Source organism: Agelaius phoeniceus (assembly GCF_051311805.1).
Source record: "Agelaius phoeniceus isolate bAgePho1 chromosome W unlocalized genomic scaffold, bAgePho1.hap1 SUPER_W_unloc_2, whole genome shotgun sequence".
Lineage (NCBI taxonomy): Eukaryota > Metazoa > Chordata > Aves > Passeriformes > Icteridae > Agelaius > Agelaius phoeniceus.
In genome coordinates, this window is record NW_027509867.1 from 6,305,835 (window position 1) to 7,224,518 (window position 918,684).

Genomic DNA, 918,684 nt, shown 5'->3' on the forward strand with positions numbered 1-918,684 from the left:
CTACAGTGGCTACGCCCCATTGTTGGTATCCCTAATGAACTCTTAGATGAGCTTCGACCTTTACTGAAGGGGACTGATCCGGCACAGCCTGTTCGTATAACCCCTGAACAGGTTAAGACACTGCAGCTGATATTGGACTGTGTTACACAAGGCAGTGTTCGGAGACGTGATCTTGATCTCCCTGTACAGCTGACGGTTTGGTGTGGCCCAAAATTTTTACTGGGTGCACTTACTCAGCATAACAGAAAAACAGGGGAGACATGGGCCTTGGAATGGATATCTCCTCCACTTCAACAACATAAAACCCTTCTTCAGAAAATTGAAAGTTTAGCTGATCTGCTCAAAAAGGGTCGTGAACGGACAATACAGATTATGGGAAAGGAACCTGATCAGATACAGATGCCAATGAAAAAGGATACATTGACATGGTACCTGACAAACAGTATGGAGTTACAAGAGGCCCTGTTGGGAGCCGGTAGCGTGACTGCCACTGATGATATTCCCAATGTACCATTGAATTGGGTAGGACAGTGGGGTTGGATTCAGTGTCCAAAGAAATCACTAAAGCCCTTATCGGATGCTACAACTGTCTACACAGATGCAGGAAGAAAATCCAAAACTGCAGCAGTGACCTGGCGAGAAAAGGGACAATGGCATCATCACATACTCCGAGCTACTGAGGTGGACACTTTGCAAATGATGGAGCTATTGGCTGTTGTATGGGCCATGATGCATTTCTCTGGACCTCTAAACATTGTAACAGATTCTTTGTATGTTGCAGGAGTGTGTGAGCAAATAGAGGATGCCTCTATAAAAGAGGTTCAGAACAGGAGGTTACATGAGCTGTTTATGCAACTACAGAGAGCAATTAAGCTAAGAAAGCATTCTTTTTGTGTTATCCATATCAGAAGTCACAAATGGGATATTGGTCTGGGAGAAGGTAACATGCGAGCAGATAAATTAGTCTCAGTCACACAACAACTCCGATTCCCAAACAAACTATAGTCAGAGAGGCACACTCCATGTTCCACCAGAATGCAAAAGGCCTTCATAGAGAATTTCAAATACTTATGGAGGAGGCACGGGCAATAGTCAAAGCCTGTCCTATATGTAGTCATCATAATGGAGGCTGTGGCTTAGGTCTGGGAGTTAACCCAAGAGGGCTGAGCACAAATGAGACCTGGCAGATGGATGTCACACATGTGGCAGAGTTTGGGAGGTTGAAGTACGTACATGTTACCATAGACACTTACAGTCATTTTATATGGGCCACAGCACAGACTGGTGAGAAAGCAGGGCAGGTAGAGAGACATCTCAGCAGTTGTTTTGCAGTAATGGGAGTGCCACAGTGCATCAAGACAGATAATGGGCCTGCTTACTGTAGCAAAAGAATAAAGCAATTCATGTAAATGTGGGGGATAGAACACGTAACAGGCATCCCTAATTCTCCTACAGGGCAAGCGATTGTAGAGAGAGCAAATGGTACCTTGAAAAGATGTCTGAGTAAATACACAGATACCAGAGAGCCACAAGAAAGATTGTTAAAGTGTTTGTTTGTTTTGAACCACTTGTGTGTTTTCGGAGAAAATAAGGTTCCTGCTGTGATTTGTCACTATGTACAAGAAACAGATGGTGTGAAGCAAGATGCATGGGTGAGATACAGGGATCCCAAAACAGGACAATGGCAAGGTCCTGCTAAGGTGTTATATTGGGGCCGCGGGTATCTTTGTGTTTCTACCCCTACAGGATCTCTGTGGGTACCTGCTAAATGGACCCGAGCAGCTGTGTTTGATGGAACACCTCGATCAACTGAGCAAAGAGGATCGTCAGCGAGTGGAGACAAGGCTGTTGATCATCCTTCGACCGATACTTCTTGAACTGAAAGGACAGTGTGATTTTGCCATCGATCGAGCAGTTGATCGGTGCAAATCTATTGATAACATATTAAGCTTGCATTCAATGTTTTCTGATTTTGAATTTAAAGGGCCTAGGGATTTAGCTTGTATTAAGTGTCAAGATAGATATTGTGCTGCATGGATACTGCTTTTTTGTGGAGGTTGTCAGGAAACTAAGTGGGTACATCAATCCCGATTATCTGAATTGTGGTGTAGAAAGTGTAGTTTCTATCGGCAGTTTAACTCTTGGCAGAGAGATCTTGAATTGTTCAAAGGACTACCTGGCCGCCAAGGGTTACAGTTGTATGAATCCCCAGAACAGAAAATCCTTGCATGGTTTAGATGGGAAACACAACATTTAGTCAAACGTGTTTTGGGGCTATCTCAGTCGTGTATTTTGCAGACTAAGTGTGGTATAAATATTCCTCTGTCACAGTCAAGTGTGATAGGTCCTATTTCAGAAGGTCAGGATCCCAACCAAGTGTGGAAGGATTGTTTGAAGAACCTAAAGAAGCTAAATCTGAGAAAGAAGAGATATTCTTAAAAGTTTGTGACAGACATGATGGCCGGGTGGTTCAAAATAGTGCCTGGAAAGATCAGGGTGAGATGGAAACTTTATGCTATTGCTTTATTAATTTTTGCTTCTTTTGTGGACAGTGTAAACCATCAGGCATGGGCCCCACTTCAGCCCAAGACTAACATATGGGTCACCCTGGCAAACCTAACTAAACAGGAGGCTATTTGCCTGTCATTATCTTCTCCTGGCAATCCATTCACAACCTGTTTGGTTGGATTACCAGCAGATCCCTGGCCGTGCCCTTCACATGTACCAACTTGTAAGGTCAGCAATGCTAGGACGAGTGTGGATAATTGGGATCAATGGGTTTCTCACTTTCCTATAGCACCGCAGGAACCCCAAGAGTTGGAGCTGTTAGGGTCAGTGATGGCAGATGCATGTATTCATTTTAACTATAGAAGCCTGCTGTCAGTCAAAAACCATTCTAATGTTGTAACTTCCAGCATGGCTGTCTACCGAAATGCATCGGCCTGGTACAATTATACAACAAAGAGAGTGTCAGTCTCATCAAATGACCCTATTCAATTGCCAGCAGGATATTTCCTGATATGTGGGGACCGTGCTTGGGCTGGTATCCCATCAATGCTGCACGGGGGACCATGTACACTTGGACGGCTGTCTCTACTTACACCCAACATGTCCATGATACTAAACATGAGCCGTCGCCATCATAGAGGCAGACGAATGGCTCATGCATTTGCAGCTGACTGCCGGGATGATGTAAAGTTTTGGTCCCCAGCGGCCATAGTTGCAGCATCTTTCTTAGCTCCAGGGGTATCAGCAGCACGTGCTCATGCTATTTTAAATAGGTTAGGGTGTTGGCTTGCTAAACAAACAAATGCAACTTCTTTAGCAATTTCCAGTCTTTTGCTTGATGTTGATTCTATTCGCCATGCGACACTTCAAAATAGAGCTGCAATTGATTTTCTCTTACTTGCACAAGGCCATGGCTGTGATGAATTTGAGGGCATGTGTTGCATGAATCTCTCTGATCATGCACGATCTGTTCACTCACAGCTCTCTGAGTTACGGAGGTTAACTGGGAACTTACAGGTAGAATCAGGCCTTGGTATTGATGGATGGCTCAAATCTTTAAACTTAGGATCATGGTTACGTTCTATTGTTAAGGTTAGCATTGTAGTGGCTATTGTAGCTTTGTTGTTAGTATTAGTCTTGCCTTGTTTTTGTATATGCTTACAGAATATGGTGCGAAAGATGATAACTACCGCATTTAATCAAACCATGCTTGTTCAACAGAAAAACGGGGGAAATGTAGAGAGCTTTTTGGATAATTGGTTAGCTGCGAAAGGACATTTCAATGTGATACCGATGGATAAGGATAGGGGAAACAAGCTGGGAACTGAGCAACCAGTGTCCAATCACTGACAAAGGTCACAGCGACCTTCTCTGAAACGGGAAGACGGGGGAGAAAATCGCTTGCCAGAAAATGTAGATATCTTAGGTAGAGAAGTTAGAAGAATGTAAACATAGAAGCAAAATAATTGTTAGAAGATAGAAGTAGGTGTGGTTGATTTAAGTGTGCTTTAACCAATAATGAGCTCAGCTTTTGCAATATGTATAAGCTTCATTAACACCAATATAAATATGTGTGGGTTTTCAATAAACTTCGGGATTTGCTATTCACGCATATGGTGTGTCGCATTTCTCCCGCCGTTCACGACAGAGTGGGCTGAGGTCGGAGCCCCGTGGGAGCAGTGGGGCAGTCGGGTAAAAGAGGCTGAACCCCTGGATGGCTTCAAATGCATCCAAAAATTACATATGGGAAAAGGAAAAGAACTTGTGGGTTTGGGAAGACGAGGGTGAATTTTGTTAATGACACTTTGGAAACAGCACCAACAGAAGAAAAAACTGTTGTTGTAACACTCCCACATGGAGTGACAGAAGGTTTTAATCTTAAGCTCAGGTTCATTTGGACAAGTGAATTATTATTATTATTATTATTATTATTATTATTATTATTATTATTATTATTATATTATTATTATTGATATTATAATATTTATGTGTAATATAAAACAATAATTTATATTTTTATCTATGTATTTAAAATTTGATAATGTGAAATAATGCTGACAATACTAATTTGTCAGCTTTGGCTGCTCACTGTGACACTAAATACCCTACAGAAAAGGACTGGCCAAGACCCAAATGTCAGTGGTCAACTTTGTGAATTGTATACAAGGAATAAATGAGGAAGGGATTAAATTGACTATTTTTACAGGATCTACTGATACTGTGATGCAGAGTGCTTTGTCTGTTTCTGTGAAAAATTCAGTGATTAAGCCTGCAGGGTTTTTCATGTACCAGACTATGCACAAGCTGCAGGTTTTGTTGTATGGGTAAAGGGGTTGTTTTAAAAGCAGTTGAAAAAGTGAGGAGATGGGAACCTTTGCCCATGAAGAACCCATCTCCCAGATGTGCTCCATGCCCTTAACAATGGCCCATGGGGAAATGGAAACCCCCTGGCTGTGCACAGCTGCCCCCAATTTGCAAATCCAGCCATGGGCAGTGAGACTTGGGCTGCCTGGGAAATTGTTCTGGCTGTGATGGCCCCTGGCAGGGCCAGCCCAGAGGCTGCAGGGCTGGGCCATCATGCACTGGAATTAGTTTGGATAAATTCAAAGCAAATGAGAGCTATCAATACTGAAACAGGAATTCAGATTCCTCCAGGACACTTTGCTTTGGTAACTGCTCCCTTAGAGCTTGGCCTTACAAAGAGTTCATGTCATGGGAAGAGGAACTGATGCAGAATATCAAGGAGAAATTAAAGGAATTGTGTTAAACAAAAGTGAACAAGATGGGATTATTCAACCCCATGACAGGGTAGCACAATTATCAATATTGCAATGTTAAGAAGGATTGTGAAAAAAGGAGATCCACCTGCAATCACCACCGTTTGTGGAGATAAAGGGTCTGGATCCAGCAGCCCTAATAATGGAGCCCGAGTGTGGGTCCGGAGGCCAAATGGCCCTCCCGAGGCAGCTGAAGGAGCAGCTCCTGGGAAAGACAACTCTGAGTCCTGAAACCTGGGCAGGAACAATGGGAATGTGTCCCTGCAGCCAAGTGTTCTGTGTGAGAACAAGGAGATCTGACAGGATATTGTTTTACACATCCTGCCAGACCAAATCTCCCTGTTTGCCCCAAGGGCCCCTTTGGGAAATGCTCTGATCCACGGGGCTCCATGTGAAGGCTGCTGTGACACTGAGGGACTTGCACAGGAATTGCATCCAGGAGCCCGGGTGCCCCTCAGGGACTGGGACCCGGCCCCTTCCAGCCAGAGGGGAAAGGGCCCCCCCAGGCCTTGTTAGCCACAGACAGCATGGTAAAGCTGAACAGCAAAGGGCCTGGGGGCATTATTCTGGAATTAACATGGTGCCAGCTCCATGGACAACAGAATTCTTGTTCCTAACTCGAATGAGATTGAGAAAAATGAATGAAGAACGGTGTCACCGAAGTACTACTGATGTCTGTAAGGTGTACCTTGATAGTCAGCCAGAATCTTTGTCTGCTACAAACACCTCTAGTGTTTGACCAAGGGGTTAGTCATCAAAATGTAATGATGAGTTCTGATGGCTTGCTGAGCTACTTTTGTAATTCTTTGCTAATGATGATGTGCTTTGCTGAGCTTATCCTTTTGTAATTCTTTGCAGCTGTGCATGATATAAATGCCACAATTCCTTCAGTTGGTGTCTGTGTCTTTGGTAGTGACCCTGCCCACTGGTGAAACAGGGCCCCCTCTTGCCTGAGTGTTACCTGGGAAGGCAGAAACCCTCCCTCCAAAATTCCCCCCTTCCTCCTTGTTCCCCCCTTCATACCCCGAGCATGATGTGCTCTGCTCTGGGGTGTGCCCGGGGTCAGTTGGGGTCACCTGTCCTGGCTGTGTCCCCTGCCCAGCTCCCCCGCAGCCCCAGCCCCTCCCCAGCGTGGCTGGACGAGGGGCAGGACAGGCCTTGGCTGTGCTGCAGCTCAGCAAGAACAAAACCATCTCTGCGTGCTCAGTGCTGTGCTCAGCACCCGGCCCAGCAGTGTCTCAGTGCCAGGGGCTGTGCCCCCAGTGCCTGCCAGGGCTTTCCATGGCAACTGCCAGGCCAGGTGACCCAGGTGTCCCCCCCAGTGCCGGTTGCCATGGAAACAGTGCCCAGCGCTGCCCCTTTCTGTCTGGCTGACCTGGCCTCTGGCCCTGGCAGTGCCCTTGGCTGCTGGTTCCTGGTGCCCGAGCGGCCAGCGCGGCACAGGGCAGGTGGCCATGGCACAGCCCCCAGCAAGGGATCCCCTCTGGCTCTGGGCACTGACACCAGCCCTGAGCAAGGGGCCCAGGGCAGCTTTCCATGGCCACCAACCACCACAACGGCTCCGGGCATTGGTTGCCTTGGCACCAAACCAGGGAACGGGTCCCTGTGTCCATTGCCATGGCACCTGGTGGCACCAACGAGTGTCACTGCAATTGTACCTGGAACAGCCCTGGCACCGCTTTGTCCTCAGGGTTGCCATGGCAGCCCAGGGCAGCAACAGCTCTGCAGGCAAGGGGCCATGGAACCTGGCTGCAGAAATGGCTCCTTGGGCTGGTTTCCAAGGAAACCTGAACTGATGGGGGTTGCCACGGCACCCAAAGCCAGCAGGGGGGTCCCTGCAGTGTCCATGGCAACAGTCCCTTGCAATGGCCCACTGCCTGTTGGGATGATGATCCACCCTCACAGCTGGCCCAGGCAGGTCTGGAGTGCTCTTGGTGGCAGCTTGGGCTTGGCACACACTTGAGGAGGATGTCTGTTTGCAATGGGGAAACTCAGGAGTTTTAGATTGCTTCAAAAAATTAAAAAGTCAAAATCCCTCTTTGGCTGTTTGTAGCCAGTTCTCCAAGCAAAGCAGGTCCCAGGTGAGTGAGGAGAGACAGGATGGGGTTCACAGGTGTGTTTGCAGTATGCTACACTGAACCAAATGAAAGGAAGAAGGGGGCACCGTGCCCTTTTTGCAACAATAGCCTTGGAAGTTGTCCCACCTCTCAGCCTGGCTGGACTTCTCCTGAGTTTTGGGTGGTCCCTCACAGAAGATCCCTCACTTGTCTTACAACCACTGTGACAGACAGACTGAGATGTAAGAAACCTCTCCATGAAAGACCGAGACATGAAATCCCTATGGGAAAAGGCCCCCCACACACTTTCCAAGGACTGGGACTGAGACCCCCAACCTGGGGGAGGTGTGTGGGGGAGGCAAGCTGACCAAGGCAAGATGGATGTTGCAGGTGTGAGCAGTGGACCAAGAAGACAATGGCTCTCGCCCACTGCTGAGAACATGGACTGTGTGTACCCTTCTCTAAATACCATTCTTTCCCCCAAAAATACAATAGGCTACCTTTGATTCAGTTTCAAGTTTTACCCCTTCCCCCATCAAGAAAAAGAGTATAATAAGAGTTTGGATGAACTGCAACCCTGAGACCTCCCCAGACGTGACCTGGTGAACTCCATTGGCTGGACATTGAAGGACTTCACCGTTCTATGTTTGGTAGCTCTACACCTTCCTTTCTCTTCCTCCCTCTTTTTCCCCTTCCCCCAGTTCCTCCCCAATGCATTTTGTTGTGGTTATTCAATAAAGGTACATTTGTTTTGACTATCACTGCAACCCCCTGTACCGTGTTGGTGCTTTTTGCACTCTGAGATCAACCCACGAACCATCACGAAACCTGTTCGTAAGGACGGATTGTGACACATGTATACATCCTATAGAAACCTTCTATTAAACCTTAAAAATTCTCTACAAATTCATGTCCAACATTACTGGGTCTGGCACCGCCCAGATCTGCTGTTTGCTGCCAGCACCAGTGCCCAGATCTGGAAATTCCCTTGTTCCAGCAGAGCCAAGTCCAGCAATTTCTGGCAAAGAAAGCCAAAACCAGGCAAATACCTGGTGCCTACACTACTCTGATCTCGTGTTTGCTGACACCGCCAGTGCCCAGATCCGGAATTTTTCAGATGCCTGCACAGCATAATTCCAGCAGTTTGCTGGCACAGAAAGTTAACATTTGGCAATTTCCCAGTGCCAGAACATTCCCCACCAAGATCTGCTGTGCACTGGCACTGCCAGTGCCCACATCTGGCAATTTCCCAGTGCTGGCACAACCCAAATGCAGCAATTTTCTGGCAAAAAAAGCCAAACCCCGGCAGCTTCCTGGTGCTGCCACCAGCATCACTGTCTCTGTCCCTCTGGGAGCCTCTCAGGAACCCTGGGCCAGTCCCGAGTCGGCAGACACCGGGGGCAGCCCCGACATGGCCGACAGCGGGGAGACACTCTCTGTGCCCCGAGGGTACTGAGGGCACCTGGGCTGGGCGCCTGGGCAGCACAAGAGACACCAGAGACATCGGTAGAAGAGAAAGGGCTGACTCTTAGCAGGGGTTAATGTGACCGTGGTCACAGGGGTTTTCAGGGGAAGTAAGAGACGAGAATGTTGACTCAATGATCAGAAGGCTTGATTTATTATTTTATGATATATATATTACATTATACCTATGCTAAAAAGAAATAGGAAATGAAAAGGTTTCCTCAGAAACTAGCTAAGCTAAGAATAGAAAAGAAAAGAATGATAACAAAGGCAGCTCTCTCGGACTCTGTCCGAGACAGCTCGGTCCTTGATTGGCCATTAATTATAAACATCCCAGATGGGCCAATCACAGGTGGACCTGTTGCATTCCACAGCAGCAGATAACCATTGTTTACATTCTGTCTCTGAGGCCTCTTAGCTTCTCAGAAGGAAAAATCCTAAAGAACGGATTTTTAGTGAAAAGATGTCTGCAACAGTGCCCAGCCCCTGTGCAGGCCCAGCCCAGGCCAGGAGCATTGCGGCTGGGAACGGCCCCTGTGCCATGGTGCCCACAGCAGCCTTGGGGCTCTGTGCCCCATGGCCTCCCTGCTGGGCAGCCTCTGCCAGCTCCTGCAGAGCCCGTGGCACCTGTGGGGCTGCACAGACAGCCCTGCCCCGGGCTCTGCCGGCCTCTGGGCCAGGCTCTCGGAGCCCAGCTCCCTGCAAGCTCTGCCAGCTGCCCTGAGCTCTGGGCAGCACCAAGGGCCTCTCTGAGCCCAGCCCAGCCCAGCCGGCTCTGGCCCCACAGCTCTGCTCAGGCCAGGCTGCTCTGGGCACTGGCCCCACGGCCTCAGCCCCTGCCAAGGGCACAGCAGCAGCTGCAGCTGCCACAGGACTCAGCCCCAGCCATGGGGGAAGGTGTTTGGCCAAGGCCAAAGGAGGCTCCCTGGCTGCCCTGCTCCCCTCGGCCTGAGGTGCTGAGAGCTCTGCAGCCCCTGCTGCCATCCCATCTGCCCAGGGCAGCACCAGAGCCCCGGCCTTAGGGCCCTCAAGAGCTGCTCCTGCTCCAGGCCCAGGGCCCATGCCAAAGCTGGGACAGCAGCCACAAAGCTGTGTCCATTTCTGTTCATTGCTGCTCTCATGGGCATGGATCCTCAGCCACTTGGAGGTTGCTGATTAATTTTATTACTCCAGAGGCCTCTTCTTTCTTGAGCTCTTCAGTTCAGGAATTCAGTGACAAACGCTCATAAACATTTGTTCGAAACCCCCAAACAAGACAAGCCCATGGGAATAATTGAAGTTTTCAATTCTTCTCTAGTTAATTAGACACATTTCACAATTGTATTCAAAGTGAATATACTACATTGAAAACAATGCAGAGAGAATTGTTTTGCCTGTTTAAGTTTTCTTTTCCTGTTTATAGATAGATATCAGCAATGTCCACTTGATAGTGACCGCCAGCACCTCCTAATGCAGTTTCAACTGATTTGAAAATCAAGACCCTTCATGGCAGACAATCACACTTTGTCCCTACCCACAACCCAGGACTTCCTTCATCCAACCCCTGGCACTCAGAGAAGCTGAGGAATGGAGTCACATCCAGGGGTGTCCACAGTGCTCAGGATTTGGGCCAGGTCAGTTCAATCTCTTTATTGCTGATCTGGACAAGGCCATTGAGGGCACCCTCAGTCAGTTCCCAGGTGAGCCCAAGCTGGGTGGGAGTGTGGCTGTGCTGGAGGGCAGGAAGCTCTGCAGAGGGATCTGGCCAGGCTGGAGCCATGGGCCCAGGACAATTGGATGAGGTTCACCAAGGCCAAGGGCTGGGTCCTGCCCTGGGCTCACAACCACCCCAAATCCCTGGGCATGCCCTGCCCCTGATCCCCACAGCCTGTCCTGTTTCCTTCATCCCTGCATTGCCAGGGACTCTCTGGGACAAGGGAGCTCTGCTCTGGGGATGGAGGGAGGTGCAAGTGCCACCACTGGAGTGGGAACCACAACTCACCAGGTTTGTGTCCTTTGGGGGTCAGGAACTGGTGAGACTCAGAGGCACAGAAAGTTTCTCTTCATGGCAAAAACACCATGGTTGAACAGGACACAATTTAATAAAAATCACACTCTTCCCTGAGCCATGTGCAACGTCCCAGCAGTGTTTGATGAGTCCACCATCCACAAGGGATTTCCATCCTAAAAGTAATTTCAAACAAATGTGGTTCTGTGATAGATATAAACACAATAAGTTCTTGTATCAGGATGCTCATCCTGGAGTGGGGGCAAAACAGCTCCAACAATTCCTGATTTGCAAAGCTGTCAGTGGTGGATGGAGAAGGGAGGTCAGGCTGCTTTTGGTGCTGAAGAAATGCTGAAACCAGCCTGACTCATTTCATCTCCTCCTGTCCTGGCTGATCTCCCCTCTTTCCCCTTCCACCCATTGGCTTTTGTCTCCCACCAGGCCCCCGGTGAAGAGCCTGGCTCTGTGTTCTCCATCCCCTCCTCGCTGGCCCTGCCAGGCTGGGATGAGGAGCCCCTCAGCCTTCCCTGCTCTGGGCTGGACAAGCCCAGCTCCCTCAGTCTCTGCTCACAGCCCAAGGGCTCCAGCCCCACCTTGGAGGCCCTTCCCAGACCCTGCTCCAGCTGCCAGACATCTTTCCTGCCCTGGGCAACCCAACCCAGGCCACAGTGACCTGGATAATCCCCGTCCTTGACGTCCTGGTCACACAGCCCAGGCCCCTTGTCCCCATGTCAGGCTCTGGGGTGGATCCTGTGGAACATCCTTTGGTGGAGGCTGTGGCTCCAGGTGGGCCGGGGGGATCCCGGGGGACAGGGACCCCGCTGGGCATGGACAGCATTGGACTTGTTGGGAGAAACTGTGAGGGGGAGCTGGGGCCGAGTGACCAACCCAGTGACCTGACACAGCCCTGCTGGGATGGCACACAGCCCCTCTGGGATGTCACAGCCTGCTCTGTGATGCAACAGCACCTTCTCTAATGTCACACAGCTGGTCTCTGATGTCACAGCCAAGTCTGTGATGTCATAGTCTGCTCTGTGATGTCACAACTGGCTCTGTGATAGCACAGTTGGCTCTGTGATGTCATAACTGATCAATGACCTCACTTCCCCCACTCTGTGATGTCATAGCCCACTCTGTGACCTCATGTTACCAGATGATCAATTGCCTACACCAGGTGAGCTGACACCTGGAGCTTGTTCTCCACATCCCCAGGCCTATGGAAACCACACAAGGCCCATTGTGTGAGAAGGGGAACTGGAAGTTCAGCAGCCTCAGGGTCCTGCCAGCTCAGCCAGGCCCACTGGAACATTGGGGTTTTCAAGTTTTCAATATTCTGGGTAAGAAGGAGAGGCAGTAACAAAACTTCTACTGGAATTAGGAAGGGCAAACTTCGGCCTGTTCAGGATGCAGATTTGGGGAGTACCAAATTGGGTACTGATTTTTTAAGGGAAACAGCCCTTAAAAACAAATGAGGTCCAGGAAGGATGGACACATTTCAAGAAAGTAATCTTAAGGGGGAAGGAGCTGCCTATCCCAGTGTGGTAAAAGATGAGCTGGTGAGGAAAATGACTGTCCTGGCTGTCCATGGAGCTTTTGTGGGAACTCAGGGAAAAAGGGCCAGCAACTCAGGAAGTGTTTAAGGATGTTGTTAGGTTATGCAGAAAGAAAAGTTCAGAGGTGAAAGCTCAATTAGAACTTAACCTGGCGGTTTCTGTAGAAAGAATAAAACATGATTTTATTAAAAAGTTTATAGCAAAAAGAGGGAGAAGGAGAACCTCTACTCCTTTTTATTGGATGAAGTTGAGAATAGAGTAACTGAAGATAAGTAAAAGACTCAACTGTTTAATATCTTGTTTGTCAATTTTCAGTATTAGGACAGGTTTCCCTCAGGACAAGTGTTCTCCAGAGCTGGTGGATGGGCACAGGGAGCAGAACAGCCCCCTGGAATCCAGGAGGAAGCAGCTGCTGACCTGCTGAGCCACTCAGATGCCCAGAGGTGTATGGGATCAGATGAGATCCCAGGGGGATGAGGGAGCTGTGGATGAGCTCCCCAGGCTGCTCTCCATCATTTACCATCAGTCCTGGCTCAGCAGGGAGGGCCCAGAGCACTGGAGGTGCCAGTGTGAGCCCATCCCCAGGAAGGGTTGGAAGGAGGATCTGGGGAACTCCAGGCCTGTCAGCCTGACCTGGGTGCCCGGCAAGGTTATGGAACAGATCACCTTGAGTGCCATCACAGGGAACCCACAGGATGGCCCAGGGATCAGAGCCAGCCAGCGTGGATTTCAATAACTGCACTGATGGTCTGGATGAGGGGATTGAGTTCAGCATCAGCAAATTTGCAAATGACACCAAGCTGGGTGTGAGTGTTGATCTGCTGGAGGGTAGGAGGGCTCTGCACAGGGCCCTGGACAGGCTGGATCCAGGGCCCAAATCCAACAAGGTGAGGTTTAACAAGTCCCAGTGCCAGATCCTGCACTTTGGCCACAAAAACCCCTGCAGCACTACAGGCTGGGGACAGAGTGGCTGGAGAGCAGCCAGGCAGAAAGGGACCTGCAGGGACTGGTGGACAGCAGGCTGGACATGAGGCAGCAGTGTGCCCAGGTGGCCAAGAAGGCCAATGGCTCCTGGCCTGGATCAGGAGTGGTGTGGCCAGGAGGAGCAGGGCAGGGATTCTTCCCCTGTGCTCAGCCCTGGTTGGGCAGCACCTCGAGTGCTGTGTCCAGTTCTGGGCCCCCCAATTTAGGAAGGACATGGAGGGACCAGAGTGTGTCCAGAGAATGGCAACAAGGCTGGGGAGGGGTCTGGAGCACAAGTCCTGTGAGGAGCAGCTGAGGGAGCTGGGGTTGTTTTTCCTGGAGAAGAGGAGGCCCAGGGGAGACAAGGCAGTGTCAGGGCACAGGTTGGACTTGATGATCTCCAAGGTCTTTTCCAACCTTGCTGATTCTGGGATTCTCTGGAACCACCCTTGGAGCAGTTGCAGGATGAGCCCTGGGCCTCCTCTTCAGAAGCTCCAGCAGCCCAGGTCCCTCAGCTTCTCCTGGCAGCCCCAAAGCCCATCCTGTCAGTCCTGCAGAGCCTCTGCAGCTCCTCCTCACTGCCCAGAACAGGGAGCCCCAGAGGCAGACACAGCAGCCCAGATGTGCCCCCCTGGCCTGGGGTGCCTCTGGCAAGGGAGCAGCAGCAGGCACTGCAGGAGCCTGCAGACAATTCCTGCTGCACTTGTAGGATGATCCTGCTGCCCAAGGGACATTCCCATGGGGCCAAGTCAGGAACTGCAATGGGGAGTGGGGCCAGAGAGGAAAGGGCAAACAGGGATGGGCTGTTTGCAGGGCAGGGAACAGGCATGAGCAGTGGGTAGAAATTTCTACCAGGAAGAGTAAAGAAAGCAAAGGAGAAGCCAAGGAAATGCTCGGGGCAGGTTGCCAAGCAGCCCTGGCTCTGAGCAACAGCGTCTGCAGTGGCACAGGAAACTCCCAGCTGATGGGAACAAACTTTCTGGCTGAGTGCAGAGGCCAGGACAAAGCTGAGTGGTTTCCCTGGTGTCCCCCAGGCCTTGCTGGCCCCAGGGGCTGATGGCATTTGTGCTCCCTCAGGTTCATGTCCCCACAGCAACAGCATGGGGGTGCTGGCCCTGCTGTGTGCAATGCAAACAGGGGCTGCTGAGGCAGTGCTGCCGTGTCTGTGCCTGCAAGGATGGGGCACCTGTGTGAGCTGGTGGGAGAGGCCAGGGCTGCAGAGGGGGGATGTTGTTGGCAGCTGCATGAGGACGCTCTGGGACGCTGCCCTGGGCTGTGCAGCGCACTAGACATGGATCAGCCCCTGCTCTGCTGCTCCTTCCCGTCTGCCCCAGGGCCCTTGCAGAGCACCAGCTGTTGCTGCCCTGGGCAGCCATGGCAACCCTGAGGACAAAGCAGCGCCAGGGCAGTTCCAGGTACAATTGCAGTGACACTCGTTGGTGCCACCAGGTGCCATGGCAACGGCCATGGGGACCCATTCCTTGGTTTGGTGCCATGGCAAGCAATGCCCGGAGCCGTTGTGGTGGTTGGTGGCCATGGAAAGCTGCCCTGGGCCCCTTGCTCAGGGCTGGTGTCAGTGCCCAGAGCCAGAGGGGATCCCTTGCTGGGGGCTGTGCCATGGCCACCTGCCCTGTGCCGCGCTGGCCGCTCAGGCACCAGGAACCAGCAGCCAAGGGCACTGCCAGGGCCAAAGGCCAGGTCAGCCAGACAGAAAGGGGCAGGGCTGGGCACTGTTTCCATGGCAACCGGCACTGGGGGGGACACCTGGGTCACCTGGCCTGGCAGTTGCCATGGAAAGCCCTGGCAGGCACTGGGGGCACAGCCCCTGGCACTGAGACACTGCTGGGCCGGGTGCTGGGCACAGCGCTGAGCACGCAGAGATGGTTTTGTTCTTGCTGAGCTGCAGCACAGCCAAGGCCTGTCCTGCCCCTCGTCCAGCCATGCTGGGGAGGGGCTGGGGCTGCGGGGGAGCTGGGCAGGGGACACAGCCAGGACAGGTGACCCCAACTGACCCCGGGCACAGCCCAGACCAGAGCACATCATGCTCAGGGTATGAAGGGGGGGAACAAGGAGGAAGGGGGGGAACAAGGAGGAAGGGGGGAATTTTGGAGGGAGGGTTTTTGCCTTCCCAGGTAACACTTGGGCAAGAGGGGGCCCTGTTTCTCCAGTAGGCAGGGTCACTGTCAAAGACACAGACACCAACTGAAGGAATTGTGGCATTTATATCATGCACAGCTGCAAAGAATTACAAAAGGATAAGCTCAGCAAAGCACATCATCATTAGGAAAGAATTACAAAAGAAGCTCAGCAAGCCATCAGAACTCATCATTACATTTTGATGACTAACCCCTTGGTGAAACTCTAGAGGTGTTTGTGGCAGACAAAGATTCTGGCTGACTATCAAGATACAACTTAGGGACATCAGCAGTACTTCAGTGACAGGTTAATCATCCATTTTCCTCACTCTCATTTGAGATAAGAACAAGAATTCTGCTGTCCATGGAGCTGGCACCATGTTAATTCCAGAATAATGCCCCAGGCCCTTTGCTGTTCAGCTTTACCATGCTGTCTGTGGCTAACAAGGCCTGGGGGGGCCCTTTCCCCTCGGGCTGGAAGGGGCCAGGTCCCAGTCCCTGAGGGGCACCCGGGCTCCTGGATGCAATTCCTGTGCAAGTCCCTCAGTGTCACAGCAGCCTTCCCATGGAGCCCCGTGGATCAGAGCATTTCCCAAAGGGGCCCTTGGGGCAAACAGGGAGATTTGGTCTGGCAGCATGTGTAAAACAATATCCTGTCACATCTACTTGTTCTCACACAGAACGCTTGGCTGCAGGGACATATTGCCATTGTTCCTGCCCAGGTTTCAGGACTCAGAGTTGTCTTTCCCAGGAGCTGCTCCTTCAGCTGCCTCGGGAGGGCCATTTGGCCTCCGGACCCACACTCGGGCTCCATTATTAGGGCTGCTGCATCCAAAACCTTTATCTCCACAAACGGTGGTGATTGCAGGTGGATCTCCTTTTTTCACAATCCTTCTTAAAATTGCAATATCGATAATTGTGCTACCCTGTCATGGGGTTGACTAATCCAATCCTGGTCACTATTGTTTAACGGAATTACTGTAATTTCTCCTGCATATTCTGCATCAATTCCTCCTGCCATGACATGACCACTTTGCAAGGCCAAGCTCCAAGTGAGCAGTTACCAAAGCAAAGTGTCCTGGAGGAATCTGAATTCCTGTTTCAGTATTGATAGCTCTCATTTGCTTTGAATTTATCCAAACTAATTCCAGTGCATGAAGGCCCAGCCCTGCAGCCTCTGGGCTGGCCCTGCCAGGGGCCATCACAGCCAGAACAATTTCCCAGGCAGCCCAAGTCTCACTGCCCATGGTTGGATTTGCAAATTGGGGGCAGCTGTGCACAGCCAGGGGGTTTCCATTTCCCCATGGGCCATTGTTAAGGGCAGGGAGCACATCTGGGAGATGGGTTCTCCATGGGCAAAGGTTTCCATCTCCTTATTTTTTCAACTGCTTTTTAAACAACCCCTTCACCCGTGCAACCAATCCTGCAGCTTGTGCATAGTCTGGTACATGAAAAACCCTGCAGGCTTCATCACTGTATTTTTCACAGGAACAGACAAAGCACTCTGCATCACAGTATCAGCAAACCCTGGGAAAACAGCCAATTTCTTCCCTTCCTCCTTTTTCATTGTATACAATCTCACAAAGTTGACCACTGACATTAGGGTCCTGGCCAATCCTGTTCTGTAGGGTATTTAGTGTTACATTCCTGAGCAGCCAAAGCTACCAAATTAGTATTGTCAGCACTACTTCACATTATTATAATTATATATGTAGATAAACATATTGATATAGATAGACAGACTTAGACATACATATAAAAATATATAAAAATATATATATGAAGGTCTTATTGTACTATAAACACATATATAGTTATTTATTATATTGATATTTCACTTGCACAAATGCATCTGAGCTCAAGATTAAAACCTTCTTCTCTTGCTCCATCTGGGAGCGTTCCAACAACAGGTTTTCCTTCTGTTGCTCCTGTTTCCAATGTACTCTTAACAAATTCATCTTTGTCTGCCCAACCCCACAAGTTCTTTTCCTGTTCCATGTGCAATTTTTGGATGCATTTGAAGCCATCCAGGGGTGCAGCCTCTTTTACCCGACTGCCCCACTGCTCCCACGGGGCTCCGACCTCAGCCCACTCCAGAGCCAGGGAACTCCAGGGAAGGGCTTCCCCTCTGGGAATTTCTGATGGCACTGATTCCTCACATTTACACTGAACAAGTGACATTTTGTTGGGATCTGGCCAGACTGGGCCAGTTTTGTTTTGCCAGTGGGCAGGGTCAGCACCAAAGACACAGACTCCAACTGAAGGAATCAGTGTCATTTCCTGCAGCTCAAAGCAGCAAAGAATCACAACAGGAGCAGCTCAGCAATGCACCCAACCATCCCCACCAAAGATTGCCTGCAGTGATTGAGAAAGATCCAGCCCCAGTTACCCTCAGCCTTTACCATCCCCCAGACCCACACAGCAGCTGGGGAAGCTGTCACAGCCAAGGGCTGCAGAGCCACTCCTGGGCACTGGCAATTCCTGCAGGTGCCTCCAGCCACAGCTGAGGCTCCAACCCCGCTGGGAGAGGGCCCAGCTCTGACAGTGCTGAATGGACAAACTGACAGCACTGCTAGTGTGGCAACATCTGGTTTCATCCTCCTCTTGGGTCCCTCCCAAAGCCTGGCCAGGGCCCCAGGAGGAATCAAGGGAGGTGACTTTGACCATTCAGCCCCAAACAAGGCCAGATGTCAGATTTCATGGCCTTGTCTGGCTTCTAAATACACATAGGTCAATACATGTTTCACTGATGAGTGGCTACATCTATCACAGTGCTAATGACCATGCATATTTCATCAGGGAGCAGATACAAAGATAACCTTTGCTTGGAAGGTTCATCCAGAGGCCACCTTGGGCTCAGGGCCTGCTGTTCAGGCCTCACTCAGGGCTGCTGTCCAGGCCTTGGCACTTCAGGGATGTGGTTTAGTGCTGGGCTTGGCACTGCTGGGTGAGCGGCTGCACTGGGTGAGCTCAGAGGGCTTTTCCAAGAGAAAGGATTCTGTGATTCCATGATTCTATCCACTGCATTCAGCTGGGTCCATGTTAGCAGCATTCATTTGCTCAGAAAGTCTCCTCTTGCCCAGCTCCTGTGGCCTGAGGCTTCAGCTCCTTCAGCTCCTGGTGCTGAGCTGCTCATGCTGAACGAGACCACTCGGAGAGAAGAGCACAGTCCATCCAATTCCTTCTGGGACACGGAGAGGGGAGGCTGTGCAAACAGGAGCATTGTTTGCTGTGGCTCCTCTCTGCCCTTCACGCCTTTCAGCGCTTGGAACCAGCCAAGAGCTTTCTCCAAGAGTGCAATGGAGCAGCTGCTCCTGCTCCTGGCTTTGGCTCTCTCCAGTCTCTGCCCTTGCCTGCTTCTGTCCCTCGTGCTGTGCCCTCTGTTCCCCCAGGGCTGGCTGGCTGCTGCCCAGGACTGTGGCACTGGCACAGATCCAGTGCTCCAGAGCCTCCTTTCTGTGCCCTTGCAGCTGCCTGGCCACAGCAGCCTTTTCCATCTGCAAGCTCCCCATGGACAGGGAGTGCCCAGCTGCGTTCCTTGCACAGCCTCCAGGAGCCCAGGGCTGCCATCTCAAGTCCCTGCTGGCACTGGGGGCTCCCAGGTGCCTCAGGCTGCTGTGACACCGCTGCACACGGGAGGGAACAGGGGCAGGGGCTGTGCTGAAAGTCAGCTCCATCTGCTGCTGCTGCTGCTGCTGCTGCTGTGGGGTCATTTGTGCAGCCCTGGCCCAGAGTCAGGGATCAGATCCTGCCAGTCTATTCCAGCCCTGGCTGCTCAGAGGTTGGGCCTTGGAGCCTCAGGTGGCAAAAGGCAGCTGCTCCTGGTCCCTCTGTGTGCCCGTGTTCAGCAGTGCTGCTCCATCAGTCTGTGCCCAGCAACGGGGAAAAGCCTCAGCCCTGCAGGGCCAGGAGCTGCCGGGCTCTGCCTGAGCAGCTCAGCCAGCAGGAAGGAGCTGCTCCACACAGGAACCAGGAGTAAAGGACATTCCTTTCATAGGACATGTTTTCTATTTAAAAGAAAAAAAAAGAAAAAGGGAAAAAAATAGGTAAATTGTAAAAGATAAGAATAAAATCCAAGTGTTAGAGAAAAAATATGTTAGTGAAAAAAACAAAATATAAATGCAAAGTAACATTCTTTGCATTAAGAAGGTAAATGATCTTTTGAAAAAGAGAACTCAGTTATTTACATTGTAAATGTGCTGATGGCATGGATCCATCTTACTGACCTCAGCAGCCTTTTAAAAGATTTTGGGCTTTGTTTCCAACATTGCCATTTGAAACTGGGGTTGAAGCAAGAGGAAATTGCTTTGTGCCCTTCCAGCTCCAAGCAGGACTGGGAAGGGAAACTCTGTCAAAGCCCAAATCCTTTAGAAGATGCCCTTCCTTCTCACCCTGTGAATGAGCTGCACATTCCCTTTGAAACTGTCAGGGGTTTCTTAAAGACACCAAGTCCCACTTGCAGCTTTTTGCTCTGGTTTGGCAGTGCAGAAGGGCAATTCTCCATCCACCAGCTCCAGACTGCACTGCCTCAGGAGCACGGCCCACTCGCCAGCTTTGGCCCACTCGTGGCACTGCTAGAGGAGGAAGAAAGTGCAACTGCACAATTCCAGCCAATCAAGAAGGAAGAATGGGACAGACAAACAGACTGTGCAGATCCAGGCGTTCAGCTGGGACTGTGGAGAGTTTGGGTCCTTGCCAATTGGATGTGTGTCCCCAGCTGCAATCTCTGGGCCTGCAGCAGAGTCTCACTCACTGCCAAAGCAGAAAGCTCAGGCGCTGTGCTCGGAATGGGCTCGTCTGATGCAGAGCAGTCAGAGCAATGTGAGGGCAGAGCCAGCCCAGCTGGGCCCAGGGCTGAGCCCAGCAGAGCCCTGGCAGAGCCCAGAGCAGCCTCAGCAGCCGCAGAGCCCGGCTGCAAGGAGAGAAAGCAGAAACTGCCCGTCAGCTGAGGGCTCCTGTGCCCTTGTGCCAAGGCCTGCGGGGCCCAGGCCATGCTGGCTGTGCCCAGAGCTGTGCCCAGAGCTGCCCATCCCTGCTGCCTTTGGCAGCAGAGCAGGAGGGCAGGACATGTGCCCAGCCTGCAGCCAGCCACGGCACATCCAGCCCTCAGCAGCTGCCCAGAGCCAAAAAGCAGCTGGGCAGCGACTGAAGAATTCATTGCATCTGCCCCAGAAAAGGGGGAACCTTTGGTGCCCGGCCAGGCCGTGCCAGGCCCAGATCTGGGAGCATCCCCCTGCCTGTGGACTCACCTGCAAATTGGGCCTGGAGCCTGGCTTTGAAGAAGGTGCCAGAATCCAAGTCCATCATCTTCAGCTGGCCAGGCCGAGGAAGAGATTGTCACCCTTGAGGTTGTCCTTGGTGTCTCCAGCAGCAGCCCCACCTGGTACAGCTTCTCCAGGGGCTCCTTCTCCTTCCCTGGGGCCAGACCAGGCTGTCAGGGCTCTGCCCAGGGCCCCAGCCATCCATGAACCAGACAAACCAAACCAGGGGGGATGGTGGCCACCAGTGCTTGCCACACCAGGTCTCCAGCTCAGCTCCAGCCCAAGAGCTGTGTGTTCCCTTCTGCGGACCCTGCTCAGAGCTACAGGCAGCACAAAACCAGCCTGGTTTGCTTTGCCACTGAGTGCCAAGAGATGTGTGCAGCTGGTACCTGCCAGGCCCCTGGGTCCAACTGTGCACGTGGATCTCTCCCATCTTCTAGGGCAGAGGAACACCCTGCACCCATGGATGGCAGAAAAGCTCTTCTAAGGACGGCCTGTCCGAGGGTTGCATGGACAAACACCTCTTAATGATATCCTGGCACTCTGGGGAGAGAAACCAGAAATCACCAGTCAGCTGGAGAGGTTGCCCCCCTGTTCCTGTGCCCAGGCCATGCTGGGTGTGCCCAGAGCTGGGCCTAAACTTCCCCATGGATACTCTGTTTGGAGGAGAGCAGGAGAGCAGGACCTGTGCCACCTCCTCAGCAGCTGCCAGAGCGGGATGCCCACGAGCCCGCTGCTGTCTCCCAGCACTGGCATTCCCCCCGTGCCCAGAGATGAGGATCCACCTTGAGAGAGCCATCGTGGGAACAAGATCCGCCCCCGGATGATCTCCTGGCCCCTCCTGAACGGGTGCTTGCCCATGACCAGGTGGCACAGCAGGAGGCCCAGGGACCAGATCGTCGCTGCCTCGCCGTGGTAGCGTTGGTGCTGGATCCACTCTGGTGGGCTGTAGGACAGGGTTCCTGTGGAACACAGACACAGCTCAGCAGGGGGATGCTGCTGCTCCCAGAGCCCGGCCCCAGCATCCCTGGCCATGTGGGGGCTGCCCCACAGGCACACGGGGTGAGCGCTGCCCTCTCACCAGCACCTGGGACTTGTGTACAAACTCGGGGCTGTAAAAGAAGCCACAGGTGCTGGAAGAGGGCAGCAGAAACCTTGGGAAGGCCCAACCATGACACACAAAGGAGAAACCCACCCAGTGGTGGAGAAAACCCACTCTCCTCCCCACCTGCATGGCCCCCAAAAATGTTAATAAGCCAAGGCAAACAAGGGGAGCGGAGCAGTCCAAGTCCTTCCTCGCCTGCACACCAAACCATCCGGGGCACGGGGTCAGACCCCCCTCTCTGCTACCCCCATGGGGGTTTGTGTCGGGCTGGCTGCCCCAGCTCCAGCCCCAGCCCAGGCCACAGTGGGTGCTGAAGGCTGTCGGCAGGGCTGGCAGCTGGCCCCCCTCACACCCCACCCAAATCAACTCGGCTCCAGCATCAATCCCATCCCGGCTGCAATAGGGGGAAGCCCTGGTGCTGCACCCAGGCTGGGCCATGAGATGCCCAGGAGCATCCCCTGGAGGGCTCACCTGCAAACTGGGTGTAGGCTGTGTCTTGGAGGAAGGCGCCACAGCCAAAGTCGATGAGTTTCAGCTGCCCCCTGGCCAGGTCGAGCAGGATGTTCTCGGGCTTGATGTCCCTGTGCAGGACCCCGCAGGCGGTGCAGTGCCGCACGGCCTCCAGCACCTGGCGGAACAGCGCCCGCGCCTCCTCCTCCGGCAGGAACCCCCGCTCCGCCAGGAAACCCGAGAGCTCCTGGCACCGCTCCGGACGCTCCAGCACCAGCAGGAAGCTGTCAGGGAGCTCGAGCCACTCCAGGAGCTGAATGACAGCGGCACAGCCACGGGACACCTTGGCCAGCAGCACGATCTCCAGCGGCGCGCTGCTGCCGTCGGGCTGCGGGAGGAGCGCGGTGCCGTCAGTGGGGCTGAGGCCGTGCCGGGGCTCTGGGAGCCCTCAGCCAGCCCGGAATGCTCTGCACGCCCCGCTCAGCCCACGCCTGCTCTCCCCGCAGGGCTCCCGGCGGCTCCCACCCTGCCGGGCCCCGGCTCCTCGCCGCCCGGCCAGGCCCAGCTGCTGCCGCTGGCCCCGCTCACTCACCAGCTCGCCCCAGTGCCGGATGCGATCCCGCGGCACGCGTTTGATGGCCACCTGCGAGCGAGGGAGAGCAGCGGGTGAGCACGTCGCCCGGCCCGCCGCGCCCCGACCTTCTCCTCCTTGTCCGCCTTCTCCTCCTCCTCCTCCTCCTTCGCCCGCCGCCGGCCCCGCCGCTCACCGGGGCGCCGTCCGAGAGCCGCGTGGCCGCGAAGACGCTGCCGAAGCCGCCGCGCCCCAGCAGCGAACCCACTCGGTACCGCTCCTGCAGGGCCTCCTGCGCCTTCCCTGCGGGCGGGACGCGGCTGTCAGCGCTCGGCCCGGGGCCAGCAACGGCCCCCGAGCGCCCCTCAGCCGCCCCGGGCCGGCCATGCCCAGGCGTTCGCTCTTTGGAACGCGGCACGGGAGGCTCGGGGCCGGCGGCCGCGCTGTCGAGCGGCGGAGCTCGGGCCGGGGAAGCCGCAGCGGAGGCGGCGGGAGCGGCCGCGCCGCCTGTGTCCTCCGCGGGCCCCGAGAGGAACCAGGGCCGGGGCCGGGGTCGAGGCCGGGGCCGGGCTCGGGGCTGGAGCCTGCCTCGGGTCCGGGGCCGAGCTCGGGCCAGGCGGAGCCGAAGGGCGGCGATGCCGCCCCCGCACCAGGCACTGACGCCCGCCCAGCAGCGCCACCGCCAGTACGGCCAGAGCCGGGCGGAGGCGAGAGCGCGGCGGGACGGCCGGGGCCGGGCACGGGGCAGCCCCGGCCGGGGCCGGGGGCGGGCCGGGGGCATGGCCCGGCCCGGCAGGGGAGAGGGAGGCGGGGAGAGGAGAGGGACGCCGGGCAAGGGACCCCGAGAGAAGGGTGCCCGACCGCGGGAAAGGGAGAGAAAGAGAAACAAAAAGAGAAGGAGTGTTGTAGATTATCTGCTTTTGCTGCTGCCGCCGCTGCTGCTGCCGCCGCTGCCGCCGCTGCAACTGAAGCACCGGGGCCGTTCGTCCCCGTGTCCGTTCCCCGCTCGCCCCACGAGCCCCACGTTCGAGCCCCGCGCGCCCCAGGCACAGCCCCTGAGTCTGTCCAAACACGGGAACTTTGCAGCGGTGAGCCCAGATGCAGAGCCCTGACTCCTGCACACTGGCACAGCAATCCCCTTGCTTGCTGCTCTGCATTGGCCTGGCTGAGGGTCAAACACTGTCGGGCCACCTTCCCTTGCTGTAGGATTCCTACCTGACCCCAGCACTGCACTTACATCTCCAGTGTTGCCTTCCAGTAAAAACAGGGGAAGGAAAAACGTGTGTGGCTCATGGTATTTTCAAGTGTCTAAAAATCACTAAGTCGCCGATCTTTGAGGTGCGGTGCATCTGGAATTACTGGGATGGAGAAGTAGTGCAACATAGAAAAGGGCAGCATAGAAATAAATAGAGGAAAATATCTTGGATTGTTTCTTTCTGTTTTCATTTCATTTCCTAAAAACTGTTTCAGTTCTTCCAGAATCTTGTCCACAGTTCTGTTTGCTCTGTCCAAGAACCTTTCCTGGAGAACGAGGTGCAGCTTCTGTCACAAGATGTGCCACCAACTGCAGCTTCTCTTGGCTTTCCACACTGTGCATGCAGCACAACTCTTGCAGCAAAGCAGGACAAACATTTGAAGAACTTTACAGCTTGTTCTTTCTTTTCCTTTTGAGCTAGGCACTTGTGCCATTGGTGAGGTTTTCATTGTTACTGGTTTACAATAAGAAAAGATGATGGGCTACCAGGAATTGTTAGGGAATGCAAGCATGACTGAATGCAGAGAAAGACTCTCCAGACCTTGCAGCCAGAAATGGAGAGCTGTGTGATAATCATTCCAACGCCCCCATGGACATCTTGAAAGTGATGTAGAACATGAAAATGGGCTGACAGAGGGAGTTTGTTTCAGTGTTCAGTTCAGATGCTTCTACATCTCCTGCACTGATATAAATCAAGAGCACAATCAGTTCATGAAAGGCACCAGAACAAGCTGGACCCCTCAGGAGATGACGGAAAGAATCTGAAAAGGAGAAATGCAGGGAATGACTTGGTGAGCTTTGCCTGTACAAAGGATCATTTTTCCTAATACTTTCCAATCCGTTCCCTCCACTTTTGTCCTTCCTGACAAAGCCATTTTCATCCCAGACTCCCCATGAAATGGGAAGCCTGAGCTTGTGGAGTGCCTGAACGATGCCCTGTTCCTCTGCAGGGACACTCAGGCTGGAACAGGAGCAGGAGCCCTCTCTGGGGCAGCCTCCTCCAAGCTGGAATTTGTGCCGTGCTGGGAGAGGAGGAGGAGGGGGAGAAGGCAGGCGCTGTGTGGCAGGAGCAGGAGGGTTGGGCCGCAGGACATTCTGTCTGCGCCGCTGCCCCGCAATGGGCGGCCGTGCCCGGGGCTCTGGACCTGGCCCCGCGTGCGCTGAGCTCCCTGGGCTGGGCTCAGCTTCCCGCTGGGACTGGGCAGAGCCTGGGCTCAAACTGGGGGCAGCAGCAGTGCAAAACACTTCTGGGCATCTGTGTTTGCTGCTGCTGGGAAGGAGCAATGAAGCGAGTTGAGAAGTTCTGGTTTCTGTTTCTCCTGGTGGATTTTTAAATTTAATTCCACACTATGGAGGCAATTTCTGTGCTGGCCTCTGTCAGTTTATTCTCTTTCAACACAACAAGGCTGTGTTTGAGCACTGCAAATGTGGCCTGTGTGGCTTTAATTCCTCTCGCCTTAGTGCTCAGGGGCTGGTGATATTCCAGTATCTGCTGATCTTTATGCCTGCAACAAAAGCACTGACTTCACTTTCAAGAAAGAACCGTGGGCAGCACCAACTGAAAGAGGCACTTGCAGTTTTATGGGTAAAATTCAGGTGGCAAGCAGAAGAGGGCCAAGAGCAGCCGTGATCTCCAATTCCCAAGGCAAAGGCACCAGCAGCCTCCTGCTGTCAGCTCAGGGTGAGTCAAACAGAGCTGAAAACAGCGCTGGAACCCGATCCTTTCTTCCTCTGAGGGCTGGCTCAGGGCAGCACAGGCGGGGCCTGAGCAGTCAGGGCTGTGTGTGGGTGCTGGCTGCTCTGCTCCAGAATTGAGCTGGAAAAAGCCCTTGGGAGCCGAGGCAGGAGCAGGCGGGAAGGGGCCGGCGCTGCTGCTGCTCCTGGCCGGGAGCCCCGGCTGGGCCGGGCCGGCGCCCCCTGCGCTGCGGCTGCTGCTGCTGCTGCCAGAGCCGGGCGGGACTCGGGGACAGGGAACGGACGCGGGGGGACAGCAAAGGCCTGGTGGCTGCAGGGATGGTGACGCTGGGGCCAGCGCCTGCACAGAGCTTCAGCCTGCAATTAACCCCGAGGGAAACGTTGGGGAAAGGCTCCATTTCAGCCTTTCTGCACTCGTGGCTGGGAAGGGACTGAAATGAAAGCAGAACAAGCAGGGCCCGATCCCTCCTCTTTTGGGAGGAGCCCTGGGCCTGGGCCGGTGAGGGGCCTGTGAGGGGCCGTGAGGGGTGGTGAGGGGCCATGAGGGGTGGTGAGAGGCCATGAGGGGCCATGAGGAGCTGTGAGGGGCTGTGAGGGGTCATGAAGGGCTGTGAGGGGCTGTGAGGGGCAGTGAGGGGCTGTGAGGGCATGTGAGGGCATGTGAGGGGCTGTGAGGGACCGTGAGGGGCTGTGAGGGACCATGAGGGGCTGTGAGGGGCTGAGGGAGCCCAGGCAACTCATGGAACCAAGGTTCCATTGTGACACTGCAGAATCAAGGAGATCATTGTTGACAGGATGGAAGCTCTTGGAACCAAGGGGCCATTGTGGCCCAGCAGGGCCTTGTGGAAGCAAAGGGACCATGGTGACACTATGGAACCTCATGGTACCACAGGTCCATTGTTACACAGCAGCCACAGCAGGGCTGCAGAACCAAGGAGATCATTGTGACACTACACAATCTCATGGAACCAAGGCATCCAAGTTACTGAACCTCACGGAACCAAGGGTCCATTGAGACACTGTAGATCCAAGGAGACTGTTGTTGACAGTACTAAAGCTCATGGAACCAAAAGTCCATTCTGACATTGTGGGGCCTCATGGAACCATGAAGACCATTATGACACTTCAGGTCCCACTGGAATCAAGGGACCATTGTGACACTGCAGGGCCTTGTATAACCAAGGGACCATTGTAGCACGGCAGGGCCTCATGGAATCAAGAGGATCACAGTGACCCATGGAAACAAGGGAACAATTTTGACACTGCAAGGCCTCATGGAAGCAAGGAGCCATTGTGCCACTGTGGAGCCAAGGAGACCATTGTTATATCACTGTTGTGATCCTACAGAGCCTCATGGAACCAAGGGGCCATTGTGATGCTGCAGGGCCCCAAGGATCCAAGAACATGGAACAGGTCTGGCTGGCTGGGCCTCCTGGGGGCTGCCTGACTGGTCCAGCTGACCTTGGCATGTTGAGGATCACTTCTCATCAGCCCCTGAAACCCTGGAGTTGTGTGCTTTCCTTCCTGTGGGAAAGAACTGTCCTTCTCCTCCAGGGGTGGAGAAGGCTGAAATTGGGAAATTTTTCATGGCTGAAATTGGGATCCCTCCTCCAAATTTGATTACATCCAAGGATTATTTCCATATGTCACCTGTCAGGACAGACAGCTATGGCTGGTCTTGGTTTTTTGGGGGCCAACTCTCATCTGCCTTCAAAAAAGAGGGGGTCTTTTTCTTCCCATGCAAAAAAACATCTTTTATGTCCAGGCATCCATGGCCAAAACTGAGGATCTACCTCCAAAATTCCTTATATCCAAGGATGGCTCCCAGACAAAAGCTTCCAGGCCTGTCCAGGTTCCCTTGGCTTCCTGAGGGCCAGCTTTCATCATCCTTTGAAACACTCGGGCTCTGTACTTTCCTTCCTATGGAAAATAATTGTCTTTCTTGTCCAGATGCCCATTGACAAAAGTGTGGTTTGGCCTCCCAAATTCTGTCTCTCCAAGGATTCTTCCCTGACAACAGGCCTGGCTTGTCTTGGCCTCCTTGGGGCTGCCTCTAATCAGACTTTGAAACACTGGGATCCACCCTTCCTTCCAGGAACCCATGGCTGAAATGGAATTCCACCCCTAATACTCCCCGAATATCCAAGGGTTGCTTTCAGACTAAAGCTGCAAGAACAGGCAATTTGAGGTGTCATGGGACCAAGGGTCCATTGTGAAACTGCGAGACCCCATGGAGCCACAGGCCCATTGTGACTTTGCAAGGCCTCATGGAATCATGGAGACACAATTAAGACACGTCACAGCCTCATGGAAACAAGGAGACCAATGTGACACTAACGGGACTCATGGAATCACAGAGACCATTGTGACACTGTGAGGCCTCATGGAACCGGTGAGACCATTGTGACCCTGGGGGTCCCCACAGAACCAAGAGGATCCTTGTGATACTGTGGGGCCTCCTGAAACCAAGAGGCCTTTGTGACACTGCAGGACTGCATGGAACCAAAGCTCCAGGGTGACACAGAGGGGCCTCCTGTCATCAATGGTCCATTGTGACACTGTGGAGCCAAAGGAGACCATTGTGACACTGCAAACCCCCAGGGTCCAAAGGTCCATTGTGACACTGCAGGGGCTCATGGAGTCATTGGGACCATTGTGACACTGCAGGGCCTTCTGGAACCCAGGGGCCATCGTGAAACTGCTGGATCCCATGGAAACAAGGGATCATCGTGACACTGCTGGACCCCATGGGATCAAGCCACCATTATGGCACAGTGGGGCTCCATGGATCCAAGGCACGATTTTGGCACTCTAGGGCCCCACAAAACCAAGGGGACACAGAACAGATCTGGCTGGTTTGGCCTCCCAGGGGCTGCCTGACTGGTCCAGCTGACCCTGGCATGTTGAGGGTCTCTTCTCATCTGCTGCTGAAGCACTGGGGCTCCGTGCTTTTCTTCCTATGGAAAAGAACTCTCCTCCTCCTCCAGGCACCCGTGGCCAGAACTGGGATTCCACCTCCAAATTTTCTTATTATAGTAGAGGAAATGTATTGTATTTGAATATCTGTATAAAGGCTTTGCCCTGGGAGGTCACGGTTGTCCTTCATGGGCTGCAGCTGTGATGTCCTTAATTGGGCTGCAGCTGTGGCTAATGAAGATAACTGGGATAAAAGGGTGTGGGTTAGCCAGTTGGAGAGTCTTGAAGGAGCCCTGAAGTGAGAAAGATGCAGGAGAAGGAGTCTGTGCTGTGAAGATCTGCAGCCATAAGAACACACCAAGGAGGTATGGAACTTCAGAAATTTGATAACAACAGTATGGGACTCCAGAAATAGAACAACACCACCTTATATCATGCGATTGTTCCAATAGGAATATTCCCAGGACAAGTCTGTCTTGCAGTGGTTTCAGAAGGGTCACTTTGCATCTATCTCAAAAAATAGTGGGGAAGGCTCTGTGATTTCCTTCCTATGGAAAAGAAGTGTTCTGCTTCTCCAGGTGCCCATGGCTGGGATTGGGGTTCCACCTCTAATATTCCCTATATCCAAAGTCTGGTCCCAGACAAAATCTTCCATTCCTGACAAGTCTGGCTGGTCTTGGCCTAGTGAGGCTCTCCAAACACTGGGGCTCTGTGCTTTCCTTCCTATGGAAAAGAACTGTCCTTCTAGTCCAGATGCCCATGGCCAGAATTTGGGTTCCACCTTGAATATTGCCTGTTGTGACAAATTGGAGGAGACTATTGGCTGGAAACATTTCATATGTGGGGGGAGGAAGGTGCAGGTCCAGCCTTGCCCTGCCCTGGAAGCCCAGCCCTGCCCTGCCCTGGAACCCCAATCCCCCCAGAGCCTCTATCCCAGCCCAGCAGTGGCTGCCAGTCCCTGGCACAGCACAGGCAATGCTCCACAGCCACCTCTGCAGCCCCAGCCCAGCTCCTGAGGGACCAAATGAGCCCAAGCCCCACCTGGGGGAAGGGCCCAGGGAGACCAAGGGGTATTGAAGGCTGACCACAAGGCAAGCACACATCTTGACCCTGCTTCCTCTTGGAATTTCCTTCTGAACTCTGCTGGAATCCAGGAGTTGGTAGCTGTGTGTGTGCTTCTCTGTATCTTTTTTGAGTTTTTCTCTTTCTGTGTCTTCTTCTTCTGTTTCTGTGCTCCTGCAAATGTTGATTAACTTCAAATTGAACAGGCTTAGAGTTTGTGAAGTTGAATGGGCCAAGTCAATGCTTTCAGAAGTGTTTTTTGTTGATTGAATATCTGTTGTAATACATGACAAGGATTTTTAAAAGTAATGTAAAACTTTTTGTGTCACTGACAATCTGTTAAACCACTGAGATACTGAACACGCCTCTGTGAAACACAAATGTTAAAGATGAAAAACCCAGGAACCTCCTCTTTCGTTTCCAGTCAACAAAGAAGCAGCGGGCCATGGCCCTGGCCCCCATCTCAACCAAACCAAACCAAACCAAACCAAGCAACCCTGCCATGGGCTGAGCCCCTTCCCCCCTCTCCAGGCTGCCCCCCCCCCATCGGCCCCATTCTGACCAAACCAAACCCCAACAACTCCCAAACAGGAAAACAAAAGAGGCTACAAAACCCCAACCAGAACAAAGCCAGCCACAGCTATTAAAATCTCACCATCAAGTCCCCTCTCCCCAACACAACTCAAACCAAAAACCCCTACAACCTATCACCCGTACAAAATAACCCTGCAACTAAAATTAAACACAAAGAAAAACCCAAAACCAACCATAAAACCAATCCTAACACAACCCAACCACAACTTCCACCACAAGTTACTGGCAGGTCAGGTGTTAATCCTTTCAATACTTCATTGCTCCATCGAGTAAAAGAAAAAAACAAAATACCAGCATATAAAAAATATATAAAACCATCAAAGTCAGTAAAGGAGAAATTAAATCCCAAATAAAAAAGAAGAAAAAATACCTTAATCTTAAAACTAAAATTCTCTTGTAAACTATAATGAAAAAACTCTTTTTCTTTATAACACAAAAAACTTTTTAAAAAATTACAATTAATATTAAAAAACCCCTCCATAATAAAATAAACAAATGTTAAAATAACTGTAATTTCATCAAAAGTTTAAACAGAAGGGAAAAAAATCCAAGTAATCCAGTATCCCCAAGAGAAGATCTCTATTCCCAGAGATAAAAATAATTTTAAAAATAAAATATAAAAACTTTTACCCTTAAAGAACTCATCTTTAAAACAATACCCCATAAGTTGACATGGCCCATCTACAAGCTGTGAAAAAGCTTGTAGCAATAAAAACAACTTCCCAAGAACAAAGTTCCCCAGACAACTGTTATCCATGATGGAATTAAGAACCAAAAAAAAAAAAAATTTCTTCTTGTAAAAAAATACCCATAACCTTAACAAGAAAAACTTCCCAAGTAAACTAAAAAAAGACTACTCTTGAAATAGTAAACCAACTAGAAATTTTAAGTTTACTTTACACTGTCAGTAAAAAGAAAAAGTTATAAAGAAAAAAAAGTGTTCTAAAGGGTTTATTATAATTCTTACTACTTTTTTCTTTTTAAATTTACTTTTAATAAAAAATTCTTTATACCCTTTTAAAATGTTAGGCCTACTTGACCTTTCCATTAATCCTATCTCACAATAAAATAAATAAATAAATAATTAACCGACACGAAAACTCACTACACTCATCAATTAAGAAATCTCAATATTAGAAAAATCTTAAATTAACAAACTAAAACCACTACAATGTCATAATAAACCATTTGCAAAAGTTTCTCTGATTTTCTAAAGCTCCCAGTAGTGACTGTTTTCTTCTTTTCAGCTCCTGAGAATCTTTGTTGGTATTACTCCAGGGAGTCCAACTCAGAGAACACAAACAATTGTAATTCCTTTTAAATGTCTCCTTGAGAGAGTTGTTTGGGGAATGGGAGTCAGGGCTTGTGTGTGCTGCTTGGCCCAGCCCAGGCAGGGCTTTCCCAGCCACATTCCACACTCCATTGCCCAGCTGGAGCCGCTGGTGCCTCTGAGTTGTGCTGCCCCAGCCCCAGGGACGCTCTCCTTGTCTGCCCATTCCCCCACGGTCTCTGGGCAGGGATGGCCTCACTGGGGGCTGCTGACATCCTCAGCAACTTGGAGGCTGCTGCTGAATTTCACTGCTCCAGAGGCTTGTTCAGCCTTCAGCTCTTCAGGGCAGGAATTCAGTGTCCCAGGGCTCATGAACATTCAGAACACCTGAACAAGCCAAGCCTCTGGGAATCATTTGATTTAAGTCTCCATATCTTCTGTGGTTAATTTGACAGATTTCAGTAGTGTATTCAAAGTGAATGTATTTTATTTACAACAACAGTAAGAAAAGATTTTTTTAGGTGCTGTTTAGGGTTTTTTTTTCCTGTTAATACATTGAAATGTCCAATCTCCAATTGACACTGAATCCAAGTAACTCCTCAAGCAGTTAAATAGATATGAAAATCGATCAGACTCTGTCCCTACCCCCACCCCACCATTTCCCCCATCCAAGCCCTGGCATTCAGAGCAGCCTTGTGCAAATCTCAGCTCCCTCCAGCCCAGGCTGCACCTGCAGCTTTCAGCTCCTTGGCTCCAACTCCCACCTGCTTTCCTTGCAGAAGGAGCTGCCTGAGACACAGAGGGATGTTCATTTCTTGTCAGCCAACAAAGCCAAGGGAAGGCACAGCTCCATCAAATGCAAAAGTCATTCCTCTGCCGGATATTCAATCCACTTTGCACAGCAGACAATCTCAGAGCTATGGAAAACACCTTCTGTTCCCAGCACAGATTCCAAGGTCCCCCCAAACCCTCCCTGCCCCGATTCTGCCCAGATTTGCTCTTTGCACACACGAGTCACAGGCTGAAGTCAGGAGCTCCCTCCAAGCCCAGAGGGAGGAAAAGAGAGAAAGGGGATGAAGAGCTCTCCTGTGCAGAGCCAAGGTCCAAGTGCAGCCCCTGCAGTGGGAACCAAAACTCATCAGGTTTGTGTCCTTTGGGCTCAGGGTCTGGTGACACTCAGAGGCACAGAAGGGTTTCTCGCCAACAAACACAAGATGAACATTTGGACAGTGTAATAACCATCAAGCTCTTCCTTCAGCTCTCTGGGATGTCCCAGCTGCATCTGACATGTCCCCCATCCTCAAGGGATTTCTGTACTGGAACAGTTTTAGATAAAGACATAAGAAAAATTAGGATGTTGACTAAGGTGATATTTACTGAATATCAGAAAGATTGGGAAACTCCCTGAAGTTCAAAGCAGGAATCCAGTCAGTTGAGAGGCACTTGAATAACCAGGGAGCATCTGGAGGAAGAAATCTGGAAGCAGTGGGAATGACAAAGATCCAGTGTGTCTAGTGAAGAGACATACATAGAGACAGCCATTTAAACAGCACAGGTAACACCTGTGAGGAAAAGGGAGATGATATAATACACAGATTATTGGAGACTCAAGCAGAGAGCAAGATCAGTATTTCTTCTCCTGCCATCAGTATACTTCCAGGAAATTGCTGTTCCTGGTGAGAAAATTTTGCCATGTCTAAAGAGTACTCAAATGACCCAGATAATGAAAATGTGCATGCATATTATAAAATTTACAAGTATTAAAACCTGTGCCCCTTTGCAGGTAGAAATCATTTGTGTGCCCATGGACAGGCAGTGCCACTTGTGCCCTGAGGTGCCTAGCTGGGATTGGATCTCTCCCAGAGCACCTGAGGGAGAGCAGAGCACCTTGCAAGCTGCAGGTCCTTGACAGCCCCACAGGGCTCCTGTCCCATCAACATCTGCTCTGCTCCAGTCTGAAACAGGGCCCAGCATGGTGCTGGGATCATCAGAGAGCTGAGGTGTGTGCTGGAATTCAATGGCCTCCCCATCCCACAGCAGCCCTGCATTTCCCTGCTGCAGCCTTGGTCTCCAGCCCAGCCATGGAGGCTCTTTGGGCTCTGGAGTGTTGCTGCAGCCCGCAAGGGCAGCTGAGCTCTGCCTTTGGCACAGTCAGGCCTGGCCAGCGCAGGCCATGCTCAGCAATTGCTTGTGTGTGCCTGGCCTTGCTGTCAGCCCCGGCAGCGGCTGCGTGGCCCCTTTGTGGCCCTGTGCTGGCCCAGCCATGGTGGCCCAGCCCCTGTGCAGGCCCAGCCCAGGCCAGGAGCATTGCGGCTGGGAACGGCCCCTGTGCCGTGGTGCCCACAGCAGCCTTGGGGCTCTGTGCCCCATGGCCTCCCTGCTGGGCAGCCTCTGCCAGCTCCTGCAGAGCCCCTGGCACCTGTGGGGCTGCACAGACAGCCCTGCCCCGGGCTCTGCCGGCCTCTGGGCCAGCAGAGAGGCAGCCAGGGCTGGCCATGGCCGGGAACAGGCCCTGAGCCCCGCAGGAGGATGGAGCTGGGCCACCATGGCTGGGCCAGCACCTTCTAATCCAGTCTGAACAGATATGATAATCAAGACCCCTCCTGGCTGATAATCAATCACACTTTGTCCCCACTCCCTCCCCACCATTTCCCTCATCCAACCCCTGGCACTCCTATGGATCAGGAATGGTGTGGCCAGCAGGGGCAGGGCTGTGATTCTTCCCCTGTGCTTGCCATTGGTTCTGCAGCACCTCAAGTGCTGTGTCCAGTTCAGGGACCCCCAATTTAGGAAGGACACGGAGGGGCTGGAGCGTGTCCAGAGAAGGGAAACAAGGCTGGGGAGGGCTCTGAAGCACAAGTCCTGTGAGGAGTGGCTGAGGGAGCTGGGGTTGTTTATCCTGGACAAGTGGAGGCTCAGGGGAGACCTCATCACTCTCTACAACTCCCTGACAGGAGGGTGCAGCCAGGTGGGGGTCGGGCTCTTTTCCCAGGGAACAGTGACAGGACAAGACAACACAGCCTTCAGCTGCACCAGGGGACATTTAGGTTGGACATTGGAAATATTCTTCAAACAGAGGGTGATCGGGCAATGACATGGGCTGTCCAGGGAGGTGGGTGTGTCGCCGTCCCTGGAAGTGTTTAAAGAAAGACTGGATGTGGCACTGAGTGCCATGGTCTAGGTGACAAGGTGGTATTGGGTGCCAGGTTGGACTTGATGCTCTCCAAGGTCTTTTCCAGCCTGGCTGATTCTCTGATGATTGTGACCCTGCAGGGCCCTGGGGAAGCAAGGGGCCATTATGACACTGCAGGGCCTGGTGGCACTAAGAGGACCATGGTGACACTGTGTATGACATGGCAGCACAGAGCCAAGGGGCCATGGTGACACTGTGGGGCTGAATGGAAGCAAGGAGTCCATGGTGACAGTCTGGGTCCTGCTGGAACCACAGAGGCCACTGTGACCCTGCAGGGCCTTGTGGAACCATGCAGAGCATTGTGACAGAGCAGGACCTGGTGTCATGATGGGGCCATTGTGACACTGCAGGGCCCAATGGAACCAAGGGGCCAGGGCTGCTCCTCAGGGACCCATGGAATGAATGAAACATGTTTGAAACCGTGGTGGCCCTTGGGACCAAGAGGCCATTGTGACACTGTGGAACCAAGGAGAGCATTGCTGCACTGCCAGATCTCATGGAACCAAGGATCCATTGTGACACTGCAAGGCCCAAGGATCCAAGGGACTTTGTGACACCAAGGGGTCCCATGGAACTAAAGGGAGATTGTGACACTGTGAAGCCTCATGGAATCATGGAGACCATTGTGACACTCTGGGGCCTCATGGAACCATGGTGACACCAAGTTGTCTGGGAGTGTGGATCTGCTGGAGGGTAGGAGGGCTCTGCACAGGGCCCTGGACAGGCTGGATCCAGGGCCCAAATCCAACAAGGTGAGGTTTAACAAGTCCCAGTGCCGGGTCCTGCACTTTGGCCACAAAAACCCCTGAAGCCCTACAGGCTGGGGACAGAGTGGCTGGAGAGCAGCCAGGCAGAAAGGGACCTGCAGGCACTGATGGACAGCAGGCTGGACATGAGGCAGCAGTGTGCCCAGGTGGGCAAGAAGGCCAATGGCTCCTGGCCTGGCTCAGGAATGGTGTGGCCAGCAGGAGCAGGGCAGGGATTCTTCCCCTGTGCTCAGCACTGGTTGGGCAGAAGTGCTGTGTCCAGTTCTGGGACCCCAATTTAGGAAGGACATGGAGGGGCTGGAGTGTGGGGCTGGGGAGAGGTCTGGAACACAAGTCCTGTGAGGAGGGGCTGAGGGAGCTGGGGTTGTTTATCCTGGAGAAAAGGAGGCTCAGGGGGGAAAAGGCAGTGTCAGGGCACAGGTTGGACTTGATGATCTCCAAGGTCTTTTCCTACCTTGCTGATTCTGGGATTCTCTGAAACCACCCTTGGAGCAGTTGCAGGATGAGCCCTGGGCCTCCTCTGCAGAAGCTCCAGCAGCCCAGGTCCCTCAGCTTCTCCTGCCAGCCCCAAAGCCCATCCTGTCAGTCCTGCAGAGCCTCTGCAGCTCCTCCTCATTGCCCAGAACAGGGAGCCCCAGAGGCAGACACAGCAGCCCAGATGTGCCCCCCTGGCCTGGGGTGCCTGTGGCAAGGGAGCAGCAGCAGGCACTGCAGGAGCCTGCAGACAATTCCTGCAGCACTTGTAGGATGATCCTGCTGCCCAAGGGACGTTGCCATGGGGCCAAGTCAGGAACTGCAATGGGGAGTGGGGCCAGAGAGGAAAGGGCAAACAGGGATGGGCTGTTTGCAGGGGAAGGAACAGGGCTGGGCAAGAGGAAGAGATTTGTACAAGGGAAGAGTAAAGAAAACAAAGGTGAAGCCAAGGAAATGCCCAGGGCAGTTTGGGGGTGGCTGCCAGGCAGCCCTGGCTCTGAGCAACAGCGTCTGCAGTGGCACAGGAAACTCCCAGCTGATGGGAACAAACTTTCTGGCTGAGTGCAGAGGCCAGGACAAAGCTGAGTGGTTTCCCTGGTGTCCCGCAGGCCTTGCTGGCCCCAGGGGCTGATGGCATTTGCGCTCCCTCAGGTTCATGTCCCCACAGCAACAGCATGGGGGTGCTGGCCCTGCTGTGTGCAATGCAAACAGGGGCTGCTGAGGCAGTGCTGCCGTGTCTGTGCCTGCAAGGATGGGGCACCTGTGTGAGCTGGGGGAGAGGCCAGGGCTGCAGAGGGGGGATGTTGTTGGCAGCTGCATGAGGACGCTCTGGGACGCTGCCCTGGGCTGTGCAGCGCACTGGGCATGGATCAGCCCCTGCTCTGCTGCTCCTTCCCGTCTCCCCAGGGCCCTTGCAGAGCCCCAGCCATGCTGTTTGCCCCCAGCCTGCCCACGGCCAGCCTGGGGCTGCTCATGGGGGTTTCTGTGCTGAGCATTGGCCTGGCCGTGTTCTTGAGAGAGCCTGGGCAAGGAGCCTGGAGCCCCCAGGGCCTGGCCTGAGGCGTCAGCGCTGCCCCAGCAGTGCCCATGGCCTGTCCCTGCTGCAGCCCCGGCACTGCCACCCCCAGGGCTGTGCCCGGCCCCGAGAGCACTCAGGCCCTGCAGCAACACCAGGGCCACCAGGGCAGCGGGGCAGGGCCACGGCAGCAGCACTGGCAACACCAAGTGCTGCTGCTGCTGCTGCTGCTGGGCACAGCTGCTGGGCCAGCACTGATCTGCCCCAGCTCTGCACACAGACATTGCTGCTGCAGCTCCAGAGAAGGCAACACAAGGGCATCTCTGCAGAAAACTCTGCTGGGGGATCCTTTAGTTCCTTTAAAGCCACCAAGAGTGCAGCCCCACATTGACACAGTCTGTGGGCACAGGGAAGGTGGAGAGAAACAAAAAGAGAAATGGCACAAACAATGACATTTATTTGTAGATAACATGAAAAAAGTAAAAAAAAGAAAAAGAAATTCCAAAATGAAAACTACAAGAAGTATCAAAGATGAATTTTATGTCAAGCGATTTGCAGAAATTGGCCAGCAGTTTAATGTTTCTGAAAGCATCCAGTGATCAGTCTCCACACTGCAGCCTTCAGCTCCTGGTTCCTCAGGCTGTAGATGAGGGGGTTCAGGGCTGGAGGCACCACCGAGTACAGAACTGACAGGGCCAGATCCAGGGATGGGGAGGACATGGAGGGAGGCTTCAGGTAGGAAAATGTGGCAGTGCTGATGAACAGGGAGACCACAGCCAGGTGAGGGAGGCAGGTGGAAAAGGCTTTGTGCCGTCCCTGCTCAGAGGGGATCCTCAGCACAGCCCTGAAGATCTGCACATAGGAGAAAACAATGAACACAAAACATCCAGAAGATAAACACACACTAACAGCAAGAAGCCCCAGTTCCCTGAGATAGGATTTGGCACAGGAGAGCTTGAGCATCTGGGGCACTTCACAGAAGAACTGGCCCAGGGCATTGCCATGGCACAGGGGCAGGGAAAATGTATTGGCCGTGTGCATGAAAGCAGTGAGAAAGGCACTGGCCCAGGCAGCTGCTGCCATGTGGGCACAAGCTCTGCTGCCCAGGAGGGTCCCGTAGTGCAGGGGTTTGCAGATGGACACGTAGCGGTCGTAGCACATGATCGTCAGCAGATAAAACTCTGATCCAAGGAAGAAGAAAATCAGAAAGAGTTGGGCAGCACATCCGGTGTAGGAGATGGTGCTGGTGTCCCAGAGGGAATTGTGCATGGCTTTGGGGACAGTGGTGCAGATGGAGCCCAGGTCAGCGAGGGCCAGGTTGAGCAGGAAGAAGAACATGGGCGTGTGCAGGTGGTGGCCGCAGGCTACGGCGCTGATGATGAGGCCGTTGCCCAGGAGGGCAGCCAGGGAGATGCCCAGCAAGAGGCAGAAGTGCAGGAGCTGCAGCTGCCGCGTGTCTGCCAATGCCAGCAGGAGGAAGTGCCTGATGGAGCTGCTGTTGGACATTTGCTGGGACTGGCCTTGGGGAGCTGTTCATGGAGAAAAGTCAGTGACAGGTTAGGAGGAACCTTTTCCAGCAAAAACAAAGCCTTTTCCCATAGACCCTTCTTGTATAACCCTCTGACACCCTTTTGAATTTCCAGCAGATTTTCATTCAGCTCCAAGGGGGGATCCCTGGCTGGTGCTGGCTGAGTGGGACATCAGGTTCAGGGCAGCTACACACAGGGTTTTTATTATTCAGCTCTGCTGTGCAGATGTGGGAGGAGGACAGGGACCTGTCCTCGTGTTCCACTTTGAAACCTTGTTAATACAGACGGCCCTGTGAGCATGTGCACCCCCACTGCCAGAGAGCAGGAATGGTAAAATCTGTTTAAATCTTCTAGAGATTTTACAGCTCCTCTTCCCCCTCTCTTGCTATATTCAGATGTCAGTAACTCTCAGCATTTCTGCTGCCCTCAGGGAGAACAGAGTGAGTTCTCTGAGGCAAGGTGGTGAGTGGAGAGTGAGGGGAGGAGGTCTGTCTCCCAGTCCTGTTCCAGGATTCTCTGGGCTTTCATCATTCTTAGACATAGGATGATCACCCTCCCATGTTTCCTTTAAAAACCATCCTGACACTTCTGAGAGCAGATGGATCCCCCACAGTCCACCAAATGTCCATTCCTTTCTCAAGGTCGCAGCCCCACATTTGTACCCAGGGAAACACAGGCCTCATTTCACCAACCCAGCAGCATTTTCCCATCCTAGAACTTCTGTGCCTCACCCTCGGGCTTTCAGATAACACAGAGATGTTACAGGACAGGTTTGCACCCTGGATTGAAGCTCCCAGCTTGGACTGAAATCTCAAGGAGACTCCCAAGTGTCCTTCTGATGGCATTGGATTGAGGGAGATGCAGCTCCTTCCCTGGCTGCACTGACAGCATTGCCCAGAGCTGGGCACTGGGGACAGCGTCACCCTGAGCCAGCTGTGCCCCTGCCAGAGCCCCCAGGGCCGGGCAGCTGCTCCCAGCCCTGTGCTCTGCAGAGGGAACTGGGCCCGGGGCTGCAGAGCTGCCCCACGGCTCTGCTGCAGCTCTGCCTGCACAGGAGGGGCTGCACGCCTTGGAGCCCCGGCCCTGAGGGCAGAGGCTTGGCTGGGGCACAGGAGGGAGGGGGCTTGTTCAGAGGGAGGGGCTGCACTGCAGGGGCTCCTGTGGGCATCTCTAAACTCTCCCTGCCACAGCATTGCTGGGCTTTGTTTTCTCTCATTGCCTGATCTTCTCTCTGCTTCCTGCAGATTTCGCTCCTGCAGGTGTTTCCCTGTGCCTGATCTCTCCCTGCCAGCACTCACAGACCCCAAATCTCTGTGCACTCTCCTTGGCCTGACAGAACCCTGCCTGTTTGCAGGGAACTGGCTGGGTGCAGGTTCTGTTTGCAGCTTGGAGAAAGGACAGCTCAGACTGAGCCTGATGGCTCCAGCAAAGGTGATGCTGCTGCTGTCCATGGGCAGAGTGGCTGAAAGAACATTAGGGATCTCCTGTGAACCTCCTGATCACTAAAAGTAACAGTTTGGATGTCTCAGGCACATGTCAAAATTAATGATTAATAATTCATTATCATCCTTTTAATATTTTTGCTGCCCGCCCCCCCCCCTTCCCTTCTTCCCCACAATTCCCATACAGTTGGAAACTGAATAGAAAGTCGTTGGAAATTTCCTCATTTTTATCAAAATCCTTGTCTTGGAAATATTCTGTGACTGATCAGAACCCCTCAGCATGTCAGAGCTTCATGAACATTTCACCTCCCCTGCACCAGAAATACCCAGAGTTGTACTCACAGGCTCTGCAGGCATTGGGATGTTCCAGCTGCAGGAGATGGCTCCAGGAGCTGCAGCTGCATTGTCCTGCAGCCAGAGGTTCCTGTGCCAAGGGCTGGCAGTGATTGTGCCCCAGGCACTTCTCAGCCCCTTCCCAGCCCTGACTGATTGAAGCTCTCTGTGCCTCTGGGCTGTGCCCGCGCTGGCTGCAGGCAGTGCCCCAGCCCTGCTGGGCTGGCACAAGAGCTGCTCCTCCAGAGAAATGTGCTTTTGAAGCTCTTCTTGGTGACCAGGAGCTGCCTCTGTGCCAGGAGCCCAGCCCAGCTCAGCAGCACAGACACAGCACAAGGACTTTAATCAGCCTCTGGGGCTTTGTGCTCAGGCCCTGAACATCAGTCCCTGAGAGGGAGCTGAAGAAACCTCTCCAGAACTCCAAGGCAGAATCCACCTCCAAACTTTCTTGGACTTTTAATGGGTCCCAGAGAGGGAAACGACTGAGCAAGTGTCCCCAGGCCCCAGGCAGAGCAGAGAACTGCAGGCAGTGATGACAGGTGGGGACAAAGAGAAGCCAAGTCTTGGTGCCCTGGGGCACAGCAGGGTCTGTGCCAGCAAGGGCTGGGAGGAGACACCTTGTGCTGAGGCCCTGGGGCCTCCTGGCACAGCCCCAGCCCGGCTGGGCACTGTCAGCCCCTTGTGCTGCCCTCAGCATCCCCCCCTAGCCCACATCCCAGTGGCCTCAAGGATCTGCTGCAAGGAGTCCCTGGGGAGCCTTGCTCAGCAATGGCCCTGGGGGCTCCTGAATGCTCCCTGCAGGGACTGCAGGTTTTTCAAAGGACTTTGGGTTTGGCTTTTGCCTTGCAGTCTCTGAGAGGTTTGTGCAATCCTGGCCTCCAATTATCTGCTGTAATTAGTCCCTGGAGAGGCTTTGTCAGTAACAACACTCAGTGGGGCTCATTAATGCTTTAAGGTACTCCAGTTATTTGAAGGTACTTGGTGTTTCCCTTTTGATACAGACTCTGTGAGAGGTTTGTGCAATCATGGCCCCAATTATCTGCTTTAATGAGTCCCTGGAGAGCTTTGTACTGACACTCAGTGGGGCTCAGTAATGCTTTGAGCTTCTCACATTTTTTAAGGTAGTTTGGAATTTCCTTTCCACACTGAGACTCTGAGATGTTTTTGGTCAATCCTGGCCTCCAATTGTCACCTCCAAGGAGTCCATGATGAGCCTGTGTTGGGGATGGACCTCAGTGGGACCCATTCATGCTTTGAGACACTTTGGGGTTTTCTTCTGACTTTGACTCCTGGAAAGGTTTGTGCAATCTCCTCTCAGGCCCTGAGGTTCCAGGGCTCAGCTCCAAATGCACCACAGGGCTCATCAGGATGCAGCAAGTCCTGACAAACCATGGCTCTGCCTTGATTTCCCTCTGCTCTAATGCAGTTTATCAGGAATGTATCTGGAGTGATTTTTGGTTTGCTAATTTGAGATTTCTCAGCCAATGCATCTATTAGTGCAGTGGGATCAGTGTTGGCTAATTACCATTGCACTCACTGGAATATATTTACTCATTTCTTGCTCTGAGATAGGATTAGGAGAAAGGCAAAGTAGTCTCAAAATTTTAAAAGAGTATATGGAAAAGTTTATTACCAGTAAATAGAAGAAAGATTAATAAGAATCTGAACACTTCTCCTCTCCCTACAACCTTTTCTTTCTTACTGACAATGCAAGGAGACAAAACCTGAAAGTTTCAGTCAGTTTATACCATCTAGAACAGTCTTTCTTCAGTTCACTTAGGGAGAGGAGTCTCTCTTTCATGCTATGGAGACTTCTCCATAAGAAAACAGTTCACTCGTGGCTCTCAATTCCCACAAATAGCAGCTGCCCAGAAAATCTGCAATTGTGATGTTCCTCCCATTTTTTCATAGCTTTTCCCACAGATGTTTTTATGGGCCATGTCAACTTATGGGGTATGAGTTTAAAGATGAGCTGTTGAAGAGCAAAGATTCTCTTCATCTATTTATGAAATCATCTTCATCTCTGAGAACAGAGATCTTCTTCTTCTCTCCATGAGGGCGCAGGATCTCATTACTCTTCTCTCTTTCTCTGTTTAAAATTCTCATGGGATCACAGCTACTTCAACATTTGCCTACTTTAGCATGGAGGTTTTTGCTGAACAGGTCATCTCCCCATATTTTCAATTAGTTATAGGGAAAAAGAGAGTCTGACATATTAATTACATCCTTCCCCATAGCTTTACAAGAGGATTTCAGCCCCAAGATCAAGGCATCTCCTCATCCCTCCCATCTGGGACTCAACTTCCTATTCAGTGACCTGGGTGTCTTCATGTTGCTCCTCTGTGTGCCTGCACTCTGTCCTTTTCTCTCACTGGAGGGAGGATGGAAGCACTGAAAGAGTTCATATCTCACCCGGGGCCTGCAGATGGTTCCGTGCCCCCGGCCGGGCTCGGTGCTTGCGGCCGGAGCTGTTTTACGATGGAGGTTTCTGCAGCGGCTGCGCTGGGGCTGTGTCAGGATGGGCCGCGCTGGGGCAGGGCCAGGATCTCAGCAGCCAGGCCAGAGCACAGCAGCAGCACGGCCGGGGGCCGATGGCTTCTCCTGCCCCTGCCCGGGGCTTGCGGCTGAAGCCCAAGGGTGGCAGAATCTTGGCCGAGCTGGCCCGGCCCGGGGCTGCTCCTGGGGCCCGGTGGATCCTGGCTGGGCCCGGGCTGGCGGCGGGGCAGGGCTCAGCAGGGCCCAGATGTTCCCAACTGCAGCCATGGCCCGGCCCGGCCTCGGCCCCGTGGCCTCCCCTGCCCTGCCCGGCAGCCGATGGGGCCTGGCGGGGTCCCTGGGAAGGGGCCCGGCCCCACGGCAGGAGCCGCCCGGCCCGGCCTGGCTGAGACGGGGCCGGGTCAGCCTTGTTACCTCTGTGCCAGCCAGAAGGGAAAGAGACCCTCCCAGGCTTTCTCATCTTTAACATGTGCCTTCACAGAGCCGTGTACAGTTTCCTTAGTGATTTAACAGATTGTCAATTCTCAAAGCTGATTACTGATTGTTTTTTTGGTCAGACATGGAGGAAACTGCTAGCAGCTTCTCTTAGAACATCACTTTCGTGATGCAAAACCACAACTGCACAGAGCACAGAGCTCCTTTGTCCATATATAGTGCTCATGTGCCCGAGGTTTCAAAATACCTCCCTGGGAGATCTCTGGGCCCTCTCCAAGGTGTTTTCAAATGAAAACATTCAGCTCAGAGTCTAAGAAAATCACCAGAGGACAGGGCCAGCCTGACCTGTCTCTCCTGGCTACTTTTGTCTGAGATCAGTCCTTGGATAAACAGAATTGAGAGGCCAAATTCTAATTTTGGCCATGGTCCCTGGACCTGAAAGCCGGTTCCTTTCCATAGGAAGGAAGGAACAGAGCCCCAGTGTTTCAGGGGCAGATGAGAAATGGCCACCAGAGGCCAAGGCCAGCCAGAGCAAGCAGGATTTTGTTCTGAGTGATATCCTTGCATATAGGAATTGCTTTAGGGAGAGTTTCAATTTTGGCAATGGGCATCTGAAAAGGGGGGCGGTTCTTTCCCATAGCAAGAAAAGCATGGAGCCTCAGTTTTCCAGGAGCTGATGAGAGGCAGCCCTTGACATTGCAACATCAGCCAGACCTGTCAGGGGACCCCTGGGAGGCCAAGCCAGCCAGGCCTGTTCAATGTTCCCTCAGTTCCATGGGGCCCCACATTGTCCCAATGGTCCCTTGCTTCCCTGAGGCCCTGAGGTGCCATAATGCCCCCTTGGTGACACCAGGCCCTGAAGGGTCCCGATGGTCTCCATGGTTCCATCAGGCCCCACAGAGCCATAATGGTCTCTGGGTTCCATGAAGCCCCGTGGTGTCACCATGGCCCCTTGGTTCCATGGGCTCCAGGGGTGCCACAATGATCCCCTTGGTTCCATGAGGTCCCCACAGTGTCCCAGTGATCTCCATGGGAAGGGACGAATCCAGCCCCAGTGTTGCAGGGGCAGTCACCAGAGGTCCAGGCCACCCAGGCTTGATGGTACTGGCAGATTGTGCCTGGGAGCAACCCTTGGATATCCAGAATTTTGGAGGTGGAATCCAATTTCAGACATGGACACCTGGAGGATAAGGATGCTTGTTTTCCATTGGAAAGAAAGCACGGAACACTGATTACACAGTGACATTTGGGGATCTATGGGGAGTATTGGGGATTGTTCCTGCACCTCGTGACCCAACAGGAGCTTCTCTAATAAATGTTTCCTGAAGCTCCCACTGTGGTCATGACAGGAACCCCTGTGAGTGTCTGGGCCATCCCGACTCTTTGGCAGCCTGGGGACTCCTGGGATGTCACCATGGGATGGCTGTGACTGTCTCTGACCCCAGGGCTCTTTACCATCCCAGAAAGCCCTGGGAGGTCTCCATGGAGCCCCTGTCTCTGCCAGTGACATTCCAGCTCAGAAACAGCCTGGAGACTCTTGGAAAAATCCCATGGAGCCCCTCTGAGGGCCTGTGAAAAATCTGACCCTTAGCAGGCAACCATCACCAGGCCCCTGTTGCTATGGTCAGTTTCCATGGCAACCATCACCAGCCCCCTGCTGCTATGCTCAGTCCCTTGGCAGCTCCATGGAGACCCCATGCCAGGGGTGGTTGCCATGGATACCAGCTCAGGCCTGCAGCCAGAGCCCGTTGCCATGGCAACCATTGGCAGCCCCCCCATCCCCAGGCTGATGGGATCCCAGAAGCACAGAATTGGCTGAGCTGGGAGGGACCCATCAGGATCCTCCAGTCCAACTGCTGGCCCTGCACAGGACACCCCAACAATGCCAGCCTGGGCCTGGCAGCGCTGGCCAAACGCTGCTGCAGCTCAGAGAGCCCTGGAGCTGGGACCCTTCCCTGGGGAGCCTGGCCAGGGCCCCAGCAGCCTCTGGGCAAAAACCTTTTCCTGACATCCAACCTGAGCCTGCCCCGACTCAGCTGCAGCCGCTCCCTCCACTCCTGTCCCTGGGCACCAGAGGGAAGAGGTTCCCACAGCCCCAGCCAGGGATCCGCTCCCAAGGCTGCTGCCATGGCCACCAGGGCTGCCACCAGCTGGGATGCTCGGTTTCCACGGGCCGGGCTTCAGGAATGGGATTCCCCAATTTCCTGCTGCCGCTAAAACCGCACTGCCCTCGCTGCCCTCCCGCCTCCCATGGAAAGCACAAAAGGCAAAGATCCCGGACTGGTTTAAGAACAATTTAATGGGAACAGCAACGGGATAAGGAACAAACAGGAACAAAAACAATATTGATAACAGAAGGGATAAATAAAACTGTTTACAGGGAAAACTACAACACAACTCACAGGGTCTGCCTGGCTACAATATTTCTTGCCTGGAAAGGACACCCTTCTCCTCAGGGAGAGAGAGAGAGTCCCTTTCCTGTCCCTGGCAATGATCTGAGGTGGGACTGAATGTAATGACAGGGCCATGGCCAGACCCTCATGTTCTCCAATCCCACATCAGGTCATTGGCAAAGGGCAGGAAAAGGTACAGGTGTCTTCCCAGCATGGATCACAGGGAACATGGATCACCAGGGCTCTTTCCAATCTGGCTTCTCCCATGGGGGATGAAGCTGGAGTGGTGCATGAAGCTGTTCCTGCAATCGAGGCACTTGCAGGGCTTCATTTACTGGTGGCTCCGTTGGTGTCTTGTCAAATGAGAGCTGCTGGTGAAGCTCTTCCCACACTGGGGACACTCGTAGGGCCTCTCCCCAGTGTGGATGCGCTGGTGCCTGATGAGGGTGGAATTGTGCTTGAAGCTCTTCCCGCAGTCAGGGCAGTAGAAGGGCCTCTCATCCGCGTGAATCCGCTCATGCAGGAGGAGCTGAGAGCTGGTGTGAAACCTCTTCCCACACGTGCGGCACTCGTAGGGTCTCTCCCCAGTTTGGATGAGCTGGTGCCTGATGAGGTGGGACTTGCGCTTGAAGCCCTTCCCGCAGTCAGGGCAGTGGAAGGGCCTTTCTTCTGTGTGAATCTGCCGGTGCCTGGCGAGATCAGAGCTGGTGTGAAACCTCTTCTGGCACTCAGGACACTCGTAGGGCCTCTCCCCAGTGTGGATGTGTTGGTGGATGATGAGGGCAGAGCTGCAGCTGAAGCCCTTCCCACACTCCCCACACTCGTAGGGCCATTCCCCGGTGTGGATCATCTGGTGGCTGATCAGGGTGCTGCTCTGCCTGAAGCTCTTCCCACACTCCAAGCACTTGTGGGGCTTTTTCCCATCATGAAGCTGCTCATGGGCCACCAGCTCTGAGCTCTGGCTGAAGCTCTGTCCACCTTCCTGGCTCAGGGTGGGTCTTTCCTCCTCAGAGCACCCTGGGCTGGGTTTGGAGCCCCTTCTCCTGTGGGATCTCTGGGACTTGTCCTCCACGTTGGAATTCTGCACCGTGGAGCCACTCAAAATGGCCTCTTCCATGAGGTTCTGCCACAGGGATTTGTCCTCCCTGGTCTCCATCCTCAGCTCCTTTTCTGGGGGAGGAAGGCCAAGGAGAGGATGGAATTTGCCTCCGTGCCAGAGGGAAGGGGAAGGAGATCCCCCCAGTGCATCCCCAGCAGGACGGGGTTGGCAGCAGGGTTGTCCTGCAGCCGGGGGCTGTGCTGGGCTGGGAGATGGAGCAGGAGAGAGGGGGAAAGGGGCACTGACTTCCTCCTCACCTGCCTGGGGCTCCTGGGGCACCGTCTTCTTCCTCACAGCCTCCTCCTCCATCTGGCCAAGTTTAAGGGATGGAAAATCCTGTTTTGAGAAGAAAACAAGGGATAAGTACATTGAATTTTGTACTTGTTTGAAGGCAAACCTGGGGAGGGTCTAAACCAGGATTACAATTTAATAAGAAAATGAAGATCAAGGCAATGATACAGAAACACTGCCTTAAACTGACAGAGTCAGGATATAACCTGACACCCTGTTGCTGGTCAGGCTGGTGGCTGCTGTCCCATTAAATGGTGGCTGCAGTCCTGTTGGAGTGATGAACGTGATTCTGTCCAAGCAGTGATCCTGTAGAAGCGTCTGGTCTTCCTCTGAAGGTCCAGGGGTGGTTCTGGAGCTCTTGTCCTCTGGGAATCCAGTAGGCAAGCTGCTCCTTGTGTCTCAAGGCTCAGCTTATATGCAGGTAGGAATGCTTGGATCCTGCCCCTGGGCGGAGCATCCCACAATGGGATGATGGAATTTTATCAGTCCTGCAGTGACACTCAATGGCCCATTCACAGAAGATATCTCCCCTGGAGGGCGTTATCAGGGCTGAGTCATGGAAAAGATCAAGAACACTGCCCCACCTGTTTATAGCAGTTGAAGATGGGGATTGAAAACATGCATTTGGTTCCATCTTACATTGCAGCCTGAAACAGTGGGGGAATCCATGCTCAGGGGGTGAACACCACCCCCCTTACCCAAACTGGCTCAGGTGTAAAACCCCCACCCTGGGAAGGCCACACACACACAGGGGACAATGTCACACTTGCGCTGCCCCAGGGCAAATGGCATCTCTCTAATATTTTCTTAACCAGATTGCAAAATTATTTTGGCACAGTGAGTTCAGGGCACTGTTGTTTGACCCCAGTTGCCTTTGACAACAGCATGGTTCCTTCCTCTGTGGAGGTTGTGGGTCTCTCTGGAGGAACTCTTGGAAACTTGGATGCAGCTTCGTCTGAGCGACCCATGGGAGAACTGATGAGGAAAATGGCTGTTGTGGGACTGGAGTGTAAAGAAAATACTTTGTTGTCCCTACTTGAAAAGTTTGTTAAAATCACTGGAGGAAATGGAGCAAATAATACCAGCAAGACTGACAAGGTTCATTCACCACATGGTGAGGAACACAAGGCTGCTAAAAGTCCCACAAGAAGCCCAGCTCAAGTAGCTAAATTCCCAAATAACTCCTGAATTCCCAGGCTGGGGTTTTTTCCAAATGTGAGAATCATTATTCTCTTCATCCCTGTCACCTTTGTGACAGCTACACAGAGCTTCCACTTCCTTTTAATAATATCTGTATTGGGCCGAATTTGCACTTTTCATTAATTGTAACCTGCCAGCAGCTGAGCTGGAGCTGTGCAGGAACCAAGGAAACTTGGAATTGCCCCAGAATTGCTTCTATTGTCAGCCGGTGCTGCGGCGGCCGTGGGGCAGAGGGGTGGGAAAGGGGGGTCCGGGGTGGCAGTGGAGGAAATGCCGGGCCCAGGGGCTGAGCACAGGGCTGAGCACGCAGAGATGGTTTTGTTCTTGCTGAGCTCGCACTGAGCCAAGGCCTGTCCTGCCCCTCATTCGGCCACGCTGGGGAGGGGCTGAGGGTGTGGGGGAGCTTGGGAGGGGACACAGCCAGGACAGGAGATCCCGGCTGACCCCAGGGATACCCCAGACCATAGGACATCATGATCAGTGCATGAAGTGTGGGGAACAAGGAGGAAGGGGGCACATTTGCAGTGAAGGGTTTTGTCTCCCCAGGTAACACTTAGGCAGGATTGGGCCCTGTTTCGCCAGTGGGCAGGGCCCGCACCAAAGACACAGACACCAACTTAACTTAAGGAACAGTGTAATTTAGATAATGCAAATTTGCAAAAAATTACAAAAATATTAGGTAGGAAAAGCAAATAATCATTAGTCAATAATTCCAAAAGAGAAGATGTTGAAATGAGTATCACACAACTGTCCATTTCTGGCTGCAGGCTCTGGAGATTCTATCTCTGCCTTCAATCAGGGTTGCATTCCCTAAAGAATCCTGGTACCAAATCCTGCTTTCCAAGGCTGGAACAGTGTCTCAGGTTTAGCTGGGTGTGTATTCAATTACCCTCTGTTAAAGTTGGGGCAATTATCATCTGTTAATTGAGCAGTTTACTTTATCTCTTCTGCAAGGAATCCTCCCTCCAGGGAGATATCTTATGTTAATGGGCCATTGAGTGTCACTGATAAAAATTCCAACATCCCATTGTGAGAAGCTCTGCCCAGAGGGAGGAGCCAAGCATTCCTACCTGGATATAATCTGAGAATATGAACAACAGAGTCAGCCTTCTCCCACAAAATTCCCAGAAGAGCAGCTTCCAGCTCCACTGGATCCCAGAGGAAGACCAGGCCAATCGACGCCACAACTGGACCTTCCGAGGAAAACTCCACCCTTCTACAGGATCACTGCTCCAACAGAACCACACCTGTCCCTGCAGGAGCACTGCAGCCACCATTTAACAGGAGTGCTACCAACACTCTGACCCACAGGGTGTCAGGTCATATTCTTACTCTGTAAGTAGTTTTTAGTACTACTGCATTTGTATTCTTAATTTTCCTTCTGAAGAACTGTTATTCCTATTCCCATAGACTTTGCTTGACAGCCCCTTGTTTTGAAAATTATAATTCCAAGTGAAGGGATTAACATTTTCCATTTCAAGGGAGTCTCCTGCCTTCCTTAGCAGACACTTGTCTTTTCAAACTGACACAATGCCCTGGGACAGCCAGGCAGGTGAGGAGGAAGTCAGTGCCCCTTTCCCCCTCTTTCCTACTTCATCTCCCAGCCCAGCACAGCCCCCGGCTGCAGGATAACCCTGCTGCCAACCCCGTCCTGCTGGGGATGCACTGGGGGGATCTCCTTCCCCTTCCCTCTGGCACGGAGGCAAATCCCATCCTCTCCTTGTCCTTCCTCCCCCAGGGAAGAAGCTGAGGATGGAGACCAGGGACGGCAAATCCCTGTGGCAGAACCTCATGGAAGAGGCCATTTTGAGTGACTCCAGGGCACAGGAATCCAATGGGGAGGAAAATCCCCAGAGATTCCACAAGAGGAGGGGCTCCAAACCCAGCCCAGGGTGCTCTGAGGAGGAAAGACCCACCCTGAGCCAGGAAGGTGGACAGAGCTTCAGCCAGAGCTCAGAGCTGGTGGCCCATGAGCAGCTTCACAATGGGGAGAAGCCCCACAAGTGCTTGGAGTGTGGGAAGAGCTTCAGGCAGAGCAGCACCCTGATCAGCCACCAGATGATCCACACCGGGGAATGGCCCTGTGAGTGTGGGGAGTGTGGGAAGGGCTTCAGCTGCAGCTCTGCCCTCATCATCCACCAACGCATCCACACCTGGGAGAGGCCCTACGAGTGTCCTGAGTGTCAGAAGAGGTTTCAGACCAGCTCCAGTCTCCTCCAGTACCAGCAGATTCACACGGATGAGAGGCCCTTCCACTGCCCTGACTGTGGGAGGGGCTTCAAGCGCAACTCCACCCTCATCACCCACCAGCGCATCAACGCTGGGGAGAGGGAGAGGCCCTACAAGTGTCCCCAGTGTCAGAAGAGGTTTTACACCAGCTCTGATCTCCTCCTGCATGAGCGGATTCACACGGATGAGAGGCCCTTCCTCTGCCCTGACTGCGGGAAGGGCTTCAAGCACAACTCCACCCTCGTCACCCACCAGCGCATCCACACTGGGGAGAGGCCCTACGAGTGTCCCCAGTGTGGGAAGAGCTTCACCAGCAGCTCTCACTTGACCAGACACCAACGGAGGCACCAGTAAATGAAGCCCTGCAAGTGCCTCAACTGCAGGAAGAGCTTCCTGCACTGCTCCAGCTTCATCCCCCATTGGAGACCCCACGTTGGTCAGAGCCCTGGTGATCCATGTTCCCTGTAATCCATGCTGGGAAGACACCTGTACCTTTGGTTGCCCCACCAATGACTTTATGTGGGATTGGAGAACATGAGGGTCTGGCCATGGCCCTGTCATTACATTCACTCCCACCTCAGGTCATTGCCAGGGGCAGGAAAGGGACTCTCTCTCTCTCTCTCTCTCCCTGAGGAAAAGGGTGTCCTTTCCAGACAGGAGGAAATACATTGCCAGGAAGAACTAGTTTTTGATGTTGTAGTTTTCTCTGTAAATTGTTTTACTTATCCCTTCTGTTATCAATATTGTTTCTGTTCCTTTTGCTCCTTATCTCCTTGCTGTTCCCAATAAATTGTTCTTATCCCAGCCCGGGATCTTTGCCTTTTGTGCTTTCCATGGCAGGCGGGAGGGCAGCGAGGGCAGCGCGGTTTTAGTGGGAGCAGGAAATTGGGGAATCCCATTCCTGAAGCCCGGCCCGTGGAAACCGAGCATCCCAGCTGGTGCCAGCCCTGGTGTCCATGGCAACCACCCCTGGCATGGGGTCTCCATCGAGCTGCCAAGGGACTGAGCATAGCAACAGGGGGCTGGTGATGGTTGCTATGGAAACTGCCCATAGCAACAGTGGACTGGTGATGGTTGCCTACTAAGGATCAGATTTGTCACAGGCCCTCAGAAGGGTTCCATGGGGACATTCCAAGAATCTCCAGGATGTTCCAGAGCTGGAATGTCACAGGCAGGGGCAGGGGCTCCATGGAGACCTCCCAGGGCTTTCTGGGGATGGTAAAGAGCCCTGTGGTCAGAGGCAGTCACAGCCATTCCATGGTGACATCCCAGGAGTCCCCAGGCTGCCAAAGAGCCAGGATGTCCCAGACACTCACAGGGGCTCCTGTCATTACCACAGTGGGAGCTTCAGGAAACATTTATTAGAGGAGCTCCTGTTGGGTCACAAGGTCCAGAAATGATCCCCAATGCTCCCCATAGATCCCCAAATGTCACTGTTGAATCAGTGTTCCATGGTTTCTTTCCAATGGAAAACAAGCATCCTTATCCTCCAGGTGTCCATGTCTGAAATTGGGATTCCACCTCCAAAATTCTGTATATCCAAGGGTTGCTCCCAGGCACAATCTGCCAGTACATCAAGCCTGGCTGCCCTTGGCCTCTGGTGGCTGCCCCTGCAACCCTGGGGCTGGGTCCTTCCCTTCCCATGGAGATCACTGGGACACTGTGGAGACCTCATGGAACCAAGGGGATCATTGTGGCACCACTGGAGCCCATGGAACCAAGGGGCCATGGTGACCCAGTGGGGCTTTATGGAACCCAGAGACCATTATGGCTCCGTGGGCCCTGATGGAACCATGGAGACCATTGGGACCCTTCAGGGCCTGGCGTCACCAAGGGGGCATTATGACACCTCAGGGCCTCAGGGAAGCAAGGGACCATTGGGACAATGTGGGGCCCCATGGAACCGAGGGAACATGGAACAGACCTGGCTGGCTTGGCCTCCCAGGGCCCCTGACAGGTCTGGCTGATGTTGCAATGTCAAGGAATGCCTCTCATCAGCTCCTGGAACACTGGGGCTCCGTGCTTTCCTTGCTATAGAAAGGAACCATCCCTTTTTTTAAATGTCCATTGCCAAAATTGGTATTCTCTCTAAAAATTTTCCTATATGCAAGGGTTTCTCTCAGAAAAAAACCTGCCGCTTCTGGCTGGCCTTGTCCTCTGGTGGTCACCTCTCTTCTGCCTGGCAAACACTGGGGCTCTGTTCCTTCCTTCCTACGGAAAAGAACCAACCTTCATGTCCATGGTCCATGGCCAAAATTAGAATTTGGCTTCCCAAATTCCATATATCCAAAGATTGCTCCCAGACAAAAGAAGTAAGGACAGACAGGTCAGGCTGGCCATGTCTTCTGGTGATTTTCTTAGACTCTGAGCTGAATGCTTTCAGTTGAAAAAACCTTGGAAAGGGCCCAGAGATCTCCCAAGAAGGGTTTTTGAGGACTTGGGCACATGACCGATACATATGGACAAAGGAGCTCTGGGCTCTGTGCTGTTGTGGTGATTTTGCATCATGGAAGTGATGTTCTTAGAGAAGCTGCTAGCAGTTTCATCTGTGTCTGACAAAAAAACCAATCAGTAATCAGCTTTGAGAATTGACAATCTGTTAAACCACTAAGGAAACTGTACACGCCTCTGTGAAGGCACATGTTAAAGATGGGAAAGCCTGGGAGGGTCTCTTTCCCTTCTGGCTGGCACAGAGGTAACAAGGCTTACCCAGCCCCATCTCAGCCAGGCCGGGCTGGGCGGCTCCTGCCGTGGGGCCGGGCCCCTTCCCAGGGACCCCGCCAGGCCCCATCGGCTGCCGGGCAGGGCAGGGGAGGCCGCGGGGCCGAGGCCGGGCAGGGCCATGGCTGCAGTTGGGAACATCTGGGCCCTGCTGAGCCCTGCCCCGCCGCCAGCCCGGGCCCAGCCAGGATCCGCCGGGCCCCAGGAGCAGCCCCGGGCCGGGCCGGCTCGGCCAAGATTCTGCCACCCTTGGGCTTCAGCCGCAAGCCCCGGGCAGGGGCAGGAGAAGCCATCGGCCCCCGGCCGTGCTGCTGCTGTGCTCTGGCCTGGCTGCTGAGATCCTGGCCCTGCCCCAGCGCGGCCCATCCTGACACAGCCCCAGCGCAGCCGCTGCAGAAACCTCCATCGTAAAACAGCTCCGGCCGCAAGCACCGAGCCCGGCCGGGGGCACGGAACCATCTGCAGGCCCCCAGTGAGATATGAACTCTTTCAGTGCTTCCATCCTCCCTCCAGTGAGAGAAAAGGACAATTATGAAGTCACCCAGGTCAGTGAAGGGGAAGTTGAGCCCCAGATGCGAGGGATGAGGAGATGCCTTGATCTTGGGGCTGAAATCCTCTTGTAAAGCTATGGAGAAGGATGGAATTAATATATCAGACTCTCTTTTTCCCTATAACTAATTGAAAATATGGGGAGATGACCTGTTCAGCAAAAACCTCCTTGCTAAAGTAAGCAAATGTTGAAGTAGCTGTGATCCCATGAGAAGTTTAAACAGAGAAAGAGAGAAGAGTGTTGAGATCCTGTGGCCTCAGGGAGAGAAGAAGAAGATCTCTGTTGTCAGAGATGAAGATGATTTCAGAAATAGATGAAGAGAATCTTTGCTCTTGAACAGCTCATCTTTAAACTCATACCCCATACATTGACATGGCCCATAAAAACAGCTGTGGGTAAAGCTGTGAAAAATGGGAGGGACTTCACAATTGCAGATTTTCTGGGCAGCTGATCTTCGTGGGAATTGAGAGCCACAAGAGAACTTTTTTCTTATGGAGAAGTCCCCATAGCATGAAAGAGAGACTCCTCTCCCTAAGTGAACTGAAAAAAGACTGTTCTAGATGGTATAAACTGACTGAAACTTTCAGGTTTTGTCTCCTTGCATTGTCAGTAAGAAAGAAAAGGTTGTAGGGAGAGGAGAAGTGTTCATATTCTTATTACTCTTTCTTCTATTTACTGGTAATAAACTTTTCTATATACCCTTTTAAAATTTTGAGCCTACTTTGCCTTTCTCCTAATCCTATCTCACAGCAGGAAATGAGTAAATATATTCCAGTGAGTGCAATGGTAATTAGCCAACACTGATCCCACTGCACTAATAGATGCATTGGCTGAGAAATCTCAAATTAGCAAACCAAAAATCACTCCAGATACATTCCTGATAAACTGCATTAGAGCAGAGGGAAATCAAGGCAGAGCCATGGTTTGTCAGGACTTGCTGCATCCTGATGAGCCCTGTGGTGCATTTGGAGCTGAGCCCTGGAACCTCAAGGCCTGAGAGGAGATTGCACAAACCTTTCCAGGAGTCAAAGTCAGAAGAAAACCCCAAAGTGTCTCAAAGCATGAATGGGTCTCAGTGAGGTCCATGCCCAACACAGGCTCCGCATGGATCCCTTGGAGGAAACAATTGGAGGCCAGGATTAGCCAAAAACATCTCAGAGACTCAGAGTGGAAAGGAAATTTCAAACTACCTTAAAAATTTTGAGAAGCTCAAAGCATTACTGAGCCCCACTGAGTGTCAGTACAAAGCTCTCCAGGGGCTCATTAAAGCAGATAATTGGGGCCATGATTGCACAAACCTCTCACAGAGTCTGTATCAAAAGGGAAACACCAAGTACCTTAAAATAACTGAAGTACCTTGAAGCATTAATGAGCCCACTGAATGTTGTTACTGATAACGGCTCTCCAGGGACTCATTAAGCAGATAATTGGAGCCTGTAAATGCACAATCTTTCTCATAGAGTCTGTATCAAAAGGGAAAGGGGAAGTAGCTTAAAAACCTTAAGTACCCTGAAGTATTAATGAGTCCCAATCAATGCCGCAACAGGCAGAGAATCTCCAGGGACTAATTACAGCAGATAATTGGAGGCCATGATTGCACAAACCTCTCAGAGCCTCCAAGGCAAAAGCCAAACCCCAAGTCCTTTGAAAAACCTGCAGTCCCTGCAGGGAGCATGAAGGAGCCCCCAGGGCCATTGCTGAGCAAGGCTCCCCAGGGACTCCTTGCAGCAGATCCTTGAGGCCACTGGGATGTGGGCTAGGGGGGGATGCTGAGGGCAGCACAAGGGGCTGACAGTGCCCAGCCGGGCTGGGGCTGTGCCAGGAGGCCCCAGGGCCTCAGGACAAGGTGTCTCCTCCCAGCCCTTGCTGGCACAGACCCTGCTGTGCCCCAGGGCACCAAGACTTGGCTTCTCTTTGTCCCCACCTGTCATCACTGCCTGCAGTTCTCTGCTCTGCCTGGGGCCTGGGGACACTTGCTCAGTCGTTTCCCTCTCTGGGACCCATTAAAAGTCCAAGAAAGTTTGGAGTTGGATTCTGCCTTGGAGTTCTGCAGAGGTTTCTTCAGCTGCCTCTCAGGGACTGATGTTCAGGGCCTGAGCACAAAGGCCCAGAGGCTGATTAAAGTCCTTGTGCTGTGTCTGTGCTGCTGAGCTGGGCTGGGCTCCTGGCACAGAGGCAGCTCCTGGTCACCAAGAAGAGCTTCAAAAGCACATTTCTCTGGAGGAGCAGCTCTTGTGCCAGCCCAGCAGGGCTGGGGCACTGCCTGCAGCCAGCGCGGGCACAGCCCAGAGGCACAGAGAGCTTCAATCAGTCAGGGCTGGGAAGGGGCTGAGAAGTGCCTGGGGCACAATCACTGCCAGCCCTTGGCACAGGAACCTCTGGCTGCAGGACAATGCAGCTGCAGCTCCTGGAGCCATCTCCTCAAGCTGGAACATGCCAATGCCTGCAGAGCCTGTGAGTACATTCTCTGCTTGTCTCTTGTGCAGAGCAGCCAGGGGTGCCCAGGGCTGTCCTGCAGAGCAGGGTCCTGCAGCCCAGGGCTCTGTGCTGGGGCAGGGACTCTGCTGCCTGCCAGGGACAGCTCTCAGCCAGCCCTGGCAGCTGCTGCCAGCACTGGGGGACAAGATCTGGCTGGGAGGAGACAGCTGGTGAGGCTTGGAAGTGTTCTCCTTGTGTGGGGAGGATGCTGCATTGTTCAGGACTGCTTCCAGCATGGCATTTAACTGCATGGCATTTCCAACTAGATTACACAGGGAGCACAGCAAGGCAGGGACTGGATAAAAGGGCAAATCATGCTTTTTAAATTTATTTTTCTGGGTTGTCTTGATAGGAAAATGCACATGGGTATTTATCTGTCAGTTAATGTTTTAGAAAACAATCCTCTCAGATGTTTATAAACCAGGCAGTGAAAGAAATCACCACAGGGCCCCTCACAGGCAGCATCAGTGTTGCTTTTCCAGCCTCCTCAGGGTTGCTCTGACGTTGCCATCAGAGCCTGCAGAGCCAGAGCTGCCCCTGGACAGTGCCTGAGCTGGGAGGGCTCTGCAGGGCAGAGCTGAGCCCCCAGGGCTGGGCTGGGCTCTGGCAGCACTGGCAGGGCCCAGCCCTGGGCACAGGGAAGCAGCTGCTGGCAGGGACAGCTCCAGGCAGCAGAGCCCTGGGCAGGCAGTGGGGGGAAAGTGCCCCCAGGCTGTGCTGGGATGTTTTAAGTCCTCTCCAAACCCAACTATTCCATGATTACTTTTTCTACAGGTCCCCTTGCCAAGACAGAAGAAATGTCCAACAGCAGCTCCATCAGTCACTTCCTCCTGCTGGCATTGGCAGACACACGGCAGCTGCAGCTCCTGCACTTCTGCCTCTTGCTGGGCATCTCCCTGGCTGCCCTCCTGGGCAACGGCCTCATCATCAGCGCCGTAGCCTGCGGCCACCACCTGCACACGCCCATGTTCTTCTTCCTGCTCAACCTGGCCCTCGCTGACCTGGGCTCCATCTGCACCACTGTCCCCAAAGCCATGCACAATTCCCTCTGGGACACCAGGGACATCTCCTACTCTGGATGCGCTGCACAGCTCTTTTTCTTTCTGTTCTTCATCTCAGCAGAGTTTTATTTGCTGACCATCATGTGCTATGACCGCTACGTGTCCATCTGCAAACCCCTGCACTATGGGACCCTCCTGGGCAGCAGAGCTTGTGCCCACATGGCAGCAGCTGCCTGGGCCAGTGCCTTTCTCTATTCACTGCTGCACACGGCCAATACATTTTCCCTGCCCCTGTGCCATGGTAATGCTCTGGGCTAGTTCTTCCGTGAAATCCCAGAGATCCTCAAGCTCTCCTGCTCAAATTCCTCCCTCAGAGAACATGGGCTAATTGCACTTAGTGCCTGCTTGTTATTTGGTTGTTTTTTGTTCATTGTTTTCTCCTATGTGCAGATCTTCAGGGCTGTGCTGAGGATCCCCTCTGAGCAGGGACAGCACAAAGCCTTTTCCACCTGCCTCCCTCACCTGGCTGTGGTCTCCCTGTTCCTCATCACTGGCTCAATTTCCCATCTAAAGCCCCCCTCCATCTCTTCCCCATCCCTGAATGTGGCCCTGTCAGTTCTGTACTCAGTGGTGCCTCCAGCCCTGAACCCCCTCATCTACAGCCTGAGGAACCAGGAGCTCAAGTCTGCAGTGTGGACACTGATGACTGGATGCTTTCAGAAACATTAAACTGCTGACCAATTTCAGCCAATCACTTGTAATAAAAGTCATCTTTGACAGTTCCTTTGGGATTGGTTGTGAGTTTCTTTCCCTTTATTTTGCTTTTTTTAATCTTGACTACAAATAAATGTCATTGTTTGTGCCAATTCTCATTTTGTTTCTCTCCACATTCCCTGGGGCCACACACTCTGTCAATGAGGGGCTGCGCTCTCGGTGGCTTTAAAGGAACTAAAGGATGTCCCAGCAGAGTTTTCTGCAGAGATGCCCTTTTGTTGTCTTCTCTGGAGCTGCAGCAGCAATGTCTGTGTGCAGAGCTGGGGCAGATCAGGGCTGGCCCAGCAGCTGTGCCCAGCAGCAGCAGCAGCAGCAGCACTTGGTGTTGCCAGTGCTGCTGCCGTGGCCCTGCCCCGCTGCCCTGGTGGCCCTGGTGTTGCTGCAGGGCCTGAGTGCTCTCGGGGCCGGGCACAGCCCTGGGGGTGGCAGTGCCGGGGCTGCAGCAGGGCCAGGCCATGGGCACTGCTGGGGCAGCGCTGACGCCTCAGGCCAGGCCCTGGGGGCTCCAGGCTCCTTGCCCAGGCTCTCTCAAGAACACGGCCAGGCCAATGCTCAGCACAGAAACCCCCGTCAGCAGCCCCAGGCTGGCCGTGGGCAGGCTGGGGGCAAACAGCATGGCTGGGGCTCTGCAAGGGCCCTGGGCCAGACGGGAAGGAGCAGCAGAGCAGGGGCTGATCCATGCCCAGTGCGCTGCACAGCCCAGGGCAGCATCCCAGAGTGTCCTCATGCAGCTGCCAACAACATCCCCCCTCTGCAGCCCTGGCCTCTCCCCCAGCTCACACAGGTGCCCCATCCTTGCAGGCACAGACACGGCAGCACTGCCTCAGCAGCCCCTGTTTGCATTGCACACAGCAGGGCCAGCACCCCCATGCTGTTGCTGTGGGGACATGAACCTGAGGGAGCACAAATGCCATCAGCCCCTGGGGCCAGCAAGGCCTGGGGGACACCAGGGAAACCACTCAGCTTTGTCCTGGCCTCTGCACTCAGCCAGAAAGTTTGTTCCCATCAGCTGGGAGTTTCCTGTGCCACTGCAGACGCTGTTGCTCAGAGCCAGGGCTGCCTGGCAGCCACCCCCAAACTGCCCTGAGCATTTCCTTTGCTTCTTTGCCTTCTTTACTCTTGCTGCTACAGATTTCTTCCTCTTGCCCAACCCTGCTCCCTCCCCTGCAAACAGCCCATCCCTGTTTGCCCTTTCCTCTCTGGCCCCACTCCCCATTGCAGTTCCTGACTTGGCCCCATGGGAACGTCCCTTGGGCAGCAGGATCATCCTACAAGTGCTGCAGGAATTGTCTGCAGGCTCCTGCAGTGCCTGGTGCTGCTCCCTTGCCAGAGGCACCCCAGGCCAGGGGGGCACATCTGGGCTGCTGTGTCTGCCTCTGGGGCTCCCTGTTCTGGGCAATGAGGAGGAGCTGCAGAGGCTCTGCAGGACTGACAGGATGGGCTTTGGGGCTGGCAGGAGAAGCTGAGGGACCTGGGCTGCTGGAGCTTCTGCAGAGGAGGCCCAGGGCTCATCCTGCAGCTGCTCCAAGGGTGGTTTCAGAGAATCCCAGAATCAGCAAGGTAGGAAAAGACCTTGGAGATCATCAAGTCCAGCCTGTGCCCTGACACTGCCTTGTCTGCCCTGAGCCTCCTCTTCTCCAGGATAAACAACCCCAGCTCCCTCAGCCCCTCCTCACAGGACTTGTGCTCCAGACCCCTCCCCAGCCTTGTTTCCCTTCTCTGGACACGCTCCAGCTCCTCCATGTCCTTCCTAAATTGGAGGCCCAGAACTGGACACAGCACTCGAAGTGCTGCCCAAGCAGTGCTGAGCACAGGGGAAGAATCCCTGCCCTGCTCCTGCTGGCCACACCACTCCTGATCCAGGCCAGGAGCCATTGGCCTTCTTGGCCACCTGGGCACACTGCTGCCTCATGTCCAGCCTGCTCTCCATCAATCCCTGCAGGTCCCTTTCTGCCTGGCTGCTCTCCAGCCACTCTGTCCCCAGCCTGTAGTGCTGCAGGGGTTGTTGTGGCCAAAGTGCAGGACCTGGCACTGGGACTTGTTAAACCTCACCTTGTTGGATTTGGGCCCTGGATCCAGCCTGTCCAGGGCCCTGTGCAGAGCCCTCCTACCCTCCAGCAGATCCACACTCCCAGACAACTTTGTGTCACCAGGGTTCCATGAGGCCCCAGAGTGTCCCAATGGTCTCCATGATTCCATGAGGCCTCCCAGTGTCACAATGTCCCTTTGATTCCATGGGACCCCTTGGAGTCACCAAGTCCCTTGGATCCTTGGGCCCTGCAGTGTCACAATGGCACCGTGGTCCCCCAGGGCCCTGCAGTGTCACAGTGGATCCTTGGTTCCATGAGGTCTGGCAGTGCAGCAATGCTCTCCTTGGTTCCACAGTGTCACAATGGCCTCTTGGTCCCAAGGGCCACCACAGTGTCAAACATGTTTCCTTCATTCCAGGAGTCCCTGAGGAGCAGCACTGGCCCCTTGGTTCCATGGGGCCCTGCAGTGTCACAATGGCCCCATCATGACACCAGGTCCTGCTCTGTCACAATGCTCTGCATGGTTCCACAAGGCCCTGCAGGGTCACAGTGGCCTCTGTGGTTCCAGGAGGACCCAGACTGTCACCATGGACTCCTTGCTTCCATCCAGCCCCACAGTGTCACCATGGCCCCTTGGCTCTGTGCTGCCATGTCGTACACAGTGTCACCATGGTCCCCTTAGTGCCACCAGGCTCTGCAGTGTCACAATGACCCCTTGCTTCCCCAGGGCCCTGCAGTGTTACAATCATCAGAGAATCAGCCAGGCTGGAAAAGACCTTGGAGAGCATCAGGTCCAACCTGGGACCCAACACCACCTTGTCACCCAGACCATGGCACTGAGTGCCACATCCAGTCTTTCCTGAAACACGTCCAGGGATGGCGACTCACCCACCTCCCTGGTCAGCCCATTCCAATGCACAATCACCATTTGTGTGAAGAATATTTCCTAATGTCCAGCCTAAACTTCTCCTGGTGCAGCTGAAGGCTGTGTCCTCTTGTCCATCGAGGATTCCCTGGGCAGAGAAACCGACCTCCAACTGGCTGCACCCTCCTGTCAGGGAGTTGTAGAGAGTGATGAGGTCTCCCCTGAGCCTCCTCTTGTCCAGGATAAACAACCCCAGCTCCCTCAGCTGCTCCTCACAGGACTTGTGCTCCAGACCCCTCCCCAGCCTTGTTGCCCTTCTCTGGACACGCTCCAGCCCCTCCATGTCCTTTCTAAATTGGGGGGCCCAGAACTGGACACAGCACTCGAGGTGCTGCCCAACCAGTGCTGAGCACGGGGGAAGAATCCCTGCCCTGCTCCTGCTGGCCACACCATTCCTGATCCATAGGAGTACCAGGGGTTGGATGAGGGACATGGTAGGGAGGGGGTGGGGAAAAATTCTGATTGATTGTCAGCCATGAAGGGTCTTGATTATCATATCTGTTCAAACTGCATTAAAAGCTGCTGGGGATCAATATCAATTGGACATTGCTGAGATCAATCTATAACACAGGAAAAAAAAACTTAACAGAACAAAACTGTACTCTCTGCATTGTTTTATACTGTTGTATATTCACTATGAGTAGACTTCTGTCATCTGTCTAATTAACCACATTAAGAACAGAAAACTTGAACTATTCCCCAGAGCCTTTTTTTGTTCAGGTATTCGGAACAAATGTTTATGAGCTCTTCTCACTGAATTCCTGAACTGAAGAGGGCAACAAAGAAGAAGTCTCCGGAGCAGTAAAACTCATCAGCAAACTTCATGTGGCTGAGGATCCATCCCCATGAGAGCAGCAATGAACAGAAATGGGCACAGCTTTGTGGCTGCCCCAGCTTTGGCATGGGCCCTGGGCCTGGAGCAGGAGCAGCTCTTGAGGGCCCCAAGGCCGGGGCTCTTCTGCTGCCCTGGGCAGATGGGATGGCAGCAGGGGCTGCAGAGCTCTCAGCACCTCAGGCCGAGGGGAGCAGGGCAGCCAGGGAGCCTCCTTTGGCCTTGGCCAAGCACCTTCCCCCATGGCTGGGGCTGAGTCCTGTGGCAGCTGCAGCTGCTGCTGTGCCCTTGGCAGGGGCTGAGGCCGTGGGGCCAGTGCCCAGAGCAGCCTGGCCTGAGCAGAGCTGTGGGGCCAGAGCCGGCTGGGCTGGGCTGGGCTCAGAGAGGCCCTTGGTGCTGCCCAGAGCTCAGGGCAGCTGGCAGAGCTTGCAGGGAGCTGGGCTGGGCTCCGAGAGCCTGGCCCAGAAACCATCAGTGTCCATCTCAGCCTGGCTGAGCGTGCAGGGGCAGGACTCAGGCCAGGCCTTGTGGGGCAGGGCCAGCGCCTGTGCAAGGCATTGCAAACAGGCAAGTGGCCCAGAGAGGAGGCTGCTCTGTGCCCTTGGTGGCAGGGACAGAGCAGGGAGGGGGCCCAGGACATTTGTCAGCGCCAGCCTCTGTGCCCATGCGTTGGCAGCCCTGGCTGCTGAGCCCAGCTTTGGCCTGGGCTGAGTTTGGCTGTGGCCCAGCTCCATCCTCCTGAGGGGCTCAGGGCCTGTTCCTGGCCATGGCCAGCCCTGGCTGCCTCTCTGCTGGCCCAGAGGCCGGCAGAGCCCGGGGCAGGGCTGTCTGTGCAGCCCCACAGGTGCCACGGGCTCTGCAGGAGCTGGCAGAGGCTGCCCAGCAGGGAGGCCATGGGGCACAGAGCCCCAAGGCTGCTGTGGGCACCACGGCACAGGGGCCGTTCCCAGCCGCAATGCTCCTGGCCTGGGCTGGGCCTGCACAGGGGCTGGGCCACCATGGCTGGGCCAGCACAGGGCCACAAAGGGGCCACGCAGCGCTGCCAGGGCTGTCGGCAAGGCCAGGCACACACAAGCAATTGCTGAGCATGGCCTGCGCTGGCCAGGCCTGACTGGGCCAAAGGCAGATGTAGAGAGCTTTTTGGATAATTGGTTAGCTGAGAAAGGACATTTCGATGTGATACCGATGGATAAGGATAGGGGAAACAAGCTGGGGATTATGTAACTGGTGTCCAATCACTGACAAAGGTCATAGTGACCTTCGCTGAAACAGGAAGACGGAGGAGAAAATTGCTTGCCAGAAAATGTAGATATCCTAGGTAGAGAAGCTAGAAGAATGCAAACATAGAAACAAAATAATCATTAGAGCATAGAAGTAGGTGTGGTTGATCTAAGTGTGCTTTAACCAATAATGAACTCAGCTTTTGCAATATGTATAAGCTTCATTAACACCAATATAAATATGTGTGAGCTTTCAATAAACTTTGGGATTTGCCATCCACGAATATTGTGTGAGGCATTTCTTCCGCCGTTCATGACAAATGGCGACCCCGGACGTCTTTCAATGGTAGCCATGGTCGAGCAGCGTAAGGAGTTCGGGTCCTATCGCAGCTGAGGACGGCAAAAGCACTGCTGAAAAAGGGAAAGTGCAGTGCCCCAGGTGACCTCAAAGGAGACCCTGGCCGAGACGTGCTGCCGGAGTCTGCAAGGGCTGCAAGAAGTGCACTGTTATCTTTAACATGGATAAAGAAAGGCAAGCAGCATATGATTTATTTACTGACTTTTTACGAGGGCGTCAGGTTAAGGGTATAGATTTGCAGAAAGAGCTTCCTGGGTTGTTAGCTTATGGGTGTGCGCAGGGGCTTTTTCGTAATCCGCACACGGTGCATGAATTGTCAGAGTGGCGTATATTTGGGGATAAGTTGTGGCAGGCAGTCATAGATGATGATAAGACCGCGAGAAAGTTGGGAAAGTTATGGCGTGTCGTGCATGATGAATTGCTGAAATACCAGGCAGAGGAAAGAGCTGCCCAGCAGGCTAGTGCAGCTCATGAAAGGAACAGGAGTTATGGGGACTGGTTTGGTTCCCCGCTGCCTCCTGTTACGCCCACAGTCAATCTGCCGCTGGCATCGCCTTCTACTCTAAACGGCAGTTCCCCACCGACATCGGCACCTGCTCTAAGCAGCATGGCCCCACCAGCTTCGGCGCCTGTTTTAAGTGGCACCCCCTCGCCGACTTCAGTTCCTGCCTCATACAGCGGTCCCCTGCCGGCACCAGCATCTACATTAAGCGGCGGCTCCCCACCAACCCTAGCTCCCGCTCCAGACAACAGCTCCCCGCCGCTATCAGTTCCTGCTCGGGCAGCAGCCCCCCCCCGCGTGTCCTCCGGCCGTGCCGTCCGCGCCGCCTGTCCCAGTGTCAAGCCCTACACCTCCTCCGCTTAGTGATGCGCTCGTCCCCGGGTCCGAGAGCGACCTTGCAAGGGCCGTTGCTCAGCAGCAAAGGGAGGCATGGGCGGCGGTAGCTAAAGAATTTATGGACACGGGGGATGATGAGGCGGTATCTGCTGCTATGGAAATGGCCTGCCCGGTGGTTTATTCTCCCCTGGCGGGGGGAGGGTTTCAAGCTACAATAACCGCTTTGGATTGGAAACTGTTATCGCAGTTACGATCCACGGTTAGTCAATTCGGAGTAACCAGTGAACCCACAAGACAAATGCTGGATTACATCTGGGTCACTCAGGCTTTGCTGCTGGCAGATTGCAGGGCGTTAATACAGCTCATTTTTACTCAGCACCAACAGCTTCTGTTCAATGCGCATTGGCACGCGATTTGTCAGCAATGTGTCGCAGTAGTACGGCAACCAGGGGACCCATTATATGGGGTGACCCTGGAGGAGTTAATGGGGTTCGGGCCTTTTCTTAGAACGGAAGCACAAGCATTAATTGGTCCTGAAAAGTGCAGGGAGGCTATGCGGTTGGCACGTTTAGCTATCGATAGAATTAAGGATCCGGGAGGAATTCCTTCTTACATGGGGATGAAGCAAGGTAAAGAAGAGTCATTCGGAGCTTTTATAGATAGGGTAGCCAACGCTATTGAATGGGCAGGAGTCCCTGAATTCATGAAAGGGACCTTGCTAAAGCAATGCGCACTTCAAAACAGCAATCAGCCTACCAAGAATGTGTTAAATACCCTGGGAGCTAATTGGTCTATAGAGGAAGCTTTAGAACGATTAGCAAATGTTCCGCTGGGATCACAAGCAATGTTAGTAGATGCTATTAAAGAGCTAGGGGTCGGGTTACAGAAGCAGGCAGAGTCTTCTCAGAACCAAATGCTGGCGGCCCTCGCCCCGCTACTGGCAGCAGCAATAGATGCTCCACGAGCTATATCGACTGGCCGATTCAAATGCTACCGATGTGGAGGAATGGAACATATGCGACGGGACTGTCCCGCCATCAGTGTTTGGTGTCACAATTGTCGCTTGGATACCCACAACACTGGAGCCTGCAGACGCCGCTCGGGAAACGGCAGAGCCAGCGCGCCCACCAGCAGCCGCGCCCGGACACAAGTAGCAGCTGTCACCACTTCGGCTCAACCTGCCTCCAGCCCACCACCACTGGGAGCCTTGGATTGGACCTCGCAGCTGCAGCAACAGTGACTTTGATGACTACTCACCCAGAAAAGGTTCCAACTGGGGTGAAGGGACCACTCATTATTGATGGATTACCTATGGGAGCTCTGCTTTTAGGGAGTTCCTCGGCTACAATGATGGGATTATTTGTTTTATCTGGAGTAATAGACGCTGATTATACAGGGGAAATTTCCATTATGGTGCATACTCTTTTTCCACCGATGTGGATCGAAAAAGGACAAAGGATAGCTCAATTAATTCCTTTGCAACAGTTTGCTAAAACTGTACCCCCTCGTCAGGCACAGTCCAGAGGAGAGCATGGATTCGGATCCACTGGAGGCCTTGCTCTTTTGACAATGAACTTAAATGAACGGCCAAAGCGCACTGTAATTTTGGATTATCAGGGTGAAAAGCAAACCTTGGTAGGATTATTAGATACTGGCGCAGACTCCAGCATTGTGAGTCCGGATTTTTGGCCCCACAATTGGCCATTGCAGTCAACCACGATGCCAGTAACCGGAGTTGGAGGCCTGACACTTGCAAGAAAAACACCCATGCTATCTGTGACTATTGAGGACAAAACTGTGCGGGGTGTTTTGTCAGTTGTACCTTTGCCTCCTACTGTGCAGTGCCTTATTGGTCGGGACATTCTGGCTCAGATGGGTGTAGTCTTGACAAATGAATACCCTTTGGGCTAAGGGCCATTGCATGGACTTTCCCAATCCCATTAACCTGGACCACGGACGTTCCGGTATGGGTTAAGCAGTGGCCATTAAAAAGGGAGAGTCTTGAACAGGTTCACATACTGGTACATGAACAATATAAACAAGGACATTTCCAGTTGTCAACAAGCCCATGGAATACCCCTATCTTTGTTATTAAAAAGAAGTCGGGGAAGTATTGCTTAATACATGATTTGCGGGCTGTAAATGAACAAATGGAGCCTATGGGAGCCTTACAACCAGGATTACCTAATCCAGCTATGTTACCAAGGGACTGGCCACTTTTGATTATTGATCTGAAGGACTGCTTTTTTACTATTGCTCTTCATCCTTGAGACACTAGGAGATTTGCATTTACTCTGCCAGCCCTAAACAGGAGAGAGCCGGACAAAAGATTTGAATGGGTTTCTCTTCCCCAGGGCATGCGGAACAGCGCCACCTTGTGTCAACTGTATGTTGACAATGCTTTACAAACCTTACGGCACACCTGGCCTGAAACAATCATTTATCATTATATGGATGATATTTTATTTGCACAGCCAAAACCTTTTACAGGTCAACAAATTCAAGCAATATATGATGCTTTGAAGCTTTATGGACTGACTGTAGCTTCTGAGAAAATTCAATTATCTGCACCTTGGAAATATCTGGGGTGGATACTTACTGATCAAATTGTTACCCCCCAGAAATTGCAATTAAACATTAAATTACATACATTGCATGATGTTCAAAAATTGCTTGGTGACCTACAGTGGCTGCGCCCCATTGTCGGTATCCCTAATGAACTGTTAGATGAACTTCGACCTTTGTTAAAGGGAACTGATCCAGCACAGCCTGTTCGTATAAGCTCTGAACAGGTTGAGACACTGCAGCAGATACTGGACTGTGTCACACAAGGCAGTGTTCGGAGATGTGATCTTGATCTTCCCATACAGCTGACAGTTTGGTGTGGACAAAAATTTTTACTGGGTGCACTTACTCAGCATAACAGAAAAACGGGGGAGATATGGGCCTTGGAATGGATATCTCCTCCACTTCAACAACATAAAACCCTTCTTCAGAAAATTGAAATTTTAGCTGATTTGCTCAAAAAGGGTCGTGAACGGGCGTTACAGATTACGGGAAAGGAACCTGATCAGATACAGATACCAATGAAGAAGGATACACTGACCTGGTACCTGACAAACAGTATGGAATTACAAGAGGCTCTATTGGGAGCCGGTAGTGTGACTGCCACTGATGATATTCCCAATATACCGTTGAATTGGATAGGACAGTGGGGTTGGATTCAATGACCAAAAAGATCACTAAAGCCCTTATCAGATGCTATAACTGTTTACACAGATGCAGGAAGAAAATCCAAAACCGCTGCAGTGACCTGGCAAGAAGAAGGACAATGGCATCATCATATACTCCAAGCTACCGAGTTGGATGCTTTGCAAACGATGGAGCTATTGGCTGTTGTGTGGGCCATGATGCATTTCTCTGGACCTCTTAACATTGTAACAGATTCTTTGTATGTTTCAGGAGTGTGTGAGCGAATAGAGGATGCCTCTATAAAAAAGGTTCAAACCGGAGGTTACATGAGCTGTTTATGCAGCTGCAGAGAGCAAATGGTACCTTGAAAAGATATTTGAGTAAATATATGGATACCAGAGAGACACAAGAAAGATTGTTAAAGTGTTTGTTTGTTTTGAACCACTTGTGTGTTTTTGGGGAAAATAAGGTTCCTGCTGTGATTTGTCACTACGTACAAGAAACAGATGGTGTAAAGAAAGATGTATGGGTGAGATACAGAGATCCTAAAACAAGACAATGGCAAAGTCCTGCTAAGGTGTTATATTGGGGCCGCGGATATCTTTGTGTTTCTACCCCTACAGGATCTCTGTGGGTATCTGCTAAATGGACCCGAGCAGCTGTGTTTGATGGAGCACCTCGACCAGCTGAGCGAAGGGGATCGTCAGCGGGTGGAGACGAAGCTGCTGATCATCCTTCGACCGATACTTCTCAAACTGAAAGGACAGTGTGATGCTGCCATCGATCGAGCAGTTGATCGGTGTAAATCTATTGATAACATATTAAGCTTGTATTCGATGCTTTCTGATTTTGAATCTGAAGGGCCTAGGGGTTTAGCTTGTATTAAGTGTCAAGATAGATATTGTGCTGCATGGGTATTATTTTTCTGTGGAGGTTGTCAGGAAACTAAGTGGGTACACCAAACCCGATTAGCTGAGTTGTGGTGTGAAAGCTGTAATTTCTATTGGCGGTTTGACTCTTGGCAGAGAGATCTTAAATTGTTCACAGGACTACCTGGTTTCCAAGGGTTACAATTGTATGAGTCCCCAGAACAGAAAATCCTTGCATGGTTTAGGTGGGAAATACAACATTTAGTCAAACGTGTTTTGGGGATATCTCGGTCCTGTATTTTGCAGACTAAGTGTGGTAGAAATATTCCTCTGTCACAGTCGAATGTGATAGGTCCTATTTTCGGAGGTCAGGATCCCAACCAAGTGTGGGAGGATTGTCTGAAGAACCTAAAGAAGCTGAAGCTGAGAAAGAAGAGATATTCTTAAGGGTTTGTGACAGATATGATGGCCGAGTGGTCCAAAAGGGTGCCTGGGAAAATCATGATGGGATGGAAACTTTATGTTGTTGCTTTATTAATTTTTGCTTCTTTTGGGGACAGTGTAGACCATCAGGCATGGGCCCCACCTCAGCCCAAGACTAACATATGGGTCACCCTGGCAAACTTGACTAAACAGGAGACTATTTGCCTGTCATTATCTTCTCCTGGCAATCCATTCACAACCTGTTTAGTTGGATTACCAGCAGATCCCTGGCCGTGCCCTTCACATGTACCAACTTGTAAGGTCAGCAATGCTAGGACGAGTGTAGATAATTGGGATCAGTGGATTTCCCACTTTCCTATAGCCCCACAGGAGCCCCAAGAGTTGGAGTTGTTAGGGTCAGTGATGGCAGATGCGTGCATTCATTTTAATCATAGAAGCCAGTTGTCAGTCAAGAACCACTCTAATGTTGTAACTTCCAGCATGACTGTCTACCGAAATGCATCGGCCTGGTGCAATTATACAACAAAGAGAGTGTCAGTCTCATCAAATGACCCTATTCAATTGCCAGCAGGATATTTCCTGATATGAGGAGACCGTGCTTGGGCCGGTATCCCATCAATGCTGCACGGGGGACCATGTACACTTGGACGGCTGTCTCTACTTACACCCAACATGTCCATGATACTGAACATGAGCCGCCATCGTAGAAGCAAACAAATGGCTCATGCATTTGCAGCCGACTGTCGGGACGATGTAAAGTTTTGGTCCCCAGCAGCCATAATTGCAGCATCCTTTTTAGCTCCAGGGGTATCAGCAGCAGGTGCTCATGCTATTTTAAATAAGTTAGGATGTTAGCTTGCTAAACAAACAAATGCAACTTCTTTAGCAATTTCCAGTCTTTTGCTTGATACAGATTTTATTTGCCATGCGACACTTGAAAATAGAGCTGCAATTGATTTTCTTTTACTTGCACAAGGCCATGGCTGTGATGAATTTGAGGGCATGTGTTGCATGAATCTTTGTGATCATGCACAGTCTGTACACTCACAGCTCTCTGAGTTACGGAGGTTAACTGGGAATTTACAGGTAGAATCAGGCCTTGGTATTGATGGATGGCTCAAATCTTTAAGCTTAAGATCATGGTTACGTTCTATTGTTAAGGTTAGCATTGTAGTAGCTATTGTAGCTTTGTTGTTAGTATTAGTCTTGCCTTGTTTTTGTATATGCTTTCAGAATATGGTGCGAAAGATGATAACTACCGCATTTAATCAAACCATGCTTGTTCAACAGAAAAATGGGAGAAATGTAGAGAGCTTTTTGGATAATTGGTTAGCTGAGAAAGGACATTTTGAGGTGATACCGATGGATAAGGATAGGGGAAACAAGCTGGGAACTATGTAACCGCTGTCCAACCACTGACAAAGGTCATAGTGACCTTTGCTGAAATGGGAAGACGGGGGAGAAAATCGCTTGCCAGAAAATGTAGATATCTTAGGTAGAGAAGCTAGAAGAATGCAAACATAGAAGCAAAATAATTATTAGAAGATCGAAGTAGGTGTGGTTGATCCAAGTGTGCTTTAACCAATAATGAGCTCAGCTTATGCAATATGTATGAGCTTCATTAACACCAATATAAATATGTGTGAGTTTTCAATAAACTTTGGGATTTGCCATTCACACATATGGTGTGTTGCAATTCCTCCGCCGTTCACGACAGTAGTCTATTGTATTTTTGGGGGAAAGAATGGTATTTAGAGAAGGGTACACACAGTCCATGTTCTCTGCAGTGGGTGAGAGCCATTGTCTTCTTGGTCCACTGCTCACACCTGCAACATCCATCTTGCTTTGGTCAGCTTGCCTCCCCCACACACCTCCCCCAGGTTGGGGGTCTCAGTCCCAGTCCTTGGAAAGAGTGTGGGGGGGCCTTTTCCCATAGGGATTTCATGTCTCAGTCTTTGATGGAGAGGCTTCTTACATCTCAGTCTGTCTGTCACAGTGGTTGTAAGACAAGTGAGGGATCTTCTGTGAGGGACCACCCAAAACTCAGGAGAAGTCCAGCCAGGCCAAGAGGTGGGACAACTTCCAAGGCTATTGTTGCAAAAAGGGCACGGTGCCCGCTTCTTCCTTTCATTGGGTTCAGTGTAGCATACTGCAAACACACCTGTGAACCCCATCCTGTCTCCCCTCACTCACCTGGGACCTGCTTTGCTTGGAGAACTGGCTGCAAACAGCCAAAGAGGGATTTTGACTTTTTAATTTTTTGAAGCAATCTAAAACTCCTGAGTTTCCCCATTGCAAACAGACATCCTCCTCAAGTGTGTGCCAAGCCCAAGCTGCCACCAAGAGCACTCCAGACCTGCCTGGGCCAGCTGTGAGGGTGGATCATCATCCCAACCTGCACTGCGCCATTGCAAGGGACTGTTGCCATGGTCACTGCAGGGACCCCACTGCTGGCTTTGGGTGCCATGGCAACCCCCATCAGTTCAGGTTTCCTTGGAAACCAGCCCAAGGAGCCATTTCTGCAGCCAGGTTCCATGGCCCCTTGCCTGCAGAGCTGTTGCTGCCCTCGGCTGCCATGGCAACCCTGAGGACAAAGCGGTGCCAGGGCTGTTCCAGGTACAATTGCAGTGACACTCGTTGGTGCCACCAGGTGCCATGGCAACGGCCACAGGGACCCGTTCCTTGGTTTGGTGCCATGGCAACCAATGCCCAGAGCTGGACCTTGCTCAGGGCTGGTGTCAGTGCCCAGAGCCAGAGGGGATCCCTTGCTGGGGGCTGTGCCATGGCCACCTGCCCTGTGCCGCGCTGGCCGCTCGGGCACCAGGAACCAGCAGCCAAGGGCACTGCCAGGGCCAGAGGCCAGGTCAGCCAGACAGAAAGGGGCAGCGCTGGGCACTGTTTCCATGGCAACCGGCACTGAGGGGGACACCTGGGTCACCTGGCCTGGCATTGCCATGGAAACCCCTGGCAGGCACTGGGGGCACAGCCCCTGGCACTGAGACACGGCTGGGCTGGGTGCTGAGCACAGGGCTGAGCACGCAGAGATGGTTTTGTTCTTGCTGAGCTGCAGCACAGCCAAGGCCTGTCCTGCCCCTTGTCCAGCCACGCTGGGGAGGGGCTGGGGCTGCGGGGGAGCTGGGCAGGGGACACAGCCAGGACAGGTGACCCCAACTGACCCCGGGTGTCGTAGCGGCGGGAGAGATGCGACACACCATATGCGTGAATAGCAAATCCCGAAGTTTATTGAAACCCCACACATATTTATATTGGTGTTAATGAAGCTTATACATATTGCAAAAGCCGAGCTCATTATTGGTTAAAGCACACTTAGATCAAACACACCTACTTCTATCTCTTAACAATTATTTTCCTTCTATGTGTACATTCTTCTAATTTCTCTACCTTGGGATAGCTACATTTTCTGGCAAGCAATTTTCTCCCCCGTCTTCCCGTTTTAGAGAAGGTCACTGTGACCTTCGTCAGTAATTAGGCACCGGTTGCTCAGTTCCCAGCTTGTTTCTCTTACCCTTATCCATCAGTATCACATCGGAATGTCCTTTCTCAGCTAACCAATTATCCAAAAAGCTCTCTACACCCGGGCACACCCCAGACCAGAGCACATCATGCTCAGGGTATGAAGGGGGGAACAAGGAGGAAGGGGGAATTTTGGAGGGAGGGTTTCTGCCTTCCCAGGTAACACTTAGGCAAGAGGGGGCCCTGTTTCTCCAGTGGGCAGGGTCACTATCAAAGACACAGACACCAACTGAAGGAATTGTGGCATTTATATCATGCACAGCTGCAAAGAATTACAAAAGGATAAGCTCAGCAAAGCACATCATCATTAGCAAAGAATTACAAAAGTAGCTCAGCAATCCATCAGAACTCATCATTACATTTTGGTGACTAACCCCTTGGTGAAACTCTAGAGGTGTTTGTGGCAGACAAAGATTCTGGCTGACTATCAAGGTACACCTTACAGACACCAGTAGTTCTTTAGTGACACCATTCTTCATCCATTTTCCTCAATCTCATTTGGGATAAGAACAAGAATTCTGCTGTCCATGGAGCTGGCACCATGTTAATTCCAGAATAATGCCCCCAGGCCCTTTGCTGTGCAGCTTTACCATGCTGTCTGTGGCTAACAAGGCCTGGGGGGGCCCTTTCCCCTCTGGCTGGAAGGGGCCGGGTCCCAGTCCCTGAGGGGCACCCGGGCTCCTGGATGCAATTCCTGTGCAAGTCCCTCAGTGTCACAGCAGCCTTCCCATGGAGCCCCGTGGATCAGAGCATTTCCCAAAGGGGCCCTTGGGGCAAACAGGGAGATTTGGTCTGGCAGCATGTGTAAAACAATATCCTGTCAGATCTACTTGTTCTCACACAGAACACTTGGCTGCAGGGACACATTCCCATTGTTCCTGCCCAGGTTTCAGGACTCAGAGTTGTCTTTCCCAGGAGCTGCTCCTTCAGCTGCCTCGGGAGGGCCATTTGGCCTCCGGACCCACACTCTGGCTCCATTATTAGGGCTGCTGCATCCAAACCCTTTATCTCCACAAACGGTGGTGATTGCAGGTGGATCTCTTTTGTTCACAATCCTTCTTAAAATTGCAATATTGATAATTGTGCTACCCTGTCGTGGGGCTGACTAATCCAATCCTGGTCGCTACTGTTTAACAGAATTACTGTAATTTCTCCTTGATATTCTGCATCAATTCCTCCTGCCATGACATGACCACTTTGCAAGGCCAAGCTCCAAGTGAGCAGTTACCAAAGCAAAGTGTCCTGGAGGAATCTGAATTCCTGTTTTAGTATTGATAGCTCTCATTTGCTTTGAATTTCTCCAAACTAATTCCAGTGCATGAAGGCCCAGCCCTGCAGCCTCTGGGCTGGCCCTGCCAGGGGCCATCACAGCCAGAACAATTTCCCAGGCAGCCCAAGTCTCACTGCCCATGGTTGGATTTGCAAATTGGGGGCAGCTGTGCACAGCCAGGGGGTTTCCATTTCCCCTGTGGGCCATTGTTAAGGGCATGGGGCACATCTGGGAGATGGGTTCTCCATGGGCAAAGGTTCCCATCTCCTCATTTTTTCAACTGCTTTTTAAACAACCCCTTCACCCATGCAACCAATCCTGCAGCTTATTCATAGTCTGGTACAGACTATGCATAAGCCCTGCAGGCTTCATCACTGTATTTTTCACAGGAACAGACAAAGCACTCTGCATCACAGTATCAGCAAACCCTGTAAAAACAGCCAATTTCCTCCCTTCCTCCTTTTTTCATTGTATACAATCTCACAAAGTTGACCACTGAAATTAGGTTCCTGGCCAATCCTGTTCTGTAGGGTATTTAGTGTTACATCCCTGAGCAGCCAAAGCTACCAAATTAGCATTGTCAGCACTACTTCATATTATTATAATTTTACATGTAGATAAACATATTGATATAGACAGACCTAGACATACATATCAAAATATATATATGAAGATCTTATTGTACTATAAATACATATATAGTTATTTTTTATATTGATATTCCATTTGCACCAATGCAGCTGAGCTCAAGATTAAAATCCTCTTCTCTTGCTCCATGTGGGAGCATTCCAACAATAAATGTTCCTTCTGAAGGTGCTGTTTCCAATGTACTCTTAACAATTTTATCTTTGTCTGCCCAAACCCACAAGTTCTTTTCCTTTTCCCTTATGTAATTTTTGGATGCATTTGAAGCCATCCAGGGGTGCAGCCTCTTTTACCCGACTGCCCCACTGCTCCCACGGGGCTCCGACCTCAGCCCACTCCAGAGCCACGGAACTCCAGGGAAGGGCTTCCCATCTGGGAATTTCTGATGGCACTGATTCCTCACATTGACACTGAACAAGTGACATTTTGTTGGGATCTGGCCAGACTGGGCCAGTTTTGTTTTGCCAGTGGGCAGGGTCAGCACCAAAGACACAGACTCCAACTGAAGGAATCAGTGTCATTTCCTGCAGCTCAAAGCAGCAAAGAATCACAACAGGAGCAGCTCAGCAATGCACCCAACCATCCCCACCAAAGATTGCCTGCAGTGATTGAGAAAGATCCAGCCCCAGTTACCCTCAGCCTTTACCATGCCCCAGACCCACACAGCAGCTGGGGAAGCTGTCACAGCCAAGGGCTGCAGAGCCACTCCTGGGCACTGGCAATTGCTGCAGGTGCCTCCAGCCACAGCTGAGGCTCCAACCCCGCTGGGAGAGGGCCCAGCTCTGACAGTGCTGAATGGACAAACTGACAGCACTGCTAGTGTGGCAACCTCTGGTTTCATCCTCCTTTTGGGTCCCTCCCAAAGCCTGGCCAGGGTCCCAGGAGGAACCAAGGGAGGTGACTTTGACCATTCAGCCCCAAACAAGGCCAGATGTCAGATTTCATGGCCTGGTCTGGCTTCTAAATACACAAAGGTCAATACATGTTTCACTAATGAGTGGCTACATCTATCACAGTGCTAATGACCATGCATATTTCATCAGGGAGCAGATACAAAGATAACCTTTGCTTGGAAGGTTCATCCAGAGGCCACCTTTGGCTCAGGGCCTGCTGTTCAGGCCTCACTCAGGGCTGCTGTCCAGGCCTTGGCACTTCAGGGACGTGGTTTAGTGCTGGGCTTGGCACTGCTGGGTGAGCGGCTGCACTGGGTGAGCTCAGAGGGCTTTTCCAACAGAAAGGATTCTGTGATTCCATGATTCTATCCACTGCATTCAGCTGGGTCCATGTTAGAAGCATTCATTTGCTCAGAAAGTCTCCTCTTGCCCAGCTCCTGTGGCCTGAGGCTTCAGCTCCTTCAGCTCCTGGTGCTGAGCTGCTCATGCTGAACGAGACGACTCGGGGAGAAGAGCACAGTCCATGCAATTCCTTCTGGGACACGGAGAGGGGAGGCTGTGCAAACAGGAGCATTGTTTGCTGTGGGTCCTCTCTGCCCTTCAGGCCTTTCAGCGCTTGGAACCAGCCCAGAGCTTTCTCCAAGAGTGCAATGGAGCAGCTGTTCCTGCTCCTGGCTCTGGCTCTCTCCAGTCTCTGCCCTTGCCTGCTTCTGTCCCTCGTGCTGTGCCCTCTGTTCCCCCAGGGCTGGCTGGCTGCTGCCCAGGACTGTGGCACTGGCACAGATCCAGTGCTCCAGAGCCTCCTTTCTGTGCCCTTGCAGCTGCCTGGCCACAGCAGCCTTTTCCATCTGCAAGCTCCCCATGGACAGGGAGTGCCCAGCTCCGTTCCCTGCACAGCCTCCAGGAGCCCAGGGCTGCCATCTCAAGTCCCTGCTGGCACTGGGGGCTCCCAGGTGCCTCAGGCTGCTGTGACACCGCTGCACACGGGAGGGAACAGGGGCAGGGCTGTGCTGAAAGTCAGCTCCATCTGCTGCTGCTGCTGCTGCTGCTGCTGTGGGGTCATTTGTGCAGCCCTGGCCCAGAGTCAGGGATCAGATCCTGCCAGTCTCTTCCAGCCCTGGCTGCTCAGAGGTTGGGCCTTGGAGCCTCAGGTGGGCAAAGGCAGCTGTTCCTGGTCCCTCTGTGTGCCCGTGTTCAGCAGTGCTGCTCCATCTGTCTGTGCCCAGCAATTGGGAAAAGCCTCAGCCCTGCAGGGCCAGGAGCTGCCAGGTTCTGCCTGAGCAGCTCAGCCAGCAGGAAGGGAGCTGCTCCACACGGGAACCAGGAGCAGAGGACATTCTTTTGATAGGACATGTTTTCTATTTAATGGAAAAAAAAAGAAAAAGGGAAAAAAATAGGTAAATTGTAAAAGATAAGAATAAAATCCAAGTGTTAGAGAAAAAACTGAACATAATGTTAGTGAAAAAAACAAAACATAAATGCAAAGTTACATTCTTTGCATTAGGAGGTAAATGATCTTTTGAAAAAGAGAACTCAGTTATTTACATTGTAAATGTGCTGATGGCATGGATCCATCTTGCTGACTTCAGCACCCCTTTTTATAAGTTTTTGAGGTTGTTTCCAATATTGTTAAATTGTGGGTGAAGCAATGGGAAATTGCTTTGTGCCCTGCCAGCTCCAAGCAGGACTGGGAATGGAAACGCTGTCAAACCCCAAATCCTTTAGAAGATGCCCTTCCTTCTCAGCCTGTGAATGAGCTGCACATTCCCGTTGAAAATGTCAGGGGTTTCTTAAAGACAAAAAGTCCCACTTGCAGCTTTTTGCTCTGGTTTGGCAGGGCAGAAGGGCAATTCTCCATCCACCAGCTCCAGACTGCACTGCCTCAGGAGCACGGCCCACTCGCCAGCTTTGGCCCACTCGTGGCACTGCTAGAGGAGGAAGAAAGTGCAACTGCACAATTCCAGCCAATCAAGAAGGAAGAATGGGACAGACAAAACAGCCTGTACAGATGCAGGCGTTCAGCTGGGACTGTGGAGACTTTGGGTCCTTGCTAATTGGATGTGTGTCCCCAGCTGCAATCTCTGGGCCTGCAGCAGAGTCTCACTCACCTGCCAAAGCAGAAAGCTCAGGCGCTGTGCTCGCAACGGGCTCGTCTGATGCAGAGCTGTCAGAGCAATGTGAGGGCAGAGCCAGCCCAGCTGGGCCCAGGGCTGAGCCCAGCAGAGCCCTGGCAGAGCCCAGAGCAGCCTCAGCAGCCGCAGAGCCCGGCTGCAAGGAGAGAAAGCAGAAACTGCCCGTCAGCTGAGGGCTCCTGTGCCCTTGTGCCAAGGCCTGCGGGGCCCAGGCCATGCTGGCTGTGCCCAGAGCTGTGCCCAGAGCTGCCCATCCCTGCTGCCTTTGGCAGCAGAGCAGGAGGGCAGGACATGTGCCCAGCCTGCAGCCAGCCACGGCACATCCAGCCCTCAGCAGCTGCCCAGAGCAGGATGCTCCTGTGCTCGCTGCCATCTCCCAAAAGCTCTGATCCCACCCTGCCAAGCACACAGGGACCCACCTCACGCCAGCCACGGCTGCAAGAAAAGCTGCTCCCAAACCATGGCCTCAGCCTTCTCCAAGGGCACCGCCCATCCACGCCACAGCTGCTCCCAAGCACTTCCCCATCCACACTGGACCACCTAGAACGCTTCCTCTGGAAAAACAAACAACACATTCTTGAAAAGAGATTAGATACAAAAAGGGAAAACAAGAAAAACGGGAAAAACTCTTATCTCTGTCAGGGCCTTGAGGGAGGCCCAACTTCTACATGGTAGGGAAAAACCCAGCCATGGCTGAGGGAAGCCCACACTTTCTCTCTTCCCCCCTGCACTGCCCCCCAAAATCACCGTGATCCCAAAGCAAACAAGGGCAGTGGAGCAGCCCAAGCCCTTCCTTGCCTGCACAGCAAAGCAGCCCCTGCACAGGTTCTGGAGTCCCACCTCTGCTCCCACCATGGGGCTTTGTTTGTGTCGGGCTGGCTGCCCCAGCCCCAGCCCCAGCCCCAGCCCGGGGCACGGTGGCTGCTGGGGGCTGTTGGCAGGGCCAGGAGCCCACTCCCATTTCGTACCCACCCCAGCCCATCCTCCCAGCCCTGCCAAAAAGCAGCTGGGCAGCGACTGAAGGATGAGTTGCATCTGCCCCAGCAAAGGGGGAACCTTTGGTTCCCAGCCAGGCTGGGCCATGCCCAAATCTGGCAGAATTTCCCCAGCTGGGGACTCATCTGAAAATTCCCTGTGGAGTCTGGCTTTGAAGAAGGTGCCAGAATCAAAGTCCATCACCTTCAGCCTCCAGTGGCCAGGCTGAGGAAGAGCTTCTCATCCTTGATGTCATCCTGGCTGTCTCCAGCAGCAGCAGCAGCAGCAGCAGCATCCCCACCCGGTACAGCTTCTCCAGGGGCTCCTGCTCCTTCCCTGGGGGGAGACCAGGCTCTCAGGGCTCTGCCCAGGGCCCCAGCTTTCAGGGAACCAGGACAAGCAAAACCAGCTTGGATGGCGGCCACCAGTGCTGGGCAGAGCAGCTCAGCTCCAGCACAAGGGCTGCGTGTGCCCATCCCATGGCCCCGGTGCAGTGACACAGGCAGCACAAAAAGGTCTGGGTTCCTTTGCTTCTCATTGCCATGGCATGTGTGGAGCTGCAACTTACCAGGGCCCTGGATCAAAGTGTGCCTGTGGCTCTCTCCCTTCTTCTATGGCAGAGGAATATCCTGCACCCAAGGATCACAGACCAGGTCTTCTAATGTGGGTCTCTCCAAGGAGTTCACCGATAAACACCACCTGATCAGATCTTTGCACTCTGGGGAGACAAAGCAGAAACTGCCGGTCAGCCAGAGAAGGCTCCTGTCTGCTTTGCCCCACTATTCCCATGGCCAGGCCATTCTGGATGCGCTCAGGGTTGGGCCTAAACTTTCCCATCAATTCCCTGTTTTGGAGGAGAGCAGGACATGTGCCACCTCCTCAGCAGCTGCCAGAGCGGGATGCTCACGAGCCCGCTGCTGGCTCCCAGCACTGGGATTCCCCCGTGCCCAGAGAAGAGGATCCACCTTGAGAGAGCCCTTGTGGCAGCGGGAGCTGGCCCCAGCTGAGGTTCCGGCCCCTCCTGAACGGGTGCTCCCCGCAGACCATCTGGTGCAGCAGGATGCCCAGGGACCAGATCGTTGCTGCCTCGCCATGGTACCAGCCAAAGTCGTTCCATTCCGGGGGGCTGTAGGACAGTGTTCCTATGGAATACAGATGGAGTTCAGCAGGGGGATGCTGCTGCTCCCACAGCCTGGCCCCAGCATCCCTGGGCCTGCGGGGGCTGCATCAGTGGCACACAGGGTGACCACTGCCCTCTCACCAGCACCTGGGACTTGTGCACAAACTAAGGCTTGGAAAAGAAGCCACTGGTGTCAGAAGAGGGCAGAGGAAGCCCTGGCTAAGCCTGACCCTGACCTGTAAAGGAAAAACCCTCTCCGTGCTGGGGAAAAAACATGCCCTTATCCTCCCTGCCTGCATTGCCCCAAAAATATTAGGAAGCCAAGGCAAACAGGGAGAGTGGATCAGTCCAAGCCCTTCCTCTCGCCTGCACACCAAACTGGCTGGGACACAGGTTCCGCCCCCATCTCTGCTACCCCCACCCACGGCGGTTTTGGTCGGGCTGGCTGCCCCAGCCCAGCCCCAGTCCTGGGCAGAGTGGCTGGCAAAGGCTGCCAGCAGGGCTGGAAGATGGCTCCCCACCCAGCCCCGCTCTAAAGCAACTCAGCTGAAGACTCAGTCCCCTGACTGGCAGCAAAAGGGAGAATCCCCTCTGCCACAGCCAGCTTGGGCTGGGAGATGTTGGGCCATGAGATGCCGGGACCAGGAGTACACCCTTACGTGGGCTCACCTGCAAAGTGGGTGTAGGCTGTGTCTTGCAGGTAGGTGCCACAGCCAAAGTCGATCAGTTTGGCCTTCCCGGTGTGCAGGTCGAGCAGGATGTTCTCGGGCTTGATGTCGCGGTGCAGGACCCCGCAGCTGGTGCAGTGCCGCACGGCCTCCAGCACCTGGCGGAACAGCGTCCGCGCCACCTCCTCGGGCAGGAACCGCCGTGCCCCAATGAAACGCTGCAGGTCCTGACACCGCTCTGGCCGCTCCAGCACCATCACGATGTGGTTGGGCAGCTCAAGCCACTCCAGCAGCTGCACCACACCAGGGAAGCCAGTGGACACCTTGGCCTGCAGCACGATCTCCAGCGGGGCCCTGCTGCCGTCGGGCTGCGGGAGGAGCACGATGCCCTCAGTGGGGCCGATGCCGTGCCGGGGCTCGGGGAGCCCTCAGCCAGCCCGGGATGCTCTGCGCCCTGCGCTGGACCCACGCCCGCTCTCCCTCGAGGCGTCCTGGCGGCTTCCACCGTGCCGGGCCTCGGCTCATCCCCGCCCGGCAGCCCCGGCTGCTGCCGCTGGCTCCGCTCACTCACCAGCTCGCCCCAGTGCCGGACGCGGTTCCGTGGCACCCTTTTGATGGCCACCTGCAAGCCAAGGACAGCAGCGGGCTCAGCTCGCCGCCCGCCCTGCCCAGCCCCATCCTCCTCCTCCTCCTCCGCCCCCTCCTCCTGCGCCCGCCGCCGGCCCCGCCGCTCACCGGGGCGCCGTCCGAGAGCCGCGTGGCCGCGAAGACGCTGCCGAATCCTCCGCGCCCCAGCAGCGAAGCCACTCGGTACCGCTCCTGCAGGGCCTCGTGCGCCGTCCCTGCGGGCGGGACGCGGCTGTCAGCGCTCGGCCCGGGGCCAGCAACGGCCCCCGAGCGCCCCTCAGCCGCCCCGGGCCGGCCATGCCCAGGCGTTCGCTCTTTGGAACGCGGCACGGGAGGCTCGGGGCCGGCGGCCGCGCTGCCGAGCGGCGGAGCTCGGGCCGGGGAAGCCCCAGCGGAGGCGGCGGCAGCGGCCGCACCGCCTGTGTCCTCCGCGGGCCCCGGGAGGAGCCGGGGCCGGGCTCGGGCCAGGCGGAGCCGAAGGGCGGCGATGCCGCCCCCGCACCAGGCACTGACGCCCGCCCAGCAGCGCCACCGCCAGTACGGCCAGAGCCGGGCGGAGGCGAGAGCGCGGCGGGACGGCCGGGGCCGGGCACGGGGCAGCCCCGCCCGGGGCCGGGGGCGGGCCGGGGGCATGGCCCGGCCCGGCAGGGGAGAGGGAGGCGGGGAGAGGAGAGGGACGCCGGGCAAGGGAGCCCGGGAGAAGGGTGCCCGACCGCGGGAAAGGGAGAGACAGAGAAAGAAAAAGATAAAGAGAAAGAGAGAAAGAGTGATCTAAAATATCTGTTTCTCTGCTGTCGCTGCTGCTGCTGCCGCTGCTGCTGCCGCTGCTGCTGCCGCCGCTGCCGCCGCTGCAACTGAAGCACCGGGGCCGTTCGTCCCCGTGTCCGTTCCCCACTCGCCCCACTCGCCCCACGTTCGAGCCCCGCGCGCCCCGGGCACAGCCCCTGAGTCTGTCCAAACACGGCAACTTTGCAGCAGTGAGCCCAGATGCAGAGCCCTGACTCCTGCACACTGGCACAGCAATCCCCTCGCTTGCTGCTCTGCATTGGCCTGGCTGAGGGTCAAACACTGTCGGGCCACCTTCCCTTGCTGTAGGATTCCTACCTGAGCCCAGCACTGCACTTACATCTCCAGTCTTGCCTTCCAGTAAAACCAGGGGAAGGAAAACTCTGTGTGGCTCATGGTACTTTCGAGTGTCTAAAAATCACTAAGTCACCGATCTTAGAGGTACGGTGCATCTGGAATTCCTGGGATGGAGATGTAGTGCAACATTGAAAAGGGGAGCATAGAAATAAATAGAGGAAAAGATCTTGGATTGTTTTGTTCATTTTCATTTCACTTCTGGAAAGCTGTTTCAGTTTTCCAGGAATCTTCTCCTGTCTCTCTTCCCAAGAATGTCTCATGGAGAACAAGGTCAAGCTTCTGTCACAAGATTTGCCAGCAGGAAATTATGCCACTGGTGAAATTTTCATGATGACTGTTTGTGCTGGCTTAGGGCAAATTTGGGGAGGAAACCTCCAAAAGGGGTCCGTCTAGAAAGCAAGTTCAAGCGGCCCCTCCCCCTACTAGTTCAGGAAAAGACTTCCCTCGAGAAAAGTGAAAAAACCCCAGTTTATTTAACAAGTAAAGTATTCAGAAGCATGAAAAATGAATAATATTAAATAAAACCTCTGACAGTGCTGAAGAGATGGCAAATTCAGAAAATCCTTTTTGTGGGGTGTAGTTGGCTCACTCGGTCTCTTCTAAGTCCCTCTGGCACTGGAATGCAGCGTCCCAGAGCTCAGTGGGCCACAGGTGTGAGCTGCAGGTGTTTTTCTGGGTTTTCAGTTCAGAGCAGGTTTAAACAGTTCCAAGAGAAAGGAAAGTCACAGTCCAAGGAACTTCTCTGCCTAAGCTAGCTAAAACCAAATTGCTGGACCTGGGCTGTGAAGGCATTGGGAAATTTCCAAATCTGGGCACTGGCGGTCCCAGCAAACACCAGATCTGGATGGTGCTGGAGCCAGAACCTGCAGATTTCCACATTTTGGCTTTCTGTGCCAGCAAATCACTGGATTTGGGCTGTGCCAGCACCAGGAAGTTTTCAGATCTGGGCGCTGGCACTGCCAGCAAACACCAGATCTGGGTGGTGTCGTTGCCAGCGACAGAAATCTGCTGGATTTGGGCTCTGCTGGCACCGGGAAATTTCCAAATCTGGGCACTGGCACAGCAAACACAAGATGTGGGCGGTGCCAGAGCCAGTAGCAGAAAGTTGCTGGGTTTTGGATTTCTGTGCCAGTAAATTGCTGCTGCACTTGGGCTGTGTCAGAATAGGGAAATTTCCAGATGTGGGCACTGGCAGTGCCAGCAAACACCAGTGAAACCTTCTGGCCCTCATCCGGACCGTTGACCAGTGGTTTCCCTGAGAACCAGCTCTGGCCACTTTACAGACAGAGACTGCTTCCATCTGGTGCTCTGGAAACAGAACTTTAATGAAGGCAAACACAACAAACAGGGCGGCGTGCACAGTAGAGAGAGCACAGCAGAAAAAAGCCTGGGTCCAGGGTCTAGCAGGGATATTTATCCATTTATTTATGGGGAGGGGTTAAGGTGGGATCTGAGGGAAGGATCCAAGAGGAAGGAGGGATTAAGAATATTACAATTTTTGCAGTATAAAGTAACCAATGGTAGCAAAGAGAACTCAGAACTTTCTAGTAACAATCTGCATAACTGAACAAGAGGATTATGGGCAGGAGCTCCTGCTGACCCTGACTAAAGAGGGTTTTCCCACGGCCTTAAGCCGAGGTCTCCCGCTTCTTTTAAACCAACCCCAGCACACCTGATCTGGGCAGTGCTGAGTTTTGGCCTTCTTTGCCAGACAATTGCTGCATTTGGGTTGTGGTGGCACAGGGAAATTGCCAGATCTGGGCACTGGCGGTGCCAGCTAACCGCAGATCTGGGTGGTGCCAGTGCTGACACCAGAAAATTGCCAGGTTTTGTCTTTCTGTGCCAGCAAACTGCTGGACTTGGGCTGTGCTGCCACAGGGAAACTGCTGGATCTGAGTGCTGGCAGTGCCAGCAAACACCAGATCTGGGTGGGGCCAGCACCAGGTATTTGCAAGGTTTTGGCTTTCTTTGCCAGAAAATTACTTGACTGGGGCTGTGCCGGTATCAGGAAATTCCTGCATCTGGGCACTGGTGGTGCCAGCAAACACCGGATCTTGGCATTGCCAATGACGGTAGCAGAGAATTGCCAGATTTTGGCTTTCTTTGCCAGAAAATTGGTGGACTTGGCTCTGCCAGAACAGGGAAATGTCCAGATCTGAGCACTGGCAGTGGCAGCAAAGACCAGGTCTGGGCACCTGTATTGGCATCAGGGAATTGCCGGATTTTAGCTTTCTGTGCCAGCAAATTGCTGGACTTGGGCTGTGCCAGCCCTGGGAAATTTCTGGATCTGGGAACTTGCTCAGCAAACACCAGATCTGGGTGGTGTGTTGTAGTGTGTTGTTATACTTTGTAATAGTTTTGTAATAGTTTTGGGTTTGAATCCCCGTATTTTTCCCAAGTGGTTCATCCCAGATGGTACCCCCCTCCCTTTACCTGTGTAATCCCTTTCCCTTGCTGAGATCATCCCCAAACCCCCACTCTGTCTCTCTGTCAATCACTCAGCATCTCATCCCTTCCATCCAGAAGCTTCGGTCCAGGATGTCGAGTGATCAGCCAGAGGCCAGGGGTCAGCCCCCCAAGCCCTGCCCCATATGCTGTCCTAAATGTCCATCCCCCAGTACCCATCCCTTAGGGTCACTTCTTGGTTAGTAAAATGTTATCTACTTTGGGTTTCCACCTCCCTTTAAATGTAACCTTGGCACATCTCCCGGGGCTCTGGGCAGGAGTGCCCTGAGGTGTAGGGGCTCCTTTGGGACTCCTAGAATAAAACCTTGGATTAACCCCTGCTAAGAGTGGGCCCTTTATCTTCTAGCGATGTCTCTGGTGTCTCTTGTGCTGCACAGGCGCCCAGCCCAGGTGCCCTCAGTACCCTTGGGGCACAGAGAGTGTCTCCCCACTGTCGGCCGTGTCGGGGCTGCCCCCGGTGTCTGCCGACTTGGGACTGGCCCAGGGTTCCTGAGAGGCTCCCAGAGGGACAGAGGCAGCGCCCGTATAGGTAAACTGGATCGCCCTGGGATTTTGGAGGTAATTACAAATGGGCCTGAAGGTGAGAATTTTGGTGTCACGTATGAAGAACAAGAAGCAGTGACACGGGCTGAAGAGGCTCCTCCATGTAACCAACTGCCCCCAGAGGAAACACGCTATGCTCTTTTCACTGACGGTTCCTGTCGCATCGTAGGGATGAACCGGAAGTGGAAAGCAGCCGTATGGAGCCCCACACGACAGGTCGCAGAGGCCACTGAAGGAGAAGGTGGATCAAGCCAACTTGCAGAACTCAAAGCCATTCAGCTGGCCCTGGACATTGTAGAAAGAGAGAAGTGGCCAAAGCTCTACCTCTACACTGATTCATGGATGGTAGCCAATGCTCTGTGGGGATGGCTGGAGAGGTGGAATGAGTCCAACTGGCAGCATAGAGGAAAACCAATTTGGGCTGCTGAAGAGTGGAAAGACATTGCTACCAGGGTAGGGAGGCTACCTGTGAAGGTCCACCATGTAGATGCCCATGTCCCCAAGAGTTGGGCTAATGAGGAACACCAAAACAACAAACAGGTAGATCAGGTAGCAAAAGTAGAGGTGTTGAAGATAGACTTAGATTGGCAACAGAAGGGGGAGTTATTCCTAGCTTGATGGGCCCATGATGCCTCAGGCCATCAGGGCAGAGATGCCACCTATAAGTGGGCACGAGACTGAGGGGTGGATTTAACCATGGACAGTATTTCTCAGGTTATCCATGACTGTGAGACGTGTGCTGCCATCAAGCAGGCCAAGCGAGTGAAGCCCCTATGGTACGGTGGGCAGGGGTCCAAGTACAAGTATGGGGAGGCCTGGCAGATTGACTCCATCCCACTGCCCCAGACACGCCAGGGCAAGCGCTACCTGCTGACCATGGTGGAAGCCACCACTGGATGGTTGCAAACCTACCCTGTGCCTCATGCTACTGCTCAGAACACCATCCTGGGCCTGGAAAACCAAATCCTGTGGAGACATGGCACCCCTGAGAGAATTGAGTCAGACAATGGGACTCATTTCAAGAACAGCCTCATCAACACCTGGGCTAGGGAACATGGCATTGAGTGGGTGTACCATATCCCCTACCATGCACCAGCTGCAGGCAAAGTGGAGAGGTACAATGGACTACTAAAAACCCAGCTGAAAGCTTTGGGTGGGGGATCTTTCAAAAATTTGGAGCAGCATTTAGCAAAGGCCACCTGGTTAGTTAACACCTGAGGTTCCACCAACCGAGCAGGTCTTGCCCAGTCTGAGTCCCTGAATGTAACAGATGGAGATAAAGTCCCAGTGGTACGTGTCAGAAGTTTGTTGGGGAAGACTGTGGGGATCAATTCTGCCTCGAGTACAGACAAACACATTTGTGGGGTTGTCTTTGCTCAGGGACCAGGTTGCACATGGTGGATAATGCAAAGAGATGGAACAACACGATGTGTACCTCAGGGAGATCTGATTGTGGGGTGAGAATGATATGCAAATATCACTGTTTGTTGGATGTTACTGCCATTGCCTGTACATTACACCATACAGACATGAGATAGAAGGAAATGTGTAAGTGTTGAAGGTCTGGGCAAGTGGGAGATGGAGAAGGAAATGTGCAAGTGTCGAAGGTCTGAGCAAGTGATAGATGGAGTTTTGAGTGAGTAAGGTGAAAGGGGGGAATCCTGCAGCTCTGTAGTATAGGGCCTGGATTTAGTGGTCCAGTGTGGGGATGTGATGAGGGCATGATGGGTATTGCTTGTAAATTTTGGGGGAGCAGATGGAAATTTTGTGTGAATAAATGCATGATGTGTGGTAGTATGTTGATGATATGGGGATAAGGGGTGGAATGTCCTAGGGTGATGTTATGATGCTTGTATCCCCATTCATGTATTCTGTTAATGTTGGATATCATGTTCTGTACCTTTAAGACCGGCTCTGAAGAGGGAAAGTTTTGTTTTGGTTTTCTTATCAGCCTGGCAGGACACAGAGACTGCAGCTTTTGCTTTTTCTGCTTTTGCTTTTTGCTTTGCTCTCTCTCGCTCTTGCTTGCTTTGCTTCTGCTTGCTTTTGCTCATTAGCTAGTTTAGCTAAACTGTCCAATTTCTTCCTGGACTGTTTCTCCTTTCCTTTTTCCTGACCATTTTGAACCTGCTCCGGACTGGGACCTGAGAAACACCAAGAGTCTGCACCTTGTGGCCTGCAGCAGCTGCCCCAGCGCCGGAGGGACTGAGAACAGAGTGACCACCCCCCAAGAGAGACTTTCTGAATTTGTCATCTTTTTTCAGAGCGGTGTCATCCGGTATTGTTCATTTTGTGTGCTGGGGGTGCTGTGCCTGTTAAATAAACAGGTTCTTTCCACTCCTCTCCGAGGAATCCTTCCCAAACCGGTTGGGGGGAGGGGCTGTGTGGGTTTGCTTACTGGAGGAGCCCTAATTTAGAAATTCTCCTCCAAATTTGCCCTTAACCACGACACTCATCTGCTGTTGAAGCACTGGGCCTCCGAGCTTTCCTTCCTATGGAAAAGAACTGTCCTTCTTCTCCAGGCACCCTTGCCAGATTTGAGATTTCACTTCCAAATTTCCTTATATCCAGGGATTGTTCCAATAGGAATATTGTCAGGACAGGTTTGGCTGGCAACGGTTTCACAATGGTCACCTCTCATCTGTCCCCAAAACACTGGGGAAAGTTCCATGCTTTCATTCCTATGGGAAAGAATTGTCCTGCTTCTCCAGGTGCCCATGGCTGAGACTGGGTTTCCACCTTCAAAATTCCCTAAATTGAAAGACTGCTCCCAGACAAAATCTGCCATTCCTGACAAGTCTGCCTGGCCGTGGCCTACTTAGGCTCTCACCTGCCTTCCAAACACTGGGGCTCTGTGCTTTCCTTCCTATGGAAAAGGACTGTCCTTCTTGTCTAGGTGCCCATGGCCAGAATTAAATTCCACCTCCAACACTGCCTTACTGTGACAGCCTGGAGGAGATTGTTGTCCCAAAACATTTCATACGTGGGGGAGGAAGGGGCAGGTCCAGCCTTGCCCTGCCCTGGAAGCCCAGCCCTGCCCTGCCCTGGAACCCCAATCCCCCCAGAGCCTCTATCCCAGCCCAGCAGTGGCTGCCAGTCCCTGGCACAGCACAGGCAATGCTCCACAGCCACCTCTGCAGCCCCAGCCCAGCTCCTGAGGGACCAAATGAGCCCAAGCCCCACCTGGGGGAAGGGCCCAGGGAGACCAAGGGGTATTGAAGGCTGACCACAAGGCAAGCACACATCTTGACCCTGCATCCTCTTGGAATTTCCAGCCTAACAGCACTGGAATCCAGGAGCTGGTAGCTGTGTGTGTGCTTCTCTGAATCTTATTTGTCTTTCTATCTCTTTGAGAGAGAGAAAGAAAAATACTTCTTCGATTTTTGTCCTCTTGCAAATTTTGATTAACATGAAATTGAACAGGCTTAGACTTTGTGAAGTTGAATGGGCCAAATTAATGCTTTGAGAAGTGTTGTTTTGTTAATTGAGTGTCCTATTAAACCTTCTGCGAAAATTTCTTTGATTTTCTAAAGTTGCCAGTAAAGGCTGCTTGGTTGTTTTGAGCTCCTGAGAATTTCTTGTCAATATTTCTCCAGTGTTTTCAACTCAGGGTACAGAAACAATTGTAATTCCTCTTAAATGTCTCCTTGAGAGAGTTTTTTAGTGGATGGGGGTCACGGCTTGTCTGTGCTGCTTGGCCCAGCCCAGGCAGGGCTTTCCCAGCCACATTCCACACTCCATTGCCCAGCTGGAGCCACTGGTGCCTCTGAGTTGTGCTGCCCCAGCCCCAGGGACGCTCTCCTTGTCTGCCCATTCCCCCATGGTCTCTGGACAGGGATGGCCTCACTGGGGGCTGCTGACATCCTCAGCAACTTGGAGGCTGCTGCTGAATTTCACTGCTCCAGAGGCTTGTTCAGCCTTCAGCTCTTCAGTGCAGGAATTCAGTGTCCCAGGGCTCATGAACATTCAGAACACCTGAACAAGCCAAGCCTCTGGGAATCATTTGATTTTAATTTTCAAATCATTTGTGGTTACTTAGACAGATTGCAGTAGTGTATTCAAATTGAATATGTTCTATTTAAAAAGACAGTGAGCAAAGATTTTTTAGGTCCTGTTTAGGGTTTTTTTTTCTGATCATAAATTGATATGTGTAGTCTCCAATTGACACTGAATCCAAGTACCTCCTCATGCAGTTGGAATAGATATGAAAATCAAGACCCTTCATGGCTGACAATCAATCAGACTCTGTCCCTACCCCCACCCCACCATTTCCCCCATCCAAGCCCTGGCACTCAGAGCAGCCTTGTGCAAATCTGAGCTCCCTCCAGCCCAGGCTGCACCTGCAGCTCTCAGCTCCTTGGCTCCACCTGCTTTCCTTGGAGAAGGAGCTGCTCAAGGCACAGAGGGATGTTCATTTCTTGTCAGCCAACAAAGCCAAGGGAAGGCACAGCTCCATCAAATGCAAAAGTCATTCTCCGTTGCTCTGCCCTGCCCCTGATCCCCACAGCCTGTCCTGTTTCCTTCATCCCTGCATTGCCAGGCACTCTCTGGGACAAGGGAGCTCTGCTCTGGGGATGGAGGGATGCCCAAGTGCCACCACTGGAGCAGGAGCCACAACTCATCAGGTTTGTGTCCTTTGGGGGTCAGGAACTGGTGAGACTCAGAGGCACAGAAAGTTTCTCTTCATGGCCAACAGACCACAGTTGAACAGGACACAATTTAATAACAATCTCACTCTTCCCTGAGCAATGTGCAACATCCCAGCAGCATCTGATGACTCCTCCATCCACAAGTGATTTCCATACTAGAATTAATTTTAGACAAAACATGGTTCTGTGACAGACATAAACACAATTTAGTTCTTGTATCAGAATGCTCGTCCAGGAGTGGGGGCAAAACAGCTCCAACAATTCCTGATTTGCAAAGCTGTCAGTGGTGGATGGAGAAGGGAGGTCAGGCTGCTTTTGGTGTTGAGGAAATGCTGAAACCAGCCTGACTCATTTCATCTCCTCCTGTCCTGGCTGATCTCCCCTCTTTCCCCTTCCACCCATTGGCTTTTGTCTCCCACCAGGCCCCCGGTGAAGAGCCTGGCTCTGTGTTCTCCATCCCCTCCTCGCTGGCACTGCCAGGCTGGGATGAGGAGCCCCTCAGCCTTCCCTGCTCTGGGCTGGACAAGCCCAGCTCCCTCAGCCTCTGCTCACAGCCCAAGGGCTCCAGCCCCACCTTGGAGGCCCTTCCCAGACCCTGCTCCAGCTGCCAGACATCTTTCCTGCCCTGGGCAACCCAACCCAGGCCACAGTGACCTGGAGAATCCCCGTCCTTGATGTCCTGGTCACACAGCCCTGGCCCCTTGTCCCCATGTCAGGCTCTGGGGTGGATCCTGTGGAACATCCTTTGGTGGAGGCTGTGGCTCCAGGTGGGCCGGGGGGATCCCGGGGGACAGGGACCCCGCTGGGCATGGACAGCATTGGACTTGTTGGGAGAAACTGTGAGGGGGAGCTGGGGCGGAGTGACCAACCCAGTGACCTGACACAGCCCTGCTGGGATGGCACACAGCCCCTCTGGGATGTCACACAGCCCCTCTGGGATGTCACAGCCTGCTCTGTGATGTCAGACCTCAGTCCTGTGATGACACAGCTGGCTCTGTGATATCACAGAGGCAGTCTATGATGTCATAGCTGATCAATGACCTCACATAACCCACTCTGTGATGTCATAGCCCACTCTGTGACCTCATGTTACCAGATGATCAATTGTCTACACCAGGTGAGCTGACACCTGGAGCTTTTTCTCCACATCCCCAGGCCTATGGAAACCACACAATGCCCATTGTGTGAGAAGGGGAACTGGAAGTTCAGCAGCCTCAGGGTCCTGCCAGCTCAGCCAGGCCCACTGGAACAGTGGGGTCCACGACCACCAGGGACCACCAGAGAGACCCCCAGGACAGAGGAACACATGGGTAAAGGGGAGGGGAAATATGCCAATGATTTTGGGGAAATTATTATCATATGTATGTTTAGTCCAAGACAATCAATGAATATGTGTGCAAAATACAGAATATACACAGAAACTTTCCTGTACTCAGCATGCACAGCTTTGGGAGGAGCTCTCCCCCGTGCATCCAGCTGAATAAAGAATGCTGCTTCTTAATGCTACACTGGGGTTAAAAAGAGTTTTCTGTTTTACCGGATTTTTGGTAACACTCCCACTGCCAAGGAAAGCTCTGTCTGCTGCTGTTCACAGACAGAGAAGGGCTGGGGGCAGATGTGGGGCTCAGAGGCTGCCTGGGGCACAGTGACCATGAAATAATCAAGTTTTCAATGTTCTGTGAAAGAAGGAGGGGCTGCAACAAAACTTCTACACTGGAATTAGGAAGGGCAGACTTTGGCCTGTTTAGGATGCTGATTTGTGGAGTACTGAATCAGGTACTGATATTTTTAAAGAGAAAGAGCCCTTTAAAACAAAGGGGTCCAGGAAGGATGGACACATTTCAACAAAGTAATCTTAAGGGGGAAGAGCAGCCTGTCCCAGTGTGGCAAACGATGAGCTGGTGAGGAAAATGACTGGCCTGCCTCCACATGGTGCTTTTGTGGGAACTCGGGAATGAAAAGGGTGCATGAACTTTTGACAGAAGGTCAGGCAACTTAGGAAGTGTTTAAGGATGTTGTTAGGTTATGCAGAAAGAAAAGTTGAGATGTGAAAGCTCAATTTGAGCTTAACCTGGCCACTTCTGTGAAAAACAATAGAAAATATTTCTATAAATAAATTAATATCAAATGATAAGGTAAGGAGAACCTCTACTTTTTTTTGAGTGCAGTGGGGAATACAGTAACTAAAGATAAGGAAAAGGCTAAGCTACTTTACACTTGTTTGCCTCACTTTTCAATATTAGGACAGGTTGTTCTCAGGACAAGTGTTCTCCTGAGCTGGTAGATGGGCACAGGGAGCAGAACAGCCCCCTGGAATCCAGGAGGAAGCAGCTGGGGACGTGCTGAGCCACTCAGATGCTCACAGGTGTCTCTGGGATCTGATGGGATCCATCCCAGGGGGATGAGGGAGCTGTGGATGAGCTCCCCAAGCTGCTCTCCATCATTTACCATCAGTCCTGGCTCAGCAGGGAGGGCCCAGAGCACTGGAGGTGCCAGTGTGAGCCCATCCCCAGGAAGGGCTGGAAGGAGGAGCTGGGGAACTCCAGGCCTGTCAGCCTGACCTGGGTGCCCGGCAAGGTTATGGAACAGATCACCTTGAGTGCCACCACAGGGCACCCACAGGATGGCCCAGGGATCAGAGCCAGCCAGCATGGATTTAGGGCTGGCAGGTCCTGCCTGACTAACCTGGTCTCCTTTTATGCCCAGGTGACCCACCTGTGGATGTGGGAAAGGCTGTGGATGTTGTGTGCCTGGACTCCAGCAGAGCCTTTGACTCTGTCTCTGACAGCATTCCCTGGAAAAGCTGCAGCCCACGGCTTGGGCAGGTTCCCTCCTGGCTGGGAGATTTAAGAGCTGGCTGGAGGCTGGGCCCAGAGAGTGGTGGGGATGGTGCTGCACCCAGCTGGTGCCCAGGCACTGGTGCTGTCCCCAGGGATCTGTGCTGGGCCCAGTCCTGTTTAATATCTTCACTGATGGTCTGGGTGAGGGGATCGAGTGCAGCATTCACAAATTGCAGATGGCACCAAGCTGGGTGTGAGTGTGGATCTGCTGGAGGGCAGGACAAGAAGACCCAGCCTTAAGCTGCACCAGGGGAGGCTGAGGCTGGACAATAGGAAGGAGTTCTTCACAGAAAGGGTGAGTGGGAACTGGAATGGGCTGGCCAGGGGGGAGGTGGCAGAGTCACTGTCCCTCTCCAGTGGCACTCAGTGGCATGGTCTGGGTGACAAGGCAGTATTAGGGCATTGGTTGGACTTGATGATCCCAAAGGTCTTTTCCAGCCTATTTGATTCTGTCATTCTCTGATGATTGGGACACTCTGGGGCCATTGTGACATTGCAGGGCCTTGTGGAACTAAGAGGACCATGGTGACACCGTGCAGCCCCACAGAACCAGGGGTCCATGGTGGTGCTGTGGGGCCAAATGGACCCAGGGAGTGCCCCGTGACACTCTGGGTCCTCGTGGAACCACAGAGGCCATTGTGACACTGCAGGGCCTCGTGTAACCAAGGGGTTTCACCATTTTGACCCTGCAAAACCAAGGGAACCATTGGGAGACTGCAGGGCCCAGTGGAACCACGGGGCCGTTCTGACACTGCGGGGCCTCATGGCACCAAGGGGACATTGTGACACTGCAGGATCCTGTGTAACCAAGGGGCCACTGTGACACGATGGGGCCTCAAGGGATCTGGAATAATGCTGTGACACTGTGTGGCCTTGTGGAAACAAGGAGTCCATTGTGACACTGAGGGGACTTGTGGAACCCCAGAGACCATGGTGACAGGGTGGGACCTCATGTGGCCATGGGGCCATTGTGACACCCTGGGCCCCATGGCACCAAGGGGCCACTGTGAAACTGGAGCACCAACGAGAACATTGTGACACTCTGAAGCCCCATGAAACCAAGGAGACCATTGTCACATTTTTGGGCCCCATGGAACCAAGAAGAGCATTTTTACTCTGCATGGTCTTATGGAACCAAGGAGATCAGTGTGACAGTGCAGGGCCTGCTGTAACCAAGAGGCCATTGTGACACTGAGGAGCCCCTTGGAACCAAGGACATCTTTGCCGATGACACCAAGCTGGGTGCGAGCGTTGATCTGCTGGAGCATAGGAGTGGTCTGCACAGGAACCTTGACAGGCTGGATCCAGAGGATGAAACCAACAAGGTGAGGTTTAACAAATCCAAGTGCCAGGCCCTGATATTTGGCCCCAGTGCTACAGGCTGGGGACAGAGTGGCTGGAGAGCAGCCAGGCAGAAAGGGACCTGCAGGGACTGATGGACAGCAGGCTGGACATGAGGCAGCAGTGTGCCCAGGTGGGCAAGAAGGCCAATGGCTCCTGGCCTGGATCAGAAATGGTGTGGCCAGCAGGAGCAGAGCTGCTGTGCCAGCACTGATCTGCCCCAGCTCTGCACACAGACATTGCTGCTGCAGCTCCAGAGAAGGCAACAAAAGGGCATCTCTGCAGAAAACTCTGCTGGGAGATCCTTTAGTTCATTTAAAGCCACCAAGAGCACAACCCCTCATTGACACAGTCTGTGGCCACAGGATAGGTGGAGAGAAACAAAATGAGAAATGACACAAACAATGACATTTATTTGTAGATGATATGAAAAAAGTAAAAAAAAGAAAAAGAACCTCCAAAATGAAACCAACAAGAAGTACGAAAGATGACTTTTATTACAAGTGATATGCAGAAATTGGCCAGCAGTTTAATGTTTCCGAAACCATCCAGTCATTTGTCTCCACACTGCAGCCTTGAGCTCCTGGTTCCTCAGGCTGTAGATGAGGGGGTTCAGGGCTGGAGGCACCACCGAGTACAGAACTGACAGGGCCCCATCCAGGCATGGGGAGGACATGGAGGGGGGCTTCAGGTGAGCAAACACTGCAGAGCTGATGAACAGGGAGAGCACAGCCAGGTGAGGGAAGCAGGTGGAAAAGGCTTTGTGCCGTCCCTGCTCAGAGGGGATCCTCAGCACAGCCCTGAAGATCTGCACATAGGAGAAAACAATGAACACAAAACAGCCAAAACCAAAACAGGCACTGACAGCAAGAAGCCCCAATTCCCTGAGGTAGGATTTGGAGCAGGAGAGCTTGAGGATCTGTGGAATTTCACAGAAGAACTGGCCCAGGGCATTGCCATGGCACAGGGGCAGGGAAAATGTATTGGCTGTGTGCAGCAGTGAATAGAGAAAGGCACTGGCCCAGGCAGCTGCTGCCATGTGGGCACAGGCTCTGCTGCCCAGGAGGGTCCCATAGTGCAGGGGTTTGCAGATGGACACGTAGCAGTCGTAGCACATCACAGTCAGGAGATAAAGCTCTGCTCCAGTAAAGAACACAAAGAAAAAGAGCTGAGCAGCACATCCAGTGTAGGAGATGTTTCTGGTGTCCCAGAGGGAATTGTGCATGGCTTTGGGGACAGTGGTGCAGATGGAGCCCAGGTCGTTTAGGGCCAGGTTGAGCAGGAAGAAGAACATGGGCGTGTGCAGGTGGTGGCCGCAGGCTACGGCGCTGATGATGAGGCCGTTGCCCAGGAGGGCAGCCAGGGAGATGCCCAGCAAGAGGCAGAAGTGCAGGATCTGCAGCTGCCGCGTGTCTGCCAATGCCAGCAGCAGGAAGTGCCTGATGGAGCTGCTGTTGGACATTTGCTGTGCCTTGGCATGGGGATCTGTAAGAAAAGTAATCATGGAATAGTTGGGTTTGGAGAGGACTTGAAATATCCCAGCACAGCCTGGGGGCACTTTCCCCCCACTGCCTGCCCAGGGCTCTGCTGCCTGGAGCTGTCCCTGCCAGCAGCTGCTTCCCTGTGCCCAGGGCTGGGCCCTGCCAGTGCTGCCAGAGCCCAGCCCAGCCCTGGGGGCTCAGCTCTGCCCTGCAGAGCCCTCCCAGCTCAGGCACTGCCCAGGGGCAGCTCTGGCTCTGCAGGCTCTGATGGCAACATCAGAGCAACCCTGAGGAGGCTGGAAAAGCAACACTGATGCTGCCTCTAAGGGGTCCTGTGGTGATTGCTGTTGCTGCCTGGTTTTTACAGATGTCAGAGAAAATTTCTTTATTTTTTTTCTCCATGAACTGAGAGATGAAGATATACATGAAGATTCTCATCCCAGCAACCCACAGCAGTAGATTTAGAAAGCAGGATTTTCTCTCTTATGCAGCCCCTGCCTTGCTGTTTTCCCTGTATAATCTACTTGGAAATGTTCTGCAGTTAAATGTCATGCTGGGAGCAGTCCTGAACAATGCATCATCCTCCCCACACAAGGAGAACACTTCCAAGCCTCACCAGCTGTCTCCTGCCACCCAGATCTTGTCCCCCAGTGCTGGCAGCAGCTGCCAGGGCTGGCTGAGAGCTGTCCCTGGCAGGCAGCAGAGTCCCTGCCCCAGCACAGCGCCCTGGGCTGCAGGACCCTGCTCTGCAGGACAGCCCTGGGCACCCCTGGCTGCTCTGCACAAGAGACAAGCAGAGAATGTACTCACAGGCTCTGCAGGCATTGGCATGTTCCAGCTTGAGGAGATGGCTCCAGGAGCTGCAGCTGCATTGTCCTGCAGCCAGAGGTTCCTGTGCCAAGGGCTGGCAGTGATTGTGCCCCAGGCACTTCTCAGCCCCTTCCCAGCCCTGACTGATTGAAGCTCTCTGTGCCTCTGGGCTGTGCCCGCGCTGGCTGCAGGCAGTGCCCCAGCCCTGCTGGGCTGGCACAAGAGCTGCTCATCCAGAGAAATGTGCTTTTGAAGCTCTTCTTGGTGACCAGGAGCTGCCTCTGTGCCAGGAGCCCAGCCCAGCTCAGCAGCACAGACACAGCACAAGGACTTTAATGAGCCCCTCTGGGGCTTTGTGCTCAGGCCCTGAACATCAGTCCCTGAGAGGGAGCTGAAGAAACCTCTGCAGAGCTCCAAGGCAGAATCCAACTCCAAAGTTTCTTGGACTTTTAATGGGTCCCAGTGAGGGACACGACTGAGCAAGTGTCTCCAGGCCCCAGGCAGAGCAGAGAACTGCAGGCAGTGCTGACAGGTGGGGACCAAGAGAAGCCAAGTCTTGGTGCCCTGGGGCACAGCAGGGTCTGTGCCAGCAAGGGCTGGGAGGAGACACCTTGTCCTGAGGCCCTGGAGCCTCCTGGCACAGCCCCAGCCAGGCTGGGCACTGTCAGCCCCTTGTGCTGCCCTCAGCATCCCCCCCTAGCCCACATCCCAGTGGCCTCAAGGATCTGCTGCAAGGAGTCCCTGGGGAGCCTTGCTCAGCAATGGCCCTGGGGGCTCCTTCATGCTCCCTGCAGGGACTGCAGCTTTTTCAAAGGACTTTGGCTTTGGCTTTTGCCTTGGAGTCTCTGAGAGGTTTGTGCAATCATGGCCTCCAATTATCTGCTGTAATTAGTCCCTGGAGAGGCTTTGTCAGTAACAACACTCAGTGGGGATCATTAATGCTTCAGGGTACTTCAGTTATTTGAAGGTACTTGGGGTTTCCCTTTTGATACAGACTCTGTGAGAGGTTTGTGCAATCATGCCCCAATTATCTGCTTTAATGAGTCCCTTGAGAGCTTTGTACTGACACTCAGTGGGGCTCATTAATGCCTTGAGATACTCAAGGTTTTTAAGGTACTATATGGATTTAAGAATACTTTTAGATACTTTTAAAGACTTTCCTTCCTACACTGAGTCTCTGAGAGCTTTTTGTGCCATCCTGGCCTCCAATTCTCTCCTCCAAGGAGTCCATGAGGAGCCTGTGTTGGGTATCTTCCCCCTTTCTGTTTTACAACAAAGATGGAACTGAAAGAATTTTGTAAGACTTTCTTAAAGCATCCAAATAAACATGGGACAATTAACAATACAACAACAACCACTAAGAGAATTCATAGTCCTGTTCTGGCTAGACATCATCCAACCCTTTAGTCCCTTGGACTGGAAGAGTTTATTGAACCAGTCTTTGTTTTCCACTTGAAGCTTCTTGAACCCTTCCTTCAGTACCTGAATGCTCTTGTGGATTGACTCGCTGTGGCTGGAGAGGTTCATGCAGCACATGCCCTCAGAGTCTACACAGCCATGCCCATGTGCCCAGAGTAAAATCTCTATCGCTGTTCTGCAAGGTGGCGTGTCTGATGGTCTCTGTGTCTGAGAGCAGCCACTCAATGTGAGGGAGGCAGCATTGGTTTGCTTACTCAACAGGCACCCAGGATGGTCTGATTGTCCTAAAGCTTTAGCTGCAGCCACCCAAGGTAGTCCAAATTGGGGGTGCTACCATCCAATACCTGGATTAAAGCTTTCAAAGCCATCTCTTTGATATCATCCAATACTTCTCTGGGGATACCTGCTGCTTGATCATCTGGTAGGCTGTGTTGTCCTTCTCCAGCTAGATGGTTGATTGTCAATTCTGCCCTTGCCTCATTATTAGCATAGTCTGCTATTAATTGATTTAGTAAACACTTCCATCGCCCTTCTCACAGGGTGTATTCTGTAGGTGACAACAACATGGTCATAATATATTTTAAATCATACGGGGTTAAGACATGTGTTGTAAACATGGCCCTCATTAGGCCAATAAAATGAGTCCTTTCTATGGTCTTTAGCTGCCCAACACAGATCCTTGATTTCCCCATAAATCAATGGCTGACACCTGGGATTCTGCCCCCTTCTTTCGTAACATACGGGGGCAAAAAGAAATTTTGAGACTATTTGCAGGTCTTCTTCCTTTCCCAGGGATATTCTGGGATTGAGGGGCGAGGTGGCTCTGGGGAATCCAAACTGTCTTCTGGGGAGGAAGAATACCTTGGAGCAAAAACATTCAGATTAGAAATAGTGTGACAGTTGGGCTTAGTATCATTGACCATGGGGTTATATTGTTGCCAGAGGGTGAGGCAAAGGGCGCTGCCATTTTGTCAGGTGTTGGGGAGAAAGGGCCTTGATTTAGGATGGCGGACTTCCAGGCTGGTCTTCTGGAGCATGGCCCAGGGTGGAGGTGGAATGATTGACAGTGGGGGCGTGACCCGCAGTTGTGGGGGTGGAGTCTGGAGGTTCGTTCAGGGTGGAAGAGAAGGCTGTGGTAGCAGGAAGTGGAGGAGCCAAGATGGAGGGAGGATGGTCAGGCTCAGGGGCATCTGGAAAATTTTTAATGATCCACTTCACGATTGATTTTAATTTGTACTTTGAAGATATTTGGTCATGATCAGTGAGAATTAACTTAAAGCATCCATATACACGCCTTTCTACTTTGGACATCTGGCTGCCCATTTTTCTCTTTCTCCACTTTAGGTGGAGCAGCCACTGGAACACCCCAAATCAGTTATGAGATGTGGATGCATATTGTAAAAACACAGCAGCAAAATGGGCAATAATTGTCCTGCATTTCCCCAAACCCACCTGCAAGCCTACGCAGGTGAAACTGTCGCTGTCCCTGTGGATCCTGGCCGAGGTCCATCAAAGCAATGATGAATCTGCAGGCCCAGCACAATCCAAAATCCTGGGGAGTGCTGGCCTATCCATCAGCTAACCCCAGCTGACATGACTGAATGTCAGGGTCCCTGTTCAGGCACCAAAGGTTGCAATGAGGGTGGCTGTGACAAACCTTTCTGGTTCCCCAACTTCAGGGCACGGGTGGTGAAAATGAAAAGGAGCAGATGCTGGGGAAGATGAAACAGGAAAGCCTTATAAATATGATGGCCTGGCAAAAAAATTTGAGAATATGGAAACTATAAGTGAGATTAAAATGAAAGCAAGCTTTGAGATACCAAGCCTTAGTTACTGAACAACTGGAAAACAATGGTATGGCCGGCTGAAGGTAATCTTCTTTTGATGAAACAACACCCTCTGCTTGCAGGCAGGTCCAAGGGTCAGAGCAGACCCTACTAGCTTGGCAGAAGGGGTCCAAAGAGGAGTTTTTAGGGTTTAAAATGTAACACAGTATGGTAATGTAATGATTCTTCTAGGCTGTATGTAAATGCTATAAGATTTGTATCTTGTACCAGATTGGTTAGTGAAAATTAGAATATGCAGCACAGAAGAAGATTTATTGTACTGTAATGGGAACTCCCCTCCTCTTTCGGGCATCCATTTTGGGCGCCTCTTTCGAGCTCCTCTCTCAGGCCTGCTCCGAGCTGTGGCTGGCAGCTCCAAACAAGGCCCCTGCACCCACACCCTTTGCAATAAACCACAAGTTCCAAGACCTGGCTTCAGAGATCTCTCGTCTCAGTCCGTCCCAACTGTCCTTCACCCTGACGCTCCTACAAGCAGGATCAATGGAGTTGCCCAAAAAGAACTTTAGTAACAGGGTGAAAAACAATAAACATGGAGAAGTCGAGCACAGTAGGAGGGGTGGGATTCAAAGACCTGAGATAAAGGCAAAGCAACAAAATATACACTTGAGGGTAGAACACTCTGGAACAATAACCCTATAGGGGAAACAAGTAACCAATAGGGGAGGAGAACTTGGACAACTTAGCATAACAACACTAAAGGATTATGGGGGAACTCTCAAACTCACCCTGAGTTAAACAAATGATTCCCAGAGACTCATGCCCAATTCTTTGGGGGTAAAATCTGTCTGACTCTGAGTTACAGCTGGGCTAACTCCCACACCGCTACTTTGCACTGGCCCCTTGGGACCATGTGGCCCAACAGAGCCACAATGATGTCCTTGGTTCCACGAGGCCCCACAGTGTCACAATGGTCCCTTGGATCCATGGTGCTCTGCAGTGTCACAATGGCCCCTTCATTTCACAAGGCTCCCAATGTCACATTGGTCTCCATAGGAAGGAAAGCATGGAGCCCCCATATTTCAGGAGCTGATGAACAGAAACCACCAGAGGCCAAGGCAAGCCTGACCTGTCTGTCCTGGCAGGTTTGCCTGGAGCAACCCTTGGATATTTGAAATTATGAATGCGGAGTCCTAATTTCAGACATTTGTGCCTGGAGAAGGATCATTTTTTCCACAAAAAGAAAAGCACAGAGCCCTTTCCAGTGTTTGGAAAACACGTGAGTGCTGCTCCTCAGGAGTCAAAGACCAGCTAGACTTGTCTGTCCTGGCAACTTTTGTCTGGGAGCAATCCTTGAATACAAAAAAATTTGGAGGTGGAATCCTAATTTTGGCCATGGATGCCTGGAAAAAATGGACAGTTCTTTTCGATAAAAAGAAGAGCCCAGAGCCCCAGTGTTTCAGGGGCAGATGGGAGTGGCCTTCCACATTCCAAGGTCAGCCAGGCCTGTCAGGTGACCCCTGGGAGGCCAAGGCAGCCACACCTGTTTCATGTTCCCTTGGTTCCACAGGCCCTGCAGTGTCACAAAGGCTCCTTGCTCCCATGAGGCCCTCAGGTGTCATAATGGCCCCTTGGTTACACAGGTCCTTAAGGATCTTCATAGTCTCCATGGTTCCACAAGGCCCCACAGAGTCATAATAATCTATTGGTTCCATGAAGCCTGGCTGTGTCCAATGGCCCCTTGGTTCCATTGGGGCCCAGTAGTGCAACAATGATTCCCTTGGTTCCACAAGTTCCCACAGTGTCACAATGGCTCCTTCCTTCCATGAGGCCCTGCAGGGTCACAAGGGTCTCCATGATTCCATGGGGCCTTGTAGTGCCACAGTGCTCTCCATGGATCCGCAGTGCCCTGCAGGATTACAACGGCCCTTTGGCTCCATGAGGCCCTGAAATGCAGCAATGGCCTCTTGGTTCCACAAAGCCCTGCTGCTTCACACTGGCCCCTTGGGACCATGCGGCCCAACAGAGCCACAATGATGTCCTTGGTTCCACGAGGCACCACAGTGTCACAATGGCCCCTTGGTTCCATGGTACCCTGCAGGGTCACAATGTTCCCCTTGGTTCCACAAGTTCCTACAGTGTCACAGGTTCCACAAGGGCCTGCAGTGTCACCATGGCCCTTTGGTTCCACAATGCCCCGCAGTGTCACAATGGTCTCCATAGGATGGAAACAAGTGAGCCCCAGTGGGGCAGGGGCAGATGAGAGGCAGTCACCAGAGGCCAAGGCTGGCCAGACTTGACTGTATGGGCAGATTTTGTCTGGGAGTAACCCTTGGATATAGGGAATTTTAGATACAGGATTCCCATTTTGGCCATGTGAGACTAGACAAGAAAGACAGTTCTTTCCCATAGGAATAAAAGCACAGAGCCCCATTGCTTCATGGTCAGATGGGAAGTGGCCCTTGACATGCCAAATTCAGTGGGACCTGTCAGACAGCCCCCAGGAAGCCAAACCAGGCAGACCTGTTCTATGTTCCGTTGATTTCATGGGTCCTAACACTGTCACAATGGTCTCCTTGATTCCATGAGGCCTGGCAATGTCACAATGGCTTCTTGGTTTCATGAGCCCCAACAGAGTCACAAGGGTCCATTGGCCCCACGCAGCCCCGCTGTGAAACAATGGCTCCTTGTTTCTATTTTAAATCAATCACAATCAAACCACAGTTTGCTCATTGATCCTTGCTTCCATAGGGGCCATGATTTGCACAATGGTCTCCTTGATTCCATGATTCCTGGATTCCACAGTCTCACCATCGTTTCCTTGGATCTCCATTGTCACAACTGACCCATGGCTCCATGAGGTTCCGTAGTGTCACCGTGGTCGCTGTCAGAGGCTGGATGAGATCCATATCCCGAGACACGTTGGGATGCTCGGAATGCTCGTGTGGGGCCAGGGCCGGGTCAGGCCTTGGTTTGTGGTGGGACAGAGCCCCGCCCCCAGCCCTGGCCTGGCAGAGCTGTCAATCACACAGCAGGGGTGGTGCTAACCCATCTCTGATTGGCTGAGCTGTCAATCAATCAATCAATCAATCACACAGCAGCAGCTGGTGCTACCCTGGCTCTGATTGGACAAGCAACTGGCAGTCCCACCCCAGGGGCGGGGCCATGAAGGCCCAGGGGGTTGAAAGCCAGAGCACGAGGCCAGCCCAGGGTCTGGATCCAGCCTTCTGCTGGGGTTCCTCTGTTGGTGATGCTGGAACCCCAGCAGTTGGTACCCATGTGTGTGTCTTTCTATGGATCTTCTGTCTTTCTGTTGTTCTCTATTTCTTCTCTTTCTAATCCTAGTTACCTGGAACATTTTTGGGTAACTTGACATGTTAAGGGTTAAAGGATTTTAGGTTAAATGTGTGGGAATCCAAGGCACAGGGAATATTTCTCTGTCTGCTCTGAGGAGTCCTGGCCCCCAGAGAAACACTGCCTTTAACCTTCGCCAATGGAGAGGACTTCCAGGACATTAAGACAGATTAGAATTTACCAAAGTGTGAAATAGATCAGAGGGTAGTATTGTATTCCACTAGGGTAAGAAATTTAGGTTTTGTGATTTTTAGTATGGTGTAGATAGGAAGCAAGATGGAGGAATTTGGGTGTAGTCCCTGTCTTCATCTACTCCATTTTCTGCAGTGTTGGTGGCACAGGGTGATTGGTCAAGGAAAGCACAGTGCAGAGGGTATGTGGACAGTCAAGGGATGAGTTACTGGTAAATAAGTAGTAATAATGTATGATTTAAGACTTAATTGGATGAGACAACTTTAAAAGACCTTGAAACTGTACATTTTGGAGCCATTTTGTGGTGTTTTCCCAGCGTGCTGAGCCTGGTGTGCACAGCAATGCAAAACTTTAGATAAGATAACAATAAACAAGAAGCTGAAGACTGAAAAAGTCCCATGCATCTCCATTCACCTGGCACAGAACTGCTATAGGAGGGTTACCCCATCCAGGGTGCCCCCAGAAAGGCCCAACATAAAACAAGCATGAATAACTGCTGCCCCAACAATGTCTGTAATAAGTTGGCTCTTTCCCATGAAGTTGTTTACTGAAGGGTGTTGTCTTAATTGGCCAATCAGGTGAAATGTGTTGATTAAATGACCAGTGAGGTCCACCTGTAGCAAAACAAGACATAAAACAAGAGGATTAAAAAAACAGGTGGCTTTCTGCCCTTAGCCTTCTGATCTGAGTCTGTGTCGTCTCTGACTCAAAGGTGACATTTGGGGATCTGTGCCGGCTATTGGGGATCCTTTCTGTATTTTGTGACCCAAAAGGAGCTTCTCTAATAAACTTTACCTGAAGCTCCCACTGTGCCCATGACAGGAACCCCTGTGAGGGTCTGGGACATCCTGGCTCTTTGGCAGCCTGGGGACTCCTGGGATGTCACCGTGGAGCCCCCGTGAGTGCCTGTGACAGATGGGTGCCTTTGCAGCCCAAGGTGCCCTGGGATGTCACCATGGAATGGCTGTGACAGCCTCTGACCACAGGGCTCTTTACCATTCCAGAAAGCCCTGGGAGGTCTCCATGGAGCCCCTGTCTCTGCCTGTGACATTCCAGCTCTGGAACAGCCTGGAGACTCTTGGAAAGTCTCCATGGAACCCCTCTGAGGGCCTGTGAAAAATCTGATCCTTAGCAGGCAACCATCACCAGCCCCCTGTTGCTATGGTCAGTTTCCATGGCAATCATCCCCAGCCCCCTGTTGCTATGCTCAGTCCCTTGGCAGCTCCATGGAGACCCCATGCCAGGTGTGGTTGCCATGGACACCAGCTGAGGCCTGCAGCCAGAGCCCGTTGCCACGGCAACCATTGGCAGCCCCATCCCCAGGCTGATGGGATCCCAGAAGCACAGAATTGGCTGAGCTGGGAGGGACCCATCAGGATCCTCCAGTCCAACTGCTGGCCCTGCACAGGACACCCCAACAATGCCAGCCTGGGCCTGGCAGCGCTGGCCAAACGCTGCTGCAGCTCAGAGAGCCCTGGAGCTGGGACCCTGCCCTGGGGAGCCTGGCCAGGGCCCCAGCAGCCTCTGGGCAAAAACCTTTTCCTGACATCCAACCTGAGCCTGCCCCGACTCAGCTGCAGCCGCTCCCTCCACTCCTGTCCCTGGGCACCAGAGGGAAGAGGTTCCCACAGCCCCAGCCAGGGACCCGCTCCCAAGGCTGCTGCCATGGCCACCAGGGCTGCCACCAGCTGGGATGCTCGGTTTCCACGGGCCGGGCTTCAGGAATGGGATTCCCCAATTTCCTGCTCCCACTAAAACCGTGCTGCCCTCGCTGCCCTCCCGCCTCCCATGGAAAGCACAAAAGGCAAAGATCCCGGGATGGGATAAGAACAATTTAATGGGAACAGCAACGAGATAAAGACCAAACAGGAGCAGAAACAATATTGATAACAGAAGGGATAAATAAAACTGTTTACAGGGAAAACTACAAGACAACTCACAGGGTTTGCCTGGCTACCATATTTCTTGCCTGGAAAGGATACCCTCTCCTCTGGGGGAGAGAGAGAGAGTCCCTTTCCCGTCCCTGGCAATGATCTGAGGTGGGACTGAATGTAATGACAGGGCCATGGCCAGACCCTCACGTTTTTCAATGCCACATCAGGTCATTGGCAAAGGGCAGGAAAAGGTACAGGTGTCTTCCCAGCATGGATCACAGGGATCATGGATCACCAGGGCTCTTTCCAATCTGGCTTCTCCCATGGGGGATGAAGCTGGAGTGGTGCATGAAGCTGTTCCTGCACCTGGGGCATTTGCAGGCCTTTCCTTACTGGTGGCTCCATTGGTGTCTGCTCAAGTGAGAGCTGCTGGTGAAGCTCTTCCCACACTGGGGACACTCGTAGGGCCTCTCCCCAGTGTGGATGCGTTGGTGGATGATGAGGGCGGAGCTGCAGCTGAAGCCCTTCCCACACTCCCCACACTCATAGGGCCATTCCCCAGTGTGGATCATCTGGTGGCTGATCAGGGTGCTGCTCTGCCTGAAGCTCTTCCCACACTCCAAGCACTTGTGTGGCTTCTCCCCATTGTGAAGCTGCCCATGGACCACCAGCTCTGAGATCTGGCTGAAGCTCTGTCCACCTTCCTGGCTCAGGGTGGGTCTTTCCTCCTCAGAGCACCCTGGGCTGGGTTTGGAGACCCTCCTCCTGTGGGATCTCTTGTGCTTTTCCTCTACGTTTGAATTGTGCACCGTGGAGCCACTTAAAATGGCCTCTTCCATGAGGTTCTGCTGTAGGGATTTGTCCTCCCTGGTCTCCATCCTCAGCTCCTTTTCTGGGGGAGGAAGGCCAAGGAGAGGATGGAATTTGCCTCCGTGCCAGAGGGAAGGGGAAGGAGATCCCCCCAGTGCATCCCCAGCAGGATGGGGTTGGCAGCAGGGTTGTCCTGCAGCTGGGGGCCGTGCTGGGCTGGGAGATGGAGCAGGAGAGAGGGGGAAAGGGGCACTGACTTCCTCCTCACCTGCCTGAGGCTCCTGGGGCACCTTCTTCTTCCTCACAGCCTCCTCCTCCATTGAGTCAAGGTTTGGGAATGGGAAATCCTGTTCTGGGAACCAAACAAAGGGTGCGCACATTGTCTTTTTACAGGATTTAAGGGAAACCTGGGGGAGAGTCTAAATCAGAATTAGAATTTAATAAGAAAATGAAGATCAAAGCAATGATACAGAAACACTGCCCTAAACTGACAGAGTCAGGATATAACCTGACACCCTGTTGCTCAGGGTGGTGGCTGCAGTCCCATTAAATGGTGGCTGCAGTCCTGTTGGAGAGATGAACGTGATTCTGTCCAAGCAGTGATCCTGTAGGAGGGTCTGGTCTTCCTCTGGAGGTCCAGGGGTGGTTCTGGAGCTCTTGTCCTCTGGGAATCCAGTAGGCAAGCTGCTCCTGGTGTTGCAAGGCTCAGCTTATATCCAGGCAGGAATGTTTGGATCCTCCCCCTGAGCGGAGCATCCCACAATGGGAGGATGGAATTTGATCAGTCCTGCAGTGACACTCAATGGCCCATTCCCAGAAGATATCTCCCCTGAAGGGCGTTATCAGGGCTGAGTCATGGAAGAGATCAAGAACACTGCCCCGCCTGTTTATAGCAGTTGATGAAGATGGGCATTGAAAACATGCATTTGGTTCCATCTTACATTGCAGCCTGAAACAGTGGGGGAATCCCTGCTCAGGGGGTGAACACCACCCCCCTTACCCAAACTGGCTCAGGTGTAAAACCCCCACCCCGGGAAGGCCACACACACAGGGGACAATGTCACACTTGCCCTGTCCCAGGGGAGGTCTCTGTCCCTGTCACTCCCTTGCTCTCCCTCCTTTTCTCTTTCTTTCCAAATCTCTCTCTACCTCACATTTACTGTTTTATAAAATCCACCTTGGATTTGGTCTTGTTAGCACCTTAATTGAGGTGGAGGCATCTCCCCGGAAATTTTCTTATCCAGATTGCAACATTATTTTGGCACAGTGAGTTCAGGGCACTGTTGTCTGTCCCCAAGTGCTTTTGACAACAGCATGGTTCCCTCCACTGAGGAGGTTGTGGCTCTTTTTGGAAGAACCCTCAGAAACCTGGAAACAGTCCCTCCTTCCTCCTGGGGAACTTATGGTAGAACTGATGAGAAAAATGGCTGTTGTTGGTGGCCAGTGAAAAAGAAAATATTTTGTTGTCCTTCCTTGAAAAGTTTATTAAAATCACGGGAGGAAAGGGAGGAAATGTAACCAGTGACACTAACAAGTTCATCCACCCTATGGTGAGGAACACCAGGCTGCTAAAAGTCCCACAAGAAGCCCAGGTCAAGTAGCTAAATTCCCAAATAACTCCAGCCAGGGGCCTCCAGGAGGATTTTTTTGGAGAGTGTTCAGAGCTGGCAGATCCCGGACTCGAGCCCCGGGTATCTCCGGGCTCCCTAAGAGGAGCTTTTTCGGGGGCAGAGGAGCCGCCATCGCCCCTCAGGAGAGTCCCGGGGGTCCACGTGGGGATGGCCCGGTACCGACGGGGCGGGACATTGGTTTTGGGGATCCCCGTGAGAGCCGGGGCTGTGGAACGGGGGACCCCCGGGGCGGGGAGAGGGGAAGGGGCGATACTGGAGCTGGGGCACCCCCGGCAGCCCGGAGATGAGGTGGGGACGGGACCCCCTGACCCTGACAGGGGCGCGTCCTGGGGTGACTTCATGATGCTCGTGCCCCATCGGTCCCTTTAGCCCAGAAATGAGTTCTGCACCTTTAAGGCCGGTTCTGAGAGCCAAGGGGAGGAGGAAGAAGCTGCAGTTTGTTTTCAGACACTGCACTCACTCCTCCACATTCCGGCTCCTGGATGGACAGAGGGCGGGACAGAGCTCTCCTTTGCTTTTAGTTAGTTTTTAGCTCTCTGAGGCAGAGAAGTTCCCTGGACTGTGGTTTTTCTTTTTCTTTGGAGCTGTTTAAACCTGCTCTGGACTGAACAACCAGAACACCACCGGCAGCTCCCACCTGTGGCCCACCGGGCTGAGCCTGGGCCGTGGCATTTCCAATACAGGCGGGACTGATAAGAGACTGATAAGAGACTGATAAGAGACTGATAAGACAGTGAGTGAGCCAAGCCCCAGCCCAAGGAAGGATTTTTGGAGTTTGTCACCTATTTTCCAGCAGCAGGAGGTTTTATTGGTTAATATTGTTCAATTTTTGTGCTGGTGAATGCTTTGCCTGTTAAATAAAGTGTTTTTTTCACTTTTCTCCAAGGAAATATTTTCCCAAACTGGCTGAGGGTGGGGCTGCTGAATCTGCATTCTAGAGGAAACCCCTTTCAGGAGTTTTCTCCCAAAATTGCGCTAAAGCAGGACAGGGTGGTGGGAAGAGGGGGGGAACCCCAAGTGGCTGGATTGAGGGGAGGCTGGAGAGAGGGACCTTGGGACCCCAAAATCTGCCTGCATCCCTTAGCAGGACCCTGGAGAGGGGGGATCCCCAGGACCCATGGGATCCCCAACAGCCCTGAGATGGGGGGACCACCAGAACCCCAGAGGGTTGAGACTGGAAATGGGACACTCCTGGTGGCTTTTTTTTTATTCACTCTTGATTTTTGAAGGTTTCTATGGACACCAGATGACTTCTAGAGATGGACTTGGGCAAGAGGAATCCCCAACCCAAGGCATTCACACCTTGTTTCTCCCCAAATCAGTATTTTCCCCAAACCTTCCCACAGTGACATCCCCTCCTGTCCTGCTCTGGGTGAGCTCAGTCCCAAACCTGACCCTGATCCTGGTCTCAATCTCACTCCATGTTTAGACACACTCACAGTTCTGTATTAAATCACATCCTAGTCCCAGACTCGTCTAGCCCCAGACCCAATCCCAAGCCCAGCCCTAAAGCCAAGCCCATGTCTAGCCTTAACCCCAATCCCAGCTCTAATCCAAATCTCAGCCCCAACTCCAAGCCCAGACCCAATTCCAGCCCCTTCCTAAATCCTCAGCCCCAAACCAAATCCCAGGTTCAGCCCTTCTGGGGGTTTGGGGGTGTCCCTGTCCCTGTGACCCCGATGATGTTTGGGTGGGGTCCCAGCAGGGCTGAGAGGGACAGAGACCCCCCTGGCCTCCCCAGGGGTGAGAAGGTGGCAGAGCCCCCCCAGCCCCGAGCAGCCTCAGCGGTGAGAGGGACACAGAGCCCCTGGTGCCCAGCCCTGCACAGGCATTGCCTGAGGCCAGAGGGATGGAGACCCCCCGAGCATCCCCCAGGGCCAGTGGACAGAGAGCCCTGAGCATCCCCTGGGCTGAGAGGGACAGAGACTGCCCCGAGCACCCCCTGGCACAGGGGAGAGAGGGAGGGAGACCCCCCAGGCATTCCCTGGGTGAGAATGATGGAGACCCCTGGGGAATGGCCTGGGGTGACAGGGACAGGGACACCCCTGGGGAATGGCCTGGGGTCACAGGGACGGGGACACCCCTGGGGAATGGCCTGGGGTGACAGGGACAGGGACAACCCTCCCAAGCCCCTCCCAAGCATCCCCAAGGGCGAGTGGCACAGAGACCCCTTGAGCATCCCCTGGGCACCGGACAAAGTAAAGTTGTTTCTTGACAAAAATCAAACTTCACCCTACAGAAAATGCCTTGAATTTGCTCTTCCCACAAGTCACTTGTGGTGAAAACGCAAACAAATCCCAAAATTTAATAAACTGACACTAGAAGCAATTCTGTGGCAATTCCAAAATCCATTGGTCCTGCACAGCTCCAGCTCAGCTGCTGGCAGGTTCCAATATAAGAAAAGTGGAAATTCGGCCCAATATATTGCGATACCTCTTTTATGAAAAGAGTATGAAAAGAAAGGGAAAGCTCTGTGTAGATGTCACAAAGGTGACAGGGACAAAAGAAAAATTATTCTTAGATTTGGCAAAGCCCCCGGCCTGTGAAAGAGAAAAGGGGGGACAGCCACAGAGTGACAGGGACAGAGACCTCCCCTGGGGCAGGGCCAGTGTGACATTGTCCCCTGTGTGTGTGGCCTTCCCAGGGTAGGGGTTTTACACCTGAGCCAGTTTGGGTAAGGGGGGTGGTGTTCACCCCCTGAGCAGGGATTCCCCCACTGTTTCAGGCTGCAATGTAAGATGGAACCAAATGCATGTTTTCAATCCCCATCTTCATCAACTGCTCTAAACAGGTGGGGCAGTGTTCTTGATCTCTTCCATGACTCAGCCCTGATAATGCCCTCCAGGGGAGATATCTTCTGGGAATGGGCCATTGAGTGTCACTGCAGGACTGATCAAATTCCATCCTCCCATTGTGGGATGCTCCACCCAGGGGGAGGATCCAAGCATTCCTACCTGGATATAAGCTGAGCCTTGCAACACCAGGAGCAGCTTGCCTACTGGATTCCCAGAGGACAAGAGCTCCAGAACCACCCCTGGACCTTCAGAGGAAGACCAGACCCTTCTACAGGATCACTGCTTGGACAGAATCATGTTCATCACTCCCACAGGACTGCAGCCACCATTTAATGGGACTGCTGCCACCACCCTGACCAGCAACAGGGTGTCAGGTTATATCCTGACTCTGTCAGTTTAAGGCAGTGTTTCTGTATCATTGCCTTGATCTTCTTTTCTTTTTAAATTGTAATTATCACTTAGACCCTCCCCAGTTTTACCTTGAAACCAGTAAAAAATTCAATGGGCTCATCCCTTGCTTTCCTCCCAAAGCAGGATTTCACATCCCCAAACCTCTGCCAGATGGAGGAGGAGGCTGTGAGGAAGAGGAAGGAGCCCTGGGATACCCAGGCAGGTGAGGAGGAAGTCAATGCCCCTTTCCCCCTCTCTCCTGCTCCATCTCCCAGCCCAGCACAGCCCCCGGCTGCAGGACAACCCTGCTGCCAACCCTGTCCTGCCGGGGATGCATTGGGGAGATCTCCTTCCCCTTCCCTCTGGCACGGAGGCAAATCCCATCCTCTCCTTGTCCTTCCTCCCCCAGAGAAGGAGCTGAGGATGGAGACCATGGAGGACAACTCTCCATGGCAGAACCTCATGGAAGAGGCCGTTTTGAGTGACTCCACAGTGCAGAATTGCAATGGAGAGGAAAAGGCCTGGAGATGCCACAGGAGGAGGGGCTGCAAACCCAGCCCAGGGTGCTCTGAGGAGGAAAGACCCACCCTGAGCCAGGAAGGTGGACAGAGCTTCAGCCAGAGCTCAGAGGTGGTGGTCCATGAGCAGCTTCACAATGGGGAGAAGCCACACAAGTGCTTGGAGTGTGGGAAGAGCTTCAGGCAGAGCAGCACCCTGATCAGCCACCAGATGATCCACACTGGGGAATGGCCCTATGAGTGTGGGGAGTGTGGGAAGGGCTTCAGCTGCAGCTCCACCCTTGTGACCCACCAACGCATCCACACTGGGGAGAGGCCCTACGAGTGTCCTGAGTGCCAGAAGAGGTTTCACACCAGCTCTGATCTCGCCAGGCACCAGCAGATTCACTCAGAGGAGAGGCCCTTCCACTGCCCTGACTGTGGGAAGGGCTTCAAGTGCAACTTCACCCTCATCAGGCACCAGCTCATCCACACTGGGAAGAGGTACTACGAGTGTTCCCAGTGTGGGAAGAGCTTCACCCAGAGCTCTGACCTGACCAAACACCAACAGAGGCACCAGTAAGGAATGTCCTACAAATGCCCCAAGTGCAGGAGGAGCTTCGTGTACTGCTCCAGCTTCATCCCCCATTGGAGGATCTCTATTGGGAAAAGCCCTGGAGATCCATTTTCCCTGTGATCCATGCTGGGAAGACACTTGCACCTTTTCCTGCCTCTTCCAATGACATGATGTGGGATTGAAGAACATGAGGGTGTGGCCATGGCCCTGTCATTACATTCACTCCAACATCAGGCCTTTGCCAGGGGTAGGAAAGGGACTCTCTCTCTCTCTGCCTGAGGAGAAGTGTGTCCTTTCCAGACAGAGGAAATTGTGGCCAGGAAGAGTCAGTTGTGTTTTAGTTTTCCCTGTAAACAGTTTTATTTATCCCTTCTGTTATCAATATCGTTTCTGTTCCTGTTTGTTCCTATCTCATTGCTGTTCCCAATAAATTGTTCTTATCCCAGCCTGGGATCTTTGCCTTTTGTGCTTTCCATGGGAGGCGGGAGGGCAGCGAGGGCAGCGCGGTTTTAGCGGGAGCAGGAAATTGGGGAATCCCATTCCTGTAGCCCGGCCCGTGGAAACCGAGCATCCCAGCTGGTGCCAGCCCTGGTGGCCATGGCAGCAGCCTTGGGAGCGGGTCCCTGGCTGGGGCTGTGGGAACCTCTTCCCTCTGGTGCCCAGGGACAGGAGTGGAGGGAGCAGCTGCAGCTGAGTTGGGGCAGGCTCAGCTTGGATCTCAGGAAAAGCTTTTTCCCTGTAGCCTGCTCTGCGGCCACGGGAGCTGAACTAATGCCAGCCAGCTGCTCCCGGTGCGTGGCCGGAGGAGAGCACAAGATCTGCCACTCCTGGGTTCTCCTCGAAAACCCTCGGGTAGTGGCGCTGTCTGTGGCCTCAGGGGCGCAGGCTACGAAGTCCCAAGATAAAGGAAGGAGAGAGTGCACACTTTGTGGATGCCAAGGTGCTTTATTTCCCAGGCAGGACCAGTGATGGGTGTCAGAGGAGGATGGCTTAGGGAGGCACTGATAATGGGAATGAGCGTGACAGGAGGAGACACAAGGTGACCAATAAACGAAGATCAGGGGAGGAGCGTGGGATACAGCTGGACCAATAAGGATTACATAAGGGCGGGAAGAGCCTGTGGAGGCAAATCATACATTGAGTAAGGATGATTGACACGGAAGGTTCTCGAAATAAAGAGGGGTGGTTGCAATGATAGGCAGGGGAAGTGGGCAGCACCAGGAGGGAGGAAATAAACTTATAAGGGAATAAAGGGAAGGATCAAGGGATCAGTCACCTTGAGGGACAAGCCATTGGCGGGAAAACAAGGGGTAACCAGCTTAGGGAGAAACCATTATGAGGGAAGTACACGGGGGGAACCGAGGGCCAAACCATATTTCTAACTTATAAAGGGATAAACAACTTCACAACTGAACTCATATAAACATTTTAAAACACACGACAGCCACAGAGCAGTTAGACCCGTTTCTGGGGCCCAATATTTATACATGGGAGGAAATGCAACCATTAATGATTATGTTGTTCACACCAGAAGAAAGACACACGATCCGAGCGGCTGGGATACAAATATGGGAAAGGGAGCATGTGCAAGGACCTCCTGGGGATCTGAAAATGCCCATAGTGCGCTCCACCAGGGACCACAGCAGCACTGGGGGGAGGCAAGACATGGAGGAATATAGAACATTGATTATAAGAGGCCTCAAAGAAGCAGCTCCACTTAACCAAAATGCCCATGAGGCTTTCAATGAGCAGCAAAAGAGCAAAGAAACCCCCACAGAGTGTTTAGAAAGGTTGAGGAAAAATATAAGGCAGTATTCAGGAGTTGACCCTGACACGGTGGCTGGACAGATCTTACTAAAGATAAATTTTCTTACTCACATCTGGCCAGATATACAGAGAAAATTAGAAAAGTTAGATGGTTGGCAAGAATGGAGGTTAGAAGACCTTTTAAGGGAAGCACAGAAGGTGTATGTAAAAAGGGATGAAGGGAAGGCCAAGGCAAAATCAAAGGTAATGGTAACTGCCATTAGGGAAGGAAACCAGCATGCAAAGAACAACTCAGGTAAGGGAGGGAGATTCCAAGTGCGGGAAGATAGGTGGAGGGAGGATGCAGGCCCCTGGGCCTCCACACAAAAAGGAGAGTTTAGGAAACAAGGGAACCCAGGACCAGTTTGCTTTTCCTGTAAAGAGAGTGGGCATATAAGAAAGAATTGCCCCCAGAAGGAAAAGGATCTGAGGGTCTATGAGACTGAGCAAAAAGGAAAAGTGGAAGACTAGGGGTGTCAGGGGCTCTACCTCCTGGGGACAGAATACCATCAGGAGCCCTTGATAACTTTAAAAATAGATCCCCAGGAGGAAGAATTTAAATTCTTAGTAGGCACAGGGGCTGAAAGAACTTGTGTTTGTAGAATCCTAAAGGGGTGCAGAAAGAGTCAAGATACTGTGCAAGTAGTAGGTGCTAAAGGGAAAGGGTTCAAAGCGTCAGTTGTAAAGCAAATAAAGTTTGAAGGAACAAATAAAATAGGAATCAGGGATGTTCTATTAGTTCCAGATGCAGGGTGAAATTTATTAGGACAGGATTTACAGGTGCAGTTTGACATTGGAGTGCTTCTAGAGTAAGGGAAAATGATAGTTAAGCTTCTCCAATTAAGGGAAGAAGATGGGGAGAAAATTTATGAGATAGTGTGGGCAAAACCAAAAAACGAGGCAAATTGAACATGAAACCTATAGTAATAAAAATAGTTAATGAAAACCATCCAGTTTGGGTAGAACAATATCCACTTTCTCTGGAGGGGAGACAAGGACTCCAGCCGCTGATCCAGGACCTACTTGAGGACAGGACCTTAGAACCATGTATGTCCCCCCATAATACACCCATATTACCAGTAAAGAAGTCAGATGGGACTTACAGGCTTGTCCAAGATTTGAGAGAAGTGAACAAAAGAACAGTGAATCGGTACCCCGTAGTGCCTAATCCCTATACACTATTGAGTAATACCCCCCAGCACACCAGTGGTTTAGTGTCATAGACCTAAAAGATGCTTTTTGGGTGTGCCCACTGGCAGAGCAAAGTGGGATATATTTACCTTTGAATGGGAGAACCCTGATTCTGGGAGGAAACAACAGCTTCAGTGGACTGGGTTACCCCAAAGGTTTTCCGAATCCCCAAACCTCTTTGGTCAAACCCTAGGAGAAGTACTACAACTCTTCTCCATTAAACCTGAGATAAAGCTCATCCAATATGTAAATTATTTGCTTCTCTCAGGACAGGAAGAAAAAGAAGTTTGGGAATCCACCATAGTGTTGTTAAATTTTCTGGGGGAACAAGGACTTTGGATATTAAAAGAGAAACTTGATTTTGTAGAGAGGGAAGTAAAATACCAAGGACGTGATTTGTCAAGGGAGCTGGCGGCTGAACCCTGAGAGAATTACAGGGATTGCTTCAGTCCCACTGCCAAAAACTAAGAGGGAAGTCAGAAGGTTTTTAGGCCTGTTGGGATATTGTAGGCTATGGATTGAAGGATACACGCAGGCCATCCAGTTCTTGTATGAAAAGTTAGTGGAAGAGATTAGGTGGGAAAAAGACAATGAACAAAAGTTTGAAGCTTTAAAGCAAAAATCAGTCAGTGCACTGGCACAGAGTCTTCCTGCATTAGACAAACCCTTCTGTCTGTTTGTGGATCTAGAAAGAGGGGTAGCACATGGAGTGTTAGCCCAGGACTGGGGAGGATCCAGGAAACCAGTGGCCTATTTATCAAAACTGCTAGACCCCGTCAGCCGGGGGTGGCCAACCTGCATTCAGGCTGTGGCAGTGACTGCCCTACTCATAGCAGAAAGCAAAAACTTACCCTTTGGGGGAAAATTGAAGATATATATCCCAAACTTGGTAAGGAGTATCCTGAGCCAAAAGGCTGAGAAATGGCTCACTGATTCCCGACTGCTAAAGTATGAAGCCATCTTAATAGATAATGGTTTAGTGCTGATCATGAGTAACCAACTCAATCCTGCCCAGTTTTTGTATGGAGAACCATACAAGTGAGGAATTAATACATAATTGCCTAGAGGTTATAAAATATCAAACTAAAGTAAGAGAGGACCTAACAGATCAACCACTCCAAGGTGGAAAATGACTGAACATCAATGGATCTTCACAGGTAATAAAGGGGCACAGGGTATCGGGGTACACTATAGTGCATGAAGGGTTGGTGGCCATTGAAAAGAGAAAGTTACCTTCCAACTGGTCAGCATGTGATCTATAGCATGTGAACTATATGCCCTAAAATGAGCTCTGGAAATATTAGCATGGAAAAGGAGAACAATATATACAGGACTCAAAATACACTTTTGGAATAGTGCATACCTTTGGAAAAAATTTGGGAAGAGAGGGGGCTAATAAATTCAAAGGGAAAGGGACTGATTCATGAAAAAATTATTTTAGAAGAGTTAGAAACCTTACAATTACCAGAGGAAGTAGCAGTGGTGTATGTTAAAGGACATCAAAAAAGGGTGACTCAAACGGCGCAAGGGAACAATGAAGCCGATTTAGAAGCTTAAAATGCAACTGAATCAGAGACAGAAAAACTAATAATAGTATTAACACCCATGAGAGAAATGCAAGAAATTCCCATATTCATGGGACAGAAGAAGAAGAAGTCCTCAAAACAGTAGCCAAGAAAGATAATGAAGGGAAGTGGAGATCAGCAGATGGGAGGCAAATGTTGAATAATCCTGTTGCCAGGAAAATGCTAGAAGGCATACATGGAACAACACATTGGGGTACACAAGTGCTAAGTGATCAATTTCTAAGGGATTGGGGATGCACAGGAATTTTTGGGATAGCTAAGCAAGTAACTGAACAGGGTGTGATATGTCAACAAGTGAATAGGAAAATAATGAGGAAAACACCCAGAGGAGGGTGAGAACTGGCCTTAAGTCTCTTTAAAAACATCCAAGTAGACTTTACTGAGCTTCCCCAGGTACAACAGTGGAAGTTTTTGCCGGTGATAGTAGATCATGTGACTCATTGGGTAGAGGTGATACCCACTGTGAAAGCCAATGCCAGTGAAGTGAGTAAAACATTTCTAAAATGAATCATTCCCCAATATGGGATGGCAAACAGGATTGATTCCGACTGGGGAACTCATTTCACATCAAAGATATTGCAGAAAGTTTTTTAGGCCCTGGGAGTAAAATGGGAATTACACACTCCAAGGCATCCACAGAGTTTCTGGTCAGGTTGAAAGAATGAATCCAACTCTTATAGGAGCTCTAGTTAAGGTAATGATCGAAACCCAAATGTCATGGATAAAATGTCTCCCTTTGGCCTTATTAAGAATTAGAACCCAACCCCAGTCAGATCTGGGGGTGTCACCCTATGAAATGATGTTTGGGTTTCCCTTCCTGACCTCACCCCAGAAGGCTGCCACCTATGAGGAAGGGGAAGCCAATGCCAAGAAATAAGTGATGTCTACAGCACAAACCTTAGAAGGGCTAAGACATAAAGGGGCAATTCCTCAAACTACCACCCTGGATTTCAGAATCCATAATATTAATCCCAGGGATTGGGTGATGATTAAGCCATGGAGAGATCAGCCTCTAACTCCCCAGTGGGAAGGTCCCTTTCAGGCACCGCTCACCACCGAATCGGCTGTGCGAGCTGCAGAGCGGGGATGGACTCATGGCAACAGAGTCAAAGGCCCAGGAGAAGAACCCAAAGAGTGGACTGTAACATCCAGGCTGGGTGAAACAAGATTGACTCTCAAGCAGAGACTGAAAGACAACCAGGAAAACACCAAGACGCCCAAAAAGTAGAGTCAAGCTTCCATCAACCAGCTAGGGAACTGTCTTGCTGTTTTCATGGGTGAGAATTACCAGCATCTGTTGAGGGGAAACACACAAGGGACTGTAAAAGGCAATGGGACAGCTTCTTCAAGAAAATAAGACAAAGGAAGGAAGGCAAGACCAGGTTGGCCCCTTTGTTTGCTACCAAGAAGGCTCCATAGCCCTGCTGTGGGTAGCAACCCCGTGGGCATGGTAAGGTGGGGACAAAAGGCCATACCAGACCTCTGTAATTCCTCAGTTCTCTTTTAATTCAACAGGGACTGGAGGGCAGGACCGAGTTGGCCTCTGTACTCACCCCTAAGATGCACCAACTATGGGTAGCAGCCACACAGGCACGGTAGATGGGAGTCAAAGCCATACTGGACCACTGGGATGCCATTATGACCATTCCAAATGAGTGTGTCTAATGAAAAACCTGAGATTTTTTCTCCTATTCCCACTGTCCTTGCCCACATCCACAGATGGTGGTATGACTCATTTAAGAGACAAAGAAAATTTTTTACTTAACTGTTTGAGCAAAATGACTTATAGAAAAAGAAAAAGGGGGCTTGTTATAGATGCGTAATCCTATGGTTGACTCTCACAATTAAGGGCTGGATATTAAATACATGTTAGGAGAAGTTTTGTAGCTGTACAGTTATCCTTCCCCTCCCCCTAGCATTGTTATCACAGGATGGCCTCAGTAGTTGGGGCATTTGGGAGGGTTGGCTTGTTACTATGGCAGCACCTGACTGTGGTGATGTTCACAGGGGATCTTGGATGAGGGAAGAGATGAGAATGTTGACTCCATGTTTCAGAAGGTTTATTTATTATTTTATTATATATATTACATTAAAACTATGCTAAAAGAATAGAAGAAAAGGTTTCATCAGAAGGCTAGCTAAGCTAAGAATAGAATGGAATGATAACAAAAGCTTCTGTCTCAAACAGAGAGTCCAAGCCAGCTGACCATGATTGGCCATTAATTAGAAACAACTCTATGAGACCAATCACAGATCCACCTGTTGCATTCCACAGCAGCAGATAACCATTGGTTACATTTTGTTCCTGAGGCCTCTCAGCTTCTCAGGAGGAACCATCCTAAAGAAAGGATTTTTCATGAAAAGATGTCTGCAACACCTGACCTCCAATCAAGGTGTGAGACAGTGACCTCCACCACTGGACAGTGAAGAAGGAGTCGATTGACAAGACTTTGGGAGGGGCCAGAGGTATAAAAGACAGAACATCCATTTTGTAAATGAGCACATCGTGACTGAATCCTTTGCTTCTTGCACTGTATTATTTTCTTTATTCAGTCTTCTGTTGTATTTTGATAAGATCTTGATATTTTAAATTTTTGAAAGTGAAAATTGTTTCTCACATGAGGTTGGGGAATGCGGGGCAAGGTTGTCCACACTGGGTCAACTCTCAAGGTAAAACTTCTCTGACCTGGTGAGACCTCCTTAGGAGCGGCCCTACATCAATATAAATCACAGAAAGCTGCAATCAGCTCTTCTCTAAAGAGAACAGTAATAAAATACACTCTTGAAAATAGGATTACTTATTGCTTAGAAGGTCAGTGAAATATTTCTTCACAACTGTAAAAGGAAATCTGCCTAATAAACACTCCAGAGCCGAGGGAAATCAAGGCAGAGCCATGGTGTGTCAGGACTTGCTTGACCCTAATGAGCCCCGTGGTGCATTTGGAGCTGAGCCCTGGAACCTCAGGGCCTGAGATTGCAGAAACTTTTCCAGGAGTCAAAGTCAGAGGAAAAACTCAGAGTGTCTCAAAGCATGAATGGTCCCACTGAGGTCCATCCCCAACACAGGCTCCTCATGGACTCCTTGAGGGGGGGGAGAATTGGGGGCCAGAATTGGAAAAAACACCTCTCAGAGATTCAGAGTGGAAAGGAACATCCAAAGTACCTTAAAAACCTTGAGTATCTGAAAGTATTAATGAGCCCCACTGAGTGTCAGTACAAAGCTCTCAAGGGACTCATTAAAGCAGATAATTGGGGCCATGATTGCACAAACCTCTCACAGAGTCTGTATCAAAAGGGAAACACCAAATACCTTAAAATAACTGAAGTACCTTGAAGCATTAATGAGCCCATGAGTGTCATTACTGATAAAGGCTCTCAAGGGACTAATTAAAGTAGATAATTGGCGGCTGCAACTGCACAATCCTTCTCACAGAGTCTGTATCAAAAGGGAAACACCAAGTACCTTCACATAACTCAAGTACCCTGAAGCATTAATGAGCCCCACTGAGTATTGTTACTGACAAAGCCTCTCCAGGGACTAATTACAGCAGATAATTGGAGGCCATGATTGCACAAAGCTCTCAGAGACTGCAAGGCAAAAGCCAAACCCCAAGTCCTTTGAAAAACCTGCAGTCCCTGCAGGGAGCATAAAGGAGCCCCCAGGGCCATTGCTGAGCAAGGCTCCCCAGGGACTCCTTGCAGCAGATCCTTGAGGCCACTGGGATGTGGGCTAGGGGGGGATGCTGAGGGCAGCACAAGGGGCTGACAGTGCCCAGCCTGGCTGGGGCTGTGCCAGGAGGCCCCAGGGCCTCAGGACAAGGTGTCTCCTCCCAGCCCTTGCTGGCACAGACCCTGCTGTGGCCCAGGGCACCAAGACTTGGCTTCTCTTTGTCCCCACCTGTCATCACTGCCTGCAGTTCTCTGATCTGCCTGGGGCCTGGGGACACTTGCTCAGTCATGTCCCTCAGTGGGACCCATTAAAAGTGCAAGAAAGTTTGGAGTTGGATTCTGCCTTGGAGTTCTGCAGAGGTTTCTTCAGCTGCCTCTCAGGGACTGATGTTCAGGGCCTGAGCACAAAGGCCCAGAGGCTGATTAAAGTCCTTGTGCTGTGTCTGTGCTGCTGAGCTGGGCTGGGCTCCTGGCACAGAGGCAGCTCCTGGTCACCAAGAAGAGCTTCAAAAGCACATTTCTCTGGATGAGCAGCTCTTGTGCCAGCCCAGCAGGGCTGGGGCACTGCCTGCAGCCAGCCCGGGCACAGCACAGAGGCACAGAGAGCTTCAATCAGTCAGGGCTGGGAAGGGGCTGAGAAGTGCCTGGGGCACAATCACTGCCAGCCCTTGGCACAGGAACCTCTGGCTGCAGGACAGTGCAGCTGCAGCTCCTGGAGCCATCTCCTCAAGCTGGAACATGCCAATGCCTGCAGACTCTGTGAGTACAACTCTGAGGATTTCTGGGGCAGGGGAGGTGAAATGCTCATGGAGTTCTGACATGCTGAGCGGTTCTTAACATTCATAAAATATTTCCAAGAAAGGGTTTTTGATAAAAATGTGGAAACGTCCTAAGACTTTGTATTCAGTTTCCAACTATTGGAGAATGGCAGGAAGGGAGGGTTAAATATTAATGATAGTATGAATTATTAGTTATGAATTTTGTCAAGTGCCTGAGATACCTAAACTGTAATTTATTGGTTCACAGGAGATCCCTAATGTGCTTTCAGCCACTCTGCCCATGGACAGCAGCAGCATCACCTTTGCTGGAGCCATCAGGCTCAGTCTGAGCTGTCCTTTCTCCAAGCTGCAAACAGCACCTGCCCCCAGCCAGTTCCCTGCTAACAGGCAGGGTTCTGTAGGGCCAAGGAGAGTGCACAGAGATTTGGGGTCTGTGAGTGCTGGCAGGGAGAGATCAGGCAGAGGGAAACACCTGCAGGAGGAAAATCTGCAGGAAGCAGAGAGAAGATCAGGCAATGAGAGAAAACAAGGCCCAGCAATGCTGTGGCAGGGAGAGTTGAGAGATGCCCACAGGAGCCCCTGCAGTGCAGCCCCTCCCTCTGAACAAGCCCCCTCCCTCCTGTGCCCCAGCCAAGCCTCTGCCCTCAGGCCCGGGGCTCCAAGGCATGCAGCCCCTCCTGTGCAGGCAGAGCTGCAGCAGAGCCGTGGGGCAGCTCTGCAGCCCCGGGCCCAGTTCCCTCTACAGAGCACAGGGCTGGGAGCAGCTGCCCGGCCCTGGGGGCTCTGGCAGGGGGCACAGCTGGCTCAGGGTGACGCTGTCCCCAGGGCCCGGCTCTGGGCAATGCTGTCAGTGCAGCCAGGGAAGGAGCTGCATCTCCCTCAATCCAATGCCATCAGAAGGACACTAGGGAGTCTCCCTGAGATTTCAGTCCAAGCTGGGAGCTCCAATCCAGGGTGCAAACCTGTCCTAGAGCATCTCTGAGGTAGAAGATTGATGGGGAAAGACAGACGTGTTCTGACACTGGAAATGCTGCTGGGTTGGTGAAATGAGCAGTGTGAGTCCTTGGCTGCAAGTGTGGATCTGGGCTGAGGTGGATCCATCTGCTCCCAGGAGTACCTGGTGACATTTTAAGGTAGAGCATGGGAAGGTGATCACCCTCCACCTGAGCAAGGTTAAAACCCAGAGAAACTCTGAACCAGTCAGAATGACAGACCATTGTCCCTCACTCTCCACTCATCACTTTGCCTCACAGAACTTGCTCTGTTCTCCATAAATGCAGCAGAATTGCTGAGGGTTTCTGATATCCAAGAATACCAGGAAAGACATGGGGGAGCTTAAAAAGAAAACCCCAGATCTTGAAAATACTAAACACCTTGTCTGTGTGTTACAGAGGAGGGTATATGGGAAATGGCTTTGATTTTGGTTATAGGTATCTGCTCCAACTCTTCACCGTCCTTTCTCCATGAACAGGTGCCCATGTGCAGCCCCAGCAAATGTCCAACAGCAGCTCCATCAGGCACTTCCTCCTGCTGGCATTGGCAGACACGCGGCAGCTGCAGCTCCTGCACTTCTGCCTCTTGCTGGGCATCTCCCTGGCTGCCCTCCTGGGCAACAGCCTCATCATCAGCGCCGTAGCCTGCGGCCACCACCTGCACACGCCCATGTTCTTCTTCCTGCTCAACCTGGCCCTCAGCGACCTGGGCTCCATCTGCACCACTGTCCCCAAAGCCATGCACAATTCCCTCTGGGACACCAGGGACATCTCCTACACTGGATGTGCTGCACAGGTTTTTCTGATTTTCTTCTTCATCTCAGCAGAGATTTTCCTCCTGACCATCATGTGCTACGACCGCTACGTGTCCATCTGCAAACCCCTGCACTACGGGACCCTGCTGGGCAGCAGAGCTTGTGCCCACATGGCAGCAGCTGCCTGGGCCAGTGCTTTTCTCAATGCTCTCATGCACACGGCCAATACATTTTCCCTGCCCCTGTGCCATGGCAATGCCCTGGACCAGTTCTTCTGTGAAATCCCCCCAGTCCTCAAGCTCTCCTGCTCTTACTCTTACCTCAGGGAACTTGGGCTCATTGCTGTTAGTGGCTGTTTGGTTTTTGGCTGTTTTGTGTTCATGGTTTTCTCCTATGTGCAGATCTTCAGGGCTGTGCTGAGGATCCCCTCTGAGCAGGGACGGCACAAAGCCTTTTCCACCTGCCTCCCTCACCTGGCTGTGGTCACTCTGTTCATCAGCACCTCTTTTTTTACCTACTTAAAGCCCCCCTCCATGTCCTCCCCATCCCTGGATCTGGCCCTGTCAGTTCTGTACTCGGTGGTGCCTCCAGCCCTGAACCCCCTCATCTACAGCCTGAGGAACCAGGAGCTCAAGGCTGCAGTGTGGAGACTGATGACTGGATGGTTTTGGAAACATTAAACTGCTGACCAATTTCTGTAAAACACCTGTAATAAAAGTCATATTTGATACTTTCTGTTAGTGTGGTTGTGGGGTCTTTTTATCTTTGTTTTAGTTTTTCATATTGTCCAAAAAGAAATGTCAATGTTTGTGCCATTTCTCATTTTGTTTCTCTTCACATTCCCTGTTGTCACAGACGGAGTCAAGGAGGGGCTGCACTATTGGTGGCTTTAAAGGAACTAAAGCATCTCTCAGCAGAGTTTTCTGCAGAGATGCCCTTGTGTTGCCTTCTCTGGAGCTGCAGCAGCAATGTCTGTGTGCAGAGCTGGGGCAGATCAGTGCTGGCCCAGCAGCTGTGCCCAGCAGCAGCAGCAGCAGCAGCACTTGGTGTTGCCAGTGCTGCTGCCGTGGCCCTGCCCCGCTGCCCTGGTGGCCCTGGTGTTGCTGCAGGGCCTGAGTGCTCTCGGGGCCGGGCACAGCCCTGGGGGTGGCAGTGCCGGGGCTGCAGCAGGGACAGGCCATGTAATATAAATCAACTCTGATAATTCTTTTGGGTTTGGTTGTGGGTTTGTTCCTTTTTCCCCCATGTTTAAGTTTTTCAATGTTGTCCACAAAAAAAAGCGATTAGTTTTGCCTTTTCTCATTTTGTTTCTTTCCATCTTCCCTGTGGCCACAGAATGCGTTGGCGAGGGGCTGCGCTCTTGGCAACTTTAAAGGAACTAAAGGATCTCCCAGCAAAATTTTTTCCAGAGATCCCATATGTTCCCTTCTCTGGAGCTGCAGCAGCAATGTCTGTGTGCAGAGCTGGGGGGCAGATCAGTGCTGGCACACTAGAAGCTCTGCTCCTGCTGGCCACACCATTCCTGAGCCAGGCCAGGAGCCATTGGCCTTCTTGGCCACCTGGGCACACTGCTGCCTCCTGTCCAGCATGCTGTCCATCAGTCCCTGCAGGTCCCTTTCTGCCTGGCTGCTCTCCAGCCACTCTGTCCCCAGCCTGTAGTGCTGCAGGGTTGTTGTGGCCAAAGTGCAGGACCTGGCACTGGGACTTGTTAAACCTCACCTTGTTGGATTTGGGCCCTGGATCCAGCCTGTCCTGGGCCCTGTGCAGAGCCCTCCCACCCTCCTGCAGATCCACACTCCAGACAACTTGGTGTCACCACGGTTCCATGAGGCCCCAGAGTGTCCCAATGGTCTCCATGATTCCATGTGGCCTCCCAGTGTCACAATGTCCCTTTGGTTCCATGGGACCCCTTGGAGTCACAAAGTCCCTTGGATCCTTGGGCCCTGCAGTGTCACAATGGATCCTTGGTCCTCCAACGCCCTGCAGTGTCACAGTGGATCCTTGGTTCCATGAGGTCTGGCAGTGCAGCAATGCTCTCCTTGGTTCCACTGTGTCACAATGGCCTCTTGGTCCCAAGGGCCACCACAGTGTCAAACATGTTTCCTTCATTCCAGGAGTCCCTGAGGAGCAGCCCTGGCCCCTTGGTTCCATTGGGCCCTGCAGTGTCACAATGGCCCCATCATGACACCAGGTCCTGCTCTGTCACAATGCTCTGCATGGTTCCACAAGGCCCTGCAGGGTCACAGTGGCCTCTGTGATTCCAGGAGACCTCAGAGTGCCACAACGAATTCCTTGGTGCTGCAGTTTCACAATGGAGCCCTGGTGACACAAGATCCTGCAGTGTCCCCAGGGACCCTTGGTTCCATGGGGCACCACAGTTTCACAATTGTTCCCGCAGTTCCCAGAGTCCTTGCAATGGAGCAATGGCCCCTTGATTCCATGGTCCCCAGGCTCTCCCAAGGGTCTCCTTGGTTCCACAGTGGCACTTGGCCATGCAGTGTCACAATGGATCCTTGGTTCCACAAGGCCCTGAAGGGTCACAGTGGCCTCTGTGATGCCACCAGGACCCAGACTGTCACAATGGCCTCCTTGTTTCCATTCAGCCCCACAGTGTCACCATGGTCCCTTGGCTCTGTGCTGCCATGTCATACACAGTGTCACCATGGTCCTCTTAGTGCCACCAGGCCCCGCAGTGTCACAATGGCCCCTTGCTTCCCCAGGGCCCTGCAGTGTCACAATCATCAGAGAATCAACCAGGCTGGAAATGACCTTGGAGAGCATCAAGTCGTACCTGGGACCTAACACCACCTTCTCACCCAGACCATGGCACTCAGTCTTTCCTTAAAAACCTCCAGGGACGGTGACTCACCTATCTACCTTACAACCCATTCCAACGCCCAACCACCCTTTGTGTGGAGAATATTTTCTAATGTCCGGTCTAAAATTCCCCTGGTGCAGCTGAAGGCTGTGTCCTCTTGTCCTGTCCCTGTTCCCTGGGAAAAGAGCCTGACCCCCACCTGGGTGCACCCTCCTGTCAGGGAGTTGTAGAGAGTGATGAGGTCTCCCCTGAGCCTTCTCTTCTCCAGGATAAACAACCCCAGCTCCCTCAGTTGCTCCTCACAGGACTTGTGCTCCAGACCCCTCCCCAGCCTTGTTGCCCTTCTCTGGACATGCTACAGCCCCCCCATGTCCTTCCTAAATTGGGGGGCCCAGAACTGGACAGAGCACTCCAGGTGCTGCCCAACCAGTGCTGAGCACAGGACAAGAATCCTTGCCCTGCTCCTGCTGGCCACACCATTCCTGATCCATAGGAGTGCCAGGGGTTGAATGAGGCAAATGGTGGAGGGGGGGGGGGGGGACAAAGTCTGATTAAATGTCAGCCATGAAGGGTCTTGATTTTAATATCTTTTCAGACTGCATTAGAAGGTGCTGGGGGTCAATATCATTTGGACATTAGAATGCACTTCTGAAATTTGTCTAACTAACCAGAGAATAATTGAAAACTTCAATTTTTCCCAGGGGCTTTTCTTGTTAAGGTGTTTCGAACAAATATTTATAAGCTTTTCTCACTGAATTCCTGAAGTGAAGAGCTCAAGAAAGAAGAGGCCTCTGGAGTAATAAAATTCATCATCAACCTCCAAGTGGCTGAGGATCCATCCCCATGAGAGCAGCAATGAACAGAAATGGGCACAGCTTTGTGGCTGCTGCCCCAGCTTTGGCATGGGCCCTGGGCCTGGAGCAGGAGCAGCTCTTGAGGGCCCCAAGGCCGGGGCTCTGGTGCTGCCCTGGGCAGATGGGATGGCAGGAGGGGCTGCAGAGCTCTCAGCACCTCAGGCCGAGGGGAACAGGGCAGCCAGGGAGCCTCCTTTGGCCTTGGCCAAGCACTTTCCCCCATGGCTGGGGCTGAGTCCTGTGGCAGCTGCAGCTGCTGCTGTGGCCTTGGCAGGAGCTGAGGCCGTGGGGCCAGTGCCCAGAGCAGCCTGGCCTGAGCAGAGCTGTGGGGCCAGAGCCGGCTGGGCTGGGCTGGGCTCAGAGAGGCCCTTGGTGCTGCCCAGAGCTCAGGGCAGCTGGCAGAGCTTGCAGGGAGCTGGGCTGGGCTCCGAGAGCCTGGCCCAGAAACCATCAGTGTCCATCTCAGCCTGGCTGAGCGTGCAGGGGCAGGACTCAGGCCAGGCCTTGTGGGGCAGGGCCAGCGCCTGTGCAAGGCATTGCAAACAGGCAAGTGGCCCAGAGAGGAGGCTGCTCTGTGCCCTTGGTGGCATGGACAGAGCAGGGAGGGGGCCCAGGACATTTGTCAGCACCAGGGTCTCTGCCCATGTGTTGGCAGCCCTGGCTGCTGAGCCCAGCTTTGGCCTGGGCTGAGTTTGGCTGTGGCCCAGCTCCATCCTCCTGCGGGGCTCAGGGCCTGTTCCCGGCCATGGCCAGCCCTGGCTGCCTCTCTGCTGGCCCAGAGGCCGACAGAGCCCGGGGCAGGGCTGTCTGTGCAGCCCCACAGGTGCCAGGGGCTCTGCAGGAGCTGGCAGAGGCTGCCCAGCAGGGAGGCCATGGGGCACAGAGCCCCAAGGCTGCTGTGGGCACCACGGCACAGGGGCCGTTCCCAGCCGCAATGCTCCTGGCCTGGGCTGGGCCTGCACAGGGGCTGGGCCACCATGGCTGGGCCAGCACAGGGCCACAAAGGGGCCACGCAGCCGCTGCCAGGGCTGACAGCAAGGCCAGGCACACACAAGCAATTGCTGAGCATGGCCTGCGCTGGCCAGGCCTGACTGTGCCAAAGGCAGAGCTCAGCTGCCCTTGGGGGCTGCAGCAACACTCCAGAACCCAAAGAGCCTCCACGGCTGGGCTGGAGACCAAGGCTGCAGCAGGGAAAAGCAGGGCTGCTGTGGGATGGGGAGGCCATTGAATTCCAGCACACACCTCAGCTCTCTGATGATCCCAGCACCCTGCTGGGCCCTGTTTCAGACTGGAGCAGAGCAGATGTTGATGGGACAGGAGCCCTGCGGGGCTGACAGGGACCTGCAGCTTGCAAGGTGCTCTGCTCTCCCTCAGGTGCTCTTGGAGAGATCCAATCCCAGCTGGGCACCTCAGGGCACAAGTGGCACTCCCTGTCCATGGGCACACAACTGATGTCTGCCTGGAAAGGGGCACAGGTGTTAATAATTGTTGGTTTGATAATATACAAGCAAATCTTTATTATCTGGGTCATTTCATTACTTTTTAAGAAATGGCAATGTTTTCCCACAAGGAACAGGAATTTCCTGGAGGTTACTGATGGCAGGAGGAGAAATACTGATCTTGCCTTCTACTGGTGTCACCAATATTCTGTTCATTGTTTCCTCTCCCTCTTCCTTCAGGTATTTACAGCTCTCTTGTTTAAACGATCATTTCAAAGGACATCTCTTCATTTAGAGTAGGTGGATCTATGTGCTTCCTACTGCTCTCTGATTTCCTTCTCCAGGTGCTCTGTGGTAATTCATATGCTTCTCAACCAACTGGTTTCATGCTTTGAGCAACAGGAAATTGCCCAGTCTTTCTGATGTTCAAAAAAAATTATATTAGTCAACATCTTATTTATGTTTCCATCTTATACAGAATTACTTTTTCCTATGTCTTTGTCTGAAGTTGGTCCTGTATGGACATCCCTTGGGGATGAAAGACATGTGAGATGCTGCTGGGACATCACAGAGAGCTGAGGGAAGAGCTGTGATGGTTATTAAACTGTTCAAATGTTCATCTTCTATTTGTTGGCAAGAAACCTTTCTGTGCCTCTGAGTGTCACCAGGCCCTGAGCCCAAAGGACACAAACCTGATGAGTTGTGGTTCCCACTGCAGGGGCTGCACTTGGACCTTGGCTCTGCACAGGAGCGCTCTTCATCCCTGTTCTCTCTTTTCCTCCCTCTGGGCATGGAGGGAGCTCCTGGCTTCAGCCTGTGACTCGTGTGTGCAAAGAGCAAATCTGGGCAGAATCGGGGCAGGGAGGGCTTGGGGAGACCTTGGGATCTGTGCTGGGCACAGAAGGTGTTTTCCATTGCTCTGAGACTGCCTGCTGTGCAAAGTGGATTTAATATCCAGCAGAGGAATGACTTTTGCATTTGATGGAGCTGTGCCTTCCCTTGGCTTTGCTGGCTGACAAGAAATGAACATCCCTCTGTGTCTCAGGCAGCTCCTTCTGCAAGGAAAGCAGGTGGGAGTTGGAGCCAAGGAGCTGAAAGCTGCAGGTGCAGCCTGGGCTGGAGGGAACTCAGATTTGCACAAGGCTGCTCTGAGTGCCAGGGCTTGGATGGGGGAAATGGTGGGCTGGGGGTAGGGACAGAGTCTGATTGATTGTCAGCCAGGAAGGGTCTTGATTTTCATATCTATTCAAACTGCATGAGGAGGTACTTGGATTACGTGTCAGTTGGAGTTTGCACATATTGATTTATGAACAGGAAAAATCCTAAACAGGACCTAAAAAATATTTTCTCACTGTCTTTTTAAATATAATGAATTCACTTTGAAGACACTACTGAAATTCGTCAAATTAACCACAAAAGATTTGAACACCTAAATAAATTTTTTCCCAGAGGCTTGATTTGTTAAGGTGTTCTGAATGTTCATGAGCCCTGGGACACTGAATTCCTGCACTGAAGAGCTGAAGGCTGAACAAGCCTCTGGAGCAGTGAAATTCAGCAGCAGCCTCCAAGTTGCTGAGGATGTCAGCAGCCCCCAGTGAGGCCATCCCTGCCCAGAGACCGTGGGGGAATGGGCAGACAAGGAGAGCGTCCCTGGGGCTGGGGCAGCACAACTCAGAGGCACCAGCGGCTCCAGCTGGGCAATGGAGTGTGGAAGGTGGCTGGGAAAGCCCTGCCTGGGCTGGGCCAAGCAGGACACACAAGCCCTGACCCCCATCTCCCAAACAACTCTCTCAAGCAGACATTTAAAAGGAATTACAATTGTTTCTGTACCGTGAGTTGGACACACTGGAGAAATACTGACAGGAAATTCTCAAGAGCTCAAAACAACAAAACAGCCTTTACTTGCAACTTTAGAAAATTAGAGAAACTTTGGCAAATGTTTTAATGTCACATTCAATCAGCAGAAAACTCTTCTCAAAGCATTACCTTGGCCCTTTCAACTACATGAACTCTAAGCCTGTTCAATTTTATGTTACTCAAAATTTGCACGAGCACAGAAATAGAAGAAGACACAGAGACAGCTAAAGACAGAAAAGATATAGTGAAGCACACACACACAGCTACCAACTCCTGGATTCCAGCAGTGTTCTGATGGAAATTCCAAGAGGATGCAGGGTCAAGATATGTGCTCACGTTGTGGTCAGCCTTCAATACCCCTTGGTCTCCCTGGGCCCTTCCCCCAGGTGGGGCTTGGGCTTATTTGGTCCCTCATGAGCTGGGCTGGGGGCTGCAGAGGTGGCTGTGGAGCATTGCCTGTGCTGTGCCAGGGACTGGCAGGCACTGCTGGGCTGGGATAGAGGCTCTGGGGGGATTGGGGTTCCAGGGCAGGGCAGGGCTGCTCTTCCAGGGCAGGGCAAGGCTGGACCTGCCCCTTCCTCCCCCACACATGAAATGTTTTGAGCTGACAATCTCCTCCAGTCTGTCACAACAGGGAATGTTGGAGGTGCAATCCAAATTCTGCTTATGGGTGCCTGGAGGAGAATAGTTATTTCTTATAGGAAGGAAAGCACAGAGCCCCAGTGTTGGGAAGGCAGGTGAAAGCCTCACTAGGCCAAGGTGTGGCAGACTTGTCAGGAATGGCAGATTTTGTCTGGGAGCAGTGGTTGGATTTAGGGAAGGTGGAACCCAGTCTTGGCCATGGATGCCTGGAGAAGCAGGACAATTCTTTTCCATAGGAAGGAGAGCATGCAGCCTTCCCCAGGGTTTAAGGGACAGATGAGGTGACCCTTGTGAAACCACTGCCAGCCAGACTTGTCCTGGCAATATTCCTATGGGAACAATCTCTGGATATAAGGAAATTTGGAGGTGAACTCCCAATTCTGGCCATGGGTGCCTGGAGGAGAAGGAGAGTTCTTCTCCATTGGGAAGGAAAGCACAGAGCACCAGTGTTTCAGCAGCAGATGAGAACAGACCCTCAACATGCCAAGGTCAGCTGGACCAGTCAGGTGGTCCCTGGGAGGCCAAACCAGCCAGACTTGTTCCATGTTCTTTTGGTTTTATGGCGCCCCATAGTGTCACAATGGCTCCTTGGACCCATGGGGCCCCGCAGTGTCATAATGGTGCTTTAATTCCATGGGATCCAGCAGTGTCACAATAGACCCTTCTTTTGATTGGGTTCCACAATGTCACAGTGGCCCCAAGGTTCCATAAGGCTCTACAGTGTCACAATGGTCCCAATGATTCCATGAGACCTTGCAGTGTCACAATGGTCTCCGTGGTTCCACAGGCCCCACAATGTCACGGGACTCCTCTGTTCCATGAGCCCTGCAATGTCACAATGGACCTTTGGACCCTGGGGGTTTGTTGTGTCACAATGGTCTCCTTTGGCTCCACAGTGTCACAATGGACCATTGATGACACGAGGCCCTGCAATGTCACCATGGCCCCTTGGTTCCATGCAGCCCTGCAGTGTCACAAAGGCCTCTTGGTTCCACCACACCCCACAGTATCACAATGGTCCTCTTGGTTCTGTGGGGACCCCCAGGGTTACAATGGTCTCACTGTTTCCAAGAGGCCTCACAGTGTCACAATGCTTTGCTTATTCCATTGGGGCTCACAGTGTCACAATGGTCTCCATGATCCCATGAGTCCCCTCAGAGCCACAATGGTCTCCTTGGTTGTTCTATGGTGCCTCATGTGTCACAATGGCCCCTTGGTTGTTGCGTGAGGTTGTGAAGCGTCTTAATGGTCTCTCTATGGTTCCATGAAGCCTTGCAATGCCAGAATGGACCTTTGGCTCCATTGGGCCCCGCGGTGTCACAATGGGCCCTTGGTTTGATGGGGCCTCTCAGTGTCACAATGATCCCTACATTCCATGGAGCCTCACAGTGTCAGTACAGCCCCCTTGGTTCCAGGAGGCCCAGCAATGTCACAGTGCTCTCCATGATTCCATGGGGCCCCACAGTGTCACAATGGTGCCTTGGTTTCACAGGGCCCCACAGTGTCACAAGGATCCCTTGATTCCATTGGCCCTGTGCTGCTGCATTCCCCCCTCCCCTTCTCAGCCCGCCCTGCCAGCTGAGAAATGCTCCTTGGGGCTCGGCCTTGGCCAATGGCCCCTGGGCTCAGCTCCTCTGCAGCTCATCACAAACACTGTCTGCTCCAGGCACTGCTGCTGCCCAACCAGCTCCTGCTTTCTGGAGGAGCAGCCCTGGGAACTGCTTTTGTTCCCTCAGTGGCACAACATCCCTGTTCTCACCCTGCCAAAGAAAGCTGTGGATGCCAAGTGCGGCCAGGATGAACCATTGCTGGGACTGAAGCCCCTCTCTTGGGGCCCTGCAAACAGCACTCCAAAAGGAGCCCTTGGAGCTCTCCTGGGCCAGCGACTCCCTCTGAGTGGGGCCTCTCCCAGCTGGGAACTCTCCCGTTTGCTGCACTCGGGGATCCCCAACAACGACAGAACCTGGGCCGATCCCCCCACTCCTCCAGGCTCAACCCTTCGCCCGCTGGGGAGATGCCAAAGGATCCTCAGGGAGCATTTCCTGCCCTCAGGGGAATTTCTCCCAGGTGCCTTGCACTGACTCTTTGTGTCTGTGTGCACACAGCAGTGCCTGTGCTGGGGAAATGTGGCAGAAATGCTTCTCTCTGAGGGGTTTGAGTGCCTTGGATAGCTGAGTCAGTCAGGCCTGAAGGTAAGGTTAAATCACAAGGTCTAAGTGATGTTAAATGCTGCTATGAGTTTTTCTTTTGCTAAGTTTTATATTTAATATAATTTATAAACTGAGTTAAATATCTTTAAGTGGTATTCCTCTTTTAAATTGCTAAGTCGTAGGTTATAAGTTAGGTTAAATACTGTTAAGCTCTGTTCTTTTGTTAAATCGTGAAGTTGAAGGTAGCAGTTAAGTCCTGTTAGGTTTGAGCTGTGTTAAGGTCTTAGACCATATTCCTTTTATCCTTGCCCTCACTGTAGTTGTGTCACACACAAACACACAGGGACAGTTCTTGGCTCATTTCTGGTTTGATTGCCTGGATGTGGTTTGGTTTTGTTGTTGCTTTGTTTCCTTGGTGTGCCTGAAGTGTCCAGTCAGGAGCAGAGTGACTCTTGCCAAGGAACTTTGTGCTGATGTCCCTTGATATTAAATCTGGTTTTTGCTGATCCCTTGCTGGGGATTTTTTCAGCGCTCTCAAGACCTCGTTGGTACCAGGGTGAAGGAGCCCTGGCCCAGGCTCTGGCCCTGGGGGACACGGGGACGCTGCCGGGGGGTCCCTGTCCCCCTGTGCCACCCCCAGGACCCGGCCCCCCGTCCCCGTGTCAGGCTCTGGGGTCAATCTCGTGGAACATCCTCTGGGGGAGGCTGCGGGGCCGGGGGCGGGGGGACCCGGGGGGACAGGGGACCCCGCTGTGCACGAGCAGGGTTGGACTGCTCTGGGGGGAACTGTGAGGGGGGCCGGGGCAGAGTGACCTCCCCAGTGACCTCACACAGCCCCTGTGATGTCACGCAGCCCCTGTGATGTCACACAGCCCCTGTGATGTCACGCAGTCCCCTGTGATGTTACACAGCTGCTCTGTGATGTCACACAGTCCCCTGTGGTGTTACACAGCTGCTCTTAGATGTCACAGAAGACTCTGATGTCAAAGAGTCACACTGCGATGTCACCATTTGTTCTGTGATGTCACAGGCTGTTCTATGATGTTACACAGCCACCCAGTGATGTCACAACCCCCTCCCTCATGTCACAGAACCACCCTCTATGATGGCAAGATCTGCTCTATGGCCTCACACTATGATGTCACAGACAGCTGTGTGATGTCACAATCCCCTCAGTGGTGCCACAAGACCCTCTCTGTGATGTCATACTGACACTCTGTAATGTCACAGCACACACTTTGACCTCACAGCCAGCTCTGTGATGTCACACAGCCATGCCATGATCTCACAGCCTGATCTGTGGTGTCACACAGTCCCCTCTATGATGCTGTAGCTGCTCAGTGACCTCACACAACAAACTCTGTGATGTCATAGTCCAATATGTGACCTCACACAGCCCACTCTGGGCAGTCACACAGCCCCTTGCTGACATCACAGCTGCTCTGTGCCTCCATGACACAGCCACAGAGGAGCTGCTGTGACACAGCCCCCTCTGGGACATGCCACAGCCCCTGCCAGTGCTGAGCCCGTGGGAGCTCTGTCTGTGCCCTGCTGGTGTCCCTGAGGGGCCCTGGCAGTGCCCCAGCCCTGCTGGGCTGTGCACAGGAGCTGCTCCTGGCCAGAGCTGTCTCTCTGCAGCTCTGCTGCCCTTGCCAGGAGCTGCCTCTGGGCCAGGAGCCTGGCCCAGCTCAGCAGCACAGACACAGCACAAGGACTGTAATGACCCTCTGGGGCTTTGGTGCTCTTTGCATCAGACTCAGTCCCTCAGAGTGTGCTCAAAGAACTTCTCAGGGACTCAAAAAGAGAGTGAAACACTGAAGTTTCTCATACTTTAAATAGATCCATCTGAGGGACAGGACTGAGAAAATGTCCCCAGGTTCCAGGTAGAGCAGAACACTGGTGGCAGTGATGACAGGTGGGGACAAGCAAGGCAAAGGTGTCTCTGGTGCTGAGCAATCCTGCACCTCTGTCCCTGCAGGCTGTGGGCATCCCCCGGCTGCCCCACCTGGCTGGCCCCTTCCTTTGCTGACAGCTCTGCCTCCTGCCTGCCTCTGCCTGCCCACACAAAGCCTGGGGCTGCTCCAGGCTCCTGCTGGGGGACGTGCTGCACCACAGCCCTGCCCTGGCAGGGAAATTCCTTTCTCCTGGTGTCCACTCTGCACCTCCCCAGCTGCCCTTGGTGCTATTGTTTTCTTCTCATGCTTATATCCTCTAGGAAGAAAAGCTCCAGCCTCTCCGAAACCACCCTTCCATCCCTCCCAGGCTATTCCTGTTCTGTCCTCAGTCTCCACCCCACTGACTCCAGAGCCCGCAGACTGTCCCTGCTGGTTTTGTGATGTGGCCTCCAAACCCCATCTTGGGAGATTTTTGGGTCGTCTCCAAGGTCTGTGAAAATGGAAAAATAGAGATCAAAGTTATTTTCTCCCAAATCTTGCAGTGACAACACAAGGGTCAATATCTCTAAACTGAATGAGGGTGGATGTACATTTGTTAGAAAGAGGAAAAATTTTAGAATTATAAGAGTGGCAAAAAACTGCAAGAGTTATTCCAGAGAAGTGGATGTCCCATCCCAGGAACTGACCAAGATCAGGAGCTTTGTGCAACCTGATCCAGTGAAACCCCCTGCCCTCCCCAGTGACAGAATTCCTGTAGTGTGGGTTCTCTGATGTGCTGGGTGCCCTCACAACGCTTCTGGCCAGAATGTCTGCTGAGGGCAGCCAGGCTGCTGCAGGGGCAGTGCCCTGACAGCCATCACCATGGCAGCCCTGTCCCCTGGGCCTGGCTCTGTCCTTTCCTCTGCCCCTGCCTTGGCTCTGCTGGCATGAAGAGTTTTGTCATTGATATCTTGTCCCCAAATTGCTGGGGCCAATGGCTTCTCAGTCAGGCTCCTGGGGCAGAAGTGGCTTTTCAGAGGCCAGCCGGAAATGAGCCGTGAGGCGGCAGCTCTGCAGTGGTGGCCACTAGGCCGGGCTGCCAAGGGAGGCTTCTGGCCATGGCCTGCAAGCAGCTGCTGCTGCCAAGGTGCCTTTGGTGCCTCAGGCTCTCCCTGGCACAGCTCCCAGCACGGCACTCTGCCCTTGTGCCCGAGGCCTTCCCTGTGCTGGGGCTGGCCTGGGGCTTTTCCTGCAGCGGGACCTGCCCTGCTGATGGCACAGGAAAGGCAGTTCCCGCTGGAGCAGGAGGCTCTGCCTGCAATGGCCTCCAACAACTCCAGCAAGGCCCCCCTGTTTGCAAAGCCCCCAGTGGGAAATGAAGGAGGGGAGGGGTCACGCTGCTTTTGGGGTGAATATTGCAGAAACAAGTCTGACTCCTCCATCCCAAAGTTGAACATCCTCAGAGGGAGCTGAAGCTGTGACAGTGCTGGAAAATCCCCAGAGTAAGGAACAACCAAGTGACACCACTGAGAGCTTCTGCAGAGCTGCTGAGCTGGCCCAGCCTGGGCACACCTGACTGACAGGGCAGCACCTCAGACTAGAAAAGCCCCATCCCAAATTTTAATGGCAGCATCCCCTGACATTTCCCTTCCTGGGGGGTGTGGAGATTCCTCCCTGCAGTCGGGACACCCCTCAAGATCACTTCTTCAGGCTGAGCCAAAGGGATTTGCCCATGGTCATTGGTCTGTGGGAGTGACATCAATCTCTCCTTAAAAACAGCTCCTTTTCTTTTAGTAAAATTGCTTTGAAATCCCTTCTGAGTGCTTTCTATAACTTAATATAATATAATATAATATAATATAATATAATATAATATAATATAAATGTTACAGCTCTTATTCCTTGGACTAAATATTTCTGATTAAGATAATCCTGTCTAATTGTTACCTTAATAGATAATAGAAATTTTTTTATAAATCTATATGCTTTGTCATCCTTAAACCTGTGGGACAAATGCTAAAGGATAAATTTCAACTTGATAATTCTTTACCCATGAATTCTTTACCCATGAACTCTCCAATACCCATGGGATTGGAGCCAGCTGCTCCAAGGCTCCTCTCACAGAAGGAGATTACAAAGCCTGGAGGTCCTTGGGGGTATTTTTCTGTGAATATGAGAGTCTTGTCAGAGACACAGAAAGCAAGAGAGTTTTCCCATTAATTAGATTGGGAACCATTAGGAAGCTGGAGAGAAAGAATTGTAAATTATCAACAGGTGGTGTCTGTAATAGGTTGTTTTTTCCATAAAGTTGTTTACTGAAGGGGGTTGTCTTTATCAGCCAATCATGTGAAATGTGTTGATTAAATGACCAAAGAGATCCACCTGTAGAAAACCAAGGTCAAAAGGAAGAGGATTGAATAAATGGGTGGTTTTTAGCCCTTAGCCTTCTGATCTGAGTCTGTGTCATCTCTGACTCAATGGTGACATTTGGGGATCTGTGGGGCCTATTGGGGCTCGTTTCTGCACCTCATGACTCAACAGGAGCTCCTCCAATAAACGCTGCCTGAAGCTCCCACTGTGCCCATGACAGGAACCCCTGTGAGTGTCTGGGCCATCCCGGCTCTTTGGCAGCCTGGGCACTCCTGGGATGTCACCGTGGAGCCCCCGTGAGTGCCTGTGACAGATGGGTGCCTTTGCAGCCCAAGGTGCCCTGGGATGTCACCATGGAATGGCTGTGACTGCCTCTGACCACAGGGCTCTTTACCATCCCAGAAAGCCCTGACAGGTCTCCATGGAGCCCCTGGCTCTGCCTGTGACATTCCAGCTCTGGAACAGCCTGGAGATTATTGGAAAGATCCCATGGAACTCCTCTGAGGGCCTGTGACAAATCTGATCCTTAGCAGGCAACCACCACCAGGACCCTGTTGCTGTAGTCAGTTTCCATGGCAACCATCACCAGCCCCTTGTTGCTATGGTCAGTTTCCATGGCAACCATCACCAGTCCCCTGTTGCTGTGCTCAGTCCCTTGGCAGCTCCATGGAGACCCCATGCCAGGGGTGGTTGCCATGGACACCAGGGCTGGCAACAGCTGGAATGCTCGGTTTCCATGGGCCGGGCTTCAGCAATGGGATTCCCCAATTTCCTGCTCCCGCTAAAACCGCGCTGCCCTCGCTGCCCTCCCGCCTCCCATGGAAAGCACAAAAGGCAAAGATCCCGGGCTGGGATAAGAACAATTTATTGGGAACAGCAACGAGATAAGGAAAAAATGGAACAGAAACAATATTGATAACAGAAGGGATAAATAAAACTTACAGGGAAAACTAAACACAACTGACTGTCTCTTCCCAGCCACAATTTCCCCTGTCTGGAAAGGATACCCTTCTCCTCAGGGACGGAGAGAGAGAGTCCCTTTCCTGCCCCTGGCAATGGCCTGAGGTGGGAGTGAACGTAATGAAAGGGCCATGGCCAGACCCTCATGTTCTTCCAATCCCACATCATGTCGCAGGCAGGAAAAGGGACAGGTGTCTTCCCAGCATGGATCATGGGAAACACGGTTCCCCAGGACTCTTCCCGGCGTGGGTCCTCCCATGGGGGATGAAGATGGATTGGTGCATGAAGCTGTTCCTGCAGCTGGGGCATTTGCAAGCCTTTCCTTACTGGTGGCTCCGTTGGTGTCTGGTCAAGTGAGAGCTGCTGGTGAAGCTCTTCCCACACTGGGGACACACGTAGGGCCTCTCCCCAGTGTGGATGTGCCAGTGGGTGAGGAGGGTGGAGCTGTGCTTGAAGCCCTTTCCGCAGTCTGGGCAGAGGAAGGGCCTCTCCTCTGAGTGAATCCGCTGGTGTTGGAGGAGCTGGAAGCTGCTGTGAAACCTCTTCTGACAATTGGGACACTCGTAGGGCCTCTCCCCAGTGTGGATGTGCTGGTGCCTAATGACGTGGGATTTCTTCTTGAAGCCCTTCCCACAGTCAGGGCAGTGGAAGGGCCTCTCCTCTGAGTGAATTCGCTGGTGGCAGAGGAGATGGGAGCTGGTGTGAAACCTCTTCTGGCACTCAGGACACTCGTAGGGCCTCTCCCCAGTGTGGATGCGTTGGTGGGTGATGAGGCCAGAGCTGCAGCTGAAGCCCTTCCCACACTCCCCACACTTGTAGGGCCATTCCCCGGTGTGGATCATCTGGTGGCGGATCAGGGTGCTGCTCTTCCTGAAGCTCTTCCCACACTCCAAGCACTTGTGGGGCTTCTCCCCATTGTGAAGCTGCCCATGGACCACCAGCTCTGAGCTCTGGCTGAAGCTCTGTCCACCTTCCTGGCTCAGGGTGGGTCTTTAATCCTCAGAGCACCCTGGGCTGGGTTTGGAGCCCCTCCTCCTGTGGGATCTCTGGGGCTTTTCCTCCACGTTGGAATTCTGCACTGTGGAGCCACTCAAAATGGCCTCTTCCATGATGTTCTGCTGTGGGGATTTGTCCTCCCTGGTCTCCATCCTCAGCTTCTTCCCTGGGGGAGGAAGGACAAGGAGAGGATGGGATTTGCCTCCATGCCAGAGGGAAGGGGAAGGAGATTCCTCAAGTGCATCCCCAGCAGGATGGGGTTGGCAGCAGGGTTGTCCTGCAGCCAAGGGCTGTGCTGGGCTGGGAGATGGAGCAGGAGAGAGGGGGAAAGGGGCACTGACTTTCTCCTCACCTGCCTGGGTCTCCCAGGGCATTGTGTCAGTTTGAAAAGACAGGTGTCTGCTAAGGAAGGCAGGAGACTCCCTTGAAATGGAAAATGTTAATCCCTTCACTTGGAATTATAACTTTCAAAACAAGGGGCTGTCAAGCAAAGTCTATGGAAATAGGAATAACAGTTCTTCAGAAGGAAAATTAAAAATAAAAATGCAGTAGTACTAAAAACTACTTACGGAGTAAGAATACGACCTGACACCCTGTGGGTCAGAGTGTTGGTAGCACTCCTGTTAAATGGTGGCTGCAGTGCTCCTGCAGTGACAGGTGTGGCTCTGTTGGAGCCGTGATCCTGTAGAAGGGTGGAGTTTTCCTCTGAAGGTCCAGTTGTGGCGTCGATCGGCCTGGTCTTCCTCTGGGATCCAGTGGAGCTGAAAGCTGCTCTTCTGGGAATCTTGTGGGAGAAGGCTGTCTCTGATGTTCACATTATCAGATTATATCCCGGTAGGAATGCTTGGCTCCTCCCTCTGGGCAGATCTTCTCACAATGGGATGATGGAATTTTTATCAGTGACACTCAATGGCCCATTAACAGAAGATATCTCCCTGGAGGGAGGATTCATGTGGAAGAGATAAAGTAAACTGCTCAATTAACAGATGATAATTGCCCCAGCTTTAACAGAGGGTAATTGAATACACACCCAGCTAAACCTGAGACACTGTTCCAGCCTTGGAAAGCAGGATTTGGTACCAGGATTCTTTAGGGAATGCAACCCTGATTGAAGGCAGAGATAGAATCTCCAGAGCCTGCAGCCAGAAATGGACAGTTGTGTCATACTCATTTCAACATCTTCTCTTTCGGAATTATTTACTAATGATTATTTGCTTTGCCTATCTAATACTTTGGTAATTTTTTGCAAATTTGCATTATCTAAATTACACTGTTCCTTAAGTTAAGTTGGTGTCTGTGTCTTTGGTGCGGGCCCTGCCCACTGGCGAAACAGGGCCGAATCCTGCCTAAGAGTTACCTGGGGAGACAAAACCCTCACTGCAAATGTGCCCCCTTCCTCCTTGTTCCCCACACTTCATGCACTGATCATGATGTCCTATGCTCTGGGCTATCCCTGGGGTCAGCTGGGATCTCCTGTCCTGGCTGTGTCCCCTCCCAAGCTCCCCCACACCCTCAGCCCCTCCCCAGCGTGGCCGAATGAGGGGCAGGACAGGCCTTGGCTCAGTGCGAGCTCAGCAAGAACAAAACCATCTCTGCGTGCTCAGCCCTGTGCTCAGCCCCCGGGCCCGGCATTTCCTCCACTGCCACCCCGGAGCCCCCTTTCCCACCCCTCTGCCCCACGGCCGCTGCAGCACCGGCTGACAATAGAAGCAATTCTGGGGCAATTCCAAGTTTCCTTGGTTCCTGCACAGCTCCAGCTCAGCTGCTGGCAGGTTACAATTAAAGAAAAGTGCAAATTCGGCCCAATACAGATATTATTTAAAGGAAGTGGAAGCTCTGTGTAGCTGTCACAAAGGTGACAGGGATGAAGAGAATAATGATTCTCACATTTGGCAAAAAACCCAAGCCTAGGAATTCAGTAGTTATTTGGGAATTTAGCTACTTGAGCTGGGCTTCTTGTGGGACTTTTAGCAGCCTTGTGTTCCTCACCATGTGGTGAATGAACCTTGTCAGTCTTGCTGGTATCATTTGCTCCATTTCCTCCAGTGATTTTAACAAACTTTTCAAGGAGGGACAACAAAATATTTTCTTTACACTCCAGTCCCACAACAGCCATTTTCCTCATCAGTTCTCCCATAGGTCGCTCAGACGAAGCTGCATCCAAGTTTCCAAGAGTTCCTCCAGAGAGACCCACAACCTCCTCAGAGGAAGGAACCATGCTGTAGTCAAAGGCAACTGGGGTCAAAGAACAGTGCCCTGAACTCACTGTGCCAAAATAATTTTGCAATCTGGTTAAGAAAATATTAGAGAGATGCCATTTGCCCTGGAGCAGGGCAAGTGTGACATTGTCCCCTGTGTGTGTGTGGCCTTCCCAGGGTAGGGGTTTTACACCTGAGCCAGTTTGGGTAAGGGGGGTGGTGTTCACCCCCTGAGCAGGGATTCCCCCACTGTTTCAGGCTGCAGTGTAAGATGGAACCAAATGCATGTTTTCAATCCCCATCTTCATCAACTGCTATAAACAGGTGGGGCAGTGTTCTTGATCTCTTCCATGACTCAGCCCTGATAACGCCCTCCAGGGGAGATATCTTCTGGGAATGGGCCATTGAGTGTCACTGCAGGACTGATCAAATTCCATCCTCCCATTGTGGGATGCTCCGCCCAGGGGGAGGATCCAAGCATTCCTACCTGGATATAAGCTGAGCCTTGCAACAGCAGGAGCAGCTTGCCTACTGGATTCCCAGAGGACAAGAGCTCCAGAACCACCCCTGGACCTTCAGAGGAAGACCAGACCCTTCTACAGGATCACTGCTTGGACAGAATCACGTTCATCACTCCAACAGGACTGCAGCCACCATTTAATGGGACTGCAGCTACCAGCCTGACCAGCAGGGTGTCAGGTTATATCCTGACTCTGTCAGTTTAGGGCAGTGTTTCTGCATCATTGCCTCGATCTTCATTTTCTTATTAAATTGTAATCCTGGTTTAGATCCTCCCCAGGTTTGCCTTCAAACAAGTACAAAATTCAATGTACTTATCCCTTGTTTTCTTCTCAAAACAGGATTTTCCATCCCTTAAACTTGGCCAGATGGAGGAGGAGACTGCGAGGAAGAAGAAGGTGCCCCAGGAGCCCCGGGCAGGTGAGGAGGAAGTCAATGCCCCTTTCCCCCTCTCTCCTGCTCCATCTCCCAGCCCAGCACAGCCCCCGGCTCCAGGACAACCCTGCTGCCAACTACGTCCTGCTGGGGATGAACTGGGGGGATCTCCTTCCCCTTCCCTCTGGCACGGAGGCAAATCCCATCCTCTCCTTGGCCTTACTCCCCCAGACAAGGAGCTGAGGATGGAGACCAGGGAGGACAAATCCCTGTGGCAGAACCTCATGGAAGAGGCCAATTCCAGTGGCTCCACAGTGCAGAATTCCAACGTGGAGGACAAGTCCCAGAGATCCCACAGGAGAAGGGGCTCCAAACCCAGCCCAGGGTGCTCTGAGGAGGAAAGACCCACCCTGAGCCAGGAGGGTGGACAGAGCTTCAGCCAGAGCTCAGAGCTGGTGGCCCATGAGCAGCTTCATGATGGGAAAAAGCCCCACAAGTGCTTGGAGTGTGGGAAGAGCTTCAGGCAGAGCAGCACCCTGATCAGCCACCAGATGATCCACACCGGGGAATGGCCCTACGAGTGTGGGGAGTGTGGGAAGGGCTTCAGCTGCAGCTCTGGCCTCATCACCCACCAACGCATCCACACTGGGGAGAGGCCCTACGAGTGTCCTGAGTGCCAGAAGAGGTTTCACACCAGCCCTGATCTCGCCAGGCACCGGCAGATTCACACAGAAGAAAGGCCCTTCCACTGCCCTGATTGCGGGAAGGGCTTCAAGCGCAAGTCCCACCTCATCAGGCACCAGCTCATCCACACTGGGGAGAGACCCTACGAGTGCCGCACGTGTGGGAAGAGGTTTCGGACCAGCTCAAATCTCCTCCTGCATGAGCGGATTCACACGGATGAGAGGCCCTTCTACTGCCCTGACTGCGGGAAGGGCTTCAAGCACAATTCCACCCTCATCAGGCACCAGCGCATCCACACTGGGGAGAGGCAGAGGCCCTACGAGTGTCCCCAGTGTGGGAAGAGCTTCACCAGCAGCTCTCATTTGACAAGACACCAACGGAGCCACCAGTAAATGAAGCCCTGCAAGTGCCTCGATTGCAGGAACAGCTTGGTGCACCACTCCAGCTTCATCCCCCATGGGAGAAGCCAGATTGCAAAGAGCCCTGGTGATCCATGTTCCCTGTGATCCATGCTGGGAAGACACCTGTCCCTTTTCCTGCCCTTTGCCAATGACCTGATGTGGCATTGAAAAACATGAGGGTCTGGCCATGGCCCTGTCATTACATTCAGTCCCACCTCAGATCATTGCCAGGGACAGGAAAGGGACTCTCTCTCTCTCCCTGAGGAGAAGGGTGTCCTTTCCAGGCAAGAAATATTGTAGCCAGGCAGACCCTGTGAGTTGTGTTGTAGTTTTCCCTGTAAACAGTTTTATTTATCCCTTCTGTTATCAATATTGTTTCTGTTCCTGTTTGTTCCTTATCCCGTTGCTGTTCCCATTAAATTGTTCTTAAACCAGTCCGGGATCTTTGCCTTTTGTGCTTTCCATGGGAGGCGGGAGGGCAGCGAGGGCAGCACGGTTTTAGCGGGAGCAGGAAAGTGGGTAATCCCATTGCTGAAGCCCAGCCCGTGGAAACCGAGCATCCCAGCTGGTGGCAGCCCTGGTGGCCACAGCAGCAGCCTTGGGAGCGGGTCCCTGGCTGGGGCTGTGGGAACCTCTTCCCTCTGGTGCCCAGGGACAGGAGTGGAGGGAGCGGCAGCAGCTGAGTCGGGGCAGGCTCAGCTTGGATGTCAGGAAAAGGTTTTTGCCCAGAGGCTGCTGGGGCCCTGGCCAGGCTCCCCAGGGCAGGGTCCCAGCTCCAGGGCTCTCTGAGCTGCAGCAGCGTTTGGCCAGCGCTGCCAGGCCCAGGCTGGCATTGTTGGGGTGTCCTGTGCAGGGCCAGCAGTTGGACTGGAGGATCCTGATGGGTCCCTCCCAGCTCAGCCAATTCTGTGGCTCTGGGATCCCATCAGCCTGGGGATGGGGCTGCCAATGGTTGCCATGGCAACAGGCTCTGGCTGCAGGCCTGAGCTGGTGTCCATGGCAACCAGCCCTGGCATGGGGTCTCCAGGGAGCTGCCAAGGGACTGAGCATAGCAAGAGGGGCCTGGTGATGGTTGCCATGGAAACTGACCATAGCAACAGGGGGCTGATGATGGTCGCCATGGAAACTGACCATAGCAACAGGGGCCTGGTGATGGTTGCCATGGAAACTGACCATAGCAACAGGGGGCTGGTGATGGTTGCCTGCTAAGGATCAGATTTGTCACAGACCCTCAGAGGGGTTCCATGGGGACTTTCCAAGAGTCTCCAGGCTGTTCCAGAGCTGGAATGTCACAGGCAGAGCCAGGGGCTCCATGGAGACTCCCCAGGGCTTTCTGGGATGGTAAAGAGCCCTGTGGTCAGAGGCAGTCACAGCCATTCCATGGTGACATCCCAGGGCACCTTGGGCTGCAAAGGCACCCATCTGTCCCAGGCACTCACTGGGGCTCCTGTCATGACATCCCAGGAGTCCCCAGGCTGCCAAAGGGCCGGGAACGCCCAGACACTCACAGGGGTTCCTGTCATGGGCACAGTGGGAGCTTCACGCAAAAGCTTTATTTCTTTATTGGAGAAACTCCTTCTGAGTCATGAGATGGAGAAATGAGACTCAACAGACACCATGGATCCTCTACCCCCACAGGGCCCCTAGACTTCTTAAATTCCCTCTAAGAGAGGAGACTGGGAGTGTGTGGATCAAATCCCAGCCCATGAATTTGTCCAAGGTTTATGTGTAAAAGATTGGACAGGTGGAATTGAACTTCAACCCAATTTGTCCCACAGGATTAATGATCAAACACCAGATAAATTTATATAAATAGAGCTCCAATTTATTCTGATCATGATCGGACAGAAAGATCTTAACCACAGTTATTTACTCCACAGTTCAGGAGCTACAACAATAATTAGAATATAGTGTTCTAGGCAGCAATTTTGAAGTCAACAGATTGGGCTATGACACGACAGAGTTTGTTGTGTGAGGTCATTGAACAGCTATGGCATTATAGAGGGCATTCTGTGACATCACAGAGCAGTCTGTGACATCATGGCATGGCTGTATGATATCATAGAGCCAGGTGTGAGGCCAATGTGTGCGCTGTGACATTACAGAGTGGTAGGGTGACATCACAGAGAGGGCTTTGTGACATCACTGAGGGGATTGTGACATCCCACAGCTGTCTGTGACATCATAATGTGAGGCCATAGAGCAGATCTTGCCATCATAGAGGGTGGCTCTGTGACATGTTGGAGGGGATTGTGACATCACTGGCTGGCTGTGTAACATCATAGAGCAGCCTGTGACATCACAGAACAAATGGTGACATCGCAGTGTGACTCTGACATCAGAGTCTTCTGTGACATCACAGAGCAACTGTGTAACATCACAGGGGACTGTGTGACATCATAGGAGGCAATGTGACATCACAGGGGGCTGTGCAGCATCACAGATGGCTGTGTGACATCACAGGGGCTGTGTGACATCACAGGGGCTGTGTGAGGTCACTGGGGAGGTCACTCTGCCCCGGCCCCCCTCACAGTTCCCCCCAGAGCAGTCCAACCCTGCTCGTGCACAGCGGGGTCCCCTGTCCCCCCGGGTCCCCCTGCCCCCGGTGCCGCAGCCTCCCCCAGAGGATGTTCCACGAGATCGACCCCAGAGCCTGACACGGGGACGGGGGGCCGGGGCCCTGGGGGTGGCACAGGGGGACAGGGACCCCCCGGCAGCGTCCCCGTGTCCCCCAGGGCCAGAGCCTGGGCCAGGGCTCCTTCACCCTGGTACCAACGAGGCCTTGAGAGTGCTGAAAAAATCCCCAGCAAGGGAGCAGCAAAAACCAGATTGAATAGTAAGGGACAGCAGCACAAAGTTCCTTGGCAAGAGTCACTCTGCTCCTGACTGGACACTTCAGGCACACCAAGGAAACAAAGCAACAACAAAACCAAACAAAATCCAGACAATCAAACCAGAAACAAACCAAGAACTGTCCCTGTGTGTGTGTGTGTGTGACAAAAGGACAGTGAGGGCAAGGATAAAAGGAATATGGCCCGAAAGCTTAACAGAGCTCAAACTTAACAAGACTTAACTTATACCTTATTCTTAACTGATACATTCAATTTTACAATTTAGCAAAAGAACAGCACTTAACACTATTTAACCTAACTTAAAACATATGACTTAGCAATTTAACAGAGGAATACCATTTAATATTCAACGTAGCTAGTAAATTTAATTAAACTTAATACCTTGGCAAAAGAACAACTCTTAGCAGCATTTGATTTCACATAGACCTCATGACTTAACCTCACTTACAGGCCTCACTGACTCAGCTATCCAAGGCACTCAAACCCCTCAGAGAGCAGCATTTCTGCCACATTTCCCCAGCACAGGCACTCCTGTGTGCACACAGACACAAAGAGTCAGTGCAAGGCACCTGGGAGAAATTCCCCTGAGGACAGGAAATGCTCCCTGTGGATCCTTTGGCATCTCCCCAGCGGGTGAAGGGTTGAGCCTGGAGGAGTAGGGGGATCGGCCCAGGCTCCGTCGTTGTTGGGGATCCCCGAGTGCAGCAAACGGGAGAGTTCCTGGCTGGAAGAGGCCCCACTCAGAGGGAGTCGCTGGCCCAGGAGAGCTCCAAGGGCTCCTTTTGGAGCGCTGTTTGTAGGGCCCCAAGAGAGGGGCTTCAGTCCCAGCAATGGTTCATCCTGGCCACACTAGGCATCCACAGCTTTCTTTGGCAGGGTGAGAACAGGGATGTTGTGCCACAGAGGGAACAAAACCAGTTCCCAGGGCTGCTCCTCCAGAAAGCAGGAGCTGGTTGGGCAGCAGCAGTGCCTGGAGCAGACAGTGTTTGTGAGGAGCTGCAGAGGAGCTGAGCCCAGGGGCTGTTGGCCAAGGCCGAGCCCCAAGGAGCATTTCTCAGCTGGCAGGGTGGCCTGAGAAGGGGAGGGGGAATGCAGTAGCACAGGGCCCATGGAACCAAGGGACCATTGTGACACTGTGGGGCCTCATGGAACTGTGGAGACCATTGTGACACTTTGGGGTGTCATGGAACCAAGGGGCCATTTTGACACTGCGAGACCCCATGGTCTCACAATGGTGCCAAGGGTCCACTGTGACATTGCAAGGCATCATGGAAACATGGGGAGTCCATTAAGACACTGCATGGCCTCATGGCACCAAGGAGACCATTGTGACACTGAGGGGACTCATGGAATCATGGAGACCATTGTGGTGCTATGTCGGCGAATGGAATAGGCAAAGCATTGTGACACTGTGAGGCCTCATGGAAACAGTGAGACCATTGTGACCCTGGGGGTCCCCACAGAACCAAGAGGACCATTGTGATACTGTGGGGCCTGGTGAAACCAAGAGGCCTTTGTGACACTGCTGGGCTGCATGGAACCAAAGGTCCAGGGTGATATTGCAGGGCCTGATGTCATCAGTGGTCCACTGTGGCACTGTGGAGCCAAAGGAGACCATTGTGACACTGCAAAACCCCAGGGTCCAAAGGTCATTGTGACACTGCAGGGCTCATGGAACAGAGGAGTCCCGTGACATTGTGGGGCCTGTGGACCATGGAGACCATTGTGACACTGCAGAGCCTTCTGGAACCAAGGGTCCATTGTGACACTGCTGGACGCCATGGAATCAAAGCACCACTGGGACAGTACGGGGCCCCATGGAACCAAGGGGCCATGGTGATACTGCAGGACCTCATAAAAGCAAGGGAACACGGAACAGGTCTGGCTGGTCTGGCCTCCCGTTGACTGCCTGACTGGTCCAAATGACCCTGGAATGTTGAGGGTCTCTTCTCATCCGCTGTTGAAACACTCGGGCTCTGTGCTTTCCTTCCCAATGGAAAAGAACTCTGCTTCTCCACCAGGTACCCATGGCCAGAATTGGGATTTCACCTCCAAATTTTCTTGTATTCAGAGATTATTCCCAGAGGAATATTGCCAGGACAAGTCTGTCTTGCATTGGTATTACAAGGGTCACCTCCCATCTGTCCCCAAAACACTGGGAAAGGCTCTGAGCTTTGCTTCCCATGGGAAAGAACTGTCCTGCTTCTCCAGATGCCCATGGCTGAGATTGGGCTTCCACCTCCAAAATTACCTACATCCAAAGATAGGACTCAGACAAAATATGTCATTTCTGACAAGTCTGGATGGCCTTGGCCTAGTGAGGCTCTCACCTTCCTTCCAAGCACTGGAGCTCTGTGCTTTCCTTCCTATGAAAAAGAAGTGTCCTTCTTGGCCAGGTGCCCATGGCCAGAATTGGGATTTCACCTCCAACATTGCCTGTTGTGAGAGACTGGAGGAGATTGTCGGCTCCAAACATTTTGTGTGTGGGGGAGGAAGGGGCAGGTCCAGCCTTGCCCTGCCCTGGAACCCCAGCCCTGCCCTGCCCTGGAACCCCAATCCCCCCAGAGCCTCTATCCCAGCCCAGCAGTGCCTGCCAGTCCCTGGCACAGCACAGGCAATGCTCCACAGCCACCTCTGCAGCCCCAGCCCAGCTCCTGAGGGACCAAATGAGCCCAAGCCCCACCTGGGGGAAGGGCCCAGGGAGACCAAGGGGTATTGAAGGCTGACCACAAGGCAAGCACACATCTTGACCCTGCATCCTCTTGGAATTTCCATTGGAACACTGCTGGAATCCAGGAGTTGGTAGCTGTGTGTGTGATTCCCTGTATCTTTCCTATTCCCACTTGTTGTAAAATTTTGAGCAACTTAAAATTGAACAGGCCTAGAATTTTTGAAGTTGAATGGCACAAATTAATGCTTTGAGAAGTGTTTTGTGTTGATTGAATGTTGTAATAAACCTTTTGCCAAAGTTTCTCTGATTTTCTAAAGTTGCCAGTAAAGGCTGTTTGGTTGTTTTCAGCTCCTGAGAATCTCTTGTTGGTATTTCTCCAGTACATACAAGTCAGAGTAGACAATTGCAATTATTTTAAATATCTCCTTGAGAGAATTGTTTGGGGAATGGGGGTCGGGGCTTGTGTGTCCTGCTTGGCCCAGCCCAGGCAGGGCTTTCCCAGCCACATTCCACACTCCATTGCCCAGCTGGAGCCGCTGGTGCCTCTGAGTTGTGCTGCCCCAGCCCCAGGGACGCTCTCCTTGTCTGCCCATTCCCCCACGGTCTCTGGGCAGGGATGGCCTCACTGGGGGCTGCTGACATCCTCAGCAACTTGGAGGCTGCTGCTGAATTTCACTGCTCCAGAGGCTTGTTCAGCTTTCAGCTCTTCAGTGCAGGAATTCAGTGTCCCTGGGCTCATTGACATTCAGAACACCTGAACAAGCCAAGCCTCTGGGAATCATTTGATTTAAGTTTCCAAATCTTCTGTGGTTAATTTGACAGATTTCAGTAGTGTATTCAAAGTGAATGTATTTTATTTACAACAACAGTAAGAAAAGATTTTTTTAGGTGCTGTTTAGGGTTTTTTTTTCCTGTTAATACATTGAAATGTGCAATCTCCAATTGACACTGAATCCAAGTAACTCCTCAAGCAGTTAAATAGATATGAAAATCGATCAGACTCTGTCCCTACCCCCACCCCACCATTTCCCCCATCCAAGCCCTGGCATTCAGAGCAGCCTTGTGCAAATCTCAGCTCCCTCCAGCCCAGGCTGCACCTGCAGCTTTCAGCTCCTTGGCTCCAACTCCCACCTGCTTTCCTTGCAGAAGGAGCTGCCTGAGACACAGAGGGATGTTCATTTCTTGTCAGCCAACAAAGCCAAGGGAAGGCACAGCTCCATCAAATGCCAAAGTCATTCCTCTGCTGGATATTAAATCCACTTTGCACAGCAGACAGTCTCAGAGCAATGGAAAACACCTTCTGTGCCCAGCACAGATCCCAAGGCCCCCCCAAACCCTCCCTGCCCCGATTCTGCCCAGATTTGCTCTTTGCACACACGAGTCACAGGCTGAAGTCAGGAGCTCCCTCCATGCCCAGAGGGAGGAAAAGAGAGAAAGGGGATGAAGAGCTCTCCTGTGCAGAGCCAAGGTCCAAGTGCAGCCCCTGCAGTGGGAACCACAACTCATCAGGTTTGTGTCCTTTGGGCTCAGGGCCTGGTGACACTCAGAGGCACAGAAAGGTTTCTTGCCAACAAACACAAGATGAACATTTGGACAGTGTAATAACCATCAAGCTCTTCCTTCAGCTCTCTGGGATGTCCCAGCTGCATCTGACATGTCCCCCATCCTCAAGGGATTTCTGTACTGGAACAGTTTTAGATAAAGACATAAGAAAAATTAGGATGTTGACTAAGGTGATATTTACTGAATATCAGAAAGATTGGGAAACTCCCTGAAGTTCAAAGCAGGAATCCAGTCAGTTGAGAGGCACTTGAATAACCAGGGAGCATCTGGAGGAAGAAATCTGGAAGCAGTGGGAATGACAAAGATCCAGTGTGTCTAGTGAAGAGACATACACAGAGATGGCCATTTAAACAGCACAGGTAACACCTGTGAGGAAAAGGGAGATGATATAATACACAGATTATTGGAGACTCAAGCAGAGAGCAAGATCAGTATTTCTTCTCCTGCCATCAGTATACTTCCAGGAAATTGCTGTTCCTGGTGAGAAAATTTTGCCATGTCTAAAGAGTACTCAAATGACCCAGATAATGAAAATGTGCTTGCATATTATAAAATTTACAAGTATTAAAACCTGTGACCCTTTGCAGGTAGAAATCATTTGTGTGCCCATGGACAGGCAGTGCCACTTGTGCCCTGAGGTGCCCAGCTGGGATTGGATCTCTCCCAGAGCACCTGAGAGAGAGCAGAGCACCTTGCAAGCTGCAGGTCCTTGACAGCCCCGCAGGGCTCCTGTCCCATCAACATCTGCTCTGCTCCAGTCTGAAACAGGGCCCAGCATGGTGCTGGGATCATCAGAGAGCTGAGGTGTGTGCTGGAATTCAATGGCCTCCCCATCCTGCAGCAGCCCTGCATTTCCCTGCTGCAGCCTTGGTCTCCAGCCCAGCCATGGAGGCTCTTTGGGCTCTGGAATGTTGCTGCAGCCCGCAAGGGCAGCTGAGCTCTGCCTTTGGCACAGTCAGGCCTGGGCAGCGCAGGCCATGCTCAGCAATTGCTTGTGTGTGCCTGGCCTTGCTGTCAGCCCCGTGAGCGGCTGCGTGGCCCCTTTGTGGCCCTGTGCTGGCCCAGCCATGGTGGCCCAGCCCCTGTGCAGGCCCAGCCCAGGCCAGGAGCATTGCGGCTGGGAACGGCCCCTGTGCCGTGGTGCCCACAGCAGCCTTGGGGCTCTGTGCCCCATGGCCTCCCTGCTGGGCAGCCTCTGCCAGCTCCTGCAGAGCCCGTGGCACCTGTGGGGCTGCACAGACAGCCCTGCCCCGGGCTCTGCCGGCCTCTGGGCCAGCAGAGAGGCAGCCAGGGCTGGCCATGGCCGGGAACAGGCCCTGAGCCCCGCAGGAGGATGGAGCTGGGCCACAGCCAAACTCAGCCCAGGCCAAAGCTGGGCTCAGCAGCCAGGGCTGCCAACACATGGGCACAGAGGCTGGCGCTGACAAATGTCCTGGGCCCCCTCCCTGCTCCGTCCATGCCACCAAGGGCACAGAGCAGCCTCCTCTCTGGGCCACTTGCCTGTTTGCAATGCCTTGCACAGGCGCTGGCTCTGCCCCACAAGGCCTGGCCTGAGTCCTGCCCCTGCACGCTCAGCCAGGCTGAGATGGACACTGATGGTTTCTGGGCCGGCTCTCGGAGCCCAGCCCAGCTCCCTGCAAGCTCTGCCAGCTGCCCTGAGCTCTGGGCAGCACCAAGGGCCTCTCTGAGCCCAGCCCAGCCCAGCTGGCTCTGGCCCCACAGCTCTGCTCAGGCCAGGCTGCTCTGGCCACTGGCCCCACGGCCTCAGCCCCTGCCAAGGCCACAGCAGCAGCTGCAGCTGCCACAGGACTCAGCCCCAGCCATGGGGGAAGGTGCTTGGCCAAGGCCAAAGGAGGCTCCCTGGCTGCCCTGCTCCCCTCGGCCTGAGGTGCTGAGAGCTCTGCAGCCCCTGCTGCCATCCCATCTGCCCGGGGTAGCACCAGAGCCCCGGCCTTGGGGCCCTCAAGAGCTGCTCCTGCTCCAGGCCCAGGGCCCATGCCAAAGCTGGGGCAGCAGCCACAAAGCTGTGCCCATTTCTGTTCATTGCTGCTCCCATGGGGATGGATCCTCAGCCACTTGGAGGTTGCTGATCAATTTTACTGCTCTGGAGACTTCTTCTTTCTTGAGCTCTTCCGTTCAGGAATTCAGTGAGAAGAGGTCATAAATATTTGTTCAGAATACCTGATCAAGAAAAGGCCCTGGGGAATATTTCAAGTTTTCAGTTCTTAATGTGGTTAATTAGATGACAGAAGTGTACTCAAAGTGAATATACAATAGTACAAAACAATGCTGAGAGTACAGTTTTGTTCTCTTAAGTTTTAGATTGATAGATTATAGATTGATCTCAGCAATTTCCAATTGATATTGATCTCCAGCAGCTTTTAATGCAGTTTGAACAGATATGAAAATCAAGACCCTTCATGGCTGACAATCAATCAGACTTTGTCCCCACCCCCTCCCAACCATTTCCCTCATGCAACCCCTGGCACTCCTATGGATCAGGAATGGTGTGGCCAGCAGGAGAGCAGGAGAAGGGCAGTGATTCTTCCCCTGTGCTCAGCACTGCTTGGGCAGCACCTCGAGTGCTGTGTCCAGTTCTGGGCCCCTAATTTAGGAAGGACATGGAGGGGCTGGAGTGTGTCCAGAGAAGGGAAACAAGGCTGGTCATGGGTCTGGAAGAAAGTCTTGTGAGGAGCAGTGGCTGAGGGAGCTGGGGTTTTTTATCCTGGATAAGAGGAGGCTCAGGGGAGGCCTCATCATTCTCCACAACTCCCTGACACGAGGGTGCTGCCAGGTGGGGTCAGGCTCTTTTCCCAGGGAACAGTGACAGGACAAGAGGACACAGCCTTCAGCTGCACCAGGGGATTTTTAGACTGGACATTAGAAAATATTCTCCACACAAAGGGTGGTAGGGCGTTGGAATGGGTTGCGAGGGTAGAAAGGTGAGTCACCGTCCCTGGAGGTTTTTAAGAAAAGACTGATTGCCATGGTCTGGGTGACAAGGTGGTGTTGGGTCCCAGGTTGGACTTGATGCTCTCCAAGGTCTTTTCCAGCCCAGTTGATTCTCTGATGATTGTGACACTGCAGGGCCCTGGGGAAGCAAGGGGCCATTGTGACACTGCGGGGCCTGGTGGCACCATGAGGACCATGGTGACACTGTGTATGACATGGCAGCACAGAGCCAAGGGGCCACGGTGACACTGTGGGGCTGGATGGAAGCAAGGAGTCCATGGTGACAGTCTGGGTCCTGCTGGAACCACAGAGGCCACTGTGACCCTACAGGGCTTTGTGGAACCACGGCACTATTGTGCCACTGTGGAACCAAGGAGACCCTTGGGAGAGCCTGGGGACAATGGAATCAAGGGGCCATTGCTGCATTGAAAGGACTCTGGGAACTGAGGGAACAATTGTGACATTGTGGTGCCCCACGGAACCAAGGGTCCCTGGTGACACTGCAGGATCTTATGTCACCAGGGCTCCATTGTGACACAGCAGCACCAAGGAATTCATTGTGGCACTCTAAGGCCCCATGGAACCACAGAGTGCAACTGTGACCCTGCAGGGCCTTGTGGAACCATGCAGAGCATTGAGACAGAGCAGGACCTGGTGTCATGATGGGGCCATTGTGACACTGCAGGGCCCAATGGAACCAAGGGGCCAGGGCTGCTCCTCAGGGACTCCTGGAATGAAGGAAACATGTTTGACATTGTGGTGGCCCTTGGGACCAAGAGGCCATGGTGACACAGTGGAACCAAGGAGAGCATTGCTGCACTGCCAGACCTCATGGAACCAAGGATCCATTGTGACACTGCAGGGCCTTGGGGGACCACGGTGCAATTGTGACACTGCAGGGCCCAAGGATCCAAGAGACTTTGTGACACCAAGGGGTCCCATGGAACCAAAGGGGCATTGTGACACTGGGAGGCCTCATGGAATCATGGAGACCATTGGAACACTCAGGAGCCTCCTGGAACCATGGTGACACCAAGTTGTCTGGGAGTGTGGATCTGCTGGAGGGTAGGAGGGCTCTGCACAGGGCCCTGGACAGGCTGGATCCAGGGCCCATATCCAACAAGGTGAAGTTTAACAAGTCCAAGTGCCGGGTCCTGCACTTTGGCCACAACAACCCCTGCAGCTCTACAGGCTGGGGACAGAGTGGCTGGAGAGCAGCCAGGCAGAAAGGGACCTGCAGGGACTGATGGACAGCAGGCTGGACATGAGGCAGCAGTGTGCCCAGGTGGCCAAGAAGGCCAATGGCTCCTGGCCTGGATCAGGACTGGTGTGGCCAGCAGGAGCAGGAGAGGGATTCTTCCACTGTGCGGGCACTGCTTTGGCAGCACCTCGAGTGCTGTGTTCAGTTTTGGACCACTCAATTTAGGAAGGACATGAAGAGGCTGGAGCGTGTCCAGAGAAGGGCAACAAGGCTGGGGAGGTGTCTGGAGCTCAACTCTTATGAGGAGCAGCAGAGGGAGCTGGGGTTGTTTATCCTGGAGAAGAGGAGGCTCAGGGGACAAAAGGCAGTGTCAGGGCACAGGTTGGACTTGATGCTCTCCAAGGTCTTTTCCAGCATTGCTGATTCTGGGATTCTCTGAAACCACCCTTGGAGCAGTTGCAGGATGAGCCCTGGGCCTCCTCTTCAGGAGCTCCAGCAGCCCAGGTCCCTCAGCTTCTCCTGGCAGCCCCAAAGCCCATCCTGTCAGCCCTGCAGAGCCTCTGCAGCTCCTCCTCATTGCCCAGAACAGGGAGCCCCAGAGCCAGACACAGCAGCCCAGATGTGCCCCCCTGGCCTGGGGTGCCTCTGGCAAGGGAGCAGCACCAGGCACTCCAGGAGCCTGCAGACAATTCCTGCAGCACTTGTAGGATGATCCTGCTGCCCAAGGGACGTTCCCATGGGGCCAAGTAAGGAACTGCAATGGGGAGTGGGGCCAGAGAGGAAAGGGCAAACAGGGATGGGCTGTTTGCAGGGGAGGGAAAAGGGGTGGGCAAGAGGAAGAAATTTGTAGCAGAAAGAGTAGAGAAAGCAAAGGGGAAGAAGAGGGCATGCTCAGGGCAGTTTGGGGGTGGCTGCCAGGCAGCCCTGGCTCTGAGCAACAGCGTCTGCAGTGGCACAGGAAACTCCCAGCTGATGGGAACAAACTTTCTGGCTGAGTGCAGAGGCCAGGACAAAGCTGAGTGGTTTCCCTGGTGTCCCGCAGGCCTTGCTGGCCCCAGGGGCTGATGGCATTTGTGCTCCCTCAGGTTCATGTCCCCACAGCAACAGCATGGGGGTGCTGGCCCTGCTGTGTGCAATGCAAACAGGGGCTGCTGAGGCAGTGCTGCCGTGTCTGTGCCTGCAAGGATGGGGCACCTGTGTGAGCTGGGGGAGAGGCCAGGGCTGCAGAGGGGGGATGTTGTTGGCAGCTGCATGAGGACGCTCTGGGACGCTGCCCTGGGCTGTGCAGCGCACTGGGCATGGATCAGCCCCTGCTCTGCTGCTCCTTCCCGTCTGCCCCAGGGCCCTTGCAGAGCCCCAGCCATGCTGTTTGCCCCCAGCCTGCCCACGGCCAGCCTGGGGCTGCTGACGGGGGTTTCTGTGCTGAGCATTGGCCTGGCCGTGTTCTTGAGAGAGCCTGGGCAAGGAGCCTGGAGCCCCCAGGGCCTGGCCTGAGGCGTCAGCGCTGCCCCAGCAGTGCCCATGGCCTGGCCCTGCTGCAGCCCCGGCACTGCCACCCCCAGGGCTGTGCCCGGCCCCGAGAGCACTCAGGCCCTGCAGCAACACCAGGGCCACCAGGGCAGCGGGGCAGGGCCACGGCAGCAGCACTGGCAACACCAAGTGCTGCTGCTGCTGCTGCTGCTGGGCACCGCTGCTGGGCCAGCACTGATCTGCCCCAGCTCTGCACACAGACATTGCTGCTGCAGCTCCAGAGAAGGCAACAAAAGGGCATCTCTGCAGAAAACTCTGCTGGGAGATCCTTTAGTTCCTTTAAAGCCACCAAGAGTTCAGCCCCTCACTGACACAATCTGTGGCCAAGGGAATGGGGAGAGAATCAAAACAAGAAATGGCACAAACAATGACCTTTATTTGTGAACAATATTGAAAAAACTAAATCAAAGAAAAAAAATCTCCACTGGAAAACCAAAAAGAAGTATTAAAGATGACTTTTATTACAAGTGATTTTTAGAAATTGGCCAGCAGTTTAATATTTCTGAAACCATCCAGTCATCAGTCTCCACACTGCAGCCTTGAGCTCCTGGTTTCTCAGGCTGTAGATGAGGGGGTTCAGGGCTGGAGGCACCACTGAGTACAGAACTGGCAGGGCCAGATCCAGGGATGGGGAGGACATGGAGGGGGGCTTCAAGTGAGCAAATACAGCAGTGCTGACAAACAGAGAGAGCACGGCCAGGTGAGGGAGGCAGGTGGAAAAGGCTTTGTGCCGTCACTGCTCAGAGGGGATCCTCAGCACAGCCCTGAAGATCTGCACATAGGAGAAAACAATGAACACAAAACATCCGAGTCCTAAACACACACTTACAGCCATAAGACTGATTTCCCTGAGATAGGATTTGGAGCATGAGAGCTTGAGGATCTGTGGGATTTCACAGAAGAACTGGCCCAGGGTATTGCCATGGCACAGGGGCAGGGAAAATGTATTGGCCGTGTGCAGCAGTGAATAGAGAAAGGCACTGGCCCAGGCAGCTGCTGCCATGTGGGCACAAGCTCTGCTGCCCAGGAGGGTCCCGTAGTGCAGGGGTTTGCAGATGGACACGTAGCGGTCGTAGCACATGATGGTCAGCAGGGAAAATTCTGCTGAGATGAAGAACAGAAAGAAAAAGAGCTGTGCAGCACATGCAGTGTAGGAGATGTTGCTGGTGTCCCAGAGGGAATTGTGCATGGCTTTGGGGACAGTGGTGCAGATGAAGCCCAGGTCAGCAAGGGCCAGGTTGAGCAGGAAGAAGAACATGGGCGTGTGCAGGTGGTGGCCGCAGGCTACGGCGCTGATGATGAGGCCATTGCCCAGGAGGGCAGCCAGGGAGATGCCCAGCAAGAGGCAGAAGTGCAGGAGCTGCAGCTGCCGCGTGTCTGCCAATGCCAGCAGCAGGAAGTGCCTGATGGAGCTGCTGTTGGACATTTGCTGGGGCTGCACATAGGGATCTGTAAAAAAGGTAATCATGGAATAGTTGAGTTTGGAGAGGACTTGAAGTATCCCAGCACAGCCTGGGGGCAATTTCCCCCCACTGCCTGCCCAGGGCTCTGCTGCCTGGAGCTGTCCCTGCCAGCAGCTGCTTCCCTGTGCCCAGGGCTGGGCCCTGCCAGTGCTGCCAGAGCCCAGCCCAGCCCTGGGGGCTCAGCTCTGCCCTGCAGAGCCCTCCCAGCTCAGGCACTGCCCAGGGGCAGCTCTGGCTCTGCAGGCTCTGATGGCAATGTCAGAGGAACCCTGAGGAGGCTGGAAAAGCGACACTGATGCTGCCTCAAAGGACTGATTTCTTTCACTGCATGGTTTATTCAGATCTCAGATAATTTATTATCTTTTCTCAGCCTTACCTGAGGGATGAATATCTATGTACAATTTCCCGTCCAGGCAACACAGAGAAGTAGAATGAAAAGCAGGATTTCCCCTTTTATGCAGCTCCTTCCTTGCTGTGCTCCCTATATAATCTAAATTCTGCAGTTCAGTGCCATGCTGGGAGCAGTCCTGAACAATGCTGCATCCTCCCCACACAAGGAGAACACTCCCAAGCCTCACCAGCTGTCTCCTCCCAGCCAGATCTTGTCCCCCAGTGCTGGGAGCAGCTGCCAGGGCTGGCTGAGAGCTGTCCCTGGCAGGCAGCAGAGTCCCTGCCCCAGCACAGCGCCCTGGGCTGCAGGACCCTGCTCTGCAGGACAGCCCTGGGCACCCCTGGCTGCTCTGCACAAGAGACAAGCAGAGAATGTACTCACAGGCTCTGCAGGCATTGGCATGTTCCAGCTTGAGGAGATGGCTCCAGGAGCTGCAGCTGCATTGTCCTGCAGCCAGAGGTTCCTGTGCCAAGGGCTGGCAGTGATTGTGCCCCAGGCACTTCTCAGCCCCTTCCCAGCCCTGACTGATTGAAGCTCTCTGTGCCTCTGGGCTGTGCCCGGGCTGGCTGCAGGCAGTGCCCCAGCCCTGCTGGGCTGGCACAAGAGCTGCTCATCCAGAGAAATGTGCTTTTGAAGCTCTTCTTGGTGACCAGGAGCTGCCTCTGTGCCAGGAGCCCAGCCCAGCTCAGCAGCACAGACACAGCACAAGGACTTTAATCAGCCTCTGGGGCTTTGTGCTCAGGCCCTGAACATCAGTCCCTGAGAGGCAGCTGAAGAAACCTCTCCAGAACTCCAAGGCAGAATCCAACTCCAAACTTTCTTGGACTTTTAATGGGTCCCACTGAGGGACACGACTGAGCAAGTGTCCCCAGGCCCCAGGCAGAGCAGAGAACTGCAGGCAGTGATGACAGGTGGGGACAAAGAGAAGCCAAGTCTTGGTGCCCTGGGGCACAGCAGGGTCTGTGCCAGCAAGGGCTGGGAGGAGACACCTTGTCCTGAGGCCCTGGGGCCTCCTGGCACAGCCCCAGCCAGGCTGGGCACTGGCAGCCCCTTGTGCTGCCCTCAGCATCCCCCCCTAGCCCACATCCCAGTGGCCTCAAGGATCTGCTGCAAGGAGTCCCTGGGGAGCCTTGCTCAGCAATGGCCCTGGGGGCTCCTTCATGCTCCCTGCAGGGACTGCAGGTTTTTCAAAGGACTTTGGCTTTGGCTTTTGCCTTGGAGTCTCTGAGAGCTTTGTGCAATCATGGCCTCCAATTATCTGCTGTAATTAGTCCCTGGAGAGGCTTTGTCAGTAACAACACTCAGTGGGGCTCATTAATACTTCAGGGTACTCCAGTTATTTTAAGGTACTTGGTTTTTCCCTTTTGATACAAATTCTGTGAGAGGTTTGTGCAATCATGGCCCCAATTATCTGCTTTAACGAGTCCCTTGAGAGCTTTGTACTGACACTCAGTGGGGCTCAGTAATGCTTTGAGCTTCTCAAATTTTTTAAGGTAGTTTGGAATTTCCTTCCCACACTGAGTCTCTGAGAGGTTTTTGTGCTATCCTGTCCTCCAATTGTCTCCTCCAAAGAGTCCATGATGAGCCTATGTTGGGGATGGACCTCACTGAGACCCATTCATGCTTTGAGACACTTTGGGATTTTTCTCTGACTTTGACTCCTGGAAAGGTTTGTGCAATCTCCTCTCAGGCCCTGAGGTTCAAGGGCTCAGCTCCAAATGCACCACAGGGCTCATTAGGATCAAGCAAGTCCTGACAAACCATGGCTCTGCCTTGATTTCCCTCTGGTCTAGTTCAGTTCATTGGGAATATTTCCTTTTACAGTTATGGAGAAATATTTCAAAGTGCTTCTAAGAAATATGTAATCCTATTTAAAGAGTGTATTTTATTACTGTTCTCTTTAGAGAGGAGCTGATTGGAGCATTCAGTGATTGATATTGAGCCAGGGTCTCTCCTAAGGAGGTCTGGCAGGTCAGAGAAGTTGTACCTTGGGAGCTGACCCAATGTGGACAACTTTGCCTCACATTCCCCACCTCCATGTGAGAAATTATTATTACTTTCAAAAATTTAAATGGTTTATTAAGACCTTATCAAAATACAACAGAAGACTGAATAAAGAAAAGAATACAGCACCAGGAGCAAGGGATTCAGTCACCACATGCTCATCTACAAAATGGATGCTCTGTCTTTTACACCTCCAGCCCCTCCCAAAGTCTTGTCAATCGACTCCTTCTTCACTGTCCAGTGGTGGAGATCACTGTCTCACACCTTGATTGGAGGTCAGGTGCTGCCATAGGAACAAGCCAACCCTCCCAAATGCCCCAGCTACTGAGGCCATCCTGTGATAGCAATGCAAGGGGGAGGGGAAGGATAACTGTACATCTACAAAACTTCTCTTAACATATATCTTATATTCACACCTTAATTGTGAGAGTCAACCCAAAGATTACTCATCTATAACAAACCCCCTCTTCTTTTTCTCTAAGTAATTTTGTTCAAACAATTGAGTGAAAAATTTTCTCTCTCTTTTGAATGAGTCATACCAGCATCTGTTGATGGGGGCAAGAACAGTGGGAACAGGAGAAAAAATCTCAGGTTTTCCTTAGACACACTCATTAGGAATGGACAAAAGGGCATCCCAGAGGTCCAGTGTGGCTTTGACTCCCATCTACTGTGCCTGTGTGGCTGCTACCCATAGTTGGTGTATCTTAGGGGTGAGTACAGAGGCCAACTCGGTCCTGCCCTCCAGTCCCTGTTGTATTAAAAGACAACTGAGGAATTACAGAGGTCTGGTCTGGCCTTTTGTCCCTACCTTACCATGCCCACGGGGTTGCTGCCCACAGCAGGGCTATGGAGCCTTCTTGGTAGCAAACAAAGGGGCCAACCCAGCCTTGCCCTCCTTCCTTTGTCTTATTTTCTTGAAGAAGCTGTCCCATTACCTTTTACAGTCCCTTGTGTACTTCTCTTCAACAGATGCTGGTAATTCTCACCCATGAAAACAGGAAGACAGTTCTCGAGCTGGCTGGTGGAAGGTGGACTCTACTTTTTGGGTGTCTTGGTGTTTTACTGGTTGTCTCTCAGTCTCTGCTTGAGAGTCAATCTTGTTTCACCCAGCCTGGATGTTACAGTCCACTCTTTGGGTTCTTCTCCTGGGCCTTTGACTCTGTTGCCTTGAGTCCATCCCCGCTCTGCAGCTCGCACGGCCGATTCGGTGGTGAGCAGTACCTGAAAGGGACCTTCCCACTGAAGAGTTAGAGGCTGATCTCTCCATGGCTTAATCATCACCCAATCCCCAGGATTAATATTATGGATTCTGAAATCCAGGGTGGTAGTTTGAGGAACTGCCCCTTTATGTCTTAGCCCCTCTAAGGTTTGTGCTATAGACATCACTTATTTCTTGGCATTGGCTTCCCCTTCCTCATAGGTGGCAGCCTTCTGGGGTGAGGTCAGGAAGGGAAACCCAAACATCATTTCATAGGGTGACAGCCCCAGATCTGACTGGGGTTGGGTTCTAATTCTTGATAAGGCCAAAGGGAGACATTTTATCCATGACATTTGGGTTTCACTCATTAGCTTAACTAGAGCTCTTTTAAGAGTTTGATTCATTCTCTCAACCTGACCAGAACTCTGTGGATGCCATGGAATGTGTAATTCCCATTTTACTGCCAGGGCCTGAAAAACTTTCTGCAATATCTTTGATGTGAAATGAGTTCCCCAGTCTGAATCAATCCTGTTTGCCATCCCATATGGGGGAATGATTGATTCTACAAGTGTTTTACTCACAACATTGGCATTGGCTTTCACAGTGGGTACCACCTCTACCCAATGAGTCACGTGATCTACTATCACCGGCAAAAACTTCCACTGTTGTACCTGGGGAAGCTCAGTAAAGTCTACTTGGATGTTTTGGAAGGGCCTTAAGGCCAGTTCTCGCCCTCCCCTGGGTGTTTGCCTCATGATTTTCTTATTCACTTGTTGACATATCACACACTGTTCAGTTACTTCTTAGCTATTCTGAAAATTCCTTTGCATCCCAAATCCTTCAGAAATTGACCACTTAGCGCTTGTGTACCCCAATGTGTTGTCCCATGTATGCCTTCTAGCATTTTCCTGGCAAGGGGTTTATTCAGCATTTGCCTCCCATCTGCTAATCTCCACTTCCCTTTGTTATCTATCTTGGCTCCTATTTTAAGGAGTTCTTCCTCTTCTGTCCCACTGAATACGGGGACTTTTTGTCTAAACTTATGTCAGGATTGATATTTCAGCCAAGGGTCCAACTTTAGACACTGTTACATGCATATAACAAAGATAATAGTTCAGTGACCTTGTTGCACTGTAACAGCTTAAAGACTGAATGCATCAACAATACTAATGACCATTTCGGAGCCAAGATCCCACAGTCTATTTCTGTGGTGCCATCTCTGAAAATGCCTTGACTTGCAGAACATGAGCTTCATTCCCTTTTGGACCAGCCATCCATCCATGCCCTATAATTCCATTGCTGATGACCTCCTGTGGAAGTCATTTGAATATGCCATCTCTCTTTTTCCTCTTCTCTTTCTACTGCTACTAATTTTCTCATCCCTTGTTTGTATCCTTCCTCTCAACTGCTAAAACCCCTCCATGCCTCTTCTAATAAGGCTTCTAAATTTCACCCCATAGGCCCCCAAATCTTCTACACCTTACACCTAATGTCTCCTGTTTCCCAAAGCCAAATTTACTAACTGTTGTATCCCATCCCGGGAATCAGGATCTAAAGATGCATGATGATGCATTGCCTCCCACAAGTGGTCTAAAAATTCAGGACTTTCAGAAGGGCCTTGTCTCACTGCATATAGGGTAGCCCAGTTTATGGTTTTAGGGATTGACCTTTCCATTCCCTTTATTATAATCTCCTGATAATCCTCCAGTTTGGAAAAATCTTCTGGTTTAGTTCAATCCCATCATGGATTTCAAAGGGGGAAAAATTCCTTAGCATCAAGTTCAGCTGGTCTACAAGTGTCTTCCACGAAGTTCCTGTTAATTTTCAAAATTAACTGCTTTTCCATCTCAGTAAAAGCATCCAACAGGAATTGAATGTCAGTCCAATCTGGGTTGTGTTGTTTCATCATATATTTTAATCATTTAGCAGTGCCTATCAGATCACTCTGATAGTTCTTGGCAACCCTTTCCATAGCTCAAATCCCAGGAGTCAACTCACCCCACTATTCTCATACAACAAGCTGTCCCTGTTACAGCTCTAACAACCCACAAACACCAGTTCAAGCTAAAGACATCTAAAAGGGGTGGCCTAAAGGGCTGAACCATTTCAACCCGGGCTCAAGCTTCAACTGCCACCACAAGACATCCAACAACACACAGCTATAGCCAACAATCACAGCTGCACAAAGCAAAAATTACCAGGTTTTTGCCATTATAACTTTTGACACAAGATGGCAGTATGGCAGTATTGTACTAAAAATACACACTAACCATCAAAACCCCAAACCACACTAAATAAACCCAAGAAAATAAAGGCATTACGACTTCACAACCCCGCAAAAAGGGACCACAAAGACACCGTGTTACAGCATCCGACCCTTGCCTCTCAAGTTCCAGAGGCAGGGCATTGGTGAAACCCAAACACAAAACATTGGCAGGGACCAGTTAAACCCAACCACCAGGTGCTAAAGGAAATACCATCCCCTGCAACTAAAAAGTCCACACACAGAATCACTGGGGAGGGGTATCTCTTTTTCAAGGGATAAAGTGTTCACCTCCTCTCAACACACAGCATACAGCACCTTAGCATTCACCCACATTCACCTCACCAATCAGCTCACACAAACACATCAAAATCAAAACACAATCAAAATAACAGCACACAATGAAATAGCAGCAATAAGCCAGAATTTGCTCAATTCACCCAGAATTGCTAGTGGGTCCTTATCAACACAGAAAATCCTTCTGCCGGCAACAAACCCAAAGGGAAACTGTACAGGCTCACGTTGTGTGCAGGATGTCTCTGTGTGGCTTACCAACAGCCCTTCCCCTACGTACGGCTTGTGGGTTACTTTACACAGATTTAAACGTACCCATTATCCGCAGTCCCAGCAGTTCTTGTCTGTCCCTGCAATGAACAGCCGAGAGTGTAGGTCCCTCCAGGAAAGGAATGTCCTGGGGGTGCCCAGAGACATGCTCAGCCTGGCTGCTCTCGCCGGGGCAGAGAAGTGTCCTGCCACGGTCATCAAATGAGGTGTGGAATAGAACTCCCCAAGCAGTTAAAGTTAGAAAGTGGTGTGCTTATTGACAGCGCCAGACACAAGTAGAGTAATCTCCCAAAGGCATGTGCAAAGAATTACAGGCTCTGGCTCTCTATTTATCTGAAAAAGTCTTATATATTCATATAATGTCCAAAGTGCCTAATACATATTCATTACATAACCCTGCCTATCCCCACTTCATATTAAAAAGTATTATAATTGAATCCAAAGTTCCTTCACGCTTGTGCAGTCTTTCACTTCAAATGGGTCAGGAGTTTTTAAAATGGGAGTGGTCTCCTTCTGATGAAGGCAAAGATGTCTTCCTCAATTTGACCTCTTTACTTATGACTTGTTGGCAGGCTTTCCAACCCCATGGCTATAGCTCAAGTTTCAGGGCCCAGGTGCAGGCCACACTCCTCTTCCACAATTCAATCCACATCCCACCCTGTTTCTTTAAACATAGTAAAGACCGGCAGGTGATTTCTGACAGGCAGACATATTGCCCTGGACTTAACTACTTTATCTACAAATAATTAACTGTCCCTTATTATTTCTATTTCTCTCGCAATACTGTCCCCCTTGACTAAATTAACCTTCCTCTAGATTTTAACACTTGGAGTTTCTTTAAACTCTTAATTCACCATCTCCAGCCCCCTGTTGCTATGGTCAGTTTCCATGGCAACCATCCCTAGCCCCCTGTTGCTATGGTCAGTTTCCATGGCAACCATCACCAGCCCCCTGTTGCTATGCTCAGTCCCTTGGCAGCTCCATGGAGACCCCATGCCAGGGCTGGTTGCCATGGACACCAGCTCAGGCCTGCAGCCAGAGCCCGTTGCCATGGCAACCATTGGCAGCCCCATCCCCAGGCCCATGGGATCCCAGAAGCACAGAATTGGCTGAGCTGGGAGGCACCCATCAGGATCTTCCAGTGCAACTGCTGGCCCTGCACAGGACACCCCAACAATGCCAGCCTGGGCCTGGCAGCACTGGCCAAACGCTGCTGGCGCTCAGAGAGCCCTGGAGCTGGGAGCCTTCCCTGGGGAGCCTGGCCAGGGCCCCAGCAGCCTCTGGCCAAAAACCTTTTCCTGACATCCAACCTGAGCCTGCCCCGACTCAGCTGCAGCCGCTCCCTCCACTCCTGTCCCTGGGCACCAGAGGGAAGAGGTTCCCACAGCCCCAGCCAGGGACCCGCTCCCAAGGCTGCTGCCATGGCCACCAGGGCTGGCACCAGCTGGGATGCTCGGTTTCCACGGGCCGGGCTTCAGGAATGGGATTCCCCAATTTCCTGCTCCCGCTAAAACCGTGCTGCCCTCGCTGCCCTCCCGCCCATGGAAAGCACAAAAGGCAAAGATCCCGGGCTGGGATAAGAACAATTTATTGCGAACAACAATGAGATAAGGAAACAAACAGAACAAAAAAAATATTGATAACAGAAGGGATAAATAAAACTATTTACAGGGAAAACAAAAACACAGCTCACTGAGTCTGCCTGGCCACAATTTCCCCTGCCTGGAAAGGACACCTTTTTCCTCAGGGAGGGAGAAAGAGAGAGAGTCCCTTTCCTGCCCCTGGCAATGACCTGAGGTGGGAGCGAACGTAATGACAGGGCCATGGCCAGAACCTCATGTTCTTCCATCCTACATCAGGTCATTCGCAGGGGCAGGAAAAGAAACAGGTGTCTTACCAGCATGGATCACAGGGAACATGGATCACCAGGGCTCTTCCCAATGTGGCTTCTCCCATGGAGGACGAAACTGGAGTGGTGCATGAAGCTGTTCCTGTAGTCGGGGCAATTCCAGGGCTTCTCTTACCGGTGGCTCCGTTTATGTTTTGTCAAATGAGAGCTGCTGGTGAAGCTCTTCCACACTGGAGACGCTCGTAGGGCCTCTCCCCAGTGTGGATGCGCCGGTGGGTGATGAGGGTGGAGTTGTGCTTGAAGCCCTTTCCGCAGTCTGGGCAGAGGAAGGGCCTCTCCTCTGAGTGAATCCGCTGGTGTTAGAGGAGCTGGAAGCTGGTGGGAAACCTCTTCTGACAATTGGGACACTCGTAGGGCCTCTCCCCTGTGTGGAGGCGCTGGTGCCTGATGAGGTGGGATTTCTGCTTGAAGCCCTTCCCACAGTCAGGGCAGTGGAAGGGCCTCTCCTCTGAGTGAATTCGCTGGTGGCAGAGGAGATGGGAGCTGGTGTGAAGCCTCTTCTGACACTCGGGACACTCGTAGGGCCTCTCCCCAGTGTAGATGCGTTGGTGGATGATGAGGGCAGAGCTGCAGCTGAAGCCCTTCCCACACTCCCCACACTTGTAGGGCCATTCCCCGGTGTGGATCATCTGGTGGCTGATCAGGGTGCTGCTCTGCCTGAAGCTCTTCCCACACTCCAAGCACTTGTGGGGCTTCTCCCCATTGTGAAGCTGCCCATGGACCACCAGCTCTGAGCTCTGGCTGAAGCTCTGTCCACCTTCCTGGCTCAGGGTGGGTCTTTCCTCCTCAGGGCACCCTGGGCTGGGTTTTTAGCCCCTCCTCCTGTGGGATCTCTGGGGCTTTTCCTCCACGTTAGAATTCTGCACCATGGAGCCACTCAAAATGGCCTCTTCCACGTGGTTCTGCGGTGGGGATTTGTCCTCCCTGGTCTCCATCCTGAGCTCCTTGCCTGGGGGAGGAAGGCCAAGGAGAGGATGGAATTTGCCTCCATTCCACAGGGAAGGGGAAGGAGATCCCCCCAGTGCATCCCCAGCAGGATGGAGTTGGCAGCAGGGTTGTCCTGCAGCCGGGGGCCGTGCTGGGCTGGGAGATGGAGCAGGAGAGAGGGAGAAAGGGGCACTGACTTCCTCCTCACCTGCCTGGCTGTCCCAGGGCATTGTGTCAGTTTGAAAAGACAGGTGTCTGCTAAGGAAGGCAGGAGACTCCCTTGAAATGGAAAATGTTAATCCCTTCACTTGGAATTATAATTTTCAAAACAAGAGGCTGTCAAGCAAAGTCTTTGGGAATAGGAATAACAGTTCTTCAGAAGGAAAATTAAAAATACAAATGCAGTAGTACTAAAAACTACTTACGGAGTAAGAATACGACCTGACACCCTGTGGGTCAGAATGTTGGTAGCACTCCTGTTAAATGGTGGCTGCAGTGCTCCTGCAGGGACAGGTGTGGTTCTATTGGAGCAGTGATCCTGTAGAAGGGTGGAGTTTTCCTCTGAAGGTCCAGTTGTGGCATCGATCGGCCTGGTCTTCCTCTGGGATCCAGTGGAGCTGAAAGCTGCTCTTCTGGGAATCTTGTGGGAGAAGGCTGACTCTGTTGTTCACATTCTCAGATTATATCCAGGTAGGAATGCTTGGCTCCTCCCTCTGGGCAGAGCTTCTCACAATGGGATGATGGAATTTTTATCAGTGACACTCAATGGCCCATTAACAGAAGATATCTCCCTGGAGGGAGGATTCATGTGGAAGAGATAAAGTAAACTGCTCAATTAACAGATGATAATTGCCCCAACTTTAACAGAGGGTAATTGAATACACACCCAGCTAAACCTGAGACACTGTTCCAGCCTTGGAAAGCAGGATTTGGTACCAGGATTCTTTAGGGAATGCAACCCTGATTGAAGGCAGAGATAGAATCTCCAGAGCCTGCAGCCAGAAATGGACAGTTGTGTGATACTCATTTCAACATCTTCTCTTTTGGAATTATTGACTAATGATTATTTGCTTTGCCTACCTAATATTTTTGTAATTTTTTGCAAATTTGCATTATCTAAATTACACTGTTCCTTAAGTTAAGTTGGTGTCTGTGTCTTTGGTGCGGGCCCTGCCCACTGGCGAAACAGGGCCCAATCCTGCCTAAGTGTTACCTGGGGAGACAAAACCCTCACTGCAAATGTGCCCCCTTCCTCCTTGTTCCCCACACTTCATGCACTGATCATGATGTCCTATGGTCTGGGCTATCCCTGGGGTCAGCCGGGATCTCCTGTCCTGGCTGTGTCCCCTCCCAAGCTCCCCCACACCCTCAGCCCCTCCCCAGCGTGGCCGAATGAGGGGCAGGACAGGCCTTGGCTCAGTGCGAGCTCAGCAAGAACAAAACCATCTCTGCGTGCTCAGCCCTGTGCTCAGCCCCCGGGCCCGGCATTTCCTCCACTGCCACCCCGGAGCCCCCTTTCCCACCCCTCTGCCCCACGGCCGCCGCAGCACCGGCTGACAATAGAAGCAATTCTGTGGCAATTCCAAGTTTCCTTGGTTCCTGCACAGCTCCAGCTCAGCTGCTGGCAGGTTACAATTAAAGAAAAGTGCAAATTTGGCCCAATACAGATATTATTAAAAGGAAGGGAAAGCTCTGTGTAGCTGTCACAAAGGTGACAGGGATGAAGAGAATAATGATTCTCACATATGGAAAAAACCCAAGCCTGGGAATTCAGTAGTTATTTGGGAATTTAGCTACTTGAGCTGGGCTTCTTGTGGGACTTTTAGCAGCCTTGTGTTCCTCACCATGTGGTGAATGAACCTTGTCAGTCTTGCTGGTATCATTTGCTCCATTTCCTCCAGTGATTTTAACAAACTTTTCAAGGAGGGACAACAAAATATTTTCTTTACACTCCAGTCCCACAACAGCCATTTTCCTCATCAGTTCTCCCATAGGTCGCTCAGACAAAGCTGCATCCAAGTTTCCAAGAGTTCCTCCAGAGAGACCCACAACCTCCTCAGAGGAAGGAACCATGCTGTTGTCAAAGGCAACTGGGGTCAAAGAACAGTGCCCTGAACTCACTGTGCCAAAATAATTTTGCAATCTGGTTAAGAAAATATTAGAGAGATGCCATTTTCCCTGGGGCAGCGCAAGTGTGACATTGTCCCCTGTGTGTGTGTGGCCTTCCCGGGGTGGGGGTTTTACACCTGAGCCAGTTTGGGTAAGGGGGGTGGTGTTCACCCCCTGAGCAGGGATTCCCCCACTGTTTCAGGCTGCAGTGTAAGATGGAACCAAATGCATGTTTTCAATCCCCATCTTCATCAAGTGCTCTAAACAGGTGGGGCAGTGTTCTTGATCTCTTCCATGACTCAGCTCTGATAACGCCCTCCAGGGGAGATATCTTCTGGGAATGGGCCATTGAGTGTCACTGCAGGACTGATCAAATTCCATCATCCCATTGTGGGATGCTCCGCCCAGGGGGAGGATCCAAGCATTCCTACCTGCATATAAGCTGAGGCTCTCAACAACCAGGAGCAGCTTGCCTACTGGATTCCCAGAGGACAAGAGCTCCAGAACCACCCCTGGACCTTCAGAGGAAGACCAGACCCTTCTACAGGATCACTGCTTGGACGGAATCACGTTCATCACTCCAACAGGACTGCAGCCACCATTTAATGGAACTGCTGCCACCACCCCGAGCAACAGGGTGTCAGGTTATATCCTGACTCTGTCAGTTTAAGGCAGTGTTTCTGAATCATTGCCTTGATCTTCATTTTCTTATTAAATTGTAATCCTGGTTTAGAGTCTCCCCAGGTTTGCCTTCAAACAAGTAAAAAATTCAATGTACTCATCCCTTGTTTTCCTCCCAAAAGAGGATTTCCCATTCCCAAACCTTGATTGGATGGAGGAAGAGTCTGCGAGGAAGAGGAAGATGCCCCAGGAAACCCAGGGAGGTGAGGAGGAAGTCAATGCCCCTTTCCCCCTCTCTCCTGCTCCATCTCCCAGCCCAGCACAGCCCCCGGCTCCAGGACAACCCTGCTGCCAACCCCGTCCTGCCGGGGATGCACTGGGGGGATCTCCTTCCCCTTCCCTCTGGCACGGAGGCAAATCCCATCCTCTCCTTGTCCTTCCTCGCCCAGGGAAGAAGCTGAGGATGGGGACCGGGGAGGACAAATCTCCATGGCAGAACGTCATGCAAGAGGCCATTTTGAGTTACTCCTGGGCACAGGAATCCAACAGGGAGGAAAATTCCTGGAGATCCCACAGGAGGAGGGTCTCCAAACCCAGCCCAGTGTGTTCTGAGGAGGAAAGACCCACCCTGAGCCAGGAAGGTGGACAGAGCTTCATCCAGAGCTCAGAGCTGGTGGCCCATGAGCAGCTTCATGATGGGGAGAAGTCCCACAAGTGCTTGGAGTGTGGGAAGAGCTTCAGGCAGAGCAGCACCCTGATCAGCCACCAGATGATCCACACTGGGGGGAGGCCCTACGAGTGTCCTGAGTGTCAGAAGAGGTTTCACACTAGCTCTGATCTCGCCAGGCACCAGCAGATTCACACAGAAGAGAGGCCCTTCCTCTGCCCTGACTGCGAGAAGGGCTTCAAGCACAAGTCCCACCTCATCAGGCACCAGCGTATCCACACTGGGGAGAGGCCCTACGAGTGCCCCATGTGCAGGAAGAGGTTTCAGACCAGCTCAAATCTCCGCCTGCATGAGCGCATTCACACTGAGCAGAGGCCCTTCCGCTGCCCTGACTGTGGGAAGGGCTTCAAGCGCAACTTCACCCTCATCAGGCACCGGCGCATCCACACTGGGGAGAGGCCCTACGAGTGTCCCAGTGTGGGAAGAGCTTCACCCACAGCTCTGACCTGACCAAACACCAACAGAGGCACCGGTAAGTGAAGTCCTGAAAATGCCCCAAGTGCAGGAGGAGCTTCGTGCACTGCTCCAGCTTCATCCCCCATTGGAGGATCTCTATTGGGAAAAACCCTGGGAGATCCATTTCCCTCTGATCCATGCTAGGAAGACACTTGTACCTTTTCCTGCCCCTGCCGATGATATGATGTGGGATTGAAGAACATGAGGGTCTGGCCATGGCCCTGTCATTACATTCACTCCCACCTCAGGTCATTGCCAGGAGCAGGAAAGGGACTGTCTCTCTCTCTCTCTCCCACCAGGGAGAAGGGTGTCCTTTCCAGACAGGAGGAAATACATGGCCAGGCAGACCCAGTCGTTGATCTTGTAGTTTTCCCTGTAAATCCTTTTTCTTATCCCTTCTGTTACCAATATTGTTTCTGTTCCCTTTTTTCCTTATCTCGTTGCTGTTCCCAATAAATTGTTCTTACCCCGTACCAGGATCTTTGCCTTTTGTCCTTTCCATGGGAGGCGGGAGGGCAGCGAGGGCAGCACGGTTTTAGCGGGAGCAGGAAATTGGGGAATCCCATTGCTGAAGCCCGGCCCATGGAAACCGAGCATTCCAGCTGGTGCCAGCCCTGGTGGCCATGGCAGCAGCCTTGGGAGTGGGTCCCTGGCTGGGGCTGTGGGAACCTCTTCCCTCTGGTGCCCAGGGACAGGAGTGGAGGGAGCGGCTGCAGCTGAGTCGGGGCAGGCTCAGGTTGGATGTCAGGAAAAGGTTTTTGGCCAGAGGCTGCTGGGGCCCTGGCCAGGCTCCCCAGGGCAGGGTCCCAGCTCCAGGGCTCTCTGAGCTGCAGCAGCATTTGGCCAGCGCTGCCAGGCCCAGGCTGGCATTGTTGGGGTGTCCTGTGCAGGGCCAGCAGTTGGACTGGAGGATCCTGATGGGTCCCTCCCAGCTCAGCCAATTCTGTGCTTCTGGGATCCCATGGGCCTGGGGATGGGGCTGCCAATGGTTGCCATGGCAACGGGCTCTGGCTGCAGGCCTGAGCTGGTGTCCATGGCAACCAATGGCAACCACCCCTGGCATGGGGTCTCCATGGAGCTGCCAAGGGACTGAGCATAGCAACAGGGGGCTGGTGATGGTTTCCATGGAAACTGACCATAGCAACAGGGTCCTGGTGATGGTTGCCTGCTAAGGATCAGATTTGTCACAGGCCCTCACAGGGGTTCCATGGGGATCTTTCCAAGAGTCTCCAGGCTGTTCCAGAGCTGGAATGTCACAGGCACAGACAGGGGCTCCATGGAGACCTCTCAGGGGTTTCTGGGATGTTAAAGAGCCCTGTGGTCAGAGGCTGTCACAGCCATTCCATGGTGACATCCCAGGGCACCTTGGGCTGCAAAGGCACCGATCTGTCACGGGCACTCACGGGGGCTCCACGGTGACATCCCAGGAGTCCCCAGGCTGCCAAAGAGCCAGGATGGCCCAGACACTCACAGGGGTTCCTGCTATGGGCAATGTGGGAGCTTCAGGCAAACGCTTTGTTTCTTTATTGGTGAAACTCCTCCTGAGTCATGAGATGGAGAAATGACCCCCAACAGACACCATGGATCCTCTAACTCCTGCAGGGCCCCTAGACTTCTCAAATTCCTTCAAAGAGAGGAGAATGGGAGCAGCTGGATCCAATCCCAGCCCCAGAATTTTTCAAAGGTTTATGTGTAAAGATTGGACAGGTGGGATTGAACTTTAACCCAATTTGACCCACAGGATTAATGATGGAGTACCAGATAAATTTATATAAATAGAGCTCTGATTGATTCTGATCATGATCAGACAGAAAGATCTTTAACAGAATTATTTACTCCACAGTACAGGAGCTATAACAATTATTACAATATCGTGCTCTAGGCAGCAATTTTGAAGTCAGCAGGGCCTTGCTGGAGTTGTTGGAGGCCATTGCAGGCAGAGCCTCCTGCTCCAGCAGGAACTGCCTTTCCTGTGGCATCAGCAGGGCAGGTCCCGCTGCAGGAAAAGCCCCAGGCCAGCCCCAGCACAGGGAAGGCCTCGGGCACAAGGGCAGAGTGCCGTGCTGGGAGCTGTGCCAGGGAGAGCCTGAGGCACCAAAGGCACCTTGGCAGCAGCAGCTGCCCACAGGCCATGGCCAGAAGCCTCCCTTGGCAGCTCGGCCTGGTGGCCACCACTGCAGAGCTGCTGCCTCAGGGCTCATTCCTGGTTGGCCTCTGAAAAGCCACTTCTGCTCCAGGAGCCTGACTGGGAAGCCATTGGCCCCAGCACCTCGGGGACAAGATATCAATGACAAAACTCTTCATGCCAGCAGAGCCAAGGCAGGGGCAGAAGAAAGGGCAGAGCCAGGCCCAGGGGACAGGGCTGCCATGGTGATGGCTGTGAGGTCACTGCCCCTGCAGCAGCCTGGCTGCCCTCAGCAGACATTCTGGCCAGAAGCGTTGTGAGGGCACCCAGCACATCAGAGAACACACACTACAGGAATTCTGTCCTTGGGGATGAGAGGGTTTCACTAGGTCAGGCTGCACAAGGCTTCTGATCTTGGAGTGTTCCTGGGATTGGGGATCCAATTCTCTGGAGAAACTCTTGCAGTTTTGTGCCTCGGTCATAACTGCAAAATATTTCCTGTTCTAACAAATGTAAATCTGCCCTCATTCAGTTTAGAGATACTGACCCTTGTTTTGTCACTGCAAGATTTGGGAGAAAATACTTCTGATCAGTATTTTTCCATTTTCACAGACCTTGGAGAGGACCCAAAAATCTCCCAAGATGGGGTTTGGAGGCCTCATCATAAAACGGGCAGGGAGAGGCTGCAGACTCTGGGCTCAGTTTTGTGGAGACTGAGGACAGAACAGGAATAGCCTGGGAGGGATGGAAGGGTGGTTTCGGAGAGGCTGGAGTGTTTCTTCATAGTGGGAATGAGCCTGAAGAAGACATAATAGCACCAAGGGCAGCTGGGGAGGTGCAGAGTGGACACCAGGAGAAAGGAATTTCCCTGCCAGGGCAGGGCTGTGGTGCAGCACGTCCCCCAGCAGGAGCCTGGAGCAGCCCCAGGCTTTGTGTGGGCAGGCAGAGGCAGGCAGGAGGCAGAGCTGTCAGCAAAGGAAGGGGCCAGCCAGGTGGGGCAGCCGGGGGATGCCCACAGCCTGCAGGGACAGAGGTGCAGGATTGCTCAGCACCAGAGACACCTTTGCCTTGCTTGTCCCCACCTGTCATCACTGCCACCAGTGTTCTGCTCTACCTGGAACCTGGGGACACTTTCTCAGTCCTTTCCCTCAGAAGGTTCTATTTAAAGTTTAAAGTATGAGAAACTTCAGTGTTTCACTTTCTTTTTGAATCCCTGAGAAGTTCTTTGAGCACACTCTGAGGGACTGAGTCTGATGCAAAGAGCACCAAAGCCCCAGAGGGTCATTAAAGCCATTGTGCTGTGTCTGTGCTGCTGAGCTGGGCCGGGCTCCTGGCCCAGAGGCAGCTCCTGGCAAGGGCAGCAGAGCTGCAGAGAGACAGCTCTGGCCAGGAGCAGCTCCTGTGCACAGCCCAGCAGGGCTGGGGCACTGCCAGGGCCCCTCAGGGACACCAGCAGGGCACAGACAGAGCTCCCAGGGACTCAGCACTGGCAGGGGCTGTGGCATGTCCCAGAGGGGGCTGTGTCACAGCAGCTCCTCGGTGGCTGTGTCATGGAGGCACAGAGCAGCTGTGATGTCAGCAAGGGGCTGTGTGACAGCACAGAGTGGGCTGTGTGAGGTCACAGATTGGGCTGTGACATCACTGTGTTTGTTTTGTGAGGTAATTTTGGTGACTGAGCATCATAGAGGGGACTGTGTGACATCACAGAGCAGATTGTTACATCAAGGCATGGCTGTATGACATCATAGAGCTTGCTGTGAGGTCAAAGTGTGTGCTGTGACATTAAAGAGTGTTAGTATGACATCACAGAGAGGGTTTTGTGGCATCACTTAGGGGATTGTGACATCACACATCTGTCTGTGACATCATAGTGTGAGGCCATAGAGCAGATCTTTCCTTCATAGAGAGTGGCTCTGTGATATGAGAGAGTTGGTTGTGACATCACCAGGTGGCTGTGTAACATCATAGAGCAGCCTGTGACATCACACTACAAACTGTGACATCGCAGTGTGACTCTTTGACATCAGAGTCTTCTGTGACATCTAAGAGCAGCTGTGTAACACCACAGGGGACTGTGTGACATCACAGAGTAGCTGTGTGACATCACAGGGGCTGTGTGACATCACAGGGGCTGTGTGAGGGCACTGGGGAGGTCACTCTGCCCCGGCCCCCCTCACAGTTCCCCCCAGAGCAGTCCAACCCTGCTCGTGCACAGCGGGGTCCCCTGTCCCCCCGGGTCCCCCCGCCCCTGGCGCTGCAGCCTCCCCCAGAGGATGTTCCACGAGATCGACCCCAGAGCCTGACACGAGGACAGGGGGCCGGGGCCCTGGGGGTGGCACAGGGGGACAGGGAACCCCCGGCAGCGTCCCCGTGTCCCCCAGGGCCAGAGCCTGGGCCAGGGCTCCTTCACCCTGGTACCAACGAGGCCTTGAGAGCGCTGAAAAAATCCCCAGCAAGGGAGCAGCAAAAACCAGATTGAATATTAAGGGACAGCAGCACAAAGTTCCTTGGCAAGAGTCACTCTGCTCCTGACTGGACACTTCAGGCACAGCAGGGAAACAAAGCAACAACGAAACGAAACAAAATCCAGGCAATCAAACCAGAAATGAACTGAGAACTCTCCCTGTGTGTGTGACAAAGAACAGTGAGGACAAGGATAAAAGGAATAAAGAGATAAAAGCTTAGAAGAGCTCAAACTTAACAGGACTTAACTTACACCTTAACCTTAACTGATACCTTCAACTTCACAATTATGCAAAAGAACAGCACTTAACACTATTTAACCTAACTTTTAACCTATAACTTAATGATTCAATAGTGGAATAACACATACCAATATTCAACTTAGCTAATAACTTATATTAAACTTAAGAACTTAGCAAAAGAACAACACTTAGGAGCATTGAACTTTGCTTAGACCACATGACCTAACCTCACTTCCAGGCCTGAGTGTCTCAGCTGTCCAAGGCTCTCAAACCCCTCAGAGAGCAGCATTTCTGCCACATTTCCCCAGCACGGGCACTCCTGTATGCACACAGACACAAAGAGTCAGTGCAAGGCACCTGGGAGAAATTCCCCTGAGGGCAGGAAATGCTCCCTGTGGATCCTTTGGCATCTCCCCAGAGGGTGAAGGGTTGAGCCTGGAGGAGTGGGGGGATTGGCCCAGGCTCCGTCGTTGTTGGGGATCCCCGAGTGCAGCAAACGGGAGAGTTCCCGGCTGGGAGAGGCCCCACTCAGAGGGAGTCGCTGGCCCAGGAGAGCTCCAAGGGCTCCTTTTGGAGCGCTGTTTGTAGGGCCCCAAGAGAGGGGCTTCAGTCCCAGGAATGGCTCATCCTGGCCACACGTGGCATCAACAGCTTTCTTTGGCAGTGTGAGAACAGGGATGTTGTGCCACAGAGGGAACAAAAGCAGTTCCCAGGGCTGCTCCTCCAGAAAGCAGGAGCTGGTTGGGCAGCAGCAGTGCCTGGAGCAGACAGTGTTTGTGATGAGCTGCAGAGGAACTGAGCCCAGGGGCTGTTGGCCAAGGCCGAGCCCCAAGGAGCATTTCTCAGCTGGCAGGGCGGCCTGAGAAAGGGAGGGGGGAATGCAGCAGCACAGGGCCCACGGAACCAAGGGAGCATTGTGACACTGTGGGGCCCTGTGAGACCAAGGGACCATTGTGACACTGTGGGGCCCTGTGAGACCCGGGGACCCGGGGACCACTGTGACTCTGAAGGGCCCCATGGAATCGTGGAGAGCACTGTGACATTGCCGGGCCTCATGGAACCAAGGGGACCATACTGACACTGTGTGGCTCCATGGAATGCAGGGATCATTGTGACACTGTGAGGCCCCATCAAACCAAGGTTCCATTGTAACACCGCAGGGCCTAATGGAACCGTGGAGACCATTAAGACACTTCAGAGCCTCATGGAACCAAGAGGCCTTTTTGTACTATGGGGCACCATGGAATCATGGAGATCGTTGTGACACTGAGGGGACCCATGGGATCATGGAGAGACCATTGTGATGCTATGAGGGCCCATGGAATAAGCAAAGCATTGTGAGATTGTGAGGCTTCATGGAACCAGTGAGACCATGGTGACCCTGGGGGTCCCCAAAGAACCAAGAGGACCATTGTGATGCTGTGGGGCCTCATGAAACCAAGAGGCCTTTGTGACACTGCAGGGCTGCATGGAACCAAAGCTCCAGGGTGACACAGAGGGGCCTCCTGTCATCAGTGGTCCATTGTGACACTGCAGAGCCAAAGGAGACCATTGTGACACTGCAAACCCCCAGGGTCCAAAGGTCCATTGTGATATTGCAGTGCTCATGGAACAGAGGAGTCCTGTGACATTGTGGGGCCGGTGGAACCAAGGAGGCCATTGTGACACTGCAAGGCCTCATGGAATCCTTGGGACCATAGTGACACTTCAGGGCCTTGTGGAATCGTAGGGACCATTGTGATACTTTGGGGCCTTCTGAAACCTAGGGGCCACTGTGACGTTGTGGGACCCTATCAAACCAAGGGGACAGAGAGCATATCTGACTGGTTTGGTCTCCCATGGACTGCCTGACTGGTCCAGCTGACCATTGCATGTTGAGGGTCTCTTCTCATCTGCTGCTGAAACACTGGGGCTCCATGCTTTCCTTCCCAATGGAAAAGAACTCTCCTTCTCTGCCAGGCACCCATGGCCAGATTTGGGATTTCACCTCCAAATTTTCCTTATATCCAAGGATAGTTCCAATAGGAATATTGCCAGGACAAGTCTGGCTGGAAATGGTTTCACAAGGGTCAGGTCTCACCCATCCCTAAAACCCTGGGGAAGGCTCCATGCTCACCTTCCTATGGAAAAGAACTTTCCTGCTTCTGCAGGTGCCCATGGTTGAGATTATGGTTCCACCTCCAAAATTCCTCAAATCCAAAGACTGCTCCCAGACAAAATCTGCCATTCCTGACAAGTCTGGCTGGCCTTGGACTAGTGAGGATCTCACCCTCCTTCCAAACACTGTGGCTCTCTGCATTCCTTCCTATGGAAAAAAGCTGCCCTTCTTGTCCAGGTGCCCATGGCCAGAATTGGCATTTCATCTCCAACATTCCCTGTTGTGAGAGACTGGAGGAAATTCTTGGCTCAAAACATTTAATGTATGGGGGAGGAAGGGGCAGGTCCAGCCTTGCCCTGCCCTGGAAGCCCAGCCCTGCCCTGCCCTGGAACCCCAATCCCCCCAGAGCCTCTATCCCAGCCCAGCAGTGGCTGCCAGTCCCTGGCACAGCACAGGCAATGCTCCACAGCCACCTCTGCAGCCCCAGCCCAGCTCCTGAGGGACCAAATGAGCCCAAGCCCCACCTGGGGGAAGGGCCCAGGGAGACCAAGGGGTATTGAAGGCTGACCACAAGGCAAGCACACATCTTGACCCTGCCTCCTCTTGGAATTTCCATCAGAACACTGCTGGAATCCAGGAGTTGGTAGCTGTGTGTCTGTGCTTCTCTGTATCTTTTTTGTCTTTTATCTCTTTCTGTGTCTTCTTCTGTTTCTGTGCTCCTGCAAATTTTGATTAACATTCTATTGAACAGGCTTAGAGTTTGTGAAGTTGAATGGACCTAGTCAATGCTTTGAGAAGTGTTTTTTGTTGACTGAGTATCTGTCGTAGTTTGACACGAGAAGAATTTTAAAAAGTAATACAAAACTTTTTGTGTAACTGACAATCTGTTAAACCACTAAGATACTGAACACGCCTCTGTGAAACACAAATGTTAAAGATGAAAAAACCCAGGAACCTCCTCTTTCTTTCCAGTCAACAAAGAAGCAGCGGGTCCCAGCCCCCATCTCAACCAAACCAAACCAAACCAAACCAAACTAAACCAAGCAACCCTGCCATGGGCTGAGCCCCTTCCCCCTCCCCAGGCTGCCCCACCCCCATCGTTCCCATTCTGACCAAACCAAACCCCAACAACTCCCAAACAGGAAAACAAAAGAGGCTACAAAACCCCAACCAGAACAAAGCCAGCCACAGCTATTAAAATCTCACCATCATGTCCCCGCCCCCAACACAATTAAAACCAAAACCCCTACAATCTACAACCCACACAAAATAACCCTACAACTAAAACACAAAAAACCCTAAAACCAACCATAAAACCAATCGTAACACAACCCAACCACAACTTCCACCACACGATGCCAGCAGGTCAGGTGTTAACTCTTTCAATACTTCAATCCTCCCATGAGTAAAAGAAAAAAAAACAAAATACAAGCTTGTAAGAAACCAATATAAAACCATCAAAGTAAGTAAAGAAGAGATTAAATCCTAAAAAAAAAAAAGAATAAAAAATACTTTACTCTTAAAACTAAAATCCTCTTGTAAACTATAAAGAAAAAACTCTTTTTCTTTTTAACACAAAATAATATTTTTAAAAATTCAAAATATTATCAAAGAAAAACCTCCATACTAAAATAAACAAATGTTAAAAATACTTTAATTTCATAAAATGCTTAAACAGGGAAAAAAAAAAGTAATCCAGTATCTCCAAGAGAAGATCTCTATTCCCAGACATAAAAATAATTTTAAAAGTAAATAATAAAAACTTATACCTTTAAATAAGTCATCTTTAAAACAATACCTCATAAGTCAACATGGCCCATCAGCAAGCTGTGAAAAAGCTTGTAGCAATAAAAACAACTTAACAAGAGCAAAGTTCCCAGACAGGTGTTATCCATGGCAAAATTAAGAGCCACAAAAAAGTATATTTTTTCCTCTTGTAAAATATCTCCACAACCTTAACAAGAAAAACTTCTCTCCCTAAGTAAACTAAAGAAAAACAATTCTATAACTAGTAAACTAACTAGAAATTTTAAGTTTACATTCTTTACATTGTCAGTAAAAAGAAAAAGTTGTAAAGAAAAAAAAGTGTTCTAAATAAATTATTTAATTCCTACTACATTTTTTCTTTATGAATTTATTTTAAATAAAATTTTCTATATACCCTTTTAAAATCTTAGGCCTACTTTACTATTCTTATATTACAATCTCACAATAAAATAAATAGATAAATAATTACTGACACTAAAACCCCCCATATTCATCAATCCATTAATTAAGAAATCTCAATAATAGAAAAATCTTAAATTGACAAACCAAAACCACTACAATGTCATAATAAATCTTTTGCCAAAGTTTCTCTGATTTTCTGAACTTCCCAGGGAAGGCTGTTTGGTTGTTTTGAGCTCCTAGAATCTCTTGTACTGGTATTTATCCAGTGCACCTAACTCAGAGGACACAAACAATTGTAATTCCTTTTAAATATCTCCTTGAGAGAATTATTTTAGGGATGGGAGTCAGGGCTTGTGTGTGCTGCTTGGCCCAGCCCAGGCAGGGCTTTCCCAGCCCCATTCCACACTCCATTGCCCAGCTGGAGCCGCTGGTGCCTCTGAGTTGTGCTGCCCCAGCCCCAGGGACGCTCTCCTTGTCTGCCCATTCCCCCACGGTCTCTGGGCAGGGATGGCCTCACTGGGGGCTGCTGACATCCTCAGCAACTTGGAGGCTGCTGCTGAATTTCACTGCTCCAGAGGCTTGTTCAGCCTTCAGCTCCTCAGTGCAGGAATTCAGTGTCCCAGGGCTCATGAACATTCAGAACACCTGAACAAGCCAAGCCTCTGGGAATCATTTGATTTTAATTTTCAAATAATTTGTGGTTAAGTAGATCTCAGTAGTGCATTGAAACTGAATACATGATATTTAAACAGACAGCGAGAAAAGATTTTTTAGGTCCTGTTTAGATTTGTTTTCTTGTTAATTCAATCATATGTGCAATCTCCAATTGACACTGAATCCAAGTACCTCCTCATGCAGTTTGAATAGATATGAAAATCAAGACCCTTCATGGCTGACAATCAATCAGACTCTGTCCCTACCCCCAGCCCACCATTTCCCCCATCCAAGCCCTGGCACTCAGAGCAGCCTTGTGCAAATCTGAGCTCCCTCCAGCCCAGGCTGCACCTGCAGCTTTCAGCTCCTTGGCTCCAACTCCCACCTGCTTTCCTTGGAGAAGGAGCTGCCTGAGACACAGAGGGATGTTCATTTCTTGTCATCCAACAAAGCCAAGGGAAGGCACAGCTCCATCAAATGCCAAAGTCATTCTTCTCCCTGGATCTGCCCCTGATCCCCCCAGCCTGTTCTGTTTCCTTCATCCCTGCATTGCCAGGGACTCTCTGGGACAAGGGAGCTCTGCTGTGGGGATGGAGGGAGGTGCAAGTGCCACCACTGGAGTGGGAACCACAACTCATCAGGTTTGTATCCTTTGGGGGTCAGGAACTGGTGAGACTCAGAGGAACAGAAAGTTTCTCCTAGTGCCCTAGAGATCACAGTTGAAGAGGACACAATTTAATAACAATCACGCTCTTCCCTGAGCTATGTGCAATGTCCCAGCAGCATCTGATGAGTCCTCCATCCACAAGTGATTTCCATACTAGAATTAATTTTAGACAAAACGTGGTTCTGTGACAGATATAAACACAATTAAGTTCTTGTATCAGGATGCTCATCCTGGAGTGGGTGCAAAACAGCTCCAACAATTCCTGATTTGCAAAGCTGTCAGTGGTGGATGGAGAAGGGAGGTCAGGCTGCTTTTGGTGTTGAGGAAATGCTGAAACCAGCCTGACTCATTTCATCTCCTCCTGTCCTGGCTGATCTCCCCTCTTTCCCCTTCCACCCATTGGCTTTTGTCTCCCACCAGGCCCCCGGTGAAGAGCCTGGCTCTGTGTTCTCCATCCCCTCCTCGCTGGCACTGCCAGGCTGGGATGAGGAGCCCCTCAGCCTTCCCTGCTCTGGGCTGGACAAGCCCAGCTCCCTCAGCCTCTGCTCACAGCCCAAGGGCTCCAGCCCCACCTTGGAGGCCCTTCCCAGACCCTGCTCCAGCTGCCAGACATCTTTCCTGCCCTGGGCAACCCAACCCAGGCCACAGTGACCTGGATAATCCCCGTCCTTGATGTCCTGGTCACACAGCCCTGGCCCCTTGTCCCCATGTCAGGCTCTGGGGTGGATCCTGTGGAACATCCTTTGGTGGAGGCTGTGGCTCCAGGTGGGCCGGGGGGATCCCGGGGGACAGGGACCCCGCTGGGCATGGACAGCATTGGACTTGTTGGGAGAAACTGTGAGGGGGAGCTGGGGCCGAGTGACCAACCCAGTGACCTGACACAGCCCTGCTGGGATGGCACACAGCCCCTCTGGGATGGCACACAGCCCCTCTGGGATGTCACAGCCTGCTCTGTGAGCTCACAGCCCCTTCTCTAATGTCACACAGCTGGTCTCTGATGTCACAGCCAACTCTGTGATGTCATAGTCTGCTCTGTGATGTCAGACATCTGCTCTGTGATGTCACAGAGGCAGCCTATGATGTCATAGCTTCTCAATGACCTCACATAACCCACTCTGTGATGTCATAGCCCACTCTGTCACCTCATGTTACCAGATAATCAATTGCCTACACCAGCTGAGCTGACACCTGGAGCTTGTTCTCCACATCCCCAGGCCTATGGAAACCACACCAGGCCCATTGTGTGAGAAGGGGAACTGGAAGTTCAGCAGCCTCAGGGTCCTGCCAGCTCAGCCAGGCCCACTGGAACATTGGGGTCCACGACCACCAGGGACCACCAGAGAGACCCCCCCAGGACAGAAGAACACATGGGTAAAGGGGAGGGGAAATATGTTAATGATTTTGGGGAAATGATTATCATATGTATGTTTAGTCCAGGACAATCAATGGATATGTGTGCAAAATACAGAAAATAAACAGAAACTTTCCTGTACTCAGCATGCACAGCTTTGGGAGGAGCTCTCCCCTGTGCATCCAGCTGAATAAAGAATGCTGCTTCTTAATGCTACACTGGGGTTAAAAGGAGTTTTCTGTTTTACCGGATTTTTGGTAACACTCCCACTGCCAAGGAAAGCTCTGTCTGCTGCTGTTCACAGACAGAGAAGGGCTGGGGGCAGATGTGGGGCTCAGAGGCTGCCTGGGGCACAGTGACCATGAAATAATCAAGTTTTCAATGTTTTGTGAAAGAAGGAGGGGCAGCAACAAAACTTCTACACTGGAATTAGGAAGGGCAGACTTTGGCCTGTTTAGGATGCAGATTTGGGGAGTACCAAATCAGGTACTGACTTTTTTAAAGAGAAAGAGCCCTTTAAAACAAAGGGGTCCAGGAAGGATGGAAACATTTCAACAAAGTAATCTTAAGGGGGAAGAGCAGCCTGTCCCATTGTGGCAAACGATGAGCTGGTGAGGAAAATGACTGGCCTGGCTCCACATGGAGCTTTTGTGGGATCTCGGGAAAGAAAAGGATGCATGAACTTTTGACAGAAGGTCAGGCAACTTAGAAAGTGTTTAAGGATTTTGTTAGGTTATGCAGAAAGAAAAGTTGAGATGTGAAAGCTCAATTAGAGCTTAACCTGGCCACTTCTGTGAAAAACAATAGAAAATATTTCTATAAATAAATTAATATCAAATGATAAGGTAAGAAGAACCTATACTCTTTTTTGAGTGCAGTGGGGAATACAGTAACTAAAGATAAGGAAAAGGCTAAGCTACTTTACACTTGTTTCCCTCAATTTTCAGTATTAGGACAGGTTGTCCTCAGGACAAGTGTTCTCCTGAGCTGGTAGATAGGCACAGGGAGCAGAACAGCCCCCTGGAATCCAGGAGGAAGCAGCTGCTGACCTGCTGAGCCACTCAGATGCTCACAGGTGTATGGGATCAGATGGGATCCATCCTAGGGGGATGAGGGAGCTGTGGATCCCAAGCTGCTCTCCATCATTTACCATCAGTCCTGGCTCAGCAGGGAGGGCCCAGAGCACTGGAGGTGCCAGTGTGAGCCCATCCCCAGGAAGGGCTGGAAGGAGGAGCTGGGGAACTCCAGGCCTGTCAGCCTGACCTGGGTGCCTGGCAAGGTTATGGAACAGATCACCTTGAGTGCCACCACAGGGCACCCACAGGATGGCCCAGGGATCAGAGCCAGCCAGCGTGGATTTAGGGCTGGCAGGTCCTGCCTGACCAACCTGGTCTCCTTTTATGCCCAGGTGACCCACCTGTGGATGGGGGAAAGGCTGTGGATGTTGTGTGCCTGGACTCCAGCAGAGCCTTTGACTCTGTCTCTGACAGCATTCCCTGGAAAAGCTGCAGCCCACGGCTTGGGCAGGTTCCCTCCTGGCTGGGAGATTTAAGAGCTGGCTGGAGGCTGGGCCCAGAGAGTGGTGGGGATGGTGCTGCACCCAGCTGGTGTCCAGGCACTGGTGCTGTCCCCAGGGATCTGTGCTGGGCCCTGTCCTGTTTAATATCTTCACTGATGGTCTGGGTGAGGGGATCGAGTCCAGCATTCACAAATTGCAGATGGCACCAAGCTGGGTGTGAGTGTGGATCTGCTGGAGGGCAGGACAAGAAGACCCAGCCTTAAGCTGCACCAGGGGAGGCTCAGGCTGGACAATAGGAAGGAGTTCTTCACAGAAAGGGTGACTGGGAACTGGAATGGGCTGGCCAGGGGAGAGGTGGCAGAGTCACTGTCCCTCTGCAGTGGCACTCAGTGGCATGGTCTGGGTGACAAGGCAGTATTAGGGCATTGGATGGACTTGATGATCCCAAAGGTCTTTTCCAGCCTATTTGATTCTGTCATTCTGTGATGATTGGGACACTCTGGGGCCATTGTGACACTGCAGGGCCTTGTGGAACCAAGGGGTTTCATCATTTTGACACTGCAAAACCAAGGATAGCATTGGGAGACTGCAGGGCCCAGTGGAACCAAGGGGCCGTTCTGACACTGCGGGGCCTCATGGCACCAAGGGGACATTGTGACACTGCAGGATCCTGTGTAACCAAGGGGCCACTGTGACATGATGGGGCCTCAAGGAATCTGGAATAATGCTGTGACACTGTGTGGCCTTGTGGAAACAAGGAGTCCATTGTGACACTGAGGGGACTTGTGGAACCCCAGAGACCATGGTGACAGTGTGGGACCTCATGTTACCATGGGACATTGTGACACTCTGGGGCCCCATGGCACCAAGGGGCCACTGTGAAACTGGAGCACCAATGAGAACATTGTGACACTGTGAAGCCCCACGGAACCAAGGAGACCATTGTACTCTGCATGGTCTCATGGAACCAAGGAGACCAGTGTGAAAGTGCAGGGTCTGGTGTAACCAAGAGGCCATTGTGACACTGAGGGGCCCCTTGGAACCAAGGACATCTTTGCAGATGACACCATGGTGGATGTGAGTTTTGATCTGAGGGAACATAGGAGTGGTCTGCACAGGAACCTCGATAGACTGGATCCAGGGGATGAACCCAACAAGGTGAGGTTTAACAAATCCAAGTGCCAGGCCCTGCTATTTGGCCCCAGTGCTGCAGGCTGGGGACAGAGTGGCTGGAGAGCAGCCAGGCAGAAAGGGACCTGCAGGGACTGATGGACAGCAGGCTGGACATGAGGCAGCAGTGTGCCCAGGTGGCCGAGAAGGCCAATGGCTCCTGGCCTGGATCAGGAATGGTGTGGCCAGCAGGACCAGAGCATCTGTGCCAGCACTGATCTGCCCCAGCTCTGCACACAGACATTGCTGCTGCAGCTCCAGAGAAGGCAACTAAAAGGCATCTCTGCAGAAAACTCTGCTAGGAGGTCCTTTAGTTCATTTAAAGCCACCAAGAGCACAACCCCACATTGACACAGTCTGTGGCTACAGGGAAGGTGGAGAGAAACAAAATGAGAAATGGCACAAACAATGGTATTTATTTGTGGACAAGATTAAAAACGTAAAATAAAAAGAGAAAGAACCTCCATAATGAAAACAACATGTACTATCAAAGATGACTTTTATTACAAGTGATTGGCAGAAATTGGCCAGCAGTTTAATGTTCCTGAAAGCATCCAGTCATCAGTCTCCACATTGCAGCCTTGAGCTCCTGATTCCTCAGGCTGTAGATGAGGGGGTTCAGGGCTGGAGGCACCACCGAGTACAGAACTGACAGGGCCAGATCCAGGGATGGGGAGGACATGGAGGGGGGCTTCAGGTGAGCAATTGTGCCAGTACTGATAAACAAGGACACCACGGCCAGGTGAGGGAGGCAGGTGGAAAAGGCTTTGTGCTGTCCCTGCTCAGAGGGGATCCTCAGCACAGCCCTGAAGATCTGCACATAGGAGAAAACAATGAACACAAAACAGCCAAAATCTATACAAAGACTACCCACAATGAGACCAAGTTCCCTGAGGTAGGAGTGTGAGCAGGAGAGTTTCACAATCTGTGGGATTTCACAGAAGAACTGGCCCAGGGCATTGCCATGGCACAGGGGCAGGGAAAATGTATTGGCCGTGTGCAGCAGTGAATAGAGAAAGGCACTGGCCCAGGCAGCTGCTGCCATGTGGGCACAAGCTCTGCTGCCCAGGAGGGTCCCGTAGTGCAGGGGTTTGCAGATGGACACGTAGCGGTCGTAGCACATCACGGTCAGGAATGAAAGCTCTGCTCCAGTAAAGAACACAAAGAAAAAGAGCTGAGCAGCACATCCTGAGTAGGAGATGTTCCTGATTTCCCAGAGGGAATTGTGCATGGCTTTGGGGACAGTGGTGCAGATGGAGCCCAGGTCGCTGAGGGCCAGGTTGAGCATGAAGAAGAACATGGGCGTGTGCAGGTGGTGGCCGCAGGCTACAGCGCTGATGATGAGGCCGTTGCCCAGGAGGGCAGCCAGGGAGATGCCCAGCAAGAGGCAGAAGTGCAGGAGCTGCAGCTGCCGCGTGTCTGCCAATGCCAGCAGCAGGAAGTGCCTGATGGAGCTGCTGTTCGACATTTGCTGTGACTGGGCATTTCAACCTGCAGAAGGTGGAAAGACAGGGCAATGGAAGGGAGATTTCTCTCATAATTATCAAAGCCCTTTCTCATAGAGTCTTTCCTGTCACTGAACAGCTTCCCCTGTCCATGTCTCAGAGATCTTCCTTCAGCTCTGTTGCTGGAGCCCTGATTGCTGCTGGCCAATGTTGTGTCAGGAGCTGGACCTTGATCTGCAGGACACCTGGGAATCAGCCCTGACCCCCAGTCAGTGCAGGGGAACAGTGAGGGCAGGGGCCAGTACTGGTGTTGGGACTTGGATAAAAATGTTCAGCTAAGGCAGAGGAGCTGCATGGGGGAAGGGATGGGGATGACAGGAGGCAGAATGAGAGATTCTGCTGCACTGTGGAAGAACAGAGAGTCCAGGTAGGTAGGAGGGTTGTCTGAGGCTTAGTGCAGACTGAAGGGAGCTGCTCTGTCCCTCTCTCCTGTTCCAGCTGCCCTGGACTGGCACCTTTCTGAAATCCACTCCCGTGTTACCCTGGACAGCCAGGAGACACTGCAGAGAGCAGAGGGATCCCTGGCACACAAAGTGGCTCCTGCCCTTCCCAGAGTCAGGAGAGTGGGCTCATTGCCAGCCTCCCAGGCTGCCCTGCCCAGAGCTCCCCGGGCACAGGGAGCTGGGACACCCCATTGCTGTGCTCAGCCTGCACAGGAGGAGCCCAAGGGCTGGGCCTGGCCCTGCAGCTGGAACTGCCATTCCAGAGAGCCCCTCAGCAATGCCAGCAGCACCTGGGCAAGGCAAGGGGAGAGAGAGAGCCGGGCCTGAGGAAAAGCCTCTCCCTGCCCAGCCCTGCTCAGCCCCTGCCAGGCAGCAGCAGGGCAGGACAGTGGCCCCCAGGCCCTGGTCAGCAGGGAATGGGCACATGGCCGGAGAGTGTGGCCATGTGGCCAAGATGAAGTGGCCCCTTCATCTCTGGGGCTGCTCTGCCGGCCCAGGAGGGACTGAGGGCCCCGAGCCCCCGGGCTGAGGGCTGTGCTGGCTGCGAGGGGACACAAGAGCTGTGCTGCTCAGGGCAGTGTCTGCCCTGCAGGGCAGGCCCGGCAGGTGCCACATCTGCCCTGCAGCAGGGCTGCCCTCAGCACTGCCTCCCTCCCTCCCTGCCCACAGCTCTGCTGCTGGAGCTGTCCCAGCCCGAGCTGCCCCTGTGGCCCCGGGCTCCTTCCCTGCCAGAGCTGCCAGAGCCCAGCCCAGCCCCTGGGCCAGCCCTGCCCTGCAGCTGCTCGGCCCTGCAGGGATTAAAGAGCAGCTTCCCCCAGACTGGGCACCATGGAAAGGTGATGCTGCATGGATCTGGAGGCTGGGCAGGTGCAGGCACTTGCTGAGGTGCCCAGGAATCCTCAGTGTGATGGTTTAAGAGCCTCAGCCCCTGCTCTGCCCTGCACAGCTGAGTTTCCATTACCACCCAGCTGAGCCAGGGAAAAGTGGGGGCACAGATTCAGGAAAGCAGAGACCCAAGCAGCAAATTCCTGCCCTGAATGAGCTCATGAAAAATCCCCTAAGAAGGGGTGCCCTGCTCTGCAGCACATCCTCCTCCTCCTCCTCCTCTGCCACAGAGAAACTGGGAGAGTCCTCCTGACACATCCCCCAGGCTGTGGGGTGTGCTGGCTTCAGGAGATCCCTCCAGGAGCACAGGGGACATTGCCCTGCACCCACACACTCACCATGCAGAGGGCTGTGAAGATCTTTCCCCAAGTGGAGTCTCAGCTCAATGTCTTCCCCATCCTGATTGCCTTCAGCCTGTCTTTGCCTGGCTCCTGTGCCCTCAGTGCCTGCAGGCAGAGCCCTCAGCCCTGCTGGGCTGGGAGAGGAGCTGGCCCTGGGAAGAGCTGTTCCTTTAAAGCTCAGCAGCACAGACACAGCACAAGGACTTTAATGAGCCTCTCAGGGATTTGGTGTTGTTTACATCAGACTCAGTCCCTGAGAGAGTCTTCAAAAAACTTCTCAGGAACTCAAAATTAAATTGAAACTCAGAAGTTTCTTGAAGTTTTAATGGGTCCCACTGAGGAAGACGACTGGGAAAGTGTCCCCAAGTTCCAGGTAGAGCAGAACACTGGAGGCAGTGATGACAGCTGGGGACAAGCAAGGAAAAGGTGTCTCTGGTGCTGAACAAACCTGGATGTGGTTCAGGAATGCAAATGGCCAAGGCCTGAGCCCCAGCCCCCGGCCAGGCAGATCCTGTCCCTCCCTCCTTGCTCAGGGCTCTTCCCAGGATGGGCACTGGCATGTGGGGATGGGCAATGCCAAGGGCAGGAGCATGGGGCGGCCCCTGCCAGGCTGCTGAGCAGGGACAAGGAGGCAATGAGGCCCCAGGCCTGCAAGGGTCACTTGTCCCCTGCTGGCCTCAGGCCCAGGGCCAGCAGCCATGGCCAAAGTGCTGCCGAAGTTGGCTCTGTCAGGGCTGTCTTGCAGCTGCTGCCCATCCCTGTGCCCTGTGCAGCCCAGGCTGTCCTACGGTGTCCCTGTCCTGCGCCTCTGTCCCTGCAGGCTGTGGGCATCCCCCGGCTGCCCCACCTGGCTGGCCCCTTCCTTTGCTGACAGCTCTGCCTCCTGCTTCCTCCTGCCTGCCCACACAAAGCCTTGGGCTGATACCAAAAGGTTTAATTCAATTTTCACTGTGCCTGTGAACTTTTAGTACAGGAACAAGGCATTCAGGGGCTGCTTTCTCACCAAGGATGCTTGGAAGTCAAGAAGAAGACATTTGGCTCAAGATTGCAGTTGACAGAAAATCGTAGGACTGAATCTGGGAACTTGAGGTGGGTTTTATGGGTAAATTGTAATATGCATGTAGTGATGCTGGTAGAATTACATGTCCACATAAGGTTACGAGTTATCCCTCACTAGACCTCAGACCCGAATAAATTATATCCTCTTAAATAAGAAATTAGTGTTAAGGAGTCTTATTCTGATATTTTGGATATTTGATGGTGGTGGGGCCTCACAGAACAAGGAGTCAGCTGTGGCACTGAGCAAAGTCAGGGCACTAAGGGTCCTTTGTGAGTCTGCAGAACTCCGTGGAACCAAAATCCGTTTTGGTACATCGTGGCCACATTGAACCAATGGTCTATTGTGATATTGCAGCTCCAAGGAGACCATTGTGACCCTGAGAAACCTCTTGGAACCAAGGGGCCATTGTGACACAACAGGGCCTCTTGGAACCATGGACGCCATTTTTACACTTTGAGGCCTTGTGGAACCAAAGGTCTTTTGTGGCACTTCAGAGCCTTGTGGAGCCAAGGGGACCACAGAGACACTGTGGGGCTCAGTGAAACCAATAGTGTGTTGTGACACTGCAAGGCCTTGTGGAATCATGGAGACCATTGTGACGCCAAAGGCCTCACTAAACCAAGGGGCCATTGTGACACTACAAAGTCTCATGGAAGCAAGGAACCACTGTGACACTATGGAGTGTTGGCAGGCCAAGGGGCAGTTGTGGCACTGTGTGGCACTCTGTGGCACCAAGGAGTCCATTGTGACACTACAGTGCCCCATAGAACTAAGGATGCATGGAACACATGGAAACAAAGTGCTGGAACACATGGAAACAAAGGTCCATTGTGACACTGTGGGGCCTCATGGAATCCTGGAGGCCATGATGACACTTTGAGGCCTTGTTGAATCAAGGGGCTCTGCAGGGCCTCATGGAACCAAGGAGACACTTCTGACACTGTGAGTCCTCATGGAACCAAGGGTCCATTGTGACACTGTGGTACCAAGGAGACTGTTGTTGGCTGTTGTTGGCAGTACAAAAGGTCATGGAACCAAAACTCCATTGTGACATTGTGGGGCCTCATTTAACCATGGAGACCATTATGACACTTCAGGACCCACTGGAACCAAGGGGCCACTGTGCCACCACAGGGTCTCGTATAACCGAAGCAGCCACTGTGACACTGCAAGGTCTCATGGAAGCAAGGGACCATTGTGACACATCCAGGCCTGGTGGAACCAAGGGGCCATTGTGACCCTGAGGAACCCAATAGAACCAAGGGGCCATTCTGAGACTCTGCATCCTCATGGAACCAAGGGGCCATTGTGGCATTCTCAGTCCCATGGAAACAAGGAAACCATTTTGACACTGCAAGGCCTCATGGAAGCAAGGGGCCATTGTGCCACTGTGAAGCCAAGGAGACCATTGTTATATCACTGGGCCTCATGGAAACAAAGATCTGTTGTGATCCTACAGAGCCTCATGGAACCAAGGGGCCATTGTGATGATGCTGCAGGGCCCCAAGGATCCCAGAACATGAAACAGGTCTGGCTGGCTGGGCCTCCTGGGGGCTGCCCGACTGGTCCAGATGACCTTGGCATATTGAGGGTTGCTTCTCATCAGCTCCTGAAACCCTGGAGTTGTGTGCTTTCCTTCCTGTGGGAAAGAACTGTCCTTCTCCTCCAGGGGTTCATGGCTGAAATTGGGATTCCTCCTCCAAATCTGATTATATCCAAGGATTATTCCCATATGTCACCTGGAGGGACAGACAGCTCTGGCTGGCCTTGGCCACTTGGGGGCCACCTCTCATCTGCCTTCAAAACACCAGGGGCGTGTGCTTTTCTCCTCATGGGAAAAAACATCTTTCAAGTCCAGGCATCCATGGCCAAAACTGAGAATTCACCTCCAGAATTCCTTAAATCCAAGGACAGCTCCAGACAAAAGTTTCCAGGACTGTCCAGGTTCCCTTGGCTTGCTAAGGGCCAGCTCACATCTCCCTTTGAAGCACTGGGGTTCTGCACTTTCCTTCCTATGGAAAATACCTGTGCTTCTTGTCCAGAGCCCAATAGACAAAAGTGGGGTTTGGCCTCCCAAATTCTGTGTCTCCAAGGATTCTTCCCTAACAATAGATCTGGCTGCCTTGGCCTCCTTGGGGCTGCCTCTAATCAGCCTTTGGAACACTGGGGCTCTGTCCTTTCCTTCCTATGCAGAACTGTCATTCCAGTCCAGGAACCCGTGGCTGAAGTGGAATTCCACCCCCGAAACTCCCCAAATATCCAAGGGCTGCTTTCAGACAAAAGCTGCAAGGACAGACAGGTCTTGCTGGCCCTGGCCTCTGGTGACTGCTTCTCATCTGCCTTCAAACCCTGGGGTTCTGTGGTTTCCTTCCTATAGAAAAGAACTGTGCCTCTTGTCCAGGTGCTCTTGGCCTCAAGCGCTTGACCACTGTGTAGGGAAACAGGAGCTCTGTGCTCAGTGGGGTGGAGACTGAGGACATGAGAGGAGAGCCCTGGGAGGGAAGGGTGGTTTCAGAGATGGTGGAGCCAGAGAAAGAAAGAATTAATTCCAAAGGCACCTGGGAAGGTCCAGACTGGACACCAGGAGAAAGGAATTTCCCTGCCAGGGCAGGGCTGTGGTGCAGCACGTCCCCCAGGAGGAGCCTGAAGCAGCCCAAGGCTTTGTGTGGGCAGGCAGGAGGAAGCAGGAGGCAGAGCTGTCAGCAAAGGAAGGGGCCAGCCAGGTGGGGCAGCCGGGGGATGCCCACAGCCTGCAGGGACAGAGGCGCAGGACAGGGACACCGTAGGACAGCCTGGGCTGCACAGGGCACAGGGATGGGCAGCAGCTGCAAGACAGCCCTGACAGAGCCAACTTCGGCAGCACTTTGGCCATGGCTGCTGGCCCTGGGCCTGAGGCCAGCAGGGGACAAGTGACCCTTGCAGGCCTGGGGCCTCATTGCCTCCTTGTCCCTGCTCAGCAGCCTGGCAGGGGCCGCCCCATGCTCCTGCCCTTGGCATTGCCCATCCCCACATGCCAGTGCCCATCCTGGGAAGAGCCCTGAGCAAGGAGGGAGGGACAGGATCTGCCTGGCCAGGGGCTGGGGCTCAGGCCTTGGCCATTTGCATTCCTGAAACACATCCAGGTTTGCTCAGCACCAGAGACACCTTTTCCTTGCTTGTCCCCACCTGTCATCACTGCCTCCAGAGTTCTGCTCTGACTGGAACCTGGGGACACTTTCGCAGTCCTGTCCCTCAGAAGGATCTATTTTATGTATGAGAAACTTCAGCATTTCAACCTTAATTTGAGTTCTTGAGAAGTTCTTTGAGCACACTCTGAGGGACTGAGTCTGATGCAAAGGGCACCAAAGCCCCAGAGGGTCATTAAAGCCCTTGTGCTGTGTCTGTGCTGCTGAGCTGGGCCGGGCTCCTGGCCCAGAGGCAGCTCCTGGCAAGGGCAGCAGAGCTGCAGAGAGACAGCTCTGGCCAGGAGCAGCTCCTGTGCACAGCCCAGCAGGGCTGGGGCACTGCCAGGGCCCCTCAGGGACACCAGCAGGGCACAGACAGAGCTCCCAGGGGCTCAGCACTGGCAGGGGCTGTGGCATGTCCCAGAGAGGGCTGTGTCACAGCAGCTCCTCTGGGGCTGTGTCATGGAGGCACAGAGCAGCTGTGATGTCAGCAAGGGGCTGTGTGACAGCACAGAGTGTGCTGTGTGAGGTCACAGATTGAGGTATGACATCACAGAGTTTTTTTTGCAAGGTCATTGAGCAGCTACAACATCATAGAGGGGATTCTGTGACATTACAGAGCAGGCTGTGACATCATGGCATGGCTGTATGACATCATAGAGGGGGCTGTGAGGTCAAAATGTGTGCTGTGACATTACAGAGTGTCAGTATAACATCTCAGAGAGGGTTTTGTGGCATCACTGAGGGGGTTGTGACATCACACAGCTGTCTGTGACATCATAGTGTGAGGCCATAGAGCAGATCTTGCCATCATAGAGTGTGGCTCAGTGACATCAGAGAGTGGGTTGTGACATCACTGGGTGGCTGTGTAACATCATAGAGCAGGAAAAACCAGATTTAATTTTAAGGGACAGCAGCACAAAGTTCCTTGGCAAGAGTCACTCTGCTCCTGACAGGACAATTCAGGCACACCAAGGAAACAAAGCAACAACAAAACCAAACAGAATCCAGGCAATCAAGCCAGAAATGAGCCGAGAACTGTCCCTGTGTGTGTGTGTGACACAAAGACAGTGAGGGCAAGGATGAAAGGAATACGGCCTGAAAGCTTAATGTAGCTCAAATTTAAGGGGACAATTTTGCCAAAAAAAGCTCAGTAGCTAACAGTATTTAACCTAACCTACAACCTATGAGTTTTCATTTAACAGAGGATTAACATTTAACAGTGTTTAACTCAGTTTATACCTTAAATTAAACATAACAACTTCGCAAAAGAACAACTCTTAGCAGCATTTAACTTCACATAGTGAGACAGAGTAAAAATTCCCCAGAGTAGAAATCCATTTTGATTTAGGTGAAATAAACATCTCTAAGTATATGTGGCCTGACTGCAAGGCCAAGGCTCAAGGGAAACTGCATCAATGAAGGACAGAGATAAGAGGGGGGGGGGGGGGAACGACATGACAGAAGGTGATAAAGAGAGACAGAAAAACTGCTGTAAAAGCAGGTCAGCCTGACCTAGGAATTCTTTCTGATAAAGAAGAACTGGTGGCAAATGTCATGCGAAATTTGTAAAAATGAATATGTATGAACCTGTTGTAAAACTGTATGCATATGTATTTGAGAGGGGGATAAAAAGCGACCTGAAGTTCCCAGAGGTACACATGCCTTTTACAGAGAGTAATCTCCGCATGTGTCCAGCGTCCAGCGCTGTAATAATAAACATACCGACTTTACAACTTTCACAAAGTTGTGGAGTTTTTTTCTCTCTCTCTCCGCAAAACAACAGACCTTGTGAATTAACCTTACCTACAGGCAATGGTTCATCCTGGCCGCACTTGGCACCAACAGCTTTCTTTGGCAGGGTGAGAACAGGGATGTTGTGCCACTGAGGGAACAAAAGCAGCTCCCAGGGCTGCTCCTACAGAAAGCAGGAGCTGGTTGGGCAGCAGCAGTGCCTGGGGCAGACAGTGTTTGTGATGAGCTGCAGAGGAGCTGAGCCCAGGGGCTGTTGGCCAAGGCCGAGCCCCAAGGAGCATTTCTCATCTGGCAGGGCGGCCTGAGAAGGGGAGGGGGGAATGCAGCAGCACAGGGCCCATGGAACCAAGGGAGCATTGTGACACTGTGGGGCCCTGTGAGACCAAGGGACCATTGTGACACCGTGGGGCCCTGTGAGACCAAGGGACCATTGTGACACTGTGGGGCCTCATGGAATCTTGGAGAGCACTGTGACATTCCTGGGCCTCCTGGAACCAAGGGGATTGTACTGACGCTGTGTGGCTCCATGAAATGCAGGGATCATTGTGTCACTGAGAGGCCCCATCAAACCAAGCATCCATTGTTACACTGCGGGGACTCCTTGAACCATGGAGACCACTGTGACAATTTGTGGTATCGTGGAACCAATGGGCCATTGTGACACTGCGAGACCCCCATGGATCTAAGGTCATAAGTGTGATATTGCAAGGCCTCGTGGAACCATGGAGACACCATTAAGACACTTCACAGACCCATGGAACCAAGGAGACCATTGTGACACTGAGGGGACTCATGGAATCATGGAGACCATTGTGACACTGTGAGGCCCCATGGAACAGGCAAAGCATTGTGACACTGTGGGGCCTGATGGAACCAGTGAGACCATTGTGACCCTGGGGGTCCCCACAGATCCAAGAGGATCATTGTGATGCTGTGGCGCCTGGTGAAACCAAGAGGCCTTTGTGACACTGCAGGGCTCCATGGAACCAAAGCTCCAGGGTGACACAGAGGGGCCTCCTGTCATCAGTGGTCCATTGTGACTCTGTGGAGCCAAAGGAGACCATTGTGACACTGCAAACCCCCAGGGTCCAAAGGTCCATTGTGACATTGCAGGGCTCATAGAACAGAGGAGTCCCGTGACATTGTGGGGGCTGGGGAACCATGGAGACCATTGTGACACTGCAGGGCCTCATGGAATCATTGGCACCATTGTGACACTGCAGGGCCTTGTGGAATCATTGGCACCATTGTGACATTTTGGGACCTCATTGAACCAAGGGTCCATTGTGACACTGCTGGACCCCATGGAATCAAAGCACCATTAGGACACTGAAGGGCCCAATGGAACCAAGGGGACCATGGTGATACTGCAGGGCCTCATAAAAGAGAACACAGAAAAGGTCTGGCTGGTTTGGCCTCCCATGGACTACTTGATTGGTCCAGCTGACCTTGGCATGTTTAGGGTTTCTTCTCATCTGCCGCTGGAACACTGGGGCTCCATGCTTTTCTTGCAATGGAAAAGAAATCTCCTTCTCCTCCAGGCACCCATGGCCAGAATTAGGATTTCACCTCCAAATTTCCTTATTTCCACAGATTTTTCCCTTAGGAACAGGGGATTTTTCCAATAGGAATATTGCCAGGACAAGTCTGGCTGGCAATGGTTTCATAAGGGTCACCTCTCATTGGTCCCTGAAACACTGGGGAAGGCTCTGTGCTTTCATTCCTATGGAAAAGAACTGTCCTGCTTCTGTGTGTGCCCATGGCCACAATTGGGTTTCCAACTCCAAAATTCCTTAAATGCAAGGACTGCTCCCAGACAAAAGCTGCCATTCCTGACAAGTCTGGCTGGCCTTGGCCAAGTGAGGCTCTCACCTGCCTTCCAAACACTGGGGCTCTGTGCTATGGAAAAGAATTATTTTTCTTGCCCAGGTGCCCATGGCCAGAATTGGGATTTCACCTCCAACATTCCCTGTTCTGACAGACTGGAGGAGACTGTTAGCTCAAAACATTTCATGTGTGGGGGAGGAAGGGGCAGGTCCAGCTCGGCCCTGCCCTGGAAGCCCAGCCCACCCCTGCCCTGGAACCCCAATCCCCCCAGAGCCTCTATCCCAGCCCAGCAGTGGCTGCCAGTCCCTGGCACAGCACAGGCAATGCTCCACAGCCACCTCTGCAGCCCCAGCCCAGCTCCTGAGGGACCAAATGAGCCCAAGCCCCACCTGGGGGAAGGGCCCAGGGAGACCAAGGGGTATTGAAGGCTGACCACAAGGCAAGCACACATCTTGACCCTGCTTCCTCTTGGAATTTCCTTCTGAACTCTGCTGGAATCCAGGAGTTGGTAGCTGTGTGTGTGCTTCTCTGTATCTTTTTTGAGTTTTTCTCTTTCTGCATCTTCTTCTTCTGTTTCTGTGCTCCTGCAAATGTTGATTGATTTTAAATTGAACAGGCTTAGAGTTTGTGAAGTTGAATGGGCCAAGTCAATGCTTTAAGAAGTGTTTTTTGTTGATTGAATATCTGTTGTAATACATGACAAGAATTTCTAAAAGTAATGTAAAACTTTTTGTGTCACTGACAATCTGTTAAACCACTGAGATTCTGAACACGCCTCTGTGAAACACAAATGTTAATTATGAAAAAACCCAGGAACTTCCTCTTTCGTTTCCAGTCAACAAAGAAGCAGCGGGCCATGGCCCTGGCCCCCATCTCAACCAAACCAAACCAAACCAAACCCAACCAAACCAAACCAAACCAAACCAAGCAACCCTGCCATGGGCTGAGCCCCTTCCCCCCTCTCCAGGCTGCCCCCCCCCATCGGCCCCATTCTGACCAAACCAAACCCCAACAACTCCCAAACAGGAAAACAAAAGAGGCTACAAAACCCCAACCAGAACAAAGCCAGCCACAGCTATTAAAATCTCACCATCAAGTCCCCTCTCCCCAACACAACTCAAACCAAAAACCCCTACAACCTACCACCCGTACAAAATAACCCTACAACTAAAATTAAACACAAAGAAAAACCCAAAACCAACCATAAAACCAATCCTAACACAACCCAACCACAACTTCCACCACAAGTTACTGGCAGGTCAGGTGTTAATCCTTTCAATACTTCATTGCTCCATCGAGTAAAAGAAAAAAACAAAATACCACCATATAAAAAAATATATAAAACCATAAAGTCAGTAAAGGAGAAATTAAATCCCAAATAAAAAAGAAGAAAAAATACCTTAAGCTTAAAACTTAAATCCTCTTGTTAACTATAATGAAAAAACTCTTTTTCTTTATAACACAAAAATCTTTTTTAAAAAATTACAATTAATATCAAAAAAAACCCTCCATACTAAAATAAACAAATTAAATAACTGTAATTTCATCAAAAGCTTAAACAGCAGGGAGAAAATCCAAGTAATCCAGTATGCACAAGAGAAGATCTCTATTCCCAGAGATAAAAATAATTTTAAAAGTAAAAAATAGAAACTTTTACCCTTAAAGAACTCATCTTTAAAGCAATACCCCATAAGTTGACATGGCCCATCTACAAGCTGTGAAAAAGCTTGTAGCAATAAAAACAACTTCACAAGAACAAAGTTCCCCAGACAACTGTTATCCATGACAGAATTAAGAACCACAAAAAAAAAATTTTCTTCTTGTTAAAAAATCTCCATAACCTTAACAAGAAAAACTTCTCTCCTAAAGTAAACTAAAAGACTATTCTTGAAATAGTAAACGAGCTAGAAATTTTAAGTTTACTTACTTTACATTGTCAGTAAAAAGAAAAAGTTATAAAGAAAAAAAGTGTTCTAAAGGGTTTATTTTAATTCTTACTACATTTTTCTTTTTAAATTTACTTTTAATAAAAATGTCTCTGTACCCTTTTAAAATGTTAGGACTACTTTACCTTTCCCGTAATCCTATCTCACAACAAAATAAATACATAAATAATTAACCGACACTAAAACTGAACAAACTCATCAATACATTAATTAAGAAATCTCAAGATTAGAAAAATCTTAAATTAACAAACTAAAGCCACTACAATGTCATAATAAACCATTTGCCAAAGTTTCTCTGATTTTCTAAAGCTCCCAGTAGTGCCTGTTTTGTTCTTTTCAGCTCCTGAGAATCTCTTGTTGGTATTTCTCCAGGGAGTCCAACTCAGAGGACACAAACAATTGTAATTCCGTTCAAATGTCTCCTTGAGAGAGTTATTTTAGGGATGGGAGTCAGGGCTTGTGTGTGCTGCTTGGCCCAGCCCAGGCAGGGCTTTCCCAGCCACATTCCACACTCCATTGCCCAGCTGGAGCCGCTGGTGCCTCTGAGTTGTGCTGCCCCAGCCCCAGGGACGCTCTCCTTGTCTGCCCATTCCCCCACGGTCTCTGGGCAGGGATGGCCTCACTGGGGGCTGCTGACATCCTCAGCAACTTGGAGGCTGCTGCTGAATTTCACTGCTCCAGAGGCTTGTTCAGCCTTCAGCTCTTCAGTGCAGGAATTCAGTGTCCCAGGGCTCATGAACATTCAGAACACCTGAACAAGCCAAGCCTCTGGGAATCATTTGATTTTAATTTTCAAATCCTTTGTGGTTAAGTAGATCTCAGTAGTGTATTCAAACTGAATACATGATATTTAAAAAGACAGCAAGAAAAGATTTTTTAGGTCCTGTTTAGTTTTGTTTTCCTGTTAATTCATTGATATGTGCAATCTCCAATTGACACTGAATCCCAGTACATCCTCATGCAGTTTGAATGGATATGAAAATCCAGACCCTTCATGGCTGACAATCAATCAGACTCTGTCCCTACCCCCAGCCCACCATTTCCCCCATCCAAGCCCTGGCACTCAGAGCAGCCTTGTGCAAATCTGAGCTTCCTCCAGCCCAGGCTGCACCTGCAGCTTTCAGCTCCTTGGCTCCAACTCCCACCTGCTTTCCTTGGAGAAGGAGCTGCCCGAGACACAGAGGGATGTTCATTTCTTGTCAGCCAACAAAGCCAAGGGAAGGCACAGCTCCAGCAAATGCAAAAGTCATTCTTCTCTGTGGCCCTGCCCTGCCCCTGATCCCCACAGCCTGTCCTGTTTCCTTCATCCCTGCATTGCCAGGGACTCTCTGGGACAAGGGAGCTCTGCTCTGGGGGTGGAGGGAGGTGCAAGTGCAGCCCCTGCAGTGGGAAGCACAACTCATCAGGTTTGTGTCCCTTGGGGGTCAGGAACTGATGAGACTCAGAGGCACAGAAAGTTTCTCCTCATGGCCAACAGACCATGGTTGAACAGGACACAATTTAATAACAATCACACTCTTCCCTGAGCTAAGTTCAATGTCCCAGCAGTGTCTGATGAGTCCACTATCCACAAGTAATTTCCATACTAAAAGTAATTCTGGACAAACATGGTTCTGTGATAGACATAAACACAATTAAGTTCTTGTATCAGGATGCTCATCCTGGAGTGGGTGCAAAACAGCTCCAACAATTCCTGATTTGCAAAGCTGTCAGTGGTGGATGGAGAAGGGAGGTCAGGCTGCTCTTGGTGCTGAGGAAATGCTGAAACCAGCCTGACTCATTTCATCTCCTCCTGTCCTGGCTGATCTCCCCTCTTTCCCCTTCCACCCATTGGCTTTTGTCTCCCACCAGGCCCCCGGTGAAGAGCCTGGCTCTGTGTTCTCCATCCCCTCGTCGCTGGCACTGCCAGGCTGGGATGAGGAGCCCCTCAGCCTTCCCTGCTCTGGGCTGGACAAGCCCAGCTCCCTCAGCCTCTGCTCACAGCCCAAGGGCTCCAGCCCCACCTTGGAGGCCCTTCCCAGACCCTGCTCCAGCTGCCAGACATCTTTCCTGCCCTGGGCAACCCAACCCTGGCCACAGTGACATGGATAATCCACGTCCTTGATGTCCTGGTCACACAGCCCTGGCCCCTTGTCCCCATGTCAGGCTCTGGGGTGGATCCTGTGGAACATCCTTTGGTGGAGGCTGTGGCTCCAGGTGGGCTGGGGGGATCCCGGGGGACAGGGACCCCGCTGGGCATGGACAGCATTGGACTTGTTGGGAGAAACTGTGAGGGGGAGCTGGGGCAGAGTGACCAACCCAGTGACCTGACACAGCCCTGCTGGGATGGCACACAGCCCCTCTGGGATGTCACACAGCCCCTCTGGGATGTCACAGCCCATTCTCTAATGTCACACAGCTGGTCTCTGATGTCACAGCCAACTCTGTGATGTCATAGACTGCCTCTGTGATGTCAGATATCAGCCCTGTGATGTCACAGCTGGCTCTGTGATGTCACAGAGGCACTCTATTATTTCATATGTGATCAATGACCTCACATGCCCCACTCTGTGATGTCATAGCCCACTCTGTGACCTCATGTTACCAGATGATCAATTGCCTCCACCAGCTGAGCTGACACCTGGAGCTTGTTCTCCACATCCCCAGGCCTATGGAAACCACACAAGGCCCATTGTGTGAGAAGGGGAACTGGAAGTTCAGCAGCCTCAGGGTCCTGCCAGCTCAGCCAGGCCCACTGGAACATTGGGGTCCATGACCACCAGGGACCACCAGAGAGACCCCCAGGACAGAAGAACACATGGGTAAAGGGGAGGGGAAATATGCTAATGATTTTGGGGAAATGATTATCATATGTGTGTTTAGTCCAAGACAATCAATGAATGTGTGTGCAAAATACAGAATATAAACAGAAACTTTCCTGTACTCAGCATGCAGGGCTTTGGGAGGAGCTCTCCCCTGTGCATCCAGCTGAATAAAGAATGCTGCTTCTTAATGCTACAATGGTGTTAAGGAGTTTTCTGTTTCACTGAATTTTTGGTAACACTCCCACTGCCAAGGAAAGCTCTGTCTGCTGCTGTTCACAGACAGAGAAGGGCTGGGGGCAGATGTGGGGCTCAGAGGCTGCCTGGGGCACAGTGACCATGAAATAATCGAGTTTTCAATGTTCTGTGAAAGAAGGAGGGGAAGCAACAAAACTTCTACACTGGAATTAGGAAGGGCAGACTTTGGCCTGTTTAGGATGCTGATTTGGGGAGTATTGAATCAGGTACTGATATTTTTAAAGAGAAACAGCCCTTAAAAACAGAGGGGTCAAGGAAGGGTGACACATTTCACGAAAGTAATCTTAAGGGGGAAGAGCAGCCTGTCCCAGTGTGGCAAAAGATGAGCTCGTGAGGGAAAGGACTGTCCTGGCTCCACATGGAGCTTTTGTGGGAACTCGGGAATGAAAAGAATGCATGAACTTTTGACAGAAGGTCAGGCAACTTAGGAAGTGTTTAAGGATGTTGTTAGGTTATGCAGAAAGAAAAGTTGAGATGTGAAAGCTCAATTAGAGCTTAACCTGGCCACTTCTGTGAAAAACAATAGAAAATGTTTCTATAAATAAATTATTATCTAACGATAAGGAGAACCTCTACTCTTTTTTGAGTGCAGTGGGGAATATAGTAACTAAAAATAAGGAAAAGGCTGAGCTACTTTACACTTGTTTCTCTCAATTTTCAATATTAGGACAGGTTGTCCTCAGGACAAGTGTTCTCCTGAGCTGGTGGATGGGCACAGGGAGCAGAACAGCCCCCTGGAATCCAGGAGGAAGCAGCTGCTGACCTGCTGAGCCACTCAGATGCTCACAGGTGTATGGGATCAGATGGGATCCATCCCAGGGGGATGAGGGAGCTGTGGATGAGCTCCCCAGGCTGCTCTCCGTCATTTACCATCAGTCCTGGCTCAGCAGGGAGGTCCCAGAGCACTGGAGGTGCCAGTGTGAGCCCATCCCCAGGAAGGGCTGGAAGGAGGAGCTGGGGAACTCCAGGCCTGTCAGCCTGACCTGGGTGCCCGGCAAGGTTATGGAACAGATCACCTTGAGTGCCATCACAGGGCACCCACAGGATGGCCCAGGGATCAGAGCCAGCCAGCGTGGATTTCAGTATCTGCATTGATCACCTACATGAGGGGATTGAGTCCAGCATCAGCAAATTTGCAGATGACACCAAGCTGGGTGTGAGAGTAGATCTGGTGGAGGGTAGGAGGGCTCTGTACAGGGCCCTGGACAGGCTGGATCCAGGGCCCAAATCCAACAAGGTGAGGTTTAACAAGTCCCAGTGCCGGGTCCTGCACTTTGGCCACAACAACCCCTGCAGCACTACAGGCTGGGGAGAGAGTGGCTGCAGAGCAGCCAGGCAGAAAGGGACCTGCAGGGACTGATGGACAGCAGGCTGGACATGAGGCAGCAGTGTGCCCAGGTGGCCAAGAAGGCCAATGGCTCCTGGCCTGGATCAGGAATGGTGTGGCCAGCAGGAGCAGGGCAGGGATTCCTCCCCTGTGCTGGGCACTGCTTGGGCAGCACCTCAAGTGCTGTATCCAGTACTGGGCCCCCTGGGGTGGGCAAGAGGAAGAAATTTGTGCAAGGAAAGAGTAAAGAAAGCAAAGGAGAAGCCAAGGAAGTGCCCAGGGCAGTTTGGGGGTGGCTGCCAGGCAGCCCTGGCTCTGAGCAACAGCGTCTGCAGTGGCACAGGAAACTCCCAGCTGATGGGAACAAACTTTCTGGCTGAGTGCAGAGGCCAGGACAAAGCTGAGTGGTTTCCCTGGTGTCCCCCAGCCCTTGCTGGCCCCAGGGGCTGATGGCATTTGTGCTCCCTCAGGTTCATGTCCCCACAGCAACAGCATGGGGGTGCTGGCCCTGCTGTGTGCAATGCAAACAGGGGCTGCTGAGGCAGTGCTGCCGTGTCTGTGCCTGCAAGGATGGGGCACCTGTGTGAGCTGGGGGAGAGGCCAGGGCTGCAGAGGGGGGATGTTGTTGGCAGCTGCATGAGGACGCTCTGGGACACTGCCCTGGGCTGTGCAGCGCACTGGGCATGGATCAGCCCCTGCTCTGCTGCTCCTTCCCGTCTGGCCCAGGGCCCTTGCAGAGCCCCAGCCATGCTGTTTGCCCCCAGCCTGCCCACGGCCAGCCTGGGGCTGCTCATGGGGGTTTCTGTGCTGAGCATTGGCCTGGCCGTGCTCTTGAGAGCGCCTGGGCAAGGAGCCTGGAGCCCCCAGGGCCTGGCCTGAGGCGTCAGCGCTGCCCCAGCAGTGCCCATGGCCTGTCCCTGCTGCAGCCCCGGCACTGCCACCCCCAGGGCTGTGCCCGGCCCCGAGAGCACTCAGGCCCTGCAGCAACACCAGGGCCACCAGGGCAGCGGGGCAGGGCCACGGCAGCAGCACTGGCAACACCAAGTGCTGCTGCTGCTGCTGCTGCTGGGCACAGCTGCTGGGCCAGCACTGATCTGCCCCAGCTCTGCACACAGACATTGCTGCTGCAGCTCCAGAGAAGGCAACAAAAGGGCATCTCTGCAGAAAACTCTGCTGGCAGATCCTTTAGTTCCTTTAAATACACTGAGAGTGCAGCCCCTCATTGACACAGTGTGTGGCCACAGGGAAGGTGGAGAGAAACAATATGAGAAATGGCACAAACAATGACATTATTTGTGGACAATATGGAAAAAGTAAAAGAAAAGAAAAAAACCAACGAACAAACCAACAAGAAGTATCAAAGATTCCATTTGTTACAAATGATTGGCATAAATTTGACAGCAGTTTAATGTTTCTGAAACCATCCAGTCATCACTCTCCACACTGCAGCCTTGAGCTCCTGGTTCCTCAGGCTGTAGATGAGGGGGTTCAGGGCTGGAGGCACCACTGAGTATAGAACTGACACTGACAGATCCAGGGATGGGGAGGACATGGATAAGGGCTTCAGGTAAGCAAATGTGCCAGTGCTGATGAACAGAGAGACCACAGCCAGGTGAGGGAGGCAGGTGGAAAAGGCTTTGTGCCGTCCCTGCTCAGAGGGGATCCTCAGCACAGCCCTGAAGATCTGCACATAGGAGAAAACAATGAACACAAAACAGCCAAGTCCTAAAAAAGCACTAAGAGCAATGAGCCCAAGCTCTCTGAGGTAGGATTTGGAGCAGGAGAGCTTGAGGATCTGAGGGATTTCACAGAAGAACTGGCCCAGGGCATTGCCATGGCACAGGGGCAGGGAAAATGTATTGGCCGTGTGCAGCAGTGAAAAGAGGAAGCCACTGGCCCAGGCAGCTGCTGCCATGTGGGCACAAGCTCTGCTGCCCAGGAGGGTCCCGTAGTGCAGGGGTTTGCAGATGGACACGTAGCGGTCGTAGCACATGATGGTCAGGAGGGAAAACTCTGCTGAGATAAAGAAAAGAAAGTAAAAGACCTGTGCAGCGCATCCAGTGTAGGAGATGTTCCTGGTGTCCCAGAGGGAATTGTGCATAGCTTTGGGGACAGTGGTGCAGATGGAGCCCAGGTCAGCGAGGGCCAGGTTGAGCAGGAAGAAGAACATGGGCGTGTGCAGGTGGTGGCCGCAGGCTACGGCGCTGATGATGAGGCCGTTGCCCAGGAGGGCAGCCAGGGAGATGCCCAGCAAGAGGCAGAAGTGCAGGAGCTGCAGCTGCCGCGTGTCTGCCAATGCCAGCAGGAGGAAGTGATTGATGGAGCTGCTGTTGGACATTTGCTGTGCCTTGGCATGGGGATCTGTAAGAAAAGTAATCATGGAATAGTTGGGTTTGGAGAGGACTTGAAATATCCCAGCACAGCCTGGGGGCACTTTCCCCCCACTGCCTGCCCAGGGCTCTGCTGCCTGGAGCTGTCCCTGCCAGCAGCTGCTTCCCTGTGCCCAGGGCTGGGCCCTGCCAGTGCTGCCAGAGCCCAGCCCAGCCCTGGGGGCTCAGCTCTGCCCTGCAGAGCCCTCCCAGCTCAGGCACTGCCCAGGGGCAGCTCTGGCTCTGCAGGCTCTGATGGCAACGTCAGAGCAACCCTGAGGAGGCTGGAAAAGCAACACTGATGCTGCCTCAAAGGACTGATTTCTTTCACTGCATGCTTTATTCAGATCTCAGATAATTTATTATGTTTCCTCAGCCTTACCTCAGGGATGAATATGTATGTACAATTTCCCATCAAGGCATCACAGAGCAGTAGAATGAAAAGCAGGATTTCCCCTTTTATGCATCCCCTGCCTTGCTGTGCTCCCTATATAATCTAAATTCTGCAGTTAAATGCCATGCTAGGAGCAGTCCTGAACAATGCAGCATCCTCCCCACACAAGGAGAACACTCCCAAGCCTCACCAGCTGTCTCCTCCCAGCCAGATCTTGTCCCCCAGCGCTGGCAGCAGCTGCCAGGGCTGGCTGAGAGCTGTCCCTGGCAGGCAGCAGAGTCCCTGCCCCAGCACAGCGCCCTGGGCTGCAGGACCCTGCTCTGCAGGACAGCCCTGGGCACCCCTGGCTGCTCTGCACAAGAGACAAGCAGAGAATGTACTCACAGGCTCTGCAGGCATTGGCATGTTCCAGCTGCAGGAGATGGCTCCAGGAGCTGCAGCTGCATTGTCCTGCAGCCAGAGGTTCCTGTGCCAAGGGCTGGCAGTGATTGTGCCCCAGGCACTTCTCAGCCCCTTCCCAGCCCTGACTGATTGAAGCTCTCTGTGCCTCTGGGCTGTGCCCGGGCTGGCTGCAGGCAGTGCCCCAGCCCTGCTGGGCTGGCACAAGAGCTGCTCATCCAGAGAAATGTGCTTTTGAAGCTCTTCTTGGTGAGCAGGAGCTGCCTCTGGGCCAGGAGCCCAGCCCAGCTCAGCAGCACAGACACGGCACAAGGACTTTAATCAGCCTCTGGGGCTTTGTGCTCAGGCCCTGGACATCAGTCCCTGAGAGGGAGCTGAAGAAACCTCTCCAGAACTCCAAGGCAGAATCCAACTCCAAACTTTCCTGGACTTTTAATGGGTCCCAGAGAGGGACACGACTGAGCAAGTGTCCCTAAACCCCAGGCAGAGCAGAGAACTGCAGGCAGTGATGACAGGTGGGGACAAAGAGAAGCCAAGTCTTGGTGCCCTGGGGCACAGCAGGGTCTGTGCCAGCAAGGGCTGGGAGGAGACACCTTGTCCTGAGGCCCTGGGGCCTCCTGGCACAGCCCCAGCCAGGCTGGGCACTGTCAGCCCCTTGTGCTGCCCTCAGCATCCCCCCCTAGCCCACATCCCAGTGGCCTCAAGGATCTGCTGCAAGGAGTCCCTGGGGAGCCTTGCTCAGCAATGGCCCTGGGGGCTCCTTCATGCTCCCTGCAGGGACTGCAGGTTTTTCAAAGGACTTTGGCTTTGGCTTTTGCCTTGGAGTCTCTGAGAGGTTTGTGCAATCCTGGCCTCCAATTATCTGCTGTAATTAGTCCCTGGAGAGGCTTTGTCAGTAACAACACTCAGTGGGGCTCATTAATGCTTCAGGATACTCCAATTATTTAAAGGTACTTGGTGTTTCCCTTTGTATACAGACTCTGTGAGAGGTTTGTGCAATCATGGCCCCAATTATCTGCTTTAACGAGTCCCTGGAGAGCTTTGCACTGACGCTCAGTGGGGCTCATTAATCCCTTCAGATACTCAAGGTTTTTCAGGTACTTTATGGATTTAAGAATACTTTTAGGTACTTTCAAGGATTTTCCTTCCCAAACTGAGTCTCTGAGAGGTTTTTGTGCCATCCTGGCCTCCATTTCTCTCCTCCAAGGAGTCCATGAGGAGCCTGTGTTGGGTATCTTCCCCCTTTCTGTTTTACATCAAAGATGGAACTGAAAGATTTTTGTATAACTTTCTAAAAGCATCCAAGCAAGCATGGGACAATTAACAATACAATAACAACTACTAAGAGAATCAATTGTCCTGTTTTAGCTAGACATCATCCAACCCTTTAGTCCCATCGATTGGAAGAGGTTTTTGAACTAATCTTTGTTTTCCACTTGAAACTTCTTGAACCCTTCCTTCAGTACCTGAATGCTCTTGTGGATTGACTCGCTGTGGCTGGAGAGGTTCATGCAGCACATGCCCTCAGAGTCTACACAGCCATGCCCATGTGCCCAGAGTAAAAACTCTATCGCTGTTCTGCAAGGTGGCGTGTCTGATGGTCTCTGTGTCTGAGAGCAGCCACTCAATGTGAGGGAGGCAGCATTGGTTTGCTTACTCAACAGGCACCCAGGATGGTCTGATTGTCCTAAAGCTTTAGCTGCAGCCACCCAAGGTACTCCAAATTGGGGGTGCTACCATCCAATACCTAGATTAAAGCTTTCAAAGCCATCTCTTTGATATCATCCAATACTTCTCTGGAGATACCTGCTGCTTGATCATCTGGTAGGCTGTGCTGTCCTTCTCCAGCTAGATGGCTGATTGTCAATTCCACCCTTGCCTCATTATTAGCATAGTCTGCTATTAATTGATTTAGTAAACACTTCCATCCCCCTTCCCACAGGGTGTATTCTGTAGGTGACAACAACATGGTCATAATATATTTTAAATCATAGAGGGTTAAGGCATGTGCTGTAAACATGGCCCTCATTAGGCCATTAGAACAAGATAAGTCCTTCCTATGGTCTTTAGCTGCCCTACACAGATCCTTGATTTCCCCATAAACCATTGGCTGATAGCTGGGATTCTGTCCCCTTCTTTCATAACACATGAGGGCAATGAGGAGTTTTGAGGTTGTTTGCCAGTCTCCTTTCTTAAATGGAGGCATGGCCCAGGGTGGAGGTGGAATGATTGACAGTGGGGGCGTGACCCACAGTTGTGGGGGTGGAGTCTGGAGGTTCGTTCAGGGCGGAAGAGAAGGCTGTGGTAGCAGGAAGTGGAGGAGCCAAGATGGAGGGAGGATGGTCAGGCTCCTGAGCCACATTCAGGCTCCTTCCATCTTGAGTCTCCAGGGCATGATGCTCCAAGACAGCGTGGCCATTGCCATCTTGGACCATCTTGGAAGGTCTGAGAAAGGCAGGTTTGAGGGGAGGTCCCGACTTAGGAGTGACCAACGGATTGAGTTTTCAACCCACTGCTTGCTGGTGAAGGATGGTGTGGAAGAAGGGGAGCATGTGGGATGCAATGGGGTCCATTTTGATCAAAAGGTTGTACAGTTTAACTCTCACTGAGTCCCAAAATTCAATGGTATGGATTTCATGAGCAGAGGTGTCTGGAAAATTTTTAATGATCCACCTCATGATTGATTTTAATTCGTTCTTTGAAGATATTGTGTCACGATCTGTGAGAATTAAAGCATCCATGTATGCTCCTTTCTACTTTGGACATCTGGCTGCCCATTTTTCTCTTTCTCTGCCTTATGGGGAAGAGCCACCGGAACACCCCAAATCAATTATGGGACCTGGGTGCATATTGTAAAAACACTGTGGCAAAATGGGCAATAAATGTCTTGCATTTCCCCAAACCCATCTGCAATCCTATGCAGGTGAAACCATCGTTGTCCCTGCTTATCCTGGGCAAGGTCCCTCGAAGCAACGATGAATCCACTGGGCCCGGCACAATCCAAAATCCCGGGGAGCACTGGCCTATCCATCAGCTAACCCCAGCTGACGTGACTGACACAGGGAGCCCTGAGTGTCATGGTCCCTGTTTGGGCACCAAAGGTCACAATGAGGGTGGCTGTGACAAACCTCTCTGGTTCCCTGACTTCAGGGCAAGGGTGGCAAAAATGAAAAGGAGCAGGATCAATGGAGTTGTTTAAAAGGAACTTTATTAACAGAGCGAAAAACAATAAACATGGACAAGTCGAGCACAGTATGAGGGGCAGGTTCCAAAGACCCAAGACAAAGGGGAGCAACAACATGTACACTTGGGTGTAGAACACTCTAGAACAATAACCATATAGGGGAAACAAGTAACCAATAGGGGAATAGAACTTGGACAACTTAGCATAGCAACACTAAAGGCTTTTTGGAGAACTTTCAAGCTCACTTTAATTTAAACAAATGATTCCTAGGACTTGAAACTCATGCCTTCCGGGGTAAAATCTGGCTGACTCTGAGTTACAGCTGGGCTAACTCCCACACCGCTGCTTTGCTCTGGCCCCTTGGGACCATGCGGCCCAACAGAGCCACAGGGATGTCCTTGGTTCCACGAGGCCCCACAGTGTCACAATGGTCCCTTGGATCCATGGAGCTCTGCAGTGCCACAATGGCCCCTTCATTTCACAAGGCTCCCAAGTGTCACATTGGTCTGCATAGGAAGGAAACCACGGAGCCCCCATGTTTCAGGAGCTGATGAACAGCAGCCACCAGAGGCCAAGGCAAGCCTGACCTGTCTGTCCTGGCAGGTTTGCTTGGAGCAGCCCTTGGATATTTCAAATTATGAATGTGGAGTCCTAATTTAAAACATTTGTGCCTGGAGAAGAGGGATGGGGTTTTTCCCATACAAAGAAAAGCACAGAGCCCTTTCCAGTGTTTGCAAAACAGGTGAGTTCTGGCACTCAGGAGTCAAAGACCAGCCAGACCTGTCTGTCCTGGCAACTTTTGTCTGGGAGCAATCCTCGGATGCACCGAAATTTGGAGGTGAAATCCTAATTTTAGCCATGGATGCCTGGAAAAAATGGAAAGTTCTTTTCCATAAAAAGAAGAGCCCAGAGCCCCACTGTTTCAGGAGCAGATTGGAGTGGCCTTCCACATTCCAAGGTCAGCCAGACCTGTCAGGTGAGCCCTGGGAGACCAAGGCAGCCACACCTGTTTCATGTTCCCTTGGTTCCACAGGGCCCTGCAGTGCCACAATGGCTCCTTGATTCCATGAGGCCTTGCAGTGTCACAATGGTTCTCTGGCTTCCCTGATGCCCTCAGGTTTCATAATGGCCCCTTGATTACACAAGTCCTTAAGGATCCTAATGGTCTCCATGGTTCCACAAGGCCCCACAGTGTCATAATGGTCTATTGGTTCCATGAAGCCTGGCTGTGTCCAATGGCCCCTTGGGTCCATTAGGGCCACGTAGGGCAACAATGATTCCTTTGGTTCCACAAGTTCCTACAGTGTCACAGGTTCCACAAGGGCCTGCAGTGTCACCATGGCCCTTTGGTTCCACAATGCTCCGCAGTGTCACAATGGTCTCCATAGGAAGGAAACAAGTGAGCCCCAGTGGTGCAGGGGCAGATGAGAGGCAGTCACCAGAGGCCAAGGCCGGCCAGACTTGACTGTATGGGCAGATTTTGTCTGGGAGTAACCCTTGGATATAGAGAATTTTAGATGCAGAATCCCAATTTTGGCCATGGGTGCCTAGACAAGAAAGACAGTTCTTTTCCATAGGAATAAAAGCACAGAGCCCCAGTGCTTCACAGTCAGATGGGAAGTGGCCCTTGACATGCCAAATTCAGTGGGACCTGTCAGACAGCCCCCAGGAGGCCAAACCAGGCAGACCTGTTCCATGTTCCATGGACTTCATGGGTCCCCACATTGTCACAATGGTCTCCTTGATTCCATGAGGTCTGGCAATGTCACAATGGCTTCTTGGTTTCATGAGCCCCAACAGAGTCACAAGGGTCCATTGGCCCCACGCAGCCCCGCTGTGAAACAATGGCTCCTTGTTTCTATTTTAAATCAATCCCAATCAAACCACAGTTTGATCATTGATCCTTGCTTCCACAGGGCCCATGATTTGCACAATGGTCTCCTTGATTCCATGATTCCTGGATTCCACAGTCTCACCATCGTTTCCTTGGATCTCCATTGTCACAACTGACCCATGGTTCCATGAGGTTCCGTAGTGTCACCGTGGTCGCTGTCAGAGGCTGGATGAGATCCATGTCCCGAGACACCTTGGGATGCTCGGAATGCCCGTGTGGGGCAAGGGCCCGGTCAGGCCTTGGTTTGTGGTGGGACAGAGCCCCGCCCCCAGCCCTGGCCTGGCAGAGCTGCCAATCACACAGCAGGGGCGGTGCTAACCCAGCTCTGATTGGCCCAGCTGTCAATCAATCAATCAATCAATCACACAGCAGCAGCTGGTGCTACCCTGTCTCTGATTGGACAAGCAACTGACAGTCCCACCCTAGGGGCGGGGCCATGAAGGCCCAGGGGGTTAAAAGCTGGAGCACGAGGCCAGCCCAGGGTCTGGATCCTGCCTTCTTTTGAGCCTCCTCTGTTGGTGATGCTGGAACCCCAGCAGTTGGTGCCCATGTGCGTGTCTTTCTATGGATCTTCTGTCTTTCTGTTGTTCTCTATTTCTTCTCCTTTGAATCCTACTTGAATCTGTGGGGTCTATTGGGGATCCTTTCTGCACCTTGTGACCCAACAGGAGCTTCTCTAATAAACTTTACCTGAAGCTCCCACTGTGCCCATGACAGGAGCCCCTGTGAGTGTCTGGGACATCCCGGCTCTTTGGCAGCCTGGGGACTCCTGGGATGTCACCATGGAGCCCCCGTGAGTGCCTGTGACAGATCGGTGCCTTTGCAGCCCAGGGTGCCCTGGGATGTCACCATGGAATGGCTGTGACTGCCTCTGACCACAGGGCTCTTTACCATCCCAGAAAGCCCTGGGAGGTCTCCATGGAGCCCCTGTCTGTGCCTGTGACATTGCAGCTCTGGAACAGCCTGGAGACTCTTGGAAAGATCCCATGGAACCCTTCTGAAGGCCTGTGACAAATCTGATCCTTAGCAGGCAACCATCACCAGCCCCCTGTTGCTCTGCTCAGTCCCTTGGCAGCTCCATGGAGACCCCATGCCAGGGGTGGTTGCCATGGCCACCAGGGCTGGCACCAGCTGGGATGCTCGGTTTCCAGGGGCTGGGCTTCAGGAATGGGATTCCCCAATTTCCTGCTCCCGCTAAAACCGCGCTGCCCTCGCTGCCCTCCCGCCTCCCGTGGAAAGCAAAAAAGGCAAAGATCCCAGGCTGGGATAAGAACAATTTATTGGGAACAGCAACGAGATAAGGAACAAATGGAACAGAAACAATATTGATAACAGAAGGGATAAATAAAACTATTTACAGAGAAAACATCAACATCAACAACTGGCTCTTCCTGGCAACGTATTTCATCCTGTCTGGAAAGGACACCCTTCTCCCTGGGGAGAGAGAGAGAGAGAGAGAGAGAGTCCCTTTCCTGTCCCTGGCAATGATCTGAGGTGGGACTGAATGTAATGACAGGGCCATGGCCAGACCCTCATGTTCTCCAATCCCACATCATGTCATTGGCAGGGGCAACAAAAGGTACAGGTGTCTTCCCAGCATGGATCACAGGGAACATGGATCACCAGGGCTCTTCCCAACGTGGGGTCTCCAATGGGGAATGAAGATGGAGCGGTGCATGAAGCTCTTCCATGCATTTGGGGCATTTGCAGGGCTTCTCTTACTGGTGTCTCCATTGGTGTCTTGTCAAGTGAGAGCTGCTGCTGAAGCTCTTCCCACACTGGGGACACTCGTAGGGCCTCTCCCCAGTGTGGATGCGCTGGTGGGTGACGAGGGCAGTGCTGCAGCTGAAGCCCTTCCCACACTCCCCACACTCGTAGGGCCATTCCCCAGTGTGGATCATCTGGTGGCTGATCAGGGTGTCCCAGGGAGCTGCTGCCCCTGAGCCAGGGGCTCTGCTCTGCTGCCCTGGGCTCCCCGGGGCTCCTGAAACACCCCATGGCCAGGGCGGGCCCAGAGTGTCACAATGTCCCCCTGGTTCCATCAGGCCCTGCAGTGTCACAGTGTTCCCTCTGCTCCCTGAGGCCCCACATCACCCAGCCCAGGCCATTGCCCTGGTTCCAGTCACTCCCAGTATGATCCCAGTGATCCCCAGTCTCTCCCAGTATATCCCAGTTGATCCCTGCATGCTCCCAGTCACTCCCACTTCCAGTTGCTTCCAGCATGATTCCAGTTGCTCACAGCTACTGCAAATCACCCTCCAGTGCAGTTCCAGTTTCTCCCAGTATATCCCAGTTGTCTCCAACATTGTCCAAACTGCCCTCAGCGTGCTCCTGGTCACTCCCAGTATGATCCCAGTCCCCCTCAATGTCGTCTGAATTCCACCCAGTATGATCCCACTTGCCCCCACTTGCCCCAGTACGGCCCCAGTCACTGCCAGTATGATCTCACTGGCCCCCAGTACAGACACAGTCACTCCCAGTTGCCCCCAGTTGCTCCCAACATGGTCCCAGTTGTTCCCAGTGTCGTCCCCTCCAGTATCATTACAGACACTCCCAGTATATCCCAGTTGCTCATTCCCAGTCACCCCAGTTGCCCACAGGCTGATCTCACTCATTCCCAGTATATCCAAGTTGCCCCCAGCACTCACCCATCATTCCCAGTTGCTCCCAGTAGCCCTCAGTGTGCTCCCAGTTGCTCCCAGTATTTCCATGTCCGTGCTCCAAGTGCTGCTCCCAGCCCTGATCCGTGGGCATGGGAATGTCCCGCTCCCTTGCCAGGGCAGGGTCACACCTGAGCCAGGTGTGCAGGGCAGGACCTTGCCCTGACCCCAAGCACTGTCCCAGCTGCAGGATCTGCTTCCCATCAGCTCTTCCTCCTGCAGCCCCGAGCCCAGCTTGATGCTGAACAAAGGGGCTGGGCTGGGGTCATCCCCCAGTGGGGGCTGTGCACCCCCTCTGCCCCCTCCCCAAATTCCCTCTGGGGGAGCAGGAGCTGGGGCAGGAGCCCTGTGGGGAGGGACAAGGAGGTGACACCAGGATGGGAGGGTCACACATGCTCTAGGGGGGGGTCACACACAGTCCCTGAGGACCCCCCCTCACCTTCTCCTGCAGCACCAGGAGGATGAACCCCAACATGGAGCCCCTGACCCCTGGCAGTATCTCGTGGGGTGGGGTCTGGTGGCTGCTTTGGGGGTCTGGGGGGTCACGACTACCCAAAAACCCCCTCCCAACCCTACAGCTACTCCCAGTCCCCTCGCACCACCCCACAGCTCCTGGCCAGGACACCCCCAACCACTCCCTGCAACATAAATGTCCCCAGAAACCACAAAACCCCTTCCCATCTCCCCTAAGTCCCACCCAAATTCTCTCCATAACACACAGCCCTGCCAACACACACAAATCCTCACAACCCTCCCAGAAGGCCCCCAAACCCTCTCCCAGCAAGACAAATTCTCCCAAGAGCCACAAGAGCCTCTCTCAGTCCCCACAGGAGTCCCTAAAACCCCTCCCACCTCCCATGGCACTGAGCAGGAGAGGTTGGTGGACAGGAACATCCCCAGCCAGGAGCAGCTTGGCACTTCAGCAGTGATTTGGGCACTTTGAGGGAACACCCCAAATGGGGGGGACCCAGGCCAGGAACTGGGACAGACAACCAGAATTCCTGGAGAACAGATGGAGTCAGGTGAACACATTCTGCCCACACACCTCTGAGGTTGTGGCCATGTCCCCTGGTTTTGACAGCCTCAGAACACCCAAATCCTCTCAAATATTCCATTGAACCAAGCCCAAATTCACCCCCAAATCCCAGTAAATGGTGCAGCTTTAGATCTCTTTGTTTAATTTCTTTATTTTCACCCCAGATTTGGTTGTTTAGAGAGGGTGAAAATGGAAATTATTTTGATGGAAAAGACCTCCAAGATCATGCAGCACTGCTTGATGCCACCAGAAGAAACAATTGAACAGAGCAGGTGTTTTTGGGGTGTAAATTCAACAAATCACTTCTTCCCAATCAATTTCCAGTTTAGATCAGAGTCCTGATGGATGTTCCTGCTGCTGTGTTCATCCAGGGGATCCAGGAGGACATGGATAAGCAGCCAGGTGTCTCCTCAGCAGGGATCACTGGGAACATGGATCACCAGGGCTCTGACCAACATGGGTCCTCCCATAGGGATGGAGCTGGGGCAGCGCACTAAGCTCTTCCTACAGTTGGGGCACTCACAGGGCTTCCCTTACCGGTGCCTCCATTGGTGTCTGGTCAAGTGAGAGCTCTGGGTGAAGCTCTTCCCACACTGGGGACACTCGTAGGCGTCTCCCCAGTGTGGATGTGCTTGTGCTTGACAAGACTGAAGTTTTGCTTGAAGCCCTTCTCGCAGCTGGGGCAGTGGAAGAGCCTCTCATCCATGTTGGAGGAGATCGGAGCTGGTCTGAAACCTCCTCTGACACTCAGGACACTCGTAGGGCCTCTCCCCAGTGTGGATGCGTTGATGGGTAAAGAGGGTGGATCTGCAGCTGAAGCCCTTCCCGCACTCCCCACACTCATAGGGCCATTTCCCGGTGTGGATCATCTGTAGCACATCAGGGTACTGCTGCAGCCGAAGCTCTTCCCACTCTCCAAGCACTTGTGGGGCTTCTCCCCATCATGAAACTGCTCATGGATGAACAGCTCTGAGCTCTGGCTGAAGCTCTGCCCACCTTCCTGGCACAGGGTGAATCTCTCCTCCTGTCTGGATTGTCAAGCAAATTGTATTCTATTTGCCATCTCTATGGCAGTTGTCTTCTGTTAAGTGGGCAGTTTTCCTTACCTCTTCCACAACCACTCCTCCCTCCTGGGAGACATCTGCTGATAACAGGCTATTGAATGTCACTGCATGATTGATAAGAACTACGGCATCCCATTGGGAGATGCTCCGCCCAGAGGGAAGAGCCAAGCATTCTACCCATATATAATCTGGAAATTCTGGAACACCAGCACGGCTTCTCCACTGGATTTCCCAGAGGAACAGCTGCTCTCTTCTTCCATTGGATCTTCAAAGGAAGACCACATCCTTTCCTACAGGATCCCTGCTCCAGCAGAAACACACCTGATGCTCCAGGAGGACTGCAGCCACATTTCCAATTAGACTGCTACCAACACCAACACAGGGTGTCAGGTTGTGTTCTGACTCTGTCAGTGTCGATTTACTTTACTGCATAGTTTATTTTATCTTTATATTTTCTTCCCTATTAAAGAACTGTTATTCCCTGCTCCCATACTTTTTTGCCTGAGAGCCCCTGAATTTAAAATTTAGAGCAATTTGATAGGGGGGTTTTAAATTTTCCATTTCAGAGGAGGCTCCTGCCTTCCTTATCAGACACCTGCCTTTCCAAACCTAGACAGCTATGATATCACAAAGTAGCAGGCTGTGAAATCATGGCATGGTTGTATGACATCATAGAGGGGGCTGTGAGGTCAAAGTGTGTGCTGTGACATTACAGAGTGGCAGTATGACATCACAGAGAGGGTTTTGTGACATCAGAGAGTGGGTTGTGACATCAAAGATCTGGCTGTGACATCATAGAGTAGGGTAGAAGGCCATAGAGCAGATCCTGCCATCATAGAGGGGTGCTCTGTGACATCAGAGTGGGTTGTGACATCACTGGGTGGCTGTGTAACATCATACAGCAGGCTGTGACATCACAGAACACACAGTAACATCACACGGTGACTTTGTGACATCACAGCACTGCTGTATGACATAACAGGGTGACATCATAGAATTGGCTCTGTGACATCACAAGAGACTGTGTGACATCACAGGAGGCTGTGTGACATCACAGGAGGCAGTGTGACATCACAGGGTTCTCTGGGACATCACAGGGGCTGTGTGAGGTCCCTGGGGAGGTCACTCTGCCCCGGCCCCCCTCACAGTTCCCCCCAGAGCAGTCCAACCCTGCTCGTGCACAGCGGGGTCCCCTGTCCCCCCGGGTCCCCCTGCCCCCGGCGCCGCAGCCTCCCCCAGAGGATGTTCCACGAGATCGACCCCAGAGCCTGACACGGGGATGGGGGGCCGGGGCCCTGGGGGTGGCACAGGGGGACAGGGACCCCCGGCAGCTTCCCCATGTCCCCCAGGGCCAGAGCCTGGGCCAGGGCTCCTTCACCCTGGTACCAACGAGGCCTTGAGAGCGCTGAAAAAATCCCCAGCAAGGGAGCAGCAAAAACCAGATTTAATATTAAGGGACAGAACCACAAAGTTCCTTGGCAAGAGTCACTCTGCTCCTGACTGGACACTTCAGGCAAACCAGGGAAACAAAGCAACAACAAAACCAATCACAATCCAGGCAATCAAACCAGCAATAAGCCAAGAACACTCCCTGCGTGTGTGTGTGACATAAGGACAAGGAGGGCAAGGATAAAAGGAATACAGCCCAAAAGGTTTAACAGAGGTGAAATTTAAAAGGACTTAACTTAACCTTAACTGATACTGTCAACTTCACAATTTAGCAAAAGAACAGCACTTAACAGTACTTAACCTAACTTAAAAACAATGACTCAATAATTTAACACAGGAATAACACTTAACAAAACTTAGCTAATAACTTGAATGAAACTTAACAACTTAGCAAAAGAACAACTCTTAGCAGCATTTAACTTAGCTTAGATCTCCTGACTTAACCTTACTTACTGATATCCGGATATCTGACTGACTCAGCTATCCAAGGCACGCAAACCCTCAGAGAGAAGCATTTCTGCCACATTTCCCCAGCACAGGCACTCCTGTGTGCACACAGACACAAAGAGTCAGTGCAAGGCACCTGGCAGAAATTCCCCTGAGGGCAGGAAATGCTCCCTGTGGATCCTTTGGCATCTCCCCAGCGGGTGAAGGGTTGAGCCTGGAGGAGTGGGGGGATCGGTCCAGGCCCCGTCGTTGTTGGGGATCCCCGAGTGCAGCAAACGGGAGAGTTCCCGGCTGGGAGAGGCCCCACTCAGAGGGAGTCGCTGGCCCAGGAGAGCTCCAAGGGCTCCTTTTGGAGCGCTGTTTGCAGGGCCCCAAGAGAGGGGCTTCAGTCCCAGCAATGGTTCATCCTGGCCACCCTTGGCACCAACAGCTTTCTTTGGCAGGGTGAGAACAGGGATGTTGTGCCACTGAGGGAACAAAACCAGTTCCCAGGGCTGCTCCTCCAGAAAGCAGGAGCTGGTTGGGCAGCAGCAGTGCCTGGAGCAGACAGTGTTTGTGATGAGCTGCAGAGGAGCTGAGCCCAGGGGCTGTTGGCCAAGGCCAAGGCCCAAGGAGCATTTCTCAGCTGGCAGGGCGGGCTGAGAAGGGGAGGGGGGAATGCAGCAGCACAGGGCCCATGGAACCAAGGGAGCATTGTGACACTGTGGGGCCCTGTGAGACCCGGGGACCCGGGGACCACTGTGACTCTGAAAGGCCCCATGGAATCGTGGAGAGCACTGTGACATTGCCGGGCCTCATGGAACCAAGGGGACCATACTGACACTGTGTGGCTCCATGGAATGCATGGATCATTGTTTCACTGTGAGGCCCCATCAAACCAAGGGTCCATTGTAACACCGCAGGGCCTCATGGAACCTTGGAGACAATTAAGACACTTCAGAGCTTCATGGAACCAAGAGGCCTTTTTGTACTATGGGGCACCATGGAATCATGGAGATCGTTGTGACACTGAGGGGACCCATGGGATCATGGAGACCATTGTGATGCTATGAGGGCCCATGGAATAAGCAAAGCATTGTGACACTGTGAGGCTTCATGGAACCAGTGAGACCATGGTGACCCTGGGGGTCCCCAAAGAACCAAGAGGACCATTGTGATACTGTGGGGCCTCATGAAACCAAGAGGCCTTTGTAACACTGCAGGGCTGCATGGAACCAAAGCTCCAGGGTGACACAGAGGGGCCTCCTGTCATCAGTGGTCCATTGTGACACTGTGGAGCCAAAGGAGACCATTGTGACACTGCAAACCCCCAGGGTCCAAAGGTCCTTTGTGATATTGCAGGGCTCATGGAACAGAGGAGTCCCGTGACATTGTGGGGCCGGTGGAACCAAGGAGACCATTGTGACACTGCAGGGCCTCATGGAATCATTGGGACCATAGTGACACTTCAGGGCCTTGTGGAATCGTGGGGACCATTGTGATACTTTGGGGCCTTCTGAAACCTAGGGGCCACTGTGACCTTGTGGGACCCTATCAAACCTAGGGACCAGTGTCACACTGCAGGTATTCTTGTAATCAACAGGCCATTGTGACATTGTGGGGCCCCACAAAACCAAGGGGACAGAGAGCATATCTGGCTGGTTTGGTCTCCCATGGACTGCCTGATTGGTCCAGCTGACCATTGCATGTTGAGGGTCTCTTCTCATCTGCTGCTGAAACACTGGGGCTCCATGCTTTCCTTCCCAATGGAAAAGAACTCTCCTTCTCTGCCAGGCACCCATGGCCAGATTTGGGATTTCACCTCCAAATTTTCCTTATATCCAAGGATAGTTCCAATAGGAATATTGCCAGGACAAGTCTGGCTGGAAATGGTTTCACAAGGGTCAGGTCTCACCCATCCCTAAAACCCTGGGGAAGGCTCCATGCTTTCCTTCCTATGGAAAAGAACTTTCCTGCTTCTGCAGGTGCCCATGGTTGAGATTATGGTTCCACCTCCAAAATTCCTCAAATCCAAAGACTGCTCCCAGACAAAATCTGCCATTCCTGACAAGTCTGGCTGGCCTTGGACTAGTGAGGCTCTCACCCGCCTTCCAAACACTGTGGCTCTCTGCATTCCTTCCTATGGAAAAAAGCTGCCCTTCTTGTCCAGATGCCCATGGCCAGAATTGGGATTTCCACCTCCAGCATTCCCTGTTGTGACAGACTGGAGGAGATTGTTGACTCAAAACATTTCATGTGTGGGGGAGGAAGGGGCAGGTCCAGCCTTGCCCTGCCCTGGAAGCCCAGCCCTGCCCTGCCCTGGAACCCCAATCCCCCCAGAGCCTCTATCCCAGCCCAGCAGTGGCTGCCAGTCCCTGGCACAGCACAGGCAATGCTCCACAGCCACCTCTGCAGCCCCAGCCCAGCTCCTGAGGGACCAAATGAGCCCAAGCCCCACCTGGGGGAAGGGCCCAGGGAGACCAAGGGGTATTGAAGGCTGACCACAAGGCAAGCAGAGTTCTTGACCCAGCCTCCTCTTGGAATTTCCATCGGAACACTGCTGGAATCCAGGAGTTGGTAGCTGTGTGTCTGTGCTTCTCTATCTTTTTTGTCTTCTATCTCTTTCTGTGTCTTCTTCTGTTTCTGTGCACCTGCAAATTTTGATTAACATTCCATTGAACAGGCTTAGAGTTTGTGAAGTTGAATGGGCCAAGTCAATGCTTTGAGAAGTGTTTTTTGTTCACTGAGTATCTGTCGTAGTTTGACATGAGAAGAATTTTAAAAAGTAATACAAAACTTTTTGTGTAACTGACAATCTGTTAAACCACTAAGATTCTGAACACGCCTCGGTGAAACACATATGTTAAAGATTAAAAAACCCAGGAGCCTCCTCTTTCTTTCCAGTCAACAAAGAAGCAGCGGGACCCAGCCCCCATCTCAACCAAACCAAACCAAACCAAACCAAACCAAACCAAACCAAACCAAGCAACCCTGCCATGGGCTGAGCCCCTTCCCCCCTCCCCAGGCTGCCCCCCCCCATCAACCCCATTCTGACCAAACCAAACCCCAACAACTCCCAAACAGGAAAACAAAAGAGGCTACAAAACCCCAACCAGAACAAAGCCAGCCACAGCTATTAAAATATTACCATTAACTCCCATTCCCCCAACACACCTAAAACCAAAACCCCTACAATCTACAACCCACACAAAATAACCCTACAACTAAAACACAAAAAACCCTAAAACCAACCATAAAACCAATCCTAACACAACCCAACCACAACTTCCACCACACGATGCCAAAAGGTCAGGTGTTAACTCTTTCAATACTTCAATCCTCCCATGAGTAAAAGAAAAAAAAAAATACAAGCCTATAAAAAACCAATATAAAACCATCAAAGTAAAGAAGAAATTAAATCCTAAATAAAAAACAATAAAAATATGTTACTCTTAAAACTAAAATCCTCTTATAAACTATAAAGAAAAAACTCTTTTTCTTTATAACACAAAAAAAAATCAAAAATTCAAGTTATTATCAAAGAAAAACCTCCATACTAAAATAGGCAAATGTTAAAATAACTTTAATTTCATAAAATGCTTAAACAGGGGGAAAAAAAGTAATCCAGTATCTCCAAGAGAAGATTTCTATTCCCAGAGTAAAAATAATTTTAAAAGTAAATAATAAAAACTTATAGCTTTAAATAACTCATCTTTAAAACAATACCTCATAAGTCAACATGGCACATCAACAAGCAGTGAAAAAGCTTGTAGCAATAAAAACAACTTCACAAGAACAGAGTTCCCCAGACAGGTGTTATCCATGACAAAAATATGAGCCAAAAAAAATATATTTTTTCCTCTTGTAAAAAAATCTTCACAACCTTAACAAGAAAAACTTCTTTCCCTAAGTAAACTAAATAAAGACAATTCTATAAATAGTAAACTAACTAAAGAATTCATTTTATTTTCTTTACATTATCAGTAAAAAGAAAAAGTTGTAAAGAAAAAGAAAGAGTTCTAAATAATTTATTTTAATTCTTACTACCTTTTTTCTTTATAAATTTATTTAAAATAAAATTTTCTATATACCCTTTTAAAATTTTAGGCCTACTTTACTCTTCTCATAATACAATCTCACTATAAAATAAATAGATAAATAATTAAATGACACTAAAACCCCCCATACTCATCAATCCAATAATTAGGAAATCTCAAAAATAGAAAAATCTTAAATTAACAAACCAAAACCACTACAATGTCATAATAAGCCTTTTGCCAAAGTTTCTCCAATTTTCTGAACTTCCCAGGGAAGGCTGTTTGGTTGTTTTGAGCTCCTAGAATCTCTTGTACTGGTATTTCTCCAGTGCACCTAACTCAGAGGGCACAAACAATTGTAATTCCTTTTAAATGTCTCCTTGAGATAATTGTTTTAGGGATCGAGTCAGGGCTTGTGTGTGCTGCTTGGCCCAGCCCAGGCAGGGCTTTCCCAGCCACATTCCACACTCCATTGCCCAGCTGGAGCCGCTGGTGCCTCTGAGTTGTGCTGCCCCAGCCCCAGGGACGCTCTCCTTGTCTGCCCATTCCCCCACGGTCTCTGGGCAGGGATGGCCTCACTGGGGGCTGCTGACATCCTCAGCAACTTGGAGGCTGCTGCTGAATTTCACTGCTCCAGAGGCTTGTTCAGCCTTCAGCTCTTCAGTGCAGGAATTCAGTGTCCCAGGGCTCATGAACATTCAGAACACCTGAACAAGCCAAGCCTCTGGGAATAATTTGATTTTAATTTTCAAATCATTTGTGGTTAATTAGACAGATCTCAGTAGTATATCCACAGTGAATGTAATCTATTAAAAAGACAGTGAGAAAAAGATTTTTCAGGACCTGTTAAGTTTTTTTCCCCTGTTAATTAAATGATATGTGCAATCTGCAATTGACACTGAGTCCAAGTACCTCCTCATGCCCTTTGAATAGATATGCAAATCAAGACCCTTCCTGGCTGACAATCAATCAGACTCTGTCCCTACCCCCACCCCACCATTTCCCCCATCCAAGCCCTGGCACTCAGAGCAGCCTTGTGCAAATCTGAGCTCCCTCCAGCCCAGGCTGCACCTGCAGCTTTCAGCTCCTTGGCTCCAACTCCCACCTGCTTTCCTGGAAGAAGGAGCTGCTCAAGACACAGAGGGATGTTCATTTCTTGTCAGCCAACAAAGCCAAGGGAAGGCACAGCTCCATCAAATGCAAAAGTCATTCCTCTGCTGGATATTAAATCCACTTTCCAGAGCAGACAGTCTCAGAGCAATGGAAAACACCTTCTGTGCCCAGCACAGCTCCCAAGGTCCCCCCAAACCCTCCCTGCCCCGATTCTTCCCAGATTTGCTCTTTGCACACATGAGTCACACACTGAAGTCAGGAGCCCCTTCATGCCCAGATGGAAGAAAATAGAGAAAGGGGATGAAGAGCTCTCCTGTGCAGAGCCAAGGTCCAAGTGCAGCCCCTGCAGTGGGAACCACAACTCATCAGGTTTGTGTCCTTAGGGCTCAGGGCCTGGTGACACTCAGAGGCACAGAAAGGTTTCTTGCCAGCAAATAGATGATGAACATTTGAACAGTTTAATAACCATCACAGCTCTTCCCTCAGCTCTCTGGGATGTCCCAGTAGCATCTGAAATGTCCCCCATTCCCAAGGGATATCTGTTCTGGAACAGTTTTAGATAAGGACATAAGAAAAAGTAATTCTGTGATAGATATAAACACAATTCGGATGTTGACTAAGGTGATATTTATTTGAACTTCAGAAAGATTGGGAAACTCCCTGAAGTTGAAAGCAGGAACCCAGTCAGTTGAGAGGCACTTGAATGACCAGGGAGCACCTGCAGGAAGAAATCTGGGACCAATGGGAAGGACAAAGATCCAGTGTGTCTAGTGAAGAGATATACACAGAGATGGCCATTTAAACAGGAGAGCTGGTAACACCTGAAGGAAAAGGCAGATGATATAATACACAGGTTATTGGAGACTCAAGCAGAGAGCAAGATCAGTATTTCTTCTTCTGCCATCAGCAAACTTCAGGAAATTCCCATTCCTGGTGGGAAAACATTGACATTTCTTAAAAGGAATCAACTGACCCAGATAATAAAGATTGCCTGGGTATTATGAAACTAACAGGTAATAAAACCTGTGCCCTTTTCCAGGCAGACATCAGCTGTGTGCCCATGGACAGGCAGTGGCACTTGTGCCCTGAGGTGCCCAGCTGGGATTGGATCTCTCTGAGAGCACCTGAGGGAGAGCAGAGTACCTTGCAAGCTGCAGGTCCCTGACAGCCCCACAAGGCTCCTGTCCCATCAACATCTGCTCTGCTCCAGTCTGAAACAGGGCCCAGCATGGTGCTGGGACCATCAGAGAGCTGAGGTGTGTGCTGGAATTCAATGGCCTCCCCATCCCGCAGCAGCCCTGCATTTCCCTGCTGCAGCCTTGGTCTCCAGCACAGCCATGGAGGCTCTTTGGGCTCTGGAGTGTTGCTGCAGCCCCCAAGGGCAGCTGAGCTCTGCCTTTGGCACAGTCAGGCCTGGCCAGCGCAGGCCATGCTCAGCAATTGCTTGTGTGTGCCTGGCCTTTCTGTCAGCCCCGGCAGCGGCTGCGTGGCCCCTTTGTGGCCCTGTGCTGGCCCAGCCATGGTGGCCCAGCCCCTGTGCAGGCCCAGCCCAGGCCAGGAGCATTGCGGCTGGGAACGGCCCCTGTGCCGTGGTGCCCACAGCAGCCTTGGGGCTCTGTGCCCCATGGCCTCCCTGCTGGGCAGCCTCTGCCAGCTCCTGCAGAGCCCGTGGCACCTGTGGGGCTGCACAGACAGCCCTGCCCCGGGCTCTGCCGGCCTCTGGGCCGGCAGAGAGGCAGCCAGGGCTGGCCATGGCCGGGAACAGGCCCTGAGCCCCGCAGGAGGATGGAGCTGGGCCACAGCCAAACTCAGCCCAGGCCAAAGCTGGGCTCAGCAGCCAGGGCTGCCAACGCATGGGCACAGAGGCTGGCGCTGACAAATGTCCTGGGCCCCCTCCCTGCTCTGTCCATGCCACCAAGGGCACAGAGCAGCCTCCTCTCTGGCCACTTGCCTGTTTGCAATGCCTTGCACAGGCGCTGGCCCTGCCCCACAAGGCCTGGCCTGAGTCCTGCCCCTGCACGCTCAGCCAGGCTGAGATGGACACTGATGGTTTCTGGGCCAGGCTCTCGGAGCCCAGCCCAGCTCCCTGCAAGCTCTGCCAGCTGCCCTGAGCTCTGGGCAGCACCAAGGGCCTCTCTGAGCCCAGCCCAGCCCAGCCGGCTCTGGCCCCACAGCTCTGCTCAGCCCAGGCTGCTCTGGGCACTGGCCCCACGGCCTCAGCCCCTGCCAAGGGCACAGCAGCAGCTGCAGCTGCCACAGGACTCAGCCCCAGCCATGGGGGAAGGTGCTTGGCCAAAGCCAAAGGAGGCTCCCTGGCTGCCCTGCTCCCCTCGGCCTGAGGTGCTGAGAGCTCTGCAGCCCCTGCTGCCATCCCATCTGCCCAGGGCAGCACAAGAGCCCCGGCCTTGGGGCCCTCAAGAGCTGCTCCTGCTCCAGGCCCAGGGCCCATGCCAAAGCTGGGGCAGCCACAAAGCTCTGCCCATTTCTGTTCATTGATGCTCTCATGGGGATGGATCTGCAGCCACTTGGAGGTTGCTGATGAATTCACTACTCTAGAGGCCTCCTCTTTCTTGAATTCTTCAATTCAGGAATTCAGTGAGGAAAGCTCATAAACATTTGTGCAAAAACTCCCGAACAACAAAAGCCACAGGGAATATTCTACGTATTTATTTATTCTGTGAATAATTAGACAGATTTCAGAAGTGTATTCTAAGTGAATATACTGTCTTGAAAACAATGCAGAAAGAAGTGTTTTGTCATGTTAAGTTTTCTTTTCCTGTTTATGGTTTGGTATAATCAATGTCCAATTGATATTGACCCCCAGAACCTTCTAATCCAGTCTGAACAGATATGATAATAAAGACCCCTCCTGGCTGATTATCAATAACACTTTTTCCCCACTCCCTCCCCACCATTTCCCTCATCCAGCCCCTGGAATTCCAATGGATCAGGAATGGTGCGGCCAGCAGGGGCAGGGCAGGGATTCTTCCCCTGTGCTTGGCATTGGTTCTGCAGCACCTCGAGTGCTGTGTCCAGTTCTGGGCCCCCCAATTTAGGAAGGACATGGAGGGGCTGGAGTGTGTCCAGAGAAGGGAAATAAGGCTGGGGAGGGGTCTGAAGTGCAAGTCCTGTGAGGAGCAGCTGAGGGAGCTGGGGTTGTTTATCCTGGAGAAGAGGAGGCTCAGGGGAGACCTCATCACTCTCTACAACTCCTTGACAGGAGGGTGCAGCCAGGTGGGGTTTGGGCTCTTTTCCCAGGGAACAGTGACAGGACAAAAGGACACATCCTTCAGCTGCACCAGGGGACATTTAGGCTGGACATTGGAAATATTCTTCAAACAGACGGTGATCGGGCAATGGCATGGGCTGTCCAGGGAGGTGGGTGTGTCGCCGTCCCTGGAAGTGTTTAAAGAAAGAATGGATGTGGCACTCAGTGCCATGGTCTAGGTGACAAGGTGGTATTGGGTGCCAGGTTGGACTTGATGCTCTCCAAGGTCTTTTCCAGCCTGGTTGATTCTCTGGTGATTGTGACACTGCAGGGCCCTGTGGAAGCAAGGGGCCATTGTGACACTGCAGGGCGTGGTGGCACTAAGAGGACCATGGTGACACTGTGTACGACATGGTAGCACAGAGCCAAGGGGCCATGGTGACACTGTGGGGCTGAATGGAAGCAAGGAGTCCATGGTGACAGTCTGGGTGCTGGTGGAACCACAGAGGCCACTGTGACCCTGCAGGGCCTTGTGGAACCATGCAGAGCATTGTGACAGAGCAGGACCTGGTGTCACGATGGGACCATTGTGACACTGCAGGGCCCCATGGAACCAAGGGGCCAGGGCTGCTCCTCAAGGACTCCTGGAATGAAGGAAACATGTTTGACACCGTGGTGGCCCTTGGGACCAAGAGGCCATTGTGAAACAGTGGAACCAAGGAGAGCATTGCTGCACTGCCAGACCTCATGGAACCCAGGATCCATTGTGACACTGCTGGGCCTTGGGGGACCACAGTGCCATTGTGAAACTGGGAGGCCTCATGGAACCCTGGTGACACCAAGTTGTCTGGGAGTGTTGATCTGCTGGAGGGTAGGAGGGCTCTGCACAGGGCCCTGGACAGGCTGGATCCAGGGCCCAAATCCAACCAGGTGAGGTTTAACAAGTCCCAGTGCCAGGCCCTGCACTTTGGCCACAACAACCCCTGCAGTGCTACAGGCTGGGGACAGAGTGGCTGCAGAGCAGCCAGGCAGAAAGGGACCTGCAGGGACTGATGGACAGCAGGCTGGACATGAGGCAGCAGTGCCCAGGTGGCCAAGAAGGCCAATGGCTCCTGGCCTGGCTCAGGAATGGTGTGGCCAGCAGGAGCAGGGCAGGGATTCTTCCCCTCTGCTCAGCACTGGTTGGGAAGCACCTCGAGTGCTGTGTCCAGTTCTAGACCCCTTGGGGTGGGCATTAGAGAGAAATATATACCAGGAAGAGTAAAGAAAGCAAAGGTGGCACAAAGGAAATGCTCAGGGCAGTTTGGGGGTGGCTGCCAGGCAGCCCTGGCTCTGAGCAACAGCGTCTGCAGTGGCACAGTCAGCTGATGGGAACAAACTTTCTGGCTGAGTGCAGAGGCCAGGACAAAGCTGAGTGGTTTCCCTGGTGTCCCCCAGCCCTTGCTGGCCCCAGGGGCTGATGGCATTTGTGCTCCCTCAGCTTCATGTCCCCACAGCAACAGCATGGGGGTGCTGGCCCTGCTGTGTGCAATGCAAACAGGGGCTGCTGAGGCAGTGCTGCCGTGTCTGTGCCTGCAAGGATGGGGCACCTGTGTGAGCTGGGGGAGAGGCCAGGGCTGCAGAGGGGGGATGTTGTTGGCAGCTGCATGAGGATGCTCTGGGACGCTGCCCTGGGCTGTGCAGCGCACTGGGCATGGATCAGCCCCTGCTCTGCTGCTCCTTCCTATCTGCCCCAGGGCCCTTGCAGAGCCCCAGCCATGCTGTTTGCCCCCAGCCTGCCCACGGCCAGCCTGGGGCTGCTCATGGGGGTTTCTGTGCTGAGCATTGGCCTGGCCGTGCTCTTGAGAGAGCCTGGGCAAGGAGCCTGGAGCCCCCAGGGCCTGGCCTGAGGCGTCAGCGCTGCCCCAGCAGTGCCCATGGCCTGTCCCTGCTGCAGCCCCGGCACTGCCACCCCCAGGGCTGTGCCCGGCCCCGAGAGCACTCAGGCCCTGCAGCAACACCAGGGCCACCAGGGCAGCGGGGCAGGGCCACGGCAGCAGCACTGGCAACACCAAGTGCTGCTGCTGCTGCTGCTGCTGGGCACAGCTGCTGGGCCAGCACTGATCTGCCCCAGCTCTGCACACAGACATTGCTGCTGCAGCTCCAGAGAAGGCAACACAAGGGCATCTCTGCAGAAAACTCTGCTGGGACATCCTTTAGTTCATTTAAAGACACCAACAGCATAGACCCTCACTGACACAGTCTGCGGCCACAGGGAAGGTGGAGAGAAACAAAATGAGAAATGAAACAATGACCTTCATTTGTGGACAAGATTAAAAGACTAAAATACAAAGTACTTTCCAAATGAAACAAACAAGAAGTATCAAAGATAACTTTTATTACAAGTGATATGCAGTATTTTTCCAGCAGTTTAATGTTTCCAAAACCATCCAGTCATCAGTCTCCACACTGCAGCCTTGAGCTCCTGGTTCCTCAGGCTGTAGATGAGGGGGTTCAGGGCTGGAGGGACCACGGAGTACAGAACTGACAGGGCCAGATCCAGCGATGGGGAGGACATGGAGGGAGGTTTTATGTGGGCAAATATGGCAGTGCTGACTAACAGAGAGAGCACAACCAGGTGAGGGAGGCAGGTGGAAAAGGCTTTGTGCCGTCCCTGCTCAGAGGGGATCCTCAGCACAGCCCTGAAGATCTGCACATAGGAGAAAACAATGAACACAAAACAACACAATGCTAAACACACACTAACAGCAAGAAGCCCAAGTTCCCTGAGGTAGGATTTGGAGCAGGAGAGCTTGAGGATCTGAGGGATTTCACAGAAGAACTGGCCCAGGGCATTGCCATGGCACAGGGGCAGGGAAAATGTATTGGCCGTGTGCACGAGAGCATTGAGAAAGGCACTGGCCCAGGCAGCTGCTGCCATGTGGGCACAAGCTCTGCTGCCCAGGAGGGTCCCGTAGTGCAGGGGTTTGCAGATGGACACGTAGCGGTCGTAGCACATCACGGTCAGGATGCAAAAGGCTACTGAAAAAAAAAAGACAAAACAAAAGAGCTGAGCAGCACATGCAGTGTAGGAGATGTTGCTGGTGTCCCAGAGGGAATTGTGCATGGCTTTGGGGACAGTGGTGCAGATGGAGCCCAGGTCAGCGAGGGCCAGGTTGAGCAGGAAGAAGAACATGGGCGTGTGCAGGTGGTGGCCGCAGGCTACGGCACTGATGATGAGGCCGTTGCCCAGGAGGGCAGCCAGGGAGATGCCCAGCAAGAGGCAGAAGTGCAGGAGCTGCAGCTGCCGCGTGTCTGCCAATGCCAGCAGGAGGAAATGCCTGATGGAGCTGCTGTGCGACATTTGTGGGTGCTTTGGCATGACGATCTGTAAGAAAAGTAATCATGGAATAGTTGGGATTGGGGAGGACTTGAAATATCCCAGCACAGCCTGGGGGCACTTTCCCCCCACTGCCTGCCCAGGGCTCTGCTGCCTGGAGCTGTCCCTGCCAGCAGCTGCTTCCCTGTGCCCAGGGCTGGGCCCTGCCAGTGCTGCCAGAGCCCAGCCCAGCCCTGGGGGCTCAGCTCTGCCCTGCAGAGCCCTCCCAGCTCAGGCACTGCCCAGGGGCAGCTCTGGCTCTGCAGGCTCTGATGGCAACGTCAGAGGAACCTTGAGGAGGAAGGAACAGCAACACTGATGCTGCCTCTAAGGGGCCACGTGCTGATTTCTGTCACTGCTTGGTTTATTAAGATCTGAGATAAAAAAACTTATTTTTCTCGACCTCAACTGAGAGATGAACATCTATGTACATATCCTACCCAGGAAACCCAGAGCAGTACATTAAAAAGCAGAATTTTCACTTTTATGCACCCCCTGCCTTGCTGTGCTCCTTGTATAATCTCCTTGGAAATGTTCTGCAGTTAAATGTCATGCTGGGAGCAGTCCTGAACAATGCAGCATCCTCCCCACACAAGGAGAACACTTCCCAGCCTCACCAGCTGTCTCCTGCCACCCAGATCTTGTCCCCCAGTGCTGGGAGCAGCTGCCAGGGCTGGTTGAGAGCTGTCCCTGGCAGGCAGCAGAGTCCCTGCCCCAGCACAGCGCCCTGGGCTGCAGGACCCTGCTCTGCAGGACAGCCCTGGGCAACCCTGGCTGCTCTGCACAAGAGACAAGCAGAGAATGCACTCACAGGCTCTGCAGGCATTGGCATGTTCCAGCTGCAGGAGATGGCTCCAGGAGCTGCAGCTGCACTGTCCTGCAGCCAGAGGTTCCTGTGCCAAGGGCTGGCAGTGATTGTGCCCCAGGCACTTCTCAGCCCCTTCCCAGCCCTGACTGATTGAAGCTCTCTGTGCCTCTGGGCTGTGCCCGGGCTGGCTGCAGGCAGTGCCCCAGCCCTGCTGGGCTGGCACAAGAGCTGCTCATCCAGAGAAATGTGCTTTTGAAGCTCTTCTTGGTGAGCAGGAGCTGCCTCTGGGCCAGGAGCCCAGCCCAGCTCAGCAGCACAGACACAGCACAAGGACTTTAATCAGCCTCTGGGGCTTTGTGCTCAGGCCCTGAACATCAGGCCCTGAGAGGGAGCTGAAGAAACCTCTCCAGAACTCCAAGGCAGAATCCAACTCCAAACTTTCCTGGACTTTTAATGGGTCCCAGAGAGGGACACGACTGAGCAAGTGTCCCCAGGCCCCAGGCAGAGCAGAGAACTGCAGGCAGTGCTGACAGGTGGGGACAAAGAGAAGCCAAGTCTTGGTGCCCTGGGGCACAGCAGGGTCTGTGCCAGCAAGGGCTGGGAGGAGACACCTTGTCCTGAGGCCCTGGGGCCTCCTGGCACAGCCCCAGCCAGGCTGGGCACTGTCAGCCCCTTGTGCTGCCCTCAGCATCCCCCCCTAGCCCACATCCCAGTGGCCTCAAGGATCTGCTGCAAGGAGTCCCTGGGGAGCCTTGCTCAGCAATGGCCCTGGGGGCTCCTTCATGCTCCCTGCAGGGACTGCAGCTTTTTCAAAGGACTTTGGCTTTGGCTTTTGCCTTGGAGTCTCTGAGAGGTTTGTGCAATCATGGCCTCCAATTATCTGCTGTAATTAGTCCCTGGAGAGGCTTTGTCAGTAACAACACTCAGTGGGGCTCATTAATACTTCAGGGTCCTTCAGTTATTTAAAGGTACTTGGTGTTTCCCTTTTGATACAGACTCTGTGAGAAGGATTGTGCAGTTGCAGCCCCCAATTATCTGCTTTAATGAGTCCCTTGAGAGCTTTGTACTGACACTCAGTGGGCCTCATTAATACTTTGAGATACTCAAGGTTTTTAAGGTACTTTGGATGTTCCTTTCCAGTCTGAATCTCTGAGAGGTGTTTTTTCCAATTCTGGCCTCCAATTCTCCCCCCCAAGGAGTCCATGAGGAGCCTGTGTTGGGGATGGACCTCAGTGGGACCCATTCATGCTTTGAGACACTCTGAGTTTTTCCTCTGACTTTGACTCCTGGAAAAGTTTCTGCAATCTCAGGCCCTGAGGTTCCAGGGCTCAGCTCCAAATGCACCATGAGGCTCATTAGGGTCAAGCAAGCCCTGACACACCATGGCTCTGCCTTGATTTCCCTCGGCTCTGGAGCGTTTATTAGGCAGATTTCCTTTTACAGTTGTGAAGAAATATTTCAATGACCTTCCAAGAAATAAGTAATCCTCTTTTCAAGAGTGTATTTTATTACTGTTCTCTTTAGAGAAGAGCTGATTGCAGCTTTCTGTGATTTATATTGATGTAGGGCCGCTCCTAAGGAGGTCTCACCATGTCAGAGAAGTTTTACCTTGAGAGTTGACCCAGTGTGGACAACCTTGCCCCACATTCCCCAACCTCATGTGAGAAACCATTTTCACTTTCAAAAATTTAAAATATCAAGATCTTATCAAAACACAACAGAAGACTGAATAAAGAAACACAGAATAAAGAACAAAATAAAGACGGAATAAAGAACACAGTGCGAGAAGCAAAGGATTCAGTCAGGATGTGCTCATCTACAAAATGGATCTTCTGTCTTTTATACCTCTGGCCCCTCCCAAGTCTTGTCAATCGACTCCTTCTTCACTGTCCAGTGGTGGAGATCACTGTCTCACACCTTGATTGGAGGTCAGGCGTCGCAGACATCTTTTCATGAAAAATCCTTTCTTTAGGATTTTTCCTCCTGAGAAGCTGAGAGGCCTCAGGAACAAAATGTAAACAATGGTTATCTGCTGCTGTGGAATGCAACAGGTGGATCTGTGATTGGTCTCAGAGAGTTGTTTCCAATCAATGGCCAATCATGGTCAGCTGGCTTGGACTCTCTGTTTGAGACAGAAGCTTTTGTTATCATTCCATTCTATTCTTAGCTTAGCTAGCCTTCTGATGAAACCTTTTCTTCTATTCTTTTAGTATAGTTTTAATGTAATATATATAATAAAATAATAAATAAACCTTCTGAAACATGGAGTCAACATTCTCATCTCTTCCCTCATCCAAGAACCCCTGTGAACATCACCACAGTCAGGTGCTGCCATAGTCACAAGCCAACCCTCCCAAATGCCCCCACTACTGAGGCCATCCTGTGATAACAATGCAAGGGGGAGGGGAAGGATAACTATACAGCTACAAAACTTCTCCTAACATGTATTTAATATCCAGCCCTTAATTGTGAGAGTCAACCATAGGATTACGCGTGTATAACAAGCCCCCTTTTTCTTTTTCTATAAGTCATTTTGCTCAAACAGTTAGGTAAAAAATTTTCTCTCTCTCTTGAATGAGTCATACGAGCATCTGTTGATTTGGGCAAGAACAGTGGGAACAGGAGAAAAAAATCTCAGGTTTTCCTTAGACACACTTATTTGGAATGGGCAAAAGGGCATCCCAGAGGTCCAGTATGGCTTTGACTCCCATCTACCGTGCCTGTGTGGCTGCTACCCATAGTTGGTGCATCTTAGGGGTGAGCACAGAGGCCAACTCAGTCCTGCCCTCCAGTCCCTGTTGAATTAAAAGACAACTGAGGAATTACAGAGGTCTGGAATGGCCTTTTGTGCCTACCTTACCATGCCCATGGGGTTGCTACCCACAGCCGGGCTATGGAGCCTTCTTGGTCGTGAACAAAGGGGCCAACCCGGTCTTGCCCTCCTTCCTTTGTCTTATTTTCTTGAAGAAGCTGTCCCATTGCCTTTTACAGTCCCTTGTGTACTTCCCCTCAACAGATGCTGGTAATTCTCACCCATGAAAACAGGAAGACAGTTCTCGAGCTGGCTGGTGGAAGGTTGACTCTGCTTTTTGGGCGTCTTGGTGTTTTTCTGGTTGTCTCTCAGTCTCTGCTTGAGAGTCAATCTTGTTTCACCCAGCCTGGATGTTACAGTCCACTCTTTGGGTTCTTCTCCTGGGCCTTTGACTCTGTTGCCATGAGTCCATCCCCGCTCTGCAGCTCGCACGGCCGATTCGGTGCTGAGCAGTGCCTGAAAGGGACCTTCCCACTGAGGAGTTAGAGGCTGATCTCTCCATGACGTGATCATCATCCAATTCCCCAGGATTAATATTATGGATTCTGAAATCCAGGGTGGTAGTTTGAGGAATTGCCCCTTTATGTCTTAGCCCTTCTAAGGTTTGTGCTATAGACATCACTTATTTCTTGGCATTGGCTTCCCCTTCCTCATAGGTGGCAGCCTTCTGGGGTGAGGTCAGGAAGGGAAACCCAAACATCATTTCATAGGTGACACCCCCAGATCTGACTGGGGTTGGGTTCTAATTCTTAATAAATCCAAAAGGGAGACATTTTATCCATGACATTTGGGTTTCAATCATTATCTTAACTAGAGCTCTTTTAAGAGTTTGATTCATTCTCTCAACCTGACCAGAACTCTGTGGATGCCATGGAGTGTGTAATTCCCATTTTACTCCCAGGGCCTGAACAACTTTCTGCAATATCTTTGATGTGAAATGAGTTCTCAGGTCTGAATCAATCCTGTTTGCCATCCCATATTGGGGTGTCCTGGTTTAGGGCAAATTTGGGAGAGAATCTCCAAAGGAGGGCCCCTCCAGAAAGCAAACCCACACATCCCCTCCCCCCAGCCGGTTCGGGAAGAGTTCCTCGGAGAGAAGTGGAAAGAACCTGTTTATTTAACAGGCACAGCACCCCCAGCACACAAAATGAACAATACCGGATAGAACCACTCTGAAAAAGATGGCAAATTCAGAAATTCTCTCTTGGGGGTGGTCACTCAGTCCCTCTGGCGCTGGGGCAGCTGCTGCAGGCCACAAGGTGCAAACGCTCGGTGTTCCCAGGTCCCAGTCCAGAGCAGGTTCGAGATGGTTCAAAAAGGAAAGGAGAAACAGTCCAGGAAGAAATTTGGACTGTTTAGCTAAACTAGCTAATGAGCAGAAGCAAGAGCAAGCAGAAGTGAAGCAGAAGCAAGAGTGAGAGAGCAACGCAAAAAGCGAAGGCAAAAAGCAAAAGCAGCACTATGTACTGCCCGTCTCTGTGTCCTGCCAGGCTGATAAGAAAACCAAAACAAAACTTTCACTCTTCAGAGCCAGTCTCAAAGGCATAGAACATAATATCCAGCTTAAACAGAACACATGAATGGGGATACAAGCATCATAATGTCACCCTAGGACATTCCACCCCTTATCCCCATATCATCAACATACTACCACACATCATGCATTTATTCACGCAAAATTTCCATCTGTTTCCCCAAAAATTACAAGCAATACCCATCAGCCCTCATTACATCCCCACACTGGACCACTGAATCCATGCCCTATACTACAGAGCTGCAGGATTTCACCCCTTTCACTTTACTCACTCAAAGCTCCATCTTTCACTTGCTCAGACCTTCAACACACTTGCACATTTCCTTCTCCATCTTCCACTTGCCCAGACCTTCAGCACTTACACATTTCCTTCTGTCTCATGTCTGTATGGTTTAATGTACAGACAATGGCAGTAACATCCAACAAACAGTGATATTGCATATCATTCTCACCCCACAATCAGATCTCCCTGAGGTACACATCGTGTTGTTCCATCTCTTTGCATTATCCACCATGTGCAACCTGGTCCCTGAGCAAAGACAACCCCACAAATGGGTTTGTCTGTACTCGAGGCAGAATTGATCCACACACTCTTCCCTAACAAACCTCTGACATGCACCACTGGGACTTTATCTCCATCTGTTACATTCAGGGACTCAGACTGGGCAGGACCTGTATGGTTGGTGGAACCTTGGGTGTTAACTAACCAGGTGGCCTTTGCTAAATGCTGCTCCCAATTTTTGAAAGATCCCCCACCCAAAGCTTTCAGCTGGGTTTTTAGTAGTCCATTATACCTCTCCACTTTGCCTGCAGCTGGTGCATGGTAGGGGATATGGTACACCCATTCAATGCCATGTTCCCTAGCCCAGGTGTTGATAAGGCTGTTCTTGAAATGAGTCCCATTGTCTGACTCAATCCTCTCAGGGGTGCCATGTCTCCACAGTATTTGCTTTTCCAGGCCCAGGATGGTGTTCTGGGCAGTGGTGTGAGGCACAGGGTGGGTTTCCAACCATCCAGTGGTGGCTTCCACCATGGTCAGCACGTAGCGCTTGCCCTGGCGTGTCTGGGGCAGTGTGATGGAGTCAATCTGCCAGGCCTCCCCATACTTGTACTTGGACCCCTGCCCACCATACCATAGGGGCTTCACTCGCTTGGCCTGCTTGATGGCAGCACACGTCTCACAGTCATGGATAACCTGAGAAATACTGTCCATGCTTAAATCCACCCCTCGGTCTCTTGCCCACTTCTAGGTGGCATCTCTGCCCTGATGGCCTGAGGCATCATGGGCCCATCGAGCTAGGAATAAATCTCCTTCATGTTGCCAATCTAGGTCTATCTTTGACACCCCTATCTTTGCTACCTGGTCTACCTGCTCATTTTTTTGGTGCTCCTCATTGGCTCTACTCTTGGCGACATGGGCATCTACATGGCGGACCTTCACAGGTAGCCTCCCTACCCTGGTAGCAATATCTTTCCACTCATCAGCAGCCCAAATTGGTTTTCCTCTATGCTGCCAGTTAGCCTTTTTCCACCTCTCCAGCCATCCCCACAGAGCATTGGCTACCATCCATGAATCAGTGTAGAGGTAGAGCTTTGGCCACTTCTCTATTCCTACAATGTCCAGGGCCAGCTGAATGGCTTTGAGTTCTGCAAGTTGGCTTGATCCACCTTCTCCTTCAGTGGCCTCTGTGACCTGTCATGTGGGGCTCCATATGGCTGCTTTCCACTTCCGGTTCATCCCTACGATGCGACAGGAACCGTCAGTGAAAAGAGCGTAGTGCGTTTCCTCTGGGGGCAGTTGGTTACATGGAGGAGCCTCTTCAGCCCGTGTCACTGCTTCTTGTTCTTCATACGTGACACCAAAATTCTCACCTTCGGGCCCATTTGTAATTACCTCCAAACTCCCAGGGCGATTCAGTTTACCTATACGGGCGCTGTCTCTGTCCCTCTGGAGCCTCTCAGGAACCCTGGGCCAGTCCCGAGTCGGCAGACACCGGGGGCAGCCCCGACACAGCCGACAGCAGGGAGACACTCTCTGTGCCCCAAGGGTACTGAGGGCACCTGGGCTGGTGGCCTGTGCAGCACAAGAGACACCAGAGACATCGGTAGAAGATAAAGGGCTGACTCTTAGCAGGGGTTAATCCAAGGTTTTATTCTAGGAGTCCCAAAGGAGCCCCTACACCTCAGGGGCCTCCTGCCAAGAGCCCCGGGAGATGTGCCAAGGTTACATTTAAAGGGAGGTGGAAACCCAAAGTAGATAACATTTTACTAACCAAGAAGTGACCCTAAGGGATGGGTACTGGGGAATGGACATTTAGGACAGCGTATGGGGCAGGGCTTGGGGGGCTGACCCCTGGCCTCTGGCTGATCACTCGACATCCTGGAATGAAGCTTCTGGATGGAGGGGATGGGATGCTGAGTGATTGACAGAGAGCCAGGGTGGGGATTTGGGGATGATCTCAGCAAGGGAAAGGGATTACACAGGTAAAGGGAGGGGGGTACCATCTGGGATGAACCATTTGGAAAAAATACGGGGATTCAAACCCAAAACTATTACAAAATTATTACAAAGTATAAAAACACACTACAACACACCACCCAGATCTGGTGTTTGCTGAGCAAGTGCCCAGATCCGGAAATTTCCCAGGGCTGGCACAGCCCAAGTCCAGCAATTTGCTGGCACAGAAAGCCAAAATCCGGCAATTTCCTGATGCCAATACAGGCGCCCAGACCTGGTGTTTGCTGCCACTGCCAGTGCTCAGATCTGGGTATTTCCCTGTTCTGGCAGAGCCAAGTCCAGCAATTTTCTGGCAAAGAAAGCCAAAATCTGGCAATTCCCTGCTACCGTCATTGGCAATGCCAAGATCCGGTGTTTGCTGGCACCACCAGTGCCCAGATGCGGGATTTTCCCGGTGCCGGCACATCCCGAGTCGAGTAATTTTCTGGCAAAGAAAGCCAAAACCTTGCAAATACCTGGTGCTGGCCCCACCCAGATCTGGTGTTTGCTGGCACTGCCAGCGCTCAGATCCAGCAGTTTCCCAGTGGCAGCACAGCCCAAGGCCAGCAGTTTGCTGGCACAGAAAGACAAAACCCGGCAATTTTCTGGTGTCAGCACTGGCACCACCCAGATCTGCGGTTAGCTGGCACCGCCAGTGCCCAGATCTGGCAATTTCCCTGTGCCACCACAACCCAAATGCAGCAATTGTCTGGCAAAGAAGGCCAAAACTCAGCACTGCCCAGATCAGGTGTGCTGGGGTTGGTTTAAAAGAAGAGGGAGACCTCGGCTTAAGGCCCTGGGAAAACCCTCTTTAGTCAGGGTCAGCAGGAGCTCCCGCCCATAATCCTCTTGTTCAGTTATGCAGATTGTTACTAGAAAGTTCTGAGTTCTCTTTGCTACCATTGGTTACTTTTTACTGCAAAAAGTGTAATATTCTTAATCCCTCCTTCCTCTTGGATCCTTCCCTCAGATCCCACCTTAACCCCTCCCCATAAATAAATGGATAAATATCCCTGCTAGACCCTGGACCCAGGCTTTTTTCTGCTTTGCTCTCTCTACCGTGCACGCCGTCCTGTTTGTTGTGTTTGCCTTCATTAAAGTTCTGTTTCCAGAGCACCAGATGAAAGCAGTCTCTGTCTGTAAAGTGGCCAGAGCTGGTTCTCAGGGAAACCACTGGTCAATGGTCTGGACGAGGACCAGAAGGTTTCACTGGTGTTTGCTGGCACTGCCAGTGCCCACATCTGGAAATTTCCCTATTCTGACACAGCCCAAGTGCAGCAGCAATTTACTGGCACAGAAATCCAAAACCTGGCAACTTTCTGCTACTGGCTCTGGCACCACCCACATCTTGTGTTTGCTGCGCCAGTGCCCAGATTTGGAAATTTCCCGGTGCCAGGAGAGCCCAAATCCAGCAGATTTCTGTCACTGGCAATGACACCACCGAGATCTGGTGTTTGCTGGCAGCGCCAGTGCCCAGATCTGAAAACTTCCTGGTGCTGGCAGAGCCCAAGTCCAGTGATTTGCTGGCACAGAAAGCCAAAATTTGGAAATCTGCAGGTTCTGGCTCCAGCACCATCCAGATCTGGTGTTTGCTGGGACCGCCAGTGCCCAGATTTGGAAATTTCCCGATGCCTTCACAGCCCAGGTCCAGCAATTTGGTTTTAGCTAGCTTAGGCAGAGAAGTTCCTGGGACTGTGACTTTCCTTTTTCTTGGAATTGTTTAAACCTGCTCTGGACTGAAAACCCAGAAAAATACCAGCAGCTCACACCTGTGGCCCACCGAGCTCTGGGATGCTGCATTCCAGCACCAGAGGGACTTAGAAGAGACCGAGTGAGCCAACTACACCCCACAAAAAGGACTTTCTGAATTTGCCATCTCTTCAGCACTGTCAGAGGTTTCATTTAATATTATTCATTTTTCATGCTTCTGAATACTTTACTTGTTAAATAAACTGGGGTTTTTGCACTTTTCTCGAGGGAAGTCTTTTCCTGAACTAGTAGGGGGAGGGGCTGCTTGAACTTCCTTTCTAGACGGATCCCTTTTGGAGGTTTCCTCCCCAAATTTGCCCTAAGCCAGCACAAACAGTCATCATGAAAATTTCACCAGTGGCATAATTTCCTGCTGGCAAATCTTGTGACAGAAGCTTGACCTTGTTCTCCAGGAGACATTCTTGGGAAGAGAGACAGGAGAAGATTCCTGGAAAACTGAAACAGCTTTCCAGAAGGGAAATGAAAATGAAAGAAACAATCCAAGATCTTTTCCTCTATTTATTTCTATGCTCCCCTTTTCCATGTTGCACTACTTCTCCATCCCAGGAATTCCAGATGCACTTCACCTCTAGGATCGGTGACTTAGTGATTTTTAGACACTCAAAAATAACCATGAGCCTCACAGAGTTTTCCTTCCCCTGGTTTTACTGGAAGGCAACACTGGAGATGTAAGTGCAGTGCTTGGGTCAGGTAGGAATCCTACAGCAAGGGAAGGTGGCCCGACAGTGTTTGACCCTCAGCCAGGCCAATGCAGAGCAGCAAGCGAGGGGATTGCTGTGCCAGTGTGCAGGAGTCAGGGCTCTGCATCTGGGCTCACCGCTGCAAAGTTGCCGTGTTTGGACAGACTCAGGGGCTGTGCCCGGGGCGCGCGGGGCTCGAACGTGGGGCTCGTGGGGCGAGCGGGGAACGGACACGGGGACGAACGGCCCCGGTGCTTCAGTTGCAGCGGCGGCAGCGGCGGCAGCAGCAGCGGCGGCAGCAGCAGCGACAGCAGCAGCAGCGACAGCAGCAGCAGCGACACCAGAAAAACAGATATTTTAGAACTTTCTTTCTTTCTTTCTCTTTATCTTTTTCTTTCTCTGTCTCTCCCTTTCCCTCGGTCGGGCACCCTTCTCTCGGGGTCCCTTGCCCGGCGTCCCTCTCCTCTCCCCGCCTCCCTCTCCCCTGCCGGGCCGGGCCATGCCCCCGGCCCGCCCCCGGCCCCGGGCGGGGCTGCCCCGTGCCCGGCCCCGCCCGTCCCGCCGCGCTCTCGCCTCCGCCCGGCTCTGGCCGTACTGGCGGTGGCGCTGCTGGGCGGGCGTCAGTGCCTTGTACGGGGGCGGCTTCGCCGCCCTTCGGCTCCGCCTGGCCCGAGCCCGGCCCCGACGCAGGGTCCAGTCCCGGCCCCGACCCCGGCCCCGGCCCCGGCCCCGGCCCCGGCCCCGGCCCCGGCCCCGGCTCCTCCCGGGGCCCGCAGAGGACACAGGCGGCGCGGCTGCTCCCGCCGCCTCCGCTGCGGCTTCCCCGGCCCGAGCTCCGCTGCTCGACAGCGCGGCCGCCGGCCCCGAGCCTCCCGTGCCGCGTTCCAAGGAGCGAACGCCTGGGCATGGCCGGCCCGGGGCGGCTGAGGGGCGCTCGGGGGCCGTTGCTGGCCCCGGCCCGAGCTCTGACAGCCGCGTCCCGCCCGCAGGGAAGGCGCAGGAGGCCCTGCAGGAGCGGCACCGGCTGGGTTCGCTGCTGGGCCGCGCTCCAGTCACAAACATGGAGCAGAGAGCGCCGAGAGTGCGCAAGGTGGTCTGGCTGGATCAGAAGGAAGAGGACGAAGGCCCTGGAGCTGCCCCAGCACAGGGGACCGAGGCGGTGCCCGTCCATCCACCGCAGGAGGGTGAGTGGCATAGCTGGGCTGCAGGGCTGGAGCCTGCAGCCAACTTGGCCCCATCCCATCCCATCCCATCCCATCCCATCCCATCCCATCCCATCCCATCCCATCCCATCCCATCCCATCCCATCCCATCCCATCCCATCCCCTGGGGAAATGCCCAGGGACAGGACGGAAGAGGGGCCGGGCAGACACCCCGCAGTGGCCGTGCTCCATCCCCCTGGAGCATCCCGGGGCTCTCCCTGCCTGGGCAGTGCAGGGCTGGGCTGTGTTCTCCGGCCTCTCCCGCAGCCCCTCAGCTCTGGCTGCGCTCGCTCTTTGCCAGATGCAGCCCTGGAGCGCACACAAGGGCAGGAATCCAGCCGTGGCCGCTTCCGCAGCACAGCACAGGTACCTGCAGCCACCCCCACCTGGGCTGGGCCTGCTGTCCCTGCTCAGCCCAGCACCGTGTGTGCAGCACTCCATGCAACATCCCCGGCTTCCTGCCCTTCTCCTACAGCTCGTTTGCAACTTCATCCGGAGCATTCGGCAGGAAGAGATCAGCACCATGGGCACTGGGCTCAGAGCTCACTCCGAGCTCCTCAATCATGAGACCAGTGCTGCCCTGCTGGATTTGCTCCTGGAGAAGGGTGCTGCCAGGCCAGAACAAGTGAGCAGCCTGGGGCCAGGCTTCAATTCCCCGATGAGTCCCGTGGCTTCCCCAGCCAGGCCTGTTGGTCCCTGGGACCCTTTGAGGCCATGGCAGTGCGCTGGCAAGGGAAGCATTCTCTGGGGACGGTGGGGACATTGCTCCCTCTGGCAGCTTTCCCAGTCTCCCCGTGCCTTCTCCAGGTGCCCACCATGGTGAGGTACATTCACCGATGGCTCCTGGCCAATGATTCTGCCGAGCACAGGCTGGATGAGGCCCTGCTGACTCTCACCAAAGCACACCCGGGTGATGCAGTCGTGACACTGCTGCGTGTGGCCCCGTCCTGTGACAGGTATGGGGCCCACCTGCCCAGAGGGCTCAGGCCTCCCCAGCCCATCACCCTGTACCGCCTGGCCAAGGTGTCTGACCAACAGAGAGTTCCAGGGCCCTCTGGCTGCTGCCTTTTCCAGCCCTGGCACGTCAGCCCCCAAGCCTGCTGCCATGCTCCCTTGCCGCCCCTCAGGGCTCTGTCCCCACAGGGCTGGGCTGCCTGGCTGCTGCTGGCGAGGGCCAGTGGGCAGAGGCAGAGCCGGCCATCAGCCCGGGCCCCTAGGGATGCCCAGGCCATGGTGCCGTGTCTGAGACCCCCCTGAGACAGAGCTCTAACCCCACAGAGCTGCCATCACCATGTGGAAGACCATCATGGGCTCGCTCAGGACTGCAGAGCCAGTGCAGCTGATACTCCTGGATGTGCTGGGGAGCTGGCCCAAGCACAGCACCTGCACCTCCGATGGGGACAAAACGGGTGTCTTTGGCCTGGCTGTGAGTTTCTGCAAGTGGCCTTTGCTGGCCCCAAGGCTGCCTCTCCAGCAGCTCTCCATCCTCCCTCCCCCACTGCATCTCCCTGCCTCAGGCGCTGGCCTGAAACCCGGCCCAGGGGCAGCTTCAGGCCCAGCAGGCCCCGTGCTCCCCCTGCCAAGGTCTCTCCAGGCCTCTCCCTGCCAAGCTCGGGCCCTGCCACACGGACACCTCGGCACTGAGCGCTGTCTCAGGGAGCTTTGTCCTTTGCAGGCAACCGTGGTGATGTGGAAGATCCTCCAGGAGCCCCCTGTCCCACGTGTAGTGGCTCCGTATTTCCCCCGCCTATTTTTGCATCTGCTCTTCCAAGTGTTCTTCAGCACAGAAGAGATGCCAGAGGAGGTCGATGCCTTCTGGAAGGGATGCCAGCAAGAGCACGGCCTTGCCACCAGCCCCAACAGGTGCTCCATCCCAGTCCACCTGTCCCTGCCACATGGCCTGCCAAGGAGCCAGTGCTGCCAGTGTGACCTGGGCTTTGCTGTGCACACAGGTTTGCAGTGCAGACCCTGAAGTCCCTGCTCTGCCTTGTCCAGTGTGAGCACGTGGTGGTGTCAATGGAAGGCAAGCGTGGCTGGGACACGCTGCTCTGCGTTGATACCCACCACTATGCCGTGGCTCTGCTGGCCAGGTGAGACCCCCCCCTTGTCCCCATTGCTCCCGGCATTTGTGCCCTGAGCCCGGGCTGTCCCACACGGTCCCCGTGGCTGTGGGCCAAAGGGACGAGGGACAGCCAAGCAGACTGGGAAAGGCTGGGAAAGGAGGGTGCCCAGGAGCGGCCACATCTCAAAGGGCCCAGGTCCCCTGGCAAGGTGGTGGGGAAAGACAAGAACAGTGTGAGTCAGTGCTGGGAGAGGCTTCCTTCCCCCCCCGGCTCAGGGTCTTAGTGCCATTTTCCACCTTCCAGGGAGATTCGCCATGCATCCAGGCCCTTGTGTAAAAGGATCTTATGCTGCCTCCTTGAGATGCTCAGCAAAGAGATGCTATACTGGGATTTCCCTGCCCTGGCATTCCTTGTGGAGGTGAGACTGAAGGCCAGCATGACCTGGCTGAGCTGCCTCCCAGCTCTCTGCCCTCTCGTCGCCGCAGCCGCCTGGGACGGTGCCCGTGCCCTGTGCTGCTGCCTGGGCCCAGCCCTGTGCGGCTCCGGGCTCCTGCCGGCCAGCTCCCCCGTCACTGGCCTGTGCCTTTCAGCTCCTCGAGTGCCTGGACTTGAGGGAATGCAGGGACAGCATCATGGATCTTGTCTTGTCATGGCACCTGCAGAGGGAGCGCGCAGACATTGGCAGCCAGCTTCTCAGGGCCCTCCTCCCGCTCAGGGACCATTCCCCGCTGGTGAGAAGGGGGCAGTGGCTGAAGCCCTGCAGGCAGCGTGGGGCTGGGCAACGCAGTCGCTTGGCCTTGCCTGGCCTTTGGGCGCTGGGGCAGCTGCTCCCAGCTCTCCTGCCTCCCACTTCAGCTGCCCGAGTGCTTCAGGACAGGCCTTTGGCCTCTGGGCCCTGCGGCAGCAGGGTGGCCTTTCACAAACTTGCCTTCCGCACAGGCCGAAAGAATGTGGAGCCTGACCGAAAGGCTCGTGGAGCTCCTGCGGGTCAGGATGACCACCATGCTACTGGGATATCTGTTCCTGGATAATGGTGCCCGCATACCCAGCCCCATCGCCCTGCATTTGGCTAATGTGTTCCTGCCACTCTTTGACTACGTAAGGCTCTGTGTCCCCAGCCATGGCCACTGGCTGCTTCCCGGACACTTGGTGCCCTGTGGAGATGCAGGCCTGCACCAGTGTGGGCCAGAATCAGCTGATGCTGAGCTCTTGCTGCCTTCCTGTTCTACAGGGTGATAGCCAGGTGCAGCAGCTCTCCATGATTGTCTTTCACACCTTGATGTCTGCTGTAGAAGAAGAAGGAAAGAAGCCCCTGATGACACAAGTGTGGCAGAGCCTGCTCCCACTGCTCTTCCACTGCCACGATGAGAATCTGCGTGTGGCACAGGTGAGGACTCGTGGGCTGCTGCTGTCCCCCTGGCAGGGGGCTCGGCTGCCTCCTGCCCTGCGCCTGCTGGACTGCAGCCTCCTCCAGGCTGCGGCTCCTGTGCCCTGGGCTCTGGGGCCATCTCCGCGTCTCTGCTGCTCTCCAGACTTCTCGGGAAACGCTGCTTTGTGCGGTCAAGTTCCTGAAAAGGAAAGATCTTGAAAAAAGTGTGAAGAAAGAGAAACTCTGGAAGTTCGCTGAGCTCCTGGTAAGGAGGGCCTGCAAGCCCCAGCCTCAGGCTGGAGAAGGCCCCTGAGGGCGGTGCTCAGTGTGCGGGGCTGGCAGCTGTGCCCCTGCCCGCTGCTGCAGCCAGAGGCCGCGCGGGCTCTTCTCCAGGCTCCCGTGGGCCCGAGCCGGGTGCCCATGGAGCCCAGCCCGACGGAGCTGCGGGCCGGCACCGCGGCTCCCCGGGCAGCAGCCGGCCCTCTGCCCCCTGCCCTCGGGAGCCCTTGGTCAGCGGCTGCTGGCCCCGCCTCAGGGCTGTGCGGGCAGGGGAGGCCAGGGCTGGGCGCAGGCAGCGCCCGGCCCAGGGGCTGAGCCTGCGCCAACCCTTCCCTCCTGCCGCTCTCTGCAGCTGGCAGAGGACAGGAGCCGAGCGGCCGAGCACCTGCGCCGGGCCCTGCGCTACCTGCAGAGCCCACAGGAGCCCCTGCGAGAGGCGGCCATCAGGTTCACGGGTGAGCCACGAGCCCGGGCTCCCTCCCCGGCCCGCCGCAGCTCGGCCCCGGCCCCGCCTGCTGCCCCGGCAGCGCCAGCCGGGCCCGGCGCCGTGGAGCCCCGCCTGGGCTGGGCATTGCTGCTGCCGCCCTCTGGCAGCCGTGCCCTGGGGCGGCAGCGTGCGCCAAGGGCCGGGCTGAGCCCTGCCGGGCCAGCAGCCCGTGTGGCCGCAGCGCCGGCAGCGCCGCCGGCAGGGAGCTGTGCCGCTGGGGCCGTGACAGGCTCTGTGTTCACAGGCGTGGCCGGGCGGCGCCTGAGGGGGCAGCAGCAAGAGCTGCAGCTGATCTGCACTGGTGAGTGAGGGCAGCGGGCTGGCAGCAGGGGCTGCCGGGGGGAGAGCTGCAAGCCCTGCCCCGGCTGCGGAGGGCTCTGCTCCCGTGGGCAGAGCACACTGAGATTTCGGGGCCACGTGGGCCATTGGTGGCCAGCAGCTTCGGGCTGATCCCCTTGCTCTCTGCTCCCTCCTGGCCATGGCCAAAACCAGCTGGGATGGCCCTTGCCGGGGGCTCTCCTGGGCTCTCCGCAGATCCGGCTCTGACCGTGGCTCTTTTCCTCTCTCTTGCAGCTCTGGAACGCCTGACGGAGGACGTGAGCAGTGCCGTGTCACAGCTGGCACTTGAAACACTGCATGTCCTCCGGGCAATAGAGCGAGGGCGATATTCCACCATCCAGAGGCTGCAAGATCAGCTGCGCAGGGCATGGAGGACTCGGCCTCGCCTGTCGGGGCTCGGCTGCCTGCACTGCCGGATGACTTAGGAGGAGAGCTGATCTGGGAGGCTGTCTTTGCTGGGGCAACCTGAGACAGAGGTAATTTTCTTTAAGATTTTTCTTCTTTTCTATTTTTTATCTATATTGTAAATAAATAAATTATAGAGTATATAGAATTATATATATTATTATAGATTATAGATTACTGTAAATACATCTAGAATGTGTTATGATACACAGACTGCCAGGAGCTTTTCTTTGCTGCCCAGGGTCTGCGGGGCAAGAGGCAGGAAAGGGTGAAAAGGGAGCTTGTGCTCAGCAGCACAGCAGGCTGAGGGGTGGTGGGGCCCTGAAGGGGGAAAAGGGTGCTTGTGCTCAGCCAGCTGCCCGGGCGTGCAGCGGGCAAGGGGAAATGGCCAGAAGCCCCTTGGCCTGTGGTGGTTCTGCTGAAGCCTTTGTGCTGCCCACAGAGCGGCTGGGCAGGGGCCGGAGCTGCGGGGATCCCTGCCAGAGCGGTGCCTGGAGATGGCCACAAGGCCTGTGCCAGGCAGGAAGCGCCATCCGTGCCCTCCTGCCCGTGTGCTGCTGCCTGCCTTGCTGAGGGCTCCCAGGTGCCTCTGGCTGGGGCTGCTCTGGAGCTGCTGTGGGGCTGCGGCGCTGCTGCCGGGCAGCTTGGCCGGGCTGGGGCAGGGCCTGAGGGGCTGGGGCGCTGGCAAGCCCTGAGCAATGGGGCTGTCAGAGGCCACAAGCAGCCCCCGGCAGCCGCCTTGTTCCTGCCAGAGTTGACTTGCAAGAGGGATCCCGGGCACTGTGGAACCAACAGCATCAGTGTTGTTGGAAACCCAAATGCAGGGAAATCTCAGACCTTTGGTCTTGTCAGCAAAGCTTAGAATTAAACCCAGGATTTGATCTGAGACCTTGGAAAGGGCTTCCAAACTTAGGTGCTAGAAGCGAGAATGTGGATTTCTAGTTTCTAGCAGAGACACGGGGAGGAAAATTGAAGTGGAGGAAAGTTTAGAGTTTTATAGTTCAAGATGTAGAAAAAATCAAAGTAGTTACAATGGTAAACAAGAAGTTTAGGATGCAGTGCTGTAGGTTTGTGTGTCATAACATGATTGGCTAAGGAAACTTCCACTGTAGCATGAGTCCATAAGACGAAAGATTGAAGGATTGGCTCCAAAACACAAATATCCTTGTTGGCAGTGTCTTCTTGGCCAAGAAATCCTTCAAAGCTTTTGTAACTACAAGTCTTGTGGCCTTGTGAGCCATGCGGTGCAGATGGGAGCCAAACTCACCCTTCCTGTCTTTGTAGAAGAGAAGAAAAAGCAATGGCATCATCGAAAAAACTCAGAGCTCCGCTCTCTAGCTCACTCCAAACTCCTTCAACTCCCCCAAAGTGGGATTTAGCTCCAAACACATGGCAAGGACTCTTAGTGCTGCCTCTTTGACTCCAGAGCAGCTGCTTTAGGATCTTTCACCTAAGCCTGTGTAGTTATGTGCCAGAAATGTATCATTTGAAGAAACTTTCCCAACTGACTTCCATGGAGGTTTGTTTGAAGGGTATTTGAGGAGAAAGGCTCCCAGCAGAGGTCTGGGCCTTTGGCCGAGCTCTGTCCCCTGCTGAAGTGTGCCATCAGCTGCGGGGCTTTCTGGGCTAAAAATATCATCAAGTCACTTGGACTTGCTCTTTTTGGCCTCTAAGAGCTGGACCCAATTTTGGGGCAAATTTAGAGACCTCATCTATGGGTGATGGAGCACCTAGGATTTTCCCAGTTGCTGGGAATGGTTCTCCAGGTCCCTGGAGTATCCAGGGCCCTGGTAAGTTCCAGCTCCACACATGCCTTGGCAATGAGAAGCAGAGGAAGCCAGACCTTTTTGTGCTGCCTGTGTCACTGCACCAGGGCCATGGGATGGGCACACACAGCCCTTGTGCTGGAGCTGAGCTGCTCTGCCCAGCACTGGTGGCCGCCATCCAAGCTGGTTTTGCTTGTGCTGGTTCCCTGACAGCTGGGGCCCTGGGCAGAGCCCTGAGAGCCTGGTCTACCCCCAGGGAAGGAGCAGGAGCCCCTGGAGAAGCTGTACCGGGTGGGGATGATGCTGCTGCTGCTGCTGCTGCTGCTGCTGCTGCTGGAGACAGCCAGGATGGCATCAAGGATGACAAGCTCTTCCTCAGCCTGGCCACTGGAGGCTGAAGGTGATGGACTTTGATTCTGGCACCTTCTTCAAAGCCAAACTCCATAGGGAATTTGCAGATGAGTCCCCAGCTGGGGGAATTCTGCCAGATTTGGGCATGGCCCAGCCTGGCTGGGAGGCAAAGGTTCCCCCTTTGCTGGGGCAGATGCAACTCATCCTTCAGTCGCTGCCCAGCTGCTTTTTGCAGGGCTGTGGGGCTGGGCTGGGCTGGGTACGAAATGGGAGTGGGCTCCTGGCCCTGCCAACAGCCCCCAGCAGCCACCGTGCCCCGGGCTGGGGCTGGGGCTGGGGCTGGGGCAGCCAGCCCGACACAAACAAAGCCCCATGGTGGGAGCAGAGGTGGGACTCCAGAACCTGTATAGTGGCTGCTTTGCTCTGCAGGCAAGGAAGGGCTTGGGCTGCCCCACTGCCCTTGTTTGCTTTGGGATCACGGTGATTTTGGGGGGCAGTGCAGGGGGGAAGAGAGAAAGTGTGGGCTTCCCTCAGCCATGGCTGGGTTTTTCCCTACCATGGAGGAGTTGGGCCTCCCTCAAGGCCCTGACAGAGATAAGAGTTTTTAACGTTTTTCTTGTTTTCCCTTTTTGCATCTAATCTCTTTTCAATGATGTGTTGTTTGTTTTTCCAGAGGAAGCATTCTAGGTGGTCCAGTGTGGATGGGGAAGTGCTTGGGAGCAGCTGTGGCGTGGATGGGCCGTGCCCTTGGAGAAGGCTGAGGCCATGGTTTGGGAGCAGCTTTTCTTGCAGCCGTGGCTGGCGTGAGGTGGGTCCCTGTGTGCTTGGCAGGGTGGGATCAGAGCTTTTGGGAGATGGCAGCGAGCACAGGAGCATCCTGCTCTGGGCAGCTGCTGAGGGCTGGATGTGCCGTGGCTGGCTGCAGGCTGGGCACATGTCCTGCCCTCCTGCACTGCTGCCAAGGGCAGCAGGGATGGGCAGCTCTGGGCACAGCTCTGGGCACAGCCAGCACGGCCTGGGCCCCGCAGGCCTTGGCACAAGGGCACAGGAGCCCTCAGCTGACGGGCGGTTTCTGCTTTCTCTCCTTGCAGCCGGGCTCTGCGGGTGCTGAGGCTGCTCTGGGCTCTGCCAGGGCTCTGCTGGGCTCAGCCCTGGGCCCAGCTGGGCTGGCTCTGCCCTCACATTGCTCTGACAGCTCTGCATCAGACGAGCCCGTTGCGAGCACAGCGCCTGAGCTTTCTGCTTTAGCAGCTGAGTGAGACTCTGCTGCAGGCCCAGAGATTGCAGCTGGGGACACACATCCAATTGGCAAGGACCCAAACTCTCCACAGTCCCAGCTGAACGCCTGGATCTGCACAGGCTGTTTTGTCTGTCCCACTCTTCCTTCTTGATTGGCTGGAATTGTGCAGTTGCACTTTCTTCCTCCTCTAGCAGTGCCATGAGTGGGCCAAAGCTGGCGAGTGGGCCGTGCTCCTGAGGCAGTGCAGTCTGGAGCTGCTGGATGGAGAATTGCCCTTCTGCACTGCCAAACCAGAGCAAAAAGCTGTCAGTGGGACTTTGTGTCTCTAAGAAATCCCTGACAGTTTCAACAGGAATGTGCAGCTCATTCACAGGGTGAGAAGGAAGGGCATCTTCTAAAGGATTTGGGGTTTGACAGAGTTTCCATTCCCAGTCCTGCTTGGAGCTGGAAGGGCACAAAGCAATTTCCTCTTGCTTCGACCACAATTTCAAATAGCAATGTTGGAAAGAAACCCCAAAATCTTTTAAAAGGCTGCTGAGGTCAGTAAGATGGATCCATGGCATCAGCACATTTACAATGTAAATAACTGAGTTCTCTTTTTCAAAAGATCATTTACCTCTTAATGCAAAAAATGTAACTTCACATTTATGTTTTGTTTTTTTTCACTAACATTATGTTAGTTTTTTCACTAACACTTGGATTTTATTCTTATCTTCTACAATTTACCTATTTTTTTCCCTTTTTCTTTTTTTTTCTTTTAAATAGAAAACATGTCCTATCAAAGGAATGTCCTTTGCTCCTGGTTCCCATGTGGAGCAGCTCCCTTCCTGCTGGCTGAGCTGCTCAGGCAGAGCCCGGCAGCTCCTGGCCCTGCAGGGCTGAGGCTTTTCCCCGTTGCTGGGCACAGACTGATGGAGCAGCACTGCTGAACACGGGCACACAGAGGGACCAGGAGCAGCTGCCTTTGGCCACCTGAGGCTCCAAGGCCCAAACTCTGAGCAGCCAGGGCTGGAAGAGACTGGCAGGATCTGATCCCTGACTCTGGGCCAGGGCTGCACAAATGACCCCACAGCAGCAGCAGCAGCAGCAGCAGATGGAGCTGACTTTCAGCACAGCCCCTGCCCCTGTTCCCTCCCGTGTGCAGTGGTGTCACAGCAGCCTGAGGCACCTGGGAGCCCCCAGTGCCAGCAGGGACTTGAGATGGCAGCCCTGGGCTCCTGGAGGCTGTGCAAGGAACGGAGCTGGGCACTCCCTGTCCATGGGGAGCTTGCAGATGGAAAAGGCTGCTGTGCCCAGGCAGCTCCAAGGGCACAGAAAGGAGGCTCTGGAGCACTGGATCTGTGCCAGTGCCACAGTCCTGGGCAGCAGCCAGCCAGCCCTGGGGAACAGAGGGCACAGCACGAGGGACAGAAGCAGGCAAGGGCAGAGACTGGAGAGAGCCAGAGCCAGGAGCAGGAACAGCTGCTCCATTGCACTCTTGGAGAAAGCTCTTGGCTGGTTCCCAGCGCTGAAAGGCGTGAAGGGCAGAGAGGAGGCCACAGCAAGCAATGCTCCTGTTTGCACAGCCTCCCCTCTCCATGTCCCAGAAGGAATTGCATGGACTGTGTTCTTCTCTCCAAGTCGTCTCATTCAGCATGAGCAGCTCAGCACCAGGAGCTGAAGGAGCTGAAGCCTCAGGCCACAGGAGCTGGGCAAGAGGAGACTTTCTGAGCAAATGAATGCTGCTAACATGGACCCAGCTGAATGCAGTGGATAGAATCATGGAATCACAGAATCCTTTCTGTTGGAAAAGCCCTCTGAGCTCACCCAGTGCAGCCGCTCAGCCAGCAGTGCCAAGCCCAGCACTAAACCACGTCCCTGAAGTGCCAAGGCCTGGACAGCAGCCCTGAGTGAGGCCTGAACAGCAGGCCCTGAGCCCAAGGTGGCCTCTGGATGAACCTTGCAACCAAAGGTTATCTTTGTATCTGCTCCCTAATGAAATATGCATGGTCATTAGCACTGTGATAGATGTAGCCACTCGTTAGTGAAACATGTATGGACCTTTGTGTATTTAGAAGCCAGACCAGGCCATGAAATCTGACATCTGGCCTTGTTTGGGGCTGAATGGTCAAAGTCACCTCCCTTGGTTCCTCCTGGGGCCCTGGCCAGGCTTTGGGAGGGAGCCAAGAGGAGGATGAAAGCAGATGTTGCCACAGTAGCAGTGCTGTCAGTTTGTCCATTCAGCACTGTCAGAGCTGGGCCCTCTCCCAGCGGGGTTGGAGCCTCAGCTGGGGCTGGAGGCACCTGCAGGAATTGCCAGTGCCCAGGAGTGGCTCTGCAGCCCTTGGCTGTGACAGCTTCCCCAGCTGCTGTGTGGGTCTGGGTGATGGTAAAGGCTGAGGGTAACTGGGGCTGGATCTTTCTCAATCACTGCAGGCAATCTTTGGTGGGGATGGTTGGGTGCATTGCTGAGCTGCTCCTGTTGTGATTCTTTGCTGCTTTGAGCTGCAGGAAATGACACTGATTCCTTCAGTTGGAGTCTGTGTCTTTGGTGCTGACTTTGGCCACTGGTAAAACAAAACTGGCCCAGTCTGGCCAGATCCCAACAAAATGTCACTTGTTCAGTGTAAATGTGAGTAATCAGTGCCATCAGAAATTCCCAGAGGGGAAGCCCTTCCCTGGAGTTCCCTGGCTCTGGAGTGGGCTGAGGTGGGAGCCCCGTGGGAGCAGTGGGGCAGTCGGGTAAAAGAGGCTGAACCCCTGGATGGCTTCAAATGCATCCAAAAATTGCACATGGAAAAGGAAAAGAACTTGTGGGGTTGGGAAGACGAGGGTGAACTTTGTTAATGACACTTTGGAAACAGCACCAACAGAAGGAAAAATTGTTGTTGTCACTCCCACACAGAGTGACAGAAGGTTTCAATCTTGAGCTCAGGTTCATTTGTGCTAGTGATATAATTATAATGATAGTAGTAATAATAATAATAATAAAAAATTAATCATAATAGTTATATATAATATAACACAATAATTTATATTTGTATCTATGTAATTAAAGATTGATACTATTAAATAAGGCTGACAGTACTAATATGTCAGCTTTAGCTTTGACACTAAATACTCTACAGAAAAAGACTGGCCAAGACCCAAATGTCAGTGGTAAACTTTGTGAACTCTATACAAGGCATAAAGGAGGAAGGGATGAAATTGGCTGTTTTTACAGGATTTGCTGATACTGTGATGCAGAATGCTTTTTCTATTACTGGAGAAATGCAGTGATTAAGACTGCTGGGTTTTTTTGGTTGCACGGGTGAAGGGGTTGTTAAAAGAGCAGTTGAAAAAATGAGGAGATGGGAACCAGTCCCCATGGAGAACCCATCTCCCAGATGTGCTCCATGCCCTTAACAATGGCCCAATGGGGAAATGGAAACCCCCTGGCTGTGCATGGCTGCACCCAATTTACATTAATGAACTAAATCAATTATTAGAAGAAGAAAGAAGTGATGCTGTTAAAATATCCAACAGCACATCCTGCGAGCTCCAACAAACACAAATGGGGCTCTGCAGAACTGCACGGCCTTGGATTATCTGCTTGCTGGCCAGGGAGGATCCTGGGCTATTCCAGGACAGGAATGTTGCAGGAATGTCTATCAGTGCTGGGTTTGAGGTCCAACAATCAGGAATCACCTCAATAGAAAGATCAGTAGAAGACAGTCAGAAAGAAGAAAATTCCTCATGGTGGGATTGGCTCCCAAATTGGAGGCTGCTGTGAAGGGCATTTGTGGCAGTCACTGCAATCATTGCATTGTGAGCACTTGGTGTGTTATGATTCCATGTGACACCTTGTGCTGGAAATGGAGTACTGGGACTTGTCTAAAAAGAGACACAGTCTCAAGGATAAAAGGGGCATTTGATAAAGGACAGAGAATAGCAGCTAATTAGGCATGTTTTAAAAGGAATGCAAATTGTAGCTCTGAGTAATGAACTTGAGCAGCACTTAATTGATGAACTTTAGCAGCACTTAATTGAAGAACAAGAGCTGATGCCTTTGTGCCTAATACCTACATTTAAACTGTGTTATTGCAATTGTTCTGAAGGTTGCAGTTCATCTGTAGGTCAAAGCACTGATTGAAGCACTGAGGCCTCACCAGGCCCTGAGTGAGGCCTGAACAACAGGCCCTGAGGCAAAGCTGAGCTCCAGATGAACCTTCCAAACAAAGGTTATATTTGTATCCACTCATCAATGAATCATTATTTGCAATATGATCTCTGTATGTGTTCATTGGTGAAATATGGATTTACATTCCTGTATTTAGAAAGCAGGCCAGATCCCATCTGGCTTTGTTTGAGGCTGTGGGATCAAAGTCACCTCCCTTGGTTCCTCCTTGAGCCCTGGCCAGGCTTTGGGAGAAGCCAATCAGGAGAATGAAACCAGATGTTCCCACACCAGCAGTGGTGTCAGCTTGTTTGTTTAACAGTGTAAAAGCTGGGCCCTCTCACAGTGAGGTTGGAGCCTCATTGTCTGCAAAGGTGGGTGCACCTGCAGGAATTCCCAGTGTCCAGGAGTGGCTCTCCAGTCCTTGGCTGTGAAAGGGTTAAAAGCACTGTGCCCAGGCATACCTGGGCAAGAATAAGAGACACTGCACCCAATATGGAAGCTTGCAAAGATTCAGCCACAATCTCAAGACACAGGATGAAAGTTGGCAAGAAACAGGGAACAAAACTGGCAATAATGAAGGGCAGAGCTTGCTAAAACCAGTGAGGAAATTGCTGAAACAGCCAACAAGAGACTGTGCATGCCTGGAGGAGAAAGGTGCAAAGGGCACGGCGATGAAGACGTCCAGCCTTCATCAGGAGACCCCCGAGGAAGACGCGGAGCCTTCCTCAGTGCCAGCACCAGTGCGCGCTGCGCCTGCGCCTGGCACACGCTAATGATGGTAATGAGTGCTGAGAGATCGTTTGCATAACCACACCTTTTCTAAGGAAAACCATGAATGTGCATAGGGTATAACCATCCATTGTAATCTCTGTGTGCTGTGTGCTGTCAGGAGGAGATATCCCTGCACACCTGGTGCTGAATAAAGCAAATCCCCCTCCCTGGGCCTTGTCTGGGAAGTGTCTCTGGGCCCCGTTTGGGGCCATCCACGTCCATGGGGTTCTGTCAAGTCCCAGTGGAACCTTGGTGCCACGTTGTTCCCCAGCCTCACAGTGCTCTCCTGCTGCCATGAGGTCCCTCCCTCTGTGACACCCTGCAGCCCTGGCTCCATCAGGGTCTCTGGGGTTCCTTGGTGCACGCCTTTCTCCCATCTGAGCCTTGCTTCCATGGGTTCCATGGACTGACAGTGGCCCTCTGCATTCCATGGGGCCCAGCTAGATCACAGCAGAGCCTGGCTTTCATCAGGTTCTGATACCTGTTCTGCCAGCTGACAGGGCTGATTTAAAGAGCATAGAAACCAATGGGAAGAATGGTCTTATTTTACTGTGAGTGTTAAGGCAACACAAAATTAAAATTATACATTCAATACAACTACATGCTTGGCTTTAGCAACAAAAGTGGGTTCAGCTTTCATAGGCCCAAATGAGCAAGTCCAAGTGACTTGATGATACTTTTAGCACATAAACTCCTGGATCTCTTGGCACTTTTGCTGAGCAGGAGGACCCAGGGCTTGGCCAGAGCCCAGTCCTTGGATTGGAGGGTTTCCCCTAAAATATCCTACAAGCCTCTATTCATGTCAGTTGGGAAAATTTCTCAGAATGACACATTTCTTGCAGGTAACTACACAAGATTATGTGAAAGTCTCCAAAGCAGGTGGCTTGGTGTTAAACAGCTGCAGAAGCACCTTGGTCATCTATTTTTAGCTAACTAAAACTGATGGTGTTAGTCACATAATGCCCAGGGTTTGTCCTGTAAGCCAGCTCTGGCTGAGGGCTGCCCCTCAGGCCTGAGCACATCAGCAGCTGAAGTGACCATGACTGGGAATGGCAAAAACACCCCCTGGGACTGGCCCAGAGGCCCTGGGACTCCCTGGCATGGATCACCTCAGGAGACAGGATTTCAGGGAGCCCAAAGGACTTTGGGGAGAGCTGCTGTGGACACAGAGGGAATGGCACAGCTGGATCCCTTGCCTGGGCTCCCAGAGGACCCTTCTGCTGTGGGGCTGCTGAGGGTGGAGGAGCAGCAGGTACCCATGGCCACCCCAAAGCGGGGCCCCGTTGGCAACACGGCCCCGACCGGGGCTGCGGGACCCCATCCCTGGGATGAGTCAGGAGCTGCAGAGCTGGGAGTGCTCAGCCAGAGCCGCTGAGCCTTCAGCAGCCCCACACGGCCAGAGCGTGAGCCCAGTGGGGAGTGGGCACTGACAGGGACTGTGGGGCCTGAACCAAGGCCCAGCCCCACTGAGAGCGGCTGTGCCGGACACGCTGCAGCTCCAGGAGCAGCTGGAGCCCCAGGCAGCCAAGGGGTGCCACCATGGATGTTCCTTTCTTCCCCCTCAGAAAGGACACTGGGAAGCTGGGGAAGTGTCAGTGAAAGGAGCAGGGATGGTGGGAGCTGTGGAACAGCACTGACACGAGAAACCCAAACTCTCCTGAGAAAGGAGGGCAGAAATCCCCAGTGTCCAGCATCCTTCCAGAGAAACCCATTCCCAGAATTACCAACATAAAGCCATCCTCCAATTCTCTGGATTGTGATGCTCCCAACCCACCAACACCTTCCCCCCAGAGTGAAGCTCTGAAGTGGGATTGATGGAGGAAAGCTGAGCCCTGAGCCAGGCCAGGGTCAGTGCCAGGAGCATCCCCTGGCGCTGTTTGACAGCGGCTCTGCAGGAGCTGGGAATGCAAACAGGACAAACCTGAGCATCTCCCACCATCAGATACCTCAGAGCTCACACAGCAACACGGCCGTGGCTCTCCCAAACTGGATTTAGGAATGGCACACCTACTGCAGCCATTGGATCCAGATCAGCCCAGATCCCTTTGGGACTGTTATAAATGAGAAACTTGACTGGGCCAATATTCAAGCACAAACCGGTGCCAGCAGTGAGCGGGGCCTGTTGTTTCAGGGCTGGTTCCTATGGGAAACATCCCGCTTCCCATGGCAGACATCCCGCTCCAGTCAGGCCAGCACCCCTGGGTTAGAATTTGAAGGGTCTCAGCCTCAGTCCTTGGGGAGGGCTTCAAGCTCCATCCTTGACAGCACTTGTGAGGCATGTTATGAATAAGAAGCTTGACTAGGCCAATATTCAAGCAGCAATCAATTTATTAATTAATATGGTAAAGTATGAGCAATACAGCGCTGGGGACAGTGGGGGAAGTTTTCCCTCCAACTGCACACCGATAGTTGAGGGTTACAGGTATTTATAGGGGTACTCATCAGTTTTTTTCAGCAGTTTCTATTTCCAATTTTTACTCATCAGCAATTTTTATTTCAAATTATTACATCACAATTCTATACACTATTGTGATTTTAATTTCTCAAGACATATTTTCAAAGGAGTATCCCCAGATGGTGATGGTCCAGTTTCCAAAAGAAGAAAGACAAATCCCATCTGGTGGAGTCCAGCTCCCCAGATGTGTCCACCTTTTAATTGCAGAGACTATAAATCTCATAACAGTGATGTCCAGCTTCCCTTTGGTCAAAACCATAAATCCTTGAGGTGATGTTCATCTTCCTTTCTCAAACTATTTTTCTCTGCTTCAAAAAGGCCTGAGATAAGCATATTTCCTATATATATGTTCCAAAGCTATAGTTTCAAGGATACAAGTAATATTCTAAAATTATACTCCAAAAGGTTATTATTGCAGAGCTTTATTATGGATTAAATAGAAGCAAAAAGCAACATCCTTAACACCTTAATTCCAATGCTCCTAAATCAACCAGGGTTAATTGCAAACATAAGATAGGTTCAAAGGCCTTTTTCCATGCTTTATTTTCATCAGTTATTATTAGAATTCGCAACTATCCCATTGTCGATGTCCACACATTTCACATTCGCAAGCACACACTTGGCCTGTTTGTACCTGACACGAAACACAGCTTTGCATCTCACAGGCAGATGAGGGATCTTTGGACCGTCCTTTTAAGACTGACATCCCAAAACATAAAAATAATCATGGATTTCCCCTTAAAAATGAAATTTACTGAATTAATAAAATTATAATTATTTTTCTTATTTATAAAAGAATTATTGTATATTTGTATTACCAAATTTGAATGTTTACATTAAAAATCCATTCCTTTTTAGCAAGCAAAAAATGTATTGGTCATTGGTTCTAAGGAAGACAATTCCCTTCATTAATTCATTGACCAGTGTGGCTATTGATTTCTCCTTCTTTATGCTAATTAGTCCCATTTTAAATCCTTCTGTCATCTTTTTTATCATTTTCACAGACAGGATAAAAGGGGCCACTTTGGGGTCCAGGGAGACATTTCTGAGGCACATTTGGGGCAGGTCCGGATCTGGGGAGGGAATTCAGAGAGAACTTGAGGGTCTGGAGGACACTTGGGGGAGCCGGGTGGGCACTTGGAGGGGCACTCAGGGATTCTGAGGGACAGTTCGGGGGCTCGGGCAGCACTTGGGGGTCCAGGGGGGCCCTTGAAGGTCAGGGAGGAGAATTTGGGGCACTTCGGAGTCTGGGGCAGCACTTGGGGGGCTCTGATGGGGCTCTCTGGGGCGCGGGGAGTGATGGGAGCTGTAGGCACGGGTCTATTGGAGTTTAACGGGGCCGGGGAGCATCACGGGAGATCGAGGCGCAACTGCAATGGCTCTCGGTGGAAGCGCGGGGCATGACGGGAGATAAAGTCCCGGCTGGAACGGTCTGGACGTGCGCCGCGGAGCATGATGGGAACCGTAGTCCCGGAAGTGGCTCGAACGCTTTGTTTAGGGGTCCGGGAAGGCACTTGGGGGACACTTTTGCGTCCGAGCCGCGACTTGAGATCCTCGTGGTAACGTAAACGGTTCGAGAGAACTTGCGGGGAGTTCGGGGAGCTCTAACCGGGCTCTTTAGGGTGCGGGGCACAGCAGGAGCTTTCGGCGCGGGACTGTTCTGAGGGGCTCGGGGCCGCGGGGGATGAGAGGAGATGAATTCCCAGAAGTGGCTGTACCGGCCATCTGTGGGGTTGGGAGCTCTGGGGGTCCGGGGACGCTTCTGGGGGGTCCCGAATGGGCGCTGAGGGGGCACTGAGGGATCCTGGAGGGTCTGAGGGACACTTAGGGGACAGAGGGGGTGCAGATCCCGGGGTTCTGTGGAGCGCGGGGCATGACGGGCGTTGTAGTCCCGGCTCCAATGGGGCTCAATCGGCCCGCGGGGCATGACGGGAGTGTAGGCAAAAAGGAAAGATGGCGCCCAGCCGAGGACCGCCTTCGAGGCCCCTTTCCAGGCGCTGATTGTCTGTGGGTGGTGATGGGCGGAAGCCTCGGCAAATGGGATGCGGTGGAGGCGGGAACAGCCCATTCAACCTCTCCCAGTACAGCGCAGTTCATCCCTAGTAGTACTCCCGTACAACCCCAGTGCCCCTCCAATCCCTCCCAGGACAGCCCAGTAAAACCCAAGTTCCTCCCCAGTCCCTTCAGTACAGCCAAATCCCTCCCAATACACACACCTGAGTGTACATTGTCTGTCCCTTCCAGTTCCCACCCAATGTCATCCACAGGATGCCCCAGTGTCTCCCAGTCTTCCCCCAATGTTCCCAGTGTCCCCAGTATGTCCCAGTCCTCCCCAGGGTCACTCCCAGTATGTCCCAGTGTCTCCCACAGCGTTCCCAGTGTTCCCCAGTATGTCCCAGTCCCCCGCAGTGTTTCCAAGGACAGTTTAATTTCTCTCGGTGCCTGTGGCAGCCAAACCCAGCAGTGGGGTCAGTGCAGTGCCCATGGCCACAGCCCCTTGCAGTGGCCCAGTGCAGCTTGGGCTGATGATTCACCCTCACAGCCGGCCCAGGGCAGCTCTGCAGTGGCTTTGGTGGCACCTGGGGCTGGCACACACCTGAGCAGTGTGTCTGTTTGCAGTGGGGAAACTCAGGAGTTTGAGATTGCTGCAAAAAGCACAAAAAGGGAAAACCCCTCTTAGGCTGGGTGCAGCCAGCTCTCCAAGCACAGCAGCTCCCAGGGCAGTGAGGACAGACAGGATGGGGCTGGGCAATGTGGAGCAAGGTTGTCCACGCTGGGTCAGAGCTCCAGGCACAGCTTCTGTGAGCAGGCCAGGGCTGCTGAGGAGAGACCCTGGGTCAATATCAATCACAGAATGCTGCAACTACTTCTGATCTAAAGAGAAATAAAGGACACCCTTTAAAATAGGAATGTGTATTTCTTACAAGTTCTTTGAAATCTTTTTCCATAACTGGACTAGGAAAACTTTAATGACCCTCTCAGGGCTTTGGTGTTGTTTACATCAGACTCAGTGCCTGAGAGTGTCTTGAAAAAACTTCTCAAAAACTCAAAGTTAAATTTAGACTCCAAATTTTCTTGACGTTTTAATGGGTCCCACTGAGGGACACGACTGGGAAAGTGTCCCCAGGTTCCACTCCGAGCAGAACACGGGAGGCAGTGATGACCGGTGGGGACAAGCAAGGCAAAGGTGTCTCTGGTGCTGAGCAAACCTGGATGTGTTTCAGGAATGCAAAGGGCCAAGGCCTGAGCCCCAGCCCCTGGCCAGGCAGATCCTGTCCCTCCCTCATTGCTCAGGGCTGACAGCCTGAAGGGACAGAGGCGCAGGGCAGGGACAGCGTGGGACAGCCTGGGCTGCACAGGGCACAGGGATGGGCAGCAGCTGCAAGACAGCCCTGCCAGAGCCAACTTGGGCAGCACTTTGGCCATGGCTGCTGGCCCTGGGCCTGAGGCCACGAGGGGACAAGTGACCCTTGCAGGCCTGGGCCTCATTGCCTCCTTGTCCCTGCTCAGCAGCCTGGCAGGGGCCGCCCCATGCTCCTGCCCTTGGCATTGCCCATCCCCACATCCCAGTGCCCATCCCGGGAAGAGCCCTGAGCAATGAGGGAGAGACAGGATCTGCCTGGCCAGGGGCTGGGGCTCAGGCCTTGGCCCTTTGCATTCCTGAAACACATCCAGCTTTGCTCAGCACCAGAGATGTTAGTGTTCACAAACACATAATCACATCAGCGATTATATGCGGTGCTTTTTATTCAAGAGCTCTGGGAATCGGGGTAGTTTCCACCCAAATCTGATTCTAACCATACATTCGAGGTGAACATGTTTTATACTCTATCATTACATAACTTTCATGTTAATTATTAAACTTATATTGTTCTATTGTATACACAGATTTCAGCTAAACATAGCCCCCTTTAAATTTCCAACATAGTTTCTCATGATTCTTCTTATGGTTATGTAATAATTACATTTAATTACTAAACAACCACCACATCTAATAATTATATCTTTTATCATACTGCTTACGCAGGTGCAGCAATCTGAGAAAACACAAAGCCCAATATTTTCAAAGACTATTTTTAACATTTTCCAGGGCTCCACTATCAGAGACACCTTTGCCTTGCTTGTCCCCACCGGTCATCACTGCCTCCTGTGTTCTGCTCGGAGTGGAACCTGGGGACACTTTCCCAGTCGTGTCCCTCAGTGGGACCCATTAAAACGTCAAGAAAATTTGGAGTCTAAATTTAACTTTGAGTTTTTGAGAAGTTTTTTCAAGACACTCTCAGGCACTGAGTCTGATGTAAACAACACCAAAGCCCTGAGAGGGTCATTAAAGTTTTCCAGTTATGGAAAAAGATTTCAAAGAACTTGTAAGAAATACACATTCCTATTTTAAAGGGTGTCCTTTATTTCTCTTTAGATCAGAAGTAGTTGCAGCATTCTGTGATTGATATTGACCCAGGGTCTCTCCTCAGCAGCCCTGGCCTGCTCACAGAAGCTGTGCCTGGAGCTCTGACCCAGTGTGGACAGCCTTGCTCCACATTGCCCAGCCCCATCCTGTCTGTCCTCACTGCCCTGGGAGCTGCTGTGCTTGGAGAGCTGGCTGCACCCAGCCTAAGAGGGGTTTTCCCTTTTTGTGCTTTTTGCAGCAATCTCAAACTCCTGAGTTTCCCCACTGCAAACAGACACACTGCTCAGGTGTGTGCCAGCCCCAGGTGCCACCAAAGCCACTGCAGAGCTGCCCTGGGCCGGCTGTGAGGGTGAATCATCAGCCCAAGCTGCACTGGGCCACTGCAAGGGGCTGTGGCCATGGGCACTGCACTGACCCCACTGCTGGGTTTGGCTGCCACGGGCACCGAGAGAAATTAAACTGTCCTTGGAAACACTGCGGGGAACTGGGACATACTGGGGAACACTGGGAACGCTGTGGGAGACACTGGGACATACTGGGAGTGACACTGGGGGGACACTGGGACATACTGGGGACACTGGGAACATTGGGGGAAGACTGGGAGACACTGGGGCATCCTGTGGATGACATTGGGTGGGAACTGGAAGGGACAGACAATGTACACTCAGGTGTGTGTATTGGGAGGGATTTGGCTGTACTGAAGGGACTGGGGAGGAACTTGGGTTTTACTGGGCTGTCCTGGGAGGGATTGGAGGGGCACTGGGGTTGTACGGGAGTACTACTAGGGATGAACTGCGCTGTACTGGGAGAGGTTGAATGGGCTGTTCCCGCCTCCACCGCATCCCATTTGCCGAGGCTTCCGCCCATCACCACCCACAGACAATCAGCGCCTGGAAAGGGGCCTCGAAGGCGGTCCTCGGCTGGGCGCCATCTTTCCTTTTTGCCTACACTCCCGTCATGCCCCGCGGGCCGATTGAGCCCCATTGGAGCCGGGACTACAACGCCCGTCATGCCCCGCGCTCCACAGAACCCCGGGATCTGCACCCCCTCTGTCCCCTAAGTGTCCCTCAGACCCTCCAGGATCCCTCAGTGCCCCCTCAGCGCCCATTCGGGACCCCCCAGAAGCGTCCCCGGACCCCCAGAGCTCCCAACCCCACAGATGGCCGGTACAGCCACTTCTGGGAATTCATCTCCTCTCATCCCCCGCGGCCCCGAGCCCCTCAGAACAGTCCCGCGCCGAAAGCTCCTGCTGTGCCCCGCACCCTAAAGAGCCCGGTTAGAGCTCCCCGAACTCCCCGCAAGTTCTCTCGAACCGTTTACGTTACCACGAGGATCTCAAGTCGCGGCTCGGACGCAAAAGTGTCCCCCAAGTGCCTTCCCGGACCCCTAAACAAAGCGTTCGAGCCACTTCCGGGACTACGGTTCCCATCATGCTCCGCGGCGCACGTCCAGACCGTTCCAGCCGGGACTTTATCTCCCGTCATGCCCCGCGCTTCCACCGAGAGCCATTGCAGTTGCGCCTCGATCTCCCGTGATGCTCCCCGGCCCCGTTAAACTCCAATAGACCCGTGCCTACAGCTCCCATCACTCCCCGCGCCCCAGAGAGCCCCATCAGAGCCCCCCAAGTGCTGCCCCAGACTCCGAAGTGCCCCAAATTCTCCTCCCTGACCTTCAAGGGCCCCCCTGGACCCCCAAGTGCTGCCCGAGCCCCCGAACTGTCCCTCAGAATCCCTGAGTGCCCCTCCAAGTGCCCACCCGGCTCCCCCAAGTGTCCTCCAGACCCTCAAGTTCTCTCTGAATTCCCTCCCCAGATCCGGACCTGCCCCAAATGTGCCTCAGAAATGTCTCCCTGGACCCCAAAGTGGCCCCTTTTATCCTGTCTGTGAAAATGATAAAAAAGATGACAGAAGGATTTAAAATGGGACTAATTAGCATAAAGAAGGAGAAATCAATAGCCACACTGGTCAATGAATTAATGAAGGGAATTGTCTTCCTTAGAACCAATGACCAATACATTTTTTGCTTGCTAGAAAGGAATGGATTTTTAATGTAAACATTCAAATTTGGTAATACAAATATACAATAATTCTTTTATAAATAAGAAAAATAATTATAATTTTATTAATTCAGTAAATTTCATTTTTAAGGGGAAATCCATGATTATTTTTATGTTTTGGGATGTCAGTCTTAAAAGGACGGTCCAAAGATCCCTCATCTGCCTGTGAGATGCAAAGCTGTGTTTCGTGTCAGGTACAAACAGGCCAAGTGTGTGCTTGCGAATGTGAAATGTGTGGACATCGACAATGGGATAGTTGCGAATTCTAATAATAACTGATGAAAATAAAGCATGGAAAAAGGCCTTTGAACCTATCTTATGTTTGCAATTAACCCTGGTTGATTTAGGAGCATTGGAATTAAGGTGTTAAGGATGTTGCTTTTTGCTTCTATTTAATCCATAATAAAGCTCTGCAATAATAACCTTTTGGAGTATAATTTTAGAATATTACTTGTATCCTTGAAACTATAGCTTTGGAACATATATATAGGAAATATGCTTATCTCAGGCCTTTTTGAAGCAGAGAAAAATAGTTTGAGAAAGGAAGATGAACATCACCTCAAGGATTTATGGTTTTGACCAAAGGGAAGCTGGACATCACTGTTATGAGATTTATAGTCTCTGCAATTAAAAGGTGGACACATCTGGGGAGCTGGACTCCACCAGATGGGATTTGTCTTTCTTCTTTTGGAAACTGGACCATCACCATCTGGGGATACTCCTTTGAAAATATGTCTTGAGAAATTAAAATCACAATAGTGTATAGAATTGTGATGTAATAATTTGAAATAAAAATTGCTGATGAGTAAAAATTGGAAATAGAAACTGCTGAAAAAAACTGATGAGTACCCCTATAAATACCTGTAACCCTCAACTATCGGTGTGCAGTTGGAGGGAAAACTTCCCCCACTGTCCCCAGCGCTGTATTGCTCATACTTTACCATATTAATTAATAAATTGATTGCTGCTTGAATATTGGCCTAGTCAAGCTTCTTATTCATAACATGCCTCACAAGTGCTGTCAAGGACGGAGCTTGAAGCCCTCCCCAAGGACTGAGGCTGAGACCCTTCAAATTCTAACCCAGGGGTGCTGGCCTGACTGGAGCGGGATGTCTGCCATGGGAAGCGGGATGTTTCCCATAGGAACCAGCCCTGAAACAACGGGCCCCGCTCACTGCTGACACCGGTTTGTGCTTGAATATTGGCCCAGTCAAGTTTCTCATTTATAACAGTCCCAAAGGGATCTGGGCTGATCTGGATCCAATGGCTGCAGTAGGTGTGCCATTCCTAAATCCAGTTTGGGAGAGCCACGGCCGTGTTGCTGTGTGAGCTCTGAGGTATCTGATGGTGGGAGATGCTCAGGTTTGTCCTGTTTGCATTCCCAGCTCCTGCAGAGCCGCTGTCAAACAGCGCCAGGGGATGCTCCTGGCACTGACCCTGGCCTGGCTCAGGGCTCAGCTTTCCTCCATCAATCCCACTTCAGAGCTTCACTCTGGGGGGAAGGTGTTGGTGGGTTGGGAGCATCACAATCCAGAGAATTGGAGGATGGCTTTATGTTGGTAATTCTGGGAATGGGTTTCTCTGGAAGGATGCTGGACACTGGGGATTTCTGCCCTCCTTTCTCAGGAGAGTTTGGGTTTCTCGTGTCAGTGCTGTTCCACAGCTCCCACCATCCCTGCTCCTTTCACTGACACTTCCCCAGCTTCCCAGTGTCCTTTCTGAGGGGAAGAAAGGAACATCCATGGTGGCACCCCTTGGCTGCCTGGGGCTCCAGCTGCTCCTGGAGCTGCAGCGTGTCCGGCACAGCCGCTCTCAGTGGGGCTGGGCCTTGGTTCAGGCCCCACAGTCCCTGTCAGTGCCCACTCCCCACTGGGCTCACGCTCTGGCCGTGTGGGGCTGCTGAAGGCTCAGCGGCTCTGGCTGAGCACTCCCAGCTCTGCAGCTCCTGACTCATCCCAGGGATGGGGTCCCGCAGCCCCGGTCGGGGCCGTGTTGCCAACGGGGCCCCGCTTTGGGGTGGCCATGGGTACCTGCTGCTCCTCCACCCTCAGCAGCCCCACAGCAGAAGGGTCCTCTGGGAGCCCAGGCAAGGGATCCAGCTGTGCCATTCCCTCTGTGTCCACAGCAGCTCTCCCCAAAGTCCTTTGGGCTCCCTGAAATCCTGTCTCCTGAGGTGATCCATGCCAGGGAGTCCCAGGGCCTCTGGGCCAGTCCCAGGGGGTGTTTTTGCCATTCCCAGTCGTGGTCACTTCAGCTGCTGATGTGCTCAGGCCTGAGTGGCAGCCCTCAGCCAGAGCTGGCTTACAGGACAAACCCTGGGCATTATGTGACTAACACCATCAGTTTTAGTTAGCTAAAAATAGATGACCATAGTGCTTCTGCAGCTGTGTAACACCAAGCCAGCTGCTTTGGAGACTTTCACATAATCTTGTGTAGTTACCTGCAAGAAATGTATCATTCTAAGAAATTTTCCCAACTGACATGAATAGAGGCTTGTAGGATATTTTAGGGGAAACCCTCCAAGCCAGGGACTGGGCTCTGGCCAAGCCCTGGGTCCTCCTGGTCAGCAAAAGTGCCAGGAGACCCAGGAGTTCATGGGCAAAAAATATAGTCCAGTTCCTTTGACTTGCTGATTTGGGCCTAAAAACCTGGACCCACTTTTGGAGCAAATTCGGAGACCTCACCTACGGGTGGATGCACCACGTGGGATTTTCCCAAGTGCTTGCAAGAGTTCTCCAGGTCCTCGCTGTGAAATGGGGCTCCCCAGCGACTGCAGACTCTGCGTGATGGTAAAGTATTTAGGCAATTGGGGATGTGTCTTTCTCAGTCCCTATCCTTTCTCTCCTGTAATAATGATTAGGTGCATTACCTTGCTTCTTTTTGCTTGTTGCTAAAGCCAAGCATGCAGTTGTATTGAATGTATAATTTTAATTTTGTGTTGCCTTAACCCTCACAGTAAAATAAGACCATTCTTCCCATTGGTTTCTGTGTTCTTTAAATCAGCCCTGTCAGCTGGCAGAACAGGTATCAGAACCTGATGAAAGCCAGGCTCTGCTGTGATCTAGCTGGGCCCATGGAATGCAGAGGGCCACTGTCAGTCCATGGAACCCATGGCAGCAAGGTTCAGATGGGAGAAAGGCGTGCACCAAGGAACCCCAGAGACCCTGATGGAGCCAGGGCTGCAGGGTGTCACACAGGGAGGGACCTCATGGCAGCAGGAGAGCACTGTGAGGCTGGGGAACAACGTGGCACCAAGGTTCCACTGGGACTTGACAGAACCCCACGCACGTGGATGGCCCCAAACGGGGCCCAGAGACACTTCCCAGACAAAGCCCAGGGAGGGGGATTTGCTTTATTCAGCGCCGGGTGTGCGGGGATATCTCCTCCTGACAGCACACAGCACACAGAGATTACAATGGATGGTTATACTCTATGCACATTCATGGTTTTCCTTAGAAAAGGTGTGGTTATGCAAACGATCTCTCAGCACTCATTACCATCATTAGCATGCGCCAGGCGCAGGCGCAGCGCGCACTGGTGCTGGCACTGAGGAAGGCTCCGCGTCTTCCTCGGGGGTCTCCTGATGAAGGCTGGACGTCTTCATCGCCGTGCCCTTTGCACCTTTCTCCTCTAGGCATGCGCAGTCTCTTGTTGGCTGTTTCAGCAATTTCCTCACTGGTTTTAGCAAGCTCTGCCCTTCATTTCTGCCAGTTTTGTTCCCTGTTTCTTGCCAGCATTCATCCTGTGTCTTGAGCTTGTGGCGGAATATTTGCAAGCTTCCATATTGGGTGCAGTGTCTCTTATTCTCTCCCAAGTATGCCCGGGCACAGTGCTTTTAACCCTTTCACAGCCAAGGACTGGAGAGCCACTCCTGGACCCTGGGAATTCCTGCAGGTGCACCCACCTTTGCAGACAATGAGGCTCCAACCTCACTGTGAGAGGGCCCAGCTTTTACACTGTTAAACAAACAAGCTGACACCACTGCTGGTGTGGGAACATCTGGTTTCATTCTCCTGAGTGGTTTCTCCCAAAGCCTGGCCAGGGCTCAAGGAGGAAGCAAGGGAGGTGACTTTGATCCCACAGCCTCAAACAAAGCCAGATGGGATCTGGCCTGCTTTCTAAATACAGGAATGTAAATCCATATTTCACCAATGAACACATACAGAGATCATATTGCTAATAATGATTCATTGATGAGTGGATACAAATATTACCTTTGGTTGGAAGGTTCATCTGGAGCTCAGCTTTGCCTCAGGGCCTGTTGTTCAGGCCTCACTCAGGGCCTGGTGAGGTCTCAGTGCTTCACTCAGTGCTTTGACCTACAGATGAACTGCAACCTTCAGAACAATTGCAATAACACAGTTTAAATTTAGGTATTAGGCACAAAGGCATCAGCTCTTGTTCTTCAATTAAGTGCTGTTCAAGTTCATTACTCAGAGCTACAATTTGCATTCCTTTTAAAACATGCCTAATTAGCTGTTATTCTCTGTCCTTTATCAAATGCCCCTTTTATCCTTGAGACTGTGTCTCTTTTTAGACAAGTCCCAGTACTCCATTTCCAGCACAAGGTGTCACATGGAATCATAACACACCAAGTGCTCACAATGCAATGATTGCAGTGACTGCCACGAATGCACTTCACAGTAGCCTCCAATTTGGGAGCCAATCCCACCATGAGGAATTTTCTTCTTTCTGACTGTCTTCTACTCATCTTTCTATTGAGGTGATTCCTGATTGTTGGACCTCAAACCCAGCACTGATAGACATTCCTGCAACATTCCTGTCCTGGAATAGCCCAGGATCCTCCCTGGCCAGCAAGCAGATAATCCAAGGCCGTGCAGTTCTGCAGAGCCCCATTTGTGTTTGCTGGAGCTCACAGGATGTGCTGTTGGATATTTTAACAGCATCACTTCTTTCTTCTTCTAATAATTGATTTAGTTCATTAATGTGAATTGGGTGCAGCCATGCACAGCCAGGGGTTTCCATTTCCCCAGAGGGCCATTGTTAAGGGCATGGAGCACATCTGGGAGATGGGTTCTCCATGGGCAAAGGTTCCCATCTCCTCATTTTTTCAGCTGCTCTTTTAACAACCCCTTCACCCGTGCAACCAATCCTGCAGCTTGTGGATTGTCTGGGCTATGAAAAACCCGGCAGTCTTAATCACTGCATTTCTTACAGTAACAGAAAAAGCATTCTGCATCACAGTATCAGCAAATCCTATAGAAATAGCCAATTTCATCCCTTCCTCCTTTATGCCTTGTATAGAGTTCACAAAGTTTACCACTGACATTTGGGTCTTGGCCAGTCCTTTTCTGTAGAGTATTTAGTGTCACAGTGAGCAGCTAAAGCTGACATATTAGTACTGTCAGCCTTATTTAATAGTATCAATTTCTAATTACATAGATACAAATATACATTATTGTGTTATATTATATATAACTATTACGATTAATTTATTATTATTATTATTACTACTATCATTATAATTATATCACTAGCACAAATGAACCTGAGCTCAAGATTAAAACCTTCTGTCACTCCGTGTGGGAGTGACAACAACAATTTTTCCTTCTGTTGGTGCTGTTTCCAAAGTGTCATTAACAAAGTTCACCCTCGTCTTCCCAAACCCACAAGTTCTTTTCCTTTTCCATGTGCAATTTTTGGATGCATTTGAAGCCATCCAGGGGTTCAGCCTCTTTTACCCAACTGCCCCACTGCTCCCACGGGGCTCCGACCTCAGCCCACTCCAGAGCCAGGGAACTCCAGGGAAGGGCTTCCCATCTGGGAATTTCTGATGGCACTGATTCCTCACATTTACATTGAACAAGTGACATTTTGTTGGGATCTGGCCAGACTGGGCCAGCTTTGTTTTACCAGTGGGCAGGGTCAGCACCAAAGACACAGACACAAACTGAAGGAATCAGTGTCATTTCCTGCAGTTCAGAGCAGCAAAGAATCACAACAGGAGCAGCTCAGCAATGCACCCAACCATCCCCACCAAAGATTGCCTGCAGTGATTGAGAAAGATCCAGCCCCAGTTACCCTCAGCCTTTACCATCCCCCAGACCCACACAGCAGCTGGGGAAGCTGTCACAGCCAAGGGCTGCAGAGCCACTCCTGGGCACTGGCAATTCCTGCAGGTGCCTCCAGCCACAGGTGAGGCTCCAACCCCGCTGGGAGAGGGCCCAGCTCTGACAGTGCTGAATGGACAAACTGACAGCACTGCTAGTGTGGCAACATCTGGTTTCATCCTCTCTTGGCTCCCTCCCAAAGCCTGGCCAGGGCCCCAGGAGGAACCAAGGGAGGTGACTTTGATCCTTTAGCCCCAAACAAGGCCAGATGTCAGATTTCATGGCCTTGTCTGGCTTCTAAATACACAAAGGTCAATACATGTTTCACTAATGAGTGGCTACATCTATCACAGTGCTAATGACCACGCATATTTCATCAGGGAGCAGATACAAAGATAACCTTTGGTTGGAAGGTTCATCCAGAGGCCACCTTTGGCTCAGGGCCTGCTGTTCAGGCCTCACTCAGGGCTGGTGTCCAGGCCTTGGCACTTCAGGGACGTGGTTTAGTGCTGGGCTTGGCACTGCTGGCTGAGCGGCTGCACTGGGTGAGCTCAGAGGGCTTTTCCAACAGAAAGGATTCTGTGATTCCATGATTCTATCCACTGCATTCAGCTGGGTCCATGTTAGCAGCATTCATTTGCTCAGAAAGTCTCCTCTTGCCCAGCTCCTGTGGCCTGAGGCTTCAGCTCCTTCAGCTCCTGGTGCTGAGCTGCTCATGCTGAACGAGACGACTCGGAGAGAAGAGCACAGTCCATGCAATTCCTTCTGGGACACGGAGAGGGGAGGCTGTGCAAACAGGAGCATTGTTTACTGTGGCCTCCTCTCTGCCCTTCACGCCTTTCAGCGCTTGGAACCAGCCAAGAGCTTTCTCCAAGAGTGCAATGGAGCAGCTGTTCCTGCTCCTGGCTCTGGCTCTCTCCAGTCTCTGCCCTTGCCTGCTTCTGTCCCTCGTGCTGTGCCCTCTGTTCCCCCAGGGCTGGCTGGCTGCTGCCCAGGACTGTGGCACTGGCACAGATCCAGTGCTCCAGAGCCTCCTTTCTGTGCCCTTGGAGCTGCCTGGGCACAGCAGCCTTTTCCATCTGCAAGCTCCCCATGGACAGGGAGTGCCCAGCTCCGTTCCTTGCACAGCCTCCAGGAGCCCAGGGCTGCCATCTCAAGTCCCTGCTGGCACTGGGGGCTCCCAGGTGCCTCAGGCTGCTGTGACACCGCTGCACACGGGAGGGAACAGGGGCAGGGGCTGTGCTGAAAGTCAGCTCCATCTGCTGCTGCTGCTGCTGCTGCTGCTGCTGCTGCTGCTGCTGCGGGGTCATTTGTGCAGCCCTGGCCCAGAGTCAGGGATCAGATCCTGCCAGTCTCTTCCAGCCCTGGCTGCTCAGAGGTTGGGCCCTGGAGCCTCAGGTGGGCAAAGGCAGCTGCTCCTGGTCCCTCTGTGTGCCCGTGTTCAGCAGTGCTGCTCCATCAGTCTGTGCCCAGCAATGGGGAAAAGCCTCAGCCCTGCAGGGCCAGGAGCTGCCGGGCTCTGCCTGAGCAGCTCAGCCAGCAGGAAGGGAGCTGCTCCACACGGGAACCAGGAGCAAAGGACATTCCTTTGATAGGACAGGTTTTCTATTTAAAGGAAAAAAAAGGAAAAAGGAAAAGAATAGGTAAATTGTAAAAGATAAGAATAAAATCCAAGTGTTAGTGAAAAAACATAACATAATGTTAGTGAAAAAAACAAAACATAAATGCAAAGTTACATTCTTTGCATTAAGAGGTAAATGATCTTTTGAAAAAGAGAACTCAGTTATTTACATTGTAAATGTGCTGATGGCATGGATCCATCTTACTGATCTCAGCAGCCTTTTAAAAGATTTTGGGCTTTGTTTCCAACATTGCCATTTGAAATTGTGATCAAAGCAAGAAGAAATTGCTTTGTGCCCTTCCAGCTGCAAGCAGGACTGGGAATGGAAACTCTGTCAAAGCCCAAATCCTTTAGAAGATGCTCTTCCTTCTCAGCCTGGGAAGGAGCTGCACATTCCCTTTGAAACTGTCAGGGATTTCTTAAAGACACAAAGTCCCACTTAGGGCTTTTTGCTCTGGTTTGGCAGTGCAGAAGGGCAATTCTCCATCCACCAGATCCAGACTGCACTGCCTCAGGAGCACGGCCCACTCGCCAGCTTTGGCCCACTTGTGGCACTGCTAGAGGAGGAAGAAAGTGCAACTGCACAATTCCAGCCAATCAAGAAGGAGGAATGGGACAGACAAAACAGCCTGTGCAGATCCAGGCGTTCAGCTGGGACTGTGGAGAGTTTGGGTCCTTGCCAATTGGATGTGTGTCCCCAGCTGCAATCTCTGGGCCTGCAGCAGAGTCTCACTCACTGCCAAAGCAGAAAGCTCAGGCGCTGTGCTTGCAATGGGCTCGTCTGATGCAGAGCTGTCAGAGCAATGTGAGGGCAGAGCCAGCCCAGCTGGGCCCAGGGCTGAGCCCAGCAGAGCCCTGGCAGAGCCCAGAGCAGCCTCAGCAGCCGCAGAGCCCGGCTGCAAGGAGAGAAAGCAGAAACCGCCCCTCAGCTGAGGGCTCCTGTGCCCTTGTGCCAAGGCCTGCAGTGCCCAGGCCATGCTGGCTGTGCCCAGAGCTGTGCCCAGAGCTGCCCATCCCTGCTGCCTTTGGCAGCAGAGCAGGAGGGCAGGACATGTGCCCAGCCTGCAGCCAGCCCCGGCACATCCAGCCCTCAGCAGCTGCCCAGAGCAGGATGCTCCTGTGCTCGCTGCCATCTCCCAAAAGCTCTGATCCCACCCTGCCAAGCACACAGGGACCCACCTCACGCCAGCCACGGCTGCAAGAAAAGCTGCTCCCAAACCATGGCCTCAGCCTTCTCCAAGGGCACGGCCCATCCACGCCACAGCTGCTCCCAAGCACTTCCCCATCCACACTGGACCACCTAGAACGCTTCCTCTGGAAAAACAAACAACACATTCTTGAAAAGAGATTAGATGCAAAAAGGGAAAACAAGAAAAACGGGAAAAACTCTTATCTCTGTCAGGGCCTTGAGGAAGGCCCAACTCCTACATGGTAGGGAAAAACCCAGCCATGGCTGAGGGAAGCCCACACTTTCTCTCTTCCCCCCTGCACTGCTCCCAAAAAAACACGGTGATCCCAAAGCAAACAAGGGCTGTGCAGTAGCCCAGCCCTTCCTTGCCTGCACAGCAAAGCAGCCCCTGCACAGGTTCTGGAGTCCCACCTCTGCTCCCACCATGGGGCTTTGTTTGTGTCGGGCTGGCTGCCCCAGCCCCAGCCCCAGCCCCAGCCCGGGGCACGGTGGCTGCTGGGGGCTGTTGGCAGGGCCAGGAGCCCACTCCCATTTCGTACCCAGCCCAGCCCATCCCCCAGCCCTGCCAAAAAGCAGCTGGGCAGCGACTGAAGGATGAGTTGCATCTGCCCCAGCAAAGGGGGAACCTTTGCTTCCCAGCCAGGCTGGGCCATGCCCAAATCTGGCAGAATTTCCCCGGCTGGGGACTCATCTGCAAATTCCCTGTGGAGTTTGCCTTTGAAGAAGGTGCCAGAATCAAAGTCCATCACCTTCAGCCTCCAGTGGCCAGGCTGAGGAAGAGCTTGTCATCCTTGATGTCATCCTGGCTGTCTCCAGCAGCAGCAGCAGCAGCAGCAGAAGCAGCAGCAACAGCAGCAGCAGCAGCAGCAGCAGCAGCAGCAGCAGCAGCAGCAGCAGCATCCCCACCCGGTACAGCTTCTCCAGGGGCTCCTGCTCCTTCCCTGGGGGGAGACCAGGCTCTCAGGGCTCTGCCCAGGGCCCCAGCTGTCAGGGAACCAGCACAAGCAAAACCAGCTTGGATGGCGGCCACCAGTGCTGGGCAGAGCAGCTCAGCTCCAGCACAAGGGCTGCGTGTGCCCATCCCATGGCCCCAGTGCAGTGACACAGGCAGCACAAAAAGGTCTGGGTTCCTCTGCTTCTCATTGCCAAGGCATGTGTGGAGCTGCAACTTACCAGGGCCCTGGATACTCCAGGGACCTGGAGAAACATTCCAGGCAATTGGGAAAATCCTAGGTGCTCCATCCACCCATAGATGAGGTCTCCAAAGTTGCCTCAAAATTGGGTCCAGCTTTTACAGGCCAAAATGAGCAAGTCCAAGTGACTTGATGATATTTTTAGCCCAGAAAGCCCTGCAGCCGATGGCACACTTCACAATCAGCAGGGGACACAGCTAGGCCAAAGCCCAGACCTCTGCTGGGAGCCTTTCCCCTCAAACACCCTTCAAACAAACCTCCATGCAAGTCAGTTGGGAAAGTTTCTTCAAATGATACATTTCTGGCACATAACTACACAGGCTTATGTGAAAGATCCTAAAGCAGCTGCTCTGGAGTCAAAGAGCCAGCACTAAGAGTCCTTGCCATGTGTTTGTAGCTAAATCCCACTTTGGGGGAGTTGAAGGAGTTTGGTATGAGCTAGAGAGCGGACCTCTGAGTTTTTTCGATGATGCCATTGCTTTTTCTTCTCTTCTACAAAGACAGGAAGGGTGAGTTTGGCTCACGTCTCCACTGCACAGCTCACAGGGCCGCAAGACTTGTAGTTACAAGAGCTTTGAAGGATTTCTTGGCCAAGAAGACACTGCCAACAAGGATATTTGTGTTTTGGAGCCAATCCTTCAATCTTTCCTCTTATGGACTCATGCTACAGTGCAAGCTTCCTTAGCCAATCATCTTATGACACACAAACCTACAGCACTGCATCCTAAACTTCTTCTTTACCATTGTAACTACTTTTACTTTTTCTACATCTTGAACTCTAAAACTCTAAACTTTCCTCCACTTCAATTTTCCTCCCCGTGTCTCTGCTAGAAACTAGAAATCGGCATTGTCGCTTCTAGCACCTAAGTTTGGAAGCCCTTTCCAAGGTCTCAGATCAAATCCTGGGTTCAATTCTAAGCTTTGCTGACAAGACCAAAGGTCTGGGATTTCCCTGCATTTGGGTTTCCAACAACACTGATGCTGTCAGTTCCACAGTGCCCAGGATCCCTCTTGCAAGTCAACTCTGGCAGGAACAAGGCGGCTGCCGGGGGCTGCTTGTGGCCTCTGACAGCCCCATTGCTCAGGGCTTGCCAGCGCCCCAGCCCCTCAGGCCCTGCCCCAGCCCGGCCAAGCTGCCCGGCAGCAGCGCCGCAGCCCCACAGCAGCTCCAGAGCAGCCCCAGCCAGAGGCACCTGGGAGCCCTCAGCAAGGCAGGCAGCAGCACACGGGCAGGAGGGCACGGATGGCGCTTCCTGCCTGGCACAGGGCTTGTGGCCATCTCCAGGCACCGCTCTGGCAGGGATCCCCGCAGCTCTGGCCCCTGCCCAGCCGCTCTGTGGGCAGCACAAAGGCTTCAGCAGAACCACCAAAGGCCAAGGGGCTTCTGGCCATTTCCCCTTGCCCGCTGCACGCCCGGGCAGCTGGCTGAGCACAAGCACCCTTTTCCCCCTTCAGGGCCTCAGGACCCCTCAGCCTGCTGTGCTGCTGAGCACAAGCTCCCTTTTCACCCTTTCCTGCCTCTTGCCCTGCAGACCCTGGGCAGCAAAGAAAAGCTCCTGGCAGTCTGTGTATCATAACACATTCTAGAATTATTTACAGTAATCGATAATCTATAATAATATATATAATTCTATATACTCTATAATTTATTTCTTTACAATATAGATAAAAAATAGAAAAGAAGAAAAATCTTAAAGAAAATTACCTCTGGCTCAGGTTGCCCCAGCAAAGACAGCCTCCCAGATCAGCTCTCCTCCTAAGTCATCCGGCAGTGCAGGCAGCCGAGCCCCGACAGGCGAGGCCGAGTCCTCCATGCCCTGCGCAGCTGATCTTGCAGCCTCTGGATGGTGGAATATCGCCCACGCTCTATTGCCCGGAGGACATGCAGTGTTTCAAGTGCCAGCTGTGACACGGCACTGCTCACGTCCTCCGTCAGGCGTTCCAGGGCTGCAAGAGAGAGGAACAGAGCCACGGATCTGTGGGGAGCCCAGGAGAGCCCCCTGCCAGGGCCATCCCAGCTGGCTCTGGCCATGGCCAGGAGGGAGCAGGGAGCAAGGGGATCAGCCCGAAGCTGCTGGCCACCAATGGCCCACGTGGCCCTGAAAGCTCCGTGTGCTCTGGCCACAGGAGCAGAGCCCTCCGCAGCCGGGGCAGGGCTTGCAGCTCTCCCCCCGGCAGCCCCCGCTGTCAGCCCGCTGCCCTCACTCACCAGTGCAGATCAGCTGCAGCTCTCGCTGCTGCCCCCTCAGGCGCCGCCCGGCCATGCCTGTGAACACAGAGACTGTCACGGCCCCAGCGGCACAGCTCCCTGCCGGCGGCGCTGCCGGCGCTGTGGCCACACGGGCTGCTGGCCCGGCAGGGCTCAGCCCGGCCCTTGGCGCACGCTGCCGCCCCAGGGCACGGCTGCCAGAGGGCGGCAGCAGCAATGCCTAGCCCAGGCGGGGCTCCACGGCGCCGGGCCCGGCTGGCGCTGCCGGGGCAGCAGGCGGGGCCGGGGCCGAGCTGCGGCGGGCCGGGGAGGGAGCCCGGGCTCGGGACTCACCCATGAACCTGATGGCCGCCTCTCGCAGGGGCTCCTGTGGGCTCTGCAGGTAGCGCAGGGCCCGGCGCAGGTGCTCGGCCGCTCGGCTCCTGTCCTCTGCCAGCTGCAGAGAGCGGCAGGAGGGAAGGGTTGGCGCGGGCTCAGCCCCGGGGCCGGGCACTGCCTGCACCCAGCCCCGGCCTCCCCTGCCCGCACAGCCCTGAGGCGCGGCCAGCAGCCGCTGGCCAAGGGCCCCCGAGGGCAGGGGGCAGAGGGCCGGCTGCTGCCCGGGGAGCCGCGGTGCCGACCCGCAGCCCCGCCGGGCCAGGGCTCCATGGGCACCCGGCTCGGGCCCACAGGAGCCTGGAGAAGAGCCCACGCGGCCTCTGGCTGCAGCAGCGGGCAGGGGCACAGCTGCACGGCCCCGCACACTGAGCACCGCCCTCAGGGGCCTTCTCCAGCCTGAGGCTGGGGCTTGCAGGCCCTCCTTACCAGGAGCTCAGCGAACTTCCAGAGTTTCTCTTTCTTCAAACTTTTTTCAAGATCTTTCCTTTTCAGGAACTTGACCGCACAAAGCAGCGTTTCCCGAGAAGTCTGGAGAGCAGCAGAGATGTGGAAATGGCCCCAGAGCCCAGGGCACAGGAGCCGCAGCCTGGAGGAGGCTGCGGTCCAGCAGGCGCAGGGCAGGAGGCAGCCGAGCCCCCTGCCAGGGGGACAGCAGCAGCCCACGAGTCCTCACCTGTGCCACACGCAGATTCTCATCGTGGCAGTGGAAGAGCAGTGGGAGCAGGCTCTGCCACACTTGTGTCATCAGGGGCTTCTTTCCTTCTTCTTCTACAGCAGACATCAAGGTGTGAAAGACAATCATGGAGAGCTGCTGCACCTGGCTATCACCCTGTAGAACAGGAAGGCAGCAAGAGCTCAGCATCAGCTGATTCTGGCCCACACTGGTGCAGGCCTGCATCTCCACAGGGCACCAAGTGTCCGGGCAGCAGCCAGTGGCCGTGGCTGGGGACACAGAGCCTTACGTAGTCAAAGAGTGGCAGGAACACGTTAGCCAAATGCAGGGCGATGGGGCTGGGTACGTGGGCACCATTATCCAGGAACAGATAGCCCAGTAGCATGGTGGTCATCCTGACCCGCAGGAGCTCCACGAGCCTTTCGGTCAGGCTCCACATTCTTTCAGCCTGTGCGGAAGGCAAGTTTGTGAAAGGCCACCCTGCTGCCGCGGGGCCCAGAGGCCAAAGGCCTGTCCTGAAGCACTCGGGCAGCTGAAGCGGGAGGCAGGAGAGCTGGGAGCAGCTGCCCCAGCGCCCAAAGGCCAGGCAAGGCCAAGCGACTGCGTTGCCCAGCCCCACGCTGCCTGCAGGGCTTCAGCCACTGCCCCCTTCTCACCAGCGGGGAATGGTCCCTGAGCGGGAGGAGGGCCCTGAGAAGCTGGCTGCCAATGTCTGCGCGCTCCCTCTGCAGGTGCCATGACAAGACAAGATCCATGATGCTGTCCCTGCATTCCCTCAAGTCCAGGCACTCGAGGAGCTGAAAGGCACAGGCCAGTGACGGGGGAGCCGGCCGGCAGGAGCCCGGAGCCGCACAGGGCTGGGCCCAGGCAGCAGCACAGGGCACGGGCACCGTCCCAGGCGGCTGTGGCGACGAGAGGGCAGAGAGCTGGGAGGCAGCTCAGCCAGGTCATGCTGGCCTTCAGGCTCACCTCCGCAAGGAATGCCAGGGCAGGGAAATCCCAGTATGGCATCTCTTTGCTGAGCATCTCAAGGAGGCAGCATAAGATCCTTTTACACAAGGGCCTGGATGCATGGCAAATCTCCCTGGAAGGTGGAAAATGGCACTAAGACCCTGAGCCGGGGGGGGAAGGAAGCCTCTCCCAGCACTGACTCACACGGTTCTTGTCTTTCCCCACCACTCTGCCAGGGGACCTGGGCCCTTTGAGATGTGGCCGCTCCTGGGCACCCTCCTTTCCCAGCCTTTCCCAGTCTGCTTGGCTGTCCCTCGTCCCTTTGGCCCACAGCCATGGGGACCGTGTCGGACAGCCTGGGCACAGGGCACAAATGCTGGGAGCAATGGGGACAAGGGGGGTCTCACCTGGCCAGCAGAGCCACGGCATAGTGGTGGGTATCAACGCAGAGCAGCGTGTCCCAGCCACGCTTGCCTTCCATTGACACCACCACGTGCTCACACTGGACAAGGCAGAGCAGGGACTTCAGGGTCTGCACTGCAAACCTGTGTGCACAGCAAAGCCCAGGTCACACTGGCAGCACTGGCTCCTTGGCAGGCCACGTGGCAGGGACAGGAGGACTGGCATGGAGCACCTGTTGGGGCTGGTGGCAAGGCCGTGCTCTTCCTGGCATCCCTTCCAGAAGGCATCGACCTCCTCTGGCATCTCTTCTGTGCTGAAGAACACTTGGAAGAGCAGATGCAAAAATAGGCGGGGGAAATACGGAGCCACTACACGTGGGACAGGGGGCTCCTGGAGGATCTTCCACATCACCACGGTTGCCTGCAAGGGACAAAGCCCCCCGAGACAGCGCTCAGTGCTGAGGTGTCCGTGTGGCAGGGCCCAAGCTTGGCAGGGAGAGGCCCAGAGAGACCTTGGCAGGGGGAGCACAGGGCCTGCTGGGCCTGAAGCTGCCCCTGGGCCCTGCCTGAGGCAGGGAGATGCAGTGGGGGAAGGAGGATGGAGAGCTGCTGGAGAGGCGGCCTTGGGGCCAGCAAAGGCCACTTGCAGAAACTCACAGCCAGGCCAAAGACACCCGTTTTGTCCCCATCGGAGGTGCACGTGCTGTGCTTGGGCCAGCTCTCCAGCACATCCAGGAGTATCAGCTGCACTGGCTCCGCAGTCCTGAGCGAGCCCATGATGGTCTTCCACATGGTGATGGCAGCTCTGTGGGGTTAGAGCTCTGTCTCAGGGGGGTCTCAGACACGGCACCATGGCCTGGGCATCCCTAGGGGCCCGGGCTGACGGCCGGCTCTGCCTCTGCCCACTGGCCCTCGCCAGCAGCAGCCAGGCAGCCCAGCCCTGTGGGGACAGAGCCCTGAGGGGCGGCAAGGGAGCATGGCAGCAGGCTTGGGGGCTGACATGCCAGGGCTGGGAAAGGCAGCAGCCAGAGGGCCCTGGAACTCTCTGTTGGTCAGACACCTGGGCCAGGCTGTACAGGGTGATGGGCTGGGGAGGCCTGAGCCCTCTGGGCAGGTGGGCCCCATACCTGTCACAGGATGGGGCCACACGCAGCAGCGTCACGACTGCATCACCCGGGTGTGCTTTGGTGAGAGTCAGCAGGGCCTCATCCAGCCTGTGCTCAGCAGAATCATTGGCCATGAGCCATCAGTGAATGTACCTCACCATGGCGGGCACCTGGAGAAGGCACGGGGAGACTTGGAAAGCTGCCAGAGGGAGCAATGTCCCCAGGGTCCCCAGAGAATGCTTCCCTTGCCAGCGCACTGCCATGGCCTCAAAGGCTCCCAGGGACCAACAGGCCTGGCTGGGGAAGCCACGGGACTCATGGGGGAATTGAAGCCTGGCCCCAGGCTGCTCACTTGTTCTGGCCTGGCAGCACCCTTCTCCAGGAGCAAATCCAGCAGGGCGGCACTGGTCTCATGATTGAGGAGCTCAGAGTGAGCTCTGAGCCCAGTGCCTATGGTGCTGATCTCTTCCTGCCGAATGCTCCGGATGAAGTTGCAAACGAGCTGTAGGAGAAGGGCAAGAAGCCAGGGATGTTGCATGGAGTGCTGCACACACGGTGCTGGGCTGAGCAGGGACAGCAGGCCCAGCCCAGGTGGGGGTGGCTGCAGGTACCTGTGCTGTGCTGCGGAAGCGGCCACGGCTGGATTCCTGCCCTTGTGTGCGCTCCAGGGCTGCATCTGGCAAAGAGCGAGCGCAGCCAGAGCTGAGGGGCTGCGGGAGAGGCCGGAGAACACAGCCCAGCCCTGCACTGCCCAGGCAGGGAGAGCCCCGGGATGCTCCAGGGGGATGGAGCACGGCCACTGCGGGGTGTCTGCCCGGCCCCTCTTCCGTCCTGTCCCTGGGCATTTCCCCAGGGGATGGGATGGGATGGGATGGGATGGGATGGGATGGGATGGGATGGGATGGGATGGGATGGGATGGGATGGGATGGGATGGGATGGGGCCAAGTTGGCTGCAGGCTCCAGCCCTGCAGCCCAGCTCTGCCACTCACCCTCCTGCGGTGGATGGACGGGCACCGCCTCGGTCCCCTGTGCTGGGGCAGCTCCAGGGCCTTCGTCCTCCTCCTTCTGATCCAGCCAGACCACCTTGCGCACTCTCGGCGCTCTCTGCTCCATGTTTGCGACTGGAGCGCGGCCCAGCAGCGAACCCAGCCGGCGCCGCTCCTGCAGGGCGTCGTGCGCCTTCCCTGCGGGCGGGACGCGGCTGTCAGCGCTCGGCCCGGGGCCAGCAACGGCCCCCGAGCGCCCCTCAGCCGCCCCGGGCCGGCCATGCCCAGGCGTTCGCTCTTTGGAACGCGGCACGGGAGGCTCGGGGCCGGCGGCCGCGCTGTCGAGCGGCGGAGCTCGGGCCGGGGAAGCCCCAGCGGAGGCGGCGGCGGCGGCCGCGCCGCCTGTGTCCTCCGCGGGCCCCGGGAGGAGCCGGGGCCGGGGCCGGGGCCGGGGCCGGGGTCGGGGCCGGGACTGGACCCTGCGTCGGGTCCGGGGCCGGGCTCGGGCCAGGCGGAGCCGAAGGGCGGCGATGCCGCCCCCGCACCAGGAACTGATGCCCGCCCAGCATCGCCACCGCCAGTACGGCCAGAGCCGGGCGGAGGCAAGAGCGCGGCGGGACGGCCGGGGCCGGGCACGGGGCAGCCCCGCCCGGGGCCGGGGGCGGGCCGGGGGCATGGCCCGGCCCAGCTGGGGAGAGGGAGGCGGGGAGAGGAGAGGGACGCCGGGCAAGGGACCCCGAGAGAAGGGTGCCCGACCGAGGGAAAGGGAGAGAAAGAGAAACAGAAGGAAAAACAGAAAGAGAAGGAAAAAGAGAAAGAGAAAGAAAGAAAGAGTGATCTAAAATATCTGTTCTGCTGCTGTCGCTGCTGCTGCTGTCGCTGCTGCTGCCGCCGCTGCTGCTGCCGCCGCTGCTGCTGCCGCCGCTGCCGCCGCTGCAACTGAAGCACCGGGGCCGTTCGTCCCCGTGTCCGTTCCCCGCTCGCCCCACGAGCCCCACGTTCGAGCCCCGCGCGCCCCGGGCACAGCCCCTGAGTCTGTCCAAACACGGGAACTTTGCAGCGGTGAGCCCAGATGCAGAGCCCTGACTCCTGCACACTGGCACAGCAATCCCCTCGCTTGCTGCTCTGCATTGGCCTGGCTGAGGGTCAAACACTGTCGGGCCACCTTCCCTTGGTGTAGGATTCCTACCTGACCCCAGCACTGCACTTACATCTCCAATGTTGCCTTCCAGTAAAACCAGGGGAAGGAAAACTCTGTGTGGCTCATGGTATTTTCGAGTGTCTAAAAATCACTAAGTCACGGATCTTAGAGGTGCGGTGCATCTGGAATTCCTGGGATGGAGAAGTAGTGCAACATGGAAAAGGGGAGCATAGAAATAAATAGAGGAAAACATCTTGGATTGTTTCTTTCATTTTCATTTCACTTCTGGAAGGCTGTTTCAGTTTTCCAGGAATCTTCTCCTGTCCCTCTTCCCAAGAATGTGTCATGGAGAACAAGGTCAAGCTTCTGTCACAAGATTTGCCAGCAGGAAATTATGCCACTGGTGAAATTTTCATGATGACTGTTTGTGCTGGCTCAGGGCAAATTTGGGGAGGAAACCTCCAAAAGGGGATCTGTCTAGAAAGCAAGTTCAAGCAGCCCCTCCCCCTACTAGTTCAGGAAAAGACTTCCCTCGAGAAAAGTGCAAAAACCCCAGTTTATTTAACAAGTAAAGTATTCAGAAGCATGAAAAATGCATAATATTAAATAAAACCTCTGACAGTGCTGAAGAGATGGCAAATTCAGAAAGTCCTTTTTGTGGGTTGTAGTTGGCTCACTCGGTCTCTTCTATGTCTCTTTGGTGCTGGAATGCAGCGTCCCAGAGCTCGGTGGGCCACTGGTGTGAGCTGCCGGTGTTTTTCTGGGTTTTCAGTCCAGAGCAGGTTTCAACAGTTCCAAGAAAAAGGAAAGTCACAGTCCAAGGAACTTCTCTGCCTAAGCTAGCCTAAAACCAAATTGCTGGACCTGGGCTGTGAAGGCATCGGGAAATTTCCAAATCTGGGCACTGGTGGTCCCAGCAAACACCAGATCTGGATGGTGCTGGAGCCAGAACCTGGAAATTTCCAAATTTTGGCTTTCTGTGCCAGCAAATCACTGGACTTGGGCTCTGCCAGCACCAGGAAGTTTTCAGATCTGGGCGCTGGCGCTGCCAGCAAACACCAGATCTGGGTGGTGTCGTTGCCAGCAACAGAAATCTGCCGGATTTGGGCTCCGCTGGCACCGGGAAATTTCCCAATCTGGGCACTGGCGCAGCAAACACAAGATGTGGGCGGTGCCAGAGCCAGTAGCAGAAAGTTGCTGGGTTTTGGATTTCTGTGCCAGTAAATTGCTGCCGCACTTGGGCTGTGTCAGAATAGGGAAATTTCCAGATCTGGGCACTGGCGGTGCCAGCAAACACCAGTGAAACCTTCTGGCCCTCGTCTGGACTGCTGACCAGTGGTTTCCCTGAAAACCAGCTCTGGCCACTTTACAGACAGAGACTGCTTTCATCTGGTGCTCTGGAAACAGAACTTTAATGAAGGCAAACACAACAAACAGGACGGCGTGCACAGTAGAGAGAGCAAAGCAGAAAAAAGCCTGGGTCCAGGGTCTAGCAGGGATATTTATCCATTTATTTATGGGGAGGGGTTAAGGTGGGATCTGAGGGAAGGATCCAAGAGGAAGGAAGGATTAAGAATATTACAATTTTTGCAGTATAAAGTAACCAATGGTAGCAAAGAGAACTCAGAACTTTCTAGTAACAATCTGCATAACTGAACAAGAGGATTATGGGTGGGAGCTCCTGCTGACCCCAACTAAAGAGGGTTTTCCCATGGCCTTAAGCCGAGGTCTCCCTCTTCTTTTAAACCAACCCCAACACACCAGATCTGGGCAGTGCTGGGTTGTGGCTTTCTTTGCCAGAAAATTGCTTGACTTGGCTCTGCCAGAACAGGGAAATACCCAGATCTGAGCACTGGCAGTGGCAGCAAACACCAGGTCTGGGCGCCTGTATTGGCATCAGGAAATTGCTGGATTTTGGCTTTCTGTGCCAGCAAATTGCTGGACTTGGGCTGTGCCAGCCCTGGGAAATTTCCGGATCTGGGCACTTGCACAGCAAACACCAGATCTGGGTGGTGTGTTGTAGTGTGTTTTTATACTTTGTAATACTTTGTAATAGTTTTGTTTTTGAATCCCCGTATTTTTCCCAAATGGTTCATCCCAGATGGTACCCCCCTCCCTTTACCTGTGTAATCCCTCTCCCTTGCTGAGATCATCCCCAAACCCCCACCCTGGCTCTCTGTCAATCACTCAGCATCCCATCCCCTCCATCCAGAAGCTTCATTCCAGGATGTCGAGTGATCAGCCAGAGGCCAGGGGTCAGCCCCCCAAGCCCTGCCCCATATTCTGTCCTAAATGTCCATCCCCCAGTACCCATCCCTTAGGGTCACTTCTTGGTTAGTAAAATGTTATCTACTTTGGGTTTCCACCTCCCTTTAAATGTAACCTTGGCACATCTCCCGGGGCTCTTGGCAGGAGGCCCCTGAGGTGTAGGGGCTCCTTTGGGACTCCTAGAATAAAAACTTGGATTAACCCCTGCTAAGAGTCAGCCCTTTATCTTCTACCGATGTCTCTGGTGTCTCTTGTGCTGCACAGGCGCCCAGCCCAGGTGCCCTCAGTACCCTCGGGGCACAGAGAGTGTCTCCCCGCTGTCGGCCGTGTCGGGGCTGCCCCCGGTGTCTGCCGACTCGGGACTGGCCCAGGGTTCCTGAGAGGCTCCAGAGGGACAGAGACAGCGCCCGTATAGGTAAACTGAATCGCCCTGGGAGTTTGGAGGTAATTACAAATGGGCCCGAAGGTGAGAATTTTGGTGTCACGTATGAAGAACAAGAAGCAGTGACACGGGCTGAAGAGGCTCCTCCATTTAACCAACTGCCCCCAGAGGAAACGCGCTACGCTCTTTTCACTGACGGTTCCTGTCGCATCGTAGGGATGAACAGGAAGTGGAAAGCAGCCGTATGGAGCCCCACACGACAGGTCGCAGAGGCCACTGAAGGTGAAGGTGGATCAAGCCAACTTGCTGAACTCAAAGCCGTTCAGCTGGCCCTGGACATTGTAGAAAGAGAGAAATGGCCAAAGCTCTACCTCTACACTGATTCATGGATGGTAGCCAATGCTCTGTGGGGATGGCTGGAGAGGTGGAATGAGTCCAACTGGCAGCATAGAGGAAAACCAATTTGGGCTGCTGAAGAGTGGAAAGACATTGCTACCAGGGTAGGGAGGCTACCTGTGAAGGTGCACCATGTAGATGCCCATGTCCCCAAGAGTTGGGCTAATGAGGAACACCAAAACAACAAACAGGTAGATCAGGTAGCAAAAATAGAGGTGTCGAAGATAGACTTAGATTGACAACAGAAGGGAGAGTTATTCCTAGCTTGATGGGCCCATGATGCCTCAGGCCATCAGGGCAGAGATGCCACCTAGAAGTGGGCAAGAGACCGAGGGGTGGATTTAACCATGGACAGTATTTCTCAGGTTGTCCATGACTGTGAGACGTGTGCTGCCATCAAGCAGGCCAAGCGAGTGAAGCCCCTATGGTACGGTGGGCAGGGGTCCAAGTACAAGTATGGGGAGGCCTGGCAGATTGACTCCATCACACTGCCCCAGACACGCCAGGGCAAGCGCCACGTGCTGACCATGGTGGAAGCCACCACTGGATGGTTGGAAACCCACCCTGTGTCTCATGCTATTGCCTGGAACACCATCCTGGGCCTGGAAAACCAAATCCTGTGGAGACATGGTACCCCTGAGAGGATTGAGTCAGACAATGGGACTCATTTCAAGAACAGCCTCATCAACACCTGGGCTAGGGAACATGGCATTGAGTGGGTGTACCATATCCCCTACCATGCACCAGCTGCAGGCAAAGTGGAGAGGTACAATGGACTACTAAAACCCAGCTGAAAGCTTTGGGTGGGGGATCTTTCAAAAATTGGGAGCAGCATTTAGCAAAGGCCACCTGGTTAGTTAACACCTGAGGTTCCACCAACCGAGCAGGTCATGCCCAGTCTGAGTCCCTGAATGTAATAGATGGAGATAAAGTCCCAGTGGTGCATGTCAGAGGTTTGTTAGGGAAGACTGTGTGGGTCAATTCTGCCTCGAGTACAGACAAACACATTTGTGGGGTTGTCTTTGCTCAGGGACCAGGTTGCACATGGTGGATAATGCAAAGAGATGGAACAACACGATGTGTACCTCATGGAGATCTGATTGTGGGGTGAGAATGATATGCAAATATCACTATTTGTTGGATGTTGCTGCCATTGTCTGTACATTACACCATACAGACATTAGACAGAAGGAAATGTGTAAGTGCTGAAGGTCTGGGCAAGTGGAAGATGGAGCTTTGAGTGAGTAAAGTGAAAGGGGGAAATCCTGCAGCTCTGTAGCATAGGGCCTGGATTCAGTAGTCCAGTGTGGGGATGTGATGAGGGCATGATGGGTATTGCTTGTAAATTTTGGGGGAGCAGATGGAAATTTTGTGTGAATAAATGCATGATGTGTGGTAGTATGTTGATGATATGGGGAGAAGGGGTGGAATGTCCTAGGGTGATGTTATGATGCTTGTATCCCCATTCATGTGTTCTGTTAATGTTGGATATTATGTGCTGTACCTTTAAGACCGGCTCTGAAGAGGGAAAGTTTTGTTTTGGTTTTCTTATCAGCCTGGCGGGACACAGAGACTGCAGCTTTTGTTTTTTCTGCTTTTGCTTTGCTTTGCTCTCTCGCTCTTGCTTGCTTCGCTTCTGCTTGCTTTTGCTCATTAGCTAGTTTAGCTAAACTGTCCAATTTCTTCCTGGACTGTTTCTCCTTTCCTTTTTCTGATCATTTCGAACCTGCTGCGGACTGGGACCTGAGAAACACCAAGATCCTGCACCTTGTGGCCTGCAGCAGCTGCCCCAGCGCCGGAGGGACTGAGAACAGAGTGACCACCCCCAGAGAGACTTTCTGAATTTGTCATCTTTTTTCAGAGCGGTGTCATCCGGTATTGTTCATTTTGTGTGCTGGGGGTGCTGTGCCTGTTAAATAAACAGGTTCTTTCCACTCCTCTCCGAGGAATCCTTCCCGAACCGGTTGGGGGGAGGGGCTGTGTGGGTTTGCTTACTGGAGGGGCCCTAATTTGGAAATTCTCCTCCAAATTTGCCCTAAACCTCGACACTTGTTTAACACCTGAGCTAAATTGTTTTACTGTTTTAAACCTGAGAGATGCCTTCTTTTGCCTCCCCATCCCTGAAGCCAGCCAGAAAATTTTTGCATTCGAATGGGAAAGCCCTAAAAGTGGGCACAAAACCCAGCTCACATGGTCAAGATTGCCCCAAGGCTTCAAAAATTCCCCCACTCTGTTTGGGGAGCAACTTGCAAAAGATCTGGAGTCCTGGGAAGCTCCACAGGAAGAAAGGAGGCTGTTGCAGTATGTGGATGATCTAGTAGCCACTGGGACAAGGGAAGCATGTGTGGCCTGGACAGTAAGCCTTTTGAATTTCCTAAGACTCCAAGGATACAGAGTATCAAAGAAAAAGGCACAGGCAGTGAAACAGAAGCTGGGCAATGGACTTTAGGGCAGGGGAGCCATATGCCAAACCCCAAAACCCCAAATGACAAAGGAGCTCCGAACCTTCTTAGGCATGGCAGGGTGGTGCCGGCTGTGGGTTTATAATTATGGACTGCTCGTCAGACCCCGCTATGCTCTTATTGCCAATGGAATCAGAGATCTCCAGTGGACAAAGGAACGCACACGGGCCTTTTACCAGCTAAAGAGTGCCCTCATGTCAGCTCCAGCTTTGGGACTTCCAGATGTAAGTAAACCATTCTTTCTATTTTCCCATGAAAGACAAGGAATTCCCCTGGGAATACTGGCTCAGGACTTGGGTCCATACCAGAGGGCAGTTGCTTACTTCTCTAAGCAACTGGATGCAACAGCCAAAGGATGGCCAGGTTGCCTCAGAGCTGTGGCAGCAGTCGTGCTGAATATTCAAGAGGCACTCAAGTTTACCCTGGGACAGAAGATGACTGTGCTGGTGTCCCACACAGTGTCCGCAGTACTGGCAGTGAAGGGCAGCCACTGGCTTTCACCACAGAGGTTTTTGATGTACTAGGCCATTATGGTAGGGCAAAATGATGTAGAGATAGTGGTGACTGATACTTTCAACCCAGCTTCTTTTCTCAGCGGAATCAAGGAGAAGCAGTGCACCACGATTGCCTGGAGACCACTGAAGCTACTTACTCCAGATGCCCAGACTTGAAAGACACTCCTCTGGACAATGCAGAGACCTGGTTCACTGACAGGAGCAGCTGCATTGCCAGTGGAAAGAGACATGCTGGGTACAGTGACTACCTGCAGAGAGGTAATACAGTCTGGACCCTTACCAACAGGTACCTCTGCACAGAAGGCCAAGATAAATGCACTGACCCGTGCCTTCGAAATGGCAAAAGGAAAAGAAAATAAATATCTATACAGACTCGAGGTATGCATTCAGACTCATGCATGCACATGGAGCCATCTGGAAGGAGAGGGGACTGCTAACCTCACAAGGAAAGAAGAGACCATCCTGCTGCTGGAAGCACTTCAGCTGCCTGAAAAGGCATATTAAGGCACACCAGAGAGTGAGCTCAGACTTGGAGGAAGGAAATGAGCTGGTGGATGGAGAGGCAAAGAAAGCAGCAAAAGGTGAGGTAATTATGGACAGGTTTTCTTTGAAGGTAAGCCAGAATATAATAATACTAATCAAAAGAGACATGCAACCACAAGGGGTGGGCTACCATTGAAAGAGAGCTGGTAATCCCTTCCCATTTTTGTGGTCACTAGTGAAGGAGGAGCACTAGAAAACACACTGGGGCCTAACTACTTAAAAGCTTTATAAAGTGTGGCTCCTTTCCCAAAATGACCAAGGCTGCCAGTGATACAGAGTGCATGGAAATGAAGTGTTGACTTTGAAGTAGGAGTTTCCACAGGCTTTCTAGAACACACATCTGATTGAAAGAATTGTTGTCAGGAATTTATATGCCTCTATTACTCAGGTAAACCGACAGTGTGATCCTTACCTCCAGACTAACCCCAGGGCGAAACTCGGTCAGATTGGGAGAGGCCATGGGCCTGGACAGCAGTGTCAAATTGACTTTTCAGAACTCCCAAGGAAAGGGGGATATTGGTATTTACTGGTATTGACAGATACATTTTCAGGGTGGCCAGAAGCATTCCCCACCAGAACTGTCAAAGCTCGAGAGGTGACCAGAGTATTATCACAAGAAATAATACCATGCTTCAGAGTTCCAGCCACAATAACCTCAGATAGAGGATCACATTTTATTTCCAAAGTAGTGCAACAGATTAGTAGCCACCTGGGCATAGATTGGGAACTTCACACTCCATACCACCCCCAGTCAAGCAGCCAGGTGGAGAAAATGAATCATTTGATTAAGCAGCAGATTGTAAGACTGGGGCAGGAAGTTAATCTACCCTGGCCCCAAGCTCTTCCACTGACACTATTACAAATTTGAACTAAACCTTGGGCTAAAGGAAAGCTGAGTCCTTTTGAAATGCTTTATAGAAGACCATATGGAATACAAGAGGGAATGTCCACCCACACTGGGGAGGTAACACTGGCCACCTACACGGTGGCTTTAAGCAAACAGCTCAGAGAAATTGAGAAACACGTGGCTGGAACTCGGAGCAGGGAGCTAGATAGACCAATACATAACATACAGTCTGGAGATTATGTATAAATTAAGCCTCTTGCAGAAAAGACTTTGGAACCACAGTGGGAGGGACCGTTCCAAGTGCTTCTCACCACCTTCACTGCAATCAAGATCAAGGAGCAGAATGCCTGGTTCCATCACTCTCGAGTGAAGAAGGCCCCAGGAGCCCCTTGGAGAGTGACACCAGGAGACAATGAACTGAGATTAGGCTTACTCAGACAAAATGAGCATATTGCAGCCGGAAGTAGTTTGTAATTTCATTTACAGAATTGTTTTATATATAATTATAACTGGAGTCTTAGAACTAGAGAGTACCTCTATCCAAAGTGATGCTGAATGGCCTTGGTCCCAGGCTTTTAATCAGTATACTGGATCCATGGGAGAAGTTTCTGAGATAGAAGATTTAAACCTATCCACTGTAGTAGAAGTTTCTGAGATAAAAGATTTAAACCTATCCACTGTAGTGCTCCTCGGGGATCAGGTATATGAGGAGCAGGAGTGGCAGGAATGGGAACAGTGGACACTTCAAGGGATCAGAAGAGAAGAAATCAAGGTAGGGTGCTGGGTGGTGAATGGGACGGTTCATGAGAGACCAGATGCAATTAGTGTCTCAACCTCTCCTGTATACAGGCACCAGGAAGTTTGTGATAGCCTAAGTGAATCAGACTGTTGGTGTCATTTCACCTTGATACAGCCTGTAGAAGTGACTTGCCTTTGGGCTTGTGATCAGGCTCTCATTTAAATTTAAAATAGACACTGCACTTTTTACAACAGCAGGACCTTATACAACCCAGACTGAGACTCAAATACTTCAGACTCAACCCAAACTTGAACCTGAAGTATGAAATAAGCCCCTACATAGTGAGGAATGTGGGTGAACAACAACTGTTGTTCAATTCAAAATGGTCTCTCAAACATGTTGAGTTGCTAATGCAAATTAACATCTCAAAAATCCAACCAGCCTGCTCCTCTTTCCTAAGAACATCCTTTGAGGGCTGGACAATGTGGTTACAAAGACAGGTATACCTCAGGAGCAGAATAAGAAAGGATCTAACTGGGATATTAGGAGTTTTAAATGGAATTGATTCAGAAATAATGATGAATAAGCTGGCCACTGCAGCAGGTGGCCTAACAAAATTGAAACAGCCATTACAGTCATCTCTATTGGCATTAGGAACTAGCCAGTGGCAGATTTCAAAAATACTGCCAAAGTGGGAAAAGGCCAGGGACCAAGACCACAAGTTAACAGTAGAAGCACTTAGTACAGTTCAAGATAATGTGTCTTTAGCTTTCAGCTGTATACAAGCACAGTTATGGATGCAGGCAGCAGCAGCTCTGATCATACGGGAAGGGGGTGAAGGTAATTTTCCAGCTGAAATTCGGAAAATTGTCTGGGATAATGCGATTGATTTTGAAAGAAAGTTTCAATCCAGGTGGACTATGGTAAATTTCACCTATGATCCTGCTTCTAATGTGGCCACTGCCTTTGTGCTTACCATACATAATGCCACTGTTTACGTTATCCATCCCGTCATTGCACTAGGATTAAATCATGAAAAAACAGTGCTCTACCCTTCAGAACATAGAGTGTGGGCATGAAAGGTGAATGAAAAGTGGCAAACAGTAAACTTAGAATCCTGCATTACTAGAGAACAACTAGGGTTCATTTGTGAAAGCAATACTATTAATGCCCAGGATGTGTGTCTAGACACTGAACAGAGTATTTGCCACTTCGAAATTCATCCAGTCACTGATCAGAAAACTGCCCTCGTATATACTGGTAAAGGTTGTGTGTGCCTGAGAACTGCCTGTGCTACTATAAAAATTGATAACAATGATGTTATTTTGTCCAGCAAAAATCATTCTAATTTCTGTATTTTTAATTTTGTTAAGATTATTGAGTGTGACTTTTTGTAGGTGGCCCCAGTGACATCCCACCAGTTGATTAAAACCAATTACAAAATATATCACAGACTGTCACCTACTCCTATTGGAATAGACCTCACATTGGTAAAACAATTAATTAAACACCATAGAGCTACTGGAGATCTTGAAGAAAACCCAAGAAAGTGGAGAGAAAACCCTAATTACTGTCCAACATGATACAAAAGAAATAACCAGAATTCTGCAAAGTATAAAACAAAATGCAGATCATCACTGGTGGGATGTAATCTTTGGGTGGTCACCAACTGCAAATGGAATCTTTATTGAGCTTGTGTCATCCTATTGTAGTTTTGTTATTATTAGTTGGAGTAAGTTTAGGGTTCTCCTTTTTATTGTTAATTTGGAATTGGAGAATACTACAGCGAGTAGCTGTGTTAACCTCCTTATCAAACGTACATGGTAAAGCACTAAGGCACACTTATTGTCATAGGAATTTGAATTAAGTAAAATAATTTACTTATTCCCCATTAGGAAAGGGGGAAATGAGGATGAGTGGAAGATATCCAGAGTAGAAATCCATTTTGATTTAGGGGAAATGTACATCTTTGAGTTAGGTCTGCAGCTTGCTGTTTAGTCTGACTGCCTGTTCTTGCAAAGGGCCTGTGCTTGGAGGGAATGCTTCAGCTGAAGGACAAGAGATAAGGCGGGGGGGGGGGGGGGGGGGCGGGCAGATAGAGCAGGGCAACCTGACCCAGGAGTTCATTCTGATAAAGAAGAATTACCAGCAATTGTCACGAGAAATAAGTGGAATGAATACATATAAACCTATTGTGAAATTGCATGCCTATGTATTTGAGAGGGAGATAAAAGGGAATCTGGAGAACCCAGAGGTAAGCATGTCATTTTAGGGGAATGATTCCCAAATGCGTCCAGCGCTGTAATAAACATACCAGCTTTACAACTTTCACAAAAGCTGTGGAGTTTGCTTGATTCCTCAGAACAGGATGCTGCCCTGGGCTGTGCAGCACACTGGGCATGGATCAGCCCCTGCTCTGCTGCTCCTTCCCGTCTGGCCCAGGGCCCTTGCAGAGCCCCAGCCATGCTGTTTGCCCCCAGCCTGCCCACGGCCAGCCTGGGGCTGCTGACGGGGGTTTCTGTGCTGCTGAGCATTGGCCTGGCCGTGTTCTTGAGAGAGCCTGGGCAAGGAGCCTGGAGCCCCCAGGGCCTGGCCTGAGGCATCAGCGCTGCCCCAGCAGTGCCCATGGCCTGTCCCTGCTGCAGCCCCGGCACTGCCACCCCCAGGGCTGTGCCCGGCCCCGAGAGCACTCAGGCCCTGCAGCAACACCAGGGCCACCAGGGCAGCGGGGCAGGGCCACGGCAGCAGCACTGGCAACACCAAGTGCTGCTGCTGCTGCTGCTGCTGGGCACAGCTGCTGGGCCAGCACTGATCTGCCCCAGCTCTGCACACAGACATTGCTGCTGCAGCTCCAGAGAAGGCAACACAAGGGCATCTCTGCAGAAAACTCTGCTGGGAGATCCTTTAGTTCCTTTAAAGGCACCAAGAGCGCAGCCCCACATTGACATGGTCTGTGGCCACAGGGAAGGTGGGGAGAAACACAGTGAGAATCAGTACAAACAGTGACAATCTTTTGGACAATATTAAAACATAAAACAGAGGAAAAACTACCACCACAACCAAACCAACAAGAAGTATTAAGATGATATTTATTTCAATGATTTGCAGAAATTGGCCAGTAGTTTAATATTTCTGAAACCATCCAGTCATCAGTCTCCCCACTGCAGCCTTGAGCTCCTGGTTCCTCAGGCTGTAGATGAGGGGGTTCAGGGCTGGAGACACCACCGAGTACAGAACTGACAGGGCCAGATCCAGGGATGGGGAGGACATGGAGGGGGGCTTCAGGTAGGAAAACATTGCAGTGCTGAGGAACAGAGAGACCACAGCCAGGTGAGGGAGGCAGGTGGAAAAGGCTTTGTGCCGTCCCTGCTCAGAGGGGATCCTCAGCACAGCCCTGAAGATCTGCACATAGGAGAAAACAATGAACACAAAACAGCCAAAAAATAAACAGGAACCTACAGTAAGAAGTCCCAGTTCCCTGAGGTGGGATTTGGAGCAGGAGAGCTTGAGGATCTGTGGGATTTCACAGAAGAACTGGCCCAGGGCATTGCCATGGCACAGGGGCAGGGAAAATGTATTGGTTGTGTGAATCAGTGAAAAGAGAAAGGCACTGGCCCAGGCAGCTGCTGCCATGTGGGCACAAGCTCTGCTGCCCAGGAGGGTCCCGTAGTGCAGGGGTTTGCAGATGGACACGTAGCGGTCGTAGCACATCACGGTCAGGAGGAAATACTCTGCTGAGATGAAAAACACAAAGAAAAAGAGCTGAGCAGCACATGCAGTGTAGGAGATGTTGCTGGTGTCCCAGAGGGAATTGTGCATGGCTTTGGGGACAGTGGTGCAGATGGAGCCCAGGTCAGCAAGGGCCAGGTTGAGCAGGAAGAAGAACATGGGCGTGTGCAGGTGGTGGCCGCAGGCTACGGCGCTGATGATGAGGCCGTTGCCCAGGAGGGCAGCCAGGGAGATGCCCAGCAAGAGGCAGAAGTGCAGGAGCTGCAGCTGCCGCGTGTCTGCCAATGCCAGCAGCAGGAAGTGCCTGATGGAGCTGCTGTTGGACATTTGCTGGGGCTGCACATGGGCACCTGTTCATGGAGAAAAGGACAGTGAAGTGTTAGAGGAGATAGCTGCAGCCAAAATCAAAGCCATTTCCCATATACCATCCTCTATAACATACATGGACATGCTTTTGTGTTTAAGAGTTCTGAGGTTTTCTTTTTAATCTCCTGCCATGACTCTCCTGCTATTCTTGGATAGTAGAAACCCGCAGCAATTCTGCTTCCTCTGGTAGAACAGAGTGGGTTCCCTGATATAAGATGATGAGTGGAGAATGAGGGGAGATGGTCTGTCCCTTTATTCTCTTTGGAGTTTCTGTGGGCTTTCACTTTTCTGAAATGGAGAATGTGCACACTCACATGTTTCTCCTAAAAACCCCCAAGCACTGCTGTGAGCAGATGGATCCACCACAGCCCAGCTCCACATTTGTAGCCAAGGACTCACGTTGCTCATTTCACCAACCCAGCAACATTTTCAGTGTCACAACACCTCTGCCTTTGCCCATCAATCTCATAACTCAGAGATGCTCTAGGACAGGTTTGCACCCTGGATTGGAGCTCCCAGCTTCGACTGAAATCTCAGGGAGACTCCCAAGTGTCCTTATGATGGCATTGGATTGAGGGAGATGCAGCTCCTTCCCTGGCTGCCCTGATAGCATTGCCCAGAGCCAGGCCCTGGGGACAGCGTCACCCTGAGCCAGCTGTGCCCCCTGCCAGAGCCCCCAGGGCTGGGCAGCTGCTCCCAGCCCTGTGCTCTGCAGAGGGAACTGGGCCCGGGGCTGCAGAGCTGCCCCACGGCTCTGCTGCAGCTCTGCCTGCACAGGAGGGGCTGCACGCCTTGGAGCCCCGGCCCTGAGGGCAGAGGCTTGGCTGGGGCACAGGAGGGAGGGGGCTTGTTCAGAGGGAGGGGCTGCACTGCAGGGGCTCCTGTGGGCATCTCTCAACTCTCCCTGCCACAGCATTGCTGGGCTTTGTTTTCTCTCATTGCCTGATCTTCTCTCTGCCTCCTGCAGATTTTCCTCCTGCAGGTGTTTCCCTCTGCCTGATCTCTCCCTGCCAGCACTCACAGACCCCAAATCTCTGTGCACTCTCCTTGGCCCTACAGAACCCTGCCTGTTAGCAGGGAACTGGCTGGGGGCAGGTGCTGTTTGCAGCTTGGAGAAAGGACAGCTCAGACTGAGCCTGATGGCTCCAGCAAAGGTGATGCTGCTGCTGTCCATGGGCAGAGTGGCTGAAAGCACATTAGGGATCTCCTGTGAACCTATTGATCACTGAAAGGAACAGTTCGGATGTCTCAGGATCTTGTCAAAATTAATAATTAATAATTCAGAATTAATCTTTAATATGTATCCCCTCCTCCCTGCCATTCTCCAATAGTAGTAAACTGAATACCTAGTCTTAGGAAATTTCCTCATTTTGAACAAAACCCTTGCCCTGGAAATATTCTATGACTGATCAGAACTCCTCAGCATGTCAGAATTTCATGAGCATTTTACCTCCCCTGCCCCAGAAATACACAGAGTTGTACTCACAGGCTCTGCAGGCATTGGGATGTTCCAGCTTGAGATGGCTCCAGGAGCTGCAGCTGCATTGTCCTGCAGCCAGAGGTTCCTGTGCCAAGGGCTGGCAGTGATTGTGCCCCAGGCACTTCTCAGCCCCTTCCCAGCCCTGACTGATTGAAGCTCTCTGTGCCTCTGGGCTGTGCCCGGGCTGGCTGCAGGCAGTGCCCCAGCCCTGCTGGGCTGGCACAAGAGCAGCTCATCCAGAGAAATGTGCTTTTGAAGCTCTTCTTGGTGACCAGGAGCTGCCTCTGTGCCAGGTGCCCAGCCCAGCTCAGCAGCACAGACACAGCACAGGGACTTTAATCAGCCTCTGGGGCTTTGTGCTCAGGCCCTGGACATCAGTCCCTTAGAGGGAGCTGAAGAAACCTCTGCAGAACTCCACGTCAGAATCCAACTCCAAACTTTCTTGGACTTTTAATGGGTCCCAGAGAGGGACAGGACTGAGCAAGTGTCCCCAGGCCCCAGGCAGGGCAGAGAACTGCAGGCAGTGATGACAGGTGGGGACAAAGAGAAGCCAAGTCTTGGTGCCCTGGGGCACAGCAGGGTCTGTGCCAGCAAGGGCTGGGAGGAGACACCTTGTCCTGAGGCCCTGGGGCCTCCTGGCACAGCCCCAGCCAGGCTGGGCACTGTCAGCCCCTTGTGCTGCCCTCAGCATCCCCCCCTAGCCCACATCCCAGTGGCCTCAAGGATCTGCTGCAAGGAGTCCCTGGGGAGCCTTGCTCAGCAATGGCCCTGGGGGCTCCTTCATGCTCCCTGCAGGGACTGCAGCTTTTTCAAAGGACTTTGGCTTTGGCTTTTGCCTTGGACTCTCTGAGAGGTTTGTGCAATCATGGCCTCCAATTATCTGCTGTAATTAGTCCCTGGAGAGGCTTTGTCAGTAACAACACTCAGTGGGGATCATTAATACTTCAAGGGACTTCAGTTATTTGAAGGTACTTGGTGTTTCCCTTTTGATACAGACTTTGGAAGAGGTTTGTGCAATCATGGCCCCAATTATCTGCTTTAACGAGTCCCTTGAGAGCTTTGTACTGATACTCAGTGGGGCTCATTAATACTTTCAGATATTCAAGGTTTTTAAGGTACTTTGGATCTAAGAATACTTTTAGCTATTTTTAAGGATTTTCCTTCCCACACTGAGTCTCTGGGAGGTTTTTGTGCCATCCTGGCCTCCAATTCTCTCCTCCAAGGAGTCCATGAGGAGCCTGTGTTGGGTATCTTAGCCCTTTCTGTTTTAACACAAAGATGGAATTGAAAGAATTTGGTAAGACTTTCTAAAAGCATCCAAGCAAACATGGGACAATTAACAATACAACAACAACCACTAAGAGAACGAAGAGTCCTGTTGTAGCTAGACATCATCCAGCCCTTTTAGTCCCTTGGTTTGGAAGAGTTTATGGACCCAGTCTTTGTTTTCCACTTGAAGCTTCTTGAACCCTTCCTTCAGTGCCTGAATGCTCTTGTGGATTGACTCGCTGTGGCTGGAGAGGTTCATGCAGCACATGCCCTCAGAGTCTACACAGCCATGCCCATGTGCCCAGAGTAAAAACTCTATCGCTGTTCTGCAAGGTGGCGTGTCTGATGGTCTCTGTGTCTGAGAGCAGCCACTCAATGTGAGGGAGGCAGCATTGGTTTGCTTACTCAACAGGCACCCAGGATGGTCTGATTGCCCTAAAGCTTTAGCTGCAGCCATCCAAGGTAGTCCAAATTGGGGGTGCTACCATCTGACACCTGGATTAAAGTTTTCAATGCCATCTCTTTGATATCATCCAATACTTCTCTGGGGATACCTGCTGCTTGATCATCTGGTCGGCTGTGTTGTCCTTCTCCAGCTAGATGGTTGATTGTCAATTCTGCCCTTGCCTCATTATTAGCATAGTCTGTTATTAATTGATTTAGTAAACACTTCCATCCCCCTTCCCACAGGGTGTATTCTGTACGTGACAACAACATGGTCATAATATATTTTAAATCTTAGGGAGTTAAGACGTGGGGTAAACATGGCCCTCATTAGGCCATTAAAACAAGGTAAGTCCTTCCTATGGTCTTTAGCTGCCCTACACAGATCCTTGATTTCCCCGTACACCAATGGTTGATACCTGGGATTCTGTCCCCTTCTTTCATAACATACCAGGGCAATGAGGAGTTTCGAGGCTATTTGCCAGTCTCCTTCCTTAACTGGAGCCATGGCCCAGGGTGGAGGGGACGATTGACACTGGGGGTGTGACCCGCAGTTATGGGGGCGGAGTCTGGAGGTTCGTTCAGGGTGGAAGAGAAGGCTGTGGTAGCAGGAAGTGGAGGAGCCAAGATGGAGGGAGGATGGTTGGGCTCCTGTGCCACATTCGGGCTCCTTCTGTCTTGAGTCTCCAGGGCATGATGCTCCAAGACTGCGTGGCCATTGCCATCTTGGACCATCTTGGAAGGTCTGAGAAAGGCAGGTTTTGAGGGGAGGTCCCAAGTTAGGAGTGACAAAGGGATCGAGTTTTCAACACACTGCTTGCTGGTGAAGGGTCTCAAGGATGGTGTGGAAGGTGGGGAGCATGCAGGGTGCAATGGGGTCCCTTTTGATCGAAAGGTTGTACAATTTAACTCCCACTGACTCCCAAAATTCAGTGGTATGGATTTCGTCAGCAGAGGTGTCTGGAAAATTTTTAATGATCCACCTCACATTTGATTTTAATTTGTTCTTTGAAAATATTATGTCATGATCAGTGAGAATTAAAGCACCCATATATGCTCCTTTCTACTTTGGACATCTGGCTGCCCATTTTTCTCTTTCTCTGCCTTATGGGGAAGAGCCACTGGAATGCCCCAAATCAGTTATGGGACATGGGTGCATATTGTAAAAACACTGTGACAAAATGGGCAATAAATGTCTTGCATTTCCCCAAACCCACCTGCAATCCTATGCAGGTGAAACTGTTGTTGTCCCTGCTGATCCTGTGCAAGATCCCTTGAAGCAACGATGAATCCGCCGGGCCCAGCACAATCCAAAATCCCAGGGAGCACTGGCCTATCCATCAGCTAACCCCAGCTGACGTGACTGACACAGGGAGCCCTGAGTGTCATGGTCCCTGTTCGGGCGCCAAAGGTCACAATGAGGGTGGCTGTGACAAACCTCTCTGGTTCCCTGACTTCAGGGCAAGGGTGGCAAAAATGAAAAGGAGCAGGATCAATGGAGTTGCTTACAAGGAACTTTAATAACAGGGTGAAAAACAATAAACATGGAGAAGTCGAGAACAGTATGAGGGGCAGGATCCTAAGACCCGAGACAAAGGGGAAGTAACAACATGTACACTTGGGGGTAGAACACTCTAGAACAATAACCCTCTAGGGGAAACTAGTAACCAATAGGGGAGGAGAACTTGGACAACTTAGCATAACAACACTAAAGGCTTATGGGCGAACTCTCAAGCTCACCCTAAGTTAAACACATGATTCCCAGGGCTTGAAACTCACGCCCAGTTCTTCCGAGGTAAAATCTGGCTGACTCTGAGTTACAGCTGGGCTAACTCCCACATTGCTGCTTTGCTCTGGCCCCTTGGGACCATGCAGCCCAACAGAGCCACAATGGTGTCCTTGGTTCCACGAGGCCCCACAGTGTCACAATGGTGCCTTGGATCCATGGTGCTCTGCAGTGTCACAATGGCCCCTGCATTTCACAAGGCTCCCAAATGTCACATTGGTCTGCATAGGAAGGAAACCACGGAGCCCTCGTGTTTCAGGAGCTGATGAACGGCAGCCACCAGAGGCCAAGGCAAGCCTGACCTGTCTGTCCTGGCAGGTTTGCTTGGAGCAACCCTTGGATATTTGAAATTATGAATGTGGAGTCCTAATTTCAGACATTTGTGCCTGGAGAAGGATGATTTTTCCATAAAAGGAAAAGCACAGATCCCTTTCCACTGTTTGGAAAACAGGTGAGTTCTGGCACTCAGGAGTCAAAGACCAGCCAGATTTGTTTGTCCTGGCAGCTTTTGTCTGGCAGGAATCCTTTCATACACAGAAATTTGGAGGTGGAATTCTAAATTTTGGCCATGGATGCCTGGAAAGAATGGACAGTTCTTTTCCATAAAAAGAAAAGCCCAGAGCCCCAGTGTTTCAGGGGCAGATGGGAGTGGCCTTCCACATTCCAAGGTCAGCCAGACCTGTCAGGTGGCCCCTGGGAGGCCAAGGCAGCCACACCTGTTTCATGTTCCCTTGGTTCCACAGGGCCCTGCAGTGTCACAATGGTTCTCTGGCTTCCATGATGCCCTCAGGTGTCATAATGGCCCCTTGGTTACACAAGTCCTTAACGATCCTAATGGTCTCCATGTTTCCACAAGGCCCCACAGTGTCAGAATGGCCTTTGGGTTCCATGAAGCCTGGCTGTGTCCAATGGCCCCTTGGTTCCATTGGGGCCCAGTAGTGCAACAATGATTCCCTTGGTTCCACAACTTCCCAGAGTGTCACAATGGCCCCTTCCTTCCATGAGGCCCTGCAGGGTCACAATGGTCTCCATGATTCCATGGGGCCTTGCAATGCCACAATGCTCTCCATGGATCCACGGTGCCCTGCAGGATCACAACGGCCCTTTGGCTCCATGAGGCCCTGAAATGCAGCAATGGCCTCTTGGTTCCACAAAGCCCTGCTGCTTCACACTGGCCCCTTGGGACCATGCGGCCCAACAGAGCCACAAAGATGTCCTTGGTTCCACGAGGCTCCACAGTGTCACAGTGGCCCCTTGGATCCATGGTACCCTGCAGGGTCACAATGATCCCCTTGGTTCCACAAGTTCCTACAGTGTCACAGGTTCCACAAGGGCCTGCAGTGTCACCATGGCCCATTGGTTCCACAATGCTCCGCAGTGTCACAATGGTCTCCATAGGAGGGAAACAAGTGAGCCCCAGTGGTGCAAGGTCAGATGAGAGGCAGTCACCAGAGGCCAAGGCTGGCCAGACTTGACTGTATGGGCAGATTTTGTCTGGGAGTAACCCTTGGATATAGGGAATTTTAGATGCACAATCCCAATTTCAGCCATGGGAGCCTGGAGAAGAAAGGCAGTTCTTTCCCATAGGAATAAAAGCACAGAGCCCCAGTGCTTCATGGTCAGATGGGAAGTGGCCCTTGACATGCCAAATTCAGTGGGACCTGTCAGACAGCCCCCAGGAGGCCAAACCAGGCAGACCTGTTCCATGTTCCATAGACTTCATGGGTCCTAACACTGTCACAATGGTCTCCTTGATTCCATGAGGTCTGGCAATGTCACAATGGCTTCTTGGTTTCATGAGCCCCAACAGAGTCACAGGGTTCCCGTGGCTCCATGTGGCCCCGCTGTGTCACAATGGCTCCTTGTTTCTATTTTAAATCAATCACAATCAAAGCACAGTTTGATCATTGATCCTTGCTTCCATAGGGCCCATGATTTGCACAATGGTCTCCTTGATTCCATGATTCCTGGATTCCACAGTCTCACCATTGTTTCCTTGGATCTCCATTGTCACAACTGAGCCATGGCTCCATGAGGTTCCGTAGTGTCACCGTGGTCGCTGTCAGAGGCTGGATGAGATCCATGTCCCGAGACACCTTGGGATGCTCGGAATGCCCGTGTGGGGCCAGGGCCGGGTCAGGCCTTGGTTTGTGGTGGGACAGAGCCCCGCCCCCAGCCCTGGCCTGGCAGAGCTGCCAATCACACAGCAGGGGCGGTGCTAAAACAGCTCTGATTGGCCCAGCTGTCAATCAATCACACAGCAGCAGCTGGTGCTACCCTGGCTCTGATTGGACAAGCAACTGGCAGTCCCACCCCAGGGGCGGGGCCATGAAGGCCCAGGGGGTTAAAAGCCGGAGCACGAAGGCAGCCCAGGGTCTGGATCCTGCCTTCTGCTGGGGTTCCTCTGTTGGTGATGCTGGAACCCCAGCAGTTGGTACCCATGTGTGTGTCTTTCTATGGATCTTCTGTCTTTCTGTTGTTCTCTATTTCTTCTCCTTCTAATCCTGCTTACCTGGAACATTTTTGGGTAACTTGACATGTTAAGGGTTAAAAGATTTTAGATTAAATCTGTGGGAACCCAGGGCACAGGGAATATTTCTCTGTCTGCTCTGAGGGGTCCTGACCCCCAGAGAAACACTGCCTTTAACCTTCGCCCATGGAGAGGACTTCCAGGACTTTGCGCGTGATTAGAATTTACTAAGGTGTGGAATAGGTAATAGAGAGTAGCATACTATGTCACTTGGGTGAGAAATTTAGGTTTTGGGATTTCTAGTATGGTGTAGATAGGAAGCAAGATGCAGGAATTTGGGTGTAGTCCCTGTCTTCTTCTTCATCTACTCCATTTTCTGCAGTGTTGGTGGCACAGGGTGATTGGTCAAGGAAAGCACAGTGCAGAGGTTATGTGGACAGTCAAGGGATGAGTTAGTGGTTGATAAGTAGAAATAATGTATGTTTTAAGAATTAATTGGATGAGAAAACTTTAAACGACCTTTAAACCATTCATTTTAGTACCATTTTGAGGTGTTTTCCCAGCATGTTGAGCCTGGTGTGGATAGCAATGCAAAACTTCAGATAAGATAAGAAAAAACAAGAAGCTGAAGACTGAAAAAGTCCCATGCATCTCCTTTTACCTGGCACAGAACTGCTACAGAGGGTTTCCCCCATCTAGGGAGCCCCCAGAAAGGCCCAACATGAAACAAACATCAATAACTGGTGCCTCTACAATGTTTCTTATACATTGGCTTTTTTCCATAAAGTTGTTTACTAAAGGGTGTTGGCTTAATTGGCCAATCATGTGAAATGTGTTGATTAAATGACCACTGAGGTCTACCTGTAGCAAACCAAGATATAAAAGAAGAGGACTGAAAAAACAGGTGACTTTTAGCCCTTAGCCTTCTGATCTGAGTCTGTGTCATCACTGATTCAATGGTGACATTTGGGGATCTGTGGGGGCTATTGGGGCTCCTTTCTGCACCTTGTGATCCAACAGGAGCTTCTCTAATAAACTTTGCCTGAAGCTCCCACTGTGCCCATGACAGGAACCCCTGTGAGTGTCTGGGCCATCCCGGCTCTTTGGCAGCCTGGGCACTCCTGGGATGTCACCGTGGAGCCCCCGTGAGTGCCTGTGACAGATGGGTGCCTTTGCAGCCCAAGGTGCCCTGGGATGTCACCATGGAATGGCTGTGACTGCCTCTGACCACAGGGCTCTTTACCATTCCAGAAAGCCCTGGGAAGTCTCCATGGAGCCCCTGCCCCTGCCTGTGACATTGCAGCTCTGGAACAGCCTGGAGATTCTTGGAAAGTTCCCATGGAACCCCTCTGAGGGCCTGTAACAAATCTGATCCTTAGCAGGCAACCATCACCAGCCCCCTGTTGCTATGCTCAGTTTCCATGGAAACCATCACCAGCCCCCCTGTTGTTAGGGTCAGTTTCCATGGCAACCACCACCAGCCCCCTGTTGCTATGCTCAGTCCCTCGGCTGCTCCATGGAGACCCCATGCCAGGGGTGGTTGCCATGGACACCAGCTCAGGCCTGCAGCCAGAGCCCGTTGCCATGGCAACCATTGGCAGCCCCCATCCCCAGGCTGATGGGATCCCAGAAGCACAGAATGGGCTGAGCTGGGAGGGACCCATCAGGATCCTCCAGTCCAACTGCTGGCCCTGCACAGGACACCCCAACAATGCCAACCTGGGCCTGGCAGCGCTGGCCAAACGCTGCTGCAGCTCAGAGAGCCCTGGAGCTGGGACCCTGCCCTGGGGAGCCTGGCCAGGGCCCCAGCAGCCTCTGGGCAAAAACCTTTTCCTGACATCCAAGCTGAGCCTGCCCCGACTCAGCTGCAGCCACTCCCTCCACTCCTGTCCCTGGGCACCAGAGGGAAGAGGTTCCCACAGCCCCAGCCAGGGACCCGCTCCCAAGGCTGCTGCCATGGCCACCAGGGCTGGCACCAGCTGGGATGCTCGGTTTCCACGGGCTGGGCTTCAGCAATGGGATTCCCCAATTTCCTGCTCCCGCTAAAACCGCGCTGCCCTCGCTGCCCTCCCGCCTCCCATGGAAAGCACAAAAGGCAAAGATCCCGGGCTGGGATAAGAACAATTTATTGGGAACAGCAAGGAGATAAGGAACAAACAGGAACAGAAACAATATTGATAACAGAAGGGATAAGAAAAAGGAAAAACTACAACACATCTGACTGTCTTTTCCCAGCCACAGTTTCCCCCTGCCTGGAAAGCACACCCTTCTTCTCAGTGGAGAGAGATAGAGAGTGAGAGAGTGCGTTTTCTGCCCCTGGCAATGACCTGAGGTGGGAGTGAGTGTAATGTCATGGCCATGGCCAGACCCTCATGTTCTTCAGTCCCACATCTTGTAATTGGCAGGGGCAGGAAAAGGGACAGGTGTCTGCCCAGCATGAAACACAGGGAACATGGATCACCAGGGCTCTTCCCAACGTGGGGTCTCCAATGAGGAAAGAAGCTGGTGTGGTGCATGAAGCTGTTGCTGCATTTGGGGCACTTGCAGGTCTTCCCACACTGGTGGCTCCATTGGTGTCTTGTCAAGTAAGAGCTGCTGCAGAAACTCTTCCCACACTGGGGACACTCGTAGGGCCCCTTTCCAAGTGTGGATGCGCTGGTGGATGATGAGGTGGGAATTGCGCTTGAAGCCCTTCCCGCAGTCAGAGCAGCAGAAGGGCCTCTCATCCGTGTGAATCTGCTGGTGCTGGAGGAGACTGGAGCTGGTCTGAAACCTCTTCTGGCACTCAGGACACTCGTAGGGCCTCTCCCCAGTGTGGATGCGTTGGTGGATGATGAGGGCAGAGCTGCAGCTGAAGCCCTTCCCACACTCCCCACACTCGTAGGGCCATTCCCCAGTGTGGATCATCTGGTGGCTGATCAGGGTGCTGCTCTGCCTGAAGCTCTTCCCACACTCCAAGCACTTCTAGGGCTTCTCCCCATCGTGAAGCTGCCCATGGACCACCAGCTCTGAGTTCTGGCTGAAGCTCTGTCCACCTTCCTGGCTCAGGGTGGGTCTTTCCTCCTCAGAGCACCCTGGGCTGGGTTTGGAGCCCCTCCTCCTGTGGGATCTCTGGGGATTTTCCACCCCATTGGATTCCTGTGCCCTGGAGTCACTCAAAGTGGCCTCATTCATGAGTTTCTGCTGTGGGGATTTCTCCTCTCTGGTCTCCATGATCAGCTTCTTCCCTGGGGGAGGAAGGACAAGGAGAGGATGGGATTTTCCTCCATGCCAGAGGGAAGGGGAAAGAGATCCCCCCAGTGCATCCCCAGCAGGACAGGGTTGGCAGCAGGGTTGTCCTGCAGCCGGGGGCTGTGCTGGGCTGGGAGATGGAGCAGGAGAGAGGGGGAAAGGGGCACTGACTTCCTCCTCACCTTCCTGCATGTTGCGGGGCTCCTCCCTCTTCCTTGCAGCCTCCTCCTCCATCTGGCAAAGGTTTGGGGATGTGAAATCCTGTTCTGGGAGGAAAGCAAGGGATGAGGGCATTGAATATTTTAGTGGTTTCAAGGCAAACCTGGGGGAGAGTCTAAACCAGAATTACAATTTCATAAGAAAAGAAGATCAAGGTAATGATACAGAAACACTGCCTTAAACTGACAGAGTCAGGATATATCCTGACACCATGTTGCTGGTCAGGGTGGTGGCTGCAGTCCCATTAAATGGTGGCTGCAGTCCTGTGGGAGTGATGAACGTGATTCTGTCAAAGCAGTGATCCTGTAGAAGGGTCTGGTCTTCCTCTGGAGGTCCAGTGGTGGTTCTGGAGCTCTTGTCCTCTGGGAATCCAGTAGGCAAGCTGCTCCTGGTGTTGAGAGCCTCAGCTTATATCCAGGTAGGAATGCTTGGATCCTCCCCCTGGGCGGAGCATTCCACAATGGGAGGATGGAATTTGATCATTCCTGCAGTGACACTCAATGGCCCATTCCCAGAAGATATCTCCCCTGGAGGGCGTTATCAGGGCTGAGTCATGGAAGAGATCAAGAACACTGCCCCACCTGTTTATAGCAGTTGATGAAGATGGGCATTGAAAACATGCATTTGGTTCCATCTTACACTGCAGCCCGAAACAGTGGGGGAATCCCTGCTCAGGGGGTGAACACCACCCCCCTTACCCAAACTGGCTCAGGTGTAAAACCCCCACCCCAGGAAGGCCACACACACAGGGGACAATGTCACACTTGCGCTGCCCCAGGGGAGGTCTCTGTCCCTGTCACTCTGTGGCTGTCACCCCTTTTCTCTTTCACAGGCCGGGGGCTTTGCCAAATCTAAGAATAATTTTTTTCTCTTTCCCTGTCACCTTTGTGACATCTACACAGAGCTTTCCCTTCCTTTTCATAATCTTTTCATAAAAGAGGTATCGCAATGTATTGGGCCCAATTTCCACGTTTCTTTTATCAGAATGTGGCAGCAGCAGAGCTGGAGCTGGGCAGGACCAATGGATTTTGGAATTGCCACAAAATTGCTTCTACTGTGAGTTTACTGAATTTTGGGATTTGTTTGCATTTTCACCACAAGTGACTTTTGGGAAGAGCAAATTCAAGGCATTTTCTGTAGGGTTAAGTTTGATTTTTGTCAAGAAACAACTTTACTTTGTCCAGTGCCCTGGGGATGGTCAAGGGGTCACTGACCCTCTCACACTGGGGGATGCTTGGGAGGGGCTTAGGAGGGCTGTCCCTGTCCCTGTCACCCCAGGCCATTCCCCAGGGGTGTCCCTGTCCCTGTCACCCCAGGCCATTCCCCAGGGGTGTCCCTGTCCCTGTCACCCCAGGCCATTCCCCAGGGGTGTCCCTGTCACCCCAGGCCATTCCCCAGGGGCTGTCCCTGTCCCTGTCACCCCAGGCCATTCCCCAGGGGTGTCCCTGTCCCTGTCACCCCAGGCCATTCCCCAGGGTCTCCATCATTCTCACCCAGGGAATGCCTGGGGGGTCTCCCTCCCTCTCTCCCCTGTGCCAGGGGGTGCTCGGGGCAGTCTCTGTCCCTCTCAGCCCAGGGCATGCTCGGGGCTCTCTGTCCCCTGGCCCTGGGGGATGCTCGGGGGGTCTCCATCCCTCTGGCCTCAGGCAATGCCTGTGCAGGGCTGGGCACCAGGGGCTCTGTGTCCCTCTCACCGCTGAGGCTGCTCGGGGCTGGGGGGGCTCTGCCACCTTCTCACCCCTGGGGAGGCCGGGGGGGTCTCTGTCCCTCTCAGCCCTGCTGGGACCCCACCCAAACATCATCGGGGCCACAGGGACAGAGACACCCCCAAAGCCCCAGAAGGGCTGAACCTGGGATTTGGTTTGGGGCCGAGGATTTAGGAAGGGCCTGGAATTGGGGCTGGGCTTGGAGTTGGGGCTGAGATTTGGATTAGAGCTGGGATTGGGGTTAAGGTGAGACATGGGATTGGCTTTAGGGCTGGGGTTGGGATTGGGTCTGGGGCTGGAATTGGGGCTGGGATTGGAGTTGGGGCTGAGATTTGGATTAGAGCAGGGATTGGGGTTAAGGCTAGACATGGGATTGGCTTTAGGGCTGGGCTTGGGATTGGGTCTGGGGCTAGACGAGTCTGGCACTGGGATGTGATTTAATACAGAACTGTGAGTGTGTCTGAACATGGAGTGAGATTGAGACCAGGATCAGGGTCAGGTTTGGGACTGAGCTCACCCAGAGCAGGACAGGGGGGATGTCACTGCAGGATGTCCCTGGCATTGTCCCAGCCCTCCTCAGGCACCTCCAAACATGGGGGCCAGCTGGGTGCCCCAAGATCCAGGTGCTCCCACGCTGCCCCTCAATACCAGGTGAGCATTCCCTGAGGGCAGCCCTGACTGTGACCCCTGGGGCTCTGGGATCAGCCCTCACATCCCTGTGGGAGCAGCTGCAGACAGGATGAGAGATTTCCCCCCTCTCTTTCCTGCGGGAGGATGAAGCCCGGCTGCCATTTTCTTCTGGTGCCTCCTCCTCTCCTCAGCTGAGGATGTCAAACTCCTCAGGAGCAGGAAAATCCCCATTCCCTGTTTGCTTGTGGCTGCAGCCTGGAACATCCACTCATAATGAAAATCTTTCTGGCAGCCCTGCTGAATGACACTGGGAGGAGGTATGTGACAAAGGGAGGAAATTGTGTTTTGATAGGAAATAAAATTACAAAATTATTTCTCTCTGTGCCATTCATTTTCAGGCAGTTCCAAATTGTTTTTCAGAGTGCTACCTTCATAGCTGATTATGTTTGTGTCCTACTTTCTCTCCTGCCTTTCTTTGCTTGCTCTGTTTCTCTCTCAGTGTCTCCCCTCAGCGTCTCCCACCAAAGACCCTTCCCTGAATTAATTCCCCATCCAGGAGCTACAACAACCATGGGTGAAGTTATGAAGGCTGGCAGTGAAATGTCACTGTAGGATCTTGCTCCACTTGGCTTTTGGCTCCTTCTTAAGAGCTTTGCTTTCCAGGCCAGGAACATCTTTTCCTGTCTGGGAACTGGAATTCCAGCCCCTGGCAGTGTGTGCCATGGATCCCAGAGGGGCATTCCCGAGGCTGCCAGGGTGCTGCTCCTGCCGTGCCTCCCAAGGAGCTGTGCAGGGCTAGGGGACAAGGTCCAGCAGCTCTGTGGGCTCCCAGAGCACACGGCAAAGGTGGCTTTGCCGGACATTTCCCAGCACCTTCCCCGCTGGAAGCAGAGGGAGGGAGGAAATGGAAGCAAGTCCCCGACAAAATCTTGGAAGGATTGGGCTGGAAAGGACCCTGCCCATGGGTTACGATTTCGCGAGGGAGAGACGCCTCTGCCCCAGGGAAGGTGCGAATGAGAGCGTGGGAACGCAACCTGTGGATCTGCTCGAACTTGGATTGAACTGAACAAGAAATGGGGAGGAGAGAGGGAGAGAAAGAAATCGGGAAGAGATCTCAGAGAGAGAAAGAAATAGGAAAGAGTTCTCAGAGGGGGAGAAAGAAAGAGGAAAAGGCTCCGGCCCAGACTCCGCAGCTCCCGGGGACACCCGCAGGGCGCAGCGCCTTTCACAATTCCAGCCAATCAGAGGACGCGCTGAACAATTTCCAGCCAACCAGAGCTTTTCTCGCTGATGACTCACCGGTTGCCAGGCGGACCCGCAGAGCCCAGCGGCCCCGGAGCGGAGTTTGGGGCTCGGGCCGGGGGCACGGATCCGCCCCGGGGGGGTCCCCGAGCCCCCTGCCCACCCCTGGGGCCGATCGGGGGCTCCCCCACCCAGCAGCCGGGGCTGCGGGGCCGCGGGGCAGAGGGGTGGGAAAGGGGGGTCCGGGTTGGCAGCGGAGGAAATGCGGGAGGAAGAGGAGGGAGAGGAGGAGCAGGAGCGGGAGCGGGAGAATCCCGGCGCTCGCAGCGCCCGCACGCTGAGCCTGCAGCAGCCCCTGCCCCGGGAGCATCGCCCCCAGCCCCGAGCCGCAGGTGAGGGCGAGGCCGAGCTCGCCCCGGCTCCAGCCAGGGGTGTCCGGGAGGATTTTTTTGGAGCGTGTTCGGAGCCGGCAGATCCCGGACTCGAGCCCCGGGTATCTCCGGGCTCCCTAAGAGGAGCTTTTTCGGGGACAGAGGAGCCGCGATCGCCCCTCGGGAGGGTCCCGGGGGGCCCACGTGGGGATGGCCCGGTACCCACGGGGCGGGACATTGGTTTTGGGGATCCCCGTGAGAGCCGGGGCTGTGGAACGGGGGACCCCCGGGGCAGGGAGAGGGGAAGGGGCGATACCGGAGCTGGGGCACCCCTGGCAGCCCGGAGATGAGGCGGGGACGGGACCCCCTGACCCTGACAGGGGTGCGTCCTGGGGTGACTTCTTGATGCTCGTGCCCCATCGGTCCCTTTAGCCCAGAAATGAGTTCTGCACCTTTAAGGCTGGTTCTGAGAGCCAAGGGGAGGAGGAAGAAGCTGCAGTTTGTTTTCAGGCACTGCACTCACTCCTCCACATTCCAGCTCCTGGATGGACAGAGGGCGGGACAGAGCTCTCCTTTGCTTTTAGTTAGTTTTTAGCTCTCTGAGGCAGAGAAGTTCCCTGGACTGTGGTTTTTCTTTTTCTTTGGTGCTGTTTAAACCTGCTCTGGACTGAACAACCAGAACACCACCGGCAGCTCCCACCTGTGGCTCACCGGGCTGAGCCTGGACCGCGGCATTTCCAATACAGGAGGGACTGATAAGAGACTGATAAGAGACTGATAAGAGACAGATAAGAGACTGATAAGAGACTGATAAGACACTGAGTGAGCCAAGCCCCAGCCCAAGGAGGGACTTTTGGAGTTTGTCACCTATTTTCCAGCAGCCGGAGGTTTTATTGCTTAATATTGTTCAATTTTTGTGCTGGTGAATGCTTTGCCTGTTAAATAAAGTGTTTTTTTCACTTTTCTCCAAGGAAATCATTTCCCGAACTGGCTGAGGGTGGGGCTGCTGAATCTGCATTCTAGAGGAAACCCCTTTCGGGAGTTTTCTCCCAAAATTGCCCTAAAGCAGGACAGGGTGGTGGGAAGAGGGGGGAATCCCAAGTGGCTGGATTGAGGGGAGGCTGGAGAGAGGGACCTTGGGACCCCAAAATCCGCCTGCATCCCTTAGCGGGACCCTGGAGAGGGGGGATCCCCAGGACCCATGGGATCCCCAACAGCCCAGAGACAGGCAACCACCAGAACCCCAGAGGGATGAGACTGGAAATGGGGCACTCCTGGTGACTTTTTTCTTATACACTCTTGATTTTTGGAGGTTTTTATGGACATCAGGTGACTTCCAGAGATGGACTTGTGTGGGAGGAATCCCCAACCCAAGGCATTCACACCTTGGTTTTCCCCAAATCAGTATTTCCCCCAAACCTTCCCACAGTGACATCCCCCCTGTCCTGCTCTGGGTGAGCTCAGTCCCAAACCTGACCCTGATCCTGGTCTCAATCTCACTCCATGTTCAGACACACTCACAGTTCTGTATTTAATCCCATCCCAATGCCGGACTCGTCTAGCCCCAGACCCAATCCCAACCCCAGCCCTAAAGCCAATCCCATGTCTCGCCTTAACCCCAATCCCAGCTCTAATCCAAATCTCAGCCCCAACCCCAAGCCCAGCCCCAATTCCAGCCCCTTCCTAAATCCTTGGCCCCAAACCAAATCCAAGGTTCAGCCCTTCTGGGGCTTTGGGGGTGTCTCTGTCCCTGTGACCCCGATGATGTTTGGGTGGGGACCCAGCAGGGCTGAGAGGGACAGAGACCCCCCCCGGCCTCCCCAGGGGTGAGAAGGTGGCAGAGCCCCCCCAGCCCCGAGCAGCCTCAGCGGTGAGAGGGACACAGAGCCCCTGGTGCCCAGCCCTGCACAGGCATTGCCTGAGGCCAGAGGGATGGAGACCCCCCGAGCATCCCCCAGGGCCAGGGGACAGAGAGCCCCGAGCATCCCCTGGGCTGAGAGGGACAGAGACTGCCCCGAGCACCCCCTGGCACAGGGGAGAGAGGGAGGGAGACCCCCCAGGCATTCCCTGGGTGAGAATGATGGAGACCCCTGGGGAATGGCCTGGGGTGACAGGGACAGGGACAACCCTGGGGAATGGCCTGGGGTGACAGGGACAGGGACACCCCTGGGGAATGGCCTGGGGTGACAGGGACAGGGACAAACCCCCCAAACCCCTCCCAAGCATCCCCCAGGGCGAGTGGAGAGAGACCCCTTGAGCACTCCCTGGGCACTGGACAAAGTAAAGTTGTTTCTTGACAGAAATCAAACTTAACCCTACAGAAAATGCCTTGAATTTGCTCTTCCCACAAGTCACTTGTCGTGAAAAGGCAAACAAATCCCAAAATTTAATAAACTGACAATAGAAGCAATTTGTGGCAATTCCAAAATCCATTGGTCCTGCACAGCTCCAGCTCAGATACTGGCAGGTTCCAATAAAAGAAAAGTGGAAATTCGGCCCAATACATTGCGATACCTCTTTTATGAAAAGATTATTAAAAGGAAGGGAAAGCTCTGTGTAGAGGTCACAAAGGTGACAGGGACAAAGAGAAAACTTATTCTTAGATTTCGAAAAGCCCCCGGCCTGTGAAAGAGAACAGGGGGGACAGTCACAGAGTGACAGGGACAGAGACCGCCCCTGGGGCAGGGCAAGTGTGACATTGTCCCCTGTGTGTGTGGCCTTCCCGGGGTGGGGGTTTTACACCTGAGCCAGTTTGGGTAAGGGTGGTGGTGTTCACCCCCTGAGCAGGGATTCCCCCACTGTTTCAGGTTGCAATGTAAGATGGAACCAAATTCATGTTTTCAATCCCCAACTTCATCAACTGCTAGAAACAGGTGGGGCAGTGTTCTTCATCTCTTCCATGACTCAGCCCTGATAACACCCTCCAGGTGTCGCAGACATCTTTCATGAAAAATCCTTTCTTAGGATTTTTCCTTGTGAGAAGCTGCAGTTTCAGTAACCAAAGAAAACAATGGTTATCTGCTGCTGTGGAATGCAACAGGTAGACCCTGTGATTGGTCTCCTGTGGGTGTTTAGATTTCTTGACCACTCATGGCAGAGCTGGCTCTTGCTCTGACTGAGACACAGATCTTTGTTATTCATTCTTTTCTATTCTTAGCTTAGCTAGATGCTGAAGAAACCTTTTCCTTTCTATTGCTTTTTAGTATAGTCTAATGTAACATATATCATAAAATAATAAATCAAGCCTTCTGATCATGGAGTCAATATTCTCGTCTCTTCTTCATCCTGAAAACCATTGTGACCACAGTCACACTCCAGGGGAGATATCTTCTGTGAATGGGCCATTGAGTGTCACTGCAGGGCTGATAAAATTCCATCATCCCATTGTGGGATGCTCCGCCCAGGGGGAGGATCCAAGCATTCCTACCTGCATATAAGCTGAGCCTTGCAGCACCGGGAGCAGCTTGCCTACTGGATTCCCAGAGGACAAGAGCTCCAGAACCACCACTGGACCTTCAGAGGAAGACCAGACCCTTCTACAGGATCACTGCTTGGACAGAATCACGTTCATCCCTCCAACAGGACTGCAGCCACCATTTAATGGGACTGCAGCCACCAGCCTGACCAGCAACAGGGTGTCAGGTTATTGTTGCCTTCTTGTGAAGGCCGCGATGACCTGGTTTCAGAGTCCGGCACTTCGATCTCCTTCGTGGGATCCCTTGTGGCCAATAACGGACGCTGACACCAATGTGGTGGATGGTTAAAGGCGTTTATTGAGGGGTCTTATGGGTATTTATGGACTAAGGGGTCTCTCTACGTCAGACAGGGGTTTGGCTATACTTTCTAGGGTTAGTATGGAGTGGAAAGTTACTGGCATGCATAGGTTAGGGGGGCTACACGTCTGGCTACATTCCAAGGGTGATCCTTATCTATGGGGAGGGGTGTAGAAGGATTCCTGTAACTTTCCGTTACAGCCCGAAATCTTCCGAGCGCCTGTCCCTGGCCTACCACACTTCCCCCCCCTCTTTCACAAATGAACAAGGTAGTCTTATACATAGGCACTAAAATGAGGTAGGAAGTTGAGATCTGACTAGGGAAAAGGGTCTTGGGAAACCTGAGTAAGTTTCTGCCAGGCAAGTCTCTCGTGACTGGCAGCGTCCCCTGTTGAATTCACAGGAATTGTGGCTGTCCCAGGAACAGGATGTTAGCCCGTTCCAGGCGGGCCTGAACGAATGAGACTAGCTTGTTCAGCAGGCATGGCCCGAAGGTAATAGCTAAAAGCAGCATTGCCAATGGACCTATTAGGGTAGAAATTAGGGTGGTTAGCCATGGTGATTGATTGAACCAGGATTCGAACCAGTTCTGTTGGGCTTCCCTGTCTTTCTGTCTCTGAGCCAGTCTGTTTCGGAGTTCTGCCATGGAGTCTCTAACAACTCCTGTATGGTCAGCGTAGAAGCAGCATTCCTCTTTCAAGGCGGCACACAGGCCCCCTTGCTGCATGAACAGGAGATCCAGTCCTCGCCTGTTCTGCAGGACCACTTCTGAGAGTGAAGAGACTGACTTTTCTAGGAAGGAAATGGATTTCTCGATCCTCTGCAGGTCCTCATCGATGGTCATCTGCAGCTGGGACAGTCCTTGGTGTTGAGTTGCTAGGGCTGAGACACCTGTTGCCGTTCCAGCCGCTCCTAGGCCGAGCAGCACTGCGATAGTTATACCTGTTAATATTTCTCTCTTGTGGAGCCGGCTGTTTTCTTCGAAAAGGTGGTACACCTCTTCGTCTGAGTGGTACAGGATCCTAGGGATGATCAGAACTTGAACACAAAAGTCGTTAGAGTTATCGAATTTGGCAAGAGACACGCAGGGACTTACTCCAGATCTCTGGCAAACCCACATCCCAGATGTGGATGGGACTACCCACTTATTATTCTTCCTGTCGGGCTCAACTACTTCGGTGCAGACGTCGCCTTTCCGCTTAGCTAGGGTTGCATTGCCGAAGCATCTGCCCTGACCTGTGATTTGACTCAGGGTAATTCCTTTGCGGGGTGTGTCCCATCTGCACTGGCGAGGGGCATCGGCTGTGGAATAGCTGAAGGGGTTATCTAAAGCGACTCCTTCGTAAAAGGGGGGTTTAACATCGTAACAAAGCCAGCAGGAATCGGTTAGGTTAGGGTTAGATTCATTCAGGGATAAAAAGGTAGCTTCTAACATGCGAAGGATTGGGTTCGAGCCTGAGCTGGCTGATTGGCCTATCTGGAAGGCTTCCTCATCGCCAGTCGGGACGTCGGTGACCCTTGTGGGTAAGGGTTTGGGGTAGGTCATGTTTCTCCCTTTCTGTGTGCTTTTGCCTGTGGGAGCATAGGGTATGACGATCCCCTGCCCCACTATGGGTTGGCATAGATGGGCCGTCTCATATCCAGAGCGGGAGGGGGCTGAATCCCGCACGTCCCCACCCTCTCAAAAAGCATACGGCTTATTTGCACTATATCAAAAGGGAGTAAATCATCATTGCTAAAAAGACCATCCACGAGAGTGGAAACCACCCCTGAGTTAATTCCTTTTTCTGAGATAGCTTTTACTATTGTCTGAACGTCTTTGGAATTAACGGGAGTATACGTTCTTTGCTGGTTTCCCTGGGGTCCCGTAATTCTCACCGGGAAGGCATGCACCGATGCTGCGGGTGCCCATTCCGCGCATTCGATTTTGATTTTACCCCAGTCGGTGAGTTCGTATTGGGGCTGGTTCCCGGTTGTGTTAAAAGTTTTAATTGGTTTCGTCCGAAACCGCATTGATTCTGTTTTCTCTGCTTCCGAGTCGCTGCTGGACTCGGTGGGCTCCGCAGAGTGATCTGGGGAGCTGTGGCTCCTTTCAGAGTCGGAAGTCGACTGCCAATATACTTCCGGTCTCTGCTGCCGTTTTGTTCGGCTACGGCCCCGCTCCTCCCCTTGGGGGTGGTGCTGATGTTGCTGGCGGTGCCGCCCCCTGGGCTCGCCCTGCCTCCCGCAGGGAGGGATCTCTCCCATATATGGTGGCATCAGTGGGCGCGGCTCCCAAGTGAGTGCCCGCCCTCCGTTGCACCCCCACGCATGCGCGTCTGCTGGGACCCACGGCTCTCTGCCGGGCATGGGCTCAGCGCTGGTTTCCCGCGCATGCGTGTTTGCGGCTGGCCGCGGTTCTGGGTTCTTCCCGCCGCGGGCCGACGGGCTCCACCCCTCTTCCCGGCCATCCGCGCCATATTCAAACGGGTAGGGCGGCGGATCCCCTCCGCCGCTCGCCCGCGCGCCAGCCCTCTCGATATTTCGAGCCTCTGCCGCCAGTCCCTCCCGAAAGGACCGTGCGAGTCCCTCCGCTTCTTGCGCTAAGTCGGCTAGCAGTGGGGAAGGGTTGGGCGAGGGGTCCGCGGGCACCCCGGGGGGCTCCGGAGGTGGTCTGGGCCCCGGCGGGTCCCCCAAAGGGGTCAGGGGGTCCCCCGTGGGCTCCGAGGGCTCCGGGGGCTTTGGGCTGGAGGAGGGATGGGATGCGCCCGGCCCCCCCGCTTCCCCGCTCTCAATCGAGTCGCCACCAGGGGGGTTTCGCGTTCCCGCCCCCTCCCCCTGCTGTGGCGCGATTAACAAACAGGAGCGCGCAGCATTCCACGTCTCCTGTTCTTCTAATGCTTTGCGTAGGGCGGCTTCTGCCTTCCCCCACGCTTTCAGGCTTTTGCTGCTGCCTGTGGCTTTTGTGTCCTCTGCTAGCGCGACAGTACATTTCTGCCACACCTCCGAGTGTAATATATCTATGGGTCGAGAAATGACCCCAAGCTCTAAGAGTCTCGTCAATGCGAGATTAAAATTCCTGAGCTCACATTTGATTCCCCATTGCATATGTATCAAACTTACGACCTTCGCTATCGCTTCCATACGAATCGCGGGTCCTGGGGCGTCCCCCTTCGCTATGGCCGTTCCGGCGTTGAGTGCTGTCCCCTGGCCAGGAGTACTCCCGTCGCCCGGACTCGTCCCTTCGTCCCGATCCCGGGTTTCGGCACCACTATGTTGCCTTCTTGTGAAGGCTGCGATGACCTGGTTTCAGAGTCTGGCACTTCGATCTCCTTCGTGGGATCCCTTGTGGCCAATAACAGACGCTGACACCAATGTGGTGGACGGTTAAAGGCGTTAATTGAGGGGTCTTATGGGTATTTATGGACTAAAGAGTCTCTCTACGTCAGACAGGGGTTTGGCTATACTTTCTAGGGTTAGTATGGAGTGGAAAGTTACTGGCATCTATAGGTTAGGGGGGCTACACGTCTGGCTACATTCCAAGGGTGATCCTTATCTATGGGGAGGGGTGTAGAAGGATTCCTGTAACTTTCCGTTACAGCCCGAAATCTTCCGAGCGCCTGTCCCTGGCCTACCACAGGTTATATCCTGACTCTGTCAGTTTAAGGCAGTGTTTCTGTATCATTGCCTTGATCTTCATTTTCTTATTAAATTGTAATCCTGGTTTAGACCCTCCCCAGGTTTGCCTTGAAACCAGTACAAAATTCAATGTGCTCATCCCTTGTTTTCCTCCCAAAACAGGATTTCCCATTCCCAAACCTTGACTCAATGGAGGAGGAGTCTGCGAGGAAGAGGAAGATGCCCCAGGACACCCGGGCGGGTGAGGAGGAAGTCAGTGCCCCTTTCCCCCTCTCTCCTGCTCCATCTCCCAGCCCAGCACAGCCCCCGGCTGCAGGACAACCCTGCTGCCAACCCCGTCCTGCTGGGGATGCACTGGGGGGATCTCCTTCCCCTTCCCTGTGGCACGGAGGCAAATCCCATCCTCTCCTTGTCCTTCCTCCCCCAAGGAAGAAGCTGAGGATGGAGACTGGGGAGGACAAATCTCCATGGCAGAACCTCATGGAAGAGGCCATTTTGAGTGACTCCTGGGCACAGGAATCCAACAGGGAGGAAAATTCATGGAGATCCCACAGGAGGAGGGGCTGCAAACCCAGCCCAGTGTGCTCTGAGGAGGAAAGACCCACCCTGGGCCAGGAAGGTGGACAGAGCTTCAGCCAGAGCTCAGAGCTGGTGGTCCATGGGCAGCTTCATGATGGGGAGAAGCCCCACAAGTGCTTGGAGTGTGGGAAGAGCTTCAAGAAGAGCAGCACCCTGATCAGCCACCAGATGATCCACACTGGGGAATGGCCCTACGAGTGTGGGGAGTGTGGGAAGGGCTTCAGATGCAGCTCAGAGCTCATCAGGCACTTGCACATCCACACTGGGGAGAGGCCCTATGAGGGCTCCACCTGTGGGAAGAGGTTTCAGAGCGGCTCCAGTCTCCTCCACCACCAGCAGATTTAGACTGGGGAGAGGCCCTTTTGCTGCCCCAACTGTGGGGAGGGCTTCAAGCACAAATCCCACCTCATCAGGCACCGCCACATCCATACTGGGGAGAGGCCCTACGGGTGTCCCCACTGTGGGAAGAGCTTCAGCTGGAGCTCTGCCTTGACACAACAACAATGGAGGCACCAGTAAGGGAAGCCCTGAAAATGCCCCAGCTGCACAAAGAGCTTCGTGCACTGCTCCAGTTTCATCCCCCATGAGAAAACCATGTTGGGTAGAGCCCGGGTGATCCATGTTCCCTGTGATCCATGCTGGCAAGACCCCTGTCCCTCTTCCTTCCCCTGTCAATGACATGGTGTGGAACTGAAGAACATGAGGGTCTGGCCATGGCCAGGTCATTACATTCACTCCCACCTCAGGTCATTGCCAGGAGCAGGAAAGGGACTCTCTCTCTCTCTCTCTCTCCACAAGGAGAAGGGTGTCCTTTCCAGGTGGGGGAAATATGTTGCTGGGAACAGCCAGTGAGTTGTATTGTAGTTTTCCCTGTAAACAGTTTTATTTATCCCTTCTGTTATCAATATTGTTTCTGTTCCTGTTTATTCCTTATCCTGTTGCTGTTCCCAATAAATTGTTGTTATCCCAGCCCGGGATCTTTGCCTTTTGTGCTTTCCATGGGAGGCGGGAGGGCAGCGAGGGCAGCGCGGTTTTAGCGGGAGCAGGAAATTGGGGAATCCCATTCCTGAAGCCCGGCCCATGCAAACCGAGCATCCCAGCTGGTGGCAGCCCTGGTGGCCATGGCAGCAGCCTTGGGAGCGGGTCCCTGGCTGGGGCTGTGGGAACCTCTTCCCTCTGGTGCCCAGGGACAGGAGTGGAGGGAGCGGCTGCAGCTGAGTCGGGGCAGGCTCAGGTTGGATGTCAGGAAAAGGTTTTTGCCCAGAGGCTGCTGGGGCCCTGGCCAGGCTCCCCAGGGAAGGGTCCCAGCTCCAGGGCTCTCTGAGCTGCAGCAGCGTTTGGCCAGCGCTGCCAGGCCCAGGCTGGCATTGTTGGGGTGTCCTTTGCAGGGCCAGGAGTTGGACTGGAGGATCCTGATGGGTCCCTCCCAGCTCAGCCCATTCTGTGCTTCTGGGATCCCATCAGCCTGGGGATGGGGCTGCCAATGGTTGCCATGGCAACGGGCTCTGGCTGCAGGCCTGAGCTGGTGTCCATGGCAACCACCCATGGCATGGGGTCTCCCTGGAGCTGCCAAGGGACTGAGCATAGCAGCAGGGGGCTGGTGATGGTTGCCATGGAAACTGACCATAGCAACAGGGGGTTGGTGATGGTTGCCATGGAAACTGACCATAGCAACAGCAGGCTGGTGATGGTTGCCTGCTAAGGATCAGATTTGTCACAGGCCCTCAGAGGGGTTCCATGGGGACTTTCCAAGAGTCTCCAGGCTGTTCCACAGCTGGAATGTCACAGGCAGAGACAGGGGCTCCATGGAGACCTCCCAGGGGTTTCTGGGATGGTAAAGAGCCCTGTGGTCAGAGGCAGTCACAGCCATTCCATGGTGACATCCCAGGGCACCTTGGGCTGCAAAGGCACCCATCTGTCACAGGCACTCATGGGGGCTCCACGGTGACATCCCAGGAGTGCCCAGGCTGCCAAAGAGCCGGGATGGCCCAGACACTCACAGGGGTTCCTGTCATGGGCACATAGGGAGCTTCAGGCAAAGTTTATTAGAGAAGCTCCTTTTGGGTCACGAGGTGCAGAAAGGATCCCCAATAGACCCCACAGATCCCCAAATGTCACCTTTGACTCAGAGATGACACAGACTCAGATCAGAAGGCTAAGGGCTAAAAGCCACTCATTTTTTCAATCCTCTTCTTTTATATCTTGGTTTGCTAGAGGTGGACCTCACTGGTCATTTAATCAACACATTTCACATGATTGGCCAATTAAGACAACACCCTTCAGTAAACAACTTTATGGAAAAAAGTCAACCTATTACAAACATTTTTGGGGCACCAGTCATTGATGTCTGTTTCATGTTGGACCTTTTTGGGGCCTCCCTGGATAGGGGAAACCCTTCTGTAGCAGTTCTGTGCCAGGTAAAAGGAGATGCATGGGACTTTTTCAGTCTTCAGCTTCTTGTTTATTGTTATCTAAAGTTTTGCATTGCTGTGCACACCAGGCTCAGCATACTGGAAAAGCACCGCAAAATGGCCCTAAAATGTACAGTTTCAAGGTCTTTTAAAGTTTTCTCATCCAATTAACTCTTAAAATGTACATTATTTCTACTTATCGACCAATAACTCATCCCTCGACTGTCCACATAACCTCCACACTGTGCTTTCCTTGACCAATCACCCTGTGCCACAACATTGAAGAAAATGGAGTAGATAAAGAAGAAGACAGGGACTACATCCCAATTCCTCCATCTTGCTTCCTATCTACACCATACTAAAAATCCCAAAACCTGAATTTTTCACCCAAGTGACATACTATACTACTCTCTATTATCTATTTCTCAGTTTGGTAAATTCTAATCAGTCTCAAAGTCTTGGAAGTCCTCTTCATGGGCGAAGGCTAAAGGCAGTGTTTCTCTGGGGGTCAGGACCCCCCTGAGCAGACAGAGAAATATTCCCTGAGCCCTGGATTCCCACAGATCTAACCTAAAAATCTTTAACACCTGACATGATAAGTTACCCCAAAATGTTCCAGGTAAGTAGGATTAGAAGGAGAAGAAATAGAGACCAACAGGAAGACAGAAGATCCATAGAAAGACACACACATAGGCACCAACTGCTGTGGTTCCAGCATCACCAACAGAGGAACCCCAGCAGAAGGCAGGATCCCGACCCTGGGCTGGCCTCGTGCTCCGGCTTTTAACCCCCTGGGCCTTCATGGCCCCGCCCCTGGGGTGGGACTGCCAGTTGCTTATCCAATCAGAGCCAGGGTAGCACCAGCTGCTGGTGTGTGATTGATTGATTGATTGATTGATTGACAGCTGGGCCAATCAGAGATGGGTTAGCACCACCCCCTGCTGTGTGATTGACAGCTCTGCCAGGCCAGGGCTGTGGGCGGGGCTCTGTCCCACCACAAACCAAGGCCTGACCCGGCCCTGGCCCCACACGGGCATTCCGAGCATCCCAAGGTGTCTCGGGACATGGATCTCATCCAGCCTCTGACAGCGACCCCGGTGACACTACGGAACCTCATGGAGCCTTGGGTCAGTTGTGACAATGGAGATCCAAGGAAACAATGGTGAGACTGTGGAATCCAGGAATCATGGAATCAAGGAGACCATTGTGCAAATCATGGGCCCTATGGAAGCAAGGATCAATGATAAACTGTGGTTTGATTGTGATTGATTTAAAATAGAAACAAGGAGCCATTGTTTCACAGCGGGGCTGCATGGGGCCAATGGACCCTTGTGACTCTGTTGGGGCTCATGAAACCAAGAAGCCATTGTGACATTGCCAGAGCTCATGGAATAAAGGAGACCATTGTGACAGTGTGGGGACCCATGAAGTCAATGGAACATGGAACAGTTCTGCCTGGTTTGGCCTCCTGGGGGCTGTCTGACAGGTCCCACTGAATTTGACATGTCAAGGGCCACTTCCCATCTGACCGTGCAGCACTGGGGCTCTGTGCTTTCATTCCTATGGGAAAGAACTGCCTTTCTTGTCTAGGCACCCATGGCCAAATTTGGGATTATGCATCTAAAATTCCCTATATCCAAGGGTTACACCCAGACAAAATCTGCCCATACAGTCAAGTCTGGCCAGCCTTGGCCTCTGGTGACTGCCTCTCATCTGCCTCTGCACCACTGGGGCTCACTTGTTTCCTTCCTATGGAGACCATTGTGACACTGCGGAGCATTGTGGAACCAATGGGCCATGGTGACACTGCAGGCCCTTGTGGAACCTGTGACACTGTAGGAACTTGTGGAACCAAGGGGCCATGGTGACACTGCAAGCCCTTGTGGAACCTATTACACTAGAGGAACTTGTGGGACCAAGGGGAACATGGTGACCCTGCAAGGTATCATGGATCCAAGGGGCCACTGTGACACTGTGGGGCCTCATGGAACCAAGGACATCTTTGTGGCTCTGTTGGGCCGCATGGTCCCAAGGGGCCAGTGTGAAGCAGCAGGGCTTTGTGGAACCAAGAGGCCATTGCTGCATTTCAGGCCCTTGTGGAGCCAAAGGGCCGTTGTGACCCTGCAGGGCACTGTGGATCCATGGAGAGCATTGTGGCATTGCAAGGCCCCATGGAATCATGGAGACCATTGTGACCCTGCAGGGCCCCATGGAAGGAAGGGGCCATTGTGACACTGTGGGAACTTGCTGAACCAAGGGAATCATTGTTGCACTACTGGGCCCCAATGGAACCAGGGGGCCATGGTGACACAGCCAGGCTTCATGGAACCCAAAGACCATTAGGACACTGTGGGGCCTTGTGGAACCATGGAGACCATGAAGATCCTTAAGGACTTGTGTAATCAAGGGGCCATTATGACACCTGAGGGCCTCATGGAAGCAAGGAGCCATTGTGACACTGCAGGGCCCTGTGGAACCAAGGGAACATGAAACAGGTGTGGCTGCCTTGGCCTCCCAGGGGTCACCTGACAGGTCTGGCTGACCTTGGAATGTGGAAGGCCACTCCCATCTGCCCCTGAAACACTGGGGCTCTGGGCTTTCCTTTGTATGGAAAAGAACTGTCCATCTTTTCCAGGTATCCATGCCTAAAATTTGGATTCCACCTCCAAATTTCTGTGTGTTCAAGGATTGCTGCCAGAGAAAAGTTGCCAGGACAGACAGGTCTGGCTGGTCTTTAACTCCTGAGTGCCAGAACTCACCTGTTTTCCAAACACTGGAAAGGGCTGTCTGCTTTTCTTGTATGGAAAAAATCATCCTTCTCCAGGCACAAATGTCTGAAATTAGGACTCCACATTCATAATTTCAAATATCCAAGGGTTGCTCCAAGCAAACCTGCCAGGACAGACAGATCAGGCTTGCCTTGGCCTCTGGTGGCTGCCGTTCATCAGCTCCTGAAACATGGGGGCTCCGTGCTTTCCTTCCTATGGAGACCAATGTGACACTTGGGAGCCTTGTGAAATGAAGGAGCCATTGTGACCCTGCAGAGCACCATGGATCCAAGGGACCATTGTGACACTGTGGGGCCTCGTGGAACCAAGGACATCATTGTGGCTCTGTTGGGCCCCATGGTCCCAAGGGGCCAGAGCAAAGCAGCGGTGTGGGAGTTAGCCCAGCTGTAACTCAGAGTCAGACAGATTTTACTCCAAAAATCTGGGCGTGAGTTTCAAGCCCTGGGAATCATGTGTTTAACTTAGGGTGAGTTTGAGAGTTCCCCAATAAGCCTTTAGTGTTGTTATGCTGAGTTGTCCAAGTTCTACTCCCCTATTGGTTACTTGTTTCCCTTATACGGAAACAAGTACTGTTCCAGAGTGTTCTAGCCCCAAGTGTCTATGTTCTTGCTTCCCCTTTGTCTCGGGTCTTAGGATCCTGCCCCTTGTACTGTGCTCAACTTCTCCATGTTTCTTGTTTTTCACCCTGTTATTAAAGTTCTTTTTGGGCAACTCCATCAAACCCACTCCTTTTCATTTCCACCACCCTCGCCCTGAAGTCAGGGAACCAGAGAGGTTTGTCACAGCCACCCTCATTGTGACCTTTGGCGCCCAAACAGGGACCATGACACTCAGGGCTCCCTGTGTCAGTCACGTCAGCTGGGGTTGGCTGATGGATAGGCCAGTGCTCCCCGGGATTTTGGATTGTGCTGGGCCCGGCGGATTCATCGTTGCTTCAAGGGACCTTGCCCAGGATCAGCAGGGACAACAACGGTTTCACCTGCATAGGATTGCAGGTGGGTTTGGGGAAATGCAAGACATTTATTGCCCATTTTGCCACTGTGTTTTTACAGTATGAACCCATGTCCCATAATTGATTTGGGGTGTTCGGTGGCTGTTCCCCCTCAGGTGGACACAGAGAAAAATGGGCAGCCAGATGTCCAAAGTAGAAAGGAGCATTCATGGATGCTTTAATTCTCACTGATCATGACCAAATATTTTCAAAGAACAAATTAAAATCAATTGTGAGGTAGATCATTAAAAATTTTTCAGATGCCCCTGCTGACGAAATCCATACCACTGAATTTTGGGACTCAGTGGGAGTTAAACTGTACAACCTTTCGACCAAAAGCGACCCCATTGCACTCTGCATGCTCCCCATCTTCCACACCATCCTTGAGACCCTTCACCAGCAAGCAGTGGGTTGAAAACTCAATCCGTTGGTCACTCCTAACTCGGGACCTTCCCTCAAACCTGCCTTTCTCAGACCTTCCACGATGGTCCAAGCTGGCAATGGCCACGCTGTCTTGGAGCATCATGCCCTGGAGACTCAAGGTGGAAGGAGCCTGAATGTGGCTCGGGAGCCCAACTATCCTCCCTCCATCTTGGCTCCTCCACTTCCTGCTACCACAGCCTTCTCTTCTGCCCTGAATGAACCTCCAGACTCCACCCCCGCGACTGCAGGTCACGCCCCCACTGTCAATCATTCCACCTCCACCCTGGGCCATGCCTCCATGTAAGGAAGGAGACTGGCAAATAGTCTCGAAACTCCTCGTTGCCCCTGTATGTTATGAAAGAAGGGGGCAGAATCCCAGGTATCAGCCATTGGTTTATGGGGAAATCAAGGATCTGTGTGGGGCAGCTAAAGACCATAGGAAGGACTTACCTTGTTTTAATGGCCTAATGAGGGCCATGTTTAAAGCACATGTCTTAACCCCCTATGATTTAAAATATATCATGACCAGGTGGTTGTCACCTACAGAATACACCCTGTGGGAAGGGGGATGGAAGTGTTTACTAAATCAATTAATAGCAGACTATGCTAATAATGAGGCAAGGGCAGAATTGACAATCAACCATCGAGCTGGAGAAGGACAACACAGCCTACCAGATGATCAAGCAGCAGGTATCCCCAGAGAAGTATTGGATGATATCAAAGAGATGGCTTTGAAAGCTTTAATCCAGGTATCGGATGGTAGCACCCCCAATTTGGACTACCTTGGGTGGCTGCAGCTGAAGCTTTAGGACAATCAGACCATCCTGGGTGCCTGTTGAGTAAGCAAACCAATGCTGCCTCCCTCACATTGAGTGGCTGCTCTCAGACACAGAGACCATCAGACACGCCACCTTGCAGAACAGCGATAGAGTTTTTACTCTGGGCACATGGGCATGGCTGTGTAGACTCTGAGGGCATGTGCTGCATGAACCTCTCCAGCCACAGCGAGTCAATGCACAAGAGCATTCAGGTACTGAAGGAAGGGTTCAAGAAGCTTCAAGTGGAAAACAAAGACTGGGTCCATAAACTCTTCCAAACCAAGGGACTAAAAGGGCTGGACGATGTCTAGCTACAACAGGACTCTTCATTCTCTTAGTGGTTGTTGTTGTATTGTTAATTGTCCCATGTTCGCTTGGATGCTTTTAGAAAGTCTTACAAAATTCTTTCAATTCCATCTTTGTGTTAAAACAGAAAGGGCTAAGATACCCAACACAGGCTCCTCATGGACTCCTTGGAGGAGAGAATTGGAGGCCAGGATGGCACAAAAACCTCCCAGAGACTCAGTGTGGGAAGGAAAATCCTTAAAAATAGCTAAAAGTATTCTTAGATCCAAAGTACCTTAAAAACCTTGAGTATCTGAAAGTATTAATGAGCCCCACTGAGTGTCAGTACAAAGCTCTCAAGGGACTCGTTAAAGCAGATAATTGGGGCCATGATTGCACAAACCTCTTCCAAAGTCTGTATCAAAAGGGAAACACCAAGTACCTTCAAATAACTGAAGTACCTTGAAGTATTAATGAGCCCCACTGAGTGTTGTTAATGACAAAGCCTCTCCAGGGACTAATTACAGCAGATAATTGGAGGCCATGATTGCACAAACCTCTCAGAGACTGCAAGGCAAAAGCCAAAGCCAAAGTCCTTTGAAAAACCTGCAGTCCCTGCAGGGAGCATGAAGGAGCCCCCAGGGCCATTGCTGAACAAGGCTCCCCAGGGACTCCTTGCAGCAGATCCTTGAGGCCACTGGGATGTGGGCTAGGGGGGGATGCTGAGGGCAGCACAAGGGGCTGACAGTGCCCAGCCTGGCTGGGGCTGTGCCAGGAGGCCCCAGGGCCTCAGGACAAGGTGTCTCCTCCCAGCCCTTGCTGGCACAGACCCTGCCGTGGCCCAGGGCACCAAGACTTGGCTTCTCTTTGTCCCCACCTGTCATCACTGCCTGCAGTTCTCTGCTCTGCCTGGGGCCTGGGGACACTTGCTCAGTCGTATCCCTCACTGGGACCCATTACAAGTCCAAGAAACGTTGGAGTTGGATTCTGCCTTGGAGTTCTGGAGAGGTTTCTTCAGCTGCCTCTCAGGGACTGATGTTCAGGGCCTGAGCACAAAGCCCCAGAGGCTGATTAAAGTCCTTGTGCTGTGTCTGTGCTGCTGAGCTGGGCTGGGCTCCTGGCCCAGAGGCAGCTCCTGCTCACCAAGAAGAGCTTCAAAAGCACATTTCTCTTGATGAGCAGCTCTTGTGCCAGCCCAGCAGGGCTGGGGCACTGCCTGCAGCCAGCCTGGGCACAGCCCAGAGGCACAGAGAGCTTCAATCAGTCAGGGCTGGGAAGGGGCTGAGAAGTGCCTGGGGCACAATCACTGCCAGCCCTTGGCACAGGAACCTCTGGCTGCAGGACAGTGCAGCTGCAGCTCCTGGAGCCATCTCCTCAAGCTGGAACATCCCAATGCCTGCAGAGCCTGTGAGTACAACTCTGAGGATTTCTGGGGCAGGGGAGGTGAAATGCTCATGGAGTTCTGACATGCTGAGCGGTTCTTAACATTCATAAAATATTTCCAAGAAAGGGTTTTTGATAAAAATGTGGAAACGTCCTAAGACTTTGTATTCAGTTTTCAACTATTGGAGAATGGCAGGAAGGGAGGGTTAAATATTAATGATAGTATGAATTATTAGTTATGAATTTTGTCAAGTGCCTGAGATACCTAAACTGTAATTTATTGGTTCACAGGAGATCCCTAATGTGCTTTCAGCCACTCTGCCCATGGACAGCAGCAGCATCACCTTTGCTGGAGCCATCAGGCTCAGTCTGAGCTGTCCTTTCTCCAAGCTGCAAACAGCACCTGCCCCCAGCCAGTTCCCTGCTAACAGGCAGGGTTCTGTAGGGCCAAGGAGAGTGCACAGAGATTTGGGGTCTGTGAGTGCTGGCAGGGAGAGATCAGGCAGAGGGAAACACCTGCAGGAGGAAAATCTGCAGGAGGCAGAGAGAAGATCAGGCAATGAGAGAAAACAAAGCCCAGCAATGCTGTGGCAGGGAGAGTTGAGAGATGCCCACAGGAGCCCCTGCAGTGCAGCCCCTCCCTCTGAACAAGCCCCCTCCCTCCTGTGCCCCAGCCAAGCCTCTGCCCTCAGGGCCGGGGCTCCAAGGCGTGCAGCCCCTCCTGTGCAGGCAGAGCTGCAGCAGAGCCGTGGGGCAGCTCTGCAGCCCCGGGCCCAGTTCCCTCTGCAGAGCACAGGGCTGGGAGCAGCTGCCCGGCCCTGGGGGCTCTGGCAGGGGGCACAGCTGGCTCAGGGTGACGCTGTCCCCAGTGCCCGGCTCTGGGCAATGCTGTCAGTGCAGCCAGGGAAGGAGCTGCATCTCCCTCAATCCAGTGCCATCAGAAGGACACTAGGGAGTCTCCCTGAGATTTCAGTCCAAGCTGGGAGCTCCAATCCAGGGTGCAAACCTGTCCTAGAGCATCTCTGAGGTAGAAGATTGATGGGGAAAGACAGACGTGTTCTGACACTGGAAATGCTGCTGGGTTGGTGAAATGAGCAGTGTGAGTCCTTGGCTGCAAGTGTGGATCTGGGCTGAGGTGGATCCATCTGCTCCCAGGAGTACCTGGTGACATTTTAAGGTAGAGCATGGGAAGGTGATCACCCTCCACCTGAGCAAGGTTAAAACCCAGAGAAACTCTGAACCAGTCAGAATGACAGACCATTGTCCCTCACTCTCCACTCATCACTTTGCCTCACAGAACTTGCTCTGTTCTCCATAAATGCAGCAGAATTGCTGAGGGTTTCTGATATCCAAGAATACCAGGAAAGACATGGGGGAGCTTAAAAAGAAAACCCCAGATCTTGAAAATACTAAACACCTTGTCTGTGTGTTACAGAGGAGGGTATATGGGAAATGGCTTTGATTTTGGTTATAGGTATCTGCTCCAACTCTTCACCGTCCTTTCTCCATGAACAGGTGCCCATGTGCAGCCCCAGCAAATGTCCAACAGCAGCTGCATCAGGCACTTCCTCCTGCTGGCATTGGCAGACACGCGGCAGCTGCAGCTCCTGCACTTCTGCCTCTTGCTGGGCATCTCCCTGGCTGCCCTCCTGGGCAACGGCCTCATCATCAGCGCCGTAGCCTGCGGCCACCACCTGCACACGCCCATGTTCTTCTTCCTGCTCAACCTGGCCCTCGCTGACCTGGGCTCCATCTGCACCACTGTCCCCAAAGCCATGCACAATTCCCTCTGGGACACCAGGGACATCTCCTACACTGGATGTGCTGCACAGGTTTTTCTGATTTTCTTCTTCATCTCAGCAGAGATTTTCCTCCTGACCATCATGTGCTACGACCGCTACGTGTCCATCTGCAAACCCCTGCACTACGGGACCCTGCTGGGCAGCAGAGCTTGTGCCCACATGGCAGCAGCTGCCTGGGCCAGTGCCTTTCTCAATGCTCTCATGCACACGGCCAATACATTTTCCCTGCCCCTGTGCCATGGCAATGCCCTGGACCAGTTCTTCTGTGAAATCCCCCCAGTCCTCAAGCTCTCCTGCTCTTACTCTTACCTCAGGGAACTTGGGCTCATTGCTGTTAGTGGCTGTTTGGTTTTTGGCTGTTTTGTGTTCATGGTTTTCTCCTATGTGCAGATCTTCAGGGCTGTGCTGAGGATCCCCTCTGAGCAGGGACGGCACAAAGCCTTTTCCACCTGCCTCCCTCACCTGGCTGTGGTCACTCTGTTCATCAGCACCTCTTTTTTTACCTACTTAAAGCCCCCCTCCATGTCCTCGCCATCCCTGGATCTGGCCCTGTCAGTTCTGTACTCGGTGGTGCCTCCAGCCCTGAACCCCCTCATCTACAGCCTGAGGAACCAGGAGCTCAAGGCTGCAGTGTGGAGACTGATGACTGGATGCTTTCAGAAACATTAAACTGCTGACCAATTTCTGTAAAACACCTGTAATAAAAGTCATATTTGATACTTTCTGTTAGTGTGGTTGTGGGGTCTTTTTATCTTTGTTTTAGTTTTTCATATTGTCCAAAAAGAAATGTCAATGTTTGTGCCATTTCTCATTTTGTTTCTCTTCACATTCCCTGTTGTCACAGACGGAGTCAAGGAGGGGCTGCACTATTGGTGGCTTTAAAGGAACTAAAGCATCTCTCAGCAGAGTTTTCTGCAGAGATGCCCTTGTGTTGCCTTCTCTGGAGCTGCAGCAGCAATGTCTGTGTGCAGAGCTGGGGCAGATCAGTGCTGGCCCAGCAGCTGTGCCCAGCAGCAGCAGCAGCAGCAGCACTTGGTGTTGCCAGTGCTGCTGCCGTGGCCCTGCCCCGCTGCCCTGGTGGCCCTGGTGTTGCTGCAGGGCCTGAGTGCTCTCGGGGCCGGGCACAGCCCTGGGGGTGGCAGTGCCAGGGCTGCAGCAGGGACAGGCCATGTAATATAAATCAACTCTGATAATTCTTTTGGGTTTGGTTGTGGGTTTGTTCCTTTTTCCCCCATGTTTAAGTTTTTCAATGTTGTCCACAAAAAAAAGCGATTAGTTTTGCCTTTTCTCATTTTGTTTCTTTCCATCTTCCCTGTGGCCACAGAATGCGTTGGCGAGGGGCTGCGCTCTTGGCAACTTTAAAGGAACTAAAGGATCTCCCAGCAAAATTTTTTCCAGAGATCCCATGTGTTCCCTTCTCTGGAGCTGCAGCAGCAATGTCTGTGTGCAGAGCTGGGGGGCAGATCAGTGCTGGCACACTAGAAGCTCTGCTCCTGCTGGCCACACCATTCCTGATCCAGGCCAGGAGCCATTGGCCTTCTTGCCCACCTGGGCACACTGCTGCCTCATGTCCAGCCTGCTGTCCATCAGTCCCTGCAGGTCCCTTTCTGCCTGGCTGCTCTCCAGCCACTCTGTCCCCAGCCTGTAGTGCTGCAGGGTTGTTGTGGCCAAAGTGCAGGACCTGGCACTGGGACTTGTTAAACCTCACCTTGTTGGATTTGGGCCCTGGATCCAGCCTGTCCTGGGCCCTGTGCAGAGCCCTCCCACCCTCCTGCAGATCCACACTCCAGACAACTTGGTGTCACCACGGTTCCATGAGGCCCCAGAGTGTCCCAATGGTCTCCATGATTCCATGTGGCCTCCCAGTGTCACAATGTCCCTTTGGTTCCATGGGACCCCTTGGTGTCACAAAGTCCCTTGGATCCTTGGGCCCTGCAGTGTCACAATGGCACTGTGGTCCCCTCAGGCCCTGCAGTGTCACAGTGGATCCTTGGTTCCATGAGGTCTGGCAGTGCAGCAATGCTCTCCTTGGTTCCACTGTGTCACAATGGCCTCTTGGTCCCAAGGGCCACCACAGTGTCAAACATGTTTCCTTCATTCCAGGAGTCCCTGAGGAGCAGCCCTGGCCCCTTGGTTCCATTGGGCCCTGCAGTGTCACAATGGCCCCATCATGACACCAGGTCCTGCTCTGTCTCAATGCTCTGCATGGTTCCACAAGGCCCTGCAGGGTCACAGTGGCCTCTGTGATTCCAGGAGACCTCAGAGTGCCACAACGAATTCCTTGGTGCTGCAGTTTCACAATGGAGCCCTGGTGACACAAGATCCTGCAGTGTCCCCAGGGACCCTTGGTTCCATGGGGCACCACAGTTTCACAATTGTTCCCGCAGTTCCCAGAGTCCTTGCAATGGAGCAATGGCCCCTTGATTCCATGGTCCCCAGGCTCTCCCAAGGGTCTCCTTGGTTCCACAGTGGCACTTGGCCATGCAGTGTCACAATGGATCCTTGGTTCCACAAGGCCCTGCAGGGTCACAGTGGCCTCTGTGATGCCACCAGGACCCAGACTGTCACAATGGCCTCCTTGTTTCCATTCAGCCCCACAGTGTCACCATGGTCCCTTGGCTCTGTGCTGCCATGTCATACACAGTGTCACCATGGTCCTCTTAGTGCCACCAGGCCCCGCAGTGTCACAATGGCCCCTTGCTTCCCCAGGGCCCTGCAGTGTCACAATCATCAGAGAATCAGCCAGGCTGGAAATGACCTTGGAGAGCATCAAGTCCAACCTGGCACCCAATACCACCTTGTCACCCAGACCATGGCACTCAGTGCCACATCCAGTCTTTCTTTAAACACTTCCAGGGACGGCGACACACCCACCTCCCTGGACAGCCCATGCCGTTGCCCGATCACCCTCTGTTTGAAGAATATTTCCAATGTCCAACCTAAATGTCCCCTGGTGCAGCTGAAGGCTGTGTCCTCTTGTCCTGTCCCTGTTCCCTGGGAAGAGAGCCCGACCCCCACCTGGCTGCACCCTCCTGTCAGGGAGTTGTAGAGAGTGATGAGGTCTCCCCTGAGCCTCCTCTTCTCCAGGATAAACAACCCCAGCTCCCTCAGCCACTCCTCACAGGACTTGTGCTCCAGAGCCCTCAGCAGCCTTGTTGCCCTTCTCTGGACACGCTCCAGCCCCTCCATGTCCTTCCTAAATTGGGGGTCCCTGAACTGGACACAGACCTTGGCATGCTGCCCCACCAGTGCTGAGCACAGGGGAAGAATCCCTGCCCTGCTCCTGCTGGCCACACCATTCCTGATCCATAGGAGATCCAGTGATTGGATGAGGGAAATGGTGGGGAGGAGGTGGGGACAAAGTGTTATTGATTGTCAGCCATGAAGGGCCTTGATTTTCATATCTATTTAGACTGCAATAGAAGGTACTGGGGATCAATATCAACTGGACATTGCTGATATGAATCTATAAACAGGAAGAGAAAACAGGACATATCACTTCTCTCTGCATTCTTTTCAATACAGTATATTCACCTTTAATAAATGTCTGAAATCTGTTCAATTAACCACAGAAAGTTGAACATTTATATGATTCCCAGGGGTTTTTCCTGTTCAGGTGTTTTGGAACAAATGTTTACGTGCCTTTTTCAGTGAATTCCTGAACTGAAGAGTTCAAGAAAGAAGATGCCTCTGGAGTAGTGAATTCATCAGCAACCTCCAAATGGCTGAGGATATATCCCCATGAGAACAGCAATGAACAGAAATGGGCACAGCTTTGTGGCTGCTGTCCCAGCTCTGGCATGGGCCCTGGGCCTGGAGCAGGAGCAGCTCTTGAGGGCCCCAAGGCCGGGGCTCTGGTGCTGCCCTGGGCAGATGGGATGGCAGCAGGGGCTGCAGAGCTCTCAGCACCTCAGGCCGAGGGGAGCAGGGCAGCCAGGGAGCCTCCTTTGGCCTTGGCCAAGCACCTTCCCCCATGGCTGGGGCTGAGTCCTGTGGCAGCTGCAGCTGCTGCTGTGCCCTTGGCAGGGGCTGAGGCCGTGGGGCCAGTGGCCAGAGCAGCCTGGCCTGAGCAGAGCTGTGGGGCCAGAGCCGGCTGGGCCGGGCTGGTCTCAGAGAGGCCCTTGGTGCTGCCCAGAGCTCAGGGCAGCTGGCAGAGCTTGCAGGGAGCTGGGCTGGGCTCCGAGAGCCTGGCCCAGAAACCATCAGTGTCCATCTCAGCCTGGCTGAGCGTGCAGGGGCAGGACTCAGGCCAGGCCTTGTGGGGCAGGGCCAGCGCCTGTGCAAGGCATTTAATATCCAGCAGAGGAATGACTTTTGCATTTGATGGAGCTGTGCCTTCCCTTGGCTTTGTTGGCTGACAAGAAATGAACATCCCTCTGTGTCTCGGGCAGCTCCTTCTGCAAGGAAAGCAGGTGGGAGTTGGAGCCAAGGAGCTGAAAGCTGCAGGTGCAGCCTGGGCTGGAGGGAGCTCAGATTTGCACAAGGCTGCTCTGAGTGCCAGGGCTTGGATGGGGGAAATGGTGGGCTGGGGGTAGGATCAGAGCCTGATTGATTGTCAGCCATGAAGGGTTTAATTTTCATATCTATTCAAAGGGCATGAGGAGGTACTTGGACTCAGTGTCAATTGCAGATTGCACATATCATTTAATTAACAGGGGAAAAAAACTGGTCCTGAAAAATCTTTTTCTCACTGTCTTTTTAAATATATTGCATTCACTTTGGATATACTACTGAGATCTGTCTAATTAACCACAAAAGATTTGGAAATTAAATCAAATGATTCCCAGAGGCTTGGCTTGTTCAGGTGTTCGGAATGTTCATGAGCCCTGGGACACTGAATTCCTGCACTGAAGAGCTGAAGGCTGAACAAGCCTCTGGAGCAGGAACATTCAGCAGCAGCCTCCAAGTTGCTGAGGATGTCAGCAGCCCCCAGTGAGGCCATCCCTGCCCAGAGACCGTGGGGGAATGGGCAGACAAGGAGAGCGTCCCTGGGGCTGGGGCAGCACAACTCAGAGGCACCAGCAGCTCCAGCTGGGCAATGGAGTGTGGAATGTGGCTGGGAAAGCCCTGCCTGGGCTGGGCCAAGCAGCACACACAAGCCCTGACCCCCATCCCCTAAACAACTCTCTCAAGGAGACATTTAAAAGGAATTACAATTGTTTGTTTACTCTGAGTTAGGTGCACTGGAGAAATATCAGCAAGAGATTCTCAGGAGCTCTAAACAACAAAAGACGAACTTTACTGGCAAATTTAGAATATCAGAGAAACTTTGTCAAAAGGTTTAATACAACATTCAATTAACAAGAAACACTTCTAATAACATTAACTTTGCTCATTCAATTTCCCAAACTCTAAGCCTGTTCCATTTTAGGTTACTCAAATTTTGCAAGAAGAGGGAATAAGAAGAAGACAAATAAGATTTAGAGAAGCACACACACACCTTGTAACCCCTGGATTCCAGGACATTTCAGAAGGAAGTTCCAAGAGGATCCAGGGTCAAGATGTGTGCTTGCCTTGTGGTCAGCCTTCAATACCCCTTGTTCTCCCTGGGCCCTTCCCCCAGGTGGGGCTTGGGCTCATTTGGTCCCTCAGGAGCTGGGCTGGGGCTGCAGAGGTGGCTGTGGAGCATTGCCTGTGCTGTGCCAGGGCCTGGCAGCCACTGCTGGGCTGGGATAGAGGCTCTGGGGGGATTGGGGTTCCAGGGCAGGGCAGGGCTGGGCTTCCAGGGCAGGGCAAGGCTGGACCTGCCCCTTCCTCCCCCACACACAATAAATGTTTTGAGCCAACAATCTCCTTCAGTCTGTCACAACAGGGAATGTTGGAGGTGGAAATCCCATTTCTGGCCATGGGCACCTGGCTGAGAAGCACAGTTGTTTTCCATAGGAAGGAAAGTATGGACCCCCAGTGTTTGGAGAGCCTCACGAGGCCAAGGCCAGCCAGACTTGTCAGGAATGGCAGATTTTGTCTGGAATGAGTCTTTGGATTTAGGGAATTTTTTAGGTGGAAGCCCAGTATCAGCCATGGGCACCTGGAGAAGCCGGACAATTCTTTCCCACAAGAAGGAAAGCACAGAGTCTTTCCCAGTGTTTTGGGGATAGCTGAGAGGTGACCCTTGTAAAACCATTGCCAGCCATACTTGTCCTGGAAATATTCCTGTGGGAACAATCTCTGGATATAAGGAAATTTGAAGGAGAAATCCTAATTCTGGACCTGGGTGCCTGGAGGAGAAGGAGAGTTCTTTTCCATAGAAAGGCAAGTACAGAGCCCCAGGGTTTCATTAGCAGAAGAGACCCTCAACAGGCCAAGGTCAGCTGGACCAGTCAGGTGGCCTCTGGGACAGACCATTTCCATGTTCCCTTGGTCTTATGGGGCCCTGCAGTATCATAATGGTACCTTGATTCCATGCGGTCCAGCAGTGTCACAATGGTCTCCGGGGTTCCCCAGGCCCTACAATGTCACAGGACTCCTCTGTTCCATGAGCCCTGCAATGTCACAATGGACCTTGGGACCCTGGGGGTTTGCAATGTCACAATGGTCTCCTTTGGCTCCACAGTGTCACAATGGACCATTGATGACAGAAGGCCCCTCTGTGTAACCATGGAGTTTTGGTTCCATGCAGCTCTGCAGTGTCACAAAGGCCTCTTGGCTTCACGAGGCCCCACACAATCACAATGGTCCTCTTGGTTCTGTGGGGACGCCACAGTCACAGTGGTCTCACTGGTTCCATGAGGCTTCACAGTGTCACAATGCTTTGCTTATTCCATGGGGTCTCATAGTGTCACAATGGTCTCCATGATTCCATGAGTCCCCTCAGTGTCACCATGGTCCCTTGGTCTCACAGGGCCCCACAGTGTCACAATGCTCCCTTGGTTCCATGGGCCCTGTGCTGCTGCATTCCCCCCTCCCCTTCTCAGCCCGCCCTGCCAGCTGAGAAATGCTCCTTGGGGCTCGGCCTTGGCCAACAGCCCCTGGGCTCAGCTCCTCTGCAGCTCATCACAAACACTGTCTGCTCCAGGCACTGCTGCTGCCCAACCAGCTCCTGCTTTCTGTAGCAGCAGCCCTGGGAACTGGTTTTGCTCCCTCCGTGGCACAACATCCCTGTTCTCACCCTGCCAAAGAAAACTGTTGGTGCCAAGTGCGGCCAGGATGAACCATTGCTGGGACTGAAGCCCCTCTCTTGGGGCCCTGCAAACAGCGCTCCAAAAGGAGCCCTTGGAGCTCTCCTGGGCCAGTTCTCAGTTCATTTCTGGTTTGATTGCCTGGATTCTGTTTGGTTTTGTTGTTGCTTTGTTTCCTTGGTGTGCCTGAAGTGTCCAGTCAGGAGCAGAGTGACTCTTGCCAAGGAACGTTGTGCTGCTGTTGCTTAATGTTAAATCTGGTCTTTGCTGCTCCCTTGCTGGGGATTTTTTCAGCGCTCTCAAGGCCTCGTTGGTACCAGGGTGAAGGAGCCCTGGCCCAGGCTCTGGCACTGGGGGACACGGGGACGCTGCCGGGGGGTCCCTGTCCCCCTGTGCCACCCCCAGGGCCCCGGCCCCCAGTCCCCGTGTCAGGCTCTGGGGTCGATCTCGTGGAACATCCTCTGGGGGAGGCTGCGGCGCCGGGGGCGGGAGGACCCGGGGGGACAGGGGACCCCGGTGTGCACGAGCAGGGTTGGAGTGCTCTGGGGGGAACTGTGAGGGGGGCTGGGGCAGAGTGACCTCCCCAGTGACCTCACACAGCTCCTGTGATGTCACACAGCCATCTGTGATGTCACACAGCCATCTGTGATGTCACACAGTCCCCTGTGATGTCATACAGTCAGCTGTGATGTTACACAGCTGCTCTGTGATGTCACAGAAGACTGATATCAAAGAGTCACGCTGCAATGTCACAGTTTGTTCTGTGATGTCACAGCCTGCTCTATGATGTTACACAGCCACCTGGTGATGTCACAACCCACTCCCTCATGTCACAGAGCCACCCTCTATGATGGCAAGATCTGCTCTATGGCCTCACACTATGATGTCACAGGCAGCTGTGTGACGTTACAATCCCTTCAGTGATGTCACAAAACCCTCTCTGAGATGTCATAATGACACTCTGGAATGTCACAGCACACACTTTGACCTCACAGCCTGCTCTCTGATGTCAAACAACCACACCATGATGTCACAGCCCACTCAGTGATGTCACACAGTTCCCTCTATGATGCTGTAGCTTCTCAATGACCTCACACAACAAACTCTATGATGTCATAGTCCAATCTGTGCCCTCACACAGCCCACTCTGTGCTGTCAAACAGCCCCTTGCTGACATCACAGCTGCTCTGTGCCTCCATGACACAGCCCCAGAGGAGCTGCTGGGACACAGCCCCCTCTGGGACATGCCACAGCCCCTGCCAGTGCTGAGCCCCTGGGAGCTCTGTCTGTGCCCTGCTGGTGTCCCTGAGGGGCCCTGGCAGTGCCCCAGCCCTGCTGGGCTGTGCACAGGAGCTGCTCCTGGCCAGAGCTGTCTCTCTGTAGCTCTGCTGCCCTTGCCAGGAGCTGCCTCTGGGCCAGGAGCCCGGCCCAGCTCAGCAGCACAGACACAGCACAAGGACTTTAATGACCCTCTGGGGCTTTGGTGCTCTTTGCATCAGACTCAGTCCCTCAGAGTGTGCTCAAAGAACTTCTCAGGGACTCAAAAAGAGAGTGAAACACTGAAGTTTCTCATACTTTAAATAGATCCATCTGAGGGACAGGACTGAGAAAGTGTCCCCAGGTTCCAGGTAGAGCAGAACACTGGTGGCAGTGATGACAGCTGGGGACAAGCAAGGCAAAGGTGTCTCTGGTGCTGAGCAAACCTGCACCTCTGTCCCGGCAGGCTGTGGGCATCCCCCGGCTGCCCCACCTGGCTGGGCCCTTCCTTTGCTGACAGCTCTGCCTCCTGCCTGCCCCTGCCTGCCCACACAAAGCCTTGGGCTGCTCCAGGCTCCTGCTGGGGGACGTGCTGCACCACAGCCCTGCCCTGGCAGGGAAATTCCTTTCTCCTTGTGTCCACTCTGGGCCTCCCCAGCTGCCCTTGGTGCTATTATGTCTTCTTCAGGCTCATTACCACTATGAAGAAACACTCCAGCCTCTCTGAAACCACCCTTCAATCCCTCCCAGGCTATTCCTGTTCTGTCCTCAGTCTCCACCCCGCTGAGCACAGAGCCCTCGGCCTCTCCCTGCTGGTTTTGTGATGAGGCCTCCAAAGCCCATCTTGGGAGATTTTTGGGTCCTCTCCAAGGTCTGTGAAAGTGGAAAAATAGTGATCAAAGTTATTTTCTCCCAAATCTTGCAGTGACAAAACAGGGGTCAATATCTCTAAACTGAATGAGGGTGCATTTACATTTTTTAGAAGAGGAAATATTTTGCAGTTATGAAAGTGACATGAAACTTCAACTGTTTTTCCAGAGAAGGGGATTCCCCATCCCTGGAATTGTCCAAGAGCAGGAGCTTTGTGCAACCTGATACAGTGAAAACCCCTGCCCTCCCCAAGGACAGAATTCCTGTAGTGTGGGTTCTCTGATGTGCTGGGTGCCCTCACAACGCTTCTGACCACAATGCATGCTGAGGGCAGCCAGGCTGCTGCAGGGGCAGTGCCCTCACAGCCATCACCATGGCAGCCCTGTCCCCTGGGCCTGGCTGTGCCCTTTCCTCTGCCCCTGCCTTGGCTCTGCTGGCATGAAGAGTTTTGTCATTGATATCTTGTCCCCAAATTGCTGGGGCCGATGGCTTCCCAGTCAGGCTCCTGGAGCAGAAGTGGCTTTTCAGAGGCCAGCCAGGAATGAGCCCTGAGGCAGCAGCTCTGCAGTGGTGGCCACCAGGCCGGGCTGCCAAGGGAGGCTTCTGGCCATGGGCTGCAAGCAGCTGCTGCTGCCAAGGTGCCTTTGGTGCCTCAGGCTCTCCCTGGCCCAGCTCCCAGCACGGCACTCTGCCCTTGTGCCCGAGGCCTTCCCTGTGCTGGGGCTGGCCTGGGGCTTTTCCTGCAGCGGGACCTGCCCTGCTGATGGCACAGGAAAGGCAGTTCCTGCTGGAGCAGGAGGCTCTGCCTGCAATGGCCTCCAACAACTCCAGCAAGGCCCTGTTTGCAAAGCCCCCAGTGGGAAATGAAGGAGGCGGGGGGGGGTCACGCTGATTTTGGGGTGAATATTGCAGAATCCAGCCTGACTCCTCCATCCCAAAGTTCAACATCCTCAGAGGGAGCTGAAGCTGTGACAGTGCTGGAAAATCCCCAGAGTAAGGAACAACCAAGTGACACCACTGAGAGCTTCTGCAGAGCTGCTGAGTTGGCCCAGCCTGGGCACACCTGACTGACAGGGCAACACCTCAGACTAGAAAAGCCCCATCCCAAATTTTAATGGCAGCATCCCCTGACATTTCCCTTCCTGGGGTGTGTGGAGATTCCTCCCTGCAGTCGGGACACCCCTCAAGGTCACTGCTTCAGGCTGAGCCAAAGGGATTTGCCCATTGTCATTGGTCTGTGGGAGTGACATCAATCTCTCCTTAAAAACAGCTTCTTTTCCTTTAATAAAATTGCTTTGAAATCCCTTCTGAGTGCTTTCTATAAATGAATATTATATAATATAATATGGTACAACTCCTATACCTTGGACTAAATATTTCTGATTAAGATAAGATAATTTTGTCTAATTGTTACCATAAGAGATAATAGAAATTTTTTATAAATATATATGCTTTTTCATCCTTAATCCTGTGGGACAAATGCTAAAGGTTAAATTTCACCTTGATAATTCTTTACACATGAACTCTGTAAAAGTCTGAGGCTGGGATTGGAGCCAGCTGCTCCAAGGCTCCTCTCACAGAAGGAGATTACAAAGCCTGGAGGTCCTTGGGGGTATTTTTCTGTGGATATGAGAGTCTGGTCAGTGACAGAGAAAGCCATGCTGGGCTGGGAGATGGAGCAGGAGAGAGGGGGAAAGGGGCACTGACTTCATCCTCACCTGCCTGGCTGTCCCAGGGCATTGTGTCAGTTTGAAAAGACAGGTGTCTGCTAAGGAAGGCAGGAGACTCCCTTGAAATGGAAAATGTTAATCCCTTCACTTGGAATTATAATTTTCAAAACAAGAGGCTGTCAAGCAAAGTCTATGGAAATAGGAATGACATTTCTTCAGAAGGAAAATTAAAAATACAAATGCAGTAGTACTAAAAACTACTTACAGAGTAAGAATATGACCTGACACCCTGTGGGTCAGAGTGTTGGTAGCACTCCTGTTAAATGGTGGCTGCAGTGCTCCTGCAGGGACAGGTGTGGTTCTGTTGGAGCCGTGATCCTGTAGAAGGGTGGAGTTTTCCTCTGAAGGTCCAGTTGTGGCGTCCATTGGCCCGGTCTTCCTCTGGGATCCAGTGGAGCTGAAAGCTGCTCTTTGGGAATCTTGTGGGAAAAGGCTGTCTCTGATGTTCACATTCTCAGATTATATCCAGGTAGGAATGCTTGGCTCCTCCCTCTGGGCAGATCTTCTCACAATGGGATGTTGGAATTTTTATCAGTGACACTCAATGGCCCATTAACAGAAGATATCTCCCTGGAGGGAGGATTCATGTGGAAGAGATAAAGTAAACTGCTCAATTAACAGATGATAATTGCCCCACCTTTAACAGAGGGTAATTGAATACACACCCAGCTAAACCTGAGACACTGTTCCAGCCTTGGAAAGCAGGATTTGGTACCAGGATTCTTTAGGGAATGCAACCCTGATTGAAGGCAGAGATAGAATCTCCAGAGCCTGCAGCCAGAAATGGACAGTTGTGTCATACTCATTTCAACATGTCCTCTTTTGGAATTATTGACTAATGATTATTTGCTTTGCCTACCTAATATTTTTGTAATTTTTTGCAAATTTGCATTATCTAAATTACACTGTTCCTTAAGTTAAGTTGGTGTCTGTGTCTTTGGTGCGGGCCCTGCCCACTGGCGAAACAGGGCCCAATCCTGCCTAAGTGTTACCTGGGGAGACAAAACCCTCACTGCAAATGTGCCCCCTTCCTCCTTGTTCCCCCCACTTCATGCACTGATCATGATGTCCTATGCTCTGGGGTATCCCTGGGGTCAGCTGGGATCTCCTGTCCTGGCTGTGTCCCCTCCCAAGCTCCCCCACACCCTCAGCCCCTCCCCAGCGTGGCCGAATGAGGGGCAGGACAGGCCTTGGCTCAGTGCGAGCTCAGCAAGAACAAAACCATCTCTGCGTGCTCAGCCCTGTGCTCAGCCCCCGGGCCCGGCATTTCCTCCACTGCCACCCCGGAGCCCCCTTTCCCACCCCTCTGCCCCACGGCCGCCGCAGCACCGGCTGACAATAGAAGCAATTCTGTGGCAATTCCAAGTTTCCTTGGTTCCTGCACAGCTCCAGCTCAGCTGCTGGCAGGTTACAATTAAAGAAAAGTGCAAATTCGGCCCAATACAGATATTATTAAAAGGAAGGGAAAGCTCTGTGTAGCTGTCACAAAGGTGACAGGGATGAAGAGAATAATGATTCTCACATTTGGAAAAAAACCAAGCCTGGGAATTCAGTAGTTATTTGGGAATTTAGCTACTTGAGCTGGGCTTCTTGTGGGACTTTTAGCAGCCTTGTGTTCCTCACCATGTGGTGAATGAACCTTGTCAGTCTTGCTGGTATCATTTGCTCCATTTCCACCAGTGATTTTAACAAACTTTTCAAGTAGGGACAACAAAGTATTTTCTTTACACTCCAGTCCCACAACAGCCATTTTCCTCATCAGTTCTCCCATAGGTCGCTCAGAGGAAGCTGCATCCAAGTTTCCAAGAGTTCCTCCAGAGAGACCCACAACCTCCTCAGAGGAAGGAACCATGCTGTTGTCAAAGGCAACTGGGGTAGAAGAACAGTGCCCTGAACTCACTGTGCCAAAATAATTTTGCAATCTGGTTAAGAAAATATTAGAGAGATGCCATTTGCCCTGGAGCAGGGCAAGTGTGACATTGTCCCCTGTGTGTGTGTGGCCTTCCCAGGGTGGGGGTTTCACACCTGAGCCAGTTTGGGTAAGGGGGGTGGTGTTCACCCCCTGAGCAGGGATTCCCCCACTGTTTCAGGCTGCAATGTAAGATGGAACCAAATGCATGTTTTCAATGCCCATCTTCATCAACTGCTATAAACAGGTGGGGCAGTGTTCTTGATCTCTTCCATGACTCAGCCCTGATCACGCCCTCCAGGGGAGATATCTTCTGGGAATGGGCCATTGGGTGTCACTGCAGGACTGATCAAATTCCATCCTCCCATTGTGGCATGCTCCGCCCAGGGGGAGGATCCAAGCATTCCTACCTGCATATAAGCTGAGCCTTGCAACACCAGGAGCAGCTTGCCTACTGGATTCCCAGAGGACAACAGCTCCAGAACCACAACTGGACCTTCAGAGGAAGACCTGACCCTTCTACAGGATCACTGCTTGGACAGAATCATGTTCATCACTCCCACAGGACTGCAGCCACCATTTAATGGGACTGCAGCCACCAGCCTGACCAGCAGGGTGTCGGGTTATATCCTGACTCTGTCAGTTTAAGGCAGTGATTCTGCATCATTGCCTTGATCTTCATTTTCTTATTAAATTGTAATCCTGGTTTAGACCCTCCCCAGGTTTGCCTTCAAACAAGTACAAAATTCAATGTACTTATCCCTTGTTTTCTTCTCAAAACAGGATTTTCCATCCCATAAACTTGGCCAGATGGAGGAGGAGGCTGTGAGGAAGAAGAAGGTGCCCCAGGAGCCCCAGGCAGGTGAGGAGGAAGTCAGTGCCCCTTTCCCCCTCTCTCCTGCTCCATCTCCCAGCCCAGCACAGCCCCCGGCTGCAGGACAACCCTGCTGCCAACCCCGTCCTGCTGGGGATGCACTGGGGGGATCTCCTTCCCCTTCCCTCTGGCACGGAGGCAAATCCCATCCTCTCCTTGTCCTTCCTCCCCCAGGGAAGGAGCTGAGGATGGAGGCCAGGGAGGACAAATCCCCACAGCAGAACCTCGTGGAAGAGGCCATTTTAAATGGCTCCACAGTGCAGAATTCCAACGTGGAGTAAAAGCCCCAGAGATCCCACAGAAGGAGGGGCTCAAAACCCAGCCCAGGGTGTTCTGAGGAGGAAAGACCCACCCTGAGCCAGGAAGGTGGACAGAGCTTCAGCCAGAGCTCGGAGCTGGTGGCCCATGAGCAGCTTCACGATGGGAAAAAGCCCCCCAAGTGCTTGGAGTGTGGGAAGAGCTTCAGGCAGAGCAGCACCCTGATCAGCCACCAGATGATCCACACTGGGGAATGGCCCTACGAGTGTGGGGAGTGTGGGAAGGGCTTCAGCTGCAGCTCTGCCCTCATCATCCACCAACGCATCCACACTGCGGAGAGGCCCTACGAGTGTCCCCAGTGTCGGAAGAGGTTTCAGACCAGCTCTGATCTCGCCAGGCACCAGCGGATTCACACCCAGGAGAGGCCCTTCCACTGCCCTGACTGCGGGAAGAGCTTCAAGCACAACTCCACCCTCCTCACCCACCGGCGCATCCACACTGGGGAGAGGCCCTACGAGTGTCCCCAGTGTGGGAAGAGCTTCACCCAGAGCTCTCATTTTACAAAACACCAACGGAGCCACCGGTAAATGAAGCCCTGCAAGTGCCTCGATTGCAGGAACAGCTTCATGCACCACTCCAGCTTCATCCCCCATGGGAGAACACACATTGGGAAGAGCCCTGGTGGTCCATAATCCCTGTGATCCATGCTGGGAAACACCTGCTTCTTTTCCTGCCCCTGCCAATGACATGATGTGAGATGGAAGAACGTGAGGGTCTGGCCATGGCCATGTCATTACATTCACTCCTACCTCAGGTCATTGCCAGGGGCAGGAAAGGGACTCTCTCCCCCTGAGGAGAAGGGTGTCCTTTCCAGACAGGATGAAATATGTGGCCAGGCAGAGACAGCTGTTGATGTTGTAGTTTTCCCTGTAAATCCTTTTTCTTATCCTTTCTGTTGACAATATTCTTTTTATTTCTATTTGTTCCTTATTTGGTTGCTGTTCCCAATAAATTGTTCTTATCCCAGCCTGGGATCTTTGCCTTTTGTGCTTTCCATGGGAGGCGGGAGGGCAGCGAGGGCAGCGCGATTTTAGCGGGAGCAGGAAATTGGGGAATCCCATTCCTGAAGCCCGGCCCGTGGAAACCGAGCATCCCAGCTGGTGCCAGCCCTGGTGGCCATGGCAGCAGCCTTGGGAGCGGGTCCCTGGCTGGGGCTGTGGGAACCTCTTCCCTCTGGTGCCCAGGGACAGGAGTGGAGGGAGCGGCTGCAGCTGAGTCGGGGCAGGCTCAGCTTGGATGTCAGGAAAAGGTTTTTGGCCAGAGGCTGCTGGGGCCCTGGCCAGGCTCCCCAGGGAAGGTTCCCAGCTCCAGGGCTCTCTGAGCTGCAGCAGCGTTTGGCCAGCGCTGCCAGGCCCAGGCTGGAATTGTTGGGGTGTCCTGTGCAGGGCCAGCAGTTGGACTGGAGGATCCTGATGGGTCCCTCCCAGCTCAGCCAATTCTGTGCTTCTGGCATCCCATCAGCCTGGGGATGGGGGCTGCCAATGGTTGCCATGACAACGGGCTCTGGCTGCAGGCCTGAGCTGGTGTCCATGGCAACCACCCCTGGCATGGGGTCTCCATGGAGCTGCCAAGGGACTGAGCATAGCAAGAGGGGGCTGGTGATGGTTTCCATGGAAACTGACCACAGCAACAGGGGGCTGGGGATGGTTGCCTGCTCAGGATGAGATTTTTCACAGGCCCTCAGAGGGGTTCCATGGGGACTTTCCAAGAGTCTCCAGGCTGTTCCAGAGCTGGAATGTCACAGGCAGAGACAGGGGCTCCATGGAGACCATCCAGGGCTTTCTGGGGATGGTAAAGAGCCCTGTGGTCAGAGGCAGTCACAGCCATTCCATGGTGACATCCCAGGGCACCTTGGGCTGCAAAGGCACCCATCTGTCACAGGCACTCACGGGGGCTCCACGGTGACATCCCAGGAGTGCCCAGGCTGCCAAAGAGCTGGGATGGCCCAGACACTCACAGGGGTTCCTGTCATGGCCACAGTGGGAGCTTCAGGCAAAGTTTAATATTGGAGAAGCTCCTGTTTGCTCTCAAGGTTCTGAAGGAGCCCCAATAGATCCCCAAATGTCACCTTTGAGTCAGAGATGACACAGACCCAGATCAGAAGGCTAAGGGCTAAAACCACCTGTTTTTCCCTCCTCTTCTTTTATATCTTGGTTTGCTAAAGGTGGACCTCATTGGTCATTTAATCAACACATTTCATGATTTGTCTATTAAGACAACACTTCAGTAAACAACTTTATGGAAAACTGCCAACCTATTTCAAACATTGTCGGGGCACCAGTTATTGATGTTTGTTTTATGTTGGGCCTTTGTGGGCGCTCCCTGGATGGGGAAACCCTCCTGTAGCAGTACTGTGCCAATTAAAAGGAGATGCATGGGACTTTTCCAGTCTTCAGCTTCTTGTTTATTGTTATCTTATCTAACGATTTGCATGTGGTGCACACCAGGCTCAGTGCGCTGGAAAAGCGCCACAAAATTGCCCTAAAATGTACAGTTTCAAAGTTTTTTAAAGTTGTCTCATCCAATTAACTCTTAAAATATACATTATTTCTACTTATTTACCAATAACTCGTACCTTGACTGTCAACATAACCTCCACACTGTGCTTTCCTTGACCAATCACCATGTACCACCAACACTGCAAGAAATGGAGCAGATGGAGAAGAAGACAGGGACTACACCCCAATTCCTCCATCTTGCTTCCTATCTACACCATACTAAAAATCCCAAAACCTAAATTTCTCACCCAGGGAACATAGTGTACTCCCCTCTAATCTATTTCACACTTTGGTAAATTCTAATCTGTCTCAATGTCCTAGAAGTCCTCTCCATGGGCGAAGGTTAAAGGCAGTTTTTCTCTGGGGGTCAGGATGCCTCAGAGCAGACAGAAATATTCCCAGTGCCCTGGATTCCCCCACATTTCACATAAAATCCTTTAATCTTTAATATTTTAAGTTACCCAAAAATGATCAGTAAAGTAAAGTAAGAAGGAGAAGAAATAGAGAACAACAGAAAGACAGAAGATCCATAGAAAGACACACACATGGGTACCAACTGCTCAGGTTCCAGCATCGCCAACAGAGGAACCCCAGCAGAAGGCAGGATCCACACCCTGGGCTGGCCTCGTGCTCCGGCTTTTAACCCCCTGGGCCTTCATGGCCTCGCCCCTGGGGTGGGACTGCCTGTTGCTTGTCCAATCAGAGACAGGGTAGCACCAGCTGCTGGTGTGTGATTGATTGATTGACAGCTGGGCCAATCAGAGCTGGGTTAGCACCGCCCCTGCTGTGTGATTGACAGCTCTGCCAGGCCAGGGCTGGGGGCGGGGCTCTGTCCCACCACAAACCAAGGCCTGACCCGGCCCTGGCCCCACACGGGCATTCCGAGCATCCCAAGGTGTCTCGGGACATGGATCTCATCCAGCCTCTGACAGCGACCCCGGTGACACTACGGAACCTCATGGAGCCATGGCTCAGTTGTGACAATGGAGATCCAAGGAAACGATGGTGAGACTGTGCAATCCAGGAATCATGGAATCAAGGAGACCATTGTGCAAATCATGGGCCCTATGGAAGCAAGGGTCAATGATCAAACAGTGGGGCCCATAGAAACAAGGAGCCATTGTGACACAGCGGGGCCGCATGGAGCCACGGGAACCCTGTGATTCTCTTGGCTCTCATGAAACCAAGAACCCGTTGTGACATTGCCAGACCTCATTGAAACAAGGATTACACTGTCACAGTGTGGGCACCCATGAAATCAAGGGGACAAGGGACACGTCTGCCTGGCTTGGCCTCCTGGGGGCTGTCTGACAGGTCTCACTGAATTTGACATGTCAAGGGCAACTTTCCATCTGACCATGAAGCACTGGGGCTCTGTGCTTTTATTCCTATGGAAAAGAACTGTCTTTCTTGTCTAGGCACCCATGGCCAAAATTGGGATTCTGTGTCTAAAATTCTCTATATCCAAGGGTTTCTCCCAGACAAAATCTGCCCAAACAGTCAAGTCTGGCCAGCCTTGGCCTCTGGTGGCTGCCTCTCATCTGCCCCTGTACCACTGGGGCTCACTTGTTTCCTTCCTATGGAGACCACTCTGACACTGCGGGGCATTGTGGAATCTGTGGGACTCTTTCCTGCAGTCAAGGATCTGTGTAGGGCAGCTAAAGACCATAGGAAGGACTTATCTTGTTTTAATGGCCTAATGAGGGCCATGTTAACAGCACATGTGTTAACCCCCTATGATTTAAAATATATTATGACCATGTTGTTGTCACCTACAGAGTACACACTGTGGAAAGGGGGATGGAAGTGTTTACTAAATCAATTAATAGCAGACTATGCTAATAATGAGGCAAGGACAGAATTGACAATCAGCCATCTAGCTGGAGAAAGACAACACAGCCTACCAGATGATAAAGCAGCAGGTATCCCCAGAGAAGGATTGGATGATATCAAAGAGATGGCTTTGAAAGCTTTAATCCAGGTACTGGATGGTAGCACCCCCAATTTGGACTACCTTGGGTGGCTGCAGCTAAAGCTTTAGGACAATCAGACCATCCTGGGTGCCTGTTGAGTAAGCAAACCAATGCTGCCTCCCTCACATTGAGTGGCTGCTCTCAGACACAGAGACCATCAGACACGCCACCTTGCAGAACAGCGATAGAGTTTTTACTCTGGGCACATGGGCATGGCTGTGTAGACTCTGAGGGCATGTGCTGCATGAACCTCTCCAGCCACAGCGAGTCAATCCACAAGAGCATTCAGGTACTGAAGGAAGGGTTCAAGAAGCTTCAAGTGGAAAACAAAGATTAGTTCAAAAACCTCTTCTAATCCAAGGGACTAAAGGGTTGGATGATGTCTAGCTGAAACAGGACTATTGATTCTCTTAGTAGTTGTTATTGTATTGTTAATTGTCCCTTGTTTTTTTGGATGCTTTTAGAAAGTCTTACAAAATTCTTTCAGTTCTGTATTTTTGGTAAAACAGAAAGGGGGAAGATACCCAACACAGGATCCTCATGGACTCCATGAAGAAGAGAATTGGAGGCCAGGATGGCACAAAAACCTCTCAGACACTCAGTGTGGGAAGGAAAATCCTTTAAAGTACCTAAAAGTATTCTTAAATCCATAAAGTACCTTAAAAACCCTGAGTATTTCAAGGCATTAATGAGCCCCAGTGAGTATCAGTACAAAGCCCTCCAGGGACTCATTAAAGCAGATAATTGGGGCCATGATTGCACAAATTTCTTATAGGGTCTGTATCAAAAGGGAAACACCAAGTACCTTCAAATAACTGAAGTACCCTGAAGTATTAATGAGCCCCAGTGAGTGTTGTTACTGACAAAGCCTCTCCAGGGACTAATTACAGCAGATAATTGGAGCCATGATTGCACAAACCTCTCAGAGACTGCAAGGCAGAAGCCAAAGCCAAAGTCCTTTGAAAAACCTGCAGTCCCTGCAGGGAGCATGAAGGAGCCCCCAGGGCCATTGCTGAGCAAGGCTCCCCAGGGACTCCTTGCAGCAGATCCTTGAGGCCACTGGGATGTGGGCTAGGGGGGGATGCTGAGGGCAGCACAAGGGGCTGACAGTGCCCAGCCTGGCTGGGGCTGGGCCAGGAGGCCCCAGGGCCTCAGGACAAGGTGTCTCCTCCCAGCCCTTGCTGGCACAGACCCTGCTGTGCCCCAGGGCACCAAGACTTGGCTTCTCTCTGTCCCCACCTGTCATCACTGCTTGAAGTTCTCTGCTCTGCCTGGGGCCTGGGGACACTTGCTCAGTCGTGTCCCTCTCTGGGACCCATTAAAAGTCCAAGAAACTTTGGAGTTGGATTCTGCCTTGGAGTTCTGCAGAGGTTTCTTCAGCTCCCTCTCAGGGACTGATGTTCAGGGCCTGAGCACAAAGCCCCAGAGGCTGATTAAAGTCCTTGTGCTGTGTCTGTGCTGCTGAGCTGGGCTGGGCTCCTGGCACAGAGGCAGCTCCTGGTCACCAAGAAGAGCTTCAAAAGCACATTTCTCTGGATGAGCAGCTCTTCTGCCAGCCCAGCAGGGCTGGGGCACTGCCTGCAGCCAGCCCGGGCACAGCCCAGAGGCACAGAGAGCTTCAATCAGTCAGGGCTGGGAAGGGGCTGAGAAGTGCCTGGGCACAATCACTGCCAGCCCTTGGCACAGGAACCTCTGGCTGCAGGACAGTGCAGCTGCAGCTCCTGGAGCCATCTCCTCAAGCTGGAACATGCCAATGCCTGCAGGGCCTGTGAGTACATTCTCTGCTTGTCTCTTGTGCAGAGCAGCCAGGGGTGCCCAGGGCTGTCCTGCAGAGCAGGGTCCTGCAGCCCAGGGCGCTGTGCTGGGGCAGGGACTCTGCTGCCTGCCAGGGACAGCTCTCAGCCAGCCCTGGCAGCTGCTCCCAGCACTGGGGGACAAGATCTGGGTGGGGGGAGACAGCTGGTGAGGCTTGGAAGTGTTCTCCTTGTGTGGGGAGGATGCTGCATTGTTCAGGACTGATCCCAGCATGGCATTTAACTGCAGAACATTTTCAGGTAGATTATACAGGGAGCACAGTAAGGCAGGGGCTGCATAAAAGGGAAAATCCTGCTTTTTATTTTACTGCTCTGGGTTGCCTGGATGTGAAATAGCACATAGATATTCATCTCTGATTTCAGGCAGTAAAAAATAAAAACCATTTCTCTTATATCTGAATAAACTGGGCAGTTACTGAGATGAGCACAGGGTCCCTTAAGGCAACATCTGTTTTGCTTTTCCAGCCTCCTCAGGGTTGCTCTGACGTTGCCATTAAAGCCTGCAGAGCCAGAGCTGCCCCTGGGCAGTGCCTGAGCTGGGAGGGCTCTGCAGGGCAGAGCTGAGCCCCCAGGGCTGGGCTGGGCTCTGGCAGCACTGGCAGGGCCCAGCCCTGGGCACAGGGAAGCAGCTGCTGGCAGGGACAGCTCCAGGCAGCAGAGCCCTGGGCAGGCAGTGGGGGGAAAGTGCCCCCAGGCTCTGCTGGGATATTTCAAGTCCTCTCCAAACCCAACTATTCCATGATTACTTTTTTTACAGGTCCCCTTGCCAAGACAGAACAAATGTCCAACAGCAGCTCCATCAGGCACTTCCTGCTGCTGGCATTGGCAGACACGCGGCAGCTGCAGCTCCTGCACTTCTGCCTCTTGCTGGGCATCTCCCTGGCTGCCCTCCTGGGCAACGGCCTCATCATCAGCGCCGTAGCCTGCGGCCACCACCTGCACACGCCCATGTTCTTCTTCCTGCTCAACCTGGCCCTCGCTGACCTGGGCTCCATCTGCACCACTGTCCCCAAAGCCATGCACAATTCCCTCTGGGACACCAGCAACATCTCCTACACTGCATGTGCTGCTCAGCTCTTTTTCTTTATGTTCTTCATCTCAGCAGAGTTTTGCCTCCTGACCATCATGTGCTACGACCGCTACGTGTCCATCTGCAAACCCCTGCACTACGGGACCCTCCTGGGCAGCAGAGCTTGTGCCCACATGGCAGCAGCTGCCTGGGCCAGTGCCTTTCTCTATTCACTGCTGCACACAGCCAATACATTTTCCCTGCCCCTGTGCCATGGCAATGCCCTGGGCCAGTTCTTCTGTGAAATCCCACAGATCCTCAAACTCTCCTGCTCTAAATCCTATCTCAGGGAACTTGGGCTTCTTGGTGTTAGTACCTGTTTAGGACTCGGATGTTTTGTGTTCATTGTTTTCTCCTATGTGCAGATCTTCAGGGCTGTGCTGAGGATCCCCTCTGAGCAGGGACGGCACAAAGCCTTTTCCACCTGCCTCCCTCACCTGGCTGTGCTCTCCCTGTTTGTAAGCACTGCATTGTTTGCCTACCTGAAGCCCCCCTCCATCTTCTCCCCATCCCTGGATCTGGCCCTGTCAGTTCTGTACTCGGTGGTGCCTCCAGCCCTGAACCCCCTCATCTACAGCCTGAGGAACCAGGAGCTCAAGGCTGCAGTGTGGAGACTGATGACTGGATGGTTTCACAAATATTAAACTGCTGGACAGTTTCTCTAAATCAATTGAAATAAAAGCCATCTTCTATACTTCCTTTTAGTTTGATTGTGGGGTTTTTTTCCTTTGGTTTAGGTTTTCCATATTATCCACAGAGAAATGTCACTTTTTGTGCTATTTCTCATTCTCTTTCTCTCCACCTTCCCTGTGGCCACAGACTGTGTCAATGAGGGGCTGCACTCTTGGTGGCTTTAAAGTAACTAAAGGATGTCCAGGCAGAGTTTTCTGCAGAGATGCCCTTGTGTTGCCTTCTCTGGAGCTGCAGCAGCAATGTCTGTGTGCAGAGCTGGGGCAGATCAGTGCTGGCCCAGCAGCTGTGCCCAGCAGCAGCAGCAGCAGCAGCACTTGGTGTTGCCAGTGCTGCTGCCGTGGCCCTGCCCCGCTGCCCTGGTGGCCCTGGTGTTGCTGCAGGGCCTGAGTGCTCTCGGGGCCGGGCACAGCCCTGGGGGTGGCAGTGCCGGGGCTGCAGCAGGGACAGGCCATGGGCACTGCTGGGGCAGCGCTGACGCCTCAGGCCAGGCCCTGGGGGCTCCAGGCTCCTTGCCCAGGCTCTCTCAAGAACACGGCCAGGCCAATGCTCAGTACAGAAACCCCCGTCAGCAGCCCCAGGCTGGCCGTGGGCAGGCTGGGGGCAAACAGCATGGCTGGGGCTCTGCAAGGGCCCTGGGGCAGACGGGAAGGAGCAGCAGAGCAGGGGCTGATCCATGCCCAGTGCGCTGCACAGCCCAGGGCAGCGTCCCAGAGCGTCCTCATGCAGCTGCCAACAACATCCCCCCTCTGCAGCCCTGGCCTCTCCCCCAGCTCACACAGGTACCCCATCCTTGCAGGCACAGACACGGCAGCACGGCCTCAGCAGCCCCTGTTTGCATTGCACACAGCAGGGCCAGCACCCCCATGCTGTTGCTGTGGGGACATGAAGCTGAGGGAGCACAAATGCCATCAGCCCCTGGGGCCAGCAAGGCCTGGGAGACACCAGGGAAACCACTCAGCTTTGTCCTGGCCTCTGCACTCAGCCAGAAAGTTTGTTCCCATCAGCTGGGAGTTTCCTGTGCCACTGCAGACGCTGTTGCTCAGAGCCAGGGCTGCCTGGCAGCCACCCCCAAACTGCCCTCAGCATTTCCTTGGCTGCACCTTTGCTTTCTTTACTCTTTCCTAACTCAGATTTCTTCCCATTGCCCAGCCCTGTTCCCTGCCCTGCAAAGAGCCCATCCCTGGTTGCCCTTTCCTCTCTGGCCCCACTCCCCATTGCAGTTCCTGGCTTGGCCCCATGGGAACGTCCCTTGGGCAGCAGGATCATCCTACAAGTGCTGCAGGAATTGTCTGCAGGCTCCTGCAGTGCCTGGTGCTGCTTCCTTGCCACAGGCACCCCAGGCCAGGGGGGCACATCTGGGCTGCTGTGTCTGCCTCTGGGGCTCCCTGTTCTGGGCAATGAGGAGGAGCTGCAGAGGCTCTGCAGGACTGACAGGATGGGCTTTGGGGCTGGCAGGAGAAGCTGAGGGACCTGGGCTGCTGGAGCTTCTGCAGAGGAGGCCCAGGGCTCATCCTGCAACTGCTCCAGTGGTGGTTTCAGAGAATCCCAGAATCAGCAAGGTTGGAAAAGATCTTGGAGATCATCAAGTCCAACCTGTGCCCTGACACTGCCTTGTCTCCCCTGAGCCTTCTCTTCTCCAGGATAAACAACCCCGGCTCCCTCTGCTGCTCCTCACAGGACTTGTGCTCCATACACCTCCCCAGCCTTGTTGCCCTTCTCTGGACACACTCCAGCTCCTCCATGTCCTTCCTAAATTGGAGGCCCAGAACTGGACACAGCACTCGAGGTGCTGCCCAACCAGTGCCGAGCACAGGACAAAAATCACTGCCCTGCTCCTGCTGGCCACACCATTCCTGATCCAGGCCAGGAGCCATTGGCCTTCTTGGCCACCTGGGCACACTGCTGCCTCATGTCCAGCCTGCTGTCCATCAGTCCCTGCAGGTCCCTTTCTGCCTGTCTGCTCTCCAGCCACTCTGTCCCCAACCTGTAGTGCTGCAGGGGTTGTTGTGGCCAAAGTGCAGGACCCAACCCTGGGGCTTGTTAAACCTCACCTTGTTGGATTTGGGCCCTGGATCCAGCCTGTCCAGGGCCCTGTGCAGAGCACTCCTACCCTCCAGCAGATCCACACTCACACCCAGATTGGTGCCATCTCCAAATTTGCTGATGCTGGACTCAATCCCCTCATCCAGATCATCAATGCAGATATTGAAATCCACGCTGGCTGGCTCTGATCCCTGGGCCATCCTGTGGGTGCCCTGTGATGGCACTCAAGGTGATCTGTTCCATAACCTTGCCAGGCACCCAGGTCAGGCTGACAGGCCTGGAGTTCCCCAGCTCCTCCTTCCAGCCCTTCCTGGGGATGGGCTCACACTGGCACCTCCAGTGCTCTGGGCCCTCCCTGCTGAGCCAGGACTGATGGTAAATGATGGAGAGCAGCTTGGGGAGCTCATCCACAGCTCCCTCATCCCCCTGGGATGGATCCCATCTGATCCCATACACCTGTGAGCATCTGAGTGGCTCAGCAGGTCCCCAGCTGCTTCCTCCTGGATTCCAGGGGGCTGTTCTGCTCCCTGTGCCCATCCACCAGCTCAGGAGAACACTTGTCCTGAGGACAACCTGTCCTAATACTGAAAATTGAGGGAAACAAGTGTAAAGTAGCTTAGCCTTTTCCTTATCTTTAGTTACTGTATTCCCCACTGCACTCAATCTAGAGTAGAGGTTCTCCTTATCTTATCGTTTGATATTAATTTATTTATAGAAACATTTTCTGTTATTTTTCACACAAGTGGCCAGGTTAAGCTCTAACTGAGCTTTCACATCTCAACTTTTCTTTCTGCATAACCTAACAACATCCTTAAAAACTTCCTAAGTTGCCTGACCTTCTGTCAAAAGTTCATGCATCCTTTTCTTTCCCGAGTTCCCACAAAAGCTCCATGGGCAGCCAGGCCAGTCCTTTTCCTCACCAGCTCATCTTTTGCCACACTGGCACAGGCTGCTCCTTCCCCCTTAAGATTACTTCTTGAAATGTATCCATCCTTCCTGGACCCTTTTTTTTTTAAGGGCTGTTTCTCTTTAAAAAAATCAGTGCCTGATTTGGTACTCCCCAAATCTGCATCCTAAACAGGCCAAAGTCTGCCCTTCCTAATTCCAGTGTAGAAGTTTTGTTGCTGCCCCTCCTTCTTTCACAAAACATTGAAAACTTGATTATTTCATGGTCACTGTGCCCCAGGCAGCCTCTGAGCCCCACATCTGCCCCCAGCCCTTCTCTGTCTGTGAGCAGCAGCAGACAGAGCTTTCCTTGGCAGTGGGAGTGTTACCAAAAATTCAGTAAAACAGAAAACTCCTTTTAACCCCAGTGTAGCATTAAGAAGCAGCATTCTTTATTCAGCTGGATGCATGGGGGAGAGCTCCTCCCAAAGCCTTGCAGGCTGAGTACAGGAAAGTTTCTGTTTATTTTCTGTATTTTGCACACATATTCATTGATTGTCCTGGACTAAACATACATATGATAATCATTTCCCCAAAATCATTAACATATTTCCCCTCCCCTTTACCCATGTGTTCTTCTGTCCTGGGGGGGTCTCTCTGGTGGTCCCTGGTGGTCGTGGACCCCAACGTTCCAGTGGGCCTGGCTGAGCTGGCAGGACCCTGAGGCTGCTGAACTTCCAGTTCCCCTTCTCACACAATGGACCTTGTGTGGTTTCCATAGGCCTGGGGATGTGGAGAACAAGCTCCAGGTGTGAGCTCACCTGGTGTAGGCAATTGATTATCTGGTAACATGAGGTGACAGAGTGGGCTATGACATCACAGAGTGGGTTATGTGAGGTCATGGAGAAGCTATGACATCATAGGCTGCCTCTGTGACATCACAGAGCAGATGTCTGACATCACAGAGCAGACTATGACATCAATGAGTTGGCTGTGACATCAGAGACCAGCTGTGCGAGATTAGAGAAGGGGCTGTGACATCACAGAGCAGGCTGTTACATCCCAGAGGGGCTGTGTGCCATCCCAGCAGGGCTGTGTCAGGTCACTGGGTTGGTCACTCGGCCCCAGCTCCCCCTCACAGTTTCTCCCAACAAGTCCAATGCTGTCCATGCCCAGCAGGGTCCCTGTCCCCCGGGATCCCCCCGGCCCACCTGGAGCCACAGCCTCCACCAAAGGATGTTCCACAGGATCCACCCCAGAGCCTGACATGGGGACAAGGGGCCAGGGCTGTGTGACCAGGACATCAAGGACGGGGATTCTCCAGGTCACTGTGGCCTGGGTTGGGTTGCCCAGGGCAGGAAAGATGTCTGGCAGCTGGAGCAGGGTCTGGGAAGGGCCTCCAAGGTGGGGCTGGAGCCCTTGGGCCGTGAGCAGAGGCTGAGGGAGCTGGGCTTGTCCAGCCCAGAGCAGGGAAGGCTGAGGGGCTCCTCATCCCAGCCTGGCAGTGCCAGCGAGGAGGGGATGGAGAACACAGAGCCAGGCTCTTCACCGGGGGCCTGGTGGGAGACAAAAGCCAATGGGTGGGAGGGGAAAGAGGGGAGATCAGCCAGGACAGGAGGAGATGAAATGAGTCAGGCTGCTTTCAGCATTTCCTCAACACCAAGAGCAGCCTGACCTCCCTTCTCCATCCACCACTGACAACTTTGCAAATCAGGAATTGTTGGAGCTGTTTTGCCCCCACTCCAGGATGAGCATCCTGATACAAGAACTTAATTGTGTTTCTGTCAATCACAGAACCATGTTTGTCCAGAATTACTTTTAGTATGGAAATTACTTGTGGATGGTGGACTCATCAGGCACTGCTGGGATGTTGCACTTAGCTCAGGGAAGAGTGAGATTGTTATTAAATTGTGTCCTGTTCAACTGTGGTCTGTTGGCCATGAGGAGAAACTTTCTGTGCCTCTGAGTCTCACCAGTTCCTGGTCCCCCAAAGGACACAAACCTGATGAGTTGTGGTTCCCACTCCAGTGGTGGCACTTGCACCTCCTTCCATAGCCAGAGCAGAGCTCCCTTGTCCCAGAGAGTCCCTGGCAATGCAGGGATGAAGGAAACAGGACAGGCTGTGGGGATCAGGGACAGGTCAGAGCCAGGGAGAAGAATGACTTTTGCATTTGATGGAGCTGTGCCTTCCCTTGGCTTTGTTGGCTGACAAGAAATGAACATCCCTCTGTGTCTCGGGCAGCTCCTTCTGCAAGGAAAGCAGGTGGGAGTGGGAGCCAAGGAGCTGAAAGCTGCAGGTGCAGCCTGGGCTGGAGGGAGCTCAGATTTGCACAAGGCTGCTCTGAGTGCCAGGGCTTGGATGGGGGAAATGGTGGGGTGGGGGTAGGGACAGAGTCTGATTGATTGTCAGCCATGAAGGATCTTGATTTTCATATCTATTCCAACTGCATGAGGAGGTACCTGGATTCAATGTCAATTGGAGATTGCACATATCAATGAATTAACAGGAAAACAAATCTAAACAGGACCTAAAAAATATTTTCTCCCTGTCTTTTTAAATATCATGTATTCAGTTTGAATACACTACTGAAATCTACTTAACCACAGAGGATTTGAAAATTAAAATCAAATGATTCCCAGAGGCTTGGCTTGTTAAGGTGTTCTGAATGTTCATGAGCCCTGGGACACTGAATTCCTGCACTGAAGAGCTGAAGGCTGAACAAGCCTCGGGAGCAGGGAAATTCAGCAGCAGCCTCCAAGTTGCTGAGGATGTCAGCAGCCCCCAGTGAGGCCATCCCTGCCCAGAGACCGTGGGGGAATGGGCAGACAAGGAGAGCGTCCCTGGGGCTGGGGCAGCACAACTCAGAGGCACCAGCGGCTCCAGCTGGGCAATGGAGTGTGGAATGTGGCTGGGAAAGCCCTGCCTGGGCTGGGCCAAGCAGCACACACAAGCCCTGACCCCCATCCCGGAAACAACTCTCTCAAGGAGATATTTAAAAGGAATTACAATTGTTTGTGTCCTCTGAGTTGGACGCACTGGAGAAATATTGACAAGAAATCCTCAAGAGGTCAAAACAACAAAACAGTCTTTACTGGCAACTTCAGAAAATAAGAGAAACTTGGCAAATGGTTTAATGCCACATTCAATCAGCAGAAAACACTTCTCAAAGCATTACCTTGGCCCATTCAATTTCATAAATGTTAAGCCTGTTCAATTTTAAGTTACTCAAAATTTGCAAGAGGACAGAAATAGAAGAAGACACAGAGAGAGTGAAAGACAAAAAAGATACAGAGAAGCACACAAACAGGTACCAAGCTCTGGATTGCAGCATTGTTCAGATGGAAATTCCAAGAGGAGGCTGGGTCAAGATGTGTGCTTGCCTTGTGGTCAGCCTTCAATACCCCTTGGTCTCCCTGGGCCCTTCCCCCAGGTGGGGCTTGGGCTCATTTGGTCCCTCAGGAGCTGGGCTGGGGCTGCAGAGGTGGCTGTGGAGCATTGCCTGTGCTGTGCCAGGGCCTGGCAGCCACTGCTGGGCTGGGATAGAGGCTCTGGGGGGATTGGGGTTGCAGGGCAGGGCAGGGCTGGGCTTACAGGGGCACTGGACCTGCCCCTTCCTTCCCCACACATGAAATGTTTTGAGCCAACAATCTCCTCCAGTCTGTCACAACAGGGAATGTTGGAGGTGGTACTCCCAATTCTAGCCATGGGCACCTGGAGGAGAAGGACAGTTCTTTTCCACAGGAAGGAAGGCACAGATCTCCAGTTTTTCAGTAGCAGATGAGAAGAGACCCTCCTCATGCCATGGTCAGCTGGACCAGTCAGGTAGCCCCCGGGATGTCAAACAAGGCACACCTGTGCTGTGTTCTCCTGGTTCCATTGGCCCTGCAGTGTCACAATGGTGTCTGTGGTTCCGCAGGCCCCACAATGTCACAATGGTCCCCTTGGTCCTATGCATCCCCCCCAGTGTCACTCTGGTGCCCTTGGTTCCATGAGGCCCCGTGGTATCACAATGGGTCCTTGGTTCCATGGTGCCACACAATGTCAGAATGCTCTGCTTGGTTCCGTGGGACCTCATTGTGTCACAATGGTCCCACTGGTTCCATGTAGCCCTGCAGGGTCAGAACATCCTCGTGGTTTCTGAGGCTCACAAGGGTCTCCATGATTCCATGGTGTCGCACAGTGTCACAATGGCTCCTTGGTTCCATGATACCCCAAAGTGTCATAATGGTCACTATGATTCCATGGGGCCCTACAGGGTCTCAATGGTCCCTTGGTCTCACAGGGCCCCACAGTGTCACAGTGGCCCCTTGGTCTCACAGGGCCCCACAGTGTCACAATGCACTCTTGGTTCCATGGGCCCTGTGCTGCTGCATTCCCCCCTCCCCTTCTCAGCCTGCCCTGCCAGCTGAGAAATGCTCCTTGGGGCTCGGCCTTGGCCAACAGCCCCTGGGCTCAGCTCCTCTGCAGCTCATCACAAACACTGTCTGCCCCAGGCACTGCTGCTGCCCAACCAGCTCCTGCTTTCTGTAGCAGCAGCCCTGGGAACTGGTTTTGTTCCCTCAGTGGCACAACATCCCTGTTCTCACCCTGCCAAAGAAAGCTGTTGGTGCCAAGTGTGGCCAGGATGAACCATTGCTGGGACTGAAGCCCCTCTCTTGGGGCCCTGCAAACAGCGCTCCAAAAGGAGCCCTTGGAGCTCTCCTGGGCCAGTGACTCCCTCTGAGTGGGGCCTCTCCCAGCCGGGAACTCTCCCGTTTGCTGCACTCGGGGATCCCCAACAACCACGGAGCCTGGGCCGATCCCCCCACTCCTCCAGGCTCAACCCTTCACCCGCTGGGGAGATGCCAGAGGATGCACAGGGAGCATTTCCTGCCCTCAGGGGAATTTCTCCCAGGTGCCTTGCACTGACTCTTTGTGTCTGTGTGCACACAGGAGTGCCTGTGCTGGGGAAATGTGGCAGAAATGCTGCTCTCTGAGGGGTTTGTGTGCCTTGGATAGCTGAGCCAGTCAGATATCCAGATATCAGTAAGTAAGGTAAAGTCATAAGGTCTAAGCTAAATTAAATGCTGCTAAGAATTGTTCCTTTTCTAAGTTGTTAAGTTTAATTTATTAACTCAGTTCATTATTGTTTAGTGTTATTCCTCTGTTAAATCACTAAGTCATAGATTTTAAGTTAGGGTAATACTTAAGTGCTCTTCTTTTGCTAAATTGTGAAGTTGAAGGTATCAGTTTGAGTCCTGTTAAGTTTGAGCTTTTATGCTTTTGGGTTATATTCCTTTTATCCTTGCCCTCACTGTCCTTTTGTCACACACACGCACAGGGACAGTTCTCAGTTCATTTCTGGTTTGATTGCCTGGATTTGCTTTGGTTTTGTTGTTGCTTTGTATCTCTGCTGTGCCTGAAGTGTCCAGTCAGGAGCAGAGTGACTCTTGCCATGGAACTTTGTGGGGCTGTTGCTTAATATTCAATCTGGTTTTTGCTGATCCCTTGCTGGGGATTTTTTCCCCAGTGCTCTCAAGGCCTCGTTGGTACCAGGGTGAAGGAGCCTTGGCCAGGCTCTGGCCCTGGGGGACACGGGGACGCTGCCGGGGGGTCCCTGTCCCCCTGTGCCACCCCCAGGGCCCCGGCCCCCCGTCCCCGTGTCAGGCTCTGGGGTCGATCTCGTGGAACATCCTCTGGGGGAGGCTGCGGCGCCGGGGGCGGGGGGACCCAGGGGGACAGGGGACCCCGCTGTGCAGGAGCAGGGTTGGACTGCTCTGGGGGGAACTGTGAGGGGGGCCGGGGCAGAGTGACCTCCTCAGTGACCTCACACAGCCCCGGGGATGTCACACAGCCCCTGTGATGTCACACAGCATCCTGTGATGTCCCACAGCCATTTCTGTGACATCACTCAGCCCCTGTGATGTCACACAGCCATTTCTGTGATGTCACATAGCCATCTCTCTGATATCACAGATCTTCCTGTGATGTCATAGAGCCCCTGTGATGTCACACAGCCTCCTGTGTTTATACACACCCCCTGGGATAGCACACCGCATCTCTGTGATGTCCCAGAGCCTCCTGGATGTCACACAGCCCCTGTTACATCACACAGCCCCCTTTGATGTTACAAAGATATCTCTGTGATCTTACATCCGCCTGTAATATCACAAAGTCTCCTGAGATATCACACAGCTCCTCTGATGTCACAGACCCAACTCTATGATGTCACCCTGTGATGTCATACAGCAGTGCTCTAATGTCACAGAAGACTGTGATGTCGCAAAGTCAACCTGTGATGTCACAATCTGTTCTGTAATGTCAGAGCCTGCTCTATGACATTACACAGCCACCTGGTGATTTCACAACTCACATTCTGATGCCACAGAGCCACAATCTATGATGACAGAATCTGCTCTATGGCCTCACATACTATTCTGTGATGTCACAGCCAGCTCTGTGATGTCACAAAACCCTCAAGAACTCAGTTACTTTGAAATGCTGCAGTTTCTTGTACTTTGAAGAGATTCCTGCCAGGGACACAACTGAGAAAATGTCCCCAGGTTCCAGGTAGAGCAGAACACTGGTGGCAGTGATGACAGCTGGGGACAAGCAAGGCAAAGGTGTCTCTGGTGCTGAGCAAACCTGCGCCTCTGTCCCTGCAGGCTGTGGGCATCCCCCGGCTGCCCCACCTGGCTGGGCCCTTCCTTTGCTGACAGCTCTGCCTCCTGCCTGCCTCTGCCTGCCCACACAAAGCCTGGGGCTGCTCCAGGCTCCTGCTGGGGGACGTGCTGCACCACAGCCCTGCCCTGGCAGGGAAATTCCTTTCTCCTGGTGTCTATTCTGGGCCTCCCCAGCTGCCCTTGGTGCTATTATGTCTTCTTCAGGCTCATTCCCACTAGGAAGAAAGCTCCAGCCTCTCTGAAACCACCCTTCCATCCCTCCCAGGCTATTCCTGTTCTGTCCTCAGTCTCCACACCACTGACTCCAGAGCCCTCAGCCTCTACCTGCTGGTTATGTGATGAGGCCTCCAAAGCTCATATTGCAAGATTTCTGGGTCCTCTCCAAGGTCTGTGAAAATGGAAAAATAGAGATCAAAGTTATTTTCTCCCAAATCTTGCAGTGACAAAAAAAGAGTCAATACAATTAAACTGAATGAGGGCAGATTTACATTTGTTAGAAGAGGAAATATTTTGCAATTATGAGAGTGGCATGAAACTGCAGCTGTTTTTCCAGAGAAGTGGATGCCCCATCCCAGGAATTGCCCAAGGTCAGAAGATTTCTGCACCTTAACCCAGTGAAACCCTCTCATCCCCAGTGACAGAATTCCTGTAGTGTGGGTTCTCTGATGTGCTGGGTGCCCTCACAACGCTTCTGGCCAGAATGTCTGCTGAGGGCAGCCAGGCTGCTGCAGGGGCAGTGCCCTCACAGCCATCACCATGGCAGCCCTGTCCCCAGGGCCTGGCTCTGCCCTTTCCTCTGCCCCTGCCTTGGCTCTGCTGGCATGAAGAGTTTTGTCATTGATATCTTGTCCCCGAGGTGCTGGGGCCAATGGCTTCCCAGTCAGGCTCCTGGAGCAGAAGTGGCTTTTCAGAGCCCAGGCAGGAATGAGCCCTGAGGCAGCAGCTCTGCAGTGGTGGCCACTAGGCCGGGCTGCCAAGGGAGGCTTCTGGCCATGGCCTGCAAGCAGCTGCTGCTGCCAAGGTGCCTTTGGTGCCTCAGGCTCTCCCTGGCACAGCTCCCAGCACGGCACTCTGCCCTTGTGCCCGAGGCCTTCCCTGTGCTGGGGCTGGCCTGGGGCTTTTCCTGCAGCAGGACCTGCCCTGCTGATGGCACAGGAGAGGCAGTTCCTGCTGGAGCAGGAGGCTCTGCCTGCAATGGGCTCCAACAACTCCAGCAAGGCCCTGTTTGCCAAGCCCCCAGTGGGAAATGAAGAGGGGTGGGGGTCATGCTGCTTTTGGGGTGAATAATGCAGAATCCAGCCTGACTCCTCCATCCCAAAGTTCAACATCCTCTGAGGGAGCTGAAGCTGTGACAGCGCTTGAAAAATCCCCAGAGAAAGAAACGACCAAGTGACACCAGTGAGAGCTTCTGCAGAGCTGCTGACCTGGCCCAGCCTGGGCACATCTGACTGACAGGGCAACATCTTAGACTAGAAAAGCCCCGTACCAAATTTTAGTGGCAGCATCCCCTGACATTTCCCTTCATGGGGGCTGTGGAGATTCCTCCCTGCAGTGGGGTCACCCCTTAAGGTCACTGCTCCAGGCTGAGCCAAAGGGATTTGCCCATGGTCATTGGTCTTGGGGACTGACATCAATCTCTCCTTAAAAAGAGCTTCTTTTTCTTTTACAAAATCGTTTTGAAATCCATATCATATCATATCTTATCATATCATATCATACTATATTATATTATATATTATAATGTAATGTAATGCAATGCAATGCAATGGAAAGTAATGTAATGTAATGTAATATAATATAATATAATATGTTACAGCTCTTCTACCTTGAAGTAAATATTTCTGATTAAGATAATTTTTTCTAATCAGTAGCATAAAAGATAAAACATATTTAGATAAATACATATGCCTTGTTGTCCTAAATCATATGGGACAAATTCTATAAAGGTTTGATTCCAAATGTATAATTATTTACACACGAACTCTTGAAATGTCTGGGGCTGAGATTGGAACCAGCTGCTCCAAGGCTCCTCTCAGAAAACAAGTTTAGAAGGCCTGAAGGTCCTTCGGGGTATTTGGGGATCTGTGGGGGGTATTGGTGGGCTGCTCTGCACCTTATGGCCCAAGAGGAGCTCCGCTAATAAACTGGGCCTGAAGCTCCCACTGTGCCCATCACAGGAAGCCCTGTGAGTGTCTGGGCCATCCCGGCTCATTGGCAGCCTGGGCACTCCTGGGATGTCACTGTGGAGCCCCCGTGACTGCCTGGGAAAGATGGGTGCCTTTGCAGCCCAAGGTGCCCTGGGATGTCACCATGCAATGGCTGTGGCTGCCTCTGACCACGGGGCTCTTTACCATCCCCATAAAGCCCTGGGAGGTCTCCATGGAGCCCCTGTCTCTGCCTGTGACATTCCAGCTCTGGAACAGCCTGGAGACTCTTGGAAAGTCCCTATGGAACCCCTCTGAGGGCCTGTGACAAATCTGATCCTTAGCAGGCAACCATCACCAGCCCCCTGTTGCTATGGTCAGTTTCCATGGCAACCATCCCCAGGCCCCTGTGCTATGCTCAGTTTCCATGGCAACCATCACCAGCCCCCTGTTGCTATGGTCAGTGCCTTGGCAGCTCCATGGATACCCCATGCCAGGGGTGGTCGCCATGGACACCAGCTCAGGCCTGCAGCCAGAGCCCGTTGCCATGGCAACCATTGGCAGCCCCATCCCCAGGCTGATGAGATCCCAAAAGCACAGAATTGGCTGAGCTGGGAGGGACCCATCAGGATCCTCCAGTCCAACTGCTGGCCCTGCACAGGACACCCCAACAATGCCAGCCTGGGCCTGGCAGTGCTGGCCAAACGCTGCTGCAGCTCAGAGAGCCCTGGAGCTGGGACCCTGCCCTGGGGAGCCTGGCCAGGGCCCCAGCAGCCTCTGGCCAAAAACCTTTTCCTGACATCCACCCTGAGCCTGCTCCAACTCAGCTGCAGCCGCTCCCTCCACTCCTGTCCCTGGGCACCAGAGGGAAGAGGTTCCCACAGCCCCAGCCAGGGACCCGCTCCCAAGGCTGCTGCCATGGCCACCAGGGCTGGCACCAGCTGGGATGCTCGGTTTCCACGGGCCGGGCTTCAGCAATGGGATTCCCCAATTTCCTGCTCCTGCTAAAACCGCGCTGCCCTCGCTGCCCTCCCGCCTCCCATGGAAGGAACAAAAGGCAAAGATCCCGGGCTGGGAGAAGAACAATTTATTGGGAACAGCAATGAGATAAGGAACAAAGGGAACAGAAACAATATTGATAACAGAAGGGATCAATAAACTGTTTACAGGGAAAACTACAACATCAGCTACTGGCTCTTCCCAGTTTCATATTTCCCCTCCCTGGAAAGGACACCCTTCTCCTCAGGGAGAGAGAGAGAGACCCTTTCCTGCCCCTGGCAATGACCTGAGGTGGGAGTGAATGTAATGAGAGGGCTATGGTCAAATCCTCATGTTCTTCCATCCCAAATCATGTCATTGGCAGGGCCGGAAAAGATACAGGTGTCTTCCCAGCATGGATCAGAGGGAAAATGGATCACCAGGCTCTTCCCAATGTGGCTTCTCCTATGGGGGTTGAAGCTGGAGCTGGGTAAAAAGCTCCTCCTGCACTTCAGCATTTTGCAGGGCTTCTCTTACCAGTGCCTCTGTTGGTATCTTCTCAAGTGAGAGCTCCTGGTGAAGCTCTTCCCACACTGGGGACACTCATAGGGCCTCTCCCCTGTGTGGATGCGCTGGTGCCTGATGAGGGCAGAGCTGCAGCTGAAGCCCTTCCCACATTCCCCACACTGGTAGGGCCATTCCCCAGTGTGGATCATCTGGTGGCTGATCAGGGTGCTGCTCTGCCTGAAGCTCTTCCCACACTCCAAGCACTTGTGGGGCTTCTCCCCATTGTGAAGCTGCCCATGGACCACCAGCTCCGAGCTCTGTCTGAATCTCTCTCCACCTTCCTGGCCCAGGGTGGGTCTTTCTCCTCAGAGCACACTGGGCTGGGTTTGCAGCCCCTCCTCCTGTGGGATCTCCATGAATTTTCCTCCCTGTTGGATTCCTGTGCCCAGGAGTCACTCAAAATGGCCTCTTCCATGAGGTTCTGCCATGGAGATTTGTCCTCCCCGGTCTCTGTCCTCAGCTTCTTCCTTGGGGGAGGAAGGCCAAGGAGAGGATGGGATTTGCCTCCGTGCCAGAGGGAAGGGGAAGGAGATCCCCCCAGTGCATCCCCAGCAGGACGGGGTTGGCAGCAGGGTTGTCCTGCAGCCGGGGGCTGTGCTGGGCTGGGAGATGGAGCAGGAGAGAGGGGGAAAGGGGCACTGACTTCCTCCTCACCTGCCCAGGTGTCCTGGGGCATCTTCCTCGCAGCCTCCTCCTCCCTCAAATCAAGGTTTGGGAATGGGAAATCCTGATTTGGGAGGAAAACAAGGGATGAGCACATTGAATTTTGTACTTGTTTGAAGGCAAACCTGGGGAGGGTCTAAACCAGGATTACAATTTAATAAGAAAATGAAGATCAAGGCAATGATACAGAAACACTGCCTTAAACTGACAGAGTCAGGATATAACCTGACACCCTGTTGCTGGTCAGGGTGGTGGCAGCAGTCCCATTAAATGGTGGCTGCAGTCCTGTGGGAGTGATGAACGTGATTCTGTCCAAGCAGTGATCCTGTAGAAGGGTCTGGTCTTCCTCTGCAGGTCCAGGGGTGGTTCTGGAGCTCTTGTCCTCTGGGAATCCAGTAGGCAAGCTGCTCCTGGTGTTGCAAGGCTCACCTTATATGCAGGTAGGAATGCTTGGATCCTGCCCCTGGGCAGAGCATCCCACAATGGGAGGATGGAATTTGATCAGTCCTGCAGTGACACTCAATGGCCCATTCCCAGAAGATATCTCCCCTGGAGGGCGTTATCAGGGCTGAGTCATGGAAGAGATCAAGAACACTGCCCCACCTGTTTATAGCAGTTGATGAAGATGGGGATTGAAAACATGCATTTGGTTCCATCTTACATTGCAGCCTGAAACAGTGGGGGAATCCCTGCTCAGGGGGTGAACACCACCCCCCTTACCCAAACTGGCTCAGGTGTAAAACCCCCACCCCGGGAAGGCCACACACACAGGGGACAATGTCACACTTGCCCTGCCCCAGGGGAGGTCTCGGTCTCTGTCACTCCCTTGCTCTGTCCCCTTTTCTCCTTCTTTCCATCTCTCTGTCTACCTCACATTTACTGTTTAATAAAATCCGCCTTGGATTTGGTCTTGTTAGCACTTTATATTAAGGCGGAGGCATCTCTCTGAATATTTTCTAATCCAGATTGTGAGACTATTTTGGCAGAGTGAGTTTAGGGCACTCTTATCTGACCCCAAGTGCCTTAGACAACAGCACGGTTACCTCCACTGAGGAGGTTGTGGCTCCTTCTGGAAGAACTCTTGGAAACTTGGACACAATCCCTCCTTCCTCCTGTGGAATTTATGGGAGAAATGATGAGGAAAATGGCTGTTGTGGGTGGCCAGTGAAAAAGAAAATATTTTGTTGTCCTTGCTTGAAAAGTTTCTTAAAATCATGGGAGGAAAGGGAGCAAATGATACCAGCAAGACTGACAAGGTTCATTCACCACATGGTGAGGAACACAAGGCTGCTGAAAGTCCCTCAAGAAGCCCAGCTCAAGTAGCTCAATTCCCCAATAACACCAGCCAGGGGTCTCCAGGAGGATTTTTTTGGAGCGTGTTCGGAGCCGGCAGATCCCGGACTCGAGCCCCGGGTATCTCCGGGCTCCCTAAGAGGAGCTTTTTCGGGGGCAGAGGAGCCGCGATCGCCCCTCGGGAGGGTCCCGGGGGGTCCACGTGGGGATGGCCCGGTACCGACGGGGCGGGACATTGGTTTTGGGGATCCCCGTGAGAGCCGGGGCTGTGGAACGGGGGACCCCTGGGGTGGGGAGAGGGGAAGGGGCGATACCGGAGCTGGGGCACCCCCGGCAGCCCGGAGATGAGGCGGGGACGGGACCCCCTGACCCTGACAGGGGCGCGTCCTGGTGTGACCTCATGATGCTCGTGCCCCATCGGTCCGTTTAGCCCAGAAATGAGTTCTGCACCTTTAAGGCTGGTTCTGAGAGCCAAGGGGAGGAGGAAGAAGCTGCAGTTTGTTTTCAGACACTGCACTCACTCCTCCACATTCCGGCTCCTGGATGGACAGAGGGTGGGACAGAGCTCTCCTTTGCTTTTAGTTAGTTTTTAGCTCTCTGAGGCAGAGAAGTTCCCTGGACTGTGGTTTCTCTTTTTCTTTGGAGCTGTTTAAACCTGCTCTGGACTGAACACCCAGAACACCACCGGCAGCTCCCACCTGTGGCCCACCGGGCTGAGCCTGGGCCGTGGCATTTCCAATACAGGGGGACTGATAAGAGACTGATAAGAGACTGATAAGAGACTGATAAGACACTGAGTGAGCCAAGCCCCAGCCCAAGGAGGGACTTCCGGAGTTTGTCACCTATTTTCCAGCAGCAGGAGGTTTTATTGCTTAATATTGTTCAATTTTTGTGTTGGTGAATGCTTTGCCTGTTAAATAAAGTGTTTTTTTCACTTTTCGCAAGGAAATATTTTCCCGAACTGGCTGAGGGTGGGGCTGCTGAATCTGCATTCTAGAGGAAACCCCTTTCGGGAGTTTTCTCCCAAAATTGCCCTAAAGCAGGACAGGGTGGTGGAAAGAAGGGGGAACCCCAAGTGGCTGGATTGGGGGGAGGCTGGAGAGGGGGACCTTGGGACCCCAAAATCCGCCTGCATCCCTTAGCAGGACCCTGGAGAGGGGGGATCCCCAGGACCCATGGGATCCCCAACAGCCCAGAGACAGGGGACTACCAGAACCCCAGAGGGATGAGACTGGAAATGGGACACTCCTGGTGGCACTTTTTTTATACACTCTTGATTTTTGGAGGTTATTATGGACATCAGGTGACTTCTAGAGATGGACTTGGGCAAGAGGAATCCCCAACCGAAGGCATTCACACCTTGTTTCTCCCCAAATCAGTATTTTCCCCAAACATTCCCACAGTGACATCCCCCCTCTCCTGCTCTGGGTGAGCTCAGTCCCAAACCTGACCCTGATCCTGGTCTCAATCTCACTCCATGTTCAGACACACTCACAGTTCTGTATTAAATCACATCCTAGTCCCAGACTCATCTAGCCCCAGACCCAATTGCTCTTCCCACAAGTCACTTGTGGGGAAAACGCAAACAAATCCCAAAACTCACAGTAGAAGCAATTTTGTGGCAATTCCAAAATCCATTGGTCCTGCACAGCTCCAGCTCAGCTGCTGGCAGGTTCCAATATAAGAAAAGTGGAAATTCGGCCCAATACATTGCGATACCTCTTTTATGAAAAGATTATGAAAAGGAAGGGAAAGCTCTGTGTAGATGTCACAAAGGTGACAGGGAAAGAGAAAAAAAATTATTCTTAGATTTGGCAAAGCCCCCGGCCTGTGAAAGAGAAAAGGGGTGACAGCCACAGAGTGACAGGGACAGAGACCTCCCCTGGGGCAGGGCAAGTGTGACATTGTCCCCTGTGTGTGAGGCCTTCCCAGGGTGGGGGTTTTACACCTGAGCCAGTTTGGGTAAGGGGGGTGGTGTTCACCCCGTGAGCAGGGATTCCCCCACTGTTTCAGGCTGCAGTGTAAGATGGAACCAAATGCATGTTTTCAATGCCCATCTTCATCAACTGCTATAAACAGGTGGGGCAGTGTTCTTGATCTCTTCCATGACTCAGCCCTGATAACGCCCTCCAGGGGAGATATCTTCTGTGAATGGGCCATTGAGTGTCACTGCAGGACTGATAAAATTCCATCATCCCATTGTGGGATGCTCCGCCCAGGGGGAGGATCCAAGCATTCCTACCTGCATATAAGCTGAGCCTTGCAACACCAGGAGCAGCTTGCCTACTGGATTCCCAGAGGACAAGAGCTCCAGAACCACCCCTGGACCTTCAGAGGAAGACCAGACCCTTCTACAGGATCACTGCTCGGACAGAATCACGTTCATCACTCCAACAGGACTGCAGCCACCATTTAATGGGACTGCTGCCACCACCCTGAGCAGCAACAGGGTGTCAGGTTATATCCTGACTCTGTCAGTTTAAGGCAGTGTTTCTGTAGCATTGCCTTGATCTTCTTTTCTTATTAAATTGTAATTCTGGTTTAGACTCTCCCCCAGGTTTGTCTTCAAACCAGTAAAAATTCAATGCGCTCATCCCTTGCTTTCCTCCCAGAACAGGATTTCACATCCCCAAACCTTTGCCAGATGGAGGAGGAGGCTGCAAGGAAGAGGAAGGAGGCCCGGGACACCTGGGCAGGTGAGGAGGAAGTCAGTGCCCCTTTCCCCCTCTCTCCTGCTCCATCTCCCAGCCCAGCACAGCCCCCGGCTGCAGGACAACCCTGCTGCCAACCCCGTCCTGCTGGGGATGCACTGGGGGGATCTCCTTCCCCTTCCCTCTGGCACGGAGGCAAATCCCATCCTCTCCTTGTCCTTCCTCTCCCCAGGGAAGAAGCTGAGCATGGAGACCAGAGAGGAGAAATCCCCACAGCAGAAACTCATGGATGAGGCCATTTTGCGTGACTCCAGGGCACAGGAATCCAATGGGGAGGAAAATCCCCAGAGATCCCACAGGAGGAGGGGCTCCAAACCCAGCCCAGGGTGCTCTGAGGAGGAAAGACCCACCCTGAGCCAGGAAGGTGGACAGAGCTTCAGCCAGAGCTCAGAGCTGGTGGTCCATGGGCAGCTTCATGATGGGGAGAAGCCCCACAAGTGCTTGGAGTGTGGGAAGAGCTTCAGGCAGAGCAGCACCCTGATCAGCCACCAGATGATCCACACTGGGGAATGGCCCTACGAGTGTGGGGAGTGTGGGAAGGGCTTCAGCTGCAGCTCTGCCCTCATCATCCACCAACGCATCCACACTGGGGAGAGGCCTTACGAGTGTCCCCAGTGTCAGAAGAGGTTTCAGACCAGCTCCAGTCTCCTCCAGCACCAGCAGATTCACACTGAGGAGAGGCCCTTCCGCTGCCCTGACTGTGGGAAGGGCTTCAAGCGCAACTCCACCCTCATCACCCACCAGCACATCCACGCTGGGGAGAGGGAGAGGCCCTACGAGTGTCCCCAGTGTCAGAAGAGGTTTTACACCAGCTCTGATCTCCTCCTGCATGAGCGCATTCACACGGATGAGAGGCCCTTCCACTGCCCTGACTGTGGGATGGGCTTCAAGCGCAACTCCCACCTCATCAGGCACCAGCGGATCCACACCGGGGAGAAGCCCTACAAGTGTGGGGAATGTGGGATGAGCTTCAGCCAGAACTCTAACCTGATCTCCCACCACAAGACCCACACCAGGGAACGGCCCTATGAGTGTGGGGAATGTGGGAAGAGCTTTAGGCAGAAGTCTCTCTTGATCTGCCACCAGAGGATCCACACTGGGGAAAGGCCATACAACTGTGGGGAATGTGGGATGACCTTTAGTAGGAAGCCCCAAACGATCATCCACCAAATGATCCACACAGGGGAGCGGCCCTACCAGTGCCCCGAGTGTGGGAAGAGTTTTCACACCAGCTCTCAGCTCCTCCAGCACCAGCGCATTCACACGGATGAGAGGCCCTTCCTCTGCCCCGACTGCGGGAAGGGCTTCAAGCACAACTCCACCCTCGTCACCCACCGGCGCATCCACACTGGGGAGAGGCCCTACGAGTGTCCCCAGTGTGGGAAGAGCTTCACCAGCAGCTCTCACTTGAGCAGACACCAACGGAGGCACCAGTAAAAGAAGCCCTGCACATGCCCCAACTGCAGGAAGAGTTTAATGCACTGCTCCAGCTTTATCCCCCATTGGAGACCCCATGTTGGTCAGAGTTCTGGTGATCCATGTTCCCTGTGATCCATGCTGGGAAGACACCTGTCCCTTTTCCTGCCCCTGCCAATGACATGATGTGGGATTGGAGAACATGAGGGTCTGGCCATGGCCCTGTCATTACATTCACTCCCACCTCAGGTCATTGCCAGGGGCAGGAAAGGGACTCTCTCTCTCTCTCTCTCCCTGAGGAGAAGGGTGTCCTTTCCAGACAGGAGGAAATACATTGCCAGGAAGAACTAGTTGTTGATGTTGTAGTTTTCTCTGTAAATAGTTTTACTTATCCCTTCTGTTATCAATATTGTTTTTGTTCCTTTTTGTTCTTTATCTCCTTGCAGTTCCCAATAAATTGTTCTTCTCCCAGCCCGGGATCTTTGCCTTTTTTGCTTTCCACGGGAGGCGGGAGGGCAGCCAGGGCAGCGTGGTTTTAGCAGGAGCAGGAAATTGGGGAATCCCATTCCTGAAGCCCGGCCCGTGGAAAGCGAGCATCCCAGCTGGTGCCAGCCCTGGTGGCCATGGCAATCACCCCTGGCATGGGGTCTCCATGGAGCTGCCAAGGGACTGACCATAGCAACAGGGGGCTGGTGATGGTTGCCTGCTAAGGATCAGATTTGTCACAGGCCCTCAGAAGGGTTCCATGGGGACTTTCAAAGAATCTCCAGGCTGTTCCAAAGCTGGAATGTCACAGGCAGAGACAGGGGCTCCATGGAGACCTCCCAGGGGTTTCTGGGATGGTAAAGAGCCCTGTGGTCAGAGGCAGTCACAGCCATTCCATGGTGACATCCCAGGGCACCTTGGGCTGCCAAAGAGCCGGGATGTCCCACACACTCACAGGGGTTCCTGTGATGGGCACAGTGGGAGCTTCAGGCAACATTTATTAGAGAAGCTCCTGTTGGGTCACGAGGTGCAGAAACGATCCCCAATGCTCCCCATAGATCCCCAAATGTCACTGTGTAATCAGTGTTCCGTGCTTTCTTTCCAATGGAAAACAACCATCCTTATCCTCCAGGTGTCCATGTCTGAAATTGGGATTCCACCTCCAAAATTCTGGATATCCAAGGGTTACTCCCAGGCACAATCTGCCAGTACCATCAAGCCTGGCTGGCCTTGACCTCTGGTGACTGCCCCTGCAACACTGGGGCTGGGTTCTTTCCTTCCCATGGAGAACACTGGGACACTGTGGAGACCTCATGGAACCAAGGGGATCCTTGTGGCACCACTGGAGCCCATGGAACCAAGGGGCCATGGTGACCCAGCGGGGCTTCATGGAACCCAGAGACCATTCTGGCTCTGTGGGGCCTGATGGAACCATGGAGACCATTGGGACCCTTCAGGGCCTGGCGTCACCAAGGGGGCATTATGACACCTCAGGGCCTCAGGGAAGCAAAGGACCATTGGGACAATGTGGGGCCCCATGGAACCGAGGGAACATGGAACAGGCCTGGCTGGCTTGGCCTCCCAGGGGCCACCTGACAGGTCTGGCTGATGTTGCAATGTCAAGGGCTGCCTCTCATCAGCTCCTGGAACACTGGGGCTCCGTGCTTTCCTTGCTATAGAAAGGAACCATCCCTTTTTTTAAATGTCTATTGCCAAAATTGGTATTCTCTCTAAAAATTTTCCTATATGTAAGGGTTTCTCTCAGAAAAAAACCTGCCGCTTCTGGCTGGCCTTGTCCTCTGGTGGTCACCTCTCTTCTGCCTGGCAAACACTGGGGCTCTGTTCCTTCCTTCCTACGGAAAAGAACCAACCTTCATGTCCATGGTCCATGGCCAAAATTAGAATTTGGCTTCCCAAATTCCATATATCCAAAGATTGCTCCCAGACAAAAGTAGTAAGGACAGACAGGTCAGGCTGGCCATGTCTTCTGGTGATTTTCTTAGACTCTGAGTGGAATGCTTTCAGTTGAAAAAACCTTGGAAAGGGCCCAGAGATCTCCCAAGAAGGGTTTTTGAGGACTTGGGCACATGACCAATACATATGGACAAAGGAGCTCTGGGCTCTGGGCTGTTGTGGTGATTTTGCATCATGGAAGTGATGTTCTAAGAGAAGCTGCTAGCAGTTTCATCTGTGTCTGACAAAAAAACCAATCAGTAATCAGCTTTGAGAACTGACAATCTGTTAAACCACTAAGGAGACTGTACACGCCTCTGTGAAGACACATGTTAAAGATGGGAAAGCCTGGCAGGGTCTCTTTCCCTTCTGGCTGGCACAGAGGTAACAAGGCTGACCCGGCCCCGTCTCAGCCAGGCCGGGCCGGGCGGCTCCTGCCGTGGGGCCGGGCCCCTTCCCAGGGACCCCGCCAGGCCCCATCGGCTGCCGGGCAGGGCAGGGGAGGCCGCGGGGCCGAGGCCGGGCCGGGCCATGGCTGCAGTTGGGAACATCTGGGCCCTGCTGAGCCCTGCCCCGCCGCCAGCCCGGGCCCAGCCAGGATCCGCCGGGCCCCAGGAGCAGCCCCGGGCCGGGCCGGCTCGGCCAAGATTCTGCCACCCTTGGGCTTCAGCCGCAAGCCCCGGGCAGGGGCAGGAGAAGCCATCGGCCCCCGGCCGTGCTGCTGCTGTGCTCTGGCCTGGCTGCTGAGATCCTGGCCCTGCCCCAGCGCGGCCCATCCTGACACAGCCCCAGCGCAGCCGCTGCAGAAACCTCCATTGTAAAACAGCTCCGGCCGCAAGCACCGAGCCCGGCCGGGGGCACGGAACCATCTGCAGGCCCCGGGTGAGATATGAACTCTTTCAGTGCTTCCATCCTCCCTCCAGTGAGAGAAAAGGACAAACATGAAGTCACCCAGGTCAGTGAAGGGGAAGTTGAGCCCCAGATGGGAGGGATGAGGAGATGCCTTGATCTTGGGGCTGAAATCCTCTTGTAAAGCTATGGAGAAGGATGTAATTAATATATCAGACTCTCTTTTTCCCTATAACTAATTGAAAATATGGGGAGATGACCTGTTCAGCAAAAACCTCCATGCTAAAGTAAGCAAAAGTTGAAGTAGCTGTGATCCCATGAGAAGTTGAAACAGAGAAAGAGAGAAGAGTGGTGAGATCCTGTGGCCTCAGGGAGAGAAGAAGAAGATCTCTGTTGTCAGAGATGAAGATGATTTCAGAAATAGATGAAGAGAATCTTTGCTCTTGAACAGCTCATCTTTAAACTCATACCCCATTAGTTGACATGGCCCATAAAAACAGCTGTGGGTAAAGCTGTGAAAAATGGGAGGGACTTCACAATTGCAGATTTTCTGGGCAGCTGCTCTTCGTGGGAATTGAGAGCCATGGGAGAACGTTTTTCTTATGGAGAAGTCTCCATAGCATGAAAGAGAGACTCCTCTCCCTAAGTGAACTGAAGAAAGACTGTTCTAGATGGTGTAAACTGACTGAAACTTTCAGGTTTTGTCTGCTTGCATTGTCAGTAAGAAAGAAAAGGTTGTAGGGAGAGGAGAAGTGTTCAGATCCTTATTATTCTTTTTTCTATCTAGTGGTAATAAACTTATCTATATACCCTTTTAAAATTTTGAGCCTACTTTGCCTTTCTCCTAATCCTATCTCACAGCAGGAAATGAGTAAATATATTCCAGTGAGTGCAATGGTAATTAGCCAGCATTGATCCCACTGCACTAAGAGATGCATTGGCTGAGAAATCTCAAATCAGCAAACCAGAATCACTCCAGATACATTCCTGATAAACTGCATTAGAGCAGAGGGAAATCAAGGCAGAGCCATGGTTTGTCAGGACTTGCTGCATCCTGATGAGCCCTGTGGTGCATTTGGAGCTGAGCCCTTGAACCTCAGGGCCTGAGAGGAGATTGCACAAACCTTTCCAGGAGTCAAAGCCAGAAGAAAACCCTAAAGTGTCTCAAAGCATGAATGGGTCTCAGTGAGGTCCATGGCCCGCACAGGCTCCTCATGGACTCCTTGGAGGAGACAATTGGAGGCCAGGATTGACCATAAACCTCTCAGAGTCTCAGTGTGGAAAGGAAATTCCAAACTACCTTAAAAAATTTGAGAAGCTCAAAGCATTACTGAGCACCACTGGGTGTCAGTATAACACTCTCCAGGGACTCCTTAAAGCAGATAATTGGAGCCATGATTGCACAAACCTCTCACAGAGTCTGTATCAAAAGGGAAACACCAAGTACCTTTAAATAACTGAAGTACCCCGAAGTATTAATGAGCCCCACTGAGTGTTGTTACTGACAAAGCCTCTCCAGGGACTAATTACAGCAGATAATTGGAGGCCATGATTGCACAAACCTCTCAGAGACTCCAAGGCAAAAGCCAAAGCCAAAGTCCTTTGAAAAACCTGCAGTCCCTGCAGGGAGCATGAAGGAGCCCCCAGGGCCATTGCTGAGCAAGGCTCCCCAGGGACTCCTTGCAGCAGATCCTTGAGGCCACTGGGATGTGGGCTAGGGGGGGATGCTGAGGGCAGCACAAGGGGCTGACAGTGCCCAGCCTGGCTGGGGCTGGGCCAGGAGGCCCCAGGGCCTCAGGACAAGGTGTCTCCTCCCAGCCCTTGCTGGCACAGACCCTGCTGTGCCCCAGGGCACCAAGACTTGGCTTCTCTTTGTCCCCACCTGTCAGCACTGCCTGCAGTTCTCTGCTCTGCCTGGGGCCTGGGGACACTTGCTCAGTCGTGTCCCTCTCTGGGACCCATTAAAAGTCCAAGAAAGTTTGGAGTTGGATTCTGCCTTGGAGTTCTGGAGAGGTTTCTTCAGCTCCCTCTCAGGGCCTGATGTTCAGGGCCTGAGCACAAAGGCCCAGAGGCTGATTAAAGTCCTTGTGCTGTGTCTGTGCTGCTGAGCTGGGCTGGGCTCCTGGCACAGAGGCAGCTCCTGCTCACCAAGAAGAGCTTCAAAAGCACATTTCTCTGGATGAGCAGCTCTTGTGCCAGCCCAGCAGGGCTGGGGCACTGCCTGCAGCCAGCCCGGGCACAGCCCAGAGGCACAGAGAGCTTCAATCAGTCAGGGCTGGGAAGGGGCTGAGAAGTGCCTGGGGCACAATCACTGCCAGCCCTTGGCACAGGAACCTCTGGCTGCAGGACAATGCAGCTGCAGCTCCTGGAGCCATCTCCTCAAGCTGGAACATCCCAATGCCTGCAGAGCCTGTGAGTACAAGTCTGGGTATTTCTGCTGCACAGGAGGTGAAATGCTCATGGAGTTCTGACATGCTGAGGGGTTCTGATCAGTCATAGAATATTTCCAAGACAAGAACTTTGTAAAAAATGAGGAAACTTTCAAAGACTTTGTATTCAGTTTCCTACTATTGGAGAATGGCAGGGAGGGGGGGATAAGTACAAAGGTTGATTATGAATTATAATTATGAATTTTGACAAGTGCCTGAGATATCCCAACTGTTACTTTTAGTGATCAGTAGGAGATCCCTAATGTGCTTTCAGCCACTCTGCCCATGGACAGCAGCAGCATCACCTTTGTTGGAGCCATCAGGCTCAGTCTGAGCTGTCCTTTCTCCAAGCTGCAAACAGAACCTGTCCCCAGCCAGTGCCCTGCAAACAGGCAGGGTTCTGTAGGGCCAAGGAGAGTGCACAGAGATTTGGGGTCTGTGAGTGCTGGCAGGGAGAGATCAGGCACAGGGAAACACCTGGAGGAGGGAAATCTCCAGGAAGCAAAGAGAGGATCAGGAAATGAGGCAAAGTAAAAGCAAGAAATGCTGTGGCAAGGAGAGTTTAGAGATGCCCACAGGAGCCCCTGCAGTGCAGCCCCTCCCTCTGAACAAGCCCCCTCCCTCCTGTTCCCCCAACCAAGCCTCTGCCCTCAGCCTGAGAGTTTCTGATATCTAAGAATAGAAGAAGAGACATAGGGGGAGCTTAAAAAGAACACCCTAGAACTCTTAAACACCAAATGCTGTCTGTGTGTTCCAGGGGAGGGTGTATGAGAAATGGCTTTGATTTTGATTACAGGAATCTCCTCTAACTCTTCAATGTCCTTTTCTCCATGAACAGGTGCCCATGTGCAGCCCCAGCAAATGTCCAACAGCAGCTCCATCAGGCACTTCCTCCTGCTGGCATTGGCAGACACGCGGCAGCTGCAGCTCCTGCACTTCTGCCTCTTGCTGGGCATCTCCCTGGCTGCCCTCCTGGGCAACGGCCTCATCATCAGCGCCGTAGCCTGCGGCCACCACCTGCACACGCCCATGTTCTTCTTCCTGCTCAACCTGGCCCTCGCTGACCTGGGCTCCATCTGCACCACTGTCCCCAAAGCCATGCACAATTCCCTCTGGGACACCAGCAACATCTCCTACACTGCATGTGCTGCTCAGCTCTTTTTCTTTATGTTCTTCATCTCAGCAGAGTTTTGCCTCCTGACCATCATGTGCTACGACCGCTACGTGTCCATCTGTAAACCCCTGCACTACAGGACCCTGCTGGGCAGCAGAGCTTGTGCCCACATGGCAGCAGCTGCCTGGGCCAGTGGCCTTTTCTATTCACTGCTGCACACGGCCAATACATTTTCCCTGCCCCTGTGCTGTGGCAATGCCCTGGGCCAGTTCTTCTGTGAAATCCCTCAGATCCTCAAGCTCTCCTGCTCCAAATCCTATATTAGGGAACTCGGTCCTCTTATGGGGAGTGGTTTTCTGTTTTTTGCCTGTTTTGTGTTCATTGTTTTCTCCTATGTGCAAATCTTCAGGGCTGTGCTGAGGATCCCCTCTGAGCAGGGACGGCACAAAGCCTTTTCCACCTCCCTCCCTCACCTGGCCGTGCTCTCTCTGTTCATCAGCACCTCATTTTTTACCTACCTGAAGCCACTTTCAGTGTCCTCGCCATCCCTGGATCTGGCCCTGTCAGTTCTGTACTCGGTGGTGCCTCCAGCCCTGAACCCCCTCATCTACAGCCTGAGGAACCAGGAGCTCAAGGCTGCTGTGTGGAGACTGATGACTGGATGGTTTCAGGAACATAAAACTGCTGGCCAATTTGTTTTTCTTCCAATTATTTGTAAAAAAAGTCACCTTTGATACTTCTTTTTCATTTGGTTCTGGTTTTTTCTCCTTTCTTTTAGTATTTTCATATAGTCAACAAAGAAATGTAATTTTTCGTGCCATTTCTCATTTTGTTTGTCTCCACCTTCCCTGTGGCCACAGACTGTGTCAATGAGGGGCTGCACTCTCGGTGGCTTTAAAGAAACTAAAGGATCTCTCCCAGCAGAGTTTTCTGCAGAGATGCCCTTGTGTTGCCTTCTCTGGAGCTGCAGCAGCAATGTCTGTGTGCAGAGCTGGGGCAGATCAGTGCTGGCCCAGCAGCTGTGCCCAGCAGCAGCAGCAGCAGCAGCAGCACTTGGTGTTGCCAGTGCTGCTGCCGTGGCCCTGCCCCGCTGCCCTGGTGGCCCTGGTGTTGCTGCAGGGCCTGAGTGCTCTCGGGGCCGGGCACAGCCCTGGGGGTGGCAGTGCCGGGGCTGCAGCAGGGACAGGCCATGGGCACTGCTGGGGCAGCGCTGACGCCTCAGGCCAGGCCCTGGGGGCTCCAGGCTCCTTGCCCAGGCTCTCTCAAGAACACGGCCAGGCCAATGCTCAGCAGCACAGAAACCCCCGTGAGCAGCCCCAGGCTGGCTGTGGGCAGGCTGGGGGCAAACAGCATGGCTGGGGCTCTGCAAGGGCCCTGGGGCAGACGGGAAGGAGCAGCAGAGCAGGGGCTGATCCATGCCCAGTGCGCTGCACAGCCCAGGGCAGCGTCCCAGAGCGTCCTCATGCAGCTGCCAACAACATCCCCCCTCTGCAGCCCTGGCCTCTCCCCCAGCTCACACAGGTGCCCCATCCTTGCAGGCACAGACACGGCAGCACTGCCTCAGCAGCCCCTGTTTGCATTGCACACAGCAGGGGCAGCACCCCCATGCTGTTGCTGTGGGGACATGAACCTGAGGGAGCACAAATGCCATCAGCCCCTGGGGCCAGCCAGGCCTGGGGGACACCAGGGAAACCACTCAGCTTTGTCCTGGCCTCTGCACTCAGCCAGAAAGTTTGTTCCCATCAGCTGGGAGTTTCCTGTGTCACTGCAGACGCTGTTGCTCAGAGCCAGGGCTGCCTGGCAGCCACCCCCAAACTGCCCTGAGCATTTCCTCTGCTTCACCTTTGCTTTCTTTACTCTTTCTCTGCTACAAATTTCTTCCTCTTGCCCTCCCCAGGTGGCCCAGATATGGACACAGCACTCGAGGTGCTGCCCAAGCAGTGCCCCTGAGCAGAGTAGAAGAATCCCTGCCCTGCTCCTGCTGGCCACACCATTCCTGATCCAGGCCAGGAGCCATTGGCCTTGTTGGCCACCTGGGCACGCTGCTGCCTCATGTCCAGCCTGCTGTCCATCAGTCCCTGCAGGTCCCTTTCTGCCTGGCTGCTCTCCAGACACTCTGTCCCCAGCCTGTAGTGCTGCAGGGGTTGTTGTGGCCAAAGTGCAGGACCCGGCACTTGGACTTGTTAAACCTCACCTTGTTGGATTTGGCCCCTGGATCCAGCCTGTCCAGGGCACTGTGCAGAGTCCTCCTACCCTCCAGCAGATCAACACTCCCAGTCAGCTTGGTGTCACCACGGTTCCAGGAGGCCCCAGAGTCTCCCAATGGTCTCCATGACTCCATGAGGCCTCCCAGTGTAACAATGTCCCTTTTGATTCCATGGGATCCCTTAGTGTCACAAAGTCCCTTGGATCCTTGGGCCCTGCAGTGTCACAATGGATCCTTGGTTCCATGAGGTCTGGCAGGGCAGCAATGCTCTCCTTGGTTCCACAGTGTCACAATTGCCTCTGGCCCAAGGGCCACCATGGTGTCAAACATGTTTCCTTCATTCCAGGAGTCCCTGAGGAGCAGCACTGGCCCCTTGGTTCCATGGGGTCCTGCAGTGTCACAATGGCCCCATCATGACACCAGGTCCTGCTCTGTCACAATGCTCTGCATGGTTCCCCAGGGCCCTGCAGGGTCACAGTGGCCTCTGTGGTTCCACCAGGACCCAGACGGTCACCATGGACTCCTTGCTTCCATCCAGCCCCACAGTGTCACCAGGGCCCCTTGGCTCTGTGCTGCCATGTCGTACACAGTGTCACCATGGTCCTCTTAGTGCCACCAGGCCACGCAGTGTCACAATGACCCTTTGCTTCCCCAGGGCCCTGCAGTGTCACAATCATCAGAGAATCAGCCCGGCTGGAAATGACCTTGGAGAGCATCAGGTCCAACCTGGGACCCAACACCACCTTGTCACCCAGACCATGGCACTGAGTGCCACATCCAGTCTTTCTTTAAACACTTCCAGGGATGGTGACTCACCCACCTTCCTGGGCAGCCCATTCCAATGCCCAATCACCCTTTGTTTTAAGAATATTCCCTATTGTCCAGCCTAAACTTCCCCTGGTGCAGCTGAAGGCTGTGTCCTATTGTCCTGTCACTGTTCCCTGGGAAAAGAGCCCGACCCCCACCTGGGTGCACCCTCCTGTCAGGGAGTTGTAGAGAGTGATGAGGTCTCCCCTGAGCCTCCTCTTCTCCAGGATAAACAACCCCAGCTTCCTCAGCCACTCCTCACAAGACTTGTGTTCCAGACACCTCCCCAGCCTTGTTGCCCTTCTCTGGACATGCTCCAGCCCCTCCAGGTCCTTCCTAAATTGGGGGGCCCAGAACTGGACATAGCCCTCGAGGTGCTGCCCAACCAGTGCCCAGCACAGGGGAAGAATCCCTGCCCTGCTCCTGCTGGCCACACCATTCCTGATCCATAGGAGTGCCAGGGGCTGGACGAGGGAAATGGTGGGGAGGGCGTAGAGACAGAGTCTGATTGATTGTCAGCCATGAAGGGTCTTGATTTTCCTATCTATTCAAACTGCACAAGGAGGTACCTGGATTCAATGCCAACTGGAGATTGCACATATTAATATATCAACAGGAAAAGAAAACCTAAATAGGACCTAAATATTCTTTTCTCGGTGTCTTTTAAAATAGAATTTATTCAGTTTGAATACACTACTGAAATCTGTCAAATTAACCACAAAGGATTTGAAAATTAAAATCAAATTACTCCCAGAGTCTTGGCTTGTTAAGGGCCTGGGACACTGAATTCCTGCACTGAAGAGCTGAAGGCTGAACAAGCCTCTGGAGCAGGAAAATTCAGCAACGGCCTCCAAGTTGCTGAGGATGTCAGCAGCCCCCATTGAGGCCATCCCTGCCCAGAGACTTTGGGGGAATGGGCAGATGTCATGGTTTAGGGCAAATTTGGAGGAGAATTTCCAAATTAGGGCCCCTCCAGTAAGCAAACCCACACAGCCCCTCCCCCCAACCGGTTTGGGAACGATTCCTCGGAGAGGAGTGGAAAGAACCTGTTTATTTAACAGGCACAGCACCCCCAGCACACAAAATGAACAATTCTGGATGACACCGCTCTGAAAAAAGATGAAAAATTCAGAAAGTCTCTCTTGGGGGTGGTTGCTCTGTTATCAGGCCCTCCGGTGCTGGGGCAGCTGCTGCAGGCCTCAAGGTGCAGATTCTTGGTGTTTCCCAGGTCCCAGTCCGCAGCAGGTTCAAAATGGTCAGAAAAAGGAAAGGAGAAACAGTCCAGGAAGAAATTGGACAGTTTAGCAAACTAGCTAATGAGCAAAAGCAAGCAGAAGCGAAGCAAGCAAGAGCGAGAGAGCAAAGCAAAGCAAAAGCAGAAAAAGCAAAAGCTGCAGTCTCTGTGTCCCGCCAGGCTGATAAGAAAACCAAAACAAAACTTTCCCTCTTCAGAGCCGGTCTTAAAGGTACAGAACATAATATCCAACATTAACAGAACACATGAATGGGGATACAAGCATCATAACGTCACCCTAGGACATTCCACCCCTTTTCCCCATATCGTCAACATACTACCACACATCATGCATTTATTCACACAAAATTTCCATCTGCTCCCCCAAAAATTACAAGCAATACCCGTCATGCCCTCTTCACATCCCCACACTGGACGAGTGAATCCATGCCCTATGCTACAGAGCTGCAGGATTTCCCCCTTTCACTTTACTCACTCAAAGCTCCATCTTTCACTTGCTCAGACCTTCGACACTTGCATATTTCCTTCTCCATCTTCCACTTGCCCAGACCTTCAGCACTTACACATTTCCTTCTGTCTCATGTCTGTATGGTGTAATGTACAGACAATGGCAGTAACATCCAACAAATAGTGATATTGCATATCATTCTCACCCCACAATCAGATCTCCCTGAGGTACACATCGTGTTGTTCCATCTCTTTGCATTATCCACCATGTGCAACCTGGTCCCTGAGCAAAGACAACCCCACAAATGGGTTTGTCTGTACTCGAGGCAGAATTGATCCACACAGTCTTCCCTAACAAACCTCCAACATGCACCACTGGGACTTTATCTCCATCTATTACATTCAGGGACTCAGACTGGGCAGGACCTGCTCGGTTGGTGGAACCTCGGGTGTTAACTAACCAGGTGGCCTTTGCTAAATGCTGCTCCCAATTTTTGAAAGATCCCCCACCCAAAGCTTTCAGCTGGGTTTTTAGTAGTCCATTGTACCTCTCCACTTTGCCTGCAGCTGGTGCATGGTAGGGGATATGGTACACCCACTCAATGCCATGTTCCCTAGCCCAGGTGCTGATAAGGCTGTTCTTGAAATGAGTCCCATTGTCTGACTCAATCCTCTCAGGGGTGCCATGTCTCCACAGGATTTGCTTTTCAAGGCCCAGGATGGTGTTCCAGGCAATAGCATGAGGCACAGGGTAGGTTTGCAACCATCCAGTGGTGGCTTCCACCATGGTCAGCACGTGGCGCTTGCCCTGGTGTGTCTGGGGCAGTGTGATGGAGTCAATCTGCCAGGCCTCCCCATACTTGTACTTGGACCCCCGCCCACCATACCATAGGGGCTTCACTCCCTTGGCCTGCTTGATGGCAGCACACGTCTCAGAGTCATGGATAACCTGAGAAATACTGTCCATGGTTAAATCCACCCCTCAGTCTCGTGCCCACTTATTGGTGGCATCTCTGCCCTGATGACCTGAGGCATCATGGGCCCATCAAGCTAGGAATAACTCTCCCTTGTGTTCCCAATCTAAGTCTATCTTCAACACCTCTATTTTTGCTACCTGATCTGTTTGTTGTTTTGGTGTTCCTCATTAGCCCAACTCTTGGGGACATGAGCATCTACATGGTGGACTTTCACAGGTAGCCTCCCTACCCTGGTAGCAATGTCTTTCCACTCTTCAGCAGCCCAAATTGGTTTTCCTCTACGCTGCCAGTTGGACTCATTCCACCTCTCCAGCCATCCCCATAGAGCACTGGCTACCATCCATGAATCAGTGTAAAGGTAGAGCTTTGGCCATTTCTCTCTTTCTACAATGTCCAGGGCCAGCTGAACGGCTTTGAGTTCTGCAAGTTGGCTTGATCCACCTTCACCTTCAGTGGCCTCTGTGACCTGTCGTGTGGGGCTCCATACGGCTGCTTTCCACTTCTGGTTCATCCCTAAGATGTGACAGGAACCATCAGTGAAAAGAGCGTAGCGCGTTTCCTCTGGGGGCAGTTGGTTATATGGAGGAGCCTCTTCAGCCCGTGTCACTGCTTCTTGTTCTTCATACGTGACACCAAAATTCGCACCTTCGGGCCAATTTGTAATTACCTCCAAACTCCCAGGGCGATTCAGTTTACCTATACGGGTGCTGTCTCTGTCCCTCTGGAGCCTCTCAGGAACCCTGGGCCAGTCCCGAGTCGGCAGACACCAGGGGCAGCCCCGACACGGCCGACAGCGGGGAGACACTCTCTGTGCCCCGAGGGTACTGAGGGCACCTGGGCTGAGCACCTGTGCAGCACAAGAGACACCAGAGACATCGGTAGAAGATAAAGGGCCGACTCTTAGCAGGGGTTAATCCAAGGTTTTATTCTAGGAGTCCCAAAGGAGCCCCTACACCTCAGGGCCCTCCTGCCCACAGCCCTGGGAGATGTGCCAAGGTTACATTTAAAGGGAGGTGGAAACCCAAAGTAGATAACATTTGACTAACCAAGAAGTGACCCTAAGGGATGGGTACTGGGGGATGGACATTTAGGACAGCGTATGGGGCAAGGCTTGGGGGGCTGACCCCTGGCCTCTGGCTCATCACTCGACATCCTGGAACGAAGCTTCTGGATAGAGGGGATGGGATGCTGAGTGATTGACAGAGAGCCAGGGTGGGGGTTTGGGGATGATCTCAGCAAGGGAAAGGGATTACACAGGTAAAGGCAGGGGGGTACCATCTGGGATGAACCATTTGGGAAAAATACCAGGATTCAAAAACAAAACTATTACAAAGTATAAAAACACACTACAACACACCACCCAGATCTGGTGTTTGCTGTGCAAGTGCCCAGATCCGGAAATTTCCCAGGGCTTACACAGCCCAAGTCCAGCAATTTCCTGGCACAGAAAGCCAAAATCTGGCAATTGCCCGATGCCAATACAGGTGCCCACACCTGGTGTTTGCTGTCACTGCCAGTGCTCAGATCTGGATATTTCCCTGTTCTGGCAGAGCCAAGTCCAGCAATTTTCTGGCAAAGAAAGCCACAACCCAGCACTGCCCAGATCTGGTGTGTTGGGGTTGGTTTAAAAGAAGAGGGAGACCTTGGCTTAAGGCCATGGGAAAACCCTCTTTAGTCAGGGTCAGCGGGAACTCCCGCCCATAATCCTCTTGTTCAGTTATGCAGATTGTTACGAGAAAGTTCTGAGTTCTCTTTGCTACCATTGGTTACTTTATACTGCAAAAATTGTAATATTCTTAATCCTTCCTTCCTCTTGGATCCTTCCCTCAGATCCCACCTTAACCCTTCCCCATAAATAAATGGATAAATATCCCTGCTAGACCCTGGACCCAGGCTTTTTTCTGCTTTGCTCTCTGTACTGTGCACGCCGTCCTGTTTGTTGTGTTTGCCTTCATTAAAGTTCTGTTTCCAGAGCACCAGATGAAAGCAGTCTCTGTCTGTAAAGTGGCCAGAGCTGGTTCTCAGGGAAACCACTGGTCAACGGTCCAGACGAGGGCCAGAAGGTTTCACTGGTGTTTGCTGGGACTGCCAGTGCCCACATCTGGAAATTTCCCTATTCTGACACAGCCCAAGTGCAGCAGCAATTTACTGGCACAGAAATCCAAAACCCTGCAACTTTCTGCTGCTGGGTCTGGCACCACCCACATCTTGTGTTTGCTGTGCCAGTGCCCAGATTTGGAAATTTCCCAGTGCCAGCAGAGCCCAAATCCAGCAGATTTCTGTCGCTGGCAACGACACCACCCAGATCTGGTGTTTGCTGGCAGTGCCAGTGCCCAGATCTGAAAACTTCCTGGAGCCAGCACAGCCCAAGTCCAGTGATTTGCTGGCACAGAAAGCCAAAATTTGGCAATTTCCAGGTTCTGGCTCCAGCACCATCCAGATCTGGTGTTTGCTGGGACCACCAGTGCCCAGATTTGGAAATTTCCCAATGCCTTCACAGCCCAGGTCCAGCAATTTGGTTTTAGCTAGCTTAGGCAGAGAAGTTCCTGGGACTGTGACTTTGCTTTTTCTTGGAATTGTTTAAACCTGCTCTGGACTGAAAACCCAGAAAAACACCTGCAGCTCACACCTGTGGCCCACCGAGCTCTGGGACGCTGCATTCCAGCACCAGAGGGACTTAGAAGAGACCGAGTGAGCCAACTACTACCCACAAAAAGGATTTTCTGAATTTGCCATCTCTTCAGCACTGTCAGAGGTTTTATTTAATATTATTCAGTATTCATGCTTGTGAATAGTTTATTTGTTAAATAAACTGGGTTTTTTTCACTTTTCTCGAGGGAAGTCTTTTCCTGAACTAGTAGGGGGAGGGGCTGCTTGAACTTGCTTTCTAGACTGATCCCTTTTGGAGGTTTCCTCCCAAAATTTGCCCTAAGCCAGCACAAACAGTCACAATGAAAATTTCACCAGTGGCATAATTTCCTGCTGGCAAATCTTGGGACAGAAGCTTGACCTTGTTCTCCATGAGACATTCTTGGGAAGAGCAGACAGGAGAAGATTCCTGGAAAACTGAAACAGCTTTCCAGAAGGGAAATGAAAATGAAAGAAACAATCCAAGATCTTTTCCCCTATTTATTTCTATGCTCCCCTTTTCCATGTTGCACTACTTCTCCATCCCAGGAATTCCAGATGCACTGCACCTCTAAGATCGGTGACTTAGTGATTTTTAGACACTCGAAAGTACCATCAGCCACACAGAGTTTTCCTTCCCCTGGTTTTACTGGAAGGCAACACTGGAGATGTAAGTGCAGTGCTTGGGTCAGGTAGGAATCCTAGCCCAAGGGAAGGTGGCCCGACAGTGTTTGACCCTCAGCCAGGCCAATGCAGAGCAGCAAGCGAGGGGATTGCTGTGCCAGTGTGCAGGAGTCAGGGCTCTGCATCTGGGCTCACCGCTGCAAAGTTCCCGTGTTTGGACAGACTCAGGGGCTGTGCCCGGGGCGCGCGGGGCTCGAACGTGGGGCTCGTGGGGCGAGCGGGGAACGGACACGGGGACGAACGGCCCCGGTGCTTCAGTTGCAGCGGCGGCAGCGGCGGCAGCAGCAGCGGCGGCAGCAGCAGCGACAGCAGCAGCAGCGACAGCAGCAGAACAGATATTTTAGATCACTTTTTCTTTCTTTCTCTTTCTCTTTTTCCTTCTCTTTCTGTTTTTCCTTCTGTTTTTCTTTCTCTCCCGTTCCCGCTGTCGGGCACCCTTCTCTCGGGGTCCCTTGCCCGGCGTCCCTCTCTTCTCCCCGCCTCCCTCTCCCCTGCCGGGCCGGGCCATGCCCCCGGCCCGCCCCCGGCCCCGGGCGGGGCTGCCCCGTGCCCGGCCCCGGCCGTCCCGCCGCGCTCTCGCCTCCGCCCGGCTCTGGCCGTACTGGCGGTGGCGCTGCTGGGCGGGCATCAGTTCCTGGTGCGGGGGCGGCATCGCCGCCCTTCGGCTCCGCCTGGCCCGAGCCCGGCCCCGCCCCCGAGGCAGGCTCCAGTCCCGGCCCCGGCCCCGGCCCCGACCCCGGCCCCGGCTCCTCCCGGGGCCCGCGGAGGACACAGGCGGCGCGGCCGCTCCCGCCGCCTCCGCTGCGGCTTCCCCGGCCCGAGCTCCGCCGCTCGGCAGCGCGGCCGCCGGCCCCGAGCCTCCCGTGCCGCGTTCCAAAGAGCGAACGCCTGGGCATGGCCGGCCCGGGGCGGCTGAGGGGCGCTCGGGGGCCGTTGCTGGCCCCGGGCCGAGCGCTGACAGCCGCGTCCCGCCCGCAGGGAAGGCGCACGAGGCCCTGCAGGAGCGGTACCGAGTGGGTTCGCTGCTGGGGCGCGGAGGATTCGGCAGCGTCTTCGCGGCCACGCGGCTCTCGGACGGCGCCCCGGTGAGCGGCGGGGCCGGCGGCGGGCGCAGGAGGAGGGGGCGGAGGAGGAGGAGGAGGAGGAGGTGGGGCTGGGCAGGGCGGGCGGCGAGCTGAGCCCGCTGCTGTCCTTGGCTTGCAGGTGGCCATCAAAAGGGTGCCACGGAACCGCGTCCGGCACTGGGACGAGCTGGTGAGTGAGCGGAGCCAGCGGCAGCAGCCGGGGCTGCCGGGCGGGGATGAGCCGAAGCCCGGCACGGTGGAAGCCGCCAGGACGCCTCGAGGGGGAGCGGGCGTGGGTCCAGCGCAGGGCGCAGAGCATCCCGGGCTGGCTGAGGGCTCCCCGAGCCCCGGCACGGCATCGGCCCCACTGAGGGCATCGTGCTCCTCCCGCAGCCCGACGGCAGCAGGGCCCCTCTGGAGATCGTGCTGCAGGCCAAGGTGTCCACTGGCTTCCCTGGTGTGGTGCAGCTGCTGGAGTGGCTTGAGCTGCCCAACCACATCGTGATGGTGCTGGAGCGGCCAGAGCGGTGTCAGGACCTGCAGCGTTTCATTGGGGCACGGCGGTTCCTGCCCGAGGAGGTGGCGCGGGCGCTGTTCCGCCAGGTGCTGGAGGCCGTGCGGCACTGCACCAGCTGCGGGGTCCTGCACAGGGACATCAAGCCAGAGAACATCCTGCTTGACCTGGCCACCGGGAAGGCCAAACTGATCGACTTTGGCTGTGGCACCTACCTGCAAGAGACAGCCTACACCCACTTTGCAGGTGAGCCCACGTAAGGGTGTACTCCTGGTTCCGGCATCTCATGGCCCAACATCTCCCAGCCCAAGCTGGCTGTGGCAGCGGGGATTCTCCCTTTTGCTGCCAGTCAGGGGACTGAGTCTTCAGCTGAGTTGCTTTAGAGCGGGGCTGGCTGTGGAGCCATCTTCCAGCCCTGCTGGCAGCCTTTGCCAGCCACTCTGCCCAGGACTGGGGCTGGGCTGGGGCAGCCAGCCCGACCAAAACCCCAGTGGGTGGGGGTAGCAGAGATGGGGGCGGAACCTGTGCCCCAGCCAGTTTGGTGTGCAGGCGAGAGGAAGGGCTTGGACTGATCCACTCTCCCTGTTTGCCTTGGCTTCCTAATATTTTTGGGGCAATGCAGGCAGGGAGGATAAGGGCATGTTTTCCCCAGCATGGAGAGGGTTTTTCCTTTACAGGTCAGGGTCAGGCTTAGCCAGGGCTTCCTCTGCCCTCTTCTGACACCAGTGGCTTCTTTTGCAAGCCTAAGTTTGTGCACAAGTCCCAGGTGCTGGCGAGAGGGCAGTGGTCACCCTGTGTGCCACTGATGCAGCCCCCGCCGGCCCAGGGATGCTGGGGCCAGGCTGTGGGAGCAGCAGCATCCCCCTGCTGAACTCCATCTGTATTCCATAGGAACACTGTCCTACAGCCCCCCGGAATGGAACGACTTTGGCTGGTACCATGGCGAGGCAGCAACGATCTGGTCCCTGGGCATCCTGCTGCACCAGATGGTCTGCGGGGAGCACCCGTTCAGGAGGGGCCGGAACCTCAGCTGGGGCCAGCTCCCGCTGCCACAAGGGCTCTCTCAAGGTGGATCCTCATCTCTGGGCACGGGGGGAATCCCAGTGCTGGGAGCCAGCAGCGGGCTCGTGAGCATCCCGCTCTGGCAGCTGCTGAGGAGGTGGCACAGGTCCTGCTCTCCTCCAAAACAGGGAATTGATGGGAAAGTTTAGGCCCAACCCTGAGCGCATCCAGAATGGCCTGGCCATGGGAATAGTGGGGCAAAGCAGACAGGAGCCTTCTCTGGCTGACCGGCAGTTTCTGCTTTCTCTTGCCAGAGTGCAAAGATCTGATCAGGTGGTGTTTATCCGTGAACTCCTTGGACAGACCCACATTAGAAGACCTGTTCTGTGATCGTTGGGTGCAGGATATTCCTCTGCCATAGAAGAAGGGAGAGAGCCACAGGCACACTTTGATCCAGGGCCCTGGTAAGTTGCAGCTCCACACATGCCTTGGCAATGAGAAGCAGAGGAAGCCAGACCTTTTTGTGCTGCCTGTGTCACTGCACCGGGGCCATGGGATGGGCACACGCAGCCCTTGTGCTGGAGCTGAGCTGCTCTGCCCAGCACTGGTGGCCGCCATCCAACCTGGTTTTGCTTGTGCTGGTTCCCTGACAGCTGGGGCCCTGGGCAGAGCCCTGAGAGCCTGGTCTCCCCCCAGGGAAGGAGCAGGAGCCCCTGGAGAAGCTGTACCGGCTGGGGATGCTGCTGCTGCTGCTGCTGCTGCTGCTGCTGCTGCTGCTGCTGCTGGTGCTGCTGCTGCTGCTGGTGCTGCTGCTGCTGCTGCTGCTGGAGACAGCCAGGATGACATCAAGGATGACAAGCTCTTCCTCAGCCTGGCCACTGGAGGCTGAAGGTGATGGACTTTGATTCTGGCACCTTCTTCAAAGCCAAACTCCACAGGGAATTTGCAGATGAGTCCACACCCTGGGAAATGCTGCCAGATTTGGGCACGGCCCAGCCTGGCTGGGAAGCGAAGGTTCCCCCTTTGCTGGGGCAGATGCAACTCATCCTTCAGTCGCTGCCCAGGTGCTTTTTGGCAGGGCTGGGGGATGGGCTGGGCTGGGTACGAAATGGGAGTGGGCTCCTGGCCCTGCCAACAGCCCCCAGCAGCCACCGTGCCCCGGGCTGGGGCTGGGGCTGGGGCTGGGGCAGCCAGCCCGACACAAACAAAGCCCCATGGTGGGAGCAGAGGTGGGACTCCAGAACCTGTGCAGGGGCTGCTTTGCTCTGCAGGCAAGGAAGGGCTGGGCTACTGCACTGCCCTTGTTTGCTTTGGGATCACTGTGATTTTGGGGGGCAGTGCAGGGTGGAAGAGAGAAAGTGTGGGCTTCCCTCAGCCATGGCTGGGTTTTTCCCTACCATGTAGGAGTTGGGCCTTCCTCAAGGCCCTGACAAAGATAAGAGTTTTTACCGTTTTTCTTGTTTTCCCTTTTTGCATCTAATCTCTTTTCAAGAATGTGTTGTTTGTTTTTCCAGAGGAAGCGTTCTAGGTGGTCCAGTGTGGATGGGGAAGTGCTTGGGAGCAGCTGTGGCGTGGATGGGCGGTGGCCTTGGAGAAGGCTGAGGCCATGGTTTGGGAGCAGCTTTTCTTGCAGCCGTGGCTGGCGTGAGGTGGGTCCCTGTGTGCTTGGCAGGGTGGGATCAGAGCTTTTGGGAGATGGCAGCGAGCACAGGAGCATCCTGCTCTGGGCAGCTGCTGAGGGCTGGATGTGCCATGGCTGGCTGCAGGCTGGGCACATGTGCTGCCCTCCTGCTCTGCTGCCAAAGGCAGCAGGGATGGGCAGCTCTGGACACAACTCTGGGCACAGCCAGCATGGCCTGGGCACCGCAGGCCTTGGCACAAGGGCACAGGAGCCCTCAGCTGACGGGCGGTTTCTGCTTTCTCTCCTTGCAGCCGGGCTCTGTGGCTGCTGAGGCTGCTCTGGGCTCTGCCAGGGCTCTGCTGGGCTCAGCCCTGGGCCCAGCTGGGCTGGCTCTGCCCTCACATTGCTCTGACAGCTCTGCATCAGACGAGCCCCTTGCGAGCACAGCGCCTGAGCTTTCTGCTTTGGCAGCTGAGTGAGACTCTGCTGCAGGCCCAGAGATTGCAGCTGGGGACACACATCCAATTGGCAAGGACCCAAACTCTCCACAGTCCCAGCTGAACACCTGGATCTGCACAGGGTGTTTGTCTGTCCCATTCTTCCTTCTTGATTGGCTGGAATTGTGCAGTTGCGCTTTCTTCCTCCTCTAGCAGTGCCACGAGTGGGCCAAAGCTGGCGAGTGGGCCGTGCTCCTGAGGCAGTACAGTCTGGAGCTGGTGGATGGAGAATTGCCCTTCTGCACTGCCAAACCAGAGCAAAAAGCCCTAAGTGGGACTTTGTGTCTTTAAGAAATCCCTGACAGTTTCAAAGGGAATGTGCAGCTCATTCCCAGGCTGAGAAGGAAGGGCATCTTCTAAAGGATTTGGGCTTTGACAGAGTTTCCCTTCCCAGTCCTGCTTGGAGCTGGAAGGGCACAAAGCAATTTCCTCTTGCTTCGACCATTATTTCAAATACCAATGTTGGAAACAAAGCCCAAAATCTTTTAAAAGGCTGCTGAGGTCAGTAAGATGGATCCATGGCATCAGCACATTTACAATGTAAATAACTGAGTTCTCTTTTTCAAAAGATCATGTACCTCCTAATGCAAAGAATGTAACTTTGCATTTATGTTTTGTTTTTTCACTAACATTATGTTATATTTTTTCTCTAACACTTGGATTTTATTCTTATCTTTTAAAATTTACCTATTTTTCCATTTTTCCTTTTTTTTTCCTTTAAATAGAAAACATGTCCTATCAAAGGAATGTCCCTTGTTCCTGGTTCCCGTGTGGAGCAGCTCCCTTCCTGCTGGCTGAGCTGCTCAGGCAGAGCCCGGCAGCTCCTGGCCCTGCAGGGCTGAGGCTTTTCCCCATTGCTGGGCACAGACTGATGGAGCAGCACTGCTGAACACGGGCACACAGAGGGACCAGGAGCAGCTGCCTTTGCCCACCTGAGGCTCCAAGGCCCAACCACTGAGCAGCCAGGGCTGGAAGAGACTGGCAGGATCTGATCCCTGACTCTGGGCCAGGGCTGTACAAATGACCCCACAGCAGCAGCAGCAGCAGCAGCAGATGGAGCTGACTTTCAGCACAGCCCCTGCCCCTGTTCCCTCCCGTGTGCAGCAGTGTCACAGCAGCCTGAGGCACCTGGGAGCCCCCAGTGCCAGCAGGGACTTGAGATGGCAGCCCTGGGCTCCTGGAGGCTGTGCAAGGAACGGAGCTGGGCACTCCCTGTCCATGGGGAGCTTGCAGATGGAAAAGGCTGCTGTGCCCAGGCAGCTCCAAGGGCACAGAAAGGAGGCTCTGGAGCACTGGATCTGTGCCAGTGCCACAGTCCTGGGCAGCAGCCAGCCAGCCCTGGGGGAACAGAGGGCACAGCACGAGGGACAGAAGCAGGCAAGGGCAGAGACTGGAGAGAGCCAGAGCCAGGAGCAGGAACAGCTGCTCCATTGCACTCTTGGAGAAAGCTCTTGGCTGGTTCCAAGCACTGAAAGGCGTGAAGGGCAGAGAGGAGGCCACAGCAAACAATGCTCCTGTTTGCACAGCCTCCCCTCTCCGTGTCCCAGAAGGAATTGCATGGACTGTGCTCTTCTCTCCGAGTCGTCTCGTTCAGCATGAGCAGCTCAGCACCAGGAGCTGAAGGAGCTGAAGCCTCAGGCCACAGGAGCTGGGCAGGAGAAGACTTTCTGAGCAAATGAATGCTGCTAAAATAGACCCAGCTGAATGCAGTGGATGGAATAATGGAATCACAGAATCCTTTCTGTTGGAAAAGCCCTCTGAGCTCACCCAGTGCAGCCGCTCACCCAGCAGTGCCAAGCCCAGCCCCAAAGCACGTCTCTGAAGTGCCAAGGCCTGGACAGCAGCCCTGAGTGAGGCCTGAACAGCAGGCCCTGAGCCCAAGGTGGCCTCTGGATGAACCTTCCAAGCAAAGGTTATCTTTGTATCTGCTCCCTGATGAAATATGCATCGTCATTAGCACTGTGATAAATGTAGCCATTCATTAGTGAAACATGTGTTGACCTTTGTGTATTTAGAAGCCAGTCCAGGCCATGAAATCTGACATCTGGCATTGTTTGGGGCTGAATGGTCAAAGTCACCTCCCTTGGTCCCTCCTGGGGCCCTGGCCAGGCTTTGGGAGGGAGCCAAGAGGAGGATGAAACCAGATGTTGCCACACTGGAAGTGCTGTCAGTTTGTCCATTCAGCACTGTCAGAGCTGGGCCCTCTCCCAGCGGGGTTGGAGCCTCACCTGGGGCTGGAGGCACCTGCAGGAATTGCCAGTGCCCAGGAGTGGCTCTGCAGCCCTTGGCTGTGACAGCTTCCCCAGCTGCTGTGTGGGTCTGGGGGATGGTAAGGGCTGAGGGTAACTGGGGCTGGATCTTTCTCAATCACTGCAGGCAATCTTTGGTGGGGATGGTTGGGTGCATTGCTGAGCTGCTCCTTTTGTAATTATTTTCTAACGATTATGTGCTTTGCTGAGCCTCTCCTATTGTAATTTTTTGCAGACATACATTATATAAATTCCACAATTCCTTCAGTTGGTGTCTGTGTCTTTGGTGCTGACCCTGCCCACTAGCAAAACAAAACTGGCCCAGTCTGGCCAGATCCCAACAAAATTTCACTTGTTCAGTGTAACTGTGAGGAATCAGTGCCATCAGAAATTCCCAGATGGGAAGCCCTTCCCTGGAGTTCCCTGGCTCTGGAGTGGGCTGAGGTGGGAGCCCCGTGGGAGCAGTGGGGCAGTCGGGTAAAAGAGGCTGAACCCCTGGATGGCTTCAAATGCATCCAAAAATTGCACACGGAAAAGGAAAAGAACTTGTGGGTTTGGGAAGACGGGGGTGAACTTTGTTAATGACACTTTGGAAACAGCACCAACAGAAGGAAAAATTGTTGTTGTGACTCCCACACGGAGTGACAGAAGGTTTCAATCTTGAGCTCAGGTTCATTTGTACTAGTGATATAATTATAATGATAGTATTAATAATAAGAATATAAATTAATCGTAATAGTTATATATAATATAACACAATAATTTATATTCGTATCTATGTAATTAAAAATTGATACTATTAAATAAGGCTGACAGTACTAATATGTCAGCTTTAGCTGCTCACTGTGACACTAAATACTCTACAGAAAAGGACTGGCCAAGCCCCAAATGTCAGTGGTAAACTTTGTGAACTCTGTACAAGGCATAAAGGAGAAGGGGATTAAATTGGCTATTTCTATAGGATTTGCTGATACTGTGATGCAGAATGCTTTTTCTATTACTGTGAGAAATACAGTGATTAAGGGTTTTTCATATCCCAGACAATCCACAAGCTGCAGGATTGGTTGAAAGGGTGAAGGGGTTGTTAAAAGAGCAGTTGAAAAAATGAGGAGATGGGAATCTGTCTCCATGGAGAACCCATCTCCCAGATGTGCTCCATGCCCTTAACAATGGCCCACTGGGGAAATGGAAACCCCTGGCTGTGTATGGCTGCACCCAATTCACATTAATGAACTAAATCAATTATTAGAAGAAGTAAGAAGTGATGCTGTTAAAATATCCAACAGCACATCCTGCAAGCTCCAACAAACACAAATGGGGCTCTGCAGAACTGCACGGCCTTGGATTATCTGCTTGCTGGCCAGGGAGGATCCTGGGCTATTCCAAGACAGGAATGTTGCAGGAATGTCTATCAGTGCTGGGTTTGAGGTCCAACAATCAGGGATCACCTCAATAGAAAGATGAGTAGAAGAGAGGCAGAAAGAAGAAAATTCCTCATGGTGGGAATGTGGGGAAATATCGCGAGGTCTTGAGATATCGCGAGATCACGCAGAACCCCTCCCCTTTTACTGTTAGTGACCGTTACCCCCTGTTATAAAAGACCCTGTCTAACCGTTAATAGAGGCCAGTTACTGTCCACCACATTGGTGTATGCGTGTGCTTGGCCCATAAGGCAGAGGCACCGCCCCTGAACCGTCCTGGACCCGGGACGCCACGCCCCAAGCAGCGGCAACAAGTGGTGCCGAAACCTGGGACAATCCGGGAAGCGGGAATCGCCTGGGCGAGTGGACGGCGGCCGGAGCAGCAGGACTGTCTCCGGCGGGAAGGACGCTCCCGGAGGACCAGCAAGAGGGAAGGGTCTCCCACTGGCATTTGGCGAAGGAGGAGGGCTCGCGCCAGGAGTGGCGAAGGAGAAAGGCTCGCGCCTAGGACCAACGCAGGAGGAAGGCTCATGCCGGGGCGGCGAAGGAGGAAGTGTCGCGCCAGAAAATTGGTGAAGGAGGAGGGCTCGCGTCGCAGCCGGCGGAAGAGGAGGTCTCGTGTTGCGATTCGGCGAAGGAGGAAGTCTCGCGCCAGGGCCTGGTGAAGGAGGAAGTCTCGCGCCGGTAGCCAGCAGTGGAGAGCATGGAGCCCCTTGTTAAGGTCATGTTTAAAATTCACAGAGACTGGGGCATAGATTGTGAGCCAGGTGATTTTGTCCTCGCAGTGTCGAGGCTCCTGCGCGCTGGGGTGATCAGGCATCCGGAGGATATCTTCCGCCCGGAGGTATGGGATAATTGTACTGGGGCCCTAGCGGAGGAGGTTATGTCCTCAGGCTCAGGGCGGAGTCTAAAATCATGGGGCAGGCTCATGCAGGCACTGAAAAAAGCTCGGCCAGTCCAGTGGGAGCAGGGAAAGTGGAAGGCCACCCAGGACTGCTTGCAGGAGGGGCCCCGGCAGGGTGCGGACGATCGTGGGTCCGCTGAGTGTGGGGATTCGCAGCCGTGGGAGCGCTCTTTGCAGCTCCCGAGCCCAGGCACCCCATCTACGGGGAAAAAGCTGTCGTTTTGGGACGGGCTGCTAAAGGAAGCACGGAACGCGGCCGTTGGTTCAGAGGCGCAGGGTGCGGCCGTTAGTTTGGAGGCGCAGAGCGCGGCCGTTGGTTCAGAGGCGCGGAGCCCCGCCGTTATCTCGGGGCCACAGGGCCCCGCCGTTAGCTGGGAGTCGGGGGGTGCTGCCATTGATTCGGACTCCGAGGGAGCCTGGACGGGGCCTTCGCCTCATGTGCCGCAGGGTGACGAGCCCCAGAGGGAGGGGGTCACCATGGCGACCCGCGGCCGGCGGGGCTGTCGAGGCGGCGCGACGGGGGTTGAGCTGCCGGGCTCCCAACCGGCCACAGCCAAGAGCCACCGCCTCCAGCGGCCGCGCCTACGCAGGGCCGGCGGGCAGCCTGGGCGGCGCGGGGCGGCCGGACCCTTCCGTGGGCTGGTGGCGAGCGGAGCCGGGCAGCGCGGTACCGACGTCGGGGCGATGCATCGCACCGGAGAGAAGAGCCGTGCGGGGCGGCGGGAGTCCTGCCCCGCCGCCCTCTGCAGCAGCGGCGGCTGGGCCGTGCTGGGGGTGCTGACAGAGAACGGGCAGCAGCAGCAGTGGCCCGGCAGCCAGGGTGCTGCTGTTATCAAGCGCTTTTCTGGCTTTGAAAGCACCATCACTTCATGTAGAAAAAATGAAGTGCCCAACTGCATCATCAGTGCTGCATCAAAGCAAGATTTTGCTATCTACATAGATGATTCAGAAGATAAAGAAAACTACAGCTGCCAAGTGTCTGAAGAACTGGAATTAAGCCACTGTGAACTGCATAAACTTCGGACAGAGACTTTGTACTTGGCAGTGAACTTCCTGGAGAGGTTTATTTCCTGCATGTCTGCTCTCAGAGGGAAGTTACAGCTTGTAGCAACAGCAGCAGTTCTTCTGGCTGCAAAGTATGAAGAAATCTACCCACCAGATGTGGATGAATTTGTCTATATAACAGATGATACCTACACAAAGAAGCAGCTGCTAAGAACGGAACACTTGCTTCTCAGAGTGCTGGGTTTTGACCTAACAGCCCCAACCGTCAACCAGTTCCTCCTTCAGTATATTCAGAGACGTGGAATCTGTATGAGGACAGAGAACTTTGCAAGGTATCTTGCAGAGCTGAGTCTCCTTCAAGTTGATCCTCTTCTGGAGTACCTTCCTTCACAAATTGCTGCAGCAGCCTACTGTTTAGCAAACTATACAGTGAACAGATCTTTCTGGCCAGAAGAACACCTTAACATCGTGACACTGGGCCACCCGGGCACTAGAGGAAGGCCCACAGGTTATGATTAAAAATGACTTAGGAGAATGGGAAACAGGTTGGAGGCTGGTACTCACAGGGCGAGGGTATGCAGCCGTTAAGAAAAATAATAAGATCAAATGGTGCCCACTTAAGTCGATAAAACCAGACCTCCAGGGCAAAAAATAATGAAATTTATCAAACAGGTCGCAGGCTCTGGGTTTTTTTAAAAAAACAAAAAAAAACAAAAAAAAAAAACCCAAACAAACAAAAAAAACCCCAAACAAACAACAACAACAACAACAAAAAAAAACCAGTTAGAGATAGTTAGCTTTCCGTTTGTTAAACATTTGCAGTTACAAGTTTATTGCAGTTGTGTTATATCGTTCAAGTTAGTTGCATCTTGCCAGTTACATGTTTCCTACTTGTCAGTTTTGCTTTATGTTTTTAACTGGTCATAAAAGGGGGGGGGAAATGTGGGGAAATATTGCGAGGTCTTGAGATATCGCGAGATCACGCAGAACCCCTCCCCTTTTACAGTTAACTGACCGTTACCCCCTGTTATAAAAGACTCTGACTAACCGTTAATAGAGGCCAGTTACTGTCCACCACATTGGTGTATGCATGCACTTGGCCCGTGTGGCAGAGGCGCCGCCACAGAACCGTCCTCGACCCGGGACGCCACGCCCCAAGCGGCGGCAACAAGGGATTGGCTCCCAAATTGGAGGCTGCTGTGAAATGCATTTGTGGCAGTCACTGCAATCATTGCATTGTGAGCGCTTGGTGTGTTATGATTCCATGTTGGAGTTGTTGTGACACCTTGTGCTGGAAATGGAGTACTGAGACTTGTCTGAAAAGAGACACAGTCTCAAGGAAAAAAGGGGCATTTGATAAAGAACAGAAAATAGCAACTAATTAGGCATGTTTTAAAAGGAATTAAAATTATAGCTCTGAGTAATGAACTTGAGCAGCACTTAATTGAAGAACAAGAGGTAATGCCTTTGTGCCTAATACCTAAATTTAAACTGTGTTATTGAAATTGTTCTGAAGGTTGAAGTTCATCTGTAGGTCAAAGCACTGAGTGAAGAACTGAGGCCTCACCAGGCCCTGAGTGAGGCCTGAACAACAGGCCCTGAGGCAAAGCTGAGCTCCAGATGAACCTTCCAACCAAAGGTTATATTTGTATCCACTCATCAATGAATCATTATTAGCAATATGATCTCTGTATGTGTTCATTGGTGAAATATGGATTTACATTCCTGTATTTAGAAAGCAGGCCAGGTCCCATCTGGCTTTGTTTGAGGCTGTGGGATCAAAGTCACCTCCCTTGGTTCCTCCTTGAGCCCTGGCCAGGCTTTGGGAGAAGCCAATCAGGAGAATGAAACCAGATGTTCCCACACCAGCAGTGGTGTCAGCTTGTTTGTTTAACAGTGTAAAAGCTGGGCCCTCTCACAGTGAGGTTGGAGCCTCATTGTCTGCAAAGGTGGGTGCACCTGCAGGAATTCCCAGTGTCCAGGAGTGGCTCTCCAGACCTTGGCTGTGAAAGGGTTAAAAGCACTGTGCCCAGGCATACCTGGGCAAGAATAAGAGACACTGCACCCAATATGGAAGCTTGCAAAAATTCCGCCACAAGCTCAAGACACAGGATGAAAGTTGGCAAGAAACAGAGAACAAAACTGGCAGAAATGAAGGGCAGAGCTTGCTAAAACCAGTGAGGAAATTGCTGAAACTGCCAGCAAGAGACTGTGCATGCCTAGAGGAGAAAGGTCAAAGGGCACGGCGATGAAGACGTCCAGCCTTCATCAGGAGACCCCCGAGGAAGACGCGGAGCCTTCCTCAGTGCCAGCACCAGTGCGCGCTGCGCCTGCGCCTGGCGCACACTAATGATGGTAATGAGTGCTGAGAGATCGTTTGCATAACCACACCTTTTCTAAGGAAAACCATGGATGTGCATAGAGTATAACCATCCATTGTAATCTCTGTGTGCTGTGTGCTGTCAGGAGGAGATATCCCTGCACACCCAGCGCTGAATAAAGCAAATTCCCCTCCCTGGGCTTTGTCTGGGAAGTGTCTCTGGGCCCCGTTTGGGGCCATCCACATCCATGGGGTTCTGTCAAGTCCCAGTGGAACCTTGGTGCCACGTTGTTCCACAGCCTCACAGTGCTCTCCTGCTGCCATGAGGTCCCTCCCTGTGTGACACCCTGCAGCCCTGGCTCCATCAGGGTCTCTGGAGTTCCTTGGTGCACGTCTTTCTCCCATCTGAGCCTTGCTCCCGTGGGTTCCATGGACTGACAGTGGCCCTCTGCATTCCATGGGCCCAGCTAGATCACAGCAGAGCCTGGCTTTCATCAGGTTCTGATACCTGTTCTGCCAGCTGACAGGGCTGATTTAAAGAATACAGGAACCAATGGGAAGAATGGTCTTATTTTACTGTGAGGGTTAAGGCAACAGAAAATTAAAATTATACATTCAATACAACTACATGCTTGGCTTTAGCAACAAGCAAAAAGAAGCAAGGTAATGCACCTAATCATTATTACAGGAGAGAAAGGATAGGGACTGAGAAAGACACATCCCCAATTGCCTAAACACTTTACCATCACCCAGAGTCAGCAGTCGCTGGGGAGCCCCATTTCACAGCGAGGACCTGGAGAACTCTTGCAAGCACTTTGGAAAATCCTACATGGTGCATCCAATAGCAGATGAGGTCTCCAAATTTGCTCCAAAAGTGGGTTCAGCTTTCATAGGCCCAAATGAGCAAGTCAAAGTGACTTGATGATACTTCTAGCACATAAACTCCTGGATCTCTTGGCACTTTTGCTGAGCAGGAGGACCCAGGGCTTGGCCAGAGCCCAGTCCCTTGGATTGGAGGGTTTCCCCTAAAATATCCTACAAGCCTCTATTCATGTCAGTTGGGAAAATTTCTTAGAATGACACATTTCTTGCAGGTAACTACACAAGATTATGTGAAAGTCTCCAAAGCAGCTGGTTTGGTGTTAAACAGCTGCAGAAGCACTTTGGTCATCTATTTTTAGCTAACTAAAACTGATGGTGTTAGTCACATAATGCCCAGGCTTTGTCCTGTAAGCCAGCTCTGGCTGAGGGCTGCCACTCAGGCCTGAGCACATCAGCAGCTGAAGTGACCAGGACTGGGAATGGCAAAAACACCCCCTGGGACTGGCCCAGAGGCCCTGGGACTCCCTGGCATGGATCACCTCAGGAGACAGGATTTCAGGGAGCCCAAAGGACTTTGGGGAGAGCTGCTGTGGACACAGAGGGAATGGCACAGCTGGATCCCTTGCCTGGGCCCCCAGAGGACCCTTCTGCTGTGGGGCTGCTGAGGGTGGAGGAGCAGCAGGAACCCATGGCCACCCCAAAGCAGGGCCCCGTTGGCAACACGGCCCCGACCGGGGCTGCGGGACCCCATCCCTGGGATGAGTCAGGAGCTGCAGAGCTGGGAGTGCTCAGCCAGAGCCGCTGAGCCTTCAGCAGCCCCACACGGCCAGAGCGTGAGCCCAGTGGGGAGTGGGCACTGACAGGGACTGTGGGGCCTGAACCAAGGCCCAGCCCCACTGAGAGCGGCTGTGCCGGACACGCTGCAGCTCCAGGAGCAGCTGGAGCCCCAGGCAGCCAAGGGGTGACACCATGGATGTTCCTTTCTTCCCCTCAGAAAGGACACTGGGAAGCTGGGGAAGTGTCAGTGAAAGGAGTAGGGATGGTGGGAGCTGTGGAACAGCACTGACACGAGAAACCCAAACTCTCCTGAGAAAGGAGGGCAGAAATCCCCAGTGTCCAGCATCCTGCCAGAGAAACCCATTCCCAGAATTACCAACATAAAGCCATCCTCCAATTCTCTGGATTGTGCTGCTCCCAACCCACTAACACCTTCCCCCCAGAGTGAAGCTCTGAAGTGGGATTGATGGAGGGAAGCTGAGCCCTGAGCCAGGCCAGGGGCAGTGCCAGGAGCATCCCCTGGCGCTGTGTGACAGCGGCTCTGCAGGAGCTGGGGATGCAAACAGGACAAACCTGAGCATCTCCCAGCATCAGATACCTCAGAGCTCACACAGCAACACGGCCGTGGCTCTCCCAAACTGGATTTAGGAATGGCACACCTACTGCAGCCATTGGATCCAGATCAGCCCAGATCCCTTTGGGACTGTTATAAATGAGAAACTTGACTGGGCCATTATTCAAGCACAAACCAGTGCCAGCAGTGAGCGGGGCCCGTTGTTTCAGGACTGGTTCCTATGGGAAACATCCCGCTTCCCATGGCAGACATCCCGCTCCAGTCAGGCCAGCACCCCTGGGTTAGAATTTGAAGGGTCTCAGTCTCAGTCCTTGGGGAGGGCTTCAAGCTCCGTCCTTGACAGCACTTGTGAGGCATGTTATGAATAAGAAGCTTGACTAGGCCAATATTCAAGCAGCAATCAATTTATTAACTAATATGGTCAAGTATGAGCAATACAGCGCTGGGTACAGTGGGGGAAGTTTTCCCTCCAACTGCACCCCGATAATTGAGGGTTACAGGTATTTATAGGGGTACTCATCAGCTTTTTTCAACAGTTTCTATTGCCAATTTTTACTCATCAGCAATTTTTATTTCAAATTATTACATCACAATTCTATACACTATTGTGATTTTAATTTCTCAGGATGTATTTTCAAAGGAGTATCCCCAGATGGTGATGGTCCGGTTTCCAAAAGAAGAAAGACGAATCCCATCTGGTGGAGTCCAGCTCCCCAGATGTGTCCACCTTTTAATTGCAGAGACTATAAATCTCATAACAGTGATGTCCAGCTTCCCTTTGGTCGAAACCATAAATCCTTGAGGTGATGTTCATCTTCCTTTCTCAAACTGTTTTTCTCTGCTTCAATAAGGCGTGAGATAAGCATATTTCCTATATATATGTTCCAAAGCTATAATTTCAAGGATACAAGTAATATTCCAAAATTATACTTCAAAAGGTTATTATTGCAGAGCTTTTTTATGGATTAAATAGAAGCAAAAAGCAACATCCCTAACACCTTAATTCCAATGCTCTTAAATCAACCAGGGTTAATTGCAAACAAAAGATAGGTTCAAAGGCCTTTTTCCATGCTTTGTTTTCCTCAGTTATTATTCGAATTCACAACTATCCCATTGTCGATGTCCACACATTTCGCATTCGCAAGTACACACTTGGCCTGTTTGTACCTGACACGAAACACAGCTTTGCATCTCACAGGCACATGAGGGATCTTTGGACCGTCTCTTACAGACTGACATCCCAAAACATAAAAGTAATCATGCATTTCCTCTTAAAAATAAAATTTACTGAATTAATAAAATTAAAATTATTTTTCTTATTTATAAAATTATGCCATATTTGTATTACCAAATTTGAATATTTATATTAAAAATTCCATACCTTTTTAGCAAGCAAACAATTTATTGGTCATTGGTTCTAAGGAACACAATTCCCTTCATTAATTCATTGACCAGTGTGGCTGTTGATTTCTCCTTCTTTATGCTAATTAGTCCCATTTTAAATCTTTTTGTCATCTTTTTTATCATTTTCACAGACAGGGTAAAAGGGGCCACTTTGGGGTCCAGGGAGAACTTTCTAGGGCATATTTGGGGCAGTTCTGGGTCTAGGGAGGGAATTCAGAGAGAACTTGAGGGTCTGGAGGACACTTGGGGGAGCTGGGTGGGCACTTGGAGGGGCACTCAGGGATTCCGTGGGACAGTTCGGGGTCCGGGGCAGCACTTTGGGGGCTCTAATGGGGCTCTCTGGGGCGCGGGGGGTGATGGGAGTTGTAGGCGCGGGTCTAATACAGTTTAACGGGGCCGGGTAGCATCACGGGAGATCGAAGCGCAGCTGCAGGGGCTCTCGGTGGAAGCGCGGGGCATGACGGGAGATGAAGTCCCGGCTGGAACAGGTCTGGACGTGCGCCGCGGAGCATGACGGGAGCCGTAGTACCGGAAGTAGTTCGAACGCTTTGTTTAGGGGTCTGGGAAGGCACTTGGGGGACACTTTTGCGTCCGAGCTGCGACTTGAGATCCTCGTGGTAACGTAAACGGTTCGAGAGAACTTGCGGGGATATCAGGGAGCTCTACCCAGGCTCTTTAGGGCGTGGGGCACAGCAGGAGTTTTCGGCGCTGGACTGTGTTATGAGGGGTCTGGGGCCGCGGAGGATGAGAGGAGATGAATTCCCAGAAGTGGCTGTACCGGACATCTGTGGGCTTGGGAGCACTCAGGGGTCCGGGGACGCTTCTGGGGGGTGCCGAATGGGCGCTGAAGGGCGACTGAGGGATCCTGGGGCGTCTGAGGGACACTTAAGGGATAGAGGGGTTGCGGATACCGGGGTTTCTGTGGGGCGCGGGGCATGACGGGCGTTGTAGGCCCCGCTCCAATGGGGCTCAATTGGCCCGCGGGGCATGACGGGAGTGTAGGCAAAAAGGAAAGATGGCGCCCAGCTGAGGACCGCCTTCGAGGCCCCTTTCCAGGCGCTGATTGGCTGTGGGTGCTGATGGGCGGAAGCCTCGACAAATGGGATGCGGTGGAGGCGGGAACAGCCCATTCAACCTCTCCAGTCCCTCCCAGTACAGCGCAGTTCATCCCAAGTACAGCTCAGTTCATCCCCAGTACTACCCCAGTACAACCCCAGTGCCCCTGCAATCCCGCCCAGGACAGCCCAGTTCATCCCCAGTTCCTCCCCAGTCCCTCCCAGTACAGCCCAGTCCCTCCCAATACACCTGAGTGTACATTGCCTGTCCCTTCCAGTTCCCACCCAGTGTCATCCACAGGATGCCCCAGTGTCTCCCAGTCTTCCCCCCAATGTTCCCTGTGTCCCCAGTATGTCCCAGTCATCCCCAGGGTCACTCTCAGTATGTCCCAGTGTCTCCCACAGCATTCCCAGTGTTCCCCAGTATGTCCCAGTCCTCCCCAGTGTCACTCCCAGTATGTCCCAGTGTCTCCCACAGCGCTCCCAGTGTTCCCCAGTATGTTCCAGTCCCCCCCAGTGTTTCCAAGGACAGTTTAATTTCTCTCGGTGCCCATGGCAGCCAAACCCAGCAGTGGGGTCAGTGCAGTGCCCATGGCCACAGCCCCTTGCAGTGGCCCAGTGCAGCTTGGGCTGATGATCCACCCTCACAGCCGGCCCAGGGCAGCTCTGCAGTGGCTTTGGTGGCACCTGGGGCTGGCACACACCTGAGCAGTGTGTCTGTTTGCAGTGGGGAAACACAGGAGTTTGAGATTGCTGCAAAAAGCACAAAAAGGGAAAACCCCTCTTAGGCTGGGTGCAGCCAGCTCTCCAAGCACAGCAGCTCCCAGGGCAGTGAGGACAGACAGGATGGGGCTGGGCAATGTGGAGCAAGGTTGTCCACGCTGGGTCAGAGCTCCAGGCACAGCTTCTGTGAGCAGGCCAGGGCTGCTGAGGAGAGACCCTGGGTCAATATCAATCACAGAATGCTGCAATCACCTCTGCTCTAAAGAGAAATAAAAGACACCCTTTAAAATAGGAATGTGTATTTCTTACAAGTTCTTTGAAATCTTTTTCCATAACTGGACTAGGAAAACTTTAATGACCCTCTCAGGGCTTTGGTGTTGTTAACATCAGACTCAGTCCCTGAGAGTGTCTTGAAAAAACTTCTCAAGAACTCAAAGTTAAATTTAGATTCCAAATTTTCTTGAAGTTTTAATGGGTCCCACAGAGGGACTCGACTGGGAAAATGTCCCCATGTTCCAGGTAGAGCAGAACACGGGAGGCAGTGATGACCGGTGGGGACAAGCAAGGCAAAGGTGTCTCTGTTGCTGAGCAAACCTGGATGTGTTTCAGGAATGCAAAGAGCCAAGGCCTGAGCCCCAGCCCCTGGCCAGGCAGATCCTGTCCCTCCCTCATTGCTCAGGGCCGACAGCCTGCAGGGATAGAGGCGCAGGGCAGAGACACCGTGGGACAGCCTGGGCTGCACAGGGCACAGGGATGGGCAGCAGCTCCAAGACAGCCCTGACAGAGCCAACTTGGGCAGCACTTTGGCCATGGCTGCTGGCCCTGGGCCTGAGGCCATGAGGGGACAAGTGGCCCTTGCAGGCCTGGGGCCTCATGGCCTCCTTGTCCCTGCTCAGCAGCCTGGCAGGGGCTGCCCCATGCTCCTGCCCTTGGCATTGCCCATCCCCACATGCCAGTGCCCATCCCAGGAAGAGCCCTGAGCAAGGAGGGAGGGACAGGATCTGCCTGGCCAGGGGCTGGGCTCAGGCCTTGGCCCTTTGCATTCCTGAACCACATCCAAGTCTGCTCAGCACCAGAGATGTTAGCGTTCACAAACACATAATCACATCAGCAATTATATGCGGTGCTTTTTATTTAAGAGCTCTGGGAATCGGGGTAGTTTCCACCCAAATCTGATTCCGACCATACATTCAGGGTGAACGTGTTTTATACTCTATCATTACATAACTTTCATGTTAATTATTAAACTTATATTTTTCTATTGTATACACAGATTTCACCTAAACATAGCCCCCTTTAAATTTCCAACATAGTTTCTCATGATTCTTCTTATGGTTATATAATAATTATATTTAATTACTAAACAATCACCACATCTAACAATTATATCTTTTATCATACTGCTTACGCAGGTGCAGTGATCTGAGAAAACACAAAGCCCAATATTTTCAAAGACTATTTTTAACATTTTCCAGGACTCCACCATCAGAGACACCTTTGCCTTGCTTGTCCCCACCGGTCATCACTGCCTCCCGTGTTCTGCTCTACCTGGAACCTGGGGACATTTTCCCAGTCAAGTTCCTCAGTGGGATCCATTAAAACTTCAAGAAAATTTGGAGTTTGAAACTGACTTGGAGTTTTTGACAATTTTTTTTAAGACACTCTCAGGGACTGAGTCTGATGTAAACAACACCAAAGCCCTGAGAGGGTCATTAAAGTTTTCCTAGTCCAGTTATGGAAAAAGATTTCAAAGAACTTGTAAGAAATACACATTCCTATTTTAAAGGGTGTCTTTTATTAAATTTCTCTTTAGAGCAGAGGTGATTGCAGCATTCTGTGATTGATATTGACCCAGGGTCTCTCCTCAGCAGCTCTGGCCTGCTCACAGAAGCTGTGCCTGGAGCTCTGACCCAGCGTGGACAGCCTTGCTCCACATTGCCCAGCCCCATCCTGTCTGTCCTCACTGCCCTGGGAGCTGCTGTGCTTGGAGAACTGGCTGCACCCAGCCTAAGAGGGGTTTTCCCTTTTTGCACTTTTTGCAGCAATCTCAAACTCCTGAGTTTCCCCACTGCAAACAGACACACTGCTCAGGTGTGTGCCAGCCCCAGGTGCCACCAAAGCCACTGCAGAGCTGCCCTGGGCCGGCTGTGAGGGTGGATCATCAGCCCAAGCTGCACTGGGCCACTGCAAGGGGCTGTGGCCATGGGCACTGCACTGACCCCACTGCTGGGTTTGGCTGCCATGGGCACCGAGAGAAATTAAACTGTCCTTGGAAACACTGGGGGGGACTGGAACATACTGGGGAACACTGGGAGCGCTGTGGGAGACACTGGGACATACTGGGAGTGACACTGGGGAGGACTGGGACATACTAGGGATGCTGGGAACATTGGGGGAAGACTGGGAGACACTGGGGCATCCTGTGGATGATATTGGGTGGGAACTGGAAGGGACAGGCAATGTACACTCAGGTGTACTGGGAGGGACTGGGGAAGAACTGGGGTTTTACTGGGCTGTCCTGGGAGGGATTGGAGGGGCACTGGGGTTGTACAGGGGTAGTACTGGGGATGAACTGCGCTGTACTGAGAGGGACTGGAGAGGTTGAATGGGCTGTTCCCGCCTCCACCGCATCCCATTTGCCGAGGCTTCCGCCCATCAGCACCCGCAGCCAATCAGCGCCTGGAAAGGGGCCTCGAAGGCGGTCCTCAGCTGGGCGCCATCTTTCCTTTTTGCCTACACTCCCGTCATGCCCCGCGGGCCAATTGAGCCCCATTGGAGCCGGGCCTACAACGCCCGTCATGCCCCGCGCCCCACAGAACCCCCGGTATCCGCAACCCCTCTATCCCTTAAGTGTCCCTCAGACCCCCCAGGATCCCTCAGTCCCCTTCAGCGCCCATTCGGCACCCCCCAGAAGCGTCCCCGGACCCCTGAGTGCTCCCAAGCCCACAGATGTCCGGTACAGCCACTTCTGGGAATTCATCTCCTCTCATCCTCCGCGGCCCCAGACCCCTCATAACACAGTCCAGCGCCGAAAACTCCTGCTGTGCCCCACGCCCTAAAGAGCCTGGGTAGAGCTCCCTGAGATCCCCGCAAGTTCTCTCGAACCGTTTACGTTACCACGAGGATCTCAAGTCGCAGCTCGGACGCAAAAGTGTCCCCCAAGTGCCTTCCCAGACCCCTAAACAAAGCGTTCGAACTACTTCCGGTACTACGGCTCCCGTCATGCTCCGCGGCGCACGTCCAGACCTGTTCCAGCCGGGACTTCATCTCCCGTCATGCCCCGCGCTTCCACCGAGAGCCCCTGCAGCTGCGCTTCGATCTCCCGTGATGCTACCCGGCCCCGTTAAACTGTATTAGACCCGCGCCTACAACTCCCATCACCCCCCGCGCCCCAGAGAGCCCCATTAGAGCCCCCAAAGTGCTGCCCCGGACCCCGAACTGTCCCACGGAATCCCTGAGTGCCCCTCCAAGTGCCCACCCAGCTCCCCCAAGTGTCCTCCAGACCCTCAAGTTCTCTCTGAATTCCCTCCCTAGACCCAGAACTGCCCCAAATATGCCCTAGAAAGTTCTCCCTGGACCCCAAAGTGGCCCCTTTTACCCTGTCTGTGAAAATGATAAAAAAGATGACAAAAAGATTTAAAATGGGACTAATTAGCATAAAGAAGGAGAAATCAACAGCCACACTGGTCAATGAATTAATGAAGGGAATTGTGTTCCTTAGAACCAATGACCAATAAATTGTTTGCTTGCTAAAAAGGTATGGAATTTTTAATATAAATATTCAAATTTGGTAATACAAATATGGCATAATTTTATAAATAAGAAAAATAATTTTAATTTTATTAATTCAGTAAATTTTATTTTTAAGAGGAAATGCATGATTACTTTTATGTTTTGGGATGTCAGTCTGTAAGAGACGGTCCAAAGATCCCTCATGTGCCTGTGAGATGCAAAGCTGTGTTTCGTGTCAGGTACAAACAGGCCAAGTGTGTACTTGCGAATGCGAAATGTGTGGACATCGACAATGGGATAGTTGCGAATTCGAATAATAACTGAGGAAAACAAAGCATGGAAAAAGGCCTTTGAACCTATCTTTTGTTTGCAATTAACCCTGGTTGAGTTAAGAGCATTGGAATGAAGGTGTTAAGGATGTTGCTTTTTGCTTCTATTTAATCCATAAAAGAGCTCTGCAATAATAACCTTTTGAAGTATAATTTTAGAATATTACTTGTATCCTTGAAACTATAGCTTTGGAACATATATATAGGAAATATGCTTATCTCACGCCTTATTGAAGCAGAGAAAAACAGTTTGAGAAAGGAAGATGACCATCACCTCAAGAATTATGGTTTCGACCAAAGGGAAGCTGGACATCACTGTTATGAGATTTATAGTCTCTGCAATTAAAAGGTGGACACATCTGGGGAGCTGGACTCCACCAGATGGGATTCGTCTTTCTTCTTTTGGAAACCGGACCATCACCATCTGGGGATACTCCTTTGAAAATACATCCTGAGAAATTAAAATCACAATAGTGTATAGAATTGTGATGTAATAATTTGAAATAAAAATTGCTGATGAGTAAAAATTGGCAATAGAAACTGTTGAAAAAAGCTGATGAGTACCCCTATAAATACCTGTAACCCTCAATTATCGGGGTGCAGTTGGAGGGAAAACTTCCCCCACTGTACCCAGCGCTGTATTGCTCATACTTTACCATATTAGTTAATAAATTGATTGCTGCTTGAATATTGGCCTAGTCAAGCTTCTTATTCATAACATGCCTCACAAGTGCTGTCAAGGACGGAGCTTGAAGCCCTCCCCAAGGACTGAGACTGAGACCCTTCAAATTCTAACCCAGGGGTGCTGGCCTGACTGGAGCGGGGTGTCTGCCATGGGAAGCGGGATGTTTCCCATAGGAACCAGTCCTGAAACAACAGGTCCCGCTCACTGCTGGCACCGGTTTGTGCTTGAATATTGGCCTAGTCAAGTTTCTCATTTATAACAGTCCCAAAGGGATCTGGGCTGATCTGGATCCAATGGCTGCAGTGGGTGTGCCATTCCTAAATCCAGTTTGGGAGAGCCACGGCCAAGTTTGCTGCGTGAGCTCTGAGGTATCTGATGGTGGGAGATGCTCAGGTTTGTCCTGTTTGCATCCCCAGCTCCTGCAGAGCCGCTGTCAAACAGCGCCAGGGGATGCTCCTGGCACTGCCCCTGGCCTGGCTCAGGGCTCAGCTTTCCTCCATCAATCCCACTTCAGAGCTTCACTATGGGGGGAAGGTGTTGGTGGGTCAGGAGCAGCACAATCCAGAGAATTGGAGGATGGGTTTATGTTGGTAATTCTGGGAATGGGTTTCTCTGGCAGGATGCTGGACACTGGGGATTTCTGCCCTCCTTTCTCAGGAGAGTTTGGGTTTCTCGTGTCAGTGCTGTCCCACAGCTCCCACCATCCCTGCTCCTTTCACTGACACTTCCCCAGCTTCCCAGTGTCCTTTCTGAGGGGAAGAAAGGAACATCCATGGTGGCACCCCTTGGCTGCCTGGGGCTCCAGCTGCTCCTGGAGCTGCAGCGTGTCTGGCACAGCCGCTCTCAGTGGGGCTGGGCCTTGGTTCAGGCCCCACAGTCCCTGTCAGTGCCCACTCCCCACTGGGCTCACGCTCTGGCCGTGTGGGGCTGCTGAAGGCTCAGCGGCTCTGGCTGAGCACTCCCAGCTCTGCAGCTCCTGACTCATCCCAGGGATGGGGTCCCGCAGCCCCGGTCGGGGCCGTGTTGCCAACGGGGCCCTGCTTTGGGGTGGCCATGGGTTCCTGCTGCTCCTCCACCCTCAGCAGCCCCACAGCAGAAGGGTCCTCTGGGGGCCCAGGCAAGGGATCCAGCTGTGCCATTCCCTCTGTGTCCACAGCAGCTCTCCCCAAAGTCCTTTGGGCTCCCTGAAATCCTGTCTCCTGAGGTGATCCATGCCAGGGAGTCCCAGGGCCTCTGGGCCAGCCCCAGGGGGTGTTTTTGCCATTCCCAGTCGTGGTCACTTCAGCTGCTGATGTGCTCAGGCCTGAGGGGCAGCCCTCAGCCAGAGCTGGCTTACAGGACAAACCCTGGGCATTATGTGACTAACACCATCAGTTTTAGTTAGCTAAAAATAGATGACCAAGGTGCTTCTGCAGCTGTTTAACACCAAGCCAGCTGCTTTGGAGACTTTCACATAATCTTGTGTAGTTACCTGCAAGAAATGTGTCACTCTAAGAAATTTTCCCAACTGACATGAATAGAGGCTTTTAGGATATTTTAGGGGAAACCCTCCAAGCCAGGGACTGGGCTCTGGCCAAGCCATGGGTCCTCCTGGTCAGCAAAAGTGCCAGGAGACCCAGGAGTTCATGGGCTAAAAATACAGTCCAGTTCCTTTGACTTGCTGATTTGGGCCTAAAAACCTGGACCCACTTTTGGAGCAAATTCAGAGACCTCACCTACAGGTGGATGCACCACGTGGGATTTTCCCAAGTGCTTGCAAGAGTTCTCCAGGTCCTCACTGTGAAATGGGGCTCCCCAGTCACTGCAGACTCTGGATGATGGTAAAGTATTTAGGCAATTGGGGATGTGTCTTTCTCAGTCCCTATCCTTTCTCTCCTGTAATAATGATTAGGTGCATTACCTTGCTTCTTTTTGCTTGTTGCTAAAGCCAAGCATGCAGTTGTATTGAATGTATAATTTTAATTTTGTGTTGCCTTAACCCTCACAGTAAAATAAGACCATTCTTCCCATTGGTTTCTGTGCTCTTTAAATCAGCCCTGTCAGCTGGCAGAACAGGTATCAGAACCTGATGAAAGCCAGGCTCTGCTGTGATCTAGCTGGGCCCATGGAATGCAGAGGGCCACTGTCAGTCCATGGAACCCATGGGAGCAAGGCTCAGATGGGAGAAAGGCGTGCACCAAGGAACCCCAGAGACCCTGATGGAGCCAGGGCTGCAGGGTGTCACACAGGGAGGGACCTCATGGCAGCAGGAGAGCACTGTGAGGCTGGGGAACAACGTGGCACCAAGGTTCCACTGGGATTTGACAGAACCCCACGGACGTGGATGGCCCCAAACGGGGCCCAGAGACACTTCCCAGACAAAGCCCAGGGAGGGGGATTTGCTTTATTCAGCGCCGGGTGTGCGGGGATATCTGCTCCTGACAGCACACAGCACACAGAGATTACAATGGATGGTTATACTCTATGCACATTCATGGTTTTCATTAGAAAAGGTGTGGTTATGCAAACGATCTCTCAGCACTCGTTACCATCATTAGCATGCGCCAGGCGCAGGCGCAGCGCGCACTGGTGCTGGCACTGAGGAAGGCTCCGCGTCTTCCTCGGGGGTCTCCTGATGAAGGCTGGACATCTTCATCGCCGTGGCCTTTGCACCTTTCTCCTCTAGGCATGCACAGTCTCTTGTTGGCCGTTTCAGCAATTTCCTCACTGGTTTTAGCAAGCTCTGCTCTTCATTTATGCCAGTTTTGTTCCCTGTTTCTTGCCAACTTTCATCCTGTGTCTTGAGCTTGTGGCGGAATTTTTGCAAGCTTCCATATTGGGTGCAGTGTCTCTTATTCTTGCCCAGGTATGCCTGGGCACAGTGCTTTTAACCCTTTCACAGCCAAGGACTGGAGAGCCACTCCTGGACCCTGGGAATTCCTGCAGGTGCACCCACCTTTGCAGACAATGAGGCTCCAACCTCACTGTGAGAGGGCCCAGCTTTTACACTGTTAAACAAACAAGCTGACACCACTGCTGGTGTGGGAACATCTGGTTTCATTCTCCTGATTGGCTCCTCCCAAAGCCTGGCCAGGGCTCAAGGAGGAACCAAGGGAGCTGACTTTGATCCCACAGCCTCAAACAAAGCCAGATGGGACCTGGCCTGCTTTCTAAATACAGGAATGTAAATCCATATTTCACCAATGAACACATACAGAGATCATATTGCTAATAATGATTCATTGATGAGTGGATACAAATATAACCTTTGGTTGGAAGGTTCATCTGGAGCTCAGCTTTGCCTCAGGGCCTGTTGTTCAGGCCTCAGTCAGGGCCTGGTAAGGCCTCAGTGCTTCACTCAGTGCTTTGACCTACAGATGAACTGCAACCTTCAGAACAATTGCAATAACACAGTTTAAATTTAGGTATTAGGCACAAAGGCATCAGCTCTTGTTCTTCAATTAAGTGCTGCTAAAGTTCATTACTCAGAGCTACAATTTGCATTCCTTTTAAAACATGCCTAATTAGCTGCTATTCTCTGTTATTTATCAAATGCCCCTTTTATCCTTGAGACTGTGTCTCTTTTCAGACAAGTCCCAGAACTCCATTTCCAGCACAAGGTGTCACATGGAATCATAACACACCAAGTGCTCACAATGCAATGATTGCAGTGACTGCCACGAATGCACTTCACAGCAGCCTCCAATTTGGGAGCCAATCCCACCATGAGGAATTTTCTTCTTTCTGACTGTCTTCTACTCATCTTTCTATTGAGGTGATTCCTGATTGTTGGACCTCTAACCCAGCACTGATAGACATTCCTGCAACATTCCTGTCCTGGTATAGCCCAGGATCCTCCCTGGCCAGCAAGCAGATAATCCAAGGCCGTGCAGTTCTGCAGAGCCCCATTTGTGTTTGTTGGAGCTCGCAGGATGTGCTGTTGGATATTTTAACAGCATCACTTCTTACTTCTTCTAATAATTGATTTAGTTCATTAATGTAAATTGGGTGCAGCCATGCACAGCCAGGGGTTTCCATTTCCCCAGTGGGCCATCGTTAAGGGCATGGAGCACATCTGGGAGATGGGTTCTCCATGGGCAAAGGTTCCCATCTCCTCATTTTTTCAACTGCTCTTTTAACAACCCCTTCACCCGTGCAACCAATCCTGCAGCTTGTGGATTGTCTGGGATATGAAAAACCCGGCAGTCTTAATCACTGCATTTCTTACAGTAACAAAAAAAGGACTCTGCATCACAGTATCAGCAAATCCTATAGAAATAGCCAATTTCATCCCTTCCTCCTTTATGCCTTGTATAGAGTTCACAAAGTTTACCACTGACATTTGGGTCTTGGCCAGTCCTTTTCTGTAGAGTATTTAGTGTCAAAATGAGCAGCTAAAGCTGACATATTAGTACTGTCGGCCTTATTTAATAGTATCAATTTCTAATTACATAGATACAAATATAAATTATTGTGTTGTATTATATATAACTATTACGATTAATTTATTATTATTATTATTACTACTATCATTATAATTATATCACTAGCACAAATGAACCTGAGCTCAAGATTGAAACCTTCTGTCACTCCGTGTGGGAGTGACAACAACAATTTTTCCTTCTGTTGGTGCTGTTTCCAAAGTGTCATTAACAAAGTTCACCCTCGTCTTCCCAAACCCACAAGTTCTTTTCCATTTCCATGTGCAATTTTTGGATGCATTTGAAGCCATCCAGGGGTTCAGCCTCTTTTACCCGACTGCCCCACTGCTCCCACGGGGCTCCCACCTCAGCCCACTCCAGAGCCAGGGAACTCCAGGGAAGGGCTTCCCATCTGGGAATTTCTGATGGCACTGATTCCTCACATTGACACTGAACAAGTGACATTTTGTTGGGATCTGGCCAGACTGTGCCAGTTTTGTTTTACCAGTGGGCAGGGTCAGCACCAAAGACACAGACACCAACTGAAGGAATCAGTGTCATTTCCTGCAGCTCAAAGCAGCAAAGAATCACAACAGGAGCAGCTCAGCAATGCACCCAACCATCCCCACCAAAGATTGCCTGCAGTGATTGAGAAAGATCCAGCCCCAGTTACCCTCAGGCTTTACCATCCCCCAGACCCACACAGCAGCTGGGGAAGCTGTCACAGCCAAGGGCTGCAGAGCCACTCCTGGGCACTGGCAATTCCTGCAGGTGCCTCCAGCCACAGCTGAGGCTCCAACCCCGCTGGGAGAGGGCCCAGCTCTGACACTGCTGAATGAACAAACTGACAGCACTGCTAGTGTGGCAACATCTGGTTTCATCCTCCTCTTGGGTTCCTCCCAAAGCCGGTCCAGGTCCCCAGGAGGAACCAAGGGAGGTGACTTTGACCATTCAGCCCCAAACCAGGCCAGATGTCAGATTTCATGGCCTGGTCTGGCTTCTAAATACACAAAGGTCAATACATGTTTCACTAAGGAGTGGCTACATCTATCACAGTGCTAATGACCATGCACATTTCATCAGGGAGCAGATACAAAGATAACCTTTGGTTGCAAGGTTCATCCAGAGGCCACCTTGGGCTCAGGGCCTGCTGTTCAGGCCTCACTCAGGGCTGCTGTCCAGGCCTTGGCACTCCAGGGACGTGGTTTAGTGCTGGGCTTGGCACTGCTGGCTGAGCGGCTGCACTGGGTGAGCTCAGAGGGCTTTTCCAACAGAAAGGATTCTGTGATTCCATGATTCTATCCACTGCATTCAGCTGGGTCCATGTTAGCAGCATTCATTTGCTCAGAAAGTCTCCTCTTGCCCAGCTCCTGTGGCCTGAGGCTTCAGCTCCTTCAGCTCCTGGTGCTGAGCTGCTCATGCTGAACGAGACGACTCGGAGAGAAGAGCACAGTCCATGCAATTCCTTCTGGGACACAGAGAGGGGAGGCTGTGCAAACAGGAGCATTGTTTGCTGTGGCCTCCTCTCTGCCCTTCACGCCTTTCAGCGCTTGGAACCAGCCAAGAGCTTTCTCCAAGAGTGCAATGGAGCAGCTGTTCCTGCTCCTGGCTCTGGCTCTCTCCAGTCTCTGCCCTTGCCTGCTTCTGTCCCTCGTGCTGTGCCCTCTGTTCCCCCAGGGCTGGCTGGCTGCTGCCCAGGACTGTGGCACTGGCACAGATCCAGTGCTCCAGAGCCTCCTTTCTATGCCCTTGGAGCTGCCTGGGCACAGCAGCCTTTTCCATCTGCAAGCTCCCCATGGACAGGGAGTGCCCAGCTGCGTTCCTTGCACAGCCTCCAGGAGCCCAGGGCTGCCATCTCAAGTCCCTGCTGGCACTGGGGGCTCCCAGGTGCCTCAGGCTGCTGTGACACCGCTGCACACGGGAGGGAACAGGGGCAGGGGCTGTGCTGAAAGTCAGCTCCATCTGCTGCTGCTGCTGCTGCTGCTGCTGCTGCTGTGGGGTCATTTGTGCAGCCCTGGCCCAGAGTCAGGGATCAGATCCTGCCAGTCTCTTCCAGCCCTGGCTGCTCAGAGGTTGCGCCTTGGAGCCTCAGGTGGGCAAAGGCAGCTGCTGCTGGTCCCTCTGTGTGCCCGTGTTCAGCAGTGCTGCTCCATCAGTCTGTGCCCAGCAACGGGGAAAAGCCTCAGCCCTGCAGGGCCAGGAGCTGCCGGGCTCTGCCTGAGCAGCTCAGGCAGCAGGAAGGGAGCTGCTCCACACAGGAACCAGGAGCAAAGGACATTCCTTTGATAGGAGATGTTTTCTATTTAAAAGAAAAAAAGGAAAAGGGAAAAAATAGGTAAATTGTAAAAGATAAGAATAAAATCCAAATGTTAGAGAAAAAATATAACATAATGTTAGTGAAAAAAACAAAACATAAATGCAAAGTTACATTCTTTGCATTAAGAGGTAAATGATCTTTTTAAAAAGAGAACTCAGTTATTTACATTGTAAATGTGCTGATGCCATGGATCCATCTTACTGACCTCAGCAGCCTTTTAAAAGATTTTGGGCTTTGTTTCCAACATTGCTACTTGAAATTGTGGTCGAAGCAAGAGGAAATTGCTTTGTGCCCTTCCAGCTCCAAGCAGGACTGGGAATGGAAACTCTGTCAAACCCCAAATCCTTTAGAAGATGCCCTTCCTTCTCAGCCTGGAAATGAGCTGCACATTCCCTTTGAAACTGTCAGGGATTTCTTAAAGACACAAAGTCCCACTTAGGGCTTTTTGCTCTGGTTTGGCAGTGCAGAAGGGCAATTCTCCATCCACCAGCTCCAGACTGCACTGCCTCAGGAGCACGGCCCACTCGCCAGCTTTGGCCCACTCGTGGCACTGCTAGAGGAGGAAGAAAGTGCAACTGCACAATTCCAGCCAATCAAGAAGGAAGAATGGGACAGACAGAACACCCTGTGCAGATCCAGGCGTTCAGCTGGGACTGTGGAGAGTTTGGGTCCTTGCCAATTGGATGTGTGTCCCCAGCTGCAATCTCTGGGCCTGCAGCAGAGTCTCACTCAGCTGCCAAAGCAGAAAGCTCAGGCGCTGTGCTGGCAACGGGCTCGTCTGATGCAGAGCTGTCAGAGCAATGTGAGGGCAGAGCCAGCCCAGCTGGGCCCAGGGCTGAGCCCAGCAGAGCCCTGGCAGAGCCCAGAGCAGCCTCAGCAGCCGCAGAGCTGGGCTGCAAGGAGAGAAAGCAGAAACCGCCCGTCAGCTGAGGGCTCCTGTGCCCTTGTGCCAAGGCCTGCGGTGCCCAGGCCGTGCTGGCTGTGCCCAGAGCTGTGCCCAGAGCTGCCCATCCCTGCTGCCTTTGGCAGCAGAGCAGGAGGGCAGGACATGTGCCCAGCCTGCAGCCAGCCACGGCACATCCAGCCCTCAGCAGCTGCCCAGAGCAGGATGCTCCTGTGCTCGCTGCCATCTCCCAAAAGCTCTGATCCCACCCTGCCAAGCACACAGGGACCCACCTCACGCCAGCCACGGCTGCAAGAAAAGCTGCTCCCAAACCATGGCCTCAGCCTTCTCCAAGGGCATGGCCCATCCACACCACAGCTGCTCCCAAGCACTTCCCCATCCACACTGGACCACCTGGAATGCTTCCTCTGGAAAAACAAACAACACATTATTGAAAAGAGATTAGATGCAAAAAGGGAAAACAAGAAAAACGGGAAAAACTCTTATCTTTGTCAGGGCCTTGAGGAAGGCCCAACTCCTCCATGGTAGGGAAAAACCCAGCCATGGCTGAGGGAAGCCCACACTTTCTCTCTTCCACCCTGCACTGCCCCCCAAAATCACCGTGATCCCAAAGCACATGAGGGCAGTGGAGCAGCCCAAGCCCTTCCTTGCCTGCAGAGCAAAGCAGCCCCTGCACAGGTTCTGGAGTCCCACCTCTGCTCCCACCATGGGGCTTTGTTTGTGTCGGGCTGGCTGCCCCAGCCCCAGCCCCAGCCCCAGCCCGGGGCACGGTGGCTGCTGGGGGCTGTTGGCAGGGCCAGGAGCCCACTCCCATTTCATACCCAGCCCAGCCCATGCCCCCAGCCCTGCCAAAAAGCAGCTGGGCAGCGACTGAAGGATGAGTTGCATCTGCCCCAGCAAAGGGGGAACCTTTGCTTTCCAGCCAGGCTGGGCCATGCCCAAATCTGGCAGCATTTCCCCGGCTGGGGACTCATCTGAAATTCCCTGTGGAGTTTGGCTTTGTAGAAGGTGCCAGAATCAAAGTCCATCACCTTCAGCCTCCAGTGGCCAGGCTGAGGAAGAGCTTGTCATCCTTGATGTCATCCTGGCTGTCTCCAGCAGCAGCAGCAGCAGCAGCAGCAGCATCCCCACTCGGTACAGCTTCTCCAGGGGCTCCTGATCCTTCCCTGGGGGGAGACCAGGCTCTCAGGGCTCTGCCCAGGGCCCCAGCTGTCAGGGAACCAGCACAAGCAAAACCAGCTTGGATGGCGGCCACCAGTGCTGGGCAGAGCAGCTCAGCTCCAGCACAAGGGCTGCGTGTGCCCATCCCATGGCCCCGGTGCAGTGACACAGGCAGCACAAAAAGGTCTGGGTTCCTTTGCTTCTGATTGCCCCGGCATGTGTGGAGCTGCAACTTACCAGGGCCCTGGATCAAAGTGTGCCTGTGGCTCTCTCCCTTCTTCTATGGCAGAGGAATATCCTGCACCCAAGGATCACAGAACAGGTCTTCTAATGTGGGTCTCTCCAAGGAGTTCACGGATAAACACCACCTGATCAGATCTTTGCACTCTGGCAAGAGAAAGCAGAACCTGCCGGTCAGCCAGAGAAGGCTCCTGTCTGCTTTGCCCCACTATTCCCATGCCCAGGCCATTCTGGATGCACTCAGGGTTGGGCCTAAACTTTCCCATCAATTCCCTGTTTTGGAGGAGAGCAGGACCTGTGCCACCTCCTCAGCAGCTGCCAGAGCGGGATGCTCACAAGCCCACTGCTGGCTCCCAGCACTGGGATTCCCCCCGTGCCCAGAGAAGAGGATCCACCTTGAGAGAGCCCTTGTGGCAGCGGGAGCTGGCCCCAGCTGAGGTTCCGGCCCCTCCTGAACGGGTGCTCCCCGCAGACCATCTGGTGCAGCAGGATGCCCAGGGACCAGATCGTTGCTGCCTCGCCATGGTACCAGCCAAAGTCGTTCCATTCCGGGGGGCTGTAGGACAGTGTTCCTATGGAATACAGATGGAGTTCAGCAGGGGGATGCTGCTGCTCCCACAGCCTGGCCCCAGCATCCCTGGGCCTGCGGGGGCTGCATCAGCGGCACACAGGGTGACCACTGCCCTCTCGCCAGCACCTGGGACTTGTGCACAAACTTAGGCTTGGAAAAGAAGCCACTGGTGTCAGAAGAGGGCAGAGGAAGCCCTGGCTAAGCCTGACCATGACCTGCAAAGGAAAAACCCTCTCCATGCTGGGGAAAACATGCCCTTATCCTCCCTGCCTGCATTGCCCCAAAAATATTAGGAAGCCAAGGCAAACAGGGCAAGTGGATCAGTCCAAGCCCTTCCTCTTGCCTGCACACCAAACTGGCTGGGGCACAGGTTCCGCCCCCATCTCTGCTACCCCCACCCACGGGGGTTTTGGTCGGGCTGGCTGCCCCAGCCCAGCCCCAGTCCTGGGCAGAGTGGCTGGCAAAGGCTGCCAGCAGGGCTGGAAGATGGCTCCCCACCCAGCCCCGCTCTAAAGCAACTCAGCTGAAGACTCAGTCCCCTGACTGGCAGCAAAAGGGAGAATCCCCGCTGCCACAGCCAGCTTGGGCTGGGAGATGTTGGGCCATGAGATCCCGGGACCAGGAGTACACCCTTACGTGGGCTCACCTGCAAAGTGAGTGTAGGCTGTCTCTTGCAGGTAGGTGCCACAGCCAAAGTCGATCAGTTTGGCCTTCCCGGTGTGCAGGTCGAGCAGGATGTTCTCGGGCTTGATGTCGCGGTGCAGGACCCCGCAGCTGGTGCAGTGCCGCACGGCCTCCAGCACCTGGCGGAACAGCGCCCGCGCCTCCTCCTCGGGCAGGAACCGCCGTGCCCCAATGAAACGCTGCAGGTCCTGACACCGCTCTGGCCGCTCCAGCACCATCACGATGTGGTTGGGCAGCTCAAGCCACTCCAGCAGCTGCACCACACCAGGGAAGCCAGTGGACACCTTGGACAGCAGCACGACCTCCAGCGGGGCCCTGCTGCCGTCGGGCTGCGGGAGGAGCACGATGCCCTCAGTGGGGCCGATGCCGTGCCGGGGCTCGGGGAGCCCTCAGCCAGCCCGGGATGCTCTGCGCCCTGCGCTGGACCCACGCCCGCTCTCCCTCGAGGCGTCCTGGCGGCTTCCACCGTGCCGGGCCTCGGCTCATCCCCGCCCGGCAGCCCCGGCTGCTGCCGCTGGCCCCGCTCACTCACCAGCTCGCCCCAGTGCCGGACGCGGTTCCGTGGCACCCTTTTGATGGCCACCTGCAAGCCAAGGACAACAGCGGGCTCAGCTCGCCGCCCGCCCTGCCCAGCCCCATCCTCCTCCTCCTCCTCCTCCGCCCCCTCGTCCTGCGCCCACCGCCGGCCCCGCCGCTCACCGGGGCGCCGTCCGAGAGCCGCGTGGCTGCGAAGACGCTGCCGAATCCTCCGCGCCCCAGCAGCGAACCCACTCGGTACCGCTCCTGCAGGGCCTCCTGCGCCTTCCCTGCGGGCGGGACGCGGCTGTCAGAGCTCGGCCCGGGGCCAGCAACGGCCCCCGAGCGCCCCTCAGCCGCCCCGGGCCGGCCATGCCCGGGCGTTCGCTCTTTGGAACGCTGCACGGGAGGCTCGGGGCCGGCGGCCGCGCTGTCGAGCGGCGGAGCTCGGGCCGGGGAAGCCGCAGCGGAGGCGGCGGGAGCGGCCGCGCCGCCTGTGTCCTCCGCGGGCCCCAGGAGGAGCCGGGGCCGGGGCCGGGGCCGGGGCCGGGGCCGGGGCCGGGGCCGGTTCCGGGACTGGACCCTGCCTCGGGTCCGGGGCCGGGCTCGGGCCAGGCGGAGCCGAAGGGCGGCGATGCCGCCCCCGCACCAGGCACTGACCCCCGCCCAGCAGCGCCACCGCCAGTACGGCCAGAGCCGGGCGGAGGCGAGAGCGCGGCGGGACGGCCGGGGCCGGGCACGGGGCAGCCCCGCCCGGGGCCGGGGGCGGGCCGGGGACATGGCCCGGCCCGGCAGGGGAGAGGGAGGCGGGGAGAGGAGAGGGACGCCGGGCAAGGGACCCCGAGAGAAGGGTGCCCGACCGCGGGAAAGGGAGAGAAAGAAAAACTGAAGGAAAAACAGAAAGAGAAAGAAAAAGAGAAAGAGAAAGAAAGAAAGAGTGATCTAAAATATCTGTTTTGCTGCTGTCGCTGCTGCTGCCGTCGCTGCTGCTGCCGCCGCTGCTGCTGCCGCCGCTACTGCTGCCGCCGCTGCCGCCGCTGCAACTGAAGCACCGGGGCCGTTCGTCCCCGTGTCCGTTCCCCGCTCGCCCCACGAGCCCCACGTTCGAGCCCCGCGCGCCCCGGGCACAGCCCCTGAGTCTGTCCAAACACGGGAACTTTGCAGCGGTGAGCCCAGATGCAGAGCCCTGACTCCTGCACACTGGCACAGCAATCCCCTCGCTTGCTGCTCTGCATTGGCCTGGCTGAGGGTCAAACACTGTCGGGCCACCTTCCCTTGCTGTAGGATTCCTACCTGACCCCAGCACTGCACTTACATCTCCAGTGTTGCCTTCCAGTAAAACCAGGGGAAGGAAAACTCTGTGTGGCTCATGGTATTTACGAGTGTCTAAAAATCACTGAGTCACCGATCTTAGAGAGGTGCGGTGCATCTGGAATTCCTGGGATGGAGAAGTAGTGCAACATGGAAAAGGGGAGCATAGAAATAAATAGAGGAAAAGATCTTGGATTGTTTCTTTCATTTTCATTTCACTTCTGGAAAGCTGTTTCAGTTTTCCAGGAATCTTCTCCTGTCTCTCTTCCCAAGAATGTCTCATGGAGAACAAGGTCAAGCTTCTGTCACAAGATTTGCCACCAGGAAATTATGCCACTGGTGAAATTTTCATGATGACTGTTTGTGCTGGCTTAGGGCAAATTTTGGGAGGAACCTCAAAAAGGGGTCTGTTTTGCAGAGATAGCCAAAAACTCCACAACTTTGTGAAAGTTGTAAAGCCGGTATGTTTATTATTACAGCGCCGGATGCATGCAGAGATTACTCTCCTTAAAAGGCATGCGTACCTCTGGGAACTTCAGGTCCCTTTTTATCCTCCTCTCATATACATATCCATACAATTTCACAATAGGTTCATACATATTCCTTTTTACAAATTTCGCGTGACATTTGCCACTAGTTCTTCTTTATCAGAAACAATTCTTAGGTGAGGTTGACCTGCTTTCACAGCAGTCTCTCTGTGTCTCTTTATCACCCTCTCTCCCGTCCCTCCCCTTATCTCTGTCCTTCACTGAATCAGATTCCCTGAGCCTAGGCTTTGCAGTCAGGCTACATAGCTATGTTTTCTAACCACAGACTCAAGGATGTACATTTCACCTAAATCAAAATGGATTTCTACTCTGGAGAATTTCTACTCTGTCTCAGAAGCACTCCTCCCTCTGTCCCTCACACGCTGGCCCTGCCTGGCGTTCCTCATCCCTTTCCCCACCGCTCTCCTGCCCTTCCCCTCTGCTAGAAGGCGGACAAAGCTGCCTTGGACAGCAAAGTCGATTGCAGCCAGTGTGAGAGAACATGGAGGAGCTGGATGAGAGGATGCAGGAGTTGCAGAGCCAGATTTCAGGCCAGGAGCAGCACTGGAACAGTACCCAGCAGCAGTTCAGTGATGCAATTGAAGACAAGGTGAGGGGTACCTCGTCCCCACCACAAGGAACTGGCACCTTTGGGACTTGACAGCCTGAGGCAGAATCCCTCTGAGGATCCCCCTCCAGGCTTTTCCCTGGAGAGCTCCATGTCACATCCTGGAGCAGCTGGCTGAGGCTGTGCCCCTGTTCACAGCTGGATCGCCTGGAGCTGAAGACTTTCCGTAAACACCTGGAGAACTCCTGGAAAAAGAACATGGAGGAACTCGAGGATAGGCTGTTGCGTGAAAATGCTGCTGGGATTAAGAAGTGAGTGCAATGGAGATTCTGATGGCTTTGGGGACAGTGATGGCAACTGCTCCTGCCAGGCAGGGCTGTCACACACCCTGCCCTGAGCTGGGTCATGTCCTGCCCTCCTGGCCGTGCACACGGGGGAGCTTTGGTGCCAGAGAGGGGCTGAAAGCGCTGCAGGGGCTGCTTGGGATGGTGGCACGGGTGCCTGTGCCCTTCACCTGGCATCAGCCAGCACCTTGGGGATGGGGAGAAACAGGCTCAAGAGCCCACGGTTCACCCTGCAATGGCCGTGCCCCTGTGCAGTGAGCTGCCCAGCAGCTGGCTGCTGCAGGGAGCTGCTGCCTGTGTGCTGCAGGGCTGTGGCCCCAGGAGCTCAGCCAGCCCTCTTCCCTCCCCCTCCTTAGGCAGCTGCCAGTCCCTTTCTCGTGCCTGTCCTGTGACCGCATGCTCAGCGTGCAGGTTCCTGGCCAGTGAGTAGCACCAGTGCCTCGGGGGCAGCGGGGCTGGCATGGGGGGAGATGGGTGCCAGCAGTGACCCGCTGTGCTGGCACAGGGGGACAGTGTCTGCTTGGGAGGGGCTGATGTGGGGAGCCCCCTCGGCAGCCCTGCCCATCAGCAGGGGCTGTGGGGGCTCATCCCAAGGGCTACAGGCAGCGGGATGCCATGGGCTACAATCCCATGGCTTTGGGGGGGCTGCCTCCAACAGGAACAGGTTCTTTGTCCCCTGTCACACACCTGTGACTCCTGCCCTCCCCAGGTACCCCGAGACACTCCCGTATTTGCAGCCCATGGCCCCCAGCAAGGAGCCACCGCCCAGCCAAAGGTGAGGGCCCTGAGGACACATCCCCAGCGCCTGGGGTGCAGAGCAGCCCTGACACAGCAAGGAGGGCTCTGCACCTGGGCTGGGGCAGAGCAGCCTGGGGGGACGGGGCAGGGCAGGGGAGCAGAGGGCAGCTGTGGAGGGCCAGTGCTTGCCCCAGGGCTGGGGGCTTTTGCATTCCTTGCCTTGCACTGCCCTGTCTGGCCCATCTCTCTGTCCCAAGGCTGCTGAAAGCACATCTGATGAGCTGCATCTGTTTGCAGTCTGAGCTCAGGCTTGGAGGGCTGTTGGGGAAGATGAAACAGGAAAGCCTTATAAATATGATTGCCTGGCAAAAGATTTTGAGAATATGGAAACTATAAGCGAGATTGAAATGAAAGCAAGCTTCGAGATCCCTTAGTTACTGAACAACGGGAAAACAAGGGTGTGGCCGGCTGAAGGTGAAACAAGACCCTCTGCTTGCAGGCAGGTCCAAGGGTCCGAGCAGACCCTGTCAGCTTGGCAGAAAGGGTCCAAAGAGGAGTTTTTAGGGTTTAAAATGTAGCACAGTATGGTAATGTAGTGATTCTTATAGGCTGTATGGAAATGCTATAGGATTTGTATGTTGTACTAGATTGGTTAAGTGAGAATCAGAATATTCAGCACAGAAGATGATTTATTGTATTGTAACAGGAACTTGGCTCTTACTTTTCTATGCTCTTAGCTCTTACCTCTTAGCTCTTACCTCTTGTCTCTTAGCTCTTGCCTTTTATGCTCATACCCCTTTTACTCTCTTATGCTTTTACTCTCTTACCCTCTCGTCCTCTCTACCCCTCTCTTCTCTCAGGCCTGTTCTGAGCTGCAGCTGGCAGCTCCAAGCAGGGCCCTGCACCCACGCCCTTTGCAATAAACCGTCCACGACCTGGCTTCAGAGATCTCTCGTCTCCATTCGTCCCGACCGTGCTATCCCCGTCAATCCTACAGACGGGGATTGGGTGCCTCCTGTGAAAGGAGTTCCCAAAACCAATCCCTGCAGCTGGGACAGCCCAGCTCCTGCCAGTTGGTGTCCTGTGCACAGGGACCTGCCTGGTGCCATGGCCAGCACACGTGGCCATGGGGACAGAGCCAGCAGATGCAGCCTGGTGGGATGGGCTTGGGGCTCCTGCAGCAGGTGGACAGGAGCTGGCAGGGACATGCCCCTGCAGGCAGCACTGCCAGTGCCCTCCCTGGCACAGCAGGGTGATGCCCTGCATGCCACAGGGCTGGGCACTGAGTGTCCTCTGCCCCATCCCACAGGAGGCCGCTGGTCCGTGCCAGTGTCCCCGTGTGCCGCAGACCTCTGGGGACCATCAGAGCAGCAGCTCCACCATGCAGAACATCAAGGCTTCCCCACATACAAGTGCACAGCTGCAGCGTCTCCTGGTAGACAACAAGGTAGGTGTGATGAAGGTGGGGACACAGAATGGTGACTGAGGCTTGATGGCATTGCTGACTATCCAGGGGGAATCTGTGCCTTCAGTCTCCAGGGAGACCCGAGTTGGATTATTGGGGTGTGCTGGATTGGGCCCTGCATTGCAGCCAGCTGCCCTCTCCTCCTCAGCCCAGTGTGACCCTGCTGCACGGTGATGGACACATCTCGAGGGGCCGTAATGACCAGCATCGTACGGTGATCAGGACGCAGGATGTGTCAGGTATGGCCCTGTCAGGGCAAGGGGGCCAATGATGACAGGGGCTGATTATCTGCAGGGTGCCAGCTGGGGGATGAGCAGGGCTCTGTGTACAGAGCTGGGTAATGTGGCGTGGGTATTTTGTGTCTGGGGTAAGAAGGAAGGGGCAGAATGGAGCAGGAGGACTGGCACATGGGGCAACTGAGCTTGGAGCTGGAGTAACGTGGGAGAATGGCCATGCCCAGTGTGGGACAAGAGCTTGAGTCCTGGTGCGCTGGGGCCAGCACCTGTGGCGGCTCACCCTTGCCCTTCACGCCCAGGCCCTGCCGCCTCAGGAGAGCACGGCCAGGCACAGCTCCTCGACAGGTCTCATGGGCCCCAGGGCTTGAGCAGCCTCTGCAGCCCCGCCAGACATCAACAGCCCCCGGCCAGCTGGAAAGGACTCAGCGCCCAGTGCTCGACCTGGGACATCTTGTCCAAAGCGAGAAACGCCTGTGACAATTGTCATAAGAAACTTGACTTTTTACTTGTATATAGTTATTAAGTTAGTTGTAGATAGTTATTAGGTTAATAAAAACTGTTGAAATTATAGGCAGAGCCTTGTCTCACAGGCTGTCTCTCCCCGGGCTCCCTGGTGCTCCTTCAGCTCCTTCCCCCCTGCTGTGGCTCTGCCCCCGGGCTGAGCAGATCGAGCCCCGGGCTGGGCCCTGAGGCCGCTGCTGCTGCCGCGGCGCCTGCGGGGCAGCCCTGAGGCTCCGGGCCGGCTGTGGGAGCAGGAGCGGCGCTGCAGAGCCGCGGCCCTCACGGGCTGCGAAGGCACGGGCAGATGGCCGTGGGGCCCGGCTGGCACTGCCGGCACTGCTGCTCTCGGCTGCCGCCTGCAATCCTTACAGGCAGCCCTTAGGCCAGCTCAGGAGCCGCTCGGAGCCGTGCCCGAGGGCTGGCCCCGACCCCCGGCCCCCAAGGGCACTTGTCCCTTCATCTCTGCACTGCCACATTCCAAGCTCATTTGTCAGCTTCCTCCTGCCCTTCCTTCCTGCGGGGCAGCGTTAGGGGCTGGCCCAGCGGCTTTCCTCCCGCACGGCTGCAGCCCCTTGCCCACAGCTCCCTGGCGGGAGCCAGAGCTGCTTTGCAGCCGGGCACCCCCGCCGTGTCCCGCAGCCCGGGCCGGCTCCTGCCCGCTGCCGGCGAGGCCCCGCGGCTGGGCCCGGCCATCCTGGGCCAGAGCAGCTCCCTGCCCGGGGGAACACAGGGGGACACGGGGGGATGTGAAATACAAAGCTGTGTGTCGTGTCAGGTACACACAGGCAATGTGTGTATTTGTGATTGCGACATGTGTGGAGACCGACAATGGGACAGTTGTGAATTCTAATAATAACTGAGGAAAGTAAAGCATGGAAGAAGTCCTTTGAACCCATCTTTTGTTTGCAATTAACCTTGGCTGATTTAGGAGCATTAGCATTAAAGCATTAAAAATGTTGCTTTTTGCTTGTAGTTAATCCTTAAAGAGTTCTGCAATAATAACCTTTTGAAGTATAATTTTAGAACATTGCTCGTATCCTTGAAACTATAGCTTTGGAATATATATAAAGGAAACATGCTTATCTCATGCCTTAATAAAGCAGAGAAAAAAGCTTGAGAAAGGAAGATGAACATCACCTCAAGGATTTATGGTTTCAACCAAGGGAAGCTGGACACCACTGTTGTTAGATTTATAGTCTTTGCAATTAAAAGGAGGACCCACATCTGGAGAGCTGGACCTCACCAGATGGGATTCGTCTTTCTTCTTTTGGAAACCGGACCACCACCATCTGGGAATACTCCTTTTGGGATACATCCTGAGAAAAGCTAAATCACAATAGTACATAGAATTGTGATCTAAAAATTGGGAATAGAAACTGCTGATGAGTAAGAATTGGAATAGAAACTGCTGAGAAAGCTGATCAGTACCCCTATAAATACCTGTAAGACTCAACTATGGGTGTGCAGTTGGAGGGAAAACTTCCCCGACTGTAGACAGTGCTGTATTGCTCATACTTTACCATATTAATTAATAAATTGATTGCTGCTTGAACATTGGCCTAGTCAAGCTTCTTATTTATACCATCCATAACTGTAAAAGGAAAACTTCCTGCTGAACTGAACAAGACTAGACAGAAATCAAGGCAGAGCCATGGTTCGTCAGGACTTGCTGCATCCTAATGAGCCCCGTGGTGCATTAGGAGCTGAGCCCTTGAACCTCAGGGCCTGAGAAGAGATTGCACAAACCTTTCCAGGAGTCAAAGTCAGAAGAAAACCCCAAAGTGTCTCAAAGCATGAATGGGTCCAACTGAGGTCCATCCCAACACAGGCTCCTCATGGACTCCTTGGAGGTGACAATTGGAGGCCAGGATGGACCAAAAACTTCTCAGAGTCTCAGTGTGGAAAGGAAATTCCAAACTACCTTAAAAAATCTGAGTATCTCCAAGCATTACTGAGCCCCACTGAGTGTCAGTACAAAGCTCTCCAGGGACTCATTAAAGCAGATAATTGGAGCCATGATTGCACAAACCTCTCACAAAGTCTGTATCAAAAGGGAAACACCAAGTACCTTCAAATAACTGAAGTAACCTGTAGTATTAATGAGCCCCACTGAGTGTTGTTACTGACAAAGCCTCTCCAGGGACTAATTACAGCAGATAATTGGAGGCCATGATTGCAGAGACCTCTCAGAGACTCCAAGGCAAAAGCCAAACCCAAAGTCCTTTGAAAAACCTGCAGTCCCTGCAGGGAGCATGAAGGAGCCCCCAGGGCCATTGCTGAGCAAGGCTCCCCAGGGACTCCTTGCAGCAGATCCTTGAGGCCACTGGGATGTGGGCTAGGGGGGGATGCTGAGGGCAGCACAAGGGGCTGACAGTGCCCAGCCTGGCTGGGGCTGTGCCAGGAGGCCCCAGGGCCTCAGCACAAGGTGTCTCCTCCCAGCCCTTGCTGGCACAGACCCTGCTGTGCCCCAGGGCACCAAGATTTGGCTTCTCTTTGTCCCCACCTGTCATCACTGCCTGCAGTTCTCTGCTCTGCTTGGGGCCTGGGGACACTTGCTCAGTTGTGTCCCTCACTGGGACCCATTACAAGTCCAAGAAAGTTTGGAGTTGGATTCTGCCTTGGAGTTCTGGAGAGGTTTCTTCAGCTCCCTCTCAGGGACTGATGTTCAGGGCCTGAGCACAAAGGCCCAGAGGCTGATTAAAGTCCTTGTGCTGTGTCTGTGCTGCTGAGCTGGGCTGGGCCCCTGGCAGAGAGGCAGCTCCTGGTCACCAAGAAGAGCTTCAAAAGCACATTTCTCTGGATGAGCAGCTCTTGTGCCAGCCCAGCAGGGCTGGGACACTGCCTGCAGCCAGCCCGGGCACAGCACAGAGGCACAGAGAGCTTCAATCAGTCAGGGCTGGGAAGGGGCTGAGAAGTGCCTGGGGCACAATCACTGCCAGCCCTTGGCACAGGAACCTCTGGCTGCAGGACAATGCAGCTGCAGCTCCTGGAGCCATCTCCTGCAGCTGGAACATCCCAATGCCTGCAGAGCCTGTGAGTACAAGTCTGGGTATTTCTGGTGCAGGGGAGATGAAATACTCATGAAGTTCTGACATGCTGAGGGGTTCTGATCAGTCATAGACTATTTCCAAGACAAGGATTTTAAAAGAAAAGAGGATATTCCTAAGACTTTGTATTCAGTTTCCTACTATTGGACCATGGCAGCAAGGAGTTGATAAATATTAAAGGTTGATTAGGAATTATTATTATGTATGCTGACAAGAGCTTGACACATCCAAACTGTTGCTTTTAGTGACCAGTAGGTTCACAGGAGATCCCTAATGTGCTTTCAGCCACTCTGCCCATGGACAGCACCAGCATCACCTTTGCTGGAGCCATCAGGCTCAGTCTGAGCTGTCCTTTCTCCAAGCTGCAAACAGAACCTGCCCCCAGCCAGTGCCCTGCAAACAGGCAGGGTTCTGTGGGGCCAAGGAGAGTGCACAGAGATTTGGGGTCTGTGGGTGCTGGCAGGGAGAGATCAGGCACAGGGAAATACCTGCAGGAGGAAAATCTGCAGGAAGCAGAGAGGAGATAAGGCAATGAGAGAAAACAAAGCCCAGCAATGCTGTGGCAGGGAGAGTTTAGAGATGCCCACAGGAGCCCCTCCAGTGCAGCCCCTCCCTCTGAACAAGCCCCCTCCCTCCTGTGCCCCAGCCAAGCCTCTGCCCTCAGGGCTGGGGCTCCAAGGCGTGCAGCCCCTCCTGTGCAGGCAGAGCTGCAGCAGAGCCGTGGGGCAGCTCTGCAGCCCCGGGCCCAGTTCCCTCTGCAGAGCACAGGGCTGGGAGCAGCTGCCCGGCCCTGGGGGCTCTGGCAGGGGCACAGCTGGCTCAGGGTGACGCTGTCCCCAGTGCCCGGCTCTGGGCAATGCTGTCAGGGCAGCCAGGGAAGGAGCTGCATCTCCCACAATCCAATGCCATCAGAAGGACACTTGGAAGTCTCCCTGAGATTTCAGTCCAAGCTGCGAGCTTCAATCCAGGGTGCAAACCTGTCCTAGAGCATCTCTGAGTTATGAGATTGATGGGGAAAGGCAGAGGTGTTGTGACACTGAAAATGCTGCTGGGTTGTTGAAATGAACAACGTGAGTCCTTGGCTACAAATGTGGAGCTGGGCTGTGGTGGAAACATCTGCTCTCAGCAGTACCTGGGGGAATTTTAAAGGGAAACATGGAGAGGTGATCACCCTCCAACTGGCAAAGGTTAAACCCCAGCGAAGTTCTGAACAGGTCAGAATGACAGGCAATGTCCACTAGCTCTCCACTTATCACTTTGCCTCTCAGAACATGCTCTGTATTCCCTAAGGGCAGTAGAAATGGTGAGGGTTTCTGATATTCAAGAACACCAGCAGAGGTATGGGGAAGCTTTAAAGTAAACACCAGAATTCTTAAAAACAGAAGTGTATCTATGTGTGTTCCATGGTAGGTGTATGGGAAAAGGCTTTGATTTTGGTTACAGGTATCTCCTCTAACTCTTCACTGTCCTTTCTCCATGAACAGGTGCCCATGTGCAGCCCCAGCAAATGTCCAACAGCAGCTGCATCAGGCACTTCCTCCTGCTGGCATTGGCAGACACGCGGCAGCTGCAGCTCCTGCACTTCTGCCTCTTGCTGGGCATCTCCCTGGCTGCCCTCCTGGGCAACGGCCTCATCATCAGCGCCGTAGCCTGCGTCCACCACCTGCACACGCCCATGTTCTTCTTCCTGCTCAACCTGGCCCTCGCTGACCTGGGCTCCATCTGCACCACTGTCCCCAAAGCCATGCACAATTCCCTCTGGGACACCAGCAACATCTCCTACACTGCATGTGCTTCTCAGCTCTTTTTCTTCCTGTTCTTCATCTCAGCAGAATTTTCCCTCCTGACCATCATGTGCTACGACCGCTACGTGTCCATCTGCAAACCCCTGCACTACGGGACCCTCCTGGGCAGCAGAGCTTGTGCCCACATGGCAGCAGCTGCCTGGGCCAGTGCCTTTCTCAATGCTCTCATGCACACGGCCAATACATTTTCCCTGCCCCTGTGCCATGGCAATGCCCTGGGCCAGTTCTTCTGTGAAATCCCACAGATCCTCAAACTCTCCTGCTCCAAATCCTATCTCAGGGAAATCAGGCTTATGGCTGTAAGTGTGTGTTTAGCACTCGGATGTTTTGTGTTCATTGTTTTCTCCTATGTGCAGATCTTCAGGGCTGTGCTGAGGATCCCCTCTAAGCAGGGACGGCACAAAGCCTTTTCCACCTGCCTCCCTCACTTGGCCGTGGTCTCTCTGTTCATCAGCACTGCTGTATTTGCTCACCTGAAGCCCCCCTCCATGTCCTCCCCATCCCTGGATCTGGCCCTGTCAGTTCTGTACTCAGTGGTGCCTCCAGCCCTGAACCCCCTCATCTACAGCCTGAGGAACCAGGAGCTCAAGGCTGCAGTGAGGAGACTGATGACTTGATGGTTTCAGAAACATTAAACTGCTGGCCAATTTCTACAAATCACTTGTAATAAAAGTCATCTTTAATACTTCTTATTGGTTTCCCAGTGGAGGTTTTTTTTCTTTGATTTAGTTTTTTCAATATTGTCCACAAATAAAGGTCATTGTTTGTGCCATTTCTTGTTTTGATTCACTCCCCATTCCCTTGGCCACAGACTGTGTCAGTGAGGGGCTGCACTCTTGGTGGGTTTAAAGGAACTAAAGGATCTCCCAGCAGAGTTTTCTGCAGAGATGCCCTTTTGTTGCCTTCTCTGGAGCTGCAGCAGCACTGTCTGTGTGCAGAGCTGGGGCAGATCAGTGCTGGCCCAGCAGCTGTGCCCAGCAGCAGTAGCAGCAGCACTTGGTGTTGCCAGTGCTGCTGGCGTGGCCCTGCCCCGCTGCCCTGGTGGCCCTGGTGTTGCTGCAGGGCCTGAGTGCTCTCGGGGCCGGGCACAGCCCTGGGGGTGGCAGTGCCGGGGCTGCAGCAGGGACAGGCCATGGGCACTGCTGGGGCAGCGCTGACGCCTCAGGCCAGGCCCTGGGGGCTCCAGGCTCCTTTCCCAAGCTCTCTCAAGAACATGGCCAGGCCAAGGCTCAGCACAGAAACCCCCGTCAGCAGCCCCAGGCTGGCCGTGGGCAGGCTGGGGGCAAACAGCATGGCTGGGGCTCTGCAAGGGCCCTGGGCCAGACGGGAAGGAGCAGCAGAGCAGGGGCTGATCCATGCCCAGTGCGCTGCACAGCCCAGGGCAGCGTCCCAGAGCGTCCTCATGCAGCTGCCAACAACATCCCCCCTCTGCAGCCCTGGCCTCTCCCCCAGCTCACACAGGTGCCCCATCCTTGCAGGCACAGGCACGGCAGCACTGCCTCAGCAGCCCCTGTTTGCATTGCACACAGCAGGGCCAGCACCCCCATGCTGTTGCTGTGGGGACATGAACCTGAGGGAGCACAAATGCCATCAGCCCCTGGGGCCAGCAAGGCCTGCGGGACACCAGGGAAACCACTCAGCTTTGTCCTGGCCTCTGCAGTCAGCCGGAAAGTTTGTTCCCATCAGCTGGGAGTTTCCTGTGCCACTGCAGACGCTGTTGCTCAGAGCCAGGGCTGCCTGGCAGCAACCCCCAAACTGCCCTGACCATTTCCTTTGTGCCACCTTTGCTTTCTTTTCTCTTCCTGATAAGAATTTCTTCCTATTGACCACCCCAGGGGGGCTAGAACTGGACACCGCAGTGCTGCCCAACCAGTGCCCAGCACAGGGGAAGTATCCCTTCCCTGCTCTTGCTGGCCACATCATTCCTGATCCATAGAAGTGCCAGGATTTGGATGAGGGAAATGGTGAGGAGGGCATGGGGACAAAGTGTTTTTGATTGTCAGCCATGAAGGGTCTTCTTCTTCATATCTATTCAAACTCAATTAGAAGGTGCTGAGAATGAGTATCAACTGAGGATAGCTGATATCCTTCTATAAACAGGAAAAGGAAACAGGACAAAACAATTCTCTCGCATTGTTTTCGATATAGTACATTCACTTTGAATAGAGTTCTCAAATCAGTCTAAATACCACAGAAGAATTGAAAATTTGAATTATTCCCTGGGTCTTTTCTTGTTTGGACATTTTGAGCAAATGTTTATGAGCCTTTCTCACTGAATTCATGAACTGAAGAGCTCAAGAAAGAAGAGGCCTCTGGAGTAGTAAAACTCATCAGCAAACTCCAAGTGGCTGAGGATCCATCCCCATGAGAGCTGCAATGAACAGAAATGGGCACAGCTTTGTGGCTGCCCCAGCTTTGGCATGGGCCCTGGGCCTGGAGCAGGAGCAGCTCTTGAGGGTCCCAAGGCTGGGGCTCTTGTGCTGCCCTGGGCAGATGGGATGGCAGCAGGGGCTGCAGAGCTCTCAGCACCTCAGGCTGAGAGGAGCAGGGCAGCCCGGGAGCCTCCTTTGGCCTTGGCCAAGCACCTTCCCCCATGGCTGGGGCTGAGTCCTGTGGCAGCTGCAGCTGCTGCTGTGCCCTTGGCAGGGGCTGAGGCCATGGGGCCAGTGCCCAGAGCAGCCTGGCCTGAGCAGAGCTGTGGGGCCAGAGCCGGCTGGGCCGGGCTGGGCTCAGAGAGGCCCTTGGTGCTGCCCAGAGCTCAGGGCAGCTGGCAGAGCTTGCAGGGAGCTGGGCTGGGCTCCGAGAGCCTGGCCCAGAAACCATCAGTGTCCATCTCAGCCTGGCTGAGCGTGCAGGGGCAGGACTCAGGCCAGGCCTTGTGGGGCAGGGCCAGCGCCTGTGCAAGGCATTGCAAACAGGCAAGTGGCCCAGAGAGGAGGCTGCTCTGTGCCCTTGGTGGCATGGACAGAGCAGGGAGGGGGCCCAGGACATTTGTCAGCGCCAACCTCTGTGCCCATGTTTTGGCAGCCCTGGCTGCTGAGCCCAGCTTTGGCCTGGGCTGAGTTTGGCTGTGGCCCAGCTCCATCCTCCTGCAGGGCTCAGGGCCTGTTCCCGGCCATGGCCAGCCCTGGCTGCCTCTCTGCTGGCCCAGAGGCTGGCAGAGCCCGGGGCAGGGCTGTCTGTGCAGCCCCACAGGTGCCACGGGCTCTGCAGGAGCTGGCAGAGGCTGCCCAGCAGGGAGGCCATGGGGCACAGAGCCCCAAGGCTGCTGTGGGCACCACGGCACCGGGGCCGTTCCCAGCCGCAATGCTCCTGGCCTGGGCTGGGCCTGCACAGGGGCTGGGCCACCATGGCTGGGCCAGCACAGGGCCACAAAGGGGCCACGCAGCGCTGCCGGGGCTGACAGCAAGGCCAGGCACACACAAGCAATTGCTGAGCATGGCCTGCGCTGGCCAGGCCTGACTGTGCCAAAGGCAGAGCTCAGCTGCCCTTGGGGGCTGCAGCAACACTCCAGAGCCCAAAGAGCCTCCATGGCTGGGATGGAGACCAAGGCTGCAGGAGGGAAATGCAGGGCTGCTGCGGGATGGGGAGGCCATTGAATTCCAGCACACACCTCAGCTCTCTGATGATCCCAGCACCATGCTGGGCCCTGTTTCAGACTGGAGCAGAGCAGATGTTGATGGGACAGGAGCCCTGCGGGGCTGTCAGGGACCTGCATCTTGCAAGGTGCTCTGCTCTCCCTCAGGTGCTCTCAGAGAGATCCAATCCCAGCTGGGCACCTCAGGGCACAAGTGGCACTGCCTGTTCATGGGCACACAGCTGATGTCTGCCTGGAAAGGGGCAGAGGTTTTAATACTTGTTGGTTTTATAATACAAGCAAATCTTTATTATCTGGGTCACTTGAGTACTTTTAAGAAATGGCAAACTTTTCCCAGCAGGATCAGGAATTTCCTGGATCTACTGGATTCTTCTACTGATGGCAGGAGAAGAAATACTCATCTTCCCCTCTACCTTTGCCACTGACATTCACTCTAATATTTAATGACCCCACTTCCTTCAGGTGTTTCCAGCTCCCCTGTTCAAATGTGCATGTCTAAGAACATCTCTTTATTTAGAGCAACTGTATCTATGTCCCTTCCATCACTCCCAGATTTTCTCATCCAGATGCTCTCTAGTCATTCAAGTGCCGATCAAATGACTGGTTTCATGCTTTGAACTTCAGCTAGTTGCCAATCTTTCTGAAGTTCAAATATATACCACATTAGTGGTATATATTTGAGCTTCACATATTACATAGACAACTCCACATTACATGTAAACATCCTAATTGTGTTTATATGTATCACTAAATTACCTTTGCCTATGTCTCTGTCTAAAACTGTTCCTGTAAGAAATCCCTTGGGGATGGTGGACATGTCAGAAGCTGCTGGGACATCACAGAGAGCAGCTGAGAGAAGAGCTGTGATGGTTATTAAACTGTTCAAATGTTCATCTTCTATTTGTTGGCAAGAAACCTTTCTGTGCCTCTGAGTGTCACCAGGTCCTGAGCCCAAAGGACACAAACCTGATGAGTTGTGGTTCCCACTGCAGGGGCTGCACTTGGACCTCAGCTCTGCACAGGAGAGCTCTTCATCCCCTTTCTCTCTTTTCCTCCCTCTGGGCATGGAGGGAGCTCCTGACTTCAGCCTGTGACTCGTGTGTGCAAAGAGCAAATCTGGGCAGAATCGGGGCAGGGAGGGTTTGGGGGGACCTTGGGAGCTGTGCTGGGCACAGAAGGTGTTTTCCATTGCTCTGAGACTGTCTGCTGTGCAAAGTGGATTAAATATCCAGCAGAGGAATGACTTTGGCATTGGATGGAGCTGTGCCTTCCCTTGGCTTTGTTGGCTGACAAGAAATGAACATCCCTCTGTGTCTCGAGCAGCTCCTTCTGCAAGGAAAGCAGGTGGGAGTAGGAGCCAAGGAGCTGAAAGCTGCAGGTGCAGCCTGGGCTGGAGGGAGCTCAGATTTGCACAAGGCTGCTCTGAGTGCCAGGGCTTGGATGGGGGAAATGGTGGGCTGGGGGTAGGGACAGAGTCTGATTTATTATCAGCCATGAAGGGTCTTGATTTTTATATCTGTTCAAACTGCATGAGGAGGTACTTGGATTCAGTGTCAATTGGAGATTGCACACATCAAGGTATTAACAGGGGGAAAAAACCTAAACAGGACTTAAAAAATCTTTTCTCACTGTCTTTTTAAATATATTGCATTCACTTTGGATAGACTACTGAGATCTGACTAATTAACCACAAAAGATTTGAAAATTAAAATCAAATGATTCCCAGAGGCTTAGCTTGTTCAGCTGTTCTGAATGTTCATGAGCCCAGGGACACTGAATTCCTGCACTGAAGAGCTGAAGGCTGAACAAGCCTCTGGAGCAGGGAAATTCAGCAGCAGCCTCCAAGTTGCTGAGGATGTCAGCAGCCCCCAGTGAGGCCATCCCTGCCCAGAGACCGTGGGGGAATGGGCAGACAAGGAGAGCGTCCCTGGGGCTGGGGCAGCACAACTCAGAGGCACCAGCGGCTCCAGCTGGGCAATGGAGTGTGGAATGTGGCTGGGAAAGCCCTGCCTGGGCTGGGCCAAGCAGGACATGCAAGCTCTGACCCCCATCCCCCAAACAACTCTCTCAAGGAGACATTTAAAAGGAATTTACAGTTGTTTGTGTCCTCTGAGTTGGATGTGCTGGAGAAATACCAAGAAGGGATTGTCAGGAGCTCAAAACAACCAAACAGTCATTTCTGGCAACTTTAGAATATCAGAGAAACTTTGGCAAAGGTTTAATACAACATTCAATCAACACAAAACACTTCTCAAAGCAGTTACTGGCCCATTCAACTTCACAAACTCATAGCTTGTTCAATTGTAAGTTAATCAAAATTTGCAAGGGGACAAAAATAGAAGAAGACACAGAAAGAGAGAAAAATGTGATATAGAGAAGCACACACACACAGCTACCAACTCCTGGATTCCAGCAATGTTCAGATGGAAATTCCAAGAGGATGCAGGGTCAAGATGTGTGCTTGCCTTGTGGTCAGCCTTCAATACCCCTTGGTCTCCCTGGGCCCTTCCCCCAGGTGGGGCTTGGGCTCATTTGGTCCCTCAGGACCTGGGCTGGGGCTGCAGAGGTGGCTGTGGAGCATTGCCTGTGCTGTGCCAGGGACTGGCAGCCACTGCTGGGCTGGGATAGAGGCTCTGGGGGGATTGGGGTTCCAGGGCAGGGCAGGGCTGGGATTCCAGGGCAGGGCAGGGCTGGACCTGCCCCCACCTCTCCCCCACACACAAAATATTTCCAGCCAACAATCTCCTCCAGGCTGTCACAACAGGGAATGCTGGCTGGGGAACGCCATTTCTGGCCATGGACACTTGGATGAGAAGGACAGTTCTTTTCCATAGGAAGGAAAGCACAGAGCTCCAGTGTTTGGAAGGCCGGTGAGAGCCTCACAAAGCCAAGGCCAGCCAGACTTGCCAGGAATGGCAGATTTTGTCTGGGAGCAGTCTTTGGATATAGTGAATTTGGAGGTGGAAACCCAATCTCGGCCATGGGAACCTGGAGAAGCAGGACAGTTCTTTCCTACAGAGAGGAAAACACGGAGCCTTCCCCAGTGCTTTGGGGACAGATGGGAGCTGACCCTTATGAAACCACTGCCAGCCAGTCTTGTCCTGGCAATATTCCTATGGGAACAATCCTTGGATATAAGGAAATTTGGAGGTGAAACTCCAGTTGTGGCCGTGCATGCCTGGAGGAGAAGGACAATTCTTTTCCATATGAAGGAAAGCACGGAGCCTCAGTGCTTCATTAGCAGATGAGAAGAGACCCTCAACATGCCAAGCTCAGCTGGACCAGTCAGGTGGCCCCTGGGAAGCCAAACCAGCCAGACCTGTTCTGTGTTCCCTTGCTTTTATGGGACCCAATATTTTCACAATGGCCCCAACAATTTCATGGCACCCCTCAATGTTATCATGGTCCCAACAATTCCACTAGGCCTTGCAGTGTCACAATGGTCTCCGTTGTTCCCCAGGCCCCACAGTGTCACAGGACTCCTCTGTTCCATGAGCCTGCTATGTCACAATGGACCTTTGGACCCTGGGGGTTTGTGGTGATCCAATGGTCTCCTTTGGCTCCACAGTGTCACAATGGACCACTGATGACACAAGGTCCTGAAGTGTCACCCTGGACCTTTGGTTCCATGCAGCCCTGCAGTGTCACAAAGGCCTCTTGGTTTCATGAGGCCCCACAGTATCACAATGGTCCTCTTGGATTTATGGGCACCCTCAGGGTCACAATGGTCTCACTGGTTGCATGAGGCCTCACAGTGTCACAATGCTTTGCTTATTCCATGGATCCTCATAGTGTCACAATGGTCTCCATGATTCCATGAGTCCCTTCAGTGTCACAATGGTCTCCTTGGTTCCATGGTGCCCCACAGTGTCACAATGGCCCCTTGGTTCCATGAGGCTGCCAACTCTTAATGGTGCCTCCATTGTTACATGAGCCCCTGCAATATCAAAATGGAGCTTTGGCTCCACTGAGTCTCACAGTGTCACAATGGTCCCTTGGTACCATGGCACCTCAAAGCGTCACAATGGTCTCCACAGTTCCATGAGGCCCTGCAGTGTCACAATGGACCCTTGGTTTGATGGGGCCTCTCAGTGACACTACAGTCCCTACATTTTCATGAAGTCACACAGTGTCAGTACGGTCCCCTTGGTTCCATGAGGCCCAGCCATGTCACAGTGCTCTCCATGATTCCATGAGGCCCCACAGTGTCACAGTGGTCCCTCAGTCTCACAGGGCCCCACAGTGTCACAATGCTCCCTTGGTTCCATGGGCCCTGTGCTGCTGCATTCCCCCCTCCCCTTCTCAGGCTGCCCTGCCAGCTGAGAAATGCTCCTTGGGGCTCGGCCTTGGCCAACAGCCCCTGGGCTCAGCTCCTCTGCAGCTCATCACAAACACTGTCTGCTCCAGGCACTGCTGCTGCCCAACCAGCTCCTGCTTTCTGGAGGAGCAGCCCTGGGAACTGCTTTTGTTCCCTCAGTGGCACAACATCCCTGTTCTCACACTGCCAAAGAAAGCTGTTGATGCCAAGTGTGGCCAGGATGACTTAACCTTACTTACATTGCCTGTAGGTAAGGGTAAGTCACAAGGTCTAAGTGAAGTTAAACACTGCTAAGAGTTATTGTTTTCCTAAGTAGTTATGTTTAATATAAGTTATAAGCTGAGTTAAATACAGTTAAGTGTTTCTCTGCTGTTAAATTGCAAAGTCATAGGTTACAAGTTAGATTAAATCCTGCTAAAAGCTCTTTTTTGCTAAAATGTGAAACTGAAGGTATCAGTTAAGGTTAAGGTATAAGTTAAATCCTGTTAAGATCGAGCTCTGATAAGCTTTTGGGCCATATTCCTTTCATCCTTGCCCTCACTGTCCTTGTGTCACACACACACAGGGACCGTTCTTGGTTTATTTCTGGTTTGATTGTCTGGATTTTGTTTGGTTGTTGTTGTTGCTTTGTTTCCTTGGTGTGCCTGAAGTGTCCAGTCAGGAGCAGAGTGACTCTTGCCAAGGAACTTTGTGCTGCTGTTGCTTAATATTAAATTTGGTTTTTGCTGCTCCCTTGCTGGGGATTTTTTCAGCGCTCTCAAGGCCTCATTGGTACCAGGGTGAAGGAGCCCTGGCCCAGGCTCTGGCCCTGGGGGACATGGGGAAGCTGCCGGGGGGTCCCTGTCCCCCTGTGCCACCCCCAGGGCCCCGGCCCCCCATGCCCGTGTCAGGCTCTGGGGTCGATCTCGTGGAACATCCTCTGGGGGAGGCTGCGGTGCCAGGGGCGGGGGGACCCGGGGGGAGAGGGGACCCCGCTGTGCACGAGCAGGGTTGGACTGCTCTGGGGGGAACTGTGAGGGGGCCGGGGCAGAGTGACCTCCCCAGTGACCTCACACAGCCCCTGTGATGTCACACAGCCCCAGTGATGTCACACAGCCACATGTGATGTCACACAGTCCCTGGGATATCACACAGCCCCTGTGATGTCACACAACCTAGTGTTATGTCACTGCCCACTCTGGGACATCATACAACACCCTTCTGATGTCACAGAGCTAATTCAGTGATGATGTAATCCTGTGGTGTCATACAGCTGCACTGTGATGTCCCAGAAGACTTTCTGATGTCAGAAAGCCACCATGTGATGTCAGAATCTTTTCTGTGATGTCACAGCCTGCTCTATGATGTTGCACATCCACCAGTGATGTCACAACCAACTCTCTGATGTCACAGTTCCATCTTCTATGATGGCAGGATCTGCTCTATGGCCTCACACCCTACTCTATGATTACACAGACAGCTCTGTGATGTCACAACCCCCTCAGTGATGTCACAAAACCCTCTCTGTGATATCATGGTGCCACTCTGTAATGTCACAGCACATACTTTGACTTCACAGCCAGCTCTATGATGTCATACAGCCATGCCATGATGTCACAGCCTGCCCTGTGATGTCACACAGTTCCCTCTATGATGCTGCAGCTGCTCGATGACCTCACACAATGAATTCTGTGATGTCATAGCCCAATCTGTGACCTCACACAGCCCACTCTGTGATGTCACACAGCCCCTTGCTGACATCACAGATGCTCTGTGTCTCGATGACACAGCCACAGAGGAGCTGCTGTGACACAGCCCCCTCTGGGACATGTCACAGCCCCTGCCAGTGCTGAGCCCCTGGGAGCTCTGTCTGTGCCCTGCTGGTGTCCCTGAGGGGCCCTGGCAGTGCCCCAGCCCTGCTGGGCTGTGCACAGGAGCTGCTCCTGGCCAGAGCTGTCTCTCTGCAGCTCTGCTGCCCTTGCCAGGAGCTGCCTCTGGGCCAGGAGCCCGGCCCAGCTCAGCAGCACAGACACAGCACAAGGGCTTTAATGACCCTCTGGGGCTTTGGTGCTCTTAGCATCAGACTCAGTCCCTCAGAGTGGGCTCAAAGAACTTCTCAGGGACTCAAAAAGAGAGTGAAACAATGAAGTTTCTCATACTTTAAATAGATCCTTCTGAGGGACAGGACTGAGAAAGTGTCCCCAGGTTCATGGTAGAGCAGAACACTGGTGGCAGTGATGACAGCTGGGGACAAGCAAGGCAAAGGTGTCTCTGGTGCTGAGCAAACCTGCACCTCTGTCCCTGCAGGCTGTGGGCATCCCCCGGCTGCCCCACCTGGCTGGCCCCTTCCTTTGCTGACAGCTCTGCCTCCTGCCTGCCTCTGCCTGCCCACACAAAGCCTGGGGCTGCTCCAGGCTCCTGCTGGGGGACGTGCTGCACCACAGCCCTGCCCTGGCAGGGAAATTCCTTTCTCCTGGTGTCCACTCTGGGCCTCCCCAGCTGCCCTTGGTGCCATTGTGTCTTCTTCAGGCTCATTCCCACTAGGAAGAAAAGCTCCAGCCTCTCTGAAACCACCCTTCCATCCCTTCCAGGCTATTCCTGTTCTGTCCTCAGGCTCCACACCACTGATCCCAGAGCCTGCAGACTGTCCCTGCTGGTTTTGTGATGAGGCCCCAAACCCCATCTTGGGAGATTTTTGGGTCCTCTCCAAGGTCTGTGAAAATGGAAAAATACTGATCAAAAGTATTTTCTCCCAAATCTTGCAGTGACAGAACAAGGGTCAATATCTCTAAACTGAATGAGGGTGCATTTACATTTGTTAGAAGAGGAAATATTTTACAATTATGAAAGTGGCACGAAAGTGCAACTGTTTTTCCGGAGAAGTGGATGCCCAATCCCAGGAACACTCCAAGATCAGAAGCCTTGTGCAGCCTGACCTAGTGAAACCCTCTCATCCCCAAGGACAGAATTCCTGTCGTGTGGGTTCTCTGATGTGCTGGGTGCCCTCACAACGCTTCTGGCCAGAATGTCTGCTGAGGGCAGCCAGGCTGCTGCAGGGGCAGTGACCTCACAGCCATCACCATGGCAGCCCTGTCCCCTGGGCCTGGCTCTGCCCTTTCCTCTGCCCCTGCCTTGCCTCTGCTGGCATGAAGAGTTTTGTCATTGATATCTTGTCCCCAAGGTGCTGGGGCCAATGACTTCCCAGTCAGGCTCCTGGGGCAGAAGTGGCTTTTCAGAGGCCAGCCAGGAATGAGCCCTGAGGCAGCAGCTCTGCAGTGGTGGCCACCAGGCCGGGCTGCCAAGGGAGGCTTCTGGCCATGGGCTGCAAGCAGCTGCTGCTGCCAAGGTGCCTTTGGTGCCTCAGGCTCTCCCTGGCACAGCTCCCAGCATGGCACTCTGCCCTTGTGCCCGAGGCCTTCCCTGTGCTGGGGCTGGCCTGGGGCTTTTCCTGCAGTGGGACCTGCCCTGCTGATGGCACAGGAAAGGCAGTTCCTGCTGGAGCAGGAGGCTCTGCCTGCAATGGGCTCCAGCAACTCCAGCAAGGCCTTGTTGACTTCAAAATTTCTGCCTAGAGCACTATTGTCTAATATTTGTTGTAGCTCCTGAACTGTGGAGTAAATAACTCTGGTTAAGATCTTTCTGTCTGATTCTGATCAGAAACAAACAGAGCTGTATTTGTAATAATTTATCTGGTATTCCATCATTAATCCTGCGGGACAAATTGTGTTAAAAGTTGAATTCCCTCGGCCAATCTTTTACACCTTTGACAAATTCTGGGGATGGGATTGGATCCAGCTGCTCCCAGACTCCTCACTTAGAATGAATTTTAAGAATCTAGGGTGCCTGCAGGGGTTTGAGGATCCATGATGGCTGTTGGGTGACATTTCTCTACCTCATGACTCAGGCGCAGTTTCTCAAATAAAGAAATAAAGCTTTTGCATGAAGCTCCCACTGTGGCCATGACAGGAACCCCTGTGAGTGTCTGGGACATCCCGGCTCTTTGGCAGCCTGGGGACTCCTGGGATGTCACCGTGGAGCCCCCGTGAGTGCCTGTGACAGATGGGTGCCTTTGCAGCCCAAGGTGCCCTGGGATGTCACCATGGAATGGCTGTGACTGCCTCTGACCACAGGGCTCTTTACCATCCCCAGAAAGCCCTGGGAGGTCTCCATGGAGCCCCTGTCCATGCCTGTGACATTCCAGCTCTGGAACAGCCTGGAGAATCTTGGAAAGTCCCCATGAGGGAAAGTACCCTCTTTGGCCTGTGACAAATCTGATCCTTAGCAGGAAACCATCACAAATTCACTGTTGCTATGGTCAGTTTCCATGGCAACCATCACCAGCCTCCTGTTGCTATGGTCAGTTTCCATGGCAACCATCACCAGCCCCCTGCTGCTATGCTCAGTCCCTTGGCAGCTCCATGGAGACCCCATGGCAGGGGTGGTTGCCATGGACATCAGCTCAGACCTGCAGCCAGAGCCCGTTGCCATGGCAACCATTGGCAGCCCCATCCCCAGGCTGATGGGATCCCAGAAGCACAGAATGGGCTGAGCTGGGAGGGACCCATCAGGATCCTCCAGTCCAACTGCTGGCCCTGCACAGGACACCCCAACAATGCCAGCCTGGGCCTGGCAGCGCTGGCCAAACGCTGCTGCAGCTCAGAGAGCCCTGGAGCTGGGAGCCTTCCCTGGGGAGCCTGGCCAGGGCCCCAGCAGCCTCTGGCCAAAAACCTTTTCCTGACATCCAAGCTGAGCCTGCCCCGACTCAGCTGCAGCCGCTCCCTCCACTCCTGTCCCTGGGCACCAGAGGGAAGAGGTTCCCACAGCCCCAGCCAGGGACCCGCTCCCAAGGCTGCTGCCATGGCCACCAGGGCTGGCACCAGCTGGGATGCTCGGTTTCCATGGGCCGGGCTTCAGCAATGGGATTCCCCAATTTCCTGCTCCCGCTAAAACCGTGCTGCCCTCGTTGCCCTCCCGCCTCCCATGGAAAGCACAAAAGGCAAAGATCCCGGGCTGGGATAAGAACAATTTATTGGGAACAGCAACGAGATAAGGATCAAAGGGGACAGAAACAATATTGATAACAGAAGGGATAAATAAAACTTTGACAGGGACAACTACAACACAACTGACTGTCTCTTCCCAGCCACAATTTTCCCTGTCTGGAAAGGACACCCTTTTCCTCAGGGAGAGAGAGAGAGAGAGAGAGAGACCCTTTCCTGCCCCTGGCAATGACCTGAGGTAAGAGTGATTGTAATGGCAGGGCCATGGACAGACCCTCATGTTCTTCCATCCCACATCAGGTCATTGGCAGGGGCAACAAAAGGTACAGGTGTCTTCCCAGCATGGATCACAGGGAACATGGATCACCAGGGCTCTTCCCAATGTGTGTTCTCCCATAGGGGATGAAGCTGGAGTGGTGCATGAAGCTGTTCCTGCAATCGAGGCACTTGCAGGGCTTCCCTTACTGGTGGCTCCGTTGGTGTCTTGTGAAGTGAGAGCTGCTGGTGAAGCTCTTCCCACACTGGGGACACTCGTAGGGCCTCTCCCCAGTGTGGATGCGTTGGTGGATGATGAGGGCAGAGCTGCAGCTGAAGCCCTTCCCACACTCCCCACACTCATAGGGCCATTCCCCGGTGTGGATCATCTGGTGGCTGATCAGGGTGCTGCTCTGCCTGAAGCTCTTCCCACACTCCAAGCTCTTGTGGGGCTTCTCCTCATTGTGAAGCTGCCCATGGGCCACCAGCTCTGAGCTCTGGCTGAAGCTCTGTCCACCTTCCTGGCTCAGGGTGGGTCTTTCCTCCTCAGAGCACTCTGGGCTGGGTTTGGAGACCCTCCTCCTGTGGGATCTCTGTGTTTTTTCTTCCACATTGTATTCCTGTGCCATGGAGCTGCTCAAAACTGCCTCTTCCACGAGGTCCTGCCAAGGGGATTTTTCCTCCCTGGTCTCCATCCTCAGCTCTTTCTCTGGGGGAGGAAGGCCAAGGAGAGGATGAAATTTGCCTCCGTGCCACAGGGAAGGGGAAGGAGATCCCCCCAGTGCATCCCTGGCAGGACGGGTTTGGCAGCAGGGTTGTCCTGCAGCCGGGGGCTGTGCTGGGCTGGGAGATGGAGCAGGAGAGAGGGGGAAAAAGGGCACTGACTTCCTCCTCACTTACCCGGGTATCCCAGGGCTTCTTCCTGTTTCGCGCAGCCTCCTCCTCCATCCAATCGAGATTTGGGAATGGGAAATCCTGTTTCGGAGACCAAACAAAATGTGCACACATCGTCTTTTGTACTGGTTTGAAGGCAAACCTGGTGAAGAGTCTAAGCAAGAATTACAATTTAATAAGAAAATGAAGATCAAGGCAATGATGCAGAAACACTGCCTTAAACTGACAGAGTCAGGATATAACCTGACACCCTGCTGGTCAGGCTGGTGGCTGCAGTCCCATTAAATGGTGGCTGCAGTCCTGTTGGAGTGATGAACGTGATTCTGTCCAAGCAGTGATCCTGTAGAAGGGTCTGGTCTTCCTTTGAAGGTCCAGGGGTGGTTCTGGAGCTCTTGTCCTCTGGGAATCCAGTAGGCAAGCTGCTCCTGGTGTTGCAAGGCTCACCTTATATGCAGGTAGGAATGCTTGGATCCTCCCCCTGGGCGGAGCATCCCACAATGGGAGGATGGAATTTTATCAGTCCTGCAGTGACACTCGATGGCCCATTCCCAGAAGATATCTCCCCTGGAGGGCGTTATCAGGGCTGAGTCATGGAAGAGATCAAGAACACTGCCCCACCTGTTTATAGCAGTTGATGAAGATGGGTATTGAAAACATGCATTTGGTTCCATCTTACATTGCAGCCTGAAACAGTGGGGGAATCCCTGCTCAGGGGGTGAACACCACCCCCCTTACCCAAACTGGCTCAGGTGTAAAACCCCCAGCCTGGGAAGGCCACGCACACAGGGGACAATGTCACATTTGCCCTGCCCCAGGGGAGGTCTCTGTCCCTCTCAGTCTGTGGCTGTCCCCCCTTTTCTCTTTCACAGGCCGGGGGCTTTGCCAAATCTAAGAATAATTTTTCTTTTGTCCCTGTCACCTTTGTGACATCTACACAGAGCTTTCCCTTCCTTTTCATAATCTCTTCATAAAAGAGGTATTGCAATGTATTGGGCCAAATTGTCACTGTGCCAGCAGCTAAGCTGGAGCTGTGCAGGACCAATGGATTTTGGAATTGCAACAAAATTGCTTCTATTGTGAGTTTATTAAATTTTGGGATTTGTTTGCGTTTTCACCACAAGTGACTTGTGGGAAGAGCAAATTCAAGGCATTTTCTGTAGGGTTAGGTTTGATTTCTGTCAAGAAACAACTTTACTTTTTCTGGTGCCCAGGGGATGCTCAAGGGGTCTCTGTTCCACTTGCCCTGGGGGATGCTTGGGAGGGGTTTGGGGGGTTGTCCCTGTCCCTGTCACCCCAGGCCATTCCCCAGGGTTGTCTCTGTCCCTGTCACCCCAGGCCATTCCCCAGGGGTCTCCATCATTCTCACCCAGGGAATGCCTGGGGGGTCTCCCTCCCTCTCTCCCCTGTGCCAGGGGGTGCTCGGGGCAGTCTCTGTCCCTCTCAGCCCAGGGGATGCTCGGGGCTCTCTGTCCCCTGGCCCTGCGGGATGCTCGGGGGGTCTCCATCCCTCTGGCCTCAGGCAATGCCTGTGCAGGGCTGGGCACCAGGGGCTCTGTGTCCCTCTCACCGCTGAGGCTGCTCGGGGCTGGGGGGGCTCTGCCACCTTCTCACCCCTGGCGAGGCCGGGGGGGTCTCTGTCCCTCTCAGCCCTGCTGGGACCCCACCCAAACATCATCGGGGTCACAGGGACAGAGACACCCCCAAAGCCCCAGAAGGGCTGAACCTGGGATTTGGTTTGGGGCTGAGGATTTAGGAAGGGGCTGGAATTGGGGCTGGGCTTGGAGTTGGGGCTGAGATTTGGATTAGAGCTGGGATTGGGGTTAAGGCTAGACATGGGATTGGCTTTAGGGCTGGGGTTGGGATTGGGTCTGGGGCTAGACGAGTCTGGGACTGGGATGAGATTAAATACAGAACTGTGAGTGTGTCTAAACGTGGAGTGAGATTGAGACCAGGATCAGGGTCAGGTTTGGGACTGAGCACACCCAGAGCAGGACAGCAGGGATGTCACTGTGGGAAGGTTTGGGGAAAATCCTGGTTTGGGGAGAAACAAGGTGTGAATGCCTTCGATTGGGGATTCCTCTTGCCCAAGTCCATCTCTAGAAGTTACCTGATGTCCATAAAAACCTCCAAAAATAAAGAGTGTATAAAAACAAAGCCACCAGGAGTGTCCCATTTCCAATCTCATCCCTCTGGGGTTCTGGTGGTCCCCTGTCTCTGGGCTGTTGGGGATCCCATGGGTCCTGGGGATCCCCCCTCTCCAGGGTCCTGCTAAGGGATGCAGGCGGATTTTGGGGTCCCAAGGTCCCTCTCTCCAGGCTCCCCTCAATCCAGCCACTTGGGGTTCCCCCCTCTTCCCACCACCCTGTCCTGCTTTAGGGCAAATTTGGTTGAAAACCTCCAAAAGAAGTTTCCTCTGGAATGCAGATTCAGCAGCACCATCCTCAGCCAGTGTGGGAAAATATTTCCTTGGAGAAAAGTGGAAAAAAACACTTTATTTAACAGGCAAAGCATTCACCAGCACAAAAATTGAACAATATTAAGCAATAAAACCTCCTGCTGCTGGAAAATAGGTGACAAACTCCAAAAGTCCCTCCTTGGGCTGGGGCTTGGCTCACTCAGTGTCTTATCAGTCTCCTATCAGTCTCTTATCAGTCCCGCCTGTATTGGAAGTGCCGAGGCCCAGGCTCAGCCCGGTGGTCCACAGGCGGGAGCTGCCGGTGGTGTTCTGGGTGTTCAGTCCAGAGCAGGTTTAAACAGCACCAAAGAAAAAGAAAAAAACACAGTTGGGGGAACTTCTCTGCCTCAAAGAGCTAAAAACTAACTAAAAGAAAAGGAGAGCTCTGTCCCGCCCTCTGTCCATCCAGGAGCCGGAATGTGGAGGAGTGAGAGCAGTGTCTGAAAACAAACTGCAGCTTCTTCCTCCTCCCCTTGGCTCTCAGAACCAGCCTTAAAGGTGCAGAACTCATTTCTGGGCTAAACGCACCGATGGGGCATGAGCATCATGAAGTCACCCCAGGACGTGCCCCTGTCAGGGTCAGGGGGTCCCGTCCCCGCCTCATCTCCGGGCTGCCGGGGGTGCCCCAGCTCCAGTATCGCCCCTTCCCCTCTCCCCGCCCCGGGGGTCCCCCGTTCCACAGCCCTGGCTCTCACGGGGATCCCCAAAACCAATGTCCCGCCCTGTCGGTACCGGGCCATCCCCACGTGGACCCCCGGGACCCTCGCGAGGGGCGATCGCGGCTCCTCTGCCCCCGAAAAAGCTCCTCTTAGGGAGCCCGGAGATACCCGGGGCTCGAGTCCGGGATCTGCCGGCTCCGAACACTCTCCAAAAAAATCCTCCTGGAGACCCCTGGCTGGAGTTATTTGGGAATTGAGCTATTAGAGCTGGGCTTCTTGTGAGACTTTCAGCAGCGTTGTGTTCCTCACCCTGGAGTAAATGAACCTTGTCAGTCTCACTGGTATCATTTGCTCCCTCTCCTCCAGTGATTTTAACAAACTTTTCAAGGAAGGACAACAAAATATTTTCTTTTTCACTGGCCACCAACAACAGCCATTTTCCTCATCAGTTCTCCCATAAGTTCCCTGGGAGGAAGGAGGGACTGTTTCCAAGTTTCCAAGAGTTCCTCCAGAGAGAACCACAACCTCCTCAGAGTAGGGAACCGTGCTGTTGTCAAAGGCACTTGGGGTCAGACAGCAGTGCCTAAACTCACAATGCCCGAAAAATGTTGCCATCTGGTTAAGAAAATTGTTACAGAGATGCCTCTGCCCCAATTAAAGTGCCAACGAAATCAAATCCATCGTGGATTTTATTGAACAGTAAATGTGAGGTAGAGAGAGAGTTGGAAAGAATGAGAAGAGGGGGGCGGGCAAGGGAGTGACAGGGACAGAGACCTCCCCTGGGGCAGGGCAAGTGTGACATTGTCCCCTGTGTGTGTGGCCTTCCCGGGGTGGGGGTTTTACACCTGAGCCAGTTTGGGTAAGGGGGGTGGTGTTCACCCCTCTGAGCAGGGATTCCCCCACTGTTTCAGGCTGCAATGTAAGTTGGAACCAAATGCATGTTTTCAATCCCCATCTTCATCAACTGCTATAAACAGGTGGGGCAGTGTTCTTGATCTCGTCCATGAGTCAGCCCTGATAACGCCCTCCAGGGGAGATATCTTCTGGGAATGGGCCATTGAGTGTCACTGCAGGACTGATAAAATTCCATCATCCCATTGTGGGATGCTCCGCCCAGGGGCAGGATCAAAGCATTCCTAGCTGGATATAAGCTGAGCCTTGCAACACCAGGAGCAGCTTGCCTACTGGATTCCCAGAGGACAAGAGCTCCAGAACCACCCCTGGACCTTCAGAGGAAGACCAGACCCTTCTACAGGATCACTGCTTGGACAGAATCACGTTCATCACTCCCACAGGACTGCAGCCACCATGTAATGGGACTGCTGCCACCACCCTGACCAGCAACAGGGTGTCAGGTTATATCCTGACTCTGTCAGTTTAGGGCAGTGTTTCTGCATCATTGCCTTGATCTAAATTTTCTTATTGAATTGCAATTCTAGCTTAGACTCTCTCCCTGTTTTGCCTTCAAACCAGTACAAAAGACGACAATGTGCGCACCCTGTGTTTTCTTCCCAGAACAGGATTTCCCATTCCCAAGTCTTGATTGGACGGAGGAGGAAGCTGTGAGGAAGAGGAAGGAGCCCTGGGATACCCAGGCAGGTGAGGAGGAAGTCAATGCCCATTTCCCCCCTCTCTCCTGCTCCATCTCCCAGCCCAGCACAGCCCCCGGCTGCAGGACAACCCTGCTGCCAACCCTGTCCTGCTGGGGATGCACTGGGGGGATCTCCTTCCCCTTCCCTGTGGCACAGAGGCCAATCTCATCCTCTCCTTGTCCTTCCTACCCCAGACAAGAAGCTGAGGATGGAGACCGGGGAGGAAAAATTTCCGTGCCAGAACGTCATGGAAGAGGCTGTTTTGATTGGCTCCATACTGCAGAAGTCCAATGGAGAGGAAAATCCACAGAGATCCTGCAGGAGGGGGCGCTGTAAACCCAGCCCAGGGTGCTCTGAGGAGGAAAGACCCACCCTGAGCCAGGAAGGTGGGCAGAGCTTCAGCCAGAGCTCAGAGCTGGTGGCCCATGAGCAGCTTCACAATGGGGAGAAGCCCCACAAGTGCTTGGAGTGTGGGAAGAGCTTCAGGCAGAGCAGCACCCTGATCAGCCACCAGAGGATCCACACCGGGGAATGGCCCTACCAGTGTGGGGAGTGTGGGAAGGGCTTCAGCTGCAGCTCTGCTGTCATAAGGCACCAATGCATCCACACCAGGGAGAGGCCCTTTGAGTGTCCCCAGTGTCAGAAGAGGTTTCGGACCAGCTCTGATCTCTGCAAGCACCGCCGGATTCACACCGAGGAGAGGCCCTTTCGCTGCCCTGACTGTGGGAAGGGCTTCAAGCGCAACTCCCACCTCATCACCCACCGCTGCATCCACACTGGGGAGAGGCCCTACGAGTGCCCCACCTGTGGGAAGAAGTTTCAGACCAGCTCCAATCTCCGCCTGCATGAGCACATTCACACAGAGGAGAGGCCCTTCCGCTGCCCTGATTGTGGGAGGGGCTTCAAGAAAAAGTTCTCCCTTATCAGGCACCGGCGCATCCATACTGGGGAGAGGCCTGATGACTTCTCCACATCATGGCAAAAGCTTCTCCATGAGCTCGGGCTTGATCAGACACCAATGGAGTTACCAGCAACGGAAGTTTTGCGAGTGCCTAAACTGCAGGAAGAACTTCATATGCCACTCCAGCTTCTTTCCCCATTGGAGGTCCCATATTTGGAAGAGCCCTGGGGATCCCTTTTCCCTGTGATCCATGCTGGGAAGACACCTGTCCCTTTTGCTGCCCCTCCCAATGACCTGATGTGGGATGGAAGAACATGAGGGCCTGGCCATGGCTGTGTCATTACATTCACTCCCACCTCAGGTCATTGCCAGGGGCAGGAAAGGGACTCTCTCTCTCTCTCCCTGAGGAGAAGGGTGTCCTTTCCAGGAAGCGGGAATTTGTGCCCAGGAAGAGACAGTCAGTTGTGTTGTAGTTTTCCCTTTTTCTTATCACATCTGTTATCAGTATTGTTTCTGTTCCTGTTTGTTCCTTATCTCATTGCTGTTCCCAATAAATTGTTCTTATCCCAGCCCGGGATCTTTTCCTTTTGTGCTTTCCACGGGAGGTGGGAGGGCAGCGAGGGCAGCACGGTTTTAGCGGGAGCAGGAAATTGGGGAATCCCATTGCTGAAGCGCGGCCCGTGGAAACCGAGCATCCCAGCTGGTGCAAGCCCTGGTGTCCTAGGCAACCACCCCTGGCATGGGGTCTCCATGGAGCTGCCAAGGGACTGAGCATAGCAACAGGGGGCTGGTGATGGTTGCCATGGAAACTGACCACAGCAACAGGGTCCTGGTGATGGTTGCCATGGAAACTGACCATAGCAACAGGGGGCTGGTGATGGTTGCCTGCTAAGGATCAGATTTGTCACAGGCCCTCACAGGGGTTCCATGGGTATTTTCCAAAGAGTCTCCAGGCTCTTCCAGAGCTGGAATGTCACACCCAGACAGAGGGGCTCCATGGAGACCTCCCAGGGCTTTCTGGGATGGTAAAGAGCCCTGTGGTCAGAGGCAGTCACAGCCATTCCATGGTGACATCCCAGGGCACCTTGGGCTGCAAAGGCACCCATCTGTCACAGGCACTCACGGGGGCTCCACGGTGACATCCCAGGAGTCCCCAGGCTGCCAAAGAGCCAGGATGTCCCAGGCACTCACAGGGGTTCCTTTCATGGGCACAGTGGGAGCTTCAGGAAAAAGCTTTATTTCTTTTTTGGAGAAACTCCTGCTGAGACATGAGGTGGAGAAGTGACACCTAACAGCCACTATGGATCCTCAAACCCCTGCAGGACCCCTAGACTTCTAAAATTCCTTCTACGAGGGGAGACTGGGAGTGGCTGGACCCAATCCCAGCCCCAGACTTTGTCAAAGGTCTAAAGGATTGGACAGTTGGAATAGAACTTTAACCCAATTTGTCCCACAGGATTAACAATGAAATGCCAGATAAATTAGTATAAATACAGCTCTGATTGATTCTGATCATGATCGGACAGAAAAATCTTAACCAGAGGTATTTACTGCACACGTCAGGAGCTATAACAATTATTAGAATATATTGCAATAGGCAGAATTTTGAAGTCAACAGGGCCTTGCTGGAGTTGTTGGAGCCCATTGCAGGCAGAGCCTCCTGCTCCAGCAGGAACTGCCTTTCCTGTGCCATCAGCAGGGCAGGTCCCACTGCAGGAAAAGCCCCAGGCCAGCCCCAGCACAGGGAAGGCCTCGGGCACAAGGGCAGAGTGCCGTGCTGGGAGCTGTGCCAGGGAGAGCCTGAGGCACCAAAGGCACCTTGGCAGCAGCAGCTGCTTGCAGCCCATGGCCAGAAGCCTCCCTTGGCAGCCCGGCCTGGTGGCCACCACTGCAGAGCTGCTGCCTCAGGGCTCATTCCTGGCTGGCCTCTGAAAAGCCACTTCTGCTCCAGGAGCCTGACTGGGAAGCCATTGGCCTCAGCACCTTGGGGACAAGATATCAATGACAAAACTCTTCATGCCAGCAGAGCCAAGGCAGGGGCAGAGGAAAGGGCAGAGCCAGGCCCAGGGGACAGGGCTGCCATGGTAATGGCTGTGAGGTCACTGCCCCTGCAGCAGCCTGGCTGCCCTCAGCAGACATTCTGGCCAGAAGCGTTGTGAGGGCACCCAGCACATCAGAGAACCCACACTACAGGAATTCTGTCCTTGTGGAGGGCAGGGGATTTCAATGTGTCAGGTTGCAGAAAGCTCCTGCTCTTGGACAATTCCTGGGATGGGGAATCCACTTCTCTGGAAATACAGTTGCAGTTTCATGTCACTTTCATAATTGCAAAATATTTCCTCTTCTAACAAATGTAAATCCACCCTCATTCAGTTTAGAGATATTGACCCTTGTTTTGTCACTGCAAGATTTGGGAGAAAATAACTTTGATGTCTATTTTTCCATTTTCACAGACCTTGGAGAGGACCCAAAAATCTCCCAAGATGGGGTTTGGAGGCCTCCTCACAAAACCAGCAGGGAGAGGCTGAGGGCTCTGTGCTCAGCGGGGTGGAGCCTGAGGACAGAACAGAAATAGCCTGGGAGGGATTGAAGGGTGGTTTCAGAGAGGCTGGAGTGTTTCTTCATAGTGGGAATGAGCCTGAAGAAGATATAATAGCACCAAGGGCAGCTGGGGAGGCCCAGAATGGACACCAGGAGAAAGGAATTTCCCTGCCAGGGCAGGGCTGTGGTGCAGCACGTCCCCCCACAGGAGCCTGGAGCAGCCTCAGGCTTTGTGTGGGCAGGCAGAGGCAGGCAGGAGGCAGAGCTGTCAGCAAAGGAAGGGGCCAGCCAGGTGGGGCAGCCGGGGGATGCCCACAGCCTGCAGGGACAGAGGCGCAGGTTTGCTCAGCACCAGAGACACCTTTGCCTTTCTTGTCCCCACCTGTCATCATTGCCACCAGTGTTCTGCTCTACCTGGAACCTGGGGACACTTTCTCAGCCCTGTCCCTCAAAAGGATCAATTTAAAGTATGAGAAACTTGAGTGTTTCACCCTCTTTTTGAGTCCCTGAGAAGTTCTTTGAGCACACTGTGAGGGACTGAGTCTGATGCAAAGAGCACCAAAGCCCCAGAGGGTCATTACAGTCCTTGTGCTGTGTCTGTGCTGCTGAGCTGGGCCGGGCTCCTGGCCCAGAGGCAGCTCCTGGCAAGGGCAGCAGTGCTGCAGAGAGACAGCTCTGGCCAGGAGCAGCTCCTGTGCCCAGCCCAGCAGGGCTGGGGCACTGCCAGGGCCCCTCAGGGACACCAGCAGGGCACAGGCAGAGCTCACAGGGGCTCAGCACTGGCAGGGGCTGTGGCATGTCCCAGAGGGGGCTGTGTCACAGCAGCTCCTCTGTGCTTGTGTAATGGAGGCACAGAGCAGCTGTGATGTCAGCAAGGGGCTGTGTGACAGCACAGAGTGGGCTGTGTGAGGGCACAGATTGGGCTATGACATCACAGAATTCATTGTGTGAGGTCACTGAGCAGCTACAGCATCATAGAGGGGATTCTGTGACATCACAGAGCAGGCTGAAAGATCATGGCATGGCTGTATGACATCATAGAGATGGCTGTGAGGTCAAAGTGTGTGCTGTGACATTCCAGAGTGGCAGTATGACATCACAGAGGGTTTTGTGACATCACTGAGGGGGTTGTGACATCACCCAGCTGTTTGTGGCATCATAGTGTGAGGCCATAGAGCAGATCTTGCCATCATAGAGTGTGGCTCTGTGACATGAGGGAGTGGGTTGTGACATCACCGGGTGGCTGTGTAACACCATAGAGCAGCCTGTGACATCACAGAACAAACTGTGACATCGCAGTGTGATGCTTTGACATCAGAGTCTTCTGTGACATCACAGAGCAGCTGTGTAACACCACAGGGGACTGTGTGACCTCACAGGGGCAGTGTGACATCACAGGGGCTGTGTGACATCACAGGGGCTGTGTGAGGTCACTGGGGAGGTCACTCTGCCCTGGCCCCCCCCTCACAGTTCCCCCCAGAGCAGTCCAACCCTGCTCGTGCACAGCGGGGTCCCCTGTCCCCCCGGGTCCCCCCGCCCCTGGCGCCGCAGCCTCCCCCAGAGGATGTTCCACGAGATCGACCCCAGAGCCTGACACGGGGACGGGGGGCCGGGGCCCTGGGGGTGGCACAGGGGGACAGGGACCCCCCGGCAGCATCTCCATGTCCCCCAGGGCCAGAACCTGGGCCAGGGCTCCTTCACCCTGGTACCAATGAGGCCTTGAGAGCACTGAAAAAATCCCCAGCAAGGGGATAATAAATATTAATAATAAACCAGATTTAATATCAAGGGACAGCAGCACAAAGTTCCTTGGCAAGAGTCACTCTGCTCCTTACTGGTCACTTCAGGCACAGCAGGGAAACAAAGCAACAACAAAACCAAACAAGATCCAGGCAATCAAACCAGAAATAGGGCAAGAACTGGGGCTTTTCTTCCTATGGAAAAGAACTGTCCTAGTCCAGGTGCCCATGGCCAGAATTGGAATTTCACCTGCAATATTGCCTGTTGTGAAAGACTGGAGGAGATTTTTGGATCAAAACCTTTTGTGTGTGGGGGAGGAAGGGGCAGGTCCAGCCTTGCCCTGCCCTGGAACACCAGCCCTGCCTTGCCCTGGAACCCCAATCCCCCCAGAGCCTCTATCCCAGCCCAGCAGTGGCTGCCAGTCCCTGGCACAGCACAGGCAATGCTCCACAGCCACCTCTGCAGCCCCCAGCCCAGCTCCTGAGGGACCAAATGAGCCCAAGCCCCACCTGGGGGAAGGGCCCAGGGAGACCAAGGGGTATTGAAGGCTGACCACAAGGCAAGCACACATCTTGACCCTACCTCCTCTTGGAATTTCCATCTGAACTCTGTTGGAATGCAGGAGTTGATAGCTGTGTGTGTGCCTCTCTGCATCTTTTTTGTCTCTCTCTCTTTCTGCATCTTCTTCTATTTCTGTGCTCCTGTAAATTGTTATTAACATGAAATTGAACAGCCCTAGAGTTTGTGAAGTTGAATGGGCCAAGTCAATGCTTTGAGAAGTGTTTTTTGTTGATTGAATATCTGTCCATATTTGACATGAGAAGAATTTTTAAAAGTAATACAAAACTTTTTGTGTAACTGACAATCTGTTAAACCACTGAGATACTGAACACGCCTCTGTGTCGCAGACATCTTTAATGAAAAATCTTTTCTTAAGATTTTTCCTTGTGAGAAGCTGCAGTTTCAGCAACCAAAAGTAAACAATGCTTATCTGCTGCTGTGGAATGCAACAGGTAGACCTGTGATTGGTCTCCTGTGGATGTTTGGATTTACTGACCACTCATGGCAGAGCTGGCTCTTGCTCTCTGTCTGAGACACAGATCTTTGTTGTTCATTCTTTTCTATTCTTAGCTTAGCTAGCTTCTGAAGAAACCTTTTCCTTTCTATTTCTTTTTATTATAGTCTTAATATAACATATATCATAAAATAATAAATCAAGCCTTCTGATCATAAAGTCAACGTTCTCGTCTCTTCTTCATCCTGAAAACCCCTGTGACCACGGTCGCACCTCTGTGAAACACAAATGCTAAAGATGAAAAAACCCAGGAATCTCCTCTTTCTTTTCCAGTCAACAAGAAGCAGCGGGCCCCGGCCCTGGCCCCCATCTCAACCAAACCAAACCAAACCAAACCAAACTAAACCAAGCAACCCTGCCATGGGCTGAGCCCCTTCCCCCCTCCCAAGGCTGCCCCACCCCCATCAGCCCCATTCTGACCAAACCAAACCCCAACAACTCCCAAACAGGAAAACAAAAGAGGCTACAAAATCCCAACCAGAACAAAGCCAACCACAGCTATTAAAATCTCACCATGATCATATAAAAAATATATAAAACCATCAAATCAGTAAAGGAGAAATTAAGTCCCAAATAAAAAAGAAGAAAAAATACCTTCAGCTTAAAACTTAAATCTTCTTGTAAACGATAATGGAACAACTCTTTCTTTATAACACAAAAAACTTTTTAAAAAAATTACAATTAATATCAAAAAAACCCTCCATACTAAAATAAACAAATGTTAAAATAACTGTAATTTCATGACAGGTTTAAACAGCAGGGAGAAAAATCCAACTAATCCAGTATTCCCAAGAGAAGATCTCTATTCCCAGAGATAAAAATAATTTTAAAAGTAAAAAATAAAAACTTTTACCCTTAAAGAACACATCTTTAAAACAGGACCCCATAAGTTGACATGACCCATCTACAAGCTGTAAAAAATCTTGTAGCAATAAAAACAACTTCCCAAGAACAAAGTTCCCCTGACAACTGTTATCCATGAAAGAATTAAGAACCATAAAAAAATATTTTTTTTCTTGTAAAATAATCTCCATAACCTTAACAAGAAAAACTTCTCTCCCGAAGAAAACTAAAAAAAAGACTATTCTAGAAATAGTAAACCAACTAGAAATTTTAAATTTACTTACTTAACATTGTCAGTAAAAAGAAAAAGTTGTAAAGAAAAAAAGTGTTCGAGAGAATTCATTTTAATTCTTACTACCTTTTTTCTTTATAAATTTATTTTAAATAAAATTTTCTATATACGCTTTAAAAATCTTAGGCCTACTTTACTATTCTCATAATACAATCTCACAATAAAAGAAATAGATAAATAATTAACTGACACTAAAACCCCCCATACTCATCAATCCATTAATTAAGAAATGTCAAGAATAGAAAAATCTTAAATTAACAAACCAAAACCACTACAATGTCATAATAAACCTTTTGCCAAAGTTTCTCCAATTTTCCGAACTTCCCAGGGAAGGCTGTTTGGTTGTTTTGAGCTCCTAGAATCTCTTGTACTGGTATTTCTCCAGTGCACCTAACTCAGAGGACACAAACAATTGTAATTCCTTTTAAATGTCTCCTTGAGATAATTGTTTTAGGGATCGAGTCAGGGCTTGTGTGTCCTGCTTGGCCCAGCCCAGGCAGGGCTTTCCCAGCCCCATTCCACACTCCATTGCCCAGCTGGAGCCGCTGGTGCCTCTGAGTTGTGCTGCCCCAGCCCCAGGGACGCTCTCCTTGTCTGCCCATTCCCCCACGGTCTCTGGGCAGGGATGGCCTCACTGGGGGCTGCTGACATCCTCAGCAACTTGGAGGCTGCTGCTGAATTTCACTGCTCCAGAGGCTTGTTCAGCCTTCAGCTCTTCAGTGCAGGAATTCAGTGTCCCAGGGCTCATGAACATTCAGAACAGCTGAACAAGCCAAGCCTCTGGGAATAACTTGATTTCAGTTTCCAAATCTTGTGTGGTTAATTCAACAGATTTCAAAAGCCTATTAAAAGTGAATGCATTATATATAAAAAGACAGCAAGTAAATATTTTTAGATCCTGCAATTTATTGTTTTTTTCCTCTTAATTCATTGATATGTGCAATCTCCAATTTACATTGAATCCAAGTACCTCCTCATGCAGTTTGAATGGATATGAAAATCAAGACCCTTCATGGCTGACAATCAATCAGACTCTGTCCCTACCCCCGCCCCACCATTTCCCCCATCCAAGCCCTGGCACTCAGAGCAGCCTTGTGCAAATCTGAGCTGCCTCCAGCCCAGGCTGCACCTGCAGCTTTCAGCTCCTTGGCTCCAACTCCCACCTGCTTTCCTTGCAGAAGGAGCTGCCCGAGACACAGAGCATTTCTTGTCAGCCAACAAAGCCAAGGGAAGGCACAGCCCCATCCAATGCCAAAAGTCATTCTTCTCCGTGGCTCTGCCCTGCCCCTGATTCCCACAGCCTGTCCGGTTTCATTCATTCCTCCTTTGCCAGGCACTTTCTGGGACAAGGGAGTTCTGCTCTGGCTATGGAGGGAGGTCCAAGTGCAGCCACTGGCATGGGAACCAAAACTGATCAGGTTTGTGTCCTTTGGGGGTCAGGAACTGGTGAGACTCAGAGGCACAGAAAGGTTTCTCTTCATGGCCAGCATAAAAAATGTGAAATGATAAAATGTAATAAACATCAAAACACTTCTCCCAGCTCCTTCTGACATTGCAGCAGCATCTGACATGTCTGCCATCCACAAGGGATTTCCATACACTAAGGATTTTAGACAAAGATATAAGAAGAGGTGATATAAATGAAAAAACTACAACTAAGGAAATATTTAAACTTCTGAAAGATTGGGCAATTCCCTGAAGCTCAAAGCATGATGGCCATCAAGGGAGATGCATTGGCATGACCAGACAACATCTACAGGAGGCAGTCTTGGAGCAATACGAAAGACATAGGTCCAGCTGCTCTAAATGAAGAGATGTCCTAAGACATGGCCATTTAACCAGGAGGGACGGAAACCCCTAAAGGAAGGGGGTCATGAAATATTAGACTGAATGTTGGTGGCAAAGGAAGAGGGGAAAATCAGTATTTCTTCTTCTGCCATCAGTCAAAGAATCCAGTAGATCCAGAAAATTCCTGTTCCTGGTTGGAAAACTTTGCCATTTCTTAAGAATGCTCAATTGACACAGATAAAAAAGATTTGTTTGTATATTATGAAAAAAAAAAGGCATTAACACCTGTGCCCCTTTCCAGGCAGACATCAGCTGTGTGCCCATGAACAGGCAGTGCCACTTGTGCCCTGAGGGACTGAGCTGGGATTGGATCTCTCTGAGAGCACCTGAGGGAGAGCAGAGCACCTTGCAAGCTGCAGGTCCCTGACAGCCCCGCAGGGCTCCTGTCCCATCAACATCTGCTCTGCTCCAGTCTGAAACAGGGCCCAGCATGGTGCCAGGATCATCAGAGAGCTGAGATGTGTGCTGGAATTCAATGGCCTCCCCATCCCGCAGCAGCCCTGCATTTCCCTGCTGCAGCCTTGGTCTCCAGCCCAGCCATGGAGGCTCTTTGGGCTCTGGAGTGTTGCTGCAGCCCCCAAGGGCAGCTGAGCTCTGCCTTTGGCACAGTCAGGCCTGGCCAGCGCAGGCCATGCTCAGCAATTGCTTGTGTGTGCCTGGCCTTGCTGTCAGCCCCGGCAGCGGCTGCGTGGCCCCTTTGTGGCCCTGTGCTGGCCCAGCCTTGGTGGCCCAGCCCCTGTGCAGGCCAAGCCCAGGCCAGGAGCATTGCGGCTGGGAACGGCCCCGGTGCCGTGGTGCCCACAGCAGCCTTGGGGCTCTGTGCCCCATGGCCTCCCTGCTGGGCAGCCTCTGCCAGCTCCTGCAGAGCCCGTGGCACCTGTGAGGCTGCACAGACAGCCCTGCCCCGGGCTCTGCCGGCCTCTGGGCCAGCAGAGAGGCAGCCAGGGCTGGCCATGGCTGGGAACAGGCCCTGAGCCCTGCAGGAGGATGGAGCTGGGCCACAGCCAAACTCAGCCCAGGCCAAAGCTGGGCTCAGCAGCCAGGGCTGCCAACGCATGGGCACAGAGGCTGGCGCTGACAAATGTCCTGGGCCCCCTCCCTGCTCTGTCCATGCCACCAAGGGCACAGAGCAGCCTCCTCTCTGGGCCACTTGCCTGTTTGCAATGCCTTGCACAGGCGCTGGCCCTGCCCCACAAGGCCTGGCCTGAGTCCTGCCCCTGCACACTCAGCCAGGCTGAGATGGACACTGATGGTTTCTGGGCCAGGCTCTCGGAGCCCAGCCCAGCTCCCTGCAAGCTCTGCCAGCTGCCCTGAGCTCTGGGCAGCACCAAGGGCCTCTCTGAGCCCAGCCCAGCCCAGCCGGCTCTGGCCCCACAGCTCTGCTCAGCCCAGGCTGCTCTGGGCACTGGCCCCACGGCCTCAGCCCCTGCCAAGGCCACAGCAGCAGCTGCAGCTGCCACAGGACTCAGCCCCAGCCATGGGGGAAGGTGCTTGGCCAAGGCCAAAGGAGGCTCCCTGGCTGCCCTGCTCCCCTCGGCCTGAGGTGCTGAGAGCTCTGCAGCCCCTGCTGCCATCCCATCTGCCCAGGGCAGCACAAGAGCCCCGGCCTTGGGGTCCTCAAGAGCTGCTCCTGCTCCAGGCCCAGGGCCCATGCCAAAGCTGGGGCAGCCACAAAGCTGTGCCCATTTCTGTTCATTGCTGCTCTCATGGGCATGGATCCTCAGCCACTTGGAGGTTGTTGATGAGTTTTACTACACCAGATGCCTCTTCTTTCTTGAATTCTTCAGTTCAGGAATTCAGTGAGGAAAGCTCATAAACATTTGTGCAAAAACTCCAGAACAACAAAAGCCACAGGGAATATTCTACGTATTTATTTATTCTGTGAATAATTAGACAGATTTCAGAAGTGTATTCTAAGTGAATACACTGTATTGAAAACAATGCAGAAAGAAGTGTTTTGTCATGTTTTCTTTTCCTGTTTATGGTTTGGTATAATCAATGTCCAATTGATATTGACCCCCAGCACTTTTTAATCCAGTGTGAACAGATATGATAATCAAGACCCCTCCAGGCTGATAATCAATCAGACTTTGTCCCCACTCCCTCCCCACCATTTCGCTCATCCAGCCCCTGGAATTCCAATGGATCAGGAGTGGTGTGGCCAGCAGGGGCAGGGCTGTGATTCTTCCTCTGTGCTTGGCATTGGTTCTGCAGCACCTCAAGTGCTGTTTCCAGTTTTGGGCCCCCCAATTTAGGAACGAGACGGAGGGGCTGGAGTGTGTCCAGAGAAGGGCAACATGGCTGGTCAGGGGTCTGAAGCACAAGTCCTGTGAGTAGCAGCTGAGGGAGCTGGGATTGTTTATCCTGGAGAAGAGGAGGCTCAGGGGAGACCTCATCACTCTCTACAACTCCCTGACAGGAGGGTGCAGCCAGGTGGGGGTCAGGCTCTTCTCCCAGGGAACAGGGACAGGACAAGAGGACACAGCCTTCAGCTGCACCAGGGGACATTTAGGCTGGACATTAGGAAATATTCTCCACACAATGGGTGATTGGGCATTGGAATGGGCTGCCCAGGCAGGTGGGTGAGTCACCGTCCCTGGAAGTGTTTAAGGAAAGACTGGATGTGGCACTCAGTGCCATGGTCTGGGTGACAAGGTGGTGTTGGGTCCCAGGTTGGACTTGAAGCTCTCCAAGGTCTTTTCCAGCCTGGTTGGTTCTCTGATGATTGTGACCCTGCAGGGCCCTGGGGAAGCAAGGGGCCATTGTGACACTGCAAGGCCTGGTGGCACTAAAAGGACCATGGTGACACTGTGTACAACATGGCAGCACAGAGCCAAGGGGCCATTGTGACACTGTGGAACTAAGGAGAGCATTGCTGCACTGCCAGACCTCATGGAACCAAGGATCCATTGTGACACTGCAAGGCCTGGGGGGATGAAGGGCCATTGTGACACTGCAGGGCCCAAGGATCCAAGGGACTTTGTGACACCAAGGGGTCCCATGTAACCAAAGGGACATTGTGACACTCGGAAACCTCATGGAATCATGGAGAACATTGGAACACTCAGGGGCCTCATGGAACCATGGTGAACCCAAGTTGGCTGGGAGAGTGGATCTGCTGGAGGGTAGGAGGGCTCTGCACAGGGCCCTGGACAGGCTGGATCCAGGCCCCAAATCCAACAAGGTAAGGTTTAACAAGTCCCGGTGCCGGGCCCTGCACTTTGGCCACAACAACCCCTTGCAGCACTACAGGCTGGGGACAGAGTGGCTGGAGAGCAGCCAGGTAGAAAGGGACCTGCAGGGACTGAAGGACACCAGGCTGGACATGAGGCAGCAGTGTGCCCAGGTGGCCAAGAAGGCCAATGGCTCCTGGCCTGGCTCAGTAATGGTGCGGCCAGCAGGATGAGGACAGAGATGGGCTGTTGGCAGGGGAGGGAACAGGGCTGGGCAAGAGGAAGAAATTTGCACCAGGGAAGAGTAAAGAAGGCAAAGGAAAGGCAGAGGAAATGCTGAGGGCAGTTTGGGGGTGGCTGCCAGGCAGCCCTGGCTCTGAGCAACAGCGTCTGCAGTGGCACAGGAAACTCCCAGCTGATGGGAACAAACTTTCTGGCTGAGTGCAGAGGCCAGGACAAAGCTGAGTGGTTTCCCTGGTGTCCCGCAGGCCTTGCTGGCCCCAGGGGCTGATGGCATTTGTGCTCCCTCAGGTTCATGTCCCCACAGCAACAGCATGGGGGTGCTGGCCCTGCTGTGTGCAATGCAAACAGGGGCTGCTGAGGCAGTGCTGCCGTGTCTGTGCCTGCAAGGATGGGGCACCTGTGTGAGCTGGGGGAGAGGCCAGGGCTGCAGAGGGGGGATGTTGTTGGCAGCTGCATGAGGACGCTCTGGGACGCTGCCCTGGGCTGTGCAGCACACTGGGCATGGATCAGCCCCTGCTCTGCTGCTCCTTCCCGTCTGCCCCAGGGCCCTTGCAGAGCCCCAGCCATGCTGTTTGCCCCCAGCCTGCCCACGGCCAGCCTGGGGCTGCTGACGGGGGTTTCTGTGCTGCTGAGCATTGGCCTGGCCGTGTTCTTGAGAGAGCCTGGGCAAGGAGCCTGGAGCCCCCAGGGCCTGGCCTGAGGCGTCAGCGCTGCCCCAGCAGTGCCCATGGCCTGTCCCTGCTGCAGCCCCGGCACTGCCACCCCCAGGGCTGTGCCCGGCCCCGAGAGCACTCAGGCCCTGCAGCAACACCAGGGCCACCAGGGCAGCGGGGCAGGGCCACGGCAGCAGCACTGGCAACACCAAGTGCTGCTGCTGCTGCTGCTGCTGGGCACAGCTGCTGGGCCAGCACTGATCTGCCCCAGCTCTGCACACAGACATTGCTGCTGCAGCTCCAGAGAAGGCAACACAAGGGCATCTCTGCAGAAAACTCTGCTGGGTCATCCTTTAGTTCCTTTAAAGCCACCAAGAGTGCAGCCCCTCACAGACACAGTCTGTGGCCACAGGGAAGGTGGAGAGAAACAGAATGAGAAAGGGCACAAAGATTGACATTTCTTTGTTGACAATATGAAAATACGAAAACAAAGGAAAAAATACCTCCAAAATTAAATCAACAAGAAGTATCAAAGATAACTTTTATTACAAGTGATTTGTAGAAATTGGCCAACAGTTTAATGTTTCTGAAACCATCCAGTCATCAGTCTCCACACTGCAGCCTTGAGCTCCTGGTTCCTCAGGCTGTAGATGAGGGGGTTCAGGGCTGGAGGCACCACCGAGTACAGAACTGACACGGCCAGATCCAGGGATGGGGAGGACATGGAGGGGGGCTTCAGGTGAGCAAATATGGCACTGCTGAGGAACAGGGAGACCACAGCCAGGTGAGGGAGGCAGGTGGAAAAGGCTTTGTGCCGTCCCTGCTCAGAGGGGATCCTCAGCACAGCCCTGAAGATCTGCACATAGGAGAAAACAATGAACACAAAACAGCCAAATGATAAACAGGCACTAAAAACAATGACCCCAAATTCTCTGAGATAGGATTTGGAGCAGGAGAGCTTGAGGATTTGTGGAATTTCACAGAAGAACTGGCGCAGGGCATTGCCATGGCACAGGGGCAGGGAAAATGTATTGGCCGTGTGCATAAGAGCAGTGAGAAAGCCACTAGCCCAGGCAGCTGCTGCCATGTGGGCACAAGCTCTGCTGCCCAGGAGGGTCCCGTAGTGCAGGGGTTTGCAGATGGACACGTAGCGGTCGTAGCACATGATGGTCAGGAGGAAATACTCTGCTGAGATGAAGAACACAAAGAAAAAGAGCTGAGCAGCACATGCAGTGTAGGAGATGTTGCTGGTGTCCCAGAGGGAATTGTGCATGGCTTTGGGGACAGTGGTGCAGATGGAGCCCAGGTCGCTGAGGGCCAGGTTGAGCAGGAAGAAGAACATGGGCGTGTGCAGGTGGTGGCCGCAGGCTACGGCGCTGATGATGAGGCCGTTGCCCAGGAGGGCAGCCAGGGAGATGCCCAGCAAGAGGCAGAAGTGCAGGAGCTGCAGCTGCCGCGTGTCTGCCAATGCCAGCAGCAGGAAGTGCCTGATGCAGCTGCTGTTCGACATTTGCTGTGCCTTGGCATGGGGACCTGTTCATTGAGAAAGGACAGTGAAGAGTTAGGGGAGATACCTGTAACCAAAATCAAAGCCATTTCCCATAGACCCTCTTCTGTAACACACATGGACATGGTTCTTTTTTTTAGAGTTCTAGAGTTTTCTTTTTAAGCTGTCCCCATGTCTCTCCTGGTATTCTAGGATATCAGAAACCCTCAGCATTTCTACTGCCCTCTGGTAGAACAGAGTGAGTTCACTGAGGAAAGATGGTAAGTGAAGACTGTGGGGAGATGGTCCCTCACTTGAGTCTCTCTGGAGTTTTTCTGGGCTTTCACTTTTCACAAATGGAGGATGTTCACACTCCCAAGTTTTCTGTAAAGATCAACAGGTACTGCTTAGAGCAGATGGATCCAGCTCAGCCCAGCTCCACTTTTGTTGCCAAGGACTCATGTTGCTCATTTCACCAACCCAGCAACATTTTCAGTGTCACAACACCTCTGCCTTTCCCCATCCATCTTATAACTCAGAGATGCTCTAGGACAGGTTTGCACCCTGGACTGAAGCTCCCAGCTTGGACTGAAATCTCAGGGAGACTTCCAAGTGTCCTTCTGATGGCATTGGATTGAGGGAGATGCAGCTCCTTCCCTGGCTGCACTGACAACATTGCCCAGAGCCGGGCACTGGGGACAGCGTCACCCTGAGCCAGCTGTGCCCCCTGCCAGAGCCCCCAGGGCCGGGCAGCTGCTCCCAGCCCTGTGCTCTGCAGAGGGAACTGGGCCCGGGGCTGCAGAGCTGCCCCACGGCTCTGCTGCAGCTCTGCCTGCACAGGAGGGGCTGCACGCCTTGGAGCCCCAGCCCTGAGGGCAGAGGCTTGGCTGGGGCACAGGAGGGAGGGGGCTTGTTCAGAGGGAGGGGCTGCACTGCAGGGGCTCCTGTGGGCATCTCTAAACTCTCCCTGCCACAGCATTGCTGGGCTTTGTTTTCTCTCATTGCCTGATCTTCTCTCTGCCTCCTGGAGATTTTCCTCCTGCAGGTGTTTCCCTGTGCCTGATCTCTCCCTGCCAGCACTCACAGACCCCAAATCTCTGTGCACTCTCCTTGGCCCTACAGAACCCTGCCTGTTTGCAGGGCACTGGCTGGGGGCAGGTTCTGTTTGCAGCTTGGAGAAAGGACAGCTCAGACTGAGCCTGATGGCTCCAGCAAAGGTGATGCTGCTGCTGTCCATGGGCAGAGTGGCTGAAAGCACATTAGGGATCTCCTGTGAACCTATTGATCACTAAAAATAACAGTTTGGGTGTCTTGGGAACTTTTAAAATTTCATAATTAATAATTCATAAGCAAAATTTACCAGGTCAGATATTACAGGCAATTGTCAAAATTTATAATCATCCTTTAATATTTATCACCACCTCCCTACCATTCTTCAATAGTAGGAAACTGAATAAAAAGTCTTAAGAAATTTCTTATATTTTATCAAAGTCCTTGTCTTGGAAATATTCTATGACTGATCAGAACCCCTCAGCATGTCAGGGCTCCATGAGCATTTCACCTCCCCTGCACCGGAAATACCCAGAGTTGTACTCACAGGCTCTGCAGGCATTGGCATGTTCCGGCTTGAGGAGATGGCTCCAGGAGCTGCAGCTGCACTGTCCTGCAGCCAGAGGTTCCTGTGCCAAGGGCTGGCAGTGATTGTGCCCCAGGCACTTCTCAGCCCCTTCCCAGCCCTGACTGATTGAAGCTCTCTGTGCCTCTGGGCTGTGCCCGGGCTGGCTGCAGGCAGTGCCCCAGCCCTGCTGGGCTGGCACAAGAGCTGTTCATCAAGAGAAATGTGCTTTTGAAGCTCTTCTTGGTGGCCAGGAGCTGCCTCTGGGCCAGGAGCCCAGCCCAGCTCAGCAGCACAGACACAGCACAAGAACTTTAATCAGCCTCTGGGGCTTTGTGCTCAGGCCCTGGACATCAGTCCCTGAGAGGGAGCTGAAGAAACCTCTGCAGAACTCCAAGGCAGAATCCAACTCCAAACTTTCTTGGACTTTTAATGGGTCCCAGAGAGGGACACGACTGAGCAAGTGTCCCCAGGCCCCAGGCAGAGCAGAGAACTGCAGGCAGTGATGACAGGTGGGGACAAAGAGAAGCCAAGTCTTGGTGCCCTGGGGCACAGCAGGGTCTGTGCCAGCAAGGGCTGGGAGGAGACACCTTGTCCTGAGGCCCTGGGGCCTCCTGGCACAGCCCCAGCCAGGCTGGGCACTGTCAGCCCCTTGTGCTGCCCTCAGCATCCCCCCCTAGCCCACATCCCAGTGGCCTCAAGGATCTGCTGCAAGGAGTCCCTGGGGAGCCTTGCTCAGCAATGGCCCTGGGGGCTCCTTCATGCTCCCTGCAGGGACTGCAGGATTTTCAAAGGACTTTGGCTTTGGCTTTTGCCTTGCAGTCTCTGAGAGGTTTGTGCAATCATGGCCTCCAATTATCTGCTGTAATTAGTCCCTGGAGAGGCTTTGTCAGTAACAACACTCAGTGGGGCTCATTAATACTTCAGGGTACTTCAGTTATTTCAAGGTACTTGGTGTTTCCCTTTTGATACAGACTCTGTGAGAGGTTTGTGCAATCATGGCCCCAATTATCTGCATTAATGAGTCCCTTGAGAGCTTTGTACTCACACTCAGTGGGGCTCATTAATGCCTTGAGATACTCAAGGTTTTTAAGGTACTTTATGGATTTAAGAATACTTTTAGGTACTTTTAACGATTTTCCTTCCCACACTGAGTCTCTGAGAGGTTCTTGTGCCATCCTGGCCTCCAATTCTCTCCTCCAAGGAGTCCCTGAGGAGCCTGTGTTGGGTATCTTCCCCCTTTCTGTTTTACAACAAAGATGGAACTGAAAGAATTTTGTAAGACTTTCTAAAAGCATCCAAACAAACATGGGACAATTAACAGTCCAACAACAACCACTTAGAGATTTAATAGTCCTGTTTTAGGTAGACATCATCAAACCCTTTAGTCCCTTGGATTAGAAGAGTTTATTGAACCAGTCTTTGTTTTCCACTTGAAGCTTCTTGAACCCTTCCTTCAGTACCTGAATGCTCTTGTGGATTGACTCGCTGTGGCTGGAGAGGTTCATGCAGCACATGCCCTCAGAGTCTACACAGCCATGCCCGTGTGCCCAGAGTAAAAACTCTATTGCTGTTCTGCAAGGTGGCGTGTCTGATGGTCTCTGTGTCTGAGAGCAGCCACTCAATGTGAGGGAGGCAGCATTGGTTTGCTTACTCAACAGGCACCCAGGATGGTCTGATTGCCCTAAAGCTTTAGCTGCAGCCACCCAAGGTAGTAACATGGAGGCTGCCATTCTTTTGTTTTGACTCCAATAGATGACATTATTTTTGCAATCAGATTCAAAATAGTGTGTAGATCTTTTTGCTCTGTTTCTCTGGCCAGTAATCATTTTTGTTTTGGGTGCCAGAAAGGTAAGCGTCCCCAAGCTACAAGGTCTGCCTTTGATGTGTGAAGGGACACCTTCACAGGCCATGCTCTATCCTTGCAAATAAGAAACACACCCTGCAGCAAGTTGATTGGGTAGCTACTGGACCAAGAAATTATGGGAGAGGTGTAATTACACCATCAGGTCTGGTTTTTGTAAGTGGGATGGTATGGGGAGATGTCTCTCCTGATAGTTTCTTTTTTCTTGTAATTTTGTGTCTTTCACCCTCCCCCCATCTCAGACAGTAATAAAACCTTACACAAAAGTCCATTTTTACAGAGCTGAGAATTTCTACCCCCTGAGTTCGAGTGGTGCATGCAGGAGCTTCTGGGTCCAGTAGTCCCAAGCACCGACAGGGTTGCACTTCTATTTGCCGTCAGGATTGTCCCCTGGCATACTGCAGATGGCACCCTCAGGTATTGGCCAGACATCTGTAGGCAACCCCAGTAGGCAAGTGGAGAAGGGGTCGTCAGGGCTAGCGACAGACAGGCACAGGGTGTCTTGTTTCATGGCTTTTGCTAGAGTTATCCATACACTGTGCTTTGTGTTTTTGAGGGCTACCCATCCACTCGTCAGGAGCATGGTTGCAAACAGGCTGAGGAATGTGAGTAGAAGCTTCCTATGTGTCATCTTCAAGAGAATTGTCTAGTCCAGGTGCTAGAGTCACTGTCTGGTGGGTTTTGTCTTGGGGTGGACTTGGGGGTTCCTTTGGAGAATCCACACTCAGTGGCTACAGGTAGGGCTTGATGTTCTTATCCAGGATACACCAAGGTCCTTTATCACAAATGGTCTCATTGTGGCAATTTGGCCTTCAGGTCCTTTGAAGTTAATAAGTTCTGCACTTTGGAGACTGTCACGGTAACCTCCGATCTTGGACAATATTCCTGCAGTAGCTGTGAACGCCCAGTTAGGAGCCCACTTGGATTGTGAGATACCTGTCACATCTGCTCCCATGTCCACAAGCCCTGTCAAAACAATCTTTTCACTGTTAAGTTCCAGAGTGCTGGTGATTTTTGGTCAATCCTGATTTATCACATCCCTAGTGAAGTGTCATCAGCATCCTGCCTGGGCAATTGTTAGTCCTTGGGGTATAAAACAAGGTGGGTTGGGAGACAGGGTCAGCACTGTAATTTCTCATTGTGAGGACATTGATAGTATGGATGGCAATACAAGAAATCCTTCAGTGCTTGATTGGTAGTTTACTAAAATTAATAGTTCACAGGGCTGATCCTCGGGCCCCAGCTGTCCTGTTGATATTTCATGGGCAAAATAATCAGTTAAAACAACAGATTCCAGACTCACCAACTTCAATTTTGCCCCTGGTGGTAAAGTGGTTGGCAAATGGGAGATGAGGTGCTGGAGTTTAGGGCTACATTATCTGTAATGGGTGTACAATTCAGCGATTGTAGGCATCGTTGGCTTGAACATTTGTGCCATAGCCTGAGACCACCTTGCACTCCGATGGCAGTTTTTGGCTGCTTGGTGTAGTTCCCTTTTGAGAAATTCCACCTAATTTGATGTTGATTATCCATTAGGGACCGGATAGGACCCTCCTCCTTGGGGACAATCTTCTTTAAAATGTCCTTGTTGACCACACTGGAAACATATTTTTGGGGCCTGTAGATGTTGCTGGGGCCCCTTAAAGGGGAATTGCATGTCCCCTAGGGCTTCTGCAACTCCTTGTCCAAAGGCCTGGGCTTGTACAGCTGCTCTCTGTTCTGTTGTTCTGAGGCAATTTCAGGCCTCAATCATCTGCAGGAGTGTGGGTTCCAGCTCTAGTGGAAGGGCACACAGCACTTTCTTACATTCCGGGTTGGCATTGGCTACCCCCAACGATTTTAGTAATTAATTTTGAGTCTTTTCATTCCGGATTTGTTTCTCTAGTGCCTGTTTAAGGTGATCAATAAATTTCATGTAGGGCTCTCCAGGTTCTTTTCTTATGTTTATATAGTCCAAACTGGGGGTGGTACCATCCGGTACCTGGATTAAAGCTTTCAAAACCATTTTTTTTTTATATCATCCAATGCTCTTCTGGGGATACCTGCTGCTTGATCATCTGGCAGGCTGTGTGGTCCTTCTCCAACTAGATGGTTGATTGTCAGTTCCACCCTTGCCTCATTATTAGCATAGTCTGCTATTAATTGATTTAGTAAACACTTCCATCCCTCTTCCCACAGGGTGTATTCTGTAGGTGACAACAACATGGTCAAAATATATTTTAAATCATAGGGGGTTAAGATGTGCTGTAAACATGGCCCTCATTAGGCCATTAAAACAAGGTAAGTCCTTTCTATGGTCTTTAGCTGCCCTACACAGATCCTTGATTTCCCCATAAACCAATGGCTGATACCTGGGATTCTGCCCCCTTCTTTCATAACATACAGGGGCAACGAGGAGTTTCGAGGCTATTTGCCAGTCTCCTTCCTTAACTGCTTCTTTCCGGATCCTTTCCTAGGGATCTTCTGGGGCTGAGAGGCGAGGTGGCTCTGGGGAATCCAAACTGTCTTCTGGGGAGGAAGAATAACTTGGAGCAGAAACATTTGGATTAGAAATAGTGTGACAGTTGGGCTTAGTATCTTTGATCATGGGGTTATATTGTTGCTGGAGGGTGAGGCAGAGGGCGCTGCCATTTTGTCAGGTGTTGGGGAGGAAGGGCCTTGATTTAGGATGGCGGACTTCCAGGGTGGAGTTCTGGAGGCATGGCCCAGGCTGGAGGTGGAATGATTGACAGTGGGGGCATGACCCGCAGTTGTGGGGGTGGAGTCTGGAGGTTCATTCAGGGCAGAAGAGAAGGTTGTGGTGGCAGGAAGTGGAGGAGCCAAGATGGAGGGAGGATGGTTGGGCTCCTGAGCCACATTCAGGCTCCTTCCGACTTGAGTCTCCAGGGCATGATGCTCCAAGACAGCGTGGCCATTGCCATCTTGGACCATCATGGACGGTCTGAGAAAGGCAGGTTAGAGGAGAAGTCCAAGTTAGGAGTGACCAATGGATTGAGTTTTCAGCACACTGCTTGCTGGTGAATGGTGGTGTGGAAGATGAGGAGCATGTGGGGTGCAATGGGGTCCATTTAGATCGAAAGGTTGTACAATTTAACTCTCACGGAGTCCCAAAATTCAGTGGTATGCATTTCATCAGCAGAGGCATCAGGAAAATTTTTCATGATCCACCTCATGATTGATTTTAATTCGTTCTTTGAAAATATTTTGTCATAAACAGTGAGAATTAACTTAAAGCATCCATATCTGCTGCTTTCTAATTAGGACATCTGGCTGCCCATTTTTCTCTTTCTCTGCCTTAGGGGGAAGAGCCACCAGAACACCCCAAATCAGTTTTGGGATGCGGGTGCATATTGTAAAAACACAGTGGCAAAAAGGGCAGTAAATGTCTTGCATTTCCCCAAACACACCTGCAATCCTATGCAGGTGAAACCATCGTTGTCCCTGCCGATCCTGGGCAAGGTCCCTTGAAGCAACGATGAATCCACTGGGCCCGGCACAATCCAAAATCCCAGGGAGCGCTGGCCTATCCATCAGCTAACCCCAGCTGACGTGACTGACACAGGGAGCCCTGAGTGTCATGGTCCCTGTTTGGGCGCCCAAGGTCACAGTGAGGGTGGCTCTGACCAAACCTCTCTGGTTCCCTGACTTCAGGGCGAGGGTGGCGGAAATGAAAAGGAGCAGGATCAGTGGTGTTGCTTAAAAGGAACTTTAATAACAGGGTGAGAAACAATAAACATGGAGAAGTCGAGAACAGTATGAGGGGCAGGATCCAAAGACCCGAGACAAAGGGGAAGCAACAACATGTACACTTGAGGGTAGAACACTCTGGAACAATAACCCTATAGGGGAAACAAGTAACCAATAGGGGAGGAGAACTTGGAAAACTTAGCATAGCAACACTAAAGGCTTATGGGGGAACTCTCAAGCTCACCCTAAGTTAAACAAATGATTCCCAGGGCTTGAAACTCATGCCCAGTTCTTTTGAGGTAAAATCTGTCTGACTCTGAGTTACAGCCGGGCTAACTCCCACATTGCTGATTTGCACTGGACCCTTGGGACCATGCGGCCCAACAGAGCCACAATGATGTCCTTGGTTCCACGAGGCTCCACAGTGTCACAATGGTCCCTTGGATCCATGGAGCTCTGCAGTGCCACAATGGCCCCTTCATTTCACAAGGCTCCCAAGTGTCACATTGGTCTCCACAGGAAGGAAACCACGGAGCCCCCATGTTTCAGGAGCTGATGAACGGCAACCACCAGAGGCCAAGGCAAGCCTGACCTGTCTGTCCTGGCAGGTTTGCTTGGAACAACCCTTGGATATTCAAAATTATGAATGTGAAATCCTAATTTTAGACATTTGTGCCTGGAGAAGGATGATTTTTTCCATACAAAGAAAAGCACAGATCCCTTTCCAGTGTTTAGAAAACAGGTGAGTTCTGGCACTCAGGTTTAAAAGACCAGCCAGACCTGTCTGTCCTGGCAGATTTTGTCTGGCAGCAATCCCTGGATACACAGAAATTTGGAGGTGGAATCCTAATTTTGTCCATGGATACCTGGAAAAAATGGACAATTCTTTTCTATACAAAGGAAAGCCCAGAGCTCCAGTGTTTCAGGGGCAGATGGGAGTGGCCTTCCACATTCCAAGGTCAGCCAGACCTGTCAGGTGACCCCTGGGAGGCCAAGGCAGCCACACCTGTTTCATGTTCCCTTGGTTCCACAGGGCCCTGCAGTGTCACAATGGCTCCTTGCTCCCATGATGCCCTCAGGTGTCATAATGGCCCCTTGGTTACACAAGTCCTTAAGGATCTTAATGGTCTCCATGTTTCCACAAGGCCCCACAGTGTCATAATGGTCTTTGGGTTCCATGAAGCCTCGCTGTGTCCAATGGCCCCTTGGTTCCATTGGGCCCAGTAGTGCAACAATGATTCCCTTGTTTCCTCAAGTTCCCAAAGTGTCACAAGGGCCCCTTCCTTCCATGAGGCCCCACAGGGTCACAGTGGTCTCCATGATTCCATGGGGCCTTGCAATGCCACAATGCTCTCCATGGATCCATGGTGCCCTGCAGGATCACAAAGGCCCTTTGGCTCCACGAGGCCCTGAAATGCAGCAATGGTCTCTTGGTTCCACAAAGCCCTGCTGCTTCACACTGGCCCCTTGGGACCATGTGGCCCAGCAGAGCCACAATGATGTCCTTGGTTCCACGAGGCCCCACAGTGTCACAGTGGCCCCTTGGATCCATGGTGCCCTGCAGGGTCACAATGCTCCCCTTGGTTCCACAAGTTCCTACAGTGTCACAGGTTCCACAAGGGCCTGCAGGGTCACCATGGCCCATTGGTTCCACAATGCCCCGCAGTGTCACAATGGTCTCCATAGGAAGGAAACAAGTGAGCCCCAGTGGTGCAGGGGCAGATGAGAGGCAGTCACCAGAGGCCAAGGCTGGCCAGACTTGACTCTATGGGCAGATTCTTTCTGGGAATTACCCTTGGATATAGGGAATTTTAGATGCAGAATCCCAATTTTGGCCATGGGTGCCTAGACAAGAAAGGCAGTTCTTTCCCATAGGAATAAAAGCACGGAGCCCCATTGCTTCACAGCCAGATGGGAAGTGGCCCTTGACATGCCAAATTCAGTGGGACCTGTCAGACAGCCCCCAGGAGGCCAAACCAGGCAGACCTGTTCCATGTTCCATTGACTTCATGGGTCCCCACACTGTCACAATGGTCTCCTTGATTCCATGAGCTCTGGCAATGTCACAATGGCTTCTTGGTTTCATGAGCCCCAACAGAGTCACAAGGGTCCATTGGCCCCACGCAGCCCCGCTGTGAAACAATGGCTCCTTGTTTCTATTTTAAATCAATCACAATCAAACCACAGTTTGATCATTGATCCTTGCTTCCATAGGGCCCATGATTTGCACAATGGTCTCCTTGATTCCATGATCCTGGATTCCACAGTCTCACAATCGTTTCCTTGGGTCTCCATTGTCACAACTGAGCCATGGCTCCATGAGGTTCCGTAGTGTCACCGTGGTCGCTGTCAGAGGCTGGATGAGATCCATGTCCCGAGACACCTTGGGATGCTCGGAATGCCCGTGTGGGGCCAGGGCCGGGTCAGGCCTTGGTTTGTGGTGAGGCAGAGCCCCGCCCCCAGCCCTGGCCTGGCAGAGCTGCCAATCACACAGCAGGGGGCAGTGCTAACCCAGATCTGATTGGCCCAGCTGTCAATCAATCACACACTACCAGATGCATCTATCCTGTCTCTGATTGGATGAGCAATGGGCAGTCCCACCCCAGGGGCGGGGCCATGAAGGCCCAGGAGGTTAAAAGCCGGAGCACAAGGCCAGCCCAGGGTGTGGATCCTGCCTTCTCCTGGGGTTCCTTTTGTTGATGATGCTGGAACCCCAGCAGTTGGTGCCCATGTGTGTGTCTTTGTATGGATCTTCTGTCTTTCTGTTGTTTTCTATTTCTTCTCCTTCCAATCCTACTTACCTGGATCATTTTTTGATAACTTAAAATCTTTGAAGTATTTTAGGTTAAAGGTGTGGGAATCCAGGGTACAGGGAATATTTCTCTGTCTGCTCTGAGGAATCCTGACCCCCAGAGAAACACTGCCTTGAACCTTCGCCAATGGAGAGGACTGCCAAGACTTTGAGATAGATTAGAATTTACCCAAGTGTGAAATAGATCAGAGGATAGTATAGTATGTCACTTGGGTGAGAAACTTAGTTTTTGGGATTTTTAGTACGGTGTAGATAGGAAGCAAGATGGAGGAATTGGGGTGTAGTCCCTGTCTTCTTCTTCCTCTACTCCATTTTCTGCAGTGTTGGTGGCAGAGGGTGATTTGTCAAGGAAAGCACAGTGAAGAGGTTATCTGGACAGTTAAGGGATGAGCTACTGGTAGATAAGTAGAAATAACATATGTTTTAAGAGTTAAATGGATGAGACAACTTCAAGGACCTTGAAACTGTACATTTCAGAGCAATTTTGTGGTGCTTTTTCAGTGCACTGAGCCTGGTGTGGACAGCAATGCAAAATTTTAGATATAATAAGAATAAACAAGAAGCTTAAGATTGAAGAAGTCCTGTGCGTGTCCTTTTACCTGGCACAGAACTGCTACAGGAGGGTTTCCTCCATCCAGGGAGCCCCCACAAAAGCCCATCATGAAACAAACATCAATAACTGGTGCTCTGACAAAGTTTGTTATAAGTTGGCTTTTTTCCAAAAGTTGTTTACTGAAGAGTGTTGTCTTAATTGGCCAATCATGGGAAATGTGTTGATGAAATGACCAGTGAGGTCCACCTGTAGCAAACCAAGATATAAAAGAAGAGGAATAAAAAAAATGGGTGACTTTTAGCCCTTACCCTTCTGATCTGAGTCTGTGTCATCTCTGATTCAACGGTGAAATTTGGGGATCTGTGGGGGCCATTGGGGATCCTTTCTGAACCTCATGACCCAACAGGAGCTTCTCTAATAAATGCTGCCTGAAGCTCCCACTGTGCCCATGACAGGAACCCCTGTGAGTGTCTGGGCCATCCCAGCTCTTTGGCAGCCTGGGGACTCCTGGGATGTCACCGTGGAGCCCCCGTGAGTGCCTGTGACAGATGGGTGCCTTTGCAGCCCAAGGTGCCCTGGGATGTCACCATGGAATGGCTGTGACTGCCTCTGACCCCAGGGCTCTTTACCATCCCCAGAAAGCCCTGGGAGGTCTCCATGGAGCCCCTGTCTCTGCCTGTGACATTCCAGCTCTGGAACAGCCTGGAGACTCTTGGAAAGTCCCCATGGAACCCCTGTGAGGGCCTGTGACAAATCTGATCCTTAGCAGGCAACCATCACCAGCCCCCTGTTGCTATGGTCAGTTTCCATGGCAACCATCACCAGTACCCTGTTGCTATGGTCAGTTTCCATGGCAACCATCACCAGCCCCCTGTTGCTATGCTCAGTCCCTTGGCAGCTCCTTGGAGACCCCATGCCGGGGTGGTTGCCATGGACACCAGCTCAGGCCTGCAGCCAGAGCCCGTTGCCATGGCAACCATTGGCAGCCCCATCCCCAGGCTGATGGGATCCCAGAAGCACAGAATTGGCTGAGCTGGGAGGGACCCATCAGGATCCTCCAGTCCAACTGCTGGCCCTGCACAGGACACCCCAACAATGCCAGCCTGGGCCTGGCAGCGCTGGCCAAACGCTGCTGCAGCTCAGAGAGCCCTGGAGCTGGGACCCTTCCCTGGGGAGCCTGGCCAGGGCCCCAGCAGCCTCTGGCCAAAAACCTTTTCCTGACATCCAACCTGAGCCTGCCCCGACTCAGCTGCAGCTGCTCCCTCCACTCCTGTCCCTGAGCACCAGAGGGAAGAGGTTCCCACAGCCCCAGCCAGGGACCCACTCCCAAGGCTGCTGCCATGGCCACCAGGGCTGGCACCAGCTGGGATGCTCGGTTTCCACGGGCCGGGCTTCAGGAATGGTATTCCCCAATTTCCTGCTCCTGCTAAAACTGCACTGCCCTCGCTGCCCTCCCGCCTCCCATGGAAAGCACAAAAGGCAAAGATCCCGGGCTGGGATAAGAACAATTTATTGGGAACAGCAACGAGATAAGGAACAAACAGTAACAGAAACAATACTGGTAACAGAAGGGATAAATAAAACTGTTTACAGGGAAAACACAACTCACTGGGTCTTCCTGGCCACAATTTCCCCTGTCTGGAAAGGACACCCTTTTCCTCAGGGAGAGAGAGAGAGAGAGAGAGAGTCCCTTTCCTGCTCCTGGCAATGACCTGAGGTGGGAGTGAATGTAATGAAAGGGCCATGGCCAGACCCTCATGTTCTTCCATTCCCACATCATGTCACGGGCAGGAAAAGGGACAGGTTTCTTCCCAGCATGGATCATGGGCAACACGGATCCCCAGGACTCTTCCCAATGCGGGTCCTCCCATGGGGGATGAAGCTGGATTGGTGCATGAAGCTCTTCCTGCAGCTGGGGCATTTGCAGGCCTTTCCTTACTGGTGGCTCCATTGGTTTCTGGTCAAGTGAGAGCTCTGGGTGAAGCTCTTCCCACACTGGGGACACTCGTAGGGCCTCTCCCCAGTGTGGATGCGCCGGTGGGCGATGAGGGTGGAGTTGTGCTTGAAGCCCTTTCCGCAGTCTGGGCAGAGGAAGGGCCTCTCATCGGTGTGAATCCGCTGAAGTTGGAGGAGCTGGAAGCTGGTGGGAAACTTCTTCTGACATATGGGACACTCGTAGGGCCTCTCCCCTGTGTGGATGAGGTGGGATTTCTGCTTGAAGCCCTTCCCACAGTCAGGGCAGTGGAAGGGCCTCTCCTCTGAGTGAATTCGCTGGTGGCAGAGGAGATGGGAGCTGGTGTGAAACCTCTTCTGGCACTCGGGACACTCATAGGGCCTCTCCCCAGTGTGGATGTGTTGGTGGATGATGAGGGCAGAGCTTCAGCTGAAGCCCTTCCCACACTCCCCACACTCATAGGGCCATTCCCCAGTGTGGATCATCTGGTGGCTGATCAGGCTGCTGCTCTGCCTGAAGCTCTTCCCACACTCCAAGCACTTGTGGGGCTTCTCCCCATTGTGAAGCTGCTCATGGGCCACCAGCTCTGAGCTCTGGCTGAAGCTCTGTCCACCTTCCTGGCTCAGGGTGGGTCTTTCCTCCTCAGAGCACCCTGGGCTGGGTTTGGAGCCCCTCCTCCTGTGGGATCTCTGGGGCTTTTCCTCCACGTTGGAATTCTGTACTATGGAGCCACTCAAAATGGCCTCTTCCATGAGTTTCTGCTGTGGGGATTTGTCCTCCCTGGTCTCCATCCTCAGCTTCTTCCCTGGGGGAGGAAGGACAAGGAGAGGATGGGATTTGCCTCCATGCCACAGGGAAGGGGAAGGAGATCCCCCCAGTGCATCCCCGGCAGGATGGGGTTGGCAGCAGGGTTGTCCTGGAGCCGGGGGCTGTGCTGGGCTGGGAGATGGAGCAGGAGAGAGGGGGAAAGGGGCATTGACTTCCTCCTCACCGGCCTGGCTGTCCCAGGGCATTGTGTCAGTTTGAAAAGACAGGTGTCTGCTAAGGAAGGCAGGAGACTCCCTTGAAATGGAAAATGTTAATCCCTTCACTTGGAATTATAAGTTTCAAAACAAGAGGCTGTCAAGCAAAGTCTTTGGGAATAGGAATAACAGTTCTTCAGAAGGAAAATTAAAAATACAAATGCAGTAGTACTAAAAACTACTTACAGAGTAAGAATACGACCTGACACCCTGTGGGTCAGAGTGTTGGTAGCACTCCTGTTAAATGGTGGCTGCAGTGCTCCTGCAGGGACAGGTGTGGTTCTGTTGGAGCAGTGATCCTGTAGAAGGGTGGAGTTTTCCTCGGAAGGTCCAGCTGTGGCGTCGATCGGCCTGGTCTTCTTCTGGGATCCAGTGGAGCTGAAAGCTGCTCTTCTGGGAATCTTGTGGGAGAAGGCTGACTCTGTTGTTCACATTCTCAGATTATATCCAGGTAGGAATGCTTGGCTCCTCCCTCTGGGCAGAGCTTCTCACAATGGGATGATGGAATTTTTATCAGTGACACTCAATGGCCCATTAACAGAAGATATCTCCCTGGAGGGAGGATTCCTTGCAGAAGAGATAAAGTAAACTGCTCAATTAACAGATGATAATTGCCCCAGCTTTAACAGAGGGTAATTGAATACACACCCAGCTAAACCTGAGACACTGTTCCAGCCTTGGAAAGCAGGATTTGGTACCAGGATTCTTTAGGGAATGCAACCCTGATTGAAGGCAGAGATAGAATCTCCAGAGCCTGCAGCCAGAAATGGACAGTTGTGTGATACTCATTTCAACATCTTCTCTTTTGGAATTATTGACTAATGATTATTTGCTTTGCCTACCTAATATTTTTGTAATTTTTTGCAAATTTGCATTATCTAAATTGCACTGCTCCTTAAGTTAAGTTGGTGTCTGTGTCTTTGGTGCGGGCCCTGCCCACTGGCGAAACAGGGCCCAATCCTGCCTAAGTGTTACCTGGGGAGACAAAACCCTCACTGCAAATGTGCCCCCTTCCTCCTTGATCCCCACACTTCATGCACTGATCATGATGTCCTATGGTCTGGGGTATCCCTGGGGTCAGCTGGGATCTCCTGTCCTGGCTGTGTCCCCTCCCAAGCTCCCCCACAGCCTCAGCCCCTCCCCAGCGTGGCCGAATGAGGGGCAGGACAGGCCTTGGCTCAGTGCGAGCTCAGCAAGAACAAAACCATCTCTGTGTGCTCAGCCCTGTGCTCAGCCCCCGGGCCCGGCATTTCCTCCACTGCAACCATGGACCCCCCTTTCCCACCCCTCTGCCCCACGGCCGCCGCAGCACCGGCTGACAATAGAAGCAATTCTGTGGCAATTCCAAGTTTCCTTGGTTCCTGCACAGCTCCAGCTCAGCTGCTGGCAGGTTACAATTAAAGAAAAGTGTAAATTTGGCCCAATACAGATATTATTAAAAGGAAGGGAAAGCTCTGTGTAGCTGTCACAAAGGTGACAGGGATGAAGAGAATAATGATTCTCACATTTGGAAAAAACCCAAGCCTGGGAATTCAGTAGTTATTTGGGAATTTAGCTACTTGAGCTGGGCTTCTTGTGGGACTTTTAGCAGCCTTGTGTTCCTCACCATGTGGTGAATGAACCTTGTCAGTCTTGCTGGTATCATTTGCTCCATTTCCTCCAGTGATTTTACCAAACTTTTTAAGTAGGGACAACAAAATATTTTCTTTACACTCCAGTCCCACAACAGCCATTTTCCTCATCAGTTCTCCCATAGGTCGCTCAGACGAAGCTGCATCCAAGTTTCCAAGAGTTCCTCCAGAGAGACCCACAACCTCCTCAGAGGAAGGAACCATGCTGTTGTCAAAGGCAACTGGGGTCAAAGGACAGTGCCCTGAACTCACTGTGCCAAAATAATTTTGCAATCTGGTTAAGAAAATATTAGAGAGATGCCATTTGCCCTGGAGCAGGGCAAATGTGACATTGTCCCCTGTGTGTGTGTGTGGCCTTCCCAGGGTTGGGGTTTTACACCTGAGCCAGTTTGGGTAAGGGAGGTGGTGTTCACCCCCTGAGCAGGGATTCCCCCACTGTTTCAGGCTGCAATGTAAGATGGAACCAAATGCATGTTTTCAATGCCCATCTTCATCAACTGCTATAAACAGGTGGGGCAGTGTTCTTGATCTCTTCCATGACTCAGCCCTGATAACGCCCTCCAGGGGAGATATCTTCTGGGAATGGGCCATTGAGTGTCACTGCAGGACTGATCAAATTCCATCCTCCCATTGTGGGATGCTCCGCCCAGGGGGAGGATCCAAGCATTCCTACCTGCATATAAGCTGAGCCTTGCAACACCAGGAGCAGCTTGCCTACTGGATTCCCAGAGGACAAGAGCTCCAGAACCACCACTGGACCTTCAGAGGAAGACCTGACCCTTCTACAGGATCACTGCTTGGACAGAATCACGTTCATCCCTCCAACAGGACTGCAGCCACCATTTAATGGGACTGCTGCCACCACCCTGACCAGCAGGGTGTCAGGTTATATCCTGACTCTGTCAGTTTAAGGCAGTGTTTCTGTATCATTGCCTTGATCTTCATTTTCTTATTAAATTGTAATTCTGGCTTAGACTCTCCCCCAGGTTTGCCTTGTAACCAGAAAAAAAGACAATGTGTGCACCCTTTGTTTGGTTCCCAGAACAGGATTTCCCATTCCCAAACCTTGACTGGATGGAGGAGGAGGCTGCGAGAAACAGAAGGGAGCCATGGGATACCCAGGCAGGTGAGGAGGATGTCAGTGCCCCTTTCCCCCTCTCTCCTGCTCCATCTCCCAGCCCAGCACGGCCCCTGGCTGCAGGACAACCCTGCTGCCAACCCCGTCCTGCTGGGGATGCACTGGGGGGATCTCCTTCCCCTTCCCTGTGGCATGGAGACAAATCCCATCCTCTCCTTGTCCTTCCTCCCCCAGGGAAGGAGCTGAGGATGGAGACCATGGAGGAAAAATCTCCATGGCAGACCCTTGTGGAAGTGGCAGTTTTGAGTGACTCCACAGTGCAGAATTCCAATGGGGAGGAAAATCCCCACAAATCCCCCATGAGAATGGGCTCCGAACTCAGCCCAGTTTGCTCTGAGGAGGAAAGACCCACCCTGAGCCAGGAAGGTGGACAGAGCTTCAGCCAGAGCTCAGAGCTGATGGTCCTGGAGCAGCTTCATGATGGGGAGAAGCCCCACAAGTGCTTGGAGTGTGGCAAGAGCTTCAGCAAGAGTAACCACCTGATCCGCCACCAGATGATCCACACCGGGGAATGGCCCTACAAGTGTGGGGAGTGTGGGAAGGGCTTCAGCTGCAGGTCTGCCCTCATCATCCACCAACGCATGCACACTGGAGAGAAGCCCTACGAGTGTCCCCAGTGTCAGAAGAGGTTTAGGACCAGCTCCAATCTCTACAAGCACAAGCGAATTCACTCAGAGGAGAGGCCCTTCCTCTGCCCTGACTGTGGGAAGGGCTTCAAGCGCAACTCCCTCCTCATCAGGCACCAGCGCATCCACACTGGGGAGAGGCCCTACGCGTGCCCCACATGTGGGAAGAGATTCCAGACCAGCTCCAATCTCTACCTGCATGAGCGCATTCACATGGATGAGAGGCCCTTCCGCTGCTCTGATTGTGGGAAGGACTTCAAGAAAAAATTCACCCTCATCAGGCACCAGCGCATCCATATTGGGGAGAGGCCCGATGAGTTCTCCACATCATGGGAAGAGCTCGTGCATGAGCTTTCACTTGATCAGACACCAATGGAGTCGCCAGTAAGGGAAGTTCTGCGAGTGCCCCAGCTGCAGGAAGAGCTTCATGCACCACTCCAGCTTCTTTCCCCATTGGGGGTCCCATGTTGGGAAGAGCCCTGGGGATCCATTTTCCCTGTGATCCACGGTAGGAAGACACCAGTCCCTTTTCCTGCCCCTGCCAATGACCTGATGTGGGATGGAAGAACATGCGGGTCTGGCTATGGCTGTGACATTACATTCACTCCCACCTCAGGTCATTGCCAGTGGCAGGAAAGGGACTCTCTCTCTCTCTCCCTCCTGACAAGACGGGTGCCCTTTCCAGGCAGGGGAAAATTGTAGCCGGGAAGAGACAGTCAGTTGTGTTGTAGTTTTCCCTTTTTCTTATCACTTGTGTTATCAGTATTGTTTCTGCTCCTTTTTGTTCCGTATCCCGTTGCTGTTCCCAATAAATTGTTCTTATCCCAGCCCAGGATCTTTGCCTTTTGTGCTTTCCATGGGAGGCGGGAGGGCAGCGAGGGCAGTGCAGTTTTAGCAGGAGCAGGAAATTGGGGAATACCATTCCTGAAGCCCGGCCCGTGGAAACCGAGCATCCCAGCTGGTGCCAGCCCTGGTGGCCATGGCAGCAGCCTTGGGAGCGGGTCCCTGGCTGGGGCTGTGGGAACCTCTTCCCTCTGGTGCCCAGGGACAGGAGTGGAGGGAGCGGCTGCAGCTGAGTCGGGGCAGGCTCAGGTTGGATGTCAGGAAAAGGTTTTTGGCCAGAGGCTGCTGGGGCCCTGGCCAGGCTCCCCAGGGCAGGGTCCCAGCTCCAGGGCTCTCTGAGCTGCAGCAGCGTTTGGCCAGCGCTGCCAGGCCCAGGCTGGCATTGTTGGGGTGTCCTGTGCAGGGCCAGCAGTTGCACTGGAGGATCCTGATGGGTCCCTCCCAGCTCAGCCAATTCTGTGCTTCTGGGATCCCATCAGCCTGGGGATGGGGCTGCCAATGGTTGCCATGGCAACGGGCTCTGGCTGCAGGCCTGAGCTGGTGTCCATGGCAACCACCCCTGGCATGGGGTCTCCATGGAGCTGCCAAGGGACTGAGCATAGCAACAGGGGCCTGGTGATGGTTGCCATGGAAACTGACCATAGCAACAGGGTGGCTGGTGATGGTTGCCTGCTAAGGATCAGATTTGTCACAGGCCCTCACAGGGGTTCCATGGGTACTTTCCAAAGAGTCTCCAGGCTGTTCCAGAGCTGGAATGTCACACACAGAGACAGGGGCTCCATGGAGACCTCCCAGGGCTTTCTGGGATGGTAAAGAGCCCTGTGGTCAGAGGCAGTCACAGCCATTCCATGGTGACATCCCAGGGCACCTTGGGCTGCAAAGGCACCCATCTGTCACAGGCACTCACGGGGGCTCCACGGTGACATCCCAGGAGTCCCCAGGCTGCCAAAGAGCTGGGATGGCCCAGACACTCACAGGGGTTGCTGTCATGGGCACAGTGGGAGCTTCAGGCAAAAGCTTTATTTCTTTATTGGAGAAACTCATGCTGAGATGTGAGATGGAGGAATGACACCCAACAGCCACCATGGATCCTCAAACCCCTGCAGGGCCCTTAGACTCTTAAAATTCCTTCTAAGAGAGGAGACTGGGAGCGGCTGGATCCAATCCCAGCCCCTGAATTTGTCAAAGGTGTAAAAGATTTGACAGGTGGAATTCAACTTCAATACAATTTGTCCCGCATTATTAATGATGGAATACCAGATAAATTAGTATAAATACAGCTCTGACTGATTCTGATCATGATCGTACAGAAAGATCTCTAAGCAGAGTTATTTACTCCACAGTTCATGAGCTATAACACCAATTAGAATATCATGCTCTAGACATCAATTTTGAAGTCATCAGGGCCTTGCTGGAGTTGCTGGAGGCCATTGCAGGCAGAGCCTCCTGCTCCAGCAGGAACTGCCTTTCCTGTGCCATCAGCAGGGCGGGTCCCGCTGCAGAAAAAGCCCCAGGCCAGCCCCAGCACAGGGAAGGCCTCGGGCACAAGGGCAGAGTGCCGTGCTGGGAGCTGTGGCAGGGAGAGCCTGAGGCACCAAAGGCACCTTGGCAGCAGCAGCTGCTTGCAGCCCATGGCCAGAAGCCTCCCTTGGCAGCCCGGCCTGGTGGCCACCACTGCAGAGCTGCTGCCTCAGGGCTCATTCCTGGCTGGCCTCTGAAAAGCCACTTCTGCCCCAGGAGCCTGACTGGGAAGCCATTGGCCCCAGCACCTCGGGGACAAGATATCAATGACAAAACTCTTCATGCCAGCAGAGCCAAGGCAGGGGCAGAGCAAAGGGCAGAGCCAGGCCCAGGGGACAGGGCTGCCATGGTGATGGCTGTGAGGGCACTGCCCCTGCAGCAGCCTGGCTGCCCTCAGCAGACATTGTGTCCAGAAGCATTGTGAGGGCACCCAGCACATCAGAGAACCCACACTACAGGAATTCTGTCACTGGGGAGGGCAGGGGGTTTCACTGTGTCAGGTCGGACAAAGCTCCAGCTCTTGGACAATTCCTGGGATGGGGCGTCCAATTCTATGGAAAAACAGCTGCAGTTTCATGTCACTTCCATAATTGAAAAATATTTCCTGTTCTAACAAATGTAAATCTGCCCTCATTCAGTTTAGAGATATTGACCCTTGTTTTGTCACTTCAAGATTTGGGAGAAAATAACTTTGATCGCTATTTTTCCATTTTCACAGACCTTGGAGAGGACCCAAAAATCTCCCAAGATGGGGTTTGGAGGCCTCATCATAAAACCAGCAGGGAGAGTCTGCAGGCTCTGTGCTCAGTGGGGTGGAGACTGAGGACAGAACAGGAGTAGCCTGGGAGGGAATGAAGGGTGGTTTCAGAGGGGCTGGAGCTTTTCTTCATAGTGGGAATGAGGCTGAAGAAGACATAATAGCACCAAGGGCATCTGGGGAGGCCCAGAATGGACACCAGGAGAAAGGAATTTCCCTGCCAGGGCAGGGCTGTGGTGCAGCACGTCCCCCAGCAGGAGCCTGGAGCAGCCCCAGGCTTTGTGTGGGCAGGCAGGGGCAGGCAGGAGGCAGAGCTGTCAGCAAAGGAAGGGCCCAGCCAGGTGGGGCAGCCGGGGGATGCCCACAGCCTGCAGGGACAGAGGCGCAGGTTTGCTCAGCACCAGAGACACCTTTGCCTTGCTTGTCCCCACCTGTCATCACTGCCACCAGTGTTCTGCTCTACCTGGAACCTGGGGATGCTTTTTCAGTCCTATCCTTCAGATGGATCTCTTTTTAAAGTATGAGAAACTTCATTGTTTCACCCTCTTTTTGAATCCCTGAGAAGTTCTTTGAGCCAACTTTGAGGGGCTGAGTCTGATGCAAAGAGCACCAAAGCCCCAGAGGGTCATTAAAGCCCTTGTGCTGTGTCTGTGCTGCTGAGCTGGGCCGGGCTCCTGGCCCAGAGGCAGCTCCTGGCAAGGGCAGCAGAGCTGCAGAGAGACAGCTCTGGCCAGGAGCAGCTCCTGTGCACAGCCCAGCAGGGCTGGGGCACTGCCAGGGCCCCTCAGGGACACCAGCAGGGCACAGACAGAGCTCCCAGGGGCTCAGCACTGGCAGGGGCTGTGGCATGTCCCAGAGGGGGCTGTGTCCCAGCAGCTCCTCTGTGGCTGTGTCATGGAGGCACAGAGCAGCTGTGATGTCAGCAAGGGGCTGTGTGACAGCACAGACCGGGCTGTGTGAGGTCACAGATTGGGCTATTGTGGGAACTCAGCACATTCCTCTGGATGTCCAGAGTTGCCGAAAACCCTCTCGGGGGGCTCGGAGACCCTGGCATGCTCCCAGGAACACCTGGTGGCTTGATTTTGATCCTTCCAGCAAATTGCCACCTGTGTATGAGGACAGAAGAGTCACTTTTGAATGGTGCAAGAATGATGTATTTACAGGGTGGAAGTATAGATTTTGGGGGTTTTTGGTATAGGGGTTTTGGAGACAAGATGGAGGAATCAGGGTGTGTCTCGTCCTTCTTCTTTCTTCTTTGTGTTCTCCATTTTCTGCTTTGCTGTTGGCACTTGGGGATTAGTTCAGAGTAGAAGTGCACTGTCTAACATAGGTGATAGGTATTGGGACTTAAAAGTAAATATGATATACGTAGTTTATAGTATATAAAAACGACACCACCTCGGGGCCAGTTAGAGTGCGTGTGGCTGCCTTGCTGTGCAGATGTCGGCTGGGCAGAAAGGAAATTTTGTAGATAAGAAATAATAAACAACCTGAAAAGCAAAAAGTGAAGAGTCTAGACTCATCGTTTGGCGTACGGGCTGCCTCAGAACCATCCCACGTGTCTCGGGGCAGAGACAAACAGCCGACCCGAGAGGCTATGACATCACAGAGTTTATGTGAGGTCACTGAGCAGCTACAACATCATAGAGGGGATTATGTGACATCACAGAGCAGGCTGTGACATCATGGCATGGCTGTATGACATCACAGAGCTGGTTGTGAGGTCAAAGTATGTGCTGTGACTTTATAGAGTGGCAGTATGACATCACAGAGAGGGTTTTGTGACATCAGAGAGTGGATTGTGACATCAAAGATCTGGCTGCGACATCATAGAGTAGGATGGAAGGCCATAAAGCAGATCCCGCCATCATAGAGGGGTGCTCTGTGACATCAGAGTAGGTTGTGACATCACAGGGGCTGTGTGACATCACAGGGGCTGTGTGAGGTCACTGGGGAGGTCACTCTGCCCCGGCTCCCCTCACAGTTCCCACCAGAGCAGTCCAACCCTGCTCGTGCACAGCAGGGTCCCCTGTCCCCTCGGGGCCCCCTGCCCCTGGCGCCGCAGCCTCCCCCAGAGGATGTTCCACGAGATCGACCCCAGAGCCTGGGCCAGGGCTCCTTCACCCTGGTATGAACGAGGCCTTGAGAGCGCTGAAAAAATCCCCAGCAAGGGATCAGCAAAAACCAGATTTAATATTAAGGGACAGCAGCACAAAGTTCCTGGGCAAGAGTCACTCTGCTCCCAACTGGACACTTCAGGCACAGCAGGGAAACAAAGCAACAACAAAACCAAACCAAATCCAGGCAAGGAAACCAGAAATGAACTGAGAACTGTCCCTGTGTGTGTGTGTGTGTGACACAAGGACAGTGAGGGCAAGGATAAAAGGAATACAGCCCAAAAGCTTAAACAGAGCTCAATCTTAACAGGACTTAAGTTAAACCTTAACCCTAATTGATACCTTAAAACAAAAGCACTTAAGAGTATTTAACCTAAATTATAAACCATGACTTACTTATTTGACAGAGGATAACACCTAACAGTATTTAATTTACCTAATAACTTCTATTAAAAGTAACAACATCACAAAAGAACAACTCTTAGAAACATTTACTTGGCTTAGACCTTGTGACTTAACCTTCCTTACGAGGCCCAACCGATTCAGCTGTCCAAGGCTCTCAAACCCCTCAGAGAGCAGCATTTCTGCCACATTTCCCCAGCACAGGCACTCCTGTGTGCACACAGACACAGAGTTAGTGCAAGGCACCTGGGAGAAATTCCCCTGAGGGCAGGAAATGCTCCCTGTGGATCCTTTGGCATCTCCCCAGAGGGTGAAGGGTTGAGCCTGGAGGAGTGGGGGGATCAGCCCAGGCTCCGTCGTTGTTGGGGATCCCCGAGTGCAGCAAACGGGAGAGTTCCCGGCTGGGAGAGGCCCCACTCAGAGGGAGTCGCTGGCCCAGGAGAGCTCCAAGGGCTCCTTTTGGAGCGCTGTTTGCAGGGCCCCAAGAGAGGGGCTTCAGTCCCAGCAATGGTTCATCCTGGCCGCACTTGGCATCAACAGCTTTCTTTGGCAGGGTGAGAACAGGGATGTTGTGCCACTGAGGGAACAAAAGCAGCTCCCAGGGCTGCTCCTCCAGAAAGCAGGAGCTGGTTGGGCAGCAGCAGTGCCTGGAGCAGACAGTGTTTGTGATGAGTTGCAGAGGAGCTGAGCCCAGGGGCTGTTGGCCAAGGCCGAGGCCCAAGGAGCATTTCTCAGCTGGCAGGGCAGGCTGAGAAGGGGAGGGGGGAATGCAGTAGCAGAGGGCCCATGGAACCAAGGGACCATTGTGATACTGTGGGGCCCTGTGAGACCAAGGGACCATTGTCACACTGAGGGGCCTTGTGAAACCAAAATGCCTTTGTGACACTGCAGGGCTGCATGGAACCAGAGGTCCATTGTGATATTGTGAAACCTCGTGTCATCAGGGGTCCATTGTGACACTGGATACCAAAGGAGACCATTGTGACACTGCAAGGATGCATGGAAACTTGGGACCATGGTGACATTGTGGAACCCCATTCAACCAAGGGTTCATTGTGACACTGCAGGGCTGCATGGAACCAAAGCTCCAGGGTGACACAGAGGGGCCTCCAGTCATCAATGGTCCATTGTGACACTGGGGAGCCAAAGGAGGCCATTGTGACACTGCAAACCCCCAGGGTCTAAAGGTCCAATGTGACATTGCAGAGCTCATGGAACAGAGGAGTCCCATGACATTGTGGGGCCTGTGGAACCACAGAGACCATGGTGACACTGCAGGGCCTTCTGAAACCTTGGGGCCACTGTGACACTGTGGAACCCAATCGAAAGAAGGGTCTATTGTGATACTGCTGGACCCCACGGAATCAAAGCACCATCATGACACTGCGGGGCCCCATGGGTCCAAGGAGCCTTTGTGACACTATGGGGGCCATAAAACCAAAAGAACATGGAACAGGTCTGGCTGGCTTGGCCTCCCAGGGACCACCTGACTGGTCCAGCTGACCTTGGCATGTTGAGGGTCTCTTTGCATCTGCTGCTGAAACACTGGGGCTCCATGCTTTCCTTCCCAATGGAAAAGAACTGTCCTGCTTCTCCAGATGCCCATGGCCGAGACTGGGCTTGCACCTCCACAATTCCCTGAAAGCAAAGACTGCTCCCAGACAAAATCTGCCATTCCTGTCAAGTCTGGCTGGCCTTGGACTATGAGGCTCTCACCCGCCTTCTAAACACAGGGGCTCTTTGCTTCCCTTCCTATGGAAAAAAATTTTCCTTCTCATCCAGATGCCCATGGCCAGAATTGGGATTTCACCTGCAACATTGCCTTACTGTGGGAGACTGGAGGAGATTGTTGGCTCAAAACATTTTGTGTGTGGGGAGGAAGGGTCAGGTGCAGCCCTGCCCTGCCGTGGAACCCCAGCCCTGCCCTGCCCTGGAACCCCAATCCCCCCAGAGCCTCTATCCCAGCCCAGCAGTGGCTGCCAGTCCCTGGCACAGCACAGGCAATGCTCCACAGCCACCTCTGCAGCCCCAGCCCATCTCCTGAGGGACCAAATGAGCCCAAGCCCCACCTGGGGGAAGGGCCCAGGGAGACCAAGGGGTATTGAAGGCTGACCACAAGGCAAGCACACATCTTGACCGTACCTCCTCTTGGAATTTCCATCTGAACAGTGCTGGAATCCAGGAGTTGGTAGCTGTGTGTCTGATTCCCTATATCTTTCCTACTTCCACTTCTTGTAAAATTTTGAGTAACATAAAATGGAACAGGCTTAGAGTTTGTGAAGTTAAATGGCAAAAAATAATGCTTTCAGAAGTGTTTTCTGTTTATTGAATATCATATTAAACCTTTTGTCAACCTTACTGTGATTTTCTAAAGTTGCCAGTAAAGGCTGTTTGGTTGTTTTCAGCTCCTGAGAGTCTCTTATTGGTATTTCTCCAGTACATACAACTCAGAGTACAGAATCAATTGTAATTCCTTTAAATGTATCCTTAAGGGAGTTTTTTGGGGAATGGGAGTCAGGGCTTGTGTGTCCTGCTTGGCCCAGCCCAGGCAGGGCTTTCCCAGCCACATTCCACACTCCATTGCCCAGCTGGAGCCGCTGGTGCCTCTGAGTTGTGCTACCACAGCCCCAGGGACGCTCTCCTTGTCTGCCCATTCCCCCACGGTCTCTGGGCAGGGATGGCCTCACTGGGGGCTGCTGACATCCTCAGCAACTTGGAGGCTGCTGCTGAATTTCACTGCTCCAGAGGCTTGTTCAGCCTTCAACTCTTCAGTGCAGGAATTCAGTGTCCCAGGGCTCATGAACATTCAGAACACCTGAACAAGCCAAGCCTCTGGGAATAATTTGATTTCACTTTCCAAATCATTTGTGGTTAATTAGATTTCAGTAGTGTATTCAAATTGAATCTATTCTATTTAAAAAGATAGAAAACATTTTTTAGGTCCTGTTTATGTTTTTTTCCCTGTCCATAAATTGATACGCGCAATCTCCAATGGACACTGAATCCAGGTACCTCTTCATGCAGTTTGAATGGATATGAACATCACGACCCTTCATGGCTGACAATCAATCAGACTCTGTCCCTACCCCCAGCCCACCATTTCCCCCATCCAAGCCCTGGCACTCAGAGCAGCCTTGTGCAAATCTGAGCTCCCTCCAGCCCAGGCTGCACCTGCAGCTTTCAGCTCCTTGGCTCCAACTCCCACCTGCTTTCCTTGCAGAAGGAGCTGCCCGAGACACAGAGGGATGTTCATTTGTTTTCAGGCAGCAAAGCCAAGGGAAGGCACAGCTTTATCAAATGCAAAAATCATTCCTCTGCTGGATATTAAATCCACTTTGCACTGCAGACAGTCTCAGAGCAATGGAAAACACCTTCTGTGCCCAGCACAGATCCCAAGGTCCCCCCAAACCCTCCCTGCCCCGATTCTGCCCAGATTTGCTCTTTGCACACACGAGTCACAGGCTGAAGCCAGGAGCTCCCTCCATGCCCAGAGGGAGGAAAAGAGAGAAAGGGGAGGAAGAGCTCTCCTGTGCAGAGCCAAGGTCCAAGTGCAGCCCCTGCAGTGGGAACCACAACTCATCAGGTTTGTGTCCTTTGGGCTCAGGGACTGGTGACACTCAGAGGCACAGAAAGGTTTCTTGCCAACAAATAGAAGATGAACATTTGAACAGTTTAATAACCATCACAGCTCTTCCCTCAGCTCTCTGGGATGTCCCAGCAGCATCTGACATGTCCACCATCCCCCACAGCTTTCTGAACAGGAATAGTTTTTAAGCAAATACATAAGAAATGGAAATTCTGTGATAGGTATAACCACAGTGAGATACTCAATTCATATTTTTTTTAACATGAAATATTTGGCCACTCCCTGAAGTTCAAAGCATGAAACCAGTCAGCTGAGAGGCGTTCAAATGACCAGACAGCATCTGGAGGAGGAAATCTGAGAGCAGCAGGAAGGACATAGATCCAGCTGATCCAGTGAAGAGATGTCCTTAGACACAGCCATTTAAACAGGAGAGCTGGAAACCTGTAGCCAATAAACCTGAAGGAAGGGGGTCATTAAATATTAGACTGAATGTCAGTGGCAGAGGGCAAGATCTGTATTTCTTCCCTTGCCATCAGTAGAAGGATCCAGTAGATCCAGGAAGTTCCTCTTCCTGGTGGGAAAACGTTGCCATTACTTAAAATCCTCAAGTGACCCAGATAACAAAGATTTGCTTGTATATTATAAAACTAACAGGAATTAAAACCTGTGCCCCTTTCCAGGCAGACATTAGCTGTGTGCCCATCAACAGGCAGTGCCACTTGTGCCCTGAGGTGCCCAGCTGGGATTGGATCTCTCCCAGAGCACCTGAGGGAGAGCAGAGCACCTTGCAAGCTGCAGGTCCCTGACAGCCCCGCAGGGCTCCTGTGCCCCATCAATATCTGCTCTGCTCCAGTCTGAAACAGGGTCCAGCATGGTGCCGGGATCATCAGAGAGCTGAGGTGTGTGCTGGAATTCAATGCCCTCCCCATCCCGCAGCAGCCCTGCATTTCCCTGCTGCAGCCTTGGTCTCCAGCCCAGCCATGGAGGCTCTTTGGGCTCTGGAGTGTTGCTGCAGCCCCCAAGGGCAGCTGAGCTCTGCCTTTGGCACAGTCAGGCCTGGCCAGCGCAGGCCATGCTCAGCAATTGCTTGTGTGCGCCTGGCCTTGCTGTCAGCCCCGTGAGCGGCTGCGTGGCCCCTTTGTGGCCCTGTGCTGGCCCAGCCATGGTGGCCCAGCCCCTGTGCAGGCCCAGCCCAGGCCAGGAGCATTGCGGCTGGGAACGGCCCCTGTGCCATGGTGCCCACAGCAGCCTTGGGGCTCTGTGCCCCATGGCCTCCCTGCTGGGCAGCCTCTGCCAGCTCCTGCAGAGCCCGTGGCACCTGTGGGGCTGCACAGACAGCCCTGCCCCGGGCTCTGCCGGCCTCTGGGCCAGCAGAGAGGCAGCCAGGGCTGGCCATGGCTGGGAACAGGCCCTGAGCTCCGCAGGAGGATGGAGCTGGGCCACAGCCAAACTCAGCCCAGGCCAAAGCTGGGCTCAGCAGCCAGGGCTGCCAACGCATGGGCACAGAGGCTGGCGCTGACAAATGTCCTGGGCCCCCTCCCTGCTCTGTCCATGCCACCAAGGGCACAGAGCAGCCTCCTCTCTGGGCCACTTGCCTGTTTGCAATGCCTTGCACAGGCGCTGGCCCTGCCCCACAAGGCCTGGCCTGAGTCCTGCCCCTGCACGCTCAGCCAGGCTGAGATGGACACTGATGGTTTCTGGGCCAGGCTCTCGGAGCCCAGCCCAGCTCCCTGCAAGCTCTGCCAGCTGCCCTGAGCTCTGGGCAGCACCAAGGGCCTCTCTGAGCCCAGCCCAGCCCAGCCGGCTCTGGCCCCACAGCTCTGCTCAGCCCAGGCTGCTCTGGGCACTGGCCCCACGGCCTCAGCCCCTGCCAAGGCCACAGCAGCAGCTGCAGCTGCCACAGGACTCAGCCCCAGCCATGGGGGAAGGTGCTTGGCCAAGGCCAAAGGAGGCTCCCGGGCTGCCCTGCTCCCCTGGGGCTGAGGTGCTGAGAGCTCTGCAGCCCCTGCTGCCATCCCATCTGCCCAGGGCAGCACCAGAGCCCCGGCCTTGGGGCCCTCAAGAGCTGCTCCTGCTCCAGGCCCAGGGCCCATGCCAAAGCTGGGACAGCCACAAAGCTGTGCCCATTTCTGTTCATTGCTGCTCTGATGGGGATGGATCCTCAGCCACTTGGAGGTTGCTGATGAATTTTGCTACTCCAGAGGCCTCTTCTTTCTTGAGCTCTTCAGGAATTCAGTGAGAAGAGCTCAAAAACATTTGTTCAAAATACCTGAAGAAGAAAAGGCCCTGGGGAATATTTCAAGTTTTCAGTTCTTAATGTGGTTAATTAGACAGATGACAGAAGTCTACTCAAAGCGAATATACAATAGTATGAAACAATGCTGAGAGTAAAGTTTTGTTATGTTAAGTTTTATTTTCCTGTTTATAGATTGATCTCAGCAATGTCCAATTGATATTGATCCCCAGCAGCTTTTAATGCAGTTTGAATAGATATGAACAATCAAGACCCTTCACGGCTGACAATCAATCAGAATTTTTCCCCACCCCCTCCCCACCATTTCCTTCATCCAGCCCCTGGCACTCCTATGGATCAGGAATGGTGTGGCCAGCAGGAGCAGGGCAGGGATTCTTCCCATGTGCTCAGCACTGGTTGGGCAGCACCTCAAGTGCTGTGTCCAGTCCTGGGCCCCCAATTTAGGAAGGACATGGAGGGGCTGGAGCGTGTCCAGAGAAGGGCAACAAGGCTGGTCAGGGGTATGGAACAAAAGTCCTGTGAAGAGCAGTGGCTGAGGGAGCTGGGGTTGTTTATCCTGGAGAAGAGGAGGCTCAGGGGAGACCTCATCACTCTCTACAACTCCCTGACAGGAGGGTGCAGCCAGGTGGGGGTCAGGCTCTTCTCCCAGGGAACAGTGACAGGACAAGAGGACACAGTCTTTTGCTGCACCAGGTAAAGATTAGGCTGGACATTAGGAAATATTCTCCACACAAAGGGTGATTGGGCATTGGAATGGACTGCCCAGGGAGGTGGGTGAGTCACTAGCTGTGGTGGTGGTTAAGGAAAGACTGAATGTGGCACTAAGTGCCATGGTCTGGGTGACAAGGTGGTGTTGGGTCCCAGATTGGACTGGATGCTCTCCAAGGTCTTTTGCAGCCTGGTTGATTCTCTAATGATTGTGACACTTCAGGGCCTGGAGAATCAAGGATCCATTGTGACACTGCAGGGCCTTGGGGGACCACAGGGCCATTGTGACACTGCAGGGCCCAAAGATCCATGAGACTTTTTGACACCAAAGGGTCCATGGAACCAAAGGGACATTGTGACACTGGGAGGCCTCATGGAATCATGGAGACCATCCGGATACTCTGGGGCCCCATGGAACCATGGTGAACCCAAGTTGTCTGGGAGTGCGGATCTGCTGGAGGGTAGGAGGGCTCTGCACAGGGCCCTGGACAGGCTGGATCCAGGGCCCAAATCCAACAAGGTGAGGTTTAACAAGTCCCAGTGCCAGGCCCTGCACTTTGGCCACAACAACCCCTGCAGCACTACAGGCTGGGGACAGAGTGGCTGGAGAGCAGCCAGGCAGAAAGGGACCTGCAGGGACTGATGGACAGCAGGCTGGACATGAGGCAGCAGTGTGCCCAGGTGGCCAAGAAGGCCAATGGCTCCTGGCATGGATCAGGAATGGTGTGGCCAGCAGGAGCAGGGCAGGGATTCTTCCCCTGTGCTCAGCACTGGTTGGGCAGCACCTCGAGTGCTGTGTCCAGTTCTAGACCCCTTGGGGTGGGCATTAGAGAGAAATATATACCAGGAAGAGTAAAGAAAGCAAAGGTGGCACAAAGGAAATGCTCAGGGCAGTTTGGGTGTGGCTGCCAGGCAGCCCTGGCTCTGAGCAACAGCGTCTGCAGTGGCACAGGAAACTCCCAGCTGATGGGAACAAACTTTCTGGCTGAGTGCAGAGGCCAGGACAAAGCTGAGTGGTTTCCCTGGTGTCCCGCAGGCCTGGCTGGCCCCAGGGGCTGATGGCATTTGTGCTCCCTCAGGTTCATGTCCCCACAGCAACAGCATGGGGGTGCTGGCCCTGCTGTGTGCAATGCAAACAGGGGCTGCTGAGCCAGTGCTGCCGTGTCTGTGCCTGCAAGGATGGGGCACCTGTGTGAGCTGGGGGAGAGGCCAGGGCTGCAGAGGGGGGATGTTGTTGGCAGCTGCATGAGGACGCTCTGGGACGCTGCCCTGGGCTGTGCAGCGCACTGGGCACGGATCAGCCCCTGCTCTGCTGCTCCTTCCCGTCTGCCCCAGGGCCCTTGCAGAGCCCCAGCCATGCTGTTTGCCCCCAGCCTGCCCACGGCCAGCCTGGGGCTGCTGACGGGGGTTTCTGTCCTGCTGAGCATTGGCCTGGCCGTGTTCTTGAGAGAGCCTGGGCAAGGAGCCTGGAGCCCCCAGGGCCTGGCCTGAGGCGTCAGCGCTGCCCCAGCAGTGCCCATGGCCTGTCCCTGCTGCAGCCCCGGCACTGCCACCCCCAGGGCTGTGCCCGGCCCCGAGAGCACTCAGGCCCTGCAGCAACACCAGGGCCACCAGGGCAGCGGGGCAGGGCCACGGCAGCAGCACTGGCAACACCAAGTGCTGCTGCTGCTGCTGCTGCTGGGCCCAGCTGCTGGGCCAGCACTGATCTGCCCCAGCTCTGCACACAGACATTGCTGCTGCAGCTCCAGAGAAGGCAACACAAGGGCATCTCTGCAGAAAACTCTGCTGGGAGATCCTTTAGTTCCTTTAAAGGCACTGAGAGCACAACCCCTCATTGACACAGTCTGTGGCCACAGAGAAGGTGGAGAGAAACAAAATGAGAAATGGAACAAAGATTGACATTTCTTTGTTGACAATATGAAAATGCTATAACAAAGGAAAAGAACCTCCAAAATTAAATCAATAAGAAGGATAAAGGATAACTTTTATTACAAGTGATTTGCAGAAATTGGCCAGCAGATTAATGTTTCTGAAACCATCCAGTGATCAGTCTCCACACTGCAGCCTTGAGCTCCTGGTTCCTCAGGCTGTAGATGAGGGGGTTCAGGGCTGGAGGCACCACTGAGTACAGAACTGAAACTGCCAGATCCAGGGATGGGGAGGATATGGAGGGGGGCTTCAGGTAGGAAAACATTACAGTGCTGAGGAACAGGGAGAGCACAGCCAGGTGAGGGAGGCAGGTGGAAAAGGCTTTGTGCCGTCCCTGCTCAGAGGGGATCCTCAGCACAGCCCTGAAGATCTGCACATAGGAGAAAACAATGAACACAAAACAGCCAAATGATAAACAGGCACTAAAAACAATGACCCCAAATTCTCTGAGATAGGATTTGGAGCAGGAGAGCTTGAGGATTTGTGGAATTTCACAGAAGAACTGGCCCAGGGCACTGCCATGGCAAAGGGGCAGGGAAAATGTATTGGCTGTATAAAACAGAGCAATGAGAAAGGCACTGGCCCAGGCAGCTGCTGCCATGTGGGCACAAGCTCTGCTGCCCAGGAGGGTCCCGTAGTGCAGGGGTTTGCAGATGGAAATGTAGCGGTCATAGCACATGATGGTCAGGAGGGAAAACTCTGCTGAGATAAAGAAAAGAAAGTAAAAGAGCTGTGCAGCACATCCAGTGAAGGAGATGTTGCTGGTGTCCCAGAGGGAATTGTGCATGGCTTTGGGGACAGTGGTGCAGATGGAGCCCAGGTCGCTGAGGGCCAGGTTGAGCAGGAAGAAGAACATGGGCGTGTGCAGGTGGTGGCCGCAGGCTACGGCGCTGATGATGAGGCCGTTGCCCAGGAGGGCAGCCAGGGAGATGCCCAGCAAGAGGCAGAAGTGCAGGAGCTGCAGCTGCCGCGTGTCTGCCAATGCCAGCAGGAGGAAATGCCTGATGCAGCTGCTGTTGGACATTTACAGAGCCTTGGCATGAGGATCTGTAAAAAAAGTAATCATAAAATAGTTTGGCTTGGAAAAGAATTTAAATATCCCAGCACAGCATGGGGGCACTTTCCCTGCACTGCCTGCCCAGGGCTCTGCTGCCTGGAGCTGTCCCTGCCAGCAGCTGCTTCCCTGTGCCCAGGGCTGGGCGCTGCCAGTGCTGCCAGAGCCCAGCCCAGCCCTGGGGGCTCAGCTCTGCCCTGCAGAGCCCTCCCAGCTCAGGCACTGCCCAGGGGCAGCTCTGGCTCTGCAGGCTCTGATGGCAACGTCAGAGCAACACCGAGGAGGCTGGAAAAGTGACACTGATGCAAGCTCTAAGGGGTCCTGTGGTGATTGCTGTTGCTGCCTGGTTTTTACAGATGTCAGAGAAAATTTCTTTATTTTTTTTCTCCCTGAACTGAGAGATGAAAATATACATGAAGATTCTCATCCAGCAACCCACAGCAGTAGATTTAGAAAGCAGGATTTTCCTTTTATGCAGCCCCTCCCTTGCTATGCTCCCTGTATAATCTACTTGGAAATGTTCTGCAGTTAAATGTCATGCTGGGAGCAGTCCTGAACAATGCAGCATCATCCCCACACAAGGAGAACACTTCCAAGCCTCACCAGCTGTCTCCTGCCACCCAGATCTTGTCCCCCAGTGCTGGGAGCAGCTGCCAGGGCTGGCTGAGAGCTGTCCCTGGCAGGCAGCAGAGTCCCTGCCCCAGCACAGCGCCCTGGGCTGCAGGACCCTGCTCTGCAGGACAGCCCTGGGCACCCCTGGCTGCTCTGCACAAGAGACAAGCAGAGAATGTACTCACAGGCTCTGCAGGCATTGGCATGTTCCAGCTTGAGGAGATGGCTCCAGGAGCTGCAGCTGCATTGTCCTGCAGCCAGAGGTTCCTGTGCCAAGGGCTGGCAGTGATTGTGCCCCAGGCACTTCCCAGCCCCTTCCCAGCCCTGACGGATTGAAGCTCTCTGTGCCTCTGGGCTGTGCCCGGGCTGGCTGCAGGCAGTGCCCCAGCCCTGCTGGGCTGGCACAAGAGCTGCTCATCAAGAGAAATGTGCTTTTGAAGCTCTTCTTGGTGAGCAGGAGCTGCCTCTGGGCCAGGAGCCCAGCCCAGCTCAGCAGCACAGACACAGCACAAGGACTTTAATCAGCCTCTGGGGCCTTTGTACTCAGGCTCTGAACATCAGTCCCTGAGAGGCAGCTGAAGAAACCTCTCAGGAACTCCAAGGCAGAATCCAACTCCAAAGTTTCTTGGACTTTTAATGGGTTCCACTGAGGGACACGACTGAGCAAGTGTCCCCAGGCCCCAGGCAGAGCAGAGAACTGCAGGCAGTGATGACAGGTGGGGACAAAGAGAAGCCAAGTCTTGGTGCCCTGGGGCACAGCAGGGTCTGTGCCAGCAAGGGCTGGGAGGAGACACCTTGTCCTGAGGCCCTGGGGCCTCCTGGCACAGCCCCAGCCAGGCTGGGCTCTGTCAGCCCCTTGTGCTGCCCTCAGCATCCCCCCCTAGCCCACATCCCAGTGGCCTCAAGGATCTGCTGCAAGGAGTCCCTGGGGAGCTTTGCTCAGCAATGGCCCTGGGGGCTCCTTCATGCTCCCTGCATGGACTGCAGGTTTTGCAAAGGACTTTGGCTTTGGCTTTTGCCTTGGACTCTCTGAGAGGTTTGTGCAATCATGGCCTCCAATTATCTGCTGTAATGAGTCCCTGGAGAGGGTTTGTCAGTAACAACACTCAGTGGGGCTCATTAATACTTTAGGGTACTTCAGTTATTTTAAGGCAATTGGTGTTTCCCTTTTGATACAGACTCTGTGAGAGGTTTGTGCAATCATGGCCCCAATTATCTGCTTTAATGAGTCCCTGGAGAGCTTTGTACTGACACTCAGTGGGGCTCATTAATGCCTTGAGATACTCAAGGTTTTTCAGGTACTTTATGGATTTAAGAATACTTTTAGGTACTTTTAAGGATTTTCCTTCCCAAATTGAGTCTCTGAGAGGTTTTTGTGCCATCCTGGCCTCCAGTTCTCTCCTCCAAGGAGTCCATGAGTAGCCTGTGTTGGGTATCTTCCCCCTTTCTCTTTTACAACAAAGAAACTGAAAGAATTTTGTATAACTTTCTAAAAGCATCCAAAAAAACATGGGACAATTAACAATACAATAACAACTACTAAGAGAATCAATTGTCCTGTTTTAGCTACACATCATCCAACCCTTTAGTCCCTTGGATTGGAAGAGGTTTTTGAACTAATCTTTGTTTTCCACTTGAAACTTCTTGAACCCTTCCTTCAGTACCTGAATGCTCTTGTGGATTGACTCGCTGTGGCTGGAGAGGTTCATGCAGCACATGCCCTCAGAGTCTACACAGCCATGCCCATGTGCCCAGAGTAAAAACTCTATCGCTGTTCTGCAAGGTGGCGTGTCTGATGGTCTCTGTGTCTGAGAGCAGCCACTCAATGTGAGGGAGGCAGCATTGGTTTGCTTACTTAACAGGCACCCAGGGTGGTCTGATTGTCCTAAAGCTTTAGCTGCAGCCACCCAAGGCAGTCCAAATTGGGGGTGCTACCACCTGATACCTGGATTAAAGCTTTCAAAGCCATCTCTTTGATATCATCCAATACTTCTCTGGGGATACCTGCTGCTTGATCATCTGGTAGGCTGTGTTGACCTTCTCCAGCTAGATGGTTGATTTTCAATTCCACCCTTGCCTCATTATTAGCATAGTCTGCTATTAATTGATTTAGTAAACACTTCCATCCCCTTTCTCACAGGGTGTATTCTGTAGGTGACAACATCGTGGTCATAATATATTTTACATTATAGGGGGTTAAAGCATGTGCTGTAAACATGGCCCTCATTAGGCCATTAAAACAAGGTAAGTCCTTCCTATGGTCTTTAGCTGCCCTACACAGATCCTTGATTTCCCCATAAACCAATGGCTGATACCTGGGATTCTGCCCCCTTCTTTCATAACATACAGGGGCAACGAGGAGTTTCGAGGCTATTTGCCAGTCTCCTTCCTTAACTGCTTCTTTCCGGATCCTTTCCTAGGGATCTTCTGGGGCTGAGGGGCAAGGTGGCTCTGGGGAGTCCAAACTGTCTTCTGGGGAGGAAGAATAACTAGGAGCAGAAACATTTGGATTAGAAATAGTGTGACAGTTGGGCTTAGTATCTTTGATCATGGGGTTATATTGTTGCTAGAGGGTGAGGCAGAGGGCGCTGCCATTTTGTCAGGTGTTCCAGGTCTTGATTTAGGATGGCGGACTTCCAGGGTGGAGTTCTGGAGGCATGGCCCAGGGTGGAGGTGGAATGATTGACAGTGGGGGCGTGACCCACAGTTGTGGGGGTGGAGTCTGGAGGTTCATTCAGGGCGGAAGAGAAGGCTGTGGTAGCAGGAAGTGGAGGAGCCAAGATGGAGGGAGGATGGTCAGGCTCAGGGGCATCTGGAAAATTTTTAATGATCCACTTCACGATTGATTTTAATTTGTACTTTGAAGATATTTGGTCATGATCAGTGAGAATTAATTTAAAGCATCCATATACACGCCTTTCTACTTTGGACATCTGGCTGCCCATTTTTCTCTTTCTCCACTTTAGGTGGAGCAGCCACTGGAACACCCCAAATCAGTTATGAGATGTGGATGCATATTGTAAAAACACAGCAGCAAAATGGGCAATAATTGTCCTGCATTTCCCCAAACCCACCTGCAAGCCTACGCAGGTGAAACTGTTGCTGTCCCTGTGGATCCTGGCCCAGGTCCCTTGAAGCAATGATGAATCTGCAGGCCCAGCACAATCCACAACCCTGGGAGCGCTGGCCTATCCATCAGCTAACCCCAGCTGACATGACTGAATGTCAGGGTCCCTGTTCGGGCACCAAAGGTCGCAATGAGGGTGGCTGTGACAAACCTTTCTGGTTCCCCAACTTCAGGGCAAGGGTGGTAAAAATGAAAAGGAGCAGATGCTGGGGAAGATGACACAGGAAAGCCTTATAAATATGATTGCCTGGCAAAAGATTTTGAGAATATGGACACTATAAGTGAGATTGAAATGAAAGCAAGCTTTGAGATACCAAGCCTTAGTTACTGAACAACTGGAAAACAATGATATGGCCGGCTGAAGGTAATCTTCTTTTGATGAAACAATACTCTCTGCTTGCAGACAGGTCCAAGGGTCAGAGCAGACCCTACTAGCTTGGCAGAAGGGGTCCAAAGAGGAGTTTTTAGGGTTTAAAATGTAACACAGTATGGTAATGTAATGATTCTTCTAGGCTGTATGTAAATGCTATAGGATTTGTACCATGTACTAGATTGGTTAGTGAAAATTAGAATATGCAGCACAGAAGACGATTTCTTGTATTGTAACGGGAACTCCCCTCCTCTTTCGGGCATCCATTTTGGGCGCCTCTTTCGAGCTCCTCCTTCGGGCCTGCTCCGAGCTGTGGCTGGCAGCTCCAAACAAGGCCCCTGCACCCACACCCTTTGCAATAAACCACAAGTTCCAAGACCTGGCTTCAGAGATCTCTTGTCTCCGTCTGTCCCAACTGTCCTACCCCCTGACACTCCTACAAGCAGGATCAATGGAGTTGCCCAAAAAGAACTTTAGTAACAGGGTGGAAAACAATAAATATGGAGAAGTCGAGCACAGTATGAGGGGTGGGATTCAAAGACCTGAGATAAAGGCAAAGCAACAAAATATACACTTGAGGGTAGAACACTCTGGAACAATAACCCTATAGGGGAAACAAGTAACCAATAGGGGAGGAGAACTTGGAAAACTTAGCATAGCAACACTAAAGGCTTATGGGGGAACTCTCAAACTCACCCTAAGTTAAACAAATGATTCCCAGGGCTGGAAACTCGTGCCCAGTTCTTCCAGGGTAAAATCTGGCTGACACTGAGTTGCAGCCAGGCTAACTCCCACATTGCTGATTTGCACCGGCCCCTTGGGACCATGTGGCCCAACAGAGCCACAATGATGTCCTTGGTTCCACGAGGCCCCACAGTGTCACAATGGTCCCTTGGATCCATGGTGCTCTGCAGTGCCACAATGGCCCCTGCATTTCACAAGGCTCCCAAATGTCACATTGGTCTCCATAGGAAGGAAAGCACGGAGCCCCCATGTTTCAGGAGCTGATGAATGGCAGCCACCAGAGGCCAAGGCAAGCCTGACCTGTCTGTCCTGGCAGGTTTGCTGGGAGCAACCAATGGATATTTGAAATTATGAATGTAGAGTCCTAATTTTAAACATTTGTACCTGGAGAAAAGGGATGGTGGTTTTTTTTCATAAAAAGAAAAGCACAGAGCCCTTTCCAGTGTTTGCAAAACAGGTGAGTGCAGCCCCTCAGGAGTCAAAGACCAGCCAGAGCTGTCTGTCCTGGCAACTTTTGGCTGGGAGCAATCCTTTAGCACACAAAAATTTGGAGGTGGAATCCTAATTTTGGCCATGGATGCCTGGAAAAAATGGACAGTTCTTTTCCATAAAAAGAAAAGCCCAGAGCTCCAGTGTTTCAGGGGCAGATGGGAGTGGCCTTCCACATTCCAAGGTCAGCCAGACCTGTCAGGTGACCCCTGGGAGGCCAAGGCAGCCACACCTGTTTCATGTTCCCTTGGTTCCACAGGGCCCTGCAGTGTCACAATGGCTCCTTGATTCCATGATGCCCTCAGGTGTCATAATGGCCCCTTGGTTACACAAGTCCTTAAGGATCTTTATGGTCTCCATGGTTCCACAAGGCCTCACAGTGTCATGATGATCTTTGTGTTCCAGGAAGCCTCGCTGTGTCCAATGGCCCCTTGGTTCCATTGGGGCCCAGTAGTGCAACAATGATTCCCTTGGTTCCACAAGTTCCCACAGTGTCACAATGGCCCCTTCCTTCCATGAGGCCCCACAGTGTCACAATGGTCTCCATGATTCCATGGGGCCTTGCAATGCCACAATGCTCTCCATGGATCCACAGTGCCTTGCAGGATCACAACTGCCCTTTGGCTCCACGAGGCCCTGAAATGCAGCAATGGCCTCTTGGTTCCACAAAGCCCTGCTGCTTCACATTGGCCCCTTGGGACCATGCGGCCCAGCAGAGCCACAGTGATGTCTTGGGTTCTATGAGGCTCCACAGTGTCAGAGTGGCCCCTTGAATCCATGGTACCCTGCAAGGTCACAATGCTCCCCTTGGTTCCACAAGTTCCTACAGTGTAACAGGTTCCACAAAGGCCTGCAGCGTCACCATGGCCCTTTGCTTCCACGACGCCCCGCAGTGTCACAATGGTCTCCATAGGAAGGAAACAAGTGAGCCCCAGTGGTGCAGGGGCAGATGAGAGGCAGTCACCAGGGGCCAAGGCTGGCCAGACTTGACTGTATGGGCAGATTTATTCCAGGAGTAACCCTTGGATATAGGGAATTTTAGATGCAGAATCCCAATTTTGGCCATGGGTGCCTAGACAGGAAAGACAGTTCTTTCCCATAGGAATAAAGCACAGAGCCCCAGTGCTTCACGGTCAGATGGGAAGTGGCCCTTGACATGCCAAATTCAGTGGGACCTGTCAGAAAGCCCCCAGGACGCCAAACCAGGAAGACCTGTTCCATGTTCCCTTGATTTCATGGGTGCCCACACTGTCACAATGGTCTCCTTGATTCCATGAGGTCTGGCAATGCCACAATGGCTTCTTGGTTTCAGGAGCCCCAACAGAGTCACAAGGGTCCATTGGCCCCACGCAGCCCCGCTGTCAAACAATGGCTCCTTGTTTCTATTTTAAATCAATCACAACATAACCACAGTTTGATCATTGATCCTTGCTTCCATAGGGCCCATGATTTGCACAATGGTCTCCTTGATTCCATGATTCCTGGATTGCACAGTCTCACCATCGTTTCCTTGGACCTCCATTGTCACAACTGACCCATGGCTCCATGAGGTTCCGTAGTGTCACCGCGGTCACTGTCAGAGGCTGGATGAGATCCATGTCCCAAGACACCTTGGGATGCTCGGAATGCCCATGTGGGGCCAGGGCCGGGTCAGGCCTTGGTTTGTGGTGGGACAGAGCCCCGCCCCCAGGCCTGGCCTGGCAGAGCTGCCAATCACACAGCAGGGGCGGTGCTAACCCAGCTCTGATTGGCCCAGCTGTCAATCAATCAATCAATCAATCAATCACACACCAGCAGCTGGTGCCTACCCTGTCTCTGATTGGACAAGCAAGTGGCAGTCCCACCCCAGGGGCGGGGCCATGAAGGCCCAGGGCGTTAAAAGCCGGAGCACGAGGCCAGCCCAGGGTCTGGATCCTGCCTTCTCCTGGGGTTCCTCTGTTGGTGATGCTGGAACCCCAGCAGTTGCTACCTAGGTGTGTGTCTTTCTATGCATCTTCTGTCTTTCTGTTCCCTATTTCTTCTCCTTCTAATCCTACTTACCTGGCACGTTTTTAGGTGGCTTAACATCTAAAGGGTTAACGGTTTTTAGGTTAATTGGGCTAAGTTTATGAAGTTAATACTACAATAAGCATTTTCTGTTGAAGTGGATGTTGTATTAAACCCTTTGCAAAAGTTCCTTTACTGTCTGTATTTTGCCAGTAACATTTTGTGTCACTTTACCTCTTAGCTCAGTTGGTCAGAGCATGGTGCTGGTATCACCGAGGCTGTGGGTTCAATCCTTGTGTGGGCCATTCACTTGAGAGCTGGACTTGATGATCCTTGTGGGTCCCTTTCTTAAAAGAAGAACATTCTTTACATCTGTCCATGTTGAGAATATCTGGTTGGTGTTTCTCCTGTGCACCAAACTCAAGGAGAGGAACCTCTGGTTACCCCCAGCATTTCAGTGTTCTGGGGTGTTCCAGCCCTGCAGCCTCACAATGGCCTCTTGTTTCCATGAGGCCCCACAGTGTCCCACTGGCCCCTTGGTTCCCTGGTCCCAGCAGTGCCACAATGATCCTCTTGGTTCCACAACTTCCCACAGTGTCCCACTGGCCCCTTGGTTCCATGAGGGTCTGCAGTGTCACACAGGTTTATGACATTTGTCCTTGCTGCCCCTCACATCCCAGTGCTCCACAAACAGCCCCGAGCCACCCGTGAGGGACAGGCCCTGCTGTCCCAGGCTGGGCTCAGGGCTTGGCCTTTCTGCTTCCCCCAGGCAGCCCAGGCCTTGCTCAGCATTGCAGTTCCCTGCTCAGAGCCTGTGGCTCCCTGCAATCCTGGCCTCAAGGATCTGCTCTCTGCAGTCCCTGGGGAGCCTTTGGCACTCCCTGCCCTCAGTGGGGCCCAGTGATGCTCCAAGGGACTTGGAGTTTTGCTTGTGACTCCTTGAGCAGCTTCTTCAGCCTTCTCTCAGTGCCTGAGGGTCCTGGACTCAGCCCCAAATCCACCGTGGGGACCATCAAAATACAGAAAACTCTTGAGGACTCTTTGTCTTCCTTCAGTGGTCTTCAAGTCTCCAGGGCTTGTGCAGCTGATTGTAATCAGTTTGGGATTCTTGTAAGGAGGAAATTTCAAGTGCACCTCATGACTTTTCTTCTTTATTCAACTGTGTATTTTTTTATTTTTCAGGTCAGAGAAGAGCAGATAGAAGCATTCCCCAGGTGATCTTGATGCTGAATGTCTCCTTAGGAGGTCTGGGCACAAAGAAGAATGAGCCCCTTGAGGGCTGACCCTGTTTGGACAGGCTGCTCCTCACCCCCAGCCTCACCATGTCTGACATGGCCCACCTGGCACTGACATCCCTGTGCCCTGCAGCAGAACCTTGTCCCCTGAGCTCTGCAGCTCCATGTCCCAGCCCATTGCACCGTGTCCCACCTGCTCTCCTCAGGGCTCTGCCTGCACACAGGCCCTGGAGAAGTTTTCCTGTTGCTGAGGAAAGAGTGGAAAAGCCTGAGCAGGTTTCCTGAGCAACAAACCCCACTCAGGAGCCACCTGCTTAGTCCAGGCTGCCTGGAATGGTGTCACCTTTCTGCAAGGGACAGTGTGAGCAGAAATGATCTCTGGGAGCAGAATTCTCTGAGTCTTGCAGCTGAATTCTCTGTCCCTGTCCTTTCCCTCAATCTCTGTTGCAGATGGAAGCTGCTGGTGCCATCCTCACCTTTAACCTCTCTTTGGAATGCAAACAGATGTTCCCAGGTGTGTTAAGCAGGACTTGCTCAATGTTCCTACAAAACTTTTGTGTTCTTCATGGAACGAAGGGGCCATTTTGACACTGAGGGGGTGATGTGGAAGCAAGGAGTCAATTGTGACCCTGGGGTGCCATGGAACCAAGGGGCCATGGTGACACAGCAGGGCCATGTGGATCCAGTTGTCCATTGTGACACTGTGGATCCAAGGAGACCATGGAGACACCCCCAGAGCCTCATGGAACCAAGGAGTCCATGGTGACCCAGCGGGGCTGCCTGGAGCCAATGGTCCATGGTGACACTGCCCATCCAAGGAGGCCATTGTGACACTGAAGAACTTCATGGCACCAAATATCCATGGTGACACAGCAGCAGGGCATCATGGGAACCAAGGAACTGCTGTTGGCAGTAGGGAAACTCATGGAACCAGGGCCCTTGTGGCACTGCAGAACCAACAGAGCTGCTGGACCTTGTCCCCTGGCCCTGCACAGCTCCTTGGGAGGCACGGCAGGAGCAGCACCCTGGCAGCCTCGGGAATGCCCCTCTGGGATCCATGGCACACACTGCCAGGGGCTGGAATTCCAGTTCCCAGACAGGAAAAGATGTTCCTACCCTGGAAAGCAAAGCTCTCAAGAAGGAGCCAAAAGCCAAGTGGAGCAAGATCCTACAGTGACATTTCACTGCCAGCCTTCATAACTTCACCCATGGTTGTTGTAGCTCCTGGATGGGGAAATGAATCAGGGCAGGGTCTTTGGTGGGAGCTGCCCTGGGTCAAGGGAGACACTGAGAGAGAAACAGAGCAGGCAAAGAGAGGCAGGAGAGAAAGGAGGACACAAACACAATCAGCTGAGAAGTTCATTCCACAGTCAGCTGAGAAGTGCATCCCACATGGCACGCTGAAAACACAACAAAACTGACTGAAAAGGAATATGACAGAAAGAAATAATTTTGCCCCTTTTATTTACAATCAAAATGCAATTTCTTCCCCTTCTCACACACCTCCTCCCAGTGTCATTCAGCAGGGCTGTCAGAAAGTCCTTCACTCTGGGTGGATGTTCCAGGCTGCAGCCACAAGCAAACAGGGAATGGGGATTTTCCTGCTCCTGGGGAGTTTGACATCCTCAGCTGAGGAGATGAGGAGGCACCACAAGAAAAGGGCAGCTGGGCTTCACTGTTCTGCAGGAATTAGGGGGGACGGAAATCTCTCATCCTGTCTGCAGCTGCTCCCACAGGGATGTGAGGGCTGATCCCAGAGCCCCAAGGGTCACAGTCAGGGCTGCCCTCAGGGAACGCTCACCTGGTATTGAGGGGCAGCGTGGGAGCACCTGGATCTTGGGGCACCCAGCTGCCCCCCATGTTTGGAGGTGCCTGAGGAGGGCTGGGACAAAGCCAGGGACATCCTGCAGTGACATCCCACATCCCCCCTGTCCTGCTCTGGGAGAGCTCAGTCCCAAACCTGACCCTGATCCTGGTCTCAATCTCACTCCATGTTTAGACACACTCACAGTTCTGAATTTAATCTCATCCCAGTGCCAGACTCGTCTAGCCCCAGACCCAATCCCAACCCCAGCCCTAAAGCCAATCCCATGTCTAGCCTTAACCCCAATACCAGCTCTAATCCATATCTCAGCCCCAACTCCAAGCCCAGCCCCAATTCCAGCCCCTTCCTAAATCCTCAGCCCCAAACAAATCCCAGGTTCAGCCCTTCTGGGGCTTTGGGGGTGTCTCTGTCCCTGTGACCCCGATGATGTTTGGGTGGGGTCCCAGCAGGGCTGAGAGGGACAGAGACCCCCCCGGCCTCGCCAGGGGTGAGAAGGTGGCAGAGCCCCCCCAGCCCCGAGCAGCCTCAGCGGTGAGAGGGACACAGAGCCCCTGGTGCCCAGCCCTGCACAGGCATTGCCTGAGGCCAGAGGGATGGAGACCCCCCGAGCATCCCCCAGGGCCAGGGGACAGAGAGCCCCGAGCATCCCCTGGGCTGAGAGGGACAGAGACTGCCCCGAGCACCCCCTGGCACAGGGGAGAGAGGGAGGGAGACCCCCCAGGCATTCCCTGGGTGAGAATGATGGAGACCCTGGGGAATGGCCTGGGGTGACAGGGACACCCCCTGGGGAATGGCCTGGGGTGACAGGGACAGGGACATCCTTGGGGAATGGCCTGGGGTGACAGGGACAGGGACACCCCTGGAGAATGGCCTGGGGTGACATGGACAGGGACAACCCCCCCAAGCCCCTCCCCAGCATCCCCCAGGGGAAGAGGCACAAAGACCCCTTGAGCGTTCCCTGGGCACTGGACAAAGTAAAATTGTTTCTTTTCAGAAATCAAACTTAACCCTACATAAAATGCCTTGAAGTTGCTCTTCACTAAAGTCAATTGTGATGGAAATGCCAACAAATCCCAAACATTTATAAACTGACAGTACAAGCAATTTTGTGGCAATTCCAAGTTTCATTGGTTCCTGCACAGCTCCAGCTCAGCTGCTGGCAAATTTTGATAAAAGAAAAGTAGAAATTCAGCCCAATATAGATTATGAAAAGGAAGGGAAAGCTCTGTGTAGCTGTCACAAAGGGGACAGGGACAATGAGAAAAATGATTCTCACATTTGGCAAAGAACCCAAGCCTGGGAATTCAGGAGTTATTTGGGAATTTAGCTACTTGAGCTGGGCTTCCTGTGGGACTTTTAGCAGCCTTGTGTTCCACACCTTGGGGTGAATGAACCTTGACAGTCGTGATAGTATCTTTTGCTCCCTTTCCTCCAGTGATTTTAACAAACTTTTCAAGGAAGGACAACAAAATATTTTCTTTACACACCGGACCCACGACAGCCATTTTCCTCATCAGCTCTCCTGTAAATTGCTAAGGGGAAGCTGCGTCCAAGTTGCAAGAGTTCCTCCTGAGAGAACCACAACCTCCTAAGAGGAGGGAACCATGCTGTTGTCAAAGGCACTTGGGGACAGAGAACAGTGCCTAAACTCACTGTGCCAAAATGATGTCACAATCTGGTTAAGAAAATCATAAGAGAGATGCCTCTGCCCCAATTAAGGTGCAAATGAGACCAAATCCTACGTGGGTTTTATTAAACAGTAAATGTGAGGTAGAGAGAGAGCTGAAAAGGAAGAAAAACGGGGGGAGAGCAAGGAAGTGACAGGGACAGAGACCTCCCCTGGGGCAGGGCAAGTGTGACATTGTCCCCTGTGTGTGTGGCCTTCCCAGGCTGGGGGTTTTACACCTGAGCCAGTTTGGGTAAGGGGGGTGGTGTTCACCCCCTGAGCAGGGATTCCCCCACTGTTTCAGGCTGCAATGTAAGATGGAACCAAATGCATGTTTTCAATCCCCATCTTCATCAACTGCTATAAACAGGTGGGGCAGTGTTCTTGATCTCTTCCATGACTCAGCCCTGATAACGCCCTCCAGGGGAGATATCTTCTGTGAATGGGCCATTGAGTGTCACTGCAGGACTGATAAAATTCCATCATCCCATTGTGGGATGCTCCGCCCAGGGGGAGGATCCAAGCCTTCCTACCTGGATATAAGCTGAGCCTTGCAACACCAGGAGCAGCTTGCCTACTGGATTCCCAGAGGACAAGAGCTCCAGAACCACCACTGGACCTTCAGAGGAAGCCCAGACCCTTCTACAGGATCACTGCTCTGACAGAATCACGTTCATCACTTCAAGAGGACTGCAGCCACCATTTAATGGGACTGCAGCCACTAACCTGACCAGCAACAGAGTGTCAGGTTATATCCTGACTCTGTCAGTTTAAGGCAGTGTTTCTGTATCATTGCCTTGATCTTCATTTTCTTATTAAATTGTAATTGTGGCTTAGACTCTCCCCCAGGTTTGCCTTCAAACCAGAAAAGACGACAATGTGCGCACCTTTTGTTTGGTTCCCAGAACAGGATTTCCCATTCCCAAGTCTTGATTGGATGGAGGAGGAGGCTGCGAGGAAGAGGAAGGAGCCCTGGGATACCCAGGCAGATGAGGAGGAAGTCAATGCCCCTTTCCCCCTCTCTCCTGCTCCATCTCCCAGCCCAGCAAAGCCCCCGGCTCCAGGACAGCCCTGCTGCCAACCCCGTCCTGCTGGGGATGCACTGGGGGGATCTCCTTCCCCTTCCCTCTGGCACGGAGGCAAATCCCATCCTCTCCTTGTCCCTCCTCCCCCAGGGAAGAAGCTGAGGATGGAGACCAGGGAGGAAAAATCCCCACAGCAGAACCTCGTGGAAGAGGCCATTTTAAATGGCTCCACAGTGCAGAATTCCAACGTGGAGGAAAAGCCCCAGAGATCCCACAGGAGGAGGGGCTCCAAACCCAGCCCAGTGTGCTCTGAGGAGGAAAGACCCACCCTGTGCCAGGAAGGTGGACAGAGCTTCAGCCAGAGCTCGGAGCTGGTGGTCCATGGGCAGCTTCACAATGGGGAGAAGACCCACAAGTGCTTGGAGTGTGGGAAGAGCTTCAGGCAGAGCAGCACCCTGATCAGCCACCAGATGATCCACACTGGGGAATGGCCCTACGAGTGTGGGGAGTGTGGGAAGGGCTTCAGCTGCAGCTCTGCCCTCATCATCCACCAATGCATCCACACTGGGGAGAGGCCCTACGAGTGTCCTCAGTGTCAGAAGAGGTTTCAGACCAGCTCCAGTCTCCACCTGCATGAGCGAATTCACTCAGAGGAGAGGCCCTTCCGCTGCCCTGACTGTGGGAAGGGCTTCAAGCAGAAATCCCACCTCATCAGGCACCAACACATCCACACAGGGGAGAGGCCCTACGAGTGTCCCAATTGTCAGAAGAAGTTTCACACCAGCTTCCATCTCCTCCAACACCAGCGGATTCACTCAGAGGAGAGGCCCTTCCTCTGCCCAGACTGCGGGAAGGGCTTCAAGCACAGCTCCACCCTCATCACCCACCGGTGCATGCACACTGGGGAGAGGCCCTACGAGTGTCCCCAGTGTGGGAAGAGCTTCCCCAGCAGCTCTCACTTGACCAGACACCCACGGAGCTGCCAGTAAGGGAAGCCCTTCAAATTCCTCGATTTCAGTGTCAGCTTCATGCACCACTCCAGCTTCATCCCCCATGGGAGACCCCACATTGGGAAGAGCCCTGGTGATCCATGTTCCCTGTGATCCATGCTGGGAAGACACCTGTACCTCTTCCTTCCCCTGTCAATGACATCGTGTGGAACTGAAGAACATGAGGGTCTGGCCATGGCCCTGTCATTCCATTCACTCCCAGGTCATTGCCAGGGGCAGGAAAGGGACTCTCTCTCTCTCTCCACAAGGAGAAGGGTTTCCTTTCCAGGTAGAGGAAATATGTTGCTGGGAAGAGCCAGTGAGTTGTATTGTAGTTTTCCCTGTAAATAGTTTTATTTATCTCTTCTGTTATCAATATTGTTTCTGTTCCAGTTTGTTCTTTATCTCGTTGTTGTTCCCAATAAATTGTTCTTATCCCAGCCTGGGATCTTTGCCTTTTGTGTTTTCCATGGGAGGCGGGAGGGCAGCGAGGGCAGCGCGGTTTTAGCGGGAGCAGGAAATTGGGGAATACCATTCCTGAAGCCCGGCCCGTGGTAACCGAGCATCCCAGCTGGTGCCAGCCCTGGTGGCCATGGAAGCAGCCTTGGGAGCGGGTCCCTGGCTGGGGCTGTGGGAACCTCTTCCCTCTGGTGCCCAGGGACAGGAGAGGAGGGAGCGGCTGCAGCTGAGTCGGGGCAGGCTCAGGTTGGATGTCAGGAAAAGGTTTTTGGCCAGAGGCTGCTGGGGCCCTGGCCAGGCTCCCCAGGGAAGGGTCCCAGCTCCAGGGCTCTCTGAGCTGCAGCAGCGTTTGGCCAGCACTGCCAGGCCCAGGCTGGCATGGTTGGGGTGTCCTGTGCAGGGCCAGCAGTTGGACTGGAGGATCCTGATGGGTCCCTCCCAGCTCAGCCAATTCTGTGCTTCTGGGATCCCATCAGCCTGGGGATGGGGGCGGCCAATGGTTGCCATGGCAACGGGCTCTGGCTGCAGGCCTGAGCTGGTGTCCATGGCAACCACCCCTGGCATGGGGTCTCCATGGAGCTGCCAAGGGACTGAGCATAGCAACAGGGGGCTGGTGATGGTTGCCGTGGAAACTGACCATAGCAACGGGTCTGGTGATGGTTGCCATGGAAACTGACCATAGCAACAGGGTCCAGGTGATGTTTACCATGAAAACTGACCATAGCAACAGGGGGCTGGCAATGGTTGCCTGCTAAGGATCAGATTTGTCACAGGCCTTCAGAGGGGTTCCATGGGATCTTTCCAAGAGTCTTCAGGCTGTTCCAGAGCTGGAATGTCACAGGCAGAGACGGGGGCTCCATGGAGACCTCCCAGGGCTTTCTGGGGATGGTAAAGAGCCCTTTGGTCAGAGGCAGTGACAGCCATTCCATGGTGACATCCCAGGGCACCTTGGGCTGCAAAGGCACCCATCTGTCACAGGCACTCATGGGGGCTCCACGATGACATCCCAGGAGTGCCCAGGCTGCCAAAGAGCCGGGATGGCCCAGACACTCACAGGGGTTCCTGTCATGGGCACAGAGGGAGCTCCGGCAAAGTTTATTAGAGAAGCCCCTGTTGGGTCAGGAGGTGCAGAAAGGATCCCCAATAGCCCCCACAGATCCCCAAATGTCACCTTTGAGTCAGAGATGACACAGACCCAGATCAGAAGGCTAAGGGCTAAAAGTCACCCATTTTTTTTATTCCTCTTCTTTTATATCTTGGTTTTCTACAGGTGGACATCATTGGTCATTTAATCAACACATTTCAAATGATTGGCCAAGTAAGACAACACCCTTCAGTAAACAACTTTCTGGAAAAAAGCCAACTTATTACAAACATTGTTGGGGCACCAGTCATGAGGTTTGTTTTATGTTGGGCCTTTCTGGGGGCTCCCTGGATGAGGGAAACCCTCCAGTAGCAGTTCTGTGCCAGGTAAAAGGAGACGCACGGGACTTTTTCAGACTTCAGCTTCTTGTTTATGGTTATCTTATCTAAAGTTTTGCATTGCTGTGCACACCAGGCTCAGCACGCTGGGGAAACACCTCAAAATGGCTCTGAAATGTACAGTTTCAAGATCTTTTAAAGTTTTCTCATCCAATTAATTCTTAAAACCTACATTATTTCTACTTATCGACCAATAACTCATCCCTTGACTGTCCACATAACCTCTGCACTGTGCTTTCCTTGACCAATCACCCTGTGCCACCAACACTGCAAAAAATGGAGTAGGTGAAGAAGACAGGGACTACACCCCAATTCCTGCATCTTGCTTCCTATCTAGACCATACTAAAAATCCTAAAACCTAAATTTCTCACCCAAGGGACATAGTATAGTACTCTGTATTACGTATTTTACACTTTGGTAAATCCTAATCTGTCTCAAAGTCCTGGAAGTCCTCTCCATGGGTGAAGGTTAAAGGCAGTGTTTCTCTGGGGGTCAGGATGCCTGAGAGCAGACAGAGAAATATTCCTGTGCCCTGGATTCCCACACATTTAATGTAAAATCCTTTAACCCTTAACATGTGAAATTACCCAAAAATGTTCCAAGTAACTAGGATTAGAAGGAGAAGAAATAGGGAACAAGAGAAAGACAGAAGATCCGTAGAAAGACACACACATGGGCACCAACTGCTCAGGTTCCAGCATCACCAACAGAGGAACCCCAGCAGAAGGCAGGATCCAGACCCTGGGCTGGCCTCGTGCTCCGGCTTTTAACGCCCTGGGCCTTCATGGGCCCCGCCCCTGGGGTGGGACTGCCAGTTGCTTGTCCAATCAGAGCCAGGGTAGCAACAGCTGCTGCTGTGTGATTGATTGACAGCTCAGCCAATCAGAGCTGGGTTAGCACCGCCCCTGCTGTGTGATTGGCAGGTCTGCCAGGCCAGGGCTGGGGGCGGGGCTCTGTCCCACCACAAACCAAGGCCTGACCCAGCCCTGGCCCCACACGGGCATTCCGAGCATCCCAAGGTGTCTCGGGACATGGATCTCATCCAGCCTCTGACAGCCACCACGGTGACACTACGGAACCTCATGGAGCCATGGCTCAGTTGTGACAATGGAGATCCAAGGAAATGATGGTGAGACTGTGGAATCCAGGAATCATGAAATCAAGGAGACCATTGTGCAAATCATGGGCCCCATGGAAGCAAGGATCAATGATCAAACTGTGGTTATGTTGTGATTGATTTAAAATAGAAACAAGGAGCCATTGTTTGACAGCGGGGCTGCGTGGGGCCAATGGACCCTTGTGACTCTGTTGGGACTCATGAAACCAAGAAGCCATTGTGACATTGCCAGACCTCATGGAATCAAGGAGACCGTTGTGACAGTGTTAGGACCCATGAAGTCAATGGAACATGGAACAGGTCTGCCTAGTTTGGCCTCCTGGGGGCTGTCTGACAGGTCCCACTGAATTTGGCATGTCAAGGGCCATTTCCCATCTGTCTGTGAAGCACTGGGGCCCCCTTCTTTTATTCCTATGGGAAAGAACTGTCTTTCTTGTCTAGGCACCCATGGCTGAAATTAGGATTCCACCTTTAAAATTCCCTATATCCAAGGATTACTCCCAGACAAAATCTGCCCATACAGTCAAGTCTGGCCAGCCTTGGCCTCTGGTGTCTGCCCCTGCACCACTGGGGCTCACTTGCTTCCTTCCTATGGAGGCCATTGTGACACTGCGGAGCATTGTGGAACCAAGGGTCCATTATGACACTGCAGGCCCTTGTGGAACCTGTTACACTGTAGGAACTTGTGGAGCCAAGGGGATCATTGTGACCCTGCAGGGTACCATGGATCCAAGGGGCCACTGTGACACTGTGGGGCCTCATGGAACCAAGGACATCACTGTGGCTCTGCTGGGCCGCATGGTCCCAAGGGGCCAGTGTGAAGCAGCAGGGCTTTGTGGAACCAAGAGGCCATTGCTGCATTTCAGGGCCTCGTGGAGCCAAAGGGCCGTTGTGATCCTGCAGGGCACTGTGGATCCATGGAGAGCATTGTGGCATTGCAAGGCCCCATGGAATCATGGAGACCATTGTGAACCTGCAGGGCCTCATGGAAGGAAGGGGCCATTGTGACACTATGGGAACTTGTGGAACCAAGGGAATCATTGTTGCACTACTGGGCCCCAATGGAACCAAGGGGCCATTGGACACAGCCAGGCTTCATGGAACCAATAGACCATTAGGACACTGTGGGGCCTTGTGGAACCATGGAGACCATTAAGATCCTTAAGGGCTTGTGTAACCAAGGGGCCATTATGACACCTGAGGGCACCATGGAAGCAAGAGAACCATTGTGACACTGCAAGGCCTCATGGAAGCAAGGGAACATGAAACAGGTGTGGCTGCCTTGGCCTCCCAGGGGTCACCTGACAGGTATGGCTGACCTTGGAATGTGGAAGGCCACTCCCATCTGCCCCTGAAACACTGGAGGCTCTGGGCTTTTCTTTTTATGGAAAAGAACTTTCCATTTTTTCCAGGCATCCATGGCTAAAATTAGGATTTCACCTCCAAATTTCTGTGTATGAAAGGATTCCTGCCAGACAAAAGCTGCCAGGACAGACAGGTCTGGCTGGTCTTTGACTCCTGAGTGCCAGAACTCACCTGTTTTGCAAACACTGGAAAGGGCTCTGTGCTTTTCTTTTTATGAAAAAAACCCCATCCCTCTTCTCCAGGCACAAATGTTTTAAATTAGGACTCCACATTCATAATTTCAAATATCCAAGGGCTGCTCCAAGCAAACCTGCCAGGACAGACAGGTCAGGCTTGCCTTGGCCTCTGGTGGCTGCCGTTCATCAGCTCCTGAAACATGGGGGCTCCATGGTTTCCTTCCTATGGAGACCAATGTGACACTTGGGAGCCTTGTGAAATGCAGGGGCCATTGTGACACTGCAGAGCACCATGGATCCAAGGGACCATTGTGACACTGTGGAGCCTCATGGAACCAAGGACATCATTGTGGCTCTGTTGGGCCACATGGTCCCAAGGGGCCAGAGCAAAGCAGCGGTGTGGGAGTTAGCCCAGCTGTGACTCAGAGTCAGCCAGATTTTACCCCAAAAATCTGGGCGTGAGTTTCAAGCCCTGGGAATCATTCGTTCAACTTAGGGTGAGTTTGAGAGTTCCCCAATAAGCCTTTAGTGTTGTTATGCTGAGTTGTCCAAGTTCTACTCCCCTATTGGTTACTTGTTTCCCTTATACGGAAACAAGTACTGTTCCAGAGTGTTCTAGCCCCAAGTGTCTATGTTCTTGCTTCCCCTTTGTCTCGGGTCTTAGGATCCTGCCCCTTGTACTGTGCTCAATTTCTCCATGTTTATTGTTTTTCACCCTGTTATTAAAGTTCTTTTTGGGCAACTCCATCGAACCCACTCCTTTTCATTTCCACCACCCTCGCACTGAAGTCAGGGAACCAGAGAGGTTTGTCACAGCCACCCTCATTGTGACCTTTGGCGCCCAAACAGGGACCATGACACTCAGGGCTCCCTGTGTCAGTCACGTCAGCTGGGGTTAGCTGATGGATAGGCCAGGGCTCCCTGGGATTTTGGATTGTGCCAGGCCCAGCAGATTCATTGTTGCTTCAAGGGACCACGCCCAGGATCGGCAGGGACAACAATGGTTTCACCTGCATAGGATTGCAGGTGGGTTTGGGGAAATGCAAGACATTTATTGCCCATTTTGCCACTGTGTTTTTACAACATGCACCCATGTTCCAGTATTGATTTGGGGTGTTCTGATGTCTGTTCCCCATAAGGCAGAGAAAGAGAAAACTGGGCAGCCAGATGTCCAAAGTAGAAAGGAGCATATATGGATGCTTTAATTCTCACAGATCATGACAAAGTATTTTCAAAGAATGAATTCAATTGAATGAAATCAATCATGAGGTGGATCATTAAAAATTTTCCAGACGCCTCTGCTGACGAAATCCATACCACTGACATTTTGGGACACACTGGGAGTTAAATTGTACAACCTTTCAATCAAAAGAGACCCAATTGCACCCCACACTCTCCCTGTCTTCCACACCATCCTTCACCAGCAAGCAGTGTGTTGAAAACTCAATCCGTTGGTCACTCCTAACCCAAGAGCTCCCCTCAAACCTGCCTTTCTCAGACCTTCCACGATGCTCCAAGATGGCAATGGCCACGCTGTCTTGGAGCATCATGCCCTGGAGACTCAAGATGGAAGGAGCCTGAATGTGGCTCGGGAGCCCGACCATCCTCCCTCCATCTTGGCTCCTCCACTTCCTTCTACCACAGCCTTCACTTCCGCCCTGAACGAACCTCCAGACTCCACCCCCACAACTGCGGGACACGCCCCCACTGTCAATCATTCCACCTTCACCCTGGGCCATGCCTCCAAAACTCCACCCCAGGAGTCCGCCATCCTCAATCAAGGCCCTTCCTCCCCAACACCTGACAAAATGGAAGCGCCCTCTGCCTCACCCTCCAGCAACAATATAACCCCATAATCACAGATATTAAGCCCAACTGTCACACTATTCCTAATCCAAATGTTTCTGCTCCAAGTTATTCTTCCTCCCCAGAAGACAGTTTGGACTCCCCAGAGCCACCTCGCCTCTCAGCCCCAGAAGATCCCTAGGAAAGGATCCAGAAAGAAGCAGTTAAGGAAGGAGACTGGTGAATAGTCTCAAAACTCCTCATTGCCCCCATTTGCTATGAAAGAAGGGGGCAGAATCCCAAGTGTCAGCCATTGGTTTACAGGGAAATCAAGGATCTGTGTAGGGCAGCTAAAGACCATAGGAAGGACTTACCTTGTTTTAATGGCCTAATGAGGGCCATGTTTACAGCACATGTCTTAACCCCCTATGATTTAAAATATATCATGACCATGTTGTTGTCACCTACAGAATACACCCTGTGGGAAGGGGGATGGAAGTGTTTACTAAATGAATTAATAGCAGACTATGCTGATAATGAGGCAAGGGTGGAATTGACAATCAACCATCTAGCTGGAGAAGGACAACACAGCCTGCCAGATGATCAAGCAGCAGGTATCCCCAGAAGAGCATTGGATGATATCAAAGAGATGGCTTTGAAAGCTTGAATCCAGGTATTGGATGGTACCATCCCCAGTTTGGACTATGTAAACATAAGACAAGAACCTGGAGAGCCCTACATGAAATTTATTGATCACCTTAAACAGGCACTAGAGAAGCCCTAGGGGCCATGCAATTCCCCTTTAAGGGGCCCCAGCAACATCTACAGGGCCCAAAAATATCTTTCCAGTGTGGTCAACAAGGACATTTTAGAGAAGATTGTCCCCAAGGAGGAGGAGCCTATCCGGTCCCTAATGGATAATCAACATTAAATTAGGTGGAATTTCTCAAAAGGTAACTACACCAAGCAGTCAAAAACTGCCATCGGAGTGCAAGGTGGTCTCAGGCTATGGCACAAATGTTCAAGCCAATGATGCCTACAATCGCTGAATTGTACACCCATTACAGATAATGTAGCCCTAAACTCCAGCACCTCATCTCCCATTTGCCAACCACCTTACCACCAGGGGCAAAATTGAAGTTGCTGAGTCTGGAATCTGTTGGTTTAACTGATTATTTTGCCCATGAAATATCGACAGGACAGCTGGGGCCCGAAGATCAGCCCTGTGAACTATTAATTTTAGTAAACTACCAATCAAGCACTGAAGGATTTTTTGTATTGCCATCCATACTATCAATGTCCTCACAATGAGAAATTACAGTGCTGGCCCTGTCTCCCAACCCACCTTGGTTTATACCCCAAGGACTAATAATTGCCCAAGCAGGATGCTGATGACACTTCACTAGGGATGTGATAAATCAAGATTGATCAAAAATCACCAGCACTCTGGAACTTAACAGTGAAAAGATTGTTTTGACAGGGCTTGTGGACATGGGAGCAGACGTGACAGGTATCTCACGTTCCAAGTGGGCTCCTAACTGGGCGTTTACAGCTACTGCAGGAATATTGTCCGAGATTGGAGGTGACAGTGACAGTCTCCAAAGTGCAGAACTTATTAACATCAAAGGACCTGAAGGCCAAATTGCCACAATGAGACCATTTGTGATAAAGGACCTTGGTGTATCCCGGATAAGAACATCAAGCCCTACCTGCAGCTACTGAGCAAGGATTCATCAAAGGAGCCCTCAAGTCTACCCCAAGTCAAAACCCACAGGACAGCGATCCTAACACCTGACAGACTAGACAATTTTCAGACCAGGCAATTCTTTCAAAGATGACACATGAAAAGTTTCTACTCACATTCCTCAGCCTGTTTGCAACAATGCTCCTCCTGAGTGGATAGGTAGTCCCACAGCCAGAGCACAGTGTATGGATAACTCTAGCAAAAGCCATGAAACAAGACACCCTGTGCCTGTCTGTCGCTAGCCCTGACGACCTCTTCTCCACCTGCCTGCTGGGGTTGCCTACAGATGTCTGGCCAATACCTGAGGGTGCCATCTGCAGTATGCCAGGGGACAATCCTGATGGCAAATAGAAGTGCAACCCTGTCGGTGCTTGGGACTACTGGACCCAGAAGCTCCTGCATGCACCACTAGAACTCAGGGGGTAGAAATTCTCAGCTCTGTAAAAATGGACTTTTGTGTAAGGTTTTATTACTGTCTGAGATGGGAAGAGGGTGAAAGACACAAAATTACAAGAAAAAAAGAAACTATCAGGAGAGATATCTCCCCATACCATCCCACTTACAAAAATTACACCTCTCCCATGATTTCTTGGTCCAGTAGCTACCCACTCAACTTGCTGCAGGGTGTGTTTCTTATTTGCAGGGATAGAGCATGGCCTGGTGTCCCTTCAGACATCAAAGGCAGACCTTGTAGCGTGGGGAGGCTTACCTTGCTGGCACCCAACACAAAAATGATTAATGGCCAGAGAAACAGAGCAAAAAGATCTACACACTACTTTGAATCTGATTGCAAAAATAATGTCATCTATTGGAGTCAAAACAAAAGAATAGCAGCCTCCATCTTACTACCTTGGGTGGCTGCAGCTAAAGCTTTAGGGCAATCAGACCATCCTGGGTGCCTGTTAAGTAAGCAAACCAATGCTGCCTCCCTCACACTGAGTGGCTGCTCTCAGACACAGAGACCATCAGACACGCCACCTTGCAGAACAGCGATAGAGTTTTTACTCTGGGCCCATGGGCATGGCTGTGTAGACTCTGAGGGCATGTGCTGCATGAACCTCTCCAGCCACAGCGAGTCAATCCACAAGAGCATTCAGGGACTGAAGGAAGGGTTCAAGAAGCTTCAAGTGGAAAACAAAGACTGGGTCAATAAACTTTTCCAAACATGGGGACTAAAGAGCTTGCACAAGGTCTGGCTAAAAGAGGGCTATAATTTCTCTAACTGGTTGTTGTTGTATTGTTAATTGTCCCATGTTTGTTTGGATGCTTTCAGAAAGTCATACAAAATTCTTTCAGTCCCATCTTTTTTATAAAACAGAAAGGGGGAAGATACCCAACACAGGCTCCTCAGGGACTCCTTGGAGAAGAGATTTGGAGGCCAGGATGGCACAAAAACCTCTCAGACACTCAGTGTGGGAAGGAAAATCCTTGAAAGTACCTAAAAGTATTCTTAAATCCATACAGTACCTTAAAAACGTTGAGTATCTCAAGGCATTAATGAGCCCCACTGAGTGTCAGAACAAAGCTCTCCAGGGACTCATTAAAGCCGATAATTGGGGCCATGATTGCACAAAGGTCTCACAGAGTCTGGATCAAAAGGGAAACACCAAGTACCTTCAAATAACTGAAGTACCCTGAAGTATTAATGAGCCCCACTGAGTGTTGTTACTGACAAAGCCTCTCCAGGGACTAATTACAGCAGATAATTGGAGGCCAGGATTGCACAAACCTCTCAGAGACTCCAAGGCAAAAGCCAAACCCAAAGTCCTTTGAAAAACCTGCAGTCCCTGCAGGGAGCATTCAGGAGCCCCCAGGGCCATTGCTGAGCAAGGCTCCCCAGGGACTCCTTGCAGCAGATCCTTGAGGCCACTGGGATGTGGGCTAGGGGGGGATGCTGAGGGCAGCACAAGGGGCTGACAGTGCCCAGCCTGGCTGGGGCTGTGCCAGGAGGCCCCAGCGCCTCAGGACAAGGTGTCTCCTCCCAGCCCTTGCTGGCACAGACCCTGCTGTGGCCCAGGGCACCAAGACTTGGCTTCTCTTTGTCCCCACCTGTCATCACTGCCTGCAGTTCTCTGCTCTGCCTGGGCCTGGAGACACTTGCTCAGTCGTGTCCCTCTCTGGGACCCATTAAAAGTCCAAGAAAGTTTGGAGTTGGATTCTGCCTTGGAGTTCTGGAGAGGTTTCTTCAGCTGCCTCTCAGGGACTGATGTCCAGGGCCTGAGCACAAAGCCCCAGAGGCTGATTAAAGTCCTTGTGCTGTGTTTGTGCTGCTGAGCTGGGCTGGGCTCCTGGCACAGAGGCAGCTCCTGCTCACCAAGAAGAGCTTCAAAAGCACATTTCTCTGGATGAGCAGCTCTTGTGCCAGCCCAGCAGGGCTGGGGCACTGCCTGCAGCCAGCGCGGGCACAGCCCAGAGGCACAGAGAGCTTCAATCAGTCAGGGCTGGGAAGGGGCTGAGAAGTGCCTGGGGCACAATCACTGCCAGCCCTTGGCACAGGAACCTCTGGCTGCAGGACAATGCAGCTGCAGCTCCTGGAGCCATCTCCTCAAGCTGGAACACCCCGATGTCTGCAGAGCCTGTGAGTACAACTCTGGGTATTTCTGGTGCAGGGGAGGTGAAATGCTCATGAATCTCTGACATGCTGTAGGATGCTGATCAGTCGTGGAATATTTCCAAGACAAGGATTTCATTAAAAATTAGGACATTTCCAAAGACTTTGTATTCAGTTTCCTAATATTGGAGCATGGCAGGGAGTGGGGGGATTATTATTAAAGATTAATTATGAATTATTAGTTATGATATTTTACAAGTGTCTAAGACATCTGAACTGTTCCTTTCAGTGATCAATAGGTTCACAGGAGATCCCTAATGTGCTTTCAGCCACTCTGCCCATGGACAGCAGCAGCATCACCTTTGCTGGAGCCATCAGGCTCACTCTGAGCTGTCCTTTCTCCAAGCTGCAAACAGAACCTGCCCCCAGCCAGTGCCCTGCAAACAGGCAGGGTTCTGTAGGGCCAAGGAGAGTGCACAGAGATTTGGGGTCTGTGAGTGCTGGCAGGGAGAGATCAGGCACAGGGAAACACCTGCAGGAGGAAAATCTGCAGGAAGCAGAGAGAAGATGAGGCAATGAGAGAAAACAAAGCCCAGCAATGCTGTGGCAGGGAGAGTTTAGAGATGCCCACAGGAGCCCCTGCAGTGCAGCCCCTCCCTCTGAACAAGCCCCCTCCCTCCTGTGCCCCAGCCAAGCCTCTGCCCTCAGGGCCGGGGCTCCAAGGCGTGCAGCCCCTCCTGTGCAGGCAGAGCTGCAGCAGAGCCGTGGGGCAGCTCTGCAGCCCCGGGCCCAGTTCCCTCTGCAGAGCACAGGGCTGGGAGCAGCTGCCCGGCCCTGGGGGCTCTGGCAGGGGGCACAGCTGGCTCAGGGTGATGCTGTCCCCAGGGCCCGGCTCTGGGCAATGCTGTCAGTGCAGCCAGGGAAGGAGCTGCATCTCCCACAATCCAATGCCATCAGAAGGACACTTGGAAGTCTCCCTGAGATTTCAGTCCAAGATGGGAGCTTCAATCCAGGGTGCAAACCTGTCCCAGAGCATCTCTGAGTTATGAGATTGATGGGGAAAGGCAGAGGTGTTGTGACACTGAAAATGCTGCTGGGTTGATGAAATGAGCAACGTGAGTCCTTGGCTACAAATGTGGAGCTGGGCTCTGGTGGATCCATTTGTTCTCAGGAGTACCTGGTGACATGTTAGGGGAAGCATGGCAAGGTGATCACCCTCCACCTGAGAAAGGTTAAAACCCAAAGAATCTCTGAACAGGTCCAAATAACAGGCCATCTCCGCTCCGTCTCCACTCATCATCTTGCCCCAGGGAAATCACTCTTCTCCCTGAGGGCAGCAGAAATGCTGAAGGTTTGATATCCCAAACTACCAGCAGAGACATGGGGGGAGCTTATAAAGAAAACCTCAGAACTCTGAAACACTAAAGACCATGTCTGTGTGTTACAGAGGAGGGTGTATGGGGAACGGCTTTGATTTTGGTTACCAGTATCTCATCTAAATCTTCTCTGTCCTTTCATCCATGTGCAGCCCCAGCAAATGTCCAACAGCAGCTCCATCAGGCACTTCCTGCTGCTGGCATTGGCAGACACGCGGCAGCTGCAGCTCCTGCACTTCTGCCTCTTGCTGGGCATCTCCCTGGCTGCCCTCCTGGGCAACGGCCTCATCATCAGCGCCGTAGCCTGCGGCCACCACCTGCACACGCCCATGTTCTTCTTCCTGCTCAACCTGGCCCTCGCTGACCTGGGCTCCATCTGCACCACTGTCCCCAAAGCCATGCACAATTCCCTCTGGGACACCAGCAACATCTCCTACACAGCATGTGCTGCTCAGCTCTTCTTCTATCTATTCTACCTCTTAGCAGAGTTTTCCCTCCTGACCATCATGTGCTACGACCGCTATGTGTCCATCTGCAAACCCCTGCACTACGGGACCCTCCTGGGCAGCAGAGCTTGTGCCCACATGGCAGCAGCTGCCTGGGCCAGTGCCTTTCTCAATGCTCTCATGCACACGGCCAATACATTTTCCCTGCCCCTGTGCCATGGCAATGCCCTGGGCCAGTTCTTCTGTGAAATCCCACAGATCCTCAAACTCTCCTGCTCCAAATCCCACCTCAAGGAACTTGGGCTCATTGCAGTTAGTGTCTGTTTAGCATTTGGCTGTTTTGTGTTCATTGTTTTCTCCTATGTGCAGATCTTCAGGGCTGTGCTGAGGATCCCCTCTGAGCAGGGACGGCACAAAGCATTTTCCACCTGCCTCCCTCACCTGGCTGTGGTTTCCCTGTACCTCAGCACTGGCACATTTGCTCACCTGAAGCCCCCCTCCATGTCCTCCCCATCCCTGGATCTGATGGTATCAGTTCTGTACTCGGTGGTGCCTCCAGCCCTGAACCCCCTCATCTACAGCCTGAGGAACCAGGAGCTCAAGGCTGCAGTGTGGACACTGATGACTGCATGCTTTCAGAAACATTAAACTGCTGGCCAGTTTATGTAAACCACTTGTAATAAAAGTTATCTTTGATACTTCTTGTTGGTTCCACAGTGGAGGTTCTTTTTCTTTGTTTTACTTTTTTCAATATCGTCCACACATAAATGTCATTGTTTGTGCCATTTCTCATTTTGTTTCTCTCCAACTTCCCTTGGCCACAGACTGTGTCAATGAGGGGCTGCAGTCTCAATGGCTTTAAAGGAACTAAAGAATGTCCCAGCAGAGTTTTCTGCAGAGATGCCCTTGTGTTGCCTTCTCCGGAGCTGCAGCAGCAATGTCTGTGTGCAGAGCTGGGGCAGATCAGTGCTGGCCCAGCAGCTGTGCCCAGCAGCAGCAGCAGCAGCAGCACTTGGTGTTGCCAGTGCTGCTGCCGTGGCCCTGCCCTGCTGCCCTGGTGGCCCTGGTGTTGCTGCAGGGCCTGAGTGCTCTCGGGGCCGGGCACAGCCCTGGGGGTGGCAGTGCCGGGGCTGCAGCAGGGACAGGCCATGGGCACTGCTGGGGCAGCGCTGATGCCTCAGGCCAGGCCCTGGGGGCTCCAGGCTCCTTGCCCAGGCTCTCTCAAGAACACGGCCAGGCCAATGCTCAGCACAGAAACCCCCGTCAGCAGCCCCAGGCTGGCCGTGGGCAGGCTGGGGGCAAACAGCATGGCTGGGGCTCTGCAAGGGCCCTGGGCCAGACGGGAAGGAGCAGCAGAGCAGGGGCTGATCCATGCCCAGTGCGCTGCACAGCCCAGGGCAGCATCCCAGAGCATCCTCATGCAGCTGCCAACAACATCCCCCCTCTGCAGCCCTGGCCTCTCCCCCAGCTCACACAGGTGCCCCATCCTTGCAGGCACAGACACGGCAGCACTGCCTCAGCAGCCCCTGTTTGCATTGCACACAGCAGGGCCAGCACCCCCATGCTGTTGCTGTGGGGACATGAGCCTGAGGGAGCACAAATGCCATCAGCCCCTGGGGCCAGCAAGGCCTGCGGGACACCAGGGAAACCACTCAGCTTTGTCCTGGCCTCTGCACTCAGCCAGAAAGTTTGTTCCCATCAGCTGGGAGTTTCCTGTGCCACTGCAGACGCTGTTGCTCAGAGCCAGGGCTGCCTGGCAGCCACCCCCAAACTGCCCTGAGCATTTCCTTGGCTTCACCTTTGCTTTCTTTCCTCTTCCTGCTACAAATTTCTCCCTAATGCCCACCCCAAAGGGTTTAGAACTGGACACAGCATTTGAGGTGCTGCCCAACCAGTGCTGAGCACAGGGGAAGAATCCCTGCCCTGCTCCTCCTGGCCACACCATTCCTGATCCATGCCAGGAGCCATTGGCCTTCTTGGCCACCTGGGCTCACTGCTGCCTCATGTCCAGCCTGCTGTCCATCAGTCCCTGCAGGTCCCTTTCTGCCTGGCTGCTCTCCAGCCACTCTGTCCCCAGCCTGTAGAGCTGCAGGGGTTGTTGTGGCCAAAGTGCAGGGCCCAGCACTTGGACTTGTTAAACCTCACCTTGTTGGATTTGGGCCCTGGATCCAGCCTGTCCAGGGCCCTGTGCAGAGCCCTCCTACCCTCCAGCAGATCCACACTCCCAGACAACTTGGTGTCACCACGGTTTCATGAGGCCCCAGAGTGTCCCAAAGGTCCCCATGATTCCATGAGGCCTCCCAGTGTAACAATGTCCCTTTGGTCCCATGGGACCCCTTGGTGTCACAAAGTCCCTTGGATCCTTGGGCCCTGCAATGTCACAATGGCGCTGTGGTCCCCCAAGGCCCTGCAGTGTCACAATGGATCCTTGGTTCCATGAGGTCTGGCAGTGCAGCGATGCTCTCCTTGGTTCCACAGTGTCACAATGGCCTCTTGGTCCCAAGGGTCACCACTGTGTCAAACATGTTTCCTTCATTCCAGGAGTCCCTGAGGAGCAGCCCTGGCCCCTTGGTTCCATGGGGCCCTGCAGTGTCACAATGGCCCCATCATGACACCAGGTCCTGCTCTGTCACAATGCTCTGCATGGTTCCACAAGGCCCTGCAGGGTCACAGTGGCCTCTGTGGTTCCAGCAGGACCCAGACTGTCACCATGGACTCCTTGCTTCCATTCAGCCCCACAGTGTCACCATGGCCCCTTGGCTCTGTGCTGCCATGTCGTACACAGTGTCACCATGGTCTTCTCAGTGCCAGCAGGCCCCGCAGTGTCACAATGGCCCCTTGCTTCCCCAGGGCCCTGCAGGGTCACAATCATCAGAGAATCAGCCAGGCTGGAAAAGACCTTGGAGAGCATCAAGTCCAGCCTGGGACCCATCACCACCTTGTCACCCAGGCCATGGCACTGAGTGCCACATCCAGTCTTTCCTTAAACACCTCCAGGGATGGTGACTCACCCACCTCCCTGGGCAGCCCATTCCAATGCCCAATCACCCTTTGTTTGAAGAATATTTCCTAATGTCCAGCTGAAACTTCTCCTGGTGCAGCTGAAGGCTGTGTCCTCTTGTCCTTCGAGTGTTCCCTGGGCAGAGAATCCGACCCCCACCTGGGTGCACCCTCCTGTCAGGGAGTTGTAGAGAGTGATGAGGTCTCCCCTCAGCCTCCTCTTCTCCAGGATAAACAATACCAGCTCCCTCAGCCACTACTCCTCACAGGACTTGTGCTTCAGACCCCTCCCCAGCCTTGTTGCCCATCTCTGGACACGCTCCAGCCCCTCCATGTCCTTCCTAAATTGGGGACCCAGAACTGGACACAGCACTTGAGGTGCTGCAGAACCAATGCCAAGCACAGGGTAAGAATCCCTACCCTGCCCCTGCTGGCCACACCATTCCTGATCCATAGGAGTGCCCAGGGGTTGGATGAGGGAAATGGTGGGGAGGGAGTGGGGACAAAGTGTGATTGATTGTCAGCCATGAAGGGTTTTGATTTTTTTTTGATATCTGTTCAGACTGGATTATGAGGTGCTTGAGATCAATATCAATTGGACATTGCTCATACCAATCTTCAAATAGGAAAAGAAAACTTAACATGACAAAACACTTCTCTCTGCATTGTTTTCAAGACAGTGTATTCACTAAGAATACACTTCTGAAATTTGTCTAATTATTCCCAGAATAAATAAAAACATAGAATATTCCCTGTGGCTTTTGTTGTTCTGGAGTTTTTGCACAAATATTTATGAGCTTTCCTCACTGAATTCCTGAACTGAAGAGCTCAAGAAAGAAGAGGCCTCTGGAGTAGTAAAACTCATCAGTGAAATCCAAGTGGCTGAGGATCCATGCCCATGAGAGCAGCAATGAACAGAAATGGGCACAGCTTTCTGGCTGCTGCCCCAGCTTTGGCATGGGCCCTGGGCCTGGAGCAGGAGCAGCTCTTGAGGGCCCCAAGGCCGGGGCTCTTGTGCTGCCCTGGGCAGATGGGATGGCAGCAGGGGCTGCAGAGCTCTCAGCACCTCAGCCCCAGGGGAGCAGGGCAGCCAGGGAGCCTCCTTTGGCCTTGGTCAAGCACCTTCCCCCATGGCTGGGGCTGAGTCCTGTGGCAGCTGCAGCTGCTGCTGTGGCCTTGGCAGGGGCTGAGGCCGTGGGGCCAGTGCCCAGAGCAGCCTGGGCTGAGCAGAGCTGTGGGGCCAGAGCCGGCTGGGCTGGGCTGGGCTCAGAGAGGCCCTTGGTGCTGCCCAGAGCTCAGGGCAGCTGGCAGAGCTTGCAGGGAGCTGGGCTGGGCTCCGAGAGCCTGGCCCAGAAACCATCAGTGTCCATCTCAGCCTGGCTGAGCGTGCAGGGGCAGGACTCAGGCCAGGCCTTGTGGGGCAGGGCCAGCGCCTGTGCAAGGCATTGCAAACAGGCAAGTGGCCCAGAGAGGAGGCTGCTCTGTGCCCTTGGTGGCATGGACAGAGCAGGGAGGGGGCCCAGGACATTTGTCAGCGCCAGCCTCTGTGCCCATGTGTTGGCAGCCCTGGCTGCTGAGCCCAGCTTTGGCCTGGGCTGAGTTTGGCTGTGGCCCAGCTCCATCCTCCTGCGGGGCTCAGGGCCTGTTCCCGGCCATGGCCAGCCCTGGCTGCCTCTCTGCTGGCCCAGAGGCCGGCAGAGCCCGGGGCAGGGCTGTCTGTGCAGCCCCACAGGTGCCAGGGGCTCTGCAGGAGCTGGCAGAGGCTGCCCAGCAGGGAGGCCATGGGGCACAGAGCCCCAAGGCTGCTGTGGGCACCACGGCACAGGGGCCGTTCCCAGCCGCAATGCTCCTGGCCTGGGCTGGGCCTGCACAGGGGCTGGGCGACTGTTGCAGTCATCTTTTCACTAAAAATCTTTTCTTTAGGAGTTTTCCTTCTGAGAAGCTAAGAGGCCTCAGAGGCAGAATGTAAACAGTGGTTATCTGCTGCTGTGGAATGCAACAGGTCCACCTGTGATTGGCCCATCTTAGATGTTTATAATTAATGGCCAATCAAGGACCGAGCTATCTCGGACAGAGTCTGAGAGTGCTGCCTTTGTTATCATTATCTTCTTTTCTATTCTTAGCTTAGTTAGCATCTGAGGAAACCTTTCCTATTTCTTTTTAGTATAGTGATAATGTAATATATATATATCATAAAATAATAAATCAAGCCTTCTGAACATGGAGTCAACATTCTTGTCTCTTCCCTCATCCAAGAACCCCTGTGAACACGGTCACAGTTGGTGACCCTGAGTGATTGAAGAGGAGAATCATCGATTGGTGAGACCCCAGAGGAGCACTGCTGCATTTGGGTAAACCCCGAGTATGTGGCAGTTATGGTCACCTCACACGTGACCACAGAAGTGGATTCTAGCCAGGAGCTGAAGAACTGAAGATCCTGATTTGGACAGAGTTCACAGCAAGGCAGACCACAGAGAGAACCTTCTGAAAAGCCTCCAGGAAGATGGCCAGAAAGCTCAGCAGCACCAAGCAGCTGGCCAGAGAGTGCTGGACACTGTCACAAGGTTCTGTTAGCTTTTCCCCTCCTGAAAATGCTGCCCTTTGCAGTTTGTGGCTGCAAATGTGGAGGACCCCTCCCACAGAGGCAGAGGTTCCTTTCTCCCCTTCAGAGGAGAGACTTATTGCCCTCTGGCAAAAATGGGGTGAAGAGGATGGAATTCTCCTGTTGGAGAGATATGAGTTTTTCGATGGGCAAAGCTCTTTGGGTTTTCTACGAATGTACTCTATGCCCTTGATATGTTTGTGTGGGAGTGCATGGAATCCATTTTCCAAGTCATTTTGAACAATAGATTCGGGTACGCCCGGATTTATCCAGTGTTCAGCGCACTTCTTCCGGTTTTGCAACGGAGAGCAGCTGTTTTTCCCTGGATTGCTAACTGCACGGGGCAAGCCCCATTTCCCCCAATTCTCACGGGAGGAGACCCTTTGGAGGGGGACGATCTGCTGCTTCCCAGCCCCCCTGAATTGCAGAGGGGGGGTGAAGTTTCGCCCGGAGCTGAAGAAAGTTTTTTCCTGCGTTTTTGGAGCATGCTCAGACGGAGCCGTCTTTCCCCCCCCTCGTCTCTCTTCCGGGGATGATGAGTGGGCGGTGCCGCCCCTGGCAGCCCTGAAGGCCCCACCCTGGCCGGGCCCCTGGACCCCGCCCTGCTCAGAGCTGGAGGCGGCATCGGTGCCCGAGGTCCCGTCTCTGGGGCCCATGGGGCCGCCTCCCGTGCCTGGGGGGCCGCTCCAGCTCTCCCCGTGGCCGCTTCTCCGGGCAGCCCCGCCCGCGGCTCCACCGGCTTCTGCGCCTGCGCGGCTGACCTCCGAAACAGCGCTTCCCGCGGCTGCGCTGGTGTTACCAGGCAACGGAGATCCGGCGTCGCTTCCACCGCTTCCCGCGGCTGCGCTGGTGTTGCCAGGCAACGGAGATCCGGCGTCACTTCTGCCGCTTCCCGCGGCTGCGCCGGTGTTGCCAGGCAACGGAAATCCGGTGTCGCTTCCGCCACTTCCCGCAGCTGCGCCGGTGTTGCCAGGCGGCGACGATGCGGCTGCTGCTTCCGGCCTGGCGGGGGGTGCATTCTCTCCGGCCCCGCCGCCCCCGCCAGCCCCCCCGGCGGCTTCGCCGCCTTCCGCCAAACCAGTCCCAGTTCAGGATGCTGCTGAAAATGACACCGAGCCCGAGGGATCCTCGGTGCTGCCTGTGGTCCCAGTGCCCCCGGCAGCAGCTGCCACGGCGGCTCCTGCACCCAGCGTGACTCCCCCCTGAGTTTTTCGGGTTGTCCCGGGGCGGCCTCTGTGGGTGGAGCTGGGACAGGGGAAGAGGGCGTCAGCCTCTCCTTCCGTAGGGGAGGCATGGCCCGACAGCTGGGTGTGAGTGCAGCCCGGCTGCCTGCTTTCAAACTCAGCGTTCTTGGCGGGGTGGGGGGTGTTTGGTCGGGGACTGCCCCTTGGAGGTTGCCATCCCTGCCGCCCCTCGGGCGCCCCAGCGGTGTTGGGGAGGTGGCTCCCGAAAGTTCTGCCCCCGGTCCCCCGGCCGGAGAGGTTTGGTGTGGTGCCGGGAGGCAGATGGGAGGAACGCCTTTTGCATTTGCATTGCAGAGGCAAGGGGAACAGCGGGAAGCGGTCATCACTTGTTTGCTATGGGGAACAAACATTCCCAGACCCGAGATGAAGATCCTCGGGGCAGCTTCTGTCCCCCCATTGCTGGCATGCCTCGGTGATTTTGGGGGAGGAAGCGTTTGGTCACCTGTTCTGCCATTGTACTGGCAGCAGGGTGCGGGTCTGTGCCAATGCAGAGCCTGCCTCGGGGGCTGGGCCTGGGCTGTTGGGCTCGGGTCCCTGGACCAGGGCCACCTCCCGGCCTCCTGCTGGGTTTGGGGGCTTTGCTTCCCCCTTCAGGTCCTGGGCCACCGTTTTGTGGGCCAGGTCTGGGGTTCCTGATCCTTCCACATGGGCCAGGGCCCCCAAGGGCCTCTCTCTGGCTCCTCTGCTGCTGCTGCTCTTTCCGACAAGACAAAAAAAAAAAAAATTGAATAAAAAAGGGTGAAAGAGCTGGCAGCAGCTCAGAGGCATTGAGGAGCCAGGGATTGGCTTCAGCCCAAGTTGTTCAATAAAGGGCTGTGGCAAGACATTTCAGAAATTTTCTCAAAATTGTTTGAAGACTGTCAATGGACTTTTGATAACTATTGATGGACTTTTCTGTAGCAAGCCTGTTTCAGGACCAAAAGAAACTTTCAGATATGGCAAAGAGGAACATCTTCAAGCCATGGACTTTTCCTGAAACTCAGCTGCTTGGACTTGAATTTTCTTTGCATTGTTTTTTCATTTTCTTATATTATAAAATTGTTTTAGTAATATGATAGAATTTTATGTTCTACGGGTGAAGAAATTCCCAGTGCATTCCACAGGAGCACTTGAGTGGAGTTTGATTGGCAACAGATAACCTGTCAAGTGTTTGTCTTTTTCTTCGGCATGAGTACAGCAGAGAAAATTACAAACACTTTTTCCTTTTAATTTAACTAAATAAAAAAAGGTGACATGTCGCAGACATCTTTCGTGAAAAATCCTTTCTTAGGATTTTTCCTTGTGAGAAGCTGCAGTTTCAGTAACCAAAGTAAACAATGGTTATCTGCTGCTGTGGAATGCAACAGGTAGACCCGTGATTGGTCTCCTGTGGGTGTTTGGATTTCTTGACCACTCATGGCAGAGCTGGCTCTTGCTCTGTCTGAGACACAGATCTTTGTTATTCATTCTTTTCTATTCTTAGCTTAGCTAGCTTCTGAAGAAACCTTTTCCTTTCTATTGGTTTTAGTATAGTCTTAATGTAACATATATCATAAAATAATAAATCAAGCCTTCAGATCATGGAGTCAACATTCTCGTCTCTTCTTCATCCTGAAAACCCTTGTGACCACAGTCACAGGGTACGGCTACAAGGGCTGAGATTTCATCTCCTTCCAGCTGGGACGCGGGAGCTTTGCAGGGTCGGACGATGCTGCCTGGATCACCCAGAGGTGCTGGGAATCCAAAAGGATCATGGTGGAGCAAGTGAAGCATTTCCTGGTACACACCTGTGTGGAAGGGCCCCCAAAATACATCAGACATGGTCGGGAGGCTCTGGAGCACAAAGGTGGGCGTGGGAGGGGAAGGGCAATTCCTATGGGAATGGGGTATTCAGGAATGGGGGACTTGGGAATGCAGGAATTGCCATGGAATTTCCATGGCCAGATCTCACTCTCATTCCAGTCAGGTGAGAATTCCATGGATGGATCTCCCCCCTAACCCACTGTCATGGGAATTCCATGGAGAAATGATTTGAATTGATGACCAATCCAATGCCAGCAGTGCAATGAGATCTAATCCCTGCTGGGATTCCATGGGACCTCAATCCCAATCCTTTACCCAGGCTGGCTCTGCTGTGCCCGTGGCAGCACCAGGGGAGTGCCCTGTCCCTGCCCTGAGCCCAGCACGAGCCTTTCCTTGGCTGTTCTGTGCCCTGCCCGGGGCAGGAGGGCACAGCCAGAGTGGCTTTGGTGGCCCCGGGCACTCGGCTGGGCTGCAGCCACTGCAGGGGCTCCTGGGGAATGTTCCAGAGCAAAGCTTAAAGCAAACAACAGTTCCTGGAGGGGATTCTGCCCCTGGGCCTGTGCTGGGAGCCCAAGGGCAACAGCCCAAAGTGCTGGAGCTCAGTGTCCCTTGGCCAGGTCGTGTTCCCTGGCTGTGCCCTGTCCCTCAGCTGTGCCCTGTCCCTGTCCCCTGTCCCTCAGCTGTGCCCTGTCCCCTGTCCCTCAGCTGTCCCCTGTCCCTGTCCCCTGTCCCTCGGCTCTGTGGGGCTGGGGCTGGCAGCAGGACCCAGAGCAGCCCTGGGGGAGAACAACCCTGAGCCCCAGCTGGGCCAGTTCCCCCCAGGTCACTCCCACCATGGGCCCTGTGGCTCCCAGTCACCCCCAGGATGGTCCCAGTCACTTCCAGTTACACTCAGTATGTTCGCAGTATCATCCCGGTCACTCCCAGTATGATCTCAGTATAATCCCAGCATGATCCCAGCACAGTCCCAGGTGTTTCCATTCACCCCTACTATAGTTCCAGGCACTGCCAGTATGGTTCCAGCCACTCCCAGTATGATTCCAGTATGAACCCAGTCACTCTCAGTACGGTGCCATTTGCCCCCAGTATGGTCCCAGTCACTCCAAGTCACCCAGTATGATTCCAGTCACTCCCAGATCCCCCCAGTATTATTCCAGTAACTTCTTTTATGGTTCCTCTGTGATCCCAGTCACTCCCGGTCTCCGCCAGTATATCCCAATTGCTCCCAATAGCTTCCAGCATGATTCCAGTTGCTCATAGCCACTCCCAGTCACCTCCAGCACAATTCCAGTCACTTCCTGTATATCCCAGTTGCCCCAGCATGGTCTCAGTTGCCCTCAGTCTGCTCCCAGTCACTTCCAGTGAGATCCCACAATGACCCCAGTCACCCTCACTCAGTGTGGTTCCAGTTGCTCCCAGTATGATCCCATTTGTCCCAGCATGGTCCCATTTCCTCCCAGTGTGATCCCAGTTGCCTCTAGCACAGACCCAGTCCATCCCAGTATGATCCTACTCTGATGCCATGATGATTCCAGTTGCTCCCAGTATGGTCCTGGTTGCTCCCAGTCTGATCCCAGTTGCTCTCAGTGGCCCCTAGCATAGACCCATCGACCCAAGAATGATCCCAGTATGAGTCCACTATGATCCCAGTCTCCCCTAGTATGGTCCCAGTCAATCCCAGTTGCCCCAAGTGTAGACTAGTCACTGCCAGTTCCTCCAGGCGTTCATGGTTGAGATTGGGTTTGCACCTCCAAAATTCCCTATATCCAAAGACTGCTCCAAAACAAAATCTGCCATTCCTGACAAGTCTGGCTGGCCTTGGCCTGGTGAGGCTCTCACCTGCCTCCCAAACACTGGGGCTCCGTGCTTTCCTTCCTATGGAAAAGAACTGTCCTTCTTGTCCAGATCCCCATGGCCAAATTTGTGTTCCACCTCCAACATTGCCTGTTGTGACAGATTGTAGGAGATTGTTGGCTCAAAACTTTTCATATGGGGGAGGATGAAGGGGCAGGTCAAGCCTTGCCCTGCCCTGTGACCCCAGCCCCGTCCTGCCCTGGAACCCCAATCCCCCCAGAGCCTCTATCCCAGCCCAGCAGTGGCTGCCAGTCCCTGGCACAGCACAGGCAATGCTCCACAGCCACCTCTGCAGCCCCAGCCCAGCTCCTGAGGGACCAAATGAGCCCAAGTCCCACCTGGGGGAAGGGCCCAGGGAGACCAAGGGGTATTGAAGGCTGAGCACAAGGCAAGCACACATCTTGACCCTGGATCCTCTTGGAATTTCCATCTGAACAGTGCTGGAATCCAGGAGTTGGTAGTTGTGTGTGTGTGCTTCTCTAAATCTTATTTGTCTTCCTCTCTCTCTGTGTCTACTTCTTATATTTTCGTCCTCTTGCAAATTTTGAGTAACTTGAAATTGAACAGGCTTAGAGTTTGTGTAGTTGAATGGGCCAAGTTAATGCTTTGAGAAGTGTTTTTTGTTGATTGAATGTTGTACCAAACCTTTTGCCAAAGTTTCTCTGATTTTCTAAAGTTACCAGTAAAGGCTGGTTTGTTGTTTTGACCTTGTGAGAATCTCTTGTTGGTATTACTGCAGTACATCCAACTCAGAGTACACAAACAGCTGTAATTCCTTTTAAATGTCTCACTGAGGGAGTTGTTCGGGGGATGGGAGTCAGGGATTCTCTGTCCTGTCCCCACGGTCTCTGGGCAGGGATGGCCTCAGTGGGGGCTGCTGACATCCTCAGCAACTTGGAGGCTGCTGCTGAATTTCACTGCTCCAGAGGCTTGTTCAGCCTTCAGCTCTTCAGTGCAGGAATTCAGTGTCCCAGGGCTCATGAACATTCAGAACACCTGAACAAGCCAAGCCTCTGGGAATCATTTGATTTTAATTTTCAAATAATTTGTGGTTAAGTAGATCTCAGTAGTGTATTGAAACTGAATACATGATATTTAAAAAGACAGCGAGAAAAGGTTTTTTAGGTCCTGTTTAGATTTGTTTTCCTGTTAATTCATTGATATGTGCAATCTCCAATTGATCCTGAATCCAAGTATCTCCTCATGCAGTTTGAATGGATATGCAAATCAAGACCCTTCATGGCTGACAGTCAATCAGACTCTGTCCCTACCCCCACCCCACCATTTCCCCCATCCAAGCCCTGGCACTCAGAGCAGCCCTGTGCAAATCTGAGCTGCCTCCAGCCCAGGCTGCACCTGCAGCTTTCAGCTCCTTGGCTCCAACTCCCACCTGCTTTCCTTGGAGAAGGAGCTGCCCGAGACACAGAGGGATATTCATTTCTTGTCAGCCAACAAAGCCAAGGGAAGACACAGCTCCATCCAATGCAAAAGTCATTCTTCTCCCTGGCTCTGCCCTGCCCCTGATCCCCCCAGCCTGTCCTGTTTCCTTCATCCCTGCATTGCCAGGGACTCTCTGGGACAAGGGAGCTCTGCTCTGGGGATGGAGGGAAGTCCAAGTGCAGCCACTGGAGTGGGAACCACAACTCATCAGGTTTGTGTCCTTTGGGGACCAGGAACTGGTGAGACTCAGAGGCACAGAAAGTTTCTCCTCATGGCCAACAGACCACAGTTGAACAGGACACAATTTAATTACAATCTCACTCTTCCCTGAGCTATGTGCAATGTCCCAGCAGTGCCTGATGAGTCCAACATCCACAAGGGATTTCTATACTAGAATTAATTTTAGACAAACATGATCCTGTAATAGATATAAACACAATTATGTTCTTGTATCAGGATGCTCATCCTGGAGTGGGGGCAAAACAGCTCCAACAATTCCTGATTTGCAAAGCTGTCAGTGGTGGATGGAGAAGGGAGGTCAGGCTGCTCTGGTGTTGAGGAAATGCTGAAACCAGCCTGACTCATTTCATCTCCTCCTGTCCTGGCCTATCTCCCCTCTTTCCCCTTCCACCCATTGGCTTTTGTCTCCCACCAGGCCCCCGGTGAAGAGCCTGGCTCTGTGTTCTCCATCCCCTCCTCGCTGGCACTGCCAGGCTGGGATGAGGAGCCCCTCAGCCTTCCCTGCTCTGGGCTGGACAAGCCCAGCTCCCTCAGCCTCTGCTCACAGCCCAAGGGCTCCAGCCCCACCTTGGAGGCCCTTCCCAGACCCTGCTCCAGCTGCCAGACATCTTTCCTGCCCTGGGCAAACCAACCCAGGCCACAGTGACCTGGATAATCCCCGTCCTTGATGTCCTGGTCACACAGCCCTGGCCCCTTGTCCCCATGTCAGGCTCTGGGGTGGATCCTGTGGAACATCCTTTGGTGGAGGCTGTGGCTCCAGGTGGGCTGGGGGGATCCCGGGGGACAGGGACCCCGCTGGGCATGGACAGCATTGGACTTGTTGGGAGAAACTGTGAGGGGGAGCTGGGGCCGAGTGACCAACCCAGTGACCTGACACAGCCCCTCTGGGATGTCACACAGCCCCTCTGGGATGTCACACAGCCCCTCTGGGATGTAACAGCCCCTTCTCTAATGTCACACAGCTGGTCTCTGATGTCAGCCAACTCAGTGATGTCATAGTCTGCTCTGTGATGTCAGACATCTGCCCTGTGATGTCACAGCTGGCTCTGTGATGTCACAGAGGCACTCTATGATGTCATTGCTACTCAATGATGTCACATGACCCACTCTGTGATGTCATAGCCCACTCTGTGACCTCATGTTACCAGATGATCAATTGCCTACACCAGGTGAGCTCACACCTGGAGCTTGTTCTCCACATCCCCAGGCCTATGGAAACCACACCAGGCCCATTGTGTGAGAAGGGGAACTGGAAGTTCAGCAGCCTCAGTGTCCTGCCAGCTCAGCCAGGCCCACTGGAACATTGGGGTCCACGACCACCAGGGACCACCAGAGAGACCCCCCAGGAAAGAAGAACACATGGGTAAAGGGGCGAGGAAATATGCTAATGATTTTGGGGAAATGATTATCAGATGTGTGTTTAGTCCAAGACAATCAATGAATATGTGAGCAAAATACAGAAAATAAACAGAAACTTTCCTGTACTCAGCATGCACAGCTTTGGGAGGAGCTCTCCCCCGTGCATCCAGCTGAATAAAGAATGCTGCTTCTTAATGCTACATTGGGGTTAAGGAGTTTTCTGTTTTGCCGGATTTTTGGTGACACTCCCAAGGAAAGCTCTGTCTGCTGCTGTTCACACGGAGGCTGCCTGGGGCCCAGTGACCATGAAATAATCAAGTTTTCAATGTTCTATGAAAGAAGGAGGGGCAGCAACAAAACTTCTACACTGGCATTAGGAAGGGCAGACTTTGGCCCTCCCCAGACTTTGGGGAGTACCAAATCTGGTACTGATTTTTTGAAAGGAAAGAGCCCTTTAAAACAAAGAGATCCAGGAAGGATGGACAAATTTCAAGAAAGTAATCTTAAGGGGGAAGGAGCAACCTGTCCCAGTGTGCCAAAACATGATCTAGAGAGGAAAAGGACTGTCCTGGCTGCCGATGGAGCTTTTCTGGGAACTCAGGGGAAAAAAGGACCAGCAATGCAGGAAGTGTTTAAGGATGTTGTTAGGTTATGAAGAAAGTGATGTGAAGAAATGAAAGCTCAATTAGAATTTAAACTGGCGGCTTGTAAAAAGAATAAAAAATGTTTTTATAAAAAAAATTATAGCAAAAGGAGGGAGAAGGAGAACCTCTACTCTTTATTGGATAAAGTTAAAAATAGAGCAACTGAAGATAAGTAAAAGACAAAGCTACTTAATATCTTGTTTGTCAATTTTCAATATTAGGACAGGCTGTCCTCAGGACAAGTGTTCTCCTGAGCTGGTAGATGGGCACAGGGAGCAGAACAGCCCCCTGGAATCCAGGAGGAAGCAGCTGCTGACCTGCTGAGCCACTCAGATGCTCACAGGTGTCTCTGGGAGCAGATGGGATCCATCCTAGGGGGATGAGGGAGCTGTGGATGAGCTCCCCAAGCTGCTCTCCATCATTTACCATCAGTCCTGGCTCAGCAGGGAGGGCCCAGAGCACTGGAGGTGCCAGTGTGAGCCCATCCCCAGGAAGGACTGGAAGGAGGAGCTGGGGAACTCCAGGCCTGTCAGCCTGACCTGGGTGCCCGGTAAGGTTCTGGAACAGATCACCTTGAGTGCCATCACAGGGCACCCACAGGATGGCCCAGGGATCAGAGCCAGCCAGCGTGGATTTCAATATCTGCATTCATGGTCTGGATAAGGGGATTGAGTTCAGCGTGAGCAAATTTGCAGATGACACCAAGCTGGGTGTGAGTGTGGATCTGCTGGAGGGTAGGAGGGCTCTGCACAGGGCCCAAATCCAACAAGGTGAGGTTTAATAAGTCCCAGTGCTGGGTCCTGCACTTTGGCCACAACAACCCCTGCAGCACTACAGGCTGGGGACAGAGTGGCTGGAGAGCAGCCAGGCAGAAAGGGACCTGCAGGGACTGATGGACAGCAGGCTGGACATGAGGCAGCAGTGTGCCCAGGTGGCCAAGAAGGCCAATGGCTCCTGTCCTGGATCAGGAATGGTGTGGCCAGCAGGAGCAGGGCAGGGATTCTTCCCCTGTGCTCAGCACTGGTTGGGCAGCACCTCGAGTGCTGTATCCAGTTCTGGGCCCCCCAATTTAGAAAGGACATGGAGGGGCTGGAGCATGTCCAGAGAAGGGCAACAAGGCTGGGGAAGGGTGTGGAGCACAAGTCCTGTGAGGAGTGGCTGAGGGAGCTGGGGTTGTTTATCCTGGAGAAGAGGAGGCTCAGGAGAAACCAGGCCATGTCAGGGCACAGGTTGGACTTGATGATCTCCAACCTTGATTTTCCAACCTTGCTGAATCTGGGATTCCCTGAAAGCACCCCTGGAGCAGTTGCAGGATGAGCCCTGGGCCTCCTCTTCAGCAGCTCCAGCAGCCCAGGTCCCTCAGCTTCTCCTGGCAGCCCCAAAGCCCATCCTGTCAGTCCTGCAGAGCCTCTGCAGCTCCTCCTCATTGCCCAGAACAGGGAGCCCCAGAGGCAGACACAGAAGCCCAGATGTGCCCCCCTGGCCTGGGGTGCCTGTGGCAAGGGAGCAGCAGCAGGCACTGCAGGAGCCTGCAGACAATTCCTGCAGCACTTGTAGGATGATCCTGCTGCCCAAGGGACGTTCCCATGGGGCAAAGTCAGGAACTGCAATGAGGAGTGGGGCCAGAGAGGAAAGGACAAACAGGGATGGGCTCTTTGCAGGGGAGGGAAAAGGGGTGGGCAAGAAGAAGAAATTCGAACCAGGAGGAATGGAGAAAGCAAAGGTGCAGCCAAGGAAGTGCTCAGGGCAATTTGGGGCTGGCTGCCAGGCAGCCCTGGCTCTGAGCAACAGCGTCTGCAGTGGCACAGGAAACTCCCAGCTGATGGGAACAAACTTTCTGGCTGAGTGCAGAGGCCAGGACAAAGCTGAGTGGTTTCCCTGGTGTCCCGCAGGCCTTGCTGGCCCCAGGGGCTGCTGGCATTTGTGCTCCCTCAGGTTCATGTCCCCACAGCAACAGCATGGGGGTGCTGGCCCTGCTGTGTGCAATGCAAACAGGGGCTGCTGAGGCAGTGCTGCTGTGTCTGTGCCTGCAAGGATGGGGCACCTGTGTGAGCTGGGGGAGAGGCCAGGGCTGCAGAGGGGGGATGTTGTTGGCAGCTGCATGAGGACGCTCTGGGACGCTGCCCTGGGCTGTGCAGCGCACTGGGCATGGATCAGCCCCTGCTCTGCTGCTCCTTCCCGTCTGCCCCAGGGCCCTTGCAGAGCCTCAGCCATGCTGTTTGCCCCCAGCCTGCCCATGGCCAGCCTGGGGCTGCTGACGGGGGTTTCTGTGCTGAGCATTGGCCTGGCCGTGTTCTTGAGAGAGCCTGGGCAAGGAGCCTGGAGCCCCCAGGGCCTGGCCTGAGGCGTCAGCGCTGCCCCAGCAGTGCCCATGGCCTGGCCCTGCTGCAGCCCCGGCACTGCCACCCCCAGGGCTGTGCCCGGCCCCAAGAGCACTCAGGCCCTGCAGCAACACCAGGGCCACCAGGGCAGCGGGGCAGGGCCACGGCAGCAGCACTGGCAACACCAAGTGCTGCTGCTGCTGCTGCTGCTGGGCACAGCTGCTGGGCCAGCACTGATCTGCCCCAGCTCTGCACACAGACATTGCTGCTGTAGCTCCAGAGAAGGCAACACAAGGGCATCTCTGCAGAAAACTCTGCTGGGAGATCCTTTAGTTCCTTTAAAGCCACCAAGAGCACAGCCCCTCATTGACACAGTCTGTGGCCACAGAGAAGGGGGAGAGAAATAAAATGAGAAATGGCACAAGGAATTATATTTCGTTATGGACAATATTAATAAAAGTAATACAAAAGAAAAAACCCACAACCAAACCAAAATGAGTATCAAAGATGACTTTTATTATGAATGATTTGCAGAAATTGACCATCATTTTAATGGTTCCTGAAACCATCCAGTCATCAGTCTCCACACTGCAGCCTTGAGCTCCTGGTTCCTCAGGCTGTAGATGAGGGGGTTCAGGACTGGAGGCACCACTGAGTACAGAACTGACAGGGCCAGATCCAGGGACGGGGAGGACAGGGAAGGGGGCTTCAGCTGAGCAAACGTGCCTGTGCTGATGAACAGGGAGACCACGGCCAGGTGAGGGAGGCAGGTGGAAAAGGCTTTGTGCCGTCCCTGCTCAGAGGGGATCCTCAGCACAGCCCTGAAGATCTGCACATAGGAGAAAACCATGAACACAAAACAAACAAATGATAAACTAGCAGTAACTACAAGAAGCCGAAGTTCCCTGAGATAGGATTTGGAGCAGGAGAGCTTGAGGATCTGTGGGATTTCACAGAAGAACTGGCCCAGGGCATTGCCATGGCACAGGGGCAGGGAAAATGTATTGGCTGTGTGCATGAGAGCATTGAGAAAGGCACTGGCCCAGGCAGCTGCTGCCATGTGGGCACAAGCTCTGCTGCCCAGGAGGGTCCCGTAGTGCAGGGGTTTGCAGATGGACACGTAGCGGTCGTAGCACATGATGGTCAGGAGGAAATACTCTGCTGAGATGAAGAACACAAAAAAAAATAGCTGTGCAGCACATGCTGTGTAGGAGATGTCCCTGGTGTCCCAGAGGGAATTGTGCATGGCTTTGGGGACAGTGGTGCAGATGGAGCCCAGGTCAGTGAGGGCCAGGTTGAGCAGGAAGAAGAACATGGGCGTGTGCAGGTGGTGGCCGCAGGCTACGGCGCTGATGATGAGGCCGTTGCCCAGGAGGGCAGCCAGGGAGATGCCCAGCAAGAGGCAGAAGTGCAGGAGCTGCAGCTGCCGCGTGTCTGCCAATGCCAGCAGCAGGAAGTGCCTGATGGAGCTGCTGTTGGACATTTAAGGAGCCTTGGCATGGGGATCTGTAAAAAAAGTAATCATAAAATAGTTGGGTTTGGAGAGGACTTGAAATATCCCAGCACAGCCTGGGGGCACTTTCCCCCCACTGCCTGCCCAGGGCTCTGCTGCCTGGAGCTGTCCCTGCCAGCAGCTGCTTCCCTGTGCCCAGGGCTGGGCCCTGCCAGTGCTGCCAGAGCCCAGCCCAGCCCTGGGGGCTCAGCTCTGCCCTGCAGAGCCCTCCCAGCTCAGGCACTGCCCAGAGCCAGCTCTGGCTCTGCAGGCTCTGCTAGAAACATGATAAAAACCTTGAGCTATTGGAAAAGTGACACTGATGCTGCCCCTAAGGGCGGATTTCTTTCACTGCCTGGTTTTGTAAGATCTGATATAAAAAATTTCTCTACCTGAACTGAGGGATGATTATCTGTTTGCAATTTCCCATCCATGCAACCTAGAGCAGTAGATTAATAAAGCAGGATTTTCCCTTTTATTCAGGCCCTACCTTGCTGTGCACCCTGTATAATCTCCTTGGAAATGTTCTGCAGTTAAATGCCATGCTGGGAGCAGTCCTGAACAATGCAGCATCCTCCCCACACAAGGAGAACACTTCCAAGCCTCACCAGCTGTCTCCTGCCAGCCAGATCTTGTCCCCCAGTGCTGGGAGCAGCTGCCAGGGCTGGCTGAGAGCTGTCCCTGGCAGGCAGCAGAGTCCCTGCCCCAGCACAGCGCCCTGGGCTGCAGGACCCTGCTCTGCAGGACAGCCCTGGGCACCCCTGGCTGCTCTGCACAAGAGACAAGCAGAGAATGTACTCACAGGCTCTGCAGGCATTGGCATGTTCCAGCTTGAGGAGATGGCTCCAGGAGCTGCAGCTGCACTGTCCTGCAGCCAGAGGTTCCTGTGCCAAGGGCTGGCAGTGATTGTGCCCCAGGCACTTCTCAGCCCCCTCCCAGCCCTGACTGATTGAAGCTCTCTGTGCCTCTGGGCTGTGCCCGGGCTGGCTGCAGGCAGTGCCCCAGCCCTGCTGGGCTGGCACAAGAGCTGCTCATCAAGAGAAATGTGCTTTTGAAGCTCTTCTTGGTGACCAGGAGCTGCCTCTGTGCCAGGAGCCCAGCCCAGCTCAGCAGCACAGACACAGCACAAGGACTTTAATCAGCCTCTGGGGCTTTGTGCTCAGGGCCTGGACATCAGTCCCTGAGAGGCAGCTGAAGAAACCTCTGCAGAACTCCAAGGCAGAATCCAACTCCAAAGTTTCTTGGACTTTTAATGGGTCCCATTGAGGGACACGAGTGAGAAAGTGTCCCCAGGCCCAGGCAGAGCAGAGAACTGCAGGCAGTGATGACAGGTGGGGACAAAGAGAAGCCAAGTCTTGGTGCCCTGGGGCACAGCAGGGTCTGTGCCAGCAAGGGCTGGGAGGAGACACCTTGTCCTGAGGCCCTGGGGCCTCCTGGCACAGCCCCAGCCAGGCTGGGCACTGTCAGCCCCTTGTGCTGCCCTCAGCATCCCCCCCTAGCCCACATCCCAGTGGCCTCAAGGATCTGCTGCAAGGAGTCCCTGGGGAGCCTTGCTCAGCAATGGCCCTGGGGGCTCCTTCATGCTCCCTGCAGGGGCTGCAGGTTTTTCAAAGGACTTGGGGTTTGGCTTTTGCCATGGAGTCTCTGAGAGGTTTGTGCAATCATGGCCTCCAATTATCTGCTGTAATTAGTCCCTGGAGAGGCTTTGTCAGTAACAACACTCAGTGGGGATCATTAATACTTCAGGGTACTTCAGATATTTTAAGGTACTTGGTGTTTCCCTTTTGATACAGACTCTGTGAGAGGTTTGTGCAATCATGCCCCAATTATCTGCTTTAATGAGTCCCTGGAGAGCTTTGTACTGACACTCAGTGGTGGTCATTAATGCCTTGAGATACTCAAGGTTTTTAAGGTACTTCATGGATTTAAGAATACTTTTAGATACTTTTAAGGATTTTCCTTCCTACACTGAGTCTCTGAGAGGTTTTTGTGCCATCCTGGCCTCCAATTCTCTCCTCCAAGAGTCCATGAGGAGCCTGTGTTGGGTATCTTCCCCCTTTCTGTTTTACAACAAAGATGGAACTGAAAGAATTTTGTAAGACTTTCTTAAAGCATCCAAATAAACATGGGACAATTAACAATACAAGAACAACCACTAAGATAATTATAGTCCTGTTTTAGCTAGATATCATCCAACCCTTTAGTCCCTTGGATTGGAAGAGTTTATTGAACCAGTCTTTGTTTTCTACTTGATGCTTCTTGAACCCTTCCTTCAGTCCCTGAATGCTCTTGTGGATTGACTCGCTGTGGCTGGAGAGGTTCATGCAGCACATGCCCTCAGAGTCTACACAGCCATGCCCATGTGCCCAGAGTAAAAACTCTATCACTGTTCTGCAAGGTGGCGTGTCTGATGGTCTCTGTGTCTGAGAGCAGCCACTCAATGTGAGGGAGGCAGCATTGGTTTGCTTACTCAACAGGCACCCAGGATGGTCTGATTGCCCTAAAGCTTTAGCTGCAGCCACCCAAGGCAGTCCAAATTTGGGGTGCTACCATCCAATACCTGGATTAAAGCTTTCAAAGCCATCTCTTTGATATCATCCAATACTTCTCTGGGGATACCTGCTGCTTGATCATCTGGCAGGCTGTGTTGTCCTTCTCCAGCTAGATGGTTGATTGTCAATTCCGCCCTTGCCTCATTATTAGCATAGTCTGCTATTAATTGATTTAGTAAACACTTCCATCCCCCTTCCCACAGGGTGTATTCTGTAGGTGACAACAACATGGACATAATATATTTTAAATCATAGGGGGTTTAGATGTGCTGTAAACATGGCCCTCATTAGGCCATTAAAATAAGATGAGTCCTTTCCATGGTCTTTAGCTGCCCTACACAGATCCTTGATTTCCCCATAAATCAATGGCTGACACCTGGGATTCTGCCCCCTTCTTTCATACAGGGGCAATGAGGAGTTTTGAGGTTATTTGCCAGTCTCCTTCCTTAACTGGAGGCATGGCCCAGGGTGGAGAGGATGATTGACAGTGGGGGCGTGACCCGCAGTTGTTGGGGTGGAGTCTGGAGGTTCGTTCTGGGAGGAAGTGAAGGCTGTGGTAGCAGGAAGTGGAGGAGCCAAGATGGAGGGAGGATGGTCGGGCTCCCGAGCCGCATTCAGGCTCCTTCCACCTTGAGTCTCCAGGGCATGATGCTCCAAGACAGCGTGGCCATTGCCATCTTGGACCATTGTGGAAGGTCTGAGAAAGGCAGGTTTGAGGGGTGGTCCCGAGTTAGGAGTGAGCAACAGATTGAGTTTTCAGCACACTGCTTGCTGGTGAAGGGTCTCAAGGATGGTGTGGAAGATGGGGAGCATGCAGAGTGCAATGGGGTCCCTTTTAAGTCCGACGGAGTCCCAAAATTCAGTGGTATGGATTTCATCAGCAGAGGCATCTGGATAATTTTTAATGATCCACCTCATGATTGATTTTAATTCGTACTTTGAAAATATTAAGTCATGATCAGTGAGAATTAAAGCATCCATGTATGCTCCTTTCTACTTTGGACATCTGACTACCCTTTTTTTTTTCTCTGCCTTATGGGGAAGAGCCACCAGAACACTCCAAATCAGTTATGGGACATGGGTGCATATTGTAAAAACACAGTGGCAAAATGGGCAATAAATGTCTTGCATTTCCCCAAACCCACCTGCAATCCTATGCAGGTGAAACCATTGTTGTCCCTGCCGATCCTGGGCAAGGTCCTTCGAAGCAACGATGAATCCACTGGGCCCAGCACAATCCAAAATCCCGGGGAGCCCTGGCCTATCCATCGGCTAACCCCAGCTGACGTGACTGACACAAGGAGCCCTGAGTGTCAGGGTCCCTGTTTGGGCGCTGTCATGGTTTGACGCTGGCACAATGCCAGTGCCCCCATGAAGATACCTTCTCCCTGGTTTCTGCTGTGAGATGTGACCAGGAATAAGCAAAGCAGGCTCCTACTTAGGAAAGAAAACAAAACTTTATTAACTACACTACACTATATATAAAAAGGAACACACACAGGGAAAATGAAAACCTTACAAATACATTTCCTCCTCCCCCCACCAAATTTCCAATACAATACATCTATTCCCCAAAATCACCAACTCCTGGTCCAGCACCACCCTTCAGACAATCAATCCTCAGTTCATCAAGAGGAGAGGAGTCCTTCTTGTACCATGGGCTTCCCCTGGAAACACAGCTGAAGCCTCGTGTGTTTCTGTGTCACTCGTGGCACCGCCCAGAGTACATCTGCCGTCGTGACCTCTTCCTTTCATGTCCAGTGCTCTCACCACTGAACGCAGACCAGAGCTGCTTCTAGGGTGGTCTTTTTAAGGATGCTCTGTCCCGATCCAAAAAAGGCACAGTCTCTCCTTTGGGACACCTGTCCCCACAATCTCTCCTTTGGGACACCTGTCCCCCCCATATTTTTCACCCTCTGGGGCCGAGGGGTATCAACACTGAACCCTCTTGGTTCTGTGGCCATTGCCTCCCCCTAGATGCAGTCTCTGTATCACAAGGAACATGGTTCTGTCCATGGCTGTACAAAAAGAGTCCAGCAAAATCCACTCCATCATCTCTTCCCACTAAGATTCTTCTCTATTCTTCCACTATCTCTCACTTACCCAGACCTCTCTCACACTTGCACATTCCTTCCTCATCTTCCACTCTATCTTCTAGGAAAGGTCAATGATCTGTAAAGTTCTCATTCTCTGAAAAGGGGTTAAAAGCTCCTACAAGCGGCCAGCTGCACCCCCCCTTCTTCCCCGTCCCAGCCGTGCTGCCGGCACAGGCCCATGTTTATCCAGTTTCAACGTTACAGTCCCAGGTAGCGGCTCTCTCTCTCTCTTTCTCTCTCTCTCTGTGTCTCTCAGGGGGGGCTGCCCGATGGCTCCGGTGTCTCTCTCTCTCTCTTCCACCCTTCCACCCCCGGCCTCAGGCCTACCTCTCCCGGCCACATGGCTTTCCCCTCCCCCTGCCCAGCCAGCAGCTGGGTGCCGGAACCCAACAGAGCCTCCCAGGCGAGAGCTCTGCTTTTAACCCCGTGTTCTCAGAGGCGTGTCCAATGTCCCAATGGCAAGACTAGATGCCAATATTAAAATCTGAACATCCAAAGGCCTGACCACAGCATCCCAGAAAACACATTTCCTGTCAAACCACCACAATAGCTAAGAAGGCAAAGTGTATGTTAGTTAGAAGGGGTTTTTATGACTTAGAGCAAAGGATAAGCCCACCTCAAACAAGATGTTTTTACCAAGCAGAAAGATAGCACAGGCAAACAAGTCAGCAAAAGTTGCAAGTAGAAAAAAGGTCTCAGAATTTTCCACTGCAAGAAAACTGGAAAACATCTTCTAGCTTAAACTGTAATGTACTAACTTTTAGTGACTGGAGAATAGTAACATGAATATGGTAATTATAGTAGTTACTATTGGCTATAGATAAAAATATAGGTATAGATTGGTTCTACTGTATTAAGATGCTCAGCAAAGAAAAGTATATAATGCATTTGTAACCTAAACTAAGGGTCTCCAGGCCTGCAGCTGGAGCTGACAGCTGTGGGCACAGCTCTGTCACCCACGACCCTGGACTGCTGTAACACCTTGCAAACAATAAACTGCATTTTGAAGAGCCGCCTGGAGTGCCACATCCCTCATTTTGGCTCTCACAAACTGATGTTTCCCAGATCTACCAGTGCCCAGATCCAGAAATTTCCTGGTGCTGGTGCAGCCCAAGTGCAGCAATTTGCAGGCAAAAAAAGCCAAAATCCGGCAATTTTCCATTGCTGGCTCTGTCGCTGCCCAGACCTGGAGTTGCCCAGCACTGACATTGCCCAGATGCAGAAATTTCCCAGTGCTGGCAAAGCCCAAGTGCAGCAATTTGCTGGCACAGAAATCCAAAACCCGGCAAATACCTGGGTCTGGCACCACCCAGATCTGGTGTTTTCCAGCACTGCCAGTGTCCAGACCTGGCAATTTCCTGGTGCTGGCACAGCCTAATTCCAGCAATTTGCTGGCAAAGAAAGCCAAAATCAAGCAAATACCTGGTACCTAAAGCAATGCAATCTCGTGTTTGCTGACACCGCCAGTGCCCAGATCCAGAATTTTTCAGATGCCTGCACAGCATAATTCCAGCAATTTGCTGGCACAGAAGGTTAACATTTAGCAATTTCCCGGTGCTGGCACATTCCCCACCCAGATCTGGTGTGCGCTGGCACTGCCAGTGCCCACATCTGGCAATTTCCTGGTGCCAGCACCTCCCAAATGCAGCAATTTTCTGGCAAAGAAAGCCAAAGCCCAGCAGCTTCCTGGTGCTGACACTGGCATCACCCAGATCTGGTGTGTTGGGGGGCCTCAGCTTAAGACTGTGGGAAAACCCTCTTTAGTTGGGGTCAGCAGGAGCTCCCACCCATAATCCTCTTGTTCAGGTTTGCAGATTGTTACCAGAAAGTTCTGGGTTCTCTTTGCTATCATTGGTTACTTTTTACTGCAAAAAGTGTAATATTCTTAATTGTTCCTTCCTCTTGGGTCCTTCTCTCAGATCCCACCTTTAACCCCTTGTCCTAGATTGCTAAGCAATGTGTATTCCATTTACCATCTGTTAGGGCTATGGCAGTTCTATTCTGGGAATTGGGCAGTTTTCTTATCTCTTCCCCCAACCAATCCTCCCTCCGGGGAGACACCTGATGTTAATGGCCATTGAATGTCACTGCATGACTGATAAAATTACAGCATCCCACTGCGAGATGCTCCGCCCAGAGGGAGGAGCCAAGCATTCCCAACTGGATATAATCTGAGATCTTGGGACAACAGAGCATTTCCACTGGATTCCCAGAGAAACAGCTGCTCTTCCACTGGATCTTCAAAGGAAGACTGACTACACCCTTTTCTACAGGATCACTGCTCCAACAGAACCACACCTGCTGCTCCAGGAGGGCTGCAGCCACAATTCCAACTGGACTGCTACCAACACCCTGACCAACAGGGTGTCATGTTGTATTCTGACTCTGTCAGTGTTGTTTTGATTTACTGCATTGTTTATTTTTTTTCTTCCCTAATAAAAGAACTGTTATTCCTGCTCCTATATCTTTGCCTGAGAGCCCCCCCTTCATTTCAAATTTATAACAATTTGGAGGGAGGGGGTTTACAGTTTCCACTTCAGGGCAGGCTCCTGCCTTCCTTAGCAGACACCTGTCTTTCCAAACCAAGACACCCTCCCCATAAATAAATGTATAAATATCCCTGCTAGACCCTGGACCCAGGCTTTTTTCTGCTTTGCTCTCTCTACTGTGCACGCCACCCTGTTTGTTGTGTTTGCCTTCATTAAAGTTCTGTTTCCAGAGCACCAGATGAAAGCAGTCTCTGTCTGTAAAGTGGCCAGAGCTGGTTCTCAGGGAAACCACTGGCCAATGGTCCGGATGAGGGCCAGAAGGTTTCACTGGTGTTTGCTGGCACTGCCAGTGCCCACATCTGGAAATTTCCCTATTCTGACACAGCCCAAGTGCAGCAGCAATTTACTGGCACAGAAATCCAAAACCCTGCAACTTTCTGCTGCTGGGTCTGGCACCACCCACATCTTGTGTTTGCTGTGCCAGTGCCCAGATTTGGAAATTTCCTGGTGCCAGCAGAGCCCAAATCCAGCAGATTTCTGTTGCTGGCAACGACACCACCCAGATCTGGTGTTTGCTGGCAGTGCCAGTGCCCAGATCTGAAAACTTCCTGGTGCTGGCAGAGCCCAAGTCCAGTGATTTGCTGGCACAGAAAGCCAAAATTTGGCAATTTCCAGGTTCTGGCTCCAGCACCATCCAGATCTGGTGTTTGCTGGGACTGACAGTGCCCAGATTTGGAAATTTCCCAATGCCTTCACAGCCCAGGTGCAGCAATTTGGTTTTAGCTAGCTTAGGCAGAGAAGTTCCTGGGACTGTGACTTTGCTTTTTCTTGGAATTGTTTAAACCTGCTCTGGACTGAAAACCCAGAAAAACACCGGCAGCTCACACCTGTGGCCCACCGAGCTCTGGGACACTGCATTCCAGCACCAGAGGGACTTAGAAGAGACCGAGTGAGCCAACTACACCCCACAAAAAGGATTTTCTGAATTTGCCATCTCTTCAGCACTGTCAGAGGTTTCATTTAATATTATTCAGTATTCATGCTTGTGAATAGTTTATTTGTTAAATAAACTGGGGTTTTTTCACTTTTCTCGAGGGAAGTCTTTTCCTGAACTAGTAGGGGGAGGGGCTGCTTGAACTTGCTTTCTAGACAGACCCCTTTTGGAGGTTTCCTCCCCAAATTTGCCCTAAGCCAGCACAAACAGTCATCATGAAAATTTCACCAGTGGCATAATTTCCTGCTGGCAAATCTTGTGACAGAAGCTTGACCTTGTTCTCCATGAGACATTCTTGGGAGGAGAGACAGGAGAAGATTCCTGGAAAACTGGAACAGCTTTCCAGAAGGGAAATGAAAATGAAAGAAACAATCCAAGATGTTTTCCTCTATTTATTTCTATGCTCCCCTTTTCCATGTTGCACTACTTCTCCATCCCAGGAATTCCAGATGCACCACACCTCTAGGATCGGTGACTTAGTGATTTTTAGACACTCAAAAATAACCATGAGCCACACAGAGTTTTCCTTCCCCTGGTTTTACTGGAAGGCAACACTGGAGATGTAAGTGCAGTGCTGGGCTCAGGTAGGAATCCTACAGCAAGGGAAGGTGGCCCGACAGTGTTTGACCCTCAGCCAGGACAATGCAGAGCAGCAAGCGAGGGGATTGCTGTGCCAGTGTGCAGGAGTCAGGGCTCTGCATCTGGGCTCACCGCTGCAAAGTTCCCGTGTTTGGACAGACTCAGGGGCTGTGCCCGGGGCGCGCGGGGCTCGAACGTGGGGCTCGTGGGGCGAGCGGGGAACGGACACGGGGACGAACGGCCCCGGTGCTTCAGTTGCAGCGGCGGCAGCGGCGGCAGCAGCAGCGACAGCAGCAGCAGCAGCAGCAGCAGCAGCGACAGCAGCAGCAGCGACACCAGAAAAACAGATATTTTAGAACATTCTTTCTTTCTTTCTTTCTCTTTATCTTTTTCTTTCTCTGTCTCTCCCTTTCCCTCGGTCGGGCACCCTTCTCTCGGGCTCCCTTGCCCGGCGTCCCTCTCCTCTCCCCGCCTCCCTCTCCCCTGCCGGGCCGGGCCATGCCCCCGGCCCGCCCCCGGCCCCGGGCGGGGCTGCCCCGTGCCCGGCCCCGGCCGTCCCGCCGCGCTCTCGCCTCCGCCCGGCTCTGGCCGTACTGGCGGTGGCGCTGCTGGGCGGGCATCAGTTCCTGGTGCGGGGGCGGCATCGCCGCCCTTCGGCTCCGCCTGGCCCGAGCCCGGCCCCAGACCCGACGCAGGGTCCAGTCCCGGCCCCGACCCCGGCCCCGGCCCCGGCCCCGGCCCCGGCCCCGGCCCCGGGCCCGGCTCCTCCCGGGGCCCGCGGAGGACGCAGGCGGCGCGGCCGCTCCCGCCGCCTCCGCTGGGGCTTCCCCGGCCCGAGCTCCGCCGCTCGACAGCGCGGCCGCCGGCCCCGAGACTCCCCTGCCGCGTTCCAAAGAGCGAACGCCTGGGCATGGCCGGCCCGGGGCGGCTGAGGGGTGCTCGGGGGCCGTTGCTGGCCCCGGGCCGAGCTCTGACAACCGCGTCTCGCCCGCAGGGAAGGCACACGACGCCCTGCAGGAGCGGCGCCGGCGGGGTTCGCTGCTGGGCCGCGCTCCAGTCGCAAACATGGAGCAGAGAGCGCCGAGAGTGCGCAAGGTGGTCTGGCTGGATCAGAAGGGGGAGGACGAAGGCCCTGGAGCTGCCCCAGCACAGGGGACCGAGGCGGTGCCCGTCCATCTACCGCAGGAGGGTGAGTGGCAGAGCTGGGCTGCAGGGCTGGAGCCTGCAGCCAACTTGGCCCCATCCCATCCCATCCCATCCCATCCCATCCCATCCCATCCCATCCCATCCCATCCCATCCCATCCCCTGGGGAAATGCCCACGGACAGGACGGAAGAGGGGCCGGGCAGACACCCCGCAGTGGCCGTGCTCCATCCCCCTGGAGCATCCCGGGGCTCTCCCTGCCTCAGCAGCGCAGGGCTGGGCTCTGTTCTCCGGCCACTCCCGCAGCCCCTCAGCTCTGGCTGCGCTCGCTCTTTGCCAGATGCAGCCCTGGAGCGCACACAAGGGCAGGAATCCAGCCGTGGCCGCTTCCGCAGCACAGCGCAGGTACCTGCAGCCACCCCCACCTGGGCTGGGCCTGCTGTCCCTGCTCAGCCCAGCACCTGTGTGCAGCACTCCATGCAACATCCCCGGCTTCCTGCCCTTCTCCTACAGCTCGTTTGCAACTTCATCCGGAGCATTCGGCAGGAAGAGATCAGCACCATGGGCACTGGGCTCAGAGCTCACTCCGAGCTCCTCAATCATGAGACCAGTGCCGCCCTGCTGGATTTGCTCCTGGAGAAGGGTGCTGCCAGGCCAGAACAAGTGAGCAGCCTGGAGCCAGGCTTCAATTCCCCCATGAGTCCCGTGGCTTCCCCAGCCAGGCCTGCTGGTCCCTGGGAGCCTTTGAGGCCATGGCAGTGCGCTGGCAAGGGAAGCATTCTCTGGGGACCCTGGGGACATTGCTCCCTCTGGCAGCTTTCCAAGTCTCCCCATGCCTTCTCCAGGTGCCCACCATGGTCAGGTACATTCACCAATGGCTCCTGGCCAATGATTCTGCCCAGCACAGGCTGGATGAGGCCCTGCTGACTCTCACCAGAGCACACCCGGGTGATGCAGTCGTGACGCTGCTGCGTGTGGCCCCGTCCTGTGACAGGTATGGGGCCCACCTGCCCAGAGGGCTCAGGCCTCCCCAGCCCATCACCCTGTACCGCCTGGCCCAGGTGTCTGACCAACAGAGAGTTCCAGGGCCCTCTGGCTGCTGCCTTTTCCAGCCCTGGCACGTCAGCCCCCAAGCCTGCTGCCATGCTCCCTTGCCACCCCTCAGGGCTCTGTCCCCACAGGGCTGGGCTGCCTGGCTGCTGCTGGCGAGGGCCAGTGGGCAGAGGCAGAGCCGGCCATCAGCCCGGGCCCCTAGGGATGCCCAGGCCATGGTGCCGTGTCTGAGACCCCCCTGAGACAGAGCTCTAACCCCGCAGAGCTGCCATCTCCATGTGGAAGACCATCATGGGCTCGCTCAGGACTGCGGAGCCAGTGCAGCTGATACTCCTGGATGTGCTGGGGAGCTGGCCCAAGCACAGCACTTACACCTCTGATGGGAACAAAACGGGTGTCTTTGGCCTGGCTGTGAGTTTCTGCAAGTGGCCTTTGCTGGCCCCAAGGCCGCCTCTCCAGCAGCTCTCCATCCTCCTTCCCCCACTGCATCTCCCTGCCTCAGGCACTGGCCTGAAACCCGGCCCAGGGGCAGCTTTAGGCCCACCAGGCCCCGTGCTCCCCCTGCCAAGGTCTCTCCGGGCCTCTCCCTGCCAAGCTCGGGCCCTGCCACATGGACACCTCGGCACTGAGCGCTGTCTCGGGGGGCTTTGTCCCTTGCAGGCAACCATGGTGATGTGGAAGATCCTCCAGGAGCCCCCTGTCCCACGTGTAGTGGCTCCGTATTTCCCCCGCCTATTTTTGCATCTGCTCTTCCAAGTGTTCTTCAGCACAGAAGAGATGCCAGAGGAGGTCGATGCCTTCTGGAAGGGATGCCAGGAAGAGCACGGCCTTGCCACCAGCCCCAACAGGTGCTCCATCCCAGTCCACCTGTCCCTGCCACATGGCCTGCCAAGGAGCCAGTGCTGCCAGTGTGACCTGGGCTTTGCTGTGCACACAGGTTTGCAGTGCAGACCCTGAAGTCCCTGCTCTGCCTTGTCCAGTGTGAGCACGTGGTGGTGTCAATGGAAGGCAAGGGTGGCTGGGACACGCTGCTCTGCATTGATACCCACCACTATGCCGTGGCTCTGCTGGCCAGGTGAGACCCCCCTTGTCCCCATTGCTCCCGGCATTTGTGCCCTGAGCCCGGGCTGTCCCACACGGTCCCCGTGGCTGTGGGCCAAAGGGACGAGGGACAGCCAAGCGGACTGGGAAAGGCTGGGAAAGGAGGGTGCCCAGGAGCGGCCACATCTCAAAGGGCCCAGGTCCCCTGGCAGGGTGGTGGGGAAAGACAAGAACCGTGTGAGTCAGTGCTGGGAGAGGCTTCCTTCCCCCCCCGGCTCAGGGTCTTAGTGCCATTTTCCACCTTCCAGGGAGATTCGCCATGCATCCAGGCCCTTGTGTAAAAGGATCTTATGCTGCCTCCTTGAGATGCTCAGCAAAGAGATGCCATACTGGGATTTCCCTGCCCTGGCATTCCTTGTGGAGGTGAGCCTGAAGGCCAGCATGACCTGGCTGAGCTGCCTCCCAGCTCTCTGCCCTCTCGTCGCCGCAGCCGCCTGGGACGGTGCCCGCGCCCTGTGCTGCTGCCTGGGCCCAGCCCTGTGCGGCTCCGGGCTCCTGCCGGCCGGCTCCCCCGTCACTGGCCTGTGCCTTTCAGCTCCTCGAGTGCCTGGACTTGAGGGAATGCAGGGACAGCATCATGGATCTTGTCTTGTCATGGCACCTGCAGAGGGAGCGCACAGACATTGGCAGCCAGCTTCTCAGGGCCCTCCTCCCGCTCAGGGACCATTCCCCGCTGGTGAGAAGGGGGCAGTGGCTGAAGCCCTGCAGGCAGCGTGGGGCTGGGCAACGCAGTCGCTTGGCCTTGCCTGGCCTTTGGGCGCTGGGGCAGCTGCTCCCAGCTCTCCTGCCTCCCGCTTCAGCTGCCCAAGTGCTTCAGGACAGGCCTTTGGCCTCTGGGCCCCACAGCAGCAGGGTGGCCTTTCACAAACTTGCCTTCCGCACAGGCTGAAAGAATGTGGAGCCTGACGGAAAGGCTCGTGGAGCTCCTGCGGGTCAGGATGACCACCATGCTACTGGGCTATCTGTTCCTGGATAATGGTGCCCGCATACCCAGCCCCATCGCCCTGCATTTGGCTAATGTGTTCCTGCCACTCTTTGACTATGTAAGGCTCCGTGTCCCCAGCCATGGCCACTGGCTGCTGCCCGGACACTTGGTGCCCTGTGGAGATGCAGGCCTGCACCAGTGTGGGCCAGAATCAGCTGATGCTGAGCTCTTGCTGCCTTCCTGTCCTACAGGGTGATAGCCAGGTGCAGCAGCTCTCCATGATTGTCTTTCACACCTTGATGTCTGCTGTAGAAGAAGAAGGAAAGAAGCCCCTGATGACACAAGTGTGGCAGAGCCTGCTCCCACTGCTCTTCCACTGCCATGATGAGAATCTGCGTGTGGCACAGGTGAGGACTCGTGGGCTGCTGCTGTCCCCCTGGCAGGGGGTTCGGCTGCCTCCTGCCCTGCGCCTGCTCGACTGCAGCCTCCTCCAGGCTGCAGCTCCTGTGCCCTGGGCTCTGGGGCCATCTCCGCATCTCTGCTGCTCTCCAGACTTCTCGGGAAACGCTGCTTTGTGCGGTCAAGTTCCTGAAAAGGAAAGATCTTGAAAAAAGTGTGAAGAAAGAGAAACTCTGGAAGTTCGCTGAGCTCCTGGTAAGGAGGGCCTGCAAGCCCCAGCCTCAGGCTGGAGAAGGCCCCTGAGGGCGGTGCTCAGTGTGCGGGGCCGGGCAGCTGTGCCCCTGCCCGCTGCTGCAGCCAGAGGCCGCACGGGCTCTTCTCCAGGCTCCTGTGGGCCCGAGGCGGGTGCCCATGGAGCCCCGGCCCGGCGGGGCTGCGGGCCGGCACCGCGGCTCCCCGGGCAGCAGCCGGCCCTCTGCCCCCTGCCCTCGGGGACCCTTGGCCAGCGGCTGCTGGCCGCGCCTCAGGGCTGTGCGGGCAGGGGAGGCCAGGGCTGGGCGCAGGCAGCGCCCGGCCCCGGGGCTGAGCCTGCGCCAACCCTTCCCTCCTGCCGCTCTCTGCAGCTGGCAGAGGACAGGAGCCGAGCGGCCGAGCACCTGCGCCAGGCCCTGCGCTACCTGCAGAGCCCACAGGAGTCCCTGCGAGAGGCGGCCATCAGGTTCACGGGTGAGCCACGAGCCCGGGCTCCCTCCCCGGCCCGCCGCAGCTCGGCCCCGGCCCCGCCTGCTGCCCCGGCAGCGCCAGCCAGGCCCGGCGCCGTGGAGCCCCGCCTGGGCTGGGCATTGCTGCTGCCGCCGGCAGGGAGCTGTGCCGCTGGGGCCGTGACAGGCTCTGTGTTCACAGGCATGGCCGGGCGGCACCTGAGGGGGCAGCAGCAAGAGCTGCAGCTGATCTGCACTGGTGAGTGAGGGCAGCGGGCTGGCAGCGGGGGCTGCCGGGGGGAGAGCTGCAAGCCCTGCCCCGGCTGCGGAGGGCTCTGCTCCCGTGGCCAGAGCACACGGAGATTTGAGGCCACGTGGGCCATTGGTGGCCAGCAGCTTCGGGCTGATCCCTTTGGCCCCTGCTCCCTCCTGGCCATGGCCAGAGCCGGCTGGGATGGCCCTGGCAGGGGGCTCTCCTCGGCTCCCCACAGATCCAGCTCTGACAGTGGCTCTGTTCCTCTGTCTTGCAGCCCTGGAACGCCTGACGGAGGACGTGAGCAGTGCCGTGTCACAGCTGGCACTTGAAACACTGCATGTCCTCCGGGCAATAGAGCGTGGGCGATATTCCACCATCCAGAGGCTGCAAGATCAGCTGCGCAGGGCATGGAGGACTCGGCCTCGCCTGTCGGGGTTCGGCTGCCTGCACTGCCGGATGACTTAGGAGGAGAGCTGATCTGGGAGGCTGTCTTTGCTGGGGCAACCTGAGCCAGAGGTAATTTTCTTTAAGATTTTTCTTCTTTTCTATTTTTTATCTATATTGTAAATAAATAAATTATAGAGTATATAGAATTATATATATTATTATAGATTATCGATTACTGTAAATAATTCTAGAATGTGTTATGATACGCAGACTGCCAGGAGCTTTTCTTTGCTGCCCAGGGTCTGCTGGGCAAGAGGCAGGAAAGGGTGAAAAGGGAGCTTGTGCTCAGCAGCACAGCAGGCTGAGGGGTCCTGAGGCCCTGAAGGGGGAAAAGGGTGCTTGTGCTCAGCCAGCTGCCCGGGCGTGCAGCGGGCAAGGGGAAATGGCCAGAAGCCCCTTGGCCTGTGGTGGTTCTGCTGAAGCCTTTGTGCTGCCCACAGAGCGGCTGGGCAGGGGCCGGAGCTGCGGGGATCCCTGCCAGAGCGGTGCCTGGAGATGGCCACAAGCCCTGTGCCAGGCAGGAAGCGCCATCCGTGCCCTCCTGCCCGTGTGCTGCTGCCTGCCTTGCTGAGGGCTCCCAGGTGCCTCTGGCTGGGGCTGCTCTGGAGCTGCTGTGGGGCTGCGGCGCTGCTGCCGGGCAGCTTGGCCGGGCTGGGGCAGGGCCTGAGGGGCTGGGGCGCTGGCAAGCCCTGAGCAATGGGGCTGTCAGAGGCCACAAGCAGCCCCCGGCAGCCGCCTTGTTCCTGCCAGAGTTGACTTGCAAGAGGGATCCTGGGCACTGTGGAACCAACAGCATCAGTGTTGTTGGAAACCCAAATGCAGGGAAATCCCAGACCTTTGGTCTTGTCAGCAAAGCTTAGAATTGAACCCAGGATTTGATCTGAGACCTTGGAAAGGGCTTCCAAACTTAGGTGCTAGAAGTGAGAATGTGGATTTCTAGTTTCTAGCAGAGACACAGGGAGGAAAGTTTAGAGTTTTATAGTTCAAGATGCAGAAAAAGTAAAAGTAGTTACAATGGTAAACAAGAAGTTTAGGATGCAGTGCTGTAGGTTTGTGTGTCATAACATGATTGGCTGAGGAAGCTTACACTGTAGCATGAGTCCATAAGACGAAAGATTGAAGGATTGGCTCCAAAACACAAATATCCTTGTTGGCAGTGTCTTCTTGGCCAAGAAATCCTTCAAAGCTTTTGTAACTACAAGTCTTGTGGCCTTGTGAGCCATGTGGTGCAGATGGGAGCCAAACAATGGCATCATCTAAAAACTCCGAGGTCCGCTCTCTAGCTCGTTCCAAACTCCTTCAACTCGCCCAAAGTGGGATTTAGCTCCAAACACATGACAAGGACTCTTAGTGCTGCCTCTTTGACTCCAGAGCAGCTGCTTTAGGATCTTTCCCATAACCCTGTGTAGTTATGTGCCAGAAATGTATCATTTGAAGAAACTTTCCCAACTGACTTGCATGGAGGTTTGTTTGAAGGGTGTTTGAGGAGAAAGGCTCCTGGCAGAGCTCTGGGCTTTGGCCTAGCTGTGTCCCCTGCTGATTGTGAAGTGTGCCATCAGCAGCAGGGCTTTCTGGGCTAAAAATATCATCAAGTCACTTGGACTTGCTCTTTTTGGCCTCTAAATGCTGGACGCAATTTTGGGGCAAATTTGGAGACCTCATCTATGGGTGGATGGAGCACCTAGGATTTTCCCAATTGTTGGGAATGGTTCTCCAGGTCCCTGGAGCATCCAGGGCCCTGGTAAGTTGCAGCTCCACACATGCCTTGGCAATGAGAAGCAGAGGAACCCAGACCTTTTTGTGCTGCCTGTGTCACTGCACCGGGGCCATGGGATGGGCACACGCAGCCCTTGTGCTGGAGCTGAGCTGCTCTGCCCAGCACTGGTGGCCGCCATCCAAGCTGGTTTGGCCAGTGCTGGTTCCCTGACAGCTGGGGCCCTGGGCAGAGCCCTGAGAGCCTGGTCTCCCCCCAGGGAAGGAGCAGGAGCCCCTGGAGAAGCTGTACCGGGTGGGGATGCTGCTGCTGCTGCTGCTGCTGCTGGAGACAGCCAGGATGACATCAAGGATGAGAAGCTCTTCCTCAGCCTGGCCACTGGAGGCTGAAGGTGATGGACTTTGATTCTGGCACCTTCTTCAAAGGCAAACTCCACAGGGAATTTGCAGATGAGTCCCCAGCTGGGGAAATTCTGCCAGATTTGGGCATGGCCCAGCCTGGCTGGGAAGCAAAGGTTCCCCCTTTGCTGGGGCAGATGCAACTCATCCTTCAGTCGCTGCCCAGCTGCTTTTTGGCAGGGCTGGGGGGATGGGCTGGGCTGGGTACGAAATGGGAGTGGGCTCCTGGCCCTGCCAACAGCCCCCAGCAGCCACCGTGCCCCGGGCTGGGGCTGGGGCTGGGGCTGGGGCAGCCAGCCCGACACAAACAAAGCCCCATGGTGGGAGCAGAGGTGGGACTCCAGAACCTGTGCAGGGGCTGCTTTGCTCTGCAGGCAAGGAAGGGCTTGGGCTGCCCCACTGCCCTTGTTTGCTTTGGGATCACGGTGATTTTGGGGGGCAGTGCAGGAGGGAAGAGAGAAAGTGTGGGCTTCCCTCAGCCATGGCTGGGTTTTTCCCTACCATGTAGGAGTTGGGCCTCCCTCAAGGCCCTGACAGAGATAAGAGTTTTTCCCGTTTTTCTTGTTTTCCCTTTTTGCATCTAATCTCTTTTCAATAATGTGTTGTTTGTTTTTCCAGAGGAAGCGTTCTAGGTGGTCCAGTGTGGATGGGGAAGTGCTTGGGAGCAGCTGTGGCGTGGATGGGCCGTGCCCTTGGAGAAGGCTGAGGCCATGGTTTGGGAGCAGCTTTTCTTGCAGCCGTGGCTGGCGTGAGGTGGGTCCCTGTGTGCTTGGCAGGGTGGGATCAGAGCTTTTGGGAGATGGCAGCGAGCACAGGAGCATCCTGCTCTGGGCAGCTGCTGAGGGCTGGATGTGCCGTGGCTGGCTGCAGGCTGGGCACATGTCCTGCCCTCCTGCTCTGCTGCCAAAGGCAGCAGGGATGGGCAGCTCAGGGCACAGCTCTGGGCACAGCCAGCATGGCCTGGGCACCGCAGGCCTTGGCACAAGGGCACAGGAGCCCTCAGCTGACGGGCGGTTTCTGCTTTCTCTCCTTGCAGCCGGGCTCTGCGGCTGCTGAGGCTGCTCTGGGCTCTGCCAGGGCTCTGCTGGGCTCAGCCCTGGGCCCAGCTGGGCTGGCTCTGCCCTCACATTGCTCCAACAGCTCTGCATCAGATGAGCCCGTTGCAAGCACAGCGCCTGAGCTTTCTGCTTTGGCAGTGAGTGAGACTCTGCTGCAGGCCCAGAGATTGCAGCTGGGGACACACATCCAATTGGCAAGGCCCCAAACTCTCCACAGTCCCAGCTGAACGCCTGGATCTGCACAGGCTGTTTTGTCTGTCCCATTCTTCCTTCTTGGTTGGCTGGAATTGTGCAGTTGCACTTTCTTCCTCCTCTAGCAGTGCCACGAGTGGGCCAAAGCTGGCGAGTGGGCCGTGCTCCTGAGGCAGTGCAGTCTGGAGCTGGTGGATGGAGAATTGCCCTTCTGCACTCCCAAACCAGAGCAAAAAGCTGTCAGTGGGACTTTGTGTCTCTAAGAAATGCCTGACATTTTCAAAGGGAATTTGCAGCTCATTTCCAGGCTGAGAAGGAAGGGCATCTTCTAAAGGATTTGGGCTTTGACAGAGTTTCCATTCCCAGTCCGGCTTGGAGGTGGCAGGGCACAAAGCAATTTCCCATTGCTTCACCCACAATTTAACAATGTTGGAAACAACCTTAAAAACTTTTAAAAAAGGGGTGCTGAGGTCATTAAGATGGATCCATGCCATCAGCACATTTACAATGTAAATAACTGAGTTCTCTTTTTAAAATAATTTATCTCTTAATGCAAAGAATGTAACTTTGCATTTGTTTTGTTTTTTTCACTCACATTATGTTATGTTTTTTCACTAACACTTGGATTTTATTCTTATCTTTTACAATTTACCTATTTTTTTCCCTTTTTCTTTTTTTTTCTTTTAAATAGAAAACCTGTCCTATCAAAGGAATGTCCTTTGCTCCTGGTTCCCGTGTGGAGCAGCTCCCTTCCTGCTGGCTGAGCTGCTCAGGCAGAGCCCGGCAGCTCCTGGCCCTGCAGGGCTGAGGCTTTTCCCCGTTGCTGGGCACAGACTGATGGAGCAGCACTGCTGAACACGGGCACACAGAGGGACCAGGAGCAGCTGCCTTTGCCCACCTGAGGCTCCAAGGCCCAACCTCTGAGCAGCCAGGGCTGGAAGAGACTGGCAGGATCTGATCCCTGACTCTGGGCCAGGGCTGCACAAATGACCCCACAGCAGCAGCAGCAGCAGCAGCAGCAGCAGCAGCAGCAGCAGCAGCAGCAGCAGATGGAGCTGACTTTCAGCACAGCCCCTGCCCCTGTTCCCTCCCGTGTGCAGCGGTGTCACAGCAGCCTGAGGCACCTGGGAGCCCCCAGTGCCAGCAGGGACTTGAGATGGCAGCCCTGGGCTCCTGGAGGCTGTGCAAGGAACGCAGCTGGGCACTCCCTGTCCATGGGGAGCTGCCAGATGGAAAAGGCTGCTGTGCCCAGGCAGCTCCAAGGGCACAGAAAGGAGGCTCTGGAGCACTGGATCTGGGCCCGTGCCACAGTCCTGGGCAGCAGCCAGCCAGCCCTGGGGGAACAGAGGGCACAGCACGAGGGACAGAAGCAGGCAATGGCAGAGACTGGAGAGAGCCAGAGCCAGGAGCAGGAACAGCTGCTCCATTGCACTCTTGGAGAAAGCTCTTGGCTGGTCCCAAGCGCTGAAAGGCGTGAAGGGCAGAGAGGAGGCCACAGCAAACAATGCTCCTGTTTGCACAGCCTCCCCTCTCTGTGTCCCAGAAGGAATTGCATGGACTGTGCTCTTCTCTCCGAGTCGTCTCGTTCAGCATGAGCAGCTCAGCACCAGGAGCTGAAGGAGCTGAAGCCTCAGGCCACAGGAGCTGGGCAAGAGGAGACTTTCTGAGCAAATGAATGCTGCTAACATGGACCCAGCTGAATGTAGTGGATAGAATCATGGAATCACAGAATCCTTTCTGTTGGAAAAGCCCTCTGAGCTCCCCCAGTGCAGCCGCTCAGCCAGCAGTGCCAAGCCCAGCACTAAAGCACGTCCCTGAAGTGCCAAGGCCTGGACAGCAGCCCTGAGTGAGGCCTGAACAGCAGGCCCTGAGCCAAAGGTGGCCTCTGGATGAACCTTCCAAGCAAAGGTTATCTTTGTATCTGCTCCCTGATGAGATATGCATGGTCATTAGCACTGTGATAGATGTAGCCACTCATTAGTGAAACATGTATTGACCTTTGTGTATTTAGAAGCCAGACCAGGCCATGAAATCTGACATCTGGCCTTGTTTGGGGCTGAATGGTCAAAGTCACCTCCCTTGGTTCCTCCTGGGGCCCTGGCCAGGCTTTGGGAGGGAGCCAAGAGGAGGATGAAACCAGATGTTGCCACACTAGCAGTGCTGTCAGTTTGTCCATTCAGCACTGTCAGAGCTGGGCCCTCTCCCAGCGGGGTTGGAGCCTCACCTGGGGCTGGAGGCACCTGCAGGAATTGCCAGTGCCCAGGAGTGGCTCTGCAGCCCTTGGCTGTGACAGCTTCCCCAGCTGCTGTGTGGGTCTGGGCGATGGTAAAGGCTGAGGGTAACTGGGGCTGGATCTTTCTCAATCACTGAAGGCAATCTTTGGTGGGGATGGTTGGGTGCATTGCTGAGCTGCTCCTGTTGTGATTCTTTGCTGCTTTGAGCTGCAGGAAATGACACTGATTCCTTCAGGTGGAGTCTGTGTCTTTGGTGCTGACCCTGCCCACTGGTAAAACAGAACTGGCACAGTCTGGCCAGATCCCAACAAAATGTCACTTGTTCAGTGTAACTGTGAGGAATCAGTGCCATCAGAAATTCCCAGATGGGAAGCCCTTCCCTGGAGTTCCCTGGCTCTGGAGTGGGCTGAGGTCGGAGCCCCGTGGGAGCAGTGGGGCAGTCGGGTAAAAGAGGCTGCACCCCTGGATGGCTTCAAATGCATCCAAAAATTGCACATGGAAAAGGAAAAGAACTTGTGGGGTTGGGAAGACGAGGGTGAATTTTGTAAATGACACTTTGGAAACAGCACCAACATAAGGAAAAGCTGTTGTGGGAACACTCCCACATGGGGTGACAGAAGAAGGTTTTAATCTTGAGCTCAGGTTCATCTATACAAGTGAAGAAATAATAATAATAATAATAATTATAATTATAATATGTAATACTTTAATTTAATATAACACAATAATTTATATTTTTATCTATGTAATTAAAAATTGATAATGTGAAATAATGCTGACAATACTAATATGTCAGCTTTGGCTGCTCACTGTGACACTAAATACCCTACAGAAAGGACTGGCCAAGACCCAAATGTCTGTAGTAAACTTTGTGAATTGTATACAAGGAGAAAGGGAGGAAGGGAGGAAATTGGCTGTTTTTACAGGATTTGCTGATACTGTGATGTGGAATGCTTTGTCTGTTACTGTGAAAAATGCAGTGATTGAGCCTGCAGGGTTTTTCATATCCCAGACAATCCACAAGCTGCAGCATTGGTTGAATGGGTGAAGGGGTTGTTAAAAGAGCAGCTGAAAAAATGAGGAGATGGGAACCTTTGCCCATGGAGAACCCATCTCCCAGATGTGCTCCATGCCCTTAACAATGGCCCATGGGGAAATAGAAACTCCTGGCTGTGCATGGCTGCACCCAATTTACATTAATGAGCTAAATCAATTATTAGAAGAAGAAAGAAGTGATGCTGTTAAAACATCCGACCGCACATCCTGCGAGCTCCAACAAACACCAGTGGGGCTCTGCAGAACTGCAGGGCCTTGGATTATCTGCTTGCTGGCCAGGGAGGATCCTGGGCTATTCCAGGACAGGAATGTTGTAGGAATGTCTATCAGTGCTGGGTTTGAGGTCCAACAATCAGAAATCACCTCAATAGAAAGATCAGGAGAAGAGAGGCAGAAAGAAGAAAATTCCTCATGGTGGGATTGGCTCCCAAATTGGAGGCTGCTGTGAAGTGCATTCGTGGCAGTCACTGCAATCATTGCAGTGTGAGCACTTGGTGTGTTATGATTCCATGTTGGAGTTGTTGTGACACCTTGTGCTGGAAATGGAGTACTTGGAGTTGTCTGAAAAGAGACACAGTCTCAAGGAAAAAAGGGGCATTTGATAAAGGACAGAGAATAGCAACTAATTAGGCATGTTTTAAAAGGAATGCAAATTGTAGCTCTGAGTAATGAACTTGAGCAGCACTTAATTGAAGAACAAGAGGTCATGCCTTTGTGCCTAATACCTAAATTTAAACTGTGTTATTGCAATTGTTCTGAAGGTTGCAGTTCATCTGTAGGTCAAAGCACTGAGTGAAGCACTGAGGCCTCAGCAGGCCCTGAGTGAGGCCTGAACAACAGGCCCTGAGGCAAAGCTGAGCTCCAGATGAACCTTCCAACCAAAGGTAGTATTTGTATCCACTCATCAATGAATCATTATTAGCAATATGATCTCTGTATGTGTTCATTGGTGAAATATGGATTTACATTCCTGTATTTAGAAAGCAGGCCAGATCCCATCTGGCTTTGTTTGAGGCTGTGGGATCAAAGTCACCTTCTGTTGTAACGGCGGGAGAGATGCGACACACCATATGCGATGAATAGCAAATCTCGAAGTTTATTGAAAGCTTACACATTTTTATATTAGTGTTAATGAAGCTTATGCATATTGCAAAATCTGAGCTCATTATTGGTTAAAGCACACTATAATCAAACACACCTACTTCTATCTCTTAACAATTATTTTGCTTCTATGTGTGCATTCTTCTAATTTCTCTACCTTGGGATAACTACATTTTCTGGCAAGCAATTTTCTCCCCCGTCTTCCCGTTTTAGAGAAGGTCACTGTGACCTTTGTCAGTAAGTAGGCACCGGTTGCTCAGTTCCCAGCTTGTTTCTCTTACCCTTATCCATCGGCATCACATCGGAATGTCCTTTCTCAGCTAACCAACTCTCCAAAAAGCTCTCTACATCTCCCCTGCTTTTCTGTTGAACAAGCATAGTTTGATTAAATGCAGTAGTTATCATCTTTCGCACCATATTCTGCAAGCATATACAAAAACAAGGCAAGACTAATACTAACAGCAAAGCTACAATAGCTACTACAATGCTAACCTTAATAAGTGAACGTAACCATGATCCTAAGTTTAAAGATTTGAGCCATCCATCAATACCAAGGCCTGATTCCACCTGTAAATTCCCAGTTAACCTCCGTAACTCAGAGAGCTGTGAGTGTACAAACTGTGCATGATCAGAGAGATTCATGCAACACATGCCCTCAAATTCATCACAGCCATGGCCTTGTGCAAGTAAGAGAAAATCAATCGCAGCTCTATTTTGAAGCGTTGCATGGCGAATAGAATCTACATCAAGCAAAAGACTGGAAATTGCTAAAGAAGTTGCATTTGTTTGTTTAGCAAGCCAACATCCTAACTTATTTAAAATAGCATGAGCACTTGCTGCTGATACCCCTCGAGTTAAGAAAGATGCTGCAACTATGGCTGCTGGGGACCAAAACTTTACATCGTCCTGGCAGTCAGCTGCAAATGCATACCACACAAGTGGAAAAAATATACTGTAGCCAAAATACCACTTTTGAAATGAACAAACAGTTTAGATGCCTGATCTGTGTGAAGCCTTTGTTTCAGTGAAGTCTGATGTATCAACAAAGTCTTTCAGCATCTTGGTTAAACACAGGAAACAGAGAAAAATAACTCAGAACTAACTCACCTATAAAATATTAAGAAATACAAATCAGATGATGTGTTTTAGATCGGATATTTAAGACAAATAAGCAGTGTAGAATAACTCATGTGCTTGTGAATCTCCTTATGCAAAGCCAGTGAAGAACTTAACACATGTGAGACAAGCTACAGCTCACACTGGTTATTTTCAGAGGGAAAAAAATATAAAAAGTGATGGAGAAGTTACAAGTTGAGTCAGGTGCTTAGAGTATTGCAGGTTTGCTTTAAATTGAACAGGTACAAGAAATATGTTTCTAAGTACAAAGGGACGTTAATGCTGTGGTATGATTTTTTAAACTCATATTCTCTTTCAGATTAAAATGTAAATTAAATGAGAGAATATTTTAAATGACATATTGTGTTCTCACTTGGACAAAGAAAAAGGATAACAACTAAGTACAAAATACTCTTTGTTCGATGTTACAGGAAAAGCTAAGCAACAGTTTTCCTGTAGACTGAAATCCTTATTCAAACAATAGAATGAATGTTTTCTAGGCCTCAAACATCAGTGTTTATGCTTTATGTTTTAAAAGTCAATTGATGCTTAAACAGTAGGGATGAATATATTCTTTTTGGTAATTATTTATCAAAATTGTCCACAATAATAATAATAATAATAGTATTAATATTATGGTTGGAAGTCTATTATATATTTTAGTATCGGTTTTGAGAAGGAGTTTTGTTGTTTTTGTTGTTTGGAGGGAGTTGTTTTTTTTTTTGTGCAAACTAACATTCAGGTTAAATTATAATTCTAAATGTTACATGACATCCAGTCCAGTTTTCTAAACATATAATGAGTAACAGTTGTTTGGATTTTCTTCCTGCACCTGTGTAAGCAGTTATAGCATCCGATAAGGACTTTAGTGATCTTTTTGGGCATTGAATCCAACCCCACTGTCCTATCACGACCTTTTTTGAACAAATCAGCTAAAATTTCAATTTTCTGAAAAAGAGTTTTATGTTGTTGAAGTGGAGGAGATATCCATTCCAAGGCCCATATCTCCCCCGTTTTTCTGTTATGCTGAGTAAGTGCACCCAGTAAAAATTTTTGTCTACACCAAACTGTCAGCTGTACAGGGAGATCAAAATCACGTCTCTGAACACTGCCTTGTGTAACACGGTCTAATACCTGTTGCAGTGTTTCAGCCCGTTCAGGGGTTATACGAACAGGCTGTGCCGGATCAGTTCCCTTTAACAAAGGTCAAAGTTCATCTAACAGTTAATTGTTCGATTCGCATAGGTGGAAAAAGAATATACAGCATAATAGAACTCTCCCCTACATAGCCAGCGTCCATTATTCTAGATAAAACAAACAATCTTAATACTGTAGCCGAGAAATGTCCTAAAAGCAAAACTCTCACAGATAATCCATCAATAATGAGTGGTCTCTTTACTCTCGTTGGGACTTTTGTAGGTGAACAGTCACTAAAATCACTGTCTGCTGCTGCTGCTAGGTCTACTCTGAGGCTCCCGGCGGTTGCGGGCTGAAGGCAGGTTTAGCCGAAGTGGTGATAGCTGCTATCTGTGTCCGGGCGCGGAGAGCTGGTGGCCGGGAAGCAGAACTGCGCCGGGCAGCCGCAGGGCGGGCGGACTCACCGGAGCCCGCTTCCGCACGGGGGGCGGGAGGCCCGTCCTGCCGTCCCTCCCTCGGCTCGGGGACGGGGCGGCTGCAGAGCGGTGCTGGCGGCTGCGGAGCGGGAGGCGGCCATGCCGCAGCTGCTGAGTCGCCCAGGGCCGGGGCCGGCACGAGCCTCTCCAGCGGGGCGGCTGCGGGCTGTGCGCTGCGGCAGGGCGGCGGAGGGTGCGGGTCCGGAGCGGGAGGAGGCGGAGGCGGTGCAGGGTTTAACACCGGGGCAGGCGGCGCGGACGGCACGGCTGGAATACGCACGGGGGGGCTGCTGCCCGCGGCAGAAGCCGATAGCTGCAGGGAGCTGCTGTTTAGAGCAGGAGCTTGTATCGGTGGGGACCCAAACCAGTCTCTGCAACTCCTGTTGCTTTCACGGGCTGCACTAGTCTGCTGGGCAGCTCTTTCCTCTGCCTTGTATTTCAAGAATTCAGCATGCACGACTCGCCATAAATTTCCCAACTCTTTCGCGGTCTTATCTTCATCTATGATTGCACGCCACAGCTTATCTCCGAACATACGCCATTCCGACAACTCATGCACTGTATGCGGATTACGAAAAAACCCCTGTGCACACCCATGAGCTAACAACCCAGGAAGTTCTTTCTGTAAATCTATCCCTCTAATCTGACGCCCTCGTAAAAAGTCAGTAAATAAATCATATGCTGCTTGCCTGTCTTTATCCATTTTAACGACAATTGCGCGCTTCTTGCGGCTCTATTCAGGTCCGGCAGCACGTAGCAGCCGGGCTCTCCTCTGAGGTCACCCGGGGCACTGGACACCTTCTTTTTTCAGCGGTGTTTTTTGCCGTCCCCAGCCGCGAAAGGACCTGCACTTGACTTTTACGCCTCCGACCGTGGCTAGTCCCGAAGGAACACGTCCGGGGTCACCATTTGTCGTAACGGCGGGAGAGATGCGACACACCATATGCGATGAATAGCAAATCTCGAAGTTTATTGAAAGCTTACACATTTTTATATTAGTGTTAATGAAGCTTATGCATATTGCAAAATCTGAGCTCATTATTGGTTAAAGCACACTATAATCAAACACACCTACTTCTATCTCTTAACAATTATTTTGCTTCTATGTGTACATTCTTCTAATTTCTCTACCTTGGGATAACTACATTTTCTGGCAAGCAATTTTCTCCCCCGTCTTCCCGTTTTAGAGAAGGTCACTGTGACCTTTGTCAGTAAGTAGGCACCGGTTGCTCAGTTCCCAGCTTGTTTCTCTTACCCTTATCCATCGGCATCACATCGGAATGTCCTTTCTCAGCTAACCAACTCTCCAAAAAGCTCTCTACAACCTCCCTTGGTTCCACCTTGAGCCCTGGCCAGGCTTTGGGAGAAGCCACTCAGGAGAATGAAACCAGATGTTCCCACACCAGCAGTGATGTCAGCTTGTTTGTTTAACAGTGTAAAAGCTGGGCCCTCTCACAGTGAGGTTGGAGCCTCATTGTCTGCAAAGGTGGGTGCACCTGCAGGAATTCCCAGGGTCCAGGAGTGGCTCTCCAGTCCTTGGCTGTGAAAGGGTTAAAAGCACTGTGCCCAGGCATACTTGGGCAAGAATAAGAGACACTGCACCCAATATGGAAGCTTGCAAAGATTCAGCCACAAGCTCAAGACACAGGATGAATGTTGGCAAAAAACAGGGAACAAAATTGGCAGTAATGAAGGGCAGAGCTTGCTAAAACCAGTGAGGAAATTGCTGAAACAGCCAACAAGAGACTGCACATGCCTAGAGGAGAAAGGTGCAAAGGGCACGGCGATGAAGACGTCCAGCCTTCATCAGGAGACCCCCGAGGAAGACGCGAAGCCTTCCTCAGTGCCAGCACCAGTGCGCGCTGCGCCTGCACCTGGCGCATGCTAATGATGGTAATGAGTGCTGAGAGATCGTTTGCATAACCACAGCTTTTCTAAGGAAAACCATGAATGTGCATAGAGTATAACCATCCATTGTAATGTCTGTGTGCTGTGTGCTGTCAGGAGGAGATATCCCCGCACACCTGGCGCTGAATAAAGCAAATCCCCCTCCCTGGGCCTTGTCTGGGAAGTGTCTCTGGGCCCCATTTGGGGCCATTCACGTCCATGGGGTTCTGTCAAGTCCCAGTGGAACCTTGGTGCCACGTTGTTCCACAGCCTCGCAGTGCTCTCCTGCTGCCATGAGGTCCCTCCCTGTGTGACACCCTGCAGCCCTGGCTCCATCAGGGTCTCTGGGGTTCCTTGGTGCACGCCTTTCTCCCATCTGAGCCTTGCTTCCATGGCTTCCATGGACTGACAGTGGCCCTCTGCATTCCATGGGCCCAGCTAGATCACAGCAGAGCCTGGCTTTCATCAGGTTCTGATACCTGTTCTGCCAGCTGACAGGGCTGATTTAAAGAGCATAGAAACCAGTGGGAAGAATGGTCTTATTTTACTGTGAGTGTTAAGGCAACACAAAATTAAAATTATACATTCAATACAACTACATGCTTGGCTTTAGCAACAAGCAAAAAGAAGCAAGGTAATGCACCTAATCATTATTACAGGAGAGAAAGGATAGGGACTGAGAAAGACACATCCCCAATTGCCTAAATACTTTACCATCATCCAGAGTCTGCAGTCACTGGGGAGCCCCATTTCACAGTGAGGACCTGGAGAACTCTTGCAAGCACTTGGGAAAATCCTACATGGTGCATCCAATAGTAGGTGAGGTCTCCAAATTTCTCCAAAAGTGGGTTCAACATTCATAGGCCCAAATGAGCAAGTCAAAGTGACTTGATGATACTTCTAGCACATAAACTCCTGGATCTCATGGTACTTTTGCTGACCAGGAGGGCCCAGGGCTTGGCCAGAGCCCAGTCCCTGGCTTGGAGGGTTTCCCCTAAAATATCCTACAAGCCTCTATTCATGTCAGTTGGGAAAATTTCTTAGAATGACACATTTCTTGCAGGTAACTACACAAGATTATGTGAAAGTCTCCAAAGCAGCTGGCTTGGTGTTACACAGCTGCAGAAGCACCTTGGTCATCTATTTTTAGCTAACTAAAACTGATGGTGTTAGGCACATAATGCCCAGGGTTTGTCCTGTAAGCCAGCTCTGGCTGAGGGCTGCCACTCAGGCCTGAGCACATCAGCAGCTGAAGTGACCACGACTGGGAATGGCAAAAACACCCCCTGGGACTGGCCCAGAGGCCCTGGGACTCCCTGGCATGGATCACCTCAGGAGACAGGATTTCAGGGAGCCCAAAGGACTTTGGGGAGAGCTGCTGTGGACACAGAGGGAATGGCACAGCTGGATCCCTTGCCTGGGCTCCCAGAGGACCCTTCTGCTGTGGGGCTGCTGAGGGTGGAGGAGCAGCAGGTACCCATGGCCACCCCAAAGCAGGGCCCCGTTGGCAACACGGCCCCGACCGGGGCTGCGGGACCCCATCCCTGGGATGAGTCAGGAGCTGCAGAGCTGGGAGTGCTCAGCCAGAGCCGCTGAGCCTTCAGCAGCCCCACACGGCCAGAGCGTGAGCCCAGTGGGGAGTGGGCACTGACAGGGACTGTGGGGCCTGAACCAAGGCCCAGCCCCACTGAGAGCGGCTGTGCCAGACACGCTGCAGCTCCAGGAGCAGCTGGAGCCCCAGGCAGCCAAGGGGTGCCACCATGGATGTTCCTTTCTTCCCCTCAGAAAGGACACTGGGAAGCTGGGGAAGTGTCAGTGAAAGGAGCAGGGATGGTGGGAGCTGTGGAACAGCACTGACACGAGAAACCCAAACTCTCCTGAGAAAGGAGGGCAGAAATCCCTGGTGTCCAGCATCCTGCCAGAGAAACCCATTCCCAGAATTACCAACATAAAGCCATCCTCCAATTCTCTGGATTGTGCTGCTCCTGACCCACTAACACCTTCCCCCCAGAGGGAAGCTCTGAAGTGGGATTGATGGAGGAAAGCTGAGCTCTGAGCCAGGCCAGGGGCAGTGCCAGGATCATCCCCTGGCGCTGTTTGACAGCGGCTCTGCAGGAGCTGGGGATGCAAACAGGACAAACCTGAGCATCTCCCACCATCAGATACCTCAGAGCTCACACAGCAACACGGCCGTGGCTCTCCCAAACTGGATTTAGGAATGGCACACCCACTGCAGCCATTGGATCCAGATCAGCCCAGATCCCTTTGGGACTGTTATAAATGAGAAACATGACTAGGCCAATATTCAAGCAGCAATCAATTTATTAATTAATATGGTAAAGCATGAGCAATACAGCGCTGGGTACAGTGGGGGAAGTTTTCCCTCCAACTGCACACCCATAGTTGAAGCCTTCAGGTATTTATAGGGGTACTCATCAGCTTTCTCAACAGTTTCTATTCCCAATTTTTACTCATCAGCAGTTTCTATTCCCAATTTTTATGTCACAATTCTATACACTATTGTGATTTAGTTTTAGTTTTTAGTTTTTCTCAGGATGTATCCCAGAAAGGAGTATCCCCAGATAGTGGTGGTTTCGTTTCCGAAAGAAGGAAGAAGTCTCCCAGCTGGTGAGGTCCAGCTCTCCAGATGTGGGTCCATCTTTTGATTGCAAGGACTATAAATCTCATAACAGTGATGTCCAGCTTCCCTTGGTCGAAACCATAAATCCTTGAGGTGATGTTCATCTTCCTTTCTCAAGCTGCTTTTCACTGTTTTGTTAAGGCGTGAGATAAGCATGTTTCCTTTATATATTCTAAAGCTATAGTTTCAAAGATCCTTACTACAAGCAATATTCTAAAATTATACTTCAAAAGGTTATTATTGCAAAACTTTTTAAGGCTTAGCTACAAGCAGAAAGTTCCTGTCAAAAAGCAACATCCTTAAAGCTTTAATTCAAATGCTCCTAAATCCACTTAAGACTTATAAAGGTTAATTATGAACAAAGGATAGGTTCAAAGGCTTCTTCCATGCTTTACTTTCCTCAGTAATTATTAGAATCCATCTTTATAACTGTCCCGTGGTCAGTTTCCGCACATATTACAATCGCAAATACATGCGTTGCCTGTATGTACCTGACACAAACACAGCTTTGTATTTCACAGGGGGGCACAGGGATGGCTCCTGTGAGAAGCTGCTGGAAGCTTCCACCGTGTCTGGCACAGCCAATTCCTGGTGGCTTCAAAGATGGACCTGCTGCTGGCAAAGGCTGGGCCAGTTACAAATGGTGGTAATGCTTCTGTGATAACAGATTGAAAAAGAAACCAAAATAGAGATTGTGGGGCAGTTTTAACTCCAGTCAGAGGAGAGCAGAGGGAGAACACGTGAGAAGAACAAGTGTGCAGACATCAAGGTCAGTGCAGAAGGAGGGGCAGGAGGTGCTCCAGGCACTGGAGACCCAGGCACCCTGTAGGAGAGCCATGGAGAGAGGGGCCCTGCTCCCAGGCTGGAGCAGCCTGTCCCTGGAGGAATGCACCCCTGGAAGGGTGACCCATGCTGCAGCAGTTTGGGAAGGACTGTTGTCCCTGGCGTGGACTCACACTGCAGCAGTTTGCAGAGGGCTGTTGCCCCTGAAATGGACTCACATGGGAGAAGCTCCTGCAGAAGTGTCTCCCTTGGGAGGGAGCCACGGTGCAGCAGGGGAACCACTCCTCTCCCTGAGCAGGGGCAGAAGCCATGGGTGATGAACTGACCATAACCCCCATTCCCTGTCTCCCTGCACTGCTGGCGTAGGAGGTAGGGCTGGAAGGAGAGAGGTGAGGATTTTATTTCCCCTTTTCCTGCTCTGATTTTGTTAGTAATAAATGAATTAATTTCACATCTCTAAGCTAAGCCTGTTTTCCCCAGGACATATTTGATGAGTGATCTGGCCCAGTCCTTATCTCAACCCATGAACCCTTTATTAAATTTTCTTTGTCCAGCTGCAGAGGGGAGTGAGTGAGCAGCCCTCATGGATGCCTGGCATTTGGCCTGGGTCAACCCACGACACCTTGGTACAAGAGGGTCACAAAGGACCCTGGGTTCTATGGGGTCTCATTGGTTCCATGAGGCCCTGCAGGGCCACTTAATTCAACAAGGCCTCAAAGTTTCACAGTGGTCTCCAGGATTCCACACGGCCCTGCAATGTAAAAATGGACCTTTGGATCCATGGGGGCCCACAGTGTCACAATGGGCTCTTTTGGTTCCACAGCTTCACTATGGCCCCTCGGTTCCATGTGTCCTGCACTGTTCCATGAATCCTTAGTTCCATGAGGTCCTGTAGGGTCACAATGGTCTCCTTGGTTTCATGGTGCCACAGCTGCCATAATTTCCATGGTATCACAACTGCCCTTGGATCCCAAGAGGCCCCATCGTGTGACAATGGCCCCTTGCTTCCATGACACCCTGCAGTGTCACAATGGTGCCCATGATTCCATCAGGCCCTGCAGTGTCACCATGGACAGTTGGTTCAATGACACTCCACAATGTTACCACAGCCCCTTGGTTCCACAGAGCCCCACTGTGTCACTGTGGTCCCTTTGGTTCCAAGGCTCAGCAGTGCCAGAATGACCCTTTGGTTCCATCAGGCCTTGAAGGTTCAAAATGGTCTCCATGGTTTCATGAGTACCCTGTGTGTCACAAGAGACTCTTGGGTCCCTGAAGTTCTTCAGTGTCACAATGGGCCCTTGGTTCCATGAGGTTTGGCAAAGTCCTTGGTTCCATGAAGCCCTGCTCTGTCACAATGCCCATGGTTCCATGAGTTTCCATGGTGTCACCACGGTCTCCTTGGATCCCCAGTATCACCATGGTCTCCTTGGTACCATCCAGGCCTTGTAACAAGAGGTACTGAGCCATTTTGTGCCTTAGATGAAAGGCTGCAGAACTCATGGTTGTGAGGCTGTGTCACTGATAAGAAACAAAAACCATCTGAATCTGAATGCAAAATATCATCTCAAGTACCTTCAATCCAGGCCTCGACAGAGGTAGAAAACACAAACAGAGATTCCACAGTAAATCAAAAACAGGGACCGTACTTTGAATGCAGGCAAAATGCATTCAAGTGCATTCCACTGCACTCAATATGATGGGGAGGTGATGATCCCCTATTCCAAGAGTGAACTTAAGAAGGGTTGACTATGGAAGGAACCACAGAGAACCACAATATAGGAAAAGCAGGTGGCATAGGTAATTCTGGGATAGGCAGACCAGAAAGCAAGAGCAGATGAGCCAGTGTAGTCACCACCAAGATCACGTTCACATGCTGTGGGCAGCAACCCCATGAGGCCGTGCCACCATCCCCTGGCACAAGGGGGGTCACGATGGTTCGTTTTACTGATCTCAGAGCCCAAAGACTCACAGCAGGGGACCTTCAGTATTAACCAAAACAAATGCACCTTTCATTGAGTGCCCACAGCAGATGCAACACAAGGATTAGAAAGCAGATAAAGGATAGAGAGACAGAGAAAAGGAGGGGGGGGGAATAGCTGCCAACAGAGAGATGAAATCCTTGTGGTCTGGCCAATAGATCTGTCTTGTCACATCAGGGAGAGTCTCAAAGTCTTTGGTTAACTCAGGGCTCTTTTATAATCTACCGCCGGGAGGGGAGCAGGACGGCACATGGAGGGAAGAGTGGAGAATAAACCCATTGAGAACAGGTATCACTGAGGAGGTTGTGACAGCACAGAGCTGGCTGTGATGTCATAGAGTAAGGTATGAGGTCATAGAGAACATTCTGCCATCATAGAGTGTGTATCTGGGGCATCAGTGAGTGGGTTGTGACATCACTGGGTGACTGAGTAACATCATAGAGCTGGCTGTAACATCACAGTACAGACTGTTAAATCATAGGGCGACTTTGTGACATCACAGACACTTCTGTGACATCACAGAGCAGCTGTATCACATTACAGGGTGGCATCTCATAGTTGGCTGTGTGACATCACAGGGGCTGTGTGAGGTCACTGGGGAGGTCACTCTGCCCCGGCCCCCCTCACAGTTCCCCCCAGAGCAGTCCAACCCTGCTCGTGCACAGCGGGGTCCCCTGTCCCCCCGGGTCCCCCTAACCCCGGCGCCGCAGCCTCCCCCAGAGGATGTTCCACGAGATCAACCCCAGAGCCTGACACGGGGACGGGGGGCCGGGGCCCTGGGGGTGGCACAGGGGGACAGGGACCCCCCGGCAGCGTCCCCGTGTCCCCCAGGGCCAGAGCCTGGGCCAGGGCTCCTTCACCCTGGTACCAATGAGGCCTTGAGAGCGCTGAAAAAATCCCCAGCAAGGGATCAGCAAAAACCAGATTTAATATTAAGGGACAGCAGCACAAAGTTCCTTGGCAAGAGTCCCTCTGCTCCTGACTGGACGCTTCAGGCACACCAAGGAGACAAAGCAACAACAAAACCAAACAGAATCCAGCAGTCAAACCAGAAATGAACAGAGAACTGTCCGTGTGTGTGTGTGTGACACAAGGACAGTGAGGGCAAGGATAAAAGGAATACGGCCCAATAGGTTAACAGAGCTCAAACTTAACAGGACTAAACTTATACCTCAACCTTAACTGATACCTTCAGCTTCACAATTTAGCAAAAGGAGAGCACTTAACAGTATTTAACCTAACTTATAACCTATGACTTTGCAATTTAACAGACGAAGAACACTTAATAATATTTAACTTAGCTAATAACATAAACTTAACAACTGAGTAAAAGAACAACTCTTAGGAGCATTTAACTTAGTTTAGACCTTGTGACTTTATCTTACTGATATCTGGATATCTGACTGACTCAGCTATCCAAGGCTCTCAAACCCCTCAGAGAGCAGCATTTCTGCCACATTTCCCCAGCACAGGCACTCCTGTGGGCACACAGACACAAAGAGTCACTGGAGGGCACCTGTGAGAAATTCCCCTGAGGGCAGGAAATGCTCCCTGTGGATCCTTTGGCATCTCCCCAGCGGGTGAAGGGTTGAGCCTGGAGGAGTGGGGGGATCGGCCCAGGCTCCATCGTTGTTGGGGATCCCCGAGTGCAGCAAATGGGAGAGTTCCTGGCTGGGAGAGGCCCCACTCAGAGGGAGTCGCTGGCCCAGGAGAGCTCCAAGGGCTCCTTTTGGAGCGCTGTTTGCAGGGCCCCAAGAGAGGGGCTTCAGTCCCAGCAATGGTTCATCCTGGCCGCACTTGGCACCAACAGCTTTCTTTGGCAGGGTGAGAACAGGGATGTTGTGCCACTGAGGGAACAAAACCAGTTCCCAGGGCTGCTCCTACAGAAAGCAGGAGCTGGTTGGGCAGCAGCAGTGCCTGGAGCAGACAGTGTTTGTGATGAGCTGCAGAGGAGCTGAGCCCAGGGGCTGTTGGCCAAGGCCGAGCCCCAAGGAGCATTTCTCAGCTGGCAGGAGGGCCTGAGAAGGGGAGGGGGGAATGCAGCAGCACAGGGCCCATGGAACCAAGGGAGCATTGTGACACTCTGGGGCCCTGTGAGACCAAGGGATCATTATGACACTGTGGGGCCCTTTGAGACCAAGGCACCATTGTGACACTGTGTGGCTCCATGGAATGTAGGGATCATTGTGACGCTGAGAGGCCCCATCAAACCAAGGGACCATTGTGAGACTGCGGGGACTCCTCGAACCATGGAGACCATTATGGCACTTTGGGGTGTCATGGAACCAAGGGGCCATTGTGACACTCTGAGACCCCCATGGAGCCAAGGGTCCAGAGTGTGACATTGCAAGGCCTTGTGGAACAATGGAGACACCATTAAGACACTTCACAGACTCATGGAACAACAGAGACCATTGTGACACTGAGGGGCAACATGGAATCATGGAGACCGTTGTGACACTCTGAGGCCCCTTGGAATAAGCAAAGCATTGTGATACTGTCAGGCCTCATAGAACTAGTGAGACCATTGTGACCCTGGGGGTCTCCACAAAACCAAGAGGATCATTGTGATACTGTGGGGCCTGGTGAAACCAAGAGGCCTTTGTGACACTGCAGGGCTGCATGGAACCAAAGCTCCAGGGTGACACAGAGGGGGCTCCAGTCATCAATGGTCCATTGTGACACTGTGGAGCCAGAGAAGACCGTTGTGACACTGCAAACCCCCAGGGTCCAAAGGTCCATTGTGACACTGCAGGGCTCATGGAACAGAGGAGTCCCGTGACATTGTAGGGCCTGGGGAACCACGGAGACCATTGTGACACTGCAGGGCCTCATGGAATCATTGGCACCATTGTGACACTGCAGGGCCTTGTGGAATCGTTGGCACCATTGTGACATTTTGGGACCTCATTGAACCAAGGGTCCATTGTGACACTGCTGGACCCCATGGAATCAAAGCACCATTGGGACACTGCAGGGCCCCATGGAAGCAAGGGGACCATGGTGATACTGCAGGACCTCATAAAAGGGAACACATAAAAGGTCTGGCTGGTTTGGCCTCCCATGGACTACCTGATTGGGCCAGCTGACCTTGGCATGTTGAGGGTCTCTTCTCATCTGCTGCTGGAACACTGGGGGTCCATGCTTTTCTTGCCATGGGAAAGAAATCTCCTTCTCCTCCAGGCACCCATGGCCCCAATTAGGATTTCACCTCCAAATTTCCTTATTTCCACAGATTTTTCCCATAGGAATATGGCTAGGACAAGTCTGGCTGGCAATGGTTTCATAAGGGTCACCTCTCATTGGTCCCTGAAACACCGGGGAAGGCTCTGGGCTTTCCTTCCTATGGAAAAGAACTCTGCTGCTTCTGCATGTGCCCATGGCCAAAATTGGGTTTCCAGCTCCAAAATTCCTTAAATGCAAGGACTGCTCCCAGACAAAATCTGCCATTCCTGAAAAGTCTGGCTGGCCTTGGCTAAGTGAGGCTCTCACCTGCCTTCCAAACACTGGGGGTCTGTGCTATGCAAAAGAACTGTCTTTCTCACCCAGGTGCCCATGGCCAGAATTGGGATTTCACCTTCATCATTTCCTATTGTGACAGCCTGGAGGAGATTGTTGGCTCAAAACATTTTGTGTATGGGGGAGGAAGGGGCAGGTCCAGCCTTGCCCTGCCCTGGAACCCCAGCCCTGCCCTGCCCTGGAACCCCAATCCCCCCAGAGCCTCTATCCCAGCCCAGCAGTGGCTGCCAGTCCCTGGCACAGCACAGGCAATGCTCCACAGCCACCTCTGCAGCCCCAGCCCAGCTCCTGAGGGACCAAATGAGCCCAAGCCCCACCTGGGGGAAGGGCCCAGGGAGACCAAGGGGTATTGAAGGCTGACCACAAGGCAAGCACACATCTTGACCCTACCTCCTCTTGGAATTTCCATCTGAACACTGCTGGAATCCAGGGCTTTGTAGCTCTGTGTGTGTGCTTCTCTGTATCTTTTCTGTCTTTTGCTCTCTCTGTGTCTTCTTCTATTTCTGTCCTCGTGCAAATTTCGAATAACTTAAAATTGAACAAGCTATGAGTTTGTGAAGTTGAATGGGCCAAGGTAATGCTCTGAAAGGTGTTTTCTGTTGATTAAATGTCATATTAACCCTTTTGCCAAAGTTTCTCTGATTTTCTAAAGTAAAGGCTCTTTGGTTGTTTTGAGCTCCTGAGAATCTCTTGTTGGTATTTCTCCAGTGCTCCAACTCAGAAGACACAAACAATTGTAATTCCTTTAAATGTCTCCTTGAGAGAGTTGTTTGGGGGATGGGAGTCAGGGCTTGTCTGTGCTGCTTGTCCCAGCCCAGGCAGGGCTTTCCCAGCCACATTCCACACTCCATTGCCCAGCTGGAGCCGCTGGTGCCTCTGAGTTGTGCTGCCCCAGCCCCAGGGACGCTCTCCTTGTCTGCCCATTCCCCCACGGTCTCTGGGCAGGGATGGCCTCACTGGGGGCTGCTGACATCCTCAGCAACTTGGAGGCTGCTGCTGAATTTCCCTGCTCCAGAGGCTTGTTCAGCCTTCAGCTCTTCAGTGCAGGAATTCAGTGTCCCAGGGCTCATGAACATTCAGAACACCTGAACAAGCCAAGCCTCTGGGAATCGTTTGATTTTAATTTTCAAATCATTTGCGGCTAATTAGACAGATCTCATAGTATATCCAAAGTGAATGCATTATATTTAAAAAGAGAGCGAGAAAAGATTTTTTAGGTCCTGTTAAGGATTTTTTCTGTTCATAAATCACTATGTGCAATCTCCAATTGACACTGAATCCAAGTACCTCCTCATGCAGTTGGAATAGATATGAAAATCAAGACCCTTCATGGCTGACAATCAATCAGACTCTGTCCCTACCCCCACCCCACCATTTCCCCCATCCAAGCCCTGGCACTCAGAGCAGCCTTGTGCAAATCTGAGCTCCCTCCAGCCCAGGCTGCACCTGCAGCTTTCAGCTCCTTGGCTCCAACTCCCATCTGCTTTCCTTGCAGAAGGAGCTGCCCGAGACACAGAGGGATGTTCATTTCTTGTCAGCCAACAAAGCCAAGGGAAAGCACAGCTCCATCAAATGCCAAAGTCATTCCTCTGCTGGATATTAAATTCACTTTCCACAGCAGACAGTCTCAGAGCAATGGAAAACACCTTCTGTGCCCAGCACAGATCCCAAGGTCCCCCCAAACCCTCCTGCCCCGATTCTGCCCAGATTTGCTCTTTGCACACACGAGTCACAGGCTGAAGTCAGGAGCTCCCTCCATGCCCAGAGGGAGGAAAAGAGAGAAAGGGCATGAAGAGCTCTCCTGTGCAGAGCCAAGGTCCAAGTGCAGCCCCTGCAGTGGGGACCACAACTCATCAGGTTTGTGTCCTTTGGGCTCAGGGTCTGGTGACACTCAGAGGCACAGAAAGGTTTCTTGCCAACAAACACAAGTTGAACATTTGAACAGTTTAATAACCATCACAGCTCTTCCCTCAGCTCTCTGGGATGTCCCAGCAGCATGTGACATGTCTCCCATCCCCAAGGGATGTCCATACAGGAACAACTTCAGACAAAGACATAGGAAAAGGTAATTCTGTATAAGATGGAAACGCAAATAAGATGTTGAGTAATATAGTTTTTTTTGAACATCAGAAAGACTGGGCAACTGCCTGTTCCTCAAAGCAAGAAAGCAGTTGCTTTAGAAGCATATGAATTACCAGAGAGTACCTGGAGAAGGAAATCAGAGAGCAGTAGGAAGGACATAGATCCACTCTAAAGGAAGAGATGTCCTTTGACATGGTCATTTAAACAAGGAGAGCTGTAAATACCTGAAGGAAGCGGGAGAGGAGACAATGAACAGAATATTGGTGACACAAGTAGAAGGCAATATCAGGACTTCTCCTCCTGCCATCAGTATACCTCCAGGAAATTCCTGTTCCTTGTGGGAAAACTTGGCCATTTCTTTAAAAGTAATCAAATGACCCAGATAATAAAAATTTGCTTGTATATTATCAAACCAACAAGTATTAACACCTGTGCCACTTTCCAGGCAGACATCAGCTGTGTGCCCATGAACAGGCAGTGCCACTTGTGCCCTGAGGTGCCCAGCTGGGATTGGATCTCTCCCAGAGCACCTGAGGGAGAGCAGAGCACCTTGCAAGCTGCAGGGCCCTGACAGCGCCGCAGGGCTCCTGTCCCATCAACATCTGCTCTGCTCCAGTCTGAAACAGGGCCCAGCATGGTGCCAGGATCATCAGAGAGCTGAGGTGTGTGCTGGAATTCAATGGCCTCCCCATCCCGCAGCAGCCCTGCATTTCCCTGCTGCAGCCTTGGTCTCCAGCCCAGCCATGGAGGCTCTTTGGGCTCTGGAGTGTTGCTGCAGCCCCCAAGGGCAGCTGAGCTCTGCCTTTGGCACAGTCAGGCCTGGCCAGCGCAGGCCATGCTCAGCAATTGCTTGTGTGTGCCTGGCCTTGCTGTCAGCCCCGGCAGCGGCTGCGTGGCCCCTTTGTGGCCCTGTGCTGGCCCAGCCATGGTGGCCCAGCCCCTGTGCAGGCCCAGCCCAGGCCAGGAGCATTGCGGCTGGGAACGGCCCCTGTGCCGTGGTGCCCACAGCAGCCTTGGGGCTCTGTGCCCCATGGCCTCCCTGCTGGGCAGCCTCTGCCAGCTCCTGCAGAGCCCGTAGCACCTGTGGGGCTGCACAGACAGCCCTGCCCCGGGCTCTGCCGGCCTCTGGGCCAGCAGAGAGGCAGCCAGGGCTGGCCATGGCCGGGAACAGGCCCTGAGCCCCGCAGGAGGATGGAGCTGGGCCACAGCCAAACTCAGCCCAGGCCAAAGCTGGGCTCAGCAGCCAGGGCTGCCAACGCATGGGCACAGAGGCTGGTGCTGACAAATGTCCTGGGCCCCCTCCCTGCTCTGTCCCTGCCACCAAGGGCACAGAGCAGCCTCCTCTCTGGGCCACTTGCCTGTTTGCAATGCCTTGCACAGGCGCTGGCCCTGCCCCACAAGGCCTGGCCTGAGTCCTGCCCCTGCACGCTCAGCCAGGCTGAGATGGACACTGATGGTTTCTGGGCCAGGCTCTCGGAGCCCAGCCCAGCTCCCTGCAAGCTCTGCCAGCTGCCCTGAGCTCTGGGCAGCACCAAGGGCCTCTCTGAGCCCAGCCCAGCCCAGCCGGCTCTGGCCCCACAGCTCTGCTCAGCCCAGGCTGCTCTGGGCACTGGCCCCACGGCCTCAGCCCCTGCCAAGGGCACAGCAGCAGCTGCAGCTGCCACAGGACTCAGCCTCAGCCATGGGGGAAGGTGCTTGGCCAAGGCCAAAGGAGGCTCCCTGGCTGCCCTGCTCCCCTTGGCCTGAGGTGCTGAGAGCTCTGCAGCCCCTGCTGCCATCCCATCTGCCCAGGGCAGCACAAGAGCCCCGGCCTTGGGGCCCTCAAGAGCTGCTCCTGCTCCAGGCCCAGGGCCCATGCCAAAGCTGGGGCAGCCACAAAGCTGTGCCCATTTCTGTTCCTTGCTGCTCTGTATGGGATGGATCCTCAGCCACTTGGAGGTTGCTGATGAATTTTGCTACTCCAGAGGCCTCTTCTTTCTTGAGCTCTTCAGTTCAGGAATTCAGTGAGAAGAGGTCATAAACATTTGTTCAGAATACCTGAACAAAAAAGGCCCCATGGGGAATATTTCAAGTTTTCAGTTCTTAATGTGGTTAATTAGACAGATGACAGAAGTGTACTCAAAGTGAATATACAATAGTATAAAACAATGCCGAGAGTACAGTTTTGTTCAGTTAAGTTTTATTTTCCTGTTTATAGCTTGATCTTAGCAATTTCCAATTGATATTGATCCCCAGGAGCTTTTAATGCGGTTTGAACAGATATAGAAATCAAGACGCTTGATGGCTGACAATCAATCAGAATTTTTCCCCACTCCCTCCCCACCATTTCTCTCATCCACCCCCTGGCACTCCTATGGATCAGGAATGGTGTGGCCAGCAGGAGCAGGGCAGGGATTCTTCCCCTGTGCTCAGCACTGGTTGGGCAGCACCTCGAGTGCTGTGTCCAGTTCTGGGCCCCCCAATTCAGGAAGGACATGGAGGGGATGGAGCGTGTCCAGAGAAGGGCAACAAGGCTGGGAGAGGGGTCTGGAGCACAAGTGCTGTGAGGAGTGGCTGAGGGAGCTGGGGTTGTTTATCCTGGAGAAGAGGAGGCTCAGGGGAGACAAGGCAGTGTCAGGGCACAGGTTGGACTTGATGATCTCCAAGGACTTTTCCAACCTTGCTGATTCTGGGATTCTCTGGAACCACCCTTGGAGCAGTTGCAGGATGAGCCCTGGGCCTCCTCTTCAGCAGCTCCAGCAGCCCAGGTCCCTCAGCTTCTCCTGCCAGCCCCAAAGCCCATCCTGTCAGTCCTGCAGAGCCTCTGCAGCTCCTCCTCATTGCCCAGAACAGGGAGCCCCAGAGGCAGACACAGAAGCCCAGATGTGCCCCCCTGGCCTGGGGTGCCTGTGGCAAGGGAGCAGCAGCAGGCACTGCAGGAGCCTGCAGACAATTCCTGCAGCACTTGTAGGATGATCCTGCTGCCCAAGGGACGTTCCCATGGGGCAAAGTCAGGAACTGCAATGAGGAGTGGGGCCAGAGAGGAAAGGACAAACAGGGATGGGCTCTTTGCAGGGGAGGGAAAAGGGGTGGGCAAGAAGAAGAAATTCGAACCAGGAGGAATGGAGAAAGCAAAGGTGCAGCCAAGGAAGTGCTCAGGGCAATTTGGGGCTGGCTGCCAGGCAGCCCTGGCTCTGAGCAACAGTGTCTGCAGTGGCACAGGAAACTCCCAGCTGATGGGAACAAACTTTCTGGCTGAGTGCAGAGGCCAGGACAAAGCTGAGTGGTTTCCCTGGTGTCCCCCAGGCCTTGCTGGCCCCAGGGGCTGATGGCATTTGTGCTCCCTCAGGTTCATGTCCCCACAGCAACAGCATGGGGGTGCTGGCCCTGCTGTGTGCAATGCAAACAGGGGCTGCTGAGGCAGTGCTGCCGTGTCTGTGCCTGCAAGGATGGGGCACCTGTGTGAGCTGGGGGAGAGGCCAGGGCTGCAGAGGGGGGATGTTGTTGGCAGCTGCATGAGGAGGCTCTGGGACGCTGCCCTGGGCTGTGCAGCGCACTGGGCATGGATCAGCCCCTGCTCTGCTGCTCCTTCCCGTCTGGCCCAGGGCCCTTGCAGAGCCCCAGCCATGCTGTTTGCCCCCAGCCTGCCCACGGCCAGCCTGGGGCTGCTGACGGGGGTTTCTGTGCTGAGCATTGGCCTGGCCGTGTTCTTGAGAGAGCCTGGGCAAGGAGCCTGGAGCCCCCAGGGCCTGGCCTGAGGCGTCAGCGCTGCCCCAGCAGTGCCCATGGCCTGTCCCTGCTGCAGCCCCGGCACTGCCACCCCCAGGGCTGTGCCCGGCCCCGAGAGCACTCAGGCCCTGCAGCAACACCAGGGCCACCAGGGCAGGGGGCAGGGCCACGGCAGCCACGGCAGCAGCACTGGCAACACCAAGTGCTGCTGCTGCTGCTGCTGGGCACAGCTGCTGGGCCAGCACTGATCTGCCCCAGCTCTGCACACAGACATTGCTGCTGCAGCTCCAGAGAAGGCAACAAAAGGGCATCTCTGCAGAAAACTCTGCTGGGAGGTCCTTTAGTTCCTTTAAATACAGTGAGAGCGCAGCCCCTCATTGACACAGCCTGTGGCCACAGGGAAGGTGGAGAGAAATCAAATAAGAAATGACAGAAACAATGACATTTTTTTGTAGATAGTATGGAAAACTAAAACAAGAGAAAAAAGACCCTACATCCAAACCAGCAAGAAATATGAAAGATTACTTTTATTACAAGTGATTTGTAGAAATTGGCCAGCAGTTTAATGTTTGTGAAAGCATCCAGTCATCAGTCTCCACACTGCAGCCTTGAGCTCCTGGTTCCTCAGGCTGTAGATGAGGGGGTTCAGGGTTGGAGGCACCACTGAGAACAGAACTGACAGGACCAGATCCTGGGATGGGGAGGACATGGAGGGAGGCTTCAGGTACAAAGAAGTACCAGTGCTGAAGAACAGGGAGAGCACAGTCAGGTGAGGGAGGCAGGTGGAAAAGGCTTTGTGCCGTCCCTGCTCAGAGGGGATCCTCAGCACAGCCCTGAAGATCTGCACATAGGAGAAAACAATGAACACAAAACAGCCAAAACAGAAGCAAGTGCTAACTGCAATGAGGCCAACTTCCCTGAGATACGATTTGGAGCAGGAGAGCTTGAGGATCTGTGGGATTTCACAGAAGAACTGGCCCAGGGCATTGCCATGGCACAGGGGCAGGGAAAATGTATTGGCCGTGTGCAGCAGTGAATAGAGAAAGGCACTGGCCCAGGCAGCTGCTGCCATGTGGGCACAAGCTCTGCTGCCCAGGAGGGTCCCGTAGTGCAGGGGTTTGCAGATGGACACGTAGCGGTCGTAGCACATGATGGTCAGGAGGAAATACTCTGCTGAGATGAAGAACATAAAGAAAAATACTTGGGCAGCACATCCAGTGTAGGAGATGTTGCTGGTGTCCCAGAGGGAATTGTGCATGGCTTTGGGGACAGTGGTGCAGATGGAGCCCAGGTCGCTGAGGGCCAGGTTGAGCAGGAAGAAGAACATGGGCGTGTGCAGGTGGTGGCCGCAGGCTACGGCGCTGATGATGAGGCCGTTGCCCAGGAGGGCAGCCAGGGAGATGCCCAGCAAGAGGCAGAAGTGCAGGAGCTGCAGCTGCCGCGTGTCTGCCAATGCCAGCAGCAGGAAGTGCCTGATGGAGCTGCTGTTCGACATTTGCAATGCCTTGGCCTGGGGATCTGTAAGAAAAGTAATCATGGAATAGTTGGGTTTGGAGAGGACTTGAAATATCCCAGCACAGGCTGGGGGCACTTTCCCCCCACTGCCTGCCCAGGGCTCTGCTGCCTGGAGCTGTCCCTGCCAGCAGCTGCTTCCCTGTGCCCAGGGCTGGGCGCTGCCAGTGCTGCCAGAGCCCAGCCCAGCCCTGGGGGCTCAGCTCTGCCCTGCAGAGCCCTCCCAGCTCAGGCACTGCCCAGGGGCAGCTCTGGCTCTGCAGGCTCTGATGGCAATGTCAGAGCAACCCTGAGAGGCTGGAAAAGTGACACTGATGCTGCCTCTGAGGGATCCTGTGGTGATTGTTGTTGCTGCCTGCTTTATACAGATGTCAGAGAAAATATTTTTATTTTTTTTCTCCCTGAACTGAGAGATGAAAATATACATGAAGATTCTCAACCCAGCAACCCACAGCAGTAGAATAAAAAGCAGGATTTTCCCTTTTATGCAGCTCATGCCTTGCTGTTTCCCCTGTATAACCTACTTGGAAATGTTCTGCAGTTCAATGCCATGCTGGGAGCAGCCCTGAACAATGCAGCATCCTCCCCACACAAGGAGAACACTTTCAAGCCTCACCAGCTGTCTCCTGCCAGCCAGATCTTGTCCCCCAGTGCTGGGAGCAGCTGCCAGGGCTGGCTGAGAGCTGTCCCTGGCAGGCAGCAGAGTCCCTGCCCCAGCACAGCGCCCTGGGCTGCAGGACCCTGCTCTGCAGGACAGCCCTGGGCACCCCTGGCTGCTCTGCACAAGAGACAAGCAGAGAATGTACTCACAGGCTCTGCAGGCATTGGCATGTTCCAGCTTGAGGAGATGGCTCCAGGAGCTGCAGCTGCATTGTCCTGCAGCCAGAGGTTCCTGTGCCAAGGGCTGGCAGTGATTGTGCCCCGGGCACTTCTCAGCCCCTTCCCAGCCCTGACTGATTGAAGCTCTCTGTGCCTCTGGGCTGTGCCCGGGCTGGCTGCAGGCAGTGCCCCAGCCCTGCTGGGCTGGCAGAAGAGCTGCTCATCCAGAGAAATGTGCTTTTGAAGCTCTTCTTGGTGACCAGGAGCTGCCTCTGTGACAGGGGCCCAGCCCAGCTCAGCAGCACAGACACAGCACAAGGACTTTAATCAGCCTCTGGGGCTTTGTGCTCAGGCCCTGAGAGGGAGCTGAAGAAACCTCTCCAGAACTCCAAGGCAGAATCCAACTCCAAAGTTTCTTGGACTTTTAATGGGTCCCAGAGAGGGATACGACTGAGCAAGTGTCCCCAGGCCCCAGGCAGAGCAGAGAACTGCAGGCAGTGATGACAGGTGGGGACAAAGAGAAGCCAAGTCTTGGTGCCCTGGGGCACAGCAGGGTCTGTGCCAGCAAGGGCTGGGAGGAGACACCTTGTGCTGAGGCCCTGGGGCCTCCTGGCACAGCCCCAGCCAGGCTGGGCACTGTCAGCCCCTTGTGCTGCCCTCAGCATCCCCCCCTAGCCCACATCCCTGTGGCCTCAAGGATCTGCTGCAAGGAGTCCCTGGGGAGCCTTGCTCAGCAATGGCCCTGGGGGCTCCTTCATGCTCCCTGCAGGGGCTGCAGGTTTTTCAAAGGACTTTGGCTTTGGCTTTTGCCTTGCAGTCTCTGAGAGGTTTGTGCAATCCTGGCCTCCAATTATCTGCTGTAATTAGTCCCTGGAGAGGCTTTGTCAGTAACAACACTCAGTGGGGCTCATTAATGCTTCAGGGTACTTCAGTTATTTAAAGGTACTTGGTGTTTCCCTTTTGATACAGACTCTGTGAGAGGTTTGTGCAATCATGGCCCCAATTATCTGCTTTAACGAGTCCCTGGAGAGCTTTGTACTGACACTCAGTGGGGCTCATTAATGCCTTGAGATACTCAAGGTTTTTCAGGTACTTTATGGATTTAAGAATACTTTTAGGTACTTTTGAAGATTTTCCTTCCCACACTAAGTCTCTGGGAGGTTTTTGGGCCATCCTGGCCTTCAATTCTCTCCTCCAAGGAGTCCATGAGGATCCTGTGTTGGGTATCTTCCCCCTTTCTCTTTTACAACAAAGATGGAACTGAAAGAATTTTGTAAGACTTTCTAAAAGCATCCAAAGAAACATGAGGCAATTAACAATACAACAACCACTAAGAGAATTATAAGTTCTGTTTCAGCTCGACATCATCCAACCCTTTAGTCACGTTGGATTGGAAGAGTTTATTGACCCAGTCTTTGTTTTCCACTTGAAGCTTCTTGAATCCTTCCTTCAGTACCTGAATGCTCTTGTGGATTGACTCGCTGTGGCTGGAGAGGTTCATGCAGCACATGCCCTCAGAGTCTACACAGCCATGCCCATGTGCCCAGAGTAAAAACTCTATCGCTGTTCTGCAAGGTGGCGTGTCTGATGGTCTCTGTGTCTGAGAGCAGCCACTCAATGTGAGGGAGGCAGCATTGGTTTGCTTACTCAACAGGCACCCAGGGTGGTCTGATTGTCCTAAAGCTTTAGCTGCAGCCACCCAAGGTAGCAAGATGGAGGCTGCTATTCTCTTGTTTTGACTCCAATAGATGACATTATTTTTGCAATCAGATTCAAAGTAGTGTGTAGATCTTTTTGCTCTGTTTCTCTGGCCATTAATCATTTTTGTGTTTGGTGCCAGCAAGGTAAGCCTCCCCAAGCTACAAGACCTGCCTTTGATGTCTGAAGGGACACCAGGCCATGCGCTATCCTTGCAAATAAGAAACACACCCTGCAGCAAGTTGAGTGGGTAGCTACTGGACCAAGAAATTATGGAAGAGGTGTAATTACACCATCAGGTCTGGTTTTTGTAAGTGGGATGGTATGGGGAGATGTCTCTCCTGATAGTTTCTTTTTTTCTTGTAATTTTGTGTCTTTCACCCTCTTCCCATCTCAGATAGTAATAAAACCTTACACAAAAATCCATTTTTACAGAGCTGAGAATTTCTACCCCCTGAGTTCGAGTGGTGCATGCAGGAGCTTCTGGGTCCAGTAGTCCCAAGCACCGACAGGGTTGCACTTCTATTTGCCGTCAGGATTGTCCCCTGGCATACTGCAGATGGCACCCTCAGGTATTGGCCAGACATCTGTAGGCAACCCCAGTAGGCAGGTGGAGAAGGGGTCGTCAGGGCTAGCGACAGACAGGCACAGGGTGTCTTGTTTCATGGCTTTGCTAGAGTTATCCATACATTGTGCTTTGTGTTTTTGAGGGCTACCCATCCACTCACGAGGAGCATGGTTGCAAACAGGCTGAGGAATGTGAGTAGAAGCTTCCTATGTGTCATCTTCAAAAGAATTGTCTAGTCCAGGTGCTAGAGTCACTGTCTGGTGGGTTTGTCTTGGGGTGGACTTGGGGGTTCCTTTGCAGAATCCACACTCAGTGGCTACAGGTAGGGCTTGATGTTCTTATCTGGGATACACCAAGGTCCTTTATCACAAATGGTCTCATTGTGGCAATTTGGCCTTCAGGTCCTTTGATGTTAATAAGTTCTGCACTTCAGACACTGTCACGGTCACCTCCAATCTCGGACAATATTCCTGCAGTAGCTGTAAACACCCAGTTAGGAGCCCACGTGGAACGTGAGATACCTGTCACGTCTGCTCCCATGTCCACAAGCCCTGTCAAAACAACCTTTTCACTGTTAAGTTCCAGAGTGCAGGTTATTTTTGGTCAATCCTGATTTATCACATCCCTAGTAAAGTGTCATCAGCATCCTGCCTGGGCAATTGTTAGTCCTTGGGGTATAAAACAAGGTAGGTTGGGAGACAGGGTCAGCACTGTAATTTCTCATTGTGAGGACATTGATAGTATGGATGGCAATACAAAAAATTCTTCAGTGCTTGATTGGTAGTTTACTAAAATTAATAGTTCACAGGGCTGATCTTCAGGCCCCAGCTGTCCTGTCGATATTTCATGGGCAAAATAATCAGTTAAAACAACAGATTCCAGACTCAGCAACTTCAATTTTGCCCCTGGTGGTAAGGTGGTTGGCAAATGGGAGATGAGGTGCTGGAGTTTAGGGCTACATTATCTGTAATGGGTGTACAATTCGGCGATTGTAGGCATCATTGGCTTGAACATTTGTGTCATAGCCCGAGGCCACCTTGCACTCCAATGGCAGTTTTTGGCTGCTTGGTGTAGTTCCCTTTTGAGAAATTCCACCTAATTTGATGTTGATTATCCATTAGGGACCGGATAGGCTCCTCCTCCTTGGGGACAATCTTCTCTAAAATGTCCTTGTTGACCACACTGGAAACATATTTTTGGGGCCTGTAGATGTTGCTGGGGCCCCTTAAAGGGGAATTGCATGGCCCCTAGGGCTTCTGCAACTCCTGGCCTGGGCTTGTACAGCTGCTCTGTGTTCTGTTGTTCTGAGGCGATTACAGGCCTCAGTCATCTGCAGGAGTGTGGGTTCCAGCTCTAGTGGAAGGGCACACAGCACTTTCTTACATTCCAGGTTGGCATTGGCTACCCCCAACGATTTTAGTAATTAATTTTGAGTCTTTTCATTCTGGACTTGTTTCTCTAGTGCCTGTTTAAGGTGATCAATAAATTTCATGTAGGGGTCTCCAGGTTCTTGTCTTCTGTTTACATAGTCCAAACTGGGGGTGGTACTATCTGGTACCTGGATTCAAGCTTTCAAAACCATTTTTTTTTATATCATCCAGTGCTTTTCTGGGGATACCTGCTGCTTGATCACCTGGCAGGCTGTGTTGTCCTTCTCCAGCTAGATGGTTGATTGTCATTTCAGCCCTTGCCTCATTATTAGCACAGTCTTCTATTAATTCATTTAGCAAACGTTTCCATCCCTCTTCCCACAGGGTGTATTCTGTAGGTGACAACAACATGGTCAAAATATATTTTAAATCATAGGGGGTTAAGATGTGCTGTAAACATGGCCCTCATTAGGCCATAAAAACAAGGTAAGTCCTTCCTATGGTCTTTAGCTGCCCTACACAGATCCTTGATTTCCCCATAAACCAATGGCTGATACCTGGGGTTCTGCCCCCTTCTTTCATAACAAATGGGGGCAACGAGGAGTTTCGAGAGTATTTGCCAGTCTCCTTCCTTAACTGCTTCCTTCCTGATCCTTTCCCAGGGATCTTCTGGGGTTGAGGGGCGAGGTGGCTCTGGGGAGTCCAAACTTTCTTCCTGGGAAGAAGAATAACTTCGACCAGAAACATTTGGATTAGAAATAGTGTGACAGTTGGGCTTAGTATCTTTGATCATGGGGTTATATTCTTGCTGGAGGGTGAGGCAAAGGGCGCTGCCACTTTGTCAGGTGTTGGGGGGAAGGGCCTTGATTTAGGATGGCGGACTTCCAGGGTGGAGTTCTGGAGGCATGGCCCAGGGTGAAGGTGGAATGATTGACAGTGGGGGCATGACCCGCAGTTGTGGGGGTGGAGTCTGGAGGTTCGTTCAGGGCGGAAGAGAAGGTTGTGGTAGCAGGAAGTGGAGGAGCCAAGATGGAGGGAGGATGGTCGAGCTCCCGAGCCACATTCAGGCTCCTTCTGTCTTGAGTTTCCAGGGCATGATGCTCCAAGACAGCGTGGCCATTGCCATCTTGGACCATCGTGGAAGGTCTGAGAAAGGCAGGTTTGAGGGGAGATCCCAAGTTAGGAGTGAGCAACGGATTGAGTTTTCAACACACTGCTTGCTGGTGAATGGTCTCAAGGATGGTGTAGAAGATGGGGAGCATGCAGGGTGCAATGGGGTCGAAAGGTTGTACAGTTTATTTCCCACAGAGTCCCAAAATTCAGTGGTATGGATTTTGTCAGATGAGGTGTCTGGAAAATTTTTAATGATCCACCTCATGATTGATTTCAATCCATTCTTTGAAAATATTGTGTCATGATCAGCGAGAATTGAAGCATCCATATATGCTCCTTTCTACTTTGGACATCTGGCTGCCCATTTTTCTCTTTCTCTCCTTCATGGGGAGGAGCCACTGGAACACCCCAAATCAATTATGGGACATGTGTGCATATTGTGAAAACACAGTGGCAAAATGGGCAATAAATGTCTTGCATTTCCCCAAACCCACATGCAATCCTATGCAGGTGAAACCGTTCTGGTCCCTGCCAATCCCAGGCAAGGTCCCTTGAAGCAACGATGAATCTGCTGGGCCTGGCACAATCCAAAATCCCAGGGAGCACTGGCCTATCCATCAGCTAACCCCAGCTGACGTGACTGACACAGGGAGCCCTGAGTGTCATGGTCCCTGTTCGGGTGCCAAATGTCACAGTGAGGGTGGCTGTGACAAACCTCTCTGGTTCCCTGACTTCAGGGCAAGGGTGGCGAAAATGAAAAGGAGCAGGATCAATGGAGTTGTTTAAAAGGAACTTTAATAACAGGGTGAAAAATAATAAACATGGAGAAGTCGAGAACAGTATGAGGGGCAGGATCCAAAGACCCAAGACAAAGGGGGCAACAACATGTACACCTGGGGGTAGAACACTCTAGAACAATAACCCTATAGGGGGAACAAGTAACCAATAGGGGAGGAGAACTTGGACAAGTTAGCATAACAACTCTGAAGGCTTTTTGGAGAACTTTCAAGCTCACTTTAATTTAAACAATAATTCCCAGGGCTTGAAACGCATGCCTAATTCTTTTGGGGTAAAATCTGTCTGACTCTGAGTCACAGCTGGGCTAACTTCCACACTGCTGCTTTGCTCTGGCCTCTTGGGACCATGTGGCCCAACAGAGCCACAATGATGTCCTTGGTTCCACGAAGCCCCACAGTGTCACAATGGTCCCTTGGATCCATGGTGCTCTGCAGTGCCACAATGGCCCCTTCATTTCACAAGGCTCCCAATGTCACATTGGTCTGCATAGGAAGGAAACCACGGAGCCCCCATGTTTCAGGAGCTGATGAACAGCAACCACCAGAGGCCAAGGCAAGCCTGACCTGTCTGTCCTGGCAGGTTTGCCTGGAGCAACCCTTGGATATTTGAAATTATGAATATGGAGTCCTAATTTCAGACATTTGGGCCTGGAGAAGGATGATTATTTCCATACAAAGAAAAGCACAAGAGCCCTTTCCAGTGTTTGGAAAACAGGTGAGTTCTGGCACTCAGGAGTCAAAGACCAGCCAGACCTGTTCTGGCAGCTTTTGTCTGGCAGGAATCCTTTCATACACAGAAATTTGGAGGTGGAATCCTAATTTTGGCCATGGATGCCTCGAAAAGATAGACAGTTCTTTTCCATACAAAGAAAAGCCCAGAGCCCCAGTGTTTCAGGGGCAGATGGGAGTGGCCTTCCACATTCCAAGGTCAGCCAGACCTGTCAGGTGACCCCTGGGAGGCCAAGGCAGCCACACCTATTTCATGTTCCCTTGGTTCCACAGGGCCCTGCAGTGTCACAATGGCTCCTTGATCCCATGATGCCCTCAGGTGTCATAATGGCCCCTTGGTTACACAAGCCCTTAAGGATCCTAATGGTCTCTATGGTTCCACAAGGCCCCAAAGTGTCATAATGGTCTTTGGGTTCCATGAAGCCCCTCTGTGTCACCATGGCCCCTTGGTTCCATTGGGGCCCAGTAGTGCAACAATGATTCCCTTGGTTCCACAAGTTCCCAGAGCGTCACAATGGCCCCTTCCTTCCATGAGGCCCTGCAGTGTCACAATGGTTTCCATGATTCCATGGGGCCTTGCAATGCCACAATGCTCTCCATGGATCCACGGTGCCCTGCAGGATCACAGCGGCCCTTTGGCTCCATGAGGCCCTGAAATGCAGCAATGGCCTCTTGGTTCCACAAAGCCCTGCTGCTTCACACTGGCCCCTTGGGACCATGCGGCCCAGCAGAGCCACAGTGATGTCCTTGGTTCCACGAGGCCCCACAGTGTCACAGTGGCCCCTTGGATCCATGGTACCCTGCAGGGTAACAATGTCCTCTGCATTTCAGAAGACCCCAAAGTGTCCCAATGGTCTCCATGGTTCCTCAAGACTCCACAGTGTCAGAATGGCCCCATGGATCCATGGTACTCACAATGCCACAATGATCCCCTTGGTTCCACAAGTTCCTACAGTGTCACAGGTTCCACAAGGGCCTGCAGTGTCACCATGGCCCATTGGTTCCACAACGCCCCTCAGTGTCACAATGGTCTCCATAGGAAGGAAACAAGCAAGCGCAGTGGTGCAGGGGCAGATGAGAGGCAGTCACCAGAGACCAAGTCTAGAAAGACTTGACTCTATGGGCAGATTTTGTCCAGGAGTAACCCTTGGATATAGGGAATTTTAGACACAGAATCCAAATTTCAGCCATGGGCACCTAGACAAGAAAGACAGTTCTTTTCCATAGGAATAAAAGCACAGAGCCCCAGTGCTTCACGGTCTGATGGGAAATGGCCCTTAACATACAAAATTCAGTGAAACCTGTCAGACAGCCCCCAGGAGGCAAAACCAGGCAGACCTGTCCCATATGCCCTAGATTTCATGGGTGCCCACACTGTCACATTGTAATCCTTGATTCCATGAGGTCTGGCAATGTCACAATGGCGTCTTGGTGTCATGAGACCCAACAGAATCACAGGGTTCTCTTGGCTCCATGCGGCCCCGCTGTGTCACAATGGCTCCTTGTTTCTATGGGCCCCACAGTTTGATCATTGATCCTTGCTTTCATAGGGCCCATGATTTGCACAATGGTCTCCTTGATTCCATGATTCCTGGATTCCACAGTCTCACCATCGTTTCTTTGGATCTTCATTGTCACAACTGACCCATGGCTCCATGAGGTTCCGTAGTGTCACCGTGGTCGCTGTCAGAGGCTGGATGAGATCCATGTCCCGAGACACCTTGGGATGCTCGGAATGCCCGTGTGGGGCCAGGGCCGGGTCAGGCCTTGGTTTGTGGTGGGACAGAGCCCCGCCCCCAGCCCTGGCCTGGCAGAGCTGCCAATCACACAGCAGGGGCGGTGCTAACCCAGCTCTGATTGGCCCAGCTGTCAATCAATCAATCAATCAATCAATCACACACCAGCAGCTGGTGCTACCCTGGCTCTGATTGGACAAGCAAGTGGCAGTCCCACCCCAGGGGCGGGCCCATGAAGGCCCCCCAGGGGGTTAAAAGCCAGAGCACGAGGCCAGCCCAGGGTCTGGATCCTGCCTTCTGCTGGGGTTCCTCTGTTGGTGATGCTGGAACCCCAGCAGTTGGTACCCATGTGTGTCTTTCTATGGATCTTCTGTCTTTCTGTTGTTCTCTATTTCTTCTCCTTCTAATCCTACTTACCTGGAACATTTTTGGGTAACTTATCATGTCAGGTGTAAAGATTTTTAGGTTAAATCTGTGGGAATCCAGGGCTCAGGGAATATTTCTCTGTCTGCTCTGGGGGGTCCTGACCCCCAGAGAAACACTGCCTTTAGCCTTCGCCCATGAAGAGGACTTCCAGGACTTTTAGACAGATTAGAATTTACCAAACTGAGAAATAGATAATAGAGAGTAGTATAGTATGTCACTTGGGTGAAAAATTCAGGTTTTGGGATTTTTTAGTATGGTGTAGATAGGAAGCAAGATGCAGGAATTTGGGTGCAGTCCCTTTCTTCTTCTTCATCTACTCCATTTTCTTCAGTGTTGTGGCACAGGGTGATTGGTCAAGGAAAGCACAATGTGGAGGTTATGTGGACAGTCAAGGGATGAGTTATTGGTCGATAAGTAGAAATAATGTACATTTTAAGAGGTAATTGGATGAGAAAACTTTAAAAGACCTTGAAACTGTACATTTTAGGGCCATTTTGAGGTGCTTTTCCAGCGTGCTGACCCTGGTGTGGACAGCAATGCAAAACTTTAGATAACAATAAACAAGAAACTGAAGACTGAAAAAGTCCCATGCATCTCCGTTTACCTGGCACAGAACTGCTACAGGAGGGTTTCCCCTATCCAGGGAGGCCCCAGAAAGGCCCAATATGAAACAGACATCAATGACTGGTGCCCCAAAAATGTTTGTAATAGTTTGACTTTTTTCCATAAAGTTGTTTACTGAAGGGTGTTGTCTTAATTGGCCAATCATGTGAAATGTGTCTATTAAATGACCAATGAGGTCCACCTGTAGCAAACCAAGATATAAAAGAAGAGGATTGCAAAAATGAGTGGCTTTTAGCCCTTAGCCTTCTGATCTGAGTCTGTGTCATCCCTGATTCAACAGTGACATTTGCGGATCTGTGGGGGCTATTGGGAATCGTTTCTGCACCTCGTGACCCAACAGGAGCTTCTCTAATAAACTTTGCCTGAAGCTCCCACTGTGCCCATGACAGGAACCCCTGTGAGTGTCTGGGCCATCCCGGCTCTGTGGCAGCCTGGGGACTCCTGGGATGTCACCGTGGAGCCCCCGTGAGTGCCTGGGACAGATGGGTGCCTTTGCAGCCCAAGGTGCCCTGGGATGTCACCATGGAATGGCTGTGACTGCCTCTGACCACAGGGCTCTTTACCATCCCCAGAAAGCCCTGGGAGGTCTCCATGGAGCCCCTGCCCCTGCCTGTGACATTCCAGCTCTGGAACAGCCTGGAGACTCTTGGAAAGTCCCCATGGGACCCCTCTGAGGGCCTGTGACAAATCTGATCCTCAGCAGGCAACCATCCCCAGCCCCCTGTTGCTATGGTCAGTTTCCATGGCAACCATCCCCAGCCCCCTGTTGCTATGCTCAGTTTCCATGGCAGCTCCATGGAGACCCCATGCCAGGGGTGGTTGCCATGGACACCAGCTCAGGCCTGCAGCCAGAGCCCGTTGCCATGGCAACCATTGGCAGCCCCATCCCCAGGCTGATGGGATCCCAGAAGCACAGAATTGGCTGAGCTGGGAGGGACCCATCAGGATCCTCCAGTCCAACTGCTGGCCCTGCACAGGACACCCCAACAATGCCAGCCTGGGCCTGGCAGTGCTGGCCAAACGCTGCTGCAGCTCAGAGAGCCCTGGAGCTGGGGCCCTTCCCTGGGGAGCCTGGCCAGGGCCCCAGCAGCCTCTGGGCAAAAACCTTTTCCTGACATCCGACCTGAGCCTGCCCCGACTCAGCTGCAGCCACTCCCTCCACTCCTGTCCCTGGGCACCAGAGGGAAGAGGTTCCCACAGCCCCAGCCAGGGACCCGCTCCCAAGGCTGCTGCCATGGCCACCAAGGCTGGCACCAGCTGGGATGCTCGGTTTCCACGGGCCGGGCTTCAGGAATGGGATTCCCCAATTTCCTGCTCCCGCTAAAACCGCGCTGCCCTTGCTGCCCTCCCGCCTCCCATGGAAAGCACAAAAGGCAAAGATCCCGGACTGGTTTAAGAACAAATTAATGGGAACAGCAACGGGATAAGGAACAAACAGGAACAGAAACAATATTGATAACAGAAGGGATAAATAAAACTGTTTACAGGGAAAACTACAAGACAACTCACAGGGTCTGCCTGGCTACAATATTTCTTGCCTGGAAAGGACACCCTTCTCCTCAGGGAGAGAGAGAGAGTCCCTTTCCTGTCCCTGGCAATGATCTGAGGTGGGACTGAATGTAATGACAGGGCCATGGCCAGACCCTCATGTTCTCCAATCCCACATAAGGTCATTGGCAAAGGGCAGGAAAAGGTACAGGTGTCTTCCCAGCATGGATCACAGGGAACATGGATCACCAGGGCTCTTTCCAATCTGGCTTCTCCCATGGGGGATGAAGCTGGAGTGGTGCATGAAGCTGTTCCTGCAATCGAGGCATTTGCACGGCTTCATTTACTGGTGGCTCCGTTGGTGTCTTGTCAAATGAGAGCTACTGGTGAAGCTCTTCCCACACTGGGGACACTCATAGGGCCTCTCCCCAGTGTGGATGCGCTGGTGGGTGACGAGGGTGGAGTTGTGCTTGAAGCCCTTCCCGCAGTCGGGGCAGAGGAAGGGCCTCTCATCCGTGTGAATGCGCTGGTGCTGGAGGAGCTGAGAGCTGGTGTGAAACCTCTTCCCACACTCGGGGCACTGGTAGGGCCTCTCCCCTGTGTGGATCATTTGGTGGATGTTCATTTGGGTCTTCCTACTAAAGGTCATCCCACATTCCCCGCAGTTGTATGGCCTTTCCCCAGTGTGGATCCTCTGGTGGCAGATCAAGAGAGACTTCTGCCTAAATCTCTTCCCACATTCCCCACACTCATAGGGCCGTTCCCTGGTGTGGGTCTTCTGGTGGGAGATCAGGTTAGAGTTCTGACTGAAGCTCATCCCACATTCCCCACACTTGTAGGGCTTCTCCCCGGTGTGGATCCGCTGGTGCCTGATGAGGTGGGAGTTGCGCTTGAAGCCCATCCCACAGTCAGGGCAGCGGAAGGGCCTCTCATCTGTGTGAATCCGCTCATGCAGGAGGAGATCAGAGCTGGTGTAAAACCTCTTCTGACACTGGGGACACTCGTAGGGCCTCTCCCTCTCCCCAGCGTGGATGCGCTGGTGGGTGATGAGGGTGGAGTTGCGCTTGAAGCCCTTCCCACAGCTGGGGCAGCGGAAGGGCCTCTCCTCAGTGTGAATCTGCTGGTGCTGGAGGAGACTGGAGCTGGTGTGAAACCTCTTCTGACACTGGGGACACTCGTAGGGCCTCTCCCCAGTGTGGATGCGTTGGTGGATGATGAGGGCAGAGCTGCAGCTGAAGCCCTTCCCACACTCCCCACACTCATAGGGCCATTCCCCAGTGTGGATCATCTGGTGGCTGATCAGGGTGCTGCTCTGCCTGAAGCTCTTCCCACACTCCAAGCACTTGTGGGGCTTCTCCCCATCATGAAGCTGCCCATGGACCACCAGCTCTGAGCTCTGGCTGAAGCTCTGTCCACCTTCCTGGTTCAGGGTGGGTCTTTCCTCCTCAGAGCACCCTGGGCTGGGTTTGGAGCCCCTCCTCCTGTGGGATCTCTGGGGATTTTCCTCCCCATTGGATTCCTGTGCCCTGGAGTCACTCAAAATGGCCTCTTCCATGAGTTTCTGCTGTGGGGATTTCTCCTCCCTGGTCTCCATCCTCAGATCCTTCACGGGGGGAGGAAGGACAAGGAGAGGATGGGATTTGCCTCCATGCCACAGGGAAGGGGAAGGAGATCCCCACAATGCATCCCCAGCAGGACGAGGTTGGCAGCAGGGTTGTCCTGCAGCTGGGGGCTGTGCTGGGCTGGGAGATGGAGCAGGAGAGAGGGGGAAAGGGGCACTGACGGCCTCCTCACCTGCCTGCGTGTCCCGGGCCTCCTTCCTCTTCCTCACAGCCTCCTCCTCCATCTGGCAAAGGTTTGGGGATGTGAAATCCTGTTTTGGGAGGAAAGCAAGGGATGAGCGCATTGAATTTTTACTGGTTTGAAAACAAACCTGGGGGAGAGTCTAAACCAGAATTACAATTTAATAAGAAAAGAAGATCAAGGCAATGATACAGAAACACTGCCTTAAACTGACAGAGTCAGGATATAACCTGACACCCTGTTGCTGGTCAGGGTGGTGGCTGCAGTCCCATTAAATGGTGGCTGCAGTCCTGTTGGAGTGATGAGCGTGATTCTGTCCAAGCAGTGATCCTGTAGAAGGGTCTGGGCTTCCTCTGAAGGTCCAGTGGTGGTTCTGGAGCTCTTGTCCTCTGGGAATCCAGTAGGCAAGCTGCTCCTGGTGTTGCAAGGCTCACCTTATATGCAGGTAGGAATGCTTGGATCCTCCCCCCGGGCGGAGCATCCCACAATGGGAGGATGGAATTTGATCAGTCCTGCAGTGACACTCAATGGCCCATTCCCAGAAGATATCTCCCCTGGAGGGCGTTATCAGGGCTGAGTCATGGAAGAGATCAAGAACACTGCCCCACCTGTTTATAGCAGTTGATGAAGATGGGCATTGAAAACATGCATTTGGTTCCATCTTACATTGCAGCCTGAAACAGTGGGGGAATCCCTGCTCAGGGGGTGAACACCACCCCCCTTACCCAAACTGGCTCAGGTGTAAAACCCTCACCCCAGGAAGGCCACACACACAGGGGACAATGTCACACTTGCCCTGCTCCAGGGCAAATGGCATCTCTCTAATATTTCCTTAACCAGACTGCAAAATTATTTTGGCACAGTGAGTTCAGGGCACTGTTCTTTGACCCCAGTTGCCTTTGACAACAGCATGGTTCCCTCCTCTGAGGAGGTTGTGGGTCTCTCTGGAGGAACTCTTGGAAACTGTCGCAGCTTCGTCTGAGTGACCTATGGGAGAACTGATGAGGAAAATGGCTGTTGTGGGACTGGAGTGTAAAGAAAATATTTTGTTGTCCCTCCTTGAAAAGTTTGTTAAAATCACAGGAGGAAATGGAGCAAATAATACCAGCAAGACTGAGAAGGTTCTTTCACCACATGGTGAGGAACATAAGGCTGCTAAAAGTGCTACAAAAAGCCCAGCTCAAGTAGCTAAATTCCCAAATAATTACTGAATTCCCAGGCTTGGGTTTTTTCCAAATGTGAGAATCATTATTCTCTTCATCCCTGTCACCTTTGTGACAGCTACACAGAGCTTTCCCTTCCTTTTAATAATATCTGTATTGGGCCGAATTTGCACTTTAATTGTAACCTGCCAGCAGCTGAGCTGGAGCTGTGCAGGAACCAAGGAAACTTGGAATTGCCACAGAATTGCTTCTATTGTCAGCCGGTGCTGCGGCGGCTGTGGGGCAGAGGGGTGGGAAAGGGGGCTCCGGGGTGGCAGTGGAGGAAATGCCGGGCCCGGGGGCTGAGCACAGGGCTGAGCACACAGAGATGGTTTTGTTCTTGCTGAGCTCGCACTGAGCCAAGGCCTGTCCTGCCCCTCATTCGGCCATGCTGGGGAGGGGCTGAGGGTGTGGGGAAGCTTGGGAGGGGACACAGCCAGGACAGGAGACCCCAGCTGACCCCAGGGATACCCCAGACCATAGGACATCATGATCAGTGCATGAAGTGTGGGGAACAAGGAGGAAGGGGGCACATTTGCAGTGAAGGGTTTTGTCTCCCCAGGTAACACTTAGGCAGGATGGGGCCCTGTTTCGCCAGTGGGCAGGGCCCGCACCAAAGACACAGACACCAACTTAACTTAAGGAACAGTGTAATTTAGATAATGCAAATTTGCAAAAAATTACAAAAATATTAGGTAGGCAAAGCAAATAATCATTAGTCAATAATTCCAAAAGAGAAGATGTTGAAATGAGTATGACACAACTGTCCATTTCTGGCTGCAGGCTCTGGAGATTCTATCTCTGCCTTCAATCAGGGTTGCATTCCCTAAAGAATCCTGGTACCAAATCCTGCTTTCCAAGGCTGGAACAGTGTCTCAGGTTTAGCTGGGTGTGTATTCAATTACCCTCTGTTAAAGGTGGGGCAATTATCATCTGTTAATTGAGCAGTTTACTTTATCTCTTCAGCAAGGAATCCTCCCTCCAGGGAGATATCTTCTGTTAATGGGCCATTGAGTGTCACTGATAAAAATTCCATCATCCCATTGTGAGAAGCTCTGCCCAGAGGGAGGAGCCAAGCATTCCTACCGGGATATAATCTGAGAATGTGAACAACAGAGTCAGCCTTCTCCCACAGGATTCCCAGAAGAGCAGCTTTCAGCTCCACTGGATCCCAGAGGAAGACCTGCCGATCGACGCCACAACTGGACCTTCAGAGGAAAACTCCACCCTTCTACAGGATCACTGCTCCAACAGAACCACACCTGTCCCTGCAGGAGCACTGCAGCCACCATTTAACAGGAGTGCTACCAACACTCTGACCCACAGGGTGTCAGGTCGTATTCTTACTCTGTAAGTAGTTTTTAGTACTACTGCATTTGTATTTTTAATTTTCCTTCTGAAGAACTGTTATTCCTATTCCCATAGACTTTGCTTGACAGCCCCTTGTTTTGAAAATTATAATTCCAAGTGAAGGGATTAACATTTTCCATTTCAAGGGAGTCTCCTGCCTTCCTTAGCAGACACCTGTCTTTTCAAACTGACACAATGCCCTGGGACAGCCAGGCAGGTGAGGAGGAAGTCAATGCCCCTTTCCCCCTCTCTCCTGCTCCATCTCCCAGCCCAGCACAGCCCCCGGCTGCAGGACAACCCTGCTGCCAACCCCGTCCTGCCGGGGATGCACTGGGGGGATCTCCTTCCCCTTCCCTGTGGCATGGAGGCAAATCCCATCCTCTCCTTGTCCTTCCTCCCCCAGGGAAGAAGCTGAGGATGGAGACCAGGGAGGACAAATCCCCAAAGCAGAACCTCATGGAAAAGGCCATTTTGAGTGGCTCCACGGTGCAGAATTCCAATGTAGAGGAAAAGCCCCAGAGATCCCACAGGAGAAGGGGCTCCAAACCCAGCCCAGGGTGCTCTGAGGAGGAAAGACCCACCCTGAGCCAGGAAGGTGGACAGAGCTTCAGCCAGAGCTCGGAGCTGGTGGCCCATGAGCAGCTTCATGATGGGAAAAAGCCCCACAAGTGCTTGGAGTGTGGGAAGAGCTTCAGGCAGAGCAGCACCCTGATCAGCCACCAGATGATCCACACTGGGGAGAGGCCCTATGAGTGTCCTGAGTGTCAGAAGAGGTTTCAGACCAGCTCCAGTCTCCTCTGCCACCAGCGAATTCACACCGATGAGAGGCAGAGCTGCCCTGACTGTGGGAAGGGCTTCAAGCAGAAAGCCCACCTCATCAGGCACCAGCGCATCCACACTGGGGAGAGGCCCTACGAGTGTCCCCGGTGTGGGAAGAGCTTCACCTGCAGCTCTCACTTGACAAAACACCAATGGAGGCACCAGTAAGGAAAGGCCTGCAAATGCCCCAGCTGCAGGAAGAGCTTCATGCACCACTCCAGCTTCATCCCCCTTTAGAGGACCCACGTTGGGAAGAGTCCTGGGGATCCGTTTTGCCCATGATCCATGCTGGGAAGACACCTGTCCCTTTTCCTGCCCTGTGACATGATGTGGGATTGAAGACCAGATGATGGTCTGGCCATGGCCCTTTCATTACATTCACTCCCACCTCAGGCCATTGCCAGGGGCAGGAAAGGGACTGTCTCTCTCTCTCCCTGAGGAGAAGGGTGTCCTTTCCAGACAGGGGAAATTGTGGCTGGGAAGAGACAGTCAGTTGTGTTTAGTTTTCCCTGTCAAAGTTTTGTTTATCCCTTCTGTTATCAATATTGTTTCTGTTCCATTTTTTCCTTATCTCGTTGCTGTTCCCAATAAATTGTTCATATCGCAGCCCGGGATCTTTGCCTTTTATGCTTTCCATGGGAGGCGGAAGGGCAGCGAGGGCAGCGTGGTTTTGGCAGGAGCAGGAAATTGGGGAATCCCATTGCTGAAGCCCGGCCCATAGAAACCGAGCATCCCAGCTGGTGCCAGCCCTGGTGGCCATGGCAACCACCCCTGGCATGGGGTCTCCATGGAGCTGCCAAGGGACTGACCATAGCAACAGGGGGCTGGTGATGGTTGCCATGGAAACTGACTGCAGCAACAGGGGGCTGGTGATGGTTGCCTGCTAAGGATCAGATTTGTCACAGGCCCTCAGAGGAGTTTCATGGGATCTTTCCAAGAGTCTCCAGGCTGTTCCAGAGCTGGAATGTCACAGGCAGAGACAGGGGCTCCATGGAGACCTCCCAGGCATTTCTGGGGATGGTAAAGAGCCCTGTGGTCAGAGGCAGTCACAGCCATACCATGGTGACATCCCAGGGCACCTTGGGCTGCAAAGGCACCCATCTGTCACAGGCACTCACGGGGGCTCCACGGTGACATCCCAGGAGTCCCCAGGCTGCCGAAGAGCCGGGATGTCCCAGACACTCACAGGGGTTCCTGTCATGGGCATGGTGGGAACTTCAGGTAAAGTTTATTAGAGAAGCTCCTGTTGGGTTACAAGGTACAGAAACGATTCCCAATAGTCCCCACAGATCCCCAAATGTCACCATTGAGTCAGAGATGACACAGACTCAGATCAGAAGGCTAAGGGCTAAAAGGCACCCATTTTTTCAATCCTCTTCCTTTTGACCTTGGTTTTCTACAGGTGGACCTCATTGGTGATTTAATCAACACATTTCACATGATTGGCTGATTAAGACAACCCCCTTCAGTAAACAACTTTATGGAAAAAACAACCTATTACAGACACCACCTGTTGATAATTTACAATTCTTTCTCTCCAGCTTCCTAATGGTTCCCAATCTAATTAATGGGAAAACTCTCTTGCTTTCTCTGTCTCTGACCAGACTCTCATACCCACAGAAAAATACCCCCAAGGACCTCCAGGCTTTGTAATCTCCTTCTGTGAGAGGAGCCTTGAAGCAGTTGGCTCCAATCCCAGCCTCAGACTTTTACAGAGTTCATGGGTAAAGAATTATCAAGGTGAAATTTAACCTTTAGCATTTGTTCCACAGGATTAAGGATGACAAAGCATATATATTTATAAAAAATTTCTATTATCTCTTATGGTAACAATTAGACAAAATTATCTTATCTTAATCAGAAATATTTAGTCCAAGGTATAGGAGCTGTATTATATTATATTATATTATATTATATTATATTATATTATATTATATTATATTATATTAATTTATAGAAAGCACTCAGAAGGGATTTCAAAGCAATTTTATTAAAGGAAAAGAAGCTGTTTTTAAGGAGAGATTGATGTCACTCCCACAGACCAATGACCACGGGCAAATCCCTTTGGCTCAGCCTGGAGCAGTGACCTTGAGGGGTGTCCCGACTGCAGGGAGGAATCTCAACACCCCCCAGGAAGGGAAATGTCAGGGGATGCTGCCTTTAAAATTTGGGATGGGGCTTTTCTAGTCAGAGGTGCTGCCCTGTAAGTCAGATGTGCCCAGGCTGGCACAGCTCAGCAGCTCTGCAGAAGCTCTCACTGGTGTCACTTGGTTGTTCCTTTCTCTGGGGATTTTCCAGCACTGTCACAGCTTCAGCTCCCTCTGAGGATGTTCAACTTTGGGATGGAGGAGTCAGGCTGGTTTCTGCATTATTCACCCCAAAAGCAGCATGACCCCCCCCTCCTTCATTTCCCACTGGGGCCTTGGCAAACATGGTGTTGCTGGAGTTGTTGGAGCCCATTGCAGGCAGAGCCTCCTGCTCCAGCAGGAACTGCCTTTCCTGTGCCATCAGCAGGGCAGGTCCTGCTGCAGGAAAAGCCCCAGGCCAGCCCCAGCACAGGGAAGGCCGGAGGCACAAGGGCAGAGTGCCGTGCTGGGAGCTGTGCCAGGGAGAGCCTGAGGCACCAAAGGCACCTTGGCAGCAGCAGCTGCTTGCAGGCCATGGCCAGAAGCCTCCCTTGGCAGCCCGGCCTGGTGGCCACCACTGCAGAGCTGCTGCCTCAGGGCTCATTCCTGGCTGGCCTCTGAAAAGCCACTTCTGCTCCAGGAGCCTGACTGGGAAGCCGTTGGCCCCAGCACCTCAGGGACAAGATATCAATGACAAAACTCTTCATGCCAGCAGAGCCAAGGCAGGGGCAGAGGAAAGGGCAGAGCCAGGCCCAGGGGACAGGGCTGCCATGGTGATGGCTGTGAGGTCACTGCCCCTGCAGCAGCCTGGCTGCCCTCAGCAGACATTCTGGACAGAAGCGTTGTGAGGGCACCCAGCACATCAGAGAACCCACACTACAGGAATTCTGTCACTGTGAATGAGAGGATTTCACTGGGTCAGGCTGCACAAAGCTCCTGCTCTTGGACAATTCCTGGGATGGGGAATCCACTTCTCTGGAATAACTCTTGCAGTCTTTTGCCACTCTTATAATTCTAAAATTTTTCCCCTTTCTAACAAATGTAAATCCACCCTCATTCAGTTTAGAGATATTGACCCTTGTTCTGTCACTGCAAGATTTGGGAGAAAATACTTTTGATCAGTATTTTTCCATTTTCACAGACCTTGGAGAATACCCAAAAATCTCCCAAGATGGGATTTGGAGGCCTCATCATAAAACCAGCAGGGAGAGGCTGAGGGCTCTGGGGTCAGTGGGGTGGAGACTGAGGACAGAACAGGAGTAGCCTGGGAGGGATGGAAGGGTGGTTTCAGAGAGGCTGGAGCTTTCTTCCTAGTGGGAATGAGCCTGAAGAAGACATAATAGCACCAAGGGCAGCTGGGGAGGCCCAGAGTGGACACCAGGAGAAAGGAATTTCCCTGCCAGGGCAGGGCTGTGGTGCAGCACGTCCCCCAGCAGGAGCCTGGAGCAGCCCAAGGCTTTGTGTGGGCAGGCAGGGGCAGGCAGAAGGCAGAGCTGTCAGCAAAGGAAGGGGCCAGCCAGGTGGGGCAGCCGGGGGATGCCCACAGCCTGCAGGGACAGAGGCGCAGGTTTGCTCAGCACCAGAGACACCTTTGCCTTGCTTGTCCCTACCTGTCATCACTGCCTCCAGTGTTCTGCTCTACCTGGAACCTGGGGACACTTTCTCAGTCCTGTCCCTCAGATGGATCTATTTAAAGTATGAGAAACTTCATTGTTTCACCCTCTTTTTGAGTCCCTGAGAAGTTCTTTGAGCACACTCTGAGGGACTGAGTCTGATGCAAAGAGCACCAAAGCCCCAGAGGGTCATTAAAGCCCTTGTGCTGTGTCTGTGCTGCTGAGCTGGGCCGGGCTCCTGGCTCAGAGGCAGCTCCTGGCAAGGGCAGCAGAGCTGCAGAGAGACAGCTCTGGCCAGGAGCAGCTCCTGTGCACAGCCCAGCAGGGCTGGGGCACTGCCAGGGCCCCTCAGGGACACCAGCAGGGCACAGACAGAGCTCCCAGGGGCTCAGCACTGGCAGGGGCTGTGACATGTCCCAGAGGGGGCTGTGTCCCAGCAGGTCCTCTGCAGCTGTGTCATGGAGGCACAGAGCAGCTGTGATGTCAGCAAGGGGCGGTGTGACAGCCCAGAGTGGGCTGTATGAGGTCACAGATTGGGCTATGACATCCCAGAGTTTATTGTGTGAGGTCACTGAGCAGCTACAACATCATAGAGGGAACTATGTGACATCACAGAGCTGGCTGTGACATCATGGCATGGCTGTGTGACATCATAGAGGGGGGCTGTGAGGTCAAAGTGTGTGCTGTGACATTACAGAGTGTCAGTATGACATCACAGAGAGGGTCTTGTGGCACCACTGAGGGGATTGTGACATCACACAGCTGCCTGTGACATCATAGTGTGAGGCCATAGAGCAGATCTTGCCTTCATAGACAGTGGCTCTGTGACATGAGGGAGTGGGTTGTGACATCACTGGGTGGCTGTGTAATATCATAGAGCAGGCTGTGACATCACAGAACAAACTGTGACATCGCAGTGTGACTCTTTGAAATCAGAGTCTTCTGTGACATCACAGAGTAGCTCTGTAACATCACAGGGGCCTATGTGACATCACAGGGGACTGTGTGACATCACAGGGAGCTGTGTGACATCACACGGGGACTGTGTGACATGACAGAGATGGCTGTGTGATATCACAGGGGCTGTGTGACATCACAGGGGCTGTGTGAGGTCCCTGGGGCGGTCACTCTGCCCCGGCCCCCCTCACAGTTCCCCCCAGAGCAGTCCAACCCTGCTCGTGCACAGCGGGGTCCCCTGTCCCCCCGGGTCCCCCCGCCCCTGGTGCCGCAGCCTCCCCCAGAGGATGTTCCATGAGATCGACCCCAGAGCCTGACATAGGGACGGGGGGCCGGGGCCCTGGGGGTGGCACAGGGGGACAGGGACCCCCCGGCAGCGTCCCCGTGTCCCCCAGGGCCAGAGCCTGGGCCAGGGCTCCTTCACCCTGGTATCAACGAGGCCTTGAGAGCGCTGAAAAAATCCCCAGCAAGGGATCAGCAAAAACCAGATTGAATATTAAGGGACAGCAGCACAAAGTTCCTTGGCAAGAGTCACTCTGCTCCTGACTGGACACTTCAAGCCCAGCAAGGAAACAAAGCAACAACAAAACCAAAGAAAATCCGAACAATCAAACCAGAAATGAACTGAGAACTGTCCCTGTGTGTGTGTGTGACAAAAGGACAGTGAGGGTAAGGATAAAAGGAATACAGCCCAAAGGTTTAACAGAGCTCAAACTTAACAGGACTTAACCATAACTGATAGCTTAAATGTCACAATTTAGGCAAAAAGAGCAGCTAACAGTATTTAACCTAACTTATAACCTATGACTTTGAAATTTAACAGAGGAATAACACTTAACAGTATTTAACTCAGCCTAATAACTTACATTAAAATAACAACTTAGCAAAAGAACAACTCTTAGCAGCATTTAAATTAGCTTAGACCTCATGACTGAACATCTCTTACAGGCCTGACTGACTCAGCTATCCAAGGCTCTCAAACCCCTCAGAGAGCAGCATTTCTGCCACATTTCCCCAGCACAGACACTCCTGTGTGCACACAGACACAAAGAGTCAGTGCAAGGCACCTGGGAGAAATTCCCCTGAGGGCAGGAAATGCTCCCTGTGGATCCTCTGGCATCTCCCCAGTGGGTGAAGGGTTGAGCCTGGAGGAGTGGGGGGATCGGCCCAGGCTCCATCGTTGTTGGGGATCCCCGAGCGCAGCAAACGGGAGAGTTCCTGGCTGGGAGAGGCCCCACTCAGAGGGAGTCGCTGGCCCAGGAGAGCTCCAAGGGCTCCTTTTGGAGCGCTGTTTGTAGGGCCCCAAGAGAGGGGCTTCAGTCCCAGCAATGGTTCATCCTGGCCGCACTTGGCACCAACAGCTTTCTTCCATGAGGCCTCATAGAAGGCCCAGTGAGACCATTGTGACCCTGGGGGTCCCCATAGAACCAAGAGGTCCATTGTTATACTGTGGGGCCTCATGAAACCAAAATGCCTTTGTGACACTGCAGGGCTGCATGGAACCAAAGCTCCAGGGTGACACAGAGGGGCCTCCAGCCATCAATGGTCCTTTGTGACACTGTGGAGCCAAAGGAGACCATTGTGACACTGCAAAACCCCAGGGTCCAAAGGTCCATTGTGACATTGCAGGGCTCATGGAACAGAGGAGTCCCGTGACATTGTGGGGCCTGTGGAACCATGGAGACCATTGTGACACTGCAAGGCCTCATGGAATTAGTGGGACCATTGTGACACTTCAGGGCCTTCTGGAACCTAGGGGCCACTGTGACATTGTGGGACCGCATCAAACCAAGGGTCCATTGTGATACTGCAGGACTTTGCCATTGCGACACTGCTAGACCCCACAGAAACCAGTCACCATTGTGGCACTGTGGGGCCCACAAAACCAAGGGAGCACAGAACAGGTGTGGCTGTTTTGGCCTCCCATGGGCTGCCTGACTGGTCCAGCTGACCTTGGCATGTTGAGGGTCTCTTCTCATCTGCTGTTGAAGCAGTGGGGCTCCATGCTTTCCTTCCTATGGAAAAGAACTGTCCTTCTTCTACAAGCACCCTGGCCAGATTTGGGATTTCACTTCCAAATTTCCTTATATCCAGAGACTATTCCAATAGGAATATTGCCAGGAGAGGTCTGGGTGGCAACGGTTTCACAAGGGTCACCTCTCATCTGTCCCCAAAACACCGGGGAAGGCTCCGTGCTTTCCTTCCTATGGGAAAGAATTGTCCTGCTTCTCCACGTGCCCATGGCTGAGATTGGGGTTCCACCATCAAAATTCCCTTAACTGAAAGACTGATCCCAGACAAAATCTGCAATTCTTGAGAAGTCTGCCTTGCCGCGGCCAAGTGAGGCTCTCACCTGCCTTCCAAACACTGGGGCTCTGTGCTTTCCTTCCTATGGAAAAGAACTGTCCTTCTTGTCCCAGTGCGCATGACCAGAATGGAATTCCACCTATAACATTGCCTTACTGTGAGAGACTGGAGGAGATTGTTGGCTGGAAACATTTTGTGTGTGGGGGAGGAGGGGGCAGATCCAGCCTTGCCCTGCCCTGCCCTGGAACCCCAATCCCCCCAGAGCCTCTATCCCAGCCCAGCAGTGGCTGCCAGTCCCTGGCACAGCACAGGCAATGCTCCACAGCCACCTCTGCAGCCCCCAGCCCAGCTCCTGAGGGACCAAATGAGCCCAAGCCCCACCTGGGGGAAGAGCCCAGGGAGACCAAGGGGTATTGAAGGCTGACCACAAGGCATGCACACATCTTGACCCTACCTCCTCTTGGAATTTCCATCTAAAATGTGCTGGAATCCAGGAGTTGGTAGCTGTTTGTGTGCTTTGATAAATCTTATTTGTCTTTTTCCTATTCCCTCTTCTTGCAAATTTTGAGTAACTTAAAATGGAACAGGCTTACAGTTTGTGAAGTTGAATGAGCAAAATTAATGCTTTGAGAAGTGTTTCTTGTTGATTGAATGTTGTATTAAACCTTTTGCCAAAGTTTCTCTGATATTCTAAAGTTGGCAATAAAGTTCCTGTTTTGTTGTTTTGAGCTCCTCAGAATCTCTTGCTGATATTTCTCCAGTGCATCCAACTCAGTGTACACAAACAATTGTAATTCCTTTAAATGTCTCCTTGAGAGAGTTTTTTAGTAGATGGGAGTCAGGGCTTGTGTGTCCTGCTTGGCCCAGCCCAGGCAGGGCTTTCCCAGCCACATTCCACACTCCATTGCCCAGCTGGAGCCCCTGGTGCCTCTGAGTTGTGCTGCCCCAGCCCCAGGGACGCTCTCCTTGTCTGCCCATTCCCCCACGGTCTCTGGGCAGGGATGGCCTCACTGGGGGCTGCTGACATCCTCAGCAACTTGGAGGCTGCTGCTGAATTTCACTGCTCCAGAGGCTTGTTCAGCCTTCAGCTCTTCAGTGCAGGAATTCAGTGGCCCAGGCCCTTAACAACCCAAGCCTCTGGGAATAATTTGATTTAATTTTCAAATCCTTTGTGGTTAATTTGACAGATTTCAGTAGTGTATTCAAAGCGAATATATTCTATTTAAAAAAGACACTGAGAAAAGAACTTTTAGGTCCTATTTAGGTTTTCTTTTCCTGGAGATACATTGATATGTGCACTCTCCAGCTGACATTGAATCCAGGTACCTCCTCATGCAGTTTGAAGAGATAGGAAAATCAAGACGCTTTATGGCTGACAATCAATCGGACTCTGTCCCTACCCCCACCCCACCATTTCCCTCATCCAACCCCTGGCACTCCTATGGATCAGGAATGGTGTGGCCAGCAGGAGCACGGCAGTGATTCTTCCCCTGTGCTCAGCACTGGTTGGGCATCACCTCGAGTGCTGTGTCCAGTTATGGTTCCCCAATTTAGGAAGGACTTGGAGGGGCTGCAGGGTGTCCAAAGAAGGGCAACAAGGCTGGGGAGGGGTCTGGAGCACAAGTCCTGTGAGGATGGGATTGTTTATCCTGGAGAAGAGGAGGCTCAGGGGAGACAAGGCAGTGTCAGGGCACAGGTTGGACTTGATGATCTCCAAGGTCTTTTCCAACCTTGCTGATTTTAGGATTCCCTGAAACCACCCTTGGAGCAGTTGCAGGATGAGCCCTGGGCCTGCTCTTCAGCAGCTCCAGCAGCCCAGGTCCCTCAGCTTCTCCTGGCAGCCCCAAAGCCCATCCTGTCAGTCCTGCAGAGCCTCTGCAGCTCCTCCTCACTGCCCAGAACTGGGAGCCCCAGAGTCAGACCCAGCAACCCAGATGTGCCCCCTGTCCTGGGGTGCCTCTGGCAAGGGAGCAGCAGCAGGCACTGCAGGAGCCTGCAGACAATTCCTGCAGCACTTGTAGGATGATCCTGCTCCCCAAGGGACGTTCCCATGGTGCCAAGTCAGGAACTGCAATGGGGAGTGGGGCCAGAGAGGAAAGGGCAAACAGGGATGGGCTGTTTGCAGGGCAGGGAACAGAGGTGGGCAAGAGGAAGAATTCTGAACCAGGAAAGAGTAAGAAAGCAAAGGAGAAGCCCAGGAACTGCTCAGGGCAGTTTGGGGGTGGCTGCCAGGCAGCCCTGGCTCTGAGCAACAGTGTCTGCAGTGGCACAGGAAACTCCCAGCTGATGGGAACAAACTTTCTGGCTGAGTGCAGAGGCCAGGACAAAGCTGAGTGGTTTCCCTGGTGTCCCCCAGCCCTGGCTGGCCCCAGGGGCTGCTGGCATTTGTGCTCCCTCAGGTTCATGTCCCCACAGCAACAGCATGGGGGTGCTGCCCCAGCTGCGTGCAATGCAAACAGGGGCTGCTGAGCCAGTGCTGCCGTGTCTGTGCCTGCAAGGATGGGGCACCTGTGTGAGCTGGGGGAGAGGCCAGGGCTGCAGAGGGGGGATGTTGTTGGCAGCTGCATGAGGAGGCTCTGGGACGCTGCCCTGGGCTGTGCAGCGCACTGGGCATGGATCAGCCCCTGCTCTGCTGCTCCTTCCCGTCTGGCCCAGGGCCCTTGCAGAGCCCCAGCCATGCTGTTTGCCCCCAGCCGCCCACGGCCAGCCTGGGGCTGCTGACGGGGGTTTCTGTGCTGAGCATTGGCCTGGCCGTGTTCTTGAGAGAGCCTGGGCAAGGAGCCTGGAGCCCCCAGGGCCTGGCCTGAGGCGTCAGCGCTGCCCCAGCAGTGCCCATGGCCTGTCCCTGCTGCAGCCCCGGCACTGCCACCCCCAGGGCTGTGCCCGGCCCCGAGAGCACTCAGGCCCTGCAGCAACACCAGGGCCACCAGGGCAGCGGGGCAGGCCCACGGCAGCAGCACTGGCAACACCAAGTGCTGCTGCTGCTGCTGCTGCTGGGCACAGCTGCTGGGCCAGCACTGATCTGCCCCAGCTCTGCACACAGACATTGCTGCTGCAGCTCCAGAGAAGGCAACACAAGGGCATCTCTGCAGAAAACTCTGCTGGGAGATCCTTTAGTTCCTTTAAAGCCACCAAGAGCGCAGCCCCTCATTGACACAGTCTGTGGCCACAGGGAAAGTGGAGAGAAACAAAATGAGAAGTGGCACAAACACTGACATATATTTGTGGACAATATGAAAAAAAGTAAAACAACGAAAAGCCACCCCCAAAATGAAATCATCAAGACGTATCAAAGATGACTTTTATTACAAGTGATTTGGAGAAATTGAGCAGCAGTTTACGGTCCCTGAACGCATCCAGTCATCAGTCTCCACACTGCAGCCTTGAGCTCCTGGTTCCTCAGGCTGTAGATGAGGGGGTTGAGGGTTGGAGGCACCACTGAGTACAGAACTGAAAGGGCCAGATCCAAAGATGGGGACGAAATGGAGGGGGGCTTCACGTAGGCAAATGAGGCAGTGATGAAGAACAGAGAGACCACAGCCAGGTGAGGGAGGCAGGTGGAAAAGGCTTTGTGCCGTCCCTGCTCAGAGGGAATCCTCAGCACAGCCCTGAAGATCTGCACATAGGAGAAAACTATGAACACAAAACAGCCAAGTGCTAAACACACACTAACAGCAAGAAGCCCGAGTTCCCTGAGGTAGGAATTTGAGCAGGAGAGCTTGAGGATTGGGGGGATTTCACAGAAGAACTGGCCCAGGGCATTGCCATGGCACAGGGGCAGGGAAAATGTATTGGCCGTGTGCAGCAGTGAATAGAAAAGGCCACTGGCCCAGGCAGCTGCTGCCATGTGGGCACAAGCTCTGCTGCCCAGGAGGGTCCCGTAGTGCAGGGGTTTGCAGATGGACACGTAGCGGTCGTAGCACATCACGGTCAGGAGGGAAAATTCCGCTGCCATGAAGAACACAAAGAAAAAGAGCTGAGCAGCACATCCTTCATAGGAGATGTTGCTGGTGTCCCAGAGGGAATTGTGCATGGCTTTGGGGACAGTGGTGCAGATGGAGCCCAGGTCAGCGAGGGCCAGGTTGAGCAGGAAGAAGAACATGGGCGTGTGCAGGTGGTGGCCGCAGGCTACGGCGCTGATGATGAGGCCGTTGCCCAGGAGGGCAGCCAGGGAGATGCCCAGCAAGAGGCAGAAGTGCAGGAGCTGCAGCTGCCGCGTGTCTGCCAATGCCAGCAGGAGGAAGTGCCTGATGGAGCTGCTGTTGGACATTGGCTGTGCATTGGCATGGGGATCTGTAAGAAAATGTAATCATGGAATAGTTGGGTTTGGAGAGGACTTGAAATATCCCAGCAGAGCCTGGGGGCACTTTCCCCCCACTGCCTGCCCAGGGCTCTGCTGCCTGGAGCTGTCCCTGCCAGCAGCTGCTTCCCTGTGCCCAGGGCTGGGCCCTGCCAGCGCTGCCAGAGCCCAGCCCAGGCTTGGGGCTCAGCTCTGCCCTGCAGAGCCCTCCCAGCTCAGGCACTGCCCAGGGGCAGCTCTGGCTCTGCAGGCTCTGATGGCAACATCAGAGCAACCCTGAGGAGGCTGGAAAAGCAACACTGATGCTGCCTCTGAGGGGCCCTGTGCTGATCTCTGTCACTGCCTGGTTTAGTAACATCGGATAGATTTTTAGTTTTCTCAACCTGAACTGAGAGATGAATATCTGTGTGGAATTTCCCATCCAGGCAACCCAGAGCAGTACATTAAAAAAGCAGGATTTTCCCTTTTATGCAGCCCCTGCGTTGCTGTGCTCCCTGTATAATCTACTTGGAAATGTTTTGCAGTTAAATGCCATGCTGGGAGCAGTCCTGAACAATGCAGCATCCTCCCCACACAAGGAGAACACTTCCAAGCCTCACCAGCTGTCTCCCCCCACCCAGATCTTGTCCCCCAGTGCTGGGAGCAGCTGCCAGGGCTGGCTGAGAGCTGTCCCTGGCAGGCAGCAGAGTCCCTGCCCCAGCACAGAGCCCTGGGCTGCAGGACCCTGCTCTGCAGGACAGCCCTGGGCACCCCTGGCTGCTCTGCACAAGAGACAAGCAGAGAATGTACTCACAGGCTCTGCAGGCATTGGCATGTTCCAGCTTGAGGAGATGGCTCCAGGAGCTGCAGCTGCACTGTCCTGCAGCCAGAGGTTCCTGTGCCAAGGGCTGGCAGTGATTGTGCCCCAGGCACTTCTCAGCCCCTTCCCAGCCCTGACTGATTGAAGCTCTCTGTGCCTCTGGGCTGTGCCCGCGCTGGCTGCAGGCAGTGCCCCAGCCCTGCTGGGCTGGCACAAGAGCTGCTCATCCAGAGAAATGTGCTTTTGAAGCTCTTCTTGGTGACCAGGAGCTGCCTCTGTGCTGGGAGCCCAGCCCAGCTCAGCAGCACAGACACAGCACAAGGACTTTAATCAGCCTCTGGGCATTTGTGCTCAGGCCCTGAACATCAGTCCCTGAGAGGGAGCTGAAGAAACCTCTCCAGACCTCCACGTCAGAATCCCACTCCAAAGTTTCTTGGACTTTTAATGGGTCCCAGAGAGGGACAGGACTGAGCAAGTGTCCCCAGGCCCCAGGCAGAGCAGAGAACTGCAGGCAGTGATGACAGGTGGGGACAAAGAGAAGCCAAGTCTTGGTGCCCTGGGGCACAGCAGGGTCTGTGCCAGCAAGGGCTGGGAGGAGACACCTTGTGCTGAGGCCCTGGGGCCTCCTGGCACAGCCCCAGCCAGGCTGGGCACTGTCAGCCCCTTGTGCTGCCCTCAGCATCCCCCCCTAGCCCACATCCCAGTGGCCTCAAGGATCTGCTGCAAGGAGTCCCTGGGGAGCCTTGCTCAGCAATGGCCCTGGGGGCTCCTTCATGCTCCCTGCAGGGACTGCAGGTTTTTCAAAGGACTTTGGCTTTGGCTTTTGCCTTGCAGTCTCTGAGAGGTTTGTGCAATCATGGCCTCCAATTATCTGCTGTAACGAGTCCCTGGAGAGGCTTTGTCAGTAACAACACTCAGTGGGGCTCATTAATGCTTCAGGGTACTTCAATTTTTTAAGCTACTTGGTGCTTACCTTTTGCCACAGACTCTATGAGAAGGATTGTGCAGTCACAGCATCCAATTATCTGCTTTAATGAGTCCCTTGAGAGCCTTAATCACTAATGACAATCATTGAGGTCATTAATGCTTCAAGATACTTCAATTTTTTTAAGGTATTTGGTTTTTCCCTTTTGATACAGACTCTGGGAGAGGTTTGTCTTAATCATGGCCCCAATTATCTGCTTTAATGAGTCCCTTGAGGGCTTTGTACTGACACTCAGTGGGGCTCATTAATACTTTGAGATACTCAAGGCTTTTAAGGTACTCTGGATGTTCCTTTCCAGTCTGAGTCTTTGAGAGGTTTTTCTGCCATCCTGGCCTCCAATTCTCTCCTCCAAGGAGTCCATGAGGAGCCTGTGTTGACCTCAGTGGGGCCCAGTCTTGCTTTGAGACACTTTGGGGTTTTCTTCTGACTTTGACTCCTGGAAATGTTTGTGCAATCTCCTCTCAGGCCCTGATGTTCCAGGGCTCAGCACCAAATGCACCCCGGGCCTCATTAGGATTAAGCAAGTCCTGACAAACCATGGCTCTGCCTTGATTTCCCTCTGCTCTGGAGCAGTTCATCAGGAAGATTTCCTTTTACAGTTATGGAAAAATATTTCAAAGAGCTTCTAAGAAATATGTATTCCTATCTTAAAGGGTGCCTTTATTGCTGTTCATATTATCAAAGAGCTGATTGCAGCATTCTGTGATTGATATTGATCCAGGGTCTCTCCTAAGGAGGTCTGGCCAGGTCAGTGAAGTTGTACCTTGGAGCTGACCCAGTGGGGACAACCTCGCCCCACATTCCCCTACCCCATGTGAAAAACAATCTTCACATTCAAAAATTTAAATGGTTTATTAAGACCTTATCAAAATACAACTGAAGCATCTTGATTTTCATATTTGTTCAGATACATCCAAAGGCTGAATAAAGAAAAGAATACAGTGCCAGGAGCAAAGGATTCAGTCACCATGTGCTCATTTACAAAATGCATGTTCTGTCTCTTACACCTCTAGCCCCTCCCAAAGTCTTGTCAATCGACTCCTTCTTCACTGTCCAGTGGTGGAGATCACTGTCTCACACCTTGATTGGAGGTCAGGTGCTGCCATAGGAACAAGCCCACCCTCCCAAATGCCCCAACTACTGAGGCCATCCTGTGATAGCAATGCAAGGGGGAGAGGAAGGATAACTATACAGCTACAAAACTTCTCCTAACATGTATTTAATATTTGCCCCTTACCTGTGAGAGTCAACCATTGGATTATTCATCTATAACAAACCCCCCTTTTCTTTTTCTGTAAGTCATTATTCTTGAACAATTCAGTAAAAAATTTTCTCTCTCTCTTGAATGAGTCATACCAGCATCTGTTGATGTGGGCAAGGACAGTGGGAACAGGAGAAAAAAAAAAGTCAGGTTTTCCTTAGACACACTTATTTGGAATGGACAAAAGGGCATCCCAGAGGTCCAGTGTGGCTTTGACTCCCATCTACCGTGCCTGTGTGGCTGCTACCCATAGTTGGTGCATCTTAGGGGTGAGTACAGAGGCCAACTCAGTCCTGCCCTCCAGTCCCTGTTGAATTAAAAGACAACTGAGGAATGACAGAGGTCTGGCCTGGCCTTTTGTCCCTACCTTACCATGCCCACGGGGTTGCTACCCACAGCAGGGCTATGGAGCCTTCTTGGTAGCAAACAAAGGGGCCAACCTGGTCTTGCCCTCCTTCCTTTGTCTTATTTTCTTAAAGAAGCTGCCCCATTACCTTTTACAGTCCCTTGTGTACTTCCCCTCAAGAGATGCTGGTAATTCTCACCCATGAAAACAGGAAGACAGTTCTCGAGCTGGTTGGTGGAAGCTTGACTCTGCTTTTTGGGCATCTTGGTGTTTTTCTGGTTGTCTCTCAGTCTCTGCTTGAGAGTCAATCTTGTTTCACCCAGCCTGGATGTTACAGTCCACTCTTTGGGTTCTTCTCCTGGGCCTTTGACTCTGTTGCCATGAGTCCATCCCCGCTCTGCAGCTCGCACGGCCGATTCAGTGCTGAGCAGTGCCTGAAAGGGACCTTCCCACTGAGGAGTTAGAGGCTGATCTCTCCATGGCTTAATCATCACCCAATTCCCCAGGATTAATATTATGGATTCTGAAATCCAGGGTGGTAGTTTGAGGAATTGCCCCTTTATGTCTTAGCCCTTCTAAGGTTTGTGCTATAGACATCACTTATTTCTTGGCATTGGCTTCCCCTTCCTCATAGGTGGCAGCCTTCTGGAGTGAGGTCAGGAAGGGAAACCCAAACATCATTTCATAGGGTGACACCCCCAGATCTGACTGGGGTTGGGTTCTAATTCTTAATAAGGCCAAAGGGAGACATTTTATCCATGACATTTGGGTTTCAATCATTAGCTTAACTAGAGCTCTTTTAAGAGTTTGATTCATTCTCTCAACCTGACCAGAACTCTGTGGATGCCATGGAGTGTGTAATTCCCATTTTACTCCCAGGGCCTGAACAACTTTCTGCAATATCTTTGATGTGAAATGAGTTCCCCAGTCTAAATCAATCCTGTTTGCCATTCCATATTGGGGAATGATTGATTCTAGAAGTGTTTTACTCACAGCACTGGCATTGGCTTTCACAGTGGGTACCACCTCTACCCAATGAACCCTGTGATCTACTATCACTGGCAAAAACTTCCACTGTTGTACCTGGGGAAGCTCAGTAAAGTCTACTTGGATGTTTTGGAAGGGCCTTAAGGCAGTTCTCGCCCTCCCCTGGGTGTTTTCCTCATGATTTTCTTATTCACTTGTTGACATATCACACACTTTTCAGTTACTTCTTAGCTATTCTGAAAATTCCTTTGCATCCCAAATCCTTCAGAAATTGATCACTTAGTGCTTGTGTACCGCAATGTGTTGTCCCATGTATGCCTTCTAGCATTTTCTTGGCAAGGGGTTTATTCAGCATTTGCCTCCCATCTGCTAATCTCCACTTCCCTTTGTTATCTATCTTGGCTCCTATTTTAAGGAGTTCTTCCTCTTCTGTCCCACTGAATACAGGGACTTTTTGTCTAAACTTATGTCAGGATTGATATTTCAGCCAAGGGTCCAACTTTAGACACTGTTACATGCATATAACAAAGATAATAGTTCAGTGACCTTGTTGCACTGTAACAGCTTAAAGACTGAATGCATCAACCATACTAATGACCATTTCGGAGCCAAGATCCCACAGTCCATTTCTGTGGTGCCATCTCTGAAAATGCCTTGACTTTCAGAACATGAGCTTCATTCCCTTTTGGACCAGCCATCCATCCATGCCCTATAATTCCACTGCTGATGACCTCCTGTGGAAGTCATTTGAATATGCCATCTCCCTTTTTCCTCTTCTCTTTCTACTGCTACTAATTTTCTCATCCCTTGTTTGTATCCTTCCTCTCAACTGCTAAAACCCTTCCATGCCTCTTCTAATAAGGGTTCTAAATTTCATCCCATAGGCCCCCAAATCTTCTACACCTTACACCTAATGTCTCCTGTTTCCCAAAGCCAAATTTACTAACTGTTGTATCCCATCCTAGGAATCAGGATCTAAAGATGCATGATGATGCATTGCCTCCCACAAGTGGTCTAAAAATTCAGGACTTTCAGAAGGGCCTTGTCTCACTGCATATAGGGCAGCCCAGTTTATGGTTTTAGGGACTGACCTTTCCATTCCCTTTATTATAATCTCCTGATAATCCTCCAGTTTGGCCAAATCTTCTGGTTTAGTTCGATCCCATCATGGATCTCAAAGGGGGAAAAATTCCTTAGCATCAAGTTCAGCTGGTCTACAAGTGTCTTCCACGAAGTTCCTGTTAATTTTCAAAATTAACTGCTTTTCCATCTCAGTTAAAGCATCCAACAGGAATTGAATGTCAATCCAATCTGGGTTGTGTTGTTTCATCATATATTTTAATCATTTAGCAGTGCCTATCAGATCACTCTGATAGTTCTTGGCAACCCTTTCCATAGCTCAAATCCCGGGAGTCAACTCACCCCACTATTCTCATACAACAAGCTGTCCCTGTTACAGCTCTAACAACCCACAAACACCGGTTCAAGCTAAAGCCATCCTAAAAGGGGTGGCCTAAACGGCTGAACCATTTCAACCCGGGCTCAAGCTTCAACTGCCACCACAAGACATCCAACAACACACAGCTATAGCCAACAATCACAGCTGCACAAGGCAAAAATTACCAGGTTTTTGCCATTATAACTTTTGACACAAGATGGCAGTATGGCAGTATTGTACTAAAAATACACACTAACCATCAAAACCCCAAACCACACTAAATAAACCCAAGAAAATAAAGGCATTACGGCTTCACAAACCCCGCAAAAAGGGACCACAAAGACACCGTGTTACAGCATCCGACCCTTGCCTCTCAAGTTCCAGAGGCAGGGCATTGGTGAAACCCAAACCCAAAACATTGGCAGGGACCAGTTAAACCCAACCACCAGGTGCTAAAGGGAATACCATCCCCTGCAACTAAAAAGTCCACACACAGAATCACTGGGGAGGGGTATCTCTTTTTCAAGGGATAAAGTGTTCACCTCCTCTCAACACACAGCATACAGCACCTTGGCATTCACCCACATTCACCTCACCAATCAGCTCACACAAACACATCAAAATCAAAATACAATCAAAATAACAACACACAATGAAATAGCAGCAATAAGCCAGAATTTGCTCAATTCACCCAGAATTGCTAGTGGGTCCTTATCAACACAGAAAATCCTTCTGCCGGCAACAAACCCAAAGGGAAACTGTACAGGCTCACGTTGTGTGCAGGATGTCTCTGTGTGGCTTACCAAGAGCCCTTGCCCTACGTACGGCTTGTGGGTTACTTTACACAGATTTAAACGTACCCATTATCCGCAGTCCCAGCAGTTCTTGTCTGTCCCTGCAATGAACAGCTGAGAGTGTAGGTCCCTCCAGGAAAGGAATGTCCTGGGGGCGCCCAGAGACGTGCTCAGCCTGGCTGCTCTCGCTGGGGCAGAGAAGTGTCCTGCCATGGTCATCAAATGAGGTGTGGAATAGAACTCCCCAAGCAGTTAAAGTTAGAAAGTGGTGTGCTTATTGACAGCGCCAGACACAAGCAGAGTAATCTCCCAAAGGCATGTGCAAAGAATTACAGGCTCTGGCTCTCTATTTATCTGAAAAAGTCTTATATATTCATATAATGTCCAAAGTGCCTAATACATATTCATTACATAACCCTGCCTATCCCCACTTCATATTAAAAAGTATTATAATTCAGTCCAAAGTTCCTTCACGCTTGTGCAGTCTTTCACTTCAAATGGGTCAGGAGTTTTTAAAATGGGAGTGGTCTCCTTCTGATGAAGGCAAAGATGTCTTCCTCAATTTGACCTCTTTACTTATGACTTGTTGGCAGGCTTTCCAACCCCATGGCTATAGCTCAAGTTTCAGGGCCCAGGTGCAGGCCACAGTCCTCTTCCACAATTCAATCCACATCCCACCCTGTTTCTTTAAACATAGTAAAGACAGGCAGGTGATTTCTGACAGGCAGACATATTGCCCTGGACTTAACTACTTTATCTACAAATAATTAACTGTCCCTTATTATTTCTATTTCTCTCGCAATACCATCCCCCTTGACTAAATTAACCTTCCTCTAGATTTTAACACTTGGAGTTTCTTTAAACTCTTAATTCACCAACTCCAGCCCCCTGTTGCTATGGTCAGTTTCCATGGCAACCATCACCAGCCCCCTGTTGCTATGGTCAGTTTCCATGGCAACCATCACCAGCCCCCTGTTGCTATGCTCAGTCCCTTGGCAGCTCCATGGAGACCCCATGCCAGGGGTGGTTGCCATGGACACCAGCTCAGGCCTGCAGCCAGAGCCCGTTGCCATGGCAACCATTGGCAGCCCCATCCCCAGGCTGATGGGATCCCAGAAGCACAGAATTGGCTGAGCTGGGAGGGACCCATCAGGATCCTCCAGTCCAACTGCTGGCCCTGCACAGGACACCCCAACAATGCCAGCCTGGGCCTGGCAGCGCTGGCCAAACGCTGCTGCAGCTCAGAGAGCCCTGGAGCTGGGACCCTTCCCTGGGGAGCCTGGCCAGGGCCCCAGCAGCCTCTGGGCAAAAACCTTTTCCTGACATCCAAGCTGAGCCTGCCCCGACTCAGCTGCAGCCGCTCCCTCCACTCCTGTCCATGGGCACCAGAGGGAAGAGGTTCCCACAGCCCCAGCCGGGGACCCGCTCCCAAGGCTGCTGCCATGGCCACCAGGGCTGGCACCAGCTGGGATGCTCGGTTTCCATGGGGCGGGCTTCAGGAATGGGATTCCCCAATTTCCTGCTCCCGCTAAAACCGCGCTGCCCTCGCTGCCCTCCCGCCTCCCATGGAAAGCACAAAAGGCAAAGATCCTGGGCTGGGATAAGAACAATTTATTGCAAACAACAATGAGATAAGGAAACAAACAGAACAAAAAAAATATTGATAACAGAAGGGATAAATAAAACTATTTACAGGGAAAACAAAAACACAGCTCACTGAGTCTGCCTGGCCACAATTTCCCCTGCCTGGAAAGGACACCTTTTTCCTCAGGGAGAGAGAAAGAGAGAGAGTCCCTTTCCTGCCCCTGGCAATGTTCTGAGGTGGGAGCGAATGTAATGACAGGGCCATGGCCAGACCCTCATGTTCTCCAACCCCACATCATGTCATTGGCAGGGGCAGGAAAAGGGGCAGGTGTCTTCCCAGCATGGATCACAGGGAACATGGATCACCAGGGCTCTTCCCAATGTGGCTTCTCCCATGGGGGATGAAACTGGAGTGGTGCATGAAGCTGTTCCTGTAGTCGGGGCAATTCCAGGGCTTCTCTTACTGGTGGCTCCATTTATGTTTTGTCAAATGAGAGCTGCTGGTGAAGCTCTTCCCACACTGGAGACACTCGTAGGGCCTCTCCCCAGTGTGGATGCGCCAGTGGGTGATGAGGGTGGAGTTGTGCTTGAAGCCCTTTCCGCAGTCTGGGCAGAGGAAGGGCCTCTCCTCTGAGTGAATCCGCTGGTGTTGGAGGAGCTGGAAGCTGGTGGGAAACCTCTTCTGACAATTGGGACACTCGTAGGGCCTCTCCCCAGTGTGGATGAGGTGGGATTTCTGCTTGAAGCCCTTCCCACAGTCAGGGCAGTGGAAGGGCCTCTCCTCTGAGTGAATTCGCTGGTGGCAGAGGAGATGGGAGCTGGTGTGAAGCCTCTTCTGAAACTGGGGACACTCGTAGGGCCTCTCTGCAGTGTGGATGCGTTGGTGGATGATGAGGGCAGAGCTGCAGCTGAAGCCCTTCCCACACTCCCCACACTCGTAGGGCCATTCCCCAGTGTGGATCATCTGGTGGCTGATCAGGGTGCTGCTCTGCCTGAAGCTCTTCCCACACTCCAAGCACTTGTGGGGCTTCTCCCCATTGTGAAGCTGCCCATGGACCACCAGCTCTGAGCTCTGGCTGAAGCTCTGTCCACCTTCCTGGCTCAGGGTGGGTCTTTCCTCCTCAGAACACCCTGGGCTGGGTTTGCAGCCCCTCCTCCTGTGTAATCTCTGGGGCTTTTCCTCCACGTTGGAATTCTGCACCGTGGAGCCACTAAAAATGGCCTCTTCCATGATGTTCTGCTGTGGGGATTTGTCCTCCCTGGTCTCCATCCTCAGCTCCTTCCCTGGGGGAGGAAGGACAAGGAGAGGATGGGATTTGCCTCCGTGCCAGAGGGAAGGGGAAGGAGATCCCCCCAGTGCATCCCCGGCAGGACGGGGTTGGCAGCAGGGTTGTCCTGCAGCCAGGGGCTGTGCTGGGCTGGGAGATGGAGCAGGAGAGAGGGGGAAAGGGGCATTGACTTCCTCCTCACCTGCCTGGCTGTCCCAGGGCATTGTGTCAGTTTGAAAAGACAGGTGTCTGCAAAGGAAGGCAGGAGACTCCCCTGAAATCGAAAATGTTAATCCCTTCACTTGGAATTATAATTTCCAAAACAGGGGGCTGTCAAGCAATGTCTATGGGAATAGGAATAACAGTTCTTCAGAAGGAAAATTAAAAATACAAATGCAGTAGTACTAAAAACTACTTACAGAGTAAGAATACGACCTGACACCCTGTGGGTCAGAGTGTTGGTAGCACTCCTGTTAAATGGTGGCTGCAGTGCTCCTGCAGGGACAGGTGTGGTTCTGTTGGAGCAGTGATCCTGTAGAAGGGTGGAGTTTTCCTCTGAAGGTCCAGTTGTGGCGTCGATTGGCCTGGTCTTCTTCTGGGATCCAGTGGAGCTGGAAGCTGCTCTTCTGGGAATCTTGTGGGAAAAGGCTGACTCTGTTGTTCACATTCTCAGATTATATCCAGGTAGGAATGCTTGGCTCCTCCCTCTGGGCAGAGTTTCTCACAATGGGATGATGGAATTTTTATCAGTGACACTCAATGGCCCATTAACAGAAGATATCTCCCTGGAGGGAGGATTCATGTGGAAGAGATAAAGTAAACTGCTCAATTAACAGATGATAATTGCCCCACCTTTAACAGAGGGTAATTGAATACACACCCAGCTAAACCTGAGACACTGTTCCAGCCTTGGAAAGCAGGATTTGGTACCAGGATTCTTTAGGGAATGCAACCCTGATTGAAGGCAGAGATAGAATCTCCAGAGCCTGCAGCCAGAAATGGACAGTTGTGTCATACTCATTTCAACATCTTCTCTTTTGGAATTATTGACTAATGATTATTTGCTTTGCCTACCTAATATTTTTGTAATTTTTTGCAAATTTGCATTATCTAAATTGCACTGTTCCTTAAGTTAAGTTGGTGTCTGTGTCTTTGGTGCGGGCCCTGCCCACTGGCGAAACAGGGCCCAATCCTGCCTAAGTGTTACCTGGGGAGACAAAACCCTTCACTGTAAATGTGCCCCCTTCCTCCTTGTTCCCCACACTTCATGCACTGATCATGATGTCCTATGGTCTGGGCTATCCCTGGGGTCAGCTGGGATCTCCTGTCCTGGCTGTGTCCCCTCCCAAGCTCCCCCACACCCTCAGCCCCTCCCCAGCATGGCCGAATGAGGGGCAGGACAGGCCTTGGCTCAGTGCGAGCTCAGCAAGAACAAAACCATCTCTGCGTGCTCAGCCCTGTGCTCAGCCCCCGGGCCCGGCATTTCCTCCACTGCCACCCCGGAGCCCCCTTTCCCACCCCTCTGCCCCACGGCCGCCGCAGCACCGGCTGACAATAGAAGCAATTCTGGGGCAATTCCAAGGTTCCTTGGTTCCTGCACAGCTCCAGCTCAGCTGCTGGCAGGTTACAATTAAAGAAAAGTGTAAATTTGGCCCAATACAGATATTATTAAAAGGAAGTGGAAGCTCTGTGTAGCTGTCACAAAGGTGACAGGGATGAAGAGAATAATGATTCTCACATTTGGCAAAAAACCCAAGCCTGGGAATTCAGTAATTATTTGGGAATTTAGCTACTTGAGCTGGGCTTCTTGTGGCACTTTTAGCAGCCTTGTGTTCCTCACCATGTGGTGAATGAACCTTGGCAGTGTTACTGGTATCATTTGCTTCATTTCCTCCAGTGATTTTAACAAACTTTTCAAGGAGGAACAACAAAATATTTTCTTTACACTCCAGTCCCACAACAGCCATTTTCCTCATCAGTTCTCCCATAGGTTGCTCAGACGAAGCTGCGTCAGTTTCCAAGAGTTCCTCCAGAGAGACCCACAACCTCCTCAGAGGAAGGAACCATGCTGTTGTCAAAGGCAACTGGGGTCAAAGAACAGTGCCCTGAACTCAATGTGCCAAAATAATTTTGCAATCTGGTTAAGAAAATATTAGAGAGACGCCATTTGCCCTGGAGCAGGGCAAGTGTGACATTGTCCCCTGTGTGTGTGGCCTTCCCGGGGTGGGGGTTTTACACCTGAGCCAGTTTGGGTAAGGGGGGTGGTGTTCACCCCCTGAGCAGGGATTCCCCCACTGTTTCAGGCTGCAATGTAAGATGGAACCAAATGCATGTTTTCAATCCCCATCTTCATCAACTGCTATAAACAGGTGGGGCAGTGTTCTTGATCTCTTCCATGACTCAGCCCTGATAACGCCCTCCAGGGGAGATATCTTCTGTGAATGGCCCATTGAGTGTCACTGCAGGACTGATAAAATTCCATCCTCCCATTGTGGGATGCTCCGCCCAGGGGGAGGATCCAAGCATTCCTACCTGCATATAAGCTGAGCCTTGCAACACCAGGAGCAGCTTGCCTACCGGATTCCCAGAGGACAAGAGCTCCAGAACCACCCCTGGACCTTCAGAGGAAGACCAGACCCTTCTACAGGATCACTGCTTGGACAGAATCACGTTCATCACTCCAACAGGACTGCAGCCACCATTTAATGGGACTGCTGCCACCACCCTGAGCAACAGGGTGTCAGGTTATATCCTGACTCTGTCAGTTTAAGGCAGTGTTTCTGCATCATTGCCTTGATTGTAATTTTCTTATTAAATTGTAATCCTGGTTTAGACCCTCCCCAGGTTTGCCTTCAAACAAGTACAAAATTCAATGTACTTATACCTTGTTTTCTTCCCAAAACAGGATTTTCCATCCCTTAAACATGGCCAGATGGAGGAGGAGGCTGTGAGGAAGAAGAAGGTGCCCCAGGAGCCCCAGGCAGGTGAGGAGGAAGTCAGTGCCCCTTTCCCCCTCTCTCCTGCTCCATCTCCCAGCCCAGCACAGCCCCCGGCTGCAGGACAACCCTGCTGCCAACCTCGTCCTGCCGGGGATGCACTGGGGGGATCTCCTTCCCCTTCCCTCTGGCACGGAGGCAAATCCCATCCTCTCCTTGGCCTTCCTCCCCCAGGGAAGAAGCTGAGCATTGAGACCAGGGAGGAAAAATCCCTGTGGCAGAACCTCATGGAAGAGGCCATTTTGAGTGGCTCCAAGGTGCAGAATTCCAACGTGGAGGACAAGTCCCAGAGATCCCACAGGAGAAGGGGCTCCAAACCCAGCCCAGGGTGCTCTGAGGAGGAAAGACCCACCCTGAGCCTGGAAGGTGGACAGAGCTTCAGCCAGAGCTCAGAGCTGGTGGCCCATGAGCAGCTTCACAATGGGGAGAAGCCCCACAAGTGCTTGGAGTGTGGGAAGAGCTTCAGGCAGAGCAGCACCCTGATCAGCCACCAGATGATCCACACTGGGGAATGGCCCTATGAGTGTGGGGAGTGTGGGAAGGGCTTCAGCTGCAGCTCTGCCCTCATCATCCACCAACGCATCCACACTGGGGAGAGGCCTTACGAGTGTCCCCAGTGTCAGAAGAGGTTTCAGACCAGCTCCAGTCTCCTCCAGCACCAGCAGATTCACACTGAGGAGAGGCCCTTCCACTGCCCTGACTGTGGGATGGGCTTCAAGTGCAACTCCACCCTCATCACCCACCAGCGCATCCACGCTGGGGAGAGGGAGAGGCCCTACGAGTGCCCCGAGTGTCAGAAGAGGTTTTACACCAGCTCTGATCTCCTCCTGCATGAGCGGATTCACACGGATGAGAGGCCCTTCTGCTGCCCTGACTGTGGGATGGGCTTCAAGCACAACTCCCACCTCATCAGGCACCAGCGGATCCACACCGGGGAGAAGCCCTACAAGTGTGGGAAATGTGGAATGAGCTTCCGCCAGAACTCTAACCTGATCTCCCACCAGAAGACCCACACCAGGGAACGGCCCTATGAGTGTGGGGGATGTGGGAAGAGCTTTAGGCTGAAGTCTCTCTTGATCTGCCACCAGAGGATCCACACTGGGGAAAGGCCATACAACTGCGGGGAATGTGGGATGACCTTTAGTAGGAAGACCCAGATGATCATCCACCAAATGATCCACACAGGGGAGACGCCCTACCAGTGCCTCGAGTGTGGGAAGAGGTTTCACACCAGCTCTCAGCTCCTCCAGCACCAGCGAATTCACACGGATGAGAGGCCCTTCCTCTGCCCTGACTGTGGGAAGGGCTTCAAGCACAACTCCACCCTCGTCACCCACCAGCACATCCACACTGGGGAGAGGCCCTATGAGTGTCCCCAGTGTGGGAAGAGCTTCACCAGCAGCTCTCACTTGAGCAGACACCAACTGAGGCACCAGTAAGAGAAGCCCTGCACATGCCCCAACTGCAGGAAGAGTTTAATGCACTGCTCCAGCTTTATCCCCCATTGGAGACCCCACGTTGGGAAGAGCCCTGGTGATCCATGTTCCCTGTGATCCATGCTGGGAAGACACCTGTACCTTTTCCTGCCCCTGCCAATGACTTGATGTGGGATTGGAGAACATGAGAGTCTGGCCATGGCCCTGTCATTACATTCACTCCCACCTCAGGTCATTGCCAGGGGCAGGAAAGGGACTCTCTCTCTCTCTCTCCCTGAGGAGAAGGGTGTCCTTTCCAGACAGGAGGAAATACATTGCCAGGAAGAACTAGTTGTTGATGTTGTAGTTTTCTCTGTAAATAGTTTTACTTATCCCTTCTGTTATCAATATTGTTTTTGTTCCTTTTTGTTCTTTATCTCCTTGCAGTTCCCAATAAATTGTTCTTATCCCAGCCCAGGATCTTTGCCTTTTGTGCTTTCCATGGGAGGCGGGAGGACAGTGAGGGCAGCGTGGTTTTAGCAGTAGCAGGAAATTGGGGAATCCCATTGCTAAAGCCCGGCCCGTGGAAAGCGAGCATCCCAGCTGGTGCCAGCTCTGGTGTTCATGGCAACCACCCCTGGCATGGGGTCTCCATGGAGCTGCCAAGGGACTGAGCATAGCAACAGGGGGGCTGGTGATGGTTGCCTGCTAAGGATCAGATTTGTCACAGGCCCTCAGAAGGGTTCCATGGGGACTTTCCAAGAATCTCCAGGCTATTCCAGAGCTGGAATGTCACAGGCAGGGGCAGGGGCTCCATGGAGACCTCCGAGGGGTTTCTAGGATGGTAAAGAGCCCTGTGGTCAGAGGCAGTCACAGCCATTCCATGGTGACATCCCAGGAGTCCCCAGGCTGCCAGAGAGCTGGGATGTCCCAGACACTCACAGGGGTTCCTGTGATGGGCACAGTGGGAGCTTCAGGCAACATTTATTAGAGGAGCTCCTGTTGGGTCACTGGGTCTAGAAACGATCCCCAATGCTCCCCATAGATCCCCAAATGTCACTGTTGAATCAGTGTTCCGTGGTTTCTTTCCAATGGAAAACAACCATCCTTATCCTCCAGGTGTCCATGTCTGAAATTGGGATTGCACCTCCAAAATTCTGGATATCCAAAGGTTACTCCCAGGAACAATCTGCCAGTACCATCAAGCCTGGCTGGCCTTGGCCTCTGGTGGCTGCCCCTGCAACACTGGGGCTGGGTCCTTCCCTTCCCATGGAGATCACTGGGACACTGTGGAGACCTCATGGAACCAAGGGGATCATTGTGGCACCACTGGAGCCCATGGAACCAAGGAGCCATGGTGACCCAGCGGGGCTTCATGGAACCCAGAGACCATTATGGCTCTGTGGGGCCTGATGGAACCATGGAGACCATTGGGACCCTTCAGGGCCTGGTGTCACCAAGGGGGCATTATGGCACCTCAGGGCCTCAGGGAAGCAAGGAACCATTGGGACACTGTGGGGCCCCATGGAACTGAGGGAACATGGAACAGGCCTGGCTGGCTTGGCCTCCCAGGGCTACCTGACAGGTCTGGCTGATGTGGGGATGTCAAAGGCTGCCTCTTATCAGCTCCTGGAACACTGGGGCTCCGTGCTTTCCTTGCTATAGAAAAGAACCCTCCCTCTTTGTAAATGTCCATTGCCAAAATTGGTATTCTCTCTAAAAATTTTCCTATATGCAAGGGTTTCTCTCAGAAAAAAAACCTGCCACTTCTGGCTGGCCTTGTCCTCTGGTGGTCACTCTCGTCTGCCTGGCAAACACTGGGGCTCTGTTCCTTCCTTCCTATGGAAAAGAACCAACCTTCATGTCCATGGTCCATGGCCAAAATTAGAATTTGGCCTCCCAAATTCCATATATCCAAAGATTGCTCCCAGAAAAAAGTAGCAAGGACAGACAGGTCAGGTTGGCCACGTCTTCTGGTGATTTTCTTAGACTCTGAGTTGAATGCTTTCAGTTGAAAAAACCTTGGAAAGGGCCCAGAGATCTCCCAAGAAGAGTTTTTGAGGACTTGGGCACATGACTACTACATATGGACAAAGGAACTCTGTGCTCTGTGCTGTTGTGAGGGTTTGGCATCACGAAAGTGATGTTCTAAGAGAAGCTGCTAGCAGTTTCCTCCATGTCTGACAAAAAACCAATCAGTAATTATCTTTGAGAACTGACAATCTGTTAAACCACTAAGGAAACTGTACACACCTCTGTGAAGACACATGTTAAAGATGGGAAAGCCTGGGAGGGTCTCTTTCCCTTCTGGCTGGCACAGAGGTAACAAGGCTGACCCGGCCCCGTCTCAGCCAGGCCGGGCCGGGCGGCTCCTGCCGTGGGGCCAGGCCCCTTCCCAGGGACCCCGCCAGGCCCCATCGGCTGCCGGGCAGGGCAGGGGAGGCTGCGGGGCCGAGGCCGGGCCGGGCCATGGCTGCAGTTGGGAACATCTGGGCCCTGCTGAGGCCTGCCCCGCCGCCAGCCCGGGCCCAGCCAGGATCCGCCGGGCCCCAGGAGCAGCCCCGGGCCGGGCCGGCTCGGCCAAGATTCTGCCACCCTTGGGCTTCAGCCGCAAGCCCCGGGCAGGGGCAGGAGAAGCCATCGGCCCCCGGCCGTGCTGCTGCTGTGCTCTGGCCTGGCTGCTGAGATCCTGGCCCTGCCCCAGCGTGGCCCATCCTGACACAGCCCCAGCGCAGCCGCTGCAGAAACCTCCATCGTAAAACAGCTCCGGCCGCAAGCACCGAGCCCGGCCGGGGGCACGGAACCATCTGCAGGCCCCGGGTGAGATATGAACTCTTTCAGTGCTTCCAGCCTCCCTCCAGTGAGAGAAAAGGACAAACTGCAGGCACAGAGAGGAGCAACATGAAGACACCGAGGTCACTGAAGAGGAAGTTGAGTCCCAGATGGGAGGGATGAGGAGATGCCTTGATCTTGGGGCTGAAATCCTCTTGTAAAGCTATGGGGAAGGATGTAATTAATATATCAGACTCTCTTTTTCCCTATAACTAATTGAAAATATGGGGAGATGACCTGTTCAGCAAAAACCTCCATGCTAAAGTAGGCAAATGTTGAAGTAGCTGTGATCCCATGAGAAGTTTAAACAGAGAAAGAGAGAAGAGTGGTGAGATCCTGTGGCCTCAGGGAGAGAAGAAGAAGATCTCTGTTCTCAGAGATGAAGATGATTTCAGAAATAGGTGAAGAGAATCTTTGCTCTTGAACAGCTCATCTTTAAACTCATACCCCATAAGTTGACATGGCCCATAAACACAGCTGTGGGAAAAGCTATGAAAAATGGAAGGGACTTCACACTTGCAGATTTTCTGGGCAGCTGCTATTCGTGGGAATTGAGAGCCACAAGAGAACTTTTTTCTTATGGAGAAGTCCCCATAGCATGAAAGAGAGACTCCTCTCCCTAAGTGAACTGAAGAAAGACTGTTCTAGATGGTGTAAACTGACTGAAACTTTCAGGTTTTGTCTCCTTGCATTGTCAGTAAGAAAGAAAAGGCTGTAGGGAAAGGAGAAGTGTTCAGATCCTTATTACTCTTTCTTCTTTTTACTGGTAATAAACTTTTCTATATACCCCTTTAAAATTTTGAGCCTACTTTCCCTTTCTCCTAATCCTTTCTCACAGCAGGAAATGAGTAAATATATTCCAGTGAGGGCAATGGTAATTAGCCAACACTGATCCCACTGCACTAATAGATGCATTGGCTGAGAAATTTCAAATTAGCAAACCAAAATCACTCCAGATACGTTCCTGATAAACTGCATTAGAGCAGAGAGAAATCAAGGCAGAGCCATGGTTTGTCAGGACTTGCCGCATCCTGATGAGCCCTGTGGTGCATTTGGAGCTGAGCCCTGGAACCTCAGGGCCTGAGAGGTGATTGCACAAACCTTTCCAGGAGTCAAAGTCAGAGGAAAACCCTAAAGTGTCTCAGAGCTTGAATGGGTCCCACTGAGGTTCATCCCCAACCCAGGCTCCTCCTGGACTCCTTGGAGGAGAGAACTGGAGGCCAGGATTGACCAAAAACCTCTCAGAGTCTCAATGTGGAAAGGAAATTCCAAACTCCCTTAAAAATTTTGAGAAGCTCAAAGCATTACTGAGCACCACTGAGTGCCAATGCAAAGCTCTCCAGGGACTCATTAAAGCAGATAATTGGGGCCATGATTGCACAAACCTCTCACAGAGTCTCTATCAAAAGGGAAACACCAAGTACCTTCAAATAACTGAAGTACCCTGAAGTATTAATGAGCCCCACTGAGTGTTGTTACTGACAAAGCCTCTCCAGGGACTAATTACAGCAGATAATTGGAGGCCATGATTGCACAAACCTCTCAGAGACTCCAAGGCAAAAGCCAAAGCCAAAGTCCTTTGAAAAAGCTGCAGTCCCTGCAGGGAGCATGAAGGAGCCCCCAGGGCCATTGCTGAGCAAGGCTCCCCAGGGACTCCTTGCAGCAGATCCTTGAGGCCACTGGGATGTAGGCTAGGGGGGGATGCTGAGGGCAGCACAAGGGGCTGACAGTGCCCAGCCTGGCTGGGGCTGTGCCAGGAGGCCCCAGGGCCTCAGGACAAGGTGTCTCCTCCCAGCCCTTGCTGGCACAGACCCTGCTGTGCCCCAGGGCACCAAGACTTGGCTTCTCTTTGTCCCCACCTGTCATCACTGCCTGCAGTTCTCTGCTCTGCCTGGGGCCTGGGGACACTTGCTCAGTCGTGTCCCTCTCTGGGACCCATTAAAAGTCCAAGAAACTTTGGAGTGGGATTCTGCCTTGGAGTTCTGGAGACGTTTCTTCAGCTCCCTCTCAGGGACTGATGTTCAGGGCCTGAGCACAAAGGCCCAGAGGCTGATTAAAGTCCTTGTGCTGTGTCTGTGCTGCTGAGCTGGGCTGGGCTCCTGGCACAGAGGCAGCTCCTGGTCACCAAGAAGAGCTTCAAAAGCACATTTCTCTGGATGAGCAGCTCTTCTGCCAGCCCAGCAGGGCTGGGGCACTGCCTGCAGCCAGCCCGGGCACAGCCCAGAGGCACAGAGAGCTTCAATCAGTCAGGGCTGGGAAGGGGCTGAGAAGTGCCTGGGGCACAATCACTGCCAGCCCTTGGCACAGGAACCTCTGGCTGCAGGACAGTGCAGCTGCAGCTCCTGGAGCCATCTCCTCAAGCTGGAACATCCCAATGCCTGCAGAGCCTGTGAGTACAACTCTGGGTATTTCTGGTGCAGGGGAGGTGAAATGCTCTTGAAGATCTGACATGCTGAGGGGTTCTGGTCAGTCATAGAATATTTCCAAGGCAAGGATTTTGATAGAAAATAGGATATTTCCTAAGACTTTGTATTCAGTTTCCTACTTGTGGAGAATGTCGGCACGGGAGGGTTAAATATTAAAGGTAGTATAAATTATGAGTTATTTTTTTGTCAATGCCTGAGAGATCAAACTGTTACTTTTTGTGATCAATAGGCTCACAGGAGATCCCTAATTTGCTTTCAGCCCCTCTGCCCATGGACAGCAGCAGCATCACCTTTGCTGGAGCCATCAGGCTCAGTCTGAGCTGTCCTTTCTCCAAGCTGCAAACAGAACCTGCCCCCAGCCAGTGCCCTGCAAACATGCAGGGTTCTGCAAGGCCAAGGAGAGTGCACAGAGATCTGGGGTCTGTGGGTGCTGACAGGGAGAGATCAGGCACAGGGAAACACCTGCAGGAGGGAAATCTGCAGGAAGCAGAGAGAAGATCAGGCAATGAGAGAAAACAAAGCCCAGCAATGCTGAGGCAGGGAGAGTTTAGAGATGCCCACAGGATCCCCTCCATGCAGCCCCTCCCTCTGAACAAGCCCCCTCCCTCCTGTGGCCCAGCCAAGCCTCTGCCCTCAGGGCCGGGGCTCCAAGGCGTGCAGCCCCTCCTGTGCAGGCAGAGCTGCAGCAGAGCCGTGGGGCAGCTCTGCAGCCCCGGGCCCAGTTCCCTCTGCAGAGCACAGGGCTGGGAGCAGCTGCCCGGCCCTGGGGGCTCTGGCAGGGGGCACAGCTGGCTCAGGGTGACGCTGTCCCCAGGGCCCGGCTCTGGGCAATGCTGTCAGTGCAGCCAGGGAAGGAGCTGCATCTCCCTTCATCCAATGCCATCAGAAGGACACTTGGGAGTCTCCCTGAGATTTCAGTCCAAGCTGGGAGCTTCAATCCAGGGTGCAAACCTGTCCTAGAGCAGCTCTGAGTTATGAGATTGATGGGGAGAGGCAGAGGTGTTGTGACACTGAAAATGCTGCTGGGTTGGTGAAATGAGCAATGTGAGTCCTTGGCTACAAATGTGGAGCTGGGCTGTGGTGGAAACATCTGCTCTAAGCTGTACCTGGGGAATTTTAAAGGGAAACATGGGGAGGTGATCACCCTCCAACTGGCAAAGGTTAAAGCCCAGCAAAATTCTGAACAGGTCAGAATGACAGACAATGTCCACTAGCTCTCCACTTATCACTTTGCCTCTCAGAACATGCTCTCTATTCCCTAAGGTCAGTAGAAATGCTGAGGGTTTCTGATATTCAAGTACACCAGCAGAGGTATGGGGAAGCTTTAAAGAAAACACCAGAATTCTTAAAAACAGAAGTGTATCTATGTGTGTTCCATGGTAGGTGTATGGGAAAAGGCTTTGATTTTGGTTACAGGTATCTCCTCTAACTCTTCACTGTCCTTTTCTCCACAAACAGGTGCCCATGTGCAGCCCCAGCAAATGTCCAACAGCAGCTCCATCAGGCACTTCCTCCTGCTGGCATTGGCAGACACGCGGCAGCTGCAGCTCCTGCACTTCTGCCTCTTGCTGGGCATCTCCCTGGCTGCCCTCCTGGGCAACGGCCTCATCATCAGCGCCGTAGCCTGCGGCCACCACCTGCACACGCCCATGTTCTTCTTCCTGCTCAACCTGGCCCTCGCTGACCTGGGCTCCATCTGCACCACTGTCCCCAAAGCCATGCACAATTCCCTCTGGGACACCAGCAACATCTCCTACACTGGATGTGCTGCTCAGCTCTTTTCTTTTGTTTTCTGCGCAACTACAGAGTTTTCCCTCCTGACCATCATGTGCTACGACCGCTACGTGTCCATCTGCAAACCCCTGCACTACGGGACCCTCCTGGGCAGCAGAGCTTGTGCCCACATGGCAGCAGCTGCCTGGGCCAGTGCCTTTCTCAATGCTCTCATGCACACGGCCAATACATTTTCCCTGCCCCTGTGCCATGGCAATGCCCTGGGCCAGTTCTTCTGTGAAATCCCACAGATCCTCAAGCTCTCCTGCTCAAAATCCTATCTCAGGGAACTTGGGCTACTTGCTGTTGGTGTCTGTTTAGGACTTGGTTGCTTTGTATTTATTGTTTTCTCCTATGTGCAGATCTTCAGGGCCGTGCTGAGGATTCCCTCAGAGCAGGGACGGCACAAAGCCTTTTCCACCTGCCTCCCACACCTGGCTGTGGTCTCTCTGTTCATCAGCACCGGTACATTTTACTACCTGAAGCCTCCCTCCATGTCCTCCCCATCCCTGGATCTGGCCCTGTCAGTTCTGTACTCGGTGGTGCCTCCAGTCCTGAACCCCCTCATCTACAGCCTGAGGAACCAGGAGCTCAAGGCTGCAGTGTGGAGACTGATGACTGGATGCTTTCAGGGACATTAAACTGCTGGCCAATTTCTACAAATCACTTGTAATAAAAGTTTTCTTTGATGTTTTTTGTTGGTTTGGTTATAGGGTATCTTTTCCTTTGTTTTAGTTATTCATATTGTCCAGAAAAAAAAGCAACTGTTTGTACCATTTTTCATTTGATTTCTCTCCACCTTCCCTGTGGCCACAGACATTGTCAATGCGGGGCTGCGCTCTTGGTGGCTTTAAAGGAACTAAAGGGTCTCCCAGCAGAGTTTTCTGCAGAGATGCCCTTGTGTTGCCTTCTCTGGAGCTGCAGCAGCAATGTCTGTGTGCAGAGCTGGGGCAGATCAGTGCTGGCCCAGCAGCTGTGCCCAGCAGCAGCAGCAGCAGCAGCACTTGGTGTTGCCAGTGCTGCTGCCGTGGCCCTGCCCCGCTGCCTTGGTGGCCCTGGTGTTGCTGCAGGGCCTGAGTGCTCTCGGGGCCGGGCACAGCCCTGGGGGTGGCAGTGCCGGGGCTGCAGCAGGGACAGGCCATGGGCACTGCTGGGGCAGCGCTGACGCCTCAGGCCAGGCCCTGGGGGCTCCAGGCTCCTTGCCCAGGCTCTCTCAAGAACACGGCCAGGCCAATGCTCAGCACAGAAACCCCCGTCAGCAGCCCCAGGCTGGCCGTGGGCAGGCTGGGGGCAAACAGCATGGCTGGGGCTCTGCAAGGGCCCTGGGGCAGACGGGAAGGAGCAGCAGAGCAGGGGCTGATCCATGCCCAGTGCGCTGCACAGCCCAGGGCAGCGTCCCAGAGCCTCCTCATGCAGCTGCCAACAACATCCTCCCTCTGCAGCCCTGGCCTCTCCCCCAGCTCACACAGGTGCCCCATCCTTGCAGGCACAGACACGGCAGCACTGCCTCAGCAGCCCCTGTTTGCATTGCACACAGCAGGGCCAGCACCCCCATGCTGTTGCTGTGGGGACATGAACCTGAGGGAGCACAAATGCCATCAGCCCCTGGGGCCAGCAAGGCCTGGGGGACACCAGGGAAATCCCTCAGCTTTGTCCTGGCCTCTGCACTCAGCCAGAAAGTTTGTTCCCATCAGCTGGGAGTTTCCTGTGCCACTGCAGACGCTGTTGCTCAGAGCCAGGGCTGCCTGGCAGCCACCCCCAAACTGCCCTCAGCATTTCCTTGGCTGCACCTTTGCTTTCTTTACTCTTCCTGGCAAAAATTTCTTCCTCTTGCCCACCCCTGCTCCCTCCCCTGCAATCAGCCCATCTCTTCCCTGCTCCTGCTGGCCACACCATTCCTGATCCAGGCCAGGAGCCATTGGCCTTCTTGGCCACCTGGGCACACTGCTGCCTCATGTCCAGCCTGCTGTCCATCAGTCTCTGCAGGTCCCTTTCTGCCTGGCTGCTCTCCAGCCACTCTGTCCCCAGTCTGTAGTGCTGTAGGGGTTGTTGTGGCCAAAGTGCAGGACCCGGCACTGGGACTTGTTAAACCTCACCTTGTTGTATCCAGCCTGTCCAGGGCCCTGTGCAGAGCCCTCCTACCCTCCAGCAGATCAACACTCCGAGAGAACTCGGTGTCTCTTTGGTCTGCAGAGTTTCCCAATGGTCCCCGTGATTCCATGAGGCCTCCCAGTGTCACAATGTCCCTTTGTTTCCATGGGACCCCTTGGTGTCACAAAGTCATTTGGATCCTTGGGTCCTGCAGTGTCACAATGTCACCATGGTCCCCCAAGGCCCTGCAGTGTCACAGTGGATCCTTGGTTCCATCAGGTCTGGCATTGTAGCAATGCTCTCCTTGGTTTCACAGTGTCACAATGGCCTCCTGGTCCCAAGGGCCACCATGGTGTCAAACATGTTTCCTTCATTCCAGGAGTCCCTGAGGAGCAGCACTGGCCCCTTGGTTCCATGGGGCCCTGCAGTGTCACAATGGCCCCATCATGACACCAGGTCCTGCTCTGTCACAATGGCTCCTTGGTTCCACAAGGCCCTGCAGGGTCACAGTGGCCTCTGTGGTTCCACCAGGACCCAGACTGTCACCATGGACTCCTTTCTTCCATCCAGCCCCACAGTGTCACCATGGCCCCTTGGCTCTGTGCTGCCTTGTCGTACACAGTGTCACCATGGTCCTCTTAGTGCCACCAGGCTCTGCAGCATCACAATGGCCCCTTGCTTCCCCAGGGCCCTGCAGTGTCACAATCATCAGAAAATCAGCCAGGCTGGAAAAGCCCATTGGAATAATTGAAGTTTTCAATTCTTTTGTGGTTAATTAGACATATTTCAGAAGTGTATTCAAAGTGAATTTGCTATATTGGAAAAAAAAAGCAGAGAGAACTGCATTCTCCTGTTTTCTTTTCCTGTTTATAATTTGGTATCAGCAATGTCCAATGGATATTGACCCCCAGCAACTTCTAATGTAGCCTGAATAGATAAGAAGATCAAGACCCTTCATGGCTAACTATCAACCAGACTTTTTCCCCATCCCCTCCTCACCATTTCCCTCAGCCAACCTCTGGCACCTACTCCCATTTCCGGAGTAGGAAAATTCATCACCAACCTCAAAATGGCTGAGGATCCATGCCCATGAGAGCAGCAATGAACAAAAATGGGCACAGCTTTGTGGCTGCCCCAGCTTTGGCATGGGCCCTGGGCCTGGAGCAGGAGCAGCTCTTGAGGGCCCCAAGGCCGGGGCTCTGGTGCTGCCCTGGGCAGATGGGATGGCAGCAGGGGCTGCAGAGCTCTCAGCACCTCAGGCCGAGGGGAGCAGGGCAGCCAGGGAGCCTCCTTTGGCCTTGGCCAAGCACCTTCCCCCATGGCTGGGGCTGAGTCCTGTGGCAGCTGCAGCTGCTGCTGTGCCCTTGGCAGGGGCTGAGGCCGTGGGGCCAGTGCCCAGAGCAGCCTGGCCTGAGCAGAGCTGTGGGGCCAGAGCCGGCTGGGCTGGGCTGGGCTCAGAGAGGCCCTTGGTGCTGCCCAGAGCTCAGGGCAGCTGGCAGAGCTCGCAGGGAGCTGGGCTGGGCTCCAAGAGCTCTCTGATGGTCCTGGCACCATGCTGGGCCCTGTTTCAGACTGGAGCAGAGCAGATGTTGATGGCACAGGAGCCCTGTGGGGCTGTCAGGGCCCTGCAGCTTGCAAGGTGCTCTGGTCTCCCTCAGGTGTTCTGGGAGAGATCCAATCCCAGCTGGGCACCTCAGGGCACAAGTGGCACTGCCTGTTCATGGGCACACAACTGATATCTGCTTGGAAAGGGGCACAGGTGTTAATACCCATTTATTTTATAATACGCAAGCAAATCTTTATTATCTGGGTCATTTGAGTACTTTTAAGAAATGGCAACGTTTTCCCACTAGGAACAGCAATTTCCTGGAAGTGTACTGATGTCTGTAAAAGAAATACTGATCTTTCCTTCCACTTGCATCACCAATATTCTATTTATTATATCATCTTCCTTTCCCATCAAGTGTTTCCTGCTCTCTTGTTTAAATGGCCATGTCTAAGGACATCTCTTCAGGAGACCGGATGGATCTATGTTCTTTCCATTGCTCCCAGATTTTGTCCTCCAAATGCTCTCCAGTCATTCAACTGCCTTTCAACTGATTGGTTTCATGGTTTGAACTTCAGGGAGTTGTCCAATCTTTGTGAAGTTAAAATATATACCACATTAGTCAGCACCTTACTTATATTTATATCTATCAAAGAATTACGTTTTCTTACGTCATTGTCTGCAACTGTTCCTGTACAGAAATCCCTTGGGTATGGTGGACATGTCAGATGCTGCTGGGACATCCCAGAGAGCTGAGGGAAGAGCTGTGATGGTTATTAAACTGTTCAAATGTTCAATTTGTGTTAGTTGGCAAGAAACATTTCTGTGCCTCTGAGTGTCACCAGACCCTGAGCCCAAAGGACACAAACCTGATGAGCTGTGGTTCCCACTGCAGGGGCTGCATTTGGACCTTGGCTCTGCACAGGAGAGCTCTTCATCCCCTTTCTCTCTTTTCCTCCCTCTGGGCATGGAGGGAGCTCCTGACTTCAGCCTGTGACTCGTGTGTGCAAAGAGCAAATCTGGGCAGAATCGGGGCAGGGAGGGTTTGGGGGAACCTTGGGATCTGTGCTGGGCACAGAAGGTGTTTTCCATTGCTCTGAGACTGTCTGCTGTGGAAAGTGGATTTAATATCCAGCAGAGGAATGACTTTGGCATTGGATGGAGCTGTGCCTTCCCTTGGCTTTGTTGGCTGACAAGAAATGAACATCCCTCTGTGTCTCAGGCAGCTCCTTCTCCAAGGAAAGCAGGTGGGAGTGGGAGCCAAGGAGCTGAAAGCTGCAGGTGCAGCCTGGGCTGGAGGGAGCTCAGATTTGCACAAGGCTGCTGTGAGTGCCAGGGCTGGGATGGGGGAAATGGTGGGATGGGGGTAGGGACAGAGTCTGATTGATTGTCAGCCATGAAGGGTCTGGATTTTCATATCTATTCAAACTGCATGAGGAGGTACCTGGATTCAATGTCAATTGGAGATTGTGCATATCATTGTATTAACAGGGAAAAAAAAACCTAAACAGGACCTACAAAATGTTTTCTCGCTGTCTTTTTAAATATCATGTATTCAGTTTCAATACACTACTGAGATCTACTTAACCACAAAGGATTTGAAAATTAAAATCAAATCATTCCCAGAGGCTTGGCTTATTCAGGTGTTATAAATGTTAATGAGCCCTGGGACACTGAATTCCTGCACTGAAGAGCTGAACTGAACAAGTGATTTGGAAATTAAATCTAATTATTCCCAGAGGCTTGGCCTGTTAAGGTGTTCTGAATGTTCATGAGCCCTGGGACACTGAATTCCTGCACTGAAGAGCTGAAGGCTGAACAAGCCTCTGGAGCAGTGAAATTCAGCAGCAGCCTCCAAGTTGCTGAGGATGTCAGCAGCCCCCAGTGAGGCCATCCCTGCCCAGAGACCGTGGGGGAATGGGCAGACAAGGAGAGCGTCCCTGGGGCTGGGGCAGCACAACTCAGAGGCACCAGCGGCTCCAGCTGGGCAATGGAGTGTGGAATGGGGCTGGGAAAGCCCTGCCTGGGCTGGGCCAAGCAGGACACACAAGCCCTGACTCCCATCTCCCAAACAATTCTCTCAAGGAGACATTTAAGAGGAATTAAAATTGTTTGTGTACCCTGAGTTGAAAACACTGGAGAAATACTGACAAGAAATTCTCAGGAGCTCAAAACAACCAAGCAGCCTTTACTGGCAACTTTAGAAAATCAAATAAATTTTCGCAAAAGGTTTAATAGGACATTCAATCAACAAAACAACACTTCTCAAAGCATTACCTTGGCCCATTCAACTTCACAAACTCTAAGCCTGTTCAATTTCATGTTAATCAAAATTTGCAAGAGGACAAAAATAGAAGTATTTTTCTTTCTCTCTCTCAAAGAGATAGAAAGACAAATAAGCTTTAGAGAAGCACACACACAGCTACCAACTCCTGGATTCCAGCACTGTTCAGATGGAAATTCCAAGAGGAGGTAGGATCAAGATGTGTGCTTGCCTTGCGGTCAGCCTTCAATAGCCCTTGGTCTCCCTGGGCCCTTCCCCCAGGTGGGGCCTGGGCTCATTTGGTCCCTCAGGAGCTGGGCTGGGGCTGCAGAGGTGGCTGTGGAGCATTGCCTGTGCTGTGCCAGGGACTGGCAGCCACTGCTGGGCTGGGATAGAGGCTCTGGGGGGATTGGGGTTCCAGGGCAGGGCAGGGCTGGGCTTCCAGGGCAGGGCAAGGCTGGACCTACCCCCTGCTCTCCCCCACACACAAAATGTTTCCAGCCAACAATCTCCTCCAGGCTGTCACAACAGGCAATGTTGGAGGTGAAATCCCAAATTTGGCCATGTGTGCCTGGCCCAGAAGGACAGTTCCTTTCCATAGGAAGGAAAGCACAGAGCCCCAGTGTTTGGAAGGCAAGTGAGAGCTTCTCTCATCCAAGGCCAGCAAGACTTGTCAGGAATGGCGGATTTTGTCTGGGAGCAGTCTTTGGATATAGGGAATTTGGAGGTGACTCTTTGTGTCTGTGTGCACACAGGAGTGCCTGTGCTGGGGAAATGTGGCAGAAATGCTGCTCTCTGAGGGGTTTGAGAGCCTTGGATAGCTGAGTCAGTCAGGCCTGTAAGTAAGATTACATCATGAGGAATAAGTTAAAAGCTATTAAGAGCTTTTTTTTGCCAAGTAACGTTTCATATGATATAAGTTAAGTTGAATATTTTTTAATGTTATTCTACCATTAAATCATTAAGTCGTAGTGTGTAAGTTAAGTTAAATACTGTTTGTGGGAATCCATAAAATTAGAGGGTTCTAGGAAAGCTGCAAAAGACAGGCCTCAGATACAGCAGAATTGTGAACAGTGCTAAAGCAACAGTCATGAGATAGGTCAGCAGAAAAATTATTTAAACTGTAGAAAAGGCAAGGGCAAATAGAACAATAGCCTATGTATTAATGCTTGTCTGAATAGCTCTCTAAGTTGCAGCAAGTTTATCTAGCAAGATATTAGGAAGGTTAAAGCTTAGTAATGGAGCTCTGTGCGTTGTCTCTTACAAACAGGTACTGTATTCTAAATAAGCAAGCATTGTTTTAACCAAAGGTACGTGTGCTTATGGTGATTGGATAGAACTACTGTCAATATGCTTTTGCTTTGTGTGATTGGTCAAGAAGCTTATAAAGTATGTTGTAACATGAAGTTTTCTGGCCTGCTGCCTGGATTGTGAGCTGCTAGCATCTTCCCATTATCATAATCATGTAATGAGACTGATGCTGAAAAAAGAAACAGCTCGAGACACTTTCCATAGCACCCCCATCTCGTTCGCATCTGTAAATAAACCCCCAGCCGGTGTTAAAGTTAAGTGCTGTTCTTTTGCTAAATTGTCAAGTTGAAGGTATCAGTTAAGGTTAAAGTGTAAGTTAAGTCCTGTTAAGTTTGAGCTCTGTTCAGCTTTTGGGCTGTATTCCTTTTATCCTTGCCCTCACTGTCCTTGTGTCACACACACACACACAGGGACAGTTCTCAGTTCATTTCTGGTTTGATTGTCCAGACTTTATTTGGTTTTGTTGTTGCTTTGTTTCCTTGGTGTGCCTGAAGTGTCCAGTCAGGAGCAGAGTGACTCCTGCCAAGGAACTTTGTGGTTCTGTCCCTTAATATTAAATCTGGTTTTTGCTGATCCCTTGCTGGGGATTTTTTCAGCGCTCTCAAGACCTCGTTGGTACCAGGGTGAAGGAGCCCTGGCCCAGGCTCTGGCCCTGGGGGACACGGGGACGCTGCCGGGGGGTCTCTGTCCCCCAGGGCCACCCCCAGGGCCCCGGCCCCCGTCCCCGTGTCAGGCTCTGGGGTCGATCTCGTGGAACATCCTCTGGGGGAGGCTGCGGCGCCGGGAGCGGGGGGACCTGGGGGGACAGGGGACCCCGCTGTGCACGAGCAGGGTTGGACTGCTCTGGGGGGAACTGTGAGGGGGGCTGGGGCAGAGTGACCTCCCCAGTGACCTCCCACAGCCCCTGTGATGTCACAGAGCCAAATCTGGGATGTCACCCTGGAATGTCATGCAGCTGCACTGTGATGTCGCAGAAGACTCTGTGATGTCAGAAAGTCACCCTGTGATGTCACAATCTGTACTGTGATGTCATAGCCTGCTCTATGATGTTACACAGCTGGCCAGTGATGTCACAATGCTCTCTCTGATGTCACAGAGCCACCCTCTATGAATTCAGGATCTGCTCTATGGCCTCACACCGTACTCTGTGATGTCACAGACAGATGTGTGATGTCATAAACCCCTCAATGATATCACAAAACCCTCTCTGTGATGTCATATTGCCACTTTGTAAGGTCACAGTATACACTCTGACCTCACAGCCAGCTCTATGATGCCATACAGCCATGCCATGATGTCACAGCCTGCTCTGTGATGTCACAGAACCCCTCTATGATGTCATACAGTTCCCTCTATGATGCTCTAGCTGCTCAGTGACCTCACACAACAAACTCTGTCTTGTCATAGCCCTGTCTGTGACCTCACACAGCCCATTCTGTGCTGTCACACAGCCCCTTGCTGACATCACAGCTGCTCTGTGCCTCCATGACACAGCCACAGAGGAGCTGCTGGGACACAGCCCCCTCTGGGACATGCCACAGCCCCTGCCAGTGCTGAGCCCCTGGGAGCTCTGTCTGTGCCCTGCTGGTGTCCCTGAGGGGCCCTGGCAGTGCCCCAGCCCTGCTGGGCTGTGCACAGGAGCTGCTCCTGGCCAGAGCTGTCTCTCTGCAGCTCTGCTGCCCTTGCCAGGAGCTGCCTCTGGGCCAGGAGCCCGGCCCAGCTCAGCAGCACAGACACAGCACAAGGAGTGTAATGACCCTCTGGGGCTTTGGTGCTCTTTGCATCAGACTCAGTCCCTAAGAGTGTGCTCAAAGAACTTCTCAGGGACTCAAAAAGAGGGTGAAACAAGAACGTTTCTCATATTTTAAATAGATCCATCTGAGGGACAGGACTGAGAAAGTGTCCCCAGGTTCCAGGTAGAGCAGAACACTGGTGGCAGTGATGACAGGTGGGGACAAGCAAGGCAAAGGTGTCTCTGGTGCTGAGCAAACCTGCGCCTCTGTCCCTGCAGGCTGTTGGCATCCCCTGGCACACACAGGGCACACACAGGGGAACACTGGGGCTGTCACTGCTGGGGTGTCACACACAGGGGAACACTGGGGCTGTCACTGCTGGGGTGTCACACACAGGGCAATGCTGGGTCTGTCACCGCTGGGGTGTCACACACAGGGCAATGCTGGGGCTGCCCCGCTCCTGCCCTGTCCCCAACAGCTCTGCCAGCGCCTCAAGGGGACACAAAGGCTGAGCCAAAGGGTGAGAATTGCAGAAGGGGCTGAGCTGGCAGGGCCCATTGGGATCAGCCAGTCCAGCCCCTGGCCCTGCACAGTCCCCCCAACAATTGCAGCCTGGGCAGCCCTGGGAGCGGTGTCCAAAGGCCTCTGGAGCTCCGACAGCCTCGGGGCTGTGCCCATTCCCTGGGGAGCCTGGGCAGTGCCCGAGCCCCCTCTGGGGGAAGAAGCTTTTGCTGATCCCCAGCCCAGCCCTGCCCTGGCCCAGCTCCAGCCGTTCCCTCGGGTCCTGTCCCTGCTCACCTGGGCAGAGATCAGAGCTTGCCCAGAGAAGCCGTGGCTGCCCCTGGATCCCTGGCAGGGTCCAAGGCCAGGCTGGACAGGGCTTGGAGCAGCCTGGGATAGTGGAAGGTGTCCCTGCCCAGGGCAGAGGGTGGAATGAAATGAACTTGAAGGTCTCTTTCAAACCAAGCCATTCTGTGATTCTGTGATTTTGGGAGAGATGCTGAAGCTCTGGCTCAGCTTTATCTCAGACCCAGCAGCAGCCATGGGTGGGATCATCACCTCCTCCCTCTCCCTGAGGTGGGAACTCACCCAGTGGCAGTGTGAAAAATGCCAATCACGTGTTAAAATTTTAGAAGTTTAATAGTAATAAAACAGTAATAAAAATTAGAACAATAAGAATTTGGACAATCAAAGTTAGGACAATAAAAGACAGTAAAGGTAAAGAATTAGGGACGTCCAGGTGCTTTGCTCTGCCACAAAAGCACACTTTGCTAACAAAGGAAGGAACCCTTAAAAGAAATAGCCTGTCGCATATTCATATATCTCATACACAATTCAAACATTCCTTTCACACAAAGGGTGTCTTCTGCTTAATTTCTGCTGCCCCCCCCATCTTGTAAATCAATTTCTTGGCTCCTAGAAGTCTGGAAGAAGTCTGGATTGTCCCGATAAGGGGGCAATAATTCTTCTTTTGGTGTCTTGTTGCTGTTATCTTTTTGTGAAGAGTTTCTTGGTTATCTTATCCATTCCTTGTGCTAGTTACAAAAAGTATCTTACATCACATAATTTTTTATTTTAATACTATGCTATAGCCTAAAACTATATTTACCACACTGCTTAAAAAGATTAATACAGCACTACAAAAAAATTAATACAACAAAACTTTCCAACATAACACATATTATATTCATTTTAATACTTGTGCAGAGCCAATCACATAATACGCATTTTTCACAATCAATAACAGATATGCATCACATTCTGGCAACTCTCTAGGGTAAAAGCTTTTTAAAGACATACCTATAGGGATAACTTTATTCCCTACAGATCCTTAGAAGTACTGCACAGGCTGTGATTAAGTCAAAGAAAGTATGGCAATATACCATCTTTTCCCACCACCCTATGTGCAACTCATTTTTTAAGTATTCATACAGTATGTCAGTTGGACACCAAAAGAGAAAACCTGCATCAGCAGCAGCTGAAAACAAAGCTAGAATCTAAGTTGACACATTTCAAAATTTAATTTCTGGGCTTTAAAAGTCATTTGGCTCAATCCAGAACTCTATAAAACAGTTTACTCTCCTACTGAAAAAAAAAATATTCTCATTACAACACATTTTCCAGTGATGCAGCTACTGTTAGACAACAAGAGGAAACGCATAGACAGGGAGATTCCTTGCTCCTCTCTTTGTCATCTCAATAAATTTGCCACCATTAAGATAAATCATGAGAAGCTGCTAGAACACAAAATTCTCTTCCAATTACATACATGAAAAGATCTTCTATTTATTCTTCCCAAGTTAATTTGTAAGGCTTTCATAAAAGATTAGAATTATGGTCTTCTCTACTCCAAATGGAAAACGTTTCATTAGACTAATTCAAGACAAGACTTCACTTTCAACTTGTCACACATAAGAATGTCACATGAAAGCCAATAAGCAGATTCTGGCCAGAGCACTGGTGTACCTGCTTCAGGCTGGAGCCCCCTGACTGAGTTCTTTTGGCATGTGTTTGGAGTGTCTTACATTTAAACCATGCAAGAGCAAGTCAAAGGCAGGCATCATAGAAATAGCTACTATATATAAAAAAAGGTAACATATTTTATTATAAAAACTATGCTTTTCAAAGCTGAAAATCTTTGTGCTGAGCTTGAGACTGCACTGTATGGCTGACACGAGGCTTTGGTCACAGATTATGCATGAACAATCCAGAACCTCCTGAATTCTTCATGAATTTGTATCTTGTGTATTTTGTCCTTGCCCACACAAGCTAGAAAATTAAGGAAAACATGCACAATGATAAAGAAAGCACAGTGCAATTTAGGAACCATTCAAGAAAATCATGGCTAAATTACCTATATGTTATATCCAGAGACAACTCAAACAATTGCGGCTGAAGAACTTATACCATTAACTTTATTACAAATTTTCAAAGGCAGGTGGATTTGCTCTTCCTGCTCAAACAATTTAACAGGATTCTTGCTATTGGCAATTAAATTATTATTTAATTCTACCTTAATATGATTTTAAAGATTCATTATGGCTCTAAAACTGTAGAATACTGTGTGCTTTGTGGATAAATAGGCCAGGGAACAGTTAACAATTCTAGGGATTTATGTCTATCATATTGATTGGTCAGGGTAACATGTGAGCTCCTGTAAAATCCTTTTACAAAACATTATAGTTTATCATACTGTCCTAGGCTGACTATATGATGCTTTTATCCCCAATCATCTGTTCTGTTTATGCTGAATAATAAGTTTTGCACCTTTAAGACTTGTTCCAAGAGTGAAATGGGGAGAGAAGAAGCACAGAGTTTTGTTTTCAGACACTGCACTCACTCCTCCACATTCCTGCTCCTGGACTGTGTTGTCTGCAGATGGACAGACACTGGGACAGAGCTCCCCTTTGTTTTGGTTAGTTTTAGCTAGCCGAGGCAAAAAAGTTCCCTGGACTGTGAGAATTTTACTTTGGACCTGTTTAGACCTGCTCTGGACTGAACACCCAGAAGAGCACCAGCAGCTGCACCTGTGGCCCACCAGGCCAGGCCTGGGCTGCGGCATTTCCAGCACCAGAGGGACTGATCAGAGCCTGAGTGAGCTGAGCTGCAACCTGGGGAGGGACTTTCTGAGTTTGTCATCTCTTTTCCAGCAGCAAGAGCTTTTATTGATTAATCTTCTTTAGGTTTTCTTGTTTAATAAACAGGTTTTTCCACTTTTCTCCAAGGAGGTATTTTTCCCCGACTGGCCAGGGGAGAGGCTGATTGAATCTGCTTCCTAGAGGAACCCCTTAAGGGATTCTCTCCCAAATTTACCCTGAACCAGCACACATACTTAACTTGAAAGGATTGTCTGTCTTTACCAGGTGTTAACTTCAAAGAATCCCAGAATCAATGAGGTTGTAAGAGATCACTGAGATCATTGAGTCAAGCTTTGGACCAAACACCACCTTGTCAAACAGACCAGAGCACTGAGTGCCACATCCAGCTGGTCTTTGAACATATTCAGAGACCCTGGGCAGTGCCTTCCAATGCTTAAGAAACCTTTCTGTGAAGAAATTCCTCTGATGTCCAACTTAACCTCCCCGGTGCAGCTTAAGACTGTGTCTTCTTGTCCTGTCACTGCTTGTCTGTGAGGAGAGCCCAATCCCCATCTTACTACAACCTCCTGTCAGGGTGGTGTAGAGAGTGACAATGCTCCCCCTGGGCCTCCTTTGCTCAAGACTGAGCCCTCCTGAGCTCCCTTAGTTCTCTCAGCCATTTCTCATCAGACTTATTCTCTAGACCCTTAATCAACTTCCTTTCTCTTCTCTGGGTTTGGTCCAGATCCTCAATGTCCTTCCTTGGATGATGCCAAGATGGGGCAGAGGGCGGATCTGCTGGAGGACAGGAAGGCTGCAGAGGGCCCTGGACAGGCTGGATCCATGGGCTGAGACCACTGGCATGAGGTTAAACAGGACCAAGTGCTGGGTTGTACACTTTGGCCACACTGACCCTCTGCAGCTCCCAGCTGTGGAAAGAGTGGCTCTGAAGCTGATTGACAACACCTGACCCTGAGCCCAGGTGTGCCCAGGTGGGGAAAAAGGCCAATCAGCATCCTGGCCTGTATCAGCAATAGTGCAGCCATCAGGATCAGGGCAGTGATTGTCCTGTGCTGGGCACTGATGAAGACACATCTCAAGTGCTGTGTCACTTTTTGGGGCCTTCAACAATAATTAAAATTTCCCAAGCAATTGCTTTATTCATTATTTATTTGCCTCCCTTCCCTGCTTGGCTGTGACCAGAACTACACCAAAAGGAAAGTGCCTGCAGCCGAGGGAAAGCTGCCCTTGGGTATCTGTTTCTGTTTGTTGCTGCTGGTGGTGGTGTTTGTTTGCCTTGCTGTACATATTGGTAAAGAACTGTTACTCCTCTTCCCATATCTTTGCCTGAAAGCCCCTCAATTTCAAAATTATAATAATTTAGAGGGAAGGGGGTCACATTCTCCATTCTAGAGAGGTCCTGCAGACATCTGTCTTTCAAACCAAGACAAGCTGACAATCAACAATTTATTAACAATTGTTTATTAACAATTAATTGAGAATTATCAATTACTTATCAATCTAATAAACAGCTAATTAACTTAGGTAACTAAAAGGTAAGATAGAGGTCTTCACTGGAGCTTGAAAGGGTACTGCAGGGGTCCCTGCTGAAGGGGCCATCAGCAGCAGAAGGCACGGTGTTGCTGGCTCCTGCCGGATGCTCCAGCTGACACAAACGCTGTCTCTCAGGTGCTGCTCTCCACAGCCACTCCTTCTTGGGTCCCTGGCCTTTCTCTGTGTGGTGGTTTGACAGGAAATGTGTTTTTTGGGATGCTGTGTTTTGGGCCAATGGATATTCAGATTTTAATATTGGCATTTAACCTGGCCATTGGGACATTGGACACGCCTCTGAGAGCACGGGGTTAAAAGCAGAGCTCTCCCCTGGGAGGGCCTCTTGGGTTTCTGGCGGGAAAGAGTTCGGGTCTCTGCCCCGGCCCAGCTGCTGGCTGGGCAGGGGGAGGGGAAAGCCATGTGGCCGGGAGAGGTAGGCCTGAGCCTGGGGGTGGAAGGGTGGAAGAGAGAGAGAGAGAGAGACCGGGAGCCATCGGGCAGCCCCCCCTGAGAGACACAGAGAGAGAGAGAGAGCCAGTGCCCGAGACTGTAACCTTGAAACTGGATAAACATGGGCCTGTGCCGGCAGCACGGCTGAGAAGGAGAAGAAGGGGGGGTTGCAGCCGGCCGCTTGTAGGAGCTTTTAACTCCTTTTTGGAGAATGAGAACTTTACAGAACATTGACGTCTCCTAGAAGATCTAGTGGAAGATGATGAAGGAAATGTGCAAGTGTGAGAGGTCTGGCCGAGTGAGAGAGAGTGGAAGAATAGAGAAGAATCCTAGAGGGAAGAGATGATGGAGTGGATTTTGCTGGACTCTTTTTGTACAGCCATGGACAGAACCATGTTCCTTGTGACACAGAGACTGCATTCTAGGGGGAGGCAATGCCTCAGAACCAAGAGGGTTCAGTGTTGATGCCCCTCAGCCCCAGGGGGTGGAAAAATATGGGGGGGACAGGTGTCCCAAAGGAGAGATTGTGGGGACAGGTGTCCCAAAGGAGAGACTGTGCCTTTTTTGGATCGGGACAAAGCATCCCTAAAAAGACAACCCTAGAAGCAGCTCTGGTCTGTGTTCAGTGGTGAGAGCACTGGGCATGAAAAGGAAGAAGTCACGACGGCAGATGTACTCTGGGCAGTGCCACGAGTGACACGGAAACACACGAGGCTTCAGCTGTGTTTCCAGGGGAAGCCCATGGTACAAGAAGGACTCCTCTCCTCTTGATGAACTGAGGATTGATTGTCTAAAAGGTGGTGCTGGACCAGGAGTTGGTGATTTGGGGAATAGATGTATTGTGTTGGGAATTTGGTGGGGGGAGGAGGAAATGTACTTGTAAGGTTTTCATTTTCCTGTGTGTGTTCCTTTTTATCTATGGTTGTAGTGTAGTTAATAAAGTTTTGTTTTCTTCATTTCCAAGTGGGAGCCTGCTTTGCTTATTCCTGGTCACATCTCACAGCAGAAACCAGGGAGAGGGCATCCCTCATGGGGGCACTGGCATTGTGCCAGTGTCAAACCATGACAGAATGTTAATGAGCCATGGGACACTGAATCCCTGCACTGAAGAGCTGAAGGCTGAACAAATGATTTGGAAAATTAAATCAAATTATTCCCTGAGGCTTGGCCTGTTAAGGTGTTCTGAATGTTAATGAGCCATGGGACACTGAATCCCTGCACTGAAGAGCTGAAGGCTGAACAAGTGATTTGGAAAATTAAATCAAATGATTCCCTGAGGCTTGGCCTGTTAAGGTGTTCTGAATGTTCATGAGCCCTGGGACACTGAATTCCTGCACTGAAGAGCTGAAGGCTGAACAAGCCTCTGGAGCAGTGAAATTCAGCAGCAGCCTCCAAGTTGCTGAGGATGTCAGCAGCCCCCAGTGAGGCCATCCCTGCCCAGAGACCGTGGGGGAATGGGCAGACAAGGAGAGCGTCCCTGGGGCTGGGGCAGCACAACTCAGAGGCACCAGCAGCTCCAGCTGGGCAATGGAGTGTGGAATGGGGCTGGGAAAGCCCTGCCTGGGCTGGGCCAAGCAGGACACACAAGCCCTGACTCACATCCACTAAAAAATGCTCTCAAGGAGACATTTAAAAGGAATTCAAGTTGTTTGTGTACTCTAAGTTAGATGCACTAAGAAATATCAATAAGAGATTTTTAGGAGCTCAAAACAACAAAACAGGAACTTTACTTGGAACTTCAGAAAATCAGAGAAGCTTTGGCAAAAGTTTTAATATGACATTCAATCAACAAAAAAAAACCTATCACAGCATTATCTTGGCCCATTCCACTTCACAAACTCTAAGCCTGTTCAATTTAAAGTTAAACAAAATGTCCAAGAGAACGTATATAGAAGTAGACACAGAAAGAGAGAAAATATGATTTAAAGAAGTGCACATATGTCAGGACCCTGAATATACCCCTGGCTGTCCTGAGCAGCCAAGACCCCTGCCAGGGGTCTCAGAGACCGTGGCACAGAGCCCAAAACACCTGTGGTTTTGATTATGACCTGTGGAGCAAATTACCAACCTTGTATGAAAATCAGCAAGCCACAACAGTTTAAGTAGAATATTAGTGAAGTTATCATGGGGCGGAAAAGTAGATTTTAGGGTTTTTGGTATGGGGGTCCAGGAGGCAACATGGAGGGAACTTGGAACTGGGTATTTTCTCCTTCTTCTTCTTGGCCTCCATTTTCTGCTGTGATGTTGGCACTTAGAGATTGGTTTCGAGTAGAAGCTCACTGTCTAACATAGGTGAAAGGTATTGGAAAGTAATTGTAAACATTCTACACGTAGTTTTTAGTATAAAGACATAACACCACCCCGGGGGCAGGCAGAATGCCTCAGACTGTCCTGCTGATCGGACCTTGGCAGGGCAGAAGAAAATTTTTTATAGATAAGGTAAAATAACCTTGAGACCAAGAAATGAAGAGCTCTGACTCCTTCTTCAAGCGCCAGGCTGGGAAAAGAGACTTTCAAACTTTTCTCGGGGTCACTCTGACAAGCTAACGATCCCGAAACAGACACAGCTACCAACTCCTGGATTCCAGCACTGTTCCAATGGAAATTCCAAGAGGAGGTAGGGTCAAGATGTGTGCTTGCCTTGTGGTCAGCCTTCAATACCCCTTGGTCTCCCTGGGCCCTTCCCCCAGGTGGGGCTTGGGCTCATTTGGTCCCTCAGGAGCTGGGCTGGGGCTGCAGAGGTGGCTGTGGAGCATTGCCTGTGCTGTGCCAGGGACTGGCAGCCACTGCTGGGCTGGGATAGAGGCTCTGGGGGGATTGGGGTTCCAGGGCAGGGCAGGGGTAACAGGGCAGGGCAAGGCTGGACCTGCCCCTTCCTCCCCCACACATGAAATGTTTCGAGCCAACAATCTCCTCCAGTCTGTCCCAACAGGCAATGTTGGATGTGGAACCCCATTTCTGGATATGGGCACCTGTTTGAGAAGGACAGTTCTTTTCCATAGGAAGGAAAGTACAGAGCCCCAGTGTTTGGAAGACATGTGAGAGCCTCACTAGGCCAAGGCCATTCAGACTTGTCAAGAATGGCAGATTTTGTCTGGGAGCAGTCTTTGGATATAGGGAATTTGGAGGTGGAAGCCCAATCTCACCCATGGGTTCCTGGAGAAGGTGGACAGTTCTTTCCCATAGGAAGGAGAGCACGGAGTCTTCCCCAGTGTTTTAGGGACAGATGAGATGTGACCCTTGTGAAACCATTGCCAGCCAGACTTGTTCTGGCAATATTCCTATGTGAACAATCCTTGGATATATGGAAATTTGGAGGTGAAATCCCAGTTCTGGCCATGGGTGCCGGGACAAGAAGGACAGTTCTTTTCCATAGGAAGGAAAGCACAGAGCCCCAGTGTTTCAGCAGCAGATGAGAAGAAACCCTCAACATGCCAAGGTCACCTGGACCAGTCAGGTGGCCCCTGGGGGGCCAAACCAGCCAGACCTGTTCTGTGTTCTATTGGTTTTGTGGGACCCCATAGTGTCACAATGATGCCTTGGATCCATGAGGCCCCACAGTGCCCTAATGGTGACTTGTTTCCATGGGGTGCCACAGGGTCACAATGGCTCCTAGGTTCCAGAAGGCCCTGCAGTGTCACAATGGTCCCAACAATTCCATGGGGCCTTGCAGTGTCACAATGGTCTCAGTAGTTCCCCAGGCCCCACAGTGTCACATGACTGCTCTACTCCATGAGCCCTGCAATGTCACAATGGACCTTTGGACCCTGGGGGTTTGTGGTGACCCACTGGTCACCTTTGGCTCCACAGTGTCACAATGGACCAATGATGACATCAGGCCTTGCAATGTCACAATGGAGCTTTGGTTCTATGCAGCCCTGCAGTGTCCCAAAGGCCTCTTGGTTTCAGGAGGTCCCACAGTATCACAATGGTCGTCTTGGTTCTACGGGGACCCCCAGGGTCACAATGGTCTCACTGGTTCCATGAGGCCCCACAGTGTCACAATGGTCCCTTGGTCTCACAGGGCCCCACAGTGTCACAATGGTCCCTTGGTCTCACAGGGCCCCACACTGTCACAACGGTCCCTTGGTTCCAAGGGCCCTGTGCTGCTGCATTCCCCCCTCCCCTTCTCAGGCCGCCCTGCCAGATGAGAAATGCTCCTTGGGGCTCGGCCTTGGCCAACAGCCCCTGGGCTCAGCTCCTCTGCAGCTCATCACAAACACTGTCTGCTCCAGGCACTGCTGCTGCCCAACCAGCTCCTGCTTTCTGGAGGAGCAGCCCTGGGAGCTGGTTTTGTTCCCCCAGTGGCACAATATCCCTGTTCTCACCCTGCCAAAGAAAGCTGTTGGTGCCAAGTGTGGCCAGGATGAACCATTGCTGGGACTGAAGCCCCTCCCTTGGGGCCCTGCAAACAGCGCTCCAAAAGGAGCCCTTGGAGCTCTCCTGGGCCAGCGACTCCCTCTGAGTGGGGCCTCTCCCAGCCGGGAACTCTCCCGTTTGCTGCACTCAGGGATCCCCTGTCCGGTTCGGCTGTCTGTCTCTGCCCGGACACGGGTAGGGTGGTTCTTGGGTGGCCCGCATTTCAAAGGACGATTCTGGACTCTTCAGCTTTTCGATCTTCAGATTGTTTATTGTTTCTTATCTACAAAATTTTCTGTCTGCTCAACAGAGGTCTGATCTGCAAGGCAGCTAAGGGCACTCTGACCACCCACGAGGCAGTCATGTCTTTTTATACTAAAATCTACATACATGATATTTACTTTTATTTTCCAATACTTTTCACCCATGTTGGCAAGTGCACCTTCACCATAAACCAATCCCCAAGTGCCAACATCACCACAGGAGATGGAAGACAAGAAGAAGAAAGAAGAAGGACGAGACATGCCCTGATCCCTCCATCTTGTCTCCATAACCCCCCTGTACCAAAAACCTTAAAGTTTATATTTCACCCTATAAATGTGTCCCTTTTACACCCTTCACTCTAAAGTGATTCTCATGTCCTCAAACTGCTGTCACTTCTGTGGATGGATCAAAATCAAGCCACCAAACACTCTTGGCAACATTCCAGGATTTCCGAGACCCCCCCAAGGGTTCTCTCGGTAACTCTGGACATCGGGAGTGATGTGCTGAGTTCCCACATCTCCCCCTTCTGTTTGCACCAAGAATACTTCTTTGGCAACTTGACTCATGACACGTCGCACACATAAAAAGATGCATGGGACGATGAGCATGAGGACTAAGAGTATTATTAGAATATAAAATCCCATTTTTAAAAACCCTCTCCATAAGGTAGAAAGATCAAAAAATCCCGCCACATCATCAATCCATGATCCAGTGATTTCGCCGAGTTTCTTTATACTGTCTTTCATTTTTTGAATACTTTCATGAATTGATCTTGAATGATCCGAGAGATTCATGCAGCACATTCCCTCAAACTCTTCACATCCATGTCCATGAGCAAGCAATAGATAATCGATCACTGCTCTATTTTGAAGAGTTGCCTCTCTCACACTACTTATGTCTTTTAACATCTCACTCAAAGCGAGAGAGACTGATTGAGCATGCTTGCTCAACCAACAACCCATGTGGTCCAGTTGAGTCAAGGCCACCCCCGACGCTGTCTGAGGTGAGAAAATTGCTGCCGCAATTCTCCTTGCCTTGTCCCAGGTGTATACTTCATCATCACAATCTGCACTGTTATGTTGCAAGGACCTTTTCTCTTTGTGTTTTTGCTCTCTCAATACTTTCAAGTCTGGTGACAACATTGAAAGCCTCCCAATGCTGCATGGACCTCCCTTGGCATTTGCAGGAATGCCGTGCCAAATTCTGTCCCCACAAATTAAAAACAACCCACGTGGCAATTGCACTGGGACCTGGATTGATCCTTTGGCTGTCGTCACAGTGTGATTGCACCAAGCTGATGCATTTCTATAATATTCATGATTTGGTGTGACATCAATGCTGTTGTTTGTCCTTGACACATTCAAGATTTCAAATTTCATGCATAGTTCCATTGTCGTGGATCTGAAAATTTCCAATTCCTGCGGTTCAGTAGAAGCCACAGGTAGAAGATGTGTCCAAGCACACCATTCATTCACAGGATTTTTAATGACCTGCGAAATCTCCATTGGAGGATGCCCTGGAATTGGCCATTCGTCCACTGGCAACCCAACCATGCATGGTGTGAATGGTTTCCCTGGTTTCGAATGTGTCAGGCAGATACTTTCTACATTCGCTGCCTGGGCTAAAGTTTCCCAAACATTTTGTTTTGGTTGATTGATGGGTAGATTTGCTCCATTGCTTAAAGCAACAGATGAAAGCATGAGCATCATGAAGCTCATGACTTCACCCTTATGAAAAATCATTGTCATGCTTCCACTCAAAGCCACAAAGGAAAAGCCCTCAAAGTTTTTATTCTTTTCATCCCTCTTCTGAGTTGTTGCTCACAACTTGAGTTTCTTCCTCCGTCTGCGTGTTCATTTCTCTGCTTCCGGGATCTGTGTTCTCTTGCTCTCTTGCTCGAAATGGCTTCACGTGCCGCGCTGACACCCACTTCAGCCCTCGCCCTGTGGAAACACAAGCGAAACCCTTGCCCCAAGTGATTAGTTTGAAAGGACCCTCTATTTGTCCTGTCTCTGGATTTCTGATCAAAACCAAAGGATTCTCCCTTAGTTTTGCCTGAGAGCTGTTTGAAAAATGCCTCACGATTGGTGGATTGGGTTCAGAAGACGAACTGTTAAGAAAATTCAACACATACAATGCTTTGTTTAACTTCATGTGTGGTGTCGCCTCTGGCTCCCCCCTTTTCTGCCTGTCCAAAAGGGATTTCAGGGTGTGATGTGTTCTTTCAATGATTGCCTGACCTGTGGGTGAATGTGGAATGCCAAATGTGTGTCTGACACCCCATCTTTTCAGGAATCTGTCAAGCACCCTGCCTGTATATGTTGGACCATTATCTGTTTTTATTTCTTGAGGCACACCTAATGATGCAAACGCTTGTAAAAAATGTCAACAAGCATGTTCTGCTGTTTCCCCTGCATGTGCTGAAGCAAAGACTGCCCCTGAAAATGTATCTACGGATACATGAACATTTTTGAGTCTCCCAAATGATGGATATTTTGTGACATCTGTTTGCCACAGCTGAAGACTTTGCAGTCCTCATGGGTTGACTGCTCCTGTTGAAGCAGGTGGTTGCACGAGTTTGTCGCTATAGGACACAAAAGAACACACGCTCACACCGTTCTCAAGGTGAAAGAGAAAAAAGGGCCGTTTATTTTCTGACTCCAACATTTATAGTTTTCCAAAAGTGACAGTGGATTGGAGGGTGACAGTGGCACCTCTCCAATGCCACTGGTTAAACCAACAGTCCATCAACTCTCTCCTCCTCCATAAAGGAATGCAAAACAATGAGTTATTTACAGAAAGTGTGTGAGAAACTTCATTACAAGAATGTCAACATCAGAAGGCTTAGAAAATCTTAAAAACTCAGGGTGACATCTCACCCTTTTTCCATTTAAAAAGAAAAAGAAAAGAAAATGAACAATGTAAAAAGGAAAAACATGAACAATGCTCAGTGTCCACTTGTGGACGAATCACCAGAGCGATCACTCCTGTCATCTGCATCTGAGTCATCACTCAATGATCCACCCGCTTGATCCCTTTCAGGTTGGTCATGGTCTCCGTCTTGCTCATTGGCTGGATTCTGCCTCTGCGGTCGCAGGTCAGGGCGAACACATTTCGAAGGTACCCAGCGTACCCCAGTATCTGTGGATACACAAGCATACCCGCGCCCCGAAGCGATAAGGTCGTAGGGACCTTCCCACTGTTTGGTGACTAAATTCCGCACCCAAACCTTCGCTCGAGGCTGATGTGCCTCGTCCGCAGCCTGCAACGAGAGATGGTGATTCAAAATGACAGGGTTATTTGAGTTCTGTGGCACAGTGAGATGATTGATTGTGTACAAAGCTTTTGCCGACCGACTGTGCGGGGTTTCACCCTGCATTCCCCGCTTTTGTTTTTGAAGAACCCACTTCAGAGTACCATGAGCGCGTTCTACAATAGCTTGACCAGTTGGAGAATGAGGAATCCCGAACTTGTGCGAAACACCCCACAACTGCAGGAACTGCCGCACCTTTTGCGATGCGTAAGCAGGACCATTGTCGGTTTTCACCGCAGAACGTATGCCCAAAACGGCAAAGGCCTGCCTCCAGTGGGCAAGGACATCGCGGGCCTTCTCCCCAGTGTGAGCCGAAGCCCACATCGCAGAGGAGAACGTGTCCACTGTGACATGCACATACTTGAGCCGGCCAAACTCGGCAACCAGGGTGACATCGGTCTGCCAAAGCTCCAAGGCCCTAAGGCCTCTGGGGTTCACCCCTGCCGGCAAAGGCGGAGCAAGTGCATGGCAGTCATCACATGACTCAACAATGTCACGAGCCTCAGTTGGCGTCAGCTGAAACTGTTTCTGCAGGGTATGTGCGTTTTGGTGGAAAAACCCATGCAATGCCTTGGCCTGCGCGAGTGTATCAGGCTGAGGCGCTACCCACGCTGGGTTAGCCAGCTTGTCAGCCCTCGCGTTACCTTCCACTATAAAGCCCGGCAAAGTGGTGTGACTCCTCACATGCAGAACATAGAATGGATGAACCCGGGCCTGAATGGCACACCACAAGGTCTTCAGTAAGTGAAACAAGGCAGGATTACTGACCTCCTTCAAGACCGAGTGACCCAACCGCTGTGCGATATCAGCCACATAGGCGGAATCCGTGATCAAGTTGAAAGGCTCCTGGGAGAATCTTTCAAATGCCATGACAGCAGCCCTCAGTTCAACCAACTGGGCTGACCCATCCTTGTGGCCTTCCAGAACCTGCCACTCAGATCCATCCCTCCAGGTAACAATGGCCTTCCCAGTCCTCCCTGAACCATCAGTAAAGACAGTGGGTCCTTGCAGGGGTTCCTGGCTATTTTTGGGCCGCAAAGAGATTTTTGTGGATTTTGCCATATGCAGTAGCCTATGGCTGGGCAGATGATAAGTGATCTGCCCGGAGAAATTTTCCAGAGCACTCTGCAGGGAGTGTTTGCAAACACACTGTTTGCAAAGCTCCAGTCAAAATCCTCCCGTTGCACCGGGAGTATGATCTTTGCGGGATCCGCACCCATCAATTGCAAACACCATTGCCGGCATTTGATTATCAAGCAAGCAATCAATTTAAACAACGCAGTTGCCATCTTCTGTGGCTGATGGGGCAGGAAAACCCATTCCAAAATGTGCAAGGAATCAGACCAATTGTCACTCCACTGGCCAATGATACCCGTGGGATACGAATCTGGAGTGGTGACGAACACAGTGACATCAACGGAGGGATCAATGCGATAAACTTGGCAAGCCGAAACAGCTCGCTGAACCACCTCCAACGCCTTATGCGCCTCAGGGGTCAGTGTGCGAGGTGATTTTAGATCAGCGTCTCCTTTCAACAAATCATACAGAGGAGACAGCTGTGCATTGGTTACTCCCAAATATGGACGCAACCAAGTGATGACACCCACCAATTTCTGAACATCATTCAGTGTCCTCACAGGATGCACAAATTGCACCTCCTGGTGACGGATCGTCCGTTCCAGAATTTTGACCCCCAAATACTTCCAAGGTGGTTGCTGTTGCACCTTCTCCGGAGCCACCTGCAGTCCCTGAGCATGCAAAGCATCAAGCAACCGAGGCTGAATCCTCAGCAGCTCATCCTGGGTGGACGCGGCCACTAAAATGTCATCCATATAATGATACAGACGTGCGTCAGGAAACTGCCTGCGAACTCCAGACAAGGCACGGGCCACATACCACTGGCATATGGCAGGAGAATTGCGCATGCCCTGAGGCAATGTCCTCCATTGATACCTCTGTGCAGGCTCAGCCTCGTTAATTGCTGGCACTGAGAAGGCAAACTTCAGTCTGTCATCGGGATGCAAAGGAATTGCAAAGAAACAATCCTTCAGATCCACAATGAGGACCGGCCAGTCTGCAGGAAGCATGGTAGGCGATGGCATGCCCGCCTGCAATGTTCCCATGCTTTCCATCACGGCATTAACCTTTCGGAGGTCTTGCAACAACCTCCATTTCCCAGACTTCTTTTTGATGCAGAAGACAGGGGTGTTCCAGGGGCTGGTGGAAGGCTCCAGATGACCCTGGTCCAACTGCTCCTGCACCAGATTCCGAAGGGCATTCAACTTCTCTTGAGGGAGGGGCCACTGCTTTTCCCATACAGGTTTGTCAACCAGCCACCGTATAGGAGGCGTTGGACACTCTGCGCCCTTCACTGCAGTGGCCCCCATCAAAAATCCGTCCCAATGCGCATCCCCCAAGCAGACAGAACATCCCTCCCCCAAAGGTTGGCAGGAGTAGAAGTAACATGAGGCCTAACCCAGGCCACCTGTCCCTCTGGGTTCGTGACCAACACAGGCCATTGGCTCACATAACATTGCGCCGTCCCTCCCAGGCCAGCGACAGATGTCCCCACCGGATCCAAGGGCCACTCTGAGGGCCAGGTCACAAGGGAGAGAACCGTGACGTCAGCACCGCTGTCGAGAAGCCCACGAACGCGGACTTCTGGCGGCATCGCACCAGGAACAGACAGGGTGCACAGCATCTCGGGACGGTCCTTGGTCAGGACAGCAGTCCAGTGAACTTGAGGCGGCCCAGTGGAGCCAAAACCGCCAGCTCCATGCGACTGATCAGCTGACCTGCAAACAGAGGACTTGAAAGGCACAAGTTGAGCAAGCTGCGTCCCTTTCGGGATCGTGACGGGGGGGTGGGTGTGGAGACCATGGCACAAATCTGCCCCGTAAAATCCGCATCGATGAGCCCCAGGTGCACAATGATGCCCTGAAGGGTGGCACTAGACCTCCCCATAAGGAGAGCACTCATGCCCCCACCCAAGGGACCAAAGGCATCCAGGGGAACCTTGCATATCTGAGAAGACTCTAACACAACTGTTGCTGCAGTGCAGACATCCACTCCTGCTGATCCACGGGTGCTGGCTGCAAGCCAGCAAAGGAGACCTCCATCGGCACCGGGGTCTGGAGAGAAGCTTGTGTCCGCACGCGTCCCCCCTGCGCGCTCCGCTTGCCGTTTCCCGAGCCTGGCAAAGCTTGGCCATTAGCATGAACAGTCGCCTTGCACACATCAGACATATGATTCGGCCTACCACACCGACCACACAAGAACATGGGGAACTTCACCTTCTGTGCTTTCTTCCCCTGCTTCTTGCCAGCCTGTGCAATCCCCCGCTGCGGCCGCTTGCCCTGCGGCGCCGCCCAAACCGGCTGCACAGTGGCAGCCACGGCAGCCAACTTCCGATCCAGGGGGACGATGTCTGCACAGGCCTCCGCCATCTCAGAGACAGTAGGATCACCAGGCAGAGCCACTATGACTTTCCTACAAGCAGCATTGCAATTGCACTTGACAAGGTTCGTAATCGTAACGCTCCTTGCCACAGGATCAGGCACCTGCCTCTCCACAGATGCAATCAGCCTTTCCGCAAACGTCATGAAAGGCTCGTCATCCCCCTGGACAATGGTCGGGAACGGCGGCCTCGGAGCAGCCATTTCCAGGGTCTGAACAATCGCAGCCATGCCCAGCGAGTGGCACTGTTCAAGCACAAGGGGATCAAATCCAACCTGCCCTTGAACATTCTCATAAAGCCCTGTTCCCAGCAGCATGTCAGCGACAACCCCACGCCTGGGGTCCTGCGGACCCAGCGTAGCATTCTGCAACACCGTGTGGGCCGCCAACCGAGCCCACTTGGTTTCAAAGACACCATACTGCACAGGGTCAAAAAGAGAACGTGCCACACGACGGAGATTGTAAGGCGTCAGCCTATCTGAATCAACCCTCCAGAGAGTCCTCATAACCTCAGCGGACCCCAAACCATACTGAGCAACTGCCTCACGGAGCTCCTTCTCCAGCTGATATGAAAGGGGTTCATGGGTGTTATGAGCAACACCCCTGAGCACAGGGAAAACCTGAGGATCCCCTGGCAAATCCATCGCACCTGACGCTCCCTGGTCCTCAGGCCCAACAGGGGCAAAAGACGAAAATCGCCTGGGAGCCAGGCCAACACCACTCGGCCCTGGGCCCCCCGCAGCACCGGCAGAGCCAAAGGAGCCCGCCCCGCGACCCTGCAGGTGCCACGAGGAAACAGGCTCATTCATCTCGTCAGTCTTGGTTTTCGCCTCTCACCAAAAACATTCGGGATGCCTGGGACACACAGTCAACTGACAGGCGGGAAGCGTCCACAAATTCGACGAGGAAGTGCCGTGGCCCCAGGCACCCACCGGCCTCCCGCTGGCCGTGTCAACAGGTGCGCTAAAGGTAAACACCCCAGCGCCCTGTCGTGTTACAGCTCCAGCAGGGGGTGCCCCGGCGGACGCAGGTACCGTCCCGGCCCGCAAATCCGGCGCGGGCCGGGACGAGACCGGCGCGGGGCCCCCGGCCCCCGACACAGGGGAGGGACGGGACGCCGAGAGAGATGCAGTCCGCGCAGCTGCGTCGCTGCGGGATGGCACCAGGGAGCCCGGCAAGCCCCCTATGAGGGTCCGTCCCAAACCACAAGACTGCCCAGCCGGTACCGCCCCCACCGAGCAGAGAGGGGCGGGCTGCCCGCCCACAGGAGCGGGACCGGACAGAACGCCGACCGACGCCCCGCCCCCGGCTGCGTCCACCGACTGCACACGCTCAGCGGGCTGCGCCGGCCCAGGGGCGGGTGACGCCCCGCGCCCGGGTGCTTCCACCAACTGCGCATGCCCAGCAGGCTGCGCAGGCCCAGGGACGGGCGAAGATGCCCCCCGCCCCGCCGATGAGCCCGGCCCGGAGGTGGGCGACCCCGCCCCCGCCGTGGCCAGGGGGAACTTCGTGGAAACACCGCAATTCGGACACCAGGTCGTCACTGAACCAGACTCAAGCTGAGGCGGAGGCTGGCCCTCAAGAACCGGAAAGGCACAAAGAAAAGGCAACCCGTCCCCCACCCCACCGCCCACACCGGGCGAAGCAGGACGAGGACGGCCCGCCGAATTCACAGAGCCCGCAGAAACCCACGGGGCTCCGCCCCCCAGCACACCGTCCGGAGGTGGGGAGGGGGACTCCACATCGGACAAAAATTCAAACTCCCCCTCCTCCACGTCCGAGGCAGAAGAGCTTCCCTGGGAACTCCGAGGGGTACAAGAGCCAGACCCCTCCCAAAGCTCCACACATCTCTTCCACTGCACCAGCAGCGGTCCCGCATCTAGCGTGCAATCGTCAAAAAGGGCCTCCATGAGGCAGGTCCCCACATGAGACCACTCCTCCCTGGAGAACACCCTCTCAGGACCCGAAAGAAACCCCCGCTCCCGGGCCCACAGAAACAACCTCTCAAAGTCATCCCAGGAAACAGAAATCTGTTTCCACTCCAGGACCCCCCTCCAAAGATCCAAAAGGAGGAGATCCTCCTCAAAACCCACAGCGCTCGCCATTACCCCAAGAACCGCAGGCAAAGCACCAAAGAGAGGGGGGGGAAAACCTCACCGCAATCTGCTGCAATACACACGTCAGGGTCACCAAATGTCGCTATAGGACACAAAGGAACACACGCTCACACCGTTCTCAAGGTGAAAGAGGAAAAAAGGGCCGTTTATTTTCTGACTCCAACATTTATAGTTTTCCAAAAGTGACAGTGGATTGGAGGGTGACAGTGGCACCTCTCCAATGCCACTGGTTAAACCAACAGTCCATCAACTCTCTCCTCCTCCATAAAGGAATGCAAAACAATAAGTTATTTACAGAAAGTGTGTGAGAAAATTCACTACAAGAATGTCAACATCAGAAGGCTTAGAAAATCTTAAAAACTCAGGGTGACACCTGACTGCAAAGCCTAGGCTCAGGGAATCTGATTCAGTGAAGGACAGAGCTAAGGGGGGGACGGGACAGAGGGTGATAAAGAGACACAGAGAGACTGCTGTGAAAGCAGGTCAACCTCACCTAAGAATTCTTTCTGATAAAGAAGAACTAGTGGCAAATGTCACGCAAAATTTCAAAAATTAATATGTATGAACCTATTGTGAAATTGTATGGATATGTATTTGAGAGGAGGATAAAAAGGGACCTGAAGTTCCCAGAGGTACGGATGCCTTTTAAGGAGAGTAATCTCTGCATGCCTCCGGCGCTGTAATAATAAACATACCGGCTTTACAACTTACACAAAGTTGTAGAGTTTTTGGCTATCTCTGCAAAACAGACCCCTTTTGGAGGTTTCCTCGCCAAATTTGCCCTAAGCCAGCACAAACAGTCATCATGAAAATTTCACCAGTGGCATAATTTCCTGCTGGCAAATCTTGGGACAGAAGCTTGACCTTGTTCTCCATGAGCCATTCTTGGGAAGAGCAGACAGGAGAAGATTCCTGGAAAACTGAAACAGCTTTCCAGAAGGGAAATGAAAATGAATGAAATAATCCAAGATCTTTTCCTTTATTTCTATGCTCCCCTTTTCCATGTTGCACTACTTTTCCATCCCAGGAATCCCAGATGCACCGCACCTCTAAGATCGGTGACTTAGTGATTTTTAGACACTTGAAAATACCATGAGCCACACACAGTTTTCCTTCCCCTGGTTTTACTGGAAAGCAAGACTGGAGATGTAAGTGCAGTGCTGGGGTCAGGTAGGAATCCTACAGCAAGGGAAGGTGGCCCGACAGTGTTTGACCCTCAGCCAGGCCAATGCAGAGCAGCAAGCGAGGGGATTGCTGTGCCAGTGTGCAGGAGTCAGGGCTCTGCATCTGGGTTCACCGCTGCAAAGTTCCCGTGTTTGGACAGACTCAGGGGCTGTGCCCGGGGCGCGCGGGGCTCGAACGTGGGGCTCGTGGGGCGAGCGGGGAACGGACACGGGGACGAACGGCCCCGGTGCTTCAGTTGCAGCGGCGGCAGCGGCGGCAGCAGCAGCGGCGGCGGCAGCAGCAGCAAAAGCAGATATTCGAGAGAACCCTTTCTCTTTCTCTCTTTCTTTCTCTTTCTCTCCCTTTCCCGCGCCCGGGCACCCTTCTCTCGGGGTCCCTTGCCCGGCGTCCCTCTCCTCTCCCCGCCTCCCTCTCCCCTGCCGGGCCGGGCCATGCCCCCGGCCCGCCCCCGGCCCCGGGCGGGGCTGCCCCGTGCCCGGCCCCGGCCGTCCCGCCGCGCTCTCGCCTCCGCCCGGCTCTGGCCGTACTGGCGGTGGCGCTGCTGGGCGGGCGTCAGTGCCTGGTGCGGGGGCGGCATCGCCGCCCTTCGGCTCCGCCTGGCCCGAGCCCGGCCCCGGACCCGACGCAGGGTCCAGTCCCGGCCCCGGCCCCGGCCCCGGCCCCGGCTCCGGCTCCTCCCGGGGCCCGTGGAGGACACAGGCGACGCTGCCGCTCCCGCCGCCTCCGCTGCGGCTTCCCCGGCCCGAGCTCCGCCGCTCGGCAGCACGGCCGCCGGCCCCGAGCCGTCGGGGCCGTGGGCGGGTGGGGATGCCCGGCCTGGGCCGCTCGGGGGGAGCTCGGGGGCCGTTGCTGGCCCCGGGCCGAGCGCTGACAGCCGCGTCTCGCCCGCAGGGAAGGCGCCCGAGGCCCTGCAGGAGCGGTACCGAGTGGGTTCGCTGCTGGGGCGCGGCGGTTTCGGCAGCGTCTGCTCGGGGACGCGGCTCTCGGACAGCGCCCCGGTGAGCGGCGGGGCCGGCGGCGGGCGGAGTGGGAGGAGGAGGAGGAGAAGGGCGGAGGATGGGGCTGGGCAGGACGGGCGGCGAGCTCAGCCCGCTGCTCTCCCTCGCTCGCAGGTGGCCATCAAACGCGTGCCGCGGGATCGCATCCGGCACTGGGGCGAGCTGGTGAGTGAGCGGGGCCAGCGGCAGCAGCCGGGCCGGGCCGGGCGGCGAGGAGCCGGGGCCCGGCAGGGTGGGAGCCGCCGGGAGCCCTGCGGGGAGAGCGGGCGTGGGCTGAGCGGGGCGTGCAGAGCATCCCGGGCTGGCTGAGGGCTCCCCGAGCCCCGGCACGGCCTCAGCCCCACTGACGGCACCGCGCTCCTCCCGCAGCCCGACGGCAGCAGCGCGCCGCTGGAGATCGTGCTGCTGGCCAAGGTGTCCCGTGGCTGTGCCGCTGTCATTCAGCTCCTGGAGTGGCTTGAGCTCCCCGACAGCTTCGTGCTGGTGCTGGAGCGTCCGGAGCGGTGCCAGGAGCTCTCGGCTTTCCTGGCGGAGCGGGGGTTCCTGCCCGAGGAGGAGGCGCGGGCGCTGTTCCGCCAGGTGCTGGAGGCCGTGCGGCACTGCACCGCCTGCGGGGTCCTGCACAGGGACATCAAGCCCGAGAACATCCTGCTCGACCTGGCCAGCGGGCAGCTGAAACTCATCGACTTTGGCTGTGGCGCCTTCCTCCAAGACACAGCCTACACCCAGTTTGCAGGTGAGCCCTCCAGGGGATGCTCCTGGGCATCTCATGGCCCAGCCTGGGTGCAGCACCGGGTCTTCCCCCTATTGCAGCCGGGATGGGATTGATGCTGGAGCCGAGTTGATTTGGGTGGGGTGTGAGGGGGGGCAGCTGCCAGCCCTGCCGACAGCCTTCAGCACCCACTGTGGCCTGGGCTGGGGCTGGAGCTGGGGCAGCCAGCCCGACACAAACCCCCATGGGGGTAGCAGAGAGGGGGGTCTGACCCCGTGCCCCGGATGGTTTGGTGTGCAGGCGAGGAAGGGCTTGGACTAGTCCACTCCCCTTGTTTGCCTTGGCTTATTAACATTTTTGGGGGCCATGCAGATGGGGAGGAGAGTGGGTTTTCTCCACCACTGGGTGGGTTTCTCCTTTGTGTGTCATGGTTGGGCCTTCCCAGGGTTTCTGCTGCCCTCTTCCAGCACCAGTGGCTTCTTTTCCAGCCCCGAGTTTGTACACAAGTCCCAGGTGCTGGCGAGAGGGCAGCGCTCACCCCGTGTGCCTCTGGGGCAGCCCCCACATGGCCAGGGATGCTGGGGCCGGGCTCTGGGAGCAGCAGCATCCCCCTGCTGAGCTGTGTCTGTGTTCCACAGGAACCCTGTCCTACAGCCCACCAGAGTGGATCCAGCACCAACGCTACCACGGCGAGGCAGCGACGATCTGGTCCCTGGGCCTCCTGCTGTGCCACCTGGTCATGGGCAAGCACCCGTTCAGGAGGGGCCAGGAGATCATCTGGGGGCGGATCTTGTTCCCACGATGGCTCTCTCAAGGTGGATCCTCATCTCTGGGCACGGGGGGAATCCCAGTGCTGGGAGACAGCAGCGGGCTCGTGGGCATCCCGCTCTGGCAGCTGCTGAGGAGGTGGCACAGGTCCTGCTCTCCTGCTCTCCTCCAAACACAGCATCCATGGGGAAGTTTAGGCCCAGCTCTGGGCACACCCAGCATGGCCTGGGCACAGGAACAGGGGGGCAACTTCTCCAACTGACTGGTGATTTCTGGTTTCTCTCCCCAGAGTGCCAGGATATCATTAAGAGGTGTTTGTCCATGCAACCCTCAGACAGGCCATCCTTAGAAGAGCTTTTCTGCCATCCTTGGGTGCAGGGTGTTCCTCTGCCCTAGAAGATGGGAGAGATCCACGTGCACAGTTGGATCCAGGGGCCTGGCAGGTACCAGCTCCACACATCTCTTGGCACTCAGTGGCAAAGCAAACCAGGCTGGTTTTGTGCTGCCTGTAGCTCTGAGCAGGGGTCAGCAGAAGGGAACACGCAGCTCTTGGGCTGGAGCTGAGCTGGAGACCTGGTGTGGCAAGCACTGGTGGCCACCATCCCCCCCAGTTTGGTTTGTCTGGTTCATGGATGGCTGGGGCCCTGGGCAGAGCCCTGACAGCCTGGTCTGGCCCCAGGGAAGGAGAAGGAGCCCCTGGAGAAGCTGTACCAGGTGGGGCTGCTGCCGGAGACAACAAGGAAAACCTCAAGGGTGACAATCTCTTCCTCGGCCTGGCCAGCTGAAGATGATGGACTTGGATTCTGGCACCTTCTTCAAAGCCAGGCTCCAGGCCCAATTTGCAGGTGAGTCCACAGGCAGGGGGATGCTCCCAGATCTTGGCCTGGCATGGCCTGGCCGGGCACCAAAGGTTCCCCTTTTGCTGGGGCAGATGCAATGAATTCTTCAGTGGCTGCCCAGCTGCTTTTTGGCTCTGGGCAGCTGCTGAGGGCTGGATGTGCCGTGGCTGGCTGCAGGCTGGGCACATGTCCTGCCCTCCTGCTCTGCTGCCAAAGGCAGCAGGGATGGGCAGCTCTGGGCACAGCTCTGGGCACAGCCAGCATGGCCTGGGCACCGCAGGCCTTGGCACAAGGGCACAGGAGCCCTCAGCTGACGGGCGGTTTCTGCTTTCTCTCCTTGCAGCCGGGCTCTGCGGCTGCTGAGGCTGCTCTGGGCTCTGCCAGGGCTCTGCTGGGCTCAGCCCTGGGCCCAGCTGGGCTGGCTCTGCCCTCACATTGCTCTGACAGCTCTGCATCAGACGAGCCCGTTGCGAGCACAGCGCCTGAGCTTTCTGCTTTGGCAGCTGAGTGAGACTCTGCTGCAGGCCCAGAGATTGCACCTGGGGACACACATCCAATTGGCAAGGACCCAAACTCTCCACAGTCCCAGCTGAACGCCTGCATCTGTACAGGCTGTTTTGTCTGTCCCATTCTTCCTTCTTGATTGTCTGGAATTGTGCAGTTGCACTTTCTTCCTCCTCTAGCAGTGCCACGAGTGGGCCAAAGCTGGTGAGTGGGCCGTGCTCCTGAGGCAGTGCAGTCTGGAGCTGGTGGATGGAGAATTGCCCTTCTGCCCTGCCAAACCAGAGCAAAATCCTGCAAATGGGACTTGGTGTCTTTAGAAATCCCTGACAGTTTCAATGGGAATGTGCAGCTTATTCACAGGGTGAGAAGGAAGGGCATCTTCTAAAGGATTTTGGGTTTGACAGCGTTTCCATTCCCAGTCCTGCTTGGAGCTGGCAGGGCACAAAGCAATTTCCTCTTGCATTGCCCACTATTTAACAATGTTGGAAACAACCTGAAAATCTTTTAAAAAAAGGGTGCTGAAGTCAGTAAGATGGATCCATGCCATCAGCACATTTACAATGTAAATAACTGAGTTCTCTTTTTCAAAAGTTCATTTACCTCTTAATGCAAAGAATGTAACTTTGCATTTATGTTTTGTTTTTTTCACTAACATTATGTTAGTGAATTAAAAAATATTTTTTCTCTAAAACTTGGATTTTATTCTTATCTTCTAAAATTTACCTATTTTTTTCCTTTAAATAGAAAACATGTCCTATCAAAGGAATGTCCCTTGCTCCTGGTTCCCGTGTGGAGCAGCTCCCTTCCTGCTGGCTGAGCTGCTCAGGCAGAGCCCGGCAGCTCCTGGCCCTGCAGAGCTGAGGCTTTTCCCCGTTGCTGGGCACAGACTGATGGAGCAGCACTGCTGAACACGGGCACACAGAGGGACCAGGAGCAGCTGCCTTTGGCCACCTGAGGCTCCAAGGCCCAAACTCTGAGCAGCCAGGGCTAGAAGAGACTGGCAGGATCTGATCCCTGACTCTGGGCCAGGGCTGCACAAATGACCCCGCAGCAGCAGCAGCAGCAGCAGCAGCAGCAGCAGCAGCAGCAGCAGCAGCAGCAGATGGAGCTGACTTTCAGCACAGCCCCTGCCCCTGTTCCCTCCCGTGTGCAGCGGTGTCACAGCAGCCTGAGGCACCTGGGAGCCCCCAGTGCCAGCAGGGACTTGAGATGGCAGCCCTGGGCTCCTGGAGGCTGTGCAAGGAACGCAGCTGGGCACTCCCTGTCCATGGGGAGCTTACAGATGGAAAAGGCTGCTGTGCCCAGGCAGCTCCAAGGGCACAGAAAGGAGGCTCTGGAGCACTGGATCTGTGCCACTGCCACAGTCCTGGGCAGCAGCCAGCCAGCCCTGGGGGAACAGAGGGCACAGCACGAGGGACAGAAGCAGGCAAGGGCAGAGACTGGAGAGAGCCAGAGCCAGGAGCAGGAACAGCTGCTCCATTGCACTCTTGGAGAAAGCTCTTGGCTGGTTCCAAGTGCTGAAAGGCCTGAAGGGCAGAGAGGAGGCCGCAGCAAACAATGCTCCTGTTTGCACAGCCTCCCCTCTGCGTGTCCCAGAAGGAATTGCATGGACTGTGCTCTTCTCTCCGAGTCGTCTCGTTCAGCATGAGCAGCTCAGCACCAGGAGCTGAAGGAGCTGAAGCCTCAGGCCACAGGAGCTGGGCAAGAGGAGACTTTCTGAGCAAATGAGTGCTGCTAACATGGACCCAGCTGAATGCAGTGGATAGAATCATGGAATCACAGAATCCTTTCTGTTGGAAAAGCCCTCTGAGCTCACCCAGTGCAGCCGCTCAGCCAGCAGTGCCAAGCCCAGCACTAAACCACGTCCCTGAAGTGCCAAGGCCTGGACAGCAGCCCTGAGTGAGGCCTGAACAGCAGGCCCTGAGCCAAAGGTGGCCTCTGGATGAACCTTCCAACCAAAGGTTATCTTTGTATCTGCTCCCTCATGAAATATGCATGGTCATTAGCACTGTGATAGATGTAGCCACTCCTTAGTGAAACATGTATTGACCTTTGTGTATTTAGAAGCCAGACCAGGCCATGAAATCTGACATCTGGCCTTGTTTGGGGCTGAATGGTCAAAGTCACCTCCCTTGGTTCCTCCTGGGGCCCTGGCCAGGCTTTGGGAGGGAGCCAAGAGGAGGATGAAACCAGATGTTGCCACACTAGCAGTGCTGTCAGTTTGTCCATTCAGCACTGCCAGAGCTGGGCCCTCTCCCAGCGGGGTTGGAGCCTCAGCTGTGGCTGGAGGCACCTGCAGGAATTGCCAGTGCCCAGGAGTGGCTCTGCAGCCCTTGGCTGTGACAGCTTCCCCAGCTGCTGTGTGGGTCTGGGGGATGGTAAAGGCTGAGGGTAACTGGGGCTGGATCTTTCTCAATCACTGCAGGCAATCTTTGGTGGGGATGGTTGGGTGCATTGCTGAGCTGCTCCTGTTGTGATTCTTTGCTGCTTTGAGCTGCAGGAAATGACACTGATTCCTCCAGTTGGTGTCTGTGTCTTTGGTGCTGACCCTGCCCACTGGTCAAACAAAACTGGCCCAGTCTGGCCAGATCCCAACAAAATGTCACTTGTTCAGTGTAAATGTGAGGAATCAGTGCCATCAGAAATTCCCAGATGGGAAGCCCTTCCCTGGAGTTCCCTGGCTCTGGAGTGGGCTGAGGTCGGAGCCCCGTGGGAGCAGTGGGGCAGTCGGGTAAAAGAGGCTGAACCCCTGGATGGCTTCAAATGCATCCAAAAATTGCACATGGAAAAGGAAAAGAACTTGTGGGTTTGGGAAGACGTGGGAGAACTTTGTTAATGACACTTTGGAAACAGCACCAACAGAAGGAAAAATTGTTGTTGTCACTCCCACACGGAGTGACAGAAGGTTTTAATCTTGAGCTCAGGTTCATTTGTGCTAGTGATATAATGAGAGTAGTAATAATAATAATAATAAATTAATTGTAATAGTTATATATAACACAATAATTTGTATTTGTATCTATGTAATTAGAAATTGATACTATTAAATAAGGCTGACAGTACTAATATGTCAGCTTTAGCTGCTCACTGTGACACTAAATACTCTACAGAAAAGGACTGGCCAAGACTCAAATATCAGTGGTAAACTTTGTGAACTCTATACAAGGCATAAAGGAGGAAGGGATGAAATTGGCTATTTCTATAGGATTTGCTGATACTGTGATGCAGAGTGCTTTTTCTATTACTGTGAGAAATGCAGTGATTAAGACTGCTGGGTTTTTCATATCCCACAAACCACAAGCTGCAGGATTGGTTGAATGGGTGAAGGTGTTGTTAAAAGAGCAGCTGAAAAAATGAGGAGATGGGAACCTGTCCCCATGGAGAACCCATCTCCCAGATGTGCTCCATGCCCTTAACAATGGCCCACTGGGGAAATGGAAACCCCTGGCTGTGCATGGCTGCACCCAATTCACATTAATGAACTACATCAATTATTAGAAGAAGAAAGAAGTGATGCTGTTAAAATATCCAACAGCACATCCTGCGAGCTCCAACAAACACAAATGGGGCTCTGCAGAACTGCACGGCCTTGGATTATCTGCTTGCTGGCCAGGGAGGATCCTGGGCTATTCCAGGACAGGAATGTTGCAGGAATGTCTGTCAGTGCTGGGTTTGAGGTCCAGCAATCAGGAATCACCTCAATAGAAAGATCAGTAGAAGAGAGGCAGAAAGAAGAAATTTCCTCATGGTGGGATTGGCTCCCAAATTGGAGGCTGCATTGAAGTGCATTTGTGGCAGTCACTGCAATCATTGCATTGTGAGTACTTGGTGTGTTATGATTCCATGTTGGAGTTGTTGTGACACCTTGTGCTGGAAATGGAGTACTGGGACTTGTCTGAAAAGAGACACAGTCTCAAGGAAAAAAGGGGCCTTTGATAAAGGACAGAGAATAGCAACTAATTAGGCATGTTTTAAAAGGAATTAAAATTATAGCTCTGAGTAATGAACTTGAGCAGCACTTAATTGAAGAACAAGAGCTGATACCTTTGTGCCTAATACCTAAATTTAAACTGTGTTATTGCAATTGTTCTGAAGGTTGCAGTTCATCTGTAGGTCAAAGCACTGAGTGAAGCACTGAGGCCTCACCAGGCCCTGAGTGAGGCCTGAACAACAGGCCCTGAGGCAAAGCTGAGCTCCAGATGAACCTTTCAACCAAAGGTAATATTTGTATCCACTCATCAATGAATCATTATTAGCAATATGATCTCTGTATGTGTTCATTGGTGAAATATGGATTTACATTCCTGTATTTAGAAAGCAGGCCAGATCCCATCTGGCTTTGTTTGAGGCTGTGGGATCAAAGTCACCTCCCTTGGTTCCTCCTTGAGCCCTGGCCAGGCTTTGGGAGAAGCCAATCAGGAGAATGAAACCAGATGTTCCCACACCAGCAGTGGTGTCAGCTTGTTTGTTTAACAGTGTAAAAGCTGTGCCCTCTCACAGTGAGGTTGGAGCCTCATTGTCTGCAAAGGTGGGTGCACCTGCAGGAATTCCCAGTGTCCACGAGTGGCTCTCCAGTCCTTGGCTGTGAAAGGGTTAAAAGCGCTGTGCCCCGGCATACCTGGGCAAGAATAAGAGACACTGCACCCAATATGGAAGCTTGCAAATATTTAGCCACAAGCTCAAGACACAGGATGAAAATTGGCAAGAAACAGGGAACAAAACTGGCAGAAATGAAGGACAGAGCTTGCTAAAACCAGTGAAGAAATTGCTCAAACAGCCGACAAGAGACTGTGCATGCCTGGAGGAGAAAGGTGCAAAGGGCACGGCGATGAAGACGTCCAGCCTTCATCAGGAGACCCCCGAGGAAGACGCGGAGCCTTCCTCAGTGCCAGCACCAGTGCGCGCTGCGCCTGTGCCTGGCGCATGCTAATGATGGTAATGAGTGCTGAGAGATCGTTTGCATAACCACACCTTTTCTAAGGAAAACCATGAATGTGCATAGAGTATAACCATCCATTGTAATCTCTGTGTGCTGTGTGCTGTCAGGAGGAGATATCCCTGCACACCCAGCGCTGAATAAAGCAAATTCCCCTCCCTGGGCTTTGTCTGGGAAGTGTCTCTGGGCCCCGTTTGGGGCCATCCACGTCCATGGGGTTCTGTCAAGTCCCAGAGGAACCTTGGTGCCACGTTGTTCCACAGCCTCACAGTGCTCTCCTGCTGCCATGAGGTCCCTCCCTGTGTGACACCCTGCAGCCCTGGCTCCATCAGGGTCTCTGGGGTTTCTTGGTGCACGCCTTTCTCCCATCTGAGCCTTGCTTCCATGGCTTCCATGGACTGACAGTGGCCCTCCGCATTCCATGGGCCCAGCTAGATCACAGCAGAGCCTGGCTTTCATCAGGTTCTGATACCTGTTCTGCCAGCTGACAGGGCTGATTTAAAGAGCACAGAAACCAATGGGAAGAATGGTCTTATTTTACTGTGAGGGTTAAGGCAACACAAAATTATACATTCAATACAACTGCATGCTTGGCTTTAGCAACAAGCAAAAAGAAGCAAGGTAATGCACCTAATCATTATTACAGGAGAGAAAGGATAGGGACTGAGAAAGACACATCCCCAATTGCCTAAATACTTTACCATCACACAGAGTCTGCAGTCGCTGGGGAGCCCCATTTCACAGCGAGGACCTGGAGAACTCTTGCAAGCACTTGGGAAAATCCCACGTGGTGCATCCACCCGTAGGTGAGGTCTCCAAATTTGCTCCAAAAGTGGGTCCAGGTTTTTAGGCCCAAATCAGCAAGTCAAAGGAACTGGATTATATTTTTAGCCCATGAACTCCTGGGTCTCCTGGCACTTTTGCTGACCAGGAAGACCCAGGGCTTCGCCAGAGCCGAGTCCCTGGCTTGGAGGGTTTCCCCTAAAATATCCTACAAGCCTCTATTCATGTCAGTTGGGAAAATTTCTCAGAGTGATACATTTCTTGCAGGTAACTACACAAGATTATGTGAAAGTCTCCAAAGCAGCTGGCTTGGTGTTAAACAGCTGCAGAAGCACCTTCGTCATCTATTTTTAGTTAACTAAAACTGATGGTGTTAGTCACATAATGCCCAGGCTTTGTCCTGTAAGCCAGCTCTGGCTGAGGGCTGCCACTCAGGCCTGAAGTGACCAGGACTGGGAATGGCAAAAACACCCCCTGGGACTGGCCCAGAGGCCCTGGGACTCCCTGGCATGGATCACCTCAGGAGACAGGATTTCAGGGAGCCCAAAGGACTTTTGGGAGAGCTGCTGTGGACACAGAGGGAATGGCACAGCTGGATCCCTTGCCTGGGCTCCCAGAGGACCTTTCTGCTGTGGGGCTGCCGAGGGTGGAGGAGCAGCAGGTACCCATGGCCACCCCAAAGCAGGGCCCCGTTGGCAACACGGCCCCGACCGGGGCTGCGGGACCCCATCCCTGGGATGAGTCAGGAGCTGCAGAGCTGGGAGTGCTCAGCCAGAGCCTTCAGCAGCCCCACACGGCCAGAGCGTGAGCCCAGTGGGGAGTGGGCACTGACAGGGACTGTGGGGCCTGAACCAAGGCCCAGCCCCACTGAGAGCGGCTGTGCCGGACCCGCTGCAGCTCCAGGAGCAGCTGGAGCCCCAGGCAGCCAAGGGGTGCCACCATGGATGTTCCTTTCTTCCCCTCAGAAAGGACACTGGGAAGCTGGGGAAGTGTCAGTGAAAGGAGCAGGGATGGTGGGAGCTGTGGAACAGCACTGACACGAGAAACCCAAACTCTCCTGAGAAAGGAGGGCAGAAATCCCCAGTGTCCAGCATCCTGCCAGAGAAACCCATTCCCAGAATTACCAACATAAAGCCATCCTCCAATTCTGTGGATTGTGCTGCTCCTGACCCACTAACACCTTCCCCCCAGAGTGAAGCTCTGAAGTGGGATTGATGGAGGAAAGCTGAGCCCTGAGCCAGGCCAGGGGCAGTGCCAGGAGCATCCCCTGGCGCTGTTTGACAGCGGCTCTGCAGGAGCTGGGGATGCAAACAGGACAAACCTGAGCATCTCCCACCATCAGATACCTCAGAGCTCACACAGCAACACGGCCGTGGCTCTCCCAAACTGGATTTAGGAATGGCACACCTACTGCAGCCATTGGATCCAGATCAGCCCAGATCCCTTTGGGACTGTTATAAATGAGAAACTTGACTAGGCCAATATTCAAGCACAAACCAGTACCAGCAGTGAGCGGGGCCTGTTGTTTCAGGGCTGGTTCCTATGGGAAACATCCCGCTTCCCATGGCAGACATCCCGCTCCAGTCAGGCCAGCACCCCTGGGTTAGAATTTGAAGGGTCTCAGTCTCAGTCCTTGGGGAGGGCTTCAAGCTCCGTCCTTGACAGCACTTGTGAGGCATGTTATGAATAAGAAGCTTGACTAGGCCAATATTCAAGCAGCAATCAATTTATTAATTAATATGGTAAAGTATGAGCAATACAGCGCTGGGTACAGTGGGGGAAGTTTTCCCTCCAACTGCACCCTGATAATTGAGCGTTACAGGTATTTATAGGGATACTCATCAGTTTTTTTCAACAGTTACTATTTCCAATTTTTACTCATCAGCAATTTTTATTCCAAATTATTACATTACAATTCTATACACTATTGTGATTTTAATTTCTCAGGATGTATTTTCAAAGGAGTATCCCCAGATGCTGATGGTCCAGTTTCCGAAAGAAGAAAGACGAATCCCATCTGGTGGAGTCCAGCTCCACAGATGTGTCCACCTTTTAATTGCAGAGACTCTAAATCTCATAACAGTGATGTCCAACTTCCCTGTGGTTGAAACCATAAATCTTTGAGGTGATGTTCATCTTCCTTTCTCAAATTGTTTTTCTCTGCTTCAATAAGGTGTGAGATAAGCATATTTCCTATATATGTGTTCCAAAGCTATAGTTTCAAGGATACAAGTAATGTTCTAAAATTAGACTTCAAAATGTTATTATTGCAGAGCTTTTTTATGGATTAAATGCAAGCAAAAAGCAACATCCTTAACACCTTAATTCCAATGCTCTTAAATAAACCAGGGTTAATTGCAAACAAAAGATAGGGTCAAAGGCCTTTTTCCATGCTTTATTTTCATCAGTTATTATTCGAATTCGCAACTATCCCATTGTCGATGTCCACACATTTCGCATTCGCAAGTACACACTTGGCCTGTTTGTACCTGACACGAAACACAGCTTTACATCTCACAGGCACATGAGGGATCTTTGGACCGTCTTTTACAGACTGACATCCCAAAACGTAAAAATAATCATGCATTTCCTCTTAAAAATAAAATTTACTGAATTAATAAAATTATAATTATTTTTCTTATTTATATAAGTTATACTATATCTGTATTACCAAATTTGAATGTTTATATTAAAAATTCATACCTTTTTAGCAAGCAAAAAATTTATTGGTCATTGGTTCTAAGGAACACAATTCCCTTCATTAATTCATTGACCAGTGTGGTATTGATTTCTCCTTCTTTATGCTAATTAGTCCCATTTTAAATCTTTTTGTCATCTTTTTTATCATTTTCACAGACAGGGTAAAAGGGGCCACTTTGGGGTCCAGGGAGAACTTTCTGGGGCACATTTGGGGCAGTTCTGGGTCTGCAGAGGGAATTCAGAGGGAACTTGAGGGACTGGAGGACACTTAGGGGAGCTGGGTGGGCACTTGGAGGGGCACTCAGGGATTCCGAGGGACAGTTCGGGGTCTGGGGCAGCACTTGGGGGTCCAGGGGGGCCCTTGAAGGTCAGGGAGGGGAATTTGGGGCACTTCGGGGTCCGGGGCAGCACTTGGGGGGCTCTGATGGGGCTCTCTGGGGCGCGGGGGGTGATGGGAGCTGTAGGCATAGGTCTAATACACTTTAACGGGGCCGGGGAGCATCACGGGAGGTTGAGGCGCAACTGCAGTAGCTCTCGGTGGAAGCGCGGGGCATGACGGGAGATGAAGTCCCGGCTGGAACAGGTCTGGACGTGCGCCGCGGAGCATGATGGGAGCCGATGTCCCGGAAGTGGCTCGAACACTTTGTTTAGGGGTCCGGGAAGGCACTTGGGGGACACTTTTGCGTCCGAGCCGTGACTACAGATCCTCGTGGTAACGTAAACGGTTCGAGAGAAATTGCGGGGATCTCAGGGAGCTCTACCCAGGCTCTTTAGGGCGTGGGGCACAGCAGGAGTTTTCGGCGCTGGACTGTGTTATGAGGGGTCTGGGGCCGCGGAGGATGAGAGGAGATGAATTCCCAGAAGTGGCTGTACCGGGCATCTGTGGGATTGGGAGCACTAAGGGGGTTCGGGGACGCTTCTGGGGGATCGCAAATGGTCGCTGAGGGGGCACTGAGGGATCCTGGAGGGTCTGAGGGACACTTAAAGGGACAGAGGGGGTGCGGATCCCGGGGTTCTGTGGAGCGCGGGGCATGATGGGCGTTGTAGTCCCGGCTCCAATGGGGCTCAATTGGCCCGCGGGGCATGACGGGAGTGTAGGCAAAAAGGAAAGATGGCGCCGAGCCGAGGACCGCCTTCGAGGCCCCTTTCCAGGCACTGATTGGCTGCGGGTGGTGATGGGCGGAAGCCTTGGCAAATGGGATGCGGTGGAGGCGGGAACAGCCCATTCAACCTCTCCAGTCCCTCCCAGTACAGCGCAGTTCATCCCAAGTACAGCTCAGTTCATCCCCAGTACTACCCCAGTACAACCCCAATGCCCCTCCAGTCCCTCCCAGGACAGCCCAGTAAAACCCCAGTTCCTCCCCAGTCCCTCCCAGTACAGCCCAGTCCCTCCAAATACACCTGACTGTACATTCCCAGTCCCTTCCAGTTCCCACTCAGTGTCATCCACAGGATGCCCCAGTGTCTCCCAGTCTTCCCCCCAATGTTCCCTGTGTCCCCAGTATGTCCCAGTCCTCCCCAGTGTCACTCTCATTATGTCCCAGTGTCTCCCACAGCGTTCCCAGTGTTTCCCAGTATGTCCCAGTCCCCCCCAGTGTTTCCAAGGACAGTTTAATTTCTCTCGGTGCCCGTGGCAGCCAAACCCAGCAGTGGGGTCAGTGCAGTGCCCATAGGCACAGCCCCTTGCAGTGGCCCAGTGCAGCTTGGGCTGATGGTCCACCCTCACAGCCGGCCCAGGGCAGCTCTGCAGTGGCTTTGGTGGCACCTGGGGCTGGCACACACCTGAGCAGTGTGTCTGTTTGCAGTGGGGAAACTCAGGAGTTTGAGATTGCTGCAAAAAGCACAAAAAGGGAAAACCCCTCTTAGGCTGGGTGCAGCCAGCTCTCCAAGCACAGCAGCTCCCAGGGCAGTGAGGACAGACAGGATGGGGCTGGGCAATGTGGAGCAAGGTTGTCCACGCTGGGTCAGAGCTCCAGGCACAGCTTCTGTGAGCAGGCCAGGGCTGCTGAGGAGAGACCCTGGGTCAATATCAATCACAGAATGCTGCAATCACCTCTGCTCTAAAGAGAAATAAAAGAAACCCCTTAAAATAGGAATGTGTATTTCTTACAAGTTCTTTGAAATCTTTTTCCATAACTGGACTAGGAAAACTAATGACCCTCTCAGGGCTTTGGTGTTGTTTACATCAGACTCAGTCCTTGAGAGTGTCTTGAAAAAACTTCTCAAGAACTCAAAGTTAAATTTAGACTCCAAATTTTCTTGACGTTTTAATGGGTCCCACAGAGGGACACGACTGGGAAAGTGTCCCCAGGTTCCACTCTGAGCAGAACACGGGAGGCAGTGATGGGAGCTGGGCACAAGCAAGGCAAAGGTGTCTCTGTTGCTGAGCAAACCTGGATGTGTTTCAGGAATGCAAAGGGCCAAGGCCTGAGCCCCAGCCCCTGGGCAGGCAGATCCTGTCCCTCCCTCATTGCTCAGGGCCGACAGCCTGCAGGGACAGAGGCGCAGGGCAGGGACACCGTGGGACAGCCTGGGCTGCACAGGGCACAGGGATGGGCAGCAGCTGCAAGACAGCCCTGACAGAGCCAACTTGGGCAGCACTTTGGCCATGGCTGCTGGGCCTGGGCCTGAGGCCACGAGGGGACAACTGACCCTTGCAGGCCTGGGGCCTCATTGCCTCCTTGTCCCTGCTCAGCAGCCTGGCAGGGGCCGCCCCAGGCTCCTGCCCTTGGCATTGCCCATCCCCACATCCCAGTGCCCATCCCGGGAAGAGCCCTGAGCAAGGAGGTAGGGACAGGATCTGCCTGGCCAGGGGCTGGGGCTCAGGCCTTGGCCCTTTGCATTCCTGGAACACATCCAGGTTTGCTCAGCACCAGAGATGTTCTCATTCACAAACACATAATCACATCAGCGATTATATGCGGTGCTTTTTATTCAAGAGCTCTGGGAATCGGGGTAGTTTCCACCCAAATCTGATTCCGACCATACATTCAAGGTGAACGTGTTTTATACTCTATCATTACATAACTTTCATGTTAATTATTAAACTTATATTTATCTATTGTATACACAGATTTCACCTAAACATAGCCCCCTTTAAATTTCCAACATAGTTTCTCATGATTCTTCTTATGGTTATATAATAATTACATTTAATTACTAAACAATCACCACATCTAACAATTATATCTTTTATCATACTGCCTTTGCAGGTGCAGCAATCTGAGAAAACACAAAGCCCAATATTTTCAAAGACTATTTGTAACATTTTCCAGGGCTCCACCATCAGAGACACCTTTGCCTTGCTTGTCCCCACCGGTCATCACTGCCTCCCGTGTTCTGCTCTACCTGGAACCTGGGGACATTTTCCCAGTCAAGTCCCTCAGTGGGATCCATTAAAACTTCAAGAAAATTTGGAGTTCGAAACCGACTTGGAGTTTTTGACAATTTTTTTTAAGACGCTCTAAAGGACTGAGTCTGATGTAAACAACACCAAAGCCCTGAGAGGGTCATTAAAGTTTTCCTAGTTCAGTTATGGAAAAAGATTTCAAAGAACTTGTAAGAAATACACATTCCTATTTTAAAGGGTGTCTTTTATTAAATTTCTCTTTAGAGCAGAGGTGATTGCAGCATTCTGTGATTGATATTGACTCAGGGTCTCTCCTCAGCAGCCCTGGCCTGCTCACAGAAGCTGTGCCTGGAGCTCTGACCCAGCGTGGACAACCTTGCTCCACATTGCCCAGCCCCATCCTGTCTGTCCTCACTGCCCTGGGAGCTGCTGTGCTTGGAGAGCTGGCTGCACCCAGCCTAAGAGGGGTTTTCCCTTTTTGTGCTTTTTGCGCTTTTTGCAGCAATCTCAAACTCCTGAGTTTCCCCACTGCAAACAGACACACTGCTCAGGTGTGTGCCAGCCCCAGGTGCCACCAAAGGCACTGCAGAGCTGCCCTGGGCCGGCTGTGAGGGTGGATCATCAGCCCAAGCTGCACTGGGCCACTGCAAGGGGCTGTGGCCATGGGCACTGCACTGACCCCACTGCTGGGTTTCGCTGCCACGGGCACCGAGAGAAATTAAACTGTCCTTGGAAACACTGGGGGGGACTGGGACATACTGGGGAACACTGGGAGCGCTGTGGGAGACACTGGGACATACTGGGAGTGACACTGGGGAGGACTGGGACATACTGGGGAACACTGGGAATGCTGTGGGAGACACTGGGACATACTGAGAGTGACCCTGGGGATGACTGGGACATACTGGGGACACAGGGAACATTGGGGGAAGACTGGGAGACACTGGGGCATCCTGTGGATGACATTGGGTGGGAACTGGAAGGGACAGGGAATGTACACTCAGGTGTATTGGGAGGGACTTGGCTGTACTGAAGGGACTGGGGAGGAACTGGGGTTTTACTGGGCTGTCCTGGGAGGGATTGGAGGGGCACTGGGGTTGTACTGGAGTAGTACTAGGGATGAACTGGGCTGTACTTGGGATGAACTGCGCTGCACTGGGAGAGGTTGAATGGGCTGTTCCCGCCTCCACCACATCCCATTTGCCGAGGCTTACGCCCATCAGCACCCACAGCCAATCAGCGCCTGGAAAGGGGCCTCGAAGGCGGTCCTCGGCTCGGCGCCATCTTTCCTTTTTGCCTACACTCCCGTCATGCCCCGCGGGCCAATTGAGCCCCATTGGAGCCGGGACTACAACGCCCGTCATGCCCCGCGCTCCACATAACCCCGGGATCCGCAACCCCTCTGTCCCTTAAGTGTCCCTCAGACCCTCCAGGATCCCTCAGTGCCCCCTCAGCGACCATTTGCGATCCCCCAGAAGCGTCCCCGGACCCCTCAGAGCTCCCAAGCCCACAGATGCCCGGTACAGCCACTTCTGGGAATTCATCTCCTCTCATCCCCCGCGGCCCCGAGCCCCTCAGAACAGTCCCGCGTCGAAATCTCCTGCTGTACCCCGCACCCTAAAGAGCCCGGTTAGAGCTCCCCGAACTCCCCGCAATTTCTCTCGAACCGTTTACGTTACCACGAGGATCTCAAGTCGCGGCTCGGACGCAAAAGTGTCCCCCAAGTGCCTTCCCGGACCCCTAAACAAAGTGTTCGAGCCACTTCCGGGACATCGGCTCCCATCATGCTCCGCGGCGCACGTCCAGACCTGTTCCAGCCGGGACTTCATCTCCCGTCATGCCCCGCGCTTCCACCGAGAGCCATTGCAGTTGCGCCTCAATCTCCCGTGATGCTCCCCGGCCCCGTTAAAGTGTATTAGACCTATGCCTACAGCTCCCATCACCCCCCGCGCCCCAGAGAGCCCCATCAGAGCCCCCCAAGTGCTGCCCCGGACCCCGAAGTGCCCCAAATTCCCCTCCCTGACCTTCAAGGGCCCCCCTGGACCCCCAAGTGCTGCCCCAGACCCCGAACTGTCCCTCGGAATCCCTGAGTGCCCCTCCAAGTGCCCACCCAGCTCCCCTAAGTGTCCTCCAGTCCCTCAAGTTCTCTCTGAATTCCCTCTGCAGACCCAGAACTGCCCCAAATGTGCCCCAGAAAGTTCTCCCTGGACCCCAAAGTGGCCCCTTTTACCCTGTCTGTGAAAATGATAAAAAAGATGACAAAAAGATTTAAAATGGGACTAATTTGTATAAAGAAGGAGAAATCAATAGCCACACTGGTCAATGAATTAATGAAGGGAATTGTGTTCCTTAGAACCAATGACCAATAAATTTTTTGCTTGCTAAAAAGGTATGAATTTTTAATATAAACATTCAAATTTGGTAATACAAATATAGCAAAACTTTTATAAATAAGAAAAATTATTATAATTTTATTAATTCAGTAAATTTTATTTTTAAGAGGAAATGCATGATTATTTTTACGTTTTGGGATGTCAGTCTTAAAAGGACGGTCCAAAGATCCCTCATGTGCCTGTGAGATGCAAACCTGTGTTTCGTGTCAGGTACAAACAGGCGAAGTGTGTACTTGCTAATGCGAAATGTGTGGACATCGACAATGGGATAGTTGCGAATTCGAATAATAACTGAGGAAAACAAAGCATGGAAAAAGGCCTTTGAACCTATCTTTTGTTTGCAATTAACCCTGGAATGAAGGTGTTAAGGATGTTGCTTTTTGCTTCTATTTAATCCATAAAAAAGCTCTGCAATAATAACCTTTTGAAGTCTAATTTTAGAATATTACTTGTATCCTTGAAACTATAGCTTTGGAACATATATATAGCAAATATGCTTATCTCACGCCTTATTGAAGCAGAGAAAAACAGTTTGAGAAAGGAAGATGAACATCACCTCAAGGATTTATGGTTTCGACCAAAGGGAAGCTGGACATCACTGTTATGAGATTTATAGTCTCTGCAATTAAAAGGTGGACACATCTGGGGAGCTGGACTCCACCAGATGGGATTCGTCTTTCTTCTTTTGGAAACTGGACCATCACCATCTGGGGATACTCCTTTGAAAATACATCCTGAGAAATTAAAATCACAATAGTGTATAGAATTGTGATGTAATAATTTGAAATAAAAATTGCTGATGAGTAAAAATTAGAAATAGAAACTGTTGAAAAAAGCTGATGAGTACCCCTATAAATACCTGTAACCCTCAATTATCGGGGTGCAGTTGGAGGGAAAACTTCCCCCACTGTACCCAGCGCTGTATTGCTCATACTTTGCCATATTAATTAATAAATTGATTGCTGCTTGAATATTGGCCTAGTCAAGCTTCTTATTCATAACATGCCTCACAAGTGCTGTCAAGGACGGAGCTTGAAGCCCTCCCCAAGGACTGAGACTGAGACCCTTCAAATTCTAACCCGGAGGTGCTGGCCTGATTGGAGCGGGATGTCTGCCATGGGAAGCGGGATGTTTCCCATAGGAACCAGTCCTGAAACAACAGGCCCCGCTCACTGCTGGCACTGGTTTGTGCTTGAATAATGGCCCAGTCAAGTTTCTCATTTATAACAGTCCCAAAGGGATCTGGGCTGATCTGGACCCAATGGCTGCAGTAGGTGTGCCATTCCTAAATCCAGTTTGGGAGAGCCACGGCCGTGTTGCTGTGTGAGCTCTGAGGTATCTGATGGTGGGAGATGCTCAGGTTTGTCCTGTTTGCATCCCCAGCTCCTGCAGAGCCGCTGTCAAACAGCGCCAGGGGATGCTCCTGGCACTGCCCCTGGCCTGGCTCAGGGCTCAGCTTTCCTCCATCAATCCCACTTCAGAGCTTCACTCTGGGGGGAAGGTGTTAGTGGGTCAGGAGCAGCACAATCCACAGAATTGGAGGATGGCTTTATGTTGGTAATTCTGGGAATGGGTTTCTCTGGCAGGATGCTGGACACTGGGGATTTCTGCCCTCCTTTCTCAGGAGAGTTTGGGTTTCTCGTGTCAGTGCTGTTCCACAGCTCCCACCATCCCTGCTCCTTTCACTGACACTTCCCCAGCTTCCCAGTGTCCTTTCTGAGGGGAAGAAAGGAACATCCATGGTGGCACCCCTTGGCTGCCTGGGGCTCCAGCTGCTCCTGGAGCTGCAGCGGGTCCGGCACAGCCGCTCTCAGTGGGGCTGGGCCTTGGTTCAGGCCCCACAGTCCCTGTCAGTGCCCACTCCCCACTGGGCTCACGCTCTGGCCGTGTGGGGCTGCTGAAGGCTCTGGCTGAGCACTCCCAGCTCTGCAGCTCCTGACTCATCCCAGGGATGGGGTCCCGCAGCCCCGGTCGGGGCCGTGTTGCCAACGGGGCCCTGCTTTGGGGTGGCCATGGGTTCCTGCTGCTCCTCCACCCTCAGCAGCCCCACAGCAGAAGGGTCCTCTGGGAGCCCAGGCAAGGGATCCAGCTGTGCCATTCCCTCTGTGTCCACAGCAGCTCTCCCAAAAGTCCTTTGGGCTCCCTGAAATCCTGTCTCCTGAGGTGATCCATGCCAGGGAGTCCCAGGGCCTCTGGGCCAGTCCCAGGGGGTGTTTTTGCCATTCCCAGTTGTGGGCACTTCAGCTGCTGATGTGCTCAGGCCTGAGTGGCAGCCCTCAGCCAGAGCTGGCTTACAGGACAAACCCTGGGCATTATGTGACTAACACCATCAGTTTTAGTTAACTAAAAATAGATGACCAAGGTGCTTCTGCAGCTGTTTAACACCAAGCCAGCTGCTTTGGAGACTTTCACATAATCTTGTGTAGTTACCTGCAAGAAATGTATCACTCTGAGAAATTTTCCCAACTGACATGAATAGAGGCTTGTAGGATATTTTAGGGGAAACCCTCCAAGCCAGGGACTCGGCTCTGGCGAAGCCCTGGGTCTTCCTGGTCAGCAAAAGTGCCAGGAGACCCAGGAGTTCATGGGCTAAAAATATAATCCAGTTCCTTTGACTTGCTGATTTGGGCCTAAAAACCTGGACCCACTTTTGGAGCAAATTTGGAGACCTCACCTACGGGTGGATGCACCACGTGGGATTTTCCCAAGTGCTTGCAAGAGTTCTCCAGGTCCTCGCTGTGAAATGGGGCTCCCCAGCGACTGCAGACTCTGTGTGATGGTAAAGTATTTAGGCAATTGGGGATGTGTCTTTCTCAGTCCCTATCCTTTCTCTCCTGTAATAATGATTAGGTGCATTACCTTGCTTCTTTTTGCTTGTTGCTAAAGCCAAGCATGCAGTTGTATTGAATGTATAATTTTGTGTTGCCTTAACCCTCACAGTAAAATAAGACCATTCTTCCCATTGGTTTCTGTGCTCTTTAAATCAGCCCTGTCAGCTGGCAGAACAGGTATCAGAACCTGATGAAAGCCAGGCTCTGCTGTGATCTAGCTGGGCCCATGGAATGCAGAGGGCCACTGTCAGTCCATGGAACCCATGGGAGCAAGGCTCAGATGGGAGAAAGGCGTGCACCAAGGAACCCCAGAGACCCTGATGGAGCCAGGGCTGCAGGGTGTCACACAGGGAGGGACCTCATGGCAGCAGGAGAGCACTGTGAGGCTGGGGAACAACGTGGCACCAAGGTTCCTCTGGGACTTGACAGAACCCCATGGACGTGGATGGCCCCAAACGGGGCCCAGAGACACTTCCCAGACAAAGCCCAGGGAGGGGGATTTGCTTTATTCAGCACGGGGTGTGCAGGGATATCTCCTCCTGACAGCACACAGCACACAGAGATTACAATGGATGGTTATACTCTATGCACATTCATGGTTTTCCTTAGAAAAGGTGTGGTTATGCAAACGATCTCTCAGCACTCATTACCATCATTAGCATGCGCCAGGCGCAGGCGCAGCGTGCACTGGTGCTGGCACTGAGGAAGGCTCCGCGTCTTCCTCGGGGGTCTCCTGATGAAGGCTGGACGTCTTCATCGCCGTGCCCTTTGCACCTTTCTCCTCTAGGCATGCACAGTCTCTTGCTGGCAGTTTCAGCAATTTCCTCACTGGTTTTAGCAAGCTCTGCCCTTCATTTCTGCCAGTTTTGTTCTCTGTTTCTTGCCAAGTTTCATCCTGTGTCTTGAGCTTGTGGCTGAATATTTGCAAGCTTCCATATTGGGTGCAGTGTCTCTTATTCTTGCCCAAGTATGCCGGGGCACAGTGCTTTTAACCCTTTCACAGCCAAGGACTGGAGAGCCACTCCTGGACACTGGGAATTCCTGCAGGTGCACCCACCTTTGCAGACAATGAGGCTTCAACCTCACTGTGAGAGGGCCCACCTTTTACACTGTTAAACAAACAAGCTGACACCACTGCTGGTGTGGGAACATCTGGTTTCATTCTCCTGATTGGCTTCTCCCAAAGCCTGGCCAGGGCTCAAGGAGGAACCAAGGGAGGTGACTTTGATCCCACAGCCTCAAACAAAGCCAGATGGGATCTGGCCTGCTTTCTAAATACAGGAATGTAAATCCATATTTCACCAATGAACACATACAGAGATCATATTGCTAATAATGATTCATTGATGAGTGGATACAAATATTACCTTTGGTTGAAAGGTTCATCTGGAGCTCAGCTTTGCCTCAGGGCCTGTTGTTCAGGCCTCACTCAGGGCCTGGTGAGGCCTCAGTGCTTCACTCAGTGCTTTGACCTACAGATGAACTGCAACCTTCAGAACAATTGCAATAACATAGTTTAAATTTAGGTATTAGGCACAAAAGCATCACCTCTTGTTCTTCAATTAAGTGCTGTTTGAGTTCATTACTCAGAGCTATAATTTTAATTCCTTTTAAAACATGCCTAATTAGTTGCTATTCTCTGTTCTTTATCAAATGCCCCTTTTTTCCTTGAGACTGTGTCTCTTTTTAGACAAGTCTCAGTACTCCATTTCCAGCACAAGGTGTCACAATAACTCCAACATGGAATCATAACACACCAAGTGCTCACAATGTAATGATTGCAGTGACTGCCACAAATGCATTTCACAGCAGCCTCCAATTTGGGAGCCAATCCCACCATGAGGAAATTTCTTCTTTCTGCCTCTCTTCTCCTGATCTTTCTATTGAGGTGATTCCTGATTGTTGGACCTCAAACCCAGCACTGATAGACATTCCTGCAACATTCCTGTCCTGGAATAGCCCAGGATCCTCCCTGGCCAGCAAGCAGATAATCCAAGGCCGTGCAGTTCTGCAGAGCCCCATTTGTGTTTGTTGGAGCTCGCAGGATGTGCTGTTGGATATTTTAACAGCATCACTTCTTACTTCTTCTAATAATTGATTTAGTTCATTAATGTGAATTGGGTGCAGCCATGCACAGCCAGGGGTTTCCATTTCCCCAGTGGGCCATTGTTAAGGGCATGGAGCACATCTGGGAGATGGGTTCTCCATGGGGACAGGTTCCCATCTCCTCATTTTTTCAACTGCTCTTTTAACAACCCCTTCACCCATTCAACCAATCCTGCAGCTTGTGGATTGTCTGGGATATGAAAAATCCAGCAGTCTTAATCACTGCATTTTTCACATTAACAGACAAAGCACTCTGCATCACAGTATCAGCAGATCCTGTAAAAACAGCCGATTTCATCCCTTCCTCATTTATTCCTTGTATACAATTCACAAAGTTTACCACTGACATTTGGGTCCTGGCCAGTCCTTTTCTGTAGAGTATTTAGTGTCAGAGTGAGCAGCCAAAGCTGACAAATTAGTATTGTCAGCATTATTTCACATTATCAATTTTTAAATACATAGATAAAAATATAAATTATTGTGTTATATAATAATAATAATAATAATAATAATAATAATAATAATAATAATAATAATAATAATAATAATAATAATAATAATATTTCACTTGTCCAAATGAACCTGAGCTCAAGATTAAAACCTTCTGTCACTCCATGTGGGAGTGTTACAACAACAGTTTTTTCCTTCTGTTGCTGCTGTTTCCAATGTTTTGTTAACAAAATTCACCCTCGTTTTCCCACACCCACAAGTTCTATTCCTTTTCCATGTGCAATTTTTGGATGCATTTGAAGCCATCCAGGGGTTCAGCCTCTTTTACCCAACTGCCCCACTGCTCCCACGGGGCTCCGACCTCAGCCCACTCCAGAGCCAGGGAACTCCAGGGAAGGGCTTCCCATCTGGGAATCTCTGATGGCACTGATTCCTCACATTTACACTGAACAAGTGACATTTTGTTGGGATCTGGCCAGACTGGGCCAGTTTTGTTTGACCAGTGGGCAGGGTCAGCACCAAAGACACAGACTCCAACTGAAGGAATCAGTTTCATTTCCTGCAGCTCAAAGCAGCAAAGAATCACAACAGGAGCAGCTCAGCAATGCACCCAACCATCCCCACCAAAGATTGCCTGCAGTGATTGAGAAAGATCCAGCCCCAGTTACCCTCAGCCTTTACCATCCCCCAGACCCACACAGCAGCTGGGGAAGCTGTCACAGCCAAGGGCTGCAGAGCCACTCCTGGGCACTGGCAATTCCTGCAGGTGCCTCCAGCCCCAGGTGAGGCTCCAACCCCGCTGGGAGAGGGCCCAGCTCTGACAGTGCTGAATGGACAAACTGACAGCACTGCTAGTGTGGCAACATCTGGTTTCATCCTCCTCTTGGCTCCCTCCCAAAGCCTGGCCAGGGCCCCAGGAGGAACCAAGGGAGGTGACTTTGATCCCACAGCCTCAAACAAAGCCAGATGGGGCCTTTTCTGGTTTCCAAATACAAAAAAGTAAATCCATATTTCACCAATGAACATGTACAGCGCTTATATTGCTAATAATGATTCATTAATGAGCAGATACAAATATAACCTTTGGTTGTAAGGTTCATCTGGAGCTCAGCTTTGCCTCAGGGCCTGTTGTTCAGGCCTGGTGAGGCCTCAGTGCTTCAATCAATGCCTTGACCTACAGATGAACTGCAACCTTCAAAACAATTCTTTGGATAACAGAGTTTAGATTTAGGTATTAGGCATAAAGGCATCACCTCTTGTTCTTCAGTTAAGTGCTGTTCAAGTTCATTACTCAAAGCTACAATTTGCATTCCTTTTAAAACAGCCCTAATTAGTTGCTATTCTCTGTTATTTATCAAATGCCCCCATTTTTCTTGAGACTGTGTCTCTTTATGGACAAGTCCCAGTACTCCATTTCCAGCACAAGATGTCACAGCAACTCTAACATGGAATCATAACACACCAAGTGCTCACAATGCAATGATTGCAGTGACTGCCACGAATGCATTTCACAGCAGCCTCCAATTTGGGAGCCAATCCCACTATGAGGAATTTTCTTCTTTCTGCCTCTCTTCTCCTGATCTTTCTATTGAGGTGATTTCTGATTGTTGGACCTCAAACCCAGCACTGATAGACATTCCTGCAACATTCCTGTCCTGGCATAGCCCAGGATCCTCCCTGGCCAGCAAGCAGATAATCCAAGGCTGTGCAGTTCTGCAGAGCCCCATTTGTGTTTGTTGGAGCTCGCAGGATGTGCTGTTGGATATTTTAACAGCATCACTTCTTACTTCTTCTAATAATTGATTTAGTTCATTAATGTAAATTGGGTGCAGCCATGCACAGCCAGGGGTTTCCATTTCCCCAGTGGGCCATTGTTAAGGGCATGAAGCACATCTGGGAGATGGGTTCTCCATGGGGACAGGTTCCCATCTCCTCATTTTTTCAACTGCTCTTTTAACAACCCCTTCACCCATGCAACCAATCCTGCAGCTTGTGGATTGTCTGGGATATGAAAAACCCAGCAGGCTTAATCACTGCATTTCTCACAGTAACAAAAAAAGCACTCTGCATCACAGTATCAGCAAATCCTATAGAAATAGCCAATTTCATCCCTTCCTCCTTTATGCCTTGTATAGAGTTCAAAAAGTTTACCACTGACATTTGGGTCTTGGCCAGTCCTTTTTGTAGAGTATTGAGTGTCACAGTGAGCAGCTAAAGCTGACATATTAGTACTGTCAGCCTTATTTAATAGTATCAATTTCTAATTACATAGATACAAATATAAATTATTGTGTTATATTATATATAACTATTACGATTAATTTATTATTATTATTATTACTACTATCATTATAATTATATCACTAGCACAAATGAACCTGAGCTCAAGATTAAAACCTTCTGTCACTCCGTGTGGGAGTGTTACAGCAACAGTTTTTCCTTCTGTTGGTGCTGTTTCCAATGTGTTGTTTACAAAATTCATCCTCGTCTTCCCAAACCCACAAGTTCTTTTCCTTTTCCCTTATGTAATTTTTGGATGCATTTGAAGCCATCCAGGGGTTCAGCCTCTTTTACCCGACTGCCCCACTGCTCCCACGGAGCTCCGACCTCAGCCCACTCCAGAGCCAGGGAACTCCAGGGAAGGGCTTCCCCTCTGGGAATTTCTGATGGCACTGATTCCTCACATTTACACTGAACAAGTGACATTTTGTTGGGATCTGGCCAGACTGGGCCAGTTTTGTTTGACCAGTGGGCAGGGTCAGCACCAAAGACACAGACTCCAACTGAAGGAATCAGTTTCATTTCCTGCAGCTCAAAGCAGCAAAGAATCACAACAGGAGCAGCTCAGCAATGCACCCAACCATCCCCACCAAAGATTGCCTGCAGTGATTGAGAAAGATCCAGCCCCAGTTACCCTCAGCCTTTACCATCCCCCAGACCCACACAGCAGCTGGGGAAGCTGTCACAGCCAAGGGCTGCAGAGCCACTCCTGGGCACTGGCAATTCCTGCAGGTGCCTCCAGCCACAGCTGAGGCTCCAGCCCCGCTGGGAGAGGGCCCAGCTCTGACAGTGCTGAATGGACAAACTGACAGCACTGCTAGTGTGGCAACATCTGGTTTCATCCTCCTCTTGGCTCCCTCCCAAAGCCTGGCCAGGGCCCCAGGAGGAACCAAGGGAGGTGACTTTAACCATTCAGCCCCAAACAAGGCCAGATGTCAGATTTCATGGCCTTGTCTGGCTCTAAATACACAAAGGTCCATACATGTTTCACTAATGAGTGGCTACACCTATCACAGTGCTAATGACCATGCATATTTCATCAGGGAGCAGATACAAAGATAACCTTTGGTTGGAAGGTTCATCCAGAGGCCACCTTGGGCTCAGGGCCTGCTGTTCAGGCCTCACTCAGGGCTGCTGTCCAGGCCTTGGCACTTCAGGGACGTGGTTTAGTGCTGGGCTTGGCACTGCTGGCTGAGCGGCTGCACTGGGTGAGCTCAGAGGGCTTTTCCAACAGAAAGGATTCTGTGATTCCATGATTCTATCCACTGCGTTCAGCTGGGTCCACGTTAGCAGCATTCATTTGCTCAGAAAGTCTCCTCTTGCCCAGCTCCTGTGGCCTGAGGCTTCAGCTCCTTCAGCTCCTGGTGCTGAGCTGCTCATGCTGAACGAGACGACTCGGAGAGAAGAGCACAGTCCATGCAATTCCTTCTGGGACACGCAGAGGGGAGGCTGTGCAAACAGGAGCATTGTTTGCTGTGGCCTCCTCTCTGCCCTTCACGCCTTTCAGCGCTTGGAACCAGCCAAGAGCTTTCTCCAAGAGTGCAATGGAGCAGCTGTTCCTGCTCCTGGCTCTGGCTCTCTCCAGTCTCTGCCCTTGCCTGCTTCTGTCCCTCGTGCTGTGCCCTCTGTTCCCCCAGGGCTGGCTGGCTGCTGCCCAGGACTGTGGCACTGGCACAGATCCAGTGCTCCAGAGCCTCCTTTCTGTGCCCTTGCAGCTGCCTGGGCACAGCAGCCTTTTCCATCTGCAAGCTCCCCATGGACAGGGAGTGCCCAGCTCCGTTCCTTGCACAGCCTCCAGGAGCCCAGGGCTGCCATCTCAAGTCCCTGCTGGCACTGGGGGCTCCCAGGTGCCTCAGGCTGCTGTGACACCGCTGCACACGGGAGGGAACAGGGGCAGGGGCTGTGCTGAAAGTCAGCTCCATCTGCTGCTGCTGCTGCTGCTGCTGCTGCTGTGGGGTCATTTGTGCAGCCCTGGCCCAGAGTCAGGGATCAGATCCTGCCAGTCTCTTCTAGCCCTGGCTGCTCAGAGGTTGGGCCTTGGAGCCTCAGGTGGCCAAAGGCAGCTGCTCCTGGTCCCTCTGTGTGCCCGTGTTCAGCTGTGCTGCTCCATCAGTCTGTGCCCAGCAACGGGGAAAAGCCTCAGCCCTGCAGGGCCAGGAGCTGCCGGGCTCTGCCTGAGCAGCTCAGCCAGCAGGAAGGGAGCTGCTCCACACAGGAACCAGGAGCAAAGGACATTCCTTTGATAGGACATGTTTTCTATTTAAAGGAAAAAAAAAGAAAAAGGGAAAAAAATAGGTAAATTGTAAAAGATAAGAATAAAATCCAAGTGTTAGTGAAAAAAGATAACATAATGTTAGTGAAAATAACAAAACATAAATGCAAAGTTACATTCTTTGCATTAAGAAGTGAATTATTTTAAAAAGAGAACTCAGTTATTTACATTGTAAATGTGCTGATGCCATGGATCCATCTTACTGGCCTCAGAAATCTTTTTAAAAAAAAGATTTTGGGCTTTGGTTCCAACATTGTTATTTTCAATTGTGGTCGAAGCAAGAGGAAATTACTTTGTGCCCTTCTAGCTCCAAGCAGGACTGGGAATGGAAACTCTGTCAAACCCCAAATCCTTTAGAAGATGCCCTTCCTTCTCAGCCTGGAAATGAGCTGCACATTCCCTTTGAAACTGTCAGGGGTTTCTTAAAGACACAAAGTCCCACTGACAGCTTTTTGCTCTGGTTTGGGAGTGCAGAAGGGCAATTCTCCATCCACCAGCTCCAGACTGCACTGCCTCAGGAGCACGGCCCACTCGCCAGCTTTGGCCCACTCGTGGCACTGCTAGAGGAGGAAGAATGTGCAACTGCACAATTCCAGCCAATCAAGAAGGAAGAGTGGGACAGACAAACAGCCTGTGCAGATCCAGGCGTTCAGCTGGGACTGTGGAGAGTTTGGGTCCTTGCCAATTGGATGTGTGTCCCCAGCTGCAATCTCTGGGCCTGCAGCAGAGTCTCACTCACTGCCAAAGCAGAAAGCTCAGGCGCTGTGCTCGCAACGGGCTCGTCTGATGCAGAGCTGTCAGAGCAATGTGAGGGCAGAGCCAGCCCAGCTGGGCCCAGGGCTGAGCCCAGCAGAGCCCTGGCAGAGCCCAGAGCAGCCTCAGCAGCCGCAGAGCCCGGCTGCAAGGAGAGAAAGCAGAAACCGCCCGTCAGCTGAGGGCTCCTGTGCCCTTGTGCCAAGGCCTGTGGGGCCCAGGCCGTGCTGGCTGTGCCCAGAGCTGTGCCCAGAGCTGCCCATCCCTGCTGCCTTTGGCAGCAGAGCAGGAGGGCAGGACATGTGCCCAGCCTGCAGCCAGCCACGGCACATCCAGCCCTCAGCAGCTGCCCAGAGCAGGATGCTCCTGTGCTCGCTGCCATCTCCCAAAAGCTCTGATCCCACCCTGCCAAGCACACAGGGACCCACCTCACGCCAGCCACGGCTGCAAGAAAAGCTGCTCCCAAACCATGGCCTCAGCCTTCTCCAAGGGCACGGCCCATCCACGCCACAGCTGCTCCCAAGCACTTCCCCATCCACACTGGACCACCTAGAATGCTTCTTCTGGAAAAACAAACAACACATTCTTGAAAAGAGATTAGATGCAAAAAGGGAAAACAAGAAAAACGGGAAAAACTCTTATCTCTGTCAGGGCCTTGAGGGAGGCCCAACTCCTACATGGTAGGGAAAAACCCAGCCATGGCTGAGGGAAGCCCACACTTTCTCTCTTCCCCCCTGCACTGCCCCCCAAAATCACGGTGATCCCAAAGCAAACAAGGGCAGTGGAGCAGCCCAAGCCGTTCCTTGCCTGCACAGCAAAGCAGCCCCTGCACAGGTTCTGGAGTCCCACCTCTGCTCCCAGCATGGGGCTTTGTTTGTGTCGGGCTGGCTGCCCCAGCCCCAGCCCCAGCCCCAGCCTGGGGCACGGTGGCTGCTGGGGGCTGTTGGCAGGGCCAGGAGCCCACTCCCATTTCGTACCCAGCCCAGCCCATTCCCCCAGCCCTGCCAAAAAGCAGCTGGGCAGCGACTGAAGGATGAGTTGCATCTGCCCCAGCAAAGGGGGAGCCTTTGGTTCCCAGCCAGGCTGGGCCATGCCCAAATCTGGCAGAATTTCCCCATCTGGGGACTCATCTGCAAATTCCCTGTGGAGTTTGGCTTTGAAGAAGGTGCCAGAATCAAAGTCCATTACCTTCAGCCTCCAGTGGCCAGGCTGAGGAAGAGCTTGTCATCCTTGATGTCATCCTGGCTGTCTCCAGCAGCAGCAGCAGCAGCAGCAGCAGCAGCAGCAGCATCCCCACCCGGTACAGCTTCTCCAGGGGCTCCTGCTCCTTCCCTGGGGGAAGACCAGGCTTTCAGGGCTCTGCCCAGGGCCCCAGCTGTCAGGGAACCAGCACAAGCAAAACCAGCTTGGATGGCGGCCACCAGTGCTGGGCAGAGCAGCTCAGCTCCAGCACAAGGGCTGCGTGTGCCCATCCCATGGCCCCGGTGCAGTGACACAGGCAGCACAAAACGGTCTGGGTTCCTTTGCTTCTGATTGCCAAGGCATGTGTGGAGCTGGAACTTACCAGGCCCTGCATCAAAGTGTGCCTGTGGCTCCCTCCCTTCTTCTATGGCAGAGGAATATCCTGCACCCAAGGATCACAGAACAGGTCTTCTAATGTGGGTCTGTCCAAGGAGTTCACGGATAAACACCACCTGATCAGATCTTTGCACTCTGGGGAGAGAAAGCAGAAACTGCCGGTCAGCCAGAGAAGGCTCCTGTCTGCTTTGCCCCACTATTCCCATGGCCAGGCCATTCTGGATGCGCTCAGGGTTAGGCCTAAACTTTCCCATCAATTCCCTGTTTTGGAGGAGAGCAGGACATGTGCCACCTCCTCAGCAGCTGCCAGAGCGGGATGCTCACGAGCCCGCTGCTGGCTCCCAGCACTGGGATTCCCCCCGTGCCCAGAGAAGAGGATCCACCTTGAGAGAGCCCTTGTGGCAGCGGGAGCTGGCCCCAGCTGAGGTTCTGGCCCCTCCTGAACGGGTGCTCCCCGCAGACCATCTGGTGCAGCAGGATGCCCAGGGACCAGATCGTTGCTGCCTCGCCATGGTACCAGCCAAAGTCGTTCCATTCCGGGGGGCTGTAGGACAGTGTTCCTATGGAATACAGATGGAGTTCAGCAGGGGGATGCTGCTGCTCCCACAGCCTGGCCCCAGCATCCCTGGGCCTGCGGGGGCTGCATCAGTGGCACACAGGGTGACCACTGCCCTCTCACCAGCACCTGGGACTTGTGCACAAACTTAGGCTTGCAAAAGAAGCCACTGGTGTCAGAAGAGGGCAGAGGAAGCCCTGGCTAAGCCTGACCATGACCTGCAAAGGAAAAACCCTCTCCGTGCTGGGGAAAACATGCCCTTATCCTCCCTGCCTGCATTGCCCCAAAAATATTAGGAAGCCAAGGCAAACAGGGAGAGTGGATCAGTCCAAGCTCTTCCTCTCGCCTGCACACCAAACTGGCTGGGGCACAGGTTTCGCCCCCATCTCTGCTACCCCCACCCATGGGGGTTTTGGTCAGGTTGGCTGCCCCAGCCCAGCCCCAGTCCTGGGCAGAGTGGCTGGCAAAGGCTGCCAGCAGGGCTGGAAGATGGCTCCCCACCCAGCCCCGCTCTAAAGCAACTCAGCTGAAGACTCAGTCCCCTGACTGGCAGCAAAAGGGAGAATCCCCTCTGCCACAGCCAGCTTGGGCTGGGAGATGTTGGGCCATGAGATCCCGGGACCAGGAGTACACCCTTACGTGGGCTCACCTGCAAAGTGAGTGTAGGCTGTGTCTTGCAGGTAGGTGCCACAGCCAAAGTCGATCAGTTTGGCCTTCCCGGTGTGCAGGTCGAGCAGGATGTTCTCGGGCTTGATGTCGCGGTGCAGGACCCCGCAGCTGGTGCAGTGCCACACGGCCTCCAGCACCTGGCGGAACAGCTCCCGCGCCACCTCCTCGGGCAGGAACCGCCGTGCCCCAATGAAACGCTGCAGGTCCTGACAGCGCTCTGGCCGCTCCAGCACCATCACGATGTGGTTGGGCAGCTCAAGCCACTCCAGCAGCTGCACCACACCAGGGAAGCCAGTGGACACCTTGGCCTGCAGCACGATCTCCAGAGGGGCCCTGCTGCCGTCGGGCTGCGGGAGGAGCACGATGCCCTCAGTGGGGCCGATGCCGTGCCGGGGCTCGGGGAGCCCTCAGCCAGCCCGGGATGCTCTGCGCCCTGCGCTGGACCCACGCCCGCTCTCCCTCGAGGCGTCCTGGCGGCTTCCACCGTGCCGGGCCTCGGCTCATCCCCGCCCGGCAGCCCCGGCTGCTGCCGCTGGCCCCGCTCACTCACCAGCTCGCCCCAGTGCCGGACGCGGTTCCGTGGCACCCTTTTGATGGCCACCTGCAAGCCAAGGACAGCAGCGGGCTCAGCTCGCCGCCCGCCCTGCCCAGCCCCATCCTCCTCCTCCTCCTCCTCCTCCTCCTCCTCCTGCGCCCGCCGCCGGCCCCGCCGCTCACCGGGGCGCCGTCCGAGAGCCGCGTGGCCGCGAAGACGCTGCCGAATCCTCCGCGCCCCAGCAGCGAACCCACTCGGTACCGCTCCTGCAGGGCCTCGTGCGCCTTCCCTGCGGGCGAGACGCGGCTGTCAGCGCTCGGGCCGGGGCCAGCAACGGCCCCCGAGCGCCCCTCAGCCGCCCCGGGCCGGCCATGCCCAGGCGTTCGCTCTTTGGAACGCGGCACGGGAGGCTCGAGGCCGGCGGCCGCGCTGCCGAGCGGCGGAGCTTGGGCCGGGGAAGCCGCAGCAGAGGCGGCGGGAGCGGCCGCGGCGCCTGTGTCCTCCACGGGCCCCGGGAGGAGCCGGAGCCGGGGCCGGGGCCGGGGCCGGGGCCGGGGTTGGGGCCGGGGCCGGGACTGGACCCTGCGTCGGGTCTGGGGCCGGGCTCGGGCCAGGCGGAGCCGAAGGGCGGCGATGCCGCCCCCGCACCAGGCACTGACGCCCGCCCAGCAGCGCCACCGCCAGTACGGCCAGAGCCGGGCGGAGGCGAGAGCGCGGCGGGACGGCCGGGGCCGGGCACGGGGCAGCCCCGCCCGGGGCCGGGGGCGGGCCGGGGGCATGGCCCGGCCCGGCAGGGGAGAGGGAGGCGGGGAGAGGAGAGGGACGCCGGGCAAGGGACCCCGAGAGAAGGGTGCCCGACAGCGGGAACGGGAGAGAAAGAGAAAGAAAAAGATAAAGAGAAAGAAGGAAAGAGTGTTCTAAAATATCTGCTTTTCTGATGCCGCTGCTGCTGCTGCCGCTACTGCTGCTGTCGCTGCTGCTGCTGCCGCTGCTGCTGCCGCCGCTGCTGCTGCCGCCGCTGCCGCCGCTGCAACTGAAGCTCCGGGGCCGTTCGTCCCCGTGTCCGTTCCCCGCTCGCCCCACGAGCCCCACGTTCGAGCCCCGCGCGCCCCGGGCACAGCCCCTGAGTCTGTCCAAACACGGGAACTTTGCAGCGGTGAGCCCAGATGCAGAGCCCTGACTCCTGCACACTGGCACAGCAATCCCCTCGCTTGCTGCTCTGCATTGGCCTGGCTGAGGGTCAAACACTGTCGGGCCCCCTTACCTTGCTGTAGGATTCCTACCTGACCCAAGCACTGCACTTACATCTCCAGTGTTGCCTTCCAGTAAAACCAGGGGAAGGAAAACTGTGTGTGGCTCATGGTATTTTCAAGTGTCTAAAAATCACTAAGTCACCAGTCTTAGAGGTGCGGTGCATCTGGAATTCCTGGGATGGACAAGTAATGCAACATGGAAAAGGGGAGCATAGAAATAAATAGAGGAAAACATCTTGGATTGTTTCTTTCATTTTCATTTCCCTTCTGGAAAGCTGTTTCAGTTTTCCAGGAATCTTCTCCTGTCTGCTCTTCCCAAGAATGTCTCATGGAGAACAAGGTCAAGCTTCTGTCCCAAGATTTGCCAGCAGGAAATTATGCCACTGGTGAAATTTTCATGATGACTGTTTGTGTTGGCTTAGGGCAAATTTGGGGAGGAAACCTCCAAAAGGGGTCTGTCTAGAAAGCAAGTTCAAGTGGCCCCTCCCCCTACTACTACTAGTTCAGGAAAAGACTTCCTTCAAGAAAAGTGAAAAAAACCCCAGTTTATTTAACAAGTAAAGTATTCAGAAGCATGAATACTGAATAATATTAAATGAAACCTCTGACAGTGCTGAAGAGATGGCAAATTCAGAAAGTCCTTTTTGTGAGTTGTAGTTGGCTCACTCGGTCTCTTCTAAGTCCCTCTGGTGCTGGAATGCAGCGTCCCAGACCTAGGTGGGCCACAGGTGTGAGCTGCCGGTGTTTTTCTGGGTTTTCAATCCAGAGCAGGTTTAAACAGTTCCAAGAAAAAGGAAAGTCACAGTCCCAGGAACTTCTCTGCCTAAGCTAGCTAAAACCAAATTGCTGGACCTGGGCTGTGAAGGCATTGGGAAATTTCCAAATCTGGGCACTGGCGGTCCCAGCAAACACCAGATCTGGATGGTGCTGGAGCCAGAACCTGCAGATTTCCAAATTTTGGCTTTCTGTGCCAGCAAATCACTGGACTTGGGCTGTGCCAGCACCAGGAAGTTTTCAGATCTGGATGCTGGTACTGCCAGCAAACACCAGATCTGGGTGGTGTCGTTGCCAGGAACAGAAATCTTCCAGATTTGGGCTCTGCTGGCACCGGGAAATTTCCCAATCTGGGCACTGGCGCAGCAAACACAAGATGTGGGCAGTGCCAGGGCCAGTAGCAGAAAGTTACCGGGTTTTGGATTTCTGTGCCAGTAAATTGCTGCTGCACTTGGGCTGTGTCAGAATAGGGAAATTTCCAGATGTGGGCACTGGTGGTGCCAGCAAACACCAGTGAAACCTTCTGGCCCTCATCCGGACCGTTGACCAGTGGTTTCCCTGAGAACCAGCTCTGGCCACTTTACAGACAGAGACTGCTTTCATCTGGTGCTTTGGAAACAGAACTTCAATGAAGGCAAACACAACAAACAGGATGGCGTGCACAGTAGAGAGAGCAAAGCAGAAAAAAGCCTGGGTCCAGGGTCTAGCAGGGATATTTATCCATTTATTTATGGGGAGGGGTTAAGGTGGGATCTGAGGGAAGGATCCAAGAGGAAGGAGGGATTAAGAATATTACAATTTTTGCAGTATAAAGTAACCAATGGTAGCAAAGAGAACTCAGAACTTTCTAGTAACAATCTGCATAACTGAACAAGAGGATTATGGGTGGGAGCTCCTGCTGACCCTGACTAAAGAGGGTTTTCCCATGGCCTTAAGCCGAGGTCTCCCTCTGCTTTTAAACCAACCCCAACACACCAGATCTGGGCAGTGCTGGGTTGTGGCTTTCTTTGCCAGAAAATTGCTGGACTTGGCTCTGCCAGAACAGGGAAATACCCAGATCTGGGCACTGGCAGTGGCAGCAAACACCAGGTCTGGGCGCCTGTATTGGCATCAGGAAATTGCCAGATTTTGGCTTTCTGTGCCAGCAAATTGCTGAACTTGGGCTGTGTAAGCCCTGGGAAATTTCCGGATCTGGGCACTTGTGCAGAAAACACCAGATCTGGGTGGTGTGTTGTAGTGTGTTTTTATACTTTGTAATACTTTGTAATAGTTTTTTTTTTGAATCCCCGTATTTTTCCCAAATGGTTCATCCCAAATGGTACCCCCCTCCCTTTACCTGTGTAATCCCTTTCCCTTGCTGAGATCATCCCCAAACCCCCACCCTGGCTCTCTGTCAATCACTCAGCATCCCATCCCCTCCATCCAGAAGCTTCGTTCCAGGATGTTGAGTGATCAGCCAGAGGCCAGGGGTCAGCCCCCCAAGCCCTGCCCCATATGCTGTCCTAAATGTCCATCCTCCAGTACCCATCCCTTAGGGTCACTTCTTGGTTAGTAAAACGTTATCTACTTTGGGTTTCCACCTCCCTTTAAATGTAACCTTGGCACATCTCCCGGGGCTGTGGGCAGGAGGCCCCTGAGGTGTAGGGGCTCCTTTGGGACTCCTAGAATAAAACCTTGGATTAACCTCTGCTAATAGTCAGCCCTTTATCTTCTAGCGATGTCTCTGGTGTCTCTTGTGCTGCACAGGCGCCCAGCCCAGGTGCCCTCAGTACCCTCGGGGCACAGAGAGTGTCTCCCCGCTGTCGGCCGTGTCGGGGCTGCCCCCGGTGTCTGCCGACTCGGGACTGGCCCAGGGTTCCTGAGAGGCTCCCAGAGGGACAGAGACAGCGCCCGTATAGGTAAACTGAATCGCCCTGGGAGTTTGGAGGTAATTACAAATGGGCCCGAAGGTGAAAATTTTGGTGTCACAGATGAAGTACAAAACCAGCAACACGGGCTGAAGAAGCTCCTCCTTCTGTTCCCAACTGCCCCCAGAGGAAACACGCTACGCTCTTTTCACTGACGGTTCCTGTCGCATCGTAGGGATGAACCGGAAGTGGAAAGCAGCCGTATGGAGCCCCACACGACAGGTCACAGAGGCCACTGAAGGTGAAGGTGGATCAAGCCAACTTGTGGAACTCAAAGCCATTCAGCTGGCCCTGGACATTGTAGAAAGAGAGAAGTGGCCGAAGCTCTACCTCTACACTGATTCATGGATGGAAGCCAATGCTCTGTGGGGATGGCTGGAGAGGTGGAAAGAGTCCAGCTGGCAGAGTAGAGGAAAACCATTTTGGGCTGCTGAAGAGTGGAAAGACATTGCTGCCAGGGTAGGGAGGCTACCTGTGAAGGTCCACCATGTAGATGCCCATGTCCCCAAGAGCTGGGCTAATGAGGAACACCAAAACAACAAACAGGTAGATCAGGTAGCAAAAATAGAGGTGTCGAAGATAGACTTAGATTGGCAACAGAAGGGAGAGTTATTCCTAGCTTGATGGGCCCATGATGCCTCAGGCCATCAGGGCAGAGATGCCACCTATAAGTGGGCAGGAGACCGAGGGGTGGATTTAACCATGGACAGTATTTCTCAGGTTATCCATGACTGTGAGATGTGTGCTGCCATCAAGCAGGCCAAGCGAGTGAAGCCCCTATGGTACGGTGGGCGGGGGTTCAAGTACAAGTATGGGGAGGCCTGGCAGATTGACTCCATCCCACTGCCCCAGACACGCCAGGGCAAGCGCCACGTGCTGACCATGGTGGAAGCCACCACTGGATGGTTGGAAACCTACCCTGTGTCTCATGCTACTGCCTGGAACACCATCCTGGGCCTGGAAAAGCAAATCCTGTGGAGACATGGCACCCCTGAGAGGATTGAGTCAGACAATGGGACTCATTTCAAGGACAGCCTTATCAGCACCTGGGCTAGGGAACATGGCATTGAGTGGGTGTACCATATCCCCTACCATGCACCAGCTGCAGGCAAAGTGGAGAGGTACAATGGACTACTAAAAACCCAGCTGAAAGCTTTGGGTGGGGGATCTTTCAAAAATTGGGAGCAGCAATTACCAAAGGCCACCTGGTCAGTTAACAGCCAAGGTTCCACCAACCGAGCAGGTCCTGCCCAGTCTGAGTCCCTGAATGTAATAGATGGAGATAAAGTCCCAGTGGTGCATGTCAGAGGTTTGTCGGGGAAGACTGTGTGGATCAATTCTGCCTCGAGTACAGACAAACTCATTTGTGGGGTTGTCTTTGCTCAGGGACCAGGTTGCACATGGTAGATAATGCAAAGAGATGGAACAACACGATGTGTACCTCAGGGAGATCTGATTGTGGGGTGAGAATGATATGCAATATCACTGTTTGTTGGATGTTACTGCCATTGTCTGTACATTACACCATACAGACATGAGATAGAAGGAAATGTGTAAGTGTTGAAGGTCTGGGCAAGTGAAAGATGGAGCTTTGAGTGAGTAAGGTGAAAGGGGTGAAATCCTGCCACTCTGTGGTATAGGGCATGGATTCAGTGGTCCAGTGTGGGGATGTGATGAGGGCATGATGGGTATTGCTTGTAAATTTTGGGGGAGCAGATGGAAATTTTGTGTGAATAACTGCATGATGTGTGGTAGTATGTTGATGATATGGGGATAAGGGGTGGAATGTACCAGGGTGACGTTATGATGCTTGTATCCCCATTCATGTGTTCTGTTTATGCTGGATATTATGGTCTGTACCTTTAAGACCGGCTCTGAAGAGGGAAAGTTTTGTTTTGGTTTTCTTATCAGCCTGGCAGGACACAGAGACTGCAGCTTTTGCTTTTTCTGCTTTTGCTTTTCGCTTTGCTCTCTCTCGCTCTTGCTTGCTTCGCTTCTGCTTGCTTTGCTCATTAGCTAGTTTAGCTAAACTGTCCAATTTCTTCCTGGACTGTTTCTCCTTTCCTTTTTCTGACCATTTCAAACCTGCTCCGGACTGGGACCTGGGAAACACCAAGAATCTGCACCTTGAGGCCTGCAGCAGCTGCCCCAGCACCGGAGGGACTGAGAACAGAGTGACCACCCCCAGAGGCACTTTCTGAATTTTTCATCTTTTTTCAGAGTGGTGTCATCCAGTATTGTTCATTCTGTGTGCTGGGGGTGCTGTGCCTGTTAAATAAACAGGTTCTTTCCACTCCTCTCCGAGGAATCCTTCCCGAACCGGTTGGGGGGAGGGGCCGTGTGGGTTTGCTTACTGGAGGGGCCCTAATTTGGAAATTCTCCTACAAATTTGCCCTAAACCATGACATCTGCCCATTCCCCCAAAGTCTCTGGGCAGGGATGGCCTCAATGGGGGCTGCTGACATCCTCAGCAACTTGGAGGCTGTTGCTGAATTTTCCTGCTGCAGAGGCTTGTTCAGCCTTCAGCTCTTCAGTGCAGGAATTCAGTGTCCCAGGCCCTTAACAAGCCAAGACTCTGGGAGTAATTTGATTTTAATTTTCAAATCCTTTGTGGTTAATTTGACAGATTTCAGTAGTGTATTCAAACTGAATAAATTCTATTTAAAAAGACACTGAGAAAAGAATTTTTAGGTCCTATTTAGGTTTTCTTTTCCTGTTGATATATTAATATGTGCAATCTCCAGTTGGCATTGAATCCAGGTACCTCCTTGTGCAGTTTGAATAGATATGAAAATCAAGACCCTTCATGGCGGACAATCAATCAGACTCTGTCTCTACGCCCTCCCCACCATTTCCCTCGTCCAATCCCTGGCACTCCTATGGATCAGGAATGGTGTGGCCAGCAGGAGCAGGGCAGGGATTCTTCCCCTGTGCTGGGCACTGTTTGGGCAGCACCTCGAGTGCTGTGTCCAGTTCTGGGCCCCCCAATTTAGGAAGGACCTGGAGGGGCTGGAGCGTGTCCAGAGAAGGGAAACCAGGCTGGTGAGGGGTCTGGAACACAAGTCCTGTGAGGAGCACCTGAGAGAGCTGGGGTTGTTTATCCTGGAGAAGAGGAGGCTCAGGGGAGACCTCATCACTCTCTACAACTGCCTCACAGGAGGGTGCAGCCAGGTGGGGGTTGGGCTCTTTTCCCAGGGAACAGTGACAGGACAAGAGGACACAGCCTTCAGCTGCACCAGGTAAAGTTTAGGCTGGACAATAGGGAATATTCTTAAAACAAAGGGTGATTGGGCATTGGAATGGGCTGCCCAGGGAGGTGGGTGAGTCACCATCCCTGGAAGTGTTTAAAGAAAGACTGGATGTGGCACTCAGTGCCATGGTCTGGGTGACAAGGTGGTCTTGGGTCCCAGGTTGGACCTGATGCTCTCCAAGGTTTTTTCCAGCCTGGCTGATTCTCTGATGATTGTGACACTGCAGGGCCTGGAGAAGCAAGGGGCCATTGTGACACTGCAGGGCCTGGTGGCACCAAGAGGACCATGGTGACACTGTGTACGACATGGCAGCACAGAGCCAAGGGGCCATTGTGACACTGTGGGGCTGGATGGAAGCAAGGAGTCCATGGTGACAGTCTGGGTCCTGGTGGAACCTCAGAGGCCACTGTGACCCTGCAGGGCCTTGTGGAACCATGCAGAGCATTGTGACAGAGCAGGACCTGGTGTCACAATGGGGCCATTGTGACACTGCAGGGCCCCATGGAACCAAGGGGCCAGGGCTGCTCCTCAGGGACTCCTGGAATGAAGGAAACATGTTTGACACCATGGTGGCCCTTGGGACCAGAGGCAATTGTGACACTGTGGAACCAAGGAGAACATTGCTGCACTGCCAGACCTCATGGAACCCAGGATCCATTGTGACACTGCTGGGCCTTGGGGGACCACGGTGCCATTGTGACACTGCAGGGCCCAAGGATCCAAGGGACTTTCTGGCACCAAGGGATCCCATGGAATCAAAAGGGACATTGTTACACTGGGAGGCCTCATGGAGTCATGGAGACCATTGGGAGACTCTGGGGCCTCCTGGAACCGTGGTGACACCAAGCTGGCTGGGAGTGTGGATGTGCTGGAGGGTAGGGGGTCTCTGCACAGGGCCCTGGACAGGCTGGATCCAGGGCCCAAATCCAACAAGGTGAGGTTTAACAAGTCCCAGTGCTGGTCCTGCACTTTGGCCACCACAACCCCTGCAGCACTACAGGCTGGGGACAGAGTGGCTGGAGAGCAGCCAGGCAGAAAGGGACCTGCAGGGACTGATGGACAGCAGGCTGGACATGAGGCAGCAGTGTGCCCAGGTGGGCAAGAAGGCTCAGGAATGGTGTGGCCAGTAGGACCAAGAGAGAGATGGGCTGATTGCAGGGGAGGGAGCAGGGGTGGGCAATGGGAAGAAATTTGTACCATGAAGAGTAAAGAAAGCAAAGGTGGCACACAGGAAATGCTCAGGGCAGTCTGGGGATGGCTGCCAGGCAGCCCTGGCTCTGAGCAACAGCGTCTGCAGTGGCACAGGAAAGTCCCAGCTGATGGGAACAAACTTTCTGGCTGAGTGCAGAGGCCAGGACAAAGCTGAGTGGTTTCCCTGGTGTCCCCCAGGCCTTGCTGGCCCCAGGGGCTGATGGCATTTGTGCTCCCTCAGGTTCATGTCCCCACAGCAACAGCATGGGGGTGCTGGCCCTGCTGTGTGCAATGCAAACAGGGGCTGCTGAGGCAGTGCTGCCGTGTCTGTGCCTGCAAGGATGGGGCACCTGTGTGAGCTGAGGGAGAGGCCAGGGCTGCAGAGGGGGGATGTTGTTGGCAGCTGCATGAGGACGCTCTGGGATGCTGCCCTGGGCTGTGCAGCGCACTGGGCATGGATCAGCCCCTGCTCTGCTGCTCCTTCCCGTCTGGCCCAGGGCCCTTGCAGAGCCCCAGCCATGCTGTTTGCCCCCAGCCTGCCCACGGCCAGCCTGGGGCTGCTGACGGGGGTTTCTGTGCTGAGCATTGGCCTGGCCGTGCTCTTGAGAGAGCCTGGGCAAGGAGCCTGGAGCCCCCAGGGCCTGGCCTGAGGCGTCAGCGCTGCCCCAGCAGTGCCCATGGCCTGTCCCTGCTGCAGCCCCGGCACTGCCACCCCCAGGGCTGTGCCCGGCCCCGAGAGCACTCAGGCCCTGCAGCAACACCAGGGCCACCAGGGCAGCGGGGCAGGGCCACAGCAGCAGCACTGGCAACACCAAGTGCTGCTGCTGCTGCTGCTGCTGCTGGGCACAGCTGCTGGGCCAGCACTGATCTGCCCCAGCTCTGCACACAGACATTGCTGCTGCAGCTCCAGAGAAGGCAACAAAAGGGCATCTCTGCAGAAAACTCTGCTGGGAGATCCTTTGGTTCCTCTAAAGCCATTGAGAGCACAACCCCTCATTGACACAGTCTGTGGGCACAGGGAAGGTGGAGAGAAACGAAATGAGAAATGGCACAAAGATTGACATTTCTTTGTTGACAATATGAAAATACTAAAACAAAGGAAAAAAACCTTCAAAATTATTGAACAAGAAGTATCAAAGATAACTTTTATTACAAGTGATTGTCAGAAATTGTCCAGCAGTTTAATGTTTCTGAAACCATCCAGTCATCAGTCTCCACACAGCAGCCTTGAGCTCCTGGTTCCTCAGGCTGTAGATGAGAGGGTTCAGGGCTGGAGGCACCACCGAGTACAGAACTGACAGGGCCAGATCCAGGGATGGGGAGGACATGGAGGGGGGCTTCAGGTAGGAAAATGTGGCAGTGCTGACAAACAGGGTGACCACAGCCAGGTGAGGGAGGCAGGTGGAAAAGGCTTTGTGCCGTCCCTGCTCAGAGGGGATCCTCAGCACAGCCCTGAAGATCTGCACATAGGAGAAAACAATGAACACAAAACATCCAGAAGATAAACACACACTAACAGCAAGAAGCCCCAGTTCCCTGAGATAGGATTTGGCACAGGAGAGCTTGAGCATCTGGGGCACTTCACAGAAGAACTGGCCCAGGGCATTGCCGTGGCACAGGGGTAGGGAAAATGTATTGGCTGTGTGCATGAGAGCAGTGAGAAAGGCACTGGCCCAGGCAGCTGCTGCCATGTGGGCACAAGCTCTGCTGCCCAGGAGGGTCCCGTAGTGTAGGGGTTTGCAGATGGACACGTAGCGGTCGTAGCACATGATGGTCAGGAGGGAAAACTCTGATCCAAGGAAGAAGAAAATCAGAAAGACTTGGGCAGCACATCCAGTGTAGGAGATGTTGCTGGTGTCCCAGAGGGAATTGTGCATGGCTTTGGGGACAGTGGTGCAGATGGAGCCCAGGTCAGCGAGGGCCAGGTTGAGCAGGAAGAAGAACATGGGCGTGTGCAGGTGGTGGCCGCAGGCTACGGCGCTGATGATGAGGCCGTTGCCCAGGAGGGCAGCCAGGGAGATGCCCAGCAAGAGGCAGAAGTGCAGGAGCTGCAGCTGCCGCGTGTCTGCCAATGCCAGCAGCAGGAAGTGCCTGATGGAGCTGCTGTTGGACATTTGCTGGGACTGGCCTTGGGGAGCTGTTCATGGAGAAAAGTCAGTGACAGTTTAGGAGGAATTTTTTCCAGCAAAAACAAAGCCTTTTCCCATAGACCCTTCTTGTATAACCCTCTGACACCCTTTTGAATTTCCAGCAGATTTTCCTTCCGCTCCAAGGGGGGATCCCTGGCTGGTGCTGGCTGAGTGGGACATCAGGTTCAGGGCAGCTACACACAGGGTTTTTATTATTCAGCTCTGCTGTGCAGATGTGGGAGGAGGACAGGGACCTGTCCTCGTGTTCCACTTTGAACCCTTGTTAATATAGACGGCCCTGTGAGCATGTGCACCCCCACTGCCAGAGAGCAGGAATGGTAAAATCTGTTTAAATCTTCTAGAGATTTTACAGCTCGTCTTCCCCCTCTCTTGCTATATTCAGATGTCAGTAACTCTCAGCATTTCTGCTGCCCTCAGGGAGAACAGAGTGAGTTCTCTGAGGCAAGGTGGTGAGTGGAGAGTGAGGGGAGGAGGTCTGTCTCCCAGTCCTGTTCCAGGATTCTCTGGGCTTTCATCATTCTTAGACATAGGATGATCATCCTCCCATGTTTCCCATTAAAACCATCCTGACACTGCTGAGAGCAGATGGATCCCCCACAGTCCACCAAATGTCCATTCCTTTCTCAAGGTCGCAGCCCCACATTTGTACCCAGGGAAACACAGGCCTCATTTCACCAACCCAGCAGCATTTTCCCATCCTAGAACTTCTGTGCCTCACCCTCAGGCTTTCAGATAACACAGAGATGTTGCAGGACAGGTTTGCATCATGGATTGAAGCTCCCAGCTTGGACTGAAATCTCAGGGAGACTTCCAAGTGTCCTTCTGATGGCATTGGATTGAGGGAGATGCATCTCCTTCCCTGGCTGCACTGACAGCATTGCCCAGAGCCGGGCACTGGGGACAGCGTCACCCTGAGCCAGCTGTGCCCCCTGCCAGAGCCCCCAGGGCCGGGCAGCTGCTCCCAGCCCTGTGCTCTGCAGAGGGAACTGGGCCCGGGGCTGCAGAGCTGCCCCACGGCTCTGCTGCAGCTCTGCCTGCACAGGAGGGGCTGCACGCCTTGGAGCCCCGGCCCTGAGGGCAGAGGCTTGGCTGGGCCACAGGAGGGAGGGGGCTTGTTCAGAGGGAGGGGCTGCACTGCAGGGGCTCCTGTGGGCATCTCTAAACTCTCCCTGCCTCAGCATTGCTGGGGTTTGTTTTCTCTCATTGCCTGATCTTCTCTCTGCTTCCTGCAGATTTCCCTCCTGCAGGTGTTTCCCTGTGCCTGATCTCTCCCTGCCACCACTCACAGACCCCAAATCTCTGTGCACTCTCCTTGGCCTGACAGAACCCTGCCTGTTTGCAGGGCACTGCCTGGGGGCAGGTTCTGTTTGCAGCTTGGAGAAAGGACAGCTCAGACTGAGCCTGATGGCTCCAGCAAAGGTGATGCTGCTGCTGTCCATGGGCAGAGGGGCTGAAAGCACATTAGGGATCTCCTACTGATCACTAAAAAGAAACAGTTCAGATGTCTCAGGCACTCGTCAAAATTCATAATTATAATTCATAATCAACCTTTATACATATCCCCCCCTCCCTGCCATGCTCCAATAGTGGGAAACTGAATACAAAGTCTTTGAAAGTTTCCTCATTTTTTACAAAGTCCTTGTCTTGGAAATATTCTGTGACTGACCAGAACCCCTCAGCATGTCAGAGCTTCATGAGAATTTCACCTCCCCTGCACCAGAAATCCTCAGAGCTGTACTCACAGGTTCTGCAGGCATTGGCATGTTCCAGCTTGAGGAGATGGCTCCAGGAGCTGCAGCTGCACTGTCCTGCAGCCAGAGGTTCCTGTGCCAAGGGCTGGCAGTGATTGTGCCCCAGGCACTTCTCAGCCCCTTCCCAGCCCTGACTGATTGAAGCTCTCTGTGCCTCTGTGCTGTGCCCGGGCTGGCTGCAGGCAGTGCCCCAGCCCTGCTGGGCTGGCACAAGAGCTGCTCATCCAGAGAAATGTGCTTTTGAAGCTCTTCTTGGTGACCAGGAGCTGCCTCTGGGCCAGGAGCCCAGCCCAGCTCAGCAGCACAGACACAGCACAAGGACTTTAATCAGCCTCTGGGGCTTTGTGCTCAAGCCCTGAACATCAGTCCCTGAGAGGGAGCTGAAGAAACCTCTCCAGAACTCCAAGGCAGAATCCAACTCCAAATTTTCTTGGACTTTTAATGGGTCCCACTGAGGGACACGACTGAACAAGTGTCCCCAGGCCCCAGGCAGAGCAGAGAACTGCAGGCAGTGATGACAGGTGGGGACAAAGAGAAGCCAAGTCTTGGTGCCCTGGGGCACTGCAGGGTCTGTGCCACCAAGGGCTGGGAGGAGACACCTTGTCCTGAGGCCCTGGGGCCTCCTGGCACAGCCCCAGCCAGGCTGGGCACTGTCAGCCCCTTGTGCTGCCCTCAGCATCCCCCCCTAGCCCACATCCCAGTGGCCTCAAGGATCTGCTGCAAGGAGTCCCTGGGGAGCCTTGCTCAGCAATGGCCCTGGGGGCTCCTTCATGCTCCCTGCAGGGACTGCAGGTTTTTCAAAGGACTTTGGGTTTGGCTTTTGCCTTGCAGTCTCTGAGAGGTTTGTGCAATCATGGCCTCCAATTATCTGCTGTAATTAGTCCCTGGAGAGGCTCTGTCAGTAACAACACTCAGTGGGGCTCATTAATGCTTCAGGGTACTTCAGTGATTTGAAGATACTTGGTGTTTGCCTTTTGATACAGACTCTGTGAGAAGGATTGTGCAGTTGCAGCCCCCAGTTATCTACTTTAATTAGTCCCTTGAGAGCCTTTATCAGTAATGACACTCATGGGCTCATTAATGCTTCAAGGTACTTCAGTTATTTTAAAGTATTTGGTGTTGCCCTTTTGATACAAACTCTGTGAGAGGTTTGTGCAATCATGGTCTCAATTATCTGCTTTAACGAGTCCCTGGAGAGCTTTGTACTGACACTCAGTGGGGCTCATTAATGCCTTGAGATAAGGTTTTTAAGGTACTTTGGATGTTTCTTTTGACTCTGAATCTCTGAGAGGTGTTTTTTCCAATTCTGGCCTCCAATTCTCTCCTCCAAGGAGTGCATGAGGAGCCTGTGTTGACCTCAGTTGGACCCATTCATGCTTTGAGACACTTTGGGTTTTTCGACTGACTTTGACTCCTGGAAAGGTTTGTGCAATCTCCTCTCAGGCCCTGAGGTTCAAGGGCTCAGCTCCAAATGCACCACGGGGCTCATTAGGATCAAGCAAGTCCCGACAAACCATGGCTCTGCCTTGATTTCCCTCTGCTCTGGAGCAGTTCATCAGGAAGATTTCCTTTAACAGTTATGGAAAATATTTCAAAGAGCTTCTAGGAAATATGTATTCCTTTCTGTATTCCTTAAATGGTGCCTTTATTGCTGTTTTTATTATACAAGAGGTGATTGCAGCATTCTGTGATTGATCTTGATCCAGGGTCTCTCCCGAGGAGGTCTGGCCAGGTCAGTGAAGTTGTACCTTGAGAGCTGACCCAGTGTGGACAACCTTGCCTCACATTCCCCAACCCCAAGTGAGAAACGATTTTTACTTTCAAAAGTTTAAATGCTTTATTAAGACCTTATCAAAATACAACAGAAGACTGAATTAAGAAAAGAATACAGCACCAGGAGCAAAGGATTCAGTCACCATGTGCTCATCTACAAAATGGATGTTCTGTCTTTTACACCTCCAGCCCCTCCCAAAGTCTTGTCAATCGACTCCTTCTTCACTGTCCAGTGGTGGAGATCACTGTCTCACACCTTGATTGGAGGTCAGGTGCTGCCATAGGAACAAGCCAACCCTCCCAAATGCCCCAACTACTGAGGCCATCCTGTGATAGCAATGCAAGGGAGAGGGGAAGGATAACTATACATCTACAAAACTTCTCCAAACATATATTTAATATTCACCCCTTAATTGTGAGAGCCAACTGTAGGATTACACATCCATTATAAGCCCCTCTTTTCTTTTTCTAGAAGTCACTTTGTTGGATCGGCGGAAGAAATGCAGCACTCAATATGAGTGATCAGCAAGTCTCAAACTTTATTGATAGTTCACACATATTTATATTGGTGTTAATGAAGCTTATACATATTGCAAAGCAGAGCTCATTATTGGCTAATTACTTATCGGTCAACCACACCTACTTCTATATTCTTATAATTATCTTGTTACTACTTCTACATTCTTGCGGTTATTCTGCTGAAACTATCCGCATATTTTTGGCAAAAGATGCTCTCCTCTATCCTGTTGTTGCACCAAGGGCACAATGTCCTTGTCAGTGGTTGGACACTGACTGCTGAATCCTAGACTTGCCTTCCTTTAACTTAACCAACGGTATCATGTCGACGTGACCTTTCTCAGCTAGCCAACTGTCCACAAAGCTCTCCACATCACTTGTTTGAAAAATTAAGTAAAAAAATTTTCCTGTCTCTTGAATGAGTCATACCAGCATCTGTTGATGGGGGCAAGGACAGTGGGAACAGGAGAAAAAATCTCAGGTTTTCCTTAGACACACTCATTTGGAATGGACAAAAGGGCATCCCAGAGGTCCAGTATTGCTTTGACTCCCATCTACCGTGCCTATGTGGCTGCTACCCATAGTTGATGCATCTTAGGGGTGAGCACAGAGGCCAACTCAGTCCTGCTCTCCAGTCCCTGTTGAATTAAAAGACAACTGAGGAATTACAGAGGTCTGGAATGGCCTTTTGTCCCTACCTTACCATGGCTACAGGGTTGCTACCCACAGCAGGGCCATGGAGCCTTCTTGGTAGCAAACAAAGGGGCCAACCTGGCCTTGCACTCCTTCCTTTGTCTTATTTTCTTGAAGAAGCTGCCCCATTGCCTTTTACAGTCCCTTGTGCACTTATCCTCAACAGATGCTGGTAATTCTCACCCATGAAAACAGGAAGACAGTTCCCGAGCTGGTTGGTGGAAGCTGGACTCTACTTTTTGGGCGTCTTGGTGTTTTTCTGGCTGTCTTTCAATCTCTGCTTGAGAGTCAATCTTGTTTCACTCAGCCTGGATATTATAGTCCACTCTTTGGGTTCTTCTCCTGGGCCTTTGACTCTGTTGCCATGAGTCCATCCCCACTCTGCAGCTCGCACGGCCGATTCGGTGCTGAGCAGTGCCTGAAAGGGACCTTCCCACTGAGGAGTTAGAGGCTGATCTCTCCATGGCTTAATCATCACCCAATCCCCAGGATTAATATTATGGATTCTGAAATCCAGGGTGGTAGCTTGAGGAATTGCCCCTTTATGTCTTAGCCCTTCTAAGGTTTGTGCTATAGACATCACTTATTTCTTGGCATTGGCTTCCCCTTCCTCATAGGTGGCAGCCTTCTGGGGTGAGGTCAGGAAGAGAAACCCAAACATCATTTCATAGGGTGACAGCCCCAGATCTGACTGGGGTTGGGTTCTCATTCTTAATAAGGCCAAAGGGAGACATTTTATCCATGACATTTGGGTTTCAATCATTAGCTTCACTAGAGCTCTTTAGAGAGTTTGATTCATTCTCTCAACCTGACCAGAACTCTGTGGATGCCATGGAGTGTGTAATTCCCATTTTACTGCCAGGGCCTGAACAACTTTCTGCAACATCTTCAATGTGAAGTGAGTTCCCCAGTGGGAATCAATCCTGTTTACTATCCCATGTCATGGAATGATTGATTCTAGAAGTGTTTTACTCACAACATTGTCATTGGCTTTCACAGTGGGTACCACCTCTACCCAATGAGTCACATGATCTACTATCACTGGCAAAAACTTCCACCATTGTACCTGGGGAAGCTCAGTAAAGTCTACTTGGATGTTTTGGAAGGGCCTTAAGGCCAGTTCTTGCCCTCCCCTGGGTGTTTTCCTCATCATTTTCTTATTCACTTGTTGACATATCACACCCTGTTCAGTTACTTGCTTAGCTATTCTGAAAATTCCTGTACAGCCCCAGTCCCTTAGAAATTGATCACTTAGCACTTAGTACCCCAATGTGTTGTTCCATGTATGCCTTCTAGCATTTTCTTGGCAAGGGGTTTATTATTATTTCCTTCCATCTGCTCATTTCCCTTTGTTATCTTTCTTGGCTCCTGTTTTAAGGAGTTTTCTTCCTTTCCTGTCCCACTGAATACAGGGACTTTTTGGATTTCTCTCATGGGTGTTAATACTATTCTTAGTTTTTCTGTCTCTGATTCAGTTGCATTTTTAGCTTCTAAATTGGCTAAATTGTTCCCTTGCTCCCTTTTTGATGTCCTTCAACATATACCACCACTACTTCCTCTGGTAATTGTAAGGTTTTTAACTCTTCTAAGACAAATTTTTCATGAATTAGTCCCTTTCCCTTTGAATTTAATAGCCCCCTCTCTTCCCATATTTTTCCAAAGATATGCACTGTTCCAAAAGCATATTTTCAGTCCATATTTTGTTCCCCTTTTCTGTGCCAAAATTTCCAGAGGTTGTTTTAGGGCATACAACTCACACCTTGGGCTGACCAGTTGTAAGGTAACTTTCCCTTTTCTATGGCCATTAACTCTTCATGCACTCTAGTGTACCCCGATACCCTGTGCCCCTTTATTACCCGTGAAGATCCATTGATGTACAATCATTTTCCACCTTGGAGTGGTTGATCTGTTAGGTCCTCTCTTCCTTTAGTTTGATAGTTTATAACCTCTAGGCAATTATGTATTAGTTCCTCATCTGGTTCTCCATACAAAAACTGGGCAGGGTTGAGTTGGTTACTCATGATCAGCTCTAAACCATTATCTATCTATGGTGTTCTGGGCAGTAGCATGAGGCACAGGGTAGGTCTCCAACCATCCAGCGGTGGCTTCCACCATGGTCAGCACGTGGCGCTTGCCCTGGCGTGTCTGGGGCAGTGGGATGGAGTCAATCTGCCAGGCCTCCCCATACTTGTACTTGGACCACCGCCCACCGTACCATAGGGGCTTCACTCACTTGGCCTGCTTGATGGCAGCACACGTCTCACAGTCATGGATAACCTGAGAAATACTGTCCATGGTTAAATCCACCCCTTGGTCTCTTGCCCACTTATAGGTGGCATCTCTGCCCTGATGGCCTGAGGCATCATGGGCCCATCAAGCTAGGAATAACTCCTCCTTCTGTTGTCAATCTAAGTCTATCTTCGACACCTCTATTTTTGCTACCTGATTTACCTGTTTGTTGTTTTGGTGTTCCTCATTAGCCCAGCTCTTGGGGACATGGGCATCTACATGGTGGACCTTCACAGGTAGCCTCCCTACCCTGGTAGCAATGTCTTTCCACTCTTCAGCAGCCCAAATTGGTTTTCCTCTACACTGCCAGTTGGACTCATTCCACCTCTCCAGCCATCCCCACAGAGCATTGGCTACCATCCATGAATCAGTGTAGAGGTAGAGCTTTGGCCATTTCTCTCTTTCTACAATGTCCAGGGCCAGCTGAATGGCTTTGAGTTCAGCAAGTTGGCTTGATCCACCTTCACCTTCAGTGGCCTCTGTGACCTGTCGTGTGGGGCTCCATACGGCTGCTTTCCACTTCCGGTTCATCCCTACGATGCGACAGGAACCGTCAGTGAAAAGAGCGTAGCGCGTTTCCTCTGGGGGCAGTTGGGAACAGAAGGAGGAGCTTCTTCAGCCCGTGTTGCTGGTTTTGTACTTCATCTGTGACACCAAAATTTTCACCTTCGGGCCAATTTGTAATTACCTCCAAACTCCCAGGGCGATTCAGTTTACCTATACGGGCACTGTCTCTGTCCCTCTGGGAGCCTCTCAGGAACCCTGGGCCAGTCCCGAGTCGGCAGACACCGGGGGCAGCCCCGACACGGCCGACAGCGGGGAGACACTCTCTGTGCCCCGAGGGTACTGAGGGCACCTGGGCTGGTCACCTGTGCAGCACAAGAGACACCAGAGACATCGGTAGAAGATAAAGGGCCGACTCTTAGCAGGGGTTAATCCAAGGTTTTATTCTAGGAGTCCCAAAGGAGCTCCTACACCTCAGGGGCCTCCTGCCAAGAGCCCCGGGAGATGTGCCAAGGTTACATTTAAAGGGAGGTGGAAACCCAAAGTAGATAACATTTGACTAACCAAGAAGTGACCCTAAGGGATGGGTACTGGGGGATGGACATTTAGGACAGCGTATGGGGCAGGGCTTGGGGGGCTGACCCCTGGCCTCTGGCTGATCACTCGACATCCTGGACCGAAGCTTCCAGATGGAGGGGATGGGATGCTGAGTGATTGACAGAGAGCCAGGGTGGGGGTTTGGGGATGATCTCAGCAAGGGAAAGGGATTACACAGGTAAAGGGAGGGGGGTACCATCTGGGATGAATCATTTGGGAAAAATACGGGGATTCAAAAACAAAACTACTACCAAATATTTCAAAGTATAAAAACACACTACAACACACCACCAGGTTGTGGTGTTTGCTGCGCAAGTGCCCAGATCCGGAAATTTCCCAGGGCTGGCACAGCCCAAGTCCAGCAATTTGCTGGCACAGAAAGCCAAAATCTGGCAATTTCCTGATGCCAATACAGGCGCCCAGACCTGGTGTTTGCTGCCACTGCCAGTGCCCAGATCTGGGTATTTCCCTGTTCTGGCAGAGCCAAGTCCAGCAATTTTCTGGCAAAGAAAGCCACAACCCAGCACCGCCCAGATCTGGTGTGCTGGGGTTGGTTTAAAAGAAGAGGGAGACCTCGGCTTAAGGCCATGGGAAAACCCTCTTTAGTCAGGGTCAGCAGGAGCTCCCACCCATAATCCTCTTGTTCAGTTATGCAGATTGTTACTAGAAAGTTCTGAGTTCTCTTTGCTACCATTGGTTACTTTATACTGCAAAAATTGTAATATTCTTAATCCTTCCTTCCTCTTGGATCCTTCCCTCAGATCCCACCTTAACCCCTCCCCATAAATAAATGGATAAATATCCCTGCTAGACCCTGGACCCAGGCTTTTTTCTGCTTTGCTCTCTCTACTGTGCACGCCGTCCTGTTTGTTGTGTTTGCCTTCATTAAAGTTCTGTTTCCAGAGCACCAGATGAAAGCAGTCTCTGTCTGTAAAGTGGCCAGAGCTGGTTCTCAGGGAAACCACTGGTCAATGGTCTGGACGAGGGCCAGAAGGTTTCACTGGTGTTTGATGGCACCACCAGTGCCCAGATCTGGAAATTTCCCTATTCTGACACAGCCCAAGTGCAGCAGCAATTTACGGGCACAGAAATCCAAAACCCAGCAACTTTCTGCTACTGGCTCTTGCACCGCCCACATCTTGTGTTTGCTGCGCCAGTGCCCAGATTGGGAAATTTCCCGGTGCCAGCAGAGCCCAAATGCGGCAGATTTCTGTCCCTGGCAATGACACCACCCCGATCTGGTGTTTGCTGGCAGTGCCAGCGCCCAGATCTGAAAACTTCCTGGTGCTGGCACAGCCCAAGTCCAGTGATTTGCTGGTACAGAAAGCCTAAATTTGGAAATTTCCAGGTTCTGGCTCCAGCACCATCCAAATCTGGTGTTTGCTGGGACCGCCAGTGCCCAGATTCAGAAATTTCCCAATGCCTTCACAGCCCAGTTCTAGCTAGCCTAAATTTGGTTTTAGGCTAGCTTAGGCAGAGAAGTTCCTGGGACTTTCCTTTTTCTTGGAACTGTTTAAACCTGCTCTGGACTGAAAACCCAGAAAAACACCGGCAGCTCACACCTGTGGCCCACCGAGGTCTGGGACGCTGCATTCCAGCACCAGAGGGACTTAGAAGAGACCAAGTGAGCCAACTACAACCCACAAAAAGGATTTTCTGAATTTGCCATCTCTTCAGCACTGTCAGAGGTTTCATTTAATATTATTCAGTATTGATGCTTGTGAATAGTTTATTTGTTAAATAAACTGGGGTTTTTTCACTTTTCTCGAGGGAAGTCTTTTCCTGAACTAGTAGGGGGAGGGGCTGCTTGAACTTGCTTTCTAGACGGATCCCTTTTGGAGGTTTCCTCCCCAGATTTGCCCTAAGCCAGCACAAACAGTCATCATGAAAATTTCACCAGTGGCATAATTTCCTGCTGGCAAATCTTGTGACAGAAGCTTGACCTTGTTCTCCATGAGACATTCTTGGGAAGAGCAGACAGGAGAAGATTCCTGGAAAACTGAAACAGCTTTCCAGAAGGGAAATGAAAATGAAAGAAACAATCCAAGATGTTTTCCCCTATTTATTTCTATGCTCCCCTTTTCCATGTTGCACTACTTCTCCATCCCAGGAATTCCAGATGCACCGCACCTCTAAGATCGGTGACTTAGTGATTTTTAGACACTCGAAAATACCATGAGCCACACAGAGTTTTCCTTCCCCTGGTTCTACTGGAAGGCAACACTGGAGATGTAAGTGCAGTGCTTGGGTCAGGTAGGAATCCTACAGCAAGGGACGGTGGCCCGACAGTGTTTGACCCTCAGCCAGGCCAATGCAGAGCAGCAAGCGAGGGGATTGCTGTGCCAGTGTGCAGGAGTCAGGGCTCTGCATCTGGGCTCACCGCTGCAAAGTTCCCGTGTTTGGACAGACTCAGGGGCTGTGCCCGGGGCGCGCGGGGCTCGAACGTGGGGCTCGTGGGGCGAGCGGGGAACGGACACGGGGACGAACGGCCCCGGTGCTTCAGTTGCAGCGGCGGCAGCGGCGGCAGCGGCGGCAGCAGCAGCGACAGCAGCAGCAGCGACAGCAGAAAAACAGATATTTTAGAGCATTCTTTCTTTCTTTCTCTTTATCTTTTTCTTTCTCTTTCTGTTTTTCCTTCTGTTTTTCTTTCTCTCCCTTTCCCTCGGTCGGGCACCCTTCTCTCGGGGTCCCTTGCCCGGCGTCCCTCTCCTCTCCCCGCCTCCCTCTCCCCTGCCGGGCCGGGCCATGCCCCCGGCCCGCCCCCGGCCCCGGGCGGGGCTGCCCCGTGCCCGGCCCCGGCCGTCCCGCCGCGCTCTCGCCTCCGCCCGGCTCTGGCCGTGCTGGCGGTGGCGCTGCTGGGCGGGCGTCAGTGCCTGGTGCGGGGGCGGCATCGCCGCCCTTCGGCTCCGCCTGGCCCGAGCCCGGCCCCGGCCCCGACGCAGGCTCCAGCCCCGAGCCCGAGCCCGAGCCCGGCCCCGGCCCCGGCCCCGGCCCCGGCCCCGGCCCCGGCTCCCCCCGGGGCCCGCGGAGGACAAAGGCGGGGCGGCCGCTGCGGCCGCCTCCGCTGCGGCTTCCCCGGCCCGAGCTCCGCCGCTCGGCAGCGCGGCCGCCGGCCCCGAGGCTCCCGTGCCGCGTTCCAAAGAGCGAACGCCTGGGCATGGCCGGCCCGGGGCGGCTGAGGGGCGCTCGGGGGCCGTTGCTGGCCCCGGGCCGAGCGCTGACAGCCGCGTCTCGCCCGCAGGGAAGGCGCACGAGGCCCTGCAGGAGCGGTACCGAGTGGGTTCGCTGCTGGGGCGCGGAGGATTCGGCAGCGTCTTCGCGGCCACGCGGCTCTCGGACGGCGCCCCGGTGAGCGGCGGGGCCGGCGGCGGGCGCAGGAGGAGGGGGCGGAGGAGGAGGAGGAGGAGGAGGATGGGGCTGGGCAGGGCGGGCGGCGAGCTGAGCCCGCTGCTGTCCTTGGCTTGCAGGTGGCCATCAAAAGGGTGCCACGGAACCGCGTCCGGCACTGGGGCGAGCTGGTGAGTGAGCGAGGCCAGCGGCAGCAGCCGGGGCTGCCGGGCGGGGATGAGCCGAGGCCCGGCACGGTGGAAGCCGCCAGGACGCCTCGAGGGAGAGCGGGCGTGGGTCCAGCGCAGGGCGCAGAGCATCCCGGGCTGGCTGAGGGCTCCCCGAGCCCCGGCACGGCATCAGCCCCACTGAGGGCATCGTGCTCCTCCCGCAGCCCGACGGCAGCAGGGCCCCGCTGGAGGTGGTGCTGCAGGCCAAGGTGTCCACTGGCTTCCCTGGTGTGGTGCAGCTGCTGGAGTGGCTTGAGCTGCCCAACCACATCGTGATGGTGCTGGAGCGGCCAGAGCGGTGTCAGGACCTGCAGCGTTTCATTGGGGCACGGCGGTTCCTGCCCGAGGAGGTGGCGCGGGAGCTGTTCCGCCAGGTGCTGGAGGCCGTGCGGCACTGCACCAGCTGCGGGGTCCTGCACCGCGACATCAAGCCAGAGAACATCCTGCTCGACCTGCACACCGGGAAGGCCAAACTGATCGACTTTGGCTGTGGCACCTACCTGCAAGAGACAACCTACACCCACTTTGCAGGTGAGCCCACGTAAGGGTGTACTCCTGGTCCCGGGATCTCATGGCCCAACATCTCCCAGCCCAAGCTGGCTGTGGCAGAGGGGATTCTCCCTTTTGCTGCCAGTCAGGGGACTGAGTCTTCAGCTGAGTTGCTTTAGAGCAGGGCTGGGTGGGGAGCCATCTTCCAGCCCTGCTGGCAGCCTTTGCCAGCCACTCTGCCCAGGACTGGGGCTGAGCTGGGGCAGCCAGCCCTACCAAAACCCCCGTGGGTGGGGGTAGCAGAGATGGGGGCGGAACCTGTGCCCCAGCCAGTTTGGTGTGCAGGCAAGAGGAAGGGCTTGGACTGATCCACTCTCCCTGTTTGCCTTGGCTTCCTAATATTTTTGGGGCAATGCAGGCAGGGAGGATAAGGGCATGTTTTCCCCAGCATGGAGAGGGTTTTTCCTTTACAGGTCAGGGTCAGGCTTAGCCAGGGCTTCCTCTGCCCTCTTCTGACACCAGTGGCTTCTTTTGCAAGCCTAAGTTTGTGCACAAGTCCCAGGTGCTGGCAAGAGGGCAGTGGTCACCCTGTGTGCTACTGATGCAGCCCCCGCAGGCCCAGGGATGCTGGGGCCAGGCTGTGGGAGCAGCAGCATCCCCCTGCTGAACTCCATCTGTATTCCATAGGAACACTGTCCTACAGCCCCCCGGAATGGAACGACTTTGGCTGGTACCATGGCGAGGCAGCAACGATCTGGTCCCTGGGCATCCTGCTGCACCAGATGGTCTGCGGGGAGCACCCGTTCAGGAGGGGCCAGAACCTCAGCTGGGGCCAGCTCCCGCTGCCACAAGGGCTCTCTCAAGGTGGATCCTCTTCTCTGGGCACGGGGGGAATCCCAGTGCTGGGAGCCAGCAGCGGGCTCGTGAGCATCCCGCTCTGGCAGCTGCTGAGGAGGTGGCACATGTCCTGCTCTCCTCCAAAACAGGGAAGTGATGGGAAAGTTTAGGCCCAACCCTGAGCTCATCCAGAATGGCCTGGCCATGGGAATAGTGGGGCAAAGCAGACAGGAGCCTTCTCTGGCTGACCGTCAGTTTCTGCTTTCTCTGCCCAGAGTGCAAAGATCTGATCAGGTGGTGTTTATCCGTGAACTCCTTGGACAGACCCACATTAGAAGACCTGGTCTGTGATCCTTGGGTGCAGGATATTCCTCTGCCATAGAAGAAGGGAGAGAGCCACAGGCACACTTTGATCCAGGGCCCTGGTAAGTTGCAGCTCCACACATGCCTTGGCAATGAGAAGCAAAGGAACCCAGACCTTTTTGTGCTGCCTGTGTCACTGCACCGGGGCCATGGGATGGGCACACGCAGCCCTTGTGCTGGAGCTGAGCTGCTCTGCCCAGCACTGGTGGCCGCCATCCAAGCTGATTTTGCTTGTGCTGGTTCCCTGACAGCTGGGGCCCTGGGCAGAGCCCTGAGAGCCTGGTCTCCCCCCAGGGAAGGAGCAGGAGCCCCTGGAGAAGCTGTACCGGGTGGGGCTGCTGCTGCTGCTGCTGCTGCTGCTGCTGCTGCTGCTGCTGGAGACAGCCAGGATGACAGCAAGGATGACAAGCTCTTCCTCAGCCTGGCCACTGGAGGCTGAAGGTGATGGACTTTAATTCTGGCACCTTCTTCAAAGGCAAACTCCACAGGGAATTTGCAGATGAGTCCCCACCTGGGGGAATTCTGCCAGATTTGGACACGGCCCAGCCTGGCTGGGAAGCAAAGGTTCCCCCTTTGCTGGGGCAGATGCAACTCATCCTTCAGTCGCTGCCCAGCTGCTTTTTGGCAGGGCTGAGGGGATGGGCTGGGCTGGGTATGAAATGGGAGTGGGCTCCTGGCCCTGCCAACAGCCCCCAGCACCCACCGTGCCCCGGGCTGGGGCTGGGGCTGGGGCTGGGGCAGCCAGCCCGACACAAACAAAGCCCCATGGTGGGAGCAGAGGTGGGACTCCAGAACCTGTGCAGGGGCTGCTTTGCTTTGCAGGTAAGGAAGGGCTTGGGCTGCTCCACTGCCCTCATTTGCTTTGGGATCACCGTGATTTTGGGGGGCAGTGCACGGGGGAAGAGAGAAAGTGTGGGCTTCCCTCAGCCATGGCTGGGTTTTTCCCTACCATGTAGGAGTTGGGCCTCCCTCAAGGCCCTGACAGAGATAAGAGTTTTTCCCGTTTTTCTTGGTTTTTTTGCATCTAATCTCTTTTCAAGAATGTGTTGTTTGTTTTTCCAGAGGAAGCGTTCTAGGTGGTCCAGTGTGGATGGGGAAGTGCTTGGGAGCAGCTGTGGCGTGGATGGGCCGTGCCCTTGGAGAAGGCTGAGGCCATGGTTTGGGAGCAGCTTTTCTTGCAGCCGTGGCTGGCGTGAGGTGGGTCCCTGTGTGCTTGGCAGGGTGGGATCAGAGCTTTTGGGAGATGGCAGCGAGCACAGGAGCATCCTGCTCTGGGCAGCTGCTGAGGGCTGGATGTGCCGTGGCTGGCTGCAGGCTGGGCACATGTCCTGCCCTCCTGCTCTGCTGCCAAAGGCAGCAGGGATGGGCAGCTCTGGGCACAGCTCTGGGCACAGCCAGCACGGCCTGGGCACCGCAGGCCTTGGCACAAGGGCACAGGAGCCCTCAGCTGACGGGCGGTTTCTGCTTTCTCTCCTTGCAGCCGGGCTCTGCGGCTGCTGAGGCTGCTCTGGGCTCTGCCAGGGCTCTGCTGGGCTCAGCCCTGGGCCCAGCTGGGCTGGCTCTGCCCTCACATTGCTCTGACAGCTCTGCATCAGACGAGCCCCTTGCGAGCACAGCGCCTGAGCTTTCTGCTTTGGCAGGTGAGTGAGACTCTGCTGCAGGCCCAGAGATTGCAGCTGGGGACACACATCCAATTGGCAAGGACCCAAACTCTCCACAGTCCCAGCTGAACGCCTGCATCTGCACAGGGTGTTTGTCTGTCCCATTCTTCCTTCTTGATTGGCTGGAATTGTGCAGTTGCACTTTCTTCCTCCTCTAGCAGTGCCACGAGTGGGCCAAAGCTGGCGAGTGGGCCGTGCTCCTGAGGCAGTGCAGTCTGGAGCTGGTGGATGGAGAATTGCCCTTCTGCACTGCCAAACCAGAGCAAAAAGCTGTCAGTGGGACTTGGTGTCTTTAAGAAACCCCTGACAGTTTCTAGGGAATGTGCACCTCATTTCCAGGCTGAGAAGGAAGGGCATCTTCTAAAGGATTTGGGGTTTACAGAGGTTAGATTCCCAGTCCTGCTTGGAGCTGGCAGGGCACAAAGCAATTTCCTATTGCTTCAACCACACTTTAAAATAACAATGTAGGAAACAAACCCCAAAAATTTTTTTTTAAAGATTACTAAGGCCAGTAAGATGCATCAATGCCATCAGGACATTTACAATGTAAATAACTGAGCTCTCTGTTTCAAAAGATCAGTTACCTCTTAATTTAGAGTTACAGAAGATTTTTCATTGCACACTTGGGTTTCGTTTTTATCTTTCAAATTTTATAAACGTTTTCTTCTTTTCTTTTTCTTTCTTTTATCCGTAAACCACAAAGCATGCTATAAAAAAGGAATGTCTTTTGCTCCTGGTTCCCGTGTGGAGCAGCTCCCTTCCTGCTGGCTGAGCTGCTCAAGCAGAGCCCGGCAGCTCCTGGCCCTGCAGGGCTGAGGCTTTTCCCCCTTGCTGGGCACAGACTGATGGAGCAGCACTGCTGAACACGGGCACACAGAGGGACCAGGAGCAGCTGCCTTTGGCCACCTGAGGCTCCAAGGCCCAAACTCTGAGCAGCCAGGGCTAGAAGAGACTGGCAGGATCTGATCCCTGACTCTGGGCCAGAGCTGCACAAATGACCCCACAGCAGCAGCAGCAGCAGCAGCAGCAGCAGCAGCAGCAGCAGCAGCAGCAGCAGCAGATGGAGCTGACTTTCAGCACAGCCCCTGCCCCTGTTCCCTCCCGTGTGCAGCGGTGTCACAGCAGCCTGAGGCACCTGGGAGCCCCCAGTGCCAGCAGGGACTTGAGATGGCAGCCCTGGGCTCCTGGAGGCTGTGCAAGGAACGGAGCTGGGCACTCCCTGTCCATGGGGAGCTTGCAGATGGAAAAGGCTGCTGTGCCCAGGCAGCTGCAAGGGCACAGAAAGGAGGCTCTGGAGCACTGGATCTGTGCCAGTGCCACAGTCCTGGGCAGCAGCCAGCCAGCCCTGGGGGAACAGAGGGCACAGCACGAGGGACAGAAGCAGGCAAGGGCAGAGACTGGAGAGAGCCAGAGCCAGGAGCAGGAGCAGCTGCTCCATTGCACTCTTGGAGAAAGCTCTTGGCTGGTTCCAAGCGCTGAAAGGCCTGAAGGGCAGAGAGGAGGCCACAGCAAACAATGTTCCTGTTTGCACAGCCTCCCCTCTCCGTGTCCCAGAAGGAATTGCATGGACTGTGCTCTTCTCTCCGAGTCGTCTCGTTCAGCATGAGCAGCTCAGCACCAGCAGCTGAAGGAGCTGAAGCCTCAGGCCACAGGAGCTGGGCAAGAGGAGACTTTCTGAGCAAATGAATGCTGCTAACATGGACCCAGCTGAATGCAGTGGATAGAATCATGGAATCACAGAATCCTTTCTGTTGGAAAAGCCCTCTGAGCTCACCCAGTGCAGCCGCTCAGCCAGCAGTGCCAAGCCCAGCACTAAAGCACGTCCCTGAAGTGCCAAGGCCTGGACATCAGCCCTGAGTGAGGCCTGAACAGCAGGCCCTGAGCCAAAGGTGTCCTCTGGATGAACCTTCCAACCAAAGGTTATCTTTGTATCTGCTCCCTAATCAAATATGCATGGTCATTAGCACTGGGATAGATGTAGCCACTCATTAGTGAAACATGTATGGACCTTTGTGTATTTAGAAGCCAGACCAGGCCATGAAATCTGACATCTGGCCTTGTTTGGGACTGAATGGTCAAAGTCACCTCCCTTGGCTCCTCCTGGGGCCCTGGCCAGGCTTTGGGAGGGAGCCAAGAGGAGGATGAAACCAGATGTTGCCACACTAGCAGTGCTGTCAGTTTGTCCATTCAGCACTGTCAGAGCTGGGCCCTCTCCCAGCGGGGTTGGAGCCTCACCTGGGGCTGGAGGCACCTGCAGGAATTGCCAGTGCCCAGGAGTGGCTCTGCAGCCCTTGGCTGTGACAGCTTCCCCAGCTGCTGTGTGGGTCTGGGGGATGGTAAAGCCTGAGGGTAACTGGGGCTGGATCTTTCTCAATCCCTGCAGGCAATCTTTGGTGGGGATGGTTGGGTGCATTGCTGAGCTGCTCCTGTTGTGATTCTTTGCTGCTTTGAGCTGCAGGAAATGACACTGATTCCTTCAGTTGGAGTCTGTGTCTTTGGTGCTGACCCTGCCCACTGGCAAAACAAAACTGGCCCAGTCTGGCCAGATCCCAACAAAATGTCCCTTGTTCAATGTAAATGTGAGGAATCAGTGCCATCAGAAATTCCCAGATGGGAAGCCCTTCCCTGGAGTTCCCTGGCTCTGGAGTGGGCTAAGGTCGGAGCCCCGGGGGGGCAGTGGGGCAGTCGGGTAAAAGAGGCTGCACCCCTGGATGGCTTCAAATGCATCCAAAAATTGCACATGGAACAGGAAAAGAACTTGTGGGGTTGGGCAGACAAAGATGAATTTGTTAAGAGTACGTTGGAAAGAGGAGCAACAGAAGGAAAACCTGTTGTTGGAATGCTCCCACATAGAGCAAGAGAAGAAGGTTTTAATCCTGAGCTCAGATGCATTTGTGCAAGTGAAATATCAATATAATAAGTAACTGTATATGTGTTTATAGTACAATAGGGCCTTCATATATATATTTTTATATATTTTTATATGTATGTCTAAGTCTGTCTAGCTATATCAATATGTTTATCTACATATAAAATTATAATAATGTGAAGTAGTGCTGACAATACTAATTTGGTAGCTTTGACTGCTCAGGGATGTAACTCTAAATACCCTACAGAAGAGGATTGGCCAGGACCCAAATGTCAGTGGTCAACTTTTTGAGATTGTATACCATGAAAAAAGGAGGAAGGGAGGATATTGGCTGTTTTTACAGGGTTTGCTGATACTGTGATGCAGAGTGCTTTGTCTGTTCCTGTGAAAAATTCAGTGATGAAGCCTGCAGGGTTTTTCATGTACCAGACTATGCACAAGCTGCAGGATTGGTTGCACAGGTGAAGGGGTTGTTAAAAGAGCAGTTGAAAAAATGAGGAGATGGGAACCTTTGCCCATGGAGAACCCATCTCCCAGATGTGCTCCCTGCCCTTAACAATGGCCCACGGGGGAAATGGAAACCCCCTGGCTGTGCACGGCTGCCCCCAATTTGCAAATCCAACCATGGGCAGTGAGACTTGGGCTGCCTGGGAAATTGTTCTGGCTGTGATGGCCCCTGGCAGGGCCAGCCCAGAGGCTGCAGGGCTGGGCCTTCATGCACTGGAATTAGTTTGGATAAATTCAAAGCAAATGAGAGCTATCAATACTGAAACAGGAATTCAGATTCCTCCAGGACACTTTGCTTTGGTAACTGCTCCCTTGGAGCTTGGCCTTGCTAAGTGTTCATGTCATGGCAGGAGGAATTATTGTTGCAGATATCAAGGAGAAATTAAAGGAATTGTGTTAAACAATAGTGACCAGGATTGGATTAGTCAACCCCATGACAGGGTAGCACAATTATCAATATTGCAATTTTAAGAAGGATTGTGAAAAAAGGAGATCCACCTGCAATCACCACCGTTTGTGGAGATAAAGGGTTTGGATGCAGCAGCCCTAATAATGGAGCCCGAGTGTGGGTCTGGAGGCCAAATGGCCCTCCCGAGGCAGCTGAAGGAGCAGCTCCTGGGAAAGACAACTCTGAGTCCTGAAACCTGGGCAGGAACAATGGGAATGTGTCCCTGCAGCCAAGTGTTCTGTGTGAGAACAAGTAGATGTGACAGGATATTGTTTTACACATCCTGCCAGACCAAATCTCCCTGTTTGCCCCAAGGGCCCCTTTGGGAAACGCTCTGATCCACGGGGCTCCATGTGAAGGCTGCTGTTACACTGAGGGACTTGCACAGGAATTGCATCCAGGAGCCCGGGTGCCCCTCAGGGACTGGGACCCGGCCCCTTCCAGCCAGAGGGGAAAGGGCTCCCCCAGGCCTTGTTAGCCACAGACAGCATGGTAAAGCTGAACAGCAAAGGGCCTGGGGGCATTATTCTGGAATTAACATGGTGCCAGCTCCATGGACAGCAGAATTGTTGTTCCTAACTCAAATGAGTTTGAGAAAAATGAATGAAGAATGGTCTCACCAAAGTACTACTGGTGTCTGTAAGGTGTATCTTGATAGTCAGCCAGAATCTTTGTCTGCCACAAACACCTCTAGTGTTTGACCAAGGGGTTAGTCATCAAAATGTAATGATGAGTTCTGATGAATTGCTGAGCTTCTTTTGTAATTCTTTGCTAATGATGATGTGCTTTGCTGAGCTTATCCTTTTGTAATTCTTTGCAGCTGTGCATGATATAAATGACACAATTCCTTCAGTTGGTGTCTGTGTCTTTGGTAGTGACCCTGCCCACTGGAGAAACAGGGCCCCCTCTTGCCTAAGTGTTACCTGGCAAGGCAGAAACCCTCCCTCCAAAATTCCCCCTTCCTCCTTGTTCCCCCCCTTCATACCCTGAGCATGATGTGCTCTGGTCTGGGGTGTGCCCGGGGTCAGCTGGGGTCACCTGTCCTGGCTGTGTCCCCTGCCCAGCTCCCCCGCAGCCCCAGCCCCTCCCCAGCGTGGCTGGACGAGGGGCAGGACAGGCCTTGGCTGTGCTGCAGCTCAGCAAGAACAAAACCATCTCTGCGTGCTCAGTGCTGTGCTCAGCACCCGGCCCAGCAGTGTCTCAGTGCCAGGGGCTGTGCCCTCAGTGCCTGCCAGGGCTTTCCATGGCAACTGCCAGGCCAGGTGATCCAGGTGTCCCCCCCAGTGCCGGTTGCCATGGAAACAGTGCCCAGCGCTGCCCCTTTCTGTCTGGCTGACCTGGCCTTTGGCCCTGGCAGTGCCCTTGGCTGCTGGTTCCTGGTGCCCGAGCGGCCAGCGCGGCACAGGGCAGGTGGCCATGGCACAGCCCCCAGCAAGGGATCCCCTCTGGCCCTGGGCACTGACACCAGCCCTGAGCAAGGTCCGGCTCCGGGCATTGGTTGCCATGGCACCAAACCAAGGAACGGGTCCCTGTGGCCGTTGCCATGGCACCTGGTGGCACCAACGAGTGTCACTGCAATTGTACCTGGAACAGCCCTGGCACCGCTTTGTCCTCAGGGTTGCCATGGCAGCCCAGGGCAGCAACAGCTCTGCAGGCAAGGGGCCATGGAACCTGGCTGCAGAAATGGCTCCTTGGGCTGGTTTCCAAGGAAACCTGAACTGATGGGGGTTGCCATGGCACCCAAAGCCAGCAGTGGGGTCCCTGCAGTGTCCATGGCAACAGTCCCTTGCAATGGCCCAGTGCAGGTTGGGATGATGATCCACCCTCACAGCTGGCCCAGAGCAGGTCTGCAAGTGCCCTTCCCACAGCCTGTTTGCACAGAAACACTTCCAGGGATCTCTGCATTTCCCTTCCCTCACTCTCAGGTCACTCACACACCTCCCAGCCACCCGCTTGGTGCTTTGAGCTGCAAGGAGTTCAAAGCTGCTCTGTCCTTCAGGAGCTGGTCTAATTCTACCTTCAGCCAAGTTTGGATTAATGTTTATATTAGAACTTCCTTTGTGTCTGTGCTAGATGAGTAATATGATGATTGTCTCTCACAATTAATGGACTAATATAATGTGTATATGTATATCTAATATTATATTATATTATATTATATTATATTATATTATATTATATTATATTATATTATATTATATTATATATAATGTATATATAAGAAAAGTTTTATAGATTTATAGTTGTACACCCTCACGTGGTTATCAAGGGACAATGGGAGTTGGGACATCTGGGAGGGCTGGCTTGTCACTATGGCGACATCTGACCTCCAATCAGGATTTGAGGAAGAGATCTCCACCACTGGGCAGCGAAGAAGAGGTTGATGGACACAACTTTGGGAGGGGTTAAAGGGTTAAAAAGGGTAAAACCTCCATTGTGAGGGGGCTGAGCACATGGCAGCGAAAATCTTTTGCTCACAGCACCGTAACCTTTCTTCTTTATTCAGTCTTCTGTTGTATTTTTGATAAGGTTTAATCAACCTTCCTAAACTATGGAAAGTGAGTAGCTATTTCTCACAATTTTTGGGGGCTCTCCTGGGATAGACACCTCTCCCCGGTGGTGCTAGGAGTTTGCAAAAAGAAGTGCACCCATGCCACAAATTTGGTAGAGTCTTCAGATACTCCTGGGGCCACCGGTGGTTGCAGGCTGAAGCTCAGAGACAGCAGGAGGCTGGATGAAGAAAAGAGAAAAGGGGTGAGCACTATTTTTTAGCCAGATAATTACTCTGTAATTCCGGTATAGGAAAGCAAACTCCAGCCAGTACTCCATACCAGACCCGTCCTGGTCCACTGGAGTTTTAGGATGCTGGGCAGTTGGAGGAAACGGCAGGAATCATTATAAAGAGGAAAGCAGAGGTGTTTTTCCTCTGTGGACGGCGGGACATGTAGGACAGAGAAGTTTGAGAAGGGTTTTGTGGCACCGAGCCAGTGGTGGTCTCGGGGAGGCACAGCCAGCGCTGGGCTATTCTGGTAGGGAATGGCAGCACACGTGGTGGAGAGGAAAGCGGGGATTTTCTCCCGTGGCCAGTGGGACACGTGAGATGGGTTTGTGTAGGGTTTTGCACACCGAGCCAGCGGCGGTGTCGGGGGAGGCACGGCCAGGGCTGTGGTATCCCAGGCTGGCTGAGCAGCGATAGCCGGCGGCAGTTTTGGGGGAAGCGCCAGCGGCCGGGCACTGGTGGCACTGGCAGTGGCCGAGCTCGGTGGGAATGGCTCTTGGGCAAAACCAGCTCCAGGGTTCCCGGAGCCAGCTGAGATCGGCCTGGAAACGGGACAACTGCCAAGAGGTTTGCTGAGGTGGGGTTACCCTGTAGTAGGCGTAACACTTCACATGCCATGGCGAGTCGGGGCGGAGCTGCCGAGCCAGGGTGGGCTGGGGACGGAAGCCCCTGGACCACAGAGTTTTTTTCGGAGGAGAGGTAAAGCTTTTTTCTAGTTTTTTCTCTCTCTTCCCCTTTTCTTCCTCTCTCCCCTTTTTCCTCTCTCTCTTCCCTTTCCTTCTCCTTCCTCCTTTCCAGGTTTCCTTTTTTTTCCCCTTTCCCTCTCCCTTCTTAGGGAGCTGGGCTCAGTTGGGAGGGCCTGTGCTTGGAAAGGCAGGCTCTGTTGGGGGCAGACCTGTGATCGGCTGGTCATGATGGGATCATGGGTGAATAGTGAATCCCCAAAGGAAGACACAGAGATTGAAGAGGAACCAAGGGGCATCCCTCAAGATAGCCCACTAGGAAGGAAGCTAGCCTGGTGGAAATATGACCCCAACACCAAAGATAAGGACGAGAGCAAAATGGTTCAGTACTGCGTATTGGAATGGACCAGAAGGGAAATCAGGAGAGATCATGTCTACTGGCCGAGATATGGATCAGACAAAGGATGGATATGCCGAGCATTAAACATGTATGTAAGAGCTAAGGAACCACTCAATCAGGAGGAGAGTGACTGTGCTGCTTGCTGGGAAGGGGAAACCTCACCCTCGAAGGTGAGCATGTTTAAGGTAGCAGAACATACAGAGTGGGACCCGTTAGACCTGTTCCCCCTCCCACTTCCAGCAGTCCCAACTGCACCTCCCCTACCCCCTGATGGGCCTAACCAGAACACCAGGAGCAGGGTAGCACAAAGAGAGGAAAGCAGATCAGAGGATGGGAGCCAAGCATTGGGACTGTACCCCTTGAGGGAGGAAGCCCTGGGGGGATATGGGAACGAATTGGATTTGTAACTGTACCTCTCAGTTCTTCTGACATGAGAATGTTCAAGAAATAATTGAAAGGATTACTAGAGGACCTCACTGGATTAGTGGAACAGTTAGATCAATTTCTGGGGCCCAATATTGATATGTGGGAAGAGATGCAATCAATAATGGCTGTGTTGTTCACACCAGAAGAAAGACAGATGATCCGAGCAGCTGAGATATGGATATGGGAAAGGAAGCATGTGCAAGGACCTCCTGGGGATCTGAAAATGCCCATAGTGTGCCCCACCAGGACCACAACAGCACTGGGGGGAGGCAAGACATGGAAGAATAGAGAACACTGATTACAAAAGTCATCAAAGAAGCAGCTCCATGTAACCAAAATGCCTGTAAGGCTTTCAATGAGCAGCAAAAGAGCAAAGAAACCCCAACAGAGCAGTTAGAAAAGCTGAGGAAAAAATATAAGTCAATATTCAGGAGTTGACCCTGACACAGTGACTGGACTGATCTTACTGCACAGATAAATTTTGTCATTCATGCCTGGCCAGATATATGGAGAAAATTAGAGAAGTTAGATGGTTGGCTAGAAAAGAGGTTGGAAGATCTCTTAAGGGAAGCACAGAAGGTGCATGTAAAAAGGGATGAAGAGAAGGCTAAGACAAAAGCCAAGGTAATGGCAACTGCCATTAGGGAAGGGAACCAGCATGCAAAGAACAACCCAGGTAAGGGAGGGGGATTCCAAGTACAGGAAGATAGAGGGGAGATGCATCTCCTTGGGACTGGGCAGAAAAAGGAGAGTTTGGGAAACAGGGGAACTTAGGACCAGTCTGCTTTTCCTGTAAAGAGAGTGGGAATATTAGAAGGAATTGCCCCCAGAAGGAAAAGGATCTGAGGGTCTATGAGACTGAGCAAAAAGAAGTAGATCAGCAGTGTCAAGGGCTCTACCTCCTGGGGACAGAATACCATCAGGAGCCCTTGATAACTTTAAAAATAGATCCCCAGGAGGAAGAATTTGAATTCTTAGTAGACAAGGGGTCTGAAAGAACTTGTGTTTGTAGAATCCCAAAGGGGTGCAAAAAGGGTCAAGATACCATGCAGGTAGTAGGTGCAAAAGGGGAGGGGTGCAAGGTCTCAGTTATAAAGGAAGTAAAGTTTGAAGGGGCAAATAATGTAGGAATTGGAGATGTTCTATTAGTTCAAGAAGCAGGATGCAATCTATTAGACTGAGATTTACAAGTGCAGTTAAGCATTCTTCCTCTGAGTACTCCCAGAGGAAGGAAAAATGGTGGTTAAACTTCTTGAATTAGGGGAAGAGGATGAGGGCAAAATTCATGAGATGGTGTGGGCAAAACCAAAAAATTGAGGCAAATTGAACATGAAACCTATAGTAATAAAATTAATTGATGACAGCTCTCCAGTCCAGGTACGACAATATCCACTTTCCCTGGAGGGGAGACGAGGACTGCAGCCACTGATCCAGGACCTACTTGAGGACAGGACCTTAGAACCATGTATGTCCCCCCATAATACACCCATTTTGCCAGTAAAGAAGTCAGATGGGACTTACAGGCTTGTCCAAGATTTGAGAGAAGTGAACAAAAGAGCAGTGAATCGGTACCCAGTAGTGCTTAACCCCTCAACACGACTGAGTAATGTCCCCCCAGCACACCACTGGTTTATTGTCATACACCTAAAAGATATTTTTTGGGCATGTCCACTGGCAGGGGAAAGTAGGGATATATTTACTTTTGAATGGGAGGACCCTGATTCTGGGAGGAAGCAACAGCTTTAGTGGACTGGGTTACCCCAAGGGTTTTCCGAATCCCCCAACCTCTTCAGTCAAACCCTAGGAGAAGTAACACAACTCTTCTCCATCAAACCTGAGATAAAGCTTATCCAATATGTAAATTATTTCCTTTTCTCAGGACAGGAAGAAAAAGAAGTTTGGGAATCCACCATAGTGTTGTTAAACTTTCTGGGGGACCAAGGACTTCAGGTATCAAAAGGGAAACTCCAATTTGTAGAGAGAGAAGTAAAATACCAAGGACATGTGATTTGTCAAGGGAGCTGGCGGCTGAACCCTGAGAGAATTACAGGGATTGTTTCACTCCCACTGCCAAAAACTAAGAGGGAAGTCAGAAGGTTTTTAGGCCTGTTGGGATATTGTAGGCTATGGATTGAAGGATACATGCAGGCCATCCAGTTCTTGTATGAAAAGTTAGCAGAAGAAGAGATTAGGTGGGAAAAAGACGATGAACAGAAGTTTGAAGCTTTAAAGCAAAAATTAGTCAGTGCATTGGCACAGAGTCTTCCTGCCTTAGACAAACCCTTCTATCTGTTTGTGGATCTAGAAAAAGGGATAACACATGGAGTGTTAGCCCAGGACTGGGGAGGATCCAGGAAACCAGTGGCCTATTTATCAAAACTGCCAGACCCTGTCAGCCGGAGGTGGCCAACCTGCATTCAGGCTGTGGCAGTGACCGCCCTACTCATAGCAGAAAGCAAAACATTAACCATTTGGGTGAAAATTGAAGATGTACATCCCAAACTCCGTGAGGAGTATCCTGAGCCAAAAGGCTGAGAAATGGCTCACTGATTCCCAAGTGCTAAAGAATGAAGCCATCTTAAGAGATAATGGTTTAGAGCTGATTGTGAGTAACCAACTCAACCCTGCCCAGTTTTTGTATGGAGAACCAAGTGAGGAACTAATACATAATTGCCTAGAGGTTATAAACTATCAAACTAAAGGAAGAGAGGACCTAACAGATCAACCACTCCAAGGTGGAAAATGATTGTACATTGATGGGTCTTCATGGGTAATAAAGGGGCACAGGGTATCAGGGTACGCTATAGTGCATGAAGGGTTGGTGGCCACAGAAAAGAGAAAGTTACCTTCCAACTGGTCAGCCCAAGCGTGTGAGTTGTATGCCCTAAAACAATCTCTGGAAATATTGGCACAGAAAAGGGGAACAATAGATTCAGACTCAAAATAGACTTTTGGAGTAGCGCATACCTTTGGAAAAATTTGGGAAGAAAGTGTGTTATTAAATTCAAAGGGAAAGGGACTGATTAATGAAAAATTTGTCTTAGAAGAGTCAGAAACCTTACAATTACCAGAGGAAGTAGCAGTGGTGTATGTTAAAGGACATCAAAAAGGGATGACTCAGGAGGTGCGTGTTGCCTTCTTGGGAAGGCAGCGGCGACCTGGTTTCGGAGTCCAGCACGGCGATCCCCTCCTGGGATCCCTCGGGGCCAGCAACGGACGCTAACACCAATGTGGTGGACGGTTAAAGGCGTTTATTGAGGGGTCTCAAGGGTATTTATGGACTAAGGGGTTTCTCTACGTCAGAAAGGGGTTTGGCTATACTTTCTAGGGTTAGTATGGAGTGGAAAGTTACTGGCATCCATAGGTTAGGGGGGCTACCTGTTTGGCTACATTCCAAGAGTGATCCTTATCTATGGGGAGAGGTGCAGAAGGAGTCCTGTAATTTTCCGTCACAGCCCGAAATCTTCCGAACACCTGTCCCTTACCTACCACACTTCCCCCCCCTCTTTTACAAATGAACGAGGTAGTCCTATACATAGGCACTGAAATGAGGTAGGAAGTTGAGATCTGACTAGGGAAAAGGGTCTTGGGAAACCTGAGTAAGTTTCTGCCAGGCAAGTCTCTCGTGACTGGCAGTGTTCCCTGTTGAATTCACAGGAATTGTTGCTGTCCCACGAACAGGATGCTAGCCCGTTCTAGGCGGGCCTGAACGAATGAGACTAGCTTGTTCAGCAGGCATGGCCCGAAGGTAATAGCTAAAAGCAGCGTTGCCAATGGACCTATTAGGGTAGAAATTAGGGTGGTTAGCCATGGTGATCGATTGAACCAGGATTCGAACCAGCCCTGTTGGGCTTCCCTGTCTTTCTGTCTCTGAGCCAGTCTGTTTCGGAGTTCTGCCATGGAGTCTCTAACGACTCCTGTGTGGTCAGCATAGAAACAGCATTCCTCTTTCAAGGCGGCACATAGGCCCCCTTGCTGCATGAACAGGAGATCCAGTCCTCGCCTGTTCTGCAGGACCACTTCTGAGAGCGAGGAGACTGACTTTTCTAGAAAGGAAATGGATTTCTCGATCCTCTGCAGGTCCTCATCGATGGTCATCTGCAGCTGGGACAGTCCTTGGTGTTGAGTTGCTAGGGCTGAGACACCTGTTGCCGTTCCAGCTGCTCCTAGGCCGAGCAGCATTGCGATAGTTATACCTGTTAATATTTCTCTCTTGTGGAGCCGGTTGTTATTTTCGGAAAGGTGATACACCTCTTCGTCTGAGTGATACAGGATCCTAGGGATGATCAGAACTTGAACACAAAAGTCGTTAGAGTTATCGAATTTGGCAAGAGACACGCAGGGACTTACTCCAGATCTCTGGCAAACCCACATCCCAGATGCGGATGGGACTACCCACTTGTTATTCTTTCTGTCGGGCTCAACTACTTCGGTGCAGACATCGCCTTTCCGCTTAGCTAGGGTTGCATTGCCGAAGCATCTGCCCTGACCTGTGACTTGACTCAGGATAATTCCTTTGCGGGGTGTGTCCCATCTGCACTGGCGAGGGGCATCGGCTGTGGAATAGCTAAAGGGGGTATCTAAAGCGACTCCTTCGTAAAAGGGGGGTTTAACATCGTAACAAAGCCAGCAGGACTCGGTTAGGTTAGGGTTAGATTCATTCAGGGATAAAAAGGTAGCTTCTAACATGCGAAGGATTGGGTTCGAGCCTGAGCTGGCTGATTGGCCTATCTGGAAGGCTTCCTCATCGCCAGTCAGGACGTCGGTAACCCTTGTGGGTAAGGGTTTGGGGTAGGTCATATTTTTCCCTTTCTGTGTGCTTTTGATCACTTTGTTGGGCCCAACTGCTCTGGGTGCTGACGGGGGGAATCTGGTAATTCGCACATTCACCCACTTTTCTGACCCTTGAAGGACTACTGTCCATGCTTTGCCCACGGCCCAGCTAGGGTGATTCGGCTGTAAAACTGTCATGTTATAGTGAGTGCATTTCTGGAATTTGGGGACTTTATGGTGGTTTCGATAGAAACTTCCCTGGAGGAAGACGGGTGTTTTGCAACCTGTGGGTGCCCAGGTGAACTGTAGGAATCTGTCGGGCTCTTGTGGGTCCCACCCAGGTCCTGACGGCCTGGCGTCTGTAACTATTGTTTCGCAGCCCCAGTGTCCACAGTATCCCCACCCTGGGCGATTGCAATAACTTTTTCCTGGGTTTGAGGCTGGGCACCAGTAAGATAGGTACATGTGTGTGGCGTGTGAAGAATAGGGGTCTACCTTTGGTTGTTCTGGAAACAGGTCGGTGATGTGGAGCACGAAGGATGGTGCGTTCGGCGTGGTGATGACTCTGAGCACCTTGTCACCAGCAACATGTTGCATGACTCACCTGAAGGGCTGATGAGGGTAGTAGTCTGGGCTGGCTTGTCCTCCGGCGACAAGCCCCAATAGCATGATCACGCAGAAACACCGCGCTTGCTTGGGTCTCGCCCGTGTGGGTCTCTCAGGTGCTGTCCGGTGGCTCAGTGGACTGTCACTTTCCTCTGGGAGGGGAACGTACGCATCCCGGGGACGGCCAATAAGCATGTCCTGTAAATAGAAACTCACAGTTCTCATCAGTCTTGTCCCGCCCACTGTGAAGGTCAGGCTTGATTGACCTAAGTGGACACCACCTAATTTCGCCGTCCTTTTTGACAGCTGCGTACCCTCGTCCCGTGAGCATCAACCTCCAGCCCTGTTCCCATTCACCTAGCTCATTTCTAATTGCAACCTGTGGGCCTTCCTCTAGCGCTCTGGTGGCCCAGTGTTTTTGGACGGGGCTGTTTGTTTCATCCCCCCTGGGAAACTGATTCAGTGCTAGCAAAGCAGTTGCTAGCATGCGTGCCTGTTCTCCCGGGGGAATAGAATGGGCAAAACCCTCTGCTTTTGCCAACACCTCCAGCCTGATTTTCAGGGTCTGATTCGCCTGCTCTACTATGGCCTGCCCAGTACTGTTATAGGGGATACCCTGTACTAGTGTGATGCCCCATTTCGAGGCGAATTCTTGCACTGGTTTGGAGGTGAAATTGGAACCGTTATCAGTTTTTATCTGCTTGGGGATGCCAAGCCACGCCATGACTGTCAGCCAGTGCTGAATTGTGGCTTTAGAGTTAGTTTTGGGGTGCTGTGTGGCCACGATCATTCCGCTGAAAGTGTCCACTGTCACGGCAAGCCACACTCGGGGCTTCAGCAGTTGACACAAGGTGAAGTCCGACTGCCAGATTTGTGAGGGCTTGAGACCTCTCGGGTTGATCCCACTGGTCCACAGGGGTGACTTCTGGCAGTGGGGACAGGTAGCCACCACATGCCTTGCGTCTGCTGTTGAAATCCCACACCTCTTCGCCAGGGCCTTGGCCCCGATGTGGAGTGATTCATGCAGCTGGCGAGCTTCCTGCAACGTCCATACGCCTTTTGCTGCGGCGTCCGCCTTGTCGTTGCCTATCTGGAAGTAACCTTTGATTGGGTCGTGGCTGTTGGCGTGAATGATGGATACGGTGCCCTGTCGTGAAGAGAGTGCTTCTTCCAGCATTAGGGCTGCTGTAGATGTTGACACACCTGGTCCTGCCATGGCTAGGCAAAGCCTTGCCACGAATATAGAGTCTGTTACTATATTGAGGTGTTCATCTTTGAAAAGTCCGCACGCTAAGACCACTGCTGCTGCTTCCAGTTGCTGCACTGACAGTGTGGGGTCACATGCTTTGATGCAATGCCATTGCTTTCCTGCCTGCCACACTGCTGTTGCCGTAGAAGTCATGGAGGAAGCGTCTGTGAAGACCGTTGGTCCTGGCTGCGGTCGGTCCTTGACCTTTGGCGGTATGTCTATGTCGACGATGGTCAGCAGCCGAGTCCAGGGCGGTTTTGCTGAGTAGGAGATTTCTCCTCCGAAGCCGGTGAGAGCAAGGGCTAGGTGCTCTGAAATTGCGGGTGACTCTGCAGACGGTTGCTTGCGAAAGGGAAGGTGTATTCTTGTCGGCTCAGTTCCTAGGTGTCTCAGGGCGAGTTTCCTGCCTTTCCTGATGAGGTTGGCGACGCATTCGACTCCTGGGGAGAACGCACGGGCAGGTCTCCCGAGGACCACCCATTGGATCGGCCGGGCCTTTTCCGAAGGCCCTTGTGCCAGTGCCCCCACTCCGCCCTTTGGCGTGAAGTGTATGTATAAGTCCAGGGGCATGGCCGGGTTCCACCGGGCTAGCGTGCCAGTGGACATCTGCTGATCGATGAAATCGAGGGAGCTCGCCGCTTGTGGTGTCAGCTCCTTGGGTTCCCAGGGGTGTTGTCCCTTCAGGAGGTCATATAAGGGATCCATGACCTCGGAGGGGATCAGGACGACATTGCGGACCCACTGCAGTGATCCCACCAGGCATTGCACATCGTGAAGTGTCCTGATGTCCCAGTTGATCCTTACCTTGGGAGGAGTCACGTAGGAGCTTGTGATTCCTACTCCCAGGAAGGTCACGCAGGGTCCTCTCTTGACCTTTGCGCTTGCGATCTCGAAGCCATTGGCCCGGAGGGTTTCTGTGATCGCAGACACCAGGTGGTCCACCTGGCTCATCGATGGTGCAGCGACCAGGATGTCGTCCATGTATTGGATGATGGTTGCGGCAGGGTAGGAATGTCGGACTGGCATCAGTGCTCTGTCCACGGTGATCTGGCAGATAACCGGACTGTCCACTAGGCCCTGGGGAAGTACCCTCCATTGGAAATGGAGGTTAGGCCGATTACCGTTTGGAAACGCGACGGAAAAGGCAAAGCGTTCTCTGTCGTCCGGATGCAGGGGTATCGAGAAGAAACAGTCTTTGATGTCCAGTACTGCGCATGGCTGTCCTTCAGGGATGGCTGAATTCATGGGTAGCAGTGTCTGGACTGGACCCATGGGTCGAATCGTCTTGTTCACTTCTCTCAGGTCGTGGACAAGACGATAAACCTCTCCGGACCTTTTGGGGATTACAAACACAGGGGTGTTCTATGGACTGGTGGAGGGTTCTATGTGACCCTTTTGCAGTTCACGGTTGACCAGTTCCAGCAAAGCTGCCACTCGAGGCTCTGACAAAGGCCACTGCTCCCTCCAAACAGGATCTGATGTTTTCCAAGTCAATTTGATCGGCAGCTGAGGGTGTACAGCAGTGGCCCCTATGATAAATTTGTAATCTTGACTCCTAGCATAGCAAGGACATCCCTTCCTATTAGTGGCGGAGAGTTTTGCAAAATGTAGGGGTAAATTGCTACTGTCTGTTCTGGTCCCTTGTTTGTGTGAAGTGTTATAGCCACCAGCTGGGTGCTTTTCCACGCCCGGGTTTGTCCCCCCACCCCGTTCACTGGGGGGACTTCCTTAAACTGCCAATGTCTGGGCCAATGCCGCTGAGGGAGAATCGTGCAGTCTGATCCCGTGTCTACTTAAAACTGAAGTCCTACAATGTGGGGGTCCTGACTGCCATAGAGGCGGCATGTCCCCCACACCCTCGGGGGTTCCTTCCCTATTCTCATGGCCAGGGCCACCCAGGGGTCCCGGTTTGGGGCGTCCCCTGCTGGCCCTGTTGTGCTTGCGTGGCTTGTGATGATGGGGGGTGTGAGGGTATGGTTGGTGGTACTGCATAGCTCTGCCATTGGATCGCTGGCGGGGGTGCGAAACTGACTGCCTCCTGTGGGAGCATAGGGTATGAGGATCCCCTGCCCCATTGTGGGTTGACATAGATGGGCCGTCTCGCATCCATAGCGGGAGGGGGCTGAATATGGCCCGCACGCCCCCCCCCTCTCCCGTTTCCCCGGGGCCGGGATCTACAGTCCCTAGCGAGGTGACCTCTCTTCCCACAGCTCCAGCAGGTCCCTCTGGGGCGCTGCTGGGGCGAGGGTGTTGCCTGGGGACGCTGTGCCGGCTGGGGGCAGTTAGCCGCGACATGACCTGACTGACCACATTTGAAGCAGGCCATCACACTGGTTAGGGTGTGCACGGTTGCCTGAAGTGGGGTCAGCTGCTCTTCCCTCACAACATGCTTAATCATGTCAGCCAGGCTGGCCCCGGCTGGTAGGGAACGCAATATATCTTTGGTTACGGTGTTACATTGTTGCCGAAGGCAGTCAGTTACCACCGGGCCTTTTGCGACAGCGGGTAAATTAGAGGAGTCCACGGCAGCCTGAAGGCGGTCAACAAATTGTGTAAAGCTTTCACTCTCCCCCTGTTTGATGGTCGACCACGGTGTCGGTCTGGCCACTACCCTGGATGCGGTGCGTATAGCTTCTCTGGCCGCCCGGGAAGTCGCCCTGACTTCCTCGATCCGGAGCTGGGCAGCTTGTTGCTGGGGTGTGGCCACTTCGTCGTGCTTCCCCAAAAACCTAGATAAACTCGACCCGTGGAGTGGCTGCCCTTCCCCCGCCGTCTGAGCGAGCATGGTTGCACATTGGTCCGTCCATTCCTGCTTAAATATTATCAAACCCGCCCCATCAAAAAGCATACGGCTTATTTGCACTATATCGAAAGGGAGTAAATCATCATTGCTAAAAAGACCATCCACGAGAGTGGAAACCACCCCTGAGTTAATTCCTTTTTCTGAAATGGCTTTTACTATTGTTTGAACATCTTTGGAATTAACGGGAGTATACGTTCTTTGCTGGTTCCCCTGGGGTCCCGTAATTCTCACCGGGAAGGCATGCACCGATGCTGCGGATGCCCATTCCGCGCATTCGATTTTGATTTTACCCCAGTCGGTGAGTTCGTATTGGGGCTGGTTCCCGGTTGTGTTAAAAGTTTTAATTGGTTTCGTCCGAAACCGCATTGATTCTGTTTTCTCTGCTTCCGAGTCGCTGCTGGACTCGGTGGGCTCCGCAGAGTGATCTGGGGAGCTGTGGCTCCCTTCAGAGTCGGAAGTCGACTGCCAATATACTTCCGGTCTCTGCTGCCGTTTTGTCCGGCTACGGCCCCGCTCCTCCCCTCGGGGGCGGTGCTGATGTTGCTGGCGGTGCCGCCCCTTGGGCTCGCCCTGCCTCCCACAGGGAGGGATCTCTCCCATATATGGTGGCAGCAGTGGGCGCGGCTCCCGAGCGAGTGCCTGCCCTCTGTTGCACCCCCACGCATGCGCGTCTGCTGGGACCCTCGGCTCTCGGCCGGGCATGGGCTCAGCGCTGGTTTCCCGCGCATGCGTGTTCGCGGCTGGCCGCGGTTCTGGGTTCTTCCCGCCGCAAGCCGGCGGGCTCCACCCCTCTTCCCGGCCACCCGCGCCATATTCAAACGGGTAGGGCGGCGGATCCCCTCCACCACTCGCCCGCGCGCCAGCCCTCTCAATATTTCGGGCTTCTGCCGCCAGCCCCTCCCAAAAGGACCGTGCGAGTCCCTCCGCTTCTTGCGCTAAGTCGGCTATCGGCGGGGAAGGGTTGGGCGAGGGGTCCGCGGGCACCCCGGGGGGCTCCGGAGGTGGTCTGGGTCCCGGCGGGTCCCCCGAAGGGGTCAGGGGGTCCCCCGGGGGCTCTGAGAGCTCCGGGGGCTTTGGGCTGGAGGAGGGATGGGTCGCGCCCGGCCCCCCCGTCTCCCCGCTCTCAATCGAGTCGCCACCAGGGGGGTTTCGCGTTATCGCCCCCTCCCCCAGCTGTGGCGCGATTAACAAACAGGAGCGCGCAGCATTCCACGTCTCCCGTTCTTCTAATGCTTTGCGTAGGGCAGCTTCTGCCTTCCCCCACGCTTTCAGGCTTTTGCTGCTGCCTGTGGCTTTTGTGTCCTCTGCTAGCGCGACAGTGCATTTCTGCCACACCTCAGAGTGTAATATATCTATGGGTCGAGAAATGACCCCAAGCTCTAAGAGTCTCGTCAATGCGAGATTAAAATTCCTGAGCTCACATTTGATTCCCCATTGCATATGTATCAAACTTACGACCTTCGCTATCGCTTCCATACGAATCGCGGGTCTCTGGGGCGTCCCCCTTCTTCGCTATGGCCGTTCCGGCGTTGAGTGCTGTCCCCTGGCCAGGAGTACTCCCGTCGCCCGGACTCGACGCTTCGTCCCGGGTTTCGGCACCACTATGTTGCCTTCTTGTGAAGGCCACAGCGACCTGGTTTCAGGGTCCAGCACTTCGATCTCCTTCGTGGGATCCCTTGTGGCCAATAACGGACGCTGACACCAATGTGGTGGACGGTTAAAGGCCTTTATTGAGGGGTCTTAAGGGTATTTATGGACTAAGGGGTCTCTCTACGTCAGACAGGGGTTTGGCTATACTTTCTAGGGTTAGTGTGGAGTGGAAAGTTACTGGCATGCATAGGTTAGGGGGGCTACACGTCTGGCTACATTCCAAGGGTGATCCTTATCTATGGGGAGGGGGGTAGAAGGATTCCTGTAACTTTCCGTCACAGCCCGAAATCTTCCGAGCGCCTGTCCCTGGCCTACCACAGGGACCTGCAGGGACTGATGGACAGCAGGCTGGACATGAGGCAGCAGTGTGCCCAGGTGGCCAAGAAGGCCAATGGCTCCTGGCCTGGATCAGGAATGGTGTGGCCAGCAGGAGCAGGGCTGGGATTCTTCTACTGTGCTCAGGGGCACTGCTTGGGCAGCACCTCGAATGCTGTGTCCATATCTGGGCCCCCTGGGGTGGGCAAGAGGAAGAAATTTGTAGCAGGAGGAGTAAAGAAAGCAAAGGTGAAGCCAAAGAAATGCTCAGGGCAGTTTGGGGGTGGCTGCCAGGCAGCCCTGGCTCTGAGCAACAGCGTCTGCAGTGGCACAGGGAACTCCCAGCTGATGGGAACAAACTTTCTGGCTGAGTGCAGAGGCCAGGACAAAGCTGAGTGGTTTCCCTGGTGTCCCCCAGGCCTTGCTGGCCCCAGGGGCTGCTGGCATTTGTGCTCCCTCAGGTTCATGTCCCCACAGCAACAGCATGGGGGTGCTGGCCCTGCTGTGTGCAATGCAAACAGGGGCTGCTGAGGCAGTGCTGCCGTGTCTGTGCCTGCAAGGATGGGGCACCTGTGTGAGCTGGGGGAGAGGCCAGGGCTGCAGAGGGGGGATGTTGTTGGCAGCTGCATGAGGACGCTCTGGGACGCTGCCCTGGGCTGTGCAGCGCACTGGGCATGGATCAGCCCCTGCTCTGCTGCTCCTTCCCGTCTGCCCCAGGGCCCTTGCAGAGCCCCAGCCATGCTGTTTGCCCCCAGCCTGCCCACGGCCAGCCTGGGGCTGCTGACGGGGGTTTCTGTGCTGAGCATTGGCCTGGCCGTGTTCTTGAGAGAGCCTGGGCAAGGAGCCTGGAGCCCCCAGGGCCTGGCCTGAGGCGTCAGCGCTGCCCCAGCAGTGCCCATGGCCTGTCCCTGCTGCAGCCCCGGCACTGCCACCCCCAGGGCTGTGCCCGGCCCCGAGAGCACTCAGGCCCTGCAGCAACACCAGGGCCACCAGGGCAGCGGGGCAGGGCCACGGCAGCAGCACTGGCAACACCAAGTGCTGCTGCTGCTGCTGCTGCTGGGCACAGCTGCTGGGCCAGCACTGATCTGCCCCAGCTCTGCACACAGACATTGCTGCTGCAGCTCCAGAGAAGGCAACAAAAGGGCATCTCTGCAGAAAACTCTGCTGGGACATCCTTTAGTTCCTTTAAAGCCATTGAGAGAACAGTTCTTTGTTGACACGCTCTGGGGCAGCAATAAAGGGGGAGAGAAACAAAATGAAAAATGGCACAATAAATGACATATATCTGTGGACCATGTTAAAAATAGAAATCACAATAAAAAATCCCACAACCAAACCTAAAAAGAACTATCAAAGATTGCTTTTATTACAAGTGATTTGCAGAAATTGGCCAGCAGTTTAATGTTTCTGAAAGCATCCAGTCATCAGTCTCCACACTTCCGCCTTGAGCTCTTGGTTCCTCAGGCTGTAGATGAGGGGGTTCAGGGCTGGAGGCACCACCGAGTACAGAACTGACAGGGCCAGATCCATGAATGGGGAGGACATGGAGGGGGGCTTCAGGTGAGCAAATGTGGCAGTGCTGATAAACATGGATAGCACAGCCAGGTGTGGGAGGCAGGTGGAAAAGGCTTTGTGCCGTCCCTGCTCAGAGGGGATCCTCAGCACAGCCCTGAAGATCTGCACATAGGTGGAAACAATGAACAAAAAACAACTGAGTCCTAAACAGACACTAACTGCAATGAGCCCAAGTTCCCTGAGGCTTGAGTGTGAGCAGGAGAGCTTGAGGATCTGTGGGATTTCACAGAAGAACTGGCCCAGGGCATTGCCATGGCACAGGGGCAGGGAAAATGTATTGGCCGTGTGCAGCAGTGAATAGAGAAAGGCACTGGCCCAGGCAGCTGCTGCCATGTGGGCACAAGCTCTGCTGCCCAGGAGGGTCCCATAGTGCAGGGGTTTGCAGATGGACGCGTAGCGGTCATAGCACATGATGGTCAGGAGGAAAAGCTCTGCTGAGATGAAGAACATAAAGAAAAATACTTGGGCAGCACATGCAGTGTAGGAGATGTTGCTGGTGTCCCAGAGGGAATTGTGCATGGCTTTGGGGACAGTGGTGCAGATGGAGCCCAGGTCAGCGAGGGCCAGGTTGAGCAGGAAGAAGAACATGGGCGTGTGCAGGTGGTGGCCGCAGGCTACGGCGCTGATGATGAGGCCGTTGCCCAGGAGGGCAGCCAGGGAGATGCCCAGCAAGAGGCAGAAGTGCAGGAGCTGCAGCTGCCGCGTGTCTGCCAATGCCAGCAGGAGGAAGTGCCTGATGGAGCTGCTGTTGGACATCTGCTGGGGCTGCACATGGGCACCTGTTCATGGAGAAAGGACAGTCACAAGTCAGCAGAGGCTGCATGGAGCCAAACCTGGGCCATTCCCTGCAGACTGTCCCGCTGGGACTCACCCAGCCTTGCTCCTGCTCTGGGAAAACCTTCACTCAGGTGCCTGCCTGAGCTCCAGTTGTGCTGGCTGAGTGTGCCAGGAGCAGCCATGGCTGTCCATAGGGGCTCTCAAGGAGCCATCCCTGTCCCACTGCCCTGGGTTTGTGGCCATGGGGCAGAGAAACAAGGCTGGATATCCAGGATTTGTCAGGGGAATCACTCCTAATGCAGACAGGCTTGATAGCATCTGAACTCCCACTTTTAAAGGAGGGCAGGAATGGATTGTAGGAATTGTTTTCCTACCCACACATCATTCCTGGCTCTCTGAGGTCACAAATCCCCAGCATTTCTGCTGCACTCAGAGTTTGCCACTGAGAGATGGGAGAGGCAAAGGATTCCCTGTGGCTGAGGGAAGGTGAGGGGCTGGATGGGCTTGTTCCCAACTGCCCTGGCTTTGCACCTTTGGCTGCAATCAGAGCCCAATCACACTCCCCGGGTACCCTGGGATAAACCAGACCCTGCCCAGAGCAGAGGGATCCCTGAATGTCTCACCCTCTCTCAAGGTCTCTGGGCAAGGTCTCAGCACCCCCTTGTGCCAAGGACACTCACGGCTCCCTGGGCAAACCCAGCAGCATTTCCTCAGCTGTGGCAGCTCTGCCCTTCCCCGTGGGACATTCAGGGAACTCCCAGAGGCTCTGGCACAGATTTGCACCCAGGAGGGCAGCTCAGAGCCTGGCAGGGCACAGCAAGGAGATCCCTGGCTGTGCCCATGATGGGATCTCAGAGAGGGGGCTCAGCTCATTCCCCTTTGCCATGGACTGCTTTGCCCACAGCCCCACAGGTGCCAGGGAAGCTTGGACACCCCATTCCCATGGACAGCCCTGCCTGGCAGGAATGCCAAGGGCAGTGCCTGACTCAGCTGCTGCAAATGCCAGAGCCTGCCTGAGAGCAGATAACAGTGACAATGTCAGGGCAGGGCAGAAGCAAGAGCAGATGTTGTGGTGCTGTGCCTGAGAGGGCAGGGCAGAGACAGCCGGGCACTCAGGACAGTGTTCCCGTGCCCAGCTGTGCCCGGCACCTCCCACACACCAACAGTGCCCTCCTGCCCCAGCCCTGCTCTCTGCAGCCCCCTCTCCTTCCCTGAGCATCTCCCTGGGCCTGGACATTCCCTCCTGAGAGGAGCCTTGTCCCTGCCAGTGCTTACAGAGCCCATCCCAGCCTGTGTGCCCTGGCTGGGGCCCTACAGAAACCTGCCTGTGTGCAGGGCCCTGGCTGGGGCAGGCTCTGTGTGCAGCTGGGCAAGGGCAGCTCAGGAGAGCCCTGCTGGGCCCCGCAAAGGTGATGCTGCTGCTGTGCAGGGCTGAGGAGTGGCTGAGGGCCCTTTGGGAGGCTCCCAGCAGAGACACTGATCAACTCAATTTACAGTTCTGCAGTCCCTGTAAATGCTCAAACATTCCTTTGGTGATCCTGTGTGTCCCTTTCAACTCAAAATGTTCTGTCATTCTGAGATTACAATTCCTATTCTGCTTCTCTCATCCCCCTGTTGTCTATAATCCAAAGAGAAAAAACCCCTTTCAACAATGTTAGAACAGTAAAGTAAAAACCAGACATTAATTGGAAGCTTTCAGGTGTCCCAGTGGTGATGGGGCACACCTGGCCCCTGATTTCAGCAATTTATTAAGGTTGATTAATTAGGAAATTTAACAGGAACATCCAATAGGAGATTTAGTTGCCCTGGTTACACACCCCTGGCTCAACCCGTTGAAATAGGTCCAAAGGCTTCTTTGCCAAAAATTTTGGTTATGACTGCTCACATTCTGGTGAAAAACCAAAATGTTCTTGTAGGTTCTCTTCCTGATAATAAGACTATTTGATAATAAGACTGATAATAAGAAAGTATTTCAGGAAGATTGATCATCAGCTTATTGTTCTAAAATCTAAGAGAATGGTTAGGAAGTGTACTTGAGTTAATTAATTATTATAGTTATAAAAGTATATAATAGTAGCTTTATTGAGTTAGTTAAGAGTTTAATAGAATAAAGTAAGGATTATAGTTTTATAACCATATAATATTAATTTACAGAGCTATGAATATATAAAAATGTAAAAAAAGCAAAAATCTTTGTCATCACCCCAACTTTCCCATCCTTCTCCAAGAAAGAAATTGAAAACACTCTCAGGAAAGCTCCTGATCTTTACAGCAATCCCAGGCTTACCTTCTTTGGGAAGTGCCCTCCGGAGCAGTGCCCAGGCTGGTCTGGAGCTGGGAGCAGCCCTGCCCCACCCAGCCCCTCTCAGCAGCAGCCCCTGCCCTGCTCAGGGCGGCTCCTTCCCCCCAGAGCTTCTCCCCAGTGCTGGGAGCAGCTGCCAGGGCCGGCTGAGAGCTGTCCCTGGCAGGCAGCAGAGTCCCTGCCCCAGCACAGCGCCCTGGGCTGCAGGACCCTGCTCTGCAGGACAGCCCTGGGCACCCCTGGCTGCAGCCCCGGCTGCTCAGCCCTGCAGCAGAGCCTGGCAACAGGAGCTGCCTTGGGCTGTGCCTGGGCTGGGGCAGCAGGGAAAGCCAGCCCTGCCCTGGAGCAGCTCTGAGAGTCCTCCTGAAAGGTCCTAAAAGCTCTGGGCTGTGCCAGCTCCAGGAGATCCCTGCAGGAACTGCGGTTTCTCTTCCCACAGCCAGGGAATGACTGCATCAAACCTGGGATGATTTCTGCTCTAGTGAGCCCTGAGTGAGCTCTGCCCTGTGCTCCCAGCCCAGGCTGAGTTTAACCCCTCTGTGCCTCTGTGCTGTGCCCGGGCTGGCTGCAGGCAGTGCCCCAGCCCTGCTGGGCTGGCACAAGAGCTGCTCCTGCCCAGAGCTGTCTCTCTGAAGCGCTGCCCTTGCCAGGAGCCGCCTCTGTGCCGGGAGCCTCTCTGCAGGTTTTTCAAAGGATTTCAGGTTTTTCTTTTGTCTTGGAGTCTCTGAGAGGTTTGTGCAATCATGGCCTCCAATTATCTGCTGTAATTAATCCCTGGAGAGGCTTTGTCAGTAACAACACTCAGTGGGGCTCATTAATACTTCAAGGTACTTCAGTTTTTTAAGGTACTTGGTGTTTCCCTTTTGACACAGACTCTGTGAGAGGTTTGTGCAATCATGGCCCCAATTATCTGCTTTACAGAGTCCCTGGAGAGCTTTGTACTGACACTCAGTGGGGCTCATTAATGCCTTGAGATACTCAAGGTTTTTAAGGTACTTTGGATTTTTCTTTCCACACCGAGTCTCTGAGAGGTTTTTCAGCCATCCTGGCCTCCAATTCTGTCCTCCAAGGACTCCATGAGGAGCCTGTGTTGGGGATGGACCGCAGTGGGACCCATGCATGCCTTGAGACACTTTGAGGGAAACTTGGATGCTCAATATGAGTGTGTAGCAGGCTTCGTTTATTGAAGAGAGTATCAAACTTTTATGCACAACAAGCAATAAGCACATACATATTTTGCAAGCTAAGCAATCTATTGGTATACTACAATATCAGCTCTTCCTCATACCTTAGGGATTACATCTTTCTTTTCTCATGTCTCTCTCACTGCTTGTTATTGTACCACAGCTATGCTCAAGGACACAGTGTTTTGCAGGTGCAGGGACCCAGATTAGCTGCATCCTCCCGATTCTTGGTCCAGAACGTGGCCCCTGTCACGTAGCCATTCCTAGTTGCTGGGGGCAGGGGACAAGAGGATGTAGATGAGATCTGTAAAACACCCTTTTGCAACTCCATATGGAAGCAATCCTGGGAGTTCTTTTCTCAGGTCAATACCCTGTAATCCCTGCTTTTGTAAAAAGCATTTTAAAAGGTCATACGCCTCTTGTCTCTCCATTACCTTCTAATTTAGTCGTCAGCGCTGTTTCAGCCCTTGCAAGATGGCGGCACTTAGTCGGCCGAGACCCTTCTCTAAGGTCGCTCGGGGCACAGAGCCCGCTCTTTTGCCAGCTGAGACCCTTCTCTAAGGTGGCTCGGGGCATGGAGCCCGCTCTTTCGCCGGCCGAGACCCTTCTCTAAGGTCGCTCAGGGATGCGGAGCCCACTCTTTTGCCTCCTGTGCTGCATCAGGACCGACACAGAATACTGCACCGGACCATGGCTCGCAGGTTCAAGCCCTCTGTAGGGTCCCTGTTCAGGGGCCATTTGTTGCGGTGAGGGAAACTTGGATGCTCAATAGGAGTGTTTAGCAAGCTTCATTTATTGAAGAGAGCATCAGACTTTTATCCACAACAAGTAATAAGCTCATACATATTCTGCAAGCTAAGCAATCTATTGGTATACTACAATATCAGCTCTTCCTCATACTTTAGGGATTACATCTTTCTTTTCTCATGTCTCTCTCACTGCTTGTTATTGTACCACAGCTATGCTCAAGGACACAGTGTTTTGCAGGTGCAGGGACCCAGATTAGCTGCATCCTCCCGATTCTTGGTCCAGAACGTGGCCCCTGTCATGTAGCCATTCCTCCACACCTTATTCTCTTCCCCTCTGATTTTCCCACACCCTCCCCAGGCCCTGCTCCAGAGTAGTGTTGGCCATGCCACCCTGGTTCCTCCTTTCCAAGATGGTGATGGCCACACCACTTGGAACTTGTTCTCCTGCTCTTCACCTTCTCTTCCTGGCCCTGATCTTGCCTCTGGCTCCACCTCTGGAGGTTGTGACCCCTCCATCACAGGACACGTCTGTTCCAGGGAAGATGGAACCAGAAACCCCACTGCAGAAACCTTCTTTTGTTTACTCCCCCAAAATGGTGATGCCCATAACCCTCCTAGCAGAGCCCCAGACAACTTGCTGCAGTTACGCAGCACAAACATCAGGGCTTCCACTCCTTCTCTTGAGAGGATCTCCCACTTCATTGCCTCTGCCGGCACCATAGAGCCCCTCCAAAGCCAGGCCAGTCCATCAAACAGTTTGGGACCTGTGTTTCAGCATCGAGAGCCTCCTTTGAATGCGGCCACTGCCATCTGGACTCCCCAGAGAAACTTTGTGTTCAACCAAATTGTGCCTGTGCCAGTACCCACCGCCATGGATTGCAGCGGCAGGCACCTCCAGCATGCCATGGCAAACTGCACTCAACAAAGTTTGACACCCAGAGCTCCCAAGCACAGCTGGTGGAGAAGGAGAAATCATCACCAAGCCTGCTCCAGACAGCAAATTAATGTAACTGTGCAAGTTTTCTGTAGAAACCCTAACACTTCCCTTTTTATTCCCCCTTCCTGGTAAATATATTTTCAGTTGTATTTAGATCATTTTAATTTTAAGTGAGTTCTAGATCATGTTTATATCACAAAAGATATGTTTGTTTGATTAACCTTTTCCAACCCCCCAGTCTTCATTAAAAAGGAGTAGCTTGATTTAATAGGACTAATTTAAGTGATGTAAGCTATTAAATACCAGAATTATTATTTCATTTGTTAATGTTAATTTAGTTTTTACAGACTATTATTATCTCTTTTCATTTTAATATATACATAAATGTAAATAGTTCTCAACTAATATTACAAGAAGTTAATATGACACAAACAATCCTAACTCCCATTACTCATGTTAAGTTTTTAAATCTCTTTATTTTAATTAATTGGAAAAATCAAGTTTCCAGAATACACTCTTTATACCCTATTATCCTTTATGGAAGGAACCCTGCAGAAAAACAATATCTCATGATAAATGTGTAAGTCTAATTTGATGCTTGATTTTTCACTGGTTTAAAAATTTTTTTACAAATGATGAGTTTCATTTTGTGTTTTTATAAATTATGTGTTTTACTTTCGTACTTGATCTTGCAAATGACAATTTTTTGTTAGCAGAAAAATAACAGAAGTTTTAATTAGAGTGAAAAGCAAGTGAAAAGAAGGTGTGCGTAAGCTGTTTGATTGTAAGTCAAGAAGTGATAGTATAGAATACTTGAAAGATGTTTAAAGGGAAGAGAAAAAGGGGAAAGAGGAAAAAAGGAAAAAGAGAAAGTAAGAGAGTGAGCAAAAAAGAGAAGGACTAATTTACTAAGAATAAGGGTATTAAGTTGAGAGCAAAGAAATGAAAGAAAAGGCTTAAGTGTTACTTTAATTATTACATTAAACTTACTTTCTTACCTATACCTTTTAATCTTCTTGTGTGTACCCCCTTCATGTTTAGTCTTTCCATTAAGATTGTTTATTGTCTCAAGTTTAGCTAAAATTATCAGTTTTATAATTGTTATTGTCATGTTAATAGTGTTTTACTGTTCATTATTATGTCCCTGGGAATCCCTTTATGAGTTGTCATAATCTATCTATAAGTTACCTCATAAGTATTAACTAATTTAAGGGCTATAACTTTAATTTTTCCCCTGTTTCTAAAAGAAAGAAAAAGGGGGAGGTATGGGGTTCCCCCGCCCCAGGAGGTGGGGATTCTACCCAGACAGAGAGCATTGGGTGAGGGGTGTGATTTAAAGAAGATTCCACCCCTCCATCCTGTGGGCTGTGACCCCGGAAGCCCAGGAAGAAACACTCCACTCCATTTTGTCAAATAAGGAATGGCCCCAGAATGTTCTTCTTTTCCTGTACTCCCATTAGTGTAAATTCTACTGCAATGTCCCTGCCTTAGTTTTTTCTATTGATTTTTTTTCCTTAGTTTTTTCCTTGATCCACCCCTTTGCAGTCCCCTGCTCCTCCTGCTATTGGACCCCAACCCTAAACACCACCCCTACCCTTTCATGTAAAATCCATGACCCTCCGCCCCTCGTTTCTTGTCTTGGTCCCTGGCACAATAAAGGATCCTGGGTTTTGCTAAACCCAGACCGGTCCTGTTGCCTTCCTGTCCCTGTTGGTCACCAGTGGCTGCCTGAGGTCTGAGACTCCGGGGCCTGGGGGAGTTGTTACACCACAGGCCCCTGGACCCGAATGCCAGCTCTTTGCCATGGGAAACAAAACTCACGGTCCCAGTTTCCTGATGTCAGTTTGCAGGAGGCGCTTGGCACTGCCAGGGCAGCCCGAGTTGGAGGTGGTGGCAGGTTGGATCTGGGAGACATCCTGAGCTGTTCGGGATTTCAGGAGGCGGCAGCCCAACTGGGGCCACAGGCCCCTGGGCTGAACGCAGGCCTTTCTCCATTGGAAACAAAACTCACCACTCCAGTTTCCTGATGTCATTTTGCAGAAGGAGCTTGGCACTGCCAGGGCAGCCCAAGTTGGAGGTGCTGGCAGCTTGGGTCTGGGAGATGCTGTGCGCCATTCGGAATTTCAGGAGGCGGCAGCGCAGTTGGGGCCACGGGCCCCTGGACACGAATGCCAACCCTTTTCATGGAAATCAAAACTCACCAATCCAGTTTCCTGATGTCAGTTTGCAGGAAGCGCTTGGCACTGTCAGGGCAGCCTGAGTTGGAGGTGGTGGCAGGTTGCCTCTGGGAGACATCCTGCGCTGTTCGGGATTTCAGGAGGCAGCACCCACTTGGGGTCACAGGCCCCTGGACATGAACACTGGTGGAGGAAAGATCCAATGTTAAAAGCATCACCCAGGCAATGCTCTTTTGACAAGTTCTGCCCTGAGCTTTCCTTAAGAAGATCTGAAATGTTCAATGTCACCAGCAAAGGCTCCTGCAATGGCTGCTGGCCAGCAGAGCAGGGCTGTCAGCTGTGAAACAAGTGCTGCCACAAGCAGCAGCTCCCCCAGGGCAGCAAATCAAGAGCTGGGAAGGAGCTGATCTGATGGCCAAACCTCCTTAGCTCCTTCTGAAAGAGCAGGAACAGTTCCTCATTCCAGTGAGGTGGAATGCTGGGCACCACAGCTCCAGGTGAGGACTGGACACAAGTTTGCTCCCACTGAGTGCTGTGATGGTTTCTGCAGGAGCTCTGGGCCCCTGTGCTTGCCAGGCACAATGAGGAGAGAAGGAGCCGAGTGCACTGATGTGGAAAAAGGATATGTAAAAAGTTTTTAGAGCCTAATAGAAGGCCCACACAGTATGAATCTGTATATAAATCTTGAGACAAGAAATGCTGACTTAAAAATGCCATGGAATAGGACAGATATTGTTGAGAGAGAAATGGAGCTAGAAAAAAATTTCGAAAGATGGCCTTGCAAATAAGACTTTGGAAAAATAAAGCTATGAAAGATGCATTGTAGTGGGACCCACAAGGGGTAGTTTGAAATAATTGGCTTTAAGGCATCTACAACATGGCGTGGAAAAAAGCAGATAGACCAAGAAACACTTAAAAGGTATTGTAATTAGGAAATAGTCAGCTTCTGATTGTGATGGTGTGAATTATAAGATCTGTATTGTCTCACCCTTCTCATGAGACTGAAAATGGAATAAAAGTTTTTAAAACACCTCTCAGTTGTCCCATTTCTAGGTCCTGAAAAGAGTATTATCCAACACACTGACACACCTTTGCCTCGAGCATAACCCAGCCTGCACCAAACACACTGAAAGTTTTCCCCTTTGGCCCGTGTCTTGAAACATCAGGTCTGCTGTTTGACAGCTCAGGTTGGTTTGGTGTCAAGGAGTTTCCCTCAGAAATACTGGGTTTGTCTTCCTCTGTGCCTTCCCCTCAGCAGCCTTGGGCATGCTCCTATGTGAAGCCATCTGTCTCACACAGTTTGAAACAATTTAAAACAGGACATTGTGCAATAAGTCATCTCCTCTATAGTGTTCCAACAATCCCTTTCCAGCAATATGAAGTTATTACTAATAGATGAAAGTGGAAAAACCCCAACAGTTTATTAACAAACAGAATCCCCCCATGACACATGTTCCAAGAAGGTGCCGGGTTCTCTCTCGGGAAGAACAGGAGCTGTCACGGAGCAGTTCCAGCAGCTGATGGAAGCTCGGTGGCTCGTGCGGCGTCGACTTTCTCCCGTGGCAGAGCTCCATGGAACGGCCAGGGCAGGGGAAGCAGCTGGGCTGGAGCCCCTCGCTGTCTTTTCTCCCCGGCGTGGCTCAGCTCACAGACTCTCGGGCTGGGAGCGGGGCCGCTCCGCTTCTGCCGGCACCATGTCCCTGGGCTTGGACAAACAGTTTTCTGCCAGGAGAGCCCTGCACACTGCTCCACTGATCCCTCATAAAGGCCCAAACCAACTCCAAACACTCTGTCTGCAGCAGCTTTTCACAAAGGGCTGCAGAAATCCAGGACAGCTGCAAGTGAGTGTCGGAAGGCTCTTGTCTTGTTCCTGACAGCAGAATTCTTGATGATCTTATGCAATTTTATTCAGATGTAACATGAGAGCTGGGGTTTTTTTGTTAAAATATTTCATGATGAGTAACAAGCCTTGGGAGCATGAGGTACAGGACTGACATGCGAAAGCATGAGCATATCCTCCAAAGTGGCCAGTTTAATTGTCCATTTTATTATTCTTCTATTTACTCCACACTAATAAGGAAAACCAAGCTTTGCTTGGAGGCAAAACAGGCATGGGATACACTACGGTCCCTCGCAGGCTCACCAGGGCTGGGAGTGACAAAGCAGGCATTCTGCTTCATTGTGAACCACTACAGAGCCACATCCCAATCTGGTTTAAGCAGCGTGGTATTATTAAGAGCTCCTTTTCTGCATGAGATACACAAAGGAGATCCCAAAGGATTTTCATGCAGGCATGCAGTAAAGAACTGGTCCTGCTGTCCTAATGAAGGATGGCTTTGGCAATTACACTCTTCCCATTCATCTTTTGATGCAGACACTTCAGGTTTTCCCCCACACCCCTGCAGGGCTGGCAGTCACTGTTTCCCATTTCCTGTTCTTCCCTAGAGATGGTGCAGTGGCTGCTTTGAAACAGAAAGCCCTGAGATCTGGACAGCTCGAAGGAGCATGAAATGCTAATTAAGTGCTCATATTGGTAATACCCAGGTCTGCACTTCCCAGTCCTCTGAAGCAGCAGCAGGAGGACCATGCATCATTCCTCTTGGTGGATGTTCATGTTTCTGATGTGCAAGAGCAATGGCTTTGAGGAGGGACAAAAATGCCCCTCCTCAAACAGTGGGTGTGCAAGGAGATGTGAAGTTTCACAGCCTTTTCTAGGATATTTCAGAAAGATCTAAGAGAATATTGTGGCATGGAGTAGGTCCCTAATTTTGTCTCCAGAGAAATCCCCAAAGGGCACATTCACTCTGCTGCTGATGGCAACCCCATAAGCTCATGGACCCGTTTTCCCTGCAATGTGCCACCCTGCCTGGGCTTTATTAGGCCAGGACTAGACCCAGAGCAAAGCAAACACATGCAGCCAGGTGACATTGTGTGACATCAGAAGCTGGCAACCAAGAGTACAGTTTGCACTGGGGCCAGAAGTGTTTTTCCCTAAGACAAAGCAAATTGAAATGTGAAATTTAATACTTCAAATGATTATGAAAGGAAACTGCAGAATAATCTCTGGAAGGGCAGCATTGTCAATGATCATGCAGTCCACCAAGAGCTGGAGCTGAATCCAGAATTGCTTCTTCCAGCTGTGCAGGAATTCATTACACTGGCAAGCACTGGTCCATGGGAACAAATGATGCCCTAGCTCTGGGCTGAATGGCATCCAGGCTGCAGTACAGATTGGAGGAACCCTTGTCACTTGTTATTGGCCTTCCAGTGCACTCATCCTTCAGCAAACAAGGTGCAAACAACACAGCTGGACTGCTGTCCCAGGTAAATATACATACAGGTGACTTTTCTAAAGCAGTGCATCATTTCCCAGTGAAATACATGACCTCTTCTTACCTATGAAATTGTGATTGAAGACACCTGTGAGCCAGATCTGTGGGAGGTTGCAAAGGAGCAAAGCTTTGGGATTTGGGCACACTTCTCTTTGTTTCTTTGCTCAGGCCTTTGGTGAGCACAGAACACACCTAGGTAGAAAACCTTTGACTATACAGGATCTTTTGGATCCATTGTCCCCAAACAGGTCAATGGTGGCCCCATTGTAATGCCAAGTAACAAAGAGCAGCACAAATGACACAAAGAAAACATGGCCAAAGAGGAAGAGGAGAGGCCCAAAGAGGAAAGGATGTGGTGAGACACTGGCACATTGAGTGAGCTGCACTCCCATAATCCCTAGGCTAGCAGGTCCTGGTATCACGTTCTCCTCTTGGTTTATTTAAGTTTTATTTGTTTATTTACTTTTTTCATCATCAAAAATATATATAGTTAAAAATATGTCAAAAATTTTAAAGATACAATCAAAACACATTAATTCAAAACTACATCTAAAGATCAGAACATATGTACAGCTGTAACTATGAAGCCTAATGCATCAATCCTATTCTTCAAACACTCTTCATGCAGGCAGCAGCTTCTTCCTGAGCTTGGAGGAAAGAGAGCTCTTCTGGACGGGAGGCGAGGACTTTGTGGGTGAGGGAACATCAGAAGTGTCTGGAGAAAACTTCTCGGTAAGACTGTAACCAGCCAGATCTGCAAAATGGAGACACAAACTTAGCAGTGGCCACCATGCAAACCTAAAGCATCTGAAGCTCCATATTTCATGGGACACATTTCCTGCCAACTTCTAAACAGCTGCACAGGGAAACATGCTCCTGCTGGCAGACACTTGAGGCAGGCCAGGGCAAAACCCCGAGCCACTTGCCCAGAGCTAGCACAGGCACAGCCTGGCCTCTGGGCTGCCCTGGGACAGCAGGGAGCCCAGAGCCCTGTGCTCTCCAGGAATGGCTCAGCTGCACCTGCACCCTCCGGCTCCTCTGCCTGCCCCACAGCTCAGCAGCCCTGCAGCTCCAGGGGCACTGGCAGCAGCACAGCTCCTTGCAGGGGCACATGCAGGGCACAGCTGTTCCCTGGCAATGTGCACAGCATCTCTGCGCTGCCACAAGACCCTTCCTCCCAACAGAGACTGGCCCAGCTCCCCCCTCACCTCTGTGTGAGGCTGAGCCATGATTCCCTTCACCTTGTCCTCCACCTGGAGCTGCTCCAGGCCCCCCATGCCATGACTAGGAAAAGCAATGGAGAGAGCGGGGGCAGATGCAAACCCTTCCTTTGGATTTCATCTTTCTTGGCACAGCTAAAAAGGCAAATCCGGAGGTGTCCAACTCGGCGCTTCCTCAGCCTTCTGGAGAACATCTCGCCCTCACCAGCCCAGCATTTTGGAGAGGTTTTCCCGCACGTGTGCAGGCTTGCTGGCAGCACATTTCTTCAGCTGGGTGCCCATCACCTTGTAGAGGGCAGAGGCGAGCTTGGTGGCCACGGTGCGGACACTGGCGCTCCGCACGGGCAGCGCCTTGTTCTCCAGGAAGGACCAGAGCACGGGCAGGGCGTCGCGCTGGACGACTGCAGGGCTCCTGGCATGGACCCACTGCACAAGCACTGCCGGGACAGAGACACAGCTCCTTAGCCACAACCTCAATGCAAACAAGCATCTACCTCTGCTTTTGCTTCTGGCAAGCCTCTCTGGCCAAGATCAGCAAAACGGCACACAGAGCCCCTTGATCCAGAAACGGGCAAAGCAGCTGATCATCCTGGAAACAGAACCACCAACCCCTCAGGACTAATTGCTCCAACCAGAGCCTTGTCCCTGTGGCAGACTTTGCACATTTATTAAATTATTTCACAATCTCTTTCTGCATGAACAATGAACGAAATGTCCAACTGTCTTTTATTTCCATTAAGAACTTGTCTAAACCCACACTGAATATTTGGAAATGCACCATAGAGAGGAAATGGAGAGATTTCTAATAAAGGGATGATTCCATTTTTGTAACTTTGATGTCAAGTTCCAAATGTCTAATCTGGCTCTTCCCTGTGCTCAGTGGCACACAGCAAAGGGCAGGATTAGAACACACCTCAAAACTCCAGCCCAGCAGAGATGGCTGCTCCTTGACAGCTGGATTAGAAACATCAGTGACCAGCTGGTGTCTTTGGCAGAATGCTTTTGGGGCTTCCAAGAAACAGCTGTTTCAAACCTCAGGGTGTCTTAGAGAATTACCCAGATCCCATTGCTGTGGCATTTGAGCATCTCCACATTTTATTGCCACTTTCCCCTCCCAATGTTAATGGCATTTTTTCTTTTAATGTCCACTGAAATAGGGGCATAGAGAAAGAAAAATGCTACACAGGGGACTGAAATGCAACCAAAACACGAGTGTTTTCTCATATTGTCTCTGAAATGTGCTCTCTGCCCATTTTCTGAACTGAACTATATCAAACACAGACAAAAATTTACTACCAACAGGCTTCTTGAATGGCAGATTTGGCTGAGAGACCAAAACCTGAATGGCTCTGGAGACCATTCTTATTTTCTGATCAGACAAAATGTTATCTAGCAGCCATTTAATATTCTGTGGTGGAAGAGACTTCATTTTCTCTATGCTGTTAATCCACCACCAGTCATCAACATTGAAAGAGCTCCTGCAAGTACCCAAAACCAATTCTGCTAAGCAGGAAAGGATTATGGTACCCTTTATGGTACCCATTTTAAAATGAGAATTCATTTGAGTTTAAATGCAATTAAAGACATTGGTGACTACTGAACGTGAGGAACAGCTCTGTTCCTACTAAATCTCAGAGACAACATCTGCTCTTTCTAAAGTACTCCTAATTTATGGTTAATTCCTTTATTTGAAAAAGAGATCAAAAGAACTGCTAAACTAAATTCCCTATTGCTGGAGATCTACTTTATTCAATTGCTCTCTAAAGGGCCTTTGACATTCCCAATCGCCAAACGTGCCCTTTTGAGATTCCTAATGGAGACACAAAGTGTATTAAACCTTGCATTCAAAGATGCTGGCATAATTAGCAGTGGATTTAGCCCCAGGTAAAGCAAGGTGATCAATTCTCCTCTCTACTATATATTGAGATTATCCTTTTTCCATTCCTTGTCTCTTGCTGACATAGCAAGCTCCTCTGAGGAATCAATTATCAGCTGCATTTGTAGCATTTTGGACAGTGCTGGCACAGGCAGACACTGTTTGCACACCCTGAAAGGCGCAGTCCAAGCCACTTTGACAGCACAGGCAGGGAGCCTCAGCACTCTGCTTCTGTCCCTGTGCCCCAGAGGCTGCCTTGCACTAAACCCCTGCCTCTGATGCCTCTGTTGAGTTTTGACCTGAGCTGTGACCCCCAGGCTCTGCACGGTTCAGCCTCAAAACTTTCCAACAGAAAAACAAGAATTTTGTGAGGACAGAACAAACTGATGCCCTGAAAGAGCATTTGCCACCATTTCCCCTCAAAGATCACAGATGTCCCTGAGCTTCCCAGAGAGGAGCCAGCTGGGGTATTTTCAGCCCCTCCCTTTGCTGGAGGTGGTTCTGAGATGCCCCAGTGAGAGCTCAGCCCCGAGGCCGAGCGCTGCCCCCATCTCAGATCTGCCCAGCTCTGCAGCAGCCAGGGAAATCCTGCCAAATCCACCTGCCTTGGCTATTGGGCAGCAGGGACAAGCTCAGCACCTCCTGATGTGGAGGAACTGCTCTGCTGTCTGCTCACAGGCATTCCCTGTCAATACTCCCTGGGCAGAGCTCTTGGCTCAGAAGGGGAGGCCATACCTGTGATACACTCGGTGACATCCAGCAGAGCTTGGCCACTCAAGTGATTCCATTGGTAGCTGAACTCTTTCAGCAGTGACACTTGATCTACAAGGGAAACACATGGTTCTGCTCACTTTTCTCAGGTCATAGGAGAAAGGACAGTGAGGAGGGAAAGGGCAGGGCCAACCCCATTTTATAAAATAAAGTACATTTCTGTGGATTTTTGAATCCTTTTCTTCTTTCCTTCCAGCCTGCTTGGCAGGGTTTAAAATTCCAAAAGATAAGCTCTCCTTTCACATTTGTAAATCCAAAGTTGTCTGCTGTAGCAGGAGCTATGTTAAAACATTTCACATCAGGGACCTCAAGAGTTCACTCACATGGAAGCAGTGAAAAGGTTTTGCATCCCAGAGCAAAAAGGAAGAAGCCCATACTTGGGTCACAGAAAGGCACTGAGTCAGGCAGTTCCTGAGTTCACAGAACAGCTGGGGAGGAGAAAGTGGAAACTCCTCTTGAAGACCTGCCTCTTCAACACTCCTTTTTCCAGGCATATTTCCCCAGTGAGCATTCTCAGAGCTGACATAAATCTGTGTGGCAGAGGAATTTAGAGCAGCCCTTGCCTATGTAGTTAATTGCTGTGGCCATCTTGCCCCATGCAAAACAACATGTGGAACAAGGCATCATTGACAGCTGGGTTTATACCTGTTTGTTCTAATGAAATGAACTTGGTGAATCATAAGTTCCCCTTTGAACATGGAAGACAAAGAATAAAAGTGGAAAATAGGCAGCTGATGCCTCTAATGTAGAGCCTTGCAGGTGGCTGCTCTGCAGAAGCTCTGATGGGCCAGTGTCCCTTCATGCCAACAGCAAAGCTGTTCATTTGGGAAGTCAGACAGGGCCCAAGCACACTCCAAACCCCCTTTGCCTCTGAACTGTAGCAAAGCTGTAGCCCAGGACTTGCTCTTCAGACAAGCGGCACAGAGCCAAGGGAGCCTGGGACTGTTGGGAAATGCTGCTGCACATTCCAGCCTGTTGGGGATGGTGCATAAGGACTGCAGCTGCACAGCTTCTGGTGGGTGTCAGCTGGAGTGTTCCACAGACAAGAGCAGCTGTCAAGGCACTCAGCGCTCTCTTGTGCAGGAGAGACAGAGATGCAGTTGAGGAGAGTCCCTGCCAGGGCTCAGCCTTACCCAAATGAGCAATGGATTCTTCCAGTGCTTTCACAGCTGCCCCACGAACTCTGGGATCCTTTGAGTTCAGGTTCTTTGTTATTCCTTCCACCAAACCAATGATCACTGGGTTCAAGGCATCTTTCAGGGCTCCTGTGATTTCAGCCAGCACGTCCAGCGCCCTCTGCTTCACTTTCTTGTGGCTGTCAGATATCCTCAGGACAAAATAATCAAAAATCTGTGAAGAGAACAAGCAATGTGAAAGCTGGATTCAAATGTCCTTGTCTGAAGAGTGGCTGTCGCAGTCAGCAATGTCAAAGATGAAAGTGATCCTTTCTGTCAGGTCAGCACTCGCTTGCACAATTTCACTGTTTTCCTGTGGGCCACTCACTGGAATAGTGGCGCAACCTCATGCTGGTTGAAAGATTTTCTTCTGTTTTTAAGAGGTTGGGCTGGGGACAGAGTAGCCCCTATGGTATTTCTCTCCATCTATAAATCATTAAATCAATTCCATTTATTAATGCTAAAGAGTACCTTTGCTTTGAATGGAAGCAGATGTTTACAATGCCTGGTTTTCTATACAGTTGCCTCAAGTACTGAGGGCAGTTATGATTTTGCCAAAACCATGGCTGGAGAAGATCTAAGTTTTATTTTGTTTGTCTCAGAGCCAGTGTCTGGAGAAGTGCAGGGCTCTGATCAACTCTTCCAGGATCCAGACCATTTCTCTAAGTAACAGGTGGACTTCTGAAATGGAATGTGCTGTACAGCTCTCATTAGAGCAGGTTCAGTCCCTTGACAGCCACATTATCAGGCACCTTTTCCTGGAAAAAGGGAAAAAGCAGCTACTGGGAGGAGAAGGCAGAGATGAGTCCTTAGCTGTTTCCATCCTTTTCCAAAGAGAAAAAAAGACCCCCCAAGAAGGGTGAGCACTGTCTTTACCAAGAGGAATAGGAACAAGGATGGAAATGAGAAGCCAGAGTTGTGCCTGTGTAAGACAAGATGGAGTATATAGAATTGTTGTTTTTGAAAAACCAAATGGGTTTAAACCAACCCAGCCTGATACTTCTCTTCCCTATGCAAACCCATTTTTGGTCTAGAGAACAATTGCCATGCTTTCAGGGGCTGGATTTCCTTCACTTAACCCAACTGGGAGTAGGAGACAGCAGCAGTTACACCAGCAGAAAATTCTGCCATCATCTGATGAACAGCATCAATAGGCACCTGCCAGGCAAATACAGCTGGACTGAAATAACTTGTCCTGAAGCCTGGACCTGAATTACATTTGTCTGGGTAAGAGGGACCAGCGTGTCCCAAACAGCCAGGATGGAGTGCCAAGACACACTGAATTAACTTTGCTGCTACAGGCTTAGGAAAGGAGCTAAAGGAAAGGAGCAGTGAAGATACCCTACGTACTTGGACAATGTTAGTGGAGATGAGCTGGGGGCTGGTTTTGCACAGGTCTTGGAGGAGTTCCACTCCTTCCATCCTTGTCTGAAACCCCTTGGCTTCCAGGAGATGGTAAAGCTTCTGCAGCAGCTCTGTTTCTTCCACAGCTGGAGGTGACATGACCTGGGCTTTTGCACGGTGTAGGAGGTGTCCATCAGAGGGAGATTTCACCCTGGAAAATAAAACCAAATGAGGACCTGTTGGTGATAATTATTGTAGCATGGCATCCCCGTCGTGGAAATAATTAGCATTGACTCCATGATTCCAGAGGGCTGATCAATCACTTTATTACACTATACTATACTATACTATACTATACTATACTATACTATACTATACTATACTATACTATACTATACTATACTATACTATACAGAAACTCATCACCCTTACAGACAGTCAGACACAGACAGACCAGATTAGTCAATTGAATCCAAAACACCATCACCAGTAGCCAATTAAGAAATTACCCTTTAGTAAACAAATCTCTATAACACATTCCACATGTTCACAACAACAGGCGCAGCAAGGGCAGATAAGAATTGTTTCTGATTCTTTTCTCTGATCTTCTCACAGCCTTCCCCAGGACAATGCCTGGGAAAGTTGTGCCTGCTGCTCTCTATGGAGAGAGCTGCAGCCACAGACAATACCTTCAGTTAATTGTGAGCAAAACATCTTGAGCAGCTCTCCTATTATGTGATTTCAAGCTGGAAAGTCATGAGGGTCCGAAGAACAATGTGGACCTCATGACAATGATTACCGGAGACAATCTGCAAGTAACGTTCTTGCCAGAGCTCACTGAGGAAAACCAAGGATGAGATGCATCTGATCTATCTTCAGATGGCTGCCAGGGCACACAGGTCACATTGCTTTGTGGAGAAAGAGAGACACTGCTTCCAAGTCTAAATGCTTCCTCATAAGGGACATGTGTGTCTTAGAATAAGGAAACTCATCACTCTGGAGAAGTGTCTCTACACCAGGCATGACAATCTGGAAAAGTAGCTCAGATGCATCTGAACAGATAAACAGGGCTATATTTGAAGGATTCAGAAAATCAGTAAGAGAGATAAAAATGGAAGCCAGACATCCCAGAACTACACTCCACTCACATTTCATTTGCTTCCCTAGAGCCTAGATGCACAGGTTAACAAACCCACTGGGAGCAATTCTCCTGATCAACCTGTCTCTTCCATGAGCACGGGAAGATGCTAGCTGTGCTACTGAGGCATGTGGTCACTTTCCTGCCACTGCTGAGCAGGACAGAGCTAAATTCTTTTATCAGAGGAGAAGAGGTACAAGCAGCTCTGCAACTGCCATGAAAGAGACAGCAAGGAGCAATTCCTGTCTTAAATGCTGATTGCAGCACAGGGGGAAATAAACCAAACATGCTGTCCATCAAGCAAATTACATGAAGGACAGGAATATCAAGACAAAAAGTCCACATTGAGACACCTGTTGACTGAAGTTGTTCAGGAATTGCCTTGCTCCTTACTACTCAAACTTGATACTGTTTGAGTGTAAGAAAACCATGATTCAGCCAGGCCAAACCACATGGATGAGAACTGCATCTTTGTGGAATGGCATCTTGCTTCCAGACTGAGATTTCTCATCAAAACACCCATCTGAAAAAGACTCCACTCAGATGAAAACAAAGCCCTGTTTGAATTTACTTGTCCCAAGTCAGGCAGCAGAAACTTGGCCCTTTCCCAGCCTCCACAACACTGCCCTTGCCACTGCACTGCATTGTCTGAGCTGCAACCAATGGGTGTCTTTTTGTCTCTCCATTTTTGTGGAAACCCCTCCAGAGAAGTTGTGTTCAGCACAATACAGAAGTAGACATTTTTTATCCTAGAGCATTTGTAGGGAAAGGAAACAATCTGTGGCACTGGTCATCTCTGCCAGAAAGTTTTTCCTGAGGAAGAGACATGTAAAGCTTGTCATGTGCTTTGTCTCATCTAACAAAAGTGCTCAGTACCGTTTGCTAGAAGACAACGTGGCCTGGGGCTTCTTTGAGCCACCGTTCCTCTCCTTCACCGGCTCCTTGACAGATGGGCCTTCACCCTTCTGGTTTGCCATCCCCTACAAAGACATAGAGAAACCCCATCAGTCTTTGGAGTATAAAATTGGAAATTCCCTGCTGAAAACACAAATTAGAACCAGGATCACTGCTACCAAGGCTTAGGGAAACATTTCCTAACTTACAGATGGAAACAGACCAGAGATTCAGTGATGCCAACTCTTTGTTTTCAGTAGCCCAAGGCAGGTTATGGGTGCTACCAGACTGAGCAGCAATATAAAATCCCAAATTCCTTAGTCTTGAGCATAAATGGAAATAATGCAAACTGGCAGGCAATGAGTGTTTGTGAAGGAAGCAGCAGAACAAACTGGACTCTTTGGGGGTTGGCCCATTGTGTTGGAAGTAGATTTGGTTCAACACTCACTCTCCCTGTGCCTGCACAAAGGCAGGCTCCCTTCTATAATGTCGATAGAAAAATCCCCTCAAACAAACAAAGGATTTTCCACTGGATGCTGCTGAATTCACCAAGCTTCTTCCAGCTCCACAGGGCTTGACAGCAGGGCAGCATTCCCAAAAGACAGACAGTAATTGAAGTAACTAGGATTGACTTGGACATCTTTTGTGTATTTGCAAATTTTCTTCGTACTACTATTTCCAGTGTCCTTTGCAAAGACTCTGTTATGTTCAGAAGCGCAATTCTCACTTAATTCCTTTACAGGGGCAGAGTAGGGAGAGCCTGGTGGGGGCTTACGCTTAAATGTAAACCCATTTTCTCCTCTTCCCCTTTCCTCTTTGTGACTGATATTGAAAATATTCAAAACCCCACTTTTTCCCTAATAATATCAATTCCTTTGTGATCTGCAGATGAACAGGCTGAGGATTAACAGCTCATTCCCAGCAGCAAAATGATTCAGCAGAAGAGGAATGAGCTAAAGACAGATTGGGTATGTTTGATCTCATATTAGCAGTGGCAATACTTGCACAAAGGAGACATTTCTCCTGCCAAGCACTTACTTCCTTCTTGATTCTTGTCAGAATATCTTCCAGGTCACGGGTGGAAAGAGATTGTTCCAAAAGCTTTTTAAATTGTTGATGATTGAGCAACATCTTCACCATCTCCTGTCCATAATGCCTAAGGAAGGAAGGAAGGACAGAAGAAAGGAAGGAAGGAGGCAAAAAGGAAGGCAGGAAGGCATGAAGGAAGAAAGGAAACAAAAGAAAAGTGAACAAACACAGGAAGAGTGTTAACAGAAAAGGCTGATACCTTAAACTCATCAGGTGCAATCCTTGCACGAGAAGGCATTACCTGCTCAGCAAAGAGGGAGATTTACCTCACTTGACACTGCACAGTGCTGTCAGCTGAACACAAGAGGCAAGAGGAGAATGTGGGGCAACAGAAAAATACCATTTCGCTCTGAAACTGTGGGTGTGCTTCTGTGGCATCAAAGGATCTCAGGGAACAAGCAAAACACATCTGCTTTGTTGTCAGAGCCTATTAGCAGTGTCTTGCTGCCATTGCACAATAATTTGCCTTTCTTTAACTGGCAGGGAAGCCAGAACAAAACACCTCATGCATCCTATTGAGTATTCTATACTATGTGTTTGCACAGGGGCAGCTAGTTGCTCTGGTGTTCTTGGCAGCTATTCATGGGAATTTCATCATCAAAGGAAGGGGATTTTGGTGGTTTGGGTTGATTTTGCCACAGTTTTCTTCAAGAAGAAATGTGGAGTTCACTGAGCCACAGATAACAGCATTCTAGAAATCTGCAGAACAGGTTTAGAAAGACTGAATATGTTGGCTGAAGACCTCTGAAATATTTCTAGGAAAGTCTGAAGTTAATGAGAAATGGATGTTTGGGATCCTTCAGTGATGAACATTAGCCAACACTTTGGCTTTGTGTTGTGCACCTAAGGCCAAACAAAACTGTTGGACTGGCTGATCTGAGCTCTTTTGATCTCAGTAAAGAATCCTTCAAGCCACAGGAAAAAGTTGGCAATGCTCCTTTTTGCTGGCCAACCTCAGGTTTCCCAGTACAGCCATTTGCCCAGGCAACCCAGAGCAGTGGTCACAGTGCCAAGGCTGACAGAGCTCAAGAAGTGTTTGGACAATGCTCTCAAGCACATGGAGTGACTCTTGGGGTCATTGCACATGGCCAGGGGATGGACTCCATGACCCTGATGGGTCCCTTCCAACTCAGCATATTCCATGATTCACACCATGAGGTAACTTCATATTCCCTTTAGTTTCCACTCTTTTGTGGTTTCATCTTTATAACCAGACACAAAACGGTTTTGCTGTTTTAGGAGGTGAAATGAAGATCATTACCTTGTGTCCTTGTGACAGTCCTGAGCAAGCTTCCCTGCCACGTGTGCCAGCCTCTCAGCCCAGGCTGTGCCTGCGAGCTTGGTGACTCCAATTCTCTGCATCAGGGACAGGAGGAGTTCGGCCGCATGCTTACGCACCGGGGCGTGGCGGCTGCTGGGGAGGAGAGAGCAAACCCTGGGCCACAGGGACCAGGAGCAGCAGCAGCACAGGCCTTGGCCAGAGCCTGCTCCCTGCCCTTGCTGGGGGAAGTAGCCTGGGCTCTCCCTGCACCTTCAGACACCTGCAGAAGGTTCTGTCCTCAGGTAAACACAAAGTTAGCATTGCACACAAGGCCTGCCTGCACAGAAGAGGGAGGAATTCAGCCTCCCTGCACTGTCTGATACTCAATTCTTTCTCAGTTTTTATTCTGAGAAAGATTAAAGAAATAGGTGACATATGAATAATTTAGAAATTAAGGACAATTGATGCTGACCCATCAGAGGGCACCCAGTACACAGAGCTGCAGCAGGATTGAGGCTCTTTCCACCCATTTATCCCCAAATCTGCAGAACTTTGGAAAACAACAAATGCAGGGAAAACACATTGTGGGCCATGAAGTTGCAGAATATCCAGCAATGCAGCCTGTTTCTTCTGTGAGGCTTGGCAATGGATCCATCTGAATGTTTTTCCCTATTCCAAAGCTGGGGAAAGGGTGGCAGGCAGTTTAGCCAGGTTGTCCTGTTCTAGAGAGTGTCTCTTGGGAACTATCAGGCCCAGCACCAACATTTAAGGCAGCATTTGCTTCAACTGTCCCATGGCACTCAGCCTGTGAAGGTGCCTTTAGAGTGATTCATCATCTCAAGGCTAACACGAAACATCAGTTTGAATGGAAAGTAGAGCTCTAAGGCCAGGACAGTCATACAAGGCTCCTTTGGCAGGAGCTGCCCCTGCTGTGCAGGCTGTGCCACACCCAGCAGATTGTCCCCCATGTGCTCCATGCCCCAGCAAGGACCCTCCTCATTTCTCAAGTTAATGGCATCATGAGGATAGGTGGTTTTCCCCAGGGCCTCTGTGGTTAGTGCTGTGAAATACCAAACACTGCTCACAGCTGCAATTGCAATTGTCCCTCTTCCCACAAAAGCACAAGGCTCTATCCTTGGCCCTTGCAGGCACTTTCCCTTCCCCACCAGTCACCATATCTAGGAAAATCTGACAGACTGGGAGAACCCCAGGAAGCAGCAGGAAGCTGAGTCAGAGGAGCTTTAGTTTGGATATCAGGAAAAAGGGTTTTTCACCCAGAGGGTGGCTGGGCACTGGAACAGGCTCCCCAGGGCAGTGGTCACAGCACCAAGCCTGACAGGGTTGAAGAAGCATTTGGACAACAATCTCAGGCACTTGGTGTGACCCTTGGGCTGTTCTGTGCAAGGCCAGGAGCTGGACTTGATGGTCCTGATGGGCCCCTTCCGACTCCTCATATTCTACAGTTCTGTGATTCTGAGAACTAATAATAGGCTGCAGGAGGGCAGAAATAGGTGACAAGAGGAAAGAAGTGAGGGTGGTCGGAGAATCAAGTCACTGAGTCCACAGAAGACGCAGGATACAGGACCCTTCCCTCCCACCATTCTCTGTCTCATCCCTTCTCCCTCCCACACACACAAAGGTGAAGAACATCACTAAAAGAAGAAGAACCTACTTGACTCCCATGTCCATGAGAGCAGCCATTGCTCGTGCAGGAGTCACATTCTCCACCATGATCCCCAGGGTCTGACTGGCTGCTTTCTGAACAAATTCTGGTGAGTTGGACACCATCTGGAGAAGGACCCGAGCAACCTCATCCACCTCAGAGTCCATGTCCTTCTTCAAGGTCACAAAGAGCTCTCCCAGAGTGACAATGGCAGAGTAGGACACCTTGGAACGGAGGTTGGTCACCTGGGGAAGTCATGAGGGGAAGTATAAGAATCACCTTGAAAAGAAAACCAGTTACCTTCAACAGAAGTCCCAGGAAATGACAACACATCCCACTGTGTCCAGAGGAACATACAAGTACAAGAAGAGCAGGAGAGCACAAGCACAGAAAGGCACTTACTCTGGCACCAATTTCTGGCCTCAGACCTGCTTACTGCAGGCCTAAAAAAAATTTGACCAAAGTGTTCTACTTAACCCTTCTAAAATGTCCACAGCTTTGATTTTAGGCCCTTTTACTAGAAAATTAAAGCAAGAGCTGCTTTCAGATCATAAAGGCACAAGTCATAAAGATTAAAGAGTCAGGTGCTCCTGTTCAAAAAAGCAACACCAGCAGCTGAAGCACTCAGCCAGGAAACAGAAAACACAGGCTCTGGTCTACAGAATAATTTGCAGTGTTGAATTACAGTTTGGGCAGAGATTGGGACTCTGGAAAATAATGTTATTAGTGTCTCAGTTTCTGCCTTTGCACATTGCATTATAAAGGCACCACAATCAAAGATGAGTGTCAGATACCTGACCTGCCAGTAGATACAGCTGCATGTACCCACGGATCCTACAGATAGCTGACAGACATTAGAAATATCAGGTCTAAAACCAGAAATGAAGGCAGACCTTGAGCACACATGGAGATGAGCAAGCACATACCTACTCTACACACCGTGTATGAAGTATGGAGGACAATTCAGAACAATGTTCTCACCTCTCTGGTAACTGCCAAGCAAATGTCACGAAGTCTACAAAGCAGGACCTCTGAATGGGACCCAGCCAGGTGTTTGATGGTGAAGAGTCCCTTCTCCTTCAGCTCCCTGAAAGGCAGAAGATTGATTTTTCTCTCCACCAAGGCAGCACCCTCTGAAATGACCAGGCTGGCAGCTCAGTTGAACAATGGGAGGTGCTTTTCAAGGAGTGCTTATTGAAATCCTGGAACGCGTTGCCCCAGGATGCTGTGGCTGTCAAAAGCATTCACAAACCCAAGAGGCAAAGAGAGGGGTTTCAGAGTGGCCATTTAAGAAGACAGCCCTTCTGAAATCTCTGGCACATGAGGCCCCTCTGTCACTGCTTCCTAGAAGCTGTGAGACCGGGCCATGCTGCTGTTTCTTGTCACCTCTCTGTACCTGTCCCTGAGGCACAGTGCCACCGGGCTGTTATTGGGGCATTTTCCTTCTTTGTCAGCCCCAGCAGGCATTCAGCAGGGAGAGTCTGCACTGCCACTCTGGAGCTGAGTTTCCACTCTACAATCTCAGCCTCTCTGTCACCCCCTCCACTCCACCTCACACATTCCCCAAAAAAGCAGCAGGATGACCCAGGAGATTCCACCCCTGGGCAAACTCTGGGCAAACTCTGGCTTTTCCCAAAACCCCCTACCTAAAACAACCCCCACAACAGCAACAAGTTATTTAAAAGGGGCAAACAACTCTGTCTCTGAGCACTTGCTTTGTGCAAGCCCTCAGCTACAGGAAGGTCTGTGAGGCATCAGGGCTGCAGCCCAGGGCTGGTGACCGATCCCACAGGCACCCCTGAGTGCCATCCAGACCCCCCACACCTGCAGAAGCTCTCTGCACCTCACAGAGCACCAAAGAGAAATGGGGAAGAGAAAGCAGAAGTGAAAGGGCAAAACAAAGGTGATTCCACAAGGAGATGCATCATGGCAGATTTTTCATGCTTATCCCAGTGTGAATAGAGTCCTTACCCCTGTGTGAATGAAGCATCCACCAGGGAGTGATAAAAAAAGACATCAAAAAGAAAACCAGTATCAGCTAAAATTTGTAGGGTTATCACCTCTGGACCTCCTTCTGCCTGTGTATAATTTTGGGACACATTGGGAGTATTGGCAAAACATCTCAGGTCCATATGAAGCAGTGAGAGGTAAAAAGTTGAATTCCAAAAGTGCAAGATTCCTAGAGGGTTTTCTTTCTTTTTCCTTCTCTTCTGCCATGAGCCCTTCAGGAGTAATGGCAGGCTGAGGGACTTGAAAGCACAACTCAGTCCATTTCTCAGAAAAAGGAACTCCCTGGAGCTGCTTCTGGGACTCCCATGCAGGAGGTCACAGGGAGACCCTGTCACCTGCCATTGCTGTCAGCAGTGGGAGCAGAGAGGAATCTTACTCAGTCCCACTGGGCCAGTGGCCCAAGGCACCCAAATCTCTACACTCAAAACTTCTGCCATCCTGCTTCTGCCTTCAGCCAGCAAATCATCTCCTTCCAGAGCTTTCTCTCTTCCCTCAAGGTTTCCTTTGCAGCTCCATGGAGCAGCAGGCAAAGCGAGGAAACAGCACCGACCTGCTGCAGCTGCAGCACTGCTGCAGAGCAAGGCCAAGAAAAGGCTGCTCCCCAATCTTCATCCTCTCCCTGCTCTGCAGGGGTTTCACCAGTGCCCTTTGGCCCTCTGGGCTCTCGGGGCTCCGAGGCACGAGCAAGACACGCTTCTGACCGACCTTAACGCCGAGAGGGACACAGAGGGAACGGGGCCTTTCTTACCAGTCATCGCTGCCCAGCATGGAGAGTGCCTCCTGTAAGGACTGCTGTGGGTCTGAAGAGGCTCTGTCCTTCTGCCCACGCCCACGGAGCGGCTCCTCTCGGCGCTTGGCACCAGGGGCCGTCTGCGAGGTCACTGTGAGGAGAGGGTCGGCCATGGGCGCTGCAGCCCCGGGCAAGGCCCCGCCATGGAGCGGCCTCAGCCCCATCTCCCAGCCAGGGCTCCGTGTGCTACAAACTGGCGCTGGCTCAGAGGCTTCCCTGCTGTCTGGCTCCTGGGGCTCCTTGCTTGCTCCCAGCCTCCCCCAGCTGGGCCCAGCTCCGGGCTGAAGCTGACAATTGCCTCGCAGCGCCAGCTCCCAAGTGCCATAGGTGCCCAGATGGTGAGTGAACAACTGATCCTGGTGGTTCTCATACAAGCACAGTGAGCACAGCCTGGCAGACTGCCCTGCAGCTCATCCCTGCAGTCCCAGCTGCCTCCTGGCACCAGTGCTGTAGTTTGGACTCTCAGGATGGGCAAAAGCCAGAGCTTAGGCCTTTACCACTACTTGAAGATGTGGTACCACTTTATTCAGCTCAACTTTCCAATGGATCTCTAAGAACCAACTGCTCCAGTACTTCCAAGCTGGAGTCACTCAAAAGTAGATTTGCTGTTCACTCTCAGGACAGACTATGGAGCCAAGATCCCAGCAGTGCTGGCTGAGGCAGGAGGCAGTTTGTGCTCCTTGTGCAAGGACAAACCCGTGTGGAAAAAGCTGCCATGGAGCAGGCTTACCTGAGGAGCTGTGCGGGAAGCTGCCATCCCCATGGATGATGGGTGTATTGGGCAGTAAGGGAACGTTGTCCTGCTTCCTCACGACCTCCTTCTTCAAGGCACCACCAGGGTGTGTTCTCTGCACTCTAGAAGCTGTGCCATCAACAGGTGGTAGGCTAAAGGCTGCAGGGACCAAAGAGGAGCTTGTAAGGGGAGAATGCTGGACAGGGCGATGATGGAAAGGGCCAGAAAACTTGCTGGAGCTGCGTAACATCTCTTTGTTATCCCAAAGAACTTCAAGTATAACAATGAAATACCACTTTATACCAAGTATAACACTAACATGGGACAATGAGCACAGAGTCCTAGAAGATTTTGGGTTGGAAGGCACCTTTAAGCACTATCTAGTCCAACTCCTGTGAGCAGGGACATCTTCATCCTGATCAGGTTCCTCAGAGCCCCATGTAAGATGGCCTTGAACACCTTCAAGGATGGACCAACAACAGCTTCTCTGGGAAAACCCTTCCAGCTTTTCATTCCCTTCATTATAAAAAAAATTCTCCCTTATGTCTAATCTAAATCTACCCTATTCTAGCTTAAAGCCAAACTGCAGTGATGCTTTCCCTAAGAAACAATGAAACCCAGCATTGCTTTGCCTTTGTTCTCCTGTTGCAGAGGCTGGCAGGGGCAGTTGCCAAAGGAAAGTGCAGATAACCTTGGGTGATGGCCTCGGGCTGAGCGCTGCCTCCTCAGGGCCCCGCTGCCGCCCTCGGGCAGCGCTCACAGCCCTGCAGGCAGAGCCCCTCAGCCGGGATTCAGTCGGGAACGCTGCTGCCTCCTGGGGCTACAATAGAAGCCCTGGCTGGGGCTTCAGCACAGCTCTACAGCGCCAGCTCCTCAGCAGGCAGTAGCAGGGGAAGGATCTCTGGTGCCTTCATTACAAGGAGCTGAATTTTGTTTCTTCCAGGCTGCACCCCGGTTGAAAAGCATTCTTTTGGACTCCCCTTCCCTGGAGGCTGCTCTCCAGGAGAGAGTCTAAGCCCCAGTGTACTTTGCAAGACAGAGTTTTCTACTCTAAAAGACTTTAGAGATCAAGGGAGGAAGCTGATATTCTGTTACTGACTCAGTGAGGTCATGGGCAAGACACTTCATGCCTCTGTATTTTCCTTTGAGAAACAGAATTCAATCCCAAGCAAGCTTCCACTCAGATGCAAGCAGAACAGCTCCCCAGTCTGATTGCAACACTGTGCAAAGGGTCAAAAAGGACCACCACAAGTGTAGCCACCACTTACTTGCTTCAGCTGCATCCCCAGGCTCGACTGTCTCAGGAATAGGCTGCAAGGATGTTTTCCTTTGTCTCCTTTTCTTCATCTCTCTCTCGAAAAGCTCTGCGTCCTTCCGCCCCAAGTTCTTTTGAGCCAACATGCACAAAGCAGCACGGATCTGCAGCAATGGAAATACATCATAGACTGCAAGCAGAGACACACAAACCACACACAACATCTCATCAGGAGCACAGAGTCCACAGAGTGCCATAGGCTTCAATGCAGCTCCAGCCACATTCCAATAGTTTCAGAGGAATGCCTCCAGTCCTCACCTTGGCCATTACACACAGTGAGGGGGAACACTTCAGTGCCACAACCTTTCACTACTGCAAATGCAACCTATGTCAGGAAGCCCTGCTTGAAGCATCAAAGTCATAGGAGTGCTCCAAGACACAGGAAGAGCTGACATGGCCAGTGAGCAGGCAGTTCAGTTCCTACAGGCCATGGCAGGAGAATAAAAACCATGTGCAATACCCAGCAAGGAGGGCTAATGAGCTGTTGCTTAACACTCATGGCCAGGAATTGCAGCTGTTTCTCACTTCCTGGCTTCTGAACAACTCAGCTCTGAAGGGCTCTGAAGGACTTGGTCTCTCAGACCAGGAGACCAAAAGGAGAATTCATGTAAAAACAAGTTGCAGAAACACTGATGATAATGAGCAGAAAACTTGAGAATGAGAGGGCTGTGAGATACAGCCACAAAGGTAACCAGGAAAAATCAACCTCTCCCATTTTCTTTTGCAGCCTTGCTTACACCCAACATTAGAATCTTTGCTTCTCTGCTTCCGAGGGTGCACTTTGCCCACGTGCACTGATGTGTAGCTTGCTCTGTCATTCAGAACTTCTCTAAAACAGCCTTTGCACATAAAGAATGCTTCTGGCATGACCTTAGCACCATCTCCAAACCAGGGACCTTGGCACCACTGGAAATGGCCAAGCAATGGTTCTGTAGCTGTCCAATATATTCCCAAGGGAATCCCCATCCCCCAAGTGTGGCAGATGATGATTTTCGGTGACATTTTGGGCCAAGCACTAAACAGCCACTGGAAAGGAAGTCTGCTCATCCCTGTCCTTATCCCTTACCTTTCCAAAGCCATCCCTCAGCTCTTTGTCCCTCGTTAGACCAGGACTGGTGGGATGATCTGTCTCCTTGGCCTGGCTCAGTGGGAGGCCTGGGAATGGAAGCAAAGCTTTGTGTCAATCTCTGGCAGACTTCAAGCCCCCAAAAATGCAATGCTGGGCAACAGGCAAGACAGGTTCCAGAGTGCAGAGCTCTCAAGACACAGAGATTGTGACTGAGAGCAGCAAGGTACAATGCCTGGACCCTCTCCCAAGGGAAGGGCTACTGGCAGCAGACATGACATGGCTCTGTTGGCCAGCAGACTGAAACCTGCTGCATGATGAAGGCCTCAGCCCCTGCAGGCTGGAGAGCCTCTGTGTCTGATAGAGAAGGGCAGAGACAGAGATTGCTCTTGACAGAGATTCTTTTCTGCCCTTTTTCACACTGATTTTAGTAAACATCATCTTTCTGGTTCCTGAAAGAAGCCCCAGGTTCTAATACCTGGATGCATTTAGATCAACATTGTCTTCTTTTTGTTGGAATATTTTAGAGGACATTCAAAGAAAATCTGAGCATTGCAGGAGTGTTACCCAAATGTGAACTGTGTTCTTGACACTAGATATTTCATTTTCCCCAAGGATTTTCATTCTAAACTGTATGAGCTTGGGCCACTTTTGGGCCAGCCTGACTAAAGGCTGATTTTCTGTCACAGACATCTTTTATGAAAAAGCCTTTCCTTAGGATTTTTCCTCCTGAGAAGCTGAGAGGCCTCAGGAACAAAATGTAAACAATGGTTATCTGCTGCTGTGGAATGCAACAGGTGGATCTGTGATTGGCCCATGTTGGTTGTTTCTAATTAATGGCCAATCACAGTCAGCTGGCTCGGACACAGAGGAAATCCTTCTGAGGAAATCCTTTCTTCTATTCTTTTAGTATAGTTTTTCTTCTATTCTTTTAGTATAGTTTTAATGTAATATATATCATAAAATAATAAATCAAGCCTTCTGAACAATGGAGTCAAATCCTCATCTCTTCCCTCAACCTGAGACCCCTGTGAACACCGTCATAATTTTCTAGTTGCAATTCTATACAACAGCTTCACAGAGGATAAATTAAGTGGCAACGCAGTAGAAAAAAAGCAATGTCTTAAATCAGGACTTTTTGCCCCTGCAGAATGGTCAGCATAATAAAAAAAAGGAGACTTAACTAGTGGCTCTTTCAAAGGAGGGCCTTGGAAGGTAAAAGCCTTTGGGATATTGGCAGGGAAACTACAGATCCCAAGGTAACCTCCTTGGGACCACTGCTGTCAGTCAGGCCAGCAAAATGGACACACAAAATATAACAGAGGTGACGACACAATCTAAAGCATCAGAAGCTCCATATTTCATGGGACACATTTCCTGCAAACTTCTAAACAGCTGCACAGGGAAACATGCTCCTGCTGGCAGACACTTGAGGCAGGCCAGGGCAAAACCCTGAGCCACTTGCCCAGAGCTAGCACAGGCACAGCCTGGCCTCTGGGCTGCCCTGGGACAGCAGGGAGCCCAGAGCCCTGTGCTCTCCAGGAATGGCTCAGCTGCACCTGCACCCTCCTGCTCCTCTGCCTGCCCCACAGCTCAGCAGCCCTGCAGCTCCAGGGGCACTGGCAGCAGCACAGCTCCTTGCAGGGGCACATGCAGGGCACAGCTGTTCCCTGGCAATGTGCACAGCCTCTCTGCGCTGCCACAGGACCCTTCCTGCTGCCAGCAAGCAGCCCAGCGCCCCCCTCCCCTCTGTCCTTGTCCTCCCTGGCAATGCCCCTGGGGCCAGCGCGGCTCCACGGCCTCTGCCGGGGCTCCTGGGCCCAGGCCCCTGAGCCGCCCCGGAGCCCAAACCTCCATTCCCAAGGCCGGGCTGCGGCACAGGAGGCTCCAAGCCCAACAGGTCAGCCAGTTCCCTTGGGAACAGAGCCATCCCAGCTCCTATCTTGCACCAAGAGCTCTTTCCCTTCTTCCTCTGGGTGTTTGCTGTAGGCTCAGAAGAAGCTGACATTCAGGTACAAGAGAAGAAGTGAGTTAATTGAATTCATGCCTTTACAATCAACCCATCTAATGGGTGAGGAATTCAAAGCATATTTTAGTTACTGAAAAGATTGCTTGTTTTTTTTATTTTTCATGAAATGAGCATCAGTTTAATTTCTCTGAACAATATGGAGCTGGCAAGCCAAGAGAGAAGGGCTCTACTAGTTCATGTGGTGCCCATTGCCTCCCCACTACTGCAGGACCCCTTTCCTTCCAAACAGTTAGAAATTCACTGTGCTCTCTAGAATCTGACACTGGCAAGGAAGTAATTGTTTTCAAAAGTAATTTTCAAGGCCTTTGTTTCTGTAGGTCCCACTGAATTCCAGGTCAGGTTTTGCATTTCTGGGATTTTATATTACTCTTTACAACAAAAGAAGTGCTGGGACACAAACAATGGCACCACGTTTTAGATGCAAAAGAAGCTTTGCTTTCTCCATTAGATGTGCCCAGTATTCTGTGAGCCTGGCTTTGTAGGGAACAAAGTGTTCATCCCAAAGTTCCATTTTTGCTCTACTTACTTGTTCCAGGGGTTTATTATCCCCTGCTGTCTTTTCAGCAGAGACACCCAAACACAACATAAACATGACCTGCCTCAAAACATTTCTGATCTTGGCTAATACTGTCAACTCAAAATATTCCTAATGGAAATAGCAGAGGGTAGGTCATTTTGAAATACTCTCCAACAGAGCAGTTAGAATTAAACAACTAGTTCTTTACATGGCTACACAGAGAATAAAATCATATGGCAGCCAAGGAGGATGAGTGTCTTAAACCTGGATTCCTTCACCCTGACCACTGCTGTGGTCAGTAATAAAAGTGAGACAGGTAAGGTTTAATGAGATAGGTCATTTCTAGTCCAGAATTGATCAAGCAAAAATGTCACCTTAGTGAGCATTAAGCATTCCAGCTGCATATCAGCAAGTAAGGAGTCATTCCAAAGGGGCCATAGCCAGGATTTGGCAGAACTAACCCTGATCCCCAAAGGAACCAGGGGATCTGATCCCTTTTTCTGCATCAGCAGAATTATTTCTCCAAGTCTCATCTCTCCTATCATTACACACCCAGAGATGACACAGGAACAACAACAGTGTCATTGGGGCTTTCAACTTGAAAGCATTGCCTGACCCAGATGCACCAGGGACTGCATTTTGTCTGGCACAATTCCACTTGTCAGGGATCAGGCAAGGCAGGGACAGGGACAAGGCAGAAGGCATCTCCTGCCCCAGCCTCAGCCTGCAACACTGACACAGGCAGAGAGAGCTGGGCAAGAGATTTGTCACTGTGAACCTGCCATGGGTGGCTGTGGGCTTGTGCTGTCACAGCATGACAAACTCACACCCTGCCTAGGCTGCATCCATTTGGAAGGCTCTTTCTCCTTCATTGGAAAATTCAACAGGACTTTCTATCATAGGAAATTTCCAGATTTCTGCCAGTGCAAAACCAGGCAATGTCCATGAATCCTCTTCAGATCTCAAAGGGTTCAGCTCAGAAACTGCCCCAAGGAAAGGTTTTCTGCTTCAAAAGCAGGAGGAAGGAGTGGGAACATCTCTCATTTCATGATAAATGCTTTCTTTACCCTAATTGTGACACTAGAAAGGCTGCAGGAGATAAAAGACATGTGCAGGATGGAGAGGAAGGTGTCCTCTTCCAGCTCAGCATTTCAGGGGCCAACAGGTACCACTCAACACTTCACACTGGTGGAATTTTCACTACACCACCAGAGAACACTCCCACTAACAGGGCTCTGGGAGAGTCCACTGAGCCCACAAAAGAATTGAAATGAATTTAAAGAAATTTTGAAAATAATTGGTATTAACCAAGATTTCCAAATATCACCTCTGAGTCAAGACTACAATGGTCATTTTAGGACAGACATGCCCTGTACCTACCTGCAAGTTCAGAGTTCTTCTCTTTGTTTATGCTGCTGGGTCTTGGCCTGGAGAAAATGGAGGACAAAAGAACATGTGAGGAGGTAGAAAGAGAAGGGAGGGAATGGGTGTACCATGAAAGGAGGCAAACCTACTTAGCATGGTCACTCTGATGAAGGAGGAAATGCAACCCATAAACCAACAGGATGCAGAGCTGATTCATTGTCCTTAAAATTTACGTTGCTGGAGTCACACAGAGCTGGCCAAACACAGCAGTCATTCTTCAACTTGCATCAGAACTCCCAATGTTCTGCTGCCTCTCCTTTTGGAGCCAAGTGGCTCCTACAGCCTCTCTGAAGCAGCAAGAGCTGCTGAGCTGAGACACGAGTCCGTATGGAGAGCAGCTACTTTTGTACAGCTGCCAAAGCTTGACTTGGCCTGCCCGTGCCTTACCCTGGTGACAGCCTCGTGCTACATGGGATCAGAGCACTGCTGTCTCCTGAGAATGATATTACACCTGCTGGCTCTTTCAAGAACAAAAAGGCTGTTTCCAACTCAGCTGCTAGGGGAGGAGATTCAGATTGCACACCTTAAAAGCCCCACTGAAGATTCTCAATTGGCATGATACTTCTGTGACTCCCTCTTTATTGATAACACTTGGATAAGGGTAACAGCGACATTTTCTCTTGCATATCCAAGCCAATATTTTTCCATCAGGTACAGTCCTATGCCTCTTCTCTAGCACCTTGCCCTCTTTGATCTTAAGCCCAGATCAAAATATTAAACATCAATCGGATTATACATCAGATTTTACATCTATACTGAAAAATTTATCTGGCATCTCATTTCACTGTGGACTCCCAGGCACAGTCACATTACACCTGACGTTTACAGAAGCAGCACCTGAATTTGCAGACACCTTTCCAGTAGCCAATATTTGCCCAAGCACATTCTCCTGGTTGCAGAAGTTGACAGTCAAGGATGACAGCATTCAAACATCTGCTGATCCAACCCATGCAATTCAGTTCCCAAATGTCACCACAACAATTACAGAGAGATTCAATAGCCAAGCCCAGCAGAGGACCCATCAGGGGGTGCTTTAAAGACCTGCCTCCTCTTCCCCACCACCACCTCTGCTTTTGGGGCATATGGTGTTGGGTTTGGCATTGTGCTGGATCATCATGGATGGGCATAATGGTGAATACACAGAGGCTTGCCTAAATACAGGGGACAGATTGCTGTGCAAAATAACCCAACAAGAAAGGAAGAGTAAGGTGAACAACACACTGCAGCAGCAGACACCTTGGCTCACCTCATCTCCTGGGACTCCTGGAATTCCAGCTGGGGAGAGCTTTCCAGAGACCCTGCAGCACTGCCCACAGGGGGACTCACTGCCCTGCGTATGGGGGGGATCAAAGGCAGTGCCAGTGACCCCTTCTTCATATCCCCACCACTGGAATAGAGCAAGGAAGTCTGGAAAGAGTAGAATACAGTGCTCAGATCAAGCATCCAGCCTTGCCCTCATTCATGCCTCAAGACATTTAGATATGCCCTCAATTGGGACCTGGCAGGAAAAGCCAAACTGATGAAGCAGCTTGGACCAGGATAGGGAATGAAAATGGAGGAGGTGAGGGAGAGACCATGTCCCAGATTTGCCACCTCTCCCCGCATGCTCATTTTTCACTAAGGGTTCCTACATTCCCAGCTGGCATCCAGGTTTTGGGCATGAAGATGCTCTGAGGTGCCCCTGCCTCCACTGCCCTTTTGGATGGCATGGCAGTGGCTTTAGATCACTGTTCTCTCCCTGCCCCTGAGGTGTCTCACAGCCAGTGCTGATCTCCAGCCAAGTCCCCACAAAGCCATTCTGCAGGATGTCCAAACCTGCTTTTCTCAAGCCCCTCATTTCTCCTGCTGCTGCCCTTCCCTCCTGCACTTCCCCAGCAGCCTTGGAGCCCAGATGCTGCTGAGCTCTCGGGATGCTGGCTGCTCTCCAGCTCCCACACATCCATCATCTCAGGCTCCCTGGCACTGAGGAAGTTCAGCAGAGCTCCCTGCCCTGCTGCTCTCTGCAAGCTCTCTGCCTGCCCACATTGCTCCAGGGCCCCCATGCCATGGCCAGGAATGGGGCTGGGGGCAGCAGGGGCAGGTGCACACCCTTCCTTCATATCCCATCATTTCTGGCCCAGCTAAAGAGCCAAACCAGGACCTGTTCACCTTCAGTGAGAGGGTCAGTTCCTGTCAGGGAAAAGGTCTCAGAGCTCTGCCCACAGCACATCACCTGAACATTTACCACACTGCACTTACTTTGGTCTCCTTACCTTACATCCTTTTCCCTCTGAAATCAGCTCCTGTTTTTTTACCCAGGACCCATCCCAGCCGGTGCCATTTTCCCCATTCTCCTGCTCTCTGCTGCATGTTGGGCCTGGCTCGGTAGAAGGAGAGCTCTTCTGGATGGCAGGCAATGGCTTGGAGGGAAGGAGCATGGAGGGACTTGCCAGGGAAAACCTCTTGGCAAGAGGGCAGCCAGTCAGGCCTGCAAAGTGGAGACACAAAATAGAACAGAGGCCACCATGCAAACCTAAAGCATCAGAAGCTCCATATTTCATGGGACACATTTCCTGCAAACTTCTAAACAGCTGCACAGGGAAACATGCTCCTGCTGGCAGACACTTGAGGCAGGCCAGGGCAAAACCCTGAGCCACTTGCCCAGAGCTAGCACAGGCACAGCCTGGCCTCTGGGCTGCCCTGGGACAGCAGGGAGCCCAGAGCCCTGTGCTCTCCAGGAATGGCTCAGCTGCACCTGCACCCTCCTGCTCCTCTGCCTGCCCCACAGCTCAGCAGCCCTGCAGCTCCAGGGGCACTGGCAGCAGCACAGCTCCTTGCAGGGGCACATGCAGGGCACAGCTGTTCCCTGGCAATGTGCACAGCCTCTCTGGGCTGACACAGGACCCTTCCTCCCAACAGAGAGTGGCCCAGCTCCCCCCTCACCTCGGTGTGAGGCTCAGCCGTGCTCACAAGGGAAGAAGTGAGTTAGGTGAACTCCCACCCTTACAATCAATCCATCCAAAGATTGATGAGGCGTCCAAGGTGTTTTTACTATTCAGAAGATCACTCTGTTTTTTTATTTCATGAAACTAGCATCACTAGAATTCCTCTAACTGTATGGAGCAGGGAAGCCAAGAGACAAAGCTTCTACTGCTTTGCTTAGGTGTTACTCATTGCCCATCCACTACTTTGAAATCCCTTTCCTTCCAAACAGTTGGCAACCCACAGTGGTCTCCAGAATTTGACAATTACACCTAGGAAATCATTGGTTTCCAAAGCTAGTTTTCATGGCCTTTGTTTCTGTAACTCCCACTCAGTTCTGGGTTGGGTTTGGTTGGTTCCAAAACTCATTCCATTTCTCTTCACAAGGAAGGAAGTGCTGGTACGTGAACAATGGCACCCCATGTCAGAAGTAAAAGAAGCTTTGCATACCCATTTCAAGTCCCCAGTATTCAAGGACCCAAATCTGCAGGGAACAAATTAGCTTTCAAATATTTTGGTTTTGCTCAGCTTCATTGCTCCATGGCTGTATTTCCTGCTTTCATTGCTGCACAGACCCAAACCCCACATAATCATGACCTGGTTGAAAACATTTCTGATCATGGCAGTTCATAACAATTAAAAAAATTTTAGTGGAGATTACAAAGGGCAGATCATTAAAAAAAGACCATTCTCCAATCTGTATTTTTTTATCCCTGTAGAATGGCCTGATCATTTTTAAAACCACAACAGGTAAGGTTTAATGAAATAGATAATTTCTAGTACAGAATTAATCCAGAAAAATTGTCACCTTACTTAGTGAGCAATACTATTCCCTAGCTGCATTAAGCATTCCAGCTGCATATGAGCGAGTAAAGAGTCATTCCAAAGGGGCCACAGCCAGGATTTGGCAGAACTAACCCTGATCCCCAAAGGAACCAGGGGATCTGATCCCTTTTTCTGCATCAGCAGAATTATTTCTCCAAGTCTCATCTCTCCTATCATTACACACCCAGAGATGACACAGGAACAACAACAGTGTCATTGGGGCTTTCAACTTGAAAGCATTGCCTGACCCAGATGCACCAGGGACTGCATTTTGTCTGGCACAATTCCACTTGTCAGGGATCAGGCAAGGCAGGGACAGGGACAAGGCAGAAGGCATCTCCTGCCCCAGCCTCAGCCTGCAACACTGACACAGGCAGAGAGAGCTGGGCAAGAGATTTGTCACTGTGAACCTGCCATGGGTGGCTGTGGGCTTGTGCTGTCACAGCATGACAAACTCACACCCTGCCTAGGCTGCATCCATTTGGAAGGCTCTTTCTCCTTCATTGGAAAATTCAACAGGACTTTCTATCATAGGAAATTTCCAGATTTCTGCCAGTGCAAAACCAGGCAATGTCCATGAATCCTCTTCAGATCTCAAAGGGTTCAGCTCAGAAACTGCCCCAAGGAAAGGTTTTCTGCTTCAAAAGCAGGAGGAAGGAGTGGGAACATCTCTCATTTCATGATAAATGCTTTCTTTACCCTAATTGTGACACTAGAAAGGCTGCAGGAGAAAAAAGACATGTGCAGGATGGAGAGGAAGGTGTCCTCTTCCAGCTCAGCATTTCAGGGGCCAACAGGTACCACTCAACACTTCACACTGGTGGAATTTTCACTACACCACCAGAGAACACTCCCACTGACAGGGCTCTGGGAGAGTCCACTGAGCCCACAAAAGAATTGAAATGAATTTAAAGAAATTTTGAAAATAATTGGTTTTAACCAAGATTTCCAAATATCACCTCTGAGTCAAGACTACAATGGTCATTTTAGGACAGACATGCCCTGTACCTACCTGCAAGTTCAGAGTTCTTCTCTTTGTTTATGCTGCTGGGTCTTGGCCTGGAGAAAATGGAGGACAAAAGAACATGTGAGGAGGTAGAAAGAGAAGGGAGGGAATGGGTGTACCATGAAAGGAGGCAAACCTACTTAGCATGGTCACTCTGATGAAGGAGGAAATGCAACCCATAAACCAACAGGATGCAGAGCTGATTCATTGTCCTTAAAATTTACGTTGCTGGAGTCACACAGAGCTGGCCAAACACAGCAGTCATTCTTCAACTTGCATCAGAACTCCCAATGTTCTGCTGCCTCTCCTTTTGGAGCCAAGTGGCTCCTACAGCCTCTCTGAAGCAGCAAGAGCTGCTGAGCTGAGACACGAGTCCATATCGAGGGCAGCTACTTTTGTACAGCTGCCAAAGCTTGACTTTGCTTGCTCGTTCCTTACCCTGGTGACAGCCTCGTGCTACATGGGATCAGAGCACTGCTGTCTCCTGAGAATGATATTACACCTGCTGGCTCTTTCAAGAACAAAAAGGCTGTTTCCAACTCAGCTGCTAGGGGAGGAGATTCAGATTGCACACCTTAAAAGCCCCACTGAAGATTCTCAATTGGCATGATACTTCTGTGACTCCCTCTTTATTGATAACACTTGGATAAGGGTAACAGCGACATTTTCTCTTGCATATCCAAGCCAATATTTTTCCATCAGGTACAGTCCTATGCCTCTTCTCTAGCACCTTGCCCTCTTTGATCTTAAGCCCAGATCAAAATATTAAACATCAATCGGATTATACATCAGATTTTACATCTATACTGAAAAATTTATCTGGCATCTCATTTCACTGTGGACTCCCAGGCACAGTCACATTGCACCTGATGTTTACAGAAGCAGCACCTGAATTTGCAGACACCTCTCCAGTAGCCAATATTTGCCCACAGATAATCTCCTGGTTGCAGAAGTTGACAGTCAAGGATCAAAGCATTCAAAGATCTGCAGGATCCAGACCCATGCAATTCAGTTCCCAAATGACACCACAAACATTGCAGAGGGAATCAATAGCCAAGTCCAGCAGAGGACCCATCAGGAGGTGCTTTGAAGCCCTGCCTCCTCTTCCCCACCACCACCTCTGCTCTTGGGACATTGCTGTTGCCTTTGACATTGTGCTGGATCATAATGGATGGGCAAAATAGTGAATACACAGAGGCTTGCCTAAATACATGGGACACCTGACTGGGCAAAATAACCCACACGAGATGGGAAGAGAGAGCTGAACAGCACACTGCAGCAGCAGACACCTTGGCTCACCTCATCTCCTGGGACTCCTGGAATTCCAGCTGGGGAGAGCTTGGCAGAGACCCTGCAGCACTGCCCACAGGGGGACTCACTGCCCTGCGTATGGGGGGGATCAAAGGTGGTGCCAGTGACCCCTTCTTCATATCCCCACCACTGGAATAGAGCAAGGAAGTCTGGAAAGAGGAGAATACAGTGCTCAGGTCAAGCATCCAGCCTTGCCCCCATTCATGCTTCAAGACATTTAGCCATGCATTTAACTGGGACCTGGCAGGAAAAGCCAAACTGATGAAGCAGCTTGGCCCAGGATGGGGAAAGGTGACCTAGGAAAGGAAGGTGGTGAGGGACAGATCGTGTCACACATTTGCCACCTCTGCCCTCATGCTCACTCCTCTGCAAGTGTGGCTGCATTCCCAGCTGGCATTCACATGTTTGACATGAAGATGCTCTGAGGTGCCCCTGCCTCCACTGCCCTTTTGGATGGCATGGCAGTGGCTTTAGATCACTGTTCTCTCCCTGCCCCTGAGGTGTCTCACAGACAGTGCTCATCTCCAGCCACGTCCCCACAAAACCATTCTGCAGGATGTCCAAACCTGGTTTTGTCAGGCCCCTCATTTCTCCTGCTGCTGCCCTTCCCTCCTGCACTTCCCCAGCAGCCTTGGAGCCCAGATGCTGCTGAGCTCTCGGGATGCTGGCTGCTCTCCAGCTCCCACACATCCATCATCTCAGGCTCCCTGGCACTGAGGAAGTTCAGCAGAGCTCCCTGCCCTGCTGCTCTCTGCAAGCTCTCTGCCTGCCCACATTGCTCCAGGGCCCCCATGCCATGGCCAGGAATGGGGCTGGGGGCAGCAGGGGCAGGTGCACACCCTTCCTTCATATCCCATCATTTCTGGCCCAGCTAAAGAGCCAAACCAGGACCTGTTCCAACTTCAGTGAGGGGGTCAGTTCCTGTCAGGGAAAAGGTCTCAGAGCTCTGCCCACAGCACATCACCTGAACATTTACCACACTGCACTTACTTTGGTCTCCTTACCTTACATCCTTTTCCCTCTGAAATCAGCTCCTGTTTTTTTACCCAGGACCCATCCCAGCCGGTGCCATTTTCCCCATTCTCCTGCTCTCCGCTGCATGTTGGGCCTGGCTTGGTAGAAGGAGAGCTCTTCTGGATGGGAGGCAACGGCTTGGAGGGAAGGAGCATGGAGGGACTTGCCAGGGAAAACCTCTTGGCAAGAGGGCAGCCAGTCAGGCCTGCAAAGTGGAGACACAAAATAGAACAGAGGCCACCATGCAAACCTAAAGCATCAGAAGCTCCATATTTCATGGGACACATTTCCTGCAAACTTCTAAACAGCTGCACAGGGAAACATGCTCCTGCTGGCAGACACTTGAGGCAGGCCAGGGCAAAACCCTGAGCCACTTGCCCAGAGCTAGCACAGGCACAGCCTGGCCTCTGGGCTGCCCTGGGACAGCAGGGAGCCCAGAGCCCTGTGCTCTCCAGGAATGGCTCAGCTGCACCTGCACCCTCCTGCTCCTCTGCCTGCCCCACAGCTCAGCAGCCCTGCAGCTCCAGGGGCACTGGCAGCAGCACAGCTCCTTGCATGGGCACATGCAGGGCACAGCTGTTCCCTGGCAATGTGCACAGCCTCTCTGCGCTGCCACAAGACCCTTCCTCCCAACAGAGAGTGGCCCAGCTCCCCCCTCACCTCTGTGTGAGGCTGAGCCATGCTCACAAGGGAAGAAGTGAGTTAGGTGAACTCCCACCTTTATCATCAAGAAATCTAATGGGTGTGGCACTCAAGGGGAATAATTTCTAATTATTGAAAAAATTTATTTGGTTTTATTTCTCATGGAACTGGCCTGCATTTAATTTTTCTGAAGTGTATTGAGTTAGCAAGTCTGAAGGTAATGGTGGAAGGCTCCAATGATAAGAGGGGAAAAAAGATTCTTTCTTAAGGCTGGCCTGTGAATCCACTGGAAAAACCCACACTAGCTGTGACTGCTAGTTCTGCAAACCACAAAAACCTTCCCACAACAGGCAGGCATTATTGGTGTTTCTAGTGCACTGTAATACCATCCTGAGGGTTGGGCCCAACCAGCAAGCAGAGGAAGAATGGGAAATTTATCTGTAGTGAGACCTAACGTTGATGGCAAAGAAAGCAACAGGACTTGCATCTCATGACCATGTCCAATCTGTGGTCAGCTGTGGCCACAGTCCCTGTCCTGGCTGACAGTATGAGTGATTTGGCCACTGTCAAAAAGGAGAAAGAAGAGTAAACTAATGACAGAATGTTGTGATGCCCCAGGGCATCCTTGCAGGATCATCTGTAGCTGTCAGCCACCTACTCTGACACAGAGACAGCACTGACCACCACAGACCAGTTTTCTCTGAAATCTGGTGGGATTTGTTTTCCATTTGGCTTCAGCCTTTCAGCTCCTTTCTATCCTCACCTTTTCCTTCAGGGGTCTTTCTGTTTCCAGTGAAATCCATGTTTGAACCTGTGCCTCTGCCTGGCAGAAGTGCCTGGGTTGGAATTTGGGAACACTCTCAGAGCAGTCAGCGCCGGGAGCTTGGTGCCAGCCTTTGAACAAGGCCGGGTGACTCCAATCGCCAGCGCTCGGCACAGAGAGGCAGAGCCGGACGCGTCTGCTGCCGCTGGGGCTGTGTCAACACAACCTGCACCAGCCCAGCCTGGGGCTGCCCCTTTGTGACACGCTCACCATGGTTCTCTCGTTTCCATGGCTGCAAAACCCCACCCTGACTCCATCCCCTTCCATTCCCTTGCCAAGGGCAGCCAGCCCTAAGCCCAGCCTGGCCAGGCCTGAGGCTTTCACACTGTCTAGGATATAGACCTTTTCCAAAGCTACTTTTCAAGGCCTTTATTTCTGTAATTCCCACTCAGTTCTGGGTTGCAGCTTGTTGGTGTGGGATTTTGTTTATTTGTCTTCACATCAAACCAAGTGCTGGGACACAAACAATGGCACCAGGAGGTGGAAGTTAAAGAAGCTTTGCACTTCCCAGTAGATGACCCCGTAATTCAGCTGGCCAATAGCTGTAGGGAACAAATTGACCATCCAAACGTTCCACTTTTGCTCTGCTTCATTGTTCCATGGCTTTATTCCCTGCTTTCTTTATTGCAGAGACACCCAAGCCCAACATAGACATGATCTGCCTCAAAATATTTCTGATCTCCGCAGTTCCTGACAATTCCAAATTTCTTAGCAGTAATATCACAATAGGCAGGTCATTCTGAAATACGCTCCAACAGAAAAGATAAAACTAATCATGCTTGATTTGGCAGAACTAAGCCTGAGCCATGGGACCTGTGGGTCTGATCCCCTTTTCTGCATCTGCAAAATCATTTCTTCAAGTCTTATCTCTCCTATCTATTCAAAGAAGCTTTGCTCTCTGCATTAGATGCCCCCAGTATTCAGTGGGCTGATATGATCAGTGTATCTGTAGGATGCAAATTTGCCATGAAAAGTTCTCCTTTGTTGCTCAAGGGTTTTTTTCCTGCTTTCTTTCCTGCAGACAGACCCAAAACCAACATTACAACACCTGCCTCAAAGCAATTCTCATTTGGACTGTCCCTGAAAATTCAAACCTACCCTCAGAGCGTTTCCCTGTCTCCAGGGACAGGCTCCAAGGCTGGGCTCTCACCTGCACGGAATGAAGAAGAGCTGCTGCCCTTGCCAGCGGCTCCGGGGTCTCGCCATCAGCGCTTTGAATGCAGCTTTTGCACACACTCTGCCTCTCTGAGCCCAGCAGCATTCCCGGGCATCAGCAGAGCTGCTGCAGGCCAACATCCTCCAGGCACAGCTGCAGCAAGGAGATTGCAACAAGGCCTGGCTGCAGGAGTCTCCAGCCTGCAGCAGCCCTTCCCCTGTGGGGAATCATCTTGTGCTGCCATGGGGGAGCAAAGGGGGTGAGGGGCTCTTTGCAGATGAGGGTCTCCTCCATGTGCTGCTGCTCGCTGGGCTGATACAGCTGCTGGTGCCCTCCCCCACAGCTGTACCAGGAGCCTGCCTGGGAAAATAACACTGCCAGTGCCAGTGCCAGTGCCAGCCACCCATCCCTGCCATGGCCCTGCCCACAGGGCGTCCTGCCCACCAAACTGCTCCAGTCAGTTGATGTCAGACACCATCAAAACACATTCAAACAATGCATTTTCCACACTCTGGCAAAATCATGGCCATACAGGCCACATGCTGGAGGCAGACTGCTGTTGGCAGAATGGGGGAAGCCCCAGCAGCTGCTCTCCCCAGGCTGGATGGCCATGGCAGCAGAGGCAAGTCTCTCACTGTTCCCACTGCTGTGGGACCCAGTGCTTTGGACATATTCCCACTGAACTCAGGCTGCTGCTACAGCAGCACCATGCCTTCACACATTTGATAAGAGTTGGAATGGCACACAGGATTCCCCATGAGCTACAAAAAAAAAAAAAAAAAAAAAAAAGAGGAGCACATGGAGGAGACCCTCATCTGCAAAGAGCCCCTCACCCCCTTTGCTCCCCCATGGCAGCGCAAGTGAGGAGGCAAGTGAGTTAGAATAGTTTGCTCCTTTTTAATACAAGCATACCTGGATTTAGGCAGGGACACTGGGCTAATCATACTGGGGCCTGGTTTGTAAGCTTTGTTGTTGCAGTGTGATGCCATTTCCTGTTTCAGCTCCCAGGTGTGGCAATACCTTCTCCCTTCCCCTCCCCCTTGCCTCCTTGCTAAGTGCTGTCAGTCAATCTTAACATTCCAGCAAGGCCGTCGATCTTAACATTCCAGCAAGGCCGTCGTCTGGTTGGTGCAGTTCAAAAGATGCCCCTCAGCCCTGGGTCATTGGCTGGTCCAAGTGTCATTGTCCCCTGAGCCTTCCCCCCCTCCCGCCTGGTTGGTGGCTCACCTACCCCTTCCCCTCCCCCTTTCCCCAGGCTTAAAAAGAGACGGGACCATGCGGTCGGGATTCTGTGGAGCTGTTACCAAGATTCAGACATCTGTGACCCTGGAATAAAACTCTGGATTAAAACCTCTGCAGAATCCATCTCCTTTTCCTCTTCACCTAGCCTGGAGCCTTTCCATCAAAGGTAAACTGAGTTTTACCATGCCTGGACTTGTTCCGAGTGTTTGACTGCAACTTCCAGCCAGCCAAAGGCGTCTCTGAGGTGAAACACCACAGCTGCCGCCTTTGGCCCAGCAGCCAGGGTCAGACAAGCCCAGGCACATTCCACCTGGTAATATTGGGATAATATTCCAATACTTTGTCTCTAGCAATTCCCACCAGTCTGCAAGCATGTTTCAGCAGAAAGGGGTAGATAAGACTTTACAGCATGTGCATGAGCAAGTCTGAGCAGGAACTCAAAGTACAAGACAAATACTCCCAAATCGGCCACCCATGGGGAAAGGAAGAAGAAAAGCAGATGAAACAAGTGCCATTGTGGCTGAATTGCCTGCATTTATCCCATGGTCAGAGCTTTCTGTACAAAAGCACCTCAATTCAAACACACAGCTTAAGATCAAGGAATTCAAGTGTTTCGAGAGCATTTAAAGCCTGATTCCTATTACTTTCAAGGAAAGGTAGATGCTAAATTCCTTAAAAACACAAATGTGGGTCTATTTGGGAGTGCATCCTTCAAAAGCAGGAATGGAAGTTTAGAATTGCAGAACTGTTTCCGCTGGAAAAGACCTTCAAGATCATAGAGTCCTCCCAATAACCTGAGACCACTAACACTGCCAAGGTCACCACCAAAGCATATCCCAGGAAATGTTGTGGGATGGGACATCCTTCTTGTCTCCTTTGTCTCCCCAGGAGCCCCTAGGAAAGAGAAATGCCTACACAGGCTTTATCTGATTCCTTCCCAGCCAGCCCTTCCCTCACTCCTGGGTCTCATTTGCTCCACAGGCTTCACCAGCTCGCTCAGCTCAGAGGAGCTGTCAGAGGAGAAAACGCTGCCTGGTGTGGGGCTGTCTGATCCCTGTCTCATCTTGATTCCATCTGCCCCGCTCCCTCCCCCATCAAAGAGACCGAAGGATCCCCCCAACCCCACGGTTCTGCACCAGATCCCGGGCACGTTCCCTCCTGTGCTCCTTGGTGGCCCTGGGGAGGCTCCAGAGCCCTCCCTGTGTGTGGTATGGAATATTAATCCCAATGTTTCCGGGTGTGGGGTGCCTGGCCTCGTCTGGCCTCGCTGCTGGACCAAAGGCGGCAGCTGTTGTGTTTCACCTCAGAGATACCTTTGGCTGGCTGGGTGCTGCAGCTGGGCACTTGGAACAAATCCAGGCATAGTAGGAACTCAGTTTACCTTTGGTGGAAAAGGTTCAGGTGTTGGTGAAGAGAAAGGAGAGGATTCTATCGTAGAGTTTTAATCCAGAGTTTTATTCCAGGATGGTAGACCTCTGAATCTTGTAACAGCTCCCAATAGAATCCCGACCGCATGGTCTCGTGTCCTTTTAAGCCCCAGGGACAGGGGGAGGGGAAGGGACAGGTGAGGGCCAACCAGGTGGGAGGAGGGGAAGGCTCAAGGGATAAAGACACTTGGACAGGCCAATGAGCCCAGACCTGAGGGACATCTTTTGAACTTCTGCCAACCACACAATGCCCTTGCTGGAATGTTAAGATTGATGGGCAGCTCTTAGCAGGAGGGCAAAGGGGAAAGGAAAGGTTGGCACACCTGAGGGGTTGGGATAGGTGAAACAGGAAATGGCATCACCCTGCAACAGTGCGGGACAGCTGCTGCAGCACCGCTGCGCCTGCGTGTGAGCAGCGCCCAGGGAGCAGCTGCGCCAGTTCAGAGTCTGAAACGGAATCCTCAGTGCACACAAATGACAACTGGCATTTCAGGGCTGGCAGGAGAAGCTAAATCCATCTGCTCGCTGCCCTTTCTAGCCATACCCCCGCTGATGCAATTGGAAGAATTGCCCCTGCCCAGGAAGATCTCAGGTGCAAGAGAGGAGCAAAACCAGGTGTTTCTGAGGTGCTAGCTGCCAGTGCCTCAGGTTTTCCTTCCAAGTTCTAAGGGGTTTGGACTATTTTTACCATTTCATACTTTCTGTGCGTCCCTGTGAGCGAGTAAGCACCACAAACCCTCTCCCTCAAAGCCCTGAGGTACTGCCAAAACAGAACTTGTTCATGCTCTTTTCTCCTGGTGATTTATAATCCCGTGCAGACCCTGATAGCAAACCCGTGCTGTAGAGAAAAGATTGACCTTGGCATCCTGGGGCACTTTCTGGGTGGGTGTTTGAATCTGCTTTTCCAGGCCTCGGGCTGAGCAGGGTGAGGCCGAGGCCTGGGCCCCTCCAGGCGGCGCCGGGAGCCCCTGGGGCAGTGGCGAGGGGCGGCCCTGAGGGGCGGCACAGGGGGCATTTCCCCCGAGCGGGCGGGCGGGCGAGCGGCGGGGAAAGGCGCCCTGGGCACAAGGGCCGGCACAAGGGCCCCGGCTCTCTGCAGTGCGGGCGGCCCAGCGCCAATCGCTGCTCCTGGAGCCGCTGCCAGGGCCGGGTGTCCTCCCCGCCGCTGACCCTGCACCTGCAGCGCTGCCTCCGCCTCTGCCGGGCTCCCCGGCATGGACGGCAAGGACGTGGACACGCTGCAGCAGGGGCCCAGCAGGGACACCCAGATGGTGCCAGGGCTGCAGCTCCTCTCCTGCAAGGAAAGGCTGACACAGCTCGGCTTCTTCAGCCTGGGAAAGAGATTTAGACTTGATCGAGCTGTGGCCTTCCAGTACCTGAGGGCAACCCACAAGAAAGTTGGACAGGGACTTAGTATGAGGGCAGGCAAAGACAGGACAAGGGAGAATGGACTCAAATGGAGACAGAGTCGGTTTAGGTAAGGGATTCCGAAAAAATACTCTCCTGGAACAGGTTGCCCAGAGATGGTGTGCGTGTCCCGTCCCTGACAGTGTTCAAGGCCAGGCTGCATGGAGCTCTAGACAAGCCGGTCCAGTGCAAGGGGTCCCCAGCCACAGCAGGGGGGTTGCAGCCATGGGATTTTTCAGATCGCTTCCAAGTCAAACCATGCCACAACTTCATGATTCTGGGATTCTTCCCCTCCTCATCCTCTGGCAGAAAAAGAAACTTGGCCCCAAGTTCCCCACTGCAGATCATGTCTTTTGGCAGCCTGCAACTGTGTCAACAGAGGATGAAAAGAGATGACGTTACTGACACGATTTCCCTTTTCTACTTGAAAATTAAATGCTCTACTCCTGTCCACTCTGGCAAAATTGTCAGAAGAGGAAATTCTTCCCCATGAAATGCTTCGTGTCACACAAAGAAGAAAGAAGCCACAAGCCAACACTCTTCTTTATTGCTACATTGTTTTATTTGGTTACTTCTCTAATAGGAATTACTTTGGGGTGTGATTTGTTTGTTTCTCTCTCTCGTTCCTTGGGGCGCGTGGTGGCTCCTCAGTTGGGTTCGTGGGGGCAATGGAGGAATGGCCGTGAGCTCCGGCAGCTCCGCAGCAGCATCAGCGGCAGCATTAGCAGCGCTTCTCTCGATCGGTTTTCCGCTCGACTTTTCACTCACTCCCCATCCCCTTCTCCCTCTCACACTCATTCTACTCCCATCCCGTCCCATCCCATGCCGTCCATGTTCCGCCTCTCCCAGCCCGGCTGATGCCGCGTCCCGCAAGGCGCCCCTCGGCGGGGCTGCCCTGTGCCCGCCCCTGCCCGGCCCGCTGTTGTTCCGCCTCAGCCGGGGTCTCACCATCCCGGCTCTGGTGCCGCTGGAAGAGCCGCTCGCTCTGGTGCTGGCGGAGCAGCACGGTTTTTTGGCTGCACCTGGCGACGGCCCTGGCCCCGAACAAAGCCCCTGCCGCGGCTCTGCCCACAGCCGCCCTGCTGCCGCCCGGCTCCCGCCCATGGCCGACAGCGTGGCCGGCAGCTTCCCCGCTCCGAGCTCCGCCGCTCGCCAGCTCAGCCGCCGGCCCCGAGCCGCTGCAGCCCGGGACGGCTCGGCAAGCAGCAGCGCGCCGGGCGGGCAGGTGCCCCGGGCAGAAGAGCGGGATCGCGGTGCCGCCTGCACGGGCGGAGAGGCCTCCCCTGGAGCAGCTCTACCGGCAGGGCCCGCTGCTGGGCAGCGGCGGCTGCGGCAGCGTTTACTCCAGGACCCGGCTCGCCGACGGCACCCTGGTAAGAGATGGGGCCGGGTCCAAGGGTGGCGGCCAGCAAGCGAGTGTCCCAGGAGTGCATCTCGGAGTGGGCGCGGCTGGTGAGTGAGCGGGGCCAGCGGGAGGAGCCGGCGGGGCGTTCCAGGCAGGGCTGAGGCAAGGCCCGGCAGGGCAGCAGCTGGAACGCTGTGAGGGGAGTGAGCGTGGAGTGAGCGGGGGCTGCGCAGCGCCCCGGGCCGGGCCATGGCGAGCCGCAGCAGGGCAGGGGCTGCCTGAGGCATGGCGCAACATCGGCCCCACTGACAGCATTGCAGTTCCCCCGCAGCGCAAGGGCGCCCTTGTGCCCCTGGAGCTGGCGCTGCTGTGGATGGTGTCGCGGCCTGGCTTCTGCGGCGTCGTGCAGTTCCTGGACTGGTTCGAGGTGCTCAAGGGCTTCGTGCTGGTCATGGAGCATTCGCAGCACTGTCAGGACCTCTGGTACTTCCTGCACAAGCGGTGGTTCCTGACGGAGCCCATGGCACGGGGGCTGTTCCGCCAGGTGCTGGAGGCTGTGCGGCCCTGCAGCAGCCGCGGCGTCCTGCACTGCCACATCAAGGCCGAGAACGTCCTCGTTCACCTGGCCATGGGCAAGGCGAAGCTCATCAACTTCGGGTGCGGCACGATCCTCCAGGACACGTTCTACACCCGGATGTCAGGTGAGCCCGAAGCTGGTGCCCAGACAGGCAGCAGAGGTTCCCCTTTTGGCTGGCAGAGGGGAAAGAGGGAGGGAAGGAAGGAGGGGGAATCCTTCTTCAGCCAGCTGCAGCCAAGTTGCTTTTTGGCAGGGCAGGGGCTGGCTCTTGTGCAACGGGAGCTGGCTGGGAGGGAGGGAGCAGCATGGGCCTGATGAGCTGCACCCGTGTCCCATAGGAACACTGGAGTACAGCCCAGCAGAGCGGATCCTCTTTGGCTGCTACCATTGTGAGATGCAAAGCTGTGTTTCATGTCAGGTACAAACAGGCGAAGTGTGTACTTGCGAATGCGAAATGTGTGGACATCGACAATGGGATAGTTGCGAATTCTAATAATAACTGAGGAAAATAAAGCATGGAAAAAGGCCTCTGAACCTATCTTTTGTTTGCAATTAACTCTGGTTGATTTAGGAGCATTGGAATTAAGGTGTTAAGGATGTTGCTTTTTGCTTGCATTTAATCCATAAAAAAGCTCTGCAATAATAACCTTTTGAAGTATAATTTTAGAATATTACTTGTATCCTTGAAACTATAGCTTTGGAATATATAAAGGAAATATGCTTATCTCACACCTTATTGATGCAGAGAAAAACAGCTTGAGAAAGGAAGATGACCATCACCTCAAGGATTTATGGTTTCAACCAAAGGGAAGCTGGACATCACTGTTATGAGATTTATAGTCTCTGCAATTAAAAGGTGGACACATCTGGAGAGCTGGACTCCACCAGATGGAATTCGTCTTTCTTCTTTCGGAAACTGGACCATCACCATCTGGGGATACTCCTTTGAAAATACATCCTGAGAAATTAAAATCACAATAGTGTATAGAATTGTGATGTAATAATTTGGAATAAAAATTGCTGCTGAGTAAAAAAATTGGAAATAGAAACTGCTGAAAAAGCTGATGAGTGTAATGAGTTAATGTCTTAGTTTGTTCATCAAGTTGCTAAAAAGACTATAAGAGGGGGAAAAGCCAGTAATAGAAAAAACCACAAGGATAGATGTAACCAGCTAATATGTTGCAAGATGAATATAATGGGCTCATATATTGCAAAATAACTGTCATAAGGCTTAAACTGCAAACTGGCAGAAGCTAATATGTTGAAAGGCTAACTAGGCAAATGTGTAACTATATGTACCTATGTGCCTATATATGGTAAAGGCTATTGTAAGACCTCGAGGAAGAGGACTGGAGCCTTTGTCCAGACGACCACCAGAAGGCAGAATAAGACCCCCTAGCAACCATCGGCGCAGACACAGAGAACGCTGGAAGGACACCAGGCAACAACAGATAAAAAGAAGGACTGAACTGCCGAGTGGCGTGGGCCGTTGGTGGAGCAGTGACTCCCCGACTACACCCAGCGCTCCCGGGTGGGTGCAAGCCTTTTGTTGGACTCACTCAGTGCTGTAATTTGCCTATTATCGCTTGCTTTATCAATTAATAAATTACATTTTATTTGGACTCACTTGTTGGTGGTTGGTTCCTCACCGCAACTTGTAACAATGAGTACCCCTATAAATACCTGTAACCTTCAATTATCGGTGTGCAGTTGGAGGGAAAACTTCCCCCACTGTACCCAGCGCTGTATTGCTCATACTTTACCATATTAAATAATAAATTGATTGCTGCTTGAATATTGGCCTAGTCAAGCTTCTTATTCATAACAAAACTTTGTTCCTTTAGCCTGGCTGCAGAGACCCCCAGGGCCTTTTCTGCACCCAATCCCAGCCCCCAGCACTTGCTGAAGGCGCTCCCTGCAAATGTCCTGGAGCTGCCAGGGCCCTGTCCTTGTTGTCACCTGCTGGGGCTGGCCATGGACAGAGCTCCTGGACTTGCATTTCCAGCTGTTGTGCAGCCAAAGCCGAGGGATCTGCAGCTGCCTGAAGGCAACAACTGCAATAGGAGCCTCTCTCCAGGGGAAATCACCCCCTCCTGTGCCAGCCCAAGGCAATGCTGAATATTCCTCCATTTTTTAGATCTTTTTAAATATTTACCTCAAATAGAAGAAGAAAGGTCTTAGCCAGGCCTGGTGTCTTCTCCCAGCGAGTCATTTCAAACCATGAAGACATAACAGAGGAATATTGACCAATATGACCTCATTTTCTCTACTGTTGGATATGCTGATATTTTTATTTAGCCTTACAAGATAAAAATTTACTAAATTCTTCCTGTGGAGAAACTGAGGCACAGGAGAAGACTGGGATTCATCTGCATAATTTGGGTGTCTGTTATTTATTCATCTTGATTTAATTATCATCAATTAAAGACAATCTAATCAACAAACTGAATAGAGTTTAGAGTGTGAATCACCTGACAAAGTGCACGTCTGGTTTAGGGTGAAATAAATCACAGAATGGGTTGGGTTGGAAAAACCCTTCAAGATCATCCAGTTCTCTACAGCCTGAGTGCGATTCAGCTGCCTTGGCACTGAATTTATTGAAACTTTAGTCAACCAATCTATGCATTTACATATTGCTGGTCAACAGGACAGGGAGCCAAGAGGAGCCCCATTCCCTCCTACAGCCCATTGGACACTTTGGGACACCTAAAATAGCTCCAGGAACCAAAGACCAGGCCAACGAGGTGACTCCACACATCCCTTCTGCAGCCGGGGTGGAGGGACCTGGGAGATCACCCAAATCATGGAATTACAGAATTGCAAAGGTTGGAAAAGGGCTCTGAGTTCATCCAGTCCAACTGTCAACACCATTAAACCTGTCCTCATCCTCACCCCCTCTGAACACTTCCAGGGATGGTGACTCCACCACTGCTCTGGGAAGCCTGTTCCAATGCTTGACAATGTAAACTAAAATTCCCAGATTTTAGTGCTCAGAATAATTTTCCCAAGGTTAATTCTGATACCTAAAGATACTGAAATCACATCATCCAGCTCTGGGGGTCACGAGCTGTTCACTGTGCCCTGGGATACTTGATGGGGCTCTGGAAAGAGAGGAAAACAGCTGGAAAAGGAATTGTCCAGCCCTTGGTCACTCATTACAGTAATAGCTTGAGGAAGACCTCAAAAAGGAGAAAATGAGGCTCAGGGGAGACCTTATTGCTCTCTACAACCACTGAAAGGAGGTGAGTGAGGTCAGGGTTGGTTTCTTCTCCCAGGAAAGAAAAGCACATGGAGAAAGGGCCTCAAGCTGTGACACAGCAGGTCCAGGTTGGATATTATGAAAGATTTCTTCACTGAAAGGATGGTTAAGCATTGGAATGGACTGCCCAGGAAAATGGTGGAGATATCATCCCTCAAGTGCTCAAAAATGAGTAGGCATTGCACTTGGGTTGGTGGATGTGGTGGGATTCAGTCAAAAATTGGACCCGATGATCTTGAAGGCCTTTTCCAACCTGAAGGGTTCCATGAAAGCAGAACTGCTGCAAAGCCTCCAGCTCCCTGGCAGGCTGTGCCTCTGTGTGTGGCTGTCTGGGCTGCGAGCACGAGGCGTTGGATGTCTGTTTATTTGTATTATTTATTAAGCAAATTATTTCTGTGCCCAGCATCTGGAAACACGCCATAAATAAAACACAGCAGAGTCTTAAATTTTGCTGCTATTCACAGGCAAATGTCCCTCAGCCCTCCCTGCACTGCCACAATAAACCTCTGTAAATACCATCCCCAGCTTGCTGTCAGTGCCAAAAGACATTGCAGAGCAAATCCAGCCTCCTGCCATCTTCTGGAGGAGAATTGGCAGGAGCCACAGACACCAAAAATGCAGCTGTGCACCTCCAGGAGAAACTGCCTAATGAGGAGAGTGGAGCACAGGAAGAGCAGATCCTCTCACATTTGGGGGTTGCCACATGATCTCTAAAGACAATTCTATCTCCAGCTGTCTTCCAAATGACTTTGAGCATGGCTCCAAGAGGGAATTTTTTAGGTAGGGGCATTTCCCTGAGGAACTAAAATCTGTCATGACATGCAGCACAAAATATAAGTCCACACACTGGGTCAGGCTGGGCTCCAAGTTCAGCCTAAAGTCCAGACTCTTCCACTCTGCACCAGCATTGAAGATTCGATTATGGAGAGATGGCCTTGATTGACTTAAGGTGCCAAGGAGATCATCTACCAAAGTCAAAATGAGGGATTTTATTTAACAATAAATGTGGGGTAGAGAAATTGAAGCAGATTGGAAACAGGAGAGTGAGAAGGAAAGAGAGGGAAAAGTGAGGGTGGGGTGGATTGGGGAAGAGATCAAACAGTGGACAGTACAAGACTCTTGTCTCCAGCAGTGTCCCATCGGTCCCTCCTCGCCCTGTGCTTCTCTGCACTGGGGTCCCGGTGGTTCTTGTGGAGGTGAGGATCCCAGGCCATCCATCCAGGGTTTACACCTTTCTCCACTCTATTTTAAGGGTACCCAGGGAGGCACTTTCCTAGTTGCCCTGTGAAAGGAGAATGGGTTTGCCTTCATTTACCTGCAATGCTGAGGCCCAAGGAGCATTTCTCAGCTCCCAAACCCCCCTCCCTGGGGGCAGGGTGGGGATGCACCCCCACAATGCAGCCCAGGCCTAAAGTCAGCTTCTGTGGAGTGCACGAGGCAGCGCTGTCACCCTTCCTCAGCCGGCTCTGCCTGACCAGGCTGCCTTGCTGTTGGCTTGGGGCTGAGGGGCTGGGGCCGGCAGCAGGACCTACCTTTGGCAAGTGTTTGCCTTGGCCACCACCCACCCATCCATGGCTGTGTGCCCAGGGTTGGTCTGTCCCTGCTGCCGGCGGCTCTGGGACCGGCCGCTGCCCCCGGGAGCTGGGCGCGCTCAGGGGAGCCGGCGTCTCTGGGCATCGTCCTGGTGCGGGCCCCGGGCTCACTGCTCTGGCTGCCCCCTGAGGCAGCTGAAGGAGAAAAGGCGGCGCAGAGCCCGCCGGGCCGTCCTGGCCATGGAGCGCCGTGGCCGCGGGGCCGGGGGCTGCGGGGCGGCTGCGCTGCCAGCGGGGCGGGCAGGAACGCTGCGTGCCAGGGGCTGGGCAGGCTCCGGGCAAGCTCCTGCCGGCGGCTCCTGCCCGCAGGGCTTTGCCTGGGCAGGGGCGGCCTGGGCACGGCCGGCCTCCATGCCTGCTGCTTCTGCCTCCTCCGCAGGGTCAGCAGGCAGGGCACAACCCACAGACACATTCGGGTCTTTGAGCAAAGCCCTGCGGAGAGGCTCGCCGTGCCCCTGGTCGCTGAGGTCACTGTCTGGAGACGTAGGCACTGGCTCTAACTCTCGGTCTCGCGGTGGGAGTGACAATGGGCTCTCTACCTCTCTGTCCCTCTCTCTTGCCACTTCTTGCTCCCCTTTCTCCAGGAGCTCTTTCAGCAGAGTTTCCAGGCACGGCGAGTCCTCAGAGTCAGAGCCCAAGTCTGCAAACAGCTCAGGAGACACAGGCTCTGAGCAGTTTTGTGTCTCTGCTGTGACATCTCTGGTCACACAGCAAGAGCTGAGTGGCACCAAGGGGTCTGCAGCTGGTTCCAGGGTGGCACCTGATGGATCCCTGAGGTCATAGCTGGACGTCATGGGGCTTTCTTCATTGCTCATGGAGGAGGAGATGTCTCCAAAGAGCTCTGCATGCATTTTCTCTTCCTCCAGCTTCTCCAGCCCCTCTCTCTTTTTGCTCGGAAGTTGTAGCAAATCCTCAGGCCCCATGCACAGCTGCTTGTGAAGTGCAGCATGCTTCGCTGGCCGACCAGTTGCCCTTTGCTCACAGGGGACTCCAGAGAAAAGAGAAGCTGAGAAGCCTGAGCTTTCCTCAGGCACTGATGTGAGGAGGAGCTTGCTGTGGCCCCCGTCCCAGGGATCTCCAGCCAGGGCAGAAGCTTCTGCCTCTACCTCATTATCCTTCAAGAGTAGGGCAAGCCACAAACTCTGCAGGTCGCTGTCCCACTGTCCTGCAGCCTGTGCTTCTGGGAGCTCTTCCTCCTCTCGCTTTTCCTCCAGCCCCTTCACAGGAGTGTCCCAGGGCTGTGAGTTTCCAGAGACAGAGCTCTGCTCTGCCAACTGGGCAGGGGAAGGGAGCTCAGAGCACTTTGCTGCCTCTTCTGTGGAGCCTTTGGTTGAGCTGGAAGCACTGGGCAGCTCCTGGGGCTCTGCATCCACCTCTTGGTGGGCGCTTGACTGTTTGTGACTGCAGGTGGACACAATGGACCTGTCTTCTGATGGGTGTGGGCTGAGGCCTCCAAAAAGGTCTTTGTAGATGTGGCCACCATGCCCTTCCTGCACCTCAATGCCCCCCTCTTGCCCAGAGCGCCCCAGGTGCTTCCAGGCTGGCCGGGCCCCAGTGCGGAGCGGCGCGCCACGTGCAGGTGTCACGGGGGGCAGGCGGTGGCCCTGCCTTGCCGCTGACCCCTGCCAGAGCCCTTCCATTCTGCTCCCCAGGGAAGGCGTTCCCTGGGCTCTGCCTGCAGCCAGAGTGCCCCATGGAGAAGGTGGCACACGCTCTGGCTGGCCCCAGGCCATGGGGCCCACAGCACAGGCTGTGCCTCTGGGAGAGGATCCAGAGGCTTCTGCTGCAGGTGCTGCTGGCAGAGGGGGCAGCTTGGCACTGCCAGTGGACACGCTGGACATTTGACCACTGAGCTGGCCTGGAGGTGCCAGTGTCACCTTAGGGCCGTGGAGAGGTGGCAAGTCCGACACGGACAATCTCTGTGGCCCTGTGACACGGCTGTGGGGCACTGAGCGCCTGCCCTCCTGGCTGCCCCTGCGTGTGCAGGACCAGGTGGGGCTCCGTGACCGGATGGGTTTGGGGAACAGAGTGGGCCTGTCCCCAGGGATGGGCATGATGGTCGTCCAGGTGACCTGAGGTGCCGCCTGTGGCTGCCTGTGGGTCACCTGTGGGAAGCAGGAGGAGGCACAGGATGGAGCTGGCTGTGTGGGCACGGTGTCCTTCATCAAGCCCAGGCCTGGCCCCAAGGCAGGTGCTGGCCACAGCAGCCAGGCCGGGCCGGGTTCCCAGCTGGGCTCGCTGCCTCTGGGCATTGCTGTGCCTGGGCCATCCCAGTGCTGTCCCCTCCGCAGAGCATGGCCTGGTGCCAGGCCTGGCTGTCTCTGCCCCAGGGCTTCCCCCAGGTCCCACTGCAGGCTCTCCCTCCATCCCTGTCCCTCACCTGTCGCCGCCGGTACAGCAGTGGCTGCCCCTCACGGGGCTGGCCGTGGGCATTCACCTCCTCCTTCTTCCACATTGTGGTGAACACTGGCCACAACTGCCCGGGTGAGCTGCTGCCTCCAGAGAAGCTGCTGCCTCCTCAGAGAGCTGCTCTCCTGGGAGTGGCCGCTGCAGGGATTGGCAGCCCCAAGGCCCATGACATGCACCCGGGTCACAATGGCCTCTGGGCCCGATGTCACCGCAGGTCACAAAGGCCTGTGGGCATGGCCACCCTTTCTCCCAGAGGCCTGGTGGTTTCCATGCTGATGCCCCTGGGCACAAAGGCCTTTTTAATGCCTTTGCCCCTCAACTTTGCCTGCTCTTGTTCCTCTCTCAATGTTCTGCAGCTCTCTCTTGTCCCACCTTGTGTTCCTCCCCTAAACATCCCCAAGGAAGCCCTGAGCCAAAGTGCCAAAGGGCTTTTCCCACCCAGCCCACCCTGGGTCCCAGCCCTCGGCCCTGACCTCCTGTAGAAAGACCATCAGGAAGGCAAAAGCTCCATTTGAACTTAATCTGGAGGGTACTATAGAAAGGAAAGGAAATCTGGATGGTACTATAGAAAGGAAAGACTATAGAAAGTGTGTTTTTTAAAAAATATTAATAACGAAGGAGGGCCAAGGAAAATGCCCATTCTTTATTTCATAGGGTGGGTGGGGAAGGGTGGAATTATGGTCAGGCATATGCCAGGGGCATCCTGGTGTTCTGTGTCAGCCATAGTGTGGCCAGCAGGACCAGGGCTCTGACTGTCCCTCTGTGCTGGGCAGTGGTGAGGTCACACCTCATATCCTGTGCTCAGCTTTGAGTCTCTTTACCCTGCGCCTACATTTAATAAACATTACCATCTCCTTGAGTGGTAAGAAACTCTTGTGTCTTTGTCATAACTATGTGGCATATTGCAGATTAGAGGTAAGGGTACAATTAATTGATAGGTTTTCTCATTTATGGGTCAGAAGTAGTGAAATTATGTAACATTACATGTGGTGAGTTCATTGTAGGTGGTTTACATGTTTGATAGATATAATTTGGTTTATCTTCTGTCAGGGTATACAGGATGATTATAAGCAGTGAACACAATAAAGCCAAAACTAACAAAACTACAGTTGGATGCAACATTAAATTCAAAATTCCAGTTGCTCTGGGTGGCCATCCAAAAATAGTCTCCCACCAACAATGCTCTCTATCTTTCTTCCCTCTTTCCAGGACATGGTGCATCTTCTCTGCCTGACAATGGGTGGTAATGCGGGTTCTTGGACTCAGATCATCATATTGCAACAGTTTCTTGCCAATGCCAGATTCACTCCAGGCAATGAAACTTGACACAGTGTGCAGTTGGATTGTAGCAATTGCTGAGTTGTGAGGGAGCTGCATCCCATCATTTTGCTAAAACTACAGATATCGCTATTAGAGCGATCAGATGTCTCTCAGGTGGTGTTTTCTGTAAACATAGAATCACACCAAGTTCTCATACAGATACATCCATTTCCAGCATATGCAAGTACAGTCACTGGGGTTTCAACAGAATATTGACGTTTTCTTAAGAGTCAAGGCAAATCTCTTAGTTGTTAATAGTATTATTTTCACAAATAAATCCTTGCTGTTCCTGTCCGTCAGGCATCAACATCCACAGCTGGCCATTTGCTCCCATTTGGGGCTCACACTTGTATGTTCTAACAGATAGAGGACAGTTCCATTGGGATTTAATCAGCACTATAATTGGGTATAAGGCATAGAGTATTGTTAAAAGAAAAGCTGTGACTTTACCATCAATGGGATAATAAGTGTCATTAACAAGATGCCACCAAGATTGGAAACACTTTCAAAGAGAGTGTGATAATCCCAAATTACCTTTTGTTTATCAGTGGTCAAGGTGCCCTCATTGCCTTTCCTTTTAATTGCTATTACAGCAGATTGCAACCACATCTGAGGAAAACATGTGGTGCATGGTGTAGAATTTAACTAAAGTTCTATTTATTATGATTTATGCTTATCAGTTGGCATAAATAAAGTGAGGCTCTTTAGCATGTGATTCAAGCTGTGTCGATGTGTATTTTGGGTTCTCCTTTGAGAACAATGAGCAATTCAGGACATCATGTAAAAAGTCAGCAACAGGGAATTTATTGAACAATAAATGGGCAGTAGACAGATAGAAAGGGATAGGAAACAGGAGAGTGAGAAGGAAAAAGGGGGAAGATGGAGGACGGGGTGGGGAAGGAAAGAGTAGGGGTGCAGGGGTGTGGGGAAGATCAGGACTGGGGTGGGAAAGAGACCAAACAGAGTACAAGACTCTTGGCTCCAGCAGTGTCCCATCTGTCCTTGGTGACCCTGGGCTTCTCTGCAATGGGGTCCTGCTGGTTCTTGTGGAGGTGGGGAAACAAGTTCATTCACCTGGGGTTAACATCTTTCTCTGATCCATGTTGTGGGTATCCAGGGAACCGTTTTCCTCTTTGCCATGTGAAGAGAGAATGGGTTTCATTTACCTGCAATGCTGAGGCCCAAGGAGCATTTCTAAGCTCCTAAACCCCCCTCCCTGGGGGCAGGATGGGGCTGCATCCCCATAGTGTCACTTAGCAGGTGGGTTGTGCTGTGCTTGTTAGTCCACACAGGTGCTCAGAGGGGTTTTTCTTGGCTGCAGCATGAGGTGGGGGTTTTAAAAAAGGCCTCTGGGGAGCAGGGTGACCTGGAGTGGGCAAACAGGGGTGTATCACGGCAGTTTTTTGGGCAAACAGGGGCCTGGCACGGCTCTGAGGGCGTGGCAGGGCAGTTTGTGGGCAAACAGGGGCCTGGCACGGCTTTGAGGGTGTGGCACAGCAGTTTGTGGGCAAACAGGGGCCTGGCACGGCTCTGAGGGTGTGGCACAGCAGTTTGTGGGCAAACCGGGGCCTGGCACGGCTCTGAGGGTGTGGCAGGGCAGTTTGTGGGCAAACAGGGGCCTGGCACGGTTCTGAGGGCGTGTCATGGTAGTTTGTGGGCAAACAGGGGCCTGGCACGGCTCTGATGGCGTGGCACAGCAGTTTGTGGGCAAACAGGGGTGTGGCACAGCAGTTTGTGGGCAAACAGGGGCCTGGCACGGCTCTGAGGGCGTGGCATGGTATTTGTGCAGCAGTTCACACCGGCAGGGTTGCAGGTTTCCAGGAGTCCCCTGTTCAAAAGGTTTGCTGTGTGTTGCTGTTGGTGTTTTTGTTGTTCCAGGGTTTCTGTTAGTAATGGTCCTCACATGATCAAAACCCCTAGTTAGTGCAAATCTGTGTAACCAAATGGAACCCTCCAAAAAGGATGTGTCTGCACAGACTCATTCCTGTGCGGAGAGTTTGAGCTTCTCTGTGGTTTCAGGGAGGTTGAGGACAGAACTTGCCTGAGGTGTGAATAGGTGGATGATCTTCTCACATTGGTGGCTGACTGTAGAGAGGAAGTTGAAAGAATAAGGAGTATCAGGGAAAGTGAAAGGGAAATAAATCAGTGGATTGCCCTTCCATCCTTGAGGGAAGCCCACCAAGGGTCAGAGGACTCCTCTGCCTTCCACTGTCAGGCAATAGAAGAACGCTTGGTAGATGAAGGGGACTGGAACTGGGTCCCTGCTTGAGGAAAGAGGCCCTTAATAATTATAGTATTAACAAAAAACTCCTTTTATCAATAAGTATTAATAAAAACTCCTCCCAACCCCCATTCTCTAGCCAGGTCCACTTCAGAATAGGTATGAGCCCCTGGATCTGGAGCATCAGCCAAATTATTTAGAAGAAAAGTATCTGCCCATTGAGCATCCCAATTATGATTGATCTGTGAGAGGGATTGCCACCTCTAACATCCAAAAGGAAAGAAGGGTAATCATGGTGGGTGACTCCCTTCTGAGGGGAACAGAGGGCCCCATATGTCGACCAAACCCACCCCACAGAGAGGTCTGCTGCCTCCCTGGGGCCTGGTTATGGGATATTACTGAGAGACTGCCTGGGGTGATTCAGCCCTCTGATTATTACCCACTACTGATACTCCAGGCTGGCGGTGATGAGATTGAAAAGAGGAATGTCAGGACAATTAAAAGGGACTTTAGGGCGCTGGGACAAGTGGTTGATAGGACAGGGACACAGGTAGTCTTTTCCTCAGGCCCTTTGGTGGCTGAGAAAAACGGTGAAAGGAATAGGAGAGCTCACATTATTAACAAGTGGCTCAATGGTTGGTGTCATCAGCAGAATTTTGGATTCATTGATCATGGGGCAACTTTTCCAGCACCTGCTCTACTGGAACCAGATGGGATACATCTCTCTGTTAAGGGCAGAAGATTTTTTGCTCATGAACTGGCAGAATTTCTTGAGAGGGCTTTAAATTAGGTTTGAAGGGGGAAGGGGATGCATCTGGCAGTCTGGAAGCAGGCCCAAGGGTGGCAAGCCTGAGTTAGGGTGAAATCAGCAGCCCAGCTGAGGTGCATGTATACCAGTGCACACAGCATGGGTAACAAACAAGAAGAGCTGGAGGCCATGGTGCAGCAGCAAAGCTGTGATGTAATTGGCATCAGGGAAACGTGGTGGGATGACTCACATGGCTGTAGCGCTGCACTGGATGGCTACAAGCTCTTCAGGAGAGACAGGAAAGGGAGAAGAGGTGGAGGGGTGGCCCTTTATATTAGGGAGGCTTTGGACACCATAGGTATTGAAACTAATGATGATGAAGTTGAATGCCTGTGGGTGAGAATTAGGGGGAAGGCCAACAAGGCTGACATCCTACTGGGAGTCTGTTATTGTCCACCCAACCAGGAAGAAGAGATGGACAACTTATTCTATAAACAGCTAGAGAATGTTTCTGGATCATCAGCTCTTGTTCTTGTTGGTGATTTCAACCTGCCAGACATTTGTTGGGAAATCAATACAGCTGAAAAGAGGCAGTCCAAAAGATTTTTAGAGTTTGTTGAGGACAACTTTTTGTTGCAGCTGATGGGTAAGCCCACCACAGAAGGGACTGTGTTAGATCTGTTGTTTGCAACAGATGGGATGTAGAGATGGGCTGGTGGGAGATGTGGTGGTGGGAGACTGCTTGGGGGATAGTGATCATGAAATCATAGAGTTCTCAATATTCGGTGAAGTCAGGAGGAACATCAATAAGGCTTTTACATTGGACTTCTGGAGTGCAGACTTTGGCCTGTTTAGGAGACTTATTCAGAGAGTTCCTTAAAAACAAAGGAGTTCAGGAAGGGTGGGCATGCCTCAAAACAGTGATCTTGAGGGCACAGGAACAGACTCTCCTTGTGTGCTGAAAGACAAGTCGATGAGGCAAATGCCCAGCCTGGATGGGCAAGGAGGTTTTGGAGGAACTTAAGAATAAAAAGAGGATGTATCATCTTTGGAAGGAGGGTCAGGTCTCTCAGGAAGTATTTAAGGGGGTGGCTAGAGCATGTAGGAAAAAAAAAAAATAGGGAGGCCAAACTCAGTTAGAACTTAAAATGGCAACTTTTGTAAATGTCTTAAGTTGAAAGACGTAGCTGGGGTTGTATTCAATTCCTATCTGTAAGAGGTGAGGCAGTTATCTTCTGTTAATTGGGCAGTTTTTCTTTATCTTTCCCTCAACCAATCCTCCCTCTGGGGAGACATCTTCTGTTAATGGGCCATTGAGTGTCACTGCATGACTGATAACAATTACATCATCACATTGTGAGATGCTCCACCCAGAGGGAGGAGCCAAGCATTCCTACCTGGATATAATCTGAGATTTTGGGACACCAGTACAGCCTTTTCCCCACTGGATTCCCAGAGGAGCAGCTTTCAGCCCCACTGGATGCCCAGCGGAGCAGCTTTCTTCCCCACTGGATTCCCAGAGGAAGATCAGGCCCATCTACACTACCACTGGACCTTCAGAGGAAAACTACACCCTTCTACAGGATCCCTGCTCCAACAGAACCATACCTGTCACTTCAGGAGCACTGCAGCTGCCATTCAATGGGACTGCTACCAACACCTGACCAACAGGTATTCTGACTCTGTCAGTAGGGGGTTTTTTGTTTGTACTCCTACATTTGTATTTTTAGTTTTCCTAGTAAAGAACTCTTATTCATATTCCAGTATCTTTGACTAAGAGCCTCTTAATTTCAAAATTATAATAATTCAGAGGCAGCGAGTTTGCATTTTCCATTTCAAGGGAGGCTCCTGCCTTCCTTAGTGGACACCTGTCTTTTCAAACCAAGACATTAACCCTTAGAGGGAAATTGAAAATATATACCCCACACTCATTTTAGAAGTATCCTAAGCCAAAAGGCTGAGAAATGGCTCACTGATTCCCAAGTGCTAAAGTATGAACCCATCTTAATAGATAATGGTTTAGAGCTAATTCTGAGTAACCAACTCAACCCTGCCCAGTTTTTGTATGGAGAACCAGATGAGGATCTAATACATAATTGCCTAGAGGTTATAAACTATCAAACTAAAGAAAGGATCTAACAGATCAAGCACTCCAAGGTGGAAAACAATTGTACATTGATGGATCTTCACGGGTAATAAAGGGGCACAGGGTATCGGGGTACGCTATAGTGCATGAAGGGTTGGTGGCCACAGAAAAGGGAAAGTTACCTTCCAACTGGTCAGCCCAAGGTGTGAGTTGTACGCCCTAAAGCGAACTCTGGAAATATTGGCACAGAAAAGGGGAAAAATATATACAGACTGAAAATATGCTTTTGCAAAAGTTCATTTCTTTGGAAAAAATTTGGGAAGAGAGGGGGCTAAAAAATTCAAAGGGAAAGGGACTGAGTAATGAAAAACTTATTTTAGAAGAGTTAGAAACCTTGCAATTACCAGAGGAAGTAGCAGCAGTATATGTTAAAGGACATCAAAAAAGGATAACTCAGGAGGCACATGGGAGCAATTTAGCCAATTTAGAATCTAAAAATGCAACTGAATCAGAGACAGGAAAACTAATAATATTAGTATTAGCCCCCATGAGAGAAATGCATAATGTCCCCATATTCAGTGGGACAAAAAAGGAAGAACTCCTTAAAATAGGAGCCGAGAAAGATAACGAAAAAATGTGGAGACTAGCAGATGGGAGGCAAATGTTGAATAAACCCCTTGCCAAGAAAATGCTAGAAGGTGTACATGGAACAACACATTGGGGTACACAAGTGCTAAGTGATCAATTTCTAAGGAATTGGGGATGCATAGGAATTTTTGGGATAGCTAAGCAGGTGACTGAATGGTGTGTGATATATCAACAACTGAATAAGAAAATCATGAGGAAAACACCCAGAGGAGGGCAAGAACTGGCCTTATGGCCCTTTCATAACATCCCAGTAGACTTTACTGAGCTTGCCCAGGTACAATGGTGGAAGTTTTTGCCAGTGATAGCAGATCACGTGACTCATTGGGTAGAGGTGGTACCCACGGTGAAAAACAATGCCAGTGTTGTGAGTAAAACACTTCTAGAATCAATCATTCCCCAATATGGGATGGAAAACAGGATTGATTCAGACTGGGGAACTCATTCACATCGAAGATATTGCAGAAAGTTGTTCAAGCCTTGGAAATGAAATGGGAATTACACACTCCATGGCATCCACAGAGTTCTGAAATTTTGGTGTCACAGAAGAAGAACAAGAACCAGTGACACGGGCTGAAGAGGCTCCTCCATATAACCAACTGCCCCCAGAGGAAACGCGCTACGCTCTTTTCACTGATGGTTCCTGTCGCATCGTAGGGATGAACAGGAAGTGGAAAGCAGCCGTATGGAGCCCCACATGACAGGTTGCAGAGGCCACTGAAGGTGAAGGTGGATCAAGCCAACTTGCTGAACTCAAAGCCGTTCAGCTGGCCCTGGACATTGCAGAAAGAGAGAAGTGGCCAAAGCTCTACCTCCACACTGATTCATGGATGGTAGCCAATGCTCTGTGGGGATGGCTGGAGAGGTGGAATGAGTCCAACTGGCAGCATAGAGGAAAACCAATTTGGGCTGCTGAAGAGTGGAAAGACATTGCTACCAGGGTAGGGAGGCTACCTGTGAATGTCCGCCATGTAGATGCTCATGTCTCCAAGAGTTGGGCTAATGAGGAACACCAAAACAACAAACAGGTAGATCAGGTAGCAAAAATAGAGGTGTCGAAGATAGACTTAGATTGACAACAGAAGGGAGAGTTATTCCTAGCTCGATGGGCCCATGATGCCTGCCTCAGGCCATCAGGGCAGAGATGCCACCTATAAGTGGGCACGAGACCGAGGGGTGGATTTAACCATGGACAGTATTTCTCAGGTTATCCATGACTGTGAGACGTGTGCTGCCATCAAGCAGGCCAAGGGAGTGAAGCCCCTATGGTATGGTGGGCGGGGGTCCAAGTACAAGTATGGGGAGGCCTGGCATATTGACTCCATCACACTGCCCCAGACACGCCAGGGCAAGTGCCACGTGCTGACCATGGTGGAAGCCACCACTGGATGGTTGGAAACCTACCCTGTGTCTCATGCTACTGCCTGGAACACCATCCTGGGCCTTGAAAAGCAAATCCTGTGGAGACATGGTACCCCTGAGAGGATTGAGTCAGACAATGGGACTCATTTCAAGGACAGCCTTATCAACACCTGGGCTAGGGAACATGGCATTGAGTGGGTGTACCATATCCCCTACCATGCACCAGTTGCAGGCAAAGTGGAGAGGTACAATGGACTACTAAAAACCCAGCTGAAAGCTTTGGGTGGGGGATCTTTCAAAAATTGGGAGCAGCATTTAGCAAAGGTCACCTGGTTAGTTAACACCCGAGGTTCCACCAACCGAGCACGTCCTGCCCAGTCTGAGTCCCTGAATATAACAGATGGAGATAAAGTCCCAGTGGTCCATGTCAGAGGTTTGTTGGGGAAGACTGTGTGGGTCAATTCTGCCTCGAGTACAGACAAACTCATTTGTGGGGTTGTTTTTGCTCAGGGACCAGGTTGCACATGGTGGATAATGCAAAGAGATGGAACAACACCATGTGTACCACAGGGAGATCTGATTGTGGGGTGAGAATGATATGCAAATATCACTGTTTGTTGGATGTTACTGCCATTGTCTGTACATTACACCATACAGACATGAGACAGAAGGAAATGTGTAAGTGTTGAAGGTCTGGGCAAGTGGGAGATGGAGAAGGAAATGTGCAAGTGTTGAAGGTCTGAGCAAGTGAAAGATGGTGCTTTGAGTGAGTAAGTTGAAAGGGGTGAAATCCTGCAGCTCTGTAGTATAGGGCATGGATTCAGTGGTCCAGTGTGGGGATGTGATGAGGGCATGATGGGTATTGCTTGTAATTTTTGGGGGAACAGATGGAAATTTTGTGTGAATAAATGCATGATGTGTGGTAGTATGTTGATGATATAGGGATAAGGGGTGGAATGTCCTAGGGTGACATTACGATGCTTCTTTATCCATTCATGTGTTCTGTTTATGCTGGATATTATGTTCTATGCCTTTAAGACTGGCTCTGAAGAGTGAAAGTTTTGTTTTGGTTTTCTTATCAGCCTGGCAGGACACAGAGACGGGCAGTACATAGTGCTGCTTTTGCTTTTTGCCTTTCCTTTTTGCATTGCTCTCTCACTCTTGCTTCTGCTTCACTTCTGCTTGCTCTTGCTTCTGCTCATTAGCTAGTTTATCGAAACTGTCCAAATTTCTTCCTGGACTGTTTCTCCTTTCCTTTTTGAACCATCTCGAACCTGCTCCGGATTGGCACCTGGGAACACCGAGCGTTTGCACCCTGTGGCCTGCAGCAGCTCCCCCAGCACCAGAGGGACTGAGTGACCACCCCCAAGAGAGACTTTCTGAATTTGCCATCTTTTTTCAGAGTGGTGAAAGAGCGGTGTCATCCGGTATTGTTCATTCTGTGTGCTGGGGGGTGCTGTGCCTGTTAAATAAACAGGTTCTTTCCACTCCTCTCCGAGGAATTCTTCCCGAACTGGCTGGGGGGAGGGGCTGTGTGGGTTTGCTTTCTGGAGGGGCCCTCCTTTGGAGATTCTCTCCCAAATTTGCCCTAAACCAGGAGACCCCAATATGGGATGGCAAACAGGATTGATTCAGACCGGGGAACTCATTTCACATCAAAGATATTGCAGAAAGGGGTTCAGGCCCTGGCAGTAAAATGGGAATTACACACTCCATGGCAACCATAGAGTTCTGGTCAGGTTGAGAGAATGAATCAAACTCTTAAAAGAGCTCTAGTAAAGCTAATGATTGAAGCCCAAAGGTCATGCATAAAATGTCTCCCTTTGGCCTTATTAAGAATTAGAACCCAACCCCAGTCAGATCTGGGGGTCCCACCCTATGAAATGATGTTTGGGTTACCCTTCCTGACCTCACCCCAGAAGGCTGCCACCTATGAGGAAGGGGAAGCCAATGCCAAGAAATAAGTGATGTCTATAGCACAAACCTTAGAAGGGGTAAGACATAAAGGGGCAATTCCTCAAACTACCACCCTGGATTTCAGAATCCATAATATTAATCCTGGGGATTGGGTGATGATTAAGCCATGGAGAGATCAGCCTCTAACTCCTCAGTGGGAAGGTCCCTTTCAGGCACTGCTCAGCACCGAATCGGCCGTGCGAGCTGCAGAGCGGGGATGGACTCATGGCAACAGAGTCAAAGGCCCAGGAGAAGAACCCAAAGAGTGGACTGTAACATCCAGGCTGGGTGAAACAAGATTGACTCTCAAACAGAGACTGAGAGACAACCAGGAAAACACCAAGACGCCCAAAAAGTAGAGTCAAGCTTCCACCAACCAGCTCGAGAACTGTCTTCCTGTTTTCATGGGTGAGAATTACCAGCAGCTGTTGAGGAGAAGTACACAAGGGACTGTAAAAGGTAATGGGACAGCTTCTTCAAGGAAATAAGACAAAGGAAGGAGGGCAAGGCCAGGTTGACCCCTTTGTTCGCTACCAAGAAGGCTCCATAGCCCTGCTGTGGGTAGCAACCCCGTAGGCACGGTAAGGTAGGGACAAAAGGCCAGACCAGACCTCTGTAATTCCTCAGTTGTCTTTTAATTCAGGGACTGGAGGGCAGGACTGAGTTGGCCTCTGTGCTCACCCCTAAGATGCACCAACTATGGGCAGCAGCCACACAGGCACGGTAGATGGGAGTCAAAGCCACACTGGACCTCTGGGATGCCCTTTTTTCCATTCCAAATGAGTGTGTCTAAGGAAAACCTGAGATTTTTTCTCCTGTTCCCACTGTCCTTGCCCACATCAACAGATGCTGGTATGACTCATTCAAGAGACAGGAAAATTTTTTTACTTAATTTTTCAAACAAGTGATGTGGAGAGCTTTGTGGACAGTTGGCTAGCTGAGAAAGGTCACGTCGACATGATACCGTTGGTTAAGTTAAAGGAAGGCAAGTCTAGGATTCAGCAGTCAGTGTCCAACCACTGACAAGGACATTGTGCCCTTGGTGCAACAACAGGATAGAGGAGAGCATCTTGTGCCAAAAATATGCAGATAGTTTCAGCAGAATAACCGCAAGAATGTAGAAGTAGTAACAAGATAATTATAAGAATATAGAAGTAGGTGTGGTTGACCGATAAGTAATTAGCCAATAATGAGCTCTGCTTTGCAATATGTATAAGCTTCATTAAGACCAATATAAATATGTGTGAACTATCAATAAAGTTTGAGACTTGCTGATCACTCATATTGAATGCTGCATTTCTTCCGCCGATCCAACAAAGTGACTTCTAGAAAAAGAAAAGAGGGGCTTATAATGGATGTGTAATCCTACAGTTGGCTCTCACAATTAAGGGGTGAATATTAAATATATGTTTGGAGAAGTTTTGTAGATGTATAGTTATCCTTCCCCTCTCCCTTGCATTGCTATCACAGGATGGCCTCAGTAGTTGGGGCATTTGGGAGGGTTGGCTTGTTCCTATGGCAGCACCTGACCTCCAATCAAGGTGTGAGACAGTGATCTCCACCACTGGACAGTGAAGAAGGAGTCGATTGACAAGACTTTGGGAGGGGCTGGAGGTGTAAAAGACAGAACATCCATTTTGTAGATGAGCACATGGTGACTGAATCCTTTGCTCCTGGTGCTGTATTCTTTTCTTAATTCAGTCTTCTGTTTTATTTTGATAAGGTCTTAATAAAGCATTTAAACTTTTGAAAGTAAAAATCGTTTCTCACGTGGGGTTGGGGAATGTGAGGCAAGGTTGTCCACACTGGGTCAGCTCTCAAGGTACAACTTCACTGACCTGGCCAGACCTCCTCGGGAGAGACCCTGGATCAAGATCAATCACAGAATGCTGCAATCACCTCTTGTATAATAAAAAGAGCAATAAAGGCACCATTTAAGAAAGGAATACATATTTCCTAGAAGCTCTTTGAAATATTTTTCCATAACTGTAAAAGGAAATCTTCTGATGAACTGCTCCAGAGCAGAGGGAAATCAAGGCAGAGCCATGGTTTGTCAGGACTTGCTTGATCCTAATGAGCCCCGTGGTGCATTTGGAGCTGAGCCCTGGAACCTCAGGGCCGGAGAGGAGATTGCACAAACCTTTCCAGGAGTCAAAGTCAGTCGAAAAACCCAAAGTGTCTCAAAGCATGAATGGGTCCAACTGAGGTCAACACAGGCTCCTCATGGACTCCTTGGAGGAGAGAATTGGAGGCCAGGATGGCACAAAAACCTCTCAAAGACTAAGAGTGGAAAGGAACATCCAGAGTACCTTAAAAACCTTGAGTATTTCAAAGTATTAATGAGCCCCACGGAGTGTCAGTACAAAGCTCTCAAGGGACTCGTTAAAGCAGATAATTGGGGCCATGATTGCACAAACCTCTCACAGAGTCTGTATCAAAATGAAAAAACCAAATACCTTAAAATAACTGAAGTATCTTGAAGCATTAATGACCTCAATGATTGTCATTACTGATTAAGGCTCTCAAGGGACTCATTAAAGCAGATAATTGGATGCTGTGACTGCACAATCTTTCTCATAGAGTCTGTGGCAAAAGGTAAGCACCAAGTAGCTTAAAAAATTGAAGTACCCTGAAGTATTAATGAGCCCCACTGAGTGTTGTTACTGACAAAGCCTCTCCAGGGACTAATTACAGCAGATAATTGGAGGCCATGATTGCACAAACCTCTCAGAGACTCGAAGGCAAAAGCCAAAGCCAAAGTCCTTTGAAAAAGCTGCAGTCCCTGCAGGGAGCATGAAGGAGCCCCCAGGGCCATTGCTGAGCAAGGCTCCCCAGGGACTCCTTGCAGCAGATCCTTGAGGCCACTGGGATGTGGGCTAGGGGGGGATGCTGAGGGCAGCACAAGGGGCTGACAGTGCCCAGCCTGGCTGGGGCTGTGCCAGGAGGCCCCAGGGCCTCAGGACAAGGTGTCTCCTCCCAGCCCTTGCTGGCACAGACCCTGCTGTGCCCCAGGGCACCAAGACTTGGCTTCTCTTTGTCCCCACCTGTCATCACTGCCTGCAGTTCTCTGCTCTGCCTGGGGCCTGGGGACACTTGCTCAGTCGTGTCCCTCACTGGGACCCATTAAAAGTCCAAGAAACTTTGGAGTTGGATTCTGCCTTGGAGTTCTGGAGAGGTTTCTTCAGCTGCCTCTCAGGGACTGATGTCCAGGGCCTAAACACAAAGCCCCAGAGGCTGATTAAAGTCCTTGTGCTGTGTCTGTGCTGCTGAGCTGGGCTGGGCTCCTGGCACAGAGGCAGCTCCTGCTCACCAAGAAGAGCTTCAAAAGCACATTTCTCTGGATGAGCAGCTCTTGTGCCAGCCCAGCAGGGCTGGGGCACTGCCTGCAGCCAGCCCGGGCACAGCACAGAGGCACAGAGAGCTTCAGTCAGTCAGGGCTGGGAAGGGGCTGAGAAGTGCCTGGGGCACAATCACTGCCAGCCCTTGGCACAGGAACCTCTGGCTGCAGGACAATGCAGCTGCAGCTCCTGGAGCCATCTCCTGCAGCTGGAACATGCCAATGCCTGCAGAGCCTGTGAGTACATTCTCTGCTTGTCTCTTGTGCAGAGCAGCCAGGGGTGCCCAGGGCTGTCCTGCAGAGCAGGGTCCCGCAGCCCAGGGCGCTGTGCTGGGGCAGGGACTCTGCTGCCTGCCAGGGACAGCTCTCAGCCAGCCCTGGCAGCTGCTCCCAGCACTGGGGGACAAGATCTGGGTGGCAGGAGACAGCTGGTGAGGCTTGGGAGTGTTCTCCTTGTGTGGGGAGGGTGCTGCCTTGTTCAGGACTGCTCCCAGCATGGCATTTAACTGCAGAACATTTCCAAGTAGATTATACAGGGAGCACAGCAAGGCAGGGGCTGCATAAAAGGGAAAATCCTGCTTTTTAATCTACTGCTCTGTGTTGCTTGGATGGGAAATTCCACATGAATATTCATCTCTCAGTTCAGGTTGAGAAAACAAAAAATCTATCAGATGTTAATAAACCAGGCGGTGACAGAAATCAGCACAGGGCCCTTTAGAGGCAGCATCAGTGTTGCTTTTCCAGCCTCCTCAGGGTTGCTCTGACGTTGCCATCAGAGCCTGCAGAGCCAGAGCTGCCCCTGGGCAGTGCCTGAGCTGGGAGGGCTCTGCAGGGCAGAGCTGAGCCCCCAGGGCTGGGCTGGGCTCTGGCAGCACTGGCAGGGCCCAGCCCTGGGCGCAGGGAAGCAGCTGCTGGCAGGGACAGCTCCAGGCAGCAGAGCCCTGGGCAGGCAGTGGGGGGGAAGTGCCCCCAGGCTGTGCTGGGATATTTCAAGTCCTCTCCAAACCCAACTATTCCATGATTACTTTTCTTACAGATCCCCTTGCCAAGGCACAGCAAATGTCCAACAGCAGCTCCATCAGGCACTTCCTGCTGCTGGCATTGGCAGACACGCGGCAGCTGCAGCTCCTGCACTTCTGCCTCTTGCTGGGCATCTCCCTGGCTGCCCTCCTGGGCAACGGCCTCATCATCAGCGCCGTAGCCTGCGGCCACCACCTGCACACGCCCATGTTCTTCTTCCTGCTCAACCTGGCCCTCAGCGACCTGGGCTCCATCTGCACCACTGTCCCCAAAGCCATGCACAATTCCCTCTGGAACACCAGGGACATCTCCTACACTGGATGTGCTGCTCAGCTATTTCTTCTAATCTTCTTCCTTGGATCAGAGTTTTCCCTCCTGACCATCATGTGCTACGACCGCTACGTGTCCATCTGCAAACCCCTGCACTACGGGACCCTCCTGGGCAGCAGAGCTTGTGCCCACATGGCAGCAGCTGCCTGGGCCAGTGCCTTTCTCTATTCACTGCTGCACACAGCCAATACATTTTCCCTGCCCCTGTGCCATGGCAATGCCCTGGGCCAATTCTTCTGTGAAATTCCACAGATCCTCAAGCTCTCCTGCTCCCAATCTTATCTCAGGGAATTTGGGCTCATTGCTGTCAGTGTGTCTTTGGTATTTGGTTGTTTTGTGTTCATTGTTTTCTCCTATGTGCAGATCTTCAGGGCTGTGCTGAGGATCCCCTCTGAGCAGGGACGGCACAAAGCCTTTTCCACCTGCCTTCCTCACCTGGTCGTGGTCTCCCTGTTTGTCAGCACTGTCGTGTTTGCCTACCTGAAGCCCCCCTCCATCTTCTCCCCATCCCTGGATCTGGCCCTGTCATTTCTGTACTCGGTGGTGCCCCCAGCCCTGAACCCCCTCATCTACAGCCTGAGGAACCAGGAGCTCAAGGATTCAGTGAGGAGACTGATCACTGGAAAATTTCAGACGCATTAAACTGCTGGCCAGTGTTTGCAAATCACATGTAATAAAAGTCATATTTGATACTTCTTCTTGATTTCATTTTAGAGTTTTTTATCTTTGTTCTAATTTTTTCTTATTGTCCACAAAGAAATGTCATTGTTTCTGCCATTTCTCATTTTGTTTCTCTCCACCTTCCCTGTGGCCACAGACTGTGTCAATGAGGGGCTGCACTCTCAATGGCTTTAAAGGAACTAAAGGATCTCCCAGCAGAGTTTTCTGCAGAGATGCCCTTGTGTTGCCTTCTCTGGAGCTGCAACAGCAATGTCTGTGTGCAGAGCTGGGGCAGATCAGTGCTGGCCCAGCAGCTGTGCCCAGCAGCAGCAGCAGCAGCAGCACTTGGTGTTGCCAGTGCTGCTGCCGTGGCCCTGCCCCGCTGCCCTGGTGGCCCTGGTGTTGCTGCAGGGCCTGAGTGCTCTCGGGGCCGGGCACAGCCCTGGGGGTGGCAGTGCCGGGGCTGCAGCAGGGACAGGCCATGGGCACTGCTGGGGCAGCGCTGACGCCTCAGGCCAGGCCCTGGGGGCTCCAGGCTCCTTGCCCAGGCTCTCTCAAGAACACGGCCAGGCCAATGCTCAGCACAGAAACCCCCGTCAGCAGCCCCAGGCTGGCCGTGGGCAGGCTGGGGGCAAACAGCATGGCTGGGGCTCTGCAAGGGCCCTGGGGCAGACGGGAAGGAGCAGCAGAGCAGGGGCTGATCCATGCCCAGTGCGCTGCACAGCCCAGGGCAGCGTCCCAGAGCGTCCTCATGCAGCTGCCAACAACATCCCCCCTCTGCAGCCCTGGCCTCTCCCCCAGCTCACACAGGTGCCCCATCCTTGCAGGCACAGACACGGCAGCACTGCCTCAGCAGCCCCTGTTTGCATTGCACACAGCAGGGCCAGCACCCCCATGCTGTTGCTGTGGGGACATGAACCTGAGGGAGCACAAATGCCATCAGCCCCTGGGGCCAGCAAGGCCTGCGGGACACCAGGGAAACCACTCAGGTTTGTCCTGGCCTCTGCACTCAGCCAGAAAGTTTGTTCCCATCAGCTGGGAGTTTCCTGTGCCACTGCAGACGCTGTTGCTCAGAGCCAGGGCTGCCTGGCAGCCACCCCCACACTTCCCTGAGCATTTCCTCTGCTTCACCTTTACTTTCTTTACACTTCCTAATACAAATTTCTTCCTCTTGCACAGCCCCGTTCCCTCCCCTGCAAACAGCCTATCCCTGTTTGGCCTTTCCTCTCTGGCCCCACTCCCCATTGCAGTTCCTGGCTTGGTCCCATGGGAACGTCCCTTGGGCAGCAGGATCATCCTACAAGTGCTGCAGGAATTGTCTGCAGGCTCCTGCAGTGCCTGCTGCTGCTCCCTTGCCAGAGGCACCCCAGGCCAGGGGGGCACATCTGGGCTGCTGTGTCTGGCTCTGGGGCTCCCAGTTCTGGGCAATGAGGAGGAGCTGCAGAGGCTCTGCAGGACTGACAGGATGGGCTTTGGGGCTGGCAGGAGAAGCTGAGGGACCTGGGCTGCTGGAGCTGCTGAAGAGGAGGCCCAGGGCTCATCCTGCAACTGCTCCAAGGGTGGCTTCAGAGAATCCCAAAATCAGCAAGGCTGGAAAAGACCTTGGAAATCATCAAGTCCAACCTGTGCCCTGACACTGCCTTGTCTGCCCTGAGCCTCCTCTTCTCCAGGATAAACAACCCCAGCTCCCTCAGCTGCTCCTCACAGGACTTGTGCTCCAGGCCCCTCCCCAGCCTTGTTGCCATTCTCTGGACACACTCTGGTCCCTCCATGTCCTTCCTAAATTGGGGGGCCCAGAACTGGACACAGCACTCGAGTTGCTGCCCAGACAGTGCTGAGCACAGAGGAAGAATCCCTGCCCTGCTCCTGCTGGCCGCACCATTCCTGATCCAGGCCAGGAGCCATTGGCCTTCTTGGCCACCTGGGCACACTGCTGCCTCATGTCCAGCCTGCTGTCCATCAGTCCCTGCAGGTCCCTTTCTGCCTGGCTGCTCTCCAGCCACTCTGTCCCCAGCCTGTAGTGCTGCAGGGGTTGTTGTGGCAAAAGTGCAGGGCCTGGCACATGGACTTGTTAAACCTCACCTTGTTGGATTTGGGCCCTGGATCCAGCCTGACCAGGGCCCTGTGCAGAGCCCTCCTACCCTCCAGCAGATCCACACTCACACCCAGCTTGGTGTCATCTGCTAATTTGCTGATGATGATGGACTCAATCCCCTCATGCAGATTATCAGTGCAGATATTGAAATCCACGCTGGCTGGCTCTGATCCCTGGGCCATCCTGTGGGTGCCCTTTGATGGCACTCAAGGTGATCTGTTCCATAACCTTGCTGGGCACCCAGGTCAGGCTGACAGGCCTGGAGTTCCCCAGCTCCTCCTTCCAGCCCTTCCTGGGCATGGGCTCACCCTGGCACCTCCAGTGCTCTGGGCCTTCCCTGCTGAGCCAGGACTGATGGTAAATGATGGAGAGCAGCTTGGAGAGCTCATCCACAGCTCCCTCATCCCTCTGGGATGGATCCCATCTGATCCCATAGACCTGTGAGCATCTGAGTGGCTCAGCAGGTCAGCAACTGCTTCCTCCTGGATTCCAGGGGGCTGTTCTGCTCCCTGTGCCCATCTACCAGCTCAGGAGAACACTTGTCCTGAGGACAACCTGTCCTAATATTTAAAATTGAGACAAACAAGGTGTTAAACTGTTCAGACGTTTCTTTAGTTAGTCTATTATCCACTGCATCCAATAAAAAGTAGAGGTTCTCTTTATCTGGTGTTTTGCTACTAATTTATTTATAGAAACATTTCCTATTATTTCTCACACAAGTGGCCAGATTAAGCTCTAATTGGGCTTTCACCTCTTTCCTCTTCTTTTTGCATAACCTAACAACATCCTTAAACACTTCCTGAGTTGCCTGTTTCTCTTTTCAAAATGATGCATCTTCTTTTTTCCCTTAAATTCCCACAAAATCTCCATGTGGAGCCAGGCCAGTCCTTTTCCTCACCAGCTCATCTTTTACCACACTGGGACAGGCAGCTCCTTCCCCCTTAAGATTCCTTTCTTGAAATGTGTCCATCCTTCCTAGACCCCTTTGATTTTAAGGGCTCTTTCTCTTTAAAAAATCAGTATCTGATTCGGTACTCCCCAAATCAGCATCCTAAACAGGCCAAAGTCTGCCCTTCCTAATTCCAGTGTAGTTTTGTTGCTGCCCCTCCTTCTTTCACAGAACATTGAAAACTTGATTATTTCATGGTCACTGTGCCCCAGGCAGCCTCTGAGCCCCACATCTGCCCCCAGCCCTTCTCTGTCTGTGAACAGCAGCAGACAGAGCTTTCCTTGGCAGTGGGAGTGTTACCAAAAATTCAGTGAAAGAGTAATAAAGCCTCTTATTTGGCCTTATCATAAAGCAGAGCACTAGGGCTCAGGAGCTCAGTCCCTGGCTAGGGACCGGGTGCCCGAAGCTGGCTCGCTCATGCCAAGGCCGCAGGGCTACCATCTAGCAAGCATGGTGATTATCAGCTCTATAGTGATTGCAAGCTCTCAGGATTTCAGCTCTGCTTGCTAGGTAGTGGTGCCCTGGGCTTGAGGCTGCAGCAGACGGAGAGAGAGGAGAAGGAGAAGGCGCAGGCTGTTCCACGGAGATGGCTTTATTTGGGGAGGTCCGTGAAGGGTCTCTGCTCTTCTTCTTTCTCCCCTAATGGGGTACAGTACGCTTCTTTTATAGGGTTGGAAAGGATCCAAGCTTGACCAATGGGTAAGGGGTTAACATGACATTGCCTTATAGGGTTACAGAGGTAGGTTAGGGGGTGGAGGACAGAAAAACAGGAATTTTCTTTTGCTGTTTCAGCATTCCTATTGTTCATATCCTCCATGGTGCTTTTCCTAAATCTATGGGGTTTACTACAAAAGAGAAAACTCTTTTTAGCCCCAATGTAGCATTAAGAAGCAGCATTCTTTATTCTGCTGGATGCACGGGGGAGAGCTCCTCCCAAAGCTGTGCATGCTGAGTACAGGAAAGTTTCTGTTTATTTTCTGTATTTTGCTCACATATTCATTGATTGTCTTGGACTAAACATACATATGATAATAATTCCCCAAAATCATTGACATATTTCCCCTCCCCTTTACCTATGTATTCTTCTGCCCTGGGGGTCTCTCTGGTGGTCCCTGGTGGTTGTGGACCCCAATGTTCCAGTGGGCCTGGCTGAGCTGGCAGAACCCTGAGGCTGCTGAACTTCCAGTTCCCCTTCTCACACAATGGGCCTTGTGTGGTTTCCATAGGACTGGGGATGTGGAGAACAAGCTCCAGGTGTCAGCTCACCTGGTGGAGACAATTGATCATCTGGTAACATGAGGTCACAGAGTGGGCTATGACATCACAGAGTGGGTAATGTGAGATCATAGAGAAGCTATGACATCATAGGCCATATCTGTGACGCCACACGGCAGAATTCTGACATCATAGAGCAGATGATGACATCAGAGATTTGGCTGTGACATCAGAGACCAGCTGTGTGACATTAGAGAATGGGCTGTGAGCTCACAGAGCAGGCTGTGACATCCCAGAGGGGCTGTGTGACATCCCAGAGGGGCTGTGTGACATCCCAGAGGGGCTGTGTGCCATCCCAGCAGGGCTGTGTCAGGTCACTGGGTTGGTCACTCGGCCCCAGCTCCCCCTCACAGTTTCTCCCAACAAGTCCAATGCTGTCCATGCCCAGCAGGGTCCCTGTCCCCTGGGATCCCCCCGGCCCACCTGGAGCCACAGCCTCCACCAAAGGATGTTCCACAGGATCCACCCCAGAGCCTGACATGGGGACAAGGGGCCTGGGCTGTGTGACCAGGACATCAAGGACGGGGATTATCCAGGTCACTGTGGCCTGGGTTGGGTTGCCCAGGGCAGGAAAGATGTCTGGCAGCTGCAGCAGGGTCTGGGAAGGGCCTCCAAGGTGGGGCTGGAGCCCCTGGGCTGTGAGCAGAGGCTGAGGGAGCTGGGCTTGTCCAGTCCAGAGCAGGGAAGGCTGAGGGGCTCCTCATCCCAGCCTGGCAGTGCCAGCGAGGAGGGGATGGAGAACACAGAGCCAGGCTCTTCACCGGGGGCCTGGTGGGAGACAAAAGCCAATGGGTGGAAGGGGAAAGAGGGGAGATCAGCCAGGACAGGAGGAGATGAACTGAGTCAGGCTGGTTTCAGCATTTCCTCAACACCAAGAGCAGCCTGACCTCCCTTCTCCATCCACCACTGACAGCTTTGCAAATCAGGAATTGTTGGAGCTGTTTTGCCCCAACTCCAGGATGAGCATCCTGATACAAGAAGTTGATTGTGTTTATATCTATCACAGAACCATGCTTGTCTAAAATTACTTTTAGGATGGAAATCCCTTGTGGATGGTGGACTCACTGCTGGGATGTTGTACATAGCTCAGGGAAGAGCGTGATTGTTATTAAATTCCTGTTCAACCATGGTCTGTTGGCCATGAAGAGAAACTTTCTGTGCCCCTGAGTCTCACCAGTTCCCGACCCCCAAAGGACACAAACCTGATGAGTTGTGGTTCCCACTCCAGTGGTGGCACTTGCACCTCCCTCCATCCCCAGAGCAGAGCTCCCTTGTCCCAGAGAGTGCCTGGCAATGCAGGGATGAAGGAAACAGGACAGGCTGTGGGGATCAGGAGCAGGGCACAGCCAGGGAGAAGAATGACTTTGGCATTTGATGGAGCTGTGCCTCCCCTTGGCTTTGTTGGCTGACAAGAAATGAACATCCCTCTGTGCCTCGGGCAGCTCCTTCTCCAAGGAAAGCAGGTGGGAGTTGGAGCCAAGGAGCTGAAAGCTGCAGGTGCAGCCTGGGCTGGAGGGAGCTCAGATTTGCACAAGGCTGCTCTGAGTGCCAGGGCTTGGATGGGGGAAATGGTGGGATGGGGGTAGGGACAGAGTCTGATTGATTTTCATATCTATTTAACTGCTTGAGGAGTTACTTGGATTCAGTGACAATTGGAGATTGCACATTTCAATGTATTAACAGGAAAAAAAAACCCTAAACAGCACCTAAAAAAATCTTTTCTTACTGTTGTTGTAAATAAAATACATTCACTTTGAATACACTACTGAAATCTGTCAAATTAACCACAGAAGATTTGGAAACTTAAATCAAATGATTCCCAGAGGCTTGGCTTGTTCAGGTGTTCTGAATGTTAATGAGCCCAGGGACACTGAATTCCTGCACTGAAGAGCTGAAGGCTGAACAAGCCTCTGGAGCAGTGAAATTCAGCAGCAGCCTCCAAGTTGCTGAGGATGTCAGCAGCCCCCAGTGAGGCCATCCCTGCCCAGAGACCGTGGGGGAATGGGCAGACAAGGAGAGCGTCCCTGGGGCTGGGGCAGCACAACTCAGAGGCACCAGCGGCTCCAGCTGGGCAATGGAGTGTGGAATGTGGCTGGGAAAGCCCTGCCTGGGCTGGGCCAAGCAGGACACACAAGCCCTGACCCCCATTCCCCAAACAATTCTCTCAAGGAGACATTTAAAATAATTGCAATTGTCTACTCTGAGTTGTATGTACTGGAGAAATACCAACAAGAGATTCTCAGGAGCTGAAAACAACCAAACAGCCTTTACTGGCAACTTTAGAAAATCAGAGAAACTTTGGCAAAAGGTTTATTACAACATTCAATCAACACAAAACACTTCTCAAAGCATTAATTTGTGCCATTCAACTTCAAAAATTCTAGGCCTGTTCAATTTTAAGTTGCTCAAAATTTTACAACAAGTGGGAATAGGAAAGATACAGGGAATCACACACACGGCTACCAACTCCTGGATTCCAGCAGAGTTCAGATGGAAATTCCAAGAGGATTCAGGGTCAGGATGTGTGCTTGCCTTGTGGTCAGCCTTCAATACCCCTTGGTCTCCCTGGGCCCTTCCCCCAGGTGGGGCTTGGGCTCATTTGGTCCCTCAGGAGCTGGACTGGGGCTGCAGAGGTGGCTGTGGAGCATTGCCTGTGCTGTGCCAGGGCCTGGCAGCCACTGCTGGGCTGGGATAGAGGCTCTGGGGGGATTGGGGTTCCAGGGCAGGGCAGGGCTGGGCTTCCAGGGCAGGGCAAGGCTGGACCTGCCCCTTCCTTCCCCACACACGAAATGTTTGGAGCCAACAATCTCCTCCAGTCTCTCACAACAGGCAATGTTGGAGGTGAAATCCCAATTCTGGCCATGTGCACCTGGCCAAGAAGGACAGTTCTTTTTCAGAGGAAGGAAAGCACAGAGCTCCAGTGCTTGGAAGGAAGGTGAGAGCCTCACTAGGCCAAGGCCATCCAGACTTGTCAGAAATGACATATTTTGTCTGGGTCCTATCTTTGGATGTAGGTAATTTTGGAGATGGAAGCCCAATCTCAGCCATGGGCATCTGGAGAAGCAGGACAGTTCTTTCCCATGGGAAGCAAAGCTCAGAGCCTTTCCCAGTGTTTTGGGGACAGATGGGAGGTGACCCTTTTAAAACCAATGCAAGACAGACTTGTCCTGGCAATATTCCTCTGGGAACAATCTCTGAATACAAGAAAATTTGGAGGTGAAATCCCAATTCTGGCCCTGGGTACCTGGTGGAGAAGCAGAGTTCTTTTCCATTGGGAAGGAAAGCACAGAGCCCCAGTGTTTCAATAGCAGATGAGAAGAGACCCTCAACATTCCAGGGTCATTTGGACCAGTCAGGCAGTCAACGGGAGGCCAGACCAGCCAGACCTGTTCCGTGTTCCCTTGCTTTTATGAGGTCCTGCAGTATCACCATGGTCCCCTTGGTTCCATGGGGCCCCGTACTGTCCCAGTGGTGCTTTGATTCCATGGGGTCCAGCAGTGTCACAATGGACCCTTGGTTCCAGAAGGCTCTGCAGTGTCACAATGGTCTCCGTGGTCCACAGGCCCCACAATGTCACGGGACTCCTCTGTTCCATGAGCCCTGCAGTGTCACAATGACCTTTGGACCCTGGGGTTTTGCAGTGTCACAATGGTCTCCTTTGGCTCCACAGTGCCACAGTGGACCACTGATGACATCAGGCCCTGCAATATCACCCTGGAGCTTTGGTTCCATGCAGCCCTGCAGTGTCACAAAGGCCTCTTGGTTTCACCAGGCCCCCAGTGTCACAATGGCCTCACTTGTTCCATGAGGCCTCAGAGTGTCACAATGCTTTGCCTATTCCATTCGCCGACATAGCACCACAATGGTCTCCATGATTCCATGAGTCCCCTCAGTGTCACAATGGTCTCCTTGGTGCCATGAGGCTGTGACGTGTCTTAATGGACTCCCCATGTTTCCATGATGCCTTGCAATGTCACAGTGGACCCTTGGCACCATTGTGAGACCATGGGGTCTCGCAGTGTCACAATGGCCCCTTGGTTCCATGACACCCCAAAGTGTCACAATGGTCTCCACAGTTCCATGAGGCCCCACAGTGTCACAATGGACCCTTGGTCTCACAGGGCCCCACAGTGTCACAATGCTCCCTTGGTTCCATGGGCCCTGTGCTGCTGCATTCCCCCCTCCTCTTCTCAGGCCGCCCTGCCAGATGAGAAATGCTCCTTGGGGCTCGGCCTTGGCCAACAGCCCCTGGGCTCAGCTCCTCTGCAGCTCATCACAAACACTGTCTGCTCCAGGCACTGCTGCTGCCCAACCAGCTCCTGCTTTCTGGAGGAGCAGCCCTGGGAACTGCTTTTGTTCCCTCAGTGGCACAACATCCCTGTTCTCACCCTGCCAAAGAAAGCTGTTGGTGCCAAGTGTGGCCAGGATGAACCATTGCTGGGACTGAAGCCCCTCTCTTGGGGCCCTGCAAACAGCGCTCCAAAAGGAGCCCTTGGAGCTCTCCTGGGCCAGCGACTCCCTCTGAGTGGGGCCTCTCCCAGCCGGGAACTCTCCCGTTTGCTGCACTCGGGGATCCCCAACAACGATGGAGCCTGGACCGATCCCCCCACTCCTCCAGGCTCAACCCTTCACCCGCTGGGGAGATGCCAAAGGATCCACAGGGAGCATTTCCTGCCCTGAGGGGAATTTCTCCCAGGTGCCTTGCACTGACTCTTTGTGTCTGTGTGCACACAGGAGTGCCTGTGCTGGGGAAATGTGGCAGAAATGCTGCTCTCTGAGGGGTTTGAGTGCCCTGGACAGCTGAGTCAGTCAGGCCTGTAGGTAAGGTTAAATCACAAGGTCTAAGTAAAGTTAAATGCTGCTAAGAGTTGTTCTTTTCCTAAGGTATTAAGTTTAATTTACTTTATTAGGTAAGTTGAATATTAAATGCTATTCCTCTGTTAAATTGCTAAGTCATATATTTTAAGTTAGGTTAAATACTGTTAAGCTCTGTTGTTTTGTAAAATTGTGAAATTGAAGGTATCAGTTAAGGCTTGGGTGTAAGTTAAGTCCTGTTAGGTTTAAGCTGCATTAAGCTTTTGGGCGATATTCCTTTTATCCTTGCCGTCACTGTGCTTTTGTAACACACACACACAGGGACAGTTCTCAGCTCATTTCTGGTTTGATTGCCTGGATTCTGTTTGGTTTTGTTGTTGCTTCGTTTCCTTGGTGTGCCTCAAGTGTCCAGTCAGGAGCAGAGTGACTCTTGCCAAGCAAGTTTGTGCTGCTGTCCCTTAATATTCAATCTGGTTTTTGCTGCTCCCTTGCTGGGGATTTTTTCAGCGCTCTCAAGGCCTCGTTGGTACCAGGGTGAAGGAGCCCTGGCCCAGGCTCTGGCCCTGGGGGACACGGGGACGCTGCCAGGGGGTCCCTGTCCCCCTGTGCCACCCCCAGGGCCCCGGCCCCCGTCCCCGTGTCAGGCTCTGGGGTCGATCTCGTGGAACATCCTCTGGGGGAGGCTGCGGCGCCGGGGGCGGGGGGACCCGGGGGGGACAGGGGACCCCGCTGTGCACGAGCAGGGTTGGACTGCTCTGGGGGGAGCTGTGAGGGGGCCGGGGCAGAGTGACCTCCCCAGTGACCTCACACAGCCCCTGTGATGTCACACAGCCTCCTGTGATGTCACACAGTCCCGTGATGTCACACAGCATGTTGTGATGTCACACAGCTGCTCTGTGATATCACAGAAGACTCTGATGTCAAAAAGTCACTCTGTGATGCCAGAGTCTTTTCTGTGATGTCACAGCCTGCTCTATGATATTACACAGCCACCCAGGGATGTCACAACCACTCTCTGATGCCACAGAGACACCCTCTATGATGGCAAGATCTGCCCTATGGCCACATACCCTACTCTATGATGTCACAGACAGCTCTGTGATGTCATAAAACCCACTCCATGATGTCACACTGGCACTCTATAATGTCACAGCACACACGTTCACATCACAGCCTGCTCTGTGATTCATACAGCCATGCCATGATGTCACAGACTACTCTGTGATGTCACACAGTCCCCTCTATGATGCTGTAGCTGCTCAATGACCTCACAGAACAAACTCTGTGATGTCATAGCCCAATCTGTGACCTCACACAGCTCACTCTGTGCTGTCACACAGCCCCTTGCTGACATCACAGCTGCTCTGTGCCTCCATGACACAGCCACAGAGGAGCTGCTGTGACACAGCCCCCTCTGGGACATGCCACAGCCCCTGCCAGTGCTGAGCCCCTGGGAGCTCTGTCTGTGCCCTGCTGGTGTCCCTGAGGGGCCCTGGCAGTGCCCCAGGCCTGCTGGGCTGTGCACAGGAGCTGCTCCTGGCCAGAGCTGTCTCTCTGCAGCTCTGCTGCCCTTGCCAGGAGCTGCCTCTGGGCCAGGAGCCCGGCCCAGCTCAGCAGCACAGACACAGCACAAGGACTTTAATGACCCTCTGGGGCTTTGGTGCTCTTTGTGTCTGCCATGGCCAAAGTGCTGCCCAAGTTGGCTCTGGCAGGGCTCTCTTGCAGCTGCTGCCCATTCCTGTGCCCTGTGCAGCCCAGGCTGTCCTACGGTGTCCCTGCCCTGCGCCTCTGTCCCTGCAGGCTGTGGGCATCCCCCGGCTGCCCCACCTGGCTGGCCCCTTCCTTTGCTGACAGCTCTGCCTCCTGCCTGCCTCTGCCTGCCCACACAAAGCCTGGGGCTGCTCCAGGCTCCTGCGGGGGGATGTGCTGCACCACAGCTCTGCCCTGGAAGGGAAATTCCTTTCTCCTGGTGTCCACTCTGGGCCTCCCCAGCTGCCCTTGGTGCTATTACGTCTTCTTTAGGCTCATTCCCACTAGGAAGAAAAGCTCCAGCCTCACTGAAACCACCCTTCCATCCCTCCCAGGCTATTCCTGTTCTGTCCTCGGTCTCCACCACACTGACCCCAGAGCCCTCAGCCTCTCCCTGCTGGTTTTGTGATGAGACCTCCAAACCCCATCTTGGGAGATTTTTGGGTCCTCTCCAAGGTCTGTGAAAATGGGAAAATAGTGATCAAAGTGATTTTCTCCCAAATCTTGCCATGACAGAACAAGGGTCAATATCTCTAAACTGAACGAGGGTGGATTTACATTTGTTAGAAGAGGAAATATTTTACAGTTATGACAGTGGCACAAAACTGCAAGAGTTATTCCAGAGAAGTGGATTCCCCATCCCAGGAATTGTCCAAGAGCAGGAGCTGTGTGCAACCTGACCCAGTGAAACCCCCTGCCCTCCCCAGTGACAGAATTCCTGTAGCGTGGGTTCTCTGCTGTGCTGGGTGCCCTCACAACGCTTCTGGCCAGAATGTCTGCTGAGGGCAGCCAGGCTGCTGCAGGGGCAGTGCCCTCACAGCCATCACCATGGCAGCCCTGTCCCCTGGGCCTGGCTCTGCCCTTTCCTCTGCCCCTGCCTTGGCTCTGCTGGCATGAAGAGTTTTGTCATTGATATCTTGTCCCCAAGGTGCTGGGGCCAATGGCTTCCCAGTCAGGCTCCTGGAGCAGAAGTGGCTTTTCAGAGGCCAGCCAAGAATGAGCCCTGAGACAGCAGCTCTGCAGTGGTGGCCACCAGGCCGGGCTGCCAAGGGAGGCTTCTGGCCATGGCCTGCAAGCAGCTGCTGCTGCCAAGGTGCCTTTGGTGCCTCAGGCTCTCCCTGGCACAGCTCCCAGCACGGCACTCTGCCCTTGTGCCTGAGGCCTTCCCTGTGCTGGGGCTGGCCTGGGGCTTTTCCTGCAGCGGGACCTGCCCTGCTGATGGCACAGGAAAGGCAGTTCCTGCTGGAGCAGGAGGCTCTGCCTGCAATGGGCTCCAACAACTCCAGCAAGGCCCTGTTTGCAAAGCCCCCAGTGGGAAATGAAGAGGGGTTGGGGTCACGGTGCTTTTGGGGTGAATAATGCAGAATCCAGCCTGATTCCTCCATCCCAAAGTTCAACATCCTCAGAGGGAGCTGAAGCTGTGACAGCACTGGAAAATCCCCAGAGAAAGGAACAACCAAGTGACACCACTGAGAGCTTCTGCAGAGCTGCTGAGCTGGCCCAGCCTGGGCACACCTGACAGGGCAACACCTCAGACTAGAAAAGCCCCATCCCAAATTTTAAAGGCAGCATCCCCTGACATTTCCCTTCCTGGGGGGTGTGGAGATTCCTCCCTGCAGTTGGGACACCCCTCAAGGTCACTGCTCCAGGCTGAGCCAAAGGGATTTGCCCGTGGTCATTGGTCTGTGGGAGTGACATCAATCTCTCCTTAAAAACAGCTTCTTTTCCTTTAAAAAAATTGCTTTGAAATCCCTTCTGAGTGCTTTCTATAAATGAATATTATATAATATAATATGGTACAGCTCCTATACCATGGACTAAATATTTCTGATTAAGATAAGATAATTTTGTCTAATTGTTACCATAAGAGATAATAGAAATTTTTTATAAATATATATGCTTTTTCATCCTTAATCCTGTGGGACAAATGCTAAAGGTTAAATTTCACCTTGATAATTCTTTACCCATGAACTCTGTAAAAGTCTGAGGCTGGGATTGGAGCCAGCTGCTCCAAGGCTCCTCTCACAGAAGGAGATTACAAAGCCTGGAGGTCCTTGGGGGTATTTTTCTGTGGATATGAGAGTCTGGTCAGTGACAGAGAAAGCCATGCTGGGCTGGGAGATGGAGCAGGAGAGAGGGGGAAAGGGGCACTGACTTCATCCTCACCTGCCTGGGTGTCCCAGGGCATTGTGTCAGTTTGAAAAGACAGGTGTCTGCTAAGGAAGGCAGGAGACTCCCTTGAAATGGAAAATGTTAATCCCTTCACTTGGAATTATAATTTTCAAAACAAGAAGCTGTCAAGCAAAGTCTATGGAAATAGGAATGACAGTTCTTCAGAAGGAAAATTAAAAATACAAATGCAGTAGTACTAAAAACTACTTACAGAGTAAGAATATGACATGACACCCTGTGGGTCAGAGTGTTGGTAGCACTCCTGTTAAATGGTGGCTGCAGTGCTCCTGCAGTGACAGGTGTGGCTCTGTTGGAGCAGTGATCCTGTAGGTGGGTGGAGTTTTCCTCTGAAGGTCCAGTTGTGGCGTCCATTGGCCCGGTCTTCCTCTGGGATCCAGTGGAGCTGAAAGCTGCTCTTCTGGGAATCTTGTGGGAAAAGGCTGACTCTGTTGTTCACATTCTCAGATTATATCCAGGTAGGAATGCTTGGCTCCTCCCTCTGGGCAGAGCTTCTCACAATGGGATGTTGGAATTTTTATCAGTGACACTCAATGGCCCATTAACAGAAGATATCTCCCTGGAGGGAGGATTCATGTGGAAGAGATAAAGTAAACTGCTCAATTAACAGACGATAATTGCCCCAACTTTAACAGAGGGTAATTGAATACACACCCAGCTAAACCTGAGACACTGTTCCAGCCTTGGAAAGCAGGATTTGGTACCAGGATTCTTTAGGGAATGCAACCCTGATTGAAGGCAGAGATAGAATCTCCAGAGCCTGCAGCCAGAAATGGACAGTTGTGTGATACTCATTTCAACATCTTCTCTTTTGGAATTATTGACTAATGATTATTTGCTTTGCCTACCTAATATTTTTGTAATTTTTTGCAAATTTGCATTATCTAAATTACACTGTTCCTTAAGTTAAGTTGGTGTCTGTGTCTTTGGTGCGGGCCCTGCCCACTGGCGAAACAGGGCCCAATCCTGCCTAAGTGTTACCTGGGGAGACAAAACCCTGACTGCAAATGTGCCCCCTTCCTCCTTGTTCCCCACACTTCATGCACTGATCATGATGTCCTATGGTCTGGGCTATCCCTGGGGTCAGCTGGGATCTCCTGTCCTGGCTGTGTCCCCTCCCAAGCTCCCCCACACCCTCAGCCCCTCCCCAGCGTGGCCGAATGAGGGGCAGGACAGGCCTTGGCTCAGTGCGAGCTCAGCAAGAACAAAACCATCTCTGCGTGCTCAGCCCTGTGCTCAGCCCCCGGGCCCGGCATTTCCTCCACTGCCACCCCGGAGCCCCCTTTCCCACCCCTCTGCCCCACGGCCGCCGCAGCACCGGCTGACAATAGAAGCAATTCTGGGGCAATTCCAAGTTTCCTTGGTTCCTGCACAGCTCCAGCTCAGCTGCTGGCAGGTTACAATTAAAGAAAAGTGCAAATTCGGCCCAATACAGATATTATTAAAAGGAAGGGAAAGCTCTGTGTAGCTGTCACAAAGGTGACAGGGATGAAGAGAAAAATGATTCTCACATTTGGAAAAAACCCAAGCCTGGGAATTCAGTAGTTATTTGGGAATTTAGCTACTTGAGCTGGGCTTCTTGTGGGACTTTTAGCAGCCTTGTGTTCCTCACCATGTGGTGGATGAACCTTGTCAGTCTTGCTGGTATCATTTGCTCCATTTCCTCCAGTGATTTTAACAAACTTTTCAAGGAGGGACAACAAAGTATTTTCTTTACACTCCAGTCCCACAACAGCCATTTTCCTCATCAGTTCTCCCATAGGTCGCTCAGACGAAGCTGCATCCAAGTTTCCAAGAGTTCCTCCAGAGAGACCCACAACCTCCTCAGAGGAAGGAACCATGCTGTTGTCAAAGGCAACTGGGGTCAAAGAACAGTGCCCTGAACTCACTGTGCCAAAATAATTTTGCAATCTGGTTAAGAAAATATTAGAGAGATGCCATTTGCCCTGGAGCAGGGCAAGTGTGACATTGTCCCCTGTGTGTGTGTGGCCTTCCCAGGGTGGGGGTTTCACACCTGAGCCAGTTTGGGTAAGGGGGGTGGTGTTCACCCCCTGAGCAGGGATTCCCCCACTGTTTCAGGCTGCAATGTAAGATGGAACCAAATGCATGTTTTCAATGCCCATCTTCATCAACTGCTATAAACAGGTGGGGCAGTGTTCTTGATCTCTTCCATGACTCAGCCCTGATAACGCCCTCCAGGGGAGATATCTTCTGGGAATGGGCCATTGAGTGTCACTGCAGGACTGATAAAATTCCATCCTCCCATTGTGGGATGCTCCGCCCAGGGGGAGGATCCAAGCATTCCTACCTGCATATAAGCTGAGCCTTGCAACACCAGGAGCAGCTTGCCTACTGGATTCCCAGAGGACAAGAGCTCCAGAACCACCACTGGACCTCCAGAGGAAGACCAGACCCTTCTACAGGATCACTGCTTGGACAGAATCACATTCATCCCTCCAACAGGACTGCAGCCACCATTTAATGGGACTGCTGCCACCACCCTGACCAGCAGGGTGTCAGGTTATATCCTGACTCTGTCAGTTTAAGGCAGTGTTTCTGTAGCATTGCCTTGATCTTCATTTTCTTATTAAATTGTAATTCTGGCTTAGACTCTCCCCCAGGTTTGCCTTCTAACCAGAAAAAAAGACAATGTGTGCACCCTTTGTTTGGTTCCCAGAACAGGATTTCCCATTCCCAAACCTTGACTGGATGGAGGAGGAGGCTGCGAGAAACAGAAGGGAGCCATGGGACACCCAGGCAGGTGAGGAGGATGTCAGTGCCCCTTTCCCCCTCTCTCCTGCTCCATCTCCCAGCCCAGCACGGCCCCTGGCTGCAGGACAACCCTGCTGCCAACCCCGTCCTGCTGGGGATGCACTGGGGGGATCTCCTTCCCCTTCCCTGTGGCATGGAGACAAATCCCATCCTCTCCTTGTCCTTCCTCCCCCAGACAAGGAGCTGAGGATGGAGACCATGGAGGAAAAATCTCCATGGCAGACCCTTGTGGAAGTGGCAGTTTTGAGTGACTCCACAGTGCAGAATTCCAATGGGGAGGAAAATCCCCAGAAATCCCCCATGAGAATGGGCTCCAAACTCAGCCCAGTTTGCTCTGAGGAGGAAAGACCCACCCTGAGCCAGGAAGGTGGACAGAGCTTCAGCCAGAGCTCAGAGCTGATGGTCCAGGAGCAGCTTCATGATGGGGAGAAGCCCCACAAGTGCTTGGAGTGTGGGAAGAGCTTCAGCAAGAGTAACCACCTGATCCGCCACCAGATGATCCACACTGGGGAATGGCCCTACAAGTGTGGGGAGTGTGGGAAGGGCTTCAGCTGCAGCTCTGCCCTCATCATCCACCAACGCATCCACACTGGGGAGAGGCCCTACGAGTGTCCCCAGTGTCAGAAGAGGTTTAGGACCAGCTCCAATCTCTACAAGCACAAGCGAATTCACTCAGAGGAGAGGCCCTTCCTCTGCCCTGACTGTGGGAAGGGCTTCAAGCGCAACTCCCACCTCATCAGGCACCAGTGCATCCACACTGGGGAGAGGCCCTACGCGTGCCCCACATGTGGGAAGAGATTCCAGACCAGCTCCAATCTCTACCTGCATGAGCGCATTCACATGGATGAGAGGCCCTTCCGCTGCTCTGATTGTGGGAAGGACTTCAAGAAAAAATTCACCCTCATCAGGCACCAGCGCATCCATATTGGGGAGAGGCCCGATGAGTTCTCCACATCATGGGAAGAGCTCGTGCATGAGCTTTCACTTGATCAGACACCAATGGAGTCGCCAGTAAGGGAAGTTCTGCGAGTGCCCCAGCTGCAGGAACAGCTTCATGCGCCACTCCAGCTTCTTTCCCCATTGGGGGTCCCATGTTGGGAAGAGCCCTGGGGATCCATTTTCCCTGTGATCCACGGTAGGAAGACACCAGTCCCTTTTCCTGCCCCTGCCAATGACCTGATGTGGGATGGAAGAACATGCGGGTCTGGCTATGGCTGTGACATTACATTCACTCCCACCTCAGGTCATTGCCAGTGGCAGGAAAGAGACTCTCTCTCTCTCTCCCTCCTGACAAGACGGGTGCCCTTTCCAGGCAGGGGAAAATTGTAGCCGGGAAGAGACAGTCAGTTGTGTTGTAGTTTTCCCTTTTTCTTATCACTTGTGTTATCAGTATTGTTTCTGCTCCTTTTTGTTCCGTATCCCGTTGCTGTTCCCAATAAATTGTTCTTATCCCAGCCCAGGATCTTTGCCTTTTGTGCTTTCCATGGCAGGCGGGAGGGCAGCGAGGGCAGCGCGGTTTTAGCGGGAGCAGAAAATTGGGGAATCCCACTGCTGAAGCCCGGCCCGTGGAAACCGAGCATCCCAGCTGGTGCCAGCCCTGGTGGCCATGGCAGCAGCCTTGGGAGCGGGTCCCTGGCTGGGGCTGTGGGAACCTCTTCCCTCTGGTGCCCAGGGACAGGAGTGGAGGGACCGGCTGCAGCTGAGTCGGGGCAGGCTCAGCTTGGATGTCAGGAAAAGGTTTTTGGCCAGAGGCTGCTGGGGCCCTGGCCAGGCTCCCCAGGGAAGGGTCCCAGCTCCAGGGCTCTATGAGCTGCAGCAGCGTTTGGCCAGCGCTGCCAGGCCCAGGCTGGCATTGTTGGGGTGTCCTGTGCAGGGCCAGCAGTTGGACTGGAGGATCCTGATGGGTCCCTCCCAGCTCAGCCAATTCTGTGCTTCTGGGATCCCATCAGCCTGGGGATGGGGGCTGCCAATGGTTGCCATGGCAATGGGCTCTGGCTGCAGGCCTGAGCTGGTGTCCATGGCAACCACCCCTGGTATGGGGTCTCCATGGAGCTGCCAAAGGACAGAGCATAGCAACAGGGGTCTGTTGATGGTTTCCATGGAAACTGACCATAGCAACAGGGGGCTGGTGATGGTTGCCATGGAAACTGACCATAGCAACAGAGGTGATGGTGATGGTTGCCTGCTAAGTATCAGATTTGTCACAGGCCCTCAGAGGGGTTCCATAGGGACTTTCCAAGAGTCTCCAGGCTGTTCCAGAGCTGGAATGTCACAGGCAGAGACAGGGGCTCCATGCAGACTTCCCAGGGCTTTCTGGGGATGGTAAAGAGCCCTGTGGTCAGAGGCAGTCACAGCCATTCCATGGTGACATCCCAGGAGTCCCCAGGCTGCCAAAGAGCCGGGATGGCCCTGACACTCACATGGGTTCCTGTCATGAGCACAGTGGGAGCTTCAGGCAACATTTATTAGAAAAGCTCCTGTTGGGTCACGAGGTGCAGAAACGATCCCCAATGCTCCCCATAGATCCCCAAATGTCACTGTGTAATCAGTGTTCCATGGTTTCTTTCCAATGGAAAACAACCATCCTTATCCTCCAGGTGTCCATGTCTGAAATTGGGATTCCACCTCCAAAATTCTGTATATCCAAAGGTTACTCCCAGGCACAATCTGCCAGTACCATCAAGCCTGGGTGGCCTTGACCTCTGGTGACTGCCCCTGCAACACTGGGGCTGGGTCCTTCCCTTCCCATGGAGATCACTGGGACACTGTGGGGACCTCGTGGAACCAAGGGGATCCTTGTGGCACCACTGGAGCCCATGGAACCAAGGAGCCATGGTGACACAGCGGGGCTTCATGGAACCCAGAGACCATTATGGCTCTGTGGGGCCTGATGGAACCATGGAGACCATGGGGACCCTTCAGGGCCTGGTGTCACCAAGGGGGCATTATGACTCCTCAGGGCCTCAGGGAAGGAAGGGACCATTGGGACACTGTGGGGCCCCATGGAACTGAGGGAACATGGAACAGGCCTGGCTGGTTTGGCTTCCCAGGGGTCCCCTGACAGGTCTGGCTGATGCTGCAATGTCAAGGGCCGCCTCTCATCAGCTCCTGGAAAACTGGGGCTCCATGCTTTTCTTGCTATGGGAAAGAACCGCCCCCCTTTTCAGATGCCCATTGCCAAAATTGAAACTCTCCCTAAAGCAATTCCTATATGCAAGGATATCACTCAGAACAAAATCCTGCTTGCTCTGGCTGGCCTTGGCCTCTGGTGGCCATTTCTCATCTGCCCCTGAAACACTGGGGCTCTGTTCCTTCCTTCCTATGGAAAAGAACCGGCTTTCAGGTCCAGGGACCATGGCCAAAATTAGAATTTGGCCTCTCAATTCTGTATATCCAAGGACTGATCTCAGACAAAAGTAGCCAGGACAGACAGGTCAGGCTGGCCCTGTCCTCTGGTGATTTTCTTAGACTCTGAGCTGAATGTTTTCATTTGAAAACACCTTGGACGGGGCCCAGAGATCTCCCAGGGAGGTATTTTGAAACCTCGGGCACATGAGCACTATATATGGACAAAGGAGCTCTGTGCTCTGCGCTGTTGTGGTGGTTTTGCATCACGAAAGTGATGTTCTAAGAGAAGCTGCTAGCAGTTTCCTCCATGTCTGACAAAAACATCAATCAGTAATTAGCTTTGAGAACTGACAATCTGTTAAACTATGAAGGAAACTGTACACGCCTCTGTGAAGACACATGTTAAAGATGAGAAAGCCTGGGAGGGTCTCTTTCCCTTCTGGCTGGCACAGAGGTAACAAGGCTGACCCGGCCCCGTCTCAGCCAGGCCGGGCCGGGCGGCTCCTGCTGTGGGGCCGGGCCCCTTCCCAGGGACCCCGCCAGGCCCCATCGGCTGCCGGGCAGGGCAGGGGAGGCCGCGGGGCCGAGGCCGGGCCGGGCCATGGCTGCAGTTGGGAACATCTGGGCCCTGCTGAGCCCTGCCCCGCCGCCAGCCCGGGCCCAGCCAGGATCCGCCGGGCCCCAGGAGCAGCCCCGGGCCGGGCCGGCTCGGCCAAGATTCTGCCACCCTTGGGCTTCAGCCGCAAGCCCCGGGCAGGGGCAGGAGAAGCCATCGGCCCCCGGCCGTGCTGCTGCTGTGCTCTGGCCTGGCTGCTGAGATCCTGGCCCTGCCCCAGCGTGGCCCATCCTGACACAGCCCCAGCGCAGCCGCTGCAGAAACCTCCATCGTAAAACAGCTCCGGCCGCAAGCACCGAGCCCGGCCGGGGGCACGGAACCATCTGCAGGCCCCGGGTGAGATATGAACTCTTTCAGTGCTTCCATCCTCCCTCCAGTGAGAGAAAAGGACAAACTGCAGGCACACAGAGGAGCAACATGAAGGCACCCAGGTCACTGAAGGGGAAGTTGAGCCCCAGATGGGAGGGATGAGGAGATGCCTTGATCTTGGGGCTGAAATCCTCTTGTAAAGCTATGGAGAAGGATGTAATTAATATATCAGACTCTCTTTTTCTCTACAACTAATTGAAAATATGGGGAGATGACCTGTTCTGCAAAAACCTCCATGCTAAAGTAGGCAAATGTTGAACTAGCTGTGATCCCATCAGAAGTTTAAACAGAGAAAGAGAGAAGAGTGGTGAGATCCTGTGCCCTCAGGGAGAGAAGAAGATCTCTGTTGTCAGAGATGAAGATGATTTCAGAAATAGATGAAGAGAATCTTTGCTCCTGAACAGCTCATCTTTAAACTCATACCCCATAAGCTGACATTGCCCATAAAAACAGCTGTGGGAAAAGCTGTGAAAAATGGGAGGGACTTGACAATTGCAGATTTTCTGAGCAGCTGCTATTTGTGGGAATTGAGAGCCACGAGCGAACTTTTATCTTATGGAGAAGTCTCCATAGCATGAAAGAGAGACTCCTCTCCCTAAGTGAACTGAAGAAAGACTGTTCTAGATGGTGTAAACTGACTGAAACTTTCAGGTTTTGTCTCCTTGCATTGTCAGTAAGAAAGAAAAGCTTGTAGGGAGAGGAGAAGTGTTCAGATTCTTATTAATCTTTCTCCTATTTACTGGTAATAAACTTTTCCATAGACCCTTTTAAAATTTTGAGCCTACTTTTCTTTTCTCCTAATCCTATCTCACAGCAGGAAATGAGTAAATATATTCCAGTGAGTGCAATGGTAATTAGCCAATACCTATCCCACTGCACTAATAGATGCATTGGCTGAGAAATCTCAAATTAGCAAACCAAAATCACTCCAGATACATTCCTGATAAACTGCATTAGAGCAGAAGGAAATCAAGGCAGAGCCATTTTTTGTCAGTACTTGCTGCATCCTGATGAGCCCCGTGGTGCATTTGGAGCTGAGCCCTTGAACCTCAGGGCCTGAGAGGAGATTGCACAAACCTTGCCAGGAGTCAAAGTCAGAAGAAAACCCCAAAGTGTCTCAAAGCATGAATGGGTCTCAGTGAGGTCCATGCCCAACACAGGCTCCTCATGGACTCCTTGGAGGAGAGAATTGGAGGCCAGGATTGACCAAAAACCTCTCACAGAGTCTCAGTGTGGAAAGGAAATTCCAAACTACCTTAAAAAATTTGAGAAGCTCAAAGCATTACTGAGCAGCACTGAGTGTCAGTATAACGCTCTCCAGGGACTAATTACAGCAGATAATTGGAGGCCTTGATTGCACAAACCTCTCAGAGACTCGAAGGCAAAAGCCAAAGCCAAAGTCCTTTGAAAAACCTGCAGTCCCTGCAGGGAGCATGAAGGAGCCCCCAGGGCCATTGCTGAGCAAGGCTCCCCAGGGACTCCTTGCAGCAGATCCTTGAGGCCACTGGGATGTGGGCTAGGGGGGGATGCTGAGGGCAGCACAAGGGGCTGACAGTGCCCAGCCTGGCTGGGGCTGTGCCAGGAGGCCCCAGGGCCTCAGGACAAGGTGTCTCCTCCCAGCCCTTGGTGGCACAGACCCTGCTGTGCCCCAGGGCACCAAGACTTGGCTTCTCTTTGTCCCCACCTGTCATCCCTGCCTGCAGTTCTCTGCTCTGCCTGGGGCCTGGGGACACTTGCTCAGTCGTGTCCCTCTCTGGGACCCATTAAAAGTCCAAGAAAGTTTGGAGTTGGATTCTGCCTTGGAGTTCTGGAGAGGTTTCTTCAGCTCCCTCTCAGGGACTGATGCTCAGGGCCTGAGCACAAAGCCCCAGAGGCTGATTAAAGTCCTTGTGCTGTGTCTGTGCTGCTGAGCTGGGCTGGGCTCCTGGCACAGAGGCAGCTCCTGGTCTCCAAGAAGAGCTTCAAAAGCACATTTCTCTGGATGAGCAGCTCTTGTGCCAGCCCAGCAGGGCTGGGGCACTGCCTGCAGCCAGCCCGGGCACAGCCCAGAGGCACAGAGAGCTTCAATCAGTCAGGGCTGGCAAGGGGCTGAGAAGTGCCTGGGGCACAATCACTGCCAGCCCTTGGCACAGGAACCTCTGGCTGCAGGACAATGCAGCTGCAGCTCCTGGAGCCATCTCCTCAAGCTGGAACATCCCAATGCCTGCAGACTCTGTGAGTGCAACTCTGGGTATTTCTGCTGCACGGGAGGTGAAATGCTCATGGAGTTCTGACATGCTGAGGGGTTCTGATCAGTCATAGAATATTTCCAAGACAAGAACTTTGTAAAAAATGAGGAAACTTTCAAAGACTTTGTATTCAGTTTCCTACTATTGGAGAATGGCAGGGAGGGGGGGATAAGTACAAAGGTTGATTATGAATTATAATTATGAATTTTGACAAGTGCCTGAGACATCCCAACTGTTACTTTTAGTGATCAGTAGGAGATCCCTAATGTGCTTTCAGCCCCTCTGCCCATGGACAGCAGCAGCATCACCTTTGCTGGAGCCATCAGGCTCAGTCTGAGCTGTCCTTTCTCCAAGCTGCAAACAGAACCTGCCCCCAGCCAGTGCCCTGCAAACAGGCAGGGGTCTGTAGGGCCAAGGAGAGTGCACAGAGATTTGGGGTCTGTGAGTGGTGGCAGGGAGAGATCAGGCACAGGGAAACACCTGGAGGAGGGAAATCTCCAGGAAGCAAAGAGAGGATCAGGAAATGAGGCAAAGTAAAAGCAAGAAATGCTGTGGCAAGGAGAGTTTAGAGATGCCCACAGGAGCCCCTCCAGTGCAGCCCCTCCCTCTGAACAAGCCCCCTCCCTCCTGTTCCCCCAACCAAGCCTCTGCCCTCAGCCTGAGAGTTTCTGATATCTAAGAATAGAAGAAGAGACATAGGGGGAGCTTAAAAAGAACACCCTAGAACTCTTAAACACCAAAGGCTGTCTGTGTGTTCCAGGGGAGGGTGTATGAGAAATGGCTTTGATTTTGATTACAGGAATCTCCTCTAACTCTTCAATGTCCTTTTCCCATGAACAGGTGCCCATGTGCAGCCCCAGCAAATGTCCAACAGCAGCTCCATCAGGCACTTCCTCCTGCTGGCATTGGCAGACACGTGGCAGCTGCAGCTCCTGCACTTCTGCCTCTTGCTGGGCATCTCCCTGGCTGCCCTCCTGGGCAACGGTTTCATCATCAGCGCCGTAGCCTGCGGCCACCACCTGCACACACCCATGTTCTTCTTCCTGCTCAACCTGGCCCTCGCTGACCTGGGCTCCATCTGCACCACTGTCCCCAAAGCCATGCACAATTCCCTCTGGGACACCAGCAACATCTCCTACACTGGATGTGCTGCTCAGCTATTTCTCTTTATGTTCTTCATCTCAGCAGAGCTTTGCCTGCTGACCATCATGTGCTACGACCGCTACGTGTCCATCTGCAAACCCCTGCACTACGGGACCCTCCTGGGCAGCAGAGCTTGTGCCCACATGGCAGCAGCTGCCTGGGCCAGTGCTTTTCTCAATGCTCTCATGCACACAGCCAATACATTTTCCTTGCCCCTGTGCCATGGCAATGTCCTGGGCCAGTTCTTCTGTGAAATCCCTCACATCCTCAAGCTCTCCTGCTCAAACTTGTACCTCAGAGAACTTGAGCTTCTTGTGTTTTCCTTCTCTTTGGGCTTTGGTTGTTTTGTGTTCATTGTTTTCTCCTATGTGCAGATCTTCAGGGCTGTGCTGAGGATCCCCTCTGAGCAGGGACGGCACAAAGCCTTTTCCACCTGCCTCCCTCACCTGGCCGTGGTCTCCCTGTTCCTCAGCACTGCCACATTTTCTGACCTGAAACCCCACTCCATGTCCTCCACATCCCTGGATCTTTCAGTGTCAGTTCTATACTCAGTGGTGCCTCCAGCCCTGAACCCCCTCATCTACAGCCTGAGGAACCAGGAGCTCAAGGCTGCAGTGTGGAGACTGAAGACTCGATGGTTTCAGAAACATTAAACTGCTGGTCAATTTCTGCAAACCACTTGTAATAAAAGTCACCTTTGATACTTGTTGGCTTAATTTCAGAGGTTCTTCTCCTTTGTTTTAGTTTTTTTAATCTTGACCACAAAGAAAAGCCATTGTTTGTGCCATTTCTCATTTTGTTCCTCTCCACATTCCCTGTGGACACAGACTGTGTCAATGAGGAGCTGTGCTCTCGGTGGCTTGCAGAGATGCCCTTTTGTTGCCTTCTCTGGAGCTGCAGCAGCAATGTCTGTGTGCAGAGCTGGGGCAGATCAGTGCTGGCCCAGCAGCTGTGCCCAGCAGCAGCAGCAGCAGCAGCACTTGGTGTTGCCAGTGCTGCTGCCGTGGCCCTGCCCCGCTGCCCTGGTGGCCCTGGTGTTGCTGCAGGGCCTGAGTGCTCTCGGGGCCGGGCACAGCCCTGGGGGTGGCAGTGCCGGGGCTGCAGCAGGGACAGGCCATGGGCACTGCTGGGGCAGCGCTGACGCCTCAGGCCAGGCCCTGGGGGCTCCAGGCTCCTTGCCCAGGCTCTCTCAAGAACACGGCCAGGCCAATGCTCAGCACAGAAACCCCCGTCAGCAGCCCCAGGCTGGCCGTGTGCAGGCTGGGGGCAAACAGCATGGCTGGGGCTCTGCAAGGGCCCTGGGGCAGACGGGAAGGAGCAGCAGAGCAGGGGCTGATCCATGCCCAGTGCGCTGCACAGCCCAGGGCAGCGTCCCAGAGCGTCCTCATGCAGCTGCCAACAACATCCCCCCTCTGCAGCCCTGGCCTCTCCCCCAGCTCACACAGGTGCCCCATCCTTGCAGGCACAGACACGGCAGCACTGCCTCAGCAGCCCCTGTTTGCATTGCACACAGCAGGGCCAGCACCCCCATGCTGTTGCTGTGGGGACATGAACCTGAGGGAGCACAAATGCCACCAGCCCCTGGGGCCAGCAAGGCCTGGGGGACACCAGGGAAACCACTCAGCTTTGTCCTGGCCTCTGCACTCAGCCAGAAAGTTTGTTCCCATCAGCTGGGAGTTTCCTGTGCCACTGCAGACGCTGTTGCTCAGAGCCAGGGCTGCCTGGCAGCCACCCCCAAACTGCCCTGAGCATTTCCTTGGCTTCACCTTTGCTTTCTCCACTCTTCCCTTGGACAAATTTCTTCCCATTGCCCAGCCCTGTTCCCTCCCCTGCAAACAGCCCATCCCTGGTTGCCCTTTCCTCTCTGGCCCCACTCCCCATTACAGTTCCTGACTTGGCCCCATGGGAACGTCCCTTGGGCAGCAGGATCATCCTACAAGTGCTGCAGGAATTGTCTGCAGACTCCTGCAGTGCCTGCTGCTGCTCCCTTTCCAGAGGCACCCCAGGCCAGGGGGGCACATCTGGGTTGCTGTGTCTGGCTCTGGGGCTCCCTGTTCTGGGCAATGAGGAGCAGCTGCAGAGGCTCTGCAGGACTGACAGGATGGGCTTTGGTGCTGCCAGGAGAAGCTGAGGGACCTGGGCTGCTGGAGCTTCTGCAGAGGAGGCCCAGGGCTCATCCTGCAACTGCTCCAAGGGTGGTTTCAGAGAATCCCAGAATCATCAAGGTTGGAAAAGACCTTGGAGATCACCAAGTCCAACCTGTGCCCTGACACTGCCTTGTCTCCCCTGAGCCTCCTCTTCTCCAGGATAAACAACCCCAGCTCCCTCAGCCAATCCTCACAGGATTTGTGCTCCAGACCCCTTCCCAGCCTTGTTGCCCTTCTCTGGACACGTTCCAGCCCCTCCATGTCCTTCCTAAATTGGGGGCCCAGAACTGGACACAGCACTCGAGGTGCTGCCCAACCAGTGCTGAGCACAGGGGAAGAATCCCTGCCCTGCTCCTGCTGGCCACACCATTCCTGATCCATAGGAGTTCCAGGGGTTGGATGAGGGACATGGTGGGGGTGTTGGGGAAAATGTGTTACTGATTGTCTGCCATGAAGGGTCTTGATTTTCATATCTATTCAGACTACATTAGAAGGTGCTGAGGGTCAATATCAGTTGGACATTGCTGATATCAATCTATTAACAAGAAAAGAAAACCAAAGAATACATAACAATTCTCCTGGCATTTTATCAATATAGCAGATTCACTTAAAATACTCTTCTGAAATATGTCTGATTAATCACAGAAGAAATGAAAACATAGATTATTCCCAGAGGTTTTTCTTGCTCAAATATTTTGAACAAATGTTTGGGAGCCTTTGTCACCGAATTCCTGAAGTGAAGAGCTCCAGATAGAAGAGGCCTCTGGAGCAGTAAAATTCATCAGCAACCCCCAAGTGGCTGAGGATCCATCCCCATCAGAGCAGCAATGAACAGAAATGGGCACAGCTTTGTGGCTGCTGCCCCAGCTTTGGCATGGGCCCTGGGCCTGGAGTAGGAGCAGCTCTTGAGGGCCCCAAGGCCGGGGCTCTTGTGCTGCCCTGGGCAGATGGGATGGCAGCAGGGGCTGCAGAGCTCTCAGCACCTCAACCCCAGGGGAGCAGGGCAGCCAGGGAGCCTCCTTTGGCCTTGGCCCAGCACCTTCCCCCATGGCTGGGGCTGAGTCCTGTGGCAGCTGCAGCTGCTGCTGTGTCCTTGGCAGGGGCTGAGGCCGTGGGGCCAGTGGCCAGAGCAGCCTGGCCTGAGCAGAGCTGTGGGGCCAGAGCCAGCTGGGCTGGGCTGGGCTCAGAGAGGCCCTTGGTGCTGCCCAGAGCTCAGGGCAGCTGGCAGAGCTTGCAGGGAGCTGGGCTGGGCTCCGAGAGCCTGGCCCAGAAACCATCAGTGTCCATCTCAGCCTGGCCGAGCGTGCAGGGGCAGGACTCAGGCCAGGCCTTGTGGGGCAGGGCCAGCGCCTGTGCAAGGCATTGCAAACAGGCAAGTGGCCCAGAGAGGAGGCTGCTCTGTGCCCTTGGTGGCAGGGACAGAGCAGGGAGGGGGCCCAGGACATTTGTCAGTGCCAGCCTCTGTGCCCATGTGTTGGCAGCCCTGGCTGCTGAGTCCAGCTTTGGCCTGGGCTGAGTTTGGCTGTGGCCCAGCTCCATCCTCCTGCAGGGCTCAGGGCCTGTTCCCGGCCATGGCCAGCCCTGGCTGCCTCTCTGCTGGCCCAGAGGCCGGCAGAGCCCGGGGCAGGGCTGTCTGTGCAGCCCCACAGGTGCCAGGGGCTCTGCAGGAGCTGGCAGAGGCTGCCCAGCAGGGAGGCCATGGGGCACAGAGCCCCAAGGCTGCTGTGGGCACCATGGCACAGGGGCCCTTCCCAGCCGCAATGCTCCTGGCCTGGGCTGGGCCTGCACAGGGGCTGGGCCACCATGGCTGGGCCAGAACAGGGCCACAAAGGGGCCACGCAGCCACTGCCGGGGCTGACAGCAAGGCCAGGCACACACAAGCAATTGCTGAGCATGGCCTGCGCTGGCCAGGCCTGACTGTGCCAAAGGCAGAGCTCAGCTGCCCTTGGGGGCTGCAGCAACACTCCAGAGCCCAAAGAGCCTCCATGGCTGGGCTGGAGACCAAGGCTGCAGCAGGGAAATGCAGGGCTGCTGCGGGATGGGGAGGCCATTGAATTCCAGCACACACCTCAGCTCTCTGAGTATCCCAGCACCATGCTGGGCCCTGTTTCAGACTGGAGCAGAGCAGATGTTGATGGGACATGAGCCCTGCGGGGCTGTCAGGGACCTGCAGCTTGCAAGGTGCTCTGCTCTCCCTCAGGTGCTCTGGGAGAGATCCAATCCCAGCTGGGCACGTCAGGGCAGAAGTGGCACAAGTGCCTGTTCATAGACACACAACTGATGTCTGCCTGGAAAGGGACACAAGTTTTAATTCCTGTTAGTTTCATAATATACAAGCAAATCATTATTATCTGGGTCACTTGAGTATTTTAAGAAATGGCAAAGTTTTCCCATCAGGAACAGGAATTTCCTGGATCTACTGGATTCTTCTAATAATGGCAAAAGAAGAAATACTGATCCCCCCCTCTATTGTGTAGATATTCACCAATATTCAGTCTAATATTTCCTCTCGCTCTTCCTTCATGTGTTTGCAGCTCTCTTCTTTAAATGGCCATGTCTAAGGGCATCTCTTCACTAGGCTCTCTGGAACTTTATTCTTCCCATTCCTTCCAGATTTTCTCCACCAGATGCTCTCTGGTCATTCAAGTGCCTCTCAACTGACTGGTTTCATGCTTTGAGCATCAGGGAGTTGTCCAGTCTTTCTGAAGTTCAAATAAATACCACACTAGTCAACATCATAGTCAGCTCAGATTTGCACAAGGCTGCTCTGAGTGCCAGGGCTTGGATGGGGGAAATAGTGGGCTGGGGGTAGGGACAGAGTCTGATTGATTGTCAGCCATGAAGGGTCTTGATTTTCATATCAATTCAAACTGCATGAGGAGGTACTTGGATTCAGTGTCAATTGGAGATTGCACATATCATTGTATTAACAGGAAAAAAAAAACCTAAATAGGACCTAAAAAATGTTTTCTCACTGTCTGTTTAAAAAGAATCTATTCAGTTTGAATACACTACTGAAATCTGTCTACTTAACCACAAAGGATTTGAAAATTAAAATCAAATGATTCCCAAAGGCTTGGCTTGTTCAGGTGTTCTGAGTGTTCATGAGCCCTGGGACACTGAATTCCTGCACTGAAGAGCTGAAGGCTGAACAAGCCTCTGGAGCAGTGAAATTCAGCAGCAGCCTCCAAGTTGCTGAGGATGTCAGCAGCCCCCAGTGAGGCCATCCCTGCCCAGAGACCGTGGGGGAATGGGCAGACAAGGAGAGCGTCCCTGGGGCTGGGGCAGCACAACTCAGAGGCACCAGCGGCTCCAGCTGGGCAATGGAGTGTGGAATGTGGCTGGGAAAGCCCTGCCTGGGCTGGGCCAAGCAGGACACACAAGCCCTGACTCCCATCCCCCAAACAACTCTCTCAAGGAGACATTTAAAAGGAATTACAATTGTTGGTGTCCTCTGAATTGGACTCCCTGGAGAAATACCAACAAGAGCTTCTCAGGAGCTCAAAAGAATAAAACAGCCTTTACTGGCAACTTTAGAAAATCAGAGAAACATTGGCAAAAGTTTTATTATGTCCTCGTAGTGGTTTTGGTTTGTTAATTTAAGATTTTTCTAATTTTGAGATTTCTTAATTCATGTATTGATGAGTGTGGTGGGTTTAAGTGTTGGTTAATTATTTATGTATTTATTTTGTTGTAAGAGGATTAGGAGTAAGGTAATGTAGACTTAAAATTTTAAAAGGATATAAAGAAAATTTAATTAAAAGTTCAAAAAAGAAAAAAAGAAGTAAGAATTACAATAAACTCTTTACTACACTTATTTCCTTTACAACATTTTTTTTTACTGACAATGGAAAGAAAGTAAACTAAAAATTTCTAGTTCGTTTACTATTTCTAGAATAGCCTTTTTTTTTAGTTTATTTAGGGAGAGTACTTTTTGTTTTTAAGGTTATGGAGATTTTTTAACAAGAGGTAAAACTTGGTTTTTTTGTGTTTCTTAGTTTTGTCATGGATAACAATTGTCTGGGGAACTTTGTTCTTGTGAAATTGTTTTATTGCTACAAGCTTTTTTACTGCTTGTTGATGGGCCATGTTGACTTATGAAATATTGTTTTAAAGATGAGTTCTTTAAAGGTAAAGGTTTTTATTATTTACATCTAAATTTATTTTTATCTCTGGGAATAGAGATCTTCTCTTGGGGATACTGGATTACTTGGATTTTTTTCGCTTCTGTTTAAACTTTTGATGAAATTGCAGTTATTTTAACATTATTTTAACATTTGTTTATTATAGTATGGAGGGGTTTTTTGATATTAATTGTAATTTTTTTTAAAAAGTTTTTTGTGTTATTAAGAAAAAGAGTTTTTTCATTATAGTTTACAAGAGGATTTTAGCTTTAAGATTAAGGTATTTTTTCTTCTTTTTTATTTGGGATTTAATTTCTCCTTTACTGACTTTATGGTTTTATATATTTTTTTATATGCTGGTATTTTGTTTTTTTCTTTTACTCGATGGAGCAATGAAGTATTGAAAGGATTAACACCTAAACTGCCAGTAACTTGTGGTGGAAGTTGTGGTTGGGTCGTGTTAGGATTGGTTTTATGGTTGGTTTTGGGGGTTTTTTTGTGTTTAATTTTAGTTGTAGGGTTATTTTGTATGGGTGGTAGGTTGTAGGGGGTTTTGGTTTTAGTTGTGTTGGGCGGAGGGGACTTGATGGTGAGATTTTAATAGCTGTGGCTGGCTTTGTTCTGGTTGGGGTTTTGTAGCCTCTTTTGTTTTCCTGTTTGGGAGTTGTTGGGGTTTGGTTTGGTCGGAATGGGGCCAATGGGGAGGGGGGAAGGGGCTCAGCCCATGGCAGGCTTGCTTGGTTTGGTTGAGATGGGGGCTGGGGCCCGCTGCTTCTTTGTTGACTGGAAAAGAAAGAGGAGGTTCCTGGGTTTTTTCATCTTTAACATTTGTATTTCACAGAGGCGTGTTCAGTATCTCAGTGGTTTAACAGATTGTCAGTTACACAAAAAGTTTTGTATTACTTTTTAAAATTCTTCTAATGTGCAATTACAACAGATATTTAATCAACAAAACAACACTTCTCAAAGTATTAACTTGGCCTATTCAACTTCACAAACTCTAAGCCTGTTCAATTTAATGATAATAAGAATTTACAGGAGCACAGAGACAGAAGAAGACACAGAAAGAGAGAAAGACAAAAAAGATACAGAGAAGCACAGACACACAGCTACCAACTCCTGGATTCCAGCACTGTTCAGATGGAAATTCCAAGAGATTGCAGGGTCAAGATGTGCGCTTGCCTTGTGGTCAGCCTTCAATAGCCCTTGGTCTCCCTGGGCCCTTCCCCCAGGTGGGGCTTGGGCTCATTTGGTCCCTCAGGAGCTGGGCTGGGGCTGCAGAGGTGGCTGTGGAGCATTGCCTGTGCTGTGCCAGGGACTGGCAGCCACTGCTGGGCTGGGATAGAGGCTCTGGGGGGATTGGGGTTCCAGGGCAGGGCAGGGCTGGGCTTCCAGGGCAGGGCAAGGCTGGACCTGCCCCTTCCTCCCCCACACATGAAATGTTTCCAGCCAACAATCTCCTCCAATTTGTCACAACAGGCAATATTGGAGGTGGAACTCAAATTCTGGCCATGGGCACCTGGCCGAGAAGGACAGTTCTTTTCCATAGGAAGGAAAGCACAGAGCCCCAGCGTATGAAGAGCCTCAATAGGCCAAGGCCAGCCAGACTTATCAGGAATGGAAGATTTTGTCTGGGACCAGACTTTGGATATAGGGAATATTAGAGGTGGAACCCCAATCTCAGCCATGGGCACCTGGAGAAGCAGGACAGTTCTTCCCCATAGGAAGGAAATCACCAGCCTTCCCCAGTGTTTTTTGAGACAGATGCAAAGTGACCCTTGTGAAACCACTGCAAGACAGACTTGTCCTGGGAATATTCCTATTGGAACAATCACGGGATATAAGGTGTTGTTGTTCTATTTCTGGAGTCCCATACTGTTGTTATCAAATTTCTAAAGTCCATACCTCCTTGGTGTGTTCTTATGGCTGCAGATCTTCACAGCACAGACACCTTCTGCATCTTGTTCTTTCTCAGTTCAGAGCAGTTCCAAGGCTCTCCCTGACCGGCTAACCCACACCCTTTTATCCCAGTTATCTTCATTAGCCACAGCTGCAGCCCAATTAAGGACATCACAGCTGCAGCCCATCAAGGACAACCGGGACCTCCCAGGGCAAAGCCTATATACAGATATTCAAATACAATGCATTTCCTCTGTTATAATAAGGAAATTTGGAGGTGGAATCCCAGTTCTGGCCATGGGTGCCTGGAGGAGGAGGAGAGTTCTTTTCCATAGGAAGAAAAGCACAGCGCCCCAGTGCTTCAGGAGCAAATGAGACGAGACCCTCAACATGCCAGGGTCAGCTGGACCAGTCATGTGGCCCCTGGGAGGCCAAACCAGCCAGACCTGTTCTGTGTTCCCTTGGTTTTGTGGGGCCCTACAGTGCCACAATGGTGCCTTGGATCCAATGGGCCCTGCCATGCCATAATTGTGGCTTGATCCCATGGGATCCAGCAGTGTCACGATGGACCCTTGTTTCCATGGGATCCAGCAATGTCACAATGGCCCCTGGGTTCCAGAAGGCCCCGCAGTGTCACAATGGTCCCAATGATTCCATGAGGCCTTGCAGTGTCACAATGGACCTTTGGACCCTGGCGATTTGCAGTGTCACAATGGTCTCCTTTGGCTCTACAGTGTCACAATGGACCATTGATGACAGGAGGCCCCTCTGTGTCACCCTGGAGCTTTGGTTCCATGCAACCCTGCAGTGTCACAAAGGCCTCTTGGTTTCATGAGGCCCCACAGTATCACAATGATCCTCTTGGTTCTGTGGGGACCCCCAGCTATAGAATATTATTCCCGATGTTTCCGGGTCTGTCGTGCCCGGCTTTGTCTAACTCTCGCTGCTAGACCAAAGCCTGAAGCTGTGGTGTTTTCACCCCAGAGATACCTCTGGCCGGCTGGGTGCTGCAGCTAGGCACTCGAAACAAATCCAGGCAAAGTAGGAACTCAGTTTACCTCTGGTGGAAAAGGTTCAGGCGACGGTGAAGAGAAAAAGGAGCAGGTTCTATCGTAGAGTCTTAATCCAGAGTTTTATTTCAGGATGGTAGACCTCTGAATCTGGTAACAGCTCACAATAGAACTCCAGGCCACATGGTCTCATCCCCTTTTAAGCCCTGGGGACAGGGGGAGGGAAAGGGACAGGTGAGGGCCAACTAGGTGGGAGGAGGGGAAGGCTCAAGGGATATAGATGCTTGGACAGGCCAATGAGCCCAGACCTGAAGAGCATCTTTTGAACTTCTGCCAACCACATGACACCCTTGCTGGAATGTTAAGATTGATGGACAGCTCTTAGGCAGGAGGGCAAAAGGGGAATGGGAAAGGTTGGCACACCTGAGGGTGTTGGGATAGGTGAAACAGGAAATCACACTGCAACACCCAGGGTCACAATTGTTTCACCGGTTCCATGAGGCCTCACAGTGTCACAATGGTCTCCGTGATTCCATGAGGCCCGTTAGTGTCACATTGGTCTCCTTGGTTCCATGAGGCTGTGACGTGTCTTAATTGTGTCTCCATGATTCCATGAGGCCTTGCAAAGTCACAATGGATCTTTGGCTCCATGGGGTCTCTCAGTTTCACAATGGACCCTTGGTCCCATGACACCTCAAATTGCCTGTCCTTGCAGCTTTAGTCTGAAAGCAACCCTTGGATATTTGGGGAGTATTAGGGGTGGAATTCCATTTCAGCCATGGGTTCCTGGAAGGAAGGTTGGATCCCAGTGTTTCAAAGGCTGATTAGAGGCAGCCCCAAGGAGGCCAAGGGAAGCCAGACCTGTTGTCAGGGAAGAATCCTTGGATAGACAGAATTTGGGAGGCCAAACCCCACTTTTGTCTATGGGCATCTGGACAAGAAAGACAGTTATTTTCCATAGGAAGGAAAGTACAGAGCCCCAGTGTTTCAAAGGATGATGAGAGCTGGCCCTCAGGAAGCAAAGGGAACCTGGACAGTCCTGGCAGGTTTGTCTGGGAGCCATCCTTGGATATAAGGAATTTTAGAGGTAGATTCCCAATTTTGGCCATGGACACCTGGACTTGAAAGATGGGTTTTTTCTGTGGCAAGAAAAGTACAGGCACCCAGTGTTTTGAAGGCAGATGAGAGGTGGTCCCCAAGAGGCCAAGGCCAGCCAGAGCTGTCTGTCCTGGCAGGTTTCATATGGGAATAATCCTTGGATATAATCAGATTTGGAGGAGGAATCCCAATATCAGCCATGAACCCCTGGAGTAGGAGTTCTTCCCTACAGGAAGGAAAGCACACAACTCCAGGGCTTCAGTGTCTGATGAGAAGTGGTCCTCAACATGCCAAGGTCAGCTGGACCAGTCAGGCAGCCCCCAGGAGGCCCAGCCAGCCAGACCTGTTCCATGTTCTTGGATCCTTGGGGCCCTGCAGCATCACAATGGCTCCTTGGTTCCATGAGGCTCTGTAGGATCACAACAGATCTTTGTTTCCGTGAGGCCCAGTGATATAACAATGGTCTCCTTGGCTCCACAGTGGCATAATGGCCCCTTGCTTCCATGAGGACTTTGCCGTGTCAAAATGGTTTCCTTGTTTCCATGGGATGGTGCAATGCCACAATGGCCCATTGGTTCCATCACGTGGCAGAGTCTCAAACTGGCCCCTTGATTCTATTGGGTTCCTCAGGGTCACAATGGCCCTGTTGGTTCCACCAGGCCTGGATGTGTCACAATGTCCCCTTGCTTCCATGGGGACCCACAGTGACACAATGGCCCCTTGCTTTCATGAAACCTTGCAGTGTCACAGTGGCTGCCTTGGTTCTGTGAGGCCCTGTGGTGTCACAATGGCCCCTTGGTTCCATGGGGACTCAGAGTGTCAGAATGGTCTCATTGGTTCCATGAAGCCCCTCAGTGTCACAATGGTCTCTTTTGGTTCCACAGTATCACAATGGCACCTTGGTTCCATTGGGCTCCTCCCTGCCACACAAGTTCTCAGTTCAATGGAGCCCTGCAGTGTCACAGTGCTCTCCTTGGTTCCATGATGCCCCATAGTGTAACAATGGTATCCTTGGTTCCACAGTTAGAATGGCTCCATGGTCCCATGGAACCCCACAGCCCCTTACAGAGCCCCACAGCCCCTTTGTGGAGCCCCACCGGGTCACTGTGATCCCCTTGATTCCATGAGGCCCTGCTATGCTACAATGGCCCCTTGGTTCTATGAGGCCCTGTGGTGTCACAATGGCCCCTTGGTTCCAGTGGGTCCCTAAGTGTCATATCAGTCTCATTGGTTCTATAAGGCCCCACAATGTCACAATGGACTTTTTGTTCCATGAGCTTTTGTACTGCCAGAACCAGACAACAACAGTGTCCTTGGTTCCATGGTATCACACTGGACCTTGGTTCCATGGGGACTCACAGTGTCAGAAGGGGCTCCTTGGTTCCATGAGGCCCTGCAGAGCCCCTTGATTCAACAAGGCCTCAAAGTATCATAATGGCCTCCAGGATCCCATGAGGCCCCACAGTGTCACAATGGACCTTTGGTTCCATGTGTTCCAGCACTGTTCCCCGAATCCTTAGTTCCATGGGGCCCTGTAGTGTCACAATGGACTCCTTGGTGCCACACAGTGTGACAACTGCCCCTTGGCCTGCCAACGCTCCATGGTACCACAATGATTCCTTGCTTCCAAGAGGCCTTGTAGTGTCACAATGGCCCCTTGTTTCAATGAGGCCTTTGGTGTCACCATGGTCTCCATGATTCCATAAGGCCTCACAGTGTCACAACAGACCATTGGTTTCACTGAGCCCCACAGTGTCACTATGGTCCCCTTGGCTCCACAAGGCCCTGCTGTGTCACAATGGACCTTTGGTTCCATGATGCCCCAGAGTGTCACAATGGTATCCTTGGTTCCTTGGACCCTTCATCCTATGGAGACCCCCAGGGTTCACTGTAGTCCCCTTGATTCCTTGAGGCCCTGCCATTCTATAATGGTCCTTTGGTTCCAGTGAGTCCCAAAGTGTCAGAACAGTCTCCATTGTTCCATGAGGCCCCACAAAGTCACTGGGGTCCCCTTGGTTCCACCGGCCCCACAGTGTAACAATGGACTCTCGGTTCCATGAGGTTTCTCAATCCCAATGGCCTCCTTGGATCTGCAGTGTCACAGTAGCCCCTTGGCTCCATGTGGCCACGCTGTGTCACAATGGCTCATGATTCCATGAGGCCACAGAGTTTAACAAGGGACCCTTGGTTCCATAAGGCCTTGCTGTGTCACAATGGACTTCTGGTTCCACGAGCTTTCACACAGCCAACAGCAGTCTCCTTGGTTCTGCAGGGTCACCATGGACCATTTGTTCCATGAGGTTCCATAGCAGAACACGGTCACCTTGGTTCCGTGAGGTTCTGCAGTGTCACAATGGGCCCATGGTTCCACCAGGCCTTGCTGTGACAGAATGGCCCTGTGTTTTCCAGAGGTTTTTCAGTGTCACAATGGTCTCCTTGAATCTGCAGTTTCACAATTGCCCATTGGTTCAATGTGGCCCCAATGTGCCAAAATGGATTTTGGTTCCATGGGGTTCCATGGTGTCACAATGGACCCTTTGTTCCATGAGTTTGCTCAGTGTCACAGTTGACTCCTTGGTTCTGTGAGGCCTCGCCACAATCAAATGGCCGAAATATCAGAGTAAGACTCATTAACACTAAATTGCTGCTTAAGAGGGTATCATTTATTCCAGCCTGAGGTCTAGTTAGGGATAACTCCTAACCCTATGTGGACGTGTAATTCTACCAGCGTCACTAAATGTGTATTACAATTTACCCATTACCATAAATTCTACCGCAAGTTCCCAGTTTCAGTCCTTCTTTTTTCTGACACTACATTCATGAGCCAGATATCTTCCTGTCTTCCAGCCATCCTTGCTGGGAAAGCAGCCCCTGCATGGCTTGTTCCTGTGATGAAAGTTCACAGGCACAGTAAAAATTGAATGAACCCTTTTGGTATCAAGGCCAAGGCTTTGTGTGGGCAGGCAGAGGCAGGCAGGAGGCAGAGCTGTCAGCAAAGGAAGGGCCCAGCCAGGTGAGGCAGCCGGGGGATGCCCACAGCCTGCAGGGACAGAGGTGCAGGGCAGGGACACCGTAGGACAGCCTGGGCTGCACAGGGCACAGGGATGGGCAGCAGCTGCAAGAGAGCCCTGCCAGAGCCAACTTGGGCAGCACTTTGGCCATGGCAGACACTAAGAGCACCAAAGCCCCAGAGGGTCATTACAGTCCTTGTGCTGTGTCTGTGCTGCTGAGCTGGGCCGGGCTCCTGGCCCAGAGGCAGCTCCTGGCAAGGGCAGCAGAGCTGCAGAGAGACAGCTCTGGCCAGGACCACCTCCTGTGCACAGCCCAGCAGGCCTGGGGCACTGCCAGGGCCCCTCAGGGACACCAGCAGGGCACAGACAGAGCTCCCAGGGGCTCAGCACTGGCAGGGGCTGTGGCATGTCCCAGAGGGAGCTGTGTCATAGCAGCTCCTCTGTGGCTGTGTCATGGAGGCACAGAGCAGCTGTGATGTCAGCAAGGGGCTGTGTGACAGCACAGAGTGGGCTGGGTGATGTCACAGATTGGGCTATGACATCACAGAGTTTCTTGTGTGTGGTCATTGAGAAGCTACAGCATCATAGCGGGGATTCTGTGACATCACAGAGCTGGCTGTGACATCATGGCATGGCTGTGTGACATCATAGAGCAGACTGTGAGGTCAAAGTGTGTGCTGTGACATTACAGAGTGGCAGTATGACATCACAGAGAGGGTTTTGTGACATCACTGAGGGGGTTGTGATATCACACAGCTATCTATGACATCACAGAGTAGGTGTGAGGCCATAGAGTCGATCCTGCCATCATAGAGGGTGGCTCTGTGACATCAGAGAGTGGGTTGTGATATCAATGGCTGGCTGTGTAACATCATAGAGCTGGCTGTGACATCACAGAACAAATTGTGATAATATAGGGTGACATTTGGACATCACAGAGGCTTCTGTGACATCACAGTGCAGCTGAATGACATCATAGGGTTACATCTCAGAGTTGGCTGTGTGACATCACAGGGGGCTGTGTGACATCACTGGGGCTGTGTGACATCGCAGGGGCTGTGTGAAATCACAGGAGGCTGTGTGAGGTCACTGGGGAGGTCACTCTGCCCCGGCCCCCCTCACAGTTCCCCCCAGAGCAGTCCAACCCTGCTCGTGCACAGCGGGGTCCCCTGTCCCCCCGGGTCCCCCCGCCCCCGGCGCCGCAGCCTCCCCCAGAGGATGTTCCACGAGATCGACCCCAGAGCCTGACACGGGGACGGGGGCCGGGGCCCTGGGGGTGGCACAGGGGGACAGGGACCCCCCGGCAGCATCCCCGTGTCCCCCAGGGCCAGAGCCTGGGCCAGGGCTCCTTCACCCTGGTACCAACGAGGCCTTGAGAGCGCTGAAAAAATCCCCAGCAAGGGATCAGCAAAAACCAGATTTAATATTAAGGGACAGCAGCACAAAGTTCCTTGGCAAGAGTCCCTCTGCTCCTGACTGGACACTTCAGGCACACCAAGGAAACAAAGCAACAACAAAACCAAACAGAATCCAGGCAATCAAACCAGAAATGAATCGAGTACTTTCCCTGTGTGTGTGACACAAGGAGAGTGAGGGCAAGGATAAAAGGAATATGGCCCAAAATCTTACTGAGCTCAACCTTACAGGACGTATCTTATAACTTAACCTCAAGTGACACCTTCATCTTCACAATTTAGCAAAAGAACAACACTAAACAGTATTTAACCTAACTTAAAACCTATGATGTAGCAATTTAACAGAGGAATAATATTTAACAATATTCAACTTAGCTTATAACTTAGATTAAACATAACAACTTAGCAAAAGAACAACTCTTAGTTGCAGTTAGCTTAGACCTTTTGATTTAATTTAAGGCCTGACTGACTCAGCTATCCAAGGCTCTCAAAACCCTCAGAGAGCAGCATTTCTGCCACATTTCCCCAGCACAGGCACTCCTGTGTGCACACAGACACAAAGAGTCAGTGCAAGGCACCTGGGAGAAATTCCCCTGAGGGCAGGAAATGCTCCCTGTGGATCCTTTGGCATCTCCCCAGCGGGTGAAGGGTTGAGCCTGGAGGAGTGGGGGGATCGGCCCAGGCTCCATCGGTGTTGGGGATCCCCGAGTGCAGCAAATGGGAGAGTTCCCAGCTGGGAGAGGCCCCACTCAGAGGGAGTCGCTGGCCCAGGAGAGCTCCAAGGGCTCCTTTTGGAGCGCTGTTTGCAGGGCCCCAAGAGAGGGGCTTCAGTCCCAGCAATGGTTCATCCTGGCCACACTTGGCACCAACAGCTTTCTTTGGCAGGGTGAGAACAGGGATGTTGTGCCACTGAGGGAACAAAAGCAGTTCCCAGGGCTGCTCCTCCAGAAAGCAGGAGCTGGTTGGGCAGCAGCAGTGCCTGGAGCAGACAGTGTTTGTGATGAGCTGCAGAGGAGCTGAGCCCAGGGGCTGTTGGCCAAGGCCGAGCCCCAAGGAGCATTTCTCAGCTGGCAGGGCGGCCTGAGAAGGGGAGGGGGGAATGCAGCAGCACAGGGCCCATGGAACCAAGGGACCATTGTGACACTGTGGGGCCCTGTGAGACCAAGGGACCATTGTGACACTGTGGGGCCCCATGGAATCATGGAGAGCACTGTGACATTGCTGGGCCTCATGGAACCCAGGGGACTGTACTCATGCTGTGTGACTCCATGAAATGTAGGGATCATTGTGACACTGTGAAGCCCCATCAAACCAAGGGTCCATTGTAACACCGCAGGGCCTAATGGAACCGTGGAGACCATTAAGACACTTCACAGCCTCATGGAACCAAGAGGCCTTTTTGTACTCTGGAGCACCATGGAATCATGGAGACCGTTGTGACACTGAGGGGACCCATGGGATCATGGAGACCATTGTGATGCTATGAGGGCCCATGGAATAAGCAAAGCATTGTGACACTGTGAGGCTTCATGGAACCAGTGAGACCATGGTGACCCTGGGGGTCCCCAAAGAACCAAGAGGACCATTGTGATGCTGTGGGGCCTCCTGAAACCAAGAGGCCTTTGTGACACTGCAGGGCTGCATGGAACCAAAGCTCCAGGGTGACACAGAGGGGCTTCCTGTCATCAATGGTTCACTGTGACACTGTGGAGCCAAAGGAGACCATTGTGACACTGCAAACCCCCAGGGTCCAAAGGTCCATTGTGATATTGCAGGGCTTATGGAACAGAGGAGTCCCGTGACATTGTGGGGCCGGTGGAACCAAGGAGACCATTGTGACACTGCAAGGCCTCATGGAATCATTGGGACCATAGTGACACTTCAGGTCCTTGTGGAATCGTGGGGACCATTGTGATACTTTGGGGCCTTCTGAAACCTTGGGGCCACTGTGACATTGTGGGACCCTTTCAAACCTAGGGACCAGTGTCACACTGCAGGTATTCTTGTAATCAACAGGCCGTTGTGACACTGTGGGGCCCCACAAAACCAAGGGGACAGAGAGCATATCTGGCTGGTTTGGTCTCCCATGGACTGCCTGATTGGTCCAGCTGACCATTGCATGTTGAGGGTCTCTTCTCATCTGCTGCTGAAACACTGGAGCTCCGTGCTTTCCTTCCCAATGGAAAAGAACTCTCCTTCTCCACCAGGCACCCATGGCCAGAATTGGGATTTCACCTCCAAATTTTCCTTATATCCAAGGATAGTTCCAATAGGAATATTGCCAGGACAAGTCTGGCTGGAAATGGTTTTACAAGGGTCAGGTCTCACCCGTCCCTAAAACCCTGGGGAAGGCTCCATGCTCACCTGCCTATGGAAAAGAACTGTCCTGCTTCTGCAGGTGCACATGGTTGAGATTATGGTTCCACCTCCGAAATTCCTCAAATCCAAAGAATGCTCCCAGACAAAATCTGCCATTCCTGACAAGTCTGCCTGGCCTTGGACTAGAGAGGCTCTCACCTGCCTTCCAAACACTGGGGCTCTCTGCATTCCTTCCTATGGAAAAGAACTGTCCTTCTCAGCCAGGTGCCCATGGCCAGAAGTTGGGTTCCACCTCCAATATTGCCTGTTGTGAGAGACTGGAGGGGATTGTTGGATCAAAACATTTCATGTGTGGAGGAGGAAGGGGCAGGTCCTGCCTTGCCCTGCCCTGGAAGCCCAGCCCTGCCCTGCCCTGGAACCCCAATCCCCCCAGAGCCTCTATCCCAGCCCAGCAGTGGCTGCCAGGCCCTGGCACAGCACAGGCAATGCTCCACAGCCACCTCTGCAGCCCCAGCCCAGCTCCTGAGGGACCAAATGAGCCCAAGCCCCACCTGGGGGAAGGGCCCAGGGAGACCAAGGGCTATTGAAGGCTGACCACAAGGCAAGCACACATCTTGACCCTGCATCCTCTTGGAATTTCCATCGGAACAGTGCTGGTATCCAGGGCTTTGTAGCTCTGTGTGTGTGCTTCTCTGTACCTTTTTTGTCTTTTATCTCTTTCTGTGTCTTCTTCTATTTCTGTGCACCTGCAAATTTTGATTAACATTCCATTGAACAGGCTTAGAGTTTGTGAAGTTGAATGGACCTAGTCAATGCTTTGAGAAGTGTTTTTTGTTGACTGAGTATCTGTCGTAGTTTGACATGAGAAGAATTTTAAAAAGTAATACAAAACTTTTCATGTCACTGACAATCTGTTAAACCACTAAGATTCTGAACATGCCTCTGTGAAACACAAATGTTAAAGATGAAAAAACCCAGGAACCTCCTCTTTCTTTCCAGTCAACAAAGAAGCAGCGTCCCTGGCCCCGGCCCCCATCTCAACCAAACCAAACCAAACCAAACCAAACCAAACCAAACCAAACCAAGCAACCCTGCCATGGGCTGAGCCCCTTCCCCCCTCCCCAGGCTGCCCCCCCCATCGGCCCCATTCTGACCAAACCAAACCCCAACAACTCCCAAACAGGAAAACAAAAGAGGCTACAAAACCCCAACCAGAACAAAGCCAACCACAGCTATTAAAATCTCACCATCAAGTCCCCTCCCCCCAACACAACTAAAACCAAAACCCCTACAATCTACAACCCACACAAAATAACCCTACAACTAAAACACAAAAAACCCTAAAACCAACCATAAAACCAATCCTAACACAACCCAACCACAACTTCCACCACACGCTGCCAGCAGGTCAGCTGTTTACTCTTTCAATACTTCAATCCTCCCATGAGTAAAAGAAAAAAAACAAAATACAAGCCTGTAAAAAACTAATATAAAACCATCAAAGTAAGTAAAGAAGAGATTAAATCCTAAAAAAAATGAATAAAAAATACTTTACTCTTAAAACTAAAATCCTCTTGTAAACTATAAAGAAAAAAACTCTTTTTCTTTATAACACAAAATAATATTTTTAAAAATTCAAATTATTATCAAAGAAAAACCTCCATACTAAAATAAACAAATGTTAAAAATACTTTAATTTCATAAAATGTTTAAATAGGGAAAAAAAGTAATCCAGTATCTCCAAGACAAGATCTCTATTCCCAGAAATAAAAATAATTTTAAAAGTAAATAATAAAAACTTATACCTTTAAATAAGTCATCTTTAAAACAATACCTCATAAGTCAACATGGCCCATCAGCAAGCTGTGAAAAAGCTTGTAGCAATAAAAACAACTTCACAAGAACAAAGTTCCCAGACAGGTGTTATCCATGGCAAAATTAAGAGCCACAAAAAAGTATATTTTTTCCTCTTGTAAAATATCTCCAACACCTTAACAAGAAAAACTTCTCTCCCTAAGTAAACTAAAGAAAAACAATTCTATAAATAGTAAACTAACTAGAAATTTCAAGTTTACATTCTTTACATTGTCAGTAAAAAGAAAAAGTTGTAAAGAAAAAAAAGTGTTCTAAATAAATTATTTAATTCTTACTACATTTTTTCTTCATAAATTTATTTTAAATAAATTTTTCTATATACCCTTTTAAAATCTTAGGCCTACTTTACTATTCTCATATTACAATCTCAGAATAAAATAAATAGATAAATAATTACTGACACTAAAACCCCCCGTACTCATCAATCCATTAATTAAGAAATCTCAATAATAGAAAAATCTTAAATTGACAAACCAAAACCACTACAATGTCATAATAAATCTTTTGCCAAAGTTTCTCTGATTTTCTAAAGTTGCCAGTAAAGGCTGTTTGGTTGTTTTCAGCTCCTAGAATCTCTTGTACTGGTATTTCTCCAGTGCACCTAACTCAGAGGACACAAACAATTCTAATTCCTTTTAAATGTCTCCTTGAGAGAGTTTTTTCAAGGATGGGAGTCAGGGCTTGTGTGTCCTGCTTGGCCCAGCCCAGGCAGGGCTTTCCCAGCCACATTCCACACTCCATTGCCCAGCTGGAGCCGCTGGTGCCTCTGAGTTGTGCTGCCCCAGCCCCAGGGACGCTCTCCTTGTCTGCCCATTCCCCCACGGTCTCTGGGCAGGGATGGCCTCACTGGGGGCTGCTGACATCCTCAGCAACTTGGAGGCTGCTGCTGAATTTCACTGCTCCAGAGGCTTGTTCAGCCTTCAGCTCTTCAGTGCAGGAATTCAGTGTCCCAGGGCTCATTAACATTTATAACACCTGAACAAGCCAAGCCTCTGGGAATCATTTGATTTTAATTTTCAAATCCTTTGTGGTTAAGTAGATCTCAGTAGTGTATTGAAACTGAATACATGATATTTAAAAAGACAGCGAGAAAACATTCTGTAGGTCCTATTTAGGTTTTTTTTTTCCCTGTTAATACAATGATATGCACAATCTCCAATTGACATTGAATCCAGGTACCTCCTCATGCATTTTGAATAGATATGCAAATCAAGACCCTTCATGGCTGACAATCAATCAGACTCTGTCCCTACCCCCACCCCACCATTTCCCCCATCCAAGCCCTGGCATTCAGAGCAGCCTTGTGCAAATCTGAGCTCCCTCCAGCCCAGGCTGCACCTGCAGCTTTCAGCTCCTCGGCTGCAACTCCCACCTGCCTTCCTTGGAGAAGGAGCTGCCCGAGACACAGAGGGATGTTCATTTCTTGTCAGCCAGCAAAGCCAAGGGAAGGCACAGCTCCATCAAATGCCAAAGTCATTCCTCTGCTGGGTGTTAAATCCACTTTGCACAGCAGACAGTCTCAGAGCAATGGAAAACACCTTCTGTGCCCAGCACAGATTCCAAGGTTCCCCCAAACCCTCCCTGCCCCGATTCTGCCCAGATTTGCTCTTTGCACACACGAGTCACAGGCTGAAGCCAGGAGCTCCCTCCATGCCCAGAGGGAGGAAAAGAGAGAAAGGGGATGAAGAGCTCTCCTGTGCAGAGCCAAGGTCCAAGTGCAGCCCCTGCAGTGGGAACCACAACTCATCAGGTTTGTGTCCTTTGGGCTCAGGGCCTGGTGACACTCAGAGGCACAGAAAGGTTTCTTGCCAGCAAACACAAGCTGAACATTTGAACAGTTTAATAACCATCATAGCTCTTCCCTCAGCTCTCTGGCATGTCCCAGCAGCTTCTGACATGTCCCACATCCCCAAGGGATTTCTGTACAGGAACAGTTTTAGACAGACATAAGCAAAGGTAATTCTGTGGTACATATAAACACAATTAGGATGTTTATATGTAATGTGGAGTTGCATATGTAATATGTGAAGTCCAAATATATACCAGTAATGTGGTATATATTTGAACTTCAGAAAGATTGGCAACTAGCTGAAGCTCAAAGCATGAAAGCAGTCATTTGAGAGGCACTTGAATGACCAGAGAGCATCTGGATGAGAGAATCTGGGAGTGATGGAACGGACATAGATCCAGTTGCTCTAAATGAAGAGATGTTCTAAGACATGGACATTTGAACAGGAGAGCAAGAAAAACCTGAAGGAAGTGGGGTCATTAAATATTAGAGTGAATGTCAGTGGCAAAGGTAGAAGGGAGGATGAGTATTTCTTCTCCTGCCATCAGTAGAAGAATCCAGTAGATCCAGGAAATTCCTGTTCCTGCTGGGAAAAGATTGCCGTTTCTTAAAAGTACTCAAGTTGCCCAGATAATAAAGAATAGCTTGTATATTATAAAACCAACAGGTATTAAAACCTGTGCCCCTTTCCAGGAAGACATCAGCTGTGTGCCCATGAACAGGCAGTGCCACTTCTGCCCTGAGGTGCCCAGCTGGGATTGGAGCTCTCCCAGAGCACCTGAGGCAGAGCAGAGCACCTTGCAAGCTGCAGGTCCCTGACAGCCCCACAGGGCTCCTGTCCCATCAACATCTGCTCTGCTCCAGTCTGAAACAGGGCCCAGCATGGTGCTGGGACCATCAGAGAGCTGAGGTGTGTGCTGGAATTCAATGGCCTCCCCATCCCGCAGCAGCCCTGCATTTCCCTGCTGCAGCCTTGGTCTCCAGCCCAGCCATGGAGGCTCTTTGGGCTCTGGAGTGTTGCTGCAGCCCCCAAGGGCAGCTGAGCTCTGCCTTTGGCACAGTCAGGCCTGGTCAGCGCAGGCCATGCTCAGCAATTGCTTGTGTGTGCCTGGCCTTGCTGTCAGCCCCGTGAGCGGCTGCGTGGCCCCTTTGTGGCCCTGTGCTGGCCCAGCCATGGTGGCCCAGCCCCTGTGCAGGCCCAGCCCAGGCCAGGAGCATTGCGGCTGGGAACGGCCCCTGTGCCGTGGTGCCCACAGCAGCCTTGGGGCTCTGTGCCCCATGGCCTCCCTGCTGGGCAGCCTCTGCCAGCTCCTGCAGAGCCCGTGGCACCTGTGGGGCTGCACAGACAGCCCTGCCCCGGGCTCTGCCGGCCTCTGGGCCAGCAGAGAGGCAGCCAGGGCTGGCCATGGCCGGGAACAGGCCCTGAGCCCTGCAGGAGGATGGAGCTGGGCCACAGCCAAACTCAGCCCAGGCCAAAGCTGGGCTCAGCAGCCAGGGCTGCCAACGCATGGGCACAGAGGCTGGCGCTGACAAATGTCCTGGGCCCCTCCCTGCTCTGTCTATGCCACCAAGGGCACAGAGCAGCCTCCTCTCTGGGCCACTTGCCTGTTTGCAATGCCTTGCACAGGCGCTGGCCCTGCCCCACAAGGCCTGGCCTGAGTCCTGCCCCTGCACGCTCAGCCAGGCTGAGATAGACACTGATGGTTTCTGGGCCAGGCTCTCGGAGCCCAGCCCAGCTCCCTGCAAGCTCTGCCAAGGGCCTCTCTGAGCCCAGCCCAGCCCAGCCGGCTCTGGCCCCACAGCTCTGCTCAGGCCAGGCTGCTCTGGCCACTGGCCCCACGGCCTCAGCCCCTGCCAAGGACACAGCAGCAGCTGCAGCTGCCACAGGACTCAGCCCCAGCCATGGGGGAAGGTGCTTGGCCAAGGCCAAAGGAGGCTCCCTGGCTGCCCTGCTCCCCTGGGGCTGAGGTGCTGAGAGCTCTGCAGCCCCTGCTGCCATCCCATCTGCCCAGGGCAGCACAAGAGCCCTGGCCTTGGGGCCTTCAAGAGCTGCTCCTGCTCCAGGCCCAGGGCCCATGCCAAAGCTGGGGCAGCCACAAATCTGTGCCCATTTGCTGCTCTCATGGGCATGGATCCTCAGCCACTTGGAGCTGATGATGAATTTTATTACTCCAGAGGCCTCTTATTTCTTGAGCTCTTTGGTTCAGGAATTCAGTTATATAAGCTCATAAAGATTTGTTCAAAACACCCACGTAAGACAAGCTCATTGGAGTAATTGAAGTTTTCACTTCTTCTGTGGCTATTTAGTCAGATTTCAGAAGTGTATTCAAAGTGAATAGACTGTATTGAAAACAATACAGAGAGAACTCTTTTGTCTTTTTTAGTTTTCTTTTCTTAATTATAGATTGATATTAGCAATGTCCAATTCACCTTAACCCCCAGCACCTCCTAATGCAGTCTGAACCGATATGAAAATCAAGACCCTTCATGGCTGACAATGAATCAGACCTTATCTCTACCCCCTCCCCACCATTTCCCTCATCCAACCCCTGGCACTCAGAGCAGCTGAGGAATGGAGTCGCATCCAGGGGTGTCCCCAGGGCTCAGGATTTGGGCCAGGTCAGTTCAATCTCTTTATTGCTGATCTGGACGAGGCCATCGAGGGCACCCTCAGTCAGTTCCCAGGTGAGCCTGTGGTGCTTTGACAGGAAATGTGTTTCTTGGGATGCTGTGTTTGGGCCAATGGATATTCAGATTTTAATATTGGCATTTAACCTGGCCATTAGGACATGGATCCGCCTCTGAGAACACGGGGTTAAAAGCAGAGCTCTCCCCTGGGAGGGCCTCTTGGGTTTCCGGCGGGAAAGAGTTCGGGTCTCTCCCCCCGGCCCAGCTGCTGGCTGGGCAGGGGGAGGGGAAAAGCCATGTGGCCGGGAGAGGTAGGCCTGAGCCCGGGGGTGGAAGGGTGGAAGAGAGAGAGAGAGACACCGGGAGCCATCAGGCAGCCCCCCTGAGAGACACAGAGAGAGAAAGAGCCGCTGCCTGGGACTGTAACCTTGAAACTGGATAAACATGGGCCTGTGCCGGCAGCACGGCTGGGACGGAGAAGAGGGGGGGGTTCAGCCGGCTGCTTGTAGGAGCTTTTAACCCCTTTTTGGAGAATGAGAACTTCACAGAACATTGACCTTTCCTAGAAGATAGAGGGGAAGATGAGGAAGGAAATGGGCCAGTGTGAGAGAGGTCTGGGCGAGTGAGAGATAGTAGAAGAATAGAGAAGAATCCTAGTGGGAAGAGATGATGGAGTGGCTTTTGCTGGACTCTTTTTGTATAGCCATGGACAGAACCATGTTCCTTGTGATACAGAGACTGCATTCTAGGGGGAGGCAATGGCCTCAGAGCCAAGAGGGTTCAGTGTTGATGCCCCTCGGCCCCAAGGGGTGAAAAAATATGGGGGGGACAGGTGTCCCAAAGGAGAGATTGTGGGGACAGGTGTCCCAAAGGAGAGACTGTGCCTTTTTTGGATCGGGACAGAGCATCCTTAAAAGACAACCCTAGAAGCAGTTCTGGTCCGTGTTCAGTGGTGAGAGCACTGGACATGAAAAGGAAGAGGTCACGACGGCAGATGTACTCTGGGCGGTGCCACGAGTGACACGGAAACACACGAGGCTTCAGCTGTGTTTCCAGGGGAAGCCCATGGCACAAGAAGGACTCCTCTCCTCTTGATGAACTGAGGATTGATTGTCTAAAAGGTGGTGCTGGACCGAGAGTTGGTGATTTGAGGAACAAATGTATTGTGTTGGAAATTTGGTGGGGGGAGGAGGAAATGCATTTGTGAGGTTTTCATTTTCCCTGTGTGTGTGTTCCTTTTTATCTGTAGTTGTAGAGTAGTTAATAAAGTTCTGGTTCTTTTTTCCCTAAGTAGGAGCCTGCTTTGCTTATTCCTGGTCACATCTCACAGCAGAAACCAGGGAGAAGGTATCTTCATGGGGGCACTGGCATTGTGCCAGTGTTAAACCATGACACCAACTCTCTCTCTACCTCACATTTACTGTTTAATAAAATCCACCTTGGATTTGGTCTTGTTAGCACCTTAATTGAGGTGGAGGCGTCTCTCCGGAAATTTTCTTATCCAGATTGTGAGATTATTTTGGCACAGTGAGTTTAGGGCACTGTTCTCTGACCCCAGGTGCCTTTGACAACAGCATGGTTCCCTTCACTGAGGAGGTTGTGGCTCTTTCTGGAAGAACTCTCAGAAACTTGTACACAGTCCCTCCTTCCTCTTGGGGAACTTATGGAAGAACTGATGAGGAAAATGGCTGTTGTGGGTGGCCAGTGAAAAAGAAAATATTTTGTTGTCCTTCCTTGAAAAGTTTGTTAAAATCACTGGAGGAAAGGGAGCAAATGATACCAGTGAGACTGACAGGGTTCATCCACCCCATGGTGAGGAAGACAAGGCTGCTAAAAGTCCCAGAGGAAGCCCAGCTCAAGTAGCTAAATTCCCAAATAACTCCAACCAGGGGTCTCCGGGAGGATTTTTTTGGAGAGTGTTTGGAGCGAGCCAAGGGGAGGAGGAAGAAGCTGCAGTTTGTTTTCAGACACTGCACTCACTCCTCCACATTCTGGCTCCTGGATGGACAGAGGGCGGGACAGAGCTCTCCTTTGCTTTTAGTTAGTTTTTAGCTCTCTGGGGCAGAGAAGTTCCCTGGACTGTGGTTTTTCTTTTTCTTTGGAGCTGTTTAAACCTGCTCTAAACTGAACACCCAGAACACCACCGGCAGCTCCCACCTGTGGCCCACCTGGCAAAGCCTGGGCCGCTGGAAGTGGCATTTCCAGCGCTGGAGGGACTGATAAGAGACTGATAAGAGACTGATAAGAGACTGAGTGAGCCGAGGTAGAGCCCAAGGAAGGACTTTCGGAGTTTCCCATCTATTTTGGAGCAGCTGGAGGTTTATTACTTAATATTGTTCAATTTTTGTGCTGGTGAATGCTTTGCCTGGTAAATAAAGTTTTTTTCCAGTTTTCTCCAAGGAAATATTTTCCTGAACTGGCTGAGGGTGGGGCTGCTGAATCTGCATTCTAGAGGAAATTCCTTTTGGAGCTTTTCAGCCAAATTTGCCCTAAACCACAGGACAGGGTGGTGGGAAGAGAGGGGAAGCCCAAGTGGCTGGATTGAGGGGAGCCTGGAGAGGGAGACCCTAGGACCCCAACACCCCCCAGCATCCCCAAGCAGGACCCTGTAGACGGGGGGATCCCCAGGACCCATGGGATCCCCAACAGCCCAGAGACAGGGGACCACCAGAACACCAGAGGGATGAGACTAGAAATGGGGCACTCCTGGTGGCTTTTTTTTATTCACTCTTGATTTTTGGAGGTTTTTATGGACATCAGGTGACTTCCAGAGATGGACTTGTTTGGGAGGAATCCCCAGCCCAAGGCATTCACACCTTGGTTTTCCCCAAATCAGTATTTTCCCCAAACCTTCCCACAGTGACATCCCCTCCTGTCCTGCTCTGGGTGAGCTCAGTCCCAAACCTGACCCTGATCCTGGTCTCAATCTCACTCTACATTCACAGTTCTGTATTAAATCACATCCTAGTCCCAGACTCGTCTAGCCCCAGACCCAATCCCAAGCCCAGCCCTAAAGCCAATCCCATGTCTAGCCTTAACCCCAATCCCAGCGCTAATCCAAATCTCAGCCCCAACTCCAAGCCCAGCCCCAATTCCAGCCCCTTCCTAAATCCTCAGCCCCAAACCAAATCCCAGGTTCAGCCCTTCTGGGGCTTTGGGGGTGTCTCTGTCCCTGTGACCCCGATGATGTTTGGGTGGGGTCCCAGCAGGGCTGAGAGGGACAGAGACCCCCCCGGCCTCCCCAGGGGTGAGAAGGTGGCAGAGCCCCCCCAGCCCCAAGCAGCCTCAGCGGTGAGAGGGACACAGAGCCCCTGGTGCCCAGCCCTGCACAGGCATTGCCTGAGGCCAGAGGGATGGAGACCCCCCGAGCATCCCCCAGGGCCAGGGGACAGAGAGCCCCGAGCATGCCCTGGGCTGAGAGGGACAGAGACTGCCCCGAGCACCCCCTGGCACAGGGGAGAGAGGGAGGGAGACCCCCCAGGCATTCCCTGGGTGAGAATGATGGAGACCCCTGGGGAATGGCCTGGGGTGACAGGGACAGGGACACCCCCGGGGAATGGCCTGGGGTGACAGGGACAGGGACACCCCTGAGGAATGGCATGGGGTGACAGGGACAGGGACAACCCTCCCAAGCCCCTCCCAAGCATCCCCCAGTATGAGAGGCACAGAGACCCCTTGACCATCCCCTGGGCACCGGACAAAGTAAAGTTGTTTCTTGACAAAAATCAAACTTAACCCTACAGAAAATGCCTTGAATTTGGTCTTCCCACAAGTCACTAGTGGTGAAAACCCAAACAAATCCCAAAATTTAATAAACTGACAGTAGAAGCAATTTTGTGGCAATTCCAAAATCCATTGGTCCTGCACAGCTCCAGCTCAGCTGCTGGCACATTCTGATAAAAGAAAAGTGGAAATTTGGCCCAATACATTGTGATACCTCTTTTATGAAAAGATTATGAAAAGGAAGGGAAAGTTCTGTGTAGATATCAAAAGGTGACAGGGACAAAGAAAAAAATTATTCTTAGATTTGGCAAAGCCCCCGGCCTGTGAAAGAGAAAAGGGGGGACAGCCACGGACTGAGAGGGACAGAGACCTCCCCTGGAGCAGGGCAAGTGTGACATTGTCCCCTGTGTGTGTGGCCTTCCCAGGGTGGGGGTTTCACACCTGAGCCAGTTTGGGTAAGGGGGGTGGTGTTCACCCCCTGAGCAGGGATTCCCCCACTGTTTCAGGCTGCAATGTAAGATGGAACCAAATGCATGTTTTCAATGCCCATCTTCATCAACTGCTAGAAACAGGTGGGGCAGTGTTCTTTATCTCTTCCATGACTCAGCCCTGATAACGCCCTCCAGGGGAGATATCTTCTGGGAATGGGCCATTGAGTGTCACTGCAGGACTGATCAAATTCCATCCTCCCATTGTGGGATGCTCCACCCAGGGGGAGGATCCAAGCATTCCTACCTGGACATAAGCTGAGCCTTGCAACAGCAGGAGCAGCTTCCCTACTGGATTCCCAGAGGACAAGAGCTCCAGAACCACCACTGGACCTTCAGAGGAAGACCAGACCCTTCTACAGGATCACTGCCTCGACAGAATCACGTTCATCACTCCAACAGGACTGCAGTCACCATTTAATGGGACTGCTGCCACCACCCTGAGCAGCAACAAGGTGTCAGGTTATATCCTGACTCTGTCAGTTTAGGGCAGTGTTTCTGCATCATTGCCTCGATCTTCATTTTCTTATTAAATTGTAATCCTGGTTTAGACCCTCCCCAGGTTTGCCTTCAAACAAGTACAAAATTCAATGTACTTATCCCTTGTTTTCTTCTCAAAACAGGATTTTCCATCCCTTAAACTTGGCCAGATGGAGGAGGAGGCTGTGAGGAAGAAGAAGGTGCCCCAGGAGCCCCAGGCAGGTGAGGAGGAAGTCAGTGCCCCTTTCCCCCTCTCTCCTGCTCCATCTCCCAGCCCAGCACAGCCCCCAGCTGCAGGACAACCCTGCTGCCAACCCCGTCCTGCTGGGGATGCACTGGGGGGATCTCCTTCCCCTTCCCTGTGGCACGGAGGCAAATCCTATCCTCTCCTTGGTCTTCCTCGCCCAGAAAAGGAGCTGAGGATGGAGACCACGGAGGACAACTCCCCAAGGCAGAACCTCATGGAAGAGGCCATTTTGAGTGGCTCCACAGTGCAGAATTCCAACATGGAGGACAAGTCCCAGAGATCCCACAGGAGAAGGGGCTCCAAACCCAGCCCAGGGTGCTCTGAGGAGGAAAGACCCACCCTGAGCCAGGAAGGTGGACAGAGCTTCAGCCAGAGCTCGGAGCTGGTGGCCAATGAGCAGCTTCATGATGGGAAAAAGCCCCCCAAGTGCTTGGAGTGTGGGAAGAGCTTCAGGCAGAGTAGCACCCTGATCAGCCACCAGATGATCCACACTGGGGAATGGCCCTATGAGTGTGGGGAGTGTGGGAAGGGCTTCAGCTGCAGCTCTGCCCTCATCAACCACCAACGCATCCACACTGGGGAGAGGCCCTACGAGTGTCCTGAGTGCCAGAAGTGGTTTCACACCAGCCCTGATCTCGCCAGGCACCGGCAGATTCACACAGAAGAAAGGCCCTTCCACTGCCCTGATTGCGGGAAGGGCTTCAAGCGCAACTCCCACCTCATCAGGCACCAGCTCATCCACACTGGGGAGAGACCCTACGAGTGCCCCACGTGTGGGAAGAGGTTTCGGACCAGCTCAAATTTCCGCCTGAATGAGCGGATTCACACGGATGAGACGCCCTTCTACTGCCCTGACTGCGGGAAGAGCTTCAAGCACAATTCCACCCTCATCAGGCACCAGCGCATCCACACTGGGGAGAGGCCCTACGAGTGTCCCCAGTGTGGGAAGAGCTTCACCAGCAGCTCTCATTTGACAAGACACCAACGGAGCCACCAGTAAATGCAGCCCTGCAAGTGCCTCGATTGCAGGAACAGCTTCATGCACCACTCCAGCTTCATCCCCCATGGGAGAAGCCAGATTGGAAAGAGCCCTGGTGATCCATGTTCCCTGTGATCCATGCTGGGAAGACACCTGTACCTTTTCCTGCCCTTTGCCAATGACCTGATGTGGCATTGAAAAACATGAGGGTCTGGCCATGGCCCTGTCATTACATTCACTCCCACCTCAGATCATTGCCAGGGACAGGAAAGGGACTTGCGCTCTCTCCCTGAGGAGAAGGGTGTCTTTTCCAGGCAAGAAATATTGTAGCCAGGCAGACCCTGTGAGTTGTCTTGTAGTTTTCCCTGTAAACAGTTTTATTTATCCCTTCTGTTATCAATATTGTTTCTGTTCCTGTTTGTTCTTTATCTCGTTGCTGTTCCCAATAAATTGTTCTTAACCCAGTCCGGGATCTTTGCCTTTTGTGCTTTCCATGGGAGGCGGGAGGGCAGCGAGGGCAGCGCGGTTTTAGCGGGAGCAGGAAATTGGGGAATCCCATTCCTGAAGCCCGGCCCGTGGAAACCGAGCATCCCAGCTGGTGCCAGCCCTGGTGGCCATGGCAGCAGCCTTGGGAGCGGGTCCCTGGCTGGGGCTGTGGGAACCTCTTCCCTCTGGTGCCCAGGGACAGGAGTGGAGGGACCGGCTGCAGCTGAGTCGGGGCAGGCTCAGCTTGGATGTCAGGAAAAGGTTTTTGGCCAGAGGCTGCTGGGGCCCTGGCCAGGCTCCCCAGGGAAGGGTCCCAGCTCCAGGGCTCTCTGAGCTGCAGCAGCGTTTGGCCAGCGCTGCCAGGCCCAGGCTGGCATTGTTGGGGTGTCCTGTGCAGGGCCAGCAGTTGGACTGGAGGATCCTGATGGGTCCCTCCCAGCTCAGCCCATTCTGTGCTTCTGGGATCCCATCAGCCTGGGGATGGGGGCTGCCAATGGTTGCCATGGCAACGGGCTCTGGCTGCAGGCCTGAGCTGGTGTCCATGGCAACCACCCCTGGCATGGGGTCTCCATGGAGCTGCCAAGGGACTGAGCATAGCAACAGGGGGCTGGTGATGGTTGCCATGGAAACTGACCATAGCAACAGGGTACTGGTGATGGTTGCCATGGAAACTGACCATAGCAACAGGGGGCTGGGGATGTTTGCCTGCTAAGGATCAGATTTGTCACAGGCCCTCAGAGGGGTTCCACGGGGACTTTCCAAGAGTCTCCAGGCTGTTCCAGAGCTGGAATGTCACACAGAGAGACAGGGGCTCCATGGAGACCTCCCAGGGCTTTCTGGGATGGTAAAGAGCCTTGTGGTCAGAGGCAGTCACAGCCATTCCATGGTGACATCCCAGGGCACCTTGGGCTGCAAAGGCACCCATCTGTCCCAGGCACTCACGGGGGCTCCACGGTGACATCCCAGGAGTCCCCAGGCTGCCAAAGAGCCGGGATGTCCCAGACACTCACAGGGGTTCCTGTCATGGGCACAGTGGGAGCTTCAGGCAAACGCTTTATTTCTTTATTGGAGAAACTCCTGCTGAGACATGAGGTGGAGAAATGACACCCAACAGACACCATGGATCCTCAAACCCCTGCAACAACCCTAGACTTCTAAAATTCCTTCTATGAGGGGAGACTGGGAGCGGCTGGATCCAATCCCAGACCCAGACTTTGTCAAAGGTGTAAAAGATTGGACAGTTGGAATAGAACTTTAACCCAATTTGTCCCACAGGATTAACAATGGAATACCAGATAAATTAGTATAAATACAGCTCTGATTGATTCTGATCATGATCGGATAGAAAAATCTTAACCAGAGGTATTTACTGCACATGTCAGGAGCTATAATGATTATTAGAATATCACGCTCTAGGTAGCAATTTTGAAGTCAGCAGGGCCTTGCTGGAGTTGTGGGAGCCCATTGCAGGCAAAGCCTCCTGCTCCAGCAGGAACTGCCTTTCCTGTGCCATCAGCAGGGCAGGTCCCACTGCAGGAAAAGCCCCAGGCCAGCCCCAGCACAGGGAAGGCCTCAGGCACAAGGGCAGAGTGCCGTGCTGGGAGCTGTGCCAGGGAGAGCCTGAGGCACCAAAGGCACCTTGGCAGCAGCAGCTGCTTGCAGGCCATGGCCAGAAGCCTCCCTTGGCAGCCCGGCCTGGTGGCCACCACTGCAGAGCTGCTGCCTCAGGGCTCATTCCTGGCTGGCCTCTGAAAAGCCACTTCTGCCCCAGGAGCCTGACTGGGAAGCCATTGGCCCCAGCACCTCGGGGACAAGATATCAATGACAAAACTCTTCATGCCAGCAGAGCCAAGGCAGGGCCAGAGGAAAGGGCAGAGCCAGGCCCAGGGGACAGGGCTGCCATGGTGATGGCTGTGAGGTCACTGCCCCTGCAGCAGCCTGGCTGCCCTCAGCAGACATTCTGGCCAGAAGCGTTGTGAGGGCACCCAGCACATCAGAGAACCCACACTACAGGAATCCTTTCCTTGGGGATGGCAGGGGGTTTCACTGGGTCAGGTTGCACAAAGCTCCTGCTCTTGGACAATTCCTGGGATGGGGCTACCACTTCTTTGGAATAACTGCTGCAGTTTTCTGCCACTCTTATAATTCTAAAATTTGTCCTCTTTCTAACAAATGTAAATCCACCCTCATTCAGTTTAGAGATATTGACCCTTCTTCTGCCACTGCAAGATTTGGGAGAAAATACCTTCGATCCCTTTTTTTTCCATTTTCACAGACCTTGGAGAGGACCCAAAAATCTCCCAAGATGGGCTTTGGAGGCCTCATCACAAAACCAGCAGGGAGAGGCTGAGGGCTCTGGGCTCCGTGGTGTGGAGACTGAGGACAGAACAGGAGTAGCCTGGGAGGGATGGAAGGGTGGTTTCAGAGAGGCTGGAGCTTTTCTCCATAGTGGGAATGAGCCTGAAGAAGACATAATAGCACCAAGGGCAGCTGGGGAGGCCCAGAGTGGACACCAGAAGAAAGGAATTTCCCTGCCAGGGCAGGGCTGTGGTGCAGCACGTCCCTCAGCAGGAGCCTGGAGCAGCCCAAGGCTTTGTGTGGGCAGGCAGAGGCAGGCAGGAGGCAGAGCTGTCAGCAAAGGAAGGGGCCAGCCAGGTGGGGCAGCCGGGGGATGCCCACAGCCTGCAGGGACAGAGGCGCAGGTTTGCTCAGCACCAGAGACACCTTTGCCTTGCTTGTCCCCAGCTGTCATCACTGCCACCAGTGTTCTGCTCTACCTGGAACCTGGGGACACTTTCTCAGTCCTGTCTCTCGAAGGATCTATTTAAAGTATGAGAAACTTCAGTGTTTCATCCTCATTTTGAGTGCCTGAGAAGTTCTTTGAGCACATTCTGAGGGACTGAGTCTGATGCAAGGAGCACCAAAGACCCAGAGGGTCATTACAATCCTTGTGCTGTGTCTGTGCTGCTGAGCTGGGCCGGGCTCCTGGCCCAGAGGCAGCTCCTGGCAAGGGCAGCAGAGCTGCAGAGAGACAGCTCTGGCCAGGAGCAGCTCCTGTGCACAGCCCAGCAGGGCTGGGGCACTGCCAGGGCCCCTCAGGGACACCAGCAGGGCACAGACAGAGCTCCCAGGGGCTCAGCACTGGCAGGGGCTGTGGCATGTCCCAGAGGGGGCTGTGTCACAGCAGCTCCTCTGTGGCTGTGTCATGGAGGCACAGAGCAGCTGTGATGTCAGCAAGGGGCTGTGTGACAGCACAGAGTGGGCTGTGTGAGGTCACAGCTTGGGCTATGACATCACGGAATTTGTTGTGTGTGCTCACTGAGCAGCTACAGCATGATAGAGGGAACTGTGTGACATCACAGAGCAGGCTGTGACATGGCATGGCTGTATGACATCATAGAGCTGGCTGTGAGGTCAAAGTGTGTGCTGTGAAATTACAGAGTGGCAGTATGACATCACAGAGAAGGTTTTGTGACATCACTGAGGGGGTTGTGACATCACAGAACTGGCTTTGACATCATAGAGTAGGGTGTGAGGCCATAGAGCAGACTCTGCCAACATAGAGGGTGTCTCTGTGACATCAGAGAGTGGGTTGTGTCAACACTGGGTGGCTGTGTAACAGCATGGAGCAGGCTGTGACATCACAGAACAGACTGTGACATCACAGGGTGACTTTCTGTCATCACAGAGACTTCTGAGCCATCACAGTGCAGCTGCATGACATTCCAGGGTGACATAACAGAGATGGCTCTGTGACATCACAGGTTGCTCTGTGACATCACGGGGGCTGTGGGAGGTCACTGGGGAGGTCACTCTGCCCCGGCCCCCTCACAGTTCCCCCCAGAGCAGTCCAACCCTGCTCGTGCACAGCGGGGTCCCCTGTCCCCCCGGGTCCCCCCGCTCCTGGCGCCGCAGCCTCCCCCAGAGGATGTTCCACGAGATCGACCCCAGAGCCAGGGCCCTGGGGGTGGCACAGGGGGACAGGGACCCCCCGGCAGCGTCCCCGTGTCCCCCAGGGCCAGAGCCTGGGCCAGGGCTCCTTCACCCTGTTACCAACGAGGCCTTGAGAGCGCTGAAAAAATCCCCAGCAAGGGATCAGCAAAAACCAGATTGAATATTAAGCAACAGCAGCACAAAGTTCCTTGGCAAGAGTCACTCTGCTCCTGACTGGACACTTGAGGCACACCAAGGAAACAAAGCAACAACAAAACCCAACAAAATCCAGGCAATTAAACCAGAAATGAGCTGAGAACTGTCCCTGTGGGTGTTTGTGTGTGACATAACTACAGTGAGGGCAAGGATAAAAGGAATATGGTGTAAGAGCATAACAAAGCCCAAACCTAACAGGACTTAACTGCTACCTTCAACTTCACAATTTAACAAAAGAACAGAGCTTTACAGTATTTAACCTAGCTTATAACCTATGACTTTGCAATGTAAAAGAGGAATAAAACTTAAAAATATTTAACTCAGCTTATAACTTATATTGAACATAAAACTTAGCAAACGAAAGACTCATAGCAGCATTTAACCTCACTTAGACCTTGTGATTTAACCTTACCTTCATGCCTGACTGACTCAGCTATCCAAGGCACTCAAACCCCTCAGAGAGCAGCATTTCTGCCACATTTTCCCAGCACAGGCACTCCTGTATGCACACAGACACAAAGAGTCAGTGCAAGGCACCTGGGAGAAATTCCCCTGAGGGCAGGAAATGCTCCCTGTGGATCCTTTGGCATCTCCCCAGTGGGTGAAGGGCTGAGCCTGGAGGAGTGGGGGGATCGGCCCAGGCTCCGTTGTTGTTGGGGATCCCCAAGTGCAGCAAACGGGAGAGTTCCCGGCTGGGAGAGGCCCCACTCAGAGGGAGTCGCTGGCCCAGGAGAGGTCCAAGGGCTCCTTTTGGAGTGCTGTTTGCAGGGCCCCAAGAGAGGGGCTTCAGTCCCAGCAATGGTTCATCCTGGCCACACTTGGCATCAACAGCTTTCTTTGGCAGGGTGAGAACAGGGATGTTGTGCCCCTGAGGGAACAAAACCAGTTCCCAGGGCTGCTCCTCCAGAAAGCAGGAGCTGGTTGGGCAGCAGCAGTGCCTGGAGCAGACAGTGTTTGTGATGAGCTGCAGAGGAGCTGAGCCCAGGGGCTGTTGGCCAAGGCCGAGCCCCAAGGAGCATTTCTCAGCTGGCAGGACGGCCTGAGAAGGGGAGGGGGGAATGCAGCAGCACAGGGCCCATGGAACCAAGGGACCATGGTGACACTGTGGGGCCCTGTGAGACCAAGGGACCATTGTGACACTGTGGGGCCCTGTGAGACCAAGGGACAGTTGTGACACTGTGAGGCCCCATGGAACTGTGGAGACCATCGTGACACTTTGGGGTGTCATGGAACCAAGGGGCCATTGTGACACTGAGAGACCCCATGGAGCCAAAGGTCTATTGTGACATTGCAAGGCCTCATGGAACCATGGAGACACCATTATGACACTTCATGGCCTCATGGAGCCAAGGGGCCATTGTGATACTGTGGGGCCTGGTGAAACCAAGAGGCCTTTCTGACACTGCTGGGCTACATGGAACCAAATGTCCATTGTGACATTGCAGGGCCTGATGTCATCAGTGGTCCATTGTGACACTGGGAACCAAAGGAGACCATTGTGACACTGCAGGGCTGCATGGAACCAAAGTTCCACAGTGACACAGAGGGGCCCCTTGTCATCAATGTCCATTGTGACACTGTAGAGCCAAAGGAGACTATTGTGACACCAAAAACCCTCACAGTTCAAAAGTCCATTGTGACATTGCAGGGCCTTCTGGAAACTTGGACCCACTGCAACGCTGTGGAACTCAATTGAACCACGGGTCCATTGTGACACTGCTGGATCCCATGGAATCAAGGAACCATTAAGACATTATGGGGCACCATAAAGCCAAGGGAACATGGAACAGGTCTGGCTGGTTTGGCCTCCCGGGGACCACCTGACAGGTCTAGCTGGCCTTGGCATGTTGAGGGGATCTTCTCATCTGCTGCTGAAACCCTGGAGCTCCATGCTTTCCTTCCTATGGAAAAGAACTGTCCTTCTCAGACAGGTGCCCATGGCCAGAATTGGGATTTCACCTACAACATTCCCTATTGTGACAGACTGGAGGAGATTGTTGGGTCAAAAATTTTTATGTGTGGGGGAGGAAGGGGCAGGTCCAGCCTTGCCCTGCCCTGGAACCCCAATCCCCCCAGAGCCTCTATCCCAGCCCAGCAGTGGCTGCCAGTCCCTGGCACAGCACAGGCAATGCTCCACAGCCACCTCTGCAGCCCCAGCCCAGCTCCTGAGGGACCAAATGAGCCCAAGCCCCACCTGGGGGAAGGGCCCAGGGAGACCAAGGGCTATTGAAGGCTGACCACAAGGCAAGCACACATCTTGCCCCTACCTCCTCTTGGAATTTCCATCTGAACAATGCTGGAATGCAGGAGTTTGTAGCTGTGTGTGTGTGCTTCTCTATATCACATTTTTCTCTCATCCTGTGTCTTCTTCTATTTTTGTCCCCTTGCAAATTTTGATTAATTTAAAATTGAACAAGCTATGAGTTTGTGAAGTTGAATGGCCAAGGTAATGCTTTGAGAAGTGTTTTGTGTTGATTGAATGTTGTATTAAACCTTTTGCCAAAGTTTCTCTGATTCTCTAAATTTGCCAGTAAAGTCTGTTTTGTTGATTTGAGCTCCTGACAATCCCTTGTTGGTATTTCTCCAGTCCATCCAACTCAAAGGACACAAACAACTGTAAATTCCTTTTAAATGTCTCTTTGAGAGAGTTTTTTGGGGATGAGAGTCAGGGCTTGTGTGTCCTGCTTGGCCCAGCCCAGGCAGGGCTTTCCCAGCCACATTCCACACTCCATTGCCCAGCTGGAGCCGCTGGTGCCTCTGAGTTGTGCTGCCCCAGCCCCAGGGACGCTCTCCTTGTCTGCCCATTCCCCCACGGTCTCTGGGCAGGGATGGCCTCACTGGGGGCTGCTGACATCCTCAGCAACTTGGAGGCTGCTGCTGAATTTCCCTGCTCCAGAGGCTTGTTCAGCCTTCAGCTCTTCAGTGCAGGAATTCAGTGTCCCTGGGCTCATTAACATTCAGAACACCTGAACAAGCCAAGCCTCTGGGAATCATTTGATTTCAGTTTCCAAATCTTGTGTGGTTAATAAGAGAGATTTCAAAGTGCATTTAACTGAATATGTTCTATTTAAAAAGACAGTGAGAAAACATTTTTAGTTCCTGTTTAGGTCTGGGTTTTTTTCCCCTTTTAATAGCAATCTCCAATGGACACTGAATCCAGGTACCTCCTCATGCAGTTTGAATAGATATGCAAATCAAGACCCTTCCTGGCTGACAATCAATCAGACTCTGTCCCTACCCCCACCCCACCATTTCCCCCATCCAAGCCCTGGCACTCAGAGCAGCCTTGTGCAAATCTGAGCTCCCTCCAGCCCAGGCTGCACCTGCAGCTTTCAGCTCCTTGGCTCCAACTCCCACCTGCTTTCCTTGGAGAAGGAGCTGCCCGAGACACAGAGGGATGTTCATTTCTTGTCAGCCAGCAAAGCCAAGGGAAGGCACAGCTCCATCAAATGCAAAAGTCATTCCTCTGCTGGATATTAAATCCACTTTGCACTGCAGACAGTCTCAGAGCAATGGAAAACACCTTCTGTGCCCAGCACAGATCCCAAGGTCCCCCCAAACCCTCCCTGCCCCGATTCTGCCCAGATTTGCTCTTTGCACACACGAGTCACAGGCTGAAGTCAGGAGCTCCCTCCATGCCCAGAGGGAGGAAAAGAGAGAAAGGGGATGAAGAGCTCTCCTGTGCAGAGTCAAGGTCCAAGTGCAGCCCCTGCAGTGGGAACCACAACTCATCAGGTTTGTGTCCTTTGGGCTCAGGGCCTGGTGACACTCAGAGGCACAGAAAGGTTTCTTGCCAACAAACACAAGTTGAACATTTGAACAATTTAATAACCATCACAGCTCTTCCCTCAGCTCTCTGGGATGTCCCAGCAGCATCTGACATGTCCACCATCACCCACGGCTTTCTGAACAGGAATAGTTTTTAAGCAAATACATAAGAAATGGAAATTCAGTGATAGATATAACCACAGTGAGATACTCAATTCATACTTTTTTTTTTAACATGAAATATTTGGCCACTCCCTGAAGTTCAAAGCATGAAACCAGTCAGTTGAGAGGCGTTCAAATGACCAGACAGCATCTGGAGGAGGAAATCTGAGAGCAGCAGGAAGGACATAGATCCAGCTGATCCAGTGAAGAGATGTCCTTAAACACGGCCATTTAAACAGGAGAGCTGGAAACCTGTAGCCAATAAACCTGAAGGAAGGGGGTCATTAAATATAAGACTGAATGTCAGTGGCAGAGGGGAAGATCTGTATTTCTTCCCGTGACATCAGTAGAAGGATCCAGTAGATCCAGGAAATTCCTCTTCCTGGTGGGAAAACGTTGCCATTACTTAAAATACTCAAGTGACCCAGATAACAAAGATTTGCTTGTATATTATAAAACTAACAGGAATTAAAACCTGTGCCCCTTTCCAGGCAGACATCAATTGTGTGCCCATGAACAGGTAGTGCCACTTGTGCCCTGAGGTGCACAGCTGGGATTGGATCTCTCCCAGAGCACCTGAGGGAGAGCAGAGCACCTTGCAAGCTGCAGGACCCTGACAGCCCCGCAGGGCTCCTGCCCCATCAACATCTGCTCTGCTCCAGTCTGAAACAGGGCCCAGCATGGTGCCGGGATCATCAGAGATCTGAGGTGTGTGCTGGAATTCAATGGCCTCCCCATCCTGCAGCAGCCCTGCATTTCCCTGCTGCAGCCTTGGTCTCCAGCCCAGCCATGGAGGCTCTTTGGGCTCTGGAGTGTTGCCGCAGCCGCCAAGGGCAGCTGAGCTCTGCCTTTGGCACAGTCAGGCCTGGCCAGCGCAGGCCATGCTCAGCAATTGCTTGTGTGTGCCTGGCCTTGCTGTCAGCCCCGGCAGCGGCTGCGTGGCCCCTTGGTGGCCCTGTGCTGGCCCAGCCATGGTGGCCCAGCCCCTGTGCAGGCCCAGCCCAGGCCAGGAGCATTGCGGCTGGGAACGGCCCCTGTGCCGTGGTGCCCACAGCAGCCTTGGGGCTCTGTGCCCCATGGCCTCCCTGCTGGGCAGCCTCTGCCAGCTCCTGCAGAGCCCGTGGCACCTGTGGGGCTGCACAGACAGCCCTGCCCCGGGCTCTGCTGGCCTCTGGTCCAGCAGAGAGGCAGCCAGGGCTGGCCATGGCCGGGAACAGGCCCTGAGCCCCGCAGGAGGATGGAGCTGGGCCACAGCCAAACTCAGCCCAGGCCAAAGCTGGGCTCAGCAGCCAGGGCTGCCAACACATGGGCACAGAGGCTGGCACTGACAAATGTCCTGGGCCCCCTCCCTGCTCTGTCCATGCCACCAAGGGCACAGAGCAGCCTCCTCTCTGGGCCACTTGCCTGTTTGCAATGCCTTGCACAGGCGCTGGCCCTGCCCCACAAGGCCTGGCCTGAGTCCTGCCCCTGCACGCTCGGCCAGGCTGAGATGGACACTGATGGTTTCTGGGCCAGGCTCTCGGAGCCCAGCCCAGCTCCCTGCAAGCTCTGCCAGCTGCCCTGAGCTCTGGGCAGCACCAAGGGCCTCTCTGAGCCCAGCCCAGCCCAGCCGGCTCTGGCCCCACAGCTCTGCTCAGCCCAGGCTGCTCTGGGCACTGGCCCCACGGCCTCAGCCCCTGCCAAGGCCACAGCAGCAGCTGCAGCTGCCACAGGACTCAGCCCCAGCCATGGGGGAAGGTGCTTGGTCAAGGCCAAAGGAGGCTCCCTGGCTGCCCTGCTCCCCTGGGGCTGAGGTGCTGAGAGCTCTGCAGCCCCTGCTGCCATCCCATCTGCCCAGGGCAGCACCAGAGCCCCGGCCTTGTGACCCTCAAGAGCTGCTCTTGCTCCAGGACCAGGGCCCATGCCAGAGCTGGGTCAGCCACAAAGCTGTGCCCATTTCTGTTCATTGATGCTCTGATGGAGATGGATCCTCAGCCACTTGGAGGTTGCTGATGAATTTTTCCAGAGGCTTCTTGTTTATTGAGCTCTTCAGTTCAGGAATTCAGTGAGAAGAGCTCATAAACATTTGTTCAGAATACCTGAACAAAAAAAGGCCCCATGGGGAATATTTCAAGTTTTCAGTTCTTAATGTGGTTAATTAGACAGATGACGGAAGTGTACTCAAAGTGAATATACAATAGTATAAAACAATGCCGAGAGTACAGTTTTGTTCAGTTAAGTTTTATTTTCCTGTTTATAGCTTGATCTTAGCAATTTCCAATTGATATTGATCCCCAGCAGCTTTTAATGCGGTTTGAACAGATATAGAAATCAAGACCCTTGATGGCCGACAATCAATCAGAATTTTTCCCCACTCCCTCCCCACCATTTCCCTCATCCAGCCCCTGGCACTCCTATGGATCAGGAGTGGTGTGGCCAGCAGGAGCAGGGCAGGGATTCTTCCCCTGTGCTGGGCATTGGTTGGGCAGCACCTCGAGTGCTGTGTCAAATTCTGGCCCCCCAATTTAGGAAGGACATGGAGGGGCTGGAGTGTGTCCAGAGAAGGGCAACAAGGCTGGTGAGGGGTCTGGAACAAAAGTGCTGTGAGGAGAGGCTGAGGGAGCTGGGGTTGTTTATCCTGGAGAAGAGGAGGCTCAGAGCAGACAAGGCAGTGTCAGGGCACAGGTTGGACTTAATGATCTCCAAGGACTTTTCCAACCCTGTTGATTCTGGGATTCCCTGAAACCACCCTTGGAGCAGTTGAAGGATGAGCCCTGGGCCTCCTGTTCAGCAGCTCCAGCAGCCCAGGTCCCTCAGCTTCTCCTGGCAGCCCCAAAGCCCATCCTGTCAGTCCTGCAGAGCCTCTGTAGCTCCTCCTCATTGCCCAGAACAGGGAGCCCCAGAGCCAGACACAGCAGCCCAGATGTGCCCCCCTGTCCTGGGGTGCCTCTGGCAAGGGAGCAGCAGCAGGCACTGCAGGAGCCTGCAGACAATTCCTGCAGCACTTGTAGGATGATCCTGCTGCCCAAGGGACCTTCCCATGGTGCCAAGTCAGGAACTGCAATGGGGAGTGGGGCCAGAGAGGAAAGGGCAAACAGGGATGGGCTGTTTGCAGGGGAGGGAAAAGGGGTGGGCAAGAAGAAGAAATTCAAAGAGGGAGGAATGGAGAAAGCAAAGGTGAAGCCAAGGAAATGCTCAGGGCAGTGTGGGGGTGGCTGCCAGGCAGCCCTGGCTCTGAGCAACAGCGTCTGCAGTGGCACAGGAAACTCCCAGCTGATGGGAACAAACTTTCTGGCTGAGTGCAGAGGCCAGGGCAAAGCTGAGTGGTTTCCCTGGTGTCCCGCAGGCCTTGCTGGCCCCAGGGGCTGATGGCATTTGTGCTCCCTCAGGTTCATGTCCCCACAGCAACAGCATGGGGGTGCTGCTCCTGCTGTGTGCAATGCAAACAGGGGCTGCTGAGGCAGTACTGCTGTGTCTGTGCCTGCAAGGATGGGGCACCTGTGTGAGCTGGGGGAGAGGCCAGGGCTGCAGAGGGGGGATGTTGTTGGCAGCTGCATGAGGACGCTCTGGGACGCTGCCCTGGGCTGTGCAGCGCACTGGGCATGGATCAGCCCCTGCTCTGCTGCTCCTTCCCGTCTGCCCCAGGGCCCTTGCAGAGCCCCAGCCATGCTGTTTGCCCCCAGCCTGCCCACGGCCAGCCTGGGGCTGCTCACGGGGGTTTCTGTGCATTGGCCTGGCCATGTTCTTTATTAGAAGTGATTTGCAGAAATTGGCCAGCAGTTTAATATTCCTGAAAGCATCCAGTCATCAGTCTCCACACTGCAGCCTTGAGCTCCTGGTTCCTCAGGCTGTAGATGAGGGGGTTCAGGGCTGGAGGCACCACTGAGTACAGAACTGACAGGGACAGATTCAGGGATGGGGAGGACATGGAGGGGGGCTTCAGGTAGGCAAACGCTGCAGTGCTGAGGAACAGGGAGAGCACGGCCAGGTGAGGGAGGCAGGTGGAAAAGGCTTTGTGCCGTCCCTGCTCAGAGGGGATCCTCAGCACAGCCCTGAAGATCTGCACATAGGAGAAAACAATGAACACAAAACAACCAAAATTTAAACACACACTAGCAGTAATGAGCCCAAATTCCCTGAGGTAGGATTTGGAGCAAGAGAGCTTGAGGATCTGTGGAATTTCACAGAAGAACTGGCCCAGGGCATTGCCATGGCACAGGGGCAGGGAAAATGTATTGACCGTGTGCAGAAGTGAAAAGAGAAAGGCACTGGCCCAGGCAGCTGCTGCCATGTGGGCACAAGCTCTGCTGCCCAGGAGTGTCCCATAGTGCAGTGGTTTGCAGATGGACACGTAGCGGTCGTAGCACATGATGGTCAGCAGATAAAACTCTGTTGCTGCACAGAAAACAAAAAAAAACACTTGGGAAGCACATCCTTTGTAGGAGATGTTGCTGGTGTCCCAGAGGGAATTGTGCATGGCTTTGGGGACAGTGGTGCAGATGGAGCCCAGGTCAGCGAGGGCCAGGTTGAGCAGGAAGAAGAACATGGGCGTGTGCAGGTGGTGGCCGCAGGCTACGGCGCTGATGATGAGGCCGTTGCCCAGGAGGGCAGCCAGGGAGATGCCCAGCAAGAGGCAGAAGTGCAGGAGCTGCAGCTGCCGCGTGTCTGCCAATGCCAGCAGGAGGAAATGCCTGATGGAGCTGCTGTTGGACATTTTCTCTACCTTGGCATGGGGATCTGTAAGAAAAGTAATCATGGAATAGTAATCATGGAATTGGGTTTGGAGAGGACTTGAAATATCCCAGCACAGCCTGGGGGCACTTTCCCCCCACTGCCTGCCCAGGGCTCTGCTGCCTGGAGCTGTCCCTGCCAGCAGCTCCTTCCCTGTGCCCAGGGCTGGGCCCTGCCAGTGCTGCCAGAGCCCAGCCCAGCCCTGGGGGCTCAGCTCTGCCCTGCAGAGCCCTCCCAGCTCAGGCACTGCCCAGGGGCAGCTCTGGCTCTGCAGGCTCTGATGGCAACGTCAGAGCAACCCTGAGGAGGCTGGAAAAGCAACACTGATGCTGCCTTTGAGGGGCCCTGTGCTGATTTCTGTCCCTGCCTGGTTCAGTAGAATCTGAGAAAAATTTTTTTATTCTTCTCAGCCTCAACTGAAAGATGAATATCTATGGGCAATTTCTCATCCAGGCAACACAGAGTAGTAGATTAAAAAAGCAGGATTTTCCCTTTCATGCAGCCCTTGCCTTGCTGTGCTCCCTGTATAATCTACTTGGAAATGTTCTGCAGTTTAATGCCATGCTGGGAGCAGTCCTCAACAATGCAGCATCCTCCCCACACAAGGAGAACACTCCCAAGCCTCACCAGCTGTCTCCTCCCACCCAGATCTTGTCCCCCAGTGCTGGCAGCAGCTGCCAGGGCTGGCTGAGAGCTGTCCCTGGCAGGCAGCAGAGTCCCTGCCCCAGCACAGCGCCCTGGGCTGCAGGACCCTGCTCTGCAGGACAGCCCTGGGCACCCCTGGCTGCTCTGCACAAGAGACAAGCAGAGAATGTACTCACAGGCTCTGCAGGCATTGGCATGTTCCAGCTGCAGGAGATGGCTCCAGGAGCTGCAGCTGCATTGTCCTGCAGCCAGAGGTTCCTGTGCCAAGGGCTGGCAGTGATTGTGCCCCAGGCACTTCTCAGCCCCTTGCCAGCCCTGACTGATTGAAGCTCTCTGTGCCTCTGGGCTGTGCCCGGGCTGGCTGCAGGCAGTGCCCCAGCCCTGCTGGGCTGGCACAAGAGCTGCTCATCCAGAGAAATGTGCTTTTGAAGCTCTTCTTGGAGACCAGGAGCTGCCTCTGTGCCAGGAGCCCAGCCCAGCTCAGCAGCACAGACACAGCACAAGGACTTTAATCAGCCTCTGGGGCTTTGTGCTCAGGCCCTGAACATCAGTCCCTGAGAGGGAGCTGAAGAAACCTCTGCAGAACTCCAAGGCAGAATCCAACTCCAAAGTTTCTTGGACTTTTAATGGGTCCCACTGAGGGACACGACTGAGCAAGTGTCCCCAGGCCCCAGGCAGAGCAGAGAACCGCAGGCAGTGATGACAGGTGGGGACAAAGAGAAGCCAAGTCTTGGTGCCCTGGGGCTCAGCAGGGTCTGTGCCAGCAAGGGCTGGGAGGAGACACCTTGTCCTGAGGCCCTGGGGCCTCCTGGCACAGCCCCAGCCAGGCTGGGCACTGTCAGCCCCTTGTGCTGCCCTCAGCATCCCCCCCTAGCCCACATCCCAGTGGCCTCAAGGATCTGCTGCAAGGAGTCCCTGGGGAGCCTTGCTCAGCAATGGCCCTGGGGGCTCCTTCATGCTCCCTGCAGGGACTGCAGCTTTTTCAAAGGACTTTGGCTTTGGCTTTTGCCTTGCAGTCTCTGAGAGGTTCCTGCAATCATGGCCTCCAATTATCTGCTGTAATTAGTCCCTGGAGAGGCTTTGTCAGGAACAACACTCAGTGGGCTCATTAATACTTCAGGGTACTTCAGTTATTTGAAGGTACTTGGTGTTTCCATTTTGATACAGACTCTGTGAGAGGTTTGTGTAATCATGGTCCCAATTATCTGCTTTAATGAGGCCCTTGAGAACTTTGCATTCACACTCAGTGGTGCTCATTAATGCCTTGAGAAACTCAAGGTTTTTAAGGTACTTTATGGATTTAAGAATATTTTTAGGTACTTTTAAGGATTCTCCTTCCCACCCTGAGTCTCTGAGAGGTTTTTGTGCCATCCTGGCCTCCAATTCTCTCCTCCAAGGAGTCCATGAGGAGCCTGTGTTGGGTATCTTCCCCCTTTCTCTTTTACAACAAAGATGGAACTGAAAGAATTTTGTAGGACTTTCTAAAAGCATCGAAAAAAACATGGGATAATTAAGAATACGACAATATCCACTAAGAGAAATTATTGTCCTCTTTTAGCTCAACCTCATCCAAGCCCTTTAGTCCCCAGGATTGGAAAAGTATTTTGACTCCGCCTTTGTTTTCCACTTGAAGCTTCTTGCACCCTTCCTTCAGTACCTGAATGCTCTTGTGGATTGACTCGCTGTGGCTGGAGAGGTTCATGCAGCACATGCCCTCAGAGTCTACACAGCCATGCCCATGTGCCCAGAGTAAAAACTCTATCGCTGTTCTGCAAGGTGGCGTGTCTGATGGTCTCTGTGTCTGAGAGCAGCCCACTCAATGTGAGGGAGGCAGCATTGGTTTGCTTACTTAACAGGCACCCAGGATGGTCTAATTGTCCTAAAGCTTTAGCTGCAGCCACCCAAAGTAGTAAGGTGGAGGCTGCTATTCTTTTGTTTTGACTCCAATAGATGACATTATTTTTGCAATCAGATTCAAAGTAGTGTGTAGATCTTTTTGCTCTGTTTCTCTGACCAGTAATCATTTTTGTTTTGGGTGCCAGAAAGGTAAGCGTCCCCAAGCTACAAGTCTGCCTTTGATGTGTGAAGGGACACCTTCACAGGCCATGCTCTATCCTTGCAAATAAGAAACACACCCTGCAGCAAGTTGAGTGGGTAGCTACTGGACCAAGAAATGATGGAAGAGGTGTAATTACACCATCAGGTCTGGTTTTTGTAAGTGGGATGGTATGGGGAGATGTCTCTCCTGATAGTTTCTTTTTTCTTGTAATTTTGTGTCTTTCACCCTCCCCCCATCTCAGACAGTAATAAAACCTTACACAAAAGTCCATTTTTACAGAGCTGAGAATTTCTACCCCCTGAGTTCGAGTGGTGCATGCAGGAGCTTCTGGGTCCAGTAGTCCCAAGCACCGACAGGGTTACACTTTATTTGCTGTCAGGATTGTCCCCTGGCATACTGCAGATGGCACCCTCAGGTATTGGCCAGACATCTGTAGGCAACCCCAGTAGGCAGGTGGAGAAGGGGTCGTCAGGGCTAGCGACAGACAGGCACAGGGTGTCTTGTTTCATGGCTTTGCTAGAGTTATCTGCTTTGTGTTTTGGAGGGCTACCCATCCACTCACGAGGAGCATGGTTGCAAACAGGCTGAGGAATGTGAGTAGAAGCTTCCTATGTGTCATCTTCAAAAGAATTGTCTAGTCCAGGTGCTAGAGTCACTGTCTGGTGGGTTTTGTCTTGGGGTGGACTTGGGGGTTCCTTTGCAGAATCCACACTCAGTGGCTACAGGTAGGGCTTGATGTTCTTATCTGGGATACACCAAGGTCCTTTATCACAACTGGTCTCATTGTGGCAATTTGGCCTTCAGGTCCTTTGATGTTAATAAGTTCTGCACTTCGGACACTGTCACGGTCACCTCCAATCTCGGACAATATTCCTGCAGTAGCTGTAAACGCCCAGTTAGGAGCCCACTTGGAACGTGAGATACCTGTCACGTCTGCTCCCATGTCCACAAGCCCTGTCAAAACAATCTTTTCACTGTTAAGTTCCAGAGTGCAGGTGATTTTTGGTCAATCCTGATTTATCACATCCCTAGTGAAGTGTCATCAGCATCCTGCTTGGGCAATTGTTAGTCCTTGGGGTATAAACCAAGGTGGGTTGGGAGACAGGGCCAGCACTGTAATTTCTCATTGTGAGGACATTGATAGTATGGATGGCAATACAAAAAATCCTTCAGTGCTTGATTGGCAGTTTACTAAAATTAATAGTTCACAGGGCTGATCTTCGGGCCCCAGCTGTCCTGTCGATATTTCATGGGCAAAATAATCAGTTAAAACAACAGATTCCAGACTCACCAACTTCAATTTTGCCCCTGGTGGTAAGGTGGTTGGCAAATGGGAGATGAGGTGCTGGAGTTTAGGGCTACATTATCTGTAATGGGTGTACAATTCAGCGATTGTAGGCATCATTGGCTTGAACATTTGTGTCATAGCCTGAGGCCACCTTGCACTCCAATGGCAGTTTTTGGCTGCTTGGTGTAGTTACCTTTTGAGAAATTCCACCTAAGTTAATGTTGATTATCCATTAGGGACCGGATAGGCCCCTCCTCCTTGGGGACAATCTTTTCTAAAATGTCCTGTTGACCACACTGGAAACATATTTTTGGGCCCTGTAGATGTTGCTGGGGCCCCTTAAAGGGGAATTTCATGGCCCCTAGGGCTTCTGCAACTCCTTGCCCAAAGGCCTGGGCTTGTACAGCTGCTCTGTGTTCTGTTGTTCTGAAGCAATTTCAGGCCTCAGTCATCTGCAGGAGTGTGGGTTCCAGCTCTAGTGGAAGGGCACACAGCACTTTCTTACATTCTGGGTTGGCATTGGCTACCCCCAACGATTTTAGTAATTCATTTTGAGTCTTTTCATTCCAGACTTGTTTCTCTAGTGCCTGTTTAGGGTGATCAATAAATTTCATGTAGGGCTCTCCAGGTTCTTGTCTTATGTTTACGTAGTCCAAACTGGGGGTGCTACCATCCGGTACCTGGATTCAAGCTTGCAAAGCCATCTCTTTGATATCATCCAATGCTCTTCTGGGGATACCTGCTGCTTTATCATCTGGCAGGCTGTGTGGTCCTTCTCCAGCTAGATTGTTGATTGTCAATTCTGCCCTTGCCTCATTATTAGCACGGTCTTCTATTAATTCATTTAGCAAACGTTTCCATCCCTCTTCCCACAGGGTGTATTCTATAGGTGACAACAACATGGTCATAATATATTTTAAATCATAGAGGGTTGAGACATGTGCTGTAAACGTGTCCCTCATTAGGCCATTAAAACAAGGTAAGTCCTTCCTATGGTCTTTAGCTGCCCTACACAGATCCTTGATTTCCCCATAAACCAATGGCTGATACGGGGGATTCTGCCCCCTTCTTTCATAACATATGGGGGCAACAAGGAGTTTTGAGACAATTTGCCATTCGCCTTCCTTAACTGCTTCCTTCCTGATCCTTTCCCAGGGATCTTCTGGGGTTGAGGGGCGAGGTGGCTCTGGGGAGTCCAAACTTTCTTCCTGGGAGGAAGAATAACTTGGAGCAGAAACATTCAGATTAGAAATAGTGTGACAGCTGGGCTTAGTATCTTTGACCATGGGGTTATATTGTTGCCGGAGGGTGAGGCAGAGGGTGCTGCCATTTTGTCAGGTGTTGGGGAGGAAGGACCTTGATCTAGGATGGCGGACTTCCAGGGTGGAGTTCTGGAGGCATGGCCCAGGGAGGAGGTGGAATGATTGACAGTGGGGGCATGACCCACAGTCATGGGGGCGGAGTCTGGAGGTTCGTTCAGGGCGGAAGGGAAGGTTGTGGTAGAAGGAAGTGGAGGAGCCAAGATGGAGGGAGGATGGTTGGGCTCCCAAGCCACATTCGGGCTCCTTCTGTCTTGAGTCTCCAGGGCATGATGCTCCAAAACAGCGTGGCCATTGCCATCTTGGACCATCGTGGAAAGTCTGAGAAAGGCAGGTTTGAGGGGTGGTCCCAGGTTAGGAGTGACCAATGGATTGAGTTTTCGAGACACTGCTTGCTGGTGAAGGGTGGTGTGGAAGATGGGGAGCATGCGGGGTGCAATGGGGTCCCTTTGATGGAAAGTTGTACAGTTTAACTCTCATGAGTCCCAAAATTCTGTGGTATGGATTTCATCAGGAAAGGCCTCTGGAAAATTTTTAATGATCCACCTCATGATTGATTTTAATTTCTTCTTTGAAAATATTTTGCCGTTATCAGTGGGAATTACTTAAATCATCCATATATGCTTCTTTCTACTTTGGACATCTGGCTGCCCATTTTTCTCTTTCTCTGCCTTATGGGTAAGAGCCACCGGAACACCCCAAATCAGTTATGGGATGTGGGTGCATATCCCATATAACACAGTGGCAAAATGGACAATAAATGTCTTGTGTTTCCCCAAAGCCACCTGCAATCCTATGCAGGTGAAACTGTCGCTGTCCCTGTGGATCCTGGCCAAGGTCCCTTGAAGCAATGATGAATCTGCCGGCCCAGCACAATCCAAAATCCCGTGGAGCCCTGGCCTATCCATCAGCTAACCCCAGCTGACCTGACTGAATGTCAGGACCCCTGTTCGGGCGCCAAAGCTCACAATGAGGGTGGCTGTGACAAACCTTTCTGGTTCCCCAACTTCAGGGCAAGGGTGGTGAAAATGAAAAGGAGAAGATGCTGGGGAAGATGAAACAGGAAAGCCTTATAAATATGATTGCCTGGCAAAAAAATTTGAGAATATGGAAACTATAAGGGAGATTGAAATGAAAGCAAGCTTTGAGATACCAAGCCTTAGTTACTGAACAACTGGAAAACAATGGTATGATCGGCTTAAGGTAATCTTCTTATGATGAAACAATACCCTCTGCTTGCAGACAGGTCCAAGGGTCAGAGCAGACCCTACTAGCTTGGCAGAAGGGGTCCAAAGAGTAGTTTTTAGGGTTTAAAATGTAACACAGTATGGTAATGTAATGATTCTCATAGGCTGTATGTAAATGCTATAAGATTTGTATCTTGTACCAGATTGGTTAGTGAAAATTAGAATATGCAGCACAGAAGAAGATTTATTGTATTGTAATGGGAACTCCCCTCCTCTTTCGGGCATCCATTTTGGGCGCCTCTTTCGAGCTCCTCTCTCGGCCTGCTCCGAGCTGTGGCTGGCAGCTCCAAACAAGGCCCCTGCACCCACACCCTTTGCAATAAACCACAAGTTCCAAGACCTGGCTTCAGAGATCTCTCGTCTCAGTCCGTCCCAACTGTCCTACCCCCCGATGCTCCTACAAGCAGGATCAATGGAGTTGCCCAAAAAGAACTTTAGTAACAGGGTGAAAAACAATAAACATGGAGAAGTCGAGCACAGTAGGAGGGGTGGGATTCAAAGACCTGAGATAAAGGCAAAGCAACAATATATACACTTGAGGGTAGAACACTCCGGAACAATAACCCGATAGGGGAAACAAGTAACCAATAGGGGAGGAGAACTTGGACAACTTAGCATAACAACACTAAAGGCTTATGGGGGAACTCTCAAGCTCACCCTAAATTAAACAAATTATTCCAATGGCTTGAGACTCGTGCCCAGTTCTTCCAGGGTAAAATCTGTCTGACTCTGAGTTACAGCCAGGCTAACTCCCACACCGCTGCTTTGCTCTGGCCCCTTGGGACCATGCGGCCCAACAGAGCCACAATGATGTCCTTGGTTCCACGGGGCCCCACAGTGTCACAATGGTCCCTTGGATCCATGGTGCTCTGCAGTGCCACAATGGCCCCTTCATTTCACAAGGCTCCCAAGTGTCACATTGGTCTCCATAGGAAGGAAACCACGGAGCCCCCATGTTTCAGGAGCTGATGAACAGCAACCACCAGAGGCCAAGGCAAGCCTGACCTGTCTGTCCTGGCAGGTTTGCCTGGAGCAACCCTTGGATATTTGAAATTATGAATGTGGAATCCTAATTTCAGACATTTGGCCTGGAGAAGAGGGATGGAGTTTTTTTTCATAAAAGGAAAAGCACAGAGCCCTTTCCAGTGTTTGGAAAATAGCTGAGTGCAGCCCCTCAGGAATCAAAGACCAGCCAGACTTGTCTATCCTGGCAGCTTTTGTCTGGGAGCAATCCTTTAGCACACAAAAATTTGGAGGTGGAATCCTAATTTTGGCCATGGATGCCTGGAAAAAATGGACAGTTCTTTTTCATAAAAAGAAGAGCCCAGAGCCCCAATGTTTCAGGGGCAGATGGGAGTGGCCTTCCACATTCCAAGGCCAGCCAGGCCTGTCAGGTGATCCCTGGGAGGCCAAGGCAGCCACACCTGTTTCATGTTCCCTTGGTTCCACAGGGCCCTGCAGTGTCACAATGGCTCCTTGCTGCCATGAGGCCCTCAGGTGTCATAATGGCCCCTTGATTACACAGGTCCTTAAGGATCTTAATGGTCTCCATGTTTCCACAAGGCCTCACTGTGTCCTAATGGTCTTTGGGTTCCATGAAGCCTGGCTGTGTCCAATGGCCCCTTGGTTCCATTGGGGTCCAGTAGTGCAACAATGATCCCCTTGTTTCCACAACTTCCCAGAGTGTCACAACAGCCCTTTTCATCCATGAGGCCCTGCAGGGTCACAATGTTCCTTTGGTTCCATGGGGCCCCACAGTGTCACAATGGTCTCCATGATTCCATGGAGCCTTGCAATGCTCTCCATGGATCCACAGTACCCTGCAGGATCACTGCGGCCCTTTGGCTCCATGAGGCCCTGAAATGCAGCAATGGCCTCTGGGTTCCACAAAGCCCTGCTGCTTCACACTGGCCCCTTGGGACCATGTGGCCCAGCAGAGCTACAAAGATGTCCTTGGTTCCACGAGGCCGCAAAGTGTCACAATGATCCCCTTAGTTCCACAAGTTCCTACAGTGTCACAGGTTCCACAAGGGCCTGCAGTGTCACCATGGCCCATTGGTTCCACAATGCTCCGCAGTGTCACAATGGTCTCCATAGGAAGGAAACAAGTGAGCCCCAGTGGTTCAAGGTCAGATGAGAGGCAGTCACCAGAGGCCAAGGCTGGCCAGACTTGACTGTATTGGCAGATTATTTTGGAGAGTAACCCTTGAATATATGGAATTTTAAAGGTAGAATCCTAATTTCAGCCATGTGAGCCGAGACAAGAAAGACAGTTCTTTTCCATAGGAAGAAAAGCATGGAGCCCCAGTGCTTCACAGTCAGATGGGAAGTGGCCCTTGACATGCCAAATTCAGTGGGACCTGTCAGACAGCCCCCAGGAGGCCAAACCAGGCAGACCTGTTCCATATTCCATTGATTTCATGGGTCCCCACACTGTCACATTGTAATCCTTGATTCCATGAGCTCTGGCAATGTCACAATGGATTCTTGGTTTCATGAGACCCAACAGAGTCACAGGGTTCCCGTGGCTCCATGTGGCCCCGCTGTGTCACAATGGCTCCTTGTTTCTATTTTAAATCAATCCAAATCAAACCACAGTTTGATCATTGATCCTTGCTTCCATAGGGCCCATGATTTGCACAATGGTCTCCTTGATTCCATGATTCCTGGATTCCACAGTCTCACCATTGTTTCCTTGGATCTCCATTGTCACAACTGGCCCATGGCTCCATGAGGTTCCGTAGTGTCACCGGGGTCACTGTCAGAGGCTGGATGAGATCCATGTCCCGAGACACCTTGGGATGCTCGGAATGCCCGTGTGGGGCCAGGGCCGGGTCAGGCCTTGGTTTGTGGTGGGACAGAGCCCCGCCCCCAGCCCTGGCCTGGCAGAGCTGTCAATCACACAGCAGGGGCAGTGCTAACCCAGCTCTGACTGGCCCAGCTGTCAATCAGTCAATCACACACCAGCAGCTGGTGCTACCCTGGCTGTGATTGGACAAGCAACTGGCAGTCCCACCCCAGGGGCGGGGCCATGAAGGCCCCCAGGAGGTTAAAAGCCGGAGCGCGAGGCCAGCCCAGGGTCTGGCTCCTGCCTTCTGCTGGGGTTCCTCTGTTGGCGATGCTGGAACCCCAGCAGTAGGTACCCATGTGTGTGTCTTTCTATGGATCTTCTGTCTTTCTGTTGTTCTCTATTTCTTCTCCTTCTAATCCTACTTACCTGGAACATTTCTGGGAAACTTAAAATCTTAAAAGTTAAAGTTTTTTAGGTTAAATGTGTGGGAATCCAGGGCACAGGGAATATTTCTCTGTCTGCTCTGAGGAGTCCTGTCCCCCAGAGAAACACTGCCTTTAACCTTCACCCATGGAGAGGACTTCCAGGACATAGAGACCGACTAGAATTTAGCAAAGTGTGGAATAGATTAGAGGGGAGTGCACTATGTTCCTTGGGTGAGAAATTTAGGTTTTGGGATTTTTAGTATGGTGTAGATAGGAAGCAAGATGCAGGAATTTGGGTGTAGTCCCTGTCTTCTTCATCTACTCCATTTTTTACAGTGTTGGTGGGACGGGGTCATTGGTCAAGGAAAGCACAGTGCAGAGGTTATGTGGACAGTCAAGGGATGAGTTATTGGTCGATAAGTAGAAATAATGTATGTTTTAAGAGTTAATTGGATGAGACAACTTTAAAAGACCTTGAAACTGTACATTTTGGGGCCATTTTGTGGTGCATTTCCAGCGTGCTGAGCCTGGTGTGGACAGCGTGCAAAACTTTATTTAAGATATCAATAAGCTGAAGACCAAAAAAGTCCCATGCATCTCCTTTTACCTGGCACAGAACTGCTACAGGAGGGTTTCTCCCATCCAGGGAGCCCCCAGAAAGGCCCAATGTAAAACAAACATAAAAAACTGGTGCTCTGACAAGGTTTGAAATAAGTTGGGTTTTTTCCATAAAGTTGTTTACTGAAGGGTGTTGGCTTAATTGGCCAATCATATGAAATGTGTTGATTAAATGACCAATGAGGTCCACCTGTAGCAAAACAAGACATAAAACAAGAGGATTGAAAAAACAGGTGGCTTTTAGTCCTTAGCCTTCTGATCTGAGTCTGTGTCATCTCTGATTCAGTGGTGACATTTGGGGATCTGTGGGGGCTATTGGGGATCCTTTCTGCACCTTGTGAACCAACAGGAGTTTCTGTAATAAACTTTGCCTGAAGCTCCCACTGTGCCCATGACAGGAACCCCTGTGAGTGTCTGGGACATCCCGGCTCTTTGGCAGCCTGGGGACTCCTGGGATGTCACCGTGGAGCCCCCGTGAGTGCCTGTGACAGATGGGTGCCTTTGCAGCCCAAGGTGCCCTGGGATGTCACCATGGAATGGCTGTGACTGCCTCTGACCACAGGGCTCTTTACCATCCCCAGAAAGCCCTGGGAGGTCTCCATGGAGCCCCTGTCTCTCTGTGTGACATTCCAGCTCTGGAACAGCCTGGAGACTCTTGGAAAGATCCCATGGAACCCCTCTGAGGGCCCGTGCCAAATGTGATCCTTAGCAGGCAACCATCACCAGCCCCCTGTTGCTATGGTCAGTTTCCATGGCAACCATCCCCAGCCCCCTCTTGCTATGGTCAGTTTCCATGGCAACCATCACCAGCCCCCTGTTGCTATGCTCAGTCCCTCGGCAGCTCCATGGAGACCCCATGCTGGGGTGGTTGCCATGGACACCAGCTCAGGCTGCAGCCAGAGCCCATTGCCATGGCAACCATTGGCAGCCCCATCCCCAGGCTGATGGGATCCCAGAAGCACAGAATTGGCTGAGCTGGGAGGGACTCATCAGGATCCTCCAGTCCAACTGCTGGCCCTGCACAGGACACCCCAACAATGCCAGCCTGGGCCTGGCAGCGCTGGCCAAATGCTGCTGCAGCTCAGAGAGCCCTGGAGCTGGGAGCCTTCCCTGGGGAGCCTGGCCAGGGCCCCAGCAGCCTCTGGCCAAAAACCTTTTCCTGACATCCAACCTGAGCCTGCCCTGACTCAGCTGCAGCCGCTCCCTCCACTCCTGTCCCTGGACACCAGAGGGAAGAGGTTCCCACAGCCCCAGCCAGGGACCCGCTCCCAAGGCTGCTGCCATGGCCACCAGGGCTGGCACCAGCTGGGATGCTCGGTTTCCACGGGCCGGGCTTCAGGAATGGGATTCCCCAATTTCCTGCCCCCGCTAAAACCGCGCTGCCCTCGCTGCCCTCCCGCCTCCCATGGAAAGCACAAAAGGCAAAGATCCCAGGCTGGGATAAGAACAATTTATTGGGAACAGCAATGGGATAAGGAACAAACAGAACAAAAACAATATTGATAACAGAAGGGATAAATATAACTGTTTACAGGGAAAACTACAACACAACTCACTGGGTCTGCCTGGCCACAATTTCTCCTGTCTGGAAAGGACACCCTTCTTCTCAGGGATAGAGAGAGAGAGAGTCCCTTTCCTGCCCCTGGCAATGACCTGAGGTGGGAGTGAATGTAATGACAGGGCCATGGCCAGACCCTCATGTTCTTCGATCCCACATCATGTCACTGGGAGGGGCAGGAAAAGGGACAAGTGTCTTCCCAGCATGGATCACAGGGAACATGGATCACCGAGGCTCTGCCCAATGTGGGACCTCCAATGGAGGACGAATTTGGAGCAGTGAAGGAAGCTCCTCCTGAAATTGGAGCATTGGCAGGGCTTCTCTTACTGGTGGCTCCGTTGGTGTCTGCTCAAGTGAGAGCTGCTGGTGAACCTCTTCCCACACTGGGGACACTCGTAGGGCCTCTCCCCAGTGTGGATGCGTTGGTGGATGATGAGGGCAGAGCTGCAGCTGAAGCCCTTCCCACACTCCCCACACTCGTAGGGCCATTCCCCAGTGTGGATCATCTGGTGGCTGATCAGGGTGCTGCTCTGCCTGAACCTCTTCCCACACTCCAAGAACTTGTGGGGCTTCTCCCCATCATGAAGCTGCTCAGGGACCACCAGCTCTGAGCTCTGGCTGAAGCTCTGTCCACCTTCCTGGCTCAGGGTGCGTCTTTCCTCCTCAGAGCACACTGGGCTGGGTTTGGAGCCCATCCTCATGGGGGATTTCTGGGGATTTTCCTCCCCATTGGAATTCTGCACTGTGGAGTCACTCAAAACTGCCACTTCCACAAGGGTCTGCCATGGAGATTTTTTCTCCATGGTCTCCATCCTCAGCTCCTTCTCTGGGGGAGGAAGGACAAGGAGAGGATGGGATTTGCCTCCGTGCCACAGGGAAGGGGAAGGAGATCCCCCCAGTGCATCCCCTGCAGGACGGGGTTGGCAGCAGGGTTGTCCTGCAGCCGGGGGCTGTGCTGGGCTGGGAGATGGAGCAGGAGAGAGGGGGAAAGGGGCACTGACTTCCTCCTCACCTGCCTGGGTATCCCAGGGCTCCTTCCTGTTTCTCGCAGCCTCCTCCTCCATTGAGGAGGGGAGGTTTGGGAATGGGAAATCCTGTTCTGGGAACCAAACAAAGGGTGCACACATTGTCTTTTTTTCTGGTTTGAAGGCAAACCTGGGGGAGAGTCTAAACCAGAATTACAATTTAATAAGAAAATGAAGATCAAGGCAATGATGCAGAAACACTGCCTTAAACTGACAGAGTCAGGATATACCCTGACACCCTGTTTCTGGTCAGGCTGGTGGCAGCAGTCCCATTAAATGGTGGCTGCAGTCCTGTTGGAGTGATGAACGTGATTCTGTCCAAGCAGTGATCCTGTAGAAGGGTCTGGTCTTCCTCTGGAGGTCCAGTGGTGGTTCTGGAGCTCTTGTCCTCTGGGAATCCAGTAGGGAAGCTGCTCCTGCTGTTGCAAGGCTCAGCTTATGTCCAGGTAGGAATGCTTGGATCCTCCCCCTGGGCGGAGCATCCCACAATGGGAGGATGGAATTTTATCAGTCCTGCAGTGACACTCAATGGCCCATTCCCAGAAGATATCTCCCCTGGAGGGCGTTATCAGGGCTGAGTCATGGAAGAGATCAAGAACACTGCCCCACCTGTTTCTAGCAGTTGATGAAGATGGGCATTGAAAACATGCATTTGGTTCCATCTTACACTGCAGCCTGAAACAGTGGGGGAATCCCTGCTCAGGGGGTGAACACCACCCCCCTTACCCAAACTGGCTCAGGTGTGAAACCCCCACCCTGGGAAGGCCTCACACACAGGGGACAATGTCACACTTGCCCTGCCCCAGGGGAGGTCTCTGTCCCTCTCAGTCTGTGGCTGTCCCCCCTTTTCTCTTTCACAGGCCGGGGGCTTTGCCAAATCTAAGAATAAGTTTTTCCTTTGTCCCTGTCACCTTTGTGATATCTACACAGAGCTTTCCCTTCCTTTTCATAATCTTTTCATAAAAGAGGAATTGCAATGTATTGGGCCGAATTTCCATGTTTCTTTTATCAGAATGTGGCAGCAGCTGAGCTGGAGCTGTGCAGGACCAATGGATTTTGGAATTGCCACAAAATTGCTTCTACTGTGAGTTTATTGAATTTTGGGATTTGTTTGCGTTTTCACCACAAGTCACTTTTGGGAAGAGCAAATTCAAGGCATTTTCTGTAGGGTTAAGTTTGATTTTTGTCATGAAAAAACTTTACTTTGTCCAGTGCCCTGGGGATGGTCAAGGGGTCTCTGACCCTCTCACACTGGGGGATGCTTGGGAGGGGTTTGGGGGGGTTGTCCCTGTCCCTGTCACCCCAGGCCATTCCCCAGGGGTGTCCCTGTCCCTGTCACCCCAGGCCATTCCCCAGGGGTCTCCATCATTCTCACCCCAGGCAATGCCTGGGGGGTCTCCCTCCCTCTCTCCCCTGTGCCAGGGGGTGCTCGGGGCAGTCTCTGTCCCTCTCAGCCCAGGGCATGCTCGGGGCTCTCTGTCCCCTGGCCCTGGGGGATGCTCGGGGGGTCTCCATCCCTCTGGCCTCAGGCAATGCCTGTGCAGGGCTGGGCACCAGGGGCTCTGTGTCCCTCTCACCGCTGAGGCTGCTCGGGGCTGGGGGGGCTCTGCCACCTTCTCACCCCTGGGGAGGCCGGGGGGGTCTCTGTCCCTCTCAGCCCTGCTGGGACCCCACCCAAACATCATCGGGGCCACAGGGACAGAGACACCCCGAAAGCCCCAGAAGGGCTGAGCCTGGGATTTGGTTTGGGGCTGAGGATTTAGGAAGGGGCTGGAATTGGGGCTGGGCTTGGAGTTGGGGCTGAGATTTGGATTAGAGCTGGGATTGGGGTTAAGGCGAGACATGGGATTGGCTTTAGGGCTGGGGTTGGGATTGGGTCTGGGGCTAGACGAGTCTGGGACTAGGATGTGATTTAATACAGAACTGTGAGTGTGTCTAAACGTGGAGTGAGATTGAGACCAGGATCAGGGTCAGGTTTGGGACTGAGCTCACCCAGAGCAGGACAGCAGGGATGTCACTGTGGGAAGGTTTGGGGAAAATCGTGGATTGGGGAAAAACAAGCTGTGAATGCCTTGGTTGGGGATTCCTCTTGCCCAAGTCCATCTCTAGAAGTCACCTGATGTCCATAAAAACCTCCAAAATCAAGAGTGTATAAAAAAAAAGCCACCAGGAGTGTCCCATTTCCAGTCTCATCCCTCTGGGGTTCTGGTGGTCCCCTGTCTCTGGGCTCTTGGGGATCCCATGGGTCCTGGGGATCCCCCCTCTCCAGGGTCCTGCTAAGGGATGCTGGGGGATTTTGGGGTCCCAAGGTCCCCCTCCCCAGCCTCCCCTCAATCCAGCCACTTGGGGTTCCCCCCTCTTCCCACCACCCTGTCCTGCTTTAGCGCAATTTTTGGAGAAAACTCCCGAAAGGGGTTTTCTCTAGAATGCAGATTCAGCAGCCCCACCCTCAGCCAGTTCGGGAAAATATTTCCTTGGAGAAAAGTGAAAAAACCACTTTATTTAACAGGCCAAGCTTTCACCAGCACAAAAATTGAACAATATTAAGCAATAAAACCTCCTGCTGCTGGAAAATAGGTGACAAACTCCAAAAATCCCTCCTTGGGCTGGGGCTTGGCTCACTCAGTGTCTTATCAGTCTCTTATCAGTCTCTTATCAGTCTCTTATCAGTCCCTCCTGTATTGGAAATGCCACGGCCCAGGCTCAGCCCGGTGGGCCACAGGTGGGAGCTGCCGGTGGTGTTCTGGTTGTTCAGTGCAGAGCAGGTTTAAACAGCTCCAAAGAAAAAGAAAAACAACAGTCCAGGGAACTTCTCTGCCTCAGAGAGCTAAAAACTAACTAAAAGCAAAGGAGAGCTCTGTCCCGCCCTCTGTCCATCCAGGAGCTGGAATGTGGAGGAGTGAGTGCAGTGTCTGAAAACAAACTGCAGCTTCCTCCTCCCCTTGGCTCTCAGAACCGGCCTTAAAGGTGCAGAACTCATTTCTGGGCTAAACGGACCGATGGGGCACGAGCATCATGAAGTCACCCCAGGACGCGCCCCTGTCAGGGTCAGGGGGTCCCGTCCCCGCCTCATCTCCGGGCTGCCGGGGGTGCCCCCGCTCCGGTATCGCCCCTTCCCCTCTCCCCGCCCCGGGGGTCCCCCGTTCCACAGCCCCGGCTCTCACGGGGATCCCCAAAACCAATGTCCCGCCCCGTCGGTACCGGGCCATCCCCACGTGGACCCCCGGGACCCTCCCGAGGGGCGATCGCGGCTCCTCTGCCCCCGAAAAAGCTCCTCTTAGGGAGCCCGGAGATATCCGGGGCTCGAGTCCGGGATCTGCCGGCTCCGAACACTCTCCAAAAAAATCCTCCCGGACACCCCTGGCTGGAGCCGGGGCGAGCTCGGCCTCGCCCTCACCTGCGGCTCGGGGCTGGGGGCGATGCTCCCGGGGCAGGGGCTGCTGCAGGCTCAGCGTGCGGGCGCTGCGAGCGCCGGGATTCTCCCGCTCCCGCTCCTGCTCCTCCTCTCCCTCCTCTTCCTCCCGCATTTCCTCCGCTGCCAGCCCGGACCCCCCTTTCCCACCCCTCTGCCCCGCGGCCCCGCAGCCCCGGCTGCTGGGTGGGGGAGCCCCCGATCGGCCCCAGGGCTGGGCAGGGGGCTCGGGGACCCCCCCGGGGCGGATCCGTGCCCCCGGCCCGAGCCCCAAACTCCGCTCCGGGGCCGCTGGGCTCTGCGGGTCCGCCTGGCAACCGGTGAGTCATCGGCGAGAAAAGCTCTGGTTGGCTGGAAATTGTTCAGCGCCTCCTCTGATTGGCTGGAATTGTGAAAGGCGCTGAGCCCCGCGGGTGTCCCCGGCAGCTGCGGAGTCCGGGCCGGAGCCTTTTCCTCTTTCTTTCTCCCCCTCTGAGAACTCTTTCCTATTTCTTTCTCTCTCTGAGATCTCTTCCCGATTTCTTTCTCTCCCTCTCTCTTCCCCACTTCTTGTTCCGTTCAATCCAAGTTCGAGCAGATCCACAGGTTGCGTTCCCACGCTCTCATTCGCACCTTCCCTGGGGCAGAGGCGTCTCTCCCTCGCGAAATCGTAACCCATGGGCAGGGTCCCTTCCCAGCCCAATCCTTCCAAGATTTTGTCGGGGACTCGCTTCCATTTCCTCCCTCCCTCTGCTTCCAGCGGGGAAGGTGCTGGGAAATGTCCATCAAAGCCACCTTTGCTGTGTGCTCTGGGAGCCCACAGAGCTGCTGGCCCTTGTCCCCTGGCCCTGCACAGCTCCTTGGGAGGCACGGCAGGAGCAGCACCCTGGCAGCCTCGGGAATGCCCCTCTGGGATCCATGGCACACACTGCCAGGGGCTGGAATTCCAGTTCCCAACCAGGAAAAGATGTTCCTGCCCTGGAAGGCAAAGCTCTCAAGAAGGAGCCAAAAGCCAAGTGGAGCAAGATCTTAAAGTGACATTTCACTGCCAGCCTTCATAACTTCACCCATGGTTGTTGTAGCTCCTGGATGGGGAATTAAATCAGGGCAGGGTCTTTGGTGGGAGCTGCCCTGGGTCAAGGGAGACACTGAGAGAGAAACAGAGCAGGCAAAGAGAGGCAGGAGAGAAAGGAGTGAGATGAGGGACTACATTTTGTTCATCACGAAAAAGAGACCAGTGTGTTACAAGAGTTGTCTGCTGACTATTTCTGTACTACTTCATGAGATATGAGCCACAAGGATACCAGGGAAGGGGTTGCAGGAGCCCACACATAGTCCCACCCAGCAAATGGTACAAACAGATAACTCACAGAAATAACGACCAGGGAAAAGCTGGGGAAGGGGCAGGGACAGATAAACAATCTGCAAGACAGGATATTTGCTTGCTTAAGCTTGATAGGACACATATTGCGTTAATCATAAGATTTTGGTAATTTTCCACGGAGAAGTCACCAAATAAGGACATAGGGTGAAGAAGACGCAGCTGAGGAAGACTCCGCAGCCTTTTATCACCGACCACCAGGAGACAGAAGGATGACCCCCTAACAACAACCAGCGCAGGCGCAGAGAACTCCAAGATGACGTGGACTCCTGAAGGATGGAGAGGATAAAAGGACTGAATCAGAAACTAGTTGGTCCGGCAGTAGGTGGAGCGGAGACTCCCCTGTCGCCCAGCGCTGAGCCTTTGCTTACGTAGTATAACTGCTTCAATAATTAATAAATTCTTTGATTGGAAATTACTCGTTTTGAGTCAATTTTATAACAAGGAGGACACAAGCACAACCAGCTGAGAAGGTGGCACTCTGAAAACAGACCAGAACTGACTGAAAAGGAATATGAGAGAAAGAAATAATTTTGCACCTTTTATTTCCTATCAAACTACAATTTTTTCCCCTTCTCACAAACCTTTTGCCGTTGTCATTCAGCAGGGCTGTCAGAAAGTCCTTAATTCTGGGTGGATGTTCCAGACTGCAGCCACAGGCAAACAGGGAATGGGGATTTTCCTGCACCTGGGGAGTGACATCCTCAGCTGAGGAAAGGAGGAGACACCAGAAGAAAATGGCAGCCAGGCTTCATCCTCCCACAGGAAAGAGAGGGGGGAAATCTCTCATCCTGTCTGCAGCTGCTCCCACAGGGATGTGAGGGCTGATCCCAGAGCCCCAAGGGTCACAGTCAGGGCTGCCCTCAGGGAATGCTCACCTGGTATTGAGGGGCAGCGTGGGAGCACCTGGATCTTGGGGCACCCAGCTGCCCCCCATGTTTGGAGGTGCCTGAGGAGGGCTGGGACAATGCCAGGGACATCCTGCAGTGACATCCCCCCTGTCCTGCTCTGGGTGAGCTCAGTCCCAAACCTGACCCTGATCCTGGTCTCAATCTCACTCCATGTTCAGACACACTCACAGTTCTGTATTAAATCACATCCTAGTCCCAGACTCGTCTAGCCCCAGACCCAATCCCAACCCCAGCCCTAAAGCCAATCCCATGTCTAGCCTTAACCCCAATCCCAGCTCTAATCCAAATCTCAGCCCCAACTCCAAGCCCAGCCCCAATTCCAGCCCCTTCCTAAATCCTCAGCCCCAAACCAAACCCCAGGTTCAGCCTTTCTGGGGCTTTGGGGGTGTCTCTGTCCCTGTGACCCCGATGATGTTTGGGTGGGGTCCCAGCAGGGCTGAGAGGGACAGAGACCCCCCCGGCCTCCCCAGGGGTGAGAAGGTGGCAGAGCCCCCCCAGCCCCGAGCAGCCTCAGCGGTGAGAGGGACACAGAGCCCCTGGTGCCCAGCCCTGCACAGGCATTGCCTGAGGCCAGAGGGATGGAGACCCCCCGAGCATCCCCCAGGGCCAGGGGACAGAGAGCCCCGAGCATGCCCTGGGCTGAGAGGGACAGAGACTGCCCCGAGCACCCCCTGGCACAGGGGAGAGAGGGAGGGAGACCCCCCCCAGGCATTCCCTGGGTGAGAATGATGGAGATCCCTGGGGAATGGCCTGGGGTGACAGGGACAGGGACACCCCTGGGGAATGGCCTGGGGTGACAGGGACAGGGACACCCCTGGGGAATGGCCTGGGGGTGATAGGGACAGGGACAACCCTGGGGAATGGCCTGGGATGACAGGGACAGGGACAACCCCCCCAGCCCCTCCCAAGCATTCCCAGGGCATGAGGTACAGAGACCCCTCGAGCATCCACTGAGCACTGTGTTATAGATGAGAAGCTTGACTAGCCCAATATTCAAGCAACAATCAATTTATTAATTAATATGTTAAAGCATGAGCAATACAGCGCTGGGTACCGTGGGGGAGGTTTTCCCTCCAACTGCACACCCATAGTTGAGGCTTACGGGTATTTATAGGGGTACTCATCAGCTTTCTCAGCAGTTTCTATTCCCAATTTTTACCTCACAATTCTATACACTATTGTGATTTAGTCTTTCTCAGGATGTTTCCCAGAAAGGAGTATCCCCAGATGGTGGTGGTTCGGTTTCTGAAAGAAGGAAGAAGTCTCCCACATGGTGGGGTCCGGCTCTGCAGATGTGGGTCCACATTTTAATTGCAAGGACTATAAATCTCATCTAATTCCATGAGCCCCTGCAATGTCAAAATGGACCTTTGGATCCATGGGGGCCCACAGTGTCACAATGGGCTCTTTTGGTTCCACAGCTTCCCTATGGCCCCTCGGTTCCATGTGTCCTGCACTGTTCCATGAATCCTTAGTTCCATGGGGCCCTGTAGGGTCACAATGGTCTCCTTGGTTTCATGGTGCCACAGCTGCCATAATTTCCATGGTATCACAACTGCCCTTGGATCCCAAGAGGCCCCATCGTGTGACAATGGCCCCTTGCTTCCATGGCGCCCTGCAGTGTCACAATGGTGCCCATGATTCCATCAGGCCCTGCAGTGTCACCATGGACAGTTGGTTCAATGACACTCCACAATGTCCCCACGGCCCCTTGGTTCCACAGGGCCCCACTGTGTCACTGTGGTCCCTTTGGTTCCAAGGCTCAGAAGTGCCAGTATGGTTTGGTTCCATCAGGTCTTGAAGGTTCACAATGGTCTCCATGGTTTCACGAGTACCCCCTGTGTCACAAGAGACTCTTGGGTCCCTGAAGTTCTTCAGTGTCACAATGGGCCCTTGGTTCCATGAGGTTTGGTAGAGTCCCAATTGACTCCTTGGTTCCATGAAGCCCTGCTGTTGTCACAATGCCCATGGTTCCATGAGTTTCCATGGTGTCACCACGGTCTCCTTGGATCCCCAGTATCACCATGGTCTCCTTGGTACCATCCAGGCCTTGTAACAAGAGGTACTTGTCGCAGACATCTTTCATGAAAAATCCTTTCTTAGGATTTTTCCTTGTGAGAAGCTGCAGTTACAGCAACCAAAAGTAAACAATGGTTATCTGCTGCTGTGGAATGCAACAGGTAGACCCTGTGATTGGTCTCCTGTGGGTGTTTGGATTTCTTGACCACTCATGGCAGAGCTGGCTCTTGCTCTGTCTGAGACACAGATCTTTGTTATTCATTCTTGTCTATTCTTAGCTTAGCTAGCTTCTCAAGAAACCTTTTCCTTTCTATTGCTTTTTAGTATAGTCTAATGTAACATATATCATAAAATAATAAATCAAGCCTTCTGAGCATGGAGTCAACATTTTTGTCTCTTCTTCATCCTGAAAACCCTTGTGACCACAGTTACAATTGGTGACCCTCGACTGAGGAGGACACTCATCACTTGGTGAGACCACCAGAGGAGCATTGCTGCACTGGGTAAATCCCGAATGTGTGGCATTGATGGTTGCTTCACAAGTGACCACAGAAGTGGATTCTAGCCAGGAGCTGAAGAACTGAAGATCCGAATTTGGACAGAGTTCACAGCAAGGCTGACCACAAAGAGAACCTTCTGAAAAGCCTCCAGGAAGATGTTCAGAAAGCTCAGCAGCACCGTGCAGATAGCCAGAGAGTCCTGGACACTGTCACAAGGTACTGTTGGTTTTTCTCCTCCTAAAGATGAGGCCATTCGCAGTTTGTGGCTGCTCATCTGGAGGACTTCTCCCCTAGAGGATGAGGTTCCATTCTCCCCTTCAGAGGAGAAACTTATTGCCCTCTGGCAAAAATGGGGTGAAGAGGACAGAATTCTCCTGTTGGAGACAGATTTCTATGAGTTTTTTCGATGGGCAAAGCTCTTTGGGTTTTTTACGAATGTGCTATATGCCCTCGATATGTTTGTCTGGGAGTGTATGGACTCAATTTTCCAATTCTTTTTGGGCCGTGGGTTCGGATGCCCCTCAATTTATCCAACCTTTTTGTTGCTCTTTCTAGTCTTGAAACGGAGAGCAGCTGTTTTTCCCTGGATTGCTAACTGCAAGGGCAAAGCCCCGTTCCCCCCAGTTCTGGGGGAAGACCCTTTGGAGGGGGACGCTCTGCTGCTTTCCAGCCCCCCTGAACCGCAGTGGGGGGGCGAAGTTTCGCCCACAGCCGAAGTTTTTTTCCTGCGTCTTCGGAGCATGCTCAGACGGAGCCGTTTGTTCCCCCCTCCCGTTGCTCTCAGGATGGATGGGAGTGGGCGGTGCCGCCCCGGCCAGCGCCGTGAGCGCCGCCCCAACCCGCCCCGCGCGTGCGGGCGGTTCCCCGCGCGGCCCGTCCCGTGGTCGCCCCTCCGGGGGAGCCTGTGGGTGCTCCGGCCGTGGTTCCACCGGCTTCCCTGCCTGCGTCTGAGGCCTCAGAGACGCCGCTTCCCGTGGCTGCGCCGATGTTGCTGGGCAACAGCGATCCAACGCTCCCCCCGGCCGTCCCGGTGCCTTCTGCGACTGCGCCTCTGCGGCCGATGTCCGGTGCAGAAGATGCTGCCGACCCCGTGCCGCCCCCGCCGCCCCCGCTGCCTCCCCAGGCGGCCCCGCTGCCCGCCCCTGCGGGGACTCCATCCTCCGTGTCTGCGTCAGAGGCTGCCCTGGAGCCGGCGGCAGCTGCAGCGGCGCCTCCTGCATCCAGCGTGACTTCCTCCCCGAGTTTTTCGGGTTGTCCCGGGGTTGCCCCTACAGCGGGAGCTGGGACAGAGGAAGAGGGCGTCAGCCTGTCCTTCCGTGGAGGAGGCATGGCCCGACAGCTGGCTGTGGGCGCAGCCCGGCTGCCTGTTTTCAAGATCAGCATTTTTGGCGGGTTGGGGGGTGGTTGGTCTGGGGTTTCCCCCTGGGGGATGCGAATCTCTCTGCTGACCCTCGCGCGCCCCAGCGGCGAGGGGGAGGTGGGTCCCGAAAGTTCTGCCCCTGGTCCCCAGCCCAGAGGGGGTGGAGGTGGTGCCGTGAGGCAGATGGGAGGAACACCTGGTGCATTTGCATCGCAGAGGCAGAGGGCACAGCAGGAAGCGAGCATCGCTTGTCTGCTGTGGGGAAAGGACATCCCCAGACCCGAGACGAAGTTTCTCGGGACAGCTTCTGTCCCCCCATTGCCGGCATGCCTCGGTGATTTTGGGGAAAGGAAGCGTTTGGTCACCCCTTCTGCCATTGTACTGGCAGCAGGGTGCGGGGCTGTGCCAATGCAGAGCCTGCCTCGGGGGCTGGGCCTGGGCTGTCTGCCTTGGTTGCTTGGGCCAGGGCCACCTCCCGGCCTCCTGCTGGGTTTGGGGGCTTTGCTTCCCCCTTCTGGTCCTGGGCCACCTTTCTGTGGGCCAGGTCTGGGGTTCCTGATCCTTCCACATGGGCCAGGGCCCCCAAGGGCCTCTCTCTGGCTCCTCTGCTGCTGCTGCTCTTTCCGACAAGAAAAAAAAAAAAAAAAATTAAATTGAATAAAAAAGGGTGAAAGATCTGGCAGCAGCTCAGAGGCATTGAGGAGCCAGGGATTGGCTTCAGCCCAAGTTGTTCAATAAAGGGCTGTGGCAAGACATTTCAGAAATTTTCTCAAAATTCTTTGAAGACTGTCAATGGACTTTTGATAACTATTGATGGACTTTTTCTGTAGCAAGCCTGTTTCAGGACCAAAAGAAACTTTCAGATATGGCAAAGAGGAACATCTTCAAGCCATGGACTTTTCCTGAAACTCAGCTGCTTGGACTTGAATTTTCTTTGCATTGTTTTTTCATTTTCTTATGTTATAAAATTGTTTTAGTGATATGATAGAATTTATGTTCTACGGGTGAAGAAATTCCCAGTGCATTCCACAGGAGCACTTGAGTGGAGTTTGATTGGCAACAGATAACCTGTCAAGTGTTTGTCTTTTTCTTCGGCATGAGTACAGCAGAGAAAATTACAAACACTTTTCCTTTTAATTTAACTAAATAAAAAAAGGTGACATGTCGCAGACATCTTTCATGAAAAATCCTTTCTTAGGATTTTTCCTTGTGAGAAGCTGCAGTTACAGCAACCAAAGTAAACAATGGTTATCTGCTGCTGTGGAATGCAACAGGTAGACCCGTGATTGGTCTCCTGTGGGTGTTTGGATTTACTGACCACTCATGGCAGAGCTGGCTCTTGCTCTGTCTGAGACACAGATCTTTGTTGTTCATTCTTTTCTATTCTTAGCTTAGCTAGCTGCTGAAGAAACCTTTTCCTTTCTATTGCTTTTTAGTATAGTCTAATGTAACATATATCATAAAATAATAAATCAAGCCTTCTGATCATGGAGTCAACATTCTCGTCTCTTCTTCATCCTGAAAACCCTTGTGACCACAGTCACATGTGTGTGTGACACAAGGACAGTGAGAGCAAGGATGAAAGGAATACGGCCTGAAAGCTTAATGTAGCTCAAATTTAAGGGGACAATTTTGCCAAAAAAAGCTCAGTAGCTAACAGTATTTAACCTAGCCTACAACCTATGAGTTTTCATTTAACAGAGGATTAACATTTAACAGTGTTTAATTCAGCTTATACCTTAAATTAAACATAACAACTTTGCAAAAGAACAACTCTTAGCAGCATTTAACTTCACATAGTGAAACAGAGTAAAAATTCCCCAGAGTAGAAATCCATTTTGATTTAGGTGAAATATACATCTCTAAGTCTATGTGGCCTGACTGCAAGGTCTAGGCTCAAAGGAAACTGCATCAATGAAGGACAGAGATAAGAGGGTCGGGGGGACAACACGACAGAGGGTGATAAAGAGAGACAGAAAGACTGCTGTAAAAGCAGGTCAGCCTGACCTAGGAATTCTTTCTGATAAACAAGAACTGGCGGCAAATGTCACGCGAAATTTGTAAAAATGAATATGTTGAACCTGTTGTGAAACTGTATGCATATGTATTTGAGAGGGGGATAAAAAGGGACCTGAAGTTCCCAGAGGTACACATGCCTTTTACAGAGAGTAATCTCCGCATGTGTCCAGCGTCCAGTGCTGTAATAATAAACATACCGACTTTACAACTTTCACAAAGTTGTGGAGTTTTTTTGTCTCTCTCTCCGCAAAACAACAGACCTTGTGAATTAACCTTACCTACAGGCAATGGTTCATCCTGGCCGCACTTGGCACCAACAGCTTTCTTTGGCAGTGTGAGAACAGGGATGTTGTGCCACGGAGGGAACAAAAGCAGTTCCCAGGGCTGCTCCTGCAGAAAGCAGGAGCTGGTTGGGCAGCAGCAGTGCCTGGAGCAGACAGTGTTTGTGATGAGCTGCAGAGGAGCTGAGCCCAGGGGCTGTTGGCCAAGGCCGAGCCCCAAGGAGCATTTCTCAGCTGGCAGGGCGGCCTGAGAAGGGGAGGGGGGAATGCAGCAGCACAGGGCCCATGGAACCAAGGGACCATTGTGACACTGTGGGGCCCTGTGAGACCAAGGGACCATTGTGACACTGTGGGGCCTTGTGACACCAAGGGACCATTGTGACACTGTGGGGCCTCATGGAATCTTGGAGAGCACTGTGACATTGCTGGGCCTCATAGAACCAAGGGGACCATACTGACGCTGTGTGGCTCCATGAAATGCAGGGATCATTGAGACACTGAGAGGCCGCATCAAACCAAGGGTCCATTGTGACACTGCGGGGACTCCTCGAACCATGGAGACCATTGTGACAATTTGTGGTATCATGGAACCAAGGGTCCATTGTGACACTGCGAGACCCCCATCGAGATAAGGTCATAAGTGTGATATTGCAAGGCCTCGTGGAACCATGGAGACACCATTAAGACACTTCACAAACCCATGGAACCAAGGAGACCATTGTGAAACTGAGGGGACTCATGGAATCATGGAGACCATTGTGACACTATGAGGCCCCATGGAACAGGCAAAGCATTGTGACACTGTGGGGCCTCATGGAACCAGTGAGACCATTGTGACCCTGGGGGTCCCCACAGATCCAAGAGGACCATTGTGATGCTGTGGGGCCTCGTGAAACCAAGAGGCCTTTGTGACATTGCAGGGCTGCATGGAACCAAAGGTCCATTGTGACATTGTGGGGTCTTGTGTCATCAGTGGTCCATTGTGACACTGTGGAGCCCAAGGAGACCATTGTGACACTGCAAACCTCCAGGGTCCAAAGGTCCATTGTGACATTGCAGGGTCATGGAAAAGAGGAGTCCCGTGACATTGTTGGGGCTGGGGAACACCGGAGACCATTGTGACACTGCAAGGCCTCATGGAATCATTGGGACCATTGTGACACTGCGGGGCCATCTGGAACCTAGGGGCCACTGTGAAACTGTGAGACCCCCATGGAACCAAAGGTCCATTGTGACACTGCTGGACCCCATGGAAGCAAAGAATCATTAGGATGCTGAGGGGCCCCATGGAACCAAAGGGACCATGGTGATATTGCAGGGCCTCATAAAACCAAGGGAACACGGAACAGGTCTGGCTGGTTTGGCCTCCCATGGACTGCCTGACTGGTCCAACTGACCTTGGCATGTTGAGGGTCTCTTCTCATCTGCTGCTGAAACACTGGGGCTCTGTGCTTTCCTTCCGATGGAAAAGAACTATCCTTTTCCTCCAAGAACCCATGGCCAGAATTGGGAGTTCCACCTCCAAATTTCCTTATATCCAGTGATTGTTCCCATAGGACTATTGCCAGGACAAGTCTGGCTGGCAGTTGTTTCACAAGGGTCACCTCCCATCTGTCCCTTAAACCCTGGGGAAGGCTGCGTCCTTTCCTTCCTATGGAAAAGAACTGTCCTGCTTCTCCAGAAACCCATGGCCAAGACTGGGTTCCACCTTCCCTAAATCCACCAACTGCTCCCAGACAAAATCTGCCATTCCGGACAAGTCTGGCTGGACTTGGCCTAGTGAGGCTCTCACCTGCCTTCCAAACACTGGAGCTCTGGGCTTTCCTTCCTATAGGAAAGAACTATTCTCCTCCAGGCACCAATAAGTAGAATTTGGATTGCACCTCCAACATTCCCTGTTGTGACAGACTTGAGGAGATTGTCGGCTCCAAATATTTCATGTGTGGGGGAGGAAGGGGCAGGTCCAGCCTTGCCCTGCCCTGGAACCCCAATCCCCCCAGAGCCTCTATCCCAGCCCAGCAGTGGCTGCCAGTCCCTGGCACAGCACAGGCAATGCTCCACAGCCACCTCTGCAGCCCCAGCCCAGCTCCTGAGGGACCAAATGAGCCCAAGCCCCACCCGGGGAAAGGGCCCAGGGAGACCAAGGGGTATTGAAGGCTGACAACAAGGTGAGCACACATCTTGACCCTACCTCCTCTTGGAATTTCCATCTGAACAGTGCTGGAATCCAGGAGCTGGTAGCTGTGTGTGTGCTCCTCTAAATCTTTTTTGTCTTTCTCTCTTTCTGTGTATTCTTCTTCTGTTTCTGTGCTCCTGCAAATTTTGATTAACATTAAATTGAACAGGCTTGGAGTTTGTGAAGTTGAATGGGCCAAGTCAATGCTTTGAGAAATGTTTTTTGTTGGTTGAATGTTTGTCATAGTTTGATATGAGAAGAATTTTAAAACATAATATGAAACTTTTTGTGTCACTGACAATCTGTTAAACCACTGAGATACTGAACATGCCTTTGTGAAATACAAATGTTAAAGATGAAAAAACCCAGGAACCTCCTCTTTCTTTCCCAGTCAACAAAGAAGCAGCGGCCCTGGCCCCGGCCCCATCTGAACCAAACCAAACCAAACCAAACCAAACCAAACCAAACCAAACCAAACCAAACCAAACCAAACCAAACCAAACCAAGCAACCCTGCCATGGGCTGAGCCCCTTTCCCCCTCCCCAGGCTGCTCCACCCCCATCAGCCCCATTCTGACCAAACCAAACCCCAACAACTCCCAAACAGGAAAACAAAAGAAGCTACAAAACCCCAACCAGAACAAAGCCAGCCACAGCTATTAAAATCTCACTATCAAGTCCCCTTCCCCCCAACACAACTAAAACCAAAACCCCTACAACCTACAACCCATACAAAATAACCCTACAACTAAAATTAAACACAAAAAAAACCCCCAAAATCAACCATAAAACCAATCCTAACACAACCCAACCACAACTTCCACCACAAGTTACTGGCAGGCCAGGTGTTAATCCTTTCAATACTTCAGTCCTGCCTGAAGTAAAAGAAAAACAAAATACAAGCATATAAAAAACCAACATAAAAGCATCAAAGCCAGTAAAGGAGAAATTAAATCCAAATACAAAAGAAAAAATACCTTAATCTTAAAACTAAAATCCTCTTATAAACTATAAAGAAAAAACTCTTTTTTGTTATAACACAATAAACAATTAAAAAAATTAATTAATATCAAATAAAAACCTGCATACTAAAATAAACAAATGGTAAAGTAACTGTAATTCCTCAAAATTTTAAACAGAAAAAAAAGGTAATTCAATACGCCCAAGAGGAGATCTCTATTCCCAAAGATAAAAATAAATTTAGACGTAAATAATAAAAACCTTTACCTTTAAAGAACTCATCTTTAAAACAATACCCCATAAGTCAACATGGCCCATCTACAAGCAGTAAAAAGCTTGTAGCAATAAAACAATTTCACAAGAACAAAGTTCCCCAGACAATTGTTATCCATGACAAAATTAAGAAACACAAAAAAAACCAAGTTTTTCCTCTTGTAAAAAAAATCTCCATAACCTTAAAAACAAAAACTACTCTCCCTAAATAAACTAAAAAAAAGCTATTCTAGAAATAGTAAACGAACTAGAAAATTTTAATTTACTTTCTTTCCATTGTCAGTAAAAAGAAAAAGTTGTAAAGAAAGTGTTCTAGAGTTTATTTTAATTCTTACTTTTTTCTTTTTTTTTATTTTTAATTAAATTTTCTTTATATCCTTTTAAAATTTTAAGTCTACATTACCTTACTCCTAATCCTCTCACAACAAAATAAATACATAAATAATTAACCAACACTTAAACCCACCACACTCATTAATACATTAATTAGAAATCTCAAAATTAGAAAAATCTTAAATTAACAAACCAAAACCACTACAAGGACATAATAAAACTTTTGCCAAAGTTTCTCTGATTTTCTAAAGCTCCCAGTAAAGGCTGTTTTGTTCTTTTCAGCTCCTGAGAATCTCTTGCTGGTATTTCTCCAGTATGTCCATCTCAGAGTACGCAAACGATTGTAATTCCTTTTAAATGTCTCCTTGAGAGAATTGTTTCAGGGATGGGAGTCAGAGCTTGTGTGTCCTGCTTGGCCCAGCCCAGGCAGGGCTTTCCCAGCCACATTCCACACTCCATTGCCCAGCTGGAGCCGCTGGTGCCTCTGAGTTGTGCTGCCCCAGCCCCAGGGACGCTCTCCTTGTCTGCCCATTCCCCCACGGTCTCTGGGCAGGGATGGCCTCACTGGGGGCTGCTGACATCCTCAGCAACTTGGAGGCTGCTGCTGAATTTCACTGCTCCAGAGGCTTGTTCAGCCTTCAGCTCTTCAGTGCAGGAATTCAGTGTCCCAGGGCTCATGAACATTCAGAACACCTGAACAAGCCAAGCCTCTGAGAATCATTTGATTTTAATTTTCAAATCCTTTGTGGTTAAGTAGATCTCAGTAGTGTATTCAAAGTGAATACATGATATTTAAAAAGACAGTGAGAAAACATCTTTTAGGTCCTGTTTAGGATTTTTTCCTGTTTATAAATCGATATGTGCAATCTCCAATTGACACTGAATCCAAGTACCTCCTCATGCAGTCTGAATAGATATGAAAATCAAGACCCTTCCTGGCTGACAATCAATCAGACTCTGTCCCTACCCCCAGCCCACCATTTCCCCCATCCAAGCCCTGGCACTCAGAGCAGCCTGGGGAAAATCTGAGCTCCCTCCAGCCCAGGCTGCACCTGCAGCTTTCAGCTTCTTGGCTCCCACTCCCACCTGCTTTCCTTGGAGAAGGAGCTGCCTGAGACACAGAGGGATGTTCATTTCTTGTCAGCCAACAAAGCCAAGGGAAGGCACAGCTCCATCCAATGCCAAAGTCATTCCTCTGCTGGATATTAAATCCACTTTGCACAGCAGACAGTCTCAGAGCAATGGAAAACACCTTCTGTGCCCAGCACAGATCCCAAGGTCCCCCCAAACCCTCCATGCCCCGATTCTGCCCAGATTTGCTCTTTGCACACACGAGTCACTGGCTGAAGTCAGGAGCTCCCTCCATGCCCACAGGGAAGAAAAGAGAGAAAGGGGATGAAGAGCTCTCCTGTGCAGAGCCAAGGTCCAAGTGCAGCCCCTGCAGTGGGAGCCACAACTCATCAGGTTTGTGTCCTTTGTGCTCAGGGCCTGGTGACACTCAGAGGCACAGAAAGGTTTCTTGCCAACAAACACAAGTTGAGCATTTGAACAGTTTAAGAACCATCACAGCTCTTCCCTCAGCTCTCTGGGATGTCCCAGCAGCATCTGACATGTCCCCCATCCCCAAGGGATTTCTGAACAGTTTTAGACAGAGACATAAGAAAAGGTAATTTAGTATTAGATATAGCCATAATGAGATATTTAATTAATATTTATTTGAACTTGAACGACTGAGCCACTCCCTGAAGCTCAAAGCATGAAAGCAGTCAGCTGAGAGGCACTTGAATGACCAGAGGGCATCTGGAGGGGGAAATCGGAGAGTAGCAGGAGGGACGTGGAACCAGATGGTCTAGTGAAGAGATGTAGTCAGACATGGCCATTTCAACAGGAGAGATGGAAACACCTGACGGAAGAGGGAGAGGAAATAATAGACTGATCATTGGGGACAGGAATAGAGGGGAAGATCAATATTTCTTCTCCTGCCATCAGCAAGCTTCCAGGGAATTCCCATTCCTGGTGGGAGCACTTTGCCATTTCTTAAAAGTACTCAAGTGATTCAGATAATAAAGATTTGCCTGAGTATTATGAAACTAACAGGTAATAAAACCTGTGCACCTTTCCAAGCAGACATCAGTTGTGTGCCCATGGACAGGCAGCGCCACTTCTGCCCTGAGGTGCCCAGCTGGGATTGGATCTCTCCCAGAGCACCTGAGGGAGAGCAGAGCACCTTGCAAGCTGCAGGTCCCTGACAGCCCCGCAGGGCTCCTGTCCCATCAATATCTGCTCTGCTCCAGTCTGAAACAGGGCCCAGCATGGTGCTGGGATCATCAGAGAGCTGAGGTGTGTGCTGGAATTCAATGCTCTCCCCATCCCGCAGCAGCCCTGCATTTCCCTCCTGCAGCCTTGGTCTCCAGCCCAGCCATGGAGGCTCTTTGGGCTCTGGAGTGTTGCTGCAGCCCCCAAGGGCAGCTGAGCTCTGCCTTTGGCACAGTCAGGCCTGGCCAGCGCAGGCCATGCTCAGCAATTGCTTGTGTGTGCCTGGCCTTGCTGTCAGCCCCGTGAGCGGCTGCGTGGCCCCTTTGTGGCCCTGTGCTGGCCCAGCCATGGTGGCCCAGCCCCTGTGCAGGCCCAGCCCAGGCCAGGAGCATTGCGGCTGGGAACGGCCCCTGTGCCGTGGTGCCCACAGCAGCCTTGGGGCTCTGTGCCCCATGGCCTCCCTGCTGGGCAGCCTCTGCCAGCTCCTGCAGAGCCCGTGGCACCTGTGGGGCTGCACAGACAGCCCTGCCCCGGGCTCTGCTGGCCTCGGGGCCAGCAGAGAGGCAGCCAGGGCTGGCCATGGCCGGGAACAGGCCCTGAGCCCCGCAGGAGGATGGAGCTGGGCCACAGCCAAACTCAGCCCAGGCCAAAGCTGGGCTCAGCAACCAGGGCTGCCAACGCATGGGCACAGAGGCTGGCGCTGACAAATGTCCTGGGCCCCTCCCTGCTCTGTCTATGCCACCAAGGGCACAGAGCAGCCTCCTCTCTGGGCCACTTGCCTGTTTGCAATGCCTTGCACAGGCGCTGGCCCTGCCCAACAAGGCCTGGCCTGAGTCCTGCCCCTGCACACTCAGCCAGGCTGAGATGGACACTGATGGTTTCTGGGCCAGGCTCTCGGAGCCCAGCCCAGCTCCCTGCAAGCTCTGCCAGCTGCCCTGAGCTCTGGGCAGCACCAAGGGCCTCTCTGAGCCCAGCCCAGCCCAGCCGGCTCTGGCCCCACAGCTCTGCTCAGCCCAGGCTGCTCTGGGCACTGGCCCCACGGCCTCAGCCCCTGCCAAGGCCACAGCAGCAGCTGCAGCTGCCACAGGACTCAGCCCCAGCCATGGGGGAAGGTGCTTGGCCAAGGCCAAAGGAGGCTCCCTGGCTACCCTGCTCCCCTGGGGCTGAGGTGCTGAGAGCTCTGCAGCCCCTGCTGCCATCCCATCTGCCCAGGGCAGCACAAGAGCCCCGGCCTTGGGGCCCTCAAGAGCTGCTCCTGCTCCAGGCCCAGGGCCTATCCCAAAGCTGGGGCAGCCACAAAGCTGTGCCCATTTCTGTTCATTGCTGCTCTGATGGGGATGGATCCTCAGCCACTTGGAGTTGATGATGAGTTTTACTACTCCAGAGGCTTCTTTCTTTAGCTTTTCAGTTGAGGAATTCAGTGAAAAAGGCTCATAAATATTTGTTTAAAACACCTGAACAAGAACAGCCCTGAGGAATAATCAAAGTTTTCAATTCTTCTTTGGTTAATTAGACAAATTTCAGAATTTTTTTTAATGTGAATCTGTATTGAAAAAAAAAAGGAAGAGAACTGTTTTATCCAGTATTCTTTTCCTGTTTGGGGTTTAGTATAATCAATGTCCAATTGATATTGACCCCCAGCACCTTCTAATGCTGTGTGAAGAGATATAAAAATCAAGACCCTTCATGGCTGACAATCAATAACACTTTGTCCCCACCCACTCTCCACCATTTCCCTCATCCAACCCCTGGCACTCCTATGGATCAGGAATGGTGCGGCCCGCAGGGACAGGGTAGTGATTCTTGCCCTGTGCTCAGCACTGCTTGGGCAGCTCCTCGAGTGCTGTGTCCAGTTCTGGGGCCCCCCAGTTTAGGAAGGACATGGAGGGGCTGGAGCGTGTCCAGAGAAGGGCAACAAGGCTGGGGAGGGGTCTGGAGCACAAGTCCTGTGAGGAGTGGCTGAGGAAGCTGGGGTTGTTTATCCCGGAGAAGAGGAGGCTCAGGGGAGACCTCATCACTCTCTACAACTCCCTGACAGGAGGGTGCAGCCAGGTGGGGTTTGGACTCTTCTTCCAGGGAACAGTTACAGGACAAGAGGACACAGCCTTAAGGTGCACCAGGAGAAGTTTAGACTGGACATTAGGAAATATTCCTCACATAAAGGGTGATTGGGCATTGGAATGGGCTTCCCAGGGAGGTGGGTGAGTCACCATCCCTGGAAGTGTTTAAGGAAAGACTGGATGTGGCACTCAGTGCCATGGTCTGGGTGACAAGGTGGTGTTGGGTCCCAGGTTGGACTTAATGCTCTCCAAGGTCATTTCCAGCCTGGTTGATTCTCTGATGATTGTGACACTGCAGGGCCTGGTGGCACTAAGAGGACCATGGTGACACTGTGTACGACATGGCAGCACAGAGCCAAGGGGCCATGGTGACACTGTGGGGCTGGATGGAAGCAAGGAGTCCATTGTGACAGTCTGGGTCCTGGTGGAACCACAGAGGCCACTGTGACCCTGCAGGGCCTTGTGGAACCATGCAGAGCATTGTGACAGAAGAGGACCTGATGTCATGATGGGGCCATTGTGACACTGCAGGGCCCCATGGACCCAAGGGGCCAAGGCTGCTCCTCAGGGACTCCTGGAACGAAGGAAACATGTTTGACACCATGGTGGCTCTTAGGACCAGAGGCCATTGTGACACTGTGGAACAAAGAAAAGCATTGCTGCCCTGCCAGACCTCATGGAACCAAGGATCCATTGTGACACTGCAGGGCCCAAGGATCCAAGGGACTTTGTGACACTAAGGGATCCCAGGGAATCAAAGGGACATTGTTACACTGGGAGGCCTCATGGAACCATGGAGACCATTGGGACACTCTGGGGCCTCATGGAACTGTGATGACACCAAGTTGTCTGGTAGTGTGGATGTGCTGGAGGGTAGGAGGGCTCTGCACAGGACCCTGGACAGGCTGGATCCAGGGCCCAAATCCAACAAGGTGAGCTTTAAAAAGTCCCAGTGCCAGGTCCTGCACTTTGGCCACAACAACCCCTGCAGCACTACAGGCTGGGGACAGAGTGGCTGGAGAGCAGCCAGGCAGAAAGGGACCTACAGGGACTGATGGACAGCAGGCTGGACATGAGGCAGCAGTGTGCCCAGGTGGCCAAGAAGGTCAATGGCTGCTGGCCTGGATCAGGAATGTTGTGGCCAGCAGGAGCAGGGAAGAGATGGGCTGATTGCAGGGGAGGGAGCAGGGGTGGGAAGAGGAAGAAATTTTTGCCAGGAAGAGTAAAGAAAGCAAAGGTGAAGCCAAGGAAATGCTCAGGGCAGTTTGGGGGTGGCTGCCAGGCAGCCCTGGCTCTGAGCAACAGCGTCTGCAGTGGCACAGGAAACTCCCAGCTGATGGGAACAAACTTTCTGGCTGAGTGCAGAGGCCAGGACAAAGCTGAGGGGTTTCCCTGGTGTCCCCCAGGCCTTGCTGGCCCCAGGGGCTGATGGCATTTGTGCTCCCTCAGGTTCATGTCCCCACAGCAACAGCATGGGGTAGCTGGCCCTGCTGTGTGCAATGCAAACAGGGGCTGCTGAGGCAGTGCTGCCGTGTCTGTGCCTGCAAGGATGGGGCACCTGTGTGAGCTGGGGGAGAGGCCAGGGCTGCAGAGGGGGGATGTTGTTGGCAGCTGCATGAGGACGCTCTGGGACGCTGCCCTGGGCTGTGCAGCACACTGGGCATGGATCAGCCCCTGCTCTGCTGCTCCTTCCCATCTGCCCCAGGGCCCTTGCAGAGCCCCAGCCATGCTGTTTGCCCCCAGCCTGCCCACGGCCAGCCTGGGGCTGCTGACGGGGGTTTCTGTGCTGAGCATTGGCCTGGCCGTGTTCTTGAGAGAGCCTGGGCAAGGAGCCTGGAGCCCCCAGGGCCTGGCCTGAGGCGTCAGCGCTGCCCCAGCAGTGCCCATGGCCTGTCCCTGCTGCAGCCCCGGCACTGCCACCCCCAGGGCTGTGCCCGGCCCCAAGAGCACTCAGGCCCTGCAGCAACACCAGGGCCACCAGGGCAGCGGGGCAGGGCCACGGCAGCAGCACTGGCAACACCAAGTGCTGCTGCTGCTGCTGCTGCTGGGCACAGCTGCTGGGCCAGCACTGATCTGCCCCAGCTCTGCACACAGACATTGCTGCTGCAGCTCCAGAGAAGGCAACAAAAGGGCATCTCTGCAGAAAACTCTGCTGGGACATCCTTTAGTTCCTTTAAAGCCACCGAGAGCGGAGCCCCTCATTGACACAGTCTGTAGCTGCAGGGAAAGTGGAGAGAAACAAAATGAGAAGTGGCACAAACACTGACATATATTTGTGGACAATATGAAAAAAAGTAAAACAACGAAAAGCCACCCCCAAAATGAAATCATCAAGACGTATCAAAGATGACTTTTATTACAAGTGATTTGGAGAAATTGAGCAGCAGTTTACGGTCCCTGAACGCATCCAGTCATCAGTCTCCACACTGCAGCCTTGAGCTCCTGGTTCCTCAGGCTGTAGATGAGGGGGTTCAGGGCTGGAGGCACCACCGAGTACAGAACTGACAGGGCCAGATCCAGGGATGGAGAGGACATGGAGGGGGGCTTCAGGTGGGAAAACACTGCAGTGCTGATGAACAGAGAGACCACAGCCAGGTGAGGGAGGCAGGTGGAAAAGGCTTTGTGCCGCCCCTGCTCAGAGGGGATCCTCAGCACAGCCCTGAAGATCTGCACATAGGAGAAAACAATGAATACAAAACAGCCAAGTGCTAAACACACACTAACAGCAAGAAGCCCGAGTTCCCTGAGGTTTGAGTGTGAGCAGGAGAGCTTGAGAATCTGTGGGATTTCACAGAAGAACTGGCCCAGGGCATTGCCATGGCACAGGGGCAGGGAAAATGTATTGGCCGTGTGCAGGAGTGAATAGAAAAGGCCACTGGCCCAGGCAGCTGCTGCCATGTGGGCACAAGCTCTGCTGCCCAGGAGGGTCCCGTAGTGCAGGGGTTTGCAGATGGACACGTAGCGGTCGTAGCACATCACGGTCAGGAGGGAAAATTCTGCTGACATGAAGAACACAAAGAAAAAGAGCTGAGCAGCACATCCTTTGTAGGAGATGTTGCTGGTGTCCCAGAGGGAATTGTGCATGGCTTTGGGGACAGTGGTGCAGATGGAGCCCAGGTCAGCGAGGGCCAGGTTGAGCAGGAAGAAGAACATGGGCGTGTGCAGGTGGTGGCCGCAGGCTACGGCGCTGATGATGAGGCCGTTGCCCAGGAGGGCAGCCAGGGAGATGCCCAGCAAGAGGCAGAAGTGCAGGAGCTGCAGCTGCCGCGTGTCTGCCAATGCCAGCAGCAGGAAGTGCCTGATGCAGCTGCTGTTGGACATTGGCTGTGCATTGGCATGGGGATCTGTAAGAAAATGTAATCATGGAATAGTTGGGTTTGGAGAGGACTTGAAATATCCCAGCACAGCCTGGGGGCACTTCCCCCCCACTGCCTGCCCAGGGCTCTGCTGCCTGGAGCTGTCCCTGCCAGCAGCTGCTTCCCTGTGCCCAGGGCTGGGCCCTGCCAGTGCTGCCAGAGCCCAGCCCAGCCCTGGGGGCTCAGCTCTGCCCTGCAGAGCCCTCCCAGCTCAGGCACTGCCCAGGGGCAGCTCTGGCTCTGCAGGCTCTGATGGCAATGACAGAGCAACCCTGAGGAGGCTGGAAAAGCAACACTGATGCTGCCTCTGAAGGGCCCTGTGCTGATCTCTGTCACTGCCTGGTTTAGTAACATCGGATGGATTTTTAGTTTTCTCAACCTGAACCTAGAGATGAATATCTGTGTGGAATTTCCCATCCAGGCAACACAGACCAGTAGATTAAAAAAGCAGATTTTTGCCATTTATGTAGCCCCTGCCTTATTGTGTTGCCTGTATAATCTACTTGGAAATGTTCTGCAGTTTAATGCCATGCTGGGAGCAGTCCTGAACAATGCAGCATCCTCCCCACACAAGGAGAACACTCCAAAGCCTCACCAGCTGTCTCCTTCCCCCCAGATCTTGTCCCCAGCGCTGGGAGCAGCTGCCAGGGCTGGCTGAGAGCTGTCCCTGGCAGGCAGCAGAGTCCCTGCCCCAGCACAGCGCCCTGGGCTGCAGGACCCTGCTCTGCAGGACAGCCCTGGGCACCCCTGGCTGCTCTGCACAAGAGACAAGCAGAGAATGGACTCACAGGCTCTGCAGGCATTGGCATGTTCCAGCTTGAGGAGATGGCTCCAGGAGCTGCAGCTGCATTGTCCTGCAGCCAGAGGTTCCTGTGCCAAGGGCTGGCAGTGGTTGTGCCCCAGGCACTTCTCAGCCCCTTCCCAGCCCTGACTGATTGAAGCTCTCTGTGCCTCTGGGCTGTGCCTGGGCTGGCTGCAGGCAGTGCCCCAGCCCTGCTGGGCTGGCACAAGAGCTGCTCATCCAGAGAAATGTGCTTTTGAAGCTCTTCTTGGTCACCAGGAGCTGCCTCTGTGCCAGGAGCCCAGCCCAGCTCAGCAGCACAGACACAGCACAAGGACTTTAATGAGCCTCTGGGGCTTTGTGCTCAGGCCCTGAACATCAGTCCCTGAGAGGGAGCTGAAGAAACCTCTGCAGAACTCCAAGGCAGAATCCAACTCCAAACTTTCTTGGACTTTTAATGGGTCCCAGAGAGGGACACGACTGAGCAAGTGTCCCCAGGCCCCAGGCAGGGCAGAGAAGTGCAGGCAGTGATGACAGGTGGGGACAAAGAGAAGCCAAGTCTTGGTGCCCTGGGGCACAGCAGGGTCTGTGCCAGCAAGGGCTGGGAGGAGACACCTTGTCCTGAGGCCCTGGGGCCTCCTGGCCCAGCCCCAGCCAGGCTGGGCACTGTCAGCCCCTTGTGCTGCCCTCAGCATCCCCCCCTAGCCCACATCCCAGTGGCCTCAAGGATCTGCTGCAAGGAGTCCCTGGGGAGCCTTGCTCAGCAATGGCCCTGGGGGCTCCTTCATGCTCCCTGCAGGGACTGCAGGTTTTGCAAAGGACTTTGGCTTTGGCTTTTGCCTTGGAGTCTCTGAGAGGTTTGTGCAATCATGGCCTCCAATTATCTGCTGTAATTAGTCCCTGGAGAGGCTTTGTCAGTAACAACACTCAGTGGGGCTCATTAATACTTCAGGGTACTCCAGTGGTTTTAAGGTACTTGGTGTTTCCCTTTTGATACAAATTCTGTGAGAGGTTTGTGCAATCATGGCCCCAATTATCTGCTTTAATGAGTCCCTTGAGAGCTTTGTACTGACTCTCAGTGGTGCTCAGTAATGCTTTGAGCTTCTCAAATTTTTTAAGGTAGTTTTGAATTTCCTTCCCACCCTGAGTCTCTGAGAGGTTTTTGTGCCATCCTGTCCTCCAATTGTCTCCTCCAAAGAGTCCATGATGAGCCTATGTTGGGGATGGACCTCACTGAGACCCATTCATGCTTTGAGACACTTTAGGATTTTTCTCTGACTTTGACTCCTGGAAATTTGTGCAATCTCCTCTCAGGCCCTGAGGTTCAAGGGCTCAGCTCCAAATGCACCACAGGGCTCATTAGGATCAAGCAAGTCCTGACAAACCATGGCTCTGCCTTGATTTCCCTCTGGTCTAGTTCAGTTCATTGGGAATATTTCCTTTTACTGTTATGGAGAAATATTTCAAAGTGCTTCTAAGAAATATGTAATCCTATTTAAAGAGTGTATTTTATTACTGTTCTCTTTAGACAGGAGCTGATTGGAGCATTCAGTGATTGATATTGAGCCAGGGTCTCTCCTAAGGAGGTCTGGCAGGTCAGAGAAGTTGTACCTTGGGAGCTGACCCAATGTGGACAACTTTGCCTCACATTCCCCACCTCCATGTGAGAAATTATTATTACTTTCAAAAATTTAAATGGTTTATTAAGACCTTATCAAAATACAACAGAAGACTGAATAAAGAAAAGAATACAGCACCAGGAGCAAGGGATTCAGTCACCACATGCTCATCTACAAAATGGATGTTCTGTCTTTTACACCTCCAGCCCCTCCCAAAGTCTTGTCAATCGACTCCTTCTTCACTGTCCAGTGGTGGAGATCACTGTCTCACACCTTGATTGGAGGTCAGGTGCTGCCATAGGAACAAGCCAACCCTCCCAAATGCCCCAACTACTGAGGCCATCCTGTGATAGCAATGCAAGGGGGAGGGGAAGGATAACTATACATCTACAAAACTTCTCTTAACATATATGTTATATTCACCCCTTAATTGTGAGAGTCAACCCTAGGATTACTCATCTATAACAAACCCCCTATTCTTTTTCTCTAAGTAATTTTGTTCAAACAATTGAGTGAAAAATTTTCTCTCTCTTTTGAATGAGTCATACCAGCATCTGTTGATGGGGGCAAGAACAGTGGGAACAGGAGAAAAAAAAATGTCAGGTTTTCTTTAGACAAACTTATTTGGAATGGGCAAAAGGGCATCCCAGAGGTCCAGTGTGGCTTTGACTCCCATCTACCGTGCCTGTGTGGCTGCTACCCATAGTTGGTGTATCTTAGGGGTGAGTCCAGAGGCCAACTCGGTCCTGCCCTCCAGTCCCTGTTGTATTAAAAGACAACTGAGGAATTACAGAGGTCTAGAATGGCCTTTTGTCCCTACCTTACCATGCCTATGGGGTTGCTACCCACAGCAGGGCTATGGAGCCTTCTTGGTAGCAAACAAAGGGGCCAACCCAGCCTTGCCCTCCTTCCTTTGTCTTATTTTCTTGAAGAAGCTGTCCCATTACCTTTTACAGTCCCTTGTGTACTTCTCTTCAACAGATGCTGGTAATTCTCACCCATGAAAACAGGAAGACAGTTCCCGAGCTGGTTGGTGCAAGCTTGACTCTACTTTTTGGGTGTCTTGGTGTTTTACTGGTTGTCTTTCAGTCTCTGCTTGAGAGTCAATCTTGTTTCACCCAGCCTGGATGTTACAGTCCACTCTTTGGGTTCTTCTCCTGGGCCTTTGACTCTGTTGCCATGAGTCCATCCCCGCTCTGCAGCTCGCACGGCCGATTCGGTGGTGAGCAGTGCCTGAAAGGGACCTTCCCACTGGGGAGTTAGAGGCTGATCTCTCCATGGCTTAATCATCACCCAATCCCCAGGATTAATATTATGTTAATATTATGGATTCTGAAATCCAGGGTGGTAGTTTGAGGAACTGCCCCTTTATGTCTTAGCCCCTCTAAGGTTTGTGCTATAGACATCACTTATTTCTTGGCATTGGCTTCCCCTTCCTCATAGGTGGCAGCCTTCTGGGGTGAGGTCAGGAAGGGAAACCCAAACATCATTTCATAGGGTGACAGCCCCAGATCTGACTGGGGTTGGGTTCTAATTCTTGATAAGGCCAAAGGGACACATTTTATCCATGACATTTGGGTTTCACTCATTAGCTTAACTAGAGCTCTTTTAAGAGTTTGATTCATTCTCTCTACATGACCAGAACTCTGTGGATGCCATGGAGTGTGTAATTCCCATTTTACTCCCAGGGCCTGAACAACTTTCTGCAATATCTTTGATGTGAAATGAGTTCCCCAGTCTGAATCAATCCTGTTTGCCATCCCATATGGGGGAATGATTGATTCTAGAAGTGTTTTACTCACAATATTGGCATTGGCTTTCACAGTGGGTACCACCTCTACCCAATGAGTCAAGTGATCTACTATCACTGGCAAAAACTTCCACCATTGTACCTGGGGAAGCTCAGTAAAGTCTACTTGGATGTTTTGGAAGGGCCTTAAGGCCAGTTCTCGCCCTCCCCTGGGTGTTTGCCTCATGATTTTCTTATTCACTTGTTGACATATCACACACTGTTCAGTTACTTCTTAGCTATTCTGAAAATTCCTTTGCATCCCAAATCCTTCAGAAATTGACCACTTAGCGCTTGTGTACCCCAGTGTGTTGTTTCATGTATGCCTTCTAGCATTTTCTTGGCAAGGGGTTTATTCAGCATTTGCCTCCCATCTGCTAATCTCCACTTCCCTTTGTTATCTATCTTGGCTCCTATTTTAAGGAGTTCTTCCTCTTCTGTCCCACTGATTACGGGGACTTTTTGTCTAAACTTATGTCAGGATTGATGTTTCAGCCAAGGGTCCAACTTTAGACACTGTTACATGCATATAACAAAGATAATAGTTCAGTGACCTTGTTGCACTGTAACAGCTTAAAGACTGAATGCATCAACCATACTAATGACCATTTCGGAGCCAAGATCCCACAGTCCATTTCTGTGGTGCCATCTCTGAAAATGCCTTGACTTGCAGAAACATGAGCTTCATTCTCTTTTTGGACCAGCCATCCATCCATGCCCTATAATTCCACTGCTGATGACCTCCTGTGGAAGTCATTTGAATATGCCATCTCCCTTTTTCCTCTTCTCTTTCTACTGCTACTAATTTTCTCATCCCTTGTTTGTATCCTTCCTCTCAACTGCTAAAACCCCTCCATGCCTCTTCCAATAAGGCTTCTAAATTTCACCCCATAGGCTCCCAAATCTTCTACACCTTACACCTAATGTCTCCTGTTTCCCAAAGCCAAATTTACTAACTGTTGTATCCCATCCCGGGAATCAGGATCTAAAGATGCATGATGATGCATTGCCTCCGACAAGTGGTCTAAAAATTCAGGACTTTCAGAAGGGCCTTGTCTCACTGCATATAGGGCAGCCCAGTTTATGGTTTTAGGGATTGACCTTTCCATTCCCTTTATTATAATCTTCTGATAATCCTCCAGTTTGGCCAAATCTTCTGGTTTAGTTCGATCCCATCATGGATCTCAAAGGGGGAAAAATTCCTTAGCATCAAGCTCAGCTGGTCTACAAGTGTCTTCCACGAAGTTCCTGTTAATTTTCAAAATTAACTGCTTTTCCATCTCTGTTAAAGCATCCAACAGGAATTGAATGTCAGTCCAATCTGGGTTGTGTTGTTTCATCATATATTTTAATCATTTAGCAGTGCCTATCAGATCACTCTGATAGTTCTTGGCAACCCTTTCCATAGCTCAAATCCCAGGAGTCAACTCACCCCACTATTCTCATAGAACAAGCTGTCCCTGTTACAGCTCTAACAACCCACAAACACCGGTTCAAGCTAAAGCCATCCTAAAAGGGGTGGCCTAAACGGCTGAACCATTTCAACCCGGGCTCAAGCTTCAACTGCCACCACAAGACATCCAACAACACGCAGCTATAGCCAACAATCACAGCTGCACAAAGCAAAAATTACCAGGTTTTTTCCATTATAACTTTTGACACAAGGTGGCAGTATGGCAGTATTGTACTAAAAATACACACTAACCATCAAAACCCCAAACCACACCAAATAAACCCAAGAAAATAAAGGCATTACAGCTTCACAAACCCCGCAAAAAGGGACCACAAAGACACCGTGTTACAGCATCCGACCCTTGCCTCTCAAGTTCCAGAGGCAGGGCATTGGTGAAACCCAAACCCAAAACATTGGCAGGGACCAGTTAAACCCAACCACCAGGTGCTAAAGGGAATACCATCCCCTGCAACTAAAAAGTCCACACACAGAATCACTGGGGAGGGGTATCTCTTTTTCAAGGGATAAAGTGTTCACCTCCTCTCAACACACAGCATACAGCACCTTAGCATTCACCCACATTCACCTCACCAATCAGCTCACACAAACACATCAAAATCAAAACACAATCAAAATAACAACACACAATCAAATAGCAGCAATAAGCCAGAATTTGCTCAATTCACCCCCAGAATTGCTAGCGGGTCCTTATCAACACAGAAAATCCTTCTGCTGGCAACAAACCCAAAGGGAAACTGTACAGGCTCATGTTGTGTGCAGGATGTCTCTGTGTGGCTTACCAACAGCCCTTCCCCTACGTACGGCTTGTGGGTTACTTTACACAGATTTAAACGTGCCCATTATCCGCAGTCCCAGCAGTTCTTGTCTGTCCCTGCAATGAACAGCCGAGAGTGTAGGTCCATCCAGGAAAGGAATGTCCTGGGGGTGCCCAGAGACGTGCTCAGCCTGGCTGCTCTCGCCGGGGCAGAGAAGTGTCCTGCCACGGTCATCAAATGAGGTGTGGAATAGAACTCCCCAAGCAGTTAAAGTTAGAAAGTGGTGTGCTTATCGACAGCGCCAGACACAAGCAGAGTAATCTCCCAAAGGCATGTGCAAAGAATTACAGGCTCTGGCTCTCTATTTATCTGAAAAAGTCTTATATATTCATATAATGTCCAAAGTGCCTAATACATATTCATTACATAACCCTGCCTATCCCCACTTCATATTAAAAAGTATTATAATTGAATCCAAAGTTCCTTCACGCTTGTGCAGTCTTTCACTTCAAATGGGTCAGGAGTTTTTAAAATGGGAGTGGTCTCCTTCTGATGAAGGCAAAGATGTCTTCCTCAATTTGACCTCTTTACTTATGACTTGTTGGCAGGCTTTCAAACCCCATGGCTATAGCTCAAGTTTCAGGGCCCAGGTGCAGGCCACAGTCCTCTTCCACAATTCAATCCACATCCCACCCTGTTTCTTTAAACATAGTAAAGACCGGCAGGTGATTTCTGACAGGCAGACATATTGCCCTGGACTTAACTACTTTATCTACAAATAATTAACTGTCCCTTATTATTTCTATTTCTCTCGCAATACTGTCCCCCTTGACTAAATTAACCTTCCTCTAGATTTTAACACTTGGAGTTTCTTTAAACTCTTAATTCACCATCTCCAGCCCCCTGTTGCTATGGTCAGTTTCCATGGCAACCATCACCAGCCCCCTGTTGCTATGGTCAGTTTCCATGGCAACCATCACCAGCCCCCTGTTGCTATGCTCAGTCCCTTGGCAGCTCCATGGAGACCCCATGCCAGGGCTGGTTGCCATGGACACCAGATCAGGCCTGCAGCCAGAGCCCGTTGCCATGGCAACCATTGGCAGCCCCATCCCCAGGCCCATGGGATCCCAGAAGCACAGAATTGGCTGAGCTGGGAGGCACCCATCAGGATCTTCCAGTGCAACTGCTGGCCCTGCACAGGACACCCCAACAATGCCAGCCTGGGCCTGGCAGCACTGGCCAAACGCTGCTGGCGCTCAGAGAGCCCTGGAGCTGGGACCCTTCCCTGGGGAGCCTGGCCAGGGCCCCAGCAGCCTCTGGCCAAAAACCTTTTCCT

General features: G+C 52.5%; 20 protein-coding genes and 1 pseudogene across 20 annotated transcripts; 7 read left to right on the forward strand and 14 right to left on the reverse strand.

Moving 5' to 3' along the window:
• Positions 1-21,141: 21,141 nt before the first annotated feature.
• On the reverse strand, positions 21,142-28,472 carry LOC143692589 (serine/threonine-protein kinase pim-1-like). Its single transcript, XM_077172840.1, has 6 exons — positions 28,433-28,472; positions 23,028-23,233; positions 22,853-22,903; positions 22,282-22,648; positions 21,491-21,667; positions 21,142-21,248 (listed from the first exon to the last, which is right to left on the reverse strand). The coding sequence occupies exons 1-6, from the start codon at positions 28,470-28,472 to the stop codon at positions 21,142-21,144; spliced, it is 948 nt and encodes a 315-aa protein (XP_077028955.1).
• A 9,173-nt stretch (positions 28,473-37,645) lies between these two features.
• LOC143692774 (olfactory receptor 14C36-like) lies at positions 37,646-38,655 on the reverse strand. Its single transcript, XM_077173015.1, has one exon. It carries the CDS (start codon positions 38,576-38,578, stop codon positions 37,646-37,648), a length of 933 nt encoding a protein of 310 aa, XP_077029130.1. The 5' UTR covers positions 38,579-38,655.
• Positions 38,656-46,031: 7,376 nt separating this feature from the next.
• On the reverse strand, positions 46,032-48,058 carry LOC143692590 (uncharacterized). The gene is made up of 2 exons (XM_077172841.1): positions 48,020-48,058; positions 46,032-46,703 (listed from the first exon to the last, which is right to left on the reverse strand). Exons 1-2 carry the CDS (start codon positions 48,056-48,058, stop codon positions 46,032-46,034), a joined length of 711 nt encoding a protein of 236 aa, XP_077028956.1.
• Positions 48,059-94,126: 46,068 nt separating this feature from the next.
• LOC143692683 (olfactory receptor 14J1-like) lies at positions 94,127-95,059 on the reverse strand. Its single transcript, XM_077172928.1, has one exon. The coding sequence runs from the start codon at positions 95,057-95,059 to the stop codon at positions 94,127-94,129; it is 933 nt and encodes a 310-aa protein (XP_077029043.1).
• Positions 95,060-155,388: 60,329 nt separating this feature from the next.
• Positions 155,389-156,321, reverse strand: LOC143692684 (olfactory receptor 14I1-like; annotated as a pseudogene).
• A 46,381-nt stretch (positions 156,322-202,702) lies between these two features.
• On the reverse strand, positions 202,703-203,635 carry LOC143692765 (olfactory receptor 14A16-like). Its single transcript, XM_077173006.1, has one exon. It carries the CDS (start codon positions 203,633-203,635, stop codon positions 202,703-202,705), a length of 933 nt encoding a protein of 310 aa, XP_077029121.1.
• Positions 203,636-226,940: 23,305 nt separating this feature from the next.
• LOC143692685 (olfactory receptor 14J1-like) lies at positions 226,941-227,873 on the reverse strand. The gene has a single exon (XM_077172929.1). It carries the CDS (start codon positions 227,871-227,873, stop codon positions 226,941-226,943), a length of 933 nt encoding a protein of 310 aa, XP_077029044.1.
• An 84,543-nt stretch (positions 227,874-312,416) lies between these two features.
• LOC143692686 (uncharacterized) lies at positions 312,417-825,760 on the forward strand. The gene is made up of 10 exons (XM_077172930.1): positions 312,417-312,575; positions 339,560-339,804; positions 365,746-365,928; positions 366,187-366,653; positions 445,195-445,753; positions 476,301-476,749; positions 505,098-505,685; positions 620,222-621,283; positions 824,885-825,480; positions 825,713-825,760. Exons 1-10 carry the CDS (start codon positions 312,417-312,419, stop codon positions 825,758-825,760), a joined length of 4,356 nt encoding a protein of 1,451 aa, XP_077029045.1.
• Positions 346,347-347,279, forward strand: LOC143692591 (olfactory receptor 14I1-like). Its single transcript, XM_077172842.1, has one exon. The coding sequence runs from the start codon at positions 346,347-346,349 to the stop codon at positions 347,277-347,279; it is 933 nt and encodes a 310-aa protein (XP_077028957.1).
• On the forward strand, positions 425,761-426,675 carry LOC143692592 (olfactory receptor 14J1-like). The gene has a single exon (XM_077172843.1). It carries the CDS (start codon positions 425,761-425,763, stop codon positions 426,673-426,675), a length of 915 nt encoding a protein of 304 aa, XP_077028958.1.
• Positions 458,695-459,627, reverse strand: LOC143692770 (olfactory receptor 14J1-like). The gene has a single exon (XM_077173011.1). It carries the CDS (start codon positions 459,625-459,627, stop codon positions 458,695-458,697), a length of 933 nt encoding a protein of 310 aa, XP_077029126.1.
• LOC143692771 (olfactory receptor 14A16-like) lies at positions 490,714-491,646 on the reverse strand. Its single transcript, XM_077173012.1, has one exon. It carries the CDS (start codon positions 491,644-491,646, stop codon positions 490,714-490,716), a length of 933 nt encoding a protein of 310 aa, XP_077029127.1.
• On the forward strand, positions 517,962-518,894 carry LOC143692767 (olfactory receptor 14J1-like). Its single transcript, XM_077173008.1, has one exon. It carries the CDS (start codon positions 517,962-517,964, stop codon positions 518,892-518,894), a length of 933 nt encoding a protein of 310 aa, XP_077029123.1.
• Positions 535,277-536,215, reverse strand: LOC143692593 (olfactory receptor 14J1-like). The gene has a single exon (XM_077172844.1). The coding sequence runs from the start codon at positions 536,213-536,215 to the stop codon at positions 535,277-535,279; it is 939 nt and encodes a 312-aa protein (XP_077028959.1).
• LOC143692594 (olfactory receptor 14C36-like) lies at positions 578,603-579,535 on the reverse strand. The gene has a single exon (XM_077172845.1). The coding sequence runs from the start codon at positions 579,533-579,535 to the stop codon at positions 578,603-578,605; it is 933 nt and encodes a 310-aa protein (XP_077028960.1).
• On the reverse strand, positions 606,435-607,367 carry LOC129130580 (olfactory receptor 14C36-like). Its single transcript, XM_054649084.2, has one exon. The coding sequence runs from the start codon at positions 607,365-607,367 to the stop codon at positions 606,435-606,437; it is 933 nt and encodes a 310-aa protein (XP_054505059.2).
• On the forward strand, positions 628,010-628,942 carry LOC143692595 (olfactory receptor 14A16-like). The gene has a single exon (XM_077172846.1). It carries the CDS (start codon positions 628,010-628,012, stop codon positions 628,940-628,942), a length of 933 nt encoding a protein of 310 aa, XP_077028961.1.
• Positions 657,932-660,392, forward strand: LOC143692596 (serine/threonine-protein kinase pim-1-like; the record flags this gene model as incomplete). The annotated part of the gene is made up of 5 exons (XM_077172847.1): positions 657,932-658,516; positions 658,631-658,681; positions 658,886-659,252; positions 659,867-660,043; positions 660,286-660,392. Coding segments are annotated over 5 exons (1,287 nt in total), but the record flags the coding sequence as incomplete, so codon positions are not given.
• On the reverse strand, positions 699,088-700,020 carry LOC143692768 (olfactory receptor 14J1-like). The gene has a single exon (XM_077173009.1). The coding sequence runs from the start codon at positions 700,018-700,020 to the stop codon at positions 699,088-699,090; it is 933 nt and encodes a 310-aa protein (XP_077029124.1).
• A 6,301-nt stretch (positions 825,761-832,061) lies between the features above and the next one.
• Positions 832,062-832,826, forward strand: LOC129131458 (olfactory receptor 14C36-like). The gene has a single exon (XM_054650450.2). It carries the CDS (start codon positions 832,062-832,064, stop codon positions 832,824-832,826), a length of 765 nt encoding a protein of 254 aa, XP_054506425.2.
• A 77,136-nt stretch (positions 832,827-909,962) lies between these two features.
• On the reverse strand, positions 909,963-910,550 carry LOC143692687 (olfactory receptor 14J1-like). Its single transcript, XM_077172931.1, has one exon. The coding sequence runs from the start codon at positions 910,548-910,550 to the stop codon at positions 909,963-909,965; it is 588 nt and encodes a 195-aa protein (XP_077029046.1).
• Between the last annotated feature and the right edge of the window lie 8,134 nt (positions 910,551-918,684).

Bases quoted from the DNA above. Each gene is read 5' to 3' on its own strand.
- LOC143692767 (XM_077173008.1), top strand. From the start codon at position 517,962: ATGTCCAACAGCAGCTCCATCAGGCACTTCCTGCTGCTGGCATTGGCA.
- LOC129131458 (XM_054650450.2), top strand. From the start codon at position 832,062: ATGTTCTTCTTCCTGCTCAACCTGGCCCTCGCTGACCTGGGCTCCATC.
- LOC143692685 (XM_077172929.1), bottom strand. From the start codon at position 227,873: ATGTCGCACAGCAGCTCCATCAGGCATTTCCTCCTGCTGGCATTGGCA.
- LOC143692593 (XM_077172844.1), bottom strand. From the start codon at position 536,215: ATGTCCAACAGCAGCTCCATCAGGCACTTCCTGCTGCTGGCATTGGCA.
- LOC143692589 (XM_077172840.1), bottom strand. From the start codon at position 28,472: ATGGCCCCTGGGTTCCAGAAGGCCCTGCAGTGTCACAATG. The intron at 22,904-23,027 runs GTGAGCGGCGGG...CCTCGCTCGCAG, and splicing joins GGCTCTCGGACGGCGCCCCG to GTGGCCATCAAACGCGTGCC. The intron at 21,249-21,490 runs GTGGATCCTCAT...TTCTCTCCCCAG, and splicing joins CCCACGATGGCTCTCTCAAG to AGTGCCAGGATATCATTAAG.
- LOC143692768 (XM_077173009.1), bottom strand. From the start codon at position 700,020: ATGTCCAACAGCAGCTCCATCAGGCACTTCCTGCTGCTGGCATTGGCA.
- LOC143692590 (XM_077172841.1), bottom strand. From the start codon at position 48,058: ATGGGTCGCTCAGACGAAGCTGCATCCAAGTTTCCAAGA. The intron at 46,704-48,019 runs GTTCCTCCAGAG...TGCTCTGAGGAG, and splicing joins CTGCATCCAAGTTTCCAAGA to GAAAGACCCACCCTGAGCCA.
- LOC143692594 (XM_077172845.1), bottom strand. From the start codon at position 579,535: ATGTCGAACAGCAGCTCCATCAGGCACTTCCTGCTGCTGGCATTGGCA.
- LOC143692595 (XM_077172846.1), top strand. From the start codon at position 628,010: ATGTCCAACAGCAGCTCCATCAGGCACTTCCTCCTGCTGGCATTGGCA.
- LOC143692591 (XM_077172842.1), top strand. From the start codon at position 346,347: ATGTCCAACAGCAGCTCCATCAGGCACTTCCTGCTGCTGGCATTGGCA.
- LOC143692765 (XM_077173006.1), bottom strand. From the start codon at position 203,635: ATGTCCAACAGCAGCTCCATCAATCACTTCCTCCTGCTGGCATTGGCA.
- LOC129130580 (XM_054649084.2), bottom strand. From the start codon at position 607,367: ATGTCCAACAGCAGCTCCATCAGGCACTTCCTCCTGCTGGCATTGGCA.
- LOC143692774 (XM_077173015.1), bottom strand. From the start codon at position 38,578: ATGTCCAACAGCAGCTCCATCAGGCACTTCCTCCTGCTGGCATTGGCA.
- LOC143692683 (XM_077172928.1), bottom strand. From the start codon at position 95,059: ATGTCCAACAGCAGCTCCATCAGGCACTTCCTGCTGCTGGCATTGGCA.
- LOC143692592 (XM_077172843.1), top strand. From the start codon at position 425,761: ATGTCCAACAGCAGCTGCATCAGGCACTTCCTCCTGCTGGCATTGGCA.
- LOC143692687 (XM_077172931.1), bottom strand. From the start codon at position 910,550: ATGTGCTACGACCGCTACGTGTCCATCTGCAAACCCCTGCACTACGGG.
- LOC143692686 (XM_077172930.1), top strand. From the start codon at position 312,417: ATGCGCGTCTGCTGGGACCCACGGCTCTCTGCCGGGCATGGGCTCAGC. The intron at 476,750-505,097 runs GTGGGAAGGACT...TGTGCCAGGAAG, and splicing joins GCCCTTCCGCTGCTCTGATT to GTGGACAGAGCTTCAGCCAG. The intron at 621,284-824,884 runs GGCACCAGTAAG...TCCAGGAGCAGC, and splicing joins CTTGAGCAGACACCAACTGA to TTCATGATGGGGAGAAGCCC.
- LOC143692770 (XM_077173011.1), bottom strand. From the start codon at position 459,627: ATGTCGAACAGCAGCTGCATCAGGCACTTCCTGCTGCTGGCATTGGCA.
- LOC143692771 (XM_077173012.1), bottom strand. From the start codon at position 491,646: ATGTCCAACAGCAGCTGCATCAGGCATTTCCTCCTGCTGGCATTGGCA.